Below are 965,853 nucleotides of genomic sequence, written 5' to 3'. Positions count from 1 at the left end.
AATTTCAGTAGAAAAGGAAGTCTGAATACTAACTGCATCAAGTCTGAGCAGCGCTGCTTACACAACTTTTGGAGATGTTATCATGGACTTCTGTTTCTTAAAAATAACAGGGAAAATGATTATATACCTCTTCTAGCTCCAGAGTAACTTCTCGGCAATATTTCATTGCTAATCTGTCCTTACCTGAAGCCCTGATTGTGTGTCATGATTTCATTTAGCATACTTCCCTCAGAGATTATGTCTGATAAAATGATGAGGTTTAATTGAAACCATGTAATGACACATTCAAAATTTGTTTGTTTGTTGTTGGGTTTTTTTTTTTTATTTGTTTTGTTTGTTTGTTTGCCAGTATCTTGATTCTGTTCTGTTCTTTCTAAAATTTAGATTAAAATATTTTATTTTGTAAAATTTTCAAAAAAGAAAATGTGACTATATGAACACATTACGAGGGTCTCTCTCGGGCTCTGGGACAATTTATGCAATTGATAGGCCTAATGCTTCATTAATTTGATGTTTTTATTTTTGTTGTGGTATTTATACACCATGGAATATTACTCAGCCATAAAAAAGAACAAAATAATGCCATTTGCAGTAACATGGGTGGAACTAGAGACTCTGATACTAAGTGAAGTAAGTCAAAAAGAGAAAGACAAATACCAAGTGATATCACTTACATCTTGAATCTAAATATGGCACAAATGAAAATAGAAAAAAAACCTCATGGACATGGAGAACAGACTTGTTGTTGCCACGGGGAAAGGGAGGGAGTGGCATGGACTGGGAGTTTGGGGTTAGTACATGCAAACTATTACATTTGGAGTGGATAAGCAATGAGATCCTGCTGTACAGCACAGGGAACGGTATCTAGTCACTTGTGATGAACATGATGGAGGATAATGTGAGAAAAAGAATCTATATATGTGTGTGTCTGGGTCACTGCTGTACAGCAGAAATGGACAGAATATTGTAAATTAGCTACAATAAAAAATTAAAGCACACATACACACAAAATAATTTTACTCTGTTACCAATGACATTCTTCACAGATCTTGACTGTGTTTTTTTCTGATGAATTAATAAGGGGATACAGTTCGGCCAGCTCTGTCTCTATATCTTCCAAGAGTCAGAGTTAGTGTGGAGGGAACTCACGTACACTTGGAGAGTAACGTGTCCCTGCAAATTCTTCTGTCCATTCCACAAGTAACTAAGGACATGGGTCCCATGTCCTGTGCTAGTCCAGGGGTTGGGGCTGCAGAGATCCCTTATGGATCCATGACCTTGATATTCCAGTGAAGGACAGAGAAGCAGAGTGCTCTGGGAGCCCCGAGGAGGGGTGCATGGGAGGGGCCACTCAGGATCAGGTAGGGAAAAATAGGCAGTGGAGGGTACAGGGCACGCGGCAAAGGGAGCAGAGGTGAGGCGGCGAGGAGCCAGGCATTCCACTGAGAGGGGACTTGACACAGTCGGTGGACAGTGAGGAGGCATCCTTGGAGGGAACAGGGGCTGCATCAGGGCTGGTGGCAGGTGACGATGGGAGCGAAGTAGGCAGGGGCCAGAAGGAAGAGCTTCAAGTGACACTTCAGATCTCTACGCCCAGACCTGAGGGAATGTTTTACAGGGCCTTTGTGCATGTGTTTATTAGCATCGGAAATAGGCCTGGTTTAAATCGGTAATGAATAGTGATAGCAGAATATTTTGCATTTTTCTGTCATTTTAAGGTACTATATATATGATATATATATTATATATATATACACACACAGAGTTGGGTTTGAATGTCTACTTCTACATGCATTTTTTTCTTCGATATATACGTACACGATCTTTGATGGGTTGACTGCAGAAGCACAATCACAGACACCAGGGCCAACTGTAAGTTATATGTGGATTTCAGCTGTGTGGGGCTTGGCATCCCTTTATCCCATAGTGTTCAGGGGTCATCGGAAGCCTTAATCCTCTTGGCTACTATCAGTGAAGCAGCAGTTTACATGTATTTTCTTGTGATGTACACGGAAGTATTACAAACAATGGGGACACACGTCTTTCCTTTTGTTTAAACAAGCTCTGAGAAACTTGCCTTTTGTATATTTAAGAGATAAAGGGAAACTTTTGTCTGCCTTTTTGAGGAAGTGTTTTCTAAGACTGAATCATAATCAGTCCTTTCATCTGGGGGTTCTGACTCTCCCCAGCTCCATTTTCTCACGCATCCTGCTCTTTATTTCAGAGGGCATCAAGCCAGACTTCAGGAACGTGACACAGAGATAGGTTCTGCATCTGACTTGTGCTTCTCTGGCAGCACCAAGCTTTTTCGAAGCCTTATTGGATGGCCGTGTCCACATAGGGTGGGACGATGCAGTCTCGTCCAGCCCTGGCTGCCCATATCTCTCAGCTGAAGGCCTTTTAATGGAGCAGGTGAAACAAGAGAGAAAAAGGAAAACACTGTTTTACTTTTCAAGAATGATGTTCTGAGAACACAAATATGGCAATGTTGAGAAACCAAGTAGCAAAGTTAGCCTCAAGCTCTACTATTTATCATTTCTGACCTGTAGAATCAACCCTTCTTCAGAAAACTGTCTGACATCAATAAAACTTAAAAAAAAAAGAAAAAAAAATTTCACAACATTTTGAATCAACTATACTTCAATAAAACTTGAAAAAGAAAAAGAAAACTGTCTGACAGAGGGCTTGACTTATGATTTCCTTATGCCAAGACCTAAAAAAACCTTTTAAGACCTTATAAACTAATAGCTCATATACTGACCTATAGGATACTGGATCAATGGAATGAAAAGTAAATTCGCACTTGAGCTGCAAAACCGCAGTGTACTAAGCAAAGTCATCTGTCTCAAGGTCTTGTTTAGAAAATTTTCATCTCTTGTCATTAGACTGCAGTTAATAAGATGGCCTGAAATGACGTGGAGGCACAGAGCTTTGTGAATAATTTTTTTTAAAAAACCACATTCTTTCCAAAGCTGATTATAAGTACTTGTTTCTAAATATTTAAAGTAGGATCATCCAAGTGCAATTTCCTCACCAGAGGTTGGAGGGCCAGGTCAGGTTCAAGTGCTAAAACGATATGTCTTTACTCTTTGAAGCTGTGGCAGTTAGGATACAGTCAACTGCAAGTAACATCAGTGGCTTGAACCAAAGGACATGCTGATTACTTAACCCGAAGCTGAAGGCATGTGGTCCCTAAGGTGTTCATTTTCCCACAGTGGCAGGACTGACTGATGGTCAACATCCCTACAATATTTTGGTTCTTTCCCCCTTGGGGTTCCAAAACTGCTGCTACAATTCAAGCATCACTTCTCACATGACCACCTGCGAGGTAGGAAGCAGTATGTCTGGGCGGCGAGAGAGTCTTCCAGTGACTAGACTCTTGGTCCTTTCCAGAAGCCCCCAGCCAACTTTCCCATAGTTCCCATTAGCAGAGCTGGGCCCGGATGCTCTTCCAACCTTGGGGGACGGGGTGTGAGGCTCCCTGACCTCTGTGGTTGGAGGCAGGCCAGGCGGGAGGAATTGGGAGGACCTGATGGCAGCTGTTCCTCCAGTGGGTGTTACAGAGACTCTTGGAATGAAGGGCATTCTGGGAAGGAGCGAGACACCACTGTGGTGTGAATGAGAACAGTAACTGGAGTACCTGAACTGCCAAATTAAACATGCCTAATTTGCATCTTTCTTCTCAGCCGCTCTGCCTCTAACTAGCATCTCTCCTCCTGTCAGTCCCTCCTAATCCAGACTCTAACCTCTGTCTCCTTTTTCCCTGCATGTGTGATGATAGTGTCTATCTCCAACACTTCCTCATGTCCTTCAGTGCTTGTTGGAGGAAACTTTATATTTTACAGATGAGGTCTTAAGTAATAGGTCTCAATATCTACCCACCTACCTGGTGAGAATATCCAGCGAAGGCTGCTGATGGCACAGCTCTGGGTTTGCCAAGGCTGTGTGGCTGGATTGTTCAGCCCTGAATTTGAGCATCCTTTGGAGGAGAAAATTGTAAATCCCTTCTGAGTAAGGAAATTATTTTTAGCACCTTCACTTCCATCACCTTGTTTTAGGCCTTTGTTAACCTCTTTCGCAGAGGTATTTAATAATAGCCTCTTAACTGATTCCACTCACCCATCCCTCCTGCCTCCAAATTCTATTGCAGAGATCTACCAAAATGCCACAAGAGCAATGACTATCAAATACCTTTGGTGGCTTCCTCTGACTACAAGAGAAAATCACATCTTTACTGGCATTGATATTCTTTTCCACATTTTGGCTCAAACCTGCAATTTTAGCCCCATCTCTCATCACACTTCATCCAAGCTGGTGTCTTCCCCTTTCCTTTTCTATCACCTGTGATTGTCCATCTGGGCCTTTGTTCATCCTATTTCTAGTTCCCAGAATAATATTCACCATGTCTGTATGGAAAAAGCCTTCCCACTGTAAGTGGGAAGCTGCCATTTTTTTTCATGTCCAACATACATTTTTCATTTTTCAGAGACCAGCATCCATTTTTTTGCTTTGGGGAATGCTCTGCTCCCCCTCTGCCCAATTTGGGAATGATTGGTCAACATGAGATATCTACTCTGGCAACAGGTGGGTTTGGGACCCAAGGCAGACTTGTGGACACTTCTAGAAAAGTGTCTGCAAAGCAGGTAGCACCAGGTACAAACCACATTCACCCATGGGATAATCACTGCAGGGGCCTCGCCCCTGAGAATCTCTGTTCCACTGAGTCCAGCCCCCGCAGCCTCCTAGCTTACTGCCTTTCTCAGCAATGCTGTTCCAGCTTCTCTGAGCTGCCTCACTCACTTCCTGTACATCGCTTTTGTCATATTTCTTAGGCAAAGTAAATTGTGTTTCATGCAAACAGTTTCCAGTGGCCTGTCTGAAAAACAGAGTCATAAGTCCCCTCGTTGAGGGCTTTCCCTCTTATCCCGAACAGATGAGAAGATGTGCTTTCCTACTGCACGCTCTTTTTCTTTGTGTGGTCACTTTCGCTTCCTCGTGTGGCACTTAACCTGTGCAGTTTATTCATGGGTGGCACTTACCTGCGCAGTTTATTCATGTGTTCTGACGAGGCTGTGACCTGTGTCTGTCAGAGGTGGAAACCACATTGCCATCATTCCTGCACCAAACCACCCGGGCACCGGAATGGGTGCTCTGGAGCTTTTGTGGAAGGACTAATAAGGATGTCCTTTGCCAAGACTCTGTTGTGCTTTGATACATTTCTTCACAAGCTTATTTATTTCCTGATGTCCCATGCCTTGGCCAAATATGTGTATTAGTATGTCTCCGGCTGCTGTAACAAATTAACAAAAAATTTGATGACTTAACACAACACACATCTATGCCCTTCCAGTGATGGAACCCAGGGCTACTGGGCTAATGTCCATGCATCAGCAGGGCTGTGTTCTTCCAGGGGTGCAGGGAAAGTTATTTCCTTAACGTTTTTGGCATCTAGTGGCTGCCTGCCTCTTTGGCCTCGTGGTCCCTCCCTTGCATCATTACAACCTCTTTCTTCTGTCATCATGTTTCCTTCTCTCTTCTCTGACCTACTTGTCTCCTATTTATAAGGAGCCTTGTGATTACATTGGGCCCACATGGATAATCCAAACTAATGTCCGTATTTTAAGACCCTTAACTAAATCACTCCTTCGGCCATATTAAGTAACACTCACAGGTTCAGAGGTTCGGATTTGGACGCTTTTGGGACCACTATTTATCTGCCCATCGTGTGGAGGAGTGGACTGAAGGAACAACGTCCAGAGGAGGAGAAAGGGGCCTAGGGTCCAGGGAAAAGCAGAGAGAAACGCAACAGCTTGCTATCGGAAGCTTCCCCAGGCACTCCCACGGAAATTCCTTGGACAAGAGCCTGGCATCATGGCCACAGCATCCCCATAAAGCGAGTGCTATGATTGTCAGCATTTTACAGAGGTGGAAACGCAGGCACAAAGAGGTTAAGTGAATTGTTTCTAATCACAGAACCAGCACATCATACTGCTTCAGCGTTAAGTGACCTCTTCCCCGATGAGGTTTCCACACTTGGTTCATAAACATACTTGTCCTGCTGGCCTGTGAATTATCCCATTTCTTGTCACTGAGCTGATGTCTCTTGAGAGTAGAGAGCCCATTATTAATTTTGCAAACTTATTAAGTAGCCCTTATTAGGTATGGGCATTTGTATCTCAGGAAATGGTCTTCCTGGGGTTACTCTCAGGAAAATAGCTCTTTCTTTCCAAAGTAATAATGGCTTCCCAACTTCCTTCCTGCAAGGAAGGCAGGCATCACGGCAGGGGTTGTTGCAGCCATCCTGGATCATGAGGCTTGGATCTGAACCCTCAGGAGACAGAACATTTAGCTAGAAGGAAGCTGAGGTCTTTTTCAGAGCAGAGTTGCTCTGCCAGCCCAGGATTACCTGTTTGGGGGGCATGTATATGCAACAGAAGTTGCTATCATTTTAAAGCCGGTACCTTGACTTCTCTCCCCCTGGCAGAGGACCTCATCCTAACCGTCAGGAGGAAGGGGTAGAAGAGTTGAGTGGGTGGTGGAGGAAACTGGAACGAAACCATGGAGGTGCTTTTTGGTCACCCGGAAGAGTTTTGATTTTAACAGCCTAACAATAATATTTTAGTGATTCGCTTACATCAGAGTTTGATAAGATTTTTAAGAAAGATAACTTTGGGGACCCTTTAGGAGAGGGACAGTCACATTGGTCATGAGTCAGAGGAGGCAGCTGGTGCAGAAGCAAGAGTGGGTGACAACGCTTGTGAGGGGAGGAGACAGCCCAGAATCCAGCAGTTTCTGAGGTGGAGACTCAGGTGTGGAGAATCATTCAATAAGAGCGTAAAGAAGGGTCAATGGCAAAGTCAATGTTTAAACCATGGTCTCGGGGAAAAGGCTCACCAGGATGAGGGACTGGCATTGGGTGGGTCCTTTCGCCACTGTGGGGCTGTCAGGGGCTGAACTGTGTCCCCATCAAATTCATCTGTTGAAGTCCTAACCCCAGTACCTCAGAATGTGACTGTATTTGGAGATGGAGCCATTAAAGTGGCAATTAAGGTAATAAAATGAGGTCACTAGGATGGACCCTAATTCAATAGGGTTGGTGTCCCCATGAGGAGCCGAGGTTAGGACACACACACACTCACACACACACACACACACACACACACACACACACACACACAGAGGGAGAGAGAGAAAAGATCACATAAGGAAACATCTAACCACGAGCCAAGGAGAAAGCCCTCTGGAGAAACCAACCCTGCCAACACCGTGTCCATGGACTTCCAGTCTCCAGAACTGCAAGGATGCCCACTTCTATCTTTTAAGCCATTCAGTCTCTGATACTCTGTTATGCCGGCCCTTGCACTATAGACTGAATGTTTGGGTCCCCCCCCCAAATTCATATGTTGAAGCCTAATTTCCAATGTAAAGATATTTGAGTGTGAGGCTTTGGGAGGGTGATTTGGTCATGAATAGGAATAGTGCCCTTATGAACAGAGACCCCAGGGAGCTACCTTGTCCCTTCTGCAATGAAAGACACAGTGTAAAGACTGCCACCCCTGAGCTGGGAGGCCCTCTCCTGACACCAAGTACCCTCGCCCCTTTATCTCAGACTTCCCGTCTTTTGATCTGTGATACAGATATCTGTTGTCTTGAGGCATGGATCTGTGGCCCTTTGTTACAGCCACCCGAATGGACCAAGGTGCCTAGCTGACTACTACAGGGCCATAGAGTGTCATGCAGGGAAACTCAGCTGAAGCCCAGTAGCTCCCCTGGCTGAACTGGAAAAGCATTTCAGAGATGAAAAGGGAAGGCCCAGCTTGGTGGCCATGGAGACGCAGGGCCCTCTTCAGGGTCACCTGAGTTTTTGGCTCAGGAACTCAAGTATTTCCAGAATCTTGATCAGGGTTGATTCACATTTGGGGTGGACTGGCCCTGCAGGCAAAATCCCATAGTCTGTGGGTCTGTAAGGGCTCTATGATAACAAGTTGTAAAATACTTTTTGGTGTTGCTTTTGTGAAGCAAGTTTTACTACTATCTAGAAATTAACAGTAATTAACAATGCTTGTGATGCAACATAAGTAAAAAAGAATTGCTTAAAATTGCATTATCTATTATAAAATGACTCTTATTTATTTATGGTTTATTTATTTATTTTCTTTGGGCTGCTCCTGAGGCATATGGAGGCTCCCAGGCTAGGGGTTAAATCAGAGCTATAGTTGCTGGCTTACACCACAGCCACAGCAACACCAGATCCAAGCCGCATCTGCAACCTACACCGCAGCTCACAGCAACGCTGGATCCTGAGCCCACTGAGTGGGGCCAGGGATCAAACCTGCATCCTCATGGACACTAGTCGTGTTCGTTAACCACTGAGCCCCGACGAGAACTCCTAAAATGAATTTTAAAAGTGGGTGCATATGTATGTGAGAGTGTGTTTTAAGTTCTCTACAACTTTTCTCACAATTGCTTCTGGAAGGCTCTGGGTTCTACGCATTTGTCAGCACTTCTGGAAGGGCCTAGAGGGTCTAAAAACACACAAGAATTAAAGCGCTATTGAAATGTAAATGTATGCGTTTTTAAAAGATTTAGCACAGATAACTATCTAAGCGTTAAGGAGGAGACTATGAATGAAAAAAAAAAAAAAGGCTGCCTCGATGTAAAAGAAAATACCTTATTACCTGATGAGCTCACCGCACATATTGTCAGGTGGAACTCCTGGATTCTTTTTCAATTAAAAAAATACTGACATATATGTATATATATTCTTCTCCAGATTCTTTTTCATTATAGATAATTCCAGGACATTGTGTATAGTTCTCTGCGCTGTAGGGCAGGTCCCTGTCGGTTATCTATTTTATATACAGGGGAGCGTATTGTTAGTCCCAACCCCTGATTGGTCCCTCCCCCCCTTCCCCTTTAATGCACCAGATGCGCCTCATCCATTCTTAGGTTTGCCGCCACCGCTACCAACCCGCCACCATATCTCCCAACCGTCTCCTTTGCTTTAAGTGATGCAAAAGAGACCCAGTCCCTCACAACCATAAGAATCCTCTCTCATTCTCCATCTCTATCCTCTCTGTAAAGGGGCATATTTTAAAATCGGGGTCTTTGGATGAATAAAGTTCTATTGCCTGTTAATTTCAGTTGTGTGAGTGCAGCATTTGCGTTCTCTCCTAGTTTATCCTGATGTGGTTATGTCTCTGTCCCTCTTCCATCTCATCCCTTGCATTCTGGCTGGGTGGCTATGATGGGGGTGCTCAGGTAAGAAGGTGGGAGATCCCTGTCACCCCGGGGGAGAAACAGGAATGGGTTGTTCAACAAAAGGTGCAGTTCCTCCCAATTCCTACCCAAATAGGCTTTGGAAAGACACAAAGTTGGGGGCGCTCCTTTAGGAAAACATCCTGTTTTCAATCCACATGGTTCCAGGTGATGGATGACCCCAAAATTCTGTTCCATTAGTGCTTCCCAGTTGCATCATTCTCTGGGGGATAAACAGTTTCTCTTTAGTCCTACTTGTAGTGATATTACAATTCATCAGTGTATTTCAGTGCTTCTGCCTAGTATATCATTACCCAGATACAATCAACTGTTCACTGATGCTATGGGCAGCCACGGCTGGCAGTCACTTGCCTGGCTCTCTTGTTATTAGGGGTTTAAAAATTTTGTCCTTCTGCTTCTATAATTCCTTCTGCGCTCACTTAGCTCCATCTAGATAACACCAGTTAGCTCCATCTTAACTGAGAGTATCCAGTTAACACTTGATAAGTCTGGCTTATCCCAATTATTAGTTCTTCAAGGTTCAGTTTGTGACTCTGATCTCAGGCCATGGCCCTCTACGAGCCTGTTTTCTATTCAGTGAAAAACCACTGGGAAAACGTAACATCTGGGCTGAATGACGAATACGAAACCCCCCTTTTTTTTTCATGATTGAGAATAAAACAGAATGTGGGCATTTGAAACATAAATCACTCTCTTATGTTTAATTTTGTTTTTAAAGTGTTCATGAAAAAAATATGGGAAGTGATCCTATGAGACACGCATGGCTGGTCTAAGGCCATACCCCCTCGAACACGCCCGATCTCCTCCGATCTCGGAATCTAAGCAGGGTCGGGCTGGTTGGTACTTTGATGGCAGAAATGCATGACTGGAGGATCATTATGACCCAGGACCACTGGGCCAATCAATAAGTGGGTTTAATTAGGCTCTCAATAGTTTTTAAACTGACTGTGTGCCCACAATGTCCAACATTTGTCAGGTTTTAGCCCCCTTGCCTCCTTTAGTCCTCAGGGGAATCAGAGCGAAAACTCCAAGATAAAAGCAGATATCTCAAATGTATCTTGGAGGGCTGGTTCCATCCACCTTGACATTGCAAGTTAAAAAAATATTGAGGTTCCTGGAAACACAAGGTGAATGTACAGGAACTCTCATACCCCTGGCATTGCTTGTCTGTGTACGGATGCTGTCTCCACAGGACTCTGTAAACATTCATTCGATGCCACCACAACTGAATGATCAGAAGCTAATTGCTTTGACTCTACATACCATGTCTTTGAAGTGACAGCAAAGCAATTTGTTTAAATCACTCTATCTTCTGTGAATACTATTACTACTATTAAGTACATGGTAAACTAGAATCTCATTACTACACGTGGGTTAGAGGATTTTTAATATATTATTGAGAGCAGTTTATATGACTAGAAACCCAAAGGACATGCTTTAACTTTCAGTGAAACAATTCTACAGATCCCATGGTATCTGAGATTTTCTTCACTTTATAAGAGTTTTATAGCCTTAAATATACATAACCCCTTATGTCTGATAAATTTATTTTGAGTTTGCCTGTATGTTCTTCATTATTGAAAACCCTTGGAATTTCTATTTCAAAAACCCTTATTTGCTAATTAGTATTAGTGTTAGAAGAAGCACACAACTCTGGCATCGGGGTCAGCAAATATACTAAAAATTCTCTCCTTAAAAGCCAGGTACATGTTTGAAAGTAGAAGGTGAAAGTATTTTTAAGCAGCTCTACAAAAACATTATGGCATTTTGCAGTGTTACTGGTGAAATCCCAGTTAGGGAAGACTATCCCTGGGTTCTGGAAAAAAAAATGATAAATAAGCAAAGATTCAGGGGAAGCTCCTGGGAATCTTCCTCAAAAGACAACATGTACAGAACTTTGTCTCTTTTTATTAGTTTCTTTTCTTCTCCCTTCTTCTATGAAGTGGATGTAACTCCCAAGCCTCCAGGGGCCACCGTGTACCATGTGCGAGAAGGCAAACCCTGGGGATGGCAGAGCTTAGTAATGCAGGAAACTTGGGACAGAGTCATAAAAGTGTAGGAACATCCCTGCCTCCATCAACCTGATAATATTTTATCTTGTGTATTTAACCCACTGCAAACCTTACCTTTTGAATCCATACAGTGGAACCCCACCCCTACTAATGTGCTGATAAAGAAACCACAAGTGAAATGTTTTTTCTTCATACCTCTTAATGCAGTTGCATGAGGACATGATGCTAAGAGATGTGGCAGCCGTATTGGCACCATGAGGAGTCCACCTAAAATGGAAGATCCTCATGGTCATAGGTAAATAGGACATAGCACATAAAACCATTACGTAGCAGCAACAGCAAAATGCCAGTTAGGAGAGGTGCGCCCGAGAAATATTTTTATGCCGTCTGTTGTCATCTCAGAAAGAATATCTATGCATCTAACATTGCAATGTCTCTAAGACTGGGGATTATTGAAAGGACATTTATAATTCTCAGCCTTCCTGGCAATTGGGTAGGGTCTTGAAACTCGTACTGGGCAATAGAATTCAAGCAGGAGTGTCATGCTTCCTTACTGCTCCCTGTCCAGGGAACTTGTGCTGATTCGCACGCTGTCTCTCTCCCTCTGCCACAGGCCATGTGGTCCAGGGGACAGAACCTCCACTGTGACGGCCAAGACCTCCTGCAAATCCATATGGAGTGAGAAATAGACTTTGGCGATCTGAAGCCCTTGAGATGCTGGGCATTTCCACAGAACCTATATCTGGATAAATGAATTAGGTCACCACGTTGATGTTAATAAAAACATCACCAGTGCCAGTGATTGTAAGTTCAAACTGTTCACAAAAACTCTAATTAATAAAATAAAAGCTCCAAGTCCCGTCTCTGTGTAAAATTAGCAGCTACTAGGTTTCTCAAGGTCTCATTCCAGCAAAGTATTTTACGCAGAAACTATTGCTTAAAAAGACATTGAACTTCTCACACTTCTCCATTTTGCTTTTTAAAATAATCGTGTATCTTGGCCATACAGCTATAGCTCACTCTTTTCAAGAAGCGCATTGCCAGGGAAAACCCAGTTAGCCAGGCAGCCATGGGAATAACTTTAGGAATAAGATAAGACAGCAATGCTTTCCACAGCAGCCCCGTGCAATGGACTTCTGGGCGCAGATTTTTGCTGCTCGTGAAACACATCTTCCGATGATCGACTCCACATGTTCAGGACCATCCACAGCCTCAGAGAAGCGGCCAAACGTCTGCCAGGAAATCTGGCCTTCAAATGAATGTCTCTACATGGTTTTGAATCAATTATTTGAAATTATTTTTCTTAGCTCCTGGCAAATGTTTAAACAGATTCTTACATTAATCTTTAACATTAAAAATTCATCACTCTAAGTGAAGGACTCATTACGGGAGCTGAGGTAGACTATTTTATCAGAAAGTCGATGACAGGAGATAATTAGACGGTTTTAACCATCAGGGAAAGAACATGGAGCTTCTTTAGAACATGCCTGTTTTCTGCTCCAGAGATGGCATGTTTCAACTCTGAAAATTAGAATATGAACCTGCAACGATGCATATTATTTGGTTCAAAGTTCCTTTATTAAACCACCCCCATAATCTGGATTAGGGGATGTTCCTTGCTGGGTTCATACAAGTAGGTCATAACCAGAAACCAGGTGAGAATGTGAACCCTTTCACAAGGCCTGTATTACAAAAAATGAAAGTAGGTCTTGACCAAGACACAACCACCATGTGGATGGATATATTATAAAAAGCAGATTAAAATTAATTTTTAGTCCCGGATGGTATCTCCCCGGTGAAGGTGTCTAAGGGATGCAGGAGTGGTTTTCATAGGATGCACACTCAAAAGGTAAGAATCTAACCAAGCATCTCAAAAGGACACCCAAGGCTGCATCTGCACATAGAGGGAAATGGCAAGTAGTCACTTCCTCCTCCTGCTAAATCCAAGAAAGGCAACATTGTACCCAAACGATGATTCCCCAGAAGGGAATCTTGGAGAAGGCAGCCAAGAGGAAAGAGAGACAGCAGAGCGTGACCACAGGAGAAGAGAAATGGGGAGAAGTGGGACACAGAGCAGGGTGGATTCCTAAGTGGGGAATGCTGGGATGCCAGCGCCTTGAGAAGCCAGAGCCCTTTTCGGATTTCTCCGATGTGCAGGTTATAGACCCCCTTCCTTCTCTCTGCAGTATAGTCTGAGAATGGAGCATTTCATTTATTTCAAATAGTCCAGTGTTCCCTAGGCATGGCCTTGAATGGAGTGTGAATTTGGGAGAGAGAGAGAGGAGAGAATAAATAGTAGCAGGCAGTATTTAGCCATTGTGGGTCCTTTAAAGGGTCCTTGGCAGTTACACTGGGGACAAACACATCTCCCTCTAGACCAAGTATCGCACAATTCATGTGGGACCTCTAAAATTCCAGGATGGGTCATTAGTCATGGCTCCACCCAGGGAATGATGTCTCACCACCGGCTTGGGTACCATGTCGGCCAGTAAGCTAGTCCTGAGATAAGTGGGTAACACCCTCCCAGCTCACTGACACCCAAAGAAGGCAGAAATTCCAAGAAAGTAAAGCACGAGTGCTGAAGAAGCTACCATGGAGAAACATGGATATCCCTACAAAGTCAAGAAATGATGAGGACTCACACTAAGCCTGCTTCAGGAGGTGACCTAGGCCTCAACTTCAGGCAGAACCAGCTACAGAACGTGTGGGGCCCAGTGCAAAATAAGTCTTCAGAGCCCTTTCTTTAAAAATTAAGACTCAAAACCACAATGGCAGAGCATGGAAGCATTCCTGGGGTCCTTCCAAGCATGGGACCCAGGTGGCAGGCTCCTGAAAGCTTCCCCAACATCACGAGGCCCTTGAAAAGATGCAAGGAGAGCTTGGGATGTTTCATCAGAATTAACAGGTGACAGAACAGATCGGAAGAAACACGGAAACAAGAGGAAGCCTCATGTGTTGCTTTCATGCTCTATGGAGACCTGGCAGAAGCTGATCCCACTATGGCACTGATTCCTATCCTGATGTGACTGAGACGATGAAAACCAACAAAGCTGGGAGAAGGGCTTCTTACAAAAAAGTAATCTCCAAAAGTACCTCATTAGCCTGACTGCTTGAGGATGCCAAGCTATAGGAGCACTTCAGAAAGGGGGCAGGGAAATTAAAAAAAAAAAAATTCAATAGCAAGGCTATACCTAACAGTGTCTTGACCTTAATAAGCCACAGGAAACACATGAGCCCTTTTACAGCTACATATAGAGGAGGTGAGGGGTTCTCAACAAGTCAAACCCCCCCCCGAAAAAAAATTAGCTCATGAAGAATATTTAAAGAAAAGGATAAAAAAAATGGCCAATACATTTTTTCCTAAGGAAAAGAGACAAATGATATTATTGCAAATGGTATCATTATGCAATTTAGTCATGCAGGCTTCTCCCAGTGTAACTTTGTCACCAAGTCTGCATGCCATGTCCAGTGTTCTGCAGCTGTATATATAGTGCTTATATATTAACAGAACTCAGGGCAGTAAATCAAATACTAGCCAGGGGGTTAATTCCACATTCTTCTGTGTCTAAAACGAAAGCTGTAATCGTTGTTTAGCATGATTTAGTCCCCTTAGCCTTACAAATCATTCTCTACTTTCCAGCAATGCTTGGTAAAGATGGCCGCTAGAGGCATACTTGCTCCATTGAAAGGTCAAGGAACTGGTATCCAGCGAGTTTAAATCTGCATCCTGAACTTACACCACTCAATTTCGCATCCTAAGGTTGGCAGTGCTTGTTGTCCTAGACAGTCTCATGACACCGGTTTTCAGAGGATGGAGGTGGTGGTGTTTTCCTACGAAATCCATGGCGGAGGTAATGGAAGTGGAGAAGCCGCTCTGTGTCCTGGTGAAGTGTTGCCCTAAGAGATGAGACCCTCTGCCCATCAGGGACTCTTAAGGGGAGGCTACCCATTCTCTCTATAGTCCGTTCTCTTGCTGCATCCAGGTTTGTCCATAGATACTGTGTGTTTTACCCACCAAGGACCCTCTGGATGCTGAACCCAAGATGGGCCACACCTACTACTCCTTTGAGCAAGAAGAGCTTGTGGGATCTGATGTGAACCCACCTGGAGCATCAGGGAGCCTCGGTGTCTGTTTTTAAGAGACGAGCATCAGTGACGGAAACTGAGGTCTGAAGATTGCAGGACCTGGTGCAAAGCTGGTGACCCAAGCCTTTGAAAGAGCAGTAGGGCCAATCGTGAAACTGATGCTCAAAGGAGCTGCTGACAAGTGGGCAGCTTGAAAGCCAATGAGAGGCAAACCCCCCTTCTCCCCAACTGTCACAGCCAGTGTTAAGCCAAGATGGGGGGCAGGGTCCCGAGACTACAGGAGACAGAGGGGCCAACTGGGTGCGGAATTCCATAAAGAGAGCAAACCAGTGGAGGAAGAAAGAGGGAGCAGGTGTTCAGCTCACTCCATGGTAGAGGTTCCTATTAAGGGCAGTCTTCTCAGTAGAGATGTTCCGAGAATTGAAAACTCAGTACACTCATTTGTTCTCGAATATGGCTCGAGCCTCACTGAAGTCCCAGAACGCTTTCCATACATTAAGAATATGATGGTGAAAAAGTCCTTCACAATCCCTGCCTTTGTGGGAGCCCACGTCCAGTGGGAAGATAGTGAAGGAAACACATACATGCGTAGAATTCAATCTCAAAGGGCCAACATGCGCTAAGACCCAATGCCTCGGAACCTCATCTTCACTGTTAGCTCGTGCCCTGTGGGGAAAGCGTGAACTTGGAAAGAGCCTTGACAATGACTTAATCCTGTCTCTTTCTGTTAAATAAATCTGTTCATACTTATTTTACTGAAATATTGTGAAAAGAAAGCCCATGGAAATTGCCCAGAATGCTGTCTGGCACATGGCCCACACTGAAAAATTTATTCTGGCTAATATTCCCCAGAACATTTTTCTTTGTTCCATTGTTTTATTCGCCAGTGTCTGGCAAGCTTCCTAGTTCTGTTTCCTCTGAAAGACAAGAGGGCAGGGTAATGAGAAAAAGAGAGACCAGGTACTGGGCATATTCACTTAAATTCTCACTTTTAAGAACCCTACAAGCAAGGTCCAGAGAAGTGGACAGCTGCTTCAGGAAGAACTTGAGAGGCTGCTTATTTTCTGTTTGTCAACATGGTCAAGAGAATGGGTATCTATCTGTAATGTATGACTTAAAATAGAAACTATGAGGGAATCGGATTTAAGCCTTTCTTCTTATTATTATTTTATGGCCACACCCATGGCATATGGAAGTTCCCAGGCTAGGGGGTGGATCGGAGCTGTAGCTGCCACAGCAACTCCAGACCTGAGCTGCAACTGCGACCTACACCACAGCTCACAGCAAATCCTGATCCTCAACCCACTGAGCAAACCCAGGGATCCAACCCCCATCCTCATGGATGCCAGTCGGGTTCGTTTCCACTGAGCCACAATGGGAATAGCGGGCCTACGTCTTTAAAGACATTTCCAGCATCTGGACAGACATTTAGTCCTTGCTCTTAGGCTTCCTGTCCCAACACCAGTAAGACCAAAAGGAAGGATGCATTCCCCCATCTGCTGACGGCACCATGCTCAGCTCAGACCTGAGTGAGTGTAATCTGTAAGTGTAGACATTTCATAATTTGAATGAAAAGACTTAAAAAAGAGGAGAATCATGGATTAAAGCGCATGATTGAAGCCTGATTTTATACTACTGGTTATAGCACGACTGGGTGTTGGGAGTAAATAGAACGTGGTATGTGCATCACAGCTGCTTTCTGTGAGTGGCAGCTGGCTAGATCACGGAAGGGTAAACTGTAACGGGAAAAATGCGACCAGAAATAATAATTCTACGGTGATGAAGAGAGAAAGGCCATAACAGCTATTGAGTCCCGTGAAGGCTGGATTTAATAAAAACCCGTGTGTGCAGAGTGCCCGTTAGCTTTTATGGTTAGATATTTATAGCTACTGAAAACCTTATCAAGTAATTTCCCACAGAAAACCACTTTGTTTCTATGAGTCTGAAATGCTCCCCAAATCTCATTGAAGACCACTGATTTTAACTACCTTTGGAATCCCCTTTTTTTGGCTATAATTTGAACTTTCTAGGAAAATTTCAAGACTATTACAAGGAACTTTCTCATACTCTTTGCTTAAATTCAGGAATGGTTTGTTTCACCCCATTTGCTCTCTCTCTCTCACACACACACACACACACACACACACACACACACACACACACACTTATACTTCTCTTTCGGAACCATTTGAGAGCAATTTGGGGACATTCTCTATGCCCTCACTAAACTCCTCCTCTGGTTATGATTCCCTGTCTGGTGAGGTGACCCCAACCTCATTCCTGAAGGGGCTGGGGTGTTAACAGTCGTGCTCAAATTAGACTGCATTGGTTTCCCATTGGCTGTAATCACCTCCACGGACAATTAAAAGACGCCCACACCACAGCGTTCGCTTTCCAGACACACTCCTGCCTGCTGGCATTAGGGAGCAGTCACACACTTTTCCCTTCAAGACCCGGTCAAGCTCATCAGCGCCGCCTGCCCAGCAACTCTCTTCTCTGCCTGTTGATTCACAGCGCAGAGGCTCAAAGTTCCCAGGAGGCGGTGTCAGCGTCCAGTTCAATGGCATCGTTTGTTGTGTTCCTGGTAAATCCATTCCTTCCGTTGGACTTCAGACTTCTCAACAATAGAACCTAAAATCACAGCCAGGCAGGCAAATAAACGGATGTTGAAGTCCAACTAAGGAGCATTTTTTCTTTCCTGTTTCCTTCCTTCCTTCCTTCCTTCCTTCCTTCCTTCCTTCCTTTCTTTCTTTCTTTCTTTCTTTCTTTCTTTCTTTCTTTCTTTCTCTCCTCTTTTTATGGCCACACCCGCAATATATGGAGGTTCCCAGGCTAGGGGTCTAATTGGAGCCGTAGCCTCTGGCCTATGCCACAGCAACGCCAAATCCAATCCATGTCTGCGACCTACAGCTCACAGCAACGCTCGATCCTTAACCCACTGAGCGAGGCCAGGGATCGAACCTGCCTCCTCACGGGTACTAGTCAGATTCATTTCCGCTGCGCCACGACGGGCACTGCTGGAGCACTTTTTCTATGTAAGGTAAAGCGATGTAGGTCAGGGTGTGCTGCTGTGAAATTCTTATGAAATTCTCAGAGCAGTGAACCCAAAAGAAAGGCTGCTCTGAATCGCAAAAAGCTGCATGTCAAGCAGGGGTTAAAATTAGTGGCTGCCATTTGCAGACAGAGAAATCAATACTAATGACTATAGGATTCGCCTTCCAGAGCACCGCAGTGGGTGTCCCTGCCAGGAGATCGTTACACGCAAAGAGCACCTGTGTCAGGGCTACTCTATTCTTTTATTTACACACACACACACACACACACACACACACACACACACACACACACATATACACTGCTGCACCTGTGGCATATGGAAGTTCCTGAGCTAGAGGCTGAATTTGAGTTGAAGCTGATGCCTAAGCCACAGCCATGGCAACACAGGATCTGAGCCACATCTGCGACCTATACTGCAGCTTGCAGCAATGCTGGATCCTTAATGCACTGAGTGAGGCCAGGAATTGAAGCATTATCCTCACAGAGACACCCTCAGGTCCTTAACCCACTGAGCCATGATAGGAACTCCTACCCGTATTCTTTTTTTTTTAAGTTTTATTGAAGTGTAGTTAATTTATAAGACTGTGATAATTTCTGCTGTACAACAAAGTGACCCAGTCATACTGACACACACATCCATTCTCTCAGATTATTTTCCCATGTAGATTATCACGGAATAATGCGTAGACTTCTCCTGTGGTATATTCTTTTTGATGCTCTGCGTCAGAAGCAATCTTTAGGCCATCTGGAAAACCAGTGAATAAACTGTAGAGATTTTTTTTTTAAGACTAGAATTCTGCTATTTCTATTTTCTTTCTTTTTTTTTTTTTTTTTTTTTTTTTTTTTTGGCTTTTAGGGCCACACTGGTGGCATATGGAGGTTGCCAGGCTAGGGGTCAAATCGGAGCTGTAGCCACCAGCCTACACCAGAGCTGCAGCAATGCTGGATTAGAGCCGTGGCTGTGACCTACACCACAGCTCCCAGCAACACAGATCCTTAATCCACTGAGCAAGGCCAGGGACTGAACCTGCATCCTCATATATGCTAGTCGGGTTCATTAACAACTGAGCCATGACAGGCACTCCATATTTCTAATTTTGAATCCTTCCATTCATTTTCATATTTAACATATGTTTCTAATTACCAGGTAGAGTAGACAAAAATGATTGAAATTTTAGCAATGACAGTACTTTCTGAATTAAAAGCTTTATTGTTTTACTAAAAAAAAATATATATATATATATTGTGGAATATCCTAGTGTGTATGGCTAGCCCAGAGAAAGAGATACAAAAGTTAATCTGGGAGTTCCCGTCGTGGCGCAGTGGTTAACGAATCCGACTAGGAACCATGAGGTTGCGGGTTCGGTCCCTGCCCTTGCTCAGTGGGTTAAGGATTCAGTGTTGCTGTGAGCTGTGGTGTAGGTCGCAGACGCGGCTCGGATCCCGCGTTGGTGTGGCTCTGGCGTAGGCTGGTGGCTACAGCTCCGATTGGACCCCTAGCCTGGGAACCTCCATATGCCGCGGGAGTGGCCCAAGAAATAGCAACAACAACAACAAAAAGACAAAAAAAAAAAAAGTTAATCTGATTTAGGAAATGTACTCAGAGGTCTTAAGAACGGTTATATATATATATATATATATTTGTCTTTTTTCCATTTCTAAGGCCGCTCCCGCAGCATATGGAGATTCCCAGGCTGGGGGTCTAATCAGAGCTATAGCCGCTGACCCACACCACAATCACAGCAACTCAGGATCCGAGCCGCGTCTGAGACCTACACCACAGCTCACAGCAAGGCCGGATCCTTAACCACTGAGCAAGGCCAGGGATCAAACCCAAAACCTCATGGTTCCTAGTCCGATTCGTTAACCACTGGACCATGACAGGAACTCCTAAATGGTTTTTTTTTTTTTTTTTCTTTTTATGGCTGCACCTGTGGCACATGAAAGGTCCCAGGTCAGGGGTCGAATTGGAGCTCCAGCTGCAGACCGAAGCCACAGTCATAGCAACATCAGATGTGAGCCACATCTGTGACCTATGCCACAGCTTGTGGAACACCCGATCCTTAACCCACTGAGTGAACTTGCATCTTCGCAGACACTATGTCAGGGTTCTTAACCCATGGGGCCACAAGGGTAACTCTGAGAACTGTTATTTTTTTAAATGAAATTTTAATATAGATGACTTTAGATTTTCTTGCATTTGAAAGAATTAATGTACACATACCACATGAACTCATTTTCCCATTTTCTACCAACAGTAAACATTTCGTAAATGTGGTTGTGTAAATTATCACAACCACAAAACTAACACTGATATAAGTCACTGATCTTACTCAGGTTTCCTCAGTTTCAGACATACATGTGTATGTGTATTGTAGTTCTATACAATTTTAACACCGGTGTAATTTGTGTATCTGTATCACAGTCAAGATTCTAAACAGCTCCATCATCATAAACATATCTCATGTTGCCTTTAATAACTCCTCCACCGTCATCCCTAACGTGATAATCAGTGATGTATTTCCAATTTCTAGAATTTGGCCATTTCAAAAAAAATGGGGTGAAACACGTTGGGATGGGCATTTTTCATTCAGCACATACATAGTATGTATGTCTATCCCTACAATGGCATATTATTCAGCCTTATCAAAGGAGGAAATTCTGACACATACGACAATGAGGATACAATGCGGATACAATGTTGATCAACATGTTGGCTGAGATGAGCCAGTTACTGATAGACAAATACTGTGGACTTCTACCTAAATGAAGTATCTGTAGCCGTCAGGCTCATAGAAACAGAAAAAAAAATGGTGGTGGCCAGAGGCTGGGAAGAGGGAAGTGGGCAGCTGCTGTTTCTTGGGCACAGAGTTTCAGTTTTGTGGGATAAGAAAGTTCTGGATATGGATGGGTTGCCCAACAAGGTGAAGATCCTTAATGCTACTCAATAGACACGTAGAACTGCCTAAGATGGTAAATTTTATGGTATGTGGGTTTTTTTTTGTTTTAAATTTTTTGGGTTTTTTTCCAGCCATACCCAGGCCAGTGGTCGAATCAGAGCTGCAGCTTTAGTCATGCCACAGCCCCGGGAACAATGGATCTGAGCCACATCTGTGATCTGTGCTGTGGTTTATGGCAATTCCAGAGCCTTTACCCACTGAGCGAGGCCAGAGATTGTATCTGTATCCTCACAGAGACAACGCTGAGTCCTTAACTTGCTGAGTCACAACAGGAACTCCTGTTATTTTTTTAAATCAAATTAAAAATAATAAAAGTCATACAAAAACACATAAAGAAGAATTAATACCTATCTTTCTCAAACAATTCCAAAGACTGGAAGAGGAGAAAACTTCCCAAATTCATTCTATGAGGTCACCATTACCTTGCCACCCAAACCAGGGTACACTACAGTTTGAAAAATCTACATACTGTATGATTCCAACTATATGACATTCTGGAAAAGGCAAAACAAAGGAGACAGTAAAAATATCAGTAGTTGCCAGGGGTTGGAGTTAGGGGTGAGAAGTGAACAGTCAGAGCATAGAGGATATTTAAGGAAGTGAAAATACTCTATCTGTTAGTATAGTGATGGGCACATGTCATTACACATTTGCCCAAATCCATAGAATGCACAACATAAAGCGTATTTAAATGTAAACCATGAACTTGGGTTGATTATGATTCATCAGTTTAGGTTCCTCGGTTGTGACAGATGCACCACCTGGTGCGGGAATATTGATAGTGGGGGAGGGCAAGCAAGAGAGAGGGCAGGAGGCATATGGACGTACACAGGAAATCTCTGTACCCTCCTCTCAAGTTTGCTGTGAATCTAAAAATGCCCTAAAAATAAAGTCTTCAAAAAGAAATATAGAATTCATAAACCAAAAAAATATAGAATTCATACACCAAAAAAGACTCTAGTGAGGTCCATAGAGCATGAGCTGATAGCAGTGGGGAGAAAAGAGCGCGAAAGCTAAAAGACAGCAAAGTCAAAGGCATGAGAAAGGAGAGGCAAGTTGAGTTAGGAGACCAGTTAGGAAGAGGAGAGGTGCTCTGAACCCTGTTAATTTGTGCAGATGCAGGGTTGCTTATACTTAGATTGCTTTCCTGGGTCCCTGGAAGGGGGGTGGACTTCGGTCTCAGTTCTTTCACTTCCACCCTCTCTGTCTTCATGTTCACAAAGACTTCTATCCTAAATGATCACAACGGTCTATTACAGCTTTCTCGAGGTCTTTCATTAGAATCCAACTGTTGCTGGCCTGATATAAATGGGCAACAACTGTGCATTTATAGGCAGCAATCCGTGGCTTATGCTGAAGAGAATGTTTTATATATCTGTAAGGTGCTATCATCTCTTTGCGCACCAAGAACGGCTTCCTTGGAATGGCCAGGTAAATTGACAGTCACTCATTTCCGTAGTGCCTTTGGACATGTTCCAAGCTGTGCTCTGGGACTAAATAGAGACTCCTATTGCTTGTGGAAAAGGTCCTGGGACCCCGATAGAACAACTCAGGTCAAATAAAGTTGGAGAAAAAGAGCAACTCCATCGAGAGGCTATACCAGCAATTTGACCATTTAAAAAGAAAAGTAAATACTGCACTGATGGATATTGTGAAGAAATACTTTAGGTAAGCTGAACTATTCTCTTAAGAAAATACCAATTGACATACATGAGATAGTTGCAGAATAAAAGCGAAAAGAAAGAAAAGATACTGATGCTTTCCTCTTGTGTAGTAGCGATCGAATCAGAATGGTGCATCCTCCAGATGGTGATTTAGCAGTTTTGCTGCAAGATAAAGATGAAAGAATTTCAAAATAGAAATGAGAAAGGGATCCCTAAATACTATGCTCTTTCTACCTGGGATCCAGTTTAAGGAAAAAGCAGATTAGCAAGCCAATGAAATCCTTATCATTAAAGCTGGTTTCATAGTCTCTGTAAATCCCAGAACTAAGAAAAAAAACCTGAAGAGGGAATACTTATTTAATGAATAACATATTATCTTTCTCCATGTCCTTTGAAAGGAATAACATAGAAGTTTATATTCTTCATTCCACAAGTCAGTGGTTCCAGGATGTGGTTCCCAGGTCAACAACAAAATCACTTGGAACTTGTTCAAAATGCAAATTCTGTGCCTCTATTGCAGGACTGGAAACTCAGGGCAGGGTCCCAGCAATAACAAGTTAACAAGCCCCCAAGTGTTTCTGACAACTGCTAAAGTTTGAGATCTATTGCCATAAATCATGTCCACATTCCATGTTTAAGCCTTTCTGCACATTGTGTAAGATGGAAAATATCATATAACTGGGCTCGATGTGTTTATAATTTACACTTCAAGAGACTTATAACTAGGGGCTTGTACTGACTCCCTCACTGTAGCAATACTGATGTTTGCACGACAATGTCCTAGAAGACTTTTCAAGCAATGGAGAACATGGGTGTGAAAAGTAAGAGAGTTTTATCACTCAAAATCATCCCATTATCCAAAATAAAGTGAAATTTCTGGGACTTATTTCTGGGGGTCATCCTTTTCATTGAAAGTGGGACAAGAGAGAGATCATTTTAATCAAATGCACACTGAAGCAACATGAATGCAAAGAGGTTTTGGCTCTCTGGTAGACAGGTTTGTGATTGGAAAGTGGCTCGTGGATGAGCATTTGTCATGTTGACATTGCATATATACTTGTCTCTGGTATCCAGGGGACTGGCTCCAGGACCCCTGCAGATACCAAAATCCTTGGATGCTCAAGTCCCTTGTATAAAACCCATAGCAGAGTCTGTTTTCCCTGCCACGCCAGTTTCCTGCCTCCAAGATTCAACCGACCTCAGATGAATTTCCCATCAATTTGTGGCCAAGAAACCTGCCAATAGAAGGGCTGGCTCTACTCACTACTTTCTTTCTTATTTATGACTTTTCATGATTTTCCCCTTGATTTCCTGTCTTTTAAGAGTGTGACAATTCTGGGAGTTTTTCCTCTCCCAGATCCTCCCAGGGTGCTCCATTATATTTCAATTTACTTAAAACTTCAAAGGGATTTTTTTTTTTTTTTTGCACTTTGGGAGAACGGTTTAATATTCTTTGAAACATTAAGACTCACATCTTATACCATAAAACAGTCCTTCTAAAGTAGACAGTCGAGTGGATATTATTATATTTAGGACGTTGTGTGACCATCACGATGACTTCTATAGCTGGAAGTGCAGCAGGTTCCTTTTCTTTCATTCCTGTGAAGCATGTTGCTTCTCTTCAGAACCCTCATGACGAAGCTTCAGAGCGGGCAGCGAGGCCAGGTCCGTGGGACAGCACCTTGGTTATAAATTCCCGAGAAGCTGTGAGTGAATCTGAAAAACACAAGCACATCCCCCAGATGATGAGCAGCTTTATGGTCAGTCCTCAGTAGCCACAGGTTTCACATCCAGGGATTCCACCAACCACATAGCAACACTTGATTTTGACACATGCAGGTGCCTTTGAACATGACATTGTCTTTACAACAATTTACTTAGAATGTCCACTTATGAGGCATCGTAAATAACCCAGACAGTACTGAAAACGTGTGGGAGGATGTGTGTAGGTTATATCCAAATACTACCCCGTTTTATAAAAGGGTCTTGAGCATCATGTTTTGGTATCCATGGGCATCCTGGAACCAATCCCTTTGGGTACCATGGCAAGCAGCTGTCCTTGGCTTCTTACCGTTTTATAAAAGGGTCTTGAGCATCATGTTTTGGCATCCATGGGCATCCTGGAACCAATCCCTTTGGGTACCACGGCAAGCAGCTGTCCTTGGCTTCTTACCGTTTTATAAAAGGGTCTTGAGCATCATGTTTTGGTATCCATGGGCATCCTGGAACCAATCCCTTTGGGTACCACGGCAAGTGGCTGTCCTTGGCTTCTTACCATTTTATAAAAGGGTCTCGAGCATCATGTTTTGGTATCCATGGGCATCCTGGAACCAATCCCTTTGGGTACCATGGCAAGTGGCTGTCCTTGGCTTCTTAATTTCTGTAGTACTTGAACACAGACATTCCAGATGATAAAATGAACGGGCACGATCTTCGCTCCTCTGTTGGCATAGAAGCTCAAGATTTTAGAGAAATGCCAGTCTTAAACTTCACAGAAAGAAGAGTAAAAATGAAGAGGCCCCAAACTTAGCTCCTTTTCCAGATGTTAGTATCTAGTTCTTATCTACCAGGGAAGGAAGCCTCCAAGAATCAGGGGCACCTTGGGAAGGAAGTGCCCCGAGGCACAAGCGTTGGGTCTGCAGCCAGAGGAAGGGAGACCGTAGTACCTGCTTCCTGCCTTCCCCCCGCCAGCCTCTCACCTCATATCTTTCCTGATCCAGATCTCCCACCCCAGGAGCTACGATCTGTGATCCTGCCAAGTCTCATCTGAACAAATTACTGTCAGCTTTGATCCTGCCTCACTGAGGCAGGTTATCTTCTCTGAATCTGGATGAGGCGGGCCCCTTGGAGGAATCCTGCAAACACAGTCAAGACCTCAGAGCGTTTCTCAATCTTCATGGAGGCCAGTCAGCCAGATACGGTACAATGCAGCCACCTGCGACGTAGAAGCAGAGGGAGATCCATTTTGATGAAACACAGAGAGAGGGTGGTTTAACTGTAAGGTGAATGAACAGAGAAATATAAACCATGGCTGCCTTTGCTGTCTGGCATCTGAGGCATACGTAAGAGCAATTACTCCAAAGGTTTGATCAACATATGCAGCTGCAGAGTCATCCCAACCTCCAGGAGGACCAGGGTTTCTGTGGGAGGACCAGGATGTCAGCATTCAGAGCCCCACCCCAAAGCCAAGCTGGGTGCCTGACTGCTGCTGTGTTAGGGCTACCTGGCAGCTGTGTATCTCAGCCCTTCATCTTCCATGCAGGGCGCAAGAAACCGACGGCTGCTCCTTTGCCCAACTCAGACACCCTGGCGCCACCCCTGGGACCAAAGTCCTTTTATCTCTAATCAGAGGAGAATTTCAAAGGGTGTGGACGTTAACAACACAGATTGTCATTATTTGGGTGACAGCAGGATTAGGGAACATATCCGTCTAATGGTTTTCCAACCTGATAAAAGAGAGAAAGTAGCATATCATAGAAACTTAGCAAAATTAAAAATTAAATACATTTATGGAGAGCTTAATATGAGGCAGACATCATTCAATTACTCCCAAGTTTCCATTTTTAAGTCGTGTTTAAAGATGCATTTTTCTAGTGGTCTTTGTGTTGGCAGAAGGGTCTTTTTCTAAGAACTAACTGAATGTTATTTATTGGACACCCGAGAATCATCACAAATGTTTATTTCTTTGTCGGCTCATTTATTCATACAGCCCTCAACTGTGAGGGAGCTTCCGCCACAGTCTCTGGCCTGTGCTGGTTGGCGAGGAGCAGCCAAGGGCTTCCAAGTAGGGAACTCCAACATCACTCTAGGAAGTGCAGGCAGGTCCTAAAGTTCCCTAAGACGCCCCCCATCCCCTGTCCCCTTGCTGACTGGCTTCTCTACCCGAACTAGTTGAGCTATTAATGACTGGCACTATATGACAAGAGATAGCAATGATTCACATTTTCTCTCCCAATCCAAGGAAACAATGTACAATATCAAAGCTCAATTTTAGGAGACCCAGTTGTGGCTCAGCCAGTTAGGAACCCGACTAGTATCCCCGGCCTCGCTCAGCTCAGTAGGTTAAAGGATCCAGCATTGCCACAAGGTCTCAGATGTGGCTTGGATCTGGCATTGCTGTGACTGTGGTGTAGGCCAGCAGCTGCAGCTCCAATTCAACCCCTAGCCTGGGGACTTCCATATGCCACCCTGAAAAGAAAAGAAAAAAAACATTAAAAGCTCAATTTTAGGAGTTCCCATAGTGGTGCAGCGGAAACGAATCCCAACAGGAATCATGAGGTTGCAAGTTCAATCCCTGGCCTCGCTCAGTGGGGTAAGGATCTGGCCTTGCGGTGAGGAAAAAAAAAAAAAGTTCAAATTTATATTGAAAAAATATTTCCCCCAGCTTTACACTTTTGAGTAATTTTTTTCTGAATCCATAAGAAGCTATTATCTATTTATTTATTTGTCTTTTTTTTTTTTTTTTTTTTTGCTATTTCTAGGGCTGCTCCCACAGCATATGGAGGTTCCCAGGCTAGGGGTCTAATCAGAGCTGTAGCCACCGGCCTACACCAGAGCCACAGCAACGCAGGATCCGAGCCGCATCTGCAACCTATACCACAGCTCACGGCCACGCCAGATCCTTAACCCACGGAGCAAGGCCAGGGACCAAACCCGCCACCTCATGGTTCCTAGTCAGATTCGTTAACCACTGCGCCACGACGGGAACTCCAGAAGCTATTATTTAAATACAATTTAGAAAATAGATATATCTTTTTTTAAACATCATTCTCCCATTTCTACTTTGAAAATGTAGGGATTTAAGGCCGGGCAGTAATGGATTTAAATATAAGTGTAGAGGGGTCACTGTGACACAATTTCTTCCCAAGTGTATATGATGAATTCGTGGTGTAAGATAGTTCCTAAAGGCCTGTGCTGCTGCATCATATTTTAACCTTTAGCTTTATGACAGAACAAACACATTAACTATAGTCTTATTCCCAGTGCGTTTGCAGTTGTCAGAGTCTCTCATAACATCCTGGAATCTTCAATCATCCCTCTGGAGAACACGTGTCCTATTCAGGCACAGTCATGTGCTCCGGCTTCTTCTGAGCGAGGATGCTGGGCTGCTGGGAGTCATCTGTCTTCTTTAATATTAACATTTACATTTTTTAACTTATTTTTATGGTTGCCACCGAGGCATATGGCTCTTCCCGGGCTAGGGATCCAAAACGTGCCTCCACAGCAACTGGCGCCCCTGCAAGCGGATTCTTCATCGACGGCACCATAGCAGCAACTCCAACACTAACGTTTTTCATAAGGTCCCTCCCACTGCTGCACCTACTAAAATAGCACGTTGAGGTTTGAATATAGTGCTGTATTTAGTCTGAATGTATGAGGACCCCCCCCCCAGGGCACAATAAGGTACAGTCAACTCTCTCCCCTTTCAGACTATGCATCCAGTCCTATGAAGCATGGAGCTGGAGGGTCAGATGTAGCCAGTCTGAATTTATAAACATCCCTAAGGGATGTAAGCAAAATGACTTACAACTATAGTCTATTTGCAGGAATCATCACAAACTGATATAAGAATGCTTTCCAGGAGTTCCCCTGGAGGCTCAGTGGGTTAAGAACCCTACTAGTATCCATGAGGATGCAGGTTTGCTCTTGGTCAGTGGGTTAAGGATCCTGCATTGCTGAAAGCTGGCAGTAGGTCCCAGATGTGGCTCAGGACTGGCATGGCTGTGGCTGTGGTGTAGGTTGCAGGCGTGGCTTGGATTGGGTGTTGCTGTGGCTGTGGTGTAGGCCAGCAGCTGCAGCTTCAGTTCAACCCTTAGCATGGCAACTTCCATAAGCCGCAAATGCAGACCTATAAAACAAGGAAGGAAAGAAGAAGAAAAGACAGAAAGAAAAGAAGAAAGAAAGGAAGAAAGAGAAAGAGACATTGCCAAATGATAAAAGGAAAAACTAAAGTTTTGGAAGGACAGACTAACATGGCAGAGATAGACGTAATACCACCACATATTGTGTGGGAGTTGCCGAGCGTTATCAAAGGGAGCTGGTCTTAATCCACGGATAGAACTAGATTTCGCCAAAAAAGGTGAAGGGAGTTCCTGTCGTGGCTCAGCATTAATGACCCCGACTAGTATCCAAGAGGATGTGAGTTCCATCCCGGGCCTTGTTCAATGGTTAAGGATCCGGCGTTGCCATGAGCTGTGGTGTAGGTCACAGATGCGGCTCAGATCCTGCCTTGCTGTGGCTGTGGTGTAGGCCGACAGCTACATCTCTGATTGGACCCCTAGCCTGAGAACTTCCATATGCTGTGGGTGCGGCCCTAAAAAGACAAAAAAAAGAAGAAACAAAAGATAACCATGTGAGAAGGACATGTTAATTAGCTAGAGCACAGGAATCTTTTCACTGTTCATATGTATATCAAATCTCACATTGTACATTAAGTATATATAATTTCTCTTATAATTTTTTTAAAAAAATTATTAAAAAGTGACCACCCCTTAAATATGCATAATTTTTCTTTAAAGTTTTTTTATTAAAAATTATTAAAAAGTGACCATGATTCACGGTCCCTTTGGCATCTCCAGCGATTTAGAATGTTTGTATTGGAACTAAGTAGCCATTTCACAGGGCTGGTCTCAGAGTTAGGGTGTGCTCTATGAACAGGGTAAGACAGTTTATTCTGCAATATTTTATGCTGTTTTGTGCCATTTTGAATGTATTATGTCAGGGATTTTCAATCTGATTTCTATCTTGGTTTTTAAAATCCATTGCATTTAAGGGAAGAAGAAAAGTTTTTTGCACTGTACAAAATATTCCATGGAATACCTGCAGAAAAGATATTCCATCGAATACCTGCAGAAAAGAGTCCCTTGAAAACCTGCAGAAAAGCTACAAGATATTCCACTGAATACCTACAGAAAAGCTTGAGCGCACTTAAGGAATTCAGTCACGTAATAAATAGCAGACATAACTTCCATATGTGGGGCTCAGGGTCCAGGCAGCCAGAAATGCATCTGTGTAGGCTACCAAAGTGGTTATGCAGAATTTCTGTGCAGCTTGCTCTGGCCTCATGGTATTTTAACATTAATCATGAAAAAGTTACTTGGATTTTCAGCTGATGTTTAATTAATTTAACTAACCATGGCTGTATTACAAAAGAAAGGCGTTTTTGGAAAAATGAAAATTTAATAGGAAATTTTATGAAACACCTCATTTTGATTTGCAACCTTATTATGACATTTTAAAAATTCATATTCTGCATTTGGAATGTCCATATGTTTTCTTAACAAGTTTGCCATAAAAAGAGAATTTAAAAAGCATGCAGCATTTCATCACTTTCATCTTTTATTTAATTAAACTTTTCAGGCTCAGTAAATTATATATTCCTATTCCTCTTGATCCTGCTATGGGTGTTTTTCCCTTAGAGACTTGTTGAATTCTGTTGTCTTTTTAATATGCTCTTTTGGTTAATTGTCAAAATCTACTTAAGCATCGCTTTCCATTCTAGTTATTTAAAAACTCTCGTGCTGTCTTATGGTCACTGAGAGGCTGTATTTGTCAATAGATAGAGAAGTTTTGTTACGGCGGAGCAGGAGCCTGTAATTTGAACCGAAGATGAAATGTTTAACAATTCTAGATCTCTCGTCCTGACCTGCGCTGTCTAGAGGTTGGAGGTGAAATGGAATTGAGGTGGAGACAGTAATTCCATCAGTCTCAGGTGGGTGAGGTGAAGGAGATAAATCCATTCTCACGGTGCAGGAGACCTGATTTCTATTCATGGGCATAACCTCAAAGGAGAACAGAAGTGGGATACATTTTTCTTTGGATTTATTTTGTCATACGTTTGTCATGTGGATTTATTGTTTGGATTTATGTTTTGTTTATGTCTCTGAATGAACAATGGAATTACCCTAGGAAATTCTACTTTTTGGATGTTTTAAGAGTTTATTTGCTTTTTAGGGTTATGTTGTGTGTGGGTAAATGAAAGTCGGGATGGTTAGGAAATACTTTCTATTTTTTTTTTTTGTCTTTTTTCTCTTTAGGGCTGCACCCGCGGCATATGGAGGTTCCCAGGCTAGGGGTCTAATCGGAGCTGTTGCTGCCGGTCTACACCACAACTACAGCAATGCCAGATCTGAGCTGCATCTGTGACCTACACCACAGCTCATGGCCACGCCAGATACTTAACCCACTGAGCAAGGCCAGGGATCGAATCCACAACCTCATGGTTTCTAGTCGGATTCATTTCCACTGTGAACTCCAGGAAATATACTTTCTTATCTATCTATCTATCTACCTATCTACCTATCTATCTATCTATCTATCTATCTATCATCTATCATCTATCTATAGAAATTTGCCTTGCTTTATACTTATAAACCACAGGATTTGAAGAAAGCTGCCTGTTGTAAATACTGTTTTAATTTTCTTTAATAAAAACTGGAAGTTCAGGAGTTCACGTTGTGGTGCAGCAGAAAGGAATCCAACTAGGAACCATGAGGTTGCGGGTTTGATCCCTGGCCTTGCACAGTGGACTAAGGCTCTGGGGTTGCTGTGAGCTGTGGTGTAGGTTGCAGACACAGCTGGCATCTTGCATTGCTGTGGCTGTGGTGTAGGCCAGCAGCTGCAGCTCTGATTAGACCCCTAGCCTGGGAACCTCCATAGGCCACGGGTGTAGCCCTCAAAAGACAAAAGGCAAAAGGCAAAAAAAAAAAAAAAAAAAAAGAACTGGAAGTTCAAAAGGCTTAAAAAAAATGCCAAAGCAAATAATGTCTCCGAAGTGAATGTCCCTTGCTTAGCTTGCAATAAAACAGTAATGTGCACATTCTAAATTTAATCTCTGCTTTAAGAACAAGAGAAGCAATAATGCCGAGGAATTCTCTTTGGCCCAGGAGTGAGTGAAGGGTTGTTAATTCCACCTCTGCGAGTCATCACTGATTCCATCTGGGGCGACACTTTCTTGGAACATTTGCTGTCTGATTGCTCTCTTGTGGTCCATACATCAGGGAATCCGGGTCTTCCTACTTGGGTAGTAAACCCTCATCTAAAATGCCCCAAGTGCTTATATGCCCTTCTATTCCCAAAGGTCAGGTTCAAATGGACTATGGATCCCCAAGGTTGCTTTCTTCAGGGTATGGCTTTCAAGTGATAAACATGTGGCCTCTTACCTCCTTGGCTCATTACTGACCTGCTTCTTAGCTTCCCTTAAGCAACAGAGATTGGCAAGAAATTCAGGCACGTGAGTTTCCACTGTGGCTCAGTAGAAAGGAACCCAACTAGTATCCATGAGGACTCGAGTTCTACCCCTGGCTTTGCACAGTGGGTTATGGATCAGGCATTGCCCTGAGCTGTGGTGCAGGTGGCAGACACAGCTCAGATCCTGCATTGCTGTGGCTTTGGATGGCAGCAGCTGCAGCTGTAATTCAAGCCCTAGCTTGGGAACCTCCATTTTGCTGCAGGTGTGGCCCTAAAAAGAAAAAAAAATTCAAGCAAGGCTTTACTGGAGCCCCTCTTACTGGCTCACCCAGGAGGGGCCCCATATAAGCTGGTTGCTTAAATGGGGTGAGGGTCCAGGGGTTAGACCAGAGGGGTAGCATAGGTGGTCTGCCCAGCCCTTTGGGGGTGGTGTTGTGCGCAGGGGGCATTGTCTGCTTTTGCTCCCAACACCCTGATTTTGCTCTCATTGGCTCTTCAGAAGTGGTGATTGGGTTTTTAAGGTATTTTGTATCTTCTTGCCCATGATTTGCCCCAACTGGGCATGCACGCAGTTATTTTTAGTCCCTTAAAATTTCTTTGTATTTTGTTGCTCGAGGAGATGTCTGTCCAGCTGCAAGCACAGCAGCCACTGCAGCAAAGGGTCCAGGGTCCCAGGTCTCAGCCTGGCTCAGCCTTCCTCCTCCACGGTCCATGCTTCGGCTCTGTAGGGCCGAAGAGCACCATTCACCTGCACAGCACCTGCCCTGCTGGGGAGCAGGAGAATGGAGGGGCTGGGAAATAAATCTGTTTTTTGTTCATGCAGCTCTATCAATCTAAGCACACAGGAGTATTTTCTTGTGTTCTTCTTCCAGGGAAATGCATTCTCCCGATTATATTTCTTTTCCTTAAGGCCAGTCTCACCCTGTGAAGGATATTGCTTTGTGGTCCCCTGTGTTAGAGGCGTCAAATCTCTGCTCCCCAATAAAATTTGGTAAAGACGCCACGACTGTTGATGCCACACAAGCACAGAGAGGATAGATGAAGATTTATTGCTCACAATCAGGGTGCTTTCTGGGGAGAGCAGGACGGGGTCTCAGGCAGGACTGAAAAAGCTTGGGAAAGCAGGAAGGAGCAGGTGGTCATGGAATGTACAGACGTTGTGGGGTTGGCGGACAGCTAAACCTGTGTGGTGCAAACTTCCTGCCAGGTCCAGGGAGGCTGGGCTTGGACTTCTTGTTGCTTCACGAAGATTTGGGGCAGGAGAGGAAGTGGGAGGAGTGGGGCTTGACGGCCGTCAACCAAGATCCAAACCTGAGTCAAGACTCTTATTATGGAGGTTCAGGGTGATTGAGTCAAGGCTCTTTATTACAAAGGCTTAGGGTGATTTTTTTTCTCACAAAACCCCAGTTGTTGATGGATGTTAAAAGGCATCTAGTCTACACCGGATCTGTATTTTCTCCTGGAAGGTTAATTTCGTTACCATCATTTTGTGGGCGAATGGTCCAGCCATGGGCACATATGCTAACATCCGTAATAAATAGTTTAGGATGTTTGCATATAAAGGAAGGAGATTGATTTAAGGCTTGGTGTGTAAACAAAACAATTCCTATAGGGATACTGATATGAAAACCTCAAAACTTCCTATCCGTAAAAGCTGATATTCTTATTCCTGCCACGCAGGAGCAAGGGGCCAGGTGATGTCCCAGACAAAAGATGGTCTTTTTGGATGACCGTGACCATCAACTATGCATAAAAGGGGACACTTAATACTGATGTTATTTTCATATTTTAGCTACACATACTGTTCTTTTATTTATAAGAGCTATAGGGGGCTTGCTCACAGGTATGCGCAGATACTTTGTAGACATTTTCTCATATGCAGTTGATGTTAGAGTTTGGGTGAAGCCCCTGGGTTAAAAAAGAGGGAGTCTGGGAAATCTCCTGTATTTCAGAGTGGCAGCTGCAGATAGAGAATAAACATCCAGAGTCCTGTCCAGAGTCCTGTCCAGAGTCCCCAGTGGAATCGAATCCACTAGGAACCATGAGGTTGTGGATTTGATCCCTGGCCTCACGCAGTGGGTTAAGGATCTGGCGTGGCTGTGAGCTGTGGTGTAGGTCGCAGATGCAGCTTGGATCCTGTGTTGCTGTGGCTATGGCAAAGGCTGGCAGCTGTAGCTCTGATTTGACCCCTAGCCTGGGAACCTCCATATGCCATGGTGAGGCCTTAAAAAAAGAAGGAAAAAAAGAAAGAAGAAGAAAAGAAAAGAAAAGAAACATCCACAGGTCTTGGCGGTTCCTTGGAGGACCCTGAGGTTGGGGGGCTAAAGGGCTAAAGGGCTGACTCGGGCTGTTATGGATAAAGAGGTGCACTTTAAATTTGCCCAGCGACTACTGAATTTCTCCCAGACAGAACTCAAAGCACGCAGTAGAGACCGCGTGTCTTCCCTAGAAAGATGCGTGTGAGAATGCCAGATTTGGGTACTAAAGGGATCTCTGTTCCAGAGACAGCAGGGAAGCCTCAACCACTATGTCGAAAGGAGCAGGCACAGGCCACCAGGGGTGTCCAGAGACGCTCCAATCTCACTGCCATTCATCGTCATTTTGATCAAGGGCAAGAGCCAGACAATTATTTGAAACACCAGCTCAGTTCATAAAGACGGACAATGTGCCCTTCCCATCCCAATGCTCCCTTCCTTCCCAGATCCCGCCGTGCCTGTAGAGCGGATGTGCCCCTGTCCTGCCTGTGCTTATGGCTTTACTTCATGGTCCATCGCTAGTCCCCTGTGAGTGTGCCCATTTGTAGGCTGGTTGTTTTTTATCATCTATCATTGCTAATTAACAACATTATGTAAAACCTTGACATTATTTTTAAATTTACTTCCATTTATTGTAAATGCATTAGAACATTTACATTTATTTTTAAATGTATTGTGTTCCCATTTATGAGCATTTATTTGAACATTTAAATTTATTTGCAATATTTTAAGTAGTTATACTGCACCATATGTAAAGAGCCCAATAATCCTAGAAAGTTTGTTACAAACATTGGGAAGACCCATCACGACAGATACCCCATCCCCTTCTTCCCAAAGGCAGATTCATTCAACCCTTCGAGCTGTTTATTTTGTTATGTCCTCACTGAGAGTAATGCTTACTTAACATTGCTATTTCATTTTTGTTCTTTTTTTTAAATTGTATGGCCACACCCATGGCAAATAGAAGTTCTCTAGCCAGGGACTGAATCTGAGCCACAGCTGCAAACCACACACCACAGCTGTGGCAGCACCAGATTCTTTAAGCCACTGTATCAGGCAGGGGATTGAACCCACATCCCTGCAGAGACCCAAGCTGCTGCAATCGGATTCTTAACCCATTGTGCTAGAGGAGGAGCTCCATTTTTTGTTCAGTTGTAATCAAACTCTCTTGACTTCCTTCCCTGAAAGATGGGTTTCGCTGTCTTGCTCGCATGCATCCTTTTGCACTGACCTCTTCTTTCCCCCACAAACTGTTTCCTTCTTTTAATCTCCCAGGCTGCTGCCCATCCCTGTCCTGGGACTCCCCCTTCACTGTCCCTCTGAAGCACCCCTTCACTCCTCTGTAGTGGTGGATGCCTCATTTTCTGAATTTCCTTGTCCTTTATTTCTGTTTTCCAGGTTATTTACTGGATTTTGTGGGGCATGTTTTCCAGTAGTTTCTTAGAACAGAGTAAAGGGGCTATAAAATTTCTGAGACCTTTTCTGAGTCTGAAGCATCTTTATTCCATCCTTGTGCTCAATTTATTGTTTGACTTTCTGTAAATGTCTAAGATGGAAATAAATTTTATTCAGAATATGGAAAGCATTTTTTTTCATATCTTTAAGCTTTTTGCTTAATCCTTTATATGAAAACTCTTCCTCCTTGGGAACTCGTTAACATCTCTGTTTCGGGACCCAAGGTTCTGAAATTTTACAGAGTGAACCCAGGCGTGGCTCTGTTTTCATCCTTTGTGCTGGGTAATCCATGGTGCATTTCAATTTGGAAACTCATGTCCTTCAAGTCTGAGAAATGTTTTAAAAGTATTTTACTGATCATTTTCTCTTCTTTTTCTGTGTTCATTCAGCCCTCTTGAATTGAAAATCTATTATTCTACATTCACCCTAATATTTGTGACATCTATTTTGGTGATATCTTTAGAACTAGTCGATTTAACTGTATATAACATTGTGTTGTGTCAATAAATTTTAATTTAATAACGTGTAAATAGATTTTTAGATTGTTTCTAACGTGAGTTTTATAAACAAAGCAGTGTTTCTATTGTGAGTAAGTATCTTTGTTTATGCGTTCTTGGGCACACGTGCAGCCTGTCTGTAGAGAATGGCTGATGCATAGACAATTCACACATTTAAATTTTACTAGATATCATTACTTGCTTTTGCCTCAGGGGCAATTTCCACTCCTCCCAGCATCTCTCTTCCTCACTGTCCAGGCTTGATTTTATCAGACTCTGGAAAGTTGGCTAAAATGATAGGTGAGCAATTGTTTCTCCATCACATGTTTGGATGACTATTCATTTGGAGGTCTTTGCATATATTAATCAGACACGGATGTTTCCTTTTCTATGAATTGCGTACTTATTTGCCCTTAGCTCTAAGATGAACTGAATTTCTGGATATAATAAAATGCAGACCTTCCAGTACAAAAACAAAGCAAAATCTGAAAGACCAGGAAACATGATCTGTGTATCATAGAATTCTGCTATTAAGGAGAACATACCTAGATTTGAGAAATATTTTGAAATAAATTTATTTATAATTATTTCTATATCACTTCTTTATTTCAAAGGCGAAATCCTTTTCTTTTTTAAATTAAAATGGCAAATGAGTCATGCACATTGATTTACTTTTTTTTTTTTTTTGTCTTTTTGCCATTTCTAGGGCCGCTCCCATGGCATATGGAGGTTCCCAGGCTAGGGGTCCAGTCGGAGCTGTAGCCCCCGGCCTACGCCAGAGCCACAGCAATGCAGGATCCAAACCGAGTCTGCAACCTACACCACAGCTCACGACAACACCGGATCGTTAACCCACTGAGCAAGGGCAGGGACTGAACCCACAATCTCATGGTTCCTAGTCGGATTCGTTAACCACTGCGCCACGACGGGAACTCCTGATTTACTTTATACATATTAATTTATTGGCTGGGTCTTCATAATTTAGGGAACATTGCTCATGAGTCTTGTCAAGAAGCTAATTAATTTTTTAAAATTATGAACATACGATGCATTTTAAATATTTTCTATATTCAAAATAGAGAGGAAAAGTTAAATCTTAATCTCTCAAACTAGAAAAATCAATATCATATTTATAGATGTTTTCATTTCTCTCTTTAGGTTTATATAAATTCCACATTTTAAATTTGATATCAAGTAGGGACTATTTTGCCACATTTTCTTACTCAGTATAACATGAAGAACATTTTCTACACTGTCAAACATTATTTTATAATAATATTTTAAATAACCGCATAGCATTATTTTGTATGGAAATTATATTATGTAAACAGTTCTTCACTTTTCTATACACATTTCTCATTTTTGCATCACCACTTTCAGAAGCGTAAGATAAAGACAAAAATTGTATTCTCATTCCTTACTGAAAAAACAATGCAGTGATGATAAATGTTCCTGCTGAGGGCTGTATTCAGAGTATGTTTTCCCTCTTATTTTTTACTATAATATTCCTTTCATTTCCCATTCTCAAATTATTACAATAATTTTATGCTTCATTTCTCATGATGACATGTGCACATCCACACATGTGTACACACACACACACACACACACACACACACACATTTTCCATGTCCTTTAGCTAAGGGATTTGTATCCCAGTAAATGGAATCAAGTTTTGGTATTCAAGAACTTTGGATGATTTTTTTGGCCAATTTTGTGGTCAAAAAACAAATTGTTAATCTAGCCTAGATTCCCTACTTAGTGATCTTTTAAACATTAAGAATGATGTCCAGTTGCATGGTGTGGTGCCTTAATAAAGAGTTCTTTGAACTTGTTACCATATCATAGGGATTTCATCTTAATGCTCTATATGATTAAAGTGCCACCATTAATGGTAGAAAGAAATTAAATATTTTTGGAGTTCCCATTGTGCCTCAGCAGTAACAAACCCAACAAGGGTCAGATGCGGGTTCTATATGATCCCTGGACCCGCTCAGTGGGTTAAGGATCCAGCATTGCCATGAGCTGTGGTGGAGGTCACAGACATGGCTCAGATCCTGCATTGATGTGGCTGTGGTATAGGCCAGCAGCTGCAATTCTAATTCGACTCCTAGCCTGGGAACGTCCATATGCTGCAGATGCAGCCCTAAATAGAAAAAAAATTAGATATTTTCTCCATTGTGAGCTACTAAGATTATCAGTAAAAAAACCAAAGTATCATATTTCACTGAGTCTAAAATGCATATTTTCTTTAGATTTTATTTAGCAGTTAAAATTAAGGTGATCCTACAATCTATCATGTCTGAGAATATGGTTGGTGAGAGTTTTGCTTTCTTAGAGGTGCGTAAAATAAGAGCACATCCTGTACTTCATGGCTTCTGACATCCTTGACTTGCAGTCTGCAGATAATGTGGTCAGCATCACTTGGCTTGGCTCCTAGTGGCCGCCGCCTCCTGGTAGCTACACACCACGTAATCCACTCCTCTTGAGGGTGGGTGGCCCTGGTACACGGAACACTGCAAAAGCTACCAGATGTCACTTCCAAAACTGAGTTATCAAAGGACATGACCGCCATCTTGCTGGCATCGCGGGTCCTCCTGCCTGCTCACGAGGAAGGAAAGGACGGCTTGATGGCAAACAGAGAGCAAAGTCTGATGAGCTTGAAGGGAGCAATAATTTGGAGAGATAATTATATCTCTCTACTTATAAATACCTAAAAGGACCATCAACACTTGATGGATATAATAGATTTTGATGTATGTATTCAACAATATACACTGCATCAGTGGAAATGAGTAAGTTACCTCTGCAAATAATAGCTCGAATCCATCCTGCAAATGTGAGGCTCAGTAAAAAAAAAAAAAAGAAAAAACATATTTGAAAGGATGTGCAGACTGTGCAGGCAAGTAGGCAACAAGAATCCAGTCCGTGGATTAACTAGAAGGGAAGAGTGGGGATAAAAGTTGAGCATTCAAATAAAGAGTTTTCTCAGATGTTGGTGATATTCTATTTCTCGATATTCCTGCTTGTTATACGGTGTGTTTATTGTGCGATGATGCAGAAATCTGAATACCTATGATTGTGTGATATTTTTTCCCATGTCTTTCTTATCAGCATGGCAGGGAAAGAGAGAGCTGAGCTGAGTGTCAGGCGCCAATTCTGAAATGTTTGAGGTCAAAATAAGCAAACTTCTTCATGCGGTCCTTTGTCAAGAACCAGTCTCAAGTTCCTGTCTAACTGCAAGCAGCCAAGGATGGTGGGGCTGGTTGTGTTCCACGTGGAGAGAACTAGAACTCAGCAAACTGTGGTCTTGTCCAATATATTAAGCTACTTTCTAAGGTTGAGTAGCTGTTAAGTGGCAGAGCCAGGATGTAAATTCAGGCAGTTGGAGTCTGGGATCTATGCATTTAACATGCAGAGGACTGCCTAAGAGGAAAAACAGCAGGCTGATATCTTGTAGTCACAGAAAAGGTGCTCAAATCCAGGTGTTCTTATCCCAATTTAGTGTTCCCTCAGCTGAGTTAGACACTTGTTGATTTTTATTAAGCAGTGCATGCATTAATATACATTAAATATATTTTAAGACACTGTATTTATCTTGCAGATTCACAATATTTAGGAAAAGCTCCTCCTTCAAAGCTAAGAAGGATATTTGGATACTGAAACAAGTCAAATCAAAGGTGACACACATTTACAGGGCCCGATAACTGCCAGAAATCGTACTAAGCAGTAGGGATTCATATCTGAGATGGAGGAGACATTAAACATGCCCTCAAAGACCTCGAAATTTAGTGGAAGACATGGAAAAATATGAGGGGGGGACCAGGCTGTGGTAATTTCAATATCATATTAAACATCCACAGGGCAAAGAGCTGGGTGAGTCCAGATGGCTTTAGAAAGAAGGCACAATTTTTACCTGGGTTTACAATATGAATAAAAGCTGTAAAGAAGAGAGGGGCACATAGTCAAAGGGGAACATGGTGTTTGTAGAACATGCATGATGTGATGGAGAGATTTCCTGACCCAGTTTGAAGAGCAGGAGGGGCCAGTGGGAGGGGATCTCCACATGCAGAGATGAGGCTTGGCAAAGAGACCGCAGTCAGTACTCAGGGGGTGCATGACCTGGGGATACAGCTGGGAAGGGGTATTCCAACAGATTACTCAGACAATCCACTGTGGGGATGAGAGAGGGGAGGACTCAGGGATTATGCAAGGCTGTGGCCTGCGAAAGTGGGTGCCATGAACAGAGACGGAAGAAAGAGTGGTTGTTGGCAGGTGGAGATATTGTAATACCTTCTGAACCAAGAAGGGACTTTAAAACTGAAAAACAAAGCGAGCCACTGTCTATGGTGCAATGATGACATTTATTGTGGGTAACTTGCATCAGGGAGGGATGGGATGGGGGACTATCCAGAGGCATCCACAACTGCATTACATGCCAAAGAACGGGGCATGGGGGGATTTAAAGGGGCTAAAGTTAAAAGTAGAATTTGACTGCCAAGTGAGAAGCATGGCTGCACTGATGGGAACCCCTCCCGGTGGGGGCTGGAGAGGGGTGTCTCAGGGCCCTTAATTATCTTCTACTGAAGAAGCCATTCTTTTAGTTTTCACGTCCGATGAAGGCAAGGGTAAAAGTTGATGGGGAACCTGCCTTGCTTGGGTGCATTCCTTAAGGAGGCTGAAGTCTAGTCATGCAGAAAGGGAAGGGCGTCAGACTGAGATGGAGCTAACAAGATGGCATCAGTGTGGTCCAGCCAAACAGTAGTTAAAAATTGCTATTGCTTTGGAGGATGATATTTTCAAAATATTCAGTCTCAGTTGCCTGTGAAAACTTTCAGTGAAACTTTCATTTCAGCTCAGTAGTAGATTGTATACGTCTTATATTCTTATCTATGTTATCAACCTCTCTTTGCACTTTCACTTTCATCTGTACAGAGAAGAAATTCAACTGGGAATATTACTATAATATCCAAAAGCTAAAGTTCCATTACTAAGACTCTACTGAGGCTGAATGTTGCCTGAAGCTATAACTATGAAATTAATTTCTGACAATTGGAAGAGAACCTACCATTTTATTAAAATTTTTAAAAAATTATCAGATTTCTCTTCGAATCCATGAAGAGGCTTTGTTTTTGGGGGGAGGGGTCAATCTTCAATAATAAACTAATAAAACATGACCACTAAATAGATTTACCAGGCTTTATTGTTTGTCTTTGAATTTTAACAGCATAATTGAGATATAATTTACATACTGTGGAATTCACTCATTTAAACTGTACAATTAAAAGTTTTTTGTTTTTTTTTTAGCACATTCACAGTGTTGTACAACCATCACTAAACTCTAACATCAGAATATTTTCATCACTGCAACAGAAACCATGTGCTCTTAGCAGGAGAAACGATAGCTAAACGCAATGTGGTATCCTGGCGGGAATCCCAAAACAGAAAAGGGACTTTAGGTAAAAACTAAGAAAATACGAATAAAGTATAGGCTTTAGCTAAAAATAACAACAAAACAGACTTTAAAATAAAGAAGGTCACAAGAGACAAAGAAGGACAGCACTTAATGATCAAAAGATCAGTCCAAGAAGAAGATATAACAATTGTGACTATATATGCACCCAACAGAGGACCACAACGTATAAGGCAACTGCTAACAGCCTTAAAAGGGGAAATAGACAATAACGCAATAATAGTGGGGACTTTAACCCCACTTACATCAATGGACGGATTATCCAGACAGAAAGTCAATAAGGAAACACAGACCTTAAATGACACCCTAGACCAGAGAGACTTAACTGATATTTATAGAACATTCCATTCCCAAAATAACATCTCGATATTGGTTCATTAACAGATGAACTATACTCATATAAAGTATTAACAATGGGAGATAAGGTGCAGGGTTTATGGGAACTCTGTGATATCTTCCCAAACTTTTCGTAAGTCTAAAACTGTTCTAAAAATGAAACTGAGGGGAATTCCTGTCATGGCTCAGTGGTTGACAAATACAACTAGGAACCATGAGGTTGCAGGTTCGATCCCTGGCCTCGCTCAGTGGGTTAAGGATCAGGCGTTGCCATGAGCTGTGGTGTAGTTCGCAGACATGGCTCTGATCCCGCGTTGCTGTGGCTCTGGTGTAGGCTGGCGGCTATAGCTCTGATTTGACCCCTAGCCTGGGAACCTCCATATGGCATGGGAGCAGCCCTAGAAAAGGCAAAAAGACAAATAAATAAATAAATAAATAAAAATAAAAACAAAACTGAAAATCAACTAATACAATAAACTATATCTGGTCACTTATGATGGAGCATGATAATGAGAAAAAAAACTTATATAATATGTATGGGTGACTGGGTCACCTTGCTGTACAGTAGAAAATTGACAGAACACAGTAAACCAGCTATAATGGAAAAAACTAAAAATCATTCAAATAAAATAAAAAATGCATTTCACCATCTCATAAGAACAAAAGATAGAAAACATAATCTTGGAGTTCCCGTTGTGGCGCAGTGGTTAACGAATCTGACCAGGAACCATGAGGTTGCGGGTTTGATCCCTGGCCTTGCTCAGTGGGTTAAGGATCTGGTGTTGCCGTGAGCTGTGGTGTAGGTTGCAGTCGAGGCTCAGATCCCACGTTGCTGTGGCTCTGGTGTAGGCCTGCAGCTACAGCTCCAACTAGACCCCTAGCCTGGGAACCTCCATATGCCGCGGGAGCGGCCCAAGAAATCACACACACACACAAAAATCTTGTAAGGCATGCATAAAAATAATTTGACAAAATCCAATAACTATTTGTGGTGAAATCTCTCTTCAAAAATTGAAATAGAAGAGAATGTTTTAAATTTGGTACAGAGCATGTACCAGAAAAAAACCCCTACAACCAACATCACATTTAATGATCAAATAGAGACTGCTCTCCCCCTGAGATCAAGCACAAGATAAGATGAAACTCTTACTCCAATTACATATTAACAAAAAATGAGCCAAGGATTTTAATAGACATTCCCCAAAGCAATATATAAGTGGCCAATAAACATGCTAAAAAGTTGTCAATCCCACTTGTCATTGGGGAAATCTAAATTGGGGTACATACATGCAAACTATTATGTTTAGAATGGATAAGCCATGAGTTCCTACTGTACAGCACAGGGAACTGTATCCAGTATCTTGGAACAGAACATGATGGAAGACCGTATGAGAAAAAGAGTGGACGTATAGGTATGACTGGGTCACTATGCCGTACAGCAGAAATTGGCATAACACTGTAAATCAACTATATGCTAATAAAAATAAAATAAATGTAAAAAGGATAAAAATTGGTTAAATTAAATCTGTAACGAGCTATCTTCCTACACGCCAAAATGACCACGAAAAAATACCAAGTGTTGGTGAGGAATGAGACAGCTGAAACTCTCCTGCGGTTTTATTAGGAATGTCACGTGGGGCAAACACTGAAATGGTCTGGCACAGACAATATTCTGAGGGTTTCTAAAAAAGCCAAACATACGTCTTTTCCAGGACCTAGAATTCTATTCCTATTTATGTATTTAAGAGAAATGAAAACATGTTTATGGAAAGACATGCCCAAGAATGTCTATAGCAGCTTTATTTACAACAGTTAAAAACTGGAAACCATCCCTGGTATCCACTGATAGATGAATGGATAAATAAACTTGGGTACATTCCTATAAAGGAGCATAATAAATAGAAATAAATGTGTGACCTATGCAAAAACGTGGAAGGATCAGAAAAACATGCTGAGCATAAAGCCTTACACACGATAGAATATATGAGTCTATTCCATTTATACAAAATTCTACACCAGCCAAACTAATCTTGGGGAAATAATCTGAACGATGATTTTGAGTAAAGTGCAAAGGAATATTGACTGAGGAGGGCATAGGGAAGCTTCCTGCAGTGAGGTTAGTATTCTGTATTTTGTTAGGTGTTTGTACAATGATTATGTGTGCATTTCATTGTGCATCCATTTCCTGTAGTCTCTATAAACATGCTTTGCGATCCAGTTAGTGATATACATGTTTAACCATGTAAAAGCTTGCGTACTGACATCTGCTGTTTACTTTGAAGGGCTTGAAAAATTAGGTGATCAATACCTGGATTGATAGGTTTATAGATATGCGAGAAAACGTGTAAAAAATGATAATAGTAAAACCTAGGTGGTGGGTATTCAGATAAATAATACCAAATATTCATTGTAAGTATTTCTCAGTGTTCTGTGTTTGAAAATTCTCAAATTCAAATCTTGGAAAAATTAGAATTCTTTATCTAGGTGTCCTTTTCCCATCAAAGCCGAAAATAAACTGATGCAGAACTTGCTTGAAACCAACTCACTCCGTCTTAATAGGGTCACTGAGCCCATTGTTGGTCATTTTCTATTTTATATTAATAAGTTTTTGTATCTCTTCCTACTGCTACAAGCCAATAATAAAATTATGTGCTCTTAAAGACTGTGATATCCCATGAGACTTCAGACTAGCAGACATAATTTCTTGGAAGGTGTTTATTGACTGACCTGTATTTTTGTGCAAAGTGCAGACAGGGGCGGAGTATATAATCATCAGTAATCCTCCACCAGGAAGCACATCTTATTTATTTTATTTTATTACATTTTATTTTATTTTATTTTATTTTATTTTTTGTCTATTGTCTTCTTTGGGCTGCATCTGCATCATGTGGTCATATGGAGGTTCCCAGGCTAAGGGTTGAATCGGCGCCTCAGCTGCTGGCCTACACCACAGCCACAGCAACTTGGGATCCGAGCCATGTCTGCAACCTACACCACAGCACACGACAACGCCTGATCCTTAACCCCCTCCCCCACCCCCAAGCAAGATCAGAGATCAAACCCGAATTCTCATGGCTACTACTCGGATTCATTAATCACTGAGCCACAACAGGAACTTCAAGGAGGCACATTTTAATAATTGCTTTAACGGAGCAAAGGTTTACAGGGTTTCCTGCCAAGCTGATTCTTACTTCCTCTAAGGTCTTAGCTAAGATTTTAAATCCTGAATATAGCAAAGAGTCTACATCTTACCAGAGTGCTATGAAATTACTCATGTATTGAAGTTACACTATCTATTTTCTCCATCTATTTTCTTCTCAGCCAGCACATGGCATCCATGGCCTCAGAATCAAAGCGGAAAAGTTTTACACAATTGGACAGAAAATGTCATTTTAAAGGAACACACTTTGTAGTTGAGTAGAGTTAGGATGTTCTGAAATCGCATCCTCCTGCATGTCCAGGAGGGCATATGATGGTACACAAATAGACACAGGGAAGTAACTAGAGGATAAAAGGATTGACCCTGCCATGGAAACTGCCATTCCTCAAATTTCTCCAATAGCAGTCTCCAGTGTGGTCCCCAGTCTCCCGCTGTGGAATCGTCTCACTCTGTGCCCCCCAGACCCTCTCATGTGGTGGGATGAGCAGGTTTGACCTGAATTTCAGATGTTCTGATCATTTGGTCAAGAAGTGAATCCTCATGGGCATTTTGAACTTTGATTATTTCAATGAAGGGTGATTCTACAAGGGGGAGTCTGCTTGTATGTTTATCAACACAATTGATGCCATTCTTTCGTAATCCTGTGGAAAGAAGTGGGGCTGTAAAGAAAAACAGATCAACTAAAAGAAAAAAAGAATTCTGTATTAGTTAGCTAGTGCTGCTTTAGTAAAGTATCACAGGCTAGACGATGTAAGCAAAAGAAATGTGTTTTTCTGCACTTCTGGTGGCTGGAAGTCCAAGATCAAAGTGTTTGCAGGGTTGGTTTCTTTTGTGGTCTCTCCCCTTGGCTTTTCGACTGCCCTCTTCTCCCTGTGTCTACACTTGATCTTCACTCTGTGTTTGCCTCTGTCCTAATTTTCTCTTCTCATAAGGTCATCATCACAAGCCATACTGGACTAGGGCACACTGTAATATCCACCTTTTAACCGAATGACCTCTTTAAAGATTCTCTCTCCAAAGACAGTCACATGCCAAGATCCCAGAATTTTGGAAGGACATGACTCAGCCTATCACAAAGTCCTTTTTCTCAAAATAGCGTGGACATTTTGAGACAAGAATGCGTCCCTTGAATAAACGGTAACATGCAGAGAATGGAAAGGTGCTTTTGTATTTTTCAATAGACCCTTTTCATTTCTGTTTTTTCTTTTCCAGTGATGGGGAAGCAGGCTTGCTGGTGAGCACAAGCACATTATGCTTCCCTCATTGTGCATGTAAATGCTTGAGGGAGGTGCCAGTTGTTCAATGTGTGCTTTCAGATTTACTCTTCTCTTGCTGGATGTTGTGTGGGGCTAAACCCAAGAGGTTCCATTGTCAACTGGCTTCCTTCTTAGTTTGACAACTGGGAGGCACTGCCCAGAGACGAAGAAGAGGAGAAATGAAGAAGCCAGAGAATTTCTCCCGGTCCCTCTCTGCCTTGGGCAATGTTTCCAGCAGTAGCCTTTTTACAGTACAGGCTCCTGATGAAAGTCCTTAGCATTATTGTTCCAAGTTTTACTGGACTGTCCTTACTATACCTCTAGTCCTTTAAGGTGGTCCTTGCTTTGGGTTCCTCCAAACACTACCTCTTCCCAATGTTGGGATAGGAGCTCCTTCAGTTAAACTGCCACACTAACCTTTTTGCCATCTCACTCTTCCATCGCTTATGTAACAAATCCTTGTATTAAACTCCCTACATTTAAAATAACTGGAGTGTTTTTGGTTCAATTGCCAGGGACCTGGCTGGCACAGGTGGTCTATTGAAGGCTCACTTACACAATCTAGTAGAGGTAAGAACAAGCAGAGTTGGGGCAGTTACTGTCAATGAGCCTCCATTTGTACAAGTAGTATTATTAGCATAGGGAACCCCAAGGTATGTGAGGTCATGTTTTGGTTATTGCTGTTAGCAAACCTCTTAAAACTTAGCAGTTTAAAATATCATTTATCTACACAGGATTCTGCAATGTGCATGGGGCTTAGAGGGAAAGCTGTAGTTTGTCCTATGTGGTGTCACCTGGGTGGCTCCACTGGTCTGTAATATTTATGCTGACATGGTTTTTATCATATGGCTAGCAAATGGTCTGGCTTTCACTATTTGTGGGAGCTTTATTTTCCTCTGTGTGCCTCTCCCCATGGCTCACAGCATGACAATCTTGAGGAAGCTGAAAGTCTTACCCGTACCTGGCTTACCCCAGAGCACAAGAGTCAAAGTTGCCAGATACTCTTTTATATATATATATACAAATATATATATATGATGATTTTTATTTTTTTCCATTATAGCTGGCTTACAGTGTTCTGTCAATTTTCTACTGTACAGCATGGTGACCCAGTTACACATACTCTTAATGCCTGAGCTTGGAAAGTCCAGAACATTGCTTCTGCCACATTCTGTTGTTTAGAGAACTCGAGGGCTGGTCCACATCCCCAGAGAAGGAAACAGATTCCCCTTTTTAGAGGTTGGGAGAGATAAGAAACCATTGCAAAAGACTGTGTGTGATAAGAGATAGCACCACAGCATTTTTTAACAGTCTACTACATCAGTAAGTCAGGTTTTAATGCATCCTATCCTATATCCTATTCCTCCTGAGTTTCCCGACTAAAGGGAGACAAAGTTGCAGAAAAGCCAACCAAGCAACGATGCAGAAACTTGTTCTCCAACCTGAATTCTCCTGATGTTTGTACAGTTTGCTCCCACCTCACCTCTCCTAACTCTAGGCTCCTCAAGTGCCCCTCTTGCCGGGCTCCACATTTTGTCTCCACCTTTAAAATGAGACATTGGGGTGTTTTGCTTTACCTTAACGTGTATCTGTAAAAGGAATTCCAATTTCTTGGGTGTAGGATTTCTCTCTTCCCTCGACTTGTCACCATGTGTCCTACTAGTAGTTGCCTAAGGCCACCAACGTCACCACCTTCCTGATTCATATCTCAGCTATTTTTCTCAAGGGAAGGAGCACATCTTTACACAAGGTAAATCACTCACTGAATTCCAAGTCAAAAATTGGGGATGATGGGAGAAGGGGGTGTCAGAGTTTTCAAAAGGCCAAGGAATACATCACGGACATTAATTACTGAAGTTAAGAGATGCTGTTAGTCAATTTAAAGAGCCTGTAAATTGGCTCAAAATTTCCCAAGGCTTCCAAAGTTTCAACACGTTCAACCACACCTGAAAGATGATGAGCAGCACCGTCCATTTCTCCTCATTTCACTTGGTAAAGAGAATCGGTGTCTGACAATAGCCAAACTCCCTAAAAGATTCCTCACAAATTGCCTTGGGCTTGTTCTGCACATGAAATTACATAAAAATAAAAAGATGGAAAGGGATTTCTTGTTTATCTTAGGAGAGACCATTTTTAATGGGCTGAAGTTTGAAATGGTTAACATACAAATATGGGACAGCATTTTTTTCTATTTCCCAGTCTTTTTTTTTTTTTCCTTTTAGGGCTGCACCCATGGCATATGGAAGTTCCCAGGCTAGGGGTCAAATCGGAGCTACGGCTGCTGGCCACAGCCACAGCCACAGCCACAGCAACACGCGATCCAAGCCACCTCTGTGACCTACACCACAGCTCACGGCAAAGCCGGATCCTTAACCCACTGAGTGAGGCCAGGGATCGAACCCACAACGTCATGGTTCCTAGTCAGATTCATTTCCACTGCGCCACGACAGGAACTCCTGCTGCTTCTTTTGTAATGAGTTTTTGCTCTGTCAAAGCTAGCCATCTGGAGTTTAACTTCACCTCCCCTCCATTTGTGAAGAGAAGTAAGAGGAAGGATGGGGACTTAGAAGACAATCTCAAAAAGGTATTATGAGCCATCGGGCACCTAGTTTTGTCCCTTTTGGCTTCGGCATCACCAAAATTACTCTTGTGAACCTCTCTGGTTAATAGATACACGCGCACAAACACACACACATATACAGGCGCACACGTATCTGCATCCATTTCTCTTTTTCCTTTGTTTTCCTATTTCAAACCTTAACTACCTTTTATTATCTGATTCGTGTCTCAGCTTTGGATGTGTACATTCTCAGATTTCATACCAAACATATTTATTTGCAAAGAGGATGACTTTGAAGTGTCCATGAACATGTAAAGGTATTATGCGAGTTTGTCCTGATGATGAGCATGAAGGAGGAGAAGTGGGAGACATGGCTAAATGATGGAGGCAAACAGGTTTGTCAGATTAGGAATCATGGCAAGATGGAGTAAAAGAGAAAAAAAAATGATCTCTGCTAAGATTTGTCACAGGCAGAACAAATTTGGGATAAAATACAGAACTTTTATATTTCCTGCCAAGATCATCGCAGGGTTCATCAGTGGTTGGAAATTGGCAGCTGCGTAAGTAAATAATCGTGATGAATGCTGATCTACAGAAATCTTTAAAGATGGTATGAGAAGAAGATGAAGAAACCAGAGCGCTTGAAAACGATTTCACAGAGGAGGTGGAATTCAATCTGCTTCCCTGAGAGGATGAGAAGTGGCAAGGGCCCTTTGGGCAGCTTGGGCAAAGCACAGAGGTACCCAGAGCATCGTCTAGTTAAGAAGTCGTGGAGATCCTGTGTTCTGGGAGCAGCAGGTGCTTGCCTTGGAAAGGTAGGAAAGGAGATTGGGGCTCACACACTAGATAATCTTGAAAAGGCGGAACTGCTCATCACCCTTGGGAAGAGAAATTGAGAATAACAGGGTTTAACCATTGGTGCTGGAGTCAACTACAAGCTGCCAGAGTTTTGGAGAAAAATGTAGGGAAATGGCTAATGGACTGGGCTTCCCAGGAGGACAAAGGCAGCAAAGCTGAGATGACCTTTGTCATCTGAGTCCCCAGCCCCAATTACTCCTCCGAGAAAAATAATGCAACTTTCACTTTGGGGGACTTTGAAGAGAAGAACATACGGAGGCAGGTCCCCCATCCACACTGCCTGGAAAGAGAAGAGAGGGGGGAGAGTGACGACCAGCTCAGCAAAGAGTCAAGCGCGGAAAAGGCATGTGCGCATGCCTGTGACGTAGCAGTCAAAAACAATAGTTTGATGGCAGAGGTGGCAGCTGAGGGAGACAAGAGGACGCTGTGTGGGTGCAGGACTAAGACTTGTAGGGGACCCCCAGCCTGCAGCTTCTGCACCCATATTAACTCTCCAGCCTGAGATAGAAGCTGCTGCACCTAACAAAGTTGTATTTTATTGCAAAATAAAGGCATATATATGTACATTGAGATAAAGCATATCAAGGATTTTAGAAATCTTCCAAGAGCTAGAGTCTCTTGTTTTGAAAACAGCTGAAAGACACCAAAGCAAATACCCACAGGCTTAAAAGTAGAAATTAATTTTGTTTACTCTTTTGTTCTTTTTAGGGTGGCACCCACAGCTTCCCAGGCTAGGGGTCTCATTGGAGCTGCTGCTGCCGGCCCACACCAAAGCCACAGCAACGCCAGATCCGAGCCATGCCTGCAACCTACACCACAGCCCATGGAAACACCAGATCCCCAACCCACTGAGCGAGGCCAGGGATCGAACCCGCAACCTCATGGTTCCTAGTAAGATTCGTTTCTGCTGTGCCACCACGGGAACTCCAAAAGTAGAAATTAATTTAGGGATCATCACATTCCATGGTAAAGAACACGATGCTTCATATAAACCTTCAGATGAACCTATTATTGATGAGGAAGCTAATTGTAAAATGAATCGCCACGTTATTGAAGATACAGAGATGGGCTGCACAAACAGGTGTTTTGAATTGTGTGCAAATCATGAATCCACTTTGGGTTCTTGTACTTCATCCACAAGTCACAGAAAATGCCAGAGGAAACATGAAAACAGGATCAGATAAGTTTACATTTAAAATCAAATCAGACTACCCAGGAACCTGCACACTGATGTTTAGAGCAGCTTTTTTTTTTTTTTTTTTTTTTTTTTAATAATCACTAAGACTTGGAAGCCATCAAGATATCCTTCAATAGATGAAAGGATAAATAAACGCGGGTACATTTAGACAATGGAATATTATTTAATGCCAAAAGGAAATGAGCTCTACACCATCCAAAGACATGGAGAGACTTTCAATGCTTATTACTCAGTGAAAGAAGCCAACTTGGAAAGGCTACATACTTTATGATTCCAAATGTATGATCTTCTGGAAAGAGCAAAACTACAAAGACAGTAAAAGATCAGTGGTTTCTAGAGATTGATGGAAGAAAGGCTGGAGGTGGAGGCAGGGAGATGGGAATTCTTTTGTGGGGCAGCAAAAGAATTCTTTGGGATACTGTAAAAGTGGGTGCATGTCATTATACATTTGTCCAAATCCATAGCATATAGAATATGGAGAGTGAACCCTAAAGTCGTCTATGGACTGGGGGTGCAATGATGTGTCAATGTAGGTTCATGGGCTGTAATAAATGCACCACTCGGCTGGGGGATGTAGAGAGGAGGGGATGCTGTGTGTTGGGGACAAGAGTTATACAGAAATAAAAAAAAAAAAAAAAAAAAAAAAAAGGAGTTCCCGTCGTGGCGCAGTGGTTAACGAATCCGACTAGGAACCATGAGGTTGCGGGTTCGGTCCCTGCCTTTGCTCAGTGGGTTAAGGATCCGGCGTTGCCGTGAGCTGTGGTGTAGGTTGCAGACACGGCTCGGATCCCGCGTTGCTGTGGCTCTGGCGTAGGCCGGTGGCTATAGCTCTGACTTGACCCCTAGCCTGGGAACCTCCATATGCCGCGGGAGCGGCCCAAAGAAATAGCAAAAAGACAAAAAAAAAAAAAAAAAAAAAAAAAAGAGTTATACAGAAATGCTCTGTCCTTTTTCCTCAATTGTGCCGTGAACTTAAAGCTATAATATTTAAAGCCTATGTTAAAAAAAATAGCAAAATGAAATCTAAATTCAAACACAAAGTTTATAATGTTTGAGAAAATTGTTCCACAGGAATCATCGACTTTAAGATATACTCAAATTTACATTTCAAAATCATTTATCAGAAACGTATCCTAAAGTTTTCACAGCCTATACAATAATCTTCGGTAATAGTTGCATCAGCAAGAAGATTCTACTTAAAATTTTAAAATATCAAAAATTACTTGTGGTGCTTACTTTGGCACACGCATACTAAAAATTGGAATGATGCAGAGGAGATTATTATGGCACTTGCGCAAGGATGACACACAAATTCGTGAAGCATCCCATATTTTTAGACTTGTGTTTGCCAGGGGAGAGGGAGAGGGAGCGGGATGGATTGGGAGTTTGGGATTAGTCGATGCAAACTATTGCATTTGGAGTTGATAAGTCATGGGATCCTGCTGTATAGTGCAGGGAACTATATTTAATCACTTATAATGGAACATGATGGAGGATAGTGTGAAAATATATATATCTATTATAAATGTGTCACTTTGCTGTACAGCAGAAATTGACAGAACACTGTAAATCAACTATAATAAAAATACAAAATTAATTTGTGATCTTACATTTGCCAGGAGCAAGGGATGTTAATGTCAGTTATATCAACAGAAAATTAAGTTTCTTTGGATACTCACTTTGATGATCTGGTAAAGGAATTTCAGAAAAGTGAGTTATACAAATATAATGCTCCATCAATATACAATGTTAATGAAATACTATTGTTGTTTGTTTATTATATACAATTATTACACCCTGGAATAATTTATAAGTTTGTGTTGTTACTCGTGTATAAAAGTATTTCTATGAAATTGTATTATTATTATTATTTTTACACCCGTGGCATAGCAAAGTTCCCAGACCAGGGATCGAATCCAAGCTGCAGCTGTGGCCACACCAGGTCCTTAACCCATTGTACCACGGTAGGAACTCCAAAACTGTATTAATAATAAAAGATTTTTAAATAAAAAGGATCTATATTTTGTACTTTCTTCCTGCTTTTTGACCAAGGGGGAGGGGCCCCACATTTTCTTTTTCGCAATAGCTCCACAAATTATGCAGCTGGTTGTACTTATAAATGTACTAAATCCATAGAATATATTTATTTGTTCATCTCAAATATATTTCCTTTTCTTCTTAGGGGTAGCTTAAGCTGCTCAGCTTCCTCCACATTCCTAATGTATTCGGGCTAATTTTCTCTTTTAGATTAATTACTTTAGATGAATGGTTTAGGCTTATAGGGTAAACAAGTCTAATGATTTGTAAACATTCTCCAGCTTGCTGTGTGCTCTCCTGTTTCTAATAGAAACTGTCACAATTTAATTTATTTGTTCACATTTGTGAATATTCCTCCCTTCCAGGGAATAGAGGAGTTTTAAGCCCATCCGCCTGAGGCAGTGTCACCTAATTTCCATCTTATTTTATTTTATTTTACTTTACTTTGTTTTATTTTTCTTTATGGCCACCCTTGTGGCATCTGGAAGTTCCTGGGCCAGGGACTGAATCTGAGCCATGACTGTGACCTGCACTGTAGCTTCAGCATTGCCATATTCTTCAACCCACTGTGCTGGGCCAGGGATGGAAGCCACACTTCTGCAGAAACCCAGGCCGCTGCAATCAAATTCTTAACTCACTGTGCCACAGTGGGAGCTCCTCATTCCCAGTTTGAAAATGAGCTTGCCGTGCTCTAGCCCTGGTTCTTAAGAAGGCAACCCCAGGACGGTTTCTTGGAGACCACACTTGAACTTGCCTCTGGAATCTCTGAGCCCAGGAGAACGTCCTTGAAGCCTTTTTTGATCCTAGCTGTCCCCTGGCCTGCAGCAGAGGCCAGCTATTTGCCTACTAACTCTGTGTGACACCAGGCCCCCATGATCCTCAGAACACAGCATCACTGTCCCTTCCAATTGTGAGAGAGTGTGCGGCAGGCCTGGCTACCAGCATGGCTGTTCTAGGGGAGCCCTGGAGAAAGGGTAGGTTTCAGATGAATTACTTTAGATGAAATTCTCCAGGGTGTGAGTTAATACCCTTCGGATTGTGGAATTTCCTGGGCCAGGGATTGAACTGGTGCCACAGCAGTGACCTGAGCCACTGAAGTGCATAGTGGCAATGCCAGGTCCTTAACCCTCCGAGCCACAAGGGAACTCCTACATATTCTGATTAATGAGGATTGTTACTGTTTTAAAAGAAGGGGAAAGGTGCTCTGCCTAGTGATATAAGAGGGATAGGAAGTCTCCAACCTAAACTGTATTGTTGGAAGAGGCAGAGAGGTTAGTGGCTCCGTAACCTCATGCTCCCAAGCCAAATAAACCTACAATACAAGAAAGAGAAAAGGCAGAGGATGTTTTCAGATAGGCCCTTCCCTGGCCCCTCCTTCCATCCAGATTTCTTCCCTAAGCCTCTCCTACACAGTAATTCTAGAAACTTCCCTGGGGAAGAGGGCTGGCTGGGCACACTGGAAGTGTAGGTACCTGGCATTGTGAGATGTGGAAGGTTCCAGGGCGGGTCCGGACCAGGAAATCTGCTCACAGCACAGTGACCTGTGCCTCTTTGGCAGTCCACCCGCAGCGGAGGTCTCAACATAACCCTACAATGTCTACGCAGCATGCGGCTGGTCTTTCTCCCAGACATGCTTTGGCAGTCGGCTCACAATTTTGTGGATCCTCTAAAGACTTCATTGCCACTCTGTTCTCTGTTTGGGATGATTAACTTCAAGTTTTTAGCTAAGGAGTGCCAATGCCTTCCTTTGACTCCACATCATACATAATTTATTCGTAACAAATCTCTCCTTGTTATCTCTCTTAGTTTGATTTATGACATAAGACGTATAACAATAGCTTTTATTCAGTTCTTTACACTGATACAGAATTTCCCCTTTTAGTAGGAAGTGTAAGGCTCAGTGTTTTTAGAGAAAGTTTATTAAATGTGACCCAAGCAAAGGTATCTGGCTGGGGGATTAGTTTTCCTCCCACGAAGGACACATGCGCTATAGGCCCTTAACCACGTCTTCAGCATCCTGCTGGGAGGTAGGGGAGTGACTCCTCTGATTGGTCAGTTCAGGAGAGGAAACGCGCATGCTCAATTGAGCTCTGCCCTGGAAATAAGCCAAGGGAGATCACCACTGTTCACTCTTGCCTGAAACTCGATGGGACAATTGTGTAATTCTGGAATTCAGTGGTATCTCAGATAAGCTACATCCTATTTGGTCCCTGTCAATAAACAGGCTATAATTTAACCGCTATCTTGGTTTAAAAAAAAATCCTCAAATAGTGACGCGGGAGGTGAGTGGAGGTTTGCTATCCATTGTGGGCCACGGGGTAACCTAGCCTGTATATTTTGGTTTAAATAGTCAGTTGAATTCCACAACTGCTTTGCCACTGAAATTACAGTTCTCTCTATTGGGTGAAGATTAATTTGACCTACAATTGCTTGGTTTTCCTTAAAATTATTTACACCAGGACTATAATTTGCATTTGTCCCAAAAGAACTCTAGGGAAGCTTCTAAGGCTATATCATGTTTGAAGATAAGGCGCAGGATAGTGACTATTAATGGACAATTCACTTGTGAAGAATGTTTGCATCTAGACAGTGTTGCCTCTGGGCCCTTCCTGCTTTCAGAGTTTCTGGCAGAAATCTATCACGGAAGACCTGCTATAGGTGAACTAGTACTTGCTGGGTCAAGTGTGTGCAGTGACCTATACATCACGCCTACAGAAAGCTGCTCTGCTACTTTGAGAGCCCCATTACTGCATTTTGTTAATCCCAGAATTTTGGAATTAATCCGTGCCTTATCTAAACACAAAAGACATGATAGTTCTGCAAATGAGCAGAAAACCAAAAGGGGAAATCAACAATGACCCTGAGAAAGGATGGGACATAGGACAAGTTTTTGATAATTTATGGAGCAGCCTTGGCAGCAATGTCATGACTAATGAATCGCTCGTTGCTGCACTGTTACACTATTTTTACTCTGAAAAAGTGATCAGTATATTTCCAGAAAAAATTCTTCTAATAAATGGGGCATTCACAAAGTACTCCTAGATTTTGGGGAGTTCATGCGTGTGGGAAAATTCACCTCTGAAACGAAACCAAGTAGAATCCTATGCTTGTGCAGAAGAACTGCTGAAGGTAGAAGAAACTTCCCTGAGAGATGATTTTCAATTCTGTTAACGATGATTTTTTTTTTTCATTGTAGCTGGTTTATGGTGTTCTGTCATTTTTCTTCTGTACAGCATGGTGACCCAGTTACACATACATGTACAGAATCATTATATAAAAAAATAAATTCTGTTAATGAAACTAGGGTGTCCTGTGATTGAATCAATAAGACAAGATGGTTTGGGAAATGTGTAGCATTATTAAATTTGCTTTCTAATGATGGGTAAACAATCACCGCTGTTATCATGGTTTAACTGGATCCTCTATTCAGAATCAATCCACGTTACAATTGGATGTTTCTGGGCTGCATTCTCATCTGGAGACTTGGCTACGGGATAAAGCCTGTCCGTCACATTTGAGTTGATAGAATTCTCCTTGGACTATATTACTTGGGCCCTCTTCCCACTGAATGGAAGTCACCCCCAGATTCTGGAGGTCACCTACTGTGACCACATGATTCTCTCCATAGGAAGTCATGACATGGCAGTTTGTTTTTTTTTCAGGCCAGAAGGATCTTTTCCTTATTTCTTCTATTTCCTTATAAGGTCTCCAGTTGTTTTTTTAAGGACTTTCACCTGATTAAGTAAGACCCACTCGGGATAAACTCCCTTTTGCTTAGTTCAAAAAATTACCTGCAAAATCCCATCACTTTGGTCATACAATGTAACTTAATGAAGAGATTAAAGTCTGTTCCTTTTGCCAAAAACAATAGCCTAATCAAAGGACTGACATCATCACACGTGTCCTTGGTAAGAACCACCTCGCAGTTTCTGCCATGCTCAAGAGGCGGGGAATGGATTCTTGACCCTACAGGCCACCGTCAAGTGTACTTTCCGCAATTCTTCGTAGTGTACAATATTTGCTCTCATGTGTTATGCAGCAAATGGATAGTTTTTCGAAAGAGGGAATTCCACATCTTCTTAGATCTACCCTGTTCATCCCAGAGAAATGGGGATTTGACTCTAGCACGTTGTTCCTGGTTATGTGGATAAATAAATACCACTGAGGTTTTCCTTGCCTAAGGGACGTGGCCCTTAAGCAAGCCACTCCCTCCATTCTCACGCTCCTCATCAACCAGCCTTGTAATTTACATTTTGATCTCCTGAATGAACATACCCAACCCGTCGAGACCCACATAAAGTACTTGCATGGGGCGGCTCCGCCTGAAGTGGGAGGTGGGGTTTCTTTCTCAGCGTCCCTCCACCTGCAGTGCCTCCCTCTTGCATTAACGTCATCGTCACATCTTCTGTCAGCACAGATCTGGAATCCACGTTCTTCTGTTAGGGTAATCGTCTCTCCACAGGACTGCTCCTTCTGGAACATATTGTATTTTATTACATGACACAACAGGACGTCCTAGTCCATCCATCACCAAGAGCTTGGAAAATGCCCTACGTGCAGTAAGTTACTGGTAAATTAAACTACACGAAACACATGGTAGAGCCAAATTCAAAGACTACCTTCCTTAGAACACTCACCTCTGGACTTTGCACAAAAATAGTTGGTGCAAGTGTGGGAGGCTCCCCAGATAATAGCACCCTGCAGCCTGCGGCCCCAACGCTCCACCTGCCCTCTTTCGGACACTAACCCTAAAACCCTCGTTCCCTCACATAAGTCGTGCTCCGGTATCCTTTTTTTTTCCTTTCTAGGGCCACACCTGCAGCATGTGGGAGTTCCCAGGCTAGGGGTCAAATTGGAGTTTCAGCTGCCACTGGCCTGTGCCACATCCACAGCAACGAGGGATCTGAGCCGCATCTACAACCTACCACACAGTTCACGGCAATGCCAGATCCTTAACCTACTGAGCGAGGCCAAGATCGAACCCACAGCCTCATGGTAACCCACTGAGCCACAGCAGGAACTCCCTGTTTGGGTATCTTTTAAATTCAATTTCATGTTGCTTATCCTGAGACTCCAAAGCTTGCATATCTGTAAATAATCATCTGAATCTGGCTTTGTTTTATGTCTTTGGAGTCTGAGGGTTAATGCTTTCTTGGGAACAGAAGAGTCTATGACTCCTCTTGTCAGAAAGAAGAGTCCCTCATCACCCAAGGATGTGCCATATACTAGGGGGCACGAGTGTCAACCTGAGACAGACAGAAGAATTTAGTAGACGGAATAGAGAGTGCAGCTTCTGCCAGAAGTTCCTGAAAATTTTTGTTCTTTAGCCTCTGTTCTTGACAATTCATTAATCCACTAATGAATATGTATTGAGCCCCATTATTAAATATCTATTACATTTATACTTGCGTTAAGGGCTCCCTAGGGAACAGAAAATAGATTGATAAGATATGCATAATGATGATTGCAGAAATAATCTCAGAAAGGGTGCAAAAATGGCTACTTTTGTTTCTTATTTTCCTTCCATGTGCTAGGCAGTATCTTAGGTGCTTCACACAAATTATCTGAAATTGTCCTTGGGGTGGCATAACTAGCCATCTTTTAAAAATAAGGAAGACAATGCTTTAAGTAAATTTACCCAAATCTTCACATACGTAATACATGAGTTAGAAAAAAATCGCTATTATATTAATTACTATGCTGATATTATCAACAGACAATTGGTGAGGGCTTCTTCTATGCAGGTGGGATTATCAGAGAATGAGAGGTGTGTTTGGTGTGTTGGAATGAAAAGAGGATAGATTTGAATTGAACAGGTTGTGTTTTTGTTTTTGTTTTTGTTTTCAGGCTAAATGGAATAGTTTTCTTTTGGGGACCTGAAAATTAGAGAATGCTTACTTAGCCATGGTCTTGGTAGTGAAAATAGGTTACTTAATATCTACTAGCCAAACTGTTTTTCCACTGGACTGGAGAGGAATGGCCAGTTTTTACTTCTGTGATTATACTTTTTTATATTTTATGATATTTCCAATTTTTGCAGATAATGGTTAAAGCAACTAAGATGTCAACGATAAAAAAAAAAAAAACCCAAAACACCAAAGACAGAAAATATTGTAAGTTATTTCCCAAATGTAGAAGAGTGGCCAAGGCAGTTATCCTCTTTAAGCTTCACTTTCCTCACCTGTAGATAAAGGAACATCTAATGTCTGTGATATTAAAATGAAGGAGACTATATATATATATATATATATATATATATATATATATATGCACACACACACACACACACACACACACACACATATATGAAGTACTCTGTATATTGAGGCACATAGAAAGAATTAGCAGATACTATTTTAGGTTGATAAAATGCATTCTTGTTATCAAATTCAGCTTTCCAAATAAAAGTCCCTGTATAGCATCTTAATTCATTTTCCTGGTGAGAACAACCTCGCGAGGAATTTCACCAATTTTCAAAAGATCAGTCACATTACGTAGTCAGCCTTTCATCTTGCTCAAATTTCAGCACATTTGAAGATCTCTAGGAATGTCCAGGTTATAAACTAATGTCAGTACTGAAAAATTCTGCTTTTGGTAGTGTTTATAACTGAGTTTAATATTATTTACCCTTAGGAGTTCTTGGCAAATGATATGTCAGATGAACACTTAAAAGATGAAAAAGAACGAGGTGTTTAAAGAGTTCTAAGGGTCCAAACAAAACTTACACCGGGCTTTCATTTCTGACTCCCTCAGGAATCTTTTCAGATTGGAAGTAATTATCATCCCCTTCGGGAAAAAAATAGAATAAAGTCTTGGCATCCTGATATCTCTTTTTTCTTCTACCTTGAGGATGAAAGTGACAGGAACTGCCAGTTAACTGTTCTAGGACAGAAATCTTGGTCTGACCCAGATAGAGGCAGTTCTCAGTCAAATCTCTTTCTCATTTAGTCGATGCATGGTCCCATTTGAATAAAGTTAAATTCAGAGAGTAACTGGGTTTTCAGATTTTTTCTTGGGGTGGTGGTGGGGAATTCTAGATTGATGGATTGGTGAAAAATTTTACAATTACATTTTTGTAAAACCGTTTGCAAACTGTTCAATGACAGCTTTTATGAACAAATCTGAAATCTTGCTTTAACTATCTCATTGGGGTATTTTGCTACTTTGAAAACACTTGCCAGTCATTGGAATATTCTGTACCTTTTCCTAAAAAAGTAAGAAGCCCTCTCTTTCAGTTGATATTTCTGTCCTACCAAGGAAGCAGAATCTTCTTAATGAGGTCAGTAATGGCACTGCGTGCCTGACACGCTCAACTGCAGACTTGAATATACTAGATGAATGGGGAACTTTTCTGGCTATTTGCTTCCTTCCACAAAGAATCTTAAAGTTCAGGAACTGAGTAAAGAAAATGCATAGAGAAGGAAAGGAAATACTAAAATCAATAAGACTGAAAAATATGTACTATTTCTATTCTCATAGACTATTTTGGATTTTTCTGAGATGCTACAAATTTCGTCACCAACTTGCACCATCCCAGAATCTTAAAACGGATAGATACTAGGATTATGCTCTGAAGCCAAGTAGAATGAAATGACAAGCTGCAGTCAAAATGATGCCTAAAAGAATATTGTTGACTCTTGAGTTAGGTCAACAGTCAAACACTTAACGAAACCAAACAAACCCCTAGCCTCTCATTGTGTACTGGAAACCGGTAGGTCTGATCCCCTGGTCAGAATACACTTGTAGGTCATCTACTCTCGTTGCAACTGACTTCTGTTTTATTAAATGAAACTGGCTTCAAAGATGCTTTATGCTTTTATAGCATCAAGGTGGAAAAATTATGTATGATCCCAATGAACTAACTATTCAACACATATTTATGAAACATCTACTACAAAAAATCTGGACAATCTAAAAATGAACAAAAAAAAAGTCCCTGCTTTCTTAAGCTTATAGATAGTGGAGTTCTGCTGAAAATTATCATTTGAAACCTTAGTTATTTTCTCACCTACTATTCTTAGGGTAAATTGCTATTCTCATCTCAATGTATGTAGTTGGGAAAACTTACTGCCTCAGCTTACCTTCCATATATATTTACATGAACAAGTGTCATGGAAGAGAGTTTTTGACTCACAATAATCTGATAGTATAACCAAGTAAGGCAGACTCCTAGGGGACCACTAAATAACAGAAGGGAATTTTCATCAAGGAAACCGCATTCTGGAGTAGGCAAATAAGGAAGATTATAAACCAATAAATAAAATTTTCTGCAGATAGGACTTTATAAGTGCAACCTACTCAATGATAGGAGGTGAAGGCTCTGATTATTCAAATTATCCACTTAAAAGAAGAACATGGAATCTGAGAAGAGGATCCCTAACGTGTCCTGGATAATTTTGCAAGAATATGCGTACTCTCCTTTTTCTTTCTTTATGGACTATTCCAGAAATGCTGCAGTTTACCTGTGGGGGGTGCTGCAGTTCTTGTCCAGGCTACCATCAATGTGTGCTGCCCTTCTGCCAATGGTGGAGTCTGGAAAGTGATTGGAGAAGAGAAATAGAATGTGAAATGTTTAAGATAATGATTCTATTTCCTAAAGAAGCAAAACTGGCAATACAAAATTACATTGGTTCTTTGAGAAAAATGTCTGGGTAACGTATTGGTGGTCAATGACTTAAGATGGAAATATGATGAGATTCCTTCCAATGCTGAGATTTTATGGTTTTTTGGTAATTATTCGATGAGTTTTATTACATTTATGGTTGTACAACGATCACCACAACTCAATTTTATTGTATTTCCATCCCAAACCCCCAGCCCATCCCCCTACCCCCAACCTGTCTCCTCTGGAAACCGTAAGGTTTTCAAAGTTTGTGAGTCAGTATGAGATTTTATGGTTTTAACATTCATTGTGTTCATTTAACACTTGTTGAACTCAATTGTTTATAAACAGACACTTGTAAATGTGATTTGTTCTATGTCATGCCTTCTGCTTTCCATTCGTCCAATTCTTCTGCAATATGGAGAAATAAGAATCTGACCATCTCAAAAGGAGAATATTGAAGTCTACATTCTCTAAGGCCACCAAATCAGAATAAACTCCCAACCAAGTGAATAAAATTGTCCTGGATGGTTAAGTAGCCAACATCATCAGCAGGAAATTTAAATTGCATCGATTTCACCATATCTTGCTCCAATATATACAATGTTTTAAAAATAATTTTTAAACCACAGTTGGTGTTAAGAGCGAGCCTCGGTACTGTGCTTCGGTACATAGCTTTCCTTATTCAGCTGAAACTTGAAGATCAGCTTTCACATTGCTTTCCTGGCACTCCTTGCAGCCCTCAGCCTCGGAGCCCTGGAGAGAGCTGTGAAGTCATGATGAAGTGAGCTCTTCGTTTTCATAATGCTGCTGAAAAAAAAATATGGTTCAGTTTTTACCTCATTAAACAGTGTAATTTAGAAATTGATAAGGTCAAAATACAGAGGTTAAAACAAGGGTACATCATCAGAAATTTGAAAGGTCCAGTATTTTTTGCCCAGTGCTTTTTACATTTGTTTGTTTCCGTGAAAGGTATCACTTTGGATTGTCTGGTAGGTGGGATCTAATTCTAAGCCTATCTTTTTAAGTAAACTTTTAAAGTTTAACATAGATGAGGATTTACAGAAATTTTGTGCAGGTAGTACAGAGACTCCATGGGCCCTATACCCACTCTCTCCTTTCATTCCATTTTATGTTAAGAAGGTACCATTGTCACAATTAATCAGTCCAGATTGATACACTTCTATTAACTCAGGTCTACACGTTATTTGGCTTCCTTGGCTTCTACCTATTGTCCTTTGGTAAGATTCCAATGATTGTTCGCCCAGAACCACATCACATGCAGTTGTCATTTCTGCAACTTGACAATGTCTTGGCTGTGACAATGTCTTGGTCATTTTGATCACATCATGTCTAGGATGCACGTATCATCATGTGAATCTTGATCGCCTGCCTGAAAACGTGTTTGTCAAGTTTATCTGCTGTGAAGTTAGTCCCCTCTCGTGTTTATACTCTGCTCTTTGAAAGGAAGTCACTATGCACAACCCACACTTAAGGAGTAGAGAGTTATGCTCTACTTCCTTGATGTCTAAGTCGCTATATAAATTATTGGGGATTCTCCTGAAATTTATCTATTCTTCAAGTTTGTTCTCTTCTACAATCATTAATTTATATAAATATGGACTCACAGTCATTTAGTTTATGCTGGATTATAATGCAATACTTATTTATTAATATATGGCTTAAAATGCTCCATCTTTAGTCACCAGAAGCTCTTTCAGTTTCCTGTGACTCTTTGAGGTACTCTCATCCACTGTGGGCTTTTTTCAAACACTTAGTTACTCTCTGGTACCGTAAGAGTCTCCAGTTATCCAGGATATTTCTCTACTCCAGTCCTAGCATCAGCCATTTTTTCGAAAGTATCCCTGGTTCTTCTCATTGGAGAAGAGGAACAAAAAACAAGATCTGAGTGATAGGTTTGCTTGTTGCTACTGGAGTGTCATTGGTTGCAGGCCCTCTCAGCTAACCGATCGAGGAAATATATGTGTGTGTCCTAGCATGTGTGCACCTGCATCTCTATAAATATCTGTGTGTACATATGTATAACTATGTACATACACATGTATCTATCTATATTCATACGGATGTTTACCGTATGGATCATTTGTGCTTTCTGCCTTGGCTTGTCTATAATCTTCGATTCCAATAAGGAGAAACCGTGCTATCCATCTGCTATCCATTTACTTAATTGTTCAAAATCACTTGTTCAATTCCAGCCTGCGTGTGTAACGGCCTCACAAATTTTAAGCGGTAGGGAGCCCCTTTGTCTGCTGGGGTACAGCCCTTGTGTGCCATTCCCTTTGCCTTCTTCAGTCTCAGACTTTACTAATTCTCAGCATTGTGAAGGTCATTACCTTGTATCCCCACCCCATCACTGAGATTTTGTCATACTTTTCTACACAAGGGACTCTTCTGTCATAATTGCATTCCATCCTGGGATCCCTTGATCGTCTAAGTGTTTTTTTTTTTTTTAAATTTTGCATAATTAAAGTTTACTTTGTGCTATAAAGCTCTGTGTGTTTTGACAAATGCAGTTTCACATATCCACCACTAAAATATCATCCAAAAATATTTCGGAGTTCCCATCATTGTGCAGCAGAAACAAATCTGACTAGGATCCATGAGATTTTGGGTTCTATCCAGTGGGTTAAGGATCCAGTGTTGCCATGAGCTGTGGTGTAGGTCACAGATGCAGCTCGGATCTGGCATTGCTGTGGCTGTGGTATAGGCCAGCAGCTGTAGCTCTGATTAGACCCCTAGCCTGGGAACCTCCATATGCCTTGGGTGTGGCCCTAAAAAAAGCAAAAAAAGAAATGTTTCACTGTAATAAATATCTCTTTGTCTTCACATAAAGAACTCTTCCTTAGACCCAAGCTCCTGGCCACCGCTTACTGGTTGACCATCTCCATAGTTTTGCCTTTACAGAATGTAAGTCATTTAAATGGAATCCTATTATATGTAGTGGTTTCAGAGTGGCTGTTTTTTCATTTGCAATATACCTTTAAGATACATCACTATCCCTATCTGGATTGGTACTCCCTTGGCTGGTTGTACATGAATTTTCAAATCTATTGGGGTAAATACCTCCAGCATAATTGCTGGCTCGTATGGCATGATTATGCTTAGTTTTATAAGAAACTAGCCAAATGTCTTTCAAAATGATTGACCCATTTTTACTTATAACCAATAATTGATGAGATTTCCTATTTCTCTGTATCCTTGTCGATAATAGCATTGCAAGTTTTCTGAACTTTAGCCATTATAGTAGGTGTATTATTGTTGCACTATTGTTTTAACTTGCATTTCCCTAATGGCAAATGATGCTGAGCATCTTTTCTGATGCTTATTTACATCAATATATGCTCTTTGGCAAAACGTCTGCTCATATATTTGCTTTGTCTAACTTGGTTAATTGTTTCCTTGTTGAAATTTGAGTTCTTTGTAAGTTTTGAGTATAGGTCTTTTTCTCAGATATGTTTTACAAATCTTTTTTTTCTGTGGATTTCCCTTTTATTCTCCTACTAGTGATTTTTTTTTACTGAGGAAATGTTTTTAACTTCAGTAATATCCAATAGAAAATTTTAATGACATTTATCTACTGTTTCAGCTTCATCTCCAACCACTCACTTATTTTCTCACTCTACCCCAGATGCACCTGTATCTTCTATTGCCCATCTCCCAGTATCTTAACACCTGCTCTCTACTGGGTGGTTCCTCTGCTATACCTCACTTAGCTGACTCTTACTCATCCTTTCTGCTTCAACTAAGTATCACTTCCTTCATCATCCCTCATTGGGTTCTCTCAGGCCATAATTGAACTGATAGAATTAGCTGTTTTCACTGTGCAAAGTTCATTATGATTTTATTAAAATATTTTATGAAACTACATTCACACTTGTTTTGCTTTTAGACCATAAGTTCTATGGCAGCATGAGACAGAGTGATGGGAGAACCATATCAGCCTCGTTCACTGCGTAGTTGAAAAGATATGGACTGGATTGCATTCTCAAGAGTGTTATCCGGGAAAGAAAGTTCTCTGTTATCCAAGGGATGATGGAAGCATCACTACAGGGAGTATCCTTCTTTCCCAATGGTTTTATAATTTCTTATAAGGCATTTTGTCAGTTCCTTCAGAGCCTGGCATAAGCTGACAGAGTCAGGCATCTAACTAAGCTGGAAAAAGTGTGGCTCTGTTGACTAACACTTGAATTCATGCCAGAAAACAAGGAATGTATTCCCAGCTTTGCTATTAGTTTTCTCTGTGGTCCTGGGCAAAGTACTAAGCATTTCCAAGGACAACTTCATCCCTTCCAAAAAATGCTGACTTGGCTCTTTAGGGAAATAAAATAGTGTAGTACATTTCAGATTTTTTTTAAAAAATGGTATTGAAATGCAAAGCAATTACTTTCATATGATGTAATATCGATCACAGTCCAGCTATCTTATTGACCCAACAACATATTAATTATTGATGGAAATCGTTGGCCTGAATCTAATTCAATTAAACGCCATCATCACCCTTGTGGCAAAGTTGCATTTATCACCAGGTCTGTTCACTGCTAGACAGTTTGAAAGCCCTGCCATGTATTGCTCTATGAGTGGGTTGCTTTGCAGCTAAAAACATGCCAGAGAATGATGGGTTTGATCCCTGTAGGATGTAAACGACACACTCAAATGCCTAAGATTTGACATGTGCAGTAAAACACTTAAACTATTAAAGGGGCTTCTTCCAAATACTCCAAGATGGGGGGAGACTTGGCTGAAGGGAAACCTTTTGCTTTGTGAAATTTCTAAAGGTATATAATTCCTCTTGATTTAAGGTAACATCATTACTTAGCTAAACGTATGCTAAGTAGATGCAAATTGGATAAATCAGATCACCTAGTTTTATTTGTATTGTCTTATATATCCAAGTTCGTTAACAGAAAATATGGTGCCAGGAAATTATTGCTATCATATAAGAAAGCAAAAAAAGCTGCCACAAGCAAGGTGATGAATGTTAACTAGAATTATTGTAGTGATCATTTTGTAATATATACAAATATTGATTCATTATGTTCTCAATCTCCTTTGCTTGCTCCTTTTTTCCCCGTGTTTAACACCAAGGTCTCGTTCTGCTTCCTTCTATTCTCTCTTCTTTATTAATGAAATGATCACAGCATCCCATCCTGTAAACTACCACCCTGATTTATTCTTACCTCATTTATTTTTAGAGATGGATAGTGAAATCATTTTTTAAAACCTTATTTTTCTGAAAAATACATGTGGGAACGTTAGTGGCAAATATTCAAAAATATCTGCATTTCGATGAAAACATATTAAATTAAAAGAAGTTTAAAATGGTTTAAACTTTACTCACAGTTTCTTAAAACTGATTAATTACAGTTTGATATTATTATTAAAGCTATTTTCTAAAGATACATAGAGAGTAAATATTCCTCGTTTCTTTTTCATTTTTTAAAGTTTTATTGAAGTACAGTTGATTTACAATGTTATGATAATTTCTGCTGTACGATGAAATGATTCAGTTATATTTATCTGTTTTTTAATTTTCACTTTTCCCTCTTGGAAGTGTCAGATATTTATTCCTGTTTATGTTCTTCTCAGAAGCACCACCAACTTTGGAAATATCATTAAAGTCATACCTGAGATTTAAATTTTCCATGTAGTGCTTATGCCAGAAATTTTAGCATGTGCATAACTTAATACTTTAAAACGTTAGACATTGTATTTGTCAACGGTTTCTGGGTAAGAAATAATCACAAAATTTCAAGGATCGTGAGTAGGAATCTGGGCTTCTTTCACTATAAACACTAAATGATGTTCAAGAAAATCATCTCCAGCATCTTCCTTCTTTATCAGGCCAAGAAGAATCCTCCAAAATATGCATTACGTTCCAGTTTCTTTTTTGTCAAGACACGAAACAGACCACAAAAATATTTGACCTTTGCAGTGCCCTGGCCTTTATCTTTCCACTTTAATTTTCTGTAATTTGTTTCTGATGTGTCCTGTAGTGGAACCCTTTCAATTTAAACTGTCAGCAATTCCTGGGTTATGAAAAAAATCATCAATAGTTTGAAAGACTGGGAGTTCCCATGGTGGCTCAGTGGAAATTAATCTGACTAGCATCTGTGAGGACATAGGTTCAATCCCTGGCCTCGCTCAGTGAGTTAAGGATCTGGCGTTGTCGTGAGCTGTGGTGTAGGTCACAGATGCAGCTCTGACCTGCCGTTGCTGTGGCTGTGGTGTAGGCCGGTGGCTACAGCTCCGATTCAACCCCTAGCCTAGGAACCTCCATGGGCCACAGGTGTGGCCCTAAAAATGACCAGAAAAAAAAAATAGTTTGAAAGACTGCCAAGATACAGACCAGTTATCCAACCCTATTCTCAGCACTTGGAAAAAAAGATATATTCCAGCACAGTTATGTCGGGGAAAATGAGGAAAAAATAATAACTTCACCCCATTCTAAAATATATCAGATGATAGCAGAAATGGAGTTACTCCCTATAATGCAATTTCTGGTATTCTCGAGTTAAAAGAATGAGGAAGTATCCCTGTGTATCTAGTTCCCTGGATTATGTTTTACTCAGTAAGACCTTCGAATTTTATTGGAATATAACTGACTTAACAAAGCCGTGTTCATTTCAGACATACAGGAAAGTAAGTCAGTTACACACACATACATCCGTGTCTTCCCAGAGTCTTTTCCCATATAGGCTATTACGCAGTGTTGAATTAATTTCCCTGTGCTGTCCCCTGGGTCCTTGTTACTCGTCTCTTTGATATACAGTAGGGTGTATATGTCAAAATCCCAACCCCTAATTTATCCCTCACCCCCACGTATCCCCTTTGGCAAACATAAGGTCGGGTTTGAAATCTTTGCATCAGTCAAACTGGTTTTATAAATCCTTTTGGTCAGGAGTTTTCATTTACAACCTATTTCCCCATAGCAGTTCTACAAAATCCTACTTCACCAGAGCATCCGTAAGTACTATCACCCTCCAAAAGTGTCAAACACGTTCGGAAAATCACTGAAACAAAGGGTTGGTTATGAATTTTACTCAGAAGATTGAATCAACTCCTAGGCTTTCAACTTCCCAGAAGAAACACAGATACTTATGTTCCCATAGTCACTGGACCCCAGAAACTCTTTCCTGTGGAGCGTCTTGGTCAAGAGTTTTCTGTAGAAGGAGAAAGGAAAAGGCTTATCTAGGGAATGGCCCTGAGAGCACACGTCTCCATATGCCGGCAGATGGGGGCGCTATGGTGCTGACTGAGCGCCAGTGGGGCTTCCTGCTGGGAAAGCAGTGGCGTGACCGCCTCAAGTGACCAATGGGCCCCACCCTATTCTGAGAAATATCTTACAGACAGAATTGCATTAGCTAGAAACTGTAAGCGGAGAGGGAGGGGTCCTGGAGCAGCATCCCCCACCACTGCTCACGGCCAGCAGGGGGTCCTCGGGTGCAGGTGGGGTCAGGGCCTGTAAGGACACTATTTGTCCTTTCACCTGTGTCGCACTGGCTTCTGCTTCTATAGGTTTGAAAGGCAAATCAACATCTTCTCTTCTAGCCTTAGCCACTTCCTAGGATAAACGCAGTTCTTTGTAGACAGAACGGAAGCCCAGGAGTTCCCATCATGGCCCAGTGGTTAACGAATCCGACTAGGAACCATGAGATTGCGGGTTCGATCCCTGGCCTCCCTCAGTGGATTAAGGATCCGGTGTTGCCATGAGCTGTGGTGTAGGTTGCAGATGCGGCTGGGATCCCACGTTGATGTGGCTCTGGCGTGGGCTGGTGGCTACAGCTCTGATTCGACCCCTAGCCTGGGAACCTCCATATGCCGCGGGAGTGGCCCTAGAAAAGATTGAAAAAAAAGAACGGAAGCCCATGTTGCTCAGTGTCTAAATTCTCCTTTCTGCTGTGTGCTTGAGCCCAAAGAGTGGAAGACCCTAGGATGCTACTGCCTAACAAGGCAGAGGACAAAGTACAATGAAGATGCCTCTCTTTCTGTATAAAAATGAGTTATTGCCAGAGGTGGAAACTGCAGATCATCCTTAACTGAAGGAGGTGAACGTGGGTTAGATGCAATGTCTTGCACCGGGAGCAGGGATTGAACGGGGAGCTGAGGGTCAGGGGAAGGGTGGTGACTGGCCACATCCATCCCTGGCTCACGGGACCGAATTCGGTGCAGATTCAATAGATGGCTTTTAAATAAATGGTAAGTAAAAAGCACTGAGGATTTTCCAACGAAGCCTCAGGCTTAGAGTCTGCAAGACATGATGGAGATGAAAAAATTCGTTTTTGTTTGTTTTTTTTTAGGGATGCACCGTCAGCATATGGAAGTTCCCAGGCTAGGGGCTGAATTGGAGCTACAGCTGAGGCCTACACAACAGCCACAGCAACGCCACATCCAGGCGGAAGCTTGTGGCAATGCTGGTTCCTTAGCGCACCAAGCCAGGCCAGGGATTGAAGCCTCATCCTCATGGACCCTATGTCAGGTTCTTAACCTGCTGAGCCACAGTGGGAACTCTAGAAAAAATTACATTTTGGCATACTAGTTCCAAAGCAAGTGTTGGGTGGTTTGCCAAAAAGTACAGTTGAGCTTGATAAACTGGAGTGGCAGGAAAAGGCAAACGGTATGGCTGGAGTGATCAAGGCATGCAGAAAGAGGGATCTGGAAACTGGGACATGATGAAACTTGGATATGAATGTTAAAACCTAGGCAATCTTAAGTAGCTGAGTTTAGTTATTATAAAGTAGCAGGCACTTAAGCGAAGAATTTTTTTCTAAATTAGACCTATGACGTGGCTCAGGGACATTCACAAATGACAGTTGAAATAATATGCCTACAAGAACGCACCTCCTTCCTAAAAACCTGAAATTAAAAATGTATTTTTTTGGAGTTCCCGTTGTGGCTCAGTGGTTAACAAATCCAACTAGGAACCATGAGGTCGCGGGTTCGATCCCTGGCCTTGCTCAGTGGGTTAAGGATCTGGCGTTGCTGTGAGCTGTGGTGTAGGTTGCAGACGCGGCTTGGATCCCACGTTGCTGTGGCTCTGGTGTAGGCTGGGGACTACAGCTCCGATTAGACCCCTAGCCTGGGAACCTCCATATGCTGTGATTGCAGCCCTAGAAAAGATAAACAAAAAACGTATTTTTTTAACGTACTAAAACTCAAAGCCCATATCAGAAACGAAATTAAAAGTATTTGTACATGTGTTCAGCCATCTGGAGATTCCCCATGACCCCAGCTGCCCCATTCATGCTCTCAGCAGGGGACCACTTTCGACTGGCTCCAGTGCCCTAATCCCTCAGATGGCTGCCATTCTAATCTGAACCACCACAAAATAATTTATGTTTTATGCTGACATATTTATATATCCTCATGTACGTATATCAGATACTCTGCCTCTAACATAAATAATTTCTCTTATTGGGTGGGGGAAGAGAGAAAGAGAGAGAAAGACAAGGTGTCTATGTCTAATATGTGCGAAACTGACAGAATTTCAAACATCCCCCTTTGATGTGCTTGAAAACGCGCACCCCAAACAAATCATGAATTAAGACTGACTCTATTCTTGCTCAAAGTGGGAGTTTAGCAGAGAATTAAACAAATATCTTTATTGTCTTGAGTGGGTGAAGTTTAGGTTACACAAAAATTGCAGCCTTTCTATTGGACGAAAAATAAAAATATTGCAAATCCAGGCTTAGAAGATTTAAACTTACATATTCAAATTTAAATATCCCACGTGCTCAGGTGTTTATTCTCCTGCCCCTCCCCCCCTTTGCTTCCTCCTCCCCTCCCCCTCCTTCGTCTTCTCCTCCTATTTCTTCTCCTCCTCCTTCTCCCTTTTCTTGAGCTGCAGTGAGACTTTTTTAGACATTCAGAATTGCTGTTACCCCCTTAAAAATAGCCGCCAAGAATAACACTCCTGCTGAATAACACCCATCCTGGCGGGAAGAAAACATCGGGTTGAAAGCACGGATCCCTTCGGAGTGTGGCCACATGGAGTCCATTTCCTGCTTTGTCCACGTGTTGTTTCAGATGTGGAGGCTGACCGACGGACTTGAGGCTTGTGCCTCTGAGAAATGTCACACACGCGTGCAGAGTTGGCTTCATGCCCGGAAGCCACCTCCTAGGTGTGGTTCCAGGGATGCCCTGGAGGCTGGTCACCCTCCTCTAAATCGGCTTTTTTCCCTCCATTCCCTGAATTTTTTACTGTTTCAACTCTGTAAACATAATTTACAAAAGGCAATGGTTATGTGCATTTTTTTCCAAGGTGAAGGTTGGAGCCAGTGCTTTTTATCCAATTTTACTGTAGTTGGCTATTTCCCATGTCTCTAAATTTACCATTTAAATAAACAGAACCAGAGCTGAGAACCACCAGACCCACAACGGAGGGCTTATCATAGAGGGAGGAGGAGGTCAGGGGAAGAAAAAGTAGACGTGAGAAATACCAGGACACCCCTTTTCTTCTTTGAAACACTGTCTAAAGCTCACTTGGAACACTTTCTAGAACTTCCTGGGCGGGGGGGCGGAAACAGATGGAATTTGCCCATAATTCAGCCCAAAAGGCCACCCCTAATCAGATTCAGAGAGGAGTTGCCCTTCCTTCTCAGCATTACACGTGTGGAAAGAATCACCAAGCCTTTGATCATCAAAGTCCCCAAGGCAGACACTCCACAGTTCACACATTTCTTCGTGAGGGACCGGAAGTCTAACCATTTGGGACTGGTGTTTAGCATTCTGGGTTCTGGGTGGCACTTTAAAATCTCATTTGGATTTTGACTTCATTGGGAAAATGCTTTTCCCACTTGGTTCTATGGTTCTCTGATGCTGCTAAAGCTAATCATTGACAAAATTCTTAAAAAGCAAAGTTGTTAGAGTGATTACTAGTAAACTTTGGTCAGAATCGACATTAAGGTCAGATAAGAAGGAACAGAGAACAAAGAGTCATTACGGTCTGTGTTAAGGGCCAGCCACCCAAAAGGAAACAAGCAGTGCAGTAAGTAAGAGAGTTAAATCTACATGGATGCAAAAGACATGTCTCAACGCACAGAATTTTTCTTTAAAAAAAAAGATCCTTGAAAACCCTTGGAGACCATTAGGTCACCATGCTCATTCTCCAGCTCTGGACTTCTGATTTTTCAGTTATTTGGGGATGTTTTTGTAATCTTATTTTATCTTCCACTTTGCTAGGCAGAGATTTCACAGCTATTCTGATCATGCTTTAATTTTAATGTGAGGCAATATCGGCTCCGTTGCCATAGGATTTAATTTAGAGTGGGTGGTTTCATAAATCCATCAAGAGTACCGGGGTGGGGAAACAATTTCGTTATTTTCTCCTTTGGGAGCATTTAGCATGCTGCAGGGATCGTCTGAGATGCTCAGACTTGAGTGGACCTAATTTTCTATGCTGAGGAGCTAGCATATTTTGATAGCGGTTTAATGTGACTGTTCAGAAAAGACTACCTTTATATGAGACCCAGAGGAAGAAGGCATTTGTTCTAAGGGAGGGAACCCTAATTTGTTCAGGGGAGGGGGTTTCAACCTGTAGGGGTGTTGGGATAGAGTGATAATGATGGGGTGTATTGGCACTCGAAGGAGGGGCATTCTTTGATGTAAATTACCACCCCCTCCATATTGTAGGACTTTTAGTAAACCTACCCTCCTCCCCAGTGTGTCTCACTCAGGCTTTATAGCCAACAAAATAGCTCTGCACACACCCACGTACCTCACTGGGAGGCAGTATAAACCATGTTCCATACTGAGGTTCATGGTAGGACCAGACTGTGTAGATTTTTTGATCATGTTGGTTTAGAGCCTCTACGAAAGGCCCAACCCACAGGCCATATAATATTTTATTTTACGGGGTCCCAACAGGTTATGACTGTATATGTTTGGGGCACATCTCACCAGCTGCAACAAAGTTGTAGAACAAAGCTGGCCTAGGTCAGGCACAGCCCAGTCATTCTCACTCCGGCCAAAATGGCATTTGAGTATCAGCAAGTGAGTATGTCTTAGGGACAGCCATAACAATGATCAGGATGCAAGTTGTCGCTTGACTTTGAACTGCAAGGGCAGAGACATTGGCCCACTGACGGCTTAGGGAGCAGGTGCACTTAAGGCAAGGCATCCTGGTGGATGTGGTTAAGGGGGCGGCCTCTTCCTCTCCAACCTGCACATGAGGAGGCCCATCTCTTCTCATGACTGGGTGGGAAATCCTACCTAATTCAGGGGTTCCATATTGCTGTCTCATCTAAAATAGACTTTCTACCCCACCCTGGCCAGGAACAAGCTGCCTGCAGAAAGCGTTGTTCACAATTATCCCTAGTCCACAGGATAACAGGGCACAGTCCCCACTCCTTTTGGTGGCAAGACGGAAGACTTGGGATGTGACCTCAAAGCCCCAGCAGTTTCTCTGCTCAACAGAGAGTCACATCCTCTAACTCATGCAAACTGTTGCATATCTTGTGACAATCAATTAATTAATCTACAATGAAGCCCTCACACAGTAGGGTTTTGAGGGCTAGTGAAACTGTTGGAAATATAGAGTAAATTATTCTTATGGCCTCAAGGAAGAAGGAATTAAACTAATGTCTTTACGTAAGAAAGCATGAGCACTTGGATGAAGAATGCAGAGAGTTTCATACTAGATTGTTTCTCTATAAAAGTGATTTCAAAGGCTAGAGATAGCATCTGACATGAGAAATGAAAGGGAGTTATAGGTTAAAACAAGGTGTCATCTTTATGTTGTTTCTGTATACAGCGGGTACACAAAAAGAATAAGTTACACTTTGGGAGAATTGCCTTGGAATTTGGTAATGAAGAGTTTTTTTTGCTTGTTTGTTTTCTTTTTACAGCCACACTTACGGCATATGGAAGTTCCCAGGCCAGGGGTGGAATTGGAGTTGCAGCTGCAGCCTACACCACAGCCATGAAAGCACTGGATCGGAGCTGCATCTGTGCTGCGACGTATGCTGTAGCTTACGGTAACACCAGACCTTAACCCACTAAGCAAGGCCAGGGAACGAGCCTGCATCCTCATAGAGACAATGTCAGGTCCTTAGCCCATTGAGCCACAGTGGGAACTCCTGGTAATGAAGAGTTTTGTTTTACGGAATTATTTGAAACTATTTGAGACAACTTCACTGTCACATTATCAAAATTCACCTGTGATCCAGCTTAGACATGAAGACTTTTTTTTTTTTGGTCTTTTTGCTTTTTACAGGGCCGCTCCCATGGCACATGGAAGTTTCCAGGCTAGGGGTCAAATCAGAGCTGCAGCTGTCGGCCTACACCATAGCCACAGCAACATGGGATCTGAGCCGTGTCTTCAACCTACACCACAGCTCACGGCAACGCCAGATCCTCAACCCACTGAGCAAGGCCAGGGATCGAACCTGCAACCTCATGGTTCCTAGTCAGATTCATTAACCACTGACCCACGATGGGAACTCCTAGACGTGAAGAGTTTGAAGCCGTGTATGGTGGCAGGTCTTGGGGATGTTCTGGAAGACAATCACAGGGCTGGACATTTGCTGATCTTCAGTACTAAAGGCAGGTGGATCTGTGTGTGGCTGAATTAGCCTCAGAACACAGATGAAATCCATTTAACCCTTTCAAGTGTCACCAGTTTTCCACTTGCCCATGTCCCCTTGGCCATATGAGCAATAACAATATAAATATTCATAGTATATTAGCTTTAATAATCAATAAATATGCAGTATCTACTCCATCTATTGATATTGGTGGTTATCCAATATCAATATCATTATCAATTCCAATATCCAATACCAATATCAATTCCAGAGTATCACTTACAATACCCAGCTCAAAATGATTTTTTTGTTGTTGTTTTTTCAGCCGTACCCGCTGCATATGGAATTTCCCTGACCAGGGCTCGAATCTGAGCCTCAGCTGCAACCTATGCCACAGCTGTGGCAATGCCAGATCCTTAACCTGCTGCACTGGACTAGGGATGGAACTAATGCCACTTCAGAGTCCATGCCAGGTCCTTTACCTGCTGCACCACAGCGGGAACTCCTCATTTGTTTTCTAATCTTCAGAGTATTGACATTTGAATCTACGCTTTTAAAAGCCAGCATAAAATCTCCCAGTTTCTCTCCTAAATTAATCCTCTGCAATCCCATCAGGGATGCGAGTCTTAGCCTTAGTAATTGCTACACAGGACAACTCTGAATCTAAAAGCTCCGGCTGATTGTAGCCACCTGGATTCCAGAAGCACTACCTCCCCAGACAAGGGGAGACGGGTTCCATGTGGTTCCCCAGTGCCATGGAGATATGTGGGTGCTGGGCGTGGTCCCAGGAGTAGAGGCTTTAGTGATATTTTTAGATCATAAGAGTGTTTATCTGAAACGAAGGCAGCATCTCCCTGCCAGTCTCCAGATGAGGCATTTAATCAGTGCCTTGGGAAAAACTAAAGCAGGAATCTCTTCAATCTTCACAAACCACAGGCTTCTCATGACCAAGAGAGGGTGAGCCATCTTCATGGCTCCCTTTTTGTCTTCCTCTTGTGGAAAACCCCTTTAAAGGAACAAAATGCCAAGCAGAAATGCTCTTTTAGATATACGCATATCCTTTGTGAAACTTAAAAATAATCAGAGGGTTTTTAAAATTAATTTATATAAAGTGACAAAGTGAGAAAGACCACTTTTAACAGTATGTCCCAGCTAATGACAGTCCCTTGTCTTAGTCTGCTCAGGATGTCAGAAGAGAAAGCCACAGCCTGGGTGGCTTCAACAGCAGACTTTTATTTTCTCACAGTTCTGGAGGCTGGAAGTCTAGGAGCAGGTGGCAGCAGGGCTAGTTCCTCTTGCGGCCCCTGTCCTTGGCTTGTAGACGGTCACATTCTGATGCTGCATCCTCATGTGCTCTGAGCATAAGCCTATAATGTTTTTGTCATTTGTAATACACTGGGCCTTACTTAACTCAGCAACTAGGAGAGCAGAAATATATGAGGCTGTGGTAAATTTTCATAAATAGCACAATGTGTACCATTTGTGCACATTTGCAGAGTTTGAAGTTAGAGATCTCAAATTCCACCTGGGGCCAGGTGGACCCTTTATGATTTGTCTATGGCTGCATTGTACTCTCCCCCACCCCAAAGCGTCCGCAAAACCAAAGGGTGGAGAGTGAAGGTGTAAGGCTCTCAGGGGCAGGAACAAGGGCACCCAGCCAGTTTATGCATCTTATGCAGAGAAAGCTGTGCCTGAGGGTCCGATGCTCTGGCTCACTTGTCCCTGGAGCCCGTGGGCAGGTCCCTTCCACGGAGCCGTGGCCCTTCCAGACACGGTCTGGGAGGGTCAGGAGTGTGGCCAGACCAAAAAGACCCTTGATCCCCTGGGCTTTGTCTCTGATTAGTGGTTTCAGTCAAACAGCACTCACGTCATCCAATTTATTTTCAAAGTTACAACCTTCCCGACTGCCATTTTGATAAAGGATTTTAGCCAAAAGATTCAACCTTTACAGGGGTCTGTCTCTGGGCCATGAGGTTCCTAATCCTGGGGCTTTGGTGTTGAATGACACACAAGTGGGACGTGTTACTTCCCCAGGTGCCTAGCCTGCCATCCTCCTTCTCTTCTGAACTTGACTCTACTCTCTATTCCACATGTGCCTGTTATAAATTTGACTCATGTCTTTCCCGTAAAGTTCAGTTGTCAAATTCCATTGCAACTTGGAGTTTTGAAAGTAGACTTTCTTTTTTTTTAAATAGCCTCATGGTTGTGTTTCCCCCCTATCTTTTGGAAAATTGCCCTGCATGGACTGGAAGGTGCCAGAAGAATGAGCATGTTCAGAGCCAGCTTTGCTGTGTGAGGTGGTTGTACAGGACGGGGTCTGTCTCTGGGCCATGAGGTTCCTAATCCTGGGGCTTTGGTGTTGAATGACACACAAGTGGGACGTGTTACTTCAAACCACGATAACCTGCACTTGAAAATTGCATATAAAGAACTGCAAGTGATATAAAGTTCCTAATGGTGTTTATTAACATAACTGTACAGAGTGGGGGACCTCACAGCCACAAGCGATGCAGGTTTTTTCAAACCTAATACATGAAAAAAAAAAAAAAAAACTTCAAACTTAGAAATAATGGCACATACGAAATCATTCTCTAAATGTGTATTGAACTCTTGTGCCGTCTTGTGCATCTCTGGGGTAGAAACAAGACCACCTCTTGTTTCCTCCCATGGATGGTTTATCCACACCCACAGCATCCTGGGTTCCACCTGATTCCTGACCCCAGCAGGACCAGCTCAGTCCTGCTGGCTTGTCCAGTGGGTAGACTGTCTCTCTTGACCCCATCACCTCTCGTGAAGGAGGCTGAGCCCAGCTCCTCTCACCAGCCGGTGGTGGTCTGTCAATCACAGGATCATTTCCTCACATCACGAGTTTGCACATTGTCAGGGTTTACCTTCACTAGAGTCACATTTTAAAAAAAATATTTTCTTGGAGTATAGCTGAGTGACAATGCTGTATTAGTCTCAGGTGAACCACAAGGTGAATCAGTTTTATATATGTAGGTCACTATCCATTTACTCCCCCCCTCCACACATATAAGTTATGGCAAAATACTGAGTAGATTTCCCTGTGCACCTGGGTCACGTTTGATCCAGGGTCACCCCGCACTCCCCATCCACATTCAGAGGATTCTTCGCATTCTCTTTCCTTTCTGTCATTTCTGCTCCTCCCACCACGACCCATCATGCACTCCGATACCTGGATCATTGCAACTGTTCCTTAACTAGCCCCTACTTCATCATTATGCCTCCACTCCCCCGCCTCCAGCCTCCCAGCCTCCTCCTTCCTTTCCCTGATTCATGTGTATGACGAATCCTTGCTGCATCCAGGTTGATGTACTTTGATTATCAGGTTCACGAAATGTCAAGAGATTTAGGATTAGTTACAGTATGGCTCCAGCCTTTATTTCCCCTTCTTTTTTTTTTACTCTTCTTTCCACCAAATCTCTGCTTCAGGCTCATGGATTAATTTGTGGCACTTAAAACATACCAGGTGCTTTGGGTTCACTCTCTTCTCCAGACTTTGTTGTCTTTCTCCTCCCACCATGCTTAAACTTCATCTTATCTTATTCTGCCAGTGTGTCCAATTCACTTAGTCCAGATGTGCCTAGCCTGCCATCCTCCTTCTCTTCTGAACTTGACTCTACTCTCTATTCCACATGTGCCTGAATAACTCAGAAGGTCAAAATATGCTGACTTTTTAGCCATGCCTCTGTGTTTTCTTAGCTCCCATAAAACCACAGAGGAGCTTTTCTCTATCATTGGGTGGTCTCTGGCTGCCCTGTCTCCATCCAGGGCTGGGTGATATGGTCTCTTCTCTTCATCATCATTGATTTATGCCCCTTCGTTATCTTCATATGCATTTATTAGGCACCTGTTACAGAATAGGCCCTCTGAGAGGTGCTGGAGTTATGAATACTGTAGACTCCCTGAAATACTGTAGACTCCCTGAAACCAGGATACTCAGAGTAAAGTAATGGCTACACACCTATAAATAGGAAGTATATTTCAATGAAGAAAGTTTGGTAGGAGGGTGCTATGACCATAGTTTGGAGTCTGAAGCATCCAGAGCGAAACCCCTGCTCTATTATTGAAAATTTCTGTCTCACCCCGTGTCTGTGTTCAGCTCCAGGCTCAGGAAGATGAAATTAACAAGAGCTCTATCGTAGAACGATTGTGAAAATGAACATGACCTGACATGGTCCTTAGCCAGCAGCTGGCACTTGGTACCAACACAGCAAAAGTGCAGGTGTTATGATAACTCAGCCCAGGCACCAGGGCAACTGTTTGAGACTCAGGGCAGGGAAGGAAGCCAGGATGTTTTTCATGGAGGGAGAAAGGCATTAGGGTAACAGGATAAGATGCGAAAACTTGGTAAAAAAAATTTCTTCTCTTCCAAGTACTTATTCTCTGGGAAAAAAAATCTGCTCCACAGTAGGATTTGATACAAAACACAAGAAAGGGAGAAGCAATGAATTAAAATTCAGTTTGTAGGAGTTCCCCTTTTGACTCAATGGGGTAAGGGACCGATGCTATCTCTGTGAGCATGCAGGTTTGATCCCTGCCCTTGCTCTGTGGGTTAAGGATCTGGCGTTGCAGCAACCTGCGCCATAGGTCACAGAGCCGGCTAGGATCTGGTGTTGCTGTGACTGCGGCCTCAGCTGAAGCACCGAATCAACCCCTAGTCCAGGAACTTCTCTATGCCACAGGTGCGGCCCTAAAAAGAAAATAAAAAATAAAATAAACTTCAGTTTTGAAACATGCATGCAACGTGTTTAGGCAGCAGTTTCACAGCCTGGCGATACTGTTTTAGGAGAGAATTTTACATACTCCCGTGTAACTCCTTTATGTTAGGGAATAAACCTGGACAACCCAGTCTATAGGACCCCTCTGGTTCAAAGACATACACCTGTGCTCCTTGGGACAGCAGAGGTCAAAGAGAAATCCACTCTTCTCTGACCAAGGACCTGTGCAGCAGAGAAGGGGGCATAACTCTGCTTTTCCCACCCCCACAAAAGTCAGGCAAGGACATCCTTCTTCCCAACCCTACAAAGATGTGTGGGTCAAATAGTTTCTCCCCTGAAACCTGGACTTTTTTGAGGGAGAGCAATAAGGAGGGGCAGCCTTGAGAGACCCTGAGAAATTTCTGAATGAGCTAAACGAGTTGTTGAGAAGATGAAGGTTTTTTTTTTTTGGTCTTTTTTGGCATTTCTAAGGCCGCTCCTGCGGCATATGGAGGTTCCCAGGCTAGGGGTCTAATCGGAGCTGTAGCCGCCGGCCTACGCCAGAGCCACAGCAACACGGGATCCGAGCCGTGTCTGCAACCTACACCACAGCTCACGGCAATGCCAGATCCTTAACCCACTGAGCAAGGCCAGGGATCGAACCCGCAACCTCATGGTTCCTAGTCGGATTTGTTAACCACTGAGCCATGACGGGAACTCCGAGAAGATGAAGATTTAAGCTCTTTGATGGCAGAGAAAGCTTTTGGATACAGGGCTCCACAGGGAATGATGTCCAATCACTTGTGATGGAACATGATGAAAGATAATATGAGAAAAGGAATGTATAGTAATAAAATTTTAGAAGAAACAAAAGCTACATTTTGGACAAAGAAAATGATGCACATTTTTATGCACATTTTTTTTCTCAGTCAAATTTGTACCGTGACTCCATTAGCAGGGACAGAGATGAGAAATAGCATAAAGACTGTGGGAAAACACTCAGATTCAGTGATTAGCGTGTAGTTGGCTCTGGCCTCTCCCATACAGTCATGTCAGACTCGTAAATCCTCAAGCAGTGACAAGAACGTAAGGGATCTCCTGGGAGCGGCTGCTCTCTGCTCTCAAACGCTGGCCTGGGTGGTGGTGATTTTTTCTTTTATCCCTTCTGTTGACACGAGATGACCTCCCGAAAGTAAAAATAGCCTCCTTTGTCATCTTCTCATGGTTTGTTTCTCGTCCCATAGTTTGCATCCTATTTGGTTGCTACGATATATTTGGAAGCCAAGAGCAGGACACGGCCATTGAGGGGGTCAAAGGTCATGAGAAGGAAGGGGAAAGTCTTTTCACAGAGAGGATAGAGACGGGGGCGGGGGGACACTTGAGAAAGCTCTGGATACAATTATTGTGTGTTTTGGAAAAAAAAACCACAGTGAAGGGTTCTGAAATACGGTCACGTTCTCATGGGCTGGTGAATGTTGGGAAGGAGCTGGGAGAAGGAACTTGGCCACAAACCCGATGTGATGATCTGGTACAGCCAGTATCCTGCCTCCTGTCACTCAGTGCTTGTGTCCCCACCCTCACCCCCCAATTCGTGTACTGAAGGTCTAATCTCAGTGTGGTGGCCTTTGGAAGTGGGACCCTTGGGGGCAATCAGGTCACGAGGATGGAGTATCCATGATGATGCTGGCGCCCTTACAGAAGAGCAGAGGGGGAGTGCCCCTCGTGGCTCAGCCGCATCCACGGGGACACAAGTTCGATTCCTGGCCTTGCTTAGTGGGTCAGGGATCCAGCATTGCGTGAGCTGTGGTGTAGGTTGCAGACGTGGCTCGGATCCTGTGTTGCTGTGGCTGTGGTGTAGGCCGGTAGCTGTAGCTCTGATTCTTCCCCTAGCCTGGGAACCTCCATATGCCATGGGTGTGGCTCTAAACAAAAACCAAACAACAACAACAAAAAAAAACAACAACAACAAAAAGAAGAAGAAGAAGAGAAGGTGGCTGACTGCAAACCAGGAAGGAGGCTCTGACCAGACACCAGAACTGTCGGGACCTTCATCTTGGACTTGCCATCCTCCAGAACTGTGAGGAATAAACATTTGTTGTTGAAGGTGCCTTGTCTGTCGTATTTTGTTACAGCAAAGACTAGACACACTGGTGTTTTCTATCTACCTTGGGGGTGCCCAGCCTTATTACAGTGAGCCCAGGTCCACAAGAGCCTTACACACTTATTTCTCAAGGATTTGCTGCCAATGACAGTGTGAATGAAACACCCTTATGTTAAACAGATTGTACTATGGTTCCTGAATGATTTTGAGGTCAAAGTTTGGCCTCCCAGGGCACAGGGTTGGCAGGCTGGCAGACCAGCCCTGATGACTGCAGGGCAGCCGTGATGTTGGCTGGGCTCTCCTGAGTGAAGGCAGGAGAGATGACTGCCTGCACAACTCAAGACTCAGCCCACGGCCTCACTCAGCCACCTCACCCACTGGCCCCCTCCACTGGCCCCTTAAATGTGGCCAAAATTCTCAGGGTCAGAATCTGGCTCCAACCAAGGAAAGAAAAAATAATTGCAACATAGAAATATATATGGGTTTAGTTACACATCAAAAAGAAGATGAGGAGTTCCCGTCGTGGTGCAGTGGTTAACGAATCCGACTAGGAACCATGAGGTTGCGGGTTCGGTCCCTGCCCTTGCTCAGTGGGTTAACGATCCGGCGTTGCCGTAAGCTGTGGTGTAGGTCGCAGCAGACGCGGCTCGGATCCTGCGTTGCTGTGGCTCTGGCGTAGGCCGGTGGCTACAGCTCCGATTAGACCCCTAGCCTGGGAACCTCCATATGCCGGGGGAGCGGCCCAAGAAATAGCAACAACAACAACAATAACGACAACAACAAAAAGACAAAAAAAAAAAAAAAAAAAGATGAGAGATGATATGGCAGCTAAAGAAACCTCTCCTCTGGGACTAAGGGCACTCACAGTGGGGGGGTAGGGGTTTCTGGATCCCAGGATCTGGGGTTTCCTGGCAGAAGCGAAGACATGGCCAGTTTGTCTAATGATGCTGGATCTAGAAAGAGAAACCCCACTACTAGAGATGACATCCGGAACAGAGGAAAAAGGTGGGAAGTACTCTGGCTTCTTCCTTCCTCATGCTCTGCAGTCACCCCTTTGGCATAACCAAGCCAGGAGCCAGGGGACAAGGGGACCTGGGATATGTAACCCTCTGCCCACAGAGCCCAGGGAGCAAGATGCCCAAGGACCAGGTTGTCAAGGTGTTTATTGAATGTTAGAATCAAGTCCAGCCATTTGTCCCAAATAGCTGTGACCCAGGTACATACGTTTATAAATGCATGTTACATTTAATTTCTTAATTCAGTCTTCAGTGTGGAAAACCATCTCTCAGAAGATCCTGAAAGAGATTTTCAAAGCAGTACATCCCCTTTTAATGACAGACTTAATTTTCATAGCATTTTTATGTTACTAGCAAAATGAAGCAGAAAGCACAGGGGTCACGTACCTCCTGTCTCTGTGCTACGCCAGACACACCCTCCCCCACAATCAACACCCTCCGCCAGAGCGCAATATTTGATACGGTTGATAAACCTACAGGGCTGCATAATTGCTACCCAAAGTCCGTAGTGCACATTAGGGTTCCCTCTTGGTGTTGAACCTTCTATGGGTTTGGACAATTAATGACAAGCATCCACCACTGCAGTGTCATGAGGACTTGTTTGTGCCACGTACTCATCCCTTTCTCTCCCTCAACCCCTCAAAACCACGGACCCTCTTACTGCCTCCATAGCTTGCCTTTTCCAGGAGGGCGTATACTTGGAACCATACAGTCTGTGAAATTTTCAGATTGGCTTTTTCACTTAGTAATACAGACTGAGGTTTTCTCCATGACTTTCATGGCTTTATAGCTCATTTCTTTTTAGCATTGGATAACATTCCACGGTCTGGATTAACCACAGCAACAGATCCTTTTAAACAGGAGAGTCTTCTTTTTTATTACCAAAGTAATACCTATAAAATTGCTTTGACGAGCAATTGTACAAAACAAAACGGTGTGGTTGGCGTTATAAACTCTAGAATTTTAAAATATTTGACAATAAAAACATCAAGGAGGTGCATAGAACAAACCTGTATTGAAATAAGAAATGGGAGTTCCCATCGTGGCTCAGTGGTTAACGAATTCGACTAGGAACCATGAGGTTGCAGGTTCGATCCCTGGCCTCGCTCAGTGGGTGAAGGATCTGACGTTGCCGTGAGCTGTGGTGTGGGTCGCAGACATGGCTCGGATCCCGCGTTGACCCCTAGCAACAGATTAGACCCCTAGCCTGGGACTCTCCATGTGCCTCGAGTGTGGCCCTAGAAAAGACAAAAAATAAAAATAAAAAGAAATAAGAAATGATATCATTTGGCAACTTGAATACATAGGACTAGCTGAAAAAAAAAAAAAAAAACCAAGAAGAATAACTAAGACGGTTCATATATGAACACTAGAAATATATACATATACTCCTTTTTTCTCTCAGCTTCTTTAAAATACGTGAAATTATATAGTACTAATCCTAACAAAGTGCTTCTGGTCTGACAACGTTCATAGCGGGAAAATCTGGTGCCTCACTTTTAGTAATGGATAGAACTGCTAGGCCAAAGATAAACAAAGAAATGGAAGACTTACACTATGGAATAAAATAATTAGACCTAACAGGCATCTCTAGAACACTCCAATCAACAACAGTGTAACAAACATGCTTTACAAGTGCATATGGGACATTCTCCAGGAGAGACCATTTGTGAGATCAGGGAGCAAACCTCAATGCATGTAGAAGTTCTATAATCCCACCTGCTATGATCCCGAATGCGATGGAATGAAATTGAACATCCACGACAAAAAGAATTTTAGGAAATTCACAAATATATGGGAATTAAGCAAGGTACTTCTAAATAAACAATAATTCAACAAAGAAATGACAAAGCACTTTTTAAAATACTTTGTGATAATGATAAGGGAGAAAAAACATGACAGTATTTATGAGTTGTAGCTGAAGAAGTAGTGAGAATGAAAAGTAGAGTTTTTGGTGCCTATTTAAAAAAAATTAAAAACCTCAAATCAATCACTTAATATTCCACCATAAAATCTTGGAAAAAGAAGATCAAGTTAAACATGAAGCAGAAGGAAGGACATAATTAAGATTAGAGTAGGAGTAAATAAAGTAGAAAAAAATAAAACCAATATGGAAAATGAATAAAATCAAAATCAGTTCTATGAAAATATCAGCAAAACTGACCAGTCTGTAGCTAGACTAATAAGAAAAAAAAGACTCCAATTTCTAAATCAGGAATGGAGAAAGGAATATTAATACCAACTTTATAGAAATAACATATTGTAAGGGAGTAGTATATAAGCTACTATAGTCTAGCAAATTAAATAAGTAAATGAAATCGAAAAATTCCTAGAGAGACACAAATTACTGAAACTGACTCAAAAGAAATAGGAAATGTGAATAGATCTGCAACATGTTAACAGATTGACGTAGTCATTTATAAACTTCTCACAAGAAAATGCCAGACCTAGATGGCTTTATGGATGACTTCTACTTAACATTCAATAAGGAATTCATGTCAGTTCTTCACAAACATTTCCAAAAACTAGAAGAGGGGAAAATACTTCCAAAGTCATTTTATAAGACAGGTATTAGCCTGATACCAAAACCACATGATGGCATGTCGAGGAAAGAAATCTATCCGCCAATGTCTCTTATAAATGAAAAAATTCCAAAAAAGAAAAAAAAAAAAAGGTACCAGTAACCAAAAAGACATACCATGTCCAAATGAGATTTATCCTTGGAATGGAAGGCTGGTTTAACATCGGAAAATCAATTATTTTAATACATCATATCAACAGACAAAGTTTTACACACACACACACACACACACACACACACTGGTATCTAAACATCCTACAAAGCCACAGCGATCAAGACAGTGTAGTACTGACATGAAGGCAAACACATAGATTAGGAAAAATTGAGCTTTCAGACGCTAACCCTCGAGTTTACGGTCAGTTAATTTTGACAAGGGTGCCAAAACAATTTAATGAGGGAAATAACATTCTTTCCAAAAATAGTCCTGGAACAATTAGCTGTGCACATGTAAAAAATAAAATAAAATTAGACACTTACTACCTACTACACACACACACACACACAAATGGTCAAAATAGACTGAAGACCTAACGTAAAAGCTAAAACCATAAAATTCCTAGAAGAAAACACAGGAGTAAAGCTTTGTCACCATGCATTAGGCAGTATTCTTATATATGACACCAACCCACAAGCAACAACAAAAATAGGATTATATCAGAATGACAAACTGTGCTGTAAATGACACAAGCAAGAAAAATTTTAAAATCCACAGAATGGAAGAAAATATTTGCAAAAATATATAGGATGGGAACTTTTAACCAGAACATGTGAAGATCTCTTCCAACACACCTACATGAAACGTAAATGATTCAAGTAAAAACAGGCAAAGTATCTAAATGGATTATTTCTCCATGGAAGGTATACAATAAGAACGAGCAAAGATGCTCAATAACACTGGTCATTACAGAAGCACAAATCAAAACCACATGAAATTCACATCACTCCCACTAAGATGTCCCAATTAAGTTAAAAAAAAAAAAAAAAGAAGAGTTGAAAATATGGAGAAACTGGAACTCTCATATGCAACTGCTGGAAATGTGATGAATGAGTCTCCATGGGAAAACAGTCTGAAAATTCCTCAAAAATTTAAACCAAGTGTTACTATGTGACCCACAAGTTTAACTCCTAAATATATACCCAAGAGAAATGAAACACATGCCTACACAAAAACTTATACATGCATGTTTTTAGCAGCTTTACTCATAAGAGTCAAAAAGTAGAAGAAATCCAACTGTTCATGTGGTGTATTCATACAAAAATATTATTCTGCAATAAAAAGAAATGTATTTCTGGATATCTTACAAGATGGGCTTTGAAAACATTGTGTTAAGTTAAAAAGAGCCATAAGGCAAGAGACACACCCCTCACTCTATGATTTTCATGCCTGGGACATAATGGCCCTTCTCAACCATGATCGATGATCAAATAGCACTATTAGTTAACATTTTAATTAACTGAAAAATCACTGTGGTACAAATGCTGAGGAACATATTAGAATGCACAATGTTCAAATTGAAATAAAGAGGCAATAAGTGAAAGACAAATTTTTCTCATGACAATTGATTTCTTAATTTAATTTTAAAAATTCCTATAGCTATTTTTATTTCTTTTACTCTGAATTTTTAAAAAATTCCCCAAATTTATCTGTGTAAATAAAACCATTAATTACTGATTTTTAATCCAAGAGCCATCAGTTCATATAGTATCATGGAAATCAATATATATATTAGAATGATCAAATTAAACCCATTTCTAAAGTCTATCAGAGGCACAAACTACCTCTTCTAAATGTTAGATACTAAGACAAGCAATTTTATGCAGGTGTAAATATTCATATGTCCATGGACCTTAGTTCACAAAACATATTTATCTAAATTTAATTGAATTATGAGACTGAAAAATAATCTTAACTAGCAAATAGAGACTTAATTTAATTATCTAATCTGGATTTCCTATAGGATATGGTTAAGTCAATTGTATATGGTTGGAGTTCCCTGGTGGCTCAGTGGGTTAAGGATGCTGTGTTGTCTCTGAAATGGCTCAGATTGCTATTGTGGTGTGTGTGGGTTTGATCCCTGGCCTAGGAATTCTGACATGCTGCAGGTACAGAAAAAAAAAAAAAGAATGACTTTATTGTGGCTAATAAATTAAAGAAACGGCCTCTGAAGTGTGAATTTGAGCAAAAGTCACATGCACCAAGAAATAAATTCTGGGGCACAGCAACTCCAAGGAAAGTTACTGATTTCTGAGAAGTGCACTTGTAGGATCTACATTCTGCACTCAGCTTTCTCCAGCTCGTGTCCTTGAAAAACTGGCGCCTCAGTTCCTCACTTTGCACAGTGCATCAGGTCTAGAAGGAAGGTTTTCCAGGGCCGGGAATACTGGGCGTAGCCAAGTATACCCTAGCACTGTAGGACTAGCTTGGACCAATGCTCAAAGCCACGTTGGGAAATTTTCAGGAATTTGGTGAGCCGGTTAACAACAAGTTAGTAGCTTGAAACTGGCCAGGGTGGGAGTATATCCACCGTAGAAACTAACAAGGATACCGTGACTCCATTCCTCCAAAGGGGGATGCTGAAGGAAGATTTCCAGCTTCTCTCCTCCCCTGCGGTGCTTTTCTTCTGTTTTTCAAGATAAAGTGTTATGCGTAGAGATATGAACTATTTTGATAGTGGAAATTCAGCTGCTTTTGACCAGAATGATTATTTTCTAAACATTTGATATGATTTTACATTCGCAGGTAATGAATTTAAATGACGTATTACCCTAAACCCTTCCTACAGTGATTGCTTCAGCTCTGAGGGGGTGAGGATTGGGGGCCTAGATATGACATCACCATAGTTGTCTCTGAAACCCAATTATTTCAGAAACCTCCCACTTAATGTTGGTTTCTCTGCAGAGGCGAATGAATCTCAGATCAGATTCCTTGTTCCCACGAATAAGATTTACAGTAAATATGTTCTTGGGGATTAATTAATCAAACAGATAATCTGGCCTTCCCTGCATATAGTTTCTTGGAAGCTGGCCTCCTATTTGTTTGCAAACTGCTCAGCATGTGTCTCCTCCGGGAAGGGTTTTCCTGCTGCTACCCCTTCTCCCCCACCCCTCCTATTTCCTGCAGACTTTGGAGGTCACGGAGGCAGGAGCTGCTGTCCCCTGATCCACTTGTTACCATCCCATGTTTGCTTTCCTGCCTGGCATTCTTGTCTTTGTGGTAGGCTTTTAAGTCTCACAGTCTGCTCCCTCCAACCACACACACACACACACACACACACACACACACACACACACACACCAAATCAGAGTTGGTATTCACTGCTCAATGAAAATTCTAGATAAATTGGCATAATTGTTGGCCTTGAATGGATGAGAAGACTGAGGCAGAGACTTCCCTGGACACCCAACCAGTCAGTGACAGATCTGGAAATGCCGCATTTGTCCTATCCTGCATGACTTGACCAGGTATACTGAGGGTCTCTCTGTCTTGTCTACTGAATTCTCACTTCCTGGGATGAATTTCCTTTCTTGTCATCTGATGGATGGTAAGAGAATCATTGCTTCCTCCAAATCAACAGAGCTAACTGCAGACTTGCAATTACTCTAAAGTAGCCTTTTAAATAAACGAATTGCAATTGTCTCTGTATTTATGATAGAGAATGACCGATGACTATTAAAAAATTGGGGGAGGAGTTCCCTTCGTGGTGCAGCGGAAACGAATCCAATTAGGAGCCATGAGGTTGCAGGTTTGATCCCTGGCCTTACTCAGTGGGTTAAGGACCCGGTGTTGCCCTGAGTTGTGGTGTACGTTGCGGCTCAGATCTGCCATGGCTGTGGCTCTCACATAGGCCGGTGGCTACAGCTCCTATTTGACCCCTAGCCTGGGTGAGGCCCTAAAAAGACAAAAGACAAAAAAGGGGGGGGGAATATTTAAAAAAATCAGATATATTGATATTCATTTTCCAATTTACAAGGGATTCCCACTATGGCTTCTCTATAGCTCCTATAGCTTTAGCTGGATTAAATATTTGGAACTAAATTATTACTGAAGAATAAACTGGACTGATTACAATTCTTAGCAAGTGCAAAAAAAATCAGTTTGTAATCCATTTACTATGAAAAGTTATAAATGAATGGCTTCAACCAGGTCCTGCCTAAGGTGCTTTAGTGACTGAGTCCCATCTGCTCTTTGATGTTACATATTTTCCAATAAGACCAAGAAATATGGAAGTATACAAATAAAAACTTATATTAATGCTCAGATTTTATGACGGAATATCTGAATCTTCCAAATAAAGTATAAAGACACATAGTCACACAATATAGTCTTCTGTCTACAATTCCATACACATAACCCCCCTACAAACACACAAACACACACACAAGTCACTCAGTTGGGTACCTACACCTGCATGCCCATGCATAAACTCCACATTCATACGTTATGAAATACCACTAAATGAAATTTATTATGAGAAACTAAAGAGCATATCAACACCAAAACCGCAAATGCAATGACAGCAACAACAACAATACAAAGTCAGCGTGACCCCCTCTTCCCTGGCTTAACATTAGTGGTCATGAACTTGGCCAGTCTGACTTCACCTAAAATGCTCTCATGTTTCCCCATTGGCCCCTTTGAGGAGCAAACACAGATGTGTGCTTTTGCTAGTCCTCCTTACCTTAAATCTCCATTTCACATTAGAAAATAATCAAACCTAATGGCTTCTCCTGGCAGATTCATGGCTTTATTGATAGAGGGGTCAAATGCAAGTTTAATCCAATATACACTTGAGTAGAAAGAATAAGAACAGGCACATTCATTATTTCTATTTATCCCAAGTTGATGCTATTTTGAAGCTCTACAGCTGGACATTTTAATGAATATTAAGTAAAATGGAGCTTGCATCATAATTTAATGTTTCTGCTAATGTGTTTCTCGATTCTAAACTACTATAAATTCATTGCAATTAAATGGTAGAATTATTTAATGTGATTTTGCCTGTCTGAATTGATTATCATTTGTCCACATGAAGTTGTCTTGCAAATACCAAGAATGTATATCACGGACTGGCAAATAGATTTCCCTTTTCAGCAAAGTGTGCTGTGTCTTTTAAATCCATTATCTGGGAATGTAAAATCATATCAAATGTATAGAAAATAAACATCCTGGTCAAGAGCAGCCGAATTTCCACTATCAAAATATTTCATATCTCTACACACAGCACTTTATCTTGAAAAACAGAAGTAAAGTTCTATTTTTATCAGATGGACCCGCTTGTAGTTGTGAGATTCTAGACTACGTTCTACATACGTCCCCAACCCTTTATCGTTAAACCAATAAAGAGACCACACGACTCACTCTTTCTACCACAGGGAACAGCTCTGGTCCCCCTTCTTCCTCTGTATTTTATGAGTGCCAGCAACCTAGCTCATTTAAACTCTACAACTTTCTTAGTTAGCAAAAACAGACATGGGGCTTCCTGTTGTGGCTCAGTGGTAGCAAACCCGAGTAGTATCTATGTGGACCTGTGAGTGACCTGCAGAGTAGGTCCCAGATGTGGCTCAGATCTGGCATGGCTGTGGCTGTGGCTGGCAGCGACAGCTCCAATTTGACCCCTAGCCTGGGAACGTCCATATGCCGCGGGTGCAGCCCTAAAAAGACAAAAATAAAATGAAAACTAAAATAAACAAATAAAAACAGATATGTTAGGGTTTTTTTTTTTTAGCACACCAGAGTTCCCTTCAGGATACTTCCTTTGATTCTAGAATATTCAAGTGGAAATGACCTACAAAAATCTGTCCACTGGTCCATTTACCAGATAAGAAGATTGAGGCCAAGTCTTGGTGAACGACTTCCTTTCTTTTTCAATCATGTAGATATATATTTTTTGTTAAAGACAGGTATCTTCCATAGATGGTGGAGAGAAATTAATTGTTTTCAAAACAGCAGATGATAAAACTACATGTACAAACAGAATATTTATAAAATTTGATAAAATGACATACTATAAAATATAATAATACTGTATTAATGAGTACTTAGAGAAATGTTTGAAATGTGTTGGCTGAATATTACCAGTGACCATTGGAAGAAGTTTTTTACTGGTTTTTTACTTTATATTGTTTATGCTTTAATATTACTATAAACTGTTGAATACCAGGCATGTATCAGTTTCATAAACAGAAAAAAAAACTTCGCGGGCTTCCCGTGAACTCTGGCTCATTCTGCGTGGTTTCAGGAGAGGACAGAGCATGTCCACTCAGGAGGATGACCCTTGAGAAGTGGGTCCAGAAGGAAGAAGTTAATGCCAGATACTGTCTTCTTCCGAGCTGCCAAAGACCCACTGAAGAGCTTCTGGTGGGAGGGAAGCAAGTGTCTGTTGCTTCCACACTTTTATTGGAAAGCACCTAATTTATATGGAACAAGATGGTAAGATGGTGGTCAAGGACAGGCCCCCCAGCCAGGCGATGTAGATCAAATCATCCCTCGGCCAGACTCCATGGAGGGGTCAGTTGAGCCAACGAAGAGAAGAGGAAGCTTTGGAGATGCTCTTCCTGAGTTCGCTCGTTTCCGGTAGAAATTGCAAGAGCTCCCGGTATGCAGTGCACGCTCCTTTCTCTAGGTCACCTCTTTAGGCTGAACTGACTAGCAGATCTCACTTGTCCTTCTCCATTGTCCCTGATGCATAGAGCAGCGCAAACCTCTTCCCCTGAGGGATGCCTGCCTTCGGGGAGAACTCCAGGATCCCCAGAGGGCTGGGACCAGTGGCCCCAGAGTGCTTCTCCGCAGCAGCTGGGCTGAGGGCTGACCTTCTCCGAGAAGATCGCAGACCCAGCACCTTCGTCATCTTCCCATCTGGGAACATGTCCCAAACCTCACATCTTCCTGGCTTATTCCCATCCCAGTGACGCTTCCACTGGGGAGTCTTGCTGAGCCTCCTACTGGCAACTGCAGAACCACAACCACCAATTTTTTTTTTTTATGAATTTTTCCAGGTCTATTGCAATATTGTTGACAAATAAAAATTATGTGCACTGAGGTTCTGCGATGTTATTTTTTAAGGTATATAACATGATGGTTTAATATAGGTATACATTATAAAAATGATCACCAAATCAAGTTAATTATCACATCCATCATCTCACACAATGTGGGATCTGTCTGTGACCTACACCACGGCTCACGGCAACACCAGATCCTTAACCCACTAAAAGAGACCGAGGATTGAACCTGCATCCTCATAGATAATAGTCAGGTTCACAGCTCGGTCAGCTACACGGGAACTCCCACTTCTACATTTTTTTAAAATTAAAGCATAGTTGACTTACAATGTTGTGCTTAAAGAGTACATATCTATGTATGCCTGGGTCATGTTGCAGTATATCACAACCATCCTTTGAAACTCAACTTTTCCTGAAGGAACACATTTAAAACCTTCTGCAATTGAGACATGAAAGAGACAAGAACAACAGGTTCCCACCACATTCATGGAGCTACCATTTGAGGCTCTCGGGATGGATACATGGCTGACATAGTTCCTGCCAGCACAGCAGCAGGAGGGATCAGACACACCCAGTCAGTAAATAACCAATAATGCAACTGTGGAAACTGTAAGGGTTTTAAGTTTAGTTTTTATTAGGGTATAGTTGATTTACATTGTTGAGTCAATTTCACCTGTACAGGATAGTGATCCAGTCATACATTTATATACATTCTTTTTCTCACTGACTCTTCCATCACGGTCTATCCCAAGAGTCTGATATAGTTCCATGTGCTACACAGTAGGACCTCATTGCTTATCTAGTCACCAGAGCTAGGATATGGAAACAACCTAAATGTCCATCAACAGATGAATGGGTTAAGAAGATGTGGTACCTGTACACAATGGAATCCTACTCAGCCATAAAAAAGAGTGGAATGATGCCATCGGCAGCAATCTAGACGCAACTAGAGATTCTCATACTAAGTGAAGTAAGCCAGAAAGAGAAAGACAAGTGCCATATGCTATCACTTACATGTGGAATCTAAGCTATGGCGCAAATGAACCTATCTACAGAACAGAAACAGACTCTCAGACGTAGAGAACAGACTTGTGGTTGCGGGAATTGTAAATTTTCTGAAGGAAGTGGTCAAGTTGAGGAAAGACAGGCGGATTGAGAAAGTCCTGCATTAGGTGGATCTTGACTCTAAAGAGGTGACATTTGAGCTGAATTGGAGGCATAAAAATAAGTCGATCAAACTCCAGCCACTTTCATCTTTGCCCATTAAGGTTCTGCCATAGTGGCCGCCACTGAGAACTCAAATCCCCAAGCCTATTGCTGCCTTAGGGCATTTGCCTGAATGGTTCTCATTCCCAAGGAGCTTCTCCAGAAATCCTGAGGTTGGCTCTTTCTAATCTGCCTCTCAAGTTAAATGTGATCTCCTCAGAGAAGTGGGCCCCCACCTCGCCATATGAAGTAGCCCCCAGCTATTCTCTATGGCACCACCCTGTTCCCTTAATTGTTCTTAGGATTCCAGAACTAAGTATAAAACCTCACTATCCTTTATCCAATCTCGATGAAAATTCTAGTTGAAACTGGAAACAGGTAGCAGTTAATTTTTTTTAAAAACTCTTGAGAGAAACTTGGAGTAGATGTTATCAAGAAATAGGGTGGGCAAAATGTGTTAAGTATAAAGACATAATTTCTATAATTTTGATAACAATATAGCTAGTATAAATATATGAAATATTATGTAAATTCCACATTTTTCAGGTTAGAGAGACAGTATCTACCATCATAAAAAATTTTGGTAAATTAAAAAAAAGGAAGTTTTATAACAAGATGATATCTCCTTACCAATAAACAGAGATAAATGAAAGACCCAGTGACTCCAAGGGATGGAACAAAGGTGACATGACCCACAAGGGTTAGTACAACCCTTGTTAGATGGTTTGTTTATATTCACTCAGGAGGAAGAGGAGCAGCTCACATTAGCCACCCCCCAGGTAGATAAGCTGGGACACTTGGCAACGCTGCACAAGGACACATGCACAACAATTTTGTGCTGGCATCAAGGATGCAAAATCAGGACACTACCCACACTCTTACTGGTAAAATAGAAAAAAATAGTTTTTATTTATTTCTTTATAAGTGAAATTTTGTAGAAGAGTGATGGTAGACATACACATCGACATGGCAACATCTCCCAAAAAGCCCCCTGGTGGCTCAGGGGGTGGAGGGGCTGGTGATGGCACTGCCGTGGTTCCAGCATTGCTGTGGTAGGGCCTTGAAGCCAACATCCGCCTGCCAAAAAAAATACCCGAAACAATATGCAAATGTGGCATAGAGTGAATAAAACAAATCCCAGAATATGAATGTCAAGTTTTAAAACTTTCAATACATTTTGTTTAGCTATAGAAACCTACCAGACATATATTATATGAATATTATGTACTGACTTTTTTTTTTTGCTTTTTAGGGCCGCACCTGCAGCATATGGAGGTTCCCAGTCTAAGGGTCCAATAGGAGCTGTACCTGCCAGCCTACGCCACAGCCACAGCAACGTGGGATCTGAGCCGAGTCTGCGAGCTTCACCACAGCTCATGGCAATGCTGGATCCTTAACCCACTGAGCGAGGCCAGGGATTGAGCCCGCAACCTCATGGTTCCTAGCTGGATTCCTTTCCACTGCACCCTGACAGGAACTCCCTGACTTTTTTTTTTTTTTTTTTTTTAAGTGACATGGGAAACATAAATTTCAAAGTGGTGGCTCCTCTAGGGGCAGAAAGGAGCTTAGAGGGCTTCCCAGGTATGGGAATTTTCCATCCATCAGGTTGAGTGGATGGTCCATGAACATTTGTTGTGTTATTATATTAATTGTGTATGTAAGTTCATATAAATGTATTTACAAAACACTTCTTAATGACATGTGGACTAGAACAAGAGAAACCAATATAAAAGCCTTTAGAATACGAAATGGTGAGTTAACCATTAAATTCAGGTAGACGTAAGGAAATACAGAGACTAGGCGCATATCGGTTCTTCCATTGTTGTTAAATAATCTGTGAAACTTTTATTTTATTTCCTTCAATCCCCCATCTTATTTTTAACACAGACTTCTTTGCTTAAAAGCAATATATTTTCAAATGACACATAGCATGACATTAGTTTGGGTATACAGCGTAATGACTGATGTTAGGATATACTGCAGAATCATTATCCCCATAAGACTAGTTAACCTGTCTTCATGTATAGCTACAAATTGTTTTCTTATAATGAGAATGTTTAAGATCCACTCTCTTATCAACTTTCAAATATGCAATACAGTATGTTTCACTGTGGTCAGTGCTGTTCACGTTCCATTGTGTCTATGACTTAGGTATTTTGTAACTGGAAACTTGTACCTTTGGACCTCCTTCCCCTATTTGGCCCACTCCCCAATATGTATCTTTCTCAATATCTATCCACACATATATCTATCTCCCTATCTACCTATATATTTCTGATATTTTCTTCATCCATTCATCCAAGTGTCTACAACAATATTGAATTTCCCTGTAACGCTGTTACCAAAAAGCTAAAGGAATTTGCTATAATGGTGTGAGGTTAGTTTTAGTATTTGTAAAAACTCTTTTAAAGACTAAACTGCTGACATGTAACTTCAAGGTTATTGAGTAAACTTGTCAAAACCTTTTTTTTAATAGTTAAGAGAAAAAGATTTTCTAAACTTATAAACTGCTTGTCTTGGAATTTATGTTGGTCCCAAACCTTCTGCAAATTAAGAAGAGAGAATGCGTTTTCTATTCTGGTTAAAATGAATTTAACCAGGTTTCAACAAGTTCGTTTTCAAAAATGAATTACTAGCTATACCAGATTAACTGCAGAATGCAACGTTCACTCCGAATCTTCTGGAGTTCTGATACATTTTCCTGTTCGTCTGCTTAATTATTTGTTCCCTCCCCTCATAGAATGTAGACAGTGTGAGAAGGGGTTTCTCCTATGACCCAGCTCCTAGAATAGCATCTAGTGTCTACTGGGCCATGATAAATATTTGCTGAATTCATAAAGGAAAACCTCTTTAGAGATTTTATAGGCAATGGGCATCCATCACAAGAGCGTCAAACAAAGCCCAAGTCTGAACTCGCTACACACTTGCTACATTTGTCAAAATGATCGACTCTGAAATTTTAACCCATTCTCTGCTTCCTCTTGACCTTCCTCTATGAATAAACAATGGTATTTATGATCTCCTTAATCTGAAGGGCCTTATTTTTCCATTAACTTTCTTCATAGTCAATGATCATTATTTTTGGTGCCAAACATCCAGCAGTATATTTTTAGAGATATTGTTGCAGTGATGCTTTAGCGACCTTTAGCCATGGGTCTTCATGAATTACTTTACCCATATTTTTCTAAACATTTCTACTGATTTCCCTTAGGTAGCTGTCTTCCCACTCTCTGTTACTGGCCTAGAGAAGGCAGGACCAGCTCTTGAGTCACACATAAGCATAGACAGTCTACCTCATTCACCAGCCCCCACACTACTCACCCCAGTTCAGATGCTGACCAATGACCCATGTAAGCTTTCACAGGAGAGGCATCTCCCAGGGATGAGAGAAATTACAAAGGACTACCACAGAGGCATTACAATAAATCAAAATAGACATTTTCAAATTCTTTTGCCAGACAAATGGCAGGAGTCCCCATGGCCGAGCACAGCAGTTGCCCTGGGGTTTGAAGCCACTGAACAGGTAAATGGGCAAGATCAGGATGGAGATTGTGGATACAGAAAGAGCTGAGCTGTTAAATGGTAGGGTTAGGAGGGTTCAGGATGAGAAAGCAGATGCTGAATAGGCAGCGAGGTATAAAACTGGCTAATGTATACAATTTGATGAGTTTGGACACACACATAATCCATAAACGCCATCATCACCACCAAGGCCATAAATGCATCCTGGATGTGTGCATAAACCCAAACTCTCAAGTTATTTACATTAAATATGTGCAGAATAATTTTTGGTGTATCAATTATATCTCTATAAAGCTGTAAAAAAAAAAAAAAGATTTTCGGTTAAAAAAAATCCCTCTGCCTTAAGAGGTAGACTACAGGAAATGGAAACTTTCCATTACCTTATGTAACCTGGAATATAAATTCAATGAGGAGATGCACAAGCAAATAATTATACAGGCCATTCTCACTTATGAACATGTTTTAATCCTAAGTGAAACATCAGCAGATTGAAAAAAATTTCCAGTGTGTGGATATAGTCTCAGAAATGTCTATCGATATTCCAAAAAAAAAAAAAAATTTAGCGCTGATAAAGCACATGATTCTCCATGATAGTATAACATATTTTTAAATGCATATTTTGATTAGAACCTTCATAGAATTTGACTCGTTTGACCATAAAGAGCTGAACTGAGTAGACTAACTGTTATGAATTGTTATGAATCACCTAGTGTGTGATGCTCTTGTAAGAGCCCTTGCAAAGTAATACACGAACCGTATCTATTGCAGAAAGAAATCTGCCCTGTAAAATATCAGTCTTGGAGTTCCCTTCGTGGCTCAGTGGTTAACAAAACCGACTAGGAACCACGAGGTTTCAGATTTGATCCCTGGCCTCGCTCAGTGGGTTAAGGATCCAGCGTTGCCTTGAACTGTGGTGTAGATCACAGATGCGGCTCAGATCTGGCGTTCCTGTGGCTATGGTGTAGGCTGGCAGTGTAACTCCGATTAGACCCCCTAGCCTGGGAACCTCCTTATGCTGTGGCTGTGGCCCTAAAAAATCCAAAAAAAAAAAAAAAAAAAAAAAAAAAAAAAAAAAAAAAAAGAGTAAAATATCAGACTTGCATTCCTGTAGGTTCTGGTTTAAAAGAGCTAATGATTTTTTGTTCAACTGTCCTTGTTAGGAATTTTTTTTGGGGGAAAATCTATTAGTTAGATGAATTATATTAATAGAGTTTCCAACATTGAAATAACTCTCCATTAAAAATCATCTTGACCACGTGGCAGAACCAGGAAGGACCCATAATTTGGTTTAAATGTCAAGATAATCACACACGCACCCCAAGGGGGAATAACAAGAGAGTATAAGAAGGTGTATTACTTTACATAATGGAGGCTTTTATGAGAACAGAAGGGCAGGCCAACCCAATAAACCTGGAAAGGCCTGAAAAAGCAAGAAAGGGAAACTGTCCTGGGCCTTTTACTGTGGTTGGAATCAGGGTGAAGCCTCTTTAGTATGGGCGGGGCTTGCAAGATGTCAACATCCCCCTACTTTGCACCAAAGGAGAGAGCCTCAGGCTTTCTTATCAGCTTGCTCAGATGTGTTATCTTGGCCTGACCTCCTGGAAAGCTCCTAGAAATTTGGTGTGACAACGTGGTGGGCAGTCTTCGGAATATTATTCATATTGTATAAAATGAACACGATAGATTCTGGACGAGTCTGCTTAAAGAGCATGGTGTACAAATGTGAAGGATGAATCCTGCTCACAGAAAACGCCTCCAATGACACGAGACAGACATTGGATCACAGTTTCTCGCATTGAACCTACACTCGAGCAGAACAGTTTTTGTACCGAAAGACCACAGCAGTCCCTGAAAATCCAATACCCTCTAGCTGAGGCTTTCCTACAATACAAATACATACTTCCCATCTTCACTCAATCCATGGTGTGTCAGCAATAAATGCATTTGAAATGCATTTACAAATCTTCTAGACCCTTGATACTAACGCAATTCATGACTTTGCCTGATTTGTGTGGCCTTGAAAATGTTCTCATGCATAACGGCTCTTGATTTTTCTAAAATCCTCTGGCTTTTGCTATCATCCATACCATCTAGCACAGGGGTATCATGTGTTATTTTATAATTGATTCACATTGTTCTCTAATTGATTTCTATCTGAGCTGTACCTCTGAAACCACACTAAAAATCTCTCCAGGAACTTAAAGAGGCTGAAGGTAAATTACCATCTTCTGGGGGAATCTCATCTGCAAGCCACCACTGTAAATACACGGCAGCGGTGACCAAGGTGGCTTTAACGTTTCCATCGGCTTCACTCAAGACCTGACCTCCGTTTTCTTGGAGCACCAGCCAGCAGGCTCTTTGCTCCAAGTTGTAAAACTAACCCCCCCTCACAAGAAAATAGAAGATGATCCACATTTTATCAGTGGGTTTTTAAACTCTCTCCCAGTTTCCTCTTTGAGCAAAGGCAGCAGCCACCATGAACCCTAGGCACCGTTTCTCATGACCCTGGGAAAGGGAAAAAAGAGACACAGCCTATAAACCAAGGTGACAGTGATGGGTCCTGAGCCATGCCCACGTCCTGCTGGGTCAGGAGAGCAGGACTTACTGCCCTGGCGGAGGAACAGATGCCAAGGTGGCGCCTTGACCCTGAGATCCCATCTTTGTCTGTTGTTCTCCAAGGGAACTTTGGAAGGATACAGTGGGAGGTTGTCTCTTCTGGAAAAGCTGCTCTTAGAAACCTGCCTCCCCTGCATTTGTGGCCTCAGGATCACCACAGGATGTTAGAACCTGAATTCGTTGTGACTTTGTGTGTTGCGGAGCTGGGCTGTGAAGGGAGCGCCGGCTTTCGGTTGACTTGCTTTTCGTCGGCACAATGAATTAGGGAACAGTATGGTTCCAGGATTGAGGGCATGTCTGGGATATTCTGCCTCTTGGAAATAGACTGGAATATGGGCTCTGCTCTACAAAGTTCAGTTTATTATGTACCTTGCTCTCTGCCTTAAAACAATGGTTGAAAAGCAATAGAGAGTCTGTACTTTGCCTGGAGGCGGGAATCCACAATGAGACCATGTGCAGACCCCACATTTGTTAGGCAAGGCTTGGACCTGGGGAACCACGCATGACCCACGTCCCCTTCTCAACTTCAACTGTATTTCCTGCCCCTGGGCTGCTCTTGCCACTGTAAGAAATTAGCGAACAGAAGCCTCAATTAAATAGTCAGGAGACCAGAAGGGGGCGCTCTTGCGCCCTGCGACTCCAGCAGAGTCCAAGGGGAAGAAGGGCGAGCCCTTTCTTCCTGGCAAGGACTCAGACAATGAAAAGCTTTGGTCCCAACTTTCTTTTCCCCTGTGTGAAAGCGTCCCCCTTCCCTTGCTGGGAGGGGACCGAGACGTGGCTCAGCATGGTTGCAGACCAGAATTGCAATCCTCTGCTGATCTCAAATAAATCTGTCTTTGCTGGAGAAATATCTGGCGATTTATCTGTCTTAGCTGAACAGTACCAATTTCTGTTTAGGAGTGGGGAGGTGAACTTTCCCAACATTCAATACTGTGATCCCGACAGACACACTAGAGCATGGTCTTAGGGAGAAAAGTCCTCTTTCAGGAAAGCTGTGTTTTCCTCTTTTACTGATTTACTTCCAGTGCCTTAAGCTTTCTACTATCAAGTTCTTTAAAGTTCAGCCACTGTTACGTGGTGTGTGTTGCAAAACACAACAGCAAAAAAAATTTAAGAAAATGCTATGCTACCCCACAACGAGTTTTCCCTTTCTGTCCTTGGAAAAGCCTAGAAAGAAGAGTAGCCTTTGTTTCCTCCACGTATCTTGCCTCCAGAGCTCATGCTCAGCATCTCTCCTTTGTCCCACTTCAGCTCCAGGTGTCATTTACTGGGCCAGTTAGAGTTTTATGAGTGCAATTGATGTACTCCTCCTCTGGCTAATTTGAGCCAAGGAGAACGTGCTGGGGTGATTCAGGGGCTGAACATCTTCAGAAAGAAGAGAGCCAGGGACCAAAGGGTCCTGGGAAGGGAGATGCAATGCCCCCCCGACCTTCAGGGGGCAGAGTTTCAAATAGGAGAATGTGCTGGGGTGATTCAGGGGGCTGAACAACCCATCTTCAGATAGACGAGAGCCAGGGAGCAAAGTGTCCTGGGAAGGGAAATGCAATGCCTCCCTTCAGGGGGCAGAGTTTCAAATAGTTTTGTTTTTGAATCTATCCCTCAATCAAAATGCAGAAGAGGGAAACTCTGGCCTAGCTTGGGTCTCACGCTCTCTCCTGTGGCCAGGGGTTGGGAAGAGGGTCATTTGATATTCTCCCTGTTCATGATGTGGGAAAATGGGATGCCCGATTCTCGATAGGTCTGAGAATTACCTAGTGTCATTACTAATAGTCCTACACCCCAGGAACCCCCTCAGTCTCATGGCAGGTGAGGATAACTGCTCACCTAAGGCAGCCACTCACGTCCTTAGGGAGGGCTTGTTCCTTTCAGGGCAACTAAGACATTCTTACCCAAGGCAGAGGGAAGGCTGGGCTGGCCCCAAACAGTAAACACCTAAGATGACAAGAAAAATTGGTATTCTCTCTGAAGTATGGATGCCAGGCAGGGCAAAAATTGTGTTAACTTGAGCCCTCTTTAGATTCCAGTTGTGGTATATAATTGTCTACATGCTGAGGCCATCGGAATTGGGAAATATGGGAGAGAATGAGAGCTCCAACACGTGGGCTCGGTTTTCCATTCTTGAGCAGGAGCCGTGGACTCCTTATCTTTTTTTCTTTTCTTCTCTTTCTTTCTTGGCTGCCCCACAACACATGGAGCTCCTGGGCCGGGGATCAGATCCAGCTGCAGTTGCAACCTATGCCTTGGCTGCAGCAATGCCAAGTCCTCTAACCCATGGTGCTGGCCAAGGATCCTGGCCCTACAGCTTCTGTCCTGGCTGCAGAGACACTGCAGATCCTGTCTCGCCACAGCTGGAACTTCTGGACCCCTTCTAAAGGGGGCAGAACTCATTAATTACCCAGGAACATCCAAGCATGCCATTGCCTCTTTCCATGCGATTTTTTTTTATTATTATTCTCGAACCAATTTTCGTATAAAGCATGGCTTTAAAGGTGGCTTTAGAGGACAGTATGTACATGTCCTGCAAAGGACCACATTATGCTGCTGACACATTCAGGTTCTCCAAGATCTAACTGAGCATTTTCTCAAGAACAGGCACTGAAACTCAGCTGGCGTTGCAGACGTGTCCAAGATTTCGATGACACCTCTGTGGAGCATGCTGTGGCGTGGCCCTTGTCATGGAATCAATTTCCCCTGGAAGCAGGTAACTATGCTGAGTTTATAGCTACAGCCTGTACCTCCCACCTCCAGTGAGTCTCCAGGAGTCCAGAGGAAGGATTTTTTATGAGTCTTTAAAAATACTCTGCCTCTCCTGTGAATTCTAGTGACCTCTTTTCTCTTCAGCACAGTCTGTGAATATGGAGCGGGCTGTACATACTCTGCACAATTAAATGTAATTTCTGTGTCATAATTAACATTGCCAGGTGCCTGATGTTTGCTAATACATCAACTGCACGTTTCATCAGAATCCTGTCTTACTTCTATATCCTATTTCATTTAAAATGTATATTTTAATAGTTTCCACTGACATAGCCACACGGGGGACTCCTAGAAACTCCGAACTGCCAAAGTCATAGGTGATGTCTGTCCAGTGCTTGCTGAATATTGTTTTAATAAAGCCGATTTTTAAAAACCCTTCTTGAAAACTTAACGATGCTTCTACTCTGAGAATGTTTTGAAATGTAAATGCTGAAACATTCATCCTTAGCTATTCCTTTTAGACTTAACAGGATTTACACACTTTTACTTCAAGTTTTGATTTTTTTTTTTTTTTTTGCGTGTGTGGAATTAGCCTAGTCCAGATGCTTCTTAATTGTTGTGAAATAGAGCCTTATATTTTATTATAAATTTTACATACTTTAATCCTAAAGCCATACATATCCTAAATTTTCAAGGGATGTCTCAGTTTATATTATTCCCTGTACTTCAGCAACAAAATCAACCAGATATTCCAATGTTCAGTGCTCAAAGCACATGTCATGGACAACCTCTTGCAATGAAAATGATACAAAGTTGACTCGATGCGCAATTGTTACAATTTTTGTTTTGGGGAAGAGGATGATACTCTATACAGGTCACCCTAAGAAGCCAAGGAAGGAATTCCAGTGTCTCTCTGCCTACAAGTTGCAGATGGTAAGAGCAGGTTTGATGCTCATCTAGAGCAAGGACCACATACACTGTGCTTTTTTGAAATTATAGTTGATTTACAGTGTTGAGCCCATTTCTGCTGTACAGCAAAGTCACCCCATCATACATCTGTATACACATTGCCTTTCTCACATGATCCTCCATCAGGGTCTATCCCAAGAGACTGGATATGGTTCCCCATGCTGGACAGTGGGACCTCATTGCTTATCCATTCTAAATGTAATGGTTCGCATCTATGAGCCCCAAACTCTCCATCCATCCCACTCCCTCTCCCCTCCCCCTTGGCAACCACAAGAGTCGTCTCTATGTCTGTGAGTCTGTTTCTGTTCTGTAGGTAGGTTCACTTGTGCCATGGTTTCGATTCCACATATAAGTGATATCATATGGTATTTATTTGTCTTTCTCTTTCTGAATTAACTTCACGTAACATGAGAATCTTTAGTTACATCCATGTTGCTGCAATACACTCTGTTCTTAACAATTTAGTCAACAAAGATTCTTAGTGTAACAAGAGTGTACAATCCCTGCAATTAGCCAGCGCATTTCCTGTGAGGCAGGTAGATGTTGAGTATGTTACTTGGCGTAAAGAAATACAACAAAATTAGGGGACATAATGCTTTGTGTTCTGGGGTAAATTGGGGCCGCTCAAAGGAAAAGCTAAAGTATTAAACCCCAGGACCTGAGTGGGACTGTATTTGAATTTCAGGTCTTTGCAGGTGTAATTAAAGAGGGGCTATTAGGGTTAGCCCTAATCCAGTAGGACTGGATTGGATTTAGGAGAAGATGGACATTCATTCATAGACACGGGCACATGAGTAATGACTGAGGCAGAGACTAAGGTGAAATCCTGTGAAAGTCAAGGGTTTCCTGTGGCCACCGGAAGCTAAGAAAGAGTAAAGCTTCTCCCCTACAGGTTCAGCAGGAGCATGACCCTACTGACACCTTGATTTTGGACTTCTAGCTTCCAGAACCATGAACCAAAAAAATCTGTTTTTTTCGGAGCAGCCAGTTTGTGGTACTTCATTATGGCAGCCCTAGGAAACTAGCATATCTCATCTGCAAAAACCACCATTACACAGGGATTTGTTCATCACCAGCTTTGCACCAGACACTGGGTTATCCTGAGGATGCAAAGATACAGTGTGGCTGATTTCTTGAAGACAACTGTACATTTTACACTATTTGAGTGTTTGGGCACAGCTGGGCATGATAGCAGATGGAAGCCCTAAAAGGTAGTTTTGATTTCTAGCAACAGTCATACACTTAAAACAATAATTGTATTGTGAACCTCTTCGCAGGACTGCAGGAAATTGCAAAAAGATGCAGATTTATAATGATAAAACCTGAAAACAGACCGGTATGTGAACTGTAGTTTTCAGCTCCTGGAGTTATTAAGAAATCCTTTCTGTAGGCTAGAAGACTAAGGGTGGGAATTGTAAATCATTGCTTCTTTCTACGTTAGTTTGCCATCTCCTGTAGGGCTCCAAAGGAGAGAAATTGGAATACTTTAGTGCTGATTCCCAGTCTGAATTTCTTGTTGGTAATTGTTCTTAAGTTTTGCGTGGCAGTTTTGTGGAATAACATCTCTTTCTGTCAATGTGGGGTGTGTTTGATCTTAGAAACATGTCAGTGGCAGCTGGTAAATCTGGAATGTCTACACTTGAAATTGCATGAAAGGCAAAAGGACCTCTTATTCTCTAAGGCTTTTATTTAATTCCAATTATCAGCTTCTTTAATTGGAAAGAGAATTTGAGGATAAATCAGCAGTGTTAAGGAATTCTAAGAGATTCTGACACAATTAGGAGTATCGCTTTAAAATCATTACATGGGTTCCTGTTTTTTTAAGCCCCACAAGGGTGTTATGACAAGTAGATCACAATGAAACAATCTTTCTACCATATAGTCTCACTACTTAATGTTAATATATACCCTGGGGTCTTATAAACTAACTGTAAACTTTTCTTAAGGAATATTACAAATAAAAGATCGGTTAGCCAACATTTCTTAGCTCATTTTATGTAAATGCATTAAATTATGAGCTCTCAAAAAATTAGAAAGGATATGAAATCAGCTGCTATCTCTTTCATAAAGCAAATTAAAAGTTAATAATTAGAGCTATCATTTACCTCTGGGTATTGAACTCTTTCTTTCACAGAAACATATCTGTAAAACCTCAAATAACAACTTAGATTTAGGTATTATCTTCTTACCTTCCTTCCATTAGAAAAAAGAAATATCAGGCCCTGAGTAGTGACTTTTTATGATGGTAGAAATAGTAGTATATATATTGAAAGTGAGAGTGTCACTTTAAAATATGCTCTAATATTTATTTGGGGTAACCCATAATGTAAAGTATACTGAAACTCGAGAGTGTGATATTCCATTTCCTAGAGACCAATAACAGAAGAAAATTTATTTTGAGTACAGTATGAGAAAAATAAATTGTGGTTCAACAAATGTGCTTGTCTAATTAAAGCTACACTTAAAAAAAAAAAAAAGCAAGTCACATTGAATACTGACCAGATAGTGTAAAAGCAACGGTATCATTAGTCTTCTAAGCACCAACCCAACTTTCACACAAAATCCTGGAGTTTATGATTACTGCTTAATAAAGAGTTCCTGAGTGGGAATGGGGAAGCTGCCATGCTACACATACCAAACAGAGTTATAACACCTCCCCAGAGTCACATTACGAAACACCACCCTTCTCCCAGCCCATGGACTGGTTCAGTTCATTTAGAGCTCATCTTTAATGCATTTGATGGCTGTGTCCCTCATAGGCGGTGAAGTTGTAGGAGTCATTTAATTACTCAGTTTTCCAGTTTATGATTTGGGAACAATAGCAAAGTTTGTATTGATGTACAGTGGATTTACAATGTTGTGCCAATTTCTAATGCAAAGCAAAGTGAGTTGGTCGCACATATACATACATCCCCTTTCGTATATTATCTCTCCCATTAAGAGGCAGGATATAGTTCCCTGTGCTGTACATCCAGACCTCATTGCTTATCCATTCTAAATGTCATGGTTTGCATCTATTAACCCCAGACTCTCCACCCATCCCCTCCCTCCCCCGTTCCCCTTGGCAATCACAAAGTCTGTTCTCCATATCTGTGAGTCTGTTTCGTAGATACATTCATTTGTGCCATATTTTAGATTTCACACATAAGTGAGATCATATGATATTTGTCTTTCTCTTTCTGACTTACTCCACTTAGTATGAGAATCTCTATCTGCATCCATGTTGCTGCAAATGCCATTATTTCATTCTTTTTTATGGCTGACTACACAGGTACCATTGTGTACAGGTACCACATCTTCTTAATCCATTCATCTGTTGATGGACATTTACGTTGCTTCCATGTCTTGACTTTGGAACAATAGCAATTTTTCACCAGTTTCCATCAGAGAATATGAAGAGCTCAGTGTATTTTTTGTTTGTTTGTTTCCAATCCTGAACATGACTTTTTAAGTTTAGAGGAGCTTTGGAATTTTTCAGACACACAGGGAAGGGGCCATGACATTTCTGGGTCTCACCATCAAGGATGGCCCCTGACACTATTATTTCACACTCCTTTGAAGTAACTACCAAATCGCTTTAAAAACAGCAGCAGCTGGAGTTGCTGTCATGGCTCGGAGGTTAATGAACCCAACTAGTATCCATGAGGACCTGGGTCCGATCCCTGGCCTCGCTCAGTGGGTTAAGGATCCGGTGTTGCCATGATCTGTGATGTAGGTGACAGATGCAGCTTGGATCCTGCATTGCTGTGGCAGTGACAGAGGCCAGAGGCTACAGATCCAATTGGACCCCTAGCCTGGAAACCTCCATATGCTGTCCTAAAAAAAAACAAACAAAAAAAAACCCACACACACAAAAAAAAACATAGCAGCAGCATTTAACTTATGGAGAGCATTTTATTGTTAATAAAAAGTATATACATAAGTAGAAGATATAAATATTTTGAAGAGTTCTACTTTTCTTTGAATTAACTCTTTGATAGACTATGATAAATGAGATGAACAGAAGACGTGAAAAGAAGTCAAGGAAGAGTTATTTGAATCTTAGTCAAAACGGAAGTGCTTAATGTCATTCAAAAATATACAATAGGATTTTCCTTAATGGCTCAGCAACAAGGAACCCAACTAGGAACCATGAGGATGCAGGTTTGATCCCTGAATTCACTCAGTGGGTTAAGGATCTGGCATTTCTGTGGCTGTGGTGTAGGCTAGCGACCACAGCTCCAATTCGACCCCTAGTCTGGGAACTTCCATTATGTCACAGATGTTGCCCTAAAAAGCAAAAACAAACAAACAAAAAAAACCCAACCAAGCAAAAAACAATATGTTTATCTGGAAACCAGAAATAAATATCATAGTACTATTTAAATAATATGTTTGATAGTTTGCTAAAAAAATGTAGGGTCAATAATTATTTGGGGAAATTTCTTTTATAAATATAATTCCTCAAAAACTCTTGGTGGGAAGAAAAGTAGTGTTAATTATTAAATTAAGTAACTATTTTTTTGCTAGCTATTCTGACTTCACTACAACTACCAAAAAAGGAGTCTGAGTTCACGACAACTAAAAATCTTTCTCAGTTTAGAGTGGGATTATTCCAATAATTCCGTAATGAATTGAACGTACTCTAGGTTGAAATTGCATTGAATAACACCTAACCTACAGAACATCAGAGCTCAGCCTACCCTACCTCAAATGTGCTTGAACACATATTAGCCTATAGTTGGGTAACATCAGCTAACACAAAGCCCGTCCTATAATAACGTGTTCAGTGTCTCATGTAGTTGATTGAATACTCTACTGAAAGTGAAAAGCAGAATGGATGCTAAGTGTGTCTCTTGTTTACCCTCTTAGTCGTGGGCTGCCTGGGAGCTGTGGTTCTGCCACTGCCCAGCATCACGAGAGAATATCACACTACATGTTGCTGCCTGTGAAAGATCAAAGTTCAAAGTTCAGTGTATGCTTTGTACCAAATGCGTTCGGCATTCCCACCACAATAAAGTAGAAAAATCCTTACGTCAAATCATGGTAAGTTGAAGACCATCTGTATAACTTAGGCAAATGTTTTTAAGGGGATTCTGATTTATTAGTGTTTACTTTTACCTTAAATCATAAGTTAATATTCATGAATATAGACAAGATGGATTAACACATGTTGAAGACTACCCCTTAGTAAGTTACTTAACTTCTGTTGTTACATATAAAAGGGATGAAATAATACCTGTCCAGTTGGGTTATGAGAGGAGTAAATTCATCGATGTGCTGTTGCGGTATCGATTCGTGTTGCTGTTGGTCAAAGAATACGTGTCTGTGCATGTGTGTGTGTGATGTAAATAAGCACACTCATTTTCATTTCTCATCCTACCCTGTGCGTTTTCATGCCATTGTTACCTATTACCCTTTTACTGATGTAGTTTTCCTAAATATTTTTTTTCCAAAAGTAAATTCTGAGAAAGATCTATCTTCAAGAACACTATTGTTGGACCCAAAACTGTAAAATGATTTTAGGCTCATGGAACGTGTTGCCCGGTTACATTATAAAATTTTATAACAAATATATAGGCATTTCCTTTTCACTTCAAAGTAAAAAATGAGTAAATAATACGTAAAAGGGGGGCAGGCTGGATAATATACATGTTATACGTCTAGACTCTGTTCAGGTCAAGTGCAGAGACTGGTCAGTGTGGGAGGGGCTGCCCTGAGGCCCCCTCTGTCAGCCCTTCCACACGGGCATCAATGCCACCATCAGCTCTTTGCATCTTTGGCTTGTGGCACCAGGTCTTCACCGTTTCTCTGGAGAAATAGCTACCTCATATTTACCCTAAATGAGGCTTTTCGGTTCCTGTTCAAGGCTGTGAAGTTGGACATGAAGACACACGTTGAAATGAGTCAGGCATATGTGGGGGTGGGGAGAGGTGTTAACAGGTTACAAAACAATTGGACTTCAGTGGATTCCTGTGCATCAATCCGAGAGTCCTGGGCAGCCAAGGAAAGAGTTGTGGAAATAGTTGACCTAGAGAGGAGAGGTCAAGTCCAGGTATTCAGGACTTGCTCTAGCAAGGGAGTCAGTCATCATCATTTGCATTTGGTACAAATGTTTTACAGTGGGCAATGGGGAATGCTTCTGGTGTGTTCTGATTGGAGGCTGTTGTGGGGAAGGCAGGGGGGCTCACTAGGAGTGGAGGGGGTTTCCTATGTGATTGGTTAGTGTGCACATTTGGCCATCTCTGTTTGGTCCTAAGCTGGAAGTGGGGTCAAAGAATTAGGGAAGCTGTGAGTTATTAGTCAAATCTTGGTTATTTGGGGTTAATTGGTACAGGGGTTATTGTTTGGCTTCTTGGACTGCTGCTAGAGAGAGTTGCCGGACTTCCTGCAAGTCTGATGTAGGTAACGGGCTGGCTCCATAGAAGATGAGTTGGTTTCCTAGGCTGGTTGATGCAGATGGTGGGTCTGAGTTCTGTTTCATACGGTCTGTATAGTCATTCTCTCAAAGTGAAGGCTACGGAGCCTGCGTAAGTCACAGCAATGGGATCCGCCACATATGTTACAAAGACAAGTTTCATAACTTTGCCCCTTAAATTTGCCGTGGCTGGTCCAGGCTGTTGTGGGCTTAGCAAACTGATCCTCTAAGATTTCAGAATTTCTCTCACCCAAGTTTCAAACCGTTGCCCTGGAGAAGTGTTTCTGTGAAGCGAGATCATTATTCATCTGTGTTCTGTTTATGGCAAAGGAAAAATACAAATGCTGCATTTATTGAGAGGCTAAAAGGATGGAAGACAAAAATTTCTCCTTTCCTTGAGATTTTGGTGAATTTTCCTAACAATGTTTTAAGGCAAAACAGTAACAAAATCTTGGTTTTTATCAATGAAGAGTAGATTTACATCATTTCTAGCAAAATGAAAGTTGGTTTGTGCATTTTAATTTACACTCCCTGCATCACCTGAACTTCTTAATCCCATTAGGTATGTAATTAAGTGATTTTCCCCCTGACTGCAGACAGAGCAGGTCCTTGCTCCCGCTCGTTTTGCTGTCACACCAACATGCTTTGTCTGCATGACGGACTCCTTAAAGCTCCCAAGTTTGGCATTTTGACAAAATCTTTGACCCCAAGTCTTTATGGCACTCATTACTGGCTTGCTTTTGTCTATGTTTCTGTGAGCTGTGTCTTGAAAGAAGGCTCTGCAGCACTGGCTGAAGCTTTTCTGAGCTTTGCTGTGAAATCTGGCAGTGACCTAACACTGACCTCCCTCGGCTGGGATTCTGCCTTCAGGGATGTGATCAAAAAGAACATATCAGCAGCCTGCATCCCAGTCTCCTATTAAACACCAGATACCAGTTCATGAATAATTTTCACAATCCCAACTCAACTGCAAGAAGCCTTGGAATCTATGCTGACATCTTTTCTAGAACAGAGTGTTTGTTCCTGTAATAGCCACATGTTGAAATGTGCAAATTTTGTTTGCTGGGGTTTGATGGAATAATCCTGGGCCTTGGTGAGGTGGCTAAGTGAGACTTATTGGTACCTTCCTTTGGGTGGCCATCCAGAGTCACATTTTGCTCTCAGAGGTACAGGTGGAAATTCATCATTTGTGATTTGTACACCCACTGCAGTCTCTTTCCACAAACCTTTCCCTGATGAGAATTTTAATCTATCAGATAACCTCAGAAGAGAAGGCAGGTCTGAGAGGTGACAGGGAGAGGTGAAGCCACAAGATGAAAAACATCCTGGAGGAGAATTGCATGCTTGAGCAGGAATGAGCCTATATAGACTTAGGGACCAGAGTGGACAAATGAAGGGTATAAATTGGGTGCAAGGTTATTTTGCAAGGATCAACAGGCTGACAAAAAATCTCTGAATCGTATTGAATAAATTGATGAATAAATAATCAAGGCAAAAGGGCAGACCTGAGTATTCCATTTATTCAATTCATTCAGAAAATATTTGCCACTTATCAACCGTGTGTTGGGTCTGTCTAGACACCATAAAGAATAGAGACAAAAGACACACAAGCTAAGTACAGAGAACACACCAATTTTCAAAGTATGGGATGGCAAGCAGGTCCAAATACTTTCTCTGAAGACAGTGAAACCTCCTGGGGAATGGGTAATAATGATCGTTTTAGAATTCACATTATAGTCTCCTGGGCGGGGTGGGGAGGGGGTATCTGAGCAGGTCTGGAAGATGGGCTGGATTTCAATAGGCAGACGAGGCAGGAGAGAACAGCCAGTTTGCTGGGGAAAAGAATGGCAGGAGCAGAGGCAGAAGCAGAAAAGTGGAAATTTGCTGGGTACACCAAGTCATACGTAATATACAGAGCGAGTATATGAGAAGGTTCTCATCTAGCAAATATTTGAGGTAGCTTCAACGTTAGGGCATTTCACATATGCCATTATAGGTTCCAGTAGCTTTTTACATCTAAACAGAAGCAATGCTATTTTTTTCTACCACTGCTTACAATTGGGTTCTTATCTTTTGTACTACTTTTGGTGAGATAAAAACTTTATATTTTAAATGCATATTTTTTTCTTTTCTTCCTTTCTTTCTTTCTTTCTTTTTTTTTTTTTTGTTAAGGGCTGCACCCCCAGAAAATGGAAGTTCCTGGGCCAGGGACTGAATCCAAGCCACAGCTGTGATCTGTGCCACAGGGTAACAACACCAGTTCCTTAATCCACTGTGGCACAGAGGGAACTCCTGACGTGCCTCATAACTGCCATTTGGTAAGTGTGTACAGACCTGCAATGCACATTCCTGCCCTGATATAACACATTTCTGCCTTCCCAGAAATTCCGCTCCTGTTCCATGCCGCTCAATACTCACGCCCATCCATAGGCAACCATCATTCTTATTCTTCATCTAGATTAGTTTCCTATCTAACGAAAACTCATACAATGTGGGTGTTTCTGTGTCTGATGTTTTCCACTGAGCATTTTTTTCTATGAGATTTATCCATGTTGTTTTGCACATCAGAAGTTTTGCTTTTAATTGTTCAGTGGTGATTCGTTGAGTTAACACAGCCCAATGTGTTCTCAGTTCTCTGGTGGACGGGTGTTAGGCTTGCTTTCAGTTTCCGGTATTGTTAAGTAAATGCAAGTTGCTTTGTGGGATATTCCCCAAGTATTTATATAATGATTGCAAGGTTCATCCATGTTTTAATTTGTAGCCGTAGTCATTCTTTTTTACTGCTCAGGAGTATGGATTGCGTTGATAGAAGACAAGTTCTAAAATCTACTTACCTGTTGATGGACATGACTTGTTTCTGGGTTTTGACTATAATATGACATTATGAATATACACATATGGGTTTAAATGCAGCTCTCTGTTTTCATGTCTCCTGGGTGAATTCTAAGGAGTGGGATGTTTGAGTCTCATAAGCATAGGGTAAATTTGTGTTTAACTTTCTAAGAAACTTCCAAATTTTTTTTGCATTTTTCACTAGGTAGAAATGAGAGTTCTGGCCATTCCTCTTCTTCACCAAAACATGGAGCGGCCAATCCTTTTAACTGTAGCTATGGTGCTGGGATGTCTAGGGTATCACAATGTGGCTTTAGTTTGCGTTTCCCTGACGACTAATGATAATGAGCATCTTTTCTCATGCTTGTTAACCATCCTCATATATTCTTCTGCAAGATGTCCCTTCAAATATCTTGCCCCTTTAAAAAAAACTGAGTCAGTTGTTCTCATTTATTATATGAGATGCTTTTCTTGTATTATTGTGAGACAGATTGGGTAGTCAAAGTTCTTTTCAATAGTCTGAAGGAAGTTTTTTTTTTTTTAATGTGCTTTGCAAATACTGTCCTCCCAAACTCTGGTCTATCCTTTATTATGTTAAAATATTTTTGAAAGGGCACAAGCATTTAATTTTTAAGAGTATTAATTTATTTTTATAAAATATTTACAATTTACAATGAGGTAAACTTTATCCATAGAGAGAGTCACTTTCTTTTTTTTTGCACCATTTGTTACAATATTTTTCTTTTCATCTGAGTATCTTTGAAACTTTTCTTAACAACCAATTTTCAGAATAAGTGTGGGTCTATTTTTGGACCCTTTATTCTGTTTCTTTGATCTATTTTTCCATCCTTTGGCCTTAGTATTATTTTAACTGTTTCATTCATCAGAGTTAGTCAAGAATATAATTCCCTCAATTATTAATGCCTTAACAATTTGTTCAGTTACTCTATGTATTTGGGATTGACTTCTCAGGTTCTTCTCAATGACTTCTCTGAATGGATATATTAAGGTGCAAAATAGACCTACTACGCCGTCCCAAGGTGAGACTGAAGTTTAACTTTGGTATATGAGGGCATTCATCAAATCTTCATTTCTCTGCCATTTTGAGCAGTGTGTGTTATGTTATTCTCTTTTTTTTTTTTTTTTTTTTTTTTGGTCTTTTTTGTTGTTGTTGTTGTTGTTGCTATTTCTTGGGCCGCTCAAGCGGCATATGGAGCTTCCCAGGCTAGGGGTTGAATCGGAGCTGTAGCCACCAGCCTACGCCAGAGCCACAGCAATGCGGGATCCGAGCCGCGTCTGCAACCTACACCACAGCTCACGTCAACGCCGGATCGTTAACCCACTGAGCAAGGGCAGGGACCGAACCCGCAACCTCATGGTTCCTAGTCGGATTGGTTAACCACTGTGCCACGACGGGAACTCCCGGTTATGTTATTCTTTTCCTCACCCTTTTCTAGACGTAAGGAGCTCCATAACTCAGCTTTTCTTGTTTTCTCAGACTGATAGGCTTCAAGAAATAGTGCCTGGTTGACCGTGGCTTTGGCAAGCTACTGCTATGCAGTTCAACTTCTCTGGCTGCCTAATCGTGTCACCTCCCCACTCTTTTCAAAGCTGTTGATCCCTGCTATAAGAATTAGACCCCAACTTGAGAAATTTCCTCTAAGATTTGTTTTTATATTGTACTGTTTCTTTTCTTTTTTTATGAACACACCTGAGGCATAAAGTTTCCAAGCTAGAGGTCAAATCAGAGTTGCAGCTGCCAACCCACACCACAGCCACTGCAACACCAAATCCAAGCCACACCTGTACCCTACACTGTGGCTTGTGACAGCGCAGGGTCCCTAACCCACTGAGCGAGGCCAGGGATCAAAGCCACATCCTCCCAGACACTATGTGGGGTTCTTAACCCACTGAGCCCCAGTGGGAACTCCCTGTGTTGCTTTAATCCCCAAACTACTGATGGGGTACTCAAGAGGATTTCCGTTTTTGGCATTTTTGGCAACAGGCTCTGAACTAGAGTTTGGATTAATTTCTGAGGGCATCTTGAGGGGTGATGTGTGAGGAAGATGAAAAAGAAATCACCTGCCTTAGGGCATGATGGGAATTTGGGGGGACCCTGGGCATCGTTGGAGAGAATTACTCAAAGCTCAAGCTGTAAACTCAAACCAGAGATTGGGGGGGTGGGATTCAATAATTAATTTCAGAGGCAAATGTCAGTGACAATTCAGGTGGAAATTAAATATAGATGAGAAGTGCGAGGGGATCATTTTCCTGATCCCAAACCACTGCCCCCGTAAAGCATCTTCTGAAAAACAGCAGAGATGAAAACTTTGAAGCTTTCTAGACAGCAAGAAAAATGAAAACATAATCACTTTTTGATGATTTAGGAAATTTGAGGGGAAAAAAGGCATTTCTAGATCTACCATTATGAATACATTTGCATATGTATTTTCTTCAATTAGCACTGAGTGCTGGATTTTATGTGTGTGTGTCTTTTCACCACTGCATGGCATGTGTTGACACTTTTCACATTTTCATGCTGCTAATTACCTGCAAACTCTTCCCTGTTTAGAGAAAATATATTTAATGATGCTGTGATGCATTGTTAACTCCCGCTCTTCTTATTTATAAATATTTATTTCCCCTCTTGTTTATCAGGTTTGCTTCCACAGGCCAGAATATGCAAAGTTGGTTTTATTGGTCATCAGGCAACAGTCAGTGCTGCTCAGGGGTGAGTGCTTGGGGATCAACGCTGGAGGGTGGGAGATGTCATTTTCCATCACAGAAAGTCTTTCTCGGTCAGGTTGCATTTAGAAAGGTGTCTGGTGCTGATGGTGAGGGGCAAGGCTGCACGCATGCTCCTACACACACGTGTCACCTATCAGAAGATGCCTATAAACAACAGTAATGTTTGTATAATGGTTTTCCTCTATGGTGGTTCCTTTAATGTGTCAACCTGATTGGGATAAAAAGATGTGGGGATGGTGGGTAAAACATTTCTGGATTTATCTGCGAGGGTGTTTCTGAAGAGATCAGCATCTGAATCAGTAGGAAGAGGAGAGAACACGGCCCTCACCGCCGAAGATGGGCATTGCCCGCCCCGTTGAGAACCCGAAGAGAACACAAAGGAGAAGGGGTGAATTCACTCTCTCTGCATGAGGTGGGACCTCCGTCTTCCTGTCCTCAGACACAGGTGCTTCCGGTTCTCCAGCCTCTGCCTTGGTCCAGGACTTAAGCCATTGGCTGTCTGATTCTCAGGCGGATTGACTCCCCTCAGGACTTAACTCTATTAGTTCCTCTGGATCTTATGCCTTTGGACTTGAGCTGAATGACACCACCGGCTTTCCTGGTTCTCCAGCTGAACACAGAAGATGGTGGGACTCCGTACTCTCATGAACCAATTCCTGTAATAAATCTCTTATGGATAAATCTCTCTATACATCCTATGTGTTCTGTTTCTCTGGAAACCTTAATTCAGCATCTCACACTTGTTCCTACTTATATGTATGTAGAGTAGATCTTAGGATAATCTTAAAGTTTAGATGAGGATCAGAGAAGTTAGGGGCTGCCTGAGGGACCTCAGGACCTCTGAGGTCACACTCACAAAATACCCCTCACCGGCCTTGGAACAGGTTTGTTTTCCTGCTGCGGGAACAAGCCTAGGTTGGAATAAGCCATTGTCTTGCTGCTTCAGGAGAACCTGGGGAGGCCTTTGGGGCTGGATCCTGATGGGCCTTCCACATGCAAGGAGCTCCAGAATCAGCCCTCTGGGGACCAGGGAGAAGGGACAGTGACTCTAAAAGATCTGGTTTTAAGTAAAATGTTGCATTTATTCACAATAAATTCATACCCTTGTTTTTCACTGAGAGGTTTTATTTAGCTTTTCAGTGTTTAGCTTTTATAAGAATATCATCAGGTGATTACAGTGGAAGGAACATTAGAGGGAGCAAGACAGCTCCTTCCAACCTTCTCTAATGCAATAAGTATCATTGCTTCTAAATTTATTTTCTAATTAAAAATAACACAAGGAGTTTGGTGTTTGATGTTGCTTGTTAGAGCCCTCATCTGTTAGTTTTATCAAAGGAGATTCGAAAAATTGGGTGAGACTAATTTCAACTTGCTATATTTATTCCTGGGAAATGTTTCTCCAGTACCTGGTCCTATTCTGCCTCCTCCATCTTCTGCATACATATTCTTTCTCCTACAAAAAAAAAAAAAAAAAAAAAAGAATAGATTTACAAGGAGATCCTGCTGAATAGCATTGAGAACTATGTCTAGATACTCATGTTGCAACAGAACAAAGGATGGGGGAAAAAATGTAACTGTAATGTATACATGTAAGGATAACCTGACCCCCTTGCTGTACAGTGGGAAAATAAAACAAACAAACAAACAAACAAACAAACAAAAAACTACCACACTTCTTCCTGTGCTTAGACTACTGGGTTCAAGTGTTCATTTCTCCAGATATTACTTTATGGCATTCCCTCTTCTCTGGATTTTATGCCACTTCCCCAGTTTACTAATGTTCAGTTACATCACAAGATCTGTTTTCTTTCCTGACGTTGTCTGCTTCTTGAATATATTAATTAGTCCTCATGGTAGTCCTTGGCCAATGTATTTACTGTTAATGAAAAAATAAGTGAGCTAGGTAGAACAACCCCAAGAAGACACCATGTCAAAGTCCCCATAATTGGTGAATATGTTTCATGACAAAAAGAAATTAAGGCTGCAAATGGAATTAAGGTCGCTAATTAACTGACCTTAACATAGGACAGTTATCCTAGTGGACCCAATGTAATCCCACAGGCCCTTAACAACTGGAAAGGATGGAGCTTCCTGGCGGCTCTGTGGGTTAAGGGTCTGGCATTGCCACTGATGTTGCTCTGGTTACTGCTGTGGCAGGGGTTTCATCCAGGAAATTCCACATGCCGTAAGCATGGCCCCCCCAAAAAATGAAGAGGATGGCAGGGGTTAGATAAGGCAATGGAAGAGGGGGTCAAAGAGAATGAGGTGTGAAGGGGACATGACACCCCATTGCTGCATTTGGAAGTGGAGAAAGGGGCCAGGAGACGAGGAATGCGGGCAGCCTCTGGAAACCGGAAGGGCAAGAAAATAGATTCTCCCTCAGAACCTCCAGAGAGAAACCAGTCCAGACAACACCTTGGTTTGGGTCCAGTGACACCCATCTCAGACCACTGGCCTCCAGAAGAGTAAGGAATTTTGTATTGTTCTAAGCCCCTAAGGGAGAGTTTGTTGTAGCAGCTGTAGGAAGCAAATCCAATGAATCCGCTAAAGACACATGGGGATTGGACAGTCATGCTTCAACCACAGCTTTCCAGTAACAAGTTGCTAAGCTGCCTCTCTGAGTCCATCCTGGGGAGGCTGAGCCTGTGGGGACGTGGGGCTGGGAACTGACAGGGGCTGGTTGTCATGGTAACATATGTGCAAAAGCCTTCACATTCAGATGGTCTTTTTTCAAATGAGGTACAATGATTCTATGTGTGTGTGTGTGCTTTCAAATTTTGTTCTGACATCCAAAGATGTTTTCAATATACCAGGAGCCTAAACGCTGGGGATGGGGAAGCTCTGTGATGTCCTGCTGAGCATTTCTGAGCATCTCCAGCTTTAGGAAGCCCAGCTCTCAAGCTCCGACTGTTTCATTGCACTGATTTTGCGGTTGATCCCTCAGGCAATTAAGAACAGAAAAGGGAGCATATTTTCTTTTTATCTTTGAGGAACTTTTTTGTTCCTTTCTAAATACCCACAGAACTACAGACATAACTTCAGGCTTCTTTCTTGTATATACACACATATATATATATAATATTTTAGAACATAAATCATGAAGAAATGAACAAAATAAATGTAATCATCTGTTTAACATAAATTATAAATAATAAATCAACTGCCTCTTTAAGCAGTGAATGCCTATAATTACATAGAGTATTCATAGTTGTTTCTGTATAAATTCCATAAATTACGTAGAATTAAACCAGTGGCAACTCTTTTCCTCCCAGAGTGTAGTCTGTTTATATTTTCACAGATATTTAGCTCTTCTTCACGTTGAGTTAAAATAATTATTCATGAAGTGCTCCATATATTTTCCAAGTTCTGGAAACACTGCCTTGTACAGGCGGTGTTTTTCAGCGAGAATAGTGAGCATGGCATACCGCTGTTGCTGGTCTTGTATCCTCTATTGAACCAAAAGATGTAAATACTTAATATGAGACTGTGTTTATGAATATTAATGAAAAGACAATGTGAAAGATGTCATCCATTGTATGAAAATTTCAGAAACAAGTTCTATCCTTAAATACCTGCTATTATCCTTATGAAAATTAGTCAAATCATGCACAGCCTCATCACAGTAGATTGTAGGTCTGTGTGGATTATCATCATTATTATTTGTTATTATTATTATTTGGCTGTGCCCATGGCATGCAGAAGTTCCTGGGCCAGGGATGAAACCTGTGCCACAGCAGTGACCCGGATGACACTGGATACAATCTGCTGATTAGCCAGGGAACTCTTGGAAATTTTTTTTTTAACTGAGAGCTTGAGTTCTATTGTTATCATACTCACACGAGTGACTTCATCTTTCCAGATAGCTATATAACCAGTGATATAAATAAAGAAAATGAACGCACTGAGGCTTTTGTAAATTATTGCATTCTTAGATGTTATGAGCTGAATTATGTCCCCTCACCCCAAATTCATATACTTAAGTCCTGACCTACCAGTACCTCAAAACATGATTGTACTTGGGGATAAAGCCCTTAAAGAGGTAAAGAGGGTAGATGAAGTCATTGGATTGGGTCCTAATCCAGCTGCAGCAAATGGAGGTTCCCAGGCTAGGGGTCACATCGGAGCTACAGCTGCCAGCCTGCGCTACAGCCACAGCAATACCGGATCTGAGCTGCGTCTGCGACCTACACCACAGCTCATGGCAACGCCGGATCCTTAATCCACTGAGCGAGGCTGGGGATCGAACCAGCGTCCTCATGGATGCTAGTCAGGTTCGTTAACCACCGGCCATGACGGGAACTCCTAAAATGTGTACCTTTTACATGGGTTTACTCTATTCTGTTTTCCTTAATATATTAAATATTCCTAATCTGTTTGGTGTTCTCTTTATTTTCTAGATTTCTAGTTTATGTTTTTATTCAGCCTCTGGATTTCGGAAATTCCCAAGCAAGAAGAAACTGGAGAGACCAGAGTCACGGCTATTTCGAACATGTACAATCAATCATCATATGTTTGCTTATTAAGAGGGTTGACTTTCAAAGTCACGCAGATGATGAGAATTGCTGCATTTAGTTTTTTTCTTCAACTTTATATTCTACTCTTTATAACTATAGAAAATCGAGGTAGCCCCAACAGGCAAGAACTCAGTGGACAGTTGAATGAGGGAAAGGAATAAATTGGCTAATGGCAGAAGGGGGTGAGTTAGAAGAACTTCAGCAGGTGCACTTCAAAGCCAAGGCCATCCTAGGATGTTCCCATTGTGGCTCAGCGGTAACGAACTGGACTAGAATCCATGAGGCTATGGGCTCTGCTCAGTGGGTTAAGGATCTGGAATTGCCGTGAGCTGTGGTGTAGGTCAAAGACCATGGCTCAGATCCTGTGTTGCTGTGGCTGCAGTGTAGGCCATCAGCTGCAGCTTCGATTCAACCCCTAGTCTGGGAACTTCCATATGCCTTTGATGTGGCCTTAAAAAAGCACACACACACACACACACAAAAAAAAGTTTATTAACAAAGGCCATTTTGAACAATAATTTTCAAAGTTTCAAAGTTCCTTTCTTATTGCAGGTGAAAGGAGTGACAGCCCAGGATGTTTAAAATTTCTTTATTGTTTTTCAAATTCCTGTAACATTTTGGTCATGTAGATATTTATCGTATTTAGAAAGATTTTCTGAACCATTGTTCATTGTCTCGAAAACGACTAGTTTTTAAATCATGTGGATATATTTAGGTAAAAAAAAATAAATGGAGGCAGGGCTGGTTTTTAAACACGTGTAGCAGATATTAAAAACATGACTCACTGATTGTCGGCTTGTAATGTATTGATCGTATATTTGCTTGGTTTTGGCCACTGGGTAAGAAAAATAGTAAGTGGCACATGTGTTATTGATGACTTTCTTCAGGTAGGTGTTTTAATTTGATCACATCTGAGTTATACTCTTTTTCTGACCTTTAGAGTAATTTGTAATCAATGCCTATTTAGAAGTTTTGAAAAAAAACTATGGATATTTAGTGTACAATAACTTCAGTGTTCAGAGTCAATTAACCATTACAACATGACCCAAGGATAAATGAATTGCTGAAAAAAAAAAAAATCCTGTTCCAGTTTGTTCATCAGGGCTGTGAGCATGAGGTGTTTTCCCTTTAAAGTGGTTCTATGAGCTTCTAAGATGTGAGAGCTGCCACATGCCCTTTCTTTTTCCAATAATCACCTTCTTTTAAAAAAAAAAAATAAATAATCCTGTAGTCTCTCTTGGTATCATGAAGGATTTCTGTTAACGCATCCAATTGCTTTGGAAAAGTAGACCTATCCTGAGAAAAATGTAAATGTATAGGTAATACCTGAAATTAAGTAAAACATTGTCTTTTTTTAACCTTTCCAATGAATGAAAGGAAATTCTATCTAAGTAATTTTAAAAAGTGACTTAGGTCATTTTAAAATTCTACACCTACTATATAAAAGGCTATCTTCTATTTTACTTAAAATGCAACAATTCCCAAGGAAAACCATTTAAATTAAACTAAGAGGAATATCTGATCATCTGCCTAAACTCATTAGACTCTCTAGATTGTCCTGATGGATTCACCAATATCTTAACTAATTTGCCTCTTTTTACTTTTGTCACAGGCATATAATAGCTCTAATATTGATTATAGATTAATACGGTAGATTACTCTTGGTTCATTGTAGGAAATAAATTGATGTCATCTAAAAATCAAACATGGTTATACGAGCAACAACAAAAATAATTTCAAATTTAATGTCAGTGATCATCCTGTTTCTTAGCCTAAGAGAAGAGTCTAGAAATTATTGCTTCTTAAAGTTAGGAGAGATTTAATATAAATTTGACAATTTCTTCAACATTGTATCATTTAAATTCAAGTAAAATTAAATCATATCTAGTACTTTAATTGAAATGATCTGTTCTGTATAATCAAATATATATCTTTACATTCTTGTGTCAATTCATTCTTCTATCTGATTCTAGGCAGAAGGTATTCTAGGATGGTAATCAGGAAACAGCAATAATGGTTATTTGTGGGTCAAGAGATAATTTTTGATTTTATATTCCTCCTTTATGCTTTCTGTCTTGGTCATTTATCCTAGAGTAGAGGTTAACACCAGTTCTTTGAGGAAGATATTATGGAAAGAAACAATTATCTAGGGCGTTCCTGTCATGGCTCAGCAGTGACAAACTCAAAGCCTCTGGCCAAGACAAGAATTGCCAGATCCTTATCATCACCCCCCCATCTCATTGTAATACTCCCCCTCCCCACCTTGAGCATCCTGGCCTACTCCTTCCTACCCGCCCCCCCACTGGGAAAGGATGTGGCCCCCTCCGCACCCCTTATAGGGACTTTTGTGTCTCCAACCAATCAGCAAGTGTATTGTAAGACCTCTCTTTCTTTCCCCAGCCAATCAGCAGGTCATCAGGTGTCCACGAGACCGCTCCTCTCCCTGGGCTATAAAAACAAACCTGTCCATGCACTCATTGCCGGCTCCCCCTGATTATCAGGAGGTTGTCCCCCTGCACCAGCAGCATCTCTCCTCTCAATAAACTTTTCTTTCTCATCACCTCACCAGGCCAGATAATTCTTCCTTCCAACCCAAGCGCACAGGCCATGACACTCGTAGGAGTCCCATGAGCGATGGGACTTTGACACCTCCTTGTGACAGATGTGGAAAGGGGAGATTCTAAAAGATCAGGCGCCTTGCCCAGGGTGGTGGTGTTGCAGAAACTCTGCCGATTGGTACGGAATAGAAATGCAGAGACAGAGTTTTGGATGAAGGAGAGAAAAATAGGTATATTGCTTTACCAGGCAAAGGAGGCCATAGCAGGCTAATGCCGTAAAAAACGGAGCCTGCCTTTGGGAGAGATGAGGAAGTGGTTTTTTAGTTTGAGAGTAGAAAGTAGGGCTACAGATGAGGATCAGGACAGATGCAAGTTTATATTCTTCTTCAAAGCTGATATTTGGTGACCCCAGAACTGGTTCTGGTGGAAGGTCCTCTCTGGGCCTTTTGTTCTGCAGAAGGACTCAAAGATATCGTTAGGTATGTTCCTTGAAGAGGAAGCAGGACTGCGCCCCAAGGCTGCACTATTGTTTCTTGACTGCTCCTCCCTTCTCTTCCCTTCCCTTCCCTTCCCTGTAGCAACGATTTGAACCCACCCTTTGGAACTCAGGGAAGGGGATGTAGGCTGAAGATTATTCCCTAAAAACAAAAAATGGGGGACACAGAAAGTCTTGTGCCCAAGAGTTCCACAGGGCCCTGCTTGGTTTCAGTGTGGCTCAATCAGGGGCCCAGTAACTGGAGAGGAGCCCCTGAAAAGGACACCGTTCAGGAAACCGCTGGCACATGGGTGCCTCTGATGTGGACGCACCCACACCACTGCTCCTCTTCAAGGTCCCCTGGTTGGAAACACACCTGCATTTTTAGATACCAAATAGTTTCTATAAGAAAGTGAACATTCTTTGTGCAAAAAGAACCTATGGTTTATGACTAGTTAACTCCAACAGTCTCTCCTGTCCAAAATCCTGTGTGGTTGGCTTGTACTGACTTGGAGATTTAAAGAGTTTCCAATATCAGCCACCACATTGAATGCATTTTCTTGTTTGGGTCATAAATTAGACCTAAGTGCAATGTTTAAAGGCCAATATATGTTTTAATAACACCATAAATATAAACTCTGTACCATACAGCGTGGTATCAGCTTCAAGGGAAACCGTAGCATCCAATCGCTTTGCTTATGTTCCATTTTTAAATTGCTCACTATTGTGAATATTTCTATTAACATGGCCAAGTTTTCATTTTAAGCAGGAAGTTTCTCTCAGGAACCAGCCACCTGCATCATGCTTTGTTAAGTCCATGCAGAATCAAAATAGGCTAAATGATATTACAAGTATTTATGCTACAGAAGAGATTTCTGTACAGAGTTACCCAGACTTCAGTCCTGCAGGCTTTAGTAATAAAAGTGAGAATTCTTCAAGTGAGCATTAGGTGTGCAGCGCATGGCTGGAAGGAGCCCATGCTGGTGACACCTGTGTGAGCATCCCTTTGGCTGGGTCCAAGGCATCCTTTTGTAGTGTGGAAATACGAGTTGAGGAAATGTTTGAGAACACAGTTTGTCTGAAGAGGAAACACTTTTGAAAGTGGAGATGCCTGTACGAAGAGAAAGAATCACAAAGTTTTTTGTTTTGTTGAGTAGAAAATGATCACAAATGAAATACTGACTAAACCAGAGCGTGAGATCCTGTTGGAAGACTGGGCCACTGAGACACATAAAGGTCTACTTTGGGGACATCTTCAGCAGAGACATGGGGCTGAGCTGACAGTTGTAAGCAGTGCTGCAGGAGTCTGGTCACCAGGAGGAGACAGAAACGTCCTGCTTGCTTCCCCTGAAAGGAAGCTCAGCATGGCAGAAAGGCACCTCTCTGTGGTGTTTTACCTCCCAGGGGTCTCTCAGGTAAGACAGGTCACTGGATGCTTACCTCTGCCTTTTGTTAATCTTCTCTAACTATGCACAGAGCGGAGGACTCTGGTACCTTTAAGATGTTAAATACAAGTTAGTCTTGGATTGGTTTGAGCCAGGGCTGAGAACAGCGGACTCTTTACTGGGAGATGGAGAAGGGCCTGTTTGGCTCCCTCTGGTGGTCGGGGAATCACAGGATTCTCTCGGTCCGCAGGGAAAGACTTCAAGGGTCATTCCATCTTATTCCTTCCTTCTAGAAAGTTCTTTCTTCTATTCCATAACAGACTTTGTAAGAGCATCTGTCATAGTTACTGATGATTTCTTTTGTGTTCAAATCTACTTTTCTAAAGGGCTTCCCCCGCGACACCCCTGTTGGGGAACTGAATGGCATTTTTTGCAAAGACTAGAAAGCAACATGTATATTAGAACGTTTTCAACTTGTCATCTCCACAGGGGTCTGGTCATGGTGGGGCAGGATGGCTCAGAGATGACCCTGAGCCCCAAACCTGGCTGGTCAGGGGCAAGAAGGGCAGCCAGGGACCTGCCAGGAGCAAGCAGAAGAGAAGACCCCTTAGGAGCAGCAGATGTGCCTCAGGCAAGGGAGAGGATGTGTCTTTGTAATCATTTGCATTCTGCGTGTAGTTAATGGCTCTCTGCTGAGGCTGTGACCCAGGAAGAAAGCAGAAGATTCCTTAATCTGCGGGAAAGCTTACATCATGACATTGAACACAATGTTTTCTCTTCATCAGGTCATGTCTGTTACCAGATATCCCTGTCTCTCTCATGACAAAATAAGCCTTCTTTCCCAAATATCCTCCCTACCTCCTCAACCACTAGCCTCTCTGAGATGGACCAGTGTAATCAAAAGGGTGACTATAATTTTCACATTCAGAGCTCAGTGCTCATCGCTCATAAATCACGCCAGGTAGAGAGTGGTTCCAAATCGAGAAAACTCCGGCCAAAAGAGCACAAAGCTCTGTGTGACTCAGAATCTATTCCCTTCACTGGGGATGACAAAGACACAGCGCTGGCATTTCCTCACACATTAAGTGTCAAGCAGAATTTGGGGCATCGTACATGATAAGCAGCGTGGTAAAGAACAATTGAGATGATGCAACTTGACAAGATTTCAGCCTGAGAGATGTTACCAGCATTACCTCTCCACTGGAAAATGCGCCCGTCCTCCTTTTTGCCAAACAAATGAAGGTTTGCTTTAGAAACAGGAGACCTTCTCCTACCTTCAAACCCTCTTGCTGTTCCATGCACAGTTACCTTCCAGGTTGCCTATGCAGAATAAAAATGGTATGTCCTGCCTCTTCGACAGTTTTGTAAGGAATACAGTCAAAGTTGGACTGTGTGGAATTGGATTCGGTTTCAGAAACGTTCTCCCATTGGACAGAACACCTGTTCTCACACACACACACACACACACGAGTCTTTACTCTCATCTGGGCTTTTCTTCCCTATCAGTTCATCTTTTCTTCCCAAAAAAGTCTGTCTTTATTTTTTTAAACAAACATCAAAAATAAACAAAAAATGGCAAAACACACCACTCACTCGTTTTTGCTGTGTTGCTGCAAAGTCAGCCACCTTCCTTCAGCTTAGAAGGTTGCCCCACAGAAGCTGTGATTTCAGACTCCTCCTTCGCAGCCCCTCGGACGTGTATATACACAAACATCATCAACAGCAACAACAAAGCCAGATGTTCTAGGCTGCACCAAAGACTTACCTTGAAATAACAAGCACTGCATATTTAATATTTTTGTATTTTAAATATCACAGAGGCAAGTCATTTGAATTTCCTGGCAAAGGTAAACTGCAAGTCTCCAGGAAGATGTATAAGCTACACCGATGCGCTTAAAAAGAGTTCCACCCCTTTCCTGTAAATCTGGGTAAGAAAACTGAAATAACGAGCACTTATCTAGATGAGAGTAAAACACTTGTGCTTACACGCACACACACACACACACACACATACACACACACGCTGATATTCTTTGGGTGAATGCAGTGAATGGAATGGAAATAAAACCAAGTTTTATCTTTTTAAATCCAAAATTAGTTAAAATTTTCCTAGGTTGACATTTTAGTGTTGTACTATTTGACAGCCCTGTAATAATTAATTTCAAAAAGAGTTTTACTCACAAAGAATTGTCATGAATTACATGTAAGAAAAATAGAGAACTATGATTTTATTCAGAAATAGATGTTTAAACCTTTCTAAATAAAGCAGATATTTGTGGTGATAGCTATTCAACATCTTTCTAACTGCTGAGTTAAAATGCATATGTCTCATGTTGTTTTAAATGTTCTTCTGTGAGAATGCAATTGTGTCTCTGTTTATATAAAGGCTAGTTCTGCTTTCTGCACATTTTATAAAAATATTACAGGTTGCTTCCTTTCTCAGGAATTCAGATATTTTGCACTATTTTGACAAAATTCTTTCACAGATAAGGAGAAAAGAAATAGGCATTGGAGAAATGATTACAGATGCTTTTATTCTGACAGAGAGAACTGAAGAAAATTATGGAGCTATGTGGTTTTTTTCAAATTTTCAAGATTTTTCAGAGTTGACAGCACTTCGGCAAATGACTCATAGATGTTTCACCTGCTATTGTTCCAAAAGTGAACCTTAGGTACAATCATACACAAATGATTCTTCTTACTCTTCATCCGGCATATGATTCATCTTAGGGGTGGAAATCCATGAGGAAGGTGGCATTAAAGATTAAAAGCATCCCACACTTAAAAATCAGCTAGCAAAAGCCGCTTTTGTAATGGCAGTCAATGGCTTTCTAAAATCTGCTGGTCCACAGAAGCAATGAGAACATTGGGAAAAAATCACCAACACTAACATCTTCAAAATGCCGGAAATTAACCAAATTTTTAACAATTTAAGGAGCATTTATTCTGGATAATAACCAAGTATTGGTTAAAAAAAAAAAAACAGTGATACAGTGATATTTTTAATGTAATGTAACTTGGCACATTCCTATCACCCTCCAAAAAACCAACAGCCTAGCAATACTCATAGCAAAGTAAAAGAGCATTCTAAAAGCCACTGAAAGGGGCAGAACAGGTTAGAGTTCCCCAAAATCTCACCCTAGAGAATTGCTATTATTTGGGCTGTCAGTTTTCTAGATATTCCAACGCCTAGGTCTACTCCTGACCTAGAGTTCGCCATGAACAGCCTTCCCCCCGGGATGGTTTCTGGAAAACAGTAGCAACACGTTTTTTAACATTGCAGCTGCCTAAGGTGAACCAGTAGAAACAAACAAGAAGCTGACCAAATGATGTAAAAAGGGAAACACTCTGGGGTGAGATACCAACAGGGAGTTTGAAAAAATCTTACGTATTCATGGGGATCCAGATGTCTACACATGTGATTAGCTGTATACACTCACTGGAAATGCATGAGAAGGGCCTAAAATCTCTCACTGGCGGCTGGCCTTGAGGCTCTGAACAAGTAGGAATTAAAGCGTAAGGCCAAGTTGACAACCGCCTGCTGCAACAATTAAAAGATGCACCCACATGCATGGAGAGCCTCTCAGCAAAACTGCAGGACTTATTTGTTTAAGTCATTTAGGAAAAATTTTGTCAAATAATTAGGGGACCACCAAGCTTCCTTAGCAGAGACTTCAGTTGTTACACATAATAAAGAGTATGGACTTTGTTAAATTAGTTCAGGAAAGTCAGTAAATAAGCAAAGGAACTTAACAACAAAAAAAAAAATCCCTGAGAAGGGGAAGAATCTGATTTCCAGTGCTGCCACATTATATTATTTCAAATGTACAATTTTCAACAATAAATTATTTTTTCTTATTTTTTATTATACTATAGTTGATTTACAATGATGTGCCAATTTCTGCTGTACAGTAATATATATGTATATGTAAATAACAAGAAATGTTGAGAGAGGCAAAGAAACTGAAAAGGAAGACCCCTTAGGGTGGGGGAGGAAACAGTAAAGAGAAATCATCTCTGAGGAAGCCCAGATGTTGGACTTACTAGACAAAGACTTGTAAGAAGCTACTATGCATTCAAAGAACCAGAGGATGTCATATCTAAAGACGTGAAAGAAAACGGAAACCATGTCTCACTAAACAGAAAATATAAATGAAGCAACAGAAATGGAAGAAAAAGTGGTAGTGGAAAAAACAAAGAGAATTCTGGAGTTGAAAATACACAAACTAAAACCAATAAGCACATTTGAGGGGAGAGAGGAAATAATCATTGAAATTTAAGGCAGGACAAACGAGATAACTTATCTATTCTGAGGAATAAAAAGAAAAAAAAAAATAAAAAGCACCTCAGACACTTGGAGAACACCAATAAGAATGTATATTTATGTGTAATGGAAGTTCCAGGAGGAGAGGTAGAGAAAGAAGCAGAGGAAAATTTTAAGATATTAATGGTCTAAAATTTCACAAATGTGATGAAAAACTTTGATCTTCGTGTCCAAGAAACCTGGTGAACTCCAAACTGGATAAACAGAGATTCACACTGAGACACATCCTACTCAAACTGCTGACAGCCTAAACAGGGACTATTGAAAGCAGCAAAACAAAAGCACCCCCACGCCCCACACACGCAACCATCCTCAGTAAGCGCAGCAGCTGCTATCACGTCAGACACCATGGCCATCAGAAGGCAGTAGGATGACTTATCCAATGAGCTGAACGGCTGCCAGCCAGTATTTCCATACATGACAAACAAACAAAAGGCCTCTCCTTTCTAACTGAACATCCCCAAACAAACTAAACGGAGGAGCATTTGTTGCTAGAAGTAATGTCCAGCACATAACACTAGAGGGTGGCATTCAGGCTCCCAGTCTGTCTCCCTCCGTCCCCGATTGGAACCCTGTTCCTGGCACGGTTTCTCCAGTAAGACTTTGTTCCTGCAGGTGGCTTGTCTTCTCAGGGATGGCAGAGGAGCGCTGAGATGCCAGAGTGGGTCTGCAGGGTGGAGGCAGAGCCAAGAAGAAGGAAGAGTTTTGAAGGACAGACCCCAAGTCTGGGGCTCTCAAGATAGGGCATGCCATGCTAGCGGTGGTGTGGCCTTTCTCAGCTACAGGGACCCTCTCTTCTGGGTCCCAGCCCTCCTGGGATATCACGTCCATATAGAGCCTAGGAAGATCTTCTAAAAGTGATTAAATTCTCCAAAATAAAACACCTAATTAAAAAATCTCCCCCCACATACCCCTCCTCTTTCCTCACCACCCCCTTCCCGCCTTCTACCCACTCTCTCACCTTCTTACCTCCTGTTTCCCTGATTTTGACTCTCTCCTTCCTAGTTTTCCACCATAACATGTAAAATGACACAAGTCCTTTATTCAGGAAGAGAAGGGTCTGGCTTAAAGCCAAGACGATTATCTCGGAATCTGCCTTCTCTCTCTCTCTCTCTCTCTCTCTCTCTCTCTCTCTGTGTGTGTGTGTGTGTGTGTGTGTGTGTGTGTTGCTCATTGTAGCTGAGAAAGTTTCTTTATGCTTTTTTTCTGGTAATAACCACACTTTCATCCTCCCCAATGTGAATTAACTGACAGAACCTCCCGAGGCTTATTCTCTTCAGTTATTAGGTGGAGGTTTAGTTACTAAGATACCTGATGCCTCATCTCTCTCCCGGCCTCATTACATGGGTGCGCAGCTCTCCAGGAAGATTTAGAAGGTAATTACACCGCCTTTATTTAAAATATATGATGCTGTTAAAAAACACCTAAATGTTTATCATAAATAAGCCATTAGGTGACTCTGGTGTCTTCTAAATTTATTTTTATGATAGACACGGATATTTTCTTGCGATTTTTCCAGCCAGAGAATTGTGAGTGCCTCGGAAAAGATTGCTGATACTCAATGTCTAATTCGTGGAAATACAAAAAAAGGAGGAAAGGCTTCAATAATTAAATCCCCCATGAATCCTCTGAACATGAGCAGAGGCAGGAGGTGTTATTCACAGCCTTATCTGCACCCCAGCCGCCTGCTGTTGCCAACACTGCTGTCACTTCCCCATGACACAGCCCTTCTGCTGCCCCTGCATCTTTAATGGAAGAGGAGAGGTGCCTCTGGCGCCCAAACTGTATCCCCTTGTTCCTCATGCTGACTTTGACTGTAACCTTATCTATGTGATCTCAGCCCCCTGCCATTTCAGGGGACAGTTGCAGGAGGTTTCCGTCTGCTTCTCAGTAGCTCCTTCTGTAATCAAGTCCCTGTGATCTACAGCAGTGACCATGACAATCCAACAACTAAGGCTGTCAGCTTTGGTGGATTGGCATAGGTTACGAACAGAAGGGGAACATTTGTCTCCTAAAGGGACAACCATGTAGCTGTTATAAGAGCAAGAAAAGAGTCCTGCAAACAATAACTACCAAAGCCTACGAAACATCTAAAAGGAACCCCAAGCAAGGAATACGGAAAACCTCTGTTAAAAAATGTTGACGTGGAGTTCCCGTGGCGGCTCAGTAGGTTAAGAACCTGACTGGTATTCATGAGGATGTGGGTTCAATCCCTGACCTCACTCGGTGGGTTAAGGGTTGCCACTAGCTTCTGCACAGGTCACAGATGTGGCTTGAATCCGGTATTGCCGTGATGCAGGCTTCAGCTGCAGCTCCAATTTGACCCCTAGTCCAAGAATTTCAATATGCTATAGGTGTGGGCTTAAAAAGGAAAATACGTATATACTAAACTGTGTAAAACCTATCTGCACCCTGAATACATGGAGAGGTATGCAATCTTCCCATTTGGGCAGACTCAAGAGTGAAAAGAGAATGTGAAGAGAGTAATCCTGCCACAAATATAATATAAAATCAACAAATTTTGATAAAAATTTTCCCAGGAGCTCTTTTATTTATATCATTAATTTAACTATAAATGGATCTGAAAAAATTCAAATAGTAAGCAAAGACATGTGCAAAAATAAAGGGAATGCCCTTATGAAGTAGCAAGGCACATTATAAATCCAGAGTAGTTAAAACATTGTGTTATTGATATAGAAATACAACCATCAGTCACTGAAACACAATTGATAATATTGAAATTGTATATATGTCTGGATGCAATTTATCATAAAGGTGGTATTTCAAATCAGTAATGAATAAGAGAATCAGAAAAATAAATTCCAGAAACACCCATGTGAAACACATAAAAAAAGCCAATGAATTTCTTCTGTGTAGCACAGGGAACTGTACCCAATATTCTTTGATAATCAATATGGGAAAAGAATCTGAAAAACAATGGATGTGTGTATATGCATAAATGCATCACTTTGTTGTACAGCAGAAATTATCACAACTTTGTAAATCAACTGTACTTCAAACTTTTAAAAAATTAAAAATTTTTAAAAGTAAAGAATAAAACAAAGCAAAGCTCTACATGAGTTATAAGAAAATAAAAGAAATTAATTTTAAATATTGGGCTAAAAAATAATTTTGCAAGCAAATCACCAATGAGAGCTTTTCCCTTTATCTCAATAATCATAAAGGAAACAAAGTCAATTGGACACGGTGAACGTGTTGCCGAACAAGACTAGTCCCTACAAAGTTTAAAAAAATGAACGAAATATTTCATCAATATTTGCAGCACGTACCAAGAAAAAGGATTAACATTTAGAGTGCATTTAAAAATCTATACATATTCAAAAAGCGTAACAAGCCAATAGGCCGGGAGGCGAAGGGTGGAGAGGAATGGGGAATTGGGAAGAGAGGAAACGTCAGCCGTGGACACATACGCACAAGGTCCGACCCTCTTCCTGAGAGCTGGATGTGTCAAAACAACATCGAGACACAATTCGCCCCCACAGGATGTGCAAGACGGAAAAATATGAGAACGTCACCGTCTAATTTTGTTGACAAGATAGGCAAGCAGGTACTGTCATTCCCTGGAGAAGAGAGGAAATGCACGTGGCTCAACTTCCCGAGGACAACTTGGGTCCTTACTTCATGATCAATTCCTTGTTTTCACTTCTCTGCATCAGATCTTAAAACATGCATTGGAAAGATAAAACAAGATAGAAAGATTTTCATTGTACCTTTGAACTTAGTATTAAAATATGGGAGGAAAACGTGGCCAATCATCTCCGGGGAAATGGTTCCATTCTCACATCACAAAGAAGTACAGAGCCCTCTCCCCATGGGTCAACCTGCCGCAAATTCCAGACTCCTCCAAAGGAGCCATGCTAACGCAGAGTGACCTTCTGCCTTCAGCTATAAATATAGCATGTCCAGAGTTCTATTTGGAAATCATATATCATATATGTGTATGCATATGTACATATATGTGTATGCATATATACACTTTTTTTTATTTTTACAGCTTCTCCTGCAGCATATGGAAGTTCCTGGGCTAGGGGTTAAATCAGAGCTGCCACTGCAGCCTACGCCTCAGTCACAGCAATGCGAGATCCAAGCCACATCTGCAATCTATGCCACAGCTTGTAGCAACACCAGATCCTTAACCCACTGAGTTAAGGATCAAACCCGCATCTTCATGGACACTATGTTGGGTTCTTAAACTGCTGAGCCACAACAGGAACTCCCACATATACAAATTTTTATTTACAGGTAAGGGTACGCATATAGATATTTATTATGTAAATGTATCTGTAAATAATACATAATTTTACTTAGTGTATGTTTTTCTAAACACAAGTATTTTACTGGCTATTTTTGTATGATTTGTACTTCTTAGTTTTTAAGGTTGTCAAACTATTCCTGTAAAAACCCATACAATCTTACTTATTTGTTTAACCTTGATTTAAAAACTCCTAATTGACGACAAAGCACAAGAGAATTGTATGTGTGTGTGTGTGTCCGCGCATGTGTATATGCATGTATGTGTTGATGTCTGTGCAAATTATTTTTAAATTGTTAAACCAAACATGAACACCTGGGATAAACAGAAATCAATCATGTGCATTTACTTTTTGTTTGTTCATTTCAACTGGCTGACATATTTTGTTAATAGTTTGTTTAAAATTTTAGAATTTTTGTAGTCCTATTCAAGAAAGAGACTTTCCTTCGGCTTTTGTTCTAGCACTACACTTCTGAGTCTGAGCAAGAATATTTTAAAAGCCCTGTTTCATCATTTTCTGCACGATCTAACAGAAGCATATGCTTATTTACTAGTTGATGTGTACTTATTCGCTTATGCTGCTTATTTGCAACATAATACTGTCATGATACCTTTCATGATATTTCAATAATAATGCTAATGCCAGTATTGTCCTGGAACTCTCGTTTTGTGTAGATGCTGCTATTTATTCAGCTTTAACCCCGAGCACAAAAATCTTTATTCTTGAGTTCATCCATTCGGTGTGGCTTTAATGAGCTCTATTTTAATGGGCCTCATCACGCACTGCTTTAAACAGTGAGGGGCAAAGGTGGAAAGTAATTAGTATCTATTTTAGGCCTCGAGGTCTTTTAGTGACAATAGGAAACGGAAAGGGCACAACAGAGTAATGAGGAAAGAACTTTGCCCAGCAGGACATTGGCATAATTAATTAACTCAACGTTGGTCTGAAAAGAGCGGAAGCTGGACTCAAGATGCTTATCCTCATATGTGTGTATCTTTAACTGCCAAGGTTTTTATTGGGAATCTGGCTTTGTCCCAGTAAATAACAAATTTATTTCTATTAATAAAGATGCTTGATGAACCTGAAGCCAGAACAAGGAAAACATTTATCATTTTAATCCATTCATTCTTTTATGTAACCAAATGACAGACATTGATAATAGGAGTGTAAACTCTGAAATAAAATGAAAGGGAAATATTTCTAAATAAATATTGTTTTAGCAATGATAAAGTTATGTTCTTCATGATTTGCCAAGATGTTTCACATGTGATTTTCAGTGAGGCTTATTTTTTATTTATTTATTTATTTATTTATTTATTTATTTTTTGTCTTTTTGCCATTTCTTGGGCCGCTCCTGCGGCATATGGAGGTTCCCAGGCTAGGGGTCCAATCGGAGCTGTAGCTACCAGCCTACACCAGAGCCACAGCAACACGGGATCTGAGCCACTTCTGCGACCCACACCACAGCTCACGGCAACGCCGGATCCGTAACCCACTGAGCAAGGCCAGGGACCGAACCCGCAACCACATGGTTCCTAGTCAGATTCGTTAACCACTGCGCCACGACGGGAACTCCAGGCTTATTTTTTAATCAGTATTTTTGTGATGTTTTCCATCAGGACCATGAAGTATATTCAAAGTCCTACATACATTTCAAATAGCTCTGAGTGATCAGGAGAAATATGACAGCTCCTACTAGTTCCACAATGGATAAAACTTAAACAGTATATGAGCATTACAAAGAGATTTGCTATTTATATATATATACATATTTATATATATATATTTAGAAATGACTTTCTGAATAGATTACAGCCCAAGACAGCGTCAAAGTGAAGAGATAAAGCCATTTGTCACGATGAAAGAAGCTCTGAGAAATGAAAGACTTCTCAAGATCTCTTTTCATCTCAGATGCTGATCTGGAAATATCACCAGACCCCCTTTGTGTATTGAAACCTTTTTTATTAAGAATAGGTACACAATAGGCAGTGTTACGTAATGTAACAGCACAGGCGAAAGTAACCCATGACCCACTGTGTGATGCTGAACCAAACAATGAGAGTCCCTCAATCACAGAGACTCACGTTTCCAGCAGTGTCTCTTTAGAAAGCCCTGTGATCTTTCTCATATTGTTTCCTCAAGTTTCAAATAGACATTATTAGTTTTACTTTATTGGACTTTTAGTAAGAGGATCTTCGCTTGGAACCCTTTGGCTCACTCTGATAATATAACATTTTGGATTACATCACGCATTTCCTAAATTCCCAGTTCAAGGTACCGCAATCGATACTCTGGTGGGATGTTGCCCGTCGTTTACCAGGGCATTGCATCTTGCTCTGTGCAGAAATCTGGGGATACACAGTTGTGCCTGGGGACTCCTGTGGGTACATTTGAGAAGGAGAGCAGTGCAGTGAACTTACACCAGGAAAATGGTATCTCTATTTCCTTTCAACTACTGAGATCATTGTAGGTTCACATTCTATCTTAGTTTGGGCTCCTAGAACAAAGTATCATGGGTGGCTCAAATAAAACCTTTTACTTCTCATAAACCTGAAGTCCGAGAAATCTAATATCAAGCTGTCAGCAGCACCATGATCAAAAAGTCTAAAGAGAGATAGACTGTAGGCTATTATATGTGCTGGAGTGGGGGGGGGATAAGGGAACCCCCCTGCACTGTTGGTGGGAAGGTACATTGGTGAAACCACTATGGAGAACAATATGGAGGTTCCTTAAAACACTGAAGTAGAATTACCATAGGAAGCAGCAATCCTACTCCTGGACATAATCCATAGAAAACCACAATTTGAAAAGATACATGCACCCCAATGTTCATTGCAGCACTATTTGTAGTAGCCAAGACATGGAGACAACCTAAATGTCTATCAACAGAGAAATGGATAAAGAAGATGCGGTGCATATACACAATGAGATCTCATTCAGCCATTAAAAACAAGAATGAAATAATGCCATCTGTAGCAACGTGTTTGGACCTCAAGATTATCAGACACAGGTTCCCGCTGCGGTGCAGCAGAAACGACCCCAACCAGTATCCATGAGGACACGGGTTCCACCCCCGGCCTCGCTCAGTGGGTTAAGGATCTGGCGTTGCTGTGAACTGTGGTGTAGGTTGCAGACACAGCTCCGATGCCACATTGCTGTGGCTGTGACGTAAGCCGGCGGCAGCAGCCAATTTGACACCTAGCCTGAGAACTTCCCTTCGCTGCAGGTATGGCCCTAAAAAGCAAAAATAAATAAACAAATAAATAAATATTATTATACTGAGTGAAATAAGTCAGACAGAGAAAGACAGAATACCATGTGATATCACTTATATATGTAATCTAATAAAATTATACAAAATAACTTATTTGTAAAACAGAAACAAACTCACAGACTTCAAAACCAATCTTATACATGAAAGCTTTGGGAGGAGGGAAGAATGGGGAGGGAATAATACATACACACACTTGTATAAAATAGATGATTAATGAGAACCTACTGCAGAGCACAGGGAGATCTACTCAATAGTTCGTAATAACCTACGTGGGAAAAAATAGATATATTTATATATATGACTGATTCACTTTGCTGTATATCTGAAACTCATACAACATAAATCAACTATACTCCAATAAAATTTTAGAAAAATGTTTGGCAGATTTGACTTCTGGGTAGGGCTCTCTTCCTGGTCCATAGGTTGCCATTTTCTCATTGTGATGTCACATGGCAGATGGAGAGAGAGTGGGAGGCTGAAAGAGATTACTAGTACTTATTTCATGATAAATAAATTTGGTTTATCTTCTTTATTTCCTTCTCAGTCCCTGGACAGTGATAACTACCATCTAACTCTTTTGTCATTTGAGTTCCAGTTTTTGTAAAGGCTGCTCTTCCCATAGCATCAGTTTTGGACCAGAATGTGGCCATCTGCCTTCCTAAATGCCCTTCAATGACATCTGAGCTTCTGATAACTTTTGCTTCTCATGATTCTCCACTCCTGCCGAGAAGCACCTGCTTCTACCACATTCAATGACCAATACCCACTGGGCTGACCCAGGAGTGAGTCTTGTCCCAGCTCCTCCAAACCTCCATGGACCATGCTGGGAGCTCTCTTCAGATGGTGATTATTCTCTGCTTCCACCATGGGCCCATTAAAGGCAGAATTTAGATGAGAAACCCTGGGTCTCATTATCAGTCCCTACTTCAGACAGGAACTTTGAAATTGGAAGGCTCTTCATGTGGCTTCTGCAGCTTTAATGACGCCATCAGTATCTCCAACCTGAAGGCTGCACTAATTACAGGCACTGGGAAACACAGCTATATGTCAGTTAATTGAGTTCATTTGGCAGCTTGAAAAACAAAAGCACAATTAAGAAAAGAAATTATGCATGTTGTATTTTTTGCAGGTCAACTTTGAAATAATAACTGTTAGATCTGTTCTAAATAAAATGAGAAAAACAGTCCACGCTGAACTATTCATAGTCAGAGGTGATGAACATATGTTTCTAATTTGAACTAAGAGAAAAGCAAAACTACCCAATTTTCATAAATCTTAGTTCTTGATAACCACTCACAGTATACTTCAGCTAAGAAATAAGCATATGGTTCAAGGAAGAAGGAAACTAGCTGGCTTGAAGTGGAAACAAGGCTTCTAACCTCAGAGTTTCATGAGGTTTTACTGAGGTTGATTCTTCAGTATTTTCTGTGAATTTCCCCATTATGAATGGATGCTGTTGGAGCTGCTCTCCAGTGCAGTGGGTTAAGAACCTAACTGTTATGGCTCCGGTTGCTGTGGAGGTGTGGGTTTGATCCCCTGCTGGCTCAGTGGGTTAGATGATCTGGCCTTCCTGCAGCTGTGGCTTAGGTCACAGATGCCACTTGAATTCAGTCCCTGGGCCAGGAACCTGCACATGCCTGTAATGAGATAAAAAAAAAAAAAAAAAGTGCTGTTGATCCTTGATTCATGCAGGTGAATACATCCTCACTAGTTTACTTCATGCTTGAGGTGAGATGGGCTTCACAGGAGATTAATGCGTCTCTTCAGAGCTTCTGTGTCTGGATATGATCGGGTGGATTGATTTGCTCCAGGTAAATGTGAAGCATGATGGGAAAGGGGTGTTGATGGCCTTCCGCCCTGTAAGGAACTGTGGGCTCCACGTGGAGGAGGAGTTTGGTCACCGTGGGATTTGGCTTCTTGTTCAGCCAGAATGGATTTACTGTAGTCGGACTATGGAGAATTTATTTTATGTGTGGAACATCTGTTAAATGTTTTTATTCCCAACCCTAGGTAGACAGCACTGGCTTCAGGTGGCACTTTATAGAAGCAACATTGTTTTTAAGATTTGTCTGATGGTCCTCAGGAGATCCCCATAGGCACTAAAGTTTGGGGATTTCTGGGGAATGGGGAGGAGGGGGATTCAACTCACCTCCTATAGGGAAGCTGAGCTAGAAGCAAAGGACTGGGGCTGAGACCGTGCAGAGGTGGAGGGGAGGTCAGCAGTCTAGCCCAGAGAACTCTACCCAATACTCTGCCATAGTCTGTATCAGAAAAGAATCTGCAAAAGAATGGATGTGTGTATATGAATCACTTTGTTGTACAGAGCATCCCAGTGAAACACCTGCACAAAGTTTCTTGGAAACTGTAACAGCATCCTCAGGGAGTTCCCACTGTGGCTCAGTGGTAAGGAATGTGACTGGTACCCATGAGGACATGGGTTCAACCTCTGGCCTCGCTCAGGGGGTTAAGGATCCAGCGTTTCTGTGAGCTGTGATGTAGGTCTCAGAGGTGGCTCAGATACTCCGTTGCTGAGGCTGTGGTGTAGGCCAGTGGCTACAGCTCCCATTCGACCCCTAGTCTGGGAACCTACCATCAGTGTGCCCTAAAACAATCATGCGGGGTACACACCTGGAAATCGGAGCAAGAGAGAGCACCTACGGAAAACTGGTGTTGATTTTTTAAATTTTTTAAATTTATTTTTTCGATTTAATCAAATTTGTATTTTATATTAGAGTATACTTGACTTACAGTGTTGTGTTAGTTTTGGTTGTGCAGTGAAGTGATTCAATTATACATATTCATACATGGATTCTTTTTCAGATTTTTTTTTTCCCACATAAGTTATTACAGAATATCAGGTAGAGTTCTCTGGGCTAGACAGTAAGTCCTCTTGTTTATCTGTTTTAAATATAGTAGTGTGAATATGTTAATTCCAAACTCTAATTTCTCCCTCCCCCCACCTTTTCCCTTTGGTAAGCATAAGTTTGTTTTCTAAGTCTGTGAGTCAGTTTCTGTTTTATAAATAGTTTTATTGACGTAGAGTTGATTTACAGTGTAGTAATAATTTCTGCTGTCCAACAAAGTGATTCAGTTTTACATATATACACATTCATTTTTTTTCAAATTCAGGAAAATACTTTTGTTTGTAAAAATTACTGGAGATTCTTAATGCAAAAATGAACTTCTGCAGTTCCCTTTGTGGCTTAGTGGTTAGCAAACCCAATTAGGATCCACGAGGATGTGTGTTTGATCCCTGGCCTCGCTCAGTGAGTTAAGGATTTGGCGTTGCCATGAGCTGTGGTGTAGGTCACAGATGCAGCTCTGATCCTATATTGCTGTGGCTGTGGTGTAGGCTGGCAGCAGCATCTCCCATTCAACCCCTAGCCAGGTAAACTCCATATGCCGTGAGTGCGGCCCTAAAAAGCAAAATAAATAAGTAAATAAATAAATAAATATATTTCCACTTCACATTTCGTATTTGAAACTTATGCTCCTTGAAATGTAAGTTATACTTTTATAAGGTTATATATCTTGCTCTGTAAGTTATCTAAAGTATAAAAGGGACTTTTAAGATCTACTTCTGTATTTCTTGTATTGAAGATAGGTCAAGTTCTGAAATTCTGATCACAAAAATTATTGCAGGTTCTTTGTGGGTCCATTTAGGGTAAGTAACTCCAGGGATTAGCTTATGTTCTTTCTTTAATAATGTGTCTTGATTTCAACTATTTTGTAGTATGTTTTTTAAGCCTGCACGATATATTAATATTTTTCTTTGATTGTAGGATTATTGTCTCAAAGTTGCATGCTTAAGGGGTCTTCATTTCAGAATGGTTCTTCTGCCAGGTATTAGGATGACAGCAACAATAGATAGTCTTCATATAATTTTATGGTTGAGAAGTAGAAATACATTTCAATGCAATCTATCAAGGTTAAAAGTTGCAGAAGTGACTCGAATAGCAGGGCTCATGAGGGAAATGAAAGGACCAGGTAAAAATTGCTGCATTCATTGGCAATGAATGTAAATCAATCAATTTACTAATGCATTCTAGGAAACATGTTTGAGCTTCACTTGTGCCTTTGCTTCTGTGTCCACTGCTGGGTGTGAAAATCTGGAGGTCCCAATCCGTGCCCCCCAAAAGTTCTTAGCCCGGTACAGATTTCCCCAAACTTGGCACTATTGTTGTTTGGGGCCAGATGATTCTTTTTTGCAGTGGGGAGTGTTAGGTACTCCGTGGAATGTTTAGCATCCTCCTTGGCCTCCACCCACTGAATGCCAGTAGAATGTCCTCCTCTATGTGTGACAACCAAACATGTCTTCAGAGTTTGCCAAGTGTCCCTGGGAGGAAAAATCATGGTGGAGAAGCATTGTCCTAGTGGACAGAGAGGTTGTTAAGGTCAACGAGATGTCGCAAGTGCTGGAAGAGCACGGGGTACCTAAGGAGAGCTGTGAACTGACTGCACCTCAGGGCTCAAAGAGGCAGAGTGGCCTTGGTGGCTTGGTTTGAGGGCAGTTCATTCAGGAGAAGTAGGCTAAATATTTTAACTTAATCTGCTGGCAATTGAACTGCCTCTAAAGCCTGATTCTCCAAGAAGTAGCAAGATGAATGTGTTCATTGTCAGCCAATTTCCCTGTTCTGAGACTTGAATCTTTTTATGCCTTTAAGACGCATAGATTTTCTTAAACATCATCCTACATTGTTTCATAAGTACTTTGCCTCTTACCTTCTTACAGCGTATTCCAACAATTTCAGACAGAGGTATGGATCCAATTTTATTTCCTGTAGGCGGTTCGCAAGTTTTTGCAGCCTGGTGATACTGCTCTGTGGTGTGAGGCTCTAGACAACTGTGGTTTGCAGTCTAGCCTCTCTCTGTTCTTCCGTAGTAGCCCGTTGGTCTGTATCTTCCAAAGTACCAGGCTTTGGCTTTGTAACATGATCTTCTCTCCAGGTGCTCTCTTATTCTTTTTCAGAATTGGTTCATAAATCTGGAGTGGCTGGTATGACCACGAATTTGAAAATCGTCCAATCCCCCAAAATCGTTTAGGTTCTTATCAGCTACATTAATATCTTTTGTTTATTTGGAAAGATGGATATCCTAACGTTGGCTGCCTATGCACATTTTATCTACGCTTCTGTTTCACTAAATCACCTAGAGCCAATATATCTAGGATAATTCCTGGCTACCTGATAATCTAATGTTTATGCAAACAACATCTTATTGAATTTTCTTTTCTTAAATTTTCTTCATATTTGCCTTTTCTAGGGCCACACCCGGGGCATGCGGAGGTTCCCAGGCTAGGGGTCTAATCAGAGCTGTAGCCACCGGCCTATGCCAGAGCCACAGCAACGCAGGATCTGAGCCACATCTACGACCTGCACCACAGCTCACGGCAACGCCAGATCTTTAACCCACTGAGCGAGGCCAGGGATCGAACCTGCATCCTCATGGTTCCTAGTCGGATTCGTTAACCACTGAGTCATGACGGGAACTCCTCTTATTGAATTTCCTAGTACATGTTCTGCATTAGCTTGTTTATATTTTAATGCTCATGTCTACTTTGAACTCACGTTTTACCAGACTTTCTGTTGATTCTTCTGATTTTTATAGGTACTGTATTTAAATTTATCCTGTAGGTAATCATATTTGACGTATATACTGATCCTTATACTGCTTATTTTTATTTTTGTAATGATATTGAGTAAAACTATCTAAAATGGAAATCTTTATCGATTCAGCTACATTATAACTAAAAAAACAGAAACAAGAGGCAAATGATGAACAAAGAATTTATTTCTTATATAAGAAATAATTGACCAATGACCATTATCTTTAATATTATAGTAACTCCTAAAATCAACCTAAAGAAACATAATCCAGTAGATAAATTATCAGTGGACCTAAAAAGCTAACTCACAGCTTGAAATACTGAATGTCTAATAAGTTTGAGCATATCTCTATATGTTTTTCTTTCTTTTTTTTTTTTTTCCTTTTTAGGGCCACACCCACAGCATATAGAGGTTCCCAGACTAGAGGTGGAATTGGAGCTGCAGCTGCCAGCCTACACCACAGCCATAGCAATATCAGATCCAAGCCATGTCTGTGACCTACACCCCAGCTCCTGGTGACACCGGATCCTTAACCCACAGAGCAAGGCCAGGGATTGAACCCACATCTTCATGGATACTATTTGGGTTTGCTACTGATGAGCCACAATGGGAACTCCTCTATATGCCTATTAATCAATAAGAAAATACTTAAAATTGAAATACTACTTTATGTCTCCCTATTGCTAAAGTTTAAAAAACTGGATACAAAACTCATTGTCTAGGCAATATGAAAACAAAGTTTTAGTGGGAGCCTGAGCTAATGCAGTGAATTTGAAGACAAATTCAAGCTTTAATGAACCAGGTATATGTTTAACTTAAAACACATTGGTTCCATTACCAAAGTATATACTTACAGGGAGTGAACAATTTATTGTGCATAGTGGAATGAAAAGAGACGGTAAAAATATCTCATCTGCAGCAAGTATAAGCCAGGATTTCCCCAGTCAAACCTGGCTATCTGGTCACCCTCCCCACGGAACACTCAAGCAAGTCCAGAGACATCTAATGATTTCATAAAATTTCATCGCCGTAAAAAAAATGAAAGTGTTTTTTATTGAAAAATGGAAACATCTAGATCTATCAATAAAATGGACAAATAAATCCTGTTATATAAGTATCCTAAAATATCATAGCACAGTCCAAAGTACTACATGTCAATACAGATTTACCTCAAAAGCAAATTTGGAATGAAAAAGAGTAGTAATTTATATTATGAGATTATATGTTTATATAAAACATATACATCAAACCCACTGTACATAGTATCTTAGTCTGTTTGGGTTGCCATAACAAAATGCCAGGTTTCCCAAAACTTTTTACTATGAAAATTTTAAAATCTACAGAAAAGTTGCAAGAATAGTATTCTATATCTTGTCAAATGTGAGATAAAGCCAGGGTTGCAGTTAAAAAAACAGTATACAATAATAAACAGTTAAAGGTCTGTAGGTGAATTATCTCATGAGATGCTCTGTAGGTATTCAGATACTTTAAAATCTGATTCCAAACTCTTAATGCTATCAGGATTATGCAAACATTGTTTGAGGTTTATGCTAGTTGTTGAAATAAAGAGTTGCTTTTAAAAAACAAACAGGGAGTTCCCACTGTGGCACAGTGAGTTAAGGATCCCACAGCAGTGGCTTGGGTCGCTGCTGAGGCACAGGTTCAGTCCCCATCCTGGTGCCGTGGGTTAAGGATCCAGCATTGCCACAGTGGTGTCGGGTGCCATTGTGGCTCAGATTTGATCCTGGACCCAGGAACTTGTAATGCTGAAGATACAACCAACCAACCAAACAGAAAACAAAATACAATAGACTGGGCGACTAACAGAAAAACCAAAATACAATAGACTGGGCGACTAACAGAAGTGTCTTCAAAGTTCTGGGGCTGGAAGTCTGGTTCGCCAGTATGGTCAGAGAATGGTGAGAGCCCCCCCGCTTCCAGGCTTGCAGATGGCCTCTCCTTGCTGTACACTCAGGGGGACCTTCCTCAGTGAGCGTGAACCCCCCCACCTTCTTCTTCCTATATGAGGCCATAAATCCTATTTGATTAGGACCTCACCATTATGAACTCATTCAACCTTAATTACCTCCTAAAACCCAGTGGTTACATTGGGAGTTAGGGCTTCAACATGTGAATGGGGATGAAGGGATAAAACTTATTCCATAGAACGTAGTCCATTAACGGGTTTCTATTCATTTATTAGACGTGTCTAATAAATGAATAGAAATAAATAAATAAAAAGCTCATGAAGAGCTTTTATGTTGACGTGTTCATACGAACACTCGTTTTTTACATCAGATGGGAAGTAGATTAGGATTCAATACGGTTCGGTTACTGCTCACGTGGAAACAATAATAAAATTAAGATTCAGATGAAAGGGACAAAAACAAGGCTGCCTATGGACTGAGGTTGACAGCGTATCTCATACTGGGAAATATGACTGATGGTATAAATTCTATACCAGTGAGGACGAGCAGATGGCCATACGTGAATTTAAAAACGAATAGCGCGAAATGAATCAAGCGCATGAAAGTATGGAGGGAAGTATGAATGACGGTAAGGATAAGACAAAGTGATTGTAAGTAATCCAGTAAAATTGAATTTATGAGAAGTTCACGTCATACTTTATATAAAGTGAAGATAATAGTTTAAATGTTCAGTTGTAGAATTAATACCACCGGAAGGCTAGCACACAGGCCAGATTTCACTGTGTTTATTTATTTATTTATTGGTATCTGTATTTATTTTGGCCACGCCCATGACATGCAGAAGTTCCCAGCCAAGCATCCAACCCAAGACCCAGCAGTGACAATGCCAAAGGCAAAACTGCTAGGCCTCCAGGGAATTCCCATTTTACCCCATTTAGATGAAGGCTAATTCAGAAATCTTTGTGACATTTGTAGTTATTAAATTTTGAAGATAGAATATAAATAAAATGAATAGCTTTAATTTATTTAATGCAAAATATTAATGATGAAATAACATTCCTCTTAAAAGATTACCAGAGGCACATGCTTTTTCAATCCGGGACAATTCTTGCCAGCATCTCAAATGCCTCCATGTCGTCACATCCCTTGGTTTCTTCCCTGTCCTCATTTATTCATTTTTGACAGGGCAGATCTTTGGTGAAATGATGTAACACCTTTTTCCCCCTTACCTCCTTATCCATTTCTTTCCCATCTCGCTGGCTTTTTTCGCTCTTTCAAAGCTGCCTGGGGCCGCGGTTCTCTCTGTTCTCCTCCCTTCATCTGTATGCTTTTCAGTGCATGGTTTAAATCCATCACAAACCTGCATCTACAGTCCTACCTTCCCCGGAGCCCCAATCTTTTCCTAACAGCCATGCACTCACTATCTCCCCGAGGATGTCAGATGCATATATCACTCTAACCCACCTCATATATAACTCAACCTAGTCTCCCAGCTTCATCCTTCACTTTCCCCATCTTGAGAAGTAGCACTAGAATTCACTGAGCACCTGCAATCCCAAACTTGATTAATCTTTCCTAACCCACCCACTTCTAACCTTTCAGCAAGTCCTGCCAATTAGGTGCTGAGTTACCCATGTGTCCGCATTCTCATGTTCTCTCTCTAGCCCATCATCTCTAACCCAGACCCCAACTGAGAACGGTCCCCGCTTCCACCCTTGCCTCCACATAGGAGCCAAAATGACCTTTCCAAAACTGTTCATCAGAGCATCTAATTCTCCATTTAAAAGCCTCCCAGGGCTTCTGAGCAGACTTAGGAGGAACTTCAAACTCCTTACCTGGGCCAATATGGATTTATATCAATCGATTGCCGTCTGACACTCCGACCCTCATTCACTTAGCTCTCAGCTGATGTCATGTTCCAGACACACAGGCATTCTTCAAACACTTTAGTGAACTGCTGTGTGGCACTTGCCTGGCATTTTCCTCCCTTGGAGCTATAGATACATGGCTGATTCTGAGCTGGCATTCAGTTCTCAGGCCATAGGCTTCCTGTGAAACGTTCCCAAATTATCCAGTCTAAGCAGGACCCTCACAGCCCTTTTCCAGCGTCCAGGTTGCTATCATATTGCCTCGGTATATTTTTTACACGATGTTTACATTTTTTCCTTGCAATCGTAATGATCTTATTTGCTCTTTGAAGCGACTGGTTTTCCTTCATCCACTAGAACTAAATTTCCCGAAGACCATGACCGTCACTTTTGTTCATCGATATGTGTTAACACACTCCTGTTGTCTAGAATGCACCTGACACACGGGGAAACAGAAGAGCAGATCTACTTGAACGCTTGTTACGAACCAGACATGGCTCAGAGAGTGTTACCTTAAATCACTTCCTGCTCCAAACAACCCCATGCAGTCCATGTGATGCATATTCTGTGTTTCAGAGGAGTTTAGCAGACGAGGTTGACTGGCTCGCTGAGTATGTATTACTGATAACAAGCAGAGCTGGGATTTTAACCTAGTATGACAACGTCCAGAGTCCACACTCTACATGTTGCAACCTTCCTGCATTTAAGTGTAAGGAAATAAGTTGCATGGAAGAACAAATAGAACACTTGTATCGTATTGTCATATATTGCATTAGCTCTTATTTTAAACTTGGCTCAGATTACTGAGTTTCCTTCATGTGAAATGTTGCAAGTGCCCCAGCCATGGAGTTGGGAGCAACTGAAACCACAAAATCCATGAATGAACTGTTCTGTCCACTCATCTTCTCATGGGGATTTCTCAGCTGGAAGCATTGAGAGCAATGATTTAAACCCACCAGCCCTTATCAGCCAAGATGCCAAGGACCTGACATCCCTTGGTGCCCCCTAAAGTATTCAAAGTTTTAGGGATGTTGCCCTGAGCATGGATTTTTCTTTTGTGTAATTCCTCTGTCTCGTGTGGCACAGTCCTCAGTGTTAGACTTCGGCTCTTCCATTCCCATGGGTGACCATGCCTGGACTGGGTGATGAGCCAAGACACAGCTTAGTTCCATTCCCTTCAGAAAACCAGCCCAGTGCCCAAAGTTTGAGCATCTGCCATTGCTCCTAACAGTCATTAGTGAACAATACAGTAGGTGGATCCTCGTAGTTCATTATTTGTGCCTTACCTATTAAGGAGGTCCCTGTGCAGACTCTACTTCACCTCGTGACTTTGCCTTCATATGTGCATCGTCACAGGGAAGTCAGGCCAAATGGCATTTCTGCTCACTACTGAACTTTGGCAAAACTCCCATAGGGCTACTTATTTTGTCTACAGTTTCTGCACTTTTAGGCTGCCCGTTAATAACATATATCAGGATGGCAACCCTCTCTAGGTTTATAGAACCCAGATAAAACTGAGCTTAAGACTTCACCTTCAGCTACTGAAATAGCAATTTTTATCTTAAAGACTATTGAAGTCAGAAAGCTATTGAAGAAAGCTTTCATATGATTGTATTAAAAAAGGAGTCTAATAGGCATAAATCTATCTCTACAGACTCTTGCCTTTACTGAGTCTGGCCTTATTTCAGTATATATTATGAATCTTTAAGACAGCGTTTACACTTCCTTCTCTGTGTTGAACTATTTACAAAGGATGTCTATGAACGGAGATAAGGTTAATGAGAAAAAAATATCACCTCCAGCAGCTGAGCCAAGCAAGGTTCATGTCGATTTTTTTTTTTTTTTTCAAGTACAGCCAAGGAAAGGGGAAAAAAAGACATTCCGGACAGGAAGAGATAATGCACCGTGGCTTTTCCTAACCTCAGCCCTATTTGTGTCACAGAGCTGAACCGTGCCTTGATTAAATCGCAGACATGCTCACTAATATTTCAGACTTGCAAATAATCAAAATGATGTTTTGTTCTCAATTAACTCCTTCCTTTTCTGACTGCAGGGAAATGAGTAAGTTAAGGAAAGCCGTCAAGAAGACTTGCTATCCTCTGAGTCGAGATTCCAGGGTGAATTGAGAAATGAGCTAAATATGAGGGTATCACCCACTGGGAACACACACACGTGTGCGTTCACTCTCAAAGGCAACACAATGTATGGTAATGACCCTGACCTAGACTAGGGAACAGACTCAAAGGAGAAGGTGGCAGCCAAGTGACCTAAGGAAAGAGGAGACCCCACAGTGGAGCTTCCTCGTGGCCAGCGCTCAAGTCTCCCCCACAGGCTCCATGCCAGTGTACTTCCATTCTAGAGAGAAAACAAACTGCTACCCAGGAGAATGGACCACCGTCCTGCAGTCAGCCTATTACCTCAAGGGGTCCAGTAGGATGCCTGCCCAGTTTTGATCATCACGAACAAGCTAGAATGCTGAATATGCCGGCATAGAACAAGGAAAAAAAAGGCATCATAGGGGACAGGAGAAGACAGAAGCAATTAGAAGAAAACAACTCAAGATGGAAGAAAATGCGCTTCATCGTTTCCTGAAATGAAACTCGATAAAACACACTCATATGAAAAGGAGCTTGTATATAGAACAATAGAAAAATGAAAAGCCACGGGAGATTTTCAGTGAGAGAAATAAAGTTAGAATTAAAACACCATGATTACAGATCTAAATAACGAATTACATCAAGGAACTGAAGTACTTCCATACATATAAAATCAGTAACAGAGAGATAAGATTTGAGACAATGATAGAACATATATGAAAGCAATTAGGAAAATATGAATAAGTAGGGAAGGCATATGGTGATTGTTATTCCTGAATTAGAGATTTCAGTAAATAAAACAGATGTACTTAAAGATATATTAAAAATTTCTCCAGAAACTTTAAAAATACTGAATCAACAAGTCCATTGAGGGGTTCCTGACCTGGCTGAGTAGATTAAGGATCCAGAATTGTTAGACCTACAGCATAGATTGTGGCTGTGTCTTGAATTCAGTCCCTGGCCTGGGAACTTCCATATGCCACAAGTGTGGCCATAAAATAGAAAAAATAAAATTAAGCTAAATTTTTTTAAAAAGTCAGTTGATAACATTATACTCCATACTATTTTGATGCACATATTTGAGTTAAGTGATTAACCGTCAAGGAAAAAATTCTTGAGGCATCTAGGGAGATTAGGCAGGCAGGTTACATTATAAAGATTTGAATATTGGTCTAGGCAACATCTATAAACTTTGGGGTAAATATGACATACTCTGCATGCCCAAGGCAGATATAGCTTAGGAAACACTATTCGAGAAGCCCTGGGAAAAACAAAACTGACTTAACAATGAAATGCTTCCATTTAGAGATAAATCAAAATAAATGTCTTAGAGATTAAGAAACCATGAAAAGTTGAGTAATAAATTCATTTAGAAATGGCACTAAATATATTCACATGATATGTTTAACGCTGCAGAAATAAAATTGGCATTAATACTGAATTTGCATAACATTTTCAATGATAGAAAAATTGTAGCTATAGGATGTGAATGTGCTATAATGATTACAGTTAACTTCAATAATTTATTATGTTACTAATCATTTAAGACAGAATTAACACAGACGCTAATATGGCAAAACGTGCATATTCTAGCTTTGGGGAATATAAATAAATGTTTATACTCACGTTGTTAACATCTAAAAATAGAAAGGTAGAATTATTCTGCTGATGAGTTAGCAATTGCCAGTTTTAGGAAAATGAGGTTCATATACAGAATTTCTCACAATAGAAAAATAAGAGTGGACAGAATGGCTAATGAGGTTTCCATAGAGACTGGAAGTCACAAATATCTCAATGACAGGAAGAAGCAGCCTTAAATATGGTCTCTTCCCTTTCCCACACAAATATTAATGATATCTCTTTATGCAGAATATGGAAGGTGAAATTTAATCAGCTTTGCAATCAGCCAGTTTAATTCGCTGGATGGGTTTGCAAGGGAGATTTGCATCCTGTGTCATTACAGTATTTCCACTGACATCTTCTGTACTCCTTGTCAGGGTTGTTCCCATTCTTTGGAGGATATGAAAATAACATATAAGGCCCTGATTTTCCCAAAATGACTCTATCCTGTAGCCAAAAATTGCCATGATGAGGCCTGGTGAGTAGGAGAAAAGATAGTATTTGGAAAAGACCACAGTAAATTAGCACCTCTTATGTGTCATTCATATATTTGCCTGAATTCATTATTCAGTGATAGTGAGACACTTGGGATCCTGTTGAAATATTGAACTTGATTTAAAATTTCCATCCCTCAATAAGATTAGCCCCAAACTAAATTAAGGGGCTGATAACAGAACGGATGTGCATGAAGAGCAAGCATCGGGAGTTCCGCACGTGGCCCCGCAGAAACGAAACTGACTGGTATCCATGAGGATGCAGGTTCGATCCCTGGCCTCGCCCAGTGGGTTGGGGATCAGATGCTGCCGTGAGCTGTGGTATAGGTCACAGACGTGGCTCAGATTCCAAGTTGCTGTGGCTGTGGCTCCAGTTTCAAACCCTAGCCTGGGAACTTCCATTTGCTGCAGGTGTGACCCTAAAAAGCAGAAAAAAAAAAAAAAAAGAGTAAGCATCTTGTTCTAAAGCCATCGGCACCCAGTTCTGTGGATGGAAGACCAGTGTTCTTCCCAGAATTAACTTTGAGACCTCCACTCTAGCCTATAGGTTTTAAATGGACTCAAATTTTATGAGATCTATTTATGTTTAAATATTTTGCAAAACAAAACAAAACAAAACACCACAACTCATTCATTTGATTTCTGTTATTAAAAAAAAAGTTTTGTGTTTTCCTTCTGAAATCCACTCTGGAAGATGAATTCAGAGGTCAGAAACTTGAGGAATTTTACTTCCCACCAAAAAGTTTCCTATTTTAAAATATTACTGGTAGTGCTCCGTAAAAATCCACATGTTATTTTGAGTAACTGTATTAGGCCAAAATCTCATGCAACTTTATTTTCTAGACTTCCTGACTCATTTCCAGCTGTATCCAGGCTCTAAGCCAAGACTGGATCACCTCTTGGCCTTAGCTCCAGCCACTGCCCCACCACCAAACAAGCCACCTGGAAGTGGCAAGTTAAGGCACACATTAAAGAGGAAAGATTCTCCTTCTAACAAAACCTTTTCTTCTCATCCCAGGTCCAAGCATCTCCCCATTTTATGAATTTCTAGAGCATTTACAGTGACCCTAGGGACATCTAGTTTCAGGTCAAGTGCTACGTTTCAGTTTCTAGTGTTTCTAGCAAGCCATCTATGTCTCGTCTCTGGCGCCTAGACCGTATCTAGAAGAGGCCAGAGCCCATGCTTCCTGGGTGCCTGCATCCCTAAACACAGAGCTAAGACCCTCTGTGTATCAGTTTTCATCACACAATACCATGACCAGGAGGGCTCTGGGCTAAATTCTCCCTAGCCTGAGAGTCTAACAAAGCTCTCATCAAAATTTATGAGAGAATAAGGTCAGAACCCAAATAAAGCATCCAGATATATACACTTGTTTCAGATATTGTGTGATTGGCTCCAGCCTTCGTTCACAAATACGCATCTCAAAATAATCACCCCAAAATTTGTTTAATTTTGTTAGCGTACAGCGGAGTTTCAATGTTGCATTAGTTTCAGGTGTACAGCAAATGAATCAAGTATATATATAATCCATTCTTTTTTTTTCCACAGAGGCCATTACAGACTATTGAGTAGAAAGGTTTGAATAAGGAAAGTGTTCTCATTTGAGAAATGTTTTATTAGATTTTAAGGCAGGTACATTATGAGCTCTTTGAAAATCTGATATTCAGCAGGGGCACAATTTTGTATTGTTCGTTTATAGATTCTCAGCATGGTTTATGAAGGAAGCAAGAGAAAGAAGGTGTCAGAAAATATGAATGATTCCCACCCCCAACACCGGGCAGGAAAAACAAAAAATCGAAACAACCCTGGGTAACATGCCACACGTGTCACCATGATGTCAGGTGCTTCAGTCCACCGGAAAAAAAAATAGGCTAAAATTCCAAGTTTGTAAATGATGAGTCTTTTCACTTATTAATCTAGATTTTCTTCCCTCAGGGAAATTTAATCTCTGATTTCAGTGGGAAACACATTTTGAAATAAAAAAAGGACACTACTTTATCTTCCTCAGCAAAGCTGTCACACGATTCTCTGCATGAGCAAAAACACTTACATCAGTGCAGACTTTCTTGCAGGTTGTAAATGTTATAGCATCTACAAAATAAACTCTTTTTAAAAGTTATTCTTCTAAGTTTTATTCTTAAGATACTTTGAGCCATCTGAATAATATCTTTGCCACTACAGCATCCTAAAAGCCTTAGTTCTTAATTTCTTCATTTTTCACATGTAGTTGTGATTCTAAAGAAATAATAAAACATCCCATCAACAGAAGCAGAAGCCATTTGTTGAGTACCTACTATGTGTCAAGCGTTGCACTGGATGCTGGGGATATGCTAGTGAGCAAGATAGTCCATCATCCTGGGAGACAAACAATGAAAGCTGTCACCCCCATAAAGCTCAATCACTGATGATGGGGGAGCAAGGGGAGCTGGGGAATGTGAGCAGGACGGACGCAGCCTGACCTCAAGATCAGAGAGGGCAGCCCTGATAAAGGTACGTTTAAATTGAGACCTGAAACAAAGGTGAAGAATGCAAGGGGAGAAGGCCATTCCAGGTGGAGGACATGGTTAATGTGAGAAATGATATGGTGACTTTGGGACAAATCAATAATGTCAGCCTGCTGCGACCCTGGAAAGGAACGAGTGCCGACAATGACAGAGGAGAGGCCCTATCTGGAGGACTTGAGTGAGCCTGGTAGATGGGACACTTTCCACAGGGTGATGCGAGGTCATCAAAGAGTTTAAATACCATAATTATGTTTATAAACGTCCCTCTAGCTGTGGAGACTAGAGAGCCAGAACTGGAGGCACAAGATAAGTTGGAGTGGACCTCTCTGTCCAGCCCAGGAAAAAGATGATTATGGGTCCTGCCAGAATTGGATGGGAAAAAATATGGAGGGATGCCAGACATACTCCGGAAGAAGAGCTAAACATATTTGGTGATTGTGATGAGGAAGAAGAATATCTGCACACCCATACGGCTGTGCAGGTTGTGCACTAAACATTTCAGGGGTGCCATTGTCATCACATCCATATTAAAGTTCCTTGATGAAGTTGTGCATTATAAAACCTGAAAGCCCGATGATGAAGGCATCTGCCTTGGTTTTTATCCTTGCCAGATGGTAATGGTGACACCATTTATTAGAAGGTAAGGAGAAAATCAGGTTCATGATGGTCAGGTAGGCAGTGGTGTGGTGACCAGAGGAAATAACAAGAGGACTGATAAATAGTTCAAATGAAGATGGGTGCTAGTCAAGCGTGGGTCTGCTGTTCAGGATATTGGCATGATGAGGTGTCTTTAAGAAATCTCAGCCTTCAGAGGATAATGGAAGCAAGAGCATTTTCTAAGAGTAGACCAAGAGGGTGTAGGGACTGAAAAATTTTGTAATTTCAAAACTTTTGGAATTTTAACCTTCAATGGGAAGGGAGAAGCAAAGGATGAAGGGCAAAAGGGAAAAGTAGCTGAGTTTTAAAAAGTGTTTACAGGGTATACTGACACAAGAGTGGCCTTGATTAGCATGATTCCCTTGGAAAGGTGCAGAATACTCGGAGCTCCCTTTGTGGCCCAGTAGAAACGAATCTGACTAGTATCCATGAGGACGCAGGTTCAATCCCTGGCCTCGCTCAGTGGGTTAAGGATCCGGTGTTGCTATGAGCTCTGGTGTAGGTCACAGACACAGTTCAGATCTGACGTTGCTGTGGCTGTGGTATAGGCTGGCAGCTACAGGTTCAGTTCGATCCCTAGCCTGGGAACTTCCACATGCTGTGGGTGCAGTCCTAAAAAAGACCAAAAGAAAAACAAAAAAACAAAAAAACAAAAAAAAAAAAAAGGAAAGAAAGGGGCAGAATCCAGATTGTAATGGCTTGAAGGTGGAATAGAAGATGCAGAAATAGAAACAGGGGGAGCAGACAACACTTTCATGCAGTTTAACTGAAGGAATTAAGGCGAGTGGAGTAGCAGCAGAAGGATTGTTAGAATAAAGTGGGGGGTTAAATATGCAAAACAAAGGTAATTTTTTTTAGGCGTTTAAACAAGCACAGTTGAGGTGATTAGCTTCCTGTTGAAGCAGATGCTCATTGTTCTTTGTAATAAGTGAGAATATTACCCCATACACGTCTCATTGCTGTTTCACTTGAGTTAGCGCAAATCAAAAGGCTCTAAACTGATACAGAAAGACCTTCAGTAAGGAAAATTTTCAGGAGATAACTTGAAAAATCATATGTTCTCTAATGAAATTACTATTTTATCACTTTTTGGAGAAATTCTTTTTCTCTCTTCAATTTACCTGTTCGGTGGCTTATAAAATTTTAAATTCAAATAGTGATACAAATATACAGTAGGAAACGAATAGCAGTCTTATACCACGTTAGTTACAGAAATGTTGAAGCGGAATTTCAAAGCAGAAGCTGGATTATTGAAAGAAAAGTCTTCTTGCTATACATCCATAGCCTAGCAAACAGAAGCCCATAATTTCTTTCTTATAATATTTGAAGAAAGTAAAAATTAGTTGTAAATTGAAATCCAACAATTTCTGATCAGAAAATCCATCTCAATACTTTGAGTACTTTCAATTCATATTAAAAAGAAGAAAGATTACAAATAGTCTACTTATCTTCTCAAGAAATTATCCAGGGAAATATTGTTTTTGAGAAAATGTATTTGAAGAATCTTTAAAGATTACTTCATGAAAACAACACTCATGATACTTTCAAAAACAGTCATTTTAAATAACTTGTGATTGCTTCTGTTGAAATAGTCTAATTCCCATTGAAGGGATTTTTATGTTAGAATTGGAGAAACTGGTATCTCACTCATTATTCATCACAGGTCCTAAAGCAGAAAGTCCATATAATTAAATACTAGTGCATTCTGTATTTTGTTTTCTAAGCCATTTTCTTTTGCTTGAAGATCTGGCAATAATTCTTTCTCAGAGGTATGCCTTCATCATTTACGACAAAGCTGCTGTATTAAATCAGCCCCGGGAATTTGGAGCCTTCCGTGTGGTTCATTTTCAAAGTCTGCGTTGGCCCGTCCAACTGGATGGTCCATTAGCTGGAAAGCATCCAGCCTGTCTGCATTTGGCTCTGCAGTCACCTGGAACACCACCTGTCATGCTGACATGCTGGCATCCTCCCATATTACAATCAGGCTGCAAAGTCCTACCCTTCATTAGTCTGAGGTCCCTGATTTCTCTTGGGATGCTAAGTTTCTTCAGCTGATGTTTGTGTAAGATGGATGAAATAATTGAATCCAAGCATGGCTTCAGAGACAATGTATTGTCCAGTAAATCATTTTTACTTAGGATAGACGGGCCCATTCTCTTCCCTTTTCTCCTGCAGAGTCTCTGAAATTTTCTGTGTTGCTATATAGATTTTCTGTGTTGGCCACTTGTTGCTAGGTGGCCAAGTTGGAGAGAAATGGCAGAATACTTAATGATAATGTATGGAAAGGCTAATTATAAATAATTAATAGATAAGGTGATACATTTGTTATTGCCTAATTATCGGGAATACTGTGCATTTTTATTCCTTTTGCATTCTGACTTTTCAGTGCACTTTTTGGAGTTTCACGCCCCAACAGAAGGAAATGTCAGCATCATTATAGAAATTTTGCATATGAATAAGAAGCCCTTTTCTCTCAACCCTCATCACCTGACAGTCAGTCTATGGCTTTCGATTGAAAAGAAACAGTAAGATTTTATCTCTCCATAAAATTAAACATAATTTTTTTCTTCCTTCTGTTAGAAGTTTTTAATAGTCTAACCAAAAATCTACGTATTTTTGAGTAACAAAACTATGGAGGCAAGATAAATCTACATTATAAAATATATATATATATAACTCCCTCTGGATTTTCTTTTTTTCCTTAAATTAGTTAATCACAGTGATGCAGAGTATAAAAGACTCTGAAAGCATATTATATTAGCCACGGTCCTCACGATATTCCTGCAGGGCGTCTCTTAGTTGAGAAAGACACTCATCGGGATGCCTGGGCCAAAACACATCTCTGCGTGGTAGTCCCCCAAATCCAAGATGTGTGCAGTCAACTGAAAGGCAAGGCTAGTTTTGAGGGTGGGAAAGAGAAAATCACTGGCCCCACTTTCCTCTTTCACTAAAAGGAGGCTCTCCTTAGCCTCTCCTTTGCGTTATTGTGCATTAGGTGTGATTTTGGTGAAGGCTCACACTTAGGAAGAACCCATACATTTGTCGAGTTGAAAATAATGTTCACATTTGTGTACTGACACCATCGGAAGACTTTGTGGGAGGGAACTGAAGAACCAGAGGAGCCCTATCCCGTCAAAAACTGGGTCACTATCTCATCAAAAAAAAAAAATCAAAAAAATCAAAATCAAAAAACTGGGTCACTATCCCATTAAAAACACTATCCCATCAAAAAAAAAAATCAAAATTAAAAAAACTGGGTCACTATCCCATCAAAAACACTATCCCATTAAAAACTCTGTGTGTGTGTGTGTGTGTAGAGAGAGGAATATATATACATAACTGGGTCCCTTTGCCACACAGCAGAAATTTGCACAACATTGTAAATCAACTATAATTAAAAAAAAAAAAAAGATAAAAGAAACGTCCTGCAGTGTTGTCTGACCACTGGTGCCTTTTACTGTGTGATGTTTTGGGGCTCTGTATTAATCATCACAGGAAAACCTGTTCAGATTTGCCCTGGGGTCCCCCGTCTTGGCTTCGGCCCACCACTCCCTGTCATACCTCTGATCTCCGGGACCCTCAGACAGCCCTTTGGTGGGTCGGGTGAGATCCTTCACGGGTTTTTGACGGGGTATGTTCCTCTGGTTCTGAGACTCTTTGGCGGGTCTTCCCTTGGGTGAGCCTGACCAGTAGCCACGCTGTGTTCTCAGTACCCGCTCAGCTGGGTGTCTCTGTCTTCAATTCTGGGAAACACTTTTCTCTCGCTCGACTCCTGTCCTCATCCTTTGCTTCTGGCGCGCTGTTAAAAAGACGCTGGGAGGTCTGCTCTTTCCTTAGGCCTGAACCTTTCTTCATTCTGTCAGGTTCACACCCTTGCTCTGTGATCTGAAAAAACCCCTCCCTTCCATTTTCCAGCTCACTGATTTTCTATCTCTTTTGTATTTAAACTACCTATCACATTTCCGTTTGGTCAAAATTTTTAATTTCCAAGTCTCTCTCTGATACAGTTTTTCTTGGATACAATATTTTTTGGATTCTTTCTAGGATGAGGATTACATTAATGTTGAATGTCTACATGGCTGCATTTTCGAGTCCTCTTTCTTTCTTCAAGAGGGTAGATTCTTCCATCCTTCTAGTTCAGGCTTGGATCCATTTCACCACATCTCCAGGATGCTTCTGGGTAAGTGTCCAGCAACCCATAGTGTCAACTGGTATTTAATGTGCGCATATGGGACATATGGAAAGAAAATTTTTATTATATTTATGTTTCTTTCTCCTTATATTACACATTTATATACAAATATTTGAGTCATTTATAGTCCTTCAAACTACCTTCTGGTTTTCCTCATATTTTCAATATATCTTTATTTTGGCTGAATTAGCCAGTCTCTTTTTTTGTTTTTGGCTGCGCCCATGGCCTGTGGAAGTTCCCGGGCCAGGGAGAGAATCTGAACTGGAGCTGTGACCTACACCACAGCTATAGCAATACAGCAGGATCCTTAATCCACCGCCCAGGTCAGGGATGGAACCAGCACCGCCTCAGAGACAAATCCGATCATTACCCCACTGCCCCACAGCCGGAACTCCGAATTGGCCAATCTCTTAATGAAACTGTTTTTTGATGTTCTTTTTCTATACTATAATCCATTTTTTGATTTACAGCTTATAACCTAGAAAATCACACGCTTTCAGTGTCAAGACTTCAAAACCATCAGTGGAAAATGAGATGATTTTCTCGCTTGTGATTTTCCAGCTTTGGTTGCACTTGTAGAATTTCCTCTGAGCTATTTTCAGAGATTTAGCTATAGTTTTGTACTCATTCTCGGCAGCCCACTTTGACATTTCACAAGTTGATACCTCTTTAACCACAAGCATACATTCCTGGGTCCACGGCTGGACATAAGGTCAAATATTTACTTTTTTACTTCCTTTTTTTTTTTTTTTTTTTTTTTGCTTTTAGGGGCTGCACCCATGGCATATGGAAGTTCCCAGGCTAGAGGTCAAATTAGAGCTATAGCTGCCAGCCTGCACTGCACATAGCAATTCAGGATCAGAGCCACATCTGCGACCTACACCACAGCTCGTGGCAACGCCAGATCCCTGACTCATTGAGCGAGACCAGGGATCTAACCCAAGTCCTCATGGATACTAATCGGCTTCATTTCCACTTCACCACAATGGGAACTCCCAAAGCCAAATGTTCTCACGGCTTGTGTGTATTTCCCAGCAGTTATGCTAGGGCCAGTGAGAGATGTTATATAAAATGATTCTTCTAGAAACAAGCCTGGGCTACCTTGAACCTCAATTTTTGGTGTCTTATGTTGCTCATTCAGGAAAAGAGTTTTGGAGGGAATTTAGCCTTAACCCATTACCCAGGTAAACAGGAAGAACTCCCTAAAAGCTCCAGGGGGCCTCCCAAACTGGGGCCACCCTTGTCCTGTCTTTCTCCATCTCAAACCTTCCCCGGGGCTCCAGTTCCCTAGAACAGGATCCAATTTCTCTCTCGGATCCTCCTCTAATTCTGGTTATCATATCAGTGCCATGGGAAAGGCCGGGAAATAAGCTGGTTATGAGCTTTCACCAACGTATTTATACCTGATGCATAGAGAAATCATATGTTTATCACTGACTCAATGGCTTCATACAATTTAAGGAGATAATTTAGGCAATACTGTGGATTTTCTTCCATCTAAGACTAGTTTAAATATTCCTTCATTAATTTAGGCCTCTTCTTGGGGGAAGAAACATACTACAAATAATATGTAAATTATAAGGTACCATTCTCATTTTTTTTCTGGATGTTTTTTGGTTTTGGTGTTTTAGCTTTTTTTTTGGGGGGGCGCACCTGTGGCATATGGAGCTTCCTAGGCTAGGGGTGGAATCAGAGCTGTAGCTGCTGGCCTACACCACAGCCACAGCCACAGCCATAGCCATAGCCACACAGGATCCCAGGATCCGAGCCACATCTGCAACCTATACCACAGCTCACGGCAACACCGGATCCTTAACCCAGGGATCAAACCTGAGCCTTCATGGATGCTAGTCAGATTCGTTAACCACTGAGCCACTGGGGAACTCCCCATTCTCATTTTTAAAATGTTAAGTGCTTTTAAAATTGTTTTAGAATAAAAGGTCTGCCATGGTGAAACTATGCCTCATTTTGATTCAAGATATACATTGTATTAAATAACTATCAACTATCTAAGTTTTGGAATTTCAGAGAAAGTGCACAAAAAGCATCATTTGGCTAGGACTAGCAACACAATTTGTAGAATTAAGTACAAAATTAAAACGCAGGCCTCTTATTCAAAAGACAGGGGAAATATGTGAAATACTAAACTACGGAGGTTTTTCCCCTTTATTTTGCAGTATCTTTCTTTACTTGTTATCCAGCTTGTTTATACTTCTTTTTGTATTTGATATTTAATGTCATTCTAAGTAATGACCATCAAAATTATAAATTATTAGCAGGCATTTTCCATTCATTTATATACTATGCAATAACATTAGATATAAATATAAAAGTATTTAATTCATTTGCAGAGTCACCAAAATTATATAATGCATATGTTATAACTCATACCTGCATGCATATTTTGTTCTTATCAGAACAATGGAGACACTACCCCACATTGCAATACCTGCTTTTTCGTTTTTGTTTTCACTTCTTGATGTGCTACTTTTTTACCAAGCTTTTCTACCTTTGGCTTATTGATGAGTGAGGAAGGACTGAACGGAAAAGGAACCACAAATTAGTCTATTTTTCTCTTTCTTTGTCATCATTTTTAACCCACATCATAGAGTGATGCAGGGAAGTAACACAGATTTTTAAAAAAGGTACGTTTCCTTCATTGGTTGTATTTCTTACAATCACGCCACCTTCTTTCTCTGTTTGCAGCATCTTCTCATTTAAAGAAAGGTCTGGTTTGAATGGAAAGATTGGCTTCCCAGAGCCACCTGTACCTCCTTTCCTCGGTTCCAGACCTAACGTGCTCACCCTGTGTGAACACTGAGTTTCACGGAACCATCACCACTGTGAGTTCACAGAAATGCTGGGCTCATTGACTTTTAAAAGGCTCTATGGACACACACCATACAGCTTCCCTAAAAATAACTCGAAATGAATTATAGACCGAAATGTAAATGAAACAGTCTGAAACTCGGGAGTTCCCATCGCGGCTCAGCAGAAATGAACCTGACTGGTATCCATGAGGAGGCGCGTTCGATTCCCAGCCCCACTCAGCGCGTTAAGGATCCAGGGTTGCCCTGAGCCAAGGTGTAGGTCGCAGATGCAGCTCGGATCCCACATCACTGTGGCTGTGGACCCCTAGCCTGGGAACTTCCATAGGCTGCCAGTGTGGCTGTAAAAAAGCAAAAAAAGCAAAAAGAAAACTTTGAAACTCCCAGAAGATAACACAGGATAAAATGGAGATGACTTTGGGTATGGCAATGACTTTTTAGATGCAACACCATTAAATGATTCATTAGAGACGTCATCAATAAGCTGGACGTCATGAAAATTGTGCTAAAGATAATGTTAAAAGATTGAGAAGACAAGCCACAGTTTGGGAGAAAATATTTGCAAATAACACATCTTGAAAAAAGTCTCCTATACGTATATATGTAAAACTCAACAATAAAATAGTTAATTTTAAAATGGGCCAGGAATATGGCAGGGAAACAACTCAGGAGACAGAGCGACATCCTTGCCAACCTAACTGCAAATTTAGATGACCATAAATAGAACTAGAACCTAGTGATTGGTTCCATGTTTCTGCTGATGAATCAAAGGCAAAATATCTTTCTGAATTCTATCAAAGGCAAAATATCTGTCTGAATTCTGCCATTTCTCCAGCGTACTCTGCATACTTGCTGCAAGGAAAACGTTTCATCAGCTAAGCTCCCAAATCACCTACGTGATGCATCATTTTCTGAATAAGAAATCACAAAGTAGAATCAACTCTTCTGGCTTTGATTTCCTCTAAGAACTTTGAGAATCTTAAGGGAATATAAGCTACTGATAATATTCGGCTTTATACAAGTATTTATTTTTACATACAGCTTGTAATTCTAATTCAATGGTAAGTGAAAGACAAAACAAAAATGTCTCTTTTCATTTTATAGGTAGTACATTACCTCATTTATCTCTTTACACATAACAGGGAACTGAACAAATATCCTTCATTACTGCACGTCTAATTTTATTTCTTAGAGCATATACCTGTGCCTTAACCTCAAAAGGTTCTTTATGGATATGTGAAAAAATAAATCTGTTTCCAGGCTAATTTCCACCAATTACATAATTGATGTGAGAATATCAAAAATTGATGATTAATGTATTTAACTGCTATGAAAACAGAATGTAAACAAACAAGAGGGTTGCCTTTCTTCAGGTCAACATTGATTCTGCAGCTCTCACCTGTGATGAGGTATCCTTCAATCCCAAGCTCATCAGCTCTCTCACCAAAGCTGCATTGCCAGAGCTGTATTCTCACACTCAGATTTGCCACTTCGAGGTCAACAAATGCAAAATGGATTCATCATCTAACTCCTCCTTCTCTGACTCTTCCCCTTCCTAATGATGTATGTTTTAAGTCCATCACCCTTGGTTGAATCCTTGTCATCATTTTTTAAATTGTGACCCTCATTTTTGATTTATCAATTTCTTTCCTCCCCTCAAGCCATTCAGTCACCAAACTTTTTTCCTTCCTACCATAGGAATTCACATATCAAACCTGAGACTTCTATCCTTAGAAAAATCTGCTTGCAAGTTTGGTTCTTGGCTGAAATCTGGAAACTTGGCTGGTATAGAGTGTCCTGAACTGATTAAAAAACTTTCCCCATTTGATAAGAATGGCTCACTGTGACTAAGCTGCTTTTTTTTTCTTCTTCTTTTCTTTTCTTTTTCTTTTTATTTTTTTTTTTTATTTATTTATTTATTTATTTATTTTGGCTCGTTTCCACTGAGCCACGACAGGAACTCCTAGGCTGTTTTTAAAAACAATAGGGTCTATGTCAGACAAGTCCTTTCCTTCCGGGGGTCAGGGATTACAGTGGTTGGCAGAGAATGTCCACACAACCAGCTCCTTAGAGTCTCTTCAGTGAGCTTCCTTGATAGACAGTACTCCCTACACATTGTCTGGACTTACTGCTGGAGGAATTAAGCACACCCTGCACGGCTTCTCTGGGGAGACTGTTGGAAGCTTGCGCCTGGTGTCTCCCGGACCTTATCTCCCTGCACCTTTTCCCTTACTGATCTTGCTCTGTTTCCTTTTGTTGTCCTAATCTTAGCTGTGAGTTTAACTCGGCTCTGAGTCCTGGGAGCCTTCATAATGAATCACTGAACCTAGAAAGGATATTGGAGTCTTGGTTTCACTATTTATTTTACTATTTTTATTTATTTTATTTTATTTTATTTTTTGGCCACCAGGTCTGAACCAGAGTTGCAAACCTACACCGCATCTGTGGCAATGCTGGATCCTTAACCAACTGTACCAGCCCTGGAATTGAACCTGTATCCCAGTGCTCCAGCGATGCCACTGATCTCTTTGTGCCACAGTGGGAACTCCTCACTTCTCTTTAGATCTTCGTCGTCCTTCATATGTGTCCACATTTTTTAAATTAAATTTTATGGGAGTATAGTGATTTACAATATTGTGTTAGTTTCAAAAACCTAGCTTGCCTCTTTAGCTCTTATCTTCCCACCTTCAAAATAACTCTGTAGATTGTTTTAATTCTTAACTGTGGTTCACTTCTCTCTTTATTATTCCACTCCTGTCATCTCAGCTCCATCATTTTCTCCCTGGGTTTGTAAGGGTCTCCGTCTGAGAACCTTTGGCTGTCATCTTGCCTAGGAAATCTTTCTCTCTTTTTTCTAAAACAACCCTGGAAAGACACAGTGTCACCATGGTATCTTCCATTTATAACATTACAAACCTCCCTGCACAACAGCGTCCGGACCTGTCTCAGGAGGACCCCTATCTCTAACCTCACGGCTTGTCAAGTCCCACCGGCTCGGCACAACCCACCCACAGACACCAGTCCTGTCAAACTGCTCCTGTGTCCTGGTTACACCAATGGTCCAATCGCCCCAAGTCTCTGAAAAATGCTCCCTCTCCCTGGAATGTTTTCCCCAAGGATAAATAACTGACTTTCCAAAACGTACATCAGGGGTAAAAAAAAATAAATAAAAATGATGCAAATGAAACTATACACAAAGCAGAAACCGATCCGCAGATCCACAGACATAGTCGACAAATTTATGGTTGTGAAAGGGGGTGGAGAGGTAAGTTAGGGGTTTGGGATTAACAGCTACACCCCAGGATACATAAAATAGGGAACCAACAAGAACCTCCTGTACAGCATGGGGAAATATACTCAGAATTTTGTAATAACCTATAAGGGAAAATAATCTGAAAAATATACATATGTTTTAAATTACGATTCCCATTTTCAGGGGTAAGAAAACGGTAGTTTAGCGTTAGGAAGCCACACGGACATCTACTTAGAAAGCACCTGTGTTACAGACATGGGATTTAACTTTCTTTTTGTTCTGTTGGTGACCAGAGTATCTTTGCAAACATTCTACAATATTGTTTTCCTGTAGTGACACATACACTCCCAAACCTTTAAATGGGTGCAAACCACTGTGTTCTCTGCTGACCACAGACTTCTTCATGGATCCGCTTTTCAGCTCTCGGCCAGAGATAATGAGCTTAGCAAAACATTTCACTACTGCTTTCTCGGTCAGAACTCCTCTTCAATATTCTTTTATTTTAGCTTTCTTTGAGTAAACATATGCTCATTCATCATTTCTTCCCAAATACTGAAGAATGTTTTTCATTATGTTAAATGCGTCTTTGTTTTTAAAACTATGAATCATTCTTTTCAAACTTATTGCCTTGAGTGAGAATATTTATTATATTTTTTGGTTCCTGATGTCAAATTAACACGTTTTAGAAAATAATGATAGCAATTATTTCTACCCAAGTCTTTTGGATATTTGAACATATGGCTAAACTGTGAATGATTTTTCATAGTGTAGCATAATTTTCCAGTAAATCAAGGATGTTTTTGGCAAGATCGTTATGGAAAAGTCAATGGACTTTGAGATTTGTGCATGTTCCTTTTGTTTCAAGTTTTTGTCCAATTTTTTAAAACTGTTGAGACTGATAAATTCTTAATTGGGGTATTATATTCAGACACAATGACTATAACAAAACTGTAATTGAAATTTAAAATGAGTGGACGTGTTCTTTAATCTTATTAGGATCAAAATAGGAAAACAGTCTGCTCATTTATTTCAATGTTCTCTTGCATAACATTTGAAGTTATTTTAAAGTTTTCACTTGAAGAATACAAATTTTCCAAATCACAAGGAAACTTTAAGATCATAATGGACTTTATTTTAAAAAAAGTTGCATGAATGTTTGTTTTGCTGTTGTGCTGTTCGTTGTATTTTTTTTTAACTTTTGCTTTGAACGACTTTTCACTCTGTCTCCTGTTACTCTCATTCCTGGATTTATAACCTTTATCTCAAGGGCTCTGAATCCCCAGGACATGGGTATTTAAAGTGACGGCTAAGCACGACATATGACCTCAATCCTCCATGCACGATGCTAAATAAGTTAAGATCAGGAGTTCCGTTGTGGCTCAGGAGTTAAGGACCCATGGTTGTCTTCCTGAGGATGCAGTTTGATCCCTGACCTGACTCAGTGGGTTAAGGATCTGGCATTACTGCAAACTGCAGCATAGGTTGCAGAAGCAGCTTGGATTCAGTGTTGCTGTGGCTGTGGTAGGCTGGCAGCTGCAGTTCTGATTTGACCCCTGGCCCAGGAACTTCCATATGCTGCAGGTGTGGCCCTAAAAAGAAAAAAAGAAGAAGGTCAAAAGTTTAACCTTCATAAATTCAAGTTAATACCACACAAATTAAAATGAAACAAAATGACATGTACCATTCAAAATAAGATTGTATGGTTCAATATAAACCTTCACATCTACCAAAAATAAGTAAATAAACAAGCATGCGCCTGTATTACAATGGTCTGATAACATACTTCCAGAGGAATTCTCCACAATAATTTACAATAATGAAAGTTAGGTCCTATGAGACTTATTCTTTTAATGATCTTTCCAGTATAGCTGTTTTGTTATTCTCAGGGATCCATGGCTCAGACATTTGGGAAGTCCATGACAGAGATGACACTTTTCGGTCCTGAATGTCTAGGGTGCTGGGGACATAGCTGAGAAGAGCATCTCGACCAGGAGATGGGACACCTGGCTCGAAACTCAGTTCCCAGGTGACTTCTACACCCACAGTTCTGATGGCTGGACCAGTACAACGTGAAGGCTGCTACACCTGAGAACCTTTCTCCAGGTGTCCAAATGCAGCTTCTCCACCCGTGACTTTGGCTCCTCAAGCCTCATAACTGAACTCTGAGAAAGAGCATGCTCACGTGGGGCCTCAGGAAAGAGAGCTTCCCGGTGACATAAGCAGAGCTTACATGGCTTTCTGACCTAGTCTCAGGCATCGCGCTCTCGATTCCATTCATTGTTCTCTCCTAGTCACAGGAGACAGATGCCCACTCTGATTCCAAGGGGAGGAGACACGCCTCCTCCTCTTGCTGGGAAGACTGACGAGGTCACGTGGTTCACAAAGATGCGGGAAGGACCATAATGCTGCAGCCACGTGGAAAATACCATCTGCAACACGCCAATGTTATCACCATTTGCTCCACCTCCCAGGACCGTCACATGTATGCAGAATACGTTCAGACACCACATAAAGCCACAAATAGATGCATATAAAGCCACAAGCAAAGAACACATTCTGAACTCTCCCGAAGCCCTCTGACGCTGCCCCTTGGAACGTGGTTTATTTTTGAAACACCTTATTTCAATGTTATTATTGATAATAGTATTCAATAAAATAATTACTAATACCTTATACTCATTATTTATAAGATGATCCATAGTTAGTTATACCATGACAATTTTCTTGAGCATGTTAACAGAAAGTGCACAGCAAAGTTACAGTAATGAAGATGAAAATCAGTGTCAGTGATCTTAGTTCCAGACAAAAAAAGTGATGAGAGAACTTTTAAAGTGAAAAGGAGCTGAATCAAAGGACATGTACTGTCATGACTATATATATACATATATAGTGTTAGGAGGGCATTGGGGAAATATAAGATGTTTTGTAACAGTATTTTCTCTATGCACTGTAAACTGATGTTGCATCAAAAATAATCTAAGAAAAATATTCAACAGCTGCCTTCTATTATAGGTATTTTTGCCAATTCCCATGTACATAAATATGAAAATTTTCTTTGAGCAGAGAAGTGTCTGCTGAGAGCGGTTTGCTTGGTTCAGCCTGCATTTTATAGTTCACTACATAGACTTTTTAAAATACAATATGTAGGGAGTTCTTTAGTGGTTCAGTGGTTAGAACTTGGTGCTTTCACCGCGGTGGCCCGGGGTTCCAGTCTGGGAACTGAAATCCCACATCAAGCCGCTGCAGGCCATGGCCAAAAAATAATTTTTTTAATTAAAAGTAAAATATGTAACATAGGTGGACTATGTGAAGAATACAGAATTCTACCATGTCATAGATTTTTGTTTCACTGAATAAAAATACCTTCCCCTTTAGGAAAATTTTTGTAGATCAAGTGAATATATGCATAGTAATTAATGGGACTGCCAAAACCTAATTCATTTGGTAAAATAGATAAGTATATGTGCTGAGACTGAACAACTCTCCTTTGGCTTGTTAGTAGCATAGTCCCTGCAACTGGCTTATTAAAACGTAAGGAGTAACATTAAATTTTTAAAAATTAAACTACTTAATGAGGTGCATTGCTGACACCAAAGCCTAATCAGAAGTAATAAAACAATTTTTACACAAGAACAGTTTATTGGGTTTGGTCATTATTTTTTTTTCAGTCACACCTTCAGCATGGGACCAGGAATTGGATCCAAGCTGCAGCTCCAACAAACCCGATCCTTTAACCCACTGAGCCAGGCCTGGGATCAAGCCTGCCCCTCTGCCGTGACCGGAGCCAAGCTGCTGCAGTCAGGTTCTTAACCCACAGCACCACAGCAGGAACTCCATTTTTTTTTTTTTAAATTAGGGATAAAAATCCACGCAGATACCTACATTATTTAACCATCTATCTCTTCAGAAGTCATTTTGTACCGTTCTTACAGACTGAACGGAGTCAAAAGTTGCTTGTTCCTCACTCTTTCCACGTATATTTATTTTGTGCATACCATGTTGTGTTGTTATAGGTCGTACATCTGTTGCTGCATCTGATTATGCATCGAGGATAAGGTTCATTCTCTGAACATCTTTTCATCTCCAGTATTTAGCACCATGCATAACAATTTCCTATTAAAACAGGAGCACTCCGTCAAATGTATTATTTGTTTGGATGAATGAAACAACGTACCTCAGAAGCAGATTTATTTCTGAATCTCCTACAAATACTACTACTACCTACCAGTTTTCTAAAGTTTTTTTTTCCTTAATTAGTATCTTAGTTATCCAGTCAGATAACCCAGGAAAAGCCATGCTTCACTCACTTTTCAATCTAGGCTTATACTGGATACACAGTGAGAATCGCTTTATCAAGTCACAGTGATTCAAGGGCTTTCAGCGTAACACAGTCCTTACCTTTCATTAGAGAGCGAGGCAACACTTACAATATGTCCACAATACTCACGTTTATCATCTATTTATTAGATATTTGGTACCATACTATCCACACATTTTTTCACCCTGATTTCTTGGATTAATATATGCAGATGGCCACTCCAAAGCAAGATGTAGAGTTGTTTTCTGTCGTTTTCATAGCTGCAAAGGTCTCCACTGTTTATGCAACCAGGTAGCTGCAAATGGACATTTATTTTTAAAATTGTTTTTGCTATTAAGAAAAGTACCACAAGAAGCAACTCTGAGTATATACGTTTCTTTTCTGCCAGTTTATTTTTGGATAGATTTTCAAAAAAAGCATTGAACAGCATGCTAAATAGTGCTATATTTTCAAATACCTCTCTGACAGATAATTACTCAGAAGCAGGACTACTGGATCAGATGGTAGTATTTTAAACGTTTTTGAGAAATCTTCTGTTTTCCGTCATGGCTGCACCATTGTACACTTCCACCAACAATAGTGCACAAGAGATCCAATTTCACACCAACATGTATCTTCTCTTTTTTTGCCATCCAGAGAAGCTGTAGTGTAAAACCTGCCCATCCTTGGGTTTTGTTCTGTTTTGTGATGCAAGAGCCTGCCCTAAGCTTTGACTGCTAAGGCAGCTACTTCAAAAAAAATTCAGGCCTCCTCCCTAACCCCTACCTTTAGGATCCTTTGTTTCAGAGATGTTTGTTGGTTTTATTACCAAATCCAGGCTTGCTCTGCTTGCCCCATGACAGGCCATTAGATTGGGAGACACGTTTTTGGCACAAGGGATAATGACTTTGAATCGGAAAACCAGCAGATTGAGAAGATGCCAGACTTATGTCTCAAAAAACCATCTCCCCTCAGTCAGAATTCATGTCCCTTTTATACAAGAAAGGGGAGATGGGGTGGTTAGTGGTTGCAAACCTCCTGATGCAGAAATACTTTGTTTATGCAGCTGTCCAGGAGGTCAGGGCATAACATTCCTGTAAACTTCCAACAAAACAAATATTTTTCTCTATTCTGCAACATTTTATCTAAAAATGTAATACTCTTAAAGGTCCTAGCCTTAAGAATTAGCTATCCTGTATATTTCAGGCTATCGGAGGCATCCTTTTGCAAAAGGTGATAGAAGCACCGGGACACCTGAGCCGTGACAGAGGACACAGATGGAGTCAGGTTTGCTCTTTGCTATCACCATGTCATTGACTGACAATTTAGGTCACTTGTTTTTAATCTTCCTGCACCTCATTCCCACTCTTAGGTGGCAGATTCACAGATTAGGAGTGACCCGGTGAGACTCCTGGTCCCCACCCTCAACCCCAATAAAAGCAGAGCCCCAGACCCCATGTTCTCCCACTCTCTACCCAATACTTCACTCTGTGACCCCAGATGCCCCACGTAATTTTCAGGACATGTGAATAAAAAATATTTTCTTTTTTTCCAAAGTTTCTTGGTGATTTTCCCAGAGAGTGTCTTAAAGCCATGGTAAGAACCACAAGAGCCTGTCCATCCACAATTGTGGTTATTAATAGTTTGAGCCCAGGAGTTCCTGTCGTGGCGCAGTGGTTACTAGGAACCATGAGGTTGCGGGTTTGATCCCTGCCCTTGCTCAGTGGGTCAAGGTTTTGGCGTTGCCGTGAGCTGTGGTGTAGGTCATAGACACGACTCGGATCCTGCGTTGCTGTGGGTCTAGTGTAGGCTGGCAGCTACAGCTCCGATTCGACCCCTAGCCCGGGAACCTCCATATGCCGAGAGAGTGGCCCAAGAAATGGCAAAAAGACAAAAAAAAAAAAAAAAAAAAAATAGTTTGAGCCCTAGACAAAATACAGATGTGATGGGATACATTACTGCGGTCTTTTAAATTGCGTTTCCCTGATCGTTTGTGGCATGTGAATATTCCCTCAATAAACCTGCTAAAATTAAAATAAACACAAGGAGTAAGCTATACTAAGCAGCTTTCAAAGGTACAAGCCTTTGTTGGCAGGATTAAAATGGTAAGAGAACAAAGCATTAAAGGAAGCACCTCTTGATTTTCTCTGGCAAAGCAATTTTAGGCCAAAGGTGGAACATTCACCACTGAAGGTGATTTTAGCAAGGGGCTTCAAAGTCTAAAGGGTGTTTTATAAAGGCTCAGTTCTCATCTTTCCCCCTACGTAGGGAGTGGAATATTTTCCTTTCTAACTTGTAAGTCAATTTTCAACATGTGTGTCTTCTGATGGAAACCCATTATGGATTTTTCTATTCCTAAATGTATTTAGAAGCCACGAGTAAATCTGCAGAGTCTCTGAGCTGAAAGGAAAGTTATTAGTCAATAACGCGAGATATATGACCAGTCTTTCCAAATGTGAAAATTTAAGTATAGATGTTTTTGTGGTTTGCAGAGTCAGAGGCTATGGATTTATGGGAAAGAACACACTCGTGTGTTTCAACACAGCCTCCCTCCATGTGGGTGGGGGGCAGTTCTAAGAGCCGTGCCCCCCAACCCCTCACTCCCAGGGCCCCCACCCCAGATGCTCACATCTTTTATAGAAAATGGCAGAGTGTAGTTGGCCCTCCACATCCATGGATTTCCCATTCATGGTTTCAACCAAACATGGATGAAAATTTTGACATTTCCACCCTCAGCTGGTTAAATACACATATGCGAAACCCTTGGATAGGAAGGGCTGACTGTATTTAAACAAAACACAGGGAGAGGGAGTTTCCCTCGCCAGCATTTAAGAGGTGATAAGAGCCTGCATGATGTAAGGCCTAACAACAATGACAAAAATACACAGCAAAGTAGGATTTAGCTCTACGTGTTTGTAATTGCCTGATAAATCCAGTTAGTGGCATTTTCAATCACTCAGAAAAGAAGCTTACTAAATCCACTTATGGGATAATGTGAGCACCTCATTTGAGCAGAAATTATCAGAAAATAAACTAGCAGCTTTAATACTGAAGTACAGTTTTGATAATGCTCTTTCCCATGATATTTTTAACCTTTATTTACTTTCTAAGAACCAAACACTTGCCCTGAAATGAATAAATTGTTTGTATAATTACTATATGTATATATGTGTATATACATGTAATTTACTATGTGCATATATATATATGTAATTTAGTATGTACATATCTCTATGTACATAAAATTTACTACACATGATACAATTGTACTTTTTACTTCAATGCTCATAAAGAGCTAAAAGTTGTATTAAGTATCATCATTGTTGCACCAATTTAATTTACATTCCCATCAACAGTGTGTGAGGGTTCCCTTTTCTCCATAAACTAGCCAGTACTTGTTCTGTGTGGTTTTATTGATGATAGCCATTCTGACAGGTAGGAGGCGACATCTCATTGTGGTTTTGATTTACATTTCCCAGATGATGAGCAATGTTGAGCATCTTCTCATGTGCCCGTTGGCCACTTGCATATCCTCTTTGGAAAAATATATATTCAGTTCTTCTGCCCATTTCTAATTGGGTTGTTTGATATTTTTGATGTTGGGTTGTATGAGCTGTTGTTGAATATTAATCTTTGTTAGAATGTAAATTGATGCAGCCATTGTAGAAAACAGTTTCTCAAAAGGCTAAAAACAGAACTACCATAGGACTCAGCAATTCCATCCTTGGGTATATATCCAAAAAACAAAAAAAACAAAAGCAGTAATTCAACAAGATACATATGCTCCCAAATTCATAGCAGCATCGTTGATGGTTGTCAAGATGTGGAAGCGACATAGTGTCCATCATAGATGAATGGATAAAGATGTGATAGTTAGATAGAGAGACAGACAGACAGACAGTGGAATACTACTCAGACTTAAAAAATATTGAAACTTTGCCATTTGCAGCAACATGGATGGCCTTGGAAGACATTATGTTAAGTGAAATAAGTCAAACAGAGAAAGATAAATACTGTATGATATTACTCATATGTGGCATCTAAAAAATACAACAAATTAGTGAATATAACAAAAATAGAAGCAGATTCACAGATACAAAGAACAAACTAGTGATTTATTACCAGTGGGGAGGTAGGGAGGGGAAATAGAGGACTGGGGGAACAGGAGGTACAAACTATTGGGTATAAAGTAGGTTTCAAGGATGTATTGCACAGTACAGGGAATATAGATTATATTTTGTAATAACTGTAAATGTGTAAGCCTTAAAATAATAAAATAACTTTTTTATAAGCTAGGTATAAACCTACTATTTTTTGACATTCTAGACATGTTTAATTCCAACAAAATATGTATATTTTAAATATGACTCTTCTTTTTCAGGTATGTGGATTATTCCCTATTATTAACAAATTGATTTGCATTAAGATATGGGACAGGGCGATGGGGGTAAGGGAGGGAAGAATTGGGTGTTTGGGATTAGCAGAGACAGATTATAATATAAAGGATGGATAAACAATAAGTTCCCACGTTATAGCAAGGGGAACAATATTCAATATCCTGCGATAAAACATAATGGAAACAAATATGAATAGGAATATATATATATATATGAATCGTTTTGCTGTACATAAAAAATGAACACCATGTTGTAACTCAATGCTATTTCAATAAAATTACAATTGATTTTGTACTATTAATTAATAATAAATAAAATTGTATCCTTTTAAAAAATATTATGGTTTCAATACAATTAGAAATACCACTTTTCACTCTTTCGGATGTTTTAGGTACTGATGGATACATTGAACTTACTGCAGAGTAACCATAGTTGAGGCACACAAAACAAGAGTGGGGCAGCCATGGAGCATCTGGTCTCAGACAAGTTCCTAAAACATGGGAGGACTTGTGCTGTACATAACCCAAGGATACCAGTGCTTTTAAAACATCTGCTAGCTGCAACCTTGTTTCAAGATAGTTTCCCCTTGTAACTATGCAACCATTTCAAGCCCCAGCCATTCCTTACTTAACAAAAGCCTTTTACATTTTACCAGCTTCAATTATAATTCTCAATAAACAACTCTGTAATTAATGGCAAACTTGTGTTTTTTTTCTTTATAAACCACTCCATCACCATCCCAATTTTGTAGTCTGGCAGAAAAATTCAAGTGGTTCTTATAGTCTGTGTTACACCGCCTGCAGTCTTAACCAACCCCCCAAAGATGCTGCTTTATTTCAGTCAGGTCTCCATTTCCTTGAATTTTGGTTAAAAATACCTAGCGTGGCTTTATTTTCTATAATTGATTTTCTTCTGGCCACCAGAGTTACTGGACTTTTTTTTTTAAATAAGCATATATAAGACCCAAGACAGTTGGAATTAATTTCAATTTATAATCTATTTATTGTATATATGTTTTTCTCACTTATTTACTAACACTATTTGAAATAACACAATTTTATGCAATATGTGAACTTTGGATTCTGTCCTCTAGTAGGTGTACAAAATCAATACTGACCACAGTATTGACAACATTGGCTATTAATTGGCCAACTTTATATTTGCATTCATTCTGTCTGAGTCGTGTTTACTCTTAACTCAGGGTTAAGAAAACTGTTATTTATAGAAATTTCTGACATATTAGCTTCTTTCTGATGGTGGCAGTCTTCCTTGTTATTGTTATTGTCCCGTGATTGTGTTATGGTTTTCATCATAAGTTTTAAGGTCATTATGCCACTATGATCCATAAAAAAAAAAACCACCACTGGATAAAGCATAAAAATTAGAGTTTTCATTACATGAGTTATTAGTCTTCACTTTAAATCTTATGTTCATTCCCTTGTGGCTGCCTGATGGGAGGGGGAGGGAGTGGGAGGGATCGGGAGCTTGGGCTTATCAGACACAACTTAGAATAAATTTACAAGGAGATCCTGCTGAATAGCATTGAGAACTTTGTCTAGATACTCATGTTGCAACAGAAGAAAGGGTGGGGGAAAAATGTAATTGTAATGTATACATGTAAGGATAACCTGACCCCCTTGCTGTACAGTGGGAAAATAAAAAAAAATTATAAAAAAAAAATCTTATGTTCATTCCAACTTGGGCATATTTTGTTATTATTGCTAGTAAGAATGACCTTTCTGTTATAACAACTCAAAGAGAGGCATACTAAAATTATCGCTGTGGCTAAGTTCCTTTCATTAATTAGGACTTTCGTTTCTATACATGTTCATAAGCAAAGTATAATTTTTTTTTCTGACATTTAACAAACGTGTAGGAGAAAACTTCCTGCTTTCTGTTAAACACTAGGTTTAAGTACTTTGGTACATACCAATATGTTCAATGACTCTTCATGAAATAATAAGGAATTTTTTATGGCAAAGATTAATTGAATCTGAGAAAATTCTCTCCTGAATTGATGTATTACTTCTCAACTAAAGAAACAGAAAAGACACGGACATGCTATGCCATTGTCCTGCTATTATAATCATCATGATGATATTCTTATCAGAATAACCTTCAATATACAAATTTTTCCTTCTGAAAAGTATTGATTTGAAACATAACACTTTGTGGTGTCTTGTTGGACATCTTGCTCATTGTTCTTCATTCCAGGAAGTCTGCTATCTTAGAATTTCAGTTGAACTTTTTTGATGACTTAGGCATCCCTGTAAAATTTTTTAAGGCTTCTTCCACGAATGGCAGAGTCTAATGTCTCACCCTTGAGTGTGAACATTTGTAATGAGAAAAAAAAGCAGAATTAAAATTGCATTACCTCTGAGACAAGGTTTGAAAAAGTGACACTGTTTGGCCTGGTGTTCTCTTCCTTGTCAGATGGGTGTGTTGGAAACCCTCAGCCAACTTGTGAGAAGTCTACCTACTGTGGAGCCACCATGCTGGAGAAGACGCATGGAAAGACAAATGCCCAGGCTTCTCAGTGCCCAGCTGCTTCAGCCCTTGCTCAACCCTCTGATCTGGGTGGGTAAAACTTCGCATCATTCCAGTTCCCAAGTTTAAGGCTGCCTTACTTACTTCAAATTCAATAGAGATGACCCTGCCTTTCTCTGCCCTGTCCAAATTCCTGATCCCTAGAATCTGTAGGCGTAAAAGATGATAGCCACATACCAATAAGTGTTCATTTGTTTTGCAGTCATGGTAACTGAAACCCTTCTAAAATACATCATTAAAAAAACCCAATTAATCCTTTGATATCACTGTCTCTTCAGCTGTTTTTTCTCTCTCCCACATCTTTCTTTTTTTCTTTCTTTCTTTTTTGGACTAAATCTTTTTTTTTTAATTTTATTGAGGTATAGTTGATTTACATGTTGTGTTAATTTCTGTACAGCAATGTGATTAAATTATACGTATACATACATACATATATACCCATGTATATTCTTATTCATATTCTTTTCCATTATGGTTTGTTATGGGATATTAAATTAAGTTCCTGTGCTGTACAGTAGGACTTTATTTTTATTTATCCTACATATAGTAGTTTGCCTCTGCTAGTCTCAAATTCCCAATCCTTCTCTCCCTTATTCCCTACCCTTTGTCCCATATCTTAATTTAAATCAATTTGCTAATAACTAATGAGGAATAAAACACATACCTGAACAATAAAATAATGAACTTCTATTTTAAAAGCTAAGTATAAAGCTACTAGTCTTATCTACATTTGAAACATGTTTAATTCCAACAAAATATAGCCTTTATGTACATCTGTTTTTTTTTTTAAATATTACCTCTTCCCTTTTTAGACAGTTATTGTTTGAGTTAGGATAAAGCCCAGAAATGTCCTCTAAGGGATAAATTTTGTAAGCCAGTCACTGAGCCTCCTTCTTTCTAAGTTTATCATTCATTATCCAGACAGGGAAAATTGTTCAACGAGAAGTATCAAGGACTGCTGAATATTTACAAAGATGAGGAACGAGAGAGACTAAAGGCTAATGTTAACTTTGGTGAGAGACATGTGGAAGGAATTTCATGAGAACCAGAAGTTTGAAGGATTAATAAGAGACAGGGGAAATAAAGATAGCGAGTTTAGGCAATCCAAGATTTTAGCTGTGACATTGAGAAGAGATATAAAACCACAATTTCTAGCAAAGATGGAACCAAACGAAGGTGTTGATTTTTCTTTGTTTCTTTTTAAGGTGAAAAACACTTGAGCAGCCTTAAAATCTTTATTGAAGCGTCAGCAGAGACAAAGATTGAGTGTATATGTTTTTAGCAAATACAGAAAAGAGGTCGAGGCCCTTCACTAAGGGAAAATGAGCTTCCTCACTTCCTACTGAGCTCACATGCAAGGATTTCCTTAGAGAAAAATAAAGGGTGCTCCTTTTTTTTTTAATCTAAAAAGAAGATTAAAAATAACATTAAATGTAAAAGAAAGTTAAGTTTAAGTTGGCAAAATTATGCATCCTAAAGTCTTGACAGGATGAAAGGAGTAAAGAATAATCCAGAGAAAGACTTCTGTATTAAGGAACTTGTGCTAGGATACTAAGCAATCTGAGTTCTAGTGAAAGAAAGGATGGAGAAACTTGCTCTTCCATCTCCAGCTCTCCCAAGGGAAAGCAAAAGAACTACAAATATCTGGAGTTCCTCTGTGGCTCAGCAGGTTAAGGATCTGGTGTTGTCACTGTTACGGCTTGGGTCACTGCTGTGTGGCACAGGTTTGATCCCTGGCCCGGGAACTTCCACATGCCATGGACTGCCCCCCCCCAAAAAAGTACAAATATTTAAGAAGGACATCCTTCAGAACTAACCAGGAGGGCTTCTCCATCAGGTTTCCTTCTCTCTTTTCTCCTCCTGAAAGAAGTAAAAATGATACATTCATATTTTTAATGAATCCAGAGCCTTCAGTTCCAGGAATATATATATTACTGTCTCAATAGTCCCTCATATATCTTTGACATGATGGGAATAAATAAATCTTCTAAACCTGATAACATTTGCCAATACCTTTTTGTCAAGGGTCATACAAAGAAACTACAGAAGAACTATGTAGATACTCATGTTGCAACAGAAGAAAGGGTGGGGGAAAAATGTAATTGTAATGTATACATGTAAGGATAACCTGACCCCCTTGCGGTACAGTGGGAAAATTAAAAAAAAATATTAAAAAAAAAGAAGCTACAGAATAGTTTACACTTTAGATCATCTACTTTATAGCTTTAAAATGTATACTCTGTGTGCATCGCCACGAATCTATGCATAAAGATAAAATATGCACATGACATTTTCACTTACATTCAATGGCTTTGATGAGTATAGCTGTGGGTTAGTTTAAAATTCCAAGAGAAGTTGTGAAGAGTGAAGGAATACAGACCTTTTAAAGCCATTTCTAGTGCACATGGTGTTTTTAGGTAGTATTTATTTCCCAAACCGCCTTGCCTTATCTCAAAAACATTATGGAATAATTGATATTCAAAAATATCTACTGGAGTTCCCATTGTGGCTCAATGAAACAAGCCTGACTAGTATTTATGAGGATCCAGATTCGATCACTGGCTTGCTCAGTGGGTTAGAATCCGGGGTTGCCCTGAGCTGTGACATAGTTGACAGGTGTGGCTTGGATCCCATGTTGCTGCGGCTGTGGCATAGGCCTGCAGCTGCAGCTCCAATTCGACCCCTAGCCTGGGAACTTCCAAATGCCACTGGTGTGACTCTAAAAAGAAAAAAAATCTATCCTTGCTATGTATAAAATTATTGCGTCAGTGGGGGGCTAAAACCTCCAGCGCTAACATAAAGATCAAATCATAAGTAAACATTTATGAGACTCTAGACATTTATAAACATTTATAAGACTCTAATTTGGAAATATTCTTCAATTTTATCAACTTGCATTGCATCACGGAAGTAACCCTCACCTCCTCCAAATATCGTTTGGACATTAGTGTCTAACATATTTTTGTTAAGACAGTCAGTAGCATGATTTTTCAAGCATAAAGCAAATAACTTTAGTATTTTTTCCTGTTGGACTTTATCATTATTGCATTTTATTTCTTTTTTTTTATTTTTATTTTTTTTGTCTTTTTTTGCTATTTCTTGGGCCACTCCCACAGCATATGGAGGTTCCAGGCTAGGGGTCTAATCGGAGCTGCAGCCGCCAGCCTACACCAGAGCCACAGCAACGCTGGATCCGAGCCACGTCTGCAACCTACACCACAGCTCATGGCAACGCCGGATCCTTAACCCACTGAGCAAGGGCAGGGATCGAACCCGCAACCTCATGGTTCCTAGTTGGATTCGTTAACCACTGCACCACGATGGGAACTCCTGCATTTTATTTCTTAACATTATTCAGAGTTTGAGTGACAAGAGTCTGCTGAAGATCTAGCTCATTGTCTATGCTAAAATTTCTAACCATTAGGACTTTGTGGAAGTATAACTGTAGTTATACTTTATCTCTCTCTATTTGCCTACCCACCCAACACACACAATATACACAGTCTAAAACAAAGACAAAATGTATAAAACTGTCAAGAAAGGAACTCAGGTGAAAGGAAAAGGTGATACCAGAAATTCATCAGTCCTTGGACACACGTGATCTGGTAAAGGCAAGATAGAGAAATACAGTAACAAGACTAATGGATGTTATTTATGAGGTAAGGACTAATACATGTGACTGCAAAGGTAGCTAGTCAGTCTATGGGGACAAGACAGACAAGGCTTGTCTGCCTTTAGAAGTCGGTATTGTTGGAAGAACCACTGGCTTTTCAACTAACTATTTCAATCAGCAGATCACTCAGTTCTTTGAGGTTCAGCTTCTTCATCTGTTGAATACCTGGGACTGGGGAAATGTTTTAGGAGTTCCTAGGAAATATAAAATTCCAAGGTAATTGTACAGAATAGAGAATTGCAAAAAGTGAGCATTACAAAGAGACAGTCTGATTTGTTTGCTTTTTCCTCAGCCTCACTTGTGTGTGGTGTTATTTATACCTGTTTATATAGATATGTATATACATATGCTTGTGTTTATGAAATTATTTTATATATGCATACAATTTCATAAACGCATATATGTATATATATTTGATGTACTGAAATTGTGTTTAGAATATTTTCCTCTATGTTCATAAGGGATGTTGGTCAGTAGATTTTTCATGTGATTTCTTTTTTCTTGGTTTGATATCAGTGTATGAGGCATCATATAATAAATTGAGAAGTATCCTCTTCTGTTCAACTTTCTGGAATCATTTGTACAGATTTCATATGATTTCTTCATTCAGGATTTCCTATAATTCTCGTTGAAGACCATCTGGGCCTGATGCTTATTTTATGGGAAAGATTTTAACTATAAAATCCTTTGATAGACCTAAAACTCTTTGATAGAGTTCCATTCAATTTTTGTTTGTTTGTTTGTTTTGGCCATACCCACAGCATGCTGAAGTTCCCAGGCCAGGGATCAAACCCATGCTATAGCAGTGACCTGAGCAACTGCAGTAACAATGCTGGATCCAGAGCCCACTCAGCCACACGGGAACTCCTCCACTCAGTTTTTTTATTTCTTCTTGAATTGGCTTGGTAATTTATTTATTTCATGTACTCGTTCCATTTTATGTAAGTTATCAAATTTATTGTCAATATTAATCCTTTATTTTTCTTTTAATATTTAAAAATTTTATAGTGATGTCTTTTTTATTATTATGATAGTTTTTATCTTTCTTTTTCACTGAAAATTTGTCTTGCTAGAAGTTTACCAATTATATTGATCTTCTTAAAGGACCAGATTTTTTTGATAATTTCTTCTGTTTTGCTGTTATCTACTTCATTATTTCTGCCTTTTAGCTATGTTTTCTCCTTGCTTGAATTATATTTGATATTATTTTTCTAGTTTCTTAAGGTAAAGCCCGAGGTCATAGATTTTATACTTTTTTTCCAATAAAGAGTACATTACTATAAAATTCCCTATATATACACTGCTTTAGCTACAGCTCACAAGTTCTGTATGTTGTATTTTTATTTTATTTAAGTACAAAAATTTGTAGTTTTCCTTTTGATTCCTCTTTGCCCGAGGTGTTATTCAGAAATGAGTTATTTAGTTTCAAAATTTGGAGGATGTTTCTCAGTTATCTCTCTGTTAGTATTTTATAAATTAACTTCATTTGGATCATAAGACATACTTTGAATCATTGAAATTCTTAGAAATGTATGAGGCTTGTTTGTATGGTCTATACAGGTTGCCCTCCATGTCTGCAGGTTCTACTCTGCTGATTCAACAAACTTAAGATTGAAAATCTTCAGACAAAAAAATTCCAGAAATTGCAAAAAGCAAAACTTGAATTTGCCACACACAACTGGTACTGATTAACATATCATTTACATTGTACTTACAACTATTTGCATTGCATTTATATTGCATTAGGTATCATGAATCATCCAGACACTATTTAGAGTACATAGGAGGATGTGCCTTATATGCAAACATTAAGCCATTTTACATAAGGGATTTGAGCCTCCCTGGATACCAAGGAATGATTGCATTGGAAAGTGTTCTGTGTTCACTAAGACTGTGTGTTCTGGTGTTGTGTGGAGTGTTCTAGAACGTTAGGAGTTTTTGTTTTTTTTTTTTTTTTTTTTTTTTTTTTTTTTTTTTTTTTTTTTTTTTTTTTTTTTTTTTTTTTTTGTTGTTGTTGCTATTCTTGGCCGCTCCCGCACATGGAGTTCCAGGCTAGGGTCCAATCGAGCTGTAGCCACCAGCCTACGCCAGAGCCACGCAACTCGGATCCGAGCCGCGTCTGCACCTACACCACAGCTCACGCAACGCCGATCGTGACCCACTGAGCAAGGCAGGGACCGAACCCGCACTCATGGTTCTAGTCGGATTCGTTACCACTGCGCCACAACGGAACTCCAGTTTTCCTTTGTTTAAATTGACCCCATCCTTACTGATTTTCTGTCTACGCATTCTATGAATTATTAGGGCCTGGGTGTTGATGTCTCCACCTTTAATTGTGGACTTGTCTCTCTCTCTCCTTTCTGAAGCTCTGTAATTGGGTACAAGGTATAAATTATTGTGTCATCTTGTTAATTAGACATCTGAGTATAATCAGCAAAAGTGAACAAAAATCTATTATCTCAATTGCCCTTGAACAAAGCTGAGCATAAAAAGGAAGTTATTTTTCTAAGACACGGATGAGTTTATGTAGGCACATTAGTGATTTAAAGGATAAAAGGACGAAGAAGCAATTTAAGTGTTTTGGGGGAAGCCCAGAGGGCAGATGGATGATCAGCATATTGGGCACTGCTTTGCTGAGAGAGGGAATCAAGTGGGTGACCAGGGATAGTGTGGCCAAAATGGTACCTTGCAGAGCTGAGATGTCTAAGACGGGACTGTTGTTTCCTGTCTGGCATGAATCTTTGCAATAAATTACTCACAAAGTCTTCATTAAAGTCGACTTTCATGCTAATGCTCTCTGCTGGAACAGCATCTTTTTGCTCAATTCAGAAAAGTTTTGAGTTTCAAGTCAGAATAACCACTGTGAGACCCCAAAACTGTCAAAGTGCAAGAGCACAGGGTCAGTGTGGCCATCAGAAAGGAAGTGCTTGAGAGTCTGAGGGAATACAGGAGACTATGGACTTTTTCAAACCATGGAATTTGGGGCTGATGGTACTCACACATGTCCTAGCTGGAAGACAAACTTACAGCAAAAGAAAGGATTTTTAATCATCAAATACATTAGATTTACCCTTTTCAGTAAAGGAAAAGAAGTCCTAAATTTAACTGGGAGTTTGGGTTCAATAGATGCAAATTATTACATTGAGAATGGACAGCAATGAGGTCCTGCTGTATAGCACAGGGAACTATATCTAATCACTTGTGATAGAACATGATAGAAGATAATATGAGAAAAACAGGACTGGGTCACTTTTCTGTACAGCAGAAATTGACAGAACATTATAAAGCAACCACTTTAATAAAAAATTAATAAATAAAAATACGAAAAATGTATTGCCTCCTATAGGAAATCCCGAAGTTGAGACATATCATTGTGATTTGAATAATTTACCTTTTATCTATGGTCAGAGGTTTTCTGGCTATAGTTTTGACAGCCACACTGTATAGGCTTATACATTTATCAACATCAGAGTTTCCACACGTATGCTTATAATGAGTCAGGGGGTCATTTGAAGGAAATTTACATTTAGCTGAGGAAGGCTTGGAGCCTTCGCTTACATGGTTTGAGTTTTGTTTTGTTTTCTATATGCCCAGGCTTTAACAATCTGTCACACAGATGAAGAAAAAAATCATTTGCAGTCACCCAAATTTGCCTCAGCAGAAGAAACACATACCCAGAAATGTTTGAAGATAATTAAAATGAAAGCCAGCAGTTTGGAGCATACCGACTATGATTAAAGTATGCTATCTGGAATTCCCATCGTGGCGCAGTGGTTAACGAATCCGACTAGGAACCATGAGGTTGGGGTTCGATCCCTGGCCTGGCTAAGTGGGTTAACGATCCGGCATTGAGCTGATCTGCGGTGTAGGTTGCAGAGCGGCTCGGATCCCGCGTTGCTGTGGCTCTGGCATAGGCCGGCGGCTACAGCTTCAATTCGAACCCTAGCCTAGGAACCTCCATATGCCATGGGAGTGGCCCCAGAAAAAGGCAAAAAGACAAAAAAAATAATAATAAAATAGGAGTGTGGACAGTGAACGATCGATAGGACATGAGGGGGGGTTGTGCTCAGGGTAATCGGCGTTGCGTGAGCTGTGGTGTAGGTGAGCGGGCTCGGTGTGTGTGGCTGGGTAGGCGGTGGCTACAGCTCGATCAATAGCTGGAATCATATGCGGACCCAAAAATAGCAAAAAAAAAAAGACAAAAAAAATAAAGTAAGCTATCTGCCTTAAGTGAGAATTCTTTTTGAGGAATATATATGGGCACTTTTCTAAAAACTGGCATTCACTCATCTACAGGGTCATAGAATCACTTGGTCCCAATGTGGAGGCGTGCTGTGGAAAATGGGAGTAGATGGGTTTCCAGCAGTGAAATGTACCCCCCCACCCAAGGCAGGCTAGCCTTAGAATAAATGTAGAAAAGTGACGGATTCTAATAAGTTAATTTAGAGAAATCTGGAAAAGTTCAAAAATTCAAAACCCCTGCCTCACTCAACCTGTGGAATCAGGACTAGTTCTTCACAATAAATCTTTGCTATGTTTGAAATTTACCAACAAGTTTAGAAACAGCAGACAATACCTAGTCACTTGTGATGGAACATAACAAAGGATAATGTGAGAAAAAGAATACACACACACATATATTTGTGTCTATTGTCATTATTCTAGGATGTGGATGTGTGTTGTGTTATATATGTTACTGGGTCCTTTTGCTGTACAGTAGAAAATTGACAGAACACTGTAAACCAACTATAATGGAGAAAATAAGATCAATTTTAAAAAAAGCAGAAAAGGCGTGCCCACTGTGGCCCAGCTGGTTAAGGATCTGGCATTGTCTCTGCATCGGCTCAGGTTTAATCCCCTGCTCTATGCAGTGGGTTACGGAACTGGTATTGCTATAGCTGTGGCTCGGATTTGATCCCTGACCCAGGAATTTCCATGTGCCATGAGTGCAGGGAAAAAAAAAAAAAAACCAGCACAAAAAAATCCATAATTGTACCGGAAGCTGGTTTATAAGAATGGTTGAAGCGCTGGCCTTACGTCTTGAGAAGACAGAGAAGAATATGGCATTTCCTGATAATGTTATTATGAGAATGAAAATAGCACAGGGCACATGGCAAGCTATTCAGAACGAGTCACTGCACATGGTCGATGTTAAGAAATTCTTGCTGGTTTGTTATTTATTGACCTGTTAACAATGTCCATTCTGACTGGTGTGAGGTGGTACCTCATTGTTGTTTTGATTTGCATTTCTCTAACAATGAATGATGTTGAGCATCTTTTCATGTGCCTGTTAGCCATCTGTATGTCTCCTTTGGAGAAATGCCTATTTAGGTCTTCTGCCCACTTTTCACTTGGGTTGTTTGTTTTTTTTTTGTTGTTGTTGAGTTGTATGAGTTGTTTGTATATTTTGGATATGCAAAATCTAAAAATCCAATGCTTGTCTGCTGCATCATTTGCAAAGATATTCTCCCATTCTGTGGTTGTCTTCATTTTTATAGTGGTTTCCTTTGCTATGCAAAAGCTTTTGAGTTTAATTAGGTCCCATTTGTTTGTTTGTGTCTTTATTGTCATTATTCTAGGATGTGGATCAAACAAGACGTTGCTGTGATTTATGCCATAGAGCGTTCTGCCTAAGTTTTCCTCTGGGAGTTTCACAGTATCTGGCCTTATATTTAGGTCTTTAATCCATTTCGAGTTTATTTTTGTGTATGATGTTAGAAAGTGTTCTAATTTCATTCTTTCACATGTAGCTGTCCAGTTTTCCCAGCACCACTTATTGAAGAGACTATCTTTCTTCCACTGTATGTTCTTGCCTCCTTTGTCATAGATTAGTTGACTGTAGGTGTTTGGGATTATCTGTGGGCTTTCTATCCTATTCCACTGATCTATATTTCTATTTTTGTGTCAGTACCATATTGTTTTGCTGGAGGGGTGTGGAGACATTGGTACCCTCCTTCACTGTTGGTGGGAACATAAAGTGGTACAAACATCATGAAAACAGTATGGAGGTACCTCAGAAAACTAAATATAGAACTACCTTAGGATCTAGCAATCCCACTCCTGGGCATATAACTGGACAAAATTTTCATTGAAAAAAATATATGCACCCTTACATGCATTGCACAACTATTCACAATAGCCAAGATATGGAAACCACCCAAATGTCCATCAACAGATGAACAAATTAAAAGATATGGTACATATATACAATGGAATACCATTCAGCCATGAAAAAGACAAACTAATGCCATCTGCAGCAACATGGATGGAACTAGACTCTAACGCTAAGTGAAGTAAGTCAGAAAGAAAAAGACAAATACCGTATGATATCACTTATTTGTGGAATCTAAAATATGGCACAGATGATCCTATCTTCAAAACAAAAACAGAACATGACCAAGAAGAGCAGACTTATGGTTCCCGGGGGGAAGGAGGAGGGGATGAGATGGACAGATGGGCAGTTTGAGGTTTGGGGGTACGAAATGTTATGTTTGGGGTAGATGGGCAATAGCACCTTACTGTACAACACAGGGAACGCTGTCTGTGTGATTAGGTCACTTTGCTGTACAACAGAAAGTAAAGAAACCTTGTAAACCAACTACGCTTTAATAAAAAAATTTTTTTAAAGAAATCCTTGCTCATATTGCGAGCAAATTCTCTTATCAAAGGAAGCACATTTGGCACCTGCTGTTCAGGCTATATGGCGCACTACACCTTGGGGATGCATGTTGTAACAACTTTCCTAAACATGTAAATAAAGGCATTTCTTTCATACCTTAGCTTTCTAAAAGCATTCAAAAAATTTAAACATTTGGGAAATGGCTCTGTGTCCTTAGTAAATATAACGAAAGTCGCAATCAGGACTCGGTTTATTGTTTTGGGGAGAAAATCATCATTGCCTTAAGGCATCAACCTACATTATTATGTTCATGTAGGTCCTTTTTGTTATGAAAGATTTACAGAATAGAAATTCAGTAACATGCAGTCTGCTCCTTCCCGCTAATTATACTGTTAAAACGAATGAATGATTTACTTTATAATTCTTAATGAACTCACTAAGAATGGTCTGATTTATGAGCTTATATCCCTACCGTGGGGATCAAGTAAAGGCATCTGGCTTTGAAATACAGTAAAACTGTGCCATCAGGCAGTGCATGAGGTCCAATGAATTCAATCATGTAAAAAGGCAGATTATATATTTCTATGAAATTAGAAAAGAATATTTTTGAGATTATATGTTATTGTGAAAAGCTCTGAAGAAAAGATAGTGAAACACAGAGCAGCCACTAAACTTACTCTGAGACGAGGGAATCCACAAGATCAGGAGATGGACCCAGTGATTTTTAGAAAATGTCAATAATTAAGCAATTACCATTTCGGTGCTGTTTTAGAACAATTCTTTCAACCCCAAAAGATTCCTTGTGCCTGTTTTACAGTAAAAGCCAACCCCTCCTTCCCCCCCACCCAGGCAACCACAAATCTGACTTCTGTATCTAGAATTGTGCCTTTCCTAGAAATTTCATACAAATGGAATCGTACAGTAAGTAGTCTTTGCGTCTGGCGTCTTAGACTTAGCATGACTTTCTTCAGGCTCATCTATGCTGTCACACATCTCAGTAGTGGATTGCATTTTATTAGTGAGAAGTAGTTCAGTATACGGTTCTACCTTATATTGTTCATCCGTATAACACTGGATGGACATGTTTCAGGCTATTGTGAATCATACTGCTTTGAACATTCACATACAGTCTTTGTGTAGATATAGATGTTCTATTCTCTTGTGGACGCAGCTGGGATGAAATTACTGTGTCATCTGATACCTGTATGTTTAATATTCAGAGAAGCTAACAAACTGTTTTCTAAAGTGTTACTTCACATTCCTACTAGCAGTGTGTAGTAGATCTCCTTTTTATAAATCCTTGCCAACACTTGGTACTGTCTGTTTTTACTATGGCCTCTCTAGTGTGTATGTAGTGCTTTCTCACTGCAGATTGAATTTCCATTTTCCTAATGACTCATGATGATGAACTTTCTTTTCATGTGCACATTAGCTATTCTCTTACCTTCTTTGGTGAAATTTTTTTCAAATATTTTCCCATTTTAACTCAATTATTTGTTTATTATTAAACTGTAATAGTGCTTTATATCTTCTCACAATGAGTTCTTCCGCAGATATATGACCCGAAAATACTCTGTCCTAATTTGGTGAAGTCCGATTATCAATGTTATCTCATGGACCATGCATATAGTACCATATGTAAAAATCCTTGCCTATCCTGAGATAAAATCAGTGTTATCCTCTGTCCTTTAGAAACCGGACGCGTTTAATGGTTGGTGAGCTTGTAGCTCTCAGTCATCCCTTCAGCTTTTGTCTTTCCTTTCATCTACTGCTTTGTTTCCTGGAATATCTTTAGTCAGATTTTTACAACCCAAGAATAATAAAGATCCTGTTTTCCATTTTAAATAGAGTTAAGGGCTATCTTTTGCTTTTGTTTATTTCCCATATTTATGTATAGGGTGAGAAACTTCCTCAGAGCGATGGGAGCATCCGCAGGTGACAGCCAGGCTCCCCCCCAGGAGCCATGGAACAGAAAGGAGCAGGGATCAATTGAGCTACACGAAACACATGGGATGTATGTATGTTTTTAATTTTTTCCAGCATTATTGAGCTATACTTGACAAATGAAAATTGTATAGATTTAAGGTGCACAACAAGATATTTTAGTATGCATAGATATATGAAATTATTACATGGCAATCAGGTTAATTAACATATTCATCACTTCATATAATTAGAATTTTGTGTGTGTGTGTAGAGGACAAGAACACTAAAGATCTCCCTTGGCAAATTTCAAGTATACAATACGGTGCTATGAACTATACTTACCATGCTCTGTATTAACCCACCAGAATGTAATCACCCCACATAACCAAACCTCTGAATCCTTTAACCAACATCTCCCAATTTTCTTCACCTAGCTGCCCCTGGCAGCCATCATTCAATTCTCTGCTTTTATGCATTAACCTTTTTTTTCTTTTTAACATTCCACATATATATCCACATGTACAATCATGCAGTATTTTCTTTCTGTTTCTGGCTTATTTCACTTAGCATAATGTCCTCCAGGTTCAGATATGGCAATGAGTGTCCATTGATGGATGAGCAGAAAATATATGGTTTATATATGACGAATTCAAAACGCAGAGCAAGAAGAAAAAGAAGCAAAGGCGGACTGAAGTAGAATATAAACATGGCGTTAGGGCTTCAGCTGACCTGGGAGAGAGAAAACCAAGCTGTCAGATGTGGGAGCAGCTGATTCAAGATCAAAGCCTCAAATGAAGGAGGCAAGCCTTTAATCACTTACAGTTGTGGTAAAGCAAGTGTCCAAAACTGGAGAAAAGCACCATCTCCCCATGTTCCATTTTGTCCCATGGAAAAGCACCCCAGTCCTGGGTGAGGTGGTCATTGCAGACATGGGGGTCAATTTTGGGGGGATATCTGAACAAAGGTTCTGGCAGCGGACAAACCCTAAGGTCACAGTTGGAGAGTAAAACTGCTGAGTCACAGTGGGGAAAATGTTTCAAGGTTTCCTTCTTCTCCCCTCCATAAGGTGGTCTCAGCAGAGGGACCAGAGGAGGACTTCTCCCCAGAGCTACAGATAAAGAGAGAGGAATGAAGCGCAAAAGATGCTGAGCTCGCCAATAAGCAGTTGAACAACTTAGCTTTTATTCAAGAGTCTCAGACAAAGACACATGGAGCCAGATGGATCCTAGTAGAAACTGGCCAATTTAAGGATGACATGCTTTCTAATTTGAGGTGACAAGATCAGTGCCTTATGCAGAGATAAAACATACTTCATGCATCCATTCTTCCCTAGTGAATTCCAGCAGGGACATAACATAACTTACAAGCTACTTGCTTCTTTTTTTCCTTTTTCTTTCCTTCTTCTATTTTTTTTTTCACTGTTGCCCTTGTATATGAATATCACTCACAATATTTTGTCACATTACAGTGAGAGTATCATCAAAATAGGCTTGGATTCTTAATAACCCTGTAAAATTAAAAATAAAACCAGAAGAAAGTATACCAGCAGACATCTGTCTATATAAGCCATTTAAAGAGATTGGATTTTTTTTTTTAATATAGCATGGAGAGGAAATTTTTAAAACTACCTTCATATGCATTTGCTAATTAAATTTTTCCTTTGTTAAATGAAAAAAAAATGGCATATGGCTTTTATTCAGGTAGAGGAAAAACCGAGCAATGAAGAATTAAAAAAAAGGAATCCCTGAAAGATGTTCAAACAGTGGGAACGTTATCTTTTGATAGCTGCATTCATTTTGGTGTTTTCAAAGTAACTTTTAAGCTCTGTAGACTATAAGGGAAATTCACATCTACCTAGAAAATACATGTATATTTGATTTATTTGAGGCCTTACATATATTAGTCTTGCTTTCTCAGGAGAAATATGACAAAGTCCACGTCACATCTTTCACAGTCAGCACATCTATCTTCGAACTTGAGGGTCTTTCTCATACCGCCTTGTGTGTCTTCTAGCATATATATAATAAATTACTTTTCTCAAAGTATTACAACCATAGGTATGGTAATTAGAATGAGACAAATTGCAATGGTCATTTAGTAAAATGATGAATCGGTTAGAAGCAGTTGGAGGCAGAAAACTTAACATTGAGACTATGATGAATGGGTGAGTGAAGGTAAGATTGGTCTGTGAGATGCAGCTTGAGAAGAACTCTCCTTCCATCCCCCAAACAACAAACTCTTCATGGTGGAATTGAAGACACACATAAGAGGAAGGGAGATGGGTTTCAGTTTCAATATCTTAGGGCAAGTATTTCATTTTATGGCAAAATTACTTTTCCCACAAGAGAGTACCCTTATTCCCTCAAAAAAAAAAAAAAAAAGCATATTTTAAAAAAAAAAATCTTATCCTTCATCTCTTTTTTCCCAGGAAATTACTTTTTACTTTTATGGCAAAGTGACATTCATTGGATTCTCTTTTTACTTCTCTACTATCTTGGCAAGTTTTCAAATTGGTTGAATTCCTCCCCACCCCAACACACGCCTTGTTGATCCTGCACCATTAAATGAGTCTTAATTTGATCCAGTGGAAACCGCATTAAGATTAGTTTTAAAAATAAATTTATAGAGAGTTCCTGTTGTGGCTCAGTGGGTTAAGAACCCAACAAGTATCCATGAGGATGCAGGTTCCATCCCTGGCTTTGCTCAGTGGATCTGGCATTGCCATGAGCTATGGTGTAGGTCACAGATGTGCCTCATATCCTGCATTGCTGTGGCTGTGGTGTAGGCTGGCAGATGCAGCTCTGATTCAATCCCTACACTGGGAAGTTCCATATGCAGCAGGTGGGGCCCTAAAAGAACAAATAAATAAATAAATAAATAAACTTAGAGTAAAATTTTCAAATATATTCTGAATCTAAAAAAGTTGGGGAGTTCCCTCCGTGGCTCAGTGGTTAATGAAACCGACTAGCATCTATGAGGACTCGGGTTCGATCCCTGAGCTCACTCAGTGGGTTAAGGATCTGCGTGGCCATGAGCTGCGGTGTAGGTTGCAGACGCAGCTCAGATCTGGCATTGCTGTGGCTGTGGTGTAGGCTGGCAGCTACAGCTCCGAATGGACCCCTAGCCTAGGAACCTCCGTATGCCACGTGTGTGGCCCTAAAAAGACAAAAGACAAAGAAAAAAAAAAAAAAAAAAAGTGGGAGTGAATGTGATTGCAAAAGGGCAAACTATTATTTGAAAAATAACCATTAATTAAAATCTCAAAACCCATCGCTCTAGGCTGGGGATTGAACTTTCAACTCCTGAGCAATAGTCAGATTCTTAACCCACTGCACCACGGTGGAAATTCCCAAATTAATTTTTACTTCTACTTACTCTAATCTATAAATGTATTTATGAGTAAAATTATCTGTAGATGTGACAGTTACTAAAGACTAATATTTGAGAATATGTGATAACAACACATTTTTATTCATTGCTGCAATAACTAAAAGTCAATTGCATCAACTGTGTAACCATTACAAAAAGGTTCATGTCCTCACACACACGGGATTGCTAAAAAGCCATATAGATGCAATGAATGTCAATTCAATCTCTGAGATTGAATAAAAGATGGCCAAACATAATCAGTTTTGAAAAAATAGGAATGTAAACCCAATATCACTTCGTTTCTTTTGCTGTTTTTTTTTTCCTGTGCTTTACTATATCAAGAAAAGAAAAGTATTTTCACATCTATGTTATTCACATAATTAATCACATCTAAATATGGGTACCTTTTAGATAAGTTCCCTAGAGATATTAAAAATGTCACAGTATGCTACCATTTCTCATAGCTTACTCTATCAGAGCTGCTGGAATAAAGAATGAAAAAGTGATTCAGGGAGAGTATGTTTAAATTTTGAACGATGGCTGACAAAGAGGAAACTGGCTGATGGCTCGTGGCTACATGAGAACAAGTCTGGTTTACTATTGCCTTGCTGGTGGATGTTTAGCCTTTCTGGTGTCCTATTCTAACTAAAGTCCCCTTGTCGAGTAGTCTTCTGCAGCACATTATATGAAATTCCAAAAAGATAAGAATTATATGAACATCGTACACACGATAACAGGAGGCCACGACGGCCAAGGAAAGGTCTGATAAGCTATCAGCATTTTCATTTCACTACATTTCTATGAAAATGAGTGAATATTTAATTTAAGCTCTGTTTTCAAAGTCAGCAGAATGTAGCATTTCACTTTTGCCCTGGATAATCTTCAAGAACTTTATTTGGCATTTTCATGGTCCTTTCTTCAAATCTAATAATGTCACCGAGTCCAAGCTCTGTGTTGGGGCAATTTTATTCAGAAAGCCAGCAGACAGAGAAGATGGTAGACCCGTGTCCCAAAGAACCATCTTACCCTGGTTAGAATTCAGGCTGCTTTTATGCTAAAAAGAGAGGGAGTGTGGCTGGTGGTTGCAAATGTTTTGCTCCAAAATCCTTTGCACTTAACAGCTGTTCACATGGGTCTGGTCACGATGCTCCTATAAACCCCCAACAAGACAAGTGTTATTCTCTGTTCTCCAACGTTTTATCTTATAGGAATGGAATAGTTTCACACCTTTAAAGGGCAGAACCTTGAGAATGGCCTATTCTGTATATTTCAGACAATAGGGTGTATTCTTTTACAAAAGGTGCAGAGCCAGTCATTAAGCACAAGCAACAGAGCACAAAGCTTAGAGCTAAGGGAATAGATCTAATATGGAGTCGGGTTTTTCCTTCTCTATTACAATAAGATGCATTAAAGGCTTCTCTATAGCACAAACAACTATATGATATCCTGGGCTCCCTGGGCCCCTCGAAATTGAAGGACCCAGAGGATTAGGCATTTTCAACACTGATAATAGATTCTATGTATGCTGACAGTATCAATAGGTATTTGTCTGGGCCTTCTAACTCTACTGTAGGAGTTTAAGTCCTCTTGATTCCAAAGAGGATGCCCTAGTTGTGAGATACCTGAGTCCATTTCTGTCCTGGTGGACCTCCTGTAGTACATGAGTGCTCTGTGGATAGGAATGAGAGATCCAAGAGGCAGGTGGTCCAGGAGATCTCAAATTCCTGAATCCTATCATCTTCTCTCCATGGCAACTTGGAGAAGACCCAGGGAGTTGTGGGCCCACAGAGGACAAGCCTGGTGAGAGGACACTCGTACCGTTAGTCAGTGCTCCAGTGCCTGACGGCATGGTCCTGGCCTCCCCCAGGAAACGGAAATGTAGCTGACATATTCCAGGGCTGGGGGTAGATGAAGACTGGCGGAGCTGCTTTGTGCACAGCTGTCCATCCGGACTTGACCCTGAGTTAAGGGTCTTACTGATAATGATGCAAAGTCAGTCTCAGGAAAGCCGGGCAGTTGTCAAGAGGAAGCCTGCAGAAGAGCAGGGAGCACTGCTGACCCTTCCTGATGAGTTAACTTTTCTGACTATTCCTGTAAAGCTCTCATGTCTGGTTAATCTACATTCCATCTCTGTAGACTTAAGAAGGTCACTTTTTATTGGGTATAATCTTGGAAAGCAAATAAATAAATATGGAATGCAATACAAAGCAGGAAAAAAAAATGAAGTAGTAACAGCCATATTTTTTACATTGTGAGACCAAATTCTAGTCAATAGAACTGGAGCCACAAGAACCCACTGGGTGAAATAAAATTATGTGATTTAACCTTAGCATGTTATTCTCAGCTAGGGAGCAATTGCCTATGAGGAAGGGAGAGCATTAATTTCTAATCAAACTTGGGATAAGGCTAAATGCGTAAAATCACTTTCACACTTTTGACTTTGTTAGGAAGATTTTGCTTAGAATGCGCTATTAATGTGGAGCTCTACCTCCAGATAGAGTCAGCTGGGGTAAATAAATAAACGTTGTAAGCAGAATAATGGTCCGAATCATTTCTCACTGGTGATTCGGTTTCACTGCTGCGAGAAATTGTCTAGGAAAAAACAGTTAATGGAATACTTAGTTCATCCTGATACTATTAATTCTCTTGAATGAATTGAGAAGAAGGTAGTTAACCAGGCGTATTATCTCAATTTTACTGCCTCGCTAACACTCAATTGCTTGTCCCAGGTCCCACATTCAGTTCACCCTATCGTTTTGCTTTATCTTCTCAACATGTTCCTGGACTGGCCTTGCCCTAAATGCTGCTGAGGTCTCACCTTGCATATGAAGACAACCTGGAATAAATTAAAAGGCGTTAAAAAGAGGCAACTCACCAAGCTGGGATGAGACCTTCCATTTATCATTCAGATTCGGGCATTCTTGTTTCAGCTCCGTGCCCTCTGGACCCATCAGGGTTGATGCGAAGCTCGTTTCAGTTACACCAGCCTCTTCCAGCTGCGTCTTCTCTCCTCCTCCTCCTCACTCCTCTCTCTTTGCTGAACTTTGAAAACTGCAGCGTATTGACGTGATGCTCATGGGCCACTATTTCTTACAGATGTATGGTATGGCCCCAGTTAGCATCTGTGTGGCCTTGGACGAGTATGTAACCAAACTCTCAGTGTCTAAGAGATGACAGTTCCAACCTCATAAGGCTGCTGAGATGAAATGAGTCGGTGCATGTGGAAGACGTACGTATATGTCCACGTTGCTGGCTCTCACCACCTCTGAGTTTTGCTTCTCTTTTTCTGGGCATCTTTGACATCTTCCTGCGTCAAGTGGATGCCCCATTTCTTTCTTACAAACGTTCTTTGAAACTCCCGTCTCCATTGTTCTCTCATTTCTGTGAACGTCTACAAAGACAGTGACTGCTGATTTCCTCCTTGAAGCTGGTCATTCCGGGTTTGCTGTCACCTTAACTCATGGGTCGAGGGGTTCTCATTCAGGATGTTTCTAGGCGAAGCCAAAGTATCTTACGTGGTTCGCATCCGCCTGACTAGGTGCTGGACATGCTTCTGACACCCTTCTTCCCTCCACGGTAGCTTCACAAGCTCTCCACAGCCTGGGCAAGAACACATGTTTTAACCCTCCCTGCTTTCTAGAAGTCTCCTTATAGCGGGCATCATAAGGCCTCTTGGTTTCATAGGTGAATGTTAATTCACAGAGAAGATGAAACTTGATCTAGTAAATAATTCATGCTTAGGCATCAATAACATGCAGTTTTAGGAAAGATTGATGCAATAAACCTCAGCATAATGACTTTTGTGATTGGCATCTAATCAGACTTGTGTTCTTGTGAGTATGTTAGATGTGCCGAATTGTCATATTTGATAAGTAGCCTATGTATTATGTCACTTCTCAAAATACTTTTTCTTTCAGTGAGAATCGTACCTTATGCCATATTTTATTCCTACTAGTATAGAGGTCTGCCTTTAGGAAAAAGCCAAAAATATAGAAATGTTTCCAGGTTTTAAAAATGTCAGAAATTCCTGTCGTGGTGCAGCGGAAACCGACTAGGAACCATGAGGTTGCAGGTTTGATCCCTGGCCTCGCTCAGTGGGTTAAGGATCTGGCGTTGCCATGAGCTGCAGTGTAGGTCGAAGATGCTGCTCAGATCCTGCATTGCTGTGGCTGTGATATAGGCCAGCAGCAACAGCTCCGAATGGACCCTAGCCTGGGAACCTCCAGATGCCACAGGTGTGGCCCTAAAAAGACAAAAAAAAAAAAAAAAAAAAAAAAAAGGAAAGAAAGAAAAGAAAGAAAGAGAGAAAGAGAAAAAATAATAACTAAAAATGTCTACTACTGTTTGCTAAATAAGTATGCTAAGAATGGGGTTAGTTGCAAAATTAGGCCAGAAAGAAATCAACTACATTTGAAAATTCTCAGAAATGCAGCATATCCAGATATGAGCCATTTCTGGAAGTCAAATTATTGTGATTGTCCAAAGGTTCTTTCAGAAGTTCTCTGCCACTCTATAGAGAGCTTCCAATAAATCTATTTCAACACTCACAACACCCTAATACTTCAGGATGCTTGCACCATCCCGCAGAGTAGGGAAGGCGCTCACTCTCTGGAACTCCATTACTCCTCTGCACTTTTCTGTATCTATGTTCTTTCTTATCATATAGAAGGAACAACCTGAATAAAGTGCTTTCTCAGACATTGTTACAAAACTCACCAGCTGATGGGAAAATTCAAAATATTTACCAACAGGTCTCACAAGGTCAGTGATGGATTTGAAGTGGTGCCCAGGTATCCTGGTGCTAACACGTTGAAAATTAGCCCGCTTCTTCCCTCCTGCTCTTTTCTTGGTTAAGATAAAATTTTCTTCAAGTCTCAGGTTAAGTACTACTTCTTCAAAGGGTGCCTTTCTACTGAGGGCCTGGCTCGTGTTCTCTCTGCTATGTCCTCATAAGACTGTCTCATCATATCTCTAACAGCTTAGTCTTAGCATCCTCGCCACAGCTTGTTCTTCTAATCACGTTCCTCATCCTACCTGGCCTGTAAAAGGGATGAACAGATGTCGTCTTAGGGTCTATCAGTTATCATCAAGAATAGTAAATGTTGTGTTATCGTTGTGATTATAATCACATACATATACATGTAGATATACTTTTTGAAATTATGTTGGCACCAAATTGTGGCCCTTGAATTGCTATGAGGTAATGATAGTAGAACAGAGGTAATCCCAACATGTAAATTTCAATATTTGTGCCAAGCAAAGAACAAATAGTTTCACAGTTAATGCCACCTAAACAAAAACGTATGGGTGTTCCTACAGAGAACACATATGGGAAATGGCATATTTTGTTATGATCCTAAAACACACATGAGTCACAGTTGATGTCCAATAGAATGGCTTTTAGGATATTCAATGACGCTAATTTGAATTTTACTGGTGTTGAAATTCTGCTTGCACTTATAATTTTGATATGTTTGTATAACTGCATGAGCTATATGCATAATGTATTTATATTTAGTTTTATATTTATATATATTTTATGTACCAGTGCAATACAATTAATTCAAATCAACAAAAAATGAAATAATAAAATAATAATAAAACATTAAAAAAATTTTTAAATTAAAAACTCACACAACATTCCTTCCAGATAAATAACTGAGCAAACAAACCTCTTACTTTACTTGTTATTTATTTTTAGACACAAGTTTAATAGTAAAATTTAAAAAGAAAGATGTGGGAGTTCCTGTCGTGGTTCCGTGATAACGAACCTGACTAGTATCCATGAGGACACGGGTTTGATCTCTGGCCTCGCTCATTGGGTTAAGGATCCCACGTTGCCGTGAGCTGCAGCCTAAGTTACAGATGTAGCTTGGATCCTACTTTGCTGTGGCTGTGGTGTAGGCCAGCAACTGCAGCTATGATTCGACTCCTAGCCTGGGAACTTCCATATGCCATAGGTGCAGCCCTAAAAGCAAAAATTAATAAGTAACTAAAAATTTAAAAATAGAAAGAAAGATGCTAAGACTAAAGTAGCAGCCTGGAAACTGCAGGGCATCTTGAGGCAATGTTGACCTACAATCTTGGTCTGTGAGTGACACAGAGAAAGGGCTGGGACAATAGCGAGGATGGCTTTACAAGCTCGTGTGCTTGCAAATTCTCTGCATCAAGGTTCCTTCTGAGTGTCCCACCCTGTGTTCCAGGAATTAAGAAACTTTTTGAGTCTGGCTGTTGGGAGCACACATTACTCTCACCCCTGCCTGACTGCCCAGCGGTGTTCCCTCCGGCGACTGAATGATTTCAGAAGGTTCCCTCACATGCATGTGCTGACTGCTCCCTGCTGAACCATCAGGGGATCCTGCGCGGATCCCCAGGGTCCTGCTAGAAGGCAGGATTTCCCGTCTTTGGTGTTCTGTCTTATGAAATATAATCACCTTGGTTGGGTCCTGAACACAAGATCAGGTGCCCGAAGCACAGTGAGGTCAAACTGAAACAGAGAAAGTGCTTGGAACAGAGAAAGGTTTATTGCAGGGCCAGGAAGGGACAACAGGTGGCTCCTGCCCACCCTCCCCCCAAACTCCAAACTCCCCGCAGGGTTTCAGTAAAGCCTTTTTAAAGGCAAGATGAGTGAGGAGCTCGGTTGACTGTCACCAACTTCTTGGCGTTGGATCTTTTGTCCTTGTAGTGTCCACATAGGTCAGGTCACAGGGTTTCTGTAAACCTCCAACAAGACAAATATTATTCTCTGTTCTGCAACTTTTTATTTCTATGTGAATGGAAATGTGTCACCCCCTTCAAAGGCCAGAGCCTTGGGAATGGGCTGTCCTGTACGTTTCAGGCAATAGACGACATTCTCAACTGGAAGCAAAAGCAATGGCGTACAAAGATTAAAGGAAAAGAAACAGATCTAATACAGTCAGGTTTCTTCTTCCCAGTTAGTGTCCCCAAATTTCCGTCTCCATCTCCTCGATGAAGGAAGACCACAGAGTTCCCAGTCCTTGCCCATCGCCTGGAAAGTCTGCCCAGGCAGGGAGCTGGGGAAATTTCGCTACTCATCTCATTTGACTCCTGTCTCTGAGGAACCAAGAGGCACCAAACCCGTGGTTTCTCTATTCCTGATTCATGTACTTTGTTTTGCCAGGTTTTTCTAATGCATTTCCGTTGTTTCAGGCAGGAGGCTCACTCTGCTTCTTTTTGCTGTATCTTGGCCACAAGCAGAATCCAAGCACCATCTTATTTTAAGTACTGTTCCTTTCTATTATGTGGATGGCATCAAGGGGCCTAGCGAAAGCTTCTTCCACTGCAGTTTTGGAAACAGCTTACAGTTCATACACATTTTTCCATAATTCCTTTATAATCAGTTCATATAGATAACAACCCTCTCTTTCATGTGTTGATGTCTATTAAATACATAGGTTAATTTCTGGAAAATTGGCTTCTATACAATAAAACCTCATATTTCAAGAATAGGATGTGCTTTCTTTTTTTTTTTTTTTTTTGTCTTTTGTCTTTTGTCTTTTTGTCTGTTGTTGTTGTTGATGTTGTTGTTGCTGTTGTTGCTATTTCTTGGGCCGCTCCCGTGGCATATATGGAGGTTCCCAGGCTAGGGGTCCAATCGGAGCTGTAGCCACCGGCCTACGCCAGAGCCACAGCAACGCGGGATCTGAGCCGCGTCTGCAACCTACACCACAGCTCACGGCAACGCCGGATCGTTAACCCACTGAGCAAGGGCAGGGACCGAACCCGCAACCTCATGGTTCCTAGTCGGATTCATTAACCACTGCGCCACGACGGGAACTCCAGGATGTGCTTTCTTATTGTTCAAATCTTGTATACATTCCTCAGAATTATTTTAAAGTTTTATTTCTATGAATTGTGTACATATCTTGTAGAGTTTATTCTTACATATTTATCCTCCTTTGTTGGTTTCAAAAATTGATTCTATTATCTCCTTATGTTTATTAACTGTTGTTTCGATTTGAGAAAGTTACTGATTTTTGCATATTAGTTTTCTGTGCAGAACTATATGAAATTCTGTTATTTATTCAAATATTTCTATTTGAATATTATTATACAGTTCTCTCATAGATACCCGTTCTGAAATAATTCATTATTCATTTGTATTTTTCCACATGCATGCAGCATAGGCCCCTTTGCTTCTTTTTGACAATCCTTATTTTTATAAATTTACTAGATTCTGGTTCTGCATCCCACTTTTATTCATGTCAACTAGAAAACTGTGATTTGAGAAAATCTCATTGGTAATTCCTACTCTCCACTTTCACCTATTCTTTTCTACTTCAAGAGAGTGTCATATCAATTAATAAGATAATTTTCTTGAAATAATTAAGACTGTTCAAGAGAGAGATTTAACGTAAGTATTAAGAGTTAGCATAGTGCTTTATCTTATAAATATTCAAAAATAGAGAGTTATATAAGAATGGTAAGTGGGCTTGGGTGTGCTAAGAATTTAAATATGTGTGCATGAATTAAAGATTCAGTGTTGACATAAATAATTTATATTTAAAAAATTTAAGTAAAACAGCTTGGAGAAATTCAAATGCAAATATGTATCATCTAATGTTAAGCATTGAGAAAGGACACAATTAAAAGAAATCATATTGCTGAGTATTATAAAGGTGAACATTTTCACTTTTTTCTTAGAATTTTCCAAAAATATTATGATGTCTCTTAATTAGATTAATGCTACAGGTGGTAACCAATACCTAAACTTTCAGCATCTTACCATAAAAACTTGTTCATGCATTTTAGGGATCAGTTGGGATAACAGAGGCTACACTAAACATTTTGATTATAAAAGTTTTAATTTGGAAAGAGCACCTTCTCCAACTTCTGATGATCAGCCAACCTGCCTTGGCTGTTTCCGTCAACCTAATATACTGGAGTGAATATTTCTTCGATTCACCTGGAAGCTGCATAAGTTCTCAGGAGTCTCCAAGAAGCTCCTATCGGCTGTCCAGGTCTGAAGCCAGGCTCTCCAGGAAGCCACAGTGAATCCTGCCTCTGCCCAGAATCTGCCTGGAGCTAATTGTGAGAATGACGGCGTCTCCTTCTCTGCCATCTTCCAAATCATGTGTGTGTTCTCTCCAAGGCAAACTCTCACCTGGACCCAGACAGAGAAGGGAATTCTCTGCTTCAGCATCCTAGAGGCATTTACAAAGGTGTGGTAGACAACAGAGAAGAATACAAACTTTTGTAACATTGCAGAGGGATGTAGGTGGTCCCGGTTGGTATGCTGTCAGTAGGTAGGAAGATGAGATGATACTTTCATGTCCACTCCACATTCACTTTCTTCTCCATCACTTCACTCATTTTCTATTGGCAGGGACGGGCTGTGTGGCTCCACCCAGTTACAAGAGGGGCCACCTCTCAGTGACTATGCATAGGAGGAGAGTAGGAAGAGTAAAATGAGTGAAAAGTTAGCTTAGCCAACAAATAATTTAAAGATAAGTTTCCATGAACCTTTGCAATTTGAAAAAAGTAATACTGAATCCAACAAGTAACATAAAATAATAGTTTATTAACATCGATTTTACTCTTGACACCTTAGATTTTCTTATTTATTGAATGATTACTTTTACTACCTTTGAAACAGTCTACTGCTTTCCCAGGATACAAATATCAGTGCTAGAAATCAAAACCACACTGAGTACCACCTCTCATGGTCAGAGTGGCCATCATGAAAAAGTTTTCAGGGAGTTCCCGTCGTGGCACAGTGGTTAACGAATCCGACTAGGAACCATGAGGTTGCGGGTTCGATCCCTGCCCTTGCTCAGTGGGTTAACGATCCGGCGTTGCCGTGAGCTGTGGTGTAGGTCGCAGACTCAGCTCGGATCCCGCGTTGCTGTGGCTCTGGCGTAGGCCGGTGGCTACAGCTCCGATTCAACCCCTAGCCTGGGAACCTCCATATGCCGCAGGAGCGGCCCAAGAAATAGCAACAACAACAACAACAAAAAAGACAAAAGACAAAAGACAAAAAAAAAAAAAAAAAAAAAAAAGTTTTCAAATAGCAAATGCTAGAGAGAGTATAAAGAAAAGGGTACCCTCCATCGCTGTTGGTGGGAATGTAAATTGGTACAGCCACTATGAAAAACAATATGGACGTTCCTCAAATAACTAAAAATTGAGTTGTCATATGATCCAGCAATCCCACTCCTGTACATACATCTGGACAAAATTATAGTTTGAAAAGATATGTGCACTTCTATGTTCATAGAACACAAGTTACAATAGTCAAGATATGGAAACAACATAAATTTCCATCAACAGATGAATGGATAAAGAAGATGTGTGTGTATACAACGGAATATTACCCAGCCATAAAAATGAATGAAATTATGCCATTTGCAACAACATGGATGGACCTAGAGATTATCATACTAAATTAATTAATTCCAAAAGGGAAAGACAAATCCCGTATTATATCACTTACAGGTAGAATCTAAAATATGACACAAATGAACTTATCTATGAAACAGAAACAGTCACAGACACAGAGCAAAGACTTGTGATTACCAAAGGGGAGGAGAGAGGGGGAGGGATGGACTGGGAGTTTTGGATTAGCAGATGCAAAATATCGTATACAGAATGGACAAACAACAAGGTGGTCTTCCTGTATAACACAGGGAACTGTATTTAATATCTTATAATGAAGCATATGGAAAAGAATACAAATACATGTATCTATCTTTGCTGTAACCAAAAACAATACAACATTGTACATTGTAAAGCAACCATACCTCAATAAAATCTGTTTTAAAAGTAAATACATAAATTTAAAAATCACAAATATTCGTGTTGAAATCACAAATTTTACTGTATAAAAATACTGAATTAACATACTAACTTTTCCTGATGACAGTGATACTGATCCTTGTCCTGAAGGGAATGGTCGCATTCCTTGGAATTTGCAGAAAACCTACATCCATTATAAAGCAAGGAAGAAGGATCTGAAGTTTGCTGATAAAACTCAATTTTCATATGACATAGAGGAGACCTTTTGAGTTTCACTCAATCACGTATAGTATGATCCTGTGAAGTTTTACAAATATACACCCTTTATAACCTTGTTTAGGCTAGAAAACAGTCTTGGATTGTACTCCTTATTGTGAGAGAAAATTAGCAGTTTCTTGGATTTCTGCTGGAAGCTTCTAGCAAAAAATCAGAGAAGCAATATATGTATGTTTTCTGAAGCACGTTCTATTAACTCTGGAAGGAGATTTGAAACATCACTTGAGCTAGGAATATGTTATACATTTTATTCACCTAAATAAGTCTCGTTGAGTATTTTCTGAATGTATGAAAGAATGAGAAGAATTATTTATATAATGCATTTACTTCTCACATATATATAACAAGGCTCTCAAAATCAGATATTTTCTTGTCTTCTCCCAACAATATCTACTGCATTAACTTTTGTGAATGAGTGAAAGTGGAAACCACTGTCAGATGTGTCCCATCAGCCCTTTTGTTATCAACTGAAAACCTTAATATTTCTCTGGGAAAAGGATCTTACTTATTCCTTCACATCATACAAATTTGCTTTTCTTATGCTACTGCCCCCTTATGCTATTGAAATTTTAATAAAATCCACACCATTAATATTATCTGGTCATCTACTCTGTATTTAGGTTGCAATGTTATGTGCATTTTCACTACAAAAAAAATTTACAAGGAGAGATGCACTGCGTTTCTCCAAATCCCTAGGAATTACTGCAGAAAGATAAGAAGAGTTTCATTGTATGTCCCCAGGTCATCTGGGTTATTAACTAGATAGATTTAACCATTAGTAGCGCCTGAATTATAGCTTCTTCAGGATTATTGGCCATTCATTTAAATTTTGAGAACAGTTACCAGAAACATTGCACTATGCTAGGCAATAATTTCAGCTCTGGCAAAGGTATTTTTACAGATCATATATTTCCAAACAATTTTTTTTCTTCTAAAATAAGTGTAGTAGCCTTCTCTTGTAGACGCACTATCTAAAAAATTTAGGCAAAGTGGATTTAAAAGTGAATAACCCACAAGATAATAAAAGGTGTGTTTCCATGTAATTTAAGGCTTAGAGTAGTATTATCATTTCAATTCTGCAAAGCAACTTTTCATGCGTGGGGTTTTTGAGTGTATATATAGTTTGTCAGTGGTCATGTTAGGGACAATCTTGGCTTATAGGAAATTGGGAACCACTGGGCATTTGCTGCACTTTTGTGTTTGTAAACAAACAAACAAACAAACAAAAAACAAACAAAAAAACCTGAAATGAAAGGTAGTAATGGAAATTAGGTAGACTTCCCCAAAAAGGAAACAGAAAAGTGCATAGGAGTTCCCACTGTGGCTCAGTGGAAACAAATCTGACTAGCATCCATGAGGACAGAAGTTCGATCCCTGGCCCTGTTCAGTGGGTTAAGGATCTGGTGTTCCCATGGCCTGTGAGGTAGGTTGCAAATGCAGCTTGGATCTGGTGTTGCTGTGGCTGTGGTGTAGGCTGGCAGCAACAGCTCCGATTAGACCCTAGCCTGGGAACCTCCATGTGCCATAGGTGTGGCCCTAAAAAGACAAAAAAAAAAGAAGTGTGTGTGTGCGTGTGTGTGTGTGTGTGTGCATGTGCCTGTGCATGCACAGATCTTAAGAGAAGGTGCATCCTAAAGCTCTCTAACTGTGCTGGCAGGTAGGATAGATTCCCTGTTTAATTTCCACTGTGACTTACAGTAACAGAGGCACTTTCTCAGGATGGCTTCTAGCATCCTTGGGATTCAACTATTACATTTTTATTATAGCTGTGTTAGTTTTGGTCCTGGAATAAGTAATGCATTTTCAAGTGATTATGACATATTGAGTAAATAAAATATAATTAGTGTGATTAATGTTGTTTTTTAATCTAAAATCGGACCGATACTTTCTGTCACTAGCCCATATTTTAATTTGTCACCAGGCCTCCATGACAATAGAGACGGTGAACTTATTATTTGAGATATCTATGCCTTTTCCATAATTAACTATGGAGAAATCAATTATTATAAATGCACAGTAATAATTAAGGCTTGTAATTTTCTTTCGTGATGACTAAACATTTTGGAGACTTAATTACATATTCATAAAGAAAATAGAGACATGATAAGGAATATTATAACAGGTTGCGACACCTTTAATTAAGCACAGGAAATTGATATTTGCCCATTAGGAAATATATCTTGCATTTATGCAATCATGTAACATCATATAGAGAACAACTATATCATCTTGATGAATAAATGAAATGAACACAAAGATTCCCCAAATTGTTGGTCTATATTTTACCTACATTTAATGATTTTTAAAATATTAGTGAAGTTATTCATTCTGTTAGAATGCTAAATTCTCTCTATAATACTACTAAAAGATAGTATGCCAAGTTTCTGTTCTTTGGCAGATTTTTAGATCAATGAAACAATAGCTTAGCATTGATTATAGTTTTTTTATTTCCTACAGTAATAGAACAAGCAGTAAAGCTTACTGAAAAGCAATCCATTTAAATGATGAAAGTCTACAGAAAGATCTAGACAGAATGTACAACTCAGAATGGAAATATACATCAGCGACAAAACCAATATAAATGCTGGTCTTCATGAAATCATTACAAATTAAAAGTGGGGAAAAACATGCACATGTTTGAGCTATTCGCTATTTAATATCTCCTCTTGAGTGCTTGTTATTTTCCAATGTATATTTTTGTCAGTTCCTTGGTGTATTTATACAGGGACACTTTTTATGAATTAAATTGATAAAATACTCCTTGGGGCTATTAGGTTATGAAAAAATATTGTGTAGCATTACAAACTTTCAGCGTAAGAATTTAACCTGAAGGAACAATGGAGATTTCAAATGCGGTGAATTATTTTAGTAATACGAAACCTGTCAAATGACACACAAACGTTGCTTAAAATTAAACACTTATATTTAGAGCGATAGAAATTAACATTTCAAAGAAAATTTTTAGGGAGTTCCCATTGTGGCTCAGTGGTAAGGAGCCCAACTGGTATCCATGAGGACGTGGGTTGATCCCTAGCCTCACTCAGTGGGTTAAGGATCTAGCATTGCTGTGAATATGGTGTAGGCAGCAGATGTGGTTCAGATCTGGTGTTGCTGTGGCTGTGGTGCAGGCCAGCAGCTACAGCTCTGATTCAACCCCTAGCCTGGAAACTTCCATATGCCCCAGGTGTGGCCCTAAGAAACAAACAAACAAACAAAAAAGACTGAAACTTGGGTAAATGGTTAAATTATAAGTTTTTCAATTTAGTGTCTCACTAACGGTATTTTATAATTTATCTTTTCATACTCAAATGAGGTTGTAGTTGTTACATGACACTCAGGCATTTCCCATTCTATGTGCTGCCATAAAAGTTGCTCTTTCTTTAAAATGGCAAAATTAGAAAGGCTAGACAACAAACAGAAATAATTTGTCTCTCCAGAACTTGAAAGAAAATCTTTCTTTAGTTGATATACTTTTAAAAGTGGGGGTAGTGTCTTACTTTTTGTGTGTTTTCAGGAAATATGCTAACAACTGCCCTTCCACACTCTTGAACTATAATCAGGGCTGAGGGTTTCTTTATAGGAGTGGTAATTATACCATATGTTCGCAAAAGAAGCTAAACCTTCATAACATGATCCCCTAATAAAGTCAATGTTTTCAAGGAATTCTTAATGCGGAAGTCTCTTTTTGTATTTTTTATTTTCTCATGAAGTATCATAAGTTATCACTAATGAATGAGTGAAGCTTATTTCAACATATACTTTGTAGTTTTCCAAAATCATGCAACGGAAACAGCTAACTGCCAAAATGCATTATACAACTATTTTACTCCATAAATCCAGGGTAAAGATGATTTTTAGGGATATGCATTCAAGATTTTTTGTTTATGATATACTATGTTTAACAAGGTAATATTTCAGTTTGATGATTTCTGTGAGTTAAGGCCACATTCGCAAAGATATAGTTGATTAGCTTCCAATTCTCTCTTTTCTTTCCTAACCGAAAGTATCTTTAACTTATCTCAGGCATGATTCCATTTTGCATGAATTTCTAGATGCAGTGTTCTGACCTTTCTCTATCAGTTAAGATTTACTTTCAGAAACAAGTAACAAAAGCAGGACTTCAGAGGTCTGCACTCATAAGGATTCACTCCCTCATATAAAAGGGCAATGGAAGTTGGCTGTCCACGGCTCAGAAAGCACCTCGACCCAGTTTTCCGAGCTCTAATGTATATGAATCCCTATTTTACCCCTTTTAGCATAAAGCTTCCAACCGTAAGGACACCTCATCCACCAAGAGGGCAGCTAGAACCAGAGCTCCCGTGCCCATCCCATTCACATTCCTGAAGATCAATGGACAGAAGCCTGCTATTACTCTATCCCCTCATGCTGATGGCCACAGTTAAGGAGATAAAGACAAGTTTTTGGAGCGAAAATGAAGACAATGCTAAAAATATAAATTTTTATGCACCATGATTCTTAAAAGAGGAATTAGGTACAATATGTTTGGAGATGTTAAGAGTCCTGAAAAATAACTTCCTATTATTGTAGGCAGAGAGTTTTCCAGATCTACGTTTATAAACCTGGTCATATAAAACTGTGGTTTGTCAAATCATTCCTTTGGTAAATTTAAACTCTTCTTCTTCTTTTTTCTTTTAAGGAAAGTCAAACCTCCAATGTCAGTGCTGCGGAAAATGGCAATGAAGATGTCTAGGGCATCAATGGGTATGACTCCCACATCCTTTTATTAGCAATCTACTGGTCACGTGCAGCAAAATAAGGGACATCTCGAGTGACTTGGACCATTAATAGTTTAGGGTGTCAACCACCCTACCAAACTGATTTATTCCTAAAGTTGCATATTTATTTATAAGATTTATTAAAATATTCATACCTATCTATATGCAGGGCATAAAGTTCATAGTGATTGCACTATTAGTTATAAATTGTCAGCAACTCAGTTATAAATTGTCAGCAATTCATAGAAATTAATTATCTTTAATGGCTCTTGATTTCCCAATAAACAGCTTATTATGTGCTTCAGCATCTTTGTGAAATATGAAGCACTTAAAATGAATATTCGTGTCATGGAGGTAAGAATGTTCTCAGTAGCAATACATTAAATTGCTCATGATTTGCTAGCATGTTTCTCTCCACACGCCTCCAAGTCTTCCATTAAAATAAAGTGACTTAAATCACACCAAACCGTACTAGCCCCTGAAGTTACTCAACCCATTTTGCATGCTTTGGGCCAAGGGGAAAACTCATGAAACTCATGAAATCCATGCCCAAGATGGTTTGTCATGGCTTACACTGCAAAGAGCATGCTATCAAGTTTGTGTCTTGTTTATGATGGGGATCCTGGATTCTCTGAAGATTTTGAGGTGCTTATGGCTTATGTGGAATCCACAACTCTTCTCAATATTTTCTTCATAAAGTAACTGAAAGAGACCTGAGAATGTTTGTGTGTGTGCTTCTGAAGTGAGCACAAATCGGAAGGACCATCTTGCCCATCTAGTTTGAGCCTTTGGTGCTTTGCTTTGATAATGAACATACTCTTGGAGTTATCAAGTCTTAAGAATTCTACTCCCTGGACTGCCTTGCCTATAAGCGTGTCATGTTTCACTGAATGCATTTGCAAGTGGTATTTGTCTGAATACATCCTTTTAGTCAGGCAGTTAACAAGTATGACTTCCTCTGTGCTGTCTCTGAGGCACAGCATAGTCACATCTGAACTGTGCCTTCTGCTGACATCTTACTGTTTTAAACACTTTGCTCCTGTATTTGTCTGAGGCATTGTTATAAGCTTCACACCAGGCTGATCTAAAACTTTACTTCCTGATGACTTTCCATATGCCTCTAAGGAAATGTTGGTTGTGCTTTCTCTTCCAAGCACCTCCATTCTGCAACTCTTAGTCTAGAAAGTTCCAGCCTGCCATGGGTGTTTCTTAAATTACCCCTGAACAAGTTTTTCCACATATATACTTCATTTGTCATTGTGAGGAAATAAACTCACACGTAATGTTTGAGTCAATTGCAAGGAAAAACCATCGAGAGGAACAGGGTGTGGGATTTCATTTAGAATTGAAACTCTAATTAAGTCCTAAGAATTATTATCATACTTTATCAAATAGATTGTATTGCTTAATTTGTGCGGTTCTGATACTTTTCCTAAAGCATGATAGTACATGGAAACCAATGATTGTATTGCCTAAGATTTATGTTTTTATTCACCAAGAGCCAACAAGCTTCAGACAAGACCTATATAGTCTTGCAGGGAAAAAACAAAACAAAACAGATTTTAAGTGCTGGGCAATAACTTGTCATTTTCCCTGACTTCTTATCAACTTTGTCTTTGGCACTTTTGTCATTTCGAATGAAGACATTTGACATTAATTACATTTTTGTGACCCTTAACTACTCTTGTTGGAAAAGCCAAGCACTTCGGAGAAGAAAATTGTACTGAGAAAAATCCTTGAGATTAGCTCATATCTCTAGTGCTGTCAATTCAAGTCCTAGTTCCTTGGGAAACTGTTAAAAGGGGCCTCAATGTCATTTCAATACCAGGATGTTCAAATACTGCTTTCATGCCACAGGAAAGGGAAGAAACAAATTGATTATTTTGTACAAACTGTTTTTAACATTCTCATCCAGGGGAACTTACTCATACTTCTGTGGTTTCATGGCACCATCAAGAACCCCAGTGTGGCACCTTGCTGTGATTATTCGAATTGGCATTTCTCAAGTGAGGCTATAGGTTTTTTGAGGGATCCTGAAATAAATATATAAAATCTCTTCAATATTTCCCATAATATTTATTATATCAAAAAGGATCAATGTTAAGTCGTATAAACAGAGAAATACAGCTATTAATACATAGTATATATACCTGCTTTTAATTTTTTTTTTTTTTTTTTTTGGCTTTTTAGGGCATATGGAAGTTCCCAGGCTAGGGGTCGAATCAGAGCTACAGCTGCCAGCCTAAGACATAGCCACACAGGATCCAAGCCATGTCTGCAGTCTACACAATGGCTCACGGCAACGCCAGATCCTTAACCCACTGAATGAGGGGAGGGATCGAACACGCAACCTCATGGTTACTAGTTGGATTCGTTTCTGCTGCACCACAACGGGCACTCCCATACCCGCTTTTAATTTATTTGTTAGATGTTGTTGCTTTCTTTCTTTCTTTTTTTTTTTTCTTTTCACTTGGCATTATTTTTTTTTTTTAATTTAAAAAAAATTTTAAATTGTAATCAGTTCTTATTTCCCCAATACATTTTTTCCTACTGTACAGCATGGTGACCCAGTCACACATACACATACACATTCTTTTTTCTCACATCATCATGTTGTTTCTAACTTAGTTTAGGCAAAGTTTTTTTTTTTAATTTTTACTCATTTAGACTTGGTGCAAACTCATGCTTTTATTGATATTCACGTAGCTGAGAATACATGCTTTTTCTTTTTGTGTTTACATGCGACACTGCAGCTCAGCAGCTGTCCATACTCAGGTTTCATTTTTTAGGGCTGAAGACCTTCAGAGAGGAGATACAGTCTGGATATATTTTAGTGGGGCATTCCTATTTCTTGATATTCTTGTCGTGGTGAGAAGTATTGTTTGTCTTTTACTATTTATTAAATGCAAGCATGAGTACAGACTTCTAGGTAAAGTTTTTTTCATGTAAACTTCTAAATATTGCCTCACATGAACAACTTTATTAATTCTGAACTATTTATTTATTTATTTATTTATTTATTTATTTATTTTTGCCTTTTCCAGGGCCACTTCCTGCAGCACATGGAGGTTTCTAGGCTAGGGGTCTAATTGGAGCTGTAGCCACCAGCCTACGCCAGAGCCATAGTAACACGGGATCCGAGCCGCATCTGCAACCTACACCACAGCTCACAGCAATGCCAGATCCTTAATCCACTGAGCAAGGCCAGGGATCAAACCTGCAACCTCATGGTTCCTAGTCAGATTTGTTAACCACTGCGCCACGACGGGAACTCCCGAACTATTTATGCTTCTAAATTAACATTGCTTTGTCTCTGGTGGGTCCTTCTAATATCTTATTAGATTCAATTTAAAGGTTTTTAAGAATTTTTGTATGTATATGCAGATTTCATGCTAGCTCATGTCTAGCTCATGTTAATCTGAAGAAGATAGACTGTGTTGAAGTAATAAACAAACGCCCAGCCTCAGGAGCTTCATCAAGAAAGTCTATCTTTAGCAAACGATATGGATGCCAAGCCGTTGAGCTGAGGGATCTGCTCCATAAAATGACTTAGGGACTTTCATCCAGAGAGTCATAGTCATCATTTTCTGGCTGCATCTTCTGGATCATGAGAACACCACAGTCACCGAGGCAGAAAGAATGGAGATCTTCCGTGGGCTGAGGCCACGCCAGCTGCATTTCAGCCCCTGCAGCCCACTGGCTTGAGGTGGACATGTGACTTGGCAAAAAGGCTGGGCTGTGTCTTCTTTCTTGTGCCTGAATGCAGAATTGCTTATCGGTAAGGTCTGGAATTGAACATATTCCTATATTTGTATGCTCTGGAAGAGTTATGGTGGCTACTCCCTAGGGTTTCTGTGAGGGTTAAGTAAGTTAATATGGGTAGACAAAGAAAGCTAGGCCCATAGTAAGCACTAAAACCTGTCTGCTGGTATAATTATTGTACTAATTAGGGGTAATAATGGCAGTGGTATTGTGGTCAAGGGAGTAGCAATAGTCACATTTGCAGCAGCAGCGGTAGTAACACTGGTAATAGCGGTAGCAGCAGTTGTAATAATAGTAACAGTGGGGACAGTACTAACAATAGTAGTAGCAGTAATAAGAGTAACAGTGGGGATAGTACTAACAATAGTAGTAGCAGTAATAAGAGTAACAGCGGGGACAGTACTAGCGGTAGCAGTCGTAGTAATAAGAGTAACAGCGGGGACAGTACTAGCGGCAGCGGTCATAGTAATAAGAGTAACAGCGGGGACAGTACTAGCGGCAGCGGTCGTAGTAATAAGAGTAACAGCGGGGACAGTACTAGCGGTAGCAGTAGTCATAGAAGCAGTGGTGGTAGTAGGTAGTAGCAGTGGTAATAGTAGCAATAGTAGTGGTAGTTTTATCAGCAGCAACAGCAGCAGAAGCCATAGTGTCAGGGGAGCAGTAATATTTGAACTATAGGCAGACCTCGGAGATAATTGTGGGTTTAGTCCCAGATGATCACAATGAAGAAAGTATCACATAAAGCCCGCCACATGGATTTTTTGGTTTCCCAGCACATGTAAAAGTTATGTTTATACTGTACTGTCCTCTCTTAAGTGTGCAATAGCATTATGCCTAAAAAGACAAAGCACATGCCTTAATTTAAAAAATACTTTGTTGGAGTTCTCACTGTGCTACAGAGGGTTAAGGATCCAGTGTTTTCTCTATGGAGGCACAAGTTTGATCCCCCAACCAGTGCAGTAGGTGAAGGATCTAGTGTTGCCGCAGCCGTGAGGCAATTTGCAGCGATGGCACAGATTTGATCCCTGACCCAAGAATTTCCATGTGCCTCAGGTGTGGCCAAAAAAGAAAAAAGTAATAAAAATAAAAATGGTTTATTGCTAAAAACCTGTTAACTATTATCCGAGCCTTCAATAAATCCCAGCAGTAACATCAAAGGTCACTGATGGCAGAGCACCATAAAAAATAGAGTCATAAGGAAAGCTTGAAATATTTTAAGAGGCGTTCCATTGTGGCTCAGCAGGTTAGGAATCCACTGTTGTCACTGTGGTGGCTCTGGTTACAGCTGTGGCATAGGTTTGACCCCTGGCTGGGGAACTTCTACATGCTATGGGCATGGCTGAAAACCAAAAAGCACAACAACAATAAATCATCAAGAATTACCAAAATAGGACATGGAGACAGGAAGAGAGTGACAGCCAATAGACTTCGCCCACGCAGGATTGCCCCAAACGTGGAATTTGTAAAAAAAAAAAAACCTCAGTGAACGGAAGGGCAATAAAACAGGTATGCTGGGAGTTCCCATGGCAACTCAGCAGAAATGAATCTGACTAGTCTCCATGGGGACGCATGTTCGATCCCTGGCCTCACTCAGTGGGTTAAGGATCCAACATTGCCTTGAGCTGTGGTGTAGGTGACAGAGGTGGCTCAGATCCCACATTGCTGTGGCTGTGGTGTAGGCTGGCAGCTACAACTCTGATTCGACCCCTAGCCTGGGAACCTCCATGTGCCACAAGTACAGCCTCAAAAGACAAAAAGAAAACAAAAAAAAAAAAAACAGGGTATGCCTGTAAAGATACGGTGGGGCTGGTAGAAGCAGCCCCAATATTGGTAGTAGCAGCACCAATAACAGGGATCCTAGGGGCCTCCTAGGAAAAACTCATATGTAAAATTATATATATATGCATAATTTTATATATACTGTATATGTGTATATATATACATACATGGAAAAACTCATGTAAAATTATTTATATGCATAATTTTATATATACTATATATGTATATATATACACATACATATAAATATAGTACATATATTTATAATTGTATACATATAGTACAGATCTTTACCTTTTTGCCCTTAGCACTTAGATTTCATATTTAATTTATTTATTGTTATGTTCCTAATTCCATTAGACATTTAGTTAAGCATGAGCATTCACTGTCATTTATTTGAAAAAAAAAGGTTGAAATATTCTTTCTACTATAATTGCGGTTTATATGCTCACAGACTGTTTTAATCTCCTCTGGGGTAATTAGATTTTTGGATACTAAAACGAGATTTTCTGGGCTTTGCTGCTTCCTCCACCACTTCTGAGGTTTTGTTTTGTTTTTTCCTCAGCTATAAAATGTGAATTCTGATAGTACTGACCTTGTAGAATTGTTTTAAGGACTAAGTGAGTTAATACACGTGAACTACTTTGAAGAGTGGCAAACCCAAAACAACTGCTCGACAAGAAGTACGTAGGTGGTACCTCCTGTCTTGTGCTATTTATTTTCATCTGCCCTCTTTGTCTCAATCAGCCACAATTTCTCTCTCTTTGGCTTAACTGATTGCTTTTAGTTTCTGGCTGTTATATTTTGTAATCGACTTTCTTCTGCTTTCTTTGACATTTATAAATTGCCTTTGCTGGGCCCTGAAGTTGTGTAATGAGTGAATTTAATTTCACTGCTTGTTTTCTCAATATATGCATTTAGAGTTAAACCCCTTTTTCCCAAACAGTTTGCTTTGTAATTCCTTAAGGACCAATAATATACACGACTTTTTCCTGTCCTTATTGGCTCATCGTACGTTTTGTTTAAAATGTGTCTCTTTAAATCTTTCGCTCCTTGTTATTATATTTTCTTCTTCTTACTGAGTAGTAAATTTGTTATTATTTATATTATATATTATATGTTTTTATCTAGTCTAGGTACACATTCCAGATGTGTCGATATTTTCTCTGGTTTGTGACTTGTCTTTTCATTTTCTTCATGATATCTTTAGAAGCGTAGACATTTTTTATATACGTTTCTTTTATCATTTTTGATTTTTTGCATTCTAAGAAATTTTGCATATCCCAGGGCACAAAAGTTTTCTTTTTTGTTCTCTTCTAGAAGTTTTACAGTTTTAGATTTTACCCTGCGGTCTCCTTATGGGCTGGGATAGATTCCATCCTCCCACCCTCCACCAAACAGAGGGATTTCCTGCTGCTTCAGTACCATCTCTTGAAAATAATACATCATATCTATCTTTTCACTATTTTTTAATCTCACCAATTTGATGTATTTTTTTTCTTTTTTGTGTGTATTTTCTTTTGGATTAATTCAATTTATCATTATCTGTTTGTCTTTTCTTTTTTATGGCTGCACTTGCAGCGTATGGAAATTCCTGGGCTAGGAATCGAGTCAGAGCTGCAACTGCTGGCCTACGCCACAGCTTGCAGCAACACTGGATCCTTAACCCACTGAGAAAGGCCAGGGATTGAACCCACATTCTCAAGGATACTATGTTAGGTTCTTAACCCACTGAACCACAAAGGGAACTCCTGATTTTTAGCAATACATTCTCTTACCATACCTTCAGGTGTTGCTTTAAGGATTGCAACATACCTAAGTGAATTTTTTTTATCCTCCAATAAACTCTTTTACCTATGCCTTCTTATACCATACTGGTACTTGAGGATACTTTTTCATTTACATCAATACCTTTTTAATATTTTAATGTTATTGGGCTAGCCTATATTCTATTTACGTATATCCTATAACTATATGACGTTATGACTATTGTTTTTAGTGTTAATGTTAACTTACATTTACCAATAGATTTATTCTTTCTGTTGTCCTTGGTTCTATCCTAATTTATTTTTCCATCTTGGCTGATTTTACTCCAGTGAGAAAGCTAACATTTTTTTGTTGTGTGAATATCTGCAGTTGCTAATTCTGTTTTTATTTGCTTTGTTCTTGTTTATTTTAACTGCGTGTTTTTAAGTGTTTTTTTTTTTTTTTTCTTACTTGGTATGGGGAATTCTAGATTGGAAATTATTTTCTTTCATCCTTTTACTTGATTTTTTTCTGACTTCCATTGTGTTTGCCGACAATAGCAAGCTGTCATTCTTAATCTTACTCCTTGGAAGGGGATGTGTGTTTGTATTTCTGCCTGCTTTTCCTATTTTTCAGCATATTTACTAGGACTTGTCTAGCTGTGGTCATTTTGCATTTAAGCTACTTGCACTTCCCAAACGTCTTGACTCTGAGAGCAATTCCTTTGTTGATTTGAGAGATCTCAGTTTCTCACTCCTTTTTCTATGTGATCCTGATTTTATGTAAGTCAGACCTTCTAAGTCCCCCCATTTTGAAGCTCAAGATATCTTATTCGAGAAAAGAGTGGTTTTATCTATAAGAAAATCCTTCCCATAATGAGAGGGCGAGTGCAGTGGCAGATAATTCTTTTTAGCTTAATAAGAGAAGACAGACTAAAGGCTCTTCCTTGATGAATCACAAGCATCATATAGAGAGCACCATAAGTTTAGCATTAGACAGTATATTAAAGACTAATGTTACTGAGAGCTTATAACTTCGCATATCATTTGGCTGTGAGAAGAAGTATGTCTTTGCCTTTTGCTGGTTAGGTATATTTTTATCAAGGCATAAATAATAGCTTATGTGTTTAATTAACTCTAAATGATTTGAGGTTTGGGACTCTGTCAACTCCCCAATGACAGCTCATGGTGCATTGTGGGTACTTAATAAAAGTGTGTCGAATGACTATTCCTTGAAGAATGTAGACTTAGCAACATCAGCAAAATCTTGAACCCCAAATATGTCATCATGCTTGTCTTTTTCTAAGAAAGATTTCATGAATTGGCAAATAGATTTTTCTCTGTTGGTCCAAAAGTATTATTGGATATTCAAGACACAGAGAGGCCTGGACTAGTCAACACAGATCCAGAATGATTAAAGAGACTTGGAGTTCCCTGGCAGCCTGAAGGTTGAGGATTCAGCATTGTCCCTGGCCAGGGAATTTTCACATGTTGCTGGCGTGGCCAAAATAGAATAAATACAATTCATTATCTCAATTTTCTTGTGAAACATATTATCGTCTATTTTAAAATTTCAGAATATTTTCTTGCTAGTCCAGCTAGTATCCAAATAAGAAGGAATTGTGCTTTTTACAATATCAGAACTAGGACTTAAAAAGGAGCTCTGGCAACTCTTTGGTGATCCACCCCTTTGGGTCCCAGGGTCTATAAGGTATGGATACATATGAGCCTAAGAACAACTTGTGACTCATGCAAACTAGAGGGAAGGGCTCAGATCACACAAGACACTGTACTGGGAGTCTGAAGACTAGTTTGCAATTACTTCACTCACACCTCTTAGTCAAGGTCCTATAATAAAGGCTTCATGGCCCTGTTTACCCTGATGGATTAAACATGTCTGCAGCATTTCAGGCACATCCTCACAAATGTTCTCTCCAAGCACAGTTTACAAGGCAGTGGAGCCCAAAGTACTGATGGAACTATTTATTAATCAAAGTGTCATTCCTTAAAACTTGTAAATTACAGCCTTTAATATTCTGGTGGCAGTCATGATTTTAAAGGACCTCTACTTCACTTTTTTTTGTTTGATTAAAAACTCCCCCAAATTCTCAAAACTTAATGTCTTAAGATACAAAGTTTCTTCTAAAACATAGACATTTGGTATTAAAGTAAAACATGTCAGGCCTTAGGGGAAAATCCCCCGCGAATAACCATTTTAACGACCCTGGGGAGTGATTGTTTCTGCCTCAAAGATTAGGTCACCACTTATTCCTTTGCTCAGCCAGGTACAGGTAGAGATATAATTGGAAAGTAGTTTACCGCCTAAGATAAAAAGCAACAGGGTGCAGATCTAACAGAGTCCTGCTTGAACCTGTTAAATGCATAACTATGAGCCATAGAGAGTTTACCAAACAGACATAAAAGGGATGTGTATGTTGTGACGCACAAAATGTGAACAAGAATATTATTTCAGTGTATTCTCCGAGAAACTGAGAATAACTGTCCAAATGACTAAAATTTGCTAATTATGTGTGAGGAAATGTAGTCAATTTCGGTTATGCACAATGTGGATGCTTTCATATATAAACTTTATTCATTTAATTTTTAGTGGGAAGAGTCAGTGCTTCAGTATTAACGAATAATTGGAACAGATCTATGAAGAATATTTTATTCATTTTTCATTTTGTCTCATCTTTTATTCATTTGTAATTTGTACAATGTATATTTAATTCTTGTCTGAACCATTTGAGAATATATATTTTAATGTCATGCCTTTCCCCTGACTACATAAGTGCGTTTTCCATAAAAATTCTATGTTCTCATGCATAACCACAGTGTGGGTACCAACTTTAAAAATGCAATATTAACATGACAGTTTCATCTAATCTTCATCCATATGCTAATTCCTTCATTTGACCCAATGGTATCTGTTGAGTATTCTGTTTTTTGGTTTTTGTTTTCTGCTACAGATCTAGTCTAAGATTATATATTGCTTTTGTCTTTTCTCTTTATTCTCCTAGTTCAGTCCTTCAGAATAACTATTCGAAGTAATAATAATTCAGTCCTCAAGGAGGGAGCAGGTATTTTATCAACATTTCTCCAACTTTGCCTGGTATGTCCTCAAGACTTGACCTAGTTTAGGCATGACCAGCCGGGTTAGACATGATGGTGGGCTCACAAGATGATGCTCTTCACTCCCACTGGGGCTCTGATTTTTGACCATCTGGATGAGATCTTAGCAGTTTTCTCCCCTCTGTGCTTTGTATTTGTCTCCTTTTCAACATGTACAGCGTGAGCTCTGGCTTCTAGTAGCATCACCGTTACTCGTTTGCTCAGTTTTACAATATGCAAAACATAACCTCAGAATCTCTGCACCTGTAGATGACAAAAAGCCAATGCAGTGGTAAAAGGAAAGATTTGTTTGTATGTGATTCAGGTGATGATAAATCTCGGTTACTCCATGTTGGGTCACATGTTTAAGTAATTAGGATAATCTCTCCTCATTAAAAATTACTGGTACAAACTTTTATGATATAGGGTGTATATCCTAATTTTCTTTCCCTCTCATTTTTATCCCTCATTTTTGGAGCATTTCATTTCATTGCACTGCATACAGTGTCTCTTTGTACTTTGTGCAGATTAGTTTATCTTTGTACATTGAGGAATCAGTTGGCTACTTTGTACACTGACAAATCAGTTGGTTACCTCTGTGTAACTGCTTAAAATAGGAACCATTGAATTGTCTCACGATTCTTTGGGCTCGGACTGGTGGTTCGAATGATGTTTGCTGGACCGGCTCAAGCATCTATGTTCAGCTGGAGAGGTGGCTGGGTCCTGGCTGGTCCAGTTGATCTCATTTGTATGCTTGGTAGTTGTCTGGCTGTTGGTTGCAGTGGTAAGGGATGACTGGGGCTTGTGTCCTTATCATGCAGCTCTGAAGACAGAGCTATTTCCCTGGAAATACCAGTTTCCAGTACAGTGAGCCAAGGAAATAAGACCTCTTGAGGCCTGGGTTTGGAAATGAGCCATCTTCATTCTACCACTTTCCATTAGCCAAAGCGTCTTGTAAGAATGGGACAGGTTTCAGGGCTGATGAAGCATATTCTGCCCCTTGAAGAAACGTGTGGAAGGAACACTGCAAAGTGTGGACACGGGCATGAGGGCAGAGTGCTGCAAGCTCTTTGGGGAAGAAAAGTATGGCTTACAATAAGATCAAAAGCAACAGCAAAAAGAAAGCCAAAGAAATTCCGGTTGTTATGAAAATGGATACGAGACTCCGCATGTGAATTATAGGTCATTTGGCTTTCTGATGTCTTTTTTGGTCACTGCTTTTAACTTCTCAGTTATGCAAAACAAATACCTAAATGGTTCATATCTACGAGCAGGGTATATTTAAGGAATAAAGGCCCTAGGAAAAGACCAAGTTGCAACTCTGATATTGTCTATAAGTTACTGATCAAAAGAAAATCAAAAAGACATTTTATTTGTGTGAGCATTTAAGGAATGTGTGTATACAGGGTAGGGGGGTGAAGGGGGCTGTGTCACTATGCTGTGCAGCAGCAGAAATTGACACAAGTCTGTTCTCCAAGTCCATGATTTTCTTTTCTGTGGACAGGTTCATTTGTGCTGTATATTAGATTCCAGATATAAGTGATAAGGTTGCCAAGGAGGAGTGGGAGGGAATGGGAGGGACTGGGAATTTGGAGTTAATAGATGCAAACTATTGCCTTTGGAATGGATAAGCAGTGAGATCCTGCTGTATAGCACTGGGAACTATATCTAGTCACTTATGATGGAGCATGATAATGTGAAAAAAAGAATGTATACATGTATATGTGACTGGGTCAACTTGCCGTACAGTAGAAAATTGACAGAACACTGTAAACCAGCCATAATGGAAAAAATAAAAATCACTAAAAAATTAAAGAATAAAAAAGAAATCGACACAACACTAAATCAACACTACTCTAATACAAATTTTTAACAAAAATGTTTTAAAAAACCTTTTAGTCATGATTGTACAAGACATTATAAGATACTGAAAATCTCTGGTTTTCAAAAACAAACAGTAGACATATTAATTCCTTCTCATTGTTTGACCTATTCTTTGATATTTACATAGGTTACTGTCAGGGGTGGAGTTTTGACTTTTACTATATAGGATTATTTTCATATCACCAGAACATTCAGATGCTGCTAAAGTGGAGAAAAGGTTTCAATATTTGAGAGAAATCTGTTTTAACTGATTTGAAATTCATCAATAGTATTTTATCATTTTTCTCTAGTCTTTTGATCCAGACACCCTCAACTCAAGTCCAAATCAAAGTGGCTTTGTGAGAATTATCTCTTTTCAAATTAACTCCATTCTGAAATACCTCACATCAAAAAGGCCTTGAGGAGAGATCAGAGTATGAAAGCCTAACTAACTATCACAAGTCACCTCCAGATCTTCTGCTGGGACACAGGCATGAGGCAATCTGGCCTCTGGGTTAACCCCCATCCCCCACTGTTTAAAGTCCTTACCTTGAACCTGCCCTAGAGAACAGAGCCCTCCTAATCCCTTCCTGACCTTCTATTCCTGCAGCCCCCTTTCTAGCCCACCACCATTGTCCACTTAGGCAGACCTACAGCCTCTAGTGGGATTCAGGAAAAACAAAGTCACTATCTGACGAACTAAAGCAAAGGGAAGGTAAAGAATCTACAGCTAGAGAATTTGAGGCCAGAAAAGGATGGTGGGATAATTTTAGAAAGGAGATTGGCATTGAGATAACAGGAGAGGAAGCTTCTTCAACCAAGAGGCAGCAGATGAGCTCCCAGAGACCATAAAGAAAACCTTTAAGGAGAAAGGATATCTGCCTGAAAAGCTTTTTTTTTTTTTTTTTTTTTTTTTTTTTTTTTTTTTTAATGCAGACAGAAGTGCCCTGTTCTGGACAAAGAATGCCAGATAAGACAGTTATTGGTAAGGAAGAGAAACGGAGCACCAGGATTTAAAGCAGGATGCATAGACTAACTCTACTGTTTTGGGCAAATGTCCTCAGGGGTGTGATCAGGACTGTCCTTATCTGTAAAGCTGCTCACTTTCAAAACTTGAAGGGAAAAGATAAACACCAGCTACCAAACACCAGCCTTTTGGTTGTACAACAAGAAAGCCTGGACAAGTCTTTTTTTCTGGATTGGTTCCATCGATGCTTTATCCTTGAAGTTAGGAAGTACCTTGTCAGTAAGGACTGCCTTGGAAAGTTCTATTAATATTGGAAAAATTCCCCCAGCCTCCCAGAACCTCATGAGTTCAGCACCCAAGCCACGGACGTGTTCTACTTGCCCCCAAACAAAACATCTCTAGTTCAGCCTCTGGATGAGGGTGTTGTAAGGACATTTAAGACCCAATACACATGGTGTGCTATGGAAAGGATTGCCAAGCTGTGGAAGAGGACCCCCATGGAGACAACGTTATCAAAATTGGGCAGGATCACACCATGGAAGATGCCGTTGTTGCCATAGAAAAAACCGTGAAAGCCATCAAGCCAGAAACAATAACTTCCGGCTGGAGAAAATTGTGTCCAAGGTTTATGCATGATTTCTCAGAATTTACAACAGAGCCAATTAAGGAAATCATGAAAGAGATTGTGGATATGGGAGAAAAAAAAAAAAAAGAGGTGGGTAGAGGAGCGTTTTGAGATATGGATCTTAGGGAGATTCCAGAGCCAACACCAGAAGAATTAACAGAAGACAGTCTGGTGGAAATCAGTGCTTTTCAACCGGGGTAACAAGACAATGAGGAGAGGACATAGAAGAAGCAGTGCCAGGAAATAAACCAACACGGGACAATATGGCAGAAGGGTTCCAATGAATTGAGATTGCTTTTGACTTTTTTTTTTTTACTACATGGATTCTTCCAGGCACTGAGACTAAAGAAAACAGTGGAAGAAGGATTGGTACCACATGGAAACATTTCTAGAGAAATGAAATGAAAAAGCAAAAAAGTCAGACAAATTACTGTGTATTTCGGTAAAGTTACCCCTCGTGGGCCTGCCGCCCCTGACACCTCCTCCACCTCTTCTGCCTCTGTCATCCTCTAAACAGCAAGGCAAAGCCTGCCCTCCCCTCCTGCCCACTGGACGTGAAAGGGATGAGTAGGAAGGGCTTTATGATGCTCTGCCTCCGCTTAATCAACAGTAAATAATATCATGCTGTACCATTAATAAACCCATCTATCGTATATGTGTGTGACTGTCTTCCTGTGAAAAATCTAATCACTGTGCGGAAAGAACGGTATGAGATGTTTTTGTGCCACCATCATCATCGCCTAAGTATTCATTGAGTAGAACATCGTATGCAAGACAGACTGGAGTGAATAGTTTATCCTTACCTAACTTAAGGGGAGGGATGCTTACTAGGACATTAATGAGGTGCTAGTTTTCTTACTGTTTTAGAACTTTGTTTTCAAAGAATTGCATTACTGTACAGTGTGCCTCTTTCTTAATTAGAGAAACTAAAAAATATAAGGAGAAAATTCGGAAGCTCCTCAGTCTGTACATCTAATTCTTTGTTGCTTTTCTGTAATTGTCCTTATGCGTATATTTTAAATAAACATTTTGCAGATTTTTCATGGGGATTCGTCCTTGCATTCAAAAGTGGAGTATTATTGTTTTGTGTTCTTCTTGGCCACTGCTACGTCAAAGTGCGTGGAGAGCACTGAAGGCTCCATTTAAGGTGTTTGTGCCCTCCCAACATTTCCCAAAGAAATGCGGATTCACTGATCATACCAAAACTTACATTGAAATAACCTACTATAAACTTGGCTCTTAAGTATTTACTTTGGTTTGATTTTTTGAGGGCTAATAAAACCACTTTAATTTGTCCCTTTTATGTCACTACATTTAACCCAGGAAAGGGAAGAGCTGCAACAGGAAAGGCAGAAATATCAGTCATATCCTCCAAAAAGGGGATTTGGTAAGTAAAAGCTTTAGAAAGATACCTATTTGTCCTAGGGGACAGAGAAGATTTATAATGACTTAATTTCCAATCAAGTTCACATGAAATACATTTTTTCCCAAGTAAGAGTTGGTCAAAAAGAAGAATGCTTCCTTTATCTTCAGAATTTAAAAAAAAAAAAAAGGTTTTATTTTATTACTAAGGTGTTCTAGATCACTTTAAATATCATGAAAACTTACTCACTTTGCTGAAACTAAAGTTTCAAAATCATTATCATGTTAATTGCTCAAATCAAGTACAGCAAACACAGCCTCGATGACTTGAGGCTATTGCTAGGAAATTTTAGTTTTGTAATGTCCCTTGGGCTGTAGGCCTTTCAGGTGTGGCACTGTTGTCTTTAGCCTGTATTTTCCTGTGCCCTGAAGCTACCTCAGTCCAGATTCTCAATCTCACCTTCACCAAATTAAATCCTCCTGTTCTGTTTTGCTCCCCAAATCACCCTACTAGATGCATTTAATGTAGTCAGTCTTCCCTGCTTTTCCTTCTGACCGCATGTGACTGGCACCCAGAGCCATTTACAGCCCAATCTAGTCGTCAACAATGGAGACCGCTTACTTTTTCAGTCTGAGCCTCAGCTCACAGAAGGGGTCAAAGCTGAAGACTGACATTTAAAAGTCGTCAATATATAGTTGCTTTTTTTTTTTTCAGTTTAACTTTTATTTTATATTTGAGTGTTCTTGATTAACAATATGGTGTTAGTTTTAGGTGTACAGCATAGTGGTTCTTTTTTCAGATGCTTTTCCCATATAGGTTATTAGAGAATACGGAGTAGAGTTCCTTCTGCTATGCAGCAGGTCTTTGTTAATTATCTACTTTATACATAATTGTATGTAGAGATGTGGGATGCCCATATATATATAATGTCATTGGATAGTGTCTTCGTTGAGACTGTGGCAGAATACCACAGGCTTGGTGGCTGAAACAACAAATATTTATTCCTCAGAGTTCTGAGACTGGGGTTCCAAAAGCAGGGTACCATCATGGTTGGGTTCTGGGGAGAGCCTTCTGCCTTGTTCAGACAGCTGTCTTCTCATTCAGTTTCACATGGATAGGAGAGCAGAGAAAGAGTGAGCTCTCATGTCTTCTCTTGCAAAGGCACTAATCCCAACCCAGGGATCTGACTTCACAATCTTACCTTCCAAAGGCCCCCTCTCCTAATAGCATGACACAGGAGTTTAGGATTTCAACGTAAGGATTTCATAAGGGATACATTTGGTCCACAACAGACAACAGGTGATTTCCTAAGAGGGAGAAACACCAAGGTCTGAATTCCAGGCGACTCAACCATGTAATGTTTTTACCAAGGAGGTGGGGCTGGGAGAGGAACCTCTCAGGACTGGCTCATGAGAACAGGGGAAAACCAAGAGACGAGATCTCAAAGAAGCCTAAAAACTGCTTCAGGAAGGAAGAAGGTATCCATGATCAAACGGTTGGTGAAGAAGAGGATTTTAGGCAAAGAAGGTAAACTCCTGGGTGCTTTGGGTGGCCAACTATCCATTCCCACAATGACAGTAGCTACAATTATATCATAAATGTAGGATGCTCTTTCTGTCTCTCATTAATGTGTAAAATTATAAACCTATTCCTCACAGGTATTTTCGAAAATGTGAGTTTAAAAGCTTTCTAATGTATTTCAGAGGCTAGAAGCCAAGTTGGAATAGCATTTACTGTCATGGAACCATCTTCTGAGCCAACTGGCTTAGTGGAAAAAGTGTTGAAGTACAGCCAGCCAATAGGAAAGAAAAAAACAAGAGCAAAAACATTAACTCATCATTGAGATAAATGCAGATGATATAATGGCATCACAGAGGAAATGAGACTGAAACGCAATCACTCATTCCATCAAGGGGCTTGGCTGCCATCCCTTCGGGTGTCAAAAGAGCATCCTTTGGCATCAGTCAGAGAGATGTGGTCCTGATTCTGATTCATCTCTCAGGAGCTGGAAGAGGCGGGCCAAGCAACTCAGCTTCTCTCACCCTGTTTTCCTGCCTGTGAAATGGGGAAATTTCATCCATCTCCTGGAGTTTGTACGTGGATGAAAGTAGATATTTCTGTGAAAAGTCTAGAAAGGGCATTCAAGTATCCCTCAGTAAACATCCCCGCCCACAACATACATACACACACACCACACACATATATATGTAATATATATGTATATATATTTCCATGTTATCTGAATATGAACTCAATGGTAATGTATTTTTAGATCCAAGTACAACACATTTCTCTTATTATATACTAACTGCACTCATAGTCTCCGATACACTTGTTAAAGAATGGTGGAAAGAGAATTTCTTCACTGCCTCCTCTCTGTGCTGTTTTAGGTCTTGTATCCTCCAACTCCTAGCCTTGTGGTTAAGTTCTCTCTCAACCTATTTTGCAAGTAGCAAAGAAGCTTAATGTCACAGAAGATGAGGGACTGACTCGGGATCATGTAAAAAGTTTCCAATGTTCTGTTCATTAGTCGGGGATTCCAGTAAATAGGAAGATCATAGCAGGTGAGTTAGGACTCTTGCACCACTTGTTACAGGTTTACCCTAATAGTGTGCATTCGTGGCTGTTTAAGACATCATATCTGTCGTTGACATCTGAGCACCTTGCTAATACTTAGAAGAATTGGGAGGAAACCTGTAAAAAACCTGTTTGAAGCACTTCATATAAACTTGTGGAAGAGACGGACATTCAGAGATGACAAATAGTTATCTTTTTTAGCACCTAGAAGTGATTTTTTTTAAAGCAGAGATCATCTATTTTAGGGATATTAAAAGGTATTTGGTATTGGCGTACGCACACTGTAGTATATAGAGTGACCGGCCAAGAGCGATCTGCTCACAGCCCAGGGGACTCTACCCAAAACCATCTGCAAGAGGATGGATGTGTGTTTGTGGGGAACTGAATCACTTTGTTGTACAGCAGAAATAATCACCACACTGTTTGTTCATCAGCGAGACGTCCAGAAAACTTTTTGAAAGCGTTATTATGGTTCATACTAGTTCCACAATCTAAATAATTCATTTTTACTGATATATTTCTGTCATTTCAAAGCCAAAAATCTATTCAGGTCATTTTTTTTTTTTTTAACCTAAGAAGTGAAGCAGGAGGTTCCATTAGGTGTACAGCAAGGAACCACATGATTGCCTACATTTTTAAAAAAGTGTTGGGAGTTCCCGTCGTGGCGCAGTGGTTAACGAATCCGACTAGGAACCATGAGGTTGCGGGTTCGGTCCCTGCCCTTGCTCAGTGGGTTAACGATCCGGCGTTGCCGTGAGCTGTGGTGTAGGTTGCCGACGCGGCTCGGATCCCGCGTTGCTGTGGCTCTGGCGTAGGCCAGTGGCTACAGTTCCGATTCGATTCCTAGCCTGGGAACCTCCATATGCTGTGGGAGTGGCCCAAGAAATAGAAAAAAGATAAAAAAAAAAAAAAAAAAAAAAAAAGATAAAAAAGTGTTGTCTTCATTTAAAAATTCACTGTAATTTGATCACAAAAGATTAGATCCAAAAGTCACTGTACATAAATTGGAGAAGCATCTTGGCTGCCCAGGTGTGCGGGATGTCTTTGCTTGAATGATTAGCTGACCAAAAGAGAAACATTGCCCCCAAAAATGTTGGTTGCTGCTGTCTATCTGCATGAAGGGTTTGGCTCAGCATACGTTCTGTAAAAGCAGGTGGCTGTCCATAGCATTTTGCTAGTGTACCTTCCCAAATGCAGAACTAATCCCATTATATGCTTTTGCTCTCACTGAAGCAATGGTTCTGAATCAGTTTAATTTTAGCTTTGTGTAGTTATCGGTATTAATATTTTAAAGTTAAAAAATCATGGTGCTGTGGCTGTGGTGTAGGCCAACAGTTGCAGCTCTGATTCGACCCCTAGCTGGGGAACTTCCATGTGCCCTAGATGTGGCTATAAAAAGAAAAAAAAGGAGTTCCCATCGTGGCGCAGTGGTTAACGAGTCCGACTAGGAACCATGAGGTTGAGGGTTCGATCCCTGCCCTTGCTCAGTGGGTTGGGGATCCGGCGTTGCCGTGAGCTGTGGTGTAGGTCGCAGATGCGGCTCGGATCCAGTGTTGCTGTGGCTCTGGCATAGGCTGGTGGCTACGGCTCCAATTAGACCCCTAGCCTGGGAACCTCCATATGCTGCAGGAGCAGCCCAAGAAATAGCAAAAAGACAAAAAAAGAAAGAGAAAAAGAAAAAGAAAAAAGAAAAAAAAAGTTAAATATCACAGAGCCTTTTTACCCACACACAGCTTATAATCAAGTAGAATTAATCACCCATGATAACCTGCTGACTGGTCAGTTTGAACGGATGCCCCATTTATTAGTTCAATTTCAACCATAAGTAATCAGTCACATTTCCTAGTTCGTATTTGAATGGCATGTGCCTGAAATTACATATAAATGAATACATGAAAAAAAAAACATGAAATACATGAAAAAATAAAATGAAACAATGTCTGCTTTGTCCAGTACTAAAGCATTACAGGCATATAAAACTTAAAAATACAGAACATAGGAGTTCCCACTTGGCTCAGTGGCAACGAACCTGACTAGTAACCACAAAGGTGCAAGTTTTATTCCTGGCCTTAAGGATGTGGCACTGATGTGAGCTGTGGTGTAGGTCACAGATGGGACTTGGACCCCTTGATGCTGAGGCTGTGACATAGACCAGCAGCTATAGCTCTAATTCGACTCCTAGACTGGGAACCTCCATATGCCGCAGGTGCAGCCCTAAAAAGCAAAAAAATAAAACAAAATAAAAGAATTCCCTCTCCTGAGAAAAATCACTGTGATAAAACCCCTTTTATCATTGTGATATGTTTTAGCACAATATAGTATTAATAATTTCATTATTAACATAGTTACAGTAAATAGGATTTCCTCTCTCTCTGTCTCTCTCTCTCTTTCTCTCCACCGGTCCTCTTCCCTTCCTTCTTTCCTTATTTGGACCTTCCAAAGCCTACTCCATCCAGGCAATTCCAACACTGTGCTCTTGGACATTACATATTCCTGGGCTAGAGATAAGAGAAAAAGAACAAAGTTAAAATATCCTCTCCCAAAAGGACAAAAGGAAAGAGGTCCTGTGACAGGGCGGAGAAGACAGCAAGTTAAGTAATTTATCAAAGAGCAGAAAGCCCTGCCTACCAGCCTAAGGAAAGGTTGACAGCTCATTATCTCTGGGCTGAATGGCAGCAGAGTGGCTCTACCAAAGTCAAAACCAAAAGGAGTCACCTCCCATTGTCTTCAGACAACCAGAATCCCCGAGAGATTAAGCACAACTTTTTAACTTCCCCTGAGGTTAAAAAATAAAGATAAGAGAATGAGCCAATTTATTCAGAAACAAGAATAATCAAAGGCAATGTTTTCATTATTAATCTAAAAGGTTTAATTACTTGCTATACCACTTGACAATTATGTATTAATCACATGATTAATCTAATAACCTTGATGTTCACAGCATGAAAATCTTGTGTAGTATGCACAAAATTAATGTAGGGAGTGGTTTGAGTTTAAGTTTGAATGATATTTAAAATTTCTGAACGAAGAAAATTTAAGAAATTGATAAGGCTGGAATTCCCGTCATGGCTCAGTGGTTAACGAATCCGACTAGGAACCATGAAGTTGCGGATTTGATCGCTGGCCTTGCTCAGTGGGTTAAGGATCCAGTGGTGCCGTGAGCTGTGGTGTAGGTTGCAGACACAGCTCAGATCCTGCGTTGCTGTAGCTCTGGCGTAGGCTGGCGGCTACGGCTTGGATTCGACCCCTAGCCTGGGAACCTCCATATGCCGCGGGAGCGGCTCAAGAGATGGCAAAAAAAAGACCAAAAAAAAAAAGAAAGATATTGATAAGGATATGTGAGAAACTTGCATAAGTATATAATATTTTTATAAATTACAGAATACGTAGATAGGCCATGATTTGTGATTTCTAAAATGCATCACGTCTATTTCCTAGACTGAATTTTTCTTATAGGGTCCTAGGAGTTTGCTTTAGGACGTATGTTTCCTTCCCATGGACGTACCATGAAAACTGTACGTTGCATTGTCTTCATAGACTTCAAGCTCGGCTTGGATACATTGGGCTCTCCTGCCTGATTTCACCATCAGCTAACAGTTAACTTGGAAAAATGTATATTTAGGTACAATGTAAGTAGACAAGGAACATATGCCACCCTTCCACCCAACAGCAAAACTTATGCATAGAATGTTAGAGGCTTTAGGCATTTCCATATTAACTGGTAGGAGTTTTGGTTTTCGGGTTTTTTTTTTGTTTTTTGTTTTTTTTTTTTGTCTTTTTGCTATTTCTTGGGCCGCTCCCGCGGCATATGGAGGTTCCCAGGCTAGGAATCGAATCGGAGCCGCAGCCACCAGCCTACGCCAGAGCCACAGCAACTCAGGATCTGAGCCGTGTCTTCGACCTACACCACAGCCCACGGCAACCCCTGATCGTTAACCCACTGAGCAAGGGCAGGGACAGAACCCTCAACCTCATGGTTCCTAGTCGGATTCGTTAACCACTGCGCCACGACGGGAACTCTGGTAGGAGTTTTTAACTCTGGCATTCACAGTGAAGATGTTGTTCAAAATAAGAACATTATTCCCTCCAAAAATTATTTTCCCTTTACAAATTTCGAATGGATACCTTTCAAAATATGTTAATAGGTTTCCTTTTTTATTAAATGAATGCATGCATGTATGAATGTATTCTTAAGTAGAGCCTTTCAGACATCTTAACCTTTGAAGGCTCAGGGATGTCAAGACAGACATCAAATATTCCATGATGTAAAAGCATTTTCAGGAACTGTGGGTCCTATGCTGAAACATTCTACATTGTGATACTTCTTGAGTTATCACATTGGCTCTTTGAGTTTCCTCCTCCTCCTTCTCCTTCTCATTCTTCTTCTGCTCTCAGATGACATTTCTCTATGCTAAGCATATCTATTCACTGAGGAATCTTTTCAATAATGTATGGTATCTACTCTGTTCTGGGAAGCTGCATGACCAAACTGAAAGTACAGAAAAAAAAATAAATGAGATCCCTGAGAAGAGCACCTTGTAGTGGCAGAAACTAAGTGCTCAAAGGAAAGGAAGAAAGAAGGAAGAAAGGAAGGAAGGAAGAAAGAAAGAAAGAAAGAAAGAAAGAAAGACAGAAAGAAGGAAAAGAAAGAAGAAAGAAAGAAAGAAAGAAGGAAAGAAGGAAGAAAGAAAGAAAGAAAGAAAGAAAGAAAGAAGAAAGAAAAAAAAGAAAGAAAAAAAAAAAAAAAAAAAAGAAAGAAAGAAGGGAGGGAGGGAGGGAGGGAAGGAAGGAAGGAAAAGAAAGAAGGAAAGAAAGAAAGAAAGAAGGAAGGAAGGAAGGAAGAAAAAAAAAAAAAAAGAAAGAAAGAAAGAAAGAAAGAAAGAAGGAAGGAAGGAAGGAAGGAAGGAAGGAAGGAAGGAAGAAAGAGAAAAAGAAAGAAAGGAAGGAAGGAAGGAAAAGAAAGAAAGGAAAAGAAAGGTGGGAAGAAAGAAAGAAATGTGGGAAGAAGGAAGGAAGGAAAGAAAAATAGAGAGAGAACACATTGTCATTTGGCTGCAGAAGCCACCTGAAAGAGCTCCCAATGATCAAAGTTAGAACAACAAAATGAAGTAACAGTTTATAACCCAAAATATAAGATAAATATCCATGAGTATACATTAATCAAGATACATAAATAAATGGGGTAAAAGAGACAAGTTTCCTCCTATGCAGAAAAATTCCAAATAAATTATGTTGATCCTTTGCCCTCCTTCTGGTGGAATATCACTCTCCAGTCCCCAGGTGTGAGCTTTACGTCATGACCTTCAAAGAATACAGTAGGGAAAGAGGAGATCAAAGAGTAGCTTCAGAGAAAAGATAACTGACAAGCTCTGTCTCCGCCAAGGGAATAAGGTCATCGACAGCCATGAATCACATTCCTATTAGGTACACCTGATATCACGTAATGACTACCTCTGAGGTCTTTGTCCCCGTGATCCACAGCCCCTGTCTGACCACAAGAAAAAAAAATACCTGACCAATAGTCCTTAAAACTGTCAAGGTAATCAAAAAAACACAGAAATTCTGGAAACCTGTCATGGCCAAGAGAAGCCTTAGGAGATACCATGGGTAAGTGTAATGTGTTATGCCAGATGGGATCCTGGAACAGAAAAAGGATATACCGGAGTTCCCATCATGGCACAGTGGTTAACGAATCCGACTAGGAACAATGAGGTTGCGGGTTCGGTCCCTGCCCTTGCTCAGTGGGTTAACGATCCGGCGTTGCCGTGAGCTGTGGTGTAGGTTGCAGACGCGGCTCGGATCCCGCGTTGCTGTGACTCTGGTGTAAGGCCGGCGGCTATAGCTCCGATTCGACCCCTAGCCTGGGAACCTCCATCTGCCGCAGGAGCGGCCCAAAGAAATAGCAAAAAGACAAAAAAAAAAAAAAAGAAAAAAAAGAAAAAGGATATACCAATTGGTATAGTGTGAAATAACTTAAGAATAATCTATTAATGTGGATTCATTAGCTGGGGTCAATGTATCATAAAGGCAATGGAATATGTTAGGAATATGCAAAACTGGGTGGGTGTGTGCGGGAACCCTCTCTATCTTTGCAACTTATCTGTCAGTCTAAAACTATCCTTAAATAGTTTATTATTTGAAAATAGCAATTGCTTATTTTTTAGTATTTGAATGTGTTAAACCCATCTATTATTGACAGACGGTGTCATATAATGTCACTTTAATCAGTGTTTCCCAAACTCTAATCTTGTGTGAGTATCACCAAAGTCACGTTTCGCATTTTTAATGTGGTTACTAGAAACATTTAAATGACAGAGGTGACATGCACTATATTTCTTTTGGACAGCGCTACTCTAGACCATGTCCATTCATATCTTACCTTACATAGCCTAGAAAATCTGATGGTTTTCCACACATATGCTTCGCACTGACTATATTTTTTTCTCTTCTTTTATATTTATTTGTTTTTGTCTTTTTAGGGCCACACTGCAGCACATGGAGGTTCCCTGCTAGGGGTTGAATCAGAGATGTAGCTGCTGGTCTACACCACAGCCACAGCAACTTCAGATCTGAGCAGCATCTGTGCCTACAGCACAGCTCAGAGCAATGCTGGATCCTTAACCCATTGAGCAAGGCCAGGGATCAAACCTGCATCCTCATGGATACTAGTCAGATTCGTTTCTGCTGAGCCATGATGGGAACTCCATTTTCCCTTCTTTTTTTAAATTGAAGGACAGTTTTTGTGCAGTAGTCTATGTTACAGGTATATAATATAGTGAGAGAATCACTAAGTCTTGGCAAAGATCTTATGACTAGTACAGAATTGCTTTGCATTGGCTTTCCCTATAAAACTACCTATTCCTGGACCTCTCCCTGAGGAACTCTTCTCTGCTCCGGTGTGTGCATGGAGATCAGGGTTTTTAAACACTCCCCAGTGATTCTGATGTACAGCCGACAACGGGAAGCCCTTCTTTAATGTTTTATAATGCAGGAGACAGCAATGATTTCCCCTCTCAGAATGTGACTGGCTGACCAGTTATGGCAGATCTCTAGGTATCTTTGTTGTTTGTTTGTTTTGCACCTTCCTGGCTGCTACTCTAGAAGTCAGCATGATGATCTCAAGGTTTGGGGTCAGGAAATTCAAATGAAGCAGAAATTGCTCTCACCCATGTGTGAATTTCTAACGGCCATTGGTGTAGGGTCTTAAGGAAGGAGAAAGGCATGGGGGGTGGGGGTGAGCAGTGATGTGGGGGGGTGGGCGGTGATGTAGGGAGGGAAGTGGAGGGGGTGCAGAGGGGAGCCAAGAGGAATGCAAGACAAGTTTTAAAGAATAAAAAGAGATTACCGGGACAGAGGAAGAAACCAAAGAAAATAAAATAGGAGCTGACAGTTATAGGGTTTATGATTATCCATCTTCCATACATACTTTCAATTTATTGTCTTATTAAATTCTCATAAGAATCCATTTAAGGTGTATTGTTGTACCTATTTTACAAATGAGGAAAAGGCCCAGTGAGAGTCAATTATTTGCCTTGAGACGGCCCGTGAGCCGAGAGCAAGCAGAGAGGCCAGGTGGAGAGAGGGGTGTGCAGCCACGTGCTGTCTTTCTACCAGAGGACAGACGAGTGGATGATGCAGCGGTAAGGTTTAAATCGTCAAATCAATACAGTCAGGCAAACACAGAGCAATCCCTGTGTCTGAGTCAGTGCTTCTACGAAGAATTGCTTTTCTAAAGTCAATACACCCATTAAATAGTTTAATATTGGAATAACTGCGTAGGTTGACACAATGCGCGCTTGTGTTGACCGTTCATTGGTGCTTTCCTCAAGTAACTAAATACTTAAGTATTTCCTCTCTGAAATAATGTGGTTAATACAACCAAAAGAAGGCATTCACCGTGTATTGTCTAGCTGTGGGTATTTGCCCTGTTTCCCCAGCGGTTTCTTCTGAAGCACCTGTAAAGACATGCCTGAGCCTCGGCGACTTAATGCCTAAGAGCTGATAACCCTGTGCAGGCTTTTCCACAAGGGGGCGCTGCACCGGTGGGGCTGAATAGGTGGCAAGAGTAGGTATACATGAGCATGTGTGTTTTGGTCCCAGGACCCTGAGACGTGCCTGGGAAACATCGTTGCTGAAATGGCCACACTATGGAATGAGAATATTTAACGATGCTGGAGAATATGGAGACACAAATTGCAAATGAGCAACATCAGGAAAATTTGCAAATCCTATTTGGAAACATTATTGTAGTGATACAGGGTTTACTTAGGGAGAGAACTAGAGGACTATTTAGTTCCGAAAACATGAAGAGAAATTTGTTCTAGGAAGAGTGAGGACGCATCCCTTGACAGTGAGGAAGAACTCACCATATGCTGAAGGGAGGGACTATTTTATCTGTGGGTATTCCTTGTGGTGCTGTATTAAAAGGAGATGAGCAAGTTGACTAAAGAGAGTGGAAGAAACAAAAGGCGCCAGCTGCATACGTGGCTTCTGAGAGCCCACAGAAGAGCGAGCAAGAGCCTATGGTGGATATTAAGGTTTAATTCACGAAACTCTCTGAAGTTGCTAATTGTTTGTGTGGAAAGAAGTTAGTCTCCAGATGACTAAAAAGACAGCAAATCAGGGGGCTAGGGAGAGAGGCAAGATGAAAGAAATAAAGTTCATAAAGTGAAAAAAATGCATTTACGGAGATATTTTTCAGAAGAGAATACATGCTGGAGTGATTTCATTTTTTTTTTTTTCACTTTTTGTTATTGTTTCCTATGAGTTGCAAACCAGGTTCACTTTGTGTGTGTGTGTGTGTGTGTGTGTGTGTACACACAGATATATTCAATAGCTGAATTCATACACTTCTACAGCTTCAGTGTATTTAAGTGTGGCCCTGATCTTGAACTGAAGCTGCTGAATCGTATGGCCAGTGTTGAAGCCATGTCTAGATTACAGGGCTGTGAACTGTCCATTCACTGTCCCGGTGAAAACACGAGGATAACTCCCCCATTCCCCACCCCCGCTGATGGGAGTATAACAGTATAACTTGGCATTTTCCACTTAGGGGCCTTGGTGCCAATGTGCTTACCCTCTGGTATTGCTACTCTGGGCAGCTCTCCCTGTGTCCACTGATAGATCAGCCCTGGACTGTCCTCTTGACCTCAGATGGTGCAGACTCCTGGGCGGGGAGTTGAGTCTAATTACCAGAAAATGTCTAATTGATTTTGTCTAATTATCAGTCTCTTCAGTTTTAGCTTCACTCCATCCTCAGTGGCTGACCCAGGATTCCCTGGGTCCTGACATAAAACAGCATTAACTGCGTCACTATGATAATTTGTTTAATATGTTCAACAAGTTGTGGAAATAACAGCACCAGGACCACTCACTAACCTACCGACCTGAACTGCTAACATCACCAGCGATGTGCCATGGCTTGTCCATCTCCCTGGATGCTGTACAAAAATATTTGAGAAAATAATACATAAAAATCACTGAGAAGATGTCAAACTATTTACTATCAGAGACTGGTGAGGTTAGATCTTGACCATCTAGTTCAAAATGCTGATTTAGACTGAAAGGATTTCAGGCCAATGGAATTAAATCCAACTTGTTAAAATAGGAAACTTCACTATAAATATTTATGTTTAACATATTCCATGGAATTTTAACCTCAATTAGGCAGTTAAACCATAAATCATTTTAGAGGTCCTCTTTCTCTTTCTGTATTTTGAAATGGAATGGAGGGAATGACCCTGGGAGGTCTCCATTTTATAAAGAGCTTTGCTGAGGTATGATTGGTATCCAAGAAGATGCACATATTTAAAATATACAAGTCAATTAACCCCGACACCCATATATACCTGTAAAACCAACCATAATCAAAGCAGTAACATAGCCATCACCTCCAAGACTTCCCTCCTTCTCCCTTGTAATTGTTTTATTTTTATCTTTATCTTTATTTTATTTTAGTTTTGTCTTTTTAGGCCATACCTGCAACAAATGGAAGTTCCCAGGCTAGGGGTTGAATCAGAGCTGCAGCTGCCAGCCTACACCATTGCCACAGTAATCCCAAATCCAAGCCACACCTGTAACCTACACCACAGCTCACAGCAATGCTGGGTCCTTAACCCACTGAGCGAGGCCAGGGATCAGACCCTCGTCTTCATGGATAACCATCAGATTTGTTACCACTGAGCCATGACAGGAACTCCTGTTTTATTTTTCACTGTGGTAAGAACATTTAATGTGAGATCTACTCTCAATAACATTTGAAGTGCACAAGACAGTGTGGTTAACAACAGGCACGATATTGTATAGGAGATCTCTCGTCTCCAGTCATCCGACACAGTAGAATTTTACACCCAGGCATAGCAACCCTCTGTTTCCACCTCCATCCAGCTCCTGGCAACCACCATTCCACTCTCTGCTTCTATAAGTCTGATGACTTTAAGTACCTCATCTAAGTCAATTCACACAGTATTTGTCTTTCTTGATGGGCTTACTTCCTTAGCATAATGTCCTCCTCCAAGCTTATCCATGTGGTTGTATATGGCAGGATTTCTTTTTCTGAAGGCTGAATAACATTTTATTGTATGTATATACCATTTTTTATGTATCCATTAATGCATCAACAGACATTTAGGTTGATGTCTTGGATATGACACCAAAAGCAAGGGTAACAAAAACAAAAATAGACAAGTGGGACTACATTAGACTAAAAAGCTTCTGCACAGCAAAGGAAACAACAAAATGAAAAGGCAATCTACAGACTGTGAAAAAATATTTGCAAAACATCTATCTGCTAATGAGCTAATATCCAAATATATATAATAAACTCCTATGACTCAATAGCAAAATAAAAGGAATTAATCCAATCAAAAATGGATTGAATGACACTTCTCTAAAGAAGAATACAAATGGCTAGTAGGTACGTGAAAACATGCTCACTGTCACTAACCATCAGGGCGAAGCTAATAAAGACGACAAAGAGATATCCCACCTGTCAGAATGGCTATTATCCAAAAAAGGAAAAAAAAATGTATTGGTGAAGACGTGGAAAAATTGTGTCTTGGTGGCGTGAATGTAAAATGGTGCAGCCAAGGAGTTCCCCCTGTGGCTCAGCAGAAACAAATCCAATTAGTATCCATGCAGATGCGGGTTTGATCCCCAGCCTCACTCGGTGGGTCAGAGATCTGGTGTTGTGGTGAGCTGTGGTGTAGGTCACAGATGTGGCTCGGATCCCACATTGCTATGACTATGACGTGGGCTGGCAGCTGTAGCTGCGATTTGACCTCTAGCCTGGGAACTTCCATATGCCTTGGGTGTGGCCCAAAAAGCAAAAAATAAAATAAAACAAATTAAACTAAAAGGTTCAGCCACTATGGAAAACAGTATAGAGATCCCTCAAAAAATTAAAGATAGAACAACCATATCATCCAGGAATCTTACTCTCAGGTAGATATCTAAAATAACTGAAATCAGGATCATAAAGATATCTGAACTCCCACGTTCATTGCAGCGCTATTCACAATGGCCAAGACTCGAGGGAGAGCTTGCTGCCACAGTAATTTAACACATCCAAACATGAACTCACAAGTTCATGAGCAAACCAGCTCCCAGAACAACTACCTGTTGACCGTCAATTTTCTCTGATTATTTTTCTTTCTCCCTCCACCCATTCTCCCCACTATCCCTATGGGACCCTGTTGGAGGAGCTATGGACACAGTCCAGTATCTACTAGCCCCCATCAGAGCCAGTCAGCAGTTGACCAGGGGAAATAATTCTTAGGATTCCTGGGTTGCAAAAAACTTACTAGAGGGTAAGCACCCTTCTGGGTACTACAGACATATCTTTGGCAGCCTTGACTCGAGGAAGGGACTCACTCTGGTATAAAAGATTCTTCTAAAAGCTCTTTCTAATGTACTGAGCCTCAGGTACCCTGTCTCCTGACGTAGCTTAACATCTTTCTCCTTGGAAAAGGAGAGATACTCAGTGTTACTAGTTATTTTAATACAGAGCAAGATGATGTGGTTATATTTGGAGAGGAGGGGTGATAAATTGACTTCCTGGCATTGTCTTTGTATGTTTCATCGGCTCATACACTTTTGTGTTTTCTGTCTTCCAGAGTGCTTAAACCTGACCAGGAGTGGTGCATCTCAGCACTAGAAGCCTGAGGACTGGTTCACCCAAAAGGTACTTACAACATGGCAGGTGAATTGATAATTCAACAAAGAAAGCAGGATGCAGCGCATACCTGTGGATGAGAAGAAATTGGTCATAGCAAGTGACTTGCTCAATAGCACCAGAGCATCCAGAAATGTCACTATCAGGGGAAAAAAGTGAGCATCTTAGCTTGTATGAAAGGAATCATGCATTAAAGAACAGATGATTTAAGAACAAAACATAGAAGAATGTAAAAACCATCATATTTAGGAGTGCCCTTGTGATGCAGCAGGTTAAGGATCTGGTGTTGTCACCGCAGTGGCCTCGTGCCAGGTTCAGTACACCTGTGGCTCAGGTTCAGTACCTGGCCTAGCAACTGCCACATGCCATGGGTGAAAAAAAAACATTTTTACACATAAACAGTTGGTTATAATCACAATACTGTACTGGGAACTCACTACTGTAAAATGAATCAGTGTCCATCCCTCTCACTCTCTCTCTCAGAATATTTTCCTAATATAAATAAGGTCAAAATATTTTTACAGATTCAAAATCGTAGCACTCTCCTTTCATAAAACTCAGATGATCATGACACCAGTTGTTCCAAATATACTGACAATCACCTCTCTGTCCACTTGTGACTGTGGCTGAACTTAGATTCTTCATCACAGATAAAGCCAGGCCATTATCTTTCTGGAGTTATTGTCTTCTGCCCAAGGAGGACAGGATGAGAACTGGCTTTAACTTCGCCCGACAGAATCAATGCCATGGTGTTGAGATAAGCTGACCACGGAAGGCAGCAATTCTTTATTCAAACAAGAGCCTGCGTTGGAATGTTCTGAAGATACACCCTGGAGGATGGGAAGAGTTGCCATCCTCTGTGTAATGAATCAGGCTCTACACTCCTCCCAAGAAAGGTTTCCCTAATGGGTGTTCAAGGAGTGTTTGAGTCATGTACTCTCTCACTGAGGAATAAATAATGGCCAAAGTGTAAATGAAGAGAGATGGAGGCAGGGAATCTGGAGAGTGGGGGCAGATGCTGGTCTCGTGGGACTTGGGACCAGTGCAGCCACTCATTTGGCCATTCAGTGGTTTAATTTGTACTATCAGTTATTTGGGAAAAATTGAAAAATCTTTAAGAATTGCATCTATTCTTAGATATGACTAGCTCTTGAGGATAAAAACAAGTTAAGTAAAATAAAGTATTTTGTTTAAAATAGGTAAAATAAAGTGTTCCCCCTACAGCTCAGCAGGTTAAGCACCCAACTAGTGTCCATGAGGATGTGGGTTCGATCCCTGGCCTCACTCAGTGGGTTAAGGATTCAGCATCGCTGCAAGCTGTGGTGTAGGTCACAGATGCTGCTCAGATCTGGCATTGCTGTGGCTGTGTCAGAGGCTGGCAGCCACAGCTCTTAATCAAGCCTAGCCCAGGAATTTCCATATGCTGCAGGTGTGGCCCTAAAAAGAAAAAAGAAAATAATTTTTTAAAATTTAAATAAAGTAAAATAGGTAAAGTAAGTTATAATATTCTCTTCCAAAAACTATCCAAAATAGCTGTTTATATATTCAGTTTGAGTAAAATGTCACTAAGACCTCATGCACATACAGGATGTCCAGCACTTAATAATATATGAATCATTAGGAGTAATTACTGACCTCCTTATGAGTTTTAGTCACCTGGTAGGAGCTCAGTAAATGCTGAAAAATTGACAGAATCTGTAGACTGAGAAGCTGGATGGGAAATCAAATTCCACAGCTAAGTTTTGATTTTCCTCTGGATTCTTCCACACTCGATTGTTCGAGGAAGCTCTCAAAAGAGCTGTCAGTGTCCTCGGGAGAATTATTTACATTTCCAATATAGTGTGGGTTAAAAGGCCCTCCAAGAAAAATGGCATGAAATAACCCGGGCCCCAGGGGGGCCCCACAGGAAGATGTGGCTGGAGTGAGTTATTTGAAGAATGTAAGGCAAATACCACCCTGTCAATAATGACAAGCTCTTTCAGAAGATGAGGTGTGGGAGAATAAATCATAAATAGGTTTCAGGTGTCAGTCAGGAAATAAGCTATTACTTTGTCCCAAGTGGAGCTGTTGGGGACAACAGAGCAGAATATTGCATATCTGGAGACTGCTGCTAGCTCGGGTACCATGGCAACCAGGACAGGCGTGGGAGTAACAGTCATTCCTAAGGTAGATGGATCACAGCAGATTTCTCTTCTGAACTCAGAATGCAGAGGCTAAGAGGTATAAATGGAAAAGTCAGTTCACTAACTCCATGCATGACATTCTGAGAAGGTCCAGCCTTCTACACTCTTGGGCATGCCTGGAGCCATGGGAGGATCTGATGGAGAGCGGATTCAAGCAGCATCTCTTCCCTCCCTTGCTGGGTGAAACTGTGCAACATCTCATTTGTACCCTGTACAGAAATGCAATGATCAGAATCTTTGCCACCTGCCACTGGGAAGCCAATTTAAGGGAATGAAGTGGAGATATTTTAAAATAGAACAATTTTAGACAGCTCCGATTTTGCCTAAAATGTGAGCCATTTGCTATTATAGAATGATAGTTTTAAAATTCTAAGACTTTCCTCTTCCACTCATCCTGTGATCTCAGTAAAAAAAAAAAGGGGGGAGATCTAGGTGGCAGGAAGGCCAAGTGATCCCCTAGAATTAGTTCTTTCATTCTTATTTTTGAGGGGCATTTCTTTGTAAAATAAAATTAAAAACAAAAACAAAAAAACTCAGAGCTGAGCTTGTGCAAACACAAGTGGGCCAGAGTCAGAATGTATCATGTGAGGCATAGTAATTGAAACATTCATATGTTCTTTGTAATCCTTCTCCTATCACAGCTTTCTCTACGTGAAAGTGGTGATCTGACTGCTAAAGGTTTCACAGATTAGTTTTAGGTATAGTCAGGGTTACTCCACAGCCCATTAAAAATTACTTTTGAACTCCTTTTCTCTAGACCTTTTCAAGTTGTGGCTATAATTCTGCACCCAGTACTGGGAGGTAGGTTTTTCCCCTGCCCTAAGCAATTCTCGACACCAGCTGGATATGCCATGATTCAACTTGATTCTGATACAGTTTACCCAAAGACAGTGTGAGATTCCACGGCTTCAGGGGTCAGTCCTATAAGACTGCTCTCTGCTTCAAACACGAAGCAAAAGGGCAGGTTGTTGCCTGGGCTTCTGACCAACTGGCAGTAGAGTTTTGAAATTCCTACAGCCTCATCTTTGGTTCAGTTAATGTGCTGGAGCAGCTCACAGAACTCAGAGAAATATTTTTCTTATTAGATTATCGGTTTGTTATAAAAGGCTGTAACTCAGGAACAGCCAGAGGGAAGAGATGCAAAGGTGTGGGAAGGACTCAGCTCTCCCCTGCCCTCTCCAAAGTCACCACGTTCCTGGAATATCCACGTGTTCACCAGTCTGGAAGATCTCTGAATCCCATCCTTTTGGGAGTTCATGGAGGCTTCCTTGCATAGGCATGATTGATTAAATCTCCAGTCCCCTTCTGCTCCTTGGAGGTCAAGGGAGAGACAGGTGGTCCCAACCCTTCGATTGTATGCTTGGTTGCCCCTGGTAACCAGCCCGCATGCTTAGGTGCTTTCCAAAAGTCACCTCATTGACATAAACTCAGGTGCGGTCAAAAGGTATTTGTTATGAATATAGATCTCCAGGGTTTTAGCAGCCCTGTGCCAGGAACAGGGACAAAGACTAAGTGCATATTATTAAAAATCACAATATCATAGTGGCTTATATGTTTCTGCGCGTGCAAGGCATCTTCTCAGACACAAGAACTCTATAAAATCTTTATCATATTGTATTCTTTATCGCATTGAGTCTTGATTTTTTTTCTGTATATTAAGGAAAACCTTTTTTTTTTTTAATTGTATTGAAGAATCTTTTCCTAGAATAAGCCCTTTACTAGTTAATTATTCTTTTGCAAAGTGGTATGGCATGCTCTTGCCATTTTATTTCAACTTTAAAGGAAAACACTACTCAAGTTTAGGAAATTCTGCTCTATATAGATCTATGTCATTCTTTGTCCCCAGAACTTTGGCATATCATTCGTTATCACTAAGCAGTTTGCTTCTTTCAGGGAGTCCAACATAACTGCCTTATTTTACCCACGCTCCTGAATACTCAACTCAACACCTGTTAAGAGCAAAATTGAATAATAAGATATTAATGCTCAAATTTAGCAATAAAACCTAGCTGGTGTTGAAAAAGCATCAATCTTTATGCTTATAACGCCAAGAAAATATTTCAGATTCTTACTTTTAGAAAGTATACAAAGATGTGGTCAGAGAAAAGAGAAGAGGACGAAAGCAAAAGAAAGCTCCTGAGCGGCTGAGTGAATAAATGTATGTCTGTTGATTGATTGTAAACATATTTCAGAATTAGAATTAAGCTCAAGTGTTGGGAGCAAATCCCCCACGTATCGCTCAAGTTTCTGAGAGTCATGTGAATAGGGACAATAACTGACTTTATTCAAGACTGTCTCTCCAGTGAAATCACATGAAGAGATGGGATCTGTGCCTCAGGTGATGTTGGATAAATGAACCTCAAGTGACTTTAGCAAACCACTTCGGAAGATGTAATCAGGGCACACTGCCTGCTTAGTAAAATAAAGACAGAGTCTCCCTCCAAGCAAGGAGTAGGCATGTTCACTGCCTGTTTTAGAATATTTGTGTTCCTGAAGCACAGAATTCCTCTCTTTTGATGCAATTCATGCGTGTGTGCAAATAGCATCTAGCCCTCCTTACATCTTTCTGTCCTGCATGAAATATGTATGCTCGAGTTCACTTAATATAACATAAAAGAGACTGAAAATATTCGACAAGGGTATATAGCATGGAATTGAGTTAACAAAAGGTTAATACAGACTGCTGTGATTCCAAAGACAGACATTGAAACAACTGGAGGGATTTGCAGGAAGTTCAGTTTTGGGAAATTTTGGAGCTGATGGATTACCATCCCTGACTCTTCAAGCAAAGTCTGCATGATCATGTGAAGAGATGGGATCTGTGCCTCAGGTGATGTTGGATAAATGAACCTCGAGTGACTTTGTTATCTCCTTTCATTCTGCAGCTGGAAGACGAAGCTATTGGGAATCTGAGGACCAAAAAATCTCAGCACTCAGACCTATGCTGTATATATTCCATATTAAGCACCTGCAGCCACAGAAAACACTCCAAGGATTTATAGTTCTTCTTTTTTTTTTTTTTTTCTTTTTAGGGCTGCACCTGCCGCATATGGACATTCTCAGGCTAGGGGTCAAATTGGAGCTGCAGCTGCCAGCCTACACCACAGCCATAGCAACTCAGGATCTGAGCTGTGTCTGTGACCTACACCACAGCTCTTGACATTGCTGGATCCTTAACCCACTGAGCGAGGCCAGGGATCGAACCCACATCCCCGTGGATACTAGTCGGGTTCATTACCACTGAGCCATGAAGGGAACTCCTTGGTAGTTCTAAGAATGCTAATAGTATGCTTGCTTTCTTTCCATATACTCTTTCACAAAATCCTCACTAGTCTCCGTTTCCCTTTCCTCTGGATAAATAGCAGGAAGCATTCATATTGAGAGGAACGTCATCCTTGAGTAAAGGATGGTATATGCCATTTATCTGGGATTCACTTGTAGGGATTATCCCAGTATAAATTTCAACTCAATGAATTCATCAAAACTCAGATGCATGCTCCCCCAAAGAGTAAATTTTACTGTCTATGAATTAAAATGCAAGTTTTTTTTTTAAATCTGACTTCTAAAATGTCTTCCAGTTCTAATAGTCTTTATTTTAAAAAAGATTTTGACCTCCCAGAATTTTTTTCCAACATTTTAGCAGAGAATGCCTTTGAGGCTTGGCCTTAGTCGTATCCTGACTTAACACAGGAGATCTAATTAATATTGAAAGAGATCTGAACCATATTTTTCTTGGGCAGAAAAGAGTTTCAAATTACTAGTAGTCGTGAAATTGGCTTTTGAAGGAATGGAGTCACTTATTGAATTGAAATAGCTGCTCTTAGGGGTTGTAGAAATGCAGCCTGTTTATTTGATGCAAAGTAACACCTGGTATTGTTTTTTACTTCCAGGAACCACTGAAAAAAATTCTAGGGATACTGACATTAGCAGTCTGGGTACTTACCAGGCACGGTGCAAAATGTCTCCCATGGATTATTATACTTAATTCTCAAAATGAACTTGAGGCCTCAATACCGTGAGTTATTTTCATCTTCTACAGAGGAATGGAATTGATTTATTCTGTGCATGACCATGTACCTATAACCAACAAGCTGAGACTTTAACCCATGTCTGGGTATCTCAGAAGCTCACCTTCTCCATGATATGCTGTCTCAGTTTCTCTGGTCTCTATTGAAATTGATTTTGAAGCACACTCAGGTGCAGCATAAACTTGGTAACCTTCTTAGAAATAAAAGCAAAAATAAACCAATGGAATCTAATCAAATTGACAAGTTTTGCACAGCAAAGGAAACCAAAAAGAAAACAAAAAGACAACTTACAGAATGGGAGAAAATAGTTTCAAATGATACAACTGACAAGGGCTTAATCTCTAAAATATAAAAGCAACTTATACAGCTCAACAGCAAAAAAGCCAACAATCCAATTGAAAAAGGGGCAAAAGACCTGAATAGACATTTCTCCAAAGAAGATAACACAGATGGCCAACAAGTACAAGAAAAAATGCTCAATATCACCGATCATTAGCGAAATGCAAATCGAAACTACCATGAGATACCACCTCACATGAGTCAGAATGGCCATCATTAATAAGCCCACAAATAGCAAATGCTGGAGGAAGTGTGGAGAAAAGGGAAGCGTCCTGCACTTTTGGTGGGAATATAAGCTGGTACAACCACTATGGAGAACAGTACGGAAGTACCTTAGAAAACCATACATAGAACCACCACATGACCCAGCAATCCCACTCTTGGGCATATATCCAAACAAAACTTTCCTTGAAAAAAACACATGCACCCGCATGTTCATTGCAGCACTATTCACAATAGCCAAGACAAGGAAACAACCTAAATGTCCATCGACAGATGATTGGATTAAGAAGATGTACATAGTGGAATACTATTCAGCCATAAAAAAGAACAAAATAATGCCATTTGTAGCAACATGGATGGAACTAGAGACTCTCATCCTGAGTGAAGTAAGTCAGAAAGAGAAAGATGAGTACCATATGATATCACTTGTATCTGGAATCTAACATAAGGCACAAATGAACCTTTCCACAGAAAATAAAATCATGGACTTGGAGAAGAGACTTGTGGTTGCCAAGGGGGAGGGGGAACGGAATGGCATGGATTGGGAACTTGGGGTTAATAGATGCAGACTTTTGCCTTTGGAATGAATAAGCAATGAGATCCTGCTGTGTAGCACTGGTAACTATATCTAGTCGCTTGTGATGGAGCATGATAATGTGAGAAAAAAGAATCTATACATGTATGTGTAACTGGGTCACCATGCAGTACAGTAGAAAATTGACAGAACACTGTAAACCAGCTATAATGAAAAAAAATCATTATATAAATTAAAAAAAAAAACACTATCCCCCTCAAAAAAAAAAAAAAACACTTTATAACCATCTTAGAAAGCAATAAGTACCCTGCCTGGCCCTGCCGCCACCCCCCATTAAATATAAAATCCTACAAATGGGTGTGGAAATGCCACTTTCCATGACTTAAATAGTCACTTTACTTAAATTTTAAATCAAAATTTAAATCCATCCTTGTAGCTTCCCATTTGAAATAAGACAACACAGGACTAGTTGGGACTGTGAACATTTTCAGCCAATATACCCGCTGTGTGATGTCTAATCGCTCTGTGGTTCTCCCAGGGGAGATGGGCTGTGCGAATATCCATACCTAGAGCTGAGATAAGGAGTTTGAGCAAGAGGAAGGCAATGAAGGGTTTCATTCTCATCCTCAGCTCCCCTGCAGTTTGCATGTCCCTGATGTCATCATCCAGACCGTGGCTGCCCCACGTTTTCCTTGGAGGGACAATGTGTGGCTTCAGGGCAGCAGGAGGTGACCACCTTAAGATGCTCAGCTAGAGTTTTGCTTCTGCGCATTAAATTGAACCCGAAGTCACTCTCCTCTGTATCTATCGAATTAAGTTGTCTTTGATAGATCTGAGTAAATTATTTCTGGAAAAGTTGAGTGGGTTGTGAACTTTATTTTTTCCTGACCTCTAGTGATTCAGGGAGGGAGGGGTGGGTGGAGGGATCATTCTTTGCTTCTGAGCCCTCCAGGTGGTAATTCCGTACAATGATGGGAACAAATTATTGACCTTGGGAATTTAGTCTGTGTGGCTGTTTAATCACTTTCATGCTCTTGCTTTAGGGAGGTTCCAAAGTCCTTTTCATGTGTGTTCTATAGATGCCCAGAATCACATTGCACCCCCTTTCAAATTACTGAGCTTGGAAACCTGAAAAACAAGTAAGATTCCCTATTACCTGTTATTACCATTTTGTTTTCTGTCATGACAATCGGGCTTGTGAAGCAATAGAAAGGGCATAAGTCCACTTAAGCAAAGAAAAAATAAAACCCCTCCAACCCATTCCATTTGCAAGTGGAAGGGAAAGAAAGCATATGACAATGACTTTAAGACTTTTCTCTTCTTCCACAAACCTATGCTTGCCTGTCTGTGGACCTTGCTCAGAAACAGTCTGGAGAACAGATGCCACTCCAGAAAATGTGTTGCATTGTTTCTCCAAGGGAGGTTTTCCTTTTGTTTAATTTGGAAATGCTGCATGCTGCAGAGGTTCTGCGGAGAACATTAAAATCGAGGGCCATGAAGCGTGAGTTCCTCTTGCTAATTTATCATGGATTTTCACTTCGATCAGTCTCTGACGCTGAACATCTGTTCGGGAACTTGCTGAGCCCAAGAAGTTCCCCCAGAGCTTCCCCTGTGGGGGAGCAGTGGGCCTGCCTCTAGACCAGCCCAAATGCAGCCTGTGCATTTCCTTGCTTTAGCAGGTGCTGCCTGAGCTACCCTTAGCCTGACAACTTCAAGAGAGAAAAAAAAAAAAAAAAAAAAACGCAAAGCGATAATGCCACAAAACATAACTGCTTGTCGAGCCTCCTAAGACTCATAACTTCACAACTTCTGTTGAGAGCATTAATGGAGAGTTAATTAGCCATTGTTGTGGCTGATACTGAAGTCTATGGTTTTTCTTTTTATGGGACTGATGTGTTATCTGGGCTAATTTGCAGAAGTTTGATAACCAGAGGTTTCACACCAGCATGAAAAATAAATCATAGGTGATGAAAACCTATTAAAAATATCCAAATAATCATAAACCACCAGTCCTAATCACTGAGAGTCGTCAAAAGATAACAGCCAAACAAAGGACTCCTTTGACAGCATCAGCTAAAATTCCAAATTTTTTTAAGCACAATTTTCACATCTGGCTTGGCATTAGGATTCATAGAAACTCAACCTAGGTACAGATGTCAAGAAGGGCAAACTGCTTAAATCTCGATAGGCCGATGGGGAAAGGGGGGTTGTCTCCATCCAGGGAGCAAGGTTGCAGATGCTGCAGGCTCCAGTTGGGGCTTCTCCCAGAGAAAGCCTCTCCAGGCACCTGCTGAATGCTTTCAAGGATGCCATGCTTGGAAGTGAATGCCCTCATGTCTGCCAACTGCAGAGAATAACAGAGATTGCAAGGGCACTAAGAACCCAGTGTAGAGCTCCTGACACAGAGCATAACAGGAATTACTACACTGTAGGCAGTTGAGTCTGTACAATGGTTAGTAAAGAGCCACTGCAGAATAACCAGGCATGGACTCCGGTCCCACATGACATAAGATGAGTCTGGACCCCTGGGATCCACCCAAGGCTGGCAGAAGCGCCAGGAGGCAATGTCACTGACCAGGCCATGGTGTAAGTGCCCACCTCCAAGCTCCCAGTGAGTGTTGGGGGCCTGCCCTCCAAAGAGAGAGACTCCAACCCCCTGGGCTGTGGCAATAAGGGCTGCCCCAGGGAGGGGAGGAGACAGCAGCAAGCCTGGGACATCTGTGGACCAGAGTGACTAGGAGATGCGTTTGCCCTGCAAGGAAAGGGGAAGCCAGCATTAAAGGAGTTCCTACCATGCTCCAGAAAGGAAAGGCACCCCAGTGTGATTCCTCATTAAACCCTCACCCCGTCCTGAGAAGCAGGCTTCATCATCTCTGACCGCAGAGGAGGCTGAGACCTTGTGAGACTGAGCAACAGGCCCATCACTCAGCTGAGAGCCGACAGAGGACAGGACCCAAATCAAGACGGGTCCCACCCCAGGGCCTGAGCTCCTCCAGCACCTCGTCTGTCCCTCTGGGAAACCTCAACGAAGGTCCGGTCTCCCTCCAGCCTTTCTCCCACTTCTGCAGAAGCGGACTCTACCCATCGGTAGAACCTTGATTGTTCCATTCACGTCCAGCACAGGATAGTCAAGTTACCAAGAAAAAATAAAATGAACAAAGAGTTATCACCGTACAAAGTCTATGGAGGGACAAAACTACATGCAAGAACTTAGTTTCTCAATCCAAGGTTAAGTAAAATCAGGACACTGTATTTTGCAAGTTAGGCACCAGGACTTTCACTTACTGCTGTGAACCGCTCATCTTCTCAAATCTCTTTTCCTGAAGTATTACTCAAGGAAAAGAGACACACTGTGTGTTAGAGGCATCCTGGATGATAGTGATCGAATCCCTCCTGATCAGTTAAGAGCTACAATCCATGCCTTACAATACTGCAGATAGAGATATTCGTGGGAGAGTTTAATAGAGGAACGCCTTTGAGACCAGCTCCTTGACAGAGCAAAGAATAGGAGTCCCAAGAGTCACATTCACTCAGCAATCCACATCTGTAGCAACAGAGGAGAAGGCTTCCATGGCTTATTTGGGAAGAGCTGTGAGGGAGTGGGGCACTGGAGTTGTAATATGAACCATGAAAGAAGACAGTACTCTGGGTATTTGGGCAAGAGCATCTGCTTGGAAGGAATGGAAAGGGCAGAAGCCTTAAGGCAGAAAGGACTTGGAGGATTTCAGACAGAAAGGAAACCAGGTCCTCTGCCAGGTAATGACAAGCCAGAGGATGACATCGGAACATCAGGAAGGTGGATGGAAACAATACCATGTGGATTGTTTCAGACCATGGAAAGAAGTGTGGGTTTTGTTCAACTTGGAATGTGAAATTATAGTGATGCATCCGTCTTCACTTACACTCTAGGGAGAGAATCCTTCTTCCTGGCTTGACACTGGGTAGGAGGAAGGCAAACATGGAGGAGAAGGAAGATTCTAAGAGGCTGGAAAACAGATCCAGGGGCCACGTCATAATGGTCTGGACCATGAAATTAGCACTTGAAATGTGAGGTGGATGGAGGATTGAAACATTTGTGAATGCAGAGCTCCCGAGAGGTGCTGGGGATGTGAGATATGCAGGAAAGGGAAGAAAAAGGTATGACCAAAGTATCGGCCAGAGCAACTGAATTTCTGGTCTTAGCAGCAACCAAGATGGGGCAAGCTTTGGGGGAAGTCAATATGTGTGTGCAGGTCGGGGATGAGGTGAGGAGGGGAAGCTGTGATGCTCCATCAAGCAAAAGTGAGGAGGTCTTCTTGGTTTCACTTTCCCTCACTCTCCACCTCCACAGCTCATCCATGAGGAGGTCCAGGTGGCACTACCTCTAATACACATCCCGTCCTTCTACCTCCTCCTGCTTCTGCAGCCGCGTCCCATGTCAGCATTGTCTTCGACTGAGCATCTTTTCTTTCCCTCCTGTACTCCATGCTCCAGTTTCTGTGCAACCGTCACGATCTTTCAAAAATGCAAAGCCGATCCTATCACTTCACTGCTTAAAAGATTCTAATGAATGCCTGTGAGATTTAGAGTGAATGTTCAAACCCTGGCCCATCAAGGAGCCGTGTCCCTGATTCTGCCATTTCTTCACCCTGTGGCCACACTGCTCTCCCCTCTCCCAGGGCCGTCTGGCCTGAGAGCCTTCTTCTTGTTCCCCAGCCTCCCCTAAGACCCCATTGTTCGACCTGGGGAATAGTTGTTATCCCTGCCTGATTGATCTCTGCATCACTGACTCCTTCCTGTCACTCAAATCACACTTCCAATGTCACTCTTCAGAGAAATTTTGTCTGCCCACACAATCTCAAGGGGCCACCTACCCCTTCTCCATCATATAACCCTATTGAAATTCTCATCATTAATGTCATCCGTGGCGTTGACCTTGTGAATTTGTTTGTTTACGGCATTAAAGTACAGGAAAAAGGGCTCTTTCCTCTTTGATCCAGTGGGGCAGTGCCTGACACCTAAAACTCAAATATTATTTGAACAAATGAATTCTTACTTCGTCCATACCTTGCAACAGCACTTGGCCTAGAGCAGATGTTCAGTGAAGTTTTGAAGGTTTGGAGTTTTTTAATAAATGAACACTAGAAGAAGGAGCCCAAAAGATTCTCAAGAGTCGTTCAAGTGTCTCATTTCTCTTCACTGGGTTACTCGAGCAGGCAGTAACGAGTAATTTTCTTGATCTTTGGATCAAAATACCACTGTGATGACTGGCAGCTAGGTACTGTGATATGCCTCTTATTTTCCTTCCATTTCTGGACGTTGAAACACTCAGGATTTTCAACCTGATTTGTCCTGTGTTGTTAGACATTGCTACTAAGCGTAACAACCTCTGTGAAGCAGGACCATTGTCCTGTTTGCTTCAGGATGAAGATCCATGCACCTGCCACCATCGAAAGAGGATTAGCCTCGTCCCCTTCAGTTGAGGGGGAGGGGGCTCTTCCTTCTCTACTGGGGAGCATTTCCTTCTCAAAGGTGGGGCTCTGATCAGAAAAACAGCAGCACATTTGCAAACGTCACTTTATTGCAGAATAAATAAGTAAATCCCATATTTGCAGATGGGCTGCAATATCAATTTATTGTAGGGTAAATTAGTAAACCAAGTCGATATTCCCTTTGTCCCCCAGGGAAAGCAAAAGTGTTGGTTCAGTCTGAATAATGAACAGCATCCGTTCTGACTAAACCAGCCATTTATCAAATTGATTGTTGTCCTTGTGCCCCCATTGATACATATAATTAGCCTTACTTAAATAGATTGCCAGGGTTGGGGGCATGATGGAGGAGAGAGGAAAAAGAACTGAAAACCATCATCACCCAGTGGAAGGGTGGGTACCCAGAGGTACAGCGAGGTGGTCAGCAGTCTCAGAATAAACATGGTTTATTCTACTAGAGCACGGATTTATCTCAGAATTTTGGAGAAAATGTGAGGCAATTAAACTTGCAAGTATTAAGAGCATCATTTTTAAATTAAGCTAATACATTCTTAGGAATGCTAAGGAGCAGAATGCATCTTCACAAGAAATTTCTGCGGTAAGAGATGACATCATAAAGGAAGCTCTCTTAGGCATCAAACCTGGTTAGGATATATAATCAGGGACCCTGTGTGTCCCCACTGGCATTCAGTTCCCATGTTACTAGAGATTTCAGCAGAAAGATTGAAGAAGCCCAAGGAGAAGGTCACTTTCCTACTGCCCCTATTCCAGACCCTAGCAGACACATTCGCCTCCTAGCTGTGCTTTCTTTCCTTGCTTGGCAAAAGCCCCCATCTGGCTCCTCCCTGACCTGCTCATGGGCCTTCCCTCGAGGAGATTCCACCATGAGGAATCCACTTAGTGTGCCCAGCTCACGTTCCACAAGCTTTGGAGCCTCAGCCATCCCAGTAGCCTTCACTATCTGCTCCACCATCAGGATGCAAGCTCCCTACTTCTAGCAACCAGGTTTCATCTCTGTGCTCCTCATTTCTGGTACCATCGGGGCTCAGTAAATATCTGAAGAACTCTGGGACTTACTTTCCTTCTTGGATAATTGGCAGAAAAGCAGACAAGAAAGCCATGTGAGCAAGAAGAAGCACAAAGAGAGGGCAGGAAGTGAGGGGAATAGCTGTGTGAGAGGGTACTGGAGAGGTAAGCCAAACCAGATCATGCTGAGCCTGGTAGGTCAAGGCACAATAAGAAGCCTTGAGAGGTTTCATGGAGGGTGCTCACAAATTTGCAAGTTACTACAATTTGCATGTGATGGCTAAAGGATATTTTGCAAAGCAATCTTAAAACTTAAATGCATATAGTCTAAAATACCATTAGATGTGTATAGTCTAAATGCAACTTGCTGGCATGATGTCAATTGAATGGATGCAGAATGCTAGACTAGGATGTGTGTTCACTATTTAAAATATTTAATATGATTAAATTAAATGTTCTTTAAATTTAAATAAAAATTCTGCCTCACTAAATAATTTGACATGAAATATTATATTTGATAATTATGTTTATATTCTCTTCTAATTTTAATATGCAATTCTTAATGTTTAACTTTTTGTCACATTTCCTTTAATTTAGATGTTTGAGGAAAATAAATTCAATTTTGTATACTTCACATAAAATTACATTTTACTTTTAGTCTTTTAAGTTATTAATATCAATAGAATAAAACGTGAATTTGCATTACATGAAATGTGAACATATTGGTGTGAAGCTCTTGATTATAAAAAATGTCATAACTTTGTTAATATTATTATTTATTCAAACATTGTCAGCCTACTAGCAGAATATTCAGACATGGGCAATTCTAATTAGTGTTTTGTCTCTGTCATCTAAGTACTGATACGATGTAAGACTTGGTCCTTAGGCTCCTTTGACTCCCACTCCCTGCTAGGTGGTGAACAACATTTGTTCTGTGCGACCAGCATCTCTTCCTCCATCTTTGGTTACAGTGGTCCTCTCCAAAGAGGTAAGTCTTTTCTTCCTCCTCCATGGTTGCTGGTGGGACTATTAACACAAGGGCTCTGCTCCTCCTGATGACAAGGAGGAAAGAGTGAGTCAATATGGGCCATTTTATAACAACTCCATGTTCAGCGTTTCAGGTGTCACTGCTGTGCAGTAAAACACCCCAAAGCTCAGATCCCTTAAACCACCTTAATTTCTAGGTAGTCATGTGTTCTGTCAGTTCATAGGGTAGGTCTTCTCCTCTGAGGGGTGTAATTTGGTTCTGGTAGGTGGGCCACCCAAAATTTCTTAGATCTTTCCACTTCTCAGGCCACACCTCCTATTTACATCCCATGTGAATTCTCATGGCAACAGACTCCTTCCTCTTTCCTGCCACGTATCTTTTCCCACCCAAAGGCTGTTCTACACTGTTGTCATGGTGACAGTCCTAAGGCATGCATATGATCATGCTCCTCTCACTACAGAATCCTGCAAAGTCTCCCCATAAACCTCAGAGTGAAGTCCAATATTATGATGTAGCATAAAAGAACCAACCATGTTATCTTTGTCAGCCTCACCTCTTACCACAGTTCTCCTTGCATTCCCTGGGCTTTACCCATACTGAAGTTGCTTCAATTCTCTAAACATATTACACTTTCTTTAGAAACAGAGTTTTGAGATGTGTGACTAGATTTCCTTTAGGTCCTTTTCATGTGATCCCCCACTGAGACCACTATAAATGCTTGTGTCTGGGGGGGTTGGTAAGATTGAGGTAGCAAGTGGGAAAGAAACTAGAAGGTGGCTATGAATTCAGTATGAAAATGCACCAACTCCTTGTCTCAAAAATTATACTTCTCATGACCTAGTAGAAAAAGTACTCAGAGTTGCTCCAAAATTATTTCATTGCAAAATATCCCATCACAGCAAAAATTGAAAACGACTTAATATGTCTTTTGATAAGAGACAGATTAAAAAATGTTCTGTATATTTATGCAATGAAATATAATACTAGGCCCCTGCTAGATCCACATGTAATAGCACTAAGAGAAAAACCATCTTATTACAGAACATGAAAAAGTGAGAGGGCTGAACCTCTGGGAACACTGCATGTTAAGAGGCTCTTAGTTTGTTTGTGTGGTTTGGAATTTTATTATTTATTATCGCAAAAAAATGCATGTGTCATTTCTGGAACACAGAGGTAGATGTGAGTTTAGATATGTCAGCAAACAAATCTAAACATCTTGGTTAGAATGAGAAAACTTTCGTCTTATAATAAAATGGTCTATTTCCTCCTTTTGACTGGTTCTACTTTAATTTTCTATCAGAATGTTTCTGCTAAAGTACATGAAAGATCTATGGAATATAATCAGCTATGTTTTAGGAGTTACATTCATAATAAACTCTTATTCTTAGCCACTTATAATGGAAACAACTAGCTTTTGGCCTTAACTTTCTCCAGCTGCTTTCAAGACAACCATGAGTTTTATTTGGAAAACTTAAAAAATATCTTTCGGTTATTAATATTTAAACCAATGTTGTTTTATGCATTAAGAGAAAAAAGTAACATTTAAAAGCTTCTGCCCTTTTATTGATTAAAATCTGAAAAGGTTTCCATTGAATTGACCTCAGATTAACATGGTTGCAGTCTGAATTAAAAAAAAAAAATTTCTCTATTTGTACCCACATCCAGGTGAGTAAAAATGAGCAGCAACAAATCACTATTACCTTTGTGACATCTCTATAAACATCCATTCCTATGTGGTTCCATGCAGATAAGTAAGTGTCTCTTCATGGAAGCATATTTTCTTTAAGTCTTTCTTTACATGAACACACTTTTTTAATGTTTGGTTTTAGTTTGGGCAGCAAATCAATATGGCATTACTTATATTTTTGCATTTCTCTTTCTGTCTCTCTGTCTCTCTCCCTCTTTTACCTATTCTTTGACTCAAGTAGTCATTTTTTTTCTCTTAAAATGATGAACACGCCATGGTTCTATTTTATAGGATACTATTTATCAAAATATTGCCTTCAACCTTCCTTATTTTAATCCCTTTGATTCCATGCCCTGAGGTGTTTGATGGTGCCAGTTTTTAAGCCATTTGCAGAATTTGCCATGTAAGTGTGTAAATCAACATCCCCAGCTTCGCCTGACATCATTTTGCAGGTTAGACATCCTCCTTCTAATTGCAGTGTATCTGGAAGCCACGGACGCCCCAAGTCTGTCGTCAGCATCTTCTTTCAGGTTCCAAAACCCCATGACTCTTGTGGCCTCTCCTGCGTTTCGTGTCTTTGTAAAATTAGTTCTATTGGTGATTTCTGGAGGAAACAGATTTAGTTCTTACAGCTTGGATCTCATTTTTCCAACTTATCCTAGAAGTTGTATGTAATCTTTAATATGAATGCAAAGGAATTCTCCTTTGTAAGGGGTTCTAGAAAGTTGAAATGAGCAAAGAAAATTTAACCATGCCAACCATGACAACCAGGGTTTATTCCTTATTATCTTAGGCAGAAAACAGGTTGAACTCTTCAGAACTACCTGTAATGGACAGAACAGTACTTTATATAATAACAAATTAAATATATCCCAAAGCCATAGTGACAATGCATCTAAATTCCTGAGTTATTGAAATGTTACATTAAAGAATCATTTAATCTCTTACTTATTAAGATGCTAAGTTAAGAGCCTACTTACAAAATATACAAATAAGTTAAAAGAGGATTATCTAATGTCTCTGTGTAAGGAGGATAATTACTGGTACCTTCCCAGCTCTGAACTATTTGTTTTATGCTGTGACTAGAAGAACATTTGAAGTGAGTTTTATAATCCGTTTTTATTATCCAATTAAACTTCTCCTAAAAGTACAATTAGAAATTTATGAGAAAGGAATCAGAACTCATTAAAGGGTAAAGCTGATATCAAATTTCTAATTTATGGACTTTCAAACCTTTAACCTTCTGTCCTTTTTGTTGATTAAAACACTTATTTCTTTACTAATCTACCTAGACAAACAACTGAATTCTAATTTTCCATTGCTGAACGCATTTGAAAATCCTTTTACATGTTCTTTTTTCATGTAATGATGTAAGCCATACTAAATAACACTCACTTTTAAGGTTTCACATTAAATACATCTACACATAACTATACTTATATCTGTATCTACATCTATGTTTAATGATTTCTTTGGACTTACATGCCTAGCAATATGGCCAATTAAACATGACACAATCAGGTCTTGAGTGAATAGAAACAGATACACGTTATTTTGTCTTCTGGATATATTAAGATATAAATGGCAAACAGCACTATGTAAGTTTAAGAGGTACAGCACAATGATTTGACTTACATATATTGACATGATTATCACACTAATGTTAGTGAATTCCCATCATCTCTTACAGATACAAAATTAAAGAAAAAGAAAAGATAGGTTTTCCTTGATAATGAGAACACTTAGGATTGACTTTTAACAAATTTCATATATAACATATAATACTGGTAATTACATTAATCATGTTTTACCTTCTATCTTTAGTACTTATTTATCTTACAACTGGGAGTTTGTACATTTTCATCCAGCTGAGAAGACTCAAAACGCTTTTGACTTTAGCCAGTGGCTGAAATCATCTGGGGGCATCTTTATTCACATGGCTGATGGTTAATACTGGTTATTGTACTCAAACTGGGGTGACAACCAGAACGACTGCACATGACCTCTATTCATGGGATTTTATATGTGCACCACATGATACATGAGAACATATTTGGGGTTTCTCATGTTGTGGAGGCTAGAGTCCAATAGCAAGCGTCCCAAAAGAGTGTGTCATTGTGATGACCTAAGCTTAGATGGCAGCTGGCATCACGTTTGCTAAACGCTATTGATTGAGACAGTCAAAGAGATGCATCCGACTTCAATAGCAGAGAACATATAGACATCCCACTACCAGATGGGTTGACTGTCAAGGTCACATTGTAGAAGAGCGTGTTGCACCATCGTGAGACAACAACAGTATGTCACATGAGGTTAAGATGCATGGAGGAGATTGAAAAAGTCTAACGTATGAATAATCAGAATCCCAGAAAGGAAGAAGATTATGCAGAGAAACAACTTTCAGACAGAAAACAGCTAAGAACTTTCACAAGGGTGGAATACATAAAACTACCTAGAATCACAGCCTATACCAATAAACATTTTAAAAAAGGAAACTGTATCTTTTCATGTTGTAATAAAAGGTAGAAACAAATGAAAAAAAAATGGAGAAAATTCTCAGGATGAAAAGACAACAGAAGAATCACTTAATGCAATAATACAAGGAATGGCTCCTCAGGCACAAAAACAGAAGCCAAAAAGTTGAAAACTGCATCACCAAAGTGCTGAGGGAAAATAGATCTTACCTGAAACTGTCTATGGAGCAACACTGTATTTCATTAACGAAGGTGCAATATATTTCAGGTTATGAAAAACTGAAAAAAAAAGATAAAGAGCTTTAGCTAAAGAATTTTAGAGGGTATATAGTTTTGTAATTTTTCAGTTTTATTGAAGTATAATTGACACATAAAAATGCCGTGTATTGAAGGTATACCGTTGGATATTTTGGTATAAGTATACACTGAGAAAAAAGCAATACAATCACACTAATACCCACCGCCACATTTACCATTTCTTTCTTTCTTTCCTTATCAGTTGATAATGAAATGATTTTCGCCATTTCTCAATTCACATTTTTCTTCTGGTTTGGTCCAATTCTATTATGACTTTTTTTTTTTTTTCCCCCACTGTACAGCAAGGGGATCAAGTTATCCTTACATGTATACATTACATTTTTTCCCCACCCTTTGTTCTGTTGCAACATGAGTATCTAGACATAGTTCTCAATGCTATTCAGCAGGATCTCCTTGTAAATCTATTCCAGGTTGTGTCTGATAAGCCCAAGCTCCCGATCCCTCCCACTCCCTCCCCCTCCCATCAGGCAGCCACAAGTCTCTTCTCCAAGTCCATGATTTTCTTTTCTGTGGAGATGTTCATTTGTGCTAGATATTATGACTTTTTAAATTAAGACTTTGCTTTTTTAGAGCAGTATAAAATTCAAGACAAAATTAAGGGGAAGGTACAGAGATCCTCCAAATACATACTGTTCTCGAATATTCATAGCCTCCCCCGTTATCCACATCCCCCTCCAGAGTAGTGCATGTGTTACAACAGAGGAAACCATGCTGACACCACACAGATATCATACGTACCCAAAGTTTGTATGCGACATTATAGTTCACTCTTACGGTTCTGCATTCCATAAGTTTGAACAAATGTCTGATGTGTGTACATCATTATAGCATTATACAAAGTATTCTCACTGGCCTGGAAATCCCTCTGTGCTCTAGGTATTCATCCTTCATCTCTTCCCTCTAATCCCCTAAACTCTGAAAACGACACATCATTATCCTGAATTTATGGTTTTTGACTTTTCCAGAATTTCATATATACACATACATATGGAATCATATACTATGTAGCATTTTCAGATTTTTTTATTAGTAAATGCTGGGTTGGTATCCTGTGGAAACAAACATGTGAGAAGATCTGGAAGAGGTTCTTGAGGGACCATGATCTCTGCTTTGAGGTGCGGGAAGCACCACTCTAGATGGTGTCTTACAATATGGGGAAGGCTATTTACCAACAATTCATTATACCCTTCTTGTAAATAAGTAGGACAGACCCAGGACTAATCTCCTGTTGAAGCTTTGCTTTATTTTCTGAGGTTAATTAAGCTCTCAGTATCTCGACAACAAGACAGGATTGGCTCTGTCTTCACCTTTGCCAGGGTTGGAGGCTGCATCTTTTACCATAGCAACCTGGTCCACAGATTTGATGATAATTAAAAACTAACCAGAAGAGCATCTTTATCTACTGGAACTGGGACACAAATCCTCAAAAGTAGGAAGAAAAGTAAATATCATGCCCATACCCAAAAGAAATGTAAAATTTTTTACAACTCACTGCGATAGGGAAACGCATTAAATATCAATTTGTTTAAGCATTTAATAGTTAAGTTGGCAAAAAAAGAAATCCTCATAGACCATAGTATGAATTAATAAAATATTTTTTACTTAGTTCAAAATCATTATGTGGATGTTGGGGTATGTTATCCTTTTTGTGTACAGAATTAAGATAACAAAATGCCACATTAATCTTTTGAAGTGCATAGAAGTATGTACTGTAAAAAAGGACAAATCCATGTTTATTCTCCTTACTCTTAATTTCCAATCATTGGTAGCAACTCTAGTTCCTTGTCTATAAAGAATCACTTTTAACAGTGTGTGTGTGTGTGTGTGTGTGTGTACACATATCAGGGCTTCGCAGCCTGGCACTGTTGACACATGGCTGCTAGACTATCCACTGTGGTCAAGTGCCACCCTGTAGGATGTTTACCAGCATCTTGGCCTCTGACCAGTAGCATAACCCTTCAGTTGTGTTAAAATCCTCTCCAGACATTGCCACCTGTCCTAGAGCAATCTTTTTTTACCTTATTTCTCTTCTACTCCACCCCACATTTCAGTGAACACGGATCCCCTGCAAAAACATTCAGATTCAACTGAGAGTTGAGATGATAACAGGCCAGGGAAAACACCCCAATACTGTGCTGGTGGGGAGCACCTCCTAGCCATGTATTCAAGAATTTTAGAACTGTCCCTTCTGGACTGGCTCCCTGTACCCTCATAGCATCTCCACACATTCCACAGGCAGTGGAAGTTGTCACTGAGTTTGCCCAAAGTGAAGAATGACTGAAACTCTTGCTATGAAAGATAAAAACTATTTTTTTTTTCAAATTAAGCCAGCCTCTCATACATGGCTGATAAGAACGTAAATTGGGGAGTTCCCGTCGTGGCGCAGTGGTTAACGAATCCGACTAGGAACCATGAGGTTGCGGGTTCGGTCCCTGCCCTTGCTCAGTGGGTTAACGATCCGGTGTTGCCGTGAGCTGTGGTGTAGGTTGCAGATGCGGCTCGGATCCTGCGTTGCTGTAGCTCTGGCATAGGCTGGTGGCTACAGCTCCAATTAGACCCCTAGCCTGGGAACCTCCATATGCCAGGAGCGGCCCAAGAAATGCCAAAAAGACCAAAAAAAAAAAAAAAAAGAGTGTAAATTGGTACAACTTCTACGGAAGGTAATTTGGACGTCTATATATTAGAATTGTAAATGCATACACCTTTTGATCTAACAATTATGTATCTGACCAAATTCTGTCAATTTTCGTGCATAGATATAAAATAATATATTTACAAGGAGGCTCAATGAAGTAGTTTTTTTTTTTTTTTTTTTTTTTTTTTTTTTTGTCTTTTGTCTTTTTAGGGCCACACTAGCAGCAAATGGAAGTTCCCAGGCTAAGGGTCTAATGGGAGCTACAGCTGCCGGCCTACCCCACAGCCACAGCAACACCAGATCCAAGCCACGTCTGCAACCTACACCACAGCTCATGGCAACACCACTCCCTAACCCACTGATCCCAGGGGTTGAATCCTCAACCTCATGGTTCTTAGATTTGTTTTTGCTGCACCATGACGGGAACTCCAAAGTACTTCTAGTAATAGCAAAACTTGGGAGGCAACTTAAATATTTTCGGCAAGACTGCTCAAGTAAACAGATTATATCCAAAAAATGTAACTGTAAGAAATCATACTTCATTATATATTCGTTTATATTTTGTGAATTTTAAATAACATGACTGAATCCCTATTCAAAAATGAAATATAGGCGTTCCCGTCATGGCTCAGTGGTTAACGAATCCGACTAGGAACCCTGAGGTTTCAGTTTTCAGGTTCCCTGGCCTTGCTCAGTGGATTAAGGATCCGAGTTGCCGTGAGCTGTGGTGTAGGTCACAGACGCGCTCGGATCCCGTGTTGCTATGGCTGTGGTGTAGGCCGGCAGCTGTATCTCCGATTCGACCCCTAGCCTGGGAACCTCCATATGCCACGGGAGCGGCCCTATAAAAGGCAAAAAGACCAAAAAGAAAAAAAGAAAGAAAGAGATATAATGAGCCAATGTCCTCCTGGAATAAGCAGAGAACACCTACTTATGTAGCAAAAGGCCATTAATATTGGTATCATTTTAATTTAAAATATATTTCAAATCAACATATGTGAGATAGAATACAAAATTATTTTTGAAAACATTTTCAATTGGATAAGTTGAAATATGGGTAGTAAACCCACTGATATTGTGGCAAAATTCCAATACTTGCTAGCATATTTTTCACTATTTTTTTATCATAACCCTGGGAAACAAGAAACAACAAAAGGACCTCAGAGAATTAGGAAAGTAGGACTTGCTCTGCATTTTTGCCAGCAGTTGATTTTTTCTTTTCTTCCTTTCTTCTCTTTCTTCCTTCCTTCCTTCCTTCCTTTCTTTCCTTCCTTCCTTTCTTTCTTACTTTCTTTTTTTCTTTCTTTCTTTCTTTCCTTCCTTCCTTTCTTCCTTCCTTCCTTCCTTCCTTCCTTTCTTTCTTTCCTCCCTTCTTTCTTCCTTTCTTCTCTTCCTTTCTTCCTTCCTTCCTTCCTTTCTTTCTTTCTTTCCTCCCTTCTTTCTTCCTTTCTTCCTTCCTTTCTTCCTCTCTTCTCTTCCTTTCTTCCTTCCTTCCTTTCCTTCCTTTTTTTTTTAAGGGTAATTAAGTCATTCTTATAAGTGTGCAATAATATTTCAATGTGATTTTAATTTCCAATTTCCTAGTGACTAATGATGTTGACTGAATTTTTGTTTATCACCTGTAAGTTTTGTTTCCATTTTTATTTTTATTGTTTTATTATGTCTTTTTTTTTTTCTCTGCAATTTGGAGTTCTTTCCATATTATGGTTACCAATTCCTCATCAGGGATATGTTTTGGAAATATTTTCTCCCATTCTTTGGTTTTTATTTTCATAAAGTCTTTCAAAGACTGTACATTTTAAATATTGGTAAATGCAATTTACATAATTTTTTCTTTTATGGTTCCTCCATATCGTGTTCTATACAAGAAATCTTTACCCCAAAGTCATCAAGATTTTCTTCTATTTTCTCCTGGAAATTTTATAGTTGTAGGTTTTACATTGAGATATCTGATCTACTTTTAGTTAATTTTATGTGGTACCAGTTATGAATATTCATTGATTATTTTTACCCATACTTCTTTGCATTATATTTTGCAGTAATTGTTCTTATGATTACAGCATATATCCTTGATTTTTCAAAGTTTAAATAGAGTTAAGGTTGTAGCATTTATAAAATATAAATATCTAAGGAATAGTAAGATTCCATTTACCATGCCTGAATTTTTATGCTTTAGTAATTATGTGCATATTCATGTCACATAAACTTGAATACAATGTTAAAGTGTTTGATTTTATAGACAAGTGTTTTTTTAAAGAAGCAAATAGAAACAAGAGATATTCTTTTTTCTTTTTAGGGCCATACCTGCACATATGGAAGTTCCCATGCTAGGGGTTGAATTGGAGCTGCAGCTGCTGGTCTACACCACAGCCACAGCAACATGGGATATGAGCCACATCTGCAAACTACACTGCAGTTTGTGGCAACACCAGATCCTTAACTCACTGACCAAGGCCAGGGAGCAAACTTGCATCCTCATGGATACTAGTCAGGTTCTTAACTCACCAAGCCACAGCGGAAACTCCAGAAAATTTTAATATGTATCATATTTTTCCAATTTCCAATGTTAGTCACGTCTTTGATAAAATTCTGGTTTTACTTGTCTTCAGCCTAAAGAACTTTCTTTAGTATTTCTTATAGTGCAGTTCTGTTGACCAATTTTTTATTGCCTTGAATAACATATAAGTTGCCTATCATTTTTTTCCTCTATATTATATGTGTATATTTTTTCTGTCTACTTTCCAGAGTTCCTCTTTATCTTTGGTTTTTAACAATTTAACTATTTTCTTCCCGAGGCGATGAGTTTCTTTTTCTTTAAACTGCTTGGGGAATGCTTAATGTCTTGAATGTAGAAATTATGTGTTTCACAAATACCAATTATTATTTCCCCAATTTTATTTTCAACTCCAGGTTTTCCTCTTCTGGAATTGCAGTCTTACATATGGTGAACTCCTGGATATTGTTACAAAGATCACTGAGATTTTATTTGCTATTTATCTTAAAATTTTTCATCTCTCTGCTTCAGGTAGAAGCAATTTTCAAAGTTCTCTCCTTTTTTTCATCCTACTTTAATCTGCTGTTAAGCCCATCTAGTAGCTTTATTTCAGTTATACTTTTATTCAGTTTTCAAATTTCCTTATGTTTCTATATTTTATTTTTCTCTGCCTAAATTTCTTGCCTAAATTTCTAAATTCGTTACCTCATTGAGACCATATTTTTAAAATTTCTGGAGTTCCCGTCGTGGCGCAGTGGTTAACAAATCCGACTAGGAACCATGAGGTTGCGGGTTTGGTCCCTGCCTTGCTCGTGGGTTAACGATCCGGCGTTGCCGTGAGCTGTGGTGTAGGTTGCAGATGCGGCTCGGATCCTGCGTTGCTGTGGCTCTGGCGTAGGCCGGTGGCTACAGCTCCGACTGGACCCCTAGCCTGGGAATCTCCATATGCCGTGGGTGTGGCTCAAGAAATAGCAAAAAACAAAAAAAAAAAAAAAAAAAAAAAAAAGAAAACTATAAATCATTATCACTAATGAAAATAAAAGCAAAAATCCTCAACAAAATATTAACCAAATTCAGTAATACATTAAAGGGATCATACATCAAAAGTGAGATGCAAAAAAGATGGTTAAGTATCTGCAAATCCATTGATATGACACACCACATTAACAAAACAAAGGATAAAAATCACATAATCATCTCAATAGATGCATAAAAAAAATAAAAAAAAATAAAAATAAAATTTCTTTGAATGTGTTTCTTAATTCTTTGAAACTACTATATGGGCTACAAAATTTTAAGTAGCCAATATAAAGTGTTAATATCTCTACATAGATTTCCTATCAGTTCATCCATTACAGTTACATTTTCTTCTAGTCCTTGAACATAGCTATAACAAATATCTGTAAATCTTTGTTATTGACCTAATATCTGGGATATCCCCAGCTCATTCTCCATTGACTTACTTTTCTCTTTCCCATGGGTTACATTTTTCTCTGTTATTTTATGTCTTTTAATGCTGGATTGTGTGCAAGATTTGTGATGATAGCTTGGAGAGATTGGATTCTGTTTTCTCTAAAGAGTATTGATTTTCTTCCCTTAACAAGATTTTATCTCAGCCGAACTCAAACTCCAAATTCTGTCTTCCCTACAGTTAGCAGAAGTTCAAATCTTTTAAGTTATTTGACGTGTTCTGGGCTACTCGGAGCTTATTCTATACAAACATAGTTAAGGCAACAGCCAATAATTTGGGTAGATTAAACAGAACTTGCTGTCCCCCCTCTTTTGCTCTATTTTGCACTTTCTCCTTCACTTTCCAACTACTGTGATCGCTCCTTACTCTACCCTGAGTCTTCAGCCAGTAAAACTAAATTTTTATCAGAAATTTAGCCACTTCACATGGGAACAACTGTTGTCTGCCATCAGGCAATAAGCCATGAACTGGGAAATTTAGTGTTACTACCTTCTTTCAATTTTATCCCTACCTTCTTTGAGTAGATTTTAGTTCCCTTGGACTTGTTTTTTTGTTTTTCTTTTGTTTTGCTTTGCTTTGTTTCATTTTTTCCAATTGTTTATTGTTGTCTGAGGATGTTAGTCCAGTATGAGCTATTCTGTTATAACCTGGAGAAAAAAATCCTCCTTTTTAGGAAAGATTTTGCCACTAAGTGTAATTAAAAATAACTTGTTTCAAGAAAGACAGTAAAGGAAGAGCAAATTGATAATTTCCTAATGACGAATAATGTATCTCCCGAGTGCTATGATAACCTTGTAAGCAGAATAGATTTTTTGTTTATCTAAATTTACTTCTGTGTAGTTCCCTATCTTTTTACAGGAGTGAGGAAATACCAATTGTCCCTGTCAACAATTTGTGGGGAAGGCCTCCCTGGAAGATTAAGGAAAACCTTAGCAATAGGCACATATCTGCACATTATATGTACTCGGGAAGAGACTGTTGAAGTTATTTAATCGATAGACTGTTTTACTTGGGGTCTAAATCACCTCTTGCCGGTGGGTTCTTTGAGCTCACACCCCTGCTTGCGTACTTCCTGCCCACGGCTTCGAGATGCTCTAGAGGAAGAGAGAGCGGGTTTAACTGGTATCAATCAAGAAAGGCTTTAAAAAGAGGTGTGCGAGTCTAAACTGGTTTCAAGAAGACGTTAAGATTTTTGAGAATAAAGATGAGATGAGAGCTTAGTAAGTAGCAAAGCAAGTGTAAGGCCCGCGGCAGGGGACAAGTGACCACAGGACCGTATCTTAAGGGGTCTTTCCCGCAGCGCCAGGACGGTGAATGTAATTTAGCATTTAGCATAGAACGGGAGCCTCAGAAGGTTCTGACGAAACCTGTCACTTATTTGCATTAAGTGATAACTTTGCTTTAAAATGTTAACTTTATCCACTGTTTATTGTATTTTTGCGTTAAAATGATAACGTCATCATTTGCATTCAAATGATAACTTTAAGTAAAAAAAATAATAAAATAAAAATAAATTTACTTCTGAAAAACATAACTCATAAACATTCCAAATGTCTGTTTTGGAAAATGGCTCTACGCTCTTTAAAAGTGCATAGCATGAGAGACTTTTGCTGGAAAACAGTGTGGCGATTGGGCCAGAAATGAAGTAAGTATAAATTGAATAAGAGAGAATTAAATAAAATAATTTTATTTATTTCAGCTTCCCATTGAGTTTCTCATTTTGCATAAGCAGTCACATAGAAAATTAATTTAATACATGATTAAAATTTTGAAATGTTCCTAATTGTTTTGTTCTTCACTGATTCCTAAAGTGTCTTATGATCATAAAATTCATGCTTATAAATATTATTACTATGCAGAAGATGAAAGAGAAGTGTATTTTTTTGCACCATCCCAAAATAACATACAGCATTTTTAGTCCTCCTCAGGCAGTTATTAGAAATATGCCTGCACATCGTCAAAGTGTTTTGCCTTGATATAATAATTATTCTTCTGTCCCGTGACATATAAGTTTTAAGTTGAGTCAATGGAGTTTTAAAAACTTCCACAGTTGTCCCCATTCGAATAACACTTGGAAATATCTTAGATATATGTAAAGTAAAAAGTTACTACCTTTTAGAAGAATGATAAATTCTTTTGATTTTCAAAAATATAATGCATACATTTTATTTCAGAGAAATAATAACATATGGCATATTGTAGTGAATTTCTACTTATATGAAATTTTCTTTTTTAAAAAAAAATTCAGGGGCTACATCATGACATTCAGTGTACACAGTGATGTTTCTAAGGCCCTGCAAAGTCTTGACTCAGGTAAGTCAATGCATCTCAACCTGCCAGTTTTCTCCCAGGACCCCAGTCTATCAAGAACTTCGGAAAACAAGGCTCAGATACAAATATTTTTAATTTTTTTATTTTTTCCATTATAGTTGGTTTACAGTGTTCTGTCAGTTTTCTGCAGTACAGCAAAGAGACCCTGTCACACATACATATATACATTCTTTTTCTCACATTATCCTCCATCATGCTCCATCATAAGTGACCAGATAAGTCCCCAGTGCTATACAGCAAGATCTCATTGCTTATCCATTCTAAAGGCAATAGTTTGCATCTATTAACCCCAGATTCCCAGTCCATCCTATTCCCTTCCCCCTCCCCCTTGGCAACCACAAGTCTGTTCTCCAAGTCCATGAGTTTCTTTTCTGTGGAAAGGTTCATTTGTGCCATATATTAGATTCCAGATATAAGTGATATCACATGGTATTTGTCTTTCTCTTTCCAACTTACTTCACTTAGTATGAGAGTCTCTAGTTCCATCCATGTTGGTGCAAATGGCATTATTTTGTTCTTTTTTATGGCTGAGTTTTATATATGTGTGTGTGTGTGTGTGTGTATGTATATATATATATATATATATATAACATCTTAATCCATTCATCTCTCAATGGACATTTATGTTGTTTCCATTGGTATAAATTTTTTTTAATTTTCCCTAATCATAATGTGCATACAAGAGTAGCAATTACTGACAACAGTCATTAAATAGAGTTATCTGTTATAACTCTATTGCTGTTTTTTGGCGATAAACACACATATTTATCAACTGTTAATCAGAAACTTAATTCCAAATAATCCTGGGCAAGTTTGTATTTGATATTTGATAGAATGTATTAAAAATAACTATACAAATTCAATATTTAAAATTGAATAATAGGATAAAAAAGGATGCCTGGAGAGAGATACAAGAAAATAAACGTAATCTCACTGAACCCTTCTAATAACACTGTAAAGAAACAGATATAATTATTGCCATTTTACAAGTAAGGAAACCAAAGCACCAGATAGTAAAGTAACTTGTCCCATGTCACAGGACATGGAGGAGCTAAGAATGCACCCAGACAGCCTGCCTTCAGAAGTCCCTGCCGTTACACTTACACCTACCCTTTCTACTCAAATAGTAGTGATTTCCAATGAAAACTAATCTTCCTGGAGCATCCATTCCAGAGATGTCTCCCCTCTGAGTCTCAGAACTCCTGAGTTGTTTGTTTTCTTTGGCTACCTCTGAAGGTAACCCAAAGACTTTTATTCTTTTTTTTCAAGGACAGTGCCCCTGAAGTCATGATCCCAATTATTTCTAGAGGGTATTATTGTTCCATCTGCCACATACTCACAGTTCAGTAATAGCTCCTAAATCTTCTCCTACTCTATTACACGTAGAATCTGAAATATGGCACAAATGAACCTATCTACAAAACAGAAGCAGACTCACTTGGGGTTGCCGGGGTAGGGGTCAGGGAGTGGGAGGGAATGGGAGTTTGGGGTTAGTAGATGCAAACTATTACTTTAGAATGGACAAGCAATGAGGTCCTATAATGGAACTAGACTATGATGGAAAAGAATATTTTTTAAGAAGAATGCAAAAAAAAAAAAAAAAATCTTCAGGTCCCTGCCCATATTCCCTCAGTCCCCTCAAAATTTACCTGCAGCTTTGGAAGAGACTTTCCAAATATACCTAGGGCATCTTTGCTCGTGACTCCATATCCTTTCGCCGAAGGGCAGTTTCTAGGAGAAGGAGTGTCTCAGTGTGTGCAAGGGGCAGGCCGGATGTGACAGGGAGCTAATGTTCCAAAAAAGCAGTCCTTCCCATGAAGCGAGGTGGAATAGTGAGTAAGAACCCAGCTTCCTTGAGCCTCAGTGGTGTGATTCTGAACTGTGCATTGCGCATTTTCACAGAGGTTGCCCAGGGAGATCCTTCTACCCTAAAACCCATCATGATCCCTCACTCCTTAATGCACCCTTACCGGCTTTCCTTAATTTCCCCTGTCCTTCCCCTTTTCCCTCTCTGTGTCCCTGAAGTCATCTTCAGATAAATCATGTGCACCAAATTCTGGATGCAGAGTCATCTCTTGGCGGGACTCAAACTAAGATGACGATCATGAAACACCCTTCTGTTTCTCCCCTTCAGTCCCTCGTTCCTCTTTGTCCCCCTCCTAAGGAAGCTCTGTGTGCTCAGTGCATCACATAAAGGACAGTATCTGCAGGAGGCCACATGACCTCTATTCTCATCTCACCTCCAGAGGGACCTATCTTCTCAAAATTAAATTACCTTCAATTACCATCTGAATGTTGACTGTCCCACAATCATTAACTCCAGCTCAAATGCCTCTCCTCTGTTTTACAGTTGTCTTTCCAGTCATTTATTCCGGGCGCTGTTCCAGTCATGAGTATAAGATCTTCAAACACAGATTCTACCTCAGGGGGCTTGCATCCCAGCTGGGAGAGAGAAAACACCAATAAATTATTACAAAGGATAATGGACAAGACCAACCAGTGAGCATAAAAAAAAATACAACAGAAATTGTGCCAGAGCTTCATGGGGATGAAGGAGAGCTTCGGCTGAGATGGCCCAGGACCTCTTCAAAATTAGTACTTGATATAAAGCCTGCGTTCATTCCTCTCCACTGAGCGCCCTATCAGGTACCAGATTGCTCCACTTAGGTGTCTAACTACTGAAAACTGAGCACATCCATGACTAGGTCTGATTGTCATTCAAAAATGCTTCATTTGCCTCCCTCCCCAAGGTCAAGTCTATCCATCCAGCTTCTTTGGACAGAGGAAGAACTCATGACCCTTTCAAGTCTTGTTTTTATATTTGACTGTCTTTCTCATTCCCCTTACTTTTAACCTATAATCGTCTTTATATTTGAAATAGGTTTTATGTAGAAAGCAGAGTTAGATCTTATTTTATGACCCACTCTGCCGATCTCTTTTAATTGGTATATTTACAACATTGACACAAATTGATTATTGATATAGTTGGATTAATAGCTACCATATTTGTTACTGTTTTCTTATTTTATTGAGATTGTAACTGACAGGGAACGTTGTATAGGTTTAGGTACACAGCATAGCAGTTTGATATGGTTTGATATACGTGTATATTGTGAAATGCACACTGAGGTATATGGAATGACTGGCCAACACGCAGTGCTGTGTAGTACAGGGAACTCTACCCAATGCTCTGTGATAAACTATGTGAGAAAAGTATCTGAAAAGTATCTGAAAAAGAATGGATGTGTGTATGTGTACAACAATCGCTTTGTTGTATAGCAGAAATTACCAATACCCTGTAATTCTGCTGCACATCAATAAAACACAATGGAAAAAAGAAATGATTATCTCAAAAATTTAAGAAAATATCTATCACTTCGCGCAGTTCCTAATTATTTTTCTTGGATGAGAACTTTCATGTTCTGCTCTCTTACCTGCTTTATATGTGCCATGCAGGGTTGTTGACAATGGTCCCTGTACTGTATTTTGCATCCCCAGAACTAATGTATCTTGTAACTGAAACTGAGTATCTTTTACCCACCTTCCACTAAGGTTATTCTTTTCTATTTGTTGCCCTTGTTTTTCTTTTATTTTTGCCTCCCACTCTTGTTATACATTTTCCTGTATTAATTGCTTATTTTTGCCTCCCACTCTTGTTATGCCTTTCCTGTATTAATCGCGCCTTATATATGATTCTATCCTTTTTTTTAAATTTAATTTTTTTTTCTCCGCTGTACAGCATGGGGGCCAAGTTACCCTTACATGCATACATTTTTTTTCCCACCCTTGGTTCTGTTGCAGTATAAGCATCTAGACATAGTTCTCAATGCTACTCAGCAGGATCTCCTTGTAAATCCATTCCAAGTTGTATCCGATAACCCCAAGCTCCCCATCCCTCCCACTCCCTCCCTCTCCCCCAGGGCAGCCACAAGTCTATTCTCCAAGTCCATGATTTTCCTTTCTGTGGAAAGGTTCAATTGTGCTGTATATTAGATTCCAGTAATAGGTGATAGCATATGGTATTTGTCTTTGTCTTTCTATCCTTAATCCTTTCTTAGCATAGCAGTCATATTTTTCTTTACCTTTTTAGGGGTGGCTCTGGAGTTTGCATTATACATTTACAACAAATTCAATTCCACTTTTGAAAATAACACTGTACCACTGTATAGGTAATGCATGTATGTTGCAATTAACAACATAATCCCATCACTTGTATCAGTGCTTCCGTACATTTTGTTTATGCATAAGTATATATACGTAAGTGTACATACATAATCAGATAATATTGCTGCTGTTATTATTTTGAACAAAATGTTATTTTGAACAAAATCGTGTTTGTTAGCTGAATTAAAGGCAAGAAAAATTAAAGTTTCATCTTACTTTAATGTAGAGCTCTTTCCGTACGCTTCCTTTCTTTGGGTAGATCCTACCTAATGACATTTTTCATTTTCCTTCTCCCTGCAGAACTCAGTTTAATTTTTCTTGCAAGAAAAGTCAACTGGCAACAAATTCCCCCAATTTTTGTTTACCTGCAAGAATCTTCATTTCTCTTTCACTTTAGAAAGCTAATTTTGCTGCACATAGAGGGGGTTGCTTTTTTCTCTCAACGCTTCAAATATGTCTCTCCATTCACTTCTTGCTTATATGGATTCTCAGGAGCTGACATATGTAATTCCTATCTTTGTTCCTTCATAGTTGAAGTGCTTTTTCCTCTGTCTGCTTTCAAGAGGCTGTCTTTGATTTTCTGAAGTTTGAATAATATATACCTAAGTGTAACTTGGTGGCATTTATCCTGCTTAGTGTTCTCCAAGCTTCCTGAATATGTGGTAAACAATTTGACATTCACTGGGGAAAATTCTCTGTCGTTATCGTTTCAAATATTTCTCCTGTTCTTTTCTTTCTTCTTCCGGTAGTCCTTTATAAATGTTAAAAGTTTAGTAGTTGTCCCACAGTTCCTAGATATTCAGTTCCATTATTTTTCTTTCTTACTTTCTTTCTTTTTTTTTTTTTTTTCTTTTTCTTTTTAAGGCTGCACTTGCAGCCTATGGATGGAAGTTCCGGGGTTAGGGGTCAAATCAGAGCTGCCGCTGCAGGCCTATGCTACAGCCATTGCAACGCGGGATCTGAGCCCTGCGGCCTACACCACAGCTCACGGCAATGCCAGATCCCTAACTCCCTGAGCCAGGCTAGGGTTCGAATTTGCATCCTCATGGATACTAGTTGGGTTCATTACTGCTGAGCTACAGCAGCAACTCCCTCCATTATTTTTCATCTTTTCCCCTCTTTTCCATTTTGGAAGTTTCCAGTGACATATCCTCAAGCCCAGAGATTCTTTTGCCAACGGTGTACAGTATATTAACCAGGGTTTGGTGAACGTGTGCCCCTGGACTGCGAATTTTCACTAGTGCTTCTCAGGTGCTATTTCCGTCTTAGGTGGGACAGGATGGCCAGAGGGGGCGGGATTTGGGTAGAAGGAGCTAGCTTTGGACATTACTCTGCTCCTGGGCTTGCTCAGCTCAAATACCCCACTAAGATAGGCTCTAGGAAAATAATTTCTCTTGAGAGCAGACCTTGTTGAGAAGGCAGAATGCTCTGATGTCTTTCAAGATGCTGACTTTTCTTCTCTCCCAGCTGAAAGGCTAAGGGTTTTACTCTCAAAGCTCCATCATGATGCTCTTAGCGTTCCAAAGAAGTAAAACGCACAAAAGCATGGGACCCTTTGACACTGTCCCCCTGAAAGTTTTAGTTTGTGCCCACTGAGTCTCCAGCAATTGGTCAGTGACAGCTTATATGTTCCTAACCTCTGTTCCCCGGGAGGTTTCTGTGCAGGGGTTTGTGCATAGGTGGGTTGTGAGACTCAGCATCTGTCTCTCTGTCTCTTCAATTTCGGAGGCAACAGTTCACCCTGTGACCTCACTTCTCTGAAGGATCTAAAAAGAGCTGTTGGTTTTTCAGAGTGTTTAGCTTTTCATTGTTGTTAGGAAGTAGTGGAGAATTCTGAACTTCTTACATGCCCGATGAGAAAACAAGAGTATCAGATTTCGTTTTGATTTGCTACTTCAGAGATTAACCTTAATACAGGTAAGGAAAGGAACAAAATTTTAAATATAAGCTCACTTTTAAATATTGTCATTAAAGTGCCATGAGATCAAGGTACACATTTTTTTTTTTCTAGCGTGATGGTATATGGTTTGAAAGGAAAAATATACACTTCAGTCCTGTATTGAATATATCTTTGTTGAAAACTACATTAAGGTTTTAGCCAACATTGACAAGTAACTTACAGAACTATGTCCAGCAACATGTTATTAAATGTCTATGAAATAAGGATTTTATACTTTTTGATGTCTTTGCTCACCTACTATGACTCTAGCAGAAAAGGAGGGTACAAAGGCTGGTTCCCTTATGAAACCTGATTCTCTTTAAGTGGTGTTTTTTCACTCAAATCAGGGATCAAGTCAATAATAAGACATTTTAGGAGTGGCTGTTATGGCAGAGCAGGTTCAGAATCTGACTAGTATTCATGAAGATGTGCTTTGATCCCTGGCCTCGGTCAGTGGGTGAAAGATCCGGCGTTGCCCCAAGCTGCGCCATAGGTCTCAGATACGGCTTGGATCTGGCATTGCCATGGATGTGATACAGGCCAGCAGCTGCAGCTCTGATTCCCCTCCTGGCCTGGGAACTTCCATATGCCTCAGGTGTGACCATACAACAAAAAAAGAAAAAATAAATAAAATTGATTAAAATAATCAGATATTTTAATGGCAAACACTTCATATATATTCTTTCAATAATATAGCCACGCCCGCAGCATATGGAAGTTCTTGGCCCAGGGATTGAATCTGAGCCACAGCTGCGGCCATGCTGGGCTGGGGATCAGACCTGCACCTCTGTAGCAACCTGAGCCAGTGCTTCGCATTCTTAACCCACTGTGCTGCATGGGAACTCCAACACTCTGTTCAGTTTAGGAAGAGGTTTAGGAAAGGAAGACTTTCCTGATATTAGAGATACTAGTGATTTTTGTGGAGAGTGCTGATGTAGAGGCTGGAGTCCAGGGAAAAGGAGAATTTCACACACAGGCCACTCTTCCCTGTGGATTTTTTTTTTTTTTTTTTTTTTGTCTTTTTAGGGCCGCTCCTGCGGCATATGGAGGTTCCCAGGTTTAGGGGTCTAATTGGAGCTGTAGCCACCAGCCTTGCCACAGTTGCAGCAATGCCAGATCCAAGCTGCGTCTTCGACCTACACCACAGCTCATGGCAGTGCCAGATCCTTAACCCACTGAGCAAGGCCAGGGATCGAACCTGTGTCCTCACAGATACTAGTCAGATTCGTTTTTGCTGAGCCACGATGGGAACTCCTTCCGTGTGGATTTAATCCAGGGCAAAGGAACTTCTCTGTAAAAGCAGTTCCCAATTGTGCCATCTCTTTAAAAGATCTCGTCACATTTAACCGCAGCCTGATCTGAAGTAACGTATTAAAGACAATGACTTTTAAAATTTTTTAACACTTTTGGAGCAATATGTAAAGAAATCAGGTTAATAAATTAGAGTCTTTTTAAAGTGGTGATCATATGTGGGTACATTATTAACTAACCCAAAAACCTCTTTGCGCTTAAATAGGCAAGATGCAAATACACACCTGCAACCTCCAACCACGTCTCTTTGCTCTCTCTTTTCCATGATTCTCTCTCTTTTTCTCTCTCTCTAACTCACACACACACATAAACACACGCAAACCAGAAAAATCTAAATTCAGTTATCAAAATTCACCCCCTCTTGTATATTATACTCATGATTCATAAGTATCAAAGAAAGTTTATATGGGGATCTCTGAGTTATTTGGATAAAAATTCAAGTTATTTTCAAATTATATTGTATTAAATTTAATTATCTAATTTAATTAGATTGTGTTACTGTATAATAAGCTATACTAAAGACATGATTTCTAGTCAAAGTCCCCACTTTGATCCTTCATACAGTGAATAAATATGAAATAAGACTTTTTAAATATTTGTTTGCAGAATCCAAAAAAACACAAAGATTTACTTTTTATATAAAATCATTGAGTAACCTAAAATTAAACTGACCTGAAATTTTGTTTATATTAAGAGTAAAAAGTTATTTATCATTCCACTGACAAAATATAGAAAGTGCAAGATGAAATTCCCTATTTTTATTAAAATTGTAGTTTTATACCACAAAATATTTTTTCACTAAAATACATATGGAATAAAATTTTCATTCCATTTATTCTGCTCCTTTGATGAATAGCCTATAAAATATGTAAATGCAATTTAATATACAAAACAAAAAAATGAATCTTAGTTCATTTACATATATCAACATTTTTATTAAGATCATTGTCTGCATTTAAATATATTTTCATTTTAAGCTACAAAATCTTACTAAAAACACCACTTAAAAATACACCATTAAATAACAATTGTTCAGATAGAAGCATTTTGTAATTAGATTTTAAAAGATTCAAATGAAAATGATTTTTTTTGGAAAAATCATTTATTGTTGTACCAAATGTTTCTTTCAACTCCAGATATGTACTTCATAAGTTATCATTTATAACAGAGGGACAAATCCAGAAAATTCATCCTGATTTTTTTCCCCACTGATTAATTACAGAGCTAAATGCTGATGCAGTTGGAATATTTCCTACTTATATATATTTTTCCTTAAGAAAAGGAAAATCATACTTCAGTCATTAATTTCAGTAGCTTGTATCACAAAAAATTCAGATTCACACAAGGCACACGGAGCAGCTCCTAGTTTACGGTTCACTTCTTGATCAATTGATCCATTGATTGGTTCACACAATAACCACTTTCAGAAAGGCTTTTAAAGAAGTTCATGTTAACACACACAGCGTAATAAAATAAAATATGACTAAAACTCAATAAGGTCTAGAGAGTGGGCAGTTCATTCACCCATGTGTCCTTATCATGCATTCCTCCACTGGTCACATAGTTACTCAAATGCCCTAATTCTTTGAGAGAAAAAAAAGGACCCATCAGAGAGCATCTGACCTTATTGAGCCACACAGGGCTGAGTGTTCTAGAATGTCACCTGTAGGAATTCTGACCATTCACGGGTCTGCAATTTGGGCAATTTTGCTTCTGGCAGATATTATTTCACCTGCCCGTTCTCATATTATACCACTTTGCTGGGTCTTTCATTTTCCTTTTTTTTAGCGGAAATGTCTTCCTAATCGCAAGCTCACGTAGACAAAATAAGAACTGGAATTTATGATACCCGTGTTGTGGGAGCTTAGAAAATGCTGACTAACACACTAAAATACTGTCTGCTGTGGGACCAGCACTTGCTGGCCTTCCAAGATAAATAGCCATAAGCACCTTGAGCCATGAAGGAGAAAGCCCACAGCCTCAGGCCAGGCCTCCACCACATTCCCTTTCTCAGGGATCTGACTCAAAAGGGTTCTCTAATCAATCGATAATTTAGGGTAACCTCTGGATTTGTCCTACTAGATAACATTAAAATTTCAACCAATAAAATTACATTCAAAATGTGCTTTTAGAAAAGTCTCCTTTACTTTAGCAAATGTACTTGCTTCATAGATGTGTGGTTTTCTACCGCTTCTCAAAAGTGGAGCAAAATGAACATTTTCCCAGTATAAAAGTTTATCCCTCTTGACAAACCATTGGTTTGCCCTTTTCTTTCCTAAAATCGGTAGGACAGGTGAAGCTTAGAAAAGGTCATCAGACCTCTGTGTTTTTCCCACATTTTATTCTGTTCCCTCCTCACTCAGGCCACCAGTCAACTGATTATTCACCAGGCGTATAGGGGGTGTGAGACCCCAAAACATAAACCCTAAAGGACCTACCTCAATCTAGGTGCCCAGGGAATTCCACATCCGTTGGGGTAAATTGCCTAAACAAGTAAGTAAATAAATCAATAGAAAAATGATTAGAAATGGTGCTGTGTGTAATAGAAGCAGTAAGTGGTGCCGAGACAGAGATGAGAAGGTGGGAGCAGAGGTGTGGCATGAGCCACCCACACAAACCCAGGGACTGGGCTCTCGGCTAGCCTGGGCTGATCTCCAACAGGGAAGAAACGCAGAATCAAGAGATCAGGGAGTTAGGAATTAAAGGTGACTTCTAACTGGATGATTCTGGGCTGATAGCCTCTGAACTGTTTTCTCACACTGTGAGTCTTAAGCCTATGTTCATTGCAGCATTATTTACAACAGCCAAGACATTGAAGATACCTGAACGTCGTTCAACAGGGGGATGGATAAAGAAGATGTGGTACATACATACAGTGGAATATTACTCAGCCATAAAAAAGATTGAAATAATGCCATTTGCAGCAACATGGATGCACCTAGAAATTATCATATTAAGTGAAGTTAGACAGTGAAGGACTCATATTTCTAGCTTTCTATCTATGATGGAAAACAGGAAAAGCTACTTATTATCAACCGTTCCTCATTGTGAAGAGACACTAAATTTTCTAGAAACCTCTTCTTAATTTCAGCCCAGATAAAGAAAGACCCCTTACGTCATTTGTCATCAAAGTTGTCACCCTCTGAAGCACACCAAGTTGTGACAAGTTTATGAATGTCATGAGATAGAGATCCTGTTGTCGCCTGTTGGGTTCAACAGGTCTTTGGACGCTTCAGATCGGAAAAGCTTTTGAAAAGAGCTCTCAAACACCAGGTCATGCACAAAGACAATTACACCAAGAAGATAGCTGGAACTGGATGGGGTAGTTCTCATTCTAGCCACTTAACAAGACTGTCTACCTAAAATGGGCAAATATGTACATGTTAAGGACTGAGAGATGCACCAGAATTACCCTTTAAAGTCGAAGATTTCCTCTTGCCTCCAAGAAAATAAAATGTTATTCCATGTCTACCTGGAAGCTGAGGCCTGGAGGAAATACCGGAGCAGTGAATGACCAGCTTTTCCTGAATCCAGGTCACTCGTTCACGGACAGTTGATGGGAATGGTATGGATGTCTCTGTTGATGGGAATGGTATGGATGCCTCTGTTGATGGGAATGGTATGGATGTCTCTGTTGATGGGAATGGTATGGATGCCTCTGTTGATGGGAATGGTATGGATGCCTCTGTTGATGGGAATGGTATGGATGCCTCTGTTGATGGGAATGGTATGGATGTCTCTGTTGATGGGAATGGTATGGATGCCTCTGTTGATGGGAATGGTATGGATGCCTCTGTTGATGGGAATGGTATGGATGTCTCTGTTGATGGGAATGGTATGGATGCCTCTGTTGATGGGAATGGTGTGGATGCCTCTGTTGATGGGAATGGTATGGATGCCTCTGTTGATGGGAATGGTATGGATGCGTCTGTTGATGGGAATGGTATGGATGTCTCTGTTGATGGGAATGGTATGGATGCCTCTGTTGATGGGAATGGTATGGATGCCTCTGTTGATGGGAATGGTATGGATGCCTCTGTTGATGGGAATGGTATGGATGCCTCTGTTGATGGGAATGGTATGGATGCGTCTGTTGATGGGAATGGTATGGATGCCTCTGTTGATGGGAATGGTATGGATGTCTCTGTTGATGGGAATGGTATGGATGTCTCTGACGTTTGAGTGAAAACCATCAACATCACATAAAAGGCATCCAATTAAACATATGTAGGATGTCACAGAAGGCAAAGCTCTACATGTAACAGAAAAAGCGCCAGTCCTCTTAGGAAGATAGAGCCCATTGGTACAATGGGATCTATTTTTACTATGAAACTACTGGCTAAAAACAAAGTAAATAAACAGGAGAGAGAAAAAGGGAGAGATGAGAGAATTTCATTATATTCGGATTTTTAATTCATGTGTAATTATATTTATAAGCTGCTAGGTAGGGTTTTTTCCCCTTTGGATAATGGAATAGGTCCAATATTTTATTGAATAATAACCATATTGTGAGACCATGCAGAGAGGGTCTTTTGTTTTCTTTATCCTACATGCACTGAAAAAAAAAAAATCATTGGAAGCTTTTATTAAGGGCAAGTTGTGATTAAATTTACTTCTAAATCTAAAAGAATGTTCCCCATTGAGTACAGAAAATGAGTTAGAGGATCAAGAATGCTCATGTTGTTGGATTGGACTATTTCCATGTCATGATTCTAAGATGAGAGTCTCAAAACAGCCCTTTTTCCTTGTATAGGAGACACATGAACTTGACCAAAAGTTGCATTCTGTGAAGACCCTTAGAGGAAGGGTATTAGGTTTCTCAAATATGCAAAGAACATCTTTGAATTTGTAAGACAAAAGAAATTCTAAGAGGCCAGCAACAAATTCACACAGGGTATTCAACAAATTCTACATCCAACAGAGTATATGTATTCTGTTTTTAATGCCTTTCAGGATGACGAGATTTCAAGAAATTCTATGTGACAATGGCATATATCATACTGAGTCATATTAGAAACTCTGTGATAAATATAGGTCATTTGCCAAAACTAAGAATTTCAGTAGAGATCATTTACTATATTCAATGGGATTTGTGTGGATGAACCAAGTTAGTACTTTCAATGGCCCAAACTCAGGAAGGGTTTGTTCATCTTCCAATGTACCTTTCCCCCAGTTCATCTATTATTAAGTGGTGTTCTGGTTATCTGTTGCTGAGCACAACTAATAACTGGATTAAAAAATGTGTTATTGTCTCTTGCAATTCTGGTAGTTGATGGTTCATCTGGGCATCCCCTTCTTGGGGTTCCCATCAATTAAGGCAGGTCAGGGCTGAGCCTGGAGACACCTGAAGCCCTCTTCAGTACACACCTGGCATCAGACCTGGACACAGGCTGACTGGAAAATCGGGGGTAGACAAGGCACCTCTTTCAATGTGACAAAAAGTCTTGAGATTCTTGCATGCACAGTAGTTTCAATGGGTCAGACGTCTTAAGTGGCACCTAGATTGCACCAGGGAAAGTAGTCTAAGGAATCATGGCAGAAGTTCCATAGTGTCATTTAGGTTTCTTGTAACTTAGTCTCAGAAGTCAGCATCACTAACACCACATTATCTTGTTATACAGGGTCAGCTGGACTTAATGTGGGAGATGGCTACACAGGGTGTGAATGAGAGCAGGCCTGGTTCATCAGGACCATCTGGGAGACTAGTTATTAGGAGGTTATATTCATCTACTGGAGGCTAGGGGAGAAAAGAAGGTGTGTCAACTAAGGGAGTATAGGTTTTCAGCTCAATTCCTTTGAATAAAAGGGATGTATGTTACACAGCAGATTAGTGCTATGCTAGCTCATTGAGAGGCATCTCACAGGAAGCCAGTTTAATTAAATAGGAAACTCATTTATGATTATTTAATATTTGTTACTATTTGGGGAGGAAGCAGAGAATCAGGTGGGCACTGAGCACTGTCATTTCTTGCTCTTCGAAAAGGATTAAATAACTAAAATATCTTTTGAGGTCAGCAGGTTACATTTACTTGGTAAAAAATTCAGGAATGGTTGTTTATTGCCAGGAAATGGGGAACTAGCCCAGTGCTTAGAATCCATCAGACCCTTGAATAATCCCAGCAATCAAGGAAGCTAGTGACTGATTTATCTGTAAACCAGGAATGTCATTTGCATCTATCACCAATCAGGAAGGTATCTACTTGAGATATTTGAAAATGGTACAAATTATCCACAATGGACAGATCTGTTTTTCTTCATTTTCCTCATTCTTTGGTGGTTACTTATCACAGGAAACACCCCAGAAACCTCAAATCCCCCTGCTCTTGTGCTAAACCCCGTAGGTATCTAAATTCTCATGATTACAAAAGCTGAAAGTCGAGGGGAAAAGAACAATTCCCAAAATGGTCTAAAAGTACCTTCCCGTTTAACTTGGCTGCCAGACACACCCGTTCGTCTCCAGCAGGACAGAAGCCACCTTTCCAGGAAGCATGGCAGCTGCTGACTAAGACAAAGAAACCCCACATGAGGGTCCAAGCCAGGAAAGAAAGATGCTCATGTGACTGGAATCCCAGGAAGCAGAATCTCCAGGGGCAGCAGGAACTATTCCAAACTCTGGAGAAGAGCAGTGAGGACCAAGACCCCAGGAAGAGCCGGGGTTAGATGCTCAAGGTGGTCTTGGCCCCAGGAGGCCCCCACCTCGGGGGCCTGTGGCTGTGGAGGGAGCAGTTTTGCCACCTGTGGGGCCACTGAAGACCCAGGAAGATGCAGCATAAGCACGAGGACATGAGATGCTGCAAACACACATAGAGAAGGTACAAGCTTCTGAGGACCAGCTAGTTTATGGCCCTGTTTTCAGAGGATGAGACACAATGTTGATTTGGGGTCAGCAGGTGGCATTTACTGGATTTGGAAATACAAGAAAAGAGAGTCATTGGGTTACTCACGTGTCACATGTTTAAGCTTTTTCTTTTTTGCTAGTTCTAGAAGTCTAGTGAGTCAGTTTATAATTGACTTTTGCTGTCCTGGAGTAGCTGAACCAACAGGAAGAGATGCCGGAGGCCAGTCAGCGTGTCTCCACCTGAAGGACAGGACAGTCACCAACAGAGGGTGGGCAGCCGGGCTCCCGTCTCTTCTCACAAAGGTCCTCTGTACGTTGGGTGGAGGGGACACTTTGTGTCCCCTCCCCGGGAAGGAGGTGCGGGGATCCTGATGCTTTCAGGGCCCATTCCCCTCATTCCTCAATCAGGGGCACCAAGAGTGAGTGAAATGGCACATTTGAGGCCAAGCTGACCTCTCAGGACACAGAAGCCTCAGGAAACAGCTCTAAATGTGGCTCTGAAGTGACTCTGTCGACCCCAGGATGTTCACAGTGCCCATGCAAGGTTCCTGGCCAACAGTCACCACTAGTCGCAGGTGGTTCACAATCAAGGGGGCTTTTCTCCTTCTGCCACTTGGGTACAGTTCCCCAGATTCCCAGGGGGGACAGGAGAATGCAGTGGGGGGAGGGGGAGGACCCAGAGGCCAGTGTTGGGGCCTTAGAACTTGTTTCTAGAACGTCATAATCTCATGGCTTTCACTGTTAACCCCATCCATCTGGATTTCATCCTCCTTAAAAGAAAACGCAGGGTTTAGTCTAGCTGATCACTGACCTTCCATATGGCGTTTAGATGAGAAAACAGTCAAAAAGTATAACAGAATACGATTGATTTCTTCCGTTCATCATTCACTTATTTTATGTATGTCTTTAAGGCCTGAGATATGCCAGAAAGTGATGATAACAGAGATGATATGATAGAACCTTGGCCCTCAGGCAGCCCCCACCATAATGAAGAAACAGATGCACGATATATTGGATTATGTTAGTGGATATATTAAAGGTAATTAAGATCTAATGTTTATTAGAAAAAGGAATGACCTCTGACCTGACACTTCAAATTTGACATCATTTGGTTCCACAGTGGTCAAAGGGCCCACACCCACAGAGCACTTGAAATCATGGGGGGAGAATGAGGGTCAAAGAAATACTGGTTCATCCGATGAGCAGACTGGGTTAAGTCCAACTACCTTCTCTGTCACACTTCTGACAGGTTATTAAAAACCCTGGGACAACTATAGGATCCAATTCAGAAATGAAGATGTCTAAATGATGCCTCCAAACCCAAGACTTTAATAAAACCTGGGCAAACACTCTACCTGACAAGTAACATCCCCAGCCACTCTCACGTGCATGTTGCATTTGATTATCTCATAGTTGTGTGAGGTACACAAGTAAGAACAATGAGCTTCTGAGAAGTTAATCTTCTCAAATTTTCCCAGCGGGTACGTGGTTTTCTTGAATTTCTTTTTTTGTTGATGCTGTTTTTTTGTTTTGTTTGTTTCGTTTTTGGTTTTTAGAGCCACACCTTTGGCATATGGACATTCCCAGGCTAGGGGTCCAACCAGAGCTACGGCTGCCAGCCTACGCCACACCCACAGCAACTCGGAATCCAAGCCACGTCTGCAGCCTCCACCACAGCTCATGGCAACGCTGGATCCTTAACCACTGAGCGAGGCCAGGGATGGAACCCACACCTCATGGATCCTAGTTGGGTTCCTTAACCACTGAGCCATGAAGGGAGCTCCCTGAATTTCTTTTAGTTGGAAATGCTGTCCTGTTTGTTGAAACTCATGGATCCTAGTTGGGTTCCTTAACCACTGAGCCATGAAGGGAGCTCCCTGAATTTCTTTTAGTTGGAAATGCTGTCCTGTTTGTTGAAACGAAGGGAGCCAACCACAATATGACCTTCACTGAGTTAATGATTTTACACGGGTGCACAGTATTGGGCGGGGGGGGGGTGGGGGAAATCCCACCAACGGTCACAACTGGACAGCTTCTCTCCATGAACTTTAGCCAACTCCCCCAAGGCAGCCACTTTACTCTAGCTTTTATAAACACAACTTGTCTTATTTATTTCTTTATTTTTAAATTACATTGGAATATAGTTGGCTCACAAATGTATTAGTTTCAGGCGTGCAGCAAAGTGAATCAGTTACACATATACCTATATCCATTCTTTTTTCCCATACAGGTTATTACAGAATATTGAGGAGAATCCCCTGTGCTGTACAGTAGGGGCTTGGTCGTGATCTGTTTTATTTACAGCCCTGTGTACGTATTAATCCCGTGCTGGAGACACAACTTCTTAATCCTTCTGGCGTTCGCCCTGCGTTGGCCCTGCTCGCCCTCTGGATTTGAGGCTCTTCAGGCAGGGTTTTGTTTGTTTGTTCGTTTTTGTTTTCTTCTCCACGAGTCCCGCTGTGTGGGGCATCTGCCTTCTGCCCAGAGTGAGCGCACGTGACTGTCATTCGATCCCAGGGTCAGAGGTCTGGAGAGAGAGCCCCCTTCACGGAGAAGGGCCACACGCTCAGCTGCTGCCCGGCCGTCAGGGAGGGGCCTTGAATGTCAGGGCGACGGCGAGTGCGCTGACGACGCGGGCCGAGAACCACAGACCTCGATACACTGCGAGGAGCAGGGGGGGTGCGATGCTTGGCCCTGCAGCCGCCCCACCCCCACATTAACCCCTGAGGGGAAAGGCCAGGCTGTGGGAGAGGCTGGGGACCGACGTGTCCCCAACCACCCAGAGAGTAGGGGCGCTGCAGGGTCCCGATGGCTCCTCACTCCCAGTCCAGAGCCCTCTGACCTCCCTGGGACCCTGTGCCTGGCTTCTCCCTCTGCCAGCCGAAATGACGACATCAGTCCAAGAAGGGCACTTGCCTGGCTCTCAGAGGACCTTGGGGAAAATCTCCAGCTCCAGTTCTCCAACTTACACTGCGAATTCCCTGCAAGGTCAGGACCCTCGAAACCTGAAGCAGGAGACTGACATGGGACTAAATCACACAAGCCACTCGGTCCCAAGGGTCCCAACAAATATGCCCCTTGGTGCCTGATGTGGGAGCCCTGCAGACGGAGCCGATGTGCCCTCTCTCCGGCCCTCATCGCGCCGGAGCCAAGGACGGAGGCCGGCGGCCGTCATCACGGGGACGAGGCGGCCACCGGTGGAGGCTCGGCTTCCCTCTGCATCCAACACGTCTGACAGGGCAGGTCGCACAGGGGCTGAGACCTGAGGCTCATGAGTCAGCAGAGCAGGGCAGGTGCGTGAGTGCATGTGTGCATGTGTGTGTGTCTGTGTGTGTGTGTGTGTCTGAGTCTGCGTGAGGGGGTGGGGGGAGGAATGGAGAGGGGCGTGCCTATGACAGGATGTGTGTTTGTAGCATAAGTTGGAAAATGTGATCACCAGTGTGTGGGTGTTTGTTGAATGCATGATGAGTATACAAGAGTGTGCATGGGTGCGCACGAGAGTGTGAAAGTGTGTTTGCGAGGGGGTTTTGTGAGTGTGCGCGTGGATGTGCATAAACTGCGTATGAAAATGTGGGCGTATCATTGTGACTGGATGGATGGGTGTGAGTGTGTATGTGAGTGAAAGGGTGCATTGGTGTGTCTGTGAGTACGAATGTGTGGATAGGAGAGTGTGTAAAGGGGGGCGTGTGTTTGTGTGTCCTCTAGGACTGGGGAAATGTGGCGAGAAAGGATAGAGGGAGGCTTGGGAAATATGGACCCTGGCTTTTCCCCTAACGCATACATGCACGTCTTACTGAAATTTCACAAGCCCGGGGAGCCTGTAAAAAGGATGCGCCAACCCGGGCAATAAAGAGCCGGAGCCCTCGTCTGCTCAATGCCCCAGTGCGCATGCGTGTCCCGGCCCCTCTGCGCCTTTATCTGGAGGCCTCACTGCATCCCGGCTTGGGTTTGCAGTCAAAGGCGTCCGCTGGGACCCCCCTGGCAGGGCTGGACCTCTCACTTCTTTTTTTCAGCCTTTCCTTTAGTCCTTTCAGACTTTCACAACGGATGATGCTAATCACGTCTGCTCAATAACTTTCAAAAGGTCATGATTTGGGGGAAAAAAAATCTGTTTGCTAATTTTAGATTCTGCTTCCATACACCTGTTGAAACAAGTAACAAAACGCAGAAACTGGAAGAATTTATGAATTTGCTGTTCCGTTTTTTCCTCTTGCATTATTATTTTTTTGCAGACAGAACAACCTTTTCCTGCTGGGGAAGGTCTTTGTCTCACAGGCTTTGAAGGGCTGCCGTGGAGCAAAGGAAAACCCCCCCCCCCACAACCACCGCTGCTGCCGAAGCGCTCTGAGGAAAGAGGTATTGTCAGCTCTCATCCCCCAGAACAGCTTCTTTCCGTCCAGAATTTCTCTAGAGAAGGGAAATACATTCACTGAGGAAGAAGGCAAAGATGCAGAAATGGGGGGAAAAAGACAGACTGCTGGAACATTCTGTGGGTTAGAACCTGGGGCCGGGAGTCAGATGCAAGGCTTTGTCTTCAAGCCTGTACCTCAACATCTGCTTCCAGTTTCAAAACATCACATCCCATACAAATGCATGTCATAATGATTTTGAGAAAACCTGCCCTATTCTAGGATTATCAAGGGTTGTATGAGAAAGGCTATTTCCTGCAGACTTTTGAGACGCAAACTAAAACTGTCAGAGCATCTCAGCTTGAGGGGAGAACTGTAGCCATGATGCTGAGCTACCTACTGCCCAGAGCAGCAAGGATGGGGACCATGTTGACCTTTGCCCTGGCCTTTGCCCCGAGTCCATTCTGCAGGTGCAGACAGTGGCCATGGTGTCAGGAAATGACTATACAAAGACAAGGCAGAGCTGGGTCAGGGTATCCCAGAGGTTACATGGTATTGGCTGCTTTTTTCTTTTCTGAAAAATGCAAATAATGTCTGTCCTTCATCTATTCATATCCGTATATGTGTCACATAAATGAATACAGTTGATCCTCCTGGAAACACATTTTTCCCGATTTGTTTCTTTGTGGGTTTCCACTGGTAGGACCTTCATGCTTTTAAAATTAAACCCAGAGCCAAAGAAAAAAAAAATCCTGGTAATATTGAGAAAGACACTTTAGTGTCATTTCTTCCATCTTAGGAAGCCAAGATATTTTCATTCCCAAGAAGAACAGCCCCCGTGGCAGGGAGGGCTTTTGGTTTTTTTTTTTTTTTACTGACTTAAAATAGAGACCCAGAAGAATTTTTGAAACCCCTTGATTGAAGACTGTGGGGAAAGAGTGCCGTTTGACATATTAATGACAACTCTGGAACATTATCTGGGGCATCTGCGGAGGGCTGTCCTAATCGCTCCATGTCAACACCCATGGACGTGCACTAGTGTTCCTCCAGCCTTAGACAGACAACCCAACGTTCTCCTGCTGGGTGTGTGCCCCAAAGAATTGAGAAGGAAGGACGGAAGACAAAACCAGGATTCCACACTGAGCACTCGAGGACTTCGCATTGGAAGGTCACTGTGTTCGGATCCCCTGTCTATCCGTATTACGATCGGTGACCATGCCCTGTGCCAGTGAGAAAGGCATCTCCTTCAGGGAAGCTGAAGGAGGTTTCAGCTTTACTCTCCTTTGATTTATTACTCATTGAAGAGAAACAGATTGTTGGTTCTGAGGAAATACTGAAACTAAAAGTTTAATCTGAAACTAAAAGGTTCAGATAAAAAAAAAAAGTCAAACTTCCAAAATGGTATATTTGGGAGTCATGGAATTTAGAGAGAGCAAAGAGCTTTCAGTGGATGCTAGGGTTATATGCATCCTAGCATAGCTGAAAGGATTTTGTCTTGGGGAATGTATGGAAAATGTAAGTACCAGAAGTTCCTGTTGTGGCTCAGTGTTAACGAACCTGACTAGTATCCATGAGTTTTAGGGTTCAATCTCCGGCCTCACTCAGTGGGTTAAGGATCCAGTGATGCTGTGAGCTGTGGTGTAGGTCGAAGATGAAGCTTGGATCATGGCATAGGCTGGCAGCTGCAGCTCCAATTTGATGCCTAGCCTGGGAACTTCCATATGCTGCAGACGTAGCTCTAAAAAGCAAAAAAAAAAAAAAGTAAAAAGAAAAAAGAAAAAATGTAAGTACCATATTGTATGTACCATACAATTGTACGATATTGGACCTAGAAACATGAAGAAAAAGATTTATACATAGAAATTTATTTAGTTAGTTACTTACTTATTTGCTTTTCAGGGCTGCACCAGTGGCATATGGAAGTTCCCAGGCTAGGGGTCGAATCAGAGCTGCAGTTGCGGGCCTACGCCAGAGCCACAGCAACTTGGACCGAGCCACGTCTGTGACCTATAATACAGCTCAAGGCAACACCAGATCCTTAACCCACTGAGCAAGACAAGGGATTGAACCCTAATGGATACTGGTTGGGTTTGTAACCTGCTGAGTCACAATGGGAATGTATAGGAGTTTAGATATTAAGAAGAGACACATTGCAGGAAAGCAGAGCAATCTAATTGCCAATCAATGAATGATATATTAAACCCACATCTAAACAGAGATACATTTAAGTAGAGCTAAAAATAAAAATAAGACTATTTCTTGCATTGTGCTCAATGTACCACTACCATTTGAGTTTTGCATTCACTCTACCCGTATTATTTTGGAAAACTTGATATGGGCTGTCCATGTTCTGAAGCAAGCAGCTAAATTTGAGGCTGGTGGGAGCATACCGCATCCTTGCCTACGCTCCGGAAACCCATTACCACGGAAGCAAATTTGCAACTCTTAAACACATCTTCTTGCAACTTTAGTCAAAAATGTAAAATGGCTTAGTAGAAGGTAAACCATACAGCTTGGATATCTCTATTGTTTTGAAAGATACAAAGAATAAAATACATACAGGTACTGTATTCATTTCACAGTTGCTGCCATGATAAATGAGCATGAAGGTAGAGGCTTAAAACAGCAAATGCATTATCTCACAATTCTGCGGGTTGGAAACCCAGGTGGTTGGCTGGTGTCTTTGCTCCTGGTCTCACAGGAGTGTAATCAAAGTGTCAGCAGAGCTGTGTCCTTGCTGCAGGCTGGGGCTCATCCCCTCCCAGGCTCATGATGGCTGTTGGCAGAATTCAGTGCCTGGTGAGTGCAGCATTAAGGTTCCCTTTGCCTTCTAGTTGTTGCCTGGGGGTCATTCTTCGTTTCCAGAGGACATCTGAATTCCCTGGCTTGTGACCATCTTTGTTTTCGAAGCCAATGTCAAGTCTCCTCAGGCTTCAAAACTCTCGTCCTATCTATCATCACAGCTGAAAAAACATTCTCTGCTTTTATGGGCTCTTGTGATCTGATTGGGTCAGAAATTTAATTAGATCTAATCTCTTTTTTTAATGTACCTTTCTTTAATTTTTAAAAGCATACACAAGAGAAGCTATGTGTTTTACATAGAAATGTTCACATAACAATCCATTTCTTGGGAGTTCCCTCCATGGCTCAGCAGTTAACTAGGATCCATGAGGATGTGGGTTCGATCCCTGGCCTTGCACAGTGGGATAAGGATCCAGTGTTTGTGACCTGCGGTGTAAGTCGCAGATGCAGCTTGAATCCCCAGTTGCTGTGGCTGTGGCGTAGGCCAGCAGCTGTAGCTTCGATTCATCCCCTAGCCTGGGAACTTCCATGTGCCTCAGGTGTGGCCCTAAAAAGCCAAAAAGAAAAAAAAAATGCGTTCCTTAACAGTTTCCAAAACTATTATATATGTCTGAAATTAATTGATTAAATATATCCAAATTTTTAAGTGAAATTTAAATCTCTAAAACTACCAGATATGCTAACTTTTTCCAAAATCAGATGAACACAGAATCTGAATATTGTTTAAGTAAAGTTTATTTTTAGCTTTACTGCCTGTATTCTGTAAGATACACCTTTATTGTGCTTTGGCAAATAGGATACATTTCTTGAAAACACTGATCAAAATTTTCCATACTTACAGCCCTATAAGACAGATTACAGTGCAATATCAAATCTAGTCCCGATGCTACAGAAATCTTCATTCCAAAGCAGAGTGGAAGAGTGAGACAGCACCTAGTACACCTGCACTTCATAGTAAGCCTTTGGCTTGCTCAGGCTACAGAGAAAACATACCAAAACTCGTCACAGCCTGAGTCATTCCGTTGCTCTCATAGTCTGCCACAGTTAACACTGGCTAGGAGAAAATTCTGCTCCTGTCTGTCCAGATTTCTAAACACAGCACTGAAATTCAAGTCACCACATTACCAGTACTAAGTGTATTCTCTTTTTTTCAGTTAATTTATTTTTAAACAACATTTTTGTGATTTCTGTTCAAAATAAAATGCTTATTTTTAACTTATTCACCATAGGAAGTTTCTAATATAAGCTATGCAGAGCAAAATACATTGAATTCAATTTCTTCTAATGCATTGTGTTGTGAAGGCAGAGACTTTCTGCAAAGAGAAAATTACAGCACTAAAGGTTACATAAAAAGGAACCATGAAAAGAAAATGACAGAGAGGAAATATTAAATATAAGAAGAGCTGCCCTGAGCAGAAACCGTACATCGATGTCTTGATTTCATAGCATTTCCAGTATCATTTGTAAAAATGTTCTACAAATTGCCTTTAATGTTTTGAAAGGCATTCAATAGATGTAGGCAAAGTTGAGGAAGAATATCCACCAGTGGAAGCTATGCTGCTCGGCTTTGGCATCACAGTTGGCCTCATGGCCTCGGACCAAGAGTCTCTGCCAGGACCTGAATCCTCCTGTGACGTCACTCGAGTGCTTGATGTTGCCGGGCTGCGGTCGTACATGACGTCACCCTGGCCAGGGTGAGGACGGGTCTGTCGCTCCAGCCCCACTCACAGAAATGAGGACACACAAACCATGATGTGGTCATGGCAGACTGCTCAGTGTCACCGTGACAGGAAGTGGGTGATGGGGAGACAAAGGTGTGGGGTCTCCTAGGGTCCCAGGTACAACACACCTGTTTCCCCACCTGGGCTGTGCATCCGTCGGGAGTCAAACATCAGATGCTTCACTGAGCATCATTCCCACACCAGATAAAAGCTGTTTGGAGGAAACGGGCTCCTGGAGAGGAAAGGAGGCCCTGAAACCTGCAGATCAGCCACTCCTACCCTCCTCACTCCTAGGTCAAGGACAAGAGCTGTGGGCAAACTCGCTGGGGAAGGCAGGTGCCCCAGAGAGGACAGGACAGGGGGACCCCACTGCTCAGCTTGCTCTTGCCAGGGTTCCACCTGGACTGGGCTCTTCCCTGGGCACAGTGGGACAGTGGAGGGAAGGCAGGAGTGCCCTGCCTGGGGTGGAAGAACCAGGACTGGGAGACACCCTTGACCTTGACTCTGGGCCAGGACTTACCCACTGTCTAAGGTGATCTTCCCAATTCCCATGAGATTTCATTTCTTCTTATGTAAATGCAGACACAGTCAATGATGAAGATTGAGTGGGAGATCGAAGATGTGAAATGTTTAGCAGATGCTTCCTAAATGTAAGTTAACATAAAAATTGTCACTCTGAGCCAAATGTGTATTTCATCAATGGTGTTTTTTGATACTTATTCATAATTAACATCTGACTGATGACAGTTACACAACAATGTGGTTCCACTAATCTCTCTGGTTTCCCCCTTCCTTTAGCATGAAGCAGGCTCCATCAGCCATCATCTCTAGAAGAATCTTTCCTAATCTTATCATTTCTTCTTCTTCTTCTGACCTACCCCTGCCCTTCCCTTTTCTTCCAAACAGAAGAAAGAACCATCTGCAAAGAACTATCCAGGCACCTACATCCAACTCATCTATGACAAAGGAGGCAAGAACATATGATGGAGAAAAGACAGCCTGTTCAATAAGTGGTGCTGGGAAACTGGACGTCCACATGGAAAAGAATGAAATTAGAACACTCCCTAACACCATACACAAAAATAAACTCCAAAGGGATTAAAGACCTAGATATAAGGCCAGATACTCTAAAACTCTTAGAGGAAAACATAGGCCAAACACTCTCTGACATAAGTGACAGCAACATCTCTCAGATCCACCTATTAGAGTAATGACAGTAAAAACAAAAATAAACAAATGGGACTTAATTAAACTGAAAAGTTTCTGCACAGCAAAGGAAACCCTAAACAAAATGAGAAGACAACCCACAGAGTGGGAGAAAATCTTTGCAAAAGAATTGACTGACAAGAGATTCATCTCCAAAATTTATAAACACCTCCTACCTCTCAATACCAAAAAAAAAAAAAAAAAAAAAAAAAAAAAAACCAAAAATCTAAACAGATGATTCTCCAAAGAGACGTACAGATGGCCGAAAACACATGAAAAGATGTTCAACATCACTCATTATTAGAGAATGCAAATCAAAACCACTGTGAGGTACCATCTTATACCAGCCAGAATGGCCATCATCAAAAAGTCTACAAACAGAAGTGCTGGAGAGGGTGTGGAGAAAAAGGAACCCTATTACACTGTTGGTGGGATTGTAAATGGTGCAACCACTGTGGAAAACAGGATGGAGATTCCTCAGAAAACTAAACATGGAACTACCATTTAATCCAGAAATCCTACTCCTGGGCATCTATCAGAGAAAACCATGACTCGCAAAGACACATGTACTCCAATGTTTATTGCAGCACTATTTGCAATAGCCAGACATGGAACAGCCTAAATGTCCATCGACAGAAGAGTGGATCAAGAAGGTGTGGTACATACACAGAATGGAATATTACTCAGCCATTAAAATGAACAAAATATCGGCATTTTTAGCAACATGGATGGATCTAGAAATTATCATGCTAAGTGAGGTCAGCCATAGAATGAAATACCAACATCAAATGCTATCACTTATATGTGGAATCTAAAAAAAGGACACAACGAACTTCTTTGCAGAATAGATACTGACTCACAGACTTTGAAAAACTTAAGGTTTCCAAAGGAGACAGGTTGGGGGGGTGGGGGAAATCCTATAAAATGGATTGTGATGATCATTGTACAACCATGAATGTAATAAATTCATTGAGTAATTAAAAAAAAGATCAATAAAAAGAAAAAAAAAGATCTAGAGCCATGATCCTACTGCCTTACATCTCATTCATCGACCAAGTTCCAAACTTTGTTGTTTCCTTGAAATCAATTTGATTTCCTGTTATTTTATGGAAATTGCATTTCCCAAGGTCAACAGTGACCTCTAACTTACCATATCCAATGATTTTTTTTTTCATTCTGGGGCTGTTAAAGTGTGTTTGGGGGGCTCTCTGGCCTTTCATGAACATCATTATCTCCCTGACATCTTTTACTGACAGCACTTCTTCATAGCTCACCTCTCATTCACATCCCCCTGCCTCCGTTTGTTACTCAGGAGTCTGATGTAACCCCTATTTCTTTCAATCCCTGTGTCATTTACAGATAATACTCTCCATTCTCATGTCCTTAGCTACCACTGCAAAGTGGTAAATGTCTTTCAGCATTTTGACCTTTTCTGAGGTTTAAGCCCAGATTTCCAAACTGCATGGAGAACAGTTCTATAAAAACATTCTAAGGCACCTGAAAATTAAACTTCTAAAACCAGATCTCATCTGTCCCTAAACACACACTACTTCCCCTATATCCGAGCCAAGATGGTTTTGTTAATAAGGGTTTTTAATTATTTAGAATCACTACTGATTTCCATAAGGAAGAGCCTGTAACAGAGAAGTTTGCATTGATCTTCAAAACACTTCGAGGTGCATTTATCAGTGAAAGCTAGGGTGCGTTAAACTCTTGACATAAACAAGAATTGTGAGTGCCTAGGTATTTCCAGGAGGCAGAGTGAGGAATACAAAGCAGGAAAGAAGAGAAAAGAGCAGGTAAAATGATAAACTTGGTTTCGATTTGGTAAAGATGAGTTGGTGAGACTGTCAGTGTCAGGGTAGCTGAAAGGAGATGCAGGACATTGTAAGTTTCAACTCATGCAGGGCGCAAGGTAAGCCCTTCCAGCTCCCCAGCAAAGAACCTTCTAACCAAGTTTAGCAATTGCCTTAGAGAAGGTGAATGAAGCAGAAGGGATTATTTCTCAGGTCTGGAATGATACCAGGGCAATGACAGAAGGACTCTCTTAAAACAGAAGACAATCATATTCGTAAATGTAGTATATGGACAACAAAGACAAGGAAATGCAGACGGATGAAAATGTGGAGAGATCTGGGGATGTGTTCAAATTTCCAGTTTTTGGAAAAAGCATTGGAATCTATCTTTTCTAAATATTAGGGGGTGGTCACAAAAACCTTCCCCATGGAAGATTTCCTCAACTGGCTTCATAACTTGATCACAACCAGCTATGGAGTCTCATTTGACTCAGATTCACCATCATCACCTCCGTCTCCCTCACCCTGGGCTGCCTCTGGACCTGGTGGGTTTTATCCCATTTCCACCCTTCTCCTCTCTCCTTTCTAGCCCTGGTCCAGCCCTGCAAGCTTCATTGCTCATTTGCCTGTGACAGCTTTGTCCTGGTGGGATCCTGCCAATAGAAGTTTCTGGAAGGAAATGGAGCATGAAGAGAAGGGAGAAATTGGGGCATTCCTTCCCTCCCTCTGTCATTGATAGAGTCTTTGTCAGCAGCTGAGTCTCTTTTGTGGATCCAGATAGAATTCTGGGCTTGCCCTGCTGATGGATGACCCTAGCCCCCGGCTCTGGACACTGCTCCCTGCCTTTGAGCCTCCAGCCTGCAGAAGCATGAAGTCCTGTCCCGAGTGGCCTCACCAACTCACTCAGATTCACAATTTTTCCATCACATGTATGAGCAACGTTGTTTCAATCTTCTATTTTTTCTTAAGGATAAATAGTTTTCTTTATTGTTATATTAACTCAAACGTACAGGCAGACCTTGGAAATAATGCAGATTCGGTTCCAAACCACTACAATAAAGCAAACATCACAAGAGAGAATCACACAAATATTTCAGTTTCCCCGTGCATTGAAAAGTTATGTTTACCCTATAGTGTAGTCCATTAAGAGTGCAATAACATGTCTAAAAAATGTACATACCTTAATAAAAATATTTTATTGCTAAAACCTGTTAACTGTCAGCCAACAGCACAGGAATGCAACAAACAAATCCTCTTGTTTTAAATACACAAAATGATTCATGTTCAAACCTTCATCAATAGATTACTTATGGCCAAAGATTCCCACCAAGTCCTAATGACACACAGACTCTTGCCTTTCAGTTCAGATATCATAGTTCAACCCCTATCATTTCTTGAGTTTAATATTGGAAGACTATCTAAAATATTAAGTACATAATCTATCCTCAACAAAGGCAGAGTCAAGGGTAAAATGTAAAACGTTTTCTTATCATTTTGCACAACCCGGACCAAGGACCTAAAGTCATCCGTCCATTCGTTTCTCTGCACCTATTTGTTTAATACACATTTACGAGCACCTTCCATGAATCAGGAATTCTCCTTTGTTTCTCCAGGAGAGGGATTAGAGGTGTGTGGAGAAGGATAAATGAGAGCAAAATCAGCAACAGCAACACAACAAAACTGGTTTCTGCCTCTGAGGAGTTTGGATTCAATTGCGGGGGAAGAGCATAAACAAATAATTTCTGACTCCAGCCAGGCTCTGCTTCCATATATATCAGTGCCAGCTAGGGAAGGAAGGATCCCACAGTCATTTCTCATTAAAAACACAGAAATGTGATTTTTTAAATAAATATTTATTATCTGCTGTGTGTTTACTCTTAGTGCAATTCACTTTTATGCCTCTTCTGTTTGACTTTCTTCAGCTCGTTGCAGGCTCTGTCCCACCAGCCTTGCATCCTCACAGCTGACAGGGACCGAAGTCTGGGTTTTGGTGTTAATTTGATTTATCCTACAGGAAACAAATGTGCGCTCTGCCAAAGGACCAGAGCAGCCATATAACAAGACCTATTTTAAATCTGACTACATTATATATTGCTTTTTTCCAATTCACTGAATATTTCCCAGAGCAGAAATACATTTACATTTGTTATTCCGTAGACTTATCTGTGTACCCACCAAGCACAATACTTCATTTGATTTACAAGCCAAACGCCATCGGAGCGCTTCCCCGCATCTTTTATGAAATGTTACGGCGTGGAGCAAACCTTGAAGAGTCACAGATTGTGAGTGATGCCGTGGGGGTCGCCTCAGCATCTGGGGGTCCCTGGAGATCAGACACATCTCCATGTTTCACTGCGATGAGCAGAATTAAAAGGGGCATGACAATAGTTTTGGAAATCAATTGTGGGAGAGACTGAATATTCACAGGGACCCAGTCAGACCACATAGGAAAATAGAACCCTGACCTACCATCTCTAGCAACCAACCCTGCAAAAAACCCGTGACCCACTTAAAGAGTCCAGGAAGCCAGCCTGCTTTCTGTGTCAAACTTGTGGGAAGTCTGACCACTATCTAGTCCCTAATCCCGGAAGCCAACCAATAATCCCTCTAACAACTGGCCACCAAGAACCAGGACTTGGTTAATAATGGATAGTTCCCCTAATTTTTGCCCCCACTTTTAATTTAGGACCAACCAGAGAAAGCCAAATATGCAACTATAACCAAGCACGTAGGACATCTCACTTCTTTTCAGCTCCAGCTTCCTCATGCTGGCATCCTCCAGTCAGGGCATACCTGAAGCCATCTTTTTTCTTTTTTTTTCTTTTTTCCTCTGTGACAAATTTACCATTCCTCTGCCTGCCTGTGAGTTTCTGCCAAAAAGCAAGCGATAGTAGTGGACTCCCTCACCACAGCAAGCTCTGAATAAAAGAGCTCTGGCTTTTGTCATTCGGTTGCTCTTTATTTTCACATATGATTTTTCTGGTGTTTCTTTCCACTTGCATTTATTGGCCAGATACAGAAATCATCACCGCACTGAACATTGTACTCAAGTTTTTAAAACAAGATTAATTATCAGAGCTTCAATAAGCTGCTTCTGAGAGAGGATGTGCAACTGTTTATCATAACATCTTGGCTCTCGCCTGAAGATGTCTAATAAACCCAATAAAAAGTGCTAAGAGAAATTCTCTACTGGGATCTATGTCATTTGTGCTAAGCAGAAATGTAGACTCCTTTGGAGACAAAAGCTAAAGAGGTGAAATTAGAACGTGCCTGGAGAATAATTCTCCTGTGTGTAAGAGGAGCCTTAACGACAGTACCCGGGGAGAGAGTCAGCCAGACACCAGGATAGGTCTGGAAGCCCCATTAGAGTGGCCCCATTATAGCAGGAGACAGTCCACCTGTGCAGAGATTAAAGAGGAATTTCACAATCTCCATCACAGATTTAAAGGGATCTATGGTTGAAAGGTCAAGGCAGTCTCTTTTGTGATGCTCTAAAATCTAGTACATGAACTACCATAGTAAGCATAGATTAAAAAAAAAAAACCTTTAATTTTAACATATTAATGTACTTACAATATTTAAAATGTATGATTTGGGTGGGTATTAGACTGGCTGAATTCTTATATGTCTCTAAGATTTTATGATTGTACACAACTATAATTTTTATACTGAGATGTCAAGGGAGCCAGATATTGCACTAAGCAAGTCCAGGAAGGACAGGGCTGTGCATTCAGGGAGGAAGATTATCTCCCCACAGTAGGAGGAGCTTGTCTTCTAAGAGGAAATGATAAATAGATCAGATGCTTTATCCTAGATGGGATCCTGCAACAGAAAAAAAAGGAGAATAGGGAAAAATTCAGAAGACCTAAATAAAGTATGAAGTTTAGTTAGTACTATATCAATATTGGCTCAGTAGCTGTGACAAAGATACCATAGAACATGAGATCTTAACAGTAAGAGAGAATGGAGGGAACCCCAGGTAGTAGAGGAGGAGGATGCTAAGCTCACCTCTCCCAAACATACATCTGCCTGTGGAGCAGCCCTTACCGGAAACAACCTGGCGGAATGCGTCTTCTATAAAACCAAGGCTAAACCTACAAGACTCCATCATACTAAAAAGATTTCATGAGAACTGTGTAAGTGTCTTCCACTGGGGTTATTCAGGGAAGCATACTGTCAGAAGTATGTCATGTCTGAGATATTATATTAAATTCTAACACAAATCTGTGAGGGGGAAATATGAATAAAGTGGGCATAGCTCATGCTACACAGACAATTCACAGTAGTCAACATATTTAAGAAAGTCTGAGAATCAACCATTGCCATAGTGTGGACCCCAAACCATCTTTATTAAATGGTTTGTCCAGGGTTCAAGGGTAACGTCAAGGCTTGGGGGTAGAAATCTTTGTTACCACACGTGTAAAATATTTTTAAATGAGCCAGCTCTTTAAAGGGATTCCACCTATGGATTTAGATTTCCTTTCTAAATAGTGTGGGAATTTTAACTTTTAGTCACTACACCAAATACACTGTTTGAATCAAAGACTCAAGATCATGGCACACTATTTAATAAATAGTCACTAACAATGTTCAATTATCGGGAGTGATGACGAAACAAAGCATAACAGCTGCAGGCTCCCCTAGACTAAACATCATGTTTTACACAGCAGCACCCTACTTGAATAATTCAGTTCCCATTATAAGGATTGTGATGATCATTATACAACTACAGATGTGATGAATTCATTTGAGTAATAAAAAAAATTAAATCAAAAAAATAAGTTAGGCCTAACTCAAGGTTAAACATGAGCAATAAAGACAAAAACGAACAAAAATATTTGTAAACAACTCCAGCAATCAAGTCTGGGTTTCATTAGGAAGCTGTTGGAGAGATATTTTCATGCATGAACTTTAAATTATAGGGGAAAAAAGGAGTTCCCGTCGTGGCGCAGCGGTTAATGAATCCGACTAGGAACCATGAGGTTGCGGGTTCGATCCCTGCTCTTGCTCAGTGGGTTAAGGATCCGGCGTTGCCATGAGCTGTGGTGTAGGTCGCAGACGCGGCTCGGGTCCTGCGTTGCTGTGGCTCTAGCGTAGGCTGGCGGCTACGGCTCCGATTAGAACCCTAGCCTGGGAACCTCCATATGCCGTGGGAGCCGCCCAAAGAAATAGCAAAAAAAATAATAATAATAATAAAATAAATTATAGGGGAAAAAAGAAAGGAAGATGAATTACTTTTGCTGTTTTGAAGTACGTATATATGCCAGAGATTTTTTTTAAGTTTTATGGAGGTGAAACTGACATACAATAAGCCATGTATGCCAACTGTAACGTATGTGCATAAACATAAGACTATCAGCACAATCCAGATAGTGAAAGTATTTATCAACTGCACAAGTCCTTGTGCCCTCCTGTAATCCCTTCCTCCCTCCAGGACCCCAGTCCCAGGCAGACACTGATCTACTTTCTGAATTTTTTAGGAAAATATATGATTAGATAGATAAATATGTATATAGAGAGAATGTACTTCTTTCACCCAGTGTATTTTGTGGTTTATCAATGCTGTACATATGGCTACAATAATGCATCCTTTTTGATTGCTAATATTCCTAATTCTTTATGGTATGAATGCCCTAAAGTTTGTTTATCCATTCACCTCTTCATAGACATAAAAACCATTTCCAGTTGGGGGCTGTTGACCATAAACCTCCTCTGAACATCATGTTCGAGTCTCTGTATGGACAGAAGTTTTCATTTATGTTGCCTAATATTTGTAAGTGGAATGGCTATGTCACGTGACAGGTGATGTGTATTGCCTAAGACATTGCCACACCAGGTTCCAGATGGTTGTGCTGTTCCATGTGCTCCTCTGAAGTGTGTTTGAGCTCCAGATACTCTGCATCACCAACAACACTTTTTGTGGGCTGTCTAAACTTTTAGCCATTCTAATTAGTACGTAGTACATCTCATTCTGGTTTTAATTTGCATTTCCCTAATCACTAACGGGATTGAGAATTTTTCAAGTGCAGCTTTGTCATCCATATAGATTCCTTGGTGAGGGGCTTTTTATATCTTTTGCCCGTTTTACTATTAGCTTGCTTGTTTCCTTATTATTAAGTGTTTTTTTTTTTTTTTTTTTTTTTGGTCTTTTTGCTATTTCTTGGGCCGTTCCCGCGGCATATGGAGGTTCCCAGGCTAGGGGTCTAATTGGAGCTGTAGCCACCGGCCTACACCAGAGCCACAGCAACGCGGGATCCGAGCTGCATCTGCAACCTACACCACAGCTCACGGCAACGCCCGATCGTTAACCCACTGAGCAAGGCCAGGGACCGAACCCGCAACCTCATGGTTCCTAGTCGGATTCGTTAACCACTGCGCCACGACGGGAACTCCGTTGTTATTGAGTTTTAAGGATTCTTTATATACTCTGAATACAAGCACAGTATCAAATAAGTGACTTGCAAATATTTTCTCCCAATCTTCTGTGGTGTCTGTTTTCATTCTTTTAATATTGCCTTCCAAAACCCAGACGTTCTTAAATTGGATGAAATAATATGTATCCTTTTATATTTTATACGTGTGTGTGTGTGTTTGTGCCTGTGCATGTCATTTCATTATATATAAATCACTTCTTCCATGGGTTGTTTGCTTGTTTGAATTTGCCCGGCATATTTCTCATTCTCCAGAAATACAGTTAAGAGCCAAATGTTTAAAAGACTCATGCTTCCCCCTCAAGGAAGTGAAATATATCTTTCTATAGAAATATATCTTTCTATATAAATATATATATCTTTCTATGCCTTAAGTGTGGTTGGTATATAGCAACTGCATTCTAAAATGTGTAATATGCTCTTGGGATAGAACATAATGGAATAGAGCCTAAGAAAAAGAAGTGACTGGGGCACTATATTGTACAGCAGAAATTGGCACAACATTGTAAATCAATAATACTTTCATTAAAAAAAAAAGAAAGAAAAGGGGAAAAAAAGAGTAACCTCACAATGAAGAAACCTGATCCAAACTACCTCAGCCCACTGGTGAAAGTTAATATCATCAGTGACGAGTCATGTTGATACTATGTACCCTCAACGGGACCTGAGGAAAATGGCACTTCATCGCTCTAGTCTTCCTCCCCCAACCAAAAGTCCCAGTGTGATTATGCAAAAATATCAGCCCTAACCCAACGGAGGGGAATCCCACAGTACAAGGACCTCTGCTCCACGTCTGGGTAACTGTCACAGCCAGGCTGAGCCCAAGGAGGCATGACTAACCAATGCCATGTGAGAGCCTCCATGTATCCTGGAACGGAAAAGGGACATTAGGCAAAAATTAAGGAAATCTGCATGAAGTACGGTCTTGCAATAATGCATTCACATCAGTTCATTCACTGTAACAAACGTACCGCACGGATGCAAGGTGTCAGTTATAGGGGACATGGTGTGAGACACTCAGGACACCTGTGTACCAACTTTCCAATTCTTCCTTAACTCTAAAAAGGCTCCAGTTCCCAAAGCATATTTTTAGAAAATTGTCTAAGGACTTGGGTTTATGTAATCCCTTTAAGTGCTTCTTCAGATGCAGATGTTATGAATGGAAGGCTCGTGTTTTATATTTCTTGTCATATAAATTGGCCCCCACTGCAATAAAGCCGCTGATTATATACTTACAAGAGAGCAAATGTCCCCTTTCCTGTTCCTCTGGTCCAAATGAGTTACTATCGTGAGAAGTCACTGCCCGTGATTTACAAAGGTAGATAAATATTTCACATCATACCCTTCCATGGCTTATGGAATTTTCTTTGCTTGAGTGGTTTCTGAGGATGAAATTCAAGCTGGAACAGATATTAGAGTGAAATCGTAGTGAATTTTGAAGGGTTCTGATGGATTGAAAACATCTAGTGAAACAGAAGGAAAATATAATTCCTTCCCATAGATAATGCTCTAAAAATTTAACCAACTGAAATATATATTAAATAGCTCTGGTGACATTTGGTATTTTGACAGTTCCATGTTTACCATATGAAGATAAAGTGAGGATTTCATTACAGTGTTATGGATCATTAATAACAGAGGGTGATGATAACAGTAAGAAACAGGGCAGGGTGCTCTGGAAGGCTCTGGCATCCAGCCTACTTACTTCCGATGTGCTTTTAGGTAAGTCTTTTAACCCAGGGTGTTCATCGTTTTTCTTCTATTATAAAGGGATAATAAAGTACCCACTTCATAAGATTATCGACTATTGCTATTTTTGCCACATCTTCTACCTCTAACTATATATATACATATATATATATATAGGGTTTTTCTTGTAAAAGTCAATTTTCTGTAAAATGAATGAAGAAGAAAGAACGCCCTGTCTTTTACGGTTAATCTCTCCTTTTTCACTTATGGTGTTAATCCTTCCTACTTCTAGACCCAGGTTTCCAACTGGCCTCCGGCCCTTCAGCCTGCAGGACAGTCCTTACATAGCATCTCCTGTGGTGCAAATTGCCGTGGCTTTTGTTAACATGAAGATAATTCTGATTTCTTCCTTCTTTTTGCCTGGTAAAATTCTACCTTTTCACATACAGCACTTTAACAGAAAGTCATATTTCTGTTCTCTTCTGTGAAATCAGCAGTTATTGTTATCCTCGCATGCCCGCTTTTTCTCTGGCTGTTTTCAAGGTCCTTTTTTTCCTTTTCTTTGAAATTGCATTTTGACTATGCTATGTCTAAGAAGAATTTTTTTCATACTTATTTTGCTTGTGTCTTCCAGAGATTCTTGCCTACAAAGGTAAATTTTTCACCACATTTTGAAAGGATTTAGCTATTATTTCTTCAAACATTTTTTCTGTTCCCATTTTGCACTTTTTTCCTTCTAAGGAACAATTACATGTGCACTAGGCCATCTGATATTATCTTTAGTTCCCTGAAGAGCTAATCATTCTTTTTCAACCTAGTTCTCGCTTTTCTTCAGATTAGAAAAATTCAATATTTATATTTGTATGTTAATATCATATTTACTATTTTATATGCATATATAATTATAATAAATGTTTACTATGCAAAATAATATAATACATAATAAACATTATATAATTAATTATATATTTTATTATATATTTATAGTATACATGTTTATAATACATCATTATTTATAATGTAAGTGTCGTAAATAAATATATAGTATATTAATACAAACATATTAATATACAATATAAGGATTTATAATGTGTAAATAAAATATTTAATGTATAAAATATAAACATTTAATTTATATTTTAATTATATGTAAGATGAATAATACTTTTATGTAAAAATATATAAATACTATATTTTATGTTAACATCAAATATAAATATATTTACTTTATATTTAATTACATATAAGATGAATAATACATTTTATATAAAATATATAAATATAATATTTTTGTGTTATATGTTTACTATTTTATACACAGTTCATCTATTAATATTTATATTTTTATTCAATATTTATATGCAAACTATAAAAATACAGATATTAGGTAACAATATGTATGCATACATCTCTGGATACAATTTTTGCTTTAAATAATATGTTACGTTTTTTATGTCTAGGAGGTTTGGCTCCTCTATTTATCACTTTGCAGATTAAAATTATGTCTTTCTCCAGTACAATTGTATTTCCATGATATCCTGAACTCATACATATCCATGCAACTTGCTTTGGTCAGTGAAACATGATTGAGAGTGACAGGTGACACTTTCAGGCATTGCTTAAGAGCCAGCATGCCCTTCGTGTAACCTTCTCTTCTCTCTCTGCCTCGATGTCTATCGGTGTTCCAGAAAGTTGAAATCTCATCAGGCTGAGTTTGGCAATCATGCAAAGCAAAGCTCTATAATGACCTAATAGAAATTATCATACTAAGTGAAGTCAGACAGAAAGACAAATATCATCTGAGATCACTAATATGTGGAATCTTATAGAAATGATACAATAGAATTTACAAAACAGAAACAGGCTCAAAGATTTTGAAGCCAAAACTGTTTACCAAAAGGGGATGGGGATGCGTGGGTGGGGATAATTTCGGGGGTTGGGATACACACACACACACACACACACACACACACACACTTCTATATAGAGAATAGGCAGGTAATGGGGACCTACTGTAGATAGCACAGGGAAATTTACTCTGTACTGTGTGTAACCTAAACGGGAAAAAAAATCTAAATAGAAATGGATATATGTATATGTATAACTGATTTATTTTGCTGTATACCTGAAATTAACACAACTTTTTAAGTCGACTATATTCCAACAAAAATTTTTTAAAAGAATAAACATTTGTTGTTTTAATCAATGAGATGTGTCACTTGATACTGTAACAGAGTTAATTAATTCTGCTGATACTGTGGATATGTACATATTTATTACAATTTTAGAATAACTTGTCATTTCTAACTGTATCCCATTAGCTTTTTTGGAAATTTTTAGTCACATAGAATATTTCAAAGTAGTAGACATATTTAGATTATTGAAGCACCCTCTTCAAGGGCATAATGTGTGTTTCTATTTATGTAAATCTTCTCCTATGCCACCAAAGAAGCATTTTAGTGTCTGTTATGGCATAATTTATGCCAACATTTTTCTCAAGAAGAATAAGTATTTTTTATCTTTAATCTATTAATTGTAGGGTAAGAAAAATATTCTGCATAAATATTTGACATGACTCTTAATTAATTCCCAATCTTAAATAGACAGAGTTGGATTACTAACTTAAAGATAATAATGACCTTTAAACTCTTTTTTTTTTTCTTTTTTTTTGGTCTTTTTGCCTTTTCTAGGGCCGCTTCCATGGCATATGGAAGTTGCCAGGCTATGGGTTGAATCAGAGCTGTAGCCACTGGCCTTCACCAGGGCCACAGCAATGCAGGATCCAAGCCGCGTCTGCAACCTTCACCACAGCTCACGGCAACGCCGGGTCCCCAACCCAATGAGCAAGGCCAGGGATCAAACCTGCAACCTCATGGTTCCTAGTCGGATTCGTTAATCACTGCGCCACAACGGGAACTCCTGACCTTTAAACTCTTGATTACTATTAAATTATATCTTAGAAAATTTGTATGAATTTACTTTCCCACCAGCAATATCTTACTTTTTTTTTTTTTTTTTTTTTTGTCTTTTTTCAGGGCTGCACCCACGGCATATGGAAGTTCCTAGGCTAGGGGTCTAATCAGAGCTACAGCTGCCGGCCTACACCACAGCCACAGCAACGCCAGATCTGAGCCACATCTGCGACCCACACCGAATCCTTAACCCACTGAGCGAGGCCAGGGATCAAATCCGCAACCTCATGGTTCCTAGTTGGATTCGTTTCTGCTGTGCCACGACCGGAACTCCAAATCTTACTTTAAAAAAAAAAAAAAAAATTAGCTGCATTTGCGGCCTATGCATGTTCCTGGTCCAGGGATTAAATTCACCTGCAGCCATTACCTACACTGCGATCTAGCAATGCCAAATCCTTTATCCCACTATGCTGGGCCAGGGATCAGTTCGTGCCTCTGCAGCAACCTGAGCTATTGCAGTAGATTCTTTTTTTTTTTTATTTTCCCACTGTACAGCAAGGGGGTCAGGTTATCCTTACATGTATACATTACAATTACAGTTTTTCCCCCACCCTTTCTGCTGAATAGCATTGAGAACTATGTCTAGATACTCATGTTGCAACAGAAGAAAGGGTGCAGTAGATTCTTAACCCACTGCACCATAGCAGGAACTCCAATCTTACTGTAATTAAATTTTCTTTTCTTCAGGAAAGGATTCAAATGGATGGATAAATGGGTAGAGAATATGTGTGTAATGAGTGTTGGTGAAGATACCCCCACAAATAAAAAGTAAACAAAATCCACATGCGTTAGTATGCATACACACATATTTTTTAACCTAAACAGTGAAATATACAGATATACACACACATATTTACTTTTACGTATACACGCATAATTGTGGGCTGTTGCTGGCAGAGCTAGAAATCATGATTTGGTCAGTCTTGTTTAATTCTACCCTTCAACTTCTCATTGGAGTACAGTGCAAACCCCAAACATCATAGCATTTTACCCGTAAGTTCTGCATTATGAATCTCTAACAGCTGCAAATGCAACAATATTATTGCCATTAGCAAAATCACAGTACTTCCTTATAGCTATATAATGTTCATTATCATATTCATTCTTTATCTAAATTTCCCCAAATGTTTCACAAATATGTGTTGTTTTAGACTTTTTTGTTTTCCTGGTCCCCTTTAGCAATGAAATTTTACATTAAAATGTATTTTAAGTCAGACTGAATTGAACAGTCTCGTTGCATAGATCCTTGTAAATATGTGATTCACCTTATCTTTGGTGTCCACTGAAAAGTGGGATCTTGGAACAAAAGCATCTTCTGCTTTTTTTTTTTTTCCCTTGATGATGATGATAAAATATTCTCTAAAGCATTTACACTTATGTATCTAACCACCAATAGTAAAGTATAATTCTTATTTCTATTGATCTACTTCCCAGTAAGAATTTATTTGCATCAGACCATTGTCTATTGTTGAACCCACTTTCTTTCATTATTGATGTGATCAAGAATCATTTCATGTTCAACTAAGGCTTTCTCATCCTACTTTGGTGTTTTGCTTGCATCCCTTTGACATTTCTCTCTAACGAGAAGCTTTGTCTTCCTTTATTAATTTGTAAGATACCTCTATATATTCTGAATACCAAATCCTCTATAATAAGCAATATAAATATTTCTCCTAGTCTTTATTTTGACTTTTACAGGGTTAAAGTCACATAAACATTATATAGAAGTATTGCATTTTAATGCAATTTTTTCCTTTATGCAGTTTTTTCCCCATATAAAAATTATTTCATACTATAAAATCATAGAGATATTTTATATATTTTTCCAACATTTTAAATGTCGCTTTCACATTTGCATGGTTAGTCTTTCTAAAATGTATTTAGGATATTTCTCTACTATTCACGTGGTCACTTTACTCAAAATCTCTTTTTTGTGTGTTTTCTCAATATTTATGCTATACCTGGTTCTCTCAAATTCATATTTCTATTTCTTGTCTCTCTACCATTTTAGATTTATTTATTTCTCCATGAAGAAAACTTCAAGGTGATATAATTTTATGATAAATTAGGATATCTTGATTGGTCAATCACTACTACTCCTCTTTTTCCTTCATTATCCCTCTTTTTTGTCCTTAAAATTTTGTTTTCCCACAGGAAATTTAAAATTAGCTTATCGAGGATTGGATATATTTCCCTGTGCTATACAGCAAGACCTCATTGCTCATCTACTCTAAATGTAATAGTTTGAACTATTTGATACATTTTAATCACAAATGATGCTCAATTTCACTAAACATTTTTTTATACAGCTTTACCATAAGACTTGGAATCCGGTGATTCTTCTTCAAAGTAGTTTTGTAGTCTACATCCTTTGCATGTCCTCCGAAATTTTAGAATGCACTTTGAATTTTCAACAATGAAAATAAAAACAACAGCATCAATAAAACCCACTGTGATTTTTGAACCCATAGACCTATTTGGAGGGAGTTCATACTAATTAATAACAATACGGTGTGTTGCGTTACTTCATCATTTGTCAGTAGTTTTGTGTAAAAAGATTTTAGACAATAGGATTTATGAGTTGTTTTGGTTTGCTTGGTTTCTTTGGTTTTCCCCAGAGAAGATTTTCCCTCTCCTGTTGGGCAGGTGCGATGAGGAGCTGATCCCAGTTCCGTGGAGCTGAAGAAGGTCCTGACTCATCGCAGCTTTAGTAACAGCCAGTCCTCCTCTGGCTTCTGATGTCTGTAGCCTGTGGGCTCTGCTGCTGTGCTTACTGAAGGCACCTTCCTCTAGAGAGACTTTGTCTCATGGACCAAAAGGATGTGGCCCTGCCGCCTGCCTCCTTGCGAGACCAACCCTGAGCAAATGCCCCGTGGAGAAAACCAGCCTCCTTCTAGATGGGGTCCCGTGGACATCTGTCTCCACAGCCCCCAAACTCTGCTGGTTTCTGTCTCTTGCAGAGACCTGTGCTCTGAACCAAGACCTATGAACATTCCCTCCAAGAACTGCTAAATGCCCCCAGGAAGATGATGTCCAGTATCTCAACTGAGATCGTGTCCAGTAGCTCAACCCACAATTGAGAGCTCATCTCTATAGAGGTTTTTAGCTTAATTCATCCTACCTCTGGGTCTCCTTTATGTTTAAACATTTGACTTCTGTTAATACGTCCATTTTTTGCTGGTTTATGTGCTTGGGGGCAATAGTTTGTCACTATTTACTATACCAAGTAGAAGAGGAAGTTCTTAAAACATTTTTGAATGAATTCTTTGGCAATTTTAAAGAACTCTGCCATGACTTTTGGTATTTTGGTATTTTGTACTTGCCTAGTTAAATGTGGTAATACTGTTGTCAGAGAATAATTCATCCATACTTTCATGCATTCATTGCTCATCCTGGACTCTTTTAATTCTATTAGCATAAAACACAGGGAGTTCCCATCGTGGCGCAGTGGAAGGGAATCCGGCTAGGAACCATGCCGTTGTGGCTTTGATCCCTGGCCTCGCTCAGTGGGTCAAAGATCTGGCATTTCCATGAGCTGTGGTATAGGTCACAGATGTGGCTCGGATGCTGTGTTGCTGTGGCTGTGGTGTAGGTTAGCAAATTGTAGCTCTGAGTCTATCCCTAGCCTGAGAACCTCCATATGCTGAGGGTGTCGCCTTAAAAAGCAAAAAAAAAAAAAAAAAAAAAAAAAAAAAAAAGGAAAGAAAGAAAGAAAAATACATAGCTATCTACTATATCATCTTGTTACAAATTTAATTCTTGTTTTCACTATTTTTCTTTAATCAGTGGTTTATTTAAATATATTCATCTCTTTTACCTTCTTTTCTTCTTTTTTCTTTCTTTTTTTTTTTTTTGTATTTTTGACTTTTCTAGGGCTGCTCCCATGGCATAGGGAGGTTCCCAGCCTAGGTGTCGAATCGGAGCTGTAGTCGCCAGCCTATGCCAGAGCCGCAGCAATGTGGGATCCCAGCCAAGTCTGCGACCTACACCACAGCTCACGGCAACGCCGGATCCTTAACCCACTGAGCAAGGCCAGGGATCGAACCCACAACCTCATGGTTCCTAGTCGGATTCATTAACCACTGCGCCACGACGGGAACTCCTCTTTTACCTTATTTTCAATTTACACTTCTACTTTTCATATTTTAGTCTATTTCTTTGCTTTAATGTCTTTGATGCTATCTTCTTCCTTTTAATAAACCCTACCTGTAAAAGACAGAGTGAAAATTTCTGCCCAAAATAATATTTATAATTCAATGAGATAATAATCTAAAGGACCTTAGCACAGGGCTCAGTGTATTTTAAGTGCCCAATATCAAAATGACTATACTATTTTTGATACCTATTACTGTCATTATAATTATATATATATTTTATATATATATAATTTATATAACTTTTAATTAAATCCCTAGCCCATTTCTGATCCTAAACATATGTATAAATTTATATAAACTATGTATTTATATGTGTTTGTATATATCCATATATAGAGAGAGATATATACACATATATGTATATATGTAGACACAAATATGTAAAATGGGGAGATACTTATAAAGGAAGATTTTCTTATTTAATTGCTCTGTTTTTTTTCTTTTTTCTTTTTTTTTTTTTTTTTTTTTTTTTTTTTTTTTTTTTTTTTTGCTATCTGTTAAAAAAAGAAAAATTCAGAGAGACTGAAGACAATTAGTAGCTAGAGTCTAAACCAATCACCTTTCAGGGACACATTGCCTGCATCCCTTCTAAGGCAGAGGTTGTCCTTTCAACAGCTGCGATGGCACCACAGATGTTTTGAGGGTCCCGCAGGTAAGCTTTAGAGTAAGGGTGACCGTGCACTCCAGGCTGGAACATTTCAAAAGCTGCTATGAGAGGTCTGGCCAGCCTTTCAGACCTTCTGATCTTCACTCAGTATCTTTCCCAGAAATCAAGACAAGAGGAAAAACTTGCAGCAGTGGAGAGAAATTTTTTCTGACCCATGTATTATTCACCTGCCCATCCGATGCTAAACTTAAACCCTGTTTTCTCTCAGCTTCTAGCCATTGTGTTTTATCTAATGCATCACCTCTCCGTTTTGGCAAAGGCACAGTTGATGGAATGGCATAGACCTTCCTCCCTGCCATCCTTAGTCAAGAATTCTCCCTTCAACACCTGTTGCCCAGCAGGCAGTATTATCATTAGAGTATATCTCTTTTTAAAATGTATTTTGTTGAAGTATCTTTGATTTATATCATTGTGTTAACTGATAGAGCAAAGTGATTCAGTTATACCGTAGAGACATTCTTTTCCATATTATAAGGAACCCTAAAACACAGGGCTACTGGAAAGCGGTTCTGCTTTCTTTGAGGGCTTGAAAAAAGTGAAATCTTGCCCTCTTTGGCACTTTCACTGCCCAGACATTCGAAGGAGAGTGAATCTTGCTACTTCTCTGCTCCCCAGGAGAAAACCACCGAGTGTTGACAATACAGCATTACCTGCGCTCCACCTTCCTCTCACCATTAAAATATATACACTTGCCCTGGGGACCAGGGAGATAGCAGGGAAGCTGCAATTCATACTGAACCCTCATGTTTCAGCTGTAAATGCCATGTAAATGCCAGGTGTCATTTTACATTTATTTTTTAGAAAAATTATATTTGGTGTTACCTATCTTCAAGCAAAAAGTAATTCTACCTGAAAGTTCCCCCAAATTTATCTTGTGGCTTCCTCTCCTCCCTGACATGTGTAGGTCCCATTTTTCAAATTAAGAGCTTAAGGTTCTTAGTTTCTCTTCCTTGGAAATATCTCTTTTAAGGCTGGTCACCCAGTGGTTTATAAGTCAGTTAGTCAATTGCAGTTTAGTATGAATACGCTTGACCCATCTTTCCTAAGAGAGTGTTAATATAGAAAAAAAGAAAAAAGTAGGGTAATTATGAGGATGCTGGTGACCTGAGAGGGGCGAACGGATACCACTGGATAAAGATGATGACCCAGAGCTGGGCAGGAGGACCACCAGATGACCATGAATTGACACACTTCCAACTATTATTTTAGGAATTAGCACTAGAGACCAGAAGCTGGTCTTGCCGTTGAACTAAGGCAATTTTAATAGCTTCTGCAGCAGTAATTCTTTTAATTGTACAAACTACATTCCTAATCACAATTAGCAATAAAAAGTAGAATATAGTCCCAAATTGAAATGAGATGTGATCTAACAGGAAGTGGATAGGAATGAATGAGGCAAACACAAGGTCATCTGAGCACATGTCGCAAGGTTGTCACAAATAGCCCGCTATAGGAGTTCAGTTCATGGAAAAGGGGCCAGGAAGCTTCTTTAAAGCAGGAAGATATATTTCATAGCCTCCTATGGACTACGTGGGTAGTGAAGGGATAGACTAGACAAGATGAAGCTATACCATAAAAGCACTCATGGTACATTCGAAACATCTCCAATCTTAAACAGACTGTATGTTTTAGAGCAGTTTTAAGTTCACAGCAACATCAAACAAAAGCAGATACATTTCCCATATACCTCCTGCCCGCAACGATGACAGCTTCCCCATGGTCCACATTCTGCCTCCTCCAACCAGTGGTACTTCTGTTATAACTGATGAACCTACACGGACACGGACACGGCATTATCACCATAGTTCACAGGAGGGGTCACTCAGGGTGTGGCACATTCTACAGGTTTTAACAAATGTGTGATGACCTGCACCCATCCTGATAGCATCACTCGGCAGAGCTTCACTGCCCTAAAAGTCCTCTGTGCTCCGCCAATTCATCACCTCCCCATTCAACGCCTGACAACCATTGACTTTTTACTCTCTTCGTGATTTTGCCTCTCTGAGAACGTCATATAGTTGAAATTTAACAGCATGTAGCCTTTTCCCATTGACTCGCTTCACTGAAAAATACACATTTAAGATTCCTCTGTGTCTCTTCATGGCCTGATAACTAATTTCTTTTAAGTGCTGTGCAATATTCTTCTATCAGATGTTACCACAATTTATTTATCCATTCGCCTGCTAAACAGCATCTTGGCTGTTTCCAGTTTCTGGCAATTATGAATAAAGCTGCTGTAAACATCGATGAGTGGGTCTTTATATGGACATAAAATTTCAGTTCATTTGGCCAAATGCCAAGGAAGACATTGCTGGATGATAAGGCAAAAATATGTTTAGTTCTGTAAGAAACCACCAAACTGTCTTCCGAGGTAACTACCATTTTGCATCCCCACCAGCAGTGAAAGAGAGTTCCTGCTGCTCCACATCCTTGCCAGCATTTGGGGTTGTCCGTGTTTTGGATTTTCATCATTCTAATAAAAATCACCATTTGTCGCCTTCTTATTCCTTCTTATTTATTAGCACCGTTTTTGTTTATTCGCTCACACATTCCATTATCTTACCCAGTTCCTGCTGGGCTCAGCAGTAACCAGCTCAACTAGTTTCCATGAAGACACAGGTTCGATCCCTGGCCTTGCTCAGTGGGTTAAGGATCCAGGATTGCCTGAGCTATGGTGTAGGTTGCAGACGCGGCTTGGATCTAGCATTGCTATGGCTGTGGTGTGGCCTGGCAGTTACAGCTTCAATTCGACACCTAGCCTGGGAACTCCATGTGCCTCAAATGCGGCCCTAAAAAGCAAAATATATATATTATATATATATATTATATATGTAAATGTAGTTGACTTACAATGTTGTATTAGTTTTAGGTGCACAGCGAAGTGAATCCGTTGTACATGTATCTTGCACTGGGCTGGAATTCAGGGCACGTGTAAGGAGTAATGGGGGCTAAATAAGCAATGAGTGAGGCAGTCATTGGCCCTAACAGCCCTTCTGGAAGATCACATCATTTAATAGACATATGATCTAAGTGTCCTCTTCCCGTTTTTTCAGAGGTCACCCCTTCCAGGTAAAAATGGAAAGAGAATGGGGTTTATTGTGCACCGGTTTGGGGCTCTGGACTTGCTTTTCAGGCCCACATCCTGCCTCCCTGGCCCCACCTAGCCCCTCCCACCTAGTGTCTCTCTGCTCATTTCCTCCCTGGCAGGTCCCTCCTGGCCCCTTCCCCCAATCCCACCTTCCCTTCCACTTACCTCCCAGCCTGTCCATCTCCTCCAGCACTTTTCTTCCACCCCTTCTCCTCACTGGGATGGAAGCTGCCCAGGAAGTGGCTCCTCTGCTCTGCGAGCGGGGTGGGGGGTAGGGGGGTGCTGTTCTGCCTTGACTTATTTTACACCCTGTAGCCTGACCCCACCCAGGACTCTACAGGTGGGTCAGGGCATGCTGGAGGTCCTAACACTGTATTTTCTCCCCTTCACATCCCATGACCTTGGAGAAAGGGCCACCTCCAGCCGGTGATGGGTCAGCCTCCATCGGCCTTTCCAGAAATGGAAGTCAAACTCACAAGGGTGGATCTGCCCCATAATCCATCCCTCTCCCAGAAGCACATTTCAAAGTCGGAGTCAAAAATAACCCGTGACATCCCATGTGCCAAGAATATTCCCGGAAGGGCTTTGATGCTCTATGTGCCATGAAAGAGCCCCGGGCAGCCAGGGGCAACTCTGTCCAGCCCCTTCAGGGGTCACAGCCCCTAGCTTTGGGGGGTGAGAGTTCAATGTCGAACACAGGAACCTCACACCTGCACAGACATGGGCTGCCGACCCCAGCTCACCTGCAGCTTCTCTGCTGCTTGAGGACCCCTGGCCCCAGTCCAGCCAACAGGCTTGGATCTTGCTCCCACCTGTTATCCCAGGTCTCCCTCCCAGTGGCCCTGGTGTCCAGGTGCTCATCCCTTCCTGGCATTTTAGAGACACAGCTGTTTCCTGGAGCCCGATGTAAGCTTGATCAGTGTAAGAGCAAATGCCTCCTGCCTGCTTCTGGCTTCTCTGGACCTGGGCACACACTGGCTTGTTAGAGATAATGACATGACCGGACAGTAATGAGGTCAGTGAGTGTTGCTTCTGTCATGCCTGGACAGAGGTTCTGCCCTGCATTTTTTCATTTTTTCATTTGGACTTTAGCCTAGAAGAGGTCATGGCAGCACCTGATCAGTTTGAAAAAATCCCAAATGTTTTGACTTTGCTTTTGAAAGCCTCTTTTGAAGATGGCCACAGGGAACCATGAGCACACCTGGGTACCTTCCATGAAAGCCACCTTACCTGTTTGAAGACCTTAAGCCTTTTGTTTACAAGAGACTGAAGAACATTCTAGAAAAAAGAAATGTTCTCAAAAAGCATTGCTTTCTAATTAGTTTGTCAGCTGAGGAGATAACTGGCATTCTGTGCTGGGTAGGAATGCACAAGAGCCAAGAGCACTAATACATGGGACCCCTGAATTCACGGCGCTTGGCGGGCCCGGTTACCACGGCAATCACCCCGTCGCCTCACCCTGGTGCACCTGTGACAAATAAGATTAACTGCTCTATTTTGCTTGTGGCCCAGGGATAGACATCACCAAGAACCAGTGTAGGAATTTACCAAGTTAAAATCCCTACTGGAAAATGGACTCCCATCCCCAGACCGCACCCTAGGATTTGGTTCCCTTGTTCTGTGATCAGACCTGGACATTGGAAAGATAAAAATGTTCAGCCAGGATTATATATCCCTGATGATCATGCCACATGGGACTGGGCCTCAACGTTGTTCCAAAGCTTATTTTTCTTTTCTGAGTCTTGATTTGAGGACTGATTTTAAAAAATAATAATAGCAAGGCAATTCTGACCACATGTGGTCTCCAGGCTTCCTATCAGCTTTAGATAAGTGCAAAGTTTGCTGGATTTGATGGGATGTTACATTGAATCCCAGCACTTTTTCCTTTCCCTGGAGGGGTCTTACTTGGTGTTATAGAAGCCAAAGATGGACAGCTTCACCAGGAGCCTGGAGGCCACCTGAGGGCTGATCCATAAGGGCCTTACCTGCCACCACTTCCAGTTTTTTAACTTGTGAACTAAAGGGGTTAAAATGTGTTTAACCATGAAGTTCCCTCTCAATCTGTGTTTCTATCAAAGCTTAATTGCATCTCAGGCATTAGAGACATTTACAGACAGGTGTCTTGTCTACCATCTTCTGCACATGTCAGGGCTGAATTTCATTTCTTTATTTTTTATCAGTTTTTTTTATAATTGATTCACAATGTTCTGTCAATTTCTGCTGTACAGCAAAATGACCCAGTTATACATTCTTTTTCTCACATTATCCTCCATCATGTTCCATCACAAGTGATTGGAAATCGTTCCCTGTGCTACACAGTAGGATCTCATTGTTTACCCACTCCAAATGCTATAGTTTGCATTTGCTAACCCCAAACTCCCAGTCCATCCCACTCCATCCCCCTTCCTCCAGCAAACACAAGTCTGTCCTCCATGTCTGCTATCTGTTTCTGTTTTGTATAAGCATTTGTGCCAAATTTTAGACTTGCATGTAAGTGATATCATATGGTATCTGTCTTTCTGACTTACTTCACTCATTATGAGAGTCTCTAGTTACATCCATTTTGCTGCAAATGGCATTTCTGTCTTTAAGAGCAGGCTGGCATGTGAGTGGATTTGGCCTTTAAAATGTGAATGGTAGTGAAATACATGCCTGCAGAGCAGAAGTTTTATGAGCCAGGGTGGGATTCAACCAATTCCCATTCACCTGTTCTGTAATTTGGGATAAGATGAAGCTTTGTTAGTCTGAATATGGAATGATTGTCCCAGGCAAAAGATCCTTGCCTACTCCAAAAACAAATCTTAACTGCTTAAACCACTGAGATTTTGGAGATGTTTGTTACTGCAGCATCACATAGTTTTTCTGACTGATACAATGTATCCCAACCTCTGAAAACTTCATAGGAAGTTTAAAATGCCTTGTGCTTCACTGAGTGTGACACAGCAAAGTGTGTGATGATCATGATGATCCTGATAGAATAGCCTGTTTGACTTATCAGAAAAGACATCATTTTCCACGTATGGCAATTATAAAACATGTTTATGACATCATTTGTCAATTTCTTGAATTTGGCCTGTGTGACTTACAGAGGTTAATACAATACAGAAATTCTGATTCTGAGGCTAAAAATTAACAATTATATTCTTTAAGAATTTTTACTGTAAGTGACAGCCACCAATGAAGATGTGGAGCTCTTTTTGCAATTTTGTGGTCAATGATTTGGACATCAAATGCTACAGAACTTCATAGGAAGTCAAATTTTATCTTTGTGATTTAATATTATTGAGTTTAACATTACACATCGGGGGTTGTGGTTAGCTTGTATTTGTGGCAATGAACGGAATAGATGGCATTCAGCTGAGATCATATGCACAAAATTACATGAAAAATTGAAATATCAAGGTTCGTTTAGCACAGCTGCTTGCTAATGAAGAAACATTACTAATGAAGAGATTTATTCTCCAAAAGGAACTTCCACCTGAGGCTGCAAAAATGCAGAAGAGATGAATAAACTAAGAGAGAGACAAGAGGAATTATTTCTAATTAAACATCAGTGAAATATTTGCTGAACTTCAGATTCTGCAATGAATAGATCACTGGTTGTGAAGGCGGAATTCAGGCTCTTTTCCTGGTTGATTACAATGCTGGACTAATTTGAATTTGAAATTGCCCAGTGCTCCTGTCATTTTAAAATGCAATTCCTTATATCTTTGTTCTTGATTCATGCATTCTAAGATACCAAACAGCTCTCAAGCTTTAGAATAACAACAATGGCAGGGAGCTCCCGTCAGTGGCACAATGGAAACAAATCCGACTAGGAACCATGAGGTGGCGGGTTCGATCTCTGACCTTGCTCAGTGGGTCAAAGATTCGGCGTTGCTGTGAGCTGTAGTGTAGGTCACAGACTTGGCTTGGATCCTGAATTGCTGAGGCTGTGGTGTAGGCTAGCAGCTCTGGTGTAGCTCCGATTAGCCCCCTAGCCTGGGAACCTCCATATGCCGCATGCGTGGCCCTGAAAAGCAAAAAAAGAAAAAAAGAAAAGAAAAAAGCAGCAGCAACATGGACAGCAAAACTGTTCTCTTTCTGGTGCTGAAGATGCAAAAATACTGTTACCTGCCAGAGTCAAAGCAGGTCCTATTTTGCCTGATGTTTGGAAGAGCCTCTTTCTCTTTCAACACGCTCTGCAGCAGGTAAGTGCTTTTTAGAAACACATGGTAAAATTTAAGGGAAAATAATTATCTATTTTGAATATTCCCAAGGAAGTTTTCAGAAGTGTAACATAAAGTTACGGAATGACAATCACTGGGGCTATTAAGTTTGAGGCAATAATGTGCAATACAGAGAGGCTGACCAAGCCCATGAGGAACCGGCTGGGCCTGGAAGGCTGAGGTGCCAAGGACAGTTCTCAGCCCAAGGACAGCTGATTGTGGCATCTCACCCATGTGGTGGATGCCTGGATGCCGCTCATCCACTGAGTGGTTTTGCAAACAAGATTGCGTTGGAACATTCGGGTGAAACTTATGTCAAAGATTTTCACGGACCTCAAGCGACAGCTCGGATGTGGCATTCTCCTGCCTGCAGCAGCAGTGTAATGACATTTTTGGATACTGACATCCACTGTTCATCATGGGTATTTATTGTTTGTCTTGGTGCTGGAAGCGAGGGCATAAAAATAAACAAGGCTAAGGCCCATTTCTCAAGCAAATCTGAGTGGTCCTTGAGGCTTAGGTTTTCTTTTCTTTGGGACCTCAGTGGGGTGGGAAATTGGTTGGTGTTATTTCAACAGAAGAACAGGCTGATGCCACCATGCTCACCCATCCTAGCAAGGAAATTTTCAAGCCAGGGATTGTCCATTGGTCATAGTCAAATAGGTGTCCCCCGCTCCCTGATCCCAAGTGTCGAGCATCAGAAGACAGGAATGCTGCACTTGGGCAGGTTGGCCATGGGGTGTGGACACAAAAGTATAGGAAAGTGAAAGTTCAGGGGTCCGTGTTCTCCTCTGCTTCTCAGCTCCTAAATTTTCCTAGTGGACTCCTTGTTCTGCACGCACCAAGAACTATGCCCTGTAGAGTTAACGGAAACTGGTAACTCGTAGAAATTCCTAAAATTGTCTTAAAGAGCAATAGATAGGGGAGCAGCTTGTTAAAATGTCTCTGCTCAATCCTAAACTGCCTTCATTGATTCAGCTCACTTTTTTTTTTTCCTTTTCTCTTCTTAATTTCTCTTCCCAGCTTCATGTAGCCCATTTGTATGGGAATTTGGAGTCAGTCCAGCATGAGCTGGTTGGGGCTGGTTGGGACCACCAACCCCAAAACTGGGCCTGCACAGGTGTCTGATTAATGGCTTTTTGACATCAAAAGACTGGAAAACTCCATTCTCAAATCGTGCTAACTACCTTCATTTGAACATGCCTAGACATGTAACTGAGATGCACCTATGCAAAAAAAGCACTGACTACCTCACCTTTTCCCTACCTCCAATCACCTTTCTCCATGCCTAAGACAACCCTGCTTATCCCATAAATATCCTACTCCCTCACATTTGGGGAAGCAGATCTGAGACCTGACCTCCCATCTCCTTTCTTGGCTGCCTTATAAATAAACTCTTTCTTGGCTGTGAACCTCCAAGTCTCAGCATTTGGCTTGTTGTGCTTTGGACAATGGGATCTGGTTCAGAACCAGGATCTGAAAGGAACCCTTTTACATAACTCAGAGCACAAACAAGTCAACAGCCAACTCAGGTACCATTAAAAATACATAAAAGGGACCTTGTGTTGCAGAAAAAAGAGCACTAATTCCGTCTGAGTTCACTAGAAGGTTTCATGGAGGATGAAGTCACTGGGTAGGGCACTGAAAACCCAGTAGGATTTGGATAGAAACAGAGAAAAGGCATTGGGATGAAGGAAGGGTTCTGGAAGATGCAGATACTTGGGTAGTGAGAAGCCTGCAGGGCTGGGATGTATGTGCACTCAGCTGATTGCAACTACCCAGACAGCAAAGGGCATGAGGATTCAAGTCTGCCCTGGGTTCAGGTTCAGTCTCAGCCTAGAATGATAGCAATGCATTCTGCTAGGAATGACTGGGCCCCCACAGGGAACCATACCAACAGTAGTAGTCCCCAGAGACATTCCCCTCCAGAGCCAGTGTCATGGCTGGACTAGCCCTTGTGCTTGTCGTCATATCTGCAAGTTGCATCTCCGCAACAACCATCAGGGAACATTGAAATAACAATAAATAATAATGTTATTACTCACAGGTCCTGTAGGGTACAGAGCACACCTGGGGCCACACAGTGAGGTGTTAGGGAGACGGGGGGTTCAAAGGTAGGGTGCCTGGGGTTTCACAGTTCACTCTTTACCAGTGCTTTCTAAAAGGGGGAACTCATGAGTGAGGTGTCCTGGCTCTAAATCTGGTTGAGTAGCTGGTGATGTGTTTATGCCACACAGGTAACTTTGAAATGGATGCCTCAGCAATCAAAACTTCATGCAGGCACTCACATTATAATCAAAAAAGCTAATTGTCAGGTATTCCCACTACCTTGGTTTCTGCCACAGCCCTCTTAAGGAATACTCATACCTGCAGAGAGTGGACACCAGGAAATCACAGAACATGGACCTGAAATGGACATGAGATCTGTTAGAAATTTTTTTCTATTTATTCTAACATTCCACCTCTCCTTCAAAGCATTGCTTCCTCTGGGTAAAGTCTTAAGGTCCTCTACACAGCAAACATATATACATTATTAAATATGCATGTATTTTGAAAGTCTTTTATTAAGTGTTTCTCATAAATTTCAGCTGGTATTTGATGGTAATAGGTTGGTGCCGCTCCTCTTTCAACACATAGATTTGTGCTTTTCCTTCTGAAAGTTCTGGAGTTTGCATAGAATAGAGTCAAAATTGTCAGTATCAAAGGCAAAAGACTGATCTCCTTTAAAATGTTTAAGAAAAGACCTGTGTTCAAGTGCCAACCACATGATAATAGTGTTACATTCTATGAAGAATTGTCTTTTTCGACCGAGGTTCTCTAATATCACTTTGGCAGAATAAGCAGTAGAGGGGAAAAAGAAAACTAGAAATATCACTCAACAGCATCTTTATATTTTTCTCAAAAACACAACAAAGTACATTGACCAAAGGTAAAAATTTTTAATTCTACTGAAAACTCCTTTGAACAGCTGAGCAAAGAATGCAAAGGTCTGAAGTTCAGTGAAAATTATAAACTTCACAATGCAACTCAACCTGAAGTACCCTAGCTTCGGATGATGGAGCATCAACAGGTAAAGGGGGAAGTTTTCACCTTGAATTCCCTGTAGAGTGAATACTTTTTATAGGTCCTCTTATTCCAACTGCCTTCTTTTCTTAACATACAAGTTCACACTGACCTCAGTAACATTTTCTAGCAGCAGCTAGAAGGGGGCTGAGAACAATTCAGTGAACACCATGAATTGCTAGGGGGGAGATGCCAGCCTAGAAACATGTCTCTACTAGGTAACTTGCCCTCCGAAAAGCAAAAGAAAGACATGGGTAGTCAAACAAAAATAAAGGGTTTTGGGGGGTGGGGGGTTGTTTTCTGTTTTGTTTTTTGTTTTGCAAACAGGCCCCTCTAAGCTATGTTAAAAAACATCTTTGGGTTGAAAGATAATAATATTACATGGAAATTCGTATCTGCATAAAAGAATGGAGAACCCTGGAAAGCATCATAGGGGAGAAAAATAAGAGATTTTTAAAAATTTATTTAAAAGATAATTAGCACTTTAAAGAGCTGCTGGTGCAAGTTCATAGGCATCACACACAATGAGGCCAAACAACTGCAATGGAGTTTGGAGAAGAGAAAGGTTTATTGCAGAGCCCCCCTCCCCCCCGCCCTGAAGCTAAAACTCCCCAAACCAAAAGAGTAAAGCCTTTTTCAAAAGCCAGGTGAGGGAGGAAGGTCTCAGGGTAAGTGATCAGGTTATGCACAACTTCTGCTGGGCAGATAGAGAGTAACAAAGACAGGGTCACAGAGGTTAGCATTATTCGGCTCCAGGAGGCCTGGGGGCTATGTGCTCAAGTCATCAAGTAGGTAACATCTTCCATTTGGCGGCGAGGGGGTTCACATTTGTAAGACAAACGCTATTGCATCAGATAGTATTATCTAGGTGCTTCAGAGAGGAGCTAAAGCAGAGGATGTGGGGCAAGGGCCTGCCCCGGGAAGGCACCATAGGGTCCTGCTCAGTTACAGAACCAATTCTGCAAAATTTTTGTCTCAGGTACAAATTATTGGGAACCCTAGAGAGCTCTGTTACATTTACTAACACATTGCTGTATTAGAAATTAAAATTAGGGGAGTTCCCATCGTGGCGCAGTGGTTAACGAATCCGACTAGGAACCATGAGGTTGCGGGTTCGGTCCCTGCCCTCGCTCAGTGGGTTAACGATCCGGTGTTGCCGTGAGCTGTGGTGTAGGTTGCAGACGTGGCTCGGATCCCGCGTTGCTGTGGCTCTGGGTAGGCCAGCAGCTATAGCTCCGATTAGACCCCTAGCCTGGGAACCTCAATATGCCGCGGGAGCGGCCCAAGAAATGGCAAAAAGAAAAAAAAAAAAAAAAGAAATTAAAATTACAGCATATATTTTTAACAGATATTAAAGAAAATATTTATTTATTAATCAATTTTAAAGTATTGATAATAACCCCACACTACAGTACCAAAAATATCTTCATAAGAAAAATAACTACATTTCCCAAAAAAGGAAAAAATTAATAAGCAGGATGGCATTCTTTTATATTTTTGCAAATCTTTTAAATACCTAACTTAAAAAAAAGACAGCTAAAGTATCATGTTTGTTTGACCATTCGTTCTGCTTTAATATCACACTTACCATAGACTTTGGAAAATTTTTGTTAAAGAATGGAAGTGAAAAAAGCAAGTACTATTGTATCATTATGAAAATGATTTTAAACTCATGGATATTCTGATAGGATCTTATGAACCATAGGAGACCTAGACTGAACTTTGAGAACCACTTGTTTAAATGAAAAATAATACACTTTGAAGTTTATAACATAAGTAAAAGTAAAATGTGTGAAAACATTAGCATTTAGGCTGGAAGGAAGGAAATGAAAGTAAGTTTTGTATGCCTCTCCCAATAGAGAAATTTAGAAGAGGCCCAAATATATTTAAGGTCATATATGATAAACCTACAGCTAATATCATACTCAGTGGTTAAAAGCTGAAAGCATTTCCTCTAAGATCAGGAAAAAGATAAGGATGTCCAATCCTGCCACTTATATTTAACACAGTTTGGAAATCCTAGCCACAACAATCAGACAAGAAAAAGAAATAAAAGGAATCTGAATCAGAAAGAAGTAAAGGAGTTCCCATTGTGGCGCAGTGGTTAATGAATCCGACTAGGAACCATGAGGTTGAGGGTTCGATCCCTGGCCTCGCTCAGTGGGTTAAGGATCCGGCATTGCCGTGAGCTGTGGTGTAGGTTGCAGATGCGGCTTGGATCCCGAGTTGCCATGGCTTTGGCATAGGCCAGCAGCTACAGCTCCTATTCGACCCCTAGCCTGGGAACCTCCATATGCCACGAGAGCGGCCCAAAGAAATAGCAAAAAGACAAAAAAAAAAAAAAAAAGAAAGAAAGAAAGAAGTAAAATCATCACTGTTTGAAGACGACATGATACTGTACAGAGACAATCCTGTAAATACTAGAACTCATTGATGAATTTGGTAACGTTATAGATATAAAATTGATGTAAAGAAATCTGTTGCATTTCCATATACTAGCCATGAAGTATCAGAAAGAAAAATTTAAGGAAATAATGAAATAATCCCATTTACCACTGTATCCAAAATAATAAAATACTTAGGAATAAACCTAACTAAGGAGGTAAAAGATCTGTACTCAGAAAACTATAAGACACTGATTGGAGTTCCCGTCATGGTGCAGTGGTTAACGAATCCAACTAGGAACCATGAGGTTGCAGGTTCAATCTCTGCCCTTGCTCAGTGGGTTAATGATCCGGCATTGCCTTGAACTGCGGTGTAGGTTGCAGATGCGGCTCAGATCCCGTGTTGCTGTGGCTCTGGCGTAGCCTGGCAGCTACAGCTCCGATTCAACCCCTAGCCTGGGAACCTCCATATGCCGCTGGAGCAGCCCAAGAAATGGCAAAAAGACAAAAAAAAAAAAGAAAGAAAAAAAAGAAAACTATTTGACACTGATTAAAGAAATTAGAGATCACACATACAGAGAGAGAGAGATGGAAAGATATAGCATGTTCTTGGATTGGAAGAATCAATATTATTAAAATGACTGTATTCCCAAGGCAATATACAGATTCAATGTATTCCCTATCAAAGTACCAATGGCATTTTTTTTAAAGAACTAGAAAAATAATTTTAAATTTCATATGGAAAAACAAAAGAGCCTGAATAGCCAAAATTATCTTGAGAAAGAAGAACATATCTGGAGAAATAAGGCTCCCTGAGTTCAGACTATACTCCAAAGCTACTGTCATCAAAACAGTATGGTACTGGCACAAAAAGACACAGATCAATGGAACAGGATAGAAAGCCTGGAAATAAAACTTATGGTCAGTTAATCTATGACAAAGGGGGCAACAATATACACTGGAGAAAAAACAGTCTCTTCAATATGTGGTATGGGAAAACTAGACAGCTACATGTAAAAGAATGAAACTAGAACACTCTTTAACATCATATTCAAAAATAAACTCAAAAAGAATTAAAGACCTAAATATAAGACCAGATACTATAAAACTCCTATAGGAACACATAAGCAGAACTCTCTTTGACATAAATTAAAACAATATTTTTTGATCTGTCTCCTAAAGTAAAGGACATAGAAGCAAAAATTTAAACAAATGGGACCTAATTAAAGTTAAAAGCTTTTGCACACCAAAGAAAACCGTGGACAAACAAAAGGAAAACCTACCATATGGGAGAAAATATTTGCAAACGATATGACTGATAAGTGATCAATATCAAAATATATAAACAGCTCATGCAACTCAATATCAAAAAAATCAAATAACTCAATTAAAAATGGGCAGAATAACTGAACAGACATTTTTCCAAAAGGAAATGCAGATGCCAACAGGCACCTTTTATGCTGAGAGTGATGCTCATCATCAAGGAAATGCAAATCAAAATCCCAGGGAGGTCACTTCACACCTGTCAGAATGGCTATCATCAAAAAGGACACAAAGACCTGTGTTGGCAAGGACATAGCAAGGAGAAAAGGGAACCCTAGCACACTGCTAGTGGGAATGTAAATTGGCACAGCCATTGTGCAAAACAGTACAGAGGTTTCTTAAAAAACTAAAACTGACACTACCATAGGATCCAGCAATTCCACTTCTGGGTATATAGATGGAAAAACACAAAAAACCTAATCCAAACAGATACATGCACCTCATTGTTCAGAGCAGCATTATTTACAATTGCCAAGATATGGAAGCAACCTAAGTGTCAACAACAGACGAATGAATAAAAATATGTGTGCATGTATGTGTGTGTATATATATATATAATGGAGTACTGCTCAACCATAAAAAGAACAAAAATTTTCCATTCATAGCAATATGGATGGACTAGGAGGGCATTATGCTCAGTGAAATAAGTCAGACAATGAAAGACAAACACTGCATGATTTCACTTATATGCGGAATCTAAAAAGTACACCAAACTAGTGAATACAACAAAAAGAAGAATCACGGATATAGAGAACAAACTAGTGGTTACCAGTGGGAGGAGGAAGGGGGAGAGGAAATTAAGGGTAGAGGAGATACAAACTATTAGGTATAAAATGAGCTACAAGGATATATTGTACAACCTGGGAATATAGCCGATGTTTCATAATAACTATAAATAGAGTGTAATCTTTAAAAAAATGTGAATCACTATATTGTACACCTGTAACATATGTAATATTGTACAGTACCATACTTCGATTTTAAAAAGATGCATATGGAATCCATTACATTCAAGTTCACAGCTTAAGATTTTAAAAAAAGAAGTAGCCTGTGACACTGCATAAATTGTCAATATTAGAACAAGTATTAAAAATAAATAACACATATTTAGCATATATTTCTAAAATGTCGATTAAAATATTGTAAATTAATTACTCAAGGAAGATAGGAAAGAAAAAAACTCATACATATTCAGTAGAAATAGAAAGCATGTTAAATGCATACAAACCCAGTAATATCGGAAAGTACATTGAATGTAAATGGTTCACCATCAATGGCATAAACTTCCACCCTAAAAAGACAGAAAAAGAAGAAAGTGTAGCTAAAGTAAGCATATCAAAGGAAATAATGAACAAACACTTGAAACAATGAAACAGAAAGAAGAAACATTAGAGAAAAGCAATAAAACCAAAAGTTATGTCCCAGAATGTATCAATAAAAGTTATAGAACTCTAGCTACACTAAAGAAGATAAAAAAGAAAACAAACACAAATATTACCACTGTATTAGTTTACTCAGGTATTTTGTTTTGACATCCTGAGAATAAACCCTTTCTCCCCAAGTTTTGGGAATTAGTCAAGTAAGCCTACTTCCATCAGTTCAGGATACATTATATTGAAGATTCCAACCATTGAAATAATATAAGGAAAAGGCTTTTTTTTTTTTTTTTTTTTTTGCTTTTTAGAGCCGTACCCGTGGCATATGGAGGTTCCCAGGCTAGGAGTCAAATCGGAGCTGAACCTACTGGCCTACACCACAGCCACAGCAATGCAGGCTCCAAGCTGTGTCTTCAACTTACACCACAGTTCACATAAATGCCAGAACCTTAACCCACTGAGCATGGAGTGGGGTCAAAGTGCGTCCTCATGGATGCTAGTCAGATGCGTTAACCACTGAGCCATGACAGGAACGCCAAGACATTTTAAAAATATAGAATGGAAAGGAGGAAATAAAATTTTTATTCTTCACAAATGACACAGATTTATCACATAGAATATTGTAAGAAATTTGCATAAAAACTGACAATGTTTTAAGTTTTTGTGGCTGCACCCTTGGCATATGGAAGTTCCCAGGCCAGGGACTGAATCTGAACACAGTTGCAACCCACGCCACAGCTGTGGCAACACCAGATTCTTTAACCCACTGTGCTGGGCCGGGGATCAAACCAGTGTCTCCACAGAGACCTGCACCACTTCCATTGGATTCTTAACCCCACTGCACCACAGCAGGAAGTCCAAAGTTTTAAGTTACAATTACAGAGTAACAGGATACAAAGTCAACATACAAAATAAATATATAATGTACAAAATAAGTTGTTTATATTTATATACACATCTCTATACAAATGAACACTTGAAAAACAAAATGAAAACAAAATTGTTCACGATTACATCAAAAACATGAAGCAAGACAAAGTTAATGAAAACATTCAAGATCTACACACTAAAAATGATAAACCTTTTGCTGAGACAAATTAAAGATGACCTATATGCATGAAAATAGACACTTTTGTCATTGGCTTGAAAGTTCTCCTTGAACTGATTCCAGATTCCAGGTAATTCCAAACCAAATATGACAGATGACGTCTCAAAGGAATATGAGACATGCAATAAATTAGAACAGTCCAAACAATTTTCAAATTTCAAAAAGCCCTGCTACCCTGCTTTGTTTCCAGAATTTATGATAGAGTAAAAGGCATTACATAAAAGGATCCAGAGCAGAAAGGATAAAGTGATATGTGGCTTCATGTGAGCCCTGAGGCTGTAGAAGGTATAAACATCTCAAACCCTTGCTCCAGAATTCAGGTTTCGGTCATGAGGACTCAGTGCATCTCCTTTCAGAGGCCCTGCCCACCCAGGACACGTGTGGGCTTCTAACAAGTTAAACATCCTTTCACCTTAATTTGCTACTCTTATACCTGGCCTTGGGTGGGAGGTGGGGGTGACAGGGGGATGTCTTTTTAAATTTTTCTTAATTCTAAATCGTCTCCCTTTCAGATCACAAAGGCAGGGTTAATGCATATAAAACCAAAGGAAACCATGTTGGAAGTAAGATGGACCACTGAGTAATAAGAAGAAACTACTTATTACTCTTTTTCTAAAGCCACATAACAGAGATAGAGGCAAGCATGTGATCTACTTTGAATGAATATTAAGAAACTGGTTTGTGGAGTTCCCGTCGTGGCGCAGCAGAAACAAATCCGACCAGGAACCACGAGGTTGCGGGTTCAATCCCTGGCCTCGCTCAGTGGCTTGAGGATTCAGTGTGGGTCACAGACAAGGCTCAGATCTGGCGTTGCTGTGGCTGTGGCGTAGACCGGAAGCTATAGCTGCGATTAGACCCCAGTCTGGGAACTTCCATATGCCACAGGTGTGGCTAAAAAGCAAAAAAAAAAAAAAAAAAAGAAAAGAAAAAAGAAACTGTTTTGCTTTAAAAAAAAAAAAAAAGAAGAAGAAACCGGTTTGCATTTTTTAATATAATAACTAGATCAACGTAATACACACAGCTTAAAAAAACATAAAAGCTAATGGTATTGATGGAATTAAACTCAGTAATTCCTTGCCTTAACCTTCTACATGCCTACATATAATACAATCCGTGAGATTTTAATTACCCCTGTTTAGCACTGCTCTGGCCCTTACCTTTGCATATCTAACAGATATGCTTAAGCTACTATTTTTTTGATTCATCGGCTATAGAATATTTTTCCATAGTGTTGGCTCTATGATAGATGAGCTATTAATTATTTTTCTACCAACACTCCCACCTCTGTCCTTTTCCAATTATTGGTGACTTTAACACCTTAAATTTTTCACTTGATTATCCCTATTGACCTTTTAATATTGAAGTTTTTAGTTATTTTACAACAATGTAAATATTTTCTTTTGAATACCCATTTTGTGAGATGAGCATGTTATTGCCTGTGTGCTTCTTTACCCTGACTTTAAAGTAAAAATATGTATATTCCTTTGTGTTAGGCATAATTAAGTATTTTGTGTCTTCTCTGCAACTTGATCAATAAAGTTGAAAATTGATAAATATCAGTTTATTGTTTTTACAAAAAGAAAGGTTTGGACTTATCTGTAGCAACAGAAGGCAGAATAGCCATTGCTTTCAGAGGATACAGAGTAGAAAAGGGCATCGGGGAGCCTTCAGGATACTGGAAATGATTTCTAGTTGCATATGTGTGTAAATATGTAGAAATAACTTTTCTGCACATTTTGTGTACACCTCATTCTCTGCACGTTTCTCTCAATAAAAAACACCAGAGAAAGTTTGGGAGCATTTATTTCGCCAGCTAGGCTGGCCTAGAGAAAATGCAAAATTCAATTTGGAGCTATTTTATTGTCCTGGAAGAACCTTTCTCCTTTCAAATAGATTTTAAACAAATTGGGGTCTGCAGGGGCAGGCTTTGTTTTATTACACAGCTCTATAGTCATGCGGGATTCAGTTTAATGAGAACGGAAATAAAATCATCCCCATCAAATGAAAGCCCCCACCACCCAAGCCTGGAGTCCTGCCGAAAGGCACAGCAATGACCTGCTGGTGTCACAGCAGCATATGCCTACGAGTGTGCCATGTCAGTCTTTACAACAGCCACACACTCTCCCACGGCAGCAGACACCACTTAACACAGGCATCCCACATACAAGCTGTATGTGCTGGCAGATGTTTAATTACCAGGACCACTCTGGATCATGGAACCACTTGGAAGCCAGTTCCCAAGCTGAGAATTGATGTCCATCAATTGTTCACCTCTAACCAATGCTCCATCCAAAAGAAACACACGCAATAGCAGCAAAGTCAGGAAGACTGACATCTGAGCCACTCCAAGGCTCCTCCACACAGGTGGTTTATTTGTGCTCCTTAGAAGTCAAGAGGATAAAGGTCTTCTAACAAATCAGGTAGGTCTGAATATTATTGCAGATGAATAATATCTCAGGTGTCCTGGATACATGAGCAGGTCGGAAAAAGAATTTTCCAGCATAGTGAGATGAAGAGAAAGAAGAGTATATCGAGCTAAGACAGGCTGAGAGCACAGCAGAACAACTGCCTGATGACCATGGAAGTCCAACCTGAGTGCATGGTCATGTCTGTTTTTATAGCACAGGGACAAAGGAGAGAGGAGAGGTCACAGGATGCACTTGCTGTTGGTGGGGTGTATTGCCCCTATAGGGGCGGCGAGAGGAGTGGACCAAATACCTTTCCTAGCAGGGCCAGGAAGGAGTAGGGCAGGTTGCTCAAGAGGGGCTTGAGAACTCTATAACCATTGCAGATGGGATGAAAGGGGCATTAAGGATTTGCTAATTTTTTAATCTCACCCAGAGGCTTCTTGAATTTTATCTCCTTGAAGAGGCCTTGAAGTCCCACATGTAGTGTAGAGGAGGAAGACCTGGGCTGTGTAGACCAAAGGTTCTGCAAGCAGACTGGGTGTAATTATTCTGAGTGAGCAATTTACCACCATTTCTTTTTCTTTGTCTTTTTAGGGCCTCACCCATGGCATATGGAACTTCCCAGGCTAGGGGTCAAATCAGAGATGCAGCTGCTGGCCGGCACCACAGCTACAGCAATGCCACATCTGAGCCACAAGTACAACCTATGCAGCAGCTTAACAGCAGCGCCAGATCTTTCACCCACTAAGTGAGGCCAGGGATCAAACCCACATCCTCATGAATACTACTTGGCTTCTTCACCCGCTGAGCCACCATTTCAAGTAAGACAAGAAAATAGTCAAAGAAGGAACAGATGAACCTGAAATCTCGATGACAGCATAATAAAAAATGATTTCTTGCTCCTGTAAAGTACAATAGATGCATTCAGGTTCTGGCAAGCATTCCAGGGTCCATGCCATTAGAAGCTTAGCCATTTTCACACATGGGTCTCCAGGCCCCCTGCCTTGATACTCTCCCGGCTGATGTGGGAAGAGATTAGATGGTCTGTCTGGAAGTTTTTAAGGGTCAGGGCTGGAAGAAGCACAAATTATATCAGCCCACACCCAATTTCCTAGAAGTCAGTGGCCCCATTCATATAAAAAGAGATCAGCAAAAACAGCTACATTATGGAAGAAATGCATGGGCCTTGGACCAGAGAGCTGTTTGAAATAAATTTCAAGGCTATTAATATAGTAAGGTACTTGTATGGGTCCAAAGCAGAAAAACGCTTGTTCTCAACATCCACTAGCCAATGTAATTAGATCATCCAAAAATAATCTGCTAGAAAGATTTGCCTCTGGAATAAAGTAATTTCCACTTTTAGGGAAGAACAATAAGCAAAATTTAAATATGTTGAGAAAAAGGAGTAGAGGCCAATATTTCCTAATTAGGGCAAGTTTGTAATTAGGATATGACTAATTTCCTCATTAGGATAGGTGAGCAGATATTTTAAATTTATTTAAATACATATAATAAAATGAAGTAAAATAGTAAACTATAATATGCAAAAATTGCCCAAGTGTGCACCTCATTGAATTTTCATAAAACAAACATGCTGGGAAACCAGCACCCAGATCAAGATAAAGAGCATGACCAGTGGAGTTTCTGTTGTGGCTCAGTGAGTTATGAACCCAACTAGTATCCATGAGGATGCCGGTGAAATTCCTGGCCTGGCTCAGTGGGTTAAGGACCGGCATTGCTGCAAGCTGCTGTGAAGTTCACACACACTGCTTGGATCTAGTGTTGCTGTGGCTGTAGTGTAGGCTGGCAGCTGCATCTCCAATTCCACCTGTAGCCCGGAACTTCCATATCCCGCAGGTGCAGCCCTAAAAAAGGCCATGACCAGAACCTCCCAGCCTGCCCCCCGCCCTACCTCACAATGCCAAATACTATTGACTGTTACCTTGGTTTCTGCTATTTCACACCAGTTCTACCTGACTTTGAGCATTACATAGGAGGTATCATAGAGTGTGTACTTTTACCCAAATTATTTATTCAATGACTTGTATATGAGAGTCACACACGCTGCTGCGTTTAGCAGTAGAGTCCGCATTTTGGTTTCTGAATGATATTCCATTGCTACTTCTGAGACTAATAGTTCTCAAGAGTCTGCACGCAGCCTTCTTTTTCCTTTTTTTTTTTTTCCTTTTCTAAACCCATTCTCTGGAATTTATGCTGTAATTTCCACGTAATGCTGCACTCACACATTCCACCCCAGCCTAAACACCCCTACTAATAATAAAGCCTGCTTTATTGAGCAGATACGAAGCATGGAGCTTTGAAATACAGAGACTGGTCACTTTAAGTTCTGTCTGCTGTATTCCTCAGCTTCTGCAGTTGGTAGGACCAGATAACTGGATTTCAGCCAATGGCCTGTGGGTTGAAGTGACGTCTGGGGCTTACAGGAATTGTCCCTAGGATGCACTCCCACGTGAACCTCTGCGTTCTTCAGCCATGACATAGTAGACTAATTCCATCCTGACCTCATTCCCTCCACATTGTTTGAACCTCCTCTGGCTTTGCTCACAACTCTTGCTAAAGTTCGCTTCTTTGGCTGTCCTCTCCCACAAAGGTTCTCTCACAAGCCCTGTCCCTGACTTTCCAGGCTTCTGCTTTATACCCTTTGCCTGAATGTCCTCCTGCAACTCCCAGTGGCGGCTTATAGCACCTGGGGGATGAGGACCAAAAATGGGTACTGCCACTCTCCTTGGGATTCCGGATATCGGCAGGAGCCTAGAACTCACATAGCCTGGAGGAACCCACTTTCTCTACGTGCAAATGCCCATCACTTTCCACCCAGCTTTTCAAGCTGTGACCTATAAGCCTTCTTTAATCTTTCTTCTCGGCTCCTGCAGGCTCCTCTACCTCCAAAATCTGTGTCTTTCCACCCCCACTCCTTGCCCTGTGAGTTTCTGTCCTCATCACCTCTCTCCCAGGCTACTACCTCTGCTTCCTTTCAGCATCCAAACAGCCGCCAGAAACTTCTCTCTGAAACGTCAGACATCTCCATTCTGCTTAAAATGCTCTGGAGGCTCCTTACTGAATGCAGAGTATAATATGGGGAATCTTAAAATGGTTTGAGGATTTCCAACCAAAGAAGTTTCCAAGTAATTGAACCTCGTTCAATTCAAAGGCTTTTTGCTCTGCTCTCCCCACGTGTCCAACCCCTGAGGCCCTCACAATATTTCACCTTCGTTGGAGCACCCCATGCACATCTTTGTACACTTTACTGTCTAAGAAACCTTTAAATAATACCCTCCAGTCCTCCTTTTAAATCTTAAGCTACTTTTAGGTACCTACCTCACATAGTTGTGATGTCTTTTTATCCGTCGTTTCTTTGTTTAACTGGAGCACTTTATTAACATCTTTATTATAGATTTTCTTACCATAAGTAATGACACACTACAATTTTTCCTTAGAGAATAATCTTTTCAAAATTAATTTCACCATCATATTCCCAGGACCTCGGAAAATGCCTACAATATGATAAAATCTTTGTAAACATTTGGGTTTTGTCCCTATCAGGCATTATATTCAATTTTGTGTGATATTTTCATGTTGGAATTTGAGATACGAACAAAGCCAACCCAGGAAAATCTGTATGATGTCATCATTAACTTGGAGAAAATGTTCTTTATTTGTATTATTTTCTTTGCTCTATGATTTCTTTTTAGAGATAATCGGCACAGCAGGCCTAACTATTGTGAACTCTGAGCTAATAGACTCTGAATGATGTTTTAGAACATAAAGTACTTTCTGTCCTGAAACTACATGATGGACATATTAATAGCATACATGTCGCATTTGAAGTTGAGGATTTGAGACAAGGTAATCGCCTTAAATACACAGTAACTTAACCTATAGAAAAACAACAACATTGGCAATAGCGGTCCTAAATATAGTTTCATGTACATTAACTCCTTAGACACCATCTTCACCAAAATGAGAAAACATAGGACCATTACAATGGTACTGAACATTAAACAGTAGCAAAAGAAAAAGAACAAAAATATTAATGGCTAATTATATCAGAGTCATGAAAAAAACCTGTTGGATATTCTTTCCATGACTTCAAAATCCTGCGACAACATAATGTATACAAAACAATAGTTGAACTGTCTCAAGTCATCTACAAAAACAGAAACTTTTAATCACAGGAGAATTCAGATGCAATTTCCATAACCAAGGAGAGCAAGGAAACCAAACTGGGTTACGAGACCTAATACTTAAAAAGCTGTTCAAGGGAAGATGTGAACTTCCTTTCCTGGAAACCATAAGTTCTTACTCTCTATCCTGTACACGTAAACCTGAAATTCTGCCAAGGACTACCAAACATTCAGCTCCTGGATAGCCTGCCTTAAAAAGGACAGAGCTTGATCACCTTATCTTGTTTCTCCACCAAAAATATAACCTTTGAAAAGAAGAAAAGATTTAAAAATAAATTCTCCATGCTGAGCTCCTCTATATTTTTTTCTTTTGTCTCCTGGCATTTTTTTTCCCCTAATTTCAATCTTTGTAAAGTCACACTGGCTTCCTATTCTGGTGTTTGGGCATGGCTATCTCCCAGGATAATTGCTGATGTTTCATGCTCTGATTCTCTAATTTAGGAAGATGGCCACATGAACCACTTCCACTTTCTGTGACTTGGTGCTGAAGGGCATATCCTGCCTGGGAAATGAGATGAGCATTATATCTTTAATTGCTCTTCCAACAGCCCTTTGATCCACAATAGTCCTTTGCCTTTCCTGAAGAAAAAAAGCAGTCCTTCCTCTAAACGTTCCTAGGTCACAGAGTTGCCAGTACCAGTGTGACAGCATGGGAGGAAGGCTCCAGTTTCATGTATTAGAAGAGGTATATCTTTCTTTTCTTCCAGTGCAATATATTTTCCATCTTCATAACTGTGTTTGGTGCAGGTCGCAGATGCGGCTCCAATCTGGCATTGCTGTGGCTATGGCATAGGCCAGCGACTACAGCTCTGATTCTAGCCTGGAACCTCCATATGCCTTGGGTGTGCCCCCAAAAAGCCAAAAAAAAAAAAAAAAAAGAGAGAGAGAAAGAAAGAAAGAAGGAAAGAAAAAAAAAAGGAAAAAGAGCTAAATGTCATTAAGAAGAGTGAGCTTTGAGGCTTTTTAACTTACCTAGTCCCATCCCCTCTTGCCCTGCTCCACAGCAGCCTTAGAAAATAACAGCCCAACTTCCCAGCACCAGAAAGGGTAGAGCAGGGCAGGAAATGTTTCAGAGCCTCACTAGCAAATAGGCAATGTTATCTGATTTGATTGAGATTTCCTTGGGAGAACCAGAGGTTTCAGGCAAATAAGGAAATCTCCTTAAAATCTTTAGATGATTACTAAGCTAATTAAGTAAAGACTTCAAAGACTCAGCCTTTATGGAAGTAAATTTTAAAATTTACTAAACAAACAACTACCACAACAAAAACCAGGAAAAAAAAACTTTGGAGTGGGATGAAAAACTGACTTATTTTTTTTCAATATGTATTTTTATTTTATTTTATTTTTTTAAGATCACTGGTATTTTACTTTATTTTTTAATTACTCAATGAATTTTATTACATTTATAGTTGTACAACAATCATCACAACCAAATTTTATAGCATTTCCATTCCAAACCCTCAGTGCATTCCCCCAGCCCCCAATCTGTCTCCTTTGGAAACCATAAGTTTTTCAAAGTCTGTAAGTCAGTATCTGTTCTGCAAAGAAGTTCGTTGTGTCCCTTTATTAAATTCCACATGTAAGTGACAGCATTTGTGGTTGGTGTCTCACTGTCTGACTGACTTCACTTAGCATGATAATTTCTATGTCCACCCATGTTGCTGCAACTGCCATTATTTCTTTCCTTTTAATGGCTGAGTCATATTCCATTGTGTGTATGTACCACATCTTCTTGATCCTCTCCAATGTTCATTGCAGCACCGTATACAATAGCCAAGACATGGAAACAACCCACATGTCCATCGACAGAGGAGCGGAAAAACTGGTTTCTAGAGTTGCTCAATGTTTGAAATGTCTAAATTTGAACAACAATAACAAAAAGCATAGAAAGAAAAGAGAGAGAAAGTATCGCCCATACACAAGAAAAGCAGCAATAAATATAAATCATTTCCTGGGAAACCTGGATTGGACTTACTTGACAATCACTTTAAATCAGCTATTATGCTTTTTTTTTAACAAAAAAAAATTAAGGAAATCATGCTTAAAGAAATAAAGGGAAGTAGGAGAATGTATCTCATTAAATACACGCAGCAAATAGAGATGAAAATTATGAAAACAAATGGAAATGCTCAAGTTTAAGTTTAACAATAACTGAAGTGAAGGATTCCCTAGAGGGCGGAACAGAGGATTTGAACAGGCAGAAGAACTGTCACACCTAAGGCTGAGTCAACTAAGGAACAGAAAAGGGAAAAAAAATGAACAGAACCTTAGAAATCTGAGGGAAACCATAATCATAGCAATATACGTATAATGGGAGTTGCAGAAGGAGAAGGGAGAAAGAAAGGGATAAGATATTTGGAAAAATATATATATATGGCCAAAGGTCAGAAGACAAATGTTGGAAATTCACCAAGTCACCGAATATCTTCATTTCTCTCTTTCTAGTGCCTGGGCATCAGGCTGCTAGACTAAGAATAAAATCAATTACGTATGCGTTTTGTCTCTCAATAGATGAATGACAGAAAAGGCACAATTCTCTATTTTACTTAAACCTGCTCTGTCACTCACCTGCATGGTTATTGGAAATTCAACCTCATTCACTATTAGTGTTCTTTGCCCACCACTCCAACCCTGAACAGGTGATATCCAATCCCTTGTTTGTTTTGCCATGAAGCCAGATACTAATTCTGTGATGGCTTCTTGCAGACAGGCACATGGAGGGAGTTTGCGTGTTTGCTAGAATCAAGGGCTTTGTTCCCTGGCCCCAGGCATGGACTGTTATGTCTAGTGCTCAGCATCCTGAGTGTGTGAACCCATCACAGCACATGTCATCTCAGCTCATCCCAGCACGCTCTCAGAATCCATTCCTCAGCTCATGTCCCAAATTAAAGAATAGCAACCTTTCCATCCTGAATGAGGACCACTTCTGCTTCCCCCAACTGTAGCAGTAGCACTCATCTTAGTTCTGGAAAGACATGGGATCATGGGCTTTAAATGGGCCAGAATCACAGAAGGTATTCTGCCCTACTGTTCCGCCTCTCAACCTCAGACCATTAGAACTCAATCGGGAGACTTTAAATCATAAGGTAGGAATCAGGATTGGTGCTATTTTATTATTTCCCAGTGAAGCCCCAGCTTCTTTCACTGAATACCACCAAAACAATGATTAAAAAATAGTAGGACTTAGTTGTCTTTCTTTTAGATAACTCACTGGATCACATGCACAGAGATGAATACATATACATAACGTTTAAATTATTACACATCCAGCATCTATTTCTTTGTTTCTCCTTAACAGAATTTTCATTTTATTCAGGCAGCCTTTATATTCAGGTGATTTATCAGAAGCTGACTCTGCCCATTCCTTCATTTATTCATCATTTACTCATTTAGCACTTCCTTCCATTGCCTTTACTCTGTTCCAGATTTTTAAGAAATATTAATTCAATACTTGCAGATGTACCCCTGAATAATCCAAGTCAATCAGGTTTGGCTCAGCACATTGCCAATATGTGGATCTGGAATGGAAACCTGACACCATCCAGATCAATGAGGTATAAACAGCTTTGCCACCAGCTTCGGAGCACGCTTCTGTTACTCTCCTAGGGGATGCCCAGGAGCAGCCTTTGCCATCTGCAGGTATAAATGAGGAATCCTGGAGCCCCAGGTCCTAGACATTCCACTTTCAGGAAACCTGCCCCGGCAGAAGCTGTACTATGAACCAGGGACTGGAGAGATGGAAAGCCTGGGACCCCACTGTTCCACAAGCCCGGGAACTCATCAGCACCAAGGCCAGTGGCACCTCAGCCTTCCAGGGAGTGACTCCCCAGAGCTTTCCTATTTCCTTACTAAGCAATCAGGGGAGGTTTCTCTTTCCAGTCACTGGAAATTCCTCTGCGTGCTGACAGGCCTTCCAAACCCAGAGGTCACATAACGTGTGCAGTGATAAAGAGAATGGCCCAGGGGACTAAGTCTGGGAAGTTTACTCTAAGTCAGGGACCTGGTCCAGGTTGCCCTTGAATTATTCCATGTTTTGGCCCTGCCTCACTCTTAACATTCAAGTAGGTAAGAAAAATTATTCCATGGGACTTGATGAATATGCAAATGAATGACAGTGCCCATACAAAGTCAATTATAATTAAATTTATCATGCTTTCAGCTTGGTCTGATTCATTATGGGGAAGGTAAGTTTTCAGACAACTTTGAATTAATTCTAGAATAGAATTTTGGTCTCCAGTTCCTTTCCTTAAATCACTATTAACACTCAGCCAGTGGCTGTGATTTAAATGCATTTCACTTGGAAGCCAGCCAAAGGAACTTCCCTACAGAAGCAAGAGGAAATGAAATAACTTGGTGTTTTCACAGGACTCTTTCAAACTGCATACAAAAAATTCATCAAAAAATGTGTTTAAAATTCAGCTTCCCAATCTGTTTATCCTTATTTGGTCAGTTTTTTGTTTGTTTGTTTTTTGGGTTTTGGTTTTTAGGGACGAACCCATGGCATAGGGAGGTTCCCAGGCTAGGGGTCCAATCAAAGCTGCAGCTGCCAGCCTACACCACAGCCACAGCAACATGGGATCCGAGCCGCATCTGCAACCTACACCAGAGCTCACAGCAATGCCTGATCCTTAACCCTCTGAGCGAGGCCAGGGAGCCCACCCGTATACTCAGGGATGCTAGTGGGGTCCGTTAACCACTGAGCCAGACGGGAACTCCTGGTCACATTACTAATGAAGTTGTTGTGCAAACACACATCTTCCCAAAGTCACAGATGAAATCTCTCCATTTCCAGCAGTAAAAAAGGTCAGGCAACAGTGCAGTTCAATATACATTCTACTCCTAGCTTCAGTTTCCTCTTCTGTAAACTGAGGATCACCTTACCACTTTCAAGATTTATGGGGTTGAAATGAGATGATATGAATACCCAGCACCGTGACCATCTCGCAGTAGGTAGGCAATTGCTATTGTGTTCACCTTTTCTACCCACAGACTTCAAAAACCATTCTAAAATTCAAGTTCATTCTCTACTTGGCTTCAGTTTAACTCTGACTTTACCTTCAGCTTTTCTCCTAAAAAGCCCTCTGCTCTCTCCAGAGCCATCTCGCTATTGTCCAATCACGGTGCGTTACCGCCTCCAGCTGCGCATCTGTCCTGGCCACTCTCTCTTCGTCGCAGGCTTTCTTCTCTCCCGGACTCTCCAGACCTTGGCGACCCGGTTTCCCATCTGCTTCCTCATGAGGGTTTCTCTGGGCCTCTGCGTCACAGTCACCACCTCATTGCGAGAGCGAGGACGAAGTGGCTGGCACTCTAAAACACCTGACTTAAAACTAAGCTATCCCACTTACTAATGTGTGACTTAGGCAAGTCCCTTCATGAATCTTGATGAGTCTCACACCCGGTCTCTAAATGGTGAGGACAGTATACCTGCGGCATCTATTTGTGGGTGAGAAGCAACCTAAGCACTTAGGACACAGCCCTGCAGGTGGCGCTGGCTCACCCACGTCAATGCCCTGCATTGTGCAGTGACACGGATGCTCCACTAGGGGGCTCGGAAGCACATGACTCAGCCCCAGGCTCTAAAACAGGGAGGCAAGATGCAAAGACTTCATGGGGGGCTCTTGCAGCATAAACGAAATTCCACAGCTGTCCACCATTGACAGCAAACAGGTTTCCAAAACAATGGACACTGGAAATATTACGTTATACTTTCTATCTTTTCTGTGGTACGACCTGATTTCTTTCGGTGTATGTTTTGATGAGTGACTCAATCCCTCTAAGAAACTGAGAAGCATAATTAAAAAGTAAACTGCCTACTCTTCATTTTATTGGCATTACCTAGTCTTACATCATACTTTAGTAGAAAAAATATTAACCTAGGCTCTCAATCCAACTTGAAACATTACTGGACACAAGACTTTAGAAAAATTCCCTTCAGGAGCCTCATTGTCTTTATTTAATGCAACACAAATGAAATAGCTGCCCTCACAACCTTGTGTATTTATTGAGAGTTTAGATTGAATAATTTATATGAAAGATGTGTGAGCGCTTTGAACCGCTATAGAAGCACAGAGGTCTATCAGGAAGCTGAACTTAAAACAATGCTTCTAAATTAAAAGTTGCCTGGTGATACATTTTCAAGGCGTCAATTGCCCCGAGTTGTACAGAACAAGGGGTTGTTTAGCCAGTTAATGCTTTTTGGCATTCGCATTTAAATCAAACTGGACAGTAGGATGAAGTGTGGCTTTTCCCTTTCCGGTCTCCTTAAGGTAATTATTAATGAAGCCAGTTTGATTTGGGAGTTTTTGTGTAGGAATAAGACACATAGCCATATGCATTAATCCCTGGGCTCTCAGGAAAAATTGTGGAGAAAAGACATATGCTTCTGCTAGAACAGAGCAATTCAATTTGTGGGTTTAAAAGGCACGAAGAATGCACATGGGTTCAGATTTTTAACTCTTCATACTGTTTCCAGGTCACTGTGCCCAGCAGGATTTTCCTGCATGGCACCCCAGAATAACAAGAGCATTGCGATCGTGGGGTTCTACTTACTGCTGTGACTGGGAACCCCAAGGCGGGAGTTGGAGAGAACCCACAGATAAGCAATGCTGTTTGTGTTTTTCTGCTGCTCAAATGCTGTCTGTTTTTGCAGACGTACAGAGAAGTCACTGCAGAGGTTAAGAGCCGTTTAACTCCCCTGACATCTGTAGCCTCATATAAGGCATGGGGGGATTCGACCATCCCTGTGTCTGGTTCTCCTCCCTCTGTACCTCTCTGGACACCTGCTGCCTGACTGCAGACAGTACAGGATTCCCTGTGCCTGGAAGAGAAGTGTCAGCAGGTGCCGCCACCTTGAAAACCCTTGTTGCTTTGGTGTTTTCCACGTTTTCTGCTTTCTTTTAAATAGGACACACAGAGCACCATCAGAAGAGTGGGACAGACGGGAAGAGTTCCGCCTTTCTTCACCCCACCAGAGGCAGAAAGTTCAGGAGAGGATCAAGAAAGAGCCATTTCTGCATTCCCATGAAACCTCCCCAACAGCCCTCCGAGTGGGGTTTATCATTTCTTCCGTGAAGAAGCTGGGCGGGATAGGGAACGTTCTCAGTCATACAGAGAGGGGCGCTGTTTCTGGTGGTCCAGGAACAAACCTGGCCTCTTGGAAGACCCTGCATCTCCCTGGCAAAGGAAGGGACCAGTGCTCCTCCAGGTACCCCGTTCCGGGGATGTGAGATGAAGGAGGGCATTGGGGGGAAGGCAGAGAGCGTAAGTCTGCAAAGCCACAAAGCTTGTGCTGGCAGAGGATGTCTCTTTTGTTGAGGTGGGCAAAAGGGTCTCCCTTTCTTCCTGTCAAAGTCTTAATCATTCTTCTCCTCAGTAACTTGGAGCCAACAAAGATTCAGACCAGCTGAGGAATGCCCAGCTCCTGGATCTCAGAATGAACTGACAGGTGGTTTATTGGAGGAGAAGGTTTTGATGAAAAGCCCCTCAGCCAAGCCATTCACCTGGTACAATGCTGCCTTCTCCACCATATGTCTTGCCTTAGCTTTTGCCAAAACATTCTTGGCCAGCAGGAAGACAGGTCTTCACTGTGCAATTCCCATGCATCGTTGAAAGGAACTAAAGAAATACTCATTTAGTGAATTGAAAACTATAGAAAAAAGGACAGAAAATGGGTCATTTTAATAGTAATCACTTCATGGAGTTCCCATCATGGCACAGCGGAAACAAATCTGACTAGGAACCATTAGGTTTCGGGTTCGATCCCTAGCCTTGCTAAGTGTGTTAAGGATCCAGTGTTGCCATGAGCTGTGGTGTAGGTTGCAGAGGCAGCTTGGTTCTGATGTTGCTGTGGCTGTGGTGTAGGCCAGCAGCTGTAGCTCTGATTGAACCGCTAGCCTGGGGACCTCCATATGTCTCAGGTGGAGCCCTAAAAAGCAAATAAAATAAAATAATAATATTCACTTCAATATTTATCATAGAACAACTAAATGTCTTCTGGTTGTTGCAAGAGGATACTATTGTGGGAAAATTCATCTTTTCTCTCTTTTTTTTTTTTTGGCCTTTTTAGGGCCACACCCTCAGCATATAGAGGTTCCCAGGCCAGGTTCCCTGCCTACGCCACAGCCACAGCAACATGGGAAACAAGCTGCCTCCGTGACCTACACCACAATTCATGGCAACGCCAGATCCTTAAGTCACTGAGCGAGGCCAGGGATGGAACCCACATCCTCAGGTATCCTAGTCAGGTTGGTTAACTGCTGAGCCATGAAGGGAACTCTGGAAAATTTATGTTCCAGTCGGAATTGTCTTCTGTATAGGATGCATTTGTTGGCAACCATGAAAATCTCTCAGAGCAAGAATATAATGATTTGTAACTTAGCCAGTTCAGAAGTCCTGCTTTAGTAAGATACAGTCAAAGCCTGGATCGGAATTATATACTGTGCCTCAGAAGAGTTTACAAATCAAAATTGGCAATTGCCTCATCCATATAGTATTTTTATTAAATATTTACTATTGAATTTTTAATTGAGTGCATTTCAGTTGCTTGCCCCAGGAATATTTCTCAAAATAGAGAAAAATAAACACTAGACAACGTGGGTATTATGGCATAGAGGTTGTAAAACATTTTTAGAATACCGTCATTTTGCAGGGTGACATTTATAGCTTAATATAAAATTTGAACAAAAATAGAAAGATGTGTGGAAATGGAGCTTATATATTTAAATATTAATCTAAGGCATGTGATACCAGGACACTAAAAGAACAGATACAGGTAGTTCAGGGCAGCAAGCCTATGACACACGACATATGAAATGTCTTCTGCAGAAAGCATGAAGGAATTATGCTGATTCCACGGTGATATGAGCAGTGATCTTTGCATTTTCAGCAAAAAAAAAAAAAGAGAGAGAGAGAGAGTCATTAAAATTTCATACTTATGAGTTCCTGAAGTTGCTCAGTGGTAATGAACTTGACTAGTCTCCATGAGGACATGGGTTTGATCCCTGGCCTCGCTCAGTGGGTTAAGGGTCTGGGGTTGCTGTGGCTGTGGTGTAGGCCGGCAGATGTAGCTCCCATTCAACACCTGGCCTGGGAACCTCCACATGCCACAGGTGTGGCCCTAAAAGACGAAAAAAGTAATGCATACTTAGCATGTGCTAGGCGTTGTGCTGGGAATTTTGTATGAATGTTCCCCTGAATCTTCAGGGTTTCTCCGTGAAAGGAAAGCAGGACTCAGCCACAAAGAGGAGCCGTGAACTAAAGATTTGACTTAAAGTGGTATCAGAAATTCCCACTATGATTGGCAAGACATCTCCTCCCATCCAGGAAGAATTTTCTGCAAAGTGAGAGTTTCTTGGTGGACAGTGTATATACATCAAAGAGTTTCAGTTATTCTGAGCAACCTATAAATTTCTATGCTGTGAGAGTGATGACTAAACAGAGAAAATGCATTCAGAAGGAGAGGAAATAATAAACTAGCTCATCAAATGAAGCTGAGGACTTCCTGGGCTGCCCCCACCCAATCCCAGTGTCAGACCAAACACATGAAGCCCGATCTTACTCTTATTCCATCATATGTTCAGCTGGATCAATTGGTTATTACAGTAGATGCTGAGAATATTTTTTAAAAGTGTGGCTCATATAATGTACCTAAGAGTTGCAGATGGAGATTGTTTGGGGAGACTGGTTTTTTGTTTCTTTGTTTTGTCTTTTTGCCTTTTCTAGGGCCACTCCACGGCATATGGAGGTTCCCAGGCTAGGGGTCTAATTGGAGCTATAGCTGCTGGCCTAGGCCACAGCCACAGCCATGCCAGATGCAAGCCGTGTCTGTGACCTACACCACAGCTCACGGCAATGCCGGATCCTTAACCCACTGAGCAAGGCCAGGGATCGAACCTGCAACCTCATGGTTCCTAGTCAGATTCATTAACAACTGCGCCACAACAGGAACTCCTGGGGAGACTGTTAAATGAAGTTCTTTCTATATGCAATACATGGCAGGGTAAATCATGGGTGTGGTTTCAAACAGCTTTTAATGCCATGGATAAGACAAGCCGGACCAAAAATAAAACTGGATCATCCATTTCATCTCCTGACCCATCCAGCGGTGATTTGGGACCCTTGGTTTCGGGCTCTCATCTCCCTTATAAACTGGAGCAGTTGATTTCCTTGGCCTTTTTAGGGAGACGTTTCCATGGCTCTGGAGCCTATATCCTTGCCAAGGAGTTTTATAACAGCCTTACCCAGAAGATGTTAAACTGTCCAATTTTCCTGCCCCTAAATGAATTGTGTTTTCACTTTGGATCCCAACGTCTCCATAGAAAGGAAGCTTATGCACTTAGTCCTAAACCGAATAGTCAGTGATAACGTGACAGGTTCTCAAAATGGGGCCTGAGGAGCCCAGGGAGCCCCTCCATCCTTAGCAGGCAGAATGCAAGGTCAAAACTAACTTTATAATAACTCTAAGACATGATTTTCCTTCGTTCCTGTCATTCTCTCATTCAGGAAGTATTGAGCTTTCTAGAAGCCTCTTGACATGATGTCATCATCACTCTGATAACGGGTAGAATATATGTTTGTGTATTTTTCTATTTTCTAGGGTTTTCCAAGGTAGTATATTCAGTATATAAATATAAATATGTGCATTTCCAGAGATTAACTCAGTTGTTCTCAGGACTCCCACATCTTGATTCTATCTTCAGTTCCACCTGCTAAATTTTCTTTAATCCTCAGTGTTATTCAATAAATAAATGACTTTTATAACTAAAGTTCCTGGAAAATGTCCTTAATCCTATGCAGAAACACAGAAAGAAGCACATAAAATTTGTTGTTTTCATGTTTTAAAGTTTTATTGAAGAGCTAATTTACAATGTTGTGATAATTTCTGCTGTACAACAAAGTGATTCAGCAGTCCATGTACACACATCCACTCTCTTTCAGATTCATTTTCCACATAGGTTATCACAGAATATTGGGTAGAGTTTTTTGCTATATAGCACGTCCCCATTGGCCAGTCATTCCACAGACCTCACCGTGCATATGGAGTCCCAAACCCCCCGTCCAGCCCTCCCCATCCACCACTTGTTTCTTTTGCAATCCATTTTAATATTTTATGGGAGACATTTCTAGAAGTGTACATTTTGTTTATACTGTTAATTATTTTAGAATTTGAAAATGTATTATTTTAAAATACAAAAGGAGGAGTTCCCGTCGTGGCTCAGAGGAAATGAATCTGACTAGCATCCATGAGGTTTCGGGTTCGATCCCTGGCCTCGCTCAGTGGGTTAAGGATCTGGGGTTGCTGTGGTTGTGGTGTAGGCCAGCAACTGCAGCTCTGATTCGACCCCTGGCCTGGGAACCTCCATATGCTGCAGGTGTGGCCCTAAAAGACTAAATAAATAAATAAAACAAATACAAAAATGTTTTATATTACATTTTCCTTATATTTGAAGTTTGGTCATTGGCACTTGCTTTCTCAAACTACTGTCTATGTCTAAATATGGTCAAAAAGATGGGGCTGACATATCAGAATTTTCTGACTCATGAAAGAAAGGGATCTATTCCAAGGAAAGTGGGTGAAACTATATATAAGAAATTAAAATATGATGAAGACAAGCTTTCCTCCTTCATAGGTATTAACAATTGACTGCATCGAATCTTAGTTAATAGAACATTTTGAATCATATTGCCGTGTCAGGTAAGTGGTACCATCATTTTGAGACTAATCATTCAAAGTTTAAGGAAAAAGGAATTCACTCTACTAAGTGTAGCCACGATGAGCTCTTTAAGAGACACAACTCTTACAGACTTTCACACCAGAGATGACAAAGCCTGGAAGCACCTCCCTGGGTGAGTTATCACATTGTGGTGGCTGGGTACCACGAACAGCTGATGCAGGCACTGCTGAATGCCCGCTGGGTGAAAATGCAACGGAGAAGCAGGGCCTCTTTCCCATGACTCAGTAACTCATTGATTCACAAATTTTGCTACCAACACGAAGACCGAGTCAATATCTCAGGTACAGAACTGTGCTTTGCCTTACAAATGGCTAAACCCATAGACGTGATGGGACTTGCTATTTTGCTCACTTTGGTCCAATATGAACACCAAACAGTAGTTGAAAAATATTTCCCAGTATATGAATATTTAGCACAAAACTTAAGTGGTGCTGAAATATCTGAAGCATGTCATAACTTTTGGAAAACCATGGTTTATCCTAGGAGTTCCCTGGGGACTTGGCAGGTTAAGGACCTGGCGTTTTCACTTCTGTGACGCAGGTTCCATCCCTGGCCTGGGAACTTTCCCATGCCGCAGGCAGTGCCAGGAAAAAAAAAAAAATCACAGTTTATTCCAGAAGAAAATATGCTTTGATATTTTCACTAATGGTGTGGAAGTAGCAATGGATAAAACTGCAGGAATCAAAGCCATAGAAGGAAACTATACTGGCAGGCATTGTATTTCTCCCTACCACATACTCCCATGGAACAAAACAAATTTTTAAAAAGATTTATACTTAAAAATGCCTAGATGAAGCAGTAAAAAATTATTATTATTAAATCTCAACCCGTTAGCATATCTATCCTTTTAAAAATATTTTGGGTGTTAAAATGAGAACCATAATGCTTCTCTCAAGAAAAACCACATGTGTGATTCTTTGAGTTACAAACAATACCAGCTATGTTTTTCCATGAACACCTTCCATATTTTAAAAAATAACTGACAGACCAACTACGGTTTCTCAAACACAGATATTTGTCAGATACTTTCTTTGAAAATGAATAAAGCGAGGTATTAGCTTCAAAGGAAACAGCTGACAATATGCGTTTCCAATGACAAAATTGGAGCTTTCAAGTGAAAATTAGAATTTTGGAAAACTTGCATTTGCCTCTGGGAGCTTGGCAGCTTCCTGATATTTTAAAAAACATGTCTCTTATAAGATTGGTAGTCATATTCTCAAATGTGGTTATTTGTGTTGTGCAGGTGAAACACTCATAAACAAAGCTCTTTTGAAACACTCCTTACATTTTTAAGAATATAAAGAAGCCCCAAAACAAACCAAAAAAAGGAAATGTAGGGTAGTGAATTATTGCAGGAAAACAAGAAAAAAATCAGTGGAAAACAAATCTTGGTCCGACCCACCAAAATAGACAATTTTCCTACTTCAATTCAGCACTTTCAATGAGGAGGGACCGACAGTATTTTTAACTTTAACCTCAGTAGGGTTGGACCAATGTGGCCTAAACCGTGCCTGAGGAAGACTAGTTCTCACTATCTGATGCAGGACTCAGTCTGACCTGAGAAAACCAGGGATGCAAGTATAATGGCAGATGAAAGCTCTAATGTTGGAATAATAGGTACCCACCTCTGAGTCTGGCTCTGTCTGTGACCATTCTGTGACCTAAAATTTTGGCCCAGCAGCGAGTTTCCTTATTTTTAATGTTAGGACATAATGGGTACCTAACTCATAAGGTTGTTTATTTGGTTTATTTGTTTTTCTTTTTTTTCAAATGTCATAGGCTTTTAGGATCTCAGATATTTTAGAGACAGACTGCATGGGTGATTCCATTTCCTTATTTATTAAGGCACTTAGAATAGGGGCAAAGGATGAATTAAATAATGGCTAGTATTGACTCAATAACAGGTCATTGCTGCAGAGAAACCCCAAAGAACTGGGTTCAAGACAGTTGCAAATTGGGCCTAATTTTCCTTTTTCTCTCTCACAGATGTTTGTAAGATTCAAATGCAATAAATAGAAGCACTAAGCACTTTGAAACACACACACACAGGTGCACACATGAAGGATATTGATTTTATTCTGAAAATTAAAGAGGAATTAGATTTAACATAAAGGGAAACATACAACAAACTCTAAAAATAAGCTAATTCATCATTTTTAATGGGTTCGCTTGCAGAACTTAGAATATAGATACTGAACACTCCACACCATGTATTCTTTTAACCAGTTTTATAGCAGACTCCATGCTGGACTCCAACAGGCAGGATGTCCTCTCCCATGAAAAAAAGAACACTATTCCACCTCCAGAGAACCCTTTGTCAAGTTGAAGAGACAATTACGCAAACAAGGAATAAGAAATCAAAGATGATTTTAACTGCAGATTGCATTAAACCCTATCAATGAAAACAATAGACAAGAAAAGAATGCCTGGGGTGGGGGCAGGGCACTGACTTGGACCCAGGTCAGGTGAGTCTCTCTCTGCCAGGGTGAACTTTACCCTGAGATGGGCAGCATGGGCAGAGGGGAGCAGCAGGTGAGGCTGGGGGTGATCCCCAGAGGAGAGCAGCATGTGCCAGCATCCTCAGATAAGACAAGGGGCCACCCTGGCTGGACTCTGGAGAGCAAGGGGGTGTCAGGAGTTAAGGTGAAGAGAGGGCTTGTGACATATTGTTTATTTCAACCCACATGCAATGGGAATCCATGGAGGGCTGTTATAGGGGAATGAGAGGATCCAGCCAAGACTTGCAAAGGTCACTCCAACTGTTCTGCACAGAGAACACAGGTGGGGAGCAGGTGGATGGGGGTGAATCAGTAAGGACAGCCTCCCTGCCACCAGGTGTGCACCTGATGACAGCATCTGCTACAGGGAGGGGAAGGGAGGGGGCATCTGCTACAGGGAGGGGAGGGGGCAGTCTCACTACTGGGGTGGAGGCGGGGGGGCATCTCACTACTGGCAGGGGCAGGGGCATCTCACTACTGGGAGGGGAATGGGGGCATCTCACTACTGGGAGGGGAGGGGGGCAACTCGATACTTGGAGGGGAGGGGGGGCATCTCGATACTGGGAGGGGAGGAGGTGGCAGCATCCTGGGCACTGATGTGAGGAGGGAAGCCTGGACTGAGAGGGAGGGAGGGAAGTAGGTAGAGTTGGGATATATTTTGCAGGTGGAATGGCCAGATGGGTTTGCTTAAATCATAGGAGTCATGTATGCTGTCTTGTCCCTTCCCTATGTGGGGAAGGCAATAGTATGAAGGAAATAGCATGAATCTTTTCACAAGAGAAACTTTTGCACAACTAATGGCTTTTGAAATTTATTTGCAAATATGATTTGAAATGTTCGTATAAGTCTCTCACTTCCTCATAGAAAAACTAGCAATATTCTTGTACTTTCTCAAATAATTAAAGCAATGTTTTGAGTGGATGCTGAGTGAGAATTGGCAATTATTTTTACTCAATATTATTGTTTCATTTATCCTAAAATTGAATTTTTGTCATAATCCCATAGTGATTATTCTTATCATCACAAGTTTTTGTGACTTCAGCAGTATTATCATACACTTTATTTGCCACTTGTACTTCTCTAAAGTTTCCCTGCATATATTTTTTTTCTTTTTTTTTTTTTGTCTTTTTGTTGTTGTTGTTGTTGTTGCTGTTGCTATTTCTTGGGCTGCTCCCGCGGCATATGGAGGTTCCCAGGCTAGGGGTCCAATCGGAGCTGTAGCCACCGGCCTACGCCAGAGCCACAGCAACGTGGGATCCGAACCGCGTCTGCAACCTACACCACAGCTCACGGCAATGCCGGATCGTTAACCCACTGAGCTAGGGCAGGGACCGAACCCGCAACCTCATGGTTCCTAGTCGGATTCGTTAACCACTGCGCCATGACGGGAACTCCCCTGCATATATTTTACAGAAGCATTTACTTATTAAATTTTTCAAAATATTAAGCATTCAATAATTATACTACTCACACCTTTTTTGTATTTTTATCCTATTTCTTGTTTTTAATTTGCTTTCAGGAAAGGCATTTTAAGACACGGCAGATTTTCATAACCATTGTAAAAAATAGATGTACTTAGGATGATATTTATATGTAATTTTGATACAACATTAGAAGCATTATGGCTAGTTTGCCAAGGAAAAGCATGAGGCAAGGAAACTTTTCACTATAGATACATAAATCACGTGCATAAATCATACAGAATTTACAATAAACTGGCCAGCCAGCAGCAGAGAGAAAATGTCTTCAGGTTTTAGTCATCTTCACATTCAAGCTTGTTATTTCCTCTGTATTACTAATAAGAACTCAATTATCCCCCCTCCAGCTTGTCTGCACTCATGGTGCTCCCTTTTGGGGAGCTGGGCAGGGCAGGAGGATGCATGTTCTTTCACACGAGGTACTAAAGCTGTCTGTAATTCTTCATCCTCTCGGCGATTTTCTCACAGCAAATGTTTCCATATACTCCTTTCTTTTCACTGTATCCAGTGATTGATTCTGTCTGTAATGCATCTTTCATTCACCCAGGCACTTGTAAAAATAATGTACAGTTTGCTCCCTGGCATCAATAATAGGAGAACTACTCTTGCTATTTGCTGTCACTGAAGATGCTGCCTGTTAGCCAATTCATATGAAATACATTGATAGTAGAGCAATACTAATATAAAGGTTTACATCAGCTTCATATGTCTTGAGATTTTGAGTTGTGGCCAAAGCGGTAATAATTAAGAGTCAATCAACTCCATGGAGACGAGCGGTTTCCGGCTTAGCAGGAATCTCAGGAAGCCCCCTCTGATGCATGGAAGGAGGTTTGCAAATTTCCAAGGGTTTTGGTTCCTGACTTTGTTGGGATACTTATCCTTTGTTGGGATACAATCTTGGGGAAGAAAGAGTTGGATAATAAATTATTTTGGCTTCTCTTAGATGTTTTCAGATTGGTCGGAACCAGTGAACCTTAAGCCACCTGCTTAGGATCAGTGATGCTAAATGTGTTCATTTTCCCTCCGAGTCCTTAAAATTCATGTAACTTCAAATACGGGGGGTAAAAATAAGGCATGTTGAATTGTCTTGATTCTATAGATGATATTAGATTACCCAGGAAGTAAATCTAACTATGTTTCTTCTCATAGTTCTGTCCTCTCTGCTAAACAACATAATTAAAAGGAGACACTGTGTGTAGTTCATTTTCTCTTAAAGAGAAAAAAACTGTTGAAAATACAAATTAAAATTATAAACACTCTTTGCATATTCTAGAAAATTGACATAGACCTCATATCAGTCTCTCATTTTTATTTTATCCACATAGAAATGCCATGAGGAAGGCAGAATGGTTATTAGCTCTATTTCTTAGACTAAAAATATCAGGCAGGAAAGATGTGTAATTTCCCAGAGGAGTTGAAGCTTAGAAGTGGAGGAGAGAGATTCAGGCCAAGATGTCTGACTCCCAGTTCTGGTCTCTTCCCCCAGTAACTTGAGCCTACTCACTGCTCCTTACTGCCCTCCCGCTCAGAGTGCTTTGGGACAGGAGAGTCATACAAAACTCTATTGGTTGAAGGATAAAGATACATGACAATTGCAACTTTATTTAAATAATATTTGTCCCTATTTTCATTGTATTACTTTGTGTTGACTTGCCTAGGTTTGTAACAAGTTATCAGTAGATTTGCACTCTTCTGAAAATCATGTATTAGTTTTTTGCAATCCAACCCTTCCACCAAGAACAACTAGAAACACTGATAAAATTAAAGGAAATGTCTGTTTGAAGGCTTTGTAGAACTACCGAGACAGGAGAAGCCAAAATCCCAGAGATAACGGAAGTACAGAGAAGCAAATTCACCGCAAAACTCATTTTCCACTTGAGCCATTTGTAAATTAAAAGGCTAGTTCCTACTGGCTCAGAAGCCAATCAGGTAGCTAAACCTGAGAGGTGAAGAAGCTGAGCAGAAATTCCAGAAGTCTCATTGCATTAGAGAGACCAAAAATGGATTTCAGGTCTCAGCAAGAGAGGCATTCAGAAGCAATTCTGAAGGGCTACATACTGTAAGAATAAACTGAAATGAATCAACCTGTTAAGAAGAATAAAGTTCAGCCTCTAATCAATCCCTGATCAGTTTTAATTTATGGTTGGATTCCAAGTCACTGGGTTCTGAATTTTTAATTCACAAAATCTCAAGGGGCAGTTGGTACTTAATGATGAATTACCTGCTTGTCAAAAGTGAAAATAGATCTTCTCTAAGAGTGATCAATTATCCTTACAATGTTTCAAAATATATGTGTGGTATTAAATTACTTAACACACCAGGAGGCAGAATGAAATAATAGAAAACAAAGAAAACAAACAGAAAGCTGACAAAGATGCAAGAGAAATCTAGACATTTTAATTAATGCTATTAGACACAAACTTTAAATTATATAAACACACATACTAATAATATGATCAAGAAATTAGATGGCAAATGGAGGTTATCAATAAAAAAATTGAAACCATAAAAGTGAATCTAATGGAAAATATAAAATTAAATATGCGAAAAATATAATTAAAAGCATAATAGACTGTTTGACAATAGGCTATTGAATTATTAAGGTGAAAAACAAGTTAAAGAAAACATTAAAATTGAGGGAAAATATATTTAAGAGCATAAGAGAGAACCATTTCATGATGAAAAAGATGTTACATATGTTTAAGGGGAGTTTCAGAAGTAGAAAAGAAAAAGAATGAAGAAAATCTATATAGAAAAAAATAAATGACAAGAACTTTCAAAAGCTAATGAACAATGTACAGAAAGAACTAAAAAGACTATGAAGAGAAACATACCCATTGGAGTAAAATTTTTTTAATTTTAGGACAAACAAAATCAAAAGAATAGTGGGCAGGGCATAGAAACATCAATGAGGAAAAAAAGTTTGACAGAACTTCTCAACTGAAACAGTGCAGACTAGATGAAGTGATAATAAAATCATCAACGTGTTAGAACAGAAATAAAAGTCAAAGAAGAATTCTATACCTACCTAAAACAGCATTACTTTTTAAAAGGCAAAATAAAGATATTTTCAGACAAACAAAAATTGGTGGAATCTGTAACCTCCACACTGAATAAAATGATCCCAAAAGGGAACGCAAAGTTACAAGGCAGAATTAAGAGCAAGAGAAAGAAATATGTGGGGGGGGGGGGTCTAAATGGACATTGACTTTTGCAGACAACTAAAGTGTTTTACTGAGTTTTAAATATCTAAAATAATAAAATATATGGCAACACTAGCACAAAGTATGAAAGAAAAGAATACAGAAGTAAAGTGTTCTAAGCTCCTTGAAGTAGTCAAAGTAGAAAGCATGGATTCAGGTTGTACATGCTCCAGCTGTACCCCCTCCACAACCAGGCGTGACTTGCCTTTCAGAAGACAGAAGTTTCTGTGGACCTCTGTGGTAGTCTCAACTGGGGAGAGTGGGGATGTGACCAGTATGTATTGTATAGAGGCCAGGGATACTGCTAAGCATTGTACATTGCAACCCCGTCCCCCAAAACAAAGAATGTTTCAGCTCAAAATGTCAACAATGCTGAGATTGAGAACCTTGCTCTATAGTGTCTGCTTAAGATTGACTAGAGAAAAATCCTGACAAGATGCATGCATATCACCGGACAAGTTTGACCTAGACTTAGACCCAATAGAATGTGTACATTCATGCACCAAGAGACATGTATAAGAATGTTAATGCTGTAAGAATATTACAGCATTATCTGTAATAGAAAAAGGAAATGGAGAAGCAACTCAAATGGTCATCAACAGTAGACTCTCTCAACAAAGTATGGGTCATTCATACAGTGGAAAACTATAGAGTGACAAGAATGGACACACAACAATATGGATGAAGCAAAGCACAGCAGAATACATAGTTCACGAGTTTCCTTTTGAATTTTTCAAAATCACTAAAGCTTAGCGATGCCACTTGAAGATAGTGTCTTCCACCTCAGGGAACAGAAAAGAGCGGTGCTAGGGAAGGGCAAAGGAGAATCTCCGGTGTGCTGGAAACGCTCTGTTTACACGGGAGGCTTCACTCTGTGATAATTCATTAGGTTCAACATCTATGATTTCTGCACCATTGTTTACAAATGGTAACCTTTGATAGAAAAGAAAGAAGGAAAGACGTCTTTAAAACATCCCTAATTACTAGAGAAATGCAAATCAAAACTACAATGAGGTACCACCTCACACTGATCAGAATGGCCATCCTTCAAAAAATCTACAAATAACAAATACTGGAGAAGGTGTGGAGAAAAAGGAACTTTCCTACACTGTTGGGGGGAATGTAAATTGGTACAACCGCTGTGGAGAACAGTATGGAGGTTCCTCAGAAAACTACCAAATGATCCAGCAATCCCAATGCTGGGTATATATATGGATAAAACTATAAATTGAAAGTTCCATGCACCCCTATGTGCATTGCAGCACTATTCACAACAGCCAAGACATGGAAACAACCAAAATGTCCATCGACAGATGAATAGATTAAGAAGACATACAATGGAATACTTCTCATCTGTAAGAGAGAATGAAATAATGCCCTTTGCAGCAACATGGATACAACTAGAGATTCTCATACTAAGTGAAGTAAGTCGGAAAAAGAAAGACAAATACCATATGATATCACTTACATGTGGCATCTAAAAGGTGGTACAAATGAACCTATTTACAAGACAGAAACAAACTCACAGACATAGAGGACAGACTTATGCTTGCCAGAGTGGAGGAGGGCAGAGAATGGGATTGACAGGGAGTTTGATGTTGGTGGATGGAAACATTTAGAGTGGATAAGCCATGAGGTCCTGCTGTATAGCACAAGGAACTATGTATATCCAGTCTCTTGGGATAGACCTTGATGGATGACAATATAAGAAAGGGAATGTATGTATGAATAACTGGGTCAGTTTTTCGTACAGCAGACACTGGCAGACATTGTAAATCAACAATACTTTAATAAATATTTTTTTAAATCACTGAAGGGATTTATTCAAAGGTCAGAATTCTGGGTTTTTCGGGGGGGTGTTAGTTTTTTTCCTTTTCTATTTTTTTTTCCCACTGTACAGCATGGGGACCAAGTTACACATACATGTATACATGTTTTACCTCCCACTGTTGTGTCACAATGAATAAATAAATTTTAAAAACAAGCAAGTAATGATAATCTGTGGCCTCTGACTCTCGGGGTGATAATACATGATGCTTTTTTTCCAAAAGACACCAGTATTTGTGCCAGGCTGGAAACTGATTGATCTAAAATATATGTTTTTGCTAACTCCTGAAAGTTTGCCTATCTTTTCTCAGTGTTGACGTGTTTCTTTTTACTGAGGTGCTGGAGGGAATGAAAAGAGGATGGAAAGGCAGCATGAGGACTATGTGGGATTGAATAAGCTGGAGCCTGTAGAGGAAGCCTCCCACTTGACTGGCCTGGAGCTGTGTTTATAGAGAAGTTGAGTTAGAATACATTGAGTTATATTCAATAAAATGCCTAAAATTAGTCTATAAATTACAGTAGTATTACTTTTATATTTACAACCATCCTGGCCTTATTCACTTAAAGTTTACCTTCCCTGCAACATTATCCAAAGTGTCAGATTTGGTTGAAACGAGCTCATTAGCAACTGTATTAAGAGATCAATCAATCTATTGAGAATTTTTTTTTTTGGATATAACATAGAGAATACATCCAAGTTCTAGTACTTCTCTGGAGGATATTATGAGTAATACTTTCATAAAGTTAGCTTTTCTTTATTCTTTTGATCGTCTTTCTCTCTGCTATTTTTAGTATGGAAAGATGTGGAATAAAAATGATTGAAAAGCTTTTCCTCCAAATCAAAAGTAGGGATTGAGCAATATCCTTGTGCCTTCACGCTTTTGTTCATTTTTTTGGTCTCTTATCTATTTGTCTTATGAAACTCCTGGGCTTTGTGAGTCAGACATCAAACTTTACCAGAGTCTTATGAAAAGAGCATAGGGGGAAAAGTATAACTAGTTACATAGATGCTACCTGGTATTCAAAGGTATTTTCTACCTTCATTCAAAATCACCACAAAAACTCTGTGAACTTAAATAAATGCTTTATTTTAGAATCAAGACATCAAACATGTAGGAGACATTATCTTTAGATTAAAATAAACATCCCAGAGTGGACAGAGAACGTATTCCTATCCAATCCAGTTGTGCTCTAAACTACAACCAACTCACGTGTCCCTTCTCTGTGGGTTGTCTCAACTATTTCCGATTCTCCTAAAACTCTGCATCGACAGCAACTCTTCTTTCTCATCTCTGGGAATTTAACCGCTGCCTGATGCACATCAGATTTGTTATCACGGAGTTCCCGTCATGGCGCAGTGGTTAACGAATCCGACTAGGAACCATGAGGTTGTGGGTTCGATCCCTGGCCTTGCTCCGTGGGTTAAGGATCCGGCGTTACCGTGAGCTGTGGTGTAGGTTGCAGATGAGGCTCGGATCCCACGTTGCTGTGGCTCTGGTGTAGTCTGGCAGCTACAGCTCTAATTAGACCCCTAGCCTGGGAACCTCCATATGCCGCAGGAGCGGCCCCAGAAAGGCAAAAAGCCAAAAAAAAAAAAAAAAAAAAAAAAAAAAAAAAAAGATTTGTTATCACCATTTCCACACAGAATGGCTTTCACCTGTATTCGTCATGTCTTCCTCCCCTTCTGTCCTGGGGAGCAGGTGCTCCTGCATTAAGCCAAGCTTCTCTCCAGATACCCATGGACTCATCCGAACAGCCTCCTCCTCAAGTCGCAGCAGCTCTGTCTGATATAGCAACTATCTTCTTTCTGCTCTGCAGTCAGCCTTATCTTCAATACCCTCGGCAGCATTTTCAATTGTTCAAGAATCCCGTATCCAAAAAAACCAAAAAACAAAAAAAAAAGCAAAAAAAAACCTTGGCCCTATATATTCCTACAGTTACCCACATACGTCTCATTTCCCACCAAAAACTTAAAGATTTGCTACATGCTCTTCTCTTCTCTTCTCTCCAACAGAATCACCGCCCCCATTTCTCCCATCATGCAGTTCACACCGCTGCAGGTAAGACGCTAGTGACTCCTGGGAGCTGTGGATGTGTCATACCTCCCCTCTCCCCACCACCACACGTTCCTTCTTTCCCAGCACCACGGCGTTGTTGGAGACAGAATCCTAGCAAGCAGCACCACTGAAATGGGAGTAAACTTCACCTTCCGGGCTCACCAGCTACTCCTGATGGAATTCTGCTATTTTACAGATGAGTTAAGTGCCAAGCATCTTGATAAGGCTTTCAAAACAATTTGACTATTATCTCTCAGAATGGTGTGTCAGTTTGCAATTCTACCAGAAGTGCATGGAAGGGCTGGATCTGATGACACTGGGATAGTTTCAACCTTTTTTTCTTTGTTTTGGCCAGCGTGGTGAGTGAGAAACTGTATTTTATATTTTTGAATTCAAGTACGACTGGAATCTTTTTCCATATGACTTTTGGCCTTTTGTATATTTGGGCATTTGCATGTTTATTTTTGGCCCATTTTCTTATTATTATGTCTACTTCCTGACGGTTTGTAAACTCTCATATCTAATATGATACGATGCTTTTAAATACGTTTTTTTTAACCCATAAAATACAACCAAATTATACACTGTCTACGTGCATGTATATAGAATAAAATCTGTATATATGCAAAATAAAATTAGCCAGTGTGTGATAGCAAAATCACAAAACTGTCATTAATAAAGTATTGGCATCGTGGTAGATCCAGATTTGGGGCTATATGGACAGTAATAGGGCTGCCTCCTCATCTCAACTGGAGCTCCTACTAAAGCTGGGCTGGACCCACCTGCTGGCAGTTGGATTCCCTCTTGTCCACCCTTGGACCCAAAGATCCACCTTCCCACAGAGTCCGTGGCTCAGTGTTTGCTCAGCCACTTGTGGCCCTGGCCTGACTGACCCCCGGGCTCACCACTTTCCCAATTACAAATAAATGCACCCTTTGTATGGGTCCCCCATTCCCCATGCTGGGCTCCCACCCACAGGGTCTCTGAGACTCTTGGAGAGAAAGAGGTTTCCTGGGACTGTGTGCTTTCACTGAGTCCTGTCTGTGTCAGGAGGAAGGATGCATCTTGGAGAAGCAGAAGTCACAGACGTACCTTCTCTCTGAAATTCCTTTCCATACCAGACAACATAAAGAGGAAACCCCCTACAAGCAAGGAAATCTAAGCTTCTATTTAGGATTATTATCCTCCCAAGATGGCTCATTTTAGTGAGGCAAATGCCACCTGCAGTTTGTGGGGAGGGGTATGCAATATTTCTTCAAAGTTCCCCAAACATTGGTCTGGGTTTGCAGTTCCAAAGGAAAAAAAGGAGAGAAATGAATTTGCCACGTTGTAACCCTGCATTCTATCCCCTGCATCCCAACACATGATTCTTAGAGGAAAGGAGGCGAGTATAATAAAAAGGAAAAGCCAAACAGTGAAAGAATATTCATGTCTGATTAGTGTCGCGTGGAGGATGGTAACGTTTGCTTAACTCATTCGAATACAGACGCCACTCTGATTTGTTCCTGTGTGACAGGAGCACGCAGGACACTGATGAAAAGGTTTGGTTGATGAGTTAAGCTATTAAACATTTATAACCGTTTACATTCATACAGATCAATTCATCCCAACTTCTCATGAAGTCTGATTATCTAGATCAAATTGAGGAAGAAATTTTATAGTCATGCAGTTACTGTCAAAGATGATATCTGCCAAAATGGATAATTCAGGTAAAAATGGCCTTCATTTCATGCCCCAATTATCGATGCTCACTGATCTTTGTAATTTTCCATTAAGATGACAAAATAGAAAAATCACTCAGTCCAGTCATTTGACGATAAAGTTAACTGCTAAGAAAGCTAGTTCTTCTTACTTTGGGCACCCCAATTGTTTTTTTTTTTATTTTTGGAGAAAAGTTTAGTATTTTCTTCCAATAACGCTTTCTTTTTTTATCAAACTTGTCATCCTAATAACCAGTAAAACATGTTGAGAATATTGTATCAGTTTAAAGTAAGATAAATATCTGCATGTGCGTGTTTGTGTGAAATATGAAAAGTTACATGTAATTGGGGTGAGTCAAAGGAAAAATAAGCAGATGGTGAGCAGCTTATGTTTGTCTGGCTCTGTGTTTCTTCCTGTTTTATCATCTAACAAGTGCCTGTGGTTACTTTTAGTTGATGAATTTTCCTTTCCTCATAATATTTGTAACGTGTTTCAGTTTTCTTCTGCAGCAAGTCATGTAAAATTGAATAAAGAAAAGAAACCACGCACATTTTCTCTACTGGCACCTGAAGGGTGGAGGTGTACGTTCTGGATGGAAGGTTGTCTTTGGAACCAAGTCCCTCCTACCTTCTTGTCCTGTGACCCTTAATGTCTGACTTTTATCCTCATGTTCACAGAATGGTTGCTGCGCCTCTAGGCATCACCCTTGTATTCCAGGTAGCACAAAAGCATGAGGCCAAGGGGGAATGTGCCAGCTGAGAAAGAAACTCTTATTAAAAAAAAAAAAAAAAGAAAGAAAGAAAAGGGGAGCTTCCTCAGAAATCCCGCTTCCAAGTTTAGATTCTTGCTTATTGGACAGAATTATGTCACAAGGTCACCACTAGCTAGAGGAATGATTTTTAGCTGCACACTTGGCTGCCCAAACCATATGGAGGTATGCTTAGAAATAGAAGAAGAGGGGTAATGAATGTGTGTAGACCAATTACAGTGTTTTCTACAGTTTCCACTGTGGTTAGGGTATGGTTGTTATACAGTCATTTTAGGTATAATAATTAACACTCAGGACTTCCCATTGTGGCTCAGCAGTAACGAACCCAACAGGTATCCATGAGGATGTGGGCTCAATCCTGGCCTTGCTCAGTGGGTTAAGGATCTGGCATTGACGTGAGCTGTGGTGTAGGTCGCTGACACCACTCAGATCTGGTGTTGCTGTGGCTGTGGCTGTGGCTGGCAGCTGCAGCTCCAATTCCACCCCTAGCTGGGAACTTCCATATGCCACAGGGGCAGCCCTAAAAAAGCAAAAAAAAAAAAAAATTAACACTGGACATGAGACAGAGATGTGTAGAACTTGTAACATTGTGGCCTGAGAAGAGGGAGCTGTGATGGATCCAGACGTGAATTGTTATTAACACTGGCTGGCGGAGTGTGGATGTGCTCATGGGAGCATCAGATGAGCCCCTGAGAAAGGCTCTGCTACTACGGCTGGTGATGCTGGAACCTGTTCACTGGGTGTCGTGGGACTAGAGAAGGTGGGTTGGAGGATGGCAGGGGGAGGGGTGAACCGAGAGAGAAGGGGCAGGCTGCAACAGGAAGGGAAGTGACTTGAAAAAACCATGGCGAAGCCCCACTCCAGCACTGCGCTTCAGCCATCCTGCCATTATCTCCTTGGATGCCCTTTTCATTCCAAGAAAGTTCATTTCCTCAAGTCCTGTAATCAGAACAATGTCTACTTTCCCCCAGGACACTGGCCACCCCAGGGAGGCTAGTGATGTTTATTACAAACACAAACTTTCTCTGACACATGCAGGAATGAAGTTAGATTTTTTTTTTAAATTGATCCTGTGGCAGGGGCTGTGTTGGGTTCTTTATCTGCAGTGTTTTACCTAACCCTTGTAAAAGCCTTTCAAGTAAGAATATTAGCCTCGTTTTACACATGTGTACCATGGACCAGGCAGATCTGCTGATTCAGATCCTCTTGTCTACAGCATTGTATTATTCAGCGTTCTTCAGAGAAATAGAACCACTATTTATGGATGTATTCGTGTGTGTGTGTGCGCGCGAATGCAAATGTGTGTATGGACCCAACCAGAAAGCAGGGAGAGGGAAAAATGGAGAGATAGAGGTACCAGCTAATCAGGTTAGAACCCCCTGATCCAGACATGCAAGAACTAGATTTTTGGCCCTGGGAGCCATTAAATTCTCATTTTATGTTAAGCTAGTTTGTGTTGGGTTTCTATTTGGAGAGAATCTTTTCAACTACACTTAATAAGCATCTCTTCTTCCCCAGTTGCCAACTGGATAAGCAGCTGTACACGTTTCTCTGAGGGGTTCTCCTTTCAGCATATGTGAGCCATCCCTAGCGTGGAAGGAAAAAGAACAAGTGAAGCACAGCTATCACATAAAATAAAACGTGCCCTGGAGTTCCCCTGTGCTGCAGTAGTTAAGGATCTGGCATTGTCACTGCAGCCACTCAGGGTGCTGCTGTGGCTGCAGGTTTGATCCTTGGCTCAGGAACTTCCACATGCCATGGTGTGGCAAAAACAAAAACAAAAACAAAAACAAAAAAACCCGCAAATATAGAAACACATAGTTTCTAGCCATGAGAGAACTGTCCCTGCCAGAGTCTGCCTATGTAATTGTGAAGTCATGATTTAGAAAAACAGGTTTGTAATCTTTTATTTTACTTTATTTTTGCTTTTTGTGGCCACGCCTGCAGTGTATGGAAGTTCCCAGGCTAGGGGTTGAATTGGAGCTGCAGCTGCCAGTCTACACCACAGCCACAGCAACGTGGGATCCAAGGCGCACCTGTAACCTATGCTGCAGCTCACAACAACTCTGGATCCTCAACTCACAGAGCAAGGCAAGGGATTGAACCCAGATCCTCATGGATACTAGTCGGATTCTTAACCTGCCGAGCCACAACAGGAATTCCCAGATTTGTACTCTTTTTATGTAGAAAAGGAACCGGCTCACTTTCTCGTCATCCCATCTCAGGTTGGAGCGCTTTGCCAATGCAAAACAAATTAGGAGTCTTGGAAGAAGAGTTAAATTGTTTTGTCTTGGGAAAATGAAGGGAGCTTCCATCTCTGCTAATACATGTAATCTTTCTTCCACAAAGAGGTCCTGGCGGGATGGGTCAGATGGCATTTCTAGCCCCGCCCACCCACCGCTGTGACAATGGCACCCTGAGGGGAGGGCTTTCCTTCCCCCTTAGCTCCCTGGGAAGCCCCCTCCCTCGTTCCCATCCCTCGATGAAAATGATCTCCGCTTTCTTGGTGTGTTCTCTCATGCAATCACTTTGAAACACAACCAACTGCTTCTCTTAAAGTATCCATTTCAGGAAAAAAATAAAAATCATTTAAAATAAAAAAATAAAATAAAACTATAACTTCTGGAACTCACTGGTCATGCTTCTCGTTGACAAGAAAATCTCCCGATTATACGATAGACCTAGTCTGTGGCCCATAGGCACATAGCCAGACTTATTCTTCAGAAAGTAACTTACTAATGGAAGTTGAGGACAAGGGAATTCACCCATCTAGAAAGAGATGTGGCGTTCCTTTATTCCTTGACTAATTTTCAAAGATTATTATGCATTTGTCCCAGAATGCTAAATCTAAAGAAGGGAACGCTTAGATTCCTCTTAATCATTTCAGGTGTTTCACCTCGTGTCCCAGCCTCTTTTCTGGGAGGACTTTATCTTCTCCCCTGAATAGCTTCCCTCTGCGGGCACTCAGCACCTCCCACAGCCAAAAGCAATAGCCCAGTTACAGGCCGTTTGCTTCTCATTTCTACCTAGTGCTGGGCCAGACGGTTAGGCACCATTTAACTAAATTACTGGTGAAATTATCAACCTTACATCAACACTCAGCTATTAAAAGCACATTCGGAGTTCCCGTCGTGGCGCAGTGGTTAACGAATCCAACTGGAACCATGAGGTTGCGGGTTCGATCCCTGCCCTTGCTCAGTGGGTTAACGATCCAGCGTTGCCGTGAGCTGTGGTGTAGGTTGCAGACGTGGCTCGGATCCCGCGTTGCTGTGGCTCTGGCGTAGGCCGGTGGCTACAGCTCCGATTCGACCCCTAGCCTGGGAAACTCCATATGCCGCGGGAGTGGCCCAAGAAATAGCAACAACAACAACAAAAAAAAAAAAAAAAAAAAAAAAACGACAAAAAGACAAAAAAAAAAAAAAAAAAAAAAAAAGCACATTCGGTGATGTTTTGTTTTGTTTTCTCTCATTTTTCTCCTGGCTTCAAGATGTAGAAAAGGTTGGTATATGAGATTAAAGGATAATGAAATTTGTCTTTGACCTTCTTCCCCAAGGTAGGGAGTCCTGTGGCTGGTCAGGGGTCATACAGATTGACACAGGTGAATGAACACGACCGCGTTCAGAATGGACAGAGTCACACCTGGAGAGGCATCGGAATGGGTGTATCAGGGTCTGATTTGCCTATGACACTTGAGGAATCTCAGTGAGCCCCAAGTGAATTTGTATTTGTGACTCTCAGCAATGGTGGCCAAAGACACAGTCATGGCGTCTCTGTTGATTACTTTTGGAAAGGCATGTGGGGTCCATGAGATTGCTCAAGCATAGAAAAAATAGTCTTTTTTTTTTCTCATTAAAAAAAAAATGGCTAAAAGGAAAACCTTCAAGAAGTCTGGGCATAGACAGTCAACACATAAAAATACTGGAATGATTGCCAAACAATCAATTCCTACAGGCTTTCACCATCCTATGAGACACTGTGGAGACATCCATGGAGCTGTGGGAGGAATTTATTCAGGAAGACCAGGCCAATGAACTCCAGCTATTATGACAAGCCTGAAAGATCAGGGGGGAGGCTCCAGACAGGGCCCGTCAGCTGCAAAAGTCATTCTGCCCTCCCGTGGCTCTCTCTCAGGCAGAAACTTAGGGAGCGTGGTCCTTAGCTTTTAGGAGAGAAACACAAATTCACTGTAAGGTTAGCCAGCACGGCAAGCCAGTAAGCAAGGGATGTAACCAGCCATCATCCCATCAACTTTTCACTAAGAAAACCCACACGGGGCCAAAAAGGCAAACTTCAAGAGAGGCTCTCAATATGACGGGAATAAAATTACGCATGGCGTCATAGTCCTATAACCCTCTTGGAACTTCGCCTACCAAGGCCGTAATCCCTTAGTCATTTTACCTCATCGAATATTTAATCCGATAGTCCAATAATATGGTTATTTTTATTATTCGTGATAATATTGAAGGAATACTGTTATCTATATGCCCTTCCACATGCAACGGAACCTCAGTAATGATGTCCTCACAGTTTCTGATTTGCAGAAGAAGGATCTGAGTCTTCAGCAGTTCAAGTAAAATGTCCAAATACACACAGTGATCAAGGAGTTAAAAAAAATTACACCCAGTGAGTGGCGAAGGCTTTGAGCCAAGCTCTGCGCTCCTGTGCACCTCACTCCCAATCCCCATGCTTATCACCCGGGATTTAAACATTGAGACGATCTTGAAAGCAAGGTCACTAATGCCACCTCCTTTGGAGGCTTGACTCGTGCAGAAAATCCTCCCTCTGAGAGCATCCTTCTCTCAAGATGTTTAAATCAACTTGTGTAGCCGGTGTCTGAACTAAATGTCCACAAGGCCAGGCAGGGAAACTGAATGTGTGAGTTCTCTGAGTGTAAGATAGATTTGCAAATCATCTCATTTGGTAAGCTGTCCTTTTTTTTTTAAATAATAATTTTTATTTTTTCCATTATAGGTGATTGACATGGTTCTGTCAATTTTCTGCTTCACAGCAAAGTGATCCAGTCACACGTACATGTATACATTCTTTTTTCTCACATTATCATGCAACATCACAAGTGACCAGACAGAGTTCCCAGTGCTACACAGCAGGATCCCATTGCTTATCCATTCCAAAGGTTCTAGTTTGCGTCTATGAACCCCAAATTCCCACTCCCTCCTACTCTTCCCGCTCCTTGGGAACCACAAGTCTGTTCTCCATGTCCATGATTTTCATCTTTTGTTTTGTTGATAGTTTTCCTTTGCTGAGCAGAAGCTTTTTAGTTTGATGTAATCCCATTTTATTTATTTTTCTTTTGATTTCCCTTGCCTGAGGAGACATACCTAGAAAGGTATTTCTAAGACTGACGTCAGAGAATGTACTGCCTTTGTTATCATCTAGGAGTTTTATGGCTTCAAGTCTTACATTTGAATCTTCAATCCATTTTGAGTCAGTTTTTATGCATCGTGTGATTAGCGGTCTAGTTTCATTTTTTTGCATGTAGCTGTCCAGTTTTCCCAACACCATTTGTTGAAGAGGCTCTTCTTTTTTCCATTGACCGTTCTTTACTCTTTCGGTTATAAATTAATTTCCATATATGCATGGGCTTATATCTGGAATTAAAAAGATGTGGTGGGGAGTTCCCATTGTGGCTCAGTGGTAAATGAATCCGACTAGGAACCATGAGGTTGCGGGTTTGATCCCTGACCTTGCTCAGTGGGTTAAGGATCCTGTGTTTCCACGAGCTGTGGTGTAGGCCGCAGATGTGGCTCAGATCTGGCATTGCTGTGGCTGTGGTGTAGGCCGGTGGCTACAGCTCTGATTAGACCCCTCGCCTGGGAACCTCCATATGCCATGGGAGTGGCCCTGGAAAAGACAAAAAAAGAAAAAGAAAAAAAAAAAGATGTGGTGCATGTGTGTGTGTGTATAGATAGATATCTAGATAGATAGATAGATAGATAGAGATAGATAGATATTTAATGGGCTAGTCCTTGGCTATGAAAAGCCATTAAATCTTGCCATTTGCTCCAGAGTGAATGGGCCTTGAGGACATCACACTAAGTAAACTAAGTCAGAGGGAGAGAGACAAGTGCCATATGATTTCACTTTTATGTGTAATATAAAAAACACAGAACCGAAATAAAGGAAGAAGCCAAACAGAAACAAACCAATATGTACAGAGAACAGAGTAGTGGTTACCAGAGGGGGAAGGGTGGGGGAAGGATGAAATGGGCAAAAGAAATCAACCGTGTGGTGACAGATGGAAAATCAAATTTGGGCGGTGGACAGCTTGTAGAGTATACATGAGCAATATGATGTTGAATACATGGATTTTATATAATGCTATAATCAAGGCTGCCTCAAATAAATACCTATATAAAAATACAAGAATGGGAGTTCCCGCGGTGGCGCAGTGGAAACGAATCCAACTAGGAATTGTGAGGTTGCGGGTAAGATCCCTGGCCTCACTCAGTGGGTCAAGGATCTGGCGTTGCTGTGAGCTGTGGTGTAGGTCGAAGACTTGGCTCAGATCCTGCATTGCTGTGGCTGTGGTGTAGGCTAGTGGCTGCAGCTAGCCTGGGAACCTCCATATGCTGCAGGTGCAGCCCAAAAAGAAAAAAGAAAAAAAAAAAAAAAAAGCAAGAATGAAGATGCCTGTATCTACACATAAACAGTCTCTCTCTCTCTCTCTCTTTCTCTGTCTCTCTCTCTCTCTCTCTCTCTCACACACACACACACACACACACACACACACACACACGCTACCCCAGGCATTCAAACTCACTTTTATAACACAGTGTATGCTGACCGAAGAAAAGCCCTCCCACTCAAGACAGACTTGTAGACAAGGTTTTGTGATCCTATTTCTGACACTATAAATAAATAAAAGGAAGTGAGAAAAGTGCTCGGTTAAAACTGCTCAAAGCACAATCAGGAAGGACGATTCGGCCTTTGAGGTCCATTTGTGAATGTTTTGAATAAGCGAGTTAGGAATGGATGTTTTCACAGGAATGAAAAGGAAGACCATTGGAATGAAGTAAAACCATTATACTGTTACACTGAGGGCTCTCATACTGAGCAGCAGTGGAATGAAAACTGGACCGTGTTAATATTCTAATTAGATGCATTTTTGGAATGCCAGAGCTCTTACAGAATTCTAAGTTTTTCGGAGGTTAAAGTCTTTCGTTCTTATCTGACATGAACAAATTTCAGTTGTTACAGGGGAAAAATGAAGAATGCCAAAATGGATATCCAGCTTAAGCAAAGTCCTTGAGCATTCGAATCTTTTTGGCAGCTTGTGTACTGAGAGAGATAAGCTTCTGCGTGTCTATGCTTCATCTTTGTTTAAATTGTGAAATATGCTGGTGATGAATTAAAAATAACTGGGAATTATATTGACTGGTGTTGGAAAATATTCAAGGACAAGGCAAAGGTAAGCCTGCCATTGGGATGAGCCAGGATCCCCAGGGCACTTCAACGGTCGTGCTGTGACTGCCCCCCAGCAGCCCTCTTTGGGAAGGAATAACCTTTTACCTGTGTACTTTAGGGGTGTTTGGGTGTCTATAATTACATCAGCAAAACAGAGGGTTGACCTTGGATTCACAAGAGTCACACCCATTTTCTACTGTAAATGTACAAAGGAGACCGAGAAAGAGGTATGATTGCCGCAGAAATGTCCACGTGACAGCAGAGAAGCAGGTGCCAGGCTGTGTGGAGCTGGAGCATTGCAGTGACGCACGCAAGGATTCCTAGAAAACCACCAATAGCCAGGAAAAGGCAAAGAAGGATTTTCCTGCAGGTTTCAGAGAAAACAGTCCAGGCCAACACCTTGAATTCAAGACTTCTAGCCTCCATAACTTTGAGACAATACATTTCTGTTGTTTTAAAGTCCCTCAACTTGTGGGACTTTGTTATGGCAGCTCTGGAAAACTGAGCTAGAAATGAACCTAACCAATACAATTGCCAAAGATGTTGCCATTTGACACAGGTTGTCTTGGTGCTGTTATTAATAGTATCTCTTAACCCTCAAAAGTGACCCAGTTTGGATGAAAAGATGTGACCCTCAGTCTGTACCTTACCTCTGGCCAGCTTCAACTCATCTCTACTTCCAAGTTTTCCCCTTTTAAACATATGAGTGGAGGGTACAAAGAGTTAAGAGATAAAGTGAACAGCATCGTGGCAGAAAAGTGGTAATTTTTAAAAATCTCTGAGATAAAAAAGAAGTTTAGAGTTTCCAACGTGGCTCAGTGGAAATGAATCTGACTAGAAACCATGAGGTTGGGAGTTCCATCCCTGGCCTTGTTCAGTGGGTTGAGGATCTGGTGTTGGCGTGAGCTGTGGTGTAGGTTGAAGACTCGGCTTGGACCCTGAGTTGTTTCTGTGGCTGTGGTGTAGGTCACAGATGTGGCTCGGATCTTGAGTTGCTGTGGCTGTGACCCTATGCCTTGGGTGTGGCCCTAAAAAGCAAAAAACAAAGCAGAAAAGAAGTGCCGCCATGCATACATTGTTGACATGTAGGAAAATTGATGGCTTCAGTTCCTAGCTCAGTTGATTTGCTTGTGAATGGCAAACATTGAAGAGACTCCGAGGAAGTGAGGTGAAATGCAAATAAAGAGAAGAGGACTCTTTAAAGAGTTCCCATTTTTTACAGATTTCAACTAAGGCCAGACTTCACTTAGGGATGTGCTTGGTGTTAAAACCCAGACAGAGCTTTAGTGGCTTGCGAAATGAAAGGACAGTGTTCAAAGTGAACACGGAAGCCTGAAAAAGAGAAAGGAGAGCTTGACACAGGGAAGCCACAGCAGGGAAGCCACAGCAGAGAAGCCACAGCAGGGAAGCCACAGCAGAGAAGCCCATGGAAATCCTGACACGGGGAAGCTACGGTGGAAGAGCCCACGTCATAGGTATAAACTACCTGCCTCTCTGGCTGCCTCCAGAACTGCCCCTATGTAGATCTACATGGGAACTCAGCCAAGTTTGGCTGAGGCTAGAATAGAATAGAACTCATTTCTAGGGAGACAGGCTGAGGAATCTGAGTTTAGTCAAAATGAAAAACTCAATCAATCCTTTTAGCAGGAACATATAAGAATCTATAGTGTTTGTTCGTTTGTTTGTTTTATGGCTGCACTTATGGCATGTATACGTTTTCAGGCCATGGGAGGAATCTGAGCCACAGCTGTGACTTATGCCAGCTGTGGCAATGCCAGATCCTTGAACTCACTGTGCTGGCAGGGAATCAAACCTGTGCCTTCGCAACGACCTGAGCCACTGTGGTTGGATTCTTAACCCACCCCACTGAAGCAGGAACTCCGGGATCCATAGTTTTTAATCAATGCTCCATCATAAGACCCTAGATTCCAACCAAATTATTGGACATACAAAGAAAAAGACAATATGAACGCATAAGCAAGAGAAAAGGCCATGCACAGAGGGCAACTCCTTCCCTGAAACTTCAGCCAAAGAAAGAAGAGAGAAGAAAGGAGGAAAGGAAGGAAGAAGGAAGGGGGAGGCAGGGGGGAGGGAATAAAAAAAAGAAAAGAAAAGAAGAAAAAACACTCCGCTATAAGCATGGGGCTTTCTGGCATGTAGCAAGTAGGCAGAGCCTTCTGCCCCAGTATATCCGTAATATTATTTTTATTTTCACAGTTCTACTGTCAAAAGTCCTGACTCCAAGCTCTCATCAATTAACAAATTACCCTTTATTAGTCTAGTGATGGATTAGAGTAGCTTCATTGGGAAAGAGCAGGAAAGAGGCGGGAAAGCAGTTTTGTTTTCCTCATTGGGTGAGTTTGTTTTAATTTTATTGAACTTGAGGATAGATGACATTTATGGGAGCTGCTGAGGAACAGCTTCTGAGCGTTGGTGATGCTGCTGCTCATCTACCAAACTCTGTAGGACTAAGCAGAGGAGGTGACTACATCCCTGGCAAAGACTGTATGTGGCCCCCGTTCACCTCTAGCCATATTTTCTGGTTGTCTCATTAATTTCATTCCGTAAGAGAATAAAAGTGTCCCAGGGAGCATCTGATCTATTTCCACTTTTAAAGAATTAGTCCCAGAAAACGCAATGTATTTAGAAGGTTAGATGGTTGGCTAGTGTCAGTCCTGGACTGCAACGCCACCTCTTAATTGCCAGCACTCTGCTCTCAACACTGCCTCATACTTACACCAATCAGTGTCTTGATTAATCTACTAAGTTCAATTTTTCTCACATGCCTGTTAGATGCCAAGAGTTGTCCTGGGGCTTGGAAGTGCATTCGTGAACACGGTGGAGGAGAGCTCTCTGCCCTCAATCTGTATGGACCGTTCTGTCCTGGAAGCTACGCAACCTGGCTGGGAGTTCGAATCCGCTGATAAATATATTATTATGTTTACTTATTTGTTTCGAATTATGTATTATAAGTTTCACTTCTGATAAAGAAATTTCATTTATTGATTTTCCTAATGTGTTATCCCTCTGGCCCTGTTTATCTATAAGAAGTTAAAGAAAACTAGACATTGCAAAAAACCAAATGGTACTTATTTAATCTTTGCTGTGACTAGGCTTGTTTCTAGGCACTACTGCCCTTCATTTCCTTATGTTTTACTTTGTTTTGGTAAAATTCATTGTGACCTAATAGAAATTCATATAAAACTTAAAAAAAAACATTTTGCATATTAACATAAGATTCTTGTTTTTCATGATTTTTTTTTTTTTTTTTTTTTTTGTAGGGCTGCACTCACAGCATATGGAGGTTGCCAGGCTAGCGGTCAAATGGAGCTGTAGCCACTGGCCTTCACCACAGCCACAGCAACGCTGGATCCTAGCTGCATCAGCGACATACACCACAGCTCATGGCAACACCAGTCCTTAACCCACTGAGCGAGGCCAGGGATCAAACCTGCAACCTCATGGATGCTAGTCAGATTTGTTTCTGCTGAGCTGTGATGGGAACTTTCATGACTGTTTATCCTCTCTTTGCTGAAATTTGAATCGTGTTTCTTGGCCTTCACTAGTTATGCTGTAACTATTAAAATTGAATTCAAATAAATTATAAATGCAACGATGGCACTAAAATCATGTGGTTATGCATTTACACTAAAGTGAATGAATGTGAGTGTTTATGTGTGCATGTGTGGGGGTTGGCTATTTTATTACATCTATGTTATCAAAAAAAAAAACCCATTATTTTTAGAATGAGCAAGTGGATTACCATTTAGCACACACTAGACTATGATTACTTCTGATTTACATGCTGCAAAGAAGCCCTTATCTTAACTTGCACTGCTATGCTGTTCAATATCCAAGATCCAAAGCTAAACATCAGTTGGTCAACCCTTTAAGACATTAATTATATCACTCTCCAATTTACTTAACAAAAGAGTTTTGCTAATAAAGTATGACTGAATCTTCTGGTCCTATACTTTGTATTCCCATACCAACGGAAGACATTTCCTCACAAATTTAATCAGTTCCTTCAGGTTCTCCTCTAAGTTTCTCTTCCCCTGTATTACAAAAGGGAATCATTATTTCTGATAAGATTAGACTTCTAGTCAAAAGAGAAGAATATGGCCAAAGAACTCTGTCCGCCACTAAAAAAATACAGAAAACAATGGAGACACGCACTCCAATATAGGTTAAAAAACAAACAAAATTAAGGAAAAGTACCTTTGGATATTTCTACAGTGGGGAGTCCAATATGTAGACTTCTGAATACTCTAGAATTAAAAGCAAGCAGTGGAGGCTCAAATTTATTTACTCAGAGAAACAGCAATTAAACACGGTGTGTTTGTGGCAGGAGATCATAAAATCACTCCTGGTATGAAGTAGATCTAAGTCTGAGTTCTGTTCTTATAAGAAGAAGCTGAACTTGTCCTGGGAAGCCCGCCGCCATGTCCTAAGGAAGCCCAAGCTACCTGACACGGAGTCACCAGGAGAGTTTCTCCTTCAGTGGAATTCCAGACCCAGCTGAAAACCAGCATAAACCAGCCAGCAGATGAGTGAACATATTCTGAGATCTCCAAACTCCGGTCTTCTACGTGAAAACCTGGATATTGTGGGGCAGAGACCAGTTGTTTGGTCTCTGATGTTCCCTGTTTGAATTCCAGACCCAAAGAATCTCTGGTTCTAATAAATGTTTGCTTTACACGGCTATTAGAGTATTGGTTACATAGCTTCAGTAGCCACAATTTTTCTCTTTATTATAATTTATTAAATGGTGATGATTGTAGCAGAGCTCAGGACAAGAATATGGTTTATTTTCTCCCAACACTTTCTTTTCATCAGAGAAAAAGGCAGGTAGGTACATGCCATGCTTGCTCTGCTGGCCTCTTCCTTTTGGTGTCTTGTGTCAATACACATTTGCTATTTAAATTATGTAAATAAATTGTACACATTTTCCATTTCCAGAGTTTCTCAGGATATTTCTTCATTAAGAGTCATTATATCTCCTAGATGCAAGTGAGGTGGGGAGGGCGTTTTTCTCATACCAGTTCCCATTTTTTCCCCAAGTCCAAGGTCTAATTAGACTCTGCTTTCTGTATAAGAACATGATATTCACAACACTTATGCTCAATCCACACATAACAGTTTTGTCTTCAAAATAAACTTCTAAGACCAGACCTAAGTAATTTCCACATCATCCAGGAATTAGAAAGCAAATGGAAAAGGAACTTAATCTGAATATGTAATCTTCTCTTTTTATTTATTTGAAAGTTGGCTTCTTTGTAAATTCTACAGCTACATAAAAACATATTATAGGCCATTCTTTGCCTTATTTCTTTGCATGAATTAATATTATTGGACTCATTTAGCATTTTTGAAACTATGACCTTTTTCCTCAAGACGGTATGACCAAAGCAGTCATCTAAATGGCAATCAAGCTGAAATTACACGGTTATTTCTTAGCTGCTGTTCTTGCTGTATCTTTTTTAGTATTTTCATTAGATTTCTCTCTAATTCACTGGCTTCACATAACATGTGGATTTGATGTTCTCACTTGAGCTGTCAAGTATACATTTTCATAGATTTTAACATGAGACACAGACTCTTTCAGAGTAGACCTCAGGAGGTAAATTTCAGTGCTGTGCTGAAATTACGGTGCTTATGGGTTGCTGCTGAAGACAATTTAATTTCACTGTGTCTTAATTTACTAGAAATGGTGATATAAAATAAGATCGGGTTGAACACCTGGAGTGTCTAAGCAGGATGATGAAGATGGAATGAGAGTCAAGATGTCCTTGGTGCTGACAAAACCTGGACATTTAATTCCCCACAATAAATTTTCTCTAACACCTAACAGTGTCCTTCTGATTCTGAATAATTATGCTGTTATTTTTCATGTGGGGAAAAACATGCATTCTTTCCATAAGTTGCCCAGCTCGAGGTTAAGAAGTTCTTCTCTCTTGACAAGCAAACTCAATTTTTATCCAATCTGTTATGCTTTGAATTTGTTTACTGCTCTCCCTTTTCTTTTTCTTTGATTAGCCAAAAATCTGGAGACTCGAGCTCTCCTGACGAGATGCCACTTTATTTACAGAAAGGCAGGGCACTGCCCACTACTCGTCACATCACTGGCAATTCAGTCCCAGGTGTCTGCCACGTGCTGAGTTAGAGCAGTTGTAAGCAAAACATCAACCGGCACATCCTGTGCAGTTCAAAGTGTCTGGAGTTCGGAATTTTGCTTGTCTGCCTTTTAGGGCCACACCCGTGGCATATAGAAGTTCCCAGGCTAGGGGTCGAATTGGAGCTGCAGAACCAGCCTACACCACAGCCACACAACACCAGATCTGAGCTGCATCTGACCTACACCACAGCTCATGACAACGCTGGATCCTTAACCCGCTGAGCAAGGCCATGGATTGAACTTGCATCCTCATGGAAGCTAGTCTGGTCCATTACTGCTGAGCCACTACAAGAATTCCAGGAATGCTTATAATAAGATTTCAGCTCATTGAATGGTCTGTTATTACAATGGAAAAGATGGATATTCTACTAATTTATTGGTCTATTTAAAATTTTTTAATCTAGCTTTCAGAGAAGACCTGCTGTGTCTTATATTAGACACATGAGATGTGAAGGAAATAAGATAAAATCCTTTCATTCAGAAAAATGGAGTGTTTGCATCTTCTAACCCCAAACTCACAAACTATTACATTTAGAATATATAAGCAATGAGATCCTACTGTACAGCACAGGGAACTATATCAATCTCTGTGATAGAACATGGTAGATGATAGAATGAGAAAAAGAATATATATATTATATACACATATAATATATATACATATATATATACACATATACATATATATATAATATATATACACATATATCTTATATATGTGTATACACACACACACATATATGACTGGGTCACTATGCTTACAGTGGAAATGGACACAACTCTGTAAATCAACTATACTTTAATATAAAATAAATAAATTTTTTAAATGGACTGTTACTGCAGTGACTCAGGTCACTGCTGGGGCACATGGGTTCAAACCCTGGCCTAGGACTTCTGCATGCCACAGGTGCAGACAAAAAAGGAAAAAAAAAAAAAAACATGTAAAAGAGAAGAAAGCAGATGTTAACTAGAGAAAAAGCAACCCACAGGCTAAGTTTCCTGATGCCCTTTCTTTAGCTAACTCTCCCATTTTTCTGAATTCTGTGGTCCTGCTCATCCTTGCAGCCACTATAGCGGGCACCTATAATGGAAATGGGATATAATGATCACCAAAAATGCTTGAGGAAAAGATTATTTGGGGCTGAAGATGGAAAAAAGCCAAATTAAGGACACTGTTTTAAAATCCAGCTTTACGTTTAAAAATCTTAAATTTTTAAATCTCTCCAATCAATGAAACTACACTCCTTAATTTTAAGAATTCAGTGTTCACTTTCTTCAGCGTGTTCTGATTCAGTCTCATGCAAGACTTCCATGAGGATAATGATTTCTGAGTGGGTGAGGGGTGACATTTACGTGAAGCCATGATTTTCTAGCAGTGAGATGATTTCGTGTTTGAAATCGAAATGTGCAGGTGAAACTTGCCTCCTTACTTGAATTGCAGAATGCACGTGAGCAGCCCCTTCTATTAAGTCAGCCTCCTCTAATAAGCTGCTCAGACTATTTATTGAAACAAAAAGCATGAAGGAAGGGTCTTCCTTCTTTCCTTCCGCACAGCCCAGGGGGAAGCTGGTTGCCCCTCCTCTGAATTAAGCTCTCACTTGCTCCCACTCTTTTGGAATTTATCAGTGTCTCCCTTGTGTCACAGCATAAACACGTGATAAAGTCTGAGCTTCTGCGGGGCAGAGTCTGTGATTATCTTGGCTGCTGCTTCCCCTGTGTGTGCCTCTCCTCAGTGGCTCTTTGAATGTGAAGGGGTTAGTTCCAGAATCCTCATGGATGCTTTCAACTTCATCGCATCCCCACAGGGCAGTAGCAGCCAATGAACCATTCCCTCACACTTAAGATATATATTTTTTCCCCGAACGTGAAAAAAGGCTGTTATTTTTACTCATCACGATACAAACTCTGCTGGGCAGATCTGTCTGCTTTTTTGCTCACATACACTTGGCTCAGTCGACAGGGTTTTACTGATGCCCTCTCTAGTTCAGCACTCCTGGTTTTGCCTAACAACCCAAACCCACATCAAGTGCAGCAAAACTCCACAAACGTGTGCAGGACCCAAGAAGACAGACGTGTTGATACACCTCCTTAATCCAGCTGGGAGATCGATCCTGTCTGCCGGCAACTAGGACAAGAATGATGACAGCCCCAAGCATGGGTCATGGGTGTCTGCGGCTTCATGTAGCCCAGGTCACTTCGTGCCCTTTGTTTGACCTGAGATGGGGGACCTTAGGGACCAGGGGGACAGTGATGGGAGGGATCCAGCCTGCAGAGACCCTCCCACAAAGGCTGCTACAATGTGTGTTAGGACACGTGCACACTCAGGAGACCCTTCCCAGGTCACGGAATGTAGGAAGAGTGGGTCCAGCCCTGACTCTGCCTCAGGGAACTCTGTGACCTGGAAAGTCACTTTGCCCCCCAACCTCAGTTTCCTAGGGGGCGGACAGGTGGGCTGTAAGCTCCAAAGGCATCACAAGCCATGGAACTTTGTTCTTTAACAACTTTAGAGACAGACACAGGTCATCCAGCTCTACCAGATGCCCAAGAGTTGTGTGGCTGTAAAGGGGGTCACCTCTGCCTGGGAAGAGAGTTCAAACAAGCTGGTTGCAGCTGCAACTAGCAGTTTCCTGGAACTGAGAAACTCAGAGATGGCCGTAAATGATAGCATGACTATGAGGAAGCAAAAGGCATAGAGTACCCAGGATTTCGATTTTTCTCCATAGAACTTACAGAAGCCACAGCCCAGAGATTTTATTTCCTGTCATACCACAGAGGCGTGTGCCCCCCAGCATCACAACCTCAGGTATCAAGTAGTTACCAGAATAGGATGAAGGCAATTAGTGGACAGTGTTTGTTTTATGAGGGAAAAGGCTTTTATTTCATTTAAATTATATTACCTCAAAATCCAGGAGAAAAATAATGAGGTGAAAACCATAAAAGTAGCACTATCAAAACATATTTATTTATTGTATGCTTGACTAATTTAAAGCATAGAAACAGTTTGCACTGATTTTGCTAGAGATGTCCCCCTTTTTTTCATAATGATCATGAAAATTTTGTAACTATAAAACAAAACAAAACAAAACAAAAAAGGAGTTCCTCTTGTGGCTCAGCAGAAATGAATCTGACTAGCATCCATGAGGATACAGGTTCAACCCCTGACCTCACTCAATGGGTTAAGGATCCGGTGTTGGCGTGAGCTGTGGTGTAGGTCACAGACATGGCTCAGATCCCTCATTTCTGTGGCTATGGCATAGGTCTGTGCTACAGCTCTGATTCAACCCCTAGCCTGGGGACCTCCATATGCCAAGGGTGCAGCCCTAAAAAGACACACACAAAAAAATGTATCTATAATTTGGAATTAAGTTTTCTTTAAAGACACATATCCCTAAAACCTATCAGGTAAAATATAGGTATTATCAGGTATAATATGGAGCTATTTTTTTGAGAAATTATTTTATAATTTGATTACTGATGCATCAGATTGTTAAAGGCATTTCCATGTCCAAGACACCCCTCTATAAAGTGATTTAAGGATGTGGCCCCCTTGGTCTTTCTTTTGAGGAGTTCCAACCTATCAGATAATGCACACACAGATAATCACAGAACCTCACAGTGAGAAATAAGTACCTATGATGGTGCTTCTTGGTGTACAATGTCTTCTCGTTTGTTTGTTTTGTTTTGTTTTGCCATGTCTGTGGCATGTGGAAGTTCTCAGGCCAGGGATTGAACCTGCACCACAGCAGCAGCCAGAGCCCCTGCATTGACAATGCTGAATCCTTGACTCTCTGTGCCACACCAGAACTCCATAACGTCCCATCTTCAACATTAGCCTTTTGCACCCTCCCCATAAATCTATAGAAGAGAAGAGGATAGATGATACTGTTCCAGATTTATCAAGGAAGATGTAAACTCAAACCACCCGATCGCAGAGTCAACCACTGAGAAATGCTGGCCTTTACTTCCTCCCAGCACACCAAGCTGTAGTTACAACTCAGGGGTGAGAATGGGCAGGGTCAGCTCCTGCCCATTGAGTCACCAGAGAAAGAGAAAGCTTTTCATTTGAGTCAAAAGAAACAGATGTGAGTTTATCTTAATGGAGTCAAGGGTGCTGAATATTTCCTGCTCACTGGAGGAAGGAACATGAGCAAAAGGACACACATGATACAGTGTAACAGACAACGCACTGCCTGGTGTGTGAGGCTCCTGGATGGGAACAGAGGCAAAAGGCACAGAAAAGAAAGCAGCTTGTGTCAGATCTGAACTATCCAGTGGAGCTTGGACACAGAGATTTATTCCATAGAAACCGAGAGTCACTGGAAACACTTCAGCAAGCCCATGACATGTCGAGTAGACAATCTGGGGAGAGTTACTTAGAAGCATCTTGTCAAGTTAGCCTAAAAGACTCTAACAAGAAATAGAGTGAAGTGGGTATTAATGAGAGTGGAGAGTAAGAAACTCTACTGAAATTAAATAGCAACTCAACCATAAGCCACTTTTATACCGAGAGGTCTGACTATTCCTAACCATCCCAGCTTAACAATTCTAGTTGGAGAGATTGGGCATAAAAATCATGTACTTTCTGGGAGTTCCCAATGTGGTGCAGTGGAAATGAATCCAACTAGTATCCATGAGGACAAAGGTTCGATCCCTGGCCTCACTCAGTGGGTTAAGTAACTGGTGTTGCTGTGAGCTGTGGTGCAGGTCGCAGACGTGGCTCGGATCCCTCGTTGCTGTGGCTCTGGCATAGGCCAGCAGCTACAGCTCTGATTCGACTCCTAGCCTGGGAACCTCCATATGCCATGGGAGCAGCCCAAGAAATGGCCAAAAAAAAAAAAATATATATATATATATATATATATATGAGAATCAAAATAAAGGTGAATATCTTTCAAAACAGTCCTGAAAGAGTTCAAACAATATTCTCGGGCACATAAAGAGTTGAATTAAAGAGAGACTTGTTCCTTTTTAACTGGGGTTCAATATTAAAAAGAGGCTTAAAAGAGGCTGAAACGTGTAATTGGAGATTGTCAATTTCGAAGAGTTTGAACATTTCTTCAAATGGATGAATATCTTCAAAAACCCCTAGAAAGTGTTTGCAAATCATTATCTGATAACAAGTTAGTATCTAGAGTATATTAAAAGAATACATAAGAGCTAAAATTCAACAACAGAATTACCAAAAAAAAAAAAAATCTAAAATGGGCTTGAATAGACGTTTGTCCAAAGAAGACATTCAAATAGCCAATAAGCTCATGAAAAAAAAAAAAATGTTCACTATCATTAAACATTAGGGAAATGGAAATCAAAACCAGAGTGAAATCACACTTCACACTCATAGACAATCACTGTCCAGAAGAGAGAATATAGAATACAGAACAGAGGCGTGTTGATGAGGATGTAGAGAGAGTGGAACCCTTACGGACTGCTAATGGCAAAGTGAAATGATGCAGTCAGCGTGGAAGACAGCACGGCAGGTCTACGCTAACACTTCCAGACTCGCTCGTAGAAGCGATGCTTTACCAGATGGCAAATCTTCTCCCATGGCTGAATGCATAGTCTTCCCTGCGGCATGTTAAATTGTGAAAGATAAAATGGTAAATATATACACTCACAGTCAAGATGCTTTTGAAGTAGTTGGTAATTCCAGAAGGCTGTGGAAACAAAGGTATTCTTAACGTTCCCAGGCACCCTGGTGAAAATGGACAGAAAACATAAGAATTACTTGACATCTGCACACTATCCCCTAAAACCTACCATCATAAGCACATAAGCATAGAGATCCAGAATGAAGAGGGAAAAATAAGGTAGAGGAAAAAATTTAGCAGATTTCATACTAAACGCTCTGTTCTGGCTAAAGGACTTTTACAGAATAGAAAGATAAATTCATGAGAAAATCGTAAAGAGAACACTGATAAGAATCACAGTTTAGAAATTCCCATTGTGGTGCAGCGGAAACAAATCTGACTAGGAACCATGAGGTTGCAGGTTCAATCCCTGGCCTTACTCAGTGGGTTAAGGATCCAGCATTGCCATGAGCTGTGATGTAGGTCACAGATGCAGCTTGGATCCCGCACTGATGTGACTGTGGTGTAGGCTGGCAGCTGTGACTCCAATTTGACCCCCAGCCTGGGAACCTTCATATGGGTGTGGCCCTAAAAAGCAAAAAAAAAAAAAAAAAAAAAAAAAAAAAATCACAGTTTAAAAGGTCTTTTGAGTATTTCCAAGTGGATTTTATACAAGTGTCTTCCTCTATGGCTGTGGATATGGACTAGTCTTAATACATTATTTTTTTAGAGAGGCTGAAAGAATCCCTACTTAAAAAAAAAAAAAAAAAAGGGAGTTCCCATTGGGGCGCAGTGGAAACAAATCTGATTAGTATCCATTAGGATGCAGTTTTGAACCCTGACCTTGCTAAGTGGGTCAGGGATCCGGCGTTGCCATGACCTGTGGTATAGTTTGCGGATGTGGCTCAGATTCCACATTGCTGTGGCTGTGGTGCAGGCTGGCAGCTATAGCTCTGATTCAAGATTCAACCCCTAGCCATATGCGGAGGTTCAGCCCTTAAAAAAAAAAAAAAAAAGAAAAAAAAAAAAGAAAAATCTTAGTTGTCATAATGGATTAAAAACAGATAATATTTTTTGTTTGCTAGTTAGGGAGTTATAACTTATCCTACAGTGATAGAAGAAAATTTTAATAGGAAAATTATTTGTGATTTAGTTAAGGCTTCTCAATCACAAAATTCTCTATTCTCATAACCCACAAGCCTCTGCAAAAGTGGAATGAGTAAATAGAGTATTGAAACTAAAGTTATTTAAACGATCAGACACCTCTGAAATCTCAGGGCCTAAGATACTACACTTAGCTTTCATGGCTCACAGGAATTTATATATTTTCCTGCTCTGCACTGGTGGGTCTAAGTCATGGAAACTATGGTGCCGATACTCACTCCCTATTCTTTACGATTGATGAAATTCCATACTGCAAAGGAAGAACTCGTACCCTCAGGCCTGTCATGAACTTGCAAATGATGTTTTTCTTCAACAATCACCTGATCAGCCCCTTTGTGATGAAAACTAGATGGTTCAATGTTCTGAAACAGGCGTCAAAGAAAGGCTCTCTTCCAACCTCACAGGACTACACCCCGTACTCATGACCACCATAATGGTAATTAAATTGCAAGTATCAATCGTTAAATGCTTGTTCCCCAATTCAAACAACATCACCCCTTTTCAAATGACAAAAATGGGAAAGTCACAGCAATTGGACATCTCCAACTAAGCTTCTCCAAGGAATTCTGGAAGCAGAAGGTCCACACAAGTTGAATGAAGATATATGATCCTCAGAACAAGCGGACAACTTCATGAGATTGACAGTTTCAGTGCAAGACCATCAGAGCAAGATTCTTTTAAATCCCTGAAACCACTGATCGTCATATTCCCCTTTCCACACTTTTTGGTCGTATTTTTGGCTATACTTCAGATAATAAGTTTAGATTTTACACTTCGGACTTCAGTAATAATAACTTGCCTAAGTCTATGTTTTACTACAATCACCACCTTAAACTTCAAAATTCAGACTTCACAAGCAATTTGAAGTATGGTCAGACACATAAGCGCTTATTTAGAAAAACTCAAATAATGGTCATAATTGCAATCAAGGCTATTAAAATACATCTTTATCAAGGATATTCTAATCATTAAATACCCTTAACAAGAGATCGATTGATAAAGACCTGAGACAGAGTGTTATAATTTTACTTAAAAAAAAGGCGTAACTCAGCCTGATCACGTGATATGATCTAGTCCTTGCTGACTTTCTCTTTTATGAGCATGTATGTGTCTCTTTTGTAATAATACTACAAATCAAATCCCCAAAGAGACTCAAACATTTGAAACCGTATATATTACTATCGCATGATAGATCAAAGTGTTTAGGACTATAAAACACAGAAAGTAAGGAAAAGATATGTTATACCAAATTACCCAATAAAGAGACAAAGGCATATACAGAATGAAATATTGACACACAATCCTAAAACTAATCCGACCTCAAACTATAAATCAGACACCCAACCTATAAATCAAACTATAAAGGACACCTCATCATTGAGGACAGCCAGCACTTTGGGCTGCAACTTTGGATAGAAGGATGATGAAAAAGGAGGTTTTGAGTGAGTTCCTTCACTCTCAGGAAAGCATGGATCTTCCTGTAACTTCCTGATAACAAGTAACCATGAGAACAAGTCGGTTTTTTTTCTTAATTAATATTTCTGATAATATATTTTGATTTTACTTTATTTTTTTTTCTTTTTGGCCACCCCACAGCATACAGAGTTCCCAGGCCAGGGATCAGATCTGAGCTGCAGGTGCAACCTACACAGCAGCTGTGGCAACAGCAGACCCTTCAACACACTGTGTTGGGCCAGGGAGAGAATCTGCATCCTGGCACTGCAGAGACACCATCACTCCTATTGTGCCACAGAGGGAGCTCCAAGAACCAGTTTTAATTGTGTCTAATGGATTAAGGACAACTCAATTCCATGTACTTTCACAGCCAGCCAACCAGTGACAAGTCACATTTCTGAAGCGTTGGCAGAAACCTCGGCAGCATAAGCATGTCAGGAACCACTGTGTTGAAAGCCAACCATCAAGCAACATGCACATACTAGTAACACGGATTAGCCAAACAAATGTCTGAAGGCTGAAACCTCTCAAGGTCCACCTCTCTTCACCACACCCTTCTAAGACTCCTAGGTGAAATCATTCCCCTAATCGACTTGGAGAGCTTTTTCCTGCAAGCATAACTTTCTTTGACTTCGGCGTGTCACAAGCTCAATTTTGTTGGTTAGTGGCCCCCTTCTTTCAAAACCTAATAAAAAGCTCGCAATGATTAATTTAATCTTTTATAGTAAAGATGTCACTTTTCTTCTTTTCAATATGTCTAAAATTAATGCAAGGAATGCTAAAATACATGTCTGCACACTGGTGGACAGAGCCATCAAATCTTTCAAATTTCCGCAAGGGAAACCCTTTGATTACTTAAGAGAAAAAAACAATGAAAAGATAACAATTTTATTATGGAGAGTTCAAGAGCACTTGCCTTTGTTTCTTTTAAGAGAAACAAGAAGGCAGATGCTTCTCAGAACAGTCCTACCTTCAGGGAATATGCGGGTTAATGGGCATCAACCACTAGTCCCTTTTGATGTCTTGTCTTGCTCTGTATTCTACAACCTTATAAGCTTGGTGCACTCAGAATTTATCTAACTACTTAATAGCTTTGCCCTAATTTATATGAGGAAGAGCAAATAGTAAAACTCACATAGGAAATGATGATTATGGAGTTCCTGTCGTGGCTCAGTGGTTAACGAATCTGACTAGGAACCATGAGGTTGCAGGTTCGATCCCTGGCCTCACCCAGTGGGCTAAGGATCTGATGTTGCTGTGGTGTAGGTCACAGACGCAGCTCAGATCCCGTGTTGCTGTGGCTCTGGCAGCTACAGCTCCGATTAGACCCCTAGCCTGGGAACCTCCTTATGCCGCAGGAGAGGCCCTAGAAAAGGCAAAAAGATAAAAACAACAACAAAAAAAAACCCAAGATGATGATTATATATTATATAGTATCATATGTCCCGGACAATTTTCCTAGAATAACCACCTCTTTTTGAATCTGGAAAGAACATCCAGCCACCCCTCCCCCCAACTCATTCTCCCTACACACAAATTATTGATGTTAACTTATTCAGTCTTTCAGATCAGGAAACCCACGTGACATTTAGCCTCTTAACAGAAAGGGAACAAGAAGTTCAAGGGAGAATCATCCAACAATTTGGTTTAAATATTCCTTGATTTTAACCCATGTGGTGTTGAAACGTTAGAGTGCTTCCATAATGTGACAGGCCAAAATCAAAATGATACTCTCATAAACTAAATTACATAAAAATTGATTTCTCCCATGGTGGTGGAAGAAGTAAGAATTATTCATATGATGCACAAACTGAAACTGTTAATGTACTTTTTATCGTCTGTAAAAGTAATATTATCACGAAGGTAAAACATTTCCTTAAGTGTTATCCAAATTTTGAGTTTAATAATGACCACTTTTCCCTTTATTTTTTCATATTCTGATCTTTAAGTGATGCATAATATCTGATTATGTGATATGGGAGCCACCAAGATAGCTCTTATTTAAGAGGTAGTAAAAGTACTTAATAATTTCTTTAATATCCTAGTTAACATTCTTGCTGCTAATGAGCAGTTTTTAAATTACATTACTCCTTAGAGAATATGCTTAAATATGGTCTTCCTTCAAACTCTATCATAACAGTTTGCTAATTAAAATAAGTTACTCATGAAATCATAAACAGAGTAGAAAATATAGAGTCTGAATAGAAGTAAAAAGATACTACGTAATTCCTAGTTTATTGCAGGTTTACCGTTTTTGAGACCCAGAATCATGGTTGATCTTGAGAGGCAGACTAAGTACGACAGAGCCTTTCTGATTGGTGTAATCGGAAGACACATTTTTCTGAGAAAATCAACCACCACCACCACTATGTGTAAATTGTAGATTTCAGATACATGGTATGTACTTGCTGCATCAGTACTTTCCCAAGAATTAACACCCTCAGACTGGATATTGATAATGATGCGTGCAAGGTCAAAATGGAACCTGCAACCTCATGGTTCCTAGTCGAATGCGTTAACCACTGTACCATGACGGGAACTCCGGAAATCATTTTTATATCTTTATTTTTATTTATTTATTTTGTTTTTGTTTTGTCTTTTTGCCTTTTCTGAGGCCACTCCCGCAGCATATGGAGACTCCCAGGCTTGGGATCTAATTGGAGCTGTAGCCACTGACCTACACCAGAGCCACAGCAATGTGGGATCCCAGCCGTGTCTGTGACCTACACCACAGCTCATGGCAATGCCAGATCCTTAACCCACTGAGCAAGGCCAGGGATCAAATCTGCAACCTCATGGTTCCTAGACGGCTTGGTTAACCACTGCGCCATGATGGGAACTCCCCGGAAATCATTTTTAAAGATTAAAAGACAACCCCACAGAATGGGAGAAAATCTTTGCAAACAAAGTGACCAAAAAGGGATTAACCTCCAAAATATACAAATATCTCATGCAGCTTTATATCACAATAAATAATAAATAAACAACCTAATCAAAAAATGGACAGAGGATCTAAACAGTTTTTCAAAGAAGACAGACAGATGGACAAAAAGCACATGAAAATATGTTCAACATCACTGATTTTTAGAGAAAGGCCAAGTCAAAACTACCATGAAGTATTACCCTACACAAGTCGGAATGGCCATCATCAAAATGTCTACAAACCATAAATGCTGGAGAGGGTGTGGAGAAAATGGAACCCTCCTACACTGTTGGTAGGAATATAAATTGGTGCAACCGCTATGGAGAACAGTATGGAGGCTCCTTTAAAAACTAAATACAGGAGTTCCCATCGTGGCTCAGCAGAAACAAATCTGACTAATATCCATGAGGATGCAGGTTCGATCTCTGGCCTTGCCCAGTGGGTTAAGGATCTGGCGTTGCCATGAGCAGTGGTGTAGGTCAGAGATGTGGCTCGGATCTGACGTTGCTGTGGCTGTGGTGTAGGCCAGCACCTATAGCTCCAATTTGACCCCTAGCCTGGGAAGCTTCATGCGCTGTGAGGGCAGCCCTAAAAATCAAATCAAATCAAATCAAATCAATAAAATAAAAACTAAATTTAGAGCTGCCATATGATCCAGCAATCACATTCCTTGGCATAAATCAGGGAAAAACAGCAATTCAAAAAAGATTCAGTTCCATCATGGCTCAGTGGTTAACGAATCCAACTAGGAACCATGAGGTTGCAGATTCGATCCCTGCCCTTGCTCAGTGGGTTAAGGATCCAGCATTGCCGTAAGCTGTGCTGTGGGTCACAGATGCGGCTCAGATCCCGAGTTGCTGTGGCTCTGGTGTAGGCCAGCGGCTACGGCTCCGATTAGACCCCTAGCCTGGGAACCTCCATATGCCGCGGGAGCAGCTCAAGAAAAGCCAAAAAAAAAAAAAAAAACAACTTATTTATAAAGCAGAAATAAAAGTCACAGATTTTGAAATTGTACTCATAGTTACCAAAAGGAGAGGGACAAATTAGTATACAAAATATATAACTAACAAGGACGTGCTGTATCACAGGGAAATCCACTCGATATTCTATAATAACCTATGTGAGAAAAAAGAAGGGATATTTTTATATGTGTAAGTGATTCCCTTTGCTGTATACTTGAAACTCATAAAACATCATAAGTTAACTACACTCCCCCAATTTTTTCAAGTTAAAAAAATAAAATAAGGGAGTTCCCTCCATGGCTCAGCGGTTAACGATTCTGACTAGGATCCATGAGGATGCGGGTTTGATCTCTGGCCTCGCTCATTGGGTTAAGGATCTGGCATTATTGTAAGCCGAGGTGTAGGTTGCAGATGGGGCTCAGATCCGGCATTGCTGTGGCTGTGGCATAGGCCAAGAGCTGCAATTCTGATCCAATCCCTACACTGGAAACCTCTATAAGGTGCAGGCACAACCCTAAAAAGGAAAAAAAAAAAAAAAATTTCAAGTCCCTTTCTTCACAGCAGTTTTTCCAGCTGAGCTCCGCCCTCATTGATCAGGTCTCAGGGCTCCTCTTTCCCTTCCTGAGATTCTCCCCAGGAATCCATCCATCTCTGAAGTCTCTGCAGTCCTTTTTTATCAAAATATTTCTTCCAAACAAACACAGCACAAAGCTCAGTCCATTGTAATCATTAATGAACATTCCCTTGCAGGAGAAATCAGAGCAAACATATATCTAGAGCCAGCTCTCCAATTAAATGAACTCATTTAATCCTCATTAATAACCTGATACAATAGCTGCAATTACTAACCCCAATTTATGGCATGAGAAACTGAAGGTCCTTAGTTAATTCCTCCCCTTGCAATGACCCACTTTGGCCTGGCCCAGCCTGAATACCTCACCGGCAAGGGGGATGGGTGACCACGTGTGTTTGGTCCTTATCCAGACCATCCATCCCAGCTTCCTGGTCAGAAACATCCACCTGCGCTGGTGGAGCGTAATGAATGCTGAGGAATAAACCGAAATAAATCATTTACGGGAAACAGGGCACAGAGGGGTCAAGAGCACCTTCTGTGGGACAGGCTTGCCTGGGTCCAGATCCCAGCCCTCCCTCATTAACTGGGGGACTTTAAGAAAGTTACTTAGCCTCTCGGAGCTGCACGTCTCTCATCTGAGAGGTAGGGGATAGTAACGGGACAGACCTCAGAAGGCCTAGTTTAGAGATTGAAATCAGCTTAGGCGGAGTTCCCTTCGTGGCTCAGAGGAAACGAATCTGACTAGCATCCATAAGGTTGCAGGTTCGATCCCTAGCCTCGCTCACTGGGTTAAGTTATCTGGAGTTGCTGACCCCTAGCTTGGGAACGTCCATGTGCCGCGTATGCTGCCCTAAACAAAACAAAACAAAAAACCAACAAAACAAGTAAAGTGAGCTTAGGTGGACTGATATGGAGAAGCAATATATAGGCTGGCACACTGTCACTCCCAGGTATATTTTATTACCCAAACACATGTGTAATATCGATTGTCTCTGCTTGTTAAATGCCGAAGCGAGTGTACAGCTCCAGGCTGGTAATAAAATTGCTCAAACTTTCATATTTTAGGACTCTATGATATTTCTGACAGAAAGGGGGAAACTGGGGCTTGCCTGCAAGGTTTTGGGGGGCACAGGGACCTTATGAGGGAACGTTTTAAGATTCACAAGGAGAGAGCATGAGAGGCATGTGATAAATGGGCCAGGAAGAAAGAGGTGCCAAGAAAGCTTGCACTGTATTATGTCTTCTGGTAGAAAAGCAGCTAAAATCAATGATTTCCAAAAGCCATCAAGCATTTCTAGGTGTCGAAGAGTGAGCTTGGATTGTACATGGAATGGAGAGTCCAAAGGGACCTGCTGTCTAGCACGGGGACCTCTGCTCGGTAGCCTGTGATAACCTACATGGGGAAAGAATCTGACAAAGAGTGGACATGTGTACAGGTACAACCGATCACTTCATTGTACAGCAGAAATTATCACAACATTGTAAATCAACTATAGTTCAATAAAACTTTAAAACAACAACAACAGGGAGTTCCTGTCGTGGCGCAGAAGAAACAAATTTAACTAGGAGCCATGAGGTTGCAGGTTCAATCCCTGGCCTCACTCAGTGGGTTAAGGATCTCGTGTTGCCGTGAGCTGTGGTGAAGGTCGCGGATGTGGCTCGGATCTGGCATTGCTGTGGCTGTGCTGGAGGCTGGCAGCTATAGCTCTGATTTGACTCCAAGCCTGGGAACCTCCATATGCCGCGGGTGCGGCCCTAAAAAAAAGGACAAAAGGACAAAAAAATAAAAAAAAAATTTAAAAAACAGTGTGACTGGAGGTTTACAGGCCTTAGTTCAAGTAATCCTCCTAATAATGTTATAGCTCAAGTTATAGTCTTACCCTCATCTTTCAGATAAGGAAATGAAAATGCACAGATGTTTGGTAAATTGTCAAAATTGTAGAGCTAGTAAAAAGGGAGATGAAGGAAGGAAGGAAGACAGACAGATGGAGGAAGGTAGGTTAAGAACCTGTCATAGTCTCCATAAGGTTTCGGGTTCGATCCCTGGCCTCGCTCAATCGGTTAAGGATCCGGCGTTGCCATGAGGTGTGGTGTAGGTCACAGACACAGCTCGGATCTGGCGTTGCTGTGGCTGTAGCGTAGGCCAGCAGCCACAGGATTGTGGGGTGCATGAGGCACCCCTGAAGGTCTTCCAAAAATCACTGGGCTGGATGGACTGAGGCTCCATCACCAACATGGCAAGGACTTGGTCACCCAAAGACTGACAACTATGTAATTATTTCATGCAACACATTACTGTCCCAGGAGCAGTTCTTGTAATCTCCCAGGTGGGCTGGTTTATACCTTTCTTACAGATGAGCCTAGGCTGCTCCTAATTACTTCTAATTACTTCTCCTAAATGCTTCTCCCGAGTATCTGCCGCTTCCTAGCACCCCTCACAATTCCAGAAGGATGTCACCAAAGCTTTTTGTAAAAGACAATCCCCCTCAGCACTAGGGAAGACACTTGGAAATGTAAAGTGGAATAACCTTTCTAAAGGGCGATGTGGTAAACAAATCAAAAGTCTCCAATACATGTCTATGTCTGACCCAGTCATTTCAGTTACAGGAAATATCCAGAGACATACTGACAAAGATAGTCACCCCAGGCTTGTTTATAAAAACACTTGGAAATCACCTAACTTCCCCCAAACAGGAGTTGCACATTCCTGGCAGGGGAATGATGGAGCCACTCAATGTGAAGAAGAAGCAAACAGCTTGTTTCCTGGAATTTATTCATGGGCAGGGCTGAGAGGGGAAACGTGCATTGAACGGTGTTCCAGAAGGTATTTATAAAGATATTTGTGTAGCTCCAAGAAAAGGAACATTAAGTGACAGCAGTCATCTCTGGCATCATCTGAGAGATGTATGTGGCAGCGGCTGCTTTTTATCCACATTCAGCATCCTGCCCTTCATCCCAAGAGGATCTGTCCTTTGTTTGGACTTGAGTATTCCAGATAAAGAAGGACACTTTCCTACCTCGCCCACCCCTGGAGGCTTAACCTCGGACGTGGCGCAGCCACCTGCCGGTGGTTCTTAGGAACTTTCGGCTGACCCACTGCAAGACCACCGCTTCCTCCTCACCTCCTCTGACCCTCTTCCTGTCTGGAGGAGAGAGAACACTTGGAATTGTAGGAGGGCAGAGACCACTTGCTAAGAAGAGTAGAAACATTTTTAATAGAGGTGCTATAAACACTCCAGTCCAGGTATCTGTGTGAATATAAAATTCATCTCTATGGGAGTGTGGCCACTGGGTCATAGGGAAAATACACAATTTATGAGAAAACCATCAATCATTCTCCAGAGAATCTGTGCCACTCGGCATGCACACATCACAATAGCCGAGCAAAGAAGCTGGATCTGCCGGTTGCTTTCTTCCTCTTTTTTTCTTTTAACAGCCACGCTTGCAGCACATGAGAGTTCCCGGGCCAGGGGTCTAATGCGAGCTGCAGCTGCAGCTGCAGGCCTACAGCACAGCCAGAGCAACACCAGGAGGTGCCTCAACCGCGACCTACACTCCAGCGTGCCGCAACACCAGATCCTTAACCCAGTGAGCAAGGCCAGGGATCAAACCCACATCCTCACAGAGACAAGGTGAGGTCCTTAACCCTCTGAGCCATAGCGGGAACTCCACCAAGATCTTTCTTCAGATTTACCCTCTCCCACTGGGGGTTTGGGATGGGCATATGCACACTGGGTATATGGAAAGACTGACCAACGGGGACCTGCTGTACAGCATAGGCAACTCTACCCAATATTCTGTGGTGATCTATATGGGAGAAAATCTGAAAAAAATGGATGTGTATATATGTACAACTGAATCACTTGGTTGTACAGCAGAAATTATCACAACTCTCTAAATCAGCTGTACTTCAATAAAAATTTTTAAAAATAGTGGGAATAAAAACACTAAGGTTAATATGAAAAAAAGACCCTCTCTCAAATTTACTTCTCAATATATTCATATTTACTCTTATGCAACATTTTTAATATAACTCTAATGAATGAACACTGTTACAGTTCATAAACATTGTTATAGTTGTATTAACATTGCCATTATTTTAATGTGTTTCTACACATAGGTATTAGCGCCTTCTCCTCCCCTAAATCTGTGCCTTAGGATCACTTCTATCTAGGAGTTCCCATGTGGCTCAGCAAGTTAGGGACCTGATGTTTGGCTCTGTGAGAATGCAGGTTTGATCTCTGGCCTTGCTCAGCCAATTGCAAATGTGGCTCTGATCAGGGGCTGTGGTGCCTGTGGTGTAGGTCACAGCTGCAGCTATGATTCAACCCCTAGCCCAGGAACTTACATTTGCTATAAGTACAACCATAAAAAGGAAAAAAATCATTTCTCTCTTGTCCAAGACGGAGAAATGCCCTGAGACATACAAGCAGGTGCCATGAAGGCTCCACAGCCAGTGGGAAGTGGGAAAATGGTGAGATTCATTAGCCTCTCTAACAGCTGGCAAATAAACTTTCTAAAACCTCGAATCATGGCTTCAAATTTAGTAGGTGTTTCTCCTTGAAAGGACTTAGAGTATCTTCTTGGAGAATGCTGGTACCTTCTCTTTTCCACTTCTCATCAATGCACAATTTCCATGAACCCAACCGTGATTGTTCTCACAGAAGCTTGACATGAAAGGTACTTGACATTCTTTACCAGTGATTGACATTCTGTGACCTGGAGCAGTTCAAAACCGTAAGATAGAATCTCTGTCTCTTTAAAAAAATACCACCTATTTTCTAGCAGATAATTTGATTATTTTGGGCAAAGATGGAAAAAAAATACATGGTATAAGTTTGAGGTCTTCCTAAGAATAAGAGCCATTAACCTCATCTATCTGTGATGATACAGCAGAGGGAAACAACAGAAGTAGTCCTGAAAAATGTTACAATTATCTTTTGAAAAGATCAAAGGGCTTAAACGCCTAAAATAGGATGCATGTTGCTACAGAATGATAGAAACATTTTAACTGATGTTTTGGTATCATTTAGGATAAGCTAACTGATTGAATGAGTCCGTCTCAACTTGTGTCATGGCTCAAACCCCATAGCAGTTTGGTTCTTGTGCACGTATTCCCTCCAGGTCGATGAGGCCAGGACACGGGAAGAGGGTAGGGGATGAACTATTGTTATATCGGCCATGGGAGTGAACCTCAAACCCATTATGCTGAGTCTTTGCAGGGGGTGGGGGGGGTCCCCAGGGTAGTGCTAATGCCTTGGCCAGCCCATAGCTTCCAAGGACTCTCTGGGCATCTCCAGTCAGCACCTGAGCAGAGGCTGGCAGATACTCACACCGGAAGTGATAGATCCTTTTCTGTTGCTCACAGCCCATTGGCCAGAATCAGTATCAGATTCACCGAAGGCACCAGGATAGGGAAATGAGGTTGCTTTCTGAGCAGCCACTTCCCAGGAACAACTCTGACCTAGGATGCGGGAACACCAGTCTTTGATGGGCAGTGAGCTCTCTTTACAAACTATTGTTCAAGAGTCGGTTATTTGTTTTATTAATTTCTAGAGTAGTGGGACATTGAGATATCTCTTGGATATTTTTCCTTAAATATTTTCCTCTTTATTTTCCCCAGGTGTCTAATCCTTTTGTTTCCATCAACAGCATTAAATCTAAGCACGACAGCAGAAACTGGCACCCAAGAGTGCTTTAGAATATTGTTTCATACTATATTACTCTATTCTCATTTTCAGCCTTAGGTGTATATTAAATCTTCTCATTGTTTTTGTCATGATTCTTAACGTCTATTTTGTATTCATAGCTATGGTTCATTTTGTCTTATTTCTCCAGCTCTGTCTTCTAATTACTGTCTTCCCATCAGTAATATCTAATTTATCACTACCCTTCTTTTGAGATATTTTTCAATGATTATAGGTTTTTTTCAGAATTTTTATGGGTTGGAATTCCCCTTTTCTTAGTTCATAATTCTCGATTCCTTTTTTTTTTTTTTTTCTTTTTTGGCCACAACCTCTGCATATGGAAGTGCTGGTGGGTAAGGGAGAGAATCCTAGCCCCAGCTGCAATCCTACACAACAGCTGCAGTGACGCCAGATCTTTAATCCACTCTGACACAGTGGGAACTCCCTCATGCCCTATTCTTGCCTTACAGATTCCACTCTTTATCCGATCTTTTCCAACATCTTAAAAATGCATCTTAAACATATGTATTTTTACGTCTTTTTATAAGACGTAAATAGCCCCAAGCTAGAAATAACCCAAATCTTCATGGACTGATGACAGCGTCTGAATCTCTCTCAAGGCGGGATCAACTCCTATGTGTCCATAGTCTTTCCTTAACTTTCGTGGGATCTGTTTTAGGGAGACACATTTTGACCCCAAGTATGGAGAATTTTTAATAAGACTCTACATTTGCTTTTGGTCCACAATATTTTATCAGTCCTGGGCTAATATATTTTTTCCATCAGCATGACTGAAATACATAAATAACGCAAAATAAATTTTAAGGGTAACCTTTGATCCTCATTGATATATATTATATATAATTTTAACTACAATGGTCCTTGATATCACCCCTAAAATGTCCATTTAGCTCATCTGTAGAGAAGGTATTCCTTTGCCGCCTCAAGCCCAGGCAATCCCAAATCTTTTTTCTGAAGCAACAAGCCTGTATTGTAGAGCATGGGGAATTATAGTCAGTATTTAGTAATAACTATTAGTGAAGTATAATCTGTAAAAATGCAGAATCATTATGTGGTATACCTGAAACTAATATATTATAAATCAACTCAATTTTCAATAAAAATCTCTTTTCTGTTCAATGACTCTGCCTTTTCTAGAATTTCATGTCAATGGACTCACGGACCATATAATTTTGTGTGTGTGTGTGGCTTGTTCACTTAGTATCATGCTCTAGAGAGTCATTTTTTGCTGGTGTGTATCAGCAGTTTATTCCATTTCCTTACTAAGCATTATTTTATGGATATACTATTGTTTGTTTATCATTCACTAGCTGCTGGACATTAGGGTTTTTTTTTTTTTTAACTGTTTTACTATTTTGAACACAGCTGCTATGAATTTTGCATACAAATACTTGCATCATATTGTCTTCTTCGCATGCTGAGTGGTTAATGGATGCAGAAAGTTGCAAATTTGTGTTGTTTCATGTTGAACTGTATTCCTGTATAGGGCGTTAGGGCTTGGTCCCCTAAGAAATTTTATTATTTAGATTGCTTTGACCTTTTCAAGAGTTGCTTTTAAGTTTGTGAGGGTGAATACGAGGAGATATTGTTGCAGGCTACCTTTCAACACTTATTTCTGTATTAGATTTCTGCACATCACACTGGCTGGAGGTTCTTTGTTCTCAGAGGCAAGTATTTCCAACCATAGCACAGAACTAGTGCCCACCTGGGCCTGGGATTCGGAGTAGTGACCACAAGTCATTCGTCCTTACAGCATGGATGGACCTGACTTCCCACCTCCTGACCCTCAACCCAAGGTCAATTCCCATCCCCTCCAGCACAAAAGAAGGCTACGCTGCAGAGGTATCTGGTCCCACTGTGGCCCAACCTCCCTACAGCATGTCTGCCATGTCAAGTCAACTTGCACAACCTTCTGTTTTAACCAGACCTTTAGTTTAAGGAACACTAGGCATTTATGGTAGATCTTTCTGGATGGGGAAGCTTTAAGTATCGCAGCTTTTTCTATAAATATATTTTATTTCCCTAGAGGCACTCTTTGACTCTGTGAAGCATTCACCAGCATGGAAATGGGAGGCCTTATAAACACTGGCCACAGAACTGCCAGGTAATATAAGAGCGATGCAGACTGGCTTCGCTTTCCCAAGAGAAAGAGCTGCCTTCGTCAAAATACATACAATCATTAAAAGGAGAATCCACTGTAATGCAGCAAATACGATAACCATCTTTTCAAATAGGACAAAAATTGGCCACACTCTCTCTAATGAGTCCATGTGTGAGTTGCATGCATTAATTTGCTTTTTGCTTTAGGCTCTTAAAATTTTGTAGCTAACAATGCCCAGTTATGGCAGTCTAGATGTCGCTGAGACATGACATGCTTGGATATTCAGATATTTTCCCTACTCCCTTCCTCTCCACTGTTTCCGAGCATCTAATCCTTTTCTGTCCATTAGCCACAATAAGCAGGGCGGGGTGAACCAGCGGCCATCCCTAAGGTACTAGAAGTGGATCCAAAGGGCACGTCTACCCAGGTTGGGTAACAGCTCATTGTCTGACAAAGAATCACCTTCACAAGAAAAAAAAAAATCTTATACAGCTCAACAATAGACTGGATTGTTGTCTAGGTCCCAGTTTCTTTCTCACTACACCGTTGGAACTTGTTTTTCTGAAAAGCTTCCAGAAAATAACCAGACAACCTCGTGAAGTTCACAGTGATGGGCTTTAAGCTACAGAGGACAGCGGGCTGCTTCCTAAGCATGGAGCGCTCGCCCCTGCCTCTGGGTCTTCAGGCTTGGGGTCTGACATGTGCTGACTGCCAAGGACGGAGGGCCCACCCTAATGCAAGCCCAGCCCCCGCCCAGGGGGCCTTTCAAGCTCTGGCATGCACCATCTCTCCTTCTTTCTTGCTCTAGGATTACAAAACCCTTTTCACCTGCTGTTGCTGCAGGTACTGCTTCCGGGTCAGGGGTGAAAGCATCTCGATTTTGGTCATAGGTCAAGCCCACCAGGCCGCTGGCTCTTCCCGGGGAAGTGGTAGCAGTGTTGGGGTGGGGGGGAGGTTCTACTGGGACCAGTAGCAATCACCCTGGGTAACAGCCCAGGAAAAGCAGGGCTCTCCACCCCTCAGCCCCACCCGCTCCACCCTCCACTGTCTTGCACAATCGCATATTGCACAGTTTCTTTCTTCCCTTTTTTTTTTAATTTATTATAGTTGATTTACAGTGTTCTGCCAATTGCAGCTGTACAGTAAAATGACCCAGTCATACATATATACGGATTCTTTTTTACATTATCCTCCATCATGTTCCATCACAAGTGATGGGATAGAGTTCCCTGTGCTGTACAGCAAGACCTCATTGCTTATCCATTCCAAATGCAATAGTTGGCATCTACTAACCCCCAAATTTATTTTAAAAAGAGAGTTCACAGCTTAAAAAGAAATTATGGTCACTCACGTTAAGAGGGCTTTGTGTTTTTGACAAAGTCTCCCCGGAGCCCTCCATGGCTGGCTCCTCCGGATCTTTCTAACTCCTCCTTCTCTCTCACCTGCTCCACAGAAACGTTCTGTTCTTTTAAACTCTTGCCACGAGCTCCTCCCCTCCTTCCGAGGGCCAATTCTCTTTGCTTTGCCTAAAATGTGGACCTGCTGATTGGCAGCACCTGCCCTTCCTCTGCTCAGTCCCTGCCCTTTAGGGAAAGGGGGGAGCACCCAGGGTCCATTCAGGGTTCTCCCTCCTTCGCAGCAGAGCCTGAGGCCCCTCTGCCCTCCAGGTGCCCCAGGGCCCTGTGCCTTGGCTCCCATCTTGCCCAGCCCTGCCCCTGGGAATGCCTGCCGTGGGCTTGCTATCCAGGAACCCACAGTCATTTAAGCTTCACAGATCCCAGTTTTCCATGATTTTAGATAAAGATCTGACTTTTCAGGAGGGTATCTTCCTATGAGCTTGCTCCCATGAAGGAGGAGATTTCGGGTTTAGATTCACCTGCTGTGAAAAGGTTGAGTTTCGCTAAATTCTGTTTATCCAAGAAGGTAGGTACCAGTTCCACCCCAGGGGTGAGGCGTTTGGATGGAGTCGGTCAACCCGATGTGGTAGGTGGCCTCCCTCTTGTGAGGACAAGGATACATGATGAAAGAGAACAGGACTAAGTGGGCATCTCGATGAAAGCCGAACACATCCAGGTGTGGGCAGTTGTTAAACTTATTAAAAGGCCCCGGAGCAATGTCCTGCTGCCGTCATCAACCCAGCCACTCCCTCATGGCTCTGGCTGTAACGAAGGGGTTCCAGATCCCTCCCTGCACGCGCAGTGATTGTGTGATTGTGATCCTGGACAAACCGTGCCATGTTCATTCCACAACTGCACACGGGGGTGTGAGCTGTCCTCAGGTGAATCCAGCCTTTACTCCCACTCATTTCTATTCATATCTAGTTTTCATGGGAATGTCCTCTGACCAGAGTCACTTTGAGAGAGACTGAAAGAGACAGACAGGCAGGCAGAGGCCGCAGGTGGGCTGCAGCAGATGTGCTGGTACAGAGGAAGGCTCATCCCTCCCCACCCGCCACCTGCCCCTCAGGTGCTCTGCAGGTGCTCAGCTCACTGTCACCTGCTTCCAGCACCTCGGGAGCCCCAGGCTGTGCCACGGGCAGGACCCCATTCACGGCCTCCCTATAGGAAGGGGCCCCACTCTGCTCCCCTGGGTGCACTGCCCTCTCTCAAACCAGCGACTCCTGCCTCTGCTTGGAGTTGTTACCACTCCACACACACTTAGAGAAAGTTTGCATTCTTGCCACGGGCACTGTCCTTGTCCCTAGGACCCCAGGGCTCAGGGGACTAAGAGCTCTGGTCCTCCATGGATGGGACAATGGTCTTCTCCCTAACTCATGCTGTCTTCAATGCCATACCAAAGCCGTGCTTCCCAGAATGCCTCAGGACACCTGCCTTCTCTTTAAAACCCTTCCAAAGCAGATAAAGACTCACAAAAGTAGTTACATCCAGGAGTTCTGATCGTGGCTCAGGGGTTAACGAATCCAACTAGGAATGATGAGGTTGCAGGTTCGATCCCTGGCCTCGCTCAGGGGGTTAAGGATCCGAAGTTGCTGTGAGCCATGGTGTAGTTCTCAGACGTGGCTTGGATCCCATGTTGCTGTGGCTGTGGTGCAGGCTGACAGCTACAGCTCTGATTAGACCCCCCTAACCTCCATATGCCGCGGGTGTGACCCTAAGAAAAGACAGACAAACAAGTAATTACATCCAAGAGCGTTTGTCTGTCTGGGCCGTGGCCTCTGTTTTCACAGAGAATGAGCCAAAATTCAAGGCTGGTCACCCTGTTCCCTTCTCTCCCTCCCACCCCTCCTGCTGACCCTGCCACCTTCAGCCCTTCTCACTGTGTGGCTCTCAGAGTCTCTGCCCTTGTCCCCAACTCGGAGGTCCCTTCGTTTCTCACCATGGCAGGCCCAGGACCTCCAGGCCCCCTCTGCACATCAGGAGAGAGCTTCGGTGACTTCGGTGTCGCCTCTCTCATGCAGGACACAAGACCCCGCTCCCTCTGGTCTCTGGCTGCTTGCTCACACCCTGGCGGGAGCAATAGTACTCAGAGCCCAACCTTAGTTCAAAGAGGACGGGAGGCAAGGAAAATGAACCGACATACAAGCCAAGTGACGGGGAGAGGATATGCAAACCGAGTTATTTCACAAGTATTATCCTGAGAGTGTTCTTTTCAGAGTGACCACCGGGACCATCTAGGCACAGGACTGCGGCTTTTACCCACTTTCCTACATTAATCCTCCAGGACCAGCTTATGGGGGATACAGCCCCTTTTGTTTTAAAGAAATCCCATCCCCCAGTGCTGCTCCCACGTCAAGGCCCTTCTGTTGGATGCCCTGGCCAGATTGGCAATGGGCTTTCCTGCCCAAAGCTGGAGCTGTGCCAGCCCATCCAGCCAGCTCTGGACCTGGCTCTGTGCTCAGGGGACCATGTCTTCAGTGCAGGAAGCAGTCTCTTGCTTTCCACTGTCTAGACTTCCAGTTCCTTTGTGGAGAGCTCTCCTTGGGACTGAATCACAGTAGCTAAAAATACATGTTTACCTGTAGTTTTGTTTCCTACCAAATTTTCTCTTTCCCACTGCTCCCAACAATTTGGCCCAGGCTCCTTTATCTTTCTATGGATGTGCACAGGTAAGATTCTACCAAATGGCTCTAGAGTCTGACTCTGAACACAACGTGCAGGGTTCCATTCCAACTGCCCTTCCTTGTTCATATAGTGTGGTCTCTGCACACGGGTGGAGAAAGAAATTTTCCGGATTTAAACCAAGGTATAGACAAGACAAGTTTATTGAGGCAAGAGACACTATTAGTGCAGTGGGCTTACTTTCTGACAATCAGGGAGAGCCGACTCTGGGCGCGTGGTCGTGTCTGTTTTTACAGCCCAAAGACAAGAGTTCAAGGAGTGGTTCTGCCATACGCCTGTTGACCTTGGTTGGGGAAGAATGGGGTCTTCGGATACACTTGCTGGTTGGTTGGGGGCACATGTTGCCCCTATAGGGGCAGGTAAGGAGTGGGCTACATACTTTCTCTAGTGGGGGGCAGGAAGGAGGAGGCCAAGTTGCTGGGGTGGGGAGGTCCTTCAGGACATTGTGACAGTGACAGTGAGACAGGTGGGATGATGAGGTTCTGGCAGTTCTTTTCTTGGCTGGAGGCTGTTTGAGTTTTATCTCCTTGGAGAAGCCTTCAAGTCCCACATATACTGCCTCTTACCTGCAGCTCCCTCCACCCAAGGGAACATTTCTGGGGAATTCTAGGACCCACGCTGTCTGAATTTTGGTTTATTTTACAACTATTCCATTCCTGCTTTCCATAAAACTTTTTTTTAAATTAAAGTATAGTTGATTTGCAATGTTGTCTACTGTACAGCAAAGGGACCCAGTGCTATATATATATATAGTCTCTCTCTCTCTCACACACACACACACACGTGAAACTGACAGCACTAACATCCTGAACCTAGCCAGAACCCAGACTGGGACTTGAACCCACGTGCCAGCACTTGAACCCAGCCTAAACCCAGATTGGGACTTAAACCTATGGTTTTAAATTAAAATCACTCACCTGGTGTCTGGACTCACTGAGGTTCAGGGTCTTCATGCCTCAGCACAGAAGGAATTCAGCGAGAGACAAAGTGATAGGCAAGAAATAGATTTATTAGGATAGGACGCTTGTGAGAGATGCAAGCAGGCAGGCACGGAGGCTCTACCCCGAGGAGCCAGTGGGCTACAGTTTTATGATCCAAAGGCAGGGGTGGATGTGTGTGTTGGGGGGTCAGAAAAGACCTTCTCTTCCTCTTTCTTGGAGCAGTAGCTCCTCCGGAGTATCTGGTAAGGTGTGTATTCAAATCCGCAGAAGGGCGGTCCTCAAACTCCTGCCCTTGGTCTGAATCTGAATCCTGGCCTCATCCCATCCGCACCCAATGACCTGGGCAATTCGCACACCTCCTTCCACTAGTCAAGCCAGCCTGCTTTGTTCGGATGGCTTTCTCGAGCAATTCCTACAGGGATCTCCCAGAGTTCCCTAGGTTTCCCTCTCCATCTATGGTCCTTTACTGGGGCTTCTATAACTACCTGTGCCTACTCCATCCCTATTTTATATGTATATGTGTGTGTATATATATATATGTATATTCCCTTATATTACCCATATATTATTATCCATATATTATTATATTCTCCATATAACTATTGAAAAATATGAAGCAGTGAAAAATCCAACTGAAAGATCCAATGAGGAAACATAAACTATCCAGGTCGTAAAATACGTTTTATGTGCAGAATTTCCTCGCGTTGTCCAGTGGCCTCCGTGGTGCCATGATGACCTTGTCTCCATTGTCTGAAGGTCAGAGGTTGGATTTTTGTTATTTTGACCCCTTAGTGCTTCCCCTCAATGGCTCTCTTGACAAAAGCAAAACAGATTAGAGAACAGAAACAAAACCCAAACCCCTAAACGACCTGTCCTTTAAAAACTTTTTCCTTTCTCTGATTATCTCAAGGTCAAGGAGCCCCAGGTAACTAGCAACCTTGACTATGGACCACAGAAAATCTCTTGAACACATTAAAGTACTCCCAGTCTTTGTTTACGTAATACACACCAGTGAGGAGACTATTATTACCAGCTAGTGCTTTGTGGGGCTCCTGTGAAGCCAAGCAGGCATCTCTGGGCTCCTGGGCACACAGCCTTTCTGTGTCCCCCATGTCGTATTTTTAGGGAATGAATTTCAGCCTCCATGCCTTTCCCTGGGTGCCACAGTTGCTAATCAGGGAAGGGAGGGGATGCAGAGGCAGGAGACGAGCAATCAAGAGACAAGAGCTCAGCTTTGGGGGCAGGGGCCTGGCCCTCCTCAGGGAATATACTTAACAATGTCTTTGAGTTTTTCAGCAAGACTAAAACCCCAACCAATGGAATATGTTAAGGAAGCTTCTTTATTCCAGAAAGAAGACCGCTGAATGCCAGCTTTGAAGACAATGCAAGCTTGCCTCTACCCTGATCCTTATCTACAGCCCTATAGTTCACTCCCCAAACTATAAATCCATCTCCTAATCTCTCCTAAGCAGGGGAGGAGGGGAGGGGGGAGTGGGCAGAGGCCCACAGTCCTTAAGGCATTAGCCTGCTGTGACCCTCCTTTGCCTGGCAAAACAATAAAGCTATTTTTTCTCCTTCACCAAAACTCTGTCTCCATGTTTCCATTTGGCACCAGTGAGCAGAGGCTGAGTGCTGGCAACCCTGGGCACGCAAGCCTTTCTGTGACCCCCATTTCTTGTTTTTAGGGAGCAAGCTTCAGCCTCCATGACCTTCCCAGAGTTCCAAAGGGCAGTTGCTGATCTGGGAAGGGAGGGGATGCAGAGACCAGGGAGGAGCCATCAAGAGACAATAGAGCAGCCTCGGGGCAGGTCCTGGTTCCTCCTCAAGGAACACACAGAACCAGAGCTTTGAGCCTTTCTACAGAACCAAAACCCCCAACAAACGGAAGAACCACTTGATGAAGCATCTTCATTCCGGGAAGAAGGAGGACCACCAGAACCAGTCCTAGGGCCATGAAACACCGGCTTTGAAAGACAACACAAGCTTTCCTCTACCCCATCCTTATCTTCTGCCCTATTGTCCACTCCCAGAATTATAAAACTACCTTCTAATCTCGGGGTGGGGGGAGGGAGAAGGAGAACAGTCTTTAAGGCATTAGCTTACTGTGGCCCCCTTTGCCTGGCAAAGCAATAAAGCTGTCTCTTTCTCCACCAAAACTCTGTCTCTGCATTTTTTTTTTTTTTTTTTTTTTTTGTCTCTTTGCCTTTTCTAGGGCCACTTCCCACGGCATATGGAGATTCCCAGGCTAGGGGTCTAATCGGAGCTGTAGCCACCAGCCTACACCAGAGCCACAGCGATATTGCCTTAGATGTTACAGAAAGTCTCCTTTCCTAAGAGTTGTAAGAATGGCATGTATCCAGCAAGTCCTTCCATCATAACCTGAAGAGAGTGAAACTGACAGCCCTTATGACTTGAACCTAGCCAGAACCCAGTTGGGACTGGAACCCTCATGTCAGGACTTGAACCCAGCCTAAACCCATATTGGGGCTTGAACACAGTTTTTAAATTAAGATCACTCACCCGGTGTCTGGACTTTGTGCTTCAACACAGAAGGAAATCAGCAAGAGACAAAGCGATAGGCAAGGAATAGATTTATTAAGAGAGGACACTTGTGAGAGATGCGGGCAGGCGGGCATGGAAGCTCGGCCCCAGGATTAGGTGGGCTACAGTTTTATTATCCAGGGGGAGTGGAGGCTGGATAAGACTGCCTCTTCCTCTTTATTCTAGAAAGAATTCATCCTTGGTATCTGGTAAGAGAGTATTTGACCCTATAAGGTCCAACTGGGACTGTCATGGTGCTTATTCAAATCAGCAGAAGGGTGGTCCTTAAACACCTGCCCTGGGTCTAAAAACTGAATGCAGACCCCACCTCATCTCCCACCCAATGGCCTGAGGCATATCTCGCACCTCCACTAGTCAAGCAAGCCTGCCTTGTTCTGATGGCTTTCTTGACCAATTATTAACTTACAGTGATCTCCCGAAGGTCCCTGGGTTTCCCTCTCTATGGTCCCCTGTTGGGACTTCTACAACTACTTGTCTTACTCCATCCCTATCGAGAGTATACTTCAGGTTGCTCTCTATTCCACAGACCAGAACCATCAAGAATCTAAATGGTTCCTTCCCATCGGCACCTTTATAATGGACAATCTTAACTTACCTATGTTTGGTCAACCCTGGAACAATCCCCCAAATATCAGCCATCTTCCCAGCCTGATGCAGTTTTCCTACTGTGGACATATATCTGTTCTGATAATCACTTGAACTGAAAGCACGTTTCCCTCTCCAAATACTGTGGGTTTTTTTTTTTTTTCTTTTGTTCTTTAAGCTGTATAACATCTCAGCTGCCACAAGGAGTATGCAAAAAAGTATGACTCATTTAAATATTATCCTTCCATTTACAATAAAAGTAGTAATAGTAATGACATGTTTGTTCAACCTTTTGTGTGTGCCCAGGCCTTTTGCTAAGTGCTTTGCTTGTGTTAACTCAAGGAATCATCTCAACGATCTTTGAGGAGTTCCCTTGTGGCTCAGTGGGTTAAAGACTTGGTGTTGTCACTGCAGTGGCTCTCAATGCGGTGGCAGAGGTTCCATCCCTGGCCTGGGAACGTCTGCATGTCGCAGGTGCATCCAAAGAGACAACCATTCAATACAGGCAGACCTCTGAGATGTTGTGGGTTTGATTCCAGACCACTGCAATCAAGTGAATATCACAATAAGTCCAGTTACACAATTTCTTTGGTTTCTCAGTGCATGTAAAAGCTATGTTTACACTAAACACCAGTCAATTAAGTGTGCAATAACATTCTATCTAAAAAGTATATACCTTAGTTTAAAAATTATTGATGGCTGAAAAATGCTTACCATCATCTGAGCTTTCAGTGAATTATAATCCTTTTGCTGGTGGAAGGTTTGAAATATTGTGAGAATTATCAAAATGCGACACAGAGGCACCAAGTAACCAAATGCTGTTGGAAAAACGGCGCCAATAGATTTGCTCTGTGCAGAGCTGCCACAAAGCTTCAACTTGTAAAATACACAGTATCTGTGAAGTGCCATAAAATGGCGTGTGTCTGGATAGGCACTCTCATTATCTCCACTTACAGATAAGAAGCTGAAGCTCAGAGAAGGGTTTTGTTGTTTGGTTTGGTTTGGTCTTTTTCTGTTTTTCAACATGATCCAGTTTATTCTGCCTTGGAAGGGCGGTCCTGAGAGTGGCAGGTGCACCCTCTTCTGGGTGGAGGGAGGGCCTGAGGGCCAATTAAGGCCACGGGTGGTCACCAGCCCTAAGGGCAGAGCTGCCCCTGGAGCCCAGGCCCATACCACCAGGTGTCTCCGTCAGACCTTGCGCCTGGAGGTCCAGAGGGGGGCGTCATGGAGATGACGGAGCACATGCCCCAGAGCCCCTCACGCGCAGGTGGCCCTGTGGTTTCCTCAAATGGGATCAGGTAAAGAGTCCAGTGGCAGCTAAGACTCCTTTCTCTTTCCATCCTGATTCCCTCCCTCTCCCTCACAGGTCCCCTTCTGTGAGGGGAGGTTGGAGCAGCTGTGCGCCCTTCTGGAAGGTTCTCCAGGGAAACTGAGGTGGAGATACATCAAACGGGGCTGAGGGAGGAGTGTATACATGGGTTGCAGTGACCTCCGTAGAGAGGTAGGTCCTTGCAGATATCTTGTCCACGTGGGAGCTCTCTTCCTCCCCCTGTCCTGTTATCCGTGTGCTGACACAACGGTGCAGCATCCGCGGGGCTGTCTTGCAGTGCACAGCCTCCCAACGGTCTGCAAACAGTGGGGAAGAAAGATCTGGAAACACAGAGCCGAAGGCTGGACTGTGCAGGAATCACTGTAATCTCTTAGCTTGTACATGATAGACGTGTTCCAAATTTGGGCAAACATCTGAAAATTTTACATGGGATCTCCCAGAACAAGGTGTTATTTTAAAGAGAAATCAACCTTGATTCATAATTATTTCCTATTCTTGCAACATAATTGTTTTTGTCTGGCAGCTAACATAAGTGTTCTGTTACTTTTCTTGACTTTTTTGTTTCTGAATATGAATTTTTAGTCTTTTTGAATATAGAGGTTCTGTCTACATATTCATGTAGAGATGTCTTTTCAAAATCTGAATAAACATTTATTTTCATACATGACTTTGTAGTATGAATTTTGTGTTCCTTTTCTTTTCAAGACACCCAAATTAGATAAACTTCAGATGCTTTAGAATGGGATCCATCCTTGGAGTTCTCATCGTGGCTCAGTGGAAACAAATCTGACTAGTATTCATGAGGATGTGGGTTCGATCCCTGGCCTCGCTCAGTGGGTTAAGGATCTGGCATTGTGGTGAGCTGTGGTGTAGGTAACAGATGTGGCTCAGATCCCACAGGGCTGTGGCTGTGGTGTAGGCCAGCAACTGTAGCTCTGATTAGACCCCTAGCCTGGGAACTTTCCTATGCCGTGGGTGCGGCCCTAAAAAGCAAAAAAAAAAGAAAAAGAAAAAAAATTGGAAAACACAATTGAATAAAGTTCTGTGTTCTATGGTAAGACTCAGTTTGAAAATATTAGGAGCAGTTTTTCAAACTAGAGATGAACTCTTGCTGTTCCTGTGTACTGCTAATCACTTCGCAAGGGCTTACCTTTTACATTTTTCTTTTTCTTTTTTTTTTTTTTGTCTTTTTTTGCCTTTTCTAGGGCCGCTCCTGCGACACATGGAGGTTCCCAGGCCAGGGGTCCAATTGGAGCTGCAGCCACTGGCCTACACCCGAGCCACAGCAATGAGGGATCCGAGCCTATACCACGGCTCTCGGCAATGCCGGATCCCTAACCCACTGAGCAAGGCCAGGGACCCAACCGGCAACCTCATGGTTCCTAGTTGGATTCGTTAACCACTGAGCCCCACGGAAACTCCTTAAATTTATTTTCTTTGTTATGCTTTTAGCAGCTGGTTTTAGGAGCTCTGCTCTACCCAGAACTCTCAAATGTTTATCAGATGTACTCCTGCTGCTTTAGGTTCTGGTTCTGATCTGACTACGATAGCAGGGTGGGTGAGAGCTTCAAATCCTTCCAAGAAAAATGGATGCCAAGAGGATTGATGAGCGAAGAGTCCCTGCAGACATTCTTTGATCTCATAAACAAACTACTTTAAAGAAATAAACGAAGCATAAACAAGTATTAATTCCAGAAAAATAACACAGTTTCAGATATTATTATAAGGACAATTTGTTCTTATTTTAAATACCTACATTTGTGCAGTCAATACTTTCAATTATTTCTGCTATTCTTCACAAGCTAGGCTTAAGAGGACACTTTAAATGGAAATTTACATTATGTATTTCAAACAGGTCCAGGAAGGGATTTTAAATCATTTTTTTTTTTTTTAATGGCCATGCCTGCTGCTTATGGAAGTTTCCAGGCTAGGGGTCGAATTGGAGCTACAACTTCAGGCCTACGCCACAGCCACAGCAATGCGGGATCTGAACCTCATCTTCAAACTATGCCACAGCTTGCAGCAGCAACGCTGGATCCTTAATCCACTGAGGGAGGCCAGGGATCAAACTTACATCCTTGGGGACACTGTTGAGTTCTTAACCTGCTGAGCCATAATGGGAACTCCCTTTATATCCTATTTTAATTTTATTTTTTAAGAACAAATGAGGTCTAAAAAGAGGAGATGGACACATGAGCATTGTGTGAGAATGTCTAAATATTAGAATATATCACTCTAAATACAAAGATTCGGAAAAAAAATCACAAGGCAGAAAACTGTGGTACCACACTTATTCCACTCACTTTCTAAACTAACTGTCAAATGTAGGTTCTTCATGGGATGCTTTAAAATGTTAATATTTCATATAATACAGATACACAGAATTCAAACTGAATTGGCCTGGGATGGGGTCTGGATTATATTTAAAAACAAATAAACAAAAAATTTCCCAAGATAATACTAACACGCAGGAGTTCCGTCGTGGCTCAGCAGAAACAAATCTGACTAGCATCCATGAGGACACAGGTTCGATCCCTGGCCTCACTCAGTGGGTTAAGGATCTGGCGTTGCCATGAGCTGTGGTGTAGGTCACAGATGTGGCTCAGATCCCTCATTTGCTGTGCCTGTAGCTAGTCTGGTGGCTACAGCTCTGATTTGACCCCTAGCCTGGCAACCTCCATATGCCATGGGTGAGGCCCTAAAAAAACAAAAAACAAAACTAACACATAGCTGGAGCTAACAATCTAGATTGTCAGCCTGCTCAGTGGGAAAGAACAGACCTCCCCCCAAAAGCATAGGAAATTATTCTTCCACTTAGCACTAAAGGACATCCAACATTCCAACAGGTGAGTGAAGTCTTTTAACTGTGTAGTCAGCCTGGATCACCTGGGTAAAAAGAGATTCTAAAAATTCATATTCCATTAGTTGGGGTTAAAAGAAGTTTACTCATTTTAACATGCTTCATTCGTTCATATTTGTGTACAGTTTTATTTTATTATGTTAATTTTAGTGTCTAAAATATTAAATTAATTTTCAGTCAATTGTACATTGAATACATGTGAAATTATACACATATTTATAGATATTTGATGTATATATGTTTATATGCATACATGTGTGTATATCTAAACACACACACATATGGAGAGAGAGAGGGAGATTTTATGGGATCATAATATTGAAATATGGATTTCAGGCTCTTCTAGCTAAGTTACTGTGCTGACTGGTAGTAAGCAATTCATTCTAGAAAAAAGCCCTCATTTTATGCAAGGAAGAATGGACTATATTTTCTGTAGAGAAGATCAGCCTATTATAAATATAAATCGATCATGAAGGATACAGGATACCAACACCTTGTAAATGAAAAAAACCTGATAGGTTTCCCACGGCCCACTTTCCTATCACCCATAGAAATGTCTGTAAAAGTTGTTTATGACATCAGAGTCATCAGGAAGCTGGTTGATCCGGTCTTGGCCTCCATACAAGAGGCCATAGCATCTGACCACACAGGAGCACGGTGTGGGGTGTACCCAGGAGGCTGCCTGCAGTCTCACTCTGATTAAGTGCTCTCCTTTGATAGAGACGGCGCCTCTGCATGCCTGGGAACGCAGGGGACTCTGAGGTTATGCAAAGAAACATGCCAAATTGTTTCCTAAATGGCAGGATTTATTTCAATGCTCACGTACAATTGAATGAGACAAACTATTTACATAAAACATAAGTACAAAAAATATAATACAATTTTTACTGTACATCGTCGGGATTCTCTTCTTTTGTCTCCCCAAACGGGGCTGCGGTGAAAGGAAGCTTGCTGGACTGTTGGCAGCACTCGGGATCATTCTTCATGAATTTATTCTTTAAAAGAGATGAAGAGGTTCGGGTTCTAGACATGGAATTCGCCAGGAGCAGTGAGTGAGTGGGACACGTTCACGTCTGTAATAACAACTCATTTTCCCTTATAAAAATGCTGGATTTCCCCAGCATTGAGAACAGGGGAGAAAGGGTTTCTGCTGATGGGCTGGGTGACCTCCCCGTCCCCCCTTCCCTGAACTTCCACCCCTCGATCCCAGGCAGCAGGCCATGAGCTCCCTGTGGTGCCAGGACTAGGGGCTGAAACCGATTTTGAAAACGACGTTATCTGTTGGGTGTCGTCCGACAACTGAGATGTAGACCTGGGGAGCTCCCTCGTGAGCCCTGAAGACCAGGGAACTGATGAAGAGGAAAGGGTACAGTGGAGACCCCTGGAAAATCTGCATTTCATACTTCTAACAACTAGCTTTCCAAGGCAGCCTTGAAAGTCAAATGTAAAGACTGAAAAATAGTGTGGTACACCCAATAGTCCTGAGGGAGAGAGGGTTCCCAGAATCCCACAAGCCTTCCAACAGGGCAACCTAAAACTCGTGTTAGGGGAGACAGTGCTACCTCGTTCTAAAAAAGCTCATTATGATGAATATATATTGCCTTTAAAAAAATAATTTCAAGGTCAGTAACTTTCTGTAAGTTTACCAAGGGTTCAAGGTGGCTTTGGAGAAGGTTCAGTGAAAAAAAAAAAAAAAAAAAAAAAAAAAGAAGAAGAAGAAACAATCCCGGATAAGTTTATTTTGTATCACAAAACAGCAACAGCAAATTAACACAGAAGGAGGCATTGAACAATTCATAACGTCTTCAAAAGTCACATCCAGTGGCATAACACGCAAGTTTAGTTAGATGCTTTTGAAGAATCCTACCTTGGACCAAGTTTGTGCCTTTTTCTGCCCAGGATGTAGACTTTTCGTGGTCAATGTAGATGCTTATGTTAAGGTTCATACTGTGCTTTCTTTCAAAGTGTGGAAGTTCAAGTTCGATTTTGGCCAAGTCACGTTACAGGGGAAGAGCTATCCACGTTAGCAGAGAAAACACTACTGGCTTTCTTAACCCAAACTGAGTGACAACTTCATGAACTTGGGATGCAGTTTTGACACTGACTTCAGACAGACAAACAGCAGGCAATATTCCCGGAAGTTCTCATCCATCCGTTGGCGCTGTACCAGTCATGACCAGCCTGCAAATGATGCTCCTTGCCTACAGACATGCCTGGAGAGGGACATCAACAAAACCCTCTAACTGCTAGACAGTGCGACTACAGAACAAGCACTAAGGTTGTTTGTTTGTATTTATTTTTGGAAAGTGTAAAATTAAAGCCGTGTCAGTTTCTGGAAGGCTGGGAGTTGGTTGACCTAAATTCTGAAGACACCATGGCACCCATTCTGGTACCACAGCCCCAGCGGGGTCAAAAATCACATCTGATGATGACGTGCTTTTTGTTCATTTTCTGTTCCTGAGTTCAAAGAGGCAGGGAAGAAAGATTTTCTTCAAAGTATAGCCAATCAGTCCTATGCTTTGAACCAATAATATCCAAAGGAAATGATCCATCATCGTCTTAAACAAGGCACTGGCAACTTCTTATAGGAAATTAAACTACCTTCACTTACTAATGATGCTCTCTTCCTAGGAACATGATAGAAAGATAGTTTGGATTTTCTGGAGCAGATTTTACTCCCAGCTTGTATTTATCTAACACGTGGACCATTTTGAATATCTACTATTTGGGCCATTTGGCATTAAGTTGCTAAAAAGCTGAGAAAGAACAGGACAGTGTTTGAATGGCTGGCCTCAGATTTCTGAGGAAGGAAAAGGCGGGGTGAATTTTAGTTTAAGGAATGCCATTGAGTGTATTTTTTTTAAATCTCTATTTCTTTCCTTTCATGTCTTAAAGTATCTTTGACTAGTTACCATTACCATGTTGTCGAAGTAAAATTTGTTTGCCTGACTGAGGATTGGCACGGAATCTGGTCACGGGTAACAAGCTTGATTGATTTTTCCTGGCAGAGCTAATGTGGTCTTTTGAAAATGCTATATGAGAGAGCTTTACCTGGGAACAGTGCATTTGGGTCACGGTGATTTTGGTTTTGATGATATGCTCTTAGACCTTTTGCAATGTGAACATATTTTCAAAAGAGAATAGGTTCCCATTCTTAATGTTTCTGTAACATGTACCACATTTTTGATGATACAACCTATGACCATTAAAAAAAACCCACCCTGATCCATCTCTTCAAAAATATCCATAATGTATCTTTAACCTAAATCCATAAAAAAGGAGTGTGGGATAGAAAAATCCCTGCTAACAGTTCAACTTCACATCTGGTTCATTACTTTTCAATTCCTCCAAAAGGAAAGAAGCAAGGATTAAAGCAATATATTTGTTTGTGTTTTATCATGTTATCAGAATAGATGACCAGAAGGCCTTGGTTCTATATTTATAGAGTTATAAGACATATTTAAATCAATTATTATTAATGACCTCACTGGGAAAGAACAGCAGAAATAAATTCCTGGTCTCCTAATATTTCATCTTACGTAGTAACACACTGTGAAATATTTGGCATTCCCTTTTGTACATTTCTCGGGCCAAAACAGATCTAACTCTCTGTTTCCCCATTTCAAAACACTGATCAGAGAAGCAGAGGGTCAGAAAGGCTTTCTAGTGTCTGATAATAGAAAATCAGAGGTAATCCATTTGGGTAATGTCATGTCAACATACATTACCAAGTCAACATGAATTATGAAATAATAGCTTAGAAAGAAAGAATAGTCTGGGTATGGCCAGTGAGATCTGTGAACTCCAATTTCTATCATCTTAAAAAAAAAAGAGCTGGAGTTCCCACTGTGGCGCAACGGGATCAGTGGCAGCTCAGGACACAGGTTCAATCCCCAGCCTGGCACAGTGGGTAAAAGATGTCGATGGAGCTGTCATATAGGTCACTATCGCAGCTCTGATCTGATCCCTGGCCTGGAAGCATCCAGGTGCGGCAGAGCAGCCAAAAAAAAAAAAAAAAAAAAAAAAAAAAAAAGCAGAGAGTTTGCACATGAAGACATTTAAGGTTATTGTTTTCATTCCCTGCCTTCGAGGACAATGATTATTAGAGTTGTGGGATTCAAGCACAGTGCTGCCACCTGCAGAGCAGCGGCTCTGAGGCTGACTCAGTGCAAGGCATCCACCACTGCTACCTGTTGCCTCTGGCCAGGTGCCCCAGAGTCATCTTTTGAAACATAAAGACTGAATTCGATTTGGTTACCTCTAAATGCCACAAGAAAACCCCACTGAAATATAAAACACACCCTGGGGCTAAAAGAAAGTTGATGACCACAGGGCAAAGTCTATAAGTTTGACAGGGTCAGGGAAACGTTTGTGATTTGTTCGAAAATTGAGGAAAATGTCATAAAAAAGCATCAGGATATTTGCAAATTCAAACACTAAGGAAGCTGCCCCTCCACTGTGCATTAAGGAAGTGTTTGCCCAAAGTGATGAGCTGAGGGCAGACTTGATATATTTTTAAACCAAACCTCCTTTGATCTGCCCTGCACTCTGACATGCCCCCTCCGGAGCCTCTGGGGACCTGGGGTTCCCCTGCTGAGGCTTTGAAGGCATCTGACCCACTAATTCAGCCAAAGACCCCAGTGGGAACATTCTCCACACAGGCTTTGATTTCTGTGAATTTCACCCTTTTGCAGATAAATAAGGAAACAGGGGCACCTTCGCCTGCACTCTGGGCAGTCGATGCCGGAGCATCCAGGGGTCAGACCCAGGGGACTGTGCCTGCCCATCACGGGTCCCCACCTGGGACTGTCCATATCGCTTTGCTGGGAGTGGCCAGGTCCCTTCTTTTCAAGGTCACCTCCCTCATTCTCTTCCTTCTTCTTTGGCATCACTGGTGAGTCAGTGGGGCCAGACCCCTGGTTCATGCCCACCCCACGGGCTGACCCTTCCTGGGGACAGAGGCTTCTCCGTGGCAGAGACGCCCTCACACTCACGCTTTACTGCTCCCAGTTCACTTAGCATCTGCCAACCCTCCACACACCCAGGGAGCCCTCTTTTTCCCTAGTTTTTTTTTTTTTTTTTTGGCTTTTTGCCATTTCTTGGGCCGCTCCCGCGGCATATGGAGATTCCCAGGCTAGTGGTCAAATCGGAGCTGTATCTGCTGGCCTACGCCAGAGCCACAGCAACATGGGATCTGAGCCACGTCTGCAACCTACACCACAGCTCACGGCAACGCCAGATCCTTAACCCACTGAGCAAGGCCAGGGATCAAACCCACAACCTCATGGTTCCTAGTCAGATTCGTTAACCACTGAGCCACGATGGGAACTCCTTTCCCTGGTGTTAATGCCAATTCTAGTGACAAAATACAGGCTTATGGAAATGTTCCCGAAGGATCAGGAAGGTTCAGATCTTCCCTCCCATTACTTTCCAGGGGCAGCAGCACAGAAATAAGCCTAAAGGGAGTCAGACAACCAAGTAAGGAAACGCCCGAATCTGGGGGACACTGGGTCTTTAGGTAGTAGCGCCTGATCCTGCACCCCCAGAGTTCACGGAGTCCACGTCTTTTGAGTGACACAGCCCTCAGTGTCATCAACACCATCAACCAGCACTATTTTGGGGAGGCCTCCTGCAAGGATTCTGTGGCACTATAGGGGGGATAGTAGACAGTGACTAGTCTAGTCCGGAGAAAACACTGGACACTGGGAATCACGTCCAAAGAATTTAAACGTGAGGCTGAAGCCAGTTTCCTAATGGACACCAGCCAAACTTCAACTGTCTCCAGAAATAACCTTAGACATTACACTGTGATTATTGTCATTTGATGTTAAGCTCAGAGAGATGCAAATTAAAAGTATTAGTCTCTAGTTGTGCTTCTTCTACCAGAAAGACAGAAAGAGAGAGAGAGGAAGTAAAAGAGAGAACGAAAAAGAAAGAAAAAGAGAAAGAAGGAAAAAGAAAGAGAGAGAGAAAGAAAAAGAAGGAAGAAAGGGAAGGAAAAGAACAAAGGTAAAAAGAGAATGAAGAAGTCACACAGAAAAATGGGACAAATGTTGGCAGAAATCCCAACCATCACAGCCTAAGGAAGGGCTGCTGTAAGAAGGAGGTTCCAGCAGAAGTGGGCAGATACCCCCGTGAAACCTCATCACATGGAAGCTTAATGGGGGGAGGCATGGACACATAAGCAATAGCTCCACACTGATGGGAAAACAGAAGTTACTACATAGCTTGTCAAAATACTTAGATGATAGCTAAAACTATTCTAAACCAATTGATATCCTGTAAAATAAGTGAGAGGGACGGAGGGGGGTGAGAGCAGAACAATTTTCTTTTGAATAGAGTGTTAGGGAACAAAAATGAGTGATAATCGTAAAGGTTTACATAATGAGTAACATGAAAATTCTGTTGTGGGGGAGGGTGTTTTCCCTGGTTATTGCATAGACTGATTAAAGATCAACTTGGATGTCATTTAAAAAGCATTTTCCATCAAATCCAGGAATGCTGTTTTGAAATATCAGTATTCTTCCTCTTAGGGAAAATAGAATGACCATTTAAGTTTAGAAAGTGTTGCAGGAGAGGAATTAAGAAAACAGCTAAAATGTGCTACACAGTAAGGGCATTTTTCTTACAGGAAAGTGATGAGGCAGGTAGCAGCATCCAATGAAAATCCAACCTAAGAACAATGAGAAAACGTCCTGGCTATATTCACCTCCTAAGTGTGGACTCTGCATGGAGACAGAGCACGCTCACTCAGCATACAAAGGAATGTGGGGTACGTATCTTGACCTCCCCGATGGAAAGACCTGGAACACATTCATTTGAAATCTCTCAGACCTCTCAGATCCCACTTGCAATTTCAGCATGAATTTTAGTAGAGCTGTTTCTGAAAATCTGGGTATATGAGAATATTTTGAACGCAACAACACTCATTTCTAAGGATAGGATTTTTCATTTTCTTTAAGTTGAATAGGTAAAAACATGTATGCTAAAAAGTCTGTGTTCCTCAAGGCCCATAGTATATGTTTTCAGAGATCTGAAGCTTCATTTTATCAATAAGAACATGTTTGAATGTCCACCCAGGCCTTTGTCACAGCACCCAGAGGCATCAAATGAACAGTTTTAATCTTCTTCTAACTTTCAGTAATTATTCACCTAACTGCCATATGTTATGTATCAGGTTTTTTTTGTGAGTAATCTATCCTTTTTTTTTTTCTTTTTTTTGCTTTTTAGGGCTGCATCCATGGTATAGGAAAGTTCCCAGGCTAGGGGTTGAATCGGAGCTGTAGCCACTGGCCTATGACACAGCCACAGCATTGCAGGACCTGAGAAGAGTCTGCAACCTACACCAAAGCTCATGGCAAAGCTGGATCCTTAACCCACTGAGCAAGGCCAGGGATCCTTGTGGATCTTAGATTCGTTTCCATTGAGCCACGATGGGAACTCCCTATCCTGTTTTATTTTTTTTTCTTCTGGGGACACCACCAAATAGTATCATAACACCTCTGAAATGCTGATGAATGATTGAAGCTCAGAACTACAGGGATCATTAAAAACTGGATACCCTGATTTCTCAAGGTACTTCTGGAAATGCTGTTGCCCCCATGCAGGGAGAAGGGGGAGTGGGTGGATGGGAAGGCAGCACTGAGATAAAAAACAAAAGGCACCAGAGCCAAACATCTCCTCACCTGACCTGGAGGCAGCAAATGACAGCTTGGTACATGGGGAGCATTTCATTTTTTCTTCTTTTTTTGTCTTTTTGCCATTTCTTGGGCCACTCCCGAAGCATATGGAGGTTCCCAGGCTAGGGGTCTAATCGGAGCTGTAGCCACCGGCCTACGCCAGAGCCGCAGCAACGCGGGATCCGAGCCGCATCTGCAACCTACACCATAGCTCACGGCAACGCCGGATCCTTAACCCACTGAGCAAAGGCAGGGATCGAACCCGCAACCTCATGGTTCCTAGTCGGATTCGTTAACCACTGCGCCACTAGGGGAACTCCATGGGGAGCATTTCAATAGGTACAGCAATGAGCTGCAGAAAGCCAACTTTGCACGTCATCAATGCTCTTGTTAGAGGCTGACTGCCATACAGGAGTTCTATCAGGGCGATGTAAAATTAAAAAAAAAAAAAGTTGCTTTTCATTACACGTAAGTTCTTTCAAAACTTTCCATAACATGGAAAATAAAAAAAAAAAGTTGTTTTCAATTCTATTTCAGTCCTTTCAAGACTTTCTTCATTGGCATCATGAATGTTCAAGATTCTTCTTTGCAGAGAAAGGAGAGGTGTAGAGTCTATTATCCAAATGTTAAACAAGTGGTTATTTTATGGAGTGTTTCTTGGGGATGCTACTCTGGACCAGAGAAGTGGGCTTCCAAGCCAACCACGTGGCAAGGAGCTCCCTGAAATGTCATGACATCCATACGTCAGAATAAGGCTGGCTTCACAGGAACCTGTAGAACACGTGCCCCCTTCACGGAGTCTGTACCTCTGCCCTTAACACTCCCCTCCCCCAGAGAAAACACAGTGACCGCGTCAAGACCAAGGGCGGGGCACCTCACCCTCCACACCATCACCTCTGCAGGTGGTTGCAAGCCAAGCTGAATCTCTGGTGTCCTCAGGCAAAAATCATTCCAGGTCCAAACACACACAGGATAATCCAGACCGAGAAGATGGAGCTCCATGGTGAGTCTTTGTACGGCCAAATTCATATTCTTCATTTTATCAATATTATAAACCAGGTGGAGGTTGGGGGGTGGGCTCTCACATAAAGTGCCGATTTTCTTGAATTATATCATCATGAAGATTTGCACTCATGAGCAAGAGGATGTTCATATTTCTAAAGACTCCTTCCAATGTGGGTGGTACATTTACAAAAAAGCTCAAGAAAACAACTGACTCGTTAGAAAAATGGACTCAACACAATAAAGAGATTTCACACCATGGCTCATTAAACAATGACGGAGAATTGTAGAACAGATTTTCGTGATGCCATGTTTAGACGATTTGTTGCTTTTAAGGACGAGCGTTTTTGGCAGCGATGGGATACGTGTGGCTTGAAATGCACTTGGAATGTTTCCAAACTCCATCTCTGAAGTGTTGGAGACATGGGCAGGCATGGAGAGCAGGCCTCGAGGAACTGGGGAATTACAAGAAGCCAAAAATAGAAGAGCTCTTAGTACTCATCATAGTTATTGAGATCTGTGAAGTAGGCGTTGGAATAGGTCTTCCCAGTGAGATGTGGGTTGAAATATTTGTTTCTTTCCTCCAGGATCAAGTTGTTTTTGTTAAATGCCTATAAAAAATTGAAATAAAATAGAAGATTTAAGAATTCTCAGTAAATATTTCAGAAAAAGAATACAACTAGGAGACAATACAGGAGTTCCCATCATGGCTCAGTGGTAACCAATCCAACCAGTGTCCCTGAGGATGTGGGTTCGATCCCTGGTCTTGCTCAGTGGGTTAAGGATCTGGCATTGCCATGAGCTATGGTGTAGGCTGCAGATGTGGCTCAGATCCTGCATTAGCTGTGGCTGTAGCCTAGGCCGGCAGCTGAAGCTCTGATTCGACCCCTAGCTTGGGAATTTACATATGCTGTGGGTGTGGCCCTAAAAAGACAAGAAAAAAAAAATTAGAGAGAAAGAGAGAGAATTACAGTTGACCTTTGAGCAATGCAGGTGTTAGTGGTGTCAACCCTCCTTGAAGTCAAAAAATAAGTATAACTTATAGTCAGCCCTCCATTTCCCTGCTTCTTCCAGATTGGAACTTCCTCTGTTATCTGCAGTATTGCATCCTGGATTCAAACGACCCCCTGACATGTAGTATTGTCACATTTAATACTGAAAAAAACTCCACATCAGTGGACCTGCACAGTTCAAGGGCCAGCTGTATGCTGAATTTGAGTTCTCTTGTAGGGCTCATTATTGAAAAATGAGTTTTCTCACTTACTTGTCTCTCACATCATTTGCTTTGATGAGGACTTGCCTTGTAACTAGAATGAGGTAGGTTTTCATACCAGTCTATTTGTGAATTTTACTCTACTTTTGAACTTGAGTCAGGAAGTTTCCAAGAATTAGAAAACCTAAATTGAAACCTCCTGGAGACCTAAAACCAGTGATTTCAAATTCACAAACACTTTTAATATTAGCATTTATAACTAAGTAAATTTTTTTTCTTCCTTTTCAGGGCCATGCCTGCAGCAGATGGAGGGGTCCCAGGCTAGGGGTTGAATCGGAGCTGCAGCAGCTGGCCTATACCACAGCCTCAGCGACGTGGGATCTGAGGCCATGCCTGCGACCTATACCACAGTGCACCAAAACACTGGATCCTTAACTCACTGAGCGGGGCCAGGGATTGAACCTGTGTCCTCATGGATACTAGTTGGGATCTCTCCTGCTAAGCCACAATGGGAACTCCCTGAGTAGGTATTTAAGCAGCTTTCTGATTGCCATGGTACACTGATGAGGGATTCTGCAGGAACTTTTTTGATTAAATGCAGGAAATGCATTTGAAATAGGCTTGAGGAATTCCCACTGTGCTTCAGCAGGAGAAGAATCTGACTAGTATGCATGAGGATGTGGGTTCGATCCCTAGCATTGCTCAGTGGGTTTAAGGATCCAGTGTTGCTACAAGCTGCAGCAGAGGTCGCAGATGTGGCTTGGATCCAGCTTTTCTGTGGCTGTGGTGTAGGCTGGCAGCTGTAGCGCCGATGACCCCTGGCCTGGAAACTTCCAATATGCCATGGGTGTGGCCCTAAAAAGGAAATACACTTGAAAATTAGTTGAAGATTGTCTTTATAACGCCGCCCTGGTGATCCCTGCAAGGGACCTGTATGTCCTCTGACCAAGCGACTGGTCCTCATTCCGCTGCCCAGCGTGTGCGGGTCCTGAGCGTGGAGGGCTTCTCTTTGTGCCAGCCCTGCTTGGATGCAGAGGCACAGCAAGGGCAGCCTGGCCGGTGACCAGTGACCCTGTTTTCCAGCATTTTCTATGTTGCTATTTCCATGATCCACTTTCAACCTAATTCCCATTCTGAGAAGCCACCTTTCCTAAGGCACAGCAAAGCTCCAAAGGCCATTCATCATAAACGGAGCCCTTTATCTTGTCCCCACCCTACCACCCATGCCACCAACAACCCCGGGGGTCCACCGACCTTCTTTGCACACCTGGCCGCAGGGGTGGCCGCTGATCCCTTACCTTGATGGCCTCCACTGAGTCATACTTGTCCAGTTTGTTGATGTGGTTGGTTATGCTGGTGTTGAGAGGGGCGGGCGCGACGGGGTGGATGACGGTGGCGTCATGGGACTGCTGCTGGTACCGCTGGCAGTAGGTGTAGACGAGCAGCGTAAGAAGGCAGCCCAGGATGGAGCTGCTCAGCCCCACGGCGATCATGTGGAACACGCTGAACTCTGCGGAGACAGGACCACGGGGACCCTGGTCAAGAGCCCTCTCCGCCACAGCTCAAAGGAAAAAGGAGGACGTGGCAGAAAGCCCCGCATCCATTCCCAAACGCAGGGAATCCCAGGACCCTGTACAATGTCCTGAGCAAGACATTTCTCTGCAGTGAGCACCGGCTACAGTTTAAGTCAGCGCCCTTATGGAGGATAACCTACTTTTTGAATAGGTTCAAACAATCACCTTCATACTTTAACAGAGACAGTTTTTCAAAGGCTTGAATGAGACTGTTCTTCTGCTTCAAGTGAAGCATGATCCACGGTCTAGGGAACATGTTTTCTTTTTTTTTTTTCTGGCTTTTTGGGGCCACACCTGCAGCACATGGAAATTCCCAGGCTAGGGGTTCAATCGGAGCTGCAGCTGCCAGCCTACACCACAGCCACAGCAACGCCAGATCTCTAACCCACTGAGCGAGGCCAGGGATCGAACCCACGTCCTCCTGGATACTAGTCAGGTTCTTAAGGGGCTGAGCCACAAGGAACTCCCTAGGGAACACGTTTTCCATGTTCCTAACAAGCTGAGGTTTCCTGCCTGCAGCGGGACTGTGTCCCAGGACCATGGAGGATGCCTTTATTGCTCTTCCATCACTGCTCACCCGCAAGCTGGGCTATTGCCCCCTCTCCTTTATCATTTCATTTTATTTCAAAATGTGTTCCAATATGTCATTCTTAGGTTTCCATTGCATTTTTTGAATATGGATAGACACACACTGCATAACATTAGAAAGTACAAAAGCGTATACAAGAATAAGTCTATTTTTTTCTTTCCGAGAGGGAAACTGTGCTTTTCCCAGTGAAATTCTGCGCTCTTAGATGCAGTGTGTGCACGTTGTAAATATTACTGTCCCACTTTTCTTCACTCCTGTTGCATTTCTTTTCTTTTCCTCTTTTTTTGGTCCTTTGTCTTTTTAGGGCTGCCTATAGAGGTTCCCAGGCTAGGGGTCAAATCAGAGCTGTAGCTGCTGGTCTACACCACAGCCACAGCGATGTGGGATCTGAGTCACATTTGCAAGCTACACCACAGCCAGATCCAGCAAGGCCAGGGATCACACTGGTGTCCTCATGGATACTAGTCAGGTTCATTAACCATTGAGCCATGATGGGAACTCTGCATTTCTTTCTTATAAAGAAAATGGGTTATTCCAAAGAAATAAAGGATTTGTGGCAAAGGAATATGAACTTGTAAAGGTCGTGAAATGACCCTCCTATTTTTATAGTGTTTTTCCCTATTTAATTATACCTTTATGTTTTTTGAGTTATAAATATAAAATGTTGAAAAGCTGAGCTGACACGGACCTATGTCTCTGCTATAGAATTGGTTTGAGCGACATCAAGGGAGCATAACCAATGCTGCTTAATCTCTGAAAAAGAACTACAAAAGAGAGAGAGAGAAAAAAAAAGATATTCATGGTGTGTTGATAAAACACTTTCCAGTCAAAGCTTTGAGCCTTTCAGGGAATAAGGACAGCATCTGAACCTTGTCTGTGAAGCTGAGATTATTGAAAATCAGGCAAAGGAAAACAGGACCGCGTGTTTTCTCCGTTGGCTTGGCACCGCAGTGCTAACCAGTTGCATAAGGATTGCCAGCTTTCTGTCTCCACTGCCCAGGCCTGATGATCTGGTTCTCTCCCAAGGTGTCCCCTCTGTGCACCACCAGGGGGCCAGTATCACCCTTTCTCCCCGTACCTGTCCAACTGGCATCTGAACGGGACCACTGAAGATGCTTGCTGGGCATCACTGCGGGTGTGGGTGAGTCCCACTGGACCACATGGGGAGGTCCCCTGGGTGCTTGGGGAGAGACCTGTGAGTTTGTCCCCTGCACCCAGGCCCTGGGATGCCTACACTTTAATCACCTGGGCTCGTCCCTGGGAGCCCTCTGATTTGCCTTTGCCTCATGTGTGATTTGCAGCACAGGCGTCATATCCCTCATCCATCCCGAAACCGTCTAAGCGTCTTCCACTAAGCTGCGCCCCTTTGCTGCTCCTGGACACCGTGGTCTGGGGCCCTGGGAAATGCACTTGTTCCACCTGGTGGATGCATGCCGCGCGGAGAGGGAGCCTCCTCATGACCAACACACGCTCATCCACACCGAGACTCCAAACTAGTGGTTCCTAATGCAGCTTCTTGTGTCTGCACCAGACACCTGGGGCTGAATAACCCAGGACGACCCTACTAGAACATTCCACAAGTTATCCCCCAGCCCGACACCTGTCTCAACCATTCACTTCTCTATGATTTGGTCCCTGGTTTAGCAAAGTGAAAGGAAGCCATGAATCTTTGGTCTTTCCGGATTGTGACTGGAGGACTGGACATCTCCCAACCTGGGATGCTGGATAAAGCATCCAAGGGCCCTTTCACCTGCAACCACTAGAAGCTTTGACTGTAACCCTGAAGATGCTCTCGAGACAGGCCAGGGAGGATTTCACACATGTTGGCTTTTCTCCATACTTTAGCCGACTGGAGTTCCCCAGAGTCAGTGCCATGTACGGAAAAAAGAACTTCGGCTGCATGGATAACATACTATATTTTAACAAAGGAAGGTGTAGGACTCTCTCCATATGCAGATACTTTGTCATTAGTCAAATGAATCATGCCTGCAGGTGCCTGGGGAAGGCTGGGGCCAGCTGACATCTTTATGATGACAATACAGTCTTTGTGTCTCATGCAACTAAAAAGGAGCCCTCCGAGTTGAAACATTCCAATAAGTCTGCAGTTTTCCGCCCAAGGGGAAAGTAATACCCATTATAGCTTCTTTAAATGTGCTTAGGGTGGCTCTTGGCTTTGACTATTCTCTTTGCCCTTGTTTTTGGCCAGTAAAGCTAGAGGAGAGACCAGTTGGTCCAACTGGCTGATTTTCTGTGCAAGCAGTTTGATTGATTTGTCAACAAGCTGAAAAAAGGCCTCCAGGATGGCCTCCCAACATCCCCAAACATCCTTGCTAAGTAACCGTTTTCTACCCCTCGGCCCTGCAATAGCTTCATCTGACTTCTTAGGCGTCTCCTCTGCTGTGTCAATGTCAGCTGCCTAACGAGCTAAAAAATCAGTCCTGAATATTGTAATTAAAATGTATACGATTGAATCAGTAGCACCTCAAAGCTTGATTTGGCGCAGACTTTGGCCCAGCTGGTCCAGACACGGAGAAGCTGTATTTCAGGATGGAAGTGGGCTTTTTGGCTATGGCCTTGGGGGTGCCCAAGACCTTGGAAGGACTCCACTTTTATTTTATTTTATTTTTTCATTTTTAAAGTTTTGTTGAAGGCCGGCCAAGGAAAGTGGTTTTGAACCTGTGTTAGGCCGGGAGGGCTGCCTGGACCTCCCTCAGAGCAGAAGTCCCTACAAACTCTGCTTACGCTGGACCCCAGACACAATCCTTAGGGATGCTCAGCATTGCGACTCTTCCTGTGGTGCTTGAAGCTCCACTGGGATCCCAGCGCCTGGATCCAAACCCAGCCCCGCTTCAACTGTGTGTGTGAACCTCATCTCTGTGACCCTCATGTCCTCATTTACAAAATGCAGGTAGGAGTTCCTGCTGTGGCACAACCGATCTGTAGCGCTAGGACACGGGTTCAATCCTGGCCTGGCATCTCCCGTTAAAGGATCCTTCGTTGCTGCACTGGCAGCATAGTTAGGTCACAACTTCGGCTTGGATCTGATTCCTGGCCCGGGAACTCCATATGCTGAGGGGAGGCCAAATGACAAAAACAAACAAACAAAAAAATGCAGGTAAAAAGATGTGGTTGCTCTGCTTCTCTAAAAATCTCTGAAACCTGGTCACCTCACTCACATGGCAAAGACTGACCTGACCATTTGCTGCAGAATGGACCAGAACTGCCAGGAGAGCATCCATTAGCAGCTTAACCTCACCCGCTTGTCATGGCAGCATCACTGAGGAGACTGGATATGGAGCGTGGCCTCCAGACCCTGTGCAGGTGCCACGGAGTTATGCCCCATATTACTCACCTGTCATGGGAAACACGCTCACCTCCAAACCTTCTCTAGCTCCAAGGGTTTTCTGCAGAGAACTGGGGGCTGTGGCAGCGCCATGCATGCTCTTTGGGAGGACGAAATAGGATACACCTCTTGTCATTTTACGCAGTGTCTGGGACATAGCGGCGGATGCAGAAACACTACAGCCACTACTGTTTTTCTGTGAATGAGCCACGTTCATCTTGCAGCTGGATCCCGGGCCGGGGGCGGGGGGGCGCAGCCTGTGAACTCACTGAGTTGACCCACCTCAGGTACCCGACATCACCCTTCTCAGGATGTGACTTCTGGTTTCAGAGGGGCTGGTGCTCTTTGAGTCCCCACTGTAAGCTCAGCACCCTCACAAAACTGGCAGAGTGGGTGCCCAGCAAAGATAAGTGAACGAATGGAGTTCACCAGATGGCTAACCAAACAGATAGAATGTACCAGACTCTTTTTTTTTTTTCCCGTAGGGCCACAACTAATCAAACAAATATATATATATTTGGCTTTTTGGCTTTTTTAGGGCCACACCCACAGCACATGGAAGTTTCCAGGCTAGGGGTCGAATCTGAGCTACAACCACTGGCCTATGCCACAGCCACAGCAATGCCATATCCAAGTCGAGTCTGTGACCTACACAACAACTCAAGGCAATGCTGGATCTTTAACCCACTGAGCGATGCCAGGGATTGAACCCACATCCTCATGGATCCTAGTCGGGTTCGTTACTGCTGAACCATAATGACAACTCCACATAGCAGACTCTTAATAGCATTACCTTTCTCAAACACACCTACAAAACTGCAGCTTCCTTAGGAAGGTAAGGAGAGACCAAAGCCTGTTGCACTGAGCTGAATAAGACTCCCCACTGAGAGGTGGATTATGCTCGGAATGGTTTAAGTAGTCATCGGTGACACATAGAAGATGCTGGTCTTGTTTGTGGCTCTTGGCTCTGATCACCAAAGGCAGACCAGGGCTGGGCTCTGATCAGTGGACAGTCCGCCCTCCTATCCAGACAGGACTGAAATAGATGGGAAAGTCCAAAAGCATCTGGACCTGAACCAGAGAATGTGATTTCTGTCATTCAAGATGAAAGGAAGTTTGAAAAATACCTCTAGAGATACAGGTAGAAACTTTTGCCCATAATAAAATTGTCACATTTGTCATTTCAGCAGATTGGAGATTGGAGGCTGACTACCATGGATGTGTACTACAAATATAAACAAAATAGTTGAAGTCTGTGTTACTCTGGGAAATCTAACTGTAACTAATACCGCTGGATCATAAAGCTCACATCCGCCAGAAACACCTGCAGGGCTTATTAAACGGCAGAGTGTGGGGGAGCTCCCACTGATCCCTGGCCCAGCGCAGTGGGTTAGGGATCTGGTGTTGCCACAGTGTACCATAGGTCGAGACTGCGGCTCCGATCCCTGGCCCAAGGAATTCCACATGCCACAGGGTGGCCAAAAATGACCAACAAAAAAACCCCAAAAATCCATAGTGTGGGGTCCCACAAAGAGGTTCTGATTCTGCAGCTGGAGGTGGAACTGAGAATCTGCATTTCTACCAAGTTCCGAGGTGACACTGATGATGCTGGCCTAAGGATCCCCCTGGGAACCACTGATCCAAGCATCAAATACAAACTCCTAATATTTATAGTGCCAGAATACAGTGTTTGGATACAGGAGTTTCATGTCCATTTTTCTTGGCCAATAGCAGAAATATCATATGACACATAAGGGAAGAGAAATGATTGGAAACCATCAAATACATGAGAAATTAATTAAAAAAGAAGAACTCACCTCCACACCTTTTCTCTTCTATGCTGCTGGATCTCGCCACTGATACTTCTGGAAAAACAAAAATTCAATCACAATGTGTAATGAGTGCTGGGAAGAAAAGTCAGGTTAACGATTTATTTACAAAATGTCTCATGATTTTGAATTTCCTGTGAGTCAAAGTTTCCAAAGGTCTGATTATTTTTTGTTTTGCTTTGTTTTTGTCTTTTTAGGGCAGCATCTGTGGCATACAGAGGTTCCCAGGCTAGGGGTCAAATCAGAGCCGTAGCTGCTGGCCTACACCACAGCCACAGCATCGTCAGATCCAAGCCATGTCTGTGACCTAACACTACAGGTCATGGCAATGCCGAATTATTAACCCACTGATCGAGGCCAGGGATCGAACCTGTTTCCTCATGGTTCCTAGTCAGGCTCATTACCTACTTCTGACCACAACAGAACTCCCCTGATTATTTTTAAAAAACATATTTTGTTGTGTTAACCAACCAGAGATGTATTTGGTCAAGGTCACCTTGACTGCGAAGGGGTGAGATTTATTAGCACAAAAGGGGGGAGACAACACTATGGTCTCTTTTGCTGAAACCTGGGCATTAGTTTCAGAATGAGGCTGGAGGATGTGCTGAGGTTCTGTCACAATGTATTCTGCCAGCTGTGGGACTCCACAGCATTCGCCTGCGATGCTCCTGCCTCAGATCTTGTGTCTCATCAAAGCCAGGGGTGTCCTATTCCCTGGGGAGGGGGACCGCTCCCCCAGAGCTCAGAGGAAACTGCCGCAACAAACCATGTGTCTGCTCAGGGCCCATCCACACTCTCTGGCATGGCCCAGGCGAAACCCACGAGTAGGGCGCCAATACAGGGAGGGAGCCACCTAAACGTTTAACCCCGAGGATAAACGCCACTGCAGAAGTCCCAAAATGTGATTTTTTTTCCTTTGATAATAAGAATGAAAAATATGTCTGGTTAATAAGGAAACACCACCAATAAATACTCTTGCGCTTCTAGACCACAGAAGATTGAGGCGCCTTATGAGGTAACTTTCTCGAAATTATCATCTTTTCCATAAATGGAAGAAAACAAGGTATGGCCTATCATTACTTTGTAAGAGGCTGGTCTCTGCTATGGTCCACCTCACAGTCCTAAGGCAGGTGTTGGGCACGTGGGACACGGTGTATGAGTGTCTAGCATCATATGCCTAATGAGAACGCGTGACAGGTGACTCTCACTATGAACCTCGATTTCGCATGGAAGAGCCTGTAGCAAAGGGGCCGGCCAACTTCTTCTCCAAGAGGAGAGCATGGATGGGTATATAATGTATTTTCCCAAATATATTAAGGTTGCAGGAAGAGAATGGCCCTTTCTTCTCTGTGCAAACACATATGCACAGCATTGCTGAAGCACTGACCTAATGGTAAAATAACCGAATACCTTATTGTCATTTTTTGAACAAACTCTTCTATTGTCATCATGAAATTGTAGAACACATTGTGCTTAAAGATATCTTCAAACTCGTGACCTAAATTCAGGTCTACAGCCACTGTTGTTTACAAATCTATAGTCACCTTGAAACCACAAGAGTTGATTGGATCATCTCTGCGTCACCCAAACGGGACCTCAAAAACCAGATAAAACTCCCACGTATGAATCATTTCCTCTGGAAATGTTGGAAATGATTTTGTGTGCCCTGACCAGCATCCCCCACCCCCTTACCTGGGATGAAATTGGAATCAAAAACACACGGCCGGCTCTCTGTGGTGTTTCCGGAACACTGGCCACCCACGGGGTAAAGAAGAACGCACTGGCGGACGCGGATCTGGACTCCAGACACATCACACTCGGACCAGTCTGACCACTCCGACCAGCTCTCTGCAGCAGCCAGAAGAAGAGAGCAGATGCAGCAACAATACCCACCAAGTTCGAGTGACCTGGAAGCTCAGGCAGCTCACATACATGAACTTTTCATACAATGTATGTTGTGGGTCTGGGCATAAATAAGGCGGACTCGTGTCTTTTGACCAGACCAGTAAATAAAATACCTGGGGGCATGAATAAAAGAACTTGTATGCTTCTGATTAGAAAGAATGTGTTTAAAATACATTTTCCAGGAGTTCCCATCGTGGCGCAGTGGTTAACCCATCCGACTAGGAACCATGAGGCTGCAGGTTTGATCCCTGGCCTTGCTCAGTGGGTTAAGGATCCGAGGTTGCGGTGAGCTGTGGTGTAGGTCGCAGATGCAGCTCACGTCCCGCATTGCTGTGGCTGTGGCACAGGCCGGTGGCTACAGCTCTGATTTGACCCCTATCCTGGGATCCTCCATATGCCATAGGTGCGGCCCTAAAAAAAGCCAATAAAATAAAAAATAAAAATAAATAAATAAAATACATTTTCCAAAACCCACATTATTTGAATGCTCTCAAGTAACTGGATGAGTCATTCCCAAAGCTAATCTGTGGGCAGTGCATGATCCTTCTGTGGTCGGCAGAGCCATTATAAGTGTGGACACTATGCTCAATGCTTCCCTGGAAAAGTCCCACAGGCCTCAGCGTGCAGGCAAGAGAAATGATGGTGCAGGAATGAGAAAGGCCTGGATGCTGAAAGGGGTTCGAGCTACTTCAAGTACTTTCTCCCCTGTTGTGAAAACAACTCTGCAGGGTCAGTTCACCCAAGGCAGGCTGTTCTTGGGGGTCAAATTCATGTTCTCCCATGTTTACTGTCACTGAAGCACATGGGATCCACGTGCAAGTCTGGGTCGAGGCTGAAAGATGAGCAGCTCTGGTCACTTCACCCCAAGGTGGAAGATTCAGTAGGATGTGTGACATTCACCCGGGCCCAAGGATGTGTGGAAAGAGAGGATTAACCCTCATTTTAAGGAAGGAGGTTGAAAAAAATGAGCTCTCAATATCCCTTCTGAACTATTCATGGTATAAATAAGATGTTTTTCTACGCAACTTGCTTTTTTCCTCTTTTTAAATGGAAGCATCATCTTTGCAGTTCAGGGAACTTTCGGCGATCACCCTGGGGTTTTGATCCAGTCAGCAGGGGGCGCTTACCGGGGCAGGGCTGCGTGTTGCAGAGTGCCTCTTCCGTGTGCAGCCCCAGGCAGATGTCCCCTCCGTAGGCGGGGGCTGGGTTTGTGCACGAGCGTGTCCTCATGTAATGTCCACCTCCACACGTCGCCGAGCACTTTGACCAGGGCGACCAGCAGGACCACATGCCATCCACTGGGAAGGGACATAGAGTCACATCACTTCCGAAATCTAATCTGACCCCCTGCTGGGGCTGCAGAGAGAGGCTGATGTGCAGGTTGCTGGGCACCTACTGGCCATCCCTGGAGGAGATGTGGGGTCTTGCCTGGCTTTGCATATGCCTCCCTATCCTTTTTGCAGTCCTATTACTCCTTTCAGGAAATATTTCTAAGAGTGTAATATGCAAGCATGAGGATGACCGAGGAGGGCATGTATGTACATAGTGAAAGCCCAGTCCCTGGGAATGACCTTGAACCCTTTCTGTGGCTGTCAGCTAGCTCTCACCCTCGTTCACTGCACGACCCAGTCGGCCAAATGAGACTTAGAGGCGAGGAGAAGTAGTTTCTTACTAACTGATTATGACTTGCTGCTGGACAACAGGATGGAGAAAAGCTAGCAGGTGCCATGAGGACGGACAGAAGGACACTCTATAAACGCAGGTACTGCAGACCGACAGCATGAGGCTACAACAGACTCATGAGACGGATCCCAGCAACGGCAGCCAGACTTCAGGTTGAACGTGAGGGTGAGTTTTCCAAACTGAAGGGTTCCTTGACTATGGGTGTCCACCCTGGCTTGTAAGGCCAAGCATTGCTCCTGTTTTCTCCAGGGGTCCTGGTAGCGGGAGTCAGCCAGCCCACCAGGATCTGGAGAAGCTCAGCGCTTCATCCTGCAGTGGCTGATGTTGCCAAAACTGAGACCTCACATTGACACTGGTCTGAGAGATACTGTCAGACAGAACCTGCAATATTCTAACATCTGACTCCTTCTTCCTAGCCAGCCCCTCCCCATTTTTGCTGATTCCTAGGGCAATGCTACAGGATGTGGTCAAGACGTCATTAAACTCTTGATTACTGGGCGACAAACAGTCTTAACCATGGCTAACTTAGTTAAAAAGCTGATGAGAGACTTACTATTAACATATGTAGATTGTATCATGATTTATTGTCTCTGTGGCTCTCATTAAAAAAAAAAACAATAGGAGTTCCTATTGTGGCACAACTGGATCAGCAGCGTCTCTGCAGCACTGAGACTGAGGTTCAATTCCTGGCCTGGTACAGTGGGTTAAGGATCTGGTGTTGCCGCAGCTGGGGTGTAGGTTGGAGCTGTGACTCAGATCTGATCCCTTGCCTGGGAACTCCATATTCTGGGGGGCAGCCCAAAAGAAAAACAGAAAAGAAAAAAAAAAAAAACATAAAACAAAATACAACAGAAGCAACCATGAAAGGAAATGTCACAATCATTTAGGACATTAGGTTGCTTTGGCTAGAATGACCTACTCTGTGTTTTTTCTTATGCCTACCATGATTTACTGCATCTTTATGAAGCCATATTTTTTTTAGCTATAGGCATAGGGAAAAAGAAAGCATTTCTGAGAAACACAAGCAGAAACTTCCTGTGATGATATTTTTGTTTGCAAAAAGTAAATCAATACCAAAAATAAAACCCCGCGAACCCAATTTTAAATGAGTTTTCAACCTAATTAGAAATTTTGTGATCAGTGGTTTACATAAACCTGCAGAATTCAGTAACATTTTCCCAAATAGGCCATAAGATATATCAGAAAATAAAGAGGAATCGATCAGATAGCTGACGCTGGTTGTATCACTGGGAAAAAAGAAGACAGACATATGTTTGCCTAGAGTGTAAAATTTTCCAAAATTTTCCAAACCCTCTCCTCTATCTGTTGTCACTGGGCAGTTTTCTCTGTCTGTAACCTGACAGAGATTCTCACTCACTGATTCTTCTCCTCACCTTTATTGTTTTAATAAGAAAGAGGAACAAATGGTCTTGGTGAATTGGAATATTACTTGGTAACAAAGAACCATGTGCTGGCTCTACCTTTGTCAGCCAAGATCTGGAGTCACTTCGGAATCAAACCTGAACTGAGGCAAAGAAAACGCGACAGAGAAAGACTGAGATACTTCTCAAGGTTGGAGGTCAAGTATGGGAAGTCAAGGTACGAGTGAGACCAACCTACCAAAGGTGAGAAAGGATAGTTGCAACACGGGCTCAACTTTCACATCGTATTGTAATTTTTCATACACATTAGAACTGGAGATCAAATGGTTCACTGATTAATGTAAGAGGTATTTTATAGTCCTCTAAACTTAAGACGGATTTTCAAACGTAACCATAACGAGAAAACTTGTAAGTCAAACATAGGGCCCATGTGTAACTGCGTTGTGGACAGAGCAGGACTGAGGAGGAAGGAAGACACCCTGGAGGAGGTGAAAATAGTCCATACCTGGCTGAGAAGCTCAGCATCCCCAGCCCCAAGCACTGCCAACCTCTCCTGGCTGAGTTACGTCCTGCCCTGTGTTAGGAATGTTCCGGGAGGTAAGAGAGATGGATGTTTGCCCCACCCGGTCCCTTGAACGCATCCATTCCCAAGTGGAAAGTGGGGGCGGCCACTTTGAATATTTCCACAACCCTCTGTGGAATCTTGGCTTTGGCCAAGAAAATGAGGACAGAGTTATTTCCAGACATTAAGGTTATGTATACATGATACTGGCTTGACCATCAAATCAGCGAAAATAACAACAGTCACTAGATCATATTCACGGGATGTCTCTGGGATGGAGCTGAGCCTTGCCCTCGAGGGCCAGGGCAGCATCCAAACATCCAGAGGAGTCTGTACATTCTGCCGATGGCAGGGAGGACCCGTGTCTGGAGCCTGGGGAGGTGGGGGTGGATCCTGACATGCCTGACATGCCTGCATGGCGCTCCCTGCTCCATCTTACTGCATGGATCTTAATCTCATAATGCTGCCCACAGGCTCCCTCGAGCACCGCCCCCCTCCCCCGGAAGGAATCCTTCCCCGCTCTACGCTGGGGCTGTGGGAAAGACATGGCTCTGTGACCTTTCCCAGCTCCTCGGCATCGCTTGGCCAAGAAAGTTGGGTTGTTTGGAGAGAAGAGTCTCCTGAGGCTGGAGAAATACGGGCAGAGATAGTCCAGGAGGACCGGAGCAGCTGGAGAGCGGGGACATTCTCGGGAGCCTCAGCTACAAAGCTGGGAACTGTATTTTCAGCTTAACATACACACTTATTCATCCATCTATCCACACACCAATCCACCTGTCGTCATTCATCACCCATCTCTCCACCCACAATTCACTCGTGATCCATCCATCCATCCATCCATCCATCCATCCATCCTTCCATCCATCCGCAGATGCTCACAAAGAATTGCTATGAGTCAATTCTTTGCTTAAGGAACTCAGAAGGTTGTTTGCACCTACTGAGAATGATGCTGTACTTGCAGGCTTCTGTGCCTTGCTTCAATGCCAAGTACACAGTATTTGGCATAATCCCTCATTGCCCATCCTTGTCTGTCTATATGGCCAACTCCGTACTGTCTCCTATCATTCAGTAATGCCGAGTGCCTGTTCAGTGTAACTGCCATGATCCCCGCTCAGCGGGTCCCTGGGTTGATGTAGCCACTACGTCTTGTCATCACCCCCATAGCCGGGGACCCCTGTGGGTTGACATAAGTCACAGGATACCTCCTCACGAAACTCTTAAGTCCCTTTCTGACCCGGACCAGGTCACTGTGCCTTTCTGTCCTCAGTGAATGGGCACAGTGGGCTATCCAAAAACGGTTGCTTAAAAACTGAAAGAAAGATCAAGTAACCAAGCCGTTATTTTCTCATCATTCAACACGCATCACTGACAGCTATTTCAAGGGTGTGCCAGGCCCACGCTGGGAGTGAGATGGCCCCGGCCCCGCCAGTGTTCACTCTGACAAAGTCAAGGGCAGGAAGCACTCCTAGAGCACTGCACTCAGAATGGCCGTGAAGCATCAGGTGAAATGAAAGATCCTCTGACTGGGACAGCAGGTGGAAGAGGTCAAGGTTCAGAGCTGCACACAAGAGGGGCTAGAGGGAAGCAGAGGAGCCTCAGGGCTGTGTCTGCAGACAATGCCCTGAGCAGGGGCTCCTTGAGCTCACTTTCCTAACCCCGCAGCAGTTGGGCAATTCTGTGAAACGAAAAGCCAGGCCTCAGGAGGAAGAGCCAGGAGGCACAGCTCTGTGGGCCCCCAGGATGGGCAGTGGGTGTCGAGGGGACCGAACCTGGGAGGAAGTGGATGTCTGAGGGTAGAAGGCACCGGGGCAGTGGGGCAGCCTCTGGTGTGTCACCTCCGCGACTGTCACTCTGGTGGGAGGACTCTGCGGTGGGAAGGAGGCCAGTTCCTGGCGGGGGGCTGGGCCCCTCGGAGTCTGGGAGGGACCAGCTCCAGTGTCAAGGACAGGATCCAGCCCACGGCAGCCCAGCTTCCTCCTTATGAGGCCTGTCCCTGGGTCCACCATCCCTGATAGGGCTCCCAAGAATGCTTTGTTTTGTTTTGTTTTTATCATTGTAACCCCTTTCATTTTATTTTTTTAAGTTTTACTGAACTAGAAAACTGACTCATAAAATTAACGACCTTTACCTCCTGAGACAAAAATCCATGGATCAATAAAGAAATAATGGAAATAAGAATCTAATTTAAATGAAATGAAAACGAAGTGAGCATGCAGCAAAAGGGCTGTGGTTAAGGGACTACTTAGAGCCTTAAAGTCAAGCAGCAGAAAAGGAGAAATGTTGACAAGAGGAAAGAGATGAATCTAATCCGGCCTAGGTTGTAGTGTCTTGAGACCAGTGCAATTGGAAGATCACATCTATGTCCGTCTATATCCTCATCTATGACTGTACACCTGTACCTATACCTACATTTACATCTGTATCCACATCTGCATCTATAACTACATCTGTATCTATTCCTACATTTACATCCATATCAATAGCTACATCTGTACCTATACTTACATTTACATCTGTATCTATATCTACATCTATGTCTTTACCTATATCTACATCTATACTTACATTTACATCCATATCTATAGCTACATCTATATCTACATCTGTATCTATAACTATGTCTATATCTACATCTATAACTATATCTACTTCCGTATCTCTATCTACATCTATAACTATATCTACATCTGTATCTATAGCTACATCTGTATCTATATCTATAACTATGGCTACATCTATATCTACATCTATAACTATATCTATATCTGCATCTACATCTGTATCTCTATCTACATCTTAACTATATCTACATCTGTATCTACATCTACATCTACATCTGTATCTATAGCTACATCTGTATCTATATCTGTAACTATGTCTACATCTATATCCACATCTATAACTACAGCTACATCTGTATCTGCATCTCTGTCCATCTATATCCACATCTATAACTATGTATCTGTACCTACACCTACATTTACATCTACATCTATATCTAAACCTCCATCTCCATCTTCATCTGTATCTACATCTAAATCTGCATCTACATCTCACCCTACATCTCTACCTACGTTTACTTCTGTATCTACTCCTACATCTACATCTAAACCTGCATCTAGCTCCATAGCTATGTCGCTACATTGACATCTACCTCTCTATCCAGGCACCTATCCATCTATCACCAATTTTATCTCCAGCATACAGCCAGGGGAGCTGAGGTCGGACCTTGCTGTTCAGACCTTTGCCAGGTGACTCGATCCGCTCACCTGGGCAGGGCAGGATGTTGCACTCCTGGTACTCCAGGGACGGGCCCAGGCAGGGCAGGCCCCCGTACTTGGGCTCCGGGTTGTTGCAAACGCGCTTCCGGTTCCGAATGCCCCGGCTGCAGTCTCGGCTGCACTGTGACCATGAGGTCCAGGCCGACCAGGCCCCGTTGACCGTGTGGGCGGAGTATCGCCCAGCACGCAGGAAGTCTCCAGAAAGACCTGCAAGGAAATGGCCACAGTGTGATTCTGTCAGGAGCTCTTAAGAGACACCAGAGTCCGAACGAACCTTCGTTCTGTGTTCCTTGTCTGCTTGGCTTCTGCAACGACACTCTCAAATGTCAGCGGGACACTCTCTGCACTTCAGGAGCAAAAAACAGACAGAGGAAAAGTTGCAGTTTGAGTTACAATGTATAACTCCATCTTCTTTTTCTGGGTTGCTATTAAATAGGGGTACAGCGAAGAGTTCAATTTATGAATGTGGCCAAGTCCTTACCCAAGTAATGGGTTTTTCACAATAGGTCACTTATTCTAAGGAATTTCTTACAAAGAAAACACACCTTCTCACGTCTGCTGGGAATTGCACAACAAAGGGCCCTTGTGCACTTCATGTTCATTTGATGCAAGTGCCTATGGACTTAGAATGTTCAAAAGTATTCAGTCATTTTCTCATATGCAGCAATGTGACACAGGTTTTTGTGTTCCTTTTTTGTCTTTTTAGGGCTGCCCACACAACAAATGGAAGTTCCCAGGCTAGGGGTCGAATTGGAGCTGCAGCTGCTGGCCTACACCATAGCCCCAGCAACACACGGGATCCAAGCGGCATCTGGGACCTACACCACAGCTCACAGCAACACTGGATCCTTAACCCACTGCACAAGGCCAGGGATCGAAGCTGTGTCCTCATGGATGTTAGTCAGATTCGTTTCCACTGAGCCGTGATGGGAACTCCAAAGTGACATAGGTTTAACCCCAAACTCTCAAAGTATGCCATGAAGTTCTGGGGAAGTGTAGGCAGACGTGTCTACAGTTCTCTTCACTACCAGGTTCTTTTGTTGTTTTCTTAAAAACTCTCACTCAGAAAAACCTAGATGAGATGTTCTTTACAGAAAATGGATTAGAAACATTTTTCTGTGATGAGACAGTTCTTTGTGGTTAATCGGTAAAAAGCACACTATCTAGCCTCATTTTGTGCGGTCAGAGGCAAACAAATTCAATTGTGTATTCTCAAGATATCAATACCAAAAGTATGTGGATGGTCATTAAACTTAGATCCGTGAAGATACAAAAGAGGGAGTTCCCTGGTGGCCTAGTGGTTAAGGGATCTGAGTTGTCACTGCTATGGCTCAAGTTCAATACCTGGCTTGGGAACTTCTGCATGCTGTGGGCTCGGCCAAAAAAATTAAAAAAAAAATAATAAAAACAACATACACAAGAAGGATGAAGTATGTTTTAAGCCACACCCACAATATCCTTTTGGAGGAAATAAAAGATGTCTTTTATAAACGTGAATCAAAATTTTCCTTAGTTTATAGTAGTGTCATTTAAGTTGAATGTTAGTGTTGGTTTTGAATGTATCTGAGAATGGAAGGATTAAAAAATATATGTTGAAAAAAGAGAATACAGTATAGAGGAAAGCTCTGTCATTCTTTTTTTTTTTCACTTTGATGCATAAGAAATGAGGTCACAGTCTGCTCTGAAATCAGGGAATGAGCAACGAATTGGAGACGAGGTTGCCAGATTTAGCCAATAAAATACAAGAATCTCAGTTAAACTTTAGTTCTGGATAAACAACAAATAGGATTTTAAGATAAATATGACCACATAGTACTTGCGATCTACTTATCCTAAAAAACATTCTTGGAACCTACTCATCCTAAAAAAATTCTGAAATGGAATTTCTGCTGTGGTTCGGTGGGTTAAGAATCCAGTTGCAGTGGCTTGGGTCACTGTGGAGGTTCCTGGCCTGGCACAGTGAATTGATCTGGCATTGCTGCAGCTTTGGCATAGGTTGCAGCCACAGCTCAGATTCAATCCCTGGTCCTGGAACTTCCATATGCCAAAAGCAACAGCCATAAAAAAAAAAAAAATCTGAAAAATATATGGAATTCATATTTAATTGGACATTTTGTATTTTATCTCACAACCCTAACTTGAGATCACAAGACCTTTCCTTATGGTAAGTAGATCTTTAAAATGGGTCTTCAGGAGTTCCTATTGTAGCTCAGTGGTAATAAACACGATTAGTATCCATGAGGATGCAGGTTCAATCCCTGGCCCCGCTCAGTGGGTTAAGAATCCTGCGTTGCTGTGAGCTGTGGTATAGGTTGCAGACTCAGCTCGGATCCTGCATTGCTGTGGCTCTGGTGTGGGCTGGTGGCTACAGCTCCGATTAGACCCCTAGCCTGGGAACCTCCATATGCCTCGGGTGGGGCCCTAAAAACAACAAACTAACAAAACAGCATAAAAATGCTGAGAAATATTCCAGGTGGTCTACTCTAAGATGTTACTACTGCTGTTCTCCTCAAGTTGTGCTCCACGAACGTTCTAGAAGCACTTAATTTCTTCTTAGCCCTGGAGAGGTCCTGCTAAATGAGACGAGAGTGATGGGAGAGGTGCAGAGGAAGCAGAAATGAATCTTTTGGGGAGGCCCAGCCTCGCCCCCTCTCCTGCAGTTGAGACGCCGGAGCTTCAGGGGGGACAAGGGAGGTGCAGGAGGTGAGGTGACCATTCAGGGGCAGGGCCAGGCAGAGGGTGGACCTTCCTGTCTCCCGAGAGTTCTCCCTACGTGATCCATATGGCATTGACGGGATTTATACAATTACAAGGGGCAACGCAATTTCAAAGACTATTAAAGGATTCTCACTTGCTGGACTTTCTAATCAAAAGATCCTTTTACGCATATAAACACAGAGATGCACTTCCATTGTCTTTGTCCAGTTTGGGGATAACTACAAGGAAAAGCTTATTTGCAGTTTCTATGTCCCAAGGCCAGAAGGACGATGCAAGAACTCTGAGGCTTTCTCAATATATTTTCTGACCCTGAATACATCTCCCAGAGATGCTTCTGGTCCTGTTACAAAGACGGGGTTGTTCTGAGGGCTGAAGTCACAGGACCACCTCACTGTGTAGCTGAATTTTTAGAGTAATGGTCTTTCTCATCGATTTGCTATGAAGTCAGCTCTGCTGTAGGGATTGTTGTTACAAAGATGGCTCAGCTGTAACTGCTCTTCTATGAACTAAGAGACGAGATGGAACGCCTGTCCCCACTCACCGTCGGTGGAGCACCCGCTGGTGCCGTCGCTAGAACAGTACCGCATCTCAATCCTCTGTCTCCCCACTTCCAGCAAATTTGGATCAGGCAGGCGGGCCTTGCATGTGTACCGAAAGCGCTGCTCATAGTGGCCCCCGTTGTCAGAGATGTTGACAGGTGTCCATGGGGTCCAGGGCGTGGTCTTCTTCAGCTCGGGGCACGGGTTGGTGTTGCAAGGCTGGTACTCCTGGGAGAGAAAAGGCATGACCGGGGCTTATCATAGGGCAGAGCAGAGCCAGGGGTTTCCTTCTTAACGTGAAAGACAGCTCTCCAAAACTGCAGGTCCTGACACCCACCAGCTACTCCACAAAGTTAAAAGCACATTTTTTTTTTTTTTTTTTGGTAAATCAGGCATTTCAGAGAATGTTTAGTGTTCAAGCTAACTATAAAAGGAATCTGCATAGTTTCTGCATCAAGGATGAGAATGAGCTAATACATGTAATTGTATATGAATAAAAATGGTGATTCCCCAGTCATCTTTCTTTCACTTAATAAGTGACCCAAAATGCTGATTATTCTGATAAATTCAGATTTGTTTTTTAAGATTAAAGATAAAATGATGGAACCAGGCTTTGCTTTCTTGGACCACATTATGTTCAGTTTGAGACTAATACTTAAGTTTGGGGATCACAGATTCAAAGTGTTTAGAATGGTAGCCACCCAAATGATAACACAGAATATAACTTTTAGTCGTAATAGATCTTAATTTAATTCACAAGATTTCCCTGATTAACATTTTGATAGCATTTCTGTCTCACCTCCCTTTCCCTAGTACCAGGCACCTCCCTGGCAGGCACAGGTGGGAGGCCCTGGCACCTGGAGCATGCTGTTTGGGGGTGGTGGAATTTAGGATTATAAACTTAGGCCTATTAATCTGGCAAGAATTTTAAACATTCTGTCTCCAGAAATAAGACTAAATCTAAGGGGCACAGGATTTGACCTTGGACATAGCACTGGATCACAACTCCTCCTGTTGACAGTAAAGGATGTTTCACTAGAGGGAAAACACACAACATAGAATATACCCCATCATGGCCATACTTTTAAAATAGTTTTATTAATATATATGTTTATTATACAAACATAATACATATAATTTATATATAAATAAATATATATAGTTATGTATATACATAGAGAGATGGGAGAAGGATGGAAAAATTCTCTTTTTCATAATAAATCTTAGAAAACTAATGAACTCTTACTATCTATATAGACATATATTTATTACGAAAAAGAGAATTGTTTCGTCCTTCTCCCATCTCTTTTGGTTGAATGTTTGGACATTTATCCAGTAGATCAAACAACAAGAATTTTCTAGTATCAGGCATCGCCCATTAACTGTGTACCCCACAAAAAGGACTCAGCTCTTTATTTTTACCCTGCTCTCCGTATCTCCAACAATGACTTCCCATTCTCCATCATCTTACCTCACGTTTCCCATCACTGGTCATCACTATACAACCTCCCCCACAAAAGAGACTTAGACTGCAAGCAAACTGGACACAAAACAGACATGAGTCAGGCTACACATTTGGTGAGATCAAAACCCAGGCTATCCACACCTGGGAGACAGAGCCAGGAAGTGGAGGGAGACGAAGGGGCTGGATTCTCAGAAAGAGAAAGTTATGCATGGTTTCCCTCTCTGGTATTCAGCTGAGTACGAACCCATGTATGTGTACAGAGACACTACCCATGGGTTGGGAAAGACCTCCCTGAAAAGACAGATCAGAGGGAATGGTGCATCTCACTCATATAGGGCTGGGAGGAGCACTTGATCCTAAGAGCCAGGCTGAAAAGTTCCTAATTCTCCAGGCATCCGTTGGGGTACCAAGAAGACGCATGTCTCCAGAGCAGGGAAAAACCACCTCAGACGAAACTCTGCTCTGATCACAACAAAGCTTACTAATAAAACCCCAAAAGATGAAACTAGTTTCATACAACTTGATCTTGTCCCAAAGGAGAGCTTGAGCATATATGGGGGGTACAAAAGTGTCCAGGACACAGCTAGGAAAAAGCCACAATGTCTTATGTCGAATCCAAAATTACCAGATATGCGAAGAAGGTGCTAAAAAACACAATCTATTATGAAGAGAAAAGGCAGCGACTAAAATTGGCACCAAAAACAATACAGATGACAGAACCTAATCAAGAACATTTAAAACAGTTATTACAACTGTACTGCATACGTTTAAGGAGCTAGAAAAAAGACTGAACATATTAAGTAGAAACATGGAAGATATAAGGAAGAAATAAAATCAGCTGTACACAACACTCTATGAGGCCATCTTTAATCTACTATAAAAACCAGACAAAGGCATCAGAAGGAAAGAAAACTGCCTGGAAATATTCCCTGTTGACCTAGGTACAAAAGTGCCTAACGGGATTTTAATAAATAAAACTCCAAACTATACACAAAGATTAGTATCTTATAATTTAGGTAGGGGGTAGGTCAAGGATGAAAGGTTGCATTAACATTTAAAATGGGGTGGCACAAATGAACCCATCTACAAAATAGAAACAGACTCACATACATAGAGAACAGACCTGTGACTGCCAAGGGGAGGGGGAGGAAGTGCCACGGATGGGGAATTTGGGGTTGGTAGATGCAAACTCTCACATTTGGAATCGATTAGCAATAAGGTCCTACGATATAGCACAGGGAACTATATCCAATCTCTTGGAGTAGAACAAGATGGAAGATTATATGAGAAAAAGAATGTATATATATACATGTATGACTGGGTCACTGCTATACAACAGAAATGGATACAACACTGTAAGTCAACTACGCCCTAGTAAAACATAAAAATCAGATCAATGTAATTCACCATATTAAGTCTTAAAGGTAAACCTATGTGAACATTTCAATAGATACAGATTTATGAGCTGATAATAGACAAAAATCCGTTCCTTATAGAAACTCTCAATCAAGAAGGAATAGAAATGAATTTTCTAAATATGGTGAAGAATATTTATTAAAAACCTACAAGCAGAATCTTACCTAAAAGTTAAAACCTGCATTTTTTAAAGCTGCAGAATATTAGATCAATATTCATTTTATTGCTGTGTATTAGCAATGAGGAATCATAAATTAAAAGAATGTCATTTACAGTAGTATCAAAATATGAAATATTTAGGAATAAGTTTCACAAAAAATGTGCATGACTTGTACACTTAAAGAAAATTTAATTTTCTAAAGATCTACAGAATCAACATAATCTTAGTCACAATTCCAGAAGCATTTAAAAAAATAAACTTTGATAATTCTAAATTCCAGGCATGCAGAAATTCAAAGTATCTAGAATAGCAAAAGCAATTGCAAAGAAAAGACACTGTTGGAGAATTTATACAACCTGACTTCAAGATTCATTATAAAACTACAATACTTAAAATGTTGAGGCATTAAGATTGAAAGATGGAGCTGAGGAATGGAAAGCCCAGCGATAAGACTCGCATGTTTATTGATTTTTATGTTTGATTATCTGAGACCACTCAGATCACTACTAAACTGAATGTAACTACTAAGTATTTGCATATAAATGTTTCCTAAGTACAACATGTGCAACATGAAGGTCAATTTTCCCTACATCGCATCTGCCTGAAAAACGCTATTTTCTTTCATAACAATCAGCCAGGGTAGCAACTTCCTGCGAAAGCCTATATATCCACGGGCATCAACTGCATTCTTTTATAATCATATTTCTCTTCTCGTCGGTTTCTTTAGCTACACTGCATGTTCATGCCAACACAGACCTTTGAGCATGGAGGAGTTAAAATCTTCCATGGGGGTTGGAGAGATTTCTGAGTCACAGGACAAACTGGTAGAAGGGCCACCTTCTAACCTACTGTCTAACCCTCTGCAAATTTTGAGATGCTCAGAACATGTTTTAGTCCATCTGGGCTGCTCTAACAAACCACCGCAGACAAGCCATTTGTAAACAACAGAAATTTATTTCTAACAGCTCTGGAGGCTGGAAGTGCGAGATCAGGGTGCCAGCATGATTGGGGGAGGGTCCTGTCTGGGTCACAGATCTCTCTGTAGTCCCACATGGCAGAAAGGGCTAGCTTATTCTTGGGGCCTATTTTATGAGGACAGAAATCCCACTCATGGGGACTCTGCCCTCATGGTCCAATCATATCCCAAAGGCCCCACTTCCTTTTTTTTATTTTCCAGGGCAGCACCTGTAGCACATGGAAATTCCCAGGCTAGGGGCCAAAACTGAGCTGTACCTGCAGCCCTACACCACAGCCAAAGCAGCACCAAATCCAAGCCAAGCTTGCAGCAATGCCAGACACTTAAATCCACTGAGCGAGGCCAGGAATAGAACCTGCATCCTCTGGGATACTAGTCGGGTTCTTAACCCGCTGAGCCACAATGGGAACTCCAAAGGCCCACCTCCTAAGACCATTACTTCAGGCATTAGGTTTTCCACACATGGATTTGGGGGCACACAAGCATCCAGCATATAGCAGAACAGATTCCAACAAACCCCAAAGAGGGGTCACAGATGATCTCAAAGTGCTTAATCAGCACCTTTTGGAATCCACAATCTTGTGTTTGATTTAGTCTAATGACTGCAAATAAGTATTCAGTGCACCACTTGAATCTGGTTCCTAGAAGATAAAATGATTTTGCTCCACGACAATCTACACTGGCTGCTCTGAAGAGGCGATGATGATTTAGAGATTTTAAAGAATATTCCAATTTCTTTCCATTACTGTTACTAGTTATTACAGACCCAATGAAATAAAACAGAAATATTCTTTTTTTTTGGTCTTTTTGCCATTTTCTTGGGCCACTCCTGCGGCATATGGAGATTCCCAGGCTAGGGGTCTAATCGGAGCTGTAGCCACTGGCCTACACCAGAGCCACAGCAATGTGGGATCCGAGCTGCGTCTGCAACCTATACCACAGCTCACAGCAACGCTGGATCCTTAACCCACTGAGCAAGGGCAGGGATCGAACCCGCAACCTCATGGTTCCTAGTTGGATTTGTTAACCACTGAGCCACGACGGGAACTCCAAAACAGAAATATTCTTTAAAATATAAAAGCAGGAGTTCCTGCCATGGCACAAGGGGTTAAGAATCCAACTGCAGTGGCTCAGGTCACTGCGAAGATATGGGTTGCATTCACTTTCGACAAGTAGGCAAACTGCATTCTTTTGAGGGCAGAAAAGCAGCAAATATTCCTCTGCTTTCTTACTAAAAAAAAAAACAAAACAAAAACGAAAAAACGATATATGTGCCTGCATACGTTGGATTATATATGTGTGCATATCTAAGAAAACGGAGCCGGTTCTCCACCTTACACATAATTGTAGGCATTTCTTTTTATATCACTTGCGGAAAGCCCAAGAGGATAAGAAAATCAGGGCTGTCGCTGGAAATCATCTTTATTATAGAAGCTGTGATTTGTGGGCATTCCATAAACTTACATCTCAAATGAGAAGATCCATTTATTTGGTTTATTCTCTCACTATAATGCCCTTAAATTCTTAGTCTCTCAGAGTGAATATCAAGAGTTCAGACATATTTTACAGGCAAATCCCTTGCAACGAGAGGAGAGACTACTTTTAGTTAGGAGTGAGAGCCTATCCTTGGGAAAAAATGTTTCCTTCTCAAACTGGCGATTGAAATGGATGACCATGAGCAAAAGAATTTACCTGTTATTCCCTTTCCTCCATTTTTAAAGGGAAAAAAAAACGCTCACCTGCAATATCCTTGCTTCAGAAGATTCTAATAATTTGTACATATTTTAAGAGGTTTTATGAGGAATTTTGGAAGAACCAGATAAGTGATGCCATGTTATTTAAGATTAAGGCTTTGAAAGGACAATTCATGGAGCATTAAACTATTACAGTAGGACCTTTACAGAATACCAGATAGGTGCCCTGGATTTTTTTCTTTTTTTTTTTTCTTTTTGTCTTTTTAGCCACATCCGCAGCATACGGAGGTTCCCAGGCTAGGGGTCGAATCAGAGCTGTAGCTACTGGCCTACACCACTGCCACAGCAACTCAGGATCCGAGCCGCACCTGCAACCTACACCACAGCTCATGGCAATGCTGGATCCTTAACCCACTGAGCAAGGCCAGGGATTGAACCTGCATCCTCATGGATGCTAGTCGGATTCGTTTCCACTGAGCCATAACAGGAACTCCCCTGGATTCTTTTAAGTGCAAAAAGCAACAATCATCTGCGATCTTAGGGGAAAATGGGATTTTTCTACTGTGGCGCAATGGGATCTGCGGCATGGCCACCACGCGAGGACACAGGTTTGATCCCTGGGCCAGCGTAGTGGGTTAAAGGCCCCAGCGTTGCCGCAGATGTGTAAGTTGCAGCCGTGGCTCAGATCTGATCCCTGGCTTGGGTACTCCATATGCTGTGGGGCGGCCAAAAAAATAAAGAAGAAAATCACACTTTCCAATGGGCTCAAAACAGAGAAAAAGAGAGAAAAAATGATCTTTGCGTGTGTGTACAACTCATCATACATGCACAATCAAAAGAAAAACATAATTTAAGAAAAGAAATAAAAAATACTCCCTGTAACACAGGCTTTAGATGTTATTACGATTACATAGTCACGTAGTCACACTTGTGTGGGCTGAAGGGGCTTAATTTCTTGGCAGGAAAATGCAAAATCATTTTAGAATAATGGAGTGGTTATGGAATATTCAGTCATGAAGACACAGAAAAAACACAGCCATAAAACCATACCTACAGCTTGCGCAAACCCTAATTGAAAAAATTAAATGTATGATATTTCAGGCTATTACATTCAGCAGTCTAGGCAACTGTTATTATTTTACCAACACCTGGTGATTAATCTGTGTCTGATAAGCAAACATTTATTTTATATATCAATGAATTTATAAAAAACTGCTTTGAGCTTTTGAGAAATGCACTAAAAATAAATGGGGTCAGATGGTGTTGATAAACACATGTAACTTGTTTTCACCTGCCCACTGGCTGCAAAGTAATTAAAGACCATTTTCCTCTCTTGCATCATTTCGATGCTTGTATTTACTTTTTAAATTTTGCTTTTGTAGCTAAAGGAACTTGGGCCAAAACAGAGTTATACAATCTTCCTCTATCTGCTTATTCCATCGGCCACATTCCTAAAGATATTATACAAAGATAGTGGTTTTCTTCTCCCTTTCATCAGGGATGCAGGGTTGAGTAGTCCTACTGGGAACCCCAGGAGCATCTGGTCCGTTAGTTACCTGCACCCTGATTTCCTTGATTATGGCGCAGCTATGCTCCAAGGATGCTATGTCAATAAGCACCACTCAGACTGGTGGCCAGAATTCTCAGGTTGCCCTAAAAGCCCTCCCCCCCACCCCGCCCTGGGCTATCATGCCCTTTGTAATTCCTTCCCTGGAGTGTGGGTGGGTCCTGTGATGATGATGGGCTAGGTGGCTATCTTGATTAGTTCCTCCCAGCCCAAGACCTTGTAGTGGACAAAAGAGATTCTTCACCTGGCTTTGAACATGTTCGCTGCCCTGCTGCAAGGGGACCATGTGGCTAGGACCAGAGGGCAGCCAGTAGGAACTGACAGCATCCTCCTACCTGCATCCAGGGGAAAACAAGAGCCTCAGTCTCAAAACTTCAAAGGACTGATGTCGACAAACAACTACAAGGTTTGAAAGAAAATTGTGAGCCTCAGAAAAGTCTGGAGCTCCGGTCAACACCTTGTTTTCAGCTTGTGAAAATTTAAACAGAAGAAGCTCATTTAAATTAAGCCCAGGAGTTTCCATCGTGGTGCAATGGAAACGAATCCCACTAGGAACCATGAGGTTGTGGGTTCAACCCCTGGCCTCGCGCAGTGGGCTAATGATCTGGCATTGCCATGAGCTGTGGTGCAAGTTGCAGACGCAGCTTGGATCTGGCGTTGCTGTGGCTGTGGCATAGGCTGGCAGCTGTAGCCCCAATTAGACCCCTAGCCTGGGAACCAACATATGCCACAGTTGCAGCCCTAAAAAGATAAAATAAAATAAAATAAAATAAATAAAATAAAATAAAATAACATAAAATAAATTAAGCCCAGATGTCTGAGTCATAGAACCATGAGAGAATAAATGCATGTTGTTTTAAGTCACTAAATTTGTATTAATTTGTTCCATAGCAATAGAACATTAATATACACCTATGTAGATGGATATTTCTTTGGTATTTGTATATATAAGGGAATCTATTCCATGACCTTATTTTCGTCTAATACTCCAAGGACTCAACTTATTAGATAATTCAAATTCAGGTGAATTTTCTTATCTCCTGCCTCTTTTAATTCTTAATCTGGCCTCCCAGTGGTAAGGAATCTTCCTTCGTGGAAATCTCATTATCATCCTTCTATTGGTAGTCCTCCAATGTTTGCTTATAAGAAAGCTTTGGCTCAAAGTCCAAAACCATGACTGTTACTTGCTATTAATATTACATAGGAAATTTCAAGATGTTAATGAGAATCTGCATGTTTTCTACCAAGTGGAGGTTGTTTGTTACAACTCATGTCTTACTAAAGGTGCCTGATGCCATCCTGAGTTCATTTTTTTGAATTCAACCTCATAGAATAAGGGACAGAAGAAACATGTGTTGATCAGCCCATTGTATTTCAACTTCACCAGTTCCACTAAAGCTGTAGATTTTAGTTCCCTATGTTTGAGAAAATATGTTGGGCAAATGCCTTTTGTTTAAGGACAAGAACAGAATTTTTTTATTATTTATTTTTATTTTTTATTTTTTTTAGGGCCGCACCTGCGGCATATGGAGGTTCCCAGGCTAGGGGTGGAATCGGAGCTGCAGCTACAGGCCTACGTCACAGCCACAGCAATGCCAGATCTGAGCCACATCTGTGACCTCTGCTGCAGCTTGTGGCAACACTGATCTTTAACCCGCCAAGCAAGGCCGAGGATCAAACCCGAATCCTCATGGATAGTAGGCGGGTTCTTAACCCACTGAGCCACAATGGAAATGCCACGAATTTAAAATGGCATTCCATTCCTTTCGTGAAAGCGCTTCTCCTCAAGTGTGTCTCTGTGTGGGTCACGGGCACTAGAGGAAAAGCATCTGTGGTCAGGAGAGACTGAGAAGCCCTGGGTTCCACAAAGGTCAATGGGTTCCTTCAAATCAGAAGTGATCAGAGCAGATCTGGAGTCCTTTGTTTTTTTTTCTTACAGCTTCTCGGGCAACCACGAGGAAGCCCACCTTAGCAAATGCTGGCAAGGAGGACACTAACTGGAATCAAAGGTTCTTAAAAGATGAGAGCATTGGAACGATACAGAGAAGATTCGCATGGCCCCTGCGCAGGGATGACACACAAATTCGTGAAGTGTTCCATATTTTTGGGAGTGTGGGGTGAGTAGATGCAACTATTACATTTACTTTTAGGATGGATAAGCAATGAGGTCCTGCTGAACAGCACGGGGGATTAGATCCAACCACTCGGGATAGACCATAACGGAAGATAACATGAGAAAAAGAGTGTGTGTGTGTGTGTGTGTGTGTGTGAGACTGGGTCACTTTGCTGAACAGCAGAAATTGGTACAACATTGTAAATCAACTATACTTTAATAAAACATGTTAAAAAAAAAAAGGTGACAGCAATTTCCTTGTTGAATGACTGACTCTATAATCAACCTCACTCATTCAAAACTGAAAATAGGGTTGTCTCCCTAGGCTTTGAACTTGTGTGGAAGTTACCCCTCTTTCTCCAACGCTAACTAGGATTTTAAAGGCTGAGGATGGAGTCTTCTGTTCAAAAAATCTCATATGTATGATTGGGTCACTCTGCTGTACAGCAGAAATTGGCACAACACTGTAAAAAGACTAGGCTTTCATAAAAAAATTCCTTAGCCCACCTGACTCCATGTTCTCATGGGGGAGCCGATAAAATATCCCCCTCCTATGCGACTGTCAGGAGGTGACTATTTCTAGAGTGTAGGAGGGACTGGGAGCTGGCACTTGATTGATTTTGCTCCTCCAGCGACTTCTACTCTGAGTTTATTCATGAGCGGGCTGGTCCGTTTTTACTTTGAAACGCTGGGCTCACTTTCAAGTTCATGGCCTTTGTGACAAAGAGGAAAGCCCATTAGGTCTGTCCAGGGGATCTACTCCCTTTAATGTCATAAGCTAGTGGCTCAGCCTTCTCATCTATAAAATGGGCACGTAGAGAAACACACCCTGATGATCCGGGAGTGTTAACGAGGTGAGGTGTTTACAGTGATTAGCAGGGATCCTGAAATGTGGGGCATCTCTGGTTTGCAGAGATGCCTGGAAATGAAGATGGGGTGCAGAACATGAAAACATTAGGGGTTCTTCCACGGTGGTCACTAGCAATCTTGAGGCGTCCGAGAAAATGTGGATGGTCGCAGCAACCCAATTATCTTAGCAGGTTACACTCAGAGGAATGGATTTACCTAACGGGGAAAATGAGTCTAACCCGCATCTGCGTTTCCATGTATATCATTTCACTCCCTCAGTAATGTGATCGTCAAGCAGAAAATTATCTTCAAAATGTGTTCTTATCGGAGTCGACGTGAAGCTACTTTTTATCAGTTTGCATTCCTTAAATGATTAGTTAAGATTTCATGTCCTAAAAGATAGTAGTAGGGATATTTATTTAACCTAAAATTCCTACATCATGAATGATGTATTTGGAACATTCACTGTTAAGGTCAAAGTCCTTCTGACACTTCGTTTCACCAGGAGGGAAATATTTGGAACTCTTGGGTGTGTTTTTGGCTCTGTACACTGGGACCCCATCGTCTAATGGATCTGGGAAATGAAAAACATGCGTGTTTTATCAACATCTTTGCTTATAATTTAAAGCACCAGGAAGCAATTTTTTTTGCTCCTCTTTTGGCCAGTTTACTGTGGGAAATTATGTTTCTCAAACAAAAATATTTAAATGACTTTTTTCTTATAATTCAGATTGTTTAACTAGGTTCCTATTACCTCATGAATATTTCCTGCCAGCACTTATGAGAAATGTCCTGAGCATCTAAATTTAAAAAATCCTGTGTTTGAAATTTAAAGTCAAAGTAATATCGTCCAAATGGCATTTTTAATGAACAACACAACCATGAAAATAGAAGCATCATGTTATCCATCCATTCATCAGCTCATCCATTCCTCTTTTTTCCACTAATCACTGTTGGAACGTCTATACCTTACGCAAGATGCTAAGCTGTGTCCTCAGGGGATTTTAGATGTTAGTGGTGAAAATAAACAGAGGAAGTTCAAGGGAGAGATAGGAAAGTTCCATGAGCCCCACACCAACTACGAGTTACGGGAATTAAGATGCAGGAGCGCCTTGATCTTCAATAAGATGAGGTCATAGTAAATGATACTGGGACCAATCCCCTGGGCCACTTGGCTTGGGATTCTACGTCTGCACATGGACCAGTTTGTGTGTGTGTGTGTGTGTGTGTGTGTGTGTGTGTGTGTTTTCATTTTTAAAGATGTTTGCAGTAGAGCTGATTTACAATGCTGTGTTAATTTCTTCTGCACAACAAAGTGATTCGGGGAAACACGTACATCCTTTCATTCTCTTTCAGCTTCCTTGCCCACATAGATTATCACAGAATATGACCAGTTTATACCAAGAAGCATTTTCCTGCTCAGTCACAGCACCAGAGGTGGGCTGCGCCCAGCAGTTTAGTAACTGATTCTGGTTAAACTACCCATTCCTTGGTACAAGTATGTCACTGCTAATACAAAGCAAATGAAATCCCCAGCTCAATCTTACCACCTTGAGGAAAGTTTAAAGTCTCCATCACAGAAAATAAAAAACCTACAGGATAAAATATAAGTTGTCAAAAGAGTTGGGTATCTGCCCTTATTTTTTCTTAATACAGTGAAAAGTCTTTGTACCCCAAATTTATAAATGTTCAAACTGTATGCACAGGGTCCCTGTGGCAGTCCTGTTGAAAGAGTCAAGTGCCAGAGCAGCCAGCCCAGGACTGTGGTCACAGGGGATGGCCAAGGGTCATTTCAAGGTGGGAGGCCTGCCTGGGGCTCCCCGAGCTCCATCATGATCCCACTGGCTTTCTTCTGCAAGCCGGGAGCTACATCATCAAGAAGCCCCCGGTCACCCAGCAAAGGAGATGCATTTCCAACCCAGCAGCATGAAGGCACTGCCCGTTCTCTGCAGAGTCACAAACTCAATGAGAAAACAAAATATAAAATGGCTTTAGGCATCCTTCCCAAATAAACTATCACAAAGGAGAATATTCTATCTAAAACGCAGACATCATGACACAATAACTTGTCTAAGACCTCTATTGATGGACTTCTTTTCCTCTCTTCCTCCTTCTTTCCTTCCCTTTTTTTCTCTCCCTCTCTCTCCCTTTCTTCTTTCCTTCTTTTTTGGCTGTGGTGAGCAGCAGCCTGAACATGATAACACAGTAATTTCTCTAAGACCTCTATTGATGAATTTCATTTCCTTCCTTCCTTCCTTCCTTTTTGGCTGTAGCATGTAGAGGTCTGATGTGGGATCTCAGTTTCCAAGACCATGGATTGAACCCAGCCCACAGTGGCGAAAACACTGAGTCCTAACCACTAGAGCACCAAGGAACGCTTGGATAGATTTATTCTAAAATTTATATAATCTTCTCTCCCAGCACTTAATTTAATGGCTTCTTAATGCCTTGAGGTTATAATTAAATTTACCTGTTACTGAAAATATTTGAACGCATTAAATTTGTTGTTCCTGTTGCTCTGTCCTAGCCTAAATACATTTCTCACATCTGCTTGAATTTTGTTTTTTCAGTATCTAAGTTTCTGGCCACAACTCAGCTATGTCCTTGCTCCCATGGCTCATGGTCCTCTTCCTACCCCCATCTTTGTGATAGATACTCTGATCATTAAGCTGATTGGAGCAGGTATCAAAGAGAAACAGACAGGCCGGTGAGGACTTGCAATCTGTGCCCCAAGGCGGGACAGCAAAACCTTTGTACACACCTGCTTCCTAAACCGGGCTTGATCTTAGCCGCCAGCATTGAGGTGGCTGCTTTCCCACCAATGAGGATTGTGGTAGCATTAGGATATTCAAGGTGTTAAAATCAAACTAAACACCTCTAGGCTTTAATATACTTACCATAGGGCAATGATACAAAACAGTTTATTCACCTCGAAGTTTCCTATAAAAATAATTGTCCAAATCAACTTTTAAAGACTGATCTACATGATGGATTTTCATCGACTTAATTTGAAAATCTACACATTCGTACATACAATATGGTGATTAAATTCAGTGGGTAAACTTCCATCAAATCCATATTTTTATCACAGATATTTATTTATCCTGATGCATGTACATTCCTTATTTCTAGCCAAATTTTCCCCCAATTGCCACTATATAAACACACTTGTGCGTGTGTATACATATATATGTGTGTGTCTCTATCTATGTACATAAAAACTTATGATGGAGGTCACTTGTATGGAAGTTTCTATATGCAGATTATCTAAACCAACAAATGCCGTACAAATCTCTTGTTCTAGAAGGTTATGTCTTTAATAAAGGGAGGGTGTTTCTTGCGTTTCTTATTAAGGCTATCTTTCAGCTCTACGGGAAAATGTCCCGGTTGAAATACTTAGGATTCCATACTGTGAATGACTTTAAAATTTACTTTTCCTTTTCTAGGACACATTGTTGAATTTAAACAAGATTACCGACTGTGCTCTGCTTCATCTTCTATTCATTGAGGCAAAAAAATTAATAAGGTGGCTGAATAAAAATGCCTGCCCTTCTAAAATAAGACCGAAGTATCTCTAAACTGCTTAATTTTCTTAGAAATGTAAGCATAGAGAACAAGAAAAATAAGTGATATGTTAGAGTGACTGTATACATCCAAGGTTTTATATTGTGACAGGAAAAAAAATCTGTTTTCTTCTTTTAAACCGTTCCTTGGTGTTAGAGGGTGTTTGGCTTTATTACACCATGAAATGTTCTAACCCATATGCAGACAGAACATTGCAGTCAGGGGACTGAGCTGGGAAGGCTTCTTTCGAACAGGAGTTTACATGGGCAGGCAGGAAAAACACCAGCAGCTAGAGGCCTAAATATATATTTAATGTATACAATATATTATTGTGTATAAAATAAATATACGATTTCACAAAATTATAGTCCAAGGAGCATGCAAAGAGGTGCCAGTGTGAGTGAGTTTGAATGGCAGCCTTGAAGAACGCTGGGAAATTAGTGTTAATTGCATTTCTGTGACTCTGTGTTACCAGCAGGGTAAATCCCAAAGCGCTCAGCTTTCCAGACTCAGAAAATTAGATCAATTGCACAGGCTCAACCCCTCCCGTCCTTCGGCTGGTAATGGAGCCATGGAGTGCTCTTCTAAAGACCCACGAACACAGACTGTGGCTTCAGGCTTCTCTGCCACCTTTCCTGTAATATGTGATTCTCCAAATTCACCTGAAAACACCCCTCCCTCCTTCCTGCTACCACCGGGGGCCTGGAAAGTAACAGAAGGTGCCACAAGGACCTGTATGCAAGACGGAGTCTCCAATGATTTTAATGATGTGGGGAGAGATCTGCTACCTATTTCCTGTTTTCTCTTTCTAGACCAGCACTGGACACTTGCTATTTGTCACACAGAAGAAGACCTTCCAGTCCTTCCTCCATCAAACATGGCACAAATGGGGTTCATGCATCCAAAAAACCAGCCCGGCATCTTGCGTTTCTGATAACTTTTCCTCAACGGTCCTCAAAAATCTTTAAAAATACTCAATAATTTTTCAGTCACTGAACAATATACAAACACCCAAAGATCACGCAGCTATGGTTCAAGTGGGGCAGAGGCCAGGAACCCATCTCACTGAGCACCCACCTGTCCAAGGCTACCCGCAAAGATTCAACATGGTGCCATTTGCCAGACACGCAATAAATGAATGTTACTCTCCATCCAATGAGGGTCATTAACTCCTAGTCCCTGGTCTTTGGGACACAAGTGAGAAAGCTGGAGAGAATCCCGGGATCCATTATCTCCATGCTTGACCTTACATGGTTTACTTCTTTGCCCTATTGTATTGAATTGGCTATCATTTCCAGAACAATATCAAACATTCGCAGTGCTGGCAGGAACCCTTGGCTTTTCTTTGACTTTAATGGAAAAGCTTCCAACCTTTCACCATTCCTTATGATGGTGTCTGCTATCTCATTTTAAGAGGTATCCTTCATAAGGTTAAAGAAGTTCCCATCTCTGCTTTGTTTGTTGACTTTTCCAAAAACTATTAGGAGGGAGTGTGGAATTTTATCAAACATTTATTTTGCATACATTGGAACGATGACAGCGTTCTTTCCTCTTAATCTTATTAATACAAAGTGTATTATTTACAAGACTCTCCACTTGAACTTCATAAATGCCATATTATGAATATGGACATATGGATATAAGAGAAATATAAATATTTACATATGTATAGTTACTATTTATACATAAAATCTGATGGATTAATGCTGCACAAGGTTGTACAATATGTACATTGACAGAAGGGCAGAACAGCAGACAGATGTGAGGGCTCAGATTCGGCGTGCATCTTTTCCTAAGCAGTGCGCGTGGGCGGAGGGCTGCCGGTCCTTGGATGAAGGTGCATGGAAACATGCTGGCTGCCTGCCAAGACCTGAGCCTATGCTGCTGTGACGGACAGAAGGAGAAACTTGTACCACTTCACACAAAGGCCCCTTACTGGTTGGCAGTGCTGCTGGAGTTCATCCATTTCTAACCCTCAAGGCCAATGCCATTGACCAAACAACTCAACCACTGGATATCTTATCTTGGGAGAACTTGTTACAGAAATTTCTCACTTTAAAGCCAATGTCTTCTCTGTCTACTGCTCACTTTCCCTGCTGATGTCTCTACAAGCAGGCGCTTCTAGCTCTGACTTTCCCCTCCTCCACGAGGTGGCCATGAGACAAAGCATATGAAAGTGAAAGGAAGGGAACGACAAATACAACTCAAGTTTAGGGTTAGTAGTTGGTTATTACATTCAGGGTGGATAAGCAGTGAGGTCCTGCTGTAGAGCACAGGGAACTGTATCCAATCACTTGTGACAGACATGATAGAAATAATATGAGAACCAGAATGCATATATATGTATGACTGGGCCACTTCGCTGTACGGCAGAAATTGACAGAACACTGTAAATCAAGTATAATAAAAGTTAAAACAATAACTAATATGTACATCAATAAAACTATTTTAAAATGTTGAAGACCTGACTCTACTCTGCATGTCTTTTTGCAAAGGTGATGACTCTTTGGGGACTTCTGGAGAGAAAGTTTGATCTCTGCTGCTGGGTTGTTTTGTTTTGTTTTGTTTTTTTGGTCTTTTTGTCGTTTTAGTGCTGCACCAGAGGCATGTGGAGGTTTCCAGGCTAGGAGTCTAATCGGAGCTGTAGCCGCCAGACTACATCACAGCCACAGCAATGCAGGATCCGAACTGCATCTGCGACCTACACCACAGCTCACGGTAATGCCGGATCCTTAACCCACTGAGAGAGGCCAGGGAATCGAACCTGTGTCCTCATGGATGCTAGTCAGGTTGGTTAACTACTGAGTCACGACAGGAACTCCTCTGCTCTTGGTTTAAATGTGTGATGGTTCTGCCTTAATTTGAATTTTGTAAAAAATTTATAGCTGCACCTGCAGCATATGTTAGTTCCCAGGCCAGGAGTTGAATTGGAGCTGCAGCTGCCGGCCTACACCACAGCCACAGCAACACCAGATCTTAGCCACACCTGTGACCTATGTTGCATTTTGCGGCAACACCAGATCCTTCGCCCACAGAGTGGGGCCAGGGATGGAACCTGCATCCTCACAGAGACAATGTCAAGTCCTTAACTTGCTGAGCCACAAAGGGAACTCCAATTTGAATTTTTGCCAGTGGCTTTCACGCAGTCGAACAAACAGTTGTTCTGTGCCAGGTACTGAGAAGGTGCTGAGGTTGCAGAACTGAGCCACAGAGACCTGGCACCTGCAACTAACTGGGGGCTTAGAATCTCACAGTGTCCTCTGCAAAGAATCTCCAAGCCGCTGGGGACACCTCCCTTCTCCAGCAGAGAGGACCACAGAAAAAGCATCACCCAGCTTTCTCGAAATTCACACTCACCCATGATTTCATCCTGGTTCAGTTACAAGGACCCGATCTGCAATTTAAAACCGTGCCAAGCAAGTATCTGGCCTCCACTGAGATGTGAATAAAACGTCTGCCAAGTGCCAGATCGTCACCCTTCCTTTTGTAACACTAGCCCTTATCTTTTTTAACTTGACTACCCTGGGCTGGAAGTTAATTCAGATTCCTTTCAAACAAACGAGGCTAAGCCTGATAAATGCAGGGCAAATTCACAGCCACACCTACTCACAGGCCTTCTCTGCACAAGTTATCAGCCCAAAAGTCGCCAAAGGGAAACTGTTAAATTCTGTTAAATAACAAGGAACAATGACTACCGAGGGAAAAAGTTATTTCCAATGATTTATTTTTTTGCCGAGAGTCAGGTAAAAGAAGTGAAGAGTCAGGATCTTTAAAAACAGACACTTTCTTTCAGAAGGAAACAGGTTTCCTTTGGCCAGATTCCTCTCATTCTGCTCTGACTCCGGGGGCGCATCTGAGAGTAATAAGATCTCTGAGCTCCAAGGAAGGCAGACAAGACAGAGAGGGCACAAGAGGCCCTGAGAAGGTCGCATAAGGTCTGTGCACCAAGAAAACGTCTGCTAAATCTTCACGAAGGCGCGCACGTGGAATTCACAGCCTACAAAACTGGGGTTTACAAAGTCTAAAGTCAACCCCAATGGACCCGAAGTATTTACGTGTCCAGCTTAGTGAGTGTGCAGGCTAAAGGACCCATTTCTTTCCAGGAGATTCAGAGGCACGGAGACACGTCGCAAATGCACTGAGGTCCACAGGCAAACCTCTACTCTGCAGGGTGATCAGTGGGAGTTCCTCAGTGCACCTAAGGAAGGTACCAGAGGCCAGCCACCCCCACACGTACCCTCAGGGAAACGCCAGAGCCTCCGCCAATTCCAGGGCCAACTCCTGTTGCGGCAAACTACTGGGGACACCATCTGTATCAAAGTTCCGCTGAACACTGATCTAACTCTCAGGAACCCCTAAAACATCCAAATGACCTCTGCTAAACTGGTGAGGTGGGGCTTGTCCAGAGCAACCCGTCCAGTATACAGGGAACTTCAATGACAAGCCTCACTCCTTCCAGCCTCTGGACACATGTAGCTTATATATATATTTTTTTAATTTATTTTTTATGTTATTTCCCCCAACACATTTTTTTTTTTCCCACTGTACAGCATGGGGACCCAGTTACACATACATGTATACATAGTTTTCTATACACAGAACTACCATATGATCCAGCAATCCCACTCTTGGGCATAATCCGGACAAAACTTTCCTTAAAAAAGCTTATATTCAATATAGCGTTTCCCCTGGAGTTGATGCTATTGGGTTGTTAGTACTTCCCTTCCAAGGTTGAGAGCTCCTTGAGGTCAAGGACAGCAACTTAGCCAGACCACATTCCACCCAGCCCGCATCCCAAGCTGAGGCTCCTACTCAGAGATGTTCAAGACGTGTGTTGAGGGAACTGAGCTGGACTCCGCTTTGGCTGGGTTCATGAAACGCACCAAGGGAAATAAGGCAACATTTGACTAGCGCACAGGATGATGGTCTGAAGACGGCTCGAGGTCACCACCTTTAAATTCTTATTTACAAAGCAGAGCTCAAATATTGGAATCCATGCCCCTTCAAACTATTCAGTTCAGCTTTTCTTTTGTAATTGGGTGCTCTGCATTAGTTATATGTACTCAGGTCTTGCCTCTGGGGGTCTGATAAGGTCTTGGAAGGTCACCGCCAAGTATAATCTCATATCAAAACCAATTTTAATGAACTTCATACACTATTACTGCAGGCCTACTGGCTTTTGGGGCTAAATTTGATTCGTGTGAAGCAGCCTTGTAAAGCTAATTAGAAAGAATTTGAAATAATTTAAGAATAGGAACCAGAAATGCAATGCTCATAAGCTAATATCAGGGAAAGAAAAATTAAATGTGAACTAAAGGCAGCTCCACTGGGGTATAAAGAGTATCCGTGAAAGAAGACTAATCACAAAATATGTTCCTTTATAAGAAACGAAGAAAGAACCAGACAGTAGGCAAGAACAATACACCGCACAAGAATAATCACTTCATCCAAAAAGATGGTGATAACATTTTCCCAAATTGCCATCATCTTTTTAAAAACGTTAGTACATAAATTTAATAACTAGGTCCATTTACTTACTATCTTCAACTTTGCTAGGAATTAAGGATACAATCACAAATAAAACAGATATTGTCCCAGATTTTAACATCTTAAAACATCTTCTTTGCGGTATTCCTAAGTTTAAAAACAAGTTAATTCATCTCATATTAATGGGATGGAACATCCCCCTTTGACATAGGATGAATCCAAGTTCCTACGACACATTTGAGGGCATCATGGGCCTTAATTTATCTTCTTTCAGGTTGAGAAGCATGGATTGTGGGAAAGTCGCATTGACAGACGACACAGATTTGCATGCATCACATCATGTATGTATTTATAATCAAAGAGCTTCTTGTAGAAAGTGAAACCATATGGTAGTTCTCATTTAGTTGTCTGAGGAACCTCCGCACTGTTTTCCACAGTGGGGTACATTCCCACCAACAGAGAAGGAGGGTTCCCTTTTTCCCACACCCTCTCCAGCATTCGTCATTTGTAGACTTGTTAATGACGGCCCTTCCGACTGGCGTGAGGAGGTACCTCCTTGTAGTTTTGATTTGCACTTCTCCAATAATCAGTGACGCTGAGCATATCATATGATCCAGCAATCCTACTCCTGGGCATCTATCTGGACAAAATGCTAATGCGAAAAGATACAGGCAGCCCTATGTTCACTGCAGTGCTATTCGCAACAGCCAAGATGTGGCATCAACCTCAAGGTCAGATGAAGGGATTAAGATGTAGTACAAATATACGGAATACTAATAGAAAAGAATGAAATATTGCCATCTGCAGCAACATGGGTGCAACTAAAGATTCTCATACTACGTATAAGTATGTCAGAGAGAGAAAGACAAAGACCCATATGACATCACTTATGTGTGGAATCTAAACTATGGCACAAAAGAACCTATCTACAGAACAGAAACAGACTCACAGACATAGCGAACAGACTCATGGTTGCCAAGGGAGCAGGGGAGCAGGATGGATGGGGATTTTGGGGCTGGTAGATGCAAATTCCTAGACTTAGGATGGATAAGCGATGAGATCCTGATGTACAGCACAGAGCACTATGTCCAATCTCTTGGGATAGAACACGAAGGAAGATAGTGTGAGAAAAAGAATGTATATGTATATGGCTGGGTCGCTGCGCTATACAGCAGAAGTTGACCCAATACTGTAAATCAGCTATACTTTAATAAAAATAAAATTAAAAAAGAAAGTAAAGTTAATTTTTTTTTAATGTGAAGAAAAATAATTGAAAACATGATGTAGCTTCCAGGATTAAAATCACCGATGGAGTTATCTCATGGAACTATTAACACAAGAAAGTGAGCTTAGCCTCAGTGATGGAACAGCAATAGGAAGTAAGAGCCAAACCCCAAGCTCCTCAGCCTGATATGCAAGTCCTTTCAGGAATGAAAGCCCTTACTTTTTTTTTTTTTTTTCTGCTTTTTTAGGGCCCTACCCGCAGCACATGGAGGTTCCCAAGCTAGGGACTGAATCAGAGCTGTAGCTGCTGGCCTGCACTACAGCCACAGCAACACAGGATGTGAGCTATGTCTGTGACCTACACCACAGCTCGCGGCAACACCGGATCCTTAACCCACTGAGCGAGGCCAGGGATCAAATCCGCATCATTATGGATACTACTCAGGCTCGTTACCTCTGAGCCACGATGGGAACATTCTGGAAGACCTTACTTCCCAGAGCTGCGTCCTGCCACATTCCTTTATGCATCCTCGAGCCACACAAACAATACTACTTATGGTTCGCTCTTCATGCTCCTTCCGCAGGGAAACTCCATTCCCATCTCAACGTGGCCAAATCTCAGCCATGGGGGTCTTTGGGGCCCTTGACCCATCCAGCCAGAGGCAACCCCTCCCTCCTCTGGAGTCATCATTTTCTCTTGATGTTCCACTGACACTTCCTGACTTCTTCCTCATATTCCGGCCATTAGATTGATATTTTTTCTCCTATGATTTTCTCCTATGATTAGGAATTTTACTGTATGCATTTGCATATCTTCACCTTCCATAGTATCTTGTTCAGTTCTTCGCACACAGTAAACACTCAACAGTTTTGGCTGAAAGGAGGTAGAGATGGAAAGATATGAAAAACTCTAGAGGATACAATGGAAGACATGGATCAGTAACGGAAGTCATTGAGCGTTTTCATCTCTTTCATACATAAAACTACTTAGAAATGAACAACGACCTATGAGGTCACAGCAAGCCCTAGGGAAATTAATTATCAAAAGTGACTCATGCAACAGGCAGAGCTCCTTTCCATCCTTCACTTTCAGGCGGCAAAAGGCTTATCACCAAAGGCTATTAGCAAGGGCAAGAAGATAAGAGAAAGAAATCAGTTCCATAAGCTTCATAAGGAAAAGTGCCTGGCGAACATCAGAGGGCTCCTTCTGGTGTCTGGATTCTGTCCGTTTGCCCCTGCTATTTTTGTCTCGCTCTTTGGAGAGGCTATGGCTCATGTGCTTCTGTGGAGCCTGCATGATTTTATAAGGTGGATTCCTTATAAAGGTTTCCTCCTTTCAGCCACTGCCTCTCTTCCTCCCACACGATGGTTGCTTTCTGATGGTCTTAAACTGGGCAAGTTCAAGGGACTAGGACAGACTCGAACAGATGTGGAAAACCTTTCACACCATGAGAGATGCAAGATGCCAAATAGTGTGGGATGTGACTTTCTCACACAGCATGGCTTATAAAATAACGCAAGAATGTGACATGGTATGAGCTGGTTCCATCTTCAAGAGCCTTTATTAAAACTATTTCTTTCAAACCAGAACCTCATGAGATTCTGCAAGTCAATTGAAAAAGCACGCCGTGGAGTGAAATGAAGAGACAGCTGCTCTAAGAATGCCTGTTATTATAACACATCATGGGACCACGGAGAAGAATCATTCAGCTCTTTTATTTTTCTGACACATGTTCAAGACTTCCAAACGTATCCCTGTATTTCTATTTAGAAATGTTAACCAAAAAAACCAAAAAAACAAAAAAACCCAAAAAACGAAAAAACAAAACCCTAAGTATGGCAGTAGCATTTTTTTTACTCTTTCTTATATTCACACAGAAGAGTTCTATGCTAGGCTCTCGTTCTTAGAAAAGTCCAGGATTTAGTAAAGGGATAGCATTGGGGAAGAAAGAAACCAGTGCATCTGGGAAAAATATGCAACATTTTAAAACCATTTTTTCACGTTCCAACATCTGTTGCTTCCTTCTTTACTTAATTACAAGTTGCTTTGAAAATTATTATGTATGTGTGTTAACAACTGAAATTATCCACGTTCAATAATTCCACTGGAGGCACTCAGATGAAATAATAAAAAAAATGGGTAATGCAAATCTTAAGCAAAACACCCATTAAAACATATTGTTGATATAATTAAATGCTTATGTAACTTTCCCCCAAAGGAAGAACAGTCTGCCAGGAGCAAAACCAAATGACAAGTATCATAGGATCAAAATTTGTTTTAAAACTCTCTGGCTGCACACACCTTACTCTTTCCAAATCGAAATGCAAACTAAAGTATATTGTGTATCACAGCACAGGCAAACAAAAACAAGCTAGTGAACACATCAGTGCACAGACCCTTCCAGGTTAAGCTTCACAAGTGAAGACTCTTTCTGAAGTTTTACACTGGGACCCGGAGCCCCTTACTCACTGTGCTATCCCCAGAGGCCACTGCAGGGCAGAAGCTTACTATTTATTAAATAATAACAGCATGAACATGAATAACAAATGAAGACGTTCAGATTCTAGTTCCATCAGTGTGCGTTTTGGCAAACATTGATTAAGACTGTGATGTATGTGGGTGTTACAAACCTGAGTCAATCAAATGAAGAGCCCACCACGGAAGAGGCACAGCCAAGGAAGGGGCAAAATCTTTGTCCATCAGAAGGAGGACTCCCTAGGATTTTGTTTGCTTGCTTACTTACTTGGTATTAGAGGGGATTTTAGAAATGAGCACGTGGAGTCAGTATGTTGGCCTCTATAACATGGAACCTACCACAGATCAGACCCCTGCTTCCCTCCAACCCCCCGCAAGGTGGTTAAGCAGTTAGTATCATGTAGAACACAGTTCTTGGATCGGGATGGCCAGATGGACAGAAGGTTTTCATGCAAGCATGGCCCAAGCTATAAGGCATGAAAATGCCTCCTGGAAACATGGCCCCAGCCTCTGCAGTGAGGTGCTAGACTGAAACATGATTTTCTTTTCTTTTTTTTTAGTGTGAACATAACTGTACTTTTAAAATTTATTTAGTTATTTATTTTTGTTGTCTTTTGGGGGCCATATCTGCAGCATACGGAAGTTCCCAGGCTAGGGGTCCAATTGCAGCTGCAGCTGCCAGCCTACACCACAACCACAGCAACTCGGGACCTGAGCTCTGTCTGTGACCTACACCACAGCTCACGGCAACACCAGATCCTTAAGCCACTGAACAGGGCCAGGGATCCAACCTGCATCTTCACTGATACTAGTTGGGTTCATTACCTCCCAGCCACGAAGGGAACTCCTATTTTATAAAAATTTTATGAGAGTATAGCTGACGTGTAATGTTATATTAGCTTCAGGTGTACTGCAAAGTGAATCAGGTACATATAAATGTATCCATTCTTTTTTTCCCCATATAGGTTATCACACACTGTTAAGTAGATTTCCCTATGTTATCTATACGTAGATTCTTGTTAATCCTCTATTTTATACAGTATATGTATGTTATACCCGCTCTTCTTCCCCTCCCCCAACAGTTTTATCTATGGTAACCCTAAGATTGCTTTTGAAATCTATGATTTTGTTTCTACTTTAGAAAAGATTTTTTTAAAAGTAGAGGGAGCTATCCAAGGATGCCCATAAATGCAAGAGCCCATCCTTGAAGCTACAAATTGCACCCTGAAGACAGGAAGTCATCCCGAATCAGAGGGACAGCAACAGATCACATCATTTACGGGCCAGTTTGACGGGGTAAGGGAATTGCTTTTTAAAAACTACGAACAAGCAAAGCCCATTCAGACTCCAAGAGAGCCTTCCCTTTAATTGCAGTGGCAAGTGCCCAGTGCAACTAGAAGGAGACAAGATGAACTACAGAAATTGACCACAAATAAGTGCCCAATTTGGCAGAGACATCAAATCGACTAAACGACCCCAGGAACGTTCTTTATGGATAATCCACAATTAGCCCAAAGTGTCAGCAGGGCTACAATCAAAGACTAAAGATGCATTTGGAAAAGACTAGTCCCTGATTGTTTTTATAGGCACTTCTACTAAGGCTTTAAATTTAGAAAGCCACATTTAATTACCCATTTTGTAGCAGTTAAAAATCTGGCATCATTTAAAACAGAGATCTGGGTTTCCTATAGCTGAGTATTTATTTATGCCTTTAGAAAATCAGTTTGTTCTGTGTGTATGGGGTTTTCTTACAAGCCTACAAAAGATTTTTAAACTCATGACCGTTTAGTGGAAATTGTTAAGGCTGAGAATACTGCTACTGTGTTTCCCTAAGCGAATTTTATGTATTTTAATATCAGGTATTAGAAAATCTTCACTATGGAATTTATAGGTGAACTGCAGGGGAAGATGTGTGTGTGTGTGTGTGTGTGTGTGTGTGTGTGTGTGTGTGAAGTCTCTTTTACAGCAAAAAACCTCTATTTATGACAGCTTCTCTTTTCAATTAACTTTGCAATCACTGTATTTGAATTATTATAGCCAGAAACAAAGCGGATTTTTGTAAAGCCAAAGAAATCTGTGCAATAGATCCTTCCAACACTGTAAATAAAACATTTTTTGTGAAATACTCAGATCTCCATACCAATTACAATTTCCAGAGATTGCAGAATAATTTATACGTTCTAGAGGGAGACTTCTGATGGATAAATTCCTATAATCCATCATTGTTCTTTTTTCTCTCCATCTGCATCATTCTTAAACTTGATGGCCAAACTTCCAGCTCTAAATTTCAGAATGCGTACTGTTTTTCAGCCATCCGCCGACCACTTGATTTGTGTGCTGGTATTAACTTTTTCAAAAGACTCCAGCCTCTTCGAACAAAATGTGGCATTTTTACTCTGACAGTCTCTCATATTTGCAAGCTCTTCACACAGGGAGATCTCACATAACAAAAGAAAGCCAATTTTGCATTCCCATGTTTATGAAGGTATAATAGCAAGTTGCAGCTAGGGAGAGCAATCATTTCCCTTGCAAAAGAATACGTGGGAATATAAGCGAATGCCTTGTGCAAGCGTGGTGCCAGGGAAGAGCACATTCTGTGATCTTCTTTGGGAAGGTCAAGGTCATCTGTCGAGCTTCCTGGTAATGGACACACGAACATTTTAGATCCTCTCCAGTAGGCACGGCATAAAGAAAGAGCATCCGTTGTGAACTGGTGTTTGAGAGGTAGCTTCCAAAGACAGGAAGGGAGGAGGAAGCTGGGAGAGGGTGGAGAGCATGGACTGATTTTCATGTCTTTCAGGGTCTCCCCTCCTAGGGGAAGGATCTGGGATTTGAAGAGCTTCCTCGGAGGAGGGCAGTGAGCAGTAAGGGGAGGGCGTGGGCACAGCAGTTAAGGTGCTTTTGACTCAAACTAGCAGAAGCTGTGGGGAATTTTGATCTCAGGTAGCCAGTCCCCAGCAAGGGTGGCTCCCAGGCAGATGTCCCCAGGGGTGTCTCCTGTTCCCCCTCCGCCCTCATCTCGTGACCCCCTCGGGCTGCCAGTAAGAGAGGAGAGAGTCCCTGTGTCAGCTCCGACATGCACATATCCTGAAAACAGAAAGGAGCTCTCCGTTCTGGTCTCTTTTTCAGGAACAAAGAGATTTTTCCCAGGAGCCCCCGGCAATGCTTCTCACACACGCATCCGAGGCAAGAAGTGGGCCACGTGATGGAAAACCACTGAGCTAAGTTCCAATGCCTGATGGAAAACAGAGTACAATCCAGCCCCATAAAGGGCACCACAGCCACTTCATGGCAGGAAAGTTCTTAGGAGTCCATGGGACACTGCAAGGGCCCCAGGCAGGGTTTAATCCTAATTGTAGAGCTTCAGAAATCCTAAGCTCAGGGACCCCTTCTAGTGAGATCAGGATCTGCCTTCATGCAGCCAGGGATGGCAAGTGTCTGGAGGGGCCCACACGGCAGCCCCCACCCCAAGACCGCAGCTGCAGGCATGGTGGGGGGCAGGTGTCTGCCAGCAGTGCCCACCTGGGGCATAGGCTTCATTTCCTGTGCTTTTTCACATCAGGTTTCCCCTGAGGCTCCTGGGGCTGCTGGGCTTGTGGGGTGCAGTCCTGAAGCCACCCTCAACTAAGGGGAGCCCGCGAAGGGCAGGGACTTCGGGCGGCACTGCAGTCTTGCCAGGCACCCTGGAGGGACACAGCCCTGCTGCCCTCAGCAGTGACCTTGATAACAAACCCCATGTGGGTTTTTCTTCTTCTGTTTTGTTCACCTCACCCTTCTGCAGATTCACCTCCTGGTCTAAGCTGTTGTTTTGTCTCAAGCTCTATTTTTTTTTCCTTTTAGGGTTACACCTGCAGCCTATGGAAGCTCCCGGGCTAGAAGTCGAATCGGAGCTTCAGCTCCCGGCCTACCCCACAGCCACAGCAATGTGGGGTCTGAGTTGCATCTAAGACCTACAACGCAGCTTGTGGCAACGTCGGATCCTTAACCCACCCAGCAAGGCCAAGGATCAAAGCCGCATCATGGTGGATACTAGTTGAATGACAAGGCGCTACACAGAAACGAGTTGTTTTGTCATACAGTCATTATTTTCATACATTACAACCTACTTGAACTTCCAGTTGCCAGGTGTGTCTTGCTCTCAAATGAATCCATAGCCATAACTGGACACAAACAATTTTCTTTAGTGTTTTACCTCAGTTCTGATTAACCTTCACAGAAGCCTTTGGATCTCATGGACTGATTTTCATGTCCTAATCCTTGACTTTTCAGGGCCTTCTGGTGGTCCAATTCTTTTGAACCTGGGAAATAAATATCTCTCCCATGCTCCCTGTTGAAGTCTTAAATCACAGCTTTTGTCGACTGTTTTACACTGCGTGTGATATTTCAGTAATAAATACTGTGCTGGCAGGACTAAGTCTGGTTCTGATTTTGAATTATCGGTGCTGTGTGTGACACCATCTTCAGCTTTATTCTTTCATACATCTGCTAAACCTTCCAGAGAAAGCTGATTACATTAATTTGAGAAGCAATTTTATGTACACACCATAACATTTTATGTCTGTCTTCTTTTGTGTGTTGTAATTTTCAGCCAAAACATAAAATGAAGATCTGGGTTATGAGTTCATCTTCAAGTAATTTCCATGCCCATGAGACTCTTATTAATGGAACTCTCATGGTTGGTTGGAAGTATATGATCATAATACATTTGGACAAAACGTTCACTCAAAAAGATACCCTATGTTCACTGTAGTACTATTTACAGTAGCCAAGACATGGAAACATCCTAAATGTCCATTGACAGATGAATGGATTAAGAAATTGTGGTATATATGTACAATGGAATACTACTCAGCCATGAAAAAGGACAAAAATAATTCCATTTGTAGTGACAAGGATAGAATCAGAGACTCTCATACTAAGTGAAGTGAGTCAGAAAGAAAAAGAAAAATACCATATGATATCACATATATGTGGAATCTAAAATACAGCACCGATGATCCTATCTACAAAACAGAAACAGATCACAGCCATGGAGAGCAAACTTGTGTTTGCTGGGCGGGGGGAGGAAGTGGGATAGACAGGGAGTTTGGGGTTGGTGGATACAAAGTGTAACATTCGGAATGGATGGGCAATGGGGTCCTACTGTACAACACAGGGAACTGTGTGTGACTGGGTCACCTTGCTGTACAACAGAAATTAAGAAACAGTGTAAATCACCTACACTTTAATAAAAAATAATAACATTATGTACATCAAGGGTGCTAATGAACATGAGAAGTGTTATGGAAACACAAAAAAAGCTCCTCTTTCTTTTTAAGATCCACTTTGTACTTTGTGAGAGTGAAGGAAAATAAGATCTTATCACTGATGACTCAACCTTGAGCAAAAAAAATTATCCAAATGCAGTCATGGCATTAAATTCTATTTGTGCCCAAAGAATCAGTTCTCAAATGCTGGCCCCGTTGCTTACTGGCCACTGCCACGTTCATTAATCTTTCTCAGGTTGAGTTTCTCCAACTCCAAGTGGAGGTAGGTAATAATGCAAACTGCCGAGCAGGCACTCAGAGAGGATAAACACGATCAATTTGAACTGCTCTTAGAACAGTACCTGGCACGCAGTAGGTGCTCAGTAAAAGTTAATTATTTGATTGTATAACACAGAATTTCAGTCTACCATAACATGCCTAAATAATAACTCCAGTGTGCTCAGTTATAATGTCCTTTCAATATTTCATTGGATATTGCACATAAGTTCGGATTTATAAAACATATAACCATTATCATCGTGGTTATTAGACACTACCAAAAAGGGTTAAAAATGAAACAAAACTATGCCAAAGATAATTAAGCCCAAGGTGACTATTCTAAAATGATCTAATTATTTTAAATAAAATAATTTAACCTGGGATTTCCAAGCTGCTGCTGTGATCCAGGCTTAAATCCTGGCAGATGACCTGGAACAGACACGACCCCTCTCAGCCCATTTTCTCGCAGGGGGAAGGGGAAGATTAACCAGAATGGTGACATTTCTCCCGGGCCCTGCTGCTCCAGGGGCAGGCTCAGTACCCTGGGGCAGTTTATCCTGCTGGGCTGTCTCGCTTTCCTTCATCCGTAAGCCCTGGTGTAGTAAAGTCCCATTTACGGAGCTGTAACAGAATGACAGGCAGACTACTGCACCTAGCTCTCAGCTGGTGTCAATAAATAACATCATTTCCCCTCATTTCTCTCTACTGCCCTCCAGGGTTACGGGGAGGGCTTTATTGCATGATTCATCTATCATCACATGCCTAGATAACAACTCGTCTCATGATAACCTCATTTCGATAACATTTGACATAATAAAGTAAGTTAGGATTTGTAAGATGTGAACTCACCGCCATTATGGTCACTAGATATTCTCAAAATAGGTTAAAAAGGGAACATAAATATGCCAAATACAGTTAACATAAAATAATACTATTTATATGTCTATATAAATGCAAATTATAAATTATGTAAATATTACTATAAAGGAATTCTAAATATGAAAACATAAAATATGAGTTGTTAATATTATATTTTGAGAAATTTCTTATACAAACGATTCATACATCTCAGTAACAACAACAAAAGAAACAAACCAATCAAAAAATGGCCTGAAGATCTAAATACACATTTCTTCAACGAAGACATACAGATGCCCAATAGGCATATGAGAAGATGCTCAACATCGTTAATTATTAGATAAATGCAAATCAAAACTACAATGAGGTATCAGCTCACACCAGTCAGAACAGCCATCATCAAAAAGCATACAAACAAGAAATGCAGGGGAGGGTGTGGGGAAAAGGGAACCTTCCTACACTGTGAGTGGGAGTGTAAATTTGTGCAGCCACCATGGAAAACAGTATGGAGGTTCCTCAACTATGAGCCAGCAATGCTACTCCTGCATATAGATCTGGCAAAAAACTATAATTAGAAAAGATACACATACCCCTATGTGCACAGTAGTGCTATTCACAATAGCCGAGACATGGAAACAACCTACGTGTCCATCAACGAATGAGCGGATAAAGAAGATGTGGTACATATACACAATGGAATACTACTCAACCATCAAAAAGAAGGAAATAATGCCATTTGCAGCAATATGGATGGACTTAGAGATTATCCTATATTAAGTGAAGTGAGTCAGAAAAAGAAAGACAAATACCACCTGCTATCACTTATATGCCGAATCCAAAATATGACCCAAATGAGCTTATCTGTGAAACAGAAACAAACTCACAGACATAGAGGTCAGACTCGGGTTGCCAAGGTGGAGGGGGTGGGTCAAGGTGGGATGAAGTGGGAGTTTGGGACGAGAAGAGGCAAACTAGTATACACAGAATGGATATAAACAACACGATCCCACTGCATCTGTAACACGGGGAACTGTATTCAACAGCCTGTAATAAACCATACTGGGAAAAAAGTATAGAAGTTTTTTTTTCCTCCCTGAAGCTATGTTTCGATGCCAATAACAATGGTGATGATTTCTATTTTATGAATGTTTATGGTAAATTTACCACGAGCTAGGAAGTATAAACTCGTTGCTCATGCATCTGGCGTATCCTCACAGAGAGCCAGGTGTTGGTGCTTCGTATTTCATTTGAGGATGCTGATGGGAGACACGAACAGCATCCTGGTGATTCAGAGGCAGAGCTGGGATGTGGCTTCACCTCTCTCACCTGCTCACCTGCTCTGGGAGGCCGCATGTGTGAAGGGACACAGTGGACATCTGAGCAGGAGCAGTGGGGACCAGAGGGAGCCAGGGCTCCTGGGGGTTCTAGACAAGCTCCCTTGAAAGTGGGAGGAAATGCCTGCCCATTAAGTGTCCCGATGGGTTTCATTCCAGACTCATCAGACATGTGCCGCTGGGATCCAGAGAAGGCATCCCAGGATCACAGAATCAGTGATTTCAAGGCCCAGGGACTAGTGCCAGTCAAGTGCAGCTGGCTTTGCCCTGCACGTCAGGGAGGAAGACAGAGGCCCAGAGCACGGGCGGGCTGGCCTCAGGGTCACACAAAGAACTTGAGGCCGAAGATCCAGGCCCTCCCTCTGTGTGTGTCAATCAACTCCTCAAACAGCCCAAGGCTCCATGGCCCCCATGCCTTCCACACCCTGAACTTCTTTTTCTCTAACTTTATTTACCATGATAAGCTCATTTATGATGAGATCCACCTTTTTAAAACTTTTAAGCATTAACACTGTATTGTTGACAATAGGCATAACGTCATATAGCAGATCTCTAGAACTTCTTCATCTTGATTAACTGAAACTTTATTTCCCCACTTCCCTCTCTACCCAGCCCCTGGGACCTCCATCCCGCTCCTGGATCTGATGTATCTATTTTAGACACCTCCTGTAAGTAGAATCACGCAGTGTTTGTCCTGTGACAGGCTAATTTCACACAACATAATATCTTCAAGGTCCATCTGTGTTGTCACATGTTGCAGAACTTCCTTCTTTTTAAAGGCTGTATAGTATTCCATCATATGCATACACTGCATTTTCTTTAACCATTCATCTGTAGATGGACATTTAGGTTGTTTACACATCCTAACCACTGTGAATAGTGTTGCAGTGAGCCTGGGAGTGCAGAAAACCTTTCAAGATCCTGATTTCAAGTCCCGTGGAGATGGAGAAATTAGAACACTTGCGTGCTATGAATGGGAATGCAAAGTGGTGCAGCCGCTGTGGAAAACAGCATGGAAAAATTAAAAATTAAAAAATAAAAATAAAACTACTTTATGCCAGCAATCCCATTCTGCACATATATCCAGAGAAAACCATAATTTGAAAAGATACACGCACCCAATGTTCACTGCAGCACTATTCACAACAGCCAAGACACAGAAACAACATAAATGTCCATCTGCAGAAGAATGAATAAAGATGTGGGACATGTATATATGATACGATGTTATTTATTCAGCCATAAAGCGGAATGAAATAATGCCATATGCAGCAACATGGATGGACCTAGAGATTATCATACTGAAAAAGCCAAGCAAAGACAAATATCATATATCACTTATATGTGGAATCTAATAAAAATGATACAAAAAACTTATTTATAAAAAAAACAAAGTCACAAATCTAATTTTTTTTTTTTTTTTCTTTCTAGGGCCATACCTGTGGCACATGGAGTTTCCCAGGCTAGGGGTTGAATCAGAGCTGCAGTGGCTGGTCTACACCACAGCCACAGCAATGCAGGATCTGAGCTGCATCTTCAACCTACACCACATCTCACTGCAATGCCAGATCCTTAACCTGATGAGCGAGGCCAGGGATCGAACCTGTGTCTTCATGGATGCTAGTCAGATATGTTAACCGTTGAGCCACAATGGGAACTCCAAACTCACAAATTTCAAAAGCAATCCTATGGATACCCTAAGTGAAACTGTTGGGAAGAGGGAAGAATGGGCAGGGTGGGAATAACATATACTCATGACTGTATAAAACAGATGAGTAATGAGAACTACGTGGATCTAGCATAGAAAAATCTACTCAATAGTTTTTCATAACCTACATGGGATAAAGAATGGATATATTTACATGTATGACTGATTCACTTTGCTGTATATCTGAAACGAATACAACACTGTGAATCAAGTATACCCCAATAAAATTAAATAACAGGATAAAAAAAAAAACCCTACCATATGATCCAGCAAGCCCACTTCTCCATACTTATCCAAAAGAACTGAAATCAGGATTGTGAAGAGGTATCAACATTTAGAACCTTCAGAGCAAGGTTTTACAGAAAAAACTAACAGCTCTCAAGGTGGGTCCTCATCTGTCTGAAATGACCATCTCGTGCTGAGATGTAAAGAAAGGCTTGGAGATTGATTCAAAGACAAAGACATATCAATTTCACTGGTGAAACGTGAGAAGTCTTTCTGTAGAAGTTTCAATTTAAAAATGGTGGGGCAAGCAAAGATGCTCAAGTCTTGTATAGCCCTTCATACTTGAACTTGAAATCAACTCTTTTGCTCTTGGCTGCTATAGCGCTCAGGACATTCAAGTTCTCATGCTTTCCACAAACCTATCCTTTACTGTGTAAGTACCATTTCACTAGCATACCGTCATTTCTAATGAGCTTGTGCTCAGAGGCAGCTAAACCCAGGAATAACAATTAAAGAACCACAATTAAATAACAATTAAAGAGTAGGAAGGAGAACACACAGCGAAGCTCTAAAAAGGTGAGACTTTCTGGCAAACATCGGAGGCATCACATATTTGATACACACAGCAGCTCCGAGAGGAGGGAGTTATCATTTCTTTCTTAGAAGAGGAGGCTGAAATTCATAAACTATCGCCTGACTTGTCATCCAGGCAGATAACACCGTGGCTCCAAAATCAGTAAGTTACCTATGCTTACAGCTGCTATCTTAATAGAAGACAAAAAGTCAGAAACAAACATACTCTGTGGCCAAAGACTTCTCAATGGCAGCTTGAAGAGCAATATATTCCTTTGCCTAAACAGCTATTTATTTTTTTGGCCGCATCCACAGCACATGGAAGTTCCTGGGCCAGGGACCTAGGCTGAGTCACAGCTGTGACTTAAGCCACTGCTGCGGCAACGCTGGATCCTTTAGCCCAAGGCGCCGGGCTGGGAACTCCTTAAATAGCTATTATTTTCAAACAAACATTTTGGGAATTGAATTGAGAGGATCTATTTTCTCAACTATCCAAAGAAACCAAGCCCTTCATTCTGCTTTTGTCCCTGACTCGGCATTCCTGCCTTCGAAGCACAGAAACTGGAATAGATAGAAAAAGCCATGCGGGAATAAAAAGAACTGCTATGCTTCTACCGTAAAGGAGTGGACAGCTCCAGAGTGCCAAAATGACAACTTTCTGGAATTACATGGCCAGCAGATGAACTATGGTGGGGAAGGAAGAAAAAGAAAGCTAAACTAAAATACCTACAAAGTTGTGTTAGGCTCACTGGAGACACTTGTGATATTCCTTTGGATTTGGAACCGGATATTATATTTATTTCACAAGCCATAATTTTGGAAATTGAGACACAAATAAAACAACAAATACATTAACATTTTAGAAACACATTCAATTTTTTACCTTTATAATCAGATGTATTCCCACCCCCCTCCCCCACCCCGCGCACCCCTCCCCACATACTCCAAGGACTACATAGGAGATGGACTACCCTTTCCTTAATATACTTTGCCTTTAATTAAACTGTTTTTATTTATTTATTTTTATTTTATTTTTTGCTTTTTAGGGCCACACCTGCAGCATATGGAGGTTCCCAGGCTAGGGGTCCAATCGGAGCTACAGCTGTCCTCCTACGCCACGGCCACAGCCACATCAGATCTGAGCCATCTCCGTGACCTACACCACAGCTCACGGCAATGCCAAATCCTCAACTCATTGAGCGAGGCCAGGGATCGAACCCGCATCCTCATGCTTCCTAGCTGGAGTCGTTTCTGCTCTGCCACGATGGGAACTCCTAAACTGTTTTAAAATGTAATTATTGAAGTCGCTTTGCAATAAGAAAAATGAATGACTTGAGATGTTTTCTGAGTTCAATGTATTGCTAAGTTTTAGAAACTGGGGTGCAAGATCAGCTCGGGCCAGCCATCCCTTCGCTTTCCTAGTGGAGGAGACAAGCCTTGATAGGCAAGTGGGGATCCCAGTCTTAGATGCCAAGCCACCAGGAGCAGGAGGCTCAGTTTCAGCAAAGAAAACATTTACCACATTGGAATTGCTTTCCTAGAACATGTGAAGGTTTACAGATTTATCTTGAACATTTTCTTTCTTTCATTGTTTTGTTGTTGCTTTTTTTTTTTTTTTTGCTTTTTTAGGGCGCACCCATGGATATGGAGGTTCCCAGGTTAGGGGTCCAATCGGAGCTCCAGCTGCCAGCCTACACCATAGCCACAGCAATGTGGGATCTGAGCCGTGTCTGCGACCTACACCACAGCTCATGACAACTCTGGATTCTTAACCCACTGAGCGAGGCCAGGGATCGAACCCACAATCTCATGCTTCCTAGTCGGATTCATTTCCACTGCGCCATGCCGGGAACTCCCACCTTGCACATTTTCACACATAAGTTTAAATCTCACTCTGAAATATCAACAAATACATCATCATAAATGGGACACTAAGATTTTTTCCATAGTGGAAAGTTAGTTCAGGCTGGTCTGGAAAGAAATGCCTCCTATAATCAGTAATAGATTCCATTAAAGCTACTGCAATATCTTTGCCAGTGCAAAGGGAAAGAAATCTAATTGCAAATCCCAATAACAGAAATCTCCTTGAGTTGAACGTAATACCAAAGCATCTTATAACCCTTGTCCTCTCTTCGAATCTCCCAAGGCTGTCTGGAGTGTGTGGCTTTCGAGTCTCACAAAACAAGCTTTACAGAAACACAAACTCATCCTCAGCCTCATGACCCAAGGTTACAAAATTGCTGTGAAGACCAATGGGAAGATCCGCAAGGAAGGGGCCAAGCCAGACCTTCTCCTGCTGAAATCTCTCCACCAAAACACCCCTACTGCCTCTGTGTCCACTCTGCAGTGCCAGCACCAGGGCCAGGCGAGTGAAGTGAAGCCTTCGGAGCTCAATCATTCTGACAGATGGTACCGGGGGAACAACAAGCCTTCGCACAAGTCGGATTTTATTGGAGAGTCTAAAGTGTGAAAAGAACTATGACCTGCTGAGGCAGAAGAAAAACAAAACCATACGTTGTTTTTCGTTCCCTAGGAATTGGCACCAAATGTGCTCTGACAACGGCCCCGTAAAGTTTTTCACTCCTCAGTGTCGTGGGTGTGTCTCCACTTTCTGCCTCAGTGTGGGCTCGGTATAACCACCTTATTCCATTTTCTCAAACCAAATATAGTGCCCAGCATTCACCCGGTGAAAGTTTTTGTACTAGCTCAGAAATGAGAACTGGGAAACGCCTGGGGCAGTTTATCTCACATGGGAATATTGATTCCATGCAGCCTTCCGGAAACTCTGAGTTTCCAGACTCTTCCACAGACATTCTCATTCACTCTCATTTGCAGTGCATTGAGTGCCTGTTGAGAATCTCGTGTTTGCTGAACATGGGTGTGTGCAGAGCATTCGGTGTTTGTAGAACACCTAAGGTTTGCAGTTGAAAGTGTCTGCAGGGGACCTACTGTGTGCAGCGCCCCCTAGTGTGTGCTGACTCTGGCCTCTGAGCTCCAGAGTGTGAGCTGGGGATGAAGGGGACCACTCACCACATTGCAGCCGCACAGTCAGGCCCGTTCTCGCAGGTTCTGCGGCGAGCTTGAATGCCGCCCCCGCACTGCGCGGTGCACCGTTCCCAGGGACCCCAGCCGGTCCAGAACACGTGGGGTGGGCACAGCAGATGCTCATTGCAGTATCTGTAATGAGGGAAGCAAGAGGAAAAAGAATTGCTTTAGTCTAACGTGAGTCCTCGATCTCTCCGCTCTGGGTCTCTGCACCAGATGTTGAACACATGGGCATGCTCTGCGTGGAGGGGCGCTTGGAATTCCGAGTGGTCGCACGGGGAAGGAGGCAGATGTGGCGCTGGCCATGCTGTGTGTGCACAGACAATGGGATGCGGGAGACAATGAAGAAAATGCTAGACTCACAATGCAGGATGGATCTTCCTGCGCAGCCAATTAAAGGAGAAACAAACAAAACAAAACCCTTCAAATAGACGCCCGCAACATGAGAACACATCGAAAATACCTAAGTAGGGCATTTATCTTCTAAACACAAACACTGAAAGATAAAGGAGGTTAGGAATATCAAGTCAGCAAACTGTGTGTGGAATTCATTTCTCATCCTAAAATCAAATCAGGCCCATGGTCCTACTAATATAAGTTAAAGAAAAGTTAGTCTCATTGGGGCTTGAAGCTTCGTGTCGCCTACTTTCTAGGCTACCATGTTCTTAAACTTCTTTGTAGACTCAGGATGATGTCCAGCAACCGTAATTTCAATGACCATCAGTTATCCCCAAAGAGTTGACAACTATTGACAACCAGTCCAATTTTTTTTTTTTTTTTTAGTGACTGACTATACTTGTACATGCATATTCATGTTGCCCACTTTTAGCCAAACACACAAGGCCTTCCTTAGCATTAGATGCCTCACATTTCTCCTCAGTCTTGAATATTACCAGTATTCCTTGTTTCAAGAGGGAAACAAATAAACAAACAACAGAAACTAAGAAGAGAGCCTGACACTGTACAGGTTACAGCTCCTAGGGAAGATGTTACTTTGCATGTGGCCAAACTCAGGGAGACACAGTTGGCAATTTAAAGGACCACTGAAATTCAGTATTGGAGTTCCTGCTGTGGCTCAGCAGAAATGAGTCCAACGAGTATCCACGAGGAGGCAGGTTCGATCCCTGGCCTCGCTCAGTGTGTTTAGGGTCTGGCATTGTTGTAAGCTTCGGTGTAGGTCACAGATGTGGCTTGGATCCCGCGTTGCTGCAGGACGGCAGCTGCAGTCCCGATTCCACTCCTAGTCTGGGAACTTCCATATGCCCCTGGTGCGGTCCTACAAAGAAAAATAAACAAATAAATAAATTCAGTATTAAGCGCGAGTTTAGCTTCTAGAGAACCCCAGAATGTAAGTTTTTCTGTCTCTTTCCTTCATCCCAGGCCATCTGCCATCAGACACAAAACACAGAGGTCCCCGCCTGCCAGGCTGAGTCAGTCACCTTTTACAAGTCTTCCTATGAATAAACACTCATTCCTGCATGGCACTATGAAAGGCGTTGTCGGGAGTGCGTCCCTGCCACAGAGTGTAAACCTGAGACGAATACAGAGAAATAGACACAAGCGGGTTGTGCTGGACAGAACACACTATCTTTTCTGAAAATGACGTACAGTCAATTTACAGTGTTGTATTAGTGTCAGGTATACAGCAAAGTGAATCAGTTATACACAAACATGTATATATGTATATATGTATATTTCCATTATAGTTTATTACAAGATATTTTTTGCTGTTGTGTTTTATTTTTTATTAGCATATAGTTGATTTGCACTATTGTGTCCTTTTCTGCTGTATGGCACAGTGACCCCGTCACACGTATATACACACATTCCTCTTCTCATATTTTCTTCTATCTTGGTCTATCCCAAAAGACTGGATATGTTCCTTGTGCTGTACAGTGGATACAATGCCCGGTGCTATAGAGCAGGCCCTTGTTGTGTATCTATTTTATATGCAGCGGTGTGAATACGTTAATCCCAAACTCCTAACGTAGCCCCCCTCTCCTTTTCCCCTTTGCTCAACACAAGTTTGGTTGCTATGTCTGTGAGTCTCTACTTTGTAAATAAGCTCGAGTCATACATTAGAGTCCTTGGATAAGTGATATCTTACGGGATTTGTCTTTCATTTTCTGACCGACGTCCCCAGCCTGATAATCTCTAGTGTTGCGTGGCTGCAAATGGCAAATTTCATTCTTTTTATGGCTAACTCCACTGTGTGTGTTTATATATTATACATATACATATATAATATATATATACACATCTGTATATGTGTGTGTTTATATATATAATATATATACCACATCTGTATATGTGTGTTTATATATAGTATATATATACCACATCTGTATATGTGTTTATATATATATAATATATATGTACACACCAATCTTCTTTATCCACTCCTCTGTGGGAGGGCTCTTGGGTTGCTTCCATGTCTAGGCTACTGAAAACAGTACTGCTGTAAACCTATGGTGCATGCATCTTTTTGACCTGTAGTGTTATCCAAATATGTGCCCAAGAGTAGGAATGCTAGATCATCTGGTAACTCCATTTCTAGTTTTTTAAGGAACCTCCATACTACTTTCCATCGTCGGAAAACACCATCTCAATGAGCAAAAAGTAGATTTAGTCAGTAGGTAATTTCCAGAAAGTAGGAAAGGTAATTTGAGGAGCGGAGTTTCCCAACGTCAAATGCTGATATGATTAAACTGTTTTCAGATCAAAGAGGGGACATTTGATGGAGGATGTGATGGCTTCAGAAACAGGTACAGGCACAGAAAACACGAAACATCCACATTGAAGGGAGTCAACTGGATGAAGAGTCCTGAGCAGCAGTGGGTATTCTGGAAAAGAACGGAAGGTAGAAAGAGTGAGAAGAGTGAAGGAAAAAGGTGATTGAGGAGGAGCAAACAGGAAAAGGTGACAGGGGTGGAATGAACGTTCTTCATACAAAGAGAGTGGAAGAACTTGAACTGTATTTACAGGGAACCAAGGAAATCCCACAAAGCTCCAGAGACAAAAGAGCACCGTCGGAGCTGCAGCAAGCACGGGGCTTCAAGAGCTGGTGTTTCATCCTGCTGGGGATGGAGCTCAGGGGGTGGGAGGAGCTCACTGTGCCTGAGTGTGGGGTCTGAGCCACTGCAGGCTGGTGAGGACACAGCAGGAGGGGCCGATGGAGCACCTGCCAGCTTGCGAGTCTGCGTCTGCAACCATTAAAGGAAGAGGCAATCCACGGTGGGGGCAGGTGAATAAGAAGGGTTAAATGTGGAGTCTGGTGAAGTGGGAATAAGCTGGCAGCTGTGTGGACGTACAGAAAAATGAATAAATAAGAGAGTCCTAAGTTGGCTCCTCAAAGGAAAGTGGGAGGCATATTTTTTCCAGGGAGAGAGGGTTAAGATTTCACAGCAGAAGGACCCTCCAGAGTCCAAAAACCAATCAGGAAAACAACCTAGTCTCTCAATTGTCACACGAAAGAGTAGCCAGTGAAACGCAGTACTTATCTCTCTTCTTCATGGGTTCAATTTTTAAGACACATAGTCTTTTTGTTTGTTTGTTTTTGTTTTTTATCTTTTTAGAGCTGCGCCCACAGCATATGGAGGTTCCCAGGCTAGGAGTCGAATCAGAGCTGTTGCTGCCAGACTATGCCAGAGCCACAGCAACACCAGATCCGAGCTGCGTCTGCGACCTACACCACAGCTTACAGCAATGCCGGATCCTTAATCCACTGAGCAAGGCCAGGGATCAAACCCGCAACCTCATGGTTCCCAGTTGGATTTGTTTCTGCTGCACAACATCAAGAACTCCAAGACACATAGTCTTGCAGGGCTCCGAGTCTTAGAGCTCCAGACTCTCCACATTCTTACACGTTGGAAAGAAGGGGAAGAAAGCTTCTAATTAAGAGAGTGGATAGAAGAGCCAAAAGAAAATTGAGGACATAACAGATGAAAAACATTTGACCCTAGGAATCCCGTGCAAGCGTGTAGAGTTATAGGAGGTAAGATGCCCTGACTCCTCCATGACTATCAGCACGTGTGCTGGTGCAGGGGGTGTTCCAAGAGGAAACCACCATTTGTTTCGAGAACGAGAACGAGCTTGGAAGGAGTAAGTCCAGAAAATGCAGAACATCAGAACTCTCAGCATTTCATTCAAAATAGCCATGTGCATGCAATAAGCCATTCGTGGCAACATAGAGGCAACTAGAGATTCTTATATTAAGTGAAGTAAGTCAGAAAGAGAAAAACAAATACCATATGATATCACTTATATGTGGATTCTAAACTATGGCACAAATGAACCTATCTACAGAACAGAAACATACAGACACGGAGAAGAGGCTTCTGATTGCCAAGGGGGAAGGGGAAGTGGGAAGGACCAGAAGTTTTGGGTCAGCAGATCGAACCATTACCTTCAGAATGGATTAAGCAATGAGGTCCTACTGTACAGCACAGGGAACTATAGCCAATCTCTTGGGATAGACCAGGAGGGAAGATAATACAGGAAAAGGAATGCATCTATATGTATGACTGGGTCACTTTGCTGTGCTGCAGAAATTGGCACAACATTGTAAGTCAACTACACTTTAATACAAAATAAAAAAAAAACAGAGCAAACTAATGTGTCAAAATACAACTCAAATATATGATATATCACATCATGATATATGAAACCGGTTTCTAAACAACTTCGAGGGACCAAATCAGGAAAGATTAACTGAGGGTGTGACAGAAAGAAAAAAATATGAAATACATATTCATGCATATGCATGTATAAATAAATATATGAAGGTTTCATTAAAAAATACAAATTAAAAATTAAAAAATTGAAAAAAAGTCCACATGTAGCTTCTCTCACTGTGGCCAGAAGACCACCTCCTATTTCTTTTCTTTTTCTTTTTTTTTTTTCTTTTTGTCTTTTTGCCATTTCTGGGGCCGCTCCCGTGGCATATGGAGGTTCCCAGGCTAGGGGCTGAATCGAAGTTGTAGCCACCGGCCTACACTGCAGCCACAGCAACATGGGATCGGAGCCTCGTCAACTTACACCACAGCTCACGGCAATGCTGGATCCTTAACCCACTGAGCAAGGCCAGGGATCGAACCCGCAACCTCATGGTTCCTAGTCGGATTTGCTAACCACTGAGCCACGATGGGAACTCCAACCTCCTATTTCTAAGACGATTCTACCAACATTTCAAGGGACTGAACATCCTTGATCCCTGACACTAACTTCAGCTTTCAAAGACAGGAACACACCATCCACAAGGATGGAGAGGGCAAAGGAAAATTTTACTAAAAGTGCCCATAAAACCCTTGATTTTTAATAAAAAGCACTGCTGCTAAGCCACCACTTCCCCGCAGCAAAATAAATCGTAAGCCACAATCCTTTCTCATCTTTGCCTACCGCAGGCCACCTCGAACGTGCTCAGTATATTATTACAGCTGAGAGTCTCCTGCAGCAGAACCTGGTAACTGCATGCAGCACAGAACTTTCAAACAGTTTTAATGATGCAGTTTGGCTGCACTTTCGAGTTGCCCACCATGTGCCTTCCCTCCTGTTTCTATAGTAGCCTTGTGACAAAGGACACACCAGGATATGTGACTATGTCACCCTCCGCAAGGGACGTCAAAGGGAAATAGAAATTGCCAGGTTAGGAGTTCCCATCGTGGCACAGCGGTTAACAAACCCAACTAGGATTCATGAGGATGTGGGTTTGATCCCTGGCCTCACTCAGTGGGTTAGGGATCCTGAGGTGCCATGAGCTCTGGAGTGGCTCTGGTTTGACCCCTAGTCTGGGAACCTCCATATGCCGTGGGTGTGGCCCTAAAAACAAAAAAACAAACAAACAAAAAAGAAAGTGCAGGTTAGCCTGTCCCTTGATGTCTGGGTTTCACTCGCAAATTCACCCTGGGAGGGGTCTGCTCAGAGGCTAAGCTCTTACAAGCTCTGAACTCTAGATTCTCTGCAATTTCAAGGGAGAACTGCCTCTCTGACCCGCTTATGGTTTCAGCCAAAGAACTGCTGCCACTGAGAAACGTACCTCTTGGTAAACTCCTGACTGGGCCTCCAATGTCTTTCTTGGGCACAAACAACAGCGGGCATCTAAAGTGAATTAATCTTGGTGACTTTGCTTGTGCAAGGATTTTTATTAACTTATGGATTTTAATAAAATCTACACTGTAGATAAGGCATGGGTTCTTCACTCTCTAGTCCTTTACAGACAACTGACTTTCAGCAAATTACAAACTAAATATTTTTGAAATTTTATGGGCTCTCCTGGACCTCTAGTATCTTAAAGCACTGAAAGTCACAGGCACATTTCAGGACGCATTAAAAATACACAATGGAATACTACTCAGCCATAAAAAAGAACGAAATAATGCCATTTGCAGCAACATGGATGGAACTAGAGACTCTTATACTGAGTGAAGTCAGAAAGAGAAAGACAAATACCATATGATATCGCTTACATCTGGAATCTAACATAAGGCACAAATGAACCTTTCCACAGAAAAGAAAATCATGGACTTGGAGAATAGACTTGTGGTTGCCAAGGGGGAGGGGGAGGGAGTGGAGTGGTTGGGGAGCTTGGGGTTAATAGATGCAAACTATTGCTTTTGGAATGGATTAGCAATGAGATCCTGCTGTGTAGCACTGGGAACTATGTCTAGTCACTTAGGATGGAGCGTGATAATGTGAGAAAAAAGAACATATACATGTATGTGTAACTGGGTCATCATGCTGTACAGTAGAAAAAAAATTGTATTGGGGAAATAACTATTAAAAAATAATAATAACAAAAAAATTAAGATTTTAATTTTGCCAATGACTGCTCATTCTCCATGTGCATTTAAAAGTGAATTAAGAACCCAGCAATGCTTCTCCATAAACTACCCCTTTTTTTCCACAAACCTAGTCTCTGTGAAGAAAACTGCCTTTCATAATGCTGCATAAACTAGATTCTCAACACCGTATTGTGTTCCTTGTCCTATTTCTTCATGCTACAAACTGTGTTCAGTTCGGATCAGCCCATGCTAGTTTGTCACTGCAACCTGCTAGGCAGAACCAAGCTGATCCTGGTTTGGTTCTAGTGATTTCTCACTGGTTTGCTCCACGTGATGGTTCCTTTGCTGGACCACACTGGAATGATGGAATCTTTTATGGCACTAGAGAAACTGTATGTGTATTAAGTCCTCCGTGATATCATTTTGTACCCCAAGAGAAAGCTAAGGGAACCAGTAGGGAAGAGTAGTGATAATGACTTGGAAAGAGCATCACTTTGGCTCATCATGGGATTAGGAAGTCTGCCTCTGAAGATGAAGACAAATCGTATAATAAACCCCCATCCATTCCTGGGTCTCTTAAATTTGATAATGCAGTGGAAAGACTCTAACGTGGTCTCCATGAGTCTCACTTCCTGGAATTCACTTCTTCTGTAATCCCCTCCCACTCAGTGAGGGTGCAACCTGGGATTTGCTTCTAACCAATAGACTATGGCAAAGGTGACAGGCTCTCACTTCCGTGATTATGTTACGTTCCACCAAAATATCCTTCTTTCCAGTAACTCTTTGCTGTGCTGGCTCTGAGGAAGGTGTCAAGGAATTGAGGGCAGCCTCTGACAAACATGACCTTGGTCTTTGGTGCAGTCTTGTGACATCCTGAAGCAAAGGACCCAGGTAAGCTATGTCCAGACTGTGAACCCACAGGAACTGTGAGCCAGGAAGCAGGTGGTGCTTTCGGCAGCTAAGTTTGAAGTAATATTATTATGAATGACACTAAAATAGTTGTCAGATCTTGGCACCTAAACATGTGGTGCTACTATAAGAAATACCTAAACATACAAAAGAGGCTTGAGGACCAGAGAATAAGGAGAAGCAAGTAGAATTTTTGTGGAGCATGGTATAGAAAACCTAAATCACCTTGAATAGACTGTTGGTATAAATAAATGTAAACTTTGAGGATGCTGCCAGCCAGGGTTTAGAAGGAGACAGAATAAAGAACACAACTCAACAACAAAGCCAACCCAATTAGAAAACGGGCAAAGACCTAGATATTTTCAAAAAAGACGTACAGATGGCCAAAGAAACCCATGGGAAGATGCTCAACATCATTTGTCCTTAGGGAAATGTCAATCAAAACCATGAGACACCTTTTTATACTTGCTAGAAAGGCTATAATCAAAGAATGGAAAATAAAACTTGTTGGCAAGGATGTCGTGAAATCAGAACCCTTGTACCTTGCTGGTAGCTTTGTAGATGGTGAAGCTGCTGTAGAAAACAAATTGGCAGTTGCTCTGAAATCTAAGCATAGAATTAACATATGACCAAGCAACCACATATATATACATATATGCAATCACACACACATATGTACACACAATACACACACACGTATGCATGTATATACTCCTTCATATATACACAAAAGAACCGCAACAAGGACTTGAACAGATACTTGAATGCCAGTGTTCACTACAGCATTATTCTCAATAACCAAAAGGTGGAAATAACGCAAACATCTACTGATAGGTGAATGGATCATGACGATATGGTACAGCCATGCAGAAGAATATTACTCAGCCCTAAAAAGAAGTGATGTTCTCATACATGCTATAAAATGAAAACAATATGCGAAGTGAAGTAAGCGAGATACAAGATGGCAAATATTGTACAATTGCTTCTAATTATCTTACATTTCCTAAATAGGCAAAATTACAGATCTGAGGTTGCCAGAAGCTGCAGGGAGGAAATAATAGGGAGTTATTGCTTAATGGTTAGCGTGTCTGTTTGGGATGATGCAAAAGATTTGGAAATAGTGTTATGTTTGCACAATACTGCAACTATAATTGATGCCACTGAACTAAATGCTTAAAAATGGTTATATAGCATATTTCATGTTACATATATAAAACATTATATATATATGATACACAGATTTTAAAAAAATTAAAAGGAAATAGGATCATATTAATAGAAGCTGGAAGAAGTAATGTCTTTATTCAAGGAAGAAAGCTTCCAAAATTGGCTCTGCAGTTATAGGGAAAGCAGAACACATCGTGACATGAGATATATAGCTAAGGAAATTTCCAAGCAGTATGTTGAAGGTTATGCCTCTTTTCTTCTTGCTGCTCATAGCAAAATGTGAGAGGAAAAAAAATGAGGGAAGCAAAATTAAACCGAAGGAAACAGGATGGTTTTGGAAATTCTTAGCCTCTACTGATGGCAAAAGATGCTAAAATGAAGAAGGAGCTTTTGCGCACTGTCAGGAAAGGCTGACATAGAGCAAAACGCCGAGGCTGTGACTGTACAACCTTTGGCGAAAACCTTGAAAAGATCAAAAGATCAGGGTGGTTGTCAGTCACACAAAGAGTCCTTCCCAAAGGTCAAGTGTGAGAATGGCAGATGCTCTCCATCACAAGTGGGCTGGAGGGGGCTGTCCCTCAGCCATCTCAGCAGATCCCCAGGTAGAGCAGGGTTATTTCAAAAAGATCTGCGGGGACAGATTTGTTTAGAGGAATAACCCCCAAGGAAATTCACAGAAGACGGATCGAGTTTATTTCAGCAAAAACACTACCAGCATAGACTAAAATGGACAGAGAACGTATAAATGAAATGAGGCTCTTGGAAACCCAACATCCTACTGGCAGGAAGCAGGTTGACACAATGGCCCACCTGCAAGCAGACGCTACCTTCATGGGAAAGGAAGGAAGGCTCAGGAAGCGGAAGAGAGAGGCCAGAAGGCATAGCCAAGAAGTTTTAAACTTCAAGGATTATGCCCAAGCCTTTACGTTTAAGCAAGCAACTCCAAACACTTGTCAGAAGAGATTTCAGAATTTCTATAGAGCAGCGGTTCCACTGTACTTCCCATTTTCCCCCTTTTCAAACAGAACCATCTATATAGCTCTTACCCTTCACCTGCCCCACTGTGTGTACGCTGGGTGTGTTGGTGGCAGAGAGCTTGTCTCTCAGGTCAAAGATGGACAGACTAAGATAAACTGCACCCAGGGAGACTCATTCACATCTGGGTCTGATTTAAATGATAAGGTTCTGATGTGGGGCAATGAGGGAATGGCATACCACTTCTGGGGCACTTGGGAGTGGAGGAAGTGCATTTTGCGTGTGGCAGGGACAAGCGTGGCAGGGACAGACAGTCAACTGCGGCAGATAAACTCCGCAGCTCTGCCTCCTGTATTCACATCCTGTGTGATGCCCTCTCATGATCTAGGACCAGGTCTGTGACTTACTTTTTACCAAGAGAATGTGGCAAGGTGCTGGTAGGTCACCTTTGCAATGACATAACATAGGAAAGTGACATCCCTCTTACAAGGAGACTCTCTTTCTTGCTGGATTTGAAGAAGCATGTCACCATGTTGGGAAGGCTAATTTGGCATGAAACTGAGCCCAGTCTCAGGCTGATGACTGGTGAGACACTGAGGTCGTCTGTGTGACAGCCTAAAAGGAACTGAATACTGATTGAAAAAAAAAAAAATCATGGGATCTTGCAAGTAAATCCTTCCCCCGTTGAGCCTCAGATGTGACCATGATTCTGGCTGAGCCGAGAACCCAGGTGAGTCTTTTAGGAACTCCTGGTCCCCTGAATCTGTGAGGTGATGAATGTGTGCTGTTTTAAGCCATTAAGTTTGTGGAGCTATTGTTGCACAGCAGGATAAAATAAATAAGGACAATAGTATTTGCATTTTGTTGGTATTTACATAGAGATCCATTGTATCAATCTCTTTGGGAATCGGTGCTTCTACTCAGTTTCTACTACACAAGAAAATCATTTTCCAAGAAACTGTAGAACAGAAAAACAAAGAGCCCATGCTTTTTAAAGCGCATCTAGAAAATACGTTAGTATTGTCTTTATCCATTATTGAGACAAAAAATGAGGTGAACATTTCTGAGATTTCTGTTGTAATAAAGCTCTCCTTGAATGTTTCGCATATGAGAGATTTTGTCCCAAAGGAAAAGTCACTAACTATAATCCTAGTTAATGAACTGAGGGATATTTTGGGGAAGGGTCCCTGTATCCATTTGTGACCACTCAGGGGTTCTTTAGGATTGATGGTGTGTAAATAAGCATGAGGATGCAAAGCAATGAAATTAGAACACACCCTCACACCATGCACAAAAATAAACTCCAAATGGCTGAAAGACTTAAACATAAGACAAGACACCATCAAACTCCTAGAAGAGAACATAGGCAAAACACTCTCTGACATCAACCTCATGAATATTTTCTCAGGTTAGTCTCCCAAAGCAACAGAAATAAGAGCAAAAATAAGCCAATGGAAACTAATCAAACTGAAAAGCTTTTGCACAGCAAAGGAAACCAAAAAGAAAACAAAAAGTCAACTTACAGAATGGGAGAAAATAGTTTCAAACGATGCAATGGACAAGGGCTTAATCTCTAGAATATATAAGCAACTTATACAACTCAACAGCAAAAAAGCCAATCGACCAATGGAAAAATGGGCAAAAGACCTGAATAGACTGTTTTCCAAGGAAGATATACAGCTGGGCAACAAGCACATGAAAAAATGCTCAGCATCACTGATTATAAGAGAAATGCAAATCAAAACTACCATGAGATACCACCTCACACCAGTCAGAATGGCCATCATTCATAAGTCCACAAATAACAAGTGCTGGAGGGGCTATGGAGAAAAGGGAACCCTCCTGCACTGCTGGTGGGAATATCAACTGGTACAGCCACTATGGAGAACAGTTTGGAGACACCTTAGAAACCTATACATAGAACTTCCATATGACCCCGCAATCCCACTCTAGGGCATATATCCGGACAAAACTCTACTTAAAAGAGACACATGCACCTGCATGTTCACTGCAGCACTATTCAAAATAGCCAAGACATGGAAACAACCCAAATGGCCATCAACGGATGATTGGATTCGGAAGAGGTGGTATATATACACAATGGAATACTACTCGGCCATAAAAAAGAATGACATAATGCCATTTGCAGCAACATGGATGGAACTAGAGACTCTCATTCTGAGTGGAATGAGTCAGAAAGACAAAGACAAATACCATATGATATCACTCATATCTGGTATCTAATATACAGCACAAATAGACCTTTCCACAGAAAAGAAAATCATGGACTTGGAGAACAGACTTGTGGCTGCCGACGGGAGAGGGAGGGAGTGGGAGGGATTGGGAGCTTGGGGTTATCGGATGCAACTTGGAATAGATTTACATGGAGATCCTGCTGAGGAGCATCAAGAACTATGTCTGGATACTTATATTGCAACAGACCAAAGGGTGGGAAAAAAAATGTATACATGTAAGAGTAACTTGGTCCCCATGCTGTACAGCGGGAAAAAAAATAAAAATAAAAATGAATTAAAAAAAATAAGCATGATGAGATTTTATTAATGCTCACGTATGTCCAGTCCTTGGTCTTTGGTCCCTCCCCATGGAGACCAGGGACTCCTTCAATCTTGAGTTTCATTCTCGAATATCCCTTTTGTTAGAATCACTGTGGTATTTCTTTATATTACTTAGATGGAGAGCTTTCCCACATAACAGGGCAAAGAAATCTAAGACTCTCTTGCTTGTGAAGACCGAGAAAGAGCTGTCATGTGTTTGTTTTCCCCAATTTTCAGGAACGTCTTGATTGCCCCCAAGAAAGGCTGTTCACAGGGGGAACTTTGCCTGGATCACAGCCCCTGTCCTTACCATCCACACAGCTATGACTCAAGTCCAAACTCTTCCTCATCAAGCAAATATTCATCCAGCTCAAATGCGTGTTTGTTCTGTAAAATCAGAACATTTCAAACGGAAGTTCCGCAAACACATTAGCCGTCCTGATTTTTTTTCCCAAGAAGGAAGGTTTATGAACACTGGGAAATGGATACAGCACGTACATCCGTGTTAACCACACAGCTTCTTTCTTCCTGTGTGCTCAGCCCGGCAAAGGTGATAACAGGGGTGAGGTTTGTGGAGGTGTCGTGATCCCGGGGTGGCTTTGCACTGATGAAAGTGACTTTGCTTGAATGGGTTCCATTCTGCGACAATGTATAGCATTTTAAAATTTATAACCCATTTAAAATCTTACAACGCTGGGAAATAGCAGGGAGACAACTTTCCCATAATCGACTTTCCCACTTATCAGCTGGTGTCAGATGGGAAATGACAGGCTTGCATAAGACTGTCACTGGGGACTGCTTCAAAATCGACCAACCCTGCCTGGTAAAAATCACCCTTCGTTCTCCTCAGAGTCAAAAGAAGGGAATCTTTACTGGTAATTTAGGAACACAGTGAAGAAAGAAAAGCATGATTCTCTACATTTAATTTCAGGTTGTAATAAATGTCTAGTAGAGAATGATCTATACACTAAGCCTGTTGGTTTTGTCTACATAAGGATTAATCACGTAGCAAATAACTGCATACAGTACTCTTATTAGGCTCCAACTGGACCCATTTCACTGGATACAAGCCTTGTTACATTTTATTTAAAAGGCATTAAAAGCCACTTTGCTTGTGCATCAATAGGGTAAATGTATGTGAGTATGGAGAATAAGAATCTTGAAAGTGATGTGAAATTCACCTAAATGGACTTTCTCTCAATAGCCATAAACAGGAATGTACTTTAAATATGCAAGAAAGAGTCAAGTATTACAACTGCAGATTTTATGAGGCCCAAATCGAATGTCTGGGTCTATAAAAGGCAACAAACTGTCAAACGTGAGACTGAAATAAAATACCCCCATGACACGCTGAAGGCTTAAAATACACATAGAAAAGGATCCCTCCCTCTGGGATGTCCTGCAGCTTCCCAGAGGGTAGCTGTTAATAGATAAGCATGTAGGCATTAGTAGTCATAAATATAAGAAAAATACTATGTTCTCACTCATACGCCAGTTGCTTAGTGATGGAAAACTTACCTCATCTGATCCATCTGAACCCAGGATCAGCCCAGGTCCTATTTGCAATTGTAGATTTGAGACCAGCCTAGTTGAATTCTAACAAGAACAAGCACTACCTAGCAGACCCGCCTGCCTAGTCTCCAGGGAGCCCAGCCCAGCACTGCCCCTGCTTCTGGGTCTCCAATCCCCAGGGAACGGCCCCTCTGAGTGTACTCTGCAGGCTCCTCTATGGCCCCCGTGATGCTGTCACCCTCAAGCTTTGGTCAAAATGAAAGGATGTCAGGCAAGGAGGAGGGCCACTGAGCCCAACAGAACTGGATGCCACTATAAGCTGAGTAAGATCCAAAACGAAAACCGCCGGGAGACCGACCACGCTGGAATGACAGTAAGCATGAGGATAGCGATGCAGGAGCAGAGAGGGTGCCTACCTTTCCTCGCGGTTCTGTCCCACACACACCCGGCCCCCGTGCCGGGGCGTGGGGTTGCTGCAGGACCTCTGGCGCACCTGGAAGCCGATCCCGCAGGTGGTGCTGCACGGAGACCACGAGGTCCAGGGGGTCCAGCCTCCATTCCTGGGAGAGGAAGCATCAGGGTCACTGGAGCCACACCTCTGTTTGCACCCACCCCCAAATTCACATTCTCCCGCAGGGACCACTGCTTGTGAGCTGCAAAGGAAGAGGGAGCAAAGAGCCATGGGGATGAGTGAACTGTTAGAGGGGTCTTGGTCACTGTAAGGTCCCCCCCCCCCTCCGCCCAGGTATCTGATTTTAGGATCCAAATAGAAACTTTGAGAGTCAAGCTGTATGTACACTGTAAATAATTAAAAATTGGCTCTATTAGAAACAATTCAGGAAGTTTAGCTGTCACAAGGTTAAGTCCATGAAAAATAATGTTATTGCATTGAAAAGTAACTAGGGATGAATCCTTGAAACCTTTAGAGTTTGATTTTATTGGACCGTTACCATATCAGTTAAATCTATGAAAAGTGCACATTTGAACAAAATAATCATCTAAAAGCTTGCTTTAAAAATCTATTAACATTAGTGAAAATTAGCAACTCCTTTGATAGCTTTCATAGTCATAAAGAGCGTCAAAGGAGTTTCCTGCTGTAGCACAGCAGGTTAAGGATCAGGCATTGATGTAGCTGTGGCTGGGTCACAGCTGCAGCTCAGATTCAATCCCTGGCCCAGGAACTTCCATACGCCTAGGGTGCAGCCAAACCACCCCCCCAAAAAACCCTATAATATTCAAAGTATTAAAACAAGCTTTACTAGAAATGAAGAATGGATATTTTAAATTCAGAGTCTTGGCGTTTTCTCGCAATGTGACAAAGATACAGTGTATAAAGAAGTGCAGGGAGGGGGAGGGAGTGGGATGGATTGGGAGCTTGGGGTTAACTGATGCAAACTATTGCTTTTAGAATGGATTAACAATGAGATCCTGCTGTGTAGCACTGAGAACTATGTCTAGTTACATATGATGGAGCGTGATAATGGGAGAAAAAAGAATATATACATGTATGTGTAACTGGGTCCCCATGCTGTACAGTGGAAAAAAAAATTATGTTGAGGAAATAACAATAAAAAAGTGCAAATTGTGTATATCTTTTTAAATGTAATTTTACATAAGTAAAAAAATAAGGTAAATGTATTAAAAATGTAAAATAAAAATACAATGAATCACTTTTATAAAAGTGGTTTGAAAGATAAACTGCTGACAGCTTAAGAAAAAATTTTAGTGTTGATTTTTTTCCTTACACTGTCTGCATGTAGAATGTTTATAATTTAAATATCTCCCTTAGCAGTTCGTCCCTGCTATGTAAAAACAAACTACAGGAATTTAAAATCTTCAAGTATTGAAAGATCGGTTTAATCCAGAGCCCAAACTCCAACATAGATGAAGGTTTACTGCATGTAGAAATAATTTTACTTCTCTAATTGCATATGGATTTCTTTTTTTTTTTTTTTTTTTTTTTTGGTCTTTTTTGTTGTTGTTCTTGTTGCTATTTCTTGGGCCGCTCCCACGGCATATGGAGGTTCCCAGGCTAGGGGTTGAATCGGAGCTGTAGCCACTGGCCTACGCCAGAGCCACAGCAACGCGGGATCCGAGCCGCATCTGCAACCTACACCACAGCTCACGGCAACGCCGGATCGTTAACCCACTGAGCAAGGGCAGGGACCGAACCTGCAACCTCATGGTTCCTAGTCGGATTCGTTAACCACTGCGCCACGACGGGAACTCCTGCATATGGATTTCTGAATGGATGTTACTTTCATCTGTGGGATTTACATTTCCACTGAAAAAAAATCAACTCACATTAATTCTAACCTTACTTTATATATGCCTTTAGAAGCATGCAGGTCCACAGCTACGCCATTCAAGCTCAAGGTATAAAGAACAAATTGAATATGTAATTTCTAACACAATTACAAAGGAAAGTTCCTCTGAGAAAATTCTTAGTATATTTATTCTTTCTCTACTTTATTTTCTGAAGCTTAACAGTCATCTACTGTTAAAATACATAGTGATACCTCGATGTATGGTATAAAAAGCTTCTTTATGATACTATAACCTAAATAACACAAAATAAGACAGATCCTCTCAAGTTGCTCCTAAAGGTAATTAGTATCTTATACTCCATGACATTCACAATTTTTTTTTTTTTTTGCTTTTAAGGACCGCACCTGTGGCATATGGAGGTTCCCAGGCTAGGGGTTGAATCAGAGCTACAGCTGCCAACCTACACCATAGCCAGAGCAACGTGGGATCTGAGCCACATCTACGACCTACACCATAGCTCATGGCAACACCAGATCCTTAACCCCACTGAGCAAGGACAGGGATCGAACCCACAACCTCATGGTTCCTACTCAGATGCATTTCCGCCACGCCACGACAGGAACACCGACAGTTACAATTTTAGTATCCAAATAATTCTCTGACTTTACAGACAAAAATAGCATTTTCAACATAAGTAAAATGACGTTTTCACTTTCAGAGTTCTTTAGGTAGGAAAAACGATGGTTAAATAATGCAGGAAACACTGTTTCCAAAATTATTTGGAAATTCTTCATTTCCTAAACCTTTTAACAAACATGGTATCTTATACTACATTGTCTACTTACAGCATACGGAACACACTGTATTCAGGGAGGGAGGTCAATGGAGAAGTGTGTACGTAGTAGGACTATAATATCTGGGGGAATAAATGAGTGTATTGTCCATGCATGTGGTTATTCTTCAGAGCTGGGTTTGCTGCTCAGAGGCAGACATAGCAGCAGGCAACCACCAAAGAAATAGTATCAAGGAAGCATGTATCATTAGAGGGATCATTTTTTGTGATTAAGTCAACCCCAAATCATCTACTTATGCATCGAAAACATGCATTTCTTTGATCTTCAGTCTTAAAATAATCACTAATTGCATCACAGCTCTGCTTAGTGAATGACATTCCAACCAGAGCCGCGGAGGTATCAATAAACAAGTCACAGCACTCAATAGTCCTTTTTCCTCCCCATCAAACAGTATAAAAAAGAATATTAGCCACTTATTATAATCTTTCAACAATCACAGTTCTATAGCCGTTTTAAAGTTGCTGCCAGGCATCAGTGGAAACCATCTTAGTTTTATAGAAATGATGCACCCATAATGCAATGTCGATGGGCTTTTGTTTTCTATAATAACAGGAATAATCCAATCTGTGTTGGATTATTCTGCTGGGCTCCCTTCAACTTTATGGAGGGATTATTATCCTGCTGGGCTCCCTTCAACTTTATGGAGGGATCTGAGCTGATCTACGGAGAAGGGGAGCAGAAGGCAAAGTGTACCCTTGCACCTTGCCTTTTCACATCTGACCCCCTTCTCCTCTTGGGAGGCTGAGCTCTCACGCCCCAGGCTCCCACGTAGAAGGGTCACCCATGTGAGTTTCAGTGTTGGTGATGTCACAGACGACTCACCCAGAGGCCTTTGCTTTCTACACAGGCTCCTGGGAAGAGGCTCACACTTAAACAATATCCCACATACAAGGAGGGAGAGTTTGCAGACCATCTGAGAGGCATTCTTGGTGTCTGTTTTAAAACATAGACTACTGCTGTGGTCATGGTGCCACGGGTGATGCTGGAAAAGGAGGAGCAAATTGAGTAGAGTTGTAAGAAAATCAGAGAAACAACAAACCAACACACAGAGGAGACAGGAAACCTACTCCACAGATGACACTATTTGAGCCATTTTCCAGGTTACCCCGCAGCTGACGTTAGCTGAGTTGGGGGGTGTTCTGAGCTCAGATGCACCACAGCACAGAGCAGAGCATTTTGACTGAGGACTTTGCTTCTGTCTCCCAGGTACTGTCAAAGCGCCCTGTAGTGGCTGCTGTGGTTGGCCCTTCTCCAGATGCTGAGGGTGGTGTTGGCGGTTACGACTCAGGGGAGAGGATCTAACATCTCCAAGGGTCCTGCTACAGAGTTCCATGCTACCAGCCGAGGTCTCCACTGGGTCCACAGCACAGCTCAGCCCAGCCCCCTGCCTCCCCCACGCCCAGCTAGAGATGCTCAGGGCACCTCCACTTCCTGCACACACTCAACCTCCCTGTCAGAGTGGTCCTGGTCCCTCCTGATGGGCACAGGTTTTGCTCCAAGAGAAAAATCCCATAAACAAAGTATAGGTAAGAAACACCAAAAGATGCAGATTTATTTTCTTTAGATTGCAAAGTCCTGTCGAGGAGCCAGTTATTTGCCTGACCTTCTACCTTTCTAGGTAGCTAGTTACAGTTTTCTCGCTCTCTCTGGGTACCTCCTTCCCTCCCAAGAAACAGAATTCAGAAATGACATACACCTTCGTGTGTCCCTTCTAATGATAAAATGGTTAACGAATCCAACTAGGAACCATGAGGTTGCAGGTTCGATCCCTGGCCTTGCTCAGTGGGTTAAGGATCCCGCATTGCCATGAGCTGTGGTGTAGGTCGCAGACGTGGCTCGGGTCCTGCGTTGCTGTGTCTGTGGCGTAGGCTGGCAGCTACAGCTCTGATTAGACCCCTAGCCTGGGAACCTCCATATGCCGAGGGAGTGGCCTAGAAAAGGCAAAAAGACCAAAAAAAAAAAAAAACACCCCAAAACCAAAAACCATTTTTTTTCTAATCCTCAGTATGTCTGACTTGGCTCTGGTTTGATAATAGGTCTGGTTTAGCTAATTACTTTATATTGTGGATTTCTTTTCATAAATCGAATGCCTTTAATCTGCTACTCTAAGATAGTGGGAAAACAAATTTAAATGATGTGATACCTAAAAGCATTTAATCGATGATATTATGTTCGCAAAATGTATTAAATTAGCAATATTTTGAGTTTCCCGACTTTCTGGATTAAACAATAGAAATAAATGACAATAATACATAAAGAACAGGCTTAACTTTGAGTCACTAGATCAATCTTTGTGATGGCTTTTTGATATACTTTGCACAAATTGAGGAAGTACTTCACATTACTGACTGAGCCAAAAAAAAAAAAAAAAGGTTTGCAAATTAGGTAGTTTCCAGTTTTTTGCTTCCAACAAAATTGAGGCCAGCATAAACAGGTTTTCAACTGATAAAGTGCAATAAAAATAATCTTGATGTTAGATTACCATACTTTTGGCAGACAACGTCAAAGGAATATGTAGACCAATAGTCCCTTGCTGCTAGAACACGAAATATTGGCTGCGAACTGGCTCAATCCACTTGGCTCCTCATGCTTGTCTCTTTCCTTTGACAGCATCGGTGGCTCCCAATGGTTAGAAGTGAGTGAGTGCCAGAGGCCCTCCCTTCTGAACTTGCCTTGAGGTCGTTCATAAGAATGAAAGCAAATCTCAGATCAAATCTGGGGACACATAGCAAGCGATGACATGGCCTGTTTTGGTAAATGGAGGAGTCCCAGCTTCCTATCCCTCAGGTGTGCTGAAATGTACACTCATGAGAGAGTCTCATAAAGCACAGGTGATGCTCCTGGCAGCTATCTGCCAGCCTTCTCATCAGAGCAGGGAAAGGCAACCTCCGGGATTGCAGCAGACACTACACCCAATTCATGTGAGGGGAGAGAGGCGCACACAGCCTCTCAGCTCATCACTCTTGGATGGCCCTTAATTCATCAACTGATAGTGATCCCTAACAGCCCATATACCAGTCAGGGAGCCTTGCGTGCAGATTCAGAAAGCTATGCCCACTGCTAGCAGCACGCTCCTCTAGGAGCACCAAAGTAGGATAGTTTTAGTAGTTGCAGAAGCTGCCCCTAGAATCCATAGTCCTGAATCTGTAAGAAAGAGACAGGACACACCTAAGGGAGCAACTAAAACTCCTGTGCCCACACATGTACGCGGCGTCAGATGGGACAGATGTCATCACAGTGTTTGTACGTGGACAGTGTGGCTTCTGGATGCAGTGGTCTTCACGGCAAGTTACTCTCCTGTCCCTTAAAAGAATGGTGGTAAACTAGATACCCTTCAAATACTTGCAGGTTGGCATCTCATTTTTTTTTTTTTTCCAAAAATTGCAGAGTTCCCATTGATGCAACAGGATCAGCAGCATCTCTGACGCACCAGGACACAGGTTCGATCCTCAGCACAGTGGATTAAAGGATCCAGCATTGCTGCAGCTGTGGTTTGGGTGGAAACTATGTCTCGGATCTGAACCCTGGCCAGGAAACTCCCTATGACTGACTAGGCGCAGCCAAACAAACAAAAAATTTCAAAAGTTGCCAAGATGCAATTTCTGTTACATCCCTATGTCCATGTGTGAACAGAATTTAAACACCATAGTGATTTTATTTTATTTTTTATTTGTCTTTTTCGGGCCACACCCGAGGCATATGGAAATTCCCAGGCCAGGGGTTTTACCGGAGCTGTACCTGCCAACCTATACCACACAGCCACAGCAACGCAGGATCTGAGCCGTGTCTGCAATCTACACCACAGCTCAAGGCAAATTTGGATCTTTATCCCACTGAGCGGGGCCAAGGACTGAACCTGCATCCTCATGGATATTAGTCTGGTTCTTACCCCACTGAGCCACAACAGGAACTCTCTCACGGTGATTTTATAGCCACCTTCCCATTTAAAACATTGATGAGTGGGGTCTAATTTAACATTCAGAAATGTTATGCCTTCCTTCTCCTCTTTCATTTGTGTGCACAAGAAATATTTTTTTTCTTAATCCAACCATGAACATATGAATAGGTTTAGATTTATTTAAACACATAAACAGATTTAGAATCTAACTTGTAATCTAAAAATCTCGCCAAGGATCACATCATTTTCCTGTGGTAAGTGTTTCTGTCCTTTTGTGACCTTTCTCTTAAAGAGGGAAGGAACATATTGGAAGTGATTTTCCAGGAGTTCCCACTGTGGCTCAGTGGGTTAAGAACCTGACATCATGTCCATGAGGATGAGGTTCTATCCTTGGTCTCCCTTAGTAGATGAAGGATCCCGGGTTGCCCCAAGCTCAGCGTAGGCTGCAGATGTGACTTAGATCCAGTGTTGCGGTGGCTGTGTGTAGACCTGCACCTGCAGCTCTGATTCCACCCCGAGCCTGGGAACCTCCATATGCCTCAAGGGTGGCCGTAAAAGGAAAAAAAAATAAAAGTGATTTCCCAAACTCCTGTCCAAGCTGACTTTACACCTGCAGGTAGTTCCGAGTATTGAGGGGGACACACCTGGAACAGTTGGCGATCTCCACGCGGGGGCCCTCGCACGGCCAGCCGCCACACTGGGGGGCCGGGCTGTCACAGGAGCGGGTGCGGCAGAGGCAGGAGCCCACGGCGCTGCCATCCGTGTGCGAGCAGGGTGTCCACGGAGACCACGCGCCGAAGCGCCCGTCCACGGTGAGGTTCCGCGTCTGGGAGACAGAAGCAAGGAGGTCAGAAAGAGTTAGGGCTGCAAATATAATAGAGGAACGGGTGAAATCTCTCTCACAAGACCCCTGGAACTCATTTAGAATATTTCCTGTGACAGTTCAGAAGAGATGAACAGGGGGGTTTTCAAAGTAAAGCAGCAGAGGTCACGGGTGGAGACAGTGATGGAGGCTGGGGTCCGGGGGTGGGGGCAGGAGGCAGAGGGAAAGAGGGATGTAAGAGTTGGGGGAGGGCAGAGGAGGGAACTGTCAATCAAGCAATGGCCTGTCAATCAAGCCGTGGTAGGCCTGTCCCCTCCCGTGAGAAACCCAGGGAACAAGAGGAACTGGAGTGAAGAATCACAGATGGACAACACTGTTGAATCTTTACGTACCTTAAAAAACTGAAAGATTGATTAACTAGTTTTATTTATGACCTGGCTTGGCCTCAAAAATGGCTTCAAACTAACAACATGTCATTGATAAGAGTAAAAGAGCACAGATTAAGCAATGCGTTTGCTCCTTGTTAGGGACATTCTGGTCAAACCCATACTATCTCCATATGCAGAGAAAGCAGAGCTGAGGACTGAACTGGGAGCCAGGACAGGGTCAGAGCGGGGGCCCGGATGCCCCATGATAGGGATGCTCTGAAGGCCCTGGGCTGGGGGTGGGGTGGGACAGGGAGGGAGGGCCTCACCAGCGGTCCCCTGGCCCAGGAGGCCCAGTTCCGGGGAGGTGGAAGACTGGACCACGACGCCACCTCACCTCTGATAAGGTCATCTTCTCAGGAGCTACAGAGGGTCCCTAAGAGTCGAGAGTCACGGGGTGCAGCCTTCAGGTCACCCAACCCCACAAAGGAATCTCCCCTCCAAAAAGGGATAGAAGAAGACCTAAGGCCCCCTCCCTCCACACTTAACATGGGGACTTGTGCGTTTCTTAGAAAACAGGACAGCAAAGAGAGGATTACAGGTAAATTGCACGCTTTACCCTCTGCTGCTGGCTGCCCCTGGGGTCCTGTCCGAAGGCCAGTGCCCTGGACACTGATTCTGGGGATGAAAGACCCATCGGCCCCACAAGAGATGAATCCCATGATGACACAGCCAGTTCCTTTGGGGCAAGAAACTACGTGCACATCCTGTTTCAGAACAAAGCCAACACCGAACTTTGTGTGTGAGCATCCGGGCCAGCTTTGCCTCTGCTCCATCACGTCTCCAAACACAGCAGGGAGGAGGAAGCCCGTTCATGTCTCTCCCAGGGCTGGTTCCCATCTCCCGATGCCACAGTTGTGACTCTGTCCTTCCCCTCTCCTAGCCACACTCTAAAGCTTTGTACCCACTAACTGCCTGGCTATTTCCGTAAGACGCTGCACAGAGCGGAAGAGGATGGAACTGCGTCATCATCTGGAAGCTTCTCCAGACCCTACCCAGACAGAGTGAGGGCACAAAGGCAGAGTTTTCCTAAGAGGAAAATATCCGTGTGTCTATGGTCCCTGGAACCCCCCCACCCCGGACCATCGTTGATAAAAATGCAGCTCCTAGAGTTCCCATGGTAGCTCAGTGGTAATGAACCCAACTAGGATCCATTAGGATGTGGTTCGATCCCTGGCCTCGCTCAGTGGGCTAAGGATCTGGTGTTGCCATGAGCTGTGGTGTAGGTCACAGATGTAGCTTGGATCCCAAGTTGCTGTGGCTGTGGAGTAGGACAGCAGCTATAGCTCCAATTCGACTCCTAGCCTGGGAACCTCCATGTGCCATGGGTGCAGCCCTAAAAAAATTAAAAAAAAATTTTTAATTAAAAATTAAAAAATGCAGGAGTTCCCAATGTGGCTCAGCAGAAATGAATCTAACCAGCATCCAGGTTCGATCCCTGACCTTGCTCAGTGGGTTAAGGATCCAGCATTGTCGTGAGCTGTGGTGTAGGTCACAGACGTGGCTTGGATCCCATGTTGCTGTGGCTGTGGCTGTGGTGTAGGCCGGCAGCTACAGCTCTGATTCAACCCCTAGCCTAGGAACCTCCATATGCTGGGGGGGGGGTGGCCCCCAAAAGACAAAACAAAGACAAAAACAAAAACAATGCAGCTCCTACCCTGACTGTAAGGAGATCTTAGTGTTTTATGGGAGAACAGAGCCCCGAGTGAGTAGGGAGTTCAAACGCCTAATTTCTCACCTGAATTTGCTGTTACACCAGCCAAGGCCCTGCTACATGGGAGTTTCAGCATTCAGCCTCCACCCTTTGATAGCCCTCCGGTTGCCTCTGGCTGAGAGGGCATTTGCACAGGTAGAAGAGGGCTCAGCAGGTGCCCTCACTGGCACTGACCATGCTCACCAATGCTCATGCACTTCTATGTCCAAACACCTGCCCGCCAAGTAAATGTGGCTATGACTGCTCTACTGCAAAAAGCATGAACCCTTCGCTCAGGGAGCCAGCATCAAGGTTAACAGTGGTCCCACGATATATGTGTAACATATTACACAATAAAGGTCTAAGCATAGTAATCACTACTATTACTTCGTGAGTGTGCTGCCAGTCTCGGGAGCCTGTGAAGTCAGCCCCCCTCTACTTCTCTGCCCTCGGGGGTGGGGTGTAGGGCTGGGTGTGGGGGTTGACCCACCAGCCACCTGCCCTATGGAGGGGGGGGCGATCCTTCGATGGTAAAGTGGAGCAATGAGAGTTTCTGCCTCTACGCTGTCCTCGGAGGCTAAAAATAGCACCTGTGGACTTGTCAGGTGGGTGGCACAGGGGCCACAGCCCAGATCAGGGCACACTAGGGGAAAAGGCGTTGCATGGATCAGACAGAAATGAATGCCGAGCTCCTTTTTTTTTGTGTGTGTGTGTGTTTTTGCCATTTCTTGGGCTGCTCCTGCGGCATATGGAGGTTCCCAGGCTAGGGGTCTAATCGAAGCTGTAGGTGCCAGCCTACGCCAGAGCCACAGCAACGCGGGATCCGAGCTGCGTCTGTGACCTACACCACAGCTCACGGTAACACTGGATCGTTAACCCACTGAGCAAGGCCAGGGATCGAACCCGCAACCTCATGGTTCCTAGTCGGATGCGTTACCCACTGCGCCACGATGGGAACTCCCGGAGCTCCATTTTGACTTGACAAATGCAAATATGGTCCCTCGTTCCTCCCTCCGGGCATCCAAATGATGCTCTATGTCAGACGAGAAGATGAGGAGCTCAGTTCCCCAGCCTTGTCTGTGTGCTTTTGGCACAAAGGTGTTGGCTGGAAGGGGAAACCGGGGATGAGAATTCTCACAGAGGGAGAAGAAGGAGAAGGGCAGCTTCCACCGATTGGAGCATTTTCACCTTGAAAACAAGCCACAACTCTCATGCACATTACTGAGGTTTGGCTCCCTGGCTGGGTTTGGACAGGAGACCAGCGATTCCTTATTGAGCTGTGATCGGTGGACGGATGCATGGTGGAAAGAGGGATTTCAGGGCACAGGACTGGATTATGTCACTATGGTGCTGCTCTGTGTATGTTGGAGGGGCAGGCGGCTGTGCCTCTCACACCCCAAACACACATACACACATACACACGTCACAGCTCACAGAAAATGGTGCAAAAACCTAAAGAGCTTAAAAGCAAATGTTTAAAGCCACAAGAAAAACCAACCAAAACAGAACACTGGAATTCAGGTAGTTTAACACATCACGTTGACCCTAAAATTTTACATCAAAAATGTCCTCCTCCTCTGAAGGCCTGCTGTTCTCTGGATGAGGCTCCAACTCAGCCCAGAAGGGGCCAGAAGCCTCTAGAATGTTGCCGGAGGGTCGGGAAAAGGGAGCCCTGGGCGTGACAGTAGAAAATATCAGCCGCAGAGATGAAGATCTGTCTTCAGCACCTGGATTTATGGGTCCTGGCGGGACTGTGACACAAAGGAAAGCAATGAAAGCACTTGGGCCGCTCAGCCTGCCGGGCTGCTGGGGAGAGGGCAGGACAGGCTGGGGAGGCCCGTGGCGCACCCTGGCTGGACCCCAGACAACAGGAAAGCCTGGAGGGGAGAGAACAATCTGCAAGTGGGGGAGCCCCAGCCCCTGGGACAGGGAGTGGATGGGGAGGGGGGTACAGGGACCAACCAGCGCAGTGACCAGCATCATGATCAGGAGAGGCTCTATGAGACTTTGGGCTCCCTCTATTAGCCTCCTTGTCTGCGAAGGTGTGAAGGGCAGTGTATGTTAGGGAAGTCGGTGTGACCTTTTTTTTTTTTTTTTTTTTGTCTTTTTGCCTCTTGTAGGGCCGCTCCTGTGGCATATGGAGGTTCCCAGGCTAGCGGTCCAATCAGAGCTCTAGCCACCAGCCTACGCCAGAACTAGAGCAACACAGGATCGGAGCCGCATCTGCGACCTACACCACAGCTCATGGCAACGCCAGATCCTTAACCCACTGAGCAAGGCCAGGGATCGAACCCACAACCTCAGGGTTCCTAGTCGGATGCATTAACCACTGCGCCACGACGGGAACATCCGTTGTGACTTTTGAAGGTCTAGTAATTGCCCTCCCCACTGTTGATTAGAAGCTTTTGAAGGGACAATTATTGCGGGACCGATGAGAAGATTGAGAGCAAAGACGGCTCTCTTAAATCCCTCCTGGCTTCTGTTTCTTTGTCTTAAATACAAAGGAAATAGCCCAGAGATGGTTAGGCTCTCTTAAGCGACAAGAGAGCTTAAGGACATCTGGGTATAGAAAAATCAAGGACTTCTGAAGTCAGCAGGAAATCCGCTATGATGGTGGCGAATGGAGATGGAAGCAGAAGGCACTCAGAATGCCGGAAGAGGACATTTTATGATGGAAAAATACTCGGGATTTGGCAAAAGCTGAAAGAATAAGCCAGTGACGTGTGGAAAGAGACCAGCAGGGCCATGAATCAAGCTGCCAGCAGAGGTGGCCTTTCTGCGAGATAAACTTACCAGTCAGGGGACACACTGGTCTGAGTGAGCGACATGAATTAAGTCCTCGTAAAAGGCCCCTGGTCTCTCTATCTCACTTTACCCATAGGGAAACTGACACTCAGAGGTCACTCAATTTGCCCCAAGTCGCTCTGATTGTAAAAGACTCAACCATCAGTCTAAATAAGCTAAATCCAGGGCCTGTAATCTCAGCCATTTCATTCTGTAAATGATTCTCATATGGATGAGCGTCTTAGGGAAATCAGCTTCGTATAATTTTACCCCCCATCGTGTAATACCCAAGTTCCCTCCGACTAGGAAATAATGGACTTCCAAGAGACAGCTAAGGGAGATGCCATGTTCGTTACCAAGCATAATCCTTAATCCCACTCTTGATTTATTCATGTTCAATTCATTCATTCCCAGCTGATCAAGGATACAGATGCAGCTGCTGAGCACAGAGGTCCCTGGAGCAGGTGTTTATTCCTGGACTCTAACCAACATTCTCTTAGGACTAAATTGAAGTGCTATGTTTTCTGTCTGGATATTTTTTTTCAGAAGGTAAAAGATTTTCTTTTATTTACTTTCAAAGCCTCATGCACCTTTTGTGCAAGACTGTAACAAAACAGGACATTGAATGTGCTCCCTGGAAAGTCTTGTGTCATGTGATGACGTCTTGTCTCATGTGATGACATCAACTTAATATCATCCTCAAGTCTATCTGTGTACATGAATTACAGGATGGAACTAGCATCTGTGACGAGAACCAGGCTGGAGCATTGCGTGGCTGGCAAGGCAGGCAGTAGAAACAATCTTTATTACCTCTGAATCCCGGTCCTACCACCTACAAATGGAAGTGATGGAGTTCCCATTGTGGCTCATGGTATCGAATCCGACTGGTATCCATCAGGACGAAGGTTCGATCCCCGGCCTCACTCATTGGGTTAAGGATCTGGCATTGCTGTGAGCTGTATGCCACAGACATGGGTCAGATCTGGCGTTGCTGTGGCTGTGGCGTAGGTCAGCAGCTGCAGCTCCGATTTAACCCTTAGCCTGAGAGCTTCCATATGCTGCAGGTGCAGCCCTAAGAAGCAAATAATAATAATAGTAATAATAATAATAAAGTAAAAATAAAATAAATGGAAGTGAGAGATAAAGTCATGACTATTATATGTGATACTGCATTGAAAGGGGTCTAACAGGGCCCTGAGCACCTGGTCGAAACACCCAACTAACCTGCATTCCCTTGTCCTTCTTTTACAGTAGATTTCAGTGACACCTCTGAGGCTTTCTGTACATACTGCACGGGTGACTGATGGGTCACCAACCCCTGATCCCACGTATCAGCCGCTGCTCCTGGAGATGCTGGCAGCGGGTGGGGGCGGGGGTGTGCCATGGTCTTGAAGGTGGATGTCAGCGGTGCTGGATTTAAGTCCTGTTTTCTTGCCCAGTGTAGGTGCCGCATCCTGAGTAAACCTCTGGCCTGCGGTATTTCCCTCTAGATAAAGGGATCTGGGCTTAATCCTTTCCAAAGTCCCCTTCCACTCCCAGGATGATAATTACACAGCAGCCAGGGAGGGATCTGTTCTTTCAAGATATTTAGGTGCTTATTTGGTCTCTGTATCTTGCTAGTTACTGCACGAGGGATTTTTTAAATAAATACATACTTTTTTTTTTTTTCTTTTTAGGGCTGCACTTGAGGCATACGGAAGTTCCTAGGCTAGGGGTCAAATCAGAGCTACAGCTTCAGACTATGCCACAGCCATGCTGGATCTGAGCTGCATCTGTGATCTACTCCACAGCTTGTGGCAACGCTGGATCCTTAACCAGCTGAGCGAGGCCAGGGATCAAACCCATGTCCTCACTGTGTTGGGTTCTTAACCGTCTGAGCCACAACGGGAACTCCCTGCATGGGGTATTTTGGAACAGACCATGGCATGCCAACCCCATGGGCCTACACAAGATGTGGGTGATATTTAGGAATAAATACCTCACGTAGATTCTTAGACCAAGCTATCCTTGTTAAATAACATCACATGTTATGCAGGACATGCATATTTTAGAATCACTCTAGGTATGTAAATTTATACCTTGCTTGAGGACTATGAATCTCTTAAACTGAGACCCGTGTTTCTTTTTTCTTTTTTTTTTTTTAGGGTCGCACCTGTGGCACATGGAGATCCCCAGGCTAGGGGTCGAATCGGAGCGGTAGTTGCCAGCCTATGCCACAACCACAGCAATGCCAGATCCGAGCTGAGTCTATGACCTACACCACAGCTCATGGCAATGCTGGATTCCCGACTCCCTGAGGAAGGCCAGTGATGCAACCTGCATCCTCATGGATACTAGCTGGATTCCATTCTGCTGAGCCATGATGGGAACTCCAAGACCAGTGTCTGCAGTTGCAATTATATAAGCAAAGAGAACAGGAATCAACAGTCAGTGAATGACTGTCCCATCTCCTGGACAAGAGAAATCCATGAACATTTTAAAACAGGGATCTGTTAGTGGAAAATAGGTCTCCTTCTTTCCCAATAAAATAAAGCTTTTCTTCCATTTCAGTCAAAAATTAAAAAAAAAAAACTATAGAAGCAAATGACACTTTTTTTATGACCACGCCCACAGCATATGGAAGTTCTCGGGTCAAGGATGGAATCTGAGCCTCAGCTGTGACCTATGCCACAGCCGTGGTAATACTGGATCCTTTAACTCACTGCACCAGGCCTGGGATCAAATCCAGGCTCCCACAGCAACTCGAGCCACTGCAGTCAAATTCTTAACCCACTGTGCCACAGCGGGAACTCATGCAACTGACATTTTTAATAGCTTTGAAAAATACTTCTCCAGAGAAAAAATGCAAATAAACAAAATAAGAAATGAAAAAGGATAAATCACAATGGATACTGAAGAAATGCAAAAAAAAAAAAGAGAATACTATGAACAATTGTATGCCAACAAGTTTGATGACCTAGAAGAAATGGACAACTTTCTAGAAACTTACAGCTTGCCAAAACTGAATCAAGAAGAAACAGATCAACTGAACAGACTGAGCACTAGAAATGAAATTGAATATGTAATAAAAATACTCCCTACGAATAAAAGTCCAGGACCAGATGGCTTCACAGGAGAATTCTACCAAATATACAAAGAGGAACTTACACACGTTCTCCTTAAACTTTTCCAAAAGGTTGAAGAAGAAGGAACACTCTCAAAGACAGTCTATGATGCCACCATCACCCTGATTCCAAAACCAGACAATGATACCACCAAAAAAGAAAACTATAGGCCAATATCTTTGATGAATATAGACACAAAAATTCTCAACAAAATTTTAGCCAATTGAATCCAACAACATATAAAAAAGATCATACGCCAAGACCAAGTTTGATTCATTCCAGGTTCCTAAGGATGGTTCAACATATGCAAACCAATCAACGACATATACCACATTAACAAAAGAAAAGTCAAAAACCACATGATCATCTCAATAGGTGCAGAAAAAGCATTTGACAAAGTCCAACATCCATTCATGATCAAAACTCTTACCAAAGTGGGTATAGAAGGAACATACCTTAACATATTAAAGCCATTTATGACAAACCCACAGCAAATATAATACTCAATGGAGAAAAGCTGAAAGCCTTCCCGCTAAAATATGGAACAAGACAAGGATGCCCACTCTCACCACTTTTATTCAACATAGTATTGGAAGTCCTAGCCACAGCAATCAGACTAACAAAAGAAATAAAAGGGGAGTTCCCGGTCGTGGCACAGTGGTTAACGAATCCGACTGGGAACCATGAGGTTGCGGGTTCGGTCCCTGACCTTGCTCAGTGGGTTAACGATCTGGCGTTGCCGTGAGCTGGGGTGTAGGTTGCAGACTCGGCTCGGATCCTGCGTTGCTGTGGCTCTGGCATAGGCCGGTAGCTACGGCTCCGATTGGACCCCTAGCCTGGGAACCTCCATATGCTGCGGGAGCGGCCCAAGAAATAGCAAAAAGACAAAAAAAAAAAAAAAAAAAAAGCAAAAGAAAAAGAAATAAAAGGTATCCAAATTGGAAGAGAAGGGGTAAAATTGTCACTGTATGCAGATGACATGATACTATATACAGAAAACCCTAAGGACTCAATCCCAAAACTACTAGAACTGATCAACAAATTCAGCAGAGTAGCAGGATATAAGATTAACATTCGGAAATCAGTCACATTTCTGTGTACTAACAATGAAATATTAGAAAAGGAATACAAAAATACAATACCTTTTAAAATTGCACCCCAAAAAATCAAATGCCTGGGAATACACCTGACCAAGGAGGTGAAAGACTTATATGCTGAGAACTACAAAATATTAATCAAGGAAATTAAAGAGGATTCAAAGAAATGGAAAGATATTCCATGCTCCTGGTTGGAAAAGTTAATATTGTAAAAATGTCCACACTACCCAAAGCAATCTACAGGTTCAATGCAATCCCTATCAAATTACCCAGGACATTTTTCACAGAACTAGAACAAACAATCCAAAAATTTATATGGAACCACAAAAGACCCAGAATTGCCAAAGCAATCCTGAGGAACAAAAACCAAGCAGGAGGCATAACTCTCCCACACTTCAGGCAATATTACAAAGCCACAATCATCAAGACAGCATGGTATTGGTACCAAAACATACAGACAGACCAATGGAACAGAACAGAGAACCCAGGAACAAATCCAGACACCTACAGTCAATTAATCTTCAACCAAAGAGGCAAGAACACAATATGGGGAAAAGACAGTCTTTTCAGCAAGTGGTGAGGGGAAAACTGGACAGCTGCATGTAAATCAATGAAACTGGAACACACCCTCAGACCATGCACAAAAATAAACTCAAAGTGGCTTAAAGACTTAAACATAAGACAAGACACCATCAAATTCCTAGAAGAGAACATAGGCAAAGCATTCTCTGACATCAACCTTACAAATACTTTCTCAGGTCAGTCTCCCAAAGCAACAAAAATAAAAGCAAAAATAAACCAATGGGATGTAATCAAACTGACAAGCTTTTGCACAGCAAAGGAAACCATTAAAAAAAAAGACAACTTACAGAATGGGAGAAAATAATTTCAAACAATGCAACTGACAAGGACTTAATATCTAAAATATACAAACAACTTATACAACTCAACAGCAAAAAAGCCAACAGCCCAATGGAAAAGTGGGCAAAAGACCTGAATAGACATTTCTCCAAAGAAGATATACAGATGGCCATAAGAACATGAAAAAATGCTCAACATCACTGATTATTAGAGAAATGCAAATCAAAACTACAGTGAGGTACCACCCCACACCAGTCAGAATGGCCATCATTAATAAGTCCACAAATAACAAATGCTGGAGGGGGTGTGGAGAAAAGGGAACCCTCCTGCACTGCTGGTGGGAATGTAAGCTGGTACAACCACCATGGAGAACAGTATGGAGGTACGTCAGAAACCTATACATAGAACTACCATATGACCCAGCAATCCCACTCTTGGGCATATATCCGGACAAAACTCTACTTAAAAGAGACACATGCACCTGCATGTTCATTGCTGCTCTATTCACAAAAGCCAAGACATGGCAACAACCCAGATGTCCATTGACAGATGATTGGATTAGGAAATGCGGTATATATACGCAACGGAATACTATTTAGCCATAAAAATAACCAAAATAATGCCATTTGCAGCAACATGGATGGAACCAGAGACTCTCATACTAAGTGAAATAAGTCAGAAAGAGAAAGACAAATACCATATGATATCACTTATATCTGGAATCTAATATAGGGCACAAATGAACCTTTCCACAGAAAAGAAAATCTTGGACATGGGGAACAGACTTGGGGTTGCCAAGGGGGAGGGGGAAGGAGTGAGATGGACTGGGAATCTGGGGTTAACGGATGCAAACTATTGCCTTTGGAATGGATAAGCAATGGGATCCGGCTGTATAGCAGGGGAGCTATGTCTAGTCACTTGTGATGGAGCATGATAATGTGAGAAAAAAGAATGTATACATGTATGTGTGACTGGGTCACCTTGCTGTGCAGTAGAAAATTGACAGAACACTGTAAACCAGCTATAATGGAAACAATTTTTAAAAATTAAAAAAAAAATACTTCTCTAAGTCTGCTACATATTCCTGCTAGCCTTTTGTGCCAGTTCATTTCTTTCTAAAAGAGTTAGAAAGAAATGAAATAATAATGAAATAATAATAATAATAATAATAATTAAAACAATTGTTGTTAATATGGGATTTTCCATTTTCTCTCTGTTACTCTACATGAGTCAGAAAGACATATGAGTTCCTTTCCTATGGTTTACTCAAAGTGACAATTTATTGTCTGTGGTTGGATGTGCTGCACATTCTAATCAAAAGTGTATCTTGGGGAGTTCCTGGTGTTGGCGCAGTGAAAGGTCTAGATCACCTGTCCACATTTGGGGAGTGAGACAGGTCTAAGTCCTAGCCTTGAGTTACTCTGCCCGATGCTCCCACTTACAAACTGAAGGATAGGCTTTGTGGCACAGAGAGTGCGAAGTGCAGGTTCCCTGATAGGAAACAGATGGACTGTTCGGGTGCCTCGGGCAGTTCTGAATGGAAGAAACAGTATGGACTTCAACAACCAGAATGCACCCCTTCTCTTCTCACCTCTGTTTTGCAGAGGTGTGGCCGCAAGGGACAGCACAGAGATCAGCAGCGGTGTAACAGCCACGTGACGTATTTTCTTTTTTTCTTCCTTTCTTTTTAGGGCTGAGCCTGCGGCATATGGAAGTTCCCAGGCTAGGAGTCAAATGGGAACAGCAGCTGCCGGCCTAAGCCACAGCCACAGTACTGCAGGATCCAAGCTGCACCTGCGACCTACACCATAGCTTATGGCAATGCCAGATCCTTAACCTGAGTGAGGACAGGGATCAAACTTGCATTCTTATGGATACTAGCTGGGTTCATAACCCGCTGAGCCATGGTGGGAACGCCCTCCCTTTTCAAATATGCTGAAGTGAATAGCTTTTGCTCATATTCTCTGAAGAACAACAAAAAAAAAGAATTTGGGAGGACGTGACGGAGGGCTCTCAAGACAAAGGGGAAAAAAAGCTGGGTATTACCAGTGAGGCCCCAAAGAAATAATTAGCAAGGGAAAGTGGGAAACTGCTGTCTGGATTCCGAGCATCTGGTTCTAAACACAGCAGAGTTTCTCCTCATTCTGCGGGGTTCCCTGTGGGAACGTCCATTAAGCTGCTTCTCCCGGCCCTCCCCGTGACCCTAAGCAGTGTCAGGAGACTGTCCCTCATGGGGTTCCATCATAATATCCTGTAGTTTATTCTTTTAAAAGCTCTACTTCTCAGCTTCTGGAATTACAGCTCCCAGGGGATATTGATGGGTGTGGAAGTTGCTATTTTATCGGTGCTACAAAGGGAAAAATAGTCGACATAAAACCTGGAGATAAAAAACCAAGCCTAAAACAGAGATGTGACATCTCACTTTCACACCAGCACTATTTTCTCTCAAGATATTTATTTTCAAAGCAGATAGCAAAGTCCTGGCAGCATCATATGAGGCTCTGCGCAAGCTAAGGGGGTGAATGAGTGAAGGGAGCACAGACTGGATTTGCAAGGAAGGTTCTCAATACACGAACCTCAGGCAATTTGGGTTAGGATCTTAGGACATCCGGGTTTCGCATGGACATGTGTTTCTCGGGCTGGACACATGAGGACACTTACAGGACAGGTGGCGATACTCTGCTCCCACTGCGTCATGCTCAGGCTCTCCTCCAGGCTCGTGCATTTCTTCATCACCACATCCCAGCCACAGTAGGGGTCCTGGGCCCCAATGCAGGTGCTGGAATCACATATTAAAGCATCAGCAGAAAGGCAGGTTTATCTGCTACAATAGATGCAAGCGAAGGGTCCATCCTGATTCCCTGGCATGGGAACTAGTTATGAGAAACAAAGGTGCAGTCTTCACACTAGAGAGCATAGTTATCTGCACACACGAGTAACTATCTAATTAAAAACACATAATTAATTTTAGCTGAAATATCATTTTAGTCGAAATTTCGTTTTCAGAGATAAAGGGCAGACAACCAGATGACTATCTGTTCTAACATGAGCCTTCTGGTGTCAGGAACAATCTAAAGTCAGAATTTTGCAAGGCTCAAAAATACTAGCTGTTCCATGGGGTCCTGCTGTACAGCACAGGGAACTATATCCAATCACTTGTGGTAGAACACGAGAGAAGATGATATGAGAAAAATAATATGTAGGGAGTTCCTGTGGTGGTGCAGTGGAAACAAATTGGACTAATATCCATGAGGACCCAGGTCTGATCCCTGGCCTTGCTCAGAGGGTTAAGGATCTGGCGTTGCCGAGAGCTGCGGTGTAGGCTGTAGATGTGGCACGGATCCAGTGTTGCTGTAGCTGTGGCAAAATCGATGTAGCTCCGATTCGACTCCTAGCCTGGGAACTTCCATATGCCATGAGTGAAGCCCTAAAAAGCAAAAAAAGAAAAAAAGAAAAAAAATGTACATGCACACACACACACACACACACACACACACACAACGGGGTCACTTTGCTGTACAGCAGAAATCGACAAAACATTGTAGATTGACTAATAATAAAAAAATTTTTTAAATATGCACAACTTAAAACAATACTAATTGTTGTCACCACCACCATCACCACCACCATAATCATCACCATCACCATCACTGCCCCACAACCGTCACCATCATCACCAATGTCATCATCACCACCATCACCACCATCATCATCCTATCACCACCATCACCACCATCACCACCATCACCGCCGTCATCATCCTATTACCACCATCACCACCATCACCACCACCGTCATCATCACCATCATCACCACTGTCATCATCACCACCATCACCACCATCATCACCACCATCATCATCACCATCATCACCACCGTCATCATCACCACCATCACCACCATCACCACCATCATCATCCTATCACCACCATCACCACCGTCATCATCACCATCATCACCACTGTCATCATCACCACCATCACCACCATCATCATCCTATCACCACCATCACCACCGTCATCATCACCATCACTGCCCCACAACCGTCACCATCATCACCAACGTCATCACCACCATCACCACCATCATCATCCTATCACCACCATCACCACCGTCATCATCACCATCATCACCACTGTCATCATCACCACCATCACCACCATCATCATCCTATCACCACCATCACCACCACCACCACCGTCATCATCACCATCATCACCACCATCCTATCACCATCACCACCACCATCACCATCACAACCACCACCCATCTACTCAATAACAGTTATTGTTTTGAACACCTACTATGATATATACAACAGCCTCATTTAAAAACAGTTTTTATAGGAAGGTATTAATATTTTCACTTTATCATCATTCCCTCAATAAAAGGTATTACTTGTAGAACACCTACTGTGATATATAAAAATATTATATCATTTAACCATTTAAACAGCTCTAAGATGGAGATATTATTATTTTCACTTTATTGATGAGACAATGGAGACAGAAAATTTCTAAAATTTGCCTAAGGACAAACAAATATACCCCAAATCCTGCAACACAGTTGGTTGAAATTTAATAAAATAGGGAAGTCTTCCTTTTGAGTATCATACCTTAAAAATGCACCAAAATCTAATAATTTATATTTTTTAATGTAATGGTTTAGTGGTTTAACACACTATTACAGTAGTAATATTATATTTAACATAATGGTTTAATAGTGGTTTAATACACTCTTGAAGTGGTGATGGTGTATTAAATAATACCCTAGTGTAATAAATAGTGGTTTAATACAGCTCTGACTATAATATTCAACATATTCTGTCAGAAGTGTTACAGATGGTAGATATTTTGCTTTAGCTTTGCCTAAATAAAGGAGCTCATGTATTAGACAAAGATCCTGAAGTTATAAATACAACAGGTAGACAGGGGGAGAGGATGCAGGCAGAAGTGACAGTGACAGAGACAAATGCAGCAGCAGATGTCCCCACAGATAAGCAGGGCATTGGACACGCTCTCTCTGAAGGGCCAAGAGGTCAGGTGCGCAGGACATGGCTGTGAGGACAGGCAGGTGAGTGCCACGTGGACAGGTGAATAGCTTCTGTATCAGGACAGAGATTACAAGAGGGTGAATCTGTTAGAGTCAGTTACCAGTTCACCAAGAGAAGGAGGAGACATCATGCATAATTATCAAATAGGGGGGCCAGGGAGGTGGTATAAGTAATAATAAGTGATTAACATTAATAATATTAAAAACCCTAATTAACACATCAAATATGTTAACCTTGGATAAAGCACTGTTCTAAGAACCTGACCTCTGTAAGTTCATTTAAACTTCATAGAACCTTTAAATACAATTCTTCCATTAGCTACTCCCCTTATTCCTATTTTATTTTATTTTACTTCATTTCATTTTATTTTTGGTTGCACCCATGGCATGTAGAATTTCCTGCTCCAGGGATTGAGCCCCACAGCAGTGACAATGATGGATCCTCAACCTCTAGGCCACCGGGGAACTCAGATTTATTCTCATTTAATTTAATTTAATTAATTTATTTTGCCATTTCTTGGGCCGCTCTCGCGGCATATGGAGATTCCCAGGCTAGGGGTCTAATCGGAGCTGTAGCCGCAGGCCTATGCCAGAGCCACAGCAACGTGGGATCCAAGCCATGTCTGCAACCTATACCACAGCTCAGGGCAACGCCGGATCCTTAACCCACTGAGCAAGGCCAGGGATCGAACCTGCATACCTCATGGTTCCTAGTCGGATTTGTTAACCACTGTGCCACAACGGGAATCCTATTCCCATTTTAGAATGAAGAAAAAGAGCAGAGAAAGGCAAATCCAAGTTCCAGAGGTGGGTATGATATGCCCAAGGGTAACAAATGAGGCAATAGAGGTATAAAGCTATTACTAAGTTACTAAGCATTTGCTATGGTATTAACCAGTCGAAGACGTTCAAATGGTTAAAACTGGCCTTTCTTACAGCAGAACCAGACTGGGGTGGGAAGAGCTGTGAAGCACTGACCTGTCACCATGACCTCACCAGAACTTTTTGATATGTTACTTTGCACATGTTTTAACATGAGAAACTGAGGCAGGTGTATTAAGCTGTTCAAAAGTTTATTGGAGCAAATATCCGGCAGTGCCCCACATGAGAAGTGGTTAGGCAGATCGGCTCACAGGAGTGGAGGAGGTTTTTACAGAGAAGATGGAGAAGCAAAGCAAGGAAGTTACTTGACTACCTATGAGCATAAGGGATGCCATATTTGGGAAAGCTGGTTAGCGGTTTGCCACCAGTGGTTCTTTGGTTTCATTTTCTCTGCTGCCGGTGCACTGACTCCGGCTTAGGCAAGGCCAGAGTCCTCATCCTCCTGGACTGCCATCGGTGCTGGATGCCACGGTGGGTATCACACATGGGCATTCTCCCTGTGCTTGCTCCTGTTTTCCTGTCGGTGAGCAAAAAAGGGCCAAGCTACACATCAAGAATTATGCAAGAAGCCTGAATTCCTTTGCCAGTGTCCTATTAAAGCAACATGACCATTAGACAAAATTAAACATCCAAAAAGGCGGAAATTCCACAAAGTCCCTACCTTTGCCAGAGGCTTCCCCTTGCAAAGCTGCCTGGAGATCTGAAACAGCGCCACAGGCTTACATGGAATATTTTAAGCTGTTTCCAACGAAAAGCTGCTTCTCATAACATCTCTTTTTTTCCGATACTACTGGTGATTCTTCATGTTCTTAACATTACAGTGAAAATACTAAAACTTCTCTATAGACACAAGTGCCCATTCATTAAAAATACTATTTATATATATTTTCCTCACTTAAAATATTTCATACGATGGACAACTTTCTGATGAGCTCCGTCTTTATTCTAAGTTACAGTTTAAAGAAAAACCAGTCCCCACGGTCTGTTATTTTTGGCAGGTGGGACTCTTAAAGAGAGCATGTGGAAAATCACAGACCTCCTATGAATGCTGCTATCATGAAAGTGGCTTTTCTTTATTCCATTTTGAAAATATTTCTCTTTGTGTGATAAATCTTCTTAATGAAAAAGTTTTCCTTATTTTGTTAAGAACTTTAGATTTTTCTCATGTAATATATGGCCCCGGTATTTGAAAGTCTTTGAAAACAAAGAAAACAAGTTGGTCAGAATCTGAGGTTTTAACTTTAAAACACATTTATTGAAAATGTATTTTAGGGCTCAATGTATATTTGGAAGTAGGCCTTAACTGTAGAAGAAGGATAAACTATTTTCCTCTGTAGAGGAAATTTATCTAATGATATTGAAATTATCTAGACTCTTTACTTTCTAAAGTTGTGGTTTTAAGCTATTTGGTAAATGATAGAAAAAAATAGGTCAATTCATTAAAACCTTTCCACTGAACTTCTGGAAAGCTGAAGCTAATTACTGAGTATGATTCTCTTGCAAGTTAGATTATCTAAATATCAATGATTTCATTCAGCTTGTTTCTGTCACACTCACAGCCATTAGGTCAGTTTATTAATTTATATATTTATGTATTTATTTATTGTTTAGGGCTGAACCCGCAGCATATGGAAGTTCCTGGGCTAGGGGTTGAATTGGGACTGCAGCCTCAGGCCTACACCACAGCCACAGCAATGCTGGTCCGAGCCACATCTGCAACCTATGCCAGGGCTTGTGCCAACACCAGATCCTTAACCCACTGAGCCAGACCAGGGATGAAACTTGCATCCCCACAGACTCTTCAGCCTCAGTTAAGCCCCTGAGACACAATAGGAACTCCAGCTTATTTTTGATATTAAGAATTTTTGCCATATCAGCAAAATGTATTCATTAAGCATGGAATTTTAAGAGTTTTCCATCATTTATTCAGCACATATTTAGCACCTGCCTAGAACTGCCTTTGAAAGTGGTGGATGTACCAGACAAACCAAACAGACATAGTCAGCACGTCCAAAGCACTCATCTTTTAGTGAAGGAAATAAACATTAAACGAATACACTGATAAATAGCAGCCAGTTGCAAAGGGAAAAACAGAAGCGGGTGTCAGGAAGTACGTAGGGAGAGGCATTTAAACTGGGACCACTGAGATGCACAGAGCGATGAAGTGATACTCTTCAGAGAAAACAACGTTTCCGCAGGAAGATCAGCTTGGAAAGGTGCTTCAGTGGCATGAATGGGAGTTTGAAGAAAGGGCATAATCGGAGGTGAGGCGTTGGTGCAAGTTCGAGATGTAGCATCTACTGAGCCCTCCAGCCTCCCTCCTGGGGACTTGGGTTCCCTTGGAAGCGATGCACTTTTATTTTATCATTATTATTATTATTTTTGTCTTTTTGCAATTTCTTGGGCTGCTCCCGCGGCATATGGAGGTTCCCTGGCTAGGGGTCGAATCAGAGCTGTAGCCACCGGCCTGTGCCAGAGCCACAGCAACTCAGAATCCAAGCCGCGTCTGCAACCTACACCACAGCTCACGGCAACGCCGGATCCTTAACCCACTGAGCAAGGCCAGGAATTGAATCCGCAACCTCATGGTTCCTAGTCGGATTCGTTAACCACTGCGCCACGATGGGAACTCCAAAGCGATGTACTTTTAAAATGCTTCCCAAATGTGTGCAAAAATCACGTGTCAAACATCAGTCTTTCTTTGTACTATCGTGATGACGACAGTGGGAAGGAAGCGTTTACCTGTTCGTGGATGGCAGTGCCCTCATGCCTAAGACAGTGTGAGGTCCCTCATTCCTGACTGTTACGTCACTGCATCCTGCAGAATCTGCTTTTACTTTAAAAATTGCATTAAAAACGCTGTCTTACTAAAAATAAGACGGAAGGAATTCCAACGAGGCGATAAGCTTCCTGAGGAGTGCATTCTGAAAGAACCACAAATCCACCAACTGGTAAATCCAACTAGAACATGGTATTTGTTTGTTTTTTAGTTGCCTCTTCTGCAAAACCAGAATGGTCATACCCACCTCACTGGGCTGGTTTGAGGACTAATTTACATCACAGAGTAGAAAAGAAAAAGTCTTAGTGAATGGGATGCATATCCTTATTCTACTTCATCTCTAAAAGTAATTACAACTAAAACATGCTGTTGATTTGGGGGAGTGTCCAAAACCATTCCATACAAAAAATACTCAATCTGTGAACGTCATGGGCATTTGGTAAGGCAATGTGACACACCCCGAGGAGTTCCATGACCTGTTGCAGAGTATTTCAGCTACCAGTTTGGATCCACTCACAATTCACGACAGATGTTTATTAAGTGAGAAGACCACACAACCAGTGGGTGGTCCAGAGTCAGAGGACAGAGACATGGCCCAGGAGAGCGCTGGGAAGAGGTACTGTTTAGGCTGACCTTTGAAGGAAGCTGGGGTTTAGCCACATCCTTGGTCACAATGGCCCCAGGAAGGCTGACGAGTCAGGTGCATGTACAGCATGCATGAAGTGGGAGGTGAGCAGATTCAGGCTGGGCTGAAGTTTCCTTAAGATTCTAGAGAAGGGAGTTCCCGTCGTGGCTCAGAACTTAATGAACCTGCTAGCATCCATGAAGATTCTGGTTCGATCCCTGGCCTCACTCAGTGGGTTAAGGATCTGTTGCCGTGAGCTGTGGTGTAGGTCGCAGATGTGGCTCAGATCCCATGTTGCTGTGGCTGTGGCGTAGGTCAGGGGCTATAGCTCTGACTGGACCACAGGTATGGCATAAAAAGACAAAAGAAAAAAAAGATTCCAGAGAAGGAATTGATTGATTGATGTGATTAAAATGTTGAAGTTCTGCTTCAGTGAGGGAAATTTAGCTGTGGTATGTAGGATGTGTCAGATAGTGAAACTCACTAGAGGAGTAATTCATAATTCCCAAGAAGAACTGAAATACAAGTACAATTGCAATAGCTTTTTTTTTAAAAGTCAGGACACATGCCAAGTAAACCAAGATATAATTAACAGTAAAAAAATTACAAGTTTATACTCATTATGTATAACTTGCTAAAGGCACTTAATAATAATTCATGCTATGTGCTATGATTTGTAAAGGAAATTAATGAACAAGAATTTCAATTAGTCACTAACATTTAATATATTGAAAACTATTCACTACTGGCTTACATTGCATTGATTAAATACAATGAGGATTTTTCACATTTCACTATTAATATTAAATTTAAATAATTGATTCGTCCCACCAGGAATACTGAACAAATGGGTTTTAGTTGCATTTTTTTTGGGGGGGGTCTTATTAGGGCTACACTCACGGCACATGGAAGTTCCCCAGCTAGGGGTTGAATCAGAGCTACAGCTGCAGGCCTACACCACAGCCACAGCAATGTGGGATCCAAGCCAGGTCTTCGACCTACACCACAGCTCACAACATCGCCAGATCCTTAACTCACTGAGCGAGGCCAGGGATCAAACTCCCATCCTTATAGATCCTAGGCGAGTCCAGTACCACTGAACCACAACGGGAACTCCTTAGCCACAATCTTATTAGGATATAACACTCAAATTTTTTGAAAAAAAAAAATCTGTTTAAAACAACAAGAGCGACATACATTTTCAAGGAGGCATTATGGGAAAATTGATAGTTTAGAAAAAAATGGAAAAAAGTCGAGGGCATTTGAAATGAGAAAAACACAAGTGCTTTCTGGAACTCCAGTACTTGTGGTCAGCTTTGCTTTCTGATATGACACACAGCTTTCTGGAACTCCAGTACTTGTGGTCAGCTTTGGTTTCTGATATGACACACAGTCCTGTTTCACCCACTTGTCCCACACGGATTCCCGAGCTGTTTATCTTGGCCTCCGGGTGGGTCTCAGTCATAGGGAACTCTTCTCTAGAACAAATATACAATTTTTCTGGAAAGGCCAATTCTGCCCCCTGAGTGAAGCTCTCCAGGGAAGGCGGCCTGGGCTCTGTCCAGCTTTGTCCTCAGGGAGAAAAGGCATTGAGATTGCAGTGATTTCCAGAAGGGATGACCAGAAAACACCATATCCCTGTGCCCAAGAGAGAAAGAACAGAATCACTGGCCTCTTGGTTTGGGGAAAAGCCAACACTTTGGTCATCTATCCTCTCTGTTCTGTAAAACAGAGGTAATTGCAGGTTCCTTCAAGCAGGACAGGAGAGGAGTCATCTCACATCAACTTTTTTAAAGTGCCAGGCCCATTACATGTCTCTGATTTTTTTCTTCCCCAGTAACATATTGAATAACTTGCTTATAATCACACCCCAAGCCAAAGGCTTATCCGGAATCCACCTGAATCCAAAACTGATGATCTTTCTATATACTGGCTGCTTTGCAGGCCCATGGGAATGATGGTTTCCATACAAATCATGAATCCACTGGACCATGCTTCAAATACAGTCTTAGGGGGAGCTCAGTGTAGAAAAGCCAGGGTGTTTCTCAGGACAACTCAGGTGCAAGGATCTGGAGCTGAGACCATTACTGCAGCCCAAGTTTTCCTATGGAAGCTCTTTACAGAAATATGCTTTTTTTTTTTTTTTTTAAAGGAAATGGAATAGAAAGCTGAACCCAAAACTGTTGATTGGCTAAGGATAGCCAAGGAAAGCTCAGAACCTGTACTAGTGAATTTGACCTGAGGAATATTTTTAGCATACCTTCTTGTTCCTAGAAACTTATTCTCCCTTGTGACGACAACGTGATCACATGAACACATTTGGCAGAAGAAGAGAATGAAAAAAATGTATGCATAATCCCATAATTGTAGGGGCAACTCATAGCATCTCTACAAGATGGCACACACATATTTTCTTTGCCTGTAATGTCTCTCTGGATCAAATATAAGTTTACATCATTGTCAAGGTGGATGTACCATGATGCTACAGAAGCTTAAATTTCCTTTCTTCATGAGACCCTTTAAGGGTCTGTGATTAGCCCTAATCATTTTTGTACTTACAGTATGATATTATTTCCTTAGAATAGGGAATTTCTCTTCAAATAGAGCATCTCTCTCAAATTATTTAAGCCTCAGGCCCCACAAAACTTATATTTTCCCCTGATTATTACCAAACAATAGTACAATTTATGTTTCTTCATGTACTGGTCTAGTTCTTGCAAGTTCATGTTCTACCTATCACCTTTTGACGGTTTTTCCACCCTGTCCAGAACTTGGGGGTGTTAAACTTAGGACTTTCTAGAAGATACTGTGTTCCAGCCCAAGCCCACCTTGGATCCCCTCTGACAATGTTGTACATAGCATGTTGGCATGAATACTTTCGGTCTTTTCCTGCTATTGTTTAAACAATATTAATGATGGGAACACGTGATGTTTTGTTTTTTTTTTCAACTAATATCATATCATACAGATGTCTTCATAATTATCATTTGGTCACTTCGGAATAATTCACAGAGTGAATACTCCATTGAATCAGTATATTGTAACTTGGTAATTAATTCCTGTACTATTGGAAATTTAAGATTGGAGCACTGGTTGTGATTCAGATACAGCTTAAAAAAATAATTGGACAGGGATGGCAGGTTTCGAGATTGGACCTCGTGGAGTCCAGGATTAGACTTTAGTGACGAATCAACTTGGGGATAAAGTCTACAGTAACTCCAAGGCCCTTTGGCTCGAATCCACAAGACATATCTGGGAGACTTTATTTATATCAGAGTTTCTCATTAGCTTCTGGGCCCAAGGAAGACGAGGTCAGGGATCCCTCACCCATCACTGTGCACTTAGAGCCTGGCTTGGTGCTCAGCACGTATGAAGCTCAATGAATACGCTACAAAGGAATTAACAAAGGAAAACCCACAGACTTTAGAGGCTACACCAAAGCCAGTGCAAACAGAAACTTATGACACTGAGATGTGGGAAATACTAGATTTATTTTGAAGGGAGAACATTTATTTTGTAAAATGGGTCCATGTCAAAGCCGCCTTCTGATGCTTGCACAATATGCATATTCAGTATCCTAGCTGGGGGATCTCCTAGAGATCCTACCACTTCTCTCTCTACATTGTGTGTCTCTCCCATAAGACAGAAGCTGTCTTTAGAGAATATTTAATCAATAAAGGTGCCAACTTATCGTCACTACCTTTTAAAACTTGGCTCTTTCAAGCTAAAAAAAAGAAAAAGTCCCTGTAGTAATTTAATTTCTATACTAAGTTTCTCAATGAGGTGTTAACTTTTTTTTTTTTATTACAAGCTAAGTGAATTAGGAATTCCTAGATACCCAGTCACAAATGGAGCCATTTTTTTTTTACTTAATGGTTTCCTCTTTTCCTCCAGTTTTATGAAGGAAAATTTAAAAGGCATGTTTCTTAGGTTATGTATAGGCTATATAACCTATATAGACTCTTCTTCTCTTTCCAATTAGTTTTTATGGTAAAGCAAAAATAAAACAAACACCTAAGGACTAAGAAGTTTCAATCTTTGGGGTAACTTAGGTTTTATATCACTACACTTTTTTGTAAAGGGGGCTTTTTGGTTTCACAGGAACTGAAGTTTACTTTTTAGGCTATAAAGGAAAATAGCAGAAAAGGAAGAAGCAAAGCATCCATTTGTTAATTTGGTAAGTATTTACGGAGCCTGTTGCAGGCCAGGCACATGCTGAAGGCTACATGGAATCTGGAAAGACAATGCCTGGCCTTGCCAGCTCTTGTCCCCAGGGGCTGAAAGAGGAATTCTAGTATCTCTTCTATGACTGATGATCCTTAGACATTTTCTCTCTGATTCTGATGGATACCTCGTCTATAAGGTGGGAACTCTACAACCTGATAGGTTTATCTTGTCTCATAATCTTGGTGGGTGTCAAATAAAAAATAAAAAACAGAGAAAACTCCTAGAAGAGAACATAGGCAAAACATTCTCTGACATCAACCTTTCAAATGTTTTCTTAAGTCAGTCTCCCATGGCAATAGAAATAAAAGCAAAAATAAACCAATGGGACCTAATCAAACTGACAAGCTTTTGCACAGCAAAGGAAGCCATTAAAAAAAAAAAAAAAAGACAACCTATGGAATGGGAGAAAATAGGGCTTAATCTCTAAAATATATAAACAACTTATACAACTCAAAAGCAAGAAAACCCAACTGAACAATGGGCAGAAGACCTAAGTAGACATTTCTTCAAAGAAGATATACAGATGGCCAACAAGCTCATGAAAAAATGCTCAACATCATTAATTATTAGAGAAGTAAAAAATCAAAACTACAATGAGGTACCACCTCACACTAGTCAGAATGGCCATCCTTAACAAGTCAACAAATAACGAATGCTGGAGAGGGTGTGGAGAAAAGGGAACCCTCCTGCACTGTTGGTGGGAATGTAAGCTGGTACAACCACTATGGAGAACAGTATGGAGGTACCTCAGAAAACTTAGTATGGAACTACCATATGACCTAGCAATCCTACTTTTGGGCATATATCCGGACAAAACTTTCATCGAGAAAGATACATGCACCCGTATGTTCATTGCAGCACTATTCACAAGAGCCAAGACATGGAAACCACCTAAACATCCAATGACAGATGCATGTATTAAGATGTGGTCTATACACACAATGGAATACTACTCAGCCATAAAAAAGAACAAAATAATGCCATTTGCAGCAACATGGATGGAACTCTCACACTAAGTGAAGTAAGTCAGAAAGACAAAGGCAAATGCCAAATGATATCACCTATATCTGCAATCTAATATATGGCACAAATGAACCTTTCTGCAGAAAAGAAACTCATGGACTTAGAGAACAGACTTGTGGTTGCCAAGGGGGATGGGGAGGGAGTGGGGTGGACTGGGAGTTTGGGGTTAATAGATACAAACTATTACATTTAGAGTGGATAAGCAATGAGATCCCATGGAATAGCACAGGGAACTATATCTGGTCACTTGTGATGGAACAAGATAGAGGATAATGTGAGAAAAAGAATATGTGTGTGTGTGTGTGTGTGTGTGTGTGTGTATGACTGGGTCACTTTGCTGTACAGTAGAAATTGACAGAACACTGTAAATCAAGTACAATGGAAAAAATTAAAAACCTGAAAAAAAAAAGAACCTGAGTGTGTGAAGAGTAGAAAAACACCATGCTATAAGAAAAAAACTAGGGTTTAGAGTTATATTATGTAATTTCATACTTAAGTTATCTCATGTAACACCTAATTTTATAAATGAGCATATATCATGATGTAAGACACATTCATTTATTATACACATGATAATAATCTAATTCAGGAATCAGCAAACGACAACCCATGGGCCTAATCCAGCCTGCTCCTTCTAGCTGTGCCGAAACACAGGGCAGCAGGATGCTCGACCCTGGGGCCCTCGTGACTTTTCACATCTCCACATAGAGCAAGGCTTAACCACAGCTGCCCTAAGCCTTGGCAGAACACCCTGGGCCCCTTGCTATCTTACCCTTGGGAGAGTTATGTTCTGCACCCTATCCCCCGTTCTTCTCTGTTCCAGGGAGGCTGTGCTGAGATGGTTTCTCATCGCCTCCTGGCTTCTAATGAGGTGTAAGGCTTTCTGCCCCCTACTCTGCCCTTAAAAGGTCCAGCCGCAGGCTACAAAACTGCAGCATGGAATCAGCTCCTCAGCCACATGGGGGCAAGTTCTCCTGTGCCTTGTCATCTCGCCTCTTCTCTCTCTTTTTCCTTTTTTTGGCTTCCCTGAGGCATATGCAGTTCCCAGGCCAGAGATCAGATCGGAGCTACAGTTGTGACCTATTCTGCAGCTCTGCAACACCAGATCGTTAATCCACTGTGCCGGGCTGGGATCAAACCTGTGTCCTGGCTGGTGCTGCAGAGTCTCCGCTGATCCTGTTGAGCCACAGGGGAAACACCTGGCCTCTTTTGTTTTGGTGTCATCTGTGGGACAAGGGACCTGAGTAGCTGACATCTTTTCTGCTCTTTTGCTGTCTACCTAAAAAATAAAGTGTCTGAATCTAAAAGTGAACTGTTTGTTGGCTTGACATATCTGTGTGCCTTGTGGACACACAGCCACACCCCGTCTTCATGGCCTGCGGCTGCTTCCAAGCTATAGGACAGAGATGGGCACTAGTGACAGAGACCATAGAGCCCAGGGAGCCTAAAGCATCTTCTGTCCAATTTACAGACAAGGTCTGCCAGGTCACTGACCTAATTCATGTCTAATCCCTAAAACAACTTTAAAATCTTTATCAAAAGTCTTCCCATCAGGGGTTCCCATCATAATACAGTAGTAATGAACCTGACTAGTATCCGTGAGGACCCGGGTTCAATCCCTAGCCTCACTCAGTGGGTTAAGGAGCTGGTGCTGCCGTGAACTGTGGTGTAGGTTGCAGACACAGCTGAGATCTGGCGTTGCAGTGGCTGTGGCATAGGCCAGCAGCTGCAGCTCCGATTTGACTCCTAGCCTGGAAACTTCCATATGCAGCCCTAAAAAGACCGAAAAAAAAAAAATTGCCTTCCCATCAGCCCTTCCCCAGGCTTTCCTTTCCTTAGACTCAAAGAGCATCAGTCATCGACTAACCAGAAGGCTACACTACGTTCTTGGAAGTCAGGGGCGTGGGGAGAAACAGCTTGATTTCTGGACATGACTGTTAGAGCCTGCGATCATGCTTTTCTTCCTGAAGCAGGGAGATAAGAACGCTCTCAGCTCTCGGCCAGTCCGTTTGCCTCCCAGTGGCAGGTTATGACTTCGCACTGGGATTTACATCAGCAGGAATGAAGTGAGGGGCTATTCTTGGCTCCTTTGCCCTGTGCATCCTTATAAAGACCTTTTACCACTTTCACGCTGCTTCCGGGAGTCCCTGGCTGTGCATGGGCTGCGCGTGAGAAGGGCTTCAGGTTACCTGTCTTCTGTTTCCTGTGCCACATCCATACCAGCCCCTGCCAGATGCCCATGTTCATCAATATTCAGCAACAGTTAATTCATTTGATGAAAATAGCACATGTGTATTGTAAATAAGTCTCTGCGGACGAAGGATATACAGGAAAAGTAAAGGATTCCCCCCCCCACTCCACATCCGCAGAGGTCACCACCCATTCTGATGAGTGGATTTACTGCTAGCGTAGTTTTTTCATGCTATGTATTAAATAGGTTATGCAAAAGAGGCTGACATTAAAATCTTTTCACTCGTTTTTGGAGGTCAAACTTGACTATATTTTTAAAAAATATTTTTCTTTCAGGAGTTCCATCATAGCACAGCGGAAGTGAATCCAACTAGGAACCATGAGGACGTAGGTTCGATCCCTGGCCTCACTCAGTGGGTTAAGGATCTGGCATTGCCATGAGCTGTGGTGTAGGTCACAGAAGTGGCTCAGATCCCACGTGGCTGTGGCTGTGGTGTAGGCCGGCAGCCACAGCTCTGATTCGACCCCTAGGCTGGGAACTTCCATATGCCGCAGGTGTGGCCCTACAAAGACAAAAGACAAAAATAAATATGTATATGTATTTTTCTTTCAGAATAACGTTCTGAGAAAAACAGGTATGAGAAACTAAAAACGCTGTGCTGTTGGCTCCAAGGTACAATGGGTGCACAGCGTGGATGGGGCAGGCGTGCACTTTTTCCAGCCTCTCCTGGGTCCAGGGTCACCTCTAGAACAGCTGGAGAGTGGAGACTCATTTTACAGACACTCAGGGGGTTCGAAACCTCCCTTTGGTCTTCTTAACCTCGCCTGGTGGCAGGTATAATAGAGAAGGCAGTAAAGAGAAGAAGCTGGGGGTCGTTGTCAGCAGACCTGAGTTCAGCCTGCCCTGGTATTAACGAGATCTGGCTCTCAGGATCACAGGGGGAAAATACCATCAAACAGCCCATCTGTGCTGAAATCTGACCGCTGAGCGTGATGGCCTCATTCTACCTGGGGCAGCACAGAGAACCAACGATAAAGTCTGCGTATTAGAGGCAGAGAGGCCAGGGTTTCACGTCACATGACCTTCGGGAGCCAGGACACCAAAAGGCGCAGCCACCACATCCATCTGGAAAACAGAGATGAGGTTGGACTGAACTCTCTGCAGTGATGAAGGAAGTGGGGATAAGATGCAGCACAGTGCCAGACAGGCGAGAGACTCTTGGGGAAATGTAAGAATTGCTATCATTCAGAAGCATCTTAAGAGATACCAAACTGCGCACTGCCTTTGAAAAACGACTCAAAAAAATGAAAAATGTGAATACGATTTTGAAGGAGACAGATGATTAAGCTCAATTTCTCTTCTTCATCCTTCAATGCGTTTATAACATTGATTTTTGAATGACAAAACTTCTCAGATTCTCCTATGAAAAGTTTATTTAACAAAGAAATGAGTATAGTTACTCAGTTGGCATCTTGTTCCTATTCGATGTACTTCTTTAGGAATAGTTCTTGAAGACTAAAATTGCTTTTGTCCAGGAAAAAAAACAAAACAAAACACTATCTTCCCCCATAACCTTTTAAAAAAGAAATCTGGAGTTCCCGTCGTGGCGCAGTGGTTAATGAATCCGACTAGGAACCATGAGGTTGCGGGTTCGATCCCTGCCCTTGCTCAGTGGGTTAAGGATCTGGCGTTGCCGTGAGCTGTGGTGTAGGCTGCAGACGTGGCTGGGATCCCGCATTGCTGTGGCTCTGGCGCAGGCCAGTGGCTACAGCTCCGATTCGACCCCTGGCCTGGGAACCTCCATATGCTGCGGGAGTGGCCCAAAGAAATAGCAAAAAGACCAAAAAATAACAATAAATTAAAAAAATAAAAAAATAAAATAAAAAAGAAATCTGGTCATGTAGACATGAGTTCCTTAAAAGTGGATTTTTAAAATTTCTCCAGTGATCATTAACTGGAGAGGTTTTCCTGTCTTTCTCTAGGAGGAGGAGAGTGGAGAAACACTGGAAAAAATTCTAAAACACTGGGAAAAACCTCCCAATCCTGGGGTTGACATCTGTAGATTTTCTTTTCTCAAATAGAATATTTAAGGGTCAAACATAAACTCACCCGCTCTGGGCAAGAGCATCCGGAAAACCACAGTCTATCAGCTTAAATAAAGTTATCGTCTCTCGCTGCTTTTCTCTGAGCACGTGGACAAGTCAACAGCGGGGAGATTCTGCTCTGGATGAAACTGTAAAATCATCTCCTCCCAGGAGGCTGATGAAAACAGACAAGGGGCTTATTCTCCTTGAAAGAAAAAGGGGGAACTGTGAACTCCTCCCAGGCGGCTGTGCCTGGTGGCAGCCGGCGCCTGTGGATTCATGATTGAGCTTCAAGTGCTGTTGCCTAGGAGATGAGAGGAGGCCGATGATGCCTGCCTTCCCTGACCTGATGCGGGACTTCATTGCCTAAGTTATGCCTATGAGCTGCTGAGCCAGCAGAGCACCAGGAAAAAGGCGACTTGCCTCATGCTTGGCAAGCCACAAACTCCACTCCGACCCCGGAAACACCTGCACATGGCACAGCCCTGTCTTTTTGTCATCCCATGTCACATCCCCAGAGCTTGCTGGGCTGGAGCTGGAAGACCAGTACCCTTCCAACTTCATTCAACTTGTGACACCCCTGTTGACTAGACCCCAACCCTCATCCCTGTCACCGACGGAACCCTCAGCTACTGGGCCAGAATAATTCCTACCCTAGGCGAGGCTTGCAGGAAACATGCATCAGAACACACTTCAAGCGGCGGCCACTGGTCGAATTTAGAAAGAAGGTGTTACATAAAAGATAGCTGTTAACAGAGAACACCGTTTGTGACTATAACTACGATGGCATTGTCATTAGCCGGGAGATGCCTAATGTGTTTATTCCTCAGCACTCCGATACAGGGGAGGCCTCGTATTATGTACACCTTGTTATCTAAAACCATCTAGGAAGATTTTTATTAAAGAGAAAAACCGTCCTTCTACCTAAGAACACCCACTTTGCAGAGGGCTGTAAATTTCACACTATACGGATTATCTCATTTCATTCTAGAGCAATTCACACGTGTTAGATGAGAAAGCGAGGTTTAACATACTCTAGCGACCAGGTCAAGAACTTTATACATACATATATACATTTATATACCTATGTAAAATATGTATAAAATTTATACAAAACATATATACATACACAAACTATGAATTTATATATACGAATATTTCTAACTATGAATTGTAGTATATTATACATACATTATATATACATTATGTGTATGTAATATACACACACATTATGTGTATATAATATATACATGTCTATATACGTGTGTGTGTGTGTGTGTATAAAAACTTGTGACAGGTTAACTCAGAAACACCTAATACCAGCATTACCACTGACTGTTACAATGCACTGAATAGTTTATTTCAATCCTGACATCCGCGTACAGATGTTACAAAGTGGCTTTTTTTTTTTTTTTTTTTTTTTTTGGTCTTTTTGTCTTTTTTAGAGCTGTGGCCACAGCATATGGAGGTTCCCAGGCTAGGGGTCGAATCGGAGCTGTAGCTGCTGGCCTATGCCACAGCCACAGCCACGCGGGATCCGAGCCGTATCTGTGACCTACACCACAGTTCATGGCAATGCTGGGTCCTTAACCCACTGAGCGAGGCCAGGGATCGAACCTGCAACCTCATGGTTCCTAGTCGGATTCATTTCGGCTGTGCCACAACAGGAACTCCTAAAGTGGCTCTTCCTCCACGGATACTGATATCTTATTTTCATCGCAGCACCTGGTTTGCATCAGATCCTGGGATGCAGGACTCACGGGGATGCTGAAGGCCACATCCCATTCAGCCACAGGAACTCTGAAAGCCCTCAGGGCTCCTGTGCCCTCTTTCTGGGTGGGCCATCTATAAGGGATGCACGGCGGACCCCTGGGGCTGCCCTACCTGCGAGTGCGGTAGAACTGGCACCTCTTCAGCGGGATCTTGGCCACGTGCTCCCGAAGACCCACGAACAGGACGCTCTGGCTGTGGAGGATCTGCAGGCTCCTGATGGGCTCCGGCCGCCTCTCGGGGAAGAGCTCGATCTCTTCCAGCAAACAGCCGCCCGAGCTCTGAGTCAAGGGCGCCCGCACCTTCTTGATGGAGCCGTAATCTGCCAAGGCAACAGGAAAAGAAGAAATTAAGGTCCGTGGGTCTCACCCGTCCCTTGCCGTTAAGCCTCCAGCGTTCCCCAGCCTGGCTGCACACAGAATCAGCTGCATTCTCACAAAGGCTGAGGCCGGGGCCCCACCCCGCACCTGTTCGACCAGCAGCCACTGGATGGGGCCGGGCGCCAGTATTTTTACAGCTCCCAGCAGAGCTAACGTCCATCCACTGGGCTACCAGCTGGTGGTCCAGATACAAGTCTAGAGACCCAGCGCGCAGTAAAGCTCACTGCGGCCCAGTGCTGCCAGCTTGCACGGTACCACAGAGGGCGCTGGGTCGGAGGAATCCTGGAGACCACCTTGGATTCTCAGTGCCAGACGGAGGAGCTGACGTTGCTGCCCTAGCACAGCAGAGCCGGGGCTGGAGGCCAGCTTCAGATACACAGGAAGCAAAGGACAGCTTCCTTCCTGCCCCGGAAGCGCACCCCTCTCTGCCTCTCCAACCAGATCACCTCCTTCCTCTTTCTCTCTCAGGCGTGTTCTTTAGGATGCTCTCCTGGGTCTCCTTTCCACAGCTTCTCCCTTCCTGTACTACGGAGCATCCCTTTCGAGCTGGTCCCCTCCCTACTCCAGGGTTTCTGCTCGCCACATGCTCACGCTCACTTATTTTGGTTATAAGTCCTGCTGGATGACAAGTGTCCCAGGGTCCCCTGAACCAGAGACAACCCAGGGTGGTGGTGAGGGGCACGGAAAAGGGTCCTCTCAGCCAGGGAGGGGCACGACTCAGCCCATGCTCGGTGTTGTTGGAACCCAGACTTGCAACACGTCCTATTGTCCCTGAAGCACTGTGCCGAGGCCCCTGCAGCCAGACTGCAAACCCAGGGTGTAGACTCAACCTCCAGCAGCACCTCTGAGAGCCGTGAGCAAGTTCCTCAAATCACCCTGAAGGCACTTGCTGTAAAAAACCCACGGGGATCTGAGTTTCAAAACATAGCGATTCTTGCCGTGGAAACACAGACAAGGAGGCTAGGAAGTTATCTGCGGCTCTTCTGATTTTAAACATCCTTCGTCTCTAAGGACTCTCATAGGAATGGAAAACGTCAAAGGCATTTTCTGTCCCAGTCTTCTGAGATTTGCAGATTGATAGGAGACTTCAGACCAAGGATGTTTACATTTAAAAAGAAAATACCCATGTGGGTATATATATTATCCTGAGTTCATCCCGAAACGTGTATCTGAAACATCTCCAGTGAACATTGATGGATTATGAGCTGCCTGCTATAAGCACGCATTTAATTATGTATACAGTAGCATATGCAGCATTAGTAAACTATTGCATAATTTTACTGTAGGTGAGCTGGTTGAACGTGTAGCTTTTGAGAATCACTACGTATGCTGAGAAGGTTAAAAACATAGTACCTGTCTTAAGGGAAGAGTGTCTGTTTGTGATCACATAGCAAGGGAAGGAACCAGGGGGAGGGGGAAGAGGCAGAGAGAGAGAGAGGGAGGGAGAGAGAGAAGGGGGCAGCCTGTGTACAAGGCAGCATTTTAACAAACGCTCAGATGTAGGTGTGTAAGAGAATTTGTATGTGTTTATTAGCATGAGTCAATCTAATTTTGACTTGGAAAGCACAGCTCCCAGTTGGAGGGACATTCAATCCAGTGATGTCTGGGCCTTCCTGCCCACACAGTGCAATGCATCAGAGATGGGCACAGCACCAGCACAAAGATGAGAACGAGGTGGGCACTTCAGGGCAGGTGACCTTGACAGGGTCTCAGCCACACCATCCTGAGAGGGGGTCTCTACCAGCAGATGGAAGTGCCAGCCTTCCTGTGGGGCAGTGAAAGGCACAGAGTCTGCGCTGCCCTCTGGGACATGCTGACAATAGAATGGGGTCTGAGACAGCGGTTGGGAGCCCGCCACCACGAGGTGAACAGCAGGCTCCGATGAGACTTAAACAAGAGACTCGGGATAAAACAGAACATTTTAGAGCAATGCAGGGGTGGAGGTGGGGCAGAGGCAGCGCAGGTGGGTGTCCAGCTGGAGAACTGTCATTTTATCTTTTGACTGTTACCACACTATTTTCAGGGGAAACATGGGTGACAGAGCTAAATCCTATTCAGCAGCTGAACAGTTTCCTGGCTGTTGATTATTTATTTTGCTGATAGATTATTACCCTGAGAAACCAAATTAATAACAGTTCAAACATCAATATGCTCACATGCACGGTGAATTCTTGAGCAATTGTGGGGGAAAACACATTTTTAAAATATTTTCAATAATTTGATTTAAAAGAATGAACCACTGTGGATCAAAACTTCTCCACGTGTACTTCTGCCCATCTTGTATCTGACTTTCCAGCTGCCTGGGATCTCACAAAACTACAGGGCTTAGCATTTCAGAGAATGGTTCGTAGCCTGGCTTTATGTCTTGTCCACCACCTGTGTCTCGCTCGGAAACATCTGATCTTGTGAAGTCGCCTGTTCTATGGGCACCAACCAGGTCAGCACCTCCAGACCGAGGGGCCCTGCAGGAGCTTCCTTCTGTTTTTGCTTTATCATACTTGCCACAGTTTAATAACAAATGTACTTGTTTTTTTTTTTCCTTCTACACTTGTCCTTATGAAGCTCCAGAGACGATCAAGAGTTTGCCCTCTGCTGTCTGCTATATGTTCATCGCCACGGTCTGCGGAGATGAATATACACGAGCTGAGTGGGAAACTGAACAGAAGAGTGAGGGAATAAAGGAAAGAAAGACGAAAGAAGGCAGGAAGGCAGGCAGGCAACTATTACGCAAATGTCATTATGACTTGCGCATTTGCTAAAAAGACTCCCGATTAGTATGTTTGCACCGCAACCTTTAATGAGAGTTAGGACATCGGAGTGAAAGTGCGAGAAGAACTATTATTTCGCCAAGTCCCAAATGTTTCCAATGAAAGTGTCATAAACCAAATAGGAGTGAGGAAAAACATCTTCATTGGTGTCAGCTGGAGAAATATCCGTTCTGAACATTTGCCGTAGAAAAATAAAATCATGCCCACCTTCCACACACCTGAAACTCAATACGCGAATCAAAGTCAGTGGCAGGAGAACAGAAATGCCAGAAAAACAGAAAGCCTTCTCAATCAATTCTTTAAAATTTTGAGATCAGAGAGAAAAGGACAAATTGGCGCTTCCTGTCCATCTCAGAGCCCCCTCCGCAAGGAGTAGAGGAGGAAGTGTGGCTTGGTAAGTGCAAAATCGGAGCTGACAGCAAGAACAACGCGCTGGCACTGCTTTAGCCCAAATGCTCCTAAGCGTCACCTTTTTGTAGGTATTTTGAAACTATTAACTACAAATTTGAGAGTCTTATATTTGCAGTTTATCTTGCAAATGGAAAACTGTAGCTATTCATTGTGGAAGAGACAGAGCTGATCAAAATTGATCATGTGGTTGTTATCTGCAAGGCCTGAATAGTTGTAATTACAAGAAATGTAAATATTGTACTGAAGGACTTCTATTTGCCTCATTTCAGCAGAACAGGAAGCATGTTGACTTCCTAGAGGGTTGGCAGATTAAACAAAGGATGCCCACTTAATTTGAATTGTGGATAAACCATGATTTTTTTGGTATTACTAAAAAATTCAAGATTATTCAAGGTTTATCTGAAATTCCAATGAAAGTGGGCGTCTCATACTTTTATTTGTTAAATCTGGCAACCTCGTTTTCATTCCCATCTCATCCGATCATTTCAGCAAGCTGATATCGATGCATGAGCATCCCCACTGCATAGATGAGAAAAATGAGTTTCAGAGACTAGAAGAACTGACATGTATTTCCTATGAACGGTCCTTTCAAAATCCTGTAAGGGAGTCAGACGTGAAAAGGAAAGTAACAATGGACCACAACGCAAACACTCATTAAAAAGCCAGTGTGATACCTAGGAAAGGGTAGTTTTATTTAGATTGTCTGTATAGCCTGTTCATCCCAAGAACTCTTCTCGTAGTCTTGAAAGTCAACGTTCTGATCCATCCATCCATCGGAAGACGCCGTCACCCGCCCACGTGGAAGACACGTGGAGGCAGCATCTGCTTTAGAGAGCACCGGGTCCCCCCAGGAGCCAGGACCACATTCCTTCTGCATGGGCACAACGTCAGGCACAGACAGGCACCCACAGTGACTGACATCCCTGCTGTCTTATACCGTCTATTTAAAGAGTCCATCCGTGTTACTGCAAATGGCCTTATTTCATTCTGTGTCATGACTGAATCCTATCCCACTGTATACAGGTACCACATCTTTATTCATTCTGCTGCCGATGGACATTTAGGTTGTTTCTGTGTGTCTTGGCTATTGTGACTAGTGCTGCAATGAACCACGGGTGCATGAATCTTTTCAAATCATGATTTTTCTCTGGATATATGTGCAGGAACGGGATGGCTGGTGTATAGCAGTTTTATTTTATCTTTTAATTTTTAATTTTTTTTCCATGCTGTTTTCCATAGCAGCTGCACCATGTTGCATTGCCAGTGATATGAGAACGCTCCTGAGCAGAAATCATCAGACTGTAGGTCTAAACAATTCCTAATACTGACTTTTGCTGGTGACTAATTAAGTCATGGAAGATCAGAGGCACGTCAGACGTCAGACGGGGGCGGGGAGGAAACACAGAGGCAAGATTGGATGATCAGACTAAGAAATATGTTCATTTCCACCTCAAAATGCTGAGCCATTAGGAAAACGGCTAAAGAAAAAGCTAAGGTCATTAATAAAATGGTTTACCAAGGTGAGGTTGGAATACTGTCATATGAAACAGTCGTAAGTCCAATTTTAAAAGTGACTGCTGGGGAAGAAATATTTACATCGTTCTTACCAGAAGACTGGAGTGTTACTTAGAAAGGACATGAAGAAATTCTTCCCTCCCAAAAAAGTTCCAACCACAAGAAATGACCCATGAAACACTGACGCTTGCTCCACAGCCTCTATCCCACAGGAAAAATGTTTGCATTTCTTCCAGGATGGGTAAGTGAAATAAGAACAAAACCAAATAAATATAAATGCACGTGTTTTTCAGCAGAAGGTTAAAAATAGACGTATTTTGGTTTCAGTGAAAAAAAAAAGGTTCTTAGAGCAGAATGTGATAGTAAAGAAAGCTCCCAGGACAGATTCCTAACACTTTTCATGAGAGCAGAGTGACCTGCTCATGGGACCTGGGGACGCAGCAAACATGATTGGCATCTACATAAAAGCTCCAGGCACCGATGCCTGGAGGCAGAAGCCGTGGAGTGTGTCTAGACCTGCACCATCCAAAGGAAATACAGAATAACCCATGTCAGCAATTTAAAATTTTTCTAGTGGTCACATTTTAAAAAGAAAAAAAAAGGAGTTCCCATCATGGCTCAGTGGTTAATGAATCCGACTAGGAACCATGAGGTTGTGGGTTCGATCCCTGGCCTTGCTCAGTGGGTTAAGGATCCGGTGTTGCCGTGAGCTGTGGTGGAGGTTGCAGACGCGGCTCCGATCCCACGTTGCTGTGGCTCTGGTGTAGGCCGGTGGCTACAGCTCCAATTCAACCCCTGGCCTGGGAACCTCCGTATGCCACGGGAGCGGCCCAAGAAATGGCAAAAAGACAAAAAAGAAAAAAAATGAGAAGGCAAATTAAATTTAATTATAAACTTTGATTTAACCCAAGGGATCCAAAATATTATAATATGTAATATTCCAATAGGTAACCAATATACAATTATTGAACGGCTCTGCCTTCTTTTTTATACTGTCTCTGCAATGAGGGTTCAGTTCAGACCACCCAAGATTCTGGTGTCCATCAGCCCCATGAAGTTATGGTCATGGTATTGGACAACTTGAAGATGAGGTGGCCTGGGACAGCCCACTGCTGCTCTAAAGAGTCAAGTGCCGGAGTTCCCATCGTGGCTCAGTGGTTAATGAATCCGACTAGGAACCATGAGGTTGCGGGTTCGGTCCCTGCCCTTGCTCAGTGGGTTAACGATCCGGCGTTGCCGTGAGCTGTGGTGTAGGTTGCAGACGCGGCTCGGATCCCGCGTTGCTGTGGCTCTGGCGTAGGCCGGTGGCTACAGCTCCGATTCAACCCCTAGCCTGGGAACCTCCATGTGCCGTGGGAGCGGCCCAAGAAATAGCAACAACAACAAAAAAGACAAAAGACAAAAAGACAAAAAAAAAAAAAAAAAAAAAAAGAGCCAAGTGCCCACCACTCCCCCAAACAGGCAATAATTTCATAACCCACAACATGGCAAGTTCCCTTTGACTGCATTTCACATATTGAGCTTTGCCATACAATTTTCACTGAACAAAGGGCTGCATCTCCACAAATGTTTGACAGTCCTTGCACCAGAGCTCCTGCTGCAGAAAAAAGGATGCAGGTCCTCAGAGGTTCACTGAAGGCTCCTGGCTGCCCAGCAAGTGAGCAGAGCCCCGGAATGGGCATCTCGCCCCTAATGCCTCACTCAGCCACCTGGCATCACCTGCTGGCAATTTTCCCACGGGCAAATGACAGATGTCCCGTGAGAGCAGATGTAATTACTTCAGGTTATGTCAGAACCCTGTGGATCGCCACAAAGTAATCAGAATCATTAAAAAAGGTTTTTTCCCCCCTTTTTCTGTTTTTGTTTGTCTGCCTTGTAGAGTTTTCCTTTAACTACAGGTGAAGCTTGTCCCTACTCTTTTGGAGCAGAGCTTCTCTCCCAAACCAAAATAGTGAGGGCGACATGATTTTTCATCACCCATAGCCTGAATAATCACCATATGAAACCTAGCATAAATGAGAAAAAAACAAAACAAAACGCTGATATACCAAAATTACCTATACCAAAATACCAACTTTAAGCTAACAAGGAAAGGGAAGCACAGATGCAAACTTGATGGACAAATAGAAAAATACCGGCAACCTTCCTTTCCCTAATTGGGTCAACTTTCTGCATCCAATAAGATAAGACCTTGGGGGAGAATATGCAGGACCCTACTGGTGTGGCCACTCTAAAGGCCCATCATCTACCGTCATTATGTTTTCTAAACTAAAATTTCAAAGAGTCATAGGATATCAGAGTCGGAAGGAATCCATAACAACCTTTTGAATTTTGCAGGTAAGGAAAGCAAAACCCAGAAATGTTGATTTCCAAAGGTCAGGCTATTGGGGCAAAGTTTAGGTCCTCTTTATATCAACCAAGTACTGCTTGCTAAATTTTTGAAGGCGTCTTTGCATTGGAAAGTACAGAAGAAGTCCTTACAATGGTGAACCAGTAATAGTATGGCTGATGAATTTCTAAAAGATCAAGTGGTCTGATAAAACGGTGTATTAAGTCATAGCTGTTATTCGAGATAAAGGTTAGGCTATGATTTATGGATATGCATATCTTTTTTTTTTTCTTTTTGTCTTTTTGCCATTTCTTGGGCCGCTCCTGTGGCATATGGAGATTCCTAGGCTAGAAGTCTAATCGGAGCCGTAGCCACCAGACTACACCAGAGCCACAGCAACGCGGGATCCGAGCCATGTCTGCAACCTGCACCACAGCTCACGGCAACGCCGGATCGTCAACCCACTGAGCAAGGGCAGGGACCGAACCCGCAACCTCATGGTTCCTAGTCGGATTCGTTAACCACTGCGCCACGACGGAAACTCCAAGGATATGCATATCTTATCACCAAATTCCCTACACAAACACCTATGGTATAAGTGGTGCCAAGCCCAGGATAGATCTGGCTTCTCTACCAGGCTAGGGGCTCTCATTTCCACAAGCTTAGGAAGGAAATAAGAGAATGAATGGATGAAAAATGCCTAGAATATTCATTTTCAGTTGTTTTTTAAAAGAGGATACAAGGTGACAAAAGATTGGTTGAAACAAAAAAATTAATAAGTAATATCCTTAAACCACTAATTTCTTTGTGTGTGTGTGTGTGTGTGTGTGTGTGTGTGTGTTTAGGGCTGCATCTGTGGCATATGGAGGCTCCCAGGCTAGGGACCCAATCCGAGCTACAGCCAGCCCACACCAGAGCCACAGCAATGTGGGATCCAAGCCGCGTCTGTGACCTATACCACAGCTCACAGCAAGGCCGGATCCTTAACCCACAGAATGAGACCAAGGAACGAACCTTCAACCTCATGGGTGCTCATCAGGTTCATTAACCGCTGAGACATGACGGGAACACCTGCTAATTGTTTCTGTAATGTAAGTTTTATGTAATATGAACACTAATACACATAATTCAGTTATCATGGTTAAAAATTGACAATACTGTTGTTTACTTTGGGAGAAAATTGCTATGTCCCTAAATTTCAAATTTCAGTTGGGTAGCCAACATGGATGCACGTGTTTAAACAAGAGTCTATTCTGTGACTTGATGGGATGGTTACATAAAACAAGCTCTCACTGGGCATGAAAGGCACCTTAAGAAAAGATAGGGATTATTATGGGCCGAATTGCGGCCCCTCAAAATTCCTATGTTTAAGTCTTCATTTCCTAATACCTCAGAACGTGACTGTAGTGGAGAGAGGGCCTTGAAAGAGGAGAGGAAGGTGAAAAGAAGCCGTATGGGGGGTTCCTCCTCTAATAGGACTGGTGTCCTGATAAGAAGAGGAAACTAGGACACAGATGCAGGCATCCACGTGTAAGGCCACATCTGAAAGATGCCCGTCCTCCAGCCGCGGGGAGAGGTCCCAGAAGAAGGAAACCCTGCTAACCCCTTGACCCTGAACTTCTAGCCTCCAGACCAGTGAGAAGGACATTTCTGTGGCTTAATCCATCCAGTCTGTGGCACTTTGCTGCCTTCGTTAAGGCAGCATGAGCAGACCGGCACGTGGACTTGCCTAAGAGTAGAGAGATCCTGTCCCCTGGATAATTTGCTCCAAACATTTCAACACTAGACTCCAAATTACCTTCCTGTATTTCCCTAAGATATCACGACTCACGTTCAAGCGCGAAGGCAGCACACACACTGTTCGGCAACTTTCTTTTTACCTTGTATGATGGTGACAGAAGATTCCTATCAGTTAACAGCCTGGCATTTTCAAATATTGTCATTTATGTTGCTTAATGCCCTATACATAGGATCGTGGGCTAGATAAGCAGCAGAAGATGATACAGAACATGTAGCATTGTGAAAAACAGATGCATTTTGGTAAACATTATAATTCAGGTATCTTAGGCCTTGCTCACAACCTTTATGCTAACGACCCTAGTGATTTGCTGGGGGAAAAATTAGTCTCAGAACGAAGTTCAAGGACGAGTCTTCCAGGATTTGAGGTAAGGTTGCTGAAGACAATGAATTTCTTTCTGGAGGATGTCTGGAATTTTAGCCTCACTAAAATTTCAGGAGTTTATGAAAATAATCTTTTATTTTTGGAAAGAAGGAAGGCAGAAAGGAAAAAAGGAGGGAGAGAGGGAAGGGAAAAAAAAAACAACCCATGATCAGTTCGATATAATATTTACTATTGCGATAAATAGCAATAATAATTTTGATTTTTCAAACTTGTATATGATCTGACAGCCTTTTCAACTCATTAAAGCGTCAACAATGAAACAATATTTCCTGTCATCATATTCCATGTATACAGGAGCTTCAACTCTAATGAGCTTGAGAACCCTGAACAATGAACAAAGGCCCAGAGAAATTCATTCTTGGGTATAGCAGCCCGAAGCACTTGCAAAACATAAAATAAGTATGAAAAAACACTTAAGGGGTAGAGCTGTAACATGCTCAATACATATAATTATTATTATTATTATTTTTGGCTTTTGTCCTTTTAGGGCCACACCTGTGGCATATGGAGGGTCCCAGGCTAGGGGTCGAATCGGAGCTACAGCTGCCGGCCTACACCACAGCCACAGCCACACCAGATCCGAGCCGAATCTGCGACCTACGCCACAGCTCACGGCAACACCAGATCCTTAACCCACTGAGGGAGGCCAGGGATCGAACCCACAACCTCATGGCTTCTAGTTGGATTCGTTTCCGCTGCACCATGACGGGAACTCCAAATTTTTGTTTTAAGAAAGGAAAAAAGTCACACCAAGAGAGGGCTAGTTCAGGAAAATACAATATACAAATGCAGGAGTCTCGTGAAAGCTTAGATGGTTAAATCTTTTCTCTTGATTCCGTCTCTCCTGACTTTTCTAAGTTTTGCTGTACATGTTTATGATGCGCTTGCCGTGTGCCGAATCCAGTACCAAAATTAAACCTGCGAACAGACCAGGTGGCAATTCTGACAAAGGTCACCTCTGACAGAGCTGTAGATTCACAGCAGACACCAAGGCCACTAACGGGGCGGCGGGGGCGGGGAGCTAAATCACCTTATTAGCAACGGTGCATTTGACTCTGTTTGGGTCTCTGCTGCTGCATCCCAGAGACATTTGCAGTGTTTGGTCTCATCGACCCAGACTTACTGCCAGAGTAAAAGAAAAGCTTTTGTCTTTGCATCCGTTCCCATTCCAAGCGTTATCAGTGAGGTAATGATGAAATGCCCTCTTCTGCTCCCCGGGCAGCACGTTGCCATAGCAACAGATCATTATATAAAGTTCATCAAGTCAGCCCCTTGTTACGCCAAAGTAGCAGACGGCGAATATGTTTCGAAAGTTCTTTCTTTTTTCCCATAATTGAGCAAATGAATTAAATTGGTCTTGGCATCGGAAGCTCAGCATCGCATTTATGTAGAAAAGGGGACTTAAGAGCAGAACACAGGCCTTCTTGGCTAGTGTAGGCCTGCAAAGGGGATTTTAATGAACTCGGTTTATCAGATTCAACGAATGGCTTCTATTTGTCCTCACAGCAGAGAGTTAGCCAGCTTGAACATACTAGTTATAAATTAGACGCAACGGTCTTTTATCCCAAAGTATTATTTTATGCCATATTTAAGTACCGTCACCCTTGGCAGCTAAGTTCCAGGGAAGCAGGCGCTGGGGGCAGAGTCGATCTTATTCATTCTGCTCTCAGTGGCATCTAGAACAGGGCCCGACACACAGTAGGTGCTCAAGTAGAGCACAAGGTTCACTGTGTGGACCTGGTGCCCAGTGGTCCATGTTAGACTCCTGTCTCCAGGTCACGCACGTCTCTGGGTCTCAGCTTCACCCTGGGCCCAGCTCACAAGCTGGGGACCACGTGGGGAGCTCACCCACGCAGATGGCTTAGATGCTGCCTGGCACGCGGGGTGTGTTATGTAAGAATCCACTATTATTTTACTGCTCTTTTTAGCTTATAGATTATAAGCCCTTACTCAAGTTTTGTCTAAAACGAGCAAGCTCCCTGCCTCTGTCAGTACTGCCCACACCTAAAGCAGAGGGGTAGATAATAGCTCTATTACAGCAACCTCTGCTGCCTTCCTGAGAGACACAATGAAACAGAACACTCCTTTAAAGACCCTGAATCATAAGCCGATGCTTACAGGAAATTTACCGCTGGAGTTTCCTGTGACTGAGGACCCTGTTACATTTAAAACGAGTGTGCAATTAATAAAGTCCCCTGGGCATCCTTTTCTAAAGCTCTCATCTAGCCCCAACGTGCAATTCTAACTCTCATCATTCTGCTAAGGCGGCCATTCGAGTTTCCAGCAGGAAATGACTCTTCTTGGATTTGTTGTATCTAAATTACAAAACAGCCACCCAGTTGGCAAAGCTGGCAGCCTTTCTCTGACAGTCAGCAGGCAGGAATACAGAGTCTAGATTATCCTCTCATTCCCAGTGGTCAAATTCACACTGCATCGGATTCCATCGGGTGTGGACTGAGGCGGTTGAGAAAAACCTATGCCAGGCGCTTTCGTATTTTGCACCATTAACTTGGAAGGAAAAAAGACAGCTCTCTCCTCAGTGGAATAAGAAAAGCACTTTGTCATTTTTCTGACTCGCTACACTACACTAATGATGAACTGGTGGCTGAGATTCCAAGTTATTTGGTAACTTGCCTCTTCTCATAGGCTTTCTTTCGGTGTGAACTTATCCATGCTTATGGCTTCGAAGCCAATCCGAGGTCTCCATTACCGACCCAAACCCTTCTCTTTAGCTTCAAAGAGGGATTTCCAACCGACTGTCAGCCCTACTAAAGGAAACCAGAGCTCAGCATATCCCAAAAGCAAATGTGTCTCCCCTTTGGCTCAAATCTGTTCATGCCTCTGAAGTCTCATTTCATTTGTCAGGATAAAATTTTCTACCTGACCCATCCTATGTTTTAGCTTCATCTCCTCTCTCTCTACTCACAACAGCAGCTAATTTATTTTATTTTTATTTTTATTTTTTTGGTCTTTTCTAGGGCCGCACCTGCGGCATATGGAGGTTCCCAGGCTAGGGGCCTACTCGGAGCTGTAGCTGCCAGCCTACACCACAGCCACAGCAACACAGGATCCAAGCCGCGTTTGCAACCTACACCACAGCTCACGGCAATGCCGATCCTTAACCCACTGAGCGAGGCCAGGGATCGAACCCGCAACCTCATGGTTCCTAGTCGGATTCGTTAACCACTGAGCCACAATGGGAACTCTGCCAGCTAATTTATTTTTTTCACCTTTCCGAGCAATTGGATGCATCCATCTGCAGGTTTTCCACATCCTCCCAAACCTTCTCCAGGCAGCTCCAACCCTCCTCTCTGTGCAGTGTTTCTGACCCTCCCAAGCCAGGTCATGGTTTCCAAGTCTCTGTGCCTCTGGGATCCAGAGGAAGAAATCCCTAACCAGTCCAGGAGGAGAGGATGGGGAAGGGAAAGTCTGTACTTTTCAACTGGACCCTGAAAGATGAATATCATTCACCAGGCACAGAAGGGAACGAGGGCGAGTGGGGGAGGGGGGCGTCCTGCCAAAGTGGGAAGATTAGGGACCGTGGCTCAGGGACTTGTAGGAGCAAGGGTTCCTTGGAAGGGTGATGCATCGGGAATGACCACTGGGAAACAGTTCTGTTTACATGTGTTTGTGCAACGCCCCACACTAGATCAAGTGTGATAAAGGGCTGAGCTCTGCAAAACACTTTAACAAGCCATGTGGAACAGCGTATGTAGCACAGCTGAAGATTCCAGCTCCCTGCGGATCAGCAACTTCAGCTTCCCAGCCCATGGACCATGAACAGGTTATGAATGCACCGTGGCACAGATCTCCTCCACGCACGGGACAGTGTGGGCAGCTTTGCCCTGCTTGGCTGGTCTCCATGGCAGCAAGCAGCCTTGATTTTTCCAATGTGCCATGTACAGAATGCCATTTCCTATGGTTGCCATGACTGGGAAGGCCTGCCCTGGCCAAAGTTCTCCATGCAGCCTCCAGGAGACGCCCATGGAGGCAGAGACAAGCACCCCGGTAAGAGCAGAAAGCTGGGAATCACCCAAAAGCCAACCAACAAGATTACGTTCAAGTGAAGAGTAGAAAACCGTATAGTGGCAAAGATGAAGGATCGTGAGTTGTGTGCATGCACGTGGATGAATTTTGCTCAAAATTTTTAAAAGAAAATCTTAGGAGAATACACATAAATCCATCTACCTAAAGGTCAAAACCATATAAAATTAAGCTATGCCCTCTAGGGAATAAAATATGGTGAAACGATAAAGGAAAGCAAGGAAATCATAAAAACAAAATTCAGGGTAGTGGGTACCTTGGGAAGAGGGTTTGGGTTTGGGGGGTATAAAAAGGGGCCTTCAGAACATCTGTGCTGTTCTTCTCTGTCGCTTGGCTGATGGGTAAACTGGCACACCTGTGTTATTACTTACTACTCTTTACACTGAAAATACCTATCTAAAATAGTGCCTATAATTACCCCCCAAAAAACTTCTTAAAAACGGAAAGCTAGAGTTCCATTGTGGCTCAGGGGGTTAAGAACCTGACACAGTGTCCGCGAGGATGTGGATTCAATCTGTGGCCTCCCTCAGTGGGTTAAGGATCCGGTGCTGCCACAAGCTGCAGTGTAGGTCACAGATGTGGCTTGGATCCAGTGCTGCTGTGGCTGTGGTGTAGGCCTCAGCTGCAGCTCCAATTTGACCCCTAGGCTGGAAACTTCCATATGCTGCAGGTGCAACCATAAAAAGAATAAGAAACAAACAAACAAACAAACAAAAAAAACCCAACAACAAAGAAAGCTACTATACAGAATGCAATTTTTTATATTTGCAAACTTACCTTTTTAGGTGAACAGGCATACCTGTCACCCCTGCCCCAACACACAGACACACGATAAGATGCTAATTTTGATGTAAATATATTACAATAGAAATGAGTATTAAGAACAAAAGGCATTGTAAGTATATAATAAGGCAGACACTTCTATTCCCTAACATTCCTCTGGACGCAACGCTTATTCTTTGGACAATGTCCTGAACAGAGCTGGGGCTAGGTGTCAACACACTTCTTGCTATCCACCCTAAGGGCCTGGGTATGGATGTGTCTGGCAAGAAAGTCTCCCCATGATATGAGGGGTGGACTTCGGTTGGGATCCTTTTGAGAGTGAAAGATAAAGGGGTAGGGGAGAGAAAGCTGGGAGGTGGCAGAGAGCTGCAGGCGCCTCAGGAAAGCTTCCCGGTGACCACTGAGCCTTCGAGGTGTCAGCTAAACGCACACAACGCTTGCTGTGCCTTGTTCTTTTTAATTTTATTAAAACAATTAAACTTTTTTTTTTTTTTTTTTTTTGCTTTTCAGGGCTGCACCTGCGGCACATGGAAGTTCCAGGCTAGAGGGTGAATCAGAGCTGCAGGTGTATAGCACAGTGAGGCAGTGATGCTTATATACCTATCAGTTCTTTTTCAGATTCTTTTCAATATAGGTTATTAAGCACAATGGAATAGCTTTCCCTGTGCTACACAGCAAGTCCTTGTTAGTTACCTAGTTTATAAACAGTACGTATATGTTAATCCCAACGTCCCCATTTGTCCCTCTTCTCAGTGTTTCACCTTTGGTAACCAAATGTTTGGTTTTGAAATCTTTTTTTTTTTTTTTTTTTGTCTTTTTGCCTTTTCTAGGGCTGCTCCCATGGCATGTGGAGGTTCCCAGGCTAGGGGTCCAATCGGAGCTGTAGCTGCCGGCCTACGCCACAGCCATAGCAACTCGGGATCCAAGTAGGATCCGAGCCACGTCTGCAACCTACACTACAGCTCATGGCAACGCTGGATCCTTAACCCACTGAGCAAGGCCAGGGATCGAACCCACATCCTCATGGATACTAATGCAGTTTGTTTTTTTTTTGTTTTTGTTTTTTTGTCTTTTTGCCTTTTCTAGGGCCGCTCCTGCGGCATATGGAGGTTCCCAGGCTAGGGGTTGAATCGGAGCTGTAGTCACCAGCCTATGCCAGAGCCACAGCAACGTGGGATCAGAGCTTTGTCTGCGACCTACACCACAGCTCACGACAACGCCGGATTCTTAACCCACTGAGCAAGGCCAGGGATCGACCCGGCAACCTCATGGTTCCCAGTCGGCTGCGTTAACCACTGGGCCACGACGGGAACTCCTGGTTTTGAAATCTTTGAGTCTGTTTCTGTTTTGCGAATAAGTCCTTTTCTATCATGTTTTATTTGGTTCCACATGTTAGTCATCTCAAGGTCAGGTATGACAACATACGTGATTATATCATTGAGGACCTACATGAAGTGCTTATGCTGATAATTAATTTTTGAGAACCCTTTCAATACTACAGGTGAGGATTTTTTTTAATTACTTCGGGGTCGCATCCATGTATGAGATTTTAAGTATGAAGACAATTACTGAAATTTTTATAACACAAAACAATGAAAATTGAGGGCTATAAAAACCTGATATATCTGTTCTAGAGGTGTGAAAACCAACTTCTACTGGTTTTAACTCAAGATCGTTGCAAGGAACTTTTACCAATTGTAGAAAAGTCTCAATATTTTAGTCTCACATGGTATATGCTGAACGCATATTTTCTAGTTAAAGAAGAAGAGAAATCCTCTTTCTTGAGCAAATTTTCTTTTCCTCTCTCCATTCAAGTTTAATTTCTCAAATAAAAAAATTACATATTTAATCAGTTTTATTATTTCAGAGTGTATGATTAGACTAAAAATAGAGTACAAGAACTGCCCTCTGAACATTGTTTTAATCTCAAAATGCTTTAAAAATTTCAGAGTTAAGCTTTTGTAGCCTTCAGAAATCCGCAAAGAGATGATAATTATTCACTTGGTCAGAAAGTTAATTAATTTGCACTAAATGCTCTTAACTGGTGAAAAAGCTCCGAAGCTCTTTTTCTTCTTTCTTTCATCTCTGGGCCGAGCTAACATAATGACGATGTGGCTGGATGACGGAGGGATGACTAGCTGGACAGACGACAGATGGCTCCCTACTTGCCACCTACCCATTTATTCAGTATTTATTTAGCATTTGCTGTCAGCCAGGGTACAGCAGCGGAAAGAACACTTTTCCTTGACATTTTTTTTTTTTTGATCTACAAGAGCGACTGCATACATAAATATAATTTCAGGTATTCTTTTTTTTTCCTTTTGTCTTTTTAGGGCCACACCTGCAGCATACAGAGGTTCCCAGGCTAGGGGTTGAATGGGAGCTGTAGCTGCCGGTCTACACCACAGCCACAACAGTGCCAGATCTGAGCCACAGCCACAGCAATGCATGATAGGAGCCGCATCTGCGACCTACACCACAGCTCACGGCAACGCCAGATCCTTAACCCACTGAGTGAGGCCAGGAATTGAACCTGAATTCTCATGGATACCAGTCAGATTCATTTCCACTGAGCCACAACGGGAATTCCTCAGGCATTCTTGACTTTAGGAGTTGGTTAGGTTTTGGCTGCCTTGATTCTTCATTCAAGGTCTCATTAGCAAAAATCACATCTTCAGCTTCTCTGAGAAAATACCTATTTATCCAACAGCTAAGTCAGATACAAGCAAATAGGTCGTTGCTCCTAGGACACTGGTTTCAAACCCCATGCCATTTTCAACACTACGAGAATTGTATGGTTTCTTGGTAACCTCTGCGGCATCTTTTCGGAAAGACACTTCCTTTTCAAGACCATAAAAGGCCCTATTTAAAACTATTACCTTTAGAAAGGACAAGCCACGAGCCCCCACTGCACAGCAGAGGGACGTATACCCAGTCTCTTGGGATAGAACATGAGAGAAGATGGTATGAGAAGAAGAATGTGCACGTATGTATGACTGGGTCACTATGCTGTAGAGCAGAAAGCGGCACAACATTGTAAGTCAACCATACCTTAATAATAAAAAAAAAAAGAAACATCGATTTGGCCATTTCAATATTTCAAAAAGGAAAGTATTATAAACCAACCAACAACTGGATCCAAGTATTATAAACCAACCAACAACTGGATCCAAGTATTATAAACCAACCAACAATTGGATAGCTTTTTAATTGCACTGCGGGATTGTGTAATTTTTTGGCAAGAAATAACTTATAAGAAACTCTGATGTTGACATCTCTGCAAATGACACGTATGATGTCCCACACCCACCCGGGTTTGTTTGTAGACATGCCGCTGTCAATCACCACACGACTGTCAGGCTCTTTACCCCAATCCCAGTCTGCTGCTGGGATCCGGGCGGAAGGACTATTTCCTTCCACCTGTGCTAATTCCCCACTGTGATGGGGGAGCTCCCGCTTCCTCTGATGGGCTCCCGGTGGGAACGGCCCTATTTGCAGGTACACCACCCTCCCTCTGCCTCAGCGCTTGCTCACTCCCAGGTCTGTCAAAGCTCTTCCTTTCACACGGACGGATTTCGCTCCCCACATCTCCTCCGCAAAATCCTCTTGGCAAAGAAATGATGGGGTGTTTTTACTTCTGGTCACTCTGCCGTGTAATGACTTCTAGAAGAAAGCTCATTTAAAATGTCACCATTAAGGATATTTCTTTTCTTTTTTTAATTTTATTACAGTTGAGTTACAATGTTCTGTCCATTTCTGCTATACAGCAAAGTGACCCAGTTATACATATAGAGACATTCTTTTTCTCATAATATCTTCCCTCGTGTTCCGTCACAAGTGATTGGATATAGTTCCCTGCGCTGCTAGCAGGACCTCATTGCTCATCCATTCCACACATGTAATAGTTTGCATCTACTAACCCCAAACTCCCGGTCCATCCCACTGCCTCCTCCTTGACAACCACGGGTTTGTTCTCACACAGTGGAGACAATGCCCATTCTCTCCTGACCCTTCTCTGTGTACTGCCCTCTGCTTCAGAATTTAATTACCTAGAGGCCAAAGCCTAAATCTCATTGCCAGGCAAGGGTCATGCATACAAGACAGCAAGGTCGGTGGATGGCACTCAGGCAAAGAATGAAAAAGGTCGGCGGTCAAAGCCAAGGCGTCAACAATCCTACAAGTAATTTCTGCGGTCATCAGGTGCCGGTCTGCCTTGGCCCAAACGACCTGACACCTTTGTCGAGCCTCCGTGACCATGTCCTGTCTGTTGGATGAAATCACTACAGAAAGATTTACTCCAAAGACAACGTTCCTATCAAAGGGCGAGGGGGGCAACACTGTCCCCTGACCGGAACCTGAGATTTCCTCCGGCAAAGATTCAATTTGTTAACACATCATAACAGAATCAAATTATTCCAGATTTTATGGCACTGAGAAGAATTCTGCTTAGAGAATGCAAGGGTGGCCAGTTGAGAGCAATTTTGCGTATTCCATTAATGTTCACCGGCCACCGTGAAGGAGGGGGAGTTCTAAAAGTCTGTTCCTTGCCTTCCCAAAGGAATCACAAAACCGCATCCACAGAACGTCTGAGTCAGTCCGGAGCAGGGACCATGTCTTCTTGGGGGAAACCTGAATGCGCCCCAGTGGTCCTGGAGTAACTGGGTGGCAGACACACAGCGCCCCCTAGAGGGGAGATGCCATTGCCAGACTGCCTATAGGGTGAAGTCAGGGATTCTCCTGACAGGGTCTAGGTTTATCCCTAGAGTCAGGAAAAGACCACATCTCAAGGTCACCGTACAAAGAAAGGAAGAAGTGAGAGTAGAGATGGGGGGAGGGGGTGCGGGCAGAGACAGTGATGGCCATTACATTTTTAATGTTGTAAGATATTTTATTTGTCTTTGGTTTGTGATGGAATTATCTGTTAAATGCCATAAAATATATGGCATTTTCTCCCTGCCTTCCACTTCTACACTATTGATTGTTTTTTTTCCGGGGCAGACATTAGCTCACGGAGCACTGGAGCCAATGAAAAATGAAGTCTTCAGTCTAGATGACCAGGCGTAGAGCCAATAATCAATGCAACTGGGCAGCTCAAACTAGAGGGAGAGAGGTTTTCGCCTTTGAATATGAGCCACCCTAATAGTTGCAGGAGTAGATGTTTGTCCCAAGGAGAAACATTTTATATTTAATTTTAAACTTTTAAGACTGAAACTTACATTGAAAGGTTTTTTTGTTTGCTTGTTTGTTTGGCAGGGATGGGGCTTCGGGACACTTCCTGTGGTAGCAAGTTTCTAAAGTGGCCCTACAATTACATACATATGTACCCCCTCTTCAGGAGTAGCCCAGCCTGTGATGATGGTATGTCACTCTTGGGATCAGGTGACATTATACGGCCCTAGTGAGGGGTTTTACAGGTGTTGATTTTGAATTAAAGTGGGATTACCCTTTGTGGGCCTGACTTAATCAGGTGACAGCCCTTAAAAGACAGCCAGGCCCCTCACTGAGAAGAAAGGCTCTTTGCAGTCTGGATGGAGGAGGTGGTTATGTTGGAGAAGGAGCTGGGTGGGGAGGAACTGCAGGCAGCCTGTGAGACATGACAGTGGCCTCTGCCAAAAGCCAGCAACCCCCTGAGGCCCTCAGTCAAACAGCCACAAGGAAATGAACTTGTCCGACAACCTGAATGAGCTGGCATGTGAATTCTTCACCAGCCACGCCTTCAGATGAGATTGCAGCCCTACCTAACATCTTAATTGCAGCCTGCTGAGACCCTGAGCAGACAAGCCAGACAAACACAGGCTCTAGACTCATGGAAACTGCAAGGTAATAAATGTAAGTTGTGTTACACTGCTAATATTATGTGTGTGTGTGTGTGTTTGGATGAAACACCTTTTAACAAATTTTGTACTAAGAAAAGTAGTTAACAAGTGTTGGTAATACCTGTACAATGTATTTAATGCATTTTCTCCCAGATGATGAAATGAATGAGGATGGAGTGGCCATTTAATTGGGAGTTTTATTACCTATGAAGACATGTGTTCTTAAGATCATTGAGAAAAATCCTTTTACTATAACACTTGCAAGTTTGTCATCAAATTAGCAGACAAGTGGGTCTTCTCATAATTGCATTTCTAGGACAAAAGTATCTGCAAAAACATATCCTAACTTATGCATTCCAATAACTGGTGCTCTACACAGGACTTACCTGACAAGAGTTTTCACAGCAAATGGTTTGAATGTTTCTCTGCACACGTGGAGGTCTCTAACTCACAAAACAAGAAAACCTGGGACCCTGGATGGATGTTACTAAAATCTCCTTGGAGCAATGATATCATTTCACACAGAAACAATAATATACTAACTAGAGTTTTGTATAAACAGGAGGACAGCAGACTTTGGAACAGGGGGCTATTTCGCTAACCTCCAGCACCTGCCATGACAGCTAAAGGAACAGGACCAAAAATGTGCATCGGGCGGGATTTCTACGAAAAGACCAGGTAAAGAGACACAGTTTGTATTTCTTTGGTCCACAGACTGCAATGTTTTACGCCCTGGGACAACTGGCAACCAATACTGATCATGTGCAACATGAAAGAGAAAGAACGAAAGATTTACACGGGTCTGACACAGAGAAAGAGGAGAGAGAAAGCAGATAGAGAAGGAAACAGGAGATGTAAAACTGGCTCCTCTGTGAAGACAGAAGTGGATTGCATCAATTTAGAGTAAATTGGGATATTTACTCATTAGCGTATAACTTCAGATTATTTTGTGGTTGGGGAACGAGGCATAAAGTACGAAAATTATTCAGGAAACATGTTTAAAAACATATTAAAACCAAGAATTAATGTTGCTATATTTAGTAAAACAAAACAGGGAATTGTTTTTATACCATGTTAAGTGGTTTGGCATATATTACACTGAACTCCACAGCAGACTTTTCATTTTAATTGGGCCTGACAGAGTAATACCAAAATACTCATTTTTTGTTCGTTGAGTTCAGGACATGGAGAAATGGCAGGGGAGCAGGGGAAAGGCGGGCTGCACTTTAAATGTGGCTGTGAGACCAGATGCAAAGTGGAAAAGCACACCCAGGTGAATTAGTGCCCAGGGCCGCTGCAGTTTAGAATAGCACATCCTCGGCTTAAAGCAGCAGAAATGTGCCACCCCATAGTTCTGTAGGCCTGAGGTCTGAAATCAAGGTGTGGGCAGGGCCACGCTCCCTTGAGACGCTGGGTACCTTCCTTCCTGTGTCTTCCCAGCTTCTGGGGGTGGCTCTGCATCACTGGTGGTCCCTGGCTTTCAGCCGCATCACTCCAGTCTCCGCCTGCATTGTCACATGTCCTTTTCCTGTACGGGGGTCTCTCTCCTCCTCTTATAAGAACACCAGTCATATTGGATTAAGGGTCCACTCTCCCCCAGTATGACTTAATCTTAACTGATTGTCTCTGCAAAGACCCTATTTGCAAATGAGGTCACATCTGAGCTATTGGTGGGTTGGGACTGCGACATATCTTTTGCGGAGATCACAGTTTAACCCGCGACACCAGGCAGTTGGATTGTCCTTCACCGCTGCTATTCACTGTAATTATATTATCATTAAAAACTCAAAATCCATTAAACTTTATCAAATAAGCACTCAAAGGACACAATGCTCCCTTTCGGCTCGCGGGAACCTTATATAAATGGACACGTGCAGGGCACATCCAGATTGGGTGTGGGTTTCCAATTTCCAGGGAGCAGGTCAGAGTGTGGAGCAATTGTAAAAAAATCTTTCCAAAATAAGGGTTTCACCAATGAATGCCTGTGCGTGACACTTAGGCAGTTGTGAATTGATTAGAAATATTAAGAGAGATAATTGCCAGTAAAAGGCAACAGTAACCGTATTACTTAATTTTTGGTACCTGAAAAAAATCTCCCTAGGGTCTCTGAAGTCTTCGGTACTTTAGCCCGAGGGAAGACTCAGCAGTCTTCCTCTCTTTAGAAGGGAGCTGAAAAACTGAAGAATTAGGCACTGGAAGAATCTATCTATATATATATGTATACACACACACACATATATACACAATATATATACATATATATGTATAAATAATGGGATTATTATTTCATTTTATATATATATATATAATTATATATATCATTATGTGGGTGTGTGTGTTTATAAAATCCCATTCCTGAAATTCATTATTTCAGGAATGGGATTTCGACTTCTGCTGAGCAAGGTGCAATTGCTACTCTTACAGAAGTTTCTACAACATACTTATTTATTTATTTATTTATGTCTACTTAGGGCCACACCCGCGGCATATGGAAGATCCCAGGCTAGGGGTCAGATTGGAGCTGTACTGCCGGCCTACACCACAGCCACAGCAACGCGGGATCCGAGCCGGGTCTGTAACCTACCCTGCTGCTCACAGCAATGCCAGATCCTTAACCCACTAAGTGAGGCCAGGGATTGAACCTGCGTCCTCAAGGATGCCAGTTGCACTCATGGACACTAGTTGGCTCGTTACCGCTGAGCCACAACAGGAACGCCCTCTGGAACACTTTCTATTTCTTTGCTTTTCCTGCCAGCTCATTTTGGAAGTATTACTGATTTCTGGATCTTAATAATGATCGGTAGCAAGTAACAATAAAAATGCCTGTTCTGTGTTAAAAATACACAAGCTGAGAAGGAAGGACAGGATCGCATCGTTGGTGATAGTTTCTCCAGGGTCTTTGTGGATGCAGGAGTCTGGGCTTCCACCTGCATCGAGGAATCGCCTTTCCGTCTGGTTACCTTGACCCCCAACCCTGTGACCAGCACAATGTCACCTACTTCGTGATCCCTTCAGTTTTCCTTCTCACTGAGATGATTCCGTGCAGTGGTTGTGAACTTCATAAAAACCAGATTCTGGAGTTCCCGTCGTGGCACAGTGGAAACGAATCCGACTACAAACCATGAGGTTGCGGGTTCGATCCCTGGCTTCACTCAGCAGGTCAAGGATCCAGCATTGCCGTGATCTGTGGTGTAGATGGCAGACGTGGCTCGGATCTGGTGTTGCTGTGGCTGTGGTGTAGGCCAGCAGCTGTAGCTCCAATTGGACCCTTAGCCTGGGAACCTCCATATGACTCAGGCACGGCCCTAAAAAGATAAAAGACAAAAACAAAAACAAACCAAAAAAACAGATTCGGGGTCTAATCTCTGGTGAAAATAGTGAAGGTCACATAGTCCCTCCAACTGAAGTCCCAGAAAGTGACCCCCCCCCAGTCTGTCCCTCCCACCTCTTGAAAATCATTATACGCAGTGGATCTCGTGTGCTGCCCTTAGAAGGTCCTTCTTAACACTGAAATCTTTCCTACCCCATGTTCCTTCTTAGGCTTTATTTGTTTTTCTCCATCTAACATTTAAGGTAACTATTTTATTGTTTGTTTCTCGTTCTAAAAGATAAACTTCTTGAGGACAGGGAGTCTGTCCACTGTGTATGGACAGACTGAATCCTCTGCATGGACTTTGACATGAAAACTGCAGGTTCTCCCTTCTCGGAAAACGTTGTCAGCAACCACTGAATGGCCCAAGCCAAAGAATAATAATAATAATAATAATAATAATAATAATAAAAAGTAAAAAATAAAATAAAAAAGCAAGTGAGGTCTTGACGTTACCCAATTCTCTCCCCTTTATACCTCCCAGAACAATCTATACTGAATCTATCCGTTTCTCTCCATGAAAATAACCAACAGCAGTATTTCTCAAACTTTTAAAAATTATCACTCTGGCAAGGAGACATTCACATTTTTTTCTGTACTTGTCCTCACACCCATGAAAGTTTAATACGAAAGACAGCATATTTGTTTAAGCAGTACATGTATATTTGGGCTTTGTACCTAAAAATAAGATTTTTTTTTTTTTGGTCTCTCAAGACATTTTTTTTTTAGGGCCACACCTGATGCATATGGAAGCGGATCTAAGCCACATCTGCAACCTACGCTTTCAGCCATGCCGGATCTTTAACCCACTGAGCGTGGCCAGGGCTTGAACCTGCACCCTCACAGACACCATGTCAGCTTCTTAGCCCAATGAGCCACAACGAACTAATTTTTGCCTCCTTGGAGCAACACAGTCCAGCTGAGAGTGCTGCCTTCGTCATCACCACCACCTGACTGACAGCCAAGCCCTCCACCCCCATCCTCCCCTGGACCGTGTTTGTGACTGTAACAGCTTTGACCAGACTAGCCTTCCTTACGCAATTACAATAAATGACACATCACTGCAGTGCCTATTTATTTTTACATTAATCCATGAATCTTGCAGCAAAATGATACTGAAGTTGCAAAATAGAAATTTTACCCCCAATTTTACCCTGTCTACCCTGGTTGCTCCTCTCCAATTCATTCTCCAAGAACTATGGACAATAATCTTTGAAAACATTTATTGTTTCATGTTACTCCCTTTCTTTACAAACTTTTCAATGATATTATTATTGTTAGTATTACTGGATTAAAATCTGAGTTTCTTAACAAAGCCTGTAGCGCATATGTCATCTATCCCTGCCTTTGTTTGTAGCCATGCAAGCTGCAGGGTTGGGCAACTTATTCCTTGGTGTGACTGCCTAGAAAGCAGAGCCTGAAGCAGGGTTAAGAGCTGATGCATTTCGTGGGATACAATCCCGAGAATGTGTAAGTGAGGGAAGCAGCGGAGCAGGAAAGGGAGCGGGTAATGCCACATGAGAGGTCACCACGGGTCATTCCTGGATGCTGAGCCACAAAGGGACACCTGCTTGGCTATGTGCAAAACCCACTGGGTTCCTGAATAGCCCACTGGAGGGAAAAAAGAGAAGGAAACTTATGAGCTGGTTCCTTCCCATGTCCCGCCTCTTGCTGGCTGAGGTGCACCCCGTAGGGAGTTAATCCCTCCGCACTTCCGAGGTGTAGCTCCCAGACCCTGTAGCATCTGTTTGAGAAGCTACATCCCAGGCCAGTGGTGTGATGTCTCACCCACGTCCAGAAGTGGCCGGAGGGCCTGGCCACCAGCTGGTCAGCATCAGTGGGAAGAACATCACGGTTCTGCCCAGAAACCTATCAGCACGGGAGGCAGCTCAGGGGGAGCCAATCCCAGGAGAAAGGAAGGCCAAGAAAATCTGAGGAGGCAGCTAAGGCAGGTCCGATCCATGGACCTTCTCTAAGGTTTCCGCACACACTGGTCTCCACCAACTCTCAGGGCCCTTCATATTCCAGGAGACACTTGAAATTTTCTTCATCAGAAATTAAAATGGATCCTCAGTCACCACCCATCTTTTTCCCATGCCTTCTCTCCTGAGAGTTCTGACCTGGTTCTCTTTTCGACTACACATCAAGGTTTTCTGCTTTACAAGTAAGAAATAACAGATGCTGCATCCCTAAATTCCCCACGTACCTCGATTTTTGAAAGAAAGATTAGCCTAGAATGTAACTCTTGGGTCACATTCAACTTTTCTCCAATTTTTGTCTATATTGTTTTACTTGAAATCTGGTATTGAATATTCCATCATTTCGTTGTGTTTGTTTTCCTCTTTCTCAAAACTCCTCTTTCATATGTTTGGCTGAATCTAGCCAGTAATTAGCCTTATTCTGTGCTTGTAAAAGACACCCCTGGTATCTATTCAGTTGCCTGAGATTTTCAATCTGGGGAATGTCTGCCTATTCTCTTTATTCCTGGCTGAGTATTATATATTCTTGATTCATATTTTCTTTTGTTCAGATTACTTTAGACCACCTCTCTTAGGTTTATGCAGAAAGAGTACTCTAGGACTCTCTAACTTTTTTTCTCCATTTGCACGTATTTTTTCTCCTGAGTGCCTAGATGATTCTTTACTTTTGTAATTTAACAGTGTAACCTGACTACAGCTAGTGTTCATTTATTCTAAGTCAATATTGTTCAAACACGGTGTGCTTTGAAATGTGTAGATTCAATTCTTTCTTTATTTCAGGGAAATCATTTCTGGTCCTTTTGCTGTCCCTTTCCAGACCAACACAAGTTCTATTACGTATGATTTCTGACTCTTTTTTTTGTCTCATATATTTTAATCACGCTATTAACTGACTTTGCCTTAAAACGTTTTCTTTCTAATCAAGTCATGTCTGTCTTGCTAACTAGTTAGCAAATCACACCAGCAAGAATTGAGATGAGCTGCAATCATGTCTGCTGTGCTCCTGTTGGATAAGAGATTTTAGATCTGCATTGCAAACAATTAGAAATCAATCACAATGATGTCAGGGCCCAACCACAGAGGGGGGCAAGGTACATTCACTATAGAGAAGTGATTCTAAGATAAAAAAAAAAAAAATCGGTATTTCCTCCAGAACAGTGCTCCTTGAATCTGGTCCAGAAATGCCAGCACTGAGTTGAGCTGGGAGACTGTTAGAAGCGACCCCTCTCTGTGCTGAATCAGAATCTCATGAAGATGGACTCAGGAACCTGCCTGCCCTCCAGCATGCTTTCCAGGTGAGTCACCCACGGCTCTGGTTGAACCAATGGTGGGCTAAGATAGCACCCCAACACTGAGGTCTGTGGAATGACTGGCCAATGGGGACCTGCTATAGAGCACAGGGAACTCTACCCGATATTCTGTGATGATCTATATGGGAAAAGAATCTGAACAAGAACGGATGTGTGTACATGTATGATGAGTCACTTTGCTGTCCAGCAGACAGGATCAAAACCTTATAAACCAACTACACTTCAATAAAACTTTAAAAAAAATGAAAGAAAAAATGTACTCCAGAAATATACAGGTTTGAATTAAGGGAACAAATATTATGCAAAAATAAAAATGCATGGTCAGCAGAGGTGGCAGAGGGTCCAAAACGACAGAATGCGAGAGAAAATATGGGAGAAGGAGCAGATTTGAAGACACCCTGGAAATGAGGCCAAGGGAAAATAAAGGAATATATTTCATTCAGAAAGGAGAGGAGAAACCCCGAAGCCAGATGACATGTCCATGGCGGCGACACAGAATGAGAACAACCATAGTGAAGGGCAGAGCAGAGCGACAGCCACACGCGAGGGGCAGGCAGAATACTGGGAGCTGGCAAAGGAGGAGCAGAGGGGAGACGTGCTAGAGGAACGGGGTTCTGCAGAGGAAGGAAGATTCCCGGAGAGATGCATGCTCCACGCGATGCTGACTTGATCTTTGTCCAGAGGAACCGTGCAGCCATTGGCATATAAGACTCCATCACTAACAGGACGCCAGGCATCAGTAGCCTAGAGGAGGTACCACTGCCATGCTTGCCTCTGTTCCGAGAAGACCTTCGAAGAAATAACTTATAGAGAATCAGCGCAGTTATGGCTGGGATGATGTGCTAATGCTGGCTGGATTTCCAACAAGAGAGAGATGGAAGCGACAGGAAAACAGACTCAGAAGGTGTCCAGAAACAGCGGGTGGTGGCAGTGGGGAAATGCCATTCAAGCCGCAAGAAGCACCGTGCACGGGACTATTAACAGAGGTCTCTTTTACTTTGATTTTTAATAATACGGACAAATAAATTAACCAACTTTCAAATGATCACTGACAGGTTTTCTCCAGTGTGTGTTTATTCAAGCCAACTCCAGAGGAGAGAAAATAAGTTATTGGGGCAGAAGACGAACGCAGGTGGTCAGAGGAGAAGCATGGGCTCCGACGCCTTCTTTGATATGGTTGCTGATTAACATTTGTGGTGTAAGGGCTCCAGAGAGTAACTGCCCCACGGGCCTTGTTTTATTATAGGAAGTGCACCTACCCTCATATGGACTTTAATGTCTAACCCACTCCTCAACGGATAAAAAAGGAATGAGAGGAAGGGTGACTGAGTCTAAGGGAAGAGAAGGACAAAGAATCATGAAACTTATAGGGCATTTCCACCCCTAAAACTCCTATTGGACAAGGACTGATACAGGTAATTGAACAAGGCCAATGGGAGAAAACCGCATCTTTCTGGACCCCAGGTTGGTACCCCCCATCTTTAACGGATAAAAACCCCTGTAAAACAATAGAGAGCAGGGGGCTCTTCTCCCCCCTCCCAGCAGCCCTGGGAGCTATTTGCTTTCCTCTAATAAAGACTTTGCTTGCTTGCTGCCTGTATGTTTGCAGAATTCATTTGTCAACTGCATGAACAAGAACCCGGATTCCGGTAGCATCTTTCTGGCATCATTATCACCAAACCTGATTCCCAAACCCAAGATATGAGAGTGATTTTATTAGCAAGTTAGGAAGTATTCCAGCTTCACATTCACTGGTTGTAAATGGTACACTCCAGCTCTATCATATGAGTGCTTAATAATTCCAAGGGGAGCTACAGCTTGCTCAGCTGAACTGTAAGGACCCACCCATGTTTGCTCAATGTCAGCTTTATTATCAAATGCACCTATGGTTTGCCTTGATGAAACCCTACTGGGGCAATATATTAATAAAAGGCCATAGAGGAGTTCCTTGGTGGCACAGCAAGTTAAGGATCTGGCATTACCACTCTGGTGGCTTGGGTCACTGCTGTGGTGTGGGTTCAATCCCTGGCCTGAGAACTTCCACATACCTTGGGCACGGCCAACAACAGCAACAACAAGCTATATAAATATCAGGCTTTAGAATTTTAAATGTAAAATTCTGTAATTCTTGCCATCCTACTTGTCAGGAGTTGTTTGGCTCTTAGCAAGTGTAGCTGAAACAGACTGGCCTTTGGGGATATTCTAACATTCCATTTTTACATTTCAATACCTTGGAAATAAAGAAGAAAGCTATTGGCTGGATCATTAAAAATTACATCCTGAAAAGTTAAATTTTATTCTGAATTAAACCTTGCAAAAAAAGAAATCTCCTTCAAACTATATGCATCAACCACAAATGTAATAAATTCATTGAGTAATGAATTAAAAAAAAAAAAAACAAAAAAACGAGATAAATGGGGATTTCCAGAACTTGGTTGGGACAGGAAATCTATAATTAGAGAGTTCCTCAAGTTAGAATCATCAAGCTAGTCTAAACAAACCTAAATACCACCTCTGTATCCAGATGCTACGGGAACTCTTTGCATGTCTGCCCTGAGTCCTAGCATCTGGTCGGGAGAAAGGCTCTCTGTGGGGCTCCAGCATCCATGATTGTCTCCCTGCTGGAAGGGGCCTTCACCCACTGCAACCCCCACCCCTCCTCTTGAGTTTAACAACAACTCGAGGAGGGAGGCATGGGACTACAGAAGAGCAGTTCGATGTAAGGCCTCTTCTTCCATTGTCTCAACCTGTGACTGGAGTTAATAACATCTTGCTATGCCATGACTGAATTTGTAAATAGGCAGTGGATTAAAACAAAAGCAGGAATTCCCATTGTGGGGCAGTGGAAACTAATTCGACTAGTATCCATGAGGATGTGGGTTTGATCCCTGGCCTCGCTCAGTGGGTTAAGGATCTGGCATTGCCCTGAGCTGTGGTGTAGGTTGCAGACGTGGCTCCGATCCCACGATGCTGTGGCTGTGGCTGGCCACTGCAGCTCTGATTCGATCCCTAGCCTAGGAACTTCCATACACCGCATTGGCGGCCCTAAAAAGCAAAAATTAAAAAAAATAATAATTTAGGCGTTCCCGTCGTTGCTCAGTGGTTAGGGAATCTGACTGGCATCCATGAGGACCCGGGTTTGATCCCTGGCCTGGCTCAGTGGGTTGAGGATCTGGCATTGCCGTGAGCTGCAGTGGTGGCTGCAGATGCAGCTCAGATCCCACGTTGCTGTAGCTATGGCTGTGGCCAGCAGCTGCAGCTCTGATTTGACTCCTAGCCTGGGAAACTCCATATGCCACAGGTGTGGCCCTAAAAACCAAAATAATAATCATTAATAATAATAATAATAATTTTTTTAAAAAGCAGAAAAATCAGGTCTGTAGAACAAAAAAAAGTGAATCTCTATGGGACATATTTGCTGAATGGCTTGTGGTCCATCATTATCAGCATCAGAACTGCAAACCTGGAGGCAAGATCTGGGAGCACCATGGCTACTACAGCCTGGGCTAATCCCCTAGCTTCGATGTTGTGGGAGAGGAAAAGGCTGGGGTGGGAGAGCGCAGGGAGCAGCCCAACCCTGAGATCATTCAAAACTGACTTGGGCAAGCAAGTTTCTAGAAGGCTGTACTGTTTCAAAAGCCACAGATGTTGACTATAATTTCATTTTGGATCTGTAATTTATCTAAGTGGATCTGTTCTAATTTGATTTAGATTCTGCTCAGACACATTGCTTGCAATAAATTCCTCCATTATGTTATTCCAGGGGGCATGTTTGAAACAATGGTAGAACAAGTTGCCCATTGCTATGGACTGAATGGGACTACCCTCCCCAAATTCATGTTAAAGCCTTAATCCTCAGGGCAATGCTTTTTGGAGGCGGGGCCTTTGGGAGGGGATTAGGTCAGGAGGGTGGAGCCCCAGGATGGGACTGGTGCCCTTATAAGAAGAGACAGGAGAGAGATAACCACTATTTCCACATGTGAGGATGCAGCAAGAAGGCAGCCGTCTACAAATCGGGAAGAGAGCCCTTCCTCACCAGGAAACAAATTGGATTGCACTTTGACCTTGGACGTGCAACCTCCAGAACTGTGAGGAATCCACGTCTGTTGTTTGAGGCTCCCAGTCGGTGGTATTTTGTTATCACAAGATACTCCTTAGAAGGGCAGCGTCATTAGAAATCATCAGAAGTCCACTAGGAATCATTACAAACACAGCGGAAACAAACGTGACCTTTCCATGGCCTTGGCTGGGGTCCAGGTCAGACTTCTTAGGTTGAGGCCACAGGATGCGCTGTGCAGACCCACCAGGGCCTGCTCAGGACCCATCACCATCCTTCTCCAAGTACTGATGAGAAACTCAACAGCCTCCCAGAATTCCAAGAGGACTCTGTGCTCTGTGGCATCAACCAGAACATGTATGAAAAGAACCTAGGAAACTTTTTGGTCTGTTTCATTCATTCCTCAGTCTACCCCATGCCAGGCACCTCCTGGGGGTAATAGGATAAAAATTGCAGAAAAAGGGTCATGGTTCTTTCTTGGACTCGAGTGAGCAAAACAGATGCTGTGATGGCAGTTCCTCGTCTGCTCTTAAAAGAAACAGACCTGACCACCCATCCCCTCAGGCTACCACATCAATCTTCAGCAGGCCTTCTCTGAAGGGGTCCTGGAAGCCTTCCCAGCTAACCTCCTCCATGCTCCCTCCCTGCCCGTCCCAGACCAACCTTTAGAGGCCCAGTGGCCTCCTTTGGGGACCCAGTGGTGACATCTCTGTCCTTACCTGACCTGACCACACAGCAGCACCACCCACAGGTGACCCCTCCTGCATCTTGCACCTTGGCTGTGTTCCTCCTCCTTCAGGGCCATGTCTGCCTCCTGGGTCAGCTCTTGGCTTAACCATCATTGCATGGGAGAGGCCAACCCTCACTGGCCAAGCCCAGAGCCTCCTGGATCTCCTACCACTTTGCTCTCTTCGCACCCACTGCAAAGGCTGGTCCTCCCCTCTCATGAGGTCCTTAGTGGTTGGTTCACTATCTGCCATCCAGGCCTGAACGTAAGCTCCCTCAGATCAAGACACTGCCAGTCTGTTCACCATCTCACTCATCCACATTCAGATGATCCACAATAGAGCAGAAACTCCGTAAATCTTAGTAACTTCATGAATAAAATGAACCAACTGACGGATAAAAGATACTATTAACACCAAGAGTGGAAACTGTGTCCCATGAAAAAGGGCCAGTTACACAAAACACACAGGACAGAGAAGGTGGGGAGGGAGCTTATGTAGGAGCACCTGGAAGCAAGAAAAAGCAAGGCCAGGCTGCAAAACTAAGACCCTGCCATGAAGCTGGCCTTGGGCACCGGGCACTGTCCAGGTAACGAAGAAGAGATGGGACCTGCCTTCAACAGGTGAGTTACTATGGAAACCAAACAGGTCCAACTGTCCCTGATAACTTGATAAGTAGTGTTACTTGTGTTTTCTGTAAAATGTTTTGTTATTTATGCCCTCAAACACGTTCTCTGGAATGCTTCTATATACCATCCTCCCACAGGAAAATACTGCTGTGAGCACGGTTTATTTAGACCAATCACAAATCATATCACAACCCAGGATAATATTTCATTCAGCAATGCCCTCTAACAAATTTCACTGTCTTGAGTTATCCTAATTAAAAGGATCTTGCCAAGAAGAGACTTATTTTACGAGTAGTTATGAAATAATAGTTTAAAAAAATCAGGCACTGCTTTTCCATTAAAATTATGACTAATGCAGTGAAAGAAGATGATGTAATTACTTCCAGAGGAAGACGACGGAAAGGGAGCATTGTGGGCTCTGCTGCTGGGGGGAGAGGAGACAGGCCAAAACTTGACACTGAGATCGCATGTTTAGAATTCATTTTTTTTCTTTTACCTATTTTATACTATTTATTTTTTAATTAAAGTATAGTCAATAGACAATGTTGTGCCAGTTTCTGCTGTACAGCAAAGTGACCCAGTCATACGTATATATATATATATTCAGAGAACTACCATATGGTCCTACGACCCCACTCCTGGGCATGTATCTGGACAAAACTATAATTCAAAACGACACACGTTCCACAGAAAAGAAAATCATGGACTTGGAGAAAAGACTTGTGGTTGCCAAGGGGGAGGGGGAGGGAGTGGGATTAATTGGGAGCTTGGGGTTAACAGAGGCAAACTATTGCTTTTGGAATGGATTAGCAATGAGATCCTGCTGTGCAGCACTGAGAACCATGTCTACTCACTTGCGACGGAGCAGGATAACGGGAGAAAAAAGAAGGGATGCATGTGTGTGTAACTGGGTCACCATGCTGTACAGTAGAAAAAAAATCATATTGGGGAAATAATTAAAAAAATAGATGAAAATAAAGATTTGGAAACTATAAAAAAACCCAAAAAGATACATGCACCCCTACGTTCATTGCAGCACTCTTCACAATAGCCGAGACATGGAAACAACTGAAATGTCCACCCACAAAGGAATGGATACAGAAGATGTGGTACATATAAACCACGGAATCCTACTCAGCCTAGAGAAGAATCAAAGAGTGCCCTTTGCAGCAACCCGGATGCAACTAGAGGCTCTCATCCTAAGTGACGTAAGTCAGAAAGAGGAAGACAAAGCCCACATGCTCTCACATGTTCAGAATTTAAAACAAATCGGACGATGGCAGAAAGCTCCCGGGAGGCGGGGCGAGCGCCTACCTGTGGCCAAATAGATGATGTGGACGAGCGCATCGCGGCCCTGCACCACGTCGACAGCCACGTGGGAGAAGCGGCTGTTGTCCTCCATGAAGGAGGGCACGGCGGTCACCGGCTGCACCACCTCATGCATCAGAATGAACTTCTGAGCATCCTGCAGGTTCCTCTCCGTCAGGTTCACGTACAGGCCCTGGTCCACGGTGCCGCACTGCAGAGAAAGACAGGCCGTTACTGGCACCCGCCCCCTGCACCCTGCTGCCAACCCGGGTCACCGCGGACCATGGGGGGCGGAGGGTGACTGGGGACCTGAAGATCCGAGGTGTGCAAACATGCTCCCTTCCTCGTCCTCCCGCAAGTCCCCAGCCTGGGCATCCCTCCCATTTTAGGTTTGAACTCGTTGTACTGGGGTTGGGGGAGTCTCTCAACGTCCCTCATCAAGAAGTGATGAGACGTTTTAAGAGAAGGAAGCGGAAGTCACTGCGGCCTTCACAGCATAGGCATAAAATCTCCTCATCACCTGCTGAGTCCCTCGGACGCTGCCTACCTGCTGCGTCCCACTCAACCTGCCAGATAAATCAGGTGCCCAGACTGAAAATGCAGCAACCAAATGCCTCATGCAGATTTCCTAGTTCTCCTTGGATCGCAGGTCTATAAGCAAGATACGGATTCCACGGAGATAAAACTAGGTCATTTTAATCTGTAAACTATGAAATATCCTATCGTCTTTCACGCGGGCTATGAAACTCTATGCAGGCCTTATGGCTTTGTAATCATATTCGAAACGAGGAGAAATGAAAAACTGGTTTAGAGTCGAGCCTCTGAAAAATACCATCGTGTCGGGGAGCAAAAAGTGCCATTCCCAACTGTCTCTCCGGCAGGCGAATTATTTTGAGCTGAAGAACAATGACGGCCCGAAAAACTCGGGGCTTGGACCTTCCCCTTAACTGCCTAAAAGAATTTAGACAGAGGGCCTGTTCCTGGAAGAGAGCCACCACCAGAGACGGCTGCAAAGAAGATGGGCCAGGTGGGAGGGGTGAAACTCAGCAGGGCCTAGAGAGTGGACCCCACGTCCTGTCCCCTTGTCTCTGCCAGCCCAGCAAAAATATATTTACGAAACTTTGCTGTTCTATCTCCAGGTCAACTGCCTTCCTCCCCTTTTGAGTCCCAAAGCTCTACCCTCAACATTCTCTGGTGTCTTTAGCTGAAGATGGAATTGAAGGTAAGTGTTTTGGCCACTTTGCGGAGTCACTTGCTCAGTCCCTCCCACCTGTATCTGTTCTTAAGCTTTTGCTTGGTTTTTCTCCTGTTAATCTGACTCGTGCCAACTTAATTCTTCACACTGGTCAGAAGAATGGAGCGCAATCTCTTCCTCCCCAATAATGATGAATCTTCAAAAAGAGAGGGGGATAAGAGATGAAAGAAGTGAGGGGGGAAGGGAGATGATGGGGAGAGAGAAGGCTCCTACAAGAAGAAATCAGAAGGAAAGAGAAAGGATCTCAGGCAGAGGAAAGACCACGAAGAGAAAGCTGGGATGGACAGGGGAAAAAAAAAAATCAGGCCTGGAAATTGCTGAGAATTAAATTCAGAGCCGTGTTGTGGATAGGCTGGCAGGTGCTCTGTAGGATGGTTTAGGGCAAGGACGAGGTTAAAAGAGGAGTAGGAAAGCAAGCAGAGCTTTCCCAGGACAGAGCACAGACTCAGAAAATTATCACCAGCAATTCTCATTTCTTTCATAAACTTTAAATCCTGGTACCAATAAAGGCTGATCCTCGGCAGAGCTTCATCTAAGCAGGTTTGATGGAAATGAATTTCCCTGTCCATACCACCTGAAACTACCTTTCTAACATGTCATTTCTAATACTTGGTTTTATAATAGGTTGGAGGTACAGACGTCTAAGATGGAAATGGCTTTTTAAAACCAGACGATATTTTTGTAGCACTGGATAAAATACCCTACATGCCCTAAAATGATAGGCTGATTGTAGAATTAAAGAATCTTGGAGTGAATGGATTCTGAACTGGTGCAAGGCTCGGTTTAATGTCACGACCTTGCGTGGATGGCCCGGGTACCAGGTGGTAGACGGTCAGGTGAAGGTGAAGGTTCAGCTCAGTGACCCAGGAGCCACGTGGTCTCAGATGAGGCGCTGCCTCCCAGCCTCTGTCTTTATCTGGAAAGTGGCTAGAGAAGCACTTCCTCTGTTCCCTTCACAGGGCTGCTGGGGGGCCACCTGAAACGCTCCGTGGAGAGCATCTGTCAATTCATTGCAAGTGCTTGTAAATGCCAAAGAACAGGGCCGTGTGCCTGGCACGGAGAAGCCATTCACACAATGGTCAATGGTCAATGTGCCTGCCTAGGAGCAGGCAGCGATTCTATGGTCCATTGAGCTGCAGGGGCCGGAGCGAATGAGTGAATAAATAAAGGAAGGAAGGAATCAATGGGCAAATGAATACAGGGCAGTTGTATTGGGGCAGGAGGGCCGTGCCAGGAGGTTTTATGAAATTACCATATATGCCACTAACACTTGGAGGACAGAGACATGGCCTGTTCACAGATGCATTACGACATGAGAGAGCTCTGCCGGGCTTGGGGCGTTCCAGTTCTGAAAAGTGATGCTGTTTGGCTGTCGACTCTAAAGGCACAGGGTGCAACAAGCCACCTGCCCTCCAGGGGAGGGTCTGTACCCAGGTGTTTTTTTGAAAAACTGGCATGAGAAACATCAGGAGGTAGGATAGAAAGCTGAGGACCTCTGGCTGCTCCTGAGGAATCTGTGGACCCAGGAGACTCCAGGGTGGGTGGGGGGCACTGTCTAACAGGACCCCCGATAGCCCCCTGCCCTTTTTACCACCCTCTAATTTAAACCAGTAACCGGAACGGTCCTTGTGATTCTATGATTTGTAATAAATAGATATTGGATCTTGATGTTTGGTCACAAAGCTCCTAAAACCCTCGGAATTTCCTAAGTGAAGAGAGCACGAAGGCATCTTTTGTTATGATACTGAGGGGACTTTGGGAAAATACCTAAAGACAGGGGCAGGTTCCCAGGGGACCCAACGCTGTGATTAGAGAGTTGGAACTTTCAGTCCTAAGCCCCTGACCTCCAGGGAGGAGAAAGGGGCTGCAGGCTGAGTCCATCACTAATGGCTAGTGATTTCATCAATCTGCCTACCTAAGGAAGCCTCCCCCCCAAACCCCAAAGGGCAGAGCTCTCAGAGGGTCCGGGTGAGTGAACACAGGAGATGGGGGAGCGAGTTCAGCTCAGAAAGAGCCCCGTGCCCTTCCCCCACATCCTGCTCTACACAGCTCTTCCATCTGGCTGTTCCTGAGTTACATCCTTTATGCGAAACCAGGGATGGAGTAAATAAGATGCTTCTGTGTTCTGTGACTGCTCTAGTCAACGAATCAACCTACAAAGGGGTCCTCAGAACCTTCCATCTATGACCCATAGGTCGGAAGCCTGGGGGACAACTTGGACTTGCGATTGGCATCTGAAGTGGGGGTCAAGGAGAGAGAAGAGCCTTTTGCCTGTGAGCTCTGATGTTTACCCTCCGGGTAAACAGAGTCAGAATTGAGCTGGACTGCTGGACACCCTGCGAGTGTTAGAGGACCACTTAGCGGTGTGGGAAGACCCCCACAGGGTGGAACTGATTGACGAGATTGTTATTTCTGGACTAGGGATCGAACCTGCTCCACAGCTGGAACCAGAGCCACAGCAGTAACAATGCTGGATCTCTAACCCACTGAGCCGGGACAGAACTCTATAGAGCTGGTTTTAGACGATACTCTATACTCTACAATGTCTTGGTTTCATGTGCCAGCCTATAATGAATATCTCACCCAAGGATTCTTTTTCAAATATTTTGAAAGCTATTTAAATTTACAGCCTATATTTATTGGATCAGAAGGAACCTCGCCAAGTCTCTCATGGGCTGCAAATTCTCTGGCTGTGCCTGATATCCTGGGCTCCCCTAGTGTCTGTGGGACACCCTGGGCACTCTGGGCAAGACGAAAACAATAAAAAAAGTAAAAACACAGCTCTGGTCCTCCTGCGGCTCACCCTCCATTATAGTTGTCTTGTTAACATCTCTGAAAGTAGTAAGATCGATACTTCTACTAATTCTTAACACAGTAACCCTTGCATTCTGGTTTGTTTGTTCCAAGGACAACAGATTCCCCCCTCATCCGGTGGCCAGTGCAAGTGCCTGATTTTTTTCTTTCTTTCTTTCTTTTTTTTTTCTAGGGCCACACCTGCAGCATATGGAGGTTCCCAGGCTAGGGTCACATCGGAGCTGCAGCTACCTGTCTACACCACGGCCACAGCAATGCAGGATCTGAGCCACATCTGCAACCCACACCACAGCTCACCCCATGGCAAAGCCATCAGATCCCTAACTCTCTAAGCAGGCCCAGGGATCCGACCCGCATCCTCATGGATACTAGTCACGTTCTGTTACCATTGAGCCACGAGGGGAACTCCTGCGAGGGCCTGACTTGGATGGTACCTTCCAGCCATCTTTCTGCAAACTTGCATTAGGTACTAGAAGGTGCCGACAGCCTGGCCGCGCCCTTCAGTTGGTCCTCCAACAAGGGCCCCCTCATCTGCTTGACCACTTTTGAGGGTCTGTTTTCCATTGTGGCTCCATCATTTCTGATTGATGATAATCACCACTGCACAGAAAACTCCCGAATCTGTCCCCTCACAGCAGTGCTACTGGGTCTGGATGATGTTTCCTGTGAGTGATGCTTATCCTGGTGTGGCCCAGAGTCCAGGTGACTTTGGGAACAGCAGCCTCAACCCAGCAAGACTTTCACCACACTTACTACAGTGGTTTTGAGATTGCAATTGATAAGAAATAGTATTTTGTTTTGCTATTGTTTTCAAGGGAGATTTCGGTATTAAATCTTGAAAAATGATGCACTATTCCTCCCAACTTATTCTTCTTCCTGCACCTGCATCACGTTTCTGCTCTTCTAATGAATTAGCTGCTTCGAGTGTGTAAGTACTGCATAAAATCCCAAATGTCAGTATTCAAACAACAGTACACCTAACCACTTCTAACTGTTGGTTATGGCAAACATAAGGCCCTTTATATACGACTAGTGGAGGGATATTTAATCCAAAACATATCCCTGCCCTATGCCAGCCTCGATGGTCCATGAAAGTCAGTGAGGTTGCTTCGTGTTAGCATGGTTAGCAAATACCATAAACCACAAGAAAACACTTGGCACTAATTTGTACCAGAAGTTATACAAAGAATTGCCATAATCTATAACTTTGGTCCCATGCACATCTCAAATTCTACCCGAGGAAGACAAGCTCAGCTAAGCCACTTCCTGGCTGAAATGCATGCCACGTTCTGCACGCTTCATTCCTTACCCTGCATATCCCCCCTCCTGTCTCATAAATGTGAGCAGGCCCTTCGGGGTGACACCGGCATTATAAAACCAGATGCCCGTGGCCTTGGGAAATGAGGGGATGTGCTGTGTGCTACCAATGCATCCAGACAAAGGGGCTACAAGCTACTGCCTGGAGGCGGTAAAGCTTCACAAAGTTTATTAAGTCTGCTCATTGTGAAGACTTTTGCAACAGAAAATCAAGACATTAAAAAGACACTAAAAATATCCTTAGCATCTCTGCTAATTTTTTTTAAACCTTCTGGATTTTACAATTGGGCTTTCTTAAAGGGTTTGATAGAATTCATGGTTTTTACAAAGGCCCTTCTTTTTTTTTTTTTTTTTTCCTTTTTATCTTTTTTAGGGCTGACCTTGCAGCATCTGGAAGTTCCCAGGTTAGGGGTGGAACCGAAGCTGCAGCTGCTGGCCTACACCACAGCTACAGCAATGTGGGATCCAAGCCACATCTGCGACCTACACCATAGCCACAGTAACTCTAGATCCAAGCCTCGTCTGCAACCTACACTGCAGCTCATGACAACACCGGATCCTTAACTCACGGAGAGGGGCCAGGAATTGATCCCGCATCCTCATGGATACCAGTCAGGTTCATAACCTGATGAGCCAGAACAGGAACCCCTACAAAGAACCTTCCTAAACTGTTACTATGCCCTAAGATCCAGGGACACGGGGGCCGGGAGACTGAACAAAGGCGCCTAGAGAGTCAGTGTTCAGGTAATAATTACACAAAACACATCTGTCATCAGGACAAGTGATTACTTCATGTCTGGTTCCCACCAAAGTGTTGGCTTGCCTGCATCTCTTTGTCTGGCACTGCGCTTTCTCAGCAGCAAGGCCTGGATAATAACTACAAACCCGATTGCTCAGTTTCCTGACTTATAAGTGAGACTAATGATGTCCACTTAGCAGAGCTGCTCAAAGGGAAAATAAGACAAAGTAAGTAAAAATAAACATTCTAAAATCCTTCTTCCCCACTGTATTGATGAAAATGGGAGATGGCAGATGCTAAATTATTTGCCCAAGTAAAGCAGTAAATGGTAAAGTGGATGTGGAAACCCTTTCCAATTCTCAAGCCCAGGATCTTTAGGAAAAACAAACAAACAAAACAATTAGAATTGCAAAATATATATATATACACACACACACACACACAAATAAACCATGGAGTTCTCATCCTGGTACAGTGGAAACGAATCCAACTAGGGACCATGAGGTTGCGAGGTCGATCCCTGGTCTCATTCAGTGGGTTAAGGATCTGGCGTTGCCATGAGCTGTGGTGTAGGTCGCAGACATGGCTTGGATCCTGCACTGCTGTGGCTGTGGTGCAAGCTGGCAGCTGCAGCTCCAATTGGACCCCTAGCCTGGGAACCTCCATGTGCTGCAGGTGCGGCTCTAAAAGGACAAAAGACAAAAGTAAATAAATAAATAAACAAACAAACAATTAGAACGGGAGGGTCCCTGCCAAAGACCAAGTAAAGTGTAAGATAATTGAGTTTTCCATACCCCCAGTTTTCTAAAAAGCCAGAGACTGTGTGTGTTGGGATGATAAACCAATCAGAATTTGGAGGCCTGGATACAGGACCCCGGTCAAGCATGGATTAGTTATGACAGCTGCAGGTCCTCTAGGTAGAAGAGGTGAAGGCTTCACATCTCAGGACCAAGGTTGGGATTCCAGCTCAGCCACTAATCAGCAGTGTCCTTGGCCCGATGATGTGTCTGGGGGCTCAACACCCTCCTCTGACTGTGGGAGGCGATGTTACCCATCACAGGACTTTTGGCAGAATGCACCACATAATGCAAGCTTGGTGGTCCTAAAAATTACACCCATGATGAGGTGATGATGCTCCTGGGAAAGTCCTTCTCAGAAGATAAGCCCTCAGGGGAAGCCTGCTGTTATGCATGGAAGTCTGTGTCTTCCTAACACTGATCTGTTGAAACCCAGTCCTCTGGGCGGCTGCATTTGGAGTTGGAGCCTCTGGGGCAGTGACTGAGGTTAAATGAGGTCTTAAGGATGGGGCCCCGGCCTCCCAGGATTAGCATCTATCCATGCTTACTCAGAAGAAGCCCCACGAGGACACACTGAAGGTGGCCATCTACAAGCTGGGAAGGGAGCTCTCACCAGAAACAGAACCGACCAGAACCTTGACCACAGGCATCTAGCCTCCAGAACTGCGAGAAAATAAAAATCCAGCCTGTGGTGTTTTGTTATGGCTGCCTGAGCTGACTAATACACCTGCTGACCAACCAAACAGGAGTAGATGGCTTGACCCCTGGGTTCCAGCGCCTTCCGCACATGGGTAGACAGGCTTACAGCTTGAACATGCTGCACTTCTGTGATGTCTAAATGCACGGCCTCCATCTGCTCTCCTTTCCCCACCGCTGCCCCATCACAGCCCATTCACCCCAATGGTTAATCTCGCCACATTTGCCAATTAGAGCTTAAATTCTGTTTGTGCATCTCCAACGGCTCTGTGCCCGGGACCCATTCATGACAGCGACATTCATTAGGAATCAGAGTTTCTGGGGACACAGAGTCCACCATCATTAGCACTAATTGAAGCTTGGACTCCCCAACCTGCTGCATTATGCTGGCCTCTTTCAGTCCAGCCTCAGGAATCACAGCTGACAAAAGGCCCTTTTTGGGTCCGGGCGCCTGAGCTGACAAAAGGCCTCGGTCTATTTACAGGAGACACGCTGAGTGTGGGACTGTCCAGGGGGCTTGGAGGAGGGGCACAGCTCACACGGAATTGTGCATGCACTGGGGTTTCAACTGTCCCAGCCAGTCTGTCTCTACAAGGTTCCTGCCGTCTCTCTGCGGGTGGGGGTGGGGTGACAGAAGGAGGGCCCCATTGTCCTGGGAATTACCTGGAAGTTGGGGTTGGGGTTGGGATACGGCAGCCAGGCGGACCGGGAGTTCTCCTGGTACTTGAAGGGTCCATTAAAGGCCTGCGAGATGGCACTCAGGTTGAAGACACACACGGCCGAGGCAGCGATGCTATTCCTGGGGAACGAGGGAAGAGAAGGGAGAGGTGGGTCCGAGAGGCTGGGGGACCATGGTCCTCCCCAGACCCTGTGATGCTGAGCAAGCGCCTGTAGGGAGAAAGATTCGAGATCAGTCTCCTAAACACCCAAGGATGTAGCCGAAGCAGTGGGTGGTGTCCTCGGGGTTTCTCGGGCGGAGAACGAACACTTCACTGTAGAAACGACAGTATTTAGCAGTTATGACACCTGCCCGCCTGCCTCATGGGATTAATTCACCCAGCCACGATGGGTGTGACAAAGGATTCTGAAGAGCTCTATGTAATGCCTTTCCAATTCCCAGAGGAAAAAGACTGTCTTCCAGGGGACGGGCCTCTCATCAGCCTAGCAGGGCTCTTCCCACCCATTTATCTGGTTACTTTAGCTGGCGGTGGGGCAAGCTGCTGTTACTGCTTTTTTTTCTTTATAGAGCCACAACCATGGCATATGGAGGTTCCCAGGCTAGGGGTCGAAGCAGAGCTACAGTGGCTGGCCCACGCCACAGCCACAGCAGTGTGGGATACGAGCCACATCTGCAACCTACACTGCAGCTCACATCAATGCCAGATCCTTAACCCACTGAGCAAGGCCAGGGATTGAACCTGTGTCCGCATAGATGCTAGTCGGGTTCTTAACCTGCTGAGCCATGACAAGAACTCCTTTTTTTTTTTTTTTTTTTTTTTAAGTCCCAGATAGCTATGGCTATCTGTTATTCTCAAAAAAAAAATAATAATCCATTAAAAGCATTTTGCCAACAGTGCCTATCAGAGAACCTTCCTACACAGAACCTATTTTTTTTTTAATTAAAAAGCCTTTTAAATTCAATTGGTCAGAGAGAGACACCTGCCAGAGCACTGACACAGGAAGTCGTGAAGTTTGATGGAGATTCCAGTTCTGCCGAATTGAAGGCTGCAATTGAGAGGCTCACAGAGCCCAGACCCCTTTCACTAAGCCTAAGTGGAAACAGCAATGTTTTGTTTGTTAAATAAATCTGCCTTGGGAGCTCAGCTTGGGTTTTAAATTTTCATGTTATTGCTCTTCGCCAATACCAGGTCTACGTATCGGTTGTTTGCCCTGAATCAAGGGAAAATCGGGAACATGGAAAATCGGGAACGTGAACCTGATGCTCGGCTTATCTGACAAACACGGAGCAGGTGGAAGACACCATTTCAAAGGCTTTACAGATTCCAATTCACTTGCCCTTTACAAGGTAAGAGAAGTTCATTGATAAGGAAGCTGCAGCCCAGGAAGGTCCAGACACCTGCCCGATTACCCAGCTCCCAAATGGGAGAAGTGAACTAAAACTCCAGGTGGGGAGGAACTATCTGAATCCAAATATCCAAAGAGGAAATACCTGAATCTCTGTGACAGTTCTATGTGGACAGTAATAAAAACAACAAAACGCCTTCCTGGGAAGACTGGAGCCCTGCGAGCAAGGGTGTGGGTTCCTTGGAAGCTTCAGCACAGAGAACAGAGTCTGGCGGGAAGATGCGAACCCAGACTGTGGGCGAATAGAGTGAAACAAAAACATGAACTTCTTCCTATCGCTAATTTTACTCTTTTTTATATTATCTTTGGAAAATAAGTATATGAGGAGTCAAAAAGTATAAGAAAGAAATAGACTTTGGATGTGTGACTGGACTTCAGAAAGATCGAGAAGGCAACTCTGTTAGAGCAAGAACGGCCGGCCAGCCCCTCAGCAGGGATTCCATCCAGGGACCAGGTGACCACTGTCCTGGGACAGTGACAGTCGAGGGGGATGGTTAATAATAATAATAATAATAATAATAACAACAACAATAATAATACTACCTCCCTGAGCCCTCTGCCGAGCACCTCACAGGGGTCGTCTTATTTATCACAGTCAGTGAACCTCTAGATTCTGAGACCAGCCTGATTTTACAGACCTAGGAACCAAGGAACTGGGAGGTTATTGAACCCACATCACGGCTTAAACAGGATTTACAGCTGCTTTTCCAGGGCCCCAGAGTTCACACCTTTGACCCCAGTGCAGTGCTTCTTCCCAGGAAGGGAGGAAACTCCTCTCCCTGCCGGCATCTCATTGCTCAGTTCACTGCATTCACTCCCTCTGAAGGGGACTGGTCGGGGTCTCTGATGTCAGTGCCCCTGGGGCTGCCAGTCTGAGCATCCCTGACAGGTGTTGGTGCCTGCGTTGCTGTGGCTGTGGCATAGGCTGGCAGCTGCAGGTCTGATTAGATCCCTAGCCTGGGAACGTCCATATGCCCTGGCTGGTTTTACAAACCAACAAAGACAAACAGCATTTCCTGTGATCTGAGAAGGGTGGGTTGGGAGGAAATGGGTGACTCTCTAGTGGCTCTACCTCCCCCTCTTCCCAGGATGGGCCCACCTGCCAGAACTACATATTCACCTTCTCCTGCCCATCCCTGCAGGTGGGTGAGGCCAGCCCAGGTCTAGACATCCATGACTTCACAGACGAGAAGGCTTGGACTGGGATCTGCGGTCACAAGCCCATTTGGCTAATAGACCTTCAACCCCCTGCTGCAAGCTGGCCTCTATCCATCCTCACGGCAATAACGAGGCTGCTCTCTTTTATTTCTTGTTCAGAGTCCAGGTAGGTGAGGCTGGGAGTAACCTCACCCACCACCACCCTGCTGAGCCCAACGGTACTGGAATGCAGAGTTTGCTTCCTCGGTCTTCTGGAAGCAGCTGCTAGGAAAGTAAAGTTCCTCCTAGCTCTTCATCCCCTAAGGAGGGAAGAGAAATCACAACTTTTGCCCCCAAACTCCCACTACTTTATTATCTGTGAGCCAGCATTTTTAGACATCCAGGAAAAAAACAAGCAAAACCTTCTGGGACTCTGCTGTAGGAGTGTATCGTTTCCAGCAGCCTAATTCACGCCTAAGGGTTGGAGAAAACCACACGGCCCTAGCGATGGAATGAGCTAGAACCGTGAACTCTGTCTCCACTCCCCAGTGCTGAGGGGCCTTATGTACAGAGAGAAGTCAGACCTATGAGCAAAGCACCAGGAAGCTTGGCCGAGGCACTTTTAGCCATCAGTTCAGAGACAGGACAGAACTGAGCCTCAGACCGTCATTTTCTTTCAATTTGGAGAAAGTCTGGTCGAGAACGAGGCCATCTCTTGGGAGGGCAATGAACAGGCTGACACGCGGGGTGGGGGGAGGAATATCATGGGATTGGAGATGACTGTATCAGAAGGTTGTTCCCAAGACCTAGCGAGAAGAAGTACTGGAGAGAGAAAACGGAGGTCTAGCGATTCTACTTCTGTCAGTACAGATGCTAAAATATACTCGGTCATATCTAACAAGATGGGCATTTGCGACAGTGGACAAATAGACTGGAACAGTCTGAAACTTATTTTTGCAGGTATCTAAACTGGCCGTTCGCCCTCTTGGAATGGCCTGGACACGGGACTTTCATAACTTTTTAAATCGTCCCTTTACGCCCACAGCCAGGTGAATGAAGAGCTAAGTAAGCCAAGCTCCCACTGTGTGCAAAATCAATGTCAACTAGGAAGCTGAACATTCATCTTGTGCAGCTGACACTGTTTCTTAAACAAGGTTTTGGAAAGCAAATCAACTTCAGAACCTAAACATTGATTTTTTTTTTTTCCCGAAAGAAACTTATCAAGGAGAGAAAATAACCTAGGGGGTTGAAAACCAGATGTATAATAAAGACAGTCGTGGTAGGATGGTGGGGTTGCAAAGGGTGGGGAGCCATCTATTTTTATCTCATTTTTCTAACTTCACATCAGAAAGAAGACTCTTCATGGAATAAACATTATTATCAAGCTCAGCCGAGGGAAGAATACCATGGAAGTAAGATGTAGAGAAAGTGATTCTTCAGACATGAAATCCATGGGTGGGCTTCAGAATAGATAAAAAGTAAGGTGACAAGACGTGGGAAGCCGCAGAGACATTACAGGGGGACCGGCTGTCCGAGTTCACCTGGGACCTAGAGGTTTCCTGGGTTACGGAGCTGTCCTCAGTGCTGAAGCCCGGGCAGTTCGGGACACACCGGCATGGCTGGTCAACCCATCCCATTTCTTGGTACTTCCAGCCCATCCTGATTTAGATCCTTTACCCTGGATACAAATACACCTAGTTGGTGTGTGTCTAAACTGCTAGGTCCCTGGATGAGAGACTTCAAAGATGAGGCGAAGCAGAACTTGCACGGCAGAAGCATCATTCCCATAGCCAAGGTTGAGGAGAGTGAAGCTCCGAGTCGCTGTGCTTCTGGGGGTGGGGTGTGATCGCGGGGAGTCTTAGCACAGCACAGCAGCTAAGAATGGAAATGAAGTGTGTGTCATGTTATGTACACTCCGCCAGACAGAGTGAAAGAAAAGAAACTGCATGATTTATCTAGTCCACATAGCATCAGTTCTGAAGACAGAGGTATCTCCCCACAAGAACAAAAATACTATAATTTTTTCAAAAACATTTAAAAAGGAGATGCATCCTTTTTAAAATGTTTATTTTATGGCCGCACCCGGGGTGAGTGGAAGTTCTAGGCCAGGGATCGAACCCTCGCCACAGCAGTGACCCAAGCCACTGCAGTGACAACGCTGGATCTTTTTAACCCACTGGGTCCAAGAGAAGTCCTAGAATAGTCATTTTAGAAATGCCTAAGTTAGGAATTTTCTAGAACACTGATTTATAATGCAGCTATGGGAAAATGAGAAAGTACATTGCATACATGAGCAGGGCTTTAGTTAAGACTCACTATCTCAAAGATCAGACTCTCCAGACAACCATGCTTTCCTAATGCAAAGAGGTGTGACTTGGGTATAGAAAAAAATGATATCTGATACTTTCCAGTTTGCAAAAAGTGCCCAGAGCACACGGGTAAATGAGGAGGGAAAAAAATGTACAGGGAATAATTCGATGCTAGCATTGCATAGGATAGATCAAAACTTTGGGACTGGTTTTATTTCCCTAATACCAGTTTCAGAAATCACATCACTTTCTGTAACTCTGAATTTATCCTCAAAAATTGAGGGAGAAGAAGAGTCCCTGTTTTGGCACAGCAGAAATGAATCTCACTAGTATCCACGAGGATGTGGGGTTGATCCCTGGCCTCGCTCAGTGGGGTAAAGGATCTGGTGTTGCCGTGAGCTGTGGTGTAGGTCACAGATGCAGCTCGGATCCCGCGTTGCCGCGGCTGGCAGCTGCAGCTGTGATTTGACCCCTAGCCTGGCAACATGCATAGGCGGCAGGTGCAGCCCTAAAAAGCAAAACAATAAAAATAGAAAAAAATGAGCTGTTAGCCCAGGAAAAGAAGAAAGGTTACTTCTAAGGCAACTTGGAAACCTCCCAGGTCAGAGCAAAGGAGACGCATTCAGAGAGAGGCGAGGAGGACGGGGTGGGAAGCGAGGACCTGCAGTCACATACACATTGGTGGAAAAGACGGCATAGATCAAGTCCAGCTCCGGCAGGAAGAAAGTGCCCTGCAGCTCGTTGTAGTAGAAAGGGACCTCGCCGGGGCGCGAGCAGTTGAGGCGCGCCTTCATGAACGTGGTCCACGTGTCCTCCAGCAGGAACCGGCCCCCGAGGTCGTTCTTACACACCCGGGCCGCTCGGGAGAACACCGTCTTCCCACAGTCATGCTCCACGGCATTTTCGCGGAAAAAGAAGTAGGTGAAGTTCCCGATGTCGTAGGATGACACGAAGTTGGGTTCTAGAAACGACAGGGAAAGAAGAAGAGTCTCAGTACTCGTGGGCGACTTCTGCGTGTCTCGGCTGCTCAGTCTTTCTTCCAAGGAGACTTGATGTTGTGGGCCCAACATGAGTGAGTTCTTATCAAATGAACGGGAGGCCCTAAGTTTTATGCCACTGGGTGGAAGGCAGTACACGCATTCAGAGTTAATAAAGCGGCACGTGGGGAGTTCCCTGGTGGCTCAGTGGGTTAAGGACCTAACATTGTCCCTGCTGTGGCTCAGGTTACTGCTAGGGTGCAGGTTGGATCGCTGGGCTGGGAACATCCACAGGCCGTGGGTATGGCAAAAATAAATAAATAAATAAATAAATAAATAAATAAATAATGCAGCAATTAGGTAGTGCCAAAAATATGGGCAGCATCTAAAAGGGGAAGCAAAACATTGCGGCACACTTTGAAGCCATATCTAGTTCATTATTTGTACATTCTTACATAACCTTCAGAAAAAGAGGGAGCAAAAGAGATTAAAAACATGAAATGTGATTCAGAATATAGGAATATAGGAATCTAGTATCCTGTTTGTGTAGAAGACAGCATTTTTTGGTTTTTGTTGTATACATGAGCATGACTTCAACATAATTTACATGCTTTTAGTAAGAACTTCAGAAGTGTTTTTCTTTTGTGAAAACTGAAACTAGAAGGTTAGTGTCTTGACTTGGCAATTCCTGTTACCATGGTGACCATGTAACTGTGATGATTGACTCTTATTTTCTTATTTCTGGGTTTCTGGGGAATCCATTTAGAGAAGGGAAGTGTATTCAGATGGTGTAAGTGCCTGGAAGCTTTCTGGTCTCATAATTAGATTAAAAATAGGGACTTGGAAGAGTTTCCATTGTGGCTCAGTGGTAACGAACCCTACCAGTATCCATGAGGATGTGGGTTCTATCCCTGGCCTTGCTCAGTGGATTAAGGATCTGGCGTTGCCGTGAGCTGTAGGCTGGCAGCTGCAGCTACAATTCTACCTTTAGCCTGGGATCTTCCCTATGCCACAGGTGCGGCCCTAGAAGGACAAAAAGAAAAGAAAAAAAAGGGACTTACGAGATGACAAAACTATGACAAACCTTACTTACTCACCATGCTCATTTGGTCTTTGGGAATTAATTGTCAACTGAGTTTCATACACAGCATTGCAAATGCAGCCTTCATAACTTCCTGTTTGAGTCTATGGATAATAAGTATGATCCCCTTTCAGACACAGGCGTGTCTTCACACTGATCTTTAAAAAGGTTTGACTCGAGTTTACTCTTTTCTCTATTGCTGAGAATGTTCCATTCAATCGGCAGGTTATCTTAATTTTATGATATAATCAGGATCAGAGGACAATAACCTTGAGTGTTCAAAATTAATGGAAAGATACAACAACTGTATCCACAAGAATACGTTTCAGGGATGTGGGGGCGGAGATTAAACTGGCTTTGTACGTTGCCAGACCCAACCAGATTGTAGCAAGAAACAGACATATTCTTGGCAGGACGACTACAAAGAGGTTTGTCTACAAGTTGACTCATTAATATTAAGAGTTAGACTCATTAATAAGAGTTATACTTCCCACAGGCTCACCTAAGATCTGAAATGCACACCTTGATTAAAGGCTGCTGCCAGTTTTCAATCAAATTCAATTGAATTTCCATCAATATCTGATGCCATCACAAAGTGTTTCAACTTGACCTTCTAAAATATAACAACTGTGTAACATGATGGAGGATAATGTGAGAAAAAGAATACGTGTGTGTATATGTGTGTGTATATGTATGTGTGTGTGTGTGTGTGAGAACTGGGCCACTCTGCTGTACAGCAGACATTGACAGAATATTGTAAATCAACTATAATAAAAAATAAAAATAAATAAAAAAATTAAAATTTAACAACTATTCCACATTGTACGCATGATGTGCTTTTATCTTCGACCCAGGATTTTTTTTTAGGGCCGCACCTGTGGCATATGGCATATGGAGGTTCGCAGGGTAGGGGTCCAATCGGAGCTACAGCCGCCGGCCTACACCACAGCCACAGCAATGCCAGATCCAAGCCACATCTGTGACCTACATCACAGCTCAGAGCAATGCCAAATCCTTAACCCACCAAGTGAGGTTAGGGATTGAACCTGTGTCCTTACGGATACTAGTTGCGTTCGTAACCCACTAAGCCACAGCAGGCACTTCTAGGATACTGTTGTTAAGCCATATTGAGTACAGTAAGTAATAGATAATTCAACAAGTACTGATCTTAGCTTATAAACTGTCAAGCATAGTGTCTGATCACTTGCTTTAACTTGAAATGGATATTAAAAAATCCAGATTGCATTAAAATGTATGAGATGGAAGTCAGAAACATTTACTGTTGGGCATGCTTTACTATTCCCGAAAGCAGCTCACAAAAACAGGAGGCGACGCATCTCTCACTTGTGTTTTTGCAACGTAATGCGAACCACCAGAGGAGATTTTTTAATCCAGTTTGCTGTGAGTCTCCCAAAGAGACCTACACACTGAAGCAGACCCCACAAGCAAAGATATGAACCTTTTACAAAATTTGACTGGGTTTCTAAAGATAATATTCCTCTCTGTGTCTAAGTCTGAATGAAGAGAAGCCTACATCATTTCCGGGCAGGTTCTCCACCCAGGCTCACACAACCAGAACACAGTTTGATCGCCGAAATGAAAATAAAAACCCATCCACCCCACCATGGCTATCATGGACAACGAACCTTAGCAAAAGGAAGAGCACACGAAAGAGGAGGAGGCAGGGCAGGTGCGTCTAGCTGTAGCCTCCAGCACACGTGGATGAGATACGAGGCAGAATCCACAAGGTTTGTCACATACTCTCGTGCCTACCCACTTCTGCTACTAACTTGGGTACAAACAGCATGAAAACCCCACAGTAAATAGCTCTAGTACCCAGGAGGCTTGAGCAGGAGATCGAGGTGCTGCCAAGATCAAAAGATCTGCCTGGTTTCTTGCAGCTCAAGGTTGGTCTGTAGTTGAGGATCCCCGTGAAGGGCTAATATGACTGCATGAGGCTCTGTGCCCCGCGCCTCCCCTTCCTAAGCTCAGTATAAACTCACGGGAATCGCAGGGGCAGAGCTGTGTTCCTCCTCTGGTTGCACAGAGAAAGACAGTGAGATCCAGAGGCTGAGGAACCTGCCCGGGTTCACGCAGCTCGCAACAGAGGTGGGTTACCTCCTGAATCCAGACCGTCGGACCTCTGAGCCTGTACACTACCCTGAAGGAAGTAATGGGCTGCCAGGGAACAACTGTTACCCGAACCATGTTCACGGGAAGGACTTGGAATCGGAGGCTCTGGAAACCAAGGGGTGAGTGCGTTTACTCAGGACCAAGGTAAGGTGAGTTTGAGAACAGACCCAGTGGTCTCAACCCTGCAGCTATTAGGGACATCAGGGACGCCGGAGAAAGAGGAAAGAGCAGGAGGAAGGAGTCAATCATCCAAGGGCTTATTAAACAAAATATTGTCAGAAAGCGGTTGCCCCAACTCCAGAGATGCTGTTTACAAGGGCGCCCCCTGGTGACTGGGAGGACCTCGGCCCTGTGTCCACTGTCCACTCCACTGGGGACAACCTCACTCTGATTTCTCACAAAGGGGAGTCCTGGGATTTGTCAAGTGGACTGGATGTTCCTCTTTCCAAGGAGAACATCCAATATCTCTCCAAACCACCCTGAACCAATTTTATGATAGGGTGACATAGAGCTTTTTAGAAAGAAGTGCAAATACACTTTGCTCTGCTAGGAAATCACACGGAGAATTTGTGCCTAGTGCACAGTGTATGTGTTTCTCTACCTTGCCACCCGTTACAGGTCATTTCAGTCGGGGAACTAAACAACATTTGTAAAGACAACCTGCTGCCCCAAGGTGGTACTGCAGGAGGATGAGGGGCCCTGACTGTGTGACCTGCCATCCCCTTAGGAAGCTCCAAGCCTTTTGAAGCTCAGCCAGCATCCTGATCCCTTTCCAAAGACAGCAGAAAAGCAGGAATAACTGTTCAATAGACAGCCAAGTAGCTCTTGCATTTACAGATATAAACCTGGAGGCAGGTGATGTTTGCATTTCGCCAGGCAGGAGAATAAGATGCATATTGTTTCCGTTCCATTATTTAAGTAGTGTCTCTTGTTAAAATGCAATTCACCACAAGCCAGTATCTGTCGCTCCTGAGTGAACTGAACAAGTCATAAATCTGCCAATGGCCTTCTTGTCTACAATGAGGGTGAGTGCGTGCAAGACAGCTCCTTTATTCATTCTCATTATTAGAGCTACAAATGAATAGAAAGTGCTGCTAATTCAGAATAAAAACAGACATGGGTTTATGTCAGCTTAGTATATGTATATGCATGGAGAGGCTGTGGGTGTTTTTCTTTTTCCTTTTTCCCATTTGTAAAATGCATTGAGTTATGGATTACAGAATATTCTACACACTGTATCACGTTATCAGAAGAATTATGTTTCAAGATGTGAGAAATTTCACTTTGCACATTACATAATAGAGACCAGGCAGATGGAGTACTGAGAAGGGACCCACCACCATATGAATAAACACGAATAATAATGAAAAGAACAAAAGCATCAGCATCTTTGAGAAGATTCTGACCATATAAATCCAAATGCTTAACACCTGGATGGAGCCTTCCACTCCACCTTTCATCAGTCTGCAAGGTACCATATTCCTTGGTCCAATCCAATGACTGATCAGACCCCCGAGAGCCTCTTTACATAGAAATATTTGTCTAAATTGATGAGGATGGACAATAAAGACACAAAAGGACTTCCAATTTTTCAACCCTACAAAAATCTTACGAGAATCAAGATCCATCATAAAGTTTTTTTGCGATCCAAGGGTATCTTGTGATATACGTGCCAAAGGCAGGCTGGAAAATGGGGGTAGGGGTGTAGCCTGTATGAATTGTGGGTCTGCCCATCCCAGCTTGAAACCCTGGGCTGGCCCACTGGCTTCCAGAATGTTCCTTCATCCTTGTACAACAATTCCACCTACTGTGCTATAAGGATTAGAGACTGGTACAAAGCAGCATCTCATAAATGGTGGCTATAGCTTTTATTTCCTGATTTACTTTGGATTTCCCTTTTAATGACTTCTATTGAGAACTTCACATGATGTAACGAAGAATCAAACATACACATATGAAGCTTAAGGGTGGTCAGAATTTGAGAAACAGAAACACAATCAGGCTGAGGTTTTAGGAAAGCCAAGCCACTCCACAAAAGGAGAAGGCGTTGATAGGAACGATCTTTAGACAGGACACACAGCAAGCCAGAGGGCTGCAGTTCCCGAATTTGTTGGTGTCAGTCGCCATCAAAACCATGCTGTGCATGGTCCTGGATTTCACAGCCTCTCCTTGTTGGGCATATTGTTTCCATTGTCACAGCTCCACAAAAATGTGCTGCAGAGGGTTCCAAAGTCAAGCTAATTTTATCTAGGCATTTATTTAGTTAGTTAGTTACTAACTGACTTATTTTTCTTTTTACAGCTGTACCTGTGGCATAGGGAAATTCTCAAGCCAGGGGTGGCCTTGGAGCTGCCGCTGCAGGCCTACCAGAGCCACCGAAACACCAGATCTGAGCCACATGTGCAACCTATGCCACAGCTTGCATCAAGGCCAGATCTTTACCCCACCAAGTGAGGCCAGGGATTGAACCCACATCCTCAGAGAGACTATGTCAAGTTCTTAACTGGCTGAGCAATGGGAGCTCTTAGGTTGTTGTTAAAACTGGATAATTAAACTAAAATGAAATATAGTAAAAAGTAGTTTAGAAGCCATTGATGGACTCAAGTTTTTTTTTTTTCCCTAAGATTTCGAGGACAAGACTAGATAGATAGAGAGATAGAGATAAATAGAGATAGATAGATAGAGATGAACGTGTGTGGGTGTGTGAGACATCCATATGTATAGGATTGAGGTGCATGTATACACAGCTCAACACTGTCACCTACTGGCTGTATGAACGTAGTCAAATTACGTAACAGCACACATCCTTCGCTGCCTCCTTGCAGAATGGAGGTAACACCACCAATAGGTAGTATCATTGTGAGAATCAAAGGCAATGCCTGCCTAGCGCCACTTGGTCGCTAAGCCTCGGCATACAGATGACTGTTTATTTACACATATAGATTATACATCTATAAGTTAATAATAAAATATACAAACATATAAACTAATACAAATGCATATTGTGGTAGACATATCATCAGTACTTACTTCGCAAGCAACTTCATGAATATTGCGTTCTGTAAATCAAATAGGAAGGGTCTGTGTTCCTTTCAGCAGATCTGGCACCAAATATGGAGGAGGGTCTGGGCTAGAGACTGAGCCTGATGCCAACCGGAGTGCCCTCCATCACCAGGTGCCTCCACCCGCTGTGGGGATGGCCCTAGCCCTGGGGATCCACAGCACGTGCCCTCAAGGCTGGTCTGAGGCAACAACCAAGACAGATCAACAAGACAACACAATGAGGGCCAGGACAATGGGGGCCAAGGACAGCGAGGGGGATTCAAGGCTCAGAAAGCAGGGACTCGGGGAAGGGGTAGATGGGAGGCAGGGAATGGGCCCAGGCTGAGCGCAGGAGGAGAGCAGCCTGAGAGAAGACCCCGGGGGAGGCCAGGAGGGGAAAGAGGCTAGCGCTGGCTCAGAAGGGATCAATCAATGGGGTGGGCAGCAGCAGCCAGGCCAGGGCGGCGATTCATAGCATGGATTTGCATTTCAACTGCCACTGGAGAGATGTGGAAAAGCTTTAAAGACAAGTTTTGACCCCAATTCATGGGGGGGGGTGCTGGTGCTGGTGCTGGTGGCAGTGATCAGATGAAGGGGCGGGATGTGGCCCCGAGCGTGTCCTTTGTGATCAGTGACACACCAGCTGAGCCGTGGACCCCCAGGTCCTTCACGCCCTGAGCACCCGGCAGAAAGAAAGTCCTTGCGAACACAGCACAGGAGGACTAGAAACAGGGTTTCCAGCAAACACGATCCCTTCTTTGTCATAAGGAATACGATGGCAGAAAGTAAGCTACTGAAGTAGATTTGCAAATTTAGGGAGGGGTAACTTGTCCCATGTGGACACCTGCTGTCTCTTCGGAAATGAGAATTGCCACCTGCCCATGCACTTGAACCCTAGGAGCCCCAAACTCTCACCTAGAACCCTCCCTCCCTCCAGGTCCGCAGGAGCTCCTTAGCCAGCTTTTCATCTACCTGTTCTAGCCCATGGGGCCCGACACATCCTTCTCTAGGCTGCTCTCGCACTCCGTTCGAAGCACAAAGCCTCTGGCAGACTTCCAAGCTCCTGTAAGAGCCTACCAAGTCACACATTCCTAGGCTCAATTATTTACAAGCAATTTCATGACTACATATTTCTGAAGATTTTCAAAGCAGAAAGTTTCTATTGACCGTGTTCATTTTCTCCTGATTCTATCTCAGATGTGTAGGTTCACATCGTCTTGGGAATCAATCATTTAACCTGCGGAATTGTAACACTTAGGAGCGCTTTCATTGGAATATTCACTTTAATTCGAAGATCTTAGAAATATTTTAACACCGAGAAAATATTTTTAAAGACTCGGAGGAAAACATATAAGATTTAATTGAAAGAAGATATTGGGCTTCAACACGACGCGGCGAGAATAAATAAACCTGCGTGACGGCTTCGTCTTTGACTCTGGAGCTGATCTAAGTCAGGGCAAGAGAGAAAGGAATAACCCAGAGATTATACCATCCAGTGCGTAGGCACGAATGGAAAAAATGTCAAAGGCCATTGCATGAGAGAAAATAAAAAAATTTAATAGAATAATATGGAGACAAATTCACTGAAACACAGAGAAGTGAGTATCTTATAAACAGGATGGCAATGTGATTTATGGTCCAAACTGGACATCTTTTGAGAGGCAGAGGGAGTGATGGTCATAAACCTGCCAGGTGCCACGAGTGATACAGGACTGTCTCCAGGAAACGGCTACAATCTCCAGACAATGAACAGCTGACCATTTTCCCAAGTGGTTATATAAATACTTGTAAATGTTGAAATAATATATCATATTCTCTATAATGGGGCATATTTTCTTCGTGTGGATTTTTTTTTTTTTTGATGCAGATTTCCGTATGTCTTAGTATATACAGTTGGTGCCTCTGGCCTGATAATATCTTGGTGGGGAACAAAAGGGTGGATTCATCCATTCTCTTGAAATGTGAAAATTGGATGTTCAAATTGTAATTGAACAGGACCCTAGGGGGCCTTCCCAGGACAGATCACCAACCCCCCCCTGGGCCCCCCATGTCATCTGCCTGCCTCTTGTCTGTAAAAAAAAAATTAGCCAAAGAAAACATTTAATCAGAGAAATGAGTAAATGCTGAAGCAAAGGAAAACACATCAAGCAGAACAAAATAATAACAGCTTAGCCATTAAGCAATGTTGAAGACTTTTACCTTCTCATCGAGGGCTACAGGGAACATTCTGCGATAAATCCTTTGAGCTGTTTGGCAGATACTAAAACCCCCAGCATGTGGAAGAGGCTGACTGTATGCTGACCACAAGCACGTAGACCCCAGACCAGTTGGAACCAGAAGGCTGATGATGTCGACTCCCAGTTGCTTCACCACCAGCCAATCAGAAGACTGTCTATGAGCTGATCGTGCACACTGTGACCTTTTCTTAGCACACAACCCTGTCCCTTTTTCCCTATATAATCTCTGAGCAAAACCTGGGGAGTGGGGAGTTGGTTCTTTGGGACATGAGTCCATCTTCTTCCCAGGATCGTCAGCTTCCTTAATAAAAATATCTTCTCTTTCACTCAGTACTTGTCTCCCTGTATTGGAGTCTTGAGGGATGAGCAGCCAAGCCTGAATTTGGTGACAAAATGACTTACTGGTAAGTGTAAAGCCTTCATCATCAGACTGAAGGGATTCTGGGGCTGCCCACCTTTCAGGAACTCAATACACAATGATCAGGACAGAATACAACACTGTTTTCACAGAGCGTCACAAGAACTGATTCCTTGCTGTCCCCTACCAGACCTGAGTGCTCATGATGGGCTGTGTTGATAACCTCTTCTGCTTTGAGTTTTAACCACAGCTCATCCCATCTCCTTGTGCAAGTTTTTACCAACCAAAAAAACATTTCCAAAGTCCCCACAGGCTTCTTCTAAGGCAGCTTGTACATAAAAACGTGGGCTTCAGGAGGCAGGTTATGATGGTGTGTTTCCTAAGACAGCAACTGAACAAAAATGCAGCCGGTATGCCATAGAGGGGCAAGTATATGTCTTCAAGTTCTAGCTCGTGTACCCTGGCCTTGGGTCAGGGGGCTGATCCCTCTGACCCCAGTTTGCTCATCTGTAAATGGGAATAGTGCCATCTCCCTTGAAAGGCTGTGCAGAAGATTCTAGATGATGCGTATATGGATTCTCTCATCTACTTTGGCAGGTTATAAGTAGCCATGTGACTCCTCCTTGCACCTGGAGTAATAACTGATACCAGAGCCCCCAGCAAGTGCACAGACGAGCAGATGATGTGCAGGAAGGCTATTCATTTAAATTTTTTGCTAAGCCTATAAAGATCATCAGACTGGCTGTACAATGCTATTTACAACACCCTTCCCACACAAGATAGGCAATCCACCCAAGGCCCTCTGGTAGGCTTGATCAAGCATGAAAATTAGGAAAGGACAGCTCGTCATGCTGGGTCTCACATCACACAACTTTGCTCCCAGGCTCTGAGGCCACGTGTACAGGTTTAAACTTCATGAGTCAACTGTCAGGGTTTAGCCTTTCAGTGCAGTACTGAACAGAGCCCATTCTTCACAAGGACACCCCTTTGTAAGCATCTCCCCAGATGCTGTTTGGTAAAATACAAAACTAGGCTGCTGGCTATGCAATCTTGATTTTTATTCTGGCTTTATCTAGCTTTTTTTCCTTGATAAACATTTAGATTTCCTAAACAAATGTACTTCACATCCAGACCCCACCTGTCTTTCTTTCTTTTTTTTTTTTTTTCTTGCCCTGGGAACTCAGCCTCCACTTATGAATCCCCTGCTTTAGCCAATCTGTCCTGTCCAGGGAACACCTGGGGCAGCCCATTCATACCTTCAGGACCTGCACTGAGTAGATTTTGCCCCAAGGAGGGACAGTGGCCAGGAGGGAGCCCAACAGTCACTCCAACTTGGCAGTGTCTGGACCCCCAAGAAGCAGTGTCTGCTCCGCTCCCCAGAAGAAGCAGAGCTCCACAAAGCAACTGTCTTTTCCATAAGCAGAAACAGTTTCTCTTCGGGTTAAGCGCAGAGGGGGTTCTTCTCCCTCCAAGTCCATTATCTGGAATCACTAGGAGGTTAATCACTGTATCTTAAAGACCTCCAAGAGTCCATGCAACACACGCGGATAACGTCATTAAAGTATTCCAAACTCGGAGAGTTGGAGGTTGTTACAAAGAGCTTTCTTAACTAGAAACATATCCGTTCCTAAAAAAATAATGCTGTGGATTATGTCAAGTGTGTTTTCCTCCACAGTGAGGTCAAGGCTGGAATCAGAGAGCGGAGGAACCTGGGGTGTTCGTGGAGACACGTGGGGTGTTTGACAGAAACAGACGCTACCTTCGGGAAAGGCAACCGAGCCGGCGGCCACGTGCCAGTGCGGTTCCTCCCTGCGGATGTGCACGCGGACTTAGTAAAGTTCACGGAGGGTTTTGTTTTTCCAAGTTCCTGTCAAGGCTTTAGGCCCCGTGCAAGAAAACAGTTCCCTGAGAACCCCCAAACTCAATTTGTACATTAATGTGCGAACGTCATTTTTCCCTTTCATAAGTTTACTGTTTCCCTGATTTGACTGCTCGTTTCTTGAAGGCGAGTTTTACAGCTTCTCTATTTTAAGCATCGACTATTAAACATTTATTATCCGGCTTTACAGTAATCATTTCATAAGGGTTATTAACGGTTACTATTTGACTGCATTAAGGCTGTTAAGGTATTTTCTAAACACATAACGTTGTTTGAAGAGTGATGTTGGCACAGGGGCAAAATCTGCCTTGGAAACTTAGAATCATGACCCGCAGTGTAACTCGACGTTTCAAATTCCTCCAGAACCTGATCCAATCGATCAAACGTTGTCTTTAATGACTGACTGGATACATAATGGTGAAAACAGGAGGCCACATGAGATAGCAAAGGGTGATTCTTTAAATGCTTGGACCTGTACCAGCTTCAAACGTCCACGTCCGTGTGTTTAAATTCTGCCTTACAACTGATAGGACACATCCCCTTGTTAACAACCCAATCTGCCTTTCTGCTCCTTATGAAACGTGCTTATTTTCTACTCATTCCACAAATATTGATGGTGCCTCGGTGGTGTTCCAGGCACTGGGTGAAATGCTGAGCACACAAAACTTGTTCACGTTCTGGATCCCTGCCCTCAAGGAATTCATAAAAGCATGGATGGTGAAACCAAAGACATCAACTACTCATCTGTTAACTCATTCAAAAAAGATGCCTTGGGGCTTACTCTGTGCGCCCAGCACCATTGAAAGCTTGTGGGATACACCAGTGACCAAGACAAATAAGTCCAGCCATTGGGGAACTTTGCTTCTAGCAAAGGCAAGAGGACAAGGACGAACAGAGCCGAACACTAAGGAGCTAAGGATAAGCAAACACTGTGCGACTAAGGGGACTCAAGAGTTAAATGCAGGGGGATGTCATTTCACATCAGATGCTCAGGGTGAGGTCCCAGGAGAAGCGACATTTCAGCAAAGACAAAGGAGCCAAAGAGTTCCCCAGTTAGGACAGGGACCAGCAAGCTATAGCCCTCAGGCCAGATGCTACCTACTGGCTGTCAATAAAGTTTTATGAGCACAGCATTCACATATGCATTGGCAATGGCTGCGTTTTGGCTTGGACGGCAGAGCTGAAAAGCTGCAACAGAGACCATATGGGTATAAAAGCTAAAATACTTACTCAATGGCCCCTTAGAGAACATGTCTGTGATCCCTGGGAGAGAGGACGAGCCAGTGCCAGCTGACAGCCAGTAAGAGGTTAAAGCAGAAGGAGCAAAGAGTGGGTTGGGGTGTGGAGAGGGAGGTAGTGGGAGGCCGGCCAGTGGTGCTATGGTTTCTCTGCAGGTGAAATGGGGGCTCCGGTGGGCTTTGAACAGAAGGATGGCCAAGAGCTCCAGTGTCGTGGCATGAACACAATCACGCATGATGCTGAGAAGGGACAAAGGGGACCCAGCTGAGTGGGTGGGAAACCAAAGCCTCAAAGGAAGTTCCAGAGGCACGGGGACAAGGCAGGAGGCAAAACTCAAGGGAAACAAGAAGAGCAGAGAGCGCGTGTACCGACAAGCATGGTGAGTAAGGCACTGTGCACGCAGGGAACTGCTCACTCCTCCTTAAGGGATGCTGAAGTGTGTGTGCGCAGAGAAGGAGGACTCGGGGCTGAAAGATTTTGCAGGTGGACACCATGGTGGGGGAAGGGACAAATTGGGAGGATAGGAATAACAATATATACACCACTGTATACAAAACAGATCATTCCGAAGGACCTACTGCATAGCACAAGGGAATCTACTCCTTCTGTAATAACCTACATGGGAAAGAAGAATGACTACATGCACATGTATAACTGAATCACTGTGCTGTACCCTGAAACTAATACAACACTGTAAGTCAACCACAGTCCAATAAAATTAAAAACAAAAAAACCAAGCAGGTGACGGAGCCAGATCACACAGGGCAGGAAAGAGACAACCCCATGCAGGTGTCACGGCCAGCCCTGCTCTCCTTGCCACTTCAGCTGATGGCTCAGCTACCACCTGGGTCCGCTGCACAGGTGCGGTGGTGCAGGTGCGACACCCACTCATTGGTGGGCAGCCGGTGTGCATCGTGGGTGGTGTCATGAGAAGTTGCACCTGGCACCCTGGTTTGAGATCCAAGGCACTCGGCTTGCTTAAAGCAGGTTGTTGGAGCTACACCACTTATGCTGCATCTCTAGGAGATGTGGTGAGAAGATCAGAGGCTAGAAAGACCCTTCCTTGAGGCTCCCTTTATCCTGGCGGGATGTCTTCCTGGACAGCCTGATGCCACCATTTGCCGGAAGCGTAGCCCTGAAGCACAGGGGGTCCCAGGAGGCCGGGGTCACTGAGGGGTCATGACATAGCCTGCTCTGTCTACCTGTTCAATGCTCTTTTTTGTAGGGCTGCACCCAAGGCATCTGGAAGCCCAGGATAGGGGTCCAATCAGAGCTGTGGGTACCAGCCTACACCACAGCAACATGGGGTCTGAGCCACATCTGCAACCTACACCACAGCTCATGGCAACACCAGATCCTTAACCCACTGAGCAAGGCCAGGATCAAACTTGCATCCCCATGGATCCTAGTCAGGTTCCTTCCTGCTGAGCCACAAAGGGAACTCCTACACGTTCAGTGTCTTGAAGAACATCTTTTGTGCTCTGGGCCCCTTTGAGCCTGGAGGGTCAGAGTGTTCATTTCTGCCCAGCCTTCACCACAGTCCTTTGAGGGAGTGATTCAGACACAGAACGAGGGAGCTGAAACCCCCTTGAGGATGCCGCCTAGGAGGGATCTCCTTCCCCAGGGGCCGTGGAGGGGAGGAGAGATGCACAGTGGTTACAGGTCTGCAGTTTGAGCGGATGGAGCATAAAAGGAAGAAACAGGTTCTGGGAAAAGAGCACAATCCCTGGAGCTCGACCTCTGATTCTCTTTGGAAATAAGAAGGCAACACCGGGAGTTTCCGTCATGGCGCAGCAGACACGAATCTGACTAGGAACCATGAGGTTGCGGGTTCGATCCCTGGCCCCCCTCAGTGGGTTAAGGATCTGGCGTTGCCGTGAGCTGTGGTGTAGGTCACATACCTGGCTTGGCTGTGGTGTAGGCTGGCAGCTGTAGCTCAGATTAGACCCCTGGCCTGGGAACCTCCATATGCTGCAGGTGCGGCCCTACAAAAAGAAAAGAAGAGGCAACACCATCTGCCAAGAGTGAGAAGGATACCGCTGAGACCAGGACCAGTGGGCTGAGGAGGGACCCAGAGCTCGGAAGGAGAGGTAAGAGTGTCATCAGAAAATAAGATGCTACAGGTTAAGGTTTCAACAGCTGAGCCTTTCCTGTCTGGGGCCCTGGGATGGGCTGAACTGCGTCCCCCAGCAGATGTACTGGTACCTCTCATCACAGCCTTCTTTGGAAACAGGGTCACGGCAGACATAATTAGCAAAGGTGAGGTCCTACTGCGGTGAGCTGGGCCCCTAATATGACCCATGTTCTTATGTGAAAATGGTCATAGGACGACCCACAGCCCCTGTGAGCAGCGGCAAAGACTGGAGCGATGGGGCCACAAGCCAAGGAAGGCTGAGGGCTCCGGAGCTGGAAGAGGCCAGGAGGGGTCAATCCTCCCTGCTGTGTCCACTGAGAGCGTGGCTTGGCCGACACTGTGCTCTTGGCTCTCTCTCCTCCAGAACTCTGAGAGCTCACATTTCCACCTTAAACTACCCACGTTGCGGTACTTGGTTCTAGCAACCCTAGGAAACACAACAAACACAGCCACCCACCATCCAACATGTGTGGGAAGACGTGGCTTGAAGGGAGTCTGTTGGTGCCTGGCTGCTGGCTGGCTGGAGGCTGGGTGGGAGGATGCCTGGCACAGCGCTGGCTCAGGCAAAGCCAAAATGTGCATGACCCCTGGACCAGTCATTTCAGGAGTTTGCCTTATGAGCTAATTAACACAAGTACAGCAAGGGGCTACCTCCGTGTCGAGGCAAATTATCCTACATACACGCTCATCACAAGCCGTGAACCTGAACACAAAATTCTGCTGATATGGTTCATTGGGCCCCCCCTCCAAAGCTCCCCCTGCTCAGACAGTCCTCCTCCCTCAGCAGAGAGATGCTGGCAACACAACACAACACAACACAACACAACAAAAACAAAACCCTTGGAAAACACCCAGAACAAAAACATGAATTTTGTTTATCATCATCTGTGAGCAGCTGCTAGCTGAGTGAGAGCCTCAAGGGGACCTGCAGTCCTGCTAGCATCTGGAGGGTACCACAGATTGGGCGGTGACGTGAAGGTGCCTGGGGGACCTGGGTGTGGCAGCAGCAGGTCGGGAGGGTCAGGAGAGGCAGCCCAGAGGGTCTCAATGGACTTCTTTTCAACTAGACTTCTTTTCAATGGCTGCAGTTGTTGGGTCGTATTCGATACGATTCTAGGACATATCTGCCTCCTGTGCCTGCAGAAGCCCTGGGTGAGCTCTTCTGTCCTCGTGACATCACCTGACTCTCACATGGAAAATATTCCACCCAGAGGGTGAGCAGAATCCGAGCCCCTGAACAGGTAAAGAGTATCTCAGTCGCATAGAAAGAAACAGTGTTTCTAACCTGCTAACCAGGCTGTAACCTGAATTCTTTTTACAAGATATTCTGCGGGGTGTTATTTCAGGGACGAGAAAGAGACACTGCTCCTAATAACGTTTTGCTTTGCTTTCATCAAACTCAAATTAAAGAGCTTGCAGCTGGGGAAGCAGCATTTTGACTTTTAACTGGAAAATGTGCGTGGCCAGTAAAAATCAACGGACGAACAGAAAGAACTTTAAACTATACAGATGAAAGCTACAAGGTGGAAAGGAGACCTTCCACCGAGAGTCGAAGGGTTCAGCTGAGACAGCTCCACAGAGGGAACTGAGTGACTGCTTCGCTTTGGGAGAACAATTCACGTCGCCCTTTGAAAGCATTTCAGGGTCATACAGCAGAACCTGACAAAACACTGTAAATCAACTATGATAAAAACAAATAAAAATCTTAAAAAAAAAGAAAGCATTCAGAGTCATTCAAAGAAACGGGCTGAGGACACTCCCTTTGCTACAAAGGACCCTTTTGAAGGCAACCTCTGGTGGCTGCTTGAACTACATCATTTGACGAAACAATTGTGTGTAAATACGCACGTCATGTGAACAGGCATAAGTGATCACTCTAAACCAGTGGGTCTCAGGCAGAGGCAAAGATTTTCCCCAGGGGATGCTTGGCAACTTCTGCAGAAGTTTCTTATTGTCACAACTTGGGGAGTGGGGGGCAGGCTATGGCATCTAGTGGGTGTAAGCCAAGGATGCATAGGGCTAACCATCCTCCCGTAATCGGGACTGACCCTCCCCCAGCAAAGAAGGATCTGGTCCTGAACACCAATAGCGCTGAGGCTGAGAAACGCTGGTCCGACAATTAAGCTTTTAGCTTTTCCTTGGTGAAAGGCCAGGCTATCTTTGGAGAACTTGAAAGCTCAAGACAGGAAATATTATCATGGCAATGACAAGATTTCATCTTTGTGCAAACTATGAAATAAAAGCTTAAGGGGATGGATTACACAGGATTCTTATATCTGCCCATCACACTGTGTGTGTGTGTGTGTGTGTGTGTGTGTGTATAAACACATTTACACATGAACACAGAGTAGACAGAGGGCTGAATTTCAGCTGGTACATCTCAGTACTTAGCCAACTTTAACCTCAATGTGGGTGGTTTGAATCACTTTCTATTTGTTTGGGAAGCAAGTGACCAAAGTCTAGTCCAGGATTCAAAGGACACTGTCTCTAAGTTTCTCATTTCTTAAAAAAAAAAAAAAAAAAAAGACAAGGACCATGGTTCTTCTTACACTGGATAGTGTCACATCCGGATGTGGTACCTGAAACTGCAGCAGCGACTTTGCACCCAAGGGCAGAGCTCACCTGGACCAACCGGATGGATTTTGGGGGGCACAGGGAGTGGGAACAGGACTGGGGGTCTTTATTAACTTTTGAGCCGTTGAAGTGAGTAATGCTGAAGACATCTCCCCAACCTTCTAGTTATGTGACTTAACATCCTTTATGAACAAAAAAATTGGTCAAGCTATTTAGAGCAGCCTGCGGTCAAACACCTTCTTCTACAGAGCGGTCTGTCCATTTCATGACATGCTCTTCGCTTCTCTTTTTCGATGTATAAGATGAAGAAAGAATGCACATGAAGCTACAGTCATCTTGGACATAACATCAAAGTCCTAAACTTCAGGGGGATCCCGTTGCGGCTCAGTGACGTACGAACCCAAGTGGGATCCGCGAGGATGCGGGTTCGATCCCGGGCCTCGCTCGGTGGGTTAAGGATCTGGCATTACGTGAGCTGTGGTGTAGGCCGGCAGCCACAGCTCTGATTTGACCCCTAGCCTGGGAACGTCCATCTGCTGCAGGTGCAGCCCTAAAAGAAAAAATAAATAAATAAAGCAAAAAAATGTACTACAACTTCAAAAAATGCTACGGAAAAAAAAAAAAAAAAAAACAGCTTCAGTCTGTGAAGGTCCATGTCACAATTAGCCCTACAGCATTGAGGACATCCTGCTTCTGCCTAATTGGCAAAGAGTCAATATGATGCCAGTCCATGCCCAAGTACAAAACAAGTGACATTTTGATTTCTTTAGAAAATGAATACATTGGTGCTTTGTGTTTTAGAAACTGTGGCAGTTTACTTGTGAGCACCCGGAAACCAGACAAGAGCGAGGGGAACGTGGGGCGGTGGCCGGACTTACCGTTGAGCCACTTGGAGTTGTACTGGGCAGTGCGCAGAGGAGGTAAGATGCCCAGACTTCGGTAAATGGCGGGATCGCGTCCCGGGAAATCCATGGCCGTCGCAGCATAGAGCTCCCCGCCGGCCGTCAGGAGGGCCGTGGAATTGTGCTGGGGGCTGTAGGGACAGCGGGCCATGCCGCTGATCTGATCGTGGATCTCTGTCAGGTTACTCAGCTGGACAAGACAGAGAAAACAATTATCCCCCGTGGAACCCTTTCATCGTGTTGGTGGATTTTATGCACCTAAAAGGTAAATGAAGCATGGACATGCTCTGGGGCTCAGGCTAAGACAGGACACGCGTTTGCATTCTGATGAATTTTGGATAAAAACAGCACGCTGTGGTCACTGTCAGAGACTGTGCCAATCGGGAGTTCCTGTTGCGGCTCAGCAGGTTAAGGACCTGATGTTGTCTCTCTGAGGATGCTGGTTTGATCCCTGGCCTTGCTCAGTGGGCCAAGGATCCAGCATTGTCATAAGCTGAGGTGTAGGTCACAGATGCGCCTTGCATCCAGTGTTGCTGTGGTTGTGGTGCAGGCCTGCGGCTGCAGCTCAGATTCAATCCCTGGCCTGGGAATTTCCATACGCTGCAGGTGCGGCCATAAAAAGTAAAAAAATAAAGAGAGAGAAGCTACCAATCTCTCTCACCATCCTTTGAGAGGTATTGAACCTCAGGTTATTGAATATGCACAAAGTAAGAAGTCAGATTATTGTCTTTGACTTCTATTTATAATGCATGGGCAGGACAGATCGTTCCACTGTAATTAAAAAACCAACTTCAGTATTTATAGAAATAAAATCTGCAGTAAAAAATGAGGTACAATTTTATCAATAAGAGCGAATCAAAATATTATGACTAGCCCTAAACTGTGTGCATGGGTAAGGATGGATAAATATTTAGCACCACTGGAGCCCACGTTTCCAAGGTTTTAGTTTTGAGTTTTCAGAGAGACAACTCAGAGGCCTGCAGTCACCTGGTTGGAATCCAGCATTTGAAAAGCCAAACAGTCCCTGACTGAGAAAAGGTTCTCTGGATGGTGAGGGACTCTCCACTCCACTGGTTTCTGTCCTCTTACCTGAGAGCTAAGAGAGCAGAGGGGCCACGCAAGGGGGCTCAGACACACTGCGTGTTCTATTAGATCTGCAGCCCTGGGTAAGCGACTTAAACGCTAAGCCTCAGGATAAGCCCACGTGGAGCAGGTGTGAGGGTGAAGCGACGGGGCTGTTGTCATGTGCGTAGAACAGACCGTGGTACCCAGGGATCTCTCTGTGAGCACCACTCTTTTTTTTAATGGCTGCACCTGCTGCATATGGAAGGTCCTGCACCAGGGAGTGAAACGGAGCTGCAGCTGCGACCTACACCACAGCCACCGCAACGTCAGGTCCTTTAACCCACTATGCCGGGCCAGGGATCGAACCCGAGCCTCCCCAGGGACCCAACCCACTGCAGTAGGATTCTTAACCGGCTGAACCATGGTGGGAATACTGAGCATCACTTCTTATCATTATCCTCCTCCCTTGATTTCCAAAACCTGAATGCTAATTTGAAAATAATGAATAGTAAAAGAAGACAATAGATTCAGGTTTTGAGTGAAATGGTGTCACCAGGAAATTAGCATAATGATATTTCTTCATTATGTTCCCTGAGGAAGCCGAAAATAATATCCCAAATTAGGAAGACGATACGCGTGCTCCAAAAACCCTGCAATTTTACACATATAAGACATGGATGCTGAAAATTCCCCTGTCAATAATGTCAGGTTAAAAGAGAAAGAAGGAGTTATAATTTTATTTTCCTACAGTTCCGTTTGGATTTTTCATTTGCTTTTCTTTTCTTTTTGGCCACATCCACAGCCTATGGACTTCCCTGGGCCAGGGATGGAATCTGAGCCACAGCTATAACCCATGTCTCAGCTGCAGCATCTCAGAATCCTTCATCTACTGCCCTGGGCTGGGGATCGAGCTCCGCCTCAGCAGAGACAACACCGGCTCCCCAACCCACCACGCCATGGTGGGAACTCCCACTTTAATTTTTTGACATGCTTCTTATCCAATTTGTAAATAATATCCTCTTCATTTGGATTTTGATTTTAGGTCATTTTAATACCTAACCATATCCCTACAATAAAGCAGAATAAGAAAAAAGAATATGTTTAGGATTATGTTTAAAGTCATTAGTGGGGAAAAAAAAAAAAGCTGGTAGGAATAGCGTGAAAGTATATTTAAATGTAATTCAACAAGCTGTAATTATTACCAGGTCTTTATATAATAACGTGATTAGGAGTAAATCAATGCATCCAATGTTTATTCAATTGGAGACAAGCCTTTTTTTTTGATTAAAAAGAAACTTCTTGGAGAAGAGAAACACATTTAAAACGAGGCTTTTAACAGAATGTTTGGATTTTCCCTGTATTAAAATGTGTGAAAACTCCACGAGAAGCCTTACCGTGCGGTTGGTGCAGACAGGCGTGAAAGCGTTGGTGCCGCAGGTGAATAACCGGTCGCCACCCACCAACAGTACCCGGATGTAGTTCTGACATTCCTCCTGAAAGGACATCGCAGGAAACGTGTTAAGGCAGCTTGATCACAAAAGCGAGGACGGAAATGAATACATCTTACCTAGTTAAATTACATATTAACTGACCCCTAAAAAACCCCCAACCAAACAAAACCTCTCAGTTATCAACCAAAAAATAGTAACAAAAGTCTTCAGGAGTCTGACTTTCTCTATCTGCACACTTGCTCAATAGAGAATATTTGTAGGAGTTCCCATCGCAGCGCAGCAGAAACAAATCCAACTAGGAACCATGAGGTTGCAGATTCGATCCCTGGCCTTGCTCAGTGGGTTAAGGATCCAGCGTTGCTGTGAGGTGTTGTGTAGGATGAAGATGCAGCTCGGATCCCAAGTTGCTGTGGCTGTGGCTTAGGTTGGCAGCTATAACTCCAATTCACCCCTTAGCCTGAGATCCCCCATATGCCGCGAGTACGGTCCTAAAAAGCAAAAAAAAAAAAAAAAAAGAGAGAGAGAGAGAATATTTGCAAAGATAAGATAAATAGATACATAGATGGTTGGTTAAAATCTCAAAGTCTGTGTCACCTTTTGATGAACATAGTTCCCTTTTGAATTGTATCTGATTGTATCTGATAACAGTGCAAACCCTAAATTGCCTCCAACATGTATCAGGAAAACACATAAAGGAAACTAACTCTTAGAGGCTGCTCATGAAACTGTCTTGGAAAACTGCCCCAGGAACTTGAGAAAACACAGGGAATGCTTCTCCGACGGCCGAGGTCACATGTGAAACTCTGACTATGGACTAGAAGTTGGACGGGACGTTCACAAACTGCCTTGCACACCTGGCAAGCATCTATAAACATGTTTGATTCTTGGATGGGTAAGTAAAAACATAATAAGTAAAGGGTATTTGGAACACGTGGGTTGAAACCACATATTGAGGGATGACCCAGAGTTAAATTTTTTTTTTTTTTTGCAGCAGCAGCGAAGTGAGCATAGAAATCCGAGGTGTGGCCGTAGTGCTCAGACTTCTGGTTAGAAAGCTCTTCCTTCCTTCATTCAGCCATCGAGCAGTGACTGATCAGAAACCCTTTGGAAGGGACAGCGGAAGAAGTCACCATCGAGGCCCTTAGCACAAAATGCAAATACATGGAGTGGTTCACATGCTCTAATAAAGAAGCAGAGAAGAATGGTGTATTGCTAAGTCCAGCGGGGAGGGGACGGGAGAGGGTGCAGGAAGGCTTCCTGGAGGAGGTGACAGGCTGAGATGTTTCAAAGGAAGAGCAGGATTTGGTGAAGCTTCCTGGAGGAGGTACCACCTGAAACTAGCAGGTTTTTGCTGAGCAAAGGAGGGAAAAGACCTTCCCAACAGGGAGAATGGACTGTGCTGAGGCATCCGGGGAGAAAGCACAGTGCTTGCTTTCTTTTTATTATTTTTTTGACCTCACCTGAAGCATGCAGAAGTTCCCAAGCCAGGGAACCCAGGTCACAGCAGTGTTTCAGGTCCTTAACCTGTTGAGCCACCAGGGAACTTCGAAAGCATGGTGTTTTATCATGTACAGAAGAGGTAGCACGTGAGCTGGTGAGCCAGCCACAGGCCAGGCATGCCATGCCAGTGAACTCGCATTTTATTCTGAATGTGAAGGGACCATTACATGTTTTTACTGCACACAGTTTTTGTTTGTTTGTTTTGCTTTGCTTTTTAGGGTCACGCCCACGGCATATGAAAATTCCCAGGCTAGGGGTTGAATCGGAGCTGTAGCTGCTGGCCTACGCCACAGCCATAGCAACACCATATCTGATCCGTATCTGTGACTTGCACCACAGCTCTTGAAATGCCAGATTCTTAACCTACTGAACAAGGCCAGGGATTGAACCTGTGTCCTCATGGATGCTAGTTGGGTTCGTAACCTGCTGAACCCCAATGAGAACTTCCACTGTGAGCAGCTTTGACTTGATCTGATATTTGTTACTGAAGGACCACTTGGGAAGCAAAGTGGCAGCTGGTAAAGGTGGGAGCTGGCAGTTGAGGAGACAGGTAAGGGTAAGACAGGTAAGACTTCTGTAATCACTCCCTCCTTACCCCCTGCTTGAACCATGATGAGGTGTGAGAGGGTGCAGCCAGACTCTAGCAAATGAACAGGTGGCGGTGACTGACCAACCAACCAGACTCAGAAGATGCGGCGTGATGACAGGATGGGTTGAATGACACAGGGCCCAAATCAGAAGGATCTGGATTTAATGGCACAGCAGTACTGTCTTCAATGAAATGGAACCTGGTCCCCAGGAAATATTGATTTGCCAAAACTCAGCCTGCAGGATGACTTAGTTGTGAAGGTAAAACGAGCTACAAATATTTGAATTGGCAGAGTTCCCCTCCTGGCTTGGTGATGAACAAACCTGACTAGGATCCATGAGGATGCAGGTTCTATCCCTGGCCTTGCTAGTGGGTTAAGGATCTGGCCTTGCTGTGAACTGTGGTGTAGGTCAGAGATGCGGCTCAGATCTTGCGTTGCTGTGGCTGTGGTATAGGCCAGTGGCTACAGCTCTGTATTTGACCGCTAGCCCAGTAATTTCTATATACTGTGGGTTCAGCCCTAAAAAGACAAAAAAGAAAAAAAAAAAAAAAAAAAAGAAAGAAAGAAAAAAGAAGAAAAAGAAAAGAAAAAAATTATGAATATGCTTTCTAATTGTAAATTGAAATACCAAAGAATTTAATTAATAATAGTAACAAATTGCTATTGGCTCATAATCTTGATGACACTTCAAAAAATAAAAAGACAGAATGAAAGATGGAAGTTAACTCTTAGAAGATTCAAGAAATGAGTGTAAACAGAAGGCCATAAATTCAGTAACTGAGAAAGGTACCCCAGATGGGAAGGCTTGTTTTGCGCTTGTTCTGTTTTGTTTTTATAACTGGGGAAAGGGAAGGAGAGTTCAAACGAGAAAGAAGAAAACAAGACTTCCAAAAAAGCACCTCGTTATCCCTTCCCGGGCTGTGGAAGCGCTCGCTCCGAGAACACAGAACACAGAGGAGGGGGGTGCGCCTCCAAGAGCAGAAGGGCACAGACTTTGCAGAGACAGGTTCAAGGTCAGGATGGAGCACCAGACTTGATCCCATCCAAGGGGACAACAGAAGCGCTCTCAGAGAGCACGGGGCCGAGAGGGCCTTCGATGGCCGGAGCGGACAAAGTAGACACAACAATGATACCACGCTAAAGAATGAGAGAAAATTACCCACAGTGGAGAGAAGGGGGGGATTTTGTTTGTTTTCCGTTGCTGCTTTTAGGACTCTGTCCAGAATGAGTCAAAATGAAATGAACGTTTGTTTTGTTTTGTGGTTTATTCTTTTTTTTTTTTTTTTTTTTTTTAAGCAGAAGCCCCACACAAAATAGAGGCAGTCTTACCAACTTGAACTTTGTCAAAGGTAAGTTATTCCAAGAGAATCTTCCCCATTGAAAAGACATGAGTTCATGGCTGAGTTCCACAGACCCAGGGAAGAAACAGCCAGGGCCTCTGATCAATAATGGGAAGAGCAAACAGTCAAGATAACAAACGCGGTGTTTATCTCGAGCTCCCCGGAGAAAGACGGACTGAAAGTAGGACTGCGGGGCTTCAACCCTTCCCGGAGGCTCATCGCCAGCTTGATGAACCAGACTCAGACACAGAAACCACCTTAGGGTTGGTTACCAAAGGGGAAAGGGGATCCGGGAGGGAGGAATGAAGAGGTTTACGTGTATTGATGTATTAATGACATGTTAATATAGCATTATTACATGTCAATATTGACACATTTATATATTAATACGTTAATTATATGTTAATCTTAATATATTATATATTAATGCTAATTATTATATGTTAATGATATAATTAATTATATATTAATAATATGTTAATCATTATATGTTAATATAGTATTATTGTATGTTAGCATTGATATATATCTACATATTAGTAATATGTTAATCATTATATGTTAATATAGTATTATTGTATGTTAATATTGATATATATTTATATATTAATATGTTAATCATTATATGTTAATATAACATTATTACATGTCAATATTGATATATTTATATATCAACATGTTAATTATATGTTAATATTAATATATTATATTAATGCTAATTATTATATGTTAACGATATAATTAATTATATTAATAACATGTTCATCATTATATGTTAATATAGTATTATTGTATGTTAATATTGATATATATTTATATATTAATAACATGTTAATTATTATATGTTCACAATATAATTAATTATATATTTATATATTAATAAATATTAATGATATATTTGTATATTAATAAATATTGACACATAATATACACATTATATATGTTAATGTAGAAATCTATATTCTATAAAATATACTATATATAAAATAGGTACCAACAAGGATGTACTATGTAGTATGCAGCACAGGGAAGTATATTCAATATCTTGGAATAATCTAGAATGGAAAAGAATCTGAAAAAGATTTTATTTATCTATCTATCTACATCTACGACAGAATCACTGTACTGTACACCTGAAACTAACATGATATCGTAAACCAACGATAACCACGACAAAAGATAATAAAAATAAGGGTAAGAACAAACTTGATGAAGAACTAGAAAGATGATGATGGACGTGGAAACCAGGATGCTAAACTGTCGGAGCAGAGGCACAAATCCAACAGGTTATCCAAAAATAAATAAATAAATAAATCTTGGAAAAAAGTAAACGAGGGAGGGAACACTGTTATTTCGATAAGAACAGAGAATTTCTGAAGTATGTTCTGGTCATCAGGGCCCCTGGAGCGGACGGACACTCTCCTGTGAGAAGGCTGTACCACCTGGGAAGGATCACCTGTGCCCGTGTGTCCGGATCGCTGCCCCAGGGTGAGTGAGGATGTGGGAAGGAGGAAGATCATTGCCCAGGACACCTGGACATGAAGGCCTGCGGCGTCTCTCTAAGAGGATGGAGGCAGCCTCAGCCCCACGAAAGCCACAGATGCTCATGATAGGTGGGGCCTGACAAGGGTACCGGCATGCAGGGTCAGAGGGCCCAGGGAGGAGGGCGGGGGGCACTCTGTCTCATCAGGTGAGGCTGGATGGGCTTCGCTCACCCACTGTGTCAAGGAACCACTTGACGGAGGCCCAGGAGGTACCTGGGTGTTTCTTCTTTATCTGTCCAGAGCTGAGCCCATCCAAGCGTCTGGGTCAGCACAGCCCAGCCCAGCCCCTTCCTGTTTCTCTGCCCTAAAAATTCCTTTATGCTTTAGAGTCACAAACTGCTCAACTGATCCTACCAGAAACAGACTGGATATGAATCCTAAGCAAATAAATGTCCTTAAGATAAACTTTTTTATGAGACATTGGGGCAAGTCCAAGCAAAACAGAATGGAAAACAAAGAAATGGAAGAAGGCGGAGGTTACTTGGCTTTTGAGCAGGAGACAAATTCAGGAATCAGAGGGTCAAAATTAAGAGTGACAGGAAACGGCCTGAGTGCCAGGCCCCACAACACCGCATCTTCCCATGCTGGTGACCCTACATCCAAAATCCCTTACAGAAAATCCGCAGTAAATCACTGAGTCAGTCTCTGCTGTGGACACAGCCTTTTCACGGGTCCTCTGAACTGGCTACAAGCACTGCTTGGACCACCTGTTTTCATATGGAGTTATAATGTAGCTGTCCCTTTAGGACGTTTTATTTCAGGTTTATCTTTTAAATTAGCTTATCTAAATGTCCATGATAAGAACCTCACTTGAGGATTTGTTTCCTTTCTCCCATTTCTGTACCTTGGAAATGGCCTAATGGGCCTTAATGAATCCTGATTTTCCAAGAAGTCACAGTGCACATTCCCAAGGCTCCAGCCGCTGCCACCACACGGCTTCTGCTGCTGCTGCTGCTGAGACTCATCTATCCACACTTGAACATTAAAACAACCCACTTGTGCTTGTGATCCTGCAGGTGCATCAACCTAACCTGGCCTTTGAAGCAGTTCCTACTTGAATTGATAACTGAGATGCACAGTTGCTGACTCCCCAAAAAAGCTTGTAGATGAGACGCTTGCGCTGCCCGTTTGATCTCAAGGACCTAAGGGTCCAGGCCTGGCAGTGACAGCATGTGCTTCTGGACAATTTTCTTCATGAATGAAGTTTCCTGAGTGGGTGCATATTTTTCCCCCCAAATGGGTGGTTCTGCTTGAAGAAAGCCTAACTGTGTAGAAAGATGCCCTGTAAATGGGGGAAAAGCCTCAGCAGCACCCAGCCATCGCCCCCCATCTCTCTGAGGCAGGTGGAGGAGGGTGTGCACAGCCCTCCTGCTGAAAGCAGTGTGTCTTTCCCTAATGATGCCTTACCTTCCTGAGCATCCAGAATGCAGAAGAACAATTTAGAGTCATTGTAGGTGTCTTTTAGGTTGCATGTATACCACAAAAGTCTTGAAAAACTGTACCATCCAATCAGATGGACATATATTTATAAAATCTTATTTCTAAATATAGTCACACATATGTAAGATGTATTCACTTACATATGAGATGTATATTCTACATGTGTATATATGCACACATTATAGAAGCCTTTATATAAATATGTAGACACACTATTAGATCCATATTTAGATACACAATTATAGAGATATTTATGCCTATATCTATAAATACATAGTTATATATACATGCATAGGAAGATGTGTTAAAATATGTTATATAATAGTGCATTAATAAATTAAAATATACTATCAAAGGTTATTTACATAATGAGACAGTTTTCATCTGAGCTGACTGACGAGGGAAACTGTTCAGAAACTTCAATTTTATAAACCTAAATTCATCTGCACAGGTTGTTGGTATCTCATCTTAAAGACTCCTCCATTCTTGGAGCCATTATACAGAAAAAAGGCAGACCTTCAGCTGCTACACGCACTGATTTAACTTATAGGCTTCCAAACACTGGCACCCGGATGAACATGCTGTTTTGCCCCCCACATCACCAAGTTCCCAGGCAGGATGGTGCTGTGTTTTAATTCTGCGCATCAGGTGGTGTTTACCTGACCAGGAGCAGAACCTGACCTGCTGGGGCGTAGGAGCACAGGATACAGCAGGTGCAACAACACACGGAGTGCTGGATTCTAACCTAAACCCTCCCACTAACTAGCAAAATAAATCTAGGAGCTTGGTGTTAAACACCCTGAAATGAGATCACCAACAAGAGTCTTTGGGAAATTATAAAGTACACTGTAGGCATCAAAGAGCCCTTTCATTCCCTTGATAACCCGTTGCGTTTCTTTTGCAAAGTCCCCAAAGGTCATGGTGGGAAGGCTTTGGCGTAGACACAGTGACCCCGAGCACACAAAGAGCTCTTGTTAGATCATAAGAGAATTGACTCTTTCGGTTTAAAATAATATTTGCGTAAAACCCATTGGAACAGTTCTAGCAGCCAACCTCTAAAGCAGTGTTTCAAAACCGAATTACAACGGATTTTATGATAAAATTATTTTTGAATCCACAAACAATACAGATGTCCCACCCATTGTCTCAACGGAGGTCATGTGTAAGCCATCGCTGGCAAAGTCATCCATCCCCTTTCTCCAAAGTGAGCTGACAACTGTGAGCAAAACAGAGCTCAGAGCTCAGAGCAGCCTTCACCCTCCCTTCTCTGCTAAAAATGCCCCCAGCATTTTCTTGACCCCCGAGTCCCTAAATGGTCATTTTAATGGACGACACATGAAGTCCCAGCAACACGGGGAAACAGGAGGAACTATGCCGGTTCTCGTCTGCCCTGCTCTGCAGCCCGTGGAGGAATGTTCTCCCAGGAGGAGCGAGTGGGCAACAGCACCACGCCTGCAGCCCCAGCCCCTCATCCACGCTTTACATTCTTGGCTCTGCAGTAAAGCACATTCTGTGCAGGAGCACAGACCACGCTTCTTAGGGTAGGAAAAAAAAAAAAATGAGCTCAGCCAAAATGGCTGGCATTTTTCTCATTTTTGAGATGTCACATTTTGCATGATTCTTTTTCTCTCAGGGAGAAGGGAAACTTTGTGATTCTGTGCGTAAGTTTTCATATTACTATTGCACTGAGAAAAGCATCAAATAATTGAATTCTGATTCCTAAAAGCAGGGCTGCTAAGAAGAGCTAAAATTCCATTCCCCCTAACTCGATGGTACATCTTTGGGAGAAATGGACTCTATGGAAATGTTTCCTGATTTGGCCCCTGGAACTGTCAGAACAGGAAAACTGGGATTGGATGAATTCGGAGTTCAGGGGCCAGCCCCTGGCTGGCTGCGCCTTTTCATAGGGGCTGTTTGCTTCTTTTCCATCTGTGTCCCTGAAGCTGGGCTCAGGTCTCTGATGGCCACTGTGCCAGGTGTCACTTTAAGAAAGCAAGCGGGATGCTAAATAAGAGAAAGCGCAAAAGTGCAAAAGTGAATGAAGAGCCCCTGGACCAGCTCTGTGGCACTGCCTAGGCTGACGCCTTCATAAACCTATTTTATCATTTTGTGCACATGGATTTTATCCTGTGTGGTTCTGCTATAAAATTGAATTCCTTTTTTTTTTTTTTTTTTTTTGTCTTTTTGCCTTTTCTTGGGCCGCTCCCACGGCATATGGAGTCCCAAGGCTAGGGGTCGAATCAGAGCTGTAGCCACTGGCCTACGCCACAGCCACAGCGACTCAGGATCCGAGCCACATCTTCGACCTACACCACAGCTCACAGCAATGCCGAATCCTTAACCCACTGAGCAAGGCCAGGGATCGAACCCGCAACCTCATGGTTCCTAGTCGGATTCGTTAACGACTGCTCCACGACGGGAACTCCAAAACTGAATTCTTTTTCAACCAAACATAGGTTTTTCAAAACCGTCTGTGAGTTTATCAATGCACATCATGCAACCGAAGAGAACCTGCACCCTTTCTCACGTATTGGTGCTTGAAATTCATCTTCATCTGTTTTCTTGCTGTTGTTGTTTGTTTTCTTTGCTCTGCTTCTCTTTTTTGGCCACCCCAAGGGAGTTCCTGGGCCAGGGATCCCAGATCTGACCTGCAGTTCTGACACAGCTATGGCAGTGTAGGATTCTTTAACCCACTGTGTTGGGCCAGGGATCGAACCTGCATCCCAGTGCTGCAGAGACACTGCCGATCCCATTATGCCACAGTGGAAACTCCATCTTCATCTGTTTTAACATATTTATCTTAAAAAAAAAAGTCCCATCCACAAATACGGTTCAAATCGATTTATAATTAAGGAGGTTTGTTCTTGGCCCATTAAAATTAGAAACATGGGAAACTTAAAAGGTATGATTTTCTTTGACAACGTGTTTCACTCATTTCCTTTTCTGTGTATCAGGAAAACGCAATTCGGTAAAATAATGATTTGTCCCTTTGGTGCATCCCTGATGAGCATGAAAGGTGGCCTCCCCTGTGTGTCCTCTGGTTTCGACTTGATTAATTTCTAAGGACCAAACGACCAATGATCACAGTTTAAGGCAAAATAAGGACCAATTCAGATTGAGCAGGAGCAACTCTTCACCCCAAGGAGAAATAATCTACTAGTATGAGGCTATCGCACAGATTGTTTCAAAATTATAAACTCATAGTCTATCAGCAGGGGAAACCTCGCCTAGATTAAGCAACTGAATGCTTTCCTTTCATCCACCAGGAGACTGAGTCCACAGAGAAGATGATTCATTGTTGCTTTAAAAAAAAAAAAAGGCTATGAAATAAAAAAGTGTGATCCAAATGAAATATGAAGGCACTCTTAGGGAGAGCAACATTCAGAACAAACATTGTATAAATTGCCACTACATTTACTGTTTTGGAATTAAAGTTGGGACTGTCAACCAAGTCACTGTATGGCAAAGTCATGATGGGTGAGAAGAATTACTGGCATCCCGTGGGTAGAGGCCAGGGACACTGCTAAACACTGACAGTGAACAGGACAGACTCTAGGAGGAGTGACTGGCCCCAAACATCAGGAGCAGTGAAGGCTCAGCTGACTGTTCCCTCCTCGTTAGACTGTAGATGAACAGCTACTGCAGGCTGTGTCCTGGGCTCAACAAGGCCCCCTCTGATCCAGCTCCCAGTTCAGGGGAAGGGGATGAATACTTACAGTGCAGCCTGACCCAGAAATACAAAAGGTTACTGAGAAGGGATGCAGTGTACGTGGTCAGGCACCCCAAGGGGAGGGGACACGAAAGTCCTGGGAGGTGGGGGAGGGAGGGCAAGGCGGGTGGGGACAGGTTCGGATGGGGCCTAGGAGTGGGAAGGAGACACAGCCACCCCCCCAGGCCCAGGGCCACCAATCACACATATTCCCAGACAGGCCTTCAGACAGGCAGGTGGCAACAAAGACTTTTGCTGGGTTTCCCAAAACTGAACAGTGCTGCTGCCTCTGGGTGTGTCAGCGCCCCAGAAGGAAGGAAGAAGAGAAGGAAGCTTCAAAGTCCCAGAAGGAAGATGAAGACAAGAAGAGAGAAGAGAGAAAAGAGGAAAGGTAAAAGGGAGAAGAAAGCCCGGGCAGAATGAGGCCATCAGACAGTGCCCAGCAACGTCACCAGACAGAGGGAACAGTCTGGCATGGGCACCATGGACAGAGAGGCCAGGGCCTCCCATCACTGGATCTTGCCAGAAGAAAGAAAGTCATTTTTCCCCATTCCCCCAGGCAGGCATATCTGATTCCCCAGCTTTTACCCCTAGGACAGGAGGCCTTAATCCAAGAACTTGCTGTGCTTTCTACATGGATGCGGCTAGAGAGTCTCCTACTAAGTCAAGTCAGAAAGAGAAAGACAAACACCCCATGATATCACTTAGAGTAGAATCTAAAATATGGCACAAGTGAATCTATCTACAAAACCAAGACAGACTCCAGACATGGAGAACAGATTTGTGGTTGCAAAGGGGGAGGGAGGAAGGAGTGGGATGGATTGGGGAGTTTGGGGTTAGTAGATGCAAACTATTACATGTAGAATGGATAAGCCATGAGGGAACTATATCCAGTGTCTTGTGATAGAAGAGGATGATGGGGATGATAGGGAAAAAAAACATACATATATGTATGACTGGGTCACTTTGCCATACAGTGGAAATTGGCCCAATATTGTAAATCAACTATAAAAAAAAAAAATAACCTGCTGTGCTCTGATGAGCGAGAAGCAAAAGCATAGGAATTCACCCATCACGTCACACATGTCCGCACTGCAGGGAGAGAAAAACCATATAGGAAGCGCTTCTTCAAAAAATTTATACATCATTTATACAAATGCTACTGAATTTCTTGGAGAGTTAAATAAATTTACAAAGTACTGCTATATTTATATGGGGGAGGTATTTTAAGAGACGATATTCTGATTCTTTATAACCTGGCGCTACCTTGAAAGCATCTTGAATCTCTGGTGATTTATTTGAGAGGCACTTTCGGAGGTTAAATATCTTCCAGTAAATACCTTTCTTCATTTTCTGTCCATTTTAATATCTCCAAGTGTTTCCTTCTTCCTCTTCTTCCTTCCTCCCAGTTCTTTACTCAGTTTGGGGAAACCCCAATAACTTTTGCTCAGACCTGTCTCTGGGTCTGACTCACAAAAGGATGCGTTAGAAGACAAAGAACCAGCAATGAACTTGGGTAAAAGAAAGTGCACGATGGTCTTGGACAAACGCAGATGGGGTGAGGCTCCATCATCAGTGCCCTCTTCATCTGCTCTTTTTGTCCTCAGGCTCTTGACCTTGGGAGCACACCCTGTACAGGGAGCCCTCGATGACACTCTCTCTGCATCTGCTTTCTTCTGCAACCCAAAGGGTGATTCACATTGGAGAGGCCCCCGTTCCAATTAAATAAGACAATCACTGACGAAATGAAACATAACAAGCTTATGCACCAGCTGCAGAAGAGTTTCCTCAAGACGACCCAGTGTGGTTTTCTCCAAAACACAGACTTCCTTGGAAAAAGGACTCATGCCTCTTACTGAGCAAGCCAATTGCCGGACAGTAGGAGGCCTGCACTGGGCACAATGACTCAGAAAAAGCACTTCTAACCTTAGGTAGCATCTGCTCTTTCCCTAGGGACTTGGGGATATAGACTTTCATATGGAAAGAGAGAGAAAGAGCTTGTTTTAAAGATATAAAAGAGGACTTCCGGTCATGGCTCAGTGGTTAACAAATCCGACTAGGAACCATGAGGTTGTGGATTCGATTCCTGGCCTCGCTCAGTGGGTTAAGGATCCGGTATTGCTGTGAGCTATGGTGTAGGTGGCAGACGTGGCTGGGATGTGGTATTGCTGTGACTGTGGTGTAGGCCGGTGGCTACACCTCCAATTAGATCCCTAGCCTGGGAACCTCCATATGCCACAGGTGTGGCCCTAGAAAAGGCAAAAAGACAAAAAAAAAAAAAAAGACATGATAAATAAATCTCAAATGACTTTTGCTATAATTTTATTTATCATATGGATACTCTCTGGAGTTAGCTGTTAAGATACGATCGGTGAAAACTTACACTATTATTTTCAAAATGCAGGCCCCTATTTTTCTAAATGACATCATAACCAATGAATTTCCTATCTTATTCCAATGATTGGGAGAGCAAGTTAGATCTGATCATATATTTTGCATGCTTTTTAGAAACTGATTGAAACTCTTATTTAATGTTAAAACCTTGAGAACTTACCAGGCCTATATCTGGAATCTTGCCTTTTTTGTTCCATTTTCATGGCATCATCATGAGGAAAGGCCCTCATGTTAGGACGTTCTATCCCAGTCCTTCAGGATGGAGGTGACAACCCATCACAGCGTCCTCCTTACCTTGGTCTTGCCTTTGCTGTAACAGGCCTTCTTGGTGGCTTCATCACACTCCCACTCCACAGCCTGTAGGAAACACCAAGATGACAACAGCTATTAGGGCTCTTAGCAGGGCCCGGAGTGAATCAAAGGGAACAAGTTTTAAGGCATGGGTAACCAGATCAAGCAACACGGGCCCACCATGGCACCGACATTTTCACATTTTCGTACTAGCAGAATTCATACCAAAGACATGAAATTCATGGAGGGGGGCTTATACTGAACTTTCAACTTGAAGTCTTTTAAAGGACTCACCCCCTAATTAAGTATTTTCATCTTTGCAGGAACCTTGGGAGACTTAAAACCAGTCACTGTAAGAGAGGCACAGGCCATGAGTGGTACTGCATTGATTCTAGAAAGTCACTTCTGTGAAATCACAGAACAGATTCACAGGAGGCGGAAAAGAGAAGGCTTGAAAGAAAATGATCTAAATCCTCATTTAGACTTGTATATCTTATTTTAATAGTCTGTCATTTATCAATATTCATAGATAATGAAGCGAGAGAGATTCTGCATATCCTTAGTCCCAAAACACATACAGGAATGATGAAGAGTCAGTAAAATAAACAGCTCATGCAAAAGCCCATCTACCACTTCCTCCCAATGCCAGTAATTGTCACACTGTTATTAGCTCTGATTAAATACTTAGAGCTGCGACTCTTTTTTTCTCAGACTTTCCAAATCTAACCCATGCTGATCCATTTGATATGCATCCCTCACATCTGATGCTAAGTCACAAATGGACCTGTGATTAGTTAACACACAGTGCTTACTTCATAGGAAGAAATGGTGCCTGCAAACACTAATGGCCAATATGTTGAGACTCTGATTCATATTTTGAATAGATTTCAGCATCTGAGATATGTTATCTTTTCTATTGTTTTATGGAATGTGGACTTCTACAGGGCAAAAAAAAAATTCTCCACTCTGTCCACCTGTTATTACAATTATGTTCTATCTTACTGGGAGAGTTAGATTTCTGAAGAATGCAGGATTTCTGAAGAACCAGATAAATCACTTCTGGAAAAAAATTTAAGCGAGGGACCATTTGCTGTTAATTTAGACTATTGTTACATAATAAACTAAGCTAGGCCAAAAAAAAATTAATGTCACATAGTATGAAAGAGAATAACAGCTTCATTCTTCCAAAAAGAAAGTTTTTTTCTTCCTAATTTTCCTAAACCGAGGAGAATCACAGTCATGTTAACACTATTATCTAGTATCTGCTGTTCTCCAAAGAATGTTACATAACAGAGATTAAAGCATAAAGCACTGCATCTTGCATAACTTATCTTACTTGGTAAATGTGAGTCCATAAAACAAGTGGTCTAGAGAGAACCACTTGAGTACCTTTCAAACAGAAACAAAACCATAACTGTTCCCTGTGCAGACTTAAGAGATGTTTGTGGGTGTCAACATCTGATAAGAGAATTCGTTAATTCTTCCTGTGATGCGTTTTTGTTCATGATGTTTAATGGCAACAATCAGTTTATAGCTGATCAGCATCTAATGCAAACAAAGGACTTGAATTCCATACAAGAATGACAGATACTTTTATGAGAAGGGATGACACCTTCAAAGAGATAAGCGCTTCACATTCAGTTGCACAATTTTATGTCCCCACAAAGCACAGATAAAACAGGTTCATTGCTGTTACTCTGAATGGAGCTTGTCTTTCCTAGATCTCTATGTAAAAGCCCATTCGGTTGTTTTCAAAGATTAACTAAAGCTATCCACGCCTCTGCCCTCACGTGACCTCAAAACAGAATTGATACACTATGATATATATTCTTTAGCAAAGCAGATCCTATTAGCATTTGGATGTTGTATCACCAAGAGGATTAAGTGTTAGGTATCACAAAGAGTTGTCTGTGCTACATAATTACTAGGAAAATTATAGGAATTTCTAGGAAAATTATACAGTGAAATGCTTTGGATAAAGATGCATTCCTAGTGGTTTTCATTGGTCTAATGATTTTGTTGAAAGGTAAATAGTAATGCTGACTTCAGTAAACTTAAGAGCTGCAAGGAGCAGAGTTAGTCCCAGAGTTACAAGGAGAGTATTTATCAAATGCCATCTAAATCATTCAAATCCTTCTGCTGAAATGGCAAACAATCAGCTTCCCAAGTCTGTCTAATGTCCGAGTAGCCTTTGCATTTTCAAGATAAAACTAGCAAGGATTGAAAGGGGACAGTAACGGGGGAAAATGTGAGAGTTTCCAAAAATATTTCATTACTTTATCTAGTTTACCCAGAAAGAGCAACTGCTTATACAAGTTTATTAAATCAACAGAAAATAGGAAAAATCTTTTCCTGAAGATGATTATTAAAAGTAGCAAAGCTACTTTCCTGAGGCATTTTTATTACAGTATTATCAACTTTCCAATAATATTCAAATCCAGAATTCATTAAAGACCATGACTGTATAGCTTTGCTGTTGATTCACTCCATACTTGATCGGAAAACAGGACAAAGGGAAATGACATTAAGAAGAGAACTGAACTAGGAAAGATAGGGCTGAACACCTAGGACTGGATAGCACAGAATTTGAAAAAGAATGGAGTGGGGAAACAGGTCTTTTCCAGATTGCCTTAAAATTGGGTGTCCAGATTAATCCCTTTGTGTCCTTCTGTTCACTCAGTGAACTTGACTTCACCTATTTGATCACTTGGCAGCAATGGGGAAAAAAAAAAAAAAAACACTATCACTGGAGAGAAATATGAATACCAGTGGAACTCGCTGGTACCAGACCTTATTTTTCAAAGTTACTCAATTATTCTGTTTGAAATTAGGTTACATTTGAACCTGGTCATAACATTTCTTCATCCCACAAGATTTATTCTAATCTATGAAACTCCTTTAATCAAGATTCTCAACTCTATTCTCAATGGAGATTCTTTGTTACTCTTTCATGTATCACGATCTTGAAACAAATCCCACTACCAGTTTACGAAGCTATCTTTCTGGTTGACTTCCTTTTAAGACACTTTCCTACCCACCCAAGCCTATCTTGATGACAGTCAAAGCAAAGGCTTAGGCTTGCTACATTCTATCGTTCATTCATATCTCAATACCCACTCATAAGTTTATTTCCTGAGTCTCTGTTTCTTCTCTTGTTTTTGTCATCAACTTGCCTTTTTCTTTTTTCTTTTCTTTCTCTCTCTCTCTCTCTCTCTCTCTCTTTTTTTCTTTTTGCTTTTTAGGGCTGCACCTGCAGAATATAGAAGTTCCCAGGCTAGCAATCAAATCAGAGCTGAGCTGCCCAGCCTACACCACAGTCACAGAAACACCAGATCCGAGCTGGGTCTGAAACCTACCCCACAGCTGATGACGGCAATGTTGGATTCTTCACCCACTGAGTGAGGCCAGGGATCGAACCCACATTCTCATGGATACTCGTTGGGTTCTTTATTGCTGAGCCTCAATGGGAACTCCATCTCTTGTCTTCTTCTATCACACAAGAGCCCAGTAGAGAAAAGGAAGCTTAATTCTCTACTTCATTCTGTATTTAATCTTCATTATATGTTTTTTTTCAATAGTAGATATGGTAGCAATAATATTATGGCTACTTGGAAATCCAAAGGTTTTTTTTTTTTTTTTTTTTGGTCTTTTCTAGGGCTGCACCCACGCATATGGAGGTTCCCAGGCTATGGGTCGAATTGGAGCTACAGCTGCCAGACTACGCCACAGCCACAGCAACGCTAGATCCAAGCTGCATCTGCAACCTAAACCATAGCTCACGGCAACACCAGATCCTTAACCCACTGAGTGAGGCCAGGGATCGAACTTGCAACCTCATGGTTCCTAGCCAGATTCGTTAACCACTGAGCCACGACAGGAACTCCCCAAAGACTTTATATAGTAGGCAATGAGTTTGAAGTATCTACATTTTAAAATACATGGAGATTCCTGTTTGTGGTACAACTTTTTTTTTTTGTCTGAAAATAGTTAGAAATAACATTTGTGCTATTCATCAACTTGCACACACATTCTCCATTCTCTCTTTCCTTTGCTATTCATTAAATACCTACCAAATGCAAAGCACCGACAGATAATGAGTGATAGAAGGAAACATACATACAGATAATATTCACACGCATCAGACATTAGTTTCTGATAAAATGTGACTTCCGTCAGCCTAGACAACGTCGTGCTAAATCTAAGAATGCATTAGTGGTAATTTTCATTGTCACCAAAGCTCATTCAGCTCAGAACGCAGTGATACATTGGAACTCACAACATCATCAACTTTCAGGAAGTGACAGTGCTACAGACGGACCTAAAAAGAAAGGGAGGAGGTTTAGAGAAAACCATTTTGTACCTGCAGAAACCCTGGGAAGTGTACGGAAGCACCTATTGTTTCGCAAAACAGTACACGCCTCTGTCAGGCACACATACCTGCCCAGTTATGGTAGCCAGAGCTGTGATCTTGGGAGAAAATCAGATGCAAGAAAGAAAAAAAAAAAAAAAGATCGGCTCTTTTTGTGCACGAGTTACATACATATAAATCCACAGTTCTGGGAAGTGTATAAACAAAGCTGTGTATGATCACATTCTGCAGTGAAAGAAGTTAATTAGACAGGGACCAGCAAAGGCAGATACTTTTCATAAAAATGAAGAGAACAACATTCTAGGCAGATGGGCCAGGGCTCTTTCAGCAGATGGCTTTGTTAATTAGATACTGGCAAAAGATAACATTAAAAAAAAAAAAACTAGTGTAATTACACAGTGCCAAAAATTAACAACCACCTGAGGGTTTTTTTTTTTTTTTAATACGTTTGCATTCATACTCCTATGTCATGGATTTCTGTGAAATGCTGGGGAATGTAAAATTGTCATGGCGATTATAAACAAATTGCCAGGGAATGTGAGACTGTATCTGTGCAAAAGGGAAGCAAAATGCAAATGAGTTTGAACTTGAAACAGTCATGATGGTTATGTGACCTGAATAAAGTGTCCATCTAGTTATCCTTGAGTAAAAGCATCTCCATTAATTACTTTTCATGGCCACACATGAGGTTCTAAACAAGAGGCATTTGAGATGGGATGCAGTGCATGGCAAGACATAAAAGGATCAATACTTGAGTTACTTTGGAAGAATTTGTTCAACTTTCGTCTCTATCTTTACTCCTCAGTGGATGATGCATTCATTATTAATATTAATTCATAGTACACCTGCGTTTATGTCCATGGCAAATATAGGCAAGTCCATTTGATTCTTTTCTTTTTTTTTTTAATGCTGCATATGGAAGTTTCCAGGCCGGGGACTGCCCTACTCCACAGCTGCAGCAACACTGGATCCTTTAACCCACTGCACAGGCCTGGGATTGAACCTGCACCTCTGCAGTGACCGGAGCCGCCACAATCAAATTCTTAACCCACAGCAGGAACTCCCACTTCTTTCTTACTGCTGGACTCCAATCAGAGAACTGGAAAGAGACTTTATCAATCTTCTAACTATTGTTTTTTGATTCTTATGCAAGTGTTGCCATCCAACATTAGAGATAAAACTTAACCTTAGAGAGTTCCATAAAAATGTGTTACAATCTTTTTTCAAATCCTTATTATCAAAGCCCAAAACTTTCTTCCACCAAATAATACTAAATCGAACTCCCTCTGATCACTGTCCAGTGGAACCTCCAGCTTGTGAAATGCTTATTGGGCCTTTTGTTTTATCACTGGGCATTAAATTTTTTATTTATTTATTTTTGATCTTTTTAGCGCCACACCTGCAGCATATGGAGGTTCCCAGGCTAGGGGTCTAATCAGAGCTGCAGCTGCCAGCCTACATCACAGCCACAGAAACATCAGATCCAAGCCGCATCTGCAACCTACACCACAGCTCATGGCAACGCCGGATTCTTAACCCATTGAGCAAGGCCAGGGATGGAACCCCTATCCTCATGGATACTAGTCGGATTTGTTACCACTGAGCCATGAGGGGAACTCCATCACTGGGCTTTTTAAATTGAGGAATGTTTTTTTTTTTTTTTTTTTTTTTTTTTTTTTTTTTTTTTATTAAATTTTATTTTCCCACTGTACAGCAAGGGGGTCAGGTTATCCTTACATGTATACATTACAATTACAGTTTTTCCCCCACCATTTCTTCTGTTGCAACATGAGTATCTAGACATAGTTCTCAATGCTATTCAGCGGGATCTCCTTGTAAATCTATTCTACGTTGTGACTGATAAGCCCAAGCTCCCGATCCCTCCCACTCCCTCCCCCTCCCATCAGGCAACCACAAGTCTCTTCTCCAAGTCCATGATTGATTTTCTTTTCTGAGGAGATGTTCATTTGTGCTGGATATTAGATTCCAGTTATAAGTGATGTCATATGGTATTTGTCTTTGTCTTTCTGGCTCATTTCACTCAGGATGAGATTCTCTAGTTCCATCCATGTTGCTGCAAATGGCATGATGTCATCCTTTTTTATGGCGGAGTAGTATTCCATCGTGTATATATACCACATCTTCCGAATCCAATCCTCTGACGATGGACATTTGGATTGTTTCCATGTCCTGGCTATTGTGAATAGTGCTGCAATGAACATGCGGGTGCATGTGTCTCTTTTAAGTAGAGCTTTGTCCGGATAGATGCCCAAGAGTGGGATTGCAGGGTCATATGGAAGTTCTATGTATAGATTTCTAAGGTATCTCCAAACTGTTCTCCATAGTGGCTGTACCAGTTTACATTCCCACCAACAGTGCAGGAGGGTTCCCTTTTCTCCACAGCCCCTCCAGCACTTGTTATTTGTGGATTTATTAATGATGGCCATTCTGACTGGTGTGAGGTGGTATCTCATGGTAGTTTTGATTTGCATTTCTCTTATAATCAGCGATGTTGAGCATTTTTTCATGTGTTTATTGGCCATCTGTATATCTTCCTTGGAGAAATGTCTATTCAGGTCTTTTGCCCATTTTTCCATTGATTGATTGGTTTTTTTGCTGTTGAGTTGTATAAGTTGCTTGTATATTCTAGAGATTAAGCCCTTGTCAGTTGCATCATTTGAAACTATTTTCTCCCATTCTGTAAGTTGTCTTTTTGTTTTCTTTTGGGTTTCCTTTGCTGTGCAAAAGCTTTTCAGTTTGATGAGGTCCCATGGGTTTATTTTTGCTCTAGTTTCTATTGCTTTGGGAGACTGACCTGAGAAAATATTCATGATGTTGATGTCAGAGAGTGTTTTGCCTATGTTTTCTTCTAGGAGTTTGATGGTGTCCTGTCGTATATTTAAGTCTTTCAGCCATTTGGAGTTTATTTTTGTGCATGGTGTGAGGGTGTGTTCTAGTTTCATTGCTTTGCATACAGCTGTCCAGGTTTCCCAGCAATGCTTGCTGAATAGACTTTCCTTTTCCCATTTTATGTTCTTGCCTCCCTTGTCAAAGATTAATTGACCATAGGTGTCAGGGTTAATTTCCAGATTCTCTATTCTGTTCCATTGGTCTGTCTGTCTGTTTTGATACCAGTACCACACTGTTTTGATGACTGTGGCTTTGTAGTATTTCTTGAAGTCTGGGAGAGTTATGCCTCCTGCTTGGTTTTTGTTTCTCAGGATTGCTTTGGCGATTCTGGGTCTTTTGTTGTTCCATATAAATGTTTGGATTGTTTGTTCTAGTTCTGTGAACAATGTCATGGGTAATTTGATAGGGATTGCATTGAATCTGTAGATTGCTTTGGGTAGGATGGCCATTTTCACAATATTGATTTTTCCAATCCAGGAACATGGAATATCTTTCCATTTTTTTACATCTTCTTTGATTTCTTTGATTAAGGTTTTATAGTTCTCGGCATATAGGTCCTTTACCTCTTTGGTTAGGTGTATTCCGAGGTATTTGATTTTGTGAGGTACAATTTTAAAAGGTATCGTATTTTTGTATTCCTTTTCTAATGCTTCATTGCTGGTATACAGAAATGCAACTGACTTCTGAATGTTAATCTTATATCCTGCCACTTTGCTGAATTTATTAATCAGTTCAAGGAGTTTTGGGGTTGAGTCCTTAGGGTTTTCTAGGTATAGAATCATGTCATCTGCATACAGTGACAGTTTGATCTCTTCTCTTCCTATATGGATGCCTTTTATTTCTTTTGTTTGTCTAATTGCTGTGGCTAAGACTTCCAAAACTATGTTGAAGAGCAGTGGTGAGAGTGGGCATCCCTGTCTTGTTCCAGATTTGAGTGAGAAGGCTTTCAGTTTTTCCCCATTGAGGATTATATTTGCTGTGGGTTTATCATAAATGGCTTTGATTATATTCAGGAATGTTCCCTCTATACCCACTTTGGCGAGGGTCTTGATCATGAATGGATGTTGAACTTTGTCAAATGCTTTTTCTGCATCTATTGAGATGATCATATGATTTTTGACTTTTTTTTTGTTAATGTGGTGTATGATGTTGATTGATTTGCGTATGTTGAACCATCCTTGTGAACCTGGGATGAACCCAACCTGGTCATGGTGTATAATTTTTTTGATATGTTGTTGGATTCGGTTGGCTAAGATTTTGTTGAGAAGTTTTGCATCTATATTCATCAATGATATTGGGCGATAGTTTTCTTTTTTGGTGGTATCTCTGTCTGGTTTTGGAATGAGGGTGATGGTGGCCTCATAGAATGTCTTTGGGAGTATTCCTTCTTCTTCAACCTTTTGAAAGAGTTTAAGGAGGATGGGCACCAATTCCTCTTTATATGTTTGATAGAATTCACCTGTGAAGCCATCTGGTCCTGGACTTTTATTTGTAGGGAGTGATTTTATGACCTCTTCAATTTCATTTCTAGTGATTGGTCTGTTCAGTTGGTCTGTTTCTGCTTGATTCAGTTTTGGCAGGCTGTAAGATTCTAGAAAATTGTCCATTTCTTCCAGATTGTCAAACTTATTGCCATATAGTTGTTCATAGTATTCTCTTATGGTTTTTTGTATTTCTGCTGTATCCGTTGTGATTTCTCCTTTTTCATTTCTAATTTTGGTGATTTGGGTTCTTTCTCTCCTCTTTTTAGTGAGTCTGGCCAGGGGTTTATCAATTTTGTTCACCTTTTCAAAGAACCAGCTCTTGGTTTTATTAATTTTCTCTATTGTTTTTTGAGTCTCTATTTTATTGATTTCTTCTTTGATCTTTACAATTTCCTTCCTTCTGCTGACTTTAGGACTTCTTTGTTCTTCTTTTTCTAATTCATTTAGGTGGAGGGTTAAGTTGTCAATTTGGGATCTTTCTTCTTTTTTGAGAAAGGCCTGGATTGCTATAAATTTCCCTCTGAGCACTGCTTTCGCAGCATCCCATAGATTTTGAGAGGTTGTGTCTTCATTATCATTTGTTTCAAGATAGTTTTTAATTTCCTTCTTGATTTCCTCATTGACCCATTGGTTTTTTAGTAGCATGTTGTTTAGTCTCCATGGAGTAGGTTTTTTCTCTTTCCTTTTCCCATGGTTGATTTCTAATTTCATGGCATTGTGGTCAGAGAAGATACTTGAGATAATTTCTATGCTCCTAAATTTATGGAGATTCGCTTTATGTCCCAATATGTGGTCGATTCTTGAGAATGTTCCATGAGCATTTGAGAAGAATGTGTATTCTGATTTTTTTGGATGTAGTGTCCTGAAGATATCAATTAAGTCTAACTTTTCTATTGTTTCCTTTAGGATCTCTGTTGCTTTATTGGTTTTCTGTCTAGAGGATCTGTCCATTGATGTGAGGGGGGTATTTAGGTCTCCTACTATGATTGTATTCTCATCAATATCTCCCTTTATGTCTGTTAATATTTGTTGTATGTATCTGGGTGCTCCTATGTTTGGGGCATATATGTTGATGATAGTAACATCCTCTCCTTGGATGGATCCCTTAATCATTAAATAGTGTCCTTCTTTGTCTTTCTTTATGTCTTTTGTTTTAAAGTCTATTTTGTCTGATATGAGCGTTGCAACTCCTGCTTTTCTGTCATGTCTATTGGCATGAAATACTTTTCCCCAGCCTTTCACTTTCAATCTATATGTATCTTTTGTCCTAAGGTGAGTTTCTTGTAGGCAGCATATTGAAGGTTTTTGCCGTTTTATCCACTCAGCCATTCTGTGTCTTTTGATTGGGGCATTCAGTCCATTGACATTTAAGGTGATAATTGATAGATGATTATTTATTGCCATTTGATCCTCGTGTTCCAGTTGATTCTATGGTTCTCCATTCTTCTTTTTTTTTTTTTTTTTTTTTTTTTTTTTTTTTTTTTTGGTTGGATGGTCTCCTGTTATTATCTGCTTGAGTGTATTTTTTTTTTTCACTTTTTGCAAATGCAATATTTGGTTTTGGCTTGTGGTTGCCCTGTTTTTTAAGTATGCTAACCCCTTCCCATAATTGTGTGTTTTAGCCTGATGGTCCTGTAAGTTCAAACACTTCATTATTATATTAAAATTAAGAAGAGAGACATACATACAAACAAAAAGGATTATTTACCTCCTAACATCCCTTGCCCACATTTTATGGTTTTGATGACTCTTTTATTTTTTTCTTTTTAATTTTATTTTGTTTGAAGCATGTTCATGATTAAATCTGTATGCTGGCTTATTTGAGTGACTGCTCTCTGATTGTATCTTCCTCAGTCCTAGTTCTTCCTCTTCTTCTTCTTCTTCTTTTTTTTTTTTTTCTTTTCTTTTTTCTTCCCTTTCCTTCCTTTCTTTTTGGTTTAGAGAAGCCCTTTCAATATTTCCTTTAACCTGGGTTTTGTGTTGCTGTATTCTTTAAGTTTTTGTTTGTTGGGAAAAATTTTTATTTCCCCTTCTATTTTAAATGATATTCTTGCTGGATAGAGTATTCTAGGTTGCATATTTTTTCCTTTGAGCACTTTAAATATCTCTTGCCATTCCCTCCTGGCCTGTAGTGTTTCTGTAGAGAAATCAGCTGATATTCTTATGGGGGTTCCCTTGTAGGTAACATTCTGTTTTTCTCTTGCTGCCTTTAGGATCCTCTCTTTATCACTAACTTTTGCCATTTTTATTATGATGTGTCTTGGTGTGGGTCTGTTTGGGTTCAGTTTGTTTGGGGCCCTCTGTGCTTCTTGTATCTTGAATCCAGTATCCTTTAGATTTGGGAAGTTTCCAGCGATAATTTCTTCAAATATATTTTCCATTCCTTTATCTTTTTCTACTCCTTCTGGAATTCCTATTATGCGTAGATTGGCCCGTTTTATATTATCCCATAGGTCTCTTATATTGCTTTCCAGTTTTTTGATTCGGTTTTCTGTCTGTTGACCAGATTGAGTGATTTCCATTATTCTATCTTCCATATCACTGATTCGTTCTTCTGCATTATTCATTCTGGTTTTTATTGCCCCTAGTTCAGTTTGCATCTCTGCAAATGAATGTTCTAGTTTTTCTTGGCTCCTCCTTATATTTTCTAGCTCCTTTCTGAGGGTATCTGCATTGCTGTTCATATCTTCTCTTAATTCCTTCAGTATTTTCACTATTTCTCTTTTGAACTCCAGGTCTGTCAGACTGCAGAGATCAGTTTCATTGTTGACTGTTTTAGGTGAGTTCTCCTGTTGGTTTGACTGGGGGTGGTTTCTCAGCTTCTTCATCTTGCTTGTTGTCTTCTTTCTCCTGAGGGAGTTGTACTCTCCGTTATCGGGTAGTGTTTGCCTTGTCACTGCCCTGGAATATTTCCTGAGGGCTGTCGTTGTTGGTCAATCTTTTTTTGAGGCAGTGTGGCTTTTCTGGAGTGTTGATGGGACTAACAGTGTTTCTTTGAAGCAAAGGAGGACTTCCTGAGGGCAGACAGGACTGGGAGGTCCACCCCACGATGGTAGCAGATTTCACTTGGTTCTCAGCACCCCCTGGGGTCTTGGGCGGGTAGCAGGGCCCTTGGAGACTCAAGAGGTTCCTCCCCAGGGCAGCCCGACTCAGAAAGACCGTCTGAGATCTTTTCCCGATTCCGCCAGGCTTGTTGCAGCTTTTCTGGGCTGCAGGGGGTCCTGCCTGGAGCTGGCAGTCCTATGCAGCTGGTCCACTAGGTCTCAGCACCCCTTGGGGTCTTGGGCGGGTAGCAGGGCCCTTGGAGGCTCAAGAGGCTCCTCCCCAGAACAGCCCGACTCAGAAAGACCGTCTGAGATCTTTTCCCAAGTCGGCCAGGCTTGTTGCAGCTTTTCTGGGCTGCAGGGGGTCCTGCCTGGAGCTGGCAGTCCTATGCAGCTGGTCCACTAGGTCTCAGCACCCCCTGGGGTCTTGGGCGGGTAGCAGGGCCTTGGAGGCTCAAGAGGCTCCTCCCCAGGACAGCCTGACTCAGAAAGACCGTCTGAGATCTTTTCCCAAGTCGGCCAGGCTTGTTGCAGCTTTTCTGGGCTGCAGGGGGTCCTGCCTGGAGCTGGCAGTCCTATGCAGCTGGTCCACTAGGTCTCAGCACCCCTTGGGGTCTTGGGCGGGTAGCAGGGCCCTTGGAGGCTCAAGAGGCTCCTCCCCAGGGCAGCCCGATTCAGAAAGACCGTTTGAGATCTTTTCCCAATTCGGCCAGGCTTGTTGCAGCTTTTCTGGGCTGCAGGGGGTCCTGCCTGGAGCTGGCAGTCCTATGCAGCTGGTCCACTAGGTCTCAGCACCCCCTGGGGTCTTGGGCGGGTAGCAGGGCCCTTGGAGGCTCAAGAGGCTCCTCCCCAGGACAGCCCGACTCAGAAAGACCGTCTGAGATCTTTTCCCGATTCGGCCAGGCTTGTTGCAGCTTTTCTGGGCTGCAGGGGGTCCTGCCTGGAGCTGGCAGTCCTATGGAGCTGGTCCACTAGGTCTCAGCACCCCCTGGGGTCTTGGGCGGGTAGCAGGGCCCTTGGAGGCTCAAGAGGCTCCTCCCCAGGACAGCCCGACTCAGAAAGACCGTCTGAGATCTTTTCCCAAGTCGGCCAGGCTTGTTGCAGCTTTTCTGGGCTGCAGGGGGTCCTGCCTGGAGCTGGCAGTCCTATGCAGCTGGTCCACTAGGTCTCAGCACCCCTTGGGGTCTTGGGCGGGTAGCAGGGCCCTTGGAGGCTCAAGAGGCTCCTCCCCAGGGCAGCCCGATTCAGAAAGACCGTTTGAGATCTTTTCCCAATTCGGCCAGGCTTGTTGCAGCTTTTCTGGGCTGCAGGGGGTCCTGCCTGGAGCTGGCAGTCCTATGCAGCTGGTCCACTAGGTCTCAGCACCCCCTGGGGTCTTGGGCGGGTAGCAGGGCCCTTGGAGACTCAAGAGGCTCCTCCCCAGGACAGCCCGACTCAGAAAGACCGTCTGAGATCTTTTCCCAAGTCGGCCAGGCTTGTTGCAGCTTTTCTGGGCTGCAGGGGGTCCTGCCTGGAGCTGGCAGTCCTATGCAGCTGGTCCACTAGGTCTTAGCACCCCCTGGGGTCTTGGGCGTGTAGCAAGGCCCTTGGAGACTCAAGAGGCTCCTCCCGGGGGAGCCCGTCTCAGAAAACCGTCGGAGAATTAGGTCGATCTATTCACGGCCTGGCTAGGCTTGTTCTAGCTTTTCTGGGCTGCAGGCCTTTTCTAGGGGCTGGTGGTGTTTGGTGCTGCTCTGTGGAAGTGTAGCCCCTCCAAAGGGCAAGCAGGCCTGTGCAGGGAGAGCCCCTGCGGTGGTAGGCTTCAGGCAATTGTTGAGGCCAGCCCTCCTGGATGGCAGGCAGCCCCAGGTTCGGCGAGAGCGTAGGGGGTGGCGGGGGTGGGGGGAGGGAATGCACTGGGAAGCACAGCTTTCTGCTAGCTAGCGGGCCTGTAAGCTTGTTGTGGCGTGGGGGGTATTCTGTGGGGACCCACCCCTTCTTCTCTCCCCTCCCCAGCACGGGCGCAGACCAGGCTCTTCTCCCAGGTTCCCTCTGAGGCGGCTTTCCACTTCCCCGCCCCTAGAGTATTGCTCCCTTCCTCTGCGACAGCTTTGTTTTCTAGTCTCCCAGGTAGTCTCTGCCCTGTCAAATGGTTTAGAGACCTCCCAAGCAGTTTCCGCTCTTCCCCGCCCCCCTAGCCCGGGGACTAATCTCTGGAGCCGAGGTCTCGGTGCCCAGCCCCCCCCCAGGCGTCCCCTGGCCCTTTCTTGGGGACTAACCTTCGGAGGCGAGGTCTCGGTGCCCAGCCCCCACCCAGGCGTCCCCGGCCCTTTCCCGGGGACTAACCTCTGGAGCCGAGGATTCGGTGCCCAGCCCCCACCCAGGCGTCTCAATTTTTGGTGACTGTGCCCGTAGTTCAGATAGTCCGTTGGGTTCTTGATCGTTTTTCCGTACTCCGACTTACTGCTACACTCTTCTCTGCATCTGGAGATTCCTCCGGTTCGTTTGATCTTTCCCCCGGTAGGAGACTTTCCAGGGTGCGGGATCCCTTTCTCCTCCGCAGTTCCCTTTCGGGAGCGCCCGTCCCGCTCGGATTCACCTTCTCTTACTCTCCTCTTTTCTCCCGTTCTGCCCAATAATGTCACGAATTTCTTGCCGTTATTGGAGTTTAGGTTCCTCTGCCAGCGATTGGTTGTTGTTCTGTGCGAGTCATTTCTTCTGTAGATGTGCTTTTTTTGTTGTGTTTGTGGGAGAGGGCGAGCGTGTCCCCCTACTCCTCCGCCATCTTGTCCTCTCCTCAGGAATGTTTTTTAAACTGAGTGGACAATGCATTCGATTCCTAGGGCTGCCATAACACAGCACTCAGGCTGGGTGGCTTTAAATAACATAAATGTATTTTCCCACAGCTCCCAAGGCTAGAAGTTCAAAATCAGTCAGAGGTGATCCCTTCTGGGGTCTCCAAGAGGGAGTCCTTTCCCTGGCTCTCCCGCCTCTGGTGGCAGCCAGCCTTCCTTGGCTTCTAGAAGCATCCCTGAAACCCTCACCTCTGCATCACATGGCTTCTCCTTGCCTCTCCATCCCAAAGGCCCTCTTCTTATGAAAACACTGTTTTTTTGTTTTTTGTTTTGTTTGTTTTTTGCTTTTTAGGACTGCACCCGCAGCCTATGGAGGTTTCCAGGCTAAGGGTCCAACCGGAGCTATAGCTGCTGGCCCATGCCACAGCCACGGCAACATCAGATCCTTAACCCACTGAGCGAGGCCAAAGATCAAATCCCCAACTTCAAGGATCCTAGTTAGGTTGGTTAACCGCTGAGCCATGAATGGGACTCCTGAAAGCACTGGTCTTTGAATCAGGGCCTGCTCAACCCAGTAAAACCTCATCTTAACTAATGACATCCGCAAAGGCTCTTTTCTAATGAGGTCACATTGGGATCCTTCAGGTGAAAGTGAATTTGGGGGGGACCCCATCCAACACAGTTCAGACAGGGGAACACTGACATTACAAATTCAGAAACTGACCATCAGTAGGGCCAGTGCTCTGCAGCCAATCAGCCCCCAAATCTTAGCAAAACATTGACAGCAATTTATAAAACTTTGGTGATGGCTAACCCCAGCGCTAGGTGCTTTTATCTCATGTATAAGTCTCTCTCTGACTTTATGTAGATAATACCATTCCTGGAATATTCTGGATGAGGACACTGGCTAAGCAAGGTTCCCAAAGCCACAAAAACAGAAAGTAGGGCACCAAGATGGGAAGTCGGTAACCTGGATGGAAGGCTGGGCTCGAAGCCACTGTCCCGTCACTGAAGTTGTCAAAGTTAGTGGCCTTCATTACATATCGTCTTGGTTTCTTTCTTCCCTCCGGGATTGAGGAGAACATAGACCTAAAGCACAGAAGTGTGTGCACCTCCAAGTTCAAGCTGTTGGCCTTCAGTAAATATTAATTAAGCATAAAAGCCATTGATGCCCCTGTCCTGAAATGTCTTCATTTTCAAAGTCTCTGGGTCTGTTCGTGGTACCAGTATTGATTTTCAAGGGGACATGATTCATCTAGTGACACTGTGGAGTTAGCACCTGTATGGCAAGGGTGCGATCTAAAAAAAACCTCAGGTTGATTTTGTGAAATTACCCATCTTGACTACGAGGACAAGTCTGCTCTTGACACAGTGGCGATCCGTTTGAAAACGGATATTGAAAGACCGTCCCTGCCCCTTGAGGGCCCTTCACTCACCTGGAGTGAAACCCTTCTGGAATGTTCTGCCAGAACCAACCACTCGTTTCCTCTCTGTCTGACTTCCTAGGACCTCTCACCCCCACACTCTGTTCTGATGCTCAGACAGTGCAGACTTGTGCGCAAGGCCCTCTCCAGGACGGCCATCTGGCGAGTGCTTCCCCCTCCTGCCATGTCTTTGCTCAGGGGTTACCCTCCTCCCTGGGGTTTATACAACTAGGCATGGAAAACAGAAACAGGCTTCCCCAACGCCTACTGGAAGGTGAGCTCCACTGGGGCAGGCATCTCATCCTCTTGGTTCACTTTTATGTCCCCAGCGCCTAGAACAATGCTTCACACCCACCAAGAACTCAGTTGTTGGACAATCCACTCGCCGAATGAAGGGGTAAGGATGCTGGGTCCCAGAAGCCTTGGAAGTGGCTGCAGGTGTCCCGATGGTTCTTCCCCTTGTGGAAGGGGCCAGGGAGCAGGTTGGGCAAGACCATCATGCCCCGCGTTTCTGTGGCCAATGCCTCTCAAGGATTCCTCTTCCACACGCTTCTCTACACCCTGACACCGGGAAGCGGAGCAGCAAGGTGGGTGCAAGATCAGCGAGGGCCTGCCTTTCCACACTTGTTCTGCAGAAGACTCATGTCATTAAGCAAATTCTTATGCATTATCTCACATGAAAGGAGAAAAAAGCAGTATTCGCTAAATTCATGTTATAATTTTTTTTTCTTTTTACAGCCCCACCTGCAGCATACAGAAGTTCCCAGGCTAGGGGTCGAATCAGAGCTGTAGCTGCTGGCCTACACCACAGCCATGGCAATGTTGTATCTGAGCCACGTCTGCGACCTACACCACAGCTCATGACTACACCAGATCCTGAATCCACTGAGCGAGGCCAGGGATCGAACCTGCATCCTCATGGACACTTCGTCGGGTTCTTAACCCACTGAGCCACAATGGGAACTCCCATGTTGTAAACACCATGCAAGATTTTGGTGCTAAATCCATAGAAAAATGTGAGGCCAAGAGACTGGAGTCATAGCACTTGCAGTGTCCAGTCATTTTGATATTTTGTTTGGATTGCTTACTTTTGAAATAATACCGATTTATACAAATTCTGTAGTCATAAATAAGGTCACCTTTGCATCTCAGTGAAGCTGGAATGATAGCAGACGGTTTATCCCATGTTCTACAATAAAGCAGGTAATCCAGGTAACATCACAATTAAAGTTATTTCCCTGAGTGTTGTCAACTGCCTCAAAATTTCATGTATGGTATACACGGATGTATCTCATTTTTACATCATAAAATCACAACAAATGAATACATAAATTCCCTTTGCACCTGTAGCGTTCTGGGGCTACACGAAACATGTTTGGTTCTAAGGAGCCAAGCATCTTTAATAAACAATTTAAAATGCTTAGAATGAACCTGAGGATGGAGAAAAGAACAAGTAACAGAAGATGAGTTCTAATAACCCTAGTCCTAAACGCAAATGAGTCCCACTAGATGATTTTGTGGGAAGAAAAAAAGTGCATTAGGAAGAAGGCCAATATCAAAGGACAGGATAATATCTGGCATAATATTTAGAATTATGATTGTCAGACACTGAGGCACCAAACAACTGTTACACGTCCAAAATGTTGTCATCAATGCAAGCGTTGCTGGAAGGTAAGGCTGGTAACAGCAGCTGCTCTTGGTGTCAAAGAAATTTTCATGGATCCAAGCGGGATTGGTTTGAAAAATGACATATTGTCCAATGGGTTAGACTAAATGCAGGGAGAAAAACCTAATTACTAGAGAAATGACTACTTTTTACACAAAAAAATTTGCTCAAGTATTTGTGTATAAAGAAGCCAATTCAAAGTCAGTCAAGAATGGGATACAAGTTGTGACATCAGAGTAAACTGACTTCTCAAGGACCAGCTCCCTCACTGAGTATTTCCCAATGTGTTTGGTCGGAAAACTACTGCTGCAAATGCCATATTTGCAAACATACAACTATTTTCTCCATCACACAGACGATGCATTTCAAACATCACCAAATTTGGAATGTTAAGCAAAAAATGTTGATGCTCCCTAGAAACTAAACAGATATATCACAATTGAATTAAAATCAGACACTGTAGCTACACATACAAAGTACCAGAAAGGAATAAGCTGATTATAGAAAGCTATGAAAAATATCAGACCAAGATGAGTTTTTTAACCCTCTTTGAAGACTTTATAGGACAATGACAGGAAGTCTTGCAAATTAATTAAAAAAAGAGAGAGAGAACAGGGCACATATTGGCATGGGATCCTCTGCAGGACCTCAATCCATGGGAATGATGACTGTTGTCTTGGAAATGTCTTTACAATAATAACTTGAACCAAAGCTTTCTTACACAGAGTGCTTGGAGTATTGGCAATCACATTTGAGCACCACTGGGAAAAGTGAAGAGAAACAATTCTGGCCCTAATCTGGGAATAAGTCTCCCTGTCCTCAGACAAGATTTCATTAGGAACATAGCTAAGGAGTTCAAAGGGGACCCCACATCTCACAAGAAATATGAAGGACCACAGTTTCTGCTTTTGAGGAAACATGAAACTGATAATAGAAAAAGACTCCAGCAACCACAGCATAAATGCAAAGAAAGATGCAGAACCTTTATCATTCTTTGTTTGGCTTAGACTTTTATTTTCAGGATGGTAAAAAAAAACATTTTTGCATTTTCAAGAGAACGACCCCATTTGACTGTGCGTGTTAGGTTTCTCTTGCTAGAAGAGTAAGGTCACTTATATTGGGTTCGTCAGTTTCATTCCTATTATTACAGATTCTGGCTAAAGCCTAATGAAAGCATTCTACTTTTTTTTCTTCTTCTTTTTACAGCCACACCTACAGCATATGGAAGTTCCCAGGCTAGGGGTCAGATTGGAGCTGCGGCTGCCGGCCTAGGCCACAGCCACAGCAGGTGTAGGCAGCTACAACCTACGCCACAGCCTGCGGCAACACCACATCCTTAACCTACTGAGTGAGGCCAGGGACCAGATCAAATCTGCACACTCACAGAGACAACGCTGTGTTCATAACCGGCTGAACCACAGTGGGAACTCCATGATGAAAACATTCTTTTTTTTTTTTTTTTGTCTTTTTGCTATTTCTTGGGCCGCTCCCGCGGCATATGGAGGTTCCCAGGCTAGGGGTCGAATCGGAGCTGTGACCACCAGCCTACGCCAGAGCCACAGCAATGCTGGATCCGAGCCGCGTCTGCAACCTACACCACAGCTCACGGCAACGCCAGATCGTTAACCCACTGAGCAAGGGCAGGGATCGAACCCGCAACCTCATGGTTCCTAGTCAGATTTGTTAACCACTGCGCCACGACGGGAACTCCCATGATGAAACATTCTAAATGAACTGTCATCTTGGTAGTCAATCTAGATGTAAATATATGGATGTTGGCTTTTAGTTTTTCCATCAATATTTTCTATTTTTTTCTGAGACTAGCTTCATGAAGACAAACAATACTCCACCCCGATTCCTTTATCCATGGTTCTGAGTTACGATACGTATGCTAGACTCACTGAGTACTTATCTCAGATGATACAGGCTTACTGGGGAATTATTTTATACTCACTGAACCACGCTGAATTTATTTACTGTTCACATTATAAACACTTGCTTCCTGAGATGCCTCCCATCGCTACAAAGATGGCCTTCAGCCTTAGAACATATTGATCTATTTGCCAGATCGCAAAATACATGGAAAACCCCTTTTAAGAGCCTTGTTCAGCATTAGTTCCATCCATGTTTGGTCGTGGTTGAGAGAAATGAACATTAAAATTTGTTTTCTGGTGTATGTATGGGCCGTTAGATTTCCCTCTTATCTTACAGAATACGTGCAAGAGATTTGCTTCAAGAAATATTTTTTTATACTATGACCACACTGTCGAAGGAGAACTTAATAAACGTGATTGATATATTCCTGTCCCAGTTAATATTTAACATTCTCATAATTTTACGTACCTGCTTGAACTTAATCAAATAAATAATTTAGCATTAAGCACCAATTTGGGATTTCACTATTCATTTCTTCAAGTATTAGTCTCTCTTCTCTAGAATAATCAGCTTATTTATGTGCCAGGAGGAATGTTATCATAACTATCACTCAAGTCTTTGATGAAAAAGACTGCTAAACAAGTCCCAAAGTATTTCTTATTCTTATAAGAATAATACTTGGTGTTTTTTGTTTGTTTTTTTGTTTGTTTGTTTTTGGCCACACCTGTGGATATGGCAGTTCCTGGGCCAGGAGTCGAATCGGGGCTGCAGCTGGGGCCTGAAAGTGAACGGATCACTTTGCTGTACAGCAGAATTTGGCACAATAATGCAAATCAACTATACTTATTTTTTTTAATGTTTTAAAAAAGGGAGTATTTATTCACCTCCAAATCAGCCACATTCAGAAGTCAAGCTAGAGTTTTAGGTATACTTGGGTTTCGATTATCATTATTCTCCATATCAAGAGAGGACACTTAATGGCTTTGCAGGGAACACTTTGGATCTGACCTTTCAAGTTCTGACTTTGAATTCGTTACCTTTTTAATCAGCAGAGTGAGTTCAACTAGACCCAGCAGGTGAACATGTAAGTAGAAAGCTGTCAGGAATCAGGAGCTGACACAACGCTCCCAGAGGAACTGGTATACGGAGGAGCAATGCAACAGCAGAAACCAGACCGCGTGTGACAATAAAACACCCTAAAATAGCCGCCAGAAAGATACACGGGAGAAAAATTATGGCATATTCCTGATGCGGATGATGTCACAGTTCTTTTGCTCATCACTATGACACGTTGCCTCCCAACAGCCACAGGAACCAGACCCTGCTATTAAGTTCTTCCCAGGCAGTAGAAAGAAAGGAAAATAACTTACCAAAGGTCACCACGCTATTCCGCAGATGACCTTGGATTCGAACCCAGGCCACCTGGCCTCAGCCTCTGGGATGTTAGCCCATGTCTTTCAGCCCCTTCTTTTGTGACTACAGCTCCAGGACCTCCCAGATCCCTAATTCATTCCTGCCTCCCCAGAGTCCTACTCAGAGACGGAGTGTGCTTGCTTTGAACTTGGACGAAGTAAAATGCGTGGCTGTCTCTTTCTAACAAATGGAAAGAAGACTCTTGGTGAGGACATGGGGAATGTGGGTTGGGGGAAGAGATGATGCCTGCTCACTTCATCTTTCCTGGGATTTTGACGAAACCATCAGTGGTGGCAGTGTTGATTCCACACCATGCATACTCACTCATTCCAAAGTATTGACAAACACCCCCCGACACACTCATTCATTTGAGCTCTGAAAGGCCACGGGAAACACAAAACTGAACTTAACTGAGAGTAGTCTAATACTCTGCTGAATTAACTCGAAATCACAAATCACATCAAAGGCGAGACACTGAGCATCTATGAGTGGATAAGCTAAGCGTGTCTATAATCCCGTCTTCTGGCGCGTGACATCTGGGTAAAGATTATTAAACTACATACAGCTAATTCAAACTGGGTTATTATTCCCAAAGTGAGTTTATATGTTGGGCTTGAGGGAATAAAGTAAAAAATACATATATTATACAAGATGATGAGCACAGACAACCCCCTCCTCGCCCCCGCCAGAGTCCTGAACAGGGTGTGATAGACCCACCCATGACAGGGGCACAACCAAGGAAGCATGAAGTTCTAGGCTGAGATGCTCAGGTTCCACCTTCCCCCAGTTGCAGTGAAAGGTCCCCATCTCCTGACAGGAAACAGCCAATCCCTTCCTCCCCCAGCGCATAGCAGGGAAGTCCCGAGTTGCTGAGAGGGACCTTTGAAGAGGTGATGCCTCATTGAAGAGGACCAGGCAGGACAAGGGAGAGGAACCACGGGGCTTGGTACAGTCCTGGCTTCTTGCACTGGCTGGGAGCTAGCCTAGCTGGTCTCTCCTAGAATGTCACTCGTCCTTGTCCCCAGGCAGTCCCAAGATTCCCCCTGGCTATCCTCTTGCTGGAGGACCTGTCCCTGCAGAGTCTTCCTAAAAGGTCCCAAGGTTGCCCATACTAAGGGGGAAGCCATACCTTTCTCTGGAAGCCAGGACACAGGCTGTGGAAAAGCACTGGCTTTGACTTCAGTGTTTTCTAGCACAATCACGCCCTAAAAGAAGTCTAATGTCCCCGAAATAAATAATGCTAACAGAGTTACCCTTCCACTTCCTGAGGCTTAAAGGTCTGATCAGGATGAATGACTAAGAGAAGCTGATTTGTTCTTATTTGTTTTTCCAAATAGGATAACTTTTTGCCATACACTCTATATGTGCTCTCCCCCAAGGGCAACTGGTTTAATGGATTATGATGATGGGTAATTAGGTCTCTTAATTATTTTCTTAGGATTATTGTAGCAGAGAAAAAAAAAAACCCAAGCCATAGACACATACATTCAAAGAGCAATGATAAAATATTTAATTGCTTTTTAATGGAGAAATGAGTTCTGGTTTTGAGAACATCCCTTATCAGGGTACTTATCATTTTTCTTTGCATATTCAAAGGCCTTATCAGTCTATTTATAACCATTTTGATTGGTTTACCTTCTACGTGGTTTGACAAATGTCATTTGTAATTGGTTCGATTTGTGTTCATGCTAACACCCAATCTGGGTGATGTGACCAACATCTAATGCTTAATCACCCAATTTTAATTGAATCTATTAAAAAATGGATGCAGCAAGTCCAAGTGTGGCCTACAGAACCTCAGAATGTCATCTCTTCCAGACATCAGACCCTGGGCACCTCTCAAACATTTCATCCCTAAGCCACCTCTGCCAATTCTTGCTTTTCCTTTAAACAAGGATGAGTCTCAGGAGGAAGAAACGCTTCGTTTTAGGAAATAGCTTCTATATTGCCATTACATCAGTGATAAAATTGTATGATAGTCCTCAGATGGCAAAAATGTTCTCTTCTGACGCCTGACAACACTAAGGGCAGTCACTGAGGCTTGTCTGCCTTTAAGATCAATGAACTCCTGGTACAGGAAACATGGACAGAAAGCCGGTGCGATCCTTAACCATTTGTCACTGGCTCTACACCAAGAAGAACACCACCAAACAGGCAATGCCAACGCGTGAGTCATATTTCTATGCAATCCATTAACAACTCAGAAACGTATTCATCTAACATTTACTGAGCACCTATTCTGTAAAGGAATTCTGTAAAGGAATTAAGGCTCTGCGTTAAATGCTGTTTATAAATTCTTCTTAGTACTAACTGAACTTGGGTGTGCTAGCCTGATGCACAGTAAAGCCAACATACTAGCTGGAACTGAAAAGGAACGGCCCAGCCTTTCCAACAGGATCCTTTCTAAACCTTCCTTTGTTTTAGGAATTCTGAGCCTGGTACAGGTGACAGAAAAGCAAGGAATGGTTATAATACAACCTGGGAGATAAAATTATATGCCAGGAAAAGTGAATAGAAAAAGGAACACGTAGGGTGAAGGAAATGGAGGATCATACAAAGAAGCTCAGCCAAGCTTCCATCTGTGTGGGGCAGGAGGAAAAACGGAGGCTTATGGTAAATGAAAGGGGCAGGTGCTTCCTAGAAAGAGGCAACAGCATGTGTGAGGTCTCTGAGACGTGAAAAGGCATCGCACGGTCAAGGTCCTGTAAGGACTGTGCATGGCTGAAGCCCATGACGGATGGTGGGACAGCAGGCTTTGAAGCTGCAAGAGAGAAAGAGGCTTTGACGCTTCAGACCATGTCGCTTCTTATATGACGTGGTTTGAAAAGAGAAATTTTTACATCTAAAGGATTTCGGTAGGAAAGTAATATAATAGTTTCCTTATATTAAGGCATTAATCACAGCATGAAGGGGGAAACTGAGGCATGGCACATGACAAACAACTTCCCAAGGTCAGACAGCCAGCCAGAGAAGGAACTAGGATTCAAATATGAACAGAGAAGCAGTTCAGAAAATGACCAAGGAGAAAGGACTGAACAAATGAGGAAACAGAAAACAATTCATGGGAGAACATTACTGAGATAAGCCCACGGAGGGAAAAGAGTAGAAGCCACATTTCAGAAGCCTGAAGAGGGTAGAATCAGTGGTAGAAATGGGCAGCATCTAAGAACAGGTGCAGACACCGTCACTACTAACCCAGACAGGAACTACCAAAGACCTCTGGACACAAAGGCTGGAGTTTGTTCTCTGAGGTCAGTGTGGGGTGTTCCACCCAAATGGTGATGGTCACATGAAAAAGCAAGATATTGTTCAGGAAAGAAGCTGGTTTGGAAGGAAAGACAAAACCTTATTTTGAGCCTTATGTTATCTTTGCTTGGGAGCAAAGGGGACTGTGTGATATACGTGTGGCTCAGATGTTTGGGTTGGGTTTTTGTTTTGGTCTTTTGTGGGACGGAGATGGAATAAGAAGTCACAAGAGCTCACACAATGACAAATCTGAATTCCACACATGGGTTAATAAGCAGGATCTACATCCAGTTGTAAAGCCAATATATTGCCACATGGTTGTGATGAAGGAAAGAACAGTGTATTGCAGGCACCAAGCAAGGAGAATGGGCCACTCATGCTCAAAAGATCTGAACTCTCTGAAGGCTTTCAGGGAAAAGATTTAAAGGGCGATATTTGTGGTGAGGGCCCTGGGGTTCATGACTTTCTTCTGATTGATCGGTGGTGAGGTAACAGGGTGGCGATTTTGGAATCTTAATCATTAACTTCTTGGTTCCAACTAGTATATTGGCCTTACTGTGCATCGGGCTAGCAAACCCAAGCTCAGTTAGTACTAAGAAGAATTTATAAACAGCATTAAATTAAATTAATAAACTTATTATTAATAAGCCTTAATTAAATTAAATAAACTTATTTATAGAAACCTCCTTTTTAATCCCATTCTAATCCTTCAGGTATCTGTCTTTCACAGCTACCAAGGAAGGAATAAATGCAAACAGCTCCTGGGCAATAGTTTCCTTTTTATATGTTTAAAAGTTTCATTGTAACACATCTTTCCACGTATGTTGACAAGAAACTACTCTTTGCTTTGGGAAAGATTTAAAAATGAAATTTCAAATAAATGCTTAAAGAATTCCAAATGATTTGACAAGCTACCATTCACTTAGTAGGAAAAAAAAAAAAAAGATACAGATGTCTGCCAAAAAAAAAAAAAATCTGTTCAGAATATTAAGTTGCCTATTGCAATATTTAGAGAAAGCTGAGACAAATAGTCTGTGCACTGAGGAGAATATGTAAATTTGTTATTACTGCGTAATAAAATGGTGAATGTATGTCTGGTCTTGTCTAGTCTACCTCACCGTTAGTTCCTGACACAGAGCTTCTAAAGTCCTTGGAATTCCCTGGTAATAGGAATATATTTTTAATTTTTTTTTAAATTAAAGTATAGTTGATTTACAGTGTTTCCTCAGTTTCTGTTTTACAGCAAAGTGACCCAATCACACACAGTTCCCTGTGCTATACAGTAGGGCCCCATTGCCCATTCATTCCAAATATAATAGTTCTCATCCCAAAACCCCAAACCCCCTGGTCCATCCCACTCCCTCTCCCCTCCTCCCTGGGGACCACAAGTCTGCTCTCCATGTCTGTGATCTGTTTCTGTTTTGTAGATAGGATCATATGTGCCATATTTCAGAGTCCACACATAAGTAATATCATAGGGTTTTTTCTTTATCTTTCTGGCTTACTTCACTTAGTATAAGAATCTCTAGTTCCATCCATGTTGCTCCAAATGGCATCATTTCATTTTTCAGTATGGCTGAGTAGTATTCCATTGTATATACGTACTACATATTCTTAATCCATTCATCTGTCAGTGGAAATTTAGGTTGTTTCCATGTCTTGGCTATTGTGAATAGTGCTACAGTGAACATAGGGGTGCAGGTATCTTTTTGAATCAATGTTTTATCCAGATATCTGCCCAGGAGTGGGACTACTGGGTCATATGGTAGTTCTATATTTAGTTTTCTGAGGAACCTCCATGCTGTTTTCCATAGTGGTTGTACCAATTTATATTCCCACCAACAGTGAAGGATGGCACCCTTTTCTCCACACCCTCTCAAGCATTTGTTATTTGTTGACTGGTTAATGGTGTCTGTTCTGACTGGTCTGAGATGGTACCTCATTGGAGTGTTGATTTGCATTTCTCTAATAATTGGTGACAAACCATCCCATTTACCATCAGATCAAAAAGACTAAAATACCTATGAATAAACCTACCTAAAGAGACAAAAGACCTATACTCTGAAAACTATAAGATGCTGATAAAAGAAATCAAAGATGACACAAACAGATGGAACTCATGCTCTTGAGCTGGAAGAATCAATATTGAAAAAAAACTATACTACCCAAGGCACTACAGATACAATGCAATACCTATCAAATACCAAGGACATTCTTCACAAAACTGGAACAGAATATTTTAAAATTTGTATGGAAACAAAAGAGACCCCAAATAGCCAAAGCAATATTGAAAAAGAAAAAATGGAAATGGAGGAATCAGGCTTTCTGACTTCAGACAATACTACAAAGCTACAGTTATCAAAACAATATGGTATTGGCAGAGAAACAGAAATATAGATCAATGGAATGGGACAGAAAGCCCAGAAATAAACCCAAGCACCTATGGTCAACTAGTCTATGACAAAGGAGGACATCACATGCAGTGGAAGAAATACAGTCTCTTCAATAAATGGTTCTGGGAAAACCAGAAAGTTACATGTAAAAGAATGAAATTAGAACACTATCTAACACCATATACAAAATAAACTCAAAATGAATTAAGATCTAAATATAAGGCCAGACACTATCAAACTCTTAAGAGGAAAACATAGGCAGAATGCTCTCTGACATAAATCACAGCAACATCTAGTTTGACCCACCTCCTAGAATAATGACCACAATGACATAAATAAATCAGCGGGAACTCATTAAACTCAAAAGCTTTTGCAAAACAAAGGAAACCATTAAAAAAACAAAGTCAACCCACAGAATGGGAGAAAATCTTTGCCAACAATGCAAGAGACAACGGCCTAATCTCCAACATATACAAACAACTCATACAACTCAACAACAAAAAACCAAACAATCCAGTTGAAAAATGGACAGAAGACCTAAACAGACATATCTCCAAAGAAGACACAAGGATGGCTAACAGGCACATAAAAAAATGTTCAGCATCACTAATTATTAGAGATATCTTTTGTTATTCATAACAAGCCACTTTCACCCACACCTGAGTTTATACTAATGAGGCAACTCTTGATGGGCCTAAAGATGGCTTCAGGATGAGGACTGGTTGTCAGAGGAAGCAGCCCCATGATCACAGAGTTGGAACTTACAGTTCCACCTGCAGGAAGGAGTGAGGGGCTGGAGATTGAGTTAAATCATCAATAGCCAAAGATTTATTTCTCCATGCTCATATAAGTAAACCTCCCCAAACACCTAAATGATGGGGTTTAGAAAGCTTCCTGGTTGAGGTTGGTGAATACATTGAGGTTGGTGAACACCGTCCTGAGAGATGTTCACCTGGGAGGACAGTGTGCCTGGGGAGACCACGGATGCTCTGTGACTCACCCACCTACCTTTCCCTATGCATCTCTTCCATGTGGCTGTCATTGAGTTGCATCCTTTCTAACAAACTGGTAAAGGAGTAAGAGCAATGTGATTCCCTGTGTTTTGTGGGCTGTTTAAGCAAATTATTGGATCTGGGAGGGTGGGAGGTGGGAAGCTCCTATTTAGAGCCAATTGGCCAAAATACAGGGGACAACCTGGACTTGTGCCTGGTATCTGAAGCAGGAATTAGTCTAGTGAGACTGTATCCTTCACCTGTGGGGTCTGGCAAAGTCCAGGAAGTTAGTGTCAGAACTGGACTCAATTGTAGGACACCCAGTTGGTGTCAAGCGAGCAGGAGAACTACTGATGTAAGGAAAGCACCCCTTATTTGATGTCAGAAGGGCATTAGTGAGCAGACACTAATCAGGGCAATGAAAGAACCAAAACTGTCCCCTCCTTTTTCACTCTGTCCTCCAAGTTCCCCGAAGTCACTGGAACAAATGTACCCTGCCATTTAACCTTTAGCTATCACTTGAATTTAGCTTCTTGCAAAACAGAAGAAAGCACGATCTTTAATGCTGTAATTTGTCCTAGTTCCTCCTCTCCTGTTTACATGGTAAAAATAAAGTTGTTCTTGTTGATTACACTTAGGATTTTAACCACGAGCTGCTACAAAAGACGTTGTCTTGGCCTGGATTTCCCCTCTTTCACTTGAGTATTTTCCTTAATGTGCAGAAACATTATAGAAACAACCTCAAATGCTATGATGATTACTCTTTTCCCAAACACATCCCCACCTCATCTCTTCCTACAGTAGGACTGAGAAGTAGCTTGTAAATCTACTTTTGCTGTTATCTTGAAACGAATCTCAGAAATGGAAATTCTCAAATGGTGGCTCTGTGTCTAATGTCTTCCTAGGAAATATGGGCCAATCATAAAAGATGTAAACACACTCAAATTCAAGTCTATTTGGAGGAATTATACTGCAAGATTAGAAGAGAATAAAATGCACCATCAAAACAGATCCGTTAATTAACCCAACTCTGTAAATCAACGAAACTTCAATACAGTTTTAAGAAACAGATGACTTTTTAGTTTAGGTTTCTTATTTCCTGTTTAAGAACATTTCGCATCAACACATTCCTACAAGCCAAGAGGACCAGAGTGAGTGAGAATGAAGATGATTGCAAGAACAGGGGCAAAAAAGGAGGGAAGAAAGAAGGGAACCAAAAGCCAGAAGGAGAGGGGACATGGGTAAATTGGCAGCAAAGAGAGTGACCATGAGGAAGAAGAAGGTGGAAAACATTAAACCACCTGGTCTCCAAGGGGGAAAAAAAATTGTTTCAATTTGTGCAAAGCAAATCCCAGAAGAAAACTCCAGAATAAGCCCTCGAAATTAAAATACAGCCCTACACTCGGGAAACTATCATATAAGAAAATAACTTTACAATGGAGGTCAAACGGATACCTTGGTTAGGAAATAGATATCCCCCAGTTCCTCAGCTTTGAGATTCCAGGCTGGTCAGGAGTGGAGTCAGCTATCTGCTCAGATCCACAACCATCTTCATGTTCTACCCTCCCTTCAGCCTCACCTGCGGGGGAACGTTCCGTGTTCCCCAGTGGACCCTGGAGACTGAGATGGAAACACAGAAAAGAGAAGCCCGTGTCCAGTTTTACCTATCTGAGGACAAAGAAAGCTACCTTCCTCCCAATAATGACAACAGCTCTTTAAAAAAGACCCTCATTGCTACCAAAAATGTGTTTTTCCAAAGGTTTGCTGCCTTCGGTGGAGGGTGGAGGGACGTGTTGGGAGGGAGGTGGTGTGGGGCTGAGAATCAAGGGCTTGTCTATTAAGTAATGTACATCTTTTATTTTCAATTTTATGACCACACCCATAGTATATGGAAATTCCCAGGCCAGGGATTGAATTTCAGCCTCAGCTGCTACCTACACTGCAGCGGCAGCAATTCTGGATCCTTTTAACTCACTCTGCGGGGCGGGGCATCGAACCCATGCCTCAGCAGTGAACTGAGCCTCAGCAGACAGATTCTTAAGCCACTGAGTCACGGCGGGAACGCCTACTAAGTAATTTATCTTTTATTTGGAGCCCCCCCCCCCCCCAAATGAATACGCTGGTCTTTGAAATAAAATTCCTTCCAATCTGATTCTTGGGACTCTCACTGTAATACATACAGACGTTAATGTTTCCGAATAGAAAAATAGGAAAGAGTATTAACAGACGAGCCGGGTGAAGGAAACAGTGAGTGAGTGGCCCACTGGGATGGCAAAGAAATACACTCCTTCCTCCCTTTCCTTTTCTCTCTCTCTTTCTTTCTCAAGCACAGGCATATAAGGTGCAGCATTAAGGTCTGCTCTTAGAAAGTGTTGCCTCCTCATTCGGCAGAAACCCAGGGGTCTTAAACGGCCCCACTGCAAATTCCCCTCCTGTGCTGCTGACATGAACAAGGTCCTTTAGCCAAATGACCTTCCTCATCACAGGCCTAGGCACTCACTGTTGCTGCTGACCCCTGTGTAGGGGTTTCAGGTCGCTGCCAGCCCACGCAGTTACTCAAGCAAGCCCATCACATCTTCCCCAGGGAATCAGGGGCCACCACAGCCTTTGATACTACAAAGTCTGCCTCCCACAGCCTGGGTTGTTCACCCCGTTCCCCATGTGGCCTGTGTGATGTGCAGTGTCCTATCCCAGCCGTGAGTGCGCATGGCTCATACACTGTTATCATCTCAGCTGTCCAGTGCCGGGTGTCCTGTGTTCAGCCGTCCCCCATAACCCTTATGGGAGGGGATTGCCTCTATCACCCCAGAGTGAAAGAAGGCGATTAAAACCAGCATCATCTGGAGTTCCCGTCGTGGCTCAGGGGTTAACGAACCCGACTAGTATCCATGAGGACTCGGGTTCGATCCCTGGCATCGCTCAGTGGGTTAAGGATCTGGTGTTGCCGTGAGCTATGGTGTAGGTCGCAGACACAGCTCAGATCCTGCATTGCTGTGAGCTGTGGTGTAGGCCAGCAGCTATGGCTCCGATTCGACCCCTAGCCTGGGAACTTCCACATGCCCTGAGTGTGGCCCTAAAAAGACAAAACAAAAAACAAAAAAACCAAAAACAGGCACTATTTACTCTTCCCCTTCACCCCACCCCCGGTTAGGCTAAACCAAGTTCAAGGGAGCTGCCCCCTCAGCTTCCTTCCAGCCATCACAGGACTGGTTTCCACCCACGATGAATGTCTGGGCTCCGAGCACAGGAGCAGGGAGCCCTGGTCTGCTCCCCACCATGAACTTGGGGGAATGTCAGGCACTCCACTGGCATGCCATATTCTCACGTTGAGGACCTGGCATCTGAAAAATGCGGGAAGGAGGAGGGCAGCGCTTTGCGGAGGAAGACCAAAGAGGGATTGCTATGTTTGAACATTCCGTGCCCCAGAGCACCCCTCCTTCCAAGCCTCTCCCACATTTTCTCCCACCGCCACCCAAAAATCCACGTATCGCACATTCCCCAACCTGCTGGGGAACAAAGGATGTCAGTGCTGGATTCCCCACTGTGTGAGCCGCACACACTGCTGGCTCTACATCTTCTCTGAGGGCATGTTAGGAGACGATGAATGGCTCAAGTCTCTGAAGACCGATGGATATTTCCAAGGAGAGAGCAGTCTTGTACACAGTTTTGGGTTTCGTTCTGATGTTTCAGGTAGCACGGAATGTCAGAGTTCGCCAGGGCACATTCCAAAGCACGTGAGCGCCTCTGTACTTTCTAGGGATCGTGTAAACAGAATCTACTGGCGGACCTGTACTTGTAAACACTATTAATAAAGAGGATGAAAAGAAACGTATCATTTGGGGGATACACCTGTTATCTGTGACAATCTCTACAGGGCTAGGACTCCATAAATGCCTAGTACGCATTTACTAAATCTCCATTCAAATAATGATGTAAGGCTTGGCTGAACAAGCCATTATTACTGAACGTAATTTTAGGCTACAGTGGAAACTTTTATCAGGTCCCTTAAGACAGTACTAGAAAACAGTATTTTATTTTTAAAGTAACCTCCTCCCACCCCCATGAGAAAGAATGTAAGAAGATCACAGCAATGACACCGCAACGAATCTCTTTTGATGGGAGGAAGCAAACATGGTCAAACTAAAAATATCCTGATTTCTCTGCCTAGAGTGATCAGGAGGATTCAGTCCATTCCAGAGTGCCCACCTCACGCTAGCCTGCTTCTGAATGGACCCTGTGTAATTCATCACTGTACCCCCAGGGCGGGTTGCTAGATAAATGAATACAAATTCAACTGTATCGAAGCAATATTACTACGGGAGGATTGAGGCATTTGCATAATAAATTTAAATACTAAATATCAAGCAACTCACTGAAGGACAGAGACTGAAATGATGGCCCCTTAATGAATTTTCAGAAAACTCCTGAAAAATCCCATTTTATAGGTTAGGAGACTGAGGTTCAGGCTGAGGGAAGGTACTTCAATGAGCCCTGCCCAGCTAGCAGGTGGCAGAATCGAGGTGGATCGCTAGGTTGCTGGCTCAAAACACTAGGATTTTTCCATGACCCTAGATGCCCTTGTCCACACCACAAACAGTAGGAGGAAGTGTTTACCTGGCTTTCGTATTCAGAAAAGAGTAGGTTCTTATTTCATAAAACTATAAAGGGTTTGAGTTGAGAATGCAACTGTATTTCAAAGGCTCCTGGGTTTGGAGAGAGTCATGCAACTTCGAATCTCACCTAAATTCCCTCTACCTGTCCCTCTATACACGCTGCCAAGATGTTGCTCTGTCCACTTGATAAATCCTGTGGCTGAAAACATCAATTGCTGTAACAGTCCATCGACGCCTCAGCCCATTGGCTGTAGGACGTTCTCTCTTAAACTGAGCTGACATCTATCACCCCATAGCTTTTACCCATTAGTTCTGGTTCTACGCCTTGGAGACAGGAAGATAAATTCTTAACCTTCTTCCAGATTATTGTTCCTTTCCTACTTATGAACCCCTAAATTGTCCTCCTGGGTCTTCTATTCTCTAGGCCAGTGTACCCAAGTTCCCCTTCTCATTTCTCAGATCATATGGTGTCTGATTCCTCTTATTATCCTGGTCCTTCCCTTTCTAATCTTCCTTTCTTCCTTCCTTCCTTCCTTCCTTTCTTTTTCTTTCTTTCTTTCTTTTCTTTCTTTCTTTCTTCCTTTCTTTCCTTTCTTCTTCTCTTTCTGCCTTCCTTTCTTTCTCTTTCTTTCTGCCTTTCTTTCTTTCTCTTCCTTTCTTTCTTCTTCTCTTTCTTTCTGCCTGCCTTCCTTCCTTCCTTCCTTCCTTCCTTCCTTCCTTCCTTTCTTTCTTTCTTTCTTTCTTTCCTTTATTTTTATAAGTTCCTGGGCTAGGGATTGAATCAGAGCTGCAGCTGCAGGCCTATGCCACAACCATAGCAACACCAGATCAGAGCTGCCTCTGTGACCTATGCCACAGCTTGGGGCAATGCTGGATCCCTAACCCACTGAGGGAAATCAGGGATCGAACCCACATCCTCATGGATACTAGTTGGGTTCTTAACCTACTGAGCCACAACAGGAACTCCTCATCTCTCTTCTTTTGGACTGACCTGTAACTCAAAAGTATGGAATTCAACTAAAATGCTGGAAGATCATATATCATTTGAGATTTGTCAGAATAATTTGCCGCAAGGGGTGGGTGTGCTGGAAGTGGATAAAATGAAACAAGATTTGCAAAACATTTGGATACATTTTTCAACTGACTGCTGAGTACACAGAGTTTCATAATAATATTCTCTTTATTTTGTCTAAGTTTAAAAGTTTTTAAAACAACATAGCATATCCCAGAACATGCATGAAATCTCCGCTATGATAGGATTTGTTAGAGAAAAAGCTAAGTCCCACATTCTGTCTCATAATGCTGTATATTGATTAATGAGAAACACGATTGCTTTTTTTTTTAGAGCCAGGTACATTTTGTTGATTTCTGTTTTGTAAAAAAAAAAAAAAAAACCTATGCTATTTTCCCTTCTTGATTGACGCGGTTGGTCCTTGTTTTTATTGCTGGTGGGTCTGCCTTCAATCATAGAGCTTATTATTTGCCCTTGACCATCTTCTTTTGGTAGATTTCACCCGTCAAGCAGCTTATTCATTTGAGACTCTACACACGTATTTTTAGCATGTCCTTTAAATCCACATCTGAGTCACTGGTGAAAAACACTGAGACAGGCTCAAGTTAGAACCTAGAGCATGAACTTGCAAAACATTTTCTGTGTGTTGAGGGTGTGGAAGGATAACTGAACAAACTGAGATGAGACCACCCATTCACTGAGGAAAACACAGAAAATGGGGTCATGGAACTCTCGGCGGAAAAAATGTAAAGCTTATTTTTTATCCTTTTTTTTTTTTTTTTTGCAATAAGGTTCAGCATTTGTTGGTAAGGTGATGGCACTGATCTGGAATGTTAAAAAAAAAAAAGAATCTTGATAATGATGGAACTTAAAATGCCCCCATAATAAAAATATTATTGTCCCTGAGCAGTGAGTTGAGGTAGACGTAGGGCGTAGTAAATCTACCAGGGGAAGGAAGGAGATAATTGGATGTTAAGAAAGAATTCATCTTCCTTCCGCTGCAGCAAGTTGCATTTACATCACACTTTATAAATAATCACCTCTAACCCTTCAACAGATTGCTGCAATTTATCACGGATTTTTTAAATGCTACCTTGGATATAGATAATTAATCAGCACCAACTGTTTGATTTGTAATTGCTTAATAATTGGGGGATAAATTATATTTATCTCTGTGTTAAACATACTCATTTATTTTTTTTCAAGTAGGCATATTTCAATTTCTTTCAGACGTGATGACAAATTCATGATCAATACGCTAGGAAGATGTACACCACTGGCATCATAGCATTATCTGCTGAGATGATGAGAAAAAGCACGTTTCCCGCCCCCTCTTCTAGATTGAAAGATCAGAGCTTTAGACTAAGGGAATGACCAAAAATGCATCCTTGGCAAGCATCACAGAAAGCCAGCTGAGGAGGGAGCTGTACTGGGAGAAAAACTATGGCATGAAGAGATAAGAGCTTCAAGCCTCAAATTCGTTGTGCTGGGGACTCACCCAAAAGCCTCTCTTGCAACAAACTGCCTAGAACAGAATCCCCATCCTTAACTGGAGACGGTTTGGTGCCAGCAGGAGGAGGGACACAGGCAGGTTGATAACATACCATATAATCTCTCGTAGCCTGGAAGCCACAAAAATAAATATCAATGCTAATAACAACCTATTGTGTTGGAAGTGTGATTCTAACCTGCCTCAGTAACAAGACTGGTAACCAGAGAACAAGAAACTAGAGAAGGCTGCAGAATTCATAAAGATATACAAGGACAGGCAGTTCCCGTTGTGGCGCAGTGGAAATGAATCCAACTAGGACCCATGAGGTTGCGGGTTCGATCCCTGGCCTCGCTCAGTGGGTTAAGGATCCGGCGTTGCCGTGAGCTGTGGTATAGGTTGCAGACACAGCTCAGATCTGGCGTTGCTGTGGCTGTGGTGCAGGCCGGCGGCTGCAGCTCCAATTCGACCCCTAGCCTGGGAACCTCCATATGCCGCAAGTGTGGTACCAAAAAGTCAAAAAGTAAAAAAAAAAAAAAAAAAAAAGAGAGAGAGAGAGAGAAATACAAGGACAGTTATTTGTGTTCCTTTTTTTTTTTTTTTTCCCCTTTTTATGGTCACACCAGTGGCATGTGGAAGTTCCTGGGCTAGAGATGGAAAAGGAGCTGCAGCTGTGACCTACACTGCAGCTTGTCTCAACACCTGATCCTTAACCCACTGAGCGGGGCCAGGGGTTGAATCTGCATCTTCAGTACACTGTGTTGGGTTCCTAACCCACTGAGCCACAGCAGCAACTCCCACGGGTTCTTTTTATTTTTAGCTACATGCAACCATGAACAAACTGTCTAACCTAAGACGGTTTGTTCATCTGGAAATATGAAAAATAAATAAATAAACGCCCTGATTACCTAAAAACCAGTGAGACAGAGGTCAAAGGAGATAATACCCATGAAAACTCTTGCGTTTTCACTAAAATGGAAACATTTTAATTATAATGAATCCTGTAATGGTAGCAAAAAAAAAAAAAAAAAGCATAAACTATAGAATGCGAGATTTTGTGTGATGAAAGATAAGGTTTCTATAAATGTGTATAAGATTTCACAATGTATATTCTTTACTTCTTAGGAATATTTCTAAGGGTCTGTTCTGACTCAGTGATGCAGTGCTATTAAAGCAGAGTCCTCGTGACAATGAACTCCAATCCCCTGTTAATAATTGTCCAGAAGGAAGTCAGCAGAGCGGGCCGGAGTCTGTGAGCCTTACAAGGGCCCACTGGCAAAGCCGGCCTTCAGCTGGTATCTGGGAGCTCGGATTTCAGGAGCATTTCCACCAAGAATGGCTTACTGTGTTCAAAGTACTTAGGGAACAAGGTGGTTCATGCTGAAACCTGTTTTCCTGCAAGTCTGGAATTTTAGCAGGTTCCAGGCAGAGGGTGCCTATGGGACCAGCCCTCCTGAACCCCTGGGCACTGAGTCCAATGGGCTTTCCCGGTGGACAGCACGTCTCAGGTGTTGTCACCATTTGTTGCTGGAGGAGTCAAGTCCATCCTGTGTGACACCACTGGGAGAGACCCTGGAAGTCCACGCCTGCTTTCCCCGGGACCTTCCTGTTGTGCCCTTTCCTGCCAAGGACGTGGCTCTGTATCCTTCGCAGAAGAAACGCAGCCTGGAGAGCACAACGTGAATCCTCCTGGAAAACCACGGAAGCTGAGGTGGTTTTGGAAAACACCCCTGACACCATAACTTTACGAATGTATGGGGAAGGGGCCGTTTTCAGAAATAGGTGGCCAGACACTTGAGGAGTAAGATTTCATAAGTCAACTTGAAACTACGGCACAGGTGGACCTATCTATAAAACAGAAACAGACTTGCAGACAGAGAGGACAGACCTGTGGTTGCCGAGGGGATGAGGGAGGGAGTGGGATAGACGGGGAGTCTGGGGTTAGTAGATGCAAACGATTACATTTAGAATGGAGAAGCAATGAGATCCTACCGTGCAGCACAGGGGACTAGAGCCAGTCCCTTGGGATAGACCATGATGGAAGATAGCATGAGAAAAAGAATTATACATATGTGTGAGTGGGTTACTGTGCTGTATAAGCAGATAATGACCAAAAAAAAAAAAAAAAAAGAAAGAGAAGAAAAGAAAAAAGAAAGAAAGAATCAGCATGATGTCTCTAGACCCTAACCAGAAAAGAGAGCGTGAGAGGACGGGGTGCAGGTGCTGGCTGGTCAGACACGCAGCCTTCCCCTTGAAATATCTTCTCAGTTCTTAGCCTGAGATCTCCCAACCCGGTCCCTCAATGAACATCCGAAAAACATCATCCTGGACTATGCTGGTCAGACCTAGAGATTCCTCCAGGCCAGGTGATGAAACTTCATTTTACCTGCAACTTCTGCTTAGGGAGGAGACACTAGGAAATGTGACACTTTTTAAAATAAATAAATCCGTAATTATATGTGGATGTGTGTCTGTGTGGATACAATTTAAAGAGTCTCTTCATGAACTTAACCCAATTTCTTGCTGATAATATTAGTTAACATGAACTGAGAGCTTCTAGGCAAAATAAAAGCCACTTTATAAATCTCATGTAACCCTCACAATAACCCTATGAGGTGCCATTATCACCCCCATTTCACAGGAGAAAGTCAAATATATTATTATTATGGAATTAAGATGGGTTATCATCAAAATGTAATGTGTAATATTTAACAATCTTTATATCTACTTTAACCAGGGTGACCTGGCAAAATTAACAAAACACACAAGCAATAGACCATGACGAGACTCTTGACAATGGCCTATTTCCTTCTGCACGAATAAAATTTCCATTTTCCCTCTAGCACCGAACGTTTCTTTAACTGGAATTAAAATATTCTTCACCTCATGCAAGCACCTAATTTAATCCAGCCAACAGCTCCTAGACAAACACTGTTTTCCCTGCTATTCTCAGATGTGTTTATAACCAGCGGTCCTAACTGGGGATGGATTTACTCTCCCTCGGGACACTTGGCGATGTCTGGAGACATGTTTGATCCTCACACTTGGAGGGGTGACACTACAGGTGAGCATCGGCAGGTGGAGGCCAGCGATGCTGGTAAACACCAGGGACCGAATGCCTGCAGTCCCAGTGGAGAGTCATCCACCCCCAGTGTCCCCTGCGCCAAAGCTGAGAAACCATGGTTTATATGAAAAGTAAACCCCGTACTCTACTATTTTATTGCTTTTCTATTGATTTATGGATTGGCAGAGCTATGGAGAGATACTGAGAAATATCTGATTCTTACAAATGTTGCCAAACAAACAGTAGGGTAAATAGAGCCAGGAAACCTGATTAAAAGAGATGGAGGAATTCTGCTGTCCCTGACAGAGGAGCAGACATCTGTCTGGCATCAGTCAGGTCACCTGACTTCTTGGGAATATTGGGGCCTCCTAAGGAACGTGAGAGACAGCCCATGTGTCTTCTTTCCATCCCCTGATTCAGGTCAAACAAGGTTCACTCCTCGGAGCTCACGGATTAATGTCAAACACTCTTTTAAAGAAATAATGAATAAAAATGAAATTAGGAAGACTCATCAAATAAAGGAAAGTAAAAAAAAAAAAGAAAAGAAAAGAAAAACTAAGCAAAGAGAAAGTTAAGGTTGGAAAGACAAGAAGTCAGAACATGGGGTGAGGCCTGTGGACAGGCTGGCAGGGAGCCATGGATTTGTCCCTGGGGTTTTCAATAACTCCAGGGAAGGGAACCCAGGTTCCCCTAAAGGCAGTGAGTAGAAATGCAGTAACTGCATGTTCCCACAACTTTCTTTTTATTTATTTTATTTATTTTTTAAATTTAAAAAAATTATTATTTTTTTCCTTTTTATGGTGGCACCTGTGGCATACAGAAATTCCTGGGCTAGGGGTTTAGGGGAGCTGCAGCTGCAGGCCTGCGCCACAGCCACGGTAACACAGAATCCGAGCTGCAGCTGCGACCTACAGCACATCTTGCTCCAACACCAGATCCTTAACCCACTGAGCGAGACCAGGGATCGAACCTGGCTCCTCACAGACACTATGTTGGGTTCTTAACCCGCTGAGCCACAATAGGAACTCCATGTTCCCACAACTTTCAATCAAAGGGACACACATGTATATATAAAATCACACACTCCCCCTTCTTGGATGGATATTCAGGAAAATCTACATTATATGACACTTCTTTATAGCTAAATCCACTTAATTAATTTACTACCTTTTCTAGAAATAGTGTGATCTCACCCACCATAGGTACCCTGAGGCATGAGCCACTCTCTGGCAGTCCTGTCTGGACAGATGGAGAGAGGAATTCCCAAGTGGCTCCCTGCCATGGCATGCTCTTTCTAAAATACACATTCTGTCATGTCACAAATGCGCCTCCCCATTCCACAACATGAAACCTGAGTTCCTAGTAGTTGGCAGAATAAAGACGTCTGTGCCCTGATCTGGGATGCATTAGGTTACATGGCAAAGGGGGATTTAGGCTGCAGGTGGAATTAGTTTGCTATCACGTGACCTTGAAATGGGGAAATTATCCTGGATTATCCAGGGAGTCTACAGTATCATTACAGGGGTCCTTACCTGTGAAAGAAGGATACAGGAGCGTCAGAGTCAGAAGAAGAGATGTGTTCAAGAAAGCAGAAGTCAAAGTGATGGAACTGCTTGCTACCTTTGAGGATGGAAGGGGCCGTGAGCCATGGAATGTAGGCAGCCTCTAGAGGATGGAGATGGTAGGGAAACAGATAGTCCCCTACAGCATCCAAGGAGCATAACAGCTCTGCCATGACCTTGATTTTCCCTGTTTTGAACTCCTGACATCCAGAAATATAAGCTAAAAAATGTCCACTGTTTTAAGCCACAAAGTACGGGGTGATCAATACAGTGGAACAGAAAACCAATGCACTCTGGTTTTAGTTTTCTATTACTTTCTAACAAGTTGTCCTAAATTTAGAGGCTGAAAGCAATACCCACTTGTTAGCTCACAGTTCTTCTGGGCCAGACGTCCAGATGTGGCTTAGCTCTGTTTAGGATCTCACCTCCCGACGCTGAGGTGTCAACTGGGATGGAGAGCCCTTCGGAGGCTCAGGATCCTCTTCCACATTGACTGGTTGTGGCGAAATTCGAAATTTGGTTCCTAGTGATTGTAAGACTGAGGCCATCTGTCCCCAGAGGCTGCTCATCAACCTCTGCCTTGTGGCCCTCTCCACACCATGGAGGTGACCTTCTTCAAGGTCAACAGCAAAGCATCTGGCACTGCTTGGAGTCCCTTTTGAGGGCTCACTTGTGGTTGATTTAAGTCCACCTAGGACAAGCTCCATTTTTGATTAACTTATATTCAACTCATTAGCGTTCATTACATCTGCAAAATCTCTTTACCAGATCAGGTAACCTGATCACAGAAGTGAATCCCATTATGTTAACAGTGCTGCTGACACCCAAGGAGGGAGAATTAGACGGGGCATGTCCACCAGGGGGCAGAATGCTGGGAGCCCCCTTAGAATTCTCTACCACGCTCCTTGGGTGGGAAAACTAGGTCCTTGGCCAGCTTGCCCCTGCCAACTGATCTTTAACCAAATTCCCCAACACAGACAAGTTAGTAAGCTGTAAGCTACGGCCCTGGGTGTGCTCAAGTTTACAAGGAACACATGTAACCTTAGGCATGTCCCTCTCAATCCAATGACCACCCCCAAGGGGTTCCCTCAGGTCCTGCTTTCCCATCTCAGAGAGCTAACACTTCACCTCATTTTCATGGTCAAAGAACATAATGCAGAGCATAGCATGCACCTGAAATAATAATTATTAGGCCCTTAATGCACATGAACCGTGGTTTTACTACAAATCTGTATATGACCATTCTGTCTGTGTCAAATGTATTTTCCTGATTGAATACTCCAATTCCAAATGAAAGCATGCTGTAATGAATATCCAGCCATGCAATCATTTTCAGGAGACTCTAAAACAGTAGCTCATACAGAATTCTGAGAGAAACTAATAGTGACAAGGGGAAGGCAAAAGACCTTCATTGTCATAATGTAAACTCAACCCTGGATGTGCTTGCCTGAAAAGTATCAACGTAGACACATCCTGAATGAATTATGCAGAGAAAGCAGCCATCTGGGAGTTAACAAGGAGCCGGCGAATAAAGACTGGAATATAATTACTTCCATTCCTTTTTTATGACAGATGGGGTCGGTTCCAATTAGACACTATTTATCCATTATTATTAACAATCACTCTTGATGGATTTTTTTTCCCTTTATTATCTAACTCAAAAATTCTTTCTAGGGTAAATTTTTGAGAAAATGAGGGCTAGTGGGACTCTAGACTCCTAGCCCACGGGCCCTGAATCTAGGGGTCTTTTCTGTGAAATTAACAACAGCCTTTCTTCCTGGTTCTTACATCCTTCCGCTGGAAGAAGCCTACCAGTACAAAATGGATACGCTTTGATAAAGGGCTCTCCTTGTGCCAAGGCAGCGCACATTGCTTCAATTATAGCTGCACGCCAGCGCTGGGGGAGGGGAGGGCCAGTGCTCACAGCCAAGCCTCAGGAAATGTGATGACTGCCCAGGGAAAGGGGCCCCCTCGGCCAGCCAGATAAGCTCTGCCAGTCTGGGGCAGCTGGCCCCGCAAGACGGCTCACGTTTTCTAATAATTCTATTCCAGTAATAACACCCAAGGAGAGGAAGGCAGAAAGAAACATCTGCAGTTGTGCACTAAATTCCTCACGCCTCCAGCACCTCCCAAGCCCCTTCCTCTAATTAGAAGCATTTACACCTCCTCCCCCTTCCAGCCACTACCTAGTAGATGCCTTCTACTCTCCTAAGCATTTTGAGCATCTCTTGTTAGAAAATGTTCCTGCCCACAAAATGCTTCCATTCCAGGAGGCCACTAACCTAACGCCACAGCGTGGTTCTGGATTCTGCAGACAATCTCGGAGAGGACCCCAAGCATCAGTCACAGAGCTGGGAACCAGCCAGGACAGCAGCCTCTGGGAGTTAGCTTGAAAGGCCCCAAATGCCTAAGGCTCTACTTCCACAAAGAAGCACGGGATTAACAAGGAACTCCTTACTTAGTCTCCCAACATGGTAAGGTCCAAACGAAACATATCACTGAACTCAAACCATAGTGGCCCAGTGAGAGCCAAGAGGCAGGAGACTCAAAACCAGCCAGGCTTGCTTCTTCTCTAAAGCCAAACCTAAACATCAGCTTGCAAGTTTCCAGAACAGCTGTTTTCGGATGCCTGATCCATCTTTCTGCCCAACAGTCATCCCGGGCAGGCAGTGGTTCCTCTGACGCACGGAGGGCTGATCTCAGGAGTGCTGGGAAGAGCCCAGCCCAGGAGGTTTCAGAACTACCTTTTCACCCATAGAAGTGGCAGCCTGTGATGAATCAGGACCCAGGTGCGCTGCTGGGGGTGCTGCATGGGGAGTGGGAGAAATACTATCAAAACATATGGATGCTTCCAAGAGAACTGAGCCAGGAGGTATGAGCTTTGAAGCAATTTTTCTACAGAACTGCACTAAATGACATTTATTTACTTATTTACTGCTTTTTCTAGGGCCACACCTGAGGCATTTGGAAGTTTCCAGGCTAGGGGTCTAATTGGAGCTGCATCTGCCAGCTGACACCACAGCCACAGCAACTTGGGATCTGAGCCACATCTGCAACCTACACCACAGCTCAGGCCAAGTGGATCCTTAACCCACTGATCGAGGCCAGGGATTGAACCCATATCCTTGTGGATATTACTCGGTTCCTTACTATTGAGCCACAATGGAAACTCCCTAAATGATATTTATCTCTTTGTGTAAAGCTTCCAAGAATACTAAGGATTTGTTCCACCATCTTGACCAAATACCAATGCTAAAATAAAGTGCTACCATTGCACCTGTAACATTATAATAAGAAGAAATTACAAAGAGATGGCTCATGAAGCTCTATTTGAAAATGCACCTGTGTGTTACACGTAGGTCAGTTACCTTCACCTGATTGCATCAACATCAAGTCGAATTTTCAAATCATTACAAAGCTTAAAGAGCTTTTCTTTCCCCCTAGCATTTTACTGATAGCTTTGTTCTCCCTAGACTCTATACCCATCCACACCTTCTCTCTCTCACTCAGTCCAATATGGGAAAAAGGGTCAGCAGTCTTTCTCTGCAGCCTGATGTGGAATTCCCAAACTGCTCTGGGCAACATGGCAGACATTGGTGTTCTTCTCCTTGGCTCACTGTGCTCACTGCCAAGAACACACCCCTTCAAAGAGTGGCCCCCAAAGACCTGGTCTAAATATAGTATGTGTCCTGGCCATAGCTGATTGGACCAGGCATCCATTCTACTCCGAATGAGATACTCCTTGGCCTTTGCTTTCATAAATGATGAATTCAAATGTTCGTCTTCTACCTCCTCCTGTCTTTTCCACTGACAAGGACAAACACACGGTTAAGACTGAAACAGGGCACAGCAACATGAATGGAACTAGAGACCCTCATACTAAGTGAAATAAGTCAGAAAGAGAAAGACAAATATCATATGATGTCACTTATATCTGGAATCTAATACACAGCACAAATAAACCTTTCCACAGAAAAGAAACTCATGGACTTGGAGAACAGACTGGTGGTTGCCCATGGGGAGGGGGAGGGAGTGGGAGGGACTTGGAATCTTGGGTTAAGAGATGCACACTATTGCCTTTGGAATGGACAAGCAATGGGATCCTGCTGTATAGCACTGGAAACTATATGGAGCACGAGGGACGATAATGTGAGAAAAAGAATGTATATATGTATGTGTGACTGGGTCACTTTGCTGTAGAGTAGGAAATGGACAGAACAATGTGAACCAACTACAGTGGAAAAAATAAAAATCATTTTAAAAAAAGACTGAAACAGGGGAGGGGAGGGAGGATGGACTGGGTGTTTGTGACATGTGTAGAATTTCAAGGCCTCCACAAGGAGATAAAACTCTAAAAGCCTCCAGCCGAGATAAGAATTACCAGGCCCTTATCATCCCACCTGACTCACTGCAATTGTTACAAGGTCCCTGAGGACGTCCCCACCCCAGCAACCTGGCCTACTCCTTGCTGCCCCTACTAGGAAAAGTATGTGGCCCACTGCTCACCCTCCCCCTACAGGAGCAAATATGCCCCCAACCAGCCAGGACGTGTATCCAAAGATGCCGTCATTCCCCAACCAATCAGCAGGTCAGATGGTAAAACCTCCCCTCTCTCTCCTTTGTCTCTGGGCTATAAAAACAGACATGACCATGCAGGGTTGTCTCTCCCTGATCTGCAGGAAGTCAGCCCACTGTGCTCATAGTGTCTCTGGCCTCAATAAATGTGCTTTTTCTTCACCTTCCTTTGAGTCTGGAAAATTCTTTCTCCAACCCTTGTGCACAGACCACGACAATATGCACCCTATTGTATACAGAACGGATGGTCAACAGCGACCTGCTGTATTACACAGGGAACTCTACTCCATACCTTGTCATACCCTACACGGGAAAAAATCGGAAAAAGAATGGATATGTGCATGTGGATAAGTAGATCACTTTGCTGTAGAGCAGACATTAACACAATACTGTAAATCAACTGTAATAAATGTTTCAAAAATGAAAAGAAAGAAAAAAGAGACTGCAAAACCGAAAGCCAAGCATCAGAGAAGGAAACCATCTGTGATGAGACACATGAGGCTCTTAGATCTGTCCAGGGCCAGGGCCTCCTGTGTCCTGGCAACGTGTGGGCTTCGGACCCTTCTTTACTTGTGGTCTAGACACTCACATCACATTTCAGTCCATTGCTTCTGTTCTCCATGCACCCTATGCAGTGAAGGACACAGCACACCCTGGGGTGGCCAGCGAGGCAGAAGATCAGGAACTAACACATCAGTGTACCCATGCACACGCACACACACACACGTGCACAAACACACATGCACCCACATACATGTGCACACGCAGAGAAAATGAATAAGGAATTTCCTATTTATTTTTAACTTAGACATCAGCATGATCTGAAAAATACCATCTGTATCCATACTTAATAAGGTTAATTAAATATCTGTTAAGCCGTTTCAGAGTCAGCAAAAGCACCAAATGCTATTTTTAGGCTTCACACAATATGCTAAATATTATTCAATTCAAATAGATCTGCACTCAAGTTCTTTTCATACATGGGGAGTTCTTAGAGCCAAGTGGACTATCTCTTTGAACACTGTAACTATTTTCAGACAAATATAACTGGGAGTTCTCCCTAAATAGAATTTAAATATCACTTAAATGTCAAAGATATGGTTATTTCATCCATTGAAAGATTTACAATTTATATACCTTTAAAAACTCTATTCTTCTAAAGGGAATTATACCCATTTCCTCGAGTTGTGTTATTAAAGAATAGAAATTAGCAAACCACAGCCAGCAAGCCCATCTGACCTACTACCTATTATTATCAGTAAAGTTTTATTTATATACCATCTCTGTTCCTTTACATATTGTCTGTGGCTGATTTTGTATCACAGTGGCAGAGCCAGTCGTTTGCACCAGAGATCACATGGCCTACAAGTGCTTCAAAACTCACTATGTGATCCTTTCCAAAAAAAAATTACCAACTCTTGTTCTAGCCAAATATGGCAAAGCATGGTGAAAATCTTTCTTCCAGAGTTCCCATCGTGGCACAGCGGAAACCAATCCAACTAGGAAACATGAGGTTGCGGGTTCAATCCCTGGCCTTGCTCAGTGGGTTAAGGATCCAGCGTTGCTGTGAGCTGTTGTGTAGGTCTCAGACGGAGCTCAGATATCATGTTGCTCTGGTGTAGACTGGCAGCTGTAGCTCCGATTAGACCCCTCGCCTGGGAACCTCCATATGCCGCAGGTGTGACCCTAAAAGGACATAACAAAAAAAAAAGAATAGAAAATCTTTCTTCCTTAAACCTACCTAAAAAATGTAAATGCCTTCACATTCAACCAAATTCAATTCGAAAATGAAGATTCTTAAAATCTCATTAGAATAGGCATGTTTCAGATGAGAAAAGCTGTAGCAGAATTACTGTAGAAAAACAATGTCTATGCAAGTAATTTGTCAGGGACTGCTCTGGGGGTACAGCTGGTTTCACTGGGGAGGAGCCCTGTTTCCTGAAAGGGATGGATAGCATCTGAGTCAGAACACTGATTCGCCAACCTGCGCTGGTATTTCTTGGATGGACCTGTCAGGCAACCAATCCAAGCTCTGTCTACTGTCTTTTTCTAAGTATCCAACTCAAAGAGAATTTTCACCTCTTCCTTTAAACCACAGACCCACGGCTGTCCTCAACACTTGTGAAACGAGTTTGCTTTTAATTGCTTTCTGCCATTGCACCCAGCCCTTAAAATCCCAAGTATCATTGTGGTTATTAGTCCATTTACCTGAGAAGCTCTGGTCAGCACCAAAGGAGTGCAGGAGTTTCTATATCACTGTAACATCAACAGCCCTTATATCATCAGCACATTATGTATAGGTAAGTGCAGATTTGCTTGCCTACTCTCAGCCCTAAATCGAATTAACACTGTTTGCCCACCGTAACTTCCACCAAGAGTTGCAGTAAAACAATTGAGTTTGCGGGGAATTGCTAATTTTTGCACAGCGTTCTGGAAGTCCTGCATGGAGAGAACCCTATTACATAGATGCATTTGTGTCTGGGATCTGTAGTTTTATTTAGTGACTGGGGGGCTGCTTCAGAAAGGTACCGTGGCAAGCTTAACCTCCGGTGAATGAAAAAATAATATGAATGTGTGGCTGTTTTCAGGTGGCAGGAGGCAAGTAGAGACATAAAGTTCGTCTCTCATAACACAAATGTTACGTTGCTATGGGTGGGAATGTTGATTACGACTCCCTTGTTTTTGTTTAATATCTTGTGCTTTCTAAAGTGCTTTCATGAATATTGCCTTGAATCTCACAGTACCATTGCTTCATAGGTGTCCTTGGTAGAATAATGCATAAACCTACGGATTTTTATCTGTAAAATATTCATGAACTAGACTAGTATAACCATGTATAGACATGTGCTGCTTATTTTTAAATTTTTTATTATAGTTGATTTACAATGTTCTGTCAATTTCTGCTGTACAGCAAAGGGATCCAGCTATACATATCCATACATTCTTTTTTCTCATATTATCTTCCACTATGTCCCATCACAAGTGGTTGGATATAGTTCCCTGTGCTATACAGTGGCCTGTGCTTCTTATTTTTAAAGTAACTAACCAGGATACTTATTATGTTACCTGAACACCAATCATTAGCACCAACCTGTTAAAAACATGCTTTAAGTTCATAAGGAGTTTTCATATGCATGCAATATAGCAAAATTAACCTACTTTAAAATATTTCATGTTCTAATAACTGAAATATAAATGTATACCTTAGATAAATATTCCTCTAAAATGTACATCTTAAGTCAATATTTGAACCCTCAAGACATAATTTTTTCATAGCATTTGTATTCAGGTAAAAATGTGATTATGAAGAGCATATGCTCATTCTGATCGAACCTACTAAGAACATTTTTTTCTTGAACTAGAGTTAAAAAAAAAGAATAGAAAATCTTTCTTCCTTAAACCTACCTACAAAATGTAAATGCCTTCATATTCAACCAAACTCAATTAGAAAACTCAATCTTAAAATCTCTGTCTCCAAAATCACTGATGGATGGAAAGAACTAGCAAATAATATAAGAAAAATTTAAAAGAAACACGTGATAGAGTTCCCGTTGTGGCTCGGTGGTTTGCAAACCCAGGTAGTATCCATGAGGATGCAGGTTTGATCCCTGGCCTTGCTCAGTGGGTTAAGGATCCAGCATTAGTGTGAGTTGTGTTGCAGGTCACAGAGGCGGCTCAGATCCTGCGTTGCTGTGACTGCGGTGTAGGCTGGCAACTACAGCTCCAATTTGACCCCTAGCCTGAGAACTTCCATGTGTTGTGGGTGTGGCCCTAAAAAGCAAAAAAAAAAAAAAAACCAAAAACAAAAAAACAAACCACCACCACCAAAAGAAACATATGACATATATGGTGTGTTCTAAAATAGAATTAAAATAACTTCCAAAGCCTCGGAAAATCTTAAAATACTTTTATAGGGTACTTTATCAATCAAGGGTCCTATGAGAAATCAGTGACATTATCACATAAGATAATTTGAGCTTAATAAGAGGACTAAAAATAAAAATGTCAGTGCGTAGAAGGTAACACAAGAGTCCCCTGTGGCTGCTAAGGGGTCCAGAGGGACAATGAGAGAAGGCTGGATCCACAAAGAGAGAGGCAGGTGGAGCTCCCGTTATGGCTCAGCAGAAACGAATCTGACTAGCATCCATTAGGACGCAGGTTTGAACCCTGGCCTCGCTCAGTAGGTTAAGGATCTGGGGTTGCCGTGAGCTGTGGATGGATCCCTGTGTGGCTGTGGCTATGGCTATGGCCAGCAGCTGCAGCTCTGATTTGACCCCTAGCCTGGGAACTTCCATATGCCATGGGTGCGGCCCTAAAAAGACAAAAAAAAAAAAAAAAAAAAAGAGAAAGAGAGAGAGAGAGAGTCTGGCAGTATAGAGCTTTGTAATATGAGTTCTTGGGAAGCTGACTTTTGGTTAGGAGCCATGGCCAATCCAGGGTGACCCTCTGGGAATGATAACTCTGGCCTCCCTCTCTTCTCTACAGAAGTTCTATACGACTTCTCTATTGGTCCCATCCAACCAACCAAAAGCTTGAAGGCCCAAGAATACAGAAGTGTCTACACAGCAAGATCCCATGGAGGAGGGGAAAGTGTATGGGGAGAGGCAAGAGAAGATGCCCAGCACAGGCACACGTGCTTTCAAGGTGACACAACAGGAGAAAATGAATGCGGAGTGATTCTCAACGGTGTTTGCATTTCTAGTAAATATAGGCTCACAGATGAAATTCATTTACCAAAATCAAGGTAGGAATGAAAGTGATTATTTTTTCCAACATTAAACTAAAAACCATTTTAACCAAAAACGAGTTGTATAATGAAGTGGCTGGAACCAAAAGGTAGCCTTGATAAGGTTACAATTACCTTGGTGGTAGGGAAGTCACAAGTTTTAAAGTAGATCTAAGTCATATTGTGTGATATTTGAAAAAAAGCAGAAATGACAAAACAAAACAAACAAAAAAGCAGAGAACATATAATCAGGCTCTCCATTAAAAAGGTTTGTTTGTATAAAAGGTATTTATAAATTAAATGGCTTTTTGCTGGGAAAAGAATCCTAGCTGCAGTCCTATTTTAATCAAGTGTTTAAGCTTCCTAGAGTATGTGGTGTTCACAAAACATTTTTCTGACTCTACCAGTATTTCCCGAAATGTTTTGCTCATATACTCTTATCAGTAAGATTTTGGCCTTTACTCTCCATCCATGTATATTTCATTATGTAAATATTATACATGCATACAATTGTGCATTTGTATATGTATATTTTCATTACATTTTAAAAGAATTATAAAAAATGAAAAATAAAAAAGAATTATATAATGATACAATGGAAGGTAATTACAGAATAAATGCTACCTTATACCTTATCTAAAGTCTTAGAATAATGATGTACGATATAGCAAAACAGTCACTGAAAACTTCGTTTAGAGAGTCTGCTTTTATATTCAGTTTATTTTGACTTTTAGTTTAAAACTGTTGTAATTAGACATCTCAAATCAACGTGTCAATCCAGTGGTATCCTCCACTAGTCTTACTTAATTTTGATTTCTTTTGAACCCATCTTCCAATTAGGTGATTTTTTATTGAAATTTACCTAGTACATGTCTATCCTCACTGATGTCGAGACCTCTTGCTTAAAAACTGATAAGAAAAGTTTAAAATGAGCATGAAACACACCAAAACGCTCCCGTTGGAAGTCTTGCAACCAATTAAAAGTGTATGTAAGAATATTTTTAAAAAATTTTTATAGTTTTTACAATGTTCTGTCAATTTCTGTTTCAATTACAGCAACGTGACCCAGTTATACATATATACACACATTCTTTTTCTCACATTCTCCTCCATCATGTTCCATCACAAGTGACTAGATATAGTTCCTTGGGCTGTACGGCAGGATCTCATTACCTATCCACTCCAAATGCAACATTTTGCATCTACTAAACCCAAACTCCCAGTCCATCCCACTCCCTCCCCCTCCCCCTTTACAATCACAAGCCTGTTCTCCATGTGCATGAATTTGTTTCTTTTCCATAAATAGGTTCATTTGTGCCATATATGAGATTCCAGATATGGGCATCATATGATATTTGTCTTTCTCTTCTTGACTTATTTCACTTGGTGTGAGAGTCTCTAGTTTCATCCATGTGGCTGCACATGGCAATATTTTGTTCCTTTTTATGGCTGAGTAGTATTCCATGGTGTATTATGTACCACATCTTCTTAATCCATTCATAGGTTGTTTTATGTCTTGGCTATTGTGAATAGCGTTGCAGTGAACATAGTGGTGCCTGTATGTTTCTCAATGAAAGTTTTATCTGAACATATGCCCAGGAGTGGGATTGCTGGATCATATGGATGTTGTATATTTAGTTTCCTGAGGTATCACCATTCTGTTTTCCATAGTGGTTGTACCAATTTACATTCCCACCAACAGTGAAGGACAGTTCCCTCTCTCCACACCCTCTCCAGTATTTATTTGTTGACTTGTTAAGGATGGCCATTCTGACTGGTGTGACGTGGTACCTCACTGTAGTTTTGATTTGCATTTCTCTAATAATTAGTGATGTCGAGCTTTTTTTCATGTGCCTGTTGGCCATCTGCATGTCTTCTCTGCAAATGTCTACTTAGGTCTTCTGTTCATTTTTCAATTGGGTTGTTTGTTCTTTTTGATGCTGAGTGGTATGAGTTGTTTGTCTTATTCTGGAGATTAGGTCTTTGTTTGAAACTATTTTCTCTCATCCCATACCTTGTCTTTTTGGGTTTTGGTTTTGTTTTTTTGGTTTCCTTTGCTGCGCAAAAGCTTGTAAGTTTGATTAGGTCCCATTGGTTTATTTTTGTTTTTATTTCTACTGCTTTGGGAGACGGAGACAGACCTAAGAAAACATTTGTAAGGTTGATGTCACAGAATGTTCTGCCTATGTTTGCTTTCAGGAGTTTTACGGCATCATGTAAGAATATTTTTTTTAAGAATTTTCTACATTTCCAACTTTAAAGTATGGATAAGGTCATTATTACAGTGACACTTGTATTTCATTTTCAACAACAAATTCTTGTAAGGATGGAAGTATTTTAAAGTGTTTGATTAAAAATTACTTTTCCATTATATCAGTTTTTTTGAAAAGCAGATTCCTTCTCATTCTTGAAAGAAAGATTATATTTTTTTCAAAGCATACTATTAAAAATCACAGAAAATTCAGCAAATTTGGACCACTTCCTCTTAAAAAAAGGATGGCTATAGACACACATTCATATATTTGTATGTACATATGTATATGTATACATTTATATACATACATTAAATTTTATTACTATATGGCAATTTAAAAAATATGCTGTCACCAAATCCATACAGAACCTTTCTAGGGAACACCAAGTAATGGCCTCTCCATACGTCATATTACAAAACATTATGAAGATCCTACCGCATAAATAACATAATGCAGAGTCCACTTTACTGGCACCTGTAAACCGAAATCCTACCCTATTTATCCCTGACTCCCCCGGGATACTCCAGAAATTGATTCGGACATGTGTTAGCATCGTGACATATTGAGAAAGCAAGAGTACCGGCATCAACTTATGTAGTAAGATTGGTAAACCTTAAGCCACTTACCTTTATCTAAAAAATAACGGGAGCAGAAATTCTAGTATTTCTTTCCATCCTTTTTTTTTTTTTTTTTTTTTTTTTAACGGCTGCACCTGTGGTATATGGAAGTTCCCAGGCTAGGGGCTGAATTGGAGCTGCAGCAGACAGCCTACACCACAGCTGTAGCAACACTGGATCCAGTCTGCATCCAGGGTCTACACCACCACTTGTAGCACCACTGGATCCTTAACCCAGTGAGCGAAGCCAGGCATGGAACCCACGTCCTCATGGACACCATGCAGGGTTCTTAACCAGCTGAGCCACCACGGGAACTCTGCCATGCATTTTGAAATCATTGCTTTTGACTCGATACCCGCTGCATCAGACTCACCTGCAGGTGTTTGTTAGATGTAAAGATTCTTGGTCCGTGGGCTCAGCATCTGGGGTTGGCGGAGTCACAGACACAGGACTTCAACAAGTCCACGGACAGGGCAGACGGTGAGCCACAGGGATGGCCCCACAGTGTCTCCCTCCACTGGCCCTTCTGCCACGTGACCTGCAGATCCCAGAACTAGCGACCGGTTCTCCACCACTGGGAGTCCCCTACAGGCCTGGGACTTCTTTGACCAACAGACTATGACAGAAGTGACCTTGTTCCTATTAGTTCCCTGCTCAGCCCTAACTGGCCTGACAAGCTTAGCTTCCTGCCTCACGAAGCCAGTGCCACCATGTAAGGGCTACAACTACCCATGGAAGGGGAGCAGCAGGAGAGTCTCCAGGGGATAAAAGGACAAGGGGGGGGGTGGGCAAGGAGTTAAAAGGGAAGTGCAGGGAGGCTGAGGGAGAAACAGGGACGGACAGAAAGAGGAAAGGAGGTGAGAAGGAGAAGGAGAGAGATGTGAGATATAAAATACTACCTGCCACATCCCTAAACAAAGAAGGTCATGGTCATCAGAGGGCAGCCCCCTCCTAGGGTGAGCTGGTGAGCCCTGAGGGAACTCAGGAAGGAAACAAAGAACACCTGCCACCCAGCAGCCATTGGACGGCAGCCCCTCCCTACAGGGAGCCCTCAGGGAGCGACAGCAGTGGTACTGGCCCCAGGTAGCTGACGTGCCTCTCAAAGGAACGATGTCAGTAAGCCAGACCTTGCATCTTCCCCTACAGAGAGACATGCTAAATTCTTTAGGTTGAGAGATCTAGTTTCCTGTTATGAATAGGCATCTTTTCTTCAGACTCCCTGCTCCTAGTTGCAAAACTCCCGAATCTCCTAGCTCCTCCCTGGCCTCCTCTGAGTGGTATTTAAGAGCTCTATGAAATGCTGCCTCCCTGGGCTAGAGTCCTCATTTTGCCCCAGAGGAAACTTAAGGCACAATTCTCAACATTGTGCTTTTTTTCCCAAGTCTATGGAGGGAGAGGGAAAAGAAGAAGGAGGAAGAGAAAGAGGAAGGGGGAGGGAGAGAAAGGGGAGAGAGAGAGAGAGAGAACCTGAGGAGCAATGATGCCCAGACAAGAGGAGCTGATAAACCACAGTGCATAAGAAACTTTCAGCCCCAACTGCCTCCATCTGATGCCAGGATAGTCATCCATCAACGCCCCAACTATGGTTTTTGGAAATTGCCAGCCAAATAAAATGGTTGTTTTAAACCACTAAGAGTTGCAATCATTTTAGCAGCAAGCAATAGCCAACCGCAAGGAGTAGCTGTTCTGCCACAACTCTGGGGGTCAAGGAGGACCTTTCCCTGCTCCTCACAGGTACTCAGGTCAAGCCCACCCTCCGGCTGAGTCTGCGCTCAGCCTGAAGCACTAGAAACAGGCTGTGTCTTTCATCCCCAACTCACCAGCCCGCCCAGGCTCCCTTTGCCCAGCTGGGCAGAACCATAACTGGAGCAGGGACAGTAGTGGCACTTAGAAGGTGCCAAACATTAAAATAATGATGGTTTTAGATGCATGCAAATGTCCAAGCCCCCTTCTCTCTTAGCAAATGCTCACTGCCCCAAATTGACAAATGAATTCTCTGAGTGTCCCAGCCCATTGATGGCCGTGATCTTAAAATACAGTAGTTACCAGTGTACCCTTGATTTGTGAAGTTCAGGATCATGACAATAAAATAACAGGGACCCGCATTCAGTGCCTATGACCTGGCAGGCTGCACGGTGTTATCTGCATTCATCCACCATAAAAACCTAAAGAGAGGCCTTAAGATCATTTCCAAGAGGAAACTGAGACACACGGAGTTTAAGTAACTTGCTCAAGGCCACACACAGAGGCAGGGCACCCCCAGCGAGTATTTTCCCAAACTCTTCTTCACTGCCTCTAGTTTTTGATACAGAAGTTGCAGATCAAATGCCAGGGAACAAAACCTGGCTGAATTTAAAGGAAGATGAACTACTCTAGAATTCCTTGTAAGTTTAAGCAGTTTTCACAGTAACTGATTCAACAAAAACAAGCACAGAAAAATAACATGTTTGAATTTCCTACATCATATAATACACGTTGAACTGCTTATATCATGAGGCCAACTGCAACAGCTAAGCAATTGCTGTTAGTTTCAATCCATGACATTCGGTCACGGGGAAGCTATTTGGCCCCCCACCCTTTCCAGGGAACATATGGGAATGTCTGGGGACCTTGTGGTTGTCCTAATGGGGGGCAGGGTATTGCAGAAAGGGGGGACCCCTTCTAGGACCCGAGCATGGGCTCCCGTCTAACACTCAGAAATGAACTGTGCGAGGAGACACAGGTGCTGACAAAAGCAAAAGACTTGGCTGGGAAGGGGCGCCGGCAGAAAGCAGGAGGGCGAGGGAACCCAGGAGAGCTGCTCTGCCACGTGGCTCGGGTTTGATGAGAATGGGGTTAGTCTGTGGGTTGTCTCTGGCCAGTCCTTGGTCCAACGCAGCCTCCTTCTTGGTGGTGCGAGCACCTCTCAGCCAAGATGGATTCCAACGCTAAGGATGCTGGGAGGTTGGTCATCCCCCACCCTCTTATTCTCCCCGCCCCCCCATTCTCCTGGTTAGTCTTCAGGGCAGCAAAATGTTCCTTATCAGGGCCTCCTGCTGGGAGACAGCTCGTGCAGGGGGCCGCTATCTTGCCTGGCCAAGGTGGGTAATTTCTGCCAAGGGTCCCCTAACAAGGGCACTGGAGGTACAGAGGGCCCTCCCTCCTTCCTCCACCATGAAAAGGGATTATCCAGTTGGCAAAACCAACAGTGCAAGACGCCTCTCTGACTGTCTGGTCCCTGATGCCGTGATCCCAGCTCTCTGCTCCCCGGGCCTGGGTGAGGTCACGCGTGGGCATTTAACCACAGAGGCCTGGGAGAGCGTAAACCTTATCGTGTCCACTAGAACATACGCTTCTGCTGGGTCTTCCTGCCCTTCCTTCCCTGGCAGAACGCCAGGCAAATGGTCAGCACCTGATATTTATTTGTCAATATCTTCTCCCTTATAAGGTCTATCTCTAGAAAACTTGATAGGAGAGACTCCAAGCAAACCACGTAACTGCTTCCTTCTGAAAAAATGACTTTTATGAAACCCTCCTCTCCCCCTCCGGAGGCATATGAAAAACAAACTTCCTCTGATTTTATGGATTTACTTATCTTAAAATTTCTCTAACAGGAAGAGGGACACAAACTTGAAGTTTTGAACCTGCAGTGTTGACACCCAGCTGTTTTATACCATTGGCTCATTGCTGTTTTGTTTTGTTTTGTTTTTTCTTTCCACTTAATAGCAATACATCTAGGGCATGAATTAAATTCTACGCTATTTTTTTTTTTCTTGTCTTTTTAGGGCCACACCTGTGGCATATGGAGGTTCCCAGGCTAGGGGTCTAATCAGAGCTAGAGCTGCCAGCCTACACCACAGCCACAGCAACACTGAGCCACGCCTGCAACCTACACCATAGCTCACGGCAATGCTGGATCCTTAACCCACTGAGCAAGGCCAGGGATTGAACCCGCAATCTCATGGTTCCCAGTCGGAGTCATTTCCACTGTGCCATGATAGGAACTCCAATTCTACACTGTTCTTGATTTCAGTTTGTAAGGTTGCATTTATAGAATTTTTCTTTCATGTCTGCCTCTCCTGAATCATTCACTCACCTCATTTCTTTTGTCACTTTTCTCTCTCTTCCTCCTTCAATTTTAGATTTAGATTAATCACTGATCTGCTATATGCCTATTTTAGCCATGCTACACCCAGTAGTCAAAATTAAGAAACTGTTAACCCAAATTAGTCACTGATATTAAGGCGTAAGTGGAGGGGATATTAGTGTTTGCAAAAATCAATAGATAAGTAAATTAAAGTGAATGCTGTTCACTTCTATGTTTGCTCTACATTAACTTACTGTGTTGGTTCTACATTTTTCTCTAAAAAGAAAAGAAATAAAGAGCAAGTGGTTCCTTGGTTTGCAAATCACAATTACAGTCTATGTATTTCACCCTCTCGGACTTATCACTAGACGTATCTCTGCCAACAGAGGAATAATTGGCTTTTCATTAATCATGCAATTGAAGGGAGGAGAGAGACAAAGTGAAATGGGCAACAGAAGCTCAGATCAGATACCTCAGTGGATAATCCCCAAACCTTGTCTATTTTGTCTTTGTGAGGGGCTCAGATGGCATGTGGGCTTGTGGCCACAGGTCCATGATGTGGGCGCCCTCTGACTGCCACCCCGCCCAGCTCCACTGCAGTTGCTCAGTGTTTGAGGCTGGACAGGGCCTGGTTCTTGGGAGGCGCTACACCTGGGGGATAAGCCTCAGCACATGCAACCCGCCTCACTTTGGGGAATCACACATGCCTGTGGGATATTCGCCATCAACATCAGCAAAGGTGCCCCAAACCCAGGGACTTGCCTTGGGTTCAGAAGTCATAATTCTGCCAGCCTCCACGAGCTGGATACGAATTCATCTTTCTGCTCTCTCCAGGGTTCTGTGGTCCAGATACCCTGGCAAAAAGCTCTTCAGAGATCCATGGACCAGCCTCTCTGCTTAACCTCTCAGAACTCCAAGGCCTGCACCTGTTACTTGCTCTGTCCAAGGACACTGGGTCCCAGCCCTTCACCCATAGAGCAGAGCACCGCCTCTTCCTGTACCTCGAGGACTCAAGGCGGAACTGGCTTCCTAAGGAGCCAACAATCTAGCCCCCTCCCATAGCTACCTGGTCCACAATTCATTCATTCTTTCATTCATTCTCTCTCTCACTCTTCCACTTCCACTAGCTGTTTTCCTCCTCCTTCTCTTCTCCATTGCCACTAAGATTTTCAGTTTCCTTTTCACATACCCACTAGACAGTCAGCTGGATGCCTCACCATCACTCAAGGTCACTTGGGTCAAAGCCGTATTTCTCGCCTTCTATCTTTTCAATACAACCAACATCCAGCCCCTCCGACCCCACTCTCCTGCTGCTCTCCAGAACTTCGATGCTTCAAGGCACAGTTTTCATAGCTCATGATTGGATCCATTCCCACAAAGTATGACTGACACCAGTGCTCTCCCTTCCCGAAGTTCATGTTCAAAGCAGGAATCCCAATGCCTCTACGTCCTTACTCAGCAGGCATGAAAAGGATTTGGGGATTTCCAGCTTTAAAAGTCTATTTGAGTGAATCTGATGACCTAACAGATTCTAGAGCCACAGTGTTAAAAAATCAGTGAGCCGCTTGTCCTAACTTGCATTTGGAACACTCATTCTAGTGGAAAAGGCACTGCACAGAAATGAACTAACCTTCGTGGATTAGAATTAAGCGAACAAAGAGAGAGATGAGAGACCAAATAATTCACAGCGTTTGGATCATAAGCTTGACAGAATTTTCCAGCGGCTCAGATGGTTTGTGGACGTTAAAAGGGAAAGGAAGGGTCGATGGGAAGGGGAGAGGAGGAGTCGCTGTCCCTGCATCCTGCTCCTTAGTATTTACCTTAGGAGGTTAAGAGTAGCTAGGAGGTCTGAGGTCTAAGCTGGAGTTCACCAAGGTCACAGATGTGAGATACTGACAAGTTGTCCTCAAAGGCAAAGTCAGGAGAAAGATGGTGCCTGCCACGGAGTTCCTGTTGTGGCTCAGTGGTTAACAAATCCGACTAGGAACCATGAGGTTGCAGATTCGATCCCTGGCCTTGTTCAGTGGGTTAAGGATCCGGTGTTGCCATGAGCTGTGGTGTAGGTCCTGTGTTGCTGTGGCTCTGGCGTAGGCTGGTGGCTACAGCTCCAATTAGACCCCTAGCCTGGGAACCTCCACATGCCACGGGAGCAGCCCTAGAAACGGCAAAAAGAAAAAAAAAGATGGTGCCTGTCAAGTAGGAGCCCTGGTGAGTTTCCATGCATGCTGAGCTCTTCGCACACAGATGGACACACACATCATAACATCTGGGCATCAGCTAAGATGACCACTGTATCAGTAAGACCCAGGAAAACCGAGCCTCTTTACGTTGCTAAATATCTTCAGAGCATCACATCATCACACATATCTGGAAGCTCCTGTTGGATATCACTGTATTATCCCAAGAGTGCTCAACGATTCTAGGTTGAATTAGCAGAAAATACAGTTTCTATTTGCCAAATAAAACTGTGACCAACCGTGAAGCAAAGAGAGGAGTGCTTATCATCTAAAGGGTATTTTAATATGATGAATGATAATTAAGACTTAAAACTCCAAATGCTGCCATGTTAATTTAAAAAGGGGTATATAATTGGGACAAGGCAGTATGGAATTAAATCCCCCGTGAGGAAAGGAATAGGGTCTAAAAAACATCAGTTATTTTAAGAAGGTCAGGAAAACGGTCCTGAATGTATGAAATGTATAATTAATATACCATGTATATCTCCATTTATATACTTATCATGTCTTAGAGGCTGACCTATGAATCTTCAAATACACTGGCTATATAAACCGCCATGACATCTGAAATTTGTCAAAAGCTGATAAAACAGCTTACTTTCTAAAAAAGCTAAATGTGGGAGTTCCCTGGTGGCTCAGTAGGCTAGGGATCTGGCATTGTCACTGCTATGGCTCAGGTCACTACAGGTTAGACTGCTGCCCAAAGAGCTTCTGCACGCTGCAGGTGTGGCCAAAAGAATATATAAATAAAAAGCTAAATGAGATACATTTATACAGAGCTCTCCAAGCATCAGGCCACATTATATAATGTGACATATTCTATAACTGTGAAATCTACATTTTCCAGGAAAATAAAAAAGTCTTTCTGTTCTCTTTGAAAAATGGTACTTCCCATAAATGGATTTATTAACAATTAATGAGCCTTTTCTGGCAGCGTTCACTCCCACTTTGAATGCTATGGAAAACGAAAGACTTGGGGCTTGAAATTTGACCTACATCCTAATAAAACAGTAAAAAAAAAAAAAAAACTAACTGAAATGTATAGGAAGACAGTACATAATTTCACCAGCGATTTATTTATTTCATACATGCCACGTACACCAAAGGCTTTTGTTCAAACTGTATCACCTTTTTCTCCTCCTTCTCAATTTACTTCAAGTGCCTATTACCTTCTCAAGTTTGCTGCTCCTGGATCAGGCATCTTTTTTTGTATAAAAAGAAGATGCATATGTCCTTGACCATGAGCAATGAGTTTAAGATTATATATATGTACTGCAGTCATGCTTCAAAATGATAAAAGCCATTTAAATTATGATTTCCTTGGGGAAAAAAAATCACCTATTATTAGAGCTATACTTTTATTCACACATGCAAGGCTAATCAAAAAGCCATCAACATAAAATCTCTGTTTCCAAGGTAAATAGATTACACATTCTTTTTGGACTCGGGGAACACATTTACACTGATGGTTCTGTGTAATTCCATTTTCTACTCAGATGCCAAAATCAGCAGATTATGATGTGCTTGGTGAGGACTTTATAATGTCTATTTTTGTTTAGTTTTACATGTTATGACTTCGATGCTCAAGGTTAATCTGGTTACTTGGTTTTTCTAATTACAAGAGGAAATCTGCATTTTAGAATGTCTCCAACACAAGGTAAACATAGGACATTGTCCAGAAAATGATCTGGTACAGATGTAAGCCCTTATGATTTTTAAAGTTCAGGATTAACTGGAGTTCCCGTTGTGGCGCAGCAGTTAACAAATCTGACTAGGAACTATGAGCTTGTGGGTTCGATTCCTGGCCTCGCTCAGTGGGTTAAGGATCCGGCATTGCCGTGAGCTGTGATGTAGGTCACAGATGTGGCTTGGATCCCGTATTGTTGTGGCTCTGGCGTAAGCAGGTGGCTACAGCTCCGATTAGACCCCTCACCCGGGAACCTCCATATGCTGCAGGTGCGGCCCTAGAAAAGACAAAAAAAAAAAAAAAAAAAAAAAAAAAAAAAAAAAAAAAAAAGACCCAAAAAATAAAGTTCAGGATTAAATGATGAAATAACACTTCTGCATTATTTTATCATTTTTAAATTTCAGCGTCCGTACGGACGGCCACAATACCAGGTAGGAAAAGGAGATAAGGGGAGGAAAAGATGTAATATATTCTAGGTGTTGAAGCTCCAGCTCCAAACTGTGTGGGCTCAAAACCAAACAAAACAACAACAAAAAAAACAAAAACAAAACAAGTGAAAGCACCCTCTTCTCCTCAAAGAGATTTCACTGACTTAGGGAATTATGGCAGCAGCTTCGAGATCTCCCTCTGGGAAGACAATACAAAGGAAGCAATATTTGACGGGCAAAGAACAATAGTCAAGTTTCAGAGAAGACAAGCCTCACTGGATGCTCCACTAGGAGGGACCAAAAGGGAAGGGGAAAAAGATGAAGAACAAAGTGGTATGGTGGTTACCTAAAAAACTGAGTAAGAGCCAAACGTTCAAAAGCGACAAATTCAAGTTTAAAAACCATACCTTTCCCTAAATTCCACATCATCAACTAAACTATCCCACAAATAGATGGGCATGGCAGTTGATTTACTTGCTGTCACATGTGTGCAGAATTTTAAAATATAGAGATATGGAGCTCCCATTGTGGCTCAGTGGTAAGGAACCTGACTAGTATCCATGAGGACATGGGTTTGATCCCTGTGGGCGGGCGGGGGGGGGGGGGGCTAAAAGACAAACATAAATAAATAAAAATAAAATAAACGTAGATATGAACTTAGATGACCAAAATGTCACCCATCATTAAAAATGATATAGATGGAGTTCCCATCGTGGCTCAGTGGTTAACAAATCCGACTAGGAACCATGAGGTTGCGGGTTCGGTCCCTGCCCTTGCTCAGTGGGTTAAGGATCCGGCATTGCCATGAGCTGTGGTGTACGTCGCAGACACGGCTCGGATCCCGCTTTGCTGTGGCTCTGGTGTAGGCCAGGGGCTACAGCTCCGATTCGACCCCTAGCCTGGGAATCTCCATATGCCACAGAAATGGCCCTAGAAATGGTAAAAAGGCCAAAAAAAAAAAAAAAAAAAGATATTGAGGAGTTGTCTTGGATTAAGGATCCAGCACATCGGGTAAGGACCTAGCGTTGTCACTGCATTGGCTCAGGTTGCTGCTGTGGCATACGTTCGATCCCCGGTCTGGGAATTTCCCCATGCCGTAGGCTCAGCCAAAAAAAAAAAAAAATGATATTGATGGTGTTATAGGTTGAACTATGTCCCTCCCCAAAAAGATGGGGGGAATTCTAACTGCTAGTACCTTAGAATGAGATCTGACTCAGAAATCAGGTTTCCATACAAGTAATCAAGTTAAGATGGGTGGGTCCTAACCCAACAGGACTGGTGTCCTTCCAAAACGGGGGAGATGTGGACACTGAGGTGCACAAGCACAGAGGGAAAGGAAGGCTATGTGGCCAGGTGACAGCTCCAAGCCACAGGCCAGGGATGCAAAGGGCTGGTGACAAAGACCAGAAGCTGGAAGAAGCAAGGAGAGCCCTCCCCTAGCACCTTCATTGAGGGCAGGGCCCTGCCGACACCCTGATTCTGGATTTCTGGCCTTCAGACCTGTGAGGTTATGTATTTCTCTTGTTTCCAGCCACTCAGTTTGTGTCACCCTGCTACAGCACTCCTAAAAAATTGATAAAGGCAATTACAATAAAGGCACCACAATCCAATCTTTTTTTTTTTTTAAAGTTTCTGAACCGTTCTCCCAAGCAAGCAAATATGCATACATAATAAAAAATATTTATCTAGTTTGATTTTCTCGTGCTGTACTGATCCTGTGTTTTAAAGACCATTAACTTGGCGTCCTGTTTTCTGTTTGGCACAGAATTCTGAACAAGGTTTTTTTTTTTTTTTTTTTTTTTTTGTCTTTTTGTCTTTTTGTCTGTTGTTGTTGTTGCTGTTGTTGCTATTTCTTGCGCCGCTCCCGCGGCATATGGAGGTTCCCAGGCTAGGGGTTGAATCAGAGCTGTAGCCACCGGCCTACACCAGAGCCACAGCAACGCGGGATCCGAGCCGCGTCTGCGACCTACACCACAGCTCACGGCAACGCCGGATCGTTAACCCACTGAGCAAGGGCAGGGACCGAACCCGCAACCTCATGGTTCCTAGTCGGATTCGTTAACCACTGCGCCACGAAGGGAACTCCTGAACAAGGTTTTTAAAGGAAAATATCTGTCATTTAGGTTATTTTTCAAGATTGGGGCAGCTGCGTTATTTGCAGCTTTCAATACACAAAGTGACACCTGCAAGAGATGTGAAAAATGGATGGTGATCGTCAAACACGTTAACGTGGCCCCACTGTTATGTGATTTTCAAACCATTATCATAATATTTTAGTAATGAACTCTCCCGGTCTTCAGCTCTGCCCACTGTTGAATGGAGGCCATTAGCCTAGGTAAATACATGCCTGATGGAGCTGTTAGGAGCACGGGATCTCTTCAGTTAGCCATTTGGACCAGCTTGATAAGCCAAGCCCACAGTCAACTTGCCATTAAAGGCACAAAGTGCACCAGAGGTGGTGCGTCCTCGATGGTAATGAAATATTGAGGGGGAGCTTAGCTGTCCAGAAGAAGGGGCCATCCATAGCATAGCCATCGAATCTTGGAAGCTAAGAGCGGAACCAGTCATTGGTGGTCACCCATCCATCTAGTCTAATTCTGTTGAGATGGAGGAGAGCAGATTAGAACGGGACAAGGGAATTACACAGAAGCAGCTGGCATGAAGGGGGACCCTTAAAATAGGACCAGCCAGGAGTTGATTTGGAAGAGAGAACAGACAAAGGCATAGGATCTGAACATGAGAAGCAGCATGTGGAAACACAGGTGGGGGGCTGAATTCAGCTGGAGGAGATGAAGCCACCAGTCAGGAAGCAGGGAAGTTGGGAAGGATTAATTAATGTCCATCTCATCCTGGGGATATTCTCAGAGCTGACCTTGCATTCTATCCATATTAGGCACAAGAGTCACCAACGACTCATGTCCACCTTGGTAGCGTGGGGCTCAGGTGCCAACCTGAAGTATCCCTTTAGGCACAGCCTTAGGCAGAATGTCCTCATTTGTAAACATCTGTCTTTTTAACAGGTTTGGGGAAGGAGGCCACCAACCCATAATACCCTTCTCTGCCCCCGCAGCTGAAACTAAAAAGCCAAAGCACATTTAAAGAAAAACTGGTCAGTGATGACTATGAATGACAGAGAGAAGAGCCATGCTTCACATTTCTTTTCTCCCTTATGGGGCTGGACCACCACAGATGTCCTCCTGCAGCTGAAATATAACAGGAGGAGAGCTCCTGAAACTGGTCAGGGCCCCAGCTCAGGTGAGAACCAGAAGCTCCCAAGGTTGTCACCTTGACACACGACTGTCCTTAAACAACATCCAAAATACAGGCATAAATAAAACTGCAGTGCCATCTTCTCAATCCCTGATACCATATCCAAAGGAACTTCTCCCACCACCGCCACTCGGATGTGGGGATAACGTGCAGCATCTGCAGGTGTGACAGAGTCTGCTGAGCTATGATCATCTTCCAGGACACCACGGAGGTGAGCATCAGGACAAACAAGCTCTCAGACATCACCAACCTCCTTGTACATCTAAGGCAGGTCCACTTCAGAAAAGGGTCAGAAGGGCAGCTTCCCATTTGCCAGAGGAAACCCATTCCCTCCACTTCAAGCAGAGGAAAGGCAGAATTTACATTTCCCTCTGTGCTCTCCCACTTCCTGTTCTCTTATCTCTTTGCCTTTCTGCCGGAAAACATTTATCATCATCACTGGATGATGTGGGGTAGAGCCAGGCTGCCCAAGTGGGGACAATTTTGCCCCCAATGTGCAGGACAGCAACACTCCCTAAACAAAGGATGATGTGACCTGAATGTCAATAATGCTGAGGTTAAGAAATCCTGAGATAGAGGAAAAAAGGAATAGCCATTATTAAAATTCTTATAGTCGTAATGCAAGGAGAAGTTTTATAGCACCAGGAATAGGTAGGCCCTCTGTATTTTATTTTTTTTATTTCTATACATTTTTTAAAGGTTGCCTCCTAATTATAATTATTATAAAATATTGGCTGTATTCCTCGTGTTGTACAATACTTCCTTATAGCCAATCTTACCTCCCACACCTCCACCCTGTATCTCCCCCTTCTCCTTCCCACTGGTAACTACTAGTATATTCTTTTTCTCTGTATTAACTAGTTTGTTGTATTTTTAGATTTCACATATAAGTGATATCACACAGTACTTGTCTTTCTCTGTCTCATATATTTCACATACCATAATGTCCTCCAAGTTCTTTCATGTTGCTACAAATAGCAAAATTTCATTCTTTTTCATGGCTGAGTAGTATTCCATTGTGTATATATACCGATATCTTTATTCATTCCTCTGTCATGGGACAATTTGGTTGCTTCTTTATCTTGGCAATTGTAAGTAATGCTTCGATGAATATTGGTGAATGTATCATTTTGAATTAGTGTGTTGTTGTTGTTGTTTTTTTTTTTTCCCGGATATATAAATATACCAATGAGTGGAATTGCTGGGTCACATGGTAGTTCTATTTTTAGTTTTTTGAAAAACCTCCATTTTGTTTTCTACAGTGGCTTCACCAATGGGAGAAAATACTTGCAAATGATATAACGAATAAAGGATTAATATCCAACATACATGAATAGCTCAAACAACTCAACGTCGAAGAAACAAAGAACTGGATTTAAACATGTGCAGAAGAACTGAAGAGACATTTTTCCCAAGAGGACATGCAGATGGCCAACCAGCACATGAAAAGAGCAAACAACATTGCTCATCATCAGGAAGATGCAAACCAAAACCACGAGACAGCACCTCACACCTGTCAGAATGGCAGCAACAAAAAGAACACACATAACCAATGTTGGTGAGGATGTAGAGAAAAGGGAACCCTAGTACACTGCTCAGAGGAAGGTGGGGAAAACAATCAACACATAAGTGAACCCGAACATTTCAAGGGTTGATGTTTAAGGGTCAAGTGCATATAGTTCATGCCACATAAGCCTAACGGAATCTCATACCTGCCTTACCCTTATGGTGGGACTAAGAAACAGGTAGTGGTGGAAACAGCATTGAATTTCACATTCGTTTTCACTTTCTGTTCATGCTTTTTCTGGGCTGTTTCTCAGGGCAGATTTGCAAAGATCATCAAGGCACGATCCCAGAGCACAGGCACCCAAGCCGCTGTGACATTAATATCAACCACATCTAGATAAAGCCTCAGCTATAGAACTGAGACAGAACCAGCTGCTGAGCAGTTTAGAAATCTGAGGTTCAGATGCTGGCCTGGCAAGGAACCGGGTTGAGGGAGGAGAAGAAGCTACATTTTCATGCACTCATCATTTCTTCTCTGACTCCTACGTGGCTAAAGCTAAGGGAAAAGAGGGAGGGACCCCTCAAGAAATTTTAGTTATAATATAGCCAGAAGTTTTGAAATCAGGTTTTAAAATTTTGCTTGTTTTCTCTTCCTTCCTGAGTTGATTTAAACATCTTAACCTCTGATGATATGAAGATAACACATATATATGGTAGATAATTTGGAAAAAATCACAGGGAAATCTATAAAAGAGAATCCAAACCATCACCATGTGGAGATGAGCACTGGATAATTTACTTATTTCAGATACTACATATAACTTAAATATAAAAATGGGAAAGAACTTGAAATCAAGTCGAAGGAATGCCCGAATTTCATATTTCTTCACCATACTTATAAAATCCGAAAACATTCCTAAAAGGCACCACTAAATTCAAAAAAGAGAAAGCTTTAAACTGAAGTCACTAAGCTTGTTTCTTTTTAACCACAAGCTTCTTTATAGAACATGTTTATGTTTGCAAGTAGTAAAACTTAAATCAGCTGTTTAAGAGGAACCTGAGGAAACAAGTAAAAAACCGTTCAGGACAACCACGAAGTTTCACAATGCCTGTATAAAATATTTTGAAATGGAACAAATTTCAAAATCCAAGCATGCTCTGAGCATGACTCTCAAAGAAACAGAGAAGGCGGAAGATGACCATTTATCAAGCAAAATACCTCCCTCATAAGAGACAAATCACTTATTGGAGAAAAATAACCATTATTAAAAATTGACTTGTGTCATGAACTATAATAAATCCAAAGAAATTCCACAGAAATAAAAAATCTTTATGTTCCATCCCCACTTGTTACTTTCACTTTCTTACACGAAAAATCATCCCAAGTTTGTTTTAAATTGGAGTACCATTTTCTTATATATTTATTACTTATCTTTGTTTTCCCATAGAATTTCTAATCACATGTCCACTTTTCCTTTTGATAACAATAATCATCACATAATTAACCACTTTCCAGTTGTTACCCTTGTGATTTAGATAAAAATATCTTTCTTCTTAAAGGCACTTTAATGGAACTCTTTCTTTTTGGCGTATTTTTGATGGATTGTATATACGAGACATCATATTTTTACTTCTATGAATTCTCTCTGGATGATAATTTTCTCTTTTGCATAGTAGCCTTTTCATGCTTTATGGGTATAATATCTACTTTACATTATTTTTTTAACTAAAGTTAAACATGCACTTTATTTATTTATTTTTTTCTTTTTAGGGCCACACCTGTAGCATATGGAAGTTCCCAGGTTAGGGGGTGAATCAGAGCTGCAGCTGCTGGCCTACACCACAGCCATGGCAATGCCAGGTCCGAGCTGCATCTACCACCTACACCACAGCCGCAGCAATGCGGGATTCCTAACCCAGTAAGTGAGGCCAGGCATCGAACCCGCATCCTCATGGGTACTAGTCGGGCTCATAACCTGCTGAGCCACAACATGAATGCCAACATGCACTTAATTTCAAAAGGCATCCACGGGGCTTAACACAGGAGACTGAAGAAAGTCCTCCACGCTGTGATCCATAAACTGTTTGTTTGAAGTAAGAACTTTCAACTCTTTCACTGGTCTATTTTGGCATTATTTCCAACTCTCTAAACAATACAGCTTCACTGCTGTTTCTTGACTCTTTCAGTAAAAGACATCATGTACCGGCTCCTTTTCCAAACTACCCCTCTCCCCAATTGATACAGACACAGCCCCCGTCTCTGCTTTCTCAATATTGGTTTATAATAATTCTGCTTAGATACCTGATATTTCCATATAGATGCCTATGACAGTGCCCGTCGCAGGTATGCCATGAAATAAGACATTATTTGCCAAAGAATTGTTTTTCCTGGAGTCGGTGATGGTGTTACCTCGGTTTCTTTGGGCTCCTATAACAAAATACCATAGACTGGGTGGCTTATAAAGAACAGGAATTTACCTCTCACGGGTCTGGAAGCTGGGAAGTCCGAGATCAAGGTGCTGGCAGATGAGCTGTTTGGGAAGGGCCAGCTTCCTGGCTCAGAGATAGTGCCGTAAACTCATGTGGCCGAAGAGGAAAGGGGTCTGTCTCTCTGGGGGCCTCATTTTAAAAAGTTACCAATCCCATTCATGAGGGTTCTGCCCTCATAACCTACTCACCCCCCAAGACCTCACATCCAAACACCATCACACTGGGGGTCTGGTTCCAACACAGGAATTTGGGGGAGACGCGAGTCTACAGCAGGTCTCCTTCTTTTTTAAAAAATTATGTACTATGACATTCGTCCACTCAACTGTAAAAAGGCATTTTCTCCGATATATTCAAACATCCCAGGTAGTCCATGATTGATATCTTCCTGGAAACTGCTGATATGTTCTGAAACTGTTGCGTCTACTCCAGCCTCCTTTTGAGGCCCTGCAGCTCAGCGGTTCCACAATTATCTCCTTTGTCCTCATCCTGGGCATATTTTTCTCTCCCTTTCCCTCGTCTTGGAGCCTCTATTTTGGGTCAAACATATTCATCACCTACTGTTCATGTATACACCCTCATTTTCCACCTCTCAGTCTTGGTTTCGACTGTGTAGGAGATTTTATCAAATTTATTTTCCAACTTTCCATTGACAACATCATTTTTATAATCAGATATTTAGATAGAATCTATGAAGGCTTTTTTAATTCATTGAATATTTATTTCTCCCTGATTCATAGATGCAATGGCTTTTCTTCTTTCCAAAAATATTAATGATAATGTCTTCTATTTCCTTCCAGTTTCTTGTTCAGTTTGTTTCACTACCTATTTTCATAATTGGAACTGTAAAGAAAATCAGAGCTGGAGATATATATATATATATGAATGCTTTGTAGACCAGTAGTCACCAATGCCTGTCGCTCTGGATGATAACTTTGCATGTATGTGTGTGGTAACTACTAATGTCAACAACTTTATAATTCCAGTTGTAGACTAGGCAACAAAAGCGTATTTTCAAAGTCTATTACACACACACACACACACACACACACACACACACACACACACACACATTAACACATCAATGAAGAGTGATTGGGATCTCGCTATATAGACTTTTACATAGTTTCTTTGTTTTCTAAAAATGGGAGTTAAGGAGTTCCCGCTGTGGTGCAGTGGGTCAAGAATCTAACTGCAGTGGCCTAGGTCACTGCCAAGGTGCAGGTTCAATCCCCGGTCCAGTGCACTAGGTTAAAGGATTGGGCATTGCCAAAGCTGTGGTGTAGGTCATAGCTATGGCTTGGATTCATTCCCTAGCCTGGGAACTTCCATATGCTGTGGATGTGGCCATAATGGTTTTTAAAAAACGGATGTTAAACTATGTCTGGGTGCACTCATCCAAATGAACCTCCACGTTTTTCATCTTCCAAAATTAAGTCTCTGACTTCTTTCTGTATGACGCAGAAGCAGCTATGTCAAGGTGCAAGGTGAGGAAGATCTGGGAATCGAACTGTGTCTCCCATTGCCTCCTGGTTTCTATAGCTTCTGTTGAAAAGTCAGCTGTGGTTCTGCCTTCTTGGGTAAGGTTATTCCTAGGTATTTTATTCTTTCTGATGTAAGGCTGAGTAGCCCCCAGGTGAGTAAGACATGACACAAATAGATTAAACACCATGGCCTAATGAAGAAGTATTACCAAAACTCTAAAAGGTTAGGTGAAAATAGCAAAGGGCGAGTCTGATGGGCGTATATTAAACAAAGGCAGTGCTCCTCACAGCTCTATCCACACCCTATCCAACGCCACCACTGATTCTGAATAAATTCAGGATGACAAATAGCTTGTATGCTTAAGATTCACCAAATCAAGGGTTTCAGTCCATCCACTCCAGAGAATGGCAAGTCAACGTGACCCACATTTTTTCAATTATATTTCTCCCCTGCTAACCATTTTCCCTTAGCCCCTAGGTAATTGGGAGACTTCAGCTTCCAGAATACATCATCTCTTACCTAAACAAGAAACCTATTACTTAAATTTGAAATTAAGACTTTTGCCAGTATATTGGCTTATGCATTTGTGTCAGCATTTTGGGAGAGGCACACAAATAAGAAGAAAGCAGACCAGAGAATTCTGAGCATGCTCATCATTCAACAGTTATGTCAGGTACTGGGCCACTTCTGAAATAGAAGTAGAAATGCATTTTCAATAAATGAAATGGGCCCCTCCATCTGTCTGCAGCCTGTGATTGTCAGACAGTGTTTGCTATTGGCTTACAGAAATTTCCAGACCTCATTTCATGAAACTAAATGATACACATGACTAAGAAAAATATTCATGCATCTTCAATTTAGTTTCTGAGGCTGCAAGTGAGGCATAAATTCAGAAATGGACAGGGAGAATTATGAAAAAGTAAGGCATGCACAACACAATGAGATGCATTCAATAATCAAGCAGGTGTTACATTTTTTTAAAAAAGACATAAAAATACGCTGCTTCGTTGGTGCAACAAGGGACCAGTGCCTGGCAATCAGGGTCTAGAACATCAGGACAAGCTGCAAAGTAAGATTCCTACAACTGCTGCGTGATACAGTGGTTTTAGGCATCTGTGTTCCTGGTACTCTGCCCTGTCCCCCTCACAGGACAGCGAGCCTTCCTCTGCTGCGTGATACAGTGGTTTTAGGCATCTGTGTTCCTGGTACTCTGCCCTGTCCCCCTCACAGGACAGCGAGCCTTCCTCTGCTGTCAGTATGGACTGATTCTGAATCAGGCTGCCGGCTTCTCCAGAGGAGTTGCTCTTGGCTGATGAGAGCCACTCCGCCAGCAGGTTCACCACACCCCCCAAACTCAAAAACCAGGTGACCGAAGGACGTGGGGAAAACTGGATATAAATCATCAAGCCCTAGCCTCCAAGGGGACCGCCTGGGATTCTATCCACGGCATGGAGTTCCTCTGGAATCAGGCTGACACTGGGCTCCGGCTGAGAGCACATCCCTATCCAGCTCCTTTCTCTGCCATTTCCCTCACCCCTCACCGGCTGAGAACACACCCTCAATCAAGCACAAGCCCATGAATCCCCATGTCTGACTTCTGGGCAACCCCACTTAAAACCAAGATATAAATATCATTAAAAATTAACCAGCCTTTTCACTGTCAGCCAGGTGTCAACCACAGGTGGTACAGACAGCAGTTAGTCCTAATGCGTAGAAGAAAGCAGCTTATTAATGATTAAGAGACTAACCTTTGGGGCCCAGCATCCTGGGGCCCAAATCATAACTCTGACCCATACCAGGTGAGCGATCTCAGCTAAATTACATAAACTCTCCAAGCTCCAACTCCTCCTGTGATAAATACTGAAAATAATATCCGCACCTTAGCACTGCTGAGGAAATAAAAATGAGGTGACGTTTATCTGAAGAGCTTAGTATACAGAGTGATGACGGCACTGTGGACACGGTCACCTCTATCTTACGACAAACCAGGTCATTCAAGGTACACCAAAGAAGCACAACGCCGAGTTTCCAATGCCTGGGAAAGTTTTCCTTGGAGGAGGAGGAATCCAGGAGTGAGGTAAGCAGTGTGGGAGGGAAAAGTAAGCAGAAGATGGCTTAAATTCCTGAAGAGTCTAAGCCTGAAAGGGACCGCGGGGGTGATCCAGCCTCCACTTCTCCCTGATTCTCCAAACGCACCGAGAAGAAAATTGAGGTCCGACGAGGTTAAGTGGTATGTTCAAGGTTTGCTATTTACAGACATGTAAGAAGCTCGACATCAGAAGCTTGCTCCGTTGGTGTGTAGTAGAAAATTAGAACTGCTGGAATGGTGGGGGGTAAGGGCAGGGGACAGGATCAGGATTAATCTTGTTTTTGTAGCGCCATCTGGGAGAAAACGCGAGTGTCTGCCCAGGTTTGAAAGTCCGAGTTTTCTGCTTCTTCCTGGGTGTGCAGACAATCTCTACTTCCCAGCCTCCCTGCAGGTGGTTGAGGCCAGGTGATCTAGTGGGTGACCACTGGAATGTGGGCAGAGAGGAGGCATGTTGCTTCCTAGCATGGCCCACACAAATCGCCTCTGCATCATTCTCCTTGCTCTCTTCCCTGCTGTCCCTAGAGGCGTGGGCTGCAGATGCAGGCACCACAGGCAGAACATCGGGGTTCCTGGACGGCAGCACGACACCCAGCCACCATGGCCCCTGTGCTGGAAGATGCCATGTAATTAAGAAATAAGGCTTCTCTCTCTCTCTCTCTCTCTCTCTCTCTCTCTCTCTCTCTCTGTCTGTGTGTGTGTGTGTGTGTGTAGCCACTGAGAATGAAGGGATTTTTTTTTTTTCCAATTTAGTAGCTATTTATTAGCAACTTGCTGGGGACAGTGGGAGGTTCTATGCAGGAGAAGGGAATCCACACTATTCTGAAGGGCTGTTTTTTAACCACATTAACGCGAGTTGACTACTATTCTCTGAAACTAGTAAAATCTTAGTCCTTATCTATCTGAATTCTACATCAGCCACTGTAAATCCTCCAGGGAGTTATGAGAAAAATAAAGAAAATGAATTTGAGTAAATGGGCAGATAAAACAGCCCTTGACAGAAAATTTTGACCAAGGAAGCAAAAGTAAGAGATAAGAATCTGGGGACACATGGTGACACTACAGGTTCCCAACCTATGGGGTCATGGTCTAGTGAGGTCCATGAAATTACTGTCTGGGGAGTCAAACTAAATACACCAACCAACCACTGTCTGGAAAAAAAAAAAAAAAAGCAAAAACAAAAACAAAGAATTACACTGCATTGTACTGTGTTCAGTTATCCATTCGGGAAATACTCACTGAGAACTAGAAAATATTACAGGGTATAAGGACCCATAGCACTTAGGATATGAAATTTTTCTGAAAAGGTCAGATGGTAGATATTTTAGCATCTGCTACAACTGGTCGACCCAGCTGAATGTAACAGCCATAGACAATATCCAAAGGAACGTATGTGTCTGTGTTCCAATAAGATTTATTAATTATGACCATGGGCTGGCAATATGCAAATGAATGGACATGGCTAATTTCCAGTAAAACTGTAACTATGCTCAGCAAGTCTTAGCTTTCAACCCCCCGAAAGTATTTAATAAAGAACTCTAAGATCCCTGCCACTTCCACAACACTATGATTTCAAGAACATATTTGATAAAGAAAGGCAAACAAGAAATCATGGCTAGAACCACGATTTTTGGGATGCCATGGAAGACCAATCTCCCCTTATTCAATAAAAATATAAAACAAGATTTTAAAAAATGAATCAATAGGAGTATCTCATTTGAATAATTATTCTAAATTATTCAGTAAAATATCATTCTTTAAATCACAAAAAAGATTTCCAACAGAGGGTAGTTAGAGCAAATTGTTAGGACCCATTAGGGAGGGTATGGGAAATATAAATGGGCTCAATTTATTTTTAAATTTAATATCATATTAATAAAAGGACACAATTGAAACTCGAGAATCCCAGCGGCTTCTTTGGAAATGGCCACTACGGGGAAGGGCTCGTACATATGCTTGGTTAAGTATATGGAGGGATCTAAAGAGGAAAATTCCCCAATCATATCAAAGACCGTCTGGATTCAGTGCAGCAATGTCAACATCTCAGACTCAAAACGCGGCTTCCTCAAAAGATGTGGAAGCCAAGGCAGTGATCCTCTAACACAGGATTTCTCAACCTTGGTGCTATTTGCTTTCAGAGTCAGGAAATTCTTTGCTAAGCGGGGAGGGGCTGTCCTGTGCAATACAGAATGTTTAGCAGGGTGCCAGGTCTCTGGTGTCTGGCCACTAGGTGCCAGTAGCGTTCCCTGCCCCTCTACCCTACCCCCCCTCCCAGTGGTGACAACCAGATGTCCCCAACAGGTAAAACAGCCCCTAATTGAGAAACACTGGTTTAGAAATGGACTGGCGTGGAAACACAATTCCCCAAACCCAAACAGACAGGAAGCAAGGTTAGCATTTACCTTAACCTTGGGGAGAGAATTCTCTCCCTTATTGACCAGATCGTTGGAGACGTAACGGTTTTCAATTTCGAAATCATAGAGAGGCAGGTGGCAAATTGGAACACAGATTTCAATTTTTCTGCTTATTCCAGCAGCTGTGAGTGAGAACCAGGCAGTGAATTCCTTTCCCTCAGCCACAAAGCAATAGAAACATGGATTCGGAGCTATTTCCCCAAAGAACCTTAGGAAGACACGAAGGTTAAATGAGCTGCCATCTCTGTGTTCCTGGGACGGTGCTGAAGGCACTTCGACCTCGGACCCTCCCAGACAGGATCCCAGATGGGCAAGTGTTGTCAATTCAGCCTGAGGCCAGCTGCATGTTTATATCTCCCCGCAAAGCTTTGTTCTTGTGAAATAACTGCTGTGATCAAGGCAAGAACAAAAGTGATTCTGAAGAGTTGGGTCTGTTCTTCTGACAAGAAGTAGGAGGAGTGCCTCGTGGTAAAAACCTCCAGGTCCTCTCTCATTGTGCCCGAAAATGATTGGTTTTCAAGATGCTGTGGCCACATTTCAGCCCACAGTGAGTTGCAGGGCAATTTATCCCAGCCTCTGAGGGGAAAGACACCTTATAAATGACGTCACATTCATATGGGATTCTCCGGTCATTGATGAAAAATAGGTTTTCTTCCCTTAAATGAAACGCCACTCCTGGTCTTGCACTTTTAATACAAAAAGGTATGTCCGTTTGAAAATCACAACGACTATTCCAAATAGAGCTATTTTACGTCGTGGCGGATTTGTATGTGAATAGTTTTGCAGTGATGCTGAGAGGTTTACCTCAAACAGATAACACTCCCTCTGGATAATAGTAATCACGCCCCAACCCAATCCGTGCTCAAACCTTGAATGCTTTAGAAACGCCACTGGTGAGGTCTCCACGTGAAGAGGGAGGAAAAGGGAAAAAAGAACTCTGATTTGGGGTTCTGTTGATTCCCGTTCCAGAGTGCGGTCAGGATCAGGCTTCTCCGGTAACACGACCTGGCAGTTAGTTTTCTAGATCTAAAACCGCTTCACAAACCTCCATTTTTCCCATCAGTGGCTTGTTGCTGGGATCCACAAGCTGAGCCACAAGGCACCCCCGTGCTGGATGGACAACGTGCTCCGACTTCCGTGCATAACGCCGGCAGCCCGTCTCCCATCCTTCCCTCTCTGCTTGGGCAGGAACGAGAGCTGGGACCCTCTTCTCTCACTCAACAGCATACGTTGGCATCATCGATTCAGTGTGTGGGGACCACTTTGGCGAGAGGGAGGGGAACTGGAGAGGATGCGCTAAGGGGTGCCACTGTGCTCCTGCTGTGACCGGGAACTCTGCTGGCTGCTCTACACAAACCAGAACATTGCATTCGGAGGTCACTGACGCGGGCATCTCTAGAATTCTGTGACAATCACTAAATACAAGGGGAAAAAGGGGGGACATCATTCAACATCTGCTTTCTCATCACTGATTCTAAAACAATGTCCAGGCAGATGAATTTAGGGTAGAGAAAAAACACAGGGCAGAGTACGGAGCCGACAGTTTGGCTGGTACGTAAGAAAGGAAAGCATGAGACTCAGGAATTTCCGATCCTGTCCCAGAATCTTCCTGCGGGGTGAGAGTGTGCACACATGTGTTTTAGGATGCCTCTTTCAACAAGCATCTGTCATTGTTCTACTCCCTGGGTTTCCTGACTTTCGTTCTCTTGAATTTCAGGACAAAAATAAGAAGTTCGCGCATCTCCTGCTAATGGTAAGTTTTAGAAAGTTGCAGCGTGAACATATTATTAAAAATCAAGGGAGTGAAACTTCCACAGACATTTGTCTTGTGTCTACCACCTGCCAGGAAACCTCATCCAATAATCTCCTCTCATCTAATACTGATAAAGACATCAAATGCTCCACACGGCACAGAGGGAATTTCAATCTGAGACCATAGGTGCTGCTCAGAAATGAAGGCTGAGGCGAGAAATGCACCAGAGGGTCATTGGCGCAAAAGGACTCAAGGTGGGTTGTGAAGAGGTGACGTGACCGTGAAAGTGGGACCTGGGATTGGCAGTCTCCCAGACTGAGAGGAGGATGGGGTACCAGCGTTCTCGAGGGAGGCCATGGGTAGATGCTGAAAGTTGGCAAGTAGTTTCTGGTCCGAGAAGCTATAAGCAGCTTGGCACCAAGCCGTGGGGAAGCATCTCAAGCTGATGGGAAACAGGAACGATGCAAACAGCCTCCAGAAGTCAGTCTGCTGTCAGGCAGAGAGGGGCCAGATCAAAGGAAGCCTCGTCTGGAAGTAATTAAGGGCTGTCGCTGGTTTTCGATTCTGATTCTCTCCACTGCTTTTGCAAATTGCTAGAGTTCCCATTGTGGCTCAGCGGTACAAATCCAACTAGTATCCATGAGACTGGGGTTCAATTCCTGGCCTTGCTCAGTGGGTTAAGGATCCAGTGTTGCTGTGGTATAGGCCGGTAGCTGCAGCTCTGATTCAGCCCCTAGCCTGGGAACTTCCGTATGCCGTGGGTGCAGCTCCCTGACTCCCGCCCCGCCAAAGAAAAGGCAAATTTTTTATCCCTCCTGGTATTGGTTTCCTCATGTTCTTTTTTATTTTATTTTATTTTATTTTATTTCATTTCATTTTATTTCATTTTATTTTTTGGCCAGCCCACAGTATATGGAGTTGCTAGGTGAGGGACTGGATCTGAGCTGCAGCTGCAGCAACACTGGATCCTTAACCCACTGTGCTGGGCCGGGGATCGAACCTGCATCCAGGTCTCCATAGACACTGCCAATCCGGTTGCACCATAGCAGGAACGCCTCATGTTCCCATTTTAAACAATGATTTTCTATCTCTGAAGAGAGGGGGGAGGAGAAAATTATTCACCTAATATCTCCAAATTAATCCAGACGGTCTGGAAACACAAGATTTCTACAACATAACCAGAGGCATAGAATCATAAACACTTGTGCTCCTTCTGACCTAGACGTGCGACGTCCAACTGGGTAACACTGGCCCCCTGAGCTCCTGAATGGTGGCTGCTGCAGATCCACGTGTGCTCGGAGACTGAAATACACGCGAGATTGGGAAGGCCAGCTACAATTTACAACAAGAAATGGATCAGGGGAGTTCCCATCTTGGTCCAGCGCTAACGAACCCAACTAGTATCCCTGAGGCTGAGGGTTCAATCCCTGGACACACTCCGGGGGTTGGGGATCTGGCATTGCCATGAGCTGTGGTGTAGGTTGCAGACACAGGTCAGATCTGAAGTTGCTGTGGCTGTAACTCCGATTCAACCCCTAGCCTAGGAACCTCCACATGCCATGGGTATGACCCTAAAAAGCAAAAAAAAAAAAAAAAAAAGGAATGGGTTTCATTACTTTTTTGCAATGACTGCATATCAAAATGATAATGTGTTACATACAAGATATTATTAAAAATAATTTCCCTCGAAGGAATTAGGAGGTATGAACTGATATGTCTAAGATAAATACGTTATGAGGGTGTATTATAGACACAGGGAATATAGCTGATATTGCTGAAGTGACATACAGCCTCTCAACACTGTGAAACACCGTGATGTGTGCCATGAAGACTATTTAATATTATACATCAACTCCACCTCAATTAAAGAAACAACGCCCCATTTCTTGTTTCTTTGTACTTGTTTCGACGTGACCACCAGATGAACCTAAACCACCCGTGAAGTTCACGTGACGTCTCTATTGGATGGGGCTCTTTGCAACAGCAGAATAGCCCTTTCTTTATCCGTGTGTCCAATCTTTTTAGTACCCTTGGGTATGGGCATTTACATTAAAATAAAATAGTCATAGAAATTACAAGGATGAAGATCCTGGAGACATGTCAGAAAAAACAGCCTGTCCTAAAGAACTGGCAGAAGTCTCTCTCCAAAGTGAGAAGGCTACCGGGCACTGTCAACAACCATAAAACGTGAAAAAGCAAGGTCGCATGTTTGTGTACCAATGGCACCTGATGCCTGCTGTCCGTTATTATTATTTGAAAACAGGGCCATGTTTTCAAGCCAGCGTCCACAAAGCCCCGCCTTCCTGCTTGGCCCTGTGTCAGCAGACCGTGCCCGGCACCAGGTGGCGATGCCCAGGGTTTTCCCTGCCTCGACAGGGACCCTTCAGTTCCAGCCATAACCGCAACCTGACTGCCACCAAAGGGTACTCATGACCATGAGAAGCAACAACGGGGAACGTATAGTTTCCTTGCCTCTAAAATAACATCACACACACGGTAACAGCAAATGCATCTCCCAATTTTTTGCATCTATTTATTTTGAAACAAGAAATGCACAATAGACACTCGAACTCTTTATTCAGATGCCTGGATTTCCCCATTAACATTTTATCACATTTACTTTTACTTTCTTTCTCTCTGTGTGCATGCATATGTATAATAAATATAATTATATATATACACATACACGTATATACATAGAAATATACACATGTATTGTAATTTTAAAAATCATTTCAGAATAAGTTTCAGAAACGATACCCTTCACCGCTCCTTATCTCAGAAGGTTTGTGCAAAGAACAAAGACATTCTCCTTCATAATGACACCACAGTTATCAAAATCAGGACATGAATATTAATACATTTCTACTATCTTCTCCACAGACCTTAACATTTTGCCAGTTGTCCCAACAGTGTCCTTTTATAGCAGGAAAAAAAATTTTCATTCTTTCCCAACCAAGTGTTTCATTTGATGGTCATGCCTACCTTTTTTTTCTCTTTATGATGGCATAGCTCTTCTTTCTTTTAATGCCTTTCATGACGATGATTTTTTTTTTTTAATTTTTCCACTGTACAGCAAGGGGGTCAGGTTATCCTTACATGTATACATTACAATTACATTTTTCCCCCAGCCTTTCTTCTATTGCAACATGAGTATCTAGACAAAGTGACGATGATTTTTAAAGACTAGAGGCCAGTTTTTTGGTAGAAGGCCCTTCTGGTTTGGTTTGTATAATGGTTCTCATAATAAAATTGGTTATAATCTTTGGCTTTAATATCATGGAAATCTTGCTGCGGCCTTTTCAGTGCATCTAATCAGGATGCTTATACTAGCTCTTTGTCCCATTACTAATGAAAGTACCTTTGACTAGTTGGTTATTGTGGTACTGACCTGGTTTCTTCATGATCAAGTCGCAAGTCTTCCTCTTGTAACTAATAAGCATGTCATAGATAAAGACTTTGAGACGACATAAATATTTTGGTCATCATCAAACACGCACCTATAAATTTAGCATCCACTGATCATTTCTGTCTGAATCAGGTTTTAGAGTGATAGGTACCAAATTATAATTTTCTAATCAAATCATTCCTTCAACATTTGCTGGTTGGCACTTTTAAGCAAGGAAAAGCAGTCCCCTTTATGTCATTTGTTTATTCATTCATTTCTTTTTATGTTAATATTTACTCATGGATTCCTAGTTTATTCAGTGTGTGGTAATCTGATACTATCATTATTTATTTTAACAATTATATGGTCCCAGATTTCAAGCTGGCTCCTAGATTCTTTTGACTGCTCTCATTATTCTTTGAATACGTCTTTAACATCTGAAGCAACAAAATCTTCTGGGCTTATCTGGGACTTTCACTGCCCAGGACTTGGAATCAGTTACTTCTCCACAAAGCGCCTGGTTCTTTATAATGGAGAATTAAATTTAGAAACCGAGTGCCAGGTATTAAGTGTGCTCATTACTGCTAGAAGGACAATGCTTCTAGGCCCTCTCAGCCAAGGCAGCCGAGAACCCAGGAAATCCTTGACTGTGCATATGGAAACATACTTTTGCACACACACATACCTACCCATTTCAACACACACGATATGCCAAAAAATAGAGTATACCATGAGAATCAAAACGAGCATCCTATCTATGGAATACCCTATATATTTTATAAAAGATTATTTAAAATCAGAGCCATAAAATGGCATTATGGTTAAACGGCAGATCTTCTGATTTCTTATGAAAACAATCAAAAGTGACCGATGACCAACTCATTTAAAGTGTTGAGTTATATACTAAATCGTAGTGGATTGTCCAGTGTGATTAAATGTTATTAAAGTCATTATTTATTGTTAACACTTTTAGAAAAACAAAAGCAATGAACATCTGTTGCCAAATTACTGCCTTATCTCTGTGCATGCCTCACCTTATTTAATTTTAGCAGTGACAGTACGGGGTAGACAGGGTTTTATGGCCATTTCACAGATAAAGAAAGCCACAGTTGCTGGAATCACAAAGCTAGAAAACAAATCCAGGTCTATGGGTCTTCAAAGTGCTTTACCAGTATTAGCTTTCTTGGGGCATTAGCTTATTTGAAGGCCCCGGTGAAGAAAACAGAGGTCTAATCTTAAACCCTAACTCTACAGCTTCCTGAAAGTTCCCAAATACCAGCATCACAGAGAAGAAAATAATACAGACTTTTCTCTAATCACTTCTTAGAACCCTAAGAGAGTCAGTTCTCTTAGAACGCTCATACATGAGGGTGATTAAAAAATTTTCTCCAGACTACGCACAGTCCAAGGATTCTGGAAAGCTCCACAGGGAGTTACAGAATCTTGGTGAAGGCACTATTTATGCTGTGACCTCTCCTTTTCCAAGGAGACCCCAGCCATTAGACCCTTCTAAAAGACTGAAAGGGCCAAGTGAGCCTTTGTGGATCACATCTGCCACTAAAATAAACATTCCACGCAGGCATAAGGCTCTCAGGCTCCTCTTCAAACCACAAAAACAGAAGTAGGTCAATTGCATTTTTATGTATCATCTCTAATTCTTTGCTCTTCGTGGTTTGCAAGCCTTATCATATTTATTTAATTATAAATAATAATGAAGAAACAAAGATGTTACTCTAAAGGGGTTGATTTTTACAAGACTATGGTGGCTGGATGCATCCAACTAAATAGTGGTTACTCTGACTGGGGGGAGAACGGCCGCTCCCTGACTTTGAGGAAACGCCCTTTGAATGATCTATCATTTGATGAAGAATAAATCAGGACGAAACCCAGGAGAGAGGCCACACAGGAGGCAGAGAGCTAATTGGGAATTAAAGCAGGTGATGACTCATGTCATATAGCCAAGAGGCCTGTGGCCTGACCTGCTGCGGAAAAGAACCCTGGTCTGGCTGATTAATACCTTCACACGCCTCTGTCTTCATCCCCTCAAACCGTGAGCTAATTGGGATGGAAAATGAAAGCTTGAGAAAAATAAATCGCACCTACCTGGATCAGAGACAGATCCTCAAGCTGTAACCTGAAGAGGTAGTTTCTACAAAATACAAAAAGAGAGTAGTTGCATTTTTAATAGATTCCCCCAAAATTACAGTTCATAAAAATTATGAGAACAGGGTGGGGAGCAAAACTTAAGCATTTTTGGTTTCCAAAGCATTCTCCTGTTAAGAATGTATGTACCACAGATGTCCTTGGGACTCAGAGTTCAAAGAGGCGTCCAGTCTGTCAACAGAAACACACATTTGAGATTGGCGAGAAAGCTAAGGAATAAGGTGTGTGTGTGTGTGTGTGTGTGTGTGTGTGTGTGTGTGTGTGTGAAAGAGACTAAGGTAAATCTAAATTATTAATCAGCTCTCTTAATCTATGTGGAATGGGCAAAAGGACATGAGTATCCAATTCTGGACATGAGTTTTTCAAGTTCAGCAAGATGATATAAAACCATTCTTCACGCGCCTTCGGCTTTCCAGATTACCTACTCTCACCACGTTTTATAATTACAGCCCATCCGGGCTGTGAATTCAACAACGGCCTGAGTCTTACAGAGCTCCACGTGCAGGATGGATGCAGCGTATAATAAGTATAGAAGCATGAACGTGTCACTTTGCCATCAAGGGTTTGAAAGAGTCAGCTCTGGCTGCCCAAGTGTGAAACAGGAAATCAGAGCCAAGGAGAGGGATGGTTTTTCAACAATGAAGGGGAAGGAGAGGGAAATATGCAACGGAGGTCAGCAGAGCACAGGGAGCAAAGGTAGACATTGCTCACGGGAGCCTCTGGACGGTGATTTTGCAACTTTTTCAGAAGCGATGGATTGGCCTCCAACGAAATTCATGAAGGGATGAGCGTCTCCTTAACTTCATGCAGATGAGAAGCTGGTGCAGCAGGAACAGCACCCCAGGGATGGAGGGAGGAGAAAGGCAGCCCAGGTGTGTGCAACAGTGGAGGGAGAACCTGGCATGTAGTGGATCCTGAGAATCCATGAGTATGTGTGGGATGGGGGCCTCTCAGAGAAACGGAGGGCACTGTGACAAGGGCTGGTCCAAGGTCACCACGATGGCACTAAGAGAATAACACCATTCTCCCAACGCCGGCAAGACACACAAGTAAATGACTTCCACTCTCTCTGGGGAGGTGGGCAGATGTCAGACGTGAACACACTGTCCCAGGAGAGGAGACAGGGACAGCCAAGTTGGGCCACGGGCACAGCCTGGAGAGGACCAAGGGACATCTCTATGGGGTGGATGCAGACGGGAGCACAGAGCGGGCGGGCGGCTGCTATCCAGCAGTGTGTGTGTGTGTGAGTGTGTGTACACTGCCCACTGCCAAGGGAGTAAAGGGACGGAGTCTCCTGAGTCCCTGGATGCTCGGGTTTCTCACAATTTGTGCCTCTCCATGGGCACCCCGCCGTCCTGCACTCAGACCGCCCTCTCTCACCACCACAACGGCCTGCTCACTACACCGTTCCTGTGCCTCGAAGGCCACCTCTGAAATAACACCAGAGAAGCATCTGTGTGGCTCACGGTGCCTCCAGCACAAAGCCATTTGGGGGACACATCCTCTCTCTTATTACAGTCAAGTCATAGCCCCCTAAGCAGAACTGACTAAGGATGCCTTTGAGGACGGGATGGGACATCAGCATCTTTTTCTTTTTCTTTTAATGGGCGGTACCCCCCGCACACAGACGTTCCCGGGCCATGGGTTCGAATCAGAGCTGCAGGTGCGACCTATACCACAGCAGCAGCAACACTGGGATCCTTAACCCCTTGCACCACAGTGGGAACTCCTCTATTTCTCTTCAGTCCAGCACTCCTGAGAGGCAAGGTTTCCAAGAGAAACTTCTTCCTTGGAGGGAAGGAACATGAACTTGGCACACGTAGGAAGGAGAGTGGCAGAGCAGCCAAGGTAAGCACCTCGGGAGGCCGGCTGGCATAGGAGGAGCTGCCAAGCTCTCACCGGATGGGAAACACATAAATCTTCCAGATGGCCCCAGAGGCAATGACTGGCCCTAATGCTCTCAATGCCTCTGTGAGTACTGCAGCCCCCTGCTGTCACGCTGGTCTCATCATGGGCTCCCTGGCTGCAAGAGGCTGTGACCAGTCAGTGCCCAGCCACCACAGGAGGCAGTGGTGGTGCTAGTGGCCAAGAATATTTGTGCACACTCTATTTAAACAATTGATGGGGAACAAGGACCTACTGTTCAGCACAGGGAAATCTACTCAATACTGTGTAATAGCCTACATGGGAAAAGACTCTGAAAAGACAGAGACATAAGTGTATGTATAACTGGTTTGCGTTGCTATACACCTGAAATGAACACAACTTTGTAAGCCAACTATATTCCAATTATTTTTTTTATTTTCATTTTTTTTAATTTACTTTGTTTTTTTTTTTTGTTTTGTTTTTTTTGATGGCTGCACCTACAGCCTATGGAAGTTCCCAGGCTAGGGGTTGACCTGGAGCTGCAGCTTCAGGCCTACACTGCAGCTTGCCTCCATGCCAGATCCTTAGTCCACTGAGGGAGGCCAGGGGGTGAACTCACATCCTCCCCGACACTATGTCGTGTTCTCAACCCGCTGAGCCACAATGGGAACTCCCTCAATAAATTTTTTTTTTTAAAAAGGACATTTGTGCAAAGGCCAAAGCTCGGCCCCAGATACACTGGGGGAGGAAGCTAAGCACTCTGTGCTTTCATCTTTTCATCTGCAAAATGGACCGCAGAGTCGTATCCATTCCCTGGGGTTGCTGCCAGGTCTAAATCGAAGGAGAACACTTAGAATGGCATCTAACCCACTGTCAGCACTCAACTGATAGCAGCTACTGGTAGGCGGTTAACAGAAAATATGAACATTTCCAGGCATGTTGAAATTCTCAGGGAGTTCCCATCGTGGCGCAGTGGTTAACGAATCTGACAAGGAACCATGAGGTTTCGGGTTCCATCCCTGACCTTGCTCAGTGGGTTAAGGATCCAGCGTTGCCGTGAGCTGTGGTGTAGGTCACAGACATGGCTTGGATTTGGTGTTGCTGTAGCTCCGATTGGACCCCTAGCCTGGGAACCTCCATATGCTGCGGGTGCAGCCCCAGAAAAGACCAAAAAAAAAAAAAGAAATTCTCGGTATATTCTCCATTGCCCAGGGAAGGAAAGAGCATTTCTGTCCTCTGGCAATTGCAGGTTACAGGCATAAACAAGCACCGTAACCTCTGTATGTTTAGGTGATGGGAGCTATTGTCAGTACGGATGGTGGTGGCACCACTGGGTTTTTGGAGAAGAAGACAACCTCGTTTATCGTGTCATTGTTCTGGGACGCGGTCATCACAGTCTTTCCAACACCCAGTCTCTGTTAAGAAAAAGCTTTTCTGCAAATATTTCCAAAACAAGAAGTCATTCACATTATCAATGAATTACTAGACAGCGTAGATGATACTGCAAGGCCATCGCTCTCTCTTTTGCTCCAACAACACATACCTACTAGCATGCGTGCCCAGCCTGCGGTATCTGCCTCTGGAACTTTCTAGAAAGGCAGTTCTCATATACAAGGAAGAGCTAGAAGTACATCGCACCATTAAGGAAAGAGGGCTGTAGCATCCATGATTTTCTGCAGAGCTATGGGCAGGGCGACGAGAGAGAAAACTTCAAAGCTGAGTTGGAGGAGGTGAAGAGACCACTCTCAGAAAGCCCTCGGTCCCGTTTTCCAGTATTTTCCACAGGGGATGTGCTACGGTCTGAATGCATCTGTTGAAATCCAACCCACAGAGGCGGTGGTATTAGGAGGTAGGGCCTTTGGCGGGTGCTTGGGTCATGAGGGTGGAGCCCTTGTGAAAGGGATTAGTGCCCTTAGGAAGAGGCTCCAGAGTGCTCCCTAGCTCCCTAGCCCCTTCCACCGCCGGAGGACACGGCGAGAAGTCGGCCATCTGCAGCCTAGAAAAGGACCCTCAGAACCCAACCAGATCTTGGACTTCCAACCCCCAGATCTGCGAGGAATAAATTTCTGTTGTTTATACGCTCTCAGGTGTGTGGTATTTCGTGATAGCAGCTCAAATGGACCAAGACAGGAAAGCACTGATGGACAAACCTGTCACACTCTCCGTCTACATCTCCCAACCAAAACTGCCTCTCGGCTGGCCAGTCCTGCTGCCCAGCTCCCCACAGTCTGTAAAAGCGGCCCCCTTTCCCTCAGCCATTCCAGTGGATCCAAACCTTCCCCAGACACCTGAGAATGCTCATCAGTAATCAATCACTATGGCAGAGGTGTTCAATAGGTGACCATAAGGGGCATCGCGGGGGGCAGGGGGGGCAGGCTTACAGGAAAAATGACACAGTCCTTACGAGAGCCTATCGTCATGACCGCCACCATCACCATGCCCCATACCCTAGCAGTACTTGCCTTTGGTAATTCCTGGGTTACAAGATGCACGTGGTGGTGTTTTTGAACCCAACCTCATTTTTTTTTTTTTTTACCTAACATAAATCATAGAATCTAAGAAAACTAGGTTGTCATTAAAGTGTATACCCCTTCATTTTCAGATGAGGACATTTCTGCAAATTAAGAGGTTCAGTGTGATTTAGCCGAGATTACTAAGATTCAGAGAAAGTCCTATGTTTAGAAACAAGACCCCATCTCGCTGTCCCTTATCCCACTGTGCCAAATGGCCTTACCAGTCACCCGGTGGTCCCCTTCTTTTTTTTTTCCCCAGGCGAGGGGTGCAATCGAAGCTGCAGCTGCCAGCCTACATCACAGCCACAGCCACACCAGATCCAACCCGCATCTCTGACCTACACCCCTGTGGTTAGATCTGAGCGAGACCAGGGATCAAACCCACAAACTCAGGGGTTTGTTACCACTGAGCCACATGCAGAACCCCTAACGTCCCGTTTCTAATTTAACTGGAAACACACACACACACACACGCTCACGTGCACACACACAAATCATTCCTATGGTGAAGGAATTTCAGGTCTTCATTGTTCATTCACAGGTGAACTTACAAATCATTTTGAGACAATTCCAGTCTTAGTAGCTTCATGACAAGCTCTGTACCGTAGGTAAATGACTCTCAGCTCTGGGACTGTGATCTGACTGTGACACCTGTATTCCCATTAAGAGAACACGTTAAGCCCACAGGTCTCGCTGATTACACGGTGCCTTCTTTCTCCCCTTTATTTCACATGAATTCTCCCTGAAACTGCCTACTCACACTTCCTTTTACTTTTCATTTTAGGGCCACACCTGCAAATCGGACCTGCAGCTGCCAGGCTACACCACAGCCATAGCCACACCAGATCTGAGCTGCGTGTGTGACCTACATCCCAGCTTGCAGCAATGCCAGAACTTTAGCCCACTGAGCAAGGCCAGGGATTGGCCCCCTCATCCTCACCGACACTAGTCAGATTCTTAACCCACTGAGCCACAATGGGAACTCCTACTCATACTTGTTTTAAGAGTGCCCGAGTTTCTTTATTTATGAACGGAGACAGCAAATAATACAATTTGTCATTATATTTAACACAAATTCCTAAAAGACCGTGGCCCTTTTTTATTTTTAGAGGGGTGAAATGAGCAATAGATTTAGATTATTATACGGCCATCCAATGAAATAAGTATCATGACATAGTTCAATAGACTTCTGACTAATACTTTTCCAGTTTTTTTCTTTTTTTTTTTTTTGCAGCTGAGTACTATATTTTAATCATCTTAAATGAAATTTCGGCATATAAAAGAGCAAGAAAACGTACTCAATGATTATAATTACATACAATACGTGTTAGATCATAAAGTTAATGGATTAAGCTGATTTGAAAATTCTGAAATTGGCATTATCAGAACTAGCTATAATCTTTTTTTTTTCTTTTTCATCTTTTTAGGGCTACAACTGCGGCATATGGAGGTTCCCTGGCTAGGGGGTGAAACAGAGCTCTAGCGGCTGGCCTACAGCCACAGCAACAAGGGATCCGAGCCATGTCTGCGACCTACACCCAGCTCCCAGCAACATGGGATCCTTAACCTACTGGGCAAGGCCAGGGATCAAACCCACAACCTCATGGATACTGGCTGTGTTAGTTAACCACTGAGCCACCATGGGAACTCCACTGTCTACAATCTTACATGGCCTCAGTGTCTGTGTGAGGCCTAGTTTGCAGTGGTTGGTTGGTTACATTTCTATTGCTGTTTTTTTGTTTGATTTTGGAGACAACGTGCCCATAGAGGCTTTCAAATATCTGTTTAATACATGACTGTATCTACACAAATCCCCAATAGGCAATTTAATGTCTTGCTGGACCTTTCCATATTAGAAATATGTAATATGACACATTTCAGTATTCGCTTTATCGATCATGATTTTCGACATTTGTTAAAATTATGAAAGACAAAATTTGTGGAATTCCCTAATCACCTCCCTGGAACCTAAGAATCTGGCCAAACATAGTGTGGACTCTGCTCTTCTCAAAAACCTTTCCTCAACCTAGTCGGTTCCAAGTTCAGCTCCAAGGGTGTTTCTGCTGTTGGAAAAATTCCATCCCAGCTGGCAACGTGAGGGACCAGAAATCTCCCCCGACAGCTTGATCCATCACAGTGGAGGTCGATGACCTCTCAAGTGAAAGGTTACGAAAAGAAAGAAAATCTTCTAAAGGGAATAAAAAATGGATACTCCCAGATGTTGGGCCACTCAGGCACTAAAGTAAGATCTATGGTCTCTGCAAGTGGCTGTTCTCCGGGGTATTACAGAAGAGGCAACCACTTTATCTTGCAATTGTGAGCACACAGAGGAGGGAAAACAATATATGTGAGGTTCACGAGAAAGGCTACCGACCTTTCCAACAAGAAGGAATAATGCTTCTGGCTCCCAGCCAACAGGGAATGCTAACCAAATGTTTCATATAAGGTCAGTTTCTCTAGGAGGGCAATGCTTTGAGCAACCCGAAGCATTTAAGTGGCTTCATTAATCTTCCGAACACCCCCTCGATGTAAATAGGGAGTAATGAGGGCTATTGCCATTCTTCGGGGAGAGAGGCGGGGGTGCAGGAGGTTAGGAGATTAGATCCATAAGAGTTTTAGTTGTGCTGCTTAGGGGAGCTGGTCCGTAGTGCTGTTTTTTCCCCCGCTCTCATTACAGAACTACAAAGCAAGAGGGTGAGCAGGCTGCAGAAGATCAGGTTCTGTTTTAGGGCCACCGTCAATTAAAGGATGGGGGTTCTTCTTCCCTTGGGAGGAACCTACTCTTTTTCAAATGCCTTGGGTTAACATTTGACATTGCACCTTCAAATGTCATCACTGGATGACGTTTAGGAGAAATATACGGGAGAGACAACCACCCGATAAATTGGATAATTCAAATCACAACGCCATTATCTTTGGCAGACACAAACTGACAGTCCTGAAGCCCATTCATGCTTCTCCCGCTAGACATCTGAGTGTGTTTTCTCCCTCTCCACAGGGTGTATTTCTTTTTGACGATGGATTGACTAACTCATTCCTGCATCCTAACCCATCCCCCAGTGGCCCATTAGCAACAAATCACTAAGCCCAACAATATATTCTCCGAGGGAGCAGTGAGGGCCTTAATAGACGAAGTTCATTTATGTCTTCATGTAAAGTAATAAAATTCAGCCAGCATTGAAGAAAAGGTTGAGCCATCATGAGCATATTAACGAAATGACTCATTTTATCTAGAGACACTATAAAACCTAACTCTGACCTCCATTAATTATGAAAGACACAGGTGTTTTAAAATGACATTCTCTTAGAATAACTCAATGGGTCTCTGATGAATAGAGCCATAAAATCAAAGGGAAAAAATTCCAAGTTCTTATCCAACATGTAGGCTAGAGGCTTGCTTATCGCCGAGGAGCAGAAAACTGACTAATGCAGAAAGACAGACCTGCCCTTTGCACTATGAAAACGGACAAAGAGAGGCAGGTGAATCTATTTATTAAACGTGCTTTAAACAATGGTGACAGAAACTTACATTCTGGTTGTTTTATAAATGCTTAGATCACGGTTGATCACGAAACAATCTGAAAACAAAACACACACTGCACATAAACGGTCACCACTTGGGTAAACTGGAGAGTAAAGCTCGTCTCACCTGTACTTTGCCTGCTTCACTTGCCTGTGATTTCTCTTTACTGAACGATTCTATCCTGTTGTCATGACCCACTGGCACAGAGCTTGACACTGGGACTTCCTACAGGACAAATGTTCAACTGCATCGAGAGACTCAAAGATTAAAATATAGGGAGTTCCTGTTGTGGTTCAGTGAGTTAAGAACCTGACATAGTGTCTATGAGGATGCAGGTTTGATCCCTGGCCTCGCTCAGTGGGTTAAGGATCCAGCATTGCCACAAGCTGCAGCATAGTCGCAGATGTGGCTCAGATCTGGCATTGCTGTGGCTGTGGTGCAGGGCCCCCTGCAGCTCCGATTCAACCCCTAGCCTGGGAACTTCCACATGCTACAGGTGCAGCCCTCAAAAGGAAAAAAAAAAAAAAAGATTAAAATATAAATTTGTGACTTTGAAGCTAAGGAAAGCAGTAACTTAAAGCACAAAATATTTTTATAAAAATGATCATTATCCACCTGTAAATATTTAATATGTCAACCATATCAATAACTTTAAAGATTTTAAAGATTAATTTCATCATGTAAGTTACTCATGTAGTTCACCAACCTATCACTGTTGTGCCTTAGAATCTCACTGTGCTCATTAAACAAATTCCAGGAGATTTTAATTTTTTTTGTTGTTATTATAACCTTTCCCCAAATATCTCTTTAATGTACTTTTTCTGTAACTTTTGAGGAGTTTAATTACATTTTAATATTACTAAATTATTATATATATATAGCACTACCTTTAAATAGCTGGAACACCATCACAGTTTTTGAATACTGCATTGGTTTTTTACTTTGCTGATACATTTTCAAATATGGTGACAAAGGTGTAATGTGATCATATTCTAACTTAGCTCCTCAGTCAGAACTTTCTCAACCCTTTTCAGAAATAATCAATATGTGTACTTTGGGCTGTAAAATATTGAAAGTAATTCTGATTTTGCTATGTCGTTAGTGTCCAGTACTCTCTCCAAATTGTACTGGCTTATTTCATTATCTAGCCCCAAAAGTCTATTTCAAATCCCTTAAAAGTCTGGGTTAGAGAAATAAGTTGCAAAGAATACATCAAACCCCAAATCAAACCATTTTAAATAGCACTCTTGTGTGTTTAAATACCAAGATGAAAAGGCACAGAAAGTAGATGGAGAACTTCTTACTATTTCACAAGTAGAACGAAAGAAGAAAGAGTTTTAGTAGCAACAATTAAGACCAATGTTATCAGCAAATTTCAGAGACATGAAATCAGAAAAACCTTTTCCCATAAGCATATTTAGGGACGAAGTTATTAATCAATATTGTCAATAACTACACTGATCATTTAAATTTTATTACGTTCTAAGTATTACATGCAAATCTCTAAATGCTTTGAGGATTACAGATGATGACTTATTGCTCTAAATTTAGCTCCCAACTTCTGCCTTTGCTGGCCCATTGGGTATCTGATTTGTTTCTTTCCATTTTTCAGATAATAGAGATCATTTCTCTTCTAAAAAAATACCACCTGAAGTATTTTATGATTCCTGTAACCTATGCTTTCCTAGGAATATTCACTCTTCAAATTATCTCCATATATACTTCTTTTTCTGGGTTATCTTCAGAGTTAGTAAAATCTGTGATTTTTTTCACGTATCTTCATATAATAGAAGAATTACAGCTCATCTTCCATATGCCCAATCCCAGCTGATGCCATAACAAGCTTCACTTCCAAATTTCACTTCCAAACCTCATCTTTGACCCCACCCTCAGCCACCAATGGTGATTTGCTTCAATCAGAGTCAAGTCCAGATCTGAACTATGTCTCAAATCTGATTTATCTCCTTTTCCACTATCACTGCCTAAATTTAAGGTCTCTCTACCGTTATGGGATTCCCCAATGACTCCTCATGTCTCCAATCTCGCCAAACTCTCCTGCATTTTGTACACACTATGGCAGAATTATCTTCCTAATGCACATCTGAGCATGCAAATACGTGGCTGTCATCTCCTGAGCTCCCACACACAGTCTTTAGCACAGGTTCTCAATTTACTGGGATAGCAGATTATCAGAGGCTTGATTAAACCAAGGATTCCAACATTTACTTCCAGAAACTCAAAGGATCTGAGGAGGGGCTGGCCATTGGCATTCTTGAAAGATTTTCCAGATCATTATCAGGACAGCCTGAACTGGAAACACTGGTCTAGAGGATTAAATCCAAGCTCCTCCATAATCTAAAGCTCCAGCCTCACCTATAATAACTCCCTGGCTCAGTCACTAACAGGTCCAGTCAACGTGAACTCCCTTCAGCTTCATCTCATTTTCTGGCCTCCCAGGTCCACAGCCCTACTGGCCAGAAGACTTCCTCCTACTGCCGGACTCCTGGTGCATCTCCAAGGCCCAGCTTCTCATGGCACCCTCTTCACCCCCAAGGACTGTCACCTTTCTTTCCTCTTAGTGTTCCAGGGCCCTTTATTCAGGCCTCCCTGGAGAATTTAACTGCATCTGTCCCCAACACCCACCAGACCACGGGTCATGAAACTTTTCCATGGGCTAAAGAGCAAGTACTTCACTTTTGTGGTCCTACTGGAATCTCTGCAGTTGAAGCAGGAAAGCAGCCATAGGTAATATGCAAATGAGCAGGTGTGGCTGTGTTCCCATAAAACTTTATTCACAAAAAAACAGGAAGCCAACCCAGGGGCCTTAGCTTGCCAACTCTTGCACTAGGCTATGAAGTCTTTGGCAGGTAGGACTGTATTGCATCTCCATTTCCCCAATGCCTAAGACACTTCCTGCATAAATAACAGTCAATAAATATTTGATGAATGAAGAGTCGGGAAAGAGCAACTACGTGAACGAATAAATTCTGACAAGCGCCCTGTGGGACAGGCTAGGAGAAAAGCTCTCAAGACTCAGAACTTGTGACGCATAAGCACATTCAGAGTAAGAAGGCTGGTTAAAGTTTATCACATTCCCTCACTGGCTCATTCATGGAATATGGGAAAAGGGCCTGTATGGATATTTATAACTAAATAAGTAACTCTTATGTTAGGTTTATCTTCACCCCACCTCCAGCAGGGAGGAAAGTGTGGAGGTTATTTAATTTTTTTATAATAGCATAAGAGACACAAGGGTTGGAGGTCTTTCCCACGGGGTGTCTTTAGACCAGCTTTTCTGGCAAAAGCTCACCCTCTAGGACCACCTTTCGGCCCACGGGATCAGCGCAGCTGGGAGGAGGGGCAGAGAAAGCTTAATTCTGAATGGATGCCCAGGGTGATGCTTAGGTACACAGATGCTTGGTAAATATTGGAGAAAGAAAACAACGCAGGAAGGCAAAGAATGGATTTTTTTTTTTTTAAAGCACAGAGTAGGTTAATTAATCCAACGGGCCTCTTGGAAGACAGGGGCAAAGAAGTAGAAGGAGGAAGCTCAGCCCAGAGAATCTTAAAAGGAAAACACTCCTGTGAATCAAGAACCAACAGAGGAAAGGAAATGTTTAAACTTTAAAGTACAGGTTTAAAAAAAATTCCAGGGGGGGTAAAAAACGAAGAGCAGCAATAAAAAGGGGCCATCCTTGCTTTCATCACCAGCTGCTTCTCCTAAGTCATAATTACTATAAATACAGTATCAACATCATCATTACCTAGGATTTCTTTGCCCTGTGGGGGTTTACTGCTTTTTGGATTCACTCCTAATTGCTCATTTCTTTCCACTCAGCGCGAGTTACCTTCAACTGTATAAACTTGATGAAAATGTGTCCTTTGGAAAATGGAAAGAAGTGGTGGTTACTGGAAGCAGAATTGTGGGTCTGGGAAAAAAAAAAAAAAAAAAGCTCCAGTTTTACTTTTAACTATAGGCTGCTTCCAACAGATTAACTCTAAGGTAAAACTTTAAAATAAAAATTGGAATCATAACCACCAAAAAAAGAGAGAAAATTATTTGGGTCAGTTTTGAAAGCATTCTCATGTGAATCTAAAATTTAGCTCCATTTGTTCAAAGCCAATGGCAAAATCATCTTGGAAGAAGGAACGTATACTAATGAAATAGAAGCCTCCCATTCACTCACTGTCACCTTATGAGAATACATGCTTGGAATGTGCAACAGCAAATTCAGACCCAACATAACAAAAAAGCAGGGCAGTCTTTCCTTTTCCTCTTTATTTTTTTAGATTCAAACCATGGGCAAAACACTGTTGAAACAACACAGCCAATATTTTCGGGCCCAGTTTGCTATAACTGTGGTAAACACCAAGCTCTGCCTAGAAAGTACGTGGGTTTTAGTTTTGGTTTTTAGTAGTAAGTATGCTGATTAGAAATCTGTACTCCTTGTCACACAGATCCACATACGGAAATGTCTTCCAATGTACTGAAATGCTCCACTAACTGCAGTGGCAGGTCAAAGCGTCCTGAACAAGGCACGAGGCTCTGGGCTGATACTCATGTTGGGTCAGTGTGCAAGGGACCCATGCATTTTCATTACCCTTTCAGTCGACAGCTTTACCAGGTTCCCGTTCTGTGATGTAATAGAGTTGGCATTAAAAATTCCCAAAGATGTACATAAATCTCCCATTTGTCATCAGTTATGATCTACACCTGACCCATACACCTGACCCCATGGTTTCAATCCCATCACCTTAACGGAGGTGGCTGGGCCTCCTGGACTCTTAGGTGCTTGGGTGAGGGATCACAGGTAACTGTTCTTGTCCAAACATCACAGGTTGTTAGACTTTGCTTCTCACTGATACATTGATATCACACGGAAACTTGTTAGAGAGCATAGGGTAATCCCAAATCAAGGTGCAAGAAGATGAATGAAAGACCAAGGAGCAAACAGAAAAGCTGAGAGAAACTCACATTCGCTCTGAATGAGAAGCTCTTTTTTGTCATTTTTAGTGTATGGCTTTATGCGTTTCCAAAAGCTGGAACATTTGTAAATGCCTGGATTATCATCAAATAACTGCTTTGTGTGTGGACCAAGCTAGTTGCAATTTGGGATAACATTTGAATTCAGCACAGAATCACCAGCATCCATACCGTGAACCCGACACACTAAAGACAAATGGATTCATTTGGAGAATAAAACGTAATCGCGCTCGCTGAGATCCATCACAATCCTATACACAGCCATGCGTAAAACCTGTACGGACCTTGCGAACTACTGTTACTATCGTTACTTTTATGATTATCTATAAAACATATCTAAACCTCGACAGAGTCTTTCATTTGGAATTTTCATTCATATATATATACGCAAAATATACACACATACCTATGTAAAATGGAAACGACTTTTAGTAGTTTTTTTAACAAGTCTATAAACCATTTATAAAATATACCCAATAGTAGAAACACGTAGCAATCAAACACTGCGGGGAAATAGCTGAAAAGGGTAACTGGGAATGATTTCTGAACTCGTGTTGTTTCTCCAGGCTTCACCATATTTTCTACTTCTCTAAATGAAAATGCCTGAGCTCCATCACTGAAAACACAAACACTATTAATTTTTAAAGAGGCGTAGGTAAAACAGGATATGAATATCAAGGCTTTTAAAATAATATGAGCGAGACTGTGCCTCTTGGAAAATGGGCAACTTAAGGATCCTTCCAGAAGCGGCATCACCTCCCCTACTGCATAACCACCAATCGCCTAAGGAGAATGGGGTCTTTTCTGGGTTTTGTTTTCTTTTGCTTTGCAGCAGGAGAGCTTCTTTTTGCAAAGAAGCAAAGGATTTTTAACTGAATTCAATATCAGGAACATAAAGTATCACCGGTAAAGTGAAATTATCCAACAAATGGCTTTACAATGTCTAGTGCTAACCATAACAAAACCAAAAGTGCATATATATATATATGCATAAGGTGGCATATGGAGGTTCCCAGGCTAGGTGTCCAATCGGAGCTCCAGCCGCTGGCCACAGCCACAGCCACAGCGATGTGGGAGCCGAGCTGCATCTACACCACAGCTCACAGCAACACCGGATCCCCAACCCACTGCTCGAGGCCAGGGGTCGAACTGGCCTCCTCCTGGATACTAGTCGGGCTCATTACCACTGAGCCACAACAGGACCTTCCGCCACCACTCATATATTTAAACCATTACAGAGTTCTTACACATAACCCCGCTATCTAAACTTCTTTTGCTAGGTCGAGCCCTCCCAAACAGGAATCTGAGGGTTAGGTTATTTTTAAAGTTTTATAACTGGCTCACACTCCCTCTCAAACTTTCTGAGCCTAATCCCACTAAGTATCCTCGGTAAAATTGCTTCTCTCCATGCTCAGTGATACCTGCCAGAAATGCATATGTACACTTATGCCAAAACCTGCTGATATTCGCACAGCTTCCCCACCACTGCATGCTTAGAGGGTGTCTGTGACGATGGCAGTCTCGTTTCAAGGACTGTCTTATTTAATCCTCACAACAGCTGAAAAGAGTAGAAATAACTATATCAATTTTAAAGATAAGAAAATAAGATTCCGAAATAGGCTGAAGGTCATGCAGTTAAGCAAGTCCATCTACCCTTCTCTATCTTTCTTTTCTTTACTGAGTGTCTGTGATGCACCACGTCCTGTTCTAGAATAGGAAATACAGCCCAGGCTCCTGGGATTGCTTATCAGAAACTCAAGTTTAACCACACACCCTGGGCTTTTAGGTGATAAGCCTGGAGATCCTATTTCTTCCAGTCACCAGGCTGTATTGCATGTTAGCTTGACTCAGTGGCTAGTCCAGTCCCTCCCGTGGCTGGGCTGGGGCTGTGGTGAAATGAGATGGATGGAGACTTCAAGGACTCTGGGATGGAGCCCCTCCAGGGATGCTGGGATGGACTCCTCCAGGGTATAGGCAGGCGTGTGGTGCTGCCCTGTTTGTGTGGTGCAAGGACCTCCAGAAACCATGGAGAGTCTTTTGAGTCAAGCTCAGAGGAAAATGGTTTCCAAAGTCCTTTAGAATCGACTGAGACATGCAGGACACAGCTATACCTGTTGAGGTCATATTTGCACCTGCTACCCCAGCAGGGAGGCCTCTTCCCCCTCAGCTAAGAATGAGAGTCCATTTTCCATAAGGACTGGCTTTGAGGTTTAGAGACTGTTACTCCCTGTGTCCTTGCCCACATATGTATCTGGAATAAATTTACTACAACCTCAGCCCCCCTGTTCCGTAAGTGTCCTACACATATATAAACCAAATCCTGGAAATATTTATGGTGAATAAACATACATTTGGAGAAAAAAAAAAAAGACATATATCTTTGAGCTTATACTTGGAGGAGAAACTGTACATTTTAGAGAAGCAAAGAAAAGAGAGACACACCCTCTACTATCTGGTAAGTCCCCAAGTGATGAGGGGGAAGGGGAAAGTGAACCATGATGAGAAATAATTCAAAAAGTGCAGGAATGAAGACAGATGGGCAGTGAGCTCACGGAACTGTGCAGAGCAAGGAGCATATCAGCCCAGATCCAACGGAGGACCCTTGGGCCAGACCCTTACAATAAGAATCTCACCAAGTGGATAACTGGGGATGGGGGTGGGGTAGCTAATACTCCATGAAAGCAAAAGAGGTTATCAAATCCTAGAGGCAAGAAAGAGGACAGCTGATAGTTGTGGGCCACATAAGTAATTCCACATACATAATGCCTGGGCAATGTGAGGATAAAAAAGATGTGCGTCTCCATAGGATGTGGGACCACAAGCCAGAGGTCCAATGGGCCACAGCAAAGAGCCTAGTGAAACCAAGTGAATCCAGATGACCCCTGCAGAAGATGCTATTTCTCTCACATAGCTGAAGGCATACAAGTCGTAGTAGCTCCAACAGAAGCTACTGGGGGGAGATACTTTTTAAAGATGACTTTGGCCATGGTATGCAGAAGGAGGAGAAAGTCTTAGGGCCAGGAGATCAGTTAAAAACCCCTGCAATGTACGGCCCAGGCTCCAAAGATGGAATTCAACGGAAATCAGCATCAGAAATTCCCCCTGCAGTCCCAGTGGGCTGGAGTGAGCAAAAGTACCCACCCCGGCAATGCTCACCCTCAGTGTCCACCCAATAAGCACGAAAAGAGATACAGGTGACACGTTAAGTGCCCGGAACTCAGCCAACGTCTGTCTACACATTCAAAGCTATGAATGTACAGCTCGAGTCTTCAAGGGTTGGGCAGATGGACAAGGTCTTCTTAGGGCCTTAGAGCAAAAGCAGGGATTCTAGAAACAGTTCGATGTTTGTCCAGAATTCCCTGAGCCCAAGTCTGATTTAGCTTCTCTCGGTCTATGTGGAAATCCCACACCCTCTCTTGCTATGAAAGGTATGTTTCATAATCAAGTGAATTTGGCCAAAAAAGATACGTGCACTCTTCTGCACATTCCCTGAATGTCAGAAGAGTCCAAAACTATAATGGGCCTCTTCATGTTATTCTATCATGTTTCCTGAGAGATGACTATAAAATGTTTTTCAATTGTTTTATGACAGTGGAGTTACAATAGTCTGTTGATTTCTGCTGCACAGCAAAGTGACCCAGTTATACATACACATACATTCTTTTTCTCACATTATCCTCCATCCTGTTCCATCACAAGTGATTGGATATAGTTCCCTGGGCTGTACAGCAGGATCTCATTGCTTATCTACTCCACATGCAAGAGTATGCACCTACTAACCCCAGACTCCTACATCATCCTCAAAACACGCTGGCAGGATAGGTGACTTGAAGGCAGGAATTGTGCATGTTTTCTAAGGAAGTCATGGTAACTAAGGGGACACAGCCCAAGATCGGTGCCGAGTGTGTTTGAGTGGCCTCATTGTCTAGCTGGAAGGTCAGGTGCTGACCTGCACATTCTTCTTAAGAGAGACAAAAAATAACAACTCCATTGGGAGTTCCCATTGAGGCTCAGCCAGTGAAGGACCCAATGCGGTCTCTATGAAGATGTGGGTTGGATCCCTGGCCCCCCTCGGTGGGTTAAAGGAGCTGGTGTTGCCGCAAGCAGCAGTGTAGGTCTCGCTGCTGCTCTGATTCAGCCTCTATCCTGGGAACTTCCCTATGTCGCAGGTGTGGCCTTAAAAAAAATTAAAAAAAAAAAAAAAAACCTCCACTGAGTTCTCAGTTGACTGCTAAGTGGCCTAAGAGAGGGCACAAAGAAAGGTAGCAATGGACGTTGAGAATGGACAGTACGGGGTCTTGATCGCTGGAATCGTGCTGAAGAATGTAGACAGAGTTGAGAACACGGTTTCTGGAATGAAACTGGCTCCGAAGCCTGGGTCCATCTTTTGTTGGACATAGCCACTGTGTGCTGGAGCAACACAGTCCTCCATTCTGCCTCAACTTCCTCGTCTCTAAAGCAGGGTGGTGGCAATACCTACCGCGGGGGTTTCACAGAAGGGGGCAGAAAGGAATTAATTCACATTAGAACATATGCACACTGCGGTATTTGGAATGACTGGCCAACAAGGACCTGCTTATACAGCCCAGAGAACTCTACCCAATAGTCTGTGATGATCTATGCAGGAAAAGAGTCTGAAAGAGAACGGATGTGTGCACACGTATAAACGAATCACGTTGTTGTCCAGCAGACACGATCACAACCCGTAACTCAGCTCTAGCTCAATAAAGCGTGAAAGAAAGAAAAAGGACAGCTCCTGGTACAGGAGGGACTTGCTATAGGGGCAGTAGTCATCCTAGTAGTAGCAGCCGTCATGACGCTTTTAGATGGAATTTCAGCCTTAGGTGAAATCTACTTAGCGCTTGTAACGATGGCAAAGAAACTCACACATAACTGCACAGATGTGAAACGAAATCCGAAAGTATCTGCAGTGGCAGAACATAAGGTCTCTCACCTTGCTCCTACAACCAGTTCTTTCTGTCCTGGATCAAATGTTAACTGAGAGAAATCCACAGCATTCTTCGCTCTGAACTCCCGTAACCAGGGGCCAATTTCTAAATAGGAAAAACAAATAAATAAGATAGAAATGAATGAGTGTTTCCTCCGGGGGCCGCAGAGATGCACATCAGGTAGCAAACATTACACTTCGGGGAGGATTTGAAGGTTCCCCCCAACGTGAGCCTTTAGGGGCCCCCAGAGCTTCCATCAGGATGTCCCCTAATCCACCCTGAGAACGTGTGAAACAGAGGGCAGCCACCCCTTAGCAAGCGAGCAAAGCCTCAATGCTTGGTTGTGATGCACAAGCCAGATGTGCATTTTCCTTTTGGCTCTGGACTGGGCAGAAAATAACACAGCATTCACAGATCATCAGAGGAACAGTGAATGCAAACAAGACCATGTCCTGTGCGACTTGCCGGGAAGGGACCGAAGACTTGGAAAAATCACCAAAGCCCTCGGTGGGAACAAGGACAAACACAGGCGCCCCCTTTGCCTTCCTTCAAAGTGGATGTTCCATTTCCCTGTCCTTTGGGTTTCTAATTTGGCCCCAAGATCCCACTTGTTAAGCATTCATCCTTTCTAGATGAGAAATCCAGTTACTTCCAGGCCTCATTTGCATTTTTTTTCTAAGGGAAATCAGGAAGCAGCCACTCTTCAGAGGCAGGATTTTTTTCTTTTTTTCTTTTTTTTTTTTGTGTGTGTCTTTTCTAAGAACTCACCCGCGGCATACGGAGGTTCCCAGGCTAGGGGTCTAATCAGAGCTGTAGCCACTGGCCTTCGCCACAGCCACAGCAACGCTGGATCCAAGCCGTGTCTGCGACCTACACCACAGCTCACGGCAACGCCGGATCCTTAACCCACTCAGCGAGGCCAGGGATCGAACTCGCAACCTCATGGTTCTTAGTCGGATTCGTTAACCACTGAGCCACGACGGGAACTCCTAGAGACAGGATTTTTTTACAAGCACTGTTAATTCCTATTCAATGACCTCCAGCCTAGAGTCTGATTACTGTATCAGGACAGTATTTGAAGAGGGAGAGAACTCTGCTTTGTGAGCCATTTTGGCAACTTTCATGAGCACCTTTCTGACACTGAGAAAAATCTTCAGGAGTCGCCTGCCAGTTGGGCTGAACCTTATCATTATCCTTGACAATTAACCATGTGATCTGATTGTCTTTTTCCTTGGGTTTAATATTGTGAGTAATATCACACTGACTAAACAGGCGCACGACAGCTGTCACATCAACCCAGTTACTGGTTTGAGGGGAAAATGTGTAGCACAGATATAATCTCTTTCAACAAGAACACATGCTAAATACAGATCTAATAATGGAAATATGCCCATAGCCTGCAACATGTCTTGTAGAAAGGCCATTGTTGACATGAATGAGGCGGAGTATTCTCAAGCAACAGCTTTCTATAAGAAACAGGAATTTCCCTACTACCAGTTACCGGAGGGTGGAAATGAGATGAATGAGAAAGTTCTTTGCTTATAAGAAACCAGGGTTCATTTATATAGAGAGCTGTGTTTGGTTATGACATCTAAATATGGGAGTTCCTGCTGTGGCTCATTGGTAACAAACCTGGCTCGTATCCATGAGGATGAGGGTTCAATACCTGGCCTCCTCCGATGGGTTAAGGATCCGGCATTACCATGAGCTGTGGTGTAGGTCACAGACACGGCTCAGATCCAGCGTTGCTGTGGCTGTGGTGTAGGCTGCAGCTGTAGCTCCGATTCAACCCCTGCCTTAGAATGTCTATGTGCCACAAGTGCAGCCCTAAAAAGGTGAAAAAAAAAAAAAAGGGAAGAAGAACTCTTCATAGTGTGGTATGGTATCTTGATTCGTTTTAGTATTTTATGTAAAGTTCTTCATTGTATAAGAAGTCCATTTTTAAAAATGCTTGTTGAGAACAAAATAAGTACAAAGCCGTATCACTATACAGAACTGTTAATAAACGGTCTGTTCCACAAGTCCACAGCTCAGTTAGGAAACAAGCACTACCATCTTTAAACACAGTTTCTATAGCTATAAGAACTTTACAGGTGTTTTAGGTTTCACACCTAGAAAGGAGAGAAGACTGGGAGCTTAGGGAAGAGGAAAGGACATCTGACAATAGAGTCACGGTACAGCCCTGCCCTGGAGGAAGCATGTCAGGTGGGAGACCTAGTGCCCCCTGTGGCCATCATTGGTATTGCTCCCTCGACTCCCCAGGGGAGCCCCTGGTCAGTGTCTGTTGGGGAGCCAGAACCCTGAGGCTCTTCTGCCTGCATTGCTGACCGTGATGTCTGCAACACAGGGTACAGTACCTTAAGTGTGAAAGGCAATACTAAGTGTGTGGAAGAAAAGAGTAAGGACGAATCAAGAGAATTAAAAATGAAAGAAAAGAGAAAAAAGAAGAGCGAAACAAAAGCAATGGCAACTCAAGAAACACTGGGAAAGGTGTATTAAAATAGCATTGTAAATGATTTACTTACAGGTCCAGAGGTCTGGACTTGACCTCATCTTGGTAGCAAGGCTCTGAAAAGATTTCAAGCAAGCACTTGACCCCTTAAAGCAAACATCTTAGGAATCTGAATGGGCCATTGACTGGCAGGAAGGAGCAGGGAATGGAGGCGAGAATATTAAGTTTAAAAATGAAAAACAGGAGTTCCCGTTGTGGGCTCAGCAGAAACAAATCGGACTAGTATCCATAAGGCTGCAGGTTCAATCCCTGGCCTTGCTCGGTGGGTTAAGGATCCAGCGTTGCTGTGAGCTGTGGTGTAGGTCATAGACGTGTCTCAGATCTAGTGTAGCTGTGCCTCTGGCATAGGCTGGCAGCTACAGCTGCGATTCCACTCCTAGCCTGGGAACCTCCATATACTGTGGGTGCAGCCCTAAAAAGATGAAAAAGAAAAAAAAAAAAAGAAAAGAAAATCAATGCAATTTAGGTAGCAGCTATGAAAATGCAAAGGAGGATGCGATGGGAACACAGCTGAAGGGGGGAAGACTGGTTTTAGAGAAAGCTGATGGGTTCCGGGGTGACCAGAGAAGGTTACCTATGACAAATTTCCAGTGACTTGACGACTGCAGCGTCAGTCCTTGCTAGGCATCCCTGAGATCTCGAAGTGTCCATCGAGTTATTTGAGTTCAAAAGCCTCATCCTACAGGAGGAACCCCCGTGACCAGGAGCCCCGAGTGCATGTCTAGGGCTCCATCCCCCAAAGCTCAAGGTTCCCAGGGCCAGGCACACAAGTCATAGCCAAAGGCATCTGAGGGAAGAACAGAGGGCTAAGGGCTGACCGCCCTGTTCCAGAAGAGGAAGTAGGAGCCACATGAGACTATGAAAAGACAGGTGCAGACAAAGAGTTAACTCAATCCCGTTTCCATCTTTCTTTTCATGGAGGAGAACTGGAAAAGAGTGAACAAAAGGAACCAGGGTAAGGAAACCTCTTTCAGATTTTGGCTCCCACACTAAGCAACAGGAAAAGAGGTAACACTACTTTCTAAAATGCCTTCGACCCAGCGTTCCCGTTGTGGCGCAGTGGAAATGAATCTGATTAGGAACCATGAGGTTGCGGGTTCAATCCCTGGCCTTGCTCAGTGGATTAAGGATCCGGATCCAGCGTTGCCGTGAGCTGTGGTGTAGGTCGCAGAAAAAGCTCGGATCTGGCGTTGCTGTGGCTGTGGTGTAGGCCCACAGCTGTAGCTCCGATTGGACCCCTCGCCTGGGAACCTCCATATGCCGCAGGTGCTGCCCTAAAAAGACAAAAGACAAAAATAAAAAATAAATAAATAAAATGTCTTCAACCAATAGAAGGAGCTACATGAAGAGGGAAAATGAGTAAACATCAGATTGTTCTGCCAATATTGTTCAACCGTCCTTATTTAAGTTTCAAATTATCTTCCCCCTTAAGACTCTGTATTTTTATGGTTACAACGAGATCAAAGTTGGACCATCTGCCATCTTCTCTCTCCCCCCCTTTTTTTCCACTTCCCTGTATTTTCCTCCAGAAGGTCAGAATATCTCAACTTTGTATACTACGTGGCCTTCTATCTTACTGGGTGCTGTGAAAGCCTTGACAGAAAGCTCCTGCACCAACCCATCTCCCTAAGTGAAAACCAGCCCGCATCCAGGCCTGTGCTTTCAACTTCCGTATAAGACCAGAACCATGATGTGCCACTCACTTTTCAAAGACCAGTCCCTCTGCTTTGCTTCAATCCTGTCTCTTCCTTCCTCTTGATCCCTTCCCTAAATTACCTCTAACCCTTCCAACATTACCAAGCCTATGAGAATATGCACACTGCCTGAATTTAAAAAAAGAAAAAAAAAAAAAACTTGAAAATCTTTTTCATTACATTCTTCCATTATCACAGTTTTAAACACCCAAAGAGTATACATAATAAACTCCCAAGTGCAGTAATTATAAAGAGCTGTGGGAAGTTCCTGCTTGGTGCATTGGGTTAAGGTGTTTCTCCAGCTATAGCATAGGTCAAGGCTGTGGCTCAGAACGTCCATATGCCATGGATGCAGCCAACAAGAAAAAAAAAAAAAGGCTGCAGGCTTGGTTGTACACATTAAGTGTTGCCACCTCCTTAAGAAACATACAATCCTAATTTTGAACAAATTATTTCAGAGGTTAGATAAAGAGATAAAGCTTTTTTCTCTCCGCAGACTTGAGACTCTCATGATCTTGATAATCTTTTTTAAATTTTTTTAATTTTTTTGTCTTTTTTAGGGCTGCACCTGCCACAGATGGAAGGTCTTGGGCTAGGGCTTAAATCAGGGCTACAACTACTGGTCTATGCCAGAGCCACCGCAATACTGATCAGAGCAACATCTGTGACCTACAGAAGCTGGCAGCAAAGCCAGATTCTTAACCCAGTGAGTGAGGCATGGATATGGATGGGTTCTTAACCTACTGAGCCACAAGGGGAACTCCATGATCTTGATAATCTTGAGACTAAGGCTGGACAGGACTTTATGAAGGAAAGAAAATCATAGGCAACCCTCATTCAGGAACAGGGCTAAACGCATTCTTATGGAAATACCTACATTAGCACATGACACATGCAGGCACGCACACACTGTTTCATATGGAATAGGATTTATTCTGGAGACAGGAGAATGGCTTAACAAGTGTGACATCAGATAATCTTATGGATAGAATTCTCCACCCCAATAAGAGATTTCCATAGCAGTGTGAAGAATGCCTCAAGGCCGCTTTCTAAAGACTCAGAAAATGAGCAGTTACAGATGCCTAACAAGAGCAAGGAAAGAAGGGAGTCAAGTGAAGCAGGAGAGGAGAGAGCATCCGGGCAGATGGTGGCGAACAGGCTCACTGGGTACCAAAAAAAGGCCAGGCACAGGGAGGATGTGAGGAGGGCACACAGCAGGTGGGGAGTTGGGGACACACAATTTTCAGTAACAATGACTTCTTTTCCTATGGCTGTACCAGTGGCCTGTGAAAGTTCCCAGAACAGAGATCAAACCCAAGCCACCGCAGTGACCTGAGCCACAGCAGTGACAACACGGAGTCCTTAACCTGCACCACCTGGGAACTCCGACACTGACTTTCTTAATGCATCTCATTTCCCCAAATAATGACTTTATTCCCTCCAATCCCTCTATTCTCATTTTGCTAAAATAATCATACAAGGAAATGGAACTTCAATATGGCAGCCAACACAACCACTGTCCAAATTTAAGTCGTGATGTAGAGATCTATAAATTCAAGTTGAGTATTTTGTAACTTTCAATATTTGATATTAATCATCTTAGCTAATCCACTCATTACACAAACATGGTTGTTGAAATACGGCAATGATTTTCTGCTGCAAAATTAGCTGCGATGTTCCACATTTGCCTTCTCTTATACACAGGTATCCCCTGATTGTTTTGGAAACTGTCTATAAAAAGTATACTGGGAGTTCCCATCATGGCACAATGGTTAAAGAATCTGACTAGGAACCATGAGGTTGCAGGTTCGATCCCTGGCCTTGCTCAGGGGGTTAAGGATCTGGCGTTGCCGTGAGCTGTGGTGTAGGTTGCAGACACAGCTCAGATCCCACGTGGCTGTGGCTCTGGCGTAGGCCGGCGGTTACAGTTCCGATTGGACCCCTAGCTTGGGAACCTCCACATGCCGCAGGAGCAGCCCTAGAAATGGCAAAAAGACCAAAAAAAAAAAAAAAAAAAAAGTGTACTGTTTGCATTTTTTAAAGAACCCAGTGTTAGAGCGTCAAGAAATAATTACTTTGGAGTTCCAGTTGTCGCTCAGTGGAAATGCATCTGACTAGTACCCACGAGGATGGAGGTGGGATCCCTGGCCTCGCTCAGTGGGTTAAGGATCCGGCATTGCCATGAGCTGTGGTGTAGGTTGCAGACAGGGCTCAGATCTAGCGCTGCTATGGCTGTGGCATAGGCCAGCGGCTACAGCTCCAATTCGACCCTTAGCCTGGCCACCTCCAAAAAACAAAAAATGTTAAAAAAAAAAAAGAATTACTTTCAGGAACATGTATCAGGATCCTAAATTTGGCCTAAATAATTGGCTTATATCGATTAGAGACTAGTTGCACTGATTCAACTTAGTCTCCCCCACCACCCAAAAGAGAAAGAAAAGAAAAAGAAAAAAGAGTAAAAGCTGCTAGTCAGAAAGGCACACTTTGTAAAGTTAGTGATGGTTGTATATTAAGGAAACCTTTCAGCATCTGATAAGTAAGCATCGCAGGAGATTCTGCTGTTGAAGCACAGTTCTCGTTCAAAACCCAACAGATCTTCCAAAATTCAGAAAGGTGGCTCCACCCTGGGCTGAATGAAGCTGCAGCACTGACTGTCTGCAGACCAAGCGGACGTGTGGGCAAATGCCCGGCGGTGAAACCTCTGAGGTCAAAGGGGGGCAGCTCTGAGTAGCATCAGCTTCACTCTCCACCCCTTCCAATCTTGGTCCATGAAGGAGCCCAGAAAGCAGGACGGACGGCACAACTTCTTTGGTGAACCTGAAACTCATGTTGGAAACTGAGTCACAGGCTCGACGGGGCAGGGCTGGGGATGGTAGGTAAAGACTGTTGGAAGCGCAGCAGAGCACAGGTTGCAATGCACAAATAGAGACACGAAAGTGCAAACCAAGGCCCCCTCTTTTTAATTCTCATAAAAAGTTATATCTTGGTTTAATCTGCATCTACCACTGTACCTGGAAATATGAATAATGCTAATAATATGACTGTTGAGAAAGCAGCTAACAAAAATAGCTAATATTTAGAGAGTCTGTGTCTCTCGCTAGGTAGGTGCTATTCTGTGCACCTCACAGGTAAGATTCCTGTACTGCTCACACCCCCTCTATTACAGGTAAGGACACAAGTCTTGCCAAGATCAGCAAGAATGAGATTCAGCTCCTAGTCTGGGAGCTGCTGTTTTTAGCAGCTACACTGGACTCTTAAACTGCAGCGCATCTGAAATACAGCATCCTCTGTGACACCTTGGAAGGTAACAGCAAGAAAAAAATCAATGACCTCTTCACTTTGAACCTGAGTTTATGCCCACTGCCATATACTGTTAAGTAAAAATTGCCCCCCATTCAGTTTAAGAAATAGGGGTTCCCGTTGTGCCTCAACAGGTTACAAACCCAACAAGCATTCATGAGGATGTGGGTTCGATCCCTGGCCTTGCTCAGTGGATGAAGGATCTGGTGTTGCCCTGAGCTGTGGTGTAGGTCGCAGATGGGGCTGGGATCTAGCGTTGCTGTGGCTGTGGTGCAGGCTGGCCGCTGAAGCTCCAATTCGACCCCTCGCCTGCCTCAGGTGCAGCCCTAAAAAGAAAAAAGTAAAAATCGTGCATTTACCGTTTTCACAGTTTTTCCTAGCAATGATGATTGACGTGTCCGTTCAGATCTACGGGAAAAAGCGCTCACCGTTTTCACTTTTTAGGTTTTGTGATCCGAGGATCTTGATATAAGTAAGTAGGGAGAAAAAGTCAATAGCCATTTACTGATCTGCTTTATTGGATACAGAAGTCCCGGGATGAGAAGGCGGGGGGGACGCAAGCAGAGCAGCAAGGCTGGACTTCTCAGCAGACAAAGCCACTCGGCTGTGATGGGGCAGGGGGAGGGGAGACACGGTCTTGAACGTGCAAGAGCTGGATCCTCCCCCCCGCCCCAGAGGGCACATCTGCTGGCAGGGCGAGGTGGGCAGACGTGCAGGGTGGGTCCTGGGCCGAGCTTTCTGGAAGCTCTCCTTGCCTGACCTTTCCCCCGCATTATGAAAGGAACCAAGCTACCTCAAAGATGCCTCTTACTCTTTGAAGCTGGCACGTGCCACCCTTTTATGAGCTTCATTTTCAGCTCCAGTGTATAACATGAACCATTCCATCAATGTAATCTGAGCTAAAAATATGATTGGAAAGTAGAGGAGTGGCATTTTAAAAAGCCCTGAGAAGGATACATGGCAGGTTGTTGCCGTGTCCTGCACTGTCTCTTGACGGCTGCCGTTTTTTCCTGCCTCCCCCTTCCCCATCCGCTTTGCCAGGCCTGTTCCTCCAACAATCACAAAGAGCAAGGCAACTCAGAACAATTGCATCTGGCAGCAGGTGGGAGGCACCCCCATGCCATGCTTCACCCCCCAAAAATGACACAACCAGGCTCTCACTGACCTGAGTCCTGACTGAAAGTCTTTAAGTGATTGCAAGATTTCAGCCCCCAAACCTCATGCTTGTTGAGTGGCAGATCAAGGCAAAAACACATCATCGGGGGGAATTAATGTAAATTCACAAACATTTTATACGTGTGAAAAAAAATATATATCAGAATCATGATGTCTCTTAGCTCTACTTTTTTTTAGTACTATATTTTCAGTGTTTCCTTGGTTTCAGGAACTCTATTAGATAGTTTTCCATGTTAATAACTTATTTCATCAAATGTTCACAAGCCTGCGAGGTTAGAGCTAACATCTTTGTTGTAGGAATGAAATTTTTTTTTTTTTTTTGGTCTTTTTAGGGCTGCACCTGCGGCATATGGAGGTTCCCAGGCTAGGGGTCTAATCGGGCTGTAGCCGCCGGCCTTTGCAACAGCCACAGCAACTCAGGATCCGAGCCTCATTTGCAACCTACACCACAGCTCACGGCAACGCCGAATCCTTAACCCACTGAGCGAGGCCAGGGATCGAACCCCCAACCTCATGGTTCCTAGTCAGATTCGTTAACCACTGTGCCATGACGGGAACTCCAGGAATAAAATTTTTAAAAAATCAAAAACCCTGACATTTCTGACAAGTTCAACATCTCGCCAAATGTACCAAAGTAGGGAGTGGCTAACTGGAATTTAAATCCAGGATACGACTGAGGCAATATTTCTGTAAGGACCAAAGAAAAATCAATTTTCCAAGGAATGTATAAAGTTGCATTCATCCTTAGGACCTAGTGATACATCAGCACAGTAGCCACCACCCACCAAAAGAGAGAAGAATTGAAAAGAAGGAAATTGGTAGCAGTTTGTTTGCTTGGTTGGTTGGTTTTGGTTTTTTGTAATTTTATGGCCACACCCACAGCATATGAAATTTCCCAAGCCAAGGGTTGATTCCAAGACAAAGCTGCTACCTACACTCCAGCCGGGGCAACACGGGATCATTTTTAACCCATTATGCCAGGCCAGGGATAGAACTGGCACTTCCTCAGTGACCAGAGACCTTGCAGTCAGGTTCTTAACCTCCTGTGCCACAAGGGGAACTCCAGGAGTAGTTTTCTGATAGGAATGTTCCAGGCCAGGCAACCCACTGGGCAGGGTACAACTTGAAGAAGGAAGGTCCCGGGGCAAAGTGGAAAAAGCCAGGGCCCATCACAAGCAGCAGGGTACCCAGGGAAGAACATCACAACAGTGGACCATGTATCTCCTCCATCCTTGTGTTTCCAGGACGGGTCTGGGTTATGCCAACTAACTTTAGAGATCTGCAAGCGAGCTACGCCTTACTTCAGCTTTGTGGAAAGGCTGGAAAATATCAGGCCAAATGTGTTTCTCCAAATATATGGGACCTGAGTAATTCTAACAATCACGCCGACCCAGGAATTAGTCCAGTGAAATCAACTGGAGCAGGACATCATATTGGCCGTCCGCCCACTCACCCCTTATTTTACAGTTGATAAAACTCAGGGCAAAGAGTATGCGTGACCCCAGAGTCGCAGGTTAATGAGCGACAAAGTGGAAAACCCCCAGTCTTGCACTCTCTCCGTCAATCTATTTCCCTCCTCAGAGTTCCCTTTCGTGGCGCAGCAGAAACGAATCCGACTAGGAACCATGAGGTTGCAGGTTCAATCCCTGGACTTGCTCAGTGGGTCAAGGATCCGGTGTTGCCGTGGGCTATGGTGTGGGTCACAGACACAGCTTGGATCTGGCATTGCTGTGGCTGTGGTGGAGGCTGGCAGCTGTAGCTTTGATTGGACCCCTAGCCTGGGAACCTCCATATGCCACAGGTGCGGCCCTAAAAAGACCAAAAATTAAAAAAAAAACAAAAAAACTATTTTCCTCCTCATCACAGCACTAGGAGGACATACACCCAAGTGGAAAACCATGACTGAGCACAAAAAACTTCACAAATTATAGTTTTATTTCCTTTTTTTTTTTTTTTTTTTTTTTTTATGGGCCACACTCACAACATAAGCAAGTTCCCAGGCTAGGGATCCAATAGGAGCTACAGCTGCGTGCACCACAGCCACAGCAATGCAGGATCCAGGCTGCATCTGCGACCTACACCACAGCTCATGACAATGGCAGATCCTTAAGCCACTGAGCGAGGCCAGGGATTGAACCCACGTCTCATGGATACTAGCTGGGTTCATTTCCACTGCGTCATAACGGGAATTCCCCAAATTATAGTTTTTAAGGAACCAACATATCTATATCTAGATTTATATACTCAAACATATATTGGCAGATTCATGTATGTGTGTGTATATATATTCACGCATATATATGTACATAGATATATAAATATGTATATATCAATATACAGTTACATATATTTATAGCGTGATAACAGATACACACAGCTGTACAGATATATCTAGATACAGGCATCAGTATGTTCATTCATATATGTGTGTGTACACATGCATATTTACATAAGTTTATGTGGAGAGATATAAATACACACACACACATATATTACACGCTGAAGACCACAGTAAAGAGGAAAAAAGGGGTTTCAAAAGCTTGCTACAGGACGTGATCAACAGGTTTCACTGACGCAAACTTTCCTTTAAAATAAAACAGAAAGCAATCAATAATAACCAATTAGATAAATTAAAACATTCTATATCCATAAAAGCAAAATGATCCCACTACCAAGAAAGCATAGCATAGCTTTCATTGACACTTTCAGTGGTAAACACGACATGTAAAACACAGTATTTGGAAATGTGACAGGGCTGCATCAGATCCTTTTTGTTTTTTTCCAGCATATCTGCTCGCCTCGAGTCCAGCGTTTTCATTTTGTTTTATTAAATTTGGGGGGGGGGGTTGTTTGTTTTGTTTTTTGGAGTTTTTTTTTTTTTTCTTGCTTTTTAGGGCCACACCTGCAGCATATGGAAGTTCCCAGGCTAGGGGGTCGAATCAGAGCTACAGCTACCAGCCTACACCACAGCCACAGCAACGCAGGATCCAAGCCATGTCTGCAACCTATACCACAGCTCATGGCAATGCTGGATCCTTAACCCACTGAGCAAGGCCAGGGATCAAACCCGCATCCTCACGGATCCTAGTCGGGTTCGTTACCATTGAGCCACGATAGGCACTCCAAGTCCAGTGTTTCATCAGGTCTCTTCCTGTGTTTCTTCAAAAGAACATATAATAATCCGTTTTTCACAGTTTCACTATAGGAAAAATCCACAAACTGTAAGTCGTACAGAATATTTGTGCTCTAGAATTGGGTTCTTCCAAAATATACTGCTTCATCTTGGACAGCCTGCCTGGCAGATTTCTAAGAAACCAAAAAACTATGACAGTTTACTTGCCTTGAAGTCTTTCTGATTTGGGTCTCCTAAACTCCAACACGATTTGGAAACCGCAAGTCTCACTTTGGGCTGTGTTTTACAGCCTGGAATCCACGGGATAATATATATTCACAATGTAAGTAAACATTCAATAATTGCCGCAAATCAGTTAAATTATAGGAAAGGATGCATATGCTATTCCAAGAAGGGCAGAAGCACACAGCCTGCATCAGGGGAGCAGCTGTTAGATAAAGGCTGGCCTGGGACTTGTTTCATTCCTAGAGGGAATTTCATATGACTTTTGGACACAGCATTTCTGAGTTAGATTATTGCAGGATAATACAGAGCCAAACAAATGCCTTTGCTCTTTATTCTAGGTATATACTATAAAGGAAATCTTAGGAAACAAAATTGCAGGGGAATCAACACCTATTTCCTCACCAATTGAAATGTACTCCCTTTCTCAATCAAATGTAGGATCTGTGATTCCATGGTATCCCCAACTTTCCATTCATTTGCACGATTTTCTGGCAACACCAGAAATACTTGTTCCATCTCAGGACTGAAATGTCAGTGTTAGGTGAGAGCCAGGCTACCCTGGGTCATCCAAGAGGTCCCGAGACACACCTGGAAAGGTGTAAAGAGAAGCTTCTGGAAAACCATCAGCAATCTGGGTTTAAAATCCACCTGGCAGGGGGCATTGTCTTCTTGTTTGTTTGTAACTTTTAAGATAGTGGAAACCTCCTGTTTCATTGAACCATCTGGAGCAATTATTCCTGGTGACTGCAGGATAAGAACGAAGCTAATCAGTGGCAGGTTTTTACTGCTGGGTAACTTACACAAGAAGCAATTTCTTCTCATCCATCTATCAAGGCAGATTTTTTTTTTTAATTTAAAGGATTATTCAAACTCTTATGTAAAATGGGTAAGGCCCCAAATTTCTGGACTATGATAGGCTGTGTCCTCCAGGCTGTGACACTGTACAGGGGCGGTCCTGCTCTGACCTCTGCTTGGATTATAAGCAGCCTGCATCACCTGCAGGGAACTTTCCTAGGGCAGGTCTTAATTTTGCCTTGTGACCTGCAGCATAAGACTGTAGGCTATAAAATCTAATTGCAGAATCTTAGTGTTGGGCCAGAGTACATTAAAAAGTAATTTCCTTTAGATTTATAACTTTAGAACTACAAATGATATCAATGTGATGAAAAGTATAACAATGAACCATTTCTATTCACCAGGCACTTCACGCTATTCCACGCACTTGCGTGTAAGTGGTGATGACCAGAGGACTGACAGAAGTACAAATAAAGCCGTTTGCCACCGGGTAACCCCGGGGATGGCAGGGCAGAGTGTCAGGAATATCATAGAACCTTAGGGTGTTTGGTTTGTTTGTTCGTTTGTTTGTTTGTTTGTCTTTTTGCCTTTTCTAGGGCTGCTCCCAAGGCATATGGAGGTTCCCAGGCTAGGGGTCGAATCGGAACTGTAGCCACTGGTCTACGCCAGAGCCACAGCAATGCCAGATCCAAGCCTCATCTGTGACCTACACCACAGCTCAAGGCAATGCCAGATCTTTAATGCACTGAGCAAGGCCAGGGATCGAACCCGCAACCTCATGATTTCTAGTCGGATTTGTTAACCACTGAGCCACGATGGGAACTCCGGGTGTTTGGTTTTAAAACATTCTCATTGCACTTAGTCCTACCACATATGCAGGAATTGCCAGACTTTAATAAAATAAATCATTTCCCAATTTCTCTTTCTCACCATCTATGTTCAGTTTTTTTCTCTGTCTCCTTGCTGATGGAAAAAGCCTATGTTCCCATCTAAGCCTCTGCCTCCCCAGACCTCAGGATTCAGGGGACGAAGCCAGTCCAAACGACTCAGGGGACAAGCTGGAGTGTGTAAGGAAGTCTCCTCACTTGAAGACATCCTAGAAGCTCCAAGGTGATCTCTGTACAAGTACTGATTCCATCTAGACATCAGAGCTAGAACCATCCCCAAGACAGACCCTATTTTTCCAGGAACTTTAAGGTCAACATTAGGACAATACACATAAGAATATATATTTTTTTTCTTTTCAGTCCTGTACCTGTGGTATGTGAAAGTTCGAGGACTAGGGGTCGAATGGGAGCTGCAGCTGCAGGCCTATGTCACAGCCACAGCCACACCAGATCCAAGCTGCAGCTGTGGCCTATGCCACAGCTTGTGGCAACACTGGATCCTTAACCCATGGAGCAAGGCCGGGGATTGAACCCACATCCTCAAGAATACTATGTCAGACGCTTCGCCCACGGAGCCACAAGAGGAACTCCACAAGAATATTATTATACAGGATATTCTTATAAAGAATATACTTTACACAGTTCACTAATATTTCTTGAGTACCAGCTACACGGAAGAACCCACCAGAGGTAGTGGCTCGGATACAAAGTTAGGGAAGACAGACCTCTGCCCTCGAGGCGTTTAGCATTTAGTTTAAAAGTTAAGCAGAAGAAGAGAAACGGTCCCCAGGAAGTGTGATGATAAATACTTCGCTGTCCAATAAAAAGGCACTGCAACCTACACAGGGGATGTCACATTCCAGTTTTCCAGTAGCGACACTGAAAAATGTTAAGAAGCAAGTTAATTAGTTTTAATTAATTAATTTACAATTATTTTAAATTAAAACTGTTATTATTTCAACAATATAGTTTATTTAACCCATCGATCCAGGACCACATTTCAACATGTTATCACAATAAAAATCTTGGAGATATTTTCACTTCTGGCGTCTAGTCTCTCAAAGCCAGTGTGTATATTGCATTATATACTACACAGCTCGGTTTGGAAGAGCCACGTTTCAATTGCTCGGTATCCAAACATGGCTGGATCGTACATATCTATTAGGAAAGGGATTCCTTGGTCATACAGAGGTATTGATGTCTTACATTCATCACTGAAAAAGAAAGGAATTCTGGGTCTTCTCAGAACCAACTGCCACTTACATGCAACTGAGCGGAGACTGCCTCTGCCAAAACTGCCCTCCACTCACCCAGTCCTCAATGAAAGTAACATTTTCTTTGGAGTTTCAGTTGCATGTGAATTTCAGATGCAAAAGTTTTTATCTATGGGACTGCGAGGCCAGCACCCGCTGCCTTATGTTTTGAACAAACTATAAAGCGGGAGAATAATAAAGCAATAGTTCCCGTTGAGAAGAATACGTCAGTTCATTTCCAGGAAGCATCAGGCAGAGTACCTAAAGCATGGGAAGGTCTAGAGAAATGTCAGTTCCCAGCCTCACCACTCTTTAGGCGGTTCAGGATGTGTTCACCCATCTCACAGTTTTCCCAGGAGGATGGCTCCATTAAAGCTTCTGACGACATCCTGTGAAATTGGTTTGTGATGATCCTTATACAACTACAGCTGTGATAAATTCATTGAGTAATAAAAGAAGTTCATAAACAACTGAAAAAAAAAAATAAAGCTTCTGACAACATCCTGAGGACCAGGCACCGTATCTGACATCAGTTTTGCCTCCTCTTAGAACTATCTTCACTTTCATATAAATCACAGTCTACCTGCTGAGGGCAAACAGCCCCACCAAATTTAGAAAGGCACGAAGAACCTTCCAAACCAGTTGAAAAGAGAGCACCCTTCAGCAGAAACCTATCAATCCAGTGAAAGGTTCTTGAGTAATAAGTTGACTCAGTGGGTCTGGGGCATTCAAACATTGCCTGGTCCAAAGGAAAGTCTGACCTCCTAACCAGATCCTGGGAGATAATCTCTAAGACCTTGGAATATCCTGCCTGATAAGAGTGATTCTTTGTACCTGGGAGCCTTGATTATCAGTGGGGACCTTTGACCATGGTGTATCAGTCTGACCTCCTTAGGGGCTGGAGACTAAATAACAAGGTTGGCCACATAGGCGTTCCATGGCTACGGACTGAGCTAAAAAATAAAAGTCCCTTGGACACCAAGGCGCAAGAGAGGGTCTGGCTGGCACTATTTCGTGTCTTTTGTCACACATCCTGCTGAGAGAATGAGTGCTGTCCAGATGATTCCAGACAGAAAGAACAAAGAGAATCTTGCTGCTGGTTTCTCCTAACCTTGTTCAATGTGCCTTTTAACTTTGCTAATTTTCATCTGTATCCTTTTTCTGTAATAAACGGTAACTATAAGCATAACAATTTTACTGAGTTCTCTTTCTAGGGAAATCACTGAAACTGAAGGTATTTTTGGCAACCCCTTAACTCAGAGGTTATCCTTCTTATGTTGATAATCACGGAAAAGAGAATAATAAAATCCAAATAAATATTTGTGGCAGGTATTTAAATAAAGACATGTTGGTTGAGGTGAGTCAGAAACACACAGAAATCACTCTCTCATTTAATCACAGGATTATTTAACCTGCTTTTCTAAGAGGAGACCCATTTCTCTTGGGTAGCTCAAAATCTCTTAGGTGGCCAGTCTACAGCTATGACAAAGGTGCAGCTCTTTCCTAGGATAAAGCTTGGGGAACACACCTTAACATAATAAAATCCATTTATGACAAGCCCACAGCAAATACAATACTCAATGGAGAAAAGCTGAAGCCTTCCTGCTAAAATGTGGAAAAAAACAAGGATGCCCACTCTCATCCTTTTTATTCAACATAGTACTGAAGTCCTAACCACATCTCTCAGACAAACAACAGAAATAAAACATATCCAAATTGGAAGAGAAGAGGTAAAACTGTCACTGTATGCACATAGCATGATACCATATAGAAAACCCTAAATACTCCACACAAAAATTACTTGAACTGATCAAGAATTCAGCTAAGTAGCAGGATACAAGATGAACATTCAGAAGTTGGTTGCATTTCTGTATACTAACAATGAAACATTAGAAAAGGAATATAAAAATACAATACCTTTTAAAATCACACCCCACAAAATTAAATACCTAAGAATAAACCTGACCAGGGAGGTAAAAGACTTATATGCTGAGAACTATAAAACACTAATCAAGGAAATGAAAGAGGATTCAAAGAAATGGAAAGCTATTCCAAGCTCCTAGGTTTGAAGAATTGATATTGTAAAAATGGCCATACTACCCAAAGCAATCTACAAATTCAATGCAATCCCTATTAAAACTCCCAAGACATTTTTGTCACAGAACTACAACAAACAATCCAAAAATTTGTGTGGAACCATATAAGACCCAGAATTGCCAAAGCAATCCTGAGGAGCAAAAACCAAGCAGGAGGCATAACTCTCCCAGACTTTAGACAATACCACAAAGCCACAGTAATAAAGACAGTGTGGTATTGGTACCAAAACAGACATACTGACCACTGGAACAGAATAGAGAACCCAGAAATTAACCCAGACACCTATGGTCAATTAATCTCGGACAAAGAAGGCAAGAATATAAAATGAGAAAAATACAGTCTTTTCAGCAAGTGGTGCTGAGAAATCTGGACAGCCACATGTAAATCAATGAAACTGGAACACACTCTCACACCATGCACAAAAATAAACTCAAAATGGCATAAAGACTTAAACGTAAGACAAGACACAGTCAAATGCCTAGAAGAGAACATAGGCAAAACATTCTCTGACGTCAACCATACAAATGTTTTCTTAGGTCAGTCTCGCCAGACTACAGAAATAAGAGCAAAAATAAACCAACGGTACCTAATCAAATGACAAGCTTTGGCACAGCAAAGGAAATCATTAAAAAACAAAAATACACAGAATGGAGAAAATAGTTCCAAACAATGCAACTGACAAGGGCTTAATATCTAAAATATACAAACAACTTATACAACTCAAAAGCAAAAAAACCCAACAGCCCAGTTGAAAAATGGGCAGAAGACCTGAATAGACATTTCTCCAAAGAAGATATACAGATGGCCAACAAGCACATGAAAAGATGCTCAACATCATTGATTATTAGAGAAATGGAAATCAAAGCTACTATAAGGTACCACCTCACACCTGTCAGAAGGGCCATCATTAACAAGTCAACAAATAACAACTGCTGGAGAGGGTGTGGAGAAAAGGGTACCCTCCTACACTGCTGGTGGGAATGTACATTGGTACAACCACTATGGAAAACAGTATGGAGGTTCCTCAGAAAACTAAATGTAGATCAATCATATGACCCTGCAATCCCACTCTTGGGCATATACCTGGATATTACTCCCACTAAAAAAGACACAGGCACCCATATGTTCACTGCGGCACTATTCACAAGAGCCAAGACATGGAAACAACCTAAATGTCCAATGACAGATGAATGGATTCAGAAGATGTGGTATATAAGACAATGGGACACTACTCAGCCATAAAAAGAACAAAATAATGCCATTGGCAGCAACATGGATGGAACGAAAGACTCTCATACTAAGTGAAGTAAGTCAGAAAGAGAAAGACAAATACCATATGATATCACTTATATCCGGAATCTAATATACAACACAAACAAACCTTTCCACAGAAAAGAAACTCATGGACGTGGAGAACAGACTAGTGGTTGCCAAGGAGGAGGGGAGGGAGTGGGAAGGATTGTGAGTTTGTAGTCAATAGATGTAAGCTATTGCCTTTGGAGTGGATAAGCAATGAGATCCTGCTGTATAGCACAGGGAAATATATCTAGTCACTTGTGATAGAACATGATGGAGGATAATGTGAGAAAAAGAATGTATGTATGTGTGTGTGTGTGTATATATATATTCACACATATGGTCACTTTGCTGTACAGTATAAATTGAGAGAACACTGTAAATCAACTCCAATGGAAAAAATAAAAATAATAAATTGAAAAAAAAATTAAAGTGAGCAGACATGCCATTACAGTATTAGTTGTTCTCTTCAATAATTAACACTGATATTGAATAAAGAAAGCCAAAATGCCACTGCTTTGGAGAATTCTTTCAGGAGGGTTGGAAAAAGGAAAAGTCAGATTCAGAGTCATCAGTAATCGCAGGTCTCTTGTGAAATTCACACACACATGTGAAGGCGCATTCTTGGTTTATAAGGTCCCTGTGGACTTCCAGACAGGTGGACCCACCAACAGCCTTTGGAAGGCGGTCCAATCTCAAATGGCAAGGCTGCACTCCACTGGCACTGGCTTTTTCTGCCTGCAAGGTGCCACAGGCCACGGAGAACTGCCTTTGCTGGCCACCAGCCCCACTCAAACTCATCTGCTCTGCAGTTTTCTTCCGTTTTTTTTTTTTCGCAACAACCCCCCGGGTCGCATCAAAATCAGTTCTTTATTCAACTCATTCTCACTCTCCCACTTTGCTAACACAATTCTATTCCTCCTGGATGACTTTCCCTCCTTTTTTCTAACAAATATAACAGGCTGGGAGCCCCTGAAGGGCAGGGTGCAGGTTGATTAAAATCTGTGTTCTTGTATGCAGTGCACTAGGCCTCAAATAAATATGCCTTTGAAAGTGAAAATGAACACTGAATATAATGAACATTTCGCAGCACACTGTGGTCCCAGAATCTACCTGCATCCTTCCTTAATAGCTGCTCTAGTCATTCTCCATCCCTTCTGGTCCACCAGACATCACACGCATAACACCTCTTAACTGGTGGTTGTGTTTCAGTGGCACTTATGAACAATATCCTACCATTATTTTCATTGTTTTACATGTGAACAAGTTTACATATAATTATTCTTGTATATTTATCTTTAAAAGCCATCTTTACTATCTGTAGAGTATAACTATTAGTATTTAGGCTCTAGGGCAGGGAACAGCAAATGATGGCCCATGGACCACACTGGACCCATTGCCTGTTTTATAAGTTTTGATGGAGCACAGCACTCATTACATACATTCTGGGGCTGCAACTGGGCTACAATGGAAAATATGAACAAAGTTTGCCTGACCTCCAAGGCCAAAGCTCTTTATTACTTGCCCCTTTATAGCAACAAACATAAATCCCAACCTCTGTCCTAGACGATGATAAACTAGCACGAGCTCAATAAATATATACTACAGATAATTAAACATATGAAGGGCCATTCTTTAGTGACAAAAATTAAGACAAGATCGTTAAGTAAGAGGGAGCCTTTCGACACATCCCATATCTTCCCAAACAACCCATTTTAATGATGAGAAAGCCAGAGAAATCAATCACCCTGCATGATCTGCTATATAACACTCAGCATCAATAAGTAATAGCATTTCCAGAATATTTTATTTCACTCATTTCATCTGTCCTTTAATATCCTTCAACTAAAACAAAAACAAAAGGCATCCAGAAAATCATTACCCTCCTCATGGACAAAAGTGGAGAGAAAAAAAAAAATAAACCTTCTGAGATTCCTCGCCTTTTACCCGATGTTATCCAGGGGTCCACAAAACTTCGTGCCTCACTCCTGGTACTCAGGGACCAGTAGCCCCAAAACAAAGATGCAAGATGTTAGGCTGAAAAAAAAAGCGTTTTAAATTCAAAACAAAAGCTGACACTTGCAGGTGCGTATTTCCAGCAGAGATGGATCTCTTCCCGGCCCAGCATCCCCGAGAGAGCTCTGCACACACCACAGCTTCACCTCTCCGACGTTCACAAAAACGAGTTCTCAAGTGGTCCGCAGAGGAGGAGAGGGGGGAAAAACACTCTCTTTCCCTTTGTTTTATCCACTCTGGTTGATTTTACGAAGCTGTGGTTGTTTTCATTTCTAGACACTAACTGGACAGGGACCCGAAGCCTGATTGTCTAAGAGGTGCTGTCATTCCCAGCGGGCAACACGGCCCCTGGGTGGACAGACCAGGAGCTGCAGTTCTGAGCTCCTTGGGGAGAGTGGTGAAGTCAGGGCACCATCACATTTCCAATCTTGTAGTGAGCTGTTCCTGACAGGTTCCTGCACTCATATACCCCAGATGATTTCAGAATCCCTCCCTTCCTACTCTCTGCCCAATGCTCACGGCATTTCTCATGGTCAACGCTAATCACTTGCTGGATCCCATCAATGTCTCCACCCTGGACCATCCACTACCAGGCACAGGCAGCTCTCCTCTGGCGGACAATTAATACCCCTGTGCCTGGTCTCGTTCCAGGAGTGAGACGCTGTAGGATAACGGACAGAGAAGGGTCTTCCTCTCTTGAGATGCATCTGCTAGTGAGGAAGACAGAATCCATGCCCTAAATACTAAGGGCCACGATGTCAACAAAGAGGGTGACTTCAGAGTGTGGCCTGATGCGACGTGATGCAGCGCTTACAGGGCAGAACACTCTGCTGAGGTGACATGTCCGCTGAGACCCGAGGGACGAAATAAGTCAAACAGAGACCTGGCTAGAGGACACTCCAGGAGAGAGACCTGCCTGGGGAGAGGTCCCAAGCGGGGCATGCGTCAGAGGTCAGTGGGCAACAGAAACAAGGCAGGCGTGTCCCGAGAGGCGAGGCCAGGAGAGGCCAGAAGAGGCCAGAGGGAGGCGGGGCCCGTTCAGGCAGAAACTTGCAGGAGAAGGAGGAAATGTTTAGACAGAATTCTACAGGGCTGCCTAGAAAATTCTCGCTGTAAAGGACCAGAGGGTATTTCAGGCTTTGCAGGCCATGTGGTCCCTTTGTCACAGCTACTCATCTCAGTTGTAGTTGCTATAAACAAATACAAATGAGTGGGTGTATCAGGCTCCGACAGGACGATATTCACAATCACGGGGGGCGGGGGGGGGGGCAGATGTGTTTATGGGTTGCAGACTTTCCCAACCCCTGTGCCCTGGCACAGGGAAGCCAAGGTTGGGGGTGGAGTGTGAAGGTGGAGGGGGTAGTTAGCATGCACCACACTGCTTTTTTTTTTCCTTTTGTTGCTGCCCTGCAGCATGTGGAGTTCCCAAGTCAGGGATCAGATCCAAGCCACAGGTGTGACCTCTGCAGCAACTGCTGCAAAGCTGGATCTCTAACCCACTGCGCTGGGCCAGGGATCTAACCTGTGTCCCAGTGCTGCAGAGATGCTGCTGATCCCAGTGGGCCACAGCGGGAACCCTAGCATTTTCAAAAGCCCCTGTGGTTAGAGTGTGCACAAGGACCCCAGGGGAACACAGGGAGTGAGCTGTGCCTCAGCAGCTCAGGGGAGCAGCAGGAGGGATGCGTGTAGGCAGGGTTTAGATCTAGCTGTCTGGGGAAAGAAGGAAATGCCAGGAATTAGGAAGACACCCAAGTTTTCCCCAGAGCAACTCAGTCTATGCGGGCTTTTCCAGAACAGGAGAGAAGGATGAACTACGGGTTTGGGGGTCTGGAAATCCAAGTGGAAATGCCACTGGAAATCCCGGTGTCTATGCAGGCACGCAGGCGCAGGGCCGTTCTGGGGTTCGAGAGCGGCTGAACTCAGCTCGGGCCGGAATCTGACAGCCATCAGCACAGAGATGGTATCTGATGTGGTTCTTGACCGGGATATGAAAGGGAGCAAGTGACAACAAGAAAACGGGTCCCCCCACTGAAAGTCAGCAAAGCGCCTTGTGGAATGGGGGGGGGCGAAGGGACACACAGGCGCAAGGATGAATGAACAAGTCCCACGCCCTTACGTGGCTCCCTAACAGTGGCTACCGTATCTACGGCCAAACGTGTAAACTTGGACGTGCCGCCTCCTCCCTTCTCCAGAGGCGATGGTTTATAGTCCCAGTTAGGCTGCCAGCCTCACTGAAGATGGATTTCTCCTCCGTGGGCTCCCTTGAAAGACACGAACCCTTTTGGTGGTAATTTGATGGGTAACTAACAGCCTCTTTGAACCAGTTCCTAGACATTTGTTCTGATTTGTTTCTCCTTTCCAGTTAACCCATTTCATGGGCATGAGCAGAAAAGGGATGTGTGTGTGTTGGGGGGGAAGTTCTGCCTGTCTTTGCCTCCGGGCATGTAAAGAAACAGATGTTACAGTAACTACAAATTTTTAAGCTTTAAGGAAAGGATGGAGGAGGTGGAGCGGGCTGACTTGAAGGCACTTTGGATTCCAAATCAGACTTTAAAAAAAAAAAAAGGCTTTGCAACAAGAAACTGTGAGCGGAAAAGAACCCCCACGGAGTTCAAAGGGACCTGAGTTTAATCAGACAAAAAAAAAAAAAAAATTTTATAGCCTCAGGAACCCCGTGGTGTGTGAGGAAGTTGTGCAGTTGGACGGTACAAGGCATTAAAGCCAGTTTGCAGTCCTGTTATTCTCTCTGTTTGCAACTAGTGTTGAAAGAAATTCACTGTGCAAAACAGATACTGATGTGGATCCGACCCAGAGATGAACACTGTCATGCAAAGCGGCTTCTTATGCTGAGCAAGACAACAAGTGGCCTGTAATTACCGGGGTCCCTTACAGCCAGCCCCGAGGTCCTCTCTTGCAGGGGTTCCATCACATGGCTTGCTTTGTCTTCCAGTGATGCTCCCACGCACTTGACATGACCTTTAAGGAGCCTCCTGAAGCCACTGATGAGTCTGCCTTCAAGAAAAAGCCCTGTTCTCTCTATGTGTAAATGTGTTGGTTTTAATTCCACATATAGGATCATACAGAATTTACCTTTGTCTGGCTTATTTCATGGAGCATAAACGTCCAGATGCACCCATGTTGTCACAAAATGGATGCACATTGTCAAAAAGTACAGACTTCCAGTCATAAAAGAAATACATCCTAGGGGTGTGCCATGGTGACTGAAGTTAATAATAGTGTACCATGTATTTTGAATGTTGCTAGGAGAAATAATCTTAAAATTCTCATCAAAAAAAAGAAAGAAAGAAAGAAAGAAAGAAAGAAAGAAAGAAAGAAAGAAAGAAAGAAAGAAAGAAAGAAAGAAAAAGCCTTGAAAGAAGAGGAGGTGAAAGCTGGCAAGATGGACAGAGTTCCCTTCTTCAGAAAAAGCTTTTCCTCCCTGGGGTCATCCACTCGGGGCTTCATCTGTTCCCCACCTGAAGGTCACACGCGTGGCCAGATCGCCGTCTCATTAATTACAACTGTGGGCAAGCCATGAAAAATCTCATTTCATTTTGCCGTTCACCCTCCTTTTAACTGGCTTTTCATAATTGTACTTCTATCTTTGATATAGTAGATCTATTAAATTTAATGCCATGCAGAGATTTTTGGAACTCCTGGCGAAAAGATCTGGACTGTAGGCTCTAAAGGATGTGCAGGCTTTGCTTGGGAATACGTGAGGGGGAAAGCTGCAGAGTGTTCTCGTTTCATATACAGAGAAAGGAAAGTCACGTTAATTGCATATGGTCAGTATAATAACGCTGTCCTTCTGGAAGGGTATAATTAGCCGGAATTGTTTTTACAAACAGGACCGACCAAGCCGATGTCTCAGCTTGCATTTGTGCTTTTTCTTTTTTTTATTGCCCCGCCAGTTATAAACAGTTCTATTTTTATTCTTCCCAAAACATACACACTACTACATTAAAGCTGCTCAGGCATAAGAGATCCTTACAATATCTTTATAAACTCTGGGGATGAAGATAAGGTTCTTTTCAAGTGTTGAGTCTATTAAAAAGATCGGGGTGACAAGAGCAGGCAGTCCTATTACCCAGAGAGCCGACACTAAATGGGTGACATGAAGACAAAAATCCCCAGGTGAAACTTCTCTTCTGAATGTGTTAGTACTTGAACTACAGGGAAACATACAGAAAGTAATCGGATGCCTTGTGTAAAGATGAAAAGATCATGTGCATCTTTCATGTCTTAACGAATTTAGGCAAAAATTCTGTATCTCCACGTCATACAGTATAACATCAATGACTATTTATGGATGCATTTCTAATCCAAAGTTATTACACCAACATGATTGGGACAGGAATGATGAGAATAGCTTTTCCAGTGCTGAAATTCAACTAAAAAAAAAGTAGGACTCGTCCGCCCTATGTTCACTGCAGTACAATGCACAACAGTCAAGGCAGGGAAAGAAACAAAATGTCCATCAACAGATGGACGGATTAAGAAGATGTGGTATATATACAGAGTGAAATACTACTCAATCACAAAAAAGAACAAAATACTGCCATTGGCAGCAACATGGATGCAATTAGAATTCTCATACTAAGTAAAGTAAGTCAGAAAGAGAAAGACAAATACCATATGATAGCACTTATATGTGGAATCTAAAATATGGCACAAATGAACCTATCTACAAAACAGAAACTCAAGGACATAGAGAACAGACTTGTAGCTGAGAAGGAGGAGGGGAAGGAGTGGGATGGACTGTGAGTTAGTAGATGCAAACTATTACATTTAGAATGGGTAAGTAATAAGGTCCTGCTGTATAGCACAGGGCACTATATCCAATCACTTGTGATAGAACATGATAGAAGATAAAGAATTTATATATGTATGATTGGGTCACTGTGCTGTACAGTAAAAATTGCCAGAACATTGTAAATCAACTATAATAATTACAGAAAAGATTAAAGAAAATAATAGGAATCATTAGGTTTTAATCAAATTGAACTGAAGGCAGTGGATTCTCTTGGAATACATGGCAGTGACACTTGCCCTCAAGGAATTCTGTTGCTTCTGCTTCTTTATTATTTATTCAATTTGCTTTTTAGGGCCACACCCTTGGCATATGGAGGTTCCCAGGCTAGGGGTTGAATCGGAGCTATGGCTGCCGGCCTACTCCACAGCCACAGCAACGCCAGATCCTAGCTGAGCCTGTAACCTACACCACAGCTCACAGCAACGAGGGATCCTTAAACCACTGAGTGAGGCCAGGGATCGAACCTGCAACCTCATAGTTCCTAGTCAGATTTGTTTCTGCTGAGCCACAACAGGAACTCCTGCTTCTGCTTCTTTAATGAGCATCTTCTGTCTCCTCTGCCCTAGGCTTGGCTTGGGCCACTGCTCCCCTGGCTGTGCCAAAAGTTTCTCCCTTAGTGACCTGATCCTCCAGTGTCCTCTGCTGTCACCCCCACACCAACATCCTTAGACGAAACCCCAGCAAAACCACTCAGATTCATGAGAACCACTGGTGCAGAGGAGGCAGAATGAACTGGAATCCAAGACTGCTCTGATCAGAAAATTATTCCTTGGACAAACTTCATGATTGATTCTCCTAAGGTCATGACAGCAGATTTTAGAAATTTTGTTGTCCTGATTTTATAGGTGGATAATAAGAGATTGCTTTTATTTAGTTTTTTGTGTTTTCTTAAATTTTTTATTAAAATGTAGTTGATTTACAATGTTCTGTCAATTTCTGCTGTATAAAAAAGATGGTAATTTTGTAATGTACCTTTCTAAATCCTAGTCATTCATATGTGTGTGTGTGTGTATACATTATTTTTCTCCTATTACCTTCCACCATGTTCTATCACAAGTGATTGGTTCCCTGTGCCATACAGCAGGACCTCATTGATTATCCATTCTAAATGTAATAGTCTGCATCTAATTCAAGATAAACAAGAATTTCAATGGTGACGTCACTGCTCAGCAACAGCCTTTGAGCCCTTTGAGTAATTTCATGACCTGGTTATCAAATGAACTGCTGTTCACCTCTGCAGTGGGTATCAGGTCTCATGCGTAATGTTTGGACAACCATCACAAGTTAGCATCAAGCATGGGCACAAATTCTTAGAGATAATGTTCAGGGAGTTATCCACAGGGATGGGGTTTTGATTCTGTTAGCCACCCTACTAGAGCACAGCAAGTAAGATCTTAAGAATTTGACAGGTTGGCTATATTTCAGAAGAGTTAACATTTTAGTAGTCTAAAAATTTATAAAGGTGTTTTTCAAAATACATATATTTAAAAATGAAGGCAACTATAACTGGAGGTTAGATTAAGAGACAGAGACCCGAGAAAGAAGATCTCAATAGTATTCCAATAAATAAATAATGTTTATCCCATTTCATACCTTGCTTTTTATAAAAAGACAATAGCTACCAAAAGCGAGAAGCCTCGGGACACACTGCTGAGGAATCCTGTTTCAGAGGATGGTGAAAATAATAAAATAACAATGAAAATAATAACACCCATAATGGTATGTCTGGGCACACACATCATTTTAGGCACTACGCTAGGAAAAAAGGTGGTTATTTTGTAATGTACCTTTCTAAATCCTGAAAAATCCTGAATCAACTCCTATTATCCACATTATTCATGTAAGAAAACTAGAATTCTAAGAGCTAACAGGCAAAGAGCAAGAAATACAAATGGTGGATATTTTTTATTTTATAACTTTTAGTCTATGATTAATCTTTTAAATTCCTTTTTCAAAAAATTTTCCATCCTATTCGAGAAAGTAAGCTCTTTGAAAGCAAAGAATTGAATATGGAATCATTCTCTCCACCAACATATGTGAAGTCCTTGTTTGAGGTACAAAAATAAAACAAAAATCTCACCCTCTAAACACTCAAGTCTGTGCAGAATCATATACTTTTCTCCTTGAAAATAAAGGAAGAATGCAGGGCTCTTTTTAGAGAGAAAGGAGGAAAGTGATCAGAATTAGACCATGGTGACTTCTCTTTTATTCTGTTACAGGACTGAGTCATGTACTTCCCACATGTGATGGGTTCTAGAGAAATACATAAATGAATTCCTAACTCTGAATTCAAATACAGATAAATCTCTTCTTCTCTAGGTATGACCCTCACACTGATTTCCTCAGAAATTTTTTTCCAACTCACAATACTCCTCTTAACTACATCTATTTTCTGTCTCATCTCTGCCATGGCCCCTGATTCTGCCTGTGTATCCCTTACACACTGTAGAATCTGTCGAGTGTTGGTCTCATCTATGGGACTGGGTCTGTAGGTTCTGCGTTGACCGTGTCTGCTGACCCTCTTAGAGCCATTTACGGCCTCACTGGTGTGTATTGTTTGACTCCAGGCTCATCTTCGGCAACAGCTGGCCCTCAAGAACCCAGGGTCCAGGAACTATGAGGGCATTTCTGGAGAACAGAACACTAGAGGGCCCCCTCAGAGTCCAAGATTTGGTGTTTTCATGGCAACTGTCAATTTCGTTGTTTGTCCCCCACCCAGGAACAGTATACGGTTGAGTTCACACTGGAATCCCATAAAGCAGGCTTGGTGTTTGGTGGCTGAATTTCTCCTTCAAGAGTCTGTTTCCACCCACGACCTGCCCGCCTCCTGCTTCCTAGGGGGCTGTTTGGAACTTCCACTTGGCAGGTAGGAGCTGCAGCTTGCAGCTTTATACAGGAGGCTGAGCTTCTGCTGTTCTTGCCCAGCAGGATCCTCACCTCCCACTTCTCCCACCCTAAGCAGTTTTAAAGCCCCAGCCCCTAAGGCCTTTCAACTTGGATTCCTCCAGAGGATTCCACACCTAACTATTATTTTGGACACCTGTCCCCTGAAACGTTCCCTTTATTGCTTTGGGAGCATCTCGGTATGTGTTGTCATCACACGAGGGTAAGGGATTTCTCCCATTAACTCCATGTACCGTTTGGCTGGAAATCTTTCATAAGAACTGCCCTGTTTTCCCCTCAGTAAGTATGACTGCTACCCCCAAATGAACAGAGTCCATGAGTCCTAACATTTTCACATGGATAAATATTTCAGTTTACATCTTCAGGGAAGAGGTATATAATTTTAAGTCACTGCTATTTTAAGTCATTACTTTATATATATAATTTTAAGTCACTGTTTTTTTTAAGAATAGGATATAAATTCCTCAGGTTTCAATGAACCATTAATTGTATCCCCCAAAAAGAATATAAAAACCCAAATAAACACAAAGTTAATCCAGGTTTGGGGATCCCGCCCACACACATCCTAATCTCTTTACTAGACCCCCATGCGAGATAAATACCACATGTGAAATAATGCCAGTGCTTCAGGGCTGCGGGTGGAGTATGAAATCTTTAGTCTCCAACTCCAATCTTAACTTTTATGTGCCAAACCATCTGTAAATGCTTAGAGGAAAGTGATGGACTGCCCAGAAACATTTTTCCACCTCGCCTGGCCCTACGGAGGCAATCCTTAGTGATCCTTAGTCACTGCCTAGTCACCGAGGCAGGCTTACTTGTCAAGGCACCTTATTTTTTTTTTTTTGTTTTGTGTTTTTATTTCTTTTCACGTGGTTAGGAAGCCCACTAATTAAAGGTCTGAGAACTGCACAGGACAGTTCATGAGAGTTGAATTTTTCATGAGATCTGATAAATCATGTTAGCATCCTGGGACACGGCTTTGTTTGTGGGACATGGCTTTGTTTGTGGGATTATGTGGCCGAAAAAGCTGGGTCTCCAACCGTAAAAGGCATCTGTCCTTCTAATCTGCACATGAATAAATACAGCACCCAGGAAATCACTGCAAAGGGCTGATACAATCTTTTCTGTTTGACTCCATCTGAAGATGGCTGCTGTCCTAGCGAGGCACTCTGTCTCTCGACGTTCTACAGATGATGAAAACAAACAGCAGCAAGGCAGATCCAGTTGGGTACCGGATCTCCACCTAGAAACAGTCACAGCTGCGACCCCCACCTACCACCGCGCCAGAGGGAGGTCCCCGTTATACGGGAGGGCAGAAACAGGGCAGGAGCAAATTGCTGGGATGAGAGAAGTTCTGGAAGATCACATGGTGGGGCGGGCTGGAAAGCAGCTCCAGCTCTAGCAAACCTTGTCGCCTGGCTGCACAACATACAAGAGCTGCTGCTGCGTAATACAATGACACATCCTTTGGGAAGGATCTTTCTCTCACTTGGAGTGTGATATCCCTGGCGCTGTCCACTGAAGCGTCACATAGGTAGAAAGGGAGAAGAAACTCTGAGTATCTGAGAATTACAAGACACACCACAGATGGGATATTATCTAAATATACTCCCTACCCCCATCCCCTTGCTAGGGCAACAGTGACATGGTTCTCACCAAGAGGCACAGACCTGCAGCAGGTCCGTTGCTCAGGTGCAATGCAAAAACAATGTTTAATCCATGCAGTGGGATGGCTGATCATAAACTAAAGTGAAATAAAATAAAAAAGCATCTCCAGCGACCAGAAAAAAATAAGTATATGGACTTAGGTAGGGCTCAGGGCAGGATATACCTGGAAGAAACATGGTATTTCATTGCTTGCTTTTAAAAAGGTTGCTGGAGTTCCTGCCATGGCTCAGCAGAAACGAATTTGACCGGCATCCATGAGGACACAGGTTCAATCCCTGGTCTAGCTCAGTGGGTTACAGCTCCAATTCAACCCCTAGCCTGGAAACCTCCATATGCCGTGTGGGTACAGCCCTAAAACGACAAAATAAAACAGGCTGCTGACAAAACCTGGGGGTACTCAAGTTTGGCTCAGGAGCACGGGGAAGTCTTAAATAAGAACAGTAATGATAAACACATGCAAAACTCACTATAATCTTCCCACGTTTTCTTTCGCGGCTGTGTACATTAAAATTTCTCATAGCAGGCATCTTTAACAACCAACTATGTAAATTTATTATTTCCATATGTTCTTCCTTTTCCCCCCTAAATTCCAAACATTGCCCTCCAGAGTTTTCAAAGGCAGAACTAAAAATCAGAGAAGACATTGAGCAATTTTGTGCCGACACCTTTGAGAGTGAAGAATTTATATCTTATAAATGGTGTGAATAATACATTTGACCCTTAATACAAACCTATTTTATAGCCTTGCATGAAATCCCTACTACATATCTATATTAGACAGGCTTCAAAGGTCTAGAGGAAATTTTTTTCTTATAAAATTTTCATCGTAGGAGTTACATGTATTCATAAGGAACAGCCTGGTAGAATTTTAAAGCTTTCCCAATGAGAGATGCATGGCTTGCTTTTATCAGGTCCCTTGAGGGGAAAAAAAGCTTAAAAGGTTTCAAATCAACATCACCTAAGAGTTAATCGGTCCAAAGATAGAGTTAGATAAATATTATAGGAAGGGTGAATATTCTTCTGCACCAGATTTCATACTGCATAATTAGAGTTTCCACAATTTTGCAACATGAGTTTTTGTTTTTCGTTTTTTTTGAGAAGATACTTAGACATTCAAAGAGAGTCAAATTCCCACTGTCCCTTTCAAGAGACATGAAAAGGTCCCAATAGTTCTTGCTATTCTCTCAACCTTTCCAGGAAGCATCTTTTAAGTCTCAAGTCATTCAATGTTTCTTTTAAAAATATGAGAAAAAACTAAAAATGCAAAATTCTTGCTCTTCTTCATGGTATCATTGGTTGGGAACAATCTGCTGAGGGAGATTTTGTTTCCTGTCCAGGGAGTCTCCAGCCAGCCAGTCAGTTTTTCTTTTTCTTTCTTTTCTTTTTTTTTTTTTTTTTTTTTGCTTTTTAGGGCCACACCCGCGGTACATGTAAGTTCCCAGCTAGGAGTCGAATCACAGCTGCAGTTGCCGGCCTACACCACAGGCACAGCAACTCAGGATCTGATCCACGTCTGCCACCCACACCACAGCTCACAGCAACACCGGATCTCCAACCCACTGAACGAGGCCAGGGATCGAACCCACATCCTCAAGGATACTAGTCAGATTCATTTCCACTGTGCCACAACAGGAACTCCCTGTAGTCAGTTTTTCAATTGCAAAAGAGTACTGAGTACTGCTCCTCGTTCAGAAATAAATACATGTTGGCGTACGCGTTCTATTTACCAACCAGGGTTTGGGCATAGAAAATATTCCATGAAGCTTATACTGGGATTTATTCCTGAAGCACATATGCCAGAGCCAATTACATAACTATGAGATAAGCTGAGCTGCCCAGTGTCTCTTCCGTGCTAACAGAACCCAATTCTGTACACAGGAAGAGTTTTACAGGGTCCTCACCCGGAGTGGGAAATTTAAAAGGGTGCCAAAAAACACAGCAATCAAGGTGTATGTGAAGGCCATCTTTGAAAGGTGTAAGTTAATGCAAAAAAGTCTATGAAGAACAAATGATCAATATTTTAAATAAAGACAGCGAAGTTCCGTAGGCGCTTGGGAGGATCCTGTCTATTTAAAATCTCTACAAGAAGTTTCTGTTGTGGCTCCGTGGGTTAAGAACGTGACCAGAAGCCTTGAGGATGTGGGTTCGATCCCTGGCCTGGCTCAGTGGGTTAAGGATCCAGTGTTGCCGCAAGTGATGGCATAGGTAGATATGGCTCAGATCTGGTGTTGCTGTGGCTGTGGTGTAGGCTGGCAGGTACCGCTCCAATTTGACCCCTAGCCCCGGGAACTTCCATATGCCGTGCGTGCAGCTCTAAAAAGACAAGATCAACTAACAAAAACTGTACAGTTTGCTCATCATGGATTATTTTTGTCATCCATATTATTATTTTTTTTTTTTGCTTTTTAGACTGCCCCCTCAGCTTTTGGAAGTTCCCAGGCTAGGGTCCCGGCTTACACTCCAGCCACCGCAACTTGGGATCCAAGCCACGTCTGCAAGCGACACCACAGCTCATGGCGACACTGAATCCCTGACACACATGAGCAAGGGCAGGGGTCGAATCTGCATTCTCATGGATACTCTTCAGATTTGTTTTGGCTATGCCACAACGAGAACTCCCTCGTAGTTTTATTTTTTAAATGAGCATTAACTTACCTTCATTACTGAGTTTCTCTGTGTCTCCTAAAGAGGCACCCAAGAGGGGTTCCTCATCACCCCTATTCCCAGCCCTACTGGACTTGGGTTAATTTACGATTTTCTCATTCCATTTTGCCAGACACTTCCGTTCCCTCTGTACCTCGAGGCAGCCATGTGACACAGCTCTGACCACTTGCACATAAACAATTTTGCACATGCCTCCCATGAAAGATTTTGCATTTGTTGCTGATTTCTGATGTACAACAGATGGGTAAAGAAGTTGGTTAGCCTCCATTCACCTGCTGCTGCTTCCCTCCGCATGCTGCCAACAGCCATCCAAACATGAGATAAAAACAAAAAGCAAACGCCACCCTCAAGAGGGTGATTGAGCAAAATGACAGGGCCTGGGTCCCCACTGACGCTTGCGAGCTCCTGAACCAGCCCTTGGGTGCTTCATTCCTGAAGTCTAGTTAAGGAACAATAAATATCCTTACCATTTAAACTGCTATTAGGTCAGTTATCAGCTACGTGCCACCAATGTATTTCTAATCGATGCTGTGAGCTTAAGAGCCAGTGAGTTTTCAGAGTAAATGGTTCTCAACTTCACTGCATAGGTGACTTTTAAAGCATATATTAAATTTTATCTCCCATGTTTGTTTCTAGATAGGAAGAAAAAGTGCTGTGTCTAAAGTGGAAGATGATTGCACTTCAAAATGTTAGTTAATTGGAGTTCCCGTCCTGGTGCAGCGGAAACAAATCCGGCTAGGAACCATGAGGTTGCAGGTTCGATCCCTGGCCTCAATCAGTGGGTTAAGGATCCCACATTGCCGTGAGCTACAGTGTAGGTTGCAGACTTGGCTCGGATCTTCTGTTGCTGTGGCTGTGATGTAGGCCAGCAGCAACAGTTCCGATTACACCCCTAGCCTGGGAACCCCCATATGCCTCGGGTGTGGCCCTAAGAGGACAAAAAACAACAACAACAAAAAGTTAGTTAATTGTGGAAATGTGTGAAAATGAAAAGTCAAACCACTCCTTATATAAAATACATAATTTTCCCCACTAAATGTCTGTGATAAAAAATGTTGTCAGGCTCCAAAAGGTCACTAGAAATCTCTATTTCTAGTTTGTTTTGGTAATACAGAATTTGATGTTTTTCCCTGTCTGAGAAATAAGAGAGGAGGGAGAGTTTCTAGATAAGCTTTCCTAAAGAGATAAGGAATGTCCCAAATGGCCTTTGAGCTACCTTATAATCCTGGTTTAAAAAGTAATAGAATTGGAGTTTCCATCATGGTTCGGTGGTTAATGAAACTAAGAACCATGACGTTGCGGGTTCGATCCCTGGCCTCCCTCAGTGGGTTAAGGATCTTGCCATGAGCTGTCGTGTAGGTGGCAGACGCAGCTCGGATCCCAAGTTGCTGTGGCTCTGGCGTAGGCCGGTGGCTACAAGCTCCGATTTGACCCCTAACCTGGGAACCTCCATATGCCACGGGTGTGGCCCTAGAAAAGGCAAAAAGACAAAGGGAAAAAAAAAAAAAAAAAAAAGGAACGAAAAAAGGGTAATAGAATCAGCAGTATGGTAAAACCTTTGTTATAACAGTCCAATAGACTCATTCTTTCCTTCAAGATATTGAGATTAAAAGGCAGTAAGAGATTTCTTTTACATTAGAGATGTTGCTACTAATAGAATTGTAACAATTACGGTTTTCCTTTTCGCAGACCAGTTTTCTTAAAACATGAACCATGACGTTTTCCAAAAAAAACTGACTCAGAGAGGAAGTCAGGACACAGGGGCCGCTGCGGAAACACACAGGAACAGCAGCCGATGCCAATATTTACTACAAGCGCTGGACGCCAGAGGTCCATTCCTCTGTCATCCCAGGTGGTAGTCATCACAAGCAGATGAGTATTCTTATTTTATTTTACTGAATTAAAGTGAAATAAAATCAAAAATCCATGATTTCAGGGCACTGCTTAATCCTCAACCACAGCTCATGGCCAACGGCTACCATGTTTGCAAGCACAGAATCTAAGTATTTCCACCCTCACAGAAAGTTCTGTTGGAAGTGCTGATTTTTTACACATGGGTCCTCTAATTGCTCCATTTCTAATTGCAGAAGGAGGAAGAAAGAAAGGACCATCCGTGAAAAATCAGTCCTGTGAAAAAACAAACAAACAAACAAAAAGAGTTGTATGCTTTACAACCCAAATTACTGTAGCTAAATGCAGGCCTCTCCCACTTCCTCTGCATGCTTTTAATAGCTGCTAATTCCAAGAAACACGATTATCTCTTAAATTAAATAGCAACTTCACAAATCAACGGTTCTCCAATGCAATGACATCTTCTCAAAGCACAAATGAGTCAGAAATATTTTCCTCCAAAGATTCTGCTTGGTGAGTGAAGTGTTTGAAGCAGCAGCTTTCCATATCAATTACTTCTCATATCAAGTTAACCTCAACTAAAGGGTTTTTAGCTTTTAAATAACCCTGGAGGGAGAAACTTTACTGATTAAACAGCTTAAGGGGTGGTTTTCCATTAAAGGCCTGAATATCTTGGAAAGTAGCTTTGCTAATACACACACAGAGACACACATTTTATGAAATGTTGCCTAACATTATTCATAACTATTTTTCTCCTTGTGAGGGTCTCACATTACGCTTGGCATTCGTGCCAAGGAAACAGGGCACTGTGTTCTGATAAACTCAGGAGATTTCTTAAGTAGTATGAGCACTGGATCCCACATTCTGACAAGTCCATTCATCTCCATCAGATGTGCACCTAACCGAGTTTTAAAAGTGAGCTTCCTGGAGGTATAATTTAGACACAATAACATTTACTGATTTAAAGTTGATGACTTTTAACAAATGTATAAACCTTTTCACCTCCACCTCAATCTGACATAAAATAAGTGCATCAATTCACACCTTTTCTTGGGAACCTTGGCGAGGAATTCCTTCCTTTGTCCTGTGCTCAGGTAACTATTAACAGGTAGTCTGCTAATTTGGTTTTGTCTTCTACAGAATCTCATTAACTGGGATCATAGAAAATGTGTGTTGTTTTCTATCCGGGCTTTTTTTCATCCATTTTATCGTACGTATAAGTAGTTTATCTTTATTGTTCGGTACTATTCTGTTTTACACAATTCATTTGACCGCTTCCATTGATGGACTTGTAAGTTGTTTCCAGTTTGGGTTAGTGAGGATAAAGCTACTCTGAATCTCCTTGCTGTAGACATTACTCAGCTTTTTATCACTCTTGGCCAAATAGCTCTGAGTGGGCTTGCTGACCTTTAAGGAAAGTGCATGTTTAACTGTTGAAGAAACTGTATGTTTTACAAAGTGTCTCTGCCATGTCGCATTATCAACAGCAAAGCATGAGGTCCACCTTTGCTAGATACTCACTCCCACTGCCCAGTACCACCCATCTTCTTCATCTGAGTCTCTCTGCTGGATGGGAGGAGCTATCTCCCCATGGTTGTCATTACTGTTTTGCAAACTGTCTAAATCTCTAGTCCATTTTTAAAACTTTTCATTATTTATTTTCTTAAGTTGTTAAGAGTTTCTTCACTTAAGCTAGACACAAGAACTTTAGGAGATACATTTATTTTCACATAGCATCTGGATTGCTCTTCTTTTCTCAATGGTGTCTTTGAAGAGCAAATCTTTTTTTTTTTTTTTTTAAGGGTCGCATTGGCGATACATGGAAGTTCCCAGGCTAGGGGTCTAATCAGAGCTGTAGCTGCCGGCCAACGTCATAGCCACGGCAACACCCGGTCCAAGCCATGTCAGTGACCTACACCGCAGCTCACGGAAGCATTGGATCCTTGACCCACTTAGGGATTGAACCTACAACCTCATGGTTCCTAGTTGGAAGTATTTCCGCCGCGCCATGATGGGAACTCCAAGGAGCAAGTACTTTTAATTTGGATGTGCTCCAGTTTATCAAATTTACTTTCAGGAGCTGTTTTGTATCCTAACAAATTCTGCAAGTAATCCAAATGCAAAATCCAAATGCAAAATTCAAGGTCTCAGAAATTTTTTTTGAAGGTTTTTCTCCTAAAGATTATATCATTTTAGCTTATAATTTAGGTCTCTGATCTATTTCAGTTAATTTTTGCATAGAGATATCATTTTTCCAGCACAACTTGTGGAAAGGGCTATCATTTCCTCACAAAATTACCATGGTCATTTTTTGTTTTTTAGAGTTGAACCCATGACATATGGAAGCTCCCGGACTGTGGCCCCTGGCCTATACCACAGCCACAGCAACGCAGGATCCGAGCCAAGTCTGCAACCTACACTACAGCTCACAGTCATGCCAGATCCCCAACCCACTGAGCAAGGCTAGAAGGGATCAAATCCGCATCCTCATGGATACTAGTCGGATTCCTTATTGCTGCGCCACAACAGGACTCCCCCAGGGCATCTTTTTTTTGGAAAATGAATTGACTGTATATGTGTGTCTATTTCTGGTCTCTGCTTTTTGTGACCTTGATTTATGTTTATCCTTGTACAAATATCACACTGTCTTGAATTCAGGGACTATAAGACTTCCAAGATTGCTCTTCTTTCTCAAAACTGTCTCAGTGTTTCTAAACCCTTTGCATTTCCATATAAGTTTTAAATCGCCTTCTCAATTGACACAAAAAAGCACATTAAATTTTGATTTATAGATTGCAATGCATAGGGTATAGGTGAATTTATATCTTTTAATATTAAATTTATGAATATTCATCTCTTAATTGTTTAGGTCTTTTTAATTTGCTCAGCAGCATTGGGTAGTTTTCAGTGGCTCCTGTGCATATTTTGTTAATGGTATCCTTATTCCATATTTATGAGCTACTGTAAATGATATAATTTCATTTCAGTTTCTAATTATTAGTTGAGAGTCTATCACAATGCAATTGAATTTTCATACTCACTATGTATCTTGAAATCATGAGACGACATAATAGTGCTAATAGATCTTTTTAAAATTTCAATTAGGATGTTCTGTAGAGATACTCTTGTTTGCAAGGAAGAAGGAGAAGGAGGAAGAGAGGACGAAGGGGAAGAAGGAGGGAAAGAAGAAGGAGGAGGAGAAAGAGGAGGAGGAAGAGAAAAGGCAAAGAAGAGGGGGAGGGAGAGGAGGAGAAAGCTTTTACTATTCCTTTCTAATCTGTGCGTCATTTTTTAAAACTACTTTTGTTACAACATATGGTTTATTTATCTAGTATTATCTTTCTCAGGAGCTACTACAATGATAATTAAAAGAACTGAAAGTGCTAAGAGTAAATATTCTTTCTTTTTTTTTCTTTTTGCCTTTTCTAGGGCCGCTCCTGGGCATATGGAGGTTCCCAGGCTAGCGGTCTAATCGGAGCTGCAGCCGCCAGCCTACGCCAGAGCCACAGCAACACGGGATCCTTAACCCACTGAGCAAGGCCAAGGATCGAACCCACAACCTCATGGTTCCTAGTTGGATTCCTTAACCATTGAGCCATGACAGAAACTAGTAAGTACAAATATTCTTGTGGGGATAGCATTTATCACTAAATATTATGCTAGATTTAGACTTTTTTAAAGATGCCTTTGGTCATGATGTTACAGTACCTTTTACTTCTGGTTTTTATCATGAATGTGCGTTGAATTTTATCAAGTGATTTCTCTATATCTATTGCAGTAAATTAAAAATATATATTCACAGACATGGCTTGGATCTGGCATGCTGTGGCTGTGGTGTAGGCCGGAAGCTGCAGCTCCGACTCTATGCCTAGCCTGGGAATTTCCATATGCCATGGATGCAGCCCTAAAAAGACCCAAAAAAATTAAAAAATAGAAATAAATATTTTTGGTCAGGTAATGCACTAATTTACATTGATTTATTTTCAAGTGTAAAACCTTGGAAATCCCAAGTCATCTTACATTTACAGGACAAAACCCGGAGTTCCTATTGTGGCACAGTGGAAACAAATCCGACTGGTAACCATGAGGTTGCAGGTTTGATCCCCGGCTTCGCTCAGTGGGTTAAGGATCTGGCATTGATAAGCTGTGGTATAGGTCACAGACTCAGCTCGGATCCTGTGTGGCTGTAGCTCCAACTTGACTCCCAGCTTGGGAACTTCCATATGCCCCAGTGTGGCCTTTAGAAAAAAAAAAAAAAAAAAAAGGACAAAACCCACTTGGACATGGGCATTCTCCTTTTAAGAAATTGCTGGATTCGACTGTTAAAATGTTATTAAGGCGTTTTCTGCCTATTTTTGTGGGAGATATTGGTCTATAGTTGTATATTTTGGAATATCTTATCTGCTTTTGGTAAGAGTAATAACGACTTCTTAATAAGTGTCATTTTTTCCCTTAAATATCTGTCAAAATTCACTATTGAAGCCATTATGATTTGAAGTTTTCTTTGTCAGAGGACTTTTAACTACAGATTTAATTCCTTTAATGGATGCAGAATTAGTCAGTTTATCTGACGTTTTGTAAGTAAATTTAGCTTGTTTATCTTCAAAGAATTTGTCCATTTCAACTCTGTCGTCAAATTTACTGGCATAGTGTTGTTCATTGTTTTCTACTTTTTAACTTTTGTAGGTTCTGTAGTGATGTCTCTTCTTTCATTCCTAATATTGATAAGTATATCTCTCCCTTGTTTCTAACCAATCTACCTAGAGGTTTATTTATATTTTTTGTTAAAGAACTCTGTTTAAACTGATCTTCATTATTGTTTATTTCCACTTAAGTGATTCATGCTCTTCATTTTCTTCTTCCTTCTGTTCACTATAGGTTTAACTGCGTTTTGTTGTTGTTGTTGTTGTTGTTGTTTTTTGTTTTTTGTTTTTGGAATTCCTTAAGGAGGATCACATTGATAACAGATCTTTCTCCATCCCCAATACAAGTAATTAATGATAAAAGCCTCCCCACAAGCTCTTCTTTAGCGAATATGTACCACAAATTTGGATGAGTTGTGCTTTTATTGTCACGCAGATGAAACTGTTTGAGAATTGCCCTTTGAATTTTTTATTTGACCTATGAGCCACTTAAAATTATACCGCCAAAACTCAAACATAATTTTCCACACATCCTTCTGTTAATGATATTTAGTTTGATTCTGATATGCTCAATGATCACACAGGCATGATTTCAATCCTTTCAAATATATTGAGGCTTGACTTAAGCTGATCTGTGTTTAGATTCTCCATCACCATGTCTTGGAAACTTGCTAGGTCTTGGATTGCTACTGCAATCATTGGCCTCATCTCGTTTATTTCCTTCATCTAAGTAATTACAGTCCTGCTCCATCTTCTGCCTAATGGACATGGTCTAAAAACTGCACTTGCTAATATTTTGTCTAGTCTTCTTGATTAATGCAAGAAGGTAAAAGAGATCCCTCTTTCCCATCATGGCCAGATAGTAAAGTCCCCGTACCATTTTTCAACTTAAAAATCATCTGTTTACCAAATCTTGGTCAATAGGAGACATGCAGGATGGAAGCTTTCTATCCATCTGTATACAATTTCCATAATTAGTATTAGATATTACGGTTAAAAACTCTATCATGAAAGAAGAATTCACTATTTCATATATTTTGCTTTGGTTTGCATTTATAGTCCTAAAACTAATTATTTTGAGTTAGGGATTTATACCTTCATCCTTGAATTTATCAGCTAAGATTTTGTTTCCCCACTATGAGAAGGAGAATTTATGATTTCCATAATGGAGCTTTATTTTTGTAGGTATTTTTTTTTTTTTTTTTGGTAGTGCTGACACTTTGGAATTAAGAAAAAAAAGCATTCAAATGAGTTCTAAATTTGAATAAATCATGCTTTATATTATTCTAGTCCCACTTTTTTTAATTCAGAAGATGTTTGAAATTGGCTTGAACCATTCCACCCAATGATTTGAAATTTCCTCTTGAACTCCGAAATTATAGCTTCTCAACATACCTTCGCATGATACACTAACACTAAAATCATAAGGACTAAATATTCAGATGTCCTGTTCCCTTAATCTCTGCTAGTTCCCAATACTGCTGTGCTTCAAAGAGTTTTGAAATATCACTAATAGCTGGGAGCATTATACAACTACATTTAAACTTGATGCCGGCTATTTTTAATGGTGGATATAATGACATCTGGTATTGCAAGTTTGTATTTTCACATGCACAGAAGCACACACAAACTCTCATTTCCCCCACTCAATATTCCTACAGAGGCAGCATTGCCATGCCTGTTTTTTTTAAGCATTAATGGAGGCACAGAATTATTAAGTATCTTGCCCAAGTTCACACAATCATTACATCTCAGGACACAAACCCAACATCTTGTCTCCGACTATATTGCTCTTTCTACTCAACAGCTAGTCAGTAATGACCTCAATTAAGGAGCCAGACCAACTCTAAGATTGTCCCTTTATACAGTAACCTCACACAGTACAGTTTGTTAAAGATCGCTAGATATTTATCTGGTAACAAGCAGACATTTATCAGCCAAATCGTTCCACTGCTTAATGGACCCCAATCTTGGCTTAGAGACGCTGGGGTCCTTCAGGGCCTTAGCATTCCTCTCCTGCTAGCAGATTAATATTGGCCTCCCACTTTCTGGTGTTCAGGGCCAAATCTGTTTCCAGCCTTCTAAGCAACTGGGAAAGGGAAATTTTCTCCCTTGGCTTCCAGGAGATCTGATTGTCCCTTCCCCTGTCTTACTGGCTGCCTCATCTCTCCAAACGCCGCATCCGGACTTACTCCAGGGTTCACTCATCAAACCTCTTCTCTTTTCTATCTACACTCGTTCCTCTACGGATTTCATGCAGTCTTCTGGCTTTAAATGGTATCTATATGCTGATAAATCCCCAATGCCTACCTGCAGCCAAGACGGCTCCCCAGAACTCCAGACTTGCATATGCAACGGATGACGTGACATTTCCACTTGGATGCTGAAGAAGCTTCTCACACTGAACGTGCCCCAAGGCGAGCTCCCGAAACTCCTTCCAAGGGCGACTCTCTCACAGTCTTCCTCATCTCTGTACCTAGCATTTCCCCTCTAACCAATGGCTCATGTCCAAGGCCTTACATCACCCTTGCCTTTCTCTTTCTCTTAACGGGACATACACAGTCTGAAAGGAAGTATGTTGGACTAGGCATCCAAATAAACCATATCCAGAATATGACCACGGCTCCCTGGGGTAGCTCATCCAAGTTGCCATCATCACAACCTAGATTACCCACCAGCCCCAAACTGCTCTCCCTGCCCTGCATCCCACCCACTACCCGCATTCAGCCTGTCCTCAGCACGGCAGCCAAGGTGACCCTGTAAGTCGCTCAAGTTCTTCTACTACATCACTCCTACACTCACGGTCTTCTCAATCCACAACCCCACCTCACGCAAAAGAAAGGTCAAAATCCTTAAAGGCCCTACAGGCCCTGGACCCCATTATGCTTCTAATCTCAGTTCCACTACTCTCCCCCTGCCCCCACCAAGGTTCTCTCCATTCTGGTCATCCTGGCCCCCTGCTGTCCCTCAAACCTGCCATGTGCCTCCTACCTCAGGGCCTTTGCACCTGCTCTCCCTTCTGCCTGGAACACACTTTCCTCAGTTATCCACATAGCTTGCTCCCTCACCTCAACTTGACTCAGTGGGTCATTCTGCAGGAGTCACAACCTAGTCAAGGAATCAGAAACCACCCTCAAACAGAGAAAATTTAATATAGAGCATTGGCTGGTTGCTATTGGGAGAACTGATAAAGTAAAAGAATGAAGGATGGGGCGTGGATGAGCCAAGGAGAAGGATGTGTGGCACACAGAGATGAGCAGTGACCAAGAAACTGGTGTGGCACCCATCTGCCCGCTCCTGCTGTTGTGCACTTGTCCAGCACCTGTGACTCAAGCAGTGGCCACCTGCTCCCAGGCTGGGGACTCAGAATCACCCCAGTGCTCAGCCACACAACAGAGGCATAAACATAATCCTCTCTATTTCTCCCGCCGCCTCAGCCACTGCTGGTTGGTTCCTCCCATTCACACGGCCTAACGGGAAGCAGCTGGTACGGGATCCCGAGGAATTTCACTGGCTCCTTGGCCAGCGGTACAAAGTGAAACATAAAAGGGGCAGGTGCGGGGAGGGAGACAACAGGTGAATGCCAGGCACACCTGGTTCCCCCATGAACATTGCAAGCTGCCTCCCCTGCTTGGCCCGTTTCCTGCTTTACGTTTTCCCTCCATCCTTAGCACCGGTCTATATTGTATCATCTTCTTATTGTCTGTCTCTTCTAAGAGAAAGTACACTCAGTGCGGGCTGAGACTCCTCCTGTTTCCGTTACTGGGGCAACCCTGGGACCGAACTCATTTCTGGCACATCATATGCACTCAGTAAATATGGATGGAATTATTAATGAACTGGACCTCTGCTTTTATCTTCCAACGAGCAGAAGCTAAAGCACTCTGTGTGCTGAGGGGAGGGACTCGAGTGGCATAAAATCAAAAATACAAATGAGAACAACAATCGTGAATCACCTCCTGAGAGCCACTGGGAGCTCAACGGGAAGCCCAGCCGACCCTGGCATCAGGGCCTGGCTTCGCTGATTCTAGGTAATAGGGTTTGCAGTCTAACACGCTGCCCAGAGGGGCCCTCAGGTGGGGACAGTCAGAGAGCAGTTCCACGGACTCGCAGACTCTCGCAGACTCGAAAAATCTATTCATTTCGGCACCCCCTGCGAGCAGGCACTGTGGCCACACTCTTGGTTATGAGCAAGAACGCGTCCTGCCTCGTGTGACACCTGTGGTCAGGTTTTCTGCCTCATGGGAGGCAAGTGGGAAAGCAAAAGAGACGTTAAGAATAACTCCTCCCCAAAAAGCTTCAGGGACGTAAAAAATTAAGGTACTGATTAAATTAGTACACACACTAAGATTTAAAAACCTCAATGTGGAGTTCCCGTTCTGACTCAGAGGAAACGAATCTGACGAGGATTCATGAAGACGCAGGTTTGATCCCTGGCCTCGCTCAGTGGGTTAAAGATCCAGCGTCGTCGTGAGCTGTGGTGTGTAGGTCGCAGATGCAGCTCGGATCCCACGTTGCTGTGGCTGTGGTGTAGGCTGGCAGCTACAGCTCCGATTCAACCCCTAGCCTGGGACCCTCCATATGGGGCTGCTGCGGCCCTAAAAAAAGCAAAAAAAAATGAAAATAAAAACTAGAGTCTCAACAATAATTTTACAAAATCTCATCCCCAGCTTTACCTCAATCCCACTGAACTACTTAACTTATAAAGTATTCCATGTTAAAGTAATAAAAACTATTCCCCACCAAGGTAAATCAATCCAAAAATTGATTATCTCAAGATAAAATATAGCACAAATTATTTCATTAGTGGCCCTAGAACACAAAAGTAATACGACCGCTACTGATTGTCTTCAAAACTCAATGCATTATTTTCATCAGAACTTAATCACTATTATACAAAACACACAACAGGGACCCTTTTTAGCTTTCATCGGTCAAAGGTCAATAACAACAGAAAAGTACAATGCGGATGTGAGAATCCGTTCACTCAATGAAGAGCCTATAGTGGTTGTTCAATGAATACAGTTTCCTCGAACATCTATCTATGTGCCCTCACAAATGATCATTACACACCTACTACCTTAGAGAGCTGAAAAGCGGCATGCTTTTTAATATCCCATTTTTTCAGATAGCAATCTAGCAAGAGACTTTCAAATTGTCAATGTGTTACAAACGCAGTTTTAAATGTATTTTTTAAAAGAAAGATTTTATTTATTTATTTATTTTACAGCCACATTTGCCGCACATGGAAGGACATTCTCAGGCTAGAGGTTGAGTCAGAGCTTCAGCTGAAGCCTATGCCACAGCACATGGATCCTTAACCCACTGAGCGAGGCCGGGGATCGAACCTGCTCCCTTGCGGATGCTATGCTGGGTTCTTAATCCACTGAGCCACAGCGGGAACCAGGTTTTAAACGTATTAAACAGGCAGTGAACTTATGACTCTGGTGCTTCACTTGCAAAGAGTTTTGTGTGCAGAGTCCATAAGACGCTGAGATTCCGTTATATGAAATCTCCAGTCATGTGCATGACAGAAGTTAAATTATTGATGGGTCCAAGGACTTTTTAAAGGATCCATAACCACACTTTTCCTCCCCAAGGAAACTCAAAGGAGGACAACTCATAACTCGTTATGGACCCTAAGTGAATCACACTTGGTTTACGTACATTTTAGTTTTACAGAGAAAAGCACAGGGGTCAGGACAGTTTTCAACAGTAAGCAGTATCTTGCTGCACTTTAATCAGAGTCATAGGAAAACACTGAAATGAATTTTACGCAATCTATTTTAAATTAAAATAAGATTTCCTAATTCTTCTGTGGTGAAAGAAGGCTACTATCATGTGCTCATACATGCTTGGCAATTTACGAAGGTCACATGGCAGATCTGAGACTGGAAGAACAGAGAGAAATACTGGAAACAATTTTAATCAAGGTTTATGTGCTCAAAGACTCTGAAATCTAACAAGGATTCTAGGAAATACCTACCAGGTATGAGGCCCTGGGACAGGCATGGGGCCCTGGGACACACAAGGGGTCAGGGGACAGAGGTGAAGCCATGGCACAGAAACATCTTCTCTGTCTCCCTCTGGTGTCCCCTTCCTTTTTTCTAAAAGGTCATAGTTCACTGTGCCTCAGGCTCTGTGGCTGCCCGAGCTCTGCCTTCTCCAGCCCCAAAGGGAGCAGGGGGTGAGCCAAGCAATGTCAGTGGCCCTGGGGCCTGTGAGCCAGTCAGGGGAAGAGCAGTGACAGGCAGAATCATGGGCAGGACTGGCAGTTAAGAGGGCATGAGGGAATGAGTGCACAACACCCTGCGGACCTGTAGAGAGACAGCCTCTCGGAGATGGCGAAGAGCCGACAGTTACAAAACATACCACGGGTTGTTATGGTCAACAAGGAACAAATCAATGCCTTTGACATGAAGCCGACGGTATATAATTATACTGTGCAAAAGGAAAATACAGGATCCATAACAAATATTCATGCATACTGTGGCGTGGGAATAGAACCCGAGTTTAAAGTCCTACGTGAGCCCCTTTTGGTCACGGTCCTTTCAATCTCCCGAGACTACACATGGGAATAAAGTCGGTTAAGCTCCAGGGCCACTTTGCCACACCCCCGTCGGGTCCCAGAGATGCCCTCCTCGGACCTGCGGCCAAATGTTGGGACTTCAATGTCAAATATCCACAAGATCTTCCATAAGGCCCAAAACAATTCTCATGCCCATCGACAAATCCAGAAGTAGGAAAACACTCAGTGGAAACACCCAGGAGTTAGAGATAAAGATCCCGGGGACCTAAGAGGAGAATTAGCAGCACCTGCCCGATTCTGCAGGCGCAAGTCATCTTAGGGGTTAATACTAAGTGCTGTCCAGAGAACTATATCCAGTCTCTTGGAACAGAGCATGATGGAAAACAATATAAGAAAGGGAATTATATATATGTATGACTGGGTCACTTTGCTGGGTCACTGCAGAAACTGGCACAACTTTGTAAATAAACTGTACCTTAATAAAAAAATTAATTCACTCAATGAATTAATGCCATCAAGGTCACTTCTGAGTGTACATCCAGACCACTATAGAGATACGTGCACCTCTATGGTCACAGCAGCACTATTCACAGCAGCCAAGACATGGAGGCAGCCTAAATGGACATTTATATATATATAATGAAATACTACTCAGCCATAAAAAAGAACAGAATAATGCCATGTGCCGCAACATGGACTCAACCAGAGATTCTCATACCAAGTGAACCAAGTCAGCAAGAGAAAGACAAATACCGTATGATCTCACTTATTTGTGGAATCTAAACTATGGCACAAGTGAACCTATCAACAAAACACTGACTCACAGCCATAGAGAACAGACTTGTGGTGGCCAAGGGGAGGGGAGAGGGAGGGATGGAGGGGTAGTTGGGGATTAACAGAGACAAATTAGTATATACAGAATGGCTACACGAGTTCCTTCTGTATAGCACAGGGAACTAGATTCAGCATCCTCTGATAAACCATGTTGAAAAAGAATGGATATATGTATGACTGGGTCACACTGCTGTATAGCAGAAATAACACAAGACGGCACATCAACTACACTTCGGTGAAATATTTTTTTAAAAAAATACTAAGGGCTGTCAGCTAAGATAACGAAGAAAGACCTCCAAAGGAGTCATGACATTAAGGCTGCAAGGCAAAGGAAGCCTGAATATAGCATGGCTCCCTCCACAGGTGGTCTCTGTGCAGAGTGTCAAATTGCTCCAATTCCCATAACCGGTGCACGTCTTCTGAACAGTAAGCACGCTGGGTAAACTTTAATCAATAAACAAACAAAAGCAGAATATGGCACTATCGCCTTAAGTGGACATTAAACATTTAAAACTCATTCCAGAGATGCTTATGAGACTCCCTGAGCGTGCTGAGAAACATGCTGTCTTGAAGGGTCACTATTTTTCCCTCCATACTGGAACAGACGTTTGGGCAAACGACAAGGACATAAGTGGGAAGGATGAGCCTGGCATGGGTCAGGCTGTGTGAGCAGCCACTGCACAATCAGGGATAAGCATTCCAGAACATGCACTCAAGGGAGTAACCTTGCAAACACAGCAAACGCTGGTAGGGCTTGTTGAGGAATGAACTCCACAAGACAAGAGGAGCCCGAAGTGGCAAATATTTTACCAAGGCTGGGAAAAAAGATCCTGCCAGCATCCTCTGCCCAGCCAGGTAAATCAAATCAAGGCTTCAATGAAACCCGCTCAGTTGTATCAAGATGTTACTGTAGCATCTGGTCCACTTCCTTCATAGCCAAGAGACTTCAATGTAGAACGCTAAATCATGAAATTTTAAATGCACAGGGAAACCAAGTTTTTTGTTTGTTTGTTTGTTTCGTTTTGTTTTGTTTTGGTCTTTGTAGGGCTGCACCCATGGCATACGGAAGACCCCAGGTTAGGGGCTGAAGCAGACCTGCAGGTGCCAGCTTACATCACAGCCACAGCAACGAGGGATCTGAGCCTCATCTGCAACCTACACCACCGCTCACGGCAACGCCAGATCCTTAACCCACTAAGCGAGGCCAGAGATCAAACCTGTATCCTCATGGATAGTAGCTGGATTCTTAACACAACTGAGCCACCACGGGAACTCCGAACAAGCTTTCAAATATCAAGATTATCCAATCTGTTCTTTATTTCTCTCTCATCAGTGTTTCATCGTACTTTCTCAAACTTTCGAGAAGAGAGCAGAGAGCAGTGTTCATGGAGCGTGGCTGTGGCCACCTGCCCAGCTGTAACGGGAGCCATTCCAAGCACTGACTGGACTCCAAATGGCCACAGGGAACTTTCTGTGTATGCTTTTGATCAACAGCCTCGTCCCTTCTTAATAGAAGCGCTTCCTTCCTAAAGCTCTGGTACACGTGGCCCATGGCCTGCCTCCTCCCTCGCAGCCAAGATCGAGGTCCTCAGGAACCCCCCCCAACAACTGCCCTGCATCCGGGGTGCCTGAGCCTCCCTCCCCCTGGGCCCGGTGGCCGTGGGGTCTGCTTCCTGGAAACTAATCCCTCACCTGTGCCCAGAATCCTGTCCCCTCCCACAGCCCCGGGGACTCTGCCTCGCCAGTGACCTCCCCCTCGCTCCTCTCTTCACGTAGCCCCGTGTTGGGATGGTTAAGTAATGCTCTCTTAAAAAGCCCTTCCCTGTCCTCGTGCCCCTGCCAAATGAGACGATAATTCTCTATTTTTATATCTTTTTCTTCACCTCACATTTATCCTTCCTCTCATCGCCATAAGGTTCCATCCCCCAGCATGGCTCTGAAAAACGCCACTTGCTATGGGTTGAACGTCATATGTTGAAAGCCTAACCTCGTGTACCTGTGACTGGACGTCTATCTGGAAATAGGGCTCTGATGTAAGTGAGTGAGATGAAGTCACGCTGGATGGGGGTGGGGGCTAGATCCAAGATGACTAGTGTCCTTATGGGAACAAGAGAAGACAAAGACACAGAGAGAGTGCCATGGACTACAGACTAGAGGGATGGAGCACAGCCAAGCAAAGGCCAAGCACAGCTGCCAAACCTCAGAAGCTAAAAAGCAGCAAATCAAGATTCGTGTCTGAAGCTTTCAGAGAGAGCAGAGCCCTGCTCCCACCTTGATGTTGGCCTTCCAGCCTCCACACCTCTAAGAGCACGCCATTGTTGTTGGTTTTGCTTTTTGTCTTTTTAGGGCTGTGCCCACGGCACATGGAGGTTTCCAAGCTAGGGGTCCAATCGGAGCTGCAGCCACTGGTCTACTCCACAGCCACAGCAACGAGGGATCTGAGCCGCGTCTGTGACCTATACCACAGCCTACACTGAGTGAGGCCAGGGATTGAACCTGTGTCCTCATGGATTCTAGTTGAGTTCGTTAACCACTGAGCCATGAAGGGAGCTCCCCAGGTTGTGGTATTTTGTTACAGCAGCAATGGGAAACTAATACACCCCTGCGGACAGAATTTCTGGGAGGGTGACCATCGGTCCCAGTTTTCCCAGGACATGGGGCTTTAGTGCTACCCCCCAGAGACATCCAGATGATGCTGTGACTCTACCTACTGGCCCACATCTGCCTTGAAATCACTGCATCACCAGACATGCTGATGGCCACCTCCCTCTTGAAAAAGCTCTCCTTTCTCGGCTCCCATGAGTCTTTGCTCTCCACTAATTCATTCTGGATGATGCCAGCTAGGAACTCAACATTCTCAGTGGAACGTCAGCATTTCAGACTCCCCGTCTTTATTGCACCTGGAATCCACAGCCAAGAACTTGGGGCTCACACTCCCGGCTTCCTGTTCCGTCCTGTTTTATCTCCTTAAATCAGCAGTGGTATCATCTTGAAATTTCCAGACTCCACCCAGCTCTTTACATTTCTGCTACCATTTCTATAGCTTAGGCCCTCCCAGCTGCTCCCTTTGGTCACAACAGCAGCCCTGGAAGAGGCTCTCGCTGCCTCCCTTCTGCTGTCCTCCAGGATGAGCCTGCGCAGACAGAGGGGACTGTTTTTTGTTTTGTTTTGTTTTCCTTTCTTTTTATGGATGTGCCTGCAGCACATGGAAGTTTCCAGGTTAGGGGTCAAATCAGAGCTGCAGCTGCCGGCCTACGCCACAGCCACAGCAATGCCAGATCCGAGCACACCTTCCACCTACACTGCGGCTTGCTGCAACTCCAGATCCTTAACCCACTGAGAGAGGCCAGGGACTGAACCCACATCCTCATGGGCATATGCTGGGTTCTTAACCCGCCGAACCACAGTCGGAACTGCAGAGGAGGACTTCTTGAGATGCCTTTTGATGCCATGTGTGATTAAATCCTCATCTGCCGCCACCTCCTCTCCGTGATTTGAAACAAGACGTCATGGCTTACTCTACTGGACACGTGCAGAAACCTGCGGGGCCCCTCCTTCGCTTCAGGGCTCATCCCCTCGCTGGTCTCCTCTCCCTGAAACACTGCTCCCTTCGTGAGAGTCGCGAACGCCTTCTGACAACCACCTGGGACTCAGCTGTGGCACTGCCTCATCCTAGAAACCTTCCTTATCCACTCCAACACAGCCCGGGCTTCCTGGGCTCCTGCAGCCCTCAGCAAAGACACCTGTGAGAACCCAACAGAATGTAATGCGATGGTCCTTTGGGTTTATATTCCTAAAGATACTCTAAACCCTTCGCAGGAATTCTAATTTTTGCCTTAAGTGCCCCAACTTTTAGCACAGACCCTGGTCTATAATAGGCACCTAACAGATGTTTGCTGAATGTTCACCCCCAATTTTAAAAATGCGAATAAAAAAGTATGCTGAGATGCCATTTATGAATTATGGATTTGTCCCAAATCCCAAAGCCTAACAGCGCACACTGCTGGAGAAAGGCTGGTGGGAAACAGAGGCTCACACCCCAGGCAACGCAACTGCAAAATGGCACAACTGGAGTTCCCATTGTGGTGCAGCGGAAATGAACCCAACTAGTATCCATGAGGCTGTGCGTTTGATCCCTGGCCTCGCTCAGTGGGTCAAGGACCTGGCATTGCCATTCGTTGTGGTATAGGTCGCAGACAGGGCTTGGATCCCACATTGCTATGGCTGTGGTGTAGGCCAACAGCTGTAGCTCCAATCCGCCCCCCAGCCTGGGAACTTCCATATGTCGTGGGTGCGGCGCTAAAAAGCAAAAATAAAATAAAATAGCACAACCTTCACAAAGGGAACTGGGTAATAGCTAGCAAAACCGCAACTGCATTTACTCTTTGACCCAGCAATCCCCATTCTAGGAATCTCTCCCATTGGTACCTTTCCAAAAATAGCAAAAGATGTTTGCAAGAGGTGCTGCACACGGCAACACTATACCTGATCACACATGAGAGAATAATCTAAACATCTCCCAGCAGGGGTTGTCAAGGAGGTTACAGCTCATTACATGAGCAGAGCTGTGTGACTATGAGCAAAAGAGATATAAATCCACATTACTAGGGAGTGAACGCCAGGGTACATTATGAGGTCAAAAAATGCTAGATACAGAAAAGTTTGCTCATAGGCTACTTTTTAAGAAAAGAGGGTACAAATATGTATGTATATGTGTGTGGAGTTTTGTTTCTATTAAGTAAGAGGCATCAGAGTTCCCTGGTGGCCTAGCAGTTAAGGACCTGCTATGGTCACTGCCGTGGCATGAGTTTGATCCCTGGCCCAGGAACTTTCACATGCTTCAAGCGTGGCCACAAAAAAAAAAAAAAAAAAAAAAAAAAAGCAGAAACCGTAAACTGTAAGTACAAGATGTGCTAAAGGCAGAGAGAGAGAACAAGGGAAAGAAAACAGGGCATGAAGCTGTTTTAATAAAAACGACCCCTTGTTTTATTAATTGGATGTAAAACACAACAGAATACTGCACCGCACGTTTTGAAAATCTCTAAAAATCAAAAGTGAAATTAAACTAATGAAACGGACTGGATTTTGAGGTGGTGGCAGAGCCACACAAGAGGAAATCACTTCAAGGGATTTCAAGGCAGGCATTTTGCTTCAGGGTCCCAGTGAGATTTATACCCAGAGGACTAACAGAAGGAAAATCACCTGAAAGGGTTTTCTGTAGTCAAAAATGATGAGTGTGGCACAGCACTGTGATTCTGAAGGGGCAGAGTAGGGGTTGCAGGAAAAGGCAAAGACATAATTATGTTGGCCTGTGGGACGGGATTCTGGGCACGGGAGAGAAAGATAAAATACAAGAGGTCCAGAAAATCCCTGGAGTCCTAGAGATGAGTTGGGAGTATCCAGAGGGACTTACAGTGCAGTTTAGACAGCATTTCCCTTAGTTCTATACTGAAAAGACCTCACTTTGAGCACCAGACAGAAATGGCTGCTCTCAGGTCTCTGGAGGGAAACGAACAAGAGGAGTCAGGGCTGTGTTGTTAACCCAGAGCATAATCGAGCCATCCACGGCCACTGTGTTGTCTCAGAAGAACCCGGGAGCCAACTTCAAGAGGCTCCCCTAAGCTTGACATGTGACAAGTTCACCAGCTACAAAAAAACCAAAGCTGCCATCGATTGAAATTTAGCAAATGTTGAAATCCATGTATTAATAATAATGTCAATACCAAAATGTTTAAGAAAGCAAACATACCCTCTTATTTTTCCCCTTTGGATAATGTGAGAGGACCAACTAACGAATGCACTTTTCACAAATGGTAAAGAAGTAGTTTCTGTTGCGGCTCAGGGGATGAAGAACCCAAAATAGTGTCCGCAAGGATGTGGGTTTGAACCACGGCCTCGCTCAGTGGGTTATGGATCTGGCATTGCTGCCAGCTACAGTGTAGGTCTCAGATGCGGCTTGGATCTGGTGTTGTTTAGGCCTGCAGCTGCAGCTCCAATTCAACCCCTAGCCTGGCAACTTCCATGTGCCACGGGTGGAACAGTTTAAAAGAAAGGAAAAAAAAAGGTATGGGAGTTCCCTTCGTGACTCAACGGTTAACGAACCCAACTAGTATCCATGAGGATGAAGGTTCGATCCATGGCCTCACTCAGTGGGTTAAGGATCCGGTGTTGCCCTGAGCTGTGGTGTAGGTCACAGACGTGGCTCGGATCTGGCATTGCTGTGGCTGTGGTGTAGGCCGGCAGATACAGCTCTGATTCGACCCTAGCCTGGAGCTGGATATATTTTAATAATTGTATTTTTTTTTTTTTTGTCTTTTTAGGGCTGCACTCGCAGCATAAATTATTAAAATACATTTTATTTTAATAATTCATCCAATGGATAGTTTTGTGTTTTGTTATTTTCTATCATAAAACATTTCTAATATATACAAAAATAAAATAGTCTAAGGAACACCCAGCCCCTGCATTTATTTATTCATGGTCCACTTTTTTTCTCCATATGCCACAGGTGCCGCCCTAAAAAGACAAAAAAAAAAACAAAAAACAACAACAACAACAAAAAACAACAAAGGTAAAGGAACTTAAAAGAAAGCACTGGCTCTGCCTTTCCTACATGAGTTGCATTCTCAAGATATTCAAATGGTTGAGGACAGAAAGTTGTTTTATATAGAACTATCTCAGCTATTACATGAAGAACGAAGAGTACAATTAAAACCTCCCAGTTTTGCCTACATGAGTCCATCAGTTGACCCAGGCCGTGATCTTCAACGGCTGATAACTTCCCATCCCGATGAAGGACACAGCGGCATCCACGACACAATGGGGACAAAAAGATGCACGCCTGCCTCTGAGTGGCCTCTCGAGATCATTGCTCATTTGCAGAAATACGCAGGACAGAAAAACATCCAAATGGCCCCAATGCGATGCACCGGGCAACACCTACCCTGGGGAAGCGCTCCAGGACAAAGAACTCGAGTTTCTTTAAGAATCAATTCACAAGGGGAACAACAGGAACAACCACCACCGCAAAACACAGCGAAAGATGCAGAGCCTCAAGAACTAAACCAACTAACTGCCACGTATGGACTTCGTTCAGTTCCCGACTCAATCCCATTGTTAACGAAACAGGCAGAAGCATTGCAAGGACACCAGGGATCTCAGTGAACCCACGGGGTGTCAGCTAGTTTTACGGAACTGGTTTTTGCTTGAGTCTTGTACTGTTTGGTGTGATAACGGTATTACAAATCCCTTACCTTTGATCGTCAAAAACTGAAATTTTTATGATAAAATTCAATGATTTCTTGCATTTGCTTCAAAATAATTTGGCAAGTGGCGGGTGGAGTGTGAGCGGGGAGTTCAGAGAAAAAAGGTGGGCCATGAATAAATACACGCAGGGGCTGGGTGTTCCTTAGACTATTTTATTTTTGTATATATTGGATATGTTTTGTGATACAAAATAACAAAACACAAAACTATCTATTGGAGGAATTCTTAAAATACAATATCTGATAAATTAATACTTAGTGTCTTGATATAAGTACAAGGTTCTTGAGGACAGGGACACAGACGCACTTACCTTTCATCCTGGATGCTCAGAATGAGTCCCCAGGGTGCAAAGAACCCTAAATAAATTTTGAGGATTTAAGGAATAAAAGAATGTACATAGATACTAATTAGTTAATCCTACAGATCTGTGGAGATCCTTGAGGCGGTAAACCAATTCTGTCTGGGATGCAAGGCCAGATAGAGACCAAGGCTTTGCTGGGAAAAGCCGAAATGAAGAATCTTTGGTTTGGGTTGCTTCTGTTGTTATTTCTATGGGTCACATTTTAATCCCCTGGTTCAAATGCCAAGGAGGGTGACAGTACCTGCTAACTCCAGGTGGCCTTACCAACGGGATTTTCTGCCCATGACAGCTCTGGGCTTAGATGCTTATTGAGGTGGTGGTCGGTTTCAGAATGTGAAATTCTTATGAGGGGGGATTTTGTATTTTTGCTCTCATTTTTTTTTTTTTGTCTTTTTGTCTTTTGTCTTTTGTTGTTGCTATTTCTTGGGCAGCTCCCGTGGCATATGGAGATTCCCAGGCTAGGGGTTGAATCGGAACTGTAGCCACCACCGGCCTATGCCAGAGCCACAGCAACGCGGGATCCGAGCCGCGTCTGCAACCTTCACCACAGCTCACGGCAACGCCGGATCGTTAACCCACTGAGCAAGGGCAAGGACCGAACCGGCAACCTCATGGTTCCTAGTCGGATTCGTTAACCACTGTGCCACGACGGCAACTCCTCCTGCTCTCTTTTTTAAACGGTGTCTAAAACGAGTCGCAGACTGTGAGAGTGATAATTTTACCCCCCTCCCCCCGTGTATGGAACCTGCAGTAAATGGCACCTCTGCCATCAGAGCACGCTTGTCGCTCACCTTTATAGGAGATGACCGGATGCTCTGCTCTCTGGCACTGGGATGCGTCTGTCTCTGGCTGGGCGAGTCTCCACCACCCCAGGCTGGAGAACAGCCATGCGATGATGCAGGGTCCCTTCATGGTGGGCAGGGGGCCTTGGACTCTGGGCGCTTGTCTTTAACCAGAAGCTCGTCTTCCCGTCATGTGGGGAAAGTGCCTAAAATACACAAAACACAACAAGTGGGTGAACAAGAGTTCAGATTTTCTGGTGTGGGGGCAGGGTCTTTTGGTAAAGCCTCTTCTTGCTCTTTAAGAAAAAAAAAAAAAAAAAAAAAAAAAAAAAGAGCCTTGGAGTGCTTAGACACACCTTTTTTCCTAGAATGTATTTCAGAAATGTGTGAGGATATGCGTATGTCTCAATCCAGACCTCTTGCCCTCCTAATAATTTTATGAGATAACCCATCCATTATAAAGGGAGAAATGTGCTCAGGTTTAAGCTCTACTGAGCTGTGATCCTCACCTCTGAGGAATACAGTTTAAGCGTTGTGATCATGGATTGGTTTTCCCTGGGAATGCTGTTCTTACCCCATGTGCAAACACAAATCTACATGTGCAAGCCCTAAGAATCCTTCCCTTTCCCTTTTCAAAATACAAAAGCCACTATTAAATAAGGCCATGACCATTGTCTTTTACTAATAACCTGATTAATAGTGTGCTATCCAATTCTTAAAAACCATCCATAGTTGCTGAATTTATCCTTTGAAATTTACAGAGGACCTGCCTGCAAAGTTTCTGGCTCGAGATCAAGTGTGAATCAAATAAAGCCTCTATGGAGCACCTACTGGGTGAAATCAAATTACTATGCTGGGAGCTGTAAGACTTTAAAGATTATGAATAATTTAAAAGATTAATAAGCTTTAAAATAAGACAGGCTTATAAAAATAACTATAATCCAAGCTGTTAGAAAACCGTAAAAAGAAGCAGGAGTTCTGGGGGAGTTAAGAGAGAGGGTACCACTGCTATTTCAAGATCAAGGAAGAGTCCAAGGAGTTCATGTTTGAGTTTAATCGTGGAGGATAAAGAGGATTTCAACAGAAGGAGATTTCTGGAAGTCATCCAGAAGAGGATGAAGGATGCACTGGAAAGGCAAGAGGAAGCAGCAGGCAAGATGTCTTGGGAATAGTTTACGGCCCTTGACCTTGACCCCAGGAGCTATAAAGGGGAGTAGTGGGAAGGGGCTAAGAGAGGAGGTTGGGTTAAGATTCAGAAAGCGAACATACCAAGGTCTGAGGTCTCTATTTTTAGGCAACAAACTACCACAATAGATTAACATGAGAAGAAATATCGGTAAGATCCCTCTCACCGTCGTGTACATGGGACATTGGATAAAGAAGAGCCTGGAGGTGAAGTTAATCTGAAGCTATGGCAATTTTCAGAAGGGAAATAAATGAAGCTGGGACTTCAGGAGGCATCAGCATCAATGGAAATTAAGGCAAACCCAGCAAAGACTCAGTGTGGTGGGTACGGAAAATTAAAGATGTCCACAGCTTCAACCTTCCTTTCACAGAAGGTGGATCCATGAACCTGGTTGATTCTATGATTCCTTTGCCCCAATACAACAAGAGTGATGAACCCAAGTTTCCAGGACCACACCCTAAAGAAGCTGGCAGTTTCTACTTCCTGTCTCTCGGAACACGTTCTCTGGAGGCATCAAGACTTGAGGTCGGAAGTCCAATGTCCCAAAAGTGCCTTGCTAGAGAGACTACAGGTAGGACCTCCTAGTAACACATGCTCTGAGCCCAGGTTCCCAGCCACCCCCGCCAAGACACCAGAGGTGTAAGTAGGCAGGAAACCCACTGACATCAGAAAGTGTCCCAAGAGCAAAGGAGCCAATCAGTTAAGCCCTGATTCCAAGTTCCTAAACCCAAAGTGAAGAGGGACAGATGCACTCAAGAGAAAGAATGCAAGTCGCCTCGAGGAGAGTAATGTCATTTTTTTCTTTCTTTCTTTCTTTTTTTTTTTTTCTTGTTTTGGCCATTTCTTGGGCTGCTCCTGGGGCATATGGAGGTTCCCAGGCTAGGGGTCGAATCCGAGCTGTAGCCCCCAGTCTACGCCAGAGCCACAGCAACTTGGGATCTGAGCCGCATCCGTGACCTACACCACAGCTCACAGCAACACCAGATCCTTAACCCACTGAGCAAGGCCATGGTTCCTAGTCGGATTCGTTAACCACTGAGCCAAGATGGGAACTTTTTGTGTGTGTGTCCACCCTCCAAGAGTTTATAAGCCGGGGAGGAGGGAAACTCCCCATTTTTTCAAATATGATCATCAACAGACGTTTTAGAAGGGAATACGATCCCTTGGTTCTGTGCATGTTGGGTTTAAGATGCTGAGAGAGTATTTCAGGAAATTCAGCAGATTGTGGAAAATCCAGGTTGGATGCTCAGGAAAAAGAAAGACTTCAGAGACAGCATATAATATGTGGAATTTTAGAATCATGGGTGTGGTTGAGACGCACAAAGGGAAATCATGAGAGGGAACAAGAAGGGCTGGAGGAAAGTATTTATTTAGAAGTTGTTGAAAGAAAGAAACCACACGAAGGTGAGAGAAGAGAACAGATATAGCACATCAAGCGAATACAGCAGCATGGGGACCAAGAGTTGGAAGGTAGAAATAACACGTTTTCAAAAGAGGTCTGGTCACCTGTATCACCACGCCTGTGGCCACCACAGGTCTGTTTGCCAAGTCTGTGAGTCTATTTCGGTTTTGTCAATAGATGCATTTGTACCACAGTTTAGATTCCACATATAAGTGCTATCATATGGTATTTGTCTTTCTCTTTCTGACTTACTTCACTTGGTATGAGAATCTCTAGTTGCATTCATGTTGCTGCAAATGCAACCCCTTCTTTTCTGATCCCTCTGACCTGAGACTTAGGACATGACAGTTCATCAAATGACATAGTTTATTACAGAAGAACACCTGTTAGAGGGGATTTAGATGCAGTTTTGTTCTGTGCGGAATAAGGCGATTTGGAGTGCCTCCCCTGTCCCCTCCAGGTGGGCTGCAGGTAGATAACCGTGGCCCCACATCAAAACACACTGGAGATTAAAAAAATATGGGAAGGCTAATGAACATCACAACGGATGCTCAGGAAGTGCTGGTGAGCTCTGTGGCAGCTGGGACAGCAAGCACTCTACCAGGGCCTGGCACGCAACAGGCACCCAGAGCAGTATCTCTGACAGGCGGATTCCCAACAGAACAGCATTCCGTCATAGAGATAGGCGGGAGTGCAGCCTCTGAGACTGAGGGCCAGTCACCTAAATGCTAAGAGCAAATTTGTGTTGTGCAGATAGCTTCTCAATGCATCCGATGCAAGACAACATAGAATCCCCTTCTGTTAACTACAAAACAAGTTGTGCAGACAAGCGCCAATTGGAACTGACCTACACTCACCGTAGCCACGCGCTCCCATCTCAGCTCTAACATCCTCCTGAAGGAAAGGTGGAGAAAAACAACACAAGGGCCTGACACGTTCCCTCCCTGGGATTCTGAACGTGATGATTAGAGGAGGAAACGCATGTCAAGTGAGAGAGCAGCTAAAGTGGGACAGCGGTTCAACGGGGATGAGACAAAATTACATGATTGCCAGGTTAGGCTAAGGGAAGCACATTTAATGAGCACAGGTGATTTTTAGAAGTTTATAATTTTCAGACTATATACCATGGTACCTTTTTATCTTAAACCAAAAGTTCTATAAAAAGTCCGCCTGGTAAGGTGGCAGGGAGGGGCGTTTATAACCTTGATTTAGAGTGAGGTTTTTCTGAGCATCCTACCAGCAAGGCTACCTCCTTGAAGAATCCTTTACTCTAAGTAGGCTCAGATCTAAATACCAGATCAGACTCTCACCTCTTGGTGGAACATGGTGGGGGAAGCAGGGTTAAATCAGAGATTTTAGCACTCAGTCGCAGCAGTACTGACATTTAGAGTCAGAGAGTTCTTTGTTTGGGGCACTGATCTCTGTATCCAGCAACATTCCTCGTCTCTACCTGTTAGATGCCAGAAACACCCCCCCCCCAATTTGGGTCAATCCAAACTGTCCCCAGACTTTGCCAAATCACCCTGGTTGAGTGTCTCTGCTTTGTACACATCAAAGTACCTCTCCCTCATTGGAAATTAAATAAGCTATCATCACTTGAAAGATTATTTTTAAATATACTTATGTCGATCACCCAACTGAATTCATACTGAATCTTTTCAGCGAAATCTCAATAAAAATGAAAGCCACATTAACGAGAAGGATTTTCTACACTGGGGAAATACACGATGAAGGAATTTTCAAAGGATCCATTTCAATAAAATTGCCCAAATATCAACCCACCACCTCCGGAAAATTAAAAAGGTGTTTGTTGAGTTGTTACTAAACGAGAGGTTTTTGCCAACAGGAAGATTTATTACGGCAGATGGATTTGGGCTACAAAATAGAAGCATTTTTGTTGCATCCATTTCAAGATCCCTGAAGCCTTCCTCTTAGTTTCTTGATGTGGGAGGAGGATGTGTCTATAAGCTCCATCTAAACAGCAAACCTCTGTATCTACGTGTTGGTGCAGTAAATAACCTTTCCCATTCACACCCACACTGCCAATGAATAGACTCTGAGGAACAGAAAAACAACGGTTCCTTTTAGTTTAAAAGAAATGGCTGTCAGATTAAAAAGAAATCAGAATGAAAGCTTACACAAGAAGTTTTGCTTAGGGAACAAAGTCAAACTAGTTATTAATAATAATTTAAAAAAAAATCCAGAATAAGCCTCATGTATTTCTTTGCAGGGGAGGCTGCGTTCCTTCGGAGCCTTAAGCCTGCTGCAAAGAATGTCTAATGTATAGGGAGTTCCCATTGTGGCTCCGCTGAAACGCATCTGACTAGCATCCATGAGGATGCGGGATTGATCCCTGGCCTCGATCAGTGGGTTAAGGATCTGGTGTTGCTGTGAGCTGTGGTACAGGCCGCAGACTCTGCTCGGATCTGGTGTTGCTGTGGCTGCGGTGTAGGCCGGCAGCTGTAGCTCCGATTCCACCCCCAGCCTGGGAACCTCCATATGCCGCAGGTGCGGCCCTAAAAAGCAAAAGAAAAATAACAGAATATAGATATACATACATATGCATATATGTGTGTGTGTGTGTGTGTGTGTGTGTGTAGGACTGGACCGCTTTCCTGTACAGCAGAAATTGACACAACATGGTCCATCAGCTATACTTTAATAAAAATAAAAAATAAGCAAAGTTGGAAGTGGCCCGATCAAGGGGCGCAACTCAGGGTCCGTGGATACCCTGCCAGCCAGGATCTGCCCTGAAGACTTAAGGGCTCCATCCTAGAACGGATGAAGTCTAGTGAGAGAACTGATCAATGAGCTGCTGGGAGAGGACCAGGAAGCAGAGTTCCACACCCACCAGAGCACCCCGGTCCTCAGGAGCTGCTTCGCGGTGTGCTCTTAATTGTAACATCAGACAGACAACAGCCAGATTTACGAGAAGGAGCTGGGTAGCTCCTCTGACAGGTCCGCATTTGCCCTCCTCCTTCCATCTCTTGGCCCTGTTCAGGGGATCAGATGAACTGCTCCCCTAAAGATGAAAAGCCCCAGCCCACGCTGCAAGCAGCAGAACCCACTGGAGAAGTCCACCCAGCATCCCATGAAACCTCCCGGTCTTAGCCCTACCCACCTGGGTACAGCCAGCCAAACACGGTGACGCGGTGTCTGTTGCACCATCGCCAGCTGCTGCCAGGTAAACAGCCCTGCCCTACTCAGAATCTCTCGGGTTTCTCTGGGGCTTTCCAAAGAAAATACCATGCCCTTTCACCAGTAATGCAACTCCTTCTAATTCCACCTCCACCAACCCTGCCACAAAGGTCACCTCCAGCCCTTCCAGCCTAGTCCGAGTCCTAGAGTAAGCCTGGCACACGCATCTGCACAATTGCTGATGCCTCAGGCCGCACCCCTGCCCTGCGCCCTCCTGCTACTCAAGGTCAAGGCTGGCCTCCATCTACCACACACAGAGCGGCTACCCTCTCCCGTCCTCGGTGGCAGATCCTTTTGGGGAGACCCCAATGTGCCAATTCCGGTGCCTGCTTCCTCATCAAAGGTTACCCAGAAGGTCATATAACCTTCTGTGTTTCTAAGTTTTGACTGCGTCTTTATATTGGAACCAAGCTAAGGGTTGAACGTGTAATTACAGTCCCAGATGTAAGCATTGCCACATGCTGAATCGGCCGCCTGAATGAGTCAGAAATCGCATGGCCGACCTTCTATTTAGGGTCTAGAAGTCACTCATTTCTTGCCACAGAGCAAGCACCATTGTCAAGTGGCTTATTCAGCCCTTGGCACACAGGAGACAGGAAGTGACTCAACAATTCATATTTTTTGAGAGAAGGAAGAGGCATTAAAATCACCTCTCTCTTCACCTCGTTGCAGAGAAAGCGAAGGCTCAGATGGGCCGAACACACCTTACAGGTTGAAAGGTGAGATCAAGGGCACAGTGCCCTGTGGCCCTTTGCACGGTACACTCAGCCTCCCTGCTCACCCCGGTAAAACCACACACTCGTGGCCACAAGTTCAACTGGCCCCAATCACCTGCAGAAACAGAGTCCTCTCTCCAGAGCAAAGCGTAAGGGATGACCCATTGCCTGGAAACAGAGGGCTTCATTGATCTGGCCAGTCATGGGGAAGCAGGCCACTTGTGGGCACAGGGCTGCTCCCCAGCACAGGGGGATAAAGATGGAAAGGACACAGTCCGGACACGTCCAAGTCCCAGGTATCAACAGTCAAGCAAGCAAACCTCTATCTTTCAACCATTACCAAAGGGCAGTAGGAACAGTCTTAGCGAACGCAGAAAAAGGAGGGATCCCTCTGAAGGCAGGGAGAACAACAGAAGCCGGGGCTTCTGAAGGGGGTTCACATGCAAGTGTTCAAACAAGCAGGAATAAAGGTCCAGGAGACCCTAAGTCCATGGTGTGCTCAGGGCTGCAAGAAACGCACCAAACGAATCTGAGCTCTTTCCTCATGGTGGCCTCAGCCATTCTAGGTCCTAAGCTGGAAATGGAGTAAACGAAGAATCGATAAAACAGTAAAAACTTAATTTAATGCCCAGGGTTCAAGTAAACAGATGCTTCCACCCTGTTGCAAAAACAATAACTGAGCATCTCATTCTTTGGGAAATAAAGCAAAGTTAAGAGTTTTCTTGTTATTTTACTGAATCTATAAAGAGCCATCAGGATGTTCACCAAACACACTGCATCTTCAACTTTTAGGGACGTTTTGGTAAGAATTGGATCCTTCTAAATATTATTTTAACCCACATACCGTGACTGCCCAATCTCAGCCAAAAGAGGTTTAACACAAATGAATTAGGGCAACATTTTTAGGAATGTGTTAATGAAAATTCGGACTGCCCTTAAGGACAGAAGCACTGCGGGTGCCACCTTCAGGTAAGTAACTGAATAAGAAATCGGCTTTGTTACTCACGGATTTTCACCATCTCTGAGCTGAGATGAGATGGAATTTTACGGCTATATAAAATGACCTCATGGTAGAAAATGGGAAAAAGCAAACATTAAGCTATTTTATACATTTCAATAAGGGTTCGGCTCCAGTGACCTTATTTTATATCTCTCTTCAAAGAGAATTGTTATTATACTTTTGCCTTTTTCCCCTTGTTTAGCTCCAGATGGCCTGGAGGAACCATAAAAATAAATGAAGTCCATTAGATAAAATTATTATTTACACAAAGGCAATATTAATTTTATCTGTCAGCAGGTTTTAAAACCAAGTGAAAGTCTGTTCAGTCTACTTCTATGCCAGCCAAACCCGTAGGAACCCTTTCCAAGAAAGAAAGGGGAAAAAAAAAAAAAAACCTTAAATTATGGGTCCTTCAAGGCAACATAACTGTATTTCTAAAGGATTTAACCAGAGATGTTTCTTCAAGGCAGGAAACTACGGACGCAACAAAATAATCAAGTTATACATGACTCTCTTAGTGTGAAAATTACGACTCATGGCTCCCATGTGTTTTTAGTTCAGATAAGCAGAAGGTGGAATATGCCACCTTCTCTCCTGTCACCTGCAAGGTGTGATGGCTCTGACGCCGTGCAGAAGATGCAAGAGAGGCAGGAAGAAAAGAATGAGCTCCCCAATGTCCCTACTCTGGTCAGCGTCACTAGACATCTTCTCATGGCCAAGTCCAGTGGGCTCATGAATCTGGACGTCTCCATGGCATCCGTGCCAATGGCCTCTCCTCTTGAGTATCTCTTGAAACCCCTCTTTTCCCTGGTTTCTCTAACACCCCAACCTCCCTGTGTTCCTACTGCAACCAGCACTCTTTCTCTGAAGCCTTCCCTGTAAATAAAAGTGCAAATGGTCGTTTCTGCTCCATGTACACATTCTCAGTGGCCATCTCTCCAACTCGCATGACATGATGTACTTTCTAAAAGTGAGTGCCTTCCAAATCTGTAAGTCTCTTCCAGACCTCCGAACACAATCCAGACCCACCAAGGGGCTCCTGTTGTTGCTCCATGGGTTAAGGACCCAATGATGTTTCTGCGATGATGAGGGTTTGATCCCTGACCTCACTCAGTGGGTTAAAGATCCAGCTGGGAAGCTCCCCTCGTGGCTCAGTGGTTAACAAACCCGACTAGTATCCATGAGGACACGGCTTTGATCCTTGGCCTTGCTCAGTGAGTTAAGGATCCGGCGTTGCTGTGAGCTGTGGGGCAGGTCACAAACACAGCCCGGATGTGGCATTGCTGTGGCTGTGGTGTAGCCAGAGGCTACAGCTCTGATTCGACCCCTAGCCTGGGAACCTCCATACGCCTCAGGTGTGGCCCTAAAAAAAGGCAAAATACCAAAAAAAAAAAAAAAAATCCATCTGGCATTGTCCTAAGCTGCGGCATAGGTCACAGATGCGGCGGTTCAGATCTGCTGTGGCTGTGGCTTAGGCCTCAGCTGCAGCTTTGAGTCCACCACCAGCCAGGGAACTTCCGTATGCTGCAGGTGCAGGCATAAAAAGAAAAATAATAACACTCCAGACCCATAAGTCAAAGTAGCCACCTTCACATAAACAAGCCAGAGGTACCTCATCAGAAGGCGACCTGGTTATCTGTCATCGCCAACTGTCTCCGTGTCTATTTCCTCTCAGGACTGTGGCTCCACCACTTGCATGGACATTCAATTCATGACCTGAGGACTCCCCCACCATCGCACCCCCTCACCTCCCCAGAGCCCGTCTGTCCTTCTGTCACTCTGTTCTGACGACTCTCCTCTTAACCATATCTAGAATCACGCCCCCCTTCCCACCGTGACCAGCCCTCTCTCTATTTCTCACCTCTACAATCTCAGCTGCTTTGGACACATTTCCCTGCCTTGGTTCCCATTCTTAAGCTTCATCTCTGAGTAGCCGTCTTTGATGGGTTCCCATCTCCCCCTCATCCTCGTGTGACCCCCCCGCCCCCGTACATCGGCGCTCATTTCTATTAAAGCGTGTATCATCCGGAACGACAATCCCCAAATTCCAAACCCAGGCTGGGAAAACCTCAGCCTCCGGACAAGACAGGACATAGCATACACAAAAAAGTTACTGCCCGAGAAAGGAGCTGATGGAGAAAAATAATGCAAACCCTCACTCACCTCTCCAACTTCTTAACATTTCTGCTTCCATTAAAATGCAATTCATGTTCCCTGTCCTTCTCTGACTCTGCTATGCATTGTCACAGATGTTTTATTCCTCTACGAAAACTCTCTTAACATCTGGTCCACATACAAGGATTCCCATGGTTTTGAGAAATGTCCTTTCTAAATGTCATCATTTTCCAATTAATGGTCCAAAGGGATGAAGGGATTACTACAGACAGACCGAGCTAAACAGAGGGCGTCCCCTGGGTCTGAAACATGAAAGAAGAAGATATGACGGACGTGTGTGAACCCGTTAGGGATTCGGGGGAGTTAGTCTGGCGCACCGTAATTCGCTGGAACCCCTTGAAAAATCAAAGGGCAAAAAAAGGTGATGTGACAATTCACAGCAGAATTAAACTCATCAAATGCATTGCTTTAGGATGAAAATGCTACCATCTTAAAATAGCATGAGATAAACTTACAGATAAGAGGCTACTAATACACTTGGGAGAAGTTCGTGAAAAGACCCCTGTTGGTGCTTTCAGGCTTGACTGAGAATGACCCCTGTGTAAGTAGCTCTGCTGCTACCTAGCAGGCCCCAGGACATGTCAAAGATGGTTCATGTGAGTTCAAAATCCATCGCACTCTTTGGTCTGGGAACAAAAAAGACACACCTCTAGAGCACTAATTACTAGGCTGGGTCCCATTTGTTCAAAACAAGAATAAGTAATCCTTACCGAAATTAAAAAAAAAAAAATAACTACAGTTAAGAGTACTGGATTGCATATTTGAAAGTTGCTCAGAGAGTAAATCTTCAAAGTTCTCATTATAAGAGAAAAACGTACTGAGATTTATCACATCAAAATCGAAGATGCTACTAATCAGAGGTGGGTAAGACCTAAGAAAATGTAAAGGAGGTTATTAGGTTATGTGCAGTTATTAATACAGCTCTTATTTTCCTGAAATAAGCCCGTAAAATAAGTACGAGCATTCTTTCCTGTTCTGCAGATGTGGAGACAAGATGTAAGGAGGTCCCACAGATAATGGGGAGAGCTAACCATTTTAACCGGTACATCTCTGGCTCCAAATTCAGGTCACCTTGCTGTACTAAAGATACCACCCCTGTTTCTATAATAATAATTTATTGACTAGGGATCGGGAGCCTGGCTAGACACATGGACCGTCCGGTTGGAAAACAAACAAACAAACAGATGCTCTATTTCTACTAACTGACTTGGCACTGGATCTGAGTATTTGTTTCCTTGGGGACAGAAACTTCACCAAGTTGCTGGAGGCAGTTGCATTCACCGATCCTGGAGCCAGAGATCACGCCAGGGAAGAAAGCGTACCAGCCCTTGAACAACAATGGAAAGGCCGTGGTGCCACGTGTCACCCTCTGCCCACCATCTACACATCCTCTGGGGGCCCCAGATGCGGACTAGCAGCCACCAGCTGGTGAATATACATTTAAATCTCAGCCCCGCCCTGTCCCTGAAACTGCAAATTCATCCTCTCTTGGCTTCTTGAGTGCAAAGAATTACCTCCAACCAAACGTGGACTGAACGAACCACCAGCCACCCCTCTTGCCCACATCGGCTTCCTGCCCCAATCCTCCCCATCACAGCGAGAGTGCTTTTGAGTTCTCCGATTTCCTCTGGTGACACTCTAAACCATCAGTAACCCTGTCCTATGGAGCACACGCCTGTCCCCCCCCACCTCTCGCCTCCACTGCTGCAGTCCCGCGTGAAACCACTTCCTCTCTCCCTGGACTCAGCAGAAGCCTCTCTATTAGGGTTTTTCACTCTCACCTCCCCCCCAAAGTCCACTGTCTCCGTCACAACCACAGTAATCTCTGGAAAGAGACTAAAACAGTCAAACTCATAGAAGCAGAGAACAGAACTTCCCTGGCTGAACAGGGCTAGAGAGTGGGAGAAATGGGGAGATGCTGATCAAGGGGTAGAAAGTTTCAGTTATGCAGAATGAAAACATTCTGGGGAGCTGGTGGACCCCGTGGTGACTACACTTAATAAGACCATTTTGTATGCTTGAAATTTGCTAAGAGAGTAGATTTTGGTTGTGGCTTTTTTTTTTTTTTTTTTTTTTTACAGTAAGCACAAATTATTTTCTCAAAATTTTCACAATGACTCAATAAGGTAGCCATTAACAGATGAGAAAACTAAGACCGACAAAGGTTGAAGTACGGCCAAGTTAATTGCCTAAGATTACAAGACACACAATTAAGTAAGTGGTATATCTTAGATTCAAATCCAAAATTTTCTGATTCCAAAGTTTCACCTTCAAAAGCCTATTTAAAACAGAACAAATATTGTACAATAACAAGAACAAAATCCACCTCTCCAACTTGATTTTATTTCAAACATTCATGATTCACTAAGGGATTCTTTTCTTTTCTTTCTTTTTTTTTTTTTTTTTTTGTCTTTTTGGGGCTGTACCTGCGGCATATGGAGGTTCCCAGGCTAGGGATCGAATCAGAGCCGCAGCTGTCAGCCTACCCCTCAGCCACAGCAACGTCAGATCCAAGCTGTGTCTTGGACCTACACCACAGTTCACAGCAGCACCGGATCCTTAACCCACTGAGCGAGGCCAGGGATAGAACCAGCCTCCTCCCGGATGCTACTCAGATTCGTTTCTACTGAGCCACGATGGGGACTCCCCAAGAGAGTAGATCTTAACCATAGACATACAAAAGGTAACTAGGTGCGGTGGTGGGTGTGTTGGTTCATTTAACTGTGATCATCATTTCACAATCCACACGTACATCAAAACATCACAGTGTACACTGTAAACACAGGCAAATTTTATTTCTCAACTGTACCTCAATAAAACTGGAGAAAAAGGATCAACTTTAACAAAACATCGGTATGTTTTTATTTTTTATTGAGGTATAGTTGACTTACAATATCATGTTAATTTCAGGCATACACACGCTCTTTTTCAGATAATTTGCTACTATAGGTTACGACAAGATTTTGAGACACTTAGTTCCCTGTGCTATGCAGCAGGACCGTGTTGGTTATCTGTTTTCTACACAGTACTGTGCATCTGTTAATCCCAACCTCCTAATTATCCCCCCTTCCCCTTTGGTAACCACAAGTTATCTTTTTTTTTTTTTTCAGATTCCACAAGTGATATCATATGATGTTTGTCTTTCTCTGTCTGGCACATTTATACGTTTTTTAAAGGGCGGCCCCTCCCTGGCCCCCGCATCTTTCCAGCACTCCCATGCACCGTGAAGGGGACACACATGCACACACACACACACCCAGGTGCGCGTGTTCCTGCACATGCACGCACGCCTCTGGTATTTTTGCCCAGTAAGCTCATCACCTTTCAGATGCCACTTGCAAGGTCCACAGGTCCCTTTTCTAGGTCTGTCCAAGGTGCCGCCTTCTCATCACTCAGGTTTTCCTCAAGGTCACTTCCTCAGAAAGGCCTCCCCAGCCAGGCCAGCTAAAGTACAGCCTCTCACTCTACCAGATTCTGTTATTTCTCTGATTCATGTCATTAAAACTACACAAAATCACTCAATTGAGGTAGCTCTTGAAGGCCACTAGACTATCCGAATGGGGACCTGAGCCCACTGGACGTCCCCAGGACCCAGAAGGGAGATGACATTAAATAGCATCCACTGACCAAACAGGTCCAAGAGGGGACAGGAGCCAAGACAGCCTTTATCTACGTGATGGAAGAATCACTGCGAAGGCATGGATGCTTTCTGCCGGTGATGCTGGGCAGGGCTCAGGGCAAGTTTCAGGAATGCTTCTATGGAAAACTGCAAGTTCCGTCATAAGGAATCAGTCTATTGGGTGAGATTTCAGAAGAACACGCCAAGGAAGAGCATGAATTAGCTGCCAGAAAAGCATCGAACAATTAGCACATAATGCAACACTTTGAAAGGCTTACATGCTGAGAACATATGGCGTTTTATTCTTCAGTTCATTAGCCTGAAATGTAAAAAGGTCACGGAGGACATTACAATAAAGGTCTCCATGGTTTCATGTAATCCGCAAGTCGTTTAAATGTTGCATTTCAAAATATTAAAAGCTATGTGATGCTAGATATGTTAATGGAAATACAAAAGGAACAATCTCTAAATACAAGTCCAGAAAAAGCAATGGCAGTCCCAAAAAAGCAATGACAGATGGCACCCATTGGGCAAGTTGTTCCTTAACAGCGAAGAAGGTTCAACACAGCTGCAGATGCCTGCTTGCTTTTGCCATTCAAAAGGTTAGGAACTATCTATGGTGTCCCCCAGCCCACAGGATCCTGGTGACCCACCCTACCCGCCACCGCTAGCTTGGGAGAGGCAGTGTTGCAGAGATGATAAGATCGCAGACTCTGGATCTGGACTACCTGGATTCCAATAGCTCCGATATTGGATAGCTCACACCTCAGGTTCCATTATCCATCATATGCAGATAAGACCCATGGCTTAGGATTACATGAGTTAGGCGTTCCCCCTGTGGTTCAGAAGGTTAAGAATGCAACTAGCATCCATGAGGATGCAGGATCGATCCCTGGCCTTGATCAGTGGGTTAAGGATCCAGCACTGCCTCAAGCTGCGGTGTAGGTCACAGATGTGCCTCGGATATCAAGTTGCTATGGCTGTGGCGTAGGCTTGCAGCTGCAGCTCCAATCAGACCCTGAGCCTGGGAACTTCCATGTGCCTCGGGTGCGGCCCCAAAAAGAAAAGAAAAAAAAAAAGAAAAAAAGATTGCATGAGTTAAATTGAAAGAACATAGAATATCCCCTAACAATGAGGAAGCACTTAAAAGAGTTTTAATAAACAAATAAATACTGTTTTACAAATGCTTTTTAAATCACACAGGAAGAAAAAAATCTCTAACAACCAAATTAGTGTCTTCCTACAAAGAGATGATAAAATCAGTACACTGTTTAAAAAGAGCTGTGGTGGTGGGCGGCCTCAGTCTCAGGAAAATTCCACAACTCCTCAGGAAGCATGTAAAAGAACATTCATAGCAGCATTTTTCGTAATAGCAAAAAAAAAAAAAAAAAAAACACCTAGAAATAATACTGGAGTCCACTGAGAGAATGGAAAATTTTATACTATATTATATCAAGTGGAAAATGAATGGACACCAGCTACATACAACTTAAACAAGTATTAGAAACATCATGTAGAGAGAAAAATTCAGTAATAATATATCTTCCAGCAAATCGATATTTTTGCAAATATAAAAAGAAGCAAGACGAAAAAATAATTTGAATTTATTAAAATGACACTTACATGCAAGATTGTAAATCAACTATACTTCAATTAAAAAAGATAATGAAAATCATGAAACATGTTCTAAGACAATTGAAAAACTGGGAGTTCCCATCGTGGCTCAGCAGAAACAAAACCAACTAGTATCCATGAGGATGCAGGTTCCATCCCTGGTCCCAGTTAGTGGGTTAAGGATCCTGAGTTGCCCTGAGCCATGGTGTTGGTGGCAGACGAGGTTTGGATCTGGTGTTGCTGTGGCTGTGGCGTAGGCCAGCACCTGCAGCCTGGGAACTTTTGTATGCCGAACCTGTGGCCCTTTTAAAAAAGAAAGAACAAACAAAACGTAAACAACTGTATTTGAAAGTGAAGAAATGTAAAGCCAAACTTCGCAGTGGTGCAACGGGAAAATGGATGAATGTTGAATGAACAATGGAGGTAACTCCTTACTTCATCACCTGCCTGTGATCACACCTCCTGGATTGATGAGCCTCAGGTATCCTCCTCAAGCCCCAGACTTTCCCATGTCCACCCTTCTGCCTAGAACACACCCTTCTCTGTCTGGGTTAGACTCTCCCACCTCCTCTGAGGTCCAGCTCAAACACCGGCTTCCCCACTTCCATGCCCACCTCCCCAGCAAGGAGCACCGTGGCCCCCACATATTGTATCCCAGCCTCCTCCGGACACAACAGTCTCCATGGCCCTCGGGTCGCATTGCCAAGGAGGCTGGGCTTCTTCTGCCTGGTGACACGGCATGCCTGCTGAGCAGCAGAGCCATGCAGGAGAGCCCATGACCCACCCATTACTGTATCCCCTCAAAGCCCAGAGAAAACTCCTCATATGTGTTGCATGGATGAACCCACCTCCTACCAACAGTGGAAAGCAGCATTGGGCTAATACAGGAGGAGGCTGGGGATCAGATGTGTTTTGAAAGCACAGGAATCATGGGAATGAACTGGGAATGAAAAGATTATACTCTTGGCAGAGAAAGAGAATAAAGTGTCAGGGGAAGAGGTGACTGGGTAGTGAAAACATGGGACTGCTTGAAATGAAAAGACCAAACGTATAGGCAATGTCATCCAATAAATGACGGTGCCCCCATCCTATTCAATATTACGCAGCTTGTAAAACCCATGCAGTAAAACTCTACACACGGACGCAAAAATCCAATAATGACGCTATGTGAAAAAAAATAAAGTGTGACAATTATTTACCTAGAAAGAGAGAAAGAAGAGAGAAGGAGATGGGTCCATGTTTTGAGTGAAATAAACCAGATGATTTTTATATGTTTGTAGGTGAAAGAAAATTGTGATTATGCCCAGGCAGCGGGGGTAGTTTACATTCTTCTCTACTGTTCGAACTTTCAATTTTCAAGTATTTAGTTTGGCACACGGAAGTTCCTGGACCGGGGATTGAACCCGAGCCACAGCTGTGACCTACGCCACAGGTGCAGCAAGGCCAGATTGTTTAACCCAATGCATTGGGCTAGGGATCGAACCAGCACCTCTGAAGTGACCCGAGCCACTGCAGTCGGGTTCTAACCCGCTGCACCACAGTGGGAACTCCATTTTGTAACTTCAAGTCAGTTAAAAATATTTAGGTTTATGGGGTTCCCGTGGTGGTGCAGCAGAAACAAATCTGACTAGTATCCATGAGGATGCAGTTTTGATCCCTGGTCTTAGTCCGTGGGTTAGAGATCCAGTATTGCCGTGAGTTGTGGTGTAGGTCACAGACACAGCTCAGATCCCATGTAGCTGTGGCTGTGGTGTAGGCAAGCCAGCTGCAGCTCCAATTTGACCCCTAACCTGGGAATTTCCATATGCCACGGGTGTGGCCCTAAAAAGCCAAATATATATATGTGTGTGTGTGTGTGTGTGTGTGTGTGTCTATATGTTTAAAATAAGTGAACAATGGGAGCTCCCTGGTGGCTCAGTGGGTTAAGGCTCCAGCATTATCACTGCTGTGGCATGGGTTCAACCCCTGGCCCCAGAACTTCCACGTGCTGTGGGTGAGGCCAAAACAAACAAATAAATAAAATAAGGGAACAGGATGAGATGAGTTTTCTGTATTAACTAATGAGACTCAAGCCCTAACATCCATATTTAGATTCATCTCAGGTTGACTCACTGGATACGAGGGATAGAAAAAGATGGGCGAACAGGAGCTGAGGGCAGGACAGAAAGCAGGGCAAGTTTAAAGGGGGGTGGCTAGAAGGTAGAAACGTCGGAGACAGCGCAGAGGTGCACTTCCCACAAGCAGTCTCCAAAGGGAACAGGAAATCCCTATTATTCTCATTTAAACCTATGCTGAAGATACGTGATGCGTAGGTGTAAACTCTGAGTCAATGACAGACGTTTCTGCAACCAGATCCTCTACCTCCTTTTCTTACGATACATATGTCACCCTGGAAAAAAGGAACTCTCCACTCTTGCCAACAGGAAGGAGATAGGTTTTATCAGGCTTAACAGAGAAAGCGTAGTGCACAAAGCCCTCTGCTTATACAGAGAAGAAATGATCCCACACATAGGCTTTGATAAATACTTTCCAGCCCGACATGGCCATTCTATGTGTTTTTTTTTTTTGTTGTTGTTGTTGTTGTTGTTGTTGTTGTTGTTGTTGTTGTTGCTACTATTTCTTGGGCCGCTCCCGCGGCATATGGAGGTTCCCAGGCTAGGGGTCCAATCAGAGCTGTAGCCACCGGCCTACGCCAGAGCCACAGCAACGCGGGATCCGAGCCACGTCTGCAACCTACACCACAGCTCACGGCAACGCCGGATCGTTAACCCACTGAGCAAGGGCAGGGACCGAACCCGCAACCTCATGGTTCCTAGTCGGATTCGTTAACCACTGCGCCACGACGGGAACTCCCATCCTATGTTTTTGTCCACAAAGCTTCCCCTGGAGCTTGGGAAATGGCACCTGTGAAGTCATGACAGGGGTTACCACACGTTTGTTTTGTCGGTAAGCAGTAGATTGTGTCTCCGGTTGAGGGAGGGCACAGATGACAGGGATGCGCCTTCTCTACCACCACGTGTCAGAGCCCAAGTGTGATGGTTAATCGTGCTCTTCTCTGGGCAAATCCCAGCAGTTCTCTGACGATGACCACAGGACCACCAGAAGCAGCTCATTAATCACAAAGATAAGACTGGAGCCGACAGGGCTGTGCTTTCACTCACAAACGCCTCGTTCTGGAAAGTCAGATGTTTGTCCAACACCAAGCGTGCTGTTTGAGGACACCTTGCAACAGAGACAGACCTCTCTAGCTGGTAGCTCATCTCAGGGACCATGATGAATCAGCAAGTTACGGAAGCAAACTACCTATCTGAGGAGCCCCAAAGCAAACTTTGTTTCTGGAGTTCCCTGGCGGCCTAGGGGTTAAAGATCAGACATTGTCATTGATGTGGCGAAAGCCCTGGCTCCCTGGCTCAGGAACATTTGCATGTCTCAGGTGCAGACAAAAAATCAAATAAAAAAGAAATCTTGGAGAATCTGTTGTTGCTTCACAAAACTGAATTTATTTCTATGGTTCCCCAACACACACCACACACAGAGAAAGAAAAATTTTAAGAGGTGTAAAAGTATCCACACACATTGTCTTAATGGTTTCATCTCTAAGACATTCTCCCAAAGAATTCATCAGATAAATCAACAAAGATTTATGCTGAACTATATTCCTTCTAGTCTGATTATTACATTTTACAACCACAATTTGGAATTTCTGTTTAGAGTAAGGGAAATGGTTGTACAACTAAAAGCATCAGGGAGAGAGGATATTGGTACTGAGAGAGATTTTAAGGACATCCTCAAGATACAACACTAAGTGTACGCACAGGACTAAAGTCTGCGAGTGGAATATAAACGCAGGCGTGCCACAAGGCACACCCACAAATGTGAGCTCACGTGTGCACACACAGACAGACCTTCCCACACTGAAATGTAAACAGACAAACACTGGGATCCTGGGCTCGGCGTCTGACTGTAAACTGGATGCAAGTCTCAGCTCAGCCTCTTGCAAGCAGTACCATCTCTATTTCCATCTTTTAAGTGGGGATAACCTTTGAGGATTTAATTCTTCAATCCATGTGAACCACTTAGAACAATGCCCAGTCTCACTGCAAGTGCTAATTGTTAGACACAACAACGTTACAATTAACATCTGGAGGAAAATACACCCGATCGTTAGAAGGTCCTGAGATGCTTGTTTTTTGCAAGTCTACGGCAAATGGGCACGAGTGATTATTATTATCGGGAGAACTGTTTATGTAGTCTTCCACTGAGAAAATGCTAGAGGGAAGAATCAAGATGAATTGGGGAGGAAGGTCCCTTCTCACCAGAGGACACAAGTGGCTCTACCTAATGAGTCTGGTCTCCGCATACTTGTTTCACATGTCGTTCTTGAAGATGCTGGCAAGAACGGGGAAGAGAACATCAAAAATCACCTTCAAATATTTGTCATTATTTTTAAAAGGACAAAATTCTTGAATCTCATCACAGCTAGGCTGCCATCTAAAAGGAAGACCTGTTGCACCTGAGTGGTCCTTTGCTAAGCGAGAAGCTGATGGCTGCTATAAACTTCAGAGAAAAATAAAATGGAACAAGATGCTAAACCCAACTTCCCTGGAGCAAATTCCACCTGGTCAAAGACTTTGCTCGCAGGAGGGAGCGAGTATTGAAACTGAGATTTTTTAACCTAAGCAGCACGCTGACCCCAGACCTTCTGACTGAAGCCAGCATGGAAAAAAAACAAATCAAGAAAAACAGGATAATGTGCTGAAGACTAGGAAAACTACGAAAGTGGCGTGGCATCCAGTGTTAGAGCAGATGAAGGCATTTGCGGGGGTTTATCCAGAACTTCCTAAATGGGAGTCAGAGCTAAAGCATTCAACACCGCTAGAGTCTTCATTTATCCTGTGAGCTTCCCCTATGCACCATACTGAAGATGAAATACAATGAGCTCAAAACCCTTCAAAAGCTTAGTTTACTGTCCAATATTTTTCTCCAGTGGTTAATGGTGATTCTCAGAGACTGAAACAGAAGAGGTTACAGGAAGAGGCAAGAGGGCAGACACGTTGAGAAAACAATTTCCTGGCAGAAGAGAGCCACAACAGAGCAGCCCAGCATGACTAGGAGACTGAAAAACTGTGATCCAGGTGTGCCCAGGACCCAAACTTCAGCCTCCAGGTGAGAAGTCTCCACCATTTACCAAATCTGCCCACACAGTGGGCAGATTTTCTGCATGCAATGACAAGAAAGACTGGAAAAAAATGATGAGAGCTTGCGAATCATAGATTCGAGTTGAATCCAGTCAAGAGATGATGACTCAGAGAACTCAGCCTTCTGGCTGCAGGGCATCTGCAATCTAGAAAGGGGCAGCGCCAGAACCTGAATTCCCATGTGTTTGACTCAAAAACCACTGTGCCGAACTTCTCTCCTAAAAACAAAAAAATTCACAACTAAAGACTGAGCAATCTCCACCCCAATGGACTGGAAACCTTAAAAAAGATACCCTACTCCAGAAGAAAAAGAGAAGGCCACATCAAGAGGTAGGAGGGGCGATTTCGCGATATAAACAACCCCATACCTCCTGGGTGGGAAGCTCCACAGACTGGAAACTAACTGGTTCACCTACAGGAGTGAGAGTTCTGAGCCACACATCAAACCCTCACATGCGGGGATCTGGCACTGGGAGAAAGAGCCCCTGGAGCATCTGGCATTGAAGGCCAGTGGGGCTTATGCGCAGGAGCTCCACAGAACTGGGGGAAACAGAGACCCCATTCTTAAAAGGCGCACAAGGACTTTCATGTGCATTGGGTCCCAGGGCAGAGCGAGGTCTCCATAGGAATCTGGGTCAAACCTGACCACAGTTCTTGGAGGACATCCTGAGAAAACAGGGGTGAACGTGGCTTGTTGTGAGGGAAGGACATTGAAAGCAATGCTCTTGGGAATATTCAGCAGCCATGCCTTTCTCTGGAGGTGGCCATTTTGGGAAAATCTGGCCCCACCCATCAGTCACCCTGAGAAGCCTCAGGGCAAAGAACAATCCAGGTGGGATCACAGCCCCACCCCTCAGTAAACAGGCTACCTAAAGACCCTCAGGCACACAGTCGCCTCTAATCCCATCCAGAGACTAAGCCCCACCCACCAGAGGGATTAGAATCAGCTCCACCTACCAGTGGGCAGGCATCAGCCTCTCCCATCAGGAAGCCTACAGCAAGCCCCCATACTGAAATCAGCCACAGGGAGGCAGACACCAGAAGTAAGAGGGGCTACAACTCAAAGGTCACCACATCAAAAACCTAAAAAAATGAAAAGACAGAGAACTATAACTCAGATGAGGGAGAAAGAAAAAAAACCCAGAAAAACAGCTAAGCCATGAGGAGATTCTCAGCCTCCACGAAAAAGACTGTTGATGCTGAAGATGATGCAAGACATTGGAAATAAACTGGAGGCAAAGATGGATAACTTACAGGAAACACTGACCAAAGAGATACAAGATATAAAACTTAAACAAGAAGAGATGCAAAATACAGTAACTGAAATAAAAAACTCATTACAAGCAGCCAACAGCAGGATACAGGAGGCAGAAGAACGAATAGGCGAGGTGGAGGACAGATCAGTGGAAATTATGGATGCAGAACAGAAAAGAGAAACAAGATTGAAAACAAATGAAGAGAGTCTCAGAGAACTCTGGGACAATGTTAAACGCACCAACATCCATATTATAGGGGTGCCAGAAGGAGAAGAGAGAGAAGGGGACAGAAAAAATATTTCAAGAGATAATAGTGGAAAACTTCCCAAACATGGGAAAGGAACCACTCACTCAAATCCAGGAAGCACAACAAGTACCATACAAAATAAACCCAAGGAGGAACACCCCGAGACACATACTAATCAAACTGACCAAAATTAAAGACAAAGAGAAAATCTTGAAAGCAGCTAGGGAAAAGAAACAAATAACATACAAAGGAACCCTAATAAGGCTATCAGCAGATTTTTCAACAGAAACTCTGCAGGCCAGAAGGAGTGGCATGATATACTCAACATGATGAAAGGAAAAAACCTCCAACCAAGATTACTCTACCCAGCAAGGCTCTCGTTCAGATTTGAAGGAGAAATCAAAACCTTCACAGATAAGCAAAAGCTGAGAGAATTCAGCAACACTAAACCAGCCTTACAACAAATACTAAAGGATCTTCTCTAGGCAGAAAAGACAGGACAGCAACAGGAAACAAAAATTCCACAAATGACAAGGCTCACCAGTAAAGGTATATCTACAGTAAAGATATGAAATCATCCATGCACGATTATACCACCAAAATCCGAAATCATGAGAAGAGGTGGGTACAAATGCAGGACACTGGAGATGAACTTGCAATTAAGAGAACAACAACTTAAAACAATCTCATATACATATAGATTCATATCAAAACTTCAGAATAACTGCAAACCAAAAATACAATTGATACACAAACAAGGAATCTCTGGAGAAGAAATATATCTCATAGTAAATAAGTGCATAATCCACCATAAAGGGGATCATTTGACATCATTCTTGGAATGCTGAAGTCTTCTCACATCTGATTTCTGATTTCCTCTCCATCAAAGAATTTATGATAATTATAATTAAATAATTCAACTGTACAATTAAATAATACAGTTTTACAATTGTATTATTAATAACCATTTCCCTCCATGGTTCAATGTAAGGTCTATAATGTCTTGCTTATCACATCACCTAGAATGGTGTAATGCCTATATTGAAGAATCAATAAGATGTAACAATTTGGGAGGACATATTTATATAGTTACACTATTTTTTAACCAATTTATGCATTTTATATTTTACTTATTTTCAGAGGGTATATTTTTTTTGTTATTCTTACCAGTTAAGTTATTCTTTTTATTATGCTATATAAAGTATTTAATGGTATATAAGGCTTTCTTCTTTATAAATTTTAGTTGCATAATATAACAATTTTAATATAATGCTAATTTTTAAAGAAAAATTGAAATGTAATAGATAGTACTAAATACTAAGGATGAAAGCCATACAAAATGGGATAAAGTATAGAATAAATTTCCTATTTGTCTCAACATATTTTCCATTCCACTTCTCCAGAGGGAGTCACTTAATCTGTTTCTTAAGATCCATGATATAATAATCTGTGTGAATGTAACTGTGTTTAAATGTATGTATTTTATTCTGCAAAAAAATAAAAATAAAATTTCAAAATTAAAAAAAAAAAAAGAAGAAGAAGAAGCTAGGAGTAGAGAATGAAGGTTTCCGGGAAGGATCTTGAGGGATCTTTTCAGTTTGGAAAAAGATCTGAAGGAAGACCTACAGCAGTGGCATCTGGGGGTGGCAGTGACTGCGAGCGCCCCATAAGTAAGCAGGGAGCTCTTTGTATACTGAGTTTTTCGTAGGCTGGGTTCCCCTTAGACTGACACAAATCGGGGGTTGGGATGCATGAACTACTAGTAGATAAAAAAGTTCAAGAGCCATGCAAAACCCACTGAAATTGATATTATTATTCAACGGTTTGAGCCCAAAGCACACTTTTAGGTTCAAATGCACTAATTATCCAGATAGCGTGTTGCCGTCTACATAGTCACGAAACCACAGACACTGCAATCATGTTCAATATCTTTTGCTATGTATAACTATAAATAACTTCATAATTTAAATTACCCATGATTAGAAATGACTTCACTCGCATTACAGATACTCTATTACTTAGTAACTGTATTGGCGGAGACCTGGCTGCAAGCCCAGGAAAGGACGATGTCTCCAACGTGCCATGTGCAACCCTCAGACCATCTCCGGAGACCCGGCCCCCACGTCCTCACTCAAACATATTTAGGAGACGTTCCTATTCTTCGCCCAGTGTTTTTCCCATGTGAAAGCAATTACGACAGGTGGCTAAGGAAAGTTCTTCTAGGATTGTTCATTCTCCAAAGACAAGAGTAAGTGGAAGCACCAGTGGGCACAAAGGTGGCTGGGTGGCATCCTCAAATCTGCATCCATGGAGTTCCTGCTGTGGCTCAGAAGTATCAAACCTGGCTAGTATCCACGAGGATCCGGGTGTGATCCCTGGCCTCCCTCAGGGGGTTAAAAGATCTGGTATTTCCATAAGCTGTGGCATAGGTGACAGATGCGGCTCAGATCTGTGTTGCTGTGGCTGTAGTGTAGGCTGGAGGCTACAGCTCGGATTTGACCCCTTGCCTGGGAACTTCCATATGCTCTGGGTACGGCCCTAAAAAGGCCCCCAAAAAATATGCATCCATGTACATGGGCATATTAGTTAAACCACGTATATACATAGTTTTTAGAAGACTAGGAATTTCTTGCTACATGTCAGCCAAAGAGAACGTTTCCAGTGTATCCACTCTGGTTACGAACCATGCTCCTGGGGGATCTCACAACCATCCCAGGGACCACAGTCCCCCCCTCGTGACACGAAGCCCCCATCACACAGCACCCAGGTAAGGACTGGCATCAGCAGGCCCTCCTGGTCCTCTTCTCAGCCTTTAAATAGCAGCCTCATCTCTCCCTCCACTGTCCCCACAGCATGAGGCCGTAGGGAGAATGGTCAAATTAGCGTTTCCGATGGTAACCTAGTTATGTTTTCCCCAGATCACAATTGTACACACCTTTAGCCAGTGTATCTTTACAGATCCATTCCAAGACCAGTGAGCGAGGTTCTCATCCTTGGGGATTTTCTGGGCAGGATTCTCATCACATGGGGGTTTTCCGAAGGAATTTCGAGGATGAGAATGGGCCCAGGGTTGCTAGCGAAGCACAACACGGCCAAAACCAACAAGCTGCCTCTTGTCCTGACTGTCCCCATTCCCTTCAGAGCAGGGTCTCTGAGCAGGTCAGCGCTCCGAGAAGTCAAATGCAAGCCTGTCGCCGTCCAAGAGGGCCCCACGTGTGAATCCCCTGACAGTCCTCTGTGCTGGTCTACACCATGAAGAATTTATCCTTTACGTGCTGTAACCCCATGCTTAAAATGATTACCTCTGCGCGCGCGCGCGCGCGCACACACACACACACACACACACACACCGAGCTTGGATGTCTACACCCTTTTCTCTTGCTCCACTCTTTTCATGGAACGTTAACCCATAAAGCAGCATCCAGCAAACACCCACTATCTTAACAGTTAATAAATAAAGGGACTGTGCTCCCGGCCGAGGGCTCATGAGCTCCACGTAAACACACAACCACAGAGACACAAAGACCTTGCACCACTCATCTCATCTCTCCACACTTCTCTGGAATTTTTAGAAGTGTGTGTTTCCACCTCGCCCTCAGTTTCAGAAGAGGTGCTACAAGCTTATCTCCGACACCGCCCCCCACCCTATACAAGCTGGATCTTTCCGTAGGTCTCTGCAGCAATTTGTGGAATTAGATGTGAGTGTGAGTTCAGCCTAGCTTCTGGCTTGAGGACGCTGGATGCATTTCCTAACCCTTGTCAACCCTCTTTCCTCATCTAGAATAGGAGCACCATCGAACTGTCATGGTTTTTGTGAGGACCACATAAGCTCATGCTTTTAATGGTCCCAACACATCACCAGGCATGCATTTTTTTTTTTTTGTCTTTTTTTTTCTTTTTAATGGCTACATCTGCAGCATATGGAAGGTCCCAGGCTAGGGGCTGAATGGGAAAGGCACCTGAGGCCCACGCCACAGCCACAGCAATGCCAGGTCCAAACCACATCTGCAAGCTAAGCAGCAGCTCGCAAGGTATGTATTAATGGTGCATGGTGAACGGCCTTGTCTCCCTGCCCCGGCCAGTGTTCTGGATGACTCACGCCTGGCTTTTCTCTTTTTCTTCCATCTACTCTCGACATCGCTTTAATGCTTCCATCCTGACCCTCTTGTACTTGATCCTGCGGAGAGTCCCTGGGCACAGCTGGCAAGACGCAACACAATGTCACTCCCAACTCCTGCCTCACCTTCCACCAGGCACCGTGCATGGCTCAGCCTTCTTGAGACACGAGCATGCTCACACCTACACACCCTTTTTGTTCTTTACACGCGGAATGCCTTCTCCTGATTACGACTTTCCATTGACAGCTCCCCCTCTGCTATGAAGGGCCATCTCGGATGCATCTGCAGAAGCTTGGTTACCTACCCAATTTCACCATCCCCTCTAAGAGAACTAGTTCTTCCTTCAACCTTGTACTCAAAACCCATGGCATATGACCGTCATCCTTTATTCCACTTACAAAGTGATATAATTCTGCACAGACTCAGTTTTCCCAATACAACATCAGTCCATGGGCAAAGACAATCTTATGAGTAGGATTTTTTCCCCTTTTTTACAGCTGCTCCTGTGGCATATGAGAGTTCCCAGGCTAGGGGTCAAATCGGAGCTGCAGCTGCAGGCCAGCACTACAGACACAGCCACACCAGATCCAAGCCGCATCTGCAACCTATGCTGCAGCTTGCAGCAATGCCTGATCCTTAACCCACTGGGCAAGGCCAGGGATGGAACCCACATTCTCATGGAAACCATATCAGGTTCTTAACCTGCTGAGCCAACACTGGAACTCTTAGTAGAATTTGTTCTTTTAATCACAATAGAGAGCTTGAGATATTAAACATTATGGAGACACAACCAATGCTTGTGAGACCAATGAGGAGGTACAGGGGTGGCTAAGAAGGCAGCTCCTCCATCAGGCTTGCTGACGCTTAGCTCCTGCATTGCCCCTCGTTGGCTGAGTGCCTTCAGGTGAGTTAGTTAACCTCTCTTTCCAAAGCTCAACCGCCTCATTACAAAACGAGGATATTAATTTTACTTTCCCTGTGGGCTTCTGTGAAGATTATAATATTGAATTCTTTCCATGCATCATCTCCCACTGACGAGCATGCAATGATGAACACACACCTGCTGTCACACTGTAATGAAAACTGGAACCTCTCATTTCAAGCCGTCTCATATTCGGTTGAAAAATGGGCCCATCTTCTTTGCTGAGTATTCCTTGTCAGTGTTCAGAGGTTTAAGCCTTGGAAATAAACAACTTAATAAGACAGAAGAAAAGCGTGGGAGAAAAGAAAAACAGAAACTGCGCACACACAGCTCTCCTCCTCGAACACCAGAGCTGGTCAGAAGCACAGTAAAGGTGCTACATGGCGCTTATATCCAAGTTCTAAGATAGGCTCCGTGTCCTACGTGAATCACCTTTAGAAGATGTACATATGGCTTTTCTGTTAATTTCTCCACCTATGAAAGCCAGGGCTGTCGTATTTCCCCTAACCATGGTGATCCATGCTTTCATTAGCTTTGGCTGCCATGAGGTTAAACTAAGCAAGATACATCGAGGATTTTTTTTTTACTCCACGTTGTAAAGTCAAGTGATTTCAACTAGCACTCTCTAATATATTTATGGGAGAAAAACAGGACTCTGATTGCAGCTTGGGTACACATAACTTTCTAATACCAGCAATAAATCTCTGAGCCAAGGCTAAACCATTTATAAGATTTAGCAACAGCTCCAAGTCTCTGATGCTGTTTCACTAGATTCCTTATTTAATTAAATTATTTTGAAATGTATATTTGCAATGATGAGTGATTACAAGATTCCTATAATCAGGGATCATCCCAGCGGCCCCCCTGGCACATAATCTGAAGACAAACACATTCAACTTTATTAGGCAGAAAGCATGATTAGACTAACCTCTGAGAGCTAGTTCTTGAGATCCCAGAATGAAAGTTACCACAAATGAATGAACAAACACTAAGACCTTCCAGGTGGATCATCTCAGGTGACCTCCAAAGGTCACGTGAGGAGAATACTGGTATCACCACTGTAAACCCACAAGCAGTGAGCTGTTTGACGTTTCCCTCTTTCCAACAGGTACGCGATTCCAGAAGGGATTATCCAGCCACCCAAAGAAAGGGTGAAGAGAAGGTAACCAGGGGTGATTATCTCACCGTTTTAATGAGGAGCCACGTGGTCTGGAAGAAACTTCTAGAGTTTCAGAAGACTAATCAAGACACTCATTATTCTATCCCACTGTGAAACAACAGGTCCAAGCAGCCAACGCCAGGAACGTCCTCAAAGACCATGTTTGCACATGTCAGGAAACAAAGCACGGTGTTCAGAACACCCTGCTCCTTACAGCACTTCCATCCCTTCCGAGAATCTGAAGACAACTTAGAAAAGGCTTCACAGAAAAACGGTCTCCCCAGATTTGCAGAATCCTGCAGGAATCCCACAGTGGGGACCATCCTATGTGCAACCTCAGAAATCTTCTCTACCTAGGAGCCATGAATGGCTTGTCAACTTGCCATTCACACGGCAGCGCCTTTCTTAATTTTAAGCAATACTTGAAGTTAAGTGTCTGAAGTCCTAGGACAACCTTCCTTCCCTACCTGGTCACCTCCCTTCACCCTCATGGAACTAAATGACTTTTATATATAAACACCAGTGGGGCTTTGGTTGAGAGACACCATGAGAAGAACTCAGCACTTGGAAATGGGAAGACATGAGCCAAACACAGAGATATAGACCTTGGCACAGTGACTTCACCGCTGTGAGGTGAAGTAAGATACCCACACCTGCCTCGGTGGGCAATCACAGGAACTAAATGAGCTAATACCTGCAAAAGTTTGCCAGGGTACCTGGTACCCAGCTGAAGGTCATTAATCATGAATTAGTCTGCATGGCCTTTTAAAAGGGGGACTTCAAACACACTCTTCCATATTGTTCATTACTCCTTCCTGCTGAATGGACCCCAGAGGGCATGAGGGTGGGCAGACAACGTGTGTAAGCTGAGACACCAAGGTAGTTTCCAGAAGCACATCCTGTCTGCATCTTACACGCTCACGTGACAGCTAGCCAAGAAAAGGGACCCACAGGCCAGGAGAAAGGACCAAAAATGGTGAACCTAATGGAATACTACTCAGCCATAAAAAAGGATGACATAATGCCATTTGCAGCAACATGGATGGAACTAGAGAATCTCATCCTGAGTGAAATGAGCCAGAAAGACAAAGACAAATACCATATGATATCACTTATAACTGGAATCTAATATCCAGCACAAATGAACATCTCCTCAGAAAAGAAAATCATGGACTTGGAGAAGAGACTTGTGGTTGCCTGATGGGAGGGGGAGGGAGTGGGAGGGATCGGGAGCTTGGGCTTATCAGACACAACCTAGAATAGATTTACAAGGAGATCCTGCTGAATAGCATTGAGAACTATGTCTAGATACTCATGTCGCAACAGAAGAAAGGGTGGGGGAAAAAACTGTAACTGCAATGTATACATCTAAGGATGACCTGACCCCCTTGCTGTACAGTGGGAAAATAATAAAAAAAAAAAAACAAAAAAAAAAACTGGTGAACCTACCAGGGAAAAAAGAACTCGGGGTCTCCAGTGCCCCATGATGATGCTAAGACGCACCTCCGGGCTACACTAGTCAGAGAAATGGACATGGGAGAAAGACTCTTCTAGCAATCAAATAAACGGAATGCAGTCAAGATGACACCCTAAATTAGCTCTGTCTCAAAGGGCTTCACAGGCCTAATGGCAGGAATCAACCAAATAGAAACATTTTCCTAATGGCAGTTGCTTACTCAGTATTAAGTTTGGCAAAGTGATGGATATCTATGCATAATATTATTTTAAAATGCATGTAACATAGGCTTTTTTTCAAAGGTTGGCCGGCAAGAATAGTCTCATAAAGCCTGCACCCCAGACTTATTAAAACACAAATATGATAATTAAAGCCTAGAGAAGTAAGAAGCTAAAAATACGTACTAAAAGATGAAACACACTACTCTCATGTAGATATTTGAATGTATTTTTGCTTTGGGGGGGTTAAAAAAAAGAAACACTGATTTTCCCCTCCAATGAAAGGACTCATGGGAGTTCCCAATGTGGCTCAGCGGAAACTAATCTGACTAGTCTCCATGAGGATGCAGGTTCAATCCCTGACCTTGCTCATCGCTCAGTGGGTTAAGGACCTGGCGTTGCCGTGAGCTGTGATGTAGGTCGCAGATGTGGCTCAGATCTGATGCTGCTGTGACTGTGGATTAGGCCAGCAGCTACAGCTCCAATTCAACTCCTAGCCTTGGAATCGCCATATGCTGCATGTGCAGCCCTGAAGAAAAAAGAAAGGAATCACGGATATCAAAAAATTAGATATATTGGGAGCTCAGCAGGTTATGAACCTGACAAGTATCCATGAGGACACAGGTTCGATCCCTGACCTCACTCAGTGGGTTAGGTATCTGGCATTACTGCAAGATGTGGTGTAGGTCACAGATGCGGCCCATGCGGCTGTGGTTGTGGTGCAGGCTGTCAACTGCAACTCCAATTCAACCCCTAGCCTAGGAACTTCAATATGCTACAAGGGTGACCGTAAAAAAGATAAAAGCAAAAAAAATTATATTCTGATTTATACAAAGTATCAAATTTAAACATTAAATACTTACTGGATGTGTATAGCATGGATAGCACTAAAACACGTTTTTTAAAAATAATTCAATGAACTTTACACAGGATTAAGGAGTTTAAAAGCATATTTGGAGAGAAGAAATCTATACATAACTTGGCTATTAAGAATTGATTATTCTGTTCCATTGCTCTGCATGTCTATTTTGGTACCAGTACCACACTGTCTTAATTACTGTGGCTTTGCAATACTGCCTAAAGTCTGGGAGAGTTATGCCTCCTGCTTGGATTTTTTTCCTCAGGATTGCTTTGACAATTCTGGGTCTTTTGTGGTTCCATACAAATTTTTGGATTGTTTGTTGTAGTTCTGTTAAAAATGTCATGAGTAGTTTGATAGGGATTACACTGAATTTGTAGATTGCTTTGGGTAGTACGGCTATTTTTACAATATTAATTCTTCCAACTCAGGAGCATGGGATATCTTTCCATTTCTTTGAATCCTCTTTAATTTCCTTGACTAATGTTTTATAGTTCTCAGCATATAAACTTTTCATCTCCTTGGTCAGGTTTATTCCTAGGTATTTAATTTGGGGGGGGCCTCAATTTTAAGAGGTATTGTATTTTTTATTCCTTTTCTAATATTTCATTCTTAGTATACAGAAATGCTACCAATTTCTGAATGTTAATCTTGTATCCTGCTACTTTGCTGAATTCATTGATCAGTTCAAGTAGTTTTTGTGTGGAGTCCTTAGGAATTTCTATGTATACTATCATATCATCTACATACAGTGACAATTTTACCTCTTCTCTTCCAATGTGGTTACCTTTTATTTCTGCTGTTTGTCTGATTGCTATGGCTAGGACTTCCAATACTATGTTCAATAAAAGTGGTGAAAGTAGGCATTTTTGTCTTGTTCCAGATTTTGGCATGAAGGCTTTCAGCTTTTCTCCATTCAGTATTATATTTGCTGTGAGTCTGTCAAAAATGGCTTTAATTATGTTAAAGTATGTTCCCTCTATACCCACTTTGGTAAGAGTTTTGATCATGAATGGATGTTGGACTTTGTCAAATGCTTTTTCTGCATCTATTGAGATGATCATATGATTTTTGACTTTTCTTTTGTTAATGTGGTGTATGCTGTTGATTGATTTGCGTATGTTGAACCATCCTTGTGCACCTGGGATGAATCCCACTTGGTCATGGTATATGTTCTTTTTTATATGTTGTTGGATTCAGTTGGCTAAAATTTTGTTGAGAATTTTTGCATCTATATTCATCAAAGATATTGGCCTATAATTTTCTTTCTTGGTGGCATCTTTGTCTGGTTTTGGTATTAGGGTGATGGCGACCCTCACACCACGCACAAAAATAAACTTGAAATGGCTTGAAGACTTAAAAATAAGACCAGACACCATCAAACTCCTAGAAGAGAACATGGGCAAAACATTTTCTGACATCGACTTTACAAATGTTTTCTTAGGTCAGTCTCTCAAGGCAAAGGAAATAAAAGCAAAAATAAACCAATGGGATCTAATAAAACTCACAGGCTTTGGCACTGCAAAGGAAACCATAAAAAAAAAGGGACAACCTACAGAATGGGAGAAAATAGTTTCAAACGATGCAACTGACAAAGGCTTAATCTCTAAAATATACAAACAACTTATACAACTCAAAAGCAAAAAAAACAAACAGCACAATTGAAAAATGGGCAAAAGACATAAACAGACACTTCTCCAAAGAAAATATACAGATGACCAACAAGCACATGAAAAAATGCTCAACATCACTAATTATTAGAAAAGCGCAAATCAAAACTACAGTGAGGTACCACCTCACACCTGTCAGAAGGGCCATCATTAACAAGTCAACAAATAACAACTGCTGGAGAGGGTGGAGAAAAGGGTACCCTCCTACACTGTTGGTGGGAATGTAAATTGGTACAACCACTATGGAAAACAGTATGGAGGTTCCTCAGGAAACTAAACAGAGAACTGCCATATGATTCAGCAATCCCACTCTTGTGCATGTATCTGGACAAAACTTTTCCTTGAAAAAGATACATGCACTCATATGTTAATTGCAGCACTATTCACAACAGCCAAGACATGGAAACAACCCGAGTGTCCATGGATTAAGAAGATGTAGTTGGAGTTCCCATCGTGGCGCAGTGGTTAACAAATCTGACTAGGAACCATGAGGTTGCGGGTTCGATCCCTGCCCTTGCTCAGTGGGTTAACGATCCGGCGTTGCCGTGAGCTGTGGTGTAGGTTGCAGACGCAGCTCAGATCCCGCGTTGCTGTGGCTCTGGCGTAGGCCTGTGGCTACAGCTCCGATTAGACCCCTAGCCTGGGAACGCCCACATGCCACGGGAGCGGCCCAAGAAATGGCAAAAAGACAAAAAAAAAAAAAAAAGAAGATGTAGTATATACACACAGTGAATACTACTCAGCCATAAAAAAGAACAAAGTAATGCCATTTATAGCAACTTGGATGGAACTAGAGACTCTCATACTAAGTGAAGTAAGTCAGAAAGAGAAAGACAAATGCCATATGATAACACATATCTGGAATCTAATATACAGCACAAATGAACTTTTCCACAGGAAAAGAAACTCATGGACTTGGAGAACAGACTTGTAGTTGCCCAGGGGAAGGAGCAGGACTGGGATGGACTGGGAGTTTGGGGTTAATAGTGCAAACTATTGCATTTGGAGTGGATAACCAATGAGATTCTGCTATATAGCACAGGGAACTATATCTAGTCACTTAAGACGGTACATGATAGAGGATAATGTGAGAAAAAGAATGTATATATATGTGTGTGTGTGTGTGACTAAGTCACTTTGCTATACAGTAGAAGTTGACAGAACACTGTCAACCAACTATAATGGAAAAAATAAAAATCATTAAAAAAATAATCAAAATTTAAAAAGAAAAAAAAGAATTGATTAAAAATACCTAGTGGAAAAGCATAAGACATATGTATGATAAACACTTAAATTGGAAATGTTTGTTATCTAGAGGACAGAAAAGATATAAAAAGAAATTAGCCTGATGCAGAGATTTTTTGCAGTACTCAGTTTCAAACAGGTCTTAAGGTTAGATGTTTATTATAATGAAATTTGGAGAACAGTGAGGAAAAGATTCTAGAATGAGAAACATGCATTCTATGAAATTTCTCATAGAATAAACACTATACACAAAAGTTGCTTAATCTCAGCACTACCACCGTTGGGATGACAACTCATGACTACTCATTGTCATTATGGAGGGGGGCTGGGGGGGACTGACTGGGGAGTTGTCTGAGCTCTGGAAGGTGTTTAGCTGTATTGCTTGTCTCTTCCTAGGAGAGGCCATTAGCTCAAGACAGCAGTCCATCAAAACGACAATGACAATCCAAATATCTCCAGATACTGACAAATATCCCTGCTTTGTCTGGGTGGGTGGGGGCGTGAATCCCCCTCCTCCCCATTAAGAATCACTGCTGTATACAAGGTTAAAATCTCAAAGAAATGCCATAACAAAAGGACTACACATAAAAAGGGAACATTCCAATCTTTTCTGTAGGAGGAAAGGAAATTCAATCTTCTCATCTACTTACTATGCCAATATCCTGTAAACAGAACACGCTGCATGTATCAATCAAAACTGTATCCTGAATCCTACAACAGTTTCACCACAATGAAATGTGGGTTTCACAAAAAAGTTATATAATGAAAACCAGATTAATTTGCTTGTTACCACAGTAACAAGGAGAGCACAGTTTGGTAAATGAAATGAACACTGTCAAAATCTGTAATCAAAGTCTCATCTAATCCATTTTAAAAACGTGAACAGGAACCTGCGTGTCCCTAGGAAGTGGACTTTGACTCCTCACCTACCTGGCTTTGTGTTGCTTTGGAGATGGTAACAGAATTACAAGCCAGGTATGCACCTGTAGAAAAGGCAGTATGACCTTCAGAGGAGTCAGCCATGAAGCATAGAAAGCAAGCTCATTGCCTGTCCCTGACTTCTCTCCTCGCAGCTAAGTTCCTTTTTTGCTTTCAGTCCCAAGAGTCAACTGAGCCTTTTCTTATCAACAGGCATGGGGTCACTAGCTGCTTTTAAGCTCTGGGTGAGGACCTCACAATAGTTACTTAAGAAAAAGATCAGAGTCTCCTGTCCTGTCTCACCATCACCACCACTTTTACCACCCTCACTGCCGTCATCATCACCACCTCCACCACCACTGTCATTACCACCACCTCTTCCTCCACCATCACCACCACCACCATCTCCACCATCGTCATCACCACCACCACCACCATCACCACCATCTCCACCATCTCCACCATCATCATCACCATCGCCACCATCTCCACCATCGTCAATACCACCACCACCATCTCCACCATCGTCAATACCACCACCACCACCACCACCATCTCCACCATCTCCACCATCATCATCACCATCGCCACCATCTCCACCATCTCCACCATCATCACCATCGCCACCATCTCCACCATCGTCAATACCACCACCATCACCACCACCACCATCTCCACCATCGTCAATACCACCACCACCACCACCATCTCCACCATCTCCACCATCATCATCACCATCACCACCATCACCACCATCTCCACCATCATCATCACCACCACCACCATCTCCACCATCACCATCACCACCATCTCCACCATCGTCAATACCACCACCACCACCACGACCTCCACTATCACCACCATCACTACCACCATCACGATCACCACTACCATGAGCTGAATGGTAGAATTCCTAAAGCAAAGAACCCTGCAAGCCTGCACGGGGTCCACCACAAGCTAACCCATTTCCAGACATAAGCCACTAACCTTGCCAAGGTGGAGACACACTGGACATGCCCAAAATACTGAAATTGTTCACAAACTGCAGAAATTCTCCCCATGTTACAAAACAAGTTTTCCAGAAGATGAGCATTCATTTAACTCTTACACTTCAATAGGGGTCAGGTGCTGTTCTTAATAGTTCACAGTTGTTAAAGATCCTGCCCCTATAACAACCCAATGAAACCATGACTACTGCTGTTATCCTCTTTTTAAATACATAGGCTTTGTATTAGTTTTATATATACATCAGTTATCTATAATGAGTATATTAATGTGTTAATTTATATTCTGCAGCAGCTTTAATTTCACAGCAAAATTGAGGGAAAGATACAGAAATTTCCCACATGCCCCTTGACCTCATGCATGCACAGCCCTCCCCACTACCAACATCGCCCACTAGAGGGGTACATTTGTAACAACTGATGAACCTACACTGATACAACATTATCACCAAAAGTTACTATCCTCTGTTAACAGATGAGGAAACTGAGGCACAGACACCCTAAGAAACATGCCTAAGGTCATAGTAAATTGCAGAGCTGAGATTCAAATCCAGGTAGCAATTTCTCCAAGGTCTGTAAACCACTCCACTCTGCAGCCACTCTAACGCGAAAATAGTTGCAAAGGAAATTTTATTTTGTCTCTTTTGTACTATGTGCATTTTTCTGTAAATTTGTAAAGAATATTTTAAAAATAAATGTCGTAGAATCACACAGAGCTCCAGGAACCTTTGGTCTGCAGATTTCTAACCTTTTTCTTTTCTAACAGCAGAGCCCAATTTTCAAAAGCTTTCATCCTGGCCACCCCCCTCCCCCAAATCAGAGCACTTTGGGGAAAATCACAGTCTGGAAACAATCGATTTCACTTCAACCTTCGTTTTTCACAGACATGGAAACTGAGGCTGCAAGAAGGAAAATCTTTTGCCAGAGAACCACCGAGCTAGTTGATGACAGAGCTGAAATGAGAGCTCAGGAATCCTGCTACCAATCACTGGCTCTTTGATTAGCCCTTGGAACCTGATTAATCAACAAATACAGAAAAGAGCAGTTTTTTATCTATCAGTTCAGAAATAGGACTAAAGACACAAGAAATGATTCACCAGCAAAGTCCAAAGATAACCACTCACTCAAACATGCCTCTCTCTTTAAACCTTCAGGGTCAAATATCCTAGCGTTAAGTCTGGGATCCGGGCTGTATTTCTCATCCACAGAGTCCAAAGCCCCTTTCAGGCAAACCTGGGCCACCAAGCCCACAGAACAATTGGCCAAGGAGAAACTAATAAAGATCATTGTACAACGACAAATGTAATACATTTCATTGAGTAATTAAAAAAAAAAAAAAAAAAAAAAAAGCTTTGGTGATCTGAGATCTGAGTTTACCAGATGAGTAAGATGACAGCCAGGTCCTCTGTGTGCCTGTCCATCGATGTCCAGTGCACACCTCCAGCTCCAGGCTCCCCCCACCCCCGCCCCCGCCCCACTCCTGGGAAGGGTCATTTACCTGCGCCTGCAAGAAACACAGGGGCTCCTAGGCAGCAGCTCTGGAGCTGATTTATGGGTTGACCTTCAGACCTTCACATCTTAAACCTTTCCATGACTAAGTTTCTCCCTGTGGAAAAATATACCTCCTTCTCTAAGGAGGTGTTGAGAAATGATTAAACACACCCAGCCAAGGAGCGAAAGTGCCTCAGACGGAGGGTGGAGATGGGGCAGCCGTGCTGTTACCTGGGTGGCTCCTGTCCATCACTGAAACAGGTGGCTCATGCCGCTACTGAAACAAGTCTCTGGGCAGAGAAAAGACTTTTGGAAACACTGTGGTTTTAACAAATGGGTAAGTCCCCCTACTGCGCTGGTGGTTTCATACTGAGATTAAGTGCCATCCTATATCCTTTATATAGGTTATTGTTTTGTTTTTGTTTTTGTTTTTCTCCCTATATCCAGGCAGGATGCAATCTTAATTTTAGAAATGTTCTGGGAGTTCCCTCTGTGGCATAACGGATCCACAGCATCTTGGGAGCACTGGGACACAGGTTTGATCCCCAGCCTGGCACAGTGGGATCAAAGTGGGTTCGATCCCCAGCTTGGCACAGGATCCAGCGTTGCCACAGTTGTGGCTTAGGTTGCAACTGCAGCTTGGATCTGATCCCTGACCTGGGAACTCCATAATCCATGGGGTGGCCAGAAAAGAATGAATGAATGAATGTATGAAGAAAAGAAAGAAAGAAAGAAAGAAAGAAAGAAAGAAAGAAAGAAAGAAAGAAAGAAAGAAAGAAAGAAAGAAAGGAAGGAAGGAAGAGAGAGAGAGAGAGAAAGAAAGAAAGAAAGAGAGAAAGAAAGAAAGAGAGAGAGAGAGAGAGAAAGAAAGAAAGAAAGAAAGAAAGAAAGGAAGAGAGAGAGAGAGAGAAAGAAAGAAAGAGAGAAAGAGAGAGAGAGAGAGACAGAGAGAGAAAGAAAGAAAGAAAGAAAGGAAGGAAGGAAGGAAGAAAGAAAGAAAAAGAAAGAAAGAAAGAAAAGAAAAGAAAGAAAATTCTGTATCTTTCTATGAAACTAATAATTTGATAGGAAAAAACTTTTACAGCTTTTATCATGAGAATTTTTCATTTTTAGAAAGCACTAATGAAGGGAGTTCCTGTCATGGCTCAGTGGTTAATGAATCCGACTAGGAACCATGAGGTTTCAGGTTCGATCCCTGCCCTTGTTCAGTGGGTTAGGGATCTGGTGTTGCTGTGAGCTGTGGTGTGGGTCAAAGATGCGGCTCGGATCCCACGTTGCTGTGGCTCTGGCGTAGGCCAGTGGCTACAGCTCCGATTAGACCCCTAGCCTGGGAACCTCCATATGCCATAGGAGTGGCCCAAGAAATAGCAAAAAGACAAAAAAAAAAAAAAAAAAAAAAAAAGAAAGTACTACTGAAAAGCTAATGGTAAAGGTTTTATTTTTCACTCCCTTTCATTTACTTCATTAAATAAAAAAAACATGTGAGTAAGAGATAAGCATTCTCCTACACCTATTATAGGACAAAAGCAATCAAATGGCCTTCAAGGTCTATTTAAGAAAGTAAAAAATAACTATGATAATAAGGAACTCCAGTGAGATACTAAGGTCATACTTAAAATACAGTATTTATAACTAATAAATTTCCTTTGACATTACATAGGCTCAAAAGGAGGACTTTTCTTTATTCACTTTTCCCCTGTTCTTTTTTATTTTATTTTATTTCTTTTTTGGGCACACCGTGGCATACGGAAGTTCCCAGGCCAGGGAAGAAACCTGTGCCACAGCAGTGACCAGAGCCATAGCAGGGACAGTGTCTGATCCTTAACCCACTGAGCCACAAGAAAACTCCTTAATTCATTCTTTCAAAGCATTCTGTTCCATTTTCCTGGGACTGCTTCAACATCTGCTTCCCCTGGGCAGTCGGTGGTCCATCCCACCCCCCCACCCACCCCCCCGACTAGGATTTCCAGTTCATTGGTCTTTAATCTTGCAAAGCATCCAGGATATTCTTTTCACAGATTATAAATAAGGAAATAAAACAATCTGCAAGTAAGGGAAAACAGGCAAACAAGCTGCTTACATTTGCACAACAGAGCATTTGGTACCTACTCACTATATTTATTCTTGAGTTATAACAAATGACAATTTCCATCTGGACTTCTTTTTTCATAAAAGGCATTTTTCATTTCATCCTGTGATAATTTGAAAAGCTGTGTACACTGTGTAACCATAAATAAAATAGCGCACAGCATCACTCCAAAAATTATTCTCAAACTTCACGCATACTAAGCTAGCTGTTCCAGCCCAGACAAAAGAAATAGGGTTGGATGGCGGCATGATAGAAGGGAAGGAAAAAAATAGCATGTTTCTGGCATGTTCTCTGCTATGCTGCTGATTATCCTGTAGGGCTCCAGAGTTGAATAAATCTTCTTAATTGGACACTTAGCCCCTGGGTAAAGCAATCTAGTAAGAGACAAATCTTTGCTGCTGAGGCCTACTCTGTGCCTAATCTATGGTATCCTCTGAACTTGGCCCCATTCAGGGGTCATGCATCTCCAGGCCACATCCAAGCAACATCAAGGGCAAGCAAAGTGTGACTCGAGCTGCAACAGATAAAAGCCTCCTGAGTCTCACGTATGCTGTCCTCAACTACAAGAAGCCAGGCCCTTCCTTTAAATCACCCGCGGAACGAATATCAATGATACTCAGATCACGTTTTGCCCACTCCCAGAAGGAGGGCCCATCCTCACCTCAAAAGAATTAAACTGTGCTGGTGAACTACCGCCAAGGGAGGGAGAGAAGAAGGAAGAAATGAAATTAATCTCATGCCCAACAAATAGAAACATTTACAAGAAATACACACTCATGATTGGAAAAATCACAAATTATAATATCCTCGCAGGAGGATAAACAGGCTAAGGTCCAATAAGATTGTGGCTGTCAGTGCTAGAGCTTTCTCTTAGAAGGAGACACTGATCTTAGCTCAAGCCAAGTGAGGCATTCCCTGGAATTAAAAGACTATCCTTTCGAGAAGGCGGTGTCCTGTCTCAGTAAACGATGGAGAATATTCAATCTTGTCGTGGATTCCTTACCCTTCTCTTCTTCTGCTTGTTCCAACTAAGCCCTAGAGAACTACTTCTGTGAAAACAAAATATGCTCAGCCACTTCCTAGATTCTTCTATATGTACATGCCTTATCTTTGGAATGGCTATCTTGATTAAGAATATTCTTTAGACTTGCATATTAAAAGTGTCATATAAGTGAAGCGATATGAACTGTTGCTCTTGTGATTCCTTGACTATTCTGCTATTGTTTTGGACACTGAACAGTCCCCACTGTCACTATTTCACTGTCTAAAGAGAATTCATTTCCAAAGCCCAGTGTGTATACATCCATCAATCCATCAGCAATCGCTGGTGTTTCATCTACAGGGCCTACCATTGTGAATAACCTATCACATGAAATACGTGTGGAATGATTGCCGGCAGGAGGTAAAACCAAATCTGCATTTCCAGCTGGGGAGTCATGAGGTCAGGCGGCCAGGGGTTGGGCTGCTAGGACTCAGAGTAAAGAAACTTTGGGAATGACAGGCCCATCCCCAGGAGAAAGGGAAATTAAAATATCCAGTGCCAGGACAGTGGGCAAGAAACTGTTCCTGAGTCATTAATAGAGTGCTCCAGGGGAGGAGAAAGATCACGACTTAAACACACACCACCTGTGATAGCAAATGTAAAAGTATACACTAGATACAGATGGGGTTCACTAGAAAGAAGGAAATTGGGCTGAGAAGAGTAAAAAGAAACTCAACCACTTCCGAAGCCTTAGATGAGATTTAGAAAGTTCACAAAGATACATGAACCCCTATGTTAATTGCAGTGCTATCCACAATAGCCACAGCATGCAAGCAACCTAAATGTCCATCATCAGATGAATTGATTAAGAAGATATGGTACCTAAATACAAAGAAATACTATGCAGCCATAAAAAAGGACAAGCTAATGCCATCTGCAGCAACATGGATGCAGCTAGAGATTCTCATACTGACAAGTAAGTCACAAAGAGAAAGACAAATACCATATGATATCACTTATACGTGGAATCTAAAATATGGCAAAAACAATCCTATCTACAAAACAGAGACAGGTCATGGCCATGGAAAACAGACTTTTGTTTGCCAGGGGGAGTAGGGAGGGAGTGGGGTGGACAGGGAGTTTGGGGTTGGTGCATGCAAACTGTTACATTTGGAATGGGCATGCAATGGGATCCTACTGTACAGAACAGGGAATTATGCATGACTGGGTCACTTTGCTATACAAAGAAATTGAAGAAACACTATACTATAAATAAACTATAGTTAAAAAAAAGGGAAAGAACTTTTAGGCAAAGAGTATGTAAGACTTAAACGGCACACGCCTGGTTTTGGGCAGGGTGGAGATGGGATCCACAGAAACAGGCTAGTATATGTTGCTATATTGGGGCACCTTCTGGTACATTCAGTTCGACTTCCTCAAAGAAGCAGCAGAAGCCTTCAAATAGTATAAATTGGAAAGGATGATAAGGTGTGCCCGAGTGTGCAAGGTAGGCAGAAGAGGGGAAGTTAGAAAGAGGGTAGGAATGAATGCTTGAAATCACTGCAGAAACTGGAGGAATTAAATCACTCTGTATTTCCACCCTGTTGAGTATACTGTGTTTTTTTTTTTAATGATTTTTATTCTTTCCATTATAGCTGGTTTACAATGTTCTGTCAATTTTCTACTGTACAGCAAGGTGAGCCCGTCACACATACATATATACATTCTTTTTTCTCACATTATCATGCTCCATCATAAGTGACTAGATACAGTTCCCAGTGCTCTATGCAGACTGTTGAGTATACTGTGGAGAAAGAATGGATGGCAAATATTATTTCACAATGTTTTTCTTGTACATGGAAAACAAAAGCTCCGCATGCTTTGTAAACGCCAAATTGCATAGCATTAATACATTATTTGTTCCTGAAACACTCCTGTATGCTGTTTCCCCAACAGTCTACCATTTACAAAGTTGATGACTCCCTCTTTAAATGAATTTCACCGAGTGCAAGCAAGGTGTGTAGAATATGTATGTAAAATCTCCATAAAGTGAAACTCATCTGAAGAAATTAAGAGACATCTCTAGCACGTTTTTTTCCATCTAGTAAAATCTGATTCAAAATGATCATCTATTCAACAACAACAACAAAAAAAAAGGAGTTCCCGTCGTGGCGCAGTGGTTAACGAATCCAACTAGGAACCATGAGGTTGCAGGTTTGGTCCCTGCCCTTGCTCAGTGGGTTAAGGATCCGGTGTTGCCGTGAGCTGTGGTGTAGGTTGCAGACGCGGCTCGGATCGCAGGTTGCTGTGGCTCTGGCGTAGGCCGGCGGCTACAGCTTCAATTAGACCCCTAGCCTGGGAACCTCCATATGCCACGGCAGTGGCCCAAAGAAATAGCAAAAAGACAAAAAAAAAAAAAAAATCATCTATTTACTTCTCATTTAACTGGATCACAGCTTAAAGGATACCCAACCCTTTTGTCATTGTGAAATGAAAACTTATGTATTATTTTAGGAAAACACATATTACATGCATAAATGGGCATTATTATAACCATATTTCACTGCAAGAATATCTGAGACTTTAAAGAATACTATTGGACAAAATTAATTTCATTCGCAGTAGGTGCAGCATAAGATATGGTAAACTCTACTCCACTGCGTTCAAGAACTGTCGATTCACACTAAGAAAACATTACTTTCATTGAAGATGAGAATATTTCTCCAGCTCTTTCAATGTCTAGCCAATATATTCTCTCCAAGTGAGGATACAATAAAAAAAAGCCTCTCTGGTTAGACTTCATAACATAAATTTCCCCTCAGCACTCTAAGTGTCAGGAATCCTGCATAAATGTTAAGATGGAAATATGTTCATTTTCAAAAGTTTATAAGTCATTCACTTGATCGATGCTTTTACTGTCCACAAATCAGAACATGGACATACCGGGAACAGAAAGTTTCACACAAATGATGCAAAAAAAGTCCTCCAAAAGCCTTGGCAAAACCTACCAGATCCATGGCTGAGAAGAAAATACCAACCATGGGTATCATTCACAACTGAGAAAAGAATTTTTCCCAGAATCAAGGCAAGAGTTTTTGAGCTGGAAGATCGTGGAATGAATCTATCTTCATGATTCTACCTTGGGGAAGTTAAAAAACAAAAACAAAAACACTTCTGCATCTTAGCTTTATTATTAAATGAGAATAAAACCCTTTACCTTACAGGGTTTTCATCATGACTGACCTAGCATTCAAAAACTCCAGGTAAAATGCCTGGCACATAGTAGGTCTGTTGTAAATGTTACACCATTTCCTAGATGGCTGTTCAATAAACATTCCACTATTTCATATGTGTCTCCGTTTCGTGGGACTCACTGCCACCCAAAGCTTAGTGCACTTGAAACCAAGTTGAAGAAGATCTGGTCCCCACGAGACAGAATGGATCCAAAAGCAGATGGGCATTTGACCCAAATAAATCAGACTTTTGTTTTCCCAATGTTCAATTAACCACTTCTTGATTTATCAAATAAGTGCTTCCAAGAAGTAATTACTTCTTTTAAGATGCATCTTTCGGGAACTTGCTTTTGGTAAGCCACATTTCATTATAGAATGCAAAAAAGAAAAAAAAAACAAAAAATAAAAAACAAAAAAAAGACTCTGGATGGTGCAGAAGTTGTACCAACCACAGGGACTTGACTGCTCAGTGTCTCGGTTTATTGGATTGGAAGACAGAGCTCTCCTACCTAATACAGTGAACATGATTCCTGAACACAGATACCTCTAAGAAATAATTTATTGAGCCTCTGAGATGTGGGGTGATAACGGGAGAGAGGGGAGAAATGCAAACATCATCACACATACCAGAGGACAAATACGTACCAAAGAAAACGTACAGGAGCTTAATTTCACCTAATGCACATGTTGAAAGACGTAAATTAGCATTTCATTTAATGTTCCTTTAAAATCAGTGTTTTTATAATTTTCTCATCCTCCGGCTTTTTTTCTTTCAGTTGGCAAGGTGTCAAAAGGCAATAAAGAGAAAAAGTATTTCCAGATGGTTGGTCTAAGCAAATTGGGTGGAATGTTCCTTTCAATAAAAGGGAAAATGTATGTAATAGAGGCCCTGCTGAACACCTATCAAATCGAAACGACTACTGTCTGAATCGGTGTAATTCACTCCCTGGTTTATGGCTTCGGTCTCTTTTCAAAGACTTTCCCAAACTCACAGAAGAGTCTGCGGTGCTAGAATTGGTATCAGATCCCTGATGTAGCTCGAAGATAAAGATGGTGAAATCTTCCACCGTTAGACAACTTTCTTCTCGGGAACACAGTTGAGATCATCGAGCAAAAAATAATACTAATAATAACAATAATAATCTTTTGTAACAATGTGCATCCTCTGAAAGACAGCTTTAACCTGCCCTCCATCAGCCCAATAAACTCCACGGGTTTCAGGAATAACATTGGCAAACACTTTGCCATTCCAAGTATTCCTTTGACTCTAATGACTGTTGTTTTGTGGGGTTGACAGTTAAAATAAGGGAGGACAATGAAGAGATGGCGGGGTCATCAGATCGAAGCTCCTAGAAAAGCTGACTCTTAATTTCTTCAACCATCATTTGGGAGGTTGACTTTTATTTGTTTCTCCCTTTTATTCCTAAATCCATGAGCACATGAGGGGGAAAGCTCGAGACTGGAGATGCGGGAGTCCAGGAGACGGAGGGGTTAACAGGGGGCAGTGCTCATCCACTCTAACCCATTTCTGATTCCTGGGAACTCTGAGATGAGGCCTCAAGTCATTATTCATCAAAAGGCAGGCCCCACACTTCCTGGCAATTAGATCAGCCGAGCCTCCCAGAGCCCCAGGGGCAAGGGAGGGCAGACAGAGTAACTGCTGGGTCCTGCCTGCCTCTCTTCCACGCCAGGGCTGGCCTGGATGGGAGTTATTGGCACAAGGGCAGGAATACTGTCAAAGGCAACTTGAAAACTGCAGTGCCTCCAAGCCCTGGCCTTCATGGCTGCACGATTACACAAATAACAAAGTTTTCAAGGCTTACATATGTCCTGCTTTTAATTTAGGAGAGTGCCTTCAGACCAATAGCCGAAACCAAGGGCAAAGTTAGTTTCTCTGCCTGGGAACATCTGGCACAGTCTGGAGACAATTCTGGCTGTCACAACCAGGGGTGCCCCTGGCATCCGGTGAAAAGAGGACGAGGATGCTGACACACGGCCTCCAATGCACAGGAAAGCCCCCCGCCACAGAAAGAAACTCCCCAACCCCGAATAGTGCCAAGGTTGAGAAACTGCTTCAGATGGAAAAAAAAAAAAAAAAGAAAAGAAAAAAAAAGTAAGTTTGGTACCATTATGCCCTGTAAGGAGGAAAGACTCAGGAAGACCAATTACCAGACGTAATGATCAGACGCCCTCCCATGATTGCAATCAAAGCCTTGCCATTTGCTCGCAATTCCTGTATCTACGGAACTGTCCCTTATCCCCGGCATGTGACAACTGCCCTCCAGAGCTGACAAAGGGTAATGAGCTTATGGAAAGCTGGAAGCGCCTTACCATGAAACTTTTCTCAGCTGCTAAAATTGGAAGCCCGCTACAGTCATTGGACAATATTCTAATTATCTCTTATATCCCATACAGATTTTCTCTTTATTCTGCCGTGTAAAAAATAAGAGAGGCAATTTATAGCAAGTGTTTCAACTCTCTGCTATATTATTTTAAGATGCTGCTACTTTTACATTTTACCCCAAAGAGATTTCACTAGAATAAACAAAACCTGTTGGACACAATTCATGAACAATTCTTTTGCAAAGAATATTTTTTCAACATTTCAGCTGCAATTTCTAATTAAATATTTGATTCCACTGGATTGTAGGGGCAGAATATATTTATCATTTCTACTTAGCCACGTCAGCTTCTTTGCTAAAATACTTGTTTTAAATTTCTCCCATAAATCTACATTTATTCGAGCCCAGAATGGGATCCCAGTTTGTGCATTTTTCTTCTCAACAACTGCTATCATTTGACCCCAGTTAATCCTTGGCACTGCCTGTAACATGCAAAATAGGAACCAACTATTACTTCTTGTCGTTTTGAAAGTTAAGAGGAACAAGAATGATCACGTAGATTCAATCTGCCTGATTCTCTAACTGCCTTCCTGCCTCTGGAAACATCCTTCCTTCACTTCTGTGCTGTATCATTTTTTGGGGTCTCTTTTTTTTAAGGGCCGTACCCACAGCCTGTAGAAGTTCCTGGTCTAAGGGTCGAATCAGAGCTACACCTGCCAGCCTACACCACAGCCACAGCAACTGAGGATCTGAGCCGTGTCTGTGGCCTACACCACAGCTCACGGCAACACCAGATCCTTAACCCACTGAGCAAGGCCAGGGATTGAACCCACATCATCATGGATGCTAGCCAGGTTTGTTACCACTGCGCCTTAACGGGAACTCCTGTATCTTTTTTTTTTTAATATACCGAGATGCTTTAATGTACAATCCAATACTCGCCACCAGAGGAACCATGCCTGATAAAAAACAGTAGGTATTTTTTTTTTATCTTTTTAAATTTTTAAAATTATTTTATTTTTTTAAGTATCCCTGATTTATAACATTGTGTCAATTTCTGCCGTACAACACAGTGACCCGGTCATACGTACAAACACATTACTTTTCTCCTGCTGTCGTCCATCACGTTCTATCCCAAGAGACTGGATGCAATTCCCTGTGCTGTTGAGTAGGACCTCGTTGCTTATCCACAGATTCTCAGCTCCACATGCTCCTTGCCTCTTAGCCATTCTGTTTGATAACTTCATTTTAACATTTATTAAATCCCTCTCATCTTAGTTTGGGCTGCTATGACTAATTACCATAGACAGGATGGTTGTGTGTGTGTGTGTATGTGTGTGTGTGTGTGTGTGTGTTTTCTTTTTTTTAGACTGGACAGATTTAAGAGCAAACATTTACTTTCACAGTTTTAGAGGCTAGAAAATACAAGACCAAGATGGTAGCAGATTTGGTGTCTGGTAAGAACCCTCTTCCTGGTTCACAAAGGCTATTTTTTTTTTTTTTGTCTTTTTCTTTTTTCAAGGGTTGTACTCATGGCACATGTTGGTTCCCAGGCTAGGGGTCGAATCAGAACTATAGCTGCCAACCTACACTACGGCTCATGGCAACACAAGATCCTTAACCCACTGAGCAAAGCCAGAGATGAAACCTGCGTCCTCAGGGATACTAGTCAGATTCGCTTCCTCTGCGTCACGACAGGAATCCCACGGAGGCTATTTTCTCGCTGTGCCCTTGCCCTGCACAGAAAGGGAGGAGGGCCGGGGAGACAAAGTGGGACGTGTAAGCAGTCTCACGTCTCGTCTATAAGGGCACTAATCCCATTCACAAGGGCTCCACCCTCACGAGTCACCTCCCCAAGGCCCTGCTCCTGCCCTCATCACACTGGGGCTTAGGAATTTAGCATATGAACTTCAGATGGACGCCACCATTCCGTTTATCAGCCAGATGGAGCAAAAACAGGGCACACACTCCATTTCCCAAGTTCCGTGCTTCAGTGGGATCAGCATTTGGTTTCAGCCTGCAATCATCAGACCCGTCCTGTGATTCTGATCAAAGCTGTGCCATTCACCGGACAAAACTACAATTCAAAAAGAGACATGCACCCTCACGTTCATAGAAGCACTGTTCATAATAGCTAAGACATGGAGACACCTAGATGTCCAGGACAGATGAATGGATAAAGATGATGTATAGATATATAGTGAATATGACTCAGACATAAAAAGGAATGAAATAATGCCATTTGCCTCATCATGGACACAACTGAAGATTATCATACTAAGTGAGGTAAGTTGGAAAGAGAAAGACAAATACCACATGATGTCACTTATAATTGGAATCCAATAAAAATGATACAAATGAATTTATCTACAAAACAGGAAAAGACTCACAGATCTCAAAATCAAATTTAAGGTTACCAAGGGGGAAACACTGGGGGGGGGATAAATTAAGAGAGTGGGGTGAATATATACACACTACTATATATAAAACAGATCACTAAGAAGGACTGACTGTAGGGCACAGGGAACTCTACTCAACATTCTGCAATAACCTATATGGGAAAATAATCTGAAAAAGAATGGATATGTGTATACGTACAACTGATTCACTACGTTGTACACCTGAAACTAACACAACATGGTAAGTCAACTATACTCCCTAAAATGTAATTAAAAAAAAAAAAGAATTACTGTGTGATGAGATACACCAGAGCCCACGTCAACCAATATACAGCTGGGAACAACACATTGAGTTTTCAGAAGGGCAAGAACGAAGAACAACTCTTGTTTGTCCATGGAGTCACACAATGTTATGACTAGAGCAGAATCTCTGATGTGCATTTCAAGAGCCCGGCTGCTACAGCTGCGGTCAACCCCCTGGCTGAGGGATGTGCTCTGCGGGGCCCTTGGTGCCATATTGATTCCAAATGGAGGAAGAGTGTTGGTTCAAGGGCAGCAGCATGCCATCGCCCCTTGGCGTCATTTGCTGGTACACATGCACGCAAGGCTCTGGAGGGAACCTTTAGGACCCTGGAGCTTTTCAAACAAACAGTGGACCAGCAGACCGTCATTGAAACTCATGCGAACCCCCGCCTTTATCACTGACCCTCGTGTATGCAGGTCACCCTGCACATGACATGTCACCATGCACCACGCAGCTTTCTCTCCCCCACCATCTCGCCAGTGGTAATGACAGTAGCATTTGCCAACAGAGTAGACCTGGGCTGTATGAGAGCCAATCTTTCTGTTTACACACTTCTTGAATAAAAAGTTAGGCTTGGGAGTTCCCACTGTGGCGCAGCAGAAACGAATCCAACTAGTATCCATGAGGATGCAGGGTTGATACCTGGCCTCGCTCAGTGGGTTGGGGATCTGGCATTGCCGTGACCTGTGGTGTAGGTTGCAGATGTGACTCAGATCCCACGTTGCTGTGGCTGTGGTCTAGGATGGCAGCTGCATCTCCAATTCGACCTCTAGCCTGGGAACTTCCATATGCTGCAGGTGCAGCCCTAAAAAGCTAAAAAAAAGTTAGACATTAACCATTACGATTTGCCCTAATTATAGTATTTGTCGTTACCCATAATACCCAGGAGACTTATGGTATTTGCACTCACAGAAAAGGAGCATGAGACACAGGAAGCATTTGGACTTGTCCCCGTTACCCATGTGCTAAAGAGGAGGGGAAATATTAAATACCTGACCTCAAATCCTAAGGGCTGACTTAGGATGTCCAATAAATACACTGCTGGTGAATGTCTGTCATCTATAAAAGGAACTTTCGAAGGAGAATGGATGTTCTGAGAAAACAGACAGGACTCCTGATATAAGGAAGCCACATCATGGTTGGGGGATGAGGAAGAGCCTACACCCCTTGCAGAGTTACCTTCAGCATCTTCAAGAAATGCAAAAGCTCTCCAATGACCTGACTCTGTAATCAGACCTCTGCTACATCCAGAGCAACAGAATTCGCATTCGTGACCCCAGATTCCCAAACCTTCACGCTTTTGCAAGCTCAATGCCTACTGCAAGGCCATTACTTAGAAGCTGCTTCTCTCCCTACCCATGTAGCCATTGTCAGCAGTCTGGTGGACACCCATCCAGATCCTTCCCCAGGTATCACATACAAACACATGCATACAGACTCGGGGGATGAGGGTCTTTCTGCTTTATAATGTGAGATCTACTCTTCTCACTGACGATAAAAATCACACCAAGTTAACCACGGGTGATTGCAATCAGTCTTTAAATGGCTGCATTCTTATCATTTATAATCTGTGGCTACGTACTCAATACTGGGGGTAGATTTTAAATATTTGGGGGGAGGAGGAGAGCATGGAAAACAATGCTCCTATGAACACCTAATATACATATTCTTATACATGCATGCTGGCATTTTTATTTCTATAATCTACGCTTCGAGAAGGTAGAGTTCTGGGTCAAAGAGTTTGTACATTTTTTTTTTCTGAATAGGAATTTTTTAATTTTTTTTAAATGTTCAGTTTGTACATTTTTAATAGGAACTGTCAGACTGCTTTTCCTAAAATATAAACAATTCACATTTAGGAACAGCAGAGAGTCCCCCTTTATCAGCATCCTTACCAACAGTAGGTTTTCTGCTTCCTTTCTTTCTTCTCTCTTTTGAGAGCTGGAAGTGGGCGGAACATGATTTCATCTGCTTACTGGACACCAGAATTTATGTGTATGTGAATTGCTTCTTCAAATCTCGGCCCATTTTCTTGTGGGATGTTTGGATTTTTCTTATCCATACACAGCTTTTCATAATTTTAGGGCGATGCCCTCAGCTCCATCATATGCACTGCAAATGCCGTCTGTATGTGATACTCAATTTGTTTGATGGTTTATATTCTCTTGTGGCATACATTATTTTTAAAAGGACAACCAAATTATATTCGAGTCCTCAGGTTGCCAAAAAAAGAGGAGGAAATCATCAGATAAATCCCAGTTTGCAACTGCTAAATGTGACTTAAAAAAAAAAAAAAACTGAAATATAAACTTGGAAAAGATCCAGCACAAATAAAGCTACACGTCCACAACTGCATTCTTCACTATTGGCACAAACGTCATTTTTCCCCTTCCCTGGGTGGGAAGAACTCGGTTACCCACACAGTGGATGATGTGGCTGGTCCGTTCTGACCTTTGGGGTGGATGTTACTATTGAAGCAGTGTCTGTGAGTCTTCAATCTGGGCTATTGTTGCTTTAGGCATTTTCAGCTACAAATACTGCTCTGAATACTACAGGATGGATTTTTTTTTAATATTTTTTTAAATTTATTTTATTTTATTTTATTTTACCACAACATGTGCATGATATGCTTAGCTCAGAAACGGTCTCCAACCTGGGGAGAATCAGGAATCCTGAAAAGAAAGCCGAAGAGCTATGTATATGAAATGGGATGAATTTGAGGAAGCAACTGACTCTCTCTTTTTAAAGGGTAGGTGGCATCTGGGTTTTTCTCTTCTTTAGAGATAAAAAAACAAGCAGGCCAGCATGAGGTTTTGTCCACCACCAGCACTGTCATCCCCCAGAAATTTGCAAGTAATAAAGTTGCAGGCTTTTTTCTTAAGTGGTGAAGAGGGAGAGAAATACATTTATCGTTTTACCTGATTCTCACGAGCATCCTTCAGGGTTGTTGGGTTTTTTCCCATCTTGTTGAGTGTTTATCAGATTGTCACTGGTATCGGCTATAAAGATGCTTTATAGAGTTTCAAATCCCAAAAATGGTGGAATAAAATTAGTCTTAAAAAAAGATAATGAAATCCTTTTTCACCTCAGTAAGCGAATCTGACAGCCAGGATCAACAGTCAAGTCATAACAAAAGCCAGGTGATATGCTCTCTGGGTCTCACAGAGAGCCTGCGAGCAATGGTTCAAAGTCCTGATCAGCAGAGGCAAATCCCACTTTCGCATTTTACTGACCTCAGTGAGTTTCACATTATTCAAGAAGAGGCACTTATGTCAGACAGAGAAAGACAAATACTGTATGATATCATTTATACGTGGAATCTCAAAAAAAAAAAAAAGCAAACCAGTGAATAAATGAAAAAAAAAGAAGCAGATTCACAGATATAAACTAGTAGTTACCAGGGGGCAGAGGGAAGGAGAGCAGGGGCAAGATAGGGGTAGGGGATTAAAAAAAGGGGGTTGTTATGGCATTATATGAAATCGTGTGTGTGAAACTTGTGAAAACTGTAAAGCACTATAGATTTTTTTTTAAATAAAACATTAAATTTTAAAAATAAAATTTAAGGAGTTCCCATTGTGGCTCAGCGGAAACAAATCTGACTAGCATCTGTGAGGATGCAAGTTCCATCCCTGGCCTCGCTCAGTGGGTTGAAGATCCGGTGTTACCGTGACCTGTGGTATAGGTTGCAGAGGCAGCTTGGATCTGGCACGGCTGTGGCTGTGGTGTAGGCCGGCAGCTGTAGCTCGGATTCGACCCCTAGCCTGGGAATTTCCATGTGCCATGGGTATGGCCCTAAAAAGACAATAAATACATAAAATAAAATAAAATAAATTTTTAAAAAAAGGAAGGAAAAGAAGCAATGCCTCTACTTCCTGAGATCTGAACATCACCATATAGCAGAGACAGAAGATCCTATAACTTTAAAATTCAGGCTGATTCCAACTGAGGGTACTGGAAGTCAACTTACCACTCCCTGATAGACTTGTTCCAAATGACATTCCTTTTTTTTCCATTTTTTTTCTTTCCTTTTTTTTTTTTTTTTTAAGGGCTGCACCCACAGCATATGGAGGTTCCCAGGCTAGGGGTCTAATCGGAGCTGTAGCCACCAGCCTACGCCACAGCCACAGCAACACCATATTCAAGCCATGTCTGCAACCTACACCACAGCTCAAGGCAACGCCAGATCCTTAACCCACTGAGCAAGGCCAGGGATCGAACCCGCAACCTCATGGTTCCTAGTCATATTCTTTTCCACTGAGCCACAACGGGCACTCCCCAAATGGCATTCTTGAGGCACATCTCAATCTCAAGAAATAACAGGCGTTTTTTTTTAATAAGATCTATTATACACCACAGAGTCTATAGCTAATAACCGGACTGTACTATACACTTAAAATTTGCTAAGAGAGTAGATTTTGGGCCAAGTGTTTTACCAAAAGAAAAGCAAAAAACAAACCAACCAACAAAAAAACAATAATCAGAAAGAAGTAGGTGAGAGGAAATTTTGGAAGGTGAGAACCTTGACGGTACGATGATTTCACAGGTATATTTTTTTTTAGGCCACACTCACGGCACGCAGGAGTTCCACAGGCCAGAGACTGAACCCATACCGCAGCAGTGACAACACCAGATCCTTGCCCGCTGAGCCACCAGGCAACACCCCACAGGTATAGTCTTACCTGCAAAGGCATTGAGATCTATACACTAAGTACATAGATAGCATTCTATATGTCCATCGCACCTCAATAAAGTGTTTTTTATTCCATGCGATCTTTTGGATGATTTACCAACTACTCTCTAGGTTGGCATTTTACCAATGACATGACCCACTGGGAAAAAAATGACCTATCCTGTAGCTCAGCTCATTCGTTTTAACAAGTGCTTGATCACCGTGCCTTGCAAATTATGTGTGTCCTTTTCCCAAAGGTCTCTCAGTCAATTCTGGATGCTCCAACCCATTACTTCTCAACATCCAGCCCTCTACCCTGGTTTACGGCAGAATACACCTGTCTCGGGGGATGAATCATAACGGCCTGCACCAACTCTTATTTTCACCAACTAGGAGAAAGGAGAGTCCTTGATTTTACATTCATTGGCCAAATGCATTTCCCTTTGATAGAAATCAATGTTCTAAGCCACTGACAAAATTGTGGGGACATCCTAAGCTTACATGATCCTTTTACAAAAGGTGCCAACAACAAAAGGTGCCAACATCCTAAGCTTAATATCTTTGATCCTTTTCCAAAAGGGGGGGGTCACTAGAACCCTTGCAGGGAATCACACATCGACTGGCTCTCTGGCCTGCATCATTATCTGCTGTATTATTATTAACAGCATGCCCTAAAGTCTCTCACCCAGCACCCGGCAGACGCTGAGAGATTCATTTAGTCAACAAGTATGCAGACATGCACACGGCTGCCGGAACTGACACTGAGAATATAAAATTCTCGTTGGCAAAAAAAAAACATTCCCTGGGCCTCTCAAATACTCAACTTTCACTAGCGCACGGTTCCTGGGGGAAAAATGTATAATTAGAGTGATCAGAAGAGCACGGTGCGGGATGAGGAAAGAGTAGCCAAAAATGTACTGTCAGAAAGTCACCTGCTGGTCATAAAGAAACCCGGGGAGATCATTAAAATGTCCCTCACCCCTTGCCCCCCACCTCCCAAGACTCAAGTGGGAAGAGAGTGTTTGTGAGAAACAGCAGGAGCATGAACTGCTGATTGGAAGAAAAAAAAAAAAAGCCAAATAAGTGTTGAAAAGAAGTTATACACAGCCAGCCCTCAAACCCACCACTTCCTTACCCATGATTCAACCCACCACAAACCAACCTGGGGAAACCGAGAGCCAAGTGGATTGACTGCACTGCACCCTTTAATAGGAGGGGTTCAGCATCCTCAGACTTCGGTATCCGGGAGGTCCCGGAACCAATCCCTGCAGCGAGCGAGGGACTGCTGTGCTTCATTGTAAAGAGAGGACCTCATTTTCCATAACCAGGATGGCGTTTTATGCCACAGCGGTGGAGAATTTTGCTGCTCAAATGTTGCATGAAATCGCTCAAGGGGAGAACTACCTTCAGGACTTGTCACTTTCAAGATCACTTCTGAAGTGCCAAAAGCACTGCCCTACCAAGTGAAACAGGCCAGAGAGCTCTCCAACGGATGCCAACACCTACTCAAACATCCCGACACCCACAGTGCTGCCTGAGGCACCCTTTTCCTCCCTCCAAACTCTTCCAGGTGAGAGGCCTTGATCTTTAAACACAGTCAAATATAGAGATGACTCCAAAATACGGATCTCTAGTCCCAATCATTCCCAAATGGTCCCTACTCTCTATGACTGCCTAATCTCGCCAACCAGATGAGCAATGAAAGCCTTCGAGTCAAAATGGTCATGACCCTAGGAGAATCCCTTTTCCCTCCAAAACCTTCCCTTCCGCAGAAGTCAGTCTCAGTAAGTGGTGCACCATCCAGCAACTTACTCGAGCCCCAAACCTGCATATCATTCTTAGTGTTTCTTCCCTTCTCCCCCAATGCCCAAGCCATCAGAGCACCTCTGATCCTGCTTCTTAAAAATATGCCAAATCCAACCACCTCCACCACCAACACCCCAGCCTGTACCACCATCATACCCGCCCGGTCACCCATGATGGCCTTCTAGCTGGTCTTCCTATGTCCCTCTTTCTTGCCAACTTTACCATCCAGGAACATTTAAATGACAGTTTTAAAATGCAAATAAATGCTGTCCCACCACTGCTTGGGCAAAGACCTCCCCACTGTCCATCATAAATACTGAAGTTTCCTATCCCGTCTTCCAAAGCCCGACACGCCCTAGCTAACTCTTGCCCACCTCTGTGGCCTCGATCTCCATCACCCTCCTCTTCCCCCGAACACCCAGCTGTCCCTTGGGCTCAGTTTAAGATCTGCTCCATCACCCTCCTCTTCCCCCGAACACCCAGCTGTCCCTTGGGCTCAGTTTAAGATCTGCTTGGAGGGAGGGGAAGGGTGGCTCCAGGTTATTTCTCCTTGTGGCTTATCCTTGCAGTTTTCAAGAACAGTGGTTAGTGTGTTACAGAAAGAAGAGAAACACGATTTCCAATCCGACATCAATTGGAATGCCCGCGCGTCCTCAATGAACCCCACGTACAGGAAGAGATGCTTCAGAGGCGCCCTGTGTTTGTACAGATGGTTGTCCATGAGGGACTTTTGTTTGAGATTAACCACCAATCATGTGTTTTCTGCAAGGGAAATTACACAGTGAGAGTGAGGGTTCTAACCCTCAAAATATTTGCTGACTCCGTCAAATAAAACCAAGACACCACCCGCGGAAACCTATAGCTGCTTTATTTTGCAATAACACTGAAGATAGGTGGGTCAATTGCTTTATAATTCCTTCTCTGTAATATTATGTCATGGGAGCTCCCTGGGTGACCTTTAGAAAATAAAGAGAGTGAAACACATTCTGAAATCACATATTATCCATTGGGGTTGGCATCGGGGTAACCTCTGAATTACCTTGGCAAGTTTCTTCATCTCTCCATGCCCCTGTTTACTCATCTCCAAACAGGGGATACTACCAGTGCCTACTGTGTGTGGCTGTTGAGAAGATGAAACAATATAAACATAGCAGTTATACACTGCCTGGGATGTAGGGCATGCTCAAGGAACTTGAGCCACTAGTATGAATTATTACTGCGTTATTAGCTGTGGTTTATTTAGTTCCATATTATGAAATGTTGGAGAACCTCTATCAAATTTCTATGATCCGTGCCACATGACAGGGACTGTTAAATGACTCCCACTGGTGAAATGGTCCAAGTTCTTCAGACCCCAACACGGGTGATTACTGCAGGCAGGTGGAGGTGACTCAGAATATTTATACTCCACCCTTTCTACACTCGGGGAACTGGCTTGCATCCAGGAAAAAAAAAAAAAAGAACCAGAGTTCCCACCGTGGCACTGTAGGTTAGGGCGCAGCTGCAGCTCAGGTGCGATCCCTGGGCCAAGGACTTTCCTATGCTGCAAGTATGGCCAAAAAAGAAGAAGGAGAAGGAAAAATTACTCAAACTCCACAAAGTCTTCACAAACTATGCACTGTGGTTAGAAATGTTAGTTGTAGGTATAGCTGACCTTTCAGGATTTGCTTAAGAAAATAAAAATGACTTTGTGAATGTTTTTCTGTAACGACAAGATTTGAACCAAAAAGTAAGAGTCAAAGTCAGCATACACATAAGACACTTAACATTTTAACTGCAGAACAAAGTGAGACCATCGTAACTCACTCTTCTCATTACAGTCAATGACATCCCGGAAGAAACTTCCAAGACAACTCTCAGTACGTCTAGACTATGGAAAGATCTTAGAAGAGCATAGCAGCACATAAAATAGAAAGTTATGGAATAAATGCAATCGCCTCCTAGAAAAAAGGCAATGGAATGATCAAGTTAGCATATAACTATGAATCTCAATGAATTAAGAAGGAATTTCAGAAAAAAAAAGTCATAATTAGTTGGGAGAAAAGAACTAGATTCGTTTACGAAAAAGATGCTTGCTTCAGTGACGATATTTCAGAATGAGCACGGGAAACACGGGGTCATGCAGGACTCACCAATGCTGCCCCTTCTCGTCCAGGGACCTGTGGATGCTCCCTACCTGCTGCTCACAGCTCAGAATACGTGGATGGGTTGAGCCCCGGCTGATAAAAACAGTGGGTAACTGCCCACACTGTCCAGGGAAAAGCACTGGGTGTGCAGGTGTCAATGCTCGTAGCACCAAATCGGTGAGAGACTATTTATTTTAAAGGTGCTGCATAGCTAATAGATATTTCAGTAGCTTATCAATTAGATTTCCAGAAACTCATCACTAAGCCACAAAGCCGGCTTAAGAACACTTTTGTAGACATGGATTTCATTGATTACATCTCTGCCCTGGGGACCTTCGTGAGTTCCAGTGTGGTGCTATCTGTCTGTATCTATATTTACATCATACCATCTTTATCTGTATCTATAAACCTATATGTCTAGCAGTATATCTGTATCTATTTACATCTATCTATCCATGGATACATATATATTCAAAGGACTCAAGGTTGTGCTCCCAGCATGGCAGGGACACTGTAAAGGTGCATCAGTGCTGTTTTTTGAACACGTACATCCTTTTTGCTTTTTAGGGTCACACCTGCAGCATATGGAAGTTCCCAGGCTAGGGGTGGAATGGGAGCGGCAGCTGCGGCCTACACCACAGCCACAGCCATGCTGGATCCTTTAACCCACTGAGCAGGCCAGGGATCGAACCCACCTCCTCATGGATACTAGTCAGTTTCTTAACCCACTGAGCCACAACGGGAACTCCCGAACAGCCCTGATGACGAATTCAGGGTTCTGAGCTTGGCTCAGCCTGTCACCTGTCAGTCACGCCTCACTGTGCTCATTTTACATTTAATAAGGTGTATGCCTTGAAGATGAAAGTCCACTGTGATGCTGACAGTGGGTCCAACAGTCAAGTGAGGAAACATTCCATGCTATGAAGGAATGGACATCTGATCCTACTGTGTCGGGGAGGGGCCGGGGGTCTTGATGGATGTGCTGTCTGACTACTGTCAGCTTCCCTTTCAGTTATCTTCACAACTCATGGAAAAACCAGTGGAGAGAACAGACTTTGGAAGGACCAGGGACTCTTTCTGCTCTAAGACACACTGTGAACAATGGTCACTTCTACTGGAAAACAGCAGACACTGTTTGGGAAAGAAGTAGAGGGAACGGCCTCAGCTGGACAACGTGTAGTCTATTTTGGCTACGGCAAATCGGAATATTTAATGATTGTAAAACCATGAAATAAACATCTTAAGTCCAAGGTAGCACAATCAAAAGGCTAGAGGAGCACCTTTTTAATCAAACCCTTAAGGGCCATTAGAGAAAATCATGTTTTACATAATTTCAATCTGCATCACTTCATCTAATAACAGGTACCTAGTCAGTGCTTATTGTGTGTTAAGTACCTGCAAGATGAATACAATCAAGTTAAGGGCTTCCCGGTCTGAAAAGGAAAGACTACAGGTTTACAAGCAGCAGCGCCATGAATCCAACTTTCAGTGGCCACTGTGGGGACACGCCCAGGAATGCTGGGCACAAGGGAGGCACTGCTTAATTTATCCGGCCATGGAGAGGGAAGATGAGGATCCACAGAGGAGGCGAGCTATGAACTGAGAATGGGTGAGCAAGTAAACACCCACCTGCTGGACAATATGGGAAAAATTACAACCAATACACTAAACGCTGGTCGGGGGCAGACAGTCCCTTCCTTTTGCAGACAATCTCCCATACTTCCAGTTCGGTGACCAAATCAGAAACAGGGTTTTTCTTACCCGGTTTGAAAAATCCCGGAAGACCCATCTATCCATCCATCCATCCATCCAATAAATATTTATTGACAGTTTTTATGTCTCCGGCTGTTCTCCATGACTGAAGATGCAGCAGTGATTAAAACAGGCAAAAATCCTGTTTTTAAAGGAGAGGGCAGAAATTATGCAAACAGTGAAGATGGTGAGGAAAGAGGTGGGGCCAAGGCACTGAAGCCTACAGGACTCCAGCAGGGCTGAGAGATGAGCAGTTGAGGGAAGCGAGAATGGCCAGAGATGTAGGAGTCACACCAGGGAACAGCGGTGTCCTGAAACCAGATGGAGCAAGTGCTCAGGGAGGCGGGAGAGAGGGACTCGTCTGTAGGAACGCTGCTGACCCTGACTGTCCCATGCCACGCTGACTGCACGCTGCCCCCTGGATTTAGCAACATGGCTGTGACTGCTGACCTTCAAGAGGCAGGACTCATGGACTGATGGGAGGACTGAATGGCCAACGTGGGTTCAAGAGGAAGTGGAAACACGGGAATTGAGGATAATAAATGCTTTCGAGGAGTTGTTCTGTAGAAGGAAGGAGAGAATTGGGTGAAAGCTGGAGAGGAAATTCAGAGCAACAGGTCATTTCTTTTTTTCTTTTTTTTTTTTTTTTTTCCTTTTTAGGGCCATACCTGTGGCATGTGGACGTTCCTGGGCCAGGGGTCATATCGGAGCTAAAGCTGTCAGCCTACACCACAGCCACAGCAATGCCAGATCCAAGATGTATCTGCAACCTACACTGCAGCTCAGGGCAATGCCGGATCCTTAAGCCACTGAGAGAGGCCAGGGATCGAACCTGCATCCTCACAGAGACTATCAAGTCCTTAACCTGTCAAACCACAGCAGGAACTCCAACAGGTCGTTTTTTTGTTTGTTTGTTTTTACGGTAGATGTTTAGATTCCTATGGAAAGATCCAGCAGAAAGGGGAAAATAAAAATTGATGATGGAGGAAAGAAAGGGAAGAACTTTTAAAAACTATCTTTGAATAGAAGAGAAAGAATGGGATTTTGGTGCCCAAGCTGAAGTCTTGGCCTCAACTAGAATGAGAGTGGCCACCAGGTGGGATGTGTGACTGGCCAGGTTGGGCAGATGCCTCAGCATCACTGTCGCAAGGAGGTGGCTTTCTGTGGAAGGAAGAGGGACAGGAGAACACATATTCAAAGGATACGGCTTCGGAAGTGTAAGCAGGTCAGTCACCAAGACCCCCGCAAAAAAAAAAAAAAAAAATTCCTGAACAATGGTAAAGAACTTAGCTGTACCTACCTAATTCCTTAACACTGGAAATATAAGATCTGCTCACTATTTTTAGATACTGTGATATGAAAATATGGTAGTATGTACTTCCCAGAATCTCCTGACCATCTGTGCAACCTTTGCTTTTTCTGCTTTGGTTTAACCAATCGTGGTTACTGTCCAAGCTTTAAGTAAAAGCAAATGAAACAGTATGACCCTGCTTCCCTTTGTGGCCGGGGAGGCTAACAGAGAAACACACACACATGAAAACCACATGAAAAGCTCCAGTGGATAAAACATGAACTGATTAGGTTTGCAACCCTGCAGCCATAGAAGCCGCTCCAATACTCTGATCTGGAGACCACAATGCAGGAAAAGCTCGAGACCCATGAAATCCCCAAATCCAAACACAGGGGCCTTTTTATGCCCTCAGGAGTGTTCTGCCAGAAAAGATCTTATGCATAGTTTAATCAAGGGAGCGGTATCCTTACGTGCACATGCAAATCTTCAAATCCCGGCAATGAACCCTACCCACATCTGCCCCTCTAATGGGTGTCTGAGAATGAACAGTACACATACACCGTGCCCAGCTTGGCTTAAACACAAAACGAAGAAAAGAAAGTGGATTCTGAACTTCACCGCACATCTGTAACTCACAAATATTTATAGTAGTCACAAAGCCGGGACAATAACATATTTGGCAGATACTCACCTAAACAAACAACTTTAAAGAGCCCCAAATCCCACTGCGGAAGAGAACAGGAGAGGAGGCAAGGTCTCACCAGCTCTGCAGCAGGAATTCCGATGCATCCTAATGGGGATAATGGAAGCAGACAATTCTCCTGTCCGTGAACTTTGCTAATGTGGAGTGACATGCATATGACAAAGCAGATCAGATCTGCATGGGGCCTTTTGAGATGGCCTCATGGAGATTTCCCATCAGGCTGACTAGACAATGGGACCAGAATAATAACATGCAGAGTCCACAGCTTTAGTATTTCAGACGCTATTAAGAATGACAGGCTAAACCTTGATCCCCAAATACAACTGCTCAGTGTGTTTAAGCAAGCAATGTATCCTGGATCAATAACATACATAGAAACGCATTGGAAAGATCACAAAATAGAACTCCTACCCACACAGCTGCACCAACAGCAACGCTGAGAGTGAAACTTGGAATTCTACAGTCAAGAAATCTAGAAAACTTAGACAAGTGAAGATGGAGACTTGAGTTGGGGTTCAATCTATCCAAAGCCAGGTTCACCTCCATCGCAGAAAGAGACAACTGGCTAATTTCCTGTCTTTTGGAACTCACAAACTATGACACCAGTCTTGTAGGCACATGATGATGTTCAATTAATATGTTGGGTGGGAGCTCTAAGCTCAACGAATAAAAGACATCAAGCAATATCCATGAGACTTGACCAGCGCTGCCTCAGTCTTTCAGACACACCACGAAACACTGACGGCAAACCCCAAAAGTTAGGTACCAGAATGAAACAGGAGGAAAAGCACTGTGATATGATTTAAGAATGCTCACCATCATGTGTGAAGTTTTTTAAATGAAAAAGTCTGAAATACAGTTGCCAAAAAAATAGGTACAATGTAAAAGTTAACTCTTCCCTCGCCAAGAGCAGAAAGTAAAAGAAGGAAAGGATTCCAGTTGTCTGGCTGGAAACACGGTCTCTATTTGTACAATGAAGCAATGCGTTATTGATGTCTCGCATTCGTATAAATGTGTTGGATTGTCTGGACACTGTCATTATATTAAAACTGGGGGATAATTTTTGTTAGTGGGGGAAAAGAGAGGCAGACGAGAACTATGGGAAGAATTACAAAAAGCTATTAACGATTCTCAAATAGCTGAACTCTTCCATGAAATAAAGACGCATATTTTTAATACTATCAGAAGACATTTGTATAAAATTTCTAAGCATTGGTTGAAATAATTACAAAGGAAATATTTAGTGACACTAATATATACTTCTTTAAATTTAAAAGGATAAAGTTAACAAGGAAATAAAGTGGGGGGAAATGACGACAAAGGGTTAACAGTCTTAAAAATTAATTCTGTAAGTATCTGTAAGAAAATATTGGCCCTCAACGGCTAAACAAATATAATATAAAGGCTAACAATTCACTCACACGTGTATCGTCTTCTCTCTGTCTCCCCTCCTTTCTTCCCGCCTTCTCAAAAAATGGCTCATCATCACATAAATTTTTTAAAAATCTACCAACATCATCAGTAAACAATACAACATATACAAAGGAGGCAATACTACCAAACTGACAAAAAAAATAACAATGATATTCAATGATAGGTTTCAGCAAAACTCTCTAACATATTATTGGTGAGGCATAATTGTCTAGAACACTTTGGCAAAGCCGATTGGCCATCTAATCAAAATGTAGTGGCTCTGAAATAGTATGTCAAGTACAGCTCTTCTGTTCTAATGAGTTAATCTTCAATTATTTAAAAAAAAATTTTATACTAACAGTTGCTATCATTTAGGAAGCATCTACGTTATGCGCTAAATTTCTGCCCTTCACAAGGTAGGTGACAGGTGAGCCTTAAAGAGCTAGAAAGCAGGAGTGGAATCCAGGTGCCCAAGGTGCTGCAAAACTCACCCTGCCATGATCCTTTCATATTGTCCACGATTATTATTAACTGAAAATAATATATATCTCCAGTTACATCACAGTGCCTTGAGGTGACAGAATACTGTGATGCACTCAAGTGAGATCTATTAACCATTTTCAATAACATGATACATTATTACCATATGCGTGTGATATAAAAGTATACATTATAACAAGGGAAAAAGCAGTGGGCAACATTTTGTGTCTAGTCTTATGTCGACTCTGTAAGACACCCATACAAGACTACATGAAATGACAACAGGGATTGTCATTTCTGTGGTAGGGGCATTAGGGGTGACCGTCCCCCTTCTTCTATGATTTTTATAATGAACATTCACTACTTTAATCCTTGTCTCCATATTTGTAAACTACAAAAATACAACAGCCTTGAAAATTTCAGATAGTGAATATATGGCTCATACAGGGCAAACGCCCTCCACCCCAGAGACAATTGGTTTAGAGTTTGGTGTTTGTATGGATATGACTTTATAACATACATGCACTTGTGTGTGGAGATGGCATCTGTGTGTTTTCAAGATGACTTGGATGATACATGGGGAAAGAATCTGATAAAGTATGGATGTGTGTACACATATAACTGAATCACGTTGCTGTCAAGCAGAAATTATCCCAACACTGTAAATCAGCCATATTTCAATAAAACCTTTAAAAGTGAAAAAAAGATGACTGGGATTATAATAAACATATTATTCTGCCCTCTGCTTTTTCTAGTTAATAAGGCACCATACACAGGTTTTCAATACTTTCATATTCTGAATTTTACTTTTTATGTCATTGCTATTGAAGTGAAGAACTCTTTCCCATTACTTCTAGAAAAAGTACGGAGGGACCAGTGGCTCTAGAAAAAAGGCATATCTTCAAAAGTTCTGATACATCAGGCTCATGGGTTTGCTACAGTTATTTATTTCTATGAGGGAATGAGTGAATGAATGAAAAGCAGGACAGGTCCCTGCTTAAACTACTTAAGAAACATACATTAATTGATTTTCCTTTGATGATAAGCTGTAAGGTAAAGAGTCAAATAGGCCTTGAGGTGTCAGAAGCATCCTTTTGTATGAAAACGTTAAAACAAAAACAAAATCCTCCTTTGAAGTATGGGACAAAGGGAGTTGCCATGTTATCCCATAATTTCTGTACATCAATCTTGTTCCTACTCGAGCTTGTAAACATCTGCTTTTGCTCAGGACAAGCAAAGAGGATTTGAAATCAGAAAACTTCTGTGCAACTTAATTATAAGACAGCCCAAGATAATTGCATGTTTGCCCTAATATGTGTAAGCAGCAGCATATACAGCCACTAAAGAAAAAAGTCACATTTAGAAATTCTATGGAGACCGAAATAGGAAAATCTACCTGAACTTCTTCCACAAATGAGCTATATGTTCTAGAATACCCAAATACACTGAAAGGACAGTGTTGATCAGGCCTGGCCTGGAGCAAAGCTAGAGTGTAGGTGATGGGACTCGGACTAATGAACTTGGGGCATACAGGCTGTGGCCAGCATGGGAACCCCAAGTCCACTCACACCACCGAGCGTTCTTGCTGTTAACAGCAGACTTCATTAAGAGTGGTTTCGGATTCCATTCTGAGCATTCAGGCTAAATTTCATTAAGGGACTCGTACCTACTGGCCATTCAAACACTCTCACTCTCTACACTGCGGCATCTCTGAGCATGGCAAGGATCATGGCAGATCAGGGCTGAGTCAACTCCAGCCTGTGGGCCAAATCCAGCTCAGCTTAACGCCTGTCTTTGTAAATAAGTTTTATTGGAACACGGCCAGGATTGCTCATTTACTTACATTGCCTGGGGCTGCTTTAGGCTACGCCACAGAGCTGAGTCGGTGCGACAGAGATGATAACGGCCAGGAAATCCTAAAATGTTTCCTGTCTCACCCTTTTCAGAACTGATGTAGACTGCTGTTCAAAAAACGGATGTCTTATTGTTAACGGTGAACCTCTCTTTAAGGACTTCAGTATTTCCAGCATAGAATAAAAGTGCGTCTGACCTTATTCTCAGAAGGCCCGCTCAGTGCTGAGAGGCAGTGATGGGTTAGGGTTAAGCAGGTGGGTTCCCATCCCAGCTCTGCCTGTGACTCCTCCTGAGCTCTTGGGCCTAGTCCTGGGCATCTCTGCGCTTCCAGTTTCCTTCTGGAAGCTGGCTCATTCATTCACTGCCATTTTTAACAGCAGAGAAGAGTTCTGCTCATATACTATCACAGAGCCTCAATCTATAAAACTGCTGGCTTCTTCATTTCCCATTTGGGTGTCCGACTTACCAAGGAGGAAAGGGATGGAGTGTTTCCTGGATCATGAATCACACAGCGAATTCACAGCCGCGTGGGCATGCCAGCCCAACTCTCACACACCAACGCTTCAAGAAAGAAAAGAGAAACAAAACAGAGACCCTATTAACCCATTTTTCAAAGAGGCCGTGCTCATTGCTTATTGGTTTGGGAATGTTCCATGGATGTCCTGGACAGCCAGTGCAAGCTGCTTTAGCAGTGTAAGACTTCGAGCACAGCTTGGAAACCACAAATAGGACAGCCCCAGCTTTGTGTCCCATGTACCAGTGGACTTCTTTCTGCCAAAAAGGAGAAATCAAAGTTCAAATGTTAATATATGAAAATAAATCCCATGAAACTACCCAAAGGACCATCGTGTCACACCTGATTGAATTACTTTAAGCACTATGAACATCAAATTCAGACTGGTTGTGTGAATTGACATTTTATAATGGGTCTTTCATTCTGTTTTGGGGAATATACAGTACCTTAAGTAAAGGTTTCAAAAACAGGAGATAAAGCCAGAAGGAACAGAATAAGCTCTATTAGACTTTGAGTTTGTATTTGTATTTACATATTCATTTATTTGATGTCCAATATGAGACTTTATTTTTAGAAAGAACTGTAAACCCATAAAAAAGAGCACTTTAAGAAAACCAAGCAGAGTTATCAAACCCCCTCATTCCATGTAACATTTAAAAATCCTGAAAACCTGGTATCATAGGAGTTCCCATCGTGGCACAGTGGTTAACGAATCCGACTAGGAACCATGAGGTTGCGGGTTCGATCCCTGGCCCTGCTCAATGGGTTAAGGATCTGGCATTGCCGTGAGCTGTGGTGTAGGTCGCAGATGCGGCTTGGATCCCACGTTGCTGTGGCTCTGGTGTAGGCCGGTGGCTACAGCTCTGATTAGACCCCTAACCTGGGAATCTCCATATGCCGGGGGAATGGCCCTAGAAAAGGCAAAAAATAAATAAATAAATAAATATAAAAATCCTGAAAACCTGGTATCATAATGTGACGAAAGACTACAGAAAAGCACCAGCCTCCCTAGAACCATGTATATCAGAAACTGAAGAAATCGGTAACTTTCCATTTCTTATTCAAAAAAAGAAGTATGTCCATTACTAGTTAAGGACACATGTTACTTCAAATACTACACTTCAGGGCTCGTGCTTTTTGTTGTCCTGGTTCATGAAGTTTGTGTCTCCTCCCAGCATGCCACAGCTTCCTGCTGTCATAAACCTGGAACACACTGATGTTGTCTATCCAGATATATACTCTTGGGCAGCATCTGAGAAAGATGATGTGTAAAGGGGGAGAAGAACTTCCCAGAACATTCTGGAACATTCTGGCTATTCCTCTCTCTATGCAACGATTCCCACACCATCTACTTAGTAATTATCTAAAGGCCACCTGCCTGCAGAAAATACACTGAATTAAGAGCATCTGGATATTTATAAGATTTTTCAATCTGCTGAAATGCCATTTGAAAGTCCTGAGATTCGGAGGCCAGAGGGCAGGGGCTGGGTGACAATGTCTCTCCATGAGGCTCCCTGCCTCTGTGAGGTGCCTTGGTCAGTTCGCGGGAAGCAAGCAAACAATGCAAAGCAACATATTCCGAATTGCCCGGGAAGGAGCCCACAGCCCAGGTGCAGGCATCCACTGGAGCATCACAGATCCCAATGAGGTCCCAGGGGAGCCTTGGAAAGCCTGTGACTTCATCCTTTGGAGAAGAGGAGGTGCAGATGCAAATCCTTCTGGCCAAAAGAGGAGTAAGGGAGCACTCCCCAAGGTAAGAAAGCATACCCGGCCCAGGAAAAATTCCTAGGAGCGGCCAATTCCTTTCTCACAACACCAGTAATATCTCTTTTGGGTGTGGCAACAAATATGTTAGTTGGGACTTCTTCATTAAAGAACGTGCTTGAGTATAACTTTTTCTCTTGAGTCCTAAAATCTATTTCACAATTAGTACTATAATTTCTTTGCATTTGTTTATCTCTTAGTTTAAAGTTCACTAACAAAGGTGGAACAGATCCACTGGTTTCTGCTATGAATACCCATCTAGCAATTCCTATACACTCCCATGTGCCAGAATTAAATTAAAAACATGACTGATAATTAGGTCTGGAGGCTGAGCGCCCCCATCCTCCCTCAGTGAGATCATTAAATTAGCTGATGTGTCCCTCAGCTAGGACGTCCAAGACTCACGCCTACAGATCATGGCCCTCCTTAACGGCAAAGGAGACCAAGGCCAAAAAGGACACTATGAGAATCCAGAATCGTTGACAGAACAGCAAATACTGCAGGAAGAAACTCTTCCCGCTGACCCCAAGCAGGGACAGCCTGCATCCCGGAGAGCCAGAGAGTCCTGGCGCAATCTTCAGACTTCAAAAGTGAGCCCCTTCTTTGTAAAAAGGCAGCAGTCAGTGACAGAATGCCCATACCAAGTTCACGTGGCTTGGGGGAAAGACCAACTCCCCTTAAAATTTGAAGTCTAAACCAGAAAGCAGGAGTTCCCATCATGGCTCAGTGGTTAACGAATCCAACTAGGAAACATGAGGTTGCAGGTTCCATCCCTGGCCTCGCTCAGTGGATTAAGGATCTGGCATTGCTGTGAGCTGTGGTGTAGGTTGCAGATGCGGCTCGGATCTGGCGTTGCCGTGGCTGTGGCGTAGGTGGGCCAAAACAGCTCTGATTAGACCCCTAGCCTGGGAACCTCCATAAGCCATGGGAGCAGCCCTAGAATAGGCAAAAGACAAAATAATAATAATAATAAAATAATAAACCAGAAAGCAGTTCCAGTAGCAGGATTCAGTGACTTACACCCTAAGAAGTTTTAACTACGCCTGTGTTTACACCAACAGTGAAAGAAACATTTGACCTCCCTGGCCTAGGACAGCCAAGCACTGCATTGGGACCGTCTACTCCAGAAGGTCAATCCTAGCCTGGGCAAGTGTGTCTCTGTCTAAAGGAATACACACCATGCAACACAACACTCACGTGTGCCAAGTAGTGTAGTCTCTGGAACGGAAACCACAGCAACTAAGCAGTGACCTTGAATAGGCTAAGCTAAAAGTCACGGATACCAGACACTTCAGGTCTGGAGGCTGAGTTTCTGCTCTCTTCCCCCAAGGAGGTCGTAGGTTAACTGATGTATAAACCATAAATCATTGAAATATTTTCTATAAAACTGTGAAAAAATTCAATAGGTAAAGAAGCTACAAAGTCCCCAGAGGATCATCTCAGATAGGAGGTCAGAATATTTTAAAGTGGATATTTAACTACCCATTAAATAAGAAATGGTTTATGTTTTGTTAGTGTATTAATGTCCCCATTTGATGCAATTTCATATTCCCCGTATTGTTTTCTCTCTTAGCTTAGCATCAGCTTTAGTAGAAAGAACTCCTGTGTGCTTCTCAATTAGAGTCTCACTCCAGAAAAAAACTGCCACTGTGCACACACACGTAGATGGATCCCTACAACACTCTGTGATTTCGAAACAATAAACCTTTCCTAAAAGTTGTACCTGTAACCACTTCAGCAGGCTCTTAAGATTTCCTCTAAATTAAAATGAATACATAAAATTTAAACATCGGTTAGGACTAAGTGCCATCAGAGTATGGTTTTCTGCTAAAATATGCAACCTTCCACTGCACATGCTGTGCAGAATAAGGGGGGGAAATGTGGATTTAAACATTTTCCTAAAAAGCAAATATAGGCTGAGTGCTGGCCTTTATCCTACAGGTACAAGAGAGAAATTAAAATTTCAGGCTATTCTTAAGAACGCCATTTAGAAATAGCACCACAGTAAAATCATTGGAAATAAAGTGATAATGGATAATACCACCTGGCATCCTAGGGATGTTAAGCGGAGTCAAGGAAAGAAACCCCATGAGGTTCAGGCTCAGAAAACCTATAAGCCATTGGGCTAGGGTTTCCCATTTACAGTGTCGCTAGGGTTTAACTGAGAGATACCCTATCATCCATCAATGGGCCACTGAACCACCATGTAAAGCACACCACCCTTGGGCTGGAGTGAACAGATGGAAACCCCAACCCCAACCAGGGGTTTACAGGAGTGCAGACTGACTGGAACAGGTGCAACAAAGCACCTTTGCTAGGGTGGGAAATCGGGACTGGAGGGCAGCGAGGATCACAGAGGGAAAGTTGGCTTCGTGCTCGAGTTTGTAGAGGAATATAAGAAAGCAAACGAGAGTCTAAGTGGGAGGCTGGGGAGCAGGGAGGGGTGGCATCAGGAGCCCATGGATCAGCTGGGTGTGTGCAAGGCAGTCTATCAGAATAGCCACCCCCAGGCACAGCCAAGAGGGAGGAAGGCTGAGAGGAGAGACTCCAGGGAGTGAGAGGCTAGAAAATCAGACCATGAGCACGTGTTAACCTGAAATAGCGATGAGACTTCATCCTAAAGAAGGGGAGTCATGGGAGGGTCAGTAAAATGCCAGGACAAGAGCGGTATTTAGAAGAATCAATATGGTGGTTCTGCAGAGAACAGACAAGAATGGGAGGAACCATGGGTGAGAAGCTGCCACAGAACAACTTTTGATTTTAAAATATATCTATACATATATACTTGTCTTTTTAAGGTCGCACCCATGACATATGGCGGTTCCTAGGCTAGGGGTCCAGTCAGAGCTATACCAGCTGGCCTATACCTCAACCACAACAATGCAGGATCCAAGCCGCACCTGCAACCTACACCACGGCTCACGACAACGCCTGATCTTTAACCCACCGAACAAGGCCAGGGATTGAACCTGCAGCCTCATGGGTACTAGTTAGATTCGTTTCTGTTGAACCACGACGACAACGCCTGATCCTTAACCCACCGAGCAAGGCCAGGGATTGAACCTACAGCCTCATGGGTACTAGTTAGATTCGTTTCTGTTGAACCATGATGGGAACTCCTAAATTATATGTATCTTTAAAAACTGTAAGTCTTTTTTCTTTTTGGTTATGTATGCTGCATATGGAAGTTTCTGCACCAGGGATCGAATCCAAGCTGCTGCTTCGACCTACACTGCAACTTCAGCAATGCCGGATCCTTAACCCGCTCTGCCCAGCCAGGGGTCAAACCTGCACCTCAGCAGCCACCCTCAGTGCAACAGAGACAATGGCAGATACTTAACCCCCTGTGCCACAGCAGGAACTCCAAATCCTAGCCCATTTTTGCAAAACATTAACTGAATGGAAACATCAGTCTAGAAATTGTGTACTAAGGAGGAAGGAATGTCTCTGAAATGAAGACCATAACCAACAATGAGAATCAGAATCGTCTCACTAGGAATTAAGACACAAAATACGTAAAGGATACTGCTGTTCGCTCGCGGGTCCAATATCACCAGTGTGGTGGAGAAGCCAGCACTCAGAGGTGGACAAGGAGTCGAAGAAAATGGGTTGCCTCTCTGGACGCCACTCCCCTTTCTGACACTGTCCCTAACTTCGCCCTTCTGCATGATGTCACCTCTGACAGTCTCTGTGGTTCCCTTTCAAATACGGATGCCCTGTTGGATGGTCTCTTAGAGAAATCGACAGAAGACACTGAGGATAAAGCAAGATCAACAAAACAGAAACAGACTCTCCAACAAAGAGAAGAGACTAGTCGTTGCCAGGAGGGAAGGGAGAGGCGGAGGGAAGGAGTGGGAATTTGAGCTTAGAGGATGCAAAGGATAAACAACAGGGTTCTACTGTATAGCTCAGGAAACTATATTCAACATCCTGTGATAAACCATCATGGAGGAGTTAACGAATCTGACTAGGAACCATGAGGTTGTGGGTTCGATCCCTGGCCTTAGCTCAGTGGGTTAAGGATCTGGCATTGCTGTGAGCTATGGTGTAGGTTGCAGAGGTGGCTCAGGTCTGCGTTGCTGTGGCTCTGGTGTAGGCTGGTGGCTACAGCTCCAATTAGACCCCTAGCCTGGGACCTCCATATGCTTTGGGAGCGGCTCAAGAAAAGGCAAAAAGACAACAACAACAACAACAACAACAACAAAAAACCATCATGGAAAAGAGTCTCAAAAAGACGATACACATGTGCATAACGGAGTCACTTTGCTGTGCAGCAGAAATGAACACCACATGGTAAATCAACTATACTTCAATATAAATTTGTTTTTCAAAGATGCTCCCTGAAAGTAAAGGGGGTTCCTGTGGGCCTGGGGATCATCAGAGAAATGACCAGGAATTCCAAAAAAAAGGTGCCAGCAACAGCACCGAGAAAGAGGCATGAAGGCAAAAATGGCAGAGGGGGGGAGGGGAAGAGGAAAGAACGCCCAGAAAAGGGGGGGAGCGTGGAAGAGAAGTGGATACACAAGCAGCAGCCTGCAGGGATGCAGGTGACAGCAGGTTGGGCTGCAGACAAGAGAAGGAGGGCCCAGAGCCACCTCCTCTCCCAGCTGCTCCCACATTCCTAAGCAAACTCCTAGCACTCGAGAAAACAACCCAAAGACGAAAAGGAACTTCAAGCTTGAGGTGACGAACAAGGCATCTGGTAAAGGCAGTGGCCTGCAAAGTGGGCTCTGGGGAGCAGTCGCCTGTCCCTCCCCTCTGGGCAGACTCGGTGTCAGGGGCTGACCCGTGGAGCAAGTTCATCATGCTCTCCCCAAATATCAGACAGCCAAGTGCTTCTCTTTCAAGACGGTGTCAGGATTCAAGGTGTGGAAAGTGGTTTTTTAAGATGGGTCTGTTGACTGGCTTAATATCTCCCTCTCAACTTCGAATGTGGTTTCACACTATGATGTGTCAATGCTGGGCGCGGCGTTAGAAAAAGACATGATGAAGGGATCGAATTCCCAGGATGTCTTTTTTCTGTTTGGAAAGGTGTCCCTTCACCTCAAGTTTGGCCTGCAGCAGCCAGCGTAGGGAATCTGTGCTGTACCTCAGTCCAATTCTGCAAACAGTCTCTGAATCCACATCAGTGCAAACAGCTGTGGCTTTAGAAGGTTAGAAATCTTATACAGACATGGGTACAAATAGCTCTGGCTTTAGAAGTTAAAGATCATCCACAGACATGGGTGATACAATAAATGAGCGGGCAGGAAAAAAAATTTAAAAATCAGGTCTTGAGAGTTTTAGCTGCATAATAATACTGTATCTGAAAAAGCAAAGGAATGTTTTGCCTCGATTTGCACATCAGTATACACGGCCGCTCGGACACCTCCTTGCATCACAGTTGGGTACCGGCTACGTCAGCGAATGACACACACAGCGCCAGAGTTGTGTGGAAAGGTGGTGTCCTCAGGGAATTCACCCTTTGGCCTTTCCCCAGATCAGAAATGATCTCTTCAATAACCAGCTAATTAGTCTCTGTACAAATCATGCCACCTATTGATCCAGACCGTTTAGTAAAACCTCTCTTTGATAATTATCTCACCTCCACTTAGAAAAGACAAGTGCCAGATGTGCCAATTTCGCTTCTGTAAATCTCTGACTGTTTTAGGGCTAACGTCAGAACACCTGACAAGCAGCCCTAGTGACCGCTGTGGCTTCATGGACAGTGTGTCCTCACACGGGGACATAGGACCTCCTGCGTGGGTTATTCCCTGATGCCATCATCTGGCGCTGAGACCAGCAGAGGCAAATCTGATCTTCCTGAACAGAACAAGCACGTCTGAAAGTCACATCCAAAGAGTAAGATGCACAGGAAAGAGACACATACATCCTGCTTGGAGCCCCAAGACTCGCTGCTACATGAGAGAGCAGTCACTGCAAATGGGATGGTTTAGAAACCTTAGACACGGCTGAGACCTACAGAAAAGGGAAGGCGGAAACGGGATTTCATTGCTGAAAACATTGACTAATCCTACCAACACTCGGGGAAAAAAGGAACCCAATGGTTTTCCACTCCGGCTTCCTCCAGAACATCCTTTGGTGAGTATTTAAAGCTGGTAGGAGTTTCTGACCCTGGACCGAACGCATTGCCTCCGTCCCTAAAATAAAACCTGTGTGAAAACCACTTCCTATTCCTTTCCTCCCACATCAGGCAATGTGATGTGTTCTGAGCTGCAAAGAGGCATGGGAACAAAGGGAAAGACGGGGACAAAAGTGACTTCTTTATCCAGGCAGACAAGGTGCCAAAAACTAAGCGACTGCTCAAAACAAGCAATTTCCAAAACGGGCTTTCTGCAGACACCAACGTCTCTGAGTAGTGACTACTTTCTTCCTTCTGCCACCCTGTGCCAAATTTTCAAAGGGTGGCCTCACTTTTCACACAGGCAATTGTGAAGCATTTGCACAAGTGGTTCATTTGTGTGGGCAATTGGCCTCTCAGCTTTCATTTTGACAGCGAAATTGATCCGTCCTTTGGAGACTAGAATCTCAGGACCCATAAGGAGAAGGCTGCTTGAAGCTTTTTGAAAAACGTGGTCTCTCAATTCCCACTTTATTCAGAACGACACACCCAACCAGACAGCCTGTGAGCAGTCGCTTGCCCACACGAAAGAGATTCAAGATCCAAGCTGAGAGATCGAAATTCAAGATTGAATTCTAAGATCAAGATTTAACTCTAAAATGATGATTTAACGCCTGTTGTGACTTCTGTTAAAGCCAACAGCCAGGGCTTGGGTTCTTATACCAGCCCGTGGTCATTACATAGGAAGATGGAAAGGTCTGCCATGGATGAAACTCACAACTGGCACCAAAACCCTCCCAGAACCAAGCCGAATGAAGCAAAGGTCTCATGCAAAAGAGTGTTCATCCCTGGAAAGATGGCAGACCGTGAAATTCACGACGGATTGTCAGCAAGACAGAAATGGGATAAACTCCTCAGAAAAATATTTTTCTTAAAAATGAACAGAGACAAGTTTTTTCCTTTTTTCTTTTTTTTTAAGTTTCTAGCAATGAAGGATGCTCTCTCTCCCACTCAGCAGAGAGAAATGCAAAGATGCTGTCCTGTAGCTCCGTGATCGTAGTCTGGGCAATCAGATTAGCACAGACCACACACGCCAATCCGATACGCACGCTGGGCTGGGTCAGTTCTGGGTTCTCCGTGTCTTCATGGACTTTTTGTGCCCAGACGTCAACGCTGCTCTTTTACGTGGTGTAGCGGGACCCGTGCCCAGCAAATTGTGTTTTGACTTAAAAGTCAAACGATGGTGTTGGTTTTGGCTTCCAGCCAGCGAGTGCTCTGAAATCATTTCAGAACATTCCTCTCTCCAAAGGCCTGAAGAGTACAAGACGTTTAAATCCTGCTGAAATCAGTCCCAAGGACCTGTCGGGTCTGCCATTGTCAAAGCTCGGCTCCCAGACCAAAAGGGAAGACAACTCATTTTTTTCTTTCCCGTGACTGCGGACAACCAAGTTGTTCAAGAGATGCATTTGCTTCAACAGAAGTCTTAACACAATGTGAATCTCTAGGTGTGTTGCATAACCCCAAATCTAATTCAGTTCTGTTTGTCATCCTCTCCATACAAACTACTGATCAAAATGAGAACAAGGCGATGCCACGTTGAACCCGATGGTGTCTTACCTTCCTGTAAACACGGCTGTGTTTAGAGTGTTTCCACATGTGGGGGAATAAAGAGATGTTCTTTTCTTTACACTTGGCCATGAGTCATGTCAACCATTTCAGCACGAACTGTATGGAAATATCCTCCCCAGGCCCAGCCCCAGCCCAGCCTCACTGATGTTTCAAAACATCCATGGCAGCTGCCTGCCATTAGTCATGAAGCCGTTCTGCCCATCCTGCCGCCTCCATCAAGGACAAGATCTGATCAAATCAGACTCGCTAAACAGAACCAGAAGGCTGGGCACGACCTGAAGCAAACCTGCTGGAGAAACAGCGCTCTTCTCGATGAGTCCAAGATGCACGTCATTTGCTCTGCAACAGACACCCTTAAACAAGCCAGCCCTCGACGCTGACCTAAGTCACCTCTGCCTGCATCCCTCTCCCTATCCTTGAGGAGAACTCAGTGGACCTAAAATTTCACATCTGGGAGAAGAGAGCTGAATAGTCTTGGGAAATTTCTGGGCTTAGTGATTATTACAGGAGCCATGGTCAACTGCTAGCATTCAACACAGCCCTGCTTGGCTGGACTAAGTGGCAAGGAAACAAGATCGGTTTGAAAGGCAGGGGGTGTTTTACGAAATGGTGTTTCATTATTTTCCACTGACAAGCTCTGCCAGCTAATGTGACAACACAGGACAGCGATCGGGGCATGTCTGACACATACGGCCCCCAGTAACTGTCTGCTCTGCCCCCACCGTGGGCTGGGCTTCAGTTTCCTTTTCATAAACTGTCAAGAAGACGAACCCCTCCTCTGTCGGACACGCAGTATTAACCTGACCGCTGATGTCGAATTGGTTTTTTTTTTTTTCTTTTGATTTTACAGTAACTCCCCTCCTTGTGGTTCGTACGAAGTTTATTTATGAATCTGAATCCAGAACTCTGTATCTCTTGCCCTTTTAGATTATATCTCGTTGGCTCGAACTCATCACTCAAGTCAACCATCCTAAGAGCCATTCCTGCATCTCAGCTGGCTCTCTGAAATCCACGGGCACGCCCTGTGCCCCTGTGTGATGTCGTCACCACTGTGGTCCCCTGACCAGGACACCAGGCAGCCACCTCTGGGTATCTCACATCACCTCCCGCTGTTTGTCTGCTTCTTCCATCAAGGGCAGTCATCCTGTCCTATAACTTTGAATCCCTGAGCCCACGCTTCCAGAAAGACATCTGATAAGGTTTCCATCATTTTACTTCCGGGTGTGTGTAAATGACAATGGCCCCAGACAGAACCCCGAAGTCAGCCTCGAGAGTCAGTCTTCCAACTCGGCATCTTGTCATTCAATGGGATGTCCCTCAAAATCACCCAGAAAAACAGAGCAAAGCAAACCAAGGAGGGACCAGGAGGCTGCCCCGCCCTCCTCTAGAACTAGAAGATGCCAGGCACGCAGCCCAGGAGCCCAGGTAGGAGATGATGGATGGCAGCTGTGCAGGACAGAAGATCCTGGAGACGAGTCACACCTTCCTGGACCAGAGGCTCAAGGCTTGCCTTGACCCCACCTCTGCTCAAAATAAAATTCCCCCCTCACCTCTCTTGAGGATTTCTAGATCCAGAGGAAGTTTTTCCAGTGCCCCTCATTCAGAGTCCAGTCTCCTTTGTTTACATGCTGTTCATGCTCTTGTAAAATCTAAACTCATCCCAGAATCTCGTGTGCAAACAAGCCAAAATCCTCCTCTTGTCTGTTAAGGGTCCTTCTCCAAACTCCCTGGGAAGCTGCCCCCACTCACCCCAAAACCTCCCTAGGGGCTCAGGGATGTCCCCATGGAGGGGACAGCTGCTCACGTGAAGAGAGTCAGGACAGGAGGACGACGTTAATCCCATGGCCGACAGTGAGCAGGCAGGAAAACGCCTTTCCTTGGGAGGAGACACGCTATCTTTGTAAATCGAATGCTTATACTGGTGATTCTCTTAATAGAATGTTTTTCACAGCTGTCCGGTGAATTGCTGAGTGATAATGACTCGAAGGTGGAATGAGTGATGCTCCTTGGAATGGGAGGGCTTCCCATGTAGCATTCTGTGTGACTGATTAAAACAAAACCCACGGTGGTGCTTCCTGGGCTTCGGCTCTCCCCGTCGGCACGGGTCGCAGGCCCCCTCACCCACGGATGCCCTTAATGTTCTGGGCCCTTGGCTAGTGGTCCCCCCACCCCACCCGCTCCCCCACTGCCGTGTTCCTTCCCCACAGTTAACTGCAGAGAAGAGACAAGTTTAAGGCTGCTCCCGTTCCCCCTCCAGGTTTTCATGTCACACGTAGCTCTAGAAAACAAAGACATGCTCTGGCCAATGTGAACCTGAGAATATGACACGCTTTAGCAAATTAAAAGCGTAAAGCACGTTAGGTAATTTAGCACCAGAAAATCAGTATGTTCTAGAGGAACATTTCATGCTTGACTTTAAAAAATGTGCAGATAATCTCAATGTTATGTTTTTGACCTCTGTTCATTCAAACGTCTAATTCCCCTGGACCACTTTTTAAGACGATAAAAGTGATAGAAGGGATGCTATTCCGTGATGGTAATAAGTCTAAAAATTGAATTCACGGTTGGTTTTCTCTCTCTCTCTCTCTTTATTTTATTTATTCTTTTTTTTGGGGGGGTGCATGTCTTCAGTATGTGGAAGTTCCCAGGCCAGGGATCAAACCCGTGCCACAGCAATGACCCCAGCCACAGGAGTGACATTGCTGGATCCTTAACCCACAGAGCCACCAGGGAACTCCAGAATCCAGGGCTTTAAAGAAAGGTTTGTGTAACTCTAGTGAGAGAACAAAACAGTGACGGCAAAATGCGAGCAAGGGACAGCAGGACACAGACCTGTCCTTACCTTGGAATTTTGTTTTTCAAACTATATACTCAGGTTAAAGAAAGTCATTCTTGTCACATCAGGCTTCTCATCACCCCCTCACCCCACCCCGCTTGGACCAGCACACAGCCAGCCTCTCAGCACAGGGCTCATGCAAAAATCTCTCTCTCCCGCCTCACGTATTTCATTAGAGAAACTATCCTCTGATTACACCAGGGAAATCAAACCATAAACAGAGCCCCGCATTCACAGGGAAAGCGGACAGCGCTGTGGGAGGAGGTGATAAGACCCCTTATCATTCCTGGAACAAAACATCTTGCCCTGTTGGCCGCTGACTTCACTGCTCTGGCTTGCACTGGGAAGACGGGGCAAGGCTGTGCATTATTTACTGACAATTTCTCCTGTCATGCCCCCTTTCCAAAGATTGAACAAGACGCTGTAAATCAGAAAAGTGACATGACCTTTTGGTGACAGCTGCTTTTCTTCAAGTCATCCAAGGTAAGGCCCCGAACAGTAATTTGATGCCAGACAACAGGCTTTGCCCACATTTCCATTTTTTTTTTTTTTTTTCTTTCTGGGAGGCATATGGAGGTTCCCAGGCCAGGTGTTGAATCAGTGCTGTAGCTGCTGGCCTACACCACCGCCACAGCAATGCCAGATCCGAGCCGCACCTGCAACCTACACCACAGCTCGCAGCAACGCCGGATCCTTAACCTACTGAGCGAAGCCAGGGATGGAACCTGCAACCTCACGGTTCCTAGTCGGATTCGTTTCCGCTGCGCCACGACAGGAACTCCCCCATTTCTTGATCGACATAAAGTCTGCAGCCCTTTCACATGAGGTCTCTCCAATGTTCATATTCTGGGGGCCACAGGGGCCTTTCAACAGAAGCGGAAAAGATAAAAATGGACCCTAAGCATCCCGCGATGAGAAAGGCCCACGTCCCACGGTTTCCCTCTGCTGTGAACCTTGGGAAAAGTCACCTCCCCATCACTCAGCCAAGGATGGCAGAGGGTACTCCCCTTCGCAGACAAGACACGGACAAGGTGTGACACAGGTAACGATGTGGGTTCCGTCTGAACCACAGGGTAGGAAGGAAACCATTTACCAGCGTGATGGCAATCTGGACACCTGAGCGGTTTTAGACCTACGCCCACCGGCCATCAAAGGGCAGCCTGTCCGCAGAAAGAGACCCTCCCCGCGCTCCCGGCTTTATTTCCCACCAGCGTATTCACCCTTTATCAGCCCTACAGCCCACATGGGCCCCCTGTGCTCCCCTCAGCTACGACAGACCTTGAAAGGAAGGAAGGAAGGACAGACAAGGTACAGTGACATGAGTTGCCCCCCCCCCAGGACATTCACTCCAGGAACTGTCACTGGTCAGAAGACATCCTCATTCCTGCAAAAGGAGCGCCCCCTTCTCCTCGATTTTGATTTGCTTTGACAGAGGCATGGCTATGGAGGAATCACACGCTTCCCAGAGCAGGCTGCTGTGCAGAAATGCCAGGGCCATCCTTGGCCTGTCCGCAGATAGCGGTGGCTCGGTTGTTCCAGCCCACGTGCCAGCACATGCGCAGAGACGTGATCCCAGGGGCAGAGCGCATCCCACCCCGCCCCTGATGGCTCCCTTCAGGGGCAGAGGCCAGCACCATGTTTAGGAAGGCAGTTTTCACAACCCTGTTAAAAGAAGAATCACGACGGGCTCCCACCATAAGACCACATTCTTTTTTTTTTTTTTTTCCCACATTCTTTAACCCAGACCAAATGGAACTTTCCTTTCCCTTCCAGCCACACTCTCTCTCTCTCTCAACAACATTTAAAAAGAAACCAGAGATGCAGAATGACCGCTGCCATCAGTCGCAAGGTAGATGTGCCTAGTTTCTCCACCCAGCTTCTTATTCAAGGTGCTATTTATTACAAATGCTCTAAAACTGCTGTTCTCCTGCAGGTGAAAGCACAGCACTGAGGTCTAGAGATAAGGAAGCTGTCAGAGGACTGGCAGGAAAGCTTCCAAAGCCTTCTCATTCCATCAGGATGAAGGTGTGTCCTGCAAGCAGCTTCAGAGGCTGGAAGTCTTCCACCAGCGCTGCCGCAACCACCCAGGACACAGGGATGGACAGAAATCCTGCTTCTTCCCCAGGAGCTTAAACATCTGCCTTGCACCTATGGGATTCAGCATATAAACAGAACTGGATAATTCCGGACATGGCTTCTTTCATATGGTAGGGGATGTTCACGAAAGAAAAATAGTCAATCTTCATTATTCATGGATTCCATGTTTACAGACTCCACATTTGCAAACCCACCTAAAACTTATTTGTAACCCCAATATGCACGGTTGGCTGTGAGTTCGAGTCTAAGGAATCCGCTCTATAGTAAATACGGTGTCTTTACACAGAAATATGCATACAAGGAGGTTCTGTTTTCATAGGTTGAGGAAGATGTTGGGACCAGAGGCTCAGAGGAGCCCAATCCTGTATGGCTCCTAGAAGTAATGGTTCAGTCCTAGCTAATTCAGGGTTCGCGGCGAGCTTACCGAGCATAATTACCACGGGTCCTTCTTTAGGACGGACTGCAAATACTGAAGGTCAAGAGCGACAGACAGAAGACCCTGACACCATCCCAGCTCTACCCAAGAACGTCAGATGGGGGCTGCCACGAAGGTGGGCTGCAGGACGGTGAAAGCGAAGGGCTTGTCACACAGAGGAGGGACCCCTTGACGGAGGAAGATGAGGGGTCAGGCCATAGAGACCCAAAAGACACAGCTACCTGACTGTCCCTGAAAAGCCAAACAGTGGCCCTCCGGCTTCCAAGAAACACAGAACGCATGGCACTAGCGAGCAGACGGTGGCACCCCTGGTGCCTGGCTGTCGGGCATGAACTACCACGGGCAGAAACCTTTCATCCTAGAGAGAACATTGGACCCCTCAGAAATAGAAATCTGGACAATTCCGAGCCTCAGGGAGGACAGGCCCATAGCCAGGGTCACTTACTTGCCGAGCAGGGGCTCCAGCTTTGCCTGGCAGGACTCCGCAGAGGGCTCGCCCTATAATGTGAACCAGATCCCCAGCTTCTCCCGCAGGTAATGATCCTTGCTCCCAGGATTCGAGGAATGATTACAGTCTAAAGGGCGGATTGCGTTTCATTACACTTGAGATAATATATTCCTGACAACCGAGGCCGTTAACTTGAACGTCCAAACACGTCACACTGGCCCTTTGACAGACTCCCATCTGTCACATGTCAGACAGGAAAGTGTTTTCCTGCTGCACAGCGTGTGAAGGAGAAAAAGTTAAACTGGTTCTCAATGGTGAGTCTATTTTTTTTTCCCCAGGCCAGGAAAGTCTTGATTCAATGCAGGCACTTGTAGGACCTTGAGATCTTTGACATGAAGAAAAAAAAAAAAAAAAAAAAAAAAACAAGCAAAACCATCCGTAAAGACCAGAAGATAAAAAGACCCAAAGCCATTGTTTTCTTCTTTCTTTTTCCAGGGCTGACTCCTCTAGAAATATCTCCGCGTTCATTATCATCTTAAGATTTATAACCCCTACCTTTGGGAATGGAATTAACTTCCCTTTAACTACATTCCTCCTTTTATAATGAAAAAAAGAAAAAAGGATAATGTGAGAAAAAGAATATATACATATATATATACACACACACACACACACACATATACATGTGTGACTGGGTCACTTTGCTGTACAGTAGAAAATTTACAGAACACTGTAAACCAACTAATGGGAAAAGTAAAAATCATTTTTTAAAAAGACAAAAAGAATATTAAAAAAAGAAAGAAAAAGAAGACTAAGCATCTTTCCTCACCTCCACCTCCACACTGAGAGTTGTCAAGAGAGAGAAAGTGAAAACGACAGAAGTGTCTCCTGGGACTAAGCACACATACTGATAAGGTAGGACATAGACTCTTCCCCAAGTACAGAGAGGTACATTCCTTTAACCCTGGGCCCCAAAATATAAGCTGGGGGACTCCCCCCATGCCATCATAAAGAAACTCAGCATAATCTATAAATGATTAACTCGAATTCAGGCATTATGGATATGAGGCAGAGATCCGAATTTTTATTTCACCAGCATCAGACAGGGCTTTATCGTGCCTCTACCGGAGACTGTGATTACTGCAAGGTAACCACACCTCTCAAGGAGCTCCCTGGTTACTTAGCAGATGGCGCGCATGGTTCCCGAGAAAGCCTCAAGACTGGGAGGCAATGTACCAAGGAGAACAGGCCAGGACAGGAAACGGGTTTCAAAATGGGATCAAGCAATCGTGCAAGAAGAAGTAGTGAGCAATTTTTTTTTTTTTTTAATGACTATTCCATCTGGCTTTTCAGCCAAACCTGGTTCTAAAAATTTCCAGATCTCTCCAAACACTAGCTGCTAAAATCAGGACGTGTACCTGTGTTAAGAGAGCATTTTAAAGAGATCCAGCAGCAAAGATGAAAGGAAGGCTGAAGCGCCACTCAAATTTTGAGCCGAAAAGCAGAGCACAGGACTATAACTTTCAGAAGACCCTTCTGAGAAGAGAGGATGAGTCTGCAGGGACCACGTTATCTGGAGAGTCTCGAGGCGCAAAGCACTGCAAAAAGAAGGTGGTCAAAAGAGTTTAAGGGTGACCAGAGGAGGTGCTTAGAAAAGACCCAGTCCCTGTCTGCCAAGTACAGCAGGAGCCAGCTCTTGTTTCCAAGAAGCCCACAGTTACAGGACTTGGGTGGGGGCATAAATTCTAATGAAAGTCCATCTTTCGGGGTCCCTGCAGGATTTCCACTCACCAGCTTCATCCTTCTGCAGGGCTCTGAGTCCCTGTTACCCAGCTCAACAAGGAGAGGCCTAGCCAGGGAGGGAAACACCTGTCATGGTGGCCCTGTGCCTTCCTGAATCTCCTCCGACAACCCACTGCAAAGAACTGAACCTATAAAGAGGGGATGCGGGCGCAGGTGAGAAAAATCGGGATTGGGCTGGGGAAGAAGAGGGAGTAACTGGAAGCAGAGAACAAAATGGAACAAACCGAGAGAGGGAAAAACCCTCACTTTGCAGGGAATTCCAGGAGAACCCCAAGAGGCAGGAAGAAACGAGGAAAGTCGCTGGTGAGCTGGCGGAGTCCAACGGGGGACACCTGTGACTGGGGGCACTAACAGAAAGCACATGTGTCTGTGGTCTTGGCCTCCTGTCCCTTCAGCCCAGTCCTAACGGGGCCGAACTGTACCCCAAACCACAGAGGGGCTGGAGGAGGGAAGACAGGGCTAAGTCGGTCCAGCTGCAACAACAAACCAAAAGGGTCGAACCGCGAAAGCTTTTACAAATAAACATTGTGGTTCAAAGCCAGGGGGAAGCCCAGCACTAGAGGAACTTCAAGGAGTGCTGGACCTCCCCGGACCTCGGTTTAAAAACCATTTAGAACTGCCTTTCAACGAGGTGTTTAAATGACAACAGAGAGGCCTCCTCACTCAAAGAGAACTAGGATCAAACAGAAATTCTCAGAAGAAGCCTGCTCCGGCTGGTCTACCCAGGGGCTCAGCTCCCCTTTCATCTCCCCATGGAAACTTCCTTCGTCTTGAAAGCCCCCAGGACACTCGAAGCTTCCAGAGTCTTAATACTGTTACTCCCTGAATATCCTATAGCAATCCTAGCAAATTAGTCCAACTATGCACCTATTTCGGAGCTTTGGGGAAATAATTGGGCTCCCTGTTTGTGCTCAAAATCTGCTGCTTCTAAGTTCAATTCCTGAGAGTACAAACTGTGGCCCAGAATTTGCCAAATTGCTTTAAAAAAAATAAAAATAAAAAGCAGAAGGCAGAGGAATATGGTACCCATTCACCATGGCTGTGAATCTACAACCCACTTCCTCTTCTCTAAGGAAAGCTGGAAAAAGGCTCCCCAGAAGCCAAAAATAGCACCTTGACCCGAGGTTCAACTCTGTCACTACTTTCTACCCAGGTAGCAGGGACATGCTCTTTTGTGGGGTTTTGCTTTGTTTGGGGTTGGTTGGTTGGTTGGTTGGTTTTTTTCCCGCTTCCCTGGATTTGCTTCCCAAGTACAAGCAGGAAAATAAGAGTCATCAGGTGACAGGAAAGGGATGAGCTTTCAAAACCATGCCTGCCGAGTTCCAAGCTCCAAGGCGGCGCTCAATATTTGTATCATTCTAATAAATGGAAGTGTTCCTTGACCCAAAAAAGCGATGGCCTAGAGGGCTGGGGTGAATCTATGCCGTGAGCCTGGATCCACAGCTTGACCTTTCTGGGCCTTGGTGCTCAATCTACAAAATGAAGTTGTTTGGTTTATTTTCTTTAATGTCAGTTCTGGATCTAGAAAATCTAGTTGTCGGAGCATTTGCTGTCTTCCTCTGTATGGTGCAACAGCCATGGCTCATTCCACCCCGAGTATGACATCCTTTTCTCCTAGCAACTGTTCCAGAAAAAAAATAAAATAAAAAATGAAAAAAATACGAAACATCAGTTTGATACCCTCCAGCATACAAGGACCACATGGCTTGAAAGGCTCAAAGGACACGTTTTTGACAGGAAGTCCAAAATGAAAAGGAAACTTACTCTCTAAAAATCAGAGTTTTCCCCTTTCACAAGAAGGAGGAGGAACAGTTAGCCACTACAAGGTGTAAAGGTCCAGGGAGCTGATGACAGATAGGTCCCATTTTTTTTTCCCCTCATGACAGTGGTTTTGTTCTCAATCTTCACGTTGGCCGCCTTCTAAAAATTGATCAGAGCACTCTTTGGGGCTTTCTCAACTTCTCAGCATGATGTACAAAGTATAAACATAAGCAACTGCCTGAAACTAAGGTGAGCACTTCCCAAGGACACCCTTTCCTCAAAGATTAAGCCACTCCACTGTGTAGACACATCACCCATAAAGCAGGTAACGAGACATGGACGCATGCACACATCTACCAGTGGTCCAGCATGGAGATTCAGGCAGCTCATGGTCAGATGGCCTATCAGTCCACAGAGGGCAGCTGCTAACCGCTCTGGGGCTGCAGGAGGAACCCACAAGCTGAAGCTCCAGGAGGGACCAGGGAAAGTGTCTGCAAAGGGCTGGATGTCCGCATTTCAAGTCAAGTGTTGTGTGGAATATGGCACAAGAAGCTTTGAATTGCTGTGGATGGCAGTGCCAACTCCAGGGAGCATGTCTGAGCAACACTATTTGGGGGACCCAAGGACTGCTAACAGGCGGGTATAAGAAGCCAAGAGGCTTGGCCAGAGGGGATCCCAGAGGGTTAGACATCTTATAATCAGATGTGTATCAAGAGTGACACCCTTTACAGTCATCACAGGTTACGTTCCGCTTCAGCTGGGAGAAGGTAAGCTGCGTTGAAAGAAAACTGATTCAGGTCATCCAGAAGATGAAGCTCTAGATTTCAACCATTTTCACAAGATAAAATATGAACCAGGAATATTTTTATCAATGCCAGAGACAGTAACTAAATATATAGTGAATTTTATATGATATTACAAGGTTGACATGTAATATATAGGTCTTTTTTCTTTTTACGTACATACCTGCAGCATGTGGAAATTCACAGGCTAGACTTTGAATCGGAGCTGCAGCTGCTGTGCTGCACCACAAGCCACAGCAACGCCGGATCCGAGCCACAAAATGCGGCAATGCCGGATCCCTAACCCACGGAGTAAGGTCAGGGATCGAACCTGCATCCTCACAGAGACTACATCAAGTTCTTAACCTGCTGAGCCACAATAGGAACTCTTAATACCTATTTTTTTTTAATTTCCCGTAATTACTTTGTTTTCTTTAAAAATTGGAAATGTCTTCCAGAAAACTATTTTTGATGGATCAGTTTTCAGAGAGACTCTAAGACAGCTCCCAGGATACCTGCATTGCAAGTTCCCTTTCCTTGAGGGTAGGTAGGACCTCTAACTTGCTGATACCAACAGAAAGCAGCAAAGGTGACAAGATATGAGTGATTACAAGACTCCGTTATATTAGATTACAGCACGTGTCTTGCTGGAGTCTGTCCCGCACTGGCTCTGAGGAAGCAAACAGCCAAGCTGGAGAATGTCACATGACAAGGAGCCATGGGCAGCCTCTAGTGGCTGAAGGAAGCCCCTGGCAAGAGCATGAAGTCCTCAGTCCTACCACCACTAGGAAGTGAAAGAGGAGCAGACCCTCCCCAGTCAAGCTTTCAGATGACACCCCAACCGCAGTCAACTAACCTCATCGCAGCATTGCAGAGAAGCCAACGAAATTTTACCCAGACTCCAGACCCACAGAAACAGTGAGGTAATAGATGTGTTCTTTTAAGCTGCTAAGTTTGTTGCATTATTTTAATATACGAGTGGATAACAGATACAGACCACCAGAATGATACAAGTAATTTCATTTAAAAGAAGCATATATAGGACACTGCTCAACTGAAGTGGTCTACCATAAACTATAAATATAGATTTAATTGATTGATGTTAATAAGATTTTGTTTCTGGTTTTTTTGTTTTTGCTTTTGTTTTCTTTTTAGAGCCACACCCGGAGCATATGGAGGTTCCCAGGCTAGGGGTCTAATCAAAGCTACAGCTGCCAGCCTACACCAGAGCCACAGCAACGCAGGATCCGAGCCACATCTGCAACCTACACCACAGCTCACAACAACGCCAGATCCTTAAACCAATGATTGAGGCCAGGGATCAAACCCGCAACCTCATTGTTCCTAGTCAGATTCGTTTCTGCTGCCCCACAACAGGAACTCCAATAAGATTAATTTTGGAGGGCCGCACCCATGGCATGCAGAAGTTCTCAGGCCAGGGACTGAATCCACACCACAGCAGCAACCAGAGCCACTGGACGGACAACACTGGATCCTCAACCCACTGAGCCTCAGAAGAATTCCAATAAGGTTTTTTTTTTTGTTTTTTGTTTTTTGTTTTGGCTTTTTAGGGCCGCACCTGAAGCATATGGAGGCTCCCAGGCTAGGAATCCAATCGGAGCTGTAGCCACTGGCCTACACCACAGCCACAGCAATGCCAGATCTGAGCCACATCTGTGACTTACCCCACGGCTCATGGCAGTGCCGGGTCTTTAACCCACTGAGCAAGGTCAGGGATCAAACCGGCATCCTCATGGATGCTAGTCAGATTTGTTAGCCACTGAGCCATGATGGGAACTCCCGGATAAGATTATTTTTAACTGCAGCACAAAATCAAGTATTGTAGATAGCTGATCCTCACTTTCTACTCAGTAATCCACAGGGGTTCTAAAGACAGCAAGGCCTTAACAGTTAAATAAGATCAAAACAGCAGCATTTGATCATTCGTTACTAACCATGGATAGTCCACTCTATAATTGACCTCATTGTCCTAAAACAGCACATCAACTACTGCCAAATTTCTTTTCAAAATTCTGATAGTTTGTATAAAACATTCCTGAGAATCCACACCAGGAGACTACTTTTTTAAATGATTTTTATTTTTTCCACTATAGGCGGCTTACAGTGTTCTGTCAATTTCTGCTGTACAAAGTGACCAGTCTCACACACACATTCTTTTTCTCCTATTACTGCCCATCATATTTCATCATAAGTGACTAGATATAGTTCCCTGTGCCTCTAAGACAAGGGCTTAATCGCTAAAATAGACAGACAATTTGTACAACTCAACAGCAACAAAACCAACAACTCACACTATGAGTTTTGATTCTGATGTTAATAACAGCATAAAGGAAGCATCTGTTTGCTTGAACAGGCATGAAAAAGTATTGCTAAATTGCGTTCCATAGACCATTTCATGTTTGGGAGGTATCTTTAGTCCACGGAGTGTGTTGAGATAGACAGATTTGTTGCTTATAACTCCTTATAGTTATGGAGGCAAAAAATCCAAAATCAAAGCATCAGCTGATTCAGTTCCCCGGTGAGGGCCCTCTTTCGGATGTGCAGACGCCCATCTAGCTGGGTCCTCAGATGGCACAAAGAGAGAAGCAAATTCTCTGGCATTGCTCCTTACAAGGGCACTAACCCCCTCATGAGTACCCCACCCTCATTACTTCTTCTAACCCTAATTACCTCTCAAAGGCCCCGCCTGCAAAAACTATCACATTGGGAGTTAAGGTTTCAGTACACGATTGGGTGTCAGGAGACAGAGTTGAGTCCACAGCAGTAAGTATGTTTAAAAAGCATGCTTCTGAATGAATTTAAACTCATGATTGGTATGTTTTACATAAATGATTCCTGTCTTTCTTCTGCTAAAGAGCCTACAAATGCATGTAATAAAACATAGTATGCTGGGCATCCAAGCAGTAAGGTTGTGCTCCTTACTCAAAGCTAAATGTTTTTAATTACATCTTCATTTGGAAAGGACAAGGGGGAAATGTTTTCCTCATCTTGACATGTTTATCAATTTGAAACAGAACCAAATGTTCCAAGTTTACATTTTCTAGCTCCCAGAAATTATGGAATCCCTTATTTCAAAGATTCATTCTTCTCTTGTCAATGAAAGTGTACAATACAATCACATGAAAATAAATACTATATTAAAGCCATGTATTCCTCTACTTATAATAAACTGATAAGCCTTTGTCCTTAAGTTTTGAAAATTTTTAGATTACTTGTTCCCTTAAGACTTAAATTGGGTTAGTTATCAGTTATCTCTTTTGCTATTCTTATAGACAGTAAGCTTCCAATTATTCCCTCTGTCTGCTGTCTTAGATTTCCTTAAACCTGGCTGAACAAGTAGCATATGGCTTTTCTTGGGACCTAACCCCAAAGATAGCTAAGTAAACTAAATACTGACAGTCTCATTATAACTTACATTATTTGTGCAGAGAAATGATATTTAAAAGCTCTGGGGTGGAAGATCTAAATAGACATTTCTCCAAAGAAGGCAGAAAGGTGGCCAAGAGGCACCTAAAAAGATGATCAACATCACTAATTATTAGAGAAATGCAAATCAAAACTACACCTCACACTGGTCAGAAGAGCCACCATCAACAAGTACACAAATTGTAAATGCTAGAGAGGGTGTGGAGAAAAGGGAACCCTTCTAAACCATTGGTGGGAATAAAGATTGGGGCAGCCACTATGGAGAACATTCTGGAGGTCCTTAAAAAACTAAAAATACAGTTACTATATGATTGAGCAATCCCACTGCTGGGCATGTAACCATAAAAGACAAACACTCTAATTCGAAAAGATACCTGCACCCCAATGTTCATTACAGCACTATTTACAAAAGCCAAGACATGAAAGTAAGCAAAATGTCCATCACCTACCATGAGATACCACCTCACACCAGTCAGAATGGCCATCATTAATAAATCCACAAATAACAAGTGCTGGAGGGGCTGTGGAGAAAAGGGAACCCTCCTGCACTCTTGGTGGGAATGTAAACTGGTACAGCCACTATGGAGAACAGTTTGGAGATACCTTAGAAATCTATACATAGAACTTCCATATGACCCCACTCTTGGGCATCTATCTGGACAAAACTCTACTTAAAAGAGACACATGCACCCGCATGTTCATTGCAGCACTATTCACAATAGCCAGGACATGGAAACAACCCAAATGTCCATCGACAGATGATTGGAATCGGAAGATGTGGTATATATACACAATGGAATTCTACTCAGCCATAAAAAAGAATGACATAATGCCATCTGCAGCAACATGGATGGAACTAGAGAATCTCATACTGAGTGAAATGAGCCAGAAAGACAAAGACAAATACCATATGATATCACTTATAACTGGAATCTAATATCCAGCACAAATGAACATCTCCTCAGAAAAGAAAATCATGGACTTGGAGAAGAGACTTGTGGCTGCCTGATGGGAGGGGGAGGGAGTGGGAGGGATCGGGAGCTTGGGCTTATCAGACACAACTTAGAATAGATTTACAAGGAGATCCTGCTGAATAGCATTGAGAACTTTGTCTAGATACTCATGTTGCAACAGAACAAAGGGTGGGGAAAAATGTAATTGTAATGTATACATGTAAGGATAACCTAACCCCCTTGCTGTACAGTGGGAAAATTAAAAAAAAATATTAAAAAAATGTCCATCAATTGATGAATGGATAAAGAAGATGTGATACACACACACACACACACACACACACACACACGCACACACACACATATATATACACTGGAATATTACACAGCCATAAAAAAGGAATGAACTAATGGCATTTGCAGCAACATGGATGAACCTAGAGATTATCGTACTAAGTGAAGTCAGAGAAAGACAAATATCATGTGATATCACTTATACATGGAGCCTAAAAAAATGATACAAATGAACTTACTTACAAAAAAGAAACAGACTCAGACAGAAAATAAACTTATGATTACCAAAAAGGAAAGGGGGTGAGGAAAATGAAGAATAAATTAGAAGCTTGAGATTAACAGATCCTACACACTGCTGTGTATAAAATAAACAACAAGGACCTACTGTATAGCTTAGGGAATTATATTCAACATCTTATAATAACCTATAAGAGAAAAGAATCTGAGAAAGCATATATAATACATATACAGACACACACATATATATATACACACACACACACACACACGAATCACTGCTGTATATCTGAAAGTAACACAACATTGTAAATCAACTGTGTCCTCCCACACACCTCCACACATGCTTGGCATCTGTCATTCTATGTGCCTAGAAAGGAGCTTCCACTCTGTCCCATAATCCCTAAATCAGCCTTTCTAACTAGGAAATCAGGGACCTAAGAGATAATGGTGCCATGACGTTTCATAAAAGATAAAACACACAAATGTCTTGTATGGACCTAGAGGTTATCATACTAAGTGAAGTCAGAGAAAGACAAATACCATATGAGGAGCTCCCACTGTGGCTCAGCAGGTTGAGAACCCAACACAGTATCCATGAGGATTCAGGTTCAACAGTCCCTGGCCTCGCTCAGTGTGTTAAGGATCCAGCATTGCTGCAAGCTGCCGTGTAGGTCACAAATGCAGCTCAGATTCGGTGCTGCTGTGGCTGTAACATAGGCCAGCAGCTGCAGCTCTGATTTGAACCCTAGCCTGGGAACTTCCATATGCTATGGGTGCAGCCATACAAAGAAAAACAAATACCATACGATCTCACTTGTATGTGGAATCTTAAAAAATGATACAAATAAACTTACTTATGAAACAGAAACAGATGCAGACATACTTACAGTTACCAAAGGGGAAGGGGGGGTAAATCAGGAGCTTGAGATGAGCAGATAGATACCACTTCACATAACACAGATAAACAACAATGCCCTACGGTATAGCACAGGGCGCTATATTCGATATCTTGTAATAACCTACAATGGAAAAAAACTCTGAAAAAAAATACATCTGAATCTCTTTGCTCTACACCAAGAACTAATATTGCAAACCAACTACAGTTCAATTAAAAAAATAAAAAATTGATGAAAGAACACAATGTCTTTACCATCCCCCTACACATTTCCACTGTGATGATGGCTGCATTGCCATAGACGACCTTGGCCTCAAGACTGGAAGTGGCTACGAGCAGTCACAACCCCTAGACCTTCCCCCACTTAACAGCTGGGAGCACCTCTCTCCAAAACCTGAACTAATGTATGGCACGGATTCCAAAAAATAAGGATGCAGCTTATACCTACGTTCTCACCCAGACTCATATTGTGGGGAATACTCTTAATTTCTTTCAAACAAGGAAGCTGTGTTTGGGAAAAGGCAGACAAAAGACTTCTCAAGTGCAAAGCGAGGCTTCTGTAGGAGTTCCCTGAAACAAACCAACAGAGGAGGAGATTCAATGATAAATGCAGCGGCAAGAGCTGCTTTAGTCCCAGAAGAAAACAAAGCCACATGCACATGTCAGGTACAGGGGATCAGGACAATATTATTAATATGGAAGCAAGATTTTCCTAGAAAACTAGTTCATTTCTTTTTTAACTTAGCCACTTGCAGTCACTCTATAAAGAAAACATCCTTTACCCCGGGTATGAAGTAAACACGGTGGAGCTGCGACAAAAATAAAGCAGCCAGAATCTAAACCATAAAGAGAAAAACAGAGGGCTAAAAATGGATACTCTCATTTTGCCTGGAAATTATAGGCTTGGCAGGTGCTCCGAGCCACCAAGGTCTCCGCTGCCAACTCGACCTTCCTCCGTCCCAAAGCTGCCGGCTCTCCTCCAGCAGAGATGCCCGCAACAGGCAACGGCAAGACATGTTTACTATTCACAGAGATGAGGAGACACGGGAGTCGTTCCAAACCAAGAGATGTAACGATCAAACCCGGACTGGACCATGTTCCCCACACAGCAGTGCCCCCTTTTCAAAAGAATTCTTTATTATACCTGATTTACAGTGTCCTGTCAATTTCTGCTAAACAACAGTGACCCAGTCATATATATACACATATATATAATCTATATATGCACACACATACATATATAATCTATATATACACACACATACATATATATACAATCTGTACACACACGCATACATACATAATCTATGTTTACACACACATACATATATATAATCTATACACACACACATACATACATATAATCTATATACACACACATACATATATACATAATCTATATACACACAATCTGTATATACACACACACACATATATACAATATATATACACACACACACATATATAATCTATATATACACACACATATATAATCTGTATACACATACATATATATACAATCTGTACACACACATGCATACATATATAATCTATATACACACACATACATATATATAATCTATACACACACACATACATATATATTCTTTTTCTCATATTATCCCCCATCATGTTCCATCACAAGTGACTAGATATAGTTCCCTGTGCTATACAGAAGGATTTCATTGCTTCTCCACTCCAAATGCAACAGTTTGCATCTACTAACCCCAAACTCCCAGTCTATCCCACCAGTGGTGCAGTAGCAGGCTTCCTCCACAATGGCACTATTGACTGGGGCCAGCAAAGTCCCAGCACTGTCCCTGGAGTTGTGAAAACAAAAACGTCTTTATCGTTGCCAGATGGCCCCCAGGGAGCAAAATCACCCCTGGCCCAGAATCATGGTGCTGGTTCCATAGGACAGTGTAACTTTTAAATGCAGGCATTGAAAAAGACAGGGTAGGCATTCCTCTAGTGGTTTAGCAGGTTAAGAACCTGACATAGAGTCTATGAGGATGCAGGTTCGATCCCTGGCCTCATTCAGTGGGTTAAGGATCCAGCATTGGCACAAGCTGCGGTGTAGGTCACAGATGAGTCTCGGATCTGGTGTTGCTGTGGCTGTGGTGTAGGCTGCGGCTGCAGCTCCAATTCGACCACTAGCCTGGGGAACTTCCATATGCTGCAGTTATGACCATAAAAAGAAGAGAAGAGAAAAGAAAAAAGAAAAGAAAAGGAAAGAAAAAAGAAAAGAAAGGGGTAAATCTATTTGCTGCCCTAGAACTATCTTTGAGACAGAGTCACATGAAAAAAAAAGCAGGAGTCAGAACAATACCTGAGTTCCTGTTTGTTATACAGAGTATGCATTATGTTTCCACATGCTTAGAAAACTTCAGGAAAAAAAAAACAGAAGAGACTTTATTGTGCTTGTCTCTGGGAAAGAGGATCTCATCTGCGTTTTTCTACTGTTTACATTGTTTGCTATGCTCGTGCATTCTTTTTCAGTCATTTAAAAAATGATTTTCACAACTGACCATGTTTTAAACATTGTCACATTCGATACACATTTTTAAAAAACTAGGAGGTGTGTGGGGGGTGTTATTTTTCAGTGAAACTGTAGCTCCAATGGGCCTTGAACCTGGAAGCCTCAGGTGAGGGAGCTGGATCCAAGGGCACAATGGCACCACTGCCAGCCTCCGCCCTGGCATGGAAGCCCACTGACAGGCACCGCCTACTCTGATGAAAATGGGGAGAAAATGCGGGAAAGTGCCACAAGTGACCACAAAAGACTGCTTGCTCTGGGGTAATCCTAGCCCTGAAACGAGATCATTAGGACTCATGGGCTCAGGCCTCCTTTCAAAGGGATGCTGGCAGCAAGTCCCAGCCGCTGGTCGGCCACCACCTGTGCCGGGAAGGTTGCAGCCAGGTCTTCACGGAGTCGAGGGAGGTGGGTGACTGTGGTGCAAGAGTCTTCCGGTATCACCCAAACCTCCCACTGCATCATTCCCTTCAGGAGGCCCAGTTCCATCATCCTGAAGGCACTGAAAGCCTGGACCACATGCAGCCATTCAGGTGTGGGTTCTGGCCGCCCATCAGAATCACTAAGGAGATGCCAGAATGCAGGGTCCCAGGCCCGTCGCGGACGCCCTCTCTGAGTACGAGGCCTCAGAGTCTCAGTTTTAACAGGATACCAGGTGATTCCTAAGAAGCTTTCTGCGTATTTGTGAACCACTTTGATTTTCAGGTTTAAATCAGCATCTTATGTAAAATACAGTGACTTTCCCAAAAGCTGAAATCTAAGGATGTTCCCCAAAGCCTCCCTGTATCAATCTTGAAACAGGCAAGAGAAACGGAGCCATCATGCATCAGGAAAGAAGTGTTTCAATCACTCACAATGAGCCAAGTTAGTGCAATCAGTTTCGGTCCATTGAGCTGAATGCCTGTAGATATTTAATTACACCACTCAGGGTCCTTGTCACTGCCTGGTGGGCCAAGATGACACCTGACAGGTTCGAGAGGCATGAAGAAGCGTGGACAGCACGACTGTGAAGAAGCCAGAATAAAACCTCAGTGAGAAATTCCACGTGGCTCACGTGTGGCGACGCGGGCAGGGAATTTGGGGATGAGGTTACAAGTTAAAATGATGCTCGGCTGTGGGACCGGGAAGGCTTTCAAGTTCCCCTCGTCTTGACTAAAGCTTCAGCACTTTTCTTACCGACTCTGGGCCCCCGAACTCCCTTTTCTTAGAGCATTTACTTTATAAAACTTACAAAGGTCCATTCTTTCTCTGCCTAAATCTTCTCCCAGCCTCTTGCAAGTTTTACAGCCAAGGAATGCTGGTCTCAAGGACCCAGGAGCCACCCTTTTGGAATGCGATTGTCAAGGAAGATAGGGCCCCTGTCTCCCAGTCTCTGTGGGAGGGTGGGAGCCCGATGGATGGGTGCCAATTAGCAGACACAGGTGGCCTCATCACACCAACCAACCACCTCCCTAATGCCCTCGCTCGCCCCAGGACCTACAAACTCTTCCGCTTTTCATTTCAGTGGAACGGAGTTCATGCTCTCTCCTCTGCTGCAATAGTCTTGAATAAAGTCTTCCTCACCCAAGTCTACCTTCTCCAGTGCAACTGGTCTCTGACATTATTGCAGGGACCTGCATAGCAGGGAAGTCTGTCTCTTTATCTCAAGAGCAATGGGAATGCAGCCAGGCCTCAGAACTGGAGGTGCAAACATCAGAATGGCTGTATACAGAAGTAACCTGATTACCAGTGGGGAGAACACTTGAAACAAGGATTACGGCAGTAAAAGTGAGGAGAGTCACAAGGGCAGTGAAGGACTCTATCTACCAATGTGGTTGAAGAGAATGGAAAAGAAGGGCTAGAATATTTGGGGGTGGAGGTTGTTTATGAGATAGAGTTTGGCAACTATTAGAGAAGGAGTGCAAAAAAAAAAAAAGGAAAGAATTTAGCATGATTCTGAAATTTCTAGTTTGGGAAACTAGGTAAATGTATTTACACACGAAGATAAGGACATCCAATTCCCAAAGCGTCATTAAAGGAACACAAGCTGCTCTTGTGTTACTATAAAGTTTCCGATTTTCAATGTTTACCATAAATACTTCAGAGTTAATGATCTAGGATTGGATTCACCTGAGGAGTTGGCTGATTGTTCTCATTCTTCCTCTTCCCACTCAGCATGAAATAATTGGCAAACACGCCCCATAAGCATTTCTAAAATATTCTTCAAAGTCACTGCCAAGAGGGAGACTGTGTTTTCAGATCGGGGTGTCTGGGATTTATCACAGGAGTGGGTCGATCTGATGGAAAAGAGAATGAGGTTTGGCAATGCCAAGGCAGAGACGAGTTTCACTGCGCACAGTGAGTCCCAGCAGACGGCAGGCAAACACATCCTCACAGGGGAGAGGCCAAATCAGTTCTCTTCCCCAGACACCAAGCTTCAGTCCTTTTCATCTCATGAGCCATATAAACAAAAGGAATTCGATGCCAGGGACAGGGAAATGAGTGGCATGAACTGCTCGGAGCCCGGCTGAGAACTAGTGCCAGACTATGACTTGGAGCATTTTCCACTTCCACAGGTGGGAACTTCAGGGTGCTCGCTGGGGGACTCCAAGGCTCCATCTGACGATGGCTACGTGGCAGAACTGCAGAGTTGGGAAAGTGGGCCTAGGTGGAAAAAGGATCTTTGTTTCCTGGCACAGTCTGGAGGGCGGTAAGCTTGGGTGGCTTTCTACCTGGACAGAATTTGGTAAATAAGCCTCAGGAGCCTCGAAACCAGAAGAAAAAAAAAAAAAACAAAAAAGCCAAGGCAGGTCACAGCAGCTCTGTGCCTGGAGGTGGGAGCCAGGTGGGCGGAGCGGCCAAGACAGGCCTGAGCCCATCCTGGCCCGGAGAGGCCCTGGCGCCATGCCTGCAGGAGACGGGTTCCTTGTGCAGAATGACTAAATGCTACAAATAGGGAAACTCTGCAGATGAAAGTTTTATGGGTTTATTAGTAATAACACCATGCAGGGCACTAAAACTTCAAAGTCCTTTGACTAACAAGGTCCCACTAATCCTTACAACACCCCAGTGAGCTAGGGAAGCAATTAAGTACCATGATCCCATTTTAGGGAGAGCAGAGAGAGGTAAGAAGCTTTGCTCGGGGCTACTGGAAGATCAGCGTTACTCCCGTCTCAAGGACCAGATTCCAGATTCGGATCAGCAGCCTGCGCTGCTCCACTGACTCAGGCTGCCCCTCAACACACAGGGAGGGGCTGCGAAGGAGTCTTTCATTACTCACAATGGACCTTATGATTAGAATTTATTTAAAATTAAGCAAGCAGACACTGCTTTTTGTTTGAGCTTGAATAACAGTAAATGACAGTGATTTTGCCAAATTAGAAACGTCTGACCTGAGGAGGTGCTGGCAGTCGGCTGTACCAGGTTGGCAAGTCTCATCCAGAGTCAGAAAAGCATCCCAGGCCCGGCCCAAAGTTCTACTGGCTTCCAGGGCAACTTGAAAAGTTCAAGTGTAAGTACTAAAACCCTAGTGTTTTTCCATCTTCCTTGCTTTTTTTTTCTTTCTTTCTTTTTTTTTTTTTTTTTGTCTATGTCAGCAGCAGAAGTTCCCAGGCCAGAGCTCAAACCTACAACACAGCCATGACTGGAGCCACAGCAGTAACAACGTCAGATCCTTAACCACTAGGCTACCAGGGAACTCCTCAGTCTTCCTTTAAATAAACTGTATTTTTTTCTGAATACTTATTTATATGGTGAGACTCTTTGGAAAAAAGTAAAAAGAAAATAAGAGTTGTGAAGGACCTCTCATCTGTGGATTACAAATGACCTCTGATAACTTCAGAGGCATGTTCTACCTGCCGATTTTTATGCATGGAAATCCATTTCTATTATGTAACACTGGGGTTGCTTTACCTATTTTTACCCAAATACTTGAAGGTTAATTTAAAAATATCAATTAAGTGAGCACGTAACAGCATATCAAGTGGTGGTATTCCTTTATTTACCCAATCCCAACTGTCGGATATTTTGGTGGCTTCTGATTTCTGTTATCCTGACACTAGATAAACATTTCTCATAGAGCTTTCTGGTTCTTTCTCTAGGGAAAATTTGTAGATGAATCACTTCATCAATGGACGCACACATAGTTAATGGTTTCGTATAAACGACCACACCATTCTCTAGCATGTTGTATCAATTTCCCGCTTTAAGAAGGAAATTCTTAAATTCCTCTACTGTTGGGGCTTAAGGGCAGCAGTGAGTTGCAATCATGGCTAGAATATTCGGCTTAAAGCCCTGTTTAAAAGAAATACAGGTTGCAGTCAGAAAGAATGCTTGCTGGGGATGGCTAGTGAAGGCTGCCAGGGAATGGAGAAAACTAACATCTTTCCAGGCCCCGAAAAAAGCCGCCACCAGTTCATTAAGCAACTATGGAAAACAATTCAAGTATAAGGCCCTGGCAGAGAAGGTGTCCCCATGATTTTATACTTGAGGACAATGAGACTTACAGAAATTCTCCAACTTGGTTGTAATATGATGGAGCCGAGATGGCTGGCCCCAGGTGTCTGCTCCCTCCCATCAAGATAAATACGAGTCCTTACCTGCTGGGGTCCCTGAGCAGTTTGGGTAGAAGGCTCTTTTTTTCTTTTCTTTTTTTTTTTTTTTTAGGGCCGCATCTGCAGCATATGGAGGTCCCCAGGCTAGGGGTTGAATCGGAGCTGCGGCTGCTGGTCTACACCACAGCCACAGTAATGCCAGATCCAAGCCACATCTGCAACCTACGCCAAAGCTTGGGCAACGTGGGATCCTTAACCCACTGAGCAGGGCCAGGGATCGAACCCGCATCCTCATGGATACCTATCATCTCCTGAACCCACTGAGCCACAACAGGAATCCCTGAGAGGCTCTTTTGGTCATGGCCATTGTTCCTCCACTCCTTCAAGCACTAATAACAGAAAAGTTTTCAATCCTAGATCCAAATGAAGCCCCAAGCAGCTTGCACCAAAGGAGTACTCTGTAAGAACCTTGGGTACTGAAAGTATTTTTCCTCACACCCTAAGGCGCACATGGTTTTGATGGCAACTTTTGAGTCAGACAATTGTGGATTTCAGTCCTGACTCTGCAACTTACGACACGTATGACCCTCCCTTCTCATTTATTACATGAGGATGAGTAAGAGCGAAGGAGACAGTTCATGGAGAGGGGTGAGTCCAATGTCAGAAACACGGTAAAGAAATGGTCTCTAACGAAGTGGAAACGGACATATCAGGAGGATTCCTATCACTGCAAAACCGGTAATGAAGAGGGAGCCCAGGTATCTGACCCAGAAGAAGCCAGAATGTAATCGATCATTCACGCGCTGCAAAACCTGGCCTCGGGATGGTACGGTATTTCTCTGGGTGGCATTGCCCACACAGGCACCGTGAGCGACGTTCCAGGAATGGCACGTTCCTTGTCCCTGCAGCGTGGGCCTCAAAAGAATCCTGCGGCAACCTCATGCCACGGCTAAGAGCCGCAACTCCGGGGAGACAGCCAGCTCTGCCCAGTGCTATCTTGCAGCCTCGAGAACTTACGTATCCTCTGCCAGCCTGCGTGTAAAATAAAGATCATCACGGTTCACACCTGCTGTGAGAAGGGAGCTAATACGACAGGCGCAAATTAGGGTGACAGTGTCTGACCCACGAAACTGCTCTCAAAAAAAACCAAAAACCAAAACAAAACAAACCTAATTGCAGGTACTACGGTAATCAGGAAAGCGGTGCCCCTGTCATCCTCGTGCTCCCCTCCTGGCACGCGGTGAATCCCAGCTCCCCACCTCTTTGAAGAAGGCAATGGCCACATAATCTCTCTGGCTGAAAATAAGCGCAAGGGACCAGAGTCCCTCTGGGTAGAAGGCTTTAAGAGACAGGGTGTCCGTATTACCCCTTTCTCACCATCACATCACAATGACCGCGCCACTCCAGGTGACAGCAGTCCCAGAAGTCAGCCTGCCCCCTCCCCAACCCAGAGTGAGTCAGAGGGAGCAGAGCCTCTGCCAACCCCAATGCACACAGGGCATGAATGAGAGACAGTTTTGGACAGTGTGGGGTCCTTCGTCATTGCAGCTTGACGCATCAAATGGAGGCTGAGATGGGTAATTTGTCAGAGTGGTGCAGAAAAGCTGGGGAAAAGATCCCAGCACTTGATGAAAAGATTTTGAAATGATAATACGTGTGAAGAGGACTTTGTGAATTAGAGTAGCAGCAGCAAAGCTGGGGACAAGATCCCAGCGTTTGAGGAAAACATTCACAGTAATAATACTTGTGCTGAGGGCTCTCGGAATTTATAAGAGTAGGTGGCTGAGGAGGAAGGCTTTTCCAGAGCAATGGAAAGTTGCTGACGCGCGCTTTGCTTAGGACCTGGTGGAAGCTGACACTGCGCCCCTGGCACTCAGGAAACAGGAGACCCCAACGTCCCCACATCCATGGACCACACCTCAACGTCTACACGATGGGGATCGAAGTGCCCTGAGGACGAAGGAGTGATGGGGTCCCAAAACAACTGGGCTGGGGTCTTGCCTCCTGCAAGACTGGGTGTCGCTCCACTGGCCAGCCAGACACTGGAGGCACTCCACTGGGGACACTGCACAGAGACAGAGCAGATTTGCTGTGGCCAGGTGTACACACCCCACCTCCCAGAGAGTTCTGCATCATGGATGGAATTGGTAGGAAAAGAATACTGCAGCCTCTTCCCACCCATCCATACCCACGGCCGGAGGACAGGAAACACTTCAGCACCAGAAAGTAGCCATGACTTCAGAAAATTCAAGAAAGCTGACATCAAAGCAACCGGTTTGGGTCCAATTCGAATAAGCAAGGGAGAAGATCCCTTGTGGCTCATCCTCAGTAATGAACCTGACTAGTATCCACGAGGATGCAGGTTCGATCGCTGGCCTCACTCAGTGGGTTAAGGATCTGGCATGGCAGTGAGCTGTGGTGTAGGTCACAGATGTGGCTTGGACCTGGCGTTGCTGTGGCTGTGGTATATATAAGCTGGGAGCTAAGCTCCAATTCAACCCCTTGCCTGGGAACTTCCATAAGCTGCCCTTAAAAAAAAAAAAAAGAAGAAGAAGAAGAAGAAGCAAGAGAGTTTGTTAAAATATCCAAAACCTGCAGCATAACTCATTGTTACAACTCCTGTGTAATGCACTGAATAACTGTTGCCGTTAACAGTTTCCTCAACCAGCAAGCCAGGAAGTAGTCACTTTAACAAGATTCATTAATTACTTCGCTGAATGATTCAGTTACAAGCAAACTCATTTACTCAAAATTAAATGCTCTGTGGTACATTTTTACTTCTAATTTTGTTTGAAGGAAGCATACAGAAAAGTGAAAAAAAGTAACAACCCACTGCTCTTAGCAAAATGATGGGGTACTCTTTAGAGTAGGAGATTTAAATGCAAATTCTGAAGAACGGGGCTCTACAATTTTTAATTTTAAACGGGCTCCAAACTCTTGCTTTTGTTTCTCAAAAATACACCCAGCCAGTCATGTTTTCTAAAGGCATCTGTCCTTTGGGAAATTTTTCTTCTGCTTTTCCTCTAAAAACTTGGCAGTGTTTGGTTTTGTTTTTGCTTTTGTTTTTCTTCTATCTGCCTCTTGACACTCTGGAGCATAGAAAAGGGTATTGTAGAGTGTTCTGGAAGAGTTCTTTGTTTCGATTTTTGTTCTTTTATGGCACCTCCTGATAGCATCACGTGACTTTGGAAATCTATTCTGCGCAGGGCGAATAAGGTGTGAGACGGAAAGTTCCTGCCCTGTGTTCAAAGAACAGAGCCAGCCCTGCTGAGGCTGCCCTGAGTTTTCCCTGGATTGTTTTAGAAGCACAGAAATGATCCTTAGCTCCATCTGGGGCACCAGCCAAAGGAATCACTCACAACAGCGGATCCTGAGGGGATCAGAGGGTTGGGAGGTGATGGGGGGATGCAGCAAAATAATAACCATAAATGCATCATCACAGTTTGTGTTCACGTCCAAATAGGTTCATAATCTTTCCATAGACTTTTTTCCTTCATTGTGTGAGCGGCATACAGTTACTGCAGAACATTTATAAAAGGATTTAATAAGAGGAAAACTCCTTCATAATCTGACCAAGAGATAATCGCTATCATCATTTCGCTGCATTTCTTTCCTGTCTTTTTTTCTTAGATACATATTACTTCATATATACGCATATATTTCATAAATGTATATCGAATTTACACTTATTGAAAAGATAGGCACAAAGTACATTTCCATGTATATCAAGTGAAACCTTCTAAATACAGGATTTGTATCAACTGCATGGTATTCATGTTATTTACGTAACATTATTCATTTAACTGTTTCCTTACTGCGGGCCATTGCTTTGACCCTTATTTTAAGTTGTTCCTTTTCTGAGTTGTTTTTTTTTTCCCCCCCCTGTCTACTGCCATTGTTAACAAGAATGATCAATATCAGCAGGGAAGGAATTATGAGATCACCTAGTCAAGTGAATGATTTAAAATAACAATGAAAAAAAAGAACTTTATTTATAAGCAGCAGTTGTGCAGTGAATTATACAGCTTTCATTAATAGAACCTATCGGCTGAATACAGAAATCAGTAATAAAAATGAGGACTACTAACTGATCAGTGAGCCCAGTAAAGACCAGTACAACAGTGGGAGGCTGTGACCCTGGGCTCTAACTCTTCAAGGTCAGACACTAGAGGACCAAGTTAGTCCAACCATGGAAAACAGCAAGTAAAGCCGAAGGCTCTGACCTTGACATTTTGGCCAAACTTAGGGAGTAGTGTATTAAGTGCAGAGAAGAGTGAAGAAAGGGGAAGAGGAAAGACCGGAGGAGAAGGAGAAGGGAAAGAGGAGCCTGGGGAAAGGATGACAGCAAGCCAGGAGATGGGCTGGGCAGTGGCGTGGGCCTTGGGAACCCATAGCCAAGGACTGGAGACCCCATACACACTCTTGGGCTCAGAGAAGCAGAGCAGGAGTCCAGATGCTGGAAGCTAGAATAGCAGAGTTAGGAATCAGTCATCTAAAGCCAGGGTCACCAGAGTGATGGTGTGACCCCCAAAGGGTCCAAAGATGCTGGCAAGACGCATGGCCGGGATGCCTGCTGCACACGTCACATGACTGCTTGCTATGCAGCATGGAAGTCTGCCCTCAAAAAGAAATTTTATCCATCCATCCATCCATCCACTTAGTTATCCATTCCAAAGATTTTAAGCACTAGAAAAATGGTGGACCGTGTGCGAAAGGAGGCGTTGTTCATACAAGCTGTGGATGTCGATGGCAAAAGGCCCACTCCCAGGTGAGGAGTTCAGTCCCTTGGGGTCGAATCTGATCTGACAGTCAGATTTGTCCTCGAGAAGAAATGACTTTCTACTGAGTCAGAACAGTTCAACCCCCGGCTGAGACCAAGTCTGAACGTAGCGTGCAGCACAGCGCTGAGCCTGAGGGCAGGGTTAAACCAAAACATCTGCCAGTTGGAGGGGCTCTGGGAGAGAAGCCAGCCACATGGGAACACCAGCTGTGACAGATGGGAATCAAAGGCAAGGACAGAGCTTCCCACCAGGAAATAGGCGTCTTGGCTTGAACAAAACCCAGGAGTACATGGGCACATCTGACGAGCACCTTAACTTGGTTTTGTAGGACATTCTGATACTTCATGGGGAAGAGTCTGGACATGTTTGAAAGATTTATCCGTTCACCTTGTAATTAGGAGAGGACTCCTCAGGGCGTGCCAGGCGCCATGGAATTCATCTTCTACCTCAAAGGTAACCGGATTTTGCCTAACATCTCAGAAGCAGTTTTATCACAGAGGGCTACTCCTCTCTGCACAGGGACAATGCAGCTTTAGGGCCACCTGTCCCGCCTTCACTCTGGCCACTTGAGCCAACGCTCATGATCTGATGGATTCTTTTGTTTTTTAATTGAATGAAATATTCTTTACTTTTTTTTTTTTTTTTTTTTTTTGTCTTTTTGCCTTTTCCAGGGTCGTTCCTGCAGCATATGAAGGTTCCCAGGTTAGGGGTCTAATCGGAGCTGTAGCCACTGGCCTACACCAGAGCCACAGCAACACGGGATCCGAGCCGCATCTGCGACCTACATCACAGCTCACGGCAACACCGGATCCTTAACCCACTGAGCAAGGCCAGGGATCGAACCTGCAACCTCATGGTTCCTAGTCGGATTCATTAACCACTGCACCAGACGGGATCTCCAGATTCTTTACATTTAATACTGCTTAATGATTTCCACAAGTTTCACAGAGGCAACTTCAGAATCCCAGAATTACCCTTTCTTTTCCCCCTGCTCCCTATATGCCCCTCACCTCCTTCCCTCTCCCCCCCCGGGAACCACTCGTTTGTTCTGTTGAGTCTGCTTCTTTTTTGCTTTATTCACTAGTTTGTTGTATGTTTTAGATTCTACATATAAGTGATATCACACAGTACTTACCTTTCTCTGTCTGACTTATTTCACTGAGCATAATGCCCTCCAAGTCCATCTGTGTTGCTACAAATGGCCAGATTTTGTTCTTTTCTACGGCTAAGTACTATTCTACTGTGTGCGTGTGTGTATATGTGTGTGTGTATATAGTGTACACACACACATATCTTCTTCACCCATTCTTCCGTCAGTGGATCCTTACGTTGCTTCCATATCTTGGCAATTGTCAAAAATGCTGCTATGAACCTTGGGATGCCCGTATCTTTTTGAATTAGTGTTTTTGTTTCTTGTGGGTATAGGCCCAGGAGAGAAATTGCTGGGTCCTGTGGGATTCTTTCCCAACTCCCTGCTCTTACACATGGAAAGCTCCCCACTGCTTGAATAGCTGACTCTTTCTCATTTTTCTTGTCTGTCTTCAAATGACCTCTCCTCGGAGAGGTTCTTGCAGACAACCCCGCTAAAATCCAGTGCAACCGTTTCCCATGATCTCAATTTTAATCATATATTCAAGGCTCTCTTTTCTTGCGTGTCTTCTATTTTCCCAACCAGACTTTAAAAAGGAGCCATGTGCTTCCTGCTCATCAGCCCGTTCCCAGTGCCCATCACGTGGTCGGCTCTCCGTGAGGACACTCTCCCACGTGACACGCACAGAATAAGTTCTGATGACAAATGCAGCTTTTAAAATAACATTTATTTCCTACATATGATATTGCATGATTCAAAAAACTATTTCAGAAGTATGCAAAAAATAATTCACTTGCATAGGACCGGATGACTGTATTTCTGTTTTACTCTGCTTGTACTGAGCAACAAAGCAACTAAGGGGCCCCCAAAATAGAAAACGGGGTCAATTTAGCCAATAATTCTTTTTTAAAGTTTGACTGGAGGTTACATGAGAGCAGGAGAAAATGTCTCTTTCACACCTGTGCTATCAGGGTTGAGCAGAGCGCCTGGCAATTAATAGATGCTCAATAAATGTGTTTTGGGTTAGAAGAATTTCCATTTTAAAAGAACACAGGGTAGTCCTCTTTTTAAAAATATAAAATTACATAAAATGAAAAAAAAAAAAAAAAACACGCTTCTATCCCCCAAACCCAAATATTTTACAGAGGTAGCCAGTAAGGACAGGTTGATGTATATTCTTTCATTTTCCATGTATTTATGACCCAAACTGTGTACACAAAAGACTTATATATGCTATTTTATAATTTACTTCATTCATTCAATATATTATAGATGTATTTCCATGTTTACAAAAATAGACATGTCCAATCCTTTTAAAGGCCATGTATTACTCTCTAAACCATTTATCTTTTAAAATTGCTTATTGAAGTACGGTTGGCTTACAATGCTGTGTTAGGTTCTGGTGTACAACTCTAAATCCTCTATAAATGTCCCTTCTTGTGCACATTTGGGATTTTCCACCTTTAAGAAGGAGAAGTCAGTGAATACCATGTACCACTGCACAATGAGTTGAGCATAAACTCAGGACCAATGCCTAGACGTGCCACTACTGGGTCAATTAATATGGACAGATACTTCCTAAACTGCCCATGGGCTGTTACAGTCACGTCAGCCCTTGCACACATTGGGGATGTCCGCTTATAAAATGGGGGCCCATCTGATGGGTGAAAATCAGTTGATGGCTTACATGTTCTTAATTATGAGTGAGGCTGAACAGTTTCTCATACCACGAGGTCCCTTTTATATTTCTTTTCCAATAATAAAGAGGACGTGATGCCACTTTGCCAAGCGAGATGCTAATAAGCACTTGAAAGGGATGCTGGGAGATTAAGAGCCGGATGGGCAACCGGCTGCGTGAGTCAGGACTGCAATCCACGCAGAGCCTGGACCACCGGCCTTCCGCCTCTTGAGCCAAATGGGCCTAATACATCCCTCATTTAGCCAAGATGCTGGACAATGTGCCTGACAACACTTTGAATCATGCGTGTGGCACTTCAGCTGACAGAGTTTCTTTTATTCATCATCATATCTTCGAAAAATACAAAATAAAAACACTCGCTGGCATTAGAGAAGAACAGAGCTTCTCTTCCCATGGGCTGTGAAGGGACACAGGTGACAGTACCCACCACATGGGAAGGCCATATACGGGGCTCTGAATTGCAATGGGAATAAAATGAAAGATGAAAGTGGAGATTAAGGGCTTAAGGGACCCAGTTTTCGTGCGAAGCTGTAAAAAATCGCTCTCGAGGCATCGGGTCTCCCTTGTCACAGGCATACAGAACGAGAGGAATGTCTGCTCTGGGTCCCCACCGCGGGTCACCATCTGTCCACCTCCAGGCCATTCCCCCACTCGCCTGCCGCCTTGCCACCCACGAGCTGCCAGCAGGAGATGGTGGGGCCATGACGTTCATGCCACTAGCATCATCACCCCACTGCCAGGCGGTGCCCACAAAATACTCTTAAAAAAAGACTGAATGAAATGCCCCCCCAGGAAGCTCTCTGATAAATGCTCACTTTTTTTCTCTTTAAGAATCTGTTTAGACCAGGGGTTCTCCACCGCAGCCCTAGAGGCACTTGGCACTAGATAATCCCTCCTTGGGAGGGGCTGTCCTGTGCATCTGGCAGCATCCTGGCCTCCACTTTGACACGTCTAGCACACACACACACACACACACACACACACACAGCCAGTTGTGACACCCACAACCCTCTCCAGCCATGGCCAGAAGTCCCTTGGGGAGGGGGGGACAAAATCTCCCCCAGTTAGGAACCACTGGTTTAAACTACAGGACAACCACCAAATATGGTTTTGCTTATTTTAAAACATGTGATGCTAAAAAGCTTGTTTAATTTTGACTGTGTTCCTGCATCCAGAGCTGTTGGGAGAGCGGAGCCAATAACATAAGCTAGAAGTTAGCAAAATAAGTCATCGGGGCTATTTACAACTGATTGGAGAATAGTAACTGCCTGGGGCAAATCAGTCATTAGCTGCTGCTGATCTGGAGGGGGACAGAGCATTAATAATTCAATAAAGCAAAGGCTGCGGGCAATAAAACCTCAGGGTTATTTATTTAGCCAATTAGATTCGTTTTTGGTGGCAACCCTGCTCTTGTGAGTGTGAATAAGCCATGTGTATTCTTCAATTAATCAGGAAAATTGCACCTCGCAAATCTGCTCTTATTGCCTTTCAAGCTGGAAGATGCGAGGTGCAAGCGGTCCTCCAGCCTGCGGAGGAGGGAAACGCCAGCTCGGGAGAGCAACAGACTCATAATTTACCAGCCTTGTAGGGAACGGAGAGGCGTGGGAGAGGTGTGTAAATCAGACCCAGCCCCGGCCTTCGCACTTCGCTCCCTTCCAACCCCCCATCCTCGATCCGGGGCAGACAGGCATCGGAGCAGGTAAAATTTAGACGGGCTGGCACAGGGCAGGCACAGTGTATTACTGTCAGTGATGAACAATCCTATCTTAACCACCAAGAGCCTGTAAAAGTGGTGTAAGCACACAGCCAGCGTCATAAAGGCGGGATCCTTAAGATCCTTCTGTTTATCCACTTTGATCTCAATTTAAGGGGTGGGAACTCCTGGTCCCCAAAGTGAGCATGGTGGAGGGAGGGGGGCAGTTATTTTGGTCCAGGTCACGATGTGTCCAGTTGATCAGGAGTCATCTCTGAGCCCTATAAACTGTGACAGCCAAATTGGGAGGAAAAAAAAAAAAATCACCATGAAAAAGGCTATCTAAGGAGTTCCCACTGTGGCTCAGAGAGTTAAGAACCCGACTAGTATCCAGAAGGATGCGGGTTCAATCCCTGGCCTCGCTCAGGGAGTTAAGGATCCAGCACTGCTGTGAGCTGTGGTGTAGGTCACAGATGCAGCTCGGATCTGGCCTTGTGGCTGTGGGGTAGGCGGGCAGCTGTAGCCCTGATTCACCCTCTAGCCTGGGAACTTTCCATATGCCACAGGTGGAGCCCTAAAAAGCAAAAAAAAAAAAAAAAAAAAGACTATCTAGGACTACATAGTTCAGTTCACTGGGACAGACTATTGGAAATTCTAGAGATTTCTGCCTAAACTGTTCAGATTTAGAAATTCCTTTTTTTTTAATTTTTTTTTTATTTTTCAGTTGCTTGTTTCCATTTGTGGTCTATACCTCACTTCCTTCCCGCTTCCTCCGTCTTCTTTTCCTTTTGTTTTGGTCCCGCTCATTTGCTCAGAGGCCAGATTTAGTTAAAAGAAGAGGTACCTGTAAGCACAGGGCACCTTCAGATGCTCCAACAGACCAGGTGCTCCCTTAAAAGTCTCGGACACGATTCCAGGGAGGAGCTACCCTTATCATGGACTCGCATCCGGTCTAAACAAAGAGTGTGGCCCTACGAAGCCCCCAAGGAAAGATCGCAAATGCACGGACACATCTATTTCAGCCTCCATAGAGATGCAGGGTCAGGCAAGTGGCCCCGATGAACACACAAAATGGAAATCACATCTCCAAACCCGGCTGGTTCCCCGAAATGTTCAGTAACCAGAACATAAAGAGAATCTGCTCCTCATGAAACTTCACTGACCCCAAACACCATCTTGGTCAACCCAACAACCCAAACATACTTTCCTTTTGTCCTTTAATGTGTTTTTTTTTTTTTTTTGGCCATACCCACAGCATCTGGAAGGTCCCAGGCCGGGGATCAAATCCGAGCCGCAGCCGTGGTGACCTATGCCACCGCTGCAGCAACGAGGGATCCTTTTAACACATACTGCACCAGGTCAGGGGTGGAACCTGCGCCTCCACAGCAGCCCAAGCCACTGCAGTCAGAGCCTTAACCCGCTGCACCACAGCGGGAACTCCTCCTTTAACATGCTTTTGGTTGCGATGCCCAAGGTCAGGGGTGTAGACAGGCAGATTCAAATGATGTGGCTGTGACCAGAGGGCTCCACAGGGCCTGATATTCCCTCCATTTGGGTGACAGGGTTGTCTGACTCCAAAAGATCCAGGAGATCTTTGTCACGTATTTAAATGTGACACCTAGGAGAACCATCCTATTAACTCAACTCAACCACGGGAATCAGATGCCACCTAATGGAGAGCAGCAGCTTCTGGGACTCAAACTCAGGGCAATTCAGTTCTGACTGACGAAGCCAGAAAAATCAAGATCTCCACCACCTGGAGTGGCTATCCCGAGGGGTCAGGGTCCTGGGTGGGATGGAGCGGGGAGAAGGACCCTCGTGGGTGTCCAATAACAAGTGACGTGGATGCTGGTCACCAGACAGGAACCGGGAGCACCCAGTGACATGTTGGTCAATGTTTAGAAACAGGATTTCCCAGGCAGCCCTGAATTACAGTGTTTGCCAATTTCCATGGTGTAAATGCTCCCACTTCAAGCTACCAGCAGGAGGTTACTGGCCAAGGGGATGGGAAGAGATGCACAGAATCAAGCACCTCTTGACTCTCAGGAGGTGAGCGCACCACGCACCACGCACCACCGGCAAAGGCTGAAGGGAAACCGGGCAGGGGCCCTGAGACCCATTACCCATGAGTGGGGATTTGCTCTGTACGGTGCTTCAATCTGGACACAATGGGGCTTACTGCTCATGTATTCTGGGATGCTGGATGGAGCGTCTTTCCTTTATGGCCCTCTGTTGGCTTTATAAAATGCTTAGGAATTTAAAAATTCATGAAGAGCACATATTAGCTTAAATCCAACTCTCGAAAGACTGTTCATTTTCTTCCAGTTGTGACCCTGTTGCATTGAATATTTCATGAAACTATCAAGCCACTAATTTGGATTCAGTGGCACATTAGTTTCACACAGATTCCCTGTTACTGCCCTTTCCTGACCCACGATTTTCACCTTCTCATTCTTAGACCTGCTGGTCTGTCCCCCGCCTCTCCCTCTGTCACCCCTTCCTCTCTCCTTTCCTTCTCTCCCACTTGTTCTCTGTCTCTGGGGGGCTCCCTCCATCTCTTCGCCATCTCTCCCTCCTGCTTCCTTTTCTCCCTCCTCTACCCACTTCCCGTTTTCTCTCTCCCATCCCCCCCTTCCCTCCCTCCCTCCCTCTCTTTCTGTGTCTCTCAAGCTCTCTGGCTCGCTCTTCTCTCAATTTCTCTGTAAGGCAGAGGTTTATACACTTATCCTCATAAAACATCTGGCAACCCAGGCCCTTGTTTCTAATCATGTTTAAAGTGGCGAGTGACTGCAGAGAGAACAGAAAGAGGCGAATCAATTTTAGCACCGTAAATACCACCCATTACAAAAGCCTGCAGGAAGCTCGGAGTGCATTTAAAAGTACGTATGACTCATACAGATGATATCAGGTACCAAAAACAAGTGCAGCAGGACAGAAAGAATGTATAGACACAAGAGAGTAAATTCCTAACCATGGAACATGATGGAGGATAATGTGAGAAAAAGAATATATACATAATATATATACTATATAATATATACATGTATACGTATGACTGGGTCACTTTGCCATACAGTGGAAATTGGCAGAACACTGTAAAGCAACTATAATGGAAAAAAAATGAAAATCGTAAAACAAAAAAAATTTTAAAAAGAAAAAATTGTCCAAAAATCCATAAATAAAGTTATCGGAAAATGCTGCAATAAGAATGCTAAGCGTTAGTTCCTTTTTTTTTTTTTTTTTTTTCCTGGTTTCCCCCTTCCCTGGTACCTACTAGCCAAGCCTTTAAATTCCTAGACCTCGAAAGCTTCAGAGGAGAGAAGTAAATCAGACCCAAAGATTGAAAAGCCTAAGTCACAAAATGAGTACAGTTTAAAAAAATAAATACCCGAAGACTTAGGTGGGAGGGAAAAAAAAAAAGCAGCTGTGAGGGATTAGACAAAGAATAGAAAACCTATTGAAGGAGTTCCCGTTGTGGCGCAGTGGTTAACGAATCCGACTAGGAACCATGAGGTTGCGGGTTCGGTCCCTGCCCTTGCTCAATGGGTTAACGATCCGGCGTTACCATGAGCTGTGGTGTAGGTTGCAGATGAGGCTCGGATCCAGCGTTGCTGTGGCTCTGGCGTAGGCCGGTGGCTACAGCTCCGATTCAACCCCTAGCCTGGGAACCTCCATATGCCGAGGGAGTGGCCCAAGAAATATCAAAAAAAGACAAAAAATAAATAAATAAATAAATAAATAAATAAAGAGACAAAGCTTTAGAAATTTAAAAAAAAAGAAAAAAGAAAACCTATTGAAGATACAGATCATGTCAAGGTCAATTACTCCTTTTGCCTGACAGAGACAGTGCAGCCAACATGTGTGTGAACAGACAGAAGGCAGTATGACTTCAGTGTGACAATTCCTGGGAGCTAATTCTTTATTCACAGAATCATATTCTGCAATGCAGGGGTCCCAAGAAACATAATTCAAAAAAATGCTGTCACCCAAGAATAATAAAAAAAAAAAAAAAGGAGAAAATGAACTGTTGATAGCCACAGATATTTCAGAGAAAAACAGAACAGATTCCCAACCTGAAACCATTAAAATGTAGGCAATTTTATAAAAGAAACTTTTTCCCAAAGATTAAGGCAAAGCACGTACTGCATGTTCTTCTGCTAAATAAAAATGAAAAGCTGTTTGTAGTTCTTAGAATTATTTGACACATGTGTCAATAATAATTAGCCACTAACATTATTTCGTTGGCTTCCCACAGTCAGAAAAATATAAAAAAATTCCTTATGTGATTTCTGTATTTTAACAGACTGCTGCTTATTGAGGGTGTCACAGGAGGCTATGAGCAAGCTGCGAGTTAGCTGTCACAGTCAACGTTCGACATCTTTGAAGTTAATGATGCTAAAAGAAAATGCTAGAAGAACTGTACTTAGAGAGTACGTTTTAATAACACTACTGAAGAAGTAGTTCACATTCCAATAAAGCATTAGAAATAACTCGGTAGACTATGTGGAATCACATCTGAAGGGTGAATTATCATTTTATATCAGTACATGTATTGTTAGAAATCAATTCATTCAGCATGAAATATTATCTTGACCATCCTAAACTTCATTACTGCTATCACCTGAATGTTTGAGTCTCCCCCAAATTCATATGTGGAATTCCTAAGCCCCAAGGTGAGCATATTAGGAGGTGAAACTGATTTGATCACGAGAGGGGACCCTCAGGAACAGAGGAGGGAGCTTATGATAGCCGCTGCCAAAGTCCCCTTGCCCCTCCCCACGCAAGGACATGAGAGGACCATCTGCGAAGCAGAACCCTGGCCTTCACCAGGCACTGGATCTGCCAGCACCTTGATCTTGGACTTCCCAGCCTCCAGAACAGTGTCTATTTTATTATGCAGCCCAAACGACTAATTATGGAGCCATCATTAAGAAAGCACTAAACTGGAGTTCCCACTGGGACCTGGAGGGTTAAGAACCAGACATAGTGTCCACGGGGATGCGTGTTCAATCCCTGAGCTCGCCCAGTGGGTGAAGGATCTAGCGTTGCTGCTAAGTGGGGTAGAGACTGCACATACGGCTCCAATCTAGCATTGCTGTGGCTGTGGTGTAGGCCTCAGCTGCAGCTCCCATTTGACCCCTAGCTTCCATATGCCTCGGGTGCAGCCATATAAAGGGAAAAATAAAAAGTGCTAAATTCTTTAAGAAGAGGTAAGTTAGTCCTGGTTCAACGACCATTTCATTTGGTCCATTTCTCAAAGTGGATGATCTCTAAAGGATCTGCAGTGTTGGGAGTTCCGGGAGGTGCACCCTCCAGGGTCCCTAAAGTCTGGGTCATTATCTCCTCCAGCCCCTCGCCATCACACACACTCCTCTGGCCAATGCAGCATCTGTTCACCAGATACCCATGGGTAGGGTAGCCAGATTTAGCAAATAAAAATACGAGATGTGCAGCGGAGTTGGAATCGCTGATAAACAACGCATAGTTATTTCGGTTAAATTTCAATTTCTGATAAACAGGGGATACTTTTTTTTTTAAGGGTTAAGTTCAGAATAGATTTATCCTAACACAATTACGCACTGTTTATCGGAAGTTCACCTTCCAAGGGGCATCCTGTATTTTATCTGACAACCCTACCTGGGGAAAGCTTTGTACAGTCCAGGGTCCTAACCCCGGTGTCTGCCTCCTCCTCCCAACCTGGGACCCTGGCAATGATTTTTTTTTAAATTTTTTTTTAAAAATTATGTGCCTTTAAAAGAAGATGTTCATGAAAATGCTAGAATATCAAAAGAAAGTGTTAGGCAGGACAGAAATCTTGAGGAATCCCTGAAAGACAGAAAGGAAATCAACTGACATAAATAGAGGAACTCACAGCCTCCAGGATGACCTAAAAAGACTGCTAGGAAACACCCTACTGCCTCTGGGGCTGCTCCAAATTCAGAAGCTAGACGCAATGATGAGCAAGGAAAACAAAGACCATGGAGATTCGCTGGGCAACCCTATTCAGAACCTCGAAACCCCCACCCTGGGTCGAGCATCTACTCTTGGGACAGAACCACCTGCGTGAAAACTTGGACCAAAGAGGCAGGAAGGTGCCCTGAATGACCACTGCCACTTAGGAGGCACAAGACCCCGCTGTACACCCAACCCCATCATCCTCAGCCAATGACCTCCAACTTTGGAAAGCAAATCCTCAACCATAGATTCCAGGCACTCAGGATGATGTAAGGACCAAGAACCTCAGGAAAACCAACATCGCATCAACATCAAGAGTCACCAAAGATATATGGGTCCTGCACAGTCTTTTAAGTTAATGCTTAGATATCTTGCATTCTCCCTGCCAGATGAATGAGACCACATTACCTTCTCACATAGTCCTCATTTATTTCTCGTAAAGGGAAAATTATTGCGCTTTGCATGTTTGTTTTGTAACTTGTAACCTGACTGAATTCTTCTTTCTTCAATACTTGTAATTGATTACCTTGGGGTTTAAGAACCAATCACTTGGGAAAAATTTATATTTTCTGTTTCAACATTCGTATTTTCTATCTAATTGCATTGCTTACAATTTCCAGAACAGCATTAAACTGCACCGGGAGAGTCAGCATCATCTTTTACTTTAACGGGGAAAGAAGCAGTTACCCACAACATTTCTCTTAGAAGTTATGTTCTGTCTGGGAACAAAGGCTCTACCAGGGCTCACCTGGGAGGCCACTCCATCCCCACTTCTGCCTGAATCGCTCACTCTTTGGTCTTTCATCAGACAAGTGAAATCTGTTAGGTGGGCATCTCCATGGGCAGGTGAACTGAGATCAAGGTGGAATCCCTGCACGCTGGGATGGCCCTGATGAGCATTTTCACAACTTGTAAGCAGCACCTATGCAATGGCTCCAGATGCTAAATGCACTGCCTTTCACAGCTAAGTTTGCTGAGAAAGTCCACTCTGACTTACCCAATTCTAAAGTCACTACACCTACCATTTGTGACCTTATTACTCACTACTGCTCTCAGGTCAGGAAAATTAATGACTAGCCTCCACCCTGTATCTGCTGATGCCAGCATCTGTATGGCGTGTACACCTGCATAGGACCACACACCTGCCACACACCTGCATAAGACCCCCAAGGTAATCCACGCCTAACCTGACCTGGCCCTACTCTCTAATATGCTGCTTGTGTGTCCCCAGATCACAAGTATTTACTCACAATACTTATCTTTATATTCTCGAGTAAAATTTGCCCGGTAACGGAGCCTTTTCTTTATTATTTAAAGGTAAGGTATTTAAATCAATTTGAAATCCACTATCAGGTTAACATTTGTGAACAGGCGCATATTAGAAATCTACAAAGCTCCTTCTGAAGGGAGTAACTTTTAGTAAGAACTAATCTCCTGTGTTCTTTTGGATTTCAAGTCAACACAGCCTTGTTCGCAAAAGCACCTTGTTCACTAGTTGATGTGTTTGATTGGTTTGGTTTCCGGTTGTCATTTCTTTTGCATCAGCTCTGGCAAGAACCTTCTTAGCATTTTCATGACAATCGGCCCTCTTTGAGCAACCCAAAATCCCTGGTGAGGCTCACACACCACCTTTTTGCAAGTAAGGTCCAGACAAGAGTTGGCACGGGTTGACGTCACAGCCAAGGAGCAGTCTTCAGCACTTTGGCCCAATTAGAAAAAATTAGATTCGAGGCAGAATTAAACCAACAACAATGGGCACCACTAGGTCTACGGAAATCGTTCGATAGAGAACAAAATGTTAGTTTCATAAAACCTGAGAACAGACCCTGACTACACGGCAGGGGCTATGCCTGGACCCAGATGCAAGGGTCTCTGTAATTCTCACTAAGACTGTGCAAAACAGAGCAAAACATCAGCCTTTCCATAAAACACATACATTTGTCCTCACTAAACAAGACAGCCCCTGTCTGGCTCGAGCACCTAAGGTAACTGAGAAGCTATCTTTGGGAAGAGAGCTGGGGGCTTGGCGGAGATGATGTCAAAGGATTTTGCCACAACTCGTTGGGACATGCTAGACATTATCAATTACGTTGCAAATGTCTGGTCCATCTAGTCTTCTTGAGTGTCAGAAATGTTGGGAAAAAACACTCCTCAAACTGCGGGGTCAAAATAATCCATGACGATCCATTATAAATTTCTACCTACCAGGTTTACCCAAGTGAGTGTCTATTCTGGTTTGTGGTTTTGGTTTTTTTTTTTTTTTTTTGCTTTTTTTAGTATCTATTCTGAATACACTGCCTTCAAGCACCATTCAAGAGTTCCAAGTTTTAGCTACATAATGGTGGATTTTACCCTCACCAAAGGCTCCGTGCCGCCTTTGGCATTTTTCTTCTTGCTATGTTGTGATCACGGAAAAGATACACAAGTGAGCCAATGAGTGCAAACTATTTGAAATAAAATATATGAGAAACTTATAATTAGAGACAAGGAATGATTCTCATCTGCTCCCCGAATTGAATTCCTCGGTGAGAATGCTTAGGTGAAATAATCAAACATATGTAAAGTGTCTGAGCTGATGTCTTCCAAACAAATGCACTTAACAAATAGGATTGCCAACTTCCTCGGCTCATTTGCAAAAAAAGAGCAACGTTGGCAATTTGAGAATCATTAAAGAGGCCCAATTTGAATTCACTGAAGGCCTCACACAGAAGAGAACAAGAGGGTTGCATAATACATCTTATTTAAATTGACACAAGTTTTGTCTTAGTACAAAGGCAGCTTGGGGGAGACTCCAAGTTAGATTTTGAGGATGAAGATAGAAAAAGATATCTTCTTCTTTCATGGGATTCACCATTAACTTCTGTGTATCAGAGGGAAAAATAACTGTGAAAATAAGTTGACACCAAAATGATGCACTGGCCATCAGCATGATATGTCCAGAACAGAACTAAAATGTATGGATAATAAATAAATAAATGTCTTCCTCCTTCAGGGCGGTATCCTGCCACTGTGCTTTGCAGGAGCTGGGCGGGGAGGGTAAGGGCATCTCTCAAAATAACCAGCCTCGAAGCCCTGACGCCTAATCCCACATCTGGCCTGAGCCTCTGGTCACCCTCCTGCCCTCCCTGGGGAGAACCTACTTAGGAGGCCTCGTGGGGGGCCTGGGGCTGCTACACCACACAGGGGACAGTGTCCTCGATGACAACCTCCCATGTCACACCAGCCTTAAACCTGACTGCATTTTCTCCAGCTTATCCCCCAGACCTGGCAAGGGTCAGTCCTGCTGAAGCCAAAGCTCGAGTGGTTCCCACGGGCACCATCACCTGCCTTTCCACTGGGTTCTCTTCTGCATCAACCAAGAGATTACGGCCGAAACTCTGTCTGCTCTTCTACAGCCTCGTGGAGTGGCTTCGAAGCCAGCACTGTCAGACCGGCTGGCAGAACTACAGGAGAGAAACTAGGAGTCTCGTGGCTCCAACCAGCGACAGGCAGCCCTCCCTTGGTGCCCACGGCACGTGGCCAGCACTTCGCCCATGGTATCCTCAGGTTCAGCCTTGGACCTGTAGGACCTGTAGTTGTACCGTGCAGCCTTTGACCTCAGTTTCCCCCACCTGAGAACTGGGGCCGTCCATTCCAGGCCTGAAGTGCATCCCCAAGGCTCTGAGCAGGGTGCTGCTCCACCTACATCAGGGGCTTCGAGGTGCTTTCATATTAATGCGCCCAAGGGTCTATGCAATTCCAGGACCTGAATAGAGGCAAATGCAGCTGAAACCTCTAAGAGGCAAAGGTTTATGAACAGGCAATAAGCATGGGCAAATTCCCGGATTAAAGTTAGGATAAGATCTCTGTCCTCAACTGTACTGTTTTGTTTTCATCGGAGCACCTTTAAATTGCTCTTGCCAAACTAATCTTGAACTAGAAAGAAAAAAACAACAGTAAAGGCTTTTTTTAAGTAATTTAAAAAGGGGGAGAAAAAACCTTTATCCTCACAGCCATGTTATCCTTTAGGAAGGGACGAGGGTTCCCTAATTTCTTGGAGATAAATTGGTTAGTCCTACTATCCCGAGTACAGATTCAGTATTTTTATCCAGAGAAGAAACCACAGACACAATTAATGATTTGCCAGGAGGGCCCTCAGTTTATGGCCATTCATGCTGTTCCTTGGCCAACGTGTGGCCACACTTCCTGGAATACAGACAAAACGCAGAGCAGCTTCCATAAAGTCCACCAATTCCTTTGCAGAGTTCATTCACTCATTCAATAGTATCATAAGTGATTAAACACTTTTCTAGGCCCTGGGGATCCTTCAGTACAAGTCAAGACACAGATCTAGTTGCATGGAGCTCATACTGTTGTAGAAGAAAAAGGAAAAAAGTACATGGTTTTTTATCTTTTTTTTTTTTTTTTTGCATTTTTTTTTCAGGGGCATATGGAGGTTCTCAGACAGGGGTCGAATTGGAGCTACAGCTGCTGGCCTACACCACAGACACAGCAACGCAGGACCTGAGCCTAGTCCGTGACCTACACCACAGCTCATGGCAATCCCGGATCATTAAACCACTAGCGAGGCCAGGGATCAAACCCACATGCTCATGGATACTAGTCGGGTTCATTACCACTGAGCCACACTGGGAACTCCATAAGCACATGTTAAAATAAGCTGGAAAGTGGCAAGTTCAACGGAGAACAGTCATTACCTGCTGACTGCTGGCTGAGTGCCAGGCTTTGGGCACACATCACCAAGAAGGTGATGCCTTTGCTGGAGGAGAGAATTGAGGCTCAGAAAGGTGACGAAAGTCCATTAAATTCATACCAATGGGAAGCTGGCTCACAAGTGAGGATGCAACGCACAGCTGCCTAACACAAGAAGGTGTCTAATGATTACACTACTTCAATCTCAGGAAATCCCAAAGAGACCCCAGTGGCCATCTGAACAGGGGACCACGTCCCATGGTAAGAAGTTAACACAAGGGGACTGAACAGCAGGTGACCCAACACCCTCAACGTCCCCAACACCCGAGCTCCTCCTCGCCACCTCCTCGGTGTCTGCAGCACTCTAATTCCACTTGCTTTCATTTTTACAGCCATCTTTTCTCGAAAGAAACGAGTGTAAGGAGACTTCCTCAAAGAGCATCCTGTTGTATCCATGATGCCCAAAGCCTGGGAGAAACCAAGGTGTGCTTTAGCAGGTGACCCCATAACTAAGCCATGGGACATCCGGACAGTGCGATATTATTCGGGGCCAAAAGAAAACCAACTGAGAAGTCAAGCAGACGCAGAGGAACCTTAAATGCATGTTCCTAAGTGAAAGAATCTAACTCGCAAGGCGACATGCTGTATGGGTCTAAGTACATGACACCCAGGAAAGGGGAAAACTATGCAGACGGTAAAAACATCAGTGGATGGGGAGTTCCCGTCGTGGCTCAGCGAAACAAGTCTGACTAGCATCCCTGAGGACACAGGTTCAATCCCTGGCCTCACCAAGTGGGTTAAGGATCCAGTGTTGCCATGAGCTGTGGTGTAGGTCGCAGACACGGCTCAGATTTGGCGTGGCTGTGGCTGTGGCGCAGACTGGCAGCTACAGCTCCAGTTAGACCCTCGCCAGGGAACCTCCACATGCCACAGGTGTGGCTCTAAAAAGACGAAAAAAATAAAATTAAAAAAAAAAAAATCAGTGATTGCCAGGGGGAGGGAGGAGGGAAGGATGAGCAGATGGAGCACAGCGGATTTCTTCAGGCAGCAGAACTCCTGTGGGTGGTATTACAACCGCAATACCCATCACTACACTCTTGCCAAAAGCCACAGACCGTACGATGCCAAGAGTGAACCCTAATGTAATACGGCCTTTGCATGTTCATGACGCATGAACATGGGTTCTCTGGTTCTAACAAACAACCCCTCGGTGGGGGACGTTGATGGCGGGGGAGGTTGTGGGATCAGGGGGTTTATGGGAAATTGCTGTACGTTCCCACAGTTTGGCTCTTCACCTGAAGCTGCTGGAAAATAGAGCCTCTCGATAAACACATGTGTATATATATGCATATGTATTTTGTACATGTACACGCATAAAATGTGCATATATGAAATGTGTATGTGTGTTAGATATGTCAATACACACATACATAAAACGAATGTTAAGAAGCACACTGTCATCCCCACATAGTAACTTTACTCAGAGAGTCCCCAGATCCTAAACTTACATTTTTTTCATAATGTCCGCCCTCTCTTCCCCACACTTGCCCCTTTTGATACCGCCAAACTCCTTCAGAATGAGGTCCCGGTAACAGGACTGATTAATTACCAACAGATTGACTTCTATGGGGAGAATGGCGGCACAGTCTTTCTACTTATCAAACAGACCTGGAAGCCACAGACCCAGGGAACTCGAGGACAAAGATCTCATGAGGGCCTGAGAGTCCTTGATAATGGGATTAAGCTTATTTTCCTCCCAACTCCAAAGGGGCCCAGTTACGTCCATGTGGCTGTGTCTTCTCTCCTTCGCAATGTGTGCGCCACGTACTCACAAGGACTTCTTCTCAGCCCATCTCGACCAAGACTCCCGGGGAACAGAGATGGAAGATGGAACCAAAGGATGGCTTGGATGCAACGCCGGCAAGAGGCCAACGCCTCCTGAAGTGCCAGACACACACCAGCAGCGGAACCGACCTTTACCGAAATGAACATGTTGGGGAAAAAACATTCTCGAGTCAAAGGCCAACCAATTCTCGGATCGTATCTCTCAGCACACTTAGGTTCAATGCAACCCATGTAGGGTTGCCAGACTCTTCACAAACAGCATCTATTTCTAGCAGGTGCTAAATACTCTCTTTTCAGTTACCTTTTTTTTTTTTTTTTTTTTTTTTTTTTTTTTTGGTCTTTTTAGGGCCACACTTGCAGCACCTTGAAGTTCCCAGGCTAGAAGCTGAATCGGAGCTGCAGCTGCCGGCCTACACCACAGCCACAGCCACGCAGGATCCGAGCCACATCTGTGACCTACACCACAGCTTTCTGCAAAGCCAGTCCTTAACTCAAAGTGTGGCCAGGGATTGAACCCACATCCTCGTGGACATTATGTCAGGTTCTTAACCTACAGAGCCACAATGGGAACTCCCTCTGGGCATTTTTTTTTACTTTAAAAATTCTTGTGAACTGATTGGATACATTAAAATAGTCATGCCAAAGATACGACTAGGAATTTCAGGAAAAGAATAATATCTGTATTTCTGTGCATGAGTTTCCTTCAAAACCAGAGTAGCTGCAAAACACTTCAAAGTGATGAAATTCTTTTCTATTTCCTTTGAAACAGCCATTGTTTCAGGCAAAGCAAAAATCTGTGTTCCATCTAAGCCATGGGGCTGCAAACATCTTTGGTCCCACCTGGATTCAGCGGGGTCCCAGTGAGGTGATTAGTGACCCAGAGGCAGTGAGCACACCGCCTTTGCTGGCAGGCGGACAAGAGACTCTGAATAACAGCTTCACACAAGAGCAGATTCAAGAGCCACTGGTGAAGCCACTTCACAAGAGGGCAAGTCAAAGAGCGAAAGCTGGAAACGTTCGGGTGAGAGAAGCTGACTCCTGCAGGCACCTCTGCGGCCCCTGCCGTCACGATTTCCCAAAGCAGGAAGACTGAGCCTGTCCTGTGCAGGGAGGACCAAGTCTAGGAAATAGCATCTGCGTGTTCTACCATGCAATATGCATTTGCTCATCCCCGAAGTGCCTGGCCAGAAGCAAATGCAAGAACGCGAGAAAACGAGACTGCACCCCCAGGGAGGGCGTTTCTGTGCGTGGTCACGTCACCAGCCCATCAACGTGACTTCCATGAAGCTGTCACCTGGACAGACGTGTCTGCCGAGGATGGGGAGGGACCGGGGGGACCAGGACTATCAAAGAATCTTTGCATATTTCAAGTGGTTCTTGGCAAAGCAAACTAGCATTTTTTACAATTAAAAATGAACCATATGGATGGACCTAGAGATTATATACTAAGTGAAGTGAGCTAGAGAAAGACAAACATCCTACGATATCACCTCTACGTGGAATCCTTTTAAAAAAATGGTGCAAATGAACTTATTTAAGAAACAGGAACAGACTCACGGACCTCAAAATCAAACGTACGGTTACCCGAGGGGAAAGCTGGGAGGAGGAGGGACTGGGGGTTTGGAACTGGCATATACACTCTGTTGAACATGGAACTAATGGTCAATGGGAACTAAATATTCTGCGACAACTTATATGGGATAAGAATCTGAAAAGGAATGGCTATGTGTACAGCTTTAACTGAATCGCGTTTTGCTATGCAGCAGAAATGAACACGACCTTGTTTTTTTTGTTTGTATGTTTGTTTGTTTGCTTTGTAGGGCTGTACCCGAGGCACATGGAGGTTCCCAGGCTAGGGGTCAAATTGGAGCTCCAGCTGCCCGTCAACGCCACAACCATGGCAACACGGATCCTTAACCACTGAGCCAGGCCAAGGCTCAAACCCACATCCTCATGGAACTAGTCAGATTCTTAACCTGCTGAGCCACAACGGGAACCCCTGGGACAGGTTTTTAAAGGAGCAAAATGTAGCCATTTCTTAAAACTTAACAAGACTTGCTAAGGTTCACAGTGAAAATACATTTACAAGAGTTTCAGGAAATTTTTCTAATATACTCTATTTTATTATTTCCTTTGAAGCAATAAAATACCTAAACAGTGGATATTCTAAATTGTTTGTTTTGCTAACAAGTATCAAGAACATGCTCAGTGGAATTCCCACTGTGGCACAGTGGGTTAAGAATCCGACTGCAGCGGCTCGGCCACAGTGGAGGTATGGGTTCAAGCCCTGACCCGGCTCAGTGGGTTAAAGGATCTGGCTTTGCCGCAGCCATGGCATAAGCTGCAGCTGTGGTTTGGATTCAGTCCCTGACCCAGAAACTTCCATATGCCATGGGTATGGTCATTAAAAGGAAAATATTATATTGTATTAAAATATTGTATTTTTGGTTCTTTTCCATTATAACTTATTACAAGATACTGACTATCAGTCCCTATGCTATTCAGTAAATCCTTGTTTATTTTCGATATAGTAATGCACATCTGTTAATCCCAAACTCCCAATTTATCCCTCCTCCCACTCCCCTTCAGTAACCTTAAGTTTGTTTTCTATGTCTGTGAGTCTGTTTCTGTTTTGTAAATAAGATCATTTGTAGCATTTTTTAGATTTCACACACAACTGATATCACGTGGTATTTGTCTTTCTCCTTCTGACTGACTTCACTCACATGATAATCTTTAGGTCCATTCAGCTTGCTGCAAATGGCATTGTTTTGTCCTTTTTGTGGCTGAGTAGTATTCCATTGTTTATATGTACCATGTCTTCTTTAACCATTCCTCTGCAATGGTCACTTGGGCTGCTTCCACGTCTTGCCTATCATCAATACTGCCGCTTTGAACACTGAGGTATGGCTATCTCATGCTTCTGAAGATGCACTGACATCTTTTGCTCTGGACTGTGTTTCCAAGGATGTCTGTGTAGCAAACAGCCTTGAAAGACAGAGACCGTGTCTCTTTCCAAAAGCAGAAGGCAGATTTCTTTCGAGACAGAAAAATATGGTTGACAAATGGTATACCACTCGTGGCCCACAAAGGCTGGGCTTCACTTGGAACTCAACACACTCCCATAGATGCATCCAATGAAATAATATGGGTGTCCATGAACATTCTTGGTTTTCGAATCAAAATCCTAGAGCTGCAAATCCAGTTTTAAGTGTATTCTCTGCAAGTGTGCCAGTCTCTCTCTGAAAACACTGTTTTCAGGAAGGCACCCAGGTTGAAGGGACAGCTCGTGAAAATTTGAGGCCATGTAACAGACTCTTCCCCATCTCTCATAAGGGACCGTCTTCAAGAGTGTCTGGGTGTTGCCGAGAGCCGTGGTGTAGGCTGCACATGCGGCTTGGATCCCGAGTTGCTGTGGCTGTGGTGTAGGGTGGCAGCTGTAGCTCCAATTGGACCCCTAGTCTGTGAACCTCCATATGCCGCGAGTGCAGCCCTAAAAAGCCAAAAACAAAAGAAGTGGCTGGGCCTTCCCAAGAGATTCTAGTGGCCAAGCAGCCTCAAGGCGTGTCCTCGGATGTCACCTCTGTTTCCCTTCTTGACAAAGAGAACACTGATCCACACAGTTCCTCTGAGTCACATCTATAGGGATGTCTTTAAATGAGAAGCCTGAGAGGTAAGAGCAGGAGCTCCTGCCCGGCTCAGGTGTCTCCCTCAAAGCACCCAACGCACGGTAATGAAAGGGACAGAGAATGAGCAGACTCTTGCATGATCCCAAGGCGGGGACAGTCCAGCCTGATCCCAAGGGCTTCTCTGCCTTTTGCTACCATCAAACCGACACCCAGTCAAAATGCCAATGTTGCCAGATTGTACACCACATAGCACATTTGGTAGAGGAGGAGCAGGTAAACCAGATGTTGTACATGATAATTTCCAAGACAGCTTTACTAACAGAGCAAACTACAAGTGAGGTCCCCACCAGCTCTGCGGTATCTTTCCACAATCTGAAAGGCAAGAGAAAATTCTGCCATCGCACTTGCCTCACAGGTGCCGGCACCTGCCCTGACACATCCAAGAGAGACCAGCATGAAACAGGGTTCCTCTCAACCTAAAGAACGCAAACACTCTGTTCCCCCAAAAGTCATGGCAGTTCATTCCACTGAACTGTCCCTTACAACGCTGGGCCAGCTGTCCCCTTTCTGAGAAGGCCCTTTAGAGGACAGGGGTTTCCAAGTTACTGTCGGTGGTGGAGCAGGGAGAGTGGGAAGGAAAGGTCTCCCTCCCGCCTGCTTCATTTTTCTTCATGGCATTTGATTCCCCGGAATCTGTCCATTTGTTGGCTCCTTAATGAACAGCTGCCCTGCCTCTTCCACACACGAGAATGTAAGTTCCACGACGAAGATAAAACTCCCGAATCCCCAGCCTGCCTGGCACACAGTGGGCACGAAATATTTCTTGAAATGAACCTTTGAGTCAACGTCAAGTCCTTTAATGAAGAATGCAGAATTGCACTGCCTGATAAAACGCGTGTTGGAAGTTCCCGTCGTGGCTCAGTGGTTAACAAATCCAACTAGGAACCATGAGGTTGCGGGTTCGATCCCTGGCCTTGATCAGTGGGTTGAGGATCCAACGTTGCCGTGAGCTGTGATGTAGGTTGCAGATGCGGCTCGGATCCCGCGTTGCTGTGGCTCTGGTGTAGGCTGGCAGCTATAGCTCTGATTTGACCCCTAGCCTGGGAACCTCCTCGGGAGCAGCCCAAGAGATGGCAAAAAAAGACCAAAAAAAAAAAAAAAAAGCATGTTGGAAAAAAAGCTTAAAGATAATAATAATTATAGAAGCTGATTTCATAGGAAGCACTAGAAACGTCCACCAAGGCTGTCGGTCCATAAAAGCCAGGAAACGAAAGTTGCTACCTGGGACCCCAAAGGTTCAGTGAAAACAGCCTCACCCCATATTATTATACGCAGGATTCAGATCACAAAACATGTCCAAGTTAACCTGATGAAGTGAGTCATCAAAATGTGAGATTCAAAGTTGCTGAAATCTGAAGCTCACGCTTGGCGCACTCAATGCACCAGCCTGCCCGCCAGTCATCAACCCAAAATCACTGTCCTGGAGCAGTCAGGAAGTTGTCTCAAGAAGGCTGTGTTTTTAGAACTGCTTTGATACTTTACTTTAAAAAAAAACCATGTTTAGGTATACAGTTCTATAATTTACAGATTAGTCCATGAGAATATTTTTAAAGCCAAAAAAAAAAAACAAACCCAGGCACATTTGACTACCAGTTACCAGGAAGGACAACATTCCGAACAGCCTATTTGAGATAATCACTGCTCATTTACGTTTTAATATGCATGAATAAAAAGGCCTTAAAACAGCCTTGGGCATGAGTCCCAATATTTGTCGTTTAAATTAGTTAATCTGGTATGGGCTTCCAAACGCAATGCCTTATTAAAGAGAACCCTACATGGTACCATTTTTCTTTCTCCCTTTAGCTTAGTCTATTAGAGACTCACGGGGACATGGTATTTCTCTCCGAAACACTTGGACCTGGGGAAACCCTCGTGATGGAAAGACAACCAGCATTCCCACTTGAGGGAAAATGATGTGTTAGCTCCTGATGGTAACCAGCCTATATATATATTTAACAACAGTGGTTTCTCAAAGAAACCTTGGTTCCTACTGCTCCAAAGCCATCATGCTCGTGTATCTTTTTATACTTTAAAAAAAAAAAAACAAAAAGCCTGCATATTTTTGATGCTTGCTGCCTTTTCATAATGTTTTCTAACCTTTTTAAACAATTTTGATGACTGCGCCCATGGCATACAGAAGACCGAAGTCCAGAGACTGCATCCAAGCCACAGCTGAGCGCAGGTCACAGCTGCGGCAATGACAGATCCTTTAACCCACTGCACCAGGCCAGGGATTGAACCCGCACCTCCACGGTGACCCAAGCTGCAGTGACACCGCGCCATGGCGGGAACGCCTCCATGGTATTTTCAAATACAGAGTCCCCTGTGTGACACACCCACCTTGGGATGGAGGCTGCTGTAGTGGCAATGACAGGTGTACCCAGAGCTCAGACTATGATTTTCTAGGATAGCGCATGCCCAGTAATTGGACACAACTCACCGTATCTGAAACCTGAAGTTGGGTGTCGGGGCTACTCTGGCAGCACGTCTGGAAGGAGGTTCCCAATAAAGATGGTGTTGGCTAATATTTAGCCAGCACTGCAAGATCCTAGGGCTGAGCACGATGGTGGTGGTTCAGATTCAACACAGACCCATAAGGAAGTGCTGCTCTCGTCCTCACTTTACTGAAGAGGAGTAGGAGCTGGAGGAGCCAGGATCGTGCCCAAGGCCACCAGGGAGCACGTGCTGGGCAGTGACGCAGCCAAGCCTTCTGAGAAGCCACTGCTGATTGTCTTCATGAACCTCTCTCTAAAACTGCATGCTTCCGACAGCAGTCCCTTGTTCCTGCCTCTGAGGTCTCAGAGACTCCAGGCTTCTAAGCTGGTACAGCCATCCCTGGGATGGGATGTGTGCAGCGCTGGGTACAGTGATGGACCCAAAGGTGTCATCCCACATTAACTGCTCGGAGGCCAAGGGCAGCCCCCGCCACCAGGGTCCATCTGACCCTGTAAATCTTAAGTCACTGGAGTTTTGACTCCAAAGGAAGGTGGCGGTAATGTTGAGTGAACTGCCCCTTTATTCTCCTCAATGGGACAATGACAGCTGAGTTTTAAATTATGGGGTAATTGGAGTTCCCATGGTGGTGCAGTGGTTAACGAATCCGACTAGGAACCATGAGGTTGTGGGTTCGATTCCTGGCCTTGCTCAGTGGGTGAAGGATCCGGCGTTGCCCTGAGCTGAGGTGTAGGTCGCAGATGGGGGTCAGATCCTGCGTTGCTGTGGCTGTGGTGTAGGCCGGTGGCTACAGCTCCGATTCGACCCCTAGCCTGGGAACCTTCATATGCCACGGGAGCAGCCCTAGAAAAGGCAAAAAGACAAAAAATAAGTAAATAAATAAATTATGGGGTAATTGAAAATCACTTCTGTGCCCTTCATATGTTTCCACTGCCCCCAAAACACCTTTCTATTGATATTATGAAACCGTGTAACTGACATAGCTACACGAAGACCATTTTTCACATCGTGCTGTCATTAGAGATTCACGGTCACCTGACACATGAGATGGGCTGTCGTGGACTCCTGGCCGACGCCTCACTCGGACAAGGTAGAGGTTGGGTGAAGATGAAGGAGGCTGGCCGGGGACACTCCTGGCTCCTCCCAGACACCTTCCTAATCTACTCAAGTTCAGTTGTTTTTTTCTTTAATTGGTGTATAGTGGATTGACAATGTGGTATTAGCATCAGGGTTACAGCAAAGTGGATCAGGTATAATATTCATATATCTATTCTCCCCCACCCCATAAGTTATTACGGAACATGGAGTAAACGTCTCTGCACTTTACAGTAGGTCCTTGCTAGTTATCTATTTTACAGACAGTAGTGTGTGTATATTAATCCCATTCTCCCAGTTTATCTGCCCCCCACCCCGGTTTCCCCTCTGGTAATTCTAAATTTAATTTTGAAACCATTGAGTTTGTTTCTGTTTTATAAGGAAGTTCTTTTGTATCATTTTTATTAGATTCCATATATGGATATCATATGGTATTTATCTTTCTCTTTCCGGCTTCCTTCACTTAGTATGAGAATCTCTAGGTCCACCCATCTTGCTGCAAATGGCGTTATTTAGCTTTTTTACGGTTCAGTAATATTCCATTGTATATACATACCACATCTTCTTTACCCATTCCTCTGCTGATGGATATTTAGGTTGCTTCCAAGTCTTGGCTATTATCAATTGTGCTGCAATGAACATGGGGGTGCATGTATCTTTTTAAATGATGCTTTTCTCCAGATCAAAGGTGTTTTAAAACAGGAAATGTCCAGGGAATAGACACATCTCTGTGCTCTATGAAAGTGCTTCTTTTCCCCTAGGTCAGAGAGGTGAGGAGATGGGGGGATGGGGGGGTGCACAGTAGAAGGCCACTCGGGAGCAGGCAGGCCAGCAGCTCTGGGTGGGGCTCTGATGCTCTCCGTTCCATCCCTGTCTCTAGAAGCAAGGTGAGCACCTGAAGCTTCCCTGAGTCACACCAGCCTGAGAGGCCAGATGTCAGCCCCTAAGCCCAAGAGTCCCATGCACCAGGGAGCTGCTTGTCCTCCTCTGTGCTCCCATATTTGCTCCTTTTGTATAAGCTGGGTGATATTTTCCCCAGATTGGCTTTTCCTTGACAATGAAGGGGTCAAAATTCAGGCAGAGGTTTGCAGGGAACTGGGTGACGAAGGAGGCTTTGCTGGCTTGAGGATCCACTTCCTGATCCAACAACAAAAGCGTCCTTGCTTTGGGTGAGGTGCAGGGTGGGAGGAGAGGCAGTGGAGGGGACGGGGACAGAAAACAGACTAAGCTGGTTTTTAATGTGCTCCTGGACCTGGCCTTGGCCTTGGCTTCTGCACTGTTATTTCCCTCTGGACCCTGTCGGATACAGGTTTCAGATGTTGCCAAGCTCCCCACTGTCAATCAAAGAGTCTTATGATGCTTAATACAAAAGTAATGCAATGGAATATTACTCAGCCATTAAAAAGAATGAAATACCGGCATTTTTTGCAACATGGATGGACCTAGAAATTATCATGCTAAGTGAAGTCAGCCATACAATGAGACACCAACAACAAATGCTTTCACTGACAGGTGGAATCTGAAAAAAGGACAGACTGAACTTCTTTGCAGAACAGATGCTGACTCACAGACATCGAAAAACTTATGGTCTCCAGAGGGGACAGTTTGGGGGGTGGGGGATATGCTTGGGCTGTGGGATGGAAATTCTGTGAAATCAGATTTTTATGATCATTATACAACTACAGATGTGATGATAAATTCATTTGAGTAATAAAAAGAAAAAGAAAAAAAGTAATGCTCGTGAAATGTCTCATCCATTCATCTAGAACTGAGAAACCATTTCTGGAAATTGGGTGCAATCACTACCCACGGAGCAGAAATTTCGGGCCCAAATTCGAAGATGCCATTGTTACCCATACTCAGAAGAGTCTCGCATCACAGCACAATTACGACAATACACCTGAGAGCATCACTATCATACACAAACACAAAGAGTCGCACATATGGCAATGCCACCTGCAAGGAAAACGACTTCCAATTCACTCTCCACCCAGCTCTTTGGAGAAAATTATGCCACACTCTGTCATGTTTTATTTCAGTTCCGAAATAAGTTTTAGAAACCATAAGACACGTTTGTGGAAAGAATGACATTGTTTTTAAAAGAAAGAGGTACCATTACTCTTCAACTCCTCAGACGCCTGTGTGGAGTCTAACATGGAAAGCACTCTCACTGAGACACAGCCACAAGGGAGATGTGGTGTCTTGTCCCCAGGGCCCGTTCCCAGCCCACAAGATGGTGCCAGGGAGTGAGATACCATGAAACAGTTGACGAGCCCCTGATCAAGAAAATCTTCAGCAGGCATTCTCTGTAGCTGCTTGTTTCAGGGGTAGGTCCTCCAAGTACTATCACAACCAACTCTGACCCAGTAAGTCCGAGGGGCCTGGAGCCATGACCCCTCAAGACTGGGCTGCGGGAGTCACACCTGAACCACGACACAGAAGGTGAGGCTGAGCTTGGCTGGGGCTGGCGTGGGTTTAGCACAGTTGGCGTGTGTTTTCGTTCTGTACGTATGTTGTGTATCTGTTTTGTGTATGTGATCAACAGTTATGGAATTCAGTCTCTCAAATAGATATATTAGTTACCGCAAGCTAAAGAATGTAATGAAACGTATGTATGCTGCAATTATGATAATGCCACAAGCCAATGCGTAAGTGCCAAGCCGTGGGTGCGAAGTACAGAAAAGTCCCAGTGGCACCGGCAGGTGCAAGGATGCTTGTGCCTTTGTGATGCCACCTGGTAGAGCCAGGGAGGTGAGAGTAGTTGGTCCTGAAAATGGATAACTGCCCCCCCACCGGCCCCTCCACCACCAGGAGACGTCACAGGAATACAAAGCCTCACTACTACTAAAACCTCACAAACTTTTATGGAGCAACTGAAACCAGTAATTTTAAGGGAAAACATCAAACTGTCTATTGTCGTTTCTTTACTCTCTATTCGGCCCCACTGGCGTTAATTTTTCCATGTTTAAAAAAAGTCATCAGGGAGTTCCCGTTGTGGCTCAGGGGTTAACGGACCCAACTAGCATCCATGAGGACACGGGTTCGATCCCCGGTCTCACTCAGTGGGTTAGGGATCCGGCATTGCCGTAAGCTGTGGTGTAGGTCACAGATGCGGCTCGGATCCTGCATTGTGGTGGCTCTGGCGTAGGCTGGCAGCTACAGCTCCGATTGGACCCCTAGCCTGGGAACCTCCATATGCTGAGGGTGCGGCCCTAGAAAGACAAAAAGACAAAATAAATAAATAAATAAAGTCATCAAATGCCAAATAAGGAAAAAAGGAATGGATAAAAAATAAGGGGTGTATTTGGTAATGAATGCACGACAAAACCACAGGAATTGCACCATTCGTAAGGACACAAAGAAGGCTTGCTGCCTATGGAACGTGATCTGATTATCTGGAAATATCCTCACTTCCCCCTCCCGTTAGACTGCAAGCTATGTGAAATCAGAGAAACACCTCCTATGTCTCTGAACATCAGGCAAGGCCTTATCCAGAGTAGACTCTAGAATAATCTACGCAGGAGCATAAAGTTTGACGACTGCCGTCTTTTCTCATGGACCAGAAACGGGCACTTCAGTTCTTTAGTATTTTTTTTTTTTCTGTCATCACTGAGGATAAGAAAACTCAGATATATAACCAGACCACAGTCATCACACACAGATATCGCCATTACCGTCACGGTGTTTCAACTGCTTGTGTATCGTTAACCTGCACTCACTAATAACCAAAACCAGACTCCAAATGGATTCCAGAGCACAGACGCATCTGTCCCCTAGGAAGGTGACAAGAAGAAACTGAGATAAGAAAGTGTAGGAAACATGAGGAAAAAGGGCGAAACTAGGGCTGTCCTGAACCAGAAAAGCTTCATGTTGCAGGACTAGGTATGCAAGGAAATACAAAGCAATAAGGAGAAAATATACGGGCTGTGCAGCTCCATTAGCCAGCATCCATCTGCTACTCATATTTTCATATCTTCTGTACCACCCTACAGCACAGCATATGCAATTAGGAAGACACTGCGATGCAATTGTTTTTGAATTAAGTTATTGTCAACAGGCCGACCACACAGAGCCAGATGCAAATCACTAAGTCAATTTAGCACCAGTTTACAAAGTTTGGGTTAATCCTCAGCTCATTTGGCGTTATGAGGATGCATTATTAAATGCAGCGCGTGGCTCGGGTGCCATCCTTGGTAAAGTCGCCACATACTGATCTTGACAGTGGGGCGGATGTCATCCCCATGAGGCCACCAAAGCCATATTCTTTCTGAATGACAAGAAAACGTCTGCTCATAAGACACACAGGCAGAGCGATCTGGCCAAACATCAAACTTTCCAGACGTTTGGATCACGCGAGCGCTTGAAGTGTGGGTAGCATTTTTAATCAAAGCGTGCCGCCTTCTTCTTCTACCCAGAACACGACTTACCTCCCGAATCATGCAGACACCACCCCTGCACTAAGCTGATCAGGCTGATGGAACCCAAGGGCCCACACACAGGTGCCCTGAGGCCAGAACAGAACACCCAGGACACCCAGTTACATGTGTATTTCAGATAAATAACAAGCAACACCTCAGTAAAATTATATCCCATGAAATATTCAAGACACGTTTACACAAGATTCAACTCGGGCAAAGCCACTTGCACACCTTTGTTACTGCCCCGTCTACACTGTTTGTTTCAGAAGAGGAAGATGCTGGGGATCCAGTTCCAAATCCCTCCGCTCCCTGGTGAGTTTCCCCCTGCCTCTTGGGCCTTTACTTTTAAGCGGGGCCATTACTCCATGAGAATCTTTCATCAATATCTTCAGAAGCTGAACTGTTAATTAAAGATCAAATTAAATGAATCCCCAGTGAAAGCATTAACTATCCTTGACTTAATGGGGGAAAAAAAAAAACAAAAAAAAACAAAACAACCCTAGACACGGATTTAACAGCCACTCGAACGAAGCTAGAATTTCTTACACTGATGTTCTTGATGGTTATAATGATTTCACACAAAGACCAGGGGGAAAAAATCAATTAGCAACATTCTAAGATAGCCTTTCTCCAATTAAACATGCTTGACTCACAAAATACATGAGCAGTTTCATATAACTGTGTCAAGACGGCCGCTAGCACAATTTAGTCTCTAACTTGTTAGAATTATACTATACCATAGAATTAAAATCTATGTATATTTACATTTAAATGCAGGATGCTGAGACAAAAGACTACATTGCTGACAATTTCCTTTTACTCTAAAGACAATCGAATACACATATGTGTCTGTGCGAGTGTGTGTGTGTGTGTGTGTGTGTGTGTGTGCATAAAATCCTCTGTTAAGTAGATAGACCTAAATATAGACAGGCACTCCTTTAAGTGTTTTACCACGGACTGAATTAAAAAAAAAAAGTTTGGCGGTTGGCAAACTATTCCATTTGGAAAGGATGGATGATGAGCTCCTGCCATGTAGCACAGGGAAGTGTGTCCATTTTCTTGGATAGATATGATGGGGGGACGTCCCATCATGGCTCAGAGCAACCAAATCAGATTCGTGTCCATGAGGATGAAGGTTTGATCCCTGACCTTGCTCAGTGGGTCAGGGGTCCAGCTTTGCCGCGAGCTGTGGTGTAGGTTGTGGACTCAGGTCAGACTCCGAGTTGCTGTGGTTGTGGTGGCCTGGGAACCTCCATATGCCGTGGGTGCAGCCCTAAAAGGCAAAAAAAAAGACTGTGATGGGGCCGATATGAGAAAAAGAATGTATATATATATATATGTCTGACTGGGTCACTTGGCTGAACGGCAGACATGGGCACATATTGTAAATAACTACTTCAATAAAATAAAACAAACAAAAAAAAGAACACGAAGGGGGCACAGGAAAGCACCCAAAAGCTAAGCGAGCACCTGGAAGTTTCAGAACACGGTGTAGACACGGCTGTTGCCCAGGCAACCCTCTCCTCTCCTCCCAACTCTGTCCTTCCTCGTCCTTGCTCCACCCCCCGGGGCAGCCGTGTGCACGCAGGGTGACCCTGGATGGTTCCAGCCACACGCAGGGCAGCAGCAGCCCCTGGGGGGACCCCGGGAAGTTCTTCTGGAGGAGGAAGAACAGGCCGGCCTGCCCTTCCTCCTGCTGGAGTGCAGGCTCGCCGCTGCAGGGGGAGCAGCCTTCTCCAGCCCTAGAAGTGCCAGGCATGAGGACAAAAGCCACAGGCTAAGGATGGCGGAGGGGAGGGGAGGGGAACCTGGGTCCCACAAGGCTCCCAATGGGCTCTAGACAGGCGGCGTTGCTACACGACAAAGCCCTGGTCTTCACTGTCTAACCCGCCATAAATCATGCTTGCAGGTGCCCGCAGCTGACCACGTCCCAAACTGTTACAAAATGGGAAACTTCAAAAACTCTGTAAAAATGGACACCACACTGTAAATCAAAGACACTTTAATAAAACAACAACAAACTTTTAAAGAAAAAGCTCTATCTACCTGCAGAAAAGGCAACTTTTCCAATTTCTAGATTGTTCTACTGTACTTCCTAAACAGAAGATGGAATTTAGGCATGTACATTTTTTTTTTTCACGGCAAAAGGACTGAAAATAATCAAAGCTACCACAGAAAGTTAGATCTCATCCTGAGCATCCTGAGCAAACTCACTCTCTGCCTTTAGAAGGGCTGCAAACGAATACTGTAAAATAAGCTACAAGGGTATGTGGTGCACAAGAGGGATAGAGCCACTATTTTATAATAACCATGAATGGAGACAACCTTTAAACATGGCAAATCACTATCTGGTACACCTGTAACATAGTAATACCATACATCATCTATACTTCAATAAAAAAATTTTTAAGATGTCATCTAAAACAAAAATAAAAATCAGAGGTCCTGTTATGGCACAGCAGAAACAAATCCGACTAGGAACCATGAGGTTGCGGGTTCATTCCCTGGCCTCACTCAGAGTGGGTTAAGGAACAGCATGCCGTGAACTCTGGTGTAGGTGGCAGAGGCGGCTCGGATCCCTCGTTGCTGTGGCTGTGGTGTAGGCCAGCAGCGGTAGCTCCAATTCGACCCTTAGCCTGGGAACCTCCATATGCTGCAGGTGCAGCTCATGGTGGCAGGTGGACAGCGCGGACAGCAAATCTCATGCCACAAATAGCAGAGGCCTGGCCTGGACTCCTCCACCAGCCTGGCCTGAGTATCTCAACACATCCTGCATCGCAGGCTTACAGAGTTTCCATGGGCTTCCTCGAGGGTCAGCCATCGTCCTTCCGGCCAGGAGACACATGCAGAGCTTGTGGCCTGGTGCCCTCCCAGGGAGACCAGAGCATGTGGTCCCAGAAAGAGGCCCCGGGCACTGCAGCTCCCAACTTCAAGGAGAGGAACGAGTTCAGGCTGAAATCCATCAGGGACAAGCCACCTGGGAAAACATAGGTGACTCTGTAATTAAATACCCTTCTCAGAGGGTCCTACCTGGGGGCTGATGGCAGGAAGTGGGAGGAAAAGGAAAGAGAAAGGAAGACAGGCAGGCAGGCGTGGGGACCAATCGAGGGCGTGTGCCGTTGTCTGTTTTTCAGGCTATTGTCTCACAGGGATGCATGAACGCTAAGGCCTGACTCAACCAGGACGGGAAGGTTTTCCTCCAGAGAAGGCATCTTCTTGATTGTTTTGCCCTGCGCTTTGCATATGGTATGACCCCAAGTAAGGTCAGTGCAGAGCACGCGTGCATCCCTGCAGCAGAGCTGTGGGTACAGTACAAAGAGCCTCTGGCCCCTCCTGTATTTAAACAAACAAAAAGAGACGAGGAGGAGAGTATGCAAACATGTTTTATTGTCCCACTCACTTGCAGGACTAGATGTGTGCAGGAGTGGCATTTGGCATCTCCACACCCAAAGGGAAGAGACTCCAGAACACTGTGCGCCTAGAGCCCTGCTCGGGGCCAGCAGTTCTTTTCTTCATGGGAACACAGAGCGACCCAGGGCAGAAGTGAGGCTCTCAGCTGACAAGAGAAGGATAAAAGACCCCCAGGACCTTCAGCACAGTTATTGGTTGGACATCACAGCGGGCTGATGGGTAAAGCCTATACCCAAGAGCCGGTGTCCTCGGAGACTCTGTATTTGCATGAAAAACTTCCAGTAGGTGGATTTCAGAGCCAGACACCAATATCAGGTATCCTTGGCCGTATCCGTCTCATTACTGTAAGCCACTGAGCAGATGCTCCACATCCTGGGACTAGCCTTGAATACCATGAAATTCACGTGGAGCTGTCTGTGTATTTTTAAGTCACATCCTCAAGTTGTGTACGTTCAAAATTTAAAAAGAAACGCCTTCCGCAGGGGACACCTTGTAATGGATCAAAGTCAGTACAGTACGGGTCCCAAATGACATCACTCTTGACTAAGGATAGAGGCGCTCACTGCCCAGACATGGGGGAAATTATAAAACTGCCTATTGCGATGGGTCAAGGTTTGAGGCACAGATTTCTTTAAAACCCAACTCTTCGTATCATTTAAGACAGGAAGTGTCCAGATGCTCAGTAACCACCAGTTGACGTTAACTATGACTATGAAAGGATGTTAGCTGATTACAGATTATGAATTGTAATCTCCTCCATGTTGATGTTGCAAAGCCAAGAAAACACAAATGTTTCATTTTACAGTTGCCACGAAAGACAGCTTTAATTCTTTCAAATACAGTACTCATTGTACAACTGCTGGAACATGTACTGTTTCCCAGAAACTTCTGCCAGCCCCAGAGATGCACAGGGAGCAGGACAAAGTCCCCGTTCTCACAGAGGATGGATGCACACAGGGCAATAGAGGATAAAGCAATAAATACATAGATGATGATGTAACACTGGGTGGTCCTAAGTGCTAAGAAGAACCGAGTATGATGAGAGACAGAGAGAGATGGGTAGGAACACAGATGCTCCGATCCTGGGGGTGACCCTGGGGCAGAATCCTTCCTGAAAGAAGGCAGGAGCCATTGCATCTCTTGGCGTCTCAGGGAAGAGAATGTGGGGGAGTGTGGCTGGAGGTCAGGTGCAAGGAAGAAAGCAGCCAAGGAGGACGCGCAGGGGCCAAGGGCAAGAAAGACCGCGTGACGCTCTGTCATTGGTGAGTCCTGAGCAGAGACGCCATACTGCAACTGACAACATCACGGTGCCAACATGAATGACGGGAGCGACCCGTTGGGTTGGTTTTTTTTTTTCAGCCTACCCTCATTTTCAATCTCTCACCTCCTCCAACGGCTTCGACATCCCCCTTGTTTTCATAATCCCCTATGGCTGGGGATTAAGGTCCAATCATCCTCAGCATTCCTATAACTGCAATTTTTAAATTTTTTTATCAAAGTATAGTTGATTTACAACATTCCTTCAATTTGCACAGCAAAGTGACCCAGCCACTCATACCCAACATTCTTTTTTTTTTTCATTTTCCATCATTATAACTGCATTTTTGGTGGAAATCAAAATTCATCACCGAGCAGTTTCTCCTGATCAAAAATTGCAACAAATTTCAGAATGCTGGAGAATTAGAAGTCTAATTTAGCCTTGCTACTTATCTTCTATCTGGGCAGAAATATAAAATAACATGTGGGTGAAAAAAAAGATTTCTGGAAACATCTAGTATCCCTATAATAATGATTAAGTAAGTTCAGGTGGAGGGGACCCAGGCTGGGAGCTCCAGGTTCCTCCTTCCAGCCTGGGTCTAGTTCTTATTTTATTAATTCACAGGAAGCAAAAGCATCTTGATTTCAACAGAGAGCCCATTTGGGCTTCATTTATCCAATGAAGAAATCTATTCAGTATAATGTTTTTAAATTGTATTTCATATGGCTATGACTCTGACTTTCAAATTACAACCTCCCTTCATCCGAGATTTCACTAATTACCAGTGGGAGATCTCAGATACAGCTTCACTGTTCGGGGAAACAGGAAAGAATCTGTAAGACAGATGGCAGCCTCATCGCCCCCTTGGGGACAGGTCCACAGACTGTCAGAAACTCTTGGATGACATCGTGGAGGCAGTTTAACCTCCTCCAGTCCATGTGACTTCCCCAAAGCACCAAGAGGAGCGTTGCGTAATTGAGCCTCTTCCAGAAAGGAGAGCAGGGGAGAGCCAGTGCCCACACTCAAATGACCCCAGTCCTTGAGGCTGGAGGACCCCTGGGCTACTGGCTAATGCAACACATCTCTGCTGGCATCTTTTCTCGAGAGGAAGCTAAAATGGTGATCTCTTTTCTAACTGCTGCAAGAAGATACAGAGCAGGCTCGTGGATGGAGAGCGTGGCTTTCATCCATTGTCACTGAATTTCCAGTTTATAATTTCAGGGATCAATGATAAGAACAATCTCAAAGTGAGCAATCAGAAATGTATCCCAGCAGGAGTTCCCGTTGTGGCTCGGCACAGCATCCTTAACCCAACGTTGTCTCCCTGAGGATGCAGGTTCGATCCCTGGCCTTGCTCAGCAGGTTAAGGATCTGGTGTTACCACAAGCTGTGCCAAAGGATGCGGACAGCTGAAATCCAGTGTTGCCATGGTTGTGGCACAGGCTCCAGCTGCAGGTGCAGCTCCGATTCGACCCTTGGCCCAGGAACTTCCATATACCACAGGTGTGGCCATAAAGATTAAAAAAAAAAAAAAAAAGAAAAAGAAATGTAGATTCTAGCAGATTAACTGTCCCCAAGCTGCTCTTCTCCACATTCACGAAGAAGAGAGCCAAATGAAAGCCCAAAATGGCACCTGGGACCACCACCAAGGGGGGTTCTCAATCTCATGCAAAACTTTCAAGTATCATTACATGAATACATCTACCCAGAATAATTTACCTGATAGTTGCAGACAGATGAAGGAATAGAAGCCAGCAGATAATTCAGGCTTCCCTTAAAATCATTTAAAGATTGATTTAGCATGAGGCAAGGGCCAATTTAGTTGTAAAAGTTTAATTTTATATTAGCCGTAACGAGGGCACTCTTTCAGCAGGTTTCATGTATTAACTTCGACGCATTGGTTAGGAGTGCCTAAAATTACCCGGCGTCTTAGTTTCCTCATATCTCCATTTAACTGCTAAAAAATGTATTAATACACACCTAAGGTTCAAAGTTTGTTACACAGATCTGATGTTTAATTCCCTAATTTTTGTAACCCAACATCAATAAGAAAGTCTTTTAAAAAAAAAAAAAAAAAAAAAAAACTTTTGCTTTGGACTGCAAATAGCTATCATCAGACAATCTTACACCAAATCCAGTTTTTAGAGCGACGACTGCCAAGAATCCATTTAAGAAGGAGGCTATATTTGATGTTCGATGAAATGTATCCCCACGGAGCAGGGTTGGAAGGGAAGGCTCTGGGTATTCAGCAGCCTCAACACAAGGGATAAGAAGCTGACGGGAGTTGGGTATCTCTCTGTGGCTTTGCTGTGCCCTTAGGAACTGGGCAAAGATGGCCAGTAGGCATGTTGAGAAGGCGAGGAAACCCATCAAAACTAAGCCAAGGCCAGAGTGGATAAGCAATGAGATCCTGCTGTATAGCACAGGGAATTATACCCAAGCACTTGTGATGGAACATGATGGAGGATGATGCGAGAAAAAGAATATACATATATACACATATACGTATAACTGGGTTACTTTGCGATATGGCAGACATTGACAGAGTATTGTAACTCACTATAATAAAGAAATCTCTTAAAAAGCCAAGGCAAAAGGATGCTCCAGGATGGCAGATCCTAGGTCAGAGGTCCCAAACATGACCTGCCTCAATTCCCAAGAGCTCGCTACTACCTTGAAGACCTGCCTCCCAGCCACTGGCCATCCCAGGACCACCATGCTTCTTACAGGGAGCCCTGTGCTGTACCCTCTTGGAAGCAAGAGCTTGTGCCAAAATAACCTTTACGATTAAATAATTACTGAGTATTTGTTAATTATTATTATTGAAATTATTGGTCTTATTATACGCTTGTTACAACCAATAACAGAATGAAATGGGTGTCAATGCCTCAGTGAAAAATATCCATCCTTGTTAGACACGGGATGAAATTAGTGAGGCAGCATAGGTATTATTTTACTAGAAATAAAATAATGTTAAGAAATTACAGGGTTGCGTTCCATCACAATTAGATCTAATTACTTTTTATTGCCATAATAAAGGAGCACGTGCTTTGGAGAGATGGCGCTTTTAACCGTCGCCCCAGAGGAACAGGACTGCACCTCCGTGGCTCAAGTCACTTTCAGGTTAAACCATCCCCAGAACACTTGGTGCCATGTGCACGGTCACTAGTTCCTTGGAGAGAGGGGACGTGAGCCGTCTTAGAAAGCAAATGCCATCTGGCACAGTACGACTTCTCGCTAACAGTTTATCTGAATGCCATCATCTTGTATTTCCCACCACGCCTTAATCACCTTCTTCAGAATAAATCGGCTCTCCGGTCAAACTTGCTTTCCCATGCCTGATACACAATATGGTTACAGACGCTTATTACTTTGTGCAGGACGTACTCCTGATGTTTTCCTTCTTTCTCGGTTTCCACATTTGATGCCATACCTGTAAAGCCCATGATATAAATCTTCAGTCATCCCCACCCCCCATCGTGGGGTTGGGGGGGGACACACACTTGTATAACTGCCATACAGTGACCCAGACAGGACCCAGGTTCTGCCCTAGAAGGGTCCACCGTGGAAAGCTGTTCTTCCGGCACAAAGAAAACCTGGGAAAGGAAGTGTGGGGCACTGTTTCCAGACCATGGTCATGAGGCTGTGATGGCAGCTGGACAGAGGTGAGTCCTGCAAGTGGGTTGAGTCTTCAGAGCCACAGATTGGAATTCACCACCCACATCCCACCACGAGCAACAGCTGACCTACCTTCTCGAGTTCCCCACACCGGACTGGAGAAAGCCCTTCTAAGGATGGAGCAGAAAACCAGTATCATCTCCTTCTTCATCAGGAAGCCCCCTCCGCTTACCACACCCACTAGCCTCCAAGTCCTGTACGTGGAGCCTCCTAAATTCCCAGTCAGTGGACCAGTTCCCTCTCACCCCGTTACTGACCTAAGAGTCTCCAGCATATTGGACTTGGGCTACTGAAGAGGCTGTCTCCCTGCCTCCAGTCTTATCTTCATCCACCCGTCCTCCATGCTGCAGAACAGACGGCTTATAAAAGCCCATAGAGGCATGGCACTGGCGGTGGCACTGGCTAGGCAGGACATTTCCAGGTCTTTAGCTGCTCCAAGGTATCTCATTCTGTGGCCTTCCCTGAACTTCCCTCACTGCCACCCCCCATGCTCCCTGGAGCTCCACCTCTGCTCCCTTCGGTAACCCTCCTCCCACGTCAATGCCATGACTTGCGACTTCCCTTCTTCCTTGGCACAATGGAAGTTCTGGGACCTTCTCCTGCATGCCTGTCCTGTCCATTACCATGTTTTTGGTACCTACTGCAAAGGAAGAGCTTAAAGTGAATGACAGAGGCAAAGTAAATCATGATGAAGGCCAGAGGTTCAAGAGAGGGTCTCACCAACCATCCGAGAGGATGCTTATCAGAACCCTTGTGAGTCCAACAGTGAAAACTGAGTATTTGACCATGAAATCCATGGCTCCAAAATAGAAGAGATGCAGAATAATCAGTAACCATTGACCAATTCTGGCCAAGCAGAAGGTGTCGGGTAGAGACAAGGAAAAGTCCACTATTTCTCTCCAGAGCTGTTTTACTAAGGGGGAAGGCAGGTGATGAGGGGGGCTGAGGAAATGAAAACAGGGTGGGGAGACAGGACTTGGGAGGGTCCACTTTCCCACTTCTTCCAAGATCCACTAAGTGTCCACTGCTTAGCACTTAATGGGCATTCAACAGCAACAACAACAAAGAATACTGGATGACACAACATTGATCCTAGAGTCCCAGGGTCCCTGAGGTACTGTGGGACCCACACGGGCCCAGGGTGTTATCATTCTAATATTCTAAACTCCATAAGAAGTCTTGGAGTTCACCTTAAAGCTTAGTTTCTGGCGAAGACTACGTGCAATTGAGTTTCTCTTCATCTGCTCTTGCTTCATTGACTCAGGATGTATTTACCAAGAACCTGCCATGGGCCACTCGCTCTTCTAAGAACAGGAGAAACACTATTGAATAAGACAAGGTGCCTCCAATCAGGGACCTTAGTGGGGAAGACAGAACAAAATAGTATATACACTAGACATCAAACAAGGTCAAACAGTGAGGGGAGCGCGGTAGGAACTAAACGCAGAGGAAGAAGCAACAGCTCTCTCGTGGGTATAGCCAGGAGTTATTTCAGAAAGGATGTCAGTAGCCTGGAGTTAACAGATGCAGACTATTGCCTTTGGAATGGATAAGCGAGGAGATCCTGCTGTGTAGCCCTGGGAACTACGTCTAGTCACCTACGATGGAGCATGACCATGTGAGACAAAGAATCTATACATGTATGTGTGACTGGGTCACATTGCTGTACAGTAGAAAACTGACAGAACACTGTAAACCAGCTATAATGGAGAAAAATGAAAATCATTTTATTTACATATATATACATATATAAAAGGATGTCGGTAGAAGGATCCCCCTGGGAAGGAGATATCCAAGGGGCCAGGGTGATGGAAAATACTACTTACATGGAACCTGGAATGAAAGTTAAGAGAAAAAAAACCTTAAGACTGGAAGCCAAGCCCCTTGAGCGCCATGGCTGCTGGCACAAAGCCAAGCCCCCACCTCCCCCGCATTCACCCACTCAGTCTTCCATTCCTTTACCATCCCATTTCTTCCTCAACAAAGGGTCCACTGAGCATCTACGGGCTGCCCGCACTCAGACAGACAGGAATGATATCCTGCAAGGAAGTGAATCTGACCACATCAAACCTCTATTTGACCAATTTCGACCTAGGAAGTGGTAATTTCATAGGCTTCACAGCTGATACTTTACTCCCAAATTAAAGCACAAATGAAAGATAAAGAACATGTTTTAGCATCTGGATTTTTTTCAAGGTCTTTGTATGAGCTCATTCATACAGCATCACAATATATTAGTATTTCTAGCAAAAGAGGCTCGACTCTGGATTACAGGGGAAATCTTAAGGAATTCTTTGGTAACCATGTTCCATTTCCAGGAACTGCTGGAAATAAGTAAAACAACACGTTCTTGAAACATTTTATACTTCAGACCCTTCTCCCAAGTTAATGCAAAATCTACTATATTCTGCATGCGTTGGTGTATAATGGAATTCCTTCCATTTACCTCCCAACAAGAAATTCGACCTAAGATTATTTTCCAATCCCTCAGGACAGAAATGTTCTCATGGATAATTTCAGATACCAATTCAAGGAAGTTACACAAGTCTGGGAAATATTCTTGGTGGCCACCATTACACACAAAACGTGTAAAACTGCTACAATAAACTAAATCACAGTCCATTCAGCCTATCACGCCAATGGCAACACACAGTCGGAAGTTGCTGTTTAAGTCATTCATATTTCAGGTCACAGTCTGTGGCCAGGGGTATCCAATATTGCCTTTCCTGGTATCCATCCTAAGAGTTAGGAATATTTGGAGTTTCTAATTCATGAGCTCATCCAACCCTTATGGAATTCATGAACAGCGACTAATTATAACAGACTCGTACATCCTGGGTGATGAATGTTGTAGGCGTATTTCCCACGGTACGACGCCATCCTCCCAGAGCTGGTCCAGGGTATATCACGTTCAGGAGACTTTATGATGCAGAAGCTCCTCTGATCTACATGATTCGCCATGACACAGAACTGGAAGATGTCCTATTCTCCATCTACACTAAGTCAGGGAGATAGATCCTTTGCACAAGAGTCCAACCTTTTTATCCGGAGGCCATGGCAAGGGTGCAAACTATCTGACATTGGAAGCACCTGTGAATATCAGTCCAGCTTCTCAGCGTCCAAGAAAAAGTACCTCTGATACACTGGAGATAAGAGCCCTGATTAAAGAAACAGAGGGCACCATCTCTCTCAAAAGACCCCTCCAACCTGCAAACAGTCCCACTTGACTTGTCCAGGACCTGTGTCCCACGACTGGAAAAACAAAGTGGGAGTTCCTGCTGTGGTGCAGCGGACACAAATCTGACTAGTATCCATGAGGATGCAGGTTTGATCCCTGGCCTCACTCAATCGGCTAAGGATCCGGCGTTGCCGTGAGCTGTGGTGTAGGTCGCAGATGTAGCTCTGATTGAACCCCTAGCCTGGGAACTTCTGTTATGCTGAGGCTGCAGCCCTAAAAAGCAAACAAAAACAAACAAACAACAAAAACAAGGTGAAATAACTGTTAATAAGCGAGAAACAAATGACTCGAGGGGAAATTATAATAAAAAATAATAGTAACACAAATACAAACAATACCATCCTCAGACAAAGTGTGACTTCTCCTTCATCTGCTCTTCTCTGCACTGATATCTCGTTCACTCTGCGCCAGGACGGAATAATGAGGAATCTGGAAACAGCCTTGATTTGAGTTTGGAGATGAATAAAGTGGGAGTACTCAGTGGTCTTAGGTTCCTGACATCTAAAGTTACAGGAAGGAGTTCCCGTTGTGGCTTGGCAGGTTAAGAGCTTGACACAGTGTCTGTGAGGATGTGGCTTCAATCCCTGGCCTCACTCCGTGGGTGAAGAATCTGCTGCTGCCACAAGCTGCACCACAGGTCACAGAGGTGGCTCGGATCTGGTGCTGCTGTGGCTGTGGCATAAGCCAGCTGCTGCCACTCCAATTCAACCCCAAGCCGGGGAACTTCCTTATGCCGCTGGTCCTGCCATTAAGAAAACGAAAACAAAAACTTAAAGAAAAAATGTTACAGCAGGCCCCAGCTGTGGCTTGGAGGAAAAAGCGCTCAAAGAGCCCCTCTCCCTTGCTTTACAGCATGGGGACAGAACCTATTTTTCTCAATGTCACCCCAAAAAGGAAACAAGGGCACAAAAAAGTTTACGTTCCTCCTCCTTCAGCCATCACAGCACCTTTAAGCATTTCTTTTTACATAAAATCGCATTTGACGACGTGGTTGCAGACCCCAATCTTTACATCCCCCAGAGCATCACGAGTGGGAAGCAACGTCAACCTTGCTACTTTACAAACAAATGGACGCACATGCAGTGAAGGGGCTGGTTTAACGCTGTGTGGGGAGGAAGTGATGCCCCCCAAAGCAGCAATCCTGGTCTTCCAACGCACAGTCTAGTGTTATTTTCTTTCTTTTTTTTTTAAATGAGATGTTCCTAATACCTAAGCAATCTCGATGCACACGGAGTGGAGTTAAAACTCGACGCTTGTGTTCAATTCCGCGGCCCCGTGGACGGTGTTCTGGCACCGTGTACAGACCTCGAGAGGAACTGGTCTCCTGCCAGCAGGAGCACATCTTGCTTCTTGCGTCTCCTTTTAAGGCATGTTCAATAAACGGCTCAGACACCATCTCTTTCTGCCCCCCGCACAACCAAATCCTTCCAGGGAACGCGCCCGCGTGTGGTTTAGCGGCAGATTATTTGTGTCTGTTTTCTGAAAGTCGCATAAACTTAACCTGAACAAATATGTTCCCCGGCATGTTCTTCCTGAATTGCAGTCAAAGTTTTTCAGTAATTAAGCATTTTCTCCCAGAGTGTTGGGAACCAGAGTGCCGTGTGCCAAAGCAAGACAGGCATTAATGAAGACGGAAAATAAAGGGAAGCCAAGTTCAAGCAGCAAAAACATTCTGCCTTATTTCATCGCAATGAGAGGCCAAGGGGAAACATGCAAAGTGCGGCATAAAGTAAGTTCCTTGTGGTGGTTGATGTGAATTCTTCCACTAAGATCTTTTATGAAAAGAAATCACCCATCTTAAGAACTAAATAAGAAGATTTAAAAAAAAAAAAAAACTAAACTAAATAAGGAGTTCCTATCTCGACTCAGTGAAAAATGAGTCCGACCAGCACCCACGAGGACCCAGGTTCCATCCCTGACCTTGCTCAGTGGGTTAAGGACCCAGCATTGCCACGAGCTGTGGTGTGGGTCGCAGACACAGATTGCATCTGGTATGGCTGTGGCTGTGGCTGTGGCTGTGGCAGGCAGCTCTGCAGTCCCCATTCAACCCCTCGCCTGGGAACCTCCATATGCTGCAGGTGTGAACCTAAAAAAAAAGAGAAAGGTAAATAAGAAATCACAGCCACCTACCTAGGTCTAAGGTATGTTCCAGTAAATTCGAAAACATTGATGATGCACTCCTCTAACATGGAGAACTAGGCTATCCTTGGGGGGGAATAAATAATCCAGAATTCTCTCTCTGCCTCTCATCCTAGAAGGTGTCAAATCCTCTTGATGCCATCCAATTGCCATAATTTTTTTTCATTCTAAGACGTGTTAACCAAATCAAATGAAAAATATACATAGCCTAGAGAGTCGTCTTCCAGAAAAGTTCGGCCGTGGGGACCACATAATGTTAGGGGGTGGGAGGAGGGAGAAGAGGAGGGAGAGGATGGGAAGAAAGGGAGCATCACGTCTCAGCAAGATTTGCAGCCTCTGACTGTACCGTGTCGTGGCAGTATCGGCTTCGTGCACGAGACGATGGTACAGCCAAGCGCGGTGCCATAAAATGCCAAGAAACGAAAGAACCCCTGATTCTCTCTACTTCCAAAGCTTCCCCAACCAATGCGTACCCCAGGAGTCAACTTCAAATGTTCTCCTTTCAATTCTCCCCTTTTCCAATCAATGACAGCTGTTACGGTTTCACATAGGCTCGTTATACATTTGAATATTAATTTCATTTTGTAAAATCTCAATGCCCTTGAGAGAGATGCTTACTTCTTAGACAGTGAAGTGACATATTAGCTTCCTATGTGACAAATTACGACAAACTGGGGGGAGGGGGCTGAAAACAACTCAATTCCTGGAGGTGAGAAATCTGAAATGGGCTCCAGGGGGTGAAATCAAGCCCTCGGCGGGGTCGCGCTGAAGGCTCTAGACTGGAGCAACGTCCTCACCTTATCCGGGCCCCAGGGCTGGATGCTCGCATCCTTTGGCTCCAGGCTTCCCATCTTCAAGGAAGGGAGCACAGCACCTTCAACTGCTCTGCTCGATCTTCGCATTGCCTCTCTTCTTTGGAGCAAATCTCCACCTGCTTCCTTTTCGTAGGACTCTCCTGAGTCTTTATGTTACAAACTTGTCCATTCAGAATTCACATGGACAGTCAGGACAAATCTCCCATCCAAATACGCAACTGGGAGTTCCTTAGCGGCTCAGTGCGTTAAAAATCCAACACGATGTCTCTGAGGATATGGGTTCAAACCCTAGCCTCTCTCAGTGGATTAAAGATCTGCTGTTGCCACAAGCTGTGGCCCAGGTCACAGATGTGGCTTAGACCCGGTGTTGCTGTGGCTGCGGCATAGGCTGGCAGCTGCAGCTCTGATTTGACCCCTAGCCTGGGCACTTCCACGTGCGGCAAGCGCAGCCAGGAAAAGAAAAAGGAAGGGGGTTGTGGGATGGAAATCCTATAAAATTGGATTGTGATGATCATTGTACAACTATAAATGTAATAAAGTCATTGAATAATAAAGAAAAAAATTGTTTCTCCCCAGCCCCTACAAAAAAAAAAAAAAAAATCAGTCCACCTGGTCTCAAATATTTAATGTAACTCCATGGTCTCTAATTTTAATAAGATGAATAATGTTATCAATGACAATAAAAGTAACAAACATATAGTGTGCACCAGGTATATTTTGACATATTCTTTCACACTAATTCATATATTAATTCATGAATTCTAACAAAATTGCTAACAGATGAGTACTAGCACCTGGGTGCTATAGACAAAGAAACTGAGCACAGAGAGTTAACTCTTTTGCCCAAGGTCATGGAGCTAGTAAGGTGGCAGAGCCAGATCTAGACAACTGGGGCCCAGAGTCTATGCTTTTGACCACTACTCCCAACCCCTCGCTATATAACAGATTTAGCATAAAAAGAATTCAAGTTTACTTGCATTATTTTTTAGAGTCCACATATGTGACATCACATAGTATTTGTCATTCTGTGTCTGACTTACTTCACTCTGTGTGATATTCTCTAGGTCCCTCCCATCTCTGGGTTGCTGCAAATGGCAATACATTATTCTCTCTTATGACTGAGTCGTATTCCATTGTGTATATACACCACATCTTCTTTATCCACCCACCTGCCGATGGACACGTAGGCTGCCTCTAGGTCTTGGCTGTTGTAACAGTGCTGCCATGAACACTGAGGTCCACCTATCGTGTCACATTAGAACTTCAGCCTTTTCTGGATAGATGCCCAGGGGTAGGATTGCTGGATCATTTGGTAGGTCTATTTTTAGCTGTTGTTTTTTCTCTTTTGGCTGAATCCATTGCACTCTGGAAATTCCCAGGCCAGAGACTGAACCCATGCCACAGCAGTGACAATACTGGATCCTTGCTTTAAAGAGAACCCTTGAAACTAACACAATATTGTAAATCAACTATACTTCAATTAAAAAAAAATAATTCTAGGAGTTCTCATGGCGCAGCGGGTTAAGGATCCAGTGTTGTATTGCAGTGGCTCGGGTGGCTGCTGTGGCAGAAGTTTGATCCCCGACCCTGGAACTTCCACATGCAGCCAAAAAAATAATAATAATAATTCTAGAAGTTCAATCTAATGGAATAAAATATAACTAGAAAGTAAGGGAGTTCCCGTCGTGGCGCAGTGGTTAACAAATCCGACTAGGAACCATGAGGTTGCAGATTCGATCCCTGCCCTTGCTCAGTGGGTTGACGATCCGGCGTTGCCGTGAGCTGTGGTGTAGGTTGCAGACGCGGCTCGGATCCCGCGTTGTTGTGGCTCTGGTGTAGGCCGGTGGCTACAGCTCCGATTCAACCCCTAGCCTGGGAACCTCCATATGCCATGGGAGCGGCCCAAGAAATAGCAAAAAGACAAAAAAAAAAAAAAAAAGAAAGTAAATAAAGACACGAAAGAATGAAAGAAGTAACAAGTTAGTTTGTAAGGAAAAGTATGGACAGAGACAGACCTAGATTTACATTCATCCCATCTGCAGGATATTTAAAATACAAAATTATTTTTAAATGCTTCTTTTAAAAATATTAGCTTTGGAGTTCCCTCTGTGGCTCAGTGGTTAACAAACCAGACTAGGACCCATGGCCTCGCTCAGTGGGTTAAGGATCCTGCGTTGCTGTCGCTTTGGTATAGGCCGGCAGCTGCAGCTCCAATTCAACCTGCAGCCTGGGAACTTCCAAAGGCCACAGGTGTGACTCAAAAAAAAAAAGAAAGAAAAAAAAAAGAAAAAAACTTCAAAATGTTCTACTGTGAAAATTACATTTCAAATCACATTCATCTACAAGCATAGTATATATTTATAATAGTGTTCTTTAGACAATGCGAAATACATAAAAACATTTAAAATCAAATTCAATTTTTGAAATATGGTTTAAACACCTTCAGGAAAGCACACATTATTTGTTTACTGAAGTATAACGGATGTATAATATTATATAAGTTGCAGGCGTATAATACAGTGATTTACAATGTTTAAGGCTTATACTCTGCTTACAATTATAAACTCTTACCTAAGATAGAGTGTGGCTACTTATACATTCTTAGTCCTGTTGTTAATTTGGGAACCCCTCACCTGGCCTAGCTGAGATTTCCATCTCTAAATAGGCAAAATAACGGGATATTTTCATCTCTACATGTCAATACAGAGGCATGTACACAGGATGCAAATTCGCCCTGCAGGATTTCAGAGGACCTTACAGCACTTTTCTAGGGCACAGGAGGAGAGAGTGGGGTACTATTTCCAACTGAATTTCTTCCTTAAACCAGCCCTTCCCAGTTCAAGGGAGAGGAGGGCTCCCCCGGAAGCCATGCCCCTAGCCTGGCAAATACCACTTCTGCACCTGCCAGGATGGTCCCTGCAGAAGTTCCCAGCTGGCTGTTACTTAGATCCCCAGCCAGATGGATGACAACAGGACCCTGGGAGCACCCCTCTTCCCACACATCCTGCCCCCAACTTCCAAAGGATGGGCATCTGAAATCACTGTTGTCATCCGGTGCGTCACGACATGCCCTGTGCTTCCCATGTGGGAGGATGGAGTTTTCAAAACCCCGCTGGTCCATCCTGTACCCAAAGCTGACAAGAAACCTCATTAGAAGTTGATAAAGGGGGCGTTCCTACTGTTGTGCAGCGAGTTAAAAACCAGGTGTTGTCCTGCAGTGGCTCAGGTTGAAGCTGCAGCTCAGATTCAATCCCTGGCCCAGAAACTTCCATATAACCAAAAAAAAAAATTTTTTTTTTGTCTTTTTGCCTTTTCTAGGGCCGCTCCCACGGCATATGGAGGTTCCCAGGCTAGGGGTCAAATTGGAGCTGTTGCCACCGGCCTACACCAAAGCCACAGCAACGCGGGAACTGAGCCTCGCCTGCAACCTACACCACAGCTCACGGCAACGCCAGATCCTTAACCCACTGAGCAAGGCCAGGGATCGAACCTGCAACCTCATGGTTCCTAGTCGGATTCGTTAACCACTGAGCCATGACGGGAACTCCCCCCCCAAAAAATTTTTAATTAAAAAAACAAAACCGAACAGCACAGGGAACTATATAAATCTCTCGGATGGAAGATGGTAAGAGAAAAAGACTGTATGTGTGTGTGACTGGGTCACTGCGCTGTACAGCAGAAACTGACACAACACTGTAAATCAACTATCCTCTAATTAAAAATACATTAAGTTGACAAAAGGGAGCTTTGTGACAGCAGGAGTACAGGGCAACTTTGATCGGGATCTTGGAAATAGGTGTGAAAATGCGCGCCGGTGTGGTTACAGCATCAGAGGGCTCAGCAGAAAGCTTGGGACGACATGCAATGCTGGCACTAAGCCCGATCATCTGAGAACTGCACAAACAGAAGAGCGTTCAGCTGCTCACAGAACGACAGCTATGATGCCCCCGCCCCTGGCCCCGTCGGAACGTTATGCAGCTAACTCGACAATAAAAGCCAGGAAGAGTAGCCATCGAGAAGGTACTGCTGCTTTCAGATAAGACTTTTTAGTCGCAACTGATGAGATTCAGAGAAGAAAACACTTAAATGGCAATCAAAAATCTGAAAATAAGTTTATCACAGGACTTTCATTTCTTCCCATCCCTAAAAGAGCACGCCAGAAATCCAGCTGCGCTCCCGGCACAGAGGCCCCCAGACCTCACTCGTCCATCAGACGAGATCTAGGCAATGCCTCACAGACACACTGGTGACAGACCGCTGTTCTTTTATTAATTCATTTGCTCCTTTCTTCACCATGGTTCCTTGAGATTCGTGAATTCAGTCTGCAAACAATCGCTTTTTAGTCCCTCGAACACAGTGCACATGCTGTCCATTCAACTTAACCAAACGAATCTTCTGTACACCTGCTCCGTGTAAAGCGTCATGCCAGGCCTCGCACAGGAGGCCAGGCTGGACCTGACCTCAGCCCTGTTTGTGAGGAGACACAAGTGTATGCGCCACTGACACACACACACACACACACAGGAGGGGAGGGGGAGGGGAGGGGAGAGAAAAGAAAAATCCCAAGTCTAGGTGGATGGGGTAAAATGTTGTCACCATTTCAATAACCAAACACCAGTGGAAAAAGAAGTTCCACAATACCTGCTGATAATCGCATTGTTTTCCTAAATAAAAAGCAGTGAGATTCAGTGCACGAAATGTCTGTGGAGGAGAAAACGGGAATTTGCTTGGCGGTTTTTCAGGGCTCCAGTTCTCCGTGTAGCTTCATTGCGGCTACTCAAGGTGAGGGGCCAGGACCCGCGGCATCAGCATCAGGGGGGAGCTTGTTAGAGATGCAGCACCTCAGGCCCTGTCCTGGAACCCCTGGGTCAGGCTCGGCACTGTCAGAGAATGCTCAGATGCTCGGTGGGTACCGCTCAGTAGTCAAAAGTGTGCAATGAATACCGGGAGGGTGATCAAGATCCCAAAAAAAGCCACTCGCCGTTCACTTTTTCTAACTTTCGCCTATAATTAATGTCTCTAATTAATGAAGCTGACCTGGCAATGACTTGGCATTCCTTGGCGAATAGGATGCCTTTTTCACATAATTCATCAGCGAAACAGTCAGTTTGGGGCCGCGTTAGACTATACCAAGATGATTTTCCCAGCTAATTATGAAGAAGATAATGTCACCAAAGTATCCACGGGCTGCACCTTACCAAGGACCTGACTGCCTACCACCTGATTTCCTGTTAGCCCAGCAACGCACACTCCCAGGCTTAAAACACACACACACGAAGCAAGCAAAGGAACACAAAGGAGTCTTTCCCTTCTAGGGATGGTTTACGGTAGCAACAGGTGAGAAAGGGCAAATCGGGCAATGATTTGCATCATCCCGGGGCAAAGAAACAGGAGCAGTAACCACGGCAACCAGACAAAAACTTCAAATTGACTTGCAATTTACAAAGGGCAGGGCAACTCTATTTCTCCAGCACGGGCGCGCGCACACACACACACACACACACACACACACACACACACACACACACACAATTAACTATGGGCAAATCCACAAAAACTTTTCCCAGAAATAGCCGAATTTGCAGGAGACAGTGACAAAACCCTTTTTACTCAGGCATCTTCACGGGCACCTGTCTGATCTGCTGTGGAACTGTTAAACTGCACATTTTTTTTTTACCACTGGGTTATTTTAAGTGTGACTCAATGTAAATCTAGGTTTTCATGTATCCTAAAGATAGAAAGGGCCCTTCCTTGAGTCAGCTCATTCTGTAGGTGAAAGGAGGTGAATTCACTCTCGAAGGTCAGTAGGGTGGCATCTCACCAATTCACAAGATTTAAGAAATTCATGTAACTTCTAATTTATACCTAAAGAACAGGAAGGACCTCCCAGATCCTGTCCACTGTGTTGGTCCTCTATCGATTTCCTCGGGAAGGATGAACCTAAGAGTGCACATTATTTGCAGAGAGAAAATGAAGAAGGACCACTTCAACCTTAATGCCAACTCGCCTACTGCCTGGAGATGTCCGTCCATCCACCTCCACGGCCAAAGGCGACTCCCCCGTGTATTGCTGTAGAGTCTCCCATTTATCTGTTTGATGCTCTCTCCCTCCCTTTCAGATCAGATCCTACCTTCCCTGTGGTCAGCTCAGCTTGTGCACCGCCTGGGGTGTGCTGGAGCCCCAGCAGGAGGAAACGGCCAGTCCACTAACAAAATGAGAATCGCAATAAAAAGGGGTAGAGAATAACTGTAAATACGAGTCTCCATGATTCATGCTCCGCCCGGAATGATATGTTTATCTTTCAGTTATTTTTCATTCCACAGAAATATTTGGGGGATGGATAAAGGGGCTCATTTGGGGCACCTTCTACCCGAATTACCACTCCCGGGGTTAAATTAATTACCCTGGCATATAATAAAAACATAACTATAGCACTAAGCGCCACCCTTCCCAGCATGTTTATGTGAGTTTTTGCCTCGCTTTGTGCGTTTGTGTTTGGTTTTTCCTCCTTTCTCTGCAAAACACGCCACTGCTAATCATCACAGAATTATTATCTGCAGCAAAGTATGCAAATAAAAGCTGACGATGTCTGTGAAGCGCTCCTGGTTGTGACTTTTTTTTTTTTTTTTGAGGGTCCCACTTAAAACAGCTCTAAGAAAACATTTCAAAATTGAGTATGTGCATCCCATTCTGTGCCTCGCACACTGCCGAGGAATTGACACCCCCTCCACCCCCTCCAATTTCTGGTAATTTAATGCCTTTTTTTCGTGTGGCATTAAAACAGAACAGCCCCCTTCAGCTTTTCTGTTGTTCACCTCGGGGTTTACGCAGCAAGAAAAAAGCGTTCCATCACCCCAAATGCAAAAACAACCTGAACTAGCTGCTGTGACCATTCCAGCGTCGTTTTAATTTGGTGCTAATTCTCTAATTTGCTCATTTATTTTCTCTAACCACATAATTAATGCTGAAAGAAGCCTTTGAGAGGTTTGCCACTGAGCGCTCAGTCTTAGCAGAAGGAAAAAAATCCCTTAGATAGGTTTCCAATCGCCATGCATGTACTGAAGCCAAGAAGCGGCCAACTCACAAAATCCACACAATTAAGTGCTGAAACCAGCAGCGCCTAGGACAGCCCAGACCGTGCTGAGACCAGGAGAGGCTGCACTTTCAGCCCGTAAATGGGACTGCGCTTCCGTGCTCCCCATCACAGCATCACTAATTCGCATGCATCTATAAAGGGAGCCACTAGGTCTATGACATCTTACCCCCCTTCCTTTTGTGATAGCTTATATTTCTGGTGGATTCTGATGCAGTTCCCTGATTGAAACCCATTTCAATACCCCCAGACTGTGTGCTTCTGTGAGGATCGTCACAACACACAGAGGAACCACAAACTCCAGACCTTTACGGAGAAAAGTGCAGGAGAAAAACGGAGCATCGCTGAACTGCACAACTCTGAGAAAAACTGGCATAAAAAACAAAACAAAAAAAAAAAAACAAGCAATGCCCACCAACGGGATCTGAGGAAGGCTTCTCACTGGGGCCCAGGGTCAGGCTTTATTCAGCCCCCAATTGTAACCTCGGATGCAAAAGAATGTGGTCTGAAGCTGGAACCCCTAGTCCTACAAAACGTTCATTCACTCGCTTGCTTGTTCCACATCCTTTGAGCACCTACAGTATGCCAGGGGCTGAGCAGAGAGTGAACAAAGCAGCCTGTCCGCCCTGCAGGGCCGGCCCGCCAAGGAAGGAGACATCAACCAGAGAGACACAAAGGTCTCCAGAGATGCTGGTGGTGATGGGGCTTCACAGCAGGACCAAGGGATGCAGGAACAGCTGAGGAGCAGGTGGCTGAGATGGGATGGGTGGCAGGTGGCCTCTGGACAAGCACGGAGGGAAGGGGAGCCAGAGGGCCTGGCTGGGGAGGGTGGGAAGTGGGGACTGCAGGGCAGAGCTCACTTAAGGCCTGGGGCCCCTCCAGAGACGCGGGATTTGTACATTATTCCACCTTTTATGCCTTCGTGGCCAGCGGATCAAGGTCAACGTCATGAATGACCAGTCATGCCTTTGGCTGTACCCTTGATGTCCATGAGAATGGCACTTCACACCTCTGCGGCCTTTCTCCCCAAACATGTAACTATAGTTGAATCCAGAAAAAAAAAAAAAATCATGCAAACCCAAATTGAGAGACATGTGAACAGCACTCCCCAAAACAGTCAAGGTCATCAAAAAACACGGACAAGTGTGGAATTCCCATTGTGGCTCAGTGGTAATGAACCCAACTAGCATCCCTGAGGATGCGGGTTCCATTCCTGGCCTTGCTGAGTGGCTTAAGGACCCAGGGTTGCCGGGAGCTGCGGTGTAGGTCACCGATGCAGCTCAGATCCCGTGTTGCTGTGGCTGTGGCGTCGGCGGGCAGCTGTAGCTCCGATTCAACCCCTAGCCTGAGAACTTCCATATGCTGCAGGTGCGGCCCTCAAAGGAGAACACCAAAAAACAAACCAAAAAATCACAGACAAAGGTGAGAGACTGTCACAGACAGGAGGACGTGACAACCACACGTGGGATCCGGGATCCTGGTCCCGATCCCGTGGGACAAGCACACAAGGGGAAACCGAGTCCGTCCGAGTCAAGCACCGACCCGGTGCAGGAGGGTGCTGGTCTTCCCGGGGGGTGACCGGCCGCCGCAGCGCTCCGGCCGAAGGCAAGACCAACAGGGAGATCCGGACGCCTGGTGTGCGGAACGCGACCGTCTCGGCAACTCTTCTGGCAGAGCTAAAAGGAGCCTCGTATTTTATTTTTTAAGCTCATCTTGTTCAAGGTATGGAAAGGCGCTCTGTCTAGAAATAATGACTCTGGACTATAAACTAAAACCCGAAGGATGGCTATGTGACAACGTGGGAGTAAACGATTTCGGATTTAACACCTCCCTCCATGTACCTGCTAAACAGCTTATCCAGTCCATGTGAACCGCAAAGCCAGCCCGCTCCATCCCTTTATGACTCTGAATTACAGAGTTCTTTTGTTTTTTTTTCCCCCCCACTGGCCTCGGTTCTTTCCTCTGAGGCACAAGTGACAAGGAAAACCTCCCTCCCTGTCAACAGTCCTTCGAGTCCTCTGAGAATGCTTTTCAACCCAAAGACTTTCCTGCCTTCACCGGGCCCCGAGCTTCCCTACACCAACGTGTGGTAGTGTGGCCCTGGTATGTCCCTCGTGTGTCTCTACGTGTCCATGCTGTGCACCTGCTGTGTCCCAGCTGTGTCCCTGTTGTGTCCATGCTGTGTCCCTGTGTGTCCCTATGTGTCCAAGCTGTGTTCTTGCTATGTTCTTGCTGTGTCCCTGGTGTGTCCAGGCTGTGTCCCTGCTGCATCCATGCTGTGTCCTTGCTATGTCCCTGCTATGTTCCTGCTGTGTCCCTGGCGTGTCCAGGCTGTGTCCATGCTGTGTCCTAGGTGTGTCACTGCTGCATCCATGCTGTGTCCTTGCTATGTCCCTGCTATGTTCCTGCTGTGTCCCTGGCATGTCCAGGCTGTGTCCAGGCTGTGTCCTAGGTGTGTCCCTGCTGCCCCCATGCTGGGTCCTTGGTATGTCCTTGCTATGTCCTAGTGGGCCCAGGCTGTGTCCCTGGGTGTCATATCTCCAGGGAAGGAACCTCACATCTTCCAGGGAGGAGGTCGCAGGTGAGAGGGACCACTTGATAGGGTCACAGGTACCTGAGGAGATGCTCAGGCAGGGCTGCTGCCACAGCGGTCCCCCAGCCCCTCCTTCACCTTCTCAGGCATACGGGGCATGGGCTCACGGTAGCCGCTCTCTATTAGAGGCTCCCGTCTAGATGAAACTCCCCAGAGACCTCACTCCCCCCTCCTCTGTCAGCTTCACAGACCAACACAGCACCTACATCCACGGATTATTCGATAAAGGATGCTGACAACTTCCAGGGAGTAAAGCAAGATGGGGCTAATGCAATAGAGGATCTCGTGCCTCTGGCGCAGCCGGGTGATGTGTGAGGAGAAAATGAGGAAAAGACAAGGGACCAGGTGAGAAGAAAACGAGGCGTGTCTGGAAGGATGCCTGACTCTCCTGAGCGGTGTGAATTCCTGGACTTACAAAACGAGCAATTTTAACCCAACATGTCAGACCAAGCCTTTGAGGTTTATGATACTTATGGAATTAATAATATTAGGGAGTTCCCTGGTGGTGGCTCCGTGGGTCAAGGATCTGGTATTGTCATTGCTGTGGCTCAGGTCCCTGCTGTGGCATGAGTTCGATCCCTGGCCCAGGAACTTCTGCATGCTATAAGTGTAGCCAATAATAATAATAATAATAATAATAATAATAATAGCACTTAACAGAAAGTGAAACCTCCTAAATTTGGTCTCCAACAATAAGCCCTACCATGAGCTTTTCCCTTTTATGTTTTAGTTATGAAACTTCCTCAGAGTTCTTCATCAAACTGGTTTTCCACTGAAATTGATTTCACACAGGCTTTTGTGTAGTCAGGACCATGCAGCTGCCTGTTACTTTATTATTATTATTTTTTTTTTTTTTGTCTTTTTGCCATTTCTTGGGCTGCTCCTGCGGCATGTGGACGTTCCCAGGCTAGGGGTCGAATCGGAGCTGTAGCCACTGGCCTACATCAGAGCCACAGCAACAAGGGATCCGAGCCGCATCTGCGACCTACACCACAGCTCACGGCAACGCCGGATCCTTAACCCACTGAGCAAGGGCAGGGACCGAACCCGCAACCTCATGGTTCCTAGTCAGATTCGTTAACCACTGCGCCATGACGGGAACTCCTGCCTGTAACTTATGTAAACAATTTATTGGAGGTAATTTCTTTCTTGTTCAAACTGCTATGCACATGTATATTTTAAACTTAAGTAAAACAGAGATATAAGCAATTTTGGAAGATAAAGCAATTAGTGAGTGATATAGTGGTTTAATTTACATGGTTAATAAAAGAGTACTTAAAAATCTATTAGTAGATGAAGAACTGTCCTTTACTTAGATAAAACAGGAATTACCTCTTCTAATCAAGAAAAAAAAATGTGCCATATGATAAAGAAACCCCACTCCCGAGCATATGTTCAGACAAAACTATACTTGGAAAATATACATAAGCCTCTATGCTCACATTAGCACTATTCACAAGAGCCAAGATGAGGAAACAACCTAAATGTCCATTGACAGAGGAATGGATAAAGAAGATGTAAGTAAGAAAGAGATGTATATGGAATATTGCACAAAGGTCTATTGCTCAACCATAAAAAGAATGAAATAATGCCTTTGCAGCATCTACTAAGTGAGAGATTAGCATGTCAGGTAAACCAAGGAAGAGAAAAGACACATATCATATGATATCACTTATATGTGGAATCTAAAATACGACACAAATGAACCTATCGGCAAAACAAAAACAGACTCACAGACACGGAGAACAGACTCGTGGTTGCCAAGGGGAGGCTGGAGGGAAGGACTGGGAGTTTGGGATTGGCAGAGGCAAAGCAGTATTCAGAGAATGGATTTCCAACAAGGTCCTGCTGTAGAGCGCAGGGAACTATATTCAAGATCCTGTGATAGAGACGGGATTAAGATGGCAGAACAGAAGGACTGGAGCTCAACTGCTCTCCTAAAAACAACAAAATTCACAACTAAAGACTGAGCACACTTCACCAAAAAGGAGCGGAAACCTTAAAAAAGATACCCTACTCCAGAAGAACAAGAGGAGGCCACATCAAGAGGTAGGAGGGGCGATTTCACGATATAAACAACTCCACACCTCCTAGGTGGGAAGCTCCACAGACTGGAAACTAACTGGTTCACAGAGACTCACCTACAGGAGTGAGAGTTCTGAGCCACACATCAAACTCTCACGTGTGGGGATCTGGCACAGGGAGAAAGAGCCCCAGAGCATCTGGCATTGAAGGCCAGTGGGGCTTGTGCGCAAGAGCTCCATGGGACTGGGGGAAACGGAGACCCTATTTTTAAAAGGCACACACAGACTTTCACGTGCACTGAGTCCCAGGGCAAAGCAAAGTCTCCAAGGGAATCTGGGTCAAACCTGACCGCAGTTCTTGGAGGACATCCTGGGAAAACAGGGGTGAATGTAGCTTGTTGTGAGGGAAGGACATGGAAAGCAAAGCTCTTGGGAGTATTCAGCAGCAGTGCCTTTCTCTGGAGGTGGCCATTTTGGGAAAATCTGGCCCCACCCATCAGTCAGCTGCTGAGAAGCCCCAGGGCAAACAACAACCCAGGTGGGATCACAGCCTCCCCCCCCAACTCAGTAAACAGGCTACCTAAAGACCCCTCAGGCACACAGCTGCCTCTAATCCCATCCAGAGACTAAGCCTCACCCACCAGAGGGATTAGAATCCTCCTACCAGGGGGTAGGCATCAGCCCCTCCCATCAGGAAGCCTACACCAAGCCCCCATACCAACTTCAGCCACGGGGGGGCAGACACCAGAAGGAAGAGAGGCTACAAACTCTATTATCTGTAAGAAAGTCACCACACCAAAAACTTATAAAAATGAAAAGACAAAGGACTATAACTCAGATGAGGGAGAAAGAAAAAACCCCAGAAAAACAGCTAAGCCATGAGGAGATTCTCAGCCTCCAGGAAAAAGACTTCAGACTGTTGATGCTGAAGATGATGCAAGACATTGGAAATAAACTGGAGGCAAAGATGGATAACTTACAGGAAACACTGACCAAAGAGATACAAGATATAAAACTTAAACAAGAAGAGATGCAAAATACAATAACTGAAATAAAAAATTCACTAGAAGCAGCCAACAGCAGAATACAGGAGGCAGAAGAACGAATAGGCGAGGTGGAAGACAGATTAGTGGAAATTACAGATGCAGAACAAAAAAGAGAAAAAAGATTGAAAACAAATGAAGAGAGTCTCAGAGAACTCTGGGACAATGTGAAACGCACCAACATCCGTATTATAGGGGTGCCAGAAGAAGAGAGAGAGAAGGGGACAGAAAAAATATTCCAAGAGATAATAGCAGAAAACTTCCCTAACATGGGGAAGGAATCACTCACTCAAATCCAGGAAGCACAACGAGTACCATACAAAATAAACCCAAGGAGGAACACCCCAAGACACATATTAATCAAACTGACCAAAATTAAAGACAAAGAGAAAATCTTGAGAGCAGCTAGGGAAAAGAAACAAATAACATACAAGGGAACCCCAATAAGGCTATCAGCAGATTTTTCAACAGAAACTCTGCAGGCCAGAAGGGAGTGGCATGATATACTTAATGTCATGAAAGGAAAAAACCTCCAACCAAGATTACTCTACCCAGCAAGGCTCTCATTCAGTTTGAAGGAGAAATCAAAACCTTCTCAGATAAGCAAAAGCTGAGAGAATTCAGCAACACTAAACCAGCCTTACAACAAATACTAAAGGAACTTCTCTAGGCAGAAAAGAACAAGAGAAAAAGGAAAGGAAAAAGAGCAGCAAAAACAAATCCAAAGTAATTAATAAAATGGCAATAAGAACATACATATCAATAATTACCTTAAATGTGAATGGACTAAACGCCCCAACCAAAAGACATAGACTGGCTGAATGGATACAAAAACAAGACCTATATATATGCTGTCTTCAAGAGATCCACTTCACTTCTAGGGACACATACAAATTGAAAGTGAAAGGATGGAAGAAAATATTTCATGCAAATGGGGATCAAAAGAAAGCTGGAGTAGCAATACTCATATCAGACAAAATAGACTTTAAAATGAAGAATATTTTCAGGGACAAAGAAGGACATTACATAATGATCAAAGGATCAATCCAAGAAGATGTTATAACACTTTTAAATATCTACGCACCCAACACAGGTTCACCACAATATATAAGGCAACTGCTAACAACTTTAAAAGGAGAAATTGACAATAACACAATCATAGTGGGGGACTTTAATGCCCCACTTACAGCAATGGACACATCAACCAGACAGAAAATCAATAAGGAAACACAGGCCCTGAATGAAGCATTAAACCAGATGGACTTAATAGATATTTATAGGACATTTCATCCAAAAGCAACAGAATACACATTCTTCTCAAGTGCACATGGAACATTCTCTAAGATTGACCATATCCTGGGCTACAAATCCAACCTCAGTAACTTTAAGAAAATTGAAATCATATCAAGCATCTTTTCCGACCACAATGCTATACGACTGGAAATCAACAAGAAAAAAACTGCAAAAAACACAAACCCTTGGGACTCAACAACATGCTACTAAACAACCAATGGATCACTGAAGAAATCAAAGAGGAAATTAAAAAATACCTAGCCGCAAATGACAATGAAGATACAACACTCCAAAACCTATGGGATGCAGCAAAAGCCGTTCTAAGAGGAAAGTTTAGAGCAATACAAGCCCACCTCAGGAAACAAGAAAAAGCCCAAAGAAACAAGCTAACTTTACATCTAAAGCAGCTTGAGAGAGAAGAACAGACAAGTCCTGAAGTTAGTAGAAGGAAATAAATCTTAAAGATCAGAGCAGAAATCAATGAAATAGAAACAAAGAAAACCGTAGAAAAGATAAATGAAACAAAAAGCTGGTTCTTTGAAAAGATCAACAAAATTGATAAACCCCTAGCCAGACTTATCAAGCAAAAAAGAGAGAGGACTCAAATCAATAAAATTAGAAATGAAAAAGGAGAAGTAACAACAGACATCACAGAAATACAAAGGACCATAAGAGACTACCATATGCAACTATATGCAAATAAAATGGAAAACCTAGAAGAAATGGACCAATTCTTAGAAAAGTACAATCTTCCAAGACTAAACCAAGATGAAACAGAAAAGATGAATGGACCCATCACAAGAACTGAAATTGAAACTGTGATTTAAAACCTTCCAACAAACAAAAGTCCAGGACCAGATGGCTTCACAGGTGAATTCTATCAAACATTTAGAGAAGAGCTAACACCTCTCCTTCTGAAACTATTTCAAAAAATCGCAGAGGAAGGGATACTCCCAAACTCATTCTATGAGGCCACCGTCACCCTGGTACCAAAACCAGACAAAGACTCCACAAAAAAAGAAAACTACAGGCCAATATCACTGATGAACATCAATGCAAAAATCCTCAACAAAATACTAGCAAACCACATCCAACAATACTTTAAAAGGATTGTACATCATGATCAAGTGGGATTTATCCCAGGGATGCAAGGGTTCTTCAATATCCGCAAATCCATCAGTGAGATACACCACATTAACAAACTGAAGAATAAAAACCATATGATCCTCTCAATAGATGCAGAAAAAGCCTTTGACAAAATCCAACACCCATTTCTGATAAAAACCCTTCACAAAGTGGGCATAACGGGAACCTACCTCAACAAGATAAAGGCCATATATGACAAACCCACAGCTAACATCATTCTCAATGGTGAAAAGCTGAAAGAATTCCCGCTGAGATCAGGAACAAGACAAGGATGTCCGCTCTCACCACTACTCTTCAACATAGTTCTGGAAGTCCTAGCCACAGCAATCAGAGAAGTAAAAGAAATAAAAGGAATCCAAATTGGAAAGGAAGAAGTAAAACTATCACTATTTGCAGATGACATGATACTATACCTAGAGAACCCTAAAGACTCTACCAGAAAACTGTTAGAGCTCATCCATGAATGTGGCAAAGTCGCAGGATACAAAATCAATACACAGAAATCGATAGCGTTTCTATATACTAACAATGAAAAAGCAGAAAAGGAAATTAGGGAAGCAATCCCATTTACCATTGCATCCAAAAGAATAAAATACCTAGGAGTAAACCTACCTAAAGAAACAAAAGACCTGTACTCTGAAAACTACAAGCCACTGATGAAAGAAATCAAAGACGACACAAATAGATGGAAAGATATACCATGCTCGTGGATTGGAAGAGTTCATATTATCAAAATGACTGTACTACCCAAGGCAATCTACAGATTCAATGCAATCCCCATCAAATTACCAAGGACATTTCTCACAGAACTCGAACAAAATATTTTAAAGTTTGTTTGGAAGCTCAACAGACCCAGAATAGCCAAAGACATTCTGAAAAAGAAAAATGGAGCTGGAGGAATCAGGCTCCCAGACTTCAGACTATACTACAAAGCAACAGTCATCAAACTGCATGGTACTGGCACAAAGACAGAAATATAGATCAGTGGAACAGGATAGAAATCCCAGATTTAAACCCATGCACTTACAGCCAACTCATCTATGACAAAGGAAGCAAGACTATACAATGGAGAAAGGACAGCCTTTTCAATAAGTGATGCTGAGAAAACTGGACAGACACATGGAAAAGAATGAAATTAGAACACTCCCTAACACCATACACAAAAATAAACTCAAAATGGATTAAAGACCTAGATATAAGACCAGACACTATCAAACTCCTAGAGGAAAACATAGGCCAAACACACTCTGACATAAACGACAGCAACATCTCAGATCCACCTATCAGAGCATTGACAATAAAAAGAAAAATAAACAAATGGGACCTACTCAAACTTCAAAGTTTCTGCACAGCAAAGGAAACCCTAAACAACACAAAAAGACAACCCACAGAATGGGAGGAAATCTTTGGAAGTGAATCGACTGACAAGGGATTAATCTCCAAAATTTATAAACAACTTCTGCAGCTCCATACCAAAAAAACAAACAACCCCATCCAAAAATGGGCAGAAGATCTAAACAGACAGTTCTCCAAAGAAGACATACAGATGGCCCAAAAACACATGAAAAGATGTTCAGCATCACTCATTAATAGAGAAATGCAAATCAAAACCATGATGAGGTACCACCTTACACCAGCCAGAATGGCCATCATCCAAAAGTCTACAAACAATAAGTGCTGGAGAGGGTGTGGAGAAGAAGGAACCCTAGTATACTGTTGGTGGGATTGTAAATTGGTGCAACCACTGTGGAAGGCAATATGGAGATTCCTCAGAAAACTAAACATAGAACTACCATTTGATCCAGCAATCCCACTCCTGGGCATCTATCCAGAGAAAACCACGACTCGCAAAGACACGTGTACTTCAATGTTCATTGCAGCACTATTTACAATAGCCAAGACATGGAAACAACCTAAATGTCCATTGATGGAGGAGTGGATCCAGAAGAGGTGATACATATACACAATGGAATATTACTCAGCCATCAAAAAGAACGAAATACCAGCATTTTTAGCAACAAGGATGGACCTAGAAACTATTATGCTAAGTGAAGTCAGCCATACAGTGAGGCACCAACATCAAATGCTTTCACTGACATGTGGAATCTGAAAAAAAGGACAGACAGAACTTCTTTGCAGAACAGATGCTGACTCACAGACATTGAAAAACTTATGGTCTCCGGAGGAGACAGTTTGGGGGGTGGGGGGATGTGCTTGGGCTGTGGGATGGAACTCCTATGAAATCAGATTGTTATGATCATTATACAACTACAGATGTGATAAATTCATTTGAGTAATAAAAAAAAGAAAAAATAAATAAATTAAAAAAAAGATCCTGTGATAAACCTTAATGGAAAATAATATGAAAAAGAAAAGAAATGCATATATAACTGAATCATTTTGCTTACGGAAGAAATTAACATTGTAAATCAACCATACTTCAGTAAAATTTTTAAAAACTTTAAAAAAAAAAGAAAAACATGAAATCAAAAATGAAACATATAAGAGAGCTGTGTAACTGCCAACTATCCCACAAAGGACAACAAGATTTGAGTACAAGAACCCAATATTAAGCACACTGACAACGGTGAGTTCTTTGAAATGTTTACATGTCGCCTCTTTTTCTAGACACTTATTGGATCGTGGTCCCATGAGAGATGTGAGCTCCCGTAGAAGAAGGTGGTTTCAGTCTGCAACATGAGCAACCTAATCATGCTCATGGACCCCATAACAACGCAGGAACTGTAAACATTTACAAAGCGAGCAACCTCCACTCGTATTTTTCCAATCCGAGCTATAACTGCAACCACTCCATAGAGTCTAAAATTGTGGACAAAAGCTGAGAAATCTAAACCACTAAACTCATTCCAAGTGTTTCTAAATTATCATATCAAAGCACAGTAAGGTATAAAGAGGGACCAGAGGGAAAGGGACACGAGTCTAAAGTGTTTCAACAGTGAATTATCAATTATCACTCATTGCTACCAAATCATAATCACCTCCGGGGTGAACTTGTTTTTGTCAGCAGTTCATCTGGAAGAAGTGGTTCCCAAGCAACTTAAAATCAGCCAGGGATTGGTAACTGCAACCCATGGGCAAATGGGAACCACAGCTTGTGTGTATAAATAAAGTTTTATTGGAACGAAGCCACGCCCCCTGCTTTGCATGCCGCCAATGGCTGCGTTCATGCTACAACAACCTGACTAGTAGTCATCACAGAGACCACGTGGACCTCAAAGTCTGAAATATTTACCAACTGGCCCTTTACAAGAAAACGCTCTGGAGCTTGGTTTAACCTAATAGAGCAAATGATGGGCAGGGAGAGCAAGGACAAGAGACTCTTTCAAGGGCAGGTGAGATGGGAGTTCCCGTCGTGGCTCAGTGGTTAACGAATCTATCTAGGAACCATGAGGTTGCAGGTTCGATCCCTGGCCTTGCTCAGTGGGTTAAGGATCTGGCGTTGCCGTGAGCTGTGGTGTAGGTCGCAGACGCGGCTCAGATCCCGCGTTGCTATGGCCCTGGCGTAGGCTGGTGGCTACAGCTCCGATTAGACCCCCTCACCCAGGAACCTCCATATGCCATGGCAGTGGCCCAAGAAATGGCAAAAAGGCAAAAAAAAAAAAAAAAAAAAAAAAAAAGCAGGTGAGATGACTGCCATTGCATTGCATTGCATTGTTCGCTCAGAGCCCAGACTTGAGTTGGGACTTGAGAAAGAGCTGGATTCTAAACCAGAAGGACAAAGGACTCTTGAAGGGATGGCGACAGATGGTGTCGTTCCTGGCTGTGCGGGCTCGCAGGAACCAGATACAAATACCTTACTGTACATGACGAGTATGATCATTTAGAGACACTCAATGCATTTAATGGTTTGGAAGGGACTGGTCACAGGGACAACCAAAAGTACCCTGCAAATTGCTTCCAGGCACTGTCCCCACAGAGCCTCTCGCAGTGAAGGGGAACTAGAATGAGGACAGCTTGGTAAGGTTTGCAGAGACATTAACATTCTGCAGACCCCAGGCAAGAGAAGCGGTACCTTATTTCTTGCGGCGTGAGGGCGCAGCAAGGGTGTGACAGGTGGGCTTCCTTAGGGAGATTAGTTCTAGAGATGCGAAAGGATTGAATCTAGAGCAAGCACTGTATTACTTGCAATATTTATCCTTGTGGCCCTTTATAGGGTTGTATCGTGAAGAATAACGATTCCAGTGTTTGCAGTAATTGTATTTTAAAGAGTTATGGGCCGTTTCAGACAACCGGGAACCCCTTTGGGGTTATCAAATCGAAAAGTAATCAACAGGAGCCTTTCTTCCTCATTAATAAGCCACACTCCGCATCCAAAATACGACTTGCCATAAAGCCTGTATTTGTATCGTACACTGCGGTTGCTAAGTTCTAGCTACCAAATGCCTCCCGAAGCTATAAAAATGCTGAAAGGACGAGGTAAATTTGCCTGTCAAGAGAGCCCTCCTCACCTCCAAAAGCACATTAAAACTTGGTGCTAACATGAGGATGCCCACTGTGGCTCAGCGGGTTAAGAACCCCACATGGTGTCCGTGAGGCTGGGGGTTGGCGCCCTGGCCTCGCTCAGTGGGTTAAGGATCCGGCCCTGCCACGAGCTGCTCCGGATGCTGCAGATTCAGCTCAGATCCTGCATGGCTGTGACTGTGGCACAGGCCTCAACTGCAGCTCTGATTCAGCTCTAGCCTGGAACGTCCATATGTCGCAGGTGCGGCCCTAAAAAGAAAAGAAAAGGAAAAAAACAAAAAAACAAAAAACCTCGGTGGTAACTGACATTTAAGTGTAGGCTTCAACTAGAAAGCCAAGTGGGAAGGGCATCTATAAACCAGTAAGTAAAGGGCTCTTTGCATGTTTATATATTTGAAATGAAATCTGTCTTTGAACCCCCCTGTATGAGGTAAAGAGAGTGCACTGATTTTATCCAAAGGAATTCACAGCACACACAGGTACCTTTAATTTCATTTCATAACCCAGCCGCCCACGGCCCAGTGGAGACCTGAGCTTCCAAAGGGAGACTAGGCAGACTACCCAGCTTAGGCAGACTAAGTGAGAAGACAACTGCTCCCGATTTCTCAAAGGCTGCCACCTCTCAGTTACCTTCTGGAGGTGACAGTTTCCCGGAGAGCCACCAGGAACTGAGGGGCACTGGGCTTCACTGCCAGTTCAGGCCCCTGGATCCATCCCCACTCGTGGCCAGGGAAGCAGGGCCATTAAAGGGCCAGGATGCTGGTCCTGTCTCAGCCCAGGATCATATTTCTGGTCCCATGATCGGCCTCTCCCCTGGGGTCTCATGTGACTTCATGTGAGCTTCCTGTGATGGCTCAGTACATAGGGTCGGCAGGGACACCCATGTGAGAAGCTGGTGAGGGAAGCACAGGGCACACCTGGGAGCCAGGGCCGGTCCCAGCCACCTCAGCTACCACCTCCAGGCCTGCTGGGCTAGGAGCAGGGAGCAGCTCCCAGTTCTGAGAACCAGAGGGGCTGCGTGGAGGGTCCCTGCTGGGTGCTAAGGCCTTGGGTGGACGGGTACAGCCAGCCTGTGAGACCCTCTCCAGGCACCTGCTCCCCTCCCCCACCTTCCCCAGGGCTCCCGTCGGGACAAACAGCCAGAAGCAGAGGGCTGGCCAGCCTCTGAAGCAGTCTGTGCAGATGAACCTCCCAGAGCCTGGAGAGGGCTCAGAGCGAATCTGCAGAGGTGAGCAGCAGACACCCGGAATGAAAGGATCGGGCCTCACCTCCTTCCTTTTTCCCTCCTGTCAAGAGATACTTGGGAGTTCCTGTCGTGGCTCCGCAGTAATGAACCTGACTAGTATCCATGAGGATTCAGGTTCCATCCCTGGCCACACTCAGTGGGTTAAGGATCCAGCATTGCTGTGGCTGTGGTGTAGGCTTTCAGCTGCAGCTCCAATTTGACCCCTAGCCGGGGAACATCCATATGCCACAGGTGCAGCCCTAAAAAAGCAAAAGAAAAAAAAAGAGAGAGAGAGACTTGCTTTTATGTAGCGCAGAGCCAACAATTTCCATCCCGACCGCTTTTTTTAATTATTATTATTTTTAGCAAATTCCGCTTTTTCCTCCCCCTTCCTTCCTTCCTCCGCTCTCTGTGGGCATCCCTGAGCAGGGGGCTGAAGAGAGGGCCTGAGCCAAGTGCCTCCTCGTTCCTCACACTCTCAAGCAGACAAAAGGTCAACCCACACCGTGGCTCAGGCAGAGAATTTCCATTCATCGAATCATCACAACAGTAATACGGGCCAACATTAAGAGTGTGCTCTCTGGAGCAAGCAATTTACATGCATTAACTCACTGATGTTCACCAAAAAAAAAAAAAAAAAAAAAAAAAAAAAAACAACCAACCCCGAGAGGTAGGAAGGACGCTTTATCATTTTAGAATTGACGAAAGTGAGGTATGGGGGGTGGGGGGCGATGAGAGTCCATTCCTCAAGTTCTTGCAGCTAATTAGTGGCAGAAGGAAACTCCAGCCCCAGCCCCAGCCGTCTCTCTCCGAAATCTACCCTGGACACTGCTGCATTCATGCTGCTTCGTAATCCTGGTAAAAACATCGAGAAGACTTTGATACGTAAAGGAATCCTGCAACTAATCTGCCTCGTGGAATAGAAACATCCAGTTCAGTGAAAAGAGTGACCCATTTTGTAATGTGCGTGTTAGACCCTGCAGGTTGTATTTGCTGAAGTCCCCAGGCGCCAGCTTCCAAAGCCTGCCTTTAGGGAAATGAATTCGAAGATGAGTGACTTAAGCAAGTGACGGCACGTGTACTTTATCAGCTCCTATACACTGAACAAGAGGAATGGTGGCGCAGGTGGCATTTCTCCGCGGATGGCCTCGCACACGCTCCCCCCAACATGACCTTCTGCAGGGTGCCTCTGACACCCACCCATCAGTAAGCACTCCATTTCTCGAACCCCCTGAGCCTGGGCAAGCCCTAGGACTGCCTGACCAACTGGACACAGCAGAAATCCCTGAGCTTCTTTTGATTTGGTTGTTTAATTTTTTTAGGGCCACACCCAGGGCCTATGGAGGTTCCCAGGCTAGGGGTGGAATCAGAGCTATAGCTGCCGGCCACAGCCACAGCCACAGCAATGCCAGATCCAAGCAGCATCTCTGACCTACACCAAAGCTCAGGGCAACGCCAGATCCTAAACCCCCTGAGCGAGGCCAGGGATTGAACCTGGGTCCTCATGGATACTAGTCAGATTCGTAGCCACTGAGCCACAACGGGAACTCCCCTGAGCTTCTAATGGCCTGGAAACTTGGGTTTTCTGCCTCTTGGAGCCCACGCCTTCTTGCAAGAAGAGGGAGACCAAATGTGCAAGTGAAGCCATCTGAACATCCACCTCCGTAAAGTCTCTGATCAGGCTGGCCCCAGATCTAGCCCAGCCGCCACAGGATCACAAGCACAGGCCAGATGCAAGGAGAAGCACCCAGCCAAGCCCGGCCACCCACAGGCTATGAGAGAGAATAGCAAATAAATTACCGTCTTAAGCCACCCAACTATGAGAGCATTTGCTACACAGCAAAGAGATCCTGGAAACAAATGAGGTTATCAATGTAATGTAGTTTCTCCACTGAGAAGGTTGAAAGGTTAAGAGGGCTCTGGACAGGAAGTAAGAAAACTACATTGTTTGCTTAAATTCCCAGGTAGAAAAACCATTTGACCTGGGAGCCAGGCATCCACAGGAAATTTCAGGAGGACAGAGCTGCAGAGGTCTGGAAAGCGCTTATGAGCAGACAGTCTCTTCGTTGTCATCGTCGTCGTCATTAAACTAGACGTTTGTCCCTTGTGATCTTCTTCCTCGACGTTGCCCACCCCGCCCCCACCCCTGTATCTGCATCTGCATCTGCATCTGTATCTGTGAGTTCTGGTATATTGCTTGTTGGTGGTGGTTTCTTTAAGAATCCATATAGAAGTGGCTCACACAGTATTTGTCTTTCTCTATCTGGATTATTTCACTTAGCAGAATGCCTTCAAGGTCCATCTATGTTCTCCCAAATGGCAGGACTTTTTTTGTTTTTTTCTTTTCTTTCCTGGCCACCCCTCGGCCTATGGAGTCCCCAGGCTGGGCGGTGATCAGATCTGAGCCACAGTTGTGACCTAAACCCTAAACCACAGCTGTGGCAACCCCAGATCCTTAACCCACTGTGCTGGGCCAGGGATGGAACCTGGGTCCCAGGGCTCCCAAGGCGCCAATGATTGTTTGGTGCCACATCAGGAACTCCAGGATTTCCTTATTTTTTTATGGCTGAGTAGTGTGTGTGTGTGTCTGTGTGTGTGTGTGTGTGTGTGTGTGTGTGTGGACAGAGCACATCTTCTTTATCCCCTCATCCATCAGTGGACACTCAGGTTGTTTCCGTGTCTTGGCTATTATAAACAATGCGGCTATAAACGTGGGGGGTAAGGATATCTTTTCAAATTAGTGTTTCCCCCCCCTCAAAATAAATATCCGGAAGTAGGACTACTGGACCGTATGAGAGTTCTATTCTTAATTTTTGGAGGAACCTCCATACAGTTTTTCCTAACGGCTGCACCAATTTACATTCCCACCAACGGCACACCAGGGCTCCTTTTCCTCTGCATCCTTCAAAATGCTTGCTGTTTCTTGTCATTTTGCTACCAGTCATCTTAACAGATGTGAGATGATGTCTTCGTTGTGATTCTGATTTGCGCTTCCTCGATCATTAGTGACGCTGAGCATCTTTTCACGTGGGCCATCTGTAGGTCTTCCTTCGAAACCTAATATTCAGATCCTTTGCCCATTACTAAATTGGATTATTGTGGGTTTAGGGGGGTGGCTATTGAGTTTTTCTTTATGTATTTTGGATATTATCCCCTTATCATATATATGATTTGCACATATAGTTTCTCGCATTCTATAGGTTGCCTTTTTATTTCACTTCTGTTTCCTTCTGCTGTGCAGAAACCTTTTAGTTTGATGGAATCCCGCTTGTTTATTTTCGCTTCTGTGGCCATTAGGTAGTTTGTAAGATATGGTGATTGCATTTGCAGGTCTTGGTGCTTCCGGAAAATCCAGAGAGCCAGGCAGAAGGGCAGCCTTTTCGGAGCTTTGAGCCATGTTGCAGCACTGCATCCAGATGGTTCTGGCTAGTACCATAAGCCTTCCTTCCAGTTTTGAAAGCACAACCAGCTGTCAGCTACATGCCGGTGTAAGGAACCATCCAGGCACAGCAGCCAGGCCTTGGGCGCAAAGAGCTGCCTGAATCACTGAAACAGGAGTCCCCCAGCCTTCTTTCTGGCAGTGGCCAGGCTTGTTAGCACCTTTCTGAGAGGTCAGGAGGCAACTTGGCTGGCCCAGGAGGCAGCTGGCCTCTGCCTGGACAGCTGAAGTCTCCCTCTTCCTCTGCCCCCTCCCCCTCCAGTGGCTGGACTCCTCCCAACAGCTTCAGAATATAGAACTGTGGCTTTTTGCTTGTTTGTTTGTTTGTTAGGGCTGAATCCACAGCATATGGAGGTTCCCAGGCTAGGGGTCAAATCAGAGCTGCAGCTGTCAGGCTACCCCACAGCCACAGCAATACCAGATCCAAGCCACATCTGTGACCTACACCAAGACTCATGGCAACGCCGGATCCCTAACCCACAGAGCAAGGTCAAGGATCGAACCCACATCCTCACGGATACAGGAGGGTTCTTAATCCACTAATCCACAACGGGAACTCCCAGGACGGAGACCTTTATTTCATGTTAAGCTATTGAACCAAAGCTACTACTAATAAACTTCAATTAAAACAAAATAAAACATGCAAGCTCTTTATGCCAGGAACGTTTCAGACTTTGACCTCTAGGCCTCTGCCAACTCGACTGAGACATCTACTGAACTGGAACCAGTGTTTTTTCTTTCACATTATAAACTGGTAGCTTGCTCTCAAATTCTGGCCTCCTCATGGTATTTCGATCCTTATAAAATTCCATGGATACATTTGCAAGTAACTCGAAGTTGGCTTTCAGTGATCCATTCATTCTGTTTAAAGCACTGCCGCAAGAAGGGGGCAGGCAATTGCGAAACACAAGTCCTTGGGGGCAACCCACTGCTCTTTCTGCTGCTTCACTGCCCAGACTCTCACTGCTGACACTTCTCCCCGGATCCTGTGCAAGTGTAGCCTTCGGAACTGTCGTTATCTGAAACTGAAGCGCCATAAAAATCCCAAAGCTGTCCTGTTCAAACAGACTCCCTAGAGTTTCCAAAAGGCTCCGCAGCCAGTGCGACCTCTGAAGAGAAGGCAACGCCAAAGCCATTAGCTGGAAAGACAGACAGAGAGGCTGGGGCTTCCCCACATGCTGTTCTTGACCTCAAATTCTCAGCTTTCTTAGATGAGACTCTTTCCAGAGAGTGTATGAGGCAATTCTTTGCTGTGTTGGGTTATACCAGGAAGAGACAGACCGTGTGATAAAAAAAAAAACATTCATGTTGAGTTGATTTTGTTCTAATTCTCTGAAAATTGTTCATGCCTGTGTACTGTGTCTATACGGCAATGGCTATGTATTAATCAGGACATTTGATGCACCAAAGAACAATTGCCTATGTCTCAAACCATGTAGTTTGGGATTTTAATGTTTGCTGTAAAGAAAGAGAAAGGAGTCAAATGAATTCATTAAAACCAGAATCCAGAGCCTTTAACGTAACGATAATGGTACTATAGAGTGTGAAATGAGACATACATATTTTAATGTAATTTTTGCACGTACAGAGAGTTAAAACCTCGGATTCACATACATTGTTCCAATCTAAACTTTTTAAACCCTGATTTAATTGTAATGAATCTTAAAAAAAAAAAAAATGTGTGTTCACACCGGGTTGCAGGTAAGAGGAAGAGAGTTCAGACATTCCCGTGTAGACAGACAGCTGTGTTTTTTTACGTGTCAGGGTTTTCACGGCTGCACATAACCTGATGGATCATTATGCCATCAACACTTTTATCCAGATTAACTATTCAACCCACACCACTGTAGACTCTTCGAGTCTCAAACAACATCCTGAAAAACAGGGCTCCTTTGTTACAGGCTCTTCTTTTCCCTTCAAGATACTTGGCAACATTGATCTCCAAACAAGGTATTTCTCTTTCAGGCGTATATAAAAGAGAGAGGAAAAGTGCATGGAAGTGAGTTAATCCTTCTGGCTCACAAACGCCTGCGCAATGAGAAATGATGGGGGGGGGGCCTCACTGGCACACAGCCTGAGGGATGCAGCCACTGGTGTTCGGACGTCATGGAACCCACTGCTGATGGCTCAGCGCAGAGAAATGGAGCATTTGGGAGACACGGAGGAAGGGATCCCTCTCCAACGGGGCCCAGTCTAACCGGGGTCTTGACCCACAGGCTGGCAAACCTCTAAAACGGAAGGCTTGGCATAACCTTGGATGCCATGCCCAGGGGCCGGGAAATCAGCGTGAGAGAGGCCCGCAGGGAAGGCAGGCAGGAGTGGGTGCTAAGCAGCCTGGTTATCTGCCTCTGCTCCAGCCCCAGTTCCCCCTTCACCTCCGAAGGCTCTTCAACTTTGGGAAAGGTCGCCTTCCCTTCTTATCCTGATTGCAACACGCATTACACCCTGGAAAGGACAGTCCTGCCACAAAGGTGGATTGTGTGATTTTTGTCTCTGAAAAAAAAACCACCAAGAACCATATCTCACAGGTGGAGCCACTGACATCAACGCCTTTACGCAAATCCTCCGGTGAGCTCATCGCGTGCGACTCGGCATTTAGGACGGGCCCTGAGATCCTGGAAGGAAGGCTGCGAACAGTTCCGTCTTTCCCTTAGTTCCTGTGAAGCCCTTTCTGGGTCTCAGGCCCTATCTGCGCACAGAGACCCACCTCTGCAGACACGTCTCCTGGCTACGCGTGTGCAGATGGGGGCAGCTGTGCACCCCATGTGGACGGTCCTCCCCAGAGCCTTGGACCAAGCACAAGCCACATGTCCCTGCCGTGGGGCACCTTCCCAACCTTCTCAGCTCCCTTCCATCCCAGCAAGGCAGGAAGCTCTGCCCGGGTGTGGGGAGAAGAGCGCTGTTCCAACTGTCCCCACGCCCAACTCTTCCGCACGCGGTCAGCGCCATCCTGGCTCAAGGTTCAAGGGGATCCTCAAGGTTTGACAGCCTCTAAAGCATCACTCAGGTTCTTGGGGAAGCCAGGAGGAAAAGAGCATCCATCCTTGCCACAGCAAGGAGCATGCAGCTGGGAAATTTGCACCAAGAAAGCAGACGGCATCTTTGTCCTCTACCCACTGTATTCCCAGAGCAGGCCGTGGGGTCTGGCACAGAGGAAGTTTCTGGTAAACACTTCTTGGATGACCAACTGTCATCCTTCACCCAGCCCTCCTCTGGAGCTGGACTACCATAAACACAAATGGCCCGCGTGTTCATGGAACGGCCACGTTAGCCCTTAAAGCCATGGCATTTGCAGCAACTCGGATGGACCTAAAAGTTATCATACTATGTGAAGCTGGACAGTGAGAGACAAAACATCCGATGATATCACTTATATGCGGACTCTTCAAATAAAAAGATCCAAATGAACTTATTGGCAGAACAGAAACAGACTCACAAACTTTGAGAAACTTAGGGTTACCCAAGGGGACACAGGATGGAAGGGAGAGAGGAGGAGGGATGGGGCAGGGGAGTTGGGGTGAAAATGTTCTAAAGTGAGGCTGTGGTGAGGGCTGTACAACTCCAAATATACTCAAATTCACTGGCTTCCCAAACAAAAAGAAAAGGAACATAAGAGATCACCATCTTGCTCGGATGGTTGCGCACAAAGGGATGAGCTGGACAGCCTCGTCGTGTCTCCCAAGTTCTGGAACTCTATGGAATGGTCATCTCCAGGAGAAGGCTGTCAACAAAGAGGACACCATACTGCAACCAAACGCATTTCTCTTCCTTCAAACCAAACCCGCCTCCCATGCACCACGTCAGTTTGAATTAAGACAGCAGGACGGGGTTGTCAGAGTAAAGCCATTAAAAATGAGCTCATCCTCTGTCAAAGGTGGATGACTTCAGAGGCACACACAAAAGATCCTTCGAGAAAAGAGGAATCAAGGAGCACGGCAAAGGCGTCTGTATGAATGGGGAAGGGTTTCCCCAGCCGAGGGGAAATGGAAATACGATTCTGCCGAGGTGAACTGGTCCTTTGTCTCGAGAATGGTCGGGGGCATCCTGTGTAAGACGAGACCTCTGCTGAAGGGTAACTGTATCTTTCCTTTTTTCCTAGAGATGAAAGCCCCCTCCGAACACCAAGCCTCTCCTGCCCTGGGGGTCCTGTCAACCTTCTCCTTTGACCTTCTTTCCACGTAAACACAACTGAAGGGGACACATACCTCAGCTGTTCTTTGTTACAAGGACAACCCGGCCAAGAAAAGTAACATGTCCCTGTTAGGCATGTAACTGTCCCCATCACCAAGAGACGGTTCCATTCTAAAGGCCAGAAAGGGCTCCCGGTTTTCCTCTCAGCACCCACTTTGCCCAGCCCCGGATCCCAGAGCTTCCGACCTCTTGGCTCACAATGAAAGATGCTCCTTTTGTGTGCTCCAGAGAAGGATGCATTGTTTGACCAAAGCAATCAATCCTGGCATTAGACCGAGGGTGACCATTCAAAGACGTGCAGCATGCCTACTGTTTGAGCTCCTGACGGCGAGGGCCAGGATCCTACGACTAATTTGGGATCGCTGGAAATCAGCCACCCCAGGACACACGGGACCTCGTTAAAAATAGCCCAGCTGCCCCTCGGAACATTTCAGCTTACTGTGGCAGCCCCAGAAACCTGCTTCTAGTTTCAAAACTGGCTTACTGCTCCGGAAAGCAGTAGAGGAGTAGCATTTCATGATAGGGAATTTCTCGGCTTGTCCACGAGATTTTTAAAATAGATTCTTTCACGTGAGAACTAACAGTTAAATAATTTTTAAGAGATTATTAATATGGAGTTGGATGTCTTTAGGCATAAGCAAGCCATATTGCATAGTGTAGATCAATACAGAACAATTGATACTATTTTCAGAACACCCCCTGGGCCTCGGAGCCGCTTAAATGTGGAGCATTTAATTAAATAAGTCCCATTAATCATCTGGAAGCTAATGTGGGAAAAGAAAACAGCGAACAACCTCCCACTTGCTCAGAAAAGCAAAGCATTTCACACATGTATATTTTACAAATGTCATGGGTACCTCTAATTACATTTTTATATGAATTCCTTTAGCTTTCAACCAATTCGTAAAATCTAACACCAAACTCTTTTATAGAAGTACACCTACAAAATTGTTTTCTTCCCATCTAGCCGAAAGACACAAGGAATGGATTTGGCTGGCACCGGATGGCCCCTGGCACCAGAGGTTTTTTTCGTTTTAAAAATCTGACCTAAAGTGTAACCTTTTCAGGCCACACAGTCATTATCAGGCAAAATGGCTAATTGGCAGACTTTGAAGTCAATCCCGACACCTCGGTTTAAAAAAACAGGGTAGGAGTTCCCTGGCGGCTCCAAGATCCAGCATTGTCACTACTGTGGCGATGGTTACAGCTGTGGCATGGGTTCGATCCCTGGCCTGGGAACGTCTGCATGCTGTGAGTGCAGCCAAAAAAGTATTAATAATAAAAAATAACAGCGAATCAAAAATAAAAAAAAACAAGGCAGCCCTCACCCAAAAACTAACAAAGATAAACATCGGGGTTCCCACACTTTCAAGCAAGCAGCCTTCCCTAACATGCTTTTGACTTGTTTTCCTAAGTTTACCCCTACAGGCTTAATGAAACTGGGTGTTCGCTCAAAAGGGCAATTAAAGAAGACCCCACGAAGGGCACTTGGCCCTGAGGCTTCCCACTTCATTCCCCAACCTGAGCCATGCGCTAATTGTGCCCTTTGTCCGGGCGGCTCCAAGATCATGATTTTTGCCAAGCTTCCAATCACGATTATTCTTCTTCCCCCTTAGCCTTGTCTCCAGCAACCTCCAGGCAGGAAGTCTGGGCCCCAAGCCCGTTCTTCTGGGAACCTACATTTTAATTTAAATCCAAAAAAAATTAAAGCCCATTGAAAGGCACTTAGTAGCAAATCCAAAACTTGCATTAAAGTTCGCCCGCGACCACCAGTAATTAAAGAGACTCCAGACCACAGATCCCTGGGGGTGAACTCGTAGCCCTCTTTTATGAGCCACAACCTCAAGGGCACCCACTCCAAGGCGCAGGCTGGCCAGATCCCGTCCCCTGGGGCTGCCTTCCCATGCCAGACTGGGTCATGCTGCTTCGCGGCTCTTCTGCAGATGACAAGCTCGCTAATGACGGAAAGGATCAGAGCTGTGACTCCTCTTGCAAAAAATGATCCCTGTCTGCGTTGCAGGAGGAGGACAGAAGTGAGTGTAGAATTTATGAAAATGAAAACAGAGACTAAATGGAGTCAGCGGTCTCTGGAGAGCCGAGGAGTCTCCAGGACCCAGGGCCACCCTTTCCGTTTCGCAGCCCTTCTCCATGTTGACTCCAACCCAACTCTCGGATGGAGCCAGGCACTCCGAGAGAGGAAAGCCTCTAGGTGACACTTAGGAGAAGCAAGAAACAAGATCTTCACCTCACTGAGTTGAGGTCACGACGGTCCTTTTCCCTCTTGCGAGAAAACAGCAAAGCAATTGGCCGCCAGACGAAAAGCTGAGATTTTTCTCAAAGATTATCAAGGAACTCTGGGTCCCAGACATCAAATGAAGGATGTTTATCCGGTCTTCTCTTTCCCAAACTCATCCCAAAGCCTGTACTCTTCCATCACCCAAAACAAACACATCAAATATACTTCCACACTGGGTTTGAATCTAGAGTGTATGATCTTCTGTTAGTGTCTTCATTATACGAGGAAAAAAAAAAAAAGGCCGTCTTAAATACTATGTAGGCGTTGGGAAGAATCTCTCCTTCTAATCAAAAATTTGGCGTGTGTTACTCCGTGTATTCTCTTCACCATGTTGGGCCAGTCAATCTCCCCTCCACGCACGGCCCACGTTCAAAGCATTGATTTCCTCGACCCAAACTCAATAAACAATTAATTCATTGATAGACACTCTTTTTAAACATGCAAGATCCGGAGTTCCCATCGTGGCGCAGTGGTTAACGAATCTGACTAGGAACCATGAGGTTGCGGGTTCGGTCCCTGCCTTGCTCAGTGGGTTGACGATCTGGCGTTGCCGAGAGCTGTGGTGTAGGTTGCAGACGCGGATCCCGCGTTGCTGTGGCTGTGGCACAGGACGGCGGCTATAGCTCCAATTGGACCCCTAGCCTGGGAACCTCCATATGCCACGGGAGAAGCCTAAGAAAAGGCAAAAAGACAAAAAAAAAAAAAAAAACAAAAAAAAAAAAAAAAAAAAAAAAAAAATGCATGATCCAAGTTCAAAGCATTGAGTTCCTCCACCCAAACTCAATGAACAAATAATTCCTTGACAGACACTCTTTTTAGACATGTCTTCAAGGTATTTGAATTGACCAGGTGTCTGCCCACTGTGAAGACGGACTGTGCCCTTCGTCGGTCCTAACTGTGGCTGACAGCTTTAGCAACTGAAGTCCAGACATCACCATTAACTCCATGGGGTTCCGAAAAAGTGGACCCCCGCCCCCCGCCGGATTCCCGGGTCAGAGATGAGGGCGTGTGGTCACCCAGAAGAACCTTCTGCTGACACCATCTCGGGGCGTGTCCTCTGAGACCCCCGCCGTGAGCCCTTCCCCACGGGCGCTCCCCTGCACCTGCACCGAGGTACACCTCAAGGAACGGGGAACCCAGCAGGTGGGCCTGGAGAAACTGGTCAAAGTTACATAACATCTGCAGGCGTTAGCTTTTGCGTGAATGAATCTTTGCAATTCTTACTTGCCAGCTTGCAGTTTCCTCAATGATTTCTTTTCACAAGCTGGCGATAGGACCTCGGGATTCCATCACGGCTGCCAGGCAGAGCGTAAATTTGGCTCCAGGCCTGACTTTGGAGTCTGCTTGGAAAGCCTTGACAGCCAACAGGCGCTGCCTGGACGTGCAGAGCTCCTCGACCTCCCAAATCCACACTCCCCGCCCCCCACCCTCCACCAGCCCCAACCCCGACCACAGCCCAACTTGCATTCATAGGGGCCATGACACTGGTTTCCGACGTGCGCTGGAGAGGAAGTGGGGTAGGCAGGTAGATTGGGAAATATGGTGAGAACTCAAGCACCTGGGCTTGGGTATCCCCACCTTCCTGGCACCAGCTTTGTGACCTGGGGCCAAGGAAGTGAGGGTTCAAGGTGCAGAGGTGGGAGGGCCTCGAGAGGCCTGGCTCCAAGCCTTCCAACCTCTGCCATCATGATGCAAGGCTGAAGAATGAGACGTTCCCACTGCCTGGCCACGAGCATGTCTCTCTTCCAACAGAGCTGTCTGATAAGCAGAGGTATGCCGCTCCCAGCTCAGGAGCAGCATCGGATGCAGAAGAAAAGGCTGAGATGGAACTAAACAGCCCTCACATTCCGGCCATCCTTGTAGCTGACCCACACGAGGTCTGACCTATGAGCCAACATGAAGCCGCCCAGGAATGAGACTGAGCCAAAGAGCACGTCCATCTATGACACCCAGGCGATCCCACCATCCAGCAGCTGCTCTGAAAGCCCAGAGCAAGAGCAGGCGCCCCCATGTGGACAAAGCCTGGCAAGCCCCTTTGACACTGGGGAGAGCACAGAAATGGAGAAAGACGCCCCCATCTGGACAAAGCCCCATCTGACACCCCCATCTGGACAAAGCCTGACACCCCCATCTGGACAAAGCCTGGCAAGCCCCTTTGACACTGGGGAGAGCACAGAAATGGAGAAAGATGCCCCCATCTGTACAAAGCCCCCATCTGGACAAAGCCTGGCAAGCCCCTTTGACACTGGGGAGAGCGTAGAAATGGAGAAAGGAAGGCAAGAAAGTGAGCCAGCTCTTCTTGTTTGAAAATTAAAGGGTCAATCAGAAGTTCTAAACTTGGCTTGGTCCAAAACTTTGTGGTGAAGGAGAAACACAATACTTCAAAGGCAGCTGGGTTAGCAGAGAAACTGACCGGAGGAGAACCATGAAGAGGAAGAAAAGGAGAATCCCTCTGATGGGGGGGGGAAGTCATCACAGGCTATTTGAGGAGTAGCCCCATCAGGAAGGGCAGGAAACCACAATCCAGCATCCTCCTTTCCGCCTGGGACACCTGGTCCCCCTACGTCAGGCAAAAGTTCAACAACTGGGAGCTGGACCCCAGCGCTGAAAAACAGGATCTTTGTCACAGCCCCAAATCTTAAACTTAAAGGAATAAAACGTCCAACTTTATCTCCCAGCTCAAACTTTAAAGCATTTTCCTTCGCTGACATGGTGCCAAAGATCCTCCACGTTTGTGGAGCCCCCACTGTGGCGCAGGGGGTTAAGAACCCGAGTAGGATCCATGAGGAGGAGGGTTTAATCCCTGGCTTCGCTCCGTGGCTTAAGGATCCAGCGCTGCCGCAAGCTGCGGCACAGGTCGCAGATGGGGCTCGGATGCTGTGGGGCTGTGGCTGTGGCTCAGGTGGGCAGCCGCAGCTCCGATTGGACTCCGAGACTGGGAACTTCCATGTGCCGCAGGTGCGGCCCTAAAAAAGAAAAAGAAGAAGGTCCTCCATGGTTAAACTTGAGAACAAGGATGAGAGGGAGGGAGGGACCATCAGACAGAAGGGGCCGCACTACGAGCCCTGCAGCTGTGACGTGGCCCCTGCTGGCTCTTCCCTGTGTTCCAGAGGGCTGGTAAAAAGCCAGCATCCTCTACATGGCAGTGTCCAAAGTCGACACTGGAGGTTAACATCCGGAGGCTTTCCAGAAAAGGAAGTGGTTACCAAAAAGTTAAAAAAGTCATCTAAACGAATGGTCTAATACATTTTCCCCACTTAGCACCACGTCTTCACACAATTCTGTAGGTAAACTACCTGTTCCCTTAATTATGATCAACTGCAGCACCAGCTGCAATACAAATCAACGATTCCTCTAAAGAGGATCTTCAAGCAAGAGAAAATGGCATCGTTTTCTTATGTTTCCCACTAAATATCTGTCCTGGCCTCATGGAAATTTCGTGTAAGTGGTCAATCTGTTTAATCAAATGCCTAACTAGTTATCCTTAAAATATAGAGAACATGAGCTCACTGGAAATGAAGGAAAATAGTCACCAAAAGTACCCACCTAAACAGGATCTTACTGACCAATGAACGCCGTCAAAAGTGACACCAAAACCTAGATGTCACCCACTCCTTTGCCATCTAATCAGTGGAAGGAAATAGTAATGCCCTCTCACAAGGACGTCCTCCCCACTCATTAAGGGTGAGTAATAATTTAGAGCTGGTAACAGAAAAACATGGGCATTTTATAAATTTTACTCCTAATGTGTGTGTAGGTTCGGCTGAAACTCAGGAGGAGCCAGTGAGAAATGACATGGGTCAATTGCACTAGGATTTAAAACTCTGTTTCATCCCAGTTTTTGCACCCAGCTACTAGGAGGGCTGAAGAAATGAGACGTGGCTGTTGCCGAGAAATGCCGGCCTGAACCATCACAGGGCTGCAGAGAAATACTTCATTACTAATGGAAGGATGCTTGTGAGCCTGGAGGGTCTCGGCCAGCTTGAGAAAGCCACACCGGGTGTATGTGGAGCCGGAACTGTCTCTGCCAAAGTAAACACTCCCACGGAAAGTCACCATGTGCAAACCAACTGGTGTGGGGACGGCAAGGTGCCCAAGACAGAGCAAAGGAGGCCCCGAGGCGGGAGGCAGAGAGGATTTTCACACACAAAGCAGATGGAAGTCGCCATAAACACGAGGAAAGAGCTAATGACATTCGCTTCCATCCAGAGTCAACAGTCGAAGAGCAAGGAAATTACAGGCAATTCGTATGTATCTCTATTCATAACCTAATCTCAGCTTGTGCTTTAAGTGCAAAACATGTCAGAGCAGAATGGAGAGAGCCAGAAGTGACTCGATGATTCTTCTAATAGGGGAGGGAAAAAAAGCACTCTCTCCTTTAAGTATTCAGGCTCAGGGCACTAAAAAGCTGCACCCTGTCCCTGGGTCTGTAAGAGGCGACCTGCCTCGCCAGCCAAAGCAAACGCTCTGCTAAGTGAGCAAGGAGACAGAGGCAGGCACGGCGCTCTTTTCTCCACGCCAGGTGAGCAGCAACCTTTGGCGAGCAGAAGGATGCTCGGGGAGGTCCAGACCCTGCAGCTCTGGTGAGACCAGGAGCCTGTGCGTTGTGTTTTCAGAGACCACCCCCGCCCCCGCCCCACCAAGCTATGCCCCCGGACCCATAAAACTGGCAGAAGAGCCAGTCCTCTAACCTGGGGGTCGGGATAGCAAACGCCGAATAGCCAGGTTGGCTAAAGAGTTTAAGTGATCTGATTCGGTTCCGTGGTTTCCTCTGGAAACAACCTGGGCCTGCTTGTTTTCAGGACCCAGGTCACAGCTCTGATACGCTGGCCAGGAAGTGTCGCAGGATCAAAGAGACGCTGCTCATCCTGGCGTCCGGTGGCCTGGGCACGAGGCTTTGTGAAAAATTGTGGCAACACAGCATACAATTCCCAGTGAACACAGCGGGATTTGTTCTGGCCACGGGCGGTTTAATGAACTCGAACTTGAGCGATTAGGCACAGACGGCTGTTTCTTTAAACAACTTTGTAGAGAGATGTGACATACCATAACATTTAGGCGCCGTAAAGGTACATTTCGGTGGTTTTTAGTAAATGTACAGGGTTGTGTGTCTGTGTCCAAGGTCTTGAAAAGCCCCGCCTGCCCGCCTGCCACTCCATCCAAGCCCCAGCCCCAGGCCACCTCGAATCTGCTTTCCATCTTCATAGGTTTCCCTTTTCTAGACGTTTCCTATAAGTGGAATCACACGATATGGGGTCTTTTGTGACTAGCGCCTTTCACTAAGAGTCCTGCTTTCAAGTTCGCACATACTTCAGCCTTTATGAGGAGTTCATTCACTCGATTGCTGAAATAGTGGCCCATTGTATGGCTAGATTACATTTTGTTTATCCACTCATCTGTTTCAGCTTATTAAATCTATAAATCCAACTAAGTGACAAGGCTTACTGACCTAATCTCAGAAATAAAATAAGAAAGGCTTCCATAGTGCAAAGACATTCTAGAATTTCTAAAAGTCTCCATAACATGCGAAACTATGTCATGAGGCTACAATACCTTTCCTGGAATCTGTACGCCCGTGGGAGGGGGCGCTGTTTTAAACAAGTAAACAACATCCTTGAATTTCACTTTTTCCGTGTTTCGATACACATAAACTATTTTAATACACATCAAGGGTTTTATGCTAATCTCTGAGTCCAGCAAGGTCATGGATTCATTGAACAAGCATTTTCAACTGTGCACACAGCCCCGCATTACGATATACGAGTGTACAGTCAGTCCTTGGCTCGCAAAGACATCTGTATTTCTGGACTATGCTAATACATCAGTTTGGGGGTATTGGAAATGCTTTTCTCCACATGGTGTTTAGCTTCCCTGGGTAGCTCCCAGCATCTTGTTTAAGCCAATGCCTTTATCTAGGGCTCTCTACTGCAGTCTGTACTATGCACATACTGCCTAAAGGCATATTCTACCCAAAGTATACGCTACCTAAAGGCATTTACTGATTCATTCACTCACTATTTAGGAACCGAGGGAGGGCAGCCCTGGGCCAGGTGCCCTTCTGGGCATGGGAGACTCACCATCCACAGTCTTGACCCCTAAGTCTCCTTTCTCTAATGGGTGAAAGATTCTAAGGAATGCAGTGCGTTGGGATGGACCAAAATGCTTCAAAGAGAAAAAGAGGAGGCTGAGGAAGAGGGGAGAGAGGGAACGGACACTTGTCTTAAGTCGCGTGATTTGGAGGCGCCTTTCGGAAGACGGGACACTTGAACCAAAGCCCTCAGAGCAGCAAGATGTGGAAGCAGTGAGCCTTCAAGGGAAGTGGAGGAAAAGCATCCTTGGCCAGGGGAAGAGAACACGCCAAGGCTGGAAAGGAGGCCAGAGGGGCTGGAGTCAGCAGGGAGGGACAGGGGCAGATTCCAGGCAAGTCAGGGAGCCAGGATCTCTCTCACACTCATACAAACACACACACTGTCCCGATTTCCTGGCCTCAGGAACACATCTCCCCCAGTGAACGGATTCTGTCCCTTTGCAGGGCCCAGCCCCCTCCTCCAACTGGCCCATCCTGCACATAAGCAGCCACCCTCTGGCGAGTTTTGGAGCCGCCTGGGTGGGCAGCCAGTCCTGCTTGCTGAGTTCTGTCACTGCATCCAAACTGTTCCCTGGACCTGTTCTCCACGGCAGACCTTAGTTCTGGGGATGTGTTTTGTGCTGTCAGTCCTGAGGCCCTATCTTGGTAAATCCACATCCTCGCCCCTCTTGTAGGGGAGTCCTACCCGCTTCCTGACTCCAGCCCCCTTTTATCTTCTGGGGGACCGGCTACTGGGTGACCCAGAGGTGACGCAGGCACGGCATCCCGACCCACCACGATCACCGGGCCGTCTCCACATCCATCCACACCCTCTGTGCGGAGGCCCTCACAGGACCTCTGTCCAACACCCGAGTCACACGGGGACAGTTTCCCCACTGTCAACTGCTGCTGCCCTCACCACCCCTCTCCAGCTGGCCTGGAACCCATCCACACCGCCGACAGCGCTCCAGCGCAGCCGGCAGGCCTGGCCCTGGGGACCATCCTGTTGCCAGCAAGTGCTTCAGTGGAAGCGGAGGCCTCGCCCCACTGCCCTGCCCAATTAGGCAAAGCACTCCCGGTAATTATTCTCCAGGTTCCCTGAGACTAACTTTCCCAAAGTCCAGTCCCACAGCTGGAACATGCGGAAACCACAGGCACTGCAGAACCAAATTCCTACTCAGCTCCTATTTGGGCGTCCACTGGCTTGAGCGATGGCTTAATGGCCATGCTGGCTGCACAAAGGAAGCTGGGCATCCAGAGCCATTATTTTTGCTTTACGCCACCAGTTACAAACAATGTACTCGGCTTTACAATCGGTGAAGTTTTACGGCAGATCTAAATCTCGGCCCTGTAAAACAAAACGCGGGAGCCAGTTGGTGGATTCTAAAACCCATTTGGCTGCAGGATGTCCAGCCCTAAGTGTCCCTGGCCCGGGTCCCTGTGCCCTCTTGGCACCACGTGTGTGAGCAGCGCTGGCGGTGGAGCGGCCACATCCTTGGTGGCTGGCTGAGTCCAGCTTCAGGAGATGTGTCACATACCGGTTTTTTGTTGTTGTTGTTTTTGTTTTTACAGAAAGGGAAGTTCTCTGTCCGTATTTGCAGTGCGTTTGTAAGGAACACATCTCTTCCAGCAAGTCCCTGCCCGGCACTAGCCTTTTTATGATGCTGCAGATAACTCACGGGAAAGGCTTAGCAGAGTTTTTCTCATGGCTTGCTTTTTTTTTTTTTTGGCTCTGCTTTTCTTTGCATAGGCATATCATATATCGTTGCCAAATGCTGGGTGAATGTAATTGATTGGAAGAGGCTCTGTTTCCTGTGAACAATTTGTCCTTGCTCAAGCCTGATTGTCACTTGCCTAGAACCTTTTTAATTTCACATCTCAGCAAATACAGCGTGATTTCTCCAGGAGAGCTGCCTTCTGATAGCATCAATCTTCCTGGTTATTTATCACACATATCTGTAATTGAATTACCCGTGGCAGTAATGCGATCTACTCGCAAATGTACATAAAAATGCAACATAAAATAAAATTGTTCCAATGTGCACGACCTCATCACTCTACACGAACCTTAGGGCAGCCAGTTCCACAGATAGGGACAAGTAGGGAAGGACAGATGGGGAGATAAAGATTAGCGGGCGCACGGGGCCTTCCAGAAATAAAAGAAATTCACCCCCAAACTTTATTCTCTCTTAAAATAGAGCATCTTTCAAGATTAATCAGGAAACCAATTCTAGGACATGGAGGGGGGAAAAAAGCGTAAAGAATGGAATGATCTTGTTCTTTTTCAAAGGCCGCAGTCCTACGCTGATACATTTTAAAACTTAGGGAAGCGAAGGGAAGCACTCATGCTCGCTCTGGTCAAACAACTATTAATCCTGGACAATTAAAGAAGGTAAAGAAGAAGACAAAGACAACAGCAAGCCCTTTGAGAAAATATTCTGTTTTCTTGAGCCCACTGTTGGGTTAATCCCACTTTAAACGTCATGCCCCAGGGAAATGTAATTTGTCTTTGAAGTTGCTTCAGATACGCTTGAAATTCAGAGCCAAGTTTCCGTAGCTCTAGAACCTATAGATGGCAAAGATGAATGATGTCAATTCCAGGACATTATAATAAGTTACTTGTTATGGGGGACCTTCTCTTGGATTAAGGTTTCATTTGCTTTGTTCTGTTTGGCTTAAATTCTGAATCAAAACAAGTCTGCCTATGTATAGTCTAGCTTACTTGAAGTTTTCTCTTCTTTTCTTGCCATGAGATACTGATGCTACATGTATCCAGATAACCAGTACCCGATACATTCATCAAAGAAATCAATGATATATTTATCAGGCACATCACAAGCTGCTGCTTCAAACTCCTTCTCAATGAGCTAGCTTCTCCTCACCTGTTGAATCTGTCTTTATCAGGCTTCCAATGTGTGCTAGAATTAGAGACAGCAGACTGCCCCCTATCTACAGCTGATGAGGTCTACAAGGCAGCAAGCAGAGTGGCAAAAATCAGTCATTTTTAACAAAACGTCGGCATCTCAATTTTAAAAGCTTGCCAGAGACGTAAGGAGAAGGTCTGTGTCATCAACAACACTCCACAAAGACAGTATAAACAGCTTAAAGGGCTAAGTATACCCATCGTAGGACCCGAGGAAATAGTTCACTTTCTCTGTATAAATATGCAAATAGATGCGTGTGGGCAGAAATGCACAAGGTTCCATATTATGTGCCTTGCACTTTGGTGTAACTCAATTTGTCAGACACCGTAATTTACATTTTAAAAGTTATTTAACACCAAACATAAAAATGTGTCACCTTGGTTTTATAATTATACCCTAAGCAATTTGTCTCGGTAGCTATAGCAACAATTTCAGACGCACTTTTAAATACAAATATGGTATAATTTTAGAACCAAGAATGACAGAGGATTTACTGCAGGACGTGGGACAACTTTTCTCAAACACTTGTACATAGACTGCTCCAAAAATGGATTCTTCGACTGACATATTATAAACTAATTAACTTGTTCTATCTCGCAAACTATAGGATCTGTGATCCAAACCTCTTCTTAGGGATTCGTTTCTAATCTTAGTTAACTCTCGGGTTCATGATGACTTGTTTATATAATGAAATACCTTCAGACCTTCGGCTGGACATTTAAGGAAGCTCTCCTTCCCTCCCCCCCCACACTTTCTGGGAGGTGTATCAGAAGCAAAGCCTCAATTTCAATTACTTTATAATCACAGCAAAAATAGTCATTTGGAATCAAGAACCATAGTCACTGAGATAATAAAAACTATGTAATCGTTCATCTAAGCCGCCCTCTCTCTCAGCAGCACGAGACAAAGTCCCCAGGAGCTGGAATCTGTTATTTTGAGCAATTAGCATACGACACAAAGAAAAGTTTGGTTTTAACATCTCCAATCAGGAATCTAAAGTGAACCAAGAGGTCTTGCTGCAAAGCCATGGATGGGGATTCAGAAGGTCTAGGAACTCTCTAAAACCTAAGCCAAAGTTTACAAGAACTGGGTTCATTCATTGTGCCCCCTGGCCGACACCTCTTAAGAGCCACTGAGCTATTCGTGTCCATGTTTCATTCTACCCAGAGGTGGAGAGGAAAAACTTTCACAAGGAAAGGGCAGCGAAGAACGCACAGGTTTATTTTTACCAAGTTCTGAACATCTTAGAAACATCTTTTGGACAAAGACAAGCGTTACCACCCAGGAGACCAAAGTCTTTGCTCGCAGCAGGAATCTCGCAGCTGTTTGCCATTAAAACAACCAAATAAGTTACTGCAATTTGTAAAAGGCATAAAATGATTAGCATCAGCCATCTTCTCCCTGTTAAGAAAAGACTGTATGGGCTAAAAGCATGTAAAAGCAGAGTTCCAGGAGTATGCAAATGATCACATGACCAGTGCAACACCTCGGATGAGCTGCTACTTCGTGGCAAAGTGTGTGCAATAAAGAAATGCAAGGAAAAAGAAATTTGTGTTTCAAGTGGCCCCAGCTGGACATTTCGGACTGCTTTTTCATTTAAGACGAATATGGAACAAAAATCCTTGGGGGTACAAAAATCCCAGTTTCCTTTTGGGTAAACAGACACGTAGACAAGAAAAGTTATGCAAGTGACACACAACTTAAGGTATGATCTCCTTGAATCAAAATTATGAGCTGGTCCCTGAAAATAACGCAAGATAAACCTGACCCTCTCTCCAATAATGAAACTGGCAGTAAATTAGCAATTAATTTAGCACTGCTAATGAGGTGTTAAAAAATCTTCCCCAGTAAAGTCTGTTTTCATCTTTCTGTGTCTCCTTAGCAAAGACTCACTCTGTAATTAATAACATATCTGTTGTTTCTAAACTTGGCCATTGCAACAGAGCTCTTCTGGATAAGCTGTGACATACAATTGTTTTTCTTAAAAACAAGATTCAACATAAACCTCAATTTTTTAAAAAAATGCAACCATCATTTGTAACTCCTGGCATTTTAACTAATTTGCTCCCGAGGAGAACTTAATGTTAAATATAACTCACATTATCCTCACTCAATTTCTTCTTCTTCCTCAGTAAATACGACAGTTCAAGGGAGAAAGACAGATGCACAAACAGGAAGCGTTTACAGGGACACATTTGTCTCTGGACGGAGTTTTTCTATTTAGAGGACTTGAGTTTGGTAACCACCTTTCCTGTCCCTTCATCCAACAAAGCTGACATCTCTCTCTGGTCAACAGACTGGCTCCCCCACCGCCCTCCCACCTCCAAGGAATTATTGCCAGATCTTCTCTTTGAGATTAGGACCCCCACCCACTCGCCAGCACACAGGAATAGCTCCTAGCACCCTCTCTCCCTCTTCCAGCGCTCGCTCTCAGCGCCCCCTACTGGGGATCCCCGGGACGCCGCAAGCGCAGGAAAGTTAAATCCCATCTTGCAACAGCAGCATCCAGGTACAAAGCGAGTTAAGAGGCTGTGGGTGAACGCGCTTCCCGCCAAAGCGCGGGGAATCGGGACCGAGGGCGCTAGGCCGTGCACTGGGCGCCGCGGGGAACGATCCCTGGGAGACCCACGTCTTCCCTCCGGGGGCCAGATCTATCTCTGGCTTAGAAATCCTGAGCCAGGGGATGAGAAACCTTGGAGCCGCGGAGATGTCCGCGGAAAGGGACTGGCCCGGCTGCAGCCCATCGGGCAGAGGGTTCCTCAGGCCTCGACATCCCCGGTCGCGGCGTTCAGGGCGGCCGCCAGCCTCAGTCTCCCTCATTAACCAAAGCGCTCGGCGGAGTTGAGCCCATGTCCCACCGCCTCCCGGTTTTTCTCCGGCGCCGCAAAGCCCCAGTAACTCGACCAGAAAAACCTTGCCCCAGGCGGCGATTAAGGGACAGCGAAGTCCAGCCACCGAGACTCCTGTCCTTCGTTCCTGACGATACAAGCCTAGACGCGCCGGGGGCGTGCACAGACCTCCTCTGCGCACCTCCGGGAGGTGCTGGGTAGGGGTCCGCTCTCTCCCACCGCCCAGTCGCCCATAGGGTCTCTTCCGCTCCTTACCTCTGCTCGCTCAGATCTCGGCAAAGGCAAAGGCACAAACTTCCAGCCTGCGTACGAGCTCAACTGTGCGCGTCCCCGCAGTGATGGTAGTCCTGATTCTGCACACCCAGCCCCCGGCCTGCCCCCCACCCAGTGCCTGCAGATCGACCCGGCCCGAGATCCACACAACCCACCCGCCAACCACTGCTGCCCCGAGCAGAGGCTCGGTCCCGGCTGCCGCCACGGCCACCCGAGGACGCGGCGGGGGGTCGCTCACCAGGTGCGAGGCGCACTCCTCGTGCCAGTCATTCAGTGCCTAGGGCCCGAAGCAGCTCTGAGGGTCTTCTTCAACGCCGGGCAAAGGAAGTCGAGAAAGCGGCCGTCGCCTCCCGCCACTCCCCCAGAGCCACCCCCAACTCGCTGCGCTCCAGGCTGGGGGCGCGGGCTCGAGCGCCAGGCGCACGGTTCCCGGGCGCACAGCCGGACGGGGGGTGAGCAGGTTCGCGCCCCGCGGCGGCGACGGGCAAGGAGGCAAAGTTGGATGCTGGAGCCAGCTCCGCAGGGAACCTGCGAGTGGGAGAGAGGAGCCCGTGGGCCGGACCACAAGCGCCAGGCCGCCCAGGCAAGAGGAGGTGGAGACTGGGGGCCGCCTCCGGGCAGGGACCTAGGGCGGCTGGGGGCTGCGGAGCCCTCCCGCGGCGGAAGCACAGCGCGCGGGAGCGGGCGCAGCAAGAGCAGCCGCCGCCGGCGCCGTCTTCCCGGCGAGTAGAGCGGCACGGGGAGCACGGGCTGGGAGGGCCGCGCCGCCTGGCCCCGCCCCGGGCCCTCCCTGGCCCCGCCCATGCCCCGCCCCTCCTCCTCCCCTCCCCGCCCCGGTGAAACCCGAGCGCCCCACCCCGCGCCTGACCTTCCCAGCCCTCCCCCGACACCGCCCCTTCCCGGGACCGGACCCCCGCCGCGCCTGGGGCGCCCCCGGGGACCCCAGGAGCCCAGCTCCTGTCTGCCCAGGGCGAGTGCGCCCGAGCTTTGACTTTTAGGGACTCTCTTCCCCCAACCTCGCAGAGACTTTCCTTGGCTCCCCCGCCCCCCGTCCCGTCGCTCCGACGTGGCTGCTGGGGGGGGGGGGGGGGGAGCGGTATAAAGGATGAGAGGCAGCCCCGGCCGGGACCCGAGACGTGGCGCGTCCACTCCGATGGCCTCCGCTCCAGGTACGTGCGAGTTCCCCGGCCGGGTCGGCAGTGTGGTGGGGCTAGGCAGGGGCTGCCGGGTCCCAGTTTGTGATTTTGTTCTTTTTTGTGTTGACACCCTCCTGTGTGCTCTGAGCTGGAAACTTTTTAAAGACCGAGGGTGTTGCTGCGGGTTCTTGGAGGCGCTCTTTGGGGGGTGCGCCTCTGGGCTAGATCGGGTCAATTTCAGCAGAGTTGAATTAGAAGAACAAATCCGACGAACCGGGGAGGCGGGTCGGGGGGGGGGCTCCCCAGGCAGCCACGCTGAGCGTTAAGAAAGGAGCCCTCCCCCCAGATGGACAAAGTCAACTCGTCCAATTATGGGGCAAATGGTACTTGTTGCACTTTTGCCGGATCTTCCAGCTTTATGGAGCAAGTACTTAGGCGAAAAGATTTGTAATTGGGAAACAAAGTACCTTTCAGGACGCCTAGAATTTGATATTTTGTTGCAAAACTTAGGCACAGAACCCTGAAGGGCCACGCCTGACCCTTTTTTTCTGGATGGGGGTGGCGGACAGTATCTCTGGGCCTTTTTCTCTCCATCTTGGCCTCAGAGGGTGGCCGTTTCCCTAGCATAAGGAAACTCCCGAACACGCCACCACCACCGCCCCCTCCCTGCAGTGACAGAGGACAGCCAGAGGCCCACGTGCACACACGGGTCTTGAGCCATTGATGGGTTCTTGGGCTTTCCTGCCGCTGGGAGTGACCCAGTGTGCCCGTTACTGTGCCATTGAGTTCATCTCTAAAACAAAGAACCCATCACTGGCTGGAAGGTGTCCTGGCTCCCATGGTAGCCACGCAGATCCCAGAGGACAATAGGAAAACAACTTGACATTGATGTGTCTTTATTTTCTAGAAAATATTTTTTAATGAAAGGATTAAGTGAACGCAGTTGCGCAGGTTTCCATGGAAGCTCAGCCAAATCCCCACCATCTCTGATGCCCTGGTGATGGAGCTGCTGTGGGTATTCCAGACCTCGTTCGGATTTCCTTTAAGACATCCGGAGGGGGTGTTGGGAGCCGATGCGCCCCTGAGAGGCATGCTACCCTGGGTTGTGCAGGGGCTACTCAGCCCGGTGCCTGGCAGCGGCCTGGCACCTGGGGCCTTAATGAAAAGCTTAACATGTGTTCTTCTGTGCTTGGCAGGGGGGCGGGGGGGGGGTGGCAGAAGCTCCATTTCCGGCATCCCGATTCTCCTGCCTACGTGGCACAGAGGCCCAGGAGTGCTCACTGGGAGAAGGAGGCTGGCCAAGGTCTAGCCAGGCTGCTCTGCTCCTGGGGAGGGGCCAGAGGAGGGAGGACACCGCCTTACACTTGGCCTTGAAGCTCTTGGTTGGGTATGTGGACCTTGGAACCTCCAACGGCCAAGGCAAAGCCAAGGCAAAGGGACACACAAGTCAGGACCCACGTGTGTTCAGCTATTCCTTGCTCTTAGCCCTCAACAAAGATAAATTAAATTAAATTAAATTAAATTAAATTAAATTAAATTAAATTAAATCTCAGCACATAGAGAGCCAAGCAATGGAAAGGAAGTAGCTTTCTACACCATAACTCAGGAGGGCTGGTAACATTTAACTTAGTAAGTTATGTAACTTTATGGGTGTGTTGGGGGGGGTCAATTTTACAAGCAGTTTACGGCTACACAGAAGCTTTGTTTAAATAGGTATTTTTAGCAATAAAGAATTACTAACAAATTAGGAATGAAGAATGAGTGAAACCAAGTAATAATTCAGGATGCCTCCTTAGTTTAAAGTGAAATGGAACAAAACTGAAATCGTGATTTTGCCTTGTGACCTGGAGAAAGTTCCTGAACTTTTCTGAGCTACAGGCCCCTCATCGGGAGCTTAAACAAACCTGCTGGCACATACGGCCTTTGGAAGCATTAAAGGGAAAAGGAGGGGATGGCAGCGAAATATTCACCCAGGGCCCAGCACAAAAGCAGGCGCTCTGCAATTAAAATGGTGTAAAAAAGGGAGTTCCTGGTATGGCTTAGCCGGTTAAGGACCAGATGTAGTGTCCATGAGGATGCAGGTTCGATCCCTGGCCTTACTCAGTGGGTTAAGGATCCGGCGTTGCCTCGCTGTGGGGTAGGTCACAGATGTGGCTCGGATCGGTGTTGCTGTGGCCGTGGTGTAGGCCAGCAGCTGCAGTGCCAATTCAACCGCTAGCCTGGGAACTTCCATGTGCCTCCAGTGTAGCCATAAAAAGAAAAAAAAAAAAAAAAGATGTAAAGGCATCCATAGGTGTTTTTCTTTCTTCCAAATGAAATTTCTGTTTTTGTTTTTTTTTCTGTGAAAGGTCTGCTCCCTGCAGAACTTCTGAAGTGAAGCTGCTTCTCATCACATTCCATAGTAGGGCTGATCATTTCAAGACAGAACTGTTTCATTCTCTGCTGCTACAAATAAAACCCTAGCTCTCCCTAGGCTGTATTAGGTTAGCCCTGTCGATAGTGTAAACGAATGTGAGAACCCACCGGACACTTGGTGAAAATGATGACTTCTGGGGCACTGATTGCTGTGACCTGAAAAACGCCATCCATTTCCTGATTCACCTCACTCCCTGGGCGGAGCTCTGGAGCATCTCTTACGGCTCTGGAAGAAGTAACCGATTTTGTCTTTCTTTCCCTCCCTTGTGCTTGAATTTCAGCCACACGACTAGAGGAGAGGAGCTGGGCGGGCCCTGCAGAGACGGTCACCCTTGAGGCAGGAGATCACGACGCTGCTGTGGGTCCCAGGGGACCGAAAGGGAGGCCTTGCTGTCTGTGATGCTTGCGATGCTCTGAGATTGTATGACTACCTTGAGACACCTCGGCTGAGAAATGGTGGCTCGAGACCCTTAGGACCTCAGTGGGCTTTCCTACCAGTGAGCTGGGGACACGTGACAGTCACCATCCCCAAGTGTGCTCTCTGCAACCCTGCTTTCCTTCTTTCAGATCCGTGTCATTTAACTTTTTTTTTTTTGTTTGGTCTTTTTAGGGCCGCATCCACAGCATATGGAGGTTCCCAGGCTAGGGGTGGAATCAGAGCTGCAGCTGCCAGCCTACCCCACAGCCACAGCAACTCGGGATCCAAGCCGCGTCTGCGACCTACACCACAGCTCCCAGTAACGCCAGATCCTTAACCCACTGAGCAAGGCCAGGGATCAAACCTGCACCCTCATGAGTGCTAGTCAGATTCGTCTCCGCTGAGCCACGACGGGAACTCTGCGTCTTTAAAAAACTGCTAGATCATCTGATCAACGTCATCAGTTTTTTTTTTTCTTAAAATGGCCAAACATTGGTAAAAAGATATGCCATTGTACACATCACTAAAATTGCCTAGTGCTATTTTTTGTTTATAGGTTTTACGTATTCGAAAGACCAATGATTATGGCTGCAGGTGACACTGTCCCCCAAGTTTTGACAGATGAAGAATCACCATGAAGGGAGAGTTCTGGGACCCATCAGCTCCTGCTCACATCCCTAGAGCTTCACCAGAAACTCTTTAGGGTTTTTTAAAACCCAAGAACTGTTCACTCCCATTTCAGGGTAGCAGCTCACTACTCTCTTGGCAGTGGTCAGCAGACCAATTTTGATCAAAAAGAACAGCCCAGGGAGTTCCCATTGTAGCTCAGCAGTAATGAACCCAACTAGTACCCATGAGGTTGCGGGTTCGATCCCTGGTCTCACTTAGTGGGTCTGGGATCCGGCATTGCTGGGAGCTGTGATGTAGGTCACAGGTGTGGCTCAGATCCCACATTGCTCTGGCTGTGGTGTAGGCCAGCAGCTACAGCTCTGATCCCACCCCTAGCCCGGGAACTTCCATATGCCTCAGGTGTGGCCCTAAAAAGCAGAACAACAACAACAACAAAAAAAAAAAAACAGCCCAGAAACTAGGACAGAATAGAAAGAAGACAGTCATGGCACATCCGTAAGTGAGCGTAAATGGGCGTGGAACAAAGTAGAGGTACTGGGCCTTACATGGAAGGACCAGCTCAACCACGCTGCCACCAGCCCTGTGCCAGTCTGTGCACTGGACACTCTGCCATGGCCCCTTCTCTGAAGTCTGAGTTTCCATGCCAGCCGAGCCAGGGCCTGCCTCAAGCCTCCCCGGTCTGGTCAAGGGGACATTTTGCCACTGCCCATTCTTCCGTGCAGGTTGGCACATTGTGACCTGGCCCTCACCCCATCCAGGTGAACTCTCCTCACCTGCGAGCATGGTTGACCTCACCCCACAGGTGAAAACCACCTCCTTGACCTCACAGCCACATTCAAGGGAGCAGCCTGCCGTGAATCTACCCACTGGGAATCACAGAAAAAAACCCAAGGATACAGCAGCCTGAACATATATTCAATAGGAAATGCTCACATATTTTTTTTTTTTTACTTAGAAAAGCTTAGGAATTCATCTCACTTTCGATAAGGGTCTGTTAATAAAAGAAATTGTATATTTCTTCAGCCCTGTACCAGAAGGCCAGAGTATTCTAGAAATCTGGAAGTATTTTTCCTTGTGTTTATGGTTAAATTTCTAGATATATTTTTCTAGCAGCCCAGTTGCCTTAAAATAAAGTCAGTGTGCTCAAAATACCTCACGTTGTCTTTTTATAAGTATGGTATGAGAAAAGGAAAAAAAATGCTCAATTTAAACAATTTTTGGAATACCTAGAGGAAATGCAAATGATTTGTGCATGTATATAAGGCATTCTGGAGTCAAATTTTCTGACATTGAGCCTTGTATGTGTCTTGATCTATAAGCAGAGAATGGCTGTGCCTAAAAATTAAATTGTTTGATACTTGGTAATCAATGCCCTCTACATTCCTCTGTCTTTGGAAATGGAGCTTCAGGGGAAAATAAGTAGCTTTGGAAATAATGTTTCCAAAAATAATGCTCATCCTACATAGAATTAGACACACAAACTCATTTGTCTTAGTTTATTCCATCATTTACCAGGGAGACTAACACATGATGACCTTGAGTTCCATGAAAAGAATATCTACTAGGTGAAATTAAACCAATAGGCAAAGTGTCTCCTGAAGCAAATCGGCGGGAAGATGAGCTGTCAAGGATCCTGTCAATCTGTCTGTCAATTCAAAATGTTAACTTCTCTCACCCAGAACACCAGCACCTCCTTTTACTGGTCTCCCTGTGGCCCCCGGTCTATCACTACACCACAAGGATCATCGGCCGATAGCAACCCCCCATCATCCTTAATAATCCAGACCTCCTAATCGAATCTAAATTACAATCCATCTGGCTTTGGAAAAAAAAAAAGTTTGACCATAGGACTCAGTCACAAGGAATAAGATGTAATGGGATTCCAAGAAAGGAGTTATAAAATGAGGCAACAATTAATTGAAACATGACCTTTCTTGCCCCTTCCCCCAACTTCCGGATTCCTGCATGACTTGACTGTGATCATTGAAATTCCAGCCACCATCCTGGACATGTAACATAGCCTTAGGATAAAAGCCATGCGCTAAGGACGATAGAGCTGAATCCCTAGTGACGCTGCAACGAGCTCCCTTATCAGCCTGGGATTGCTACCCTCAGACTTCATAACAGAAAAAGAGATAACATTCCCTTTTGTTTTATCCGTCATTGTGGTCTGGTTTTAGCAGAGAATGGGATTCCCAAGCAACAGAGGTCTAAGACTCTTCCAGATCCAGCCTCCGTGCAAGTTCACGTCTCAGCATCACCATCCATGCAGACAGACCTCACTCAGTCCCTCCCTCCACTCTGCTTTCCTACCCTCAACATAGACCGCTGCCTAGCCGGTTGCCCAGCATGTGCCCAGCACTGGGCTACAGGGGAAGAGGAGAAGGGAAAGCAGCGCAGCCACTGCCTGCCTTTGCAGGAATTACAGCTACTGGGGAAGGCGGGGTCAATGACCTCACAAGTGTGTGAGCATAAGCCCTGGTCAACGCATGTTCGCCAAGGGAGGGGTGTCTGGTTTAGTCTGGGGAGTCGGAACAGGCATCATGGAAAGGGTGGCCTCTGAGCCACACTGGAAGGATGAGCAGTGACCAATAAGAACACAGAGGCAACAGTAAGATTCCAAGGAAGGGGAGAAAGGGTTGACCTGAGAAGTTAACTCTTACGCATTTGGTAAAATAACAAGGATAGTAAGAAAAGCTGAGAAAAAATAGCCATAGAGACAATCTTCTAAAATCATAGGGAGGACAAAAGATGAAATAAAGACAAATCGATGGATCCAGTAGAAGGCTGAAAGGGAAGGCCAAAACGAAAACAAAAGAAAAGAAGAAACCAACTCCAAATTGCAGACTTTTAAGTGTCTCCAGTAAAACCACTTAAGAACGTCTGCAAATGAAAAGGAAAAAAAAAATATAGAAAGAGAAGAACTAGAAGACATCAAATATATAAAAACCAGTTATCTCAGACAGCACAGTAACACCAGGGGAAAAAAATATATATATACACCAGGCAAATATCAGTCAGAATAAAGCTAGTTTACAAATACTAATATCAGAAACACAGATCTTTAGATTAAAATCTTTTTCAATAAAAATACTATCTAAAAAAGATTTGGTTCGCTAAGAAATACAAATATGTGCACAACAAATGAAATAGTTTCAAAATATAAATAGTAAAAATCTATAGAATTAGAAGGAAGATTGTCAAATCCTCAATCATTGATGGAGCATATTTCTCTATTTTTAGTAGATCTAGAAAAAAATAGTATGAAGTTAGATATCCTAAGAAGAGCAATTAAGGTTATTTTATTTTATTTTGTTTAAAAAAAAAACAAGGTTATTTTAATGAATATATCAAATCCTCGTGCAAGATGTACAAAAATTAAAGCAAGTCTGGGGCCACAAAGCAAACCTCGATGAACTCTGAATAGATAGTACCAAGCAATTAGGTTATAAATTAATACTTTACAAGAGAATTTAGAAAATTTCATAGTTGTCAAGTGTAAGCTACCTTTCTAATAACACGTGATAAGACAATGAGAATCAGAAAAGTTCACATGTTGTATAAAAAATACACAGAAAAGTTCGTATGCTGTATAAAACTTACATGGTGTAGCTAAAGTCATATTTACAGATAAATTTAGCCTTAATCACTCATATTAGGAAGGAAGTAGAAAATTTTCTTCTTCCAGGTTTTTTGAGATATAATTGACACACTGCACTATATAAGTTTAAGGTATACCGCATCATGATTTGACTTATAAAAAGATTTTTGCAATACGTTTAGTGACCATCCATCATCTCATATAGACACAAAATTAAAGAAATAGGAAAAAAAATTGTGGTGAAAAGTTTAAGAAAGATGGAAATTAGCCAGCTAAACATCTGACTCAAAAACCCAGAAACAGAATAAAACAAGGAAATGACATAGCTAATATCACATATTAATGAAATAGGCTCTAAAGTTACAATAGATAGAATGGACAATGCCAAAGCTGTTTTTAAAAAGTCATAAAAGATAAGTAAAGAGAGACAAACCTCTGATAGGATCCATAACTCGCTAAAACACTTCGCTTCGGAAAACTGAAGAAGAAATGAAGGTCCAGACACTTACAATCACTGAAGAGACTGAGTCCGTCAACCCTTCAGCAAGAACAACAAACAGGACTGCATGATTTTCCATGAGGGTTCTACCCAACACTCAAGGAACAATGAATCCCTATTTTATGAAAGTTATTCCGGTGAATAGAAAAGCACAGGCCAAACTCTTCTGAATTCAAGAGTGTGTTATCATTAGAAAATGTACGAATGTGTCGTTCCTGTTCCTGTTGTGGCTCAGCCGTGACGAACCAGACTAGTATCCAAGAGGATGCAGGTTCAGTCCCAGGCCTCACTCAGTGGGTTAAGGATCCCAGCGTTGCCATGAGCTGTGGTATAGGTCGTAGATGTGGCTCGATCCCACAGTACCGTGGCTGGGGTGTAGGCCGGCGGCTACAGCTCCACTTAGACCCCTAACCTGGGAACCTCCATGCCACAGGTGCGGCCAGAAAGAAGAAAGAAAGGAAATATACCAAAATAAATCACCTCCTTAACAGAAAAAAAAAAAAAAAAAAACAATTTCAATAACTATCGTTTAAAGAAAACCTCTTAGCGATTAGACTAGTAACAGAAGGAAATTTTCCTAATCTAATAGGCTATCTACAAAAAAGAATCAACAAAAACTAGAAATTTAATTATGAAAAGTTGGAGATATCTATTTGAAAGAGAAAATCAAGACAAGCATGCAGACATCAGCACTTCTATTCAACACTGAAACGGCAGTTGAAAAGGAAGGAACAGAAGTTCCTTTGTGGTGCAGTGGGTTAAGGATCCTGCACTGGCACTGCAGCAGCTCCGCTGGGGACTGGATATGTCCAGGGTGCAGCCAAAAAGAAGAAAAAAAAAAGGGGTTCCCGTTGTGGCTCAGCGGTTAACGAATCTGACTAGCATCCATGAGGACGTAGGTTAGATCCCAGGCCTTGCTCAGTGGGTTAAGGATCTGGTGTTGCCGTGAGCTGTTGTGTAGGTCGAAGACTTGGCTCAAATCCTGTGTTGCTATGGCTGTGGTGTAGGCTGGCAGCTACAGCTCCGATTGGACCCCTAGCCTGGGAATCTCCATATGCCGCAGGTGCAGCCATAAAAAGCAAAAAAAAAAAAAAATTAAAAAAATAAAAGGAAAGAAGAGAAAGGAACAAATTTTAATTTCAGACTGTTCAAGTGTCTCCAGTAAAACCACTTAAAAACATCTGCAGAAATAATTAGAATAAAGAGAATGTTCTACAAGTTTGCTAGATAAAAATCTCAATAAACAAATCAATTGTGTTCCCATAAACTAGCAGCAAATATGAGAAAATACAATTTAGAAAAGATAACATTAATCAAAAAATTAATTTGTTACCTAAGAATAATGTTGGCAAAAGATATGTTCGACCTTTCTGGAACACTTATAAAGCTAAATTTAAAGACCCTAAGGAATCTATTTACCTGCACATTTATGTGCACTATGACTCAGTATATAGTATCTTGAACATGAAATAATCTTTTAGAATTGTCCATGCTTCCCAAATTCATCCTTAAATACAGTGAGGATCTGAAATACAATCAAGATCTCAACTGGCTATACAGAACTTAAGTAGATCCTAAAACATGGAAGCAAGACAAGAGCAGATGTTTATGAGTGGTTACGGAATTTCTGTAGAAAATGAACAAGCTTAAGTGAGACTCTTAAGATATCAAAATGGTTCATAAGGCTATAGCAACTATGACGTTGAGATGCTGGCACAGGGATAGACAAAAAGAACAATGGAATGAAGGACCCATAAATGGACCCCCACCTATGCCAATCTTTGCCATGTGACAAAGGGGCTCACTGGGGACAGGTGAGACTCAAATGGCTCCAGGATGACTGACTACTCTGATATAAAAACATTGAATCTGATACTTCCCTCAAGCCATTCAAGGGAATAACATCAAAGCAGATTAAAGCCAAAGTGAGAAACAGAACATTAGAACATTTAGGAAAACGTATAAGCATCTATCTATAAGACCTCTGGGTAGGGAAGCAGTTCTCAAAATAAGATACAAAGACCAGTCTTAAAGAGAAAAAAAATCAATACAGCAAACAACATTAAAGTTTAGAAATTCCATATGACAAAATACAACTTAAAAGCAAGCCATAGCCTGGGAGAATTTTCAGGGCATACGAATGACAAAAGATGGTAGATAGAATGTATTTTCCAACTTCTACCAGTCTGCTGGAGGAGGAAGCAGTAGAAAAATGTACAAATGAAACAGGAAGCTCAATGGCCATAAATATAAGAATAGAATACAACCTCCCTGATAATCACGAAAGGTAATTAAAACAAGATGGCACCACGTTAAACCAATCAGATTGGAAATTTTAGAAAGTCTGGCAATACCAACTGTTATCAAATATTGAGGAGGGGAACTTTAGAGGTGTAAATTGGTTCTCTCACTCGAGAAGGCATTCTGGCCACTCCCCTAAAGTGGAAAATGGGCGTTCCACACAGCCTAGGTGGCAAAGTTGCAGAAGACGTGTAGCATGCAGCCAGTTCATACACCGTACTAAAACCAGAGTTCCCATTGTGGCTCTGCAGGTTAAGAACCTGACTGGTATCAGGAGGACACAGGTTCAATTCCTGGCCTTGCTCACTGGGTTGAGGATCTGAGGTTGCCATGAGCTGTGGTATAGGTCAAAGACATGGCTTGGATATGGCATTGCTGTGGCTGTGGCAGAGGCCCACACCTGCAGCTTTGATTCGACTCCTTGTCTGAGAACTTTTATATGCTGTACCTACAACCCTTAAAACAAGAAAAGAAAAGAATTAAAACCAAAAATCATATCCGCTTATGTATGAACACACACGTAATAGCCAAGTAGCACAGAAATGATAAGCACTAAATTCATGGCTGGGGAGGGAGGGGAGCTTGTGGATAGATAAACAAGGGACACCAACTTTATCTGTGATTTTGTTTAACATTAAAAAAATAAAATATAAAGCAAATATTGAGAAATGTTAAGATTGGGTAAAACCGGTTGGGCGGGTGTTCATTAGATTATTACCCTTTTCTGTATGCCAGCAAGACTCCATAACAGAATAAAGAAGGTTACTGAGAAGTAAAGAAGTGTTGGCATTAGGCAAAGAAAGGTCATTAGAGCAGTTCTGGCCTGAAAAGGAACAGAAAGACTGGTAGCAGCTGTAGAGATATGTGCACAGAGGGCTATTTTTGAATAGTGGGTCATTTCAAAGCATGTTTATACATTGATGGAAATACCTTCAAAGACACACAGAAATTGTGCAGAGAGGAAACAAGATCATCCCATGAACAAAGGCCTCGGAAAGATCAGAGACAATAGAATTTGTGTTTGGAGAGAGTGGGGGTTTGTCTCAGCCTTGTCCCAGCAGAGAGGACCAGGGAAGAACCAGGCAGAGGCAAGAAGGGACATTTCGTTGGTACAGATGAAGACCTGCCCTCTTGATAACTTTTGTTTTCTAATGAACCCTGACATCAGATCCAGATGGGGAGATGGTAGCGGGCATTACGTTTAGAGAAGAGAAGCTATGAAATTGACATTTTAGAAATTAGGAAAATAAATTTACTGGCATCTCCACGCTGCGGCGAATGGCCAATTGAGGCCGTTGATCATCATCCTAAAAAGATCTCCGTCCACACGTGAGCGGTATTTTCTCCAGCAAAGTTCAGCAGCTCTGGGCTGGTGTGGTGAAAGCTGATGACTGGGGTCAACCAGGAGATGGTTTCTCCAAGCCACAGAAAAGGAGCAAAATAGGAAAACGGACTAATTTTTCAAGGAAGTGAGTTTAAGGATGGTCATGCAATGGAAGCTAACTAAGGAGGATATGGGGGGGGAAATGATGGCATCAATGGACCCAACCTCTTCCAACGGATGAAGTCCAGGAACCACTGCAAGGGAACCGATAGAAAGTGGAACCAAAGAAGCTGTTGTGGGGGAGGTAGGTTGAGGTGGCGCAGTTCATCAAGGCGACGGGGGCGGAGATGCAGAGGTTGGTGAGGATGGTTAGGGAAGAGGTTGTGACAATGGAGAGGGGGTTGAAGGTGAGGCGGGTTGGGTCGTGGAACAGAAGGCCACCATCCAGATGGGTCATCAGTGTAGATGCTGGAATCAGCGAGAAGAGTCTTCAGTGAATGAGGCAGGGTGACATGGGCAGGTCAGCAGAAAACAGCCATGAGAAAAGGACACTGCCTTATTCATTTCACGGAGTTTGAAACGTGGTTCAGAGAGAATGCATCTCGGTGACATAACACAAACTAATAACCAGAGGAACCCAGAAGGGCTGGACTCCCAACTCCATACTCTTTCCACTGTACCAAACATCTCCTGCAAGTTTCAACACAGTAAACCTGACTAACCGTACAATGGAATCTGATGTTAATCTCTAGTATCCCTTCCAGAAGGAACCGGTCATCACAACCCTTAACCAGTGTGACTCATCAGAAATATCTGGGGAATTTGTCAACAAACACAAGCCCAGGCTGACCCTCAACAGGGTGAGTTAGTCTCTACGGGGGTGAGTTCAGACCTGTGATTTTGCAGAATCTCCTCCCAGGTGAGCCTCAAACTCAGCCTAGTCCATAGCCCTTGACTCAGGTCATTGTCAGGACAAAAACTCATCTGTCTCTAAAGCCTGAGAGGTTCTCATAGTCCTGAGGAAGAAACGATCCGATAGAGCAAAGGCCTGAGAGCCCAATCATGAGTGTTTTCTAACCATCTCTAAGGTTCTTGCCCTGGGCGGCTGATACAGCAACTCATTCTATGCTAAGCTGTATGGAGAGACATGTTTTTCCCTTCAGAATCTGATGTAATCAGAGCAGATTCTTCATGTTTGCTCATCTTGCCCAAAGATTTATTAACATATCAACTTTTATCAATGGATTTCTATAAAGTATTTTGCATGTCTATAATACCCTCTGCAAAACGTTTGTTGCCTAGTTTATTACTTGAGAGATTGCCTATATTCCGGGAGCCTCTCTCTCTCTCTCTTCGGGTCGCTCTCTATCTCTGCCTCTATCTCTCTCTCTCTCACATACAACTTTTCTCTTCTGCTGGGATCAGATTTTACAGTTTTGTGCATGAGTGACAGTGCTTCCCGTGGGAGATGAACTGAGAAAAGATGCCCCACTGAGTAGCACCAAGGCCATTTGACCAGTTTACTCTCTCTCTGCCCTATTCTCAGCTCAACCAGCACAGACATGATTATTTACTCAGGCAAGTTTAAGAGCTACAATATTTTTTTCACCTTTCCCTACCCCTAGAAAATGACGTCACCCCAACTTATCCAAGGGAAACACATCAGGCTCTTGGTGGGCGAGGAAATGGCCTGGAGGTACCTTGTTCTCAGAAAATGATGCCCCGCCTTCTAGCCTGGCTAACCAGCTAAACGTTGCCTCCTCTTTAAGGGGCAGGATGGTCTTCTAGTTCATTCCCCAGAGCCTCGTGCAGGGCATGGCACGTAATTCATCCAGAGATGGTGACTACACAGGGAAGTCACAAACATCTGAGACGTAGGCGGTCCTCAGTCAAGGGTCTTACTATGTGTCTTTCATGTATCAATAGCTGGCATGTGTTGAGTATTTCCTGCTTACCAGGCTCTGGTCTAAAAAGTTTAAACTGCTAATCTGTTGACCGCTCCCAAGAACTCTGTATGCTAGAAAGCAAGTATTATCACCTCTCTGTGGATGGGAACATTAAGGCACTGAGAGGTTAAGGGATTCCCCCCAAAGTTAGACAACTAGGGGGCAGAGGTGGGCGTCAGATGGCACCACTGCTGTCCTCAGAGGCCCGGTCTTCATGGCCTTGACCGTGCACTCCACCAGAGGACGGGGAACTTTTCCTATAAAGACCAGGGAGTAAATCTTTAAGCTTTGTGAGCCATGGGGTCTGCGTTGTCATTCTAGGTGACAGATAAATGCACTGTGTTCCAATAACACCTTATTTACCAAATCCGGTGGAAGGCCACCTTTGTCCCCCCCGGTGGTTGATCCAGTGACGCCCAAACTTGAGCATCCCCCAGAATCACTGGGAGAGTTTGTTAACTCTTTAACCTGTCTCCAGGTAATACTGATGCTGCAGGTCTGGGGACCAACTGCTCTTTAAGAATGCCAGCTTGGGGGCATTTAGCAGCACAGCCTGCCTGCTACCTTCTGAAAGTAAATCAGAATTACTCTAAAATCTCGTGCTTCCTGTGACTAAATCCTTATCATCTCCTTCCCTTTGGGGTCCTATTCTCAGGAATTTCATTGTCAAGAACATCAGCTCTTCAGACCTGGACCAGGTTTTATCTTCTTGGTATTCCCAGTGCCCTGCCTGGTGGTTTATGTTACCAGGAGCTCAGAAATATTTGCTTGTAGCATGACAACAAACGAATGACAATAGTGCTTTGTTCGATGATGTCTAACAATTTCATACAGCGACAGAAATGCTAAGGATTGGGGTCAATTTCTCTAACTCAAAGCATGACATTACCTAGTGTGGGGAAATCATTCGTTTTGTACCATAGCTCATTCTTCCCACTTCACACATTTTAGGCAAATCTACATTTGAAGACAGTCCTGAGTTCCATCCAAGGCACATTGAATATAGCCTGCCCGGAACTGCGATTCCACATAAGAAGCAGCCCTGGCGGGTCCAGATGCTGTTCCTTAGAGAGAGGAGATGGGAGGAGGCGTGGGTTAGAGGACCTCACAAAAGGCAGGAGCAGATCTGACAGTGAAAAGATGGGGATGAGGCCGAAATACCTCACAGCCGGGACACCTGCCAGGCCTGACGCCCCCTTGGGATCAACAGCCAGATGTAAGGCACGGAGCAAGCTACGGACAGATCTCAGTGCCCTGGCCAAACCATAAAGGGCATCTGGGCCCCGTGGTTCCCTTTATTTAGAAAAACAGGTGGGGAATGTAAATGTTCTCTAAACCATCCATTTTTTTTTTCTCTTTAGGGCTGCACCTGCAGGCTGTGGAAGTTCCCAGGCTAGGGATCACATTGGAGCTGCAGCTGCCGGCCTATGCCATGGCCACAGCAATGCAGGATCTGAGCAGCATCTGGGACCCACTCTGCAGCTTGCAGCAACGCTGGATTGTTAACCCACTGATAGAGGCCAGGGACTGAACCCACATCCTCATGGATACTAGTCAGGTTCTTAAACTGCTGAGCCACAGCAGGAACTCCCTTGAATTTTTTAAAAAAGAACCTTGTGGGATTACAAAGCATGACTTTTCTCCTCACCCCCCCACTCCCTCCCCATTCTGAGAAAAACTGAGCACAGCAGTAGCATGAAAAGACTTCTGGCTGTCTTGGGTACACAAGCATCAGGGCCTTCCTGTGTCCAAGTGTGAATCTGAACTGACAGAACCTGCTCAGTCCTTTAATTTTATTTCCTAAAGAAGAAGCAAACTTCTAAGTGTTTTTATTCCAAGTTTAATGGCTCCCATTCCCAAGGTCGGCAAGCAGATGGAGTTGAAGGCAAGAATGTATAATTGCAGATTAGGAAGCTGCAAAATTAATATTACTTTGTTAATGTCAAGATAAGATTTGAGAGCCAAAAGGGATTTTCAAGATCATTGATCTTAAACCTCATCACACAGATGAAAACACTGGGGCTGGAGCAATTCTGTGCCCTCCCGAGTCACAGAGCCAGTTGGGGCTGGAGCTGCATCTGATGCCCTGACTGCTGGCATGTCAACTCTCCCGCCCCGATGCTCCACTCTCCCTATTAATTCCTTACGAGAAAGGGGCTGTAATTTACCCCTCGCTGCTTCGCCATCCAGTGGACGTGTGTGTGCACAGGTGCATACATATCTACAGTAATTATTTGGCTCCAGATTGGAACTTAGTCCCCCATTTTCAGAGATTTCATAATTTACTTGGATCTGTTAACAAAACATTGTACAAAGACCGTGAAAGAATTATTCAAGGATGACTTAACCTCGCTATGCGTGGTAATAAAGATTTAATTGGGCTTTATGTGACAGAGACCCAAAATAACAGGGGTTTAAATGCTGGAGGCAAAGGAAAAGCCACGGCTGTAATGATACAATGCTCCCCAAATTCCTCCAGGGTCTGGCTCCTTCTCCCTGGGGCTCCCCCATTCCTAGTGGGCTTCCGGTTCATCGTGAGCCAACATGGCAAATCACCACCCCAAATTCCAGGCACCAGGGAAGGGCAGGGAGAAAGGAAAGCATACTTTTTCCTCTGCAGACCTGCCCTGGAGGCCACACATGTGACCTTGGCTGGAACTTAGTACATGGTCAGATCTAGATTTCTGGTAGTCAAGGGCCCCGCTAAATACAGTCTATGGAATTACATACTGTAGCAGAAACAATGGTTATTGCTTTTTGCCTTAGTTCTGCCTCATTCACCTTTCTGGCCTTCCAAATATCTAAGCCTCATCATCTCTCATGCGAAGACACCTCCAATCCCTACCCAAGGCAGGCAATCCCGAAGTCTCATATGGCCCGAAGTCTCATATGGCTACTACATCTGCCTCCAAGTGTGTGGTGTCTTCACCAAGTCCAGGTTTGGTCCCTTCGGTCTAGCAATTCTAAACAAAAAGATAAGTTTTCTGCCCACCCATTGCATCCAACATCCAATGGTAAAGTAGGAATGGAAAACGTCCATGAAAAAAAAAATCCCCCAGTGGAAGGCAAGGGTATGAGTCTCTCCCTCAAGAGAGAGTTGACTTAGCAGAGTGGAGGTCCTTCCATTTTTGCTTAATGTCTGTCTGGCTCTAGTTTTAATCCACCTCTCTCGTATGTCAAGCAGTAGCCAGAACACAGCACTGTTCTGAATTTTCTGATCATTTCCCCGAATGCTCATGATGGCATGCGTTCTGCCTCCCAAGACACCGCAGATGACCACATCACTGCGTGTTTTGTCACTACATCACAGGGATCACCAGCTTTCCAGCCACCAAGATCTGTGTCTTTGCTACCCGCTATCAGAATGTTTCCTCTAGGCCAATGACATTCAGCTTAAGTTCTAACGAAGACCATGCTGCACGTTTGGAATCAGATTCTGCTCAGGTGGGAGTGGCCACAACCCAAAGTGATGGTGGCTCGAGCAGGAAAGAAGTTTACTTCTTTCTTATATCCTATCTAAACCACTGTCTCTGCTCCACAAGGTCACCAGGCATCCAGGCCCGCTTTTCCTGGTTGCTGCGCCAGGCCTTGGTAATTCTTTGGTCTTCGTGGCCAACACTTCCTCCCATCATATCCTCCAGTGAGGAGGCAGAGAGAGGCATGCTATGTTCTTGGAGATTTCACATGTCATTTCTATTCAATTCTATTATTCAGAAGCAAATCTCAAGAATAAATGCATGTGTCAGCGTGGCTTAGTGTCCAGTCAAAACTCCAGGTTTCGATTGCTCTAGAAGAAGGAGAAGTTGCTACTGCTGTGGAACACGAGCTGTCTCTGCCACACTCTGGAAGCCTTTTCGTGTGAAGCATAAATATTTAGAAAACGACCTACAATTAGTTTATAGATATAACTGCACTGTGACTAGACTTTTTACCTCTAAGTCTCCCTCCTCTAGAATATTGGCCATACTGCCACCAAGGACATTTTAAGAAATTTCTCATGCAAAACGTTAGGGCCACCTCACCCTTTACTGTCGCCTGATCTTCCCTCTTTTTCCAGCCACGCTGAGGGATGGAGGGCCAGACTCCCCTTATATCTGAAATGATATAAAATTGAGGGAATAGGTTTTCAGATAACTGCTCAAAGTCCACGTTTATTACCTCTAACTCCTTATTTCCACTTGCCCATGAAGCTTTTCTTTTCCCTGGGCATAATCTTCATTGTTAGAATGTACATGGTCTCTTTGTAAGAATATCTATTTTCTTTTGCATCATTAATCATCTCAAGTATGCTTTGTCATCAGCATCCTATTTTTCTAGGGTCTGAATCTACTGTTTGTGTTTTTGGCTGACTCATGCACATGGTAGATTGTTCTTTTGTGATTTTTAAGTTCAGATTGTGAGTATGCTCCGTGGGGCTTTCTTTATCTGTGAAAATCCTAAGTGTTCTGGATTAAAATATGTCCCTTGGAGAAGGTTTTGGGGCATCCTAGGAGGAATACCAGCCTGGGGCTACATTTTGTTGTTAATTTCTTCTTTCGGGCATCCCATGTATAGTGACATCAAACTCAAAACACTTCATGAAAAAAAATCTCGTGTTTATAATTTTAAATGAAGAGTTTTTCATGAGCCCAGGAGAAAACCACTCTATTATCTCATGGCTGTTGAGCAGATGTTTTACGTTCTCTTCCACAAGGATACAGCCAATCAAAGGCTTTTGGGATGGAGGGAGGGAGGCAAAGTCATCACGTTGTCTTGCTTGTTCCAACACCTTATTTCCGGTGGCCATTAAAATCTGAGCCCCTGGGTTATTGGTCCCCAAGCTGGCATGCCCCACCTACTCCCTCCCCTAGTTCACATAAAGCAACCAGTTGAATTTCTATTCTCTCTTCATTTTTAGCCCTTGGGAGTTTCCTTATTTTGCTGTTGTGAGCTCAGCTCTACATTTTAAAGAAGTTTGTGTTATGTTTATCCAGCCTTTCCTGGAGTTCTGCAGTGGGAGGAGCTTCAGAATACTTAGTGGACTGCGTTTGCATAAAAAGAAGTCAACACCTTATTTCCTTCTCGTAGAAGAAGTTATATACTTCCACCTAATAAACTGCAACAGAAGCAAACAGGCTAAAAGAGAACATTTGCAACACTTGTCACAGACAAAGTCTTAGTGTGCGTGTATAACAGGGCACATCTGGTTATTTGAGCTTGATCCCAGATGCTCCTACATACAGACAGGCTCTGCTTCCCCTTCCTAGATTACTCATCCCCTCTCTGAAGCCTGGTAAATTCTTGCACCCCAAGAACAGGCATCTGCAGAGTTTACAAGGGTTGGCACTACAGAGTTCCCACCCTAGAAATGGCAGTTCTTCTGTTTACTCCCAAGAGTATTCCTGACCATTGAAGACAGCTGTCCGGCTTCCCCATACGGCGTCTTGATGGAAGACATTGGAAGGGGGAGCCAGACCAAGATGGGCAGAGGGAGTTAGAAAGCAGGCAGCGATGGCAGCACACTAGCTAGGGTATTGCCACATGCTGGGATTCCTCTGGGGTCTCCCAGAACTAATAGAAAGTGGATGCTTCACAGTGAGTTGATTTCTGGCAATCAGCTTGGAGGCAACTAAGCTTCCATAATTGATTGGGTCCCTAAAGCTAAGGTGACTTTATACTGCCAAAACATGGACCACTGGGGTGGTGCTAAACATACAGAATGCTTAAGAAAAAAAAAAAAACCCAAATAAGACAAAGGAAGGCTAACTCGTAAAAGGAGCAATAAAAGAGATCAGATATACAAATTATTTTTGCTAAAAATTAAACCACAGTGAGATACCATTTTCATCTACCAAACTGACAAAGATGATGAAATATGTATTTTACCCTCTAATTTTTCTGACGTTGGGCATGTAAATTTGTAGACATGTTATAAAGGGAAATAAGTAGCAAGTGCTTTAAAAATGAACACACCATTTTACTCCAAATTAATCTGAAGAAATAATAAATGGTTTACAAAAGTTGGGGACAGAGGTTATCACTATGGGACAGTAAAAGATGGAAGCAACATAAGTATCTCACAAGAGAAGTATCATCAAATACAGGGTTTTCCATCTATTACACAGCTAGCAGGGAGCCATCTGAATCTCACTTTCTTCTCAAAGGCTACTTCCACTCATGAAAAACTGCTTATGATATTCTTAGGAAAATGATTTATGACCTAAGTGAAATGCACAGGTTGTAAAACGATAGTAACATATATAGCCCTCATTTTTATTTGTGCAAGTATTCATGATAAAACAGCCAGGAGTGTGTATGCAGATGAGTGATTATCTCTCCCTTTCTCCACATGAATTTCTCCATTTTCTCAATTTTTCCCAGTGAAGAGGGAGTAGCTTTATTTTCAGTGAAAAGGACAATACGAGCTATTCTTTCAATTATATTGTCCCTATCAGTTGGGTGGCCATAGCTCCAGAGTTTTTATTCCCATCTTCCCTGACTCACATCCTGGAGAGGTTCTCCAGGGGAGGACAGCTCTGCGTGCCCATGGCCAGGGGTGGCCCCTCCTGATCACTGCCTACTGCCAAGGAGGATCCCTGGAGACCACCTTGGCCCTGGGCTTGGTCAGGGTATCCCCGAGTTTCTTGACTGAAGACTCGTATTTCACATTCCTTTTCATTTTGTTTTCCTTTTCCCTCCGTTCTGAATCGCCTCTTTCTGTGTTGTTCCGCTGGTTAGCAATTTCATCACTCTTCATACTGGGTTGCCTGTGTGTGTTAGTTTCAAACAGATGAAAGTGCCAACAGTTCACAATATTTTACTTCCATAGAAAGCACTTCCAAATGATTTAGCCTACTTCCATTATATCTGTTCCTCATTTAGTGGAAAAATCTTTCTCTCGATTGATTAGACATTCTAGTTAGCTGGTTGCCCCAATTAGGGACTGAAGCAAGGCAGAGTCATGTGGGCTCTGAGCAGTGTTTTCATATGAGCACATTGGTTGATTTTTACTTAATCTTTTTAGAATGATGCTTTCCGTCTAATCTAAACCATTCATTTACAGGGGCCAGTTTCAACTGACGTTGAAACAGACTATACACACACACACACACACACACACACACACACAGATTCCATTTGCCTTCAATTTAGAACTGACTAAAAGAAACACACACACTTTTACATTTTATAAGGTGATTCAATGTGTAAGGTATTTCAAAATAAATTTTAAATTATTTCAAATCTTAAAAGCTACAGATGACTGGAAATAATGTAGAAACAGAAAACCCAATTTTAAAATGCATAGTTCACACTGGGGTATAGGATAAACACGCATCTCAACTTCCTCCTGGAATTTTTCAAAGAAGAATAAAATAAAATGTTATCTAGAAACAAAAGCAGAAAGATGTTAGTTCTTGGGCAATGATTATCAAATGGGTCATGTAATTACCACTTAATATAATTTTCATTCACTTTATAATATTATTCCGCTTTTAATCTTGGTTTAAGAAATGAGATTCTGGGGTTCCCGTTGTGGCTCAGCAGGTTAAGAACCTGACATAGTGTTTATGAGGATACGGGTTTGCTCTCTGGCCTCACTCAGTGGGTTAAGGATCCAGTGTTGCTGTGGCTGTGCATAGGTCACAGATGCAGCTCCAATTCGATTCCTAGCCCCGGAACTTCCATATGCTGCAGGTGTGGCCAAAAAAGAACAAAAAAAAAAGAGATGAGCTTCTCTCGGCACAAAGTGATGATACAAAGTATTCCTCAGGGGGTTCCCTGGTGGTGCAGCAGGTGAAGAATCCAGCATTGTCACTTCAGTGGTTTGGTCACTGCTGTGGCTCGGGTTCCATGCCTGGCTCAGGAACTTTCTTATGAAGCAGGCAGAGCCAAAAAAAAAAAAAAAAAAAAAGTATTCCTCAGGCAGGCAGCTGGGGTGTGCAAGTCTGAAATTCAGAAGAGAGGTTTGGGAGTCCTCAGTTCAGATATGATTCCATCGGCTAAGACTAAGGATGGAGAAGAGCAAGGTCGAGAAGTGGGGCTTGGGGCTCAGAATTCAGGAGGAAAGGAGGAGCCAGCAGTGGACTCGGGAATGTCAATGAGATGGAAGGAAGGCTAGGATGGCTCAGGGTCCTGGGAGCCAGGAGAAGGAGGCGGTCCAAGGAAGAGGCAGAAACCAAATCCATCAATGCTGCTGAGGGGTCAGGTAAATGGAGATGTGCCCACTGGATTTAACTGTGTCCATCGATGAAAGCAGCTATTGGAAGTGGAGGGGTGGGAACCTGTGAGACGGGAGAAGAGATGGAGAAATGCCGACGGCTTTGCAAAATTTTTTTTGCAACTAACTCCTAATAGTAAAAAGTGAGCATGAACAGTAAAGAGGAACTTTACTAAATATTTTAAAATGTAAGTGCAATGAACAAGCTGTTACAGAAAAGACGCTCAATCCTCATATTGCAAAAACAAAGATACTTTTAAAGCAAGACATTATTATTAGGAAAAAAAAAGGAGTTCCCTGGCGGCTGAGTGGTTAAGGACTCACAGTTGTCACAGCTGTGACGAGGGTTTGATCCCTGGTCTGGGAACTTCCAAAAAAGAAAAGAAAAGAAGAAAGAAAAAACTCAAGTAAAGCATGTCTGGGACCCCTCTGGAGATTTTCTTACATACAATTGTAGGTGAATCTGTGATTTTTCTCAAAATAGATCTCAAAAGGTAAAATGTGATACTTTTGCTAACAATCTGGAAGGCCAGGTTGAACCCCTTCAATCTGTTTCAGATCTGGGAGAAAGGCCTACCTGTATAACGTGCAGGACCCAAGGCAAGTGAAAATACGGAATGTCATGTTTGAGAATGATGAAGAATTTCAAGATGTCACCAGCACAGCATGAAACCAAGTGTGGAAATGGGCTGAGCAGGGCCGTTCAGCCTGTCCTAGCAGAGTGTGAGGGGGTCTGTGGTGATGGGGTGGGGCTGCCCCGAGGCCCCACTGCCTCATCCACACGCGGGGCAGAAGGGAGAAGGGGAGGGGATGCCTTCGGTGGGCTTGGAAGCTGTCAGGAGAACAACCTCAAAACTGGGGTCAGACTTTTGATCACTCGCTCTTACCTCCTCCAAGCATTTGTCTGCCTGTCACCTTCTCGGTGATACCAGTGATACCCACGTGAGATTCCATTTAAAATGTCAGCCCCTGTCCCCACACCCCTACTAAGCTCCATTCCCACCCTTCGCCTTCAGGACATGTATCTGTATCACCTTAAAACAAACTATATACTTCTTAAAAATTAGTAAAATAATACTTTTACTAGAAAGTAAGCTCCAAAGGACAGGAATTTTTAGCTCTTTTGTCCTGAAAACAGTGCCAAGTCACTATTGAGTGCCCAGTAATATCTGAGCTTGATTGAATGGATGGATGGATAAATTTAGGGTTGAATAAAGGGGTCTTGATGTCAGGGCTCCCTGCAAAGTGCCTGACCCAGAATATCTCCGCCCCTCTTGAGGGCGAGTCTTAAATTACACTGGTGGAACCCGGCTCCCGCCGCTCCCTGTGGTCCTCTTTAAAATGCAAACATTGCGCGGGTTAAACATTATTTAACACTAAGGTTGCATCAGCCTTTTACTGCTTTTAGCCCCAGAGGGAAGCAAGGGATGGTGGAAATGTCACCTTTACAGCGTAAAAGCGAAAACAGCCAAAGTTGGAGAGGGACTGAGCAGAAGAATAGGCAACATTTTAAAAGCTGCTTTCACAAAAGCCGCCATCAGACCCCACTGTGCGGTTTTAGCTCAAGACTCTCACTTAGCAGAGGCTCTGATGGGTAAAGCAGGACCTTGATTGGCTGTGAGAGCATGTCCTTCTCCAGGGAACCCGAGATTGTCTGGAGGGACCAGAGTGCCTGTGGAATGATCGGGAAGGGGAGGCAGCGTGGGAAGAGCAGGGCAGTTACAGGAAAAACATCCAGGGTTCCAGAAAGGAGGCGGCAGGAGCATCATCGCGAGCCGGCTCCATCCCTTCCCAAGGCCCCCTGAGCACCAGACCCCCCACCCCACCCCACCCCCCACCCCGCCCCGAGTCTCACAGGAAGCACAGACTCTGGATCTCATTTCAGGTGAAGGGGAAATCTGTCTCAGGTCAGTTCATCTTTCTGCCGCTGTCCATGTTTTCTGAGCCTCAGAAATAGAGGAAGAGCCAAAGGAAGAGGGCCTCCCCAGAGACCCTCATTTTATGAGACCCCTGCCCTTTAGGATTCCCCCAAGTTCTACCGACACGCCTGTGGACCGGAACCCCTTGTGTGTCTTTATTATTGAGGTTCTGAAGCAAGATTCAGTCTGATTAATGGGTTTCTCGTGGCTGCTTCCTAGGGCAAGATAAGAGAGTAAATTGAAGGTGGGAAAAGAAGTGGAAATGAAGTAGGTTCCTCGGGTCCTGCCCTCCACCGGCCAGTCCCCGTAGGAAAGTCAGTCTCTGCAGTGCTGGCCCTGAATCTGGAATGGGATCTGCCCCAGCTGTGAGGGAAGCCTGCCGTCACTTAGGCTCTGCCCTGGGTTCCTTTGTCCACTTCGTCAGCCTTCTCTGTGGACCAGGAACATGGCTGTGCCTCAGTCTTTATCCTAAACGGGAAGGAGACACCCCCCCAAGGAATGATCATTTTGCGGTAGAAACATATTCA

General features: G+C 42.9%; 1 protein-coding gene and 3 long non-coding RNA genes across 6 annotated transcripts; 2 read left to right on the top strand and 2 right to left on the bottom strand.

Annotated features, from left to right (window-relative positions):
• LOC110257319 lies at positions 345,434-390,487 on the bottom strand. 2 transcript variants are annotated; one of them, XR_002339771.1, is made up of 3 exons: positions 390,371-390,487; positions 374,181-374,257; positions 345,434-346,304 (listed from the first exon to the last, which is right to left on the bottom strand). It is a non-coding gene; the product is annotated as an uncharacterized LOC110257319 (long non-coding RNA). The 2 variants fall into 2 exon arrangements; XR_002339772.1 differs by lacking the exon at positions 345,434-346,304 and adding an exon at positions 356,289-356,552.
• SEMA5A (semaphorin 5A) lies at positions 402,166-941,687 on the bottom strand. The gene is given in 24 exon segments (XM_021076851.1): positions 402,166-410,668; positions 412,569-412,780; positions 418,594-418,641; positions 420,298-420,453; positions 421,638-421,808; positions 427,407-427,625; positions 430,678-430,903; positions 466,920-466,933; positions 466,936-467,066; positions 481,248-481,391; positions 488,496-488,677; positions 501,300-501,417; positions 519,386-519,593; positions 552,884-553,088; positions 561,159-561,294; positions 566,702-566,987; positions 584,559-584,772; positions 587,042-587,140; positions 599,910-599,972; positions 680,320-680,365; positions 698,220-698,319; positions 752,923-753,119; positions 817,494-817,588; positions 941,179-941,687. Coding segments are annotated over 22 exon segments (3,219 nt in total). The 5' UTR covers positions 753,044-753,119; positions 817,494-817,588; positions 941,179-941,687; the 3' UTR covers positions 402,166-410,548.
• Positions 669,019-676,301, top strand: LOC110257275. 2 transcript variants are annotated; one of them, XR_002339679.1, is made up of 5 exons: positions 669,019-670,805; positions 671,187-671,287; positions 674,793-674,828; positions 674,922-675,082; positions 676,051-676,301. It is a non-coding gene; the product is annotated as an uncharacterized LOC110257275 (long non-coding RNA). The 2 variants fall into 2 exon arrangements; XR_002339678.1 differs by having other exon boundaries at positions 669,019-671,287.
• On the top strand, positions 941,818-946,690 carry LOC110257274. The gene is made up of 2 exons (XR_002339677.1): positions 941,818-942,109; positions 944,773-946,690. It is a non-coding gene; the product is annotated as an uncharacterized LOC110257274 (long non-coding RNA).

This window comes from Sus scrofa, chromosome 16 (genome assembly GCF_000003025.6).
Source record: "Sus scrofa isolate TJ Tabasco breed Duroc chromosome 16, Sscrofa11.1, whole genome shotgun sequence".
NCBI classification, from domain to species: Eukaryota; Metazoa; Chordata; class Mammalia; order Artiodactyla; family Suidae; genus Sus; species Sus scrofa.
The sequence above is the reverse complement of the archived record's forward strand: the minus strand, read 5'-3'. Positions and strand labels throughout refer to the sequence as shown.